Source organism: Geotrypetes seraphini, chromosome 3 (genome assembly GCF_902459505.1).
Source record: "Geotrypetes seraphini chromosome 3, aGeoSer1.1, whole genome shotgun sequence".
NCBI classification, from domain to species: Eukaryota; Metazoa; Chordata; class Amphibia; order Gymnophiona; family Dermophiidae; genus Geotrypetes; species Geotrypetes seraphini.
Window position 1 is genome coordinate 137,276,249 of NC_047086.1, and position 961,409 is coordinate 138,237,657.

At 42.7% G+C, this 961,409-nt stretch overlaps 3 protein-coding genes across 8 annotated transcripts; 2 read left to right on the plus strand and 1 right to left on the minus strand.

The window, feature by feature from the left end:
• Nucleotides 1–30,735: 30,735 nt before the first annotated feature.
• On the plus strand, nt 30,736–691,452 carry DNMT3A (DNA methyltransferase 3 alpha). 4 transcript variants are annotated; one of them, XM_033935457.1, is made up of 23 exons: nt 30,736–30,928; nt 53,172–53,401; nt 245,320–245,424; nt 320,319–320,688; nt 378,826–378,872; nt 438,450–438,596; nt 533,488–533,700; nt 549,930–550,088; nt 553,448–553,555; nt 588,151–588,307; nt 595,855–596,001; nt 600,959–601,003; nt 617,193–617,272; nt 617,663–617,775; nt 625,279–625,462; nt 625,935–626,019; nt 634,077–634,222; nt 642,237–642,327; nt 659,310–659,458; nt 669,800–669,885; nt 671,757–671,826; nt 685,645–685,763; nt 690,779–691,452. In XM_033935457.1, the coding sequence occupies exons 2-23, from the start codon at nt 53,330–53,332 to the stop codon at nt 690,918–690,920; spliced, it is 2,835 nt and encodes a 944-aa protein (XP_033791348.1). In that variant the 5' UTR covers nt 30,736–30,928; nt 53,172–53,329; the 3' UTR covers nt 690,921–691,452. The 4 variants fall into 4 exon arrangements, with proteins under 4 accessions (XP_033791348.1, XP_033791349.1, XP_033791350.1 ...); XM_033935458.1 differs by having other exon boundaries at nt 30,736–30,904; XM_033935459.1 differs by lacking the exon at nt 438,450–438,596 and having other exon boundaries at nt 30,738–30,928.
• Nucleotides 691,453–736,902: 45,450 nt separating this feature from the next.
• Nucleotides 736,903–891,188, plus strand: DPYSL5 (dihydropyrimidinase like 5). 3 transcript variants are annotated; one of them, XM_033935343.1, is made up of 13 exons: nt 736,903–737,083; nt 782,259–782,523; nt 824,130–824,288; nt 833,658–833,837; nt 838,416–838,484; nt 838,632–838,676; nt 841,944–842,019; nt 843,843–843,999; nt 849,336–849,477; nt 854,026–854,168; nt 866,798–867,005; nt 874,911–875,079; nt 888,831–891,187. In XM_033935343.1, the coding sequence occupies exons 2-13, from the start codon at nt 782,263–782,265 to the stop codon at nt 888,914–888,916; spliced, it is 1,695 nt and encodes a 564-aa protein (XP_033791234.1). In that variant the 5' UTR covers nt 736,903–737,083; nt 782,259–782,262; the 3' UTR covers nt 888,917–891,187. The 3 variants fall into 3 exon arrangements, with proteins under 3 accessions (XP_033791234.1, XP_033791236.1, XP_033791237.1); XM_033935345.1 differs by lacking the exon at nt 736,903–737,083 and adding an exon at nt 737,272–737,450 and having other exon boundaries at nt 888,831–891,188; XM_033935346.1 differs by lacking the exon at nt 736,903–737,083 and adding an exon at nt 761,855–761,875 and having other exon boundaries at nt 888,831–891,188.
• Nucleotides 891,189–940,797: 49,609 nt separating this feature from the next.
• LOC117357939 lies at nt 940,798–943,770 on the minus strand. The gene has a single exon (XM_033939220.1). The coding sequence runs from the start codon at nt 943,564–943,566 to the stop codon at nt 940,966–940,968; it is 2,601 nt and encodes an 866-aa protein (XP_033795111.1). The 5' UTR covers nt 943,567–943,770; the 3' UTR covers nt 940,798–940,965.
• Nucleotides 943,771–961,409: the final 17,639 nt, after the last annotated feature.

Below are 961,409 nucleotides of genomic sequence, written 5' to 3' on the forward strand. Positions count from 1 at the left end.
ATCCACCTGTCTACAACCCCAATAGCCCTTATGGCTGCAGGTGGCACCTATATGGCAGTACAGTAGGGTTTGGGGGAGTTTTGGTGGTCCTACATGTTCCACCATTAATGTAGTGGCTAGAGTGGCTTATGGGCCTGGGTTTTCCTCTCTATGGTTCACTAGTCGTCCTCCCCCCCCTGACTACTTAAGCCACCTCTGTGCAACTCTACTAGGCTTTCCTATAGCAGATGCTGATATTCTGGAGGCAGGCATTCTGAACTTTGTGGGGGTGCGACAGGGGGCAAGGGGGGGGGAGTGTGTGGGGTTCTTTACTTTGTCCCTGCAGTGGTTATCTGGTCACTTTGGATACCTTTTTGACACTTATGCTTGCTTTTACATCGTCTAACTCACAACGTAAAAGTTTCACCTAGGAAGTCTCGTCAAACATTTGATTATTCCTGAAGGATGACTAAGTCTAGGATGACCCACATCCCACCCTACCCACTCCTCCAGAAATGCCTCTTTCAGCACTGGGCGCACAGTGGGATTCAAGAGGCCTAAAAAGTCCGTGGATACATCCATAAAGCCATTTTGATTATCGGTACCTGGACGACCTGTCTTTTAGGATGACCATGTGCCGACTAGGCCAGGTTTTTAGACATGTTTAAGTTTTGATTATGAGTCCCTCAGAATTCAGTGTGACCAGTTTATAACATGTAATATGACCTAGTGGTCCAAATCCAAATATAAAATTTAACAAACCCCACTATTAAATAATCCATGATATCTTAAATGGTAAAAACCCTCAGAACTGGAGCCATATACCCATTTGGGTTACAAATGTAGAAACATGATGGCAGATAAAAGCCAAATAGCCCATCCAGTCTACCCATCCTCAGTAACCATTATGTCTTCATCTCTCTAAGCATTCCCAAGTGCCTATCCCATGCCTTCCTGAATTTAGACACAGTCCTTGTCTCCACCACTTCTTCCAGGAGACTGTTCCATGCATCTTCCACCCTTTAGATGACTCCTGAGCCTATCACCTCTTAACTTCATCCTATGCCCTCTCATTCCAGATCTTCCTTTCAAATGAAAGAGACTCGACTCATGTGCATTTATGCCACATTTATGCCTTTCCTCTAAAGCAGGGGTGTCCAACCCGGCCCTGTGAAATATTTTGTGCGGCCCCGGTCGAGGGTGATGCAGTGTTTTCCTCTGCTGCCCCCAGGTGTTTACCGTCTTGCCAGCTCCCTCCTCTGTTTTGCTGCAGCGTTTGCACGGCCCCAGAAACATTTTTTTTGGGGGGGAATGCAGCCCAGGGAAGCCAAAAGGTTGGACACCCCTGCTCTAAAGTATATATATTGAGATCTTTAAGTCTGTCCCCATACGCCTTATGACAAAGACCATGCACCATTTTAGTAGCCTTCCTCTGGACCGACTCCATCCCTTTTATATCTTTTTGAAAGTGTGGCCTCCAGAACTGTACACAATATTCTAAATGAGGTCTCACCAGAGTTTTATACAGGGGCATCAATACCTCCTTTTTCCTACTAGCCATACCTCTCCCTATATACCCTAGTATCCTTCTAGCTTTTGCTGTCACCTTTTTAACCTGTTTGGCCACCTTAAGATCATCACATACAATCACACCTAAGTCCTGCTCTTCTGTCGTGCACATAAGTTCTTCACCCCCTAAACTGTACCGTGCCTTTGGATTTTGGCAGCCAAATGCATGATCTTGCATTTCTTAGCATTCAATTTTAGCTACCATTCTTCAATCTTCGCTAGGTCTTTCTTCATGTTATTCACACCATCCTGGGTGTCTATTCTATTGCAGATTTTGGTATCATATGCAAAGAGGTAAATCTTACCTGACAGCTCTTCAGCAATATCGCTTATAAAAATGTTAAAAAAAACAGGCCCAAGAACAGAACCTTGAGTCTCAGCACTGGTAACATCCCTTTCCTCAGAGCAATCTCCATTGACTACTACCCTCTGTCATCTTCCACTCAACCAGTTCTTGGCCCAGTCTGTCACTTTGGGGCCCATACTGAAGGCATGCAGTTAATTTATTAGACGTCTGTGTGGAACACTGTCAAAGGCTTTGCTAAAATCTAAATACACCACATCTAGCGCACTCCCTCTATCCAACTCTCTGGTCACCCAGTCAAAAAAATTGATCAGATTTGTCTGACAAGACCTACCTCTAGTGAATCCATGTTGCCTCTAGTCCTGTAATCTACCGGATTCCAGAAACTTCATCATTCTCTGTTTTAAAAGTGTTAACATTAATTTGTTTACCACATAAGTCAGACTTACTGGCCTGTAATTTCCTACTTCTTCCTTACTTCCACTTTTGTGTAGAAGGACCACATCCACCCTTCTCCAGTCCTCCAGTACCAACTCCCGACTCTAGAGAAGCATTGAAAAGGTCAGTCAGTGGAGCCACTAGAACTTCCCTAAGTTCCTTCAGCACCCTCAAATATACACCATTCGTCTCATCACTTTCTCTACCTTTAATTTAGCTAGCTCCTTACGAACATAAACCTCTGAAAATCAATCATGGTCTACCACTCCTCAATTCATATTCACATTTGTCTTCTGCTATCTCACTTCCGGCACTTCAGCTGTGAACACAGAACAGAATTATTTGTTAATAAAGTCAGCCTTTTCTTTATCAGCTTCTACATATTCCTCCCTTTCACTTTTGAGTCTCACAATGCCACTTTTGCACTTTTTCTTATCACTGATATATCTAAAAAAATGTCAGCTATTTTTTCTTCTATTTGTATCTTTGCTTTCCTGACTACTCAACCAGCCTCTCTTAACTTTTCCAGATATTTTTGCCTGTCTTTCTCTTTCTACAATCTTTTGTAGCTTATGAAAACTAACCACTTATTCCTTACCTTCTCAGCTACTACTTATGAGAACCAAAGTGGCCTTCTTTTCCTCTTACTTTTACTTACTTGCCTCACAAAAAGGTTTGTCACCCTTAGAATAACTCCTTTCAGTTTTGCCCACTGCATTTCCACTCCTTCCAGATGTTCCCATCCAGACAATTCCTTGACATAATCCCCCATTCAAACAAAGTTAGTTTTTTAAAATCTAGAACCTTTACTTTTGAATGAGCCCTCTCTATACCCACCTTAATATTAAACCATACCATGCAGTGATCATTGGAAGCCAGATGATCACCCACTGTAACATCAGAAACACTTTCCCTGTTTGTAAGCACTAAGTCCAGTGTGCCCCCATCCCGCATGGATTCCATTACCAACTGATGGAATAGTTCTCCTTATAGAGAATCCAGAATCTCCCTACTTCTAGAAGACCCCGTAATAGGGATACCCCAATCAACATCCAGCATGTTAAAATCACCTATTAGTAAAACTTCCCCTTTTTTAGATATATTCTGAATGTCTGTCCACTTCTTCCTTCTGTGAAGGAGGCCTCTATATCACACCAGTGTAAATACAGTATATTTACCATTCCCTCTTTCCAAATTGATCTAAAATGCTTCTTCCTTGCCCTACAGATCCTGCAATTTTGTGGCTTTAATATGATCATTAACATATAATGCTACTCCCCACCTCCTCTTCTTCCTAGCCTGTCTTTCCTGAACAGATTATAGCCCGGTATAACTACATCCCAGTCATGGTTCTCAATGAACCATGTCTCTGTGATTGCCATTATATCCAACTCCTCTTCTTCCATCACAGCTTCTAGATCTGGAATCTTGTTTCCCATACTTCGAGCATTAGTGATTTCCAGACATTGTCCCCTTTTCCCATTCATGTAGATGAATTCAATGATTTACTTACCTAGGTCTTATACTCACCTGGGGGGCTTTGATCACCCTGACCCATCACTTCTAGTTTAAAGCTCCTATTTAAGTCATTGACAAAAAAAAAAAAAAAAAAACCCTTTATTATTTTCTCTTGTTATTGTTTTTCTTCTTGTTTATCTTTTCTATAGCAATTTTTAAAATATAAAATACCATGCAATTTTATGCTTTTAGTAAGTTCATGCAGTTAAGTAGATGTTAAACAATCATGCAGTTTGAACAGTCCGTGCATTCCACTAGCTTATACCTCAAGATATATAATGTCAGGAACCAACAGCTCAACTGTAAATACTGTCCTCTTATCCTCGTAAGCAAAAAAGGAAATATCTTATATCTTCTCTGTTGTTTTTTCTTTAAGTCCTCTTTAGGTTCTAATAATTCCTCGTACATTTTACTGCTGCTGTGTTATCACCAATGTGGCCAGTGTTTTGCAGGGAATTTTTCACTCCTACTGCATCAGGGTAGATATCCAGCAGCTCTTTTCATTTCTGCAAACACAGGAATTTCATTCTCAGCTTATTCTTAATTTTATTCTGTATAGATGTTTTATTTTAACTTCTTACCTAGTCCTCTGTGTGACATGCCAATTTTCCCAAAATGTAACAAAATAGCACTAACACGTTTTAAAGACACTGAAGTTCCAAAACAGTCACATCCTCTATAATAAAACCCTAAACGCACATGCGCACTTAGAGTTTTATGATCCCTGCCACCATGCTGTGTGCCTCCATGCCAAATTCGATTTCCGGCGTGTGGGGCGGCTTGCGACAGCGGTGGCGGTTTGACTCCTTTGCTGCCGCTGTCGGGGCGCCTCTTCTCACCCCTGAACTAGCAAACGCAGCAGCTGTGGGGCATTTGCTAGGCCAGCCCACTTTGATAATGCAAGGTGGGCCGGCCTAGCAAAAGCCCCGAGGCTGCCCGGCCTATCGGATGCTGGACAGGGGGAGCAGGGAAAGGAAAAGGCCAACAGGGGGAGCAGGGAAGAGGTGCTGTTGGACAGGGGGGAGGAAAAATGACAGGAGAAGGGCTGCTGCTGGACAGGGGGAGCAGGGAAGAGGTGCTGCTGGACAGGGGGGGAGGTAAAATGAAGGGAGAAGGGCTGCTGCTGGACAGAGGGAGCAGGAAAGGGGTGCTGCAGGACAGGGGAGGAGGTAAAAGGAAGGGAGAAGGCCTACTGCTGGACAAGGGGGAGCAGGGAAGAGGTGCTGCTGGATAGTGGGGGGAGGTAAAAGGAAGGGAGAAGAGCTGCTGCAGGACAGGGGGAGCAGTGAAGGGGTGCTGCTGGACATGGGAGAGGTAAAAGGAAGGGAGAAGGGCTACTGCTGGACAGGGAGAGCAGTGAAGGGGTGCTGCTGGACATGAGAGAGGTAAAAGGAAGGGAGAAGGGCTACTGCTGGACAGGGAGAGCAGGCAAGGGGTGGTGGTGGACAGCCAAGGAAAAAGATAGACAGAAAGAAAGAAAGACAGACAGACAGACAGAATGCGGCCAATGAGAGAGAAAGAAAGAAAGAAAGACACATACACGCATATATTATAGCACCCGTTAATGTAAAGGGCTTAAAGACTAGTGTTTCATAATCTCACTGTGATTGGTTTATTTTGCCAGCCAATTAGATCAGTTCACTGGCATTTTGTCGCCATTCATAAAAATGATTTCTTCAGCATCTTCTAATTCAGATATTCTCACTACTATTCAGATTCTTTCCCCAGTGCTTTTGTTCCATTTACATAGTTCTCTTTATATCAGTGCATTGCAGGGATCATCTAATAGAAATGCTGCCATTCCATATTATTATTCAAATTCTGCGGTGTTAAAGATTTTAATCTGAAAATCCATCTTTGCTCTCTTTGTACTAAAAATCTTCTATATTTCCCACCTCTCCTCCCCTTTACTACATGGTCAAGAACTAGAACTCTCAAGGAAAAAAAGTCATGTTTGTCCATACAGTGTTTAGCTAGTGGAACCCCTGTAACCTCTCTATTAATATTGCTCTTGTGTTCATTTAATCGTATGTTAAGTTTCCTAGAAGTTTGACCTACATAGATCAGATTACATGAACATCTGATGATGTATATTACACCTTCCTTTTTACAATCTGAAGAGAGCCAAAATTCATAAGTCTTATTATCCACTGGGTTATAGATAACGTTAATATAATCCATCACTTTACAAATGGTGTGACCTCTCTCCAGTGGCTCCCTAAATGAAGGGATTTCTGGTAGTGCTGATGGGCATAACAGTTCCTTCAGATTCTTATTCCTATGAAATGCAAGTCTCAATAATTGGTCTTTAAACACTCCTGCAATGTTTAACATGCCCCAGTGTTTTTTCAGAATACGCAAAACTTGGTAACTATTCTGTGCATACGTCAGAATGCAAGTGACATTCACATCTTGTGGATCTTGATCCTGTTTTTGTTTTGGAAGTAATAAAATGTCCCTATTATTATAACAGACTTTTTTATATGCCATCTTGACTACTTTCTCTGGATATCCTCTCCTGATAAATCTCTCCTCAAAATCCTGTCTTTTGAAATCTTCACAGCCTTAAAAATTGGGAATACTTTTTTCAGAGACATAGGATAAAAGCTTGACAAATGTAATACAGAATTGTAGTCTGTAGCTTTCCTAAATACTTCAGTATGGAAAATCTTGTCCTACCATTTAATACATCCAATAATGATATTTCTGATGTGCTGTAAAGGTGGATGAATTTTACTTTACAGTAGCAGGAGTTCAGGTAAGTTACAAATATTTCTTAATTTCTCCTTTGTGTCTCTCTAGATAAAATATAACTTATGTATCTCACCCAGAATAGTACCTCAGTATAGTAAATAGAAGTATATACCCAATTTAGTTCAAGACTGCCATAAATAAATTTGTGATAGATGGTGCAATGGTGATCCCCTGGCTACCCCTGATACTTGACAAAACAATGCATTTTCTTACAAATACACACTTGTTCAAGCAATACAGAACTGATTAAAAGCTGAAAGAAAAATAAACATATATTAGAAATTATCCTAAGATAATAGAAGGAGGAGGCGTACCTAAATTCCAGGGAGAAAAATATAAACATTTACATGAAAAGGCTTTAATGTGAATTAAGCTCTTTTCCAATAGCAATCTAATTAGCTTTGCGCTTCAAATGGACAACTTTTTTAAATCTAAAAATGCCTTCAAGTGTTCTGGTTGAAAATAAACATAAGTAATGCCCAAGTATTTAATAACGTAAAAAAATAGTTCTTGTGAAAGGCTGAGGTTCACTAAAGATAATACACCATATCCATCAATAAATGATCAAATTAATAATTTATGAGGGTGTGTATCCTCAGTGTGATCATCAAGCTATAATGGCAACTTCCTCGGCAGAAAACCAAGCTATAATCAGTCAGCAGGCTATTATTCAAAGCCACACCCACACCATCATAGGCATACACGTGTAAATACAATATTTATTGTATTTACAGTTTAGTTTATTGTAAACCGCCTAGAAGTCGCAAGATTACAGGCGGGATATAAGAATAAAGTTATTATTAAAGGGCAATAACACAAAAGTGCTTTAAGTGAATTTCATAAATATAAATATATCAATGACAGTGAAGTGGATAAATATATAAATAACAGAATAAAAAAATGCTCCACTCAATCAGCTGAGAGTATTGTCTTCAATGGAAGAAAAAGCCTCAGGTTTGTTTAGGCAGGGTATAAATGCTCAAGCCGCCTCCACTCACATCATTGGCAGAAAATACTTCCGTAGAGACTATACACATGCCGCTAAGCTTGTTTTTAAGTTTGGGACCTAAATCGCTTTTTTAGCAATGAGCAAATGTGTTAAAACATCAACGTGGCGTCTCTTTAAAAGCCAATGTTTCATGGTCCACTACCGCTTCTTCAGGGCTTCTTGACACCCCACATCTTCACACAACTTGCAATGCTTAAAAACAGGCTTAGCGGCAAGCGTATATTCTCTATGGAAGTTTTTTCTGCCAATGATGTGGGTGGAGGAGGCTTGAGCATTTATGCCCTGCCTAAACAAACCTGAGACTTTTTCTTCCGTTGAAGACAATACTCTCAGCTGATTGAGTGGGAGCATTTTTTTGTTCTGTTATCTAGAAATATAAATATAAAAATCTTCAGTGAATCTCATCCAAAAATATTGAAAACTACTATTTTCTCCTCAAGAACAATCAAAAATTAATAATACTTAGCTCAAGAATAGTATCCACAGTTCATCCTTGATTTTTTTCAATTCATGATTTTTTTTGTCAAAAGATTTGAAATATCCCAACTGGAAGAATTCTTTGAGGCTCTACCAAGCCTAGTTTTGGGTAAATCCCTTCCTCAGGAGCCTTCCATTTATCACCAGCAGCAACCTTGGGCTAAGAAAATAAAGCCTTGAGTGAGCTGAGAGGGCGAAAAACACTGCTACTTAACCAAAAACGGAAATGATGTCATCCAATCCAAACTGAAGATATTTACAAGGGTAGGCCAACAAGAATTTTGCTCCCAGTGTCAGCACTTCCTGTCTCATGTCCAAGAAAGCTCTTTTAGTGCTTTGGGCTAGATTCACTAAGGACACCGATTGTGTCCTGACCACTTTGGGACCCGATTGTTCCCCGACCTGATTCAATAACCTTGGTGCTGATCAACCTCCGATCCGATCCACGCATGAAAATGAGGGAAATGGCATGCAAATATAGGAAGGCAGCGATTCACTACACAATTTAAGGAACACTGACTGGGCTGGCCGATCAAAAAACAAGCGACTGCTGAGAACCAGTCGCTCATGTCTTTTCCTGCTCTCTGCCGCTCTAAAATCCCTGCCCTGCAGCAAAAACCCTGTTCTCTGCTGCCATGCCTGCATCTCTGCCGCTCTGCTCTCAACCCCAAATGGAATCAGCAACCTGACTCTCCTGCTCTACCCCAAAGGAATCAGCACCCCAACTCTCCTGCTCTTTGCTGCCCTTCCCCACAGTGTGAGCCCCTGGTTTTAACCCAAGGGTTTAAAGCGAGGCTACACTGCGGAGAAGGGCGGCAGAGAGCAGGAGAGTCAGGGCGGCACGGGCTCGCGAAAATCCTTCTGGCTATGCATGTCTTTTCCTCCCCTTTCTCCATGGTGCACCACTGTACTGCAGCGGCAATCTGCAAAACTTGGAGCGCATGTGCAGACCTTCTACAGGCAAAGAAGATGGTCTGTGCATGTGTCTGGATCACTCTTCAGCGATCCATGCGGTCGGTTGGGGGCGTGACTCCGATTGCCTTCATTTGCATGAAGGCGCTTCGTGAATCAGCCCCCTGGCCACGGATCGGATCACTCACGGATCGGATCAGTTCCATGGGCTTAGTGAATCTAGCCCTTTGTGTCTGTCATGTCACATCTGGGTAAACCCATATCTTTTTCCCACAAAAAAAGCTTGGGCATTTCTAGAGTATAATTGTATAATCAAATGAAGCCGTCGGCACAGTGCGCAGCGGCCTCCAAGAAGGCGAATAGAATGTTAGGTATTATCAAGAAAGGTATTACAACCAGAACGAAAGAAGTTATCCTGCTGTTGTATCGGGTGATGGTGCGTCCGCATCTGGAGTACTGCGTCCAGTATTGGTCATTGTACCTTAGGAAGGATATGGCGATACTCGAGAGGGTCCAGAAAAGAGCGACATGATTGATAAAAGGTATGGAAAACCTTTCATATGCTGAAAGATTAGAGAAACTGTGGCTCTTTTCCCTGGAAAAGTGGAGGCTTAGAGGGGACATGAAAGAGACTTACAAGATCATGAAGGGCATAGAGAAAGTGGAGAGGGACAGATTCTTCAAACTTTTGAAAACTACAAGAACGAGAGGGCATTCGAAAAAATTAAGAGGGGACAGTTTCAGAACCAATGCTAGGAAGTTCTTCTTCACCCAAAAGGTGGTAGACACCTGGAATGCGCTTCCAGAGGGTTTGCTAGGTCAGAGTATGATATTGGGGTTCAAGAAGGGATTGGATGATTTCCTGAAGGAAAAGCGGATAGAAGAGTATATATAGAGGATTACTATACAGGTCCTGGACCTGATGGGCCGCCACGTGAGTGGGCTGCTGGGCGTGATGGACCTCTGATCTGACCCAGCAGAGGCACTCCTTATGTTCTTATGTTCTTAAATACAAATTAAACCAACAGCGTTAATCTTTCAGAGTTTTCTGTTAGAGTAGATTCCAAAACAGCAGAAATATCATGACCTTCATTTCTCATTAATTGGTCACTAGTTTCTTGGAAATATCCTGTCTTCTTTGAGGCAAATCTCCTGTCTTCTTTGAGGTAAATTTTATTCACAGGGGGAATATTTTGAGAGGAAAATTTTAGGACTTCAATCAGATAGAAACAATGCATTTTCAAATAAAAAGAAACTTTCTTTCATGGCTAGTAGTGCTAGATCTATAATAAACCCTGTTGGAACATGATGTGGTCATAATCTTTGATCCAAAAATTCTTTCATGATAGAGAGAGCCTCATCTTGTGGAATAATCATGTATAAAGAACACACATCCATAGTAACCATTATTATCTCATCTGCTTTGCTAATATTAAGTTTTCTTAAAAATTCTATAGCATCTTGATATATGATGAAATCTGTAATACAAATGGATATATGAACTTGGATGGATAACGTTTCTAGCAGGGAACCTTTACTTGATACAATCAGGTGGCCAGGTGGATTTAGCAAAGATTTATGGATCTTCGGTTATAGACAGAAGACAGGTCCTTGGATAAAGAACGTTCAAGTTTATTATAAAATTTGATTAATCGCCTATTCCAAATTCTAAGCGATGTACAGATTGATAAAAATTACAGAATTAGGGGAAACAAGCATAATTAACAAAAAATACTAAATCTACTAAACATATTAAAAAACCAACTTATGTAAACATAATAAAACACAAGGAAAGGCTAGGAAGGAAATGCAATCTGATTATAAAGAAAACCAATTAAGGTTAAAAACAATAGGAAAGGGAAAGAGAAAACTATCAAAAGATATATAGATAAAATGAGAGTCATAAGCAATTCATTTAGTCATTGAATGCATCTTTAAAAAGAAAACCCTTGAGTTTGCTCTTAAATTTTTCCAAGTTCTTTTCCTCTCTTAAATAAATTGGAAGGGCATTCCATGTTTGAGGAGCTGTAACGGAAAAGATAGATTGCCGCCTTGTGTTAATAATTTAAGAGAGAGAATGACCAATAAGTATTGGTCATTCGACCTCAGTAATCTAGATGAAGTATAAGGAATCAAAACTTTATAAATAAAAGCTGGGGTTTTAAATGTCAGAGATTTAAAGGTGAGCAGACTTAATTTGTACATTATACGATGAGCAACTGGAAGCCAATGCAACATTTGTATTTCTCCATACAGCAGCTATATTGACTTTATTGGGTTTGGAATAACCTCATTCTGTGTACATCAGCCATATGGACTGAATTGTTTTTATTTTGTTTGTCAAACTCTTCATCCAGGACATCAGTTCCACAGTTGGTTTTGCTATTTCTGTGGAACTCAGGTGCTGTTTTTTGTTGCGTTACACTTCACTGTTGTTTCCATTTACATGTATTGCTGGCCACTACCACAGACTCCTGCTAATTTGCAAGAATCTTGCTTTTCTGCTTCATGAAACGTGTTAACAATATAGCTGGAGTAGTCATCAGTGAAGGTCACTCGATATTTGTTTTGCCTTCGTATAGGATTCCTCATCAGTCTTCACATATCACTGTGGATGATTTCTTGGAGATGCCTAGTCCTTTTTCAGATGCTTTTGGGAAGTGGGGTCTGTGTAGCCTTTGCTTTTATTTAAAATATTCATGAGGCACAATGACATCTTTTTGTCTTTTGTTAAGTTTCTTCTTGCAAGTGCCTTTATGCCTTCTGGGTTTATCTTTACTAAACACCTGTGTCATAAGTTGATGCACTTATAATGAGCTTGAACAGTAACTTTGGCCTGTTCATTCTTGTAGATGAGTTTATACAGGTATTCATCCAAAACTCCTTGGGCTAAACTTCTTTTCTCTTGTTAATGGTGTATTGGTTTCTTTGAAATTACACTGTAAGACCATTGTGAGCATGGCGTTTCACAGACTTGACTTCTTTATTTGTATGGAACATATAGGACCCTAATAATGTACAAGGGGGTACTGCAAAGTTCTCAGCTCAACCAAGAAGAGAATGATATGGATATGGTTCAATAAATGATCTGAAACAATGCCAAAATATAGAATTTTGTTTCTGCAAATTGGCACTTAATGAAATAAGATAACATTCTTTTCAGCTTCAGTGGGAAAATAATGCTCAGAATTTAGGGAGTTGGTTGGTTGGGAAGAGAACTTTTCAGTTTCCTCTTATACATAGTTCAGGAGCCCATAACCTACACTCTCTGCCCTGATACTTTTCCCAGAAAGATCTTGTCATTCATGCTGAAGCCAATTTCTGTAAAGGACACTTCATTACCTATGTGGTTTGCTGTTCCTGAGTCAATATACAGTTTCATCCATTTGAAATGTTCTGAGCAACTCCCAAGGTTCTGCTCCATTCTTTCTATCTGATCTCGTCTATCACAGCCCTGACCCTAACTTTGGATATTTCTAGTATTTTCATCTACTGCTCAGCTTTCCAGATTGAGCAGTTCCTAGAAACAGACAACAATTAAGGCAAATGAAAATCATATAGCTCATCTGCCCGTCCCTTCTTCATCCTTAGATATGCTATATGCTTGCTTGCGTTCAGATATAGTTGTCTCCACCATTTCCACTTCTGGTCAAACTCAATTATTACAACAGAAATTTCAAGGAATGGAGAGTCAAGTGAAATTAGATCTTCAAGATATTAAAAAGATGAAAGGAAAACAGTCCATATTAAGGAAAGATAAGTCTTTATTGTATAGAATGATTGAGAATTTGGACAGTGTTATTAGACAGAAAACACTTTGGGGGGTTTTTGTTTTGTTTTTTAAGTTGAAATTTTATTGAGTTTTAGTGAAATACAAAAAGGAAAAAGGTGTACAAGGGTCATAAGAACAATCAAGGACAATCATATAAAGTTTTGGAAACTTTCCTAAAGTCACCATTGGAATCTTTAAAAAAATAGTTGTTGGAAGTTCTTCAAGTGCCAAAGCAATCTTTCTCTCGGGTGACTAAGATATATTCTACCATTTTCTAAAAAAGATTCAGGTCAACATCTAGCCCCAAGATTGGATGTTTCAGTAGATAATTTGCATTTATCTCAAACCTAAGTACCTGCAACTCTTATTGATAATTTGGTACTTCAACCTGATCATGATTGGATGTTAAAACTTTTCTCTCATTAAGATGTTATATTGCTTAGTTGCAAAATCAGAGTTGTCCCTGATGTGACAAACTCAACACGAAAGTGTCACAAACAGTTTTTGAAATTACATTCTTGGGTTGCACAAATAGAATGGTTATTTTGACTTAATTTTTCTTGGAAATACGTGGTTAAAATATATTTCGTTAAATATGGGGCTCATAATAAAAATTTAAACACGTCTAAAAACCCGCCCAAGTTAGCACTTAGGGCTCATTTTACTAGGCTGCGGTAGCGTTTTTAGCACGTGCTGAAGATTAGCACACGCTAACCCCTGCGCTATGCGGAAAAACTAACGCCAGCTCTATGGAGGCATTAGCGTTAAACGCGTGGCATTGTAGCACGTGCTAAGCGCGCGCTAAAACCGCTAGCGCAGCTTAGTAAAAGGAACCCTTAGACGTCCTGAAATCTATTTTTGGGATGTATCCATGGACTTTTTAGGCCTCTGAATGCTGCTGTGCGCCCAGAGCTGAAAGGGTTGTATTTGGAGGAGTGGTTAGGGTAGGATGTGGGCTGACCTAGACTTAGGCCCTCTTCTATGAAACTGTGATAGCAGATTTTAGCACAGAGAGCCCCACTGAATGGCCTGCGCTGCTCCCGACGCTCATAGGAACTCTATGAGCATTGGTAGCAGTGCGGGCCATTCAGCGCAGCTCACCGCACTAAAAACTACCGCAGTTTCGTAGAAGAGGGCCTTAGTTGTCCTGCAGGGATAATCGAATGTTTTTTACTAGACCTCCTGAACGGAACTTATATGTTGTGAGTTAGATGATGTTAAAACAGGTATAAATGCCCAAAAGGTATCCAAAGTGACCAGGTAACCACTGCAGAGACAATGTAAACAGGTCTCTTAAACAGCCTAGGGGGTGGGCTAGTGAACCGTAGAGAGGAGGACCCAGGCCCATAAGCCACTCTAACCACTACATGTAAGTGGAACATGTGCGACAACCAAACCCCCCCCCCCAAAAACCCTATTGTACTGCCATATAGGTGCCACTAGGGGACACTCGAAGTTACAGGGAAATACTTTTAAAACCAATAGGAGGAAATTTTTTTCACTCAAAGAATAGTTACACTCTGGAACACGTTGCCAAAGGATATGGTAAGAGTGGATAGCATAACTGGTTTTAAGAAAGGTTTTGACAAGTTCCTGGAGGAAAAGTCCATAGTCTGTTATTGAGAAAAACATGGGGTAAGCCACTGCTTGCCCTGGATCGGTAGCATGGAATATTGCTACTCCTTGGGTTTTGGCCAGGTACTATTGACCTAGATTGGCCACCGTGAGAATGAGCTACTGGGCTTGATGGACCATTGGTCTGACCCAGTAAGGCTATCCTTATGTTCTTACTTGCAGCCATAAGAGCTATTGGGGTTGTAGACAGATGGGTATAGTGGGTTTGGAGGGTATTTTGAGGGGCTCACCATAATGTATAAGGGAGTTCTGGTGAGATGTTTATGTGGCACCCTTTATGTGAAGTTGACAGCAGTGCGCTGTAAGGTGCCCCACTGCTCTATTGCCATGTATGGGTGTCCAGTCCATTACAAGACTGTCCCATCCCACGTCCAAATGATCTTGTTCTGGGCATTTGGAACTTGGACAAAATTTGGGTCGAGAATGTGGTATAAAGATAGACAACCTGGTGGTCTGGATGAACAATAGTCTGGACGTCCAGATGGACGATTCTGCCCCCCCAAAAAAAATTTAGATATATTTTTTGAGAATGGACATTTTTCTGCTGTTGATTTTGGACATCTAGTGCCATATGTCTGAATCAGACTTAGACGTATCTTTTGATTATATGCCCCTCTATGTGTTCTATGATTCTAGTTACCTTATCACTTTTTTGGAGTGTAAGCTTGTTAGTTCTTCTTTTTAGCTTGTTATTCCATCTTTACTATCTACCTCAACTCCATAATATACAGTATATACTATTGGTATTGTGAGTTCACTTTTTTCTCTTTCATTATAGTGTTTGAATTTCCTAGAATGGTGCCTTGACTACCTCTAAAATTGTCAACTGATATGATAGAGAACTTGTTATGGTTTTTCCTTATTTAGGATTAATGCTTAATCTTATTTTTGAATATTTTATTTTCATTTAGTTTTCTATTGTCTCTGTATCGGCCTTTGATCTAGTCAATCACGAGCTATTGTGTAAAAGCTATTGGACTCAGAAACTACGTACTTGATTGGTTCCACTCATTCTTACAAAAAGATCTTTTGCAGTATCTTTCCAATCTAAAACTCTGCATATAATTCAAACTGACTGCAAAGTACCTCAAGGCTTCTCATTATCTCCTCTACTCTTTAATATCTGTAAGTCCTTTTATTATGCTCATTCAGGATTTTAACATTCAAGTATATTGCTATGCAGATGATATTCTAGTCATTACTAAGATAGCCTTATTAATTTTGGATCCTTCAAATTTACAAGGGTGCCTGCGATCCATTGCCCAGTGGCTTAGAAGTCATAAATTAGTTTTAAACATTGATTTAAAAAACTGCTTGTTGGATAATAGGCCAAGATACTTATCCTATAAAGTCTCCAATCTTTTTCAATAAACCAATCCTAGTAGCAGAACACTTCAGATACTTAGGGCTCCTTTTACGAAGGTGCGCTAAGCATTTTAGCGCATGCACCAGATTAGCGCGCACTATAGCGTGTGCTAGCCAAAAATCTACCACCTGCTCAAAAGGAGGCGGTAGCGGCTAGCATGTGCAGAAATTTAGTGTGCGCTATTCCACGCGTTAAAGCCCTAACGCGCTTTGGTAAAAGGAGCCCTTAGAGGTTATCTTTGATTTCCAAATTATCTTTTTGGAACAAATTTCCACTTTATCTAAAAAATATTTCAATACCTTGTGTCAACTACCAGTATGTTCCATTAAACATTTTTTTACTGAAGAGACTTTACATACATTGATGCTTGAATTTCTGGTTTCAAAATTAAAGTATGGGAATATGGTCTACATAGGAACTTCACATGCAAATCTTAAACGTCTAGGCCCATATTCTATAAATGGCGCCTTTAAGTTAGGCATCGGTAAGCACCCTACCAGCGCCTAACTTAAGTAGTAAAAGCCATTTTTAAATGATTAAAATTGTTAAAAAAAAATATTGGCACCTAGTATTGGCACCTCAAAAGATGTTGCCTTCATCGTAGCTGCGGAGGTGGCTCCATTGGGCATTGAACTGGGTGTTTTTATGCTGAGTGGAGCAAGATTTTAAACCTTATGGTTCTATTCTAGTTGTGCACTGTGTGGATGACTTGCACTTCCCCCTCGTCTGCAACCAGGACTATTCTGACTTGTTGGGAAAGGTAAGTATCCCAATTATCCAGGACGGATATCCCTACACATTTAGTTCCATTTATAGGAAGTCAATCAAATAGTCACCAAGTCTCTCTCTGATCAGAAGTTTCAGATCATGGAAGGCAGATAAGAACATAAGCAATGCCATATTGGGACAGATCGAAGGTTCATCAAGCCCATTATCATGTTTCCAACGATGGCCAATCCAGGTCACAAGTACCTAGCAAAATCCCAAAAGAGTAAAACGGATTTTATGCCATTTATCCTAGAAATAAGCAGTGGATTTTCCCAAGTCCATCTTAATCATGATTTATAGACTTTTCTTTTAAGAAATTATCTAAACCTTTTTATACCCTGCTAAGCTAACTGCTGTCATCACTTTTTTCTGCCAACAAATTCCAGAGTTTAATTACACGTTGAGTTGTTCAAATGGTTCAAACTTTGTATAGCTCTCCTGTTGCTAAATTATATATCAATAATAATTTTTCAGAAGTTTTCAAGTTGCAGAGGGGAGTTAGACAGGGATGTCCCTTATCTCCTCTGCTTTTTGACATTGTATTGGAACCCTTGTTATTAGCCATTCAACAGACAGAGGAGATACAGGGTATTCCTCATAAAGATCGGGAATATAAGATTTCAGTTTATGCGGATGATATAGTGCTCTATTTGAGAAATCCTGAGACAACCATTCCTTGCTTACTTGAATTAATTGAGAATTTTGGAAAATTTTCAGGTTATAAGATAAATTGGAATAAATCAGAAATTCTCTCACTGAACGTTCATTGTACAAAAGGCTTGTTTGATTCTTTCCCCTTTCTTTGGAAGGAGGATGGATTAAAGTATTTAGGCATTTGGATTAAAAATACATTGGATGAAACAATGAAAACAAATGAAAAATCATTGTTACAAAAGGTTACAGAAATGTGTGAGCAATGGAATCCTTTACACCTTTCGTGGTGGGGGAGAGTCCAAACTATTAAAATGATGATGTTGCCTGTGATTTGCTATCAGATGGGTATGTTGCCGGTATATTTTCAAGGGTCCTTTTATAGAAAATTAAATAGCATTCTTTTAAAATTTATTTGGCTGGGTAAAACTCCTAGAGTGGCTTTGGTATCCCTACAAAGATCAATTGCAGAGGGAGGGGTAAATTTTCCAAACTTTTATAGGTATCATCAAGCCTATATTTTGCGCCAAGGTATGTATTGGATCCTCCCAGAACTTATGGAAAAACTCCCTGACTGGTTGTGGTTAGAATGGCAACTCATGTCCCCGTTACGTCTAAGTCACGTAATCAGTATCAAAATGCCTAGCTATAGTAAAGATAATATTATACTAACGGATACATGGAAAACTTTACGGTATGCAAGTAATTTAACAAATATTCCAATTTATAAATCTACCAAACAATCTATATGGGTAAACTCTAAGATCCAAATTGGTGGAGAAAGACTAGTCTGGAAGCATTGGATGATAGCAGGAATACGTATATTGGATGATGTTATTTCTAATGGTACCATGCTTGAATTTTCACAGTTGCAAAACAAATTTGGTCTTAATAAATCAGAAAATTTTAGATTGGTGCAACTGAAGCATGCCATTCAGGCGGGGTTCCCTGAATGGAAAAATCTTAATAAGCATCATAGTATGGAGTTTCTTTATTTCCAGACAGACTTCTTGGGTCACCAGGCCGCCCAGTGGTATAAAATATTAAATGGATTTACTAAAAAGAAATTAAAAACTGGTCTAAGAGATATTTGGAGTATTGAGATTAAGCATGAAATTACTGCATCTCAATGGCCACGAATTTGGTCTTGAAGGATGAGATGTATGGTGTCAGCATCTATGAGACAAACTTGGTTTTTTCTGTTGCATAGAGCGTTGTGGACCCCTGTTAGATTGCAAAAATTGGATAGTTCTTTGTCTAATAGATGTTGGCACTGCCATCTAGAAGTAGGAAATTTAGATCATTTATTGTTTCATTGCCCATATATTATGAATTTTTGGAAATCAATTTGGGACCAAATTAATAATTTACTAGATAACCCAGTGGCATTATCCTATGATACTGTGATTTTTGGTATGGAAATGAGAGCAAAAAGTCAGATTTCTGCAAACAACAATAAATTGTTACTTATAATGACTGGGGTTGCCATTCAGCAAATTACATATAATTGGAAGGACTGGAAGAGACTAAATTACAGTTTTTGGTGGAACTCTTTGTGCCATATTTATAAAATGGAAAGATTTATTGCAGTACAAAGAGGGTATTTCAATAAATTTCAGGATGTTTGGAAACCATTAGCAGAATTTTGTAAGGATTAGTTGAAAATGTTTCCCTTTAATGTATCAATTAATTTGGGTAGGGTGAGGGATATTTTATTAATATGTTTTTTATAAGATTATGGAATATATGGTAGGGAGGGGTGGGAAGGGGGAGGGATAAAAATTTATGTACTGTACAAATGAAAGAAGGTAAAATGATATATTTATTGTTAATGTGTTTGAACATATATATTCATTTAAGGTAATTTTGAAAATGAATAAAGAATTTACAAAAAAAAATAATTACACGTTGAGTGAAGAAATATTTTCTCTGTTTTAAATTTACTACTTAGTAGCTTTTTGAAAAGAGCAAAAAAGTGTTTCATGTCTACCCATTCCACCCAACTCTGTATTTTATAAACCTTTATCATGTCTCTCCTGAGCTGTCTCCTTTCCAAGCTGAAGAGCCCTAGCCACTTTAGCCTTTCCTTATAGGGAAGTCATCTCATCCCCTTCATCATTAGTGTCACCCTTCTCTGTACCTGTTCTAATTCCGCTATGAAGCTCATTCTCAAAAAAGAAAAATTCCCCAAAAGTGGCCTAAAGGGTCAGATGAATGTTTTTCACACTAAATCCTTCTAATTTGCTATTTTTGAAACCTATTTTCTAGACAGATTCTATGGTGCTTGTCTGCAGTGTGTCTAAGTCTTAAGGGGGCTTGTTAGAGGTGTGGGTGGAACTAGGGTGGGCTTGATCATTTTTCTGCCATAATCAAACATTTAAGGATATGTCCAGGGCACAATTTGGACGTCTGGCGCTAGACCTGTTTTAACAATGAATAAGTGCCAAAAAAAAGTTGCTCAAACTGACCAGATGATTCCTGGAGGGATATAAGCATAACCTCCAACACTCTCCCATTGGTCACCAACACCCCCTTCCACTCCCCAAAGATGTGAATGAAACAGTGCATATATGCCTGTATGACAGCTTCAGATATTATGGCCAGTCCTATTAGAGCAGCAGACAGGTTCCTAGAGTAGCCTGATGGGAGGTGTAATGAACCATAGAGATGGGAATGCAAGCCCATACTCCACTCTAACCACTACACTAACGGTGGAATTTGTGAGCCTTCCAAACCCCATCCTAATCCTACTGTACCCACAAATAGACGCCACCTGCAGGCATAAGGGCTATTGGAGTGGTGTACAGTTGGGTACAGTGAGTTTTGGACAGCTCACCATACAATAACAGGGGGCTATGGTGAGATGTGTATCTGGGACCTTTTATGTGAGGTTCAATGCAGTGTCCCCTTGGGCAACTTGCTGTTTTTGCAAAATCTCACTCTATTTTTGGATAAGTGGATAGTCAATCCCATCTCACGAAATCTCTTATAGGAAGCTTCATTTACATATTTTTGACCCTCCCCTCTTATCTCAAGACTGACCTCTGACTTCCAGTTGTCTTCCTACAAGCAAGACAGTAGGAGCTAGTCTTTTCTGCTCATGTTCGAAGTTTTACAGGATAGACATAGCAAACAAGCAGGATTCTACTTTCGGTTCTTCAGTTCTGGCAGCTGGCTCATCAGTCCCACCCTGAATTTAAGGGACTGCTCTGTCATGTCTCACTTGTCCAGGAATAGAGTGGGATTGTACAAGAATGAAAGATTAGGTTCTTACCTTTGCTAATCTTCTTTCTTTTAAATCCACACTCTACTCCTGGAACCTGCACTGGGAATTACTGATTCACTGATTGTCTGCCTCAATAAGTACTGGTAAATTGGACCTTTGGTCCTATGACCAGCTTTTCGAAGATTAACATCCGATCATATTGCACACTTTGCCTGGGGGGTGTTTAGCTAATGTGGCCCACCCTGTTAGTACAGGCTGAGTTGTTGTTCTAATATTATGGTTTATTAGTTTTCTGCAACCTGTTTTAATAGTTCATGATTGTTATGCAGTTTTCTATGAGCAGATTAGACTTGTTTCTTGGGGAGTATCCCCGTACCCTCTCCCCTTTCTGTGTCCTATACAGTTATGACTGTCTTCTTTTGTACCAACTGGAAGTCACAGTGGAGTCTTGAGGTAAGAGGGAAGGGTCAAAAAAATGTAAATGAAGCTTCCTGCAAGAGATCTCATGAGATAAGATTGACTACCCACTTGTCCAGGAATAGAGTGTGGATTTACAAGAAAGAAGATTAGCAAAGATAAAAAGCTAATCTTTTGCTCTGCTGGGATGTCTGTGTGGCCATTCTACTAAGAATGTTGACCCTCCCCCCCCCTCCAATATTCTAGTGCAGGGGTGGGCAACTCTGGTCCTCGAGAGCCGGAATCCAGTCAGGTTTTCAGGATTTCCCCAATGAATATGCATTGAAACCAATGCATGCAAATAGATCTCATGCATATTCATTGGGGAAATCCTGAAAACCCGACTGGATTCCGGTCCTCGAGGACTGGAGTTGCCCACCCCTGTTCTAGTGGCTTGCTCTGTGCATTTTTCTTTTGGATGTGGGGTTTGTTGTTGTTGTTTTTTTAATGGTTCAAAAAAGATAGATTCACTGAGCACAAACACATCCATTTTTAAAAAAAACAAGATAGACATTTTGCAGTTTTGAAAATATGCATGTTTGGTACTGGATTTTTGTGTGTGAGATGCAGCAACAAGAATTGCATACAGTATTCCAGATGTGGTTGCACTACGGATCAATACAAAGGCATTATAGCATTCTCATTTTTGTTTTCCATTCCTGATGATTCCTAACATTCTATTTGCTTTCTTAGCCATCATTGCATACTGAGCAGAGGGTTTCAATGTATCATCAGTGATGACACCTAGATGCTTTTCCTGGGTGATGACTCCTAATATGGAACCTTGTATCATGTAGCTCGGGGGTGTCCAACCTTTTGGCTTCCCTGGCCCACATTGGCTGAAAAAAAATTTTCTGGGGCTGCACAAACGCGCAAATGCTGCAGCAAGACAGAGGAAGGAACTGGCAAGACGGTAAACACCTGGGTGCAGCAGAGGAAAACACTGCCTCGCCCTCGACCGGGGCTGCACAAAGTACTTCACGGGGCCGTAAGCGGCCCTGGGCCCAGGTTGGACACCCCTGATATAGCTACAGTATAGTTCAGGTTCCTCTTTCCCACATGCATCACTTTGCACTTGCTTACATTAACTCCCTCTTTTACTAAGATGCGCTAACTGATTAGCATGCACTAATCAAATTAGCACATGCTAAACGCTAATGCGTCCATAGACTATCATGCACGTGTTAGCGTTTAGCGCACCTTAGTAAGAGGACCTAAATGTTCTCTGCTATTTTGATGCCCAGTCTTCCAAGGTTCTCTTTGAAATTTTTCACAATTCTCTTGCAATTTAACAACTTTAAACAACTTTGTGTCATCGGCAAACTTAATTATTTCACTAGTTATTCCCCTCTCTAGATCATTAATAAGCAGTATATACACAAATGTTCAAAGTATGGGAAACCAGATTTTAGTTCTAGAGACTATGATGGAAGAGGCTGAGTCGGATTTAGTGGCGATCATGGAGACAGACTGGAATATAATTATATCAGGCTATCATCTGTTCAGGAAAGACAAGATAGGAAGAAAAGGAGGAGGAGTGGCATTATATGTTAATGATCATATTAAAGCCACACAATTGCAAGATCTACAGGGCAAGGAAGAGGCACCCATGCCTGCAATAAGGATACCCCAATCAACATCTGACATATGAAAATCACCTTTTAAGAGTACTTCCCCTTTCAAGCTATATTTTGAATGTCTTCTGTTAAATCTCTGCCCACTTCTTCCATCTGTGACGGAGGCCTGTATATCACACCAATGTAAATACAGAGGGAAGAGGGAATGGAAAATGCATTTACATTGGTGTGATATACAGGCCTCCGTCACAGATGGAAGAAGTGGGCAGAGATTTAACAGAAGACATTCAAAATATAGCTTGAAAGGGGAAGTACTCTTAATAAGTGATTTTCATATGTCAGATGTCAGATGTTGATTGGGGTATGGCATGGGAGCCAACTTTTCAAAATAATTGGGGGTGCTAAACCCAATAGAAATGATCTCTCCCAGGACATAGTACAGAACTTTGTTCAATAGTGGGGGTGCTCAAGCAGCCATAGCACCTAACGAGTTGGCTCTTATGATTGCAGGGTCTCCTAGAAGTAGGGGGATCCTGGATTCTCTACAAGGAAAATTATTTCAGGTATTTTGGTATTGGAATCCACGTGACATAGGGCCATACTGAACTTAATGCTTATAAATGAGGAAGGTGTTTCTGATGTTATAGTGCAGGGGTGCCCAATGGGTCGATTGCCAAGGCAAAGTGAGTCGATCGTGGAGCCCATCAGCCTTCTTCTCCCCGACATCAATTCTGCCGTCGGAGAGGAAGTTCAGGCCAGCCAATCGCTGACATCGGGGAGAGGAATGCTGGTCGGCCCGACGCAGGGAGAGCTTGGGGAACGGCAGCTTTGGGGCCTGTTCCCGATGGCGGCGGCGGCTTGGGGGCCTGTTCCCCGATGGCGGTGGCAGTGGCTTGGGGGAGGGTGTGAAGAAAGAAAGAAAGAAAGGGGTCAGGCAGGGAGACAGAAGGAAAGAAGGGAAACAGAAAAAAAGAAAGGGGGCATGTAGAGAGAAAAAAAGAAAGGGATGCAGGGAGAAAGAAAGGGCAGGGAGAGAGGAAGAAAAAGTTGGGGGAGGGAATGAGGTCTGGAGGAGAGGAAGCATTCAGGCTGAAAGCAGGGAAGAAAAATTAGATGCACAGTCAGAAGAAACTGAAACCAGAGACTCATGAAATCACCAGACAACAAAGGTAGGAAAAATGATTTTATTTTCAATTTAGTGATCATAATGTGTCCGTTTTGAGAATTTATATCTGCTGTCTATATTTTGCACTATTGCCCCCTTTTACTAAACTGCAATAGTGGTTTTTAGCGCAGGGAGCCTATGAGCATCGAGAGCAGCGCTGGGCATTCAGTGCAGCTCCCTGCGCTAAAAACTGCTATTGTGGTTTAGTAAAAAGGGAGGGGGTATATTTGTTTATTTTTGTATGGTTGTTACTGAGGTGACAGTGCATAGAGTCATCTGCCTTGATCTCTTTGAAAAAACCCCGGAATAGGAATGATAATTAACATTTTCTCTGCGTACGGTGTGCTTTGTGGTTTTTAAAAAAATTTTATTGTTGGTAGATCATTTTGACTTGGTCATTTTAAAAGTAGCTCACAAGCCCAAAAAGTGTGGGCACCCCTGTTATAGTGGGTGATAATCTGGCATCCAGTGGTTACCACATGGTATGGTTTAATATTAGGTGAAGAGAGGGCTCATTTGAAAGTGAAGGTTCCAGGAATGGAGAGATTAATAAGCATAGCTCAGGAGAGGGTCTGTGGGGTGATGGTGTCTGAGGATCTCAAGGGGGACAAGACATGTTTTAAATATATTAATGATAGCTGGAAGTGCACAAGTGGCATTGTGAAACTCAAAGGTTGAAGGGAAAAATATTTAGAAGCTGATAAAGATAAGGCTGAATTGTTTAACAAATATTTATGTTCTGTGTTCACAACTGATGCGCTGGAAGTGGAACCGCAGAAGATAAATGCAGATAGGGCAGGAAGTATGGTGGACCCCGATCGATTTTCAGAGGATTGTGTTCATGAGGAGCTAGCTAAACTAAAGGTGGGCAAAGCAATGGGGCTGGATGGTATACATCCAAAGGTACTGAATGAACTTAGGGAAGTTATGGCGGCTCTGCTGGCTGGCCTTTTCAATGCTTCCCTAGAGTTGGGACTGGTACCAGAGGACTGGAGTAGGGTGGATGTGGTCCCTCTCCACAAAAGTGGAAGTAAGGAAAAGGTAGGGAACTACAGGCCCATAAGTCTGACTTCTATGGTAAGTAAATTGATGGAAATGCTTTTAAAACAGAGAATAGTGATGTTTCTGGAATCCAGTGGATTACAGGATCCGAGGCAACATGGATTCACTAGAGGCCTCTCTTGTCAGAAAAATTTGATCAATTTCTTTGACTGTGTGACCAGAAAATTGGATAGAGAAAGAGCTAGATGTATTGAGATTTTAGCAAAGTCTCTGACAGCATTGCACACAAGCATCTAATATATAAACTGTGTGCCCTCAGTATGGGCCCCAAGTGACAAACTGGATCAGCAACTGGTTGAGTGGAAGGTAACAGAAAGTAGTGGTCAATGGAGATCTATCTGAGGAAAGGGATGTTACCAGTGGTGTGCCTCAAAGTTCGGTTCTTGGGTCTGTTCTTTTTGTAAGTGGAATTGTTGAAGGACTGTTTGGTAAGATTTGCCTCTTTACGTATGATACCAAAATCTGCAATAGAGTAGACACCCTTGATTGTGTGGATAATATGAGAAAAGACCTAGTGAAACTTGAGGAATGGTCTGAAATTTGGAAGCTAAGATTTAATGCTATGAAATGCAAGGTCATGCATTTGGGCTGCAAAAACCCGAGGGAACAGTACAGTTTAGGGAGTGAAGAATTTCATACACAAAAATTCTTATACATGGGCATCAATACCTCCTTTTTCCGGCTGGCCATTCCTCTCCTTTCATAAAGAGGAGCAGGACTTTGGCGTGATAGTATGTGATGATGTTAAGGTAGCCAAACAGGTTGAAAAGTTGATGGCGAAAGCTAGAAGGATGCTTGGGTGCATAGGGAGAGGAATGGCCAGTAGGAAAAAGGAGGTATTGATGCCCCTGTATAAGACTCTGGGGAAACCTCATTTAGAATATTGTGTAGAATTCTGGAGGCTGCACCTTCAAAAAGATATAAACAGGATGGATTCGGTCCAAAGGAAGGCTATTAAAATGGTTGATGGTCTTCAGCTTAAGGTGTTCAGAGACAGACTTAAAGGCCTTAACGTGTATACTCTGGAGGAAATTATTATCACTTTATAACACAAAATATATCCTTGCAGTTTATCAGGATCTTCAGAATGTTGTTAGAAACAATAAAATTTGAATCACACAGCTTGGCTCTTCATTGATCCAGCAGGTTTTTTTTTTCTATTTCAGTCCATCTTAATAACTTACTTAGGTAATGTGATTGTTCAATGAATCATCTATACTTCTACTATAATGAAATTTATAAGTGACATCTGAATTTCTTTGAAAAATTAGTTACACCCCTGGATAGAAAACCCCTCTTTAATAACTCTGTATTGTTTATTCTTTAAAGATTCCTGAAAACCATTGCAAAAACAGCACCTGTAATTCCCCACTCATCAATTTATATAACAGAAGATAATGAATGACCATATCAGATGGTTAAAACTTTGTTTTTCCAAAAATATTTTGGTAAATGATTGAGCAGGAATTATTTAAGTGAATCTTTTTTATTGTGTTGTTTATGTATATTTTAGTAAATGACTGAGTTATGAAGAATATATATTTTTTAATTCTTTATTGATTTTCTAAACTTCAAAAGTGCAATACACAAATATATATCATATAATAAGTTAATAAAAGAACATTCAACTTACAAATATGCATAACCAACCATTTTCTTCCCCCCCCCACCCCAATGATTATTTAATAAAACACAGAAACATAGACTATCCCAATAACCTTACCCTATTCAGATTTAAAATATCCTCCCACCCCAGGTGGACATACTCAAAAGTCAAATTAGGACAGAAATAGCGCCCCCCCCCCACCCACCCTTTCCTGGATGTGTATGAAAATAAACCAAAACTGACTCATAATCAAAGACCTACTATAGTGTGGCAATATATGATGTCAACGGCCCAAAACCAGCTTAAATAAATATTCAATGTTTGTTTTAGTTTATGAAATGATTTGTTTTTATGTCTTTTCATAGTTTGTGACATTGTTTTAATTATGTATGTTAGATTGTAACTCGCTCAGAATTGTTGGATGGTTGATGAAACATCATATTGCAACAGCAGCATTTGCCAATCCTTACTCAAAACGTTCCTAATTTCTGATCCTGGCTCTTTTTCACCGGTCCAGCTGCATCTTCTTGCAGGTGGTTCTGTGATCTCATTCTTGATCCCGTTAGTAAAGCTTCTGCCATCTCTGAGCATTAAGACCCTGATTCTGTATCAATCACCGACAGACGCTGCTTCCAGAATCATGACTTCCAAGGACCCTAGACGCTGGAAATGTAGGCCAGGGTTTACAGGTCTCCATTTCCGGTGCCCAGGGTCCTTTCTGAATCATGGCCAGTGACGCATGGTAACGCCCAAAGTCTGGCACTGCCCCCTAACCACACCCACTTCTGAGCTTTGGCGTTACTATGTGCCAGTCTCGAAGACCGAAAAGCAGTGACTATTTTTTTTAATGAAGGTTTATTTGGGTTTTAATGATGCAACCAATTGTTGCGCCATTTAACCCCAATTAAACCAGGCCGTGGTAGGGAGGCTTTTGTAGAATCTGGCCCTTACTGACAACCATTAAAACTTGAGTCTTAAATAATTGACTTATCCCCTGGCTATTGGTTGCTTGAACCTTGCTGCTTTTCGCTGTTTCTTATGTGGAATTTTATTGTTATGTCTTATTTATTTATTCAATTTTCTATACCATTCTCCCAGGAGAGCTCAGAATGGTTTACATGAATTTATTCAGGTACTCAAGCATTTTTCCCTGCCTGACTTGTGGGCTCACAATCTATCTAGTGTACCTAGGGCAATGGGGGGAATTAAGTGACTTGCCCAGGGTCACAAAGTGTAGCATGGGTTTGAACCCACAACCTCAGGGTGTTGAGGCTGGGGACTGTAGCTTTAACCACTGCGCCACACTCTCCCCTTTTGTATTTGGAATTCCCAGGTGACATTTGTAGTATAATGTCCACTGATTCAGTGCTTTTTTTTAAAAAAAAATTTATGTTGTGTGTTCTGTGGGATATTCAATTTTATATTTGTTTTAATATTGATGTGATTGCATGGATTTTGTGACTGGCTGCAGGATCTCACAAAATGTAGCACACACAGGTTGCAGATAAAAGTCAAAGCACTTTATTTATGTACATATGGGAAATGATCAGCCCTGTTTCCTCCCAGGCTTAGTACTTCTATTAAAGTCTCTTCAAGCACAGTCACAGCTTCAGTAGCCTGTCCCTGGCATGGCTATACAATTCAATATGCAATAACCTTCTCTAGCATAATCACAGACATAGCTTCACCGTCCCAACAGCCAAGGGATATTTGGCCTACCTTACCTCTCACACAATCACTGGTATCCGTGGAGGTATGGAGGGGCATAAAACAAACATCTAAGTCCATTTGGGGCCTAGGATTCTAGACGCCCAAAGTCGGCAGCATCCAAAGTCCATGCTCAAAAAATACGTCCAAAATTTTTTTTTCCCAAAAATCGTCTACTTTTACGTCCAGCCTTTTGATCGTCTACTCTAGATCGCTAGTATGTCTATCTTTATACGACGTTCTCGTCTAAAAAAATCATCCAAGTCCCAAATGCCTAGAACAAGACCTTTTGGACGTGGGAGGGGTCAGCAAAGTGATGGACTGGCTACCCAGACATAGCAACAGAGTAGTGGGACACTTACAGAGCACGGCTATAAACTTCACAAAAAGGGCACCACATAAACATCTCACAACTCCCTTGAAGGTCAGGGTGAGCCCCCCAAATCACCCCCCAAAACCTACTATACCTACCTGTCTACAACCCCAATAGCCTTTATGGCTGCAGGTGCCACCTATATGGTGGTACAGTAGGGTTTGGGGTTGTTGTTTTTTGGGGTGGATTCACAATTTCTATCATGAATGTTGAAGACACGCCCACACTGCTATGCTCCACCCATTTATACACCCATTGCAGCTACATGCTATATCACTTATTTGCTATTGTTTATAATAGTGTAGAGTGCACACGGGTGTGTAACTGCACACACACACACACACAGTTATAAGAGGAACCACTGAAAAGTTCTCAGTCCAACCAACAAAGTTGGAGCAGTCTCCATCGAGGGCTATATTCCAGCATTTTTCCACTTTTTTCATTCCATATTTTCCCGACTTTCAGGTTGTGTGGCATCCAGCTGCACAGAAAATATTAAGCAGGTGGAAGAATGGATTCAGCTAACTGAGAACATATCCTAAAGTTAATATCACACAGTCCATGAAAAATGTGAAGCTGGAAAAAGGTTGGATAGTTCAGCAAGATAATGATCTGAAACACACCTCAGAATGAACCATGAAGTATTTACAGGAAAGAAAGACCTTCACACTCTCCAGACTTAAATATTATTTGAAGTCTACAGAATGAGGAGATCTCAAACATGCACGCAGACCTGATATTTTTCAACTAAAATATTCTTGAAAAGAAGAATGTGGAAAAAAAAATCCAAAAGCAGGAACAGAAAGACTATTAGTTGGCTGCTGGGAAAGTTTGAAGACTGTTATTCCTGACAAAGGTGGCATTACAAAGCACTGTCTGAAAGGGTGTTCAAACCTGCATATTTAACAAAGGAAGTGAGAACAGAAGGGGGGAAGGGTCTTCGTTTGAACCTGTAATACTACAAATAAATAGTCATCATGCATTAAAATATGCAAAAAGATCCTGTGATTAACTTTGCACTCTGTGTTGTGTCAGTTTCTGTTCTGGATTCTTTGAAACATTCAATTTGTTACCAGAGGTCCTTAAATTTGTGCATACAACTAACTATATGACTCATTTATTCTCCCCCCCCCCCCCCCCCCATTCTACCTTTCTTCATTTGAATAGTCAATAGAAGGGCAGGGCAAGCATCCTGAGGAAAAACCATGTGAGGTCTTTCATAATTTGCTGTGCCACCTGTGGTGGTCTGATTACATGCTTGCTGTAAACATGCCCATAGTAATGCAAGAATAACATAAGTTATACCAGGGCAAATCAAGGTTCAAGCCTGTCTCTGACAGCTGCCAGTCTGTGTCACAAACACCTATCAGATCCCAAAAAGTAGGTTTATTTCTCTTAGTTTATTTCCATGGCTAAGCATTATTTCTCCTAAGAATACCTGGCTGATAATCTTAATGGACTTTTCCAAATCTCTTTGGGACCTTTCTTTGTCAGTAGTTTTGACTACAATCACTACATCCTCTGGTAACAGATTCCACAGAGCAATTGAGCACTGCATGAAACAACAACAAAAATTATGATTCTTTTCCAATCTGCAGTTGGATCGTCCTTTTTTTGTGGTTTGAATAGTTTTAAATAACTATTCCCTATATCCCTTTTCCACCCCACTCGTGATTTTATAAACTTCTAACTCATCCCCGTCAGTTATCTTTTTCTGCAAGCTGAAGAACCTTAACACAGTGATTCCCAACCCTGTCCTGGAGGACCGCCAGCCAGTCAGGTTTTTGGGATAGCCCTAATGAATATGCATGAGAGAGATTTGCATACAATGGAGGTGAAAGGCATGCAAATCTGCTCCATGCATATTCATTAGAGCTATCTTGAAAACCTGACTAGCTGGTGGTCCACCAGGCCAGGGTTGGGAACCACTGCCCTAACCTGTTTAGCCTCTCTTTAATGCAGAGGTAGGGAACTCCGGTCCTCCAGGGCAGTAATCCAGTCGGGTTTTCAGGATTTCCCCAATGAATATGCATGAGATCTATTTGCATGCACTGGTTTTAATGCATATTCATAGAGGAAATCCTGAAAACCCGCCTGGAGTACGGCCCTCGAGGACCGGAGTTCCCCACCCCTGCTTTAATGACTCCTGTTCCCGGGTCCATTAGTAGAGGTGAGTGGTCTCATAAAGTTGTTCTTCTTTAGATGCGGCAAGGTATTATTATTTTTTTTTTTTACAATGGATGAGGGCTGCAAAGTTGTGAATGTGCCGCCTTTACTGTGCAGCGTGTTGGCACCGGCCGAGGTGAGTGTGAGTGCGTGCGCGCGTGTATTTTTGTGCAGGGGGAATCCCTGGGCGGGCGGGCGCTAGGACCTGCCGGACGCCGCTTGCCGCCTGTCCGCGGCTGGGTGCAGCGCAGCGCAGTGCAGTGCAGTGCGAGCGCGAGCGGAGCTGCTGGAGGAGGCCTCGCCGGCCGGGGAGAAGGAAAGGCAAGGAGGAGAGGAAGGAGGAGATCAGGGGGAGAGAGAGAGAAGGAGACAGAAGAAGAGGGAAGATCCCGGGAGATTTACGTTGTCCAAAAGGTGCAGGCCCGGGACCGGCAGAGGGTAATTAGCGCTTCTCCCAAACTCTGCCGCCTAGCGCGATCGGATGGGAGGGAGGGGGGCATCCCCCCCCCCTCAGTTCCGATCCATGCACAGGTCCGGGTGGGGGCTGGGCATGGACGGGAAAGCCCGGTATCCTTCATGGTTGCGAAAAAAAAAACAAAAAAAAAACCATCCCACCAAAACAACAATCCTCGCTTGCAGTCGTGCTTTTTTTTTTTTTTTTTTCTCTCTCCCGCTCTCCTAATTCTGCATGCTTAGAGAGAACAGTGTCCATCTGTATTCTCACGTTATCTGTACACCCTTGCCCATAGTGTCTTATTATTTTGCAAACATATTGTGGGGGAAAGGTGTTTGATTTTTTTTTCCATCTGTATGCTGATTCCCCCCCCCCCCTCCTTCATTGCATGTACTTGAACTTGAGACAGCGGCGGTCCCTGGGGTTTTGGTGGCTGCAGCTAGAGGAGGCCGTGGACGGGTTGAACTCAGGGCAGTGGGGTCTGACATGATCGCCTGGCAGACGAGGGCGGGGGAGCGAATCGCCTTTGCTGCAGTCCTCGTATTTTCGTGTACACTCGCAGATCGGGGGGGGGGTGTTGTTTTTTTTGCAGGCGTCTCTCAAGTTTTTCTGAAGTGCAGGATGTGTTTATTGCATTACACGTTGAAAGTTGGCTGATTGTATTTGAATGCTTGAAAGACCGGGCCACATGAAGAGTTCAGGGCGCAAAAAAAAAAAAAAGATCTTAGCGAAAGGAAGCCACAAAATGGTAGGAAGCTTGGGAGGGGGTCTCAAAGGGAAGTAGGAATCGCTCTCCTCCCTTCTCTCTCTACACACACACAGCAGAATGGATGGTGATATAGAGAGAGGCGGGTGGGGAGGGGGTCTGACCCCTAGAGTCCATGTTACATATGCTGGAGTCAAGTGTAGAAATTTGGGAGGGAGCCCCAAAAGCCCACCAGCAGGTTACGTCTTTTTCACATTCAAGTATACTTGGGGCCCTCTAGCATGAGGGCCAGGGAAATTGCCCCGCATGTACCCCCATAAAGCCGGACCTTCTGAGTCCCAAGATCAGGGAGAGAACATGTGGGGCAGGATCATTCGAGCCTCAGAGGGTCGGGGGTGGCAGTGCTCCTCAGCTCGTTAGTGCCACAAACACTGTCCTTCCTAGAGGATGTGGGGTGGCTTTTCTGGGCGAAAGTGGGGGGGGGGGGATTGCAATTGCAAAAGTTTGGGGTATGTTGCTCCCAGAATTTCAGGCTGTCTTTGCGTCTTGTCAAGGAGGCGTATAGGGATGAAAAGAGGGTTTCTACGTTTGTGTTATACTGTATTTTTGGATTAATAAAGATAGGTTGTACTGGAGAATGGGGGAGGGTAGTGTAGGTAGAGCTGAGGATAACCGTTCCATTTATCGCTAAGAATGAGGGGGTGTATGTCTGTGTTTGGACGGATACAGCAAATGTTTGTCTGCCGTATGCTTACAAGGTGTTTTAACAATCCTGGTGGCTTGATGCACGAGGCAGGGTGTTTTTGGGTTTTTGGGGGTGAACAGCTGTGGCGATATATTTGGACTTGGGGACAGAATGTGCATGTGTCTGCATGGGTGTGTATGTATTTGTGTGCAGTATGTGTTTTCAAATGTGTGTAGTATGTCCATATCTGCAACTGTGCTTATCATTTATTCGCAAGGCATAACCCTCTGAAGCGATAGCTGAAGATAACAGAAGGTGATAAATCCTGTTAACTTCCTTTTCCCTATTTTCAGTGCAGCCATTGTTTTCTGTTTTCTATAGTTCATTACAATTTACTCGAATTTAAAAAAAGAAAAGAAAAGAATGCATAACAGGGGGCTGGGGAGAGAAAGTGGAGGTCAGCAGTATAGTTAACAATTAAAAGCTCAGTCTGAACTGAAAATCCCACGGCTTCCCCCATACATTTTCTCCTAGAAATGGAATTCTTCTTGATTTTTCTTTCCTGACAGAGGCAAGGAGACATGTCTGTTTATGGGTGCGTGTGGTAAGGCAGAAGAGGTGATATATATGCAGGGAAAAGGACTGGGTCTTGTATACCGCCTTTTTCTAGTTATACAATCACACTCAAAGCAGTTTACATAAAGGGTGGATTGTGCCGAAAGCCCTTAGGTAGGGTTTCCCCCCCCCCCCCCGAACACGATTCCGCTCATAAGCTCTATTTTTGTAAGGACGACAAAGACCTATAGCTGCAGGTTGTCATAGCCCCTCTGATTATTCGGATTATTGGCATGGTGGGGTGCAGACATGTCCTTGAACGCCTCTCCCGTGAAGGGCATGTAAGGAAAGGCTGGCAGCGCTGTAAATGCTGGAGAGGGGAGGAATGGAGGCTGTAGCCAACCTGTGTTTTTTGCCCTCTGAATCACGAAACCAATAACAGCGTAGGAGAGGCTGGCTCTGCAAATATGTGATCAGTCTAGCTGAGATATCCCTTGAATCCGTGCGATCGCTTAGATGGGCTAGCCTTGGCACGCTTCCAGAGACCATACTCCACCTTTCAACTCTGGGTTTTGTGTTTTGTTTTTTTTATTTCCTCACAGATCTTTAGGAGTGTACTTTAGCTCCGTTGCATCAATGTATTCAGTACATTCTCTCCCCTCGCTGCAGGCTTGTCTTTTGGCTTCTCTCTGGCAAGGGCTGCCTACATTGTTAAAGGACTTACAGACAGAACATTTGGAGAGACAGAGAGGAGGGGAGCACTGCATAACAGGCTGGCATCAGAAGTACCATGGAGCATTTCTGCGCAAGTGCCAGCAGACGCATATCGTCTTGTCTGTCTGCTTCCCCCTCCCCTCCCACCCCCGATCCGGTGTAGTCTCTGAAATGCCCCCGACTGTACTTTTAAGAAATGTGCAGAACTGAAACTGGGACTGTTTCCGCTCTGTGCTGTTCGCAAGAACGTCCATTTTCCACACTGCTGAATTTATCGTGGAGGCAGTCTAGCAGCCAGGCTGCAGTGGCTGTCCGCTCAGAGCAGAGGAAATCGGAAAGGAAATTACAGGCTTGTTTTCCCCCCTCTGCATTGTCTTCAGAAAACATAGGTTGGGAATTAGGAGATGGAAACCGAAGTGTTTGAAAACTTTAACAGCTGAGGGGCAAAACTTTAATAACTGAGTCCCCGATATACCTAAGAGGCCACAAAGCAGCCGCTGTAGGTCTAACTTGCTGTGCACGGGGAGATAACACCTGAACTACAGGGATCTTACATGTAAAAAAATTCTCAAACACCTCTGCACGTATCTAGAGTAATTGATATAAATTATTTGACATACTCATTACTTTTAAAGTCAAACCATAGAAAAACATATTATACCGCCTCTTCCTGCCTTTATGCTGGCTTCGAGAGAACAGGGTGTGTGCAGCTGGTTTGTGGCCCACAAAATTTTGTTTGTTTGTCTGTTCCTGTTCAGTAGAATCTACTTTATTCATATTCCTCTTCTAGTAACTTTGAATTCATTTAATAAAAAGTATTTTGCATGTTTATGCAAAAAATAGCACCATCCCCCCATGTTTTAAAACACGAACTCCAGCGCATATTCTCCAACAAAACCAAATTGGTGACCAAGGCAAATCTTGCAACAATACATTTAAACCAGCGGTCTCAAACTCAAACCCATTGCAGGGCCACATTTGGGATTTGTAGGTACTTGGAGGGCCGCAGAAAAAAATAGTTAATGTCTTATTAAAGAAATGACAACTTTGCATGAGGTAAAACTCGTTATAGTTTATAAATCTTTCCTTAATTGCTTCTGATAATTTCAGCTATACACAGCTGAAAGCAGTGCAACATGCAGAAAGTGAAGTTTAGACAGTTTTTCACTTTCTCTGCATGTTGCACTGCTTTCAGCTGTGTATAGCTGAAATTATCAGAAGCAATTAAGGAAAGATTTATAAACTATAACGAGTTTTACCTCATGCAAAATTGTGATTTAGATTTTAAAGTATCAACTGCAAGAGACAAGATTTTGGTATAATCCTCTAGGCTTTTTTTGTAGAGGGGAGAATCAATATCCGACTTGTGCCTGGAAAATTTGAGCCTTAAGTGTCCGGTGGTCACGTCCACAACCGCCTTCAGCTCTCACCTCCTCTAGCACCGGACATAACCGCCATCTTACATCAAGCAGCCACCGCCAGGAGAGGTGCTGAATTTTGTGAGAGTTCACAAAGTTACGTACACATGCACAAGCTGCACTGCCTCCAGTGGTTACCTTATGTTCTGGAACTTTGCCTGCCTCACTGCTGTGACCTCACACAAGTGCTTTCCTGCATCTGTACATCTGTACCTCTCCATTCCTCCTCATAATCGCGCACAGATGCAGGAAAGCGCTTGCATGAGGTTACAGCAGTGAGGTGGGCAAAGTTCCAGAACTATACCAAGGGCCTCAAAATAGTACTTGGCGGGCCACGAGTTTGAGCCCACTGATTTAAACCCAAATGTTCACACCAAAGTCATATAATGTATTCACAGGCCTATATACTGTTCTACTCTCTTATCCAATTTTTTACCAGAACCCCTGTTTACTAAGGGGTTTTCTGCTCAGCCCTTGACAACGACTATAAATGACATAGATACATCTATAGTGGAGACAGTACATATAGATCTATCCCATACAGGATATCATGGAAAATTGGCTAGGGGATACTGGAGGCCAGCTGAAAACTATACACAGCTTAGGTAGACACTGTAAATACACTCAGAAAGGGCATAATTGAAAGGGACATCTAAGTCTGTTTACGTCCAACTCGCAAGTCGTCCAAAGTAAAAAAACAGCCTAGGATACATGTTTGAAAAATACATCCAAACTTTTTTTACTTTCAAAAATCATCTAATTATATTGTCCCAAGTCGCTAAATCGTCCATCTTTATGCCACATTTTCGTCTAACTTTTCGTCCAAGTCCAAAACGCATAGAACAAGCCCTGTTGGACGTGGGAGGGGTGTGCAAAGTGATGGACTGAACACCCAGACATGCCACCTAAATAGTGGGGTACCTTACAGGGCACTGCTGTGAACTTCACAAAAAGGGTGCCATGTCTTCTCCTCACTACAGCTCCCTTATAGGTCATGGTAAGCTCCCCAAACCACCTCCAGAATCCCCTAGACCCACTTATCTACCACCCCAATAGCCCTTATGGCTGCAGGAGCCACTTATATGCCAGTAAAAAAGGGTTTTGGGGGTGTATAGGGGAGTGCACATGTTTAAATATCAATGCAGTGATTACAGGGGCTTATGGGCATGGATCCTCCTCTCCATGAGTCCCTAACCCACCCCCAAGATGGCTTAAGCTGCCTCTGTGCTGGACGACTAAGCTTTCTTATGCCAGTCGGCCAGGTGATGATGGTCTGGAGGCTGAATTTTAAAGGTGGGATTAATATTTTTATGGGGGGGTTGTCGGTGATCACTGGGGTAGTGTGTGGGGGTCTGTTTTATGTGTTTGCAGTGCTTATCTGGTGACTTTAGTGGGTTTTGTGACTTAGACCATGTTTTACATGGTCTAAGTCACAACGTCCAAGTTCCGTCGATCATGAGCTGTATAACTTTCGGTTATACATGGTGTACGACTAAGTCTAAGCCGGCCCATGTCCCGCCCTCGACACTCCTCCCGAAATGCCCCGTTTAGCTTTGGTCATTCAGCGGCACTATGAAGACCTAGGCCGTTTAGAAATACGTCCAAAACCCGTTTTTAGTATCGGCACTTGGACGTTTTTGAGAAATGTTCATCCAAGTGCCGACTTAGACTGGTTTTTGGACATATTTATCTTTTGATTAATGAGCCCCTTAGCGTCTAAATTCTATGAAGGTACGGTCACCTCTTACACCGAAGCAACTGATCTTTCACCAAAGTACCAATACACTGCTATGATGTAAGACTATTTACACAATACTGTTAATAGTATAAACTATTTTTCCTACAGCCTTCTAAACCCTTTGCTGCCCTAGTTCAAAATATACTTATCTCCATGTAAAATAAACTAATGAATTAATGGTTAAGGCTCCCTATTCTAGGCATTGATAGTACAATAATAGTTCCTTTCCATTTTACAGTGAAAATCTCAGCAGAAAAGGGAGGCCGGTGGTGGAGAGATGTAGTCAGCTTATTTCAACAACACAGCTCATTTTACAAAAGTCAGTAAGCTCTTGACCATTAGAGAGGTGGAGCTGACCTTCCCGTTTTGTGTTAACGTGAAGAAACATGTTCTCAATGCCTCTGCCCCCACTCCTGTTAACTCAACTAAAGGCGCCCTAAGGGGACCCATTTTCCTTCAAATACATTGTCCACGGAGAAGCCTGATACACAGACAATATAGGTGACACATAAGGGGAGAGATATACACAGCCTCGTTTACTGTTCCAATTAAGCACTATCCTGGAGTTAAGTACACGCAGTAGGGTTTGCAATGAACACTGTTTCACCGGATTTTGTTTAGTTTCCTTTTGTGGGACCAAACATATTGTGAGACAGTCTTAAGAGTATGCAGCTAAAATGAATGCAACGGCTTGTATCTGAAAAGTCTACCATTCAACTTATAAAGCGAATCAGGACAAAAAGTGCAAATGGTTGGAGAGGAGTGAAAAACAAAGCAAAGAACTAAACAGTCTCTGAACTTAACAGATGAGAAAGTCTTTTTACTGGTGGGTTGTAGACTAAATCCTTAAGGTCTCATTTTTACAACTTTGACTCTTTTTTTACCGCTATACTTTTTAAATAATAAGCTGAGTATCCGACCAACGAATTCGAAAAATTATATTTTACTTTTTAACCAAGGCCATTGAGTAAAACCAAGATGAAACTCGGGAAATCAAATGAAGAAGCTATTTCTTGTGATGTCTGGTATGATTTAACTGGAGGTATTGTCTCTTCCCTCCTGCCATCTCTACGTCTCTTTCAGTGTTTGGCAGACTTGGCAAAAGAAAGCAGCATGCTCAAGTCACCTTTGTTACATAAAAGGAAAATAAGTGCAATGATGGCTATAGCAAGATGAAAGCATTCACTTTAATACTGGAAGCTGTAGAGGTACACCACCACACATACATACATGACTTGTTGGTCAAGGTATCCCTGCCCTAAGGCCTACCCTCCTTCAGACCCTGATTCTATAGTGCAGTGTTTTTCAACCGCTGTTCCGCGGCACACTAGTGTGCCGCGAGATGTTGCCTGGTGTGCCGTACTGTCAGGGCCACCATCAGGGCAGTACCACCAGTCTAGGGAGAGGGGCGGTCCGCCCCACGTGGACAGGAGAGAGCTGGACGGGGGACCCGCGGAGTTCAATACATCTCGAGCCGCGAGGCTCGTCTTCTGTTCCTGCCTGCCCTGCAGCTAACATATAGCCGATCGCAAGCGTTCCCCGATGTCAGCGCTGACGTCGGAGGGAGGGCTTAAGCAAAGCCTGCCCTCCGACGTCAGCGCTGACGTCGGAGAATACTTCCGTTCGGCTATTTGTGCGTGGCAGGGCAGGCAGGAAGCACAAGACAAGCCTCGCGGCTTGAGCTTCGTTTTGCTGAGAAAGTTGCAAAGATGGGCTGGGAGGCAAACACGGAACACAAAAGGGGGGAGGGAATGCGTTTTTGGACACAGAAGAAATGGACTTGGGAGAGAGGAAGGGAGGGAATGAGTGTTTGGACACAGAAGGCATGGACTTTGGAGAGAGGAAGGGAGGGAAAGAGATGGTTGTGTACACGGGGAATAGAAGAAAGGAGAATTTTTGGTCATAGGGAGGGAGTGAGGTACAGATAGTGGCATACCAGGTTGGGGGGGGGGGGCGGTCTGCCCCACCCCGGGTTTACGTCCCAAGGGGGTGCACAGCTGGCCACCCTCCAGTGTTGTCCCTAGGCCGGCAAACTGCGGCTCTTTAGCCACTTGAGTGCCACCGCCGCCAACGGTGTTGTTGGCGGTGGCAGCATTATAAAATACTTTCTTTGTGTTTATTTGATTCCTATTCAAGAGAATTACTTTATATATAGGCACAGAGTTAAATTTTTTAACATTTTCTAATGGTGGTGTGCCTCGTGATTTTTTTCATGAAACAAGTGTGCCTTTGCCCAAAAAAGGTTGAAAAACACTGCTATAGTGTACCTGTGTAACCTGTTGTACTGAAACTGAGATGGTTCTAAAGCAGTGGTCTCAAACTCAAACCCTTTGCAGGGCCACATTTTGCATTTGGAGGTACTTGGAGGGCCTCAGAAAAAAAAAATAGTTAATGCCTTATTAAAGAAATGACAATTTTGCATGAGGTAAAACTCTTTATAGTTTCTAAATCTTTCCTTTTGGCTAAGTCTTAATAATAATATTGTCATTTATAGCTAGAGACATATGATCAAGAAACTTTTATTTTACTTTTGTGATTATGATGAAAATACCGAGGGCCTCAAAATAGAACCTGGCGGGCCGCATGTGGCCCCCGGGCCGCAAGTTTGAGACCACTGTTCTAAAGTAACTTTGTGAAAAGTTGCATTTGCATAATAACTTTATGTGAAAAGTTATCTTTGCTGCATCATTGTGAAGCATCTTGATGGTAGGAGTGGGGAAATTATACTGTTAGCTCCTGGTTTGTCAGCATTATGCCTCATCACAAGAAACCTATTTCCAACGCCTTTGCTGCTTTATAGATCATCCCATTCAGCTTAGACGAAGTGGGGGCTGCATATACTCTAGTCTTTAAGTGTCACTGTAATTAAATATATGAGTAAGTGATAAGGGTGTTCACCCTATTTTAAGCTAAGATGCAGTGTGTAAGCAGTGAGTGATTAACTTTATGTAGGTGCTGGCGTGCTGTAAGACCAAAGTTTTTAATTAAATGCTGGCTTCGGGAGTTAGTAATTGGCACCTTAGACAAAACAGCTCTTGACGGCCCAGAAGTTTGGTAGATACTTACTGTTAATTCTTTTGCTGGTCAGGGATAAGAAATCATTTTCTGGAAAGGCAGTCTCCTTGGTTGCTATCCTGGGACACAAGGAAATCTACAGTTGGTAAGATAATTAGTATCAGCGATTTTATGTGTGACGTCTTTGCATGGAAATATTAATTGCGTTTCTGTTCTTTACGTAAACCAGGCAGATCTGCTTCACAAGAGATGGTCTTGAACAGACCTCTCTGCCAGTTTAAGGGGTGCACAGTGCAAGGGGCCAAAGTATGCAGGCAGGCCTACTTCTGAGTCCTACCAGCTATTTGACTAAATTGCTCTGTTCTCATGTAGCCAAAATTTATACAAAGTGGGTTTGCTGGCATGAAAAGGAGCTTAATGAACATCTGTTAAAAATAATAGGGTGTTTAAAGAGGAAGATCTCTTAAATGCAAAACTGTGTCTGTGTGCGTTGCTCAAATGTTGAACAAAGACATCTTTTCTTAGGCTTTTTGAAGGTAAATGCTGGATCAGCTGCAAATAACCACACAATCTTTGAAAAATAAAATGATACTGGACCTGTAAACAGCAGTGCTTTTGGAGAATTCAGTCTTGGAAATACTTTGTGATCTCTGTGTTTCTTGAATTGGTTGGTTATGTTTAATCATATTGTCTCAGGAATAACACCCTAACAGTGCTTAAAGCTTGATATGTACTATAGAAGTAGACATTATAACCCTGCCTGGACATTCTTTTTTTTTATTTTATTTTATTTAGCTGATTTATTAGGAGCAAAACAGGTGAGCATTTCAAGCTTTACATTCTCTATACATTGTAAAAAGGTATTTTATTAGATTACTTTGTCTGGAAATAATTTAATGCCTGCATTTGTAAAAATGTTTTAACTAAAACCCATGTTTACTAACACATTTTCCTTAAGGCGATTTAGATAGAATGCGGAAAAAAAAACCCCAACAACCAAAGAAAGAGAAAGGAAAAAGCCTGAGAGAGCAGACAGACAGAACTAAGGGGGGAGGGGTGACATAAATGGAGCTATAACTTTCCACACACAAAGATGCTTCATTGATATTCATATACCTTTTGGAAACTGGCAGAAATAAACCCGTTTTCTGCATGATTAAAACAAAACAGGGTGGGGGGAAAGAGTTGTGCTTTGGGCAAGTAAAACGACTTTACAGCTGTGTGAGGGGGAAAAGAAACAAACAGACAAAAAAAATGCATTGCAAATGGAAAGGTCTAGAAAAGAAAAAGTTAGTTTTGCCAAGGACACCACAACCCCCATGGCTAATGCGGGCAGAATTTTCCATAGCAACAGGTGTTCAACCTTCTTCTGTGACAGGCTGGCTCTGCCCCTGAATGCGCGGGAGGGGGGGTGGCGAGCTCTGGCCGCGTGTCTGAGGGGTTGGGCGTGGCAGGGGCTGTTGCAGTCCTAGCTGGGTCGAGGGGTCTTGGAGCGCCGAGATGATATTGATTGCTGAGTTTTAGGAGCGTGTGGGTGGGGCAGCTTTTCCATATCTCATGCGTTCCTTAGAACTTATGAACTGGGTGACATGTTGAATTTTGCACTCCATTAAAGTAGCCTGGTTAAACCTCTTGAGTGCACAACAGTAGAGATTAATACTTTATTGGACTATCTTAATACATTTTGGACTAGCTTTCCTGAGGTTAGATCAGCAGGAGCAAAAGAAAGTACCGAAATACTAGACTTGCTGCTCAAAACTAGTCAATAAATGTATAGTTAATCCAATGAAAAGGTACCAACTTTATATACTTTTTTGTTTTTATATATACATATGTTATTCCAGTACACAAGTATCACTAGCAGGTTGTAAGCATGAAATATTTCATTGCATTCCTGGGACTATTGTATTTCCAATTCCAGATCCCAAAATGATTACGTTTGTGAAAATATGCTTGCGAGTTGGGATGTGTTATGCAAAACGGATATCTGTGTGTACTGAGTGCGAAAGGCCTGTGTGTGTGTCGTACGTTTCGTCTATGCTGGATATCATCTCTGTTAAGTTTCATAACATAGTGAATATATCCGTTGTCTGGGCTTTGGGGTGCACATAGGTGGAGAATTTCTTGCACGCGCGGCGTTTTTTTTTGGGGGGGGAGGGAAGGGGGGCGCTTCTGCATCAGCCAGTGTGTGTAGCCCCCCCATAGAGAGCGCGCAAGACCACACGTAGGCTATAGAATGGCGGATGGAAGGGAAATGTCACAAGACAGGCTCTTAAGCGTAAAAGAAAACAATAAAAACCAGCCAAATCACTGCAGTGCGGACATTTTCTTTTTGTTGCTTGCTTTCTCTTTAAATGCCAAATTATTTCAAGAGACAGAGGGGGTGGTATCTACAACCATATTTTTTTTTTTTCATTTCCATAAAGAAACTTGTTTTAAGCTCCGGACCTATTGCGTCAGAGGAAGAAGGTTATTTGGAGTGGGTTCCCCCTCCCCCCCCTTTGGCGAGGTGAGCGGTCGCGCGGGGCCCTTTGCAGAATTCCCGCCTGCCCGCTGCTCCTCTCCCCACCTTGAGGAGAGAGGGCGGAGTCCTGCAAAAGCGCACTGGGAGCGCTGAACCTGGGAGGGAATTATACCAATGTTTATTATGTAACCCCCCCTCCCCAGAATTAAAAATACGCAAACCAAAGTAAACCAAATAAGCAATTATTCGTTTATAGTGTGTGTGTGTATATATATATATAAATGAATATATATAAATACATTTGTTGTTACTGTTGATTATATCTTAATCGGTGGGCAATTTAAGTGGGGGTAATTGAGGAACGGCGTTTAAGGGAGGAAGAAAGGGGCAAAGAAAGGGTGAAATAAAAAAGGAGAAAAAAAATGTGTTTCTGGCTCTGTGTCAAAAACCCGCCATGTTCTGTATTTTTGTAGCGAAGGAGACACCAGAGAGGGAAATTCAGTCGCGAGGAGACGGGGGTGGGGAGGGGGGGGGTACTATGAGTCATTGCTAGGTGTACTGGCTTTTCATGTGTGTCCTTTACTGTATCTCTCTTTTTTTTTTGTCTCGGAGATAATTTGTTGCAGGATAAAGGATAGAAGAAATCTCAGGAGCAGGAAAGGAAGCGCAGAGACAAGGGAGGTGCTGTTAATAAGCAGAGGGCGGTTTTTGACTGGGGGGGTGGGCGGGGGTGCGAGGTCCGCTTAAAATAATTCGTTGGCCTCAATACCCAGACAGAAAACAAACATACAGTACTGTCTGTAAAATAGAAATTTTCTAATCAAAAGGCAGCGTCTCCCTTGCCTGCAAGCAGTCTCTATAAGTGGCTGGTTTCAGCCTTGTCTCTGCTCATCTATGCCATATCCTCAGCCTTGTCTCTGCTCATCTATGCCATATCCTCATTTACAGTTAGGTTCTGCTTATGCCCCTTTACCTCCTCTGCCTAGACTGTCTTCTTGTCCTCCCTCCTTCTATGTACAATATGGGTATCCTGCCTTCAGTCTCTGATCTGTTTCCTCCATAGCCTCCGTTTGATATTGTGCCAGCTTGTCACTATTTCTCATTTGGCCTTCCTCCCAATTTTTTTTAAATATCTTTCTCCTTCCTAGTCTGACTTTAATTGTTCCTTTAGCTCCCCTCCTCTAGGTGTGATTGCCCATTTTTCTTCCTGAGTTGCTCACTCTTCCTGCATGCCCCCAGCCTTCTTCCTGCCTTATAAAATAAACAAATAATCATAAGAACATAAGTCACCATATTAGGACAGACCCAAGGTCCATCAAACCCAGTATTCTGTTTCCAACAGTGGCCAATCCAGGGCACATTCACCTGGCAAGATCCCAAAGAGTAAAACAAATTTTATGCTGCTTATCCTATGAATAAGCAGAGGATTTTCCAAAGTTCATCTTAATAATGGCTTATGGACTTTTAGGAAATTATCTAAACCTTTTTTTAAACCCTGCTAAGCTAACTGCTAACACCACATTCTATGACAATTCCAGAGTTTAATTACATGTTGAGTGAAGAAATATTTTCTCCAGTTTGTTTTAAACCTATTTAGTAGCTTCATTGCATGACCCCTAGTCCTAGTATTTTTTTAGAACATCTACTCCATTCTCCTCCACTGAGTATTTTTTAGACTATTATATCTCCCGTGAGCCATCTCTTCTCCATACTGAAGAGCCCTGGCTGTGTTGGCCTTTCCTCATAGAGAAGTAATCTCATCTTCTTTATCATTTCTGTTGCCCTTCTCTGTACCTTTTCTATTTCTGCTATGGGGCTCATTTCCAAAAAAGGAAAAAACACGCAAAAAGTGGCACAAAGGGGCAGATGGATATTTCTCTTGACAAACCCTTCCAATTCACTATTTTCAGTACTTATATTCTAGACCAGTGGTCTCAAACTCAAACCCTTTGCAGGGCCACATTTTGGATTTGTAGGTACTTGGAGGGCCTCAGAAAAAAATAGTTAATGTCTTATTAAAGAAATGACAATTTTACATGAGGTAAAACTCTTTACAGTTTATAAATCTTTCCTTTTGGCTAAGTCTTAATAATAATGTTGTAATTTATAGCTAAATAGACATATGATCAAGAAACTTTTATTTTACTTTTGTGATTACAATAAACATACCGAGGGTCTCAATAGTACATGGCAGGCTGCATATGGCCCCCAGGCCACGAGTTTGAGACCACTGCTCTAGACAGATTTCTATGCTGTTGAACAGTAATTCTTCTAAATCTCAGAGGTGTGGTGTGGGTGAGATGTGAACAGACTCAGTGGCTTAGTAAGGGGGAGCAGTTCACCCTGAGCGCCATCTTAGTGGGGGCACCGGCACCCATCCTCCTCTCGCACTTCCCACTCCTTCCCTGCCCCCCCCACTTTTACACGCACGTGCACCCCTTCCCTTCCCCCGTACCTCTTTAACATTCCGGGTGCGAGCAGCAGCCCCAACCTGCTGCTCACACCAGCATCGGCTCATCCTCTGACATCACTTCCTGGACCCATGATTAGGAAGTGATGTCAGAGGAAGAACTGACGCTGGTGCGAGCAGCAGGTTGGGGTTGCTGCTCGTGCCTGAAACCTTGAGGTACGTGGAAGGGAAGGGTTGCGCTCATGTGTGAACGGCAGGAGGGGGTGGGGAAGGAGCGGATGGTATAAGGGGCAGGGGAGGGGTGCCACCGTCGCAGGCACCTCTTACCCTCGCTACGCCACTGGATAGACTTATGACTTGGACGTTTTCTACATTATATAGAATCCCAGATTGAAATTCAAAAAATGTAAAACATTTTTTTTAAATAATCTTTATTCATTTTAAAATAATTTCAACAAGTGAAGAACAATAAATAAAACATTTACACTATAGACATCTCTTAAAATATTACAAGGTTCTTACAGATCAATAACCCCCCCACCCAAACTATTCTTTATCATTCAAGTATCTATAAATTTATCATAATTCCATTTTTTATATGTGACTTCTCAGACCCACAACCCAATGAATAAGTATAAAACTAATTCAGAGTTGCTGCTGGGACCATCATAGCTGTCACCATCCCTACCGCCTTAGAAATGTTTTTCTGCCATAATACATCTAGGGTGCAAAAAGATGCCCAAAAGACCAGATGACCACTGTAGGGATATAAACATGACTTCCACATTCCCCCAGTGGTCACTGACTCCCTCCCTCCCTCCCCTAAGCATGTGAATGAAACAGTACATACCAGCCTATATAACAGCGTCAGATGTTATGGCCAGTCCTAGTAGAACAGTAAGTAGGTTCTTGGAGTAGCCTTGTAGGCATTGTAGATGGGGTCTCAGGCCCATACGCCTCTCTAACCACTACGTTTATGGTGGAATTTGTGAGCCTTCCAAACCCCATCCTAATCCCACTATACCCACATATAGGTGTCACCTGCAGGCAGAAGGTCTATTGGTATGATGTACAGTTGGGTCCAGTAATTTTTGGGTGTGTTTTTAAGGGTTTACTATGCACCATAAGGGGGTTATGATGAGATGTGTACCTGGGTTCTTTTATGTGACGTTTACTGCAGTTCCCCCCTAAGGTGCTTCTCTGCTCTGCTGGGATGTTTGTATGGCCAGTGTTCTGCAAATACTGGTCCTTCCTACATCCCAATGCCTTGTTCTGTGCATTTTTCATTTGGACGTGCTTTTGTTTTCAGACGTGGTTGAAAAAGGTAGATACACAGAGCACAAACACATGCATTTTCAGAACAACCCCCCCCCCCAATATAGATGTTTTGTAGTTCTGAAAATGGGCATGCTTGGTACTGGATTTTTATGTGTGTACTGTAAAACATGTAAACTCAGATTTAGACATCATATCGAAAATGACCCTCTGCATTTTTTTTGAGATGCGGGGACCAGACCTGAACACAGTATCCAAAGTGCGGCCACATTATGGAGCAATACAAAGACAATATAGCATTCTCATTTTTGTTTTCCATTCCTTTCCTGATCATTTTTGACATTCTATTTGCTTTCTTAGCCGTCACTGCACAATGAGCTGAGGGTTTCAGCATATCATCAACATTATTGTTTGGGTTTCTTTTTCCCACATGCATCACTATGCACTTACTCTGCTATTTTGATGCCCATTCTCTCAGACTTGCAAGGTCCTCTTGCAATTTTTTCACAATCCTCTTGTATTTAGCTATTTTGAACAACTTTCTGCCATCCACAAATTTAGGCCCCCTTTTATCAAACTGCGGTATAGCATTGTAGTTTTGGCCGGTAAGGTAAATGCTCCGACACTCATTCAGAGGCAGATTCTATAAATGGACATCCTGATTGTAGGCAACGATAGGCGTCCTACGCTGTCTAGCAGCCAATTGGGATGCACGTTTAAAAGAAAAAACTCAAGGCAGGCCGCCTACACTGTAGGCATTTGTTGCAGTTGAGGGAGATGTGTCAGGACACTTAAGCTCGTGGTTTTGCCTGGAAGTGGCCTTAGATGAGCTTAAGCGGACCTAGGCATCTCCCTAGGGTCGCAACAAATGCCTCAAATGTAGACCAGCAAAATGCTGGCCTACATTTTAAATAGACACTGCCGCTGAGCTGATCGTGGTAAGGGGATCCCCCTCCCTAAGGCCTTAGGTATCTGGCCAATCGGACTCTTAGTCCACTCCCACTGCAGGATGCATTGGGAAGGAGGCCTAAGACTCTGATTGGCCAACATGCATAAGGCCCCGCCTATAAGAGAGGCCTTAGGCATCTGAGCCAATCAGGGCCTTAGGCCCCTCCTTAGTGCATCCCAAAAGTCACCGGGAAGGGGAAGGCCTGCCATTTTGGAGTTACGGTCCTGCTGGCCAGAGGGTGTAAGCATCCCTCTAGCCGAACTTTCTTCCGGAGAGGTACGGGTGTGTGTTTGGGAGGCTTAGGGGTGTCAGGGGGGTCTACAGATTGGGAGGTGATGGGGGGGGTCTACAGGTGTCAGGGGTCTGGAGGGGGTATCACCAGTGGGTGGGCAGGAGGAAGTAGGCATCCCAACTGCCTGCCGACAGGAGGGGTTTGGAGGTTCAGGAGCAGGAGGGAGTGGGCATCCCTCCTGCCCGGCTCTCGAAAGGGGTTCAGGGGCAGGAGGGAGTGAGCATCCCTCCTGGTGACATACTTTGGCGGGTTTGGGATTTTTGGAAAGTTCCAGGGCGGTTCTAGCAGGAGGGAGTGGGCATCCCTCCTGTCTGGCTCTTTGGGAGGGGTTTGGGGGCAGGAGGGAGTGAGCAGCCCTTCTGGTGAGGTACTTTGGAGGGTTTGGAAAGTTCCAGGGGGGCTCCAGCAGGAGGGAGTGGGCATCCCTTCTGCTGGCCAACTTCACGGGGGAGGGGGGGGGGGAAGGAGGGTTCCCTGCCGCAGCTGTTCAGCTGATCACTGTAGGAGGATTCCTTTGCCGCGATCAGCTGATGACAAGGGATCCCTCAGGCATGATTCTCTCACTGGTGCCTGTGACATGGGTGCCGGTTAGAGAATTGTGGTGGTTAGGCAGGGTTAGGCAACTATCCGTTAGGGCAGATACAATTCTATATAGGACGCCAGTCTGTGATTCTCAGCTGAGACCAGCGTCCTATACAGAATTTCCTCCTCAATTCCTATGAGCGCCAGAGCACTTACCTTGCTGGCCAGCGCTAAAACACTCTACTACAGCTTAATAAAAGGATGCCTCACTGATTATTTTCTTCTCTAGATCAATTATAAATATGTTAAAAAAACAGCAGTCCCTGCACCCTGGAGAACCCCACTATTTACTCTTCTCCATTGAGAATATTGACCATTTAACCCTACTTTCTATTTTCTATTTTTTAATCACTTCTTAATCCATAATAGGACAGCACCTCCTATCCTCAGGAGTCATTCACGAGGTACTTTCTCAAATGCTTCTTGAAAGTCCAAATATACAATATCAACCGACTCACTTGTATCCACATGTTTATTCACCTCATCGAAGAAATGTAGTAGACTGGCAAGGTAAAATTTCCCATTGACCAAATCCATGTTGACTCTGTAGTTCTACCCCCCCCCCCCTAATTTACAAAACTATGCAAGAGATTTTTAGTGCCAGCTGGCGCGCTGAATGCTCTGCGTTGCTCCAATGGTCATAGAATTCCTAAGAGTGTCGGAGCAGTGCAAAACATTCAGTGCACCACCCGGCACTAAAAATCTCTTGTGCGTTTTTTTTTTTTTAAAGTGTGTGTGGGGGTGGGAGGGGGAGGGGCAGTTATTCTTTATAATAGTCTCTACTATGTTGTCTGGCACTGATGTTGGACTCACTTTCTATAATTTCTCTGATAACCTCTGGAACCCTTTAAAAAAAAAAAAAAAAATCGGCATCTTGGTTGCCATCCTCCAGTCTTCTGGTACCATGCTGGATTTTAAAGATAAATGCCAAACTATTAACAATCGTTTTGCAAGTGGCCTGGTGGCTAGAGCTGCTGCCTGAGGTTGTGGGATCAATTCCACTGCTGCTCTTTGTGACTCTAGACAAGTCCCTTAACCCTCTATTTCCCCAGATGAGCCCACCAGAACAGATAGGGAAAAATGGAGTACCTGAATCGAGAGAAATGTAAACTGCATTGATCCATACATTGGAAAATATGGTATATCAAGCACCATAATCCATGCTCATTTTTCAATTCTATTAGCGCTCTAGGATATATACCATTTGGTCCAGGTGTTTTGCTACTCTTTAATTTGTCAAATTTCCCCATTACATCTTCCAGTGTTACCGAGAGTTGTTTCAGTTTCTCTGACTCATCAGCATTGAAAACCATTTCTGGACACTGGTATCTCCCCCACATCTTACTACTACTACTACTACTACATCTTCCTCGATGAAGACCAAAGCAAAGAATTCATTTAATCTCTCCACTTTGGCTTTGTCTTTCCTGAGTGCCCCTTTAACCCATTGGTCTTCTATTGGTCCAACTGATTCTTTTACTAGCTTCTTGCTTCTAATGTACCTAAAAAAGTTTTTACTATGGGCTCCTTATCGCACACAACTTTTTAGCGTGCGTTAACCCCTAAGCTAGCTGAAAAACTACCGCCTGCTCAAGAGGAGGCAGTAGCGGCTAGCGCGGCTGGCAAATTAGCGCACGCTATTGCACGCATTAATCCGCTAACGCGGCTTTGTAAAAGGAGCCCTATGTGTTTTTGCCTCCAATGCAATCTTCTATTCAAGAAATCTCTTTGCCTTCCTTATCAGCACCTTGAATTTGACTTGCCATTCCTTCTTCCGCTTCCACTTTCTGAAGGATTTTCATCTAACTCTATTATCTTCTTCAACTCACTTGTTAACCAAACTAGCTGTCGTTTGACCTTCCTTCTTCCTTTTTTAATACATGGAGCATATCTGGTTTGGGCTTCCAGGATGGTATTTTTGAATAACATCCGTGCCTGATATAAATTGTTGATCTTTGCAGCTGCTTCTCTAAGGTTCTTTTTTTAATATTCTCCTCTTGTTATTATACAGTCCATTCTCATTATTTGTTATAGTATGGTTCCCCAAAATGTTTGCGAACTGCGAAATCATAAATAACAAAATGCTGAATTTATGGGAAAATAGAGATTAGGTTCCAGCAGTACATGTTGTACCTCAAAACCACAGAAAGTGAACAATGGATCCTATTGGGAAAATGGGGTTAGATTCCTGTGTCAGACAACACTTGGAGTATCTGTAATTCACTCTCCAGACACTTGGGGGCTATATCTGGAAGCAAACGCTTACCCGCAAGGTGAAAGTGAAAGCAAAGAAAGCTGTTTTTTAAAGAGCCAGTCCATGAATATATGATCACAGTGGCGCGAATGGGGAATATTGGTAGCAATTGATGCAACAACAGATACGCAAAATCAAACATCGGGAATGCGTGAATAATGAGAATGGACTGTAGTCTCCTTTTAAAAAGTTACCAAATGCTATTGTATTGAATTTCCTTTGTGTACTTACTCCAGAGATTATATCAAATCTGATCATGCTATTGATCACTGTTATCAGGTGACCCCAGGACCTGCATCAGATCATGAATTCCACTAATGACTAGGTCTAGTATTACTTTGTCTGTTGTTGGTTTCTGAACCAACTGCTCCTTAAAGCATTCTTTGATTTCAAATAATTTTACCTCCCAAGCAAGTCCTGATGTTACATTTACCCAGTCAATATTTGGGTAATTGAAATCACCCTATATTATTGTTAGCCTCCCTAATTTCTGCTAACATTTCAGCATCTGTCTATTCATCCTGGCCAAATGGACTCCTATCACTATATCCCTATCCTGTTTTCACATGGAATTTCTGCCCAAGGAGTTCCAAGGGTTGTTTTGGTTCCTGTAGAATGTTTAGTCTATCTGATTCAAAGCCTTCCTGGTTGTGTAATGCTACACCTCCAGAAATTTGATCCACCTTATCATTGTGATATAATTTCTACCCTGGTATGACAGTGCCTTTGGTTACCTTTCTTCTACCAGGTCTCAAAGATGCTTATTATATCTACAGTATCTTTTCATTTAGTGCAATATATTCTAACTCTTGTTGTTTCATAGGCTTCTGGCATTTGTATACTGACATTTCAAACAATGTTTGTCATTCCTATTTACAACTTGCTCAGCAGTTGACATGGATAATTTTCAGTCTTTAAAACTTGTCTTCTCTGTATTTAAGAATACTATTGGGATGTCCTATGTTCTCTGGTTTGATGATATCTTTTAAAGATGCCTTGTTCTGAACCATGCTCTTTTCAATGTCAGCCTTTCTCCAGTTTCTTGTTTAAAACTGTTCTAATCTAGTCTTCGGTTTATATATCGGGTCATCTCCTGACGGAGCTCGACTCGGTTCACAAGTTTTTAAGACCAGAGTATATAATAAAGTATAAACCTAAAAGAACTAAAAATGCTAATGGAACATCACTTCAGTAAATTCACAAATAATTAAGACCAGAATATATAGTAGAATATAAAACTAAAAAGGCTATTGGTGCGTCACCTCAGTAGGTAAGCCACTAAGGAATTGTGTGAATAGCCAAGTTTTTAGATCTTTTCTGAATTGTTGCAACTGACCTATCAATCTTATAGAATCGGGAAGTTTATTCCAAATTTCTACCAATTTAAATGCCAACGATTGGCTAAGCTTCCCAACAGATTTAAGTCCTCTAGAAGAGGGAAATGATAATTTATATATCTGTGTGATCCTCGAATAGCAAGATCTGGTAGAATTCCAGTATAAGGGAACTAAAGGGTCAAATATACCATAGAGAAGCTTAAAGATAACGGTGATTTTTTTCTCTTCAGAAGGCCTTTCTCCTCCATTTTAAACTCCACACTCAATCAAATGCTGTTGAATGGACTAATACTTTATCAATGGACATTCAGAATCCACCTTTTCATAATAGAATTGGTGATAATATGTGGTACTCCTCATCATTCCATCTTTATATTAGAATTATTAATCTTATTATTATTATTATTAATATTAATATGGGCCTTTATAATTAACTGTATATTAATGCAAAATGTTATACTACTTTTATGTATTTGAATTGCTCCTTGTATTTTTTAAAATACTGAATAAAATTTATTGAACTAAAAAAAAAAAAGAATTATTAATCTTTTTTTATATAAAAAAAGGGGGAAGGGAACCGATGATAAAAGATAAAAAGATAAGTTATTCTAATTTATAACAAAAAGTTTTATATAAAAAAAGATTAATAATTCTAATATAAAGATGGAATGATGAGGAGTACCACATATTATCACCAATTCTATTATGAAAAGGTGGATTCTGAATGTCCATTGATAAAGTATTAGTCCATTCAACAGCATTTGATTGAGTGTGGAGTTTAAAGTGGGGAAAGATTTATTTATTGTATGGTGAGTCAGTTAAATTGTGGCTTTCTCCTCCATGGCAGCACATGGGTTGCCGGACTAAAGGCCTCCTCTATAAACCTCTCTGTCTGCCACAGCTCCTCCAAATCTGCCATTCTAGCCTCCTGTGTGCTAGAAGCTCTTTGCACCAAGTACATACATATGACTTCTCACCATGTGACAGTGCAAAAGACTGAATAGCTCTCATCTTGCTGCTGGACTGCTACCTGGCATCTTAATATTGGTGATTTCTTTAAGTTATTAAGTCATTAGTGCTAAGGGAGTGTGAATATGTACACCAAAGCCCCTAAGATTGCTAGTTATATAGTAGGCTATGCTAAAGTTTATCCCCTCCTTTACAAAGCCGCGCTAGCATTTTTAGCGCCGGCCATGGCGATTAAGCTCAGATGTTTATAGGAATTCTATGAGTGTTGGAGCTGTTACCACGGCGGCCAGCACTGAAAACGCTAGTGTGGCTTTGTAAAGGAGGGGGTTATTTGTTGTTATTATTACGTAATGTTATTTTTAGGTTCCCCTCTAGGGATCTAGTAGACTGTATTTCTAAGAGCTAATTCCTTGCTAATAGAGATGCCCTAATTACGTAGGGAAAGTGCTTGAGTAGCTGATTGTAAACCACTTAGATAACCTTGACAGGAAGTATATAAACACTTAATAATATAAATAAATACATTTGCAGCCTAACTGATTCAAAAGTCTATAAATCAGAAATCAGGTCAGGGTTGGGTTGGAGTTGGGATGGGTGGGAGGGAATCAAAGTTTAAACTGAAGCTTCCTGCGCCTATTAACTGTGCTTTATACCGATTCTAATAATTATTATTATAATCATAATAAAGCAACACCCTTTGTTTCCTTCTGTCTTACTATTGAAAGCTTAAAGGAAAAGGATTAGTGACCTCATAGTGCTGGTGATGGATATGTTGGTTACCTTGAATTTGGAAGCTGTTGAAAGTAATTGATTTTTTTGGGAATCCCACTATCCTGATTTCATTTTCGTCTTTCTTTTTTGTAGGTCAGAAACAGAAAAAAAGAAATTTGGAAAAAAGCAAGGCATACAGAGAGAGAAAATCTTCCAGTTGGTGCTTTAGAAAAATATATACCGTTTTCATTTTATTTGTTGTTTTTACTTATATTGAATATAATATACGCTTTTAAGATAATTCTTTCTTCATGATGCCGTCCAATGGCACCATTGAAACCAGCAGCCCCACTCTGGAGAGAGAAATTGTCCAGATACATACGGTAAGAATTTGTTTTTTCATTTGACATAAATTCAATGACAAAAAAAAAATCTTCTTCTCTTTCTCCGTCTGCCCCCCTCCCAAAAGGGCAGAATTACCAGGAAATTCTCTTTCAATTCTTATGCCTTTTTCTTTCTCTGCTTCTTGCAATGTTTCCTCATACCTTCCTACAATTTCCCTCTTTCCTATTTTTCTCCCTTCTTCTTGATGTGTTTCTTCTTCCATCATATTTTCTCTCCCTTCTCTTTCTCTATTGCAAAACTTTTCCTTTTCTCCTGTATTTTTGGATTTCTTTTGTTTTTTGTTTTTCTTCTCTTTCTCATCAGAAATGGAGTGGGAAGAAATGTACATGAAAATAGAATTCTGATTGTGGCCACAGTTTCTGGATTTGCTAAAACTGAGCAAGCTTAGGAGATGTCATGATTATTGATGGGCACAACGTAGCACGGTTGAGCCTCTTTAGAGTAGGTGTGCAGTGAGAGAAGCCAGATCTGGTCTGTAGTCTGACAAATGAATGAGGAGGGCTGGACCTGAGAGAGGGGGTTTGCAGTAAGGCCAGAGCAGGATGTACAATAGACCTCAACTGAAATTTATCTTTCTCTTTACTCCTTTGCAACTAATATGCTTTGTGCTTATCCCAGGCTTTGCTGATTTCCTTTACTGTTTTTGCATCCTCCACCTCTCCTGAAGGCGCATCAGTCTGCCGCAAGTCAGTTGGCCAGGTGACCATGAGAACTGAGTTATTCACAAGTTTTCAGAAGCAGGTGGCCAAAAAAAATCACTAAGGGGCCCTTTTAGAAGCTGCTGCAAATTGGCTTTAGCATGCCCGTATGCTGGTCCTTCTCGCTGGAAAATGGCTGATTTTCTATTTTCAACTCAACTGAATCTCTACTCTACTCAACTCTACTCAAATTTTCAACACAACTCAATCAGCAACACAACTCAAATCTATCATTCTGAGTACTCAAATTTTCAAATACCTCAGCAACACAACTCTGCCTTGCAGACTTAATGCACCACTCTTGTCAATGAGAGAAGTGACTCACATTCATTTTATATCTTCCATGGAAAGATAACAAAGTTAATATGAGTCACTTGTCTCATTAATCAATGATGAGAGTAGTGCATTAAGTCTGCACAACAGAGTTGTGTTACTGAGCAATAGTGCTGCTGAGGTGTTTTTTTAATCTGAGTGCTCATAGTGATAGATTCAGTTGAGTTGATTATTGATAAACTCTGAGTCTGCAACGGACAGCTGATTAAGAAGCATCAACTTTACATTAAGGGCAAAAGTCTGGCATAAAAGCTAAAGCTAAGTACACTTCTCCCTCCGTATTCGTTGTGATAGGGGATTAACAGAACCGCAAATACAGAAAAACCGCAAATAACTTTTTCATATGTTATTCTCTGTTTTCTATTAAAAACCATCGTGCATATAGTGAAACCGTGAATAACCGTGACTTGGTCTGTTCCTGAAGGAGAGGCAAAACACGGTGAAAAAAGTGCTGGAAATCAGTGATTTTCTCTGTAAACACTTGGAATCAGCGATTTCTCTATGGAAGGTGATATAATTTGGGGGGAGGAACCAGCAAGCTAAAAACCGTGAATAATTGAAACCACGAATGCTGAAATCATGAATACGGAGGGAGAAGTGTACTAGACTGTAGATCAGCATTTAAGAGTTTAAAGTTTAAAAGTTAAATGGTAGGGGAAGGCTTTAACCAATGAGGATAGTCCCAGCTAAGACAAAATAGCTAGCGGCAACAGGGACCTGAAGTTTTCCTTCCAATCTAGTAATTGCAATGTTATACCTATGTCTATGCTACAATAAGGTATAAATATAAAAATTTTCAGTGCAGAGAGTAGTTTTGATACACAAGCAGAGGCTTCCTCCATGTCTTAATAACAGACTATGGACTTTTCTTCCAGGAATTTGTTCAAACCTTTCTTAAAACCAGCTACACTATCCGCTTATACCACAACCCCTGGCAACGTGTTCCAGATCTTAACTATTCTCTGAGTGAAAAAAAATTTTCCTCCTATTAGGCTTTAAAAGTATTTCCCTGCAGTTTCATTGAGTGTCCCCTAGTCTTTGTAATTTTTGATGGAATGAAAAATCAATCTACTTGTACCCATTCTGCTCCACTCAGGATTTTGTAGACTTCAATCATATCTCCCCTCAGCGGTCTCTTTTCCAAGCTGAAGAGCCCTAACCATTTTAGTCTTTCCTCATACGAGAGGAGTTCCATCCACTTTACCATCTTGGTCGCTCTTCTTTGAACCTTTCTTGAGATAGGGAGACCAGAACTGAATGCAATACTCCAGGTGAGGTCGCACCATGGAGCAATACAGAGGCATTATAATAGCTTTAGTCTTGTTAACCATCCCTTTTTTAATAATTCCTAGCATCTTGTTTGCTTTTTTGGCCGCTGCCACAAATTGAGCAGAAGGTTTCATTGTATTGTCTACAATGACACCCAGATCACTTTCTTGGGCACTAACCCCCAAGGTGGATCCTAGCATCCAGTAACTGTGATTTGGGTTATTCTTCCCAATGTGCATCACTTTGCATTTGTCCACAATAATTTAATCTGCCACTTGGATACCCAGTCTTCCAATTTCCCAAGGTCTGCCTGCAATGTTTCACAATCCGCATGCATTTTAACAACTTTGAACAGTTTAGTGCCATCTGCAAATGTAATTACCTCACTTGTCATTCCAATTTCCAGATCGTTTATAAATAAGTTAAATAGCACCGGTCCCAGTACAGATCCCTGTGGCACTCTACTGTTTATGCTCCTCAATTGAGAAAAATTACCATTTAACCCTAACCTCTGTTTTCTATCTGATAACCAATTCCTAATCCACAACTGAACTTTGCTTCCTATCCCATGACTCTTTAATTTTCTCAGGAGCCTCTCATGAGGAACTTTGGCAAAAGCTTCCTGAAAACCTAGATACATTATATCAACTGGCTCACTTTTACCCTCCAATCTTCAGGTACTTCAGATGATTTTAGCAACAGGTTACACATCACAAACAGCAAGTCAGCAATTTCATGTTTGAGTTCCTTTAGTACCTTGGGATGTATACCATCCAGTCCAGGTGATTTATCATTTTTTAACTTGTTGATTTGGCTTAGTACATCTTCCAGATTCACAGCAATTTCTTTCAGTTCCTCTGCATCATCACCCTTGAATACCATTTCCAGTTCTTGTAGATCTCTTATATCTTCTTCCGTAAAGACCGTCTTTTTGTTGTTTTGGCATTTCAAATCTGACATTCAAAGCAGTGGGCACTGGAGGATTAAGTGACTTGCCCAGGGTCACAAGGAGATTTGATCTCAGAACCTCTGGGAGCAGAGGCAGGAATCCCTTACGCAGTGGCTGTACTGTGCCATGAAAGGCTGGCTGCATCGGATGATTAATTACGGTATTCTAAGATGTCTATATACAAGCACTGCCTGGGAAGTCTACAATAAGTGCACTGTGGAATTGTGTAATACATATATAACCACTGTGTTATTCACTGTTGGTTAAATTAATACTATTGACTGAATATGAGTTTAATTGGAACTTGAATTATGAACTGACAACTGACTTATGACCTGACAATTGTTAATTGCTAAAATTTAAATGACAGTTTTTGAAAAAAGTTTTTATAGTAGCTGGGGAGGTTTTCCTGCTTATGATTAAAGAGGGGAGGCTACTCTAACACCTGTTGAGAATTGTTATGCTTTCGGTCCAAGGCTTTTCCTACCCCATTGAGTAAGCTGTGCCTGCAGTTGAATAAGTGTGAGTTTTTCATATTTTGTTTCTGTATGTTTTTTGGACCACAAGAATTTTTAAAAATATATATTTTAGTGTTTTTACAAACTATTGTTGCCATTAGTATGTGACTATTAGCTTAGGGGCCCTTACCACCACCCATTTTGTAGGCAGTGAAGCGGAAATTCTGTAAATGGTGTCTAAAAAGATAGGCATCAATCACACTTAGGCGACTATTACAGAATCATGCCTAACTTAAACTTAGGTACCTGTAATGTAGGCCAGGGTTTTAAAGGCTTATATTATAGGTGCCCAAGTCCTTCTCTGCTCCCCAGACACGCCTAGTTTGGAGTTAGGTGCATATTTTTTTGTAGAATCGTGCCTAAAATAGATACCTATTGACCAATTAATTTGTATTTTTTTCCAATTATGAGCCAATTTACTAATTAATCTCCCCTCCCCTCTTTTTATAAAACTACACAACAGGTTTTTAGCACTGGCTGGTGCGCTGAATGCTCTGCTGCTCTGACGCTCATAGGAACTCTATGACCGTCGGAGCAGCGCAGAGCATTTAGCGCACCGGTTGGCGCTAACTGCCTCTTGCGTAGTTTTGTAGAAGGGAGGGTAAGTTAGGTGCCTAACTTTAGCCACCTATTTATTAGGCGCCTAGGTTTAGGTGCTTCTTATAGAATTTCTCCCTAAGAGCTCATGCGCCCATCACACACTAAAGCACACAGCAGTGTGGCTGCGCTAACTGATTAGCACAGACACACCCATTCTCCGCCCCAGACACACTCCACCCCAGACACACCCACTCTCCACCCTCCATTCCAGACACACCCACCCCAGACACTCTCTACCCCAGACACACCCACTCTCCACCCACATACCCTCCACTCCAGACACCACCCCACCCCTCCACTCCCTCCACTCCACCCCAAACATACCCTCCACCCCACCCCCAGACATACCATCCACCCCAGACACACCCACTCTCCACCCCAGACATACCTTCCACCCCACCCCAGACATACCCTCCACCCAAGACACACCCACTCTCCACCCACATACCCTCCACTCCAGACACACCCACCCCAGACATACCCTCCACTCCAGACACCACCCACCCCAGATACTCTCCACCCCAGACACACCCACTCTCCACCCACATACCCTCCACTCCAGACACACCCACCCCAGACATACCCTCCACCCCAGACACACCCACTCTCCACCCCAGACACACCCTCCACCCCACCCCAGACATACCCTCCACCCAAGACACACCCTCCACCCCACCCCAGACATACCCTCCACCCAAGACACACCCACTCTCCACCCACATACCCTCCACTCCAGACACACCCACCCCAGACATACCCTCCACTCCAGACACCACCCACCCCAGACACTTTCCACCCCAGACACACCCACTCTCCACCCACGTACCCTCCACTCCAGACACACCCACCCCAGACATACCCTCCACCCCAGACACACCCACTCTACACCCCAGATATACCCTCCACCCCACCCCAGACATACCCTCCACCCCAGACACACCCATTCTCCACCACATACCCTCCACTCCAGACACACCCACCCCAGACATTCTCCACCCCAGACATACCCACTCTCCACCCCAGACATACCCTCCACCCCAGACATACCCTTATTTTTTAGCACATGCATAGTACTTGTACATCAAGATTTTACCCACATCCCGAGGTAAGCCCTTTTAAGCTACATTAAGCAGGCATTAGTGCTAACTTCAGTATAGTATAAGGACCCCTAAGCTTGTTGGACATTTCCAGGTAGAGGAATATTTTTTTTCCCACAGTTGCAGAAGTGATTGCTGTACAGTGTTCTTTAATCACCTAAGGAGAGCAGATAGGCAGTCAAGAGAAGATAAGGTTTGTGCAACTTTCATTTTCTTTCAGCTTAAGACACACCTGCATTAACAAAAAATGTTATGCACCACATACCTTCTCCATGCAGCGGTCAGTGAGGATATGGAGAGGACTTATATTGTTAAAAGAGAAGCTAGGGAAGTACTGAAAGAGGCTGGAAGAAATCAAAGAAGGAACTTCATAGGGAGGAAGGACAAGAAGTTCCTCTGCACAAAGCACAGCCCAGTTATTAAAGCCCATTAATTTCCACATCCTGTTGTTGGGAAAAAGAGGCATGTGTGATCACCTGTAGTCAAAAAAGTGCACCTGAACATTTAAGTGCCACATCTGGTTCCTCTTTCCATGAGATGCTGAAAGCAGATCCTATATGCTGATTTGGAGCTGAGCTTCAGGCAGTGGTGACTTTTCCTTTGGCACACAGTTAGGAGAGAGCTGAGTGAAATGGGAGGAACGGTGCAGAGCAGAGCAGATCAGATCAGAGATGGAGTCGTGGCATGATGAAAATAAGACTTTTGCTATCAGTATGTTTGCAAGTTAACAATAACGTGATGGGCCGTTTGGTATCCAGTTTATTTTATTTTCATTTTGGAAAACTGATGTAGTTTAGCTTTAGTTAACTTATACAGTTTTCAATTTCTGCAGGTTGTGATGCCTGAAATCATATTGAATTAGACTGAGAGGAAGAGCAAACGGATGACTGAAGGAAGTTGGTTCAGGGTTTGAAGACATTTCATCCCTAGTGTACCAGTTCAAATTTGGTTTCAGCCGACAGGGCCTTGGTCTTCACTCCCAGTCAGGTTTTTGGAATATCCTTAACAATAGCCATGAGAGCTCATGAACGTTGATGAAAGGTATCCTGAAAACCTGACCTATTGGTGATCATCAAGGTCTAGGATTGAAGAATAAGGCCCTCTTTTACTAAGATGCGCTAACCGATTAGCGCACGCTAAATGCTAACGTCGTTAACGTTTATCTCTATAAGTTGCATGCGCCAGACTATGTAAAAAGAGTTGGTTGGTGCCTAAATCCAGTTACCACATGACTTCTAAAAATGAATCTGCATTCTCAGTTTTACACTCATATGATTGTAGGCACTTACAACAGAGTCCAGATCTAGCATAGACACAAGAGATCATGTTACCTTTTTACCCTGAAGGGTGGGTCCCTCTCCCCTTTCCCCTTCTCTCGTCTCCTCCCCAAAGCAGGGTAGAGGCACATTGGCAGAGTAGTATAGAGAAGCTTGCACTGCTTCTGCTCAATCTTTACCTCTTCTGTGGATAAAGTGAGGTCGTTGTTTTCTACTGCAAGTCTAATTTTGAGGACGCTAAATTTACTAGAAAAATGCATTAAATGATATTACAGAAAAAACAACAGTATAAAATTTACTGCATACATCTTTATGTATGTATACCGTATGTTCTTGAGCGGGGTATATACATGTTTGTTTATGCATAAGTGTCTGCTGTGATCAGCTCCTCAGTATTCCAGTGCCAGTGCCAGTATTCCAGGTGGATGGTAATACATATATGTAACAAGTTGGTTATCTTCAAAAACTTAAGTGTAATGGGAGACAATCAGTTATAAGACTTGAACAGCAACATAACTCACAACCAACTGTTTAAAAACCAGCCACTGCTCCACAATACCTTGACTTACATGTCAATACCATGACTTACATGTCATGCAGTGAATGCTGCATTTGGCTTTTGCATATTACAGGCTTTGATTGGTAATCAGCTTATCTTCCTTTTGGACAATGTGATGAAATTTTTGTTGATGTATGTTTGTTAATGATTGTATTGTAGTGTGGCCATGCCAAGTATTTTGGATTATGTATGTAATGCTGTGATCTACCTTGTATAAAGGTGGAATATAAATAATAAACTATCCAAAAGTGTCCAATGTGCAATTGAAATGTTTCCTGTCTCATCAACGTGCGGTGAAGCCCAAGTCACATGTAAAAAAAATGTTCAGATAACAAAAGATGACATTGTTAAAATAAACTGTAGAATGCCATCCACAAGGCACTTATCTGAATAATTTCAAAGCAGATCTGTGTACATGCTGGTCATATACTGTATATATGGCAATTTGTATACATCATACCAATGTATGGGGAGGAGGAGGGCAGTAAATAAAGTAAATTTGTACATGACATCAGAACAATAAAAATACATCCGCTCCGAAATTCTTAGCAAACATTATATTTTGTAATTTTGATTCCTAATAGTCTCTGTACTCTGTACTCCCTCCACATATTGTAAATCGCTGAATGTCCAGCTCTCTTGAATGTAAACCGCCTAGAAGTCGCAAGATTGTGGTGGTATAGAAGAATAAAGTTATTATTATTATTCCATGAAAACAGAGAAAATGACAGCAGATAAAAGCCCCTATGGCCTATCCAGTCTGCCCATTCATACCATCTACTATCTTTTGCTCCTTTAGAGATCCTACATGCTTGTTTGAAGCCTTCATTTCCACCACTTCCACTGGGAGGCTGTTCCATGCACCCACCACCCTTTCTGTGAAGAAATATTTCCTTAGATTACTGCTGAGTCTTTTCCCTTTAGCCTTCATCTTATGTCTCCTCTTTCTAGAGCTTCATTTCATTTGAAATAGACTTGCCTCCTGGGTAGGGTTACCATGTATGTTAAATTTAAAAAAAGGACACCCGACCCGCCCCTGTCTCCCACTAGTCTTAACCCCTCCCCAGATCAGCCTCTTTCGCTCGCTCTCTCTCCAGTTCCCACCCGGGCCACCCCAAAGTTGAGTATGGCTCCCCTGTCTTCCAGTGCTGCAATTTCCAAACTTTGGGCATCCGGTAGCGTTAGCAACAGGATCTTGTTGCCGTCAGTCTGCCCCAGAAGCCTTCATATGCAGCACTTCCTGTTCCCCGCGTAGGTGGGATGCTGCAGAAGAAGGCTTCTGGAGCAGGTTGAAGGCAGTGGGATCTTGTTGCTAATGCAGCTGGCTGCCCGAAGTTTTGTGAAATCGTAGCATTGGAGGAGGTACTGGGGACAGGGGAGACTCCCGACCCCAGCGTGGGGGGCTGGATTGGAGAGAGTGAGTCCAAAACCCAGTGAAATTCCCTCCAATCCAGGAAACCATCCAAACACCCAGACAGTCCTCTAAAAAGAGAATATCTCCGGGTAAATCCGGACATCCAGTAACCATACTCCTGGGAATTTATGTCACAGAGGTATTTAAATGTATTTGATCATATCTGCTCCCTCATACATGCACTTTAGGCTGAGGCGGGCTGCTCAGAACTGGGTAAGTTCAGACCATGATTGCACAGAGTTTATACATGCAGTGACAGATGCTGTTTTCTGCTGTACAGGGTGAAGTTGATAGAGTGGTAGGTACCGGCTAGAATAGAGCTTCTCATGGTTTTCCTGGTTTGCAATTTCCTGTAGTTTTTGCAGTGGGCTAGGACAGTGCTTACACAAGCAAAACAGCTCTCCTCCCCCGTGTAGTAGAGAGTTTTATTTTGTTTGTTTACTACTATCTTTGGTCCAGAGTGTTAGCTTAACAGATCACAGAGTTGTGGAACCTTAAGACTGAAGTCTGAGTCTTCCATTCAGTACTCATTGTGTAATCTTGAACCACTCACATAAACTTACTCCTCCTGATATTCAGCGCTAATTTGAACAGCTCCTGGCTGGCCAGAAGCACATAGATGACTATGGCCTAGATCAGGGGTGCCCACACTTTTTGGGCTTGCGAGCTACTTTTAAAATGACCAAGTCAAAATGATCTACCAACAATAAAATTTTAAAAAACACAAAGCACACTGTACGCAGAGAAAAAGTTAATTATCATTTATATTCTGGGTTTTTTTTTCAAAGAGATCAAGGCAGATGACTTTATGCAATGTCATTTCAGTAATAACTATACAAAAATAGATAAATATACCCCCCCCCCTTTTTTACTAAACCGCAATAGCGGTTTTTAGTGCAGGGAGATGCGCTGAATGCCCTGCGCTGGTCTCGATGCTCATAGGCTCCCTGCACTAAAAACCGCTATTGCGGTTTAGTAAAAGGGGGCCATAGTGCAAAATATAGACAGCAGATATAAATTCTCAAAATGGCCACATTTTGATCACTAAATTGAAAATAAAATCATTTTTCCTACCTTTGTTGTCTGGACATTATTCAAATCTTGTTGGTCCCAGGCTCTGGTTGTCTTCTGATAACTTGCTTGCCATGGTCTCCTTTTTTCTTTCTCTGTGCTAACCATCCATCTTCTATCTCTGTCCTCCCCTTCCATTTCCCTTCCCTCCCCTGGAAGTCTGGCATCTTTCCTTTTTTTCATCTCCATCCACAGATCCACCCTTCTCAACTACCCTTTCATCGAGCATCTCTTCCCTCCTTCCCCACCACCCCAGGGTCCACCATCTCTCCCTTTCTTTTCCCAACTACCCTTCTATCCAGTATCTCTTTCCCCCCCTCCACACCATCCCTTGTGTCCAACTTATCTCCTTTTCTGTTCCTTCCCTCCCTAAATCCACCCTCTCTCTCCCACTCCTCTGTTTTTAGACCCATTATTTCTTCCCCCCAAAGTCCGGCATATGCACGTCTCTTTGAACCCCCCTTCCCTCCCTCCGTCCGTGTATTTCTACACCAGGGCCCCGAAGGCTTGCACCACACCCCTTGAAGGCCTGCCTGTCCCCCTGAAGGTCTGCACATTCCCCCCTGAAGTCCTGCACATTCACCCCTTGAAGGCCTGCCCCTGACATCCCTCCCCCCAGAAGGCCTGCATGTTTCTCCCTGCCCTCCCACATCCATTTACCTAATTCCTGCAGGGAGCAGCCTGCAGAGAGGATTGCTGGTACTTTAGCAATCCTTGCAGGTTGCCATAGGCCTCAGGAGCTGTCTTCCCTCTGCCCCGATCCTGCCTCTCACTCAGAGGAGGGGCGGGACCGCGGCAGAGGGAAGACAGTTCCTGAGGCCAATGGCAATCTACAAGAATTGCTAAAGTACTGGGAGGCCAGGGAGAAATCCGGATGTCGCCCATTGGCAACTGCTCGCCCAACGGCTACAGCAAGATGTGGACCAACGGGGCCAACCCCAAACTCTCCGTTGAGAGCAACGAGGGCAAGCTGCCCTGCGTGGACTACATCAACATGTCCCCAGCCAGCGGCTCCACGACCAGCACCCCTCCTGATTGCTACCTAACCCCGACTCCCTTCCCCGCTCCTTCAAGCACATCTACCGCCAGAAGGACGAGAGCGCGTTACGCCCCTCTGCCGCCTACTCTGCGCCAAGGACTCCTCTTCCTCCTCCACCAGCAGCAGCATCCTGGGGGCCTGGAGGGCGGCGGGGACTGACCGAGCTGACTTTTGATTGGACTGTGTTCTTCAAGAGGCGGGCCAGTCTGGAGGGGAAAAACCCCCAGAAGGGAAGGGAACCCGGCTCTGCGATCGACTGGGGTTGCCTGAGCGATTGACCGGTCGATCGCGATTGACGTATTGGGCACCGCTGGCCTAGATTCACTAAACTTACCCTTCCGATCCGATCCATTGAGCTGGTGTTAGTTCTAGCCGCGTAGGCGGGATTAGTGCACTTTAATCTGCTGCATGCGCTAAAAACACTAGCGCACCTTAGTAAAAGGAGCCCTATGTGTTAGCTATTAAAACAATTACATGGAGGATGCAGCGAAATATGTTTGGAATCTGTCTGTCAGCATACTTGTAACTTTCAGTGCATGTATGACTTGTCCCTGAATTTTTAGTTAAACTTCTGGGATGTCATAAAATGTGTCCTGATGACTCTTCAAAAGTTTCACATTTTATAGCATACTTATATGATAGAATGAGTGCAGAAGGTTTCCTCTGAGATCAAAAGAAATACACCACTCAGAAAAAGGTGTCTTATCCCTCTGATCATAGTCGGCGGTACCTAAAAGGAGGCCTGTGGCCTGTATATGTACATCTAATATGAGGGGGAGCTGAAAAGTCCTCAGCCCAATCAACCAACTTCCTAAATTCTGAGCATTATTTTGCCACTGCAGCTGAAAAGAGTGTTATCTTATTTCGTTAGGTTCCAATTTGCAGAAACAAAATTCTTTGGAGGGGTCAGCGTGTGTATTGAGGCCATCAGCAGCGTCTGTGCTGAGAATCTGCCCACGTGCAGGATGCGGCGGGTAGGGGCCTCCAGCTCGTCTTGGCAGGGCCTGCGGTGCAACGCTGTTTTTGCCGGCTTGAGGGGGGGGGGGCCGCGAATGTGCAGGGCACGCAGGAGCAAGATCATGGGGAGCCTTTGACAGTGGCTGTCTCCCCTCCCAGCAGCTCTCGTACTTACCAGGGCAGTGATTCACTTCGGCAATTTCCCCTTTCCTCAGAGGCGGTAACGGACCCAAGGCTGCCTAAGGAAATTACTGCTGCAGGCAAGTACTGAGAGCTGCTGGAAGGAGAGAAAGCCACTGTTGGAGGCTGGGAAGCTGCTGGATAAAGGGAGAGCTGCTACTGGACCTGGAGGGAGGTAGAAGGAGAGATGAGGGAAAGTAGAGAGAGATTGATTCTGGAAAGGGGGTCAGCAGAGAAATGAAAGAGGGATAAAGATGGTAGATCTTGTATAGGAGAGATAAAAATGAAGAAAGCAGTGAAGCTGGAATGAATGATGTCAAAAGGAGAGAAGAAAATCTAAACAAGACCTGACTATACTGAAAATTAGTGCTCAGAGAGTGACAAGTGCTTTATAAGGTATGCTCAGAGAAGTGAGACTCTGAAGAGGGGGTAAAACCCTCTCTTAGGGTAAGAGTCTACCGTCCAATCACTGCATAAGAAGTTCAAAGTCACTTTCTGAGAACTAGGAAAAAATCCTAAAAAATTTTTGTTATTCTTTTCAATACTGTATTCAAAAATTGATAAATCTCACTAGATCATAAATGTGCTGTAAAAGTATGCTTATCTTGTAAGCTTATTTCTCTGGGGGTCTCGACGTGGCCCTGTTTCGTGGTCTGCTTCAGGAGACCCAAAAGACAATCTTTAAAGTACTGTAGACTGTAATACGCTGAAATGAGCTGTAAAACGGTTCAATGAAAAAATCCTTGACAGGATCAATGAGATGATCTGAAATACAAAAATTAGTATCAGAACATAGCACAGACAGTTCTCTAAATCAGCTGCGCTATGAATAAGTCAAGACTTACTGGCTAAGGGGGAGAAAGGAAGCAAAAACTATAAATTCAAAAGCATACCGATTGCAGGAGGAGTTCAAAGGTTCCAAGCAACAAAAAACGCTGCCGATCCCGCCAAATTTAACCCGATGCGGGAGGGGGGAGGGAAACCTCCGTGCAACGACGCAATGACGTCATCATGTCGGCACACGAAGGAAAAACTGATTGAATAAGAGAGCCAATGTCTAAAAGGAACCTTTGAAAGTGCATGAGATTAAAGAAAGGCAACCCATTCTAGTTCATTATTCAACCCATGAGGAGATAGTGTGTTTAGCTCATAGATCCATTTCTTCTCTCTTCTCCAGAGCAACTTAGCCATATCACCTCCTCTCGTGGTTGATACAGTGTCAATAACTGAAAATTTAAGATCCGACAGGTCATGTTGAAATTGAAGCCAATATGAGACCAACATTGTATGTTGGTTCTAATCCTGCTGATATGTTCACTGATCCTAATCTTGACACTGCGAACTGTACACCCTATGTAAAATAAGCCACAAGGGCATTGTATGATATACAGTATACTACTTGTTTGGAAGTACAGTCTGTATTTAGGGGAATATATCTTCTCTTGATGTTGACCTGCATCTGGTGCAGAGGTACACTGTACTGACACATTTTACAGTGTCCACACGGACTGTGACTCCCCATGGTATGAATAACTTCTTGAGATCTGTTGATGAATTGTGAATGAACCAATCTTTGCTTGAGATTTTGATTCTTAAAAAAAGAAAAGTGGAGCAACTCTTGAAACTCTTGGTGGTATTGCATGATGTGCCAGTGACGTTTGATGATGTACTTGATTTGAAACGCGAGATGTGAATAAGGTAACACACAAACCAAAGGTTGTTCTTCAGACTTCGGGCGAGACTCAAGTAACAAAGAGCGATTGGCATATAGACTCCTCTTGTAAGCTTTATGAATGACTGAAACAGGATATCCTTTCTCCCGAAATTGCTCCTTCATAACTACTGCTTTAGAGATGTATTCGTTCACAGAGGTACAAAGTCTGCAGAGCCTCAAAAATTGCCCAACTGGGATATTGTTCCTCAAATGTCTTTGATGAAAACTGTCATACTGTAAAAGGTTATTGCGGTCCATGGGTTTTCGATATATGCTGGTATGAAAACTACCCTGACTTAAGAAAATATTAATGTCCAAAAAAGGAACCTGGTGATAATCCTTGGTCATAGTAAAGTGTAAATTGACATCACAAGAATTAAGCCATACAAAAAACAAGTCCAATTCATCTTCTGTGCCCGTCCATATTCCCAAAATGTCATCTATATAGCGTTTCCAGAACAAAAGATGTTTCCAATGTACAGAAGGATACAAAAATTTGTGTTCAAATTTAGAAACATAAAGACAGGCTACGGAAGGAGCCATTTTGGCCCCCATAGCAGTGCCCTTGATTTGCTTGTAAAAAGTGTCTCCAAATTGAAAGTAATTCATATTCAGTGCAATGGATGCAAGTTGTATCAAAAAATTAATTCTGGAATCAGGAATAGCTGACTCATAAAGTTCAGCTTTAATGATGTCGATGGCATCGTTTTGGGGCACATTTGTGTACAAGGCTGTGATGTCCAGAGTGAAAAGTATGACGTGATCAGGGACGTTGGTGAAAGTAGCCAAAAAATTGATCATGCTGACAGTGTCCAAAACATAAGATGGTGCAAGAGGAACTCGGTCCTTAAGATATGTGTCTAAAAAAGAAGACAGTGATATCCTATCCCTGAAACTATAGGTCTCCCCGGGGGATTCGTTAAAGATTTGTGAATTTTGGGGACAAAATAAATAACTGGTATAGTAGGGTATTTACACAAAAGAAATTTATATTCCCTTTCAGTGATCACTCCCTTTTCCAAATTCTGAACTAAGCAGTGAGAAATAATGTCTTGAATGGCTTCGGTTGGATCATATTGCAAGGCCTCATAATATACAGGATCATGAAGTTGGCGTGTAGCTTCTGCTATATATTGTTCTGTGTCCAAAATGACTACACCTCCCCCTTTATCCGCTGGGCGAATAGCAATACTACTGTCTATAGCTAAAGACTGTAATGCCTCTTGCTGTGGACGAGAGAGATTAAACCGTAAGGGGGACTTATGGAGTTCTAAATCCCCCACTTCCTTTAATATAAGATTCTCAAAGGCCTGTATCTGAGGATCAACGGTGCCTGGAGGGCACCATGTGGATTTAACCTGCAAATGAGGATTCTCAAAGCTCTGTTGGTCAGATTCAGAACTGCCCTGACTTTTTAGGATTTTTTCCTAGTTCTCAGAAAGAGACTTTGAACTTCTTATGCAGTGATTGGACGGTAGACTCTTACCCTAAGAGAGGGTTTTACCCCCTCTTCAGAGTCTCACTTCTCTGAGCATACCTTATAAAGCACTTGTCACTCTCTGAGCACTAATTTTCAGTATAGTCAGGTCTTGTTTAGATTTTACCACATATATTTTGGACTGACTTTTTGTTACAATATTTTCCCTGTGTAGTGTAAAAGGAGAGAGGAGACACAGTCTGGATGGAAAGGTGAGGGGGTATAGAAAGAAGTCAGATACATATGGAAGGGGGAGAGGGCAGACAGTGGATGGAACGGGCAGATGCTAGATTGAAAAGACAGGGCAGATGCTGGAAAGAAAAGAGTGAAAAGAAGATGAAAGCAGAGACCACAAAAGGTAGAAAAAAATAATTTTTTTTCTATTTTGTCATTATAATATATCAGATTTGAAATATATATCCTGCTAGAGACATAACTGGGGACTGCAAAGCCCAGGTAGTGCTTCTTTAGCTTCCAGCTGGCTTAGGGCTCTCTCTGACCAGGGGGCACTCCCCTAACACTATTCCTGTCATGTGTGACTGCAGTATTCTGTTAGCATGATATTTCTGTGTAGCATTCTGTAATGCTTGTTCAGTTTTCTTGATAGTAGAGGGAATATATGTGAAGGGGAGGGGAGACGGGTTTTGTTGGTCCTTACTCTGTATATTTATATTTATAAAATGACAATTGTACAGAATATTGTTTCTTTTTATACTTTAATAAAATACGTTCAATATAAAATCATAACTGAGGCTTGTGCGGATGGGATCAGATAGTTTGTGGGGACCGAGCTTGCGGAGACGAGGCAGAAATGTGTTTTTTTATTTCGGTCTTAGTAGTTTGCCGGTCCACAAAATAATTATTTTATTTCTGCCAGTCCACAGGTGTAAAAAGGTTGAAAAACACTGCCCTAGACCCACTTATCTACCACCTCAATAGCCCTTATGGCTGCAGGAGCTACTTATATACTAGTACAAAAGGGTTTTGGGGGGTGTAAAGGGGAGTGCACATGTTTCAGTATCAATGCAGTGATTATGGGCATGGGTCCTCCTCTCTATGGGTCCTTAAAACCCACCCCCAAGATGGCTTAAGACACCTCTGTGCAGTACGACTAGGCTTTCCTATGCCAGGCTGCCAGGTGATGATGTTCTGGAGGCACAATTTTTAAGTTGTGATTAATATTTTTAAGGGGGGGTCGGTGATCACTGGATGGTGTGTGGAGGTCTGTATTATGTGTTTGTAGTGCTTATCTAGTCACTTTAGGTGGGTTTTTGTGACTTAGACCATGTTTTAAATGGTCTAAGTCACAATGTCCATGTTCCTTTGATCCTCTGCAGTATAACTTTCGGTTATACATGCAGTATGACTAAGTCTAAGCCTGACTGGCTGGTTGTCCTCCAGGACAGGGGTAGGAACCACTGACTTAGACACACAAAGTATCATAGATTTGCTTTGAAAACGGGCCCCACATACACACAAATCAGAACAAGCCATTAAAACTTCTTTTCTATCCAAGAAAAGTCTGTACAGAGGGAGTTTAGGTAGGTGATTGATTGAAGAATCCAACTAGGACACCATGATTAACATTACTATTCTTACTGAAAGTGCGCCGTATCACATTGCCTCAGCTTCATCCTATATAATAAAACCCTAGAGCGCTCATGCGCTCTTGAAATTTCGTGATCCCTGCCGCCGTGATTTCTGTTCCGTGGCAGCCAATCCGGCGGCAGGGAACATTCTGGCCACTCTCCTCCTCCCGCCCTCACTCACCATGGAAGCCAGGCAAGCTCTCTCTCTGCCCGCGTCTTCAGCAGGGAACACACCTCCCGCTCTAACTCGCCGCTGCCGCCGCTGCTGCTGCTGATCCTTCTGTAAAGAGCAGCCTGCGATGGTGTCCAGTTTTAGCGAACCTCGCAGGCCGCTCTCCAACTTCGGTAGCACGTTCCCTCTGACGCATGGGATCGCGTCAGAGGGAACGTGCTACCGAGTTGGAGAGCGGCCTGCAAGGTTCGCTAAAGCTGGACACCATCGCAGGCTGCTCTTTACAGGAGAATCAGCCACCACGGGGATTGTGAGAAGAGCCGCCGAAAAAAACCTTCAGCCGCAGCAGGCCAGCCCGCGGGAAGGGAAGGGGGAGGGGCCGAACGGAGCAGGGCAGCTCACGGTAAGAGAAGGGAATGGGGGGTGGGGGAAAATGCTGCTACTGCTTCAGCAGGGACCTGGAGGGGAAGGGAAATACCGCTGCTGCTTCTGCAAAGGAAAGTGGTGGGGGGGGGAGAGAAGGGAATGGGGGGTGGGTGGGGGAAAATGCTGCTACTACTTCACATGGATCTGGAGGGGAAGGGAAATATCACTGCTGCTTCTGCAAAGGAAAGTGGGGGGGGGGGGGGAGAGACAGAAAGAAATACAGACAGACAAAGGAGGCCAGGGAGAGAGACAGACAGAAATAAAGACAGACAGGGGACCAGAGAGACAGACAGACAAAGGGTGCCAGGGAGAGAGAGAGAAAAATAGCAGGAGGGAGAGAGACAGAAAGAAAGGAAGAAAAAGACAGGAGCAGGGAGAGAGACATAAATAAAGAAAGACAGACAGGCATATATTCTAGTGCCCGTTAATGTAACGGGCTTAAACACTAGTCTTGTAATATTTTGGAAGCACCCAGTTTTCCCATGAATTCTTCTTTTTAAGCTTTGCTTGTGCCCAACCCTGAAATCAGAGCTAATAACCATTTGTTTGGAAAACAATGAATGTAGCAAAGTGCCTTCTTCCTTTTAGTCAATGTGTGTGCTTCCCCTTGAAAGTGCCATTTGTCCTCTAGCTTATCGTCAATGATGTCACAACAATGTCTGTAACAATTGCAGTGGAATTTTGAACATGAAAGAATGTGGCATTTCCTTCTGATGCCTCAAAAGGTAGTTTTAGTGATGGCAGCATGCAAATCTTTGAAAGATTCTGTAGCAGTTCTCTTGCCAGTGGGAAGATGTGTTCCATAAAATCTATATTTAAAAGGATGTAAACCCTGGAATGTTGCTTTACTCTTGAAGCTTGCATGGCACATGGTTGAAATCAAGATACAGATTTGAAACTAATAGTGCTTTTGCCTTGTAATAAGAATTCATAGGTTGCTGACCTAACACTATCTATCTGTTTTCCTATCTCCCCCCTCTCTCTGTCTTTCCCCACCATCCATATGTGATGCCATCTTCCTCTTTCTTATCCCCTATTCCCATCTATCCATAAACAGCATTTCTTCCATATCTCTTCCCTTCCCAACCCCTCCCATCCCTGTGCACCATGTCCTCCCTCTCTCTCCCCTTCCCCTCTATCCCTGTGCACTATGTCCTCCCTCCCTCTTCCCATCCTTGTGCACTATATCCTTTCTTTCTTTCCCTCTCCTATAGTCTGACATCTGTCTTCCCCCTTTCCCCCCTCCTATGGTCTGGGATCTTTATCCTCTCCTTCCCACAGTCTGGCATCTTTCTCCCCTTCTTCCTTTCCCTCTCCTCACTTTGTGGTATGACATCTCTCTTTCTTTCCCTTCCCCTGCTTTAGTGTGGATTCTCCCCCTCCTCCTTCCTTTGCCTGTTCTGCAATCTATCTCTTCTTCCCCACTTCCCCAACTAGTGATTTGACATATCTCTCCTTCCTTTTCCCCTGCCTTCCGTTTTCTGGCTTCTTTATCTGCCCCTTCCTTTCCTTCCTCTGGAGGTCTGGCATCTTTCTTTCACATCTCCGTGATCCAGCATCTGTCTTACCCTCACCATTCTCCCCCCCCCCCAACTCACCATTCTTGATCCCAGCAGTACTGCTTCCCGCCTATGCGGGGACAGGAGGCAATAGCAGAGGAAAAGCTTCCGGGTTGCTGAAGGCAGCATGTTTACTTCATTCACGCTGCCTTCAGCCCAAAGAGTTAGAGCAGTGCTGCTGGATTGAGAACGGTGAGCAAACATCACTGGGGGGTTGAGGTTGGCGGGGAGACTCTGGATAGGTGTGCGGGCCTTGCAATGTCTAAAGACCACTGCTGTAGGGTTTCCAGATGTCTGGTTTTCCCAGACAAAAGTATCAAAATAAAAAAGCTGCCTGGACTGCTGACAGAGTCCTCAAAAAGAGGACATATCCGGGAAAGCCCAGATATCTGGTAACCCTAACCTTGAATTGCTTTATAGCAGAAAATTCTAGAGGAGAATATCAGACCATCTGTCTTAAAACTGAAGTTGAGCCAAAACTTGGTCATGCAGCAAGACAACATTCAAGTAAATCTAGTACAGAATGACTGAAGAATAACAGTTTTTCTGGATTCACCACATCAAAGTCCTAACCTAAATCATGTTGAAATGTGGCAAGACCTGACATGAGCTGTCCATGCAAGGAAGTTCCACGGTGTCACAGAGTTGAAAGCATTCTGTATAGAAGCATGACCCCAAATTCCTCAAGGGCGGTATGCAATGAGATTTAGCTACTAATAAACCAGGTTAACAGTAAAATAACATGTTGATAAAGTTTTCCCTTGAGGCCCTTATTTAAGAAGCCCTGTTCACAGTTTAGTGTAAATATGGGCTTTCACATATGTATATCGAATAAACATTGACATTCCATTTTTAGAAAACTGGGATTTACATCTATAAATCTGCAATCTGTAGGCAATGTGGTTTTATTGAGACCAAAAAATGCATGTGTATGCCCCATTGCAGAAAGAGAATACAAATCTTATGATCACTGTCAGAATTTACAGCTGCTACTATGTATGTATAGAGATTTGATATTAGCTTTTCTGTGTTTACAATCAAAATGGTTTACAAATATATGGATACAGTACTTCTTTTGTACCTTGGGCAGTAGAGAGTTAAGTGACTTGCCCAGAATCACAAAGAACTACAGTGGGAATCATACCCAGTTCCCCTATTTATCTCAGAGAAGAAAAGAACTTTAGATAAATTTAAAAGTAAACTTAAGAGCTTTTTGTTCAAAGATGCTTATGATATTTAGGAGTCCCGGTCTAATTTTGCTTTTTTTCAGAAGGCATCTTCTTTTATTTCCCTCCTAATGTTTTTTTTACCATAATCGTCCTTCTTTCTATCATTATTATTGTATTTCATTACCCTGCCTTTCCCTTTGTTTTCCTTATCCGTTTATTTTGTTAATCGTTAATTTAATATGTTTTGTTCAGTGTTCATCTGTTTTTTATAACCCCTGTATTATTTGTAAATTGAAAAATTTGCTCATCGCTTAGATATTTAAGTAAGCGATCAATCAAATACTTAATAAACTTGAAACTTCTTAGGCTACTATGCTAACCATTAGCCTTTTACTTTTGGGTGATATTCTACAGGAGGGATTAGGAGAGACCATACCCTTAATTCCTTCTTGGAGCATTTTTTGACACAATTATGTCTTGTTTTTCTGAAGGCTAGGGTAGGGGGGTCCCATTAGACTGGCAGGGCAATTTGTGACTGGGGTAAAAGGAACGGGGAGGGGAAGGGGTCACCAGACCACTATTGGTTTTCTGCCTCAGTAGGGAAAGGGAAGGGGGGCTACTGGACCACTAGGGAATTTTTTTTAATTTGGGGAAGGGATAGTGGGGAGGAGTCAGGGCCGATGTTGCTACTGTATAGGTTTTGAAGACTATTCTTATGTTCTTATGCTCAAAAGGGGTTGGGAGGTGGGAGCCATTAGTCCAAGGGTAGGGAACTCCGGTCCTCGAGAGCCGTATTCGAGTCAGGTTTTCAGGATTTCCCCAATGAATATGCATTGAAAGCAGTGCATGCAAATAGATCTCATGCATATTCATTGGGGAAATCCTGAAAACCCGACTGGAATACGGCTCTCGAGGACCGGAGTTCCCTACCCCTGCATTAGACCATCGGGTTATTATTATTTTTTTTTTAAATTAGAGGACTCTGGGGCATGGACTCTGGGGCATGGTAGTAGGGATGAAGGGAGAAAAAGGGTGCTGCTAGACACCTCTGCTTTCAACCAGCTCTTCTAATGCTGCCCCAGACTTGGCGTAAAGTTTTCCATGCGAAACGAACATAAGAACCTTTTTTTTAAAAAAAATAGCTGCAGGGTAATTATTGACCGCATTTAAATGCTAATGGTTTCAGTGTCTGCTGAAACTGAAATATTTGAGCATTCTGTCACAATAACGTGTCCCCAAAACCAGGGGAGGGTTCTTAAAACTTACCGTGCCTTTCATGATGGTCGCTAAACCAGCTCCAGCCAGTTTAGTGTGGTAGTATTTTGCAGTCCAATTACCAAAATGGCTCACTGTGGTCTTTTCCGAGCTTCCTGGCAGACTCCAACTCTGCCATATAAATGTATTACAACGAGGTCATAAATATTAAAATGGTAGTAAAATGGGCTCATCAGTTTTTAAAGAGCACTCCAGGCGATTCTCTAGCATTGTCGGGTGATTCCCCAAATGTGGCGCCGGCTTTTGATGACCAAAAATTATCGGTTGGTGCAGGGATGCTGGTACTGTGCATAGCGCATTACAGGTATGTGTTTCTGGCTGTGGCTCATCATAAAATAATAATAAAAAATACACCACACAAATTATAGTAGTTTTTGGGGAAAAAAGATCTCAAAAGCACGCTTCTCAAGCACGTGTATTAAAGGCGTGTCTTATGCATACTTGTTGAAAGCCGATGCACCTCCCCTCCCTTCCCTTTCATCCAATATCTAATCTAATCTTCTATTTGTGCATTGTTCATGCCTATGCCAGCTCAAGGCGACTTTAAAGGGGGGAGAGAGGGGGAGAAGGGCGAGAGGAGGGGGGAAAGAGGAGGAGATGGGGAGGTAGGGGTAGGGAAGGAAGGGGAGGAAGTAGTATGGGGAAAGGCGGGTACAGGAGATTAAACGTCGAAAAGATGGGTGGCACGCCTATGATTGACACAACGATGTAGCATTTGCTGGTAGTTCTCCGCCCATCATATCCACCCATACCATCCTATGATGTGTGCACGTATTGTGCTCCAATAATACAATCACACCATATGTGTGCCTAAAGTGTAGCTTTTCCCAGCACATATGCGTCTATTTTGCACATGTACCAATCGCTATCAATGGTGATTCATTTCATGTAACTTCGGCAACCTTCTGTGACCCTCCGCAAACCTCATTTACATGTGCGTTATTTCGAGATTGACTCATCTCTTTGAAATTGTTACATTTATGGCCACGACAGCAGCAGCCCATTGGATTTTATCAACAATATTACAGAATCTTCCTTCCAGTGTTAACAGCATGTTAACATCGGCAATATTTCTGAGCATTGACCCCTTTGTGTTTAGGAGGGGAGGAGGATCCCTGATTCCAGTCTATTTTCAGTTGAACTAGAAAAAATTAGTAGCAAGAAAGGATACTGGGTCAAAATATATATATATTTATACTATACTAGTCTTTAAGCCCGTTACATTAACGGGTGCTAGAATATATATCTGTCTGTCTTTCTTTCTTTCTGTCTCTCTCCCTCCCGCTGTCTTTCTTTATATCTGTCTCTCTCCCTGGCCTCTTTTGTCTGTCTTTCTGTCTCTCTCCCTGCCCCTGTATATTTCTTCCTTTCTTTCTGTCCCTTCCGCTGTCTGTCTTTCTTTCTTTCTCCCTCCAGCTGTCTGTCTGTCTATCTGTCTCTCTCCCTGCTCCCTATGCAGCAGCAGCATTTCCCTTCCCCCCATTTTTCTGTGCAGCAGCTGCAGCAGCATTCCCTCCCCCTCCATTTCCCTGAGCAGTAGCATTTCTCCCCACCCTATTTCCCTGTGCAGCAGCCGCAGCAGCATTTCCTTTCCCTCCATTTCCCTATGCAGTAGCATTTCCCTCCCCCACCCCACTTCCCTGTGCAGCAGCAGCAGTATTTCCCTCCCCCTCCACTTCTCTGTGCAGCAGCAGCAACAGTATTTCCCTCCCCCTCCATGTCCCTGTGCAGCAGCAGCATTCCCCCTTCCCTGTCCCTTCCTTTCCCTTCCCTGCAGCTGATTGTTTATGGCCGCCTCCCTTAGTTCCTTTTTTTCCCTTTCACATAAAAGGCCGGCTGAGCTCACCTTCGTGTCAGCGATCCGGAGTTCAGTGAAGCCTACAAAAAAAAAAAAAGGAAAAGAAAAGTCGGCTCTGTATGTAACAGTATAAAAGGAAGTGGGAACGGACAATGAACACTCCACTGAAGATCACTGATGTAAAACCAACTTGTTTATTTCATAAAAGGACACAAGCAGAAGCTGTGGACCTGACACAGCACTGTGTTTCGGCATCTGAGGAATGCCTGCATCAGAGGTCACTAAACATAAAAACATAAAGCAACATGTTATAAAACACATCATATAAAAATTAAAAATGCAAACATTTTTATTATTTTTTTAAATCTTTTAAAAGCCATACAAGCAAATGAATACCAGAGGCCAATCATGTAAATAAATAAATACATATACCAAAGATATATATATGTGTGACAAACAAAATATATGAAAATGTTTATGCAAATACCTAAAAATGAAACCAAACCTGTAGTGTATAAGTTCACAGATGGCAGGTCTGGGATAAAACAAAGCTGTGCAGTAAAAATATGGAAATAGGACCATCAGAATACCATATTTCATCAGGAGAAAAACTCTAAAAAACTACAGCATAACATAATATTTACATAAGACAATAAAAGAGCGCAAAACATGTAGCTGTGTAAACAAACTTCAAAAGCTATTTAATAGAAAGAACAAGTTTTGTAACCTAGCAACCATACAGGATGTTAATGCAGAAAATCTCAAGTATGTAAGCCATAAACTCTTTCCAGTCAGAGCCACTCAAGTCTTGCCCACACCTCTTCAAGTAAAACCATTGGATATTTGAAAACCTAGCAAAAGCTTTACGTGAGAGGAGCCTCTGCTGCGGCTTTGAACTTAAAAATAGTTTCGGCCAGGGAGTGTAAGGGAGCCGGCCAGGCTGCAGAACATTACCTTGGGGTCAGTGAGTGTGGGGCCGTTGTCGTATTTCCTCCAAAGCTAATAGAACCCTAAGCATGCATGCGCACTCCTACCTGCCACGGACCTACGGATCATGGATCACGCAGGTAGGAGTGCGCATGCGCGCTTAGGGTTTTATTATTAGTGATAATATATTATATATACATGTGTATATAAACAGTATATATATAATTTGACCCAGCATTCTTTCTTGCTACATATATATATATATATAAAGAGATAATCACTGTAGCAACCAGTAGAACTCTGTAGCGTTAAGGGAGGGCTGGACTATGTCCAATAAATAAACATCAGCCTTTTCCCTCTCTTCTTCCTGCTTCCTGGAATGTGCTTAAAAAGAGGGTGACAGTCTCACCCAGCTGGTCATATTGCATCAGTTATCAGAGACACTAGATGCACTAAACAGGATCGGTGAGACCGGTGGGTCTGCTCTAATCCGATTTTTGGTCGACTCTAAAAGAGCTATTGATGCCCTAAAAATTTTGCATGCAAATGATTCACGTGGAGGTTCGTCATAATCCCCGTCTCCCCATCCGATTGATCACTGTGAGAGCGACTCTCACACATGCGCAGAGCCGGCTGGGAAAGCCTGAACAGCTGAGAGGTAGAGGAAGCCCTGAAGCAGCCTCCTGCCACTCAGATGTTCAGACAATATCAAAATACCCAAAGGGGAATATCAAAACAGTAAAAATTTACATAAATCCCCAAATACAAACCAAGAGAAGTAGATAGTGCTGCAAACAAAATGCCACAGCCCTCAAAAGAGGGAAACAATGTATATAAATATAATTAGAAAAATATATATAATGTGAGGCCTTAGTGCAATAGTGAAAGCTATGGTGCTCTGATTAGCAGTGCTCCTGGCTTACCATATTTGGAGCAGGGATATCTCTCAAGCCTCGCTGTGCACCATCTTGGGCCCCACATGTGCACAAATAATACTGAATATAAACAATAAAGTGCAAGTGCAATAAATAAATTTAATCAGCAAAATTAGAATGCAGTGCTATTGACGATTCAAGGTTAGAGCTCAAAACCAGCGAGATACATTAAACTTATCTGCGGTAGCTGCCAGGAAAGTTTATATTCGACATTCTCAAGTTCTCAAAATTAATTTCTCGATTCCCAAACGAGACATAACAAAATGGCCAGGTTGTAGCTCAATTGGTCCAGTTTCAGGAAAAATACCCTTCTTCAGGAGCTTGAAGAAAAAAACTTTTAGTGGAATAGGCAAGCCGCAGGTTTATAAGATGCCGCTGGTGAGACATAATGGAAGAGACATGAAGCATTTTAAAACAGCTGAGGACCGCGTAATCTTCAACAAACTTTATGGACAACATACACACAACCACAGGGGATTACAGCAGGGCACTCCATTCGATAGTATCATTCAATTCAGCAGGACTAACAGTGTCCATTTCAACAATCCAGTATTGCTCATGTAAATAAAGATAAGATCTTTTTTCACCGACCCAGGTTTCGGGTATTTGTTCAAGTACCAGCCACCTCAGATCCCGGAATGCATGCGCTTTCTCCATGCAATGTGTAACCATAGGAGAAGTACTAACCTCATGCAAAAACCTACTCTTATGTTCTATCAATCTAGTTCATACCTGGTGCATAGTACATCCCACATACATAAGAGAACAAGGGCATAAGATGACATACACCACTCCCATGGATTTGCAAGTCGTGCAACCCAATAGCTTATAAATTTTCCCAGTATGGGGATGTTTAAAAATGGTAAGCCAGGAGCACTGGTAATCAGCACACCATAGCTTTCACTATTGCACTGAGGCCTCACATTATATATATTTTTCTAATTATATACATTGTGTCCCTCTTCTGAGGGCTGTGGTATTTTGTTTGCAGCGCTATCTACTTCTCTTGGTTTGTATTTGGGGATTTTTGTGAATTTTGACTCAGATGTTCGGGGCATGAAACCTTTTTTTTGTAATGGGCACAGATGTGCTGTGAGTTATACGCACACAATATCTGCCCCATTAAAAAAAAAAAAAAAGAGAGAGAAAAGAAAAAAGCTTCCTCCCCTCCCACCGATGATGGCCCTCCCCGACATCTCCCCGATGAACTAGCAGCAGGGACCGACTTCACCCCCCCTCCCTGGCGACAATGAAAATCAGCAGGAGAGATGCCCAGGTGCTAAATGTGTTAGAGCAGTGGTTCCCAGCCTTGTCCTGCAGGACCACCAGCCAGTCAGGTTTTCAAGATAGCCCTAACGAATATTCATGGGGCAGAGTTGCATGCCTGTCACCTCCATTATATGCAAATCTGTCTCATGCATATTTATTAGGGTTATCCCGAAAACCCGATTAGCTGGTGGTTCTCCAGGACAGGGTTGAGAACCACTGTGTTAGAGCATGCTAACTGCTAAAGATACCCATTATAAGGGCGATTTTAGCAGTTAGCATGAGCAAAACACACTTAGTGCCCTTTCTTGAATCCCCCTTAGTTGCTCCTCTTATGCTGGAAGCAGAGCTTCGACATGTAGGTTTGCCAGAAATTCTAGAACCCCTGTTGTATAGTCACATCAATACCTGAACAATCTGCTCATTCCTCTGGGCTGTACAGTATATTAAAGCAAGTGACAACTTGGTGTAAACTTTCTAATCTAATCTAATCTAAACCTTAAGTTTATATACCACATCATCTCCACGAATATGGAGCTCGACACGGTTTACAAGAACTTAAATAATAGGTAGAGAAGGAGGAAGGTTTACATGAAACTTATGTGTAGAAGGGAGGAGAAAAAGGGGGGAGGATAGAGTTACAATTTGGTAAAAAGCCAAGTTTTCAGTTGTTTGCGGAATAATTGGAGGGAGCCCAGGTTCCGCAACGGGATGGTGAGGTCGTTCCAAAGTCCTGTGATTTTGAAAAGAAGGGATTTTCCCAGTTTGCCTACATAGTGAATGCCGCGTAGAGAGGGGAAGGCTAGTATATACCTTTGGGCATTTCTGGAGGAGTCGGGACTGGAGGAGTTGAAAGATAATGGGATAAGGGGAGGAAGGATGCTGTGAATGATCTTAAAAGCCAGGCAGGAACATTTGAAATGGATTCTGGAGGTCATTGGGAGCCAGTGTAGTTTGGCAAGGAGTGGGGAGGCATGGCCAGATTTGCGTTTTGAAAAGATCAATTTGGCTGCAGTATTCTGGATTAGTTGGAGTCTTTGAAGACTTTTTTTTTGATAGATTTAAGTAGATGGCATTGCAGTAATCTAGTTTGGATAGGATGATGGATTGGACAAGGACGGCAGTTTCCTGGTATGTGATCCAGACATCTTTTTCCTTTGATAAATTATCTGGGGTAAAAAGGAGCAGTGAGCAATGCAATTAAATTTTCAGATTCAACAATAGTTCTCAGGAGTTATTAGAATCCTTATTTCTCTTATCCCAGGACTTCAGCAGTAATAGATTCTCAGAGGCCTAAGCTTTATGTACCATCATTGTCATCTGTCCATTATAACATTTGTTTCTTATTCTTAGTATCAACTTTTTAAAAAGTTTCATAAAATTCTTAAATATCTATTTATTCACCAAAGAATCTCTTAACTTTTGCAGTACTCCCAATGGCCAGGGGAATAATGTGTCCAACATGCCACATGTTTTGCCTGAATGGCATTTTCAAGGACATACCCCTGCAAAGCACATAAAATTAGTTACATAGTAACATAGTAAATGACAGCAGATAAAGACCTGAATGGTCCATCCAGTCTGCCCATAAGTTATACCCATTAAAAAAATACATTATTAAATTAACTTGTCTCTTCTTTGATATTTCTGGGCCATAGACTGTAAAATCTGGTATTGTCCTAGGTTCCAAATGCTGAAGTTGCCGTCCAAGCTCACTCCAGCCTATCCATACACTATCAATTATTCAGTGCTGTTTAGCTTAAATTTATCTTCCACCGTCGCATACACCAAACTCTCCAGCTCTCTTTTTGGGACAGAATGGCAGCAGCATATTACACTTTCACTTTTAAATCATTTGCTCCTCCCCTTACGTCACAGTAGCTATCCAATCAAACCTGTTCTGAGTTACAGCAGTGATGTCCACTAAGTCTCAGCGTTCAGACTGAAGGGGAGTCACCATGTTTAACCTATACTGTATATCCATTGTTCTTTATAATTTAACACATAGTAACTAATTGTATGTGCTTTGCAGGAGAATATCCTTGAAACGCCATTCAGGCGAAGCATGTGCATGTTGGACACATGGAGGGGCATTTTCAACAGGACATCTAAGTTTGACTTTGGATGTTTCCCACAAAACATCCAAAATTGGATTTTCAATTTTTGAAAATTTTGGACAACCAATTTTTTATTTTATTTTTTTTTTTTAAATTGGCTAGTTGGATGTCTTGGCCACTAGGACATCCAACTAGATGTTCAACCTCAGGATGTCTAACTTTATTCCCCATTTTCAACCTCAGTACCGTTCAAATTGAAAACATCCAAATGAAGCCCATTTGGATGTGGCAGGGGCTAGCTTTCTTTTTTTTTTTTTTTTATTATAAATTGAATTACATTACATTACATTAGGGATTTTTATTCCGCCATTACCTTGCAGTTCATGGCGGATTACAAAAGAATTATCTAGGATGTATTACAACAAGAACTTATTTAAAAAAAAGAAAAAAATTGGTCATTTTCAAAGAGAGTAAGAAATGGGTAAGGTTATTTGTTTGGGGTAGTTGGCTTTAGTGAGAGGTGAATAATTACAATATCCAGTAATACAAAAGAAAAAAAGGATCTCATAAACAATACATAATCAATCATACATAATTCCTTTTAAAGCCCACATAATGGGGAGACATGATACAATTTAACAAACAAATTATAAGAAAAAATAAAGGAAATAATTCTTGACTCGCCCTCACGAATCTTAAATCATTCCTTACTTTTATAGGGATTCTTAATTTTCCTTCCTCTTATTTCTCAGTAGTGAAGCTTAAAGAAAAAAATTTAACTCATTTCTGTTCTTGAGCAATTAAGAAATGTTGTAATTGAATGGGATCCCAAAAAACATATTCAATGTCTTGTAACTTGAGAGACATTTGCATGGGAATTTTTGGTAAAAAGATGCCTCTAAAGCCAAAACTCTAACTTTTAATCTCAAAAACTCTTTCCTTCTTAATTGAATAGCTTTAGAGACATCTGGAAAAATTCTAACCAAATCCCCACAAAATTTTGTTAACCTATTTTTAAAATAAAGTTTCAGAAAATATTTCTTCACCGAAAGGGTGGTTGATCGCTGGAATAATCTTCCACAACAGGTAATTGAGGCCAGCAGCGTGCCAGATTTTAAGAAAAGATGGGATTGGCTTGTGGGATCTCTTCATGGAGGTAGTTAGGGGGTGGGTCATTAGAGTGGGCAGACTAGATGGGCCGTGGCCCTTTTCTGCCATCATTTTCTATGTTTCTATTAACATCTTATCTATCTCACTCATGCATGTTATCACCAGAGTGGACCGACTCTGAATCACATCCTGACTATCTTCCAAAAATTCAGTCAAATTAATTTCGGTTGTGACCAAGTGATCCACCTCCTGGGCAGATTCTATTTTTTTTGAGGAACATAATAGTAATTATTAATTGGAAAAATCTCCGGATTGGGCAATCCCAGTATTTCTTTAAAGCTAGCTTTCTAATGGACTGGCCACACAGACATGCCAATAGAACATTTATTAAAAGACACTGCTGTGAACGTCACATGAACAATACCAGAAGTACATCTCATTATAACCACCTTATAATGTATGGTGAGCCCTCCCAAACTCCCCCCAAATCTACTATACCCACTTGCCCACCACCCCAATAGCCCTTATGGTGTGACGTCTATACGGCAGTATAATAGGGTTTTGATAAGTTCATACTTTCCACCATAAATATAGTGGTTAGTGTGGCTTACGGGCACTCCTCTCTATGGTTTACTAGCCCACCTAGACACTTGTGTGATGCTGTACTAGGCTTTTCCATACAAAGTGCTATTGTTCTAGAGCTAGGTATGTACTGTTTCATTCAAATTTTTTTGGGGGGGAGGAAAGGGGGTCAGTGACCACTGGGGGAGTGTGTGGAGATCATTATTTAATCCCTCCAGTGGTCAATTGGTCAGTTTGGTTACCCTTTAGACATTTCTCAAACAGGTCTAGTTGAAAACGTTTGAGTTCCTTCTAGGACGTCCTGGGAAAGGTTTGATTATAGCTGCAGAACATCAAAGTCAAAGCCCACCCATTCCCTGCTCATGGCATGTCTACCAACACACCCATTTCTACTCTGAATGCACAGCGGGTAAGAAGCCCCGATAGATGTCCAGAAAGACAATTTTGAAAATGCCCTATTATATATTCCCCAAGTTGATGGGAATACTGCAAAAGTTAAGTGATTATTGTCTGGTGAATAAATAGATATTTAAGAATACAGTGGTACCTCAGTTTACGAGTGCACCGGTTTGCGATTGTTTTGCAAGACGAGCAAAACACTCAGCAAACTTTTGTCTCGTAAACCGAGCACTGCCCCGATAAACGAGCACTCAGCAATGGTGGCCCAGGGGTGAGTACTTGCTTGCGGGTGCTGCACAGTGATTCCAAAGTGGTGCCTTCCTTGCCTCGGGGTACCCATGCGGCTGCCCTCCTGCTTCGGCGATGCCTCTGCCGTCCGTCAACGCTCTCCCGGCTCCCAACTAAACTGGCCATCCTGAATGAGCATGCGCGCGACTTCTCTCTCCTCTCCTAAGTCAGCCGCTGCCCCGACAACATGCTCACCACGTACAAGCACGCAGGACATCCTTGTACGTGGTGAGCATGTTGTCAGGGGAGCGGCTGACTTAGGAGAAGAGAGAGAAGTCGCGCGCATGCTCATTTAGGATGGCTGCCGGTTTAGATGGGAGCCGGGAGAGTGCTGACGGACGGCAGAGGCATCGCCGAAGCAGGAGGGCAGCCGCATGGGGACCCCGAGGCAAGGAAGGCACCACTTTGGAATCGCTGTGCAGCATCTGCAGGCAGGTTCTCACCCCTGGGCCACCATTGCAAACTTTGGTTGTGGAACAAATCTTCTGAGTTTGCATTAAAGCCTATGGGGAACTTTGCTTTGAAAAACGAGCATTTTGGATTACGAGCATGATCCTGGAACGGATTATGCTCGTAAACCAAGGTACCACTGTATTAGGACTCTTCAGGAGAATCTGCTTTTATATCATAGAAGTTTATACAATTATTATGGAATGGAAAAAGTTAACAGGGAATGGTTATTTACACCATCAGCTAATAGGACTAAAGAATACGCCATGAAACTTACTAGTATCAAATTTATAACAAATATTTTTTTCAATTAATGCACAGATCAGGAATGGAATTTGTTGTTGTAAAATGTTGTTATGATTAGTGGCTTAGCTGAGTTTTAAAAGTTTTGGAGAAGTTTCTAGGTCTATCAGTAATTATTAGTAAGATAGACTTGGGTGCCCTCTCCTCTTTCTTCTGGGAGACAGCAATATGCAATGGGCTTTTTTTTTTTTTAATTGAGATCCGCCAGCCAGGTACTGCCCCCCAGATTCTACATTTTCTTTTCACTTTGCTCGCTAGTAACCTTCAATTCAAACTCAGGTATCATGCAATTTGTGTCATTTCTCATAGGACCCTTAAGGAAGGCTGAATGTTGTCGAAACACGAACTGTGTAGAGTCCGAGCCTCACTTTGTGAGCGCTAAAAAAACATCAGTGACACACAGTTTGTACCTGACATAAAGTTTGATGTTTTCATCTTATTATTTTCATAAACATATATTTACTGGACCTTCAGAGACTTGTGTCTCTCCTTGTGCTTTTAGCCCCAGACTCTACAAACATGTGCATGCTAAGAAAAGCTTAGCATGGAACTTTGCACTTATGTTAAAGAATAAAGGCATTCACATGTGCAAAATAATTAGTTAATTAATTGGCTTTAGCAAGCAACAATTGCCAATCTTATTGCCATTAATTGCCACTAATTAGCACCAGTTGGCATTTGTGCACATTTAAGCCCCTAGTCATTATTTTGCTAAATCCGGCATTATGTAATGGCAAGGTGGGAGGGGCATGACTTGTATTAGCATATGGACTTTATAGAATAGTAGCATTTGTATGTCTAACCAACATTAGTTAGGTGCTTCCGTTTATACCTGCCCTATAGGGGAGTAAAATTCAGGGAGTAGGTCATTGGTATGGGTAGACTCGATGGGCTGTGGCCCTTTTCTGCCGTCAATTTCTATGTTTCTACAGCAGACTTAAGTGGCACAATCGTCTCTTATAGAATTCACTTTTTAGCATATTCTGTTCTAGCACCAAACTTTAGGTATCCTTTTGAAATCTTATCCCTGTATGTTCAGGTGGCCCAGATTGGCCACTGTTAAAGACAGGATGCTGGACTCGGTATGCCATTGATCTGGCCGGCATGGCATTTCAAGTTTCAAATTTATTAGGATTTTATATACCGCCTATCAAGGTTATTTAAGCGGTTTTTACAATCAGGTCCTTAAGCATTTGTCCTGTCTGTCCCGGTGGGCTCACAATCTATCTAACGCACCTGGGGCTATGGAGGATTAAGTGACTTGCCCAGGGTCACAAGGAGCAGTGCGGGATTTGAACCCACAACCCCAGGGTGCAGGGATTGTAGCTTCAACCACCACGCCACACACTCCTCCATTTCCTATGTTTCCATTCCCATCCCCCCAACACACACCTCTTTTTCTAACAGTAGCTGTTGATATCATTCAAACTGCCGGTTTCCTGATTGTGGCGATAACTTGTCTGGAGTGTGTTATATAACAGCATATGCCACGACTTTTACCCCCAAAGTAATAGTACCTGCTCCCTGATAATCTTGCAAGGTTCACTGATGGAGCATTGTCTTTGATTTCATGAACAAGACAGGTCACATGCTGAGATAATAATGAAGCGTTCCTTAATGTACTTTCTAGCAGGCATGAATCACATAAATTACCATTCTTCAGGAATCTGAGGCTTACAACAACCTGAGGGGGGAAAATAATGAAACAAGATAATAGAAAGGCTTGACGATCTTGCCATGGCTAAATATTCCTTGGCTATTTGCTGATCTATGCTGACACATATTTGGCATTGTGAGCACTGGTTAGTCATTTTGTTCTCTCCTGTCAGGTGTTAAAACAATAGCGAGAAAAGCTCTTCCTTTCAACAATGTGTAGATCATCAAATTCAGTTGTTAATGAGAAATTTTCAGTTAGAATTGGTTGGTCAGAGGTTACACAGTCAGATCATAGCATAATGCTGCTGACGTGGCAGACTGCCTGCTTGAAGGAAGGAACATAATTTCTGGGCACACTGTCTTAGCAGGACCTGGTAGTTGAGTAAATCACTGAATGGAGATAGTGTTTGTCTTTTCTTAGGTTACAGGATTGCATCCATGCCAGATTAATATTAATTTAAGGTCGTTTGCATCTGGAAACGGTTGTCTCATGAGAAATGAGTGTGTGATCTTTGTCTAGCTCTTTGGTGATGAGTTTTGCACTTCTTGACAAACCTGCAGTGAAGCTGGCTATGTTAATTGGCAGTGCCTGTGAAGAGACCAAGCAGTGAAAGGGCACAGGAATTCATTTGCTCCCTCAGCCCAAACAGTGGTCTAAGGCGAGGACAAAGGGAAAGGGAATGGGGACTTGTATACTGCCTTTTTTGTTGCTTTGGCATTTCAAAGCTGACATTTAAAGTGGTGGACACTGGAGGATTAAGTGACTCGTGCAGGGTCACAAGGAGCAGCTCTAGGATTTGATCTCACAACGTCTGAGTGCAGAAACAGCAGCTCAACCAGTGAGCCATACTGCTGTTTACATAGTATTCGTTCAGAGGAGAGACAACTTCTGTTTCTATTAATGACTTGATCTGGTATCTTTTGTGAACATTATTTATTTATTTAATTTTCTATACCATTCTCCCAGGGCAGGGGGAGGCAATTCCGGTCCTCGAGAGCCAGAGCCAGGTCAGGTTTTCAGGATATCCACAATAAATATGCATGAGATAGATTTGCATCTCAAGGAGGCAGTGCATGTAAATCCATCTCATACATATTCATTGTGGATATCCTGAAAACCTGACCTGGCTCAGGCTCTCGAGGACCGGAATTGACTACCCCTATTCCAGGGGATCTCAGAACAGTTTACATCAGGGGTCTCAAAGTTCCTCCTTGAGGGCCGCAATCCAGTCGGGTTTTCAGGATTTCCCCAATGAATATGCATGAGATCTGTGTGCATGCACTGCTTTTAATGCATATTCATTGGGGAAATCCTGAAAACCCGACTGGATTGTGGCCCTCAAGGAGGGACTTTGAGATCCCTGGTTTACATGAATTTATTCAGGTACTCAAGCATTTTTTCCCGTCTGTCCCAGCAGGCTCACAATCTATCTAATGGGGCAATGTGGGGATTAAGTGATTTGCCCAGGGTCACAAGGAGCAGCGTGGGTTTGAACCCACAACCTCAAGGTGCTGAGGCTGTAGCTTTAACCACTGCGCAAAAGAAGTGAAATGTCTAGCATTCTTGGTGTGAGAGGGACAACATTATTTATAGCATGGAAAACTATTTCCCTAATGACTGGGACAACTGATAATCAGTATTGGCCCATAAAATGTGATGTCTTAGCTAATTTCTATCAGAGTTGCTATTCAAAGCCAGTTAACCAGATCAGAGAACGTCTTGCCAAGTTAACTGGTGCTGAGAAGACACTGAGGCATTTATTCAGTGGCACTATCTGGGTGTCTCCCCTATCTGCTGAAGCCTAAACCAACTATCATGTGGGCAATCTGGGACAGAGTGAGCATTTAACCAGATAAGTGCCAATATTGAGCCCTTAATCAGTTAAGTTACTCAGTCTAATATAGGAACATATAAATAGTAGCCCTCATTGTGGATATCCTAAAAACCTGACTGACTGGGGTACCTCTAGGACCAGGTTTGAGATTCACTGCCTTAACCAATTAATTTAAACTGGTCAAGGGAAAGGGGTTGGGGCTTGTATACTACCTTTTTGTAGTTTTGCAACCACACTCAAAGCAATTTACATACAGGCACTTCAAGTATTTCCCCTATCTGTCCTAGTGGGCTCACAATCTATGTAATGTACCTGGGGTAATGGAAGATTAAGTGACTTGCCCAGGGTCACAAGGAGCAGTTTAAATTAAATTGTCCAGTTTAAATTAGTAATTAGTTAAGGCAGTGAATCTAAAACCTGGCCTCTACAGCATAGGAATCACTCTCATGAATATTCATTATGGATATCCTGAAAACCAGATTGACAGATGACTCCAAGATCAATTGGGAATCATTGGATTAAGAGCTGAATATTGACATTTATTCAGTTAAGTGCCAGCCATCCAAACATACCTGGATATATTCCCTATACTTGGTCATTTGCACGTGCTGACTGATTAGTACAGGGTTAATGCAGGAACCCTTAATATCTACTAGAAAGGTGGCATTGAGGGCTCACAATTGGTGCAGGGCCATTAATAGGAAAACAGCAATGTCGGCCATTTTAGAGCTGTGCTTGGGAAACCCACATGCTAAAAACAGCAAAGAACACTTTTCAGCATAGCATAGTAAAAGGATCCCTTAGGCTGCTAAATTTGGCTGAAAATAGGGCAGAAATTTAGGAGCCTAATGCAGGAGCTTGGCTTTTTTGCATATTGGTCCTATTGGTCCTTGACATTATTTCTTATCATTAGTCCTAAAAATCCTCCTCAAATGCTTTATATTATTCAATCATTCAAAAATACTTACCTAAAAATATATTAATTTTACAATTGTTTAAAGTCAGTAGGCCTTCTTATTAACAAGAGGTAAGTTTTTTGGACTTAGTATGCATTAGCTACCAAATGCAGCACACAGTGCAAACAAAGATTGTGCAGTAAATGCAAGGGGTGTGACCAGCATGTGCCCTGTATTTACTGCACAGGATAGACACTTATGGGGAAACAGTGGCATAGTAAGAGTGAGCGGTGCCCGGGGTGGTAGTGCCCCTCCCCTCCCTCTTCCCTGCCCCCTTCTCTTTCCCCATACCTTTTTAACTTCTCTGGCGTGAGCAGCATGCCAGCGTTGGTGTCGGCTCGCCCTATGACATCACTTCCTAGGCGTGGGTCCCGGAAGTGACATCATAGAGAGCGCTGATGCTGACACGGGCATCAACCTCATGCTGGGAAAGTAAAAAAGTTACAGGGGAAGGCAAGGGGTGTGCATGCGTGGCAAAGAGAGGAGCAGGGGGGCAGACCGGGATGGACTGCCCCTCCCCCACACACCCTCCTTATTATGCCACTGTGGGGAAATTCTAATGATGGTGCCTAAACTTAGGTGCTAATTCTGCGCCCAAATTTCAGCATAGAAACATGTTCCAAGTTGGAACACGTTTCCATGTTGAAATTTGGGCACAGAATTAGTACTTCCAACTGAAGTAAAGCACTGAAATGTGGCTGAAATGACAGATTGGCGCAGAAATATACTTTTTTGCTCAGTTATAGGATAGTACCTAAGTGCATTCGCAAGCAACTGCAAAGGGGCAGTCTCATGGAAGATGCATGGGGGGGGGGGGTCAGGGGCGTTCTAGAAAATTGCATGCAGTAATATATTCACATATGTAGATACGCACTCTGCTTGTATGCCAGGATTTATACTTGGTTGTAGTTGATGTAAGTCCTTTTGCCCAAAATTGGGCATGGAATTCAACACCCAGTGCTATTCTGTAAAGAGCACTCTTCGTGGAGTGCCCGACAGGCTAGCTGCAGTAACCATATTGCAGGCCTACTCAGAAATAAATAAAATCATATAAAAACTCCTACAACAGGACCCCTCCCTCGACATCTCTCCCCAATTCGCCCCCTCCCCAGTCAGAATCTCCAACACCATCAAGATCTGATGCCCTCAGTGCCCATCTGATATGATTCCTCTGACACCTCCTCCTCCCCAACATCTAATCTCCCTCATATCTCCTGATCTGATCCTCCTAGCACAACCCATTCCCTGATTCTAAAACCCCAAACCCAGGTCTAAACACCTCCTCCCAGAGACTGATCTTCTGCTCCAGGGGTCACCATTGGTGACCAGGACCAGGCAGGAATTGGTTCAGTGGACCAGGTGGGAATGTTTCCCCTTTGCTGCCGGGTGACTCTGCACCAGGATCCAAAATGGCATAAATATTTAGAATACTAGCATTTCTGCTTGTATTGTATGTAAGGATATATTTGCATAATTGCTGTTAGGCTGCTTTAGATACTATTCTGCAAATGCTCACCTAATTTACAATTCTATGTTCTATTAATTGGCATGTTTTCAATGTAATTTTGTTAAACCAGCTGCAAATCTGCCTAATGTATAATATACTTAAATGCAAAGTTCACTAAGGGCTCCTTTTATGAAGGCGCGTTAGGGCCTTAACGCGTGGAATAGTGTGCACTAAACTGCCATGCACGCAAGCCGCTACCGCCTCCTCTTGAGCAGGCGGTAGTTTTTCGGCTAGCGCTCACTAATCCGGTTCGTGCGCTAAAAACACTAGCGCACCTTCATAAAAGGAGCCCTAAATGTTTTACAGAACGTATGAGCATAGGAATTGCCGCTGCTGGGTCAGACCAGTGGTCCATCCTGCCCGGCAGTCCGCTCACGCGGCGGCCCCCCCCAGGCCAAAGACCAGTGCTCTAAATGAGTCCAACCTCACCTGCGTACGTCCCAGTTTGGCAGGAACTTGTCCAGCTTAGTCTTGAAACCCTGGAGGGTGTTTCCCCTACAACAGACTTCACCATTTTTTTAAGACCTCAGCGGTGCACCCTTGATGAAAATTTTGCTGTGCAAGTTAGCACACTACACCATTTTCATTGGTCTTGTATTATTTTCACTAATTTTTCTTATTTCAATATCTATTCTCTTGAATTTATTGAATATATGTTTTACATATGCGTTTTATATATATGTTAAACTTAGCTTAAATGTTGGCGAGGACTTCTTGCGACATGCTTCGCTTCCGAGCTGTATCAAGGATCCATCCCCTTTATTAAACCCTACGCCTCTTAAGACTGCATAACTGCAAAACTGCCTTTTGTGGTACAACCAAAATGGTTTGCATGTTATGTAGAGATTTCTCTGTCCCTATTGGACTCACAATTTTTTTTTTGAGGGGGAGGGGGTATTGGCCAGAGTTTGAGACAGGTGGCTGGTCCAGCATAGCATTTCTTATGTTTTTATCATTGGATTGAAGGTTTTTCAAAAGCAATGACAGAAGCATATTTTTCCTGACGTTTTCGTCACTTGTCCTAGGAAGCTATTTATCTATGAAAGTGGAGACTAGCCTATTAAAATCAGTAACTAACTGAAAATCAGTATATTTGTTCTTTTTTTTTAAAATTCTTTATTCATTTTCAAAACTTTCAATAAGTGCAATATAAGATAAAAACAGTTTATACTTTAAGATCACTTAATATTCTACCAGAAACTAATTCAAATCTAATATTCCACCCCCCCTAAGCAATTAACTTAAATTATAAGAAAACAATAAATTATCCCCACCCCACCCCTCCCCTCCCCCCTCTTGGACATGTATATTCAAAGGGAAAAAGTAATATTCATTCTTTACATTAATTAGTTAATGGCTCCCAAACATCCTCAAATTTCTTAAAATGCCCCTGTTGAAGAGTAGATTTGTTCTTTAAAATAGTCTTAGATGTGGTGATTGAGACTGTTGGCAAGAGATTTGAACAGATTTAGCACCACAGTAAATATTTTCATTTTCTCTGTGACATCAAGAATCTGGAAGACATTTTTCAGGAATTGTAAGAATCCTCAACAAGCTTTGACTAATGTAAATTGAAAGCATGTAAACACAGACGGATTGGAATTTGTGACAAACACACAATTTTTAAGACCTTTTGCAAATCCCAATATGACACTAATTTATGTATTGAACTATGTAGTTAGAAATAAATTTGCTAGTGGGACTAGTCCAGTAGATCAATACAATACAGTGTCTTATATACCACAATTCTCTACAATAAGAATTAAGTCAATGTCTTGACATTACACTTCTAATTCAATCTTGTGATTGTTAGGGGGAGGGGTGAAGGATAGGATGTTGATTATAGAGATCAGTGGTAGTGCTCCATGCTATCTTGCAGGAAGACCCGAGTATGGTTCCCAGAACAGGTTTTTGCTACCCAGGAGGCTGAGGATGCTTTGTAGATTGTGCTGTCTGAGTAGGGAGGAAAAACATAGCCATCATTTAACAGTGACATCTAGAAGACAGAAGCATGGACCACAGCTCAGTGCTTACCGACCATATCATGCAAGTGGTCTCATCTTCGTTCTACTATCTTCGACAACTACGGAAAATAAGAAACAATTTCTCAGAACCAGACGTAACACAACTTCTCTATGCTTTCGTCCTCTTCCACATGGACTGCTGCAATGCATTATTCAACACATAGGTGTCAGAACGGGGGAGGCCATTGGAGCCATGGCCTCCCCAAAAATTTGTTCCCCTGGTGATCCAGGGGAGCAGCGGGAAGGAGCAAGCTTTTCGCGCTCCTGCCCGCTGCTAACCCGGTCGGTGGCAGCTGATTTCTTCTGCCGCTGAACGGCAACCAGCAGGGGTGCGTTTTGGTGCTTCCTGCTTGGCCCTCAGCGGCTTCTTTGACTGGCTCCCGTGAATTCTTGCAAATCGCGAGAATTCGCAGGAACATGTCTGTGTGACCCTCCCATGTCCAAATGGCCTGGATTTGGACATTTTGATCTTGGACAGTTTTGTGGTAAAAAATGATGAACAAAGCTGGATGTCCTAAGGTTGGATGTCATGGCGGCCAAAAACCTAAGTAGGCAATTTTCAAAATAAAATTGGGATGTCTTGCTGTGTTGCTGGTTTCGAAAATGGCTGTTTCTCTGCCTCCATCTTTGGACTTCTTATGGGAAACATCCAAAGTCTTACAGTATATGTCCTATTGAAAATGCCCCTCCACATCTTTTTTGAGATATAGCAATCAGAATTGGACACAGTAGTCAAGGTGAGGTCACACTATGAAGCAATACAGAGGCATTATAGTATTCTTGGTCTTATTTACCATTTATTTTCTAATAATTATTAGCATTCTGTTTGCTTTTTTGGCTGCCACTGTACACTGAGCAAAAGATTTCAGTGTAAATCTTTTTCTTGGGTGCTGACTCCCAAAGTGGACCTTAGCATCAGGTAACTATGATTTGGCTTTAGCCTTTCCTCATAGGGAAGTCGTCCCATCCCTTTTATCATCTCTGTCGCCCTTCTCTGTACCTTTTCTAATTCTGCTATATGTTGTATATGTATATGTTGTAGGCATGCAAAATATAGGCGTGCCTTGTGCATCATAGGCACACGTCATAAGCGTTACTGGGGCAGCAAACTACCAGCAAACCATGCAAATGGTTTTTGGGTTTTTTTAAACTTCATACAATCGGCAGCAACAGTCCAGCCAATACAGGTTTTATCGAACGCCTGAGAAGCGCTTTAACACATGCGCCTTAAATACATGCACTTAAGATACACTTTTAACACACATGTATAGCAAGATATATATAAAAGTATGGTGCATGTATCCAGTACTTTTTTTAAAAAAAAGAAAAATCTTCCACCTCTCATGCAATCAGCAGCCCCAGATCTGCCAGTATATGATTTTAACACACGTGGTTTAATGCTACCAGCATCTCCAGACCTGTAATTATCCCAGGACAAGCAGGCAGGTATTCTCACTAGTGGGTGATGTCATCCGACAGAGCCCCGATACGGACATCTTGCAAGCATGTCTTGCTTGAAGAAACTCAGAAGTTTCGAGATGCCTGCACCGCGCATGCGCCAGTGCCTTCCCGCCCGATGCTCCGGGCGTGTCTCCTCAGTTCTTTTTCTTCCGCGGAGCTGAGAAGTCTATCTTCAATTTGCGCCCATTGAATATCTTTTTTGCCTTCTTTTTGCCGCGGGTTGAGTTCTTTTGGGCTCTCCTGTGCGTTTATTTCTTTCTTTGATTTCTTTTTTCAAAAAAAAAAAAAAAAAAAATTTTTTCCTTCCCGACTCCGGGTCGGCCGCGTGGCTGAGGCCCCGCGCCTTCGACCTTGCGGCAGAGCTTTTCCGGCCTATGTCCCGGCCGATTACCGGTTTCAAAAAGTGTAGCAAGTGCCAGCGCGCGATTTCGCTCACGGACCCTCATCGACGCTACTTACAATGTCTGGGACCGGATCACTTTCCGAAATCGTGTCGGCCTTGCTCCACTCTGACGGCGAGAGCGTTTAAGCGCCGCTGTCTGCTCTGGGAGTCCATGTTCAAGATGGAAGCTTCGTCAGATCCTGCAGCTTCGACATCGACATCGACGGGGGCTTCGACTCCTTCAGCGAAGCCCGCTGCCTCCCCAGCTGCTTCGGGCCTCCTGAAACCGGCATCATTCACCCCGGTTTCGGCCCAGGCTTCAGCGCCGGTGCTTTCCTCCGTTTCCTCGGAGCAGGTATCGACCCCTACAGTTCCACCAGTGGTGCTCAAGGTGCCAAAAGCTGGCAAGCAGAAGCACACTGCACCTAAGGAGCGCGGAGACCGTGCGTAAGGGCCCCCTTTTGGTGCGGATCCCTCCATATCGACTTCGCTGCGGTCCATTCTGGAGGCTCAGTTCGTTGAGCTCATGCAAACCATGGGGCCTCGTCTGATTGCCACCATCCAGGGTGACCTCCCAGCTTCGGCTTCGAGGGGCGGTCCGCCCCCTCCTCCTCCTCCTCGCCGCACGACCTCGTTGCTCAGCGAGGAGGAGCGGCGAGTGGTGTCCGGGTCCTCGAGGAGGTCCTCCGAGAGTGCTATGCCTCCTTTGGAAACGATTCCCTCGAGGAGGGCTTCTCTTGGTGATATGCCTCCTTTGGAGCCCATTCCCTCGAGGAAGCCCTCGTTTAGTGACCTACCTCCCTTGGAATCGATTACTCCGCCCCATGATTCAGTGTGGCGTCCACCTTCGGGGCCATCCAGTCCGGGGCATAGCAGGAAGCAGGACGAGTTCTCCCGAACTCCCTATCAAGCCTGGGCGACGTCCAGAGAAGCACCGACTCTTCCATCTTTGCGATCGACGGCATCGAGTCCGATCTGCTCCTTGGAAGCGTCTGACCCAGTCTCGCACAGAAGGACTCGATCCCCTTCCAAGCATTGAGAGGGGCATCGGTCCAGGCATTCTTCGAAGCATTCCTCTCGACACTCAACCGTCTCGCCTCAGAAGAAATTGCCTCGGTTGGGGTATGCTGCTTCGACTGGGTCTCCTCCTCCGGGCCCGGAGTTCGAGGATCCCGATGTTTTCTACTCATCCTGTTGCTCACAGGCCTCTTTGGAGCCTGAGGCTTCGTCTTCTTCTAGTCCGTCTCGCGGACCGGCGACGGCGGACCAACTGTCCTTTTCATCGTTTCTCAGGCAGATGGCGGATGACTTGGACATTACTCTAGATGCGGGGTCTCGATATTCCAAAGAGTATCTCGATACCATGCACTTGCCTCGACCTCCGGCGGAGTCCTTGCGGCTTCCCCTGCACAAGCTCCTCGACCAGACCTTCATGCGCTGCTTCGAGTCTCCTTACTCTATCCCTGCGGTCCCTGGCAAATTGGATTCGTGGTATCGCACGGTACACCATAAAGGCTTCGAGGGTCCTCAGCTTTCGCACCAGTCCCTCCTGGTCGAATCCTCGCTCAAGCGGTCTCATCCTGGCCAGGTCTACGCTTCCGTACCCCCGGGCCGCGAGGGCAGAACCATGGATAAGTTTGGGCGACGCATCTATCAGAATTCGATGATGGCGTCTAGAGTCCTGAATTACAACTTCCACTTTGCAACATACTTAGAATTTTTTCTACCTGTGCTTCGAAAGTTCACTCCATACATCGAGTCCCAGGCTAGGTTTGAGTTTGAGGAAGTGGTTGCTTCGTTGTCCCAACTCCGACTTCAGTTGATGCAATCTGCCTATGATGCGTTCGAGCTCTCTGCCCGAGCGGCGGCTTGCTCGGTGGTGATGCGCCGGTTGGCCTGGTTACGGACCATTGATATGGACCCGAATCTTCAAGAACACCTGGCGAACGTCCCGTGTGCTGGGGCGGATCTTTTTGACGAATCTATCGAGACTGTCACGAAGAAGTTGTCTGACCACGAAAAGTCCTTCCAATCTATCCTTCGGCCGAAGCCCAAGCCTCAACAGTCCCGACCTTCTCGTCCACCGTTGATTTATCAGAGGCGTTATCAGCCGAGGCAAACTCCTCCTGTGAGACAACCGGCGAAGCGTCAGCCTCCCCAGAAGGGTCAGCCTAAGTCTCAGTCGCCTGCTGTCCCTAAGACCACGCAGCCTTTTTGACTGTCTCGTCGAGGGCATAACCAACCTCGTTCTGCCTTCCCCTGTTTTTCCCATCGGAGGGCGCCTCCATCATTTTTATCATCGCTGGGAGGCCATAACAACCGACCTCTGGGTCCTTACTATCATCAGGGAGGGATACTCTCTTCATTTCCATCGGGTCCCTCCGGACCACCCTCCAAGAGAGTATCCTTCCAACTTGACTCAGACCGCCCTTCTTCTTCAGGAGGCTCAGGCTTTGCTCCGGCTTCAGGCCGTGGAGCCGGTTCCCACGGACCAGCTGAACCAGGGATTTTACTCCCGGTACTTCCTTGTCCCGAAGAAGACGGGCGACCTGCGACCCATTCTGGACCTCAGGGTCCTCAACAAATTCCTTGTCAAAGAGAGGTTTCGCATGCTGACTCTTGCTTCTCTCTACCCCCTCCTCGAGCAGAATGACTGGTTATGCTCTCTGGATCTCAAGGAGGCCTACACTCATATCCCGATTCATCCGGCCTCTCGCAAGTTCCTCAGATTTCAGGTGGGACATCTCCATCTGCAGTACCGAGTGCTTCCGTTCGGCCTGTCTTCGTCTCCCAGAGTCTTCACGAAGTGTCTGGTGGTGGTGGCCGCAGCACTCAGGAACCAGGGTCTTCAGGTATTCCCCTACCTCGACGATTGGCTGATCAAGGCTCCCTCGGCCTCGGGGGTCCTCTCGGCGACCCTGTCCACGGTTCTGTTCCTGCAGAGTTTGGGATTCGAGATAAACTTCCCCAAGTCTCATCTACAGCCGACCCAGTCTCTGCCCTTCATCGGGGCTGTCCTGGATACCATTCGTCTCAGAGCATTCCTTCCTTCTCAGCGCATGGATGCTCTTCTTCATCTCTGCCAGTCTGTGTCTTCTCTCCAGACCATCTCGGCGAGACACATGATGGTCCTCCTGGGCCACATGGCCTCTACAGTTCATGTGACGCCGTTTGCCAGACTCCACCTCAGGATTCCTCAGTGGACCCTGGCCTCTCAGTGGACTCAGGTGTCGGATCCGTTGTCTCGACACATCACAGTCACTCCTGCTCTTCGGCAGTCTCTGCTCTGGTGGATGACCTCTTCGAATCTATCCAGAGGTTTGCTGTTTCATTCTCCTCCCCACCAGAAGGTTCTCACAACCGATTCCTCGACCTATGCCTGGGGAGCGCATCTGGATGGGCTCCGCACTCAGGTATTCTGGACCTGTGCGGACCGACTCCATCAAATCAATCTTCTGGAGCTCAGAGCCATCTTCAATGCTCTTCAAACTTTTCAACATCTGCTGCACGACATGGTGGTCCTCATTCGCACCGACAATCAGGTCGCCATGTATTATGTCAACAAGCAAGGGGGCACGGGCTCGGCCTCCCTCTGCCAGGAAGCTCTCAGAGTCTGGGATTGGGCGGTTCACCACAACACCTTCCTCAAAGCTGTCTACATTCAGGGGAAGAACAATGTCTTAAGAACATAAGAACATAAGCAGTGCCTCCGCTGGGTCAGACCACAGGTCCATCTTGCCCAGCAGTCCGCTCCCGCGGCGGCCCGAACAGGTCACGGCCTGTCTGAGACACCAGAAGGGGCCCCCTTGCCACCTTGGTTTCCCATTGAGTTTTATCTTCCCATCGAAGTCCTAACCCTCCGGTCTTGCACATGCACTACCTGGTTGGGTTTCTATACTTATTACCTGGTTAGCTTTCTATACCTGTGTTACATCCCAGCACCTCTCTCAGTATCCCACGATCCCTTTATCCCTCAGGAATCCGTCCAATCCCTGTTTGAATCCCTGTACCGTACTCTGCCTGATCACTTCCTCCGGTAGCGCATTCCAAGTGTCCACGACCCTTTGGGTGAAAAAAAACTTCCTTGCATTTGTTTTGAACCTATCTCCCTTCAGTTTCTCCGAATGCCCCCTCGTACTTGTTGTCCCCTTCAGTCTGAAGAATCTGTCCCTATCCACCCTCTCTATGCCCCTCATGATCTTGAAGGTCTCTATCATATCTCCCCTGAGCCTCCTTTTTTCCAGAGAGAAGAGCCCCAGCCTATCCAACCTCTCGGCGTATGGGCAGTGTTCCAGCCCTCTTACCAGTTTCGTTGCTCTCCTTTGGACTCTCTCAAGCACTGCCATGTCCTTCTTGAGGTACGGCGACCAATATTGAACGCAGTATTCCAGATGTGGACGCACCATAGCTCTATACAATGGCATGATGACTTCCCGCGTCCTGGTTGTTATGCCCCTCTTTATGATGCCCAGCATCCTGTTGGCTTTTTTCGAGGCTGCTGCGCACTGAGCAGATGGCTTCAGTGATGCATCTACCAGCACACCCAAGTCTCTCTCAAGACTGCTGTCTCCCAATAATGCCCCCCCCAATTTGTATTTGAACAACGGGTTCTTTTTACCTATATGCATGACCTTGCATTTTTCCACGTTAAAGCGCATTTGCCATTTGTTTGCCCAGTCTTCCAGCTTGTCCAGGTCCCTTTGCAGGTCCTCACATTCCTCCCTAGACCTAACTCTGCCGCACAGTTTGGTATCGTCTGCAAATTTTATAACCTCGCACTTTGCCTCTTTTTCCAGGTCATTGATAAATATGTTGAAGAGTAACGGCCCCAGCACCGATCCCTGTGGCACACCGCTTGTGACTCCCCGCCAGTCAGAGTATTGTCCCTTTACTCCGACCCTCTGCAGTCTACCCGACAACCAGTGCTCGATCCATCTGTGCACATCCCCTCCCACCCCGTGGTTCCACAGTTTCCTAAGCAGCCTTTCATGTGGCACCTTGTCGAAAGCCTTTTGAAAATCAAGGTAAATGATGTCTATAGGTTCCCCATTGTCCACCCGACTGCTTATTCCCTCAAAGAAGTACAGAAGGTTCGTTAAGCATGACCTTCCCTTACAGAATCCATGCTGGCTTGTTCTCAGTAGGCCATATCTCTCGATATGCTCGCAAATACCATCCTTGATCATAGCTTCCACCATCTTCCCTATAATTGAAGTCAGGCTCACCGGCCTGTAGTTTCCGGGGTCTCCCCTCGATCCCTTCTTGAAGATAGGTGTGACATTCGCCCATTTCCAGTCCTCCGGTACCTCTCCAGTTTTCAAGGATAGGTTGCAAACATGCTGGATTGTGCCCGCTATTTCTTGTCTTAGTTCTTTCAGAACCCTTGGATGGATCCCGTCCGGGCCCGGCGATTTGCCGCATTTTAACCTGTCTATCTGCTTGAGGACATCCTCCTTACTTACCTCTATGTGTTCTAATTTTTCAGCCTGTTCCCCACTCATGAGCTTGGCGGACAAACTGAGTCGGCTTCTACAGCCTCACAAATGGACCCTCCATTCCAGGCCCCTTCATCAGATCTTTGCTCAGTGGGGAACGTCTCAGATAGACCTCTTTGTGGCTCCCCACAACTTCAAACTGCCTCTTTTTTGCTCCAGGATCTACACTCCTCATCGTCTCGAGGCAGATGCCTTTCTACTGGATTGGGGGAATCGCTTCCTCTATGCGTTCCCCCCATTTCCTCTCATTCAGAAGACTCTGGTCAAGTTGAGATCGGACCATGCCACCATGATTCTGATTGCTCTTCGGTGGCCCAGACAACCTTGGTTCTCCCTTCTACTTCAACTCCTTCTTCCAGTGTTTCCTTCACTGCTTACTCAACATCAAGGTTCACTGCTTCATCCCAACCTGCAGTCTCTCCACCTGACAGCTTGGTTCCTCTCAACGTAACCCCTCACCAGTTTTCCCAGGCGGTGAGAGAGGTCTTGGAAGCTTCTAGGAAGCCTGCTACTCGTCAATGCTACTCCCAGAAGTGGTCTAGATTTTCTTCTTGATGTGTTTCCAATTCTAAGGAGCCTCAACGAGCCTCTCTTTCCTCTGTATTGGACTATCTTCTACACTTGTCTCAGTCTGGTCTCAAGTCAACATCTATACGAGTCCACCTGAGTGCTATTGCGGCTTTCCATCAGCATCTACAAGGGAAACCTCTTTCTTCTCATCCTGTGGTTTCCAGATTTATGAAAGGACTTTTTCATGTTAATCCTCCTCTCAAACCGCCTCCAGTGGTTTGGGATCTAAATGTTGTCCTTTCTCAGCTTATGAAACCTCCTTTTGAGCCTCTGAGCAAGGCTCCCCGAAAGTTTCTCATTTGGAAAGTGGTTTTTCTGGTGGCCCTCACATCTGCTCGCAGGGTCAGTGAGCTTCAGGCCTTGGTGGCGGACCCACCTTTCACAGTTTTCCATCATGACAAGGTGGTCCTCCGCACTCATCCGAAATTCCTACCTAAGGTGATCTCTGAATTTCATCTCAACCAATCCATTGTGCTTCCAGTGTTTTTTCCAAAGCCTCATTCTCATCCTGGAGAATCAGCTCTGCACACTCTGGACTGTAAACGTGCTTTGGCTTTCTACTTGGATCGCACCAAACCACACAGAACTGCTCCTCAACTTTTCATCTCCTTTGATCCAAACAAGTTGGGACGACCTGTATCGAAGCGCACCATCTCCAATTGGATGGCGGCTTGTATCTCTTTCTGCTATGCCCAGGCTGGATTACCCCTTCCCTGTAAGGTCACAGCCCATAGGGTCAGAGCAATGGCAGCCTCTATAGCCTTCCTCAGATCGACACCGATTGAGGAGATTTGTAAGGCTGCCACTTGGTCCTCGGTTCATACCTTCACCTCTCATTATTGTCTGGATACTTTCTCCAGACGGGATGGACAGTTTGGCCAAACTGTGTTACAAAATTTGTTCTCCTAAGTTGCCAACTCTCCCTCCATCCCATTGAGGTTAGCTTGGAGGTCACCCACTAGTGAGAATACCTGCCTGCTTGTCCTGGGATAAAGCAATGTTACTTACCGTAACAGTTGTTATCCAGGGACAGCAGGCAGCTATTCTCACGTCCCACCCACCTCCCCTGGGTTGGCTTCTCTGCTAGCTACCTGAACTGAGGAGACACGCCCGGAGCATCGGGCGGGAAGGCACTGGCGCATGCGCGGTGCGGGCATCTCGAAACTTCTAAGTTTCTTCAAGCAAGACATGCTTGCAAGATGTCCGTATCGGGGCTCTGTCGGATGACATCACCCACTAGTGAGAATAGCTGCCTGCTGTCCCTGGATAACAACTGTTACGGTAAGTAACATTGCTTTTTGGAGCTTTAAATGTCAGTGTCTCATTTTGTGCATCACCTAGCAATGTCTGGGCATCGCCTGGTATGCTCATTTTAATATTAATGAGCTTATTGTACTACATTTCCATACTAGTCGCGCTATGGGGCATGGAAAAGACCGCACAGGGCCATTTTGTGCATCAGAAGCTAAAATGTTTGTACACTAAACCGGTTAGAACTGGTTTAGTGATGATCGCTAAAGGCAATGTAAGCTTAGAGCATCAGGGCCTTAGTTTGGTTTGTCTCCCTGTGATCCCCCCAGCCTTTGGTTTGGGATTTATTTGCCAGGAGTTTTGGGAGTAGAGGCAGGTGTACACTGCAGGGGGTAGGGAAGCAGTCAAAGGTGTTTGCCTAAGGCAGCAACATTTGTGTGCCAGCCCGTGCACATTAGACAACGTTCCAGAAATTGTTTAGTGTTAAAGCAATACCTCGTGACAAGTAAAAATGGATGATTAGGAGCTTAATTATAGCTAGGCTAATGCAGTATATTCTACAATAAAAGTAAATGTTATATTTTTTCTGAAAGTCTAATTAAGAAGCACTACTCTGTAGGTAATTGCTTAATTTTATTAGCTAGTATGTAATTTTTTTGGTTCAGTTGCAGAACATATCAAAGGTCAAAATGACAAAGAAGCCAGTGCTGCAGGAAATTATTTTAATAGCACAGAGTGCAAAAAAAAGAACATCTATGAAGGCAAAATGCATTTTAAATATAACGCTGAGAGATCAAAAACAGCCTCTGTGAGGAAAAACAATCCAAAGTAAAGCAACATTTCTAGAATATAGCTTAAAATGAGAGCAATTGAAACTAAGGAAATAACAGCTTGCAAAGATATTTCAAACCACTTCTTGTTTTTAAGCTTTGGATATGGAGTATAGATATAGCAGTGTCTCAGATGTCTCAGGGTGTGTCACCTCTACTCATTTTGAATACCACCTCAGGTAAATGGGTCCCCAAAAATCATCATCGAGCTTGCTGTAGTACTGTGTAAGAGTAATAAAATGATTATTGCATAAGAGATTTTATTTGCAAAAATATTTAATATATTGTGCTCAGATAAACATTATCTTCTGTCAGAGATATTCTGTAAAACATTAATAAAACAAACATAACATTTTTCAAACATACTGCTTCATTCTACTAATTCTTAACCTCCTTTCTCGAAAAGGCTTTCAAATTTTTACAAAATACAAAGTAAGCAGATTCATTTCTCATCTCTTCAGTAATATGTTCGATAACTGTGAGCCCGCCCCAAAAAGTCTGCATGTACATAGTCTCCAATTGTGACCTTCATTAGCTAGTGGCAAAGTTATCAGAACTTGATTTTGAGATCTCAGTGTTTCTTTTTGGAACAAATATTTTTTTTACTAATGTGCTCAAAACCATTGGGGATTCTTCTTGCAATGCCATGTGAACCTGAGAAATAATAGTAGCACACATGTAGCCAGTGCAGTCTTTGCAATCTACTATAATAAAATGCTAAGCGTGCATGCGCAGTCCTACCTGCGTGTTCCGTGATCCGTATTTCCGTGGCAGGCAGGAGAGCGCATGCGTGCTTACAACGGGCCCACAGTCGTGGACCTCAAGGTAATGTTGAGCACTGTGGCCGACTCACTTACACTCCATGCCCGAACTCACGAGCCGCACCAGTGTTTTCCTTGAATTGGTTAAGAGTGGCTGCAGCTCCTCTCAAGAGCCGCACCAGACAGGAATCGTGAGAGGAGCCGCGGCGGCAAGTGCTGCACAAGGGACATGGAGGGGGAGGGAAATACCGCTGCTGCTGCACATACCTGCACTTACTTAATTCTCGCCGCCGCGGCAAGTGCTACACAGGGACGTGGAGGGGGAGGGAAATACCGCTGCTGCTACAACCAATGTCCGTGGCGGTTGCATTCTGCGCGAGGCGATTTCCAAATCTGAACAAAATAGCCTGCGCCGAGCCCTGCCAGAGCAGCTTCCGATTACAAGCTAAACTTCTCAAATAAGCCAGTTTGGGGAAGGGAAATATTTTGCTTTAATTTGGGTGAAGTGTATGTGCTGGGGAATCAGTGAACGATCTTACATTACTTTAGGTAAAGGGGGAGTGTTGGGAATGGGGGAAGGGAACAATCTTGCTTCCATTTGGGGAGAGGGGTGTGATTTGTTGGGGACAGGAAACGATCTTGGTTTAATTTGGGGGGAGGGTTTTAATTGGTTGAGAACAATAAACTATCTTGTTTTTTTTGGGGGGGAGGGGTGTGCTTGTTTGGGATCAGGGTGCAATCTTGCTTTGCTTTGGGGGGAGGGGTGTGAATATTTTGCTTAAATTTGGGAGATGTGTGTGTGTTGAGGAACAGTACTCCTGAAGGAACTGACAGGGGGACGTAAAAGGAAGGGAGAAGGGCTACTGCTGGACAGGGGACATGGGAGGTAAAAGGAAGGGAGAAGATACAGAAAGAAAGACTGACAGACAGCCAGGGAGAGAGACAGTAAGACGGGGAGGGGGGGGACGGGCAGGGAAGAGACAGACAGAGACACACAGGGGGACAGAGACAGAAAGAAAGAAAGTGGCAGGGAGAGAGAAAAAAAAACCCCATAAAGAAAGAAAGAAACGCCTCAGCATTGTGCTAAAAGTCTACACATCTATTCTAGCACCTGTTAATGTAACGGGCTTAAACACTAGTGAGGTAATATATCTCCTGTGATTGTATCCTGACAGAAAACAGATATATTTTGAACTACCTGCAAAATCTTTATTTATTTTTGAGGGAGCTTGATAACAAGCCATTGCAATAATCCAATCTGACCAGCACTAAAGTTTGTACCATCATTTTCAGCTCTCCTGGGGCAATACAATACAATAAAGTACAGTGGCTTATATACTGCAGTTCTCTACAAGGATTCTATGCAGTTTACAATATGAATTGAATAAAATTCTTGACGTTACATTTATAAGCTCAACCTTGTGGTTGTTAGAGGGGAGAAGTGAAGGATAGGAGGTTGGTTATAGAGAGAGGAGATATGTCTTAAGTGTCTTCCAGAAGTCAAGGTAAGTGGTGGGTTGTATTAAATGTGTTGGGAATTTGTTCCATATAAGAGGTCTTTGATATTCAAAGGTAGCCTCAAACATCTTCAACCAAACTTCTTGAGGTGACAGGAAGGATAGTTTGAAGCATTGTGATACTCCATGAATTGAAGAAGGAGTGTGGGACTTTAATATCAGAAGTTAGTCCATCTGAGTTTTCTCCATTGATCGCTTTGTGAACTATGGAGGTTATCTTGAATTGGATTTGCTTTTTCATTGTCTGCCAGTGTAGTTGTTCTTTTTTTTTTGTTTCTTTATTCATTTTTAAGATTACATTAAGTGTTACATATATTCAATCACATTAACAATAAATATATCACTTACAGACTATCATTTGCACATTACTTAAAATTTTATCCCTCCCCCTTCCCCCCTACCATATAATCCAGTATAATATAAATATGTATTAATAAAATATCCCCACCCTACCCAATTAATACCCAGTGTAGTTCTAATAGCGGACTTGCCCTCTCATATCAATTGCTTTTGAAAATTAGTCTGGTGGCAGACAAATTCACTGTTCCCTCTAAGCTGAGCAGGAGTCCTCCACCCACAGTCTCACCAATAGAGGGTGCTGTTTTACTGTCACATTTTTCAATTGTGAGGGACATGCAAGTTCTGCAGGACTCCAGGGAACATACCTGTCCTTAGCGATCCACCATGACTCCCAAGTTCCTTACTTTTTGTTAACTCTATACCCTTTCGCCTGACTCAGGAATTCTAGCCTGACCTATCAATCTGATTACATCCCAACACTAATATCTTAGCTTTTTCTAAATTCACCACAAAGCAATTTTTCTGGACTCATTCTTACAGGCTTCTCATTATTTTCCCTATTCTTAATATCACTGTCACATTGGTTCTTCATCTTTCTTAATCCTTACCCCTAATTGTATGCCATTAGCATATAATCTAAACATTATATTCAAATAAAGGAAAAAAAATGTAACAGAAAGATATTGAATAATACTGGTAATGAAAACCATTCAAAAATCCTATTATCTGAACTCATTTGTTCATGATTCATGAGACAAGCTGAAAATCAATCCAACATCTGTCTGCAACAACCCATCTCTCAGCATAAAAATAATCATAACTGACCATTTCAGATGCCAGAGATGCCCAGCAATACTATAAAAAACCTCTCTCTCCAATCCATACCCTCAATCCGGAATCTATGAAGAAGCACAAAGTTCTTATGAGAAACCTTAGACAAGTCCGAAAATTCTTCGAAAAAACACAATTTCAGCTCCTAGTACAATCTCTAATCCTAAGTATCCTAGACTATTGCAACATCCTCTACCTCCCCTGCCCTGCAATAATGATTAAACAACTACAGACAATTCAGAATACAGCTCTGAGACTCGTCTATTCATTGAAAAAACATGATCACATTACTGAGGCATTCATCAATTCTCATTGGCTTCCAATCCAGGAAAGAATACAATTTAAATTCTACTGTATACTATTTAAAACTATAAATGGAGACAGCCCAACCTACCTAAACGACCGCCTCATCCAAACCACCTCTACCAGGCATAGAAAAACACACACCCCATTCACTTACCCCCCCCAATCAAAGAAGTAAAACGGAAAAAAACTATACAACGGACTACTGGCCACTCAGGCAGCGAAGATAGACAAGCAAGTCTCCAACCTATTGACAACAACCCCAGACTACAAGATGTTCAGAAAGGAAATAAAAACTATACTCTTCAAGAAATCCCTCAATAAAGCTTAATACCATGATAAAGCTTAACCCCCCTCTTACCATTCCCTCCCTAACCCCAGATCCTACTTTTCCCTCTCTTGGAAACCTTCTCTGATCTAACGTTGTAACCCTTCTTCCATAACTCTTTTTGTAATCCGCTTTGAACCGAAAGGTAATGGCGGAATAGAAATCTGTAATGTAATGTAATATAGAGGCTAAAAAAGCATTTTTTTACTAGAGAGTTAATATGATCAGTAAATGAAAGTGTTGAGTCTATAATGACGCCCAAAACTTTGTCCAGAAGGCAGTGGAATGAACGGAGGTAGCTGATCTAACTTTGGACCAAGCCAAAGTAGTTTTGTTTTTGACTCATTTAGCTTCATTTGTACAGTAAGGGCCCAAGATTGAAGTTGTGTTATGCGTTCTATAATATTCTTGGTGAAGTTAGTAAGATTTGAATCTATCTCGAGAAGGACGAAGATGTCGTCTTCATATGTATACAGTGTTTCAAAGGGGAAGAGATGGAAAAGCTTCAAGGTGGACATATAGATATTGAAAAGAATAGGGGACAGAGGTGATCCCTGTGGGACTCCGCACAGCAGCTTCCAGGGTGATGGCCTGGTGCCATTCATATTAACAGTGTATGAGTGAGATCGTAAGAATTTTGAGAATCAGTCTAAGACAGTAGAATCAATACCTATCTCAAAAAGTTGGTAGATCAGAATGTCGTGGTGAACGATGTCAAAGGCCGCAGATAGGTCAAATTGTAACTAAACTAAACTAAGTCTTAGGTTTATATACCGCATCTTCTCCACTGAAGTGGAGCTCGACACGGTTTACAAAGTTAAAAAAATATGGGAAGAGAGAAGAGAAAGAGTATACAAAGCATAAAAAGAGGGGATGTAATCAGGAGAAGAGATTATTATATGCTAGAGAAAAGCCAGGTTTTCAGTTGTTTTCGGAATAGTTGGAGGGAGCCCAGGTTCCGCAGCGGGACAGTGAGGTCGTTCCAGAGGCCGGTGATTTTGGAAAGGAGGGATCTGCCCAGTTTACCTGCGTGGAGGATGCCGTGTAGAGAGGGGAAGGATAGTTTATGTCTGTGGGCAGATCTGGTGGTAGTTGGTGTAGGGGCGAGGAAGGATAGAGGGATTATGGGCGGAAGGATGCCTTGAATGATCTTGAAAGCCAGGCAGGAGCATTTGAAATGAATTCTGGAAAGTACTGGGAGCCAGTGAAGATTGGTAAGTAGAGGTAACAGAATAGCAAACTTATTACAAGAGTGTAGTTGCTGAACCTTTGAGATTAGTGAGACCAATAGAGATTCGGTACTGAAGTTAGGTCTGAAACCATATTGGCAAGGTAACAGAACGAAAAATCTCTCTAAATATGCTGAAAGTTGAGCAGATGTGATAGCCTCTAATATTTTGGTCAGGAGGGGAATGTTCGCTATGGGTCTGTAGCTAGACGGTGAGGAAGAGTCTAGGTCAACTTTTTTCAGTAGGGGGGACAGAGCAATGTGGAATTTTATATATTTTAGGAAAGAGGAATATAAGCAAGTATTCAAATGTGAGAGTTCTTTCCATAAAATTCAGTATTTTAACTTGATCAATATTTACCCAGATGCCTCATCATCTTGGCCTCGCAGCCCATTGGCAGTTTGGCACCTATCCAGCTGGAGTCATAACATCACACATCTTCTTTTTCAGCAGCCCAGGTGTTTTTCTTTCTTATTTTTTTGTCTTATTTTTTTTATAAGCCTTCCCTCTTAATCCAGCCATTTCAGTGGCAGTCCTCTGACTGAGAGGCACAATTTGTGGCCCCTTGAGGAGCATGGTGCAAGTCCGCAGGCTTTGTATTGTGCATTGTCATCCACTCCTGGGTGCTGTGACTGCTGCCATTGCATTATCTCTGGCCCCTGAAGGCATGAGAGAGGAAATCATGTACAGCAGGCTTTCCAAGTTCAGTCCTCAAGGGCAACAAACAGGCCTGATTTTCTGCATATCTTTCATGAATATACATGAGAGACATTTGCATACAGTGGAAGTAGTGGGCATGAAATGTCTCTTGTGCATTCTTATTAGAGATATCCTGAAAATTTGGTCTGTTTGTGGCTCTCAGGGATTGAACTTGGATACTGACGTATAGGAAATGAATATAGGTTTCCTATCAATCACATCTTAATATATGGTGCTGCTGCTACAGTCCCCAATATTGTGCCTCATCTTATTTAAATGACAGAAAAATAAATAAAAATATCTTGAAATAATTTTTAATTGGATAAACATGAATTATGCTGTACCTATACAGTAATAATTAATTATTATGTACTAGCAAAAAATGACCTCCTCACTCCATTTTTTAAGGTAATCACTGGATGCTTTGTTGAGAAACAGCTGTGTTCCAATTGGCTGCACCTAGTAATTGCGGTAATGACTAATTGCTAACAGGTGAAGGGCAGCGTACGCAACAGTCTAGAGGAAGATAGCTAGGGTTGGCATCGAGCACCTTGACTTTTTCCTTCGTAGAAATGAACGTCAGTATTTAATTACAGCGACGCTATCCTATACTGTGTGTTCTGTAGCAGTGTTTCCAGATGGCCAACATCTCTTAACTGCTGTGCACAGTACAGGATAAAGCTGACTAGGCTTATTGAAGAGTCTCAGTTAAGGGATCGTCCTTCCATTTCATTCCCTTGTACTCTTTTTTTTTTTCCTGGAGTTAAATTTTCTCATATTAAATCACCAGCATTTTCTCCCAAATATTCACTTTACCTTACTGAAGCAAGCTCAAGCTGTACAACAGGGAGCGGTACATTCCAGTCATTCCTTTGAATTGATCATATGTGAATTATGCTCACAAAAGGAGCACAGGGAGTTGATGTGAGGCATTAGAGAGCTCATAAAGGGTCCTATCATAGATGGCAAAGCAAAGATATGTTTCAAGAGGCTGAAGGATCTACATAGCAACATAGTAAATGACAGCAGTTAAAGACCTGTATGGTCTATCCATTCTGCCCAATAGGTACATGCATTATAAATTCATGATTAAATTAAATTGTCTTTTCTCTTTAATATTTCTGGGCCATAGTCTGTAGAAGTCTGCCTGGGACTGTCCTTAGGTTCCAACTACTCTAGTTGCTATCAAAGCTCACTCCAGCCTATTTATTTTGTTTTTAAATATTTCTTTATTAATTTTCTTTTTTTTTTTTTTTTTTTTTAATTTATTTATTTATATTTTTACAAATTGTTAAACAACAATGTGATAGAAATAAACATTTAAGAAGAAACATAACATAAATTATAAGTCAAAAATTCCACAGATTGAACTAAGTTCATAGTCCACAAATTAGGGAGAGAGAATCCTACACCTCCAAGGGAAGTTGGTTTTTCAAGAAATATTCATTCAAATTAAATTAGGAGATCAAACAGTTGGATTAAATTAAATTAACATCCTGGTTAATAGAAAAGGCATGGAGGGAATTGGAGCTTAACCAGCTGCCTTACCCCCAAGAAAAAATTTCAACTGATCAGGTTCATAAAATATATATCTATTATTTTGCTAGGTAATACAGCATTTACAGGGAAAACGTAACTGAAAAGTTGCTCCTATACTCAAAATTGACTGACGATAAGTTAAAAATTTCTTTCGTCTATCTTGAGTCCATTTTGATACATCAGGAAAGATTGAGACTTTTGAACCATGAAATTCTGAATTGTCAGTTTTGTAGAATAGACGAATTAATTTTCAAATTTAAATATCAAGTATTACACTTGTACAGAAAGCAATAATAGTACACATAATTTGATTAAACAAACCAACATTCAATAAATAAAATAACATTTAAGTATTTATGCTCAAGTCCTCGTTTGGAACCAAGTTTTTCAGAAACAGTGAAAAGAAAAAAGAAAATGCAAAACTGTGTGTTAAAGGATGCTAAAAGCTATAGTGCTGGAAACAAGGTTCCATACTTAAATCAAAATTCTATAGGGCTCAAGATTTTTCTCCCTCCAGACGAGATAGTGCCAAAAAAGTTGTCAATTGAGTTGGTTTGAAAAAAACATATTTAACAGTACGGTGACACACAATACACTTACAATGGTGTCTCAAATAGAAAGTAGCTCCCAAGGATATAACCATAGGTTTCAAAAGAAGAAATTCATAGCGGCACTTTTGCATCTCTCGTGAAAGATCAAGAAACATCTGTATTTTATGACCAAGAAAAACTTTTTGTCTTTTTTTAAAGAAAAGTTTTAACAACCATGCTTTATCTATGGGAAGAGCTACAATTACAATCAATGTGTCAGGCAATGCGGCCTCTTTATCAGACATCTCTAATGATTCTGAGATATTCATTGGCTCTTGATCTAAGGTGGCTCTTGATCTAAGGACCTTTTTTGTTGTTGATTTCAATTTTTATCAGGTAAATAATACACACGTGAAAATGGAAGTAACGTTTCTTCGGTAACCTCTAAGATTTCCAATAAATATCTCTTAAGCATTTCCCCTAGGGGATACCATTGCAAGCCTAGGGAAATTAATCAACCTTAAGCATTTCAGTTTTTCTTCTCAAGTAGATTTTGTCCTTTACTAAAGTCTCTTGCAGTTGTTTAGATATATTAATTTCCTGTTTAATCTTCTGAGTAGTTGATTTAGAGACAGTCATATCCATTTTTAAATCCTTGAGCTCTTTAGTATGTTCCTTAATTTTTTTCTTCAACATATTGAAGATGAGGACTTGTGGAGGGGCATAATCAAAAGGAACGTCTAAGTCCGTTTTCGTTCAAGTCACAAGTCGTCCAAAGTAAAAAATAGCTTAGGACACATTTTCGAAAAATACATCCAAATTGTTTTCTGTTTCGAAAATTGTCTAACTATATGTCCTACTGATCTGATCATCCAAGCCGCTAAATCATCCATCTTTATACCACATTTTCGTCAAAGTAAAAAATGCCTAGAACAAGCTCTGTTGGACGTGGGAGGGGTCTGCAAAGTGATGGACTAAACACCCAGACCCGGCACCTAAATAGTGAGGTACCTTACAGGGCACTGCTGTGAACTTCACAAAAAGGGTGACATGTTATCATCGCACTACGGCTCCCTTATAGGTCATGGTGAGCCCTCCAAACCACCTCCAGAATCCCTTATCTACCACCCCAATAGCCCTTATGGCTGCAGGAGCAACTTATATGCCAGTATAAAAGGGTTTTGGGGGTGTACAGGAGAGTGCATATGTTTCAGTATCTGTGCAGGGATTACAGGGGCTTATGGGCATGGGGCCTCCTTTCCATGGGTTCCTAACCCACCCCCAAGATGACTTAAGATGCCTCTGTGCAGGTCGACTAGGCTTTCCTATGCTGGGCTGCCAGGCGATGATGGTCTGGAGGTTGAATTTTAAAGGTGTGATTACGATTTTTATGGGGTTGGGGGGGGTCGGTGATCACTGGGGTAGTGTATGTGGGTCTGTATTATGTGTTTGCTGTGCTTATCTGGTGACTTTAGGTGGGTTTTTGTGACTTAGACTATGTTTTAAATGGTCTAAGTCACAACGTCCAAGTTCCGTCGATCCTATGCTGTATAACTTTGGTAATACATGCAGTACGACTAAATCTAAGCTGGGCCACTCACCGCCCAACTCCTGCCCTCAACACTCCTCCTGAAACTCCCCATTTAGCTATAGTCATTCAGCTTCATTATGAAGGCCTAGGTCATTTAGAAATACGTCTAAAACCCGTTTTTATTATCGGCACTTGGACGTATTTTGACACTGTTCGTCCAAGTGCCGACTTAGGCCAGTTTTTGGATGTTTTTCTCTTTCGATTATGAGCCTCATAATCTTTACAAAGCTAGCCATATGGTCCCACAAAGAGTCTAGGGTTACCTCAGGTGGTTTAACCAAGGAGATTAAAGTTTGTCTAGTAGTAAAGTGCTTACCGTTCTGTTGAATTTCTTGAGAACTTACTCTGTGGTTATGTCCATCCCGTAAAGATGAAGTTACCCCAGAGATAATAATAATAATATAACAGTTTATATACCGCAGGACCGTGAAGTTCTATGTGGTTTACAATGGTTAAAAATGCTACAAATTAAGTAAAACTAACAAAGTAAAAGCTAGTGATTTACAGCTCCAGAGATCAGTTATTGTGGAATAAGATTATACAAATCAGCTACCTAAGTACTTCAGGAACAGATATGTTTTTAGATGTCTTCTAAATTTCCCATAAGTGTTAGTGAGCATAAGTAATAGTTTCAGATCTTTACCCCATAATGCACCTGATATGAGAAAAGATGTTGATGTTTTTTAAATTTACATCCTCTAACCAGTGGAGAAACAAAATTCAAGTGTGAGCTTCTCTTATGTCTATTGGTTGAGAAAGAGGAAAGGTCAGTTATATATTTAGGGGCTAAACCAAATAGTACTATAAAGCAAAAACATCCAAACTTAAACTTCACACGTGCCTCCATTGGCAACCAATGCAGAAGTCGGTAGGAAGGTGTTACATGATCGAATTTCTACAACCCCAAAATTAGCCTGACTGCCGCATTTTGCACCAGTTGTAATCGCTGCATATTCTTCTGGGAAATTGCTAAATAGGCAATATTACAGTAATCAAGTTGACTTAGTATAAGGGATTGTACCAAATACTAAGTCAATCTGATTACTGTAATATTAGAAGAATATTGCCTGTAATATTTCCCAGAATAATATGCAGTGATTACAACTGGTGCAAAAGGCGGCAGTCAGGCTGGTTGCCAATGGAGTCGCGTGTGAAGTTTAAGTTTGGATATTCATTAGGGCTCCTTGAATAAGAGTCCCAACCTCCAAGCCCTCCGCTGGATCAGTGCTTACGTCAGGAGGAGAGAACATCATTGGATCCGGGGTTTCCCCACCCCTTGGAGGTGACCTTGGGCAGCGGAGGTGATGTCAGGGCTGAGTGTTGTATCTAGCTCTAGAGGAACTTCAATGGGTTCGCCTCCCTGTGTCTTCAGTGGGCTGCCCTCCGACACCATCGAAACCTCCTGCATTCGCCTCAGGAGTTCTACTATATTGCCGAGACTAGGCACTTCGGGGTGTGCCGCGAGTCACCAGCAGCACTTCGGCTCCTTCTCTTCGGCATAGCTGGTAAGTAAAATAGCACAAGGAAAAGTTCCGTTCAAAACGAAGCGCTACTCTGGAGCAAGCGCTCAGCACATCTAGCTAGCAGCAGCCATCTTCGTTCCAGACACTCCAGCCTATTTAAACCATTCCCAATTACTGGAGTTCCCATTGAAGCCCTCCCCAGCCCATCCCAAACCAAATAGCCATATACAGGACACAGACCGTGCAAGTCTGCCCAGATCCGGCCCTAGTTCTTCAATGTATACCCTTTGTTTCCTAGAAACAGCTAAAGACCAAATGGCCCATCCAATCTGCCCATCCACAGCACCCACTATCTCCTCCTCTCCCCATGAGATTCCATGTGCCTATGCTTTTACATTTTCAGTTCAGTACTCTGCTTTTTCAGCAAAGTCAGTTTAGGCAATAGTGGAGTCTTTAGAGTCTCTGTTAGGATTTTATATAAAAAGTGTTTTAGTCTAGATTAGTATTGTAGGTTGCATTTCAGAGCATAAGGTAAGACCATATTAGGGCACAGATAGCAATTGAGGATAGTCTCTGTTTAATGTTTAACATTAGTTTAAGTACAGCTAGAAAATGTAGCCCTACAGAGCACATATTCTGCAAAGGTTTTTTTCAGTTAGGCAATTAGAAACTGTTTTTTAAACTGCTATTAAACTCATACATAAGGCAAAGAAATATGATCATGTTACCTCTCTCCTCTGCAAAGCACATTGGCTGCCTGTATCACACCGTACAACTTATAAAATTCTTCTCCTTGCTTTCAAAAGCAAACAAACCCATACCCCAGCATTTCTAGACAAATATCTAACCCATACGCCTCCTCACACGTATTAGGATCTAACAACCAGAATTTACTAACAATTACATCCATAAGAGAACTGTTTTACGGCATGACCCACAATGCCACATTCTCCGTCACAGGTCTCACACTATGAAACGCACTCCCATCAGACATCAGACACGAACAATCCTTGGACATATTCAAGTCCAAATTTAAAACCTTTCTATTCAGGGCCGCCTACTACACCTGAGAAAGGACCTTGTTCTCAGCTATCTTGAGTAACTCTGGTAATGAATAAGAACCACTTTTCAGAAGCGAAATCCCCCCCGCCCCATACCTCCCCTTTTTAAATTTTTTATCTCGATGAACTTGCACTATCCCAACCCCAGATTCCTAACGTATCTGTATATACTTGTCTTGTTTGTCTCCCCTATTTGAATTATGAAAGATTCCCCTTTCTATTTTATTTACCACTAGGGTTTTATATAAAAACTGTTTTAGTCTAGATTAGTATTTTAGGTTACATTTCAGAGCATAAGATAAGATCAGATTAGGGCACAAATAGCAGTTGAGGAAAATCTCTGTATAGTGTTTAATTCCTTCTCATCCACCCCAAGGCTGATCTTTTGATTTATAGGCTCTCAGGAAGGCATTCCAGGAATCCACCACCCTCTCCATGATAAAGAATTTCCTGACATTACTCTGAAGTCTACTACCCTGCAACCTCAATTTATGCCCTCTAGTTTTACCATTTTCCCTTCTCTGGAAAATATTTGGTTCTGAATTAATACCTTATAAGTGTTTAAATGTCTGTATCATATCATCCCTGTCACTCCTGTCCTCTAGAGTATGCATATTCAGATCTTCCAGTCTCTTTGTGTACATCTTTTAGAGTTTATTCTAGAATGCTACAAGATGGCAGCAACAGCCCAAGTCCTGTAAAGCCTGTCATAAAAAGTACGTTTTTAAAGATTGGCTACCTCATCTGATGCTGTATTTCCTCTAAAATCAATCTTTGAGCAGTGAGAAATCGGAGTGGATGCTTCTTGGGGCCGCCTGAAGGTGTGACATTTCCAGCAGATTACCATTTGATAGGCTGGTCTAACAATGGAATCTCTGCTTCTTGTTTACTGTTCTGTTTTCAATTGAAATTGGCATCTAGAATCAGTACATCTGGAATAAAATGACTTAAGGGCCAGGAATAACGGCCTCTTCATTCCTGTATAGTGTGGGGGAAGAAAAACCTGCACCACTGTCTCTCCACACCATATCCACCAGCAGATCTTCAGTGGGAAGCCCTGCTCCCTGCAGCACCACCACTTAGACAACTTTTTAAGCGGTATATAAAAATTTAAATAAAACTTGGAAACTATTCCTCCTTGGTCGGCCCTTTTGAAGGGCCAAGAATAACGGCCTCTTCATTTCTACACAGTGTGGGGGAAGGAAAACCTGCTTCATCGTCCCTCCACGCCGTAATGACCCACAGATCTTTGGTGGGAAGCCCCACCTCCTGCAGCGCCGACTATTCAGGCAGGGGGGCCCGCTAAAGGGCCCTTTGAGTGGCCCTTTGAGCAGACCAAGCAGGACCAATAGGACCTAGGACCAGAGATTAATCAGGCTGACCTGCAATTCTAGTACCTGCTTCCAGCACCACTGAAGCCCAGCCTTTCTCACACTATCATTCAAGAACCAACCACCGTTCAAGGCCATTATGCTGACCTTCCCACTGCTCCACCTCACATGGTGTGGAGGAATGGGATGGGTTACAAAAATCCCAATCCATTACAGCTTCAACAGACCTAACACTTACATCTATCCTGGCCTTTCACCAACACTCGGATCCCTTACACACTACACAGATCACAGCGCAAACATAACTCAGTTCATACCCAACTATCAAAACAGAGCCTCCCACACCAAACTCCAAAAAAGACAAAATCTTATCCACTCTTCAACGTGCATCAGACTACTAGGCTGCCAACTACCTCCCTATAACATGCATATACACCAACATAAGATCTGTCAGGAACAAAGCCAACCTCATCAGGGACTGGATTAAGGAGGAAAACTTAGGCTGTCTATTCTTAACAGAAACATGGCTACCTTCACCAGAAGACCCACTCATCAAAGACCCTTTTCCACCAGGCTACAAAATACTATCACTATGCAAAAAGAACAACAAGGAGGTGGCCTGCTCTCATAGTGAAAGACTTTCTCCAGATTAACCTATTTGAGTTCGAATAACTTGAAAACATCAAAATTCTATCATGTCAGTTGTCTAGTCCAAGCCTAAAAACCCCTCTCACTTGCATCCTCTTCTATGTGGCGCCCAAAAACTGGACCAATGTAAAGGACATTTTCCACAACTTCGTGTTCAAAAACTCCCTTACCTCTCCTAATTGCTTACTACTAGGGGACTTAAACCTCCACCTAGAATCATAAAGCAACAACAGGGTCACTGACCTACTCACCTTTCTGCAAGACCTAGACTACTAGACCTTTCCATTCCACACACATAAAAGGTCACCACCTAGACCTCGTTGCCACCTCTTCCAAAGACCCTATGCAACCCCCTATATCTTCTTCATAAGGCAATTGGCAACAATCATTCTTGTCAGACCACTACATATTCAAATTTAAGCTAAACTGGCTTCAATTGAAAACCAACAAAACCATACCTCCATCCGCAATCTTAACCAGAGGACCAATCAATGAGGCCACCTTCTAGACAATCTATGACACCAAATTCACTGACCATCCATCAGATGACTTCTACATTGCCTGGGATTCTTTCAACAACAACACTAAATTGCCTTGTACCCAAATGGCTCAAGCTCAAATGCCCAAGGAAATCAGACAAAAGGTTTGACAAAGAGCTGCAAATACTGAAACATCAAATAAGACGCCTGGCATGTGCCTGGATCAAGAGTAAAGGAGAAGACACCAAACTGAAATGGCAAGATAAATCAAGAGAATACAAATTCCAACTGAAAGAGAAATGCAAAAACTACTATTCCTTCCAAATAAACTATCATGACCTCGACTCAAAGGAGCTATTCAAACTAGTTGAAAACCTGACCAATATCTCACCTCTAACTAGCCCCTCCTATGACCTCCCTTCCTCTGCCAATGCCCTCGCTCACCATTTTCAATACAAAATACATAAAACAAGCCTCCCTCAGCACAAACCATTCCACCAACCTCACAAAAACACTGAACTCAAGAATTCCTTTAACCTGAGCCGATATGATCAGGAATTCCTTCACCATCCGAACCTGGTCTCAATTTCACTTCCTATTTAAAAAATATGCTCAAACATACTCTCCCATTGACTCCTGCTCACCTGCTCTAATGTCTAAAGCCTCAAATAAATACTCTCCCATTGACTCCTGCTCACCTGCTCTAATGTCTAAAGCCTCAAATAAATTCCTGGCAGATCTCTACTTCTGGCTAACAAATACATTAAGCAAAGGAAAATTTCCAGCTAAAAGAGGACACATCATTATCAAACCCATCATAAAAGAGAAAAAAAGGGCCACTTCTCAACCTCACAACTATAGACCCATCACACTAATCCCACTTTTCATAAAACTGATGGAGGGAGTAGTACAAATTCAATTGATGAATCACCTGGAACACTTTCAACTACTCCATGACTCCCAATCATGCTTCAGACAGTCAGTACTGAGACAGTAATTGCATCACTTATCACTGATCTATATAATCTACTAAGCAAGGGTCTAAATGCACTCGTCCTCCAACTGGACCTCAGCAGCACTTTCGACCTTGTGGATCACGACCTGTTGCTATTCTGCCTAGATGCCTGCAGACTATCAGGAAATGTACTGAACTGGTTAAAGGACTTCCTGAAATCTTGTCAAGATTGGGGACACATTATCTACGGCATGGACCAGCGACTGTGGCGTCCCACAAGGTTCCCCATTGCTGCCCTTGCTCTTCAACATCTACCTTGCTTCCCTAGGAGAACAATTCAGTAATCTAATGTCTCCCATTACAGCTATGCTGACATTACAATCATCCTCCCTGTCACATGTCTGATGCACACAAAAATACACAGAATAGACACCATCCTGTCTACAATAGAAAATTGGATGACCCACTTCAAATTAAAACTGAATACTGAGAAAACAAAATTCTTCTTAGCCACAGTCACCAATTCTTCAAAAAAACTCCATAACTCTAAGGGGAACCATCTCTTCCACAATCAGAATCCTGGGCGTGCATCTAGATAAACAACTGTCCATGTCTGCCCAAGTCAACCATGTCACACGCAAAGGATTCAACATATTCTGGAAACTCAAATCCATCAGAAAGTACTTTGACCAGGTGCCTTTCAAACTCCTAGTCCAAACACTAGTCTTAAGCATCCTAAATTACTGCAACATCATCTACCTAGCAGGACTACGCAAACACTTCTGGAAACTAAGTGTCATCCAAAACACCACATTGAGGCTCATATTCAGCCTGAAAAAATTCAATCACATCACACCTTTCTACCCAAAACTTCATTGGCTGAAAATTGAAAGCCGAGTACTTTCAAATTTGGATGTCTCTTCTACAAAGCTCTGTACAGTCTACTGCCCTACTACCTCACCAATCAGTTCACATTCGTTAGACCCGGACGATCTACTTAACCTCAATCATTCTTTGTCTTCCCCTCAATTAAAGGATGTATCCTTAAGAGATTCATCAACAGACTCCTACCCTTCCAAGCAGCCTCCAAAGATCCCAAATGGAGCCAACTGGTCAAAACATGAACCTCCTACATGCACTTCAGAAAGCTCCTAAAAACGCTCCTCTTTCCCAAACAAGATGACCCACCTTAAATTTTCCATGAAAAGACTCCCGATCCACTGACTCTCTATTCCACGTTGTTGCTCTAAGACTATGAACATTCCTACCTATTTATTTATTTCCCTCCATATAAAACCCTGCTTAACCTCCCTCTATGCAATCTATACAATCTTCAGTCCTCACTACATTGCTGTAGTTCGCTGATTCTCCTCAACCATTTTTCCTGTAAACCGCCTCGAACCGAAAGGCTTTCATGGTTTATAAATAAAGATTTGTTATGTTTATGTTATATTATCTTTTGGTTCAAATCCCCTACCATTTATGTCGCCTTTCTCTGGTCTGCTTCAAGCATTCTTTTATCCTTCACCATATACGGTCTCCAAAACTGAACACAGTTCCAAGTGGAGCCTCACCAATGACTTGTACAGGGATATCAACACCTCCTTTCTTCTACTGGTTACACCTCTTTCTATACAGTCCAGCATCCTTCTGGCTAAAGCCATCGCCTTTCTCACTGCTTTTTCGCCTTCAGATCCTCAGACACTATCACCCTAAGGTCCCTCTCCTCATCCATCCATATCAGCCTCTCACCTCCCAGTACATATGACTCCCTCGGATTTCTACTCCACAAATGAATCACTCTGTACTTCTTTGCATTGAATTTTAGTTACCAGATATTAGACCATTCGCCTAACTTTTGCAGATCCTTTTTCATGTTTTCCACTCTGTTACAAATCTTGGTATCATTTGCAAAACTGCAAACCTTACCTTCTATTCCTTCAACAATGTCACTCACAAACATATTGAACAGAATTGGCCCCAGCACCGATCCATGAGACACTCCACTTTCCTCCAAGCAAATTCCATTAACCACCACCATCTGGTGTCTGTCAACCAGTTTCTAATCCAGTTCACCACTTTGGGCCCTAATTTCAGCCCATCAGGTTTATTGAAGAGCTTCTTATGAGGAACCATATCAAAGGCTTTGCTGAAATCTAAATAAATTACATCTAGGTAGACTACTAGACACCATTTTGTTTCTATGTTGAAAAATACTTGTACTCCCTTTTATTAAATTGTGCTAGTAGTTTTTAGCATGGGGAACCGCCCTGAATACCCCACACTGCACCTGACGCTCCTAGAGTTCCTATGAGTGTTGGGAGCAGCGCGAGGCATTCAGCTTGGCTCCCGGCGCTAAAAACTGCTAGCGCAGTTTAATAAAAGGAGGCCTTAGTATCTACTATCTGGCCCATATTTATAATTTTTACAAGTTCAGGCTCATCACCAAATGCCTGGTGGTATGCTTAGCACCCAGCTATACAGATGGTGACCTTCTCCTTAAGTATTGTATCCGTGGGAAAAATAATGCTAGTAATGTTATTATCTGTTCTGATTTTGCGGTTACTCTGACACTAGCCCTTGTTAGGTAACTGGAATGGAGTTGCTGTTATGAAGAATGAGCAAAACCTGACTAGTAAATACAGCTTATCACTGGACTTTAGAACCACAGTTCAAACATTTCAGGAATCAGACCTGGGAGGCTGTGACTCCAGAGAAACTGGCAAATACTTTAGAATCTATTGTACTAGCAAATATGCCCTAATCTGGGAACGCTTTTTGATTTTATGATGAAACATGATAGATACTGGTTCCCTTCATTCACAGATTAATAACAAGCTTACTCTTTCTAGATTTATTGCCTTGGCACCTGTTGTTTTGCCTGCTAGTACTGTTTTCTGCATTTTGTCTTCAGACTCCTCAAATAAAGATTTGGAGTAAATATAGAGGAAGTTTGTAAAAATTAAAAAAAGGCATCATTGTCTGATTGGACGGGGGAGGAGACAAAAACATCACTGGCGACAGTAAATTAAAGGAATGACTGAATTATAAAAAGAAGTGTTAAAACTGGTAATATTAAACAAAAGATTATTTATTACAAGGAGAGTATATGTACATGCAAGAGTAAACCATCAATGAAAAAAAAAGGGGGAAATGAATAAGTAAAAACCCAGTACAGCAATGCAATTTTTTAATATGTTTAATATAGGTAGAAACATGACTTCTCTTAACATTTAGAACAATCAGCCTGTTCACAGTCAGTTGTCAATTATCAGTTACGTCTTTTACTGTATTTGTTTTCTCCTAAAAAAACAAACAAACCTTGAAAAACTGGCTGTTTAGGCATTTTGATAGTTGATTTTATTATGGACCAAGCTAGTTTTGGATAATTGAGTCAACAGAATATTGATGGCTTAGTCAGCAGGGCTTTGGATGGGTTTTCATTGTTTGGTTTTTATTGCAAATCATGTTTTACTAATGTGAGCTTGTATTGTAAATCACATTAATATCAAGATTGTGCTAAGCAGTATATAAAGTAAATACATCAAATCAAAAACACACAAAGACGAGGCATTACTTATACCTTGGACTGTTAACAAAGACTCTTTCTGCTCTTTGGAATTTTACCAGGCACTTGTGAAGTGGAAGCAGGAACTAAGCTAGATGGACCATTAGTCTGACCCAGTATGGCTGTTCTTATATAGACCCTGTCACCCTAACAAGACAAATTTACCATGTCTTTTCACACCCAGCCACTGAACAGGCATGCATAAGTTTGCAAATGAAAGAAGAGAAAACTTATGTGATATGGCTAGGGCAAGCAGCGGGGGAACCCCTCTCCCCTGCAAACTATGAGGGCAATTCAGTAAAGGGAGCACAATGAAGTGCCACAAAATTAAAGCCAAGAATCATGGCGCCGAGCAGTATTCTATAAGGACACATACGTAGGTAAGTATGTATAGAATACAGGAATAAGGTGCCACTGACGTGAACATGTAGATGTGGTCACTTATGCTGGTGTAAGTGCTCATGGCTATGTGGCACCTCAATTTACAGAAGTTGTGCGCATATCCGATAGAGCTGCCCATTGCCCACCCATGTAAATGATCCCCTTTCATGTATGAGCTAAAGTGAATATGTGCGTATTTTATAGAAGACCATCGCATGCATGGGTAAGTGCCAATTAATGGCACCTCTTACTGCATATCTGCTCATATTATGTAACATACTTAGGTATTTGATAACTACCTGTTGGCACAAATTTATAGAATTGCCTTTTATGTGATTCACAGTAAACTGTACTTTTAAAAACATGTCCTTTAATAGGCTTTATGAGTCTAGAGTCTCATTTTACATAGAAATTAGAGATCGGAATTGAGACTTCCCGGTCAGGACGTGCTCGTTTTTGGTGGAAGTGGCAATTCCATAAATTCCACATGCAAGTGGTACCACTTCCATGTGTAGTTGCCCAGTTTTTATAACCTACATGTCTAAGGGCCATCAGTTAAATAGTGAGGTCACAATTTACACTCAGATGTGGTGGACATAAACTACATTGGATTAAGAGGAATGACTGTCTTTACCTGTGTGTAAAGCCCTGGCTGAAACAAGCACTGTTCTAAACCTACTGTATGTATGCCTTTCAATTGGTGTAAAACTCTACATGGACATTTTCCTCATTCACAAGTATTCCTTTCATCTCTTTAACTTCAATGACCTCATTACTTAACCCCTCCCCTTTTACAAAACTGTAGCGTGGTTTTTAGCACCGACACGGTGGTAATAGCTCCAATGCTCATAGAATTCCTATTAGCATCAGAGCTGTTACTGCCGTAGCCGGCACTAAAATTTTTGCTACGGTTTTGTAAAAGAGGAGGGAGGTTAAATTATCTAAAACGTGGAACCATTTATCAGTCCCTCAGCTAAGTCAAAATTAAACTGTGAAGGTATAAAAGAAGCTGCAGTGGTATTAAGATCACGTTTAGTCATATCTTTACACTTCTTGATAAACTTGGAACATTGGTCCTGCCTTACAACTGTGGACCCTAGTCCTAGTAAAGTAAAAGAAAAAATAATAAAATAGTGGTCAGACCATGATACTAGAATAATAGAAAGTTCATTCCACTTAGAATAAATTATTTGAGAAACACAAACAAAATGAAGGATATTTCCATGTTGATGAGTAGAAGAATGAACCATTTGACTAAAGCCCATATCAGTCACAAAATAAAATTCAGTTGCTATTTAACTTAACAGAAGGAGGCATATTAAAATCACCTAAAACTAATAATTTCCCAAATCTCAAAGATAAGTCATAGAGAAAGGCAATTAATGATTCAACATAGTCAACTGCAGTATTTGGGGGACAATATACTACTACGATATGTAAATCACCCAGAATTTTAGACCTTACTAACAAACATTCTTCTGGCAACAAGTCATTAACTTCAAACAATACAAAACACAGCCCTAAGACTTATCTATTCATTGAAAAAATACGACCACATCACAGAGGCATACCATGACTCACACTGGCTCCCAATATAAGCCAGAGTGCACTTCAACTTCCATTGCTTACTATTCAAAGCTATAAACAGAAACAGCCCTACCTACTGGAACAATCGACTAACTCATTCCACCTCAGACAAACACAGGAGAACCCACACAATATTCACACACACACCAACCAAAAATGTCAAACGAAGAAAAATGTATGACAACCTACTGGCCACCAGAGCAGCGAAACTGGACCGACAACTCACCAATCTGCTGACTTTGACCACAGACTACAAAACCTTCAAAAAAGAAACAAAAAAACCCCACTCTTCAAAAAATACATAAAACCAATATAACACAACCAATATTGTTCCGAACTCCTCCTGCATTACCAACTACTCCTTAGCAAATTAGAAAATGTTCAAACTATTCCTTAAGTACTTCTTAATATATTATCAGTATGTACTTCTTAATATCATAATAATTCTTATGTAATCCGCCTTGAACCGCAAGGTAAAGGCGGAATGAAATCACTAATGTAATGTAATATAATAATCCCTTTGAAAACGAAGGCCAACCCTTCCCCTCTTTTCAAAATGTGTGGTTTGCTAAAGCAAACATAGCTGTGGGACATATGTGTCTGGGTGATAAAGTGTCACTTTTGACCATCCAAGTTTCCGATAAACATAATAATAAATCAAGATCATGTTGAACAATCCAGTCACAAGAAATTTCTTACATTAATAGATTGAGCATCATTAAGCCCACCCTTTATTAGTTTAAGAGGAACTAATATAACATAAGAACATAAGAATTGCCGCTGCTGGGTCAGACCAGTGGTCCATCGTGCCCATCAGTCTGCTCCCGAGGCAGCCCTTAGGTCAAAGACCAGTGCCCTAACTGAGACTAGCCTTACCTGAGTATGTTCCAGTTCAGCAGGAACTTGTCTAACTTTGTCTTGAATCCCTAAAGGGTGTTTTCCCCTATAACAGCATCTGGAAGAGCGTTCCAAATTTCTATCATTCTCTGGGTGAAGAAGAACTTCCTTACATTTGTACGGAATCTATCCCCTTTTAACTTTAGAGAGTGCTCTCTCGTTCTCTCTACCTTGGAGAGGGTAAACAACCTGTCTTTATCTACTAAGTCTATGCCCTTCATTATCTTGAATGTTTCGATCATGTCCCCTCTTTTCAAAGGAGAAGATGCCCAATTTCTCTAATCTCTCACTGTACGGCAACTCCTCCAGCCCCTGGGTGTAGAAAAATTTATTAACTTACTAACCAAAGGTGGTCTGTTAGAGATTACCACCAGAACTGGATAGAAAATATTTGAAAAGCACATGATTAAAACAGTCTGTGGTACCGTTCTCAGGGCAAGCAGTGGCTTCCCCATGTCTATCTCAATAGCAGATTATGGACTTCAGAAACTTATCCAAACCTTTTTTACACCCAGATATGCTAACTGCTGTTACCACATCCTCAAGTCAATGAGTTCCAGAGCTTAATTATTCATAGAGTGAAAAAATATTTCCTCCTATTTGTTTTAAAGGGATTTCCACGTAACTTCATTCAGTGTCTCCTAATTTTTGAAAATGTAAAAAATCGATTCATTTTTACCACACTGGATTTTGTAGACCTCAATCATATCTCCCCTCAGCAGTTTTTTTTCCAGGCTGAAGGAGTGCCACTGATATTAGACTGGGACATTCTTTAGGAGGGTGAGAAATCTTGTAACCTCAAGAATGGCTAATTATACTGTATAATTACAGGGTTTAGATTTTACTTTAAGATCTCCTTTACACTGTCTCTGTCCAGTCTACTATCTTTAACCTACTGTTCCAAATTACTGTATTCAAATTAATTTAAAACCTTTATATACCAATAGTATGGCAAAAACATTTCAAAGTGGTGAACAATTATCTAATACAAGGACCTTTTTATTAAAAAGCATTAAGAAATGGGCTTAGCACATTTTAAACATGGAACTTTCCCATGCACTATGCCCATTTCTAATGTGGCCCCCAAGCTATCCCTTTCAATTACATTGTAATTCTTTTTCCTCTTCCTGGGTTTAAAAAAAAATAATATATATATATATTTGTATTGGTTATAAACTGCTTTACATATTCTTTGGGAGTTTGTTTGTTGCTTTTATTAATTGCCATTATCAATGCACATTTGAATAGCCTAACATCAAAGCCACACTTTTAAACGTCATCTCTAAATTTCAGCACTTTCTTCCACACTGCAGTCTGTTTCAATTACAAATGTTCAGTGGTGGAGGATGCCTTTCTAAATTTTTGTGTATTAAGCAATGCTCTTTACAATTATTTACTACTTTCCCTTGCTGAAGGCTAATTATTTTGGGCTGTTCTGATGCAAGTCTGACTTGGCAATCTGAATCAGCCTTTGGGAAGATTTAACACATAGTGCTTGGTTCTAACTGCATACATGCCTGTTTGGGGAAATGCTCTAATGCTACAAGATTTTTGCCACAAATGTTAAAACTGATTTTTCAAGTTTTAGGGGGGTGCCACTACACTGTTTTTCTCAGATGATTTTGATGTGGACCTTTTTTTTTTTTTTTTTATCAGTTCAAAAATTTTATTGGTTTTAGTATATAAAAGTACAATAAACGAATTGACTTTTTAACTCTGGATCTTTGATCTGCATTTGATTTGTAGAATAAACAAATTGATTCATTTCATATTGGTTTGGCATCCTGCAGGCATTTTTACTGTGACATCTCACATGCTTATTTTATGTATTTTTTTCAATTTTCGATACCATTCTCCCAGGAGAGCTCAGAATGGTTTACATGAATTTATTCAGGTATTCGAGCATTTCTCTGTCTGTCCTGGTAGGTTCACAATCTTATCTAATGTACCTGGGGCAATGGGGGGATTAAACATAAGAATATAAGAACTGCCATCTCCGGATCAGACCCATGGTCCATCGAGTCCGGCGATCCGCACACGCGGAGGCCCAGTCAGGTATACACCTGATGTAGTTTTAGTCACCCATATCCCTCTATGCCTCTCGCAAGGAGATGTGCATCTAATATAGAAACATAGAAACATAGAAGATGACGGCAGAAAAGGGCTACAGCCCATCAAGTCTGCCCACTCTGCTTACCCACCCCCTGTCTATGCGCTAATGACCCAATTTCCTTATCGTGACCCTCGTAGGGATCCCACATGGGTATCCCATTTATTCTTAAAGTCTGGCACGCTGTCTGCCTCGATCACCTGCACTGGAAGCTTGTTCCAATGATCAACCACTCTCTCTGTGAAGAAATACTTTCTGGTGTCGCCATGAAATTTTCCGCCCCTGAGTTTGAGCGGGTGCCCTCTTGTGGCCGAGGGTCCCTTGAGAAAGAAAATATCATCTTCCACTTCGACACGTCCCGTGAGGTACTTAAATGTTTCGATCATGTCTCCCCTCTCCCTACGTTCCTCGAGAGTGTAGAGCTGCAATTTGTTCAGTCTCTCTTCGTACGAGAGACCCTTGAGCCTCGAGATCATCCTGGTGGCCGTCCGTTGAATCGATTCAATTCTGCGCACATCTTTACTGTAATGTGGTCTCCAGAATTGCACACAGTACTCTGCCCTTGAATCCTAGCACAGTGGATTCCTTAATAACCTCCTTTGGAAGAGCATTCCAGGCGTCTACCACTCGCTGCGTGAAGCAGAACTTCCTGACATTTGTCCTGGACTTGTCCCCCCTTAGCTTCAAACCATGTCCTCTTGTCCGTGTCTATAAGAAGCGCCCAAAAGCTAGGCACCTAATTCGGCACCGTTCAGCGCAATTCAAGTAAAATTGGGTGCTGTTTAATGAATCATGTTGAGCGGAACCTATTTTAGAGGCGCCCAAGAAATAGGCCAGCTCTAGGCACAACTAAAAGTTAGGCGCTTGGCTGAGCGCAAAAGCACGCTTAAGAGCATTGATTCTGCAACAAGGCGCCTAACATGTAGCCACGCCCACCCTAACATGCATAGCGCCTATTTTTTGAAGACCGCCTAAATTTTTAGAGGCGCCTTGTTACAGAATCGCGCTTTCTTGATAGGCGTCTATGTTTCAATCAGTGCTGATTAAAAAGCTCAATTGAGCTTGTTATTCAATTTAGATAGGCGCTTATCTAGTTGGGCGCCTCCGAAATAGGTGCCTAACTTTAGGTGCTGGTTACAGAATTTGGGCCTAAGTGACTTGCCCAGGGTCACAAGGGGCAGTGTGGGTTTAAACCCACAACCTCAGCATACTGAGGCTGTAGTTTTAGCCACTGCATCACACTCTCCCCTTAAGGATTTGTGCTGAATTATAGTGGATCAAGTTCCAGTCTCTATAATCTGGTTATGTTAACGTGTCAGGACAATATTGGATATCTGAATACAATGCAACAAATTCTCCTAGCTTAGAGAATAGTATCGAGTGGAATAAGATTATCGAAAAGTCACAAGAAAAACATTTGGCCTCTGTTTTTACACGGCCACAGTGATTTATATATCCATTTTATGGAATCCTTTTTACACGATTTCTGTGTCTTCATTGAGTCTTTCTCTTTTGGCCCATGGTGTGTAAACATTTAAAAATGTGCTTGGGAGCAAGCAATCTTGATTTTGGAGTGAGCAGCTAACTGCAATTTACACAGCAGAAGGACGGTAGAAACTGTAGCATGCTTTTCCTTGAACATGAGCAGAATTTGTAGCGCACTGAGCCCTGAAGCAGATTTTCCAAAACTTCATTGCGTTTATTTCAGCAGCTGCAGCACCGTTTGGAACTTGTCTGGTGCTGTACTTTGCCATTTTACAGTAGCAAGAGGGTTTTGCATGACCTGGGATAAATACTCTTGCTATGTCTTCTTTGTTGTCTTTAAAATTAACTACCATTTTGCTTGATGCTATACCACTTTTACTGCAGTATAAAATGATATTTAAAAAAATTTACAGGCGAGACTGATGACTAAAGAGTGAGCCTGTATTAAACTGCTTTTCAGTGGTTGCTCTGTTTTCTAATGGTTCCATATCCCTTTCTTGATTATTCATTAGGTAAATTTGTTTCCAGTCTACTTTATAAAGGCACAATATACATCTATGGGGGAAATTCTATAAATGGCACTAGGTTAGGTGTTGCTAGGCACTCTAATCCCGGTCGCCTAGCAACGCCTAAGTTGAGGTACCTACTGGCACCTGACGCCTTAAAAGTAGGCATGGTTTGAGGTGTAGAATAGGCATGGTTGACTTAGGCGTCATGCACTATTCTGTGCGTATCCCTAATTATTTTTTAAATCGGTTTATAATGGCGTGGGCAATTACCACACCAATTTTAAAAATATTGCACGTGAATTATAATTAGGTGCATCTCCCCAATTCTGTAACACTGTGCATAACGTTTGGGAACATCCATGCTTCTCCCATGGCCATACCCCCTTTTGGGGTGCATATGAGAGAATTTAAGGACACCAGTAGTTGAATGGTAGCAGTCAATTATTGATTGTTAATGGTTCATTAATTAAGGCCCCCTTTTACGAAGCTGCGTTATGCTTTTTTTTATCGCCGACCATGGCGGTATGAGCTCTAATGCTCAGAGGAATTCTATGAGAGTTGAGCTAATACCACTGCGACAAGTGATTAAAAAAAAAGGCTTAATGTGGCTTCATAAAAGTGGGCCTAATTTAGTTGTGCACGCATCTCAGGATTTCACTCTTTATAGAATCCAGAAGATAATGCTGATATTGGGGGTCCAAGATATTTGACTGCATTATAAGTGAGTCTACATAACGTTGGGTCTGTAGTGTAATAACCCTGCTTGTAAATCATTTCAGTTGGCAAGTTCTTTTCCTGTCCCTGCCCCATGCCTGAAAGCTCTGTCCTCATCTGCACAAGCCTCAAACACTTTAAAATCATAAGTGTTCGAGGCTTGTGCGGTTAAGGCAGAGCTTACAGGAATAGGGCAGGGACAGGGACACTCGCGGGGACTGGGACGGAGAAATTGAGTTCCTGCAGGGACGGGTAAAAATTTGTCCCCATGTCATTCTCTAGTTTTAACCTAGAACCTCAGGTTGCTGAGGCTGTAGCTTTAGCTACTGCACTATACTCTCCTTGCCTTAAATCAAATTCTGTAAAAAAAAAAAAAAAAAAAAAAAGAAAACTGGCAACCAATGAGACTGTAAATAGTGTGGGGTTACGCTATCAAATTTCTTTTTATATCCTAGTACGGTAGTTTAATGGCAACATCGTGGATATTTCCTGTATTTTATTTGCTACTTCCTTTTTTTTCCCAACTCTTGTCTTGTTGTCAATTTCTTTCCTCTTGAATTGTTGCATCCATGGCCTATTCTTTAATCTCACTTTTCCACCCGCAAGTATGGATTTATTGCACGCCTACTGCACAGTAGCTGTTCTCTGTCTTCTTAATCTTGGTTTTAGCTTTTGCTTCCTGTGACCATGTGTACATTGCTATATTATTTGATTAGCTTGTTTACTGCTGTTTTGTTCCAATGAAAATAGGATACTTTATAGGCTCAATTATAGTCTATTGGATTAAGAAATATTTTTAATCACAGATGTTATTGTAAGCTTCCAAGGATTCATAGGCTCCTAAGAAGGGACTGTGAATCCCCCAAAGCTCATACACAGTCAAATGTATCTATAGAAAATATGAGTTTCTTTAAATCTCAGTGTCTTAGATGTACATACTAAATTTAGACATACAAAACAGAAGATGGATATGAATAGCTTTACTGAATGCAAAGTGTCTTATGAATACAGGAACAGACCAGAAAACCAAACATTGAGCCTTATTCAATAACAGACTGTATAAGGTCCATAGAGGCTTTATATACAAAGACCACAGCTATCTAAGGGCCCCTTTTACAAAACAATGGTAAAATAATCTTAGCAAAATATCCTGAACCCCTCCCCCCCTTTACAAAACCATGTTAGCAGTTTTTAGCATAGGTTGGCGTGATGAATGCGGTGCTCTACTCCTGACACTTATTCAGCGCGCTGGCCTGCACTAAAAAACACTGTCCTGGTTTTGTAAAAGGGGGGGGGAAAGTTTGCTCAAACAGCCTTCTTCATATCAATGCTCAGAGGACTCAGATTCCGGGTAAGTTGGCAACAAATTCCAGAACACAACTTAAAGCATATTTAATTAAGAAGGTTTGTTTTCTTAATTATGTTCACTATCTTTTGATGCCTGTGTTTGATTGCCACAATACCTAAATCGAGAGCAGGCTTTCATTCAATTTTTATATTATTTTACGGTGCTATAATGTGAATTATGTTTATGTTTTTTGTTGCTTTTTTATTGCATTTATGCACCGATGGCATTCGGTATGGCAAGGACCCTTGTCAGGTTATGCAACCGTGGCCTATTCTTTAATCCACAAGCAAAGAAATAGCATTGTCTCTGCATTATAAAACAGTATTCTAAATAGAGCTTCACTGAAAACCAGACTGTCCAGTTCAAAACCAGAACATTTGCAACCCTCGCTCCAGTGAAGCTGCATTCATACATTTAGGACCCGGTTCTATATAGGTCCCCTATAAAATCAGGGCTGCTTAGTGTGGTGCTAAGCATGATTCTATAAAAATTAGCCGTACTATATAGAATTGCACTTAGTGCTGTCGTTTGTCCTAACTTTAGATGTACCATATTTATGCCAGGGTTTTCTTGGCCTAAATGCCTGCACCTAAGTTACTACAAGCCAAAACTAGCTCTATCTCTTTTAGTTATTCTAAGACTCAAAATACATTAGACCCAAATGATAGTACAGCAAGAATCTTATAGGGTAAATCTTATAGACCTCAGCGGTATCCCCTGTATGCATATAAAGTTTTAGACATACAGAATTCAGGCACCTAAAATCGTCATTGGTCTCCATACTTTAGATACTTTAAATATTTAAGTTGTTTTATAATTAATACTTTAAATAATTAGTAAACGGATACCTATGAACGCGGGAAGCATGAGTCAGCTGACTTAAGGGGAAATTCCTTGATAAAGCCCGTATGGGCGAAACATAGTTCTATGTCAGAGTGCCTACCCCCACCCGTGTAGATAAAGATGAGTATCTGTTTACTAATTATTTCAAGTATTAATTATAAAACAACTAAAATATTTAAAGTGTCTAAAGTATTGAGACCAATGACAATTTTAGGTGCCTAGTGTCAGTCAGCATCAATGTGCCTCCATTTACAGTAGGTGTGCCCACTTGCGCTCAGGGAGGATAAGGCCATAGCAGATAGACTGAATGAATTCTTTGTCTTCAGTCTTTACAGAAGAAGATGTTTGAACTGGATATGGTTTTCAAGGGTGACGATGCAGAGGAATTGAAAGAAATCTCGGTGAACTTGAAAGACTTGCTAAGTCAATGTGACAAGTTAAAGAGTGATAAATCACCTGGACTGGATGGTATACATCCCAGGGTCCTGAAAGAACTCAAACATGAAATTGCTGATCTACTATTAGTAATGTGTAACCTATCACTTGCCTGTGTTACCTGAAGATTGGAAGGTGGCCAATGTTAAGCTGATTTTTTAAAAAGGGTTCCAGGAGAGATCTTGGAAATTACAGACCAGTAAACATAGAGTGTGATGGCAGAAAAGCGCAATAAGCCTGACTTTAGTGCTGGACAAAATAGTGGAAACAATTATAAAAAATAGAATTGTGGGAACATGTACACAAACATGATTTAATGGGAGAGAGTCAGCATGGGTTCAGCCAAGAGAGACTTGCCTCACCAATGTGCTTGACTTCTTTGAATGTGTAAATGTGTGGATAAAGGTGAGCCGGTTGATTAGTGTACCTAGATTTTCAAAAAGCTTTTGACATAGTTCCTCATGAGAGGCTTCTGAGAAAATTAAAGAATCATGGAATAGGAGGCAATGTTCATTTGTGGATTAGGAATTGATTATCGGACAGAAAACAGAAGGTAGGGTTAAATGGCTATTTTTCTCAATGGAGGAGGGTAAATAGTGGACTGGCGCAGGGATCTGTCCTGGGACTGGTGCTATTTAATTTATTTATAAATTATATGGAAATTGGAATGACGAGTGAGGTGATTAAATTTGCAGATGACACTAAACTGTTCAAAGTTGTTAAAACACATGCAGACTGTGAAAAATTGCAGGCATACCTTAGGAACCTGGAAGACTGGGCATCCAAGTGGCAGAAGAAATTTAAGGTGGACAAATGCAAAGTGATGCACATTGGTAAGAATAACCCAGATCATAGATACCAGATGCTAAGGTCCACCTTGGGGGTTAGCATCCAAGAAAAGATCTGGGTGTCTTTGTAGATAGGTAGCATGAAATATTGCTACTTTTTGGGTTTTGACCAGGTAGTTTTGACCTGGATTGGCCACCGTGAAGGTGGGCTACTGGGCTAGATGGTCCATTGGTCTGACCCAGTAAGGCCATTCATATGTTCTTAAGTCTGTGGCTAATGTATACTGTAGAGGCCAATCTAAATAAGGCACTTGCACGCATAAACTTACAATATGCTAAGTTACATGCGTAAATATTAGACCAATCCATGCTCCTTGCCTGTGAACATCTCCCTTGCATTTATGCGCTAAGCAATTTGTGTGCTTAAATTCATGGTTTAATGGTAACACATTTATATTTCACTTCTATCCGAGGTAATGCACAATAAAACACACATTGTCCAAAAAAAATCATCCCCCAAAATAACAATAAATCAATACAATTCCGTACTTTCTCCCTCCCACAAGTCTGTCCCCACCCCAGCTGATATAACACATCAAATGCAACACCACACTAATATCATTCATTCCACTCCTATCCTCCAGACCAGTGTTTCTCAACTTGGTCCTGGAGTACCCCCTTGCCAGTCAGGTTTTCAAGATATCCACAATGAATATGCATGAAATACATTTGCATATAATGGAGGCAGGGTATGCAAATCAAGTTTATGCGAATTCAATGTGGATATCCTGAAAACCTGACTGGCAAGGGGGTACTCCAGGACCGAGTTGAGAAACACTGCTCCAGACTGCATAGATTGGGGAAAAGAGGTAGCCCTTTAGATGATTCTTAAATACTGTTGTATTAGTCATCTGCCTTAAAAAAAAAGAGGAAGTTGGTTCCAGATCGCAGGTTCCATCAAGGAAAATGAGCCTTTCCTGGTCTAATAAAAGTGACCAAATCTGGAACACACAATAACACTGCCCCTTCAAATCTCAGAGGGTATGCAGCTTGAGTACATTGACATAGTAACCAGCAGCAGAATACCAGAATACATTATGAATAAGTTACAATAATTTAAATTGTATCCTGGCCTCAACCAGAAGCCAATGCAGCCATCGCAACAAAACAGAAATATGCTCATATCACGAAGACCAAAAAAATCAAATGCGCCACAGTATTCTTCATCAGTTGTAGGGCATCAATACAACCAGCAGGAAGCCCCAGTTACAATGCATTACAGTAGCCAAAACTGCTCAGCACCATTCTGAACAACCAACCTAAAGTCCTCTTCTGGAAGGAGCAGCCTAACTAGCATCCACCTATTGTTTAAAACCCAAGCTTGCATTGAGGACAGCACTAACAACAGTCACTACCAAGCATTACCGCTCTTGGGAAGCTAGATATACCAGAACAAGAAACCACCATTCCTCCGTTTTTCCTGCATTCAACACTAGCCTATTATCTTCCATCCAGCTAGCCACTGCTGCAAAAATTGTGTCCAACTGACTCACTGTAGGTGTTTATATTCTGCAAATTTAAATGGTTAGGCACCCTGTTATAGATTGAGGGATTAATGCACATTATTAGGAAATTGACCCCTGTGATTGTAAATCTTCTGAGGCAGGAAAAATAACATCGTAAACTTAATTGTAATGGATCCTAATCTATCTAAGAACAGCCTTACTGGGTCAGACCAGTGGTCCATCAAGCCCAGTAGCCCATTCTCACGGTGGTCAATCCAGGTCACTAGCACCTGGCCAAAACCCAAACAGTAGCAATATTCCATGCTATTGATCCAGGGCAAGCAGTGACTTCCCCCACATCTTTCTCAATAACAAACTGGACTTTTCTTCCAGGAAATTTTCCAAACCTTTCTTAAAACCAGCTACATTGTCCACTCTATGTAGAGCTATGAGCTAAGTATCAATAGTGGAGCTTAATCTGCATGATCTATACATTTGAAATACATACTGCTAAGAAGTCTAAACTTTATTTTTAAGTCTAAAACTAGATGGTCAATTCTTACATCATATGGACAACCTGACTCTATGTCATCCACGTTGTCTTAAGCAGTGTCTCGCAAACTTTCTGAAGCCGCGGCACTCTAAACACAAGGCCACGGCTGGAGGGTCTCCGGACATGCTCAGATGTTGATATGACGACCTCACGCACATGTGTGATATCATCACATTGACATCCACGCATGCGAGGAGGCCCTCCATATGGGGCCCTGAGCTAGCTAACCCTGAGAGGAGAGGTGCAAAGAGGAGAAGAGGCATCAGCAAGGAGGAGAGATGACAGCGCTGGCTGACTACCGACAGGATATGCCTCTCGCCGTGAGAGGCACATCCTGTAGGTAGCCAGCCCAGGTGCCTCATCTTCACTGGCATCTCGCAGCACAATCTGAATCTTGCCGCAGCACATAGTTTGCAATATACTGGTCTTAAGTTTACTGTTCTTGTTCTATAAAGGGTATGTTTTACCCTTCCTCGCAGCATTCTTTTTACCTATACATTTAATAAAGCTACTCAGACTTTAAAAATATAGAAAAAAAATATCAGATTATGCAGATAGATTTCCTGTCTTCTTTTTTTTTTTTTTTTGTATGTGCTAATTAGAGAATCAAATCCCTTCAAAACTTATGTGAAACACACTAAAACTCCTAATATTAACACGCTTTTGTTTAAGAGTGATAACAGTGAAAATTCCCTTCAACGAGACAGAGGATCTCAAGTGTCTGCGGTTAAAACCTTAGAGCTGATCATAAGGAGTAACCTATATGCAGACTATCACTGGTCCTATTCGTCTCAATGGGAATACTATTTTAAAGATTTTTATATATATATAAGAGAAGTTTTCTATTAAAGAGTTTCTTTCAAATTTTAGTTGCAGAATACTCAAAATAATTGTTGCGCTATATTAGTTCAGTTTTCATTCTCAGTCAATCTTGAATTAAAGCATTACTTAGCTTGGGTGAAGATTCTCTACCCAGCCAAATAAGTCCGGAGACAACGTTACGACGGAAGATCTCCATTTCGCCCTACAGTCATTAGTTAGAGCTTCTTCAGGGAATTGATGCTTTAAGATTGGAACTACTGCAAATATAAAAAAAAGAGCATACAAAAGAGAATGACACGGTGACAAAATTCATCACCATTCCCGTCCCTGCGGATAACCACAAGAAACCATCCCGTGTCATTCTTTAGTGTTTATCTCAACCTCAGTCCTTCTACACCAGCATTATTCAATGCAATGCAATGCAATGAGGGTCAGTGGCTGAGCCCATTCATACTCTGATTCTTCCCACTCTCCATAAAGAATGACATGGAGATGGTTTCCCCTGGTTATCCGAGGGGATGGGAATGGTGACGAATTTTGTCACTATCCACCTCTTTTACGAACGCATAGCGCGGGTTATAGCGCCGGCAGCGGCGGCAACTGCTCTGACAGAATTCCTGTGAGCGTCGGAGCAGTTACCCCTGCTGCCGGCGCTAAAACCCACACTGTGCGTTCGTAAAAGAGGGGGGGTATGTCATTCTCTAGCGCTAATGTCTGCATAAAATCAAATTTTGGTGCAAACAAAACATTAACTACACCTCACTGCAGTATAGTTAAGTTTCATACAAAAAAATGTGGTTTTGCCTTTCATAGATTTCACATACTATGTTAGAATTGATCCACTATAAATTATGCAAAAGGACAGAGCGAGCTGAGCCATTATCAGAGCTTCTAGCTTTGTGACAGCTTACAAAACTAGATTCTTCAGCAGTGTACATAGAATTCTGCTGCTGAAAGTAGTTATGTGAACAGCAGAAAATGTATTTTAACTGCTGAAAACTTTCTGCATATAGAAGGAATTTTTCTCCTGAATAGTTTTAAAAGTCACTATTTAACTATCTGCAAATGAAGATGTGTGTGAATATTAATGCTATTATGTGCATAACTTCTTCTTAGGTACCCTGAACTCATGCTCGAGTCCTATCTAAACTAAACTAAACTAAACCTTAAGTTTATATACTGCATCATCTCCACGGATGTTGTGGAGCTCGGCACGGTTTACAAGAACTTAAAATATAGGAAGAGAAGGAAAAAAAAGGTTTACATGAACTTATATATAGAAGAGATGAGTAAGGGGGGATAGAATTACATTTTAGTGAAAAGCCAGGTTTTCAGTTGCTTGCGGAATAATTGGAGGGAGCCCAAGTTCCGCAGCGGGGTAGTAAGGTCGTTCCAAAGACCTGTGATTCTGAAGAGAAGGGATTTTTGATGAATTACAGATCTAAAAAAAAAAAGTCAGTTTTGTGCTAGTCCAGCAAAGTCCTCCAGCGTCATCCCCATGGTTGTTTTCAACATGTCCAGCTATTACAGGTCACCCTCTTTGACTGGTTTTTGATCTTCCAAACATTATGTCCTCCTCTTTCTCTTCTGACAGTATGACCAAACTAAGACAGTTATAACTTCTTTGTTTGGGCTTTGAATGACATAGCCGGTTTGATCTCTTCCAGAATCAATTTGTTAGTTTATCTTGCAGTCCACGGCATACATAAAATCCTTCTCCAACACCAAAGCTCAAATGAGTCAATCTTTTTTTCTGTCTTGTTTCCGTAGTGTCCAGCTTTTGCATCTGTAATTGACCACTGACCTCACTGTTTAATGTAGATAGATTTTATTGGTCAATGTCCATTTAAATTGCTCTCACTGGGCTAACCACCAGTATTCAGTGGCACTTAACTGGGTGGTGCCACTAAACATTTGCACTAACTGGCTTGTAAAATCCAGCCATTAGAAGGGTGGGCAGAGTCAAGGAGGAGCTGGCAGGTTCTATATAATAATAATAATAATAATTTTATTCTTATATACCACCATACCGAAAAAGTTCTAGGCGGTTCACAACAAGGTGAGCTAATACATGGGATGCAGATAAAATACAAATTAGAATAATGGACTTAAAAACAGATAAAGACAGAAAGCATTTATAATGCAGAAAATACCGGCATGGCAGGGGAAAGAAGTAATACATAGAACAGATAAAATACATCAAGTTGAATATAAGGAACTTGATTGAAAAAATGAAGCAGAATGCATTAAGATACCAGCCTATTAAAGAGTTGAGTCTTTAACAATTTTCTAAAATCAAGATAGGAAGAGACCTCTAACATAATTGTTCCAAGCCATACATTCAATTTAGCGGCTTGTAGGTATTAGTGATAGAAACATAGGAAAATGAAGAAAGATAAAGACCATATGGCCTATCTAGTCTTCCTAACCATGCCATCTACTATCCCATCCTCTCCCTTAGAGATCCACACTCCTATGGCTAGTGTCTACATAGGTGTGGGGGCAAATAAGACTGAAAAAAAGGCAGTCCTAATTTTGCTTGCTTAGCTGTGTGGGTGCCAGCACTGAATATTGACTGGCATTCACATAGCTTCTGAGTTGCAGCCAGAATCTTGTCTGTGTTCCCCTCCCCCCCTCACAACCTCCTCAGGTCAGAACTGCCCCCTCTCTGCCCACACACCCCAAGTAAACTTAGAAAAGGCTGACATGAGTTCTTTTTCAGATATTATTTAAGAAACCTGAACTCTTCACATTAATTCAGGAGGTAATTTTATAAAGCTTTAGGTGAGGAGTACAGTTGTATTACATATGTAACTGCCGTATATTCACAACTGGCAAATTTAGAAAAGGCATTACTTATGTATGTACATAAGAAAGGAGGTGTGTTCTGGGCATTCCTTACAAAGGTACATATACATTATAGAACAGAGATTAAGTCTTGGTACTCTTACCTGATGGCATGTACACATGCTCTAAATCACATGTAACCTCTGACTAACTTGTGTTTCAAGACCTGGGGCTTGGAGGTGTGCTTGATGAAGAAGGTTTGCTCACCTCCATGAGTAGCAAATCTTCTTCTGAAATAAAGTTTGATTTTCTGATCAAGGCAACATTCTTTCCTGCTCTTGTGTATGTACATCTTTGAGTCAGTATCCAAGAAAAAAATGTAGGTGTCATTATAGATAATACATTGAAATCTTCTACCCAGCATGCCTTTTTGGCTGCCTCTGCAAAAGTAAGTGCTAGAAATTATTAGGAAAGGGATGAGAAATAAGACGAAGAATATTATTATAAAGCCTCTGTATCACTCCTTGTTGCAATCTCACCTTGGGTATTGCATGCAATTCTTTTTGCTGTATTTCAAAAAAGATATAGTGGAATTAGAAAATGTTCAAAGAACAACCAAAATAATCAAGGGATGGAGTTCCTCTCATGAGGAAAGGATGAAAAGAAATGGCTGAGAGGAGATATGATAGAGGTCTATAAAATCCTGAGTAATGTAGAACAGGTAAAAGTGAATTGAATTTTTACCCTTTCAAAAATTATAAAGACTCAATGAAGTTACATTAAAATACTTTTAAAATGAATAGGAGGAAATATTTTTTGCACTCAATGAATAGTTATGCTCTGGACTTCGTCAGAGGATGTGGTTACAGCGGTTAGAATGGTTAGCATATCTTGATTTTAAAAAGATTTGCATAAGTTCCTGGAGGAAAAGTCCATAGTCTGCTATTGAGATAGACATGGGGGAAGCCACTGCTTGTCCTGGGATTAGTAGAATGGAATCTTGCTACTATTTTGAATTCTGACAGGTACTTGTGATCTGGATTTGCAACTGTTAGAAGCAGCATACTGAGCTAGACCATCAGCCTGACCCAATATGGCTATTCCTAGGTTTTTATGAAATTTGTCTTGTATATACAAAAGTACTGCTATATTGGAGGAGAGTGTGTATAGTTGCTAGAGCTACAGCCTGAGGTTGTGGGTTCAAACCCCACACTACTCCTTGTGACCCCGGGCAAGTCACTTAGGGTTAGATGCATGATCGTCACTAAACCTGTTTTCACAACTTTTCAATTCTCCTCTCTCCTCCTGCCTTGTTCCCTGAATATACAGTATTTATCTCTGACATACTGATTTTTCCTTTTTAGCTCTTTCCTTCCTTCCTTTTTTTTTTTTTTTGCCCCTGCCTACTCAAATTTCACCCTACTCCTTTCTACTTTTCACCTACCTATCAACTTTATCTCCTCTCACCCCCTAGCTCTCCCATTTCTCATCTTGCCCCTTCCCCAGTTTCCTGTTTCTATCTTTCTCTCTCTCTCCATTTCCCCCTTCTCTAAGTCTATCTCTTCCTTTCTCCCTTTCACCCCTTTTGCCATCTCTCCCTCTCATGCCTCCTCCATCCTCCCAGAAGTCCATCTCTCCCTATCCCCCTCCCTATCCTCTGCCATCTTTCTCTGTTCCCCTTATAGCCCCTCTGTCCTCCCCATTTATAGCTCGCAAATCTGACATCTCTCCCTCCCATCCCATATGACATCTCTCCCTCCCATCCTTATCCCATCCCTAAGTCTATCTTTCCTTCTGTTTCTCACTTGAGTCCAACATCTCTCCCTTCTCCCACTCTCTCCCCAGTCCAATATTTAACTTGCTTCTGGCCCTCTCTGCCTTCTCTCATTTTTCACGTTCTACCCCTCCCCCCACTGCCACATCTACCTTTAGTTTTCTGTAAAAGTTGTTGGCGGCAGTAGGGATTCCCTGCCGCTGGTCCCTGCATCTTCTCTCCACTGAGGTGTGCCCTCTCTGACAATTTCCTGTTTCAGTAGGGGTGGGCCGCAGTGGAGAGAAGATGCATGGACTGGCAGCAGGGAATTGCTATTGCTGCCTGGCAACTTTTACAGAAAACTAAAGGTAGATGTGGTGGGGGGGGATAGAATGGGATAAATACCAATTGTGTTGAGAAGGGAATTAGCAGACTGGTTATGTTCTGGCTCCACCCATGCTCTGGCCATGTTCTGCTCCAGCATTAACCACAGAGTGTTAAGACAGTCACAGGCAGTAGGGTTTAGTCAGTTAATTTTTTTTTAATATCAACGTACCGTACTTGTAAATATTTCATATTCAGATAGCACTTGGAAATAGCACTGAAACTGAACACGGACAAAACAAAATTTCTACTCCTCGAAAAGGATAAGAACCCCTCCACCACAGAACTAGAAATTAACTCCTCCAAATACCATATACAACCCACCCTTAAACTCCTGGGAGTAACAATAGACAGATGCTGCACAATGCAAGCCCATATCAACAAGACCACCCAGAGAGCATTTCTAACCATGCGCAATTTACGTAAAATCAGAAAATTCTTCGACAAAGAGCAATATAGGCTCGTAGTCCAATCCCTAGTACTAGGTCTACTGGACTACTGCAACATCCTCTACCTGCCTTGGCCTGTAACAATGATAAAACAATTACAGACAATCCAAAACACTGCACTCAGACTGATCTACTCACTAAGAAAATTTGACCACGTCACCACTGCCTACCTAGACTCACACTGGTTACCAATACAAGCGAATCCAATTCAAATTATACTGTCTATTATTCAAAGCAATAAATGGCTCAGCCCCCAATTACCTAAACAACCGCCTGAACCAAAACCTCACCACTAGACAAAGAAGATCTAAGACTCCATTTACCTACCCCCCACTCAAAGGCACCCAGAGTAAGAAGATGTTTGACAGAATACTAGCGACGCAAGCAGCGAAATTGGACCATGCCATCTCTAACCTGCTGATGACAACAAGCGATTTCAAATCTTTTCGCAAAGAAATCAAAACCCATCTATTCGAGTGAGCACGATCTATGGTGGACGCTTAGCAACACAGCTCCTGCAGAATCACTCTGTGTATCGATCCCCCTGCATGATTTAAGTCTCCAAATTCAGCACATACGGTGATAAATTGCGTCTCAAGCGCGATGGCTTCTACTAAGCCCGGAAAAAGAAGAAACACGGACCCTGTATCGCCGCAAAAAACGTCATCATCCAAAACGGAGGAGGCCTCAACCCAGACCATCCTGGATGAAATCAGAGCCATGCGGTCGGAAGTTAAGGCCGACAACGATGAAATAAAAGAGGAGATTGCCACCTTTAAAAAGGAACTTGCAAAGCTACAGCTCCAGGTACAGGCTACAGACACTAGGCTGTCTGTAGCTGAAAATAATGTAAAAGAGCTGCTCAGATACACAAAACGTGTAGAGCAATTAGAAACGCTGATTGAGGATTATAGTAACCGCTCCAGGAGGAATAATTTTAGAATACTCGGGATCCCAGAATCCCGTGAGGGGCGCAATATGTCTGAATTTCTACAAACCAATTTGCCCAAACTGCTTGATCTTAAATTTGATCTCCCATTCGAAATTGATAGGGCACACCGGGTCCCCTCTAACTCGCTACCTAATAGAGCAGGGCAATATCCCAGACCGACGGTAGTGCTCCTCTTGAGATATACACAAGTTATGGAGATCATGCAGCAAGCACGTGCTAAGGCGCCAATCAAATTTGAGGGTAACACACTCTTATTTGTACCAGACCTAGCAAAGCAAACAGCCAAACTAAGAAAGCAGCTTTTGGAATACCGCCCTAAGCTGAAACAACTGGGAGCGAGATTTGGCATGATGTACCCGGCTCGCCTGAGGGTTACATATAACAATCACACAAAAGACTTTACCAATCCTACAGAATTGGCTGAATACTTGGAAACTCTGAGCCTGAGTACAATTGATTGTACCTGACTTTTTCACTAATGGCTTAATCTCTGTCTTCATTACTACATGCTAACAGCTTTTTCCTACTATACAGGAAAATTACAGCATATCAAACAGTTGGTCTTTTGCTATAATACTGTGCCTTTATATTGCAGGGGTTTAACATATTGAAGGATATTTGATTCTGCTGGGCAGTGCTGCTTTGGAGTTCCACCTGGCTCACTGACCCGTGGTAAATTGTCCAGTTTCTCACTTTACATGACTTTTCTTTTTTGTTTCCTTCTTTTTTATTTTGACTGCTTGGCTATTCTATGTAATATCATTGCTAGTACATGGTTTGTATGCTTATGGTTATACATGTGTGATATTACAGACTTACCTGATCCTATATATCTCTATAATATATGCCTATTACATGTGCTACTCTAAATGTAAAAGGATTAAATAATCCCATCAAATCCAGGAAAATTCTAAACTACATTTCCTCTCTGTCCGCAGATGTAATATTTCTCCAAGAAACACATTTAGACGCTGTTTCCTCTTCCAAACTCTCTCTCCCCTGGGCACATCCGCCTTTATTCTCACAATCCGCCATTGACAAAAAGAATGGTGTTCTTACCTTTATTAGAAATGTAAATCACATAAAACTTCTCTCTCGTACTACTGACAACCAGGGAAGATGGGTGTCCACAAAAATATGTATTAACGCCCACAATTTATATCTATTAAACTTATATGGTCCAAATACAGAAGACTGCTCTTTTTTCACTGCTTTAGCTGATCAGCTTAATGGCTATCAGGATATCCCCTTCGTGCTAGGAGGAGACTTTAACCTGATTATTGATCCCTCAAAGGATAGAAAATCCGTATATAAACACAAAAAATCAAAAACATGGTTATGTCTTCAAGATATCATTGCCCAATTTCGCCTATCTGATCCATGGCGCATAACTCACTTAGAAGACAGAGACTATACATTTTTCTCTGCACCTCATTCCTCGTATACTAGGATTGACTATTTCTTGATAGACCCTTCTTTAGTCAAATCAGTTATTCACTCTGAAATCAAATCAATCAGTGTGTCTGATCATGCGGCTGTCCTACTATCACTGGACACTCTACCTGCTACTTCTACACAAAGCACATGGAGATTAAATTCCTCTCTTCTACAGGATCAGAATTTCCGCACCCATGTAACGACTGCAATACAGGAATATTTTGCTTTCAACTCACCCCAAGACAGTAACTGGATATCAGTGTGGGATGCGTTTAAAGCGTACATAAGGGGAACCATTATTTCTTATAATGCTCACTTAAAGAAAGTTAACAAACAGGAATTAGACACTTATGAATCTAAACTTAAACACTTAGAGACACTACATCAAACGAATCCTACTGACATGCAAACTTTGAAGAAACTTTAACATCTTAGATTCCAATATAACACTTTCCTTAGTAAAATAGCTGCATCACAAGTATATATGACCTCTGCTAAATACTATTCTGATAGCAATAAATGTGGCCAACATCTTGCTTCCTATCTAAAAGGGAAGAGGAATAAGACTACAATTTCTGCCATTCTTACTGATACTGACACTTTAGTTACTGGGCCAGATGAGATCCTAACACAATTTCATAGCTTTTACTCAACCTTGTACACGTCTGAAATTCAACCAGACAGTACATCTATCCCTTTTCTTGAGGGCCTCACTCACAATATATTGCATGAAACAGATAATATTGGGTTAGATGCTGATTTTACTATAGAGGAAATCGATGAAGCTATGAATCTTATGTCCACTAAGAAAGCACCTGGTCCAGATGGCCTAACAACTGAATTTTATCAAGTGTTTCGAAAATGGCTCTCTCCCTACCTATTGGAGTTTTTCTGATATTTGCAAAACACTGGAGATATTAGGGGCTCTTTCACTGAGGCCACTACTATTGTATTGGCCAAACCAAATAAAGATCCGCTTAAAGTAAACAACTACAGGCCTTTATCCCTGATTAACTCAGATGCTAAAATATATGCTAAAATCTTGGCCAATCGGCTGCAAATGATCTTACCTAAATTGATTAATCCAGATCAAACTGGCTTTATGGCCAATCGATTATCTAGTGATAACACAAGAACTTTTGCTCATGTAATTTCACTTGCCAAACTTATTGATTATCCTGTAGTTGCAGTCGGATTGGATGCAGAAAAAGCATTCGATCGGGTGGAATGGCCATATTTGTTTACTGTCCTATCTTGGTTTGGAATGTCCCCTATATTTATAAATATGGTAAAAGTACTGTACACATCACCGACTAACAAAATTTATGCTAATCAATATTTTTCCTTGCCCTTTAAACCTAGTAGAGGCACACGTCAGGGGTGTCCTCTATCTCCCTTACTCTTTAACTTAGCATTGGAACCCCTCCTGATTGCAATTCGTATGTCACCCCACATCCAGGGATTCTCATATGCTGGTGTGGACATTAAACTCTCAGCGTACGCAGACGACGTCTTGCTGTACCTCACTCCTGATTCCATTTCTCCATTGCTCCAAATACTATCAACATACTCTATTCACTCTGGATACAAATTGAACCTTTCTAAATCGGAGGTGATGCCTTTGAACTGTCCAGAAGTCTGCCAATCCATTAAAGAGCTTGGACTTTTATGGTCGCCCAATAAATTGAAGTACCTTGGACTTTACTTTGCACTGGATTTAGATGAGACCTCGGAACATAATACGGATCATGTTCTTGATTCAGTTCGACAGTTAACGTCATCTTGGTCCCCACTGAAATTATCCTGGTGGGGCAGACTGGATACAGTCAAAATGATGATCTCTCCTGTCATCAATTATACCTTCAGTATGTTACCGGTATTGATGAAACCTTCATTCTATGCCAAATTGGACAAAATTCTCACTACTTTCCTCTGGAATAACAAACCACCACGTATAAGCCTACAAAAGTTGAGGAATGACAAAGAATCAGGTGGTGTGAACTTTCCTAATTTTAAAAACTACCACATCGCCTTCTTGCTTCGACAAGGTTCTAGATGGCTCCATACCACTGATGATAGCTCTACGCCTCGCTGGCTACTGCTGGAACGCTCTCTATCTACAACCATACCTTTAGAGGATCTACCTTTCATTGGACAGTCGGATCTCTTGCAAATGCAACCAATTCTTGCATCCACATGTACAGCTATTCGACACGTGGATGCTATGCTCTCACCAAAATGGAGTGAAACTACGCAAATACCTATCTGGGGAAATAATAAAATTCGCATTCAAAATGCACCGACCTATAATTCTGTATGGAAAACTAAAGGAATACACCGATTGTGTCATCTCTACTCAAAGTCTACCTGGACCCCTTTTCAGAGGTTGGCGGAGAATTGCAACTTGCCAAAATCACATTTCTTCAAATGGATACAACTAAAATCTGCCATTACGGGACACCTGAAGCAACAACCTGTTACAGATGAACTCCCTAACATTTTGATATTGTGCGATCAGATCTCTCATGCCAGACATGAATCATCGCAATGGTATAAAATTATGAGAAAACATGACACTTTCTCACTCACTACTCTTTATTCTCTCTGGAGTACAGACACAGGACTTGAACTTGACGTCAGAGACTGGAACAACATTTGGAAAATGTCCCACTCAGCACTTGCCTCATCTGCTATTACTCAATCTCTTTTTTTCCTTATACATAAGGCATTTTGGACCCCAATAAAACTTGCCAAGATTGCACACCAAGACAGCTCAATGGATGGTAAATGCTGGTCTTGTCGCTCTTCACCTGGAACTTTAGATCATATGATCTTTCAAAGTGACATCATAAGACATTATTGGTCTCAAATTTGGCGTACTATCAGTGCCGTACTACACATTTCGGAACCCATCACACTGGCAATAGTGATGTATGGCCATCATGGACTTCAGACTCCTCTTGTTGAACCGCAAGCCAAATTGCTCAAAGCTTTACTGTCCATTGCTATTAAACAGATATTATCAAACTGGAAGTCTTCATCTACCTTATCCTATGCAGCGTGATGGAATCAAGCATGTCTCACAGCTAAGTTTGAATTAGTGGCAGCTGAAAGGAAGGGATCTTTGCATAAAACAAACACTATCTGGCAACCGTTCCTGGACTATTGTATTGATTGATATGGAATTAAATTCAATTTAAAGTATGCTTACGAATTGATGATGCACCATGCACATAATAGCCAAGCAGTCCCCTTATTTCTTATTTTTATTATTTTTCTCCTTCATTTTCTTCTTTAGTTACATGTTATGTTGCTATTACTATTATTAGGTTGCACATTGCAATGTTTCATTTCAGAATACTTACTATGTATTAGTCTATACGGTTGCTTTGCCATTTTTGGATGATTGGTCTTGTTGTTCACAGTTTATTCTACTTTTGTGAAATTTCAATAAAACTATTTGAACTTTAAAAAAAAAACTCATCTATTCAAAAAATTTATACAGATGTCATAACTCCAACCTGGATTCCCCTCAGTGTGACTCCCCCATCCTCCCTTCTTCACCAGTTACTCTTCCCCTCAAAGCCCAAGCTTGTCAACTGCTTCCCTAACTGCATATATACTGAAATTGCACTATATCCTATCTGTACAGCATCCCGAATTGTATATCCACTGGAATAGCCCAATCCTCCTTGCTGTATCCCATTCCCTAAACTATACTATACCATTCTTCTTGTAACTCTTCTGGAAAAGTCCAGAAGTCTCTTTTGTAATCCGCCCAGAACTGCAAGGTTGAGGCGGAATAGAAATCAGTAATGTAATGTAATCCTTAAGGCGGCGTAGTATTTTCAACTCCTCTTGATTGCATGTAACAGTGTTGGTTTTTTGTCAGCACAGTTCAGTATATTTCATCAGCGACACAGTGGATTAGAATTTATGACTCCTGACGTAGGTATTGTTGCTGAAACACGGCTATGTCGAGTTCTTTTATCTCTGTGCCACAAACTGTTGCAGATGAATAAGACTTTTTCTTATTGAAGACTTTTGATTTGGCGAGTTCTTTTATCTCTGCGACATGGACTGTTCTGGAAGGACATGACCTGCTCTTATTAAAGACTTAGGGCTCCTTTTACGAAGGCGCGCTAGCGGTTTTTAGCACACGCACCAGATTGGCGTGCGCTATAGTGCGCGCCTATTGAAAATCTACCGCCTGCTCAAGAGGAGGTGGTAGCGGCTAGCGCGTGCGGCATTTTAGCGCACGCTATTCCGCGCGTTAAGGCTCTAACTCGCCTTCGTAAAAGGCGCCCTTAAATTGGATTGGACTTTCTTTGTTGGACTTGTTTCCCACTGCTTTTATATACTTCAGATAACATTGCTGACATGAAAGGTGTACATACATTGCCAAACTAACACATTTTCTGGTTGATAGAGAGAAAAAAAAAAAGACAGGAGTTAATTTACAAAGTAATAGTAGCAACAGTAAAATAATATTACTGTATATCCAGAGAGGTCAGTAATATGAACAAGTCCAAATCTTAAACATTGTTTTATGTATATACACAATGAAGGCAGTTTTCAAAAGCCATTAACCTGGGTGAATGAGATATTTGAAACTGCCCTGCCCCTCTACAGGTCCAAATATGTGCTTATTATTTTTTTGGATTTGCATGGCTGTCAAGTTCTGCCCTAGGTGATTGCCTGGTTTGCCTAATAGTTAAGCCCCCTGTCGGCAGTCATGTTAAATACAGATTTTAAACAATGCATACTTTTCATTATTTCTACATATCCTAAGGGCCATAAGGCAGTTTATCCTTCAATCAGTGCAGTGATCCACCTAATTGCTATGAGCGACCTGTAGAGAGATATCTAATTGGCAGGTCATAAATGGACCATGGGCCAGCTTGTCAGCTGGAGAAGTGGCAGAGAAAAGAGTTATCAGTAAGAGGTTAGTATGGGGCAAGGTGCTTCTCTTGTATAGGATGTCATTTGTAGTTATTCTGCTTTGTATTTAGATCTGGTGCCTATGTTTGAACATTACCTTAGATATCATGGCCCAGGAGTTAGTTGCAGACTTGAAAATAATTTGACTCTTACTTATTTTAACAGGAGTTGCCATACAACAAATAACCTGCAATTGGAAAAATTGGAATAGTTTAAACTACCATTTTTGGTGGAATTCAGTGTGTCATATTTATAAAATGGAAAGAACATTAGCTATTCAGAAAGGAAATTTTAATAAATTTCAAGATGTGTGGGGGCCATTAACAAATTATTGTAATGAATAAGTATTATTTTCCCTGATTTGTACAAATGAAAGAATGGGGTGGGGGGAGGGGGGACTTTATTATATGGTATAAGCGTTATGAGATGTTGAAAGGATGGGAAGGAAAGGGATAATTCTATTTAATATGAAGATAGTGGATACTGCGGATGGGCAGACCAGATGGGCCATTTGGCCTTTTTCTGCCGTCATGTTTCTATGTAGGAGCAGGATTTGAACTAATCTGCCCTTCCCTTAGGCCAGTGCTCTAACCAGAAAGCTACTCCTCCACTCTTCCCTTGCTTATGTTTCACTGTCTTGCTGCTGTCGGATAGAATTCATGCCATCTTTATAAGGTTTGTCAGGTTCTCTGTGTTTTTGTATATTCTTATTTCGGACCCCTGAAAAAGGAGTATTTTCTGAAACACAGACCATGTTGGGTCCTGTGGACTCACATAAGAGAACCAAAACATTTTTAAATTTTTTAAAAATTTAAAAATTTACTTTTACTTATTTTTGGAATGCTACATTGTACTTTCTCTAATAAAGATTAGTTTCTACACCTTGTACATTGTATCTGCAGTTTTTCCCTTTCGACTTTGCGCTGCAGATTGGTTGGACTGTTTTTCTGTTTTGCTAATTTTATTGGCTCTTGCATATGCCTTGTTTTGAGCACTTACAAAAGATAAATCAAGTAAGAAATGCTATTAAAGAATGTGAGTTAGAAACAGCAAATTTCTGCAGTACGGTACTCTTGGACATGGCTCTGAGCGAACCTTCTCACTGCTAATGAGCACATGTGGAAAATAAAAAAATAGAGAGTAAATAAATACATTAGCTGATATTTTCAATAAGCGTTTTTTTTCTCCAGGCTGTTATGTGTTCTGTATTTGGGGGAAAACATTTTATGCATATTGGTAATGTGTACATAAAAAGAAGCCATCAACATTAGTCAAACATGCCATAGACGAGGGGGTGTATGACAGCTTGTGCTGAAGTTGTATGAGATGTGTGCAAATGAGAAACAGAACTCATTACATGTGCCCTGCTGGAAGCATAGAGCTAATGTTTAAGCTCCCTGTTACTGCAATATATATTGGTTGCATAGAAAATAACCTTGTGCATGCTGTACTTCCATGCCATAGTCAAATGGTTCATTTTCTTGCTATGCTTCTTTAAGCCTTTTTTTTTTTTTTTTTGTATTTTTATGTTTCCATACATTCTCCTACATTGTCCATGTACTGTGTTAAAAAAATGTAATAGAAACAATTATTTGCTACATTGATAACAGGATAGTAGAGCTAGCTGAAGATAATAGAAATACAGTACTTCTCTAATCAGGAAACTGAAATATAAAGGGTAAATTTTTTTTCTCAGTCAAAATAACTAATTTACTTTGTTTATCGACCTCCTACTTTAATGGCTATGATACTTGATTTCACTCTATATTTACTCAAGAGAGAAAAAGGGTGATTACTGGAGAGCTACAGGATTCGTTTCTGGGGCCATTTCTGTCTGATGTCTTTGAGCAATATTATGGAAGGGCTAGAAAGAAAAGTTTGTCTTTTTGTAGATGACACTAAGGTCTGTAACAGAGTGAACAATGCTGGGTCAGTGGTGTAGCCTTGGAGGGCCTCCCCAATTTGGGCTCAGGCCCCCTCCAGAATTGCGGCACCCTTTTACCTTTGCTGGCGAGAATGCTGAGGCCCTGCCAGCCAAACAAATACAGTGCCTGAGGCACTCCCTTAATGCAGAAGTTGGCAGCATGTATGCTTTCAGCCACCGATGCCTGGATTTCGTGTGCATATGCTGCAGACTTCTGCATTAAGAAAGCAGCACACGAAATCCAGGTATCGGTGGCTGAAGGCATGCATGCTGCCAACTTCTGCATTAAGGGAGTGTCTCAGGCACTGTATTTGTTTGGCTGGCAGGGCCTCAGCATTCTCGCCAGCAAAGGTAAAAGGGTGCCACAATTCTGGAGGGGGCCTGAGCCCAAATTGGGGAGGCCCTCCAAGGCTACACCACTGATCCAGCATTGTTCACTCTGTTACAGAGGAGGAAAACTGCTAGGACACTGATGGAAAGCTGCTAGGTAGATAACAAGTAAAAGGAAGGAGATTAAAAAGTGGAGGGTAAAAAGAAGGGAGAAGAGGAGTAAATTTGAGCTATAAATGGATAGAAAAATAGACTAAAAAATGAAGAAAAAGGTTGGAAGGTCATTGTCAGAGAGAGCTGAAGAAGAGAAAATGGAAGAGGCCTGAGAAAATGACTTAGAAAAAGATCAACAATGGAAGGCAGAAAAAGAGTAACAACACAGTGGAGGAGATGAGAGGCCAAAACAGTCAATTACATTCAACTGGTTGAATCGGATGGTGATCGAACATGATTCGTGTTATAGCCGCTAGACCTGCATCAGGAGTTTGATTTGATCATGAAAAACATGATCCATATTGAAAGCTTCAACACCTGTTAAAAATGTTCAAATGTCTCAATTGCAATATGTAACAAAGGCCGCACTTGCAGGCAAACATAATCTAAATCACTATCTTATTATGCAAAAAATTCAACCAGTTGAATGCCATTGACTGTTTTGGTCCATCTTCTCCACTGTGTTGTCCACTCTGGACTTGCAGTGGATTTGACTTCTGTTTTTTGCTTGTCCTATTTGAGGCAGAAAAACAGACCAGAACATTTTGATTAGAAGAATAAAAGCATCAAACAAAGCTGTGAGTTTTTAGTAGATAGATATGTTAGCTTTGAGAATGTGCATTTCTTATATCTTTGAATTTTTCTTGATGTAGGACAAAATGCATATCTGTTAAAATCAATTTCTAGGGCTTTCTATTTCACTTATTGTTTACTTTTGTGTTTGTTTCTAATTTATAGTTCTCTAGGCTTATTTGGTGATGGTCTTGTCTGTGTTCTGCTTGTATGTGGTTTCTGTATGGAGATCTGTAGCAGTCCCACTGGTACTGTTTTCCCTATCCTAGGAGATGTATTATTGTTCTCGAGCTGTTAAGAACATAAGAATTGCCGCTGCTGGGTCAGACCAGTGGTCCATCATGCCCAGCAGTCCGCTCTCGCGGCGGCCCTCTGGTCAAAGACCAGCGCCCTAACTGAGACTAGCCCTACCTGCATACGTTCTGGTTCAGCAGGAACTTGTTTAATTTTGTCTTGAATCCCTGGAGGGTGTTGTCCCCTATGACAGACTCCGGAATAGTGTTCCAGTTCTCTACCACTCTCTGGGTGAAGAAGAACTTCCTTATATTCGAACGGAATCTATCCCCTTTCAATTAGTGCTCTCTCGTTCTCCCTACCTTGGAGAGGGTGAACAACCTGTCCTTATCTACTAAGTCTATTCCCTTCAATACATTGAATGTTTCGATCATGTTCCCTTTCAATATCCTCTGTTCGAGAGAGAAAAGGTCCAGTTTCTCTAATCTTTCACTGTACGGCAACTTCTTCAGCCACTTAACCATCTTAGTCGCTCTTCTCTGGACCCTTTGGAGTAGTACCGTGTCCTTCTTCATGTACGGCGACCAGTGTAATATTTTCAGTGCTACTTTTTCCTAGGGAGAGTTGTTCCTGTTGAGTCTTGAGGGTTAATGTTGTTATGGCATTGTATAGTAAGGCCCTGGGTGTCTTTTTTTTTTTTTGCAGGGTTGCATGTAACTGTCTGGCAGTGGATGGAGCTTGTCTTGCTATTACTGAGGTGGTACAGAACTTAAATGTGATATTTTTGTATGTTTGGTTGTAAAGTAAAGAACAAAAAATGAAACCCTAAAGAGAGGGAGGTAGAAAAATCTCAAAATAGGCAAAAAACCTCCCAAACCCCAAGAAACGAAAATGGATAGGGGAAAGAGACAAAGGCAAACGAAGAACTCCGCTAACTTAAATTTAAAATTATTAAAGCGGGAGAGCCCTCAGTCACACAGCCACCACTGGGAATTCCCAGGGAAAGGCTGTCACGGGCTTACACCCAGAAGAGTGTTAACTGTGAAACATCCCCGGGCTCTCTTCGCGTGAATGAATAAATAAAATGCATCAAAAACGTGCAGAGTGTGAAAAAATATATAATAATCAAACAAACACACTCGAGTAACTAAGTTTGCGATTGTCTCTGTCCCCTAACCAGGGGGCCAAAAGGAAAAATAAGTGTCCAAATCTAGCCAAGCCAAACACAATCTGGAAGTACTTAGCTTCTCCGTGTGAAAACAGCCAGCAAATAATGACTTTGTTCGAATGATGACTTCGTCCTACGGGACTTCTTCAGGAACAACTTGACTGAGCTGAGTCTCTCAATTCCTCCGACGCAGCTTGGAGAGCAAGGTAGAAAATGGCACTCAACTGAAGAGGACGCCTCCAATTTAAACTGCAGACACAAGTGCAATTGGTTGAATAGGTCAGCTGACTAAACAGCTGACTTATCAGATCCACGTCAGATCTGTCACTAGTAAGTGTATTGCCATTCGATATAATCATTAAGACCACTGGGGGTCAAAGCTTGAAGTTCAAAAATCCAGTACTGTTCCCTCCGTTGCAACCAAGATAATTTGTCCCCCTGATAATCATCAAATAATTGTTCCATAATGAACCAGCGAAGATCTTGAAAAGCATGTTTAAGCTGGAGACAGTGAGGAACCATGGGGGCACTCATAGACTGAGTGTTTATCCGTGACCGATGCTCAATTAAGCGAGTTTTAACGGTTCTCTGAGTCCGGCCCACATATATCTTGCTGCACGGGCAGATGATAACGTATACAGCCCACTTGGATTTACAAGTGGTAGCTGATTTGAAGATGTAAAATTTGTTGGTTCTGGGGTGTTGCCATCTCTTGCCTTCAATAGTAGTTTTACAAATATCACAAGTGTCACTGCATTTAGAATGGTGACCATCACGATTAGAGATCCCCCTACTCATAGTGTAATTGGAATGCACCAAATAGTCTGACAGATTTTTTGCACGTGAGTATGCAATACGGGGAAAGTCTTGAAAGACAGGGTGCAACCGCAGAATGTGCCAATGCTTCCGCACACTCTGGGCAACCCTGGTTGCGTGATCAGAAAACGCTAAGACATAAGTGATACCAGTGTCTTCCTGAACTGGATTGGTGGAAAGTAACAAATCCCTGTTTGCATATAGGGCACGATGGTAAGCGTTTTGAAGAACTCGATGAGGGTAACCCCTCTCTTTAAACCTCATATACAGCTTGCGGGCTTGGATACGGAACTCATTGATATCCGTGCATAGCCTACGGATACGGAGAAACTGGCTTATGGGTAATGATTGTTTGAGTTTGGTTGGGTGGCAACTGGTATAATTCAGATAGTTGTTAACCTCAACTGTCTTTCTGTATACTGTGGTAGTTAAAGTATGATCAGATTTGCTAACCCACACGTCCAAGAAAGATATTTGGCTCAAATTGGACTCCATAGTGAATCTCAAATTAGAGTCCAAAGAGTTGAGCCAGTCGAGGAAATGGGGCAGCAATTCTGCAGGACCAGTCCAGATACAGAAAACATCGTCGATGAATCTGCGCCATACCTTAATGTATGGGTACCACGCTGATGGATACAAGTAACGCTCTTCAAAACAGGAAACATATAAATTGGCGATACTTGGAGCTGCAGCCGTGCCCATGGCGACGCCATGTGTCTGTAAGAAAAATTTTTGATCAAATTGAAAATAATTATGATTTAATACCAATTGAGCCAATTGAATGAGAAAATCCGCTCTGATCCGATCATGGTGGATGTCTTGCATGAAGATTCTAGAGATTAATTCAAGAGCAGCTGACTGAGGAATATTGGAGTAAAGGGATTCAAGGTCCATTGTAACCAATATATGGGTGTCCTGAATATCTGAACAGATGGTCTGTGCATGCATTGGGATCGCTATAGAGCAGGGATCTCAAAGTCCCTCCTTGAGGGCCGCAATCCAGTTGGGTTTTCAGGATTTCCCCAATGAATATGCATTGAAAGCAGTGCATGCACATAGATCTCATGCATATTCATTGGGGGAAATCTTGAAAACCCGACTGGATTGCGGCCCTCAAGGAGGGACTTTGAGACCCCTGCTATAGAGCAATCCGGGCAGGCGATTGGGGGCATGATTCCGATCACCCTCATTTGCATGAGGGTGATTCGTGAATCAGCCTCCTAGACACGGATCGGATCCGATCCGTGCCCTTAGTGAATCTAGCCCTTAGATGTCTTTTATGGAATCATGCCTAGCAGTGGCTAACTCAGCATAAACACCAGAAGGCACCATAGTTATATTTTAACGAAGTGGAGCCAAACAGCATTAATTTTAGGTTTGAGTGTTTAGCGTTTTTGTAATTCAGCTATTGGATGATGTTTTAAACAGAGGGGGGAGTTTGATGATGTCATGGAATCTTTAAAAGTTGGTGTTCAAGCAAACCTATTGCCATATTAAAGAGAGTGGAGGGCAGGAACAGGCTCATTTCCCCTGATGCAGCAAAAGCGTAACAGTGATTTCCATGTTGGGTGCTAGTGAAGTTGCGCTTGTAAGTGCTGATCCAATGTTGGGAGAGGTGATTATTGGTTTGCTTTTTGTCAAGTTTTAATAGAGTGTTATAAATGCCATTTATGGACTATTCCTATATAACAGGGGTCTCAAAGTCCCTCCTTGAGGGCCGCAATCCAGTCAGGTTTTCAGGATTTCCCCAATGAATATGCATGAGATCTATGTGCATGCACTGCTTTCAGTGCATATTCATTGGGGAAATCCTGAAAACCCGACTGGATTGCGGCCCTCAAGGAGGGACTTTGAGATCCCTGCTATATAACATAAATTGAACTCTTTTACGCAAGTAAGACTCTTTTTTGATTTATGATTGCCCAATTGTTCAACCATTCTGGAAATCAGTCTGGCACTGTATTACCTGTTACACCTCAATTATCGTTTGATATTGTTCTTTTTCGATCTCTTGCTTTGTCTGCAGAATTAAATAAATGGCATTCTAAATTATTTGATATACTAATTGCTGTCACTATACAAACAATTCTCTCACATTGGAAATTTACTCAATCATTAAATTCATCATTCTGGTGGGCAACGATTATGATGATTCTTAAATATGAATGTAAAGTCAATTCCCTTACTAATAAAAGCTTTAAATCTAATAAAATTTGGTCACCAGTAGCAAATATTTCTTCTCCACCCTAATTATAGTTGATATTCAACTGGTAGTATTGAGTATAATATATAAGTGTAGTTGTATTGGTCTTTTATAATCAAATTTCAATCTAGTTTGGTCTAAATGGGAGTATATATATAATTGTCTTTGTATAAATGACTTCATAAGTACTTTGTTTAGACAGCATATATGCCTTTAGTCCTCATTGCATCTATGATTTGTATGTAAGTAATATTTTAATTGTAAACTTTCCTTGTTTTTAATTTATTCATGTACATTTCTTATGTTAAAATTTCAATAAAAATATAGATTTTTTTAAAAAGTCCTTTTTTTGTAATTTCAGTTGCCAAGGTGTAGTGGAGGATTTTTTTTTTGACCAATGATGTTGGAAAAGGTTGTTTGGCACAAATAAGCATATTGGAATTTTGTGCCTTTTCCTAAGGCCTTTTTTTCCCACTTAAACACTGCAGCTGTAAAAGGCCTTCTGGTAGGTTTGCTCTTTTATTGTTTCATTATCCTGATTCAGATTTTCAATTTTTATAATTATGCTTCAAATAAGTCTGGTGTTTGGACAAACATATCAGAAATAAAATTAGGTCGACTAGATGGGCCTGCCCGTCCTTTTAAGTGTCTGTGCTGTTTTTGGTCCATGTAAGAGACCTGAGCATTTAGCTTTTCTTTACCCTGATATTATGCTTGGAATGTACCGAGAGATGCCTATCTGAGAAATGGCAAACTAGAAGAGGCATCTGTGACATATCATAGTAGCCCACAGGACTGGAGCACCTGGAGAATGCTGAGCAGCTGTTGTGATTTCCTGCCAGTTGCCATTAATTGCAGCAGTGTGGATTGCTATCTCCGTTAAATAGTGGAGATCTGGGTGTGTTGCAGAGGTGGATGGAAGGTACAACATTATACAGCTATCAACATACTGTATATTTTCAGCATCTCAATAACATATACCTCCCCCTCCCCAGAAACACAGGGCAGATTTCTGGCAAATAAGGTGTCGGGTCAAAAGCACGCCGGGACAAAGGTGCGCCCAGACAATTGGGCGCAGCGCGCGCCGCCGCGCCGCTCTAAATTACTGTTTTTAGCGCTCCGACGGGGGTGTGGGGGGGAACCCCCCCACTTTACTTAATAGACATTGCGCCACGTTGTGGAGGCGTTGTGGGGGGGTGGGGGGGTTGTAACCCCCCCATTTTACTGAAAATTTAACTTTTTCCCTGTTTTTAGGGAAAAAGTTCAGTTTACAGTAAAATGTGGAGGGTTACAACCCCCCAAACCCCCCATAACGCCGGCGCGATGTCTATTAAGTAAACTGGGGGGGTTCCCCAACAAAACCCCCCGTCGGAGCCCCTAAAAACTGTAATTTAGAGCGGCACGGCAGCGCGTGCTGCGCTCAATTGTCGGCGCGCACTTTTGTCTTTCGCGCCGTTGTCTATGAACCGGCAAATAATGTGGAATAAGCTGTGGCTTAGGGAAAGCATGAGCTAGGAAACACTAATCCCTCCCCCTGACGCTCCTAGCCTGCAGCACAGGACTTTCCTATGTCCAGCGCTGTGGCAGACCAAGCAAACAAGTGCCTCAATGCCGTTCTTCGAACAACAACCCCAGAAAAGAACTGCTGGTTCTTTTCATGTGGTATCACTAGCTCGGGGCCATTGCAACCGTGGTATTCCCGCCTCCATCCCCCGCCCAGCAGGGTTTGTGATAGACATTCAGGGGGAAATTCTGTAAGAGGCGCCTAAATAAATAGGCGCCTAACTTAGGGGTCCTTTTACTAAGGCATACTAACCAATTTAGCGTGCTTACCGATTCACCACGCGCTAAATTCTAAGGCACCCATTATATTCTATGGGCGCCTTAGCATTTAGCGCGTGCTAATCATTAGCGCACGCTACGTCGGTTAGCGTGCGCCTTACCCTTAATTAGTAAATTGGCTTCAATAATGAGCTTTAACAAATAAAATTTAATTGGGAGATAGGCATCTATCTTAGGTGCAATTCTGCAAAAGATAGGCATCTATCACATGGTGCCTAGTAGTGCCTAACACCAAAGTAGGCATGTTTAGGGGGTAGAGAAAGACTTAGGCGCTGCTAGGTGCGATTCTCTTCGGTGCCTATAATGTAGACCTTTAAAACCCTGGCCTACATTACAGGTGCCTAAGTTTTAAGTTAGGCGCCGCTAAGTGCAATTCTATAATGGGCGCCTAAGTGTGATTGACACGCAGTAGGCATCTAACTTTAGGCGCCTATTTTTTTTAGGTGCCAATTGCAGAATCTGGCCCTTAGGGGCCCAGGGCAGAAACTGAGGAGGAGACCCCAAAGACCATCTGCCCTCTAGGCTTCCTTCAGCTTGAGGCAGGCTCCGGATCCAGGGCAACTGCCTTACTTGCAAGGCCCTAACACCATCACTTCCCCCCCAAATGTGTCGCACCAGCTTTACCTATAGATATTCTGCCCCCATTCCCACCTCCCAGTGCTGTAGCTGATAGATTGCAGGCTGTACTTCTCTGCTGTCTATCACCATAGACTTCCAGCAGCTGCAGCCGGTGACCTTTTGACCAGACGCTCATAGACTTGCTGACACAGGAGTCAAACTGATTATAGAATAATTAATCTAATGCCTGGAATTTGCTCTCTGTCCACCTATTCTCCATAATATTGCCTCAGTCTTCCTCCTGTCCAGCACTAAATCTATTTTGCTGTCTCTCCCCCTCGTATGTGAGGATTCCCTTTTCTTCCTCCCACACCCTAAGGACAGAGAGATTTAGAATTTTCCTACCTCTGCTACTGCTGTATTTAATAGAGGTGCAACAAAGGGGAGGGAGATGGTACACCTTGCCCAAGACAGTGGTAAAACGAAGAGTGTGGCACAGTGGTTAAAGCACCCTGGGGTTGTGGGTTCAAATCCACGCTGCTCAATCTGACCCTGGGCAAGTCACTTAATTCCCCCCCCCCCCCACTCCACCCCAGGTACATTAAATAGATTGTGAGCCTGCCCGGACAGACAGGGAAAAATGCTTGAGTACCTGAATAAAATCATGTAAACCGTTCTGAGCTCTCCTGGGAGAACGGAATAGAAAATTAAATAAAGAAGAAGAGAGACAAATTATTCTTACCCTTAACATAAGCAGATCAGAGGTCCATCATGCCCAGCAGTCCGCTCATGCAGCAGCCCATAAGGTCCAGGACCTGTATAGTAATCCTCTTCTATCCCCTTTTTCTTCAGGAAATCATCCAATCCCTTCTTGAACCCCAATATCGTACTCTGTCCTATCACACCCTCTGGAAGCGCATTCCAGGTGTCCACCACCCTTTGGGTGAAGAAGAACTTCCTAGCATTGGTTCTAAATCTGTTCCCTCTTAATTTTTCCGAATGCCCTCTCATTCTTGTAGTTTTCGAAAGTTTGAAGAATCTGTCCCTCTCCACTTTCTCTATGCCCTTCATGATCTTGTAAGTCTCTATCATCATGTCCCCTCTAAGTCTCTGCTTTTCCAGGGAAAAGAGCCTCAGTTTCTCTAATCTTTCAGCATATGAAAGGTTTTTCATACCCTTTATCAATCGCGTCGCTCTTTTCTGAACCCTCTCGAGTATCGCCATATCCTTCTTAAGGTAGGGTGACCAATATTGGACGCAGTGCTCTAGATGCAGGCGCACCATCGCCCGATGCAATGGCAAGATTACTTCTTTCGTTCTGGTTGTTATACCTTTCTTGATAATACCTAGCATTCTATTCGCCTTCTTGGAGGCTGCTGCGCACTGTGCCGACGGCTTAATTATCTTGTCCACTATTACCCCCAAGTCCTTTTCTAGGGTACTTTCACCTATTACAAGCCAATTACCTTTGCTGAAAGAAAATGATTTTTCCTCAGATTATTGTCAGGTTGTAATACAACAGCAATTTAGCTACTAAAATTAAATTTTATCTATTCTTCACTAGTAGTGGTTTACCATTAGAATTTGCTGTCTAGTACAACCAGATTATTTTCATTTTCTGTAAATCTGCCTTTAAGACCTGTTTCCTCATGCTTGCACAACTGGCCCTGTCAGACAGCTATCAACTTCAATAATCTATGGTCAGATATTTCATGACAGCCCAGCTAATCATTGTTTCTAAATATAAGTATCAGTGTGTGAAAGAACCTTAATAAGCCTGGGAAGTTACATTAATCTTGAAAAGCCTTTTTTTTGTACCTAGCCCTGCTCCTAGTTTTGACATCCCTCAACAGGTAACTCACTCTGCAGAGAGAGCAGGGATATATAGTAGCGCTCTTCTCACTAAAGCCAGAATTCATGGGATGGGACCAGCTAGAACTCCCTAAATGATATGTGTTTTGTAGCAATAACATATGTGCTTACTGCATCTTAAAATGGCATATGATGGGGCACGCCGAGGCTTCCTGCAGTAAGTTGCAAATGTGCACATTACCCACACACTAAAAAATTATTTTTTATTTTGTAACCAAGGAGGCATATCTGGGGACAGAGAGAGGGCATTTCTTCACGAATCAGGTGGCACAGGATTACCCCCTCTTTTATCAAGCTGTGCTGCCGAACTGCGTAAGCTAAATGCCAAGCCGCCCGTAGGAACAGAATGGGCAGCTAGGCAGCGCAGCTTGATAAAAGAGGGGGAGGCAGTAAAGGCTCATGTACTAACTTTTGTTAATGGCTATACGTATGCTAAGGGCAACATTAGTGCATGGCCATTAAAATGGGAAAATGGAAAAACATTCTATATCCAAAACAACATCCAATATAATTCAGCACTACCTATGGTACACAACAAAAAAGGAGAAAAGACCTCATTGTCTAATAGGGGTTCCAAACAAATTACCCACATAGACAAGCCAATCTCAAAAACTCAAGTTTGAGACCAGCAGACACATCCTCGGTCAAAAACTCCAAGATACAGTCTTTCAATATCATTACTTATCTGAAAATATGGTATTCCAAAGGTTCTTTGACATAGTGCTGGAACGTAGAAGCAGGATATTGTGGAATCCTTTATGCCAGCGGTGATGATTGTTTAGCTGCTGTGCTGTTGATCTATGCTCCACTGTGCCAGTTTTTTTCCTGCTTCTATGTTCCAGCACTATGTCAAAGAACCTTTGGAATACCATATTTTCAGATAATTAATGATATTGAAAGACTGTATTTTGCTTATAATATAATACCACTTATCTTGGAGTTTTTGACCGAGGATGTGTCTGCTTGTCTCAAATTTGAGTTTTTGAGATTGTCTTGTCTGTGTGGGTAGTTTGTTTGGAACCCCTATTAGACACTGAGGTCTTTTCTCCTTTTTTGTTGTGTACCATAGGTAGTGCTGAATTATATTGGATGTTGGTTTGGATATAGAATATTTGGACATTCTTTCTTGTTGGTGAATGTTTTTTGTAAAAATGGAAAAACAGCCATTTTCTAGCTGTGGCAAAAAATGTCTGTAGTGGATGAGAAAGACCTGCCCCTCTCTCCTCTGAGCTTCCATCCAGCGTCTGCCCCCTCTTTCCTCCCTGCTTCCATTCAGCATTTGTCCTCTCTCTCCTCCCACTTCCATAAATTTAAAGTAAAACCAATTCATGCTAATAATTGCTTGTTAGGAAGCCAATTATAAGTTCTAATTTGGCTCATTTTTCACTTAAATTACCTGCGCAAATTCAGCACACACATAAATTGGGCACATGCCCAAATTTGCACGGGTAACTCAAAGCACCATTTATAGAATTTGGAGGGAGGGGGATTATGTGTAGGATGGCCGACTACCCCTCCCAAGAATAAACAAGCAGAAATGAAGGCGAAGGGGACATACTGGGATACTAGCTTATTAATAAGGGACAGTAGTGAATGTTAAACCAGATACTATGGTGATGTATCACCCTCCTGCATTGTTTTGCCTGAGAGTCAAGTGGAAGGGAAGTCTAGCACCACATCAGAGCAGAGAAACCATCTGAAGGAAAGACACACAGATTCCTTCAGAAGGATAACTTGGGCAGCAGTCAGAATCCTTCAACATGTTCATCAGAGGTTATGACCAAATGAGTTCAGAATGTAAAGCCACTATAGTATAAAGAACATGTGTGGGAGTTTTCCAGTGAAATCCAGGAAATATGTTTGTCCTGACTTACATATAGGTCATAGACAGAATGGTACAGAAGGTCATAAGAACATAAGAATAGCCTTACTGGATCCGACCAAAGGTCCATCTAACCCAGTAGCCCATCTTCCCAAATAGTAGCAACATTCCATGCTACTGATCCAGGGCAAGCGGTGGCTTTGCCCATGTATATTTATTTGCAGATGTTTTTGAATTGTATATTGTATGGTGATGTTTTATTTTGATCTAAGTCTGTCTAGTTTTATTATACATGTAATAGTGTTATCCGCATAGACGTTTGATATGCGGGCTACAAATGTTTTAAATAAATAAATGTGTGTCTCAATAACAGACTATGGGCTTTTCCTCCAGGAACTTATCCAAACCTTTTTTAAAAAAAACCCAGCTACATTAACTGCTCTTACCACATATTCTGGCAATGAGTTCTCACACCAGTTCTTCCATATGTGTTATAGGTCTTTAAATCATAGTGGCATAGTAGAATGCATCATCACCATTTTCTGGAATGATCCAGAGTGCTTCCTTCTTCCTCTACACCCCCTATATTTTAGTATCTTGTATTTTATATAGATATAGATGTAGATATTATTTTTACATGAGCTATCTCTTCTCTTTTTCTGCCATCTCTATTATTTTCTGAACAGATTATAGCATGGAGTGGTTCTATCCCATTTATGGAACTCATTAAACAATATCACCATAATTGCAACAATATGTATGGCTGCCTCTTCCATAATGGCTTGCAGATATGGAATTTTATTGCACAGATTATGAGCATTTATGCTCTTAGCTTTCTAGCTGTTTCTCCTCTCTTTGTCTGTATTCTCTGTAGTATGATGTTATCCTGTTGATTGACAGTATGATCCATGCTATTTGCATTTGTTTTCCACTGGATTAATTCACTTCTTGGGGATGACAGGTTGAGTCAATCAACTTCCCTTAATAACATTTCTTTTTTAGTTTAAAAACCTGTAAGAGTATGAAATGAATATGTCTCCCAAGATCTTTTTCTTCCCACATACAGATGTGGGGCATATATGGCCCCAACATATTGCAAACCCTTTTTTTTTTACATCATGTTTTGAGTTATATATCGAAGTCAACCATATGACTGAACCATTTCTCCCCTCTCGTACCTTACAAGAACAGAAAATAATCTTTGCTAGAGACTTAGGGCTCCTTTTACAAAGGAGCGCCAGGCACGCGTTAAATTCCCAAGCACGCTAGCCACTACTGCCTCCTTTTTACGGGGCGGTAATTTTGTGCGTGCGCTAAAAACCCTAGCGCACCTTTGTGTAAAAGGAGCCCTTAGGTTTCTCCCTTGATTTATTAAACTCTATACCACTTTGTCTCTATTTTTTGCCAGATTATTTGTCCACAAGTACACTATGATGTCCACTTCCAAACCTTTTTTTCCCCCGTAAGAATGCTAACTGATGATCCTGATAGGCATTATAACTTTCTGTTTCCCTTCAAATTTCTTACCGAATTAATCATTTGTTAAAGAGAGTTTCACAGGATAATGAGTTTTCTGTTCTTTTTTTTTTTTTTGAAAATATATTTATTGAATGAACCAATCACGAGAGGTACAATCAGCAACCAAGCCAAAAGAGAATAACAGCATAGATACAATAATCAGGTATACAATACAGCTAGGCCAGAGATCAGGCATTCAAACATAGCCTTCTCATGAAAGTTCACAAATTTTCATGTGAGTTTTCTGTTCTTATGAGACTTTTTTACAATTTCAGTGGGTTTTTGTGCATAGAGCATATCATTCTCCAACTCTTACACTTTGATGACTTTCCTGAAATGTTTGTTTTCCTGTGCCTTGAAATCATTTTGTATGGATATAAGCTGAGGGGGAATACTTCAGTATTTTATATTCTGTATCTGTTGCTAGATTTTGGGATCCTATGTCAGAGGGGAAGTACATTTTCTAGACTTTATATGTGGAAGGAAGCAAGATCTAACTGGTCTATGCACTGCAGAAAACTGAGAACAGATGGCTCAAGTTCCAAGCTTCCAAATTGAAACTGAAGGGAGACAGGACCAGGACAAATGTCAGAAAATACTGTTTCACACAGCGAGTGGTGGACGCCTGGAACGCACTCCCGGAAGAGGTTGTGGCGGAAACTACCATTCTAGGATTTAAGGGCAAGTTGGACGCACATCTTCTTGCAAGACACATTAAGGGATACGAGTGACCAAGGTCCTCGATGGGGAACACCTAGCTGAGCCTCCGCGGGTGCGGACCACCGGACTAGATGGACCCACGGTCTGATCCGGTGCAGGCATTTCTTATGTTCTTATGTTCTAAAGACTAGAGCCCCACAGTTATTGCAGCTAATAAATGCAATAGTGTGATATCTTATTACCCTTGGAATAATATATTTTATATACTTTGGAATACCATTATTAATTTATGGAGTCCCCCAAATTCCTAACGTTTGCAGTAGTAGATTTTCATATGCAAGAGGCATTCATCAATTTAAACCTTCTCTTCCTTCTAGGAAAGGAATTCAAGGAGTTAAGAATTTTAGCAGCTCTCTGGCGTTCAAATTTCCCCAATTATGAAATGAACTTCCCCTAATTTTGAGATGTCCCAGTTCCATCCAACTCTTCTGTAAACGTCTAAAAACTTTTTAATTCTCTAAACATTTTGAAAACTAACTCTTGTATTTCCGTTTATTTTTTTTAATTTATTGTTAACCGCGTCAAGCTTCCTTTGGTTGAAGACCTGGCATAAAATGTTAACTTTTAGTTTAGTTTAGTTTAGTTTAGCTCCTTCCTTGTTCTCTGGAAATCTGTGTAGGAAAAGCAGAAAATAGGATTGATCGAGTGTGGGATACGAGGATGGGAGTCACAGGACTCTCAGTGAAATACAATTTTCTGAATATAAATTTCTACTAGGCTAACAGAATTGAGCTTTGCTTGCTGACTTGATTAACAAGACTGAAACAATACCAGTCAAGCAACTTTAAAACTAAAGGAAGATCTCGCTGCTATTTACCTGGCAAAATGTCTTTATAAAATAACCTTATTTAATTGCCTTTAAGCCTAGACGGTGCTCAGATTCCACGAATGGAACAGAAATTCTCAAAACAGGGTACAAACCCCTAAAAGAGATTTTCAGAGTCTATCACTGCACCAACTTCTTAAGGTAGAAAGGTAGTTAAAATATGTCATAGTGACACATTGCTATATACCAGGGAAAGCAATTTAAAAAGAGGAAAAACAATGCAAATATCAGTGGATACTTCTGAAGTAAACTACATGGAAGGGATCCCTTATCTACTGGATATTTCCAAAAGACCAAGATTAGCCATTCTGAGAGATATGATGATGAGCTTCATGGACCATAGGTGTAAGCCAGCGTGGTAATTTTTGGGTTCTTATAGAAATGATCATTTCAGTGACATAATACTGATATTTATGTTCTATGGTAGCCAGAGAAGATTTTTTTATTAATTACATGGAAACAAAGGTATCTAAAAATAATGTTAAATTTTTAAAAGACAACAAGGAAGTCTAGCTGCTTAGATGTTTGTTCTTCTTTCTTATTAAAGAATGTTTCTTCTAATATAATCAATTGTATAACAGGATTTGTGAATACTGTTTTACTTGTAAACAAGGTGACATATCCAGAAGATGTCCCTTATTAAGCTGACACTAATACCAAACTCAGCAGGAACAGACCTTTCTAAAGTGGAGAATTATAGGCCAGTAACTAGCATTTCACCGCTTGCTAATTTTGTAGAGTTTGTAGCAATTTTACAATTTACAGATTATATTATAAAATGGAATCTTTTATGCTTTTCACAACATGGCTTTAGGCCACTACATAGTACTGAAACTTGATTTTTAGAATTGGTTTCTGAAATTAAAATGTCATTGAGTAGAGGAAAGCAGATGATCGTAATTCAGTTTGATATATTGGCAGCTTCTGATGTAGCGGATCATGTACTGCTGACATACAGACTAGGTAAGCTGGAAAAAGGTGGTAAAGTTTTGACTTGGTTTTCGGCATTTCTGCAAAAGAGAACATATAGGGTGAAAGAGGGAACTGCTAGGTCTCTAGATTGGAGAGCAAACTATGGCATTCCCCCCCTCTTACCCACATGGTTTAATTTATTTCTAAGGAAAATGGGAGTTGCTTTGTCAACACTGGGAGCTCCTTTTACTAGTGATTTTAGGCGCTAGTGATTTTAGGCGCTACATTGCCCCGCGCACTACACGCTAACGCCTCCATAGAGCTGGTGTTAGTATTTTTGTGCTAATCGTTGGCGCGCGCTAGAAACACTAGCGCAGCGTAGTAAAAAGAGCCCTAGGTGTCTAAGTCTTTTCATATACTGTTGACTTATTTTTATTATGTTCTGCATGTGAAGGATTTTGAAGATACCTGGCTAAGGTTAAGTGAAGTTATTGAAAATAAAACCCAAACCAACAGATCAATGAGCTTAAGATAATTTCCTGAAACTTAATAGGTTGGAGACAAAAACTAGTGTGGTTTGCTGCTTATGAATTCCTACCCAAGAAGGAGTTAGTATTGGTATCAGGAGAGACTTTAGTAGTTGAAGATCATTCTAAAGTACTTGGACCAATTTTAGACTCTAAAATTGTCTTTTGAGCTGTGCATAAAAGTTGTGACAAAAAAAATTATCCTTTAGATTAAGACTACTAGGGGTGATTTATTCAGTCCCCAGTTTCTACAGTTTTCGTGTTATAGCAATCGCTGCTTTACTACCTTATCTAGATTAATACAACTCATTGAATGGAGGGATGACTAGTAATCTACTCAATGGGTGGCAATTTTTTACAGAGTACAGCTGCTAGATTGATATTTTGGATGGGAAGATTTGACAGAGCTTCTCTACTGTTAGGTTCAAACAATTTTATTGATTCAAACAACATCAAATAAGTGCACCCCAAGGTGCATAATACAACAATAATGCATCAAATAAAATAAAATAAGAAGCATATATAACTAAAACATAACAGCAAATTAACACAGACTCATATTAATTTAAAAAAAAATCATTCAACCCTCCCTCCCCACCAAATCCCACTTATCCTATACATGATATATGTTCGAACCTATTCAATACCCCTCACTTCCCCTCTCCAAACCCCCCCTACCCAATGGTACTCTCTATTTCACCTCACTAGAACACACCAATACAATCTAAGACGCCCATCTTAAGACCGCACTACGGCCTTTGGGATATAAGGTTTGCAGATGTAATGTAATGTAATTTATTTCTTACATACCGCTAAGGCTCCCATATATGCATAAACAACATCTTTCGCTTGTTAGGCCTTCCAGCATCTCTCGCCTCCCAGATGGCCAAACTGCTGACTGATCCGCCAATGCCAAAACTTCGGGGGGTCAGGGACTGTCCAATATTGAAGAATACATTTCTTGGCCAATAAACTCATCTTCCTACAAAGCACCCGATGCCCCCTAGGCAAATGACTAAAAACCTCTGGCAAATCCAAAATAAAATGGGTCGAAAAACTATGTAATGATCTTCCAATTATTTTTGACATATAAGATATTATTTGTTTCCAAAAATTTCTACTGTTAAATACGTGGAACATTCACCTATTAATATATGTTATTGTTAGGTTTTAAACATGTAGGGCCACATTCTATAAATGGTGCTGTAAGTTAGGTGGTGTTAGGTGTTTTAATGGACTTGGTAATTGACTGCATCATTAAAAAAAAATAAAAAAAAGTAGGTGCCAGGAGGCATCTACAGTGTAGGTGCTGAAATTGCATCTACAGCTGGATGAATAACGGTGCCTTATGCCAAAATGGGCATGATTGGGGGTAGAGCCAGACTTAAGCGCCATTAAGCACAATTCACTAAAGAACTTAAGTGTCTGCAATGTAGGGCAGTAAAACCCTAGCTTACATTGCAGGCACCTAAGTTTTCTGGTAGGCACACCATTAGCCTACCTCGTGATTCATTAAATGGCATCTAAGCATTGTTGACACATGGCTGGTGCCGTTTTTGTAGGTGAATGCTGATTTAGGTGCCGTTTACAGAATCTAGCCCATAATACTTAGAGATGTTCAGTTTTAAATATTGTAATCCACCTAGAACTACAAGGCAGAATGTAAATAAATAAATGTAATATAAATGTAATGTTAATAAAGATACATTTGCTCGTAGATTCTAGAGTTAAGTTCACACTAGGCTGTTTAATTTTTAACACAAACAGCAAACAAGGAACAATAATAGTTATTAATACAGTTTCAAAAATGGCGTTTAGAATCCAAAAGTAGAGTAAAATAACTCAGCATAGGGAAAAACCCTTTTATAAACTTTCATAGAATCAATCATTGCACCATCTTGTTAGAATAAATGATTTTTAAATAACTTCATAGATTCATAAGTAATTCTTAAATCTCCATAATGTGAAAATAAAGTCACTTTTAAAGTTAATTTTTAAGTCACTTTATGGTGACAATTCTTGGCATCTTGTTTATAGTTTACATTTACAATCTTCTTTCTATACAGTCTGGAAAGAGCATAGTTTAAAATTAAATTATCCTTCGGTTAAAGCAGTTAAGTGTAAATCTTATGTGGTACTGCTTTCTTATATCAGAGACTTGGGGCTCCTTTTACAAAGGCGCGCTAGCGGTTTAACGCACATAATAGCACGCACTAAACTGCCAGATGTGCTAGCCGTTACTGCCACCTCTTGAGCAGGCGGTAGTTTTTGGCCAGCTCGGGAGTTAGCACGTGATGATAAGTCGCGTGCATTAACCCCGCTAGCGTGCCTTAGGGCTCCTTTTACAAAAGCATGCTAGCGGTTTAACGTGCATAATAGCGCGCGCTAAACCGCTGGATGCGCTAGCCGCTACCACCTCCTCTTGAGCAGGCAGTAGTTTTTGGCCAGCGCGGGGGTTAGCGCGTGATGAAAAGTCGCGTGCATTAACCCCACTAGCGCGCCTTTGTAAAAGGAACCCTTAAAGTGTGGAATGCACTACCTTTGGACATTAGAATTCAGTCCTACATAATATTTTTTAAGTCTCTAAAGACTTTTTTGTTCAAGGAAAAGAATTGAATTTAACTGTATTTGTAATTTGCTTTTATTGTAATTCTTCTAAAATATTGGATTTCTTATAATATGATCCACTTGGAATCCAGAAGGAAATTCGCATAATACGAGAACTTTATAGCAAGCATATTCAGTGCCATTCTCTGGAGAGTGGCAATGGTATAGATTCGGGTAGGCTTGGGTGGACACAGTCCCACCAATTCTTAGTTCAGGCCCACCAAAAATGTTCAGCAGCAGCTTCCTTGCTGTTCACACTCCTGTCCCCGCATCCAGCATTGCCCACCTTCTGTGGCTTTGCAACTCTCCCCACCTTCTCTAATCTACCTCAGGTTCCACAGCCTGTATTGTCCACACAGCTTCCTTCTACTACATCCTGCCCTTTCTGACATTACTTCTTGTTTGTCTGGCAGTGCAGCAAAGGGAAACTCATAGTAACAATTTTTTTTAGGAACAAGAGGCAAAAACTCATAGTAACAATTTTTTTAGGAACATCAAAAGCAGAAAATCTGTGAGGGAATCCATGGGACCGTTGGATGATTAAGGAGTAAAAGGTTCAATCAGAGAGGATAAGGCCATAGCGGAGAGACTGAATAAATTCTTTGCTTCGGTCTTTATGGAAGAAGATGTGGAGCATAGTGAACAGAGAGCGGGGGCAAATGGACAATGGACAATACTCAGACTGGAAGAGCATCACCAGTGGGGTGCCACAGGGCTCGGTGCTTGGACCTGTGCTCTTCAACATCTTTATAAACGGTCTGGACATAGGTACGATGAGTGAAGTGATTAAATTTGCGGACAATACAAAGTTATTCAGAGTAGTGAAGATGCAGGGGGATTGCGAAGATCTGCAATGTGACATAATCAGGCTCGATGAATTGGCATCAACATGGCAGATGAGGTTCAACGTGGATAAGTGTAAAGTGATGCATGTTAGTAACAAAAATCTCATGCATGAATACAGGATGTCCGGGGCGGTACTTGGAGAGACCTCCCAAGAAAGGGACTTGGGAGTTCTGATCGACAAGTTGATGAAGCCGTCCGCACAATGTGCGGCGGCGGCGGCGAAAAGGGTGAAGAGAATGCTAGGAATGATAAAGAAGGGGATCACAAACAGATCAGAGAAGGTTATCGTGCCGCTGTACCGGGCCATGGTGCGGCCTCATCTGGAGTACTGCGTACAGCACTGGTTGCCGTATATGAAGAAGGACAAGGTACTTCTCGAAAGGGTCCAGAGAAGAGCGATTAAGATGTTTAAGGGGTTGGAGGAGCTGCTGTACAGCGAAAGATTAGAGAAATGGGGCCTCTTCTCCCTCTAACAGAGGAGATTGAAAGGGGACATGATCAAAACATTCAAGGTACTGAAGGGGATAGACTTAGTAGATAAGGACAGGTTGTTCACTCTCTCCAAGGAAGGGAGAACGAGAGGGCACTCTTTAAAGTTGAAAGGGGATAGATTCCATAGAAACGTAAGGAAGTTCTTCTTCACCCAGAGAGTGGTGGAAAACTGGAATACTCTCCCGGAGTCTTTCAAAGGGGAAAACACTCTCCAGGGATTCAAGACAAAGTTAGACAAGTTCCTGCTGAACAAGGACGTATGCTGGTAGGGCTAGTCTCAGTTAGGGCTACTGGTCTTTGACTAAAGGCCGCCACGTGAGCGGACTGCTGGGCACGACGGACCACTGGTCTGACCCAGCAGCGGCATTTCTTATGTTCTTAAATCTTCCTGAACTGAAAATGGTTTTCAAGGACGTTGAGGCGGAGGAATTGAAAGAAATCTTGGTGAACCCGGGAGATGTACTAAGCCAAAATGACTAGTTAAACAATGATAATACTATACTTAGTCTGGTGAAAGTGGGTAATAAATAATAAATCAATAGATTATATATATATATATATATATATATATATATATATACTCCACTAACTTTTCTTTTTCCATGAATATATTCTATCAGCTTTATAGTCTTCCTCATCTCTTTTATATTTCCTTAATTTCATTTTCTGTATATCTGTCTGGAATTGCTCTAACTTCTTCTTAATGTCTATTAATTGTGATTCAAAATGCTCAATGCTTAAATCTATTTTCAGATCCTTTTCATTTTTTTCAATTTCTTTTCTAATTTCTTCAACTTCTATGTTTGTTCGCTGTATAATTAACACCATTAGGTCAAGGGAACATTTGATCAAAATTTGATGCCATTTAGTATTGAAATCTTTGTCTTCACTGAACAAACGTGGTTCTAGGTTCACTCTTAACTCCCTGGGGATGTATTCCTGTTTACAATACTCTCCAAGAGTCACCCCATGTAAATCTGCTTTGATAAGGCGTTTATTGCTGTTAATATAGTGCCCCCACTGATCACCTGAGGATTGATTTTCAGCATATTGTTTCAGAGTCATGCCTTTAAGCGCGTCTGCTACTGATTCTGAAGAAAAACATAATCCTGATTGCCATGACCAGTCGGCCATCATCACCATTTAATTTTAGTGGTAATACTATACTTAGTCTGGTGAAAATGGGTAATAAATGATAAATCAATAGATTATATATATACTCCACTAACTGGTTTGAGAGCACTCTCTCAACGGAAGAAAAATCCTCAGGTTAGAACGGGATGTAGGTGGTAGCAAGCGACAGTTATATCTTCAGCAGAAAGAACAACAATGGATATATGAACTGGAGTCTGTAACACTGGTAGGTTTAAACACATGTATAGACTGGTATTACTTCTATTAGAAATTCTTTATTAGATTAAGCATATGTTTTCAGATATTAAAATAAGCCGCGCTTTTCAGAGAAGACGAATCCAAGACTGCCGGGGCTGAGCCAGCCAATCAAAGATGAGCAGCCTACGTTCTCCACGTAATAGACATGGTAGAACTCGATAGGCGTAGCTCTCTTTAAAGTAAGAACGAGAGATGGCCACAGCTACAGGACGCTGGTGAGAACGAGCAAGCAACTTAGTTAGTATTTTAGACGGAAACTTTAAGAAACACTGTGGTGAGTAAATTAGATACAAGTAGTATTTATTTATTTTATTGTAAATAAAATGTAAATGTATTGGCAAGTGAAAGTGGACAAGCCCTGAAGAAACGTTTTTTACTGTGAAACGTTGGCTATCACTTAAACATCTCTTTTCCCATACAAGATAGAGGCAGCAGCCGACTCAGGCCTACACAAATAATTGAATGTGGTATTAGCACATTCTCCTCGGAAGTTTTTTGACCGATGATGTGGGTGGAGGAGTTTTGAGCATTTATGCCCTACCTAAACAAAACCTGTGGCTTTTTCTTCCATTGAGAGAGTGATCTCAAACCAGTTAGTGGAGTATATATACAATCTATTGATTTATTAGTTAAACAATAATAAATCACCTGGACCAGATGGAATACATCCCATGGTACTGAAAGAACTCAAACATGAAATTGCTGATCTGTTGCTAGTGATCACTAAAATCATCTGTAGTACCTGAAGATTGGAGGGTGGCCAATGTTATGCCAATTTTTAAAAAGGTTCCAGGCAAGATCCAGGGAATTACAGACTGGTAAGCCTGACCTCAGTGCTGGTAAATATAGTGGAAACTGTTCAAAGTTGTTAAAATGCATGTGGACTGTGAAAAACTGCAGGAAGACCTTAGGAAATTGGAAGACTGGGCATCCAAATGGCAGATGAAATTTAATGTGGACAAATGCAAAGTGATGCAAATTGGGAACAATAATCCAAATCATAGTTACTGGATGCTAGAGTGCACCTTGGGAGTCAGCACTCAAGAAAAAGATCTGGGTGTCATTGTGGGCAATATGCTCAAACTTTTCGCCCAATGTGTGGTGGCGGCAGCCAGAAAACAAGCGAGATGCTAGAAATTATTAGAAAAGGAATGGGTAAACAAGACTAGAATGTTATAATGCCTCTGTATCGCTCCATGGTGTGACCTCACCTTGAGTATTATATTCAGTTCTGGCCTCCTTATCTCAAAAAATATATAGTGGCTAGAAAAGTTTCAAAGAAGAGCGACCAAGATGATAAAGGGGATGAAACTCCTCTCATATGAAGAAAGACTAAAGAGGTTAAGGGTTCTTCAGCTTGGAAAAGAGACAACTGAGGGGAGATGTGAATGAAGTCTACAAAATCCTGAGTGGTGTAGAACGGGTACAAGTGGATCGATTTTTTTACTGCATCAAGATTTGCAAAGACTAGGGGACACTCGATGAAGTTGCAGAGTAATAATTTTAAAACCGATAGGAGAAAATATTTTTTCACTCAGAATAGTTAAGCTCTGGAATGCGTTGCCAGAGGATGTGGTAAGAGCGGTTAGTGTAGCTAATTTAAAAAAAAGATTTGAACAAGTTCCTAGAGGAAAAGTCCATAGTCTGCTGTTGAGGCATACATGGGAGAAGCCTCTGCTTGCCCTGTATCTGTGGCATGGAATGCTGCTACTGCTATTTGGTTTTTTTGCCAGGTATTTGTGACTTGGATTGGCCTTCGTGAAGATGAGATACTGGGCTGATCCAGTAAGGCTATTTTTATGTTCTTTTTTTTAAAAAAATTCTTTATTCATTTTATAACTTATGATAAGAGATTCTTGCTAAGTTTCATTCATATATTTGAAATTATACAATGCCTTCCAGATCAGGGTAGCAGAAAATGTGGATTTTTATCTTTCTGCTGAGCTCAAGATCTGTTTCAATACTTTGGCAATGTTTTCTGGTGTTTTCTTGCTCATCGTTCAGTGGTTTGCAAGCCAATGTTGCTTGGCAGCAAGAGAAACCATTTTCCCAGTAGATACTGAATGACGGCTTGGGAGTTAATTAGGCGAAGGTAAAGGGAATTGTTTACATGGATGAGACAAGCTAGGCACAGTATGCAGTGAGATATGTCTGTAGGTAGGCTACAGGATTCTATTATGCCGTGACATTTCCATATTTAACTTGAAGAGTATATTTAACTTGAAGAGTATATTTTTTAGTAATTTCATTTATTGTAAGAGTTCATGTTTTGATTTCATTCAAGCTTACCTGTCACAATCCTGGCTTCTTTCTGCCAATTTATTTTCCAGTGCTTCTATGCCCGACTGAATTGTAGGAAAGGATGTTTGGGGGTAGGAGATGCTCAGATAGGGAAAGGCAGTCAAGTCTGCTACAGTGAAGGAAGAGAAGCATTAAAGAAGAGAATGCAATTTGAAGATAGATAAGGACAGACATTGAAGGCCATTTTCGATATGACGTCTTAATCTGAATTTAGATGTTTTGTTGAAGATGCACAAAAATCCAAACATGCCCATTTTCAAAACTGCAAATCGTTTATCTTGTTTTTTTTCAAAAACAGCCATATTTCAGATGTACTTCTATATTTTTGAATCTTTTTTGGAAAAAAAAAATACAGCAAACAAGCCATAGGGATGTAGGACGGGACAACATTTTTAGTAGACTGGCCATACAGACTTCTCCAGGAGAGCAGTGAGGCACCTTAGGAGCACCACAGTGAAGTTTACATAAAAAGGTCCAGATACACATCTCAACATAACCCCCTTATAGTGTATGGTAAGCTCAACAAAACCACCCAAAACCTACTGGACCCAACTGTACACCACACCAGTAGCCCTTAAGCCTGCATGTATCACCTACAGTATGTTCAAATGTCAAAGAGGTAGGTTTTCAGTTTTTTTTCGGAATGTAGTGTAGTTAGGTTTCGTTCTGATCGTTTCAGTGAGGTCATTCCAGGTTTTCACTTGAGACCTTACCAAATAGGTCTCATAAGTGCTCACCCGGAAATGACCACGTGCTAATGGGAAAATTAGAACATAGCCATTACTTCAGAAATAGGAAAATCGGCCATTTAGGGGCAACACTAAAAGTGGCTTTAGTACGTGGGAAAGACCTGCACTGGGGATAGTGCAAACCACTTTTTAGCACTGCTTAGTAAAAGAGCCCCTAAGTCTCCACACTTTTTATCACATCAGCATGACTGTGCACCAAAATCACTATGCTGGCCAGACAATCCTGATCAGGACGGACCTGCATGCAGATTTACCATTCTCCAGCCCAGTCACAAATGTATTTCTTTTTAAATCCTCTATCCTCTTTTCTATGGAGTTGAGATCCAGAAGTCACAGGTTTAATTCCCATTGTAGCAATCTGTAGTTTCCTTTTCTTTTTTTAATTGTGAGCCCTCTAGGGACAGAAAAATACATACTGTGACTTTCCTATATCAACTCTCATCCCCTTTTCTTTAATCCCGCCTGTGGAGAACTGCTTAATCAGAGCATATTTCCGTAGCATGGATGTGCCAACTTCCAGGTCTAAACACGGATGTTCATTTTTTTGGACATGGACATCCCTTCTCTTCTGCAATCAGAGTTAATATCTATCTTTTGACCCCTCCCTAGTCTCGCCCAAAATATGTCCAGACCACAACCCCTTGTCAATTGGATGTACTACAGCTTCAGATATCCATATCCTGGCATTATAAAATTGGGATTTGAATTTCCACGCAATATTGACATCTAAATGCTGGTTTTCAGGCATCCAGAATAGGAATATTTATTGAATTTTCTATACCATTCTCACAGGGGAGCTCAGACCGGTTTATATGAATTCATTCAGGTACTCAAGCATTTTTTCCTGTCTGTCCTGGTGGGTTCACAATCTATCTAATGTATCTGGGGCAATAGGGGGATTACTGTATATACTCAAATATAGGACAAGATTTTGGGGCCAAAAAAATGGCCCAAAAATAGGGGTCTGGTCCTATATTGGGATCATCACCTGACCCCCCTCCCGGACTTGATGCAGGTCTCTGGTAGGCTGGGACAGGAGAGATCCCTCCTGTCCCGACAGATACTAATAATTGTTTTACCCCCTACATACCTCTTCTCGCATTTCTGGTGGTCCAGCGGTGTATGGGCAGGAGCAAATTTTCTATGCTCCTGCCTTGCGCTGTGCCCCTCCTTCTTGCCCTCCAATCTCACGACCAGTGGTGCACTGGCATGCAGGAATGAGCTTCTCTAGCTCCTGCCTGGCCCTGCGCCGCTCGCTGAATGGCTGACATCAGTTCAGAGCCTGGCAGGGAGGGAGGGCTGGCTGCATAGTCTGGTAGGGCAGGGAGGGAAGGGGGCTGGGTGCAGAGCATGGTAGGGAAGGGAGTTGGGTTCAGAGCCTTGCAGGGCAGGGAGGGAAGGCGCTGGGTGCAGAACCTGGCAAAGAGGGGGGCTGAGTGCAGAGCCTGGCAGGGGAGGGTGTGAGGGAGGGGACACTGGGTGTAGATCCTGGCAGGGCATGGCACTTGAATATTAAGCCCCGTCTTATATTCGAGTCAATTTTTCCTCCTTTTGGGGGAAATGGGGGTCTCAACTTATATTCAGATTGACTTATATTCGAGTATATATGGTAAATGACTTGCCCAGGGTCACAGAGCTTCTATAATAACCACAATGGTCTCTGCTGAGAGAATTCAAGATTTGGTGCTGGAGGGGAGAAATGGCCCAGTGGTTAGATCTGCTGCCTCAGCACCTTGAGGTTGGGAGTTCAATCCCAGCTTGCTCCCCATGACCCCCGGAGAAGTCAACCAACCCTCCGTTGTCACTGGGGATCTAGTATACTGTGTACTAATTTATCCTATGCATATTCATTGCAGTTATCCTTAAAATCCAAACCGCTGTGAAGTCACCAGAATGAACCTAAGAAGCCCTGAAAAAGAACCAGAGTGATCAGGAGCCCTATAAGGGCCCTTTTTACAAAGCCATGGAAGCAATTACTGAACAAAAAATGCAACGCAGCCCATTCAACTTCTGTGGACTGCATCATATTTGCTGCACCAGGACTTGCTACCAAGGCTTTGTAAAAGGGGTCCTTATTTATTTAGTTTTTTTAGTTCATCTTTCTGAAAAGCTCAGGGTAGGTAAAAAAAAAATTACATGTATAATAATAAGCATACAATATAAATTAAAAAAAATTCATATTACAAAATATCCAGAACTTATCTTGTAATTTACATCACTTAATGCTTTATCACTAAAATACATTAATAAGAGCATACCAAAGAGCCATATTTCCAGTAGCATACCTAGCACCCGGGGCCCCTCATTTTTTGAGACCACCCCCCTCATCTATATGAAAAATATGATTTTTAGTAACAATCCACATATCACACAACAAGAGTGTACCTAGGAAAAGGCAGCATCTTAAACATTGCAGTGAGCACTAGAACACCATCACATACATTATAAAACTAAACAAGCCAGATCCCACACAGTCAATTGATCCTACACAGTCAATGCCAACTGAAAACTATGTCCTTTTCATACACATAGAACAGAGATAAACCCTCACCCAATATGGAATAATCACAAACTAAAAATAGAAATATGTAGACAAAAGTTAGCCTGAACCAAAGCAAGCAACCAGACTCTGCATACAATGTAACACCACAAAAAACAGTGACACATGTCCCCTAATACTGTGCAAAATATAAAGACAGTAGATGTAAATTTGAAAAAACTGATACATAACAAACACCACTTTACAAATTAACAAATAAAAATAAAACAAATAATGAGAAATAATAAAATACCACTTTATTGGATTAATCCATTTTTCAATTAGCTTTCAGTCAATCGGATTTTGACCGATCTCAAGGTCCGTCCTACATACAATTTCGGACATGGACATTGTAATGTAATGTAATGTAATTTATTTCTTATATACCGCTATATCCTTTAGGTTCTAAGCGGTTTGAAGAAAATATACATTAAGATTATAAATGAGAAGTAAGAAGGTACTTAAAAAATTCCCTTACTGTCCCGAAGGCTCACAATCTAACTAAAGTACCTGGAAATTAATAAAGAAGAGAAAATAAAGATGGTTGAAAAAAGAAAAATTCTATGTGAACTTATAGGATGGAAATTAAACTGACAGTGAAGAACTGTATGAAAAATACATATGGAATGCAGTTAGAGAGGGTAGGTTACAATCTATTTATGGTATTTGTTTAATTGGAAGGTGTTAAGGTGGGTAATTTGGGGGAAGGTTATCTGAAGGTAGGTGAATCTTCTGGAGGTAAAAGAGGAGGGGTTAAAATATTTGGATGAATTTTTTGAAAAGCAGGGTTTTGATTTCTTTTCTGAATGTTTTGAGGTTGTCTGATATTGTCATAAGATTGGAGATGGAATGGTTGATTTTTGCTGCTTGTGTTGCCAGAAGGTTGTCAAACATTTTCTTGCGTTGTGTGCCTTTGAGTGGGTATATTACGTGGTCAGAATTACAGTTAGTCACCGCTCTAGAGCGGTAGGTATCTCCTGTTGTTGGGTGAATCCATATTTCACCAGACATGGTAAAGGGATACCACTGACACTGTCCACAGGGCAAATGACAACCCTCAACTCTACATATAGGATCCCTGAGAATACTATGGTTGACATATTCCCCTATGTTTTTCTTTCTTTTATATGAAAAAATTGGTCGATCTTCAAGGGTGGGATTAGCTAACCTTGCTACATGCCAATATTTTATAATAATTTGAGTGATATTGTGAGCAAGATGGGAATACTGTTGAATAAGCGCAATCCCCTCATTGGAATTAGAGCTCTTAGTCTTCTCTTGTAACAGCCATTCCCGATGAGCATACTTTGCTCGAGTATATGCTCTTTTCACCACCTCGCGAGGATATCCCCGCTGATAAAACCGCATTTTCATCATTTTAGCTTGAGTGCTGAAAGCAGCAGCGGCAGAATAGGGAGGGTGGCCGGCTGTGCACCCCCTTGGTACGCCACTTGGTACCCCCTTGGTACGCCACTGCATATTTCCAATACAATAGTCAGCAAAAATATACATACTGTATATATTTCTCACTTAGACCCCCTTTTATGAAGCCATGTTAGGATTTTTTTTTATAGCCGACCGCACTGGTAAAAGTTCTGATGCTCGTAGGAATTCTATGAGGCTAGGAGTTTTTACTGTCGTAGCCAGCAATAAGAAATCCTAATGCAGCTTCATAAAAGGGGGGTTAGTAGCATTCAAGCAACCAGAAATCAGAAGAGATATGTTTTAATGGCTTCTGAAACAACAATAACCCATCTAATGCTCTAATAGTAGAAGGAATCTGATTCCATAATTTTGGCATAAAGTGAGAATATGCCCATTTACGAGAGGATTCCAAATGCAATGATCTTCCAGAGGGTATACATAAACGCCTCTCATTTTGTGAATGTAATGAGTTACTTGGGACATAATTTGGAATTTTCTCCAGCATATACGTACTCCGGAATCATACTTTAAAAATTTTAAAAGCTAAAACCAGTACTTTAAGTCTTCTAAATGAAACTACTAATTGATAAAGTCTTTAGATGCAGTATTTTCAGTATACAAGGGTCAAGGATCATGGACTTCTTGTTCTACCTTTCTGTGGTACAATCAAAGTGGTTTATTTATTCTACACAGGTATTTTCTCTGTCTGTCCAAGTTAGATTGTAAGCTCTTCCGAGCAGGGACCGTCTATAAATGTCAAAATGTACAGCGCTGCTTACGCCTTTCAGCACTATATACATATAGTAGTAGTAATTTGAAATTCACTTTATAGAGAGCAAGCTGTAGCAATAGAGGGGGACCCAAGATCTAGGACAGGTTTGACATCTTTCTCCACAAGTTCGGCTTTGTTAGGTTTTGTTCGACTTTATTAGAAACACTCAAAGATATACGCAATGTAACAAGTCAATCATTCACCAATGTCAAACAGAAAAAGACTTGTAATATAGCTAGGTTTATGATAGTTAGCAGTACCCTCAGATACCTGAGCTGTTAAACCATCAAGAGTTCTAATAACAGCATATACAGGTAGCGAGTATCATTCATTGGGTTCTGCTATTTTTTTAAAGTGCTTGATTCTTAATTCTTGATTATTGCACATCTATTATATAAAGTGCTCAAAGTGCATATGTAAATAAACAGAAAATAAATAAGTAAATGGTGAACAGCACTTATCTTAAAGCGCTGTACCAGCCCAACGGCCCTTCAAAGCGCATGCTCGGCGTTCTAACTTTGCCAGCGCCATTTTTTGCCCTAAGACACAGAGAGCAAAGCTGCCCAGTAAGTAACGTCTGTTTTAATGTTTTTTGCAAAAGTTTATAGTATAGTCTTTAATATTTCTTCTTTCTTGGTGATTGATTTATAGTTATATAGCACGACCCCTGAAGAAGCCGAAAGTTCGGCGAAACGGGTCCCGTTGGGCTGGTACAGCGCTTAAGATAAGTGCTGTTCACTATTTACTTATTTATTTTATTTATTTTCTGTTTATTTACATATGCACTCTTGATGGTTTAACAGCTCAGGTATCTGAGGGTACTGCTAACTATCATAAACCTAGCTATATTACAAGTCTTTTTCTGTTCGACTTTATTAGAAACCACAACCCATATAAGTGATGTGCCACTGATCATTTTATTTTCTCAAACAGATTGTACAAAAAAAAAAGAGAGATTAAAATTGTAAAGAAAAGATTGAACACAGCATTGAGGGGCTCTTTTACTATAGGGCATTAAAGCCCTTAACATGCAGTTAATGCATATAGATTACCACAGAAATGCATTAAAACGTTGTGCGATATATATTGCTTGTTTCCGCACACTAACCCGCGCATTACCAATTTTTCCAAAATACTATGCAAGAGGGCAGAAAGTGGACATTCCCACATTATCCAGGTAGTGCATTTGCATTCGCATGTGCTAACTGGATAATGCACAGTGAACATGGGAGCGCTTGGGGAAATTCTGTAAATGGCGTCTAAAAAGATAAGCACCTATAATATAGGTGCCTGTCTCTTGTCAGTCACACTTTGTCGCCTATTACAGAATCATGCCTAACTTAAAATTCGGCCGCCTATAATATAGGTCAGGGTTTCAAAGGCCTACATTATAGACACCTAAGTTCCTCTCCACCCCTACTACGCCATTAGGTGCCTATCTTTTGTTGAATCACGACTAAGAAGATAAATCCTATCATCCAATTAATATTTTTTTTTTCAATTATTAGCTTGTTAAAGCTCATAATTGAAGACAATTTACTAATTAAGTTAGGCGTCTTAATAGGCACCTGTTTTATAGGTGCTTATCTTTATTCACCTCTTACATAGGAGACAGTAACGGCCTCTTTTACAAAGGTGCGCTAGCGGCTGCGCTGTGCTAACGGCCCCGAAGCCCATAGAGATTTAAAGGGCTTCGGGGGTGTTGCCGCGCGGCTATGCAAAAGAGGCCGTAAGTGATCCTGCATTAAATTTTTGCAGGCACCACGCACTATTGGGAACATTAGCACACAACCTGCAAACAAAAAAATAGAAAAGCCCTAAATAATTGCCGCATTAAATCTTAGCACACATGAAAACCCCATGTTAAAACGTGTTAAGCTCAGATTTTACTGCACTGTAGTAAAAGGGCCTCTAAATGAAGTCCTTTTAGTTTGGAAAGAGATATATTTTGTGTGCAAAACCAGAAGTGCTGGAAAGCCCTTATCCCTGACTATGAATTCCCTATAACGGAATACATTGTCAAAAATGAATAATTCTAGTCCATCAGTCCGTTCAATTGATATATATTTTATATGTGAAAGAAGTGCCTCTATCAGATGCATAATATGCCCAGGTGGCTGTGACAGAATATAACTCTTACGGGGCTGAATGTCACTGATAAACTGTCCGTGGACTGATGTACTTTGAAACTCTCACTCTCTTGAGTAAAGCAGAGTTGGAAATATGGTTTTACTGATATCTTTTTAGACTGAAATAAGCATTATTTTGATCAGAAACTCAACTGGAATTTAATAAGAGCTCTTAGCTAAAGCGAGTGTAAAATGTTTGAACTTGCCGAGGTCCATACTTTACTGCACTTTACTCTCGAATGAATAGGAAACTGGAATGTATCTGACTCATAGTAATATTTATTTATTTCTTTTTTTCAAATTTCTGACATACCACCCACAGGCCCCAAAGCTATCAAAATGGTTCACAAAGACTATAAAGGGCAAAGTCAACCATCTGTCTAAGTTATAACCATTTCACACAAGAGCATACTCCATTAGGTGCTCAAAAACTTTGGTGGAGCTCTCCCTAAGAAGATCATGGTGATCAAAACACTTTATTAAGATAAAAATGAGCTTCGGGAATTAAGGGAGCTGTGCCAGTGCTGAAGTCTACATAAGACCAATAAGATAACTGTTGCTATTTCTGAGGATCGAATGCAATTAGAGAGAGAGAGAGACTGCAATGTTTGCTAAGCTGCAAGAATTATTAGTTTTTGAGCACTTAATGGAGTATGTTTTTCTGTGAAATGGTTATAATTCAGACAAATGGTTGACTCTGCCTTTTATAGTCTTTGATAGTAGTATATGTTGTGGGTGAGAGGTTTTGTTAACACCCGTTTTTTGTGTTTTTTTCTCACATTTAGATACAGCAGGTATTTTTCTGTCCCTAGAGGGCTCACAATTCTTCGGGACCCTTTTATCAATCTTCGATAAGCACTAACACATGCTTATCACAGCCTAAAATGACATATCACACTGAGACATGCAGACACACTACCAGAATGTCTGTGCTAATCAGTTAATGCGGCTACATTGCTACGCGCGAGCCTTTACTGCCTACAAAATGAGTGGCAGAAAAAGGCCACACAGCAATGGCCCTCACTAATGGCATCGTTAGCGCCTGACTAGTAATGCAGAAAATAGAAAATTGGGCCATTATCTGGCCACAACAAACAGTGGCCTGAGTGTGTGGGAAAGACCCATGTAAGGGCACCCTATGGCCGCTTTGTGCTGCAGCTTTGTAAAACGGCCACTTTGTACCTGAGGCAATGAAGAGTTAAGTGACTTGCTGAAGGTCACAAGGAGCTGCAGTGGGGTTCAGTTTCAAAGCACGTAGACTTTGAAAATATGCATCTGTAACATGTTGAAATCTAAATCACAAAATTTCATAATAAATACTTCACCATCAGCTTTTTGCATATTCAGTTCCTTGTTCATTGTATTTAGGTGATATGGGATAAGACCTCAGTGGCTACATCTGTACAGAATAAAATCTGTTATAGTACAGAATTCACAACATAGCTACCTCCTCATTAGTCTTGTCTCTGCCGCCTCTCTTATGTTAAATAATCTTAGGGCTCCTTTTATCAAGGTGCGGTAGGCGGTTAACGCGCAGAATATTGCGTGTTCAACCGCCTGCCGTGCTAGTCGCTAACGCCTCCATTGATGAGGCGTTAGTTTTTAGGCTTGTCGCGGGGGTTAGCGCGTGATGAAATGTCCGACGCGCTAACCCCCGTAGCGCGCCTTGATAAAAGGAGCCCTTAATCGCTATACTTTTTAAAGCATTACCGTATTTTCACGCATATAACGCGCACACGTGTACAACGCGCACACGGGTATAGCGCGCGGGAACAAGGAATTTATGTAAGAAAATTTGGGTATAGCGCGCCCACGCGTATACCGCGCATGCTCCTGTAATGCCTATTCTATTGTGATGCGATGTTTGCTGTCTTGCTGGCGCCCTCCTCCATCTTCCTGCATCGTTCGCTGAAAGCCGCGGGCAGCAGATCCTATGTGCCTCTTGCGGCTGACCCAGAAGTGTTCCTCTGACGTCACGATGTCAGAGGGAACGCTTCCTAGCTGCAGGAGGTGCATGGAAACCACTGCTGCGGCTTTCAGCGAATGCTGCAGGAAGATGGAGGAGGGCGCCAGCAAGACAGAAAACAATTGTATAACGCGCTCACACATATAACACGCATGGTTATGCTCATTTTGTAAAATCGTGTATAGCGCGCACGTTATATGCGTGAAAATACGGCATATATTTTTTTGTGAAATAAATTAGTTTTTAACTTAGCTTTCTCATATCACTTGGGCGTTTAAACGGGACGCCAACATGGAATCACGTTGTGAATTCTGTACTATAACAGATTTTATTCTGTACAGATGTAGCCACTGAGGTCTTATCCCATATCACCTAAATACAATGAACAAGGAACTGAATATGCAATAAGCTGATGGTGAAGTATTTATTATGAAATATTAAGATATATCAGAATGAAGTATGCCTTTGAAGCTCTCTAATTTTTCTTAATATACAATTGAATGAGGACACCTTTTGAAAAGAACCTCATTAAAATTGGACTTTAAAATAAAATTGCCATTAATTTATATATGAAATCTAAATCACAGTCATTGACAGGGGTGGAAAATTCTGGGCACCTAGCTCACCAACATTAAACATTTACTGGAGTCCAAAACCGCACTAATTTCAGGTGTAGATGGCTCTACTGGCATGACAGTTTTACATGTGTTGTCAATGTAATGCGTGTGACAGGTAATTCTATCCACCAAATAATAAGGAATGTCAGCCTCTGCATATAACCGATAAGCAAGCCAAAAAAAGACTGGACTGGACTGCTGCTTTCTTTTTTTGGATTGCTTATCACAGGTCATTCTATAACAGGGTGCCTGCTAGTTATGGTGCCTACGGTTAGCCTATTGTTTATCTAATCTAATCTTCATTTAATATACCAAATCTATTCCCTAAGGAGCTCGACTCGGTTTACAGTTCATTAAAAAATGAATAGTAGCACAAGTATTTGAAAATGCACATACATTAAGGTATAAATGCCCGTACAGCTGGTGTAAATGTCCATGTCTTGATGTTAGCACATATATCTGTAAATTATAGAATTCTGTAGTTTACATGTGTACCTGTGTGCTCTGCCCATGTGCGTGCCCACTGGCAAAGTAAGCCCCATTATTAACTCATGGCATACATTTTTTTTGCTAGACAGAAATCTGTAGAAGATCACTTCCACGTGCAAATAGCTAGAATTGCTTATGCATCTTCTTGCTATCTAAAACTAAGCAGCTTTTGGAATTACTCCAAAGTGTTTTGCACTGAATAAGAGATATAGCCATAGGTCGCATCAAAAGAGCAAAAATTAAATTCTAAGCAAAAAGAAGTTTCCCGTTCTCTTAAAGCTTTTGCCTGGTGCCCAGTTTTTAAAAAAATATTTTTCCACCACTAATTGTAAAAATGTCAAATCTATTTTGTGCCAAATCCTTTACATCACCACATGAATACCACAATGTAATGTGCCAAATCCATCCATTTATTTTATGAATGCCACAATATGATCTACAAAAGCCAGAGCATTACCATAAAAGCAGTACTGTTATGTGCCAGATTCCTAGAGCCATGAGTATGACTGGCACTTAAATCATACTGCACTTAGTTTAAAAGCTCTGAATATGGCGCTTCTAGCGTGGGCCAAATTACTCTGTATTGCTGTATTTCTAGAGCAGACTGTGTGAAAGAATCTGGTCATGCTTATTTGTAGTATTTTTCCTGGTGGAAACATGAGCCAGCTATATTTGGTTTTTATAGGGTTGTTGGGTTTTTGTTTTTGTTTTTTTATAAATTCTTTATTCATTTTCAAAATTACATTAAGTGTAAAATATATTCCTTCACATTAACAATAAATACATCACTTATAAACAATCATTGGTACATTATATAAATTTTTATCCCTTCCCCTTTCCCATCCCTCCCAACCATATATTCCATTATTATATAATATATGTAATAATAAAATACCCCCCTCCCTACATCCTGAACTGATAAATAAAAGGGAAACAATTTTACTTAATCCTTACAATATTTTGTTAATGGTTTCCACACATCCTGGTTGTTGTTTTTTTAAAGAAAAATAGTAGTTGAAAAAGTACTTTGATCACATTGCATAAATGTTGTTTCTAGGCCTGCACAGATATGAACTCACAAACATGCATATATTGATACATATATTAACATGTACATAAGAATAGCCATACTGGGTCAGACCAATGGTTCATCTAGTCAGTATCCTGCTTCCAACAGTTGCCAATCCATATCACAAGTACCTGTCAGAATCCCAAATAGTAACAAGACTCCATTCTACCAACCTCAGGGCAAGCAGTGGCTTCCTCTATGTCTGTCTCAATAGCAAACTATGGACTTTTCCTCCAGGAACATATTCAAACCTTTTTTAAACCCAGATATACTAACTGTTGTAACCATATCCTCTGGCAACAAATTCCAGATCTTAACTATTCGTTGAGTGAAAGAAACATTTTCTCCTATTCATTTAAAAGTATTACCATGTAGCTTATTGAGTATCCTCTAGTCCAGTGATACTCAACTTGGTCCTGGAGTACCCCCTTGCCAGTCAGGTTTTCAAGATATCCACAATGAACATACATGAAAGACCTTTGCATATAATGGAGGCAGTGTATGCAAATCAAGTTTATGCAAATTCAATGTGGATATCCTGGAAACCTGACTGGCAAGGGGGTACTCCAGGACCGAGTTGAGAAACACTGCTCTAGTCTTTGTACTTTTTGAAAAGGTGAGAAATCAATTCACTCTTGACTATTCTACAACCACTCGGATTTGGTAGACCTCTATCATAGCTCTGCTCAGCAATTCCTTTTCCAAGCTGAAGAGCTCTAACAAAACCCCTAAGGGTCCCCCCCTGATTTCATTACACTTCACCCCCTCCCCCCCCCCCCCCGCACTTCTCCTCCTCCACGATAGCTTCTATTCCCGATCTTCCCCAATCTCCCCTCCTCCTCTATCAAGTTCGGTTAAAATTTGTTATATATCTTATAATTTGTTGTAAATCTGCTTGTCAACGTGGATCCTAATTTAACTGATGTAAACCGCCTAGAACTCGCCGGGTATGGCGGTATATAAGAATAAAAATTATTATTATTATTATTAACTTCTTTAGACTTTCCTCATATGAGAGGAGTTCCATCTCTTATCATTTTGGCCACCCTTTTTTGACCTTTTCTAATTCCGCTATATCTTTTTTGAGATACAATGACCAGAACTGCACACAATATTCAAGATCATAGATGGGGGTTACCAGATGGCTCCAGAAAATGGAGGACGGATTGAGAGATCTGGGTTTTACTTCCATTGCTTTCAGTGGAAGTAAAACCCGGACGTCTCAATCTGTCCTCCTTTTACTGGAAAACTAGACAAGAATCAATGGAAACAAGTTGCTAAATCCTCAGATCAAACGTTCCAAAAACTTGTTAAATAAATGTTTCAAGTGTACAACTGAACTCTCAGATGCCTGCTCTGGTGAATCATCAAAGATTTCTATCCAGAAGTGCAGGAGAAGGTATCATTCATTGAGTTCGTTGTGAATTTGAAATTATAACTAGTGCATTAGTGTATTAAACAGAAACTTTAAATAAATCAATAAGAGTTCAAAACATCGCACTTAAGAACATAACATAAGAAGCGCCATCTCCGGATCAGACCTTCGGTCCATCAAGTCCGGCGATCCGCACACGCGGAGGCCCTGCTAGGTATTCACCTGGCTTATTTTATAGCCAACCATATCTTTATATGCCTCTCTCAAGGAGATATGCATCTAGTTTGCTTTTGAAGCCTAGGACTGTCGATTCCGCAATAATCTCCCCTGGGAGAGTATTCCAGATGTCAACCACTCTCTGTGTGAAGCAGAACTTCCTGACATTAGTCCTGAACTTGCCCCCCCTTAGCTTCATTTCATGTCCTCTTGTCCGTGTCAAATTGGACATTGTAAATAATCTTCTCTGCTCTATTTTGTCAATTCCTTTCAGTATTTTGAAGGTCTCGATCATATCCCCACGCAGTCTCCTTTTCTCAAGGGAGAACAATCCCAGTGTTTTAAGTCGATCCTCATATTCCAGTTTCTCCATACCCTTCACTAGTTTAGTTGCTCGTCTCTGCACCCTCTCCAGCAGTTTTATATCCTTCTTTAGGTAGGGAGACCAATGTTGGACGCAGTATTCCAAGTGGGGTCTGACCATTGCCCTATAAAGCGGCATTATAACTTTCTCCGATCTACTCGAGATTCCTTTCTTTATCATGCCCAACATTCTATTTGCCTTATTTGCCGCTGCCGCGCATTGTGCCGACGGCTTCAGGGTCCTATCTATCAGTACACCCAGATCCCTTTCTTGTTCACTTTTCCCCAGAGTTGCACCTGACATTCTGTACTCGTATTCCTTATTTTTACTGCCTAAATGCATTACCTTGCATTTCTCCACGTTGAACTTCATCTGCCATTTCTCTGCCCGTTTTTCTAACCGACACAAATCGCTCTGGAGTTCCTCACTGTCCTCCTGCGATCTGATTGCCCGGCAGAGTTTTGTGTCGTCTGCAAACTTGATGATCTCACTGGATGTTCCGTTTTCCAGGTCATTGATATAAATATTAAAAAGGATCGGCCCAAGTACCGTGCCCTGGGGCACACCACTAGTCACTCTCTCCCAGTCAGAGAACTTCCCATTTATGCCCACTCTCTGCTTTCGGTTTTCCAGCCATTTGCCTATCCATCTTTGTATATCTCCCTCTATGCCATGGCTTTGTAGCTTCCTGAGAAGTCTTTCGTGTGGAACTTTGTCAAATGCTTTCTGGAAGTCCAAGTATATTATGTCCACCGGCTTTCCACTATCAATTTGCTTGTTCACGGTCTCAAAGAATTGGAGTAAATTCGTCAGACACGATTTCCCTTTCCTGAATCCATGTTGACTGGGTTTCATCAAGTCGTGTGTGTCCAAGTGCTGAACTATGCTATCCTTGATCAGTGATTCAATCATCTTGCCGGGGACAGACGTAAGACTCACAGGTCTATAGTTGCCCGGTTCTCCTCTCGATCCTTTTTTGAAAATTGGCGTGACGTTCGCTTTCCTCCGGTCGTCTGGTATCTGACCAGTTCTGATTGACAGGTTTGCAAGTTTTTGCAATAACTCTCCAATTTCAATCTTCAATTCCTTCAAGACTCTCGGGTGAATTTCATCCGGTCCAGGGGATTTGTCACTTTTAAGTTTGTCGATCTGGTAGTATATCTGATCTAAGTTCACTTCGACTGTGGTGAGGCTGTCCTCTATTTCTCCTGTAAACAGTTTCTCCTCTTCAGGTATTGTTGAGGTGTCCTCCTTCGTAAAGACGGACGCAAAGAAGGAATTTAGTTTGTCTGCGATTTGTTTATCTTCCTTGATGTACCCTTTTCTTCCCTTGTCGTCCAGGGGTCCCACTGCCTCTTTTGCAGGTTTTTTCCCTTTCACGTATCTAAAGAAGGGCTTGAAGTTTTTGGCCTCCCGGGCTATTTTTTCCTCATAGTCCTGTTTTGCTTCCCTCACCGCCTTGTGACATTTCTTCTGTTCATCTTTATGTTTGTTCCAGGCTTCGGTTGTCTTCGTGCATTTCCATTTTTTGAAAGAGTCCTTCTTTACCTTTATGGCTTCCTTCACCTGTATGGTAAGCCATGCCGGTTCTCCTTTGCCTTTAGTTCTCCGATCTTTGGAAATCCTCGGAATGTAGAGATCTTGTGCTTCTGCAATAGTATTTTTCAATAGGCACCATGCCTGATCTACTGTTTCAAGTTTGTCCACCATCTTCTCGAGTCGTTTTGTTACCATGGCTCTCATGCAATCGTATTTATCCTTTTTAAAGTTTAAGGTGGTGGTTAAGGTTTTGACATGTTTCCCTTTCCCGATGTCAAGTTTAAAGTTGATTACATTGTGATCACTCGTTCCCAGTGGAACCATGACTTCTACTTCTGTTATCGGTCCAGTGAGACCATTTAGGACCAAGTCCAAGGTGGCGTCGCCTCTTGTCGGCTCTTTTACCATTTGCTCCAGGAAGCAATCCCCTAGCACCTCCAGGAACTTGGCCTCCTTGCCGCAGTTGGAGGCTCCTAGTTTCCAGTCTATTCCTGGGAAATTGAAGTCTCCCAAAATAACTACATTGCCTGTCTTGCATACTTGTTTGATTTCCTCCATCATTTCTGAGTCAGTGACTTCCGCCTGTCCTGGGGGACGATAGTAAAGGCCAATTTTTATATCTGCGCCATTTCGACCAGGAATTTTGATCCAGAGGGACTCCAGCTTCTCTTTCCTGTCTGTTGTAATCATTCCAACAGAATCTATTCCTTCCTTAACATATAGGGCAATACCTCCACCTTTCTGCCCTTCTCGATCTCTTCTATATAGTTTGTATCCCTGTAGTACTGTGTCCCATTTGTTTTCTTCATTCCACCATGTTTCTGTTATGCCAATGATATCCATGTTCTCATGTCTTGCTATCGTCTCTAGTTCTCCCATTTTGTTTCCTAGACTTCTAGCACTTATCTCCTTTTACTGGAGCCATATGATAACTGTAAACATGGAGTGATGCAGAGGCATTATAATAATATTTGTCTTATTTCCCATCCCTTTCCTAATAATTTCGAGCATTTTGTTTGCTTTTTTGGCCAACACTGCACACTGGGCAGAAGATTTCAGCATATTGTCTATGTGGACACCTAGATCTTTTTATTGGGTGCTGATTCCTTAGATGGACTCTAGAACCAAGTAACTATGATTTGGATTATTCTTCCCGATGTGCATCACTTTGCATTTGTCCATATTAAATTTATTCTGCCATTTGGATGCCCAGTCTTCTGATTACCTGAGGTCTTCTGCAATTTGTCATAGTCCGCATATATTTTAACAACTTTGGATAGCTTTGTATCATCTGCAAATTTATCCACCCTTTTACTAAGCCATGGTAAAAGTTTCTACCACAGCCCGGGATGCTAAATTCCCTGACACTGCTCCGACACTCATAGAATTCCTATGAGCATCAGAGCAGCATCGAAGCATTTAGCACTCTGTGCCATGGTAGAAACCTCTACCGTGGCTTAGTAAAAGGGGGGAGGAGGGGTTAATCACCTCAGTTGTTTTGATTTCCAGATCATTTATATATACTATATATACAGCATTAAAAAGCACTGGTCCCACTGGCACTCCGCTATTCACCCTCCTCCACTGAGAAAAATGGCCATTTAACATTACCTTCTGTTTTCTATCCACTAACCAATTTCTAATCGACAGTATCCCATTGCTTTTTTAAATTTTCTCAGGAGTCTCTATTGAGGGGCTTTGTCAGAAGCTTTCTGAAAATCTACATACACTATATCAACTGGCTCACTATTTCCCACACGTGTATGCACGCCTTCAAAGAAATGAAGCACATTGGTGAGGCAAGACTTCCCTTGGCTAAATCCATGTTGACTCTGCATGCATATACCTGCACACATTTTCTCCTCTCCCCCCCCCCCCAAATACATTAAGGGGCCCTTTTACCTAAAAAAAAAAAAATGTTAAGCCCTATGGTGAGATTAGTGCATGAGAAAAGGCTTAATGCTTTTCAAGAATTTTTCTCCTGTCACATACCAGGGGTGTAGTCACGGGGGTGGGAGGAGTGTAATGGGGGCCTGTTCCTCCCCCCCCCATACACACTGGGCTCAGGCCCCCTCAAGATCTCTAGCACCCTTTCTATCTTTGTTGGTGGGGATGCTGAGCCCTGCCAGTCAAATGAACACAGCACTCCCCCCACCCCACTGCTTTCTTCCTTTTCTGATCATGCCAGGACTTCTCGCTCATGCTCTGAGCAAGAAGTCCTAACATGCTCAGAGAAGGAAGGGAGTAGCAGTGCTATATTTAGTTGGGTGGTGGAGCTCGGCATCCCTGTCAGCAAAGGTATGGTTAGCAAACATGAGCATATGTGCTTGAGGGAGAGAAGGGGACGGAGGGAATGTATCACCCCTCCAGTCCACCCCTGGACACTCCCCCCCCCAAATTGCAAGACTGGCTATGCTATTATTGCACACTAATAATTTTGGAGGGGGTGTCATGGGCAGAGAGTGGGCATTCCTGTGCTATCAGGCAAGCACATTAAGATTAGCGCATTCTACCCAGATAATGCACTGTTAATATGGTAGTGTTTAGGAGGTGCGAAGTGCTCTTGTGTTAACCCCAGTAGGTAGTATGTGTGCTAATGGCTACATTAGCGTATGACCTGCTTAAAAGTATTTTATTTTATTTTTTTACAATTGTACTGTGTAAAATCTGGGATTATTGTGCAGGAAAATCCTGTATTAAAATGGACTAAGCCAAGAGAAGTATGAAAGACTATATCGTATCATGATTACTGTGGCAATTCAGGATATTGTATGGAATTGGAAAAATTTAGGAAAACTTTGGTGGTCTTTATTGTACCTATTCTATAAATATGAAACTATTTCAGCAATCTGGGAAGTGCTGTAAAGTTGAAGAGATGATGGTCTCCCATGAGACATTTTATGGAAACTTTTGTTTACCGGGAACACCTTTTTTTCCCTCAACTGTTGCTTGTAATCTTTCCAGTGTAAACACAATCCACTATTTTTGATGGATGTTTTGTTAGTGTTTTCCTATGTGTTTTCATCATTAAAAAAAACTTTCAATAAAGCAGTGAGCTTAAAAAAAATGGGCTAAGCCCAGATTCCAGCACACTTTAGTAAAGGGCACCTATGTAAGCACAATAAGAAAGTAGGCTTGAGCATGGGCATCGGAATGGGAAAGGCCAAAAATTGACAGTCAATCAGAGGAGTAGGTTTTGGGAAGCAATTAGTCTGAAGCAATGGACATTCCCGCTTCCTCAGGTGCAGGCATAAATTACATAAGAATTGCCATACTGAGACAGACCAAAGGTCCATTAAATCTAGTATCCTGTTACCAACAGTAGCCAACCCAGGTCCCAAGTACCTAGCAAGATCCCAAGTAATAAAATAGATTTTATGTTGCATTTCCTAGGAATAAGCTGTGGATTTCCCCAAGCCATCTAAATAATGACCTATGGACTTCTCTTTTAGGAAATTAGCCAATCCTTTTTTAAACCCTGCTAAGCTAATTGCTTTCACCACATTCTCCAACAATAAATTCCAGAGTTTAATTGCATGTTGTGTGAAGAAATATTTTCTCCAGTTTGTTTTAAATCTACTGCTTAGTAGCTTCATTGCATACTCCCCTAGTTCTAGTATTTTTCAAAAGAGTAAACAAGTGATTCACATCTACCCTTTCTATTCCACTCAGTATTTTATAGACCTCTATCATATCACCCATTAGCCGTCTCTTCTCCAAGCTGAAGAGCTCTAGCCACTTTAGCCTTTTCTCATAGGGAAGTCGTCCCACCCCTTTTATCATTTTCTTCACCCTTCTTTGGACTTTGCCTAATTCCACTATATCATTTTTGAGACATGGCGACGAGAATTGCACATAGTATTTGAGGCCATACCATAGAACAATACAAGAGCATTATAACATTTTCACCTTTGTTTTCCATTCCTTTCCTGATAATTCCTAACATTCTATTTGCTTTCTTAGTTGCTGACGCACATTGAACTGAGAGTTTTAACGTATCCTCAATGATGACACCTAGATCCTTTTCCTGGGCAGTAACTCCTGCGGAACATAAAGGACTGAGTTCTCTATACATAGTGCTTACAAAAATTGGTCCTACAAAAGAATGGCTAAATTTAGGGGCAGTTTATAGAAAAGCACTTATGCCCGGGTGCATGCCTAACTTTAGGCGTGAAATATACTGAAGGGGTAATTAACTCAACCACTGGATGAATACAGTAGAGTGACTAAAGGAAAATGTTTGAAAACAGAAAAAGTCACTATTTGAAAAGGTCACTTCATAAAAAGTAATCATGGACCTTTTACATATACTCTTGTACAATGAACTCTGCTCAGAGATATGAAGGCATAATTTTCCGCCTCACCCACCAATCATTGCAGTGTTCAATGCTTACAAATTTCTCCAGGTTTAAATACTAAGTTGTGAGCTAAAGCTATGCTTAATTCTTAATAGCAATAGCAAAAATGTCAAAGAAGTCATTCACTTATCTTTGAAAAAATAGCTGGTTCCGATGTGCCACGTTTCGAATCTGCGTCAGGGAACCGACACAACATATGAAGTTGGACTGGAGGTGCAAACTCACTAAATATGGTCTATAATTTTCTGAAGATGTCAATAAACCCGATTTCTTCTTGGGGTACAAAATTGTTTTTAAATTGTTCTCCTGGCATTCAGTCGCCGTTTGTACCCCAAGAAGAAATCGGGTTTATTGACATCTTCAGAAAATTATAGACCATATTTAGTGAGTTTGCACCTCCAGTCCAGCCTCGGGGGGAGGGGGGGGAACATATCAAAGCGAGTTTCCATTATTTCCTATGGGGAAACTCGCTTTGATATACGAGTATTTTGGTTTATGAGCATGCTTCTGGAACGAATTATGCTCGTAAACCAAGGTATAAATTTAAATTGAATCCAATTAATGTTGATAATTTCTTGTTAAGAAGTCAATTTTCAGTGCTGATTAGCTTGTTATTCAATTAAGTTGTAAGCAAAAATTGATCGAATGCTCCAATTTGCACACATAATTCAAAGCACCATGTATAGAATTTAGGGGAAAGTACATGTCTACATGAGTATAAGCACTTTATGAAATATGTGCATAGTGATATTCAACGTCCTGTACCTAGAGGTCTTAAAGGTTTTCTTCGAAGGTTATTCTTTTCCACTGGGTGGCTCCCATCTGTCTTACTTATAGTCATTGGCGCTCCCGTATGTTGCACCTCCTGACCACGGAAACCATGCTGTTGTCTGATTGGGATACCAAACAGGGACGAGTGTTGCTCGTTATATGGCAGCCCTTTTTGGATACGTTGACTCCACACACCCGCAGCTGTATTTTACTTGGTTGCCTCTGAACAGAGCTTTTATTGTTTCTTTCTTTCTCGGGTGGGGGGAGGGATAGATAGACTTTCGCTTGTTGTTATTTGTGAAGATATCTCTGGTTTTTTTGCTCTTTGTATATGGCAATTTTTCTTGTGTTGCATTGTTATGTTTGCCTCTTTTATTGAAAATTAATAAACATGATTAAAAAAATAAAAGTGCATAAATCATGACTGCATGCATACTGAGCCCAAATTCAAATGAAAGAGACTTGCCTTGTGTGCATTTATGCCATGTCTCTATCACTGGATGCCAGATGATCACCCACTGTAACATCAGAAACACTTTCCCCATTTGTAAGCACTATGTCCAGTATGACCCCATCCTGCAGGGGCTCCATTACCAACTGCCGGAACAGCTCTCCTTGTGGAGAATCCAGGATCTCCCTACTTCAGAAGACCCCCACAATAGGGATACCCCAATCAATATCTGGCATGTTAAAATCACCTATTAGTAATACTTCCCCTTTTACAGCTATATTCTGAATGTCTACTATTAAATCTCTGTCCGTGAAGAAGGCCTGTATATCACACCGATGTAAATACATTTTCCATTCCATCTTTCCAGATTGACCCATAATGCCTCTTCCTTACCTTGCAAATTTTGCAATTGTGTGGCTTTATATGATATTTAACATATGATGCCACTCCCCCTCCTTTTATTTCTACCCTGTCTTTCCTGAACAGACTATAGCCTGGTATAACTATATTCCAGTCATGGTTCTCCGGGAACCATGTCTCTGTGATAGCCACTAAATCCAACTCAGCCTCTTCCATCACAGCCTCTAGATCCAGAATCTTGTTTCCCATATTTCGAGCATTGGTATATACAACTTTCCAGTCATTGCCCCCTTTTGTGTAGAGGAATTTAGTGATTCACTTACCTGAGGGATTATACTCACCTGTGGACTTTGATACCCTGCCCCAACAATTCTAGTTTAAAGCCCTCCTCAGCAGGTTAACACATTCCCTGCTCATCAGCCCTTGGAAAATTATCCCATGGTCCAGAAAACCGAAATGCTCTTGACAAGACGATCCACGCAGCCATACATTCATCTCCGGGATGTGAGCTTCTCTGCCCAGGCCTTTACCCTCATCAGGGAGGATCGATGAGAATACCACCTGCACATCTGACTGCTTCACTTTCTCTTCTACAAAGTCACTTTTGATATGTTCACCTAGCATGGGGGTAGGCAATTCCGGTCCTCGAGAGCCGGAGCCAGGTCAGGTTTTCAGGATATCCACAATGAATATGCATGATATGGATTTGCATGCACTGCCTCCATGAGATGCAAATCTATCTCATGCATATTTATTGTGGATATCCTGAAAACCTGACCTGGCTCTGGCTCTCGAAGACCGGAATTGCCAACCCCTGACCTAGCACTATCAATAGGTTCACCTAGCACTATAATTAGTGCCAGCGTGAATAAGCTGCATTGGACAATAGTCATTAGGCTTGATGAGTCTTGGCAAGCTCTCTGCAACATTTTGGACTTTGTTAGCAGGCAGACAGCATACCTCCTGGGACATCAAATCTGGTCTGCAGATGGATGCCACTGTACCCCTCAGAAGGGAATCACCAACCACCACCACCTTGCGCCTCCTAGTGGTCACAGGTCCAGACGTGAGGGAAGCCACTGCTTGCCCTGGATTGGTAGCATGGGATTTGCTATTTGGGTTTTGTCCAGATACTTGTGACCTAGATTGGCCACCATAAAGACGGGATACTGAGCTAGATGGACCATTGGTCTGACTCGGGCTAGTCTTATGTATTATTTATGTAGATTTGTGATCACTTCTTGTAAAAAATATAATAAAAACTTAAAATAAAGTACCAGTGTGACAAACTACTTACGTTGGATTAAAGAGCAACTTATTAAAGTATAATAAACCCATAAATAAACAAAAACAATTAAAATGTTCCCCGACATCATAGATCTTATTGTAAAATAAGCTTCCTGAAGTAACCAGGTTTTGCGGGTATTTTCCATATTTCATTGTGTTGAAAAAAATACAAGCGTCAGACATAATAAAACTACAGTGAACATTGCCCTCCAGCTCCAGGAGATAGGGCTTTAGGTACCATTCCACTGATGTCAGTTGCTGTAAAGCAGGGGTGTCCAACCTTTTGGCTTCACTGGGCCGCATTGGCCGAAAAAAATGTTTCTGGGGCCGCACAAACGTGCAAACGCTGCAGTAAGACACAGGAGGGAGCCGGCAAGACGGTAAACACCCAGGGCCAGCAAAGGAAAACACTGCATCGCCCTCGACCGGGGTCACACAAAATACTTCACTGGGCTGCATGCGGCCCTTGGGCCACAGGTTGGACACCCCTGCTGTAAAGGGTTCCTGCCTTAGAATATAAAATTGTATCACTTTGCCATTACCTCATTTCTAAATTGTGTCTTGATTCATTTAAAGTCCCATTTAATACTCTGCATTAAGGTTTTTCCTAGGTTTAGAAGCAAAGAAAACACCTATTTTTTGCCTATTTTATAGGTACATAATCAAAATTAAGTAAGTATGAAACCTCTACAGTATATGTAAGGGGACGTTGCAGGGACTTAGGGGAATGTAGCCTTTCCATTAGCACATGGCAGATGTTACTACTGTTTGCTCAGAGAATAGAAATGCTGTGAACTGTATCTCTGGAGTTGTAAACTGTTCCTCTTTATCTGCAATGTTAGCTATTAACATGTGTTATCAATGCCCATGTTATCTGCAAGGTATGCTTCCCGCCTCTAAATATGACGTTCTATATTTGGTCTTTTATGCAGCAGTTAATACACGCCAGCTGTTAATACACTACACTCACCTGTTTAAATTGCTTCTATAAAAGGGTGATGATTCTATAGTATAAGTGCTAACATTTATGCACCCATTACATATGTAAAAGTTTTCTCAGCCCTACAGCTACTACACGTTCTCCTTCTCATTCAGTCATCCCCACTCTACCTATATGCATCTCGACCATGGCGTAACTCCCCATGCCTTTCCCACACTCACTCATATTCTCCTATTCCTTCTCTTGCTCTCTGCTTTGGACATCAATCCTAATCCCAGTCCTCCCAATCAGCCCTCAGCCTACTCATGGGAATCACAACGCAATGTAACCAATCTTATTTCTGTTCCTCTCCTCCCCACTTCCTCCCTGCCCTACTCATGCGCCCTGTGGAATGCCTGCCATTTAACTAAATTGCACACTGCTTTCACAAAGCTGCTTTTTGTCCTTATTTGTCTTAATTTGCTTTTATTTACTGTACAGTACTCCCCCGATATTCGCGGGGGTTCCGTTCCAGGAACCCCCGCGAATGTTAAAAAAACGCGAATACGGTTTTTAGCAGGGGAGACAGGAGAGAGCAGCTGGATCACCGGCGAGTGAAGGAAATCACTCGTGGTATGCTCCGACCGCCTCTTCCTGTACTAAAGTCGGGCCTCACCAATCAGGAGCTGCTTTGGCACACAGCTCCTGATTGGTGAGGCCCGACTTTAGTACAGGAAGAGGCGGTTGGAGCATACCGCGAGTGATTTCCTTCACTCGCCGGCACTCCGGCTGCTCTCTCCTGCCCGGTCATTCGTGGCCGGAAAATACCACGAATGACCGGGACCGCTAATCGCGGACCGTGAATTTGCTGAGGAGCACTGTATTTCAATATTAAAATCAAGTCAATACAGAGTTTATGGGATGGTTTATGGTATAGTATTAGTTAGGCCTATTTTTAATAGTAGCTCTCAAGCAACTAGAAACTACATTTATCCGGTATCTACCAATCCACATAGGTGCTGGTTAACTGAGAGTCTACTTTATATATTTTGTTGTTTCTCTTCATATCAAGAACCCTGAGTGGTTGGCACATGTGAAATAGGTTACCCTGTAAATGCAGAGAAGTTTGAGAAACACTGTTAGGCCTGTGAATGATAGGTTCTATGACTGCTATGGGTAGCCTTTCCACTGGCAGCTTCAGCATCAGTAAAAACAGAAGGTGGAAGGGGGTAGTTAGACTTGTGTATATGTAGGGGAGGCCTGGGTTAGAGAAAAAAAGAACAGGAAATATATTAATGTCACACTTAAAAAAACAGAACCTAATGACTCCAAAGGAAAATGATGAAGGGGTCTGATGGCAACAGTGATGATAGGAGGAGTAGCCTAATGGTTAATGCAATGGCCTGAGAAACTGGGGAACTGGGTTTGATTCCCACTGCTGCTCTTTGTGACTCTGGGCAAGTCACTTTACTCTCCATTGCTCCAGGTACAAAATAAGTTCCTGTATACAGTATTAAATTTATTTAAAAATTTATATACCACATATGCAGTTTCCATATTATATACATAAAATCTTATTTCCCTGCGATTTCCACATATAACGTAGACTTGTCTGGACAACATCATAAACATCCTCCCAATATAAAATATCAGTAAATCAAGGCAAAACAACATTCACCAATTAAAGAAACAAAAAATGTGTCAGATTAAATGATTAATTTTAAAGTAAATGGCCAAACCAATTCACATTTGCATGCAAAGCAAGTCTAATTCCGGCAGTTCAGAAATATAAACTTGCTCTAAATCATACATTACTATCAAGGAAATCTAAAGAGGAAACAAGAACATAAGAAGTTGCCTCCGCTGGGTCAGACCAGAGGTCCATTGCGCCCAGCAGTCTGCTCCTGCGGCGGCCCATCAGGTCCATGACCTGTAAGGTGATCCTTGTCTAAACCCTTTAATCCCCCTTGTCCTTCTATCTATACCCTTTCATAACCTATCTCTACCTTTATCTATATCCCTCAATCCCCGTATCCTTCAGAAATTTATCCAATCCTTTCTTTGAAACCCAGTAGTGTACTCTGTCCTATCACAACCTCCGGAAGCGCATTCCAGGTGTCCACCACCCTCTGAGTGAAAAAGAATTTCCTAGCATTAGTATAGGAAAGCATTAGTATAGGAAAGCATTGGCAAATAATTGCATATATATGTAATATGTAAACTGCATTTACAGTACAGTACTCCCCCGATATTTGCGGGGGTTCCGTTCCAGGAACCCCCACGAATCTTGAAAAACCGCGAATATGGTTTTCATGGGGGAGACTGGAGAGGGCAGCGGGAGAGGCAGAAGAGAGCAGCCGGAGCGCCGGCGAGTGAAGGAAATCACTTGCTGTATGCTCCGACCGCCTCTTCCTGTACTAAAGTCGGGCTTTACCAATCAGGAGCTCCGGCTGCCCTCTCCTGGTCAGCGGTTCGCGGTCAGAAAATACCGCGAATGACCAGGACCGCCGACCGCAAATTCACAGGGAAGCACTGTATATGTAATATGTAAACTGCTCTGATTGTAACCACAGAAAGGCAGTATATTAAGTCTCATCCCCATTATAAATACTACCACTTCTACATTATAGTTCACAATGACAAATCTCACCTGTTAAAGAACCAAGCAAAAGGCAGTGAAATAAAAGCAAGTAAGGGAGCACCAAGTTGTATTTAACCCAGGGGGCTGCTGAAGAGAGATATTATGTGGGCAGTGCCAGAGCTCAGCTAAGAAAGAGCTGCATGCTTAGAGATTGGGGAGCTGCCAACCTGCTTTCCAGCACTTTCCTGCAGTTCCACAGAGAGTTGGAAGACAGTCAAGTATTAAATAGCCCTAACTGATTTTAGTGTATTATGTCTAGCAAGCAAACCAACCTCCCTCCCCCCACCTTTTACTCTATCCTCCCTCTGCGTGGCCTCTCTCTTTTCACTCTTTCTCCTCATCCATTTCAAGGCCTCTCAACCTACAAATGTGGTCTTCTGTAAATACATTTCTACTACAGCACCTTCCTCACGCATCCTAGCAGTGCATTTGAAATTTCCTGTTTTCGGTGTACTCTAAGGCACTGAAGACAATTACACTTTTTCGTCTTTAAACTGGTTTCAAATGCAGTTTGCTGGAGACAAACTGAGTGATGCACTGTAACACCATAGTACCTAAATTATACCTTTCTGTCTTTTTGTCGTAGCTGGAGCCAAAACTAACCATGTGGGTTTCATTCTTGGCCATTTGCCCAGCTGCGCGTCTCATCTTTCTGTTCTCTGCTGTGATCTTTGTTTGGTTAGAGGCAGATTTGTCTCTGGAAACAGTCAGAATACTGATAGCATCCCAGTTGTGCTGAGGGAGGCCTTGGTTGGTAAAGAAATTTTCCTTAAGTCAGTGAGAGGAAAAGTCCTTTTTCAACTGACCCTTGAATGCATTAATTTTTGGTATATTGGAACCTTTCTCAATGCAAGTTTCCAAGTTTTATTAAAAATTTGATTAAACGCTTATATAATTTCAAAGTGATTTACATTAAAAAATAATATCTACAAAGAAGACAAATAGACAATATTAATTAATTAAAATACTGACTTACAAGAAACATAAGGAAAGAAAGGGGAAGAACTCCAATTTTTAAAAGCAAAGAAACATTCAAGGTAAACACATCAAGGGAGGGTTTTGGCCTTATAAGGCTAGTTTCTAGTATTTTAAAGACTCTAGCTATGTATCCCTGTTAATGGAAAATTAAAAAAAAAAAAACAATTTCTGAACTTAATTCTATAAAGCATCATTAAATAAAAATGTTTTAAGCGCAACTTTGAATTTATCTAACTGCCTTTCTTCTCTTAAGAAAGACGGAAGTCAATTCCAAATTTCTGGGGCTGTAATGGAGAAAATCTCCGCTCTTCTCGTATTTATGATTTTCAACGACGGAATTGTTAAAAGATTTTGTTCCGCTGATCTAAGTGTTCGTGAAGGAGCATAAGGCAACAGTAGTCTGTCAAGAAAGATAGGTTGTTGTGTTTGCCGAATTTTAAATGTCAGAAGCATTTGTTTCTTCTGGGGGACGAATGTCTTTGACATTAAATTCAGATCTTGTTGAGTAAGATGACCCAGTTTTCAATCGGGAATTAGCAGCTTTGAAGCATTATGCTGTATCCCAGTGCTGGAACAGCAGTAAGTTGTATTGGCATAACAGGGAGGAGGGAGGATGCTGTTAGAATCGGAGGTGTACTGACAGAGCTCTGTGGGTTGGTTTGCCTTCATACATGACATTCCGCAGTAATAAACAAGAAAAGTAAAATAAGCAAAAATGTAGCATGAACATAAAGCAAAGAAAAAAGAGAAACAGCAATTATATTCTAAGCAGAAGAAATGTTTTCCTCTCTCCTAAATAAAACTTTTGGCTGGTGCCCAGATTTTCTAAATATTTTTTTTACCCATAATTATAAGAATACTAAAACTATTCTGTACCCAAATCCTTAATAATGGCACAGAAATACCACATTGTAATATGCTAAATCTATCCATGTATCATATGAATTCCACATTCTGATTTACACAAGCCAGAGAATTACCACAAATGCCCCCTAAAGCCATGAGTGTGATATGCGGCTAATGGATGAGGGAAGATTTACATCTGTATGTGCAGCAGGGTAACAGCAGACACAATGTGCAGAAAAGCGACCACAGGAAACAAAGAAATATTACGGCAGACAAAGTCCAAATGGCCCATCCAGTCTGCCCATCCACAGCTTCCGCTATCTCCTCTCTCTAAAAATCCCACTTGCCTGTCCCACGCTTTCTTGAATTCAGACACAGGCTTTGTCTCCACCACCTCTACCAGGAGACTATTCCATGCATCTACCACCCTTTCTGATTACTCCTGAGCCTATCACCTTTTAACCTCACTCTATGCCCTCTCCCTCTGGAGTTTCTTTTCAATTGAGACTCACTTCAAAGGGGAGAGTGTGGCGCAGTGGTTAAAGCTACAGCCACAGCGCCCTGAAGTTGGGCATTCAAACCCATGATGCTCCTTGTGACCCTGGGCAAGTCACTTAATCCCTCCTTTGCCTCAGGTACCTTAGATACGATTGTGAGCCCACAGGTACAGACAGAGAAAATGCTTGAGTATCTGAATAAATTCATGTAAACCATTCTGAGCTTCCCTGGGAGAATGGTATAGAAAACTGAATAAATAAATATACCTGAATGTATACCATTTCAAAAGCATACAAGTAGCTTATATAGTTAGGTACAGTAAGCATTTTTCTGTTTCTGGAATGCTCACAATAGAAAAAAAATAAGAAAGTGGGATATGAACCTGGATCCCACTGGTTTAAAGCTCACTTATTAACCACCAAACTACTGCCAGTGACATGGGGGGGGGTCTGCCCCGGGCACCGACACCCATCCTCCTCTCTGCCCCCCCACTCCTTTTGCACCCCCCCTACCGTGCTTTAAACTTGTTTCTGTATGGGCAGTCATAATAGCACAGAAAATTATGCAATGGATCTGTGTGGAGCTCTGTAATAGTCTTCCACACTTTGTGTATCAGAATGCAAATAGTTGAAGTGTGACAGGTGGGAGTAATCCTGGAGGAGAGAAGGAGGTCAGGGGGTCAATAAGGGAGTTGAGGGTGAGAAGGGAAGGGGCAAGATTAATTAAGCTGAAAATGCCACTTTTCCCAAATGATAGTTTCAGATTTGAGCAAAAAATCCTTCCTCGGGCTGAGTGATTTGGCTAGCAGGCAGTCTGGTTGACAGTTTCGAGGAGAGACTGCCCTGCCTGCGGCATCATCTATCTGTTTTCAGAGCCAAGCTGTCCTAGAAAAAGCATACTGCTCTACTAATGGAGCCTCGTGAGCCCTTCAGGGAGGACTGCAGGCTGCCTGTCCCTGGCCTTCATGCCCTTTGCCTCAAATGCTCTCCGGGAAATGAAAGTGTGTCTATGCTGTAAGAAGGGTGGTTTTCTCATCTTCCTACACTTCTTTCTTTCTATTTATTTATTCAATTTTCTATACCGTTCTCCCAGGGGAGCTCAGAACGGTTTACATTAATTTATTCAGGTACTCAAGAACTTTTCCCTGTCTGTCCCTACGGGCTCACAATCTGCCCAATGTACCTGGGGCAATGGGGGGATTAAGTGACTTGCTCAGGGTCACAAGGAGCAGCGTGGATTTGAACCCACAACCCCAGGGTGCTGAGGCTGTAGCTTTAACCACTGCACCACACACTCCCACTTCTCTGCCTCTCCTTTCAGCAGTGTTACCCAGTTTGACTTTGCAGTGCTGTGAGATTAAAAAAAACAAAAACCAACAAACCAACCAAACCCCAAACCTGGATAACTGCCAACTCTGCCAGTACATTAGAAAGCAGTCTAGAGAAATGAGATCCCTAGCTCTCTCCTTCCTATTTTTACTCTCCTTTTTCCTCTGTTTCCCTCTTCTCTCCAGCTCCCCTCCCTAGCTCTTTCTCAGTTTATCACCCCTCTTCTTTCCATTCTGCTAGCTTCTTCTGGGTTTCACTCTTCTGTGGCCTTCTTTCTTTTATTCTTTGTCTCACTATCCCTTCTTCCTCATTCAGCTCAGCAATGAGTTTTGTCTTTTTAGCTCAACAAACTTATTTAAATAGAGAAATAAGCTCGTGATTGCCCAAGGCTTTCTCTTCTCCTGGAAGGGAGGGGGGGGGGCGGCACTGTTTGGGGGAAACGATCCAAAAACTCGTAACAGATTCATGTAGGGTAGAGGTCACAGCACATATAGTACAGACATCAGATAAGCACACTGAGTAAAAAAGAATTTCCTTTCCAGAAAATACAAGCTTCATGAAAATGACTGAACTCACATTTTTTTAAATGAAACATTACTTTTTAAAATTGGGTGGGTCCTGTACAGCGTTCTTAGCTCAGATTGTACTCTATTAGCACACCTAAAAAAGTAAATGATGACGGAAAAAGTCCATCCAACCCCTTCAGTGTGCCCAATTATTTTCTACCTTCTGGCTACAGAGTGTGGGCACCTGCAAGATTTTCTCCTTATCTGAGGTAATCTTTTTGTCTTTGTCCTTTTCCATCTTGGGTTTGAAAAGTGCAAGTTCCTCATTTAATTTCCCATCTTTCCCATGCTAAAACTCAGAGGAAAGACTGAAAAATTTGCGGCTGTACTCACTTGAGGAACGTAGGGAGAGAGGAGACATGATCGAGATGTTTAAGTATATTACCGGCCATATCGAGATGGAAGGAGAGATTCTCTTTCTCAAAGGACCCTCAGCCACAAGAGGGCATCTGCTCAAACTCAGGGGCGGGAAATTTCATGACGACACCAGGAAATATTTCTTCACCGAGAGAGTGGTTGATCCTTGGAACGAGCTCCCGGTGCAGGTGATCGAGTCAAACAGCGTGCAAGAATTTAAGAGCAAATGAGATGCCCATGTGGGATCCCTTAGAGGGTTAAGCCAAGGGAACCTGTCACCAGGAGTGGGATCCCTAGGATAGTAGACTTGGGGGTGGGTCAGTAGAGTGGGCAGACCTGATGGGCTATGGCCCTTATCTGCCGTCATCTTCTATGTTTCTATGTAATAATCTGAACGTCCAGTCTCCTAAGTGAGCTATGTGGCCTGCCAGATGAACCTGGCTGTGTGAGAGCCTACATTTCTATAAACACTTAGGGCCAGATTCTCAAAACTTAAGGTTGTCTTTAATGTTGTCGCTAAACCGGTTCTAGCCAGTTTAGCCTGCATGCATTTTAGTGGCGGATTATCAAAATGCCTTATCGTGGTCTTTTGCAAGCTTTCTAGCAGTGTCCAACACTGCCATGCAAATGGGCTCTTCAGTACTTAAAAGAGCACTCTGGTGGATTCTTCAACATTGTCGAGTCATTTTCCAAGAGTGGCGTTGGCTTTTGGCGACAAAAAGTCAGCGACTGGTCCGAGAGTGCCGGTACAGCACTGTGAAAAGTGCATCTCATTTATTTTGACGGTGGCTAATGAAACAGAATAAATATTACATGATTCACATAAATTATAGTTGGATTTTTTTAGGGAGAGTAGTAAAAGCATGCTTCTTGAGCACATGTATTATAGCTGTGCCTTGTGAATTATAGTCTTATGAATTATAGTTTTTGTGGGAGAAAAGGCATGTCTTATGCGTGCTTGTTAAAAGCCAACGTTGCATCTCCCCTCCTGCCACCAAGCAACACCCCCAAAATACCTTCAGTAGCGGGAGAGATGCCCACTCTCCCGCCACCAAGCAACACCCCCCAATACCCTCTCAACAGTGTGAGAGATGCCCATTCTCTCCTGCCACCAAGCAAAACTCTCCCAGCAGCAGGAGAAATGCCCATTCTTTCCCGCCGTCAAGCAATACCCCCTCAGCAGTGGGACAGATACCCACTCTCTCTCGCTGCCACACAACCCCCTTCCCATGCCTCTGATGACCCCCACCCTGTCCCCCTTATGTAAATTAGATGTCTGGCTGGAGGGATACCTACTCCCTTCAGCCAGCAGGCCCACTTCTTCAAAATGGCGGGCCTTCTCCTCCCCAGTGCATCCTGGGGGGGATGCACTGGGGAGGTGCCTTAGGATCTGATTGGCCCAGGCTGTTTAAAGCCCCTCTTATAGAAGGGGTCTTAACCTGGACCAGTCAAAGCCTCAGGCCCCTCCCCAGCTGCACTGTGGAGGGGCCTAAGGCTCTGACTGGCCCAGGTTGTTTAAGGCCCCCTCCTACGGGTGGGGCCTTAGGTGTCTGGGTCAAACAGAGCTTTAGGCACTTCCCCGGTGTTCTAGCTAATTAACTCCACGAATGCGCTAGCTAATTAACTCTTCCACATCCATTCTTCACCCATGGCATGCCCCTTCAAAAATATATTTCTGTAAAACTAATGTGTGAGTTAGTGAAGAAAGACAGGCACAATACCACAAATAATTTAATGCATTTTGCAGTAGCTTGTTTTTATTTCACTAGGCATGCATTAGAGCTTACCATAACTCCTTTTAGTAAAAGGGCTCTTTTGTTTTTTGTGTGAAAATTACCTCCATAGTGTTTTAAGAAACAATACTTTAGGTTCTATACCACTGGTTCCCACATCTGTCCTACCTATTGATCCTGCAGTCCAGCTGGTCTTGTGGGATATCCATAATTGGAGAAATCCAGAGTATACCAATCTCCAAAACAAGCAGCAAATGCTTCCACAAGTCCTATGGTGTGAAGAAATGTTAAAATGACAGTATTTAGAATTTATTCATAACCTTTGCATGGTTCCGGTGCCCTTTCTGCTGGCTTTCATGCTGGTGAATTCATGTGGGAGACATGCTAATGCCTGAATATGTTCAGGGCCAAGAAAAGGAAGGAGAGCAGACCCATACACAGGAAATACAGTTATGACACAAATAGGATTTTGTAGCTAGAATCTTGCATACCGTTCCTGTTAAATTCCAAGACAATGAACCAGTAGACTTTTCACACACAATGTTGAGGTGCCTTCTTTCCAATAATGTACAATTGTGCTGCATGTCTTTTAAGGAAGAAAGAAAACACAAGAGAAATAAACCAGCCAAAATTCAGCCGCTGGCAGTCAGCATTTTTATGTCTGCCAGCAGCCGTATTCCCAGATTTTCAATGCCGCTACAACTGATGCAGTTAAATGCAATATTTAGCCCTTGGCCACATAAGCTGACCTAATTAAAGATATGACTGATATTTATACAGCCAAATTTAAGCCGTTATCATATGAGGTCAAGGGCTGAATATTGGCATTAGTACCATCTCCACCCCCAGAATGCTCACGTTAGCCAACTGCGGCAGGCACTAATTGCAGATATTCTGTGGCACTAGCTGTTCAGTCAAAAAAGGAGTGGGGAAGGGACACAGTCACCCAACTTGAAGGACAATCAATTTATTAATAACATATAAATAGCTAAAAAATATACAAAAGATAATGCAAGCTAAACAGAGAGTCTTTCAATCCTTTTAGTACTGGACTCCAACACGGTACATATCTTAGGAAGCCTTCCTCAGGGGTGTATAAAAGAAGCCCAATACTTATTAAAATCCTGAAAAAGGAATGCTCTCAATATGTGATCAAAAAACTGCAACTCAGTGTGATTCCAATCTGAAAAAGCTGTGAACTGAGACTAGCTGTGAAATGCCACTCAGTATATCAGCAGATAGTCACAGACAAGCAATGTAAGTGGGCAGGAGCCTCTCTTGCCTGCTTTAATCATTTTAAATATCAGCTGGAGAGTTTAAAGAAGTACTGGCTTCTGTACTAAATAAGTGCTCTTTACAAAGTGGTCAGTGGCGTAGCGAGGTGGGGTAGAGGGGGCAGGGGCGTTGCCACTTCTTCTCTGCCCACTTACCTACCTCTTCAAAATCTTTGGCAGCAGCAAGCAGAATCTCCCAGCTGCTGCTCACACCGGCCTCAACTCTCCTTCTGATGTCGCTTCCTGGTCGCGGGACTAGAAAGTGACATCAGGGGGAGAACTGAGGCCGGCGCGAGCAGCAGCTAAGAGATGCTGCTCCCTGCCACTGAAGATTTTGAAGAGATACATATGGGGAAGAGGTACACGGAGGGGGGGGGAGTGCAAGCAGCAGGGAAGTGGGTGGGGTGCACAGTGTGGCAATGCTAGCGTCAGCGCCCTGGCCACCTCCTTCCTCCACTACACTATTGAATGTGGTTGTACTAATACTGAGCTGTAATCTCTAGATAAAATGGCCATTATCTGCTGTAACCCCAGTCCTGGCAGATGTTTCCTAGCCAGTCAATGTCAGTGCCTGCACATGACCCGATACTGAACATTTGGGTCTAACTCTAACAGCAATGGTAAGCACTAATAAAATTGCTTACCACTGCCAGCTGAATATTGACTGATATGTTGGTACATTTACCCTTCCCCCCCCCCATTTAACAAAACCATAGCACGGTTTTTAGTGCCAGCCATGGCGGTAACAGCTCCGATGCTCATAGAATTCCTATGAGTGTCAGAGCTGTTACCCCCTTGGCCGGTGCTAAAAATTGTGCTACGGTTTTGTAAAAGGGGGAGGGGTTAATTTAATTTAAAGTGGTGTCTAAATCTCCCAAAGGATTCAAAGCGGATAAAGGGGGTGACCTCTTCGAATCTCTTCGGTGGAGTGCTGTTCAGTAGCAGCGTTTTTCTGAAACACAGATTTATGGGGTAGCAAGTGTTGATCCTGATGTTGATCTTTAGAGACACAGATGTTCTTTACCCTTTCTAGATTGGCTATAATGTGCCCAAACCATGCCCAACACCCCTTTCTCAAATGCATATTTTTCAGTTTTAGACATGTAAATGGAATTTAGTCATGTATGCATTGTAAAAGTCTGCATGCTATGAAGGAGGGAGTGGCCAAAAATCTAATCAGGTACAGTGCTCCCCCGCAAATTCGCAGTTGGTCATTCGCGGTATTTTCCAACCAATTGGAGGGTAAATCAAAAACTAAAAAAACAAAATACATGATTTAACGGCTTTAACAGAAGTAACCGTGAGCAATTGAATATATCACTTTTCTACATAGTTCCCATGCAAGACGACGTATTTGTTGTATCATTCAACTAGCTTCTACATTCCTGCAGAGAAGTTTTTCAGCTGCTTCGAAATCAGGTGAGCACTGCTTCCTTTACTTCATACGCTTTGTCTTTTGCTTTACGGGTCCCAGTGATGCACCCATGTCTTATCGCCAATGACAATTCTCTCCAGAATACTCAGATCTTCTTCATATCATCTCAGGAATTGTGTCGCAACCTCCACAGATCAGTAAGGTGTTTGGGAACCATCGTGCGCAGACTTTCCTGTATCCCTAGTCATCATGCATTATTGCAAATGCAGATCCATAGCCGACATCCAAATTTGCACCCAATTCTCTAATCAAGGCATCTGCCATGTCAATGTGCTCTTGTGTGCACGATGTTGATGGGCAACCAGAATGACCTTTGTCAATTACACCAGTTCTTCACGCTTTTAAACCTTTTTACCAACTCATAAACCTTTCATTGATTTGTGGTTCTATGTCCATGCTGAGACATTATCTGAGGGTGAATTTCCCCAGGTTTCATTCCCTCTGGCCAAAGAAAGCGCACTACTGCACATTATTCATCGATGGTGCAATCTTGCAATAGAGTGACTGTGTTTCTGACCTCATGACTGCCAAACGACTAAAGACCGAGCGCTGCTCTGTACATGGACATACTATCCAGCAGGCAATGTACCGAGTACATATGTTGCATTTCACTAGCTCTTTTCTGGTTGTCGCATAATTTAACAGTTGCCTTTAATTTTTGATTCACCCTCATACACGATGCAAAACTTCTGTGCTACTCACATGATGTGGTACTTTCACTTGAGTGTGACGGTGAAATATTTGGAGGTTATTGTGAATTTACATTTATCTATACGGTGTTATATTAACTCTTCTGTTCAGAAATATTCTTTCAAATTTTACTATTATGTCACTTAGACCTTAGTTGCCTGTTGATGATTTTCACATGGTATTTCTTGCATTTGTCATTTGCTTGTCTTGATTTTGCTAACTCAGATTTGGTTAGCTGTCCAAAATCTTTTCTTAAGTCCTTATATTTACCCCTTCTTCCATGAAACCGCGCTAGCGGTTTTTAGCGCAGAGAGCCGCGCTGAATGGCCCACGCTGCTCCTGACGCTCATAGGAACCCAATGAGCGTTGGGAGCAGCGTGTGCCATTCAGCACGGCTCTCTGCGCTAAAAACCGCTAGCGCGGTTTCGTAGAAGAGGAGGTTAGTATAGAACTCCTAAGGATATCTTATATTGATCAGGTTCAGGCTGCTTTTATTTAAAAACCACTTAGGTAAGACCAAAATAGGATACAATAATAAAATAAAAAGAAGGACACATGTCCTGAAGGAATTCCAGTACTAAAACTAGAAGAAAAAAAAAAGTTCAGGTACTATGAAACTACTGCATCTCTAGGCCCCAGTCCCCCCCAATGCTGTCTAGGGAATTCTATATCCTCAGAAAAAGCTTCTCTAAAAAAATGACCATATTAGCCCTGGCCTTATGCAACTTCATTGGCTTCCAATTAGATAACGAATACGATATGGGCTGTTGATAATGATGTACAATGCCATCACTGGGTCTCTATCCCCTTTCAAGAAATTGCAGCCATATGTTTCTGTCAGACTCACGCAGTCTGGTTTACATCATTCTTATGTGGCACTGTCAGTTAATAGATACATGTAAAATAAAGACTCACACAAGGAAAAAAAAATTTTTGGTGATAGCTCCTATCATTTGGGAATTCCTGCTGCCTGATGTAAGAGATGCGACAGAACTTCTTGCTTTGCAAAGGAAAGACATTTTTGTTTGCTCAAACATCTTTGATGGTTAAATCCCAATTTATTTTTGTTTAGCTGTGTATGTGTTTTATATCTTGTATATTAATAATTGTAGATGTTTACTATCACATGCCAAAGTCAATATGGATCATATAGGATATACATATTGTGACCAGGCAGACACGAAGCATGCCAAGGTCCCAGCTAAGCCCGGAGAAAAAGTTAAAAGGAAAACCCGGATGGGATTGTATAAAGAATGTCCTAAGGTAAAAAGGGATGATTTTCAGGTTGACCACCAGGGGGAGACTGAGATTTCCAAGGACCTCCTGGATGAACAGTATCTAGGCCACCACAGGAGGAGCCCTAGAGCTAAGTTGTTCCCTGCTGAGTCAGCCAGGTTAGGGCGTGGCCCTAGAATACATAAGCCAACAGTGGGGAACAAGGAAGAAGGCAGGCTAGGGAGGAAGTACAGACCTTTCCTCCCAGAGAGTCTCCTCGGGCCAAGCAGCGCTGATACAGCCTCACCTATGGAGGTACAGGAGGCTGGAGAATTGCTGGAGGAAGTCCTTTCTAATGCTGATCTTCCAATGGAACTTGACAACCTGCCTGAAGAAGCAAGTCCTTGTGAGGAAGCCATGGAGGTTGGTCTTTCCATCAGCTGCAAGTCCTAATTGGCAGAAATAGTGAGTGTGTTTTCAGCTCCCTTTGATTGAAAGTGACTGTGTGCTGAAACTGGACCTTTTGGGATTTTTGCTTTTCTTTTTTCTTTTGCTTTTATGAAGCTGAAGGTGTCAGTTTTTGGGGAGAGGTTTGCTGTTACCTGGGAGGGCATTTTGTAGGCTATAAGATAGCTAATTGAAAGCAAACCTGGGACACTCTTCTTTGCCTGGCAGTGCAGTGTAAGGCTGCCAGAGGCTTCACTAGAGGAGCACTGGGTACAGAGAATTCAGTGACTTGAACTCTATATTTGTGCTAAACTGTACAACCTAGTTGGGAGCAGGTTGCATTGAGCGCTGAGGTGAGCCTAACCTCAGAGAAGGACAACCTGAAAAGGAAATAGTAAAGAAAGCAGTTGAGCTTTATTCTTGGAACTGTTTATTGCTCACTTTTGAGTTTGGACTGCTTGAAGGTTTATGGTTTACTTACCTGTTTGTTTGGATTCCTGATTTTCTTGATTTTTATGTTGGAAAGAATAAACCTGAGGTATTTTGATTTTACTACCTTTTGGAACATTGTGGTTTATTTTGGTGTCAGTCCAAGCCTGCAGGGTGACTCCAGTCCGGGTCACACGCAAGTGTAACCACTGAGGGGTGCTGTTGAGTCACGATCTGACCACGGTACGGGTTACAATATTTAGCAAAAATACTCCACAAGTTGCAAATAAATAAATACTTCAAGCATACATATAAAGTGCATCAAGTGCATTTCAAGTGCTCAGACCACCAACCATAAAGCGCTATACAGTATAAATGAACGCACTAGCGCTGGTTGTTTGCCGGGACCTTCATGGCATTTAAAAGTCCCGTACACCGCCCTCAAGATAGTAAAACCTCACTCTAAACATACTCTGACATGTAACGTTGTTAAGTCAATCACTTATCTTGAATGAATGAAAATTCTTAGAGGAGAAGCGGTGTGTTCATGATGGTCCCGGCAAACAGCCAGCACTAGTACGTTCATCTGTACTTTATAGCGCTTTATGGTTGGTGATCTGAGCACTTTAAATGCTCTTGATGCACTTTATATGTATGCTTGGAGTATTTATTTATTTGCAACTTGTGGAGTATTTTTGATATTTATTTTTTCAACACAAGTATTTATATTTAAAGCTCCTTATTGTATTGTGGATATACGTATTTGACATAAATATAAGCTTCTCCTTACTATGTGAGTGTGCGTGCCTGAACGTAGATGTGAGTTTTCTGTGTTTTTGTATGCGTGCGGCAGCATGATGCTGAGTTCGTTGTAGTAACTTGAGATGGGGAGAGAAAAAAATCAATGTGCGAAAAGCGCCATCAGGAAATTGTTTCTTCTTTTAAAGTGGAACTTGAAGAAGATGAAAGGAGACAGTTTGTGGTTTTGCTTATTTGAAAGCAGCAGAAAGTGTTCTCTGTCCACCTCTTCTCTGCACTAGCACAACAGACTCCATTTCCATCTTTGAACATGTCCCCAGGCTGCCAGAAAATACAATTTATGTTTCACTTCTAATCTCTCTACGTTTTCCTTGGTTAAATTAAGCTTAAAATACCTTACCATTATACACTAACCCCAAGCCTCTCTCCATTAATGCATATCTTCTTTTGGATTTGATCTCACACCTTTCCAGCAGTAGCTCAAATTGAGATATATTAAACTAGAATAGGTATTCCCCTATCCACGGAGGACTTACAATCGAAGGGGCTGTTTTACTAAAGTGCATTAAACAGTTAATGCATGGATTAGCATGCACTGTTACCACTGGCGTAGCGAGGATGGGAGGTGCCCCACCCCCTGCCGCACGCATATACCCCTTCCCCCATCCCTGTTTAGCTTTCCTGGCATGAGCGGCATCTCCAACTTGCTGCCCGCGTCGGTTCTCCCTCTGACATCACTTCCTAGTTACGGGACCCAGAAGTAACGTACGGAGGGAGCGCCAAGGCCGGCGTGAGATGCACGTTGGAGCTGCTATTCATGCCAGCGAAGAGCTAAAGGCACAGTGTGGGGGGGGGAGTGAAGGAGTGGAAAGAAGCAGGGGACGGAGAGGTGATGGCGCCCCCACCAAGATGGCGTCCAGGGCGGACCACCCTCCCCCTTTACTGTGCCACCGATTGTTATAGCATGACCACAGTAACTGTTACCACTATGGTATAATAATAATAATAATAATTTATTCTTTTGTATACCACCCAACCAATAGTTTTGGGCGGTTCACATCAAGAGAACTGTTACATTTCAGTGAAGTTACAAAATCAGAAAATACAACAAAAAATTATCATACAAATTTGTCAAACAAGTAAGTTTTCATTGACTTTCTAAATGCGTAATAAGATTGTGAGTGAGCAATCAAGGAGCACATCCAAGAATTCAGGCTTTTGAGGTAGGGCACATAAACATACCTGAATTTCTTGTATTCTTATTTGACATGAATAATTTCAATTGAGAAGATAAATATGTTGGTAATAAACCAAAGAGTGTGCTTTAAAACAAATGCAGCCAAATTTAAAGATGACTCTGGCTTCAAAATGAAGCTAGTGAAGCTGCAAATAGAAAGGACTGACATGATCAAACTTTCTCAAACCAAAAATCAAACGTACTGCTGTGTTTTGTACCAAACGCAGTCTAGAGAGGTTTCAAGGTTTATTAAATATTTGATGAATCGCTGAATCTGTTTACAAAGCGATGTACATAATTATAAAATAGGATAGCATTAAAAATAAATACAAAATACATGAACATTGAATTAAAGACAAGACAGACATTAGTTAGAAGGGGAGGAGGGTAAAAAGTTACATCTGTTATATCGAGAAAAACAAATAAGGGAAAAACAAAAGGAAACAGGGTAGTTAATAAAAAATATCATAAAATCAAAAAAAGTTTAAATGTTAAAAGCATCTTTAAAAAGGTGTGTTTTCAATGATTTTTTAAAAGAAGAGATATCTTTTTCGTTTTTGATGTGTTGAGGCAGAGTTCCACCATTGGGGACCGATTACAGAAAACATGTCTGATCTTTGTGTGCCTATTATTTTTAGAGAAGGAACAACTAATAGATTTTGAAAAGATGATCTGATTGCACGCGCAGAGCTGTGGGGAATTAGCATTTTTGATATAAACTGGGGTTCGTTATAAGCCAAAGTTTTAAATATAAGCAACATAACCTTAAACCATATGCGATGGCTAATAGGGAGCCAGTGAGCGTCAATAAATAAAGGTGTTACATGATCATATTTTCTAGCGTTATAAATCAATTTGATAGCGGTATTTTGGATAATTTGCAGACGTCGTTTTTCTTTTTGAGTAATGTTAAGCAGTAAAGAATTACAATAATCCATTTTAGATATTACTAGTGAATGAATCAAAATATTTGGGCTCAAGAAATTTGGCAATAGATCTTATCAAGCGTAGTTTATAGAAGCATATTTTAACTATGTTATTGATATGATCTTTGAATACTAATTTGTCGTCGATTATAACTCCTAAGATTTTTAATTTGGGAACAATTTCTATTGGGGTATTATTAAGGATGAATGGTGACTTCAAACCGATATCATTTTTCCAGGTAAAAATCATTGCCTTTGTTTTATTTATGTTTAACGCTAATTTATTTATGTTAAGCCAATTTATAAATCTGTGTTATGGTGCTCCAACAAGATGGCAGTTAAAAAGTCTATCCCCATAAACCTAATAACCTCAGTAAGTCAAGCCTTTAATGATAAAGGCATTAATTCTTTAAAAAATAAACTGGAAAATCCAAAGCCTACTAATAACAATTTCCTGATTAGGTTAGGATAGTTTCTAAAATAAAAGAACCCATATATAGAAAAACGAATACCATGTCACTCATTATCATGGGCTCTATTGCAAGTTGCAAGGTTGGTTCAGGTGGCTTATTTTGTTTTCAGAATGTGTCAGTTGAGAGAGGTACTTACAGGATGGGATTTTCGAGAAGCGTTGCAAAGCATGGTGCTATCAAAATTGGATTATTGCAATTCCATATATTTGGGTATTGCAGCAACTCGAGTACGAGCTTTACAGTTTGTTGATGGAAGCTTCAAGGTTTGATCATATATCACCTATATTAAAGAAGCTTCATTTGGCTCCCAGTACAATTATGTATACAGTATAAGATTTTGAAATTGGTCCATCAGGGGATATATAACAAACTGTCTGCTTATTTTAATGATATTTTGCAAATATATAAGCCAGGGCATATAATGAGATCTGAGAGTCATATGTTGTTAGAAATGGGAAGAAGAGGTAAGATACATTATGTTGATACAGAAAAATGCTCTTTCAATGGCTGGGCCAGTTTTGTGGAACGTTTGCTTGTGGGAATGGTTTGAGGCGCCTGGGCCAATTAGGCCCTAAGGCCAGCCATTCCTGGGATGGCTGGCCTGCCGGACGGACGGGCTTGGCACCTATCCGTCCGGACATCATTTAAAGGTACGGGGAGCGGGATTGAGGTGCTCGAGGGGTCAGTGGGGGGATCTTGCGGGTCGGCGGGGGGGCTGATCAGGGGTTCGTGGGGGCGTTCGTGGGAGGGGGTGCATCAAGGGCAGGCGGGCCTGGGATCCCTCTTGCCCATATCTTAGTGGGGGTGGGGGTAGGGGGTTCACCTGGCAGGGCCTGGGGTTCCCACCTGCCCGATCATAATCAGCTAAACGTCTAAAACCAGCTTTGATTATGGGTACTTGGACGATCAGGCTTTTTGATCGTCCAGGCTTTTTGATCATCCAAGTACCCATTTAGGCCACTTTTTAGACGTTTTGTTTTTTAAAAATTCTGAACCCCCTAGGCTTTAGGCGGATAATAAATATTTTAAATAAAATAAATAAATCCACTCGTTCCACTCACAGTCTTTTCCCTTTATGAAATAAAAAAAATCAAAAAATTAATAAGAAAAAAAATTACTTATAGATTTCACACATATTTATTATTTTAGAGGGGGTAGTAGTATACAGTATGAAGGGCGTTCTCACAAAGATTTTAATAGTTTTGGACAGAAGGTAGGAAGCATGATTTCCTCATTCAGGCAAAAGGTAACACCAGTTTAAGCAGGAACTTGAAACATAACCTTGTGATGATAGAATTGTGTATAGGGTTCATATGTTACCAATGCCTGAGGTTCTATCTCTTCTATCTGATGTGATTTCTGCTAGGATGAGTACTTTCCAATTGAGGAGTTTCTGAGACACACGCGTCCTTTTACTAAGGTGCGGTAGCCGATTTAGCGTGTGCTAAACACTAAAGCATCCATAGACTTTAAAGGGCACATTAGCGTGTAGCTAAATCGATTAGCGCGCCTTTGTAAAAGAGAGGGACAATGTCCTGAAATTCAACAAGTGGCTTCAGAGGCAAAGTGAGCATCAACTGAAGTTCCACAGCACAAGGGGCTTTTGAACTTAAGAGCATAAGAATAGCCATAATGGGTCAGACCGATGGTCCATCTAGCCCAGTATCCTGTTTCAAACAGTGGCTAATCCAGGTCACATAATCCAGGCAGAAACCCAAATAGTAGCAACATTCCACGCTACTGATCGTAGGGCAAGCAGTGGCTTCCCCAATGTCTGTCCCCAATAGCAAACTATGAACTGACCTCCAGGAACTTGTCCAAATCTTTCTTAAACCCAGCTATGCTAACTGCTGTTATCAAATCCTCTGGCAATGAGTTCAAGAACTTAACTATTCTTTGAGTGAAAAAATATTTCCTCTTATTTGTTTCTGTTGAGTTGCCTTTTGTGCTTCTGGTTTGTACTATTGTCTGTTGGATTTATCATCAATAAAAAAAATTGCTTACCGGTACTTGTAAAAGTATTTCCATTTAGTTTTTTTAACTTTTTGAAAGGGTGAAAAAATCGATTCACTCTTACCCATTCTACACCACTCAGGATTTTGTAGATCTCAATCATATCCCCCCTCAGCCCTTTCTTTTCCAAGCTAAAGAGACCCAACCTCTTTAGCCTATCCTGATACAAAAGAAGTTCCATCCTCTTTATCATATTGGCCTCTCTTCTTTGAACCTTTTCTAATTCTGCTAATTTTTTTTCAATCAACTAGAACTGTACAAAATACTCAAGGTGAGGTTGCACCATGTAGCGATAAAGAGGCATTATAATATTCTTTTTAATATTTACCAACCCTTTCCTAATAATTCCTAGCATTCTGTTTATTTTGTTTGTTTCTGCCACACACTGGGCAGAAGATTTCAGTGTATTGTCTTCAATGACACTTGGATCTTTTTCTTGGGTGCTGACTCCTAAACTGGACCCTTGTGGTTTGGATTATTCTTCCCAATACGGATCACTTTGCATTTGTCCACATTAAATTTCATCTGCCATTTGGATACCCAATCTTCCAATTTCCTAAGTTCTTTCTGCAATTTTTTTCATAGTCCTCATGTATTTTAGCAACTTTGAATAGTTTTGTGTGTCATTTGCAAATATAATTACCTCACTTGTTCTAATTTCAAGATTATTTATAAATATATTAAATAGCACCAGTCCCAGTACAGATCCCTGCAGTACTCCCACTATTTACCTCCTCCACTGAGAAAAATGGCCATTTAACCCTACCCTCTGTTTTCTGTCCAATAACCAATTTCTAATCCACAACAGAACATTGCCTCCTATCTCATGACTCTTAAATTTTCTCAGAAGTGTCTCATGAGGAACTTTGTCATAAACTTTCTGATAATCTAGATAACACTACATCAACTGGCTCACCTTTATCCACATGTTTTTTCATACCTTCAAAGAAATGAATCTAATTGGTTTGGCAAGACCTCCCTTGGCTGAACCTATGCTGACTCTGTCCCATTAAACCATGTTTGTCTACATGTTCCATAATTTTATTTTTTATAATAGTCCTCACTATTTTGCTAGGCACTGAAGTCAGGCTGTCATTTCCCAAATTTCCTTAGAACCCTTTTTAAAAAAACTGGCATAACATTGGCCACCCTCTAATCTTCAGGCAGTCAAAACTCTCTTTTACCTGGATCTACAGTTGGTGGCAGCATCTTTGAACCACCGACAGCTAAGCATGGGTGAGGTTTTGGCATCGGTGGCTTATGGATATTTCTGCTGTCTGCCAAGCTTAGTAAAAGAAAGTTCTGGCTGCTTTTGAACAAAGTCTTAAGGAGAATGGGGAGAATGGTGGAGGCTGAGAGAAAATGTTGTGCTCACCCACTTTGAGCTCAGGCCCACCCAAAATTAGCTGTGGGTTTTTTGTCTGCTTCATGGCTTCGGCTTTCAGCATTCAGGATCTTCTAAGTTCAGATGAACTGACAATTGGGGGCAGGTCAGAAGTTCCATTTAGTCCAGTATCCTTTCTCTAAGAATAGCAAACAACAGGTGCTTAAGAGAACAAGTATAAAAAGTGATGTATACAGTGAGCCATCCTATATGTTGCCAGTTCCTAGCAACCAAGATGTAGGAATGCACTGAACAAGAGCGACAACCCACTCTGTTAATGATATATAGGTTGTGATTTATTTATCTGAGATGAATTTGTCTTGTCCCTTTTGAACCTAGTTGTACAATTTAGCACCACAACCTCTGGTGAAGAATTACATCTTTTTGACTATTATACCTAGCTCCTGATAATTTTTCAGGTGCATCCTAGTTCCTGTGTTATGAAACACAGCGAATAGCCCACCTTCTCTTTTAGTTTTCTATAACTCCATCACCCATTTGAGTTTAGAAGCTGAAAAGTTCAACTTTTTTTTTTTTTTAGTTCTTCCTAATATAAATGTTGTCCTTAGATGTACTAATCTATGTTACCCTTTTCTGCACAATTGGAATATAAATATATTTTTTAAAAATTCCTGCATTGACTTGTGCACCAGCTCTGAGGCAAGCGCAAGTGTCAGCTACCTGCTCATGTGGACCTGGGGTCTCCGCCAAGGATTGAGAGGGCAATCGTGTTTACCTCAGTGATGTCTAATATCATTTCTGAAATTCATTAAAAAGAGTTATTTCAGATCACTCTTTACTTGTCTCCTTTTCTATATGCAGTTTTGTGGAATCTGGCACTGACATGTATGACATCTATGCACATGCAAAATCCCATAAAATGTCCACAAATGCAATGCAGACAGGGAAAACAGTGGGGCCAGACAAAGAGCTTTCCACAGGAGCAATCGGGATGAAATCAATGATGTTTTATTTCAGTCCAAAATATACATTTTTTATATGGGGTATTATGGCTTTTACATATTGGGTTTCTTTTTTTTTATTATTGCATTTTATATTTACATGAAAAAACAAGCTTTGAAAAAGAAATAGGGAATTCTTTTACAGAAGAAAATAGTAATACCATTATCAATTACAACATATTGGGTTTCTTATATACTCATGAGTGTTTTGTGGGGGTTTTTCCTATGAGATTGATGTTTTACAGTATCCCCCCCCCCCCAAATTCACAGGGGTTCCATTCCAGGAGCACCTGCGAATTTTAAAAAAACGTGAATGCGGTTTAGGAGCGGATCGGAGGCAGGAAAGGACTGGCGGGTGCTGAAAAAAAGACTGATGTCCTGTGGGATTGTTCTTAGTATTTTCTGACCGCCTCTTCCGGGAACTAAAGTCAGGCTACACCAATCAGGAGCTGCTTTGACATGCTATCTGGTGTGTCAAAGTAGCTCCTGATTAGTGTAGCCTGACTTTAGTTCCCGGAAGAGGCGGTCAGAAAATACCACAAATGACTGAGTCCGCGATTCCTGAACTGTGAATTTGCAGGGGTTTACTGTATCTTCTTTTATAAGAGTGATGTCATTTTCAGCAATGTTCAGTTCACAGGTGTGTTTATGGTATCCTTTTTGTGCATTGTTTTTTGATAAACTTTTTAAATTTTATGTTCATTAGTTCTATGTTAAGTTTTTTAACTTTATTATATTTAGTGACCCCTGATGCAGGCATATTAGTACACCAAAACACAGTGCTGTGTCGGGTCTTCACTACTGTATATTTTGGACTGAAATAAAACATTATTGTTTTCATTTTCATCCCGTTGGCTCTTGTGGAAAGCTTTTTGTCATATTGCAAAATCAACACCTATTTGCACATTTACTGTCACTTACACGTGTAAAATCCTACGTGGTGCCACTCTTTTCTTGAACATATTTTTCCAGAAATGGATGCTCCTGCTGAGAAATACATGTGGATTTTCCAGCATCCTTATATATTCAGCAGAGCTTTTTGTAAAATACTTGAATGGTGAACAAACTAATCTGGACATATTACATTACATTACATTACATTAGTGCTTTTTATTCCGCCATTACCTTGCGGTTCAAGGCGGATTACAGAAGAGGATTTCAGAATTACAGAAGAGGATTTCTGGACATGTCCAGAGGTGTTACAGAGTAGAGCGGGTTACTTTAGAGCAGGGGTGTCCAACCTTTTGGCTTCCCTGGGCCGCATTGGCCGCAAAAAATGATTCTGGGGCCGTACAACAGCGCAAACACTGCAGCAAGACAGAGGAGGGAGCCGGCAAGACAGTAAGCACCCATGGGCAGCAGAAGAAAACACTGCGCCCTTGACCGGGGCTGCACAAAATACTTTACGGGGCCGCATGCGGCCCTCGGGCTGCAGGTTGGACACCCCTGCTTTAGAGGATTGAAATGTTTCATACGGTGTTAGTTAGTCTTCATGGATTTTTTTGACTAGCAGGGTTTTTATTTCTTTTCTGAAAGTTTTGTAGTCTGGGGTCACGATTAGTTTTGCTGCCTATGTGGCTAGTAGGCCATCGTACAGTTTTTTCCGTTTGATGTCTCTGATTGGAGGGTATGTGAATGGTGTCTGTGTTCTCCTGTGTCTGGTTGTGGTAGTTTGGATTAGGCGGTTGTTCAAGTAGGCTGGGCTGTCACCATTTATGGATTTAAATAATAGACAGTAGAATTTAAATAGTATTCTTGCTTGAATTGGGAGCCTGTGTGAGTCGAGTTATGCCTCAGTGATGTGGTCATGTTTTCTTAGTGAATAGATTAGTCTCAGGTCTGTGTTTTGTACTGTTTGTAGTTGTTTTATCATTGTTGTGGGGCAGGGGAGATATAGGATGTTGCAGTAGTCAAGGAGGCCTAGGACTAGGGACTGGATCATGAGCTGGAATTATTTTCTGTCAAAGAATTTTCGAACTTGCCTTAGGTTTCTCATGACCGCAAATTATTTCTGTATTGTCTATCGTCATTCCCAGAAGTTTTAAAGTGGGTTGAATGGGGTATGTGATTGAGTTTATTACTAGGTTTGTTATGGCTGTGGTTTCAAGAAGTATGAATTTTGTTTTGTCTAGGTACAGTTTTAGTTTGTGGTCTTTCATCCATGCTGCCACTTTTTCTAGAGTTCTGTGCAGTGTGTCTGTCATGGTGGGCATTGGTTGATCAAAAGGAAGGAGAATGGTGATGTGGTCTGCATAGCTATAGGAGGTTAAGCCTATTTTGTCTAGGCAGGTACCGAGGGATGCAATGTAGAGATTGAAGAATGTTGGGGATAATTGCGATTCTTGAGGTACGCCACAGGGGTTGGACAATGGTTCTGATTTTTCTTTGTTTGTCTTTACCCTGTAAGTCCTGGATTGTAGGAATCCTTGAAACCATGTGTGCACCTATTGTATCTAGTATTTGTAGCAGGATGCCGTGGTCTACCAGGTCAAATGCTGCAGTGAGATCTAGTTGAATAATCAGCATTTTTTTGCCTGTGCTGAGGTGTTGTCTAGCTGTGTCCAGAAGGGATCCTAGTAGTGTCTCAGTGCTGAAGTTGGTTGTGAATCCAGACTGTGTAGGGTGTAGCAAATTATGGTTTTCTAGGTAGTTGGTGAGGAGTTTAGCTACGAGGCCTTCCATTAGCTTGACATATAGTGGAATTGAGGCTATGGGTCTGTAGTTGGATGGTTGATCTGTTGCTCCTTTTGGGTCTTTTAAGATCGGGGTGACAATGATTTCGGAGAGGTCTTGTGGGAAAAGGCCCTCTGTGAGCATGGTTTGTATCCATTGCATGAGGAGAGTACAGAATTTTAGGCTGGAGGTTTTTAATAGGTATGGAGGGCATTGGTTGAGGTCGGAAGCTGCGTGGCTGTATTTTTTTATAGAGTTTGTTGACATCAGAGCATTGTATTATGGAGAAGTGGGACCAGGTTCTATCTGCTGTGGCTGATTCTTTTTCTGTGGAGGGCATTATGATCTCTTCTAGGTGGGTTGGGGTTCCTGCGAAGTTTGTCCTGGCAGTTGTAATTTTGTTTTTAAAGTATTCAGCTAAAAGGGTGGCTGTAGGGGGAGGGTTGTCGTTTTTGGCTAGTTAGAGTTTGGTGTCTGTGAGTTCTTTTAGTAATTGGAATAGTTTTTTTGTGTCATGGGCTTCTATGCCTATTTGGTTTGTATAGTATGTCTTTCTTTTTTTCTTTTAGTTTTAGTTTGTATTGCATTGTCTTTTGAGTAGGAGTAGTTCGTTGTCGAACCATTTGTCTGATCGTCTGCTGATTCTAGTTTTTGTTTATATTGGGGCTAGCTCATCTAGAGTAGTTGTACTTATATTGCACCATTGTGAGATGAAGTCTTTGGGGTCACATTCTTTGATTGTAGCGTCTGTTTTATTCCAGAATTTGGAGGGATCGATATATGTACGTGATTTGTAGGTTAAGCTTTGGGATTTTGGTTTGGTTTTGCCTTTGGCCCAGTTGATATTGAAGGTATATGTGCAATGGTCTGAATAGATGGATAAGGATCATTTTCCATTTGAGGTTTGAATCTCTGGTAGAATGGGCTGTTGGGTCTTGAAGGCTGCAATGTCTAGTTGATGACCTTTCTTGTGTTGTGGTTGTGGGTCTAAGTTCTTGTAGGTTAAGGCTTCGAGGTAAGATAGTAGGTTTTCTACTTGCTTAGAGGTATGGTCTTCGAGATGGAGGTTTAGATCGCCTAGGATTAGGTTATAAGTCACCGTTAGTTAGTTTCGGTATATAAAATCTTCAAATTCTGGTCTTGCTCTGTTCCAATTCCCTGGTGTTATGTATCAGAGCATGTATGTTATGGATCCTTTTAGTGTGGTGCATGAAAGTTGGCAGGCTAGTAGATCCATGTATGGGGTGGACGTTTTGTCTAGTATGTTTAATTTAGGGAGTTTCTGACTAAGATGGCTAGACTTCCTCCTCCTTTTTTTTCCCCTGCAGACCACTGTTATCTTGTATCCCTTCAGGAAAACTTCCGTTATCCTGGGGTCCGAGTCTGAGGTTAGCCAGGTTTCAGTAAGGAAGAGGCCGTCTAGATTTTCGGGTTTTATCTAGTCTTTTATGTGTTCTGTCTTTGGGTCTAGAGCTCTGATGTTTATGTAGGCACATGTTAGTGTGGTGTATTCTGTTTGCGCACTGTTTGTTACTTTTGGGTAGAAAAGTGCTCTTGGTGGGGGTGTGGTTTAGTCCTGGAAGGGTTTGTTGGTTTTCTCCTCTGTGTTGGTGTGATGTATGCAGGTGTATGTATGTGGTGTATGCAGGTCTGGGAGTTTATGTTTCTGTCTGTAATGGTTCTCCTGGCTGGGTGGTGAATTCTATTTGTAGTTGAAATAATTAGTATTGGGGAGATGTTGTTTGCTACAGCTTTCCAGTTGGTTAGGATCAAGATGATCAGTAGGATAGTTTGTGTTTGTGGTATAGCTTTCATTGTGAAAGATAGGAGGTAAGAGGTTGATGGGAGTGAGGTTGTAGGTGATTTCCTGAGGGTTAGAAAGTTGATCTTTCTCTAGTTGTTTGTTGGTGGCAAGTGATTGGGACTTGCGCCTTAGACGGTGCATCTTAGACGTGTGCCTTAGATGGTGCGCCAAATGACTGCACGTCACTAGGTGCTGAGCTTTTTAACTGGCTCAGCGGCTGGAGCGTCGGTGAGGGGCGGAATGCTCTCCCACACCCAAGGAGATCCTCAGTTGCTCCGTGAGGAACAAAATGGCAGAGCCAAAGGAAAGGGGAACTTTTTAACATGCGAGGTTTCCCACTGAGCCCTTCAACTGGCTCAGCGGCTAGAGTGTCGGTGAGGGGCGGAGTGCTGTCCTACGCCCGAGGAAATCCTCAGTTTAGCGATTTCCTTTATTAAAATAAGTCTTAAAGGCTCGAAGCAGTACTATGGACTGAACAGTTCTCTTCTGGTGTTTTATTCTTAGTTTTCATCAACTTTTAATTTGTTAATTGGTTCGAGGGTTCTACTTGGCTTTGATGTAAGTACTTGGTTTGGTTCCTCAGTCTCTTCAACTTACATCAAGGACCATCCAGACCAGGGGTGTCAAAGTCCCTCCTCGAGGGCCGGAATCCAGTCGGGTTTTCAGGATTTCCCCAATGAATATGCATTGAAAGCAGTGCATGCAAAGCGATCTCATGCATATTCATTGGGGAAATCCTGAAAACCCGACTGGATTCCGGCCCTCAAGGACTGACTTTGACACCTGTGATCCAGACTCTTTGATTGGGCCTGCCTGCTTTGTGACCCTATAAGAGGCCGTTTGGGCAGGCAAGGTAGTCGGTGCCGGGGGCGGGGTTTCCGCCGAAGCTGCTGGGTGGCTGGAAGAGGCAGCGAGGAGGGAAGCAGGAGAAAGGCTTCTCTGCCTCCACGGTGTGCTGCAGGGTGTCTTGAGCCGGTGATCCTGGCCTTTTAAAAGACCGATTTCTATCTTAATATTCAGTGTAAAATAGGACTTGAAGTCACATGTACCTTTTAGACAAGGATGCCAAATATTTCTACACCATTAATACATTTCTGCATTCCAAGTACACCTAAAATTTCCTCTGTAGATATATATAATTTTTTGTATGTGTTCCCCAGCTTGCTCTCTTTGACCGCCTTGTCGCGATCACATTTTCTAGCATTTTCCTCTGCTGGAAACACACTAGTGGTTTGTGCACTGTTTGAATGTCTCTATTTTATCTCCCATCCTCACGTCCTCTTCTCTGAAGTATGCACATCAAGGTCCTTGAGTCTCAGCTAGCAGTATTAGATCTTTATCTGCTGTTAGACCTTGCAGGTACAGGAAATATCACATTCTGGGGTTTATAGCAAGGCAGGATTTATGCACAGACAAACTAAACATATACCCAGATCCAAAGTCAAAAGTGGCCCATAGACCTGCTATTTCTCTCACCTGTGAACATGGAATATTGGTGCCTGGGTAGAATTACTAATTATTGGTTTTGATTTAAAGAGGCCAGTGCTTTGAACATTTGAATTTGAAATATAATTGCTGATAATCCACTGATCAAGTTTCAAGTTTAAGTTTCTTTATTTTTGATATACCATCTATCAAAACAAGTGTCTAAACGGTGTACAATATAATGAGATTAAAAAAGAAATAAAAAAGGTGACTAAAAGCAATATCTTATCAAATATTAAAAATACTAGATGAGTTTACATTGATGTACATGGAACAAAAGGGAAGTAGGGGAGGGGAAGTTTTTAAGTATATTGAAGTAAAATTAATAAAAAATAATAATAATAATAAATTTATTTTTGTATACTGCCATACCCGAGAGTTCTAAGTGGTTCAAAACAATTGAATAAGATACAAACAGTACAAATTGTATAAAAACAGCAATTAAAAGCCACTAAGTAATGAAATACATAAAATATAAAATGCAATATAAAAGAATGCAGAGAATTTTACAAAATTCTCTGCAAAATAAAGATACAAAAAATGATTAAGATCCTAGCCTAGTAAATAATTGAGTTTTCATCTGTTTTCTAAAATCCAGATAAGAAGAGGCCTCTAACACACACTGGACAAGCCAAATATTTAGTTTGGATCCCTGAAAGGCAAAGATTCTTTCACAAAATCTTTTATACTGGCAAAGTTTGACTGAGGGATAGGTGAACAGATGCAATCTTCGAGAACTCTTGTTTGTATAACTTAGATTGAAGTAAGAGTTTAGGTAACTCGGAAGAATACCCGAAAGTTATTTTGTAACAGAAGCAAGAACTCAGGATTCAAATGGCAGCCAAGGGAGGTAAATGGAGAGTGGTGAAACAGGATGGGGATCGCTTCAAGATGGTCAGCAGTAGACATGGGCTAATTTTCTACTGCAATTTTTTATGATTCCAGTTCCTCCCCAGGCCCCGTGAATTCACATCTATCTTCACCTCACTGCCTGTCTCTACTGCTTCTCCCTGTCCTCTTGCGCAGGCCTGCATGCCATCTTTAGTACCCTCCCTCCACAGTTTCTCTCTGCAAAGCAAATCAGAGAAGCTACAGAGCTAGTCCTGAGTGTTGCAGGGGATACTGAAGGACTAATTACCATGCCTGTAATGATGGTCACTGAACCAGTTCCAGCCAGTTTAGTGTGCCAGTATTTTACTGCCCAATTATCAGAACGGCTCACTGTGGTCTTTTCCGATCTTCCTAGCAGCCTCTGACTCTGCCATGCAAATGTAGTACAATGAGGTCATTACTATTAAAATGGCTGTAAAATGGATTAATATTTAAATGAGCATTCTGGGCGATTCTCTATCATTGCCAGGTGATTCTCCAAATGAAGCGCTGGCTTTAACGGCCAATAATTTACCAGCTGGTCAGGGGGTGCTGGTACTTTGGAAACTGCATCTCGGGCGCATGTTTCTGGCTTTGGCTCATGGTAAAAAAAATTTTAAAAACACACTATTTACATAGGAATATAGGGATGTTAAAAAAAATCTCAAAAGCATAAGTGCTTGTTGAAAGCCGATGATTGCACCTCCCCTCCCCCTCCATCCAATAGCGCTGGTGCACCTATGATTGACACAACGACGTAACATTGCCTTTTAGTTCTTTTCCCTTCTTATCCACTCATTCCTCTTTCCATGGTCTTTTCTGTGCATCTGCTGATCGCTATCACCAACAACTGATCTCATGTAAATTTTGTGAACCTGCATGAACCTCCACGAACCTCATTTGAATGACTCGTCTTTTTGGAATCATTAGCTTTACGACCGCTACAGCGACCCGTTGGATTTTACCAGTGATATTAGAGAATCTGGCCCTCAATCTGTGTGTATTTACAGGCCACATAGCGGCCCCTCCTGTTTTTGAATTCTGTATGGGAGTTCCCCCAATCCATGTCAGGAGAGGTGAGCTGGGATGGGAGCAGTCTGGGGAGAAAGGGGGAAAGTACCATTGTAGCAGTCTGCCAAAATGTGCCTTCCTGTATTTTTGCGGAACATTCTGAGCCCCTGCTCCAGAAAGGTGTCAATCAGATCTGAATAGAGGGTGGTCTGTTGTATGAAAGTAGCCCTTATAGATGGGTGTAGAAACTTCTGAGTTCAGGAAGAAGCTTGATCTTCCTCCCTTAGATGGGGTCCTTCTAGAAAGACTCTTCCTCCCTAGAGGTGGCCCAGAAAGGAACATATAGAACTACAGTAAGTGAGTTACCCCACTCTGAACCCCATCTGAGCTAAGCCCCCATAGGGGCTAAGTGGAAAAGCCAAAGCATAGGGATTGCCAATCTGGTCCTTAGCATATTGGAAGGAGAGAGGCCTCTGGGCCTGAGTCTATAAATGGTGCCTAACTTTTAGACACCAGGCCAAGTGGTTGTCAATCAACCACTAGGTGTCCTTTATAGAATGATGCCTTGTGGTACCTAAGTGGACTTAGGCATCACTAGGCATCCTAGAGGTAGGCACCAGTATATTAGGCCTATCTCGCACACCTAATGATACCTAAGTTTACTACACTTATTCTTTGCCACTAACCACACCTACTTTTAAGGCAGGTGTCGTTAGGTGTCAGAGCACACCTTTACATGTGGATATCCAAATGTAATTCTGATTATAAATTAAAATATTTTAAAAATTATTTTTAATGGCATGGTCAATTACCACACCATTTAACCAAAAAAAAAAAAAAAGTTTTGTGCAGATTTAGATTAGGGCCCAAATTCTGTAACCAGGACCTAATGTTAGGCACCTAAGCTCAATTAAGCTTCTTAATGAGCACTAATTGAAACATAGGCGCCTGCCAAGAAAGAGCGATTCTGTAACAAGGCGCCTCTAAAAATTTAGGCGGCCTTCAAAAAAAAATAGGCACTTTGCATGTTAGGCGCCTTGTTACAGAATCGCTGCTCTTAAGCGTGCTTAAGCGCTCGCATGGGCGCCTAACTTTTAGTTACGCCTAGAGCCGGCCTATTTATTGGACGCCTTCAAAATAGGTGCCCAAATAGGTGCCGTTCAGCACGATTCACTAAACATCACCCAATTGTACTTGAACCGCGCTGAACAGTGCCTATATCAGCGCCTAACTTTTGGGCGCTTCTTATAGAATTTGCCCCTTGGTGTCTATGATTAGGGCACCTAGAGGTACCTAACCTAGGTGCCATTTATAGAATCTGGCCTCTGGTGCATACTGGAAGGAGAAAAGCCTGTTCCAAGTTTATTTGTCACTTGATATACCGTCTATCAATGGATAACTAAATGGTTTACAATATTATAAAAATTAAAAATGATAAGGGATAACGAACAAAAGAAAACATACTAGAACCAATAGGAGTGGAGGGGGAAGGGGAAATGAAAAAATACATCTAGATTAAAAAGAAAAGGGAGGAACGAGGGGGGGAGAGAACACAAGTAGGGGGGGTCACTTCATAAGAAGTGTTTGTCTTTCTCAGCTGTGGTCTTGGCATTTTCTGCGTAAAGAGTCTTGCCTCAGGAACTAAAAGCAACTCTGAAAAGGAGTTTTAGTTTTGGATTTAAATTTGTCCAGGGAGGATTCTAGTCTAATGTCTAAGGGTAGAGCATTCCAAAGACTAACTGGTCAAGGGTTGCCATTAGGATCCACAATAGTTTTCTGAGGTACAGTGTTGTTAGTGTTTTTTTTTAACACTTTGTTAACTGAGGGCTCTTTACCAACCGAGCTGGGCTATATTGTTATTACTCCCATTTCCAAACAACAAAATGGTGATTTGTCGCAGCTGTCTAGTTTTCGGCCTATTGTAGATTTACCTTTGATGACAAAAATATTGGACACTTTAGTAAGTATGCAGTTATCAGATTTGATAGAACAATTTTCTTGTCTGCAATGTGGGTTTCGTCCCAATCACAGAAGTGAGTTATTGTGACTTACATTGACTTCTATGGCCAAATATTGGATAAGTCTAGGCTGTCAATCGCTCCTATTACAATTTGATATTGGTGCTGCTTTTGATACAGTTGATCATGTTTTGCTGATTAATAAGCTGAGTGAGTTGGGTATAGGACAGTCAGTTCTTAATTGGTTTAAAGAATTTTTAACGAGCCAGAAATATTGTGTATGGAAGAACGGTGTTTTCTCCCAGAGTTGGAACTCTTTGTGAAGTACCTCAGAGTTCATCAGTTTCTCTTATGCTTTTTAATATCTAAGAGTTCTTTGCAGGCGTGCACATATCTGATTAAGAATGTACGTTATCTTATGCTGCTGATAATATCTTTTTTTCTTTTACTGATTCCTGTGAGCTTGAATATGGCAGATACTCATAACAGGATTTCAGAATGCAAGGCCGGAAGGAGTGGGCATCCCTCCTGCCAATCTTGAAATTGAGGTACAGAGGGTGGAAGGGGTGCTAGGTGGAGTCCCAGTCCATACCAACAGGTAGGGGGGAGGGTCCTTAAGCTGGGGGACCAACTCAGCCCACTAGACCACCACAGATATTTGTTGAGGGGGGGAGCTCAGCAAGAGAGGGGTTTGAGGGTTTGCCTTGGAGGGGTCGGTGGTAGGATGTTATCGGGGGGATGGGCTATCTGTGGAGGGTTCAAGGGAAATTGGTGGGAGGGGGAATCAGAGGGGTTGGGGATGGTGGGAAGGCTCAGGGTCGATGCACTGTGGTCTCAGGGGTAGTCAGGGGCTTCAGGAGGGGGTCCACTGGAACCCCAGGGATTTTTGTAGGTCGGACAGGAAAGTAAAGTGAGCTCAAGACCTGCCATTAAGGTTTGCATGGTAAAAGGTGGGCAGTCCTTGCTGTATATTTTAATACTAATGGCTGCTATAAGGATTGTTAGCAGCCACGAAGAACCCTTTTGTACATTAGAGAACTTTCCATGCCAGAAAGACTGCTTTAACGAGTCTTACTGCCACGGAAAGCTTTTGAGCACTGGGGCCAGAGTGTGATGGAAGCACAGAAAATCAGTTTGCCTACCAAAGATAGAGCGAGGTGTGAAATACAGGGCTTAACCTATGCCCAGAATCTAGAGTAAAGAACTGGGAAGGAGGAGAGAGGTTGCTGACCAACTTAAAGGATAGGAAAAGCACCTTACAGAGGATTAAGAGGGTGACAACAAACATCCAGTCTGTGAAGAGGTGCGAAAGATATATGAGAAGAGAGAAGAGAGTGCTGTACAGAGAAAAGCAAGACATAAATCCACTGAAACTTTTGATACTTTTTGCAACTACAGTATTTCACTTTATTGCTGTGGACTATATTGTTTTCTTATTTCTTTTGTTGTATATTATATATTTATACATTTTTGGAGAGCTCAATAAATGGAAAGTTTACCCTAATTTAGAACAGCCTCCCTGATACTTTTTTTCCATGTGACCTTATACCTGGCCATTACTATTATGATAAAACCTGCTAGTAGGGGGGCACTTTGTTAGTTTGTGCATGTTGGGAAAGGATTTGGGGGAGAGTTATATAATGTTGGGCACAGACTTTACTGAAATTGTGCACCAGCCTCCTGGGGTCCTCCAGCCTGACATCTAAGAGATCTGCCAAACCACGAAGGGGGGGGGGGTCAGAGGTGGGGTGGTGGGGAGAGCCAAAATAAATAGGGAAGCATAAAACTATGTTTGCCTGGGGCCCTGTTGGAGGGAAGATGTTTTTTGGCTCTGCTTCATAGTCTGTTTTCAGGGTGCAGTAACTATTGCTTCCGTGCTGCAAAATTTATAAGGAGCGTGAACACTATGGCAACAAAGCTGAATATCTGCTGAGCCAGTCCAAGTACTTTTTTTTTTTTTTTTTTTGCAACTTGATATGTAGCAATTTATGCGACTGAGGAATTTTGTAGAACGGAGGCTGCAGTGCATAAGCAAGTGAATCAAGCCATAACTCAAGTAGAAATCCCAGAGCAGCAGGCCAGATATGCCAGATTTTATTTTGTGGTTTTATTACAGGAGAGGAGCAGATTCAGAACCTGTCCTCTAATGCTGGTCCTGTGGCATAGTTCGTTTGCATTCACCTTCACAGAGCACCCTGCAAGGGTCTAAAAAAAAAAAAAATCTAGTTGGTGCATATATTACAAAAGAGACTTAGGGCCTCTTCTATTAAACTACGCTAGCAGTTTTTAGCGCAGAGAGCCATGCTGAATGGCATGCGCTGCTCCCGACGCTCATAGGAACTCTATGAGCGTCGGGAGGAGCGCGTGCCATACAGGGCGGCTTGCCGTGCTAGAAACTGCTAGTGCAGTTTTTTTTATATATATTTATTGAAATTTTTACATACAAGTAAAACAGAAAAGAAAAAAGTCCTTCTTTCTTAGACCACTAAAACCATGGGGGGAGGAGAATTGAATATACCGAGGAGATAACAAACATAGGTAATAGCTATAATCTTGAAAGGCTTAACAGTCTTTAACCCCTCTTTCCTTCCTACTCTTAAACATTCCAGGTAGCAAAATTTTTTAAATCTAAAAAGGTGCGTAGCTGTTCTGGTGCATAGTAGACATATTTAACACCTTGATAATTAATTGCTAGTGCAGTTTAATAGAAGAGAGCCTTAAGTGCCTTGTTAATCGCATTATGAAAAAAATGGGGTTGGGGCATTTCCTATGAGCAAAATTGCTTTTCAGTAATGGCCCTATAGGAGAACTGAACATGGTACATTTTGGTTTTGCTGAGGAAATAGTTCTCAAGAATGGGATTCTCATATATTGACAAGTTTTCTATGACTATGAGTTGATTAGAAACATGAGGCAGATAAAGGCCAAATGGCCCTTCCAGTCTGCCTATCCACAGCATCTACTATCTCCTCCTCTCCCTAAGAGATCCCTCATACTTCTTCCACACTTTCTTGAATTCTGACACAGTCTTTGTCTCCACCACCTCTACCAGGAGACTATTCCATGCATCTACCACCTTTTCTGCAAATCTTTCATGAATGTTTGTTGTGGATATCCTGAAAACCTGACTGGCTGGGGTTTCGCCCAGGACAGGTTTGGGAACCAGTGGTCTGGGGGCATGAAATACTGCCCCTAGCTTGTATGCCTCTCTGCCCTCCTCTTCAGCCAGTTTAATTCCCAAGTGGTTTCTGTCCTCCTTCCTGACCTGTTTGTGGCCCTGTGTAAAAGCCTGTGACCTAGACCATCTACTGAGCTGTGTGACCTATTTGTAACATATTTATTTAAAGTATTTTTTGTAGATTTTTTTTTCCCCTATGTGTTTTGGAGTTTTTTCATTACATGGTGTGAGATATGTATCTTGATGACTTAGAGCTCCCAGCACAAGGCCATCATAACTGTGCCAACTCCATGCACATGTGAAAAATGTGTTGCCTCTAGTTGTTAAAGCTGTTGCCCCCTCTAGTGGCTGGATATACATATTCATTTCACTGATATATTTTTGATGGCTAAGAAAAATTTAGTGAGAAATATTGTAAAAATACTTTCATTTGTTTGCCTTCATGACCTTGGGCTGAGCTGTAAGGTAGCTATGGGCACTGGAAATCACAGTAGTATTATTTTTTTATGTAGGTATTTATATACCGCCTATGAAGGTTATCTAAGTGGTTTATAATCAGGTACTCGAGCATTTTCCTTATCTGTCCCGGTGGGCTCATAATCTATCTAATGTACCTGGGGCAATGGAGGATAGAGTGACTTGCCCAGGGTCAGAAGGAGCAGCAAGAGATTTGAACCCACAACTTCAGGGTGCTGAGGCTGTAGGTCTAACTACTAGGCCACTCCTTCCTCTAAAATAAAAATGGGCATGGGTTGTAGAAGTATATGAAGGTTCCTTCCCTCACATCTTGGTGCTCAGCTCTGCAAACAGAGCTTGTGACGACCTACAATTCTAATACCACATCCTCTCATTCTACTTTAGCTTAACCACTGTAAGTTTCTTTCTCAGTTGAAAGAATGGTTGAACCATGCTGTACTATCTAACGCAGGATCAGAGTCACAAGTTCCTGCCCAGTGAGAGTGGAGCCCAATGGTTAGCGCAGTCACTTTATACCTCTATTGCTCCAGGTACAAAACTTAGATTGTGGGGCCAGGCACAGTGAAATTGCTTTTATGTACAATGTTAAATGCTTTGCTTGTACCACAGAAAGGCACTATATTTAATAAGAGTATATTTCCCTGACCTTTATGTTATATCCACCCCAGAAGTGCTTCAAATTACTTAGCCCACTTCTGGCCAGTTCCAAACACCAATCAACAAAGTATGAGTAGATCAGATTGGAGGCCCTACATTGTAGCAATCTCTTTCTCAACTGGAAGAACGGGTGAACTTATGCTGTACGGTTCATAGACAACCCCGCGAAAGACAAAGGCGCGCGCCGACAACTGAGCGCAAGATGGAGGTGCGCGCCGAAGAAAATTACAGTTTTTAGGGGCTCCGACGGGGGGTTTTGTTGGGGAGCCCCCCCCCCCAGTTTACTTAATAGAGATCGCGCCGGCGTTGGGGGGGTTTGGGGGGTTGTAACCCTGCACATTTTACTGTAAACTTAACTTTATCCCTAAAAACAGGGAAAAAGTGTTTTCAGTAAAATGTGGGGGGTTACAACCCCCCCATCCCCCACAACGCCCCCACAACGCGGTGTGATCTCTATTAAGTAAAGTGGGGGGGTTCCCCCACACACCCCCCCACGTCGGAGCCATAAAAACAGTAATTTTCTGTGGCGCGTGCTCAATTGTCTGCGCGCGCCTTTGTCCTGGCGCGCTTTTGACCTGACACCATGCTGTACTATCTAACACAGGATTAGGGTTGCATATTCTTACCCCAGTGAGAGTATCAGTCACGCGCTTTGGGCTGCTAGGTTGAAAAGCTCCAGGGATGGATGCACTTCAGTCTCCCATCAAAATGCTCCCGGGTCAGGGAACTATTTCACAAGATAGAAGTGAAAATTCTATTGTATTTCATTTTAAACAGCTGAACAATTTCTCTCAGAGTAAGAATATTCATTTCTGTGTAGTCTCATAGGTCAGGGAGGAAAGAGCTTTAGGTTGCATGATATGTTTATATTACTGTAGCAGACCTTCAGTAGTGAATAGTTTATTCACTCATAGCCCACTTTTATCAAAGTGGGTCACAAAAGTACAAACATCCATAAATAACAAACGATTGCAGAACCTACCCCATAAACATATCATCCAGCATCAAACAAAAAAATGCTCAACACTCATGTTTCATTTTATAAAATAAATATCGCTTTAACAGTTTCTTAAAAATATTCAAATTTCCCTGTTGTCTCATGTATAGCGGAATCAATACGCCATGCTCCATCCCTGGCAGTATTCAAAGCCAAGCTAAAAGCCCACTTTTTGGAAACCGCTTTCAACTCAACTTCCACTCACTATTGTCAGATACCTATACCAAGTGTATCATTTTCCTCTACCATAATCTCCCCAACCCTGAGATGTCCTGTCTGTCAAATTAGATTGTTAGCTCTTCTGAGCAGGGACTGCCTATTGCAGTGGTTCCCAACCCTGTCCTGGAGGACCACCAGGCCAATCGGGTTTTCAGACTAGCCCTAATGAATATGCATGAGAGAGATTTGCATATAATAGAAGTGATAGGCATGCAAATCTGCTCCATGCATATTCATTAGGGCTAGCCTGAAAACCGATTGCCCTGGTGGTCTTCCAGGACAGGGTTGGGAACCACTGGTCTATTGTATGTTAAACGTACAGCGCTGCGTACACCTTTCAATGCTACAGAAATGATAAATGGTAGTAGTAAGTATCAGGACCGATACAAGAAAAGGAACCTGCTCTAGTCATATGCAATCTTATTTGTTTTACAGTTGGTACATTCAGATCCCCACAATCAGCCGAACGCAAGGTTTGAGATGGCATATATAAGGATATACTATCGATCAAATATTTCGGTGCCATCCGATGTACACAGAGATAAGTTAATGAGAGTAGGAAGCAATGAGGCATAATTACATCATCCTTAGCAAGGAAAATCTCCTGACACCGGAGTGCCACCACCAAGAAACTCTGTGAAAAAAAGCAAATAAATAATGTAGAATACTAACAAAGGCCATCATTACATAGTTCTATGAATAAGTTTCAATTTATTGAATTGACTTTACTTCTTTCATTGTATTTATGTTTATATTTGGTCTTTTTACTACTGTTATGCCGTTAACAAAATTGTAAGTTTTATATTGAATTATACCTGCTGTACGCTGCCTTGTGTGAATCTCTTCATAAAGGCGGTTAACTCCCAATTAATAAATAAATAAATAAATAACAAGAGAGTGAAGCACTTTTGACTGGAGGTGGACTCGGTCATATTTAACCCCACCCCCCTCTCCTTTTTAAAAAAACTGCGCAAACGATTTTTAGCACAAGTCGGCACGCTGAATGCTCTGTGTTCCCATGAGCATCAGAGCAGTGCAGAATATTCAGCGCGCCAGCTGACGCTATAATCTGCTTGCGCGGTTTTGTAAAAGGGGGGATTAGTGTGCCCTGAGAGAACATTCAGCAAAAGTCAAAAACAACTATCCACACTCAAAACCTGTATTGCAACTGTTGTAAAACCTGCAATTTGGTGGAAGAAAAATGTTTGTCCTGGCTTTGAAAAAGATATTTTTATATTGCCCTGCCATAACCTAGAGATTGCCACATCTCTACACAAGATATTTTTTCTTTCTAATCCCAATTGTACCTTTAACTATTCCATTTTATAAACCATCTTGATTTGTTTATACTAACCAAGGAGAGGATATATAAAGTTATAAATAAATGCATATACTGAGAAAATTCAAGATGGCGTCTTAGCTGCACATAGACGCTGTGAGGCTTCGCGGTTGGAAAACTTTTTCTTTACGTTGCAAGCTGTACTTACAACGTAAGATGGGTAAGCGAAAGGGGAAAGTCAGGACTTACCCTTTGGAGTCCTCTCCGATTCCCCTTTCCTTCATTGACCGATTTGTGATCCGCACAGCGCCATCCCCCTCCCCCCGAAATAGGTGCTGGTGAAGAAGCAGCCCTTCCCGCGCTCAATGCTATGCTGAGCCCGGAGGAGAGACTTCTGCTTATGGATCCAGGCATTGAGTCGCACCCCGAACAGCTGATGAGCCCGCAGGGAGAAAGTAACGCTGTGGATTCCTCATCAGCAGAGGGGAGTGTTTGGAGTGCAAAGGGAGACGCTGATGTGAGGGACACCAGTATGGGAGCTGATTCTGAGCTCCTCTTGGACCCCGAAGGTGCTGTGGGGGGTTCACGGTCCAAAGAGAGCTCTAGGTCTGTGGATTATGGCCAGCAGCAGAATACTGGTGAGCACATTGTTATACCTACGGTCAAACCTTCTCATGTCATGCTAGATTCCATCTGGGATGCTGTTGCGTGCTTGGAGAAGATTTTCATTAGTAATAAAATTGTGGTGGACAATTCTTTACAAGATGTTAAGACCAGAATTATCACTCAGGAAGCAAAAAACTTTGAGTTAGAGAAAAAAAATGGAGGAAGCCCAACAAGATCTGAGAGAATGTAAATCTAACGCACTGACTTAGAGTCAGGGGTTAGTGGGATTGAGAAATAAAGTGGAGAAAATGGAGAATTATACCCGTAGGTTGAATCTATGTTTTGTCAACTTTCTTCAATCCAAGAATATAGTTCTCATTGAGCTGCTTAAGAGATATCTGATGGAAGTTCTGGAGAGTTCCAAAGGAAGCTGTGCCTCCATTCTCTCGAGAAAAAAACGACAACCTCAAGTCCAGGGAGATTTATCCATGGACAGTTTGAATGTCACTCATTTGTTGGAAACATCTTTAGAGGAAGAGAGTATAAGATCTACACTCCTGGTGACATTCATTTTTAAGTCCGATAAAGACTGGGTGATGAGGCTGTATTTTCGAAATAATGATAAGAAAAGTGTGGGTATTTCCGGATGTCTGTGTGGATACACAGGAAAAAAAGGAAGCAATTCTTGAATTTACGCCCCCAAGTATTAGCCTTGGGGGCCCATTTCTTTTTACGTTTCCCTTCAAATGTTTAATTATATTTGAATCAAATCAGTATTTTTTCTTTGATCCGAAACAATTAAAGGCTTTTCTTGAAAATAAGCGCAAGATACAGGTCCAGAGCAGGGGTCCAAGGGAAGAAATTGGAGATTAGTCCAATAAGAAAAGCTGTAATGTAGTTTCAGCTGAGATGCCATAAATTAATTTGTTTTATTTCCTTATTATGATGTGCATCTTTTTCCTACACATTTTCTTCCCTTTTACTTGAGGACTTATAGGGGAATTAACTATATAACTTTACCTATGCATGATTTGTTTAATTCAACTTTGAATTATAATTATTTATGTTTGTAATCGCTAATTCCTGTTACCTGAGGCATGTAATACGTATTAAGGGCCCCTTTTACAAAGCTGCTATAGCGTTTTTAGCACACATTGAGCTAGAACTAACGCCAGCTCAATGCTGGCGTTAGCGTCTAGCCCATGGCAATTTAGCACGCGATAATAAAACGCTAGCGCAGCTTTGTAAAAGGAGCCCTAAGTTTAATTAAAATTGAATTTAAAAATAAATGAATGCACACCTAGGAGGAACCAACCCAGATACTCCTTTAACACTTTCCACTCCATCTGCAGACCTGTTCACAGATACTAACTGACTGACCCAAATACATGAAGGGCTTGGGAAAATCCACTTATTTCTAGGTTAAGCAGCATAAAATCTGCTTTACACTTTTGGAATCTTGCCAGATACTTGTGACCTGGATCTTCTACTGTTGGAAATAGGATATTGGGCATGACAGGCCTTCAGTATTTCACAGTATGGCAACACTTATGTTCGGGTCATTTTTATTTCATACTGTACATAATTTGGTTTTTATCTTTTGTTGTTTTGCTGCTTCATTGCTTTTAAGGAACTTTTTGGTGCTAGTTGGATTTTGTTGTTTTTGTCTTATTTTCTTTCATTCACCTCCCAGAAGGTCTCAGGCCAAATATAGTGATTTTAGCTTGTGACAGAAGTAAGTGACAGCTAGAATATTGCCACAGCAAGGCAGGACCTTCAGCTTTATATGAGAGCTCTCATAACACTTTAAAACCTTTTCCATTTTTACATTTGAGAAGTAATAAAAATAAAAAAAAAAACTATTCTGTCAGATATCATATAACACCCCTGTACAAATTAAGGCAACATTCCCCTTTATATAAATACTAGCTAATATTTTCTGCTACTGCTTTTGTTCACTAGGGATGGCAATGCATGCCTTTGGAAGACCACTTTGGCTTGCCCTAAGACCTAGAACCTTTTCTACAATATACTTTCCATTCCTATTAAGGTAGGGCTGCCATATGGCTCCAGAAAAAGGAAGATGGATTGAGAAATCCAGTTTTATTCCATTGCTTTCAAATAGTGAACTAATTTTTTCTATTTCTAGAACGTTCTTTTAGTTCATTGCTATTCCTTCTCCCTTTTTCCTCTATCTGATTGTATCATCTTGGAGCCCACTTGGCATATTTATTTATTCATTTTAAAAGTTTCTATACCGTCTGATTCCAAGGCTGTATACAAATGTGCACATATATAATAGCTAAAGCAGCACAGGATATTTCTAAAGTTAGAGGGTCTTGGTTAGTTTTTAGCTAGAGAATGACATGGTGACAAAATTCATCACCGTTCCCGTCCACACGGATAACCGCGGGAAATAATCCCATGTCATTTTCTAGTGTCTATTTCAACCTCAGTCCTTCTACACCAGCATTCTTCAAAGCAAAGCTTGCGGGTCAGTGGCTGTGCTTATGTGAGCCAAGGATAATGAAGCCATTGTGACATGACTGATGTGATTGGCTCTTAGGCACTGGTGGAATGAGGCATTATGACATCACAATATCTGCTCTGGATACCAGAGACTGTCATTCTGTAGTGTCTATTTCAACTTCAATCCTTCTACACCAGCATTCTTCAAAGCAAAGCTTGCGGGTCAGTGGCTGTGCTTATGTGAGCCAAGGATAATGAAGCCATTGTGACATCACTGATGTGATTGGCTCTTAGGCACTGGTGGAATGAGGCATTATGACATCACAATATCTGCTCTGGATACCAGAGACTGTCATTCTGTAGTGTCTGTTTCAACCTCAGTCCTTCTACACCAGCATTCTTCAAAGCAAAGCTTGCGGGTCAGTGGTTGTGGCCATTCATACTCTGATTCTTCCCTCTCTCCTTAAAGAATGACATGAAGATGGTTTCCCGCGGGGACAGGAACGGTGATGAATTTTGTCACCGTGTCATTCTCTATTTTTAGCCACGTCTCTATAATAAACATTATTGCTAAGGGCTCCTTTTACTAAGCTGCGATAGTGTTTTTAGCGCACGCTATACCTGCGCTACGCTGCTAGAACTAACGCCAGCTTAATGCTGGTGTTAACGTCTAGCATGCCTGGCAATTTAGCGCATGCTAAGCTCGTGCTAAAACCGCTATCGCAGCCTAGTAAAAGGAGCCCTAAGTCAGATTGCACCATCATATCCTGAATCAGAGTTGTTTTGTTGCAAATGGATCTTGCATTTATATAGCAGCATGGTATCAGTATTTGGATTGAGGGGAGGTCAGACTTTTTGTGAGTAATGGTTCTCAGATTTCTACAAGGGAGGTTTCTATTTCTAAATTTTCTGTTTTGTGAAGTAATTGTTTCAGTTTTATGTGATATTCCTTCTGCACAATTTATCTAGTGTCTTTGTGGCGTGTTGTTCCATGTGGTTTGCCTAAGCCTTTTGAGGTCAGACAGAATGACTGGAATTCAATTCTTCAAGTTGGGGTTGGTTTCTAGACCTAATATTCCTCTGAAGGATGTTAGCCATAAACTAGTTATTACTGTAATTTCCGTTGTGTTAAATTTATTACTCACATATATTATATCTGTATCTTTATATAGCTTTATTCCAGTACAGCAATAAAAAATATTCAGATTATAAAACAAAGTATGACATAGTATGTTATATTACAATGTCAACATTTTAATAGACAGCATAAGGTGTAAGCAAAAAAGGAGTATATAGATACAATGTATTTCAAATTATTTGTTAGACAGCAGAATATAAAATATATAAAAGGATATACCATACCATAAAGTTTCTTATACCCTGCAATTTTCAACACAGATTCATTGCAGTTTATAATAAGAATTCTGAGCATTCATTAATAAGATTCATAGGTTAAACATAGAAACATGATGGCAGATAATGGCCAAATGACCCATCGTCTGCCCATCCGCAGTAACCATTATCTCTTTCCCTCTCTCTGAGAGATCCTGCGTGTCTATCCCAGGCCCTTTTGAATTCAGACACAGTCTCTGTCTTCACCACCTCTTCTGGGAGACTGTTCCATGCATCTACCACCCTTTCTGTAAAAAAATATTTCCTTTGATTACTCCGGAGCCTATCACCTCTTAACTTCATCCTATGCCCTCTCATTGCAGAGTTCCCTTTCAAATGAAAGAGACTCGACTCATGTGCATTTACATTACATTGGTATTTAAATGTCTCTATCATATCTCCCCTCTCCCGCCTTTCTTCCAAAGTATACAGATTGAAATCTTTAAGTCTGTCACCAAATGCATTATGATGAAGACCATATACCATTTTAGTAGTCTTTCTTTGAACTGACTCCATCCTTTTTATATCTTTTTAAAAGGAGTATAAGCTATGAGAATTACAGAGATATGTCTTCAACAGTTTTCTGAACTGGTAGTAGGTAGAGAGCTGATGCAGATAGCGTGGTAGGCTGTTCCAGATTTTGGAACTTTGAAATTTGAAGGTAGATGGGAGGGTGTCCAGCAGAAGGACTGGACTTCCCACCTGCTGCAGTCATTATGGGAGGGGGGTTTCCAGCAGGAGGGACTGGGCATCCTTCCTGCCGGAAGATGTGGCAGCGGGGTGGCAGCAGGAGGAATTGGGCACTCCTCCTGCCGCCTTCCACTGGTCTAGGGTCGTCTAGGGTGGCCTAAGCTCGCCTAAGACCACTTCTGGGTGAAACCACGCCTAACCTTAGGCGAGGTTAGGTGGCTTTCATGCCTCACTAAGTTCCCAGAGGCACCTATAGTGTAGGCGACTTGGCTCGGGAGGTTTTTTTCAAAAACGTGCATCCTGATTGGCTTTTAGGCAGCGTTTATAGAATTTGCTCCAAAGTATCCCTGACAAAAAAGCTCCTGACAATATAGCTCCTGATAAAAGGGCCTCCCACAATTTGGCCCCTAACAAATAAGCCCCTGTCAAAAGGCCCACCCCTAATGGTTTTATCCATGCTACTGCTGCTTTGAGCTGAGGTACTTGCTCAGGGCCAATCTTAGGCAGGAGCATCAAGGGCACCCTTCCTGAGTCCAGACAACATCTCTCTCCTTCTCCCTGTCTCAAATCCAGTGTCTCTCCCTCCCACCAGACTGGAGGAGGGAAGAGATAGAGTTCAAGTTAGGGGGTGGGGAGTAGAACAGAGGAAGAGAAATGCTGGACCTGCAGATGGAGAGAGGGAGTTATGGCTAAGGTGACCATAACGTCCCGTTTTCAAAGAGACAGTCCTGTTTTTGGACCGACCGTCCCGTTGTCCCAACCCACTGCTTCGGGACACCGAAATGTCTCATTTTCAGGTACAGCGTCCCGAAGCTGTGCGCTGGGACACCAGAACAGGCGATCACTTTCCCTCCCTGCCGTGCCGATTCAAACCCTGGGTTGCCGCCGCTGCTTCTTGCCTTCTTCCCGACATCAATTTTGACGTCGGAGAGAAAGTTCTGGGCCAGCCAATTGCTGCCTGGCTGGCCCGAACTTCCTCTCCGACGTCAAAATTGACGTTGGGAATAAGGCAAGAAGCAGCAGGGGCGGCCCAGGATTTGAATCGGCGCAGCAGGGAAGTAGACTGGCAGGCAGTGGAGGTACACAGGCGGGTGAGCAGGGGTTTTGAATCCGCGGGCGGGGAGGGGTTCATTCCGCGGGGGGGGGGGGGGCAGGTTGAATCAAGCACTGGAAGGAGGTAGGCAGGCAGTCTGGCTTCGGGGGAGAGACAAAGGCAAGAGAAGAATAGGAAGGAGCCACTGGGGGCACTAGGACCTGGGAATGAGGCACTGGGGGCTCTAGGGACACGGGAAGGAGGCACTGGGGGCACTAGGGACATGGGAAGGAGGCACTGGGGGCATTATGGTCATGGAAAGGAGGCACTGGGGGCACTAAGGACACAGGATGGAGGCACTGGTGGCACTAGGGCACAGGACAGAGGCACTGGTGGCACTAGGGACACAGGACAGAGGCACTGGGGGCACTAAGGACATGGAAAGGAGGCACTGTGGGCACTAAGGACACAGGACAGAGACACTGGGGGCACCATAGACATGGGAAGGAGGCCCTGGGGGCACTAAGGACATAGGAAGGAAGGAGGGAGGGAATAGAAAGGGACAATTGTTGGGCCTGAGTGCAGAAAGAAAGGATACACAGTCAGAAGGAAAAACAACCAGAGACTCATGAAATCACCAGACAGCAAAGGTAGGAAAAATTATTTTATTTTCAATTTAGTGATCAAAACGTGTCAGTTTTGAGAATTTATATCTGCTGTCTATATTTTGCACTATATTTGTCTATTTTTCTATAGTTATTGAGGTGACATTGCATATTTTAAAGTCATTTGCCTTGACATCTTTGAAAACCCCCCAAATATAAATGATAATTAACATTTTCTCTGCATATAGTGTGCTTTGTAGTTTTTTTTAATTTTAAGGTTACCATTATGAATTAATATGAAGATATTATGTGTACATGAAAAATGAATGGAAGAAATTGGGGGCGGGATTGGGGGTGGGGCTAGGGCAGGATTGGGTTGGGGCTAGGGCGGAATTAGGGGCAGGACTGACACTTAATAGATGTCCCCTTTTGATGAAAAAAATAAATGGTCACGTTAGTTATGGCAGACCATGGAAGGAGGGCAGGGTGTGAGGAAGAGAAGAGAGAAGGGAGGGACAGGGCACGAAAAAGAGATGCTGAGCATGAGGTAAGAACAGAGAAAGAAGGTCTAAAAGGCAGGTCTATCTTTGGCCATTTTGCCTTTACCAACCAGCCAGATACGGCCCCAGCATTGAATATCTGGGTTTGCCGCAGCCTGTAGGAGATAACTGGGCTACCTCCTTTGGGTTGAATATCAAGCCTGTCCTGTTTTTGTAGTAACTTGATTTCTTGACATCAGATTCAGCCCTGCAGATCAGCTAAATGGAAGCCCTCATCCTATCCTCTTCCCTTCCATTTGGGGAGTTTCAGCATTCATGCAATTGTGATGATATCTTGTGGTCATAATCAGGGTGTTTTTGTACTAGGCTTTGTTCTGTAGCACTTAGTCAAGAACTGTTACTGTAATGCTCTGCTAGATGCAAATCAGGAGAAAAGTACAATGGAGAAAATACCTAAGGCCCAAATTCAGTAACCAGCGCCTAAAGTTAGGCACCTATTTCGGAGGCGCTCAACTAGATAGGCGCCTATCTAAATCGAATAACAAGCTCAATTGAGCTTTTTAATCAGCACTGATTGAAACATAGGCGTCTATCAAGAAAGCGCAATTTTGTAACAAGGCGCCTCTAAAAATTTAGGCAGTCTTCAAAAAATAGGCGCTATGCATGTTAGGGTGGGCGTGGCTACATGCTAGGCGCCTTGTTGCAGAATCACTGATCTTAAGCGTGCTTTTGCGCTCAGCCAGGCGCCTAATTTTTAGTTGTGCCTAGAGCTGGCCTATTTCTTGGGCGCCTCCACAATAGGTTCCGCTCAGCATGATTCATTAAACAGCACCCAATTTGAATCATGCTGAACGGTGCCTAATTAGGCGCCTAATGTTTGGGCGCTTCTTATAGAATTTGCCTTTAAGCGTTTGTGATTGAAGGCTCGTGGTTCCGTAGCCCAACAGAGCTCACTTCCAATTGAAATGAAAATCCATGTCACTTGCGAAGGGAGGGGGGGATAGGGGGGTGCGTGACTGGGGGGTTTGTCTGATTCGTGTGTGTGTGATAGGCGAGAGATGGTATGCATGTGTGCTGTTCTCCTTGGTGGTGGTGTGCTGAGAGTTGGAGGTTCACTATAAGGAGAAAATTGGGGTCGGGGAGAACAGGATATTCTGTTCTTACAGAAAAGTATTCCTTTCTGTTCCATGATTGTTTTGCTGTATGTATCATTGAGTGTTTTCATGGTGCTTGCATATATGCCCTTCTGCGCAAGGGTTATTTGCTGTTTCGTTGTTCCTGTTCGTTGTTGATTCCTTAATAAATAGGATTTTAAAAAAAAAAAAAAGAAATGAAAACCCAAAAGGAGCAGGATAAAAAAAACCAGGCCAAAAGCAGAAATAATTTAGAGCAAAAATAGAAATAATGAAGCTTGAAGTTAGTTTACCTGTGAAAATCTAACCCCAAACATGTTGTTGTCCCTGGTCATGCACAGGGGGAAGAGGAACCAAACGGGAACCGTGATAAGCAGGAGACACAAGGAAATGGCACCACCGTGAAGAAAGTGGGCCGGCCCGGGAGGAAGCGCAAAACCCCACAGGTATGAACATCCATACACAGCATCAGCAACTCAATTTACAGCACTGTGTACAGATAAAATCCCTGGAAAGAGTTTAACTGTTTGATGTATTTCACTGTATTAAAAGCAGATTTATATCTTGGGAATCCAGGTGAGTATTGGCTGCTGTTCCTCCTCCAGGGAGATGGGAAAGGTGCTTATAGTTTCTTTTTCTTTTTTTTTTAAATCTTTATTCATTTTCAAAATTACATTAAGTGTTAAATATTTTTATTCACAGTAACAATAAATACATCACTTATAAACAATCAATTGGTACATTACATAAATTCTTATCCCCTCCCCTTTCCCATCCCTGGGAGGGGAGTATTTTATTATTACATATATTATATGATAGTGCTTATAGTTTCTGAGTGTGAATAGCAGAATCTCTTTTAAAAAATCCTCTATTTTTAAGAAAATGGAATTATGACATAGAAAAGATATGACTATATAAAATATGATTGCAAATAAAATATATGCGAATTGACAGTAGCTAGGGTTGAAGCTTTGAAATTGGTGCTAATTTAAATGGCATTCATTGAAACTTGCAATTTAAGAGCTGCTGCCTACTGGCCCAATTTCTGGAGGAAAAATTTATGGGCTAGCCCTGACCCTTTTGACATCTTTACAAATAGTCCAGAATGCCACTTCATGTATAATTTCTAGGGGTACTAGATTTGAATATGTAACCCCATTGCTGCATGAACTACATTGGTTACCTGTTAAATCACAAGTAATGTTTAAGGTGCCGACATTGATTTTTCAGGCAATTCTTGAGGGAGCACCATAGTATTTGTTGCATGTTAATGACAGTACATCATTTATGCCATTTCCTGAGATCAGAATCAGCAATGCATTTGTCTATTGATGGGATACAGCAAACCAAATATGCTTGTACCAGGACTATGTTATAACTTCAGCAGGGACTAGATTGCTAGGAGTCAGAAAAAGCACTGAACTATAAGAAAAAACAGACTGACTCAATAATATACACAGTCTAAGAGGAGGGCTCACTATACAAAAACTTAGCTCAGAGATATAAAACTCTGAAGAGGGAGAGGTTACCCCCTCTTGGGAAAAGAGTTTGTCTTCCAATCATTGCTTAATCAATGTTACAAGCGAGACCAGCTCAAAGGTGCAAAAATGTATCAACTGAGTTTGTAACACTTAATTACTTAATTGAAACTACTGTATGCAAATAGGTCAAAAGAAACTTTCTTGCAATTCAGGTTGCCACTAATACTTTCAACTTAGCTTAAGAGCTTGACTTGATTCAAATAGCAAAAGCTATGTGGGGTCCCGACGCGGCCCCGTTTCGGTGTCTGCTTCAGGAGACCCCGCCAGAAAAAGGAACTTGATTCTGATTGATTCTGAAGACAGGTAATAACCATAGCACTGCTCAAAAAATCTGAAATGCAAAAAATATATATAAATGTCAAAAGAGCTATAGATATGGGCTAAAAGCTTTATAAAACCACATACCCAAGCTAAAATGAAATGCTTTACAACTACCATAAAGGAAGGAGCACAACAATTTACATACTGTGCAAAATGTAGAAAAGTATTTCATGCAACAGAGGACGCCGGCATCCACTCCGGCTTATAAACTGGAGGGGGGAGGCGACCGGACTTAATGAACATGATGACATCATGAAAAAACCTCTGACATAAGCACAAAAACTCTGACATAAGCAAAAGATTCCTGACATAAGCAAAACTTCAAAAAGTAAAGCAAAACACAAACTGGACAAGCCAGACTGGACTAGAGGAAAGCAACCCATTCAATCTCATTGTTGAGGCCATTCGGGTGGAGAGTGTTCAAATTAAAAATCCACTTCTGCTCTCTCCTCCACAGCATTCGCGCTGTATCGCCACCCCTATTGGTACAGTAACGGTCTAATACTGTAAACCTAAGATCAGACAGGGCATGTTTCTTACTGTGCCAGTGATGAACCAGGGGGGCTTCATGTACAACAGTGCGTATGCGGCTCATATGTTCACTGATGCGAAGCTTCAAAGGACGGGTCGTACTTCCCACATAAACCAGCTGGCAAGGGCATGAGATAGCATAAACTACATGATGAGAGTCACAGTTAGTCTCATGTTGAGTGTATTTAAATCGTTAGGACAATGACATTTGATGAGTGGTGACGCTTAATGGACACACTTTGCAATGTCCACAAGGGGAATGTTGACCCCTCACAGGGTTAAAAACCCCTGATCTCAAAAACTGAGAATGTGTCAATTGCAATCTGAGGTTAGGAGATTTAGAAAAGGCAAATCTGGGGGGTTCTTGAAAAGCTTCATGATACTGCATGATAGACCAATGTTTCTTGATGATTTTCTTGATTTGAAAGGCATGGATGGAATAAGGTAACACACAGACCAATGACCTGGTTTCTGATTCATGCTGCGCTTGTAATAACAGAGAGCGATTAGCATATAAGCTGCGTTTGTAAGCTTTCTTGAGCACTGTAGGAGGATAGCCCTTGATTAAAAATCTTTGAGTAACTTCATCAGCTCTCTGGACATATTCTTCCACCGTAGAACAGAGTCTTCTCAAACGCAAAAATTGTCCGGTAGGTATATTGTTCCTAAGATGTTTGGGGTGGAAGCTGTCCTTTGAAGCTTCGCATCAGTGAACATATGAGCCGCATACGCACTGTTGTACATGAAGCCCCACTGGTTCATTAGACCGTTACTGTACCAATAGGGGTGGCGATACAGCGCGAAGGCTGTGGAGGAGAGAGCAGAAGTGGATTTTTAATTTGAACACTCTCCACCCGAATGGCCTCAACAATGAGATTGAATGGGTTGCTTTCCTCTAGTCCAGTCTGGCTTGTCCAGTTTTTGTTTTGCTTTACTTTTTTGAAGTTTTGCTTATGTCAGAAATCTTTTGCTTATGTCAGAGTTTTTGTGCTTATGTCAGAGGTTTTTTCATGATGTCATCATGTTCATTAAGTCGCCTCCCCCCTCCAGTTTATAAGCCGGAGTGGATGCCGGTGTCCTCTGTTGCATGAAATACTTTTCTACATTTTGCACGGTATGTAAATTGTTGTGCTCCTTCCTTTATGGTAGTTGTAAAGCATTTCATTTTAGCTTGGGTATGTGGTTTTATAAAGCTTTTAGCCCATATCTATAGCTCTTTTGACATTTATATATATTTTTTGCATTTCAGATTTTTTGAGCAGTGCTATGGTTATTACCTGTCTTCAGAATCAATCAGAATCAAGTTCCTTTTTCTGGCGGGGTCTCCTGAAGCAGACACCGAAACGGGGCCGCATCGGGACCCCACATAGCTTTTGCTATTTGAATCAAGTCAAGCTCTTAAGCTAAGTTGAAAGTATTAGTGGCAACCTGAATTGCAAGAAAGTTTCTTTTGACCTATTTGCATACAGTAGTTTCAATTAAGTAATTAAGTGTTACAAACTCAGTTGATACATTTTTGCACCTTTGAGCTGGTCTCGCTTGTAACATTGATTAAGCAATGATTGGAAGACAAACTCTTTTCCCAAGAGGGGGTAACCTCTCCCTCTTCAGAGTTTTATATCTCTGAGCTAAGTTTTTGTATAGCGAGCCCTCTCTTAGGCTGTGTATATTATTGAGTCAGTCTGTTTTTTCTTATGTACCAGGACTATGGCAATTTCAGTCGCAGGGGCAACATTGTGGGAATAACCTGATTGGATAGTTAATAATGGCTACTGATATACGGAAATTTAAAAAACTACTTTGTTTGTAGAAGCTTCTTTTGAATTAGGAGATAAGGGTTAAGAGATGAAGTGTGTATCATGCTTTTTGAGAAATGAAGAACTGATGGAAAAGTGAATAGGAGGGAATGTTTTTGGAAAGAAATATTTACTGTTTTAATGTATGTTTTAAAGTTTTGCTTATCTGTTTTATGATTATGTATGTATGTTGGAACTTGCTTAATTAGAGGTGGACATAAGCTTTTTAAATAAATAAAAATAAATTGTCTCCCTGATGCATTTTAAGTTCCTATAGTGATGATTTTTAAATAGAGGTTGGAGGACCACAATACCACACTACATTGGAATTGAAGTTGAAAAACCAGGCTGAAACTTGGTCAGTTAGAATCTCTGAAGTCTATGGAGCTTATTTTCAAAGAATATGAACATTTAAAAATACTCAAATTGATGTACAATCCTCCATCTTAAGCCTGCTCGACTACTGTAACATCATCTATCTGGGGTCCCTCAAAAAAACCATTCAAAGACTCCGAATCATACAAAATTTCAGCAGTACGACTGATTTTTGGCCTTAAAAAATGGGATCACATAACCCCCTACTATCAAAAACTTCACTGGCTGCCTCTAGAAGCAAGAGTGCTATTCAAATTTGTCTGCCTTTGTTTCAAATCTATTCTCGGTATGGCCCCCCTATACCTGGCCTCCCATTTTAAATTGGATTTTACCACCAGGCCTTCACGCAGAATTCATATGTTCAGCCACCCTATAATAAAAACCTGCCGATACAAAAGATTCCTTGACAGAACACTAGCCTTCCAAGCAAGTCAACAAAACGGCTGGCTAGGCATCATCATCAAGCACTCCCCATCCTATCTTAACTTCAGAAAACAAGTTAAAACCAACCTGTTTAACCGATTTGTAACCTAGAACTCTTAAACCTTCTCCTGAACTCTTATTCACATGCACTCGATATCTCCACATTGTGACTTTATGTAATCAAAGGCTTTGTAACTTCTTCGAATTTTTATTGTAACTACTTCGATCTCTTTGTATTGTAACTACTTCGCTGATTGTCCAGCGCCTCTTGTTGTAACCGCCTCGAACTATCATGGCTTTGGTGGTATATAAAAATAAAATTATTATTATTAAAACCAATGACATACCGGGGGTGGGGCGGGGGGGGGGGGTCTCTTGCCCTGGGTGCTCTTGGGGACAGCATCATGATCTGGGAACTTCACTGCTGATAAAGCGTGCCAAAATTCCAGTCCAGTCTACCTTTAAACTTCTAAAGGGGGAGAATGTGGTTTATGCTATAGCCTCAGCACTCTTGAGATTGTGGATTCAAACACAGGCTGCTCCTTGTGACCCTGGGCAAGTCACTTAATCCCCCCATTGCCCCAGGTACATTAGATAGATTGTGAGCCCACCGGGACAGACAGGGAAAATGTTTGAGTACCTGAGTAAATTCATGTAAACCATTCTGAGGTCCCCTGGGAGAACAGTATAGAAAATTAAATAAGTAAAGGGATAGATGCCAGACTGGGATTTTGGTACCTTTTATCATCAGGGGAGACTTGAGAGAGAGAAGATACCGATCACATGTGGAGGGGGAGAAAGGAGAGAGATACCATATTGAAGTGGATGTCTGTTTTGGGTCACGGGATAGAAGGAAAGGGATTGAGACTTGTATACCATCTTTTTTGTAGTTACACAACCACACTCAAAGCGGTTTACATTCAGGTACTTCAAGCATTTTCCCTATTTGTCCCATCTATCCAATGTACCTGGGACAGTAGAGGATTAAGTGAACTTGCCTAGGGTCACAAGGAGCAGCATGGGGTTTGAACCCATAACAACAGGGTCATTTATTTGATAAACTGCCTTTCTGTGGTACAATCAAAGCAGTTTACATATACTATATGCAGGTACTTTTTCTGTCCCTAGGGGACTCACAGTCTTAAGTCCAGTACCTGGGACAGTGGAGGGTTAAGTGATTTGCCCATGGTCACAAGGAGCTGTAGTGGGAAACAAACCCAGCTCCCCAGGTTCTCAGTGAACTGTTTTATACAACCTGTCCTGGATTCCATCTCTTAAGCTCCTAGAATATTTTTCTGCACCCCTCTCCCCCCCATCACTTCTTTAAATGCCTTTTCTGTTACACTACAGATCTGATAATCATTGCTGTATTTCATCTCAGCTTTATCTGAATGATGCCAGAATAAGTTTGTTTTATTTTACAAATTTTATGAGGGAACTGCTGCTTGTATCTATACCAGCAGTTTCCCAACCTGTCCTAAGGAAACCCCAGCCATTCAGGTTTTCAGGATATCTGCAATTAATATTCATGATTTAGATTTGCATGCATTGTTTCCATTGCTTGCAATGCTAAATCATGAATATTCATTGTGGATAGTGAGAACTTGCCTGGATGGGGTTCGCTTAGGACAGGTTTGGGAACAACTGATCTATAGAATTGCTTGGGATCGTCTGTTTTAGTCTTGCTTTATTGCCTTTCCTGCACTGGTAAGGTGCAGGTGCACTGTCTCTGAGTATCCTGGGGTGAAGTACTACCTAGGACAGAGTGGCAGAGAGATATTCTGATATAATACCAGTAATGAGTTAAGAGCTGAGCATTGCAGACTGCAGTATTTCCTGGCTAAAGGCAGTAGCGTACTAAGGGGGAGGCTGGGGGGGCAGTCCGCCCCGGGTGACAAGCCCTGAGGGGGTGCTCCCGGCCTTGCTGTTCAGTCCCCCCCACCCCCGAAGGACCGCTCGCCCACCTGGCCTCCCTGAACCACCAAGAAGCAGCCGGCAGCAGGATCGCGATATCAGCGATCCCTGAGCTGCTTCGGCGCTGCTTCCTGCGCTGCGGTCCCACCCCTCCTCTGATGTCAGAGGAGGGGCGGGACCGCGGCGCAGGAAGCAGCTCTGAAGCAGCGCAGGGATCGCTGACATCGCGATCCCGCTGCAGGGTGCTTCATAGGTGGTGCAGGGAGGCCAGGGGGGCTAGCGGTCCTTCGGGGTGGGGCGGGCAGTCGGGCAGGCAGGCCTTCAAGGGGGAGGGGGGTGACAGGCAGGCAGGCAGGCCTTCAAAGGGGAGGCAGGCAGGTTTTCAAGGGAGGGACAGGCCTTCAAGGGGGGGGGACAGGCAGGCCTTCAAAGGGGGGGCAGGCCTTTGAGTGGGGATAGGCCTTCAAGGGGATCAGGTAGGCAGGCCTTCAAGGGGGGGACAGGCAGGCAGGCCTTCAAGAGGGGATGCAGGCCTTCAAGGGGGGTGTAGACCTTCGGGGGGGGAGTGCAGGCCTTCAGGGGTGGGATGCAGACCTTTAAGGGGGGGGGGGGACAGGCCTTCAGGGAGGGGGGCCCTGGTGTAAAAATACATGGAGGGAATGGGGGGGGGGGTTCAAAGAGACGCGCATATGCCGGACTTTGGGTGGGAAGAAATAATGGGTCTGAAAATAGAGAAGAGGGAGAGAGATGATGGACCATGGTTTTTAGAGAGGGAAGGAACAGAAAGGGAGAGAAGTTGGACACAAGGGATGGTGTGGAGGGGGGGGGGATAGAGATACTGGATAGGAGGGTAGTTGGGAAAAGAAAGGGAGAGATGGTGGACCCTGGGGTGGTGGGGAAGGAGGGAGAGATGCTGGATGAAAGGGTAGTTAAGAAAAGATGGATCTGTGGAAGGAGACGAAAAAAGGATAGATGCCAGACCTCCTGGGGAGGGAAGAGAAACGGGGAGGACAGAGATGGCAGATGGATAGTTAGCATGAAGGAAGAAGGAGACCCTGGCAAGCAAGTTATCAGAAGACAACCAGAGCCTTGGACCAACAAGATCTGAAAAATAACCAGACAATTAGAAAAACTAATTTTATTTTCTGTTTTGTGATTACAATATGTCAGATTTGAAATGTGTATCCTGCCAGAGCTGGTGTTAGACTGCAAACGTGAGCTAGGATTTAACAGAGAGGAAAAGTCCTTTTTGTTTCTTTATTTTATTTACACCACAGCGCCAGTGTGGTTAGGAGAAGCCAAAAGGGGGGGTGAAAAAGCTATAAAATAAACCCACCAGGATGTTTGAAAAAACAAACAAACACCCAATTGGGCAGGAAAGTTGAATCGATAAACCAATTCAATAGGCTGAATCGAATCGAAAAAAAATTTTTTTTTCTTGAATCGGGCAGCACTAGTTTGCGCTACTGTCTTAGACTTTAGGACCTGGGATTGGAGAGAAATGGCATCCTCAGTACTTTATAATGCAAGTGAAACGAGGATTTGGTCAGACTTTTGAAGGGTCTGCAGAAGAAAAATATTGTATAGGCCGGGGACATGAGACAGCAGGAAACAGGAACTTTTCTTCCTTCTATTTTTGTGAATGGCAAGGCTGAGGATGTCGGAGAGTTCAGTTAAAATATGTGCTTTATAAGAAAATATAATAATGTGTTTTATAAAGTTTATAAGCATTGCTGGCCTACCCGGTGAGGTGTTCCTAATGGTGGTGATGGTGGCAGCAGCATGTCAATGTGTTGAGAGGAAGAGGTGGTCTGGGAAATTCTGCTGAGCAAACTCCGGGCCTATTTCCATCCCCCAGTTGGTCCACTCCATTCAACTGGTTCACACACTGAGTGGGTCTTTGGGTATTGTGCCTGGGTAGTTGTTTTGGGATCTCTTCCAGTGGTTTGTCAGTATCTCCTTCTGGTCCAAGGAAGGAAACTTTGTTAACCTTAGCATTGACCTTCAGAATATGTTTGTAACAGCGCTGCTTATGTGGCATTAGGCTTTGTAGTGATCAAAAGAAAAAACCAGACCTTTGCACATTTTTTTCACTATATGGTGGGTGTATGAGGAGATTCACATTTCCTGCACAGCTAAGTCCTTGTGAAGTTACCTTGTTCTTTCTGTATTTGACATCTAGCAAGGTCTCTGTTTGGAAGGAAAGATCTAAGCTTAAAAATGAAGTGGCCTGAAATTATGGTAAAAGCAGATAGCATTGCTGATTTTAAGAAAGGTTTGGACAAATTCCTGGATGAAAAGTCCATAGTCTGTTATTAAGACATGGGGGAAGTGTCTGCTTGCCCTGGATCGGTGGCATGGAATATTGCTACTCTTTGGGTTTTGACCAGGTACTAGTGACCTGGATTGGTTACCATGAGAATTGGCTACTGGGCATGATGGACCATTGGTCTGACCCAGTTAGGCTATTCTTATGTTATGTTCTCATCTGTAGGGGCCTTTGTTTTCACTTTTTATTTTAATGTATTTTTTTTCTGGGAACTTATCAGTGTTTTTTATAATGGAAGAGAATTAATGTGTGTGGAATGGGAGGGGGGTAACTAATTTCTTCAGCTAAATAATTAAATCCACTTCAACCAGACATCACACCATTTACACACCCTCCAACCAAAATCGTCAAAAGAAAAAAAACTGTTCGACAACCTCCTAACGCTCGACCCCCAACTCTACAACCTATTGACGTCGACCACAAACTATAAAACCTTCAAAAAAGAAATAAAAACCCTTCTATTCAAAAAACACATAAAACAAAAACTAACACAATCAGAACTGTCCCAAGCATCACCTGCAACTACTCCATATGTACTTCTGATGTCATGACAATTCAGACATAATTTATGTTATGTTTGGATTAATGGTTACATATATGAGGTTCAATAAAAGAAAATTTTCAGTGCCTGTTTCTATTATGACCATTTATTTTTCATGGTTATTACAAAAAATATTTTTTTACATGGGGGGGGTGTCAAAAAAATGATGGGCCCCGGCTAAAGGTAATGGTGAAGGAAAAAAGGTGACACTAGAACAGTGACATGGAGTAGGATACCAGCTAAAGCAGAAATACCAAATATTTGTTAGTGAGGTCTCGTAGCTTCTCAGAAGTAGCAGACGGTGTTTCCCACTTCTTGCAGACTATGAGGCTCATAATCAAAAAATAAAGATGTAAAAAAATCATCAGAAGTTGGCACTTAGACGTCCTAATTACCAGGACATCCAAGTGTCAATTTTCGAAGCCGACTTTCTGGACATCTTGCAAGGCATTTAGCTTGCTGTGCATCCAGAGTTCCAGGGGACATGTTATGTGGGCTTTGGGCAAGTTAGACTTTGACATCCTGTGGTGATAATTGAAGCTTTCCCAGGATATACTAGACCAGGGGTCTCAAAGTCCCTCCTTGAGGGCCGCAATCCAGTCGGGTTTTCAGGATTTCCCCAATGAGTATGCATGAGATCTATGTGCATGCACTGCTTTCAATGCATATTCATTGGGGAAATCCTGAAAACCCGACTGGATTGTGGCCCTCAAGGAGGGACTTTGAGATCCCTGTACTAGACGGAACTTAGATGTTTTCAGCTAGAACTGGTTTAGAAACATCTAAGTACCACAAAGGTATCCAACCTTACCAGATGATCACTGGAGGGATTAAGTAATGACCCACATACACACTACCCTAGTAGTCACTAACCTCATCCCAAAACACAAAGATCTAAATAAAACAGTACATGCCGATTTCTAGAACAGCAGCACTTGGAATTGGAAAGCCTAGTAGAGCATCATACAGGTGTCTTAAGTAACCTGGTAGATGGGTTATTGAACCATAGAGAAGAGGACCCAGCCCTATAAGGCACTCTAACCATTACATTTATGGTGGAAAGTGTGAGGCCACAAAACCCTACTCTACTGCCATATAGGTGCCACCTGTAGCCATAATGGCTATTGGGGTGGTAGACAAGTGCGTATAGTAGGTTTTGAGGAAGTTTTGGAGGGCTTACTATAAATTATAAGGGGGTTATGGTGAGATGTACATCTGGCACAATGTAGATGTCCAACAATTTAGGCATCCGAATAGATTGAATAAAAAAAACAATTAACAACTTTAACAAGCAATAATTGAAAGTTAGACGTCCAAAGGCTGTGCGCGATTCACAGAATAGGCATCTACAATTTCATAGATGCCCATCAGAAAAAGCGGCGCCTAACAGGAAATGCGTGGGCGTGGTTTTAAATTGTATGGCACTCAGCATTCTTAGGCATTCAAAGATGTCTACATTTTAGTCTGCTTTTGGGCATGAGTTGGGCACTAGCTAGGTTCAAGTTAGGCGTGGGTTAGACATGCTGGAGGCGTCTAGATATATGGTATGTGTTTTGATTTTTGGGGTATAAAAAGATATTTAATAATGCATTACTCAAGCAAAGCACAGTCTCCTAGTCTCACAAGGTCCTCTTGCAATTTTTCACAATCCTCTTGCAATTTATCAATTTTGAACAACTTTGTGTCATCAGCAAATTTAATTATCTCCCTTGTTATTCCTGTCTCTAGATCATTGATAAATGTTATAAAACAGCAGTCCCAGCACAGACCATTGAGAATATTGACCATTAAAAACCTGCTCTCTGTTTTCTGTCTTTCAACTGTTCTTTATCCATAATAGGACATTACCTCCTATCCCATGACTTTTTAATTTCCTCAGATATCTTTCATGAGGTACTTTGTCAAATGCCTTTTGAAAATCCAAATATACAATATCAACCAGCTCACCTTTATCCATATGTTCATTCACCCCCTTCAAAGAAATGCAGTAGATTGGTGAGGCAAGATTTCCCTTGACTAAATCCATATTGGGTTTCTCTCATTAATCCATGCTTATGTATATATTCTGTCATTGTGTTCTTTTTAATAGTCTCTACCATTTTGACCAGCATCGACGTCAAGACTCACCAGTTTATAATTTCCTCTGGAACCCTTTTTAAAAATTTGTGTCATGTTGGCCACTTTCCAGTATGCTAGATTATAAAGAAAAATAAATTACTAACAATAGCTTTGCAAGTTCATTTTTCAATTCTATCAGCATTCTGGGATGTATACCATCTGGTCCAGGCGATTTGCTACTGTTGAATTTGTCAAATGACCCATTACATCTTCCAGTGTTACAGAGATATGTTTGAGTTTCTCTGATTCATCAGAATTGAATACTATTTCTGGCATCGATAACTCCCCCACATCTTCCTCGGTGAAGACCAAAGCAAAGAATTTATTTAATCTCTCCACTATGGCCTTGTCTTCCCTGAGAGCCCCTTGTATCCCTTGGTCAACTGATGGAACATAAATCTGGCATTATTATGGGAACTATTGTCTATATATGTGAACAATTATCTTCTCATTTAATAGCTATAATTTCTTCTATACTGTGGAGTCAGTAAATTTGTCCTGTCCTATTTCTTCACTGACCTGATGATGAGAGGATGTCTCAAAAATGTGTCAAATATATTTAGTGCAGTTAAAAGCTATGTTGACCCTTATTTCCATATTCCAAGACATAGGATGTTCTTAGTCATGGCCTCTGTGTTGTACATAGAATGAATTGCCTAAAGAGATCATGATAGAAGCAGATTGTAAGAAGTTCCAAAAGCTGGTTAAGACTTATCTATTTCGTGTTGACTACTTTAAAGTATATAACCTAAATAAACTACCCTAAGTGGTGTAATCTAAATCATATATCCAAGAAACTTTTTCCCCACAAAACTATGACTAAAGCAAAGGGCAACTAAAATTAATTGATTGTTCTGGTATGTATGTCTAATGTTCAGATGTGTTTTAATGCATTTTTGAACATTTTATTTGTACTTGGTGGTGGTGTATAAAATAATTTTAATGAAGTTAAAGGAGCACTCTTGCTAGAAGTTTAAAATTTTATCTGGATAACTACCAGGATAAAGTTATGACAACCTTTTACCTGGATAGTTAGCAGAATATTGCCACTGACCAAGTAACTCCCAGCTCTGTCTTAGTTCTGCCCTTGAACTGCCCCAGCACTATCCGGAAGCACCAAGGTAGTCAATGTTAATTTTCAGTGGCATTATTTGGATAATCCTGCTGAGACTCTATGATTGGTCTTAGTGAGCGGCACTTATCTGGGTGGGAGCTGCTCCTACTATCAACTCTTTAGATGTTTGTCTTCCAACTAATTAGGGGTTGTATCTGAGAGTACCAAAAAAATGTGCCTATTGGTATTATTACAGTGTAGGTACTTTTGATGGTATGTGTTTTGATTTTTGGGGTATAAAAAGATATTTAATAATGCATTACTCAAGCAAAGCACAGTCTCCTAGTCTCACAAGGTCCTCTTGCAATTTTTCACAATCCTCTTGCAATGTATCAACTTTGAACAACTTTGTGTCATTAGCAAATTTAATTATCTCCCTAGTTGAATCAAAATGTATACATTAGTGCCGTTAAAGAGGCATCTGCATGGAAGAGGTACAAAAGCAGAAAGGAGGATCCAAAGCAGCCAAGGGGAGAAGTGGGAGTCACAAGCGAAGTGATATTTTTTCAGTATTTATCCATACATGGAGAGAAAGAGACAGAGGAGACAGTCACATAGATACATGAGAAGAGACACACTGAGAGAAATAGGCACACTCAGGAAAAGACCCAGATGGAGGAGGAGAGACACACAGAGAGAGATATAACCAGAGTTCTCCTTAAATATTTACAGTCTCAACAACATATTTGATGATAATCAAAATTATCCATTAACTTATACTTTACCCTTAATTGTTTTCCATTGTGTATATCTTGTCTTGATTTCCTTCAAGGAGTAACTAGTGTCCATTATATGTCTTTGTGCATCTATTATGTGCTTTACAAATCATGATAATAATAATGCTAATAGACACAGACTCAGGTGGAGATAGACACAAACAGACAGACACAGATGGAGGCCAACACAGGTGGTGGGGGAAACACACAGATGAAAACAGACAGATAGTGACATAGATAGAAAACATAGATGAAGATAGACATAGGCAAACACAGAAACATATGCACACAGATGGAGAGGTAGATGCACACACATACACAGAGAAGATGGGGAAAATACATGCAAGGATGATGGAGCAGATAGAAATCCACAACGCACAACGTGGAGCCAGTTCCTGGACACAGGAGTTTAAGAATTCAAATGCTTTATTTCAAATAAAAACTACACCAACGATCATCGGAGCCTAGACCCAACATGGGCCGTGTTTCAGCAATTTTAGCCTTCCTCAGGGGTCCTGTGAAACTCACAAATGGAAAAGCTGTGCGTTGATGATGTTGCTGAAATAGCCGTGGAGGCTACATAAACTGGAAGAGACATAAGGCTGTTAATATAAATTTAGAGAAGGACTCTCTTCCCTCTTTCTTCTTCACCTCGACTCTCCCTCTTCTTGTGTGCCTTTGAAAAATGTTTCTAAATACTGTATCCTACCTCTCACCCCTCAGAATCAGAGTGAGCCAATCAGCCAGAGGTAGAAGATAGTGGCAGTGAGCTCAGATTTCATCATGCTGATGGGAGCACCTGATTTTTCTAATTTTTCTTCTCTTCTAGTCCAGTGATCCCCAAACCTGTCCTGGAAGAACCCCATCTAGTTTTCAGGATATCCAAAGTGAATACGCAGGAGAGAAATTTGCATGCAATGGAAGTAGTGTATGCAAATCAATCTCATGAATCTTCATTGAAGATATCCTGAAAACCAGACTGGCTGGGGGTTCCCCAAGGACAGGTTTGGGAACCACTGCTCTAGTCAGAGCAGTCATCAGGATCAGTACATGAACAATGAGTCTCTGATGCATGACCAAAAGGACTCACTGCATATCATAGTGAAATAGTCCAACTGAGTGAGATTTGGCATCTCTGGGAGCATGAGATATGACCTGAAAATCAAACCCAACTTATTCTGTGTTGAAGTGAGGAGTACAGCTATAGCAAAGATTTTTACATTTATACCCTTCAGGTTTGAACCCCCTTCCCCCCCCCCCCCCCTCGATCAAATGGCTTTGCTGATGTAAAGCAGGTCAATCATACCAAATAGATAAATTTAGCTACTCAGTTACTGTATTGACAAATACCAATGCAAAGGCAGCGATCAATAACCTGCTACATTTATTCTCTCCTCTCCTCCACTTCAGTCTTCTTTCTGTTCTACTCTCACTGAGCCTGTCTGTTTCAGTTCAATGAAAGTCAGTTTTAGCAGCCTTATTGGTGTGTTGGATTTTACAAGTATAATATTGCCAAATTTAGAATATCAAATGTTTTAAGAGAATAGATCCATAAGGAGAACAGAATCATATGTGTTCTTAATTTAGCTCAGGAACCCAAGTTACTACCAAAGCAGTCTTGGTGTTTCTCGACTGGTGAAAGGGACACTGTTACTCCCAGCCTCTAGGCAGCAGGCACAATAAAGTGTGTAAAGTAATAAATTGTGTTATCCTAAGTAGAGACAATTACTGAGGAGACAGGCATGTGTAACTGACAGTAACCACACAGAGCAGTGGCATGTCTAGACAGAAGAATTTAGAACACAGTAACATAGTTAATGACAGCAGATAAAAACCTGCAAGATCCATTCAGTCTGCCCACCAGCCACATTCATTATCAATTCATGATTAATCCCCAAAAATATTACTAACAAGTTCAACTTTCAGGTGTTGTCCTCCACTCCACTGAAATATACAGCACTTGCACTCATGATGCATAAAATGAACGTGGTATAAAATATGCATACTTGATCCTGATATGTCATCGCCTTTTTTGAGAAACAGGGACCCAGATTCTATAAATAGTGCCATTATCGACGGTAGTCCAGAAAAGCGGTGTCATCTGTGTATCAATCAGGTGACGGCATCATTTACAGAATCACGGCCACGTCAAAAGTAGGCGCTGGAAATGTAGGCCAGGATTTCACAGGTGTACATTTCCAGCACCTACTTTCAACAAGAGTCGCATCCATAGAGGTGGCTACTTTCAATGAAGGCACCGGTAGGCGCTTCTATGGAAGAGAAATGATCCCCGTTCATTGTAAGTGCCTACATTTTTTTCCTAATGTGTTTTTAATTGGTTTTAAATGACACAATCAATTACTGTTCCGTTATTGCCAATCAAAACAATTAAGTTAGGTGGCCGTAGGATGCCTACCACCACCTAACTTAGAGCGCCATTACGAGAATCAGAGCCAGGCTGTAGAAGTCTGCGCAGCACAAGCCTTACTAGAGTTGCTGTCTGGTCACCCTTCCTGTTCATCAAAACAGCCATGAGGTCATTTAAGTTTTGTTTTGAAACCATTTCCTTTCTGTTCAGGGATCCTCTGTGTTTATCCCATACATTTTTTTTTATTTCATCACTGCTTTTATCTCCACCACATCAACAAGAAAGGTATTCCAGGCATTCGCCATCCAAAGTATTTGCTGATATTGCTTGTAAGTCTGAAAAGAGAAAGCCAAAAACTAGAAAGAGATTGGAGAAAATTGAATCAAGCACTTAGAGACAGATGGAGGAAACAACATGCATATTATAACAGACAAATAAAACAAAATAAATGAAAATACTACTCAGCTGTGATTGAAACAGACAAACCTGACTTAAGGAAGCTGTTCAAAATTCTAAAAAAACTGACAGACTGCACAGCAATGACTGCCTGAAACGTAGCTCCCCACACTCAACTCACTAGCATCATACTTTGCGAATAAGACAAAGAATATACCATATTTTTTGCTCCATAAGACGCACCTGACCATAAGACGCACCCCCGATTTAGAGGAGGAAAACAAGAAAAAACCCCATTCTGAACCAACTTCTCCCTGCCAGGCTCTGCACCCAACCCCACACTTCTTGCCAAGCTCTGTACTCCCTGCCAGACTCTGTCCCCTGTCCCCCCCTCTAGTGGTCTAGTGGTGGGACAGGGCACAGATGTCAAGGCAGATGACTTTTTAAAATATGCAATGTCACCTCAGTAACAACAATAGAAAAATAGACAAATATAGTGCAAAATATAGACAGCAGATATAAATTCTCAAAACTGACACATTTTGATTACTAAATTGAAAATAAAATCATTTTTCCTACCTTTGTTGTCTGGTGATTTCTTTCTTTCCTTCCTCAGGCCAGCCTTCCCCCCCCCCCCCCCCCCATTGTCTGGTGATTTCTTTCTTTCTTTCCTTCCTCAGGCCCAACAATTGTCCCTTCCTCCCTCCCTCCTATGTTCCCCTCACTGCCTTCCAGCCTTTGTCCTCTTTCCCTTTTCCCCCAAGTTTGCCCGCCCGCTCGCTGGATTTAATTACCTCCTGCTGCTGTTACTGTGAAGACACGTCGCCAAAGGGCGAGTGCTCCAGGCCGGATGAAGCAGCAGCGACCGGGGGGGATGCCTGGCTCAGCAGTGGGTCAAACTCGTCAGCGAGGCACCGCAAGCCATGGCTTCACTGCGGCCTGAGAGCAAGGGACGAGCGAGAAGCCAGCAAGGAACAAATTGCTGGGAAGGGCCAGGCGGGTGCAGCGATTACACGCTGCTGGTCCAGAAACCTTACCCGGCCTTTTCTCCGATGTTAGAATTGATGATGGGGGTAGGGCTTCTTGGCCAGCAGCGTGCAAACGCTGCACCGCATGGCCTTTCCTTTCCTCTACTTGTGGCGGCAGGCGACAAGTAGCAGCAGCGGCGGCGGGAGTAAAGGCAGGTATTTTAAGCTCACAATTAAAAAAAGGAAAAGAAAACTCTAAACAACAATGGGATTTCACGCAGCAACCTCTAGTTCTCTACCCTGCTGTTTTCCTGGCTTTTCTAACCATTTGGCTATTCCTCCAAATGGATGCCTCTGTGACTATTTTAAATATGGTTGTTCCTCTGCTGCCACAAAGGTGTCCATGTCCCTCGATTTGCTCTGAGCATAATTTGGATGTTTCAGTGTATGAAATAGATATTCTTGCTAGACATCGCTAGTACTTGGCCATCCATTTCTCATGTATTTTAGAACAGGCTGTATGTGGGCAGATAATTTCTAAAATACATGAGAAATGGACATCCGTGTGTGAGATACAGACATGAATGTCTTTTCTAGAATGCTGTTTCGGATGTTAATTGTCACAGAGAAACTGCCTGGTTAGGATAAAATATGTCTGCTAAAAACACCCACCTATTTTTCAACTACTGGTACATGAATTATTGAACACTAATTACTACTCAAGGCATTTAAAAATGAAAACAAAATGCAAAATAATAGTTAAATTAGAAAGTACAGAAAGGATAATAGGAAGGACATAATTCTAGAGACGTTTGATTTAGCTTTGTAGCAGGCCTGGCTTCATAGCAGGATATGGTATATTTTGCTGCTACAGCTGTTGTTTCCTTATTCACTCTTTCTCCTACATATCAGTCCATCTCCCAGCAATATTTTTGTCTCCTTCTACTCTATTTCTGTCATCTTGGCCTTTCTTTACTGCATTTCAAGCAGTTTCTTGAAGCAAATTCTCTCTGCCTCTCTTTACTGTATCTGCCTTTCCTTCAAGCTCCTTCTCTGCCCTTTGGATGCCCTTGACTTAATTAAGCAGCTTTGAGAAGTTCAGGGCTGTCATTCAGCACCTATCTAGGATGGTGCTGATACTTGCTTTTCAATCAATTCTTTTTTTTTTTTTTTACATTAAGGAGCATGGCCAATTTAGATCAGCTGATACAGATGCGAGGTTTTTTGTTGGGTTTTTTGGGGGGGTATCATTCTGTATTCATTTTAATAGAGTAGGACCCACATCCCACATCTTAGGTTATCAACTGACAAACTCGTGATGCTCAGAAATGCACCAGGAAGGCTACCATTATGAAGGTGGGTCTACTGGCAGGAGGAAGTGGACATCCCTCCCGCCAGATTGTCATTGAAGGTGTGGGGTTGATGTCAGGGTAGGGTGCCAGGAGTTCAGGGAGTGCTACGGTTTGGAGTTGGGTGTCAGGGTTCGATGGGGCCCAGCGGCAAGAAGGAGAGGGCATCCCTCCTGCCGATTGTGAGAAAAAGTACAGGAGGGTATGAGTGTGTTTTTGTTTGCTTATTTATCCTCCGCCCTTATCCAGGACGAGTTATACATTTACATACAAAATACAACAGTACAGTTTACATTCAATATAACATCAACCAAAACATTACCATAAAGTAAATACACCCATACATACAGGATATAAAAATACATGAACCATGCAAATCGCTTCAATGACATACATCATTGTAGCCTAAAAAAAAACTGGCCAGATCATAAAGTACATGAAAATATAAAATTGCATGTCACATTTAAACTACCTTCTAAAACAGACCAGACCATGGAATACATTAGTGATCAGCACACTGTACCCAACAGTCACCACTCATCCTCCCTCAGCCAATTTCAACCTTATATTTCATCATACAGAACAAGTGTCTTTTAAGTACTTTCTTAAAGTTCAGTAAATTTTGCTGCTGACGAATATATTCTGGGAGTTTGTTCCATTCCCTGGGTCCAGTACAGTGGAAAACACTATTCCTAGATGATGAAAGTCTTAAGTCCCATACAGAGGGAACAGACAAATCTCCATGATCAATTGACCGAAGTGAACGAGATGGCTCACGTAGCGAGATGCTCTGGACTAGGTGTTTGGGGGCCATCTTCTGTAAGCACATGAAGACATTTACCAGTAGCTTGTAACGTATCCTATCCTCTACTTTCAACCAATACAACCTTATAAAATAATCCGTTATATGCTCATGTCTTCCCAATTTAAACAGAGAGCAAACAATTGAATTCTGGGCTACCTGTAGTGCACACAAAACTAACTCTGGAACTCCCAAGAACACCAGAATACAATAATCAAAAACAGTTGCAGGATCAGTAATTGGGTGGGAGGGAGGGAGGGAGCGAGCGAGAAACATGATGGCAGATAAAGGCCAAATGGCCCATCCAAAGTAACCATTATTTCTTCTTCCAAGAGATCCCACTTGCTTATTCCAGGCTTTCTTGAAATCAGACGCAGTCTCTGTCTCCACCACCTCTACCGGGAGACTGTTCCACACATTTACCACCCTTTCTGTAAAAAAGTATTTCCTTAGATTACTCCTAAGCCTATCACCTCTTAACTTAATCCTATACCTTCTCATTCCAAAGCTTCCTTTCAAATGAAAAAAACTCGACTCATGCGCATTTATGCCATGTAGGTATTTAAATGTCTCTATCATATCTTCCCTCTTTCGCCTTTCCTCCAAAGTATACAGATTGAGATCTTTAACTCTTTCCCCATACACCTTATGATGAAGACCACATACCATTTTAGTAGCCTTCCTCTGGACCGACTCCATCCTTTTTATATCTTTTTGAAGGTGTGGCCTCCAGAATTGTACACAATATTCTAAATGAGGTCTCACCAGAGTCTTATACAGGGGTACCAATACCTCCCTTTTCCTACGGGCCATACCTCTCCCTGCCGGTTCAGCTGATCCTGGCAGAGGAATCCCCCATCAGCTGAGCCGGCAGGACTCCCCAACACCGGCTCAGCTGATTGGGATTCTCCTGCTGCAGTCAGACAAGGAAGTTGGGTACGTCTACAAAACTTGCTTTTGTGTGTTTTTGATGTGAACGTTTTTATTTTTTAAAATGGCAAAAAAGATAGACGTCCTAAGCACCAAAACATCTGCATAGGTAATTTTTTATAGTAAAAGATAGATATCTGGCTGTTTTGAAAATTGGCATTTTCTGTACTAGATTTCTGGACATTTTTTCCAAAACATCCAAATTTGACTTAGATGTCCTATCAAAAATGCCCTTCCTTATATTGTTGCATTCTGGGAATTTTAAGTGGAAAAGATTTCTGGTGGAATATCTTTTTGAGGCACCCTGGAGTAGGGTAGCCTCTTCTGTTAAGTAGTCATTAGCATTCCCTGTCAAGATCCTGCTAAAAGATAAATCTCAGGTCTATTTTATTTCATTGCAAGCATTTCATTTACTGTATATTCTGCCTATCCCACTGCATCTAGGAAAGTAAAAGACAATACAAATATATTTTAAACACAATATATATTTTAAAAAAATCCTAATTAAGAAACAGATAAAGGTAAGCAGATATGGGTGGTGGGGGGTTAAAAAATATTTGTATTAAAAACCAACAGGGCACAAGATGTGTTCAAAGACTTTTTCTGAAACACATCAAATAGTTTTCCATTCTAATTTTAACTGGTAAATCATTTCACAGCTGTACTCCCTGGTTCTGGCAGACTGAAACAGGTTTTCTTCTAGGTTATGACTGTACTGTGCGCCATCCATCTTTCTGTCCATCTTCATAATCCTCCCTGTCTCCACTTCTGCAAAACATCATCACCACATAATGTTGTCTCCACCCTGCTTCACTGTAGAGATAGTATGATTGCCTCACCAAAAGTTTAACACCACCTAACCTGACCCTGTAACACTAGAGCAGTGGATATTTTGGATTTGTAGGTACTTGGAGAGCCTCAGAAAAAATAGTTAATGACTTATTAAAGAAATGACAATTTTGCATAAGGTAAAATTCTTTATAGTTTATAAATCTTTCCTTTTAGCTAAGTCTTAATAATAATATTGTAATATATAGCTAAAGAGACATATGATAAAGAAACTGTTTTATTTTACTTTTGTGATTATGATAAACATACCGAGGGCCTCAAAATAGTACCTGGAAGGCCGCATGTGGCCCCCAGGCTGTGAGCTTGAAACCACTATCAACAGACAGGAAAAAGGGAGGGGGAATAGCAATGATATATAAAAGTTTCCTAGAAACTGAAAATGTTAGCTTTCTATGTGAACCAGAAATAGATCTGTTGTTCTGTCAACTCAGAGTCCCCATACAACCTCCTCTAGGCTTCATGCTTTGTTACAGATCTGCTGGTCTCTGGTCCAAATGTGCACTAAAAGTGCATGAATTTATGTCTAAACACTTTAAATGAGAATGTTAACAAACTTAGTTGAGTTCTCAACAATTTTTTATTTATATATACTACAACAGGCCCTGCACATGAAAAGGGCCACTCTCTAGATATGATTACAGAAAATGAACCAAAATTGTCCTTCATTGAATGGTCATGGCTAGTTTGGTCAGACCACTATACTATATATATATAGATTCACCTTAAATTGAGGAATATTGCACACCAACCCAGGACCACTATATAAATCGATCAAATCCAGAAGAAAATCAATGCCTAGATGTTCTGGGAAAATCTGGGACCCTCCCTACAAACAATGAACCTAAACCTGGATCAAAATCTTGACGAAAGCAATAGAATTCACATTAGAATCTACGAATCTCCTATATCTTCTTTAACAGAGAGAAAATTACCTAGAAGTGATTAAAAACCAAACAAAACTGTGGTACTTGGCAGATCTGAGAAGCTTAAAAAGAGAATGCCAAATACTAAGAAGAGCTTGGAGGAAGTCAGGAGATCAGTTTCTTAGACACAAATGGAAGAGACAACATGCACATTGTAACAGACAAATAAAACAACACAAATGCAAATATAACTCAGATATGATTGGGGTAGATAAACCAGACTTCAGGAAGATGTTCAAAATTCTGACAAAATTGACTGACTGCTCATCGATGACTGCCTCAAACATAGATCCCCCTACACTTAACTCATTAGCTTTATATTTTGTGAACAAGATTAAGAATATATTAAAGTTATTTGGAAACACAGCAACAATCAATTAGATGATGCTAACTCTGAAAGTAGCTCAGTAATATGCCAATGGACGGAGTATGGACAGATTGTAATACTGTCACAGCAACAGAATTAAGACCATTGGTGAACAGACTATCCGGAATAAGATGGCAACTGGATCTATGCCCATCCCACCTATACCAAGATATTCTGGAAGAAGTTAAGATGGATAATTCTAAACTTTGGCAAAGATGGTTTTCAGAAGAATATGTGGAAATATTGCTTACACCTATCCCAATAGAAGCAGACTTAGACCAATCCCAACCAGCGAGCTACAGATTGGTAGCAAGCATACCTTTTATGATGAAATTGATAGAGTTTTTAGTTGCCTCCAGGGTAAAAGACTATATTGTAAACTGGAATCTACTATCACCCTCCCAACACGGGTTTTGAAATCTATACCGTACAGAAACATGCTTGATAGATCTGGTACCTAAGGTAAAACCAGTATTAAGTACAAGTGAAGATATGATGCTATTACAATTTGATATCTCAGCAGCGTTTGATTCAGTAAATCGCATTTTGTTGCTAAGTTGATTATCTGAAATAGGAATTTCAGGATTGGTTTTACAATGGTTCTAGGGCTTTTTGATAAAAAGATGCTTACAGAGTATTAAAAGATAGATCTTGCTCTGACTATTGGTTTCCATCATGTGTTGTACCGCAAGGATCTCCTATCTCACCACTTCTATACAATATCTTTATGACCACACTAAATGTGATCATTCTCAGACCTGGAGAATGGCTCTTTTCATGTGCAAATTATGATTTTTCTACTAATTCCTGTGGATCTGAACCAAACAAACATGGCTATTATACTGTTCAGAGCATTAACTGAAGTGCAAGAATGGTCGGTAAGATACCACCTCAAACTAAACACTGAAAAAAACCAACTATTATGGTTTGGATGACTGTCAAACACACTTCCCTCTAAGCTGAGCAGGTGTCCTCCAGCTGCATTGCTACCACTAGGAGGTGGAATATTTTCAGTCGCTAAGGACAGGTATGTTCCCTGGAGTCCTGCAGAACTTGCCTGTCCCTCACAATTGAAAAATGTGACAGTAAAACAGCACCCTCTATTGGTGAGACTGTGGGTGGAGGACTCCTGCTCAGCTTAGAGGGAACGCCCGGGGACACACCTAATTCCATCTGATAAATTGCACTAGCTTCAACATTGAGAAATCCTCAAAAGTTCTGGCAGTCACTTTAGACAGCTTCCTGAGTTTTGAAGATCATGTTAACAATTTAGTCTGGAAATCCTTTCTTACTCTACAGAAGTTAAGGAGGGTCAGATCCTACTTCTTCCAACAACACTTCAGGATACCAGTACAGTCGACCATACTGTCTATACTAGCCTATTACAATGCACTACTCTCAGGAATTTCTATGAAACAAATGAAAAAACTCCAGCTGATACAGACATAGCAGCAAAACTCATATACTACAAATCAAGATCTGCTTATAGAGCTACACTGGCTTCCAATAGGAAAATGAATAGAATTCAAACTACGGTATGTTGCTTAGCATTCAGAATACTATATGATGATACCTCCAACAGCTTCCCCAGATTTACTGAAATATTAGGTAGCTCTACTAATCACTACTAATCAACTCTGACTGCCTGATCTTGTCATTCCCAACTCTGAAAGATGTAAAATACAAAATACCTCAAAGCAAATCATTGCTTGCAATTTGGTAAAGTACAGAACTCACTTCCCATCAAAATCTGTGCAACCACTGTATAAGCACTGTTCTGAAAAAGTCTGAAAACATGGCTTTTCAAGAAGTCCTTGTTAGGGGCTTAAAGAGCAGTGATGGACCTAGGGTATGTGACACCCGGGGCCGATCATTTTTTAACACCTCCCTCCCCCATATAAAACTATTTGTAGTAATTTAATTTAGTTTTACTGTATATCCCGTCCTTCCCAGAGAGCTCAGGACGGGTTACAGTTTAACATTCACAGTGTTACAGTACAACATTACATAGGGGTTCAACCTCTCCAACCCCATGCCGGCACTGTGGTATAAACAAAATAAACAAAAAAAAAGTCTTTTTTCTCTCTTAACTCATGCTCGCTGTCTAACACCAACTCTGCCAGGATGCACACTTCAAATCTGACATATTGCCATCATAAAATAGAAAATAACATTTTTTTCTACCTTTTGTTGTTTGGTCATTTTATTATTCAAATCATGTTCGTCTTCTGTTAACTCGCTCGCCAGGGTCTCCTGCCCATTTGACGTTTTCTTCTTTCTCCATGCTCACCATCCATCTTCCATCTCTGGACCTTCCCTATCACTGCCATATCCAACATTTCTGTTTCTTTCCCCACTGTCTTCTTTTTCTTTCTTTTTTTCTCTCTCTCTTGCCTTGTACTCTGGGTCAAACCTCTTTATTCCCTCCATGCAACATCTCTTCCTTCCTCCCCTCCATTATCATGTGCAACATTTTGCCCCCCCCATCCACAATCTCTCCCTGCCCTCCATCCTATGTCCAACATTTTTCCTTCTCTTTTCTCCATGTATATCTCCCTCCCCTCCACTATATGCAGGATATCTCCCTCTTACAATTTGGAGCACTCTACATTATCAGATATTGACTTGCCCAGATTCACAACATGCTGCAGTGGGAATCAATCCCAGTGGTTTTCAGGCCACTACAACAACCATTAGGCTACTCCTTCACTTTTAATAAGCCACAGAAAAATTTATAGATACCTCACCTTAACAGGGGATTTAAAAATTTTTTTTACAGTGCAGTAACAGCAGATTTAATGTGGTACTAGTCAGAACATTCCCGTTATTTTTTATTTCAGGTCGTTTATTAACATACAGATTAATTCACTATACCTGCTCTTAGTTAACATGGAAGCATTATTCCTCTAAGCTGAGCAGGAGTCCTCCATTTACAGCATGGATGTTGTTTAAAAATACCATTGTGGAAGCTCAGACCAGATGTATTCCATGTGTGAAGAGAAAGAGGCTATTACAGCCAAGAAAACATCCTTAAAGAATGGAAAAAGGATCCCAATGAAGAAAATAAAAAGAGACTTAAGAACTGGTAGGTTAGATGCAAAGCATTGATAAAGAAAGCTAAACAAGAATATGAAGAAGAACTTGCCAAAGAGGCAAAAACTCATAGTAACAATTTTTTTAGGTACATCAAAAGCAGAAAACCTGTTAGGGAATCCGTGGGACCGTTGGATGGATCAAGAAGTAAAAGGTGCGCTCAGGGAGGATAAGGCCATAGCAGAGAGACTAAATGAATTCTTTGCTTCGGTCTTTACAGAAGAAGATGTAAGAAATCTACCTGAACCAGAAATGGATTTCAAGGGTAATGAGGCAGAAGAATTGAAAGAAATCTCGGTGAACTTGGAAGACGTACTAAGCCAAATCAACAAGTTAAAGAGTGATAAATCAACTAGACCAAATGGTATACATCCCAAGGTACTGTAAGAACTCAAATATGAAATTGCTGATCTGTTGTTAGTGATCTGTAACCTGTCACTAAAATTGTCTGAGTACCTGAACATTGGAAGGGGGCCAATGTTTCGCTGATTTTTAAAAAGGTTTCCTGGGGAACTCCAGTGAACAACATACTGGTAAGCCTGACTTCAGTGCTAGGCAAAATAGTTGAAACAATTATAAAAAATAAAATTGTGGAACATATAGACAAACATGATTTAATGAGACAGTCAGCATGGGTTCAGCCGAGAGAGATCTTACCTCACCAATTTACTTGACTTCTTTGAAGGTGTGAACATGTGGATATAGGTGAGCTGGTTGATATAGTATATCTAGATTTCCAGAAAACTTCTGAGAAAGTTCCTCATTAGAGGCTCCTGAGAAAATTAGAGTCATGGGATAGAAGGCATTGTTCAATTGTGGATCAAGAATTGGTTATCGACCAGAAAACAAAGGGTAAACTTAAATTGACATTGTTCTCAATGGAGGAGGATAAATAGTGGTGTGCCACAGGGATCTATACTAGGACCGGTGCTATTTAACTTATATATAAATGACCTGGAAATTGGAACTACAAGTGAGGTAATTAAATTTGCAGGTGGCACTAAACCAGGGGTCTCAAAGTCCCTCCTTTAGGGCCACAATCCAGTCGGGTTTTTAGGATTTCCCCAACGAATATGCATGAGATCTATGTGCATGCACTGCATTCAATGCATATTCATTGGAGAAATCCTGAAAACCCGACTGGATTGCGACCCTCAAGGAGGGACTTTGAGATCCCTGCACTAAACTGTTCAAAGTTGTTAAAAAGCATGCGGACTATGAAAAACTGCAGGAAGACCTTAGGAAATTGGAAGACTGGGCATCCAAATGGCAGATGAGATTTAATGTGGACAAATGCAAAGTGATGTACATTGGGAAGAATAATTCAAATCAAAGTTACCAGATGTTAGGGTCCACCTTGGGGGTCAGTGCTCAAGAAAAAGATCTGGGTGAGATCATGGACAATATGCTGAATCCTTCCGCTCAATGTGTGGCGGCGGCCAAAAAAGCAAACAAGATGCCTCGAATGATTAGAAAAGGGATGGTTAACAAGACTAAGCTATAATGCCTCTATCGCTCAATGGTGTGACCTCACCTTAAGTACTGCATTCAGTTCTGGTCTCTTTATCTCAAAAAAGATATAGCAACTAGAAAAAGTTCAAAGAAGAGCAACCAAGATGATAAAGGGAATGGAACTCCTTTCGTATGAGGAAAGACTAAAAAGATTAGGGCTCTTCGGCTTGGAAAAGACTAAAAAGGGAGGGGGGAGAGATATGATTGGAGTAGATCAGACACAAGTGGATCAATGTTTTACTCTTGTTAAAAATTACAAAGACTAGGAGACACTCAATGAAGTTACAGGAAAATATTTTTAAAATCAATAGGAGGAAATATTTTTTCACTCAGAGAATAGTTAATCTATGGAATGTGTTGCCAGAGGATGTGGTAAGAGTGATTAATATAGCTGGTTTTAAAAAAGTTTTGGACAAGTTCCTGGAAGAAAAGTCCATAGTCTGCTGTTGAGACAGATATGAGGAAAGTCACTGCTTGCCTTGGATTGGTGGCATGGTGTGCTGCTACTTTTTGGATTTTTGCCAGGTACTCATGACTTAGATTGTCCTCTGTGAAGACAGGTTACTGGTCTAGAGCAGGGGTAGGCAATTCCAGTCCTCGAAAGCCAGAGCCAGGTCAGGTTTTTAGGATCTCCATAATGAATATGTATGAGATGGATTTGCATCTCCTTGGACTGGAATTGTCTACCCCTGGTCTAGATGGACCTTTGGTCTAACCCAGTAAGGCTATTCTTATGCACAGTCCTGCTAGTTGAGTGGGGGGGCATGTTTCACTATCATAGTGACCTGCCTATCTGTAGCAAGTGAAAACACAGTATTGAAACACCCCCACCCCTCCCCAGCCCCTACTGGCAGCAGTGCAGTTGGAGGACTCTCACTCAGCTTAGGGGGAACAGTGCATGGAAATACTTAGGCCCATATTCTGTAAATAGTGCCTGAAGTAGGTGCCCTACCACCACCTAACTTAATTGGTTTAATCAGCGCACAAATTGGCTGTGCCAATTTAGAAAAAGGAAACAAGATGCTAGGAATTATTAGAAAAGGGATGGTAAACAAGACTAAAAATGTTATAATGCCTCTATATCACTCAATACAATTTTAAAACAATACAGGGATCCTCCAAAGAGGCTGCCATTAACCAACCTGCAGAGGCACCTTACGATGCCTTATGCCACTGTAGCTGTACTTAACACCAGAAGTGGCATTAGGCATCGTATGATTCTCGTGAAAGATAGGCGATGGAAATGTAGGCCTTTAAAACCTTGACCTACATTTCCAGCACTTATCTTTCACGTAGCCGTGATTCTGCAAATGGTGCTGTTGCATGATTGACATGCAATTGGCAGCCATTTTATAGGTGGCCACTGATGACAGCATTGCTTACAAAATCCTGGCTTCAGGGCCTAATTTTATGAATGGCACCTAGAAAGGTGGCACCTAGCAGTGCCTAGCCGATTTTCGTATGGAGTTTAAAATTTTTTAATCTGCTTAAATGGTGTGATAACTGAAAATGCCATTAAAAACCAATTTTAAAAAGATTAAGTTCAGTGCAGAAATCATCATGGCTCCTAAATGAAGGTAGGCATGCTTAGGGGCGGAGTTTGGGTGTGGAAAGTGTTGGCGCAAGTAGGTGTCTACTTTAGGCGCTGGTGTTTTGGGCCAGAAAAAACCCTGGCCTAATATATTGGTGTCTAAGTTATAGACGCTTACCGATGCCTAACTCAATTTATGTTCCGATAGGCACAATTCTGTAAACAGCGCCTCAATTTGATGGACATGCGGTAGGTACCGTTTTCCTAGGCACCTACCAATTTAGGCACAGTTTATAGAATCAGGCCCTAAGTGCCTCCTATTTAGGAATTTGTAAATGGTCCCATGTTAACTCTGCATTAGGCAGTTAGCACACATTAAGTGCAGTGCATTAACTGCCAAATGCCTTCTACAACCCGGCAACAAAACCCCCCCACTTAAAGCCCAGCTTACCAAACTCTAATGCAAAAATATAAAACAGCTCTGCGTTAGAAGTTAACTCGGATAAACTAGCTGTTAAGTGCTTAACATGGTTTACTAAAAGGACCCCTAAGATTTGTTGTGACAAAATTTGTAAAACTTATTCAGCTAGCCTTTTGGTTTCTTGTTCAAAAGGAGCAAAAAAAGTTGTACAGGATATCAACAAATGAACAAAATGGAACTCTAAGAAGTCCAAAGTACCTTTAATAACACATAAAAGTCCATATAAGAACAAGTTGCTCTCTGGGAGAACAGACTCAATTCAAAGCTGTCACAGTCTCAATTCCAAGCAGTCTCTTAATTACTTCATGAATATTTTTATAATTGTTCTTTCTCTTTGGAAAATCTGCCATATGTTCGCTGCATGTTCAGTTTTACTTGTTGTAAACTGCCTAGAACAAGGGTGTCTTGTACATTTTTATATACCGCCTGACCAGGAATGGTTCTAGGCCAGGGGTGTCATAGTCCCTCCTCGAGGGCCGCAATCCAATTCCCCAATGAATATGCATGAGATCTGTTTGCATGCACAGCTTTCATTGTACGCTAATAGATCTCATACATATTTATTGGGGAAATCCTGAAAACACGACTGGATTGCGGCCCTCGAGGAGGGACTATGACACCCCTGGCCTAGAACCATTCCTGGTCAGGCGGTATACAAAAATGTACAAGGATGTGAAAAGTTTTAAAAGGAACTGTAGATAGATTTAACAGAAAACACACAAACCCTGAGAGGAAGAGAACTCTTCTTTTGGAGTTTCAGATTATCTACACGAGTGCAATGCTGCTTTCCTGCTGCTGACCCTCTGTGTAACCTTGGGCAGGCCATTTCAGCTGTGTATACTTCTAAGACCCATTTGAGAACAAGGTATTTGTTTTAATCAAACTTTCCTAGCGAACAAATAAATTAATTATGAGATCCCCAGAGATGATGGAAGGAAAGGAGAATGATATAATGGAAATATCAAAGGCCTGTGCGTTCTCCTTCTCTTTCTTACTTTTCAACATTCTGAGCCATTTGTACTTGTCAGTAATACTATAAAAGCGGAAATGCTAAAATCAGGCTGTCCTACTGTAAGAATAGAACAAAGCACTGCAGAGCCGATAATGTTCCATGGCATGATATCCTCTTTTTTGCATTGGCTTTTATCCATTTTGATGTTGTCTGCGCTGTAGTATTTTGTTCTCTTTTTTGTATGGAAGAGGATGATGATTGTTACTGATTTCAGAATATTTTAGCAACTGTATTATGGGAAGAAAAAAAACAAACAAATCAGAATTATATTTAGAGACAAAAATATACAGGATGATATTCAGCCCAAGGCAGTCAGCAATTTTATAGGTGCTGACCGTTGCAGGCGGACTATAACATAGTAACATAGTAGATGACGGCAGATAAAGACACGAATGGTCCATCCAGTCTGCCCAACCTGATTCAATTTAAATTTTTTTTAATTTTTTTTTCTTAGCTATTTCTGGGCAAGAATCCAAAGCTCTAACCGGTACTGTGCTTGGGTTCCTACTGCCGAAATCTCCGTTAAAACCTACTCCAGCCCATCTGCACCCTCCCAGCCATTGAAGCCCTCCCCAGCCCATCCTCCACCAAATGGCCATATACAGACATCGACCATGAAGTCTGCCCAGTACTGGCCTTAGTTCAATTTTTAATATTATTTTCTGATTCTAGATCCTCTGTGTTCATTTCACGCTTCTTTGAACTCAGTCACAGTTTTAATCTCCACCACCTCTCTCGGGAGTGCATTCCAGGCATCCACCACCCTCTCCGTAAAGTAGAATTTCCTAATATTGCCTTTGAATCTACCACCCCTCAACCTCATATTATGTCCTCTGGTTTTACCATTTTCCTTTCTCTGGAAAAGATTTTGCTCTACGTTAATACCCTTCAAGTATTTGAACGTCTGAATTATATCTCCCCTGTCTCTCCTTTCCTCTAGGGTATACATATTCAGGGCTTACAGTCTCTCCTCATACGTCTTCTGGCGCAAGCCTCCTATCATTTTTGTCGCCCTCCTCTGGACCGTTTCAAGTCTTCTTACATCCTTCGCCAGATACGGTCTCTAAAACTGAACACAATACTCCAAGTGGGGCCTTACCAATGACCTGTACAAGGGCATCAACACCTTCTTCCTTCTACTGGCTACGCCTCTCTTTATACAGCCCAGCATCCTTCTGGCAGCAGCCACTGCCTTGTCACACTGTTTTTTCGCCTTTAGATCTTCGGACACTATTACCCCAAAGTCCCTCGCCCCATCCGTGCATATCAGCTTCTCTCCTCCCAGCATATACGGTTCCTTCCGATTATTAATCCCCAAATGCATTACTCTGCATTTCTTTGCATTGAATTTTAGTTGCCAGGCATTAGACCATTCCTCTAACTTTTGCAGATCCTTGTTCATATTTTCCACTCCCTCTTCGGTGTCTACTCTGTTACAAATCTTGGTATCATCTGCAAAAAGGCACACTTTTCCTTCTAACCCTTCAGCAATGTCACTCACAAACATATTGAACAGGATTGGCCCCAGCACCGAACCCTGAGGGACTCCACTACTCACCTTCCTTTCCTCCAAGCGACTTCCATTAACTACCACCCTCTGGCGTCTGTCCAACAGCCAGTTTCTAACCCAGTTCACCACTTTGGGTCCTAACTTCAGCCCTTCAAGTTTGTTCAATAGCCTCCTATGAGGAACTGAATCAAAGGCTTTGCTGAAATCTAAGTAAATTACATCTAGCATATGTCCTCGATCCAGCTCTCTGGTCACCCAATCAAAAAATTCAATCAGGTTCCTTTGGTACGATTTACCTTTTGTAAAGCCATGTTGCCTCGGATCCTGTAACCCATTAGATTCAAGGAAGTACACTATCCTTTCTTTCAGCAACACTTCCATTATTTTTCTAACAACTGAAGTGAGGCTCACTGGTCTGTAGTTTCCTGCTTCATTCCTGTGACTTTTATGAATAGGGACCACATCTGCTCTCCTCCAATCCCCAGGAATCACTCCTGTCTCCAGAGATTTATTGAACAAGTCTTTAATAGGACTCGCCAGAACCTCTCTGAGCTCCCTTAGTATCCTGGGATGGATCCCGTCTGGTCCCATCGCTTTGTCCACCTTCAGTTTTTCAAGTTGCTCATAAACACCCTCCTCCGTAAACGGCGCAGAATCTACTCCATTTTCTCATGTAACTTTGCTAGACAATCTCGGTCCTTCTCCAGGATAAAACTGTACCTGATTGCAATTCACCTTCTTATACAAAGGGAGGGGAGGGTAAAAGATCACTGCCTTTCTGTGGGTTCAACCAAGGTGATGCACAGATGGAATGGCACAGTTCAGCAGGAGCAAGCTTGTAAGTTATTGTAAAGGCAGCTTCCATGCAAAATCTGCCTGCTCAGCCTTCATATTATTTCTGTAATCTTTGTGGTTTGACTTTTGCAGCCAGGCTGACAAAGACAGAACCTCTTAAAATGAATTCAGTATGACAAGCCAAAACACAAATTGAAGGGATGTCAGGACACTGAATGTTATTGTTATTTATTATTTACAAAGCAACCTCAATGTGCAGTATTTTTCAGAGTAAGTATAGAGTATCGTAAGCCCCTGCTTTGCCTGTATCACACTAAAAACCATGGATAAGCAATATTTTTTAGGCAAGGCTTCATCACTGTCTCTTGCTTGCAATATAGACCAGAGAGATTTAGGAGTAGAATAATCTCTCTTGGAGCTCTGAAAGGGAATGCCTTCCTCATGCTGCATAGTGCAGGTAAGAGCTTGCAACCTGTTTGACTGGCCATGTGCCTCCGTCCTGCATCAGCCTCAGGGTTCCTGCTGGCCACAAAGAGTTAATGTTACTCTTCCTCAGTGCTGCAGCCTGACTTCTATCTCACTGTTATCACCGTCTACTCATTGGACAGCAGCTAGCCTGAAAATCAGGCTGCCCTGCTTTAATGGATATATTTGTTGTCATCATGGTAAATTGACACAAACTGGCTTTAGTCTATAAAAGCAAACAGCACAAACCAAAGAAAATTGACCCCAGGAAATCCACAGAGAGAAAAGTCCAAGAGAAACCAAAAAAGCACTGTGGAGAGATGATGATCCTGAAATGGACTTTAATTAAAGTTCCAAATGTACATTAAAAAACCAAGTTCCAAATAAACAATCCACATAAAAGTCAAAAGGACCTGAAAGGCTAGTGGCACAGGACCCAACACGGTCCACGTTTCGACAAGGTGTCTTCCTCAGGGGTCCCTAAGGGTCCTATGATGTTGAATACCTGGAGAAACTTGTGTGTGAAGAATCAAATGCTTTATGTTCCAGCAGCGTTTGATTCTTGACACACCAGTTTCTTCCCGTATTCAACATCATAGGACCCTTAAGGACCCCTGAGGAAGACACCTTGTCGAAACGCGGACCGTGTTGGGTCCTGTACCATCAGCCTATTAGGTCCTTTTGATTTTTATGTGGACTTATACCTTTTATGTGGATTGTTTATTTAGAACTTGGCTTTTTTATGTACATTTGGAACTTTAATTAAAGTCCATTTCAGGATCATCGTCTCTCCACAGTGCTTTTTTGGTTTCTTTTAGTCTATAAAATACTGAATGGAAAGGAAAATATAGACTTGAATTGTTTATTTACTCATTCCAAAAATACTAGGACTAGGGGCTAACAATGAAGCTACTAAGTAGTAACAGAGAAACATAGAAACATGATGGCAGATAAAGGCCAAATAATAATAATAACTGTATTCTTTTATACCGCCATAATCAAAATTCTAGGCGGTTTACACTAAAAAGAGCTGGACAATCAGCAAAATACAATAATACAGTAAAAAATACAAATATTTGTAAAATAGAATTTCAATAATAAAACTCACTAAGTAATAAACTTATCGAACAAAGTGGTCTTAATTTCCGAAAACTGCAATAGGATAACATAGCTTGCTGAATACATTTGCCTAACCAAGATTGTTGCCTACTAGCTTGAAATGCTAAGGTCCTATCTAAGAAGGTCTTATATCTACACCCATCCAGTCTGCCCATCCACAGTAAACATTCTCTTCCTCTCTTTAAGAGATCCAGTACATTTAAAACAAATCAGAAAACATATACAGTGGTACCTTGGATTACGAGTATAATCCGTTCCAGGAGCATGCTCTTAATCCAAAATGCTCGTTTATCAAAGCGCGTTTCCTCATAGGAAATAATGGAAACTCGCTTTGATACGTTCCCCCCCCCCCCCGGAATTGCTCCCCCCGAATGCCCTCCTGCGATCCGGCACCCTCCTCCCCGCGATTCGGCACCCCCACACACACACCGCAATTGGGCCCCCACCTTCCCCCCCGCCGTGATTGGGAACCCCCCTGCCACTTCTTACTGTCTTCTGGGCCTGGGAAACCAGTTTCAATAGAGGGATTGTAACCCTGATGAAACCCTTCCAGGGTGAAACATGTCGGTGACAGATCCCTTTGAATGGACCACTTAAGCTAAGTATTAGCTCTATATTTATGAAAATTTGAAAGATTTGTTACATTCTAATTTAAAATATTTCAAGTATAAGTGACCAGGTGAGGATTGAATGTATAAATCCAACCACTATGAAATGTATTTGAGTGGCTGGTGGCATTTCTGAGGGTCTGAAGAACAGCAGTATTGGAGTGGATAATTAAGAGTTGGCCATTAACAAACCAACCCCCTGAGATTCGGTTGATATCTATCCTCTCATTTAACAGACACTTTGAAATATTAGTCATTAATTTGTTATAAAATAATAGCATATACATGTGTATAAGTGCACATGTGAATTTGCCAAAATTATTCCCGAATACTGTTCTATAAATATATGCATATTTTACAAAGTGTGTATTTTACAGGTAGGCGTACACATAGGAGACTCGCAATTACATAAATTAAGTATTTATCACTGGCTTGCTATGTTAGTGTCCTATAAAAGAAAGTAGGTGCCTTTAAGAGTGAAGAAGCAGTCTAATGACCAGCAGTTCCTTGTGACCTTGGGAAAGCCACTTAACCCTCAATTGCCCCAGGTTTAAAAAAAAAATCAAAAACCTTCAATTGTGAGCCCACTAGGGACAGAGAAAGTATGTGTATATAATATGTAAGCTACTTTAGTTGTTCCACAGAAAGGAATGAAATAATTTATAGACTAGACACCTATACTGTATATAAGTGTACTGCTATAGAATTACCCCTTCCTACTCCAATGTATTAGGAAGCTGAGCCAACTAGAACCTCACACACAAGAAGACTAAGAAAGACACATCCTCTCTAGAAAAATAACTGCTCCCACTTGTTTAATTTTGGTTATGATGTATCTACAGAATTGAATTTTTAAAACAAATCTGCCAAAAACTTGGAAGCTGTAAAGTTCAAAAATATTTGCTTTGGGTTAAGCTTTAACAGGATGAGAAATTTGATATGCACATTCCACGCCTTTTTGAATCTGAGAAACAGCTAAATAAATTTGAAAAACTGAGCAGATTCTGATCGACTTTTTTTTTATTTGTTTAACTTTCATCTGTCTCAAAAGCTCAATCTTTCTAAAACTTGGCAAAAAGATGGGAACTGGCACTACAGCCTGTCTGCCTATTTTTTTGGGAAAAAAGCAAAACACCACCAGACATTTTGGTAAAAGGCCAAGCTAGTAAAAAGGGGGATTTAGCTTGGAAGTGACTTCATAGACATTACTATGGTAGTACCCGTGTTCCGCCATAATATACTTGATATATGTCCACGTGGTTATATCCATCCATTTTTTTAATTATTGTAGAAGGCTCAAGCCTGTTTCTCTGCTGAAACTGCACTGCTCTTCTATGATACTATCAGGCCTCCTTTTAAGGCACATATTTCTGGTTAGAAAGCATAAAATTTGTTCTTATTTGAAATGGGGCAAATTGGAGGTCCATGGTATTTCCAGCAGTGTGTTTGCCTGAGTACTTCCGTACTTCTATCCAGAGAGAGAAGGAAATGGATGCAGATAATGAGGAAGCCATTGATTTCCCAGTCTGAATGTTTTTGTAGGAGATTTCTGGGCTCTAAATTAGACTAGTGATGCTCTTCCCATTTCATAAGAATTTCCATGTGCTACTCTAAGAATACTAGCCCTGACTGAGGAATGCACAGTTAATGCTGGAGGGATAAGGAGCCCAGCCAAAATGTCTAAAGGAAGCACTTTGGTAACTCTGTAAATACAGTGAGAGCAGAAAATGCAAATAGTGCAAGAATCTCAAGAGAAGAGTAGAGTAAAATAAAAATACTGGAAATGAGGAAGCAATTGAGCATCAATTGCACTTATGAAGGTAAACAAGATAGAAAAAGAAGAACAGAGGGGAAAGAAAATGAGACAACGCCAGATAGCGTGTCAAAGCAGCTCCTGATCGGTGTAGCCTGACTTTAGTACCAGGAAGAGGCAGTCGGAAAATATCACGAGTTACTGAGTCCGCGATTCGCGAATCGCAAATTTACAGGGGTTTACTGTATACAGTCTGACTGCCCTGAGTAGGCTTGCTCTTACTATTAGAAGCTAAGCAGTATCAGGCTTGGATAGTACCTGGATGGGAGACCACCTAGGAATACTGGGTGCTGTAGCCTGAGCCAGCAACGACATCATGGAGCCACACATTGCACAGAAGAAGGCAATGGCAAACCACTCCTGTACTCTGCCATAAAACATCACAGGGTAGATTCCTCACTGTGCATGTTGCCATGAGTTGGTGGCTGACTCAGTGGCTCCATACAAAACATAGGCGCCATATATAGAATCACAGCTAGATGAGTACCAAGCCTTACAGAGGGGATAAAGATGGCTGGGGAAGACAATGGCAAGCCATCCTTCTAATAATAATTTATAGAATAGGCACTTATAAGTAGGAGCACTGTTATAGAATTACGCCCACCCCACAACTTCCCATGGCATCTTGCTGCAGGTGTTATCAGGAAAGCTAGGCCAACTAGATCTTCAAACCCAAGATGACTAGGGTTACCATATTCCCACCTACAAAACCCCAGACCCCTTTCTGCCTCTGAGTCTACCCCTTTCTGCCTCCAGCCCTGCCCCCGCAAAGCCTCCTCTTCCCCGACTAGCTCCAGCCACGTCTGGAAGGCCTGGAGCCAGCGTTCCCGCTAAGCTGCGCTGGGGTGCGCTGGCGCACAAAATATTACCTCGCAGCGCACAAGTTTCTCGTCACAGCGCACACAGTGTAGAGCACAGTTCTTCAACCGCCGGTCCGCAAACAAAATCTTGCCGGTCCGCGAAGGATTCGGTCCCCGCCGCAACGAAAGGCCGGCGTCAGCTGACTTGCAACTTCCTGTTGCAGTCGCTGTGCCGGGACTCCTGCCTTCGCCGGGACTCCTGCCTTCCACCGCGTTTGCCTCCTGCCTTGTCTCCGCACCTCCAGACCAGCAGCGGCAGCTGTGTATGCTTTTAACTTCGGCACAGAGCTGCCCCTAATCAATAGTTTAGCGCGGTTTCATAAGGCAGCCTCGGGGCCTTTGCTAGGCCGGCCCACATCGCATCATCGAAGCGGGCCGGCTATCAAAGGCCCCGAGGCTGCCTCATGAAACCGCGCTAAACTATTGATTAGGGGCAGCTCTGTGCCGAAGTTAAAAGCATACACAGCTGCCGCTGCTGGTCTGAACTCTTGGGCCGCTGAAGGAGGGCAAAAAGCAGCTGTCCTGGAGGTTTCCCTTCCTCTCGCCTTTACAGGTTCCTTTTTTCCACCTTTTTTTTTTTCCTTCAAACGGCAACGGGCCCCAGCATCGACATCAATCAAGTAAGTTCCACTGTCAATCAAGCGGTTCTGCTCGGCCAAAGCTTCCCCTGTGACATGAGCCACCCTCAGGGGAAAGAAAGTGACCCACAAAGGTGAGGGGAAGGGGGGCAGATGATGGAAGTTGGGGGGGGGGAGAGAGGGAGAGAGAGAGAAGGGGCAGATGATGGAATGGAGGAGATGAGAGAGAGAGAGAAGGGGACAGATGATGGAAGTGAGAAGAAGGGAGAGAGAGCAGAAGGCAGATGGATGTCAGTTGAGAAGGGAGAGCAGATGCTGAATGGAAGTGGGGAAAGAACACATACTGGATGGAAGGAGGAGATAAATAAAGGGGGAAGAAAATAGTAAGATAATGGAGGGGTGAGGGAAAGGGGTGACAAGCTGTGTGTAGACACAGTGAAAAGAGGGAAACGGGACTAAATAGAAAGAAAGAATTTAATTTAGATGGAGGCAGAAAATAGAGAAGGAAGACCAGAGAAGAAAAGGGAAGAGAGAGCAGAGAATGATCAGATCTGAGTGGAGGAAATGAGAAGAGAGATATGCTAAAAACCACAGGGGGGAGGGAAGGATAGAGATGCCAGACCATGAGGGGAACAGAAGGAAGATGATGGATGCTAGACCAAATTGGGGGGTGGGGGGGGGGCAGGAGGAGAGATGGCAGGGAAAGACAGACAGTGAATGGAAGGGGCAGATGCTGGACTGAAGAGACAGAGAAGGTTATCATGCTGCTGTACCGGGCCATGGTACGCCCTCACCTGGAGTACTGCGTCCAGCACTGGTACTTTAAGAAGGACACGGTACTACTCGAAAGGATCCAGAGAAGAGCAACTAAAATGGTTAAGGGGCTGGAGGAGTTGCCGTACAGCGAAAGATTAGAGAAACTGGGCCTCTTCTCCCTTGAGCAGAGGAGATTGAGAGGGGACATGATAGAAACATTCAAGGTACTGAAGGGAATAGACTTAGTAGCTAAGGCAGGGAGAACGAGAGGGCACTCTCTAAAGTTGAAAGGGGATAGATTCCATACAAACGTAAGGAAGTTCTGTGGTAGAAAGCAACATATTTATTTGGCTCATAACTTGCTGGCGCCCGATATTTTTAGCTCACAGTGAAAAAAGTTTGCTCACAACACCCGCCCGCTTAGAGGGAACACTGCCTGGAGCATGTGCGGATGTGTGTGCGACATCAAGCACGCATGCTCAGAGGCCCTCCAGATGTGGCCAGAGCTCATCGGGGCTTTCCAAAACCTGGACAAACTGCCCGGTTTTGGAAAGTCCGTCCGCCTCTAGAAAGAGGACATGTCCAGGTTTTCCCGGACGTCTGGGAACACTAAGAAAACACATCCGCTCTAGAAACACACACTTCTTTCACTTGTTTAATAGTGATTTTCCACTTTTTTTGTTCCTTCGGAACAATATGGAATGAAAAAAGTGGGAAATCGCCGGACTAAGTGCATAGCCCTCGATGGAGACTGGCCCAACTTTGTTGGTTGGGCTGAGAACTTTTCAGCAGCCTCTCATAAGTTGTTCGCAACATGGTACTTGCCTACAAAGTGACCATCTTTACCTACCTTGTCTCTTTGCAATGGAATCACTCTGGGATGAACTCTATGATTTCAGTCACCTTTCAGCGCCATTTTTGCTTCTTAACGTAAGCTCGCTGCACACTTGATTACACGACCCCTGATGAAGCCGTCTTAAAGGCGAAACGGGTCCCATAGTCAGCTACATCAGCTTAACTACGCTTGCTACTTGAAGATTACAGCTTATCGACAAAAAAAAGATAAGTGCTGTATTCTTTGAGTTCAAAAATTGTTTCTTAGCACTTTAAATTTAAGCACAGTGCACCTTATATATTTAAATCCCCAAAACCATTCTTAGCTCAATGAATGATACCATCTCCTTGCTTTATCTTTTTGATATTCATTTCAGGCATCTGAGAGCTTGAGAGATTGAAATAAGGATATTTTGATCATAATTATTAGCTATAAGTCCTTTATTCTTTGTTTACCTTTCAGGGGCTCCAGGCACACACCAGTAGAAATTGAGTACCTGAATATAAACCTGTGGTTCCCAACCCAGTCCTGGAGGGCCACTAGCCAGTCGGGCTTTTCGGGATAGGCCTAATGAATATGCATGAAAGATTTGCATGTAATGAAGATGATAGGAAATGCAGATCTGTCCCATGCATGTTCATTTGAGCTATCCTGAAAACCCAGCTGGCTAGTGGTCCTCCAGGATAGGGTTGGGGATTACTGACTTACACTATACTGTAAGTAGTGTAAAAATAAATAGGAGCCCCTTGCCAAGTAAATGGGTGGATTGGTGCCAGAACCCTGTGTGTGCTAAGAACAGGCACAAATCCCCTCCCAATTACAAGTGGGTTTGGCTGAGATCACTGAAATCACACAGTAAGGAAGAGGGAAGAGCAGGTTCAGGTAATCTTCAAAGCACAGTGCTAGATAAAGCAAAGATTAGGGCTTCATATATTCTTCGATACCTGTAGCCTTGGAACTATGGACCTAGAGTCAAGCCAAAGAGAGGGAATGTTCAAATTTGTCTATTCAAATTATAAATGTGTGGTTACAATCCAGTAATGTAGTGCCCTAAAAGGAGTTTAATTTGCTTAATTTGAGTTCAGATTTAGAAAGGCCTATTAATCTAGATTTATGTAGTAATCAAGAAGAGATTATTGTCCATCGTTGGTTTATAAATGAGATGCACCTCTGTAGCTTTTTATCTAGTTGCTGACTTTGCTTTATTTCATGTTAAAAGACAATTTCCCATTTCCCTTCATAAATTTGAATACTGAAGATAAAATTTAGAAATATTCTTGCTGTTTTGTCTTTGCAAAGTTGGAAAAATTGTAATATTAAAAAGGGTCATCGTGTAATTAAACTCTGGAATGTGTTGCCAGAGAATGTGGTGAAAACAGCTTAGCAGGGTTTACAAAAGGTTTGGATATCTTAAACGTCCATAAGCCATTAGTAAGATGGATGTGGGGAATTTCACTGCTTATTCCTAGGATAAGCAGCATAAAATATGGTTTACTCTTTGGGATTTTGCCAGGTACTTGTGACCTGGGTTGGCCACTGTTGGAAACAGGATACTGGGCTTGATGGACCTGTGGCCTGTCTCTGTATGGCAGTTCTTATGTGCTTGTAAGCTCCAGAAGGAGATTAAGGCGGGACTTCAGGATGGTTTGAGCTAATGTATCCAGAGTTTTATGAAAATGTTGTCAGTTGTCTACATTACTGAAATTTCAATAAGCAATGTAAATTTTAAAAAGGGGGTGAATGCCAACTGTTTCCTCCCTACCCATCTAGCAGCAAATAGCTCATTCCTAAAGAGGTGGAGTCTATCTGTCCCAGAAGCACAAGCAAAAAATTGACCCGGAAAACTCCACAGAACGTGCAAGTCCAGCAAAAACAAAAAAACTCTGTGGAGAAGGCGATGTTCAAGATGCAGGCTTTATTGAAAATACAATTTAATAATCCACATAAAATATATTTAGGACCCAAAACATTGGGAGCTATGTACCCGACACAGCCCGTGTTTCGACAATGCTGTCTTCCTCAGGGGTCCCTAGAAGTCCAGATATAAAAGCTCGTAGATTAATAACTAAAAACAAACTAAGTCGTAACTCAGTTAGGAAGATCTGTGGACCAATGTAACCCCAACAACTTAATCCTATCATTCCCAACTCTGAAAGATGTAAAATGCAAAACACACAACAGCAAATCATTTAGGGCTCCTTTTTACTAAGCTTTTACTAGCATTTTTAGCACGCACTGCAGATTAGCGAGCACTAACCCTGCGCTACGCGGAGAAACGAATGCCAGCTCAAGGGAGGCATTAGTGTCTAGTGCGCGGCAATTTAGCTCACGCTAAAACCGCTAGCACAGCTTAATAAAAGGAACCCTTAATTACCAAGTAGCAAAAGTATGGAACTCACTTCCCACTGATATTCACACAATCTGTTTTTATGAAACCTAAAAACATGGTTTTTCAAGAAATCCCTACCAGTGACTCAAAGAAAACACAAAAAAATAGAACCTAACATGAAAAAAGACAGTTGTTGAGAATCATGCTCATATCGGATACATTTTACTGCTGTAACATGTTGACACTCTATGTCAGGGGTGTCAAAGTCTCTCCTTGAGGGCCACAATCCAGTCGGGTTTTCAGGATTCCCCCAATGAATATGCATGAGATCTATTAGCATACAATGAAAGCAGTGCATGCAAATAGATCTCATGCATATTCATTGGGGAAATCCTGAAAATCCGACTGGATTGCGGCTCTCGAGGAGGGACTTTCACACCCCTGCTCTATGTAATGTATACAATTTATGTTCCAAATTATCTCCTATTTATTGTATTACCCTATACTGCTGTATCATGTTGACAACTCCAGGAAATATGTACTCGTATAACTCTTTGTAATATGCTTTACCCTGCACAGCATTGTAACCTGCCTAGAACTCCAATTTGTGATGATTCAACAAGTCAGTTTTCAAAACATGACTAAAAACACAGTTATTTGTTAGTACATTTATGTGAATGTAATGCTAGTTTGAACAGATGTGCAAGATTTAAGGCAGCTGTTAATATATGTGGTGTTTGTTTTTATTCTTTTATGTATGTTTCTTTGGAAACTGCCTAGGTCAGTGTCTCTCAAACTGTGTGCTACAGCAGTGTTTCTCAACTTTTTCAAGCCAAGTACCCTAAGCCTAACAAATACCAACCGAGTACCCCCACCCAAGCTCCGCCCCTGACTCCACCCCCATAATAATAGTACTAATTGTAATGCAATTTCTTCCATCCATTTTTCATATACACACAATATAATCTTATTAATACACTAGTGTTTAAGCCTGTTACATTAACGGGTGCTAGAATAGATGTGTAGAATTTCTTTCTTTCTTTCTTTCTGCCTCTCTCCCTGCCCCCATCTTTCTTTCTTTCTGTCTCTTTCCCTGCCTCTGTCTTTCTTTCTCTCTCTCCCTGCCCCGTCTCTTTCTTTCTTTGTTTCTGCCCCATCTGTCTTACTTTCTTTCTGTCTCTCTCTTTCTGTCTGACTCCCTGTCCCCTGTCTGTCTTTATGTCTTTCTTTCTTTTATTGGCTCCCGGCGCTATCTGTCACCATTTCCTTAGTCCTCTGAACCCTTTTGGCCCTCATCGATCCTCCATTGCATTTATCATCCTTTCAGGCCCAGCTCCATTTCTATACTTACTTCCATTGCCTCCAAGGCCATTCTTCCTGTCCCCATATTCCACCCCCACCCAGCTTCTCTTCCTTTTTTACCCTTTATCTTGTACCTCACCCAAGGACCAATTTCTCCCTCGTCTCTCCACTGCCCCTCCCCATGGTACTGCAACTCTCCCCCTCCCCATTCCAATATCTGCCACTTTAAACCTCTTCACCCAACCGCACCCCAACACCAGAGCCTGCACCAATTCAAACCCCACCCCCGTCCCCCACCTACCTCCTCCCTGGCCACTGCACTGAATCATTGGGCAGGCTGCCCCTCCCCAGCCCTTCACCCTGATGGACCCTACACACACACACACACACACACCTGGTCCACTGTCCCAACAGGTCTGCCCTCCCTCCCTACACATGGGTCTGGGCTCCTGGACCCCATTACTTACCCGAGGCGGCAGCAGCAGTCCTGACCTACTAACCCCTCCTCCCTCCCTCTGTGCCCCAAAGCAGTAGCATGGCAGCAGTCCTGAACCGCCAACCCCCCATTCCTTACCCAAAGCAACAGTGGCAGCGCTGTAAACAGGCTGTTCGTGGCCAGCCCTGACAGGGCCTTTCCTCTACCGGATCTGAAATGATGTGGCAGAGGAAAGGCCCTGCCAGGGCTTGCCATGAACAGCCTGTATACAGCTCTGCCACTGCTGCTTTGGGTATGGAATGGGGGGGTTGGTAGATCAGGACTGCTGCCACTGCACTGAAACACTTCCCTGCTCGGTGGTTCCACTATGCTGAGGCGCTTCCCTGCTCGGCGGTTCCTCCCTGCTCGGCAGTTTTTCTACTCCGCATGTGGAGGCACGAAGTTTCAAGTGTGCATGCTCGGCTAGGGTTTTATTATTATAGATAATGGTAGCCACAAAATTATAAAACACTTAGCACACTGTACACACAGAAAATGTTAATTATCATTTATATTCGAGGGGTTTTCAAAGAGGTCAAGGCAGATGACTATGCAATGTCACCTCAGTAACAACTATAGAAAAATATATAAATACTAGCTGATGCCCCGGCGTTGCACGGGTATTTAATTATAGCAATAACACTGTAAATGGATTCAAATAAAGATACTTTATAGTGGTGAATGAAATTATTTTTTTACAGCTTTATAAAAAGTACAATATTCAAATTATAATGTGAAATATTTGACAAAATGAAGACAATACAACACACACAAAACTTGATTATAAACAACATTTTTAGTTTCACCTCCAGGAGCAAGAACATATAAATTCTTGGGTGAAGAGACCCCCAGAACATATCACCCCAGGTAGTGAGGGATCTGCATACCAAGTTTCGTTCAAATCGGTCAAGTCGTTTTTGAAGTACTGTGAGAATGGCAGCTTTTTACTTTTTTCCCATTGACATGAATGGGTGAAATCTGATGTTCTGTTTGTAGCTCCGCCCACGTGTGCAGGTGGGCCAAGAGACCCCAGAACATATCACCCCAGGTAGTGAGGGATCTGCATACCAAGTTTCGTTCAAATCGGTCAAGTCGTTTTTGAAGTACTGTGAGAATGGCAGCTTTTTACTTTTTTCCCATTGACATGAATGGGTGAAATCTGATCTTCTGTTTGTAGCTCCGCCCACGTGTGCAGGTGGGCCAAGAGACCCCCAGAACATATCACCCCAGGTAGTTGGAATTACTGTGAGAATGGCAGCTTTTTACATTTTTTCCATTGACATGAATGGGTGAAATCTGATTTTCTGTTTGTAGCTCCGCCCACGTGTGCAGGTGGGCCGCGAGACCCCCAGAACACATCACCCCAGGTAGTGAGGGATCTGCATACCAAGGTTCGTTCAAATCGGTCAAGCCGTTTTTGAATTACTGTGAGAATGGCAGCTTTTTACATTTTTTCCATTGACATGAATGGGTGAAATCTGATGTTCTGTTGTAGCTCCGCCCACGTGTGCAGGTGGGCCGCGAGACCCCCAGAACATATCACTCCAGGTAGTGAGGGATCTGCATACCAAGTTTCGTTCAAATCGGTCAAGCCGGTTTTGATTTACTGTGAGAATGGCAGCTGTTTACATTTTTTCCATTGACATGAATGGGTGAAATCTGATTTTCTGTTTGTAGCTCCGCCCACGTGTGCAGGTGGGCCGCGAGACCCCCAGAACATATCACCCCAGTAGTTGGAATTACTGTGAGAATGGCAGCTTTTTACATTTTTTCCATTGACATGAATGGGTGAAATCTGATTTTCTGTTTGTAGCTCCGCCCACATGTGCAGGTGGGCCGCGAGACCCCCAGAATACATCACCCCAGGTAGTGAGGGATCTGCATACCAAGTTTCGTTCAAATCGGTCAAGCCGTTTTTGAAGTACTGTGAGAATGGCAGCTTTTTACTTTTTTCCCATTGACATGAATGGGTGAAATCTGATGTTCTGTTTGTAGCTCCGCCCACGTGTGCAGGTGGGCCGAGAGACCCCCAGAACATATCACCCCAGGTAGTTGGAATTACTGTGAGAATGGCAGCTTTTTACATTTTTTCCATCGACATGAATGGGTGAAATCTGATTTTCTGTTTGTAGCTCCGCCCACGTGTGCAGGTGGGCCGCGAGACCCCCAGAACATATCACCCCAGGTAGTGAGGGATCTGCATACCAAGGTTCGTTCAAATCGGTCAAGCCATTTTTGAATTACTGTGAGAATGGCAGCTTTTTACATTTTTTCCATTGACATGAATGGGTGAAATCTGATGTTCTGTTTGTAGCTCCGCCCACGTGTGCAGGTGGGCCGCGAGACCCCCAGAACATATCACCCCCAGGTAGTGAGGGATCTGCATACCAAGTTTTGTTCAAATCGGTTAAGCCGTTTTTGCGTGATCGCGGCACATACACACACACATACATACCTCCGATTTTATATATATAGATAGTGCAAAATATAGACAGCAGATATAAATTCTTAAAACTGACACATTTTGATAAATTGAAAATAAAATCATTTTTCCTACCTTCTAAATTCTCCAACGCTCAAGAGCACTAGAGAATGTAGTGCTCCAAGCCGCGGTAGAAATCTCTACCATGGTTTAGTAAAAGAGGGTCATAATATAATGAAAATGCTGAATTGTACTGAAATTCTGGATAATAATTAGCAAAAATATGAAATGTTGTCAAATAAATTTGCAGGATGTGCAAATTTTGAGCACAGAATTCCGCCAAAAGTAGCCCCCTCTTATACGAATGCACAGCGCGGGTTTTAGTGCCGGCAGCGGCGGTAACTGCTCTGACACTCCTGAGCATCAGAGCAGTTACCGCCACTAAAACCTACTCAATGCATTCGTAAAAGAGGGGGTAGATGAGTAGGAATGGGTTATATTATGTGTTTTATTGTAATTGCATTTTTACTTTGAAGCTTAGAAATGGGCTGCTCTCATGGCTCTATCTTTGTTGTTTAACCATTCAACTCAACCTCAAATGCAGTTGTCTCAAAGTTGCCCTGGTGACCTTGCAGGATAGTCGTACTCCAAATGCACAACATAGATTTGCACACATTGGACGACCTGGTGCATGCAAATATCTGGGGTGGGCCAATGGTCTTCTGGTGCACTCTACCTTTTTTGTATATTATTGACTTATCAGGGGGTTTTCTTCTCCGTTTTTCTTTTTTTGTGTCTAGCATCTCTCATGCATATTCAGTGTGGATATTCTGAGAATCTGATTGACTGTAGGGGTCATAAGGGCAGGCTTGGGAAGCACATCTCAAATTCATTTCAAGCTTGAACTTGGAATAAAACCAAAGCTTCCTCTTTGCAGGGGAGAGTGTTAATTAGTGGGCCATACAGCTAACCTTCTCTGGCAGTTTTTCAATAACTGGAATTATACAAGGCAGTACTTGTGTTTGTGACAAATTGTCAGTCAAGTTAAACATTGAACAGATTCACAGTTATGTCTTTGTTCCTCTCTTTGGGTTATCCATATGTAATCCCTGGCTTTTTTTTAATAGGTAGGGATTCCTTGCTAGTAAAAGTTATTGAACCTGAGAGAGGGAGAGCTATACCAGGCAGTATTAACCCTTTACATCCTAAGCTGCTTTGCAAACTACAAAATATTAAGAAGCATTTTTATTAAACTACAGTAAGCTTTTGCACTTACCACATGTTAAAAGCAGCACATAGTAAGTGCAAAAGCTATTGGATTAACAAAATATTACTCTATCATATCTTATGTTGAGTGGACAAAACAATGGAATTCTTCACCTTTCAACTCACGTAGTGTTACCTCGCTTCTTTAATTTTGCAAACACTTTGCATTCCTTGTTGGTCAGTGTGCTGTCCTTTCTGCTAGTGGTTTCAGTGTGGTCTGTGCTGCTGGGGTGTGAATGTTTGGAGTTTGTGTTGGTATTGGTGTGTAGTCTTGCAGTAGGTGGGGGTGTGCACTGTGGTGGGGGGAGTCAGTGGGTTGTATTTGTGATAAATAACTGAACAATCAGTATGAATGAGCTGAATAAGGGTGTGATACTTGGACCTTAATGATAAGCAGTGCATCACAAGGTCTCACTTTGACAGGGCAGCCATACAGCATCTCTGACAGCTGCTAGAGCCCCTCCTTCAAACTGGGACATGCAGGAGCCACCCAGCAGTCCTCTACACCAGACCCTCTCCCTCACACCAGGGTGCCCATAGCTGGCGATACACAGCCTCTGCTTCCTCCGTCATAGGTGCCTGCCTGGCTCATGACCCCGATTGTTCATCCCCAAAATGCAGCAGAGTAGTGCTACAATGCAGCCCATCAAAGCAAATGTAGACCATGGGGGATACAGTCTTGCTGTGGGAATCACTGTCCCTCGCTCCTGTGTGACTCAGGTGAGATGCCTTTGCAGGTCATATCATCCCAGTACTGGAGGTGGCTGCAGAAGGTGGTGCAAGCCGGCTGCTACCATCCCCGGTGCCCTGTGGTGAGGAAGGTGCAGGCTGTAGGCTATGTGTTGTCAGGGTAGAGGCCAGGGCATTGATGGAGTGCTTCAGGTCCATATGTAGCCCCAACAACTGCTGCCAAATATTCACCAAGACCTACCACATCTCCTGATGCTTTTGCAGGCTCTTCTCCTGACACATGAGCTCCAGTTTCTCTTGGCGTTGCTTCAGCTATCAGTAAATAATTTAAACAGGTCACTGGATCTCCCTACAACACGCAGTTCGTTCCAGATCCAGAAACCTAGAAAAAAAGCTTCCTTCACTTGTCTAAACGTACCTTCCTCCAAAAATAAGTACTACTGTCACTATTAAAACATACTTACTCAAATATATTCAATATATCCATATTACGTAAGAAGAGGGGGAACACTTATCTGTTCCCCATAAAGCAGTTCTGAATGAAGCATTTGATGCTAACAGCCAACAACTGTTTCTGTTAAGAGAACCTGCTTTGGAGGTAGTTATAAGGGGCCACAATCAAACTTCGAAACGACATAGCACCACTTCTAAGATTCAGGCCCCAGATGCTGCTGAGACACCACCTCCTTGATCAGAAGTTCGAATTTGGCTGGGCTCAAACTGCCCTTTCTGCTGAGGGTGTCCTCGCGAGCAGCCCTGTCAATGTTGGGATGTGGAGGTTCGAAAATACCAACACAAATGTTTTTATAGTCTATTTTTGATGTGCCAGGTGCTGGGGTTAGACATTTTTAATTAGGACATCTCACTTTGGAAAAGGGATCACAGTTTTTGGTGTTTTGCGGTGATGCGCGTTTTTGTTGAAAACAAAGGGAAAAAAAAACTGCAGATGTGATGTACAAGGCACAAAGGGCTCCTTTTACAAAGGTGCGTTAGGGCCTTAACGCGCGGAATAGCGCGTGCTAGCCTCTACCGCCTCCTATTGAGCAGGTGGTAGTTTTTTGGCTAGCACGCGCTATAGCGCGCTAATCCGGCGCGTGCGCTAAAAACGTTAGTGTACCTTTGTAAAAGGAGCCCAAAGTCTTTTATTGGTAAAGATACAATCTAGCAATCCAAATAGTGGTTCTCATATGTGAAGAGACAGGACCCGACATGGTCTGTGTTTCGTAAAATGCTCCTTCCTCAGGGGTCCTATGGGGAAATTGTAATAGGATGAAATGTGGAATGTAATATAGGTGCAGATTGCGTGAACACTGAAAGGTGAGTGTGAAGATGAGTGAATTATCATATGTGATGGTAAACTGGTGAGTTGTGGTTATATTTGAAGCTATGTGAATACAGAAAAAAGAAATAATGAGACGGTGGATCCATTTAGGGTGTAAAGTGTAATAATCTGCACGTTTTTGTTGACCATTTTCAAAACATCCTCATCTGGGTATATTGGTGCCCACTGCAGTTGAGCCACTAACAGCATGCAACGGGCCATGATCATTTTTCAGTCCTTTTCAGGGGTGTAGAGTTCCTCCCTTCCCCCCCCCCCCCCCCCCTGAGCAGTCAAGGTGGCTTCTTTTTTCTGGTTTGAGAATGGGCACCTGTCAGTACTGAGTATCTGCTATGAGTGTGACCACAAAGAGCCAGTTGATTACATCCTACATCCATTCTCTCCTTACCCAAAAGATGTGCCATTACTGTTGTAACCACAGCTGTTGTCATTATTGCATATCACATCATATAACCACATATTGTTAATAATGGAGCCACAGAGTTGTGTAGGGAGCATATTGTGGCCGAGCCAGGTCCTCGGCTAGCGAAAGACCCGGCTCAGACCGCAGGCAAGATTTTGGGCGCCTTTGATTTGGTTGGTAAAAAGAAAAACACGGAATTTTTCTGGATTCAGTTCAAAATAACGGTTACACTATATTTGCTACTCTCCTCCAATCCCAAGGGGAAAAAAAACCCCTAAAGAATATCAGGTTTAAACCCAGTGATAATTCTGGTACAGTTTAGTTCTCACTGTCACATGGGTTATGCAATCATTTCCATTATGCTGAATTCCAGTTGAAAGTTCATTTCTTTCAGGGCCTCAGTTGCCCACAATAATAAAGCAAAGCAAAAGTGCAGTGTGTATTTGGACCCCTACCCCTAGGTAGCCGGGTCTCCAATTTGGGAACGTTGTACCTGCTTATGCCCCCTTCTCAATGCAATAACTGGTTCATTCTAGCCGGTCCAAAACAATCAAAGGGGGGGGGAACCCCCCACTTTTCATTGGCTTTCCAACTTCACTGCTTTTATTTCTTGGGACTTCTCCCGTTTCGCCTAGCAGTAGGGGTGGAAACAAACAACCCTTCCTATGCACACAGTTGTTTTATGCCCCACCCGAGTTTCCAAGGACCCCTCTCTACTTCCAGGCAACTTTGAGGTTTATTCAGGGCTCTGCCAATCTCCCTGGTTCTTCTGTTCAGCACCTTTTCCTTGTAAACACTCTTTAGCCCTCCCCGAGCACACACACGCTCCCAGCTTATTTAATATGTGGGCTGGAGAAATGTTTGAAAGAGCAGTGCTGATAAGCAGTTACATTAAACCTCTATACTTTCCTATGGCACATTATATTCTTCTTGGGTGTTAGTATGGCTGGAGTCACATTCATAATTAGTTATTGCCATACTTTGTTCATTTACATTTTTCACTTCCCCTCCCCCTTCATGAAAGTTAGAAAAGCTGCCTTGCCAAGCTTCCCCTTTCCCCTCTGTAGCATAACTTTGCCTTTCCCTTACAAATCCTTCTGCCAGGTCCCAGTACTTAGCTGCTTGGGGAATTTCTGTTTGTCCTTCTCTGGGTGGCAAAGAGCTGCCTTTCTTTCTCTGTGGAGGGACTATCCAGTGTGGAGCTGTGTGCAGGACTCGAATCTCCCTAACCTCAGCTGGGTTTAATTTATTATCGTTCTGCTTCAAGTCTGAAGGCTTACATGCTTGCAGCTTCCGAGGTGTAGCCCCGGCCCCTTCTGGGTTGACTCTCTGTTTCATAGCTTGGTTTTACAGGGAAACTTCTCTGCTCTTGGGAAAGGAATAATGGCAATTAGACTGTGGTTTGCAAGCCCTCCCTACTGGGCTTCCTGGTGGATGGCTCTCTTGTTTTAACTCTGCTGGTTTTACTTTGACTAAAACCCTATTCTCTCGCTGCTGAATTGGCTTAGATCTAGGGATTGTTGGTCTTAGAACAGGGTTTTTCCTCGTGACAAGTACTTCCCTGTCGCAATATACATGTTATAGAAATGGGGAAGGGAACAATAAACAGTATTACAAGCAATATACATTGCAGTTCCAGTCTCTGTGCACAGTAGTGCTCCTCTATGTCTATAAAGACCTCATTGTGGTCTCTGATGCTCCCAAAGAAAGGGAGCTCAAATACAGGGGGAGATTGTGGCACAGTGGTTAAAGCTACAGCCTCAGCACCCTGAGGTTGTGGGTTCAAACCCACACTGCTCCCTGTGACCTTAGGAAAGTCACTTAATTCCCCTCCCCCCATTACCCCAGGTACATTAGATAGATTGTGAGCCTGCCAGGACAGACGGGAAAATGCTTGAGTGCCTGAATAGATTCATGTAAACCGTTCTGAGCTCCCCTGGGACAACAGTATAGAAAATTAAATAAAGATTCTGCTCTGGCATCCCAGGAGCATTAGGGTGCATCTTTGTGGCATGCAAACAACATTATTCTTTTACCATGGGATTCGGCATCTTGTGGCACCAGGACTCCACAGGCTGCTGAATCCTGCGGGAAATCAAGGGGGTAGGCGATCTTTTACCACACCTTGATGAATTTCCCCCCTTATGAAACCTGCATATCTATATGTCACCAAGCTGTCAAAGCACTCAATAAGATTTGCCAGTATCACATTTGGGGGGGGGGGGGGAAACAAAAAACACTGGGTGATCAAGGGATGGCAATCACTATTCCCCCTTGAAGAACAATGCACAAAATTAGCAGCTTTCTATAACCTGCAGTAGATGTCCTCAAGAGTAGTAGATGGATTGTAAATTTCAAGGTTGTTGTCGGTCAACATAAACGTGCATTCCCCTTCTGGAACAAGGAATGCACATATACCCTCTTGTCCCATCCTAGAGCTAAGTGTAATCCTTTATTCTATTTTGTATTATATCATTAATTTGTTGATTTTTTTTTATTTCGTTATAAATTATATAAAACACTAATCAAGCAAATAATAACTCTTGCATAGAAAAGCTGGTACAAAGGAAAATGAGTTTGCTTTCTTTTGACTATTGTATTATTGAGCTGTGAATCGGTGTATAGCTAAGCTACCACACCTCTCCAGCTGTGTCTCCTTGTGATCTTGGGCAAGTCCCTTTACCCTCCATTGTCTCGGCCACAAATGTACCGTATATACTCGAATATAAACTGGGAGTTTTGGGCCCGCCCTATCTTCCTACCTCTGCTGATCTGGTAGAGGTGTAGCGGGTCCTCTGCCAATCGTTGGTGGAGGTGCAGCGGGCAGGAGCAAGCTTTATGAACTCTTGCCCCGCTGCTAACCATCCACTTAGTCCATCTCAGCGGCACGAGCAGCAGCGCGATTTGGCGCTGCTTCTAAGCGCCGAGCGGCTTCCTTACTGGCTCCCGTGAATTCTCGCCAGTAAGGAAGCCGCTCGGCGCCGAGAAGCAGCGCCAAATCGTGCTGCTGCTCGTGCCACTAATTTGGACGAAGTGGATCCGTGCAGACGGTTAGCAGCGGGGCAGGAGTTCAGAAAGCTTGCTCCTGTCCGCTACACCTCCACCAACGATCGGCAGAGGACCCGCTGCACCTCCACCAGATCTGCAGAGGTAGGAAGATAGGGCAGGGAGGGGGGACAGAGGTCAGAGCCTAGGAGGGAGAGTGCAGAGCCTGACAGGGGAAGGGAGGAAGGAAGGGGGCTGGGTACAGAGCCTGACAGGGCAGGACACTTGAATATTAAGCCGCCCGACTTATATTTGAGTCAACCTTTTTTCCTCCTTTTTTGGGGGAAAAAGGGGGGGTCTCAACTTATATTCGGATCGACTTATATTCGAGTATATACAGTAGATTGTGATCCTTCTGGGGACAGGAAGGAAGTACCTGCACTGCAGTAACATGCTTTAAGATACTGCTGAAAATGTGTGGCCAAAATCCTACAATTAAAAAAAAGAGAATTTTTTTTTTTTAAAAACCCCTAACCTAGCCACTTCCTTTTGTGGAGAGTTTGCACATATGCCCAAGATACAAGTTTTTTCAGTCTAAAATATGCAAAATTATGTGTTTTAGTAGGGGAGTAGAGCAATAAAGCAGTGGATATCTGAGGTTAATGTAATTTAATTTGGAATAAAATAGAGTATGTAGTTGAATTATATTTTGGATAAGAGTGCTATAATGAATAGCCGTGAACATTTGCAGCTGGTTTTTCTTCATCAATGTCCCTCTTTCCGGCATTTCCGGTACATCTACAATACTTTTAAATCAAATCATTGCTGTAATTGCAATATTTTTCTGTCCTGCATGCTTGTTTTTTTTTGTTTTTTTTTTGCTGAGGACAGACTTCTTTGCTTACAGATTTTTTTATGTCAGCTGTGTCAAGTTCTGCTGTTCATATAAGTGAGGTCCCACCCATACCCTTGGAAGAGTGTGTGGGCCAAGTACAGTATAATTCAACAGGGGCCCTGTTACTAAAGGGTGTTAAGTCCTAATATATACTTAACATGCGAGAAAACACTGTAAACCAGTGGTCTCAAACTCAAACCCTTTGTAGGGCCAAATTTTGGATATGTAGATACTTGGAGAGCCGCAAAAAAATAGTTAATGTCTTATTAGAGAAATTACAATTTTGATGAGGTAAAATTCTTTATCTATATATATAAAATTGGAGGTATGTGTGTTTGTATGTGTGTATGTGTCGCGATCACGCAAAAACAGCTTGACCGATTTGAACGAAACTTGGTATGCAGATCCCTCACTACCTGGGATGATATGTTCTGGGGGTCTCGCAGCCCACCTGCACACGTGGGCGGAGCTACAAACAGAAAATCAGATTTCACCCATTCATGTCAATGGAAAAAATGTAAAAAGCTGCCAACGCAAAAACGGCTTGCCCGATTTGAACGAAACTTGGTATGCCGATCCCTCACTACCTGGGGTGATATGTTCTGGGGGTCTCGCGGCCCACCTGCACATGTGGGCGGAGCTACAAACAGAAAATCAGATTTCACCCATTCATGTCAATGGAAAAAATGTAAAAAGCTGCCAACGCAAAAACGGCTTGCCCGATTTGAACGAAACTTGCTATGCTGATCCCTCACTACCTGGGGTGATATGTTCTGGGGGTCTCGCGACCCACCTGCATACGTGGGCGGAGCTACAAACAGAAAATCTGATTTCACCCATTCAAGTCAATGGAAAAAATGTAAAAAGCTGTGGGACCGATTTGAACGAAACTTGGTATGCAGATCCCTCACTACCTGGGGTGATAGTTTCTGGGGTCTCGCGGCCCACCTGCACACATGGGCGGAGCTACAAACAGAAAATCAGATTTCACCCATTCATGTCAATGGAAAAAATGTAAAGAGCTGCCATTCTCACAGTAATTCAAAAACGGCTTGACCGATTTTACTGAAACTTGGTATGCAGATCCCTCACTACCTGGGGTGATATGTTCTGGGGGTCTCGCGGCCCACCTGCACACATGGGCGGAGCTACAAACAGAAAATCAGATTTCACCCATTCATGTCAATGGAAAAAGTGTAAAAAGCTGTGGGATCTCCAGTTATTTTACTTAGCAACCTTGACCCACCAAAACTTTGCAATGGCACAAGGCTTTGTGTAAAGAGGTTACTGTCCAATGTAATTGAAGCGACTATCTTAACCGGAAAGGGACAAGGTGAAACCGTATTTATCCCGCGGATACCACTTATTCCAACAGATCTTCCTTTTCAGTTTAAGAGATTGCAAATTCCAGTGAGACTTGCATTCTCTATCACAATCAACAAATCACAAGGACAGACTATTACATACTGTGGAGTGGATTTAAGATCCCCCTGTTTTTCCCATGGACAACTCTATGTTGCTTGCTCAAGGGTGGGTTCACCCAAGAATGTATATGTTCTTGATCCTGGAGGTGAAACTAAAAATGTTGTTTATAATCAAGTTTTGTGTTAGTAATATTTCACATTATTATTTGAATATTGTACTTTTTATAAAGCTGTAAAAAAATAATTTATTTCACCACTATAAAGTATCTTTTTTTGAATCCATTTACAGTGTTATTGCTATAATTAAATACCCGTGCAACGCCGGGGCATCAGCTAGTAGTTTATAAATTTTTCCTTTTGGCTAAGTCTTAATAATAATAATAATATAATTTATAGCTAAAGACATATGATCAAGAAACTGTTTTATTTTACTTTTGTGATTATGATAAACATACCGAGGGCCTCAAAATAGTACCTGGCGGGCCGCATGTGGCCCCCGGGCCGCAAGTTTGAGACCACTGCTGTAAACTAAGTGTAAACTAAGTGAAACCGGTTCCATATATGTATAATGCTCAGAATTGCTTATGCAAATTTATGTGCCGGCCCAATTTGTGTATGTAATTTAATTGGGTGCTAATCACCAGACAATACATTTTTCCAAAGGTTTTGCTTCCTTAAAAACAAATGGTAATTATGATAGACCCCTTCAAAATAAACACTGACTATTTCACTTAGGAATTTTGAGAAACATGATGGTATCTTTAATTGACTATAACATGTTTTAATGCACAAAGGGCTCCTTTTACGAAGCCGCGCTAGCAGTTTTGACGCGCGTGACTTTTCATCACGCGCTAACCCCTGCGCTGGCCGAAAAGCTATCGCCTGCTCAAGAGGAGGCGGTAATGGCTAGCACGTCTGGCGGTTTAGCGTGCGTTAAACCACTAACGTGCCTTTGTAAAAGGAGCCCAAAGTTTCTGATACACTGTGATAGTTTGCCGTGGCTAAAAGTGTTTTCCTGCTAATTTTTGTTTGTACTCAGGGTCTGGTGCATCTCATTGCAGTGTCCAACAATAGTTAGCCAGCATTGATGGATTCCAGTTGCCCTGATATCTTTTTTCCATAGTGGCAATGTCCTGGTGAAACCTTTCGCCATGTTCGTTGCTGACTGCATCAAGATTTGCGGGGGGAAAGTCCAAGTGTGAATGTATAGTATACGGAGTTTTGGTGCCATTTGCAGAAGTTGGCCCTTTGTGGTAATTTCCTTTATTCTGTATGCTAACTGCGTCCTTTTTTTAAAGACATTTTCTGAGGGAGCGTGTCATGGGCAGAGAATGGGCATGGAAGCAGTACCCAGTTTGCGAGTTCTGCTTAGCGTTTAATGTTAGGCAAAGAACCTTGAAATGAATCTTGTATCTGAATGATAGCCAATGTAATGATTCCAAAACCAGAATCATCCTTTATCTAATACCACAACCAGCAAGTAAATGGATCATAGCACACTACAATAGTTGCAAGCTGTGTATAGGTTTAAATATCTCTATGTATCTATTTGTCTATACTATATAGAGAGAGATGATATATCTATAATATTTATATGGAAGAGTATTTTCTATATGACATTCAAATCAAATTTGCACTTTTGTGGAAGACTCACAAAAATCCAGTAGTGAACATGAGCATTTTTGAAACAGCAAAATGTTTATCATTTTGTTTTGAAAATGATCATTTTTCAGAGTGTTTGTCCTCCGTGCATCTACCTTTTTGAACCATAAAAAAAAAAAAAAGTCCAATAGAAAAACGTACAAAATAAGCCATTTGGGATGTAGGAGGGGCAATCATTTTAAGTAGACTGGCCACAAATTCATCCCAAGTCACCAAGCCCCTCTTGTTGTTTTTGTTGACATGGAAGATATGATATTGTGGTTTTACTGAGCCCCTCTTATTTAATCGTCTATTGTAAATGTCACTCCATGCTACTGATTAAAGTGTAACTCAAATACACATTTATTTCATCAAGGCCAAGTAGAAAGGAAAGTGCAACCTACTTTCTTCCCCTTTTAGAAGGGCTGATACTAATTGTTAAAAAAAATAGCACAAGATGTATTTCTGGTGTTTCAAGATGACTAAAAAAATGCCTGGTCTGTCTAATTAACTCTGATGCCCTGGCCATGTGTTGAGCCTACATACTGCAAAACATCAGGCACAGCTGCTCATTGGCTGAGTGACAAAGAGCCATAGTGAAAAGAGAGAGATGCAAGGGACAGTACTATCACAAGCACCAGCATATCCCTTCCCCTTCCTCTCCCTCTCCTCCACCTGATTATTCCAGGCAAACTGCAAGTCCACCTGGGCAGGGAAATAATGTACCGTATTTCCTCATATATAGGCCGCAACCTGTACATGGGTTTTACAAACCCTGTGTATGGGGCACGGACTAGTTAAATGGGGTGGCCTAAGGGGCGGCCTGGTACCTTTTTCAATCATCCCCCCTCCCCTGTACCTTTTTCGGAGCCCCCTTGCTGGACTGCTCAAATCTCCAGCGGTACAGGGCAGGCAGCCGCGATCACTTGGGCATCTGACCTGTCCCCGCACTGCTTGCTGAGTGGCTTTCAGTTTTCGTGAGTCCCACAAGTCTCATGACGGGCAAAAGCTGACATCGGCCATTCAGCAAGCGGTGCGGGGGGCAGACCAGATGCCGAAGTGATCGCGGCTGCCTGCCCTACATCGCTGGAGACCTGAGCCGCGGGCCGTACAGCAAGGGGGCTCCAACAAAGGTACGGGGGCGGGGGGGGGTTGATTGAAAAAGGCAGGGGGAGGTACCGGAAGATAAGCCGTGGCTAATACCATGGGGTGGCTTATCTTCCGGTTTCTAAACATAGACCGCCCTTTTCTGCGGCCTATACATGGGGGCAGCCTATGCAGAGAGGTGGCCTATAAGCTTGGAAATACGGTATGTACCTGACCCCCCCTTCTTTTATGAATGCATAGCTTGGGTTTTAGCACCAGCAGTGGCGGTAACTGCTCTGAAGTTCAGAATTTAGGAAGTTGGTTGCTTGGGCTGAACTTTTCAGCATCCCCTTGCAATACAGGCTAGATTGTATTGGGGGGGGGGGTTCACATCTATGAGTGGTGGGAGGTGACCACTGGGGGAGTAAGAGGGGTCATCCCTTAATAGCATTTAGATGTTTTTAGCATTTAGATGTTTTTAAAACTGATCTAGCTCCAAATATCTAAAAACGAACCCACCCAAACATTCCTCTGACACGCTCCTTTAAGATTTGGATGCACTAGAGACAAAACAACCAGCAAGATGTGTAGAAAGTCTGTTTTGAGAATGTCCACTTGGACGTTTTGACTAGTAAGACGTCCAAGTGCTGGATTATGCTGTCTTATGGACATCTTTCTTTTTTAAAAATGAGTCCCTTTCAATGTGGTAGTCCTTCCAAGTATGGTTTTTAGGGAGTAACCAGCAGAGGGCAACCAGACAATATAATGGATAATATACAGTATAAACATGATACATGAAGTAAATCATATCCTAGAGAACATATCTATTAGTGGATCTTCTGCCATCATTGAAAATGGCCAGTGTGCAAACAATTAACATTCATATCAAAGAGTTAACAAAGAAATGATTCATGAGCAAAAAGTACAGCATAGTGTTTTGTTTTGTTTTTAAATATCTTTATTCATTTTAAAACCAAAATTAAGTGCAACATATTATACAGACATTTTACACTTTAACAGCACTTAAATTCTATCCAATTATATTTCATGACAAAATACATATATCATCCCTCCCTTTCTACATATCCAAAAATTGCACTCAAATTAAAAGTAGTTCCCCACCCACAGCATAGGGCTCCTTGTACGAAGCCGCGTGACTTTTAATCACACTCTAACCCCTGCGCTAGCCGGAAAACTACCGCCTGCTCAAGAGGAGGCGGTAGCGGCTAGCGCAGCCAGCAGTTTAGCGCACGCTTTTACGCGCGTTAAACCGCTAATGCGCCTTCATAAAAGGAGCCCATAGTGATCCTAAGTAAGAGAGGAAGACTTTGCCAAATAGTCATCTAATTGTTTCCATTTATGACTATATTTATAAACATAGTAACATAGTAGATGACGGCAGATAAAGACCCGAATGGTCCATCCAGTCTGCCCAACCTGATTCAATTTTAATTTTTTTAATTTTTTCTTCTTAGCTATTTCTGGGCAAGAATCCAAAACTCTACCCGGTACTGTGCTTGGGTTCCAACTGCCAAAATCTCCGTTAAAACCTACTCCAGCCCATCTACACCCTCCCAGCCATTGAAGCCCTCCCCAGCCCATCCTCCACCAAATGGCCATATACAGACGCAGACCGTGCAAGTCTGCCCAGTACTGGCCTTAGTTCAATTTTTAATATTATTTTCTGATTCTAAGATGGGGTAAAGATTTGAAAATATCTTTCTGTAAAGTAAAACTGTGTTCCACCACAAATAAATTGATAAAGATGAGTTATCCTTCCAATTGTGGACAATCAATTTGAAGGCTACAGAAATTAAAAAAAACACATAATAAAGCATCAACATCTGACAAATTTGTCAACAAAGAAATGGATTTCCAAATAACCTGTTTAAAGCTTAATGATTCTGAAAAATGCAACACTTTAGAAATTTTTGTCCAAATGTCTGACCAGAATAAGAAAACATTATTGCATTCAAATAAAATATGTTTAAAGGTGCCAGGCTAAGATTTACAATACCAACAACCGAAACTTTTTCAGGTGGGACGGGTGACACAGTTCCTTACACTAACGCTTCAAGACGAGGAGGTGAAATGCCAGGCAGAGGAAAGACTGAATGATAAAGGGAAACTAGAAAGCAGAAAGAATAATTGTAGCAAATTTTAATATTTATGATTCCCTCAACGCCTACATACAGACCTACGAGTGAGAACAGAAAGGAAATGATGCAGTACTTGAAAATACACATGCACAGTGCACACACATTCAAAAAGCCCTCGCCAGATAAGGGAATGGGTAGAGGAAGTAACTGCCGGGACGTAGAAAAAGTCAAAAGCGTGACTCTAAGCGAGAGGAACAGAAAGAATACTAAAATATCTTTAAGGCAAAAGTTCATTTCCTGAAGAAGCATTATATGATGGTAAGTTAAACCTACTGCTCTGCTGATTTGGAGTTATGGGGGTATCGGTGTATATCATGAAAATTGCCGCTGCTAGGTCAGACCAGTGGTCCATCGTGCCCAGCAGTCCGCTCACGCGGCGGCCCTTAGGTCAAAGACCAGTGCCCTAACTTCTAGCCTTACTTGCGTACGTTCTGGTTCAGCAGGAACTTGTCTAACTTTGTCTTGAATCCCTGGAGGGTGTTTCCCCGTATAACAGCCTCTGGAAGATTGTTCCCGTTTTCGACCACTCTCTGGGTGAAGAAGAACTTCCTTACGTTTGTACGGATTCTATCCCCTGACTACCTAACTGCTCAGTTCTTGTTCTCGTCGCCAAGCCGCTCCACACATTCCTGATCATTTTTTACCTACCCTTCAGTCAAAGGCTGTACTCAGAAAAGATTCATTTACCGACTCTTATCATACCATACTCTGCTTCTTGGAAACATGTGTAATATAACTGTTTCAAGCATAAGGCATAAGATTAATAGTTCTTATCCAGTGACTCACAAGGCAAGGATTCTTTGCCTAAGAGATCTAGAGTGCAAAAAATAGTCACATAATAGTGTTTCCATTAGAAGGATTTTCAGATGGAACAATAAATCTAATTCTTTTGTTATTTACTACACACCTTTCCAAAGTTAGAATGTCACCTGTCCTAAACACAGATGGATTGGATTATGCCGCTCCAATAAAAAAAAGATAATCGACTGAAGATTAAACCCAATTAGCAAGTCTTTTAGAGTTTTGTAAAGTAAGAAGATGAAGACTGAAATAAGTTGGTGAAATTATAAATTTGCCAGTACCACAGGGTCAAGTGAAATGTCTGCTAGGTCTCCGTGATATTCTAAACTCCCAATTCTTTACATACAGATTGATAACAGGTAGGAGTGTCTGCTGATTATTGATTTTGAGACATGAATGCGTTTTTGAGTACGCATTGAGTTTTTCTGGATTGGATTTCTTCCCCTGGATATAAATGTTAGATCTGGGATTGGTAACTCTCATATGAGCCTATATGCTGCCTTTAGACTCGATTTGTGTCATCCCTCCAGTAATTTTGGTCTTTCCACCTTATTAGGAATTGTTATTTGTAAAATATGTCCTTTTTTATTGGTTGAATGGACTTGATAATGGCATTTTATTCTTTTTTGTCTAATATTAGCAATTCGAGTTTATACAGTATATGTGATTTATAAATGTTCTTGTACACTGCCTAGAACTGTGATGGATGGTGTATAAATGCTTTTAAATTAAATTTACAATCATTTTGTAAAAACATTATTTAAAAAATAATAAATGTTAAATCTAGTGATTGCCTAGAATGCCGCAGGGCTAGCTGTTACAAATCTCAGAGGCTAGTTTTCTTTCATTAATCCATAGTTTTTCTCCTACAAGGTATATTTGTACATTTTTCACATTCTGTTGTCTAAAAACTACAATTCAGGTTACATTAAAGTAAGAGGTTATATCACTGATCTACTCTACATTGTCGACATGAAAGAACAATTATGGAACTATTCAGAAAGAAATTAAAGAATTAAGAATTCTGTAACTGATGCTGTTGTTGGCGGCCGCCTTGAAAGTGGCCGCTGATTGTGTGTCAATCACGGCAACGGTCAGAGAATCGCACCTCCAGCAAAAATAGGCACTAAAAATAGAGAACGACATGGGGACAAATTTGTCCCCGTGGGAACTTATTTTCCCGTCCCGTCTCCGTGAGTTCTTTTCCTGTCCCTGCCTCATTCCTGCAAACTCCATCCTCGTCTGCACAAGCCTCAAACACTTTAAAATCATAAGTGTCTGAGGCGTGTGCAGTTTAGGCAGAGCTTTCAGGAATGGGACAGGGACAGTGACAAAACTTGTGGGGACGGGACAGAGAAATTGAGTTCCTGTGGAGACGGGGACAATTTGGCCCTGTATCATTCTCTGAAAATGTGGGCCAGGATTTTCCAGGCCTACATTTCCGGCCCCCATCTTTGATGTGAATCACGTCTCAGGAGGTGCCTATTGGCGCCTAATGCCACTTCCAGCATTAGCCAGGCCTATAGAAGCATTAAGCACTGGTAGCCACCTCTGGAGGTGTGATTCTAGCCTTTTAGTTTAGGCGCTAGTAGGCACTTTAAATTTTACATTCATTAAACGGCATTTGCTAATTAACTTAGGTGCCTAAGTTTAGGCACCAGATAGAGAATTTCCCTTTAAGGACTAGATTCACTAACCTGACTCTTCGTGGCCGATCCGTGCAGACCCGACCAATTCACCAAACAAAAAAATTAAAATGAGGACGATCGGAGGAACGCCTCCCCACCGACCACACGAATCGCTAGTGTGCGATCCCGACGCATGTGCAGACCATCTATAGATGATCTGTGCATGCGTCTAAGAGCCACGCCTTTTTTTTAAAAAAACTTTTACTAGCCCAGCGAGCCCATGGTTTTAACCCACTTTAAACCCTTGGGTTAAAACAACAGGCTCGCACTGCGGGGGAAGGCTAGGGCAGCGCTTGGGGCAGAGAGCCACACAGGAGATTCGGGGCAGAGCAGGGCAGCAGGAGAAAAAGGCAGAGAGACAGGGCTTAAGGAGCAGGAGAGCAGATTCGGGACAGAGAGTCGGGGCAGATAGAGCAGGAGAGTCAGGGGCAGAGAGCTGGAAAGTTGGGGTAGACAGCAGGCAGAGCAGGAAATGGCAGTCGGAAAGCAGTGAATGACTAGTCCCCAGCAGTCGCTTGTTTGTGATTGCCAGCCCAGTCGGTGTTGCAGAGTTTTTGTTTGTGATTTGCTGCCTGCTATCATTTCAGTGCCGTTCCCCCTCATTTGCATGCGTGGATTGGAGGATGATTGGGACAGAGTTAAGTGAATCGGGTCGCAAAGGGGTCACAAACCGATCGGTACACGATCGGTTTGCTTAGTGAATCTAGCCCTATACAAATTCTAGAAGCCTAAAAAATAAGATGGGAGAGCTAGAGTATATAGCACTGAATGAAGGGGAAGATATAATAAGCTTCTCAGAGACCTGGTGGAAGGAAGATCATCAATGGGACACTGTGTTATCAGGGTATAAATTATATTGCAATGATAGAGTAGATCAAATTGGAGGAGAGTTGCATTATACAATATGTTAAAGAGGAAATTGAATCATACAAAAAAGCATTCTGCTTGGCAGATAGCAGTATGGAATCCATATGGATAGAAATTCCATGTGTGAGGGAAAAGAATATACAATAGGGTTGTACTACCATTTCCCAGGACAGAATGAGCAGACAGATGAAGAAATGCTTACAGAGATTAGGAAAGCTGGCAAATTAGGCAATAGTATAATAATGGATGATTTCAATTATACTAATAATTCTCAAGTTGAATGGAAAAATCTTAAAGAAATACAAAACCATTCCAAAAAGTATAATAACAGTGAAAGGATTCAAGCAGCACAAGTAATAACTACTTTATAGGAAATGGAGAAAAGACCTCAATGTCACCATAGATACAGTCAAAAACTGTTATCCTTAGGACTAACCTGCTTCAAATTAAAAATTGAAGACAGGAAGCACATCCTGGTCAGAAAAGCTCCATTAACATCCAAAAATGTAATAATACTGGTATAATAAGAATAGCCTTACTGGGTCAGACTAATGGTCCTTCAAGCCCGTTCTCACAGTAGCCAATCCAGGTCACTAGTACTGAAGGTGCCTTTTAGGATAAGGCCCTCCGTCAGTAGTGCAGAGACTTGAGCCAGAGACTGAAGAGATGTAAAAAGGCTTTTATTAAACAAGCATATATGCTGGACTTCTGGGCAGAACTGGCTGCATAAACAGAAGACCCCGAGAGTTTCGGACACAAAGGTTATATAGGGTCCTGGCCAGTCCAAACCGGTATAACCAGCTCTGGCCAAAAGGTAAGAGCAGAGAGAAAAACAAAACCATAAATCCATCCTACAATCTATACATCAAAACTAGCTAACAGCAGCATCCTGTTGCTTCCTGGCCGTGCCTGGCACTAAGACAGTTACATAGAACAGGCCTGCATGTATACGTGATTTCTCAGAGCAATAAAATGGAGTCACAGGTTATTCTTTGTACTAATTATAACCCACTGATCTAAAATGGAGTTTCTTCATCTACACCGTGACCCAGCTATGTCAGCTAGCTAGGGATCCTTCAGTACCTGGCCAAAACCCATAGTGTAGCAACATTCCATGCTACCAATCCAGGGCAAACAGAGGCTTCCCCCATGTCTTAATAGCAGACTATGGTCATTTTCTCCAGGAATTTGTCCAAACCTTTCTTAAAACCAGCTACGCTATCCGCTTTTACCACAACCTCTGGCAACGCATTCCAGAGCTTAACTATTCTCTGAGTAAAAAAATATTTCCTCCTATAGGTTTTAAAAGTATTTCCCTGCAGTTGCTTGAATCCTTTTACTGTTATTATACTTTTTGGAATGGTTTTATATTTCTTTGTGATTTCAATTTTGTGATAGAAAAGGAGAGTGAATCATTGTTGATGTTTTATTGTAATTATCCCAACATTGATTGGATAAATGTTACATCAAGGAATGCTAGGGAGGTAAAATTCCTACACATAATATATGACTGCTTCTTGAAGCAACTGGTTCAGGAACTGACAAGAGGGGGAGCTATTTTAGATGTGGTCCTTTAGTGGAATGCAGGGCATAGTACGAGAAACCACCTCATCTGGCAATGTTTTCCAGAGCGCAGATATTCTTTGAGTTAAAAAAAATTCCTCTTATTTGTTAGTATTCCCATTAAATTTCATTGAGTGTTCCCTGTTTTTTGTATTTTTGGAAAGGGTGAAAAATTGATTCACTTCTACTTGTTCTATACATCTCAGAATTTTGTAGACATCAGTCGTATCCCTCCCCCCCCAACCCTCTCTTTTCCAAGCTAAACAGCCCCGACCTATTTAGTCTTTCCTCCTATGAGAGGAGTTCCATCTCCTTTATCATTCGGTCACTCTTCTTTGAACCTTTTCTAATTCCACTATATCTTTTTCGAGATATGGCAACCAAAACGATATGCAATATTCAAGCTGTGAACGCACCATGGAGCAATACAGAGGCATTATAATATTCTTAGTCTTATTTACCATTACTTTCCAAATAATTTCTAGTATCTTGTTACCTTTTTTGCCACAGCCACACACTGAGTCAAATACAAAAAGAAGGGATTGAGCAGTTTCAAACAATAGGAGTGCAAAATAAATGTCCAAACGCAATCAAATAAAGCAACTCCCTTATGGATTTCACCACTTAGTATTAATGATGAATAATAAATAGATTCATGAATCCTTCAAACTTGCAACATAATATGCTCAGAGATCTGGAGACTATTCCCGGGGAAAACTCCCCATATACAGCCTCTCCATCCAATCATTGCATATTCTCCATATTAATTGCCATATTCTTTATCTTAAATGCCAAAGGTACTAGGCCTATAATGTCATACTTAATATGAAAAGAGTAATGCACTTATCTCATTTAGAAGGTTCGGACGTGATGAATCGTGTTTCGCCCTTGCGTCAGGGAACCTCACAATGCCAACATGAAATGATTTTAATAAGAATGAAAGTATGAAAGTAGTATGGGCTTCAAAAGCATATACAGGCATCTAATAAATTGAGTGCTCTCAGTATGGGCCCCAAAGTAATGAACTGGTTCAGAAACTGGTTAAGTAGAAGGCAAAGGAGGGTAGAGGTCAATGGAGATCGCTCTGAGGAAAAGGTTTGGTTCATGGGCCTGTTCTATTTAACATTTTGGTAAGTGGTATTGCTGAAGGGCTGTCAGGTAAGATTTGCCTCTTTGCGGATGATACCAAAATTTGCAATGGAGTAGACACCCCGGATGGTGTAAATAACATGAGGAAGGACCTAGTGAAGCTCGAAGAATGGTCTGAAATGTGGCAGCAAAGACTTAGGGCTCTTTTACAAAGGTGCGCTGACGTTTTTAGCGCACACACCGGATTGGTGCATGCTATAGCGTGCGCTACCCGAAAAACTACCGCCTGCTCAAGAGGAGGCAGTAGCGTCTAGTGCGCACAATATTTTAGCGTGCGCTATTCCGCACGTTAAGGCCCTTACGCACCTTTGTAAAAGGTTATGCATTTGGGCTGCAAAAACCCAAAGAAACAGTACCGTTACTGGGGGGGTGAAGAGCTTTTGTGCATAAAAGATAGTATGTGAGGATCTAAAGATGGCCAAAGAGATTGAAAAGGCAATGGCAAAAGCTAGAAGGATGCTAGGGTGCAAAGGGAGAGGAATGGTCAGTAGGAAAAAGGAGATATTGATGCCCCTTTATAAGACTCAGGTGAGACCTCATTTAGAATAGTATGTACAATTCAAGAGACTTTACCTTCAAAAAGGTATAAACAGGATGGAGTTGGTCCAGAGGAAGGCTACTAAAATGCTCGATGGTCTTTGCATTAAGGCATAGACTTAGGGCTCCTTTTACAAAGCCACGCTAGGGCCTTAACCTGCGGAATAGCGTGCGCTAAATTGCTGCGCGCTAGCCGATACCGCCTCCTTTTGAGCAGGCGGTATATTTTCGGCTAGCGTACACTAAAACGGCTAGCGCGGCTTTGTAAAAGGAGCCCTTCAAGATCTCAATATGTATGCTTTGGAGGAAAGGTGGGAGAGGGGAGATATGATAGAGATGTTTATGTACCTACATGAAATAAACTATTATAGTTCTTAATATAAAGCACTAGAAATCTCACAACTTCACTCCCAGTGTTTCTTTGTGAATACGAGTGAATCTCTAATGTCTAAGGGGATCTTCAGACCACCGCTCGAGTTGCCTAACTCGCAGCTGTCTCAATCCTCATTAGTCCCGATGACATTAGTTATAATGGGTAATGTTCATTTGAAATGTTTTTCATTGATTTTATATTAATTTTATAAATATCAGTTACTTAGCTTTTCTTAATTCATTCCCCTTGCTTGCCGACGCATTTCTAAATACTTTATCAAGGTCGGGGATACATGAACAAAATAATTAACAGCCGCCGTAGCGCCAAAAACTATGGCGGCTGTTAATGATTAGTCTTGAGGACTGATTTTGTTCATGTATCCCCGACCTTGATAAAGTATTTCAGAACGCGTCGGGCAAGCAAGGGAAATGAATTTAAAAAAAGCTAAGTAACTTATATGTATAAAATTAATATAAAAAACCAATGCAAAAACATTTCAAATGAACATTACCCATTATAACTAATGTCATCAGGACTACAGTAATGAGGATTGAGACTGCTGCGAGTTAGGCTAAGATCCCCTTAGACATTAGAGATTCACTCCTATTCACATAGAAACACTGAGAGCGAAGTTGTGAGATTTCTAAGTGCCTACATGGCATAAATGCACATATTGCAAATCTCTTTCATTTGAAAGGAAGCTCTGGAATGAGAAAGCATAGGCTGGAGTAGTCTAAGGAAATACTTTTTTACAAAAAGTGTGGTAGATTCGTGGAATAGTCTCCCAGTAGAGGTGATGGAGATAAAGGCTGTGTCTGAATTCAAGAAAGCATGGGACAGGCATATGGGGTCTCTTAGGGAGAGGAAAATATAGTGGATGCTGTGGATTAGCAGACTGAATGGACCATTTGGCCTTTATCTGCCATCATGTTTCTAATAATTCCTTCTTTCCCTCAGGTATGAGTGCTAGAGCTTCCTAGGTGGCAATGTCTAAAGATTATTAACTAAGGAGTTACTGAGTAACCATGGGCATAGCCTCCTTGTAGTCAGGTTTTTAGCTGCCTACACGAAATCAAATCAAATATGAAGATAATGTTGATAGTGGCCTGGCTGGTGCTGTGGTTTCCCAGCTGTTTGTGATGGCCAGTGCCAGGATTGTGTATGCCAGAGGAAGGTGGGTGTGTGTGCCAAAGGGATCTCAGCCAGCTACTAGACAACGTCAGTGCACAGGCTGTGTAAATAGCTTGCATTCCTTGCAGTAAGGGAAGATCGGAGCATACTCCCAACAGCTTGGGCGATCTTTGGTACATCTTTCTAGAGTCTTGAGGGACATTGTGATTACTGATTAGCCATAGAAGTGGGCAGAGCAGAAAGCCAATCACTAACTGGAAAGAGCACAAAAGAAAATTAAAATCAGAGACCTACCAAAAATAAACAAAAGCTCTAGCTAGAGATTACTGCTTAGCTGCAGCCCAGGCAGGAAGTTAAAATCCCCTTCTAAAAATAAGCCTCTTAATTTCTACACACCAGTCTTTCTGATTCTGTGTGAGCCAGATGGTGCCTCAGGCTGTGCAAACTGAAATCCAAATCTCCCCTCCATTTAATGCCCACCTGTTGATTGGTCTGACTCTCTTCAAACAGTTCTGACTGGACAAGGGGGTGTTGAAAAGTTCTCAGCCCAACCAAAAAGACAAGGCCGACGATAATGACATGGATAGGGTTCAGTCGATGATCTGAAACACAGAATTTCATTTCTGCAAATTGGCACTTAACAAAAGAAGATAAGAGGAGAGGGGAGAGTGTGGCGCAGTGGTTAAAGCTACAGCCTCAGCCCCCCTGGGGTTGTGGGTTCAAACCCACGCTGCACCTTGTGATCCTGGGCAAGTCACTTAATTCCCCCATTGCCTAAGGTACATTAGATAGATTGTGAGCCCACCGGGACAGACAGGGAAAAATGCTTGAGTACCTGAATAAACTCATGTAAACCGTTCTGAGCTCTCCTGGGAGAACGGAATAGAAAATTGAATAAATAAAAATAAGACTCTTTTCAGCTACAGTAGCAAAATAATGCTCAGAATTTAGGAAGATGGTTGGGCCGAGAACTTTTCAATGCTCCCACGTAACATAGGAACCAAAGAAAGGGACACCAGGACTATACAGCAAGTTGTAAATGCGAAGTTGCAGCTATTAGTGTGTAATGAAGTTGGTTTGGTAATGTTAGAACCGCAGTCATATGTGATACCCCCTCCTCCCCCCCCCCCCCCCCCCCCGCAGAAGAATGCCTTCACAAGATTTCTGGAAGTGCTGACAGCCTGTTGGGATAAGAGTCTAAGGGATTTTGCTAAAAGAGCAAGCAGTAGAGAGTAATTCAGCTTGGCAGGGAACGAGGATGAGACCTGGAATGTCTCACCAGGAGAAGCAATAAAGGGACTTTATACTTTAAGGTTGTTTGCCTAGGAGGGACAGAAATAGCTGTGTGGAGACCAGTTTCAGCAGGTAACTTAAAGAGTGAGTAGAGGGTTTCAGCTTGGCATGAAGATAAAGTGGTCCCAGGCTGAGAAACAAAGGTGGGACCTGGAGTGGTTCATCACACGGAGAGGGATTTATTGAAAGGGACTGGAACTGTGACTAAAGATCTGACCCGAGAGACTCTTGTAAATAGTTTTGAAAGTTGGAACTGCAACTCAGATTTAAAGTTCAAATTATTAGTTTTTCAGCAGCTTAATTCATTTCAGAGTAAGTAAAGGCTGTGTTATCCTTTGGCCTACCAGAATAAATCCGGCCCCAGCCCGTGCCCAGCTCGAAAAACAGACTTAGGGCTCCTTTTACAAAGGCGCGCTAGCGGTTTAACGCGTGTAATACCGCACGCTAAACCACCAGCTGCGCTAGGCGCTACCACCTTCTGTTGAGCAGGCGGTAGTTTTTAGGCCAGCGCGGGGGATAGCACGTGATGAAAAGTCGCACGCGTTAACCCCGCTAGTGCAGCTTAATAAAAGGAGCCCTTTGTTTTGTAGATCCTGATCATGGGTAGCTGACCCAACGAGTTACCTAGTGCCCAAAGACATTGGAAGTAAGGCCAGGGTTACACATATATAGTAATAATATACTGAATTATAATAACACTCTTTATGCTGACAGGATCCCGTTACTGTCTACCTTTTAACTGGTTGGTTCTAATAGCCTGTACATGGCACCTCAACTGAATAAGAATAGTGCTATTATTATTTTGTAACTGTAGTTGTGAACCGGAGAAGACAGCAGGTACATTAGATAGAGTGTGAGTCCACCGGAATAAATAGGGAGAAATGCATCAGTGCCTGAATGCAAACCACGTGGGCAAAAAGTGGTATATAAATACTAAAAAAACAAAACAAAACCCACCTATGCTGCTTCCCTTTAATACGTGGAGGGGCATAATAAAAAAAAACATCTAAGTCCCCTTTTGGCCTAAGTCCCTAAACGCTGAATGTAGGCAGCAGGGAAATGTCCATTCTCAGAAAAAACGTCACTGATGATGTGCGGGATGGGAAGGAGGGATGGAAAGATGTTGAGCAAAGGGATTTCTCGCGGCCCTGCTGTCAGATGGCCGCGGCCCACTAGTGGACCGCAGACCAGGGGTTGGGGATCCCTGACCTATAATACATGGTTTCACCATCATACCTCCACTCATGGCCTTAACCTCCTCAGAAACTTTCTGCATCCCGTATGCACTCTTCAGACTCTCTCCATGACAGGCACTGAACTTGCATATTGGGTTGAGACTCTTAATGGGACTTAATTATCTCCATAGCCATGGAGACTTTACTGTGCAGGACAGGGGACCTGCTGAAAAGATTGGAATATGTACTATTGGAGGTAAGAGAGGCATAAAAGTCTTCAAAGACTTCAGCGGATCCAGAACACTGCTTCTAGGTCGATCTTCGCAAAAAGGAAATTCGATCATGTTTCCCCGCTTCTGTCAAAACTTCACTGGCTTCCAGTGATTTCTAGGATTCATTTTAAATGTGCCTGCCTAACATTCAAGATCCTGTATGACATTCTTCCTCCCCTAATTCCACTATCTTGGAATTCCTCAAGACCTGACATTACCAGATCCACCCAAAAACTTAAACTATCTTTCCCCTGGTTAAAAGGTGTCATCTATGCAGGAATATTAGGGAAATCTCTTCTCTTCAAAATCACTGAGCTTTGGAATAACCTTCCTGCCCTGCTGCGGAATCTGGGCTCCTTCCAATTATTCCGAAAGCATCTGAAAACCTGGCTTTTCTCAGAAATGTAAAGCTCAGCCCTCCCCCTCCCTTTATAACCACTAATTCTTATTACGTTCTTCCATCATTTATTAAAGTACCTGTAAACCGTGCCGAGCTCTATCTTTATGGAGAGGATGCGGTATATAAACTTAAGGTTTAGTTTAGTTTAATGGCAGCCTGGTTATCTCACTAAATTACTTGTTCCATATAAACCTACTCAATCATTGTGGTCGTCGAATTTAAATAGATTGACGCTACCGTCTATTCATTTGGTTAGATTAAAATTTACTCAAAACTCTGCCTTTTTTGCATCGGTGCCATATTTATGGAACTCTCTCCCTATTGAACTTCGCTGTGAGCCTTCCTATACTAAATTTAAATCTTCTTTAAAAACCTATTTATTTGGATTGGCATTTCTTTCTTAATTTTGTTTTGATCATATGGTTTTAATCCTTGGTTGGGCATTGGGTCATATAGCAACTAAATTAATTTTTTTTTCTCTCTCTCTCTCTTCTATCCTTTTTCTTTTACCTGTACTATAATTATTGGTGTTCTTTTCCTTTTAATTGATGTACACTGCACTGATGTTGTAACAAAGAGCGGTATATACCGTAAATAGTAATAAACATAAACATGTTGGCCATTGCTGTTTATAAAGTAGTTCCATGATCTTTTCCCATGCACAATTTATAGTAAAAAGAAAAAAAGTGTGTGAGATATCATTGACATTGTGCTGTTCTGGGCCTAACCTGAAAGTTAGCCTAACTGAGGCTTCGGGCCTACTCAAAGTGTTAGCCAAAGACCTCTGGGAAATATTAAAAGTCTGACCCTTAGTAATCCCTTCTACAGGTAGACTGCATGTCTTCATGCTACTGATATCAACTGGCGCTGGTAAACAGCACCTCTGCAGGTAGGAATTGTTCCAGAGAAGCACTACTGAATATTACCCCTGTATCTCAAAAATCTTTAGGCCAATATTCAAGGTGATTTAAGATTGTTAAAATTCATGCAGATTGTGAAACATTGCAGGTAGGAAATTGGAAGACTGGGCATCCAAGTGGCAGATGAAATTTAATGTGAACAAATGCAAAGTGATGAAGAATAACCCAAATCACAGTTACCAGATGCTAGGGTCCACCTTGGGGGTTAGTGCCCAAGAAAAGGATCTGGGTGTCATTGTAGAAAATACGATGAAACCTTTCGCTCAATATGGAGCAATGGCTAAAAAACCAAACAAGATGCTAGGAATTATTTAAAAAGGGATTGTTAACAAGACTAATAATGTTATAATGCCTCTGTATCGCTCCATGATGCGAATTCACCTAGAGTACTGCGTTCAACTCTGGTCTCTTTATCTCAAGAAAGGTATAGCGGCACTAGAAAAGGTTCAAAGAAGAGCGACCAAGATGATAAAGGGGATGGAACTCCTCTCGTATGAGGAAAGACTCTTCAGCTTGGAAAAGAAATGACTGAGGGGAGATATGATTGAAGTGTACAAAATCTTGAGTGGAGTAGAATGGGTATAAGTGGATCGATTTTTCACTCGATGAAATTGCATGGAAATACTTTTAAAACCAATAGGAAAAAATATTTTTTCACTCAGAGAATAGTTAAGCTCTGGAATGCATTGCCAGAGGTTGTGGTAAGAGCAGATAGTGTAGCTGGTTTTAAGAAGGGTTTGGACAATTTGCTGGAGGAAAAGTCCATAGTCTGTTATTGAAGATTGGTAACTTGGAATGTTGCTACTTTTTGGATTTTAGCCAGATACTAGTGACCTAGATTGGCCACTATGAGAACAGGCTACTAGGTTTGATGGACCATTTTTCTGTCCTATAATTGATGTAGTTCTTCCCCTTTTCCATTTTGTTATGCACTAAGTTTGTCTGATCTATTGGGGGGATTTTTAGTATGTCGGTATGTCTAATTTTAATTATCCCCTATTTGGTACATCTTACGGATCCTTTGCCCTCCTTAACGGCCTTATTGGAATTGATTAAAGAATATGGTGATTATGCAGGTTTCTGCTTAAATTTGGACAAATCGGAGGCGTTAGCATCCTCTGTGGCGGTTCAGGCCCTATGGGGGAATGAGTTTCCGTTGATGTGGGCACCTGGGCAGTTTGTGTATTTGGGAACTTTGATGACTATGAAGACTTCCATTTTGTATCGCCTTAATGTGGATAAGCTTCAGCAATAGATGGAGCTCTTGCTGGATACCTGGCGGGCATTGCCCCTTTCTCTGATGGGGTGCATTTGCTTGGTTTCCCAAATGCCTGTATGTTTTGCAGACTCTGCCATTGTGTTTGCTGAAGAAAGATTTACACATTTTTTATAAAGAGGTTACTCGCTTCTGTTGGGCGACCAAGAAACTGAAATTGCAGTTGTCTCAGTTGCTGGGGACTTGGCATGGGGGTGGATTTAGGATTACTGGATGTGTGGGTCTATAATTATGCATGTTTGCTTCGCCATTTGGGAGATTGGGTGAATATGACAAGCAGCTACACCTCTCTTCAGATGGAACGTGAGTTTTTTGCTCCCTATGATGTGTTTGCGTTATTACATAGTCCCTGGAGGGCATTGCCCTCTTCTATCTGACCAAGTGCAGTATTTAGCACTTTGCAAGCGGCCTAGCGTTGGCTTGTGCAAGCCCTGGGAGGGGAATTATGTGTATTTGTATATTGATTAGAATTTTGATAAGCAATTTAATCAAATTTTTAAATAAACGTGGAAACTTGCTCTGACCCAGTAAGGCTATTCTTATGTTCTTAGGCCTCCTGCTCAGTTAAATCACTTGTGCCTGCCTATCAGCTGATACTCACTTACGATAATCGGACAATGCCATTGAATATCAGTACAAACTGCTCCTGCACTGAGCAGTTAGTGCAGGGGTGGGCCATTGTCAGACTTTGAGTGGAGCCGGTACTTAACCAGTTAGTTGTAGTATTCAGACCGTTACTGGTTAGTAAGCAGCTAAAGTTAGGATAGCAAAAAGGCTGTTCTAATTTTAGCAGCTGAGCTGACTGGGAACCACTCAGAATATCGGCCGATGCCCAGTTAACCTCTGGGTAATGGATGACGGTTTTCTGGTGCCCCCTCCCTCTGATCCAGATGCTCATATCCTCCACTCCTATAGGCCCCCAGGCCTACCTGTAATATTCTTGGTGGTCTAGGGCATTCTACAGGCAGGAGCAATGCTCTCTTGTTCCTGCCTGTCATGATTTCAGGCCTCAAAATAGCCATCATGCCCTCTCTAGAACTGCAAAGTTGCTGCTAGACGTCATGTTACTCATTTTGAAACCTGGAACCATGATGGGCAAGTACAAGTGGGCATTTCTCCTACTCATAGAACCCCCCTAAACCACCAAAAATATCACGTAGGCCTGAGATGCGTGTAGGGATAGGCCTGTCAGGATGCACAACTTTTTGGGGGGAGGGGAGTAGGGAGAGAAAGGGAATGGGATTAGGGTAGAAGGAAGAAGGAATCGGATGGGGTGAGGGCATATGCTTTACCTTTTGTTGATCCTGGCCAGTATTTAGCAGGGCAAGGGCCCACACAATTGTCTTATGTGAGTCCTGGCTGAATATTGGCCAGGACTTGCATAAACTCCAGCAGCCAGCACATACTTGTATAGTCCTGAATATTCAATGCTGGTGTAGGGACATATCCCAATATTGAATATCGAGGCCTAATTTTGCCCGTAGTGGTCATCTTTTAGAAAAGCACTGACCACCTCACCACCAGCTGAATACTGACTAGCATAAAAATGTTGCTTAAGGAATAATAATTCATGAAATGAAGACAAGTATGTGACTCTTGATATTAAGACTCACATACTTGTCTTCATTTCATGAATTAAGAAGGATACACACATAAACATCTAATTCATCAGAACAAAAATGTCATACATACACTAAGGTTCTCTGTGGTTATTGGAGATGATAACAGAGCTGGAATCCCATCTTCAGTTGCTGTATTCTTTACTGTTCTGACCACTAGATTATGCATCTTCTCTGAAGCTCATTTCACCATCTGCTTATTTCTGTCTGTTTATTATTAGGTGCAAAACATTGAAACATCCAAAGATATTGCCTCAGTCCCAAAGTGCCAACTCTCCCAGAATAGCAGCTCCCTGGAACTCATGCATAATGGAGACCTTGAAAAGGAAAGTGCCCAGCGGAAAACAGAGCGACATATCCCAGACATTGGTGAGGATGAGGACTGTGCTGAACTGGGTCTGAAGAGGAGGCAGAGTTTTGAGGATGAGACAGATAGTTTCCAGGAGAGCGAAACAGGACGGTCCTTGGAGAATGGCTGCTGCACTCTAAAGGATGGACATGATTCTTTACAAGTGGATGAAAGTGACCTGATACCTGCTACCTTTCAGAAGAAGAGAGGAAGGAGGAGACTCTCGGATATGGCTGAAAAAAGTAAGACTCTTGTGTTTGAATGGCATATGTACATTGTTTCTGAGGGGTGGAGAATGTTGATGGGTAATGGATTGGGGAAGATACAGTCTAGGAGGCAACTAGCAGGATTCGATGGACCTCACAGAATCTGTAGAAAATGTAGCTAAAATGCACTTCTGTGTTTTTTTTACCTGCTTGGGAAATGCTGTAATACACCTGAATATGCAACTATAGTATGCACATAGGTGCATATTTATAAATTATTTGCATAATTCTGCCTGTGCTTTGCCTAAATTGCATCCCTGAGCATGCTTACATGTGGATCTTGTAAAAATGCATGTCTTCCTGTCATGGTGCATACTTTTATATATACCATTGCATACTCTTACATATACCATGAAGTAATTTTATAAGAGCTCTTTTATACACGTAAAACAAGGTTTACATGTGAAAAAAATTACAAAACTACTCTCATCAAGGGCAGTTTTCAGGTTTATTTTTAATACACATATTTTGCAGTTACAAAGTATGCAGGTTAAAGTCATGAAAAAAAGGACATTTTGAAATGAAATCCTTCATATTTGTGTGCTTTTCCAGACTCCTCCCCCCCACCCCCCCACACACACTTTCCTCACTGAAGGCTCAGGGTAGTTTTTAAATGGCAATTTTCTGTAGTTAAGTCCCCATTTTGCCACAGAAATCTCTTTGAAAATTGCCTCACAATAGATATAGGACTGGATTCCATAAATGGCGCTCAAAAATGGGTACCCCAAAAAACGGGAAACAAGATGTAAACTAGGTGCCAAAATGATTCAGTGGCAGAAATTTTTATCAATAATGGACACCAAATACCTTGTAGTGGCCAATCAGATTTGTACTATACAGAGACTCCTTCATTGCTATCTGCTAAATGCACACAATTCCATCTTCCCTCTCTTGAAGAACTTAAATCCTTAATCAAAACAATTAACAGTAAGGGTACGCAAAATGAGTCTATCCCTCCGTTTATCCTTAAACAGCATTTTGATTTTTTCGGACCATTAATACTTTTTCTGATTAATGAAAGTCTACAGCACAGTATTATGCCATTGGTTTGGAAAACCTCCATTATCCACCCCATAGTTAAAGACCACAAAATAAGTATCGAAGAGAAGTCAAATTATAGGCCAATTGCAAATATCCCGTTTCTTGCAAAAATAACAGAGAAAATTGTTTTTAATCAAATATCAAACTTTATAGAACAAACAAATATTCTACACCCTAACCAAACAGGTTTCCGGCAACACCATTCCACACCGAACATTCCCTGATAGGTATGACATCTTCAATACTCTACCACTTGGATCACCATTCTTCCGTTCTTTTGATTTCACTTGACCTTTCAGCAGCTTTTGACACAGTTGATCGTAATCTTTTATTGAATAGATTACAATCCATAGGCATCTCTGAGCAGGTCCTTCTTTGGTTTAGATCCTACTTTGACAATCGTACCTCTATAGTTTCCTTTAATGATTCCACTTCTTCGAGTTTTTCCGTCTCCTATGGCATTCCACAAGGTTCTATTCTGTCTCCTCTCCTGTTTAATATTTTTCTTTCCCCTCTTATGACTCTTTGTCAATCTATTGGCTTCTCAGTATTTGCTTATGCTGATGACATACAACTTTTACATCCTCTCGACCCTAACAGTCCATCAGAAATTGCTGCTATTAATGAGAAACTTAATCAGATTCATCTATGGCTTGACAATAATAGATTGTCTTTAAACATTAATAAAACTAACACTTTACTTTTCCCCTGGAAAGATAATCAGAAAATTGCGGTTCCCATTAATATCCAAGGGACTGCGCTCAAACAAATAAACAAGATTCGAATTTTAGGTGTCATCCTAGATGAAAATCTAACCTATCTTGACCACGTCAGTCACATGGTTAAGGCCACTTTTTATAGATTACGTCAAATACGATCTATCTCAAAATTCCTTTGTCCTAAATCTTTAAATATGTTAATTCATTCAATGATTATCTCTAAAATTGACTATTGTAATGCTTTATTCAAGGGGATGGCTCAAAAAGAAATTAGAAGATTGCAAATTATCCAAAATGCTTCCATCAAATTAATTATGGGAGCCAAGAAGTTCGATCATGTCTCTCCATTACTCCAAAAGGCACATTGGCTCCCAGTTGCACACCGAATCTTATATAAATTATCCTTACTCACTTTTAAATCGCTACTATACAAAACCCCAGCTTTTATTTATAAAGTTTTAATTCCATATACTTCTCTTAAAATTTTAAGATCCAATGAACAGCTTTTATTAGTCATTCCCACTCTTAAAACCATAAATACTCGAAGACAATACATTTTTACTGTTACGGCACCACAGATTTGGAATTCACTTCCACTTTATTTAAGAGAGGAGAAGAATCTGGATAAATTCAAGAGCCAACTTAAGAGCTTTCTTTTTAAAGATGTTTTCAATATCTAATTGAAACGCTAATTGCTCTTTCTATCTGCTCTCTATTTTACCTTTTAAAGTATTTTATTTCTAATACTTTTATGTTTTTCCCATTCCTTTTGCATTTTACCTTAATTGTTCTCTCTTTCCTATCATAAATTGCATTTCTTTCCCTTCTACCCCATTGTTTCCTTGTAATAGTTTTAATTACCTTGTTTTAATTTGTCAGTTTTTAATGATTTTTATATTGTTGTTTTTGTTTACCTTGTATTTTTTGTATATTTCAAAAATTTATGTTATTATTTGTACATCGCTTAGTAATTGTGATAGGCGATTAATCAAATAACTAATAAACTTGAAACTTGAAACTAGATGCTTGAAAAGTGCTCAGAGATTTTGAACGAATGAGACTATCGGTGGAGTACATCCACCATAACGGGACTCTTTTCTCTTCCAGTTATGGGCAATAGAGCCTGTTTCTCTCCAGAACAAGGGCTGAGGGTTCTATTGCAAGTACTTTTTGAAGCCAAAAAAGTCCAGAGGCCTTCAATCTACCTTAGATATTCAATGTCTGAACAAGCACTTAGTGAAGGAGAAATTTTGCTTGCTATCTCTAACAACTCTTCTTCCTATGTTAAACGAGAGAGATTGGTTTTGCTCTCTAGATCTGAAGAAACTATATACACATAATTCCATACTACCTTCTCACAAAAAGTTTCTTCATATTCAAGTGGAAACCTGACACGTCTAGTATATGGTTCTACCTTTCGACCTGGTCTCAGCTCCTCAAAGGCTTCACAAAGTACCTAGTAGTAATAGTGACTGCGTTTTGCAACAGGGGTTTCCACATCTTTCCCTGTCTAGATGACTGGCAGATATAAGCATAATCACAGCAATTAGCTCTGATTGCAATCAACTCTGCCATTCGTCTTCTCGAGTTATGTAGGCTAGAAATCAATTACCCAAAGTCTCACAACGTACTCAGTCTTTGGAATCCATAGGAGCTCAATTGGACACGGTGCAAGGACATGCTTTGTTCCCACAACAGAGGGCAGACAATCTGATCAGCCTTTCTCACAAAGGGTTCCATTTGAACACTATTTCTGCATGACAAATGCTCTGCCTTCTCGGTCACAATGCCTCAATAGTGCATTTGACCCCACATGCATGTCTTCATCTCAGAATTATTCAATGAACTCTATCCTTCTAGTTGTCACAATCCATTTGAGTGACGTTCAGTTTGCGTCACTCCCTCCAATGGTAGATGAACTTGTTCAATGCTATTCAAAGTCTTCCATTCCAACCCTCTCAGCCCCAGAAAATTCTCACTACATATGCCTCTATGGTAGGATGGGGGGCTCACCTGGATGGCCTCTGTACACAAGAACTCTGGACAGCATCAGAGGCTAATCTCCATATCAACCTTCTAGAATTGTGTGCCATAGCAAATGCTCTAAAAACATTCCAGAACTGTCTCTTTCACCAGGTAGTAGCATAACATAACATAAAACTCACTTGTATACCGCAAATACCATTAAGTTCTATGCGGTTCACAAAGACTAGTAATACAAATGGATAGACATCCGATTTCTAACTTCCGAAGTGTTCCCTAAAAAGATACGTTTTTAAGGCACGTCGAAATTGTTGATATGAAGTTGGGAATGTAAATATACAAGTTAAATCCCTAGTACATGAGGCTGCCTGAAAAGATAGTAGTTGTTCCTGAAATTTTTTGTGTTTACATCCTTTCACAGAAGGGAAAGAAAACAATGAGTGAGTTTTCCTAGGATGTTTAGAATTTGTGATAATAAAAGATTCCATAAGATACTCAGGAATTGAGCCTGTTAGTGCCTTAAAACAAATACAGCCCAGCTTAAATTTAACCCTTCCCTTAACTGGAAGCCAATGCAGTCGACGATAAAAATCAGTAACATCTGTTTGGACAATCAAGTAGTCATGCAGGAAGACATACAGGAAGAACAGGATCTTATTCCCTTTGCAAGGAATCAATCCAGATTTGGTCTTGGGCATAGGCGCCAACTCTGTGGGTGCTATGGGTGTCCAAGCATCCCAATATTTTAGGGACCTCATGTGACCAGGGCTGGCATGCAGTCCAGACATCTCCTTCCCCTTCTGTCGCTCTCCCTCTCTTCCCCTCACCTTCCCAGTCTCCTTTCCCGGTGTGGCAGCCATTCTCACAAGCTACCAGCGCTGCCCCAAAGCTTTCCCTCTGCAGCAATATGCCCCTCCAATACAACTTCCTGTTTCCACCTGGGCAGATTGCAGCAGAGTGAAAGCTTTGGGGCGGCACCAGCAGCTTGTGAGATGGCTGCCATGCTGGGGCCCCTCCGAACAAGAAAATTAAAAAGAGACCAGGAAGATGAGAGAAAGGGAGGGAGAGGGACAGAAGGAAAAGAGATGCTTGGACTGTGGGAACTCCTGGAGCTGTTTTAAGTCAGCTCAGGGGTAGGGGTGGGGGTGGGGGGTGGAGGGATGAGAGCAGGGGGAAATGCAGATGGGTGAGGGAAGGAGAGAGAGATGTCAGACCATGGAAGAGGTGAGAGATGCCACGGTAGAGGGAGGATATGGTGAATAGGGATGGAGGGGAAGGGGAGAAAAAACAGGGAGCAGATGGTTCCCAGGGATGGACGGGAAGGGAAAAAAAGAGGGAGGAGATGGTGCATAGGAATGTAGAGGAAGGGGAGAAAAAAGAGTTAGGAGATGGTGCACAGGGATGGAGGGGAATAGGGGAGAAGATGGTACACATGGATAGAGGATAGATGGGAAGGGAAGACATGGAAAAGTAGATAGATTTTGAGAAGAAAGCAGTAAAATGGAAGAACGTTGAATGTTAAAAGTTAATGCTAAAGATAGATGTAGGGCAGGAAGTGAAGAAGGAGAGAAAAACAGCAAATGGATAAGAAGGCCCTGAAAACACAGTTAAGAGCACAGACAGAAGGAAGTTAAACCAGGGACTGGAAAAAGATGATTAGAAAAATAAAATCACCAGACAACAAAGGTAGGGAATATGATTTTATTTTAAATTTAGTGATTGAAATGTGTCGGTTATGAGACTTTATATCTGCTGTCTGTATTTTGTACTTTTCAGGAAGAAATACATTTATTTCTATTTCTTTAGTGTTGTAACCCGAAGTACAGCTACATGATGGGAGGGCTGGTAATGGGTGAAAATACCCTAGAAAAAGACTTGGGGGTAATAGTGGACAAGACAATGAAGCCGTCGGCACAGTGCACAGCGGCCTCTAAGAAGGCGAATAGAATGCTAGGTATTATCAAGAAAGGTATTACAACCAGAACGAAAGACGTTATCCTGCCATTGTATCTGGCAATGGTGCGCCCACATCTGGAGTACTGCTTCCAATATTGGTCGCCGAACCTTAAGAAGGATATGGCGATACTCGAGAGGGGCCCGAAAAGAGCGACATGATTGATAAAAGGTATGGAAAACCTTTCATATGCTGAAAGATTTGAGAAACTGAGGCTCTTTTCCCTGGAGAAGAGGAGACTTAGAAGGGATATGATAGAGACTTACAAGATCATGAAGGGCATAGAGAAAGTGGAGAGGGACAGATTCTTCAAACTTTCAAAAACTACAAGAACGAGAGGACATTCGGAAAAATTAAGAGGGGACAGATTTAGAACCAATGCTAGGAAGTTCTTCTTCACCCGAAGGGTGGTGGATACCTGGAATGTGCTTCCAGAGGGTGTGATAGGACAGAGTACGGTATTGGGGTTCAAGAAGAGATTAGATGATTTCTTGAAGGAAAAGTGGATAGAAGGGTATAAATGGAGGATTACTATACAGGTCCTGGACCTGATGGGCCGCCGCATGATAGACATCTGATCTGACCCAGCAGAGGCACTGCTTATATTCTTACTGCCATCTTAAGGTTTTGTTTGTGTACATTAGTACTTTTAGTTTGTGGTCCTGTATTTGCATAGGGATTATCTGTGTTCTGCATGTGTAACCAAGGCCAGGTGTACTAGTAGGCATTAATGTTGAGTAGCATACAGTGTAGTTTAATTTTATTGTCTGTGTATATCAATTAATGGAAAATATCAAGCCTTTACCTCCCTGTGCTTCCTGGAATGTGCAGGAGAGGGGCCTAAGGCTCTGATTGGCCCAGATGCCTAAGGACCATCCCATAGGAGGAGCCTTAAGCAACTAGGGAGGGGCCTAAGCAACCCGGGCCAGTCAGAGCCTTAGGTCTCTCCCCGGTGCATCCCAGGATCCACCGGGGAGGGGAAAACCCACCATTTTGAAGAGGCAGGCCTGCTGGCTGGAGGTAGGAGGTATCCCTCTGGCTGGCCTTTGTAAACAAGGTAAAGGGGGCGGGAGATGTCAGGGGGGTCATTGGGGGTACGATGGTGACGGTGGGAGGGAATGGGCATCCAGGGGGTGTCGTGGGAAGTGCTGGCAGTGGGAAGGAGTGGGCATCTCTCCCGCTGCCAGGGGGAGGTTTGCTTAACGGTATTGGCGGGACGGAGTGGGCATCCTTCCCGCTGCCAGGAGGGAAGGTTGCTTGATGGCGCAAAATTTTCTCGCAGGTCTGAGCTGTTTCTTCCATGAACACCAAACAGAAGTACATTTGTTTAGCATATAGTAACATAGTAACATAGTAACATAGTAGATGACGGCAGATAAAGACCCAAATGGTCCATTCAGTCTGCCCAACCTGATTCAATTTAATTTTTTTTTTCTTCTTCTTCTTCTTCTCCTTAGCTATTCTGCCCGGTACTGTTCTTAGGTTCCAGCTACTGAAGTCTCCGTCATAGCTCACTCCAGCCCATCTACACCATCCCAGCCATTGAAGCCCTCCCAGCCCATCCTCCACCAAACGGCCATATTCAGACACAGACCGTGCAAGTCTGCCCAGTACTGGCCTTAGTTCTTCAATATTTAATATTATTTTCTGATTCTAGATCCTCTGTATTCATCCCATGCTTTTTTGAGCTCCGTCACCATTTTAATCTCTACCACTTCTCCCGGGAACGCATTCCAGGCATCCACCACCCTCTCCATAAAGAAGAATTTCCTAACATTGCTCTTGAGTCTACCACCCCTCAACCTCAAATTATGTCCTCTGGTTTTACCATTTTTCTTTCTCTGGAAAAGATTTTGTTCTACGTTAATATCTTTCAAGTATCTGACGTCTGAATCGTATCTCCTTTGTCCCTCCTCTCTTCTAAGGTATACATATTCAGGGCTTCCAATCTCTCCTCATACGTTTTTGGGCACAAATCTCCTATCATTTTTGTCACCTTCCTCTGGACTGTTTTAAGTCTTCTTACATCCTTCGCCAGATATGGTCTCCAAAACTGAACACAATACTCCAAGTGGGGCCTCACCGCTTTTTCCTCATCACTCTCCACATAGTGTTTCATACCTTTTTTCAGTCTCATAATTCCATTTTTTGTCTTCCTCCTTTCACTAATATACCTGAACAAATTTTTGTCTCCTTTTTTATATTTCTATCCATTTGCTCTTCTGCTTGTGCCTTCACCAAGCGTATCTCTCGGCTTCTTTCAGTTTCATCCAATATTTATTTCTGTACCTCTCTTCTTTAGTTGTTTGTTTGTTTGTTTTTTTAATATTTCACGAACGACAACTCTTTTGCCTTTATTTTTCCTGCCACTAGTTTGGAGAATCACATTGGTTTCCTTTTTCTTTTCTTTTTATGTTTAAATCATTTTTATTAAAAGGAAGATTCAGCAACCAACAAGAAAAACAAAACAACTAGAAATATAACAGTTTCTACAGAGCAACTGCAAACCAACCCCAAACCCACCCACCCCTCCCCCAACCACCCTCCCATCCCGAGAAGCAGCAGCGACAACTATAACTAGACAAAGAAATCCACATTGCAGGAAGAGAAAACAAATGAGTAAAGAAACAACATTAAGAGTCCCAAAGTTGGTGTTGAACATATGATGTAAATGTAGAACTGAAAGGCTGCCAACATTGGCGGAACAACCGTCCTGCCCTGGAGGTCAAATCAGCAATGTCTCTCCTCTCCAGCAACATTTGTTGGAGCATCAAAGCTCTCCACTGAGAAATGGTAGGAGGCTGGGATGAAAGCCACTGCGTCAGTATACATTTCCGTCCCAACAACACAGTCTTCCGAAGAAAAGCTGAACAGCCCGGTTGCAAAGGGTGAAAACGGATCTGTAGAGTGAAAAGAAAACTTGGGTGCAGTCGCCAGGAGCAGTCCCAGAGATGAGCAACAGATGACACCAGTTGAACCCAGAAATGAGATATGAGCGGGCAAGTCCAGAACATGTGACCTGGGGTTGATTGCATTTACCACAACAATGTCCTACACTGATTCCCATCTTGTAGGATCTACTGGGTGCATAAAAAGCTCGTAAAAGAAACTTATAATTCCGCTCCTGCTCAACAGTAGACAAATTAGATTTAGTGCCCAAGCGAACACCAGTGCGAACCATCTCATCAGTAATGGGAATTTGGAGATCAGCAGTCCATTTTTGAGCCAAGGCAGTGTAATTTCTTTTCTTTTTATTTATTTTCCTCATATAAAGGTCAGTAGCTCTTTTTATTGCACCTTTCAACTTGGACCACTGTTTTTCCACTTCCCTTATGTTTTCACATCCAATCAGCTCTTTCTTAAGGTACTCCCCTATGCTACTAAAGTCTGCATGTTTGAAATCCAGGACTTTGAGGTTTGTGTGGCCATTCTGCACTTTGGTTGTTATAGCAAACCGTATGATGATCATTACTTCTCAGGTGAGCCCCCACTTGGACATTAGAGACATTTTCCCCATTTGTAATAATTAGTTCTTATCTGATCATTTTCTTTCCTTTAGTCCTAAAGGATCAGCCCAGAAACCGCTCTTCTTACTGTCCAGAGCCTGCTCTTCTTACTGTCATCTAATAGTTTACTGTCATCAAATAGTTTACCTCTGGTTATTTGCTTGTTGCAGGGTCTCGCTACGTCTTGTCAGGTAGAAAACTACGTTTCAGCCATCATGCTGTAGCTTTCTTTAGAGTATGCTGTGAGGTCTGCAGTTTGTCTTTGTAAATAGTGGGTCCACTGACCTGATTGGGAACAGGGCAGTCCGTTTGCCACCAATTTGAATTTTGTTGGGAAAGTCAGTTGGTCACAAATTTGAATTGTGGTGGTAAAGTCAGTTGGTCTCTTTGGAAAAGTCTCTGGTGATTTTAAAGATGTTCTCCCCATGAAGCTGGGTTATATGTCCACTCAGGGTTTCCATAGCTAGCATCGTGATTGTTACAGGTTTCTAGGTCTCGCTGCATCTTGTCAGGTAGAAATTGATGTTTAAGCCATCATGCTGTGGCTTTCTTCAGGATATGCTGTATGGTCTCCAGTTTGTCTATGTAAATAGTGGGTCCACTGACCTGACAAGATAAGAAGAATTGAATGGTCCTGACCCCAGCCCCAGCTCCAGCCTGACGCTGCCTTGCTCCAGAAAAAAAGATACAATCAAGTAAATGGAGTCTGCTTTTCACATGGCAGTGGCTAACTCACTGTGGCTGTGCAGACTTTAGCAGTGGGAGAGACTGGGTGGGCCTGAGCCAAGACTGGCCAGGCTAGGCCTGCCCATAGGTACACCCTTGTGCATATCATTTGAATATTTTGTAAAGCAAACTGGTTGGGTATATCCTGAGAACTAGGTTGAGAGCCCTATTTTTGGGCACTAAGAGCATGCCTGTTTGGAGAAAATTCTATCAAGAAAGATGGTGCCGGGTCAAAAGCGCGCGCTGACAACCGAGCGCGGACAACTGAGCGCAGGGCTTAATCGCGCCGAAGAAAACCCATATTTTAAAGGCTCTGACAGGGGGCGTGGGGGGAACCCCCCCACACACACTCTACATAATAGGGATTGCGCTGCCTCACGCTGCCATGTTGGGGGGTGTGGGGGGTATAACCCCCCACATTACACTGAAAACTTAACTTTTTCCCTAAAAAACAGGGAAAAAGTTAAGTTTCCAGTATAATGAGGAGGGTTACAACCCCCCAAACCCCCCACAACGCCAGCGCGATCTCTATTAAGTAAAGTGGGGGGGGGGGTTCCCCACCAACACCCCTGTCAGAGCCCTTTAAAATACGTTTTTTCTTCGGCACGATGAAGTCCTGCACTCAGTTGTCCACGCTCGGTTGTCGGCGCGCCTTTGTCCTCGCGCGCTTTAGACTATGAACCAGAAAGATAGGTGCCTACTTTTCTTTATACCAGTGAACCTGATCAAATGCAAACCTTTATCTTTGGCTTAAGGTTAACAAACATCCGGGTAAACTCGGACTTGTCCACTTTTTAGAGGTCTGCCCAGGTCCCAGAGGGATTTCCAAAACCTGACAGTTTATCTGGGTTTTGTCAGTTTCCAAGCTTGGGATCGCATCTGGAGACCCCCCCCCCCCCCCCAGCGCATTTGCAGATGTCGATGCATGCATGCACGTGACATCATCAAGTTTCAAGTTTATTCAAATTTGTTATCCTGCCTTTTCTGTAATCAAAGCGGCTTTATATAATAAAAATTGTAGGGGGCAGGGAACAAATAAACATCAGATACGGTACATCATGGAAACATTGAGAGCTTTCAACTTCCAAGACTAATATGACTAACCCAAACTAAACAGACAGACAGACACATGAGAAAAGGAAAGAACTACAATTTATTGATAGGAAAGAACAAAAATAGGGAAATACAAGAGGGTGGGGAAACAGTAAATTAAAATGAAAACCTGGTAAAGGCTATTGGGTACTGAAAAGATTTTTTTTTTTTTTTAATTAAAAATTAAAAACATCCTTAAAAGGACGATTATATTGCAAATGCATCTTTGAATAGCATAGTTTTCAAACTAGACTTAAAGTTATCTAAGGTAGTAATATCACCTAATAATTTGGGGCCGAATTCCAAAGCGGTCACTGAGAAGATATTATTTCTCATGAAGTTGACATGACTTAAAGATGTCCACACATGCGCAGAGGGATCCAAATGTGGCCCTGAGCTCGGGGAAGGAGACCAGAGGTTCATGTGGGGCAAGGCTTGGGGCTGAACAGAGCAGAGCAGGAGGTGGACTGGGGTGAGGCTGGGGGAGGATTGGGGTGGGTCCAGGACCTCCAGGTGTCCTCTTTTTTTTTTTTTTTTTAAAAAGAGGAAATCTGGCAACCCTACTTAGGCAATGAGCGCTTGAACCAGCCATAGAACTGGTTTGTGAAGGTGCACGTGCACCCCCAAATTCTGTATATGGCATCTAAAGTTATGCACATACGTTGCTACATATAGCTGATGTACGTGCAGTGCACAACTTAATTGATTAACTGGCCTAATCAATGCTGATTAACAATTAACACCTTATAATGATGTTAATTAGGACTAATTAAAAGTTATGCGCACAACTCGGAAAACCTGATTATGTAAAAAGTAGGTGGCAGTTGCGGTGTGTAAATTTGAAAAGGGGGCGTGACCAGGGGGTGGATTGTGGGCATTACTAAAAGGCACATTGTCATAGAATAGGCATTTAGGCCTGATTTAGCTGGATTATAGATTCATCCTTTTATCCTGTGTGTCTGATGCATTGGGAGGGAACAGGCCTGTCATTCTGAAGAGGTGGCCCAATCGACAGGAGCGAGTGGGCTTCCCTCCTGCTAGTTTTTCATCAGAAGGTATGGGGGGGTATCAGGGGATGTTGGGGGAAAGATGTAGGGACTGGAGGACTGTGGTGCTCTGGGGGGGGGCTCAGTGAGTATGAGGGAGGGAGAGAGAGAGTAATTGTGGTCCTCCCTGCCGGTTCCGCTGATCCTGGCAAGGTAATCCCCAATCAGCTGAGCCAGCTGGACTCCATGAAACCAGCTCAGCTGACCGGGCTTCCCCTGCCGCGATCAGCTGATGAGAAGCCATTGGACAAAGTAGGTGGGTACCACATGCTAGCTGCTTGGGACATCCAAAAATGCCCCTCCATGTGTATAAATGTGTGCTCTGCCCACTTGGCCCAGACTCCATCTATGTAAATACTGATCTGCAAAGATGATACGTGAGAACTTATAAAACAGTAACACCTAAGCTGGAAAATAAGCATTTATGTGTGCATTGTAAACGCATAAATAAGTAACAGAATTTGAGTTATGTATGCATGTACATTGTACTTGCCACCTTACTTTAGGCAGCACTTTGTAGAATTATGTTCTATAGGTTCAAAAATGGAGGCACACTACTTGTGTATATGTGTAGGCTGAAAAGTATGCATTTACTTTTTGAAAATTTACCTTTCTAAGTGTAAAAGGAAGGTGTGATCCTGTGACTGACTGTTCTAATATTTATGGAAAAGTCTGAATGCAATCAATCTCACACTCTCTCCATATAAGACTAGACAGACAACTATACAAATAACAACTCATTAGAATGGGCTCAATTTAAAAATCAGTTAAATCAGTCTTGAGTAGATAATTTCATTGTATGCTTTATAAACAATATATCTAACTTGCAAGACGTTTCCCTATTTTTGCCCACTCCTTTAATCTGGCCCCAAACAGCTTGCAGCAAAAATAGACTGATAATAAAAATATACAGTATATTCAGTCAGGCAATTGGGAAGCTGTACATTACAGCACTCTTCCACACAGATTTTCTGTATGGTGAGATAAGCCACCATAGTACACGGTACTGCTCGACACGGTACTGCTCGAAAGGGTCCAGAGAAGAGCAACTAAGATGGTTAAGGGGCTGGAGGAGTTACCATACAGCAAAAGATTAGAGAAACTCGGCCTGTTCTCCCTCGAACAGAGGAGATTGAGAGGGGACATGATTGAAACATTCAAGGTACTGAAGGGAACAGACTTAGTGGATAAGGACAGGTTGTTCACCCTCTCCAAGGTAAGGAGAACGAGAGGGCACTCTCTAAAATTGAAAGGGGATAGATTCCGTATGGACTTAAGGAAGTTCTTCTTCGCCTATAGAGTGGTAGAAAACTGGAACGCTCTTCCGGAGTCTGTCATAGAGGAAAATACCCTCCAGGGATTCAAGACAAAGTTAGACAAGTTCCTGCTGAACCGGAACATATGCAGGTAGGGCTAGTCTCAGGGCGCTGGTCTTTGACCAGAGGTCCGCCGCGTGAGCGGACTGCTGGTCACGATGGACCACTGGTCTGATCTAGCAGCGGCAATTCTTATGTTCCCTCCGTATTCGCAGTTTCAGCAATCGCGGTTTCGATTATTCGCGGTTTTTAGCTTGCTGGCTCCTCCCCTCAAATTACATCAGCTTGCATAGAGAAATTGCTGATTCCAAGCATTTACAGAGAAAATTGCGGATTCTCAGCACTTTCTTCACCATGTTTTGCCTCTCCTTCAGGAACAGGCCAGGTCTCCCACCATGTTATTCGCGGTTGCACCATATTCACGATGTTGTTGGGGTTGTTTTTTTAAAAAAAAATCTTTATTAATTTTTCAAAACTAATACAAAGTGCCAGGAATTATACAGACATTAATAATCAAAACAAGCACTAATATTCAATCAATAACAATGCAGAAGAAAAATATCCCTCTCCTCCCATCCAATACATTTAATCAAAGAATGAACCAACAAGATATCCCCCCCCCTCCCCACCCTGTCCTGGATGTGTATGAAAATAAACAAAAATTAAAAACAAAAAGATACCTATAATGAAGTTACAAAGGATGTCAACAGGCTCCAAACCAGTTTGAATAAATTGCTATGCCCCAGCATTCATTTTCTCATATCTGTAGCATAAACATAAACTCGCCCACCAAAAAGGAAAATTAAGGCGATCGCAATTTTTCCAATTGCGAGTTACCATTTGCATGGCTATCCCTGTCATAATTAGGAAAAACCTGCATTTATAGCGATGGCTTTTAATAGAAAACAGCGAATAACATATGAAAAAGTTATTCGTGGGTCTGTTAATCCCCTATCACAGCGAATACGGAGGGAGAAGTGTAAGTTTATATATGCTCACAACTTTGTCATAAAGAAGAGAAGGGGGCACTCTTTAAGTGGTATAAGCTATAAACAACTTGGCTCTTGCAGGTTCCACTAGGTCTTAATAGGCCGCCGCTCGAGTGCCTTAGCAAGCAGCGCAGATCAGGGCCACAGACACCGGTTTTTGTTTCCGGTGCATGTCTGTCTTCTTTCACCCCTGCTGTTTCTTGTCTTGCGGACTTGAATTCTCTTTCTAAGAACTGGGACATATGAAATGGTGCAGGGCAATGGACAGGAAATGTTGGCTTGAGAATAACAAACCATGATTAGGTGGGGTACAAACTGTAGCAATTACAATTCAAGTAGCAGGAAGCAAACATACCGTATAAAGGAAAAAACAGGCTATCCATTTATTCCCAGAAATAACGTCATTAACCCTCCATTGCCCCAGGTACCATAGTTAGTTTGTGAGCCCATGGGGACAGATAAGGAAAATACTTAGAATAATTCAATGTAAATGGTTTAGGACATAAGCAATATATACTATATATATCCTCTATAATAAAACCCTAAGCGCGCATGTGCACTTAGGGTTTTGTGATCCCTGCCACCGTGCTGTGTGACTCCGTTCCGAATTCTATTTCTGGCGTGTGGGGCGGCTGGCAGCGCATGCGGCACGTGCGCGGCAGTGGAGTCTGGTGCTTTGATTTGCTGATGTCGCTTCCAGCCTGGGGCAGGGCGGGAGGCTTAGACTCGCTATTCCTGCTTGCTTTGTGCCTTCCTCACTGCCGGGTCCTGCTCCTCCTTTGTGCAAAAAGAAAGTAGGTGGGAACCGGCAGCAACGAAGAACCGAGGCAAGCAGGAGCAGCGAGTTGTGAATGCTGCGCTGCCAACGGCTGTGTGAGACCTGGAAGGAGAGGGGAGGGGAGAGGATGAGAAACACTACTGATGGCTGGCTTACTGCAGGATAGGGGGAGCAGGGAGGGGGTGCTGCTGGACAGGGGGGAGGTATAAGGAAGAGAAAAGGGCTACTGCTGGACAGGGAGAACGGAATGGGTTCTGCTGGACAGGGGAGGCAGAGGGAAGGGAGAAAGGCTACTGCATGACAGGGGGAGCAGGCAGGGGGTGCTGCTGCACAGGGAAGGATGGGAGGGAAAGTGCTGCTACTGCACAGGGAAAGGGGGAGAGGGAAAGGGGTAAGGGGAGCAAGTTTGCTGTGCTTTGAGGGGAGGGGTGTGCTGGAGGGCAGTCTTGGTTTGCTCAGGGGGGAGAAAACGGGGGGCCACAGAGAGAGACAGAGGGAAAGGCAGGCAAGCATGGTGCCACAGAAAGAGATGGGCAGGCAGGCAGGGGGCCACGGAGAGAGACGGAGAGACAGGCAGGCAGTGCACGAGAGCGAAAGACGGACACACACGGAAGGACAGCGGGCAGGGAGAGAGACGGAGGACAAGAGGGACAGGGGACCAGGGAGAGAGACAGACAGAGAGCAAGAGGGAAGGACAGACAGATAGGGGGCCAGGGAAAGAGACAAACAGAGAGAATGACGGACAGATGGGGCCAGAGAGACGGACGGCCAGCGGCCAAGGAGAGAGAGACAAAGAGAAAGGGACAGACAGACGGCTGGCAGCCAAGAAGAGAGAGACGAGGAGGGGAAGACGGACAGACGGCGGCCAAGGAGAGAGAGATAAGGAAGAAAAAACAGACAGACAGCCAGCGGCCAAGGAGAGAGAGGGAGACAGACAGCTCACACGGTAAGTTTTCATTAAATTTTATGATCTGTTAAGTCTACCCATCTATTCTAGCACCTGTCAATCTAACAGGCTTAAACACTAGTATATATATGTATATATCAGTGTTCTTCAACCACCGGTCCATGGACCAGTGCCGGTCCACAGAAATTTCCTGCCGGTCCACAGGGCCAGCACGTGCATCAGGCCCAAAACAGTGTTCTTCAACTGCCGGTCCACGATCGATGTGGCGTTATCTTCAAGCCAGCTTTGTCTTCCTAACTGATTCAGTGCACAAAGCCACGGGCAGTGGCTCCTACGGGCATCCTGCGCCTGAACCGGAAGCCTTCTCTCTGATGTTGCAACATCAGAGGGAAGGCTTCCAGATGAGGCACAGGACGTGCAAGGTGCAATTAGTACTATTATAGGGGTGGGATCTGGGGTGGAGATTGGGTAGAGATGGGCAGGGTCTGGCCCCCGACTTAGCCCCGTGTTCTTCAACCGCCGGTCCAAGGACCGTTGCCGGTCCACAGAATAATTCTTTTATTTTTGCCGGTCCATAGGTGTAAAAAGATTGAAAACCACTGGTATCATTTTAAAAAGTACTTAAGGTTGATGTTAATAAAATCATCATAAGATGCTAATTCGATAGTCCAGAACTGTTCTAATTTGAATGAAATTTGTTGTTTTTTAAACCAAACTTTAGTAAATAAAAGCCCAAGAGTTCGTTCTGACGGGCATCAATAATATGGGGCTGGAAGGCCTCACTGGCGCCGGTTGAAACTTAGCATACGGTTGTCTGTGGGGAAAAGGGGGCAGTCCGTAAGTGGTAGGCAGTGGCCGGCTTGTAGAAGGGGCATGTAGTGTAGGCAGGGGCACAAACAGGAAGGCGGGCTTCCCACCTTTGGAGTTTCAAACAATTGGTCATGGGGGAGAATAAAAGGCTGGAACCATCAAGGATCGGAGAATTTTTCCTGATCCTCAGAGGCAGTTTTTGCATGGCATACCAGTGTTGGCATCAGTGGAGTCCTTCGTGAAGCATCGACTGCGAAGGCAAGTTTTTTCCCTGTTGCTGCACCTGGTTCTACTTCATTGGGTTTGGGGTTGTGTGTCAGCTTAGGCACTGCCAATGGGTGAATTGCATGCACAGATCCATGGGTTCTTACATTTGGGGCCAACTTCGGGGATTATACAAGTAGGCACGGCGTGACTGGCTAGAATCTGTTCAGCTGATGGTCCCTAGCCTCAGGGACTGAAAGCATAGTAGGATGGACATGGCATGCTGCCGCCGAGGCACTGTCTGCCTTCGACTCCTGGATCTGCTGCCGTAGACATCAAAAGCGGTGGTCCTGTTGGCCCTTCCCACCATGGAAGCTGACCTTGAGGTTCGGTGAGCGGAATGATGGCAGACTGGTTGGGCCAAGTTTTGCTGACAGGGCCTCAGTTGTCAGGCTGGTTCGGCCTGACAATTGGTATAGTCCATGGGAGGTATAGTCCATGGGAGTTCCTGCCCTGGCGGCTTGTTAGGATGTAGAGGAGGTTAGGGGGTGGGATTCCAGGAGCCCCTTGGGGTTTTCTGGTCGGGTTGGAGGGATTTCAACCCTCTTGGGTAGTGTAGTCGTGGCTTTGCCATTTTTCTGGCCTCCTTGAGTGCAGGGGCAGTGGGGACATAGTGGCTACCCCTCTTTGAGGGCCTCATAGTCCAGAGGAACTGTCTGGGGGGGTGCTGTAATGTGAAGGATGGTCATTTATGGGGTGGGCCACCCATACAAGCTGTTCTCGGGGAGTGCTGTTCCTTTTCTTTTTCCTTGCAGGAGCGGCAAGCTGGAAGAATGGTGAAGGAAAATGGAATCCACCTGGCGAGAGGAACGCAGACCTGGCACAACAGTCTGCAATAGCAGATACCCGCAGCAGAGAGGCAGCTGATACAGTGGCAGATGGTGCCAGCAGCACTTCTCTGATGGCTGCTGGAGGGACAGGACTAAGCAGTGCTGCCAGATTGGTATTTTTGCTTGGGGTGCTGGGGCTAAAGGGTCATGGAGTGGCAAAGAAGTCAGCGATGCTGGCAGGTGCATGCTTCCTCCTTTGCTCTATCTTCCTCTACTACTACTTCTTCCTTGCACTTTTGGCAGATGGGTCCATGGCGGCTCGAAGGTTTTGTGGTCGGTCAGGAGGTGTTCTGGTCAGGAGGTGGACTGGGACCTGGGAGCCGATATCTCCGGCTTGGTGGCAAGGGGTCCAGCAGAGGGCCTTTATAGCTATCTTGTGATTTGTTGGTAATTCGGGTTAGTAGGAGGGGTGAGTGGATGGCTGCGCCGGATGGTGCTCGTGTCAAGCTCTCCCTGGTGCGGCAGATTTGGGACACTGGCTGAGGTCATTCTAGTGGCAGCCTCATGTTTGGGGGTTGACTCATCTGAAGGATTGTGGGTTCCTCTTGGTGTCTGCAAGTATGGTACTCGACACTTATCAGTGTTTTCAGCGGTTGGGTGAAGCTTTTCGGATAAGGTGGTGGAGAACTTCTGTTTGTCCTGGGGGACACAGGACATCATTCTTTGGCACACACCCATGGCTTTTGAGATGGTTAGTGCCCACGCTCGGGGCAGCTGTATTGTCGGGTGTTGTGGAGTCAGGTGCTTTTGGACATGTGGTGGTAGTTCCATGAGTCTGCATGTCCTTCCCCCACCCCCACCTGCCGGTTGACCTGATAAGTCATCCCCTTCCGGTTGTGGGATTCGTGAGCTGGGGAGCACCTGTTGGTGCGGGCAGTTGCTTCCCAACCTTGGCTTAAGTTCTATGATGTTGTAGGGGTGGCTTTACTGAATGGTTGTGGATTCATGGATGATTTGGGGATTTCATAGTGGAACCAGATACGGAACGTGGGGATATCTATATGCATAATCTGTAGGGCTTTTTCGGTCCATCATCTAGACTGCATTGAGTCTAGGAATCAGCAGAGATCATGTTCGGGTTCATTTTCATTGTGGCTCTTTCAACTTATGCGGATTTTGCCTTTGGTGGTCATTCCCAGGAAGTAGCCTGTTCGGTTGATTCATTCCTGTGGCTGACCCAGCGAGGAGGTCTGACATTGATGACATGCTTAGCCACATCTTATTGGTGGTGGGCGTTGGTTACGAGGACTGTTTATTTTCTTTTAGGTGTGCCTCTGGGATGTCCCGTCTCATGTACTTTGAGGTGTTCAGCACCTTATGGCCATGGGTATCCGTCAGAAAGAATGGGACAAATTCCTTTATGCAGTACTTGACTGACATCCCGCTTATGGGCTCACTGGATGCCAATAGGTATGGACTTTTGGCGTGTTCACTCAGGTAGTGGTTGGGTCCTATTGGTGTTGGAGGAGGCATAAGAGCTGGCTACCACATTCCTTCAGGACTTTAGTGAGAATTGGTCGCCCTGGTGCTCAGACTTCCTGTTGGCATGGTCCAGTGTTTGGACGGCCTGATTCACCTGGTACTGGGCATACTGAGATCGCTCTTTGGAGTGATCTGGTCTTTGCAGTGATCCTCAGATTCCCATTCCGAGCCCTTTCCATGGGCCACACTTTCGCCAGACGCTTGGTCTATACCACGTCAGGTGTGGTAGCCAGGTGGCATTTTGTGTGGATTTTGGTTGTCCTCCATGTAGCCCTGTGGCTTTGGTTATGCTTTCCGTATCCTTTCCTGGTAGGCTTGCAGTTCAGGGGTAGTCTTCTTGACGTTTGATGCAGAGCTCTTTCAAGCTGTGGAGGGGAGGTTTTGAACTGCTTGGTCCAGGTGCGTTATGAGTGGCCTCTTCGAATGTGGCCTGGGATAGCTGGGGGATTTCGGGGCTGTTCCCTGGCTTGAGCTGTTTCCATTGGTGGTGGCATACTCTGACTGGCTTGGCAATGGGACAGGAAGATATCCTTTAGATGTGAAAACGGTGGGAGTTGAGATTGGAATCGGGTTGGGGGCCAGGTGTTTGCAGGTGCTCAACCTGCTAGGTGGTCTGGTGTGGCGCTGTATACACCTTGACCAGTTATCAATGTGTAATGGGTGTTTGGTTTCTCTGAGGATATTGCTGATTCCTTCCCTGGTTTTCCGTGCTTCCATTTTTGCTGTCTGGTACCTGAGGCCCTGGACAATGGATGGGACTTGCTGGATCATTGTTGGGGGCTGATATCGCTGTTGGGGCAATGCTGGTATGTTCGGGGGCCCCTCTGCCTGGTCTCACTACGGAGTGGGTTGTTACTTATGGGGTAGCTCTTCTGAAAGTGAAAGGTTGGTCTCTTGGGTCGGTGGTGGATATCATGTAGGCGCAGTACAAAACTGGGTCCATTCATATGGGGGTTACCCAGGAGTGCAATAGCTGGTCGTTTGTCCGGTTTCATTTTCTCTCGCATGACTCTGGATAGTGTTCGCCCGTGCTGAAGATTTTAAATATGCAGAATTCTGGCAGCTATGGGAGGTTCAGCCCTCGGAATCTGGGTGAGGCTAGCCCATTATTCCTGATAGTATGGTGGATTCAATTCCCATTCTGGTTTCTGGCCTTCTTTTCTCTCTGGGAGGGCTGGCATGCACCAGTTTTTGCTGGTGCTGTTCAGTCCCTTCGGGGTGGGAGAACTGCTGGTTCCTCCTGCTGATGTGCGCCATTCCAGGGATTTATCGCTAAGGCCCTTTCCTCAGGCAGGGACTCCTTTGGCGTTATGGGTTGCTCACTACAGATTGGTTGGGCAGGGGATGGGTGGTGCTTTTCCAACAGGTGCCCGGCATCATCACTTGGCTGGTGCCTGTGCTGACTGCTTTCTGAAATTGTCCACCCAGCAGTTATTTCTTACCACTCCACAGCAATGGGTTCCCGCTCACTGGATACTAGTGTTGACTGTACTACTGAAGGCCTGGCAGTGGTGTGGCGAGGTGCCTCCGGATTTGGATCACGCTCCTTCTGCATTGGGTAGTTACCAGTGCGGGTATGCCAGACTTCTGTCAAAGGTAACTAGGGTCTAGAGAGATTGGGCCTTGGCAGCTTACCAGGGTTACATTAGCTTAGCTGGGGCAGGATGGGTTCAAGAATAGGTTGGGATGCCTCGGTTGGCGGTTGGCGGGTGCTTGGGGGAGTATAGGGGTACTCCCTCATGTTGATTCAGGTGCCGGTTGCTCCAGGTTTGTCTGCATGCATTTTACTACCCCTTTCTAGTTTTTCACTATGCTTTCCTGATTCTGGGTCATTCTTGCATTCCATCTGGCTTGTGGGTCACTCATACATTCATAGGGCAGGGGAGTAAGGAGCGACCCTCCTTAGTTTGCGGTGCTTAGGCTTGGAACGCTTGTGGGTGTGGGTCTCCCTGTAGGACCAGAGTAGCCTGAGCAGTTCTCTGCTCTTGCCCTCAGTTTCATGAGGTTGCTGTTACATTTGGGGGTTATTGACACTGACTCCTGGACTGGAGTTGGGCTGCTTGACGCGGTCCATGTTAAATTACATTCTGTGTGGCCATAGTTCCCAGGTTCAGATCGGGTGTAGTCTGATATTATTCTCGAACACAGTGGCTGTCCGGGCATCTCTTCCCCTTCCCCTCACCTTCATGGCAGTTTTCTCTCTCAAAGGGGCCCTGATGTAGCAGCCATTCTCACTAGTTGCATGTGCGTGGCTGCCGCAAAGCTTCTCCTCTGACGTGATCCGGCAGAAACCGGATGTTGCATCAGAGGAAAGGTTTTGGGGGAGGCACTCGCGTGCAACTTGTGAGAACGACTTCCCTGTCAGGGCCCGTCTGAGAGAGAAGACTTTGGTTTTAGAAAGCGATCGCGAAGGTGAGGGGAACAGAGGGAGATGACCCGATAAGAGGAAGAGGTTGAGTGGTACTTTAGGTTTAGGGGGACAGACACTAAATGGAAGTGTGGGGGGGTGAGAGAGGGGGACAGACACTGAATGGAAGTGTGCTGGAGAAAGAAAAAAGGGCACATGCTGGATTAGGGGAAGAGAATAGAGTTAGATACTGGAAGGGGTGAGGGAAAGAGGTGGCAAGCTGTAGATAGACACAATGAAAGAGAGGAATTGAGGACTGAATAGTAAGAGAGAATTTAGGCAGAGGCAGAAAATAAATTGAGAAGGAAGACCAGGGAAGAAAAGGAGGAAGGGAGAGGAGAGAGAGATGTCAGAGCAGGGGGGGAAGGAAAGGAGACAGATACCAGACCTGGGAGGAAGAAAGGAAGAAGGAGACAGATACCAGATCTGAGGGAAGGAAAGGAGGAAAGAGAGATGCTAAAATCTGCTGGGAGGGAGGGAGAGATGAAAGGGAAGAACAGTTCTAGATTTATACTTTTAACTCAATACAACCTATGGGACTTAACGCAACGATTGACTGATTTTACTTTTTCTAATGTAATAAAACAGCAATAATAGTATAGGCGAACGTTCATCATAGCTTCTGTATGGAAGAAAACATGCCTGAAAGCAATTGGTTGCTCAAGTACTCTGGGAGTCAATCAGATAGAAAAATGTTGTGATTGGCCACCAAGAGATATCTAAACAAGTTGAGATGCCATAATGTTAACGCCAAGGAAACAGAGTGTAGGATTGCTACACAGTGAGTATCCACGTTATATTCTTGTTTATATAAGGCAATATTATTTAAAACCTACAGGGAAATATATCATATTTTCTTTTAGGTTGGCGTCAGCAACACTGGTTCGAAAGTCCTGAGGCAGTGACAAATTGGAAGCAGAGCGTAGGATTGCTATACAGTTGGCATCAGCAACACTGGTTTGAAAGTCCTGAGGCAGTGACAACGATCATTGACATTATTGTTTTGAACCCAAGAACACGTGATTAATAAAAATCAGCGTTATAAACTTTTTAAATAACAAAGTTAGTTTAATTATTAATGCTAACAGGAAAGTTTTTTATGCCAATGATGTGGTGGAGGTAGGGTCACACAGGCTCACCTAAAATTGAGGCTTTTTCTTTTGTGAGCATTAATAAATCTTTAAGCACTCTTGTTTAGTTAACTATTAGTGAAGAGTACAATACTATACTAAAATAATTTATATTCTGCTTATTCTACAATTCTATGTGGATTACAAATTTTTCAGATACTCAAGCAGTTTTCCCTAACTGTCCCGGCAGGCTCCCACTCTATCTAATGTACCTGGGGCAATGGGGATTAAGTGATTTGCCCAGGGTCACAAGGAGCAGTGTGGGATTCGAACCCACAACCTCAGGGAACTGAGGCTGTAGCTCTAACCACTGCACCCCCCCCCCATATGAAACAAATGAGATTAAATAAAAGAAGAGTTTTACCTTATTGTAAAAATGTGTGTATAAAGGATCTTGTACACAAACACAAGTCTGTAGAACTAATAAAATTAAATTTTAAATAAATTTTAAAAACATCATGGTCTCTGCTACTCTTGTCAGTGGTTTTATTTCTAAAGCACTATGGGGCTCATAATCAAAAGAGAAAAACGTCCAAAAACTGGCCTAAGTCAGCACTTGGACGAGCATTTCCCAAATACGTCCAAGTGCCGATAACAAAAACGGGTTTTGGACGTATTTCTAAACAACCTAGGCCTTCATAGTGCCGCTGAACGACCAAAGCTAAACGGAGCATTTCGGGAGGTGTGTCGAGGGCGGGAGTTGGGCGGGACGTGGGCCGGCTTAGACTTAGTCATACAACATGTATAACTGAAAGTTTTACAACAGAGCCTAGACGGAACTTGGACGTTGTGACTTAAACATGGTCTAAGTCACAAAAACCCACCTAAAGTCACCAGATAAGCACTGCAAACACATAAAACAGCCCCCCACACACTACCCAAGTGATCACTAACCCCCCCACCCACATAAAAGTTTTAATCATAACTTTAAAATTCTGTCTCCAGACCATCATCACCTGGCCGCCTGGCATAGGAAAGCCTAATCGTCCAGCAAAGAGGCAGCTTAAGTCATCTTGGGGATGGGTTAGGGACCCATAGAGAGGAGGACCCATGCCCATAAGCCCCTGTAATCACTGCATTGATACTTAAACATGTGCACTGCCCTATACACCCCCAAAACCCTTTTTTACTGGCATATAAGTGGCTCCTGCAGCCATAAGGTCTATTGGGGTGGTAGATAAGTGGGTCTAGGGGATTGTGGAGGTGGTTTGGGGGGCTCACCGTGACCTATAAGTGAGCTGTAAGGAGGAGAAGACATGGCACCCTTTTTGTGAAGTTCACAGCAGTGCCCTGTAAGGTACCTCACTATTTAGGTGGCATGTCTGGGTGTGCAGTCCATCACTTTGCAGACCCCTCCCACGTCCAACAGGGCTTGTTTAAGGCTTTTTGGACTTGGACGGAAAGTTGGACGGAAATGTGGTATAAAGATGGACAATTTAGTGACTTGGACGATCAGATCGGCAGAACGTATAATTAGACGATTTTTGAAACGAAAAAAAGTTGAACGTATCTTTCAAAAATGTGTCTTAAGCTGTTTTTTACTTTGGACGACTTGTGAGATGGACGTAAACGGACAGCCGTCCCTTTCGATTATGCCCCTCCACGAATTCTTTTTTCAGAAATTATTTCGGTCTAGTCACCATTTTAGCAGCTCCTTATTCAGATATCATTGTCTCTGTGACTTTGTTTAGCAGCTTTTTTGATACACTATTGAACATTTAGATTTGGCATTTGAAGTTTACAAAGCTTAACATTCAATAACATTATATACCATACCATAGTTTCTGATATCCTGCAATTTTCAGCAAGGAATCATTGTCGCTTATAATAAGAGTGGGATCAGTTATTATATCAGCAATTAGGTTTTAGTGAACATATTGGATAGAAATCAGTCAATTATAGGCGAAGATTGGGATCATAAGAACATAAGTAATGCCTCTGCTAGGTCAGACCAGAGGTCCATCATGCCAAGCAGTCCGCTCACGCGGTGGCCCATCAGGTCCAGGACCTGTATAGTAATCCTGTATCTATACCCTTCTATCCCCTTTTCCTTCCGGAAATCATCCAGTCCCTTCTTGAACCCCCAAACCATGTCTGTCTTATCACGCCCTCTGGAAGCGCATTCCAGGTGTCCACCACCCTCTGGGTGAAGAAGAACTTCCTAGCATTGGTTCTGAATCTGTCCCCTTTTAATTTTTCTGAATGCCCTCTCATTCTTGTAGTTTTCGAAAGTTTGACGAATCTGTCCCTCTCCACTTTCTCTATGCCCTTCATGATCTTGTAAGTCTATCATATCCTCTCTAAGTCTCCGCTTCTCAAGGGAAAAGAGCCCCAGTTTCTCCAATCTATCAGCGTATGAAAGGTTTTCTATACCTTTTATCAAACGTGTCGCTCTCTTCTGAACCCTCTCGAGTATCGCCATATTCTTCTTTAGGTACGGCACTCAATATTGGACGCAGTACTCCAGATGCGGGTGCACCATCGCCCGATACAACAGCAGGATAACTTCTTTTGTTCTGGTTGTAATACCCTTCTTGATTATACCTAGCATTCTCTTTGTTTTCTTAGCAGCTTCTGCACACTGTGCCGACAGCTTCATTGTCTTGTCCACTATTATCCCCAAGTCCCTTTCTTGGGTACTCACACTCAATGACAGCCCTCCCATCATGTAGCTGTACCTCAGGTTTCTGTGTTCTACGTGCAAGACTTTACATTTCTCTACATTAAACTTCATCTGCCATCTCGTCACCCACTCCCCTCATTTGTTCAGGTCCCTCTGTAAATCTTCGCAGTCTTCTATAGTCCTAGCCACATTAAATAGTTTGGTGTCGTCCCTGTTTCTAGATCATTTATAAATACATTGAATAACAGCGGTCCAAGCACCAACCCCTGCGGAACACCACTCGTGACCCTCCTCCAGTCCGAGTAGTGGCCCTTCACTCCTACCCTCTGCTTCCTACCTGCCAACCAATTCTTGATCCATCTGTGTACGTCTCCTTCCATCCCATGGTTCTTCAGTTTCCGAAATAGGCGTTCATGGGGTACCTTGTCAAAGGCTTTTTGGAAGTCTAAGTATACGGTGTCTGTGGGGTCCCCTTTGTCCATCCGTTTGTTAATTCCTTTGAAGAAGTGCAATAAGTTCATCAGGCACAATCTTCCCTTGCAGAAGCCATGTTGGTTTGTTATCATAAGTTTATTCCTTTCTAGATGCTCCTTGATGCCATCTTTTATCAGTGCTTCCGCCATTTTCCCCGGAACTGAGATCAGACCTACCGATCTTAATTCCCCAAGTCACCTCTCGATCCCTTTTTAAAGATGGGCGATCAATTATCATAATTAGCAGCTAGGTTCTAGAAAGTGTAATTGATAGGGATCAGTCATTATAACGAGAAGAGATAAGTCTTTAGCATTCTCCTGAAGTTGTAATAGGAGGAGACCTGCATGTAAATATAGGGATAGTCAATTCCAGATTCTGGGGCCCACTGTAGCAAGAATTACACTGGCTACCAGTGAAGCAAAGGATTCTCTTCATAGTCTCTAAAATGATTTCCAAGTTTCCAAGTTTTATTAGTGCTTGATAAATCGCTTATTGAATACCTAAGCGATGAACAATTCAAGTAAAATAGAAATACAAATACACTGACTTTTAAATTTAAAAAAAAAACATACTGGGTTAATACACATGAAACATGAGGGTAGAGGGGAAAAGTTACAATATATTTATGGTGAAAATTCTGAAAGACTTGTTTCGGACATCAAAATTCCCCTTTCATTACATACCGCAAGAAATACGCATCTTAAAGTTGTCCTTCCCCTCCCCTCATCAGGTTCAATGGAAAAAAAACTATTTGCAATCACCTTTGAATCCCTGGGCATATATGAAGAGGCTTGAATTCCTGAATATGTATACTCTGAGGAAAGAAGGGATAGAGAAGATATGATATAGATGTTTAAATACTTGAATGGTATTAATCTACAAACAAATCTTTTCCAGAGACAGAGAAGCAGTAAAATTAGAAGACATAATATGATGTTGCGTGATAGGAGACATAGGAGCAACGTCAGGAAATACTTTTTTCATGGAGAGGATGGTAGATGCCTGGAAAGGTGTAAAGGTGTTAGAGGCAAGAATAGTGACTGAGTTCAAAACCACATGGGATAGATACAAAGGATCCTTAAATAGAAAGAGGATAGTATGGACTCAAAACTCAACAGATCCACAATTATAACTTTGTTTATGATGCGCAAGAGTGGTGCTTAAATTGAAACCCCAGCAGTGGGGAAGTGAATCTGATGCTAGACGGACTTATACGCATTTAATGAGGCACAAGTTAAAATGATAGCATTATTCAGTCACTAAAATTTTTAATATATAAAAAATAAATTTTATGCCTACAAGAGCTAATGAGAGAGATGAAACAGTATGCCATTTTTCTGGCGGGCCAGAGTAGCCATGCTGTTATATAAGGATGAGTACTGTATATGTAACAAGTCTTTTGGTTATCGCCAACTTGGTTATTATGCTTTCTAACCTCCTCTTCTATTAAACTGAGCTAGCAGTTTTTAGTGCAGAGAGCCGCGCTGAATGGCCCACGCTGCTCCCGACGCTCATAGGAACTCAATGCGCGGCTCCTGTGCTAAAAGATGCTAGCGTAGTTTGGTAGAAGAGGGGGGGGGGTAAGTGTTTGGCTATCATGCTTATATTATTTTTTTTAGTTTTGCACTCTTTGGGGTGTGTTATGAGATTTGGGTGCTTTGCTACAATATTAATTAAAAGTTAGTAATGTATGTCGTCATTCCTTAAAAAATTGTTTTTGTTTCTATATATTACATCGTTTTTAAAGTATTTCAAGTAGAGTTTTATTATTTAGTTTTTAAACACCGTGGTTATTTATATATTTATAATACTATGTTATATAAGGTTTGACTTGTATGACCCTTACTGTTTTTGTTTTATATTTCACAGTGTGTCATTTTCTATATGTTGTAACATACAGTATTTTACATTATACAATCTGATGTTACACATTGCGAGGTATGTGATGCAGATGTATAAGTATTTTATTTATTTTTTATTGTTTTATGGGATTAGCCCTATTGGAGATGTTTTGATGTTTTAATTGGTTATGTTCTAATTTTCACTAATATATTTATTTATTTATGTGTTTCATTAATTTGCTTTATTACATGCATTTGTAATGTTGTGATGTTTTATACATTTTGATAATTGATGCTTACATGTTTTTAGAATCTATTTTAATTTTTAATTATTTTTTTGTTAATTTTGTAATATGTATGGCCCTCTATCATTCATTGTTTAGGTCAGTTATTTTATAATTTGTATTTATAGCACCTCTTTCTGGTTTATTGTTTAAGTTTATGTTTACATAATTTTAATTTTCTGTGTGATAACTATTTGCAGACTTCTGAGGCAGACCATTTGGGCTGAGACACATGCGTGTCGAGTAATTGTATGAATAAAATATACTATTTTGTTGGACATCGCTGTTCTCCTGTGTGTTGCAAAATTACCTCACGCTTAAAAGTACACATAGTGCAATTACATTCAAACTTGTACATGACTTTGGCTGTATTCAGGGAACAAGGTTGGACAGAGCATGAGTGGCTTCAGGTACTTTTACTGCAGAATTTATGTGTTAGTATTTTATAAAGACAGATTGCACACACACTGGAATGAGCTCTATTTACCCCACTCTGTTGCAGGTCATTCAACCAATTTCTCACAGTCACTTTAGAGCTCATATCAATGACTTTCAGTTTATTTATGTCACTTATGTGGAACTGTGTCTAAGACCTTGCTGAAATCTAAGTACAGTATATCTAGCACTCCCTTCAACCCAACTTCCTGTTTACCCTAAGAAATTAATCAGATTCATCTGACAAGACCCACCTCTAGTAAAACCATTGGATGCCAGAAACCGCAATATCTTCTGTTTAACAATGTTTCAAGTTTCAAGTTTATCAAGTTTAATATGTATTTGATTAATCGCTTTGTCATTCTTCAAAGCGAATTACAAGAAATTAAAATTACAGTAAAAAAAGATATATAAAATAAATAAAGACTGACGGGACACAGACAATTTGACAAGAACTGGAAACAAAGGGATAGATCGGGGAAGAAATTACAATATATAATTAAAGAGTGGGATACAAAAATGGAAAACACATAAGGAAGGGGTAAAAAATGAAGATGATTAAATATGAGATTGTGGAAAGAAGAAAAGGTTGGTTCTAAGACTTATTAAAATTCTTAAAAAGAAAAATTTTTCGTTGGGGTTAAATTGTGAAGGCGTCGTTAAAAAGGAAAGTTTTCAATTTAGTTTTGAATTTTTCCATTAATTTAACAAACATTATACAAACCACTCTGCTAGTGCTGCTTCATAGTTGCCTAGTATGTCAAGTTAGGATAAAAAAAAACTTTTATCGTAAACGTGTACTAAAATTAAGGAAAATCCAGTCTAAATAGTAACCTGTTAACTGTATAATATGTATGTTTAACCTTTAACCCGTTCTGAGCTCTTTGGGGACAATAGGATAGAAAACAAATTAAATTAATAAATAAATATTGGGATTATATAATGAGAGGCCTTTTTGGTGGAAACACAACTGTTAAGGATGGAACTGGCAGTTGCACTAGAAGAGGAGACTGGTGCCCACATACAATGAATGGAGAACTAAATTACAATCATTGGCGCAGATGGAATTAATCGCAGCAAAGCAACATGGTTATTATGAACAGCAACTGTGGACCTGGAATAAGATTACAAATAGCCTTTAGGAATACATGAGCTACATGGGTAAAAGAAGGTGGGGTAGGGGTGGGAGAGGGGAAATGCCTTGCCTTGAGTGGGGAACGTTTGTGGTATGAGAGAAAGGGGAGTGGGTTACTTAGACCTTGCAGCAGGTTCTACATCTTGATGGTATTACTAAATGTGATTAGGAGTTTTTATATATTAGAGTGCTATGGAGTACAATCGCAGTTGCCTGAACACTTGTACTTGTGAAGATTTAATAAACATTGATTGAGGGAAAAAAACAATGTTTCCATGAATTTACTCAAAACAACAAAATCCAAATAGCACCAAAAGGTTCTACAAAGGAAATGAAGCAGAAAACAACAAAGATTGTGGAACAGAAGATCGGATGTACCAGTTTGTAGTTTAATAAGCATCCAAATAACAATAATCATAAAAACAATCCCCAATGGTGTATGCAGAAACCAAATACTGTATTGTTTGCACTATAAGACGCACCTAGGTTTAGAGGAGGAAAACCAAAAAAAAAACCCTTTCTGAACCAAATTGTGTACTAATATATTTAATAAAATATACCAGGCTCTGCACTCAGCCCCCCCTCACTCCCTGCCAGGCCCTGCACCCTGTCCCCCCTTCCCTAACAGGCTCTGCACGCAGCCCCCTTCCCTCCTTGGCCTGCAAGGCTCTGAATCCAGCCCTCTTCTCTCCCTGCCTACCAGGCTCTGCACCCTGTCCACCCTCCTTGCCAGGCTCTGTACCCTGTCCCCACTCTGGTGGTCTAGTGGTTGACTGGGACTTGAGGGATCCGTCCCAGCCGACTAACAATTCCCCCCACCCCTGGTACCTTTTAAAATTCTGATGGTCCAGCAGTGTATCGGCAGGAGCAAGCTTTCTGTGGTTCTGCCCCTCCCTTGCTGGCAGCTACCTCATCATATCTTGCGGCCAGCGGCGCACAAGGCAGGAACGAGCTTATTGCGTTCCAGCCTGGCTATCATCAGCTTTCACAGGACTCACAAGAACTGATGGCAGCCATTCAGGGGGCGGCGCGGGGTCAGGCTGGAACGCGAAAAGCTTGCTCCTGTCTTGTATGCTGCTGGCCACAAGATATGATGAGGCAGCCATCCAGCGAGAGAGGGGCAGGAGCACGGAATGTTCGCTCCTGCCAATACACCACTGGACCACCAGAATTTTAAAAAGTACCGTGGTGGGGGGGGGGTATAAAATTGTTATGTTCGCTCCATAAGACGCACAGACATTTCCACTCACTTTGGGGGGAAAAATGTGCATCTTATGGATAAAAATGATCCAATATGGGCTGTGTTTCAGCAAAATAAAAATGCCTTCCTTATGGGTCTTACAGGGGCTGTCTTAAATATAAAAACATAAAAGTCACAAAAATCCAAGTACCAGTAGTTAAGAGGCAACAAACAAGCAGCACAGCTCACAAGACTATAATATAGGCTGGTGTCATGTCTGAACACTTGTACTGGCTGTTCTTCTCATGTGAAGATTTAATAAACATTGATTGAGGAAAAAAAAAATCCCAATACGTCCATTAATTTATTCACCACAGAGATCAGACTAGCTAACCTCTTATGCGGAAATGAACATTAGCCATCTCCACTCTTTACATCTGACTTTAAAGAAGCATTAAAAAAAGACTAGACATTAGAACTGCCAGAACTTCCCTAGTTCTTTCAGTACCTTAGATTTATCCTATCTAGCCCCACGGATTTGTCCACTTTGAATTTATTTAGTGCCTCGTGAACACAGAATTCTGAAAATACATTCCAGTTCTAGCTCGCTTCCATTCTTTTTTGTGTTGTTTCTGTGGTTCTACTCCTAGCCCTAGTGAAAACAGAACAGAGATATTTCTTAAGCAATCCTGCTTTGTCCTCTTTATCCTAGTCAGCATCTACAGTATATATTCCTTAATTCTTGAGTCCTACAATGTCACTTGAATTCCTCTTTCAAAATCCTCACTCTTCTCCTTTTGGTCTTTTTTGTCTGAAAATGTTATCTACTACCTTTTCCAATTGCTTCCTTTTGTTTCTCCTAGTGATTCTGTCATATTTTTGTTTCTGTCTGTGTTTCCTGAATGTTATTCCTTTTACTCTTGCTTTTACTTCCCTTTGCTGGCTGGCCTGACAAAATGATTTGTTCTCATTTCAATTCCCCAGCCCATAGTTTCTATGTATCTCTTAGATCCGCAGGCCACAGCAGTTTACTTACAATGAAGCACAAAGGAAAAGAATTCAGTTCAGGATAGGAAAGCTAATAATAATAATAATAACAGTTTATATACCGCAATACCGTTAAGTTCTATGCGGTTTACAATAGATTAAGCGAGGTACAAATTGATTGAATTTAAGAGGGGGGAAGAGGAGAGTTAATAGGACCGGAAATGCGTTGTTGAGGAGAAAGAGATTAATAGGACAGAGGAATCACTATGGAGGAGAAAGAAGATGAGTGGGTCTGTTGTCTAGATACTTTAGGAACAGTTGAGTTTTTAGACGTTTTCTGAATTCCTCATAAGTAGTGGGCGAAAGTAGTTGATCTAGGTCTTTACCCCACAATGCTGCTTGATGTGAAAGAAGGTGTTCATGGTGGTTTTTCAGTTTACAACCTCTAACTGGGGGGGAAACGAAGTAGGAATGAGAGCTTCTCTTGTGTCTGTTGGCAGAGAAGGAGAAAAGGTCAATTATGTATTTAGGGGCAAGTCCGTTTAGCGCTTTAAAGCAGAAGCAGGCGAATTTAAACTTTATGCGTGCTTCCATCGGTAGCCAATGTAACTGCCGGTAGTAGGGTGATACACGATCAAATTAAAGCATACATTAATTCAAGAGAGATATGTCAATTTATCTCTATAGATATATTTTTTAAAAATATTTTTCTTTCCCCCACCTTCCTACACACTATCTAATGGTGGGGGGGGAGAGGCTATTGGGCTGATGGTTGGGTAGGTGAACAGGAATAGATTGATGTTTCTATAAAAAAAATTGAGGCCAAAGGTATGTTCAATTCTGGTATAGAACTGCTTGTAACTCTGTTTAATTGATGTGAACCGCCTAGAACTCTTCCGGGTATGGCGGTATACAAAAATAAAGTTATTATTATTATTATGTACATGTTTTGTTTTATGTTTTTAGTCACTTTGGTACTGGCTAGTTTCAATTTATTTATTTTTCGTATTTATATACCACTTATAGCCTAAGTGGTTTACATTCAGGTACGCAAGCATTTATCCCTATTTGTCTCGGTGGGCTCACCCTCTACCTAATGTACCTGGAGCAATGGGGAATCAATTAAGTGATTTGCCCAGGGTTTTTGGAGAACTCTGTTCATGTGTCTATAATGGCTCTAATAAAAAATGTTTTTTTAGAAAATTGAAATAATAATAATAATCTAAATAATAGTGATAAAGTTCCACCACATCAACCCTGCTCGACACCAAATGCAAGCCTAAAATAGTGGATTTTGAGCAGGACATTAAATTTAGGTAAAGAGAATTCAAAATGGATAACAGGGAAGAAAAAATAGGCCACACTCTACGCTGCTATAAGAGAGCAGAACCACCGAGTGCGTATTACATTACATTACTGACTTCTATTCCGCCTGTACCTTGCAGTTCTAAGCAGATTACATCAGAAGATAACTGGACATTTCCAGGAAATAAAGTTACAATTAAGGAGCTGGTTATATTATACAATTCAGGATTAGGTTAGATTAGATTAGATTAGATTAGGAGCTAGTTTCATAATAAAGTTTTGAGAAGAGAGAAATTAGGAAAACGTCAGATGAAGCGGAAGATTACGAGGTAGTTAAAGAGTGGAAGCTGGTTACATTGTTGAGTCTTAGGGGGATTATACAGGTAGAGAGGGTAATATAATATAAGATACAGTAACAGATGAAAGAGAAGTACTTTATGGGCAGTGACAAGGATTTTAAACCAAGCTCGAAACTTTATTGGCAAACAAAGGTGTGACATGATCAAATTGTTTAACTTGACATACAAACTTAACTGCAGAGTTCTGCAGTGTTTGTAGATGTCGAAGCTGGTGAGCAGAGATTCCACAGTAAATGAGATTAGAATAATACATTTAGGTGCACCCACTTAAGCCATATCAATAACAGGCATAAACTGTACATGCCTAAATACAGCACTCTAGGATGCAACTTACAGTATTCGGTAAGTTACCTGTGTAAATGCTGGACATACTCATGTTCTGTCCATGTGCTACCCTTGTAAACAGCCCTTTGCATTTGGAGAGATCAATCTGCCTGCTTTTAAATATCAGCAGCAGTGGAGATCAACTGCTTTTACACCTAAGCAGCAACGAGAGCACACAGACCCGATCCTACCAAGAGTGTGAACTCTTCCCCCCATGCAATCCGCTAAGAAGATCGACTGTCGGCTCCGGGCAGCTTTCCCGCAGAGGAGAGAATCCTGCATTCACCGTGGGCCTCATCTGGGGCAGCCTCCTTGGAGCGGCTGGGGCACGGGCAGTGTGTCTGGGAGGGAATGCATGGATGGGAGAACATCGCAGGGGAGGAGACATAGGCATCCTGGGACTGTCTGCCAAGTCTCTTCCCTGAAGAAGCCCTTTCTGGAAACGTCATTCGCTCCTCCTAAACTTACTTGCTCCACTTCATCACTGACGCTGAAACCGTGGATTGAAGACAAAGTTTTATTTTATTTTTCTTTCCAGCTTATGATTTATCTTTAATCTTATCTATTGTTTTGCCTTTTGTCTTTGTTTTGTTCTATTTCTATCATTTAAATTTCTCCAGAATTCTACTGTTCAACGGCTCCCCCTTCTGCTTCTATTCCTTTCTCTCCTCTCTTCTACCTTCCAAAGTATTTAGATCAATGCTGTCTTATTAAAATGTTTATTTTATTTTTATTTTTCCTCTAACTCTACTTTTCACTTCTCTATTATCCTCCAGGTACTTTAGTTAGATTGTGAGCCTTCGGGACAGTAAGGGAATTTTTCAAGTACCTTTCTTATTTCTAATCTTAATGTATATTTTCTGTAAACCGCTTAGAACCTAACGGATGTAGCGGTATATAAGAAATAAATTACATTACATTACATTACATAAAAATACCTCTTAGCACCCAAATCACCACTTACGTGTGTAACTGTAATAGTAATTTATGTAAGTTCTAGTATTCTATAACTTCTACACATGAGGCTTTTCAGAAGGTAATATTTTAAATTGTATCAAATTATTATATACTGCCTCACAAGCAAGAACATTAATGAAAAGTGACCCATGATTTGGAACAGAAGAGTGACATAAGATAAGGAGTACAAAAGGGGCACCAAAGGATTGGATTAGCTGAACAGGAATTTAAGATGTTATTTGCATACGATATGATTTTGTGCAAAAAATAATTCTAAATCATTTCTAGGTTCTGTCCATGGAATAATTTAAGTTGTTTGGTCAGTTTGTGGATCTGTAGATTAGTTTTGGACAATTTTTTTAGGTCTATAGAAGAACTGGAATTCATGAAGCATTAATAACAAAGGAGGAAGAGACATCATTGCTTCAAATGGCATTCTAATTCCTGATCTCTCTCTTCCCCCATTATAAATCTGTAAACATCTTTACTCATTAGTGATCTAAGCTTATCTTTTTTTGTGTTCTGGGGTGTTTGTAGCTTTGCTCTATGGTGTGCAGAACAAAAGCCACTGATTGGAGGGCACCATCAAAGGACTATAGTAAGCCAAGTGGGAAGGCCACATCTCCCCATGCATCACTAGGCCTGGATTCTGCTTCTGATTCAGACATCCTGATGTTAGCAACTGTATTGGCAGGGAAACGGTGTACAGAGGAAGGGAAAGAAACAAGATACACATTACTTTACAAACAAATGCAATTTATATACAGCAAATAAAAGTAATACTTTACCATAACAAACTTCATCCTGATCTCAGTCTCTCAGTCTGTCCTAGACTGAAGGAGGTCCCTTTTCTGTCCAGCGGATGCAGTCAGGAGCAATGTTTCAGGATAAATCCTGGGCAGCTCATCAGCCACTCAGGTAAGATTCTGACTACTAGAGTTCCACAATCCAATTAAATAATGTTATTCCTCTTCATGATTCACATCCTGGTTTTCTGAAGCAGACAGCATTGCTCTGGACAATGCCCTTTCCTTAACACCTTTTAAGGGTGGTTTTTTTTTCTTTCAATAAGTATGTATTTGATCACGTGTACACAGCATGGTTTAGAGAAAAACAAGCTTTAGCTAATGCACAACATTTAAGGATAGACAAAAAAAAATAAACATGGTCATAGAGGATGTAGCAAGGGGTGACTTATAGGACATAAACATGCCTATATAGGATGTGGCAAGGTAAATTAAAGTATAATAGACTATAGAGTGAACTAAACTTTCTAGAATGATCCAGAGGATGATGACACAGAGGATAACGGACATATTCATATAATAAATTACGTTACTGCCATTACAGCGATCGAACAGAATACCACCAGAACTGCTTATAAAGTCTCTTGAAGTCTGAAGAAATGTTTAGATGAGTTTTGTAAAGAATTGCGCGGCATGCAGAAAGAACTTCTAGATAAAATAGGTACTTTGCATTGCCACCTCCGAGAGCTGGGCACTAGTGTAGAAGACCTAGAGGGGAATACCAATGAGCACGTGGAAATGATTACAAGTATGCAGACATGAGCGGATGATTTTAAGCCCAATATGCTTCTCCTTAAGGATGTTGAAGAATAGGGAGAAATGGAAAACCTTGAGATTCCAAGGTGTACCTGAAGCAGTTGGCCAAGAGGACATCACTGGCGTGGGCACATTGCAAATCTGGCAAGCCCCCTTAACTAGCTGAGGGAATTGTTGTCCAGTTTGCTAAATTCATGGTGAAGGAGTACATTTAACAACAAGTTAACTAAAAGAAGCCTCATTGCACTATCAAGATGCAGAAATATCTGTGTACCAGGACTTATATTCAATGACACAGATAAATGGAAATGAAGCCAATCTTGGAAGTCTTTGTGAGAGAGAAAATGCCTTATTGATGGATTTTTCTTTTTGTGCTGGTATTTGTCTATGCTGGCAAAACTCATCGCGTGAAGACTATTACGAGGCTTAAAAGATTTTTGCAAGAAATCACAAAAATTCATCTTCCTTCTCTGCCTGCTACTTCATCCATCGTCCCTTCTGTGACTGAAGTGAAGCTTCAGCAGTGGCAGTGAATTCCGGAAACATCTAAGAAATCTCAAAGTGGAGCAATGGAGGGTATTGAATGAAAGCCCCTGACAGTGCCTGGAACTCTGTGTCTTTTACGCAAGAACTTTGTTATTGCATCTTTCATTGTTTATTTCAAGGATGTGCTCTGTTATAGCTACATACATTTGGGAAGGGATGGCATGCAGGGAAAGATGGGGTGGTGGATTAGAACCTCTTACAACTTGTGGTGTGACTTTTGTTTCTTACACATGAGCTGTATTTGTTTCTTTGTAGAGAGAAGTATGGGATGGGAGAAAGGATGAAGTTACAAGGAAATACTTTTAAAACCAATAGGAGGAAATTTTTTTTTTCACTCAGAGAATAGTTAAGCTCTGGAACGCGTTGCCAGAGGATGTGGTAAGAGCGGATAGCGTAGCTGGTTTTAAGAAAGGTTTGGACAAGTTCCTGGAGGAAAAGTCCATAGTCTTTTATTGAGAAAGACATGGGGGAAGCCACCTCTTGCCCTGGATTAATAGCATGGAATGTTGCTACTCCTTGGGTTTTGGCCACATTACTTCTGTATTGAAACAACTACACTGGCTACCTATGAAACAAAGGGTTCATTATAAAGTAATGTCCATAGTTCACCAAGTTTTGTATAGACTGGCCCTGGTTTGCTTTCAAGCATTATTGGAGGTCTGTAGACCTAGAAGGGGTTTGAGGTCAGAGGGAGGAATGAAACTAACAGCAACAATGGAACTGGGAGTGCATTACAAAGGCAAAAATGTTTTCGGTTGACAGTGTGAATCTGTGGCATACCATTCCTGGACACTTAAGATTAATTCAAGAAACTACTAAAGACACAGCTGTTTGTTGATGCCTATATGTAATATTTCTCACTCCATTTTGTCTGGAGCCTTATTCCAGATGGGATTGTTGGTTCGGCCAAACAGTTAAAAAGAAAAAGACCCCACACCTTATTTTCTTCTTTATTTCATAGCCAACTCCCTCCATCCCATCCTTCATAGCTAGGGAGTCCCATCTGTAAGAAGATGTGCCTGCTTGTCCTGGGATAAAGCACAGTTACTTACCTGTAACAGGTGTTATCCAAGGACAGATATTGTCACAACCCTTCCACTTCCCCTAGTTGGCTTATCAGCTTTTTTACTGAACTGAGCCGACACCGGGCATTAAGGCATTTGCACAATGCGCATTACAGGCCATCTCAAGACTTCTAAAGAGTTAAAGTGATACTACATTTTTAGACTGTCTGTACCAGGCTCTGTGGATGACGTCACCCATCTATGAGAATATCTGCCTGCTGTCCCTGGATAACACTTATTATAGATAAGTAACTGTGCTGTAGTTTCGGAAACTTAGTCAAGCCCAATTTTTAATGTTGATCTGATTTTCAATAAATTCTAATTTATGATGGAGCAGCAAAGTACTTTATTAAGGCTGTGATTAGATTGTCTTAACTTCTTCTTGAGTCCTCAGTTTAATAGAAAAATCAAAGTTTTGCTTGTAAACTGAAGAAAACTGCTTACCAAGCTCCTGAATTGCTGACTAAATTGAATCTAAAGGAACTTAAGCTAGTCGTGTCAGGGTAAACAGTAGTAGGCAAATTTCCTTTGAGCCACTTTGAAATTCTAGCAGAAGAATATATGTTACCTCTCAACACCACCAATTCTCCTTCTGCTCTGGCCACGACCCCAACCCCAACAAGCACAGTTGAGAATTCACTTCCTGTTGCAGCTACAGCTCTTTCCTCAGCAAGGTTGGGAGGCAGCCATCATTCTACTGGGCTCAGTGATGTTTCCAAGGCTGAGAGCACAGCCCCATTGGTCTTCGAGCTCTCCCAATGACATAGCTCTGGCCACTTCAGCCACAGAAGAGCAACGTAAATGACAATCCATTGGACCTGAAACAGTGGGAGCTGATCAAGCAGTGGTATTGCCTCGATTGCTGCCCTCCCATTTCTGTCTCATCATGGGTAGTCAAGGTAAGAGGAAAAGTTCAAAAATCAGAGTGTGCCAACGGTCATAAGCCTCTGATAATATTCGCAGAACTGTTGCTTTAATTGGTATTACTTACTTCCTCTAGACTCCGATGTATCTTCTGTCTAAATTTAGTTTAGATCCTAATTATCATGCCTGGATAACAGCTTTTTATGTTAAACCATGGGCTTGTGTTTATACATAAATGGGGGAAACTCCCAACAGTTTGAGCTAAGCAGAGGGACATTGCAGGGATACCCGTCTCCTCTTCAGACTGGTGATGGAACCCTTAGTGGCTCTAGTAAGAGACAGTCATGATATTCAAGGGTTCAAGTGCATAATACCAATTATAAAGTTGTGCTTTTTGCAGATGGCATACTGTAATCTCTGCACCTCTAGAAGTGGTAGGAAATCCCCATGGAAGCAATCAAATAAACAAAACAAAATAGGAAGGTCAAGATGTTCTAGTAGGAGTCTTTATTGTCATTAACATAAAAACATTTAGCGACTCAGTACTCAGGGTAGCTTCCTCAGAAGTACTGAAATTTGTTGTTTAAGAACCAACAAATTTCAAGACTCAAAAAAAAGATGTTTCCTAAATTGTAAGAAAGATGTTATGTTGTGCAGTTCCAAAGACAAGGTGTTCATAATACTGGTTCCGCAAAGTGAATAAAATAAGGTATTCTTTTAATTTAATATAATGAAACCATGGTACATCCAATAAAAGTTTCTTTGTGAATCTCAGTCAATGAGATGAACAATAAACACATGGGAGGAGGAAAAGCTATCAAGATGTGATAAAAGATGATATTTTATCCCACCTTGATATACTATGAGATTCAGCAATCTGTAGTATCTTGCAGCCTTTTAGGAGGTGGCGGGGGACTGGAGCTGGAGGGAGTTGTTCTGCTGTGCTGTGAACATTGGGCCATGGTTTTGTGGTTCAGTGCTCTTGGACAGTAAAATAACCTCAGCTAAAAGTTAGGGGGGCTTGATTTATGGGTTTAGGATGTTTTACATGTTAGGATTTTTACATATTAATGAGTTGCTTTACATGAAATTCTGACTTACATAGAAACATAGAACATGACGGCAGAAAAGGGCCACGGCCCATCTAGTCTGCCCACACTAATGGCCCACCCCCTAACTACCTCCATGAAGAGATCCAACATGCCAATCCCATCTTTTCTTAAAATCTGGCACGCTGCTGGCCTCAATTACCTGTTGTGGAAGATTATTCCAGCGATCAACCACCCTTTCGGTGAAGAAATATTTTCTGGTATCGCCATGAAATTTCCCACCCCTTAGGAAGGAAGTAATCAAAGTAAACTACTGTTAAGATGGATTATTTTGCCTAAATGTGTCTCGGACATGTGTAACTTAATAGGATTCCACTGTATAAATTGAACGTATAACTAGAAGATACGCCCATGCTCCAAATACATGGGTGCTCCCTTGCATTTGCACACTATAGCACTTAACACCCCCCCCCCCCCTTGTAGAACAGCAGTTAGGGTGCTTACACATGTAAGTTCTACTTTTTTGGCGCATATGCAGTATACATGCAAAGAGATGCCTAATCTCAGGCACCTGGTTAGTCAATAGCCCATTTTGTGACTCCAACCATTGTTCATAGTTAGATTGATACCTACTAGACAACAAGCATTTTGTTATGTGGCTCACTGTTATGGTATATAAAAGGACATTTGGTTTGTTGAGGCTAAGTCATCCCTAAGACAGGTAGGTTCATTTCTAAACGGCAATTTTATCAGCTGATGCTTAGTTTATAGAGTACTGTCACATATGCACATGATTGGCGCCAATAATTGGCAGTTATGCATGTACATTCTAGACACTATTTTGTAAACAGGGTGCCCAAATTGCATAGCATGCACCTGTCAGGAGGGTGTATATGTGGATAGAGCACGGGCATGTTATGTGCATGGCACCAAGTGACACACTCAACTTATAGAATACTATTAGCTGCACACACTTAGACCATACACTTATGCCAGCCATTGACCTGTCATAATTAGGCACTCTCAGGGCTTAATTTGTGCCAGAATTGCATTTTACACTTTGACCCAAGGAAGTGACATCAACACTCATGGTTCCTCCTCCACCTGTTCCCTCTAAGCTGGTTGCCAAGCACATCTTTGAATCAACAGGCTGGGTAACATTATCATGCATTCCTCATCCTACTTCAATTTTAGAAAAGCAATAAAAACAAATTTGTTTAATCGACTGTAACCTAAGAATCTTATAATGTATTACTACTCCCAACCTGTACTCTTGATGACTTTGTATTGTACCACTTCACTGTATTGTACCACTGCGCTGATTGTCCACCACCTTTTGTTGTAAACCGCCTCGAACTATCTTGGCTTTGGCTGTATATAAAAATAAAAATTATTATTATAAAACTATTATTATTTAACTTCCGACTCCTGTTATTACCTCATTGTTGCCATGTAGCTCCTGTTCTTACATTCATGCCTGTTGCAGCTTCCACAACTGGAGCTCCCTCATTGCATGGATGCTGGATAATTTGGGAGAATTTTGTATTCTCCCCAACTACTGCTGCAGTACTGAAACATCTGTGAGATTTCTCCTTAACTTGTGTGGCATTGTGGGACTGCTCAGGAGATTTTCAGCACAGCTTCTGCTTTAATGCAAGTCCACAGGAAATATGTGCTGTAGCGCAGGACAGCCCAGGAAACTTCTCCCCAACTTGTTTCCCAGAGTGGGACTTTCTAGAAAATTGTGCCTCAGCACAGGACCACCTGGGAGATTTTCTCTTCAATTTTTGTTGCACAGTGCCTGAGATTTTTTCCACAAGCTGATTCTGTATGATGCTGCAGAAGTTCCTGAGACTCCCCCTGTGCCGCCAGCTCTTGAGGTCAGTCAGGTCTGAGGGGGGCATGAAGATTTAGAGAAGCAGTATGGGGGGGCAGAGGGGAGACAAGAGAATCAGCATCCAGTAGAGGGCTGAAGAATCAGATTCAGGCAGAGGGAAAGGTTAGAGAAGTAGCATTGTGTCTGTGTAGTGGGGGGAGGTTCTAGAGAAGCAACATCAGAGGTGGGAAGAGAGAGGGCTCTAAAAGCCAGCTGATAAAAGCAGCATTGGAAGTGGGAGGGCTGTAAAATTAGCTGAAAAAGCAGCACAGTGAGAAAGGAGGGCTGAATCCTACATTGAGGACAGATCTGGGGTAGAATACAGAAATAGCATAGAAGGGGAGGGTCAGAGAAACATAGAAGGATGGCTGGAGAAGCAATATGGAAAGAAGAGAGGGCTAGAGAAAAGCATGGAGCAAGGTAGTGCTGGATGGGGAGAGACAGAGCATGAGGCAATGCTGGATGGGAGGGAGATAAGAGGCAATACTAGATTAGGGAAAGAGACAGGCAATATTGTATGGGGAGGAGATAGGCAAAGCTGCATGGGGGAGATGGGGCAATGCTGGATGGGGAAAGAGAAGAACAGGGTCAACACTGGATGGATGGAAGGAGGAGAGAGAAGAGGTAATGCTGCATAGGAGACGAGAGAGAGAGATAAGTACTGCTGGATAGGAGGTTAGAGAGGGGGAAAAGCTGCAAGGGAAATAGGGAGAAACAGGGCAGTACTGCATGGAATGGGTAAGAGAGAAAGATAGATGGAAGGAAGAGAGAGATGGACAATCCTGGATCATGTGGAGAAAGACAGAAAGGGATAATGTTTGATGGGGTGGGGTGGGGGGAGACAAGGGAGAAGATGCTGGATGGCTGGATTGGGGAGATGGAAGAGTGAAAAATTGGGGATTGGAAAGGCCAGAGCGTGGGAACGAGATGGAAAGCTGTAAGTAGGCTCAGTAGAAAGAGGGAATGATATCTGGATAAAGAGGCAGGAAGATGGCTGAAAGGAAAAGAACAATATTGAAGTTAGATGTAGTGGAAAATGTGAAGAAGAAAAGGAGTGAACAATGGCAAACGGACAGGAGACTCTTGGAAAGAGAGTTAAAAAAGACAGAAAAGCAGTAACCAGAGATTGGGCCCAACACAATTAGTAAAATGAAATGGCCAGACAACAAAGGTCAAAAATAATTTTATTTTTAATTTAGAATGAAGTAAATGTGGTAACTGTGTTAGTCCTCTTTAATGATTAATAAAATTAAAAATGGAAAATAAGGCGATACCTTTTTATTGGATTAACTTTTTTGACTTGCTTTCAGAGGCTAAAACTACTGAAATGGTGTACTGCTGTCCCCTGCCATCCAATTGGAGGATGAGATGTACAATGTCGGCATCTATGAGACAAACTTGGTTTTTTCTGTTACATAGAGCATTCTGGACCCCTGTTCATTTACAAAAATTAGATAACTCTAAGTCTAATAGATGTTGGCATTGTCATCTCGAGGCAGGGACTCTAGATCATTTATTATTATATTGTCCATTCATTTTGGCATTTTGGAAATCGATATGGGGCCAAATAAATTGTTTATTTGAAAATCCTGTGGCTTTATCATATGATACTATATTATTTGGAATGTCAATGAGGAAAAAAAGTCAAATTTCTTTAAATAATAATAAGTTATTAGTTATTATGACAGGAGTAGCCATTCAACAAATTACATTTAATTGGAAAAATTGGAGTAGACTTAACTACAGTTTCTGGTGGAACTCTCTGTGTCATATATTTAAGATGGAAAGAACGTTAGCCACACAGAAAGGAAATTTTAATAGATTTCAGGAGGTTTGGGGTCCATTAATAGAATATTGTGATGAGTGAATATCATTTTTCCCATATTGGTACAATTGTAAAGTGAAGCGGGGAGGGATTTCTGATATGTTATTAAACGTTTAGGCAAATAGAAAAGATTATATAATATGTTATAAGATATATGTAATCACATTTGAAATAATGGGGATGGGAGGGTGGATTTAAACATTATAATTTAAGTTGTATATGAAAGTTAATCAAGTGATATTGTATAAGTTTAAATGATATTTTCTGATACACTTGTTGTAAGATGTAAAATGAATAAAGAATTTTTTTTAAAAAATACTATCAATTTATTTTCCATTTTTAATTTTATTTGTTAATTTTTAATCTCGTGAATGGAATATGTCCGTTTTGGAAATTTATATCTGATATCTTTCGCTGCCTTTTACAAAGCTGCAGTAGAGGTTTCTGTGAGCCTCGGAGCATTTACCTCACCGGCCTGCAGTAGAAACCTCTACAGCTGCTTTGTAAAAGAAGCCCTTTATATTTTTACACAATGCAGGGGACATGCACCATTGTTTCTCTTTCTCTGGCATTGTACTGTATACAAGTTTGGCTTCTTGGGGATTCAGTTTAATTCTTGTTTACCCACTTCTATTTTTAGTTTGTGGTTACTTATTTTATACACAGGGAACCAATCAAAAAGACACACAGTAGAAGTGGATCCAGTCCCAGGACCAACATATCACAGGGCCAGTAAGAAAACAGTGCAGACTGGAAAAACAAACCAGGCCCCCATCCACTATTTTAGATATACCCTCCGATACACAAACAGCATACGCACCTCAGCATTCTCAAACACAGACACATTTCCCACCACAACACACACACTGACACACAATCCACCAGACACCCCCAACCCCCTACCTACCCCGAGGTACCAAAAAAAAAAGGAAAGCTAGTAAGGAAAACATGGGAATCAGGCAAGAAGAAAACATTCATACCAAAAGGCCATTCATGCCACTAAATCATGCAGACGCTCCCACAGGGTAACATTGTGCTGCTTAGCCAGATGAGTGGACAGAATATAAGCCCTAATCTCAAATTGAGCCAGTTCCCGAAGTCCACTCTTCCCGAAGTCTACTCTTCGGAGGATGCCTCCAGTGGGGCATCCTCTGAAACCAAGTGTGTCAAGATCAGCTTTTTGACTAAAAGAACGACATTGTATAAGAATTTGCATTGTGGAAGAGTCAATCCCTGTGCCCGAAGGGACTCCTGGAAACCCAACAAAAAAGCACTGTAATCCCACTCAACTGTGCAACCCACCACCTTCTCAAGAAGGGAGAGCCCCCCCCCACCCCCCCAGATGGACAATTTATAATATTCAAGAAAGAAATTGATATAAGTACCCACCGAACATTGACACTTAACACAGAGGTCACTGTCCCACAGCCCCAGGTGTGCTCTCTTCTGTTGGGTAATATAAGCTCTGTGAAGAACCTTAAATTGGAGTTCTTGAAAATCAGCAGATTTCATGAAAGCATATAAAGTCTGAAAACACTCAAAGAACTGGTGTTCTGAAACACTCTGTCCAAGGTTCGCTTCCCAGTGCGCCCACAGTGCTCCCAAGACCGATAAAGGAATGGAAGATTTCAGCATCCTGTACCAATGGGACAGAATGTTGGACTGAGGTGGAGCAGCTGAGAATTGAATCTCTTTACAGTGTGCATCTATCTGTCCCATCTCTACATATTGTTCAACCTGGGTCTCCATCTCACAAACACGGGTCCCCAACTCCGCTATTTCTCCCCGAAAATCTGTGGCAAGCATGGCAAACTCCCCTTGTAGTTCTTTCATGTTATTGCGAATCTCCATCAATAACGCTCGCACCTGAACTATCGGATCTGCCGCTAAAGTTGGCGCATTCTCCTCCTCAGGCACCTCTGAAAATAACAGCTGCAGCGAGGCATCTTTCCCAGCGGGTGCCAGCGGTGCCGCTTTCACTGGCGCTTTCACCGGCGCAGGCCCCACAGGGCCGAAGGAGAAATCCCACGATTGTTGATTATCTTTCTGGTCTGCCGTTGGCAGCACTCGCTGTGGAGGAGACGGCTCGTCTCTCCTGTCCGATTTCAGCTTTGGAAGTGGAGGAGGTGGTTCAGTCTTTGCCGTTACATACTTCCCCTGGGCTTGATGGGTTCACCAGAAAGCTCGGAGAAGAAGCTCTTTCTCTCTCTAGTTAGCATATTTCGCTATTGCTGTGTGAGCTCTCCCCTCTCCTGTCGGTTTGGCGCCAATGCGATGAGCCTGCTCACATTCAAAGTGGGCAGCAGTATCGGCCTGTCCAAGCTTTTCTGGTAGCCACTTGCTAAAGATGTGGTACAAATCAGCGTCGCTCACTGTCACGGGCAGACCCACCAGGCGGAGGTTATTACGCCGACTCCTATTTTCATATTCATCCAGCTTGTCGGTCAGCTCTGCAGCTTGCTTATGCAGCTCCTGCACCTGCGTTTCCAGGCCAGAGCATGTGTCCTCCTGGGTGGACAGCTGCTGCTCCACTTTGGTAATCCTCCGGGTGTGGGTGTCAAACATTTTGTGCATTTCATCCACCGCTGACTGGATCTTATTGAGCCAGTCCATCAGGGCTGCCGAAACCGATTTCGTAATGTCATGGATCCAGTCCCCGGCAGGAATAGTAAAAGTGGCTTGCTCCACCGCCATCGTAAGAGGTGTCGGTGGCTGCTTATCTTTGGAGCTTTTTGTTGCTTTTGTAGGCATAACCAGCACTGCTGCACTGTCCAAAATGGCTTCCCCAGTGCTCAGGCAAGAAAATCCCGGGGGGGGGGGGGGGACCACAGAAAAAGTGGATAAAAACGCTGATTTAGTCGGAGTAGGCACCAAGCTCCTCGCTCACACATCTGCTCAGGCAGGCTGCATCATGTGACACCCTACCATCCTTTTTATAATAATTCCTAGCAATTTGGGTGCTTTAGCCACCACCACTTTCACTTTGCTATTTCACATTATCCCAGAAGGATACGGGTCACACTGTAGAATTTCCTACTTTAATTTCTATCCACCACTTCTACACAGTGTTTCTGAACTGTCCGGCCAATATTCCAGTCTCTCCTGGTATTGTATCTCTCTCCTCAGTAACTAGCATCATCTGAACTATAGTCCCTACAGGTAGGATCTGGTCTCATGCCTCTCCTTCCCCAGGGGATATTGTCAGTTCTTCCCTTCAGATCTCTCACTGGTCTTTATCTCTCCCTACAGGGCAGATTCCATTCATTGACCCCTTCCCCCCCCTCGACTTGGATATGGCAGTCTGGGGTATTCGGGAGTGGCTAGTACTCCTCTACCTTGACCCTGCCCATGAGGCGCTTTTGGCGTCACACTTTCACTTGTCTGAACTCCTGTCCCAGAGGGCTCCAGCCTCAAGGTTTCAATCCCCTGAACCAAATTTCCACTAGCTAGTGTAGAATCTGGTCTGGTATGTTACTTCCCAGGCTAGATTCCCCTCCAGTCCCGTAACCAGACGTCTCTTCCATCTTCGCCGAAGGAATCTCAATCCTGATCAAACTCTCCTCTTGGAAAAACTTTTTCTTTCAAGCTGAGCAACATAACTGTATTGGCATTTCAACTCCCTGGGTCCAGCATTCATCACACACAATGCGGACCATGAGGGTTCCATGCTCGAATGAAATCTTGATGGCGGTAGTAGGTCGGTGGGTCATCATTGATTTCTCTCTCTCCCCTATGGGCTGGGCACAGTTCTTTCAACTCTCTATCTCCACATGTAAGTCTCCATTTAGGATGTGTTTCCAGTCTGACTTGCTGTCTCCCTCATTGGAAACCTCCTCTTGCACTCCACTGACTTCACACTGTCTCTCCTACAACTGCCTGAATATAGGGGGGCAGCTCCACCTCCTCCTTCCCCAACACTTCCCGCCATCAGGATAAGGTGCCATCTTTACATCCTTCCTATTCCCAATTGATTTCCATATTAGCATTACTCATAGTGGAAGGAGATTTCCTTCCACGGTATTTCAATCCATCACACTCCCCAAAGTCTGGTGTTCATGCCATATTCCTCCTCCACATAGGTCTCCAATTATTGATTTCTCCAGGATTCACACTCCATATGCCCCAACCTGGGTGACATTTTCATAGCCCTGCTCCTGCCATGTAGCTACTTTGCGAGATCCAGCCAGCTCATCTGGTCAGAGACCCGCAATCAGGGCTCACAAAAAAAATGAGATTAAAAAATCACATGGATCTTACAGGTCACAATCTCACAGTCTCGCTCAAGCTTGGTGTAGGCTGTGGCTAGATATCTCCAGTAGGCTGGAGGAGTTGAAATCACGTGTCTCAATTACTATCCAAGTTTCCAAGTTTTAGTAACATTTGATATCCCGCTAATCATAAAATGTCTAAGCGACTTACAATATAATTATTTATTAAAAAGAGAGAGGTGTATGAGGACTTAACATGAATGTGTGGGAAAGGGGAGGAACTACAACAAAAAAAATAGTAAAGATAAGGAGGGGGAAACACAAAAGGAAGGGGAAGGTCACAGAGCTCTAACCAATTAGCTAAGATCAACCTGTGACGATGCAGAAATGTAGATTTTTGTAGAAAGAGTTAAGAATAAGCATTGGAAAATAAGATTTAAGATCTTTTTTTAAGAGATTGAGTGAAGTCTAAAGTCTAAGATGAATTGTAAGTGAATTCCATAGTTCAGGTCCTGTACTGAGAAAATTGAACTGCAAGTAGTATCTAAGAAAAGTTCCCTGGAAGTGGAGACTACCAGATGATTTTGATTAATGGACCTTAAAGTTCATTAAGAGATATAAGGCGTAAAATATGTACTGAGATAAGGAGGAGCATCGACAGTGCGAATTTTAAAAACTAATAAAAGTATTTTATAAGTAATGCGATGTGATATAGGTAATCAATGTGCTGATTTAAGAAGAGGGGTAACTTGATCAAATTTCCTATGGTCACTTATCAGCTTTATTGCAGTAATTTATATAATAATAATAATAATTTATTTCTTATATACCGCTATACCGTGAAGTTCGAAGCGGTTTACAATAAAGATACATTTGACAGTACATGGGATAGAAACGGTTTACAATAAAGATAGGTTTAGTCAGTACATGGGATGCGAGTGGTTTACATTAAAGATTCATTTTGTCAGTACATGGGATACAAGTGGGTTACAGTAAAGATATATTTTGTCAGTACATAGGATGCAAGTGGGTTACAATATCAAGGTGCATTTTGTCAGTGTATGGGATACAGGTGGGTTACAATAAAGATACATTATGTCAGTACATGAGATTCAAGGTGGAAAGTATAATTAGTTTCGGGCCTTGGAATTAGGGGGTGAGGTGGAAGGGTCATGGCGAGGAAGAGTTGTAATCATTGAAGTTCTATGATCCAAGTACCTTTGTATAATGAATTACAATAGTTTAAATGACTGATTTAAAGAGAGTGAACCAAAACGTTAATGGCTGAAGAAGTTAGAAAAGGGCAAATGGAACATATATGTCTTAGATTTAAAAAGAACTACGTATAACCAGTGAAACCTGAGAAGTGTATTTAAGAGCAGAATCTAAGGTAATTCCTAATATTCGAGTTGTGGAGGCCTGCAGAATTGGTATATCGTTTAAAACAATTGGAGAACAAAGAGTTTGGTTATGATTCTTTCCAATTTGAGTTCTGTCGGAAGGGTCTATAATGGATAGAATTTGAATATCATCAGTCTATATACATATGTATTGAAATGTAATGATTTAAGTATAGTTAAAAGTAGAGATAAACTGATATTGAATAAAGTGGGGGATAGAACTGATCCTTGTGGTACTCCTGATGAAAGGGTGAAATCATGTGAGTTTTCCAGTCCAAAATGTGCATTGTAAGTACGGTTATTGAGAAGTGAAGAAAACCATTCATGTGCAGTATCTCTAATCCCTATATCTTCTAGATCAGGGCTGCCCAAGTCCGGTCCTCGAGATCTACTGGCAGGCCAGGTTTTCAGGATATCCACAATGAATATGCATGAGAGAGATTTGTATACCAAGAAGTCAGTTCAGGCAAATCTCTCTCATGCATCATTGTGGATATCCAGAAAACCTGATCTGCCAGTAGATCTCGAGGACCGGACTTGGGCAGCCCTGTTCTAGATGATGCAGTAAAATGGAGTGACCTACAAGATCAAAAGCTGCAGATAAATCAAGAGAAGAGAAACCCAGATTTGGCTTGTGCAAGGTGGTGGTGAATGTATATGGTAATGCCCAAGAGAGCTGTATTGGTACTTTGGTGTTTTCTAAAACCTGTCTCATTAGGATGTAATATATTGGACTTTTCCAAGAAATCTTGCAATTATGCATGGACAATATTTTCAGCCATTTTTGCTATAAATGAAAGATTAGCTATTGGGCAATAGTTGTTACACAAAGTTGAAGAAATGGAGGGATCCTTAATCTTTGGATGGATAGTTGCAGATTTCCATATTACTGGCACAAGTCCAGAAGACAAACTTTCTGAGATCATTAATAATAAAAATGGATTGAGCTGTGTGATTGAATGTTTAAATGATGTTCTAGTTTTCATCACAGCAATAATAGTATGAAGTTCCTGAGAAGTAGGGACAGTAAATGACCATAAACTACTAAGAGCAAGATGATTAGGTCTTTGAATATCAAGAGATATTGTATTAGTAGCAATAGATTGTTTAGTATGTGTACCTGTAATTTTGTCTTTGAAGTATTATTCAAGGTCTTGTGCTGTCGGGATGGTAGAACTGTTGGCTGGTTTTGAATTAAAGTTTGTAAAACTTTTTATAATTGTATATAAAGCTGCAGAAGTGGGAGCATTAATAATTTGTTTAGAATAACACTTGTTTTATAGCTTCACATATGGCAGATTTGTAAAATGCCTCAGTATTCTTGAAAGCTTTTTTAGAAATACCATGTTTCCCCCAAAATAAGACTGTGTCTTATATTAATTTTGGGTCCAAAAAATGTTTTAGGGCTTATTTTCAGGGGATCTCTCCCTTCCTCTTCTCCACCCTATTTTTTCCTCTTTCTTTCTCCCCCCTCCCCCATATGCAGCATCTTTCCTCCCTTCTCACCCAATCCCTTGTGCAGCTTCTTTCTATCCCTCCCACTGTAAGACTGACATACCTCTGCTCTGAGGCCTCCTAAAGTAGCAGGGGTGGGGGGTTACTGAATCGATGAGTCCAATTTTTTCAACAAATCAGGTAGCACTAATGTCCAGGATGGAGTCAGGGAGTGTCGGGGACATTCGGGAGTCGATATTAACTAGGGCTTATTTATGGGGTATGGCTTGTTTTAGGAGCATCTTTAAATATCATGCTAGGGCTTATTTTGGGGATAGGTCTTATTTTCGGGGAAACAGGGTAGGCTTTGGAGAATGTTGCCATTTGCGTTCTATATGTCTTAAGTTATCTTTTATAAACAGACAGTTCCATGTATACCAAGGGACCCTGAATGTTTGAACACTTGAAGGAGGGCAAGTCTTAACAGGTGCTAAGATATCAAAAAGCAGATGTGAGGGACGTTATTCAAAAATGTAGCTTTGTTTTCTAGTGATAATTGAGTAAAACAATCTAATACTAAATCTGAATATAATTAAAAGTAAGAGTGAAATAAGAGGCATAAATGATAGCTATACCTCCATCGTGACAGGAAGGCCTGTTAGAGTAGTGATTCAAAAAGTTAGGCGTTGCTTGATGAAAGTAGGCCAAATCAGATGAGGTTAAACAAGTCTCTGTGAGAAATAAAATATCTAACTGATGAGAAAGCATGAGATTGGAGATAAGATAAAATTTGTATTTAATAGAACAACAATTTAGAAATCGACATTTAATTGAATTCTGCTGATATAGGCAGATATAGAATTAAATTCAGAAGTAGTATGTAAAGTGATAAGAGTTCTATAACACAGTATTAAACATGTAAGTATGGGAGTTCTATATCCCCAGAAAACTGAGATTGGAGTATTCATGTAAGAAAACTGTATAAAATTGAACAAGAATAAAGAACACTAAAATTGAAAGCGTATGAAGACGGCGTATGAAGGAGCATACTAAGGAGCACACTCCTTCGGCACACGCACGCAATGTTCTAACCAGGCATCATAGCAGGTGATAGGTGGGGCCTCGATGACGTCAGCTGCCACATTTGAGGCGGCCACCAATGGGAAGACAAACGGAACAGGTCAGGGAACAGAGAGACCAGGCACTACTTTCTCGCTGAAAGAAACCCAGCCGACGTCCAAGCTGCAATTGAATAAACTGAAACCTTTTATTTAACTTGACTGCAGATTTCAAATTCAACTATTTACAATCTCTTCACTGTTGGCAGTCATCAAGTTCAAACAAACAATTCACAACAGTCTAACCACATTTCTTCTTAGTTGATCATGGCAATTAAGGCTCTGTCCATTCCCTTCCCCCTCGGAACCATAAAGGGGTCTCCTTCAGTGTTACAGGGTATCAGTGGGAGAATGAGGATAGCCAAGCCCTGGAGTCTCCCTGTGGGACTAGGAGGTGACATCATAGGGAGAGCAAAGGCCAGCAAATTGGAGATGCTGCTCATGCCAGTGAAGAGTTAGAGGTACAGGGAAGAAGGGAAGGTGCATGTGCGGTAAGGGTGGGAAAAGAGCAGGGAGTAGAGAAGAGGGCAGGGGGCTCCCCAACCCTTGGTGCCTCCTACCTTCACCTATGCCACTTGCTGCCCATACTAATTAAGTGACAGGGCAAAGGAGTGGCCTTTGCCATGAGCAGCTTAGATGTGCCTGCTAGCCTGGAGAAGGGGATGGAAGAACCCAGCAGTTTTGAGAGTTTTGCCTTCACCTGTAAAAAAAGAGGTACTTTGTTTGGGGTAAACTTGGAAGATGACCTTGTGATGCAGCTGGAGAAGGAAGTTTGCTCCTCTGCTTTGTTTGATTGAAGAATGAGAGCCCTTTTATTATACATCTAAGTTGTGGGATACTCAGCCCTGGGTCAGGCACCCAAACCGGAGAGAATATTTTATGACCTCATAAAGCCTGAATAAAAGAGATAACCAAAAGGAATGCAGTTTTTCTTTCTCAAATGAATTGGTTTTGCCTGCGAGGAGGTGCTATTTGGACCAGCAGGGCAAGTTGGTTCACAACAATGACCATTTATACTTCTGCCAGTTTGGGAGTCCCACATGTGAGAATATAATGTCCACTTGCCCTCGGAGAGAGCAAAGTTACTTACCTGTATCAGGTGTTTGAGGACAACAGGCATATATTTTCACAACCTGCCCACCTCCCCTAGTTAACTTTTTAGCTTTGTTACTAAACTGCAGATCCCATGAGCCGATATCTGGTGGGAAGGCACAGGCACTACCTTACAAAATTTAACTGACAGTGTACTTGGTAGTGTCCATACCGGGTTCTGTAGATGACGTAACACTCATGTGAGAAGATATGCCCACTATCCTTGGAGAACACCTGCTACAGGTAAGTAACTTTGTTTTATTACTTACCCTTAAGTATTTAGTTCAGCTATCTTATATCCTTTCTCTTTTCAATTAGGAACATATTATAGAATGTTAGTTGAATTACTGATCTTTGGTTGTCTTTCTCAATGGGTGGTGACAGAGTTATTATGCTCTTATCCCATTGGTGTTGGTAGTATGTTTCTTTTCAGATGGCATGAGTTCTCTGACTGCTGCACACTTTCATCTGTGAACAGGTGAAGAATAAACTCCTGGGTAGGTAAAAAATTCCCTGATACAAATAGCAGCGGCATAGCCAGTATCCCATTTTTGCAGGGATCCCAAGACGGACTATGGGACCACCTATTCTTCGCTACTGTTTCTCTCCTTCCCCCATCCCCATTCAAAATTTTACCTTTGCTGGCAGAGATGGCCAGCGTCAGCAACTGGAAAGCACATCTCCAACTTCCTCACACAGGGGGAAGTTCAGGCCATGGAGCTCTTTGACTGACATGGCCTGGGCATCTCTGCCAACTATTCAGTGTATTGCAGTTTTTGGGGGGAGTCTGAGTCAAAAAAGGGGAGGGGGCCCAGGCAGTGGAGTAGCAAGGGAAGGAGGCACCTAGGGTTGTGTTGCTTGGCATAACCCCACCATGCACCTTCCCCATCACTGTCACCCCTCTGTATTCCTTTCTGCTGTATACCCCCCCAAGATACCTTTTCAGATGATCACCAGCAGCAAGCAGCATCTCTAACATGCTGCTCGCGCCAGCCTCAGAATTCCCTCTGATATCACTTCCTGGACCCATGATCAGGAAGTGATATCAAGAGGGAGAACTGAGGCTGGCACAAGCAGCAGGTAAGAGATGCTGCTCACTGCTGGAGACCATTTGAAGAGGTTAATCAGTGGGCTGAGAGAAGGAGAGGTGCCGGCGTTTCTGCCAAGATGGCACCCAGGGTGGTCTGCCCCCCCATGCCACTGGGCCCATGCCCCTCAAGGTCCTCCCCCCATGGCTATGTCACTGACAGGAAGAAGGCACTTACTAATGTCACTGCTTGCAGCCTTCAACCCATTTGATAAGTAGGGTTTACAGATGATAGCAGCTTCGGTATTTGCTCTTAGCTGATCAAGATTTAAGATACAGATTCCCTGTGACCCAGTTCTTCTGCCTCAGAGGGACAGTTGTGGACCAGACTGATCTCTCTCAGCAGTTTCTTTTTTTTAATTTTATTATTTTATAAACTATAACAGTGTAATACATTTGATTGAATACAGAAAAATATTACAGAGATTACACCATTTTATACAATTAGTATATAGAACCATAACTTTACCCACCCATCCTTCTATCAATTATTAATAATACAAGACATCTTTATTTATTACATTGATATGAAGAATTTCTGACAACTGGGAACACTTTAAGTCTTTTATTTCAGGCTCTGGGGGACTCTGCTTAAGAGACTAACAGCCCATGCATAATTACTACTCCTACTTCTCTCTTAGGACCAGATTCTCAAAACTTAAGGTTGCTTTTAACGTGGTCACTAAACTGTTTCCAACTGGTTTAGCCTGCATGCATTTTAGCGGCAGATTATCAAAATGGCTTATCGTGAGCTTTAACAAGCTTTCTAGCAATCTCCAACATTGCTGTGCAAATGGGCTCTTAAATATTGAAATGAGCACTCCGGTAGATTCTGAAACATCAGCGAGTCATTCTTCAAGCGTGGCATCAGCTTTTGGCAACAAAAAAATCAGTAACCTGGTCCAGGGGTGCCGGTACAGTGCCAGCACTGTTAAAAGTGCATCTCATGGTGTGTCTTTTGACTGTGGTTAATGAAACAAATAAAAATTACATGATTCACATAAATTATAGGGTTGTTTTTTTTTTAGGGGGAGTGGTAAAAGCATGCTTCTTGAGCATGTGTATTATAGCCAAGTCTTATGAATTATAGTAGTTTTTGTGGGAGACATGGCATGTCTTATGCGCACCTATTAAAAGCCGACATTGCATCTTCCCTCCCACCACCAAGCAACACCCCCCAAATCCCTTCGAGATGCTTGAGAGATGCCCACTCTCTCCCATACCAAGCAACAGATACCCTCAGCAGCGAAAGAGATGCCCACTCTCTCCTGTCACAAACAACACCCTACCCCTAAGCAGCAGGAGAGATGCCTACTATCTCCTGCCACCAAGCAACATACTCCCTCAGCAGCGGGATAGACGCCCACTCTCTCCTGCCACCAGAAACACCCCCCCCCCAATTTCTCCAATAATCCCCACCCTCTCCCCTTTACCTTACCTTAGATGGCTGGCCAGAGGGATATATACTTCCTCCAGCAAGCAGGCCCGCCTCTTCAAAATGGCGGGCCTTCCCTTCCCCGGTGCATCCTGGGATGCACCAGGGAGGGGCCTGAGGCTCTGACTGACCCAGGTTGTTTAAGGCACCTCCTGTGGGAGAGGCCTTATGCATCTGGACCAATCAGAGCCTTAGACCCGCTCCAGATGCACCGGGGAGGAGTCTGAGGCTCTAATTGGTCCCCATAGGAGGGGCCTTAAACAACCTGGGCCAATAAGTTCCTCAGGCTCCTCACCAATGCATCCCAGGATATATCGGGGAGGGGAAGGCCTGCCATTTTGAAGAGGTGGGCCTGCTGGCTGGAGGGAGTAGGCATTCCTCCAGCCAACCAACTAAGTAAGGTAAGGGGGAGAGGGCAGGAGTCATCATAGGCACAGGGAGGGGGGTTGCGTGGCGGCGGAAGAGAGTGGGCATCTCTCTTGCTGCCAAGGGGATGTTGGGGGCATGTTGCTTGGCAGCGGGAGAGAGTGTGCATTTCTCCCACTGCTGGGGGGGATTTTTTTGCGGTGGGAGAGAGTAGGCATGTCTGTCGTTGTCAAGAGGATGTTGGGGGGGGAAGTGTTGCTTGATGGCAGGAGAGAGTGGGCATCTCTCCCGCTGTTTGGTGGAGGGTTGCTTGGCTTGATATGTTGTTGGGTTTGTTGTATTTATTCTGTGCATGTGCCCAGAATCTTCTCCGCCAACCTCATTCGAATGAGTGTTTTTTTGAGAATGACTTGCTTTTTTAAAGTCGCTACTCTAATGGCTGCGACAGCGGGCCATTGGTTTTTAACGCAAATTTTTGAGAATCTAAGTTCCTGGTGATCTCCTAGGTGGGGGGTTCCCACTCACTGAGCTTCTACATCTTCCTTAGCTAGACTCCCTATAGGAGACAAAAGACATGACTCTCCCCTTGTAATTGGGTTTTACAGTTCCCTCCAAAACTTCAATTTGAATCCTACTGACACTTCGTTTTGGAGCAGGGACCAGAATGCTGTTTGCAATTGCAATGACATAATATTTTGATCACTTCACCGTGAGAAGACTCTAATTACCTTAGCTTCCAAAAGCAGTTTAATGCATTTGTTTGAGCAAATATAAGGAGGTTGGGGCAAATTGATACTTTTATTATACAGTGGTGCCTCGCATAACGGACGCCTCGCACAGCGAACGCTGCGCATAACGAACTTTTTGTCTTGCTCCCTATAACGAACTTCGTTTCACACAACGAAGTCGCCCGAGGGGCCCGGGGGGGGGGGGGGGCGGAACTACTCTCGCCGCTTCCTAATGTGAGCCGGGAACAGCAGCACCCTCCTGTCTGAATGCAGTGTTCCATCATCTCCCTCCACCTTACCTTAGATGCCGAGTTTTCCGGCTTTCTTTTTCGGCCAGCCACACACTTTCAAAGAGCAGCACATGCGCGCATGCTCTGTTGTTCAATCTTCTCCTCTGACGCAACCGGAAACCGGAAGTTGCAGGAGAGGAGAACATTGATCAACTTCAGCAGCTGCGCGTGCACAGCTTTTTGAAAGCGTGCGGCTGGGTGAAAAAGAAAGCTGGCAAACTCTGCATATAAGGTGAGGTGGAGGGAGGGAAATGTAGGGCTGCAGAACGAATTATTTTGTTTTACATGTATTCTTATGGGAAAACAGGGCTGCAGAACGAATTATTTTGTTTTACATGTATTCTTATGGGAAAACGCGTTTCACACAACGAACGTTTCACATAACAAACTTGCTCCTGGAACGGATTAAGTTCGTTGTGTGAGGCACCACTGTATTTTCATATATTTTGACATTTATTGTTTTATTGATATTTATTGTGGTTTGTTGAACCAAATGTATGGCTTAGATTTACTTTATAATGTACTTCATACAAATCCCAGAATAAGTTCTACTAACTTAGAAAGTAATTTTAGTGAAGATAAAAACTTCAGTTGCTCCAAGCAATATCCTGCTCATTCATTGTATTCATATGAATGTACCAGAGCTGAAATATCTTGGCTGGAAAAAGATCTACTCTTTTTTTAAAATTATAATTTATTCAATATTATTCAAACTAATTGTAGACTAGTATAATACTGCTTTGCAGCAACTCATCTGAAATGATTCTGCTCGATGGAGCCATTCCTTGAAATTTCAGCCACCAGCATTTTAATCTATGAAGAAACATATTTTTTACTACAACAAAACTTAATAGAAAAAATACTTCTGTATCACAGTTCTTATGCTAATTTACCCACTAGTTCTCCAGACTGCAAAAAATGTCATCTTAGTTTAAAGGCTTTATTAAGAAACAATCAGCTTTATGGACATCATAAATAACATGTTATTTCCAATTTTACTTAAAGGAAAGGATCTCAACCAATAGAATGGGCATTAGTTTAAAAAACGACATCATTCTATATGATTATTTAACCTGGTGGGCTGCAACAATTGCAGTTCAAAAGCTCATCTTTTAAACTAGTTTGTTGGCAATTTGATTTGCTAAAACTGGGATACAAAGTGGAATAAATCAAATCAGATCAAATCATAGCTACCCAATAATAGAGTTGTAGTCTACATTAAACTGTCTGCTGCAGTTCCAAATACTTGCTTTCATCTGACATCCCTGTCTTTCTGTTTTGTTAGGTAAAGTGGAAAAGGAAGACTCTGATTGTCAGTCCCTGAAAACAGAGGCAAGTATTCAGTAGGCTCCAGCAGCCTTCCTTGTTTTGCTTTTCTTCTTGTCAGTTCATTTATTTGTATTATTTCTTTGTTTCTTTTGTGTGATACATGTGCTAATAGCAGACTTGAGCTCAAGGTTTCCAGCTCAAGACCAGGTAAGAGGAGAAAGGGGTTAGTTAAGGTCCATTATTGGGGAAGTCTCTCTTGACACTGTTGTGGAGTGAGGAGAATGAGGATGGGGAGAAGACAAAGAAGGAACTGCAGCTTTGGGGGGTTTTTTGTCTTTATTTGTCCATCTGTCTTGCATTGATGTATGAAAAGATGGTGTGGGCATAGGCTGGTCACCCATTCCTTGTTTTATGAATTTATTGCATTCTTCATGTAGATCCAAATGTTTCTGCCTTACCCTTCACAAAAGGTAATGGACACAAAGCTTGTGTAGGGTTTAATTAAACCAGCCGGACAATTCATACAAAGGTCGAAATCAGAAAAGGCCAAAAACGTTTAGCAGGTTTCAGGTTAGAGATGTGGCCCACAAGTGTTTGCCCAGTTTGCTTTTTTTTTTTTAAACCTCATGCCAAGTCACAGAAAAAATCAGAATGAGGCATATACCTTCCTGTCCTTGGGCTTGTAGTAAGTCTGTATCACTCTAGTTGCACTTGGTAACTAATGCCTCATTTTACATTAATCAATAACGTAAACTAGATTTTGGTAAGTAGCACTATTGACTGTTTGATAATGTTCCATGTTTTAACTTAAGTGCACTGTACTAGATGGTCACCCTGTCAAGTAGAGGGCTCTTGTGGAGTAACTGCAGCACTGTATGATAGGCAGAGATAGTATGCAAAGACAAAAGTCCTGCTATTTCCTGTACAACAAGGATCTTATACCAGGAAGATATGTTGGTCTATTTAAGTTCCAGTGATGGTTATGTCATTATTGAGAGAAGTAAAACAGTAATACAGTAATAAGCCATATTAAGATAGAAAATCATGGTATGGCCTCCTTGAGTCTGGCATTGAATCCATGAACAGCGTGTTTGTGAAATATGTAATAGTGTGGGAAGAAATCAAAGATCTTGGTTGTTTTACTACTGCTAGTTTTCAGGTATACTGTATACTGTATATAGGTATATTTGTGGAGCCATATGGAAGATTTGGTTGTCAGGGTTTCTTGATCAGTGATTGATTAAACTTTGGTTCTCATCTTGTGATTAGCTGGGTCAGGAAATGCTGCTATTCATAGCCCTGAGAGCTATTGTTCTTATAGAGATATCTTGTAACTGACCAAAGTTGATTTTATTTTTCTTGTCTGGTAGTTTTCTCCTGCATTTTTGATCTTCCAGAGCAATTGGAGCTGACTTTTATTGGGCTTCAACACGAGCATCTTCATTCGTAACTACCGTGTTTCCCCGAAAATAAGACGGTGTCTTATATTAATTTTGGGTCCAAAAAATGCACTAGGGCTTATTTTCAGGGATATCTTATTTTTTTCATGTACAACAACAACAATGATCTCTCCCTTCCTTTCCTCTACCCCAATTCTTCCTCTTTCCTTTCTCCCTCCCCTCCCCCATGTGCAGCATCTTTCCTCCCCTCTCACTCATCCCCCCTGTGCAGCAGAACCCCATCGACCTTCCCACCATGAGACTAACATAACGTACCTCTGAGGCCTCCTAAAGCAGCAGGGGTGGGGGTTGCTGAATCGACAAGTCCAATTTTTTCAGCAAATCAGACAGCACTAGTGTCAGGGAGTGTCGGGTACATTTGGGGGGGGGCTTTGGGGGGGTCGATCTTAACTAGGGCTTATTTTTGGGGTGTGGCTTATATTAGGAGCATCTTTATAAATCATGCTAGGGCTTATTTTGTGATAGATCTTATTTTCGGGGAAATTTTCCCCTATTTTTATATCCTCCTCCTATCCCAGCCAATAGCCTGTAGCCAGTGGCCACAAAACATGACTCCTTCCAGAACCTGGAGCCTATATATGCCCTTTGGTTGAGTGATAATGTGATTCCCTTACCACAAAAGCTGAGTAATGGAAAGATCTGCTACTGGACCCATTCATTAACATTGCTAAAAGAGTTGCCTTCTCTTTTAAAAGTATCCAGGAGTTGTGGGAAATGAGAGTAGAATTGGGGGGTCATGCATATGTATATCTGAATGGTTCCAGGATTCTATAGGTCAGTGTATATATAAGTATCCTGTTGTAAAGAGAGGACCACAGTGTTTGTTTACATGAACCATGGTGAGTTCATGGAATACTCTGGCTGTGGAAATAATAGAAAAACCACTATGTACATTCAACTTCAGTTAAGCCAAATTCTTGCAGGAGAGGGCCAGAACACTATGGGGCTCATAAAAAAAAAAGTCTAAAAAGTGGCCTAAATGGGTATTTGGACGATCAAAAAGCCTGATCGTCCAAGTACCCATAACCAAAGCTGGTTTTAGACGTATCTAAAACCAGCTTAGGCCTTTCCCCTGCCTCTAAACGCATAGAGCGAAAAGAGGCATTTTTAGAGGAGGGGAAGGGCAGGAGGTAGGCCGACCTAGACATAGGCGTACAGCAGGTATAACCAAAGGTTTAGGCAGGTTGCCTAGTCGGCACTTATACGTTTTGACTTAGACCAATTCAAAACAGGTATAAGTGACGAAAAAGGGGCCGCTGAGCTGATGACAGCTGCCACGATCAGCTAAGCGGCCTCTGCAACCTGCCTACTCCCCCCCCCCCAGCAACGATCGCAGCAGGAGAGATGGCTCATCTTTCCTGCCGTGATAGCGATGGCCCCCCCCCAAACCGCGGCACTTTGGGGTGAGGATCGCGTCAGAAGAGATGAGCCATCTCTCCTGCCACGATCCCCCCCTCCCCGACACAACCGGGGCAGGAGGAAGCCCAAGTGTTACTGCCCGAAGAACCGCCACCCTCGCTGACATGATCGGGGCAGGAGGAATCCCATACTCTCCTGCCCTGACGCAGCCCCCCCACATCTGGCCCCCCCGAACCCCCGATCACTCCCCCCCGAACACCCCCTATCCGCCGACCTGCAAGACCCCCCCCGCCGACCCCGCAACCCACCCACCCCTGACACCCCCCTATACCTTAAGAATGTTGGCCGGACAGATGGGTCCCAAGCCCGTCCGTCCAGCAGGCTCGCCATCCTCAGAATATTGGGCCTTAGGGCCTGATTGGCTCAGGCGCCTCAAGCCCCACCCACAGGCGGGGCTTGAGGTGCCAGGGCCAATCAGGCTCTAAGGGAGAGGGGGCTCAGGGGGGCCAGACGGGGGCTGGGTCAGGGCAGGAGGGCTTGGGCTCCCTCCTGCCCCGGTCGGGGAGGGGAGGGGGGTGGATCGCGGCAGGGGAGATGAGTCATCTCTCCTGCCGCGATTGTTGCTGGGGGGAGGGAGGTGGATTCTGTAACTGGTGTTCTTTTTGGCAGACACCGGTTACAGAATCCAGCTTTTAGGCGAAGGACTGGCTCCTCCTTTGCCTAAAATCTCTTGTGTTGGGCATTTGGGACTTAGGCTTTTTTTTTCATTGATTATATGTGGTAAGTGTAGATGTTGTGGTGGTCTGGGTGTTTAAACAGCTGAATGTAGAGGCAGGCCATTATTTTAAAAAACCTCCTTTTGGACGTTTTTGTTTTGGTATTTTTTGAGAATGGACAATTTTCCTGCTTCTACTTTCAGCGTTTAGGGCCTAGGCCAAAAGGGGACTTAGACTTTTTATTATTATTATTATTATGCCCCTCTATGACTAAACACAGCAAGTTTAAATCCCAGGATCTGCCCTTTTTGCTATAGTCTGCTGTACCATTATGATTATTTTGTTCTGTTTTATTCATGGGCATGCTAATAATAGTTGTTTTGAGGTAGGAGATAGGCAGTTTCTTTCTGCTTCTTTTGAACTTTCAGCTTTGTAGGAACCAGGTCAGGAATTCAGCACCATGGACCTTCATGTGGAAATATTCTTGGATTCATTTTCCATTATTTTTATCCTGTCCCAATTTAGTCATTGCAGTGAGAGTCTTCTGCCAGCGGCCAGGCAGCTGAGCTCTTCCTGAATCCTGCAATCATGGACATATCCAGGCACTAGGTGTTACTGTTGCACAATGGCTTAGACTTTCTCCCTACCAGAGTCTGTGCCCCCCTGCCCACAGCATTATCTGACACAGAGAGTGAAAGTCCTGACCCTGATATTAAACATTTGTTCTTTGCATGTATGTGCAAAGTATTGGCACTGAGCCATCAGGCCAGCCAAATGTAACATCATTTTACAAATTTCATAAAGCAAAATGCAAAGTGAGCTTTTCTTTCAGTATTTAGAATGCAAAAAGTGACTTTGGGGATGTAATAAAGCATGTGAACTAGAGCTAAACATTAGGAATAAAAATGTTACATTAGAAACAAATACAGTAGTTGTTTTTAAGGGGACAGGCCAGACACAATTTATCCAGGAGCACAATGATAAAACAGTGAAGTGGCACTGCAGTTGTGGTACTTAGTTTTGTTAGTATAAATTAAAATAGGTTATATTGATAATATAGTCTGTGTATTCAAAATTGGATCCAAATTGGGATGAAACATTTAGAGACCGGTTTAATGTCACTTATGCAATTTTAAAATAGGAGATGGTTATTCACATTGTTCCCACCATTTTGCCCAGCACTGAAGTCAGACTTACCGGTCTGTAATATCCCAAGATCTTCCCTGGAACCCTTTAAAAAAATTGGTGTAACATTGCCACCCTCCAAAATTCAGCTACAGATGATTTTAGCGAAAGGTTACAGATCACTAACAGCAGGTCAGCAATTTCATGTTTGAGTTCTTTTAGTACCCTGGGATGCATATTATCTGGTTCAGGTGATCTATCACTTTTTAACTTGTCGATTTGGGTTAGTACATCTTCTAGATTCACCGAGATTTCTTTCACTTCCTCTGCATCATCACACTTGAAAACCATTTCTGATTCAGGTAGATCTCTTACATCTTCTTCCGTAAAGATCGAAGCAAAGAACTCATTCAGTCTCTCCACTATGGCCTTATCCTCCCTGAGCACCCCTTTTGCTCCTTGATCATCCAACGGTCCCACGGATTCCCTCACAGGTTTTCTATTTCTGATGTACCTTAAAAAATTATGAATTTTTGCCTCTTTTGCAAGTTTCTCTTCATACTCTTTCTTAGCCTTCTTTATCAATGCTTTGCATATAACTTGCCAGTGCTTGTGTCTCTTCTTATTTTCTTCATTTAGATCCTTTTTCCATTCTTTAAAAGATGGGGGTTTTTTTTTGCTCTAATAGATTCTTTCACTTCACCTTTGGGGATTCTGTTGAAGTTATGTAGGCCAACAACCTCAATATTCCCCATGATGTCTGCCAGTTCATTTGAAATTACCTCAACCACAAATACCAGGGAGTCTTTTGCTTCAGTTGTTTCTAACAGAAGAGGACTTATGACTTCCAATTGAAATGAAGAGATCAGGATTGGAAGTTAGTTTTGATGAAACTTATCTAGTTCTCTGATGGTTATAAACAGCAATCTTTGAGATCCTTTCTGAGACAATTGCTTGATTCACCAATTGCCTAGATAGGGAAATACAACAAGCACTCCCAATTTGCTTAAGTATACAGCTACCATAGCCAGATATTTTGGGCCTGATTCTATAAACGGCACCTAACTTGTAGGTGCCAGTCCATGCAATTGTCAGTCAACTGCTAGGCATCCTTCATAGAATCACACCTAGTGGCATCTAGCAATGACGATCCTTAGGCATTGCTAGGCATCGTTGAGGTAGACACTGGTACCTGGCCTAATTTATGGGTGCCTAACTCGTACACCTAAGTTCATTATGCCTATTCTCCATCCCTAACCAAGCTTATTTTTCAGGTAGGTGGTGTTAGATGTTGGAGGGTACCATGCAGATATCTGCACACAACCTTAATTAGTAGTAAAAAAACATAACAATAAATTTTTAATCAGTTTTTAATGGCATGATCAATCACCACGTCATTTAACCAACTAATAAAAAAACATTTATTTGTGTTAAAATTTTATTTAGAAACATAGTAACATAGAACATGACGGCAGAAAAGGGCCACGGCCCATCTAGTCTGCCCGCACTAATGGCCCACCCCTTAACTACCTCCATGAAGAGATCCCACATGCCAATCCCATCTTTTCTTAAAATCTGGCACGCTGCTGGCCTCAATTACCTGTTGTGGAAGATTATTCCAGCGATCAACCACCCTTTCGGTGAATAAATATTTTCTGGTGTCGCCATGAAATTTCCCATCCCTGATTTTCAACGGATGCCCTCTTGTTGCCGTGGGTCCTTTAAGGAAAAAGAGATCCTCTTCCACCTCGATACAGCCTGTGACATATTTGAACGTCTCGATCATGTCTCCCCTCTCTCTGCGTTCCTCGAGAGAGTACAGCTGAACCTACCCAACTCTCCGCACATCTTTTTGATAATGCGGCCTCCAGAATTGTACACAGTATTCCAGATGGGGTCTCACCATGGCTCTGTACAACAGCATTATGACCTCGGGCTTACAGCTGATGAAACTTCTATGGATACAGCAAATGATTTGTCTAGCCCTGAATGAAGCTTTCTCCACTTGATTGGCAGTCTTCATGTCTTCGCTAATGATCACCCCCAAGTCACGTTCTGCTACAGTCCTTGCTAGGATCTCACCATTTAGGGTGTAAGTCCTGCATGGATTTTTGCCCTCAAGGTGCATGACCTTGCATTTTTTGGCATTGAAACTTAGTTGCCAATTCTTTGACCAATGCTCCAGCAGGAGTAGATCATGCGTCATACTGTCGGGCATTGAGCTTTTGTCGGGCACTGTGCTTTCATCTGTTGTGCAGTTGCCTACTATGTTGCATAGTTTGGCGTCCTCGGCGAATAATGTAATTTTACCTCGAAGCCCCTCAGCCAAGTCTCTTATGAAGTTGTTAAATAGGATCAGGCCCAAGACCGAGCCTTGCAGCACTCCGCTGGTCACCTCCGTTGTATCGGAGAGGGTACCGTTTGCCATTACCCTCTGAAGTCTACCTCTAAGCCAGTCCCTAACCCATGCGGTTAATGTTTCACCCAGTCCCATCGAACCCATCTTGCTCAATAACCTGCAGTGTGGGACGCTGTCAAACGCTTTGCTGAAGTCCAAGTACACGACGTCCAGGGACTACCCTATATCCATCTTTCTTCTTACCCAGTCAAAGAAGCTGATCAGATCTCTAGATGTCTGCAGTAGTGCCTAGCCTAGGCACCGTTTATAGAATCAGGCTCTTTGTGAAAAAACCTGGAGCTGATGTCAAGCCTTACAGCAGGATATTATACTGGTAATGCTGAAAGAGGGAAGGGGAAATGAGATTCTGGATACGTTGAGGGAAAGGAAGATAGACGATGTTACATACCAGGTACAGTGGGGAAGGTAAAAAGTGGGAACATTGGACTACAGGGAAGGAGACATGCTGGACCATGGGGTGAGGGAGGCCTTGAGCGACCCTCTGTGAGAATAAGGGGCACAGCCTGGTGCCGGGCAAACTTGTACAGTGTGCTTCCTGTATATGGCAGTCTGGTTTAGGATCACTTCTTTTTTTATTTTATTTATTTATAATTTTCACAAATTGTTTAACAACAATCTAAAGAAATTAACAATTGAAAAAAGAAAATAATTATATTAATTCATGTATAATAATTCCACATATATGACCAATCAGAGTCCACATAATGAAGAGAGAGAGAGTCCATCACTTCCAAGGGAAGTTGGGTCTAAAAGAAAAAAGAAACAAAAACTCATACGAGTTACAGATTACAGAGTACGGTTGGATTAACCATCTGCCTGGATAGAGGACTATGTTGAAGAATCTGGAGCTCTAAATTCCGTCTTACCCTCTAAAAAGAAATTTAACTGATCCGGATCATAAAATATGTATCTAACATTCTGATAGGTAAGACAGCATTTACAGGGAAAACGTAACTGAAAGGTTGCTCCCATATTCAAAGTTAACTGTCGGTATGCCAGGAATTTCTTCCGTCTGGCTTGCGTCAATTTAGATACATCAGGAAATATTGAAACTTTGGAACCGTGAAATTCCGCATTCTCAGTCCTATAGAATAAACGGAGAACTGCCTCTTTATCTTGGAGAAAAACAAAGGTTACCAGTAAAGTTGCTCTAACAGTTATTTCTTCTTGAATTGATGTTTCCAGCATACCAGTGAGATCCAAGTCTCCTGATACAATCCCTTTGTCTTTCTCTTCTTTGGGAATATTCAAATAGTATATCTTTTGAAGCGGTGGCATATTATTTTCAGGAAATTTCAACACTGATTGTAAAAAGGAATTGAATAAATCTCTTGAAGTTTGAAGTTTAGATACCGGAAAATTCAACAATCTAAGATTTAAATTTCTATTTGCATTTTCCAAATTTTCCATTTTTCTAACCAGCAAAGATTTTTCCTTTAAATGTAAATTCATAGAAGCCTTTATTTCTGACACTGATTTTTCCAAATTGTCTGTTCTATTGGACTGGTTTTGGAGTTTCTCTTCCAAAGTTTTAACTTGTAAATTAGTATTCTGTGTTGAAGAAAAAAGTTGAGAGCATACCTTATGTATTGACTCAAGTCCACTCCAAATTGCTTCCATATCGATGACTTCAGGTTTTACCAGAGGAGGGGGGGGCAAAGATGTTCCAGAGAATGCCCCATTAACTCGCTGCTCCTCTGTCCCTGCATCCTCACCAACAACTGCTCTTCCGTTCTCCATTGTCGACTGCAAAAGAGTCGGCAAGCTGTGAATAACTTCCGGGGTCAGAGGTAATTTCAGCAGCGTCAACGGAGAACTCGTCTCCGGCACCTCCTGCGTTGCCGACGGCGTCCCCGACATCCTCCCGGGCTGCGGAGGAGCTCCAGGACCCACAGGGCTAAGCGAAATTTCGCTCTCCAAGACCGAGGTCTGCCCCCCTCGGTCAGCGGATGCACCCGATCCAGCCGGTGTGGCATATGCTGTAATTGCCACCTGTCTCGCCGTTGAAATACCAGATGAGGCTGGAAGAACGCCTCTCTGTTTGCCCCTGCGCTTGGGCATAGTTAAGGTAAAAACTTCTTAGATAAGAGAAAAAACGCCAAACCAAGCAGGAGCAGCTTTCAAGGGTGACTTACTCCGTCGCCCGTTTAGGATCACTTCAACAGCAACTTCAATAGCTGGAACATGGGAACAATGCCAGGTAGACTTTTCAGTCTGTGTCCTTTAACAGCAACTCCAGTAGTTGGAATGTAAGTTCAATATTGGGCGGGTTTCTATGATCTGTCCCAGAAATGCCAAAGAAAGACTATGATCAAGTATTTAAATCACATTCACTTTTGGCGATAATGAGTGTGACTTTTGGCAGACTGGATAGACCATTCAGGTCTCTTTACCTACTGTCATTTACTATATTACGAGGGTCATTTCATAAATAATGCACACTATTTTTTTAATTTACATGTTTTGTTTTGTTTTTAAGTATTTCTTTACAATCCTTCAATATAGTCTCCCTGCTTTGCAATGACCGATTTCCAAGCATCTGGGAAGCTTCATTATTCCATCCAAAACACTGTTTCAGTTCGGTTGCCGAATGGCTCGGGTACCAGCGGAAGAAAGTTCTTCCAGAGATGCAAAACGATGTCCACGCATAGGTTGTTTCAACTTTGGATAAAGGTTGAAGTCTGGTGGACTCATGTCTGGACTGTAGGGAGCATGAGGTAACACCTCCCAGCTGTATCCGCGTAGTTTTTCAATGACAAGTGGAGAGCTCCATCTTCCCTATGACCAAAAAAATTTTGACGAGCTCAATCAAAAGTCAAACAAATGATGATTTTTGCTTATGATCATGAAGGCATCATCATCACAGATAAAGTTCCATGTGGAAGAAGTGTCACTTCAGTGTATTGTTGTGATTTTTTGCAAAAAATGCACAGAAAAATATATATAACGCGACCTCAGTTGCTCTTGGCTGGGCCACTCGTTCTTCACGACAATGCTCGCCCACACATAGGGAATGTCATTGAAAAACTGCACGAATACAGCTGGGAGGTATTATCTCATACTCCCTACAGTCCAGACACGACTGCCTAATTTAATTGAGCAATAGGCTTAATCAGTGCCAATATTGGCACTCAACACCTTATGATCAGCTTTAATTGGACTTAATTGAAAGTTAAGCACCCAACTCAAAAACCTTGATTCTATAAAAAGTTGGCACCTAGCCCGATGCCCCTACACTAAAAGTGGGCATGGTTAGGGGTAGGTCATGGGCGTGTTTTCAAGTTAGGCGCCTCTTTGTGAATCAGGTGCTGTTGGACTCTTATATTGGTGCCTAACTTTAGGCGTAGCAAATCCTGACATAAATTGGGGATGCCTAAATGTTAAGATGTTAAGCATCACCTAAGCACGCTTAGATGGTGCTAAGCGTGATTCTATAGTGGGTGCCTAAGTTTTATAGCATTGGTGCGGCCCCACTCATCCAACTTTTCTCAACAGCATGGTCTACTTCCCGCAGAACCCTCAACCGGATACTACTAAATCTCCCATCCACTAAAGATCTTCACTATAAACGAGTTTTCCACTCCATGCTTACCTTCCTAGGAGTCAAAACTTGGAACGGCCTTACAGAGAAGACCAGAACTGAGCCTTGCCACATCATCTTCTGAAGAAAACTGAAAACCCATCTGTTCGATACTTAATCTCCTTTACCCTCTTTTCTCTCCCTTTCCCTTCCTCCTCTCTCCCCTCTTTCTCTCTCCCCTTCCTCTCCCTCTTGCCTATCCACCTCCTCTCTCTCCCTCCTCTTTCTCTCCCCTCTTACCTCTTTTAACAGTCGCCTTTTATAGGTATGAGTGACGCACAAATATTAGATTAGATTAGATATCAGTGCCTAACTTTAGGCGGACTTTATATAATCAAAGCCTGAAGGCCTGATTTTATAACATTACATTACATTACAATGTACTTGTTAACCGCATTACCAAAGGTTCTATGTGGTTTACAAAAAATTATTAATTATAACATATTACATAGAAAGAATGGATTAATTAGTCAAATATTTAAGGAAAAAATAGGTTTTCAACTTCTTCCTGAAATGTTTGTAAGAATCAGCGTACCTGTGTGAGAAATCCAAAAAGGTACCTATTTTTAACCTCTTATATAAAGACAACAAAGGTACCTGTGTGCTTTTACAAAATAGACTCCCAGATCCAGCCCCAATATTAGGCAAATGCATTATACTTGCTCCGATGCAGACATAAAGGTGTATGTGTACTCTGCATATATAATCATATATTTTATAAAATGTAACACAAAAAAACCAAAAAGGGAGACCCAATCCACAGTCTGTTGTTTTTATCTTTGGGGGTCCGTCAGGACAATCATACGTGTATTACTAATTTAGACTTTTATTTGTATTTCTCTTGACTATTCAGTGTCTTCCTCCCCACCTATATTCTGTAACTCGCTGACCATCCAGCCCCTTTGATGTAAAATGCTTAAGATTATACTGTAACCTATTTGTAACCTGTAAACACTGATTACTCAGTGACTCCTACCTGTTCTCACCTTGTAATTCGCAGATTGTACAGCTCTCTTTCACTGTGAACCGCCTAGAAGTTGCAAGATTATGGCAGTATAGAAAAAATAAAGTTATTATTATTATTATTATTAAAAATCATCTTTCAGATCATCCACATCCACAGTCTGTTTTTTTTTTTAATTTTTAATAAAATGTACACATACATCATAACTCTGCCCTTAGAAGTGCCGTTATCACCTTTGCTGTTTGATATTGCCCTTTTGCTTCGGCATCCATTTTTTACGTCGCACCGTCGGCATGTGATTGTTGTATATACAGGCGTTTGTTTATTACCTATTTAAATTGCAGTCTGTCTTAATCCTTTTCAACCATGGACCCCTGAAGAAGGCGTGTTTTCCAAAACACGGACCATGTCGGGTCCCCTGGTTTGTAATAAGGTGATATCAGTGTCCGCATTAAATAATTGGTATAATAAACATAGCCTGCATCTTTGTCTGCAGTTTCCTATGTATAAGTCTGAGCCATCTAGCCAACATGCATACTTATGCACATACATACCACTACATAGTTTTATAAAAGACCTTTTCTGCATGTAAAACAAACTTTACACCTAGAAAATTACACCTTTCATAAAATTACCCTGTTAAGGGGTGATTTTGTTACAGGGTACCTAGGTGCCTTTTTAAAAATTGCTTTCCCAAAAGCTTATTTTCAAGAAATAAGTAACTTTCTTTTTGCCACCACACCACCCATTCTCAATCCACTGGTACTGGAAATATCTACATATGTGTCACATAAAAATGAGTGATGTTTTACTAGTGCCTGTGCACTAAGCTTGTGTAAAATTCTCAAGTGTTTTATGCACGTGTAAAACACTGAAGTTGCTTATAAAATTGCCCCTAAAATAGAGAATACTTTTCAGTACATCAAACTTTAAGAAAACAGAAGATTAGAATCATTCAGCAATAGGTATGAAATTGGCTGAAGGGCAGACCTCATGGATCATAATTAATGGCGCATATTACAATTGAAATAAATTCACAGGGTGATCTCACATGGTTCCGTATTTATTTAATATTTCTGTCCAATGATCTGAAGAGAGATATGAACATCATCATTGCCATTATTGCAGCTTTCAGCAGCCACATAAGTACATTGCAGAACTCATTTATTTAACCCAGGATCATAGATATCTTGGGCAAAGGGACACAGAAATGACAGACAAAATGTAATGTGTGTCAGTGCAAGGCGACGGTTTTAAGAATTTTTTCCAGTGAGGGCCACTTTGGCAAAAAGAAAAAAAGACATCAATGTGAGATTCAAGATCATCATTGGGCAAAGTGACCAGCTCACTGGGCATCCCCTTCCAAAGACATCAGCTGGTTTCCCCCTCTGATCATGAGATCAGCTTAGCTGTTTATGCATATGTCCTTCGTTCTACAACCTTAGTACCTAAATGTAAGTGTCAGTTGTACACTAAAGTTATGGAAAACTAGCACTTACATGCATGAATGTAACATTCACATGCAGAAGTGCTAGGCATGTACTCATCTGTATTTATAATATGAGTGCAAAAGTCACATGGGGGAAATTCTATAAATCGCATTCAAAAATGGGTGCCAGAAAAGATCATCACTAAGCTCAATTCTATAAAAAGTACTTGCCGTTTATAGAAATCATGCTTAGTGCCAATTCCTGTGCCAAAACTTTGGGCATGCAGTTCATGGTCTCATGCTTCTGCTCCTCCAGATAGGGAGGCCAGAACCTAGAACTCCTTTGGCAAGCACATCTTCCAAGCATCCACGCTTACAAACAGGATCATGGATTATAAATTCTACACAACCATTTATTTAAAGTCTTTAATCAAACAAATGACATCTTTTGGGGAGTTTCTTCCTCAGGACAAACTTAAAGATATCCCGCATCTTTGCCAAAACGTATTGACCATTGGAAAGCTTCTTGCCAGGGGCACCTATGATACTTTCGATGTCTCTTCACAGACTTCTTCTGTAGTAGCAGCAAGGCATCGCTTTTTGTGGCTCAGGGTGTCTGAACTTGAAAACTCAAGTTCAGGAATGCCTTTCTGATGTTCCTCGTAACGGTGATAATTTGTTTAGAGATGAGGTGGCTGACCTAGTTAAAAACATGCAGACACCATTTCAACCTTGTCTAAGCCACAGACATCTCCATCTTCATCTTACAGAAGATATTTAGTTCCACCTCGATCAGGGATGGGCAATTAATTTTCCCAAAGGGCCACATGAGAAACTGAGACTGTTTTGGAGGGCCGGACCAAAAGGCTAAACTCAATTCTGCTCCATACTAATTTTCTCTCTTTATAGCTTAATCATAACAACTGCTACTGGTAGTTGCTATGATTAAGCTATTAAAAATGTGAAACAGGCATAGTGAAAGACCAACATTACATCACTTTGATCAACATTCACAAAAACAATTTTGCAAATGTGCATATTTTTGCAGTCTTTCAAAGAGCAGTATTAAATTAACTTTATATTTTTTAAATAAAAAAGTAATAAGTGCTATTGCAGTTGTTTCTAGTCTAATTACTTCATTTACTGTTTTTTTCAGGGGGTTTTTTTAGTCAGAGAAATCTAGTCTGTCTTGAGCTTGAACAAAGTGCATTGAAGTCAGGTTGAATGTCTAAGGTGGATATGCGAAGGACAGATGACAAGTGATTGTCAGTGAGAGAGGATCTGTATCTGGATTTGTTAAAGGTTGTCACTAAGAATGTTCACATATGTAGGTAGATCCAGAGAGAACCCACATCTTCTGAGCAAGCTTCCTCATGTGTATAAAGTTTTCATCTTTGAGAGAATAAAAATCCAGCAATGATACTGACTTAAAATGATCTGCCAGTAGCATATCAGACTGCAGGACAATGAGTTTGAGCAGAACATTGGGTGTATTAATCACAATGCAAGTGAAGGGAGAAGAAATCATGTGCATTTCACTCTCAACTGTTTTGAAGTCTTCAAATCACCTTGTAAACTCATCATGCAGTGCTCCTAACATGGATGAATACCTGCAGAGTAGTACATCCCGGATGACCAACTCACCACTTTTCAACATCCAACTAATAATCTCTTGGCAATGAGAAAGTATATGGCTAGGTCAGTGTTTGATGCCTTTCACATTACTTCTAGAGCAGTGGTTCCCAACCCTGTCCTGGAAGAGCACCAGGCCAATCGGGTTTTCAGGATCACCCTAATGAATATGCATGGAGCATATTTGCATATCTGTCAATTCAATGCTTATTTATTAGGGCTAGCCTGAAAACCCGATTGGCCTGGTGGTCCTCCAGGACAGGGTTGGGAACCACTGTTCTAGAGCATCAGCACTATCCATTGCCATGAGAAGACAAGTATGACTCAAGTATCAGACCTAGATGTTAACGTGTAAGACCGTTTAGCAAACATACCATGCTTGGGAGATGAACTCTTTGGGGAGAAAATAGAGGAGGCCACACCAAAGATCACCAGACACGAACAGTCAATGTCCACACTGTATACTTCAAAATCTTCAAATCCTCCACCTGCCAAACACTTCTACAATCCTAAGTGCTCTTCTTATTATTCTAAACGGAAGTATATTCCATCTACTTCTTCCTCTAGGGCTACAACACAGAGGTGGTCTAGGCAGCAGAGGCCCAGCAGTCATTTTGACTGGTCAGCATACAACAACCGTCTCCTCAGACTTTTCCAATTGTTGGTCATCTTCTTCATTTCTATCATTGTTGGATCCGTATCACATCAGACACCTGGGTCCAGGTGTCCAAACCACCCTTCAAAAGTGTCTTTTTCTTTTATTAGCATTTCAAAAAATAAAATTCACAAGACAGAATTCTTGTTACATGAAACTCAGAGACAAATCCAAAATAGAAGACATCTTTAACAAGAAATTAAAAAAAAAAAATACCCTTCCTTAGACCTCTAATTAGGGGGGAGTGAACAAAGGAATTAGAGGACTTTATTTAAAGTAAAAATAAAAAGGAAATGGCCCTAGTGTGATCCTCTTTGTTAACTTCTAATCCCCCAAATTAACCTTTGATGATTTTCTTTAAATCCAGAAAGTCCTTCAATTGTTCTGGAGAATAAAAGGTATATTTAGATCCCACATACCGGACCAGGCATTTGCAAGAATAAACCAGAAGGAAGGTCGCTCCCATTTTAATTGTCTCTTGTCTTAATGACAGAAACATTTTTCGCCGTTCCTGTGTAGACTTTGCAACGTCTGGATAAACCCAAATTCTTTGACCCCCCCCAAACAGAAGGTGAAAATTTTTAAAGTATAATCTTAGAACCATATTCATGTCCTGCTCAAATGCAAATGATACCAAGAGTGTTGCTCTCTGTCATATCAGCTATAGATTGTTCCAAAATTGCAGATATATTATCAAGATCAATCTGTATTTCTCCTCTATTTTCCTTCTCACCTTCTCCTTTAGAAACTTTTTTTGTAGGCAAATAATAAAGTTTGTTTATTGGAGGAATAGCGTTAGAGGAAATTTTTAAATTTTCAGTCAAATATTCTTTAAAAAGATCTATAGGTCATATCCCTGACATCTGAGGAAAATTCAACAGACGGAGATTCAAATGTCGATTATAGTTTTCCATTTGCTCCAATTTTTGTGTATTTACATATTATCTTTTACCATGGCAACCTTAAATTGCTGTAAGTGTTGAATCGCTTCTTGTATCTGCCTGACCCGATTACTAAGATCCTCTTTTACGGATTTTCTAGTCTTGGTCAAATTATCTAGCTTATTAGCTATTCTTATTACCTCTTCTGCCAACTTTAAGACTGTAGATTCCAGACGCTGAAGGATTTGCCAAATGTTAATCAAAGATACTTCCGGAACAGCATTGCCTTCCAGTTCCTTGTTCTATCTCTTCTGCTTCTCAGCTGTGGAAATGGTGCCCTCGCTGGGAGACCCATCTCACTACTTCCGGTTGTAAGAATCTTCCCTACCAGTGCCCTGATGGTCGCTGGACATGGAGGGTTTAGGTGATCTGGAGGCGATAATGATGTCTCAAGCCCCAAAGTAGGAGGTGGCTCTCCTCCGCCCCTCCTTGCTGCAGGGTCAACTTCTCCGGGGACCGACAAAGGAACCACTGCAAAGAAACGGTCAACGGTTTGCTGCATGGGGGATGAAGAGAGGACCAGCAAGGGTACAGTCCTCACCACCCACTTTCTCTTTGTATGCGGCATCTTAGCTAAGAGGAAAAAAATAATTCTTTAGCTGCAAATTTTCTGACCTTCTTCGCGGCTGTCTCACACCGCCGCCATCTTGGCCACTCATCCCCCCCCCCCCCCCAAAGAGTCTCTCTCAACTCCCAACAGACCATCCTCCTTCATCAAGAACTCTCAACCCTCCTGCAACTCGGAGCCCTCGAGAAATTACCTCTGCAGGAGAGAGGTCAAAGGTTCTATTCGAGGGAGTAATAGGGCAGAGTACAGTACAGGGGTTTAAGAAAGGATTGGACAATTTCCTGCTGGAAAAGGGGATAGAGGGGTATAAATAGAGGATTACTGCACAGGTCCTGGACCTGTTGGGCCGCCGCGTGAGCGGACTGCTGGGCATGATGGACCTCAGGTCTGACCCAGCAGAGGCATTGCTTATGTTATGGATGATTCACTGCGATGTCAAGTGGTTGCAGCTTACACGTCAGGCCTCCAGGTATCACAGCGATGTGGGCACGAGTAGAATTAGTGTAGGCCTGAACATTTTTTTCTTTGTGGGCAGCCATGGCATCAAAAATTAACAAGGATTTTTTTGCAAAGAATCCACCCTGTCTTGCCCTAAAGCATTTATCTACCTACAATCTCATTACGTCGCAGTCCATCCATCCCTTCTTGTTGCAGTGCACAACCACACTGGTGGGCAGCTTTTCACGGGGCATAGCGACCCTTTTGAAAATGAGCATGGGCTTTAACTTAACCCCGCTAGCTGAGCAACCAAGAACGACTGTAAAACACGTTCTTTCATGCCCAGTTGTGGTGATGGCAACAGATTTAGTACCTGTGGGGGCTATGGTTCTTGTCGCTGGAATGTCGAATGCCATTGGAATTTCATCCATGTTGATGACGTCCTTTGCAGTGATGCCAAGTTCAGATATTTCTTTGGCGACAAAGTCACGGAAATCAATCAATTTTTGCTGCCAGTCATCTGGAAGTCGCTGGCCAACAGTTGTTCTCATTCTAACTGATAGTCCGTTCCTTTTCATAAATTTTGAGATCCATGTGAAGCCAGCTTTGAAGTCAGGTATTCCTCTTCCATTGGCAAGTAGTTTTGCCTTCATCTGAATCGCAACAGTAGAGACTGATTGATTTTGCTCCCTTCTCGCCAGAATCCACTGCTTCAAGTCATCCTCCAGCTGAGGCCATTTTGGTTTGGCCCCACGATGTGCCCGTTTTCGCGGATTGCATTTCTCCAGTTCCTTCTTATCTTTTCTCCATTCACGCACCGATGTTTCTCCAACATCGAACTCTCTCGCTGTGGCCCGGTTGCCTATTTCCTCAGCTTTCGCAACGACTTGAAGCTTAAAGTCCGCTGTATATGACTTTCGTCTCATTCCTGCCATTACGGCGGTAAATTTAAATTTAATTGATAAACTCTACTACCGGGTAGATAAATGCAGAATACCAATCTGAAGAGATCAAATTAAAATGTGGACTCTATATGCAGCATTAATCTTTTATAGGCTTACCCAAAGGCTGAGATGCTGTTGTATAGTCAAAATAGTATTCACTGGGCAAATTACAAGGCCAGATAGAGGGGGGCCACAGCCACGTGGTGAAAAGCACACCGCCAGAAAAACCGCCTTGGTGACAGGTCAAAAGCGCGCCCCCACAACCCGGCGCAAAAAACTAAGCGGCAAGCATGCTCAGACCATTGCGCATGCTTACAGAGCTGGGAGCAGGGCAGGGCAGGCGAAAGGAGAGTCGGGGCAGCGCACGGAGAGTCGGGGCAGCGAACGGAAAGTCGGGGCAACCAGAGGAGAGTCGGGGCAGCGAACGGAGAGTCGGGGCAGCGAACGGAGAGTCGGGGCAGCGAACGGAAAGTCAGGGCAGCCAGAGGAGAGTCGGGGCAGTGAATGGAAAGTCGGGGCGGGTGAACGGAGAGTCGGGGCAACCAGAGGAGAGTCGGGGCAGCGAACGGAGAGTCGGGGCAGCGAACAGAAAGTCAGGGCAGCCAGAGGAGAGTCGGGGCAGCCAGAGGAGAGTCGGGACAGCGAACGGAAAGTCAGGGCAGCCAGAGGAGAGTCGGGGCAGCCAGAGGAGAGTCAGGGCAGCCAGAGGAGAGTTGGGGCGGCATGCGCGGTATACCCGTGAGCGCGGTATATAAAAATTTATTTACATAAATTTGTGTTTTCCGCGCGCTATACCCGTGTGCGCGATTTACACGGGTGCGCGTTATCTACGTGAAAATACGGTATATATGGTAATTTTCCAATGAGAATCTACCCCAAAAAACCACTGGATGTTGATAGATTTCAAATGCATTAATTAAAATTGTGTTAAAAATATATTGATATTCCATATTATGTTAATATTAATATTATTCACAACGTTATTTAATACTGAATCATAATTGTATACTTCAAGGGATTTCTTCATACTTGTTCAGCCTCAATCGACAGTGTCAGTTCATGGCGTTGTAGGTAGCTCATATACCATACTGTGCAGAATTGCATAAAAGGGGTGAAGCAGAATTTCCTTTCACGTTCGCAAATTTAGTATTTCAGATCTTAAACAACAATTTCAGAAGCGATTTGCTGATTCGGATGCCAGTGCTAGGGAAATTAGATTGTTTCAAATCCATTTGACTGTGATGTTGCTGCTTTCAATAAAACTCATATATCTAGAATTATTTATCTTTTTTTTTTTATTATGGCCTGCTGAAAAGTGCTGAAGTATCCAATGTGGCCCTCGTAACGAAAAGTTTGGTGACCCCTCTTCTAAGGGAAGAGGGAGGAAAACAGCAACCACTGGAAGATTAAAGAGGGTCAATGCCTTAATTCCTCTACTGATTAGCTGCTCAATTACAGCAACCTTTGAAAACTGAACATGACTGAAATAAGTCTAGATAAAAAGATCCTTCTTTTTAAACATGGACATTTTTGCCCAGCAATTTTCTCCTTTGCCTCCTCAGCTTCCAGCCATATCGGAACTAGCCTTTCTTGGGTGCCATGAGCCTTTACTTGAAACTTCCCCTGGGGATTTTTTTTTTAACTTATTTTATATTACCTTTGAACTCATCTCTCCCAGTGATCACATCAAAAGTCCTCAGTATAAGGCTCTACACTTTCTGGATTTCAGTAACCATGGCCCTAAATCTGACCACTAAAGGGGGGGGGGGGGGGAGCATTATTAATGTGGAAGATTGTGAGGACGGGTTATTTTCCTGTTCACCTGGGTTACTAGTAACTAGGTCTTGTAATTGAACCTGTGCTAAATTAGCACAACTTAGTGGTAAAATAACCCATCTTAATGGTAACCCCAGGTGGTAACTTCCCCTTTAAGTGTTGCCATTGCAAATGACTTGGACTGTACCTCCTGCCCTCTCACTCCCCACCCTGGAATATGGATGTTTTATTTACTGCATCCCAAGCTGAAATAGTATCTGATCCACGTGATAGTGAGCAACACTGCCACTGAACATCAGGCCAGCAGAATGATTATACCAATGACCTGATATATTGTAAACTTTAAAGCATGCTGTGATCCTGTTCTTATGGAGAGCACTGTATTAATGCAAATTGTTGTTTTAGTATGCATAGCCAAGTTTCTCCAGAGAATTTTGTAGGCAAACTGGAATAAGCCATTATAAAGAACAAACAAATGTATAGATGATAGGCAAGGATTAAAAAGATAGAGCCAATATGGATTTGGCCAAGGGAAGCTATCCTTCACTAATCTGCTACTTTGTTTTGAAGGCTTCAATAAACTTGTGGATAAAGATGAGCCAGTTAATGTTAAGGGTAATTCTTTAAACCAGGTGCCCACATTTGCATACATGTTATGCACATAAATGTTTAGAATACCAGCACCTATGCACACATGCCAACATAAGTGCTAACAGGGTACCTAGGTGCTATTCTGCAAACACCTGCTTGACTTATATTGTATGTATTAGCAAGGGAGGGACATATGCAAATCCTAGACATCTTGTTTCCATTATAAAAGGCCTTGAGGTGCCTAACTGGAAGTACCCACATTGCCTGGATATTTAGAAGGCATTTGTCAACATCCCTCATGAGAAACTCCTGAGGAAATTTAAAAAGCTGTGGGCTATGACGTAATGTCCTACTGTGGATTGGGAACTGGTTAAAAGATAGTAGATAGAAAACAGAAAGCAGAGCTAAATGATTCTCAATGGAGAAAGGTGAATAGAATTCTGGGATTTATTCTGGATTCTTCAGTCTCATTATCTAATCAAATTAATCATGTTACTAAAAAATGCTTTTTCAGTTTAAAGATGCTTAGAAGAGTACGTCATCTTTTATTTTCAGCAACATTTTGCAGTTTTGGTTCAGGCCATTATTTTATCTCAGTTGGACTATGGCAACTCGTTTTATGCTTGTTTAAGGGCTCCTTTTACGAAGCCGCATTAGCGGCTTCAGCGCGCACGACTTTTCATCACGCACTAACCTCCGTGCTAGCCTAAAAACTACCACTTGCTCAAGAGGAGGCGGTAGCGGTTAGCGCGGCCAGCGGTTTAGCACATGGTATTATGCACGTTAAACCGCTACCATGCCTTCGTAAAAGGAGCCCTAAGTAAATGTAATGTGAGGAGGCTACGACTTACCAAGAATACAGCGGCTAAACTGATATACGGTAAACATAAATATGATCATGTCACACCTTGACTGAGATCCCTTCACTGGCTTCCTGTTTACTGGAGGATCCAAGTTAGATGTGCAACTGTAATTTTCAAAATCTTACATGGTATTTTTTCTCCTTTGGTTCCTGTCTCATTTAATTCACAATAAATCTCTAATTCTAGGAGCTTTCAGAAATATAAACTTGGCTTTCCCACTGTTAAAGGAATAAAAACTATGGATACCTGGAATACGCTTCCAGATGGCATGATAGGACAGGGTACGGTTTTGGAGTTCAAGAAGGGATTGGACAATTTCCTGAAGGAATAGGGGATAGAAGGGTATAGATAGAGGGTTAATATACAGGTCCTGGACCTGATGGACCGCAGCATGGGCGGACTGCTGGGCATGATGGACCCCTGGTTTGACCCAGCAGAGGCACTGCTTATGTTCTTAAGTTTTGTCGATCATTTTCTTTTTTATTCATAAAAGTTTGGAATGACCTTCCTTCTATAATTAGAATTACCCACTCATCTACCCACTTTTCATAAAGTACTGAAAACATATTTATTTCAGAAATTTACTAATGATCCTTCTTTTTCAAATTGATCATAAAAGATTAAATTCTGGCCTAAAAGATTAATTTCTGTTCTAATCTCCTGTATAATTTTATTAATATTTTGTTAACCGAGTCGAGCCCTCCTGTTGGGATGAATCGGTATAAAAATTCAAAGATTAGATTAAATACTCCAGGGATCTGTACTGGGACCAGTGGTTTTTAACACATTCATTAATGACCTGGAAAAGTGAAGAATAAATGCAGTGATCAAATTTGTAGATGACACAAAATTATTAATTGAACATTGTAAAATCACAAGCAGATTGTGAGAAACTGCAGGAGGACCTTGCAAAACTGGAAGACTGGGCATTGGGCTGGACACTAGAGCAGTGTTTCCCAGGTCAGTCCTGGAATACCCCCTTGATAGGTTTTCAGGATATCCATGATGAATATACATGAAAGAGATTTGCGTACAATGGAGGCAGCGCGTGCAAATCAATCTCATGCATATTTATTGTGGATATCCTGAAAACCTGACTGATAAGGCGAGGGGTAGTCCAGGACTGACTTGGGAAACACTACTCTAGTGTACAGCTCAATGCCCAGTTTTCCAGTCTTGCAATGTCCTCCTGCAGTTTCTCACAATCAACTTGGAAAACACTGTTCTAGAAATGTACTGTATTTCTAATCTTATAATTTTTTTAATGTATAAATTTTTCATTGCTTTAACTGACGCTTGAAACCTCAGAGGTGATACTATAAAGCATTTGGGTCAATATTTAGCCACTGTAGTCAAAGGCTTTTTTTTTTTTTTTTAATAAAGCCAGCTGTGGGTGGTCAAAAACATATGAATATTCAGCACCACTATCCAGATAAGGTGGTCAGTGCCAAAACTTACCTAGATAGTGGCAGTATTCAGCCTATATCCAGATAACCTGCTATAAGTTATCTGGATATGTCCCAGATAACAGACTAAAATATTGACACTGTTATAAGTTCCAGGTCTGCCCTAGCTCTGCTTATACTCCACTTTGGCACTTCCTGCATAGTGAAAAGGCAGTCTATAATGATATTCAGAGGCATTATCTAGGGGTAGAGGAGAGAGGAAGAAATGCTGTGCAGGAATGGGGAGGAGAAAAAGAGGAAGAATGATCCAGAATAGAAGGGAGGGAGGATACTGTACAATGGGAGGGAGGAAAGAGAGAAATGCTGGACCATGGTAGGAAGAACCAATGGACAGCAACCACTTGAAGAAGAATTTGCAGAAAACAGAAAAGCAGAAAAAAGAGAAACTGGGACAAACTTGATGGAAAAATAAATCTCCAGACAAAAGTAAAAAAAGGAATTTATTGACTGAAATATGTTAGCTTTGGGGAAATATATATAGCAGATATCTTTGTATTGTGTTCAAAAGAAAAGGAAATGCATTTCTGGTTTTATTTCTCCAGTGTTGAAGTACTTGCTGTGGCTGATGGGATCCCCAAGCACCACCAGCTAAAGACCTCCTCCAAAGACGAACAGAACTTCCCTCCACCAAGCATAGTAGTTGTTGGCAGCATCCCTGAGCCACTAAGATGCTAGCATCTGTGACTAAGGGATGTTACTGCTGCCTGTAAAGCTTGGCAAAAGGGACTCCCAGTCACCTTCATAGGAAGTCCTCCGCTGACATAGCTTGAGGGTCCTCATCAGCTGGAGAATTTATATTTTATATTTACATTAGAGGCTCTGGCAGACCCATTTACAAAGTATGTATTCTTCCCAATTAATATTTCCAAATTAATAAAGTGTCTTTGCTTATTTGTAAATGGGTATCTACCAGAGCCATTAATTCAGTAGCATAATTAAATGAAGTAACTACTTTTGAAGTTTTTGGGGACAGACGGAGATGGAAAATATTACTTGCAGGGATAGGCAGGGATGAATTTGATTCTAGCATGGATGGGCGGGGATAGATTTGATTCTCTCAGGGATGGGTGGGAACGGGTTTTATCCTAGTGGGGATGGGTTTGATTTCTGTCCTCGCACAACTCTCTAGTCTGCATCAGTAGTTCTCAAAACTCAGAGTCCATACCTTGGGAGCAATCTTGCGCTAGGTTCATCCAAAGTGAGCTTGAGTAGCTCGGCCCAGGTTCTGTCCGTAGTGGGCTTGAGCACTGACTGCCATTGCACATCTCCTAGTGGACAGTTCTGACAATGGATGCCAGTCTATTAGACTGGGGAGCTCATTGCGAGGGACAACTGCTGCAAGGGTGGTGGTGGTCCCCATCTCAAGAAGTGGTCGATCAACAGCTTGGAGTGATATGGTTAGTTCTGTGGGCCCTGTGCAGCACCCTGAAAGGAAAGGCAGTCTATGTCTTCTCAGACAATACAACCGCAGTGGTCTATGTAAATAGGTAAGGAGGCACCACGAGTGCACCACTGAGCTTGGAAGCTCACTTGCTCTTTCGGTGAGCGAAAGCCCATTTCTTAACCATCTCAGCGGCTCACGTAGTCAGGGTAGAAAATGTGCAGGTGGACTTCCTAAGTTAGCAGACCTTGGATCCAGAGGAATGGTCTCTCTCTTGGAGAGCCTTCAACTGCATAGTCAGACGTGAAGGTGTCTGACGTTTGACCTCATGGCCTCAGCAGCCAACAAAAAAGTGGTTCATTTCATCAGCCAAATGTACAAACCCAGAAGCAACAGGCTGGATGCTCTGGTCCAAGCTTGGCCAGCAAAGGAGCTCCTGTGTGTGTTTCCCTATGGCCCATAATAGGCAGAGTGCTTCTACGAGACAGAACACACCCAAGTCAAGTGATTCTGGTAGCCCCAGATTGGTTGAGATGGCCATGGTATGCAGACTTAGTATGTTTGCAGATGGACAAGGCTCTCAGGCTTCCTTGTCATCCAAATCTTCACTCACTGGGTCCCTTTGCCCTGGAGAATCTGGAGCACTTTGGTTTTACAGCATGGATCTTGAATGCAAAGCTTTAGGGCATAAAGGCTATTCACCTGAAATTATTGCTAAACTTCTGAGGTCTAAGAAGCAGTCTACATTAGCAGCCTATGCAAAAGCCTGGAAGCATTTCTGGAACTGGTGTGAGCAAAAATGCTTGGATCCGGTGATTGCACCAGTTTTAGAGGTGCTGGACTTCCTGCAGGAAGGTCTGAAAAAAGGCCTGGCAGTTGGCTCTCTTAAGATGCCTCAGAGCACAGGTCAGCAAGTGCTCATTGGCATCCCATCCAGATTTATGAAGGGAGCCTTATGGCTTCGCCCTGCAGTGTGCCAGCCCTTTCCATCTTGGAACCTTAATCTGGTCCTGTGGGCCCCTGCGAAGGCTCAATAAGAGCCTTTGGAGGAGTTATCCCTGATAGATAATAATAATAATAATAACAGTTTATATACCGCAATACCGTTAAGTTCTATGCGGTTTACAGAAGATTAGTGGGGTACAAGTTGAGTTGACGTACAAGTTGAGTTAACTTAAGGGATGTGGGAACAATGGGGAGAAAGGGCAAGAGAGGGGAAGGAGGGAAGTGGGTCAGCTGTCTAGGTATTTCAGGAATAGGTGAGTTTTGAGGCGTTTCCTGAATACCTCATAAGTGGTGGGCAATAGGAGTTGTTCTAGGTCTTTATCCCATAGGGCAGCCTGATGTGAGAGAAGATGCTTTTGGTGTTTTTTTAGTTTGCATCCTCTAACCGGGGGAGAAACGTAGTGCGAGTGGGAGCTTCTCTTGTGTTTGTTGGCTGAGAAGGAGAATAGGTCAGTGATGTATTTAGGGGTTAGACCGTAGAAAACTTTAAAACAGAGGCAGGCGAACTTAAACTTTACACGAGCTTCAATCGGCAGCCATTGTAGCTGTTTGAAGTATGGCGTCACGTGATCGAACTTCTTTAGACCGAAGATTAGTCTGGCCGCAGTGTTTTGCATTAGTTGTAATCGTCGCATATTCTTTTGGTAAAGATCTGATGGTTAAGACAGTTTTCTTAGTGACTTTGACGTCAGCAAGAAGAGAGTTGGACCTGCAGGCTCTGTCCTGCAGGGAGCCCTTTCTTCGAATCTCAGAGGCTAGTATCTCGATTCAAACAGTTCCTTCCTTCCTCCCCCACGCTTATTTTCTCGACAAACTATCTTTAATTTGTATCCCCTTGGACAGAATTCGGTTATGCATGGGTCTGAGTCGGAGGTTAGCCAAGTTTCGGCTACGAACAGGCAGCCTAGCTGTTCTTTAACTATCCAATCCTTTATTAGGTCTGCCTTTGGGCCAATTGATCTAAGAACATAAGAACATAAGCAGTGCCTCCGCCGGGTCAGACCATAGGTCCATCCTGCCCGGCAGTCCGCTCCCGCGGCGGCCCAAACAGGTCACGACCTGTCTGAATCACCAGAAGGGGCTCCCTTGCACCTTGGTTTCTCATTGAAGTCCTATCTTCCCATCGTAGTCCTAACCCTCCGGTCTTGCACATGCACGACCTGTTGGGTTTCTATACTTATTACCTGGTTAGCTTTCTATACCTGTGTTACGTCCCAGCACCTCTCTCAGTATCTCACGATCCCTTTATCCCTCAGGAATCCGTCCAATCCCTGTTTGAATCCCTGTACCGTACTCTGCCTGATCACTTTCTCCGGTAGCGCATTCCAAGTGTCCACGACCCTTTGGGTGAAAAAAAACTTCCTTGCATTTGTTTTGAACCTATCTCCCTTCAGTTTCTCTGAATGCCCCCTCGTACTTGTTGTCCCCTTCAGTCTGAAGAATCTGTCCCTATCCACCCTCTCTATGCCCCTCATGATCTTGAAGGTCTCTATCATATCTCCCCTGAGCCTCCTTTTTTCCAGAGAGAAGAGCCCCAGCCTATCCAACCTCTCGGCGTATGGGCGGTGTTCCAGCCCTTTTACCAGTTTCGTTGCTCTCCTTTGGACTCTCTCAAGTACCGCCATGTCCTTCTTGAGGTGTGGCGACCAATACTGAACGCAGTATTCCAGATGTGGACGCACCATCGCTCGATACAATGGCATGATGACTTCCCGCGTCCTGGTTGTTATGCCCCTCCTTATGATGCCCAGCATCCTGTTGGCTTTTTTCGAGGCTGCTGCGCACTGTGCAGATGGCTTCAGTGATGCATCCACCAGCACACCCAAGTCTCTCTCGAGTCTGCTGTCTCCCAACAATACCCCCCCCAATTTGTAGTTGAACAACGGGTTCTTTTTCCCTATATGCATGACCTTGCATTTTTCCACGTTAAAGCGCATTTGCCATTTGTTTGCCCAGTCTTCCAGCTTGTCCAGGTCCCTTTGCAGGTCCTCACACTCCTCCCTTGACCTAACTCTACCGCACAGTTTGGTATCGTCTGCAAATTTTATAACCTCGCACTTTGCCTCCTTTTCTAGGTCATTGATAAATATGTTGAAGAGTAACGGCCCCAGCACCGATCCCTGTGGCACACCGCTCGTGACTCCCCGCCAGTCAGAATATTGACCCTTCACTCTGACCCTCTGCAGTCTACCCGACAACCAGTGCTTGATCCATCTGTGCACATCCCCTCCCACCCCGTGGTTCCACAGCTTCCTAAGCAGCCTTTCATGTGGCACCTTGTCGAAAGCCTTTTGAAAATCGAGGTAAATGATGTCTATGGGTTCCCCATTGTCCACCCGACTGCTTATTCCCTCAAAGAAGTACAGAAGGTTCGTTAGGCATGACCTTCCCTTACAGAATCCGTGCTAGCTTGTTCTCAGTAGGCCATTCCTCTCGATGTGCTCGCAAATGCCGTCCTTGATCATAGCTTCCACCATCTTCCCTATAATTGAAGTCAGGCTCACTGGCCTGTAGTTCCTGGGGTCACCCCTCGATCCCTTCTTGAAGATAGGTGTGACATTCGCCAATTTCCAGTTCTCTGGTACCTCACCAGTTTTCAAGGATAGGTTGCAAACATGCTGGATTGTGCCCGCTATTTCTTGTCTTAGTTCCTTCAAAACCCTTGGGTGGATCCCGTCCGGGCCCGGTGATTTACCGCATTTTATGTTCATGTATGCACAGGCTATTGAGGTGTACTTAGTGTGAGGATTGGAGATATGCGTTGGGTGGATGAGGTTTCTTGGTGGTGGACAGTGATTTTGAGCTGTCGTCCTGGATTTGGGAGGTGGTCTTTTTCCCCATATGGGAAGGATGCTTTCATGGGTAGCCAGTGGGCAGGATAGCAGATTTCTGGGAGAGTGGAGTTTCCTGGATGGTTGGAAATGTCTGTAGGTTGCTGTCACAATTGGAATAGGGGATATGTGGTATCCTGCTGTTTTCCAGTTTGTTAAGAGCAGGGAGAGCATTAAGAGGACATATATGAGTTTAGATGTGCGGGTAGCCATTGCGTTTATGTGTAAGAAGATTATGTGAAAGGAGGTTCCTTACCTCTCAACCCTGCTGGACTGGATCTATAGCAATGCTCTCTTGAGGGCTCTGTGCGGGTTGGAGAATCGGCTACAGGAGTTGTGGGTGTTTTCTTGATCAGTGTTTTCTGACTCTTTGCACTGTCGCTTCACAAAGGCACGTGCTAAGGCGCACGCGCCTTTGCCGTGCACCTTAGCTGGCGAGCCGAACGGCTGCGTGCCGTTCCCGCCGCTTCACTTTAAAGAAAGCAGTTCTTTCTCCCAGCGGGCTGCCGGGGGGGGGGGTGGAGCGGAGCTCACACGCCTGGTAGGAGCAGGTCGATGGGCTCCCAGTAGCAGCGATGGCTGGTTCCCGCCGCTTCACTTTAAAGAAAGCAGTTCTTTCTCCCAGCGGGCTGCGGGGGGGGGGGGGGCGGAGCGGAGCTCACACGCCTGGTAGGAGCAGTTCGATGGGCTCCCAGTAGCTCCCAGAATCTTCTTTCATGTTGCATCCATCACAATCCGGCTTCAGAAAATTTCATTCTACTGAAACAATTAATGGCTTAATGATTGCTATACAGCTTTTGATCAGGGTAAGGTGATACTATTAGAGTCTTTGGATCTATTAGCAGCCTTTGACTTTGTTAGTCATTCTCTTCTTATAAATCGGTTGGAGGATTTTGGATATCTGGGGAAGTGTTGGAGTGGTTTAAATCATTTCTCACAGAGAGAACTTTTAAAATTTCTTTCTCCTTTGACTGCTCCTCAATTAGTAGTCTTTCCTGTGGTGTTCCTCAAGGTTCTATACTTTCACCCTTATTGTTTAATGTCTTTTAAAGTCCTTTGACTTCGAGAATTCAGGAACACCACATCAAATGTTATTTCTATGCAGATTATATATTACTTTTTTTTCAACAACCAATTGATAATCCAGATTTAGGGGTGTGTATCGATATGATCAGTGATTGGATAACTGAAAACAAACCGATTCTGAATTCAGAAAAAAGCAGTTGGGATGTGGGTCACTAGTTCATCACAAACATCATCTTTGTCACCTCTTTTGGGTTCCCAACCTATAAAACTTTCAAATCATTTAAAATTATTTAGGTGTTCATTTGGACTCTGCACTTAGATTTCATTTACAAATTTCGTCAGTTGTGAGATCTTGGTTTTTTTTTCTTTACGTAGGATTCATTCTATTCGTATGTACATTGATAAATTGAGCTGTGAATCTCTCATTTATGCTCTAGTCACTTCCAAACTTGACTATATCGGATTACCATCAGCATCTATTAAGAAATTGCAAACTATACAGAATGCCGCAATCAGAGTTTTTGTTAACTCTCGGAAATATAGTCACATTTCTCCTCTTTTAAAGGAGCATCATTGGCTTCCCGACAAATTTTGCTTTATGCCTAAGGCTTTAACGCTTGCTTATAAAGCATTACAATCAGGCCAGCCAGACTACTTAGGAAAATTATTACCGTAGTTCCCTATAAGCCTATTCATGGTCTATGTTCATCGACTGCTCACCAATCGGCTTTGCCTGCAGCTCATCTGGTCCTTTTGGCATCTACGCAAAAGTCTGCCTTTTTTTCAGCTGTTCCTAGCTTATGGAACTCACTCCCAGTGATGATTCGTTCTGAGCTTTCCTATGTAAAATTCAGATCAATGATTAAGGCTCATCTCTTTGGTTTAGCATTTTTATGAGAAGAATGGTAAATGGGGTCCTGTTATTTGGCAACTATTTAAACAAAATTTAAACAATATTAGTTACCTTTTTGATTCAGATTATTTAGATAGATAAGATTTAATTTTGTAATTATTGGGGTTTTTTCTTTATTATCTTTTTTCCTTTTCCTTTTCTATTTTATATGGTGTTCTTTTCTTTTCCTTTTCTAAAATTTGTACACTATGGGGCTCATAATCAAAACAAAAAATGTCTAAAAAGTGGCCTAAATGGGTACTTGGACAATCAAAAAGCCTGATCATCCAAGTACCTCTAAACGCATAGAGCAAAAAGAGGCATTTTTAGAGGAGGGGAAAGGGCGGGAGGTAGGCCAACCTACACTTAGTCGTACAGCAGGTATAACCAAACCTTTTGACAGGTTGCCTAGTCGACACTTATACGTTTTGACTTAGACCAAGGTGGGGGGGACGATCGCTATCGCAGCAGGAGAGATAGCCAATCTCTCCTGCCACGATCGCCCCCCCCCCATACCAATATGACCAGGGCAGGAGGGAACCCAAGCCCTCCTGCCTGAACAACCCCTACTCTCCTGCCCTGGTGACCCCCCTACATTCCACTAAAATATGGGCAGGAGGGATCCAAGGCACTCCTGCCCCGATGCAGCCCCCCCATGTCTGGCCCCCCCGCACCCCCGATCAGCCCCCACGAACACCCCCCACCCGGTGAGACCCCCCACTGACCCCACGACCCCACACACACACCCCTGTACTTTAAGAACGTTGGACGGATGGATGGGTCCCAAGCCCGTCCGTCCGGCAGGCCCTCCATCCTCAGAATGGCGGGCCTTAGGGCCTCTTGGCCCAGGCGCCTCAAGCCCCGCCCACAGGAGGGGCCTAAGGGGCCTGGGCCAACCAGAATTGGCACAGTTGCCTTAGGCTCCTCCTGTGGGCGGGGCCTTAGGCACATGGGCTGGGGGGGGTTTGCTGTGGATTCTGTAACCGGTGTTCTTTTTGACAGACACCGGTTACAGAATCCAGCTTATAGGTGAAGGACTGGCTCCTCCTTCGCTTAAAAGGTCTGGTTTTGGGAGTTTGGGACTTAGGCTTTTTTGGGGTTCATTATTCTATTGTAAGTGTAGACGTAGTGGTGGTCTGGGCGTTTAAACAACTGAACAGAGGCAGGCCATTATCAAAATACATTTTTTTGAGAATGGACATTTTCCCTGCTTCTATTTTCAGCATTTAGGGCCTAGGCCAAAAGGGGACTTAGATGATTTTTTTTTTATTATGCCCCTCCATGCTGTTGATAAACCGAAGTGCAGTTAAAACTTTTAACATACATAAACATATTTATTTATTTCCAACATGATCCACAGTTCTCAATAGATTACAATAAAAACATACACAGTAACATAATACAAGATCTCTAGTGATTATGCTAAGAGGTGATTTCATATTCTTGAACATGAAAGAAATTAGATGACATAACTGAGAAGAGGTGGTTTCCAAAAAAAAACATGAGATAAAGTAAGAGCTCTTGTGATAACAGAGAGTATTTGCATCTGGAGACATAGGAGCCATCTTTTCAAAATTATTAGGGATGCTAAACCCAATGGAAATGGCCTCTCCCTGGACAAAATCAAGACATTGGTTCAATTAGGGGGTTCTCAAGCACCCAGAAAGCTAGTTCCTATGTCTGGAGACAGAAACAACTTCATATTTCCTGTGCTATTGCCACTAGAGTGTGAATGTTTATAGAGGATTACATAAGATAAGTTGAAATATAGCAATAAAAACATCCAGGCAAGGTCGACTAATGGCTGGGAACACTCCAGTGGCGTCACGAAGGGGGCGGGATAGAGCCAGATCGGGAGGGTGTTCCTTAAAGGACGTTTTTGCCACTCCCGCCGTCTTCTTAGCCTTTTTCGAACCATAGCAGTGGCGTACCAAGGGCGAGGGGAGGGGTGTAAAAAAAATGATGGGCCAGGGGTGTGTCAAAAAATGATGGGCCCCGAGTCACATACCCTAGGTACGCCACTGCTTGTTGCAGGTTTCAAGGTCTTGCTGTGGTTTTTTTCAGGGTATGCTATGAGGTCTGCAGTTTGTCTTTATATAGTAGGTCCTCAAACCTGATTGGTTGGGGCTGGAGGTAAATGAGGCAGGAAAGTTCGCTGGTCACCAATTTGAATTTTGGCAGGAAAGTCAGTTGATCACAAATTTAAATTTTGGTGGGAAAAATCAATTGGTCTCTTTTTCTGAGAGACCAACTGATTTATCCCACAAAAATTCAAATTGGTGACCAGTGGACTTTCCTGTCTCATTCACCTCAAGTGTGTTGGGGATGGATAGAGTAATATGACCTGTGTTCTGTGTATCAGCTTTGGGCTTATCTTTATTGCAGCATCTTCTTATCTGTTCTTCCTCCTCATCCTCCCACTCACTTTATTAGAATCCATTTTTAAAAGGGGGAGGGCACAGAATTCAAAAGTTTGCTGTTATTATTCATCATCCACCTGAGGAAGACCAGCTGCCTCTAAGTGCAAACAGAAATGAACCTGTATTACACTGTATGCATCCCATTGCATTTTAGAATATGTGCTGGAGAAGTATAGAATGCACTGACAAAGGAATCCAAGCCATGTTAGTTTATAAATATGAGACTTTTAGGTGGCTTGTGAATACTTCCTATGTGACTTCCAAACATATTTTTAATTAGAGATGTGCATGGAAACTTTTTTCAGTTCATTTGCTGACTTTTTTTACCCAACCTTTGAACATTTTTTCAGTTTTTTCACATTTTTGTTAATAAAAAAAAATTGTAATATTACGTAATTCATAGGTTAACACACATTACTTAGTATCGATACCATACCAGTCCAGAACTATTGGGGTTGTCCATCAACCAGCGGATGGACACAGACAAAGAAAGTAGTTATTTATGACTCGTCCTTTAAGGGTGCAGCCATATCATTTCAATATTTTTCTCTGTCTCCAATGGATGGTTGATCAAGTTTCAAGGTTCTTTATTTTTGATATACCATTTATCAAACCGGTATCTAAATGGTTTAAAGTCGAATGAGATTTAAAAGAAAAACATGTTAAAATATAAATATAACATATCTAAAGTTAAAAGTAAAAATAAAAAGGGAAAATGAACAGACTGATGTACATGAAACGAGGGGGAGGAGGAAATGGGTAAGTTAATAAATACATTGAGATTGAAAATAAAAATAAAAGGGAGGAGAGTGGAAGGAGGGGAGGTACATTATGGTAGGGCTTGCTTCGAAAGAAGAGTTTTTTTCCAGAATACTTCAATGAATTATGTCAGAATTAATTGAAAGAGATGAGATCAGAGATTGTGGCAGTTCCTCTTTGGGGTTCTCATCTAGCTCCTGATCTGAGTATCAGTAGTAGAGCAGGAGGGATGGATGAGTTTAGCTCCCCTTTTAATTAGCCTAAAGGCATTGCTGAAACTTGGTTACACTTGAGGTGCCAAGTCCCTCCCTTTGAGTACTGCAGTTAATGAGGATTTAACAAAGCTGAAGGTCGAATATGTTTTGTGATGAGACGGCCATCTTTCTGGCAAGGTTTTATTCTTCAGTGTTGCACTGCCAAAAAATGTTATCTTTCTCAAATAGATAAGTAATGCCTTTCTTGATCCCCTTTAAAATGGTTTCTTTTTTTGTACCTACCTCGCCTTGAGGAACTTTCATTTCTTAATTTCTTTAATTGGCCTGGCTTCATCTGGTAATGATTCCTTTCAAGTCCACTGTTTTAGTTGGGCTTTTAGTCATCAGTGGTGTAACTCTGTGTCAAATGCTTCGTAATCAAAAACAAACAAGTTGAATTTTATTTTATTTTAATAATTGTTTATTGATTTTATAAAAACATCTTACAGAAAGTGTAACAAATTATTCATCAATAACATTCTTAAAAAGCACTTATGTACTATACATGAAATACAAAATAAATAATCCCCTCTCTGGATTTGTATGTAGAATATGAAATCTTTAATATGGCAGGTTCACAGTACTATTAAAGCTGTTTAAGAAAAGAATCTAATGAACCCTAGATTCCTATGAATTTTAAACAATACTTATGAATGGGTTATGCACTTCTTCCAGCAGATGGAAACTGAGAGCCACTGACTTTTAAGTATCTTGTAAGAGGGCTGTGCAGTGCAGTCTTCCTAGAGTTTGTTCTCAGTCTTCAGCAGATGGAGGCATAGGCATCGGAATGAAGGGGGTGGGCTAGGAACCATGACCTCCCCCAAAATTGCTGGCTACAAATACCTCTTATGAGAACATAAGAACATAAGAATTGCTGCTGTTGGGTCAGTCCATCGTGCCCAGCATTCCGCTCCCGCAGCGGCCCCTAGGTCAAAGACCAGTGCCCCAACCGAGACCAGCCCTACCTGCAAGGCTGCATTAGAGTACCTAGGCAGGTGGTACTGTCATGGGAGCAGCATCTTGCTACTGGTCAGCATACCTGCCTGAAGGCTCTCTCTCTGCTGCGTCCCTTCCCGGACATCTACTCCTTCCCCACCCACCCCACTGCCGTAGTGTGTTTACCTTGGATTTCTTGGAAAAACACAGCACTGCCCTGACAACAACCCCAATGTCTTCTCTCCACTGCAGCCTGCTCAAGCAGAAAGGGTGGGCTGCAGTGGAGAGAAGATGCCAGGGCCGACAAGAAATCTGAGGTAGACATATGGCAGCGGGGCGGGTAGGGAAGGAGTAGATGTCGGGGAAGGGACACGGCAGAGAGAGAGAGCTAACCAGCAAGAAGCTGTTTCCACTGGAGTGCCACCTAGAAATAAGGCCCCTCCCAAGACATTTCAGATTCGGGAGAGGAATAGAGAAGGCAGAGAGGGAGCGATATAGGACTTGGGGGAGGAAGTGAGGAAAGGGAGAAATGGACTCAAATGAAGGAAGGAGGGAGAGATGTGAGGAATGGGGTAAGAGAGGGATGAAAAGATATTAGATTTGTGAGGAACAGGGAGAGATGAACTTGGAGATGGTAGAGGGATAGAAGAACAGGGAGAGATGGCAGAGGAGGTATAAGGGGGACAGTGAGAGATGAATTTGGAGGACAAAGGGATCAAGAGAGCGAGAAATGGACTTTTAGGAAGGCAGACGGGAGTCAGGGAGAGATGGTGCAAAGAGGGTTAAAGGGAGAGACAGCAGAGGGGGAGAAATGGATGTGGAGGGACAAATGGGGAGAGGGAGAGATGGATTTCGTGGAGAGGGCAAAAAGGGAAAGTGATTCAGAGGAGGGCAGAAGGGGGAGAGGAGAGATGGACAGGGAAAGGCGGAGAGGATATGGACTGGAGCCGGAAGGGAGGAGAGATGTCGGACCTGAGAGGAGGGAGTGAAAGGGCAGAAAGATGTTGGATTTGTGGGAGGGAGAGAGAAAGGTGGAGTAAGTGACAAGGAGGGGAGATGCTAGAAATGGTGGATCCATGTGGGAGAGTTGTCAAGGAGATAAGTGAGCAGAATAATGAGTATATGATGGTAGAAATGTGGTAATGGGAAGCAGATAAAAGGGAATAGGAGGATGAGAAATGTGAAAGCTAGGGGATGAGAGAAGGAGTAATCAAAGGAAATACTTTTATACAGAAAGGGTGGTAGATGCATGGAACAGTCTCCTTGAAGAAGTGATGGAGTCAGAGACTGTGTCTGAATTCAAGAAGGTGTGGGATAGGCACATGAGATTTCTCATAGAGAGAAAGACAGCTGGGCAGTCTAGATAGCCATTTGGCCATTATCTACCATCATGTTTCTATGAGAAAGAAAGTTGATTAGATAAAAAAGTGAAAAGAAATAGTAATGTTCCCTCTAAGCTGCATGGCCACACACCTATTGATAGCAGGACGCACATCCAGCACACAAGGACTTCTAACCATACTCTGCTGCTGCTTCCTGTGGCTTTGTGAAGAAAGAAGTGTGGTTGGTAAGAAGGAGGAGGAGGCCTACTTGCATGTCTTAAAGCCGTCAGAACACAGGTACACTTCCTTGGGAGGGGGCATGAACTTGGGACACAGAAGGGAGGAAGGGAGAGGGGTGCATTGGGATATGGGAGGGAGGGGAGGAGAAGGGGTGCATTGAGACACAGAAGGAAGGGTGACCTTGGGACAGGAAGGAAGGATGGAGGGGACATGAACTTGGAACACAGAATGGAGAGAGGGAACATTTGGGGATACAGAAGGGAGAGAGGGGGCACAAACTTGAGACAAAGGCTGGAAGAAAGGAGGGAGAGGACACGAACAGGACACAGAAGGGAGGGAAGGGGCATAAACTTGGGACATAGAATGGAAGGATAGAGGGAAGGAGGGAAAAGATGCTGAAGTGGGGGAGGGAATAGAAAGGAAGAATTGTTGAGCATGGGTGTGAGCGAGAGGAAAAGAGATGGTGTACATGAGAAAAGGAATAAAGATAATTGTTGGGCGTTGGGCATAAGGAGGGAGAGAATTGTTGGACATGGTGGTAGGAGAGGAGTGAAAGAGATGATAGGGAGAAATGTTGGATGTGGTGCTGGAGAGGCAACAATGGATAGATGGAAAGGGATGCAAGAGGGAGCAATGTTGGACCTGGTGGTGGAGGGAATGAAGGAAGAGATGTCGCATGGTAATAGAAGGAGAAATATTGGGCATGGGGCTGGTGGGCAGGGACGAAAGATGCTGCACACAGTCCGGGGGGTAAGAGAGGGAGAAATGTTGGATGTGGCAGTAGGGTTATTTTTAAATTCGGATTACTGTGCTACAAAGTGTTGTTTGGTTTCACAGCTGATTATTTAGTGGAACATTTTGTATTTGCTATGTCTAAACATTCACAATGTACTCTGACATATTTCTCCTTTCCTTCTGTTAAGAATTGTCGCTATAAAAGATACTTTGATAGGCTACTCTCTTTTCAGGCAGCAATTAGAGACAGAAAACTTCTGAAAACACATCTATTTGATAAATTTTTATAAAATTAGAACTGGATAATTTGTTAATCTGTACTTCCTGAGACTGCCTCAGTTTCTTCTAACTGTAAACCACATAGAACTGGAAGTTTATGCGGTATATAAACAACAATGTAATGTAATGTAGAGGGAATTGGCGAGCGGCACCCTGGATCCCTCTCTCTTCCCCCCTCCCCCCTCCACTCCCTTTGCAGCAAGAGAGGGAATGAGAGAAAGAAATTATGACAGGAAGAGAGAGGGAAATGTTGCACATGGGGAGAGAGGATAGAGGAAGAAATGCTGTGCAGGGGTGGAGAGGAGAAAAAGAGTGTGCTTTGTGTGTTTAGTTTTGTGGTTACCATTATGTATTAATAAGATTATATTGTGTGTATATGAAAAATGAATGGAAGAAATAGCATTTACAATTTGTACTATTATTATGGGAGTGGGGTCTGGGGCTGAGCTTGGGCAGGTCTGAGGTGGAGCTTGGGAGGGTCTGGGGTGGAGCTTGGGAGAGTCTGGGGTGGAGCTTTTGGGCTGAGTAATGGGGAGGGGGGATTGAGGTTCTAAGCCTGTACTGTATAACATTTGAAACAAGTATGGGATTTAGTGACATTAGGTATTTTGAGTTAGATGTCTAAAGTATATATATTTTGAAAAAAAGAGTTTAATTTTTTTCAGAATCTGTCATAGTATTTTTCCATCCTAATGCCAGTTGTTGTTCCAGGTCTTTGTGCCAAGATAAGTGAAGAGTGAGTCGAATGTACATTTGTATTTAATTGGGAGACAGAATGAGTAGTTGTAGCGATTCCAGTTTTCTGGTTAATGTTGACCAGGAATTGACAAATAAGTTTAGAAGTGGTTCGGCAGTTTTTGCATATAAGATTTGGAAAATTATACATGATAGTTTGAAGGTGATATGAGTTTTGACAGGTAGCCAGAGTAAGTTCTTATAGTAAGGAGAGGACTTGGTTGATTTTCAGTTTTTCTGACGTAATGATGCAGTGGAGTTGAGGGTATGTTCTAATGTGCTGTTGAGTGAAGCAATGAGGTTGGTTGAAGTGGTATCTAGCATTTCAGAGGCCTTGTTCCAGAATTGGTTGGTGTTGATCTTGCCTCTTGTTAGTGGTTTCCCAGTGGGAGTTTTTTTGGTTTTGTTTTGTTTTTTTGGGGGGGGGTTGAAACATCGTTATTGAGAAGCAAACACAAGAAAGGCAACCAAGCAAGATCTGGATTAGAGAATGACATGGGGAAAAATATGTCCCCGTCACTGCCCCGACCCTGGACCACCGTCCCCGCCATCTCCTTCACTTCCCCGTCTCTTCCCCATCGTCATCTTCACCGCCCCGTCCCCACCGTCCCAATCCCCGCAGCAACTATATAGGCCTCAGTACTGCAATATTTAGCTTATTCCTTCCTTATAAATCAAAGTTCTGGCTGCTGAACTAGAGAAAGAGATGTTCAGCTGGCAGGGCTTTGTTTATAAATTTTTATCAACACAACTAATATACTACTTTATCCTTTAGGCCCAGTTTGTTTATGAAAACCAGAGAGGAGGTCAGGATTCCAGCATTGCTGCTGTGGGGCCTAGTTGTGCTTCACAATGAAGGCGTTTGGGTCCACCCAACAGTTCCAGTAGGAACAAAGTTGCAGAGGTTTTATCAGCAATGGATCCAAATTATATCGATCAGTGGTCCTGGAAGTTTGCAACGGTTACACTTTGGAGTTCACTTGAGTCCCCCTGCTGGGCTCCTTGGAAAGTGAGAGTTGTTCAAGAGACATGTGTCTGTCTCCAGGTTTTAAAAGTTTTATTTTCTGCTGAGACATCCCTGCTGGCTTTGCCTACTTGCTCTCAACTGCCTCCCCTCCTGCATTCCTTGAATCACATGACTGGTGATTTAAAAGAAACCGCACAAGGCACGAGCAGAAAAAAATTTTCCTCTCATCTCATCCTCATTACCTCTTTACAACACTGATAATCTACCTTCGTGCATGTCCCTCTGCTCTCTAGACTGGTCCACAACCAAGCTTCTTCCCAGTTTCCCTTCCCCCTTCCACTGTTATGACTCCCTTATGTCCCTTCCTGCTGATATTAACCATCCCCAATCTTTCCCTTCTCCCTAAGCTACTGAGCATCTTAACACTTCATCCTTCACTCTTTAAACCCACTGCCTCTCCCTTCCTCTTATCTACTCTCTTCTCTGCTCTAAAGATCCTATACTTTTTCCCTCTCTTTCGATCATCACCTCTTTCCCTGCGTGCACCTCACCCATGTCGCAGGTGCCCCTTCACCTTCCCTACCCTAATCCCTACCTTATTTCTATTCCTCTCTTCCCCTCACCTCCCTCCCCTGCCATTCTCTTGTGCCTTACCCGCTCCGTTCCCAACAAACTTGCCTACATACATGACCTCTTCATCTCTTGATCTCTCCACTTGCTTGCACTTACAGACACCTGGATCTGCCCTGATGACTGTACCTCAGTTGCTGCCCTGTGTCATAGAGGCTACCTTTTCTCCCACACGCCTCGCTTGGTTGGTCAAGGAGGAGGCGTGGGGCTATGACTTTCATCCTCTTGCAGATTTCAACCCCTTTTCCCACCAGCATCTCAATGTTCCTCCTCCTTTGAAGTCTATTCCATCTGTCTTTTTGCTCCCCGACCTCTCTGAGTAGCAGTCATCTACCAACCCCCTGATACATCCTACTCCTCCTTCCTCAAGCCCTCATCCTGTTTTCTCATCCTTGATGACTTCAATATCCATTTCGATAACCCCTCCAACTCCTTTGCCTCTAAGTTCCTTGTCCTAACATCCTCATACAATCTCCTGCTGTGCTCCATCACCCCTACACACCAGAAAGGACATTGCCTAGACCTTATTCTATCCTCCAACTGCTCAACCACCAAATTCTGCAATACAACCCATCCCCTCTCTGACCATCACCTGTTAACTTTCACTATTCATTACCTTATCCTCCAGATATGGCCAATCACCACCAACACATTCAGGAACTTTCAGGCTATTGTCCCCAGAGCCCTTTCCACTGTCATCTCATCCCTCTCCTCAACTACTATATCACACAAGATTGTCAATGAAGTCGTCCTCTCTTATAATACCATTCTCTCCTCTGTTCTAGATACCCTTGCTCCTCCAATATCATGTCCTGTTAGGTGTGCCAAACCCTATCATGGCTCCCCCCCCTCCCCGCATCTGTTATTTGCACTCATGTGTGCCCGTTATGCTGAATGCCTCTGGCTTAAATCCCGTGCACATGCCGACTTCATACACTTCAAATTCATGCTGACATTATTCCAGTCTGCCCTCTCGCTGGCCAAATAAGAATACTATATCCACTTAACCCCTTTTCTTAGCTCCAATCCTCACCGTCTCTTTACTACACTAAACTCCCTACTCAAAGCACCCTTACTGCCTATCCCCTCTTCAATTTCTCTCCAGAGTTCTTTTATAAGATTCAGAAAATTCTCCTTTAGCTCTCAACCAGGCTGCTTCCCCCTCCCCTCCCTTCATCTACCCCTTCTACTAATCTCCCCTCAACACCTGCCACCCTCTTCTCTTTCTCTGAGATCACTAAAGATGAAACCACACATCTTCTCTCATCCTCCAAATCGACTACCTGCTCCTCCGATCTGATTCCCACTTACCTACTCGGTGCTATCTTGCCCTCTGTCATCCCTCCTATCTGTCACATCCTCAACCTATCGCTCTCCACTGCAACCATCCCTGATGCCTTCAAACATGCCATTGTCACACCCCTCCTCAAGAAACCCTCACTAGACCCCACGTGTCCTTACAACTATCGCCCCATCTCCCTCCTCCCCTTATCCAAATTACTTGAACATGCTGTTCACTGCTGTTGCCTGGCCTTCCTCTCATCCCATGCTATTCTGGATCTGCTTCTGTCAGACTTTCGCCCACTCCATTCCATGGAAACTACCCTTACTAAAGTTTCCAATGACGTGTTCTTGGCCAGATCCAAAGGCCTCTACTCTATTCTCATCTTTCTCAATCTGTCTGACGCCTTTGATACTGTTGATCACCGCCTACTCCTTGATGTTTATATTTATGTTATTAAAATCTTTATATACTGTATATAAGGCCAAAATGGATCAAAGTGGTTTACAATATAATTCAATCAAAACTATGAAAAGAACTCCTTTTAAATATAAAAGAAAAGGAAGAGAAGAGAAAAGTAACATTTCTAATACATAATATTATATAACAATCTAAATTAATAAAATAAAATTAATTAATTAATTAATAAAATGAAAAAGATAAGAATATAAAAAGCAGATTGAAGTCCCAAATTCATAACCCTTCAGTTTAAAAAGGCCAGTTGAAAAAAATGTGCCTTTAAATGTCTTTTAAAATTCTGGAAAGATTCTTCCTTTCTCAATTCTACAGGCAAACTATTCCATAAAATTGGAACTAAATAATGCTAAATTTCTGGTTGAGGCAAAATGAGCCTTTAGAATATAGGGTACCACTACTCTGTTATTCATGATACGCTGTTCTTGCTGGGATTCCAGGGTTCTACCCTCTCCTAATTTTCTTCATATCTCTCCCATTGCACCTTCAGTGTATGCAATGGTGGTTCCTCCTCAATAGCCTTCCTGTACCTCAAGGCTCTGTCCTAGGACCACTCCTTTTCTCAATCTACACTTGCTCACTTGGAGTGCTGATCTCCCACAGCTTCCAGTATCACCTTTATGCTGATGACTCCCAGGTCTACCTCTGTGCCAAATATCTCTACTGAAACCAAGACCAAAGTCTCAGCCTGCCTGTCTGACATTGCCACCTGGATGTCTCACCGCCATCTAAAATTGAATATGGCTAAAACAGAGTTGGTCATCTTCCAGCCTAAACCCACCTCTCCGCTTCCCTCATTCCCCGTCTCTGTGGACAACACTCTTATCCTTCCTGTTTTGTCTGCTCGTAATCTTGGGATCATCTTTGACTCCTCTCTCTCCTTCACCGCCCAGATACAACATATCACTAAAACCTGCCATTTCTTCTTCTTTAGTATTACCAAAATCTGACCTGAAGACCACCTGTTATTAGGCCTTCACCAATGACCTCACGACAACTCAATGTGCTTGTATAAGTAATATATATTTTATTACTAATCAATAACAGCTTACTGAAACAAGTCTTTCAGCCCACTGAGTTAACAGAGCATATACTTCAAGCCGGCTTGAGCATACCAGGTGTCTGTTCTGACTAGGCCCCTAGCAAGCTGGCTTTTATACATTCTTAACAACTTGAGACCACATCATTACATGTTATGTTCTTAATCTCTATTGGTTATTCATAATTGTCATTTCTCTTATTAGTTCATTGATTGGTTAATATTTATACTTTTCTGAGTCATATCGAGCATGATGTCCTCTTTACCAAAAAGCTTGCCTAATTTCCCGACATATGTCCTTTTAATATCAAGAATCATCAATTTCCGAGCAAGGGCTTATATTATTCCTCTTTACTTTACACAGTTTGTCAATTTCATATCCTTATGGTTGGTCTTATTTCTGGTAAATCAACTTAACCTAGGTTATAGAGATGTGTTAATTTCCTTCTGATGCCAGTAATTTTCCTTTTCTCACAAACAAACTTCTTGTTTCCTATGGTCAGCATTCCTGTTGTGAAAGATGAGTTTTCGCCTTGCTTATGTTAGCAGAGATATGTAACAGCTTGTTCAGGCCTGTAATAATATTGTCATATTTCTGTTAATATGGAGCACTCAGGGGTCTCCAGTTTCATGGAAGTCTTACCTCTTCACCTGTTGCACCTGTAAAGCCTTTTCCTTCCCCTTCCTCTCTGAGCACACTCGCTACTCTCAGGCCTTCCACTTAGCCTTCTCGCTCCCCTCCAATCCATCCATAATTCTGCTGCATGACTTGTATTCCAGCAGAGCCTCTTTATTCATGTTACCCCTCTCCTAAAGTCACTTCATAGGCTTCCCATCCATTTCCGAATACAATTCAAACTCCTCTTACTGACCTACAAATGCACTCACCCATCTGTCCCTCACTATCTCTCTTCATTCATCTTCCCCTATGATCCCCCCCTCCACAATGAGCTCCGCTCAGCTGGTTAGTCCCTTCTATCTGTGCCCTTCTCTTCAACTGCCAACTCCAGACTCCATCCCTTCTGCCTTGCACTGTATGCTTGGAACAAGCTGCCTCAATCCCTTTGGCAGGCTACATCTCTGGCAGTGTTCAAGGCCCAGTTAAATGCCCACTGCTTTGAGAGTGCTTTCAAATCCTAACTACTCTCACCTTGGGTTCTGCATCCCCAACCCTATATGTCATGTCTGTCTGTCCAAGTTAGATTGTAAGCTTTCTGAGCAGGGACATCTATAAATGTCAAAATGTACAGCACTGTGTATGCCTTTCAGCTCTATAAAAGTGATAAATAGTAGTAGTAGTTATTGCGCACAGGTAGGAGCTGTGGTTCATCCATAATTGGATGATTGGCTAATTCAAGCAAAAACTATTTAGGAGAAGCTGTCAGCCATTGGTGAAGTGATTCAGTGGTTACAGTCATTGGGCTGGGTGATCAATTTGGCCAAAAAGTGGGGAGTGGGATAGAACACATCAACCTTGAAACAAACAATATTTATTCATATAGATTCAAACTAAAATACATATAAAAGTGCAAGGATATAGAGTCCTATTTTGCAGGTTTTAAATGTAATGTCCTTGAAATTCAATGACCCAATGGATGACCCGACATGGTCCGTGTTTCAGCCTCCGATTGGAGGCCTGTCTCAGAGGTGTGGATGTTGGTCCACTAGATGGCACTTCAGTGCTGGGAATACAGATTCTAAACAAATAGGTGCAACATACACTGAACACGTGACAAGAATACAGCAAAAGTTTGGCGAGAGAGTTTTCAAAAATCTCCTAATGAGATTGGAGGCCTGCCTCAGGGATGTAGATGTCAGTCCACTAGATGGCACTCCGGTGCTGGGAATACAGACTCTAAAAAAATAGGTGCAACATATGATAAACACGTGAAAAGAACACAGCAAAAGTTTGGCGAGAGAGTTTTCAAAAATCTCCTAAGATGTTTTCAGCATTCACGGTTCCTGTTTCCTCTATAGAATAAATTGGCCACATTGGAGATACATATCAATAACTCCAATTTACTATTGTGCACTGCTGCTTCAAAAGGTTCTTCCCACAGCTTTGATAACCTTCTAGTGAGCACACTTAATCCAGTCAATGATATTTTACTGTGACTACAGGTATCTGTATTCTTCATGGTGATATGGCTTCTTTCATTGGCTATATTCTACAGATAGCTCTACTGCCCAATAGCACTAACCACTGATGTTTGCATTTTGTACCTCTCCTTTGCTTCGGATGTACTATGTCAACAAGCAGGGAGTATCTAGAGTCGGGAGTGGTACCGGAGGACTGGAGAAGGGCAGATGTGGTCCCTCTCCACAAAAGTGGAAGTAAGGAAGAAGTAGGGAACTACAGGCCGGCAAGCAAATTAATGGAAATGCTTTTAAAACAGAGAATGGTGAAGTTTCTGGAATCCTGTAGATTACAGGACTGGAGGCAACATGGATTCACTAGAAGTAGGTCTTGTCAGACAAATCTAATCAATTTATTTGACTGAGTGACCAGAAAATTGGATAGAGGGAGTGTGCTAGATGTGGTGTATTTAGATTTAGACGTCTAATGAATAAACTGAGTACCCTCAGGATGGGTCCCAAAGTGACGGGCTGGGTCAAGAACTGGTTGAGTGGAAAGCAGCAGAGGGTAGTAATCAATAGAGATCGCTCTGAGGAAAGGGATGCTACCAGTGGCGTGCCTCAAGATTCTGTTCTTGGGCCTGTTCTTTCTAACATTTTTATAAATGATATTACTGCAGGGCTGTCGAATAAGATTTGCCTCTTTGCAGATTATACCAAAATCTGCAATAGAATATACACCAAGGACGATCGTGCCAAACAAATCTACTACATTTCTTTGAGGGGATAAGCAAACATTTGGACCAAGGTAACCCCATTGACATAGTTTATCTGGATTTCCAAAAAGCCTTTGACAAGGTATCCCATGAGCGCCCGCTGAAGAAACTGTGGAACCACGGGGTGGAAGGGGACATCCACAGATGGATCCAAAATTGGCTGGCGGATAGGAAGCAGAGGGTAGTAGTAAAAGGACACTACTCTGACTGGAAAGGGGTCACGAGTGGTGTCCCGCAGGGGTCAGTGCTGGGACCGCTGCTGTTCAATATATTCATTAACGATCTGGAAACGGGCACGAAGTGCGAAGTTATCAAGTTCGCGGACGATACAAAACTCTCCAACAGGGTCAAAATTGTTGAGGAATGCAAAGAACTGCAGAGCAACCTGAACAAACTGTGTGAGTGGGCAAAAAGATGGCAGATGAGCTTCAATGTGGAGAAATGTAAGGTCTTGCACATGGGGAAAGGGAACCCCATGTACAGCTATACGATGGGAGGAAGGGTGATGGGGAAAGGCACCCTAGAAAAAGACCTGGGGGTATTGGTGGATACAACAATGAAGCCAGCGGCGCAATGTGCAGCGGCCTCAAAGAAAGCGAACAGAATGCTGGGTATTATCAAAAAAGGTATCACTACCAGAACGAAGGAGGTTATCCTGCCATTGTATCGAGCAATTTTGCGACCACATCTGGAATACTGTGTCCAACACTGGTCACCGTACCTTAAGAAAGACATGGCGATACTTGAGAGGGTCCAGAGGAGAGCAACTAGGATGATAAAAGGAATGGAGAACCTTTCATATGCCGAAAGGTTAGACAAACTGGGGCTCTTTACCCTGGAAAAGCGGAGACTGAGAGGAGACATGATACAGACGTATAAAATCATGAAAGGCATAGAGAGGGTGGAGAGGGACAGATTCTTCAGACTAGCGGGGACAACAAAAACAAGAGGTCATTCAGAAAAAGTGAGAGGGGACAGATTCAAAATGAATGCAAGGAAGTTTTTCTTCACTCAGAGGGTGGTGGACACCTGGAACACGCTTCCAAATGAGGTAATAGGACAGAGTACAATACTGGGTTTCAAAAAGGGACTGAATGACTTCCTGGAAGCGAAGGGGATTGCAGGGTACAGATAGAAGGTTACTCTACAGGACAAAAGCGAAAAGCATATGTGAGTTTTAGGGTATGAGCACTATCAGGTCCTGGACCTGAGGGGCCGCCGCGTGAGCGGACTGCCGGGCACGATGGACCTCCGGTCTGACCCGACAGAGGCAATTCTTATGTTCTTATGATGGTGTGAATAACATGAAGAAAGACCTGGTGAAGCTTGGTCTCAAATTTGGCACCTAAAATGTAATGCTAAGAAATGTAAGGTCATGCATTTGGTCTGCAAAAATCTGAGGAAACGGTATAGTTTAGGGTGGGAATAACTTATGTGCACGACAGAAAGCAGGACTTGGTTGTTATTGTATGTGATGATCTTAAGGTGGCCAAACAGGTTGAAAAGGTGATGGTGAAAGCTAGAAGGATGCTAAGGTGCATAGGGAGAGGTATGGCCAGTAGAAAAAAGGAGGTATTGATGCCCCTCTATAAGACTTCGGTGAGACCTCATTTAGAATATGTGTACAATTCTGGAAGCTGCATCTTTAAAAAAATATAAAAAGGATGGAGTTTGTCCAGAGGAAGGCTACTAAAATGGTGTGTGGTCTTCGTCATAAGGCGTATGGGGACAGACTTAAGGATCTCAATCTGTATACTTTGGAGGAAAGGCAGGAGAGGGGGGGGGGGGAGATATGATAGGCATTTAAATACCTACCTGATGTAAATGCACATGAGTCGAGTATCTTTCATTTGAAAGGAAGCCCTGTAATGAGAGGGTATAGGATGAAGTTAAGAGATAGGCTCAGGAGTAATCTAAGGAAATACTTTTTTACAGAAAGGGTGATAGATGCGAGGAACAGTCTCCTGGTAGAAGTGGTAGAGACAGAGACTGTGTCTGATTTCAAGAAAGCTTGGGATAGGCACATGGGATCTCTTGGAGAGGGGAAGAGTCAGTGGTTGCTGTGGATGGGCAGACTGGATGGGCCATTTGGCCTTTATCTGCCATCATGTTTCTATGTTTCTAATTCTTCACACTCATCCTAAATATTTTCTGAAGGCAGTGTCAAATTTCCATCTTAATCAGAAAATTGTTCTGCCAATATTTTTCCCAAAACCTCATGCCCATCCTGACAAAAATACACTGCACACCTTGGATTGCAAGCAGCCTTTTTATCTGGAGCAGACCCATAATCAGTTTGTATATCTTTTTGTTTCTTTTGACCCAAATAGGATGAAGGCAACCATTAGTAAATGCAGTTTAATTGGTTAGCAGATTGCTTCTCCTTTAGTAATGCCCAAGCTGGGCTGACTTTAGAGCAGTGGTCTCAAACTCGCAACCCGCCAGGTATTATTTTGAGGCCCTTGGTATGTTTATCATAATCACAAAGGTAAAATAAAACAGTTTCTTGATCATATGTCTCTTTAGCTATAAATTATAATATTATTATTAAGACTTAGCCAAAAGGAAAGATTTATAAACTATAAAGAGTTTTACCTCATGCAATATTGTCATTTTTTTAATAAGACATGAACTATTATTTTCTGAGGCCCTCCAAGAAACCTACAAATCCAAAATGTGGCCCTGCAAAGGGTTTGAGTTTGAAACTACTGCTCTAGAGGATCATGTCAGAGCTCACAATGTCAGAGCCGATGCTTTGTCAACAGCTCACTTGAAGTCAGCCTTCATTGAAAAGATTTGTAAAGCTGCAATGTGATGTTCTGTCCACACATCTTATTATTGCCTTGAGCAAGATTCCCAACATGATAGTCAGTTCAGATAGACAGTTCTGCAGAATTTGTTTGGAATTTAGAATCCAATTTTACCTTCCTAGGCCCATTTTTATCTTGTTCTAGGCTAGACCTACCCAATAGGACTGTTTATAAGTTCTAGATTAATTGGATCCTGGTTGGCCTTGCCTGTTGTCCATTCTTTGTTGTTTCAGTGAGCCTGGTAGCTAGGAATTCCCATATGTGGTAAATGATTTTTTGCTTGTCCTTGGTGAATGTAAAGTTACTCATCTGTAGCACGTGTTCTATGAGTACAGCAGAACATATTGCCACATACAACAACCCCCTAGAAGCTGTATTTGGTAAACTTTTTCACTATACTTCTGGTCTTGCACAATCCATTGGACAGGAAGGCATCCGCATATTAGCAGTGCAGCACTACCAAAAGATTCAGAATGTACAAGCCTTTCAAAGAATACTCTAAGATAATGTCTACTCATTCCATCTCTTTCATTACTTATATGTCACAGTTATATCAGCTGTTATGCCATAGACCTCAGAATCACCACCACTCCTCCGTCCGTTATGGTATTATTCACTGGGGAGCTTATTGTGCAAATCTTCACTGGTCAAAGGCTTTTCAGCTTTATCTTTCAATCTTCAGTGAAGATTTACACAATAAGCTCCCCGGTGAATAATACCATAACGAACGGAGGAGTGGTGGTGATTCTGAGGTCTATGGCATAACAGCTAATATAACTGTGACATATGAGTAATGAAAGAGATGGAATGAGTAGACATTATCTTAGAGTATTCTTTGAAAGGCTAGTTGGAACACTCTAAGTGAAGATTAAAGCCATTCCTTGATAACATCAAATGTACAAGAGCATTGGGTAGCATCCATGCTGGGCTCCATAGAATTATATCACTCATATGTGGCAATAGCTGTTCTCAGATAACACCTGCTATAGGGGAGTAAATTTGCTATATCACAGCAATATAAATATATTTTCTACTTCCTCTTTCAAGATTGACCCACAATGCCTCTTCCTTACCCTGTAGGCCTGTAGTTGGGTGTCTTTGACATATAATTCCACACCCCTCCCTTTCTTCCTACCCTGTTTTTCCTGAACAAATTATAGCCTAGTACAAATATATCCTAGTCATGGTTCCTTGTGAACCATATCTCTGTGACTGCCACTAAATCCAAATCAGTCTCTTCCACTACAGGCATTAATATACACTGCTTTCTAGATATTGCCCCTTTTTCCCATGTGTGTAGAGGTATTTAATGCTTCACTTACCTGAGGGTTTATACTTAACCTGGGGATTTTGATCATCCACCCCAATCATTTTAGTTTAAAGCCCTCTTCATTAGGTTAGCCAGTCTGCTGCTGAAGATGCTTCTTCCCTTCTTTGATAGAGGGATACCATCTCTACTGAGAAGCCCTTGGAAAACCATCTTATGGTCCAAGAAGCTGAAACACTCTTGACGACACCAACTACACAGCCACGTGTTTATCTTCAAGACCTTTTTTGGACACTGCTTGGCTGGTCTGGTATTGGTACTAAGGAAAGAAAAATTATGTCTTACCTGATCATTTTCTTTCCTTTTGTTCTACCAGACCAGTCGAGAAGCCAACCATGTTTGAATTTCTTTTTTGGGTAGATTCCAGGGCTTCTATTATCAAACTTTATCAGTCTGCTACATCTCACATACCTCTTAACTCAGTGTAGAACTGTATGCCACTGGAGCATATGCTTACCATATTCATGTAGGCATTTCTAATTTATGAATCTTTGTATTGACTGCTTACTGTTGTCCACTGATATAATCATGAGCACCATTGTATGGCTATTCAGAATACTGAACATTCTATGGCTGGATGATAACCCTAAGAGGCAAGTCACAAAGAACTACTTTATTTCTCTCTCTCTCTCCATCTGCTGATCAATGGTCATAATAGTTCTGGACTAGTCTGGTAGGATTAAAGGAAAGAAAATTATCAGGTACCGTAAGACATAATTTTTTCTTAAATTGATTTAGCATGAACTAGTTTTTTTAAAAGGTAGGATCATGAATGTACATCCCAATGTGTCACACTGCCTACTGAAAATGGAATATGACATTAAAAAGTTTTTCTATCCCTATCAGAAATTTGCTACTATTCGGTTTTGAGATTTTCTCTAAAAAATGCACATCCTCAGGGAGCAGTGGGTACTTTCCAACATCTCTTGTTTGAGAGCCCTTCTGTTCACCGATACTGGGCGGAGATATGGAACATTGTTACAGATGTTTTACATATTAAGGCTCCCTTCACCTATGCTGTCCTTATCCTCCAAGCAGGGGCACTTCCTGATATCCTTTCCACAGAGTCTTCTCGACTCTTTAATATCTTGTTAGCAGTAGCTATTCAAATTGTGTTGGCTCACTGGAAACACACTTCGCAAGCTACTGTTCCCCAATGGTGGCATACTATCACACTGTTAAGTACCTATGAATATCATAATGCGGAACATACTAATACAGTCTTTTGATACAGGAAGATTTGGTCCCCTCTGACACAGTATTGTACATCTGTCGCTCCTCCTTGACTCCATCTCTGTACCTCTACCTTATGTAATTTGGGATTTCCTACCTGTTATTGCTGTTTATACTATTTGTTTTTGACAACGATAGGCATGCTGTTCCCGTTTCATTAGTCATGCTATTGCCTAGTAGTATATGCTGCTTTGTTAACCAGGTATTCACTCATATATTGTGGATCCATATTACTGTATGACATATCGCTCTGTTCTATTTTCTGTATGTCCTTTCCTTTGTATTTTGTTCCACAAAAATTAATAAAATGAAAAAACATTGCACATCCTGAGTTTCAAACAGTACTTTAAAGAGGAAAATCATGCCTACAAAAAATGGTGTAAGCACAGCAGCGCATAGTAGAATATTCAATTTTCAGTAATGTGTTTCATATTTTATATTTCATTGGGTCTATACATGAGATAAAGGAGTGGAGGGAAGGAGTGGGGGGTGGGAGATGAGAAGTTTGTTTTGGATGTCGTACTTGGACGATGAGATCAGAATTGATAAGTTGCTCTTGACAATGTGAAATTGGGAGAGATTAAGATGTATACATTTGGATTTATCTTTAATAAAGATGAGTTAAAGAAAATCAATAAATTAAGCAAATATGAAAAGGGAAGTCAGAAAAGTCACGCAGTTTTATTTAAAAACATTAATGCAGAAAAACTGAACACTGATTTCCATTTGTCCCTTATCAATAGCAATGTTGTGTTCATTTTAGTCTAATACCTTAGACTATACCATAACAGTCCTAACTCAGCTGCTTTGCCATGGCATTCAGGCCCTTTTCAGTGTGTTGGTAAACTCTCAGGTGCAAGTACTACAATTCACAGGAATAATAACAGTGAAATTAGCAGAGACTGGCAGAACTGTTCTTGCAACACAGAGCTATTAACTAGGTACAGGTGGTATGTTTGAAGTAATAGTTTTTTCCCATGGGGCAAGACATCAAGGGGTCCTTTTACTAAGACGCGTTAGCCGATTTAGCGCATGCTAAATGCTAACACATCCGTTGACTATAATGGATGTGTTAGCGTTAAGCACGTGCTAATATTTAGCACGCAATAAATCAGCTAGCGCGCCTTAGTAAAAGGACCCCCAAGTCTGTTACCGAAGAAAATACTATCATGCCCAGTCTATAACACTTTGATCCTTTCTAGTTTATTTGTATCAGTTCCAGCAATATGTTTGAAGGAAGAGCAGGCTTTAAAAATTCTGTAGTTATACAATAAGCATAAAAAGCCAAAATTGTTCAAATTAAGCATTCTCACAGATTCCATCTGGAGGTTTACAGCAATTACAGGAAAAGCCTAGCTACAAATTGTGTGGCCTCACCCTGAATTTCCAACTAAGTTAATCCTAAGTGAAATTTCAGGCCAAATTCTATAAACGGTGTCCCGATTGTAGGCAGCCAACTGCTGCCTAACCAACCAATTGGGACACACATTTTTGTTTTGTTTTTTAAACTCCTGAGGCAGGCTACCTACATTATAGGCACCTCTGGGAGCCTAGGGAGGTGCCCGCCTAAGCTCGCCTAAGGCTAGGTGCCAGCGTGCATTGGCCTGGAAGTAGCCTTAGGCAGCCCTACATAGCCCTACTTGCCACCCGTGGTAGACGTCTACATTGTAAGTAGACATGCCTGCTGAGCTTATTTCGCCAGCAGGAGGGGTGCCAAGTCCCCTCATGCTGGAACCCCCCCCCCCCCCCCGAACATCGCCGGCAACTGCTGGAACACCCCACCCCCCGCCCCCGAAGATTGCCGGCAGGAGGTATGCCCACTCCCTCCTGCTGAAACCCCCCCCCCTCAAACATTGCCGGCAACTGCCAGAAACCCCCCCCATGAAAATCACTGGCAGGAGGGATGCCAATCCCTCCTGTCAGAACACCCCTCCATCGATGGCAGGAGGGATACCCAGTCCCTCCTGCCAGAACCTCCCCCACCTCACACCTTAAAATATTGGCCAGCCGAAGGCATCCTTCCTGCCTCTAGCCGGCTAGCCCGCCTTCTCACAAATGGTGGGCCTTCCCCTTCCTGGTGCATCGTGGGATGCACCGAGGAAGGACCTTAGACCCTGATTGACCCAGGAGCTTAAAGCCCCTCCCATAGGAGGCCCCATTCACAATGCATTCTGGGATGCACTGGTAGTGGCCTAAGATTCCGATTAACCAGATCCCTTAGGCCACCCTCCATGGTAGAGGCCTAAGCGATCTGGCCAATCGGAATCTTAAGCCACTAGCAGTGCATCCCAGTGCTTAGGCGGCTTCTGAGACTTGGCATCCTATACAGAATCCTGCCCTTCATGTCTATTCCTGGTTTCCCAAATCAGTCACAGCAAAAATAAAAAGTTCCAAAGGGATTATAAATATATACATCAGCCATTTCTTTTCAGGTCAGTGTTTTTGGGCATCTTTGATCTGTTATTTAATTCATGATTGATACTCTGACATCATGATTGATGGTGTTATGGGACTTGGAATCTTATTTTATGAATACAGATCTTGAAATTCCAACCTGCCTTGAGTTGGGTGCTATAAAAAAGCAAAAACAGGAATTATACACATTTCATAAGTGTTCCAGTACTACCAAGTCTCTCAAATATGTCAGGAACACTTTCAGACAGTCCTGAATTTTAAATATCAATAAACTAATGTGGGAGCCATATTCCTCCATTCCACAAAGAATATGCAGGTCTACAAGGCTCACAAAATTCCTTTATATGTGCAATCTTAAAATGTAATTAGATTAGAGATCAACCATATCTTATTCTGTAAATATAACTCCAACACAGTCACCAAATTACATTTTAAGATTGCATATATAAAGGAATTTTGTACCACTAAACTATTCTTTTAGAAGAAAATAAGCTATAGGTGCTACCATTGTTGCTGCTCAGAATGCCAAATAATTATGTCATCTGTTGCACAACCAATTGTTCCTTTTGAATAATTTGATAGTTACACTTTATGATGGAAGTGTACTAATAATTTGCTCATTTATAATTGCAAGCAGTTTTGAAATTTTATAGCCATGAGGCAGCACTGACTTAACACACAGGAAAAATAGTAATGAGGTGGCTACAGGTCAACAGAAGCCAATTGAACTAATCCTGGTTTTCCCTCATTATATCTAGGAACATCTAATTTTTCTTTAATAAAACATACTAGAAGTCCAGAGGTAGACAAGCTTGACCCTACAAACCTGGAGCCATCTAGTAACATGTTAAATGTTTTTAATTGAGATAAAGTAGTATAGTTGTTCTAATCCACCTGCATGCACAAAAAAAATAAATAAATAAATAAATAAAGATTTAACAAATAAAACAAAAAATGTATAAGGTGATAACCTTTCATAAGCACATTTTGCTTTTGCAATGTCACCTATTGGGATGATCTGACCACCTATCTGTTTTGCCTGTCAATCAGTATATATAGGTTTGTTTGCACAAACACAAGCTTACAGTGCGTGTAAAGCAGAGCAGGTACTGGAAAAAGGAAGAAGCAGGTGAGAAGGGAGGTCAGAGGTGAGCAAGGTTTGCAATGGGAAGAAAATTGGAGCCACAGGGACCTCATACTCCATGGTAGATGAAAAGGAATTTCTGCTACAGTGGCTTTAGAGTTTGCAGGTACCCCTGCGAACGTATCAAAAGTGAGAGAAGGTGAAGCAGTTAGGTGTACAAGTGGTTTTCTCATCCATCCTCCCTGTTGAGGGTAAAGGCCAGGTCAGAGAAGCTCACATCCTAGAGATGAATATATGGCTAAGTGGATGGTGTCATCGAGAGTATTTTCACTTCCTGGACCATGGGATGATTTTCCAAGGACTGCTGAGCAGGGATGGTGTGCATCTATCAAAGAAGAGAAGAAGTTTCTTCAGCAGCAGGCTGGCTAATCTACTGGAGAGGGCTTTCAACTAGAAGCGATAGGGCAGGGTGATCAAATCCCCCGGGTGAGTATAAGCACTCAGGTAAGTAAATCACTAAATACCTCTACTCGGATGGGAAAAGGGGGCAATGTCTGGAAAGCAGTATATACTAATGCTCAAAGTATGGGAAACAAGATTCTGGATCTAGAAGCTGTGATGGAAGAAGATGAGTTGGATATAGTGGCGATCACGGAGACGTGGTTCACAGAAACCCATGACTGGAATGTAGTTATACCGAGTTATAATCTGTTCTGGAAAGACAGGGTAGAAAGAAAAGGAGGGGGAGTAGTGTTATATGTTAAAGTCATATTAAAGACACACAATTGCTGGATCTACAGGACAAGAAAGAGGCACTGTGGATCAATTTAGAAAGAGGGAATGGTAAATATATTTACATTGGTGTGATATACAGGCCTCCGTCATAGACAGAAGTGGACAGAGATTTAATAGTAGAAATTCAGCATATATCTAAAAAAAAGGGGAAGTTTTACTAATAGGTGTTTTTAATATGCTGGATGTTGATTGGGGTACCCATATTGTAGGGTCTTATAGAAGTAGGGAAATCCTGGATTTTCTACAAAGAGAACTATTCCAGCAATTGGTAATGGAACCCACGCAGGATGGGGTAATTCTTAGTGCTTACTAACGGGGAAAATGTTTCTGATGTTATAGTGCGTGATTATCTGGCATCCAGTGATCACTTCATGGTACAGTTTGATATTAAGACGGGTATAGAGAGGGCTTATTAAAAAGTAAAAAGTTCTAGACTTTTAAAAAAACTAACTTTGTTCAGATGGGGATTACATCAAGGAATTGTGGTTTGGATGGGAAAGTCTGGAAAGAGTAGAATGCTGTGGAAAAAACTGAAAGCGGTTATTGTAAGGGCGACAGACCTTTTTGTAAGGCAAGTAAGTAAAAGTAAGAAGAAAAGAAGACCGCTTTGGTTCTCAAAAGTAGTAACTAAGAAGGTAAGGAATAAGAGGTTAGCTTTCATAAGCTGTAAAAGATCGCAGAAAGAGGAAGACAGGCAAAAATATCTGGAAAAGTTAAGAGAGGCTGGTCGAGTAATCAATAAAGCAAAGATGCAAATGGAAGAAAAAATAGTTGACATGGTATAATGGTGACAAGACATTTTTTAGATATATTTAGATATATATAGGAAGAAGTGCAAAAGTTGCATTGTGAGACTCAAGTGTGAAGGAGAAAAATATGTAGAAGCTGATAAAGAAAAGGTTGAATTGCTTAATAAATATTTCTGTTCTGTGTTCACAGCTGAAGCACCAGGAACAGGACCGCAGAAGACATAAATGCAAATAGGGATGGAGGAGTGGTAGATCCTGATCAATTTTCAAAGGGTTGTGTTCGTGAGGAGCTAGCTAATTAAAGGTAGGCAAAGTGATGGGGCCGGATGGTGTACATTCGAGGGTGCTGAAGGAACTTAGGGAAGTTATGGTGGCTCCGCTGACTGACCTTTTCAATGCTTCTCTAGAGTCGAGAGTGGTACCGGAGGACTGGAAAAGGGCGGATGTGGTCCCTCTCCACAAAAGTGGAAGTAAGGAAGAAGTAGGGAATTACAGGCCGGTAAGTCTGACTTCTGTGATAAGCAAATTAATGGAAATGCTTTTAAAATAGAGAATGGTGAAGTTTCTGGAATCTGGTGGATTACAGGACCAGAGGCAACATGGATTCACTAGAGGCAGGTCTTGTCAGACAAATCTTATCAATTTCTTTGACTGGGTGACCAGAGAATTGGATAGAGGGAGTGCGCTAGATGTGGTGTATTTAGATTTTAGCAAAGCGTTTGACAGTGTTCCACACAGGTGTCTAATAAATAAACTGAGCACCTTCATGATGGGTCCCAAAGTGATGGGCTGGGTCAGGAACTGGTAGAGTGGAAGGGTAGTGGTCAATGGAGATCTTTCTGAGGAAAGGTTCTGTTCTTGAGCCTGTTCTTTTAAACATTTTTATAATGGATATTGCTGAAGGGCTATCGAATAAGATTTGCCTCTTTGTGAATGATACCAAAATCTGCAATAGAGTATACACCCCAGATGGTGTGAATAGCATGAAAAAAGACCTAGTGAAGCTTGAAAAATGGTCTGAAATTTGGCAGCTAAAATGTAATGCTAAGAAATGCAAGGTCATTCATTTGGGCTGATAAAACCTGAGGGAACGGTACAATTTAGGGAGTAAAGAACATATGTGCACGACGAAGAGCGGGACTTGGGTGTGGTTGTATGTGATGATCTTAAGATGGCCAAACAAGTTGAAAAGGTGACGGTGGAAGCTAAAAGGATGCTAGGGTGCATAGGAGAAGTATGGCCAGTAGGAAAAAGGAGTTATTGATGCCCCTGTATAAGACTCTGGTGAGACCTCATTTAGAATATTGTGTGCAATTCTGGAGACCACACCTTCAAAAATATATATAAAAGATGGAGTTGGTCCAGAGGAAGGCTACTAAAATGGTGCGTGGTCTTCATTATAAGGCATATGGGGACAGAAATAAAGATCTCAATATGTATACTTTGGAGGAAATGTGGGCGAGGGGAGATATGATATATTTAATATTTAATATGACGTTTAAATACCTACGTGGCATAAATGGGCATGAGTTGAGTCTCTTTCATTTGAATGGAAGCTCCGAAATGAGAGGACATAGGACGAAGTTGAGAGGTGATAGCCTCAGGAGTAATCTAAGGAAATACGTTTTTATAGAAAGAATGGTAGATGCGTGGAACAGTCTCCCGGAAGAGGTGGTGGAGGTAAAGACTGTGTCTGAATTCAGGAAAGTGTGGGATAGGCATGTGGGATCTCATAGAGAGAGGAAGAGATAATGGTTACTGCGGATGGGTAGACTGAATGGGCCATTTGGCCTTTATCTGCCATTATGTTTCTAAAGGGGAGTCTGTTTTGTAACAGCAAAGGCACGTGGACTGTGGCTGCAGACCTCAGCAAAAATGTGTGGTAATTCTCATCAGTACAAGAAATTGACTGGGTTGCAGTGAAAGATTGCATGGGAGAAAAAAAAAGAAGAGGAGAGGGAAGTTGGGGGGAACGGAAAACGGAGGAAAGGTAGAAATAACATGGGAGGGAAAAGAGGTAAGAATGAGAATACCCCAAAAACATATATTCCCACATTCCTATCCCCTAAACAAGTTGGCATCCCAAAACTGCACACCCATAAGACATGTACACTGCCCAATCCAATATCTCAACTTTCTTCAACATCTTTCACACCTCTTAGGCATACATATATACCACCAGTCCTTACTTGGACCCCATATACTTCATCCAGCCCCAGCAGCCCCCCCGAGACACACTTTACTATGTCTCTCCCTATGAAGTCCCCCATACAGTCTGCATATAGAGCAAGAAGAAATGTGCCATTGTGTCACACTGTAACTGTGTACTTTTCAATCTGAATTATACAGGCATAATACTTTTATTGACTAGCTTTCAAGAACTAACATCCCCTTCCTCGGGTCAGAACAGATTAAGCACCAGATAATATTATCAGGAGATATAAATTACTCCCACTCCAGGTGATAAAAGCCAGCAGCGTGACGGATTTTAAGAGAAAATGGGATACTCACGTGGGATCTTTAAGGGAGTAAACTCAGGGGGGGAGGATACTTGGAATGGGCAGACTTGGTGGGCTATAGCCCTTTTCTGCCGCTTTTTTTCTATGTTTCTATATTCAAAGGAAACAATAATAATCCAGGAAAGTAATGCTTTTAAAGTTAAAATGATGACAATGGAGAATGCAAAGATCTGGGCTTTTTAATGCATTCTGAGCCATAAAATTCTACTACTTGTCAACTTCTGATCACCTCTCAACCTCTATCCCTCCCTCCCTTCCCATGCCATCTTTCCTCTTCAGCCTATTATTGGAATGCTTTCTATGATTTACTTATATTTTCTGGTAGTCAGTCTTTGCTTATTCTATTTTAACCTGAGGTGTTTGCTCCTGAAAGCTAGTCAAGAACTGTATTGTCCAATAAAATATTGCCATATATATGTGTGTGTTTTTGTTTTTAACTTTTTTTTTTTTTTTTTTAGTGGTTAGCAAAGTCAGGATATACTGTTTAATTCAGTCCTTATTCAATGCAAAGTCTGGTATATATCAGGACTGTAAATTCCTGATGCAAAGGACAGAATTGAAAAAGATCCCACCAGGACTGACCCAGTATAAATTACCAAGGACCTCAAAGAACAATCTTTGAGTCATGTAATCGCTAACTTTCAGCAAAGGCAATTTTTCACATAACTCTAATGCCAATCTAGTTTTTAATTTCCCTTTCCAAAGTCAAGAACTTGTGGCCTTATATTTCATCATAAAAGATCAGGTCTTTTCACCAGCTTTTATTTAATGACCTTGAGCCATGGGCCATGATCAGCCTCAGAATACCATGTAGGAAGAACAACAAAACGAAGAAAATACCTATGTACCAAAACCACTGGAAAGTCCAAAACAAAACAGAATGGAACAATAGTCTCTGGATGTCACAGAAACCGTTGGTAAATATAAAAGTTTATTTAAATCAAGTATCCAAATATAAAAACATCAAAGCTCAATTTATCAGAGGTACACAAAATACTAATTGCTCGTGGAGATGACATCATATACCGGACCCAACACGGTCCATGTTTCAGCGTCTTTGCCTTCGTCAGGGGTTATAATGTTGCACAATCATACAGAAAAGTGTGACTTGTGATAAAAACAATGAACAATCTGACTGATATTGTAGTATGATGCTAAGAAGTGTGACTTGTGATGAAGATATTAAATAATTTGAAATAAGTGGTGGCTCTTCTAATGCCGCTGGACCCCTGACGAAGGCAAAGACGCCGAAACATGGACCGTGTTGGGTCCGGTATATGTTGTCATCTCCACGAGCAATTGGTATTTTGTGTACCTCTGATAAATTGAGCTTTGATGTTTTTATATTTGGATACTTGATTTCAATAAACTTTTATATTTACCAACGGCTTCTGTGACATCCAGAGACTATTGTTCCATTCTGTTTTGTTTCAGAATACCAGGTGACATGAATTTTTAAAAAGCAGATTTAAACTTCAAAGGCTTGATTTACTCAATTTTTCCCACACGTAGAATGGGGAAAAACTTTAGTGAATCATATCCTAAATCTCTCTGAATTAAAAATAAGTTGGTAAATTGTTATGATTCAGAATTCTGTCTAAATGTCTGCCTCTCCAATGCCCTACCACAGAACAAAAAATGCAACTCCCAAAGAATTGAAAAACGGAGAGATTCGATGCAGTTCAATGGTGTATTGATTGTCTTTCTAACTGCCTTTGAGCAGGGATGTCGAGGCCGGCTGCGCGGAGGGTTGGGCTGGGAAACCAGCCTGCGTCAGAGGCCCCTTCCAAGACTGACCTTCCAGGCTGGGGACCCCTATTACATCAGCAAGAGGAAGAGAGATGAGTGGCTGGCCAAATGGAAGAGGGAGGTAAGGACACAGATTCTGACTTGCACACTGGCTCACAACAAGAGGTCAACCAGTTTTACAGGAGTCCTTATTTGAGGTTTCTTCTCTTTTTCTTTTTTTATATTTAGCTAAGCTTGCTTTGTCTATGCAAAAGAAAAAAGACAGGAGGTTTCAAGAAAAGTATGTCCTCCCATTTTCAAAAAAAAAATGATAAATATAATGCTGTACTATTTTGTATTCTGATGCTGGTGAGTTATTGATAGTGCCTTGAAAAAGTCTTCACACCTTTGCATATTTCCAATTCTGCTGTCTAAAAAATACAATTCAAAATAAGAGGTTGTTTCATTGATCTACACAACATACTCTACACTTTCAATGTAGAAATATTCAAAATGAAAATAAGAATAAGAAACCAAAAAGCTTGATAGAATAGTCTTATCATAGGGAAGGAATTTAGTTCAATTGTTTCAGTTGTAGCTCAAGATGAATTACATTCAGATACAGTAAGTATTTTTCTGTCCCCAAAGGCAGTTTGTCATTGAGGCAACAGGGATTAAGTGAGTTGCCCAAGATCACAAGGAGCTGCAACAGTATTTGAACCATGCTTTCCTGGTTCTCAGCCTGCTGCTCTAACAATTGGGCTCCTACTCCACTCCAGAGCAAACCCAGATTAGCTAAAATTGCAGTAATGAAACCCATAATAAGTTAAATCAAGCTTACTGTGCCCAGTCACAGTAGTTGAGCTGATTAGCATACTCCTGAATAAAAAATTAAGCTGTTTCTATTAAGTGACATACCTGTATATTTCAAACAAAGGTCTAAATATACAAGGGTCAATAGTCAGCTGATAGTGGTCAGCATTTTTGTAAACGCTGGCCATCACTGGCTAAATTAGCCCCAGATATTCAGTGCTGTTCCATGTGCAAGCACTGACACTGAATATCTGGTGCTAATTTAGGTGAGGCTGCCACTTGAACTTATGTGGATCCCAAGCAATATTCAGCTGGTGCCCACAAAAGACAATATTGGCCAGAACCCACCTTAAGCAGTCCTCCTTCCGATCCTCTTCCCCTGGAAAGAAAAGAATCTCCCTCCCTCCCTGGACCCCTGGTGGTTCATGGGGGCAGGGGAAAGCAGGAGCAAAGCCCACTTGTTCCTGCCCCAACAAAATGGCTGCTACAGTCTCTAGCAGTAGACTTGTGGTACTACCTCACTACCAAAAACTGCAAGGTATATACAGAATTGCACTTAGCTAGAAATTTGCCATTTGTGAATGTGTAGGCACACATATGTGCGTATATGTCACTATTCTGAACACATATATAACAGGCATGCAACTGTTAGTCCCTATGTTATAGAATTCCCATGATGTACTGGATAGCATTTCAAAGACACACATGGGGACACTAAGCATAGTGGTGGCAGCATTATGTGGTGGAGATACTCTGCAGTGCAGGAACAGGGAGGCTAGTGAGGACTGAAGGAAATATGGATGGTGCCAAGTACAGGTAGATCCTAGAGCAGGGGTCAGCAATCTTTTTAAAGCAGAGAACCATTTTATTCTAAATGTTTTACCCAAGATTTACAAAGAACCGCAATGGCTAGAGAAGGGGGTTTGAGATATTCCAGGTCTCTCACTCTCTTCCCTCCCCAAGGTCTAGCTTCTCTCTCCTCTTTCTCCCCTCCAACCCCTCACAGGTCTCTGCCCCTCTCAACCCTCCTTCCCCTGCTCCTCCCCTTCCCCCAACCCATAGCTAAGGTTCCCTCCCAACCTCACAATTCTCCCTCCCTGCAAGGGCCTACTAAGGTACTGGGTCCAGCAAAGGGGGGGGGATCTTCAGGGTGGGAACATGGCCCTTTCATGGCAGCTAAATCCCACAATACCCCACTCCTCCACTCCACCATGTATAGGTAGCCGCCCGCATCAGGACTATCAAGGAACCTGGTGATCTAATGGGAGGTATTTGTGGCAGGAGCGCTGCCCTTTGACTCCTGTCTCCTCATGGCTGTCATGACCTTTCACAACTGCTTGCGGTATTTACTGTAGTGCTGTGAGCTGCTGTAAGAGGTTGGACAGCCATTTTGGAAGACAACTGCAAGGAGGCAGGAGCAAGAGGGCCATGCTCCTGTAACGAAGACCCCCGCTGGACCACCAGGTACTTTGGTTGGTATGGGGGGCCATGGGAGAAGAGCCACATGTGGCTTGTGAGCCACAGGTTGCTGACCCCTGTCCTAGAGGAAAACCTCTATCTGTCTGCCTAGGTCATGGGACTGGGCTGAAGATTTGCCTTTCAGCAGGACAGTAACCTTAAGCACAATTCAAAAGCAACAATGGAGTAGCTCAGCAAAAAGAAAAATGAATACAGTGATACCTTGGTGTACGAGTGCACCAGTTTGCGAGTGTTTTGCAAGACGAGCAAAACATTCGCAAAATTGGTGCCTCGCAAACCGAGCTTGCCTCGATGTACGAGCGCCTCCCCCCGCGATCCTCCCCCGTGATCCAGCACCCCCCCACGCCACGATCCGGCACCCCCCACCCACCCAAACACTTCGATTACTCTCCATCTGGCACCTGGCACCAACACACAGGACATGCCGGTGCCGGAAGATCTGCAGTCCTTTTTGCTGGGCCTTGAGCATCTGCGCATGCTCAAGGCCTTCGAGTTCCCGCTCTCTCCGAGATTCTCGGAGAGACCGGGAACTCAAAGGCCTTGAGCATGCGTAGATGCTCAAGGCCCAGCAAAAAGGACTGCAGATCTTCCGGCACCGGCACTGGCATGTCCTGTGCGTTGGTGCCGGTGCCGGGTGCCAGATGGAGGGTAAGCGAAGTGTTCGGGTGGATGGGGGGTGCTGGATCGCATGGGGGATGCCAGATCGTGGCGGGGGGTGTCGAATCGCATGGGGGATGCCGGATCATGGCGGGGGGATTCCGGATCACGCAGGGGTGGCCATCTTGAGCGGGGGGAGCAATGCCAGTTCTCGGGGGGATAGAGCAGTGCTGCTGGCCTCGGGGGATAGGGTGGGAATGAATCAAGGGAGTTTCCCTTACTTTCTTTGGGGAAACTCGCTTTGATATATGAGCAATTTGGTTTACGAGCATGCTTCTGGAACGAATTATGCTCATAAAACAAGGTTCCACTGTATTTCATACATTAATCCAGTAGAAATTCTATGGCAAGGCTTGAAGACTATGATCCATAGACAGTTCTCAGCCAATCTGACACAACCTAAGCTATTCTGCCAAGAAGAATGGGCAAAAACTGTATCATCCCACTTTGCAAAGTTAGTACACTTCTCCCTCTGTATTTGCAGTTTCAGCATTCGCGGTTTTGATTATTTGCGGTTTTTAGCTTTCTGGCTCCTCCCCCCCAATTACGTCAGCTTGCATAGAGAAATCACTGATTCCCAGCACTTTCTTTACCATGTTTTGCCTCTCCTTCAGGAACAGGCCAGGTCTCCCACCATGTTATTCGCAGTTTCACCATATTCACAATGGTTTTTAATAGAAAACAGCGAATAACATATGAAAAAGTTATTCACGGTTTTTCTGTATTCGCAGGTCTGTTAATCCCCTATCACAGCGAATACGGAGGGAGAAGTGTAGTCACTTAAATAACTCATGGCTGTTATTGCTGCAAAGGTGTCTTCCCCCAAGCTTTGCATCAAGTTGTGTGAAGACTTAGGTAATAAAAGTTTTTTGGTTTCTTTTTCTTAATTACATTTTGAATATTTCTGTAATTGTAACCATCTCTGGGGAAACATGACTAAAGTCTCCAGAAACAGCCTCTCCAAAAGAACTTCATAAAAATGCTTTGAGTTCATTTTTATTAACAGGAATTCAGAAAATGGTAATTAGTATAGATAACAAACTAACATTCCTCCCACCCCACCCCCCATATACACCTTTTTTTTTTTTTTTTTAAATGAAGCTGCATTAGTGTTTCAGAACTTTTACCGCCCCGGCCAACAATAAAAAAAAAATGCTGATGTGGCTTCATAAAAGGGGGGTTAAGTGTAGACCCATGCAGTGAAAGTCTGCCATCCTCAACATTTTGTATCTGCAGCTTTAGTCATGTTTTCCAAGAGATGACCACAATTGTTATTTCTTGTTGAGAATGCAAAGTATGTTGCATAAGTAATGGAACAAACTCCTGCTTTAATTAATTTTGAATTACAGTATATTCTTCAAACAACAGAATGTAAAAGTGTACAAGAGTAGGAAAACATTTGCAAGGCATTACAGGTAGGTAAGGTCACCCTCCACTTTCCCTATTTGGGAAGAATTGACTATACTGGAAGCAGTAGTAAGCTCTCAATTTCAGCTAGGATAGAAGGGCAGGAACAGTCTCAAAGCAGTGGTGGCCACTGGGACTCCAGTCTACTGTCACTGGGCTCAGGGAGCACATGGCAGGCAGTGAGTAGGGAGCACTGCAGTGAGACGCAAGCTTCTACTCTAGGTTATTTTTCCAGGGTCTGATGACTCATGGGTCAGCACAAGTATAAAGGCATACAGCTCAGGAGAGTATGATCCTCCTACACTGCTGGGTGGAATATTCTTGCCAGTTGTTTTCTACTTTGGGGCCCATTTTGCTGTATCTCAGAGCAGCAAGGAAATTGACCTTGATTCTTCCACAAAGAAGACACGTGACCAGTGGTTCAGGCCCTAGATGTTTTTATGTGGATTATTTATTTGTTTTAATAAAGCCATCATCTTGGACATCAACTCTCCACAAGCCTCTTGTTCCATTTTGCTGTATACCACCTTAGGTGAATCTCTTCATAAAGGTGGTTAATTAATAAATAAATAAATAAAATTTGATAGACCACTGTGCACACAAGACAGAAAATAGCTACATCTTCTCGGGGCCCCCTCTGCTCTTTTTTTTTTTTTAATTCTTTATTGATTTTCAAATTTTGACAGTGCAATACAAATATATTAAACATGAGCAATATACATAGTGCACTTAAAAGACACAAAATTAATACATTACCAATCCTTTTCTCCCTCCCTTCCTCACATAACTATTACACTGCACATGCATATGTTATTACAATATTATAGATAAATATCTTTAGCAAACCCAAATACCTTCCCCCCCCCCCCAGATATCTGACATTCATTGCCATTCAACATATGCAGTCAATGGGCTCCACACCTTATTGAATGTCATACTAGGGTGATTGAGCAGGCTGGAGACTGAGAATGCTCATTTCTTCTTGGCAATCAAGCATCTTAATGGGCTAGCTGTTGGGTGTTTGTGCCCTGCCCCATAGATTACAGCTGAGTCAGCCTGCAGAAAGAAAATGTTATATTATCATAGAGTGAAATTCAGGATCTTCATTCGCAGTAGTGACAGCATTTGAATGGTAGATCCTGTGTAAGATATTGTAATAGGTCCTTCTCTTTCTCCATCCCTCCCTGGTATCTTATTCTTCCCTTATTAAACCCTGCTCCTTTATAATTATTTCCTTTACGTCTACATTCACAATTTCATCCTTCCCAAAGATACCTTCTTTTCTTAATGCTCCAGTCCATTATGTGACCCTCTTTCCTATCATCACATCTCTCCACAATATATGTTCAGTTTCCCTCTAATCTTCTAGGAATGCAAATCCTCTCCATGGACAAGCCCCCATCTGTAAGTAGTACATTCTCCTCAATATAATTGTAGCACAGGGGAAATTTAGGAGGAGGAACTGTAAAAACTATGTAGAAAAGACAAAGCAAAGTAAAAGAGTTCTGATGGACAGTAAAAGCAAAACGTGCCAAGGCCTTCCTTGGAATGACAAGTGTTTAAAATGCTCAAAAAGAAACAATCCTTACCAAAAGAATAGTTGTATATAAATAGGGTTACCTTATGTCCAGGTTTTCCCAAACATGTCCGTCTTTTCCGGCAAATGTCGGGTATCCGACAGTTGTGGTGATTTTTTTTACCATTTGTCCTGGTTTCCGCCAGATGGCCTGCACCTGTGTCTGCCTGCATCTTGTAGTGGTGTACCTTAAAAGTGCCATCATGGAGGAAACAAGCTGGGCTCCAGTGGTGCTTTTTTCAGTGGGTCAGCAGCAGGCCGTCAGTGATTCTCACACACTGCCTGCCACTAACCGGAAGTCTCCCATGTGCCACATAGGGAAACAGGAAATTGCAAGAGGGGAGCAGGACACAGCAGAGAGGAGGCTTCCAGGTCAGTGGCAGGCAGCATATGAGAATCACTACCAGCCTGCCGCTAACCCATCGCCGCAGGAGTCCAACGTGTTTTCTCCATGACGGCACTTTCAAGGTACACAAATCACCCTAGGAACAAAAACTTAATGAGCCCACTAGGGACAGAGAAGGAAGAATGAGGAAAGAAAAAGAAGAAATCCAAGACAAACCAAAGGGGATCACCAAAATGTTCCACATTCAAAATGGAGAAACCAAACAAAAAAGCAAAACCTATGGCATCGATGGTCTTGATGCAAAAGTTTATTAAAATGTCTTCACAATTAAAAGTGATGCAGGTCAATTATAAATCCATATAGTACACAGTAAAAGTGTTGTGGTGTGGAAAGAAAAAGAGGACCTTGGATGGAAAAGGGGGAGAGGGGAGATAATGGATGGAAAGAGAGACTGTGTCTGAATTCAGAAGGGCCTGGGATAGGCACGTGGGATCTCTCAGAAAGAGAATGAGATAATGGTTACTGCAGTGGCAGACTAGATGGGCCATTTGGCCTTTATCTGCCGTCATATTTCTATGATGGAAGGATTAGGGGAGAGAGTGGGGGACATGTGAAATGGAAGGATTAGGAGAGAAAAAGGGCAGAGGGGGAAAGGGGAGGGGGGGACATGCTAAATGAAAAGATAAGGAGAGAAAAAGGGGACCCTGAATGGAAAAGGGATAGAGTGGGAACACTGGATAGAAGGATGGGGAGAGAGGGGAGACGCTGGATGAAAGGATGAGAAAGAGGGAAGGGGGACATGCTAAATGGATAGAAAAGGGGCAAAGAGAAGATGCTGGGTGGAAGGATGAGGAGAGAAAGAGGGGAGATACTGCATGGATGGATGGGGTGATGCTTAATGGAAAGATGAGGGCATGCTAAATGGAAGAATAAGGAGAGAAAAGGGTGCCATGCTGGATTTAAAAGACATAGAGAGATACTAGATAGAATGATGGGAAGACACAAAGAGGAGATGGTGGATGGAAGTGCGAAGAGACCTGAGAGAGAGGGGGTAACGCACTAGATGGAAGTGGGGGGTGGGACGCACTGGATGGGAGAGAAAGAGGGGGGACACACTGGATGGAAGTGGGGAGAGAGAGAGAAGGACATGCTGAATGGAAGGGATTAGAGGTTAGAATTAGTGAAAGACTGGGAATGAGAGGAAGTGGAATGAGAGGTGTGGTGTGAGAGAAAAGAGATAGAATGCTGTAGGTAGACAGTAAAAAGAGGGAAATTGAAGACTATATAGTAAGAATGAATGAAGAGAGGGAGAAAAATTAATTAAACAACGCTAATAGGAGAAACCCCCCTTCCCCCCTCCACACACACACAATGTTGGTGATAGATGTAGTGGAGGAGATGAAGAAGACAGGAAGAGAGAGAAAATTGACAATTGGACACAAACTCTGATATGAGAGTTAAGAGAAGACAAAGAAAAGCAGAGATTAGGACCAACATAATTAGAAAAATTAAACCGCTAGACAACAAAGGGAGAAAAAAGAATTATATTTTTAATTTTGAATAAAGAACAAAACTCACAATTGAAAGTCTTATATATCATGGGGGGAAGGTGGGAGCACTATGAAGGGTAAATTGCTTGATAGCATGCAGCTAGCAGCCACCTAGGAGAAGGGTGGGGCCATTTGTCCTTTTTTTGTCTTCACAAATATGGTAACCTTATAAACATGAATTTCTATGATGAGAAGATGGAGGTGAAACATATACTAAAAATATACAATCAAATCATATTCCAATAGAAGAGTGAAGTAACAAAACCTCAACTGTAGTGTGTATAAAACATTTAAGGAAAAGGACCTTAAACACCCAGAACATAATATCTGAACTTGTGGCCCCATGAAGTTGATCTGGCTGATCATGCAATTGTGATTAAGGAAGAAATCAAAATGTTGGGTGTAATTCTTGGGGCACATTTAACATTCAAATTGCAGTTATCTTACTTCGCTGTGAGAAAGTTATCGCAGCTGAAAAACGTATTGACAGGCTGGGATTTGAGATAAGTGCTTCAAACAGTAGTATTGTTAAAGCTTTATTATTGCAATGGGATTTATTTAGGACTCCCACTATCCAGGATGAAAACTTTACAGAGTGTGCAGTTTGAAGATATTTCTCTGATTTTAAAAAAACATAATTGGTTGCCAGTTTATTTTCATGTGCAATTAAAAATTTTGAATATTTTGCAACAAGGGCTCTATGGTGTGTTACCTGATTATTTGCAAAGATGCTTGACACTGCACAGTCCAGGGATATCTGAGAATTTTAAATAAAAATAGATAAAATCGTATGTTATTGGATGTGGAGAAAAGTGGGATAGTGAAATATGTTTCAAGTAGAAAATCCTGCTTTTCGGTAGCAGGTCCAATATTATGGAATGGAATTTCCTGTGTGATACATTTATGTCGGTATATAAGAAATTAAATTTAATTTAATTTAAATTAAATTAAAAATGTTTTACACTTACTGAAGTTGCTCAAAATATACTTTTTTGTTCAAGCGTTTGATTGATACTAGAATTCCTGTTTAGATGGGAGACGAACCATTTTTGGAGAAGAGTTTTATATGGATAGATGTGGGGGTTTTGCCTTATATGATGTTATTGTATATTCATTCTTTTATGTATGTTTTGTTGTGAGTCACTTAGGGCTCCTTTTGCTAAGTTGTGATAGCATTTTTAGCGCACACAGGATTTTAGCGCGCGCTAAACCCGTGCTACGTGGCTAGAATTAATGTCAGCTCAATGCTGGCGTTAAGGTCTAGTGCGTGTGGAAATTCAGCGCACGCTAAGTGCACGCTAAAACCACTATTTCAGCTTAATAAAAGGAGCCCTTAGGCATTAAATATTTTAAATTATAAATATTTTAAATAAATAAATAAATAAAATAAACAGCTAAAAAATCCATGTCTTTTCTGGGGTCATGAATACTATCTTTGGTCCTAAAAACCTTGTAGTAGTTTCATTTTTTTCAGTTTTTCCAGATAACACAATTTTACAGAGGCATTAATAATAATCTTCAAAAGGAATTTATGGCAATATTGGTTACTAGTAATCATTCAAACAGCAATTTCCTATGAATGGCACACATGTCATTCAGGTCTGTTTTGAAACATCTACATTGGCTACCTATGAAACATAGGGTGCATTATAAAGTAATCTCCCTAGTGCATCAAGTTTTATATAGATCATCCCCAGCCTGTGTTCACATGCTATGGGAGATCTATAGACCTAAAGGGGCATTGAGGTCAGAGGGAGGTATGAAATTAACAGCAACCAAGGAAGTGGAGTGCACTATGCAACTACGAACACATCATGTTTTCGATTGCTGGTGTGTCCTAGTGGAATACCCTCCCTGGGTACTTAAGATTATGTACTGACTGTGTCACCTTCAAGAAATTATTAGTCACAACTGTTTGTTGATGCCTATATATAGTATGTGACAGGGAAAACTCCAATGCTGTATTGAGTATTCAGATAATATGTTCTGAATGATAAGGTAGAGAATGATCATGTAATGTCTTTGTGCTGTTATAGTTTTATTTTATGAATGTTTGTTATTGGAAGCCACTTAGATTCTAGGCAGTATATACATCCTCTATAATAAAACCCTAAGCGCGCATACGCACTTACAACTCTGTGTTCCCTGACAGCATGATGTGTGCCTCCGTGCCAAATTCAATTTCAGGCACGTGGGATGGCTTGTGGTGCGGGGGCGGCTTGCGACGGCTTGTGGCGCATGCAGTGATTTGAGCGGCGGTGGCAGTTTGACTCCTCCGCTGTCACTGCTGGGACGCCTCTTCTTACCCCTGGACCAGCAAACGCAGCAGCAGCGGGGCATTTGCTAGGCCGGCCCACTTCGATAATTCAAGGTGGGCCAGTCTAGCAAAAGCCCTGAGGCTGCCCAGGCTAGCGGATGCTGGACAAGGGGAGCAGGGAAAGAAGAAGGGGTACTACTGGACAGGGGGATCAGGTAAGGGGTGCTGCTGGACAAGGGGGGAAGTAAAAGGAAAGGAAGAGGGCCTACTGCTGGACAGGGGGAGTAGGGAAGGGGTGCTGCTGGACATGGGGGGAGGTAAAAGGAAGGGAGAAGGCCTGCTGGACAGGGGGAGCAGGGAAGAGGTGCTGCTGGACAGGGGGGAGGTAAAAGGAAGGGAGAAGGGCTACTGTTGGACAGGGGGAGAAGCAAGGGGGGGTGGTGGTGGACAGCCGAGGAAAGAGAGAGACAGAAAGGAAGGAAGAAAGACAGACAGAAAGCGACCAAGGAGAGAGAGAGAAAGAAAGAAAGAAAGACACACACACACACATATATTCTAGCACCCGTTAAAGTAACGGGCTTAAAGACTAGTCTTTAAATAAATAAATAAATGTATTCACTCAATACTTTTTCATAATCTTTAATATAGTGATACCCATAAGATCATCTTTAAAAGCTTATTGTGCAATATGTGAAAACAATACTGAAGAAAAAGAGTATCTTATGTAGACTAATCCTGCTTACATTTTCTCCGGGCTTACTCTTCTTCAGTCCGCAATTGAAAAGCAGCTCAAAATGGCATAGGTATATGAACCAAATGCTGCCAAAACCACAGCAAATGAGAAAACACCATGTTGCTGACATCAATGTTTAAAGGAACATAACATTTAGAAAAATGCCTTCCACTCAATGTAAAGACTTAAACCCATCATATCTAAAGATTGAAGTTTGTTGATCCAGCATTGTTCACACTGTAGCAATAACCGATTTATATTACCACCTCTTACGGTTTTATATATTCTGAAAAATCGTGATGATTCTCCAGACAATGTTTAATTAAATGTGCTTCGGTGTGTTTCCTCATAAGACTCGATCTGTGTTCGTTGATTCGAATTCTAAAGTTTCTTACTGTCTTGCCTACATAAATTTTGTCACATGGACTCAAAATGATGTACACAGCCAATTTTGTGTTGCAATTACTGAACTGGCTTAAGTATCAGCAGTTACATGTTGAAACCCCTAAGTGATGCCACTTTTTTTTATATTTTTTTATTTTTTCCTTTTTTAAATGTCTGATACATTTCTTGTGGCTTGATAGGTATTTTGCAAAAAGCTTCACATTTAGGGCCCCTTTTACAAAGCTGCAGTAGCGATGCTGTTGAAGTAAGTGCACCAAAAGCCCATTCAATTCCTATGGACTAGGGCAGTGGTGTAATGAGGGAGCTTAGTGCCCGTGGCAGTGGCGCCCAGCATTGCCATGCTGTGTGTCCTCCCACTCTTCCCCACTGCTTGGGCACCACCCCCATTCTTCCCCACCGCTTGAACGCCCCCTCACCCCGTGTACCTCTTGAAATGTTTGCAAACACAAGCAGCATCTTCCACCTGCTGCTCGCCACAGCCTCAGTCTCCCTTCTGATGTTATGTCCTGGTTTCGTGACCAGAAAGTGGCATCACAAGGGAGCCAAGGCCTGCATGAGTAGCAAGTGGAAGATGCTGCTCACACTGGTGAACGTTTAAAGAGGACCACGGAGGAGAGGAGGAGAGGTGCCAGCGCCTCCCACCATGAAGACGGTGCCTGGGGTGATCTGCCCCCCTCTCCCCCGGTGCATTTATTACAGCAGCATCCGCTAGTGGAGCTTTGTAAAAGGGTCCTTTAGAGAGACTTTTATTAAATACTCTGCTAACTGTGACAGCAAAAGTACAGACCTGAATGATATTTTTTTCTAACTAGATGGCATGCAAAAATCATGCTGCCTTGGATCCTGTAGTCCATTGGATTTCAGAAACAGCATTAACTTCTGTTTTAGCACCGTTTCCCTTAATTTATTCATTACCAAAATCAGATTAACCAGCCCATAGTTCCTAGTCTCCGCCTTACTTATGCTTTTGTGGACAGAAACCATTTCCATCTGTCTCCAGCTCTCTGAGACCACTCCCAGTTCTAAAGGAACATTAAGAACATCAGATAGTAGAGCCACCAGAACTTCTCTACGTTCCTTCAGTATCTTCCTTTGTATACTCTCTAGCCTCATCTTTTTTGTCTACTGTTAGTTTAGCTTGATCATCATGAACACAGTCTTCTGAAAACCATAAGTCTACCTCATTTCTATTCCCTTTTGTGTTTATTTTTTGTGGCCCTACTCCCAGCCATTCATCTGTGAGCACAAAACAGAAATATTCATTAAGCAATTCTGACTTATTTGTATCAGCCTCAACATATTCCTTTTCTTTACCCGTGAGTCTCACAGTGCCTTGATTGTACTTCCTTCTATCACTAATATAGGTAAACAAAGTCTTGTTCCCTATTTTACTATATTGACTATTATTTCTTCCATTTTCTGACTACTTTCCAAGCTTTGCTTAGTTTTCCCGATATTGTGATTTGTCTATCTCTGTTTCCAATTAGAATATTCTTACAAATAAAGGCAAGAGAAATGAGAACATAAGAATTGCCGCTGCTGGGTCAGACCAGTGGTCCATCGTGCCCAGCAATCCGCTCATGCGGCAGCCCTTAGGTCAAAGACCAGTGCCTTAACTGAGTCCAGCCCTAGCTGCGTACGTTCTGGTTTAGGAGGAACTTGTCTAACTTTGTCTTGAAACCTTGGAGGGTGTTTTCCCCTATAAAAGACTCCAGAAGAGCGTTCCAGTTTTCTACCACTCTCTGGGTGAAGAAGAACTTCCTTACGTTTGTACGGAATCTATCCCCTTTTAACTTTAGAGAGTGCCCTCTCGTTCTCCCTACTTTGGAGAGGGTGAACAACCTGTCTTTATCCACTAAGTCTATTCCCTTCATTATCTTGAATGTTTCAATCATGTCCCCTTTCAGTCTCCTCTTTTCAAGGGAGAAGAATATTGGAAAAGAATTCATCAGAGAAAAAAGGTGAAAGCAGAGAGAAAACATAAAAGAAAACCAAGAATAAAGAGACAAGCAAAATGAGAATATTCTTACTGATGGCTGACATAATCCAAGAGAGTCCAGAAGAGCAAGCACTCCACAGTATTCTTTTCCTTCCTCCTTTTTAGCTCTTAGATTTTTGACACTTCACGGTTAAGTTCCCTTAGGCCACAGGTGCCTGGTTTGGTACATTTTTCCAGCATCAAGCCGTTTGAAGAAATGTTCCAGGTGCAACAAGAAAAAATCCAAATAGCACCAAAAGGTTCCACAAAAGAAATGAAACAGCAAAACAACAAAAAGATTGTGGAACATAAGATTGGATGTACCAGTTTGTAGTTTAATAAATGTCCAAATAGGAGATCACTTGATGAACTGAGCTGAGGCAGACGTAGGCTGCCTGAGCTCTCAGGCCCTAAATCCCGAATCGCCCCGTTGCCTGCCGCCCGAGGTGCACCAGAGGACAGCGCTTTGCAGCGATTGGTGAGCCTCCTGCATGGACAAATTTCTGTCTTCCCCCGTGCCGCCGATGTCCACTCGCACCCAAAAAAAAGATCGCGAACGCCCGTAGCATGGTGGGGACAAAATGGTGCCGGTTACCTCGCCGGCTATACAAGAAATTGCGCCGGAGGCGCTAACGGCATTAACACAGGCAGTTACGGTGACAATGCAGCCTAGTATTGATAAGCTCTCAGAACAACTTTTAAAGCTTGAAAACTTGCTTACTGAGACTACTAGCCGAACAACAGCCTTGGAGACCCGAGTCTCAGGATTGGATGATACCCAGAGAGCCCATGATACAACATTGCAGGACCTACAGGCCCTGGCTCAGAAGCAAGCGGAGAGACTGGATGATCTGGAAAATAGATCACGCAGGTCCAATTTACGCTTTTTAGGTATTCCAGAAACAGTGTCTGGACCTAAGCTGCTGCAGGTCTTGGAAGAATGGCTAACAACTACCTTTTCCCTGCGAGAGAGCTTGGGCCCTATACGGCTGGAACGGGCACATCGGCTGGGCAGGGAGCAGGCCCGGGAAGCAAGGCCTAGAATGGTCATAGCCAAACTTTTAAATTACAACCATAAAGTTGAAATACTGCGCAAATATAAACAACTACGAGAGCATTTAACATTTGAAGAATCTGAGGTGCGCATTTTTCAGGATTACTTAGCTGCGCTGACCGAGCGCAGGAAGCTATTTTACCCGCTTTGTTCATCCTTGCCTGAAAAAAAAATACGTTTTCTCTTCTTATACCCAGCCACCCTGCAAATACATCATCAGGGACAATGGCATGTATTTGATACAGCTGCGGATGCAGCCACCTTTATGAATACCCATGTGCTCTCCCAGGTGGACTTTACATGACTCACCACTTTCCGATAGCTGAATTTTGGTTTGGAGGTTCCTGGGAGTCTTAGAACCCCACATGATGGGGGATTGGGAATCTTACTTCACTCCTGCTTTTAATTGTTGATATGGACTGAGGTTGTTCAGAATTGCATGCTCAGTTGACACAGTTAATGGGAATGTGCACTATATATTGCTGTCTCCTACCAGTTTTATTTATACTAGGCTTACTACGGGTATCTTACTTTTGACTTGTGGGTGACTCGGGGCCTGGGGTGGCATTGGTTTGTGATCTCTCATAGAGAATGACACAGGGAAAAAATCTGTCCCCGTCACTGCACCGTCCCCGGCCCACCATCCTCTGCACCGCCCCGTCACTGCCGTTCCCTTCACCGCCCCATCACCGTCACCACCATCCCTTTCACCGCCCCGTCACCACCACTGCCATCCCATTCACTGCCCCGTCACCGTCCCCGCAGCATCCATATAAGCCTCAGTACTGCGAAACACCATGAAGACAGAAGAGAATCCTGCCACCACTACTACTACTACTGCACTGAGAATCTGTTCCAGTGCCTCTGCCCTGTAGTAAAAACAGAACATAAAATAAATCAATTGACTTGTCCTCCCTTGCAATGACGTGTCCCCCATGTTCACCTATAGCTCGAATCAGGTCAATTGTGCACACTAAAAATGCAGGTGGATCTGGAACGTGAGCGCAGGCAGGCAGTGATACAAAAACAGCAGACACCCGACCGATTGCAGTGTTCCGCCATCTCCCTCCCTCCATCTCACCTTAGATGTAGAGTATGCCGGCTTTCTTTTTCGCCCAGCCACACGTGCGAGTGCTCATTTGTTCAATATTCTCCTCTGATGCAACCGGAAACAGGAAGTTGTAAGAGAGGAGAAGATTGATCAACTCGAGCAGCTGCGCAAGCGCGGCTTTTTGAACGCATGCAGCTGGGCGAAAAAGAAAGCCGGCATACTCTACATCAGTGTTTTTCAAACTTTTTACACCCGTGAACCGGCAAAAATAAAAGAATTATTTTGTGGACCGGCAAACTACTAGGACTAAAATTTTAAAACCCTGTTTCCGCCCCATCTCCGCAAGCTCGGTCACCTCAGTCTCTATAGAAAAATAGACAAATATAGTACAAAATATATACAGCAGATATAACTTCTCAAAACTGACACATTTTGATCACTAAATTGAAAATAAAATCATTTTTCCTACCTTTGCTGTCTGGTGATTGATTTCATGAGTCTCTGGTTGCGTTTCCTTCTGTCTGTGTATCCTTTCTTTCATTTCTTTCTTTCTGCACTCAGGCCCAAGAATTGTCCCTTTCTATTCCCTCCCTCTTTCCTTCCTATGTCCTTAGTGCCCCTGGTGCCTCCTTCCCATGTCTTTAGTGCCCCCAGTGCCTCCTTCCCATGTCCTTAGTGCCCCTTCCTGTCTTTAGTGCCCCCAGTGCCTCCTTCCCATGTCCTTAGTGCCTCTTTCCTGTCTTTAGTGCCCCCAGTGCCTCCTCCCCATGTCTTTAGCGCCCCCAGTGCCTCCTTCCCATGTCCTTAGTGCCTCCTTCCCATGTCTTTAGTGCCCCAGTGCCTCCTTCCCATGTCCTTAGTGCCCCTTTCTGTCTTTAGTACCCCCAGTGCCTCCTTCCCATGTCTTTAGTGCCCCAGTGCCTCCTTCCCATGTCTTTAGTGCCCCCAATGCCTCCTTCCCATGTCCTTAGTGCCCCTTCCTGTCTTTAGTGCCCCCAGTGCCTCCTTCCCATGTCTTTAGTGCCCCAGTGCCTCCTTCCCATGTCCTTAGTGCCCCTTTCTGTCTTTAGTGCCCCCAGTGCCTCCTTCCCATGTCTTTAGTGCCCCCAGTGCCTCCTCCCCATGTCTTTAGTGCCCCCAATGCCTCCTTCCCATGTCCTTAGTGCCCCTTTCTGTCTTTAGTGCCCCCAGTGCCTCTTTCCCATGTCTTTAGTGCCCCAGTGCCTCCTTCCCATGTCCTTAGTGCCCCTTTCTGTCTTTAGTGCCCCGGTGCCTCCTTCCCATGTCCTTAGTCCCCTTTCTGTCTTTAGTGCCCCCAGTGCCTCCTTCCCATGTCTTTAGTGCCCCTTTCTGTCTTTAGTGCCCCCAGTGCCTCCTTCCCATGTCTTTAGTGCCCCTAGTGCCTCCTTTCTATGTCCCTCTCACTGCCTTCTATACTTTGTCCCACCCCCACCCCCGAATCCTGCCTGCCTACCTTTCTCCCTCCCTAGCAAAAGCCAGCCTGCTGCCTCCCTGCCGCTCAAAAAAAAAAAAAAAAAGCCTCCTTCCTTTTCCCCTGCTCTTACCGCCATTCTCATGCTGCAGCTACTAAAGCCGACAGGAAGTCTTTCCGATTCAATTCTGATGTCGGAGAGGACGTTCTGGGCCAGCCAGGCAGCGATTGGCTGGCCCAGAACGTCCTCTCCGATGTCAGAATTGACGTCGGAAAGACTTCCTGTCGGCTTTAGTAGCTGCAGCATGAGCATGGCGGTAAGAGCAGGGGAAAAGGAAGGAGGCTTTTTTTTTTTTTTTCGCACGGACCGGCAGAAATTCAACCGGCTGTAAGGAGGAGGGAGGGAGATGGCGGGGACCGCGCGATCCTTGATTGCCTCACTGCGGGGACAAGTCCATTCACCGCTCCACGGGGCGGTGAATGGCCTTGTCCCCGTCCCGCAGAGGCCACTATTTTTTCTTCCCCGTTTCGGCGGGCTACCCGCGGCTAAACGCGTTTAGCCACGGGTAACCCGCCACCGTGTCATTCTCTAATCTCTCACACCTCTAGGACTGCCCTGAGGCGGACCTTCAGTTGTGACTCTGTAATTATGCAAGGGGGGGTCGACAGGGGGGAGTGGGCGGGGTGGGTTGGGGGGGGCTTGGGGGGGAGTCCTTTGCTATGGTGGAGGTGTGTGAGATACTTATGGATACAGGAGAGTCAGAGTCTTGAAGCTGCTATGAGATTCTTGCATGTGGAAATGCCTATTGCATTGCAGGTACTTAGGCAGGCCCTGAGTATCGCACGGCTACCCTGGGTGAGGCTGGGAACCTGGGGTGGTTTGTTTGTACATAATGTTAATTCTTTGCATGTATTCACCATTTTCATAAGTCTTAGCTAATAATCTGCGAATAGCGTCATGGAATGTATCGGGCATTACATCCCCCATTAAAAGAACCAAAATTTTAACCCAGCTTAAACGACATAATGCAGACATCGCATGTTTACAGGAAACCCGCCTGACGGACATAGAACACCAGAAATTGAGGAGGTCATGGGTGGCCACGGTTTATGCAGCCTCTTCCACTCACAAACGGGCTGGGGTAGCGATAATAATTCGTAAGACTTTACCCTATACTGCCAGAGTGATTGAAACTGATCTTCAGGGCAGATATGTACTGTTACACTTGACGGTAGGAGCATATTCCTTCTATCTTTTGAATGTGTAAACTCATGGAAGGGGTGTTGTTCCAAAGCTGCTATCACCAAAGGAGGGGAGAGGGAGGTGTCAGGTTTCATTTTTACACAGATTACAGGTTAGCCTAGAAACAACCCTAACTCGGCTTCCCAGGCCATTCACTTGCAATCAGTAGAACATTAAGAAGAAGTTGCCTCCGCTGAGTCAGACCAGAGGTCCATCCTGCCCAGCGGTCCGCTCCCGCTGCGGCCCATCAGGCCTAATTGCCTGAACAGTGTCCCTGACTAATTTTGTAACTGCCTCTAATCCTATCCCTATTACCTACCTCTACTCCTATCTGTACCCCTCAATCCCTTTGTCCTCCAGGTACCTATCCAGACCTTCTTTGAAGCCCTGTAGCGTGCTCCTGCTTATCACATCCTCCGGTAGCGCGATCCATATATCCACCACCCTCTGAGTGAAAAAGAACTTCCTGGCGTTTGTTCTAAACCTTTCCCCTTTCAATTTCTCTGAGTGCCCCCTTGTACTTGTGTTTCCCCGTAATTTGAAAAATCTGTCCCTGTCTACTCTTTCTATGCCCTTCATGATCTTGAAGGTTTCTATCATGTCTCCGCTTTTCCAGGGAGAAAAGCCCCAGCTTCTTCAGTCTGTCAGTATATGAGAGGTTTTCCATACCCTTTATTAGCTTAGTTGCTCTTCTCTGGACTCTCTCAAGTACCGCCATGTCCTTATTGAGGTACGGCGACCAGTACTGGACACAGTACTCCAGGTGCGGGCGCACCAGTGCACGATACAGTGGCAGGATGACTTCCTTTGTCCTGGTCGTGATACCCTTCTTAATGATACCCAACATTCTGTTTGCCTTCCTTGAGGCTGTGGCGCACTGCGCCGACGCCTTCAATGATGTGTCTACCATCACTCCCAGGTCTCTTTCAAGGTTACTCACCCCTAGCTATGAGATAAGTGAACATCGGGTTCTTTTTCCCTACATGCATGTCCTTGCATTTCCCTATGTTGAAGCTCATTTACCACTTTTTGGCCCACTCTTCCAGCGCTGTCAGATCTTTTTGGAGATTTTTGCAGTCCTCCTTGCTTTCAACCCTGCTATATAATTTGGTGTCATCCGCAGGTGAATTGGCATACAGTGGATTAATATGAATGTACATATATATGTCTAGGGATCTTATAAAAACATAAGAATTGTCGTACTGGGACAGACCAAAGATCCATCAAGCCCAGCATCCTGTTTCCAACAATGGCTAATTCAGGTCACATGAACCTGGCAAGATCCCAAGTAATAAAACAGATTTTAAGCTGCTTATCCTAGGAATAAGCAATGGATTTCCCCAAGCCATCTCAATAATGGCCTATGGACTTCTCTTTTAGGAACTTAGCCATTCTTAAAGAGTCCATGCCAACTGAAAAGCTCAAGACTGATTTAGACTGCCATTTTACATGCTCAGCCAGCGGTCTCAAACTTGCAGCCTGCCAGGTACTATTTTGAGGCCCTCAGTCTGCCCTCAGTCTCCTTTCATAGGAGGCAGACTACATTTTTACCAGCATCAGACTCTCATTGCATCAGATCAGTGAGTTTGTCAAGTAGTAGCTCAAGGCTACACCTTAAGAAAACCTCCAAACCACCAACCAAAAGAATCTCTTTTCAACGCCCTCCAGAAGACCCTCCTTCGCCAAGAACTCTCAGACCTTCTCCAGTTCAATGCAATAGAACTTGTTTCTCCACAGGAAAGAGGTCGTGGGTTCTAGTCCAAGTATTTCCTAATCCCAAAAAAGACTGGAGGCCTTTAACCAATTCTAGACCTCTGGGGTTTCAACAAATGCTTGATAAAGGAAAAGTTTCAGTCTCTCTGGGAACCCTTCTACCTCTCTTAAACAAAAATCATTGGCTTTGCTCTCATTTCACAAAGGAACTCAATATTTTTAGTACAGGATCCTACCATTTGGACTTGCATCAGTTCCTTGAGTGTTTATGAAATGCCTTGTAGCAGTGGTGGCACCCTTTGCTCATGGGGATTGCATGTCTTTCCCTATTTGGATGACTGGTTAATCAAAATGGCATCATCGCCACTAGCTCAGCATGCCATCAACTCCACAGTTTGTTTCCTAGTGTTGATAGAGTTTTCTGTGAACTACCAAAAATCACATCTGCACTCATCTCAGACATGACTCAAAGTCGAGCTTTCCTATCACAGCAAAGAGACCACAATCTGATTCACCTCTGGCAGCAATTCTCTGCCCTACCATGCATTATGACATGTCAATTGCTATGGCTTCTAGGCCACATGGAGAGGCTTTTTTGATAGTGCATCTGTCCAACTTTGGACATATCCTGCAAGACATCCAAATATCAGGGCAGGGAAATATCCATTTTCAAAACCGCTAGACATTCAAATTTTTTAAATTTAAATCTTGGCCTTTAGGACATCTAACTATTTTGGCCATTATCAAATACAAAATTGTCCATGTTCAAAACATCATAATTCAGATCATTTGGATGTGGGAGGGACCAGCATAGTAATAGATTGGCCACATAGACATCCCAAACCTCCCCCAAAACCTACTATACCTACCTATTGGCATTCCGGAGAGAGTGGGAGAACATTTCCTCATACCAGTGGGTGCTGGACATCACCCAAGTGGGTCACAAGATTGAGTTTTATCATCCTCCTGTGGATGTGTTCCTCTCTTCTCCTGCTGGATGGCTGGAAAAAGAGGCCAAAGTCTAGGCCACACTTCAAAGACTCTTAGATATGTGGGCTATAGAGCCTGGGCCCGATGATGAATCAGACTGAGGCAGATACTCCAGATACTTCATTGTGTCCAAGAAAGGCATAGAATACTGGAGGTCCATCTTGGATTTCAAAGCCGTAAATGTATTTCTAAGGATCCCACATTTCCACATGGAAATGGCCCATTTGGTCATAGCAGCAGTAGCTCCAGGGGAGTTTCTGGCCTCTCTGGATCTGACAGAAGCCTTATCTGCATATTCCCATCTTTACAGGCCACAGAAAATATCTGAAGCTTCATTTATTTCAGCAGCATTTCCAGTTTGTGGCTCTTCCATTTGGATTTGCGACAGCCCCCCCCCCCCCCCCCCCCCCCCACACACACACACACTTCTCCAAAGTTATGGTAGTAGTTGCAGCTCATCTCTGAAAAATGTGAATCCATGTGCATCTCTACCTAGATGATTGGCTGATCAGAACAATGTCCAAGCTCGCAGTGCGACAGATGTTGAATTTGCTCCAGCAGTTGGGCTGGTAGTCAATTTCAAGAAGAGTCATCTGAAGCCGACCCAGAATTTAGAGTAACTGGACATTCATTTCAACATGGCTCATGGCTGCATTTTTCTTCCTGAACCAAGCCAACAGAAACTCAAGTGACAAATATTGGCTCTCTTAGTGATGCCTATTATGACAGCTTTTCATTATCTTCAGATGTTGGGATCCATGGCAGCCTCTCTAGAGGTTGTTCCATGGGCCAGAGCACACATGCGACCTCTTCAGGAGTCTCTTCCATCTTGGTAGTCTCCACAGAGGCATTCTCTTCAAATGCAACACACAAGGACAGGGATAGCGAGGACCAGCTTACACTGGTAGTTTCAAGGAAACTCTTTGCCGAAGGGCATGCCTCTCCAAATCATGGAGTGGTTGACTCCTGACTGATACCAGCCTATTTGGCTGGGGAGCCCATTGTGAGGATTGCTTGATTCAGGATCAGTGGACTCAACATCAGAAGGGGTAGGCCATAAACCGTTTGGTGCTCTAAGCCATTTGGCTAGCCTTGAAGGCTCTCGAAAAGGTCTTTGGAGGAAAGGCTGTAAGAGTATTCTCCAACAACGCCATGTATGTGAACAGACAAGGTGTTCAGTCTTATTGTGCATCGCTGGGGACAACCTGTGATGGATTTGATGACTTCAGCCAAAAACTTGAAAATGAAGCACTTCTTCAGTTGAAGAGAAGACCCAGGAAGCTTAGGGTTGGATGTGTTGGTTCAACTCTGGCCACACCAGGGTCTCCTTTATGTCTTCCCACCTTGAACACGGTGGACTGGGTCATCTGCAAGATAGCAACTCATCTGGGAATTGTGATTCTAATTGTCCCAGACTGGCCTCACCATCCGTGGTATGCAGACCTAGAACGTCTTCAGCAGGACAGAAGCCTCAAGCTCCCTCTTCATCAAGGCCTCCTCAATCAGGGGCCAGTCCCAATGGAGAATTCACAGCGCTTTGGTTTTATGGTATGGCTCTTGAGAGCACAGCCCTAGTTCGCAAGGGATACTCAGACATGGTTATTGCTACTATGCTCTGGGCTAAGGAGCCTTCAACTGCTTCAACAGGCGGCCTATGCAAATGTTTGGAAGTCTTTTCAACACGTGTGAAAGTGACCGGGTGGAGCCACTTCAAGCTGCCATTCTGGTCATCCTTGTTTTCCTTCAGGCTGGGCTGAAAAAGGGCCTTGCAATGACCTCACTCAATGTGCAGGTGGATATCCTTTCATGCTTCCGGGCACAAAGTGGTATAGTTTTGCTGACGGCTCATCCAGATGTGACCAGGTTCCTGAGAGGGGCACTCTGGTTATGGCCTCCACTAAGGCATCCTTTCCCATCATAGAATCTTAACACTGTTCTTGAAGGCCTCACTAAGGCCTCATATGAACCACTCAAAGATGCATCCCTTTTGAATATCACAGTTAAGACAGTGTTCCTGGTTGCGATTATCTCATTGAGAAGTATATTGGAATTGTAAATGCTCTCTTATTGTTAGCCTTTTCTCAGAATCACGGAGACAGGTGTGGCTCTCTGGGCTGTTCCCTTCTTCCTTCCCAAGGTTGTGTCTGATTTTTATGTCAACCAGGAGGTTTGTCTGCCTGCTTTTCATTATAAGGGCTCAGACAAGCAGGATAGGATTTTGAGAAAACTGGATGTGCATAGAGTTTTACTTTAATACTTGGAAAAAACCAAAGACTTTTGTCTTTCCAACCAGCTAGTCATGTTAACCAGCTAGTCCAGGCTTGGCAGACCGGCATCCAAGGCCTCTATAGCCAATTGGCTTTATTGATGTACATCACCTGAGGTAAGCAGCCACCGGTTTCTCTCAAGGCGCACTCAACTAGGAGTGTCGCATCTTCCTGGGCAGAGTCTCGGGCAGTTCCTCCTGCAGGGATTTGTAGAGCAACTACTTGGGGCTCCTTTTACTAAGCCGCGCTAGCGGGGTTAATGTGTGTGACTTTTCATCACGCGCTAACCCCCGCGCTGGCCAAAAACTACCGCCTGCGCAAGAGGAGGCGGTAGCAGCTAGCGCATCCCGCGGTTTAGCGCGTGCTATTAACGCGCGTTAAACTGCTAGAGCGGCTTAGTAAAAGGAGCCCTTGATCTATTCTGCATACATTTACAAGACTTTACAGAGTGGATCTGGCAGCTCAAAAGGACGCCCCTTTGGGGTCCTCTATATTGTGGGCAGGCTCTTCTGTCCCACCCTAGATGTCAGCCATTGCTTTGGCACATCATCTGACATATGGACTCCTGAGGAGACGTAACAGAATGAAAGATTAGATTCTTACCTGGATAATCTTCTTTCTGTTAATCTTCTCAGGAATCTGTACAGCCTGCCTTCAGTAGATGCTATTTCACTTGCTTTTCTGCCTTGGATATTTCTAGATTCCAGGCCTGGAGTTCTTCTTCTGTCAACCACATGACTAAGCATAAGAAAATCCTGTAGAAGTAAATGTATTCCTTCACCTCTGGATCCTTTGATGTTAGTGCTTGTTGCACACAGCAGGTGGGGCATGTGTGGCAGTGGGGGGGGGGGGGGGTGGCGCAGTGGTTAGAACTACAGCCTTAGAACCCTGAGGTTGTGGGTTCAAATCCCTTGCTGCTCCTTGTGACCCTGGGCAAGTCATTGCCCCAGGTACATTAGATAGAGTTTGAGCCCGCTGGGACCAATAGGGAAATATGATAAAGTACCTGAATGTAAACTGCTTAAGATATAAGTGGTATATAAATGATTAAATAAATATTGTTGCAATGTTTTTAATTCCTGTTAATAATTGTTCTAATTATTTTTCTAAGGTACAGAGCAGAACAGAATTGTGGGGACGTTCCCCGCACCCCTTTTTCTTTGTGTTCTATTCCAGTGGAGCTCAATTGCTTTGGGACATAAGTGAATTGGGCAGTATAATCCAGTGGCAATGTGGGAGGTGCTGAAAGCTGTATCACACTTCTGCAAAACCCAGCTCATGGGAATGGATTGATCACCTAACGTATGGAATCCTGGGAAGATTAACAGAAAGAAGATCATCCAGGTAAGAACCTAATCTTTCATTGCCATAGCTGTAGTATGACCTTATTGAACTGACCTGCGAGCTCAGCAACCAATTTTAAAATAGTTCTGCACAGTGAAAAATGTCCATCCTTCTTGGAAAGCATTTTAAACTGGCTTAAAAGACACTGTAAGAAAGAGTATTTTCAGCTGATATGTAGCACAATATACTCTATGGGGTTAAAGCAGTATTCTGGGGGCAGACATGATAACAGCTGGAACATTTCTGTTAAGTGCTGTAGTCTGGTGCCTAAATTAATTTATTCATGTAAATCTACTGATTTGTTCATGTAAATCTGATCATTTAGTAAGTCTGCAATTGCAAGCAAACAGGCTCTTCTTCCTCTTTTTGCTTCGCCCACCCCGCCCCCATGTTATCGAGCAGATTTCAGTATGTTATTAGTCTCTCCATTTATTATAAATTCTTGATTCAGCCAACACACAGGCTCCATCAGGCTGTCTTGCCCTCCTTCCTCCCTACCCACCTTTCTAATCAAGTTTCCCTAGCAACTAGCCCTGGATGCTGGGATTTCCGGACCAGTCTATTTTTAGAACTCTGTCTATCAGGGATTATTCAGGTAAATGCTAACACGACAACCATGCTGCTGAAATATATGGGGGAGGAAAAGAGGTATACGGTAAGTTGCTCAGCCCTTTGCTCTTCCCCAGCCCTCAGCCCATAAGTAGGCACAGTTACTTGCATCCTCGCAGTGTAATGCTTTTTGTCATCACCTGCAGCTAGGAACCTGCCAAGTTGCTACTGGCTTAAGTAGTAAGACACATCAGTACATACAACCCCTGTTAAATTACTATAGCATCAACAACAAATTTTAGATTTGTACGGGTTTCAAAATAAATATCAGAAATATTGCTATTTTGGAGTGCTCTGCCTCTCAACATATCCTCATGCAGAGTCGACAAGTTGTACCTAAGATTCCCCTCCTGTAATTGGAGGCTGAAATATCTGTTCAACCTCCTCCATTCCCCTCACACAAATACCACACTAGTGCTAACATTGCATCAGTTTTGAATACTGTAAATATTTTTGTTTTGTATTTTTTTTTTTCTGCCTCAGGGAAAATCTTGATTAATCCTTCAATGACTGGAAGTTAGCAGGAATTCTATAACAGTCCTAAAAATTTCTGCCTGGACCAACTCCTTTTAACAAATGGTCATGCTCCTTTTCCAGTCCCTGAAGCAACAGAAAACTATTCTTAAAATGCCACAGCTTCATTTTCAGCCACAGCTTTTCAAAAATATGTACAAAGTAGTGCATGTTCTGACTTGTGAGTATGACAAAAGGAGCAAAAAAAAAAGAAAATGAAAGAAAGAAAAAACAGAACCTAGCACTGTGTTCAAGTGTTTTTAAGATGAAAAATCTCAAGTATGATAACTTGGATTTTATTTCCCTTTTCATCACCTGCTATGACTTTTTCATATTTTCCAGTACTGATTTGGATGCTAAAAGAGAAAAAAGTGTTAGTAATATGCATAACATTAAAGGGTCCTTTTACTAAGGCGCACAAGTGCGTCTTAGCGCGTGCTAAATGCTAACACATCCATTAGCATTTAGCACGCTCTAAGATGCACTAGTGCGCCTTAGTAAAAGGACCCCTAAGAGGCACTGAAAAACCTGAGCCAAGTATTTGTTAGGTGCATCAGGGCTCAAATAAATCAGATCCATGGTCCAACCCCTGCGGAGTACCTCAAGGATCACCACTCTCACCTACTCTCTTCAACCTCTTTTTATCCTCTCTGGGTTCCACCCTAGACAACCTAAATGTAACTTCTTTTAGCTACGCTGATGACATCACCATACTTCTACCTTTCGATTATCCTGACCCCACTTCTACAGAAAAATTGGAAAAAACCCTACAAGCAGTGGAAAAATGGATGACAGACCACAAACTGAAACTGAACACGGACAAAACAAAATTTCTACTCCTCGAAAAGGATAAGAACCCCTCCACCACAGAACTAGAAATTAACTCCTCCAAATACCATGTACAACCCACCCTTAAACTCTTGGGAGTAACAATAGACAGATACTGCACAATGCAAGCCCATATCAACAAGACCACCCAGAGAGCATTTCTAACCATGCGCAATTTACATAAAATCAGAAAATTCTTCGACAAAGAGCAATATAGGCTCATAGTCCAATCCCTAGTACTAGGTCTACTGGACTACTGCAACATCCTCTACCTGCCTTGCCCTGCAACAATGATAAAACAATTACAGACAATCCAAAACACTGCACTCAGACTGATCTACTCACTAAGTAAATTTGACCACGTCACCACTGCCTACCTAGACTCACACTGGTTACCAATACAAGCGCGAATCCAATTCAAATTATACTGTCTATTATTCAAAGCAATAAATGGCTCAGCCCCCAATTACCTAAACAACCGCCTGAACCAAAACCTCACCACTAGACAAAGAAGATCTAAGACTCCATTTACCTACCCCCCACTCAAAGGCACCCAGCGTAAGAAGATGTTTGACAGTCTACTAGCGACGCAAGCAGCGAAATTAGACCATGCCATCTCCAATCTGCTGATGACAACAAGCGATTTCAAATCTTTTCACAAAGAAATCAAAACCCATCTATTCAAAAAATTTATACAGATGTCATAACTCCAACCTGGATTCCCCTCAGTGTGACTCCCCCATCCTCCCTTCCTCACCAGTTACTCTTCCCCTCAAAGCCCAAGCTTGTCAACTGCTTCCCTAACTGCATATATACTGAAACTGCACTATATCCTATCTGTATAGCATCCCGAATTGTATATCCACTGGAATATCCCATTCCCTAAACTATACTACACCATTCTTCTTGTAACTCCTCTGGAAAAGTCCAGAAGTCTCTTTGTAATCATCCTGGAAATGTCCAGATGTCTCTTTTGTAATCCGCCCAGAACTGCAAGGTTGAGGCGGAATAGAAATCAGTAATGTAATGTAAATAAGCACAAAAAACAAGCTCACTATTTAAGAAAATAACAATAACATATTAAACATCCACATTTCAATTATATGTTGACTCACTGTTGGCAATTTTGAGTAGTTTTGTCTGGAGCCTACTTCTAGTAGAAGTGGAGGGGCATAATCAAAAGGAACGTCTAAGTCCATTTTCATCTAAGTCGCAAGTCGTCCAAAGTAAAAAACCAGCTTAGGACACATTTTTGAAAAATACATCCAAATTTTTTTCCCTTTCGAAAATCGTCTAAGTATACATCCTGCCGATCTGATCATCCAAGTCGCTAAATCGTCCATCTTCATACCACATTTTCGTCCAACCTTTTGTCGAAGTCAAAAACGCCTAGAACAAGCCCTGTTGGACGTGGGAGGGTCTGCAAAGTGATGGACTGAACACCCAGACATGGCACCTAAATAGTGGGGTACCTTACAGGGCACTGCTGTGAACTTCACAAAAAGGGGGCCATGTCTTATCCTCACTTCAGCTCCCTTATAGGTCATGGTGAGCCCCCCAAAACCACCTCCAGAATCCCCTAGACCCACTTATCTACCACCCTAATAGCCCTTATGGCTGCAGTAGCCACTTGTATGTCTGTAAAACAGGGTTTGGGGGTTTATAGAGGAGTGCACATGTTTAAGTATCAATGCAGTGATTACAGGGGCTTATGGGCATGGGGCCTCCTCTCAGGGGTCCATAACCCACCCCCAAGACAACTTAAGCCACCTCTGTGCAGGACGACTAGGCTTTCCTATGCCAGGCTGCCAGGTGATGATGTTCTGGAGGCTGAATTTTACAGGTGTGATTATGGGTACAGGGTACAGGGTCAAAAGCCGGAACGGCTCATGCCTGGCATTCTCCTGTGGGTTGCCATGCTGACGTGCACTCGCGCTGAGAACAAGGGGTCCCGCTGCTGAGAGGAACAACGCCGGAAGCGGTACATGGCTGGGCTGGGATGATCCGCCGGGAGGGAGGAGGGCAACACTGGGAGTGCGGCACGAGGCGCACTCTGATTGGCCAAGCCCCACCACTTCAAACTACAATTCCCAGCAACAGCCTCAATCAAGCGGGAAATATGGCAGTGTGGCTGTCAAGGTTTTCATGGGAAATTCTGGGTTGGGTTACGCCTGCTAGGTGCTGTGGTAGTGGGCTATGGAGAAGGAGGAGGCTGGAGCCAAGATGGAGGTGCTGTTTGTCAGCGTGAGTACTGGTAAACCTGCTGGCCTGGTTCCCTGCATCCTCTGCCATCACAGCTGCTCTTTCACCTTCCCTGTGGGTTTTTTTTTTTTAGCTGCTAGTGTTCTAAGCTAGTGAAAGCTGTGTGAGCTTGGTAGTTGTGGCTGGGATTTAAAAGAGCCCCCTCCATCTTTTTTTCCTCTTTCATTTTCTTTGAAGATACCCCTCCCCCCTGCTCTTGTTTCGGCCCCTCTGTCAAATTTTAGAACCCATTGTGGCCCATGAGTCAAAAAGTTTTCCCACCCCTGATCTAAGTGCTTTGAAAATGAGCTTCTTAGTCACTTACTGATAGCACAGAATACAGCACAGTAGCCAAGCTGATTTTTAAATTACCATGTTGGTATTCTGTTCAAATCGTAAATCATCTCCATTGAAATTTCTTTAGGTGAGGTTGTTGCGGTACGCCAGCAATGCAGGTATCTAGGAGTGCTTGATTCATCTTTGTCATTTAAGGCTCCTATTAAGACAGTGATTACCGACGTTTTTTTTAAAACTTCGGTTATTAAGGAGGGTGCGTGATTTTTTTATCTGATGACAACTTTCGTACAGTCGTGAAGTTGTTGATCACGCTGTTACTTGACTATTGCAATTCGATTTATTTGGGGTTGCCCAAATGTGTTTTGCCTGCTCTGCAGATGGTACAGAACGCTGCAGCCCGCCTTATTGCGTAAGGATGTGCTCAGAATTGAATCGGTTCAGCGGATGGCCACCAGGATGGTCTCGGGGCTAAAGGGTCTCCCGTACGAGGAAAGACTGAGCAAATTGCAGCTCTACACTCTCGAAGAGCGTAGGGAGAGGGGAGACATGATTGAGACATTTAAGTACATCACGGACAGATCGAGGTGGAAGATGATATCTTTCTTCTCAAGGGACCCTCGACCACAAGAGGACATCCGCTCAAACTCAAGGGAGGGAAGTTTCGTGGAGACGCCAGGAAGTACTTCTTCACGGAGAGAGTGATTGAGCATTGGAACAAGCTTCCAGTGCAGGTGGTCGAGGCATGCAGCATCCTAGACTTCAAGAACAAATGGGATACCTATGTGGGATCCCTACGAGGTCATGCTAAGGGATAGGGTCACTAGGACTTGAATGAGCGGGTCAGTAGAGTGACAGTATAATTACAATTATACTTTAGGGGGTCAGTAGACTTAAGACGGTGGGTAAATAGTGTGGGCAGACTTGATGGGCTATAGCGCTTATCTGCCGTCATCTTTCTATGTTTCTATGTCTCAAAATTTGAACATGTCACTCCTGTATTACGCACACTTCATTGGCTGCCCATTGGAATGGGGGATGGAATTTAAAATTCTGTGACTGACATTTAAGGTGCTTCAAAGTAACTGTCCATCAGGTGTCCATGTGCTTTTCCGATAGCACGCTCCTTCTCATGAGTTACGTTCTGCTTATAGTTTGAGATTGAAAATTCCATCCTTAGCAACTGTGAAACTCACTGGCAATCGCAAATCTATGCTGTATGTACAGGGTCTGGTTTTGTAGAATGCCTTGTCGGGCTCAGTATGTCAATTGACCACACTTTGTCAATTTAGAAGAGAAGTACAAATTGTGTTATTCAAACGTGCATTTGGTACCAGATGTGAAGGTGTATGAGATTTTGGGGGTTAGTTTATGATTGTATTAGCATTTATCTGTTTTTGAAGATATTGAATTGTTCTAGAACAGTGTATCGCAAACTGTGTGCCGCGGCACACTACTATGCCTTCTGAGATTTTAAGTGTGCCACAGCATATAGGGCAGGAAGAGAGGTGCCAGCATCAGCTAACTTGCAACATCCTGCCTTCTGCTGCCAATACAAAGAGGAAAGCAGGAGTATCGGCAGCAGAAGGCAGGAAGTTGCGAGTTAGCTGACGCCAGCACCTCTCTTCCTGCCCCTCTGTGCCATGGCATACTCAAAATTAGAGACAAAGAGGAAACAGGAGTCCTGACAGTTTCTCTCCCCACCCCCAGATCAACAGCAGCAGCTCAGTGAGATTTTAATTTAGTCACACAACTGCCACTAGCATTAGTTTAGACTCGGTTTCTTCAGGCAGCCATGGGGCTTTTGCTAGGCCGGCCCACTCGATGATGTGAGGCGGGCCGGCCTAGCAAAAGCCCCGAGGCTGCCTGATGAAACTGCGGCTAGCCTAGAGCGAGGAGAGATATGCTGGCAGGGAAGGAGGGAAGGGAGAAGGGGTACTGCTGAAAATGGGGAGCAGGGAAGGGAGAAGTGGTACTGCTGGACAGGGAAGGAAGGAAGGGAGAAGGGGTACTGCTGAACATGGGGAGCAGGGAAGGGAGAAGTTGTACTGCTGGACAGAGGGGAGGAAGGAAGGGAAGGGAGAAGTGGTACTACTGAACAGGGGGAAGGAGGAAAGGGAGAAGGGGTAATTCTGGTCGGGGGGAGGCGGAAAGGGAGAAGGGGTACTGCTGGATATGGGGAGCAAGGAAGGGAGAAGTGGTACTGCTGGACAGGGGGGGAGGAGGGAAGGGAGAAGGGTTGCTACTGGACCTGGCCTATCTGGAGGGCCTCTGTGCATGTGTGAATGTCAGCGTGATGTCATCACGGCGATGTCCGTGCACTTCTGGGTGCCTCGAGCCGTGGCCACTACTTTTAGTGTGCCCCAGCTTGAGAAAGTTTGAGAGACACTGTTTTAGAAAATATTATTTTTGACTGTGCAATGTTGCTTCGATGTTTTATGAGGTTTTTATGGTATTTTTTGATGTGTTGTCTTTTTATTATGTTATTTGTCATTTGCTTATTTTATATGGTTATTGTTCCTCACCTAGATTTGTAGATAGGCAGGTTATAAATAATTTTAAACAAATAAATAAATTGATTGCCAATTGCAGCCTGGGTAAAATTTAAACTTTTAATCCTGACTTTTTAGGCATTGCATGGGGAAGGACCTAGCTATTGGTCTTGGAAATTGATTCTTATGTACCCAAACGTGCCCACTGCTCTAATCAGGGAGATCAGTATTAGATGCCGCTTTATTAAAACAAATTCAGAATGTTTGGTGGAGGCCTTATACTTTTTTTTCCATGTTTCAACTGTTTATTAATTTTATAAACATCATACAGAAAGTGCAAGAAACACATTACAATAAATACATAAAAGCATTTATATTCTATATATGAAACCATAAGTCTTTTCTCTTCCCTCCCTCCCATCCCCACCCTCTTCCTCATAACCTGGATGCGTCTTTGGAATTTCAAAATTGACCGGATCGTGTGAACCTTATTTAAAGATCTTTTATATAAGATTCCAATGGTCCCCAAATCTCCTTAAATTTCTTGGAATCACCTAATTCCTCTGCTAATATTTTCTCATACCGATAGCACAAATAAAAGGCTCCTTTTACAAAGCTGCGATAGTGTTTTTAGCGCGCACGGCTCAATGCTGGCGTTAGCATCTAGCGTGCGCTAAAGCCACTAGTGCAGCTTTGTAAAAGGAGTCCAAAGAGTCTCCCACCAAAAAGGTAAATTTAATCAATCCCATTGTTTCCACTGTTACACTTTTTTTTTAATTTATTTAATATATTTATTTAAAAGATTTCTCAGCCGCATATTCCTAGGTGGCATTACAAATAGCAATATACATAAAATAAAAACATACAGAAAGAACAAAATTTAAACAAACAGCAGACGTTTCAAATCATTCAATGAGAACAATTAATTCAAAGCACTCAGTTATATATCATTCCAAAAACCGGAATAAACCAGAATCATCATTCATTGGAATGCTTCTATAGAAAGTGTAGTCTTAAGCATTTTCTTAATTTCTGAATGTCAGAGCTCTTTTTTGGTTGCTGTCCCAGAATTATGGAACAAATTACCACTTAATCTGTGAGCGATGGCATGTTTTGGCTGTTTTAGTCCTTGTAGTCAAGAGATATGTATTCTGTTGTTTTTACTTTATTTTACTTTATATTTTATTGTAGTTCATTGTATTTAGGATTGGTTTGGCTGGAAGTTTTAAGAGTTGTTGTTTTTTCTTTTGGTTTTAATTGATGTACACTGCTTTAACTTACTCTGTTTGGGAAGGTATATAAGAATTATGATCAAAATAAAGAAATATAAAACTTACAGGAAGCATTTCTGCAGCTTCACTCGCATGTAGTGAGTTGAGTATTGCAGCATTCTTAATTACATTTCCTTGCAAATGTATTATGCATTCTCAAGGTAATAAACATTTATTTACTTTACTCCAGTAAAATTTATGATTATATGATCTGCAAGCTGATATACAGTATATGAATAAACAGTGGCTACTCTTAAACTACAAGTAGGGGTCATTGGAGGAAGGACCGGAGTTCCCTACCCCTGCCCTCCTGCAGTCATGTGATGTACCCCTCTAAAATTTCAGCAAGAACTCTATAATTGGTTATTTCATATGCTGAAAAACATATATTATTATTGTGTCAATTATCAAAAACTCAAAGGATTCTATATAATTTCTAACTACAGACCAATAGCTGCGATCCTATTTTTTGTCAAATTGATGGAGGGTTTAATACATGTTCAGCTGCTGGACTATCTGGAGCAGTTTTCCCTTTTGCATGCATCTCAATCGGGATTCCATCCATTATAAAGCACTAAAACAGTATTGCCTTCACTATTGGATTATTTGTACAATTTGTTTGGTAAAGGTATAGGAGCCTTGGCTCTACAATTTGACCTATGTAGTACGTTTGATCTTGTTGATCATGAGAAACTTCTGGATTGTTTGGATGCAATAGGTATATCTGGTGAGGTATTCCAATGATTTCAAGGTTTTCTACAATCTTGCACCTATCAAGTTTGATCTGGGGACAAATTCTTTAGTAAATGGAGCAATTCTTGCGGTGTCTCTCAGGAATCCCCTCTTTCCCCATTGCTCTTGAATATCTATCTGGCATCTTTAGGAACAAAACCAACAACTTTAAGTATTAAACTTTATAGTAATGCAGATGATATAACTATTGAGATTCCAATCTCTTCCTTCACAACTCAAATTACAGAGTTTATATCCTCTGTAATTTTAATTGTTGAACGGATAAAAGAGTTTGGGCTCCTTTTACAAAGGTGCGCTAGCATTTATAGCGCACGCATCGGATTAGCGCGCGCTATAGTGCGCGCTACCCGAAAAACTACCACCTGTTCAAGAAGAGGCAGTAGCGGCTAGTGCACGGGGCATTTTAGCACGCGCTATTCCGCGCGTTAAGGCCCTAACGCACCTTTGTAAAAGGAGTCTTTTATGTTGAAACTCAATTCAGATAAAACAAAATTATTTTTTGCCAGTCCATCTAAAAAAAGACTAATGTGAAAAGTGAACCTAAATGGAATTTACCACCCTGTTGTATCCACAATTAAAATCTTAAGGGTTTATTTGGATCAAAATTTGTTAATGAATGCTCAGACTGATGCCTTAGTTTGCGAAAGATTTTTCATGCTGTGGAAATTGCGAACAATATGATCTTATTTTGACACTACCTCTTTTAGATTATTAGTGCAATCTCTAATCTTGAGTATTTTAGATTATTGCAATATTATTAATTTTGCAGGCTGTCGAGAAACCCTCAATAGACTGTGCATTATTCAAAATAAAGCTGTTCGTTTAATTTTTAATCTGAAAAAGACAGACCATGTGACACCTTATTATCAAAGATTACATTGGCTACCAGTTGAGGCAAGAGTGATGTTTAAATTTGGTTGTATATGTTACAAGGTATTGCATGGTCTTGCACCTAGTTATCTTTTCTTTTTTTCTTTCCTTTCTTTTTTCTCTTTTTTGTGTTACCTACCAAATGTGTTCCCCTCTAAATGTTTTCTTTCTCTCTTTAAAGATTGTCGTTCATCCCTTTCACCTTCCGTACCAGTTATGTATTAGAATGGATAGAATTTGATTGTAATTATGTTAAAAGAGTTTTGTTCTACCCCCCATTTTTAAAATGTTATACGCTTTAAAGCTTTTGATATTGCGTACATAACAAAAATTTAATAAACTTGAACTTGAAACTTGTGTATCATTTCTGATTTGTGAACTCAAGACTTTCATTATGAACATCTGCCTTATTTGTTTTTCCATCGGTAAAAGTTTGCCTATATAAAAGATATTTTCAAAGATTATCATCATTCCAGACATTTTAGAAAATTGTTAAAAACTTATCTATGTGAAACATTTCTGAAAGTTTGACATTTTGTATTTCTCTGAGTTTGTTCAGTTCTCTTTCTGTCTAGTTAACCGCATAGAGATGTGAGGTTTTTCTGTATACAAATACATTTTTATGTTATGTTATTGGACAGACTGGATGGACCATGCAGGTCTTTATCTGCCGTCATCTATTTATGTTACTATGAGCTGCTTTTACACTCTGGGCTAACAGCAGCACTGAAAAGGCCTAAGTTGTTTATAGATACAGCAACACTTTTCGATTATCAGCACTTGGACGACCTGTCTTTTAGGTCAACCAAGTACCGATTTAGGCGGGTTTTTAGACGTAGTTCCTTTTCAATTATGAACCTCATAATATACAGTTTACAGGTTAAATTTGCCATAGTTATCCTTACATAAGGTGACCATACGTCCCGTTTTTGTATCCCCTGTCCCGTTGTCCCCACACACAGCTTCAGGACGCCAAAATCAGTGGCGTACCTAGCATATATGACACCCGGGGCCCATCATTTTTTGGCAAACCCCCCCCCCCCATCTGTACGAAAAACATGATTTTTAGTAACAAGCCACCTAGGAAAAGGCAGCATCTTACATACTGCAATGAGCAATTCATCAATACACCCATTGTAAAACTAAACAAGCCAGACTAGTACAGATCAATCCTACACCATCAATCCTAACAGAAAACCATGTCTTTCGAACACACAGAACACAGAAAACACCTTCGCCTAGTATGGAATATGTCATCACAAACTAACCCCTCCTCCTTTTACAAAACTGTAGTGTGGATTTTAGCCACGGTGGTAACAGCTTTGACGCTCATAGAATTCTGAGCATCAGAGCTGCTACCACCATGGCTGGCGCTAAAAAACGCTCCACAGTTTTGTAAAAGGGGGGATAAAATAGAAATACATAGACAAAGGTTAAATTGAACCAGCAAGAAGCTGGACTCTGCATACTATGCAACACCACAGAAACAGTGACACATGTCTCCTAAAGCAATAAATAAATAGAAAATTTTTGTTCTACCTTTGTCTTCTCTGGTTTCTGCTTTCCTCATCTTCTTGTTACTCTCTTCTTTTCATCCACTGTCTGCCATCTTTCTGCCCCTATATGGCATCTTCTCTCCTTCTATGCCCCTTCCAGAAACTGTGTGCCTCCCCTTTCCATCTCTCCTTTCACCCCCATTGGTCTGGCATCTCTCTCCTCTCCTTCCCTCTCCCACACCTCTCTTCTGCAATCCCTTTCTTCCCTCATTTTCCTTTTCAATTTATTTTCTGTATCCATCTAGATTTCGTTCTTACTACCCTCTCATCAATTTCCTTTTTTACTGTCTACCTACAGCTCGCCACCTCTTTCCCTCACCCCCTCCAGTAATTCCCTAACTCAATCCTTTTCCCCCCCATCATGTGCCCTCCTTTTATTTATCCCCTCCTTCCATCATGTACCCTCTTTCTCTACCCCTTCCATCTAGTACCTTCTCCTCTCTCTGTCCACTCCCATTGTCTGCTCCCCTCTTTCTCTCCTCCCATTTCTTTCCTGCATTTGCTCCCTTATCTCTCCCATCTGCACTTCCATCCAGCATTGACTCCCCGTCTACCTGCACACTACCATCCAATGTCTGCCCTTTCTCTCTCCATCCACCCCTCTTCAATCAGCATCTGTCCCCTTTCTTTCCCTCCGATCCAATTCCATCCAGTATCCTTCCCCCTTATGTCTCTCTCCCCATCAATTCCATCAATCCATCAATTCCATCAGCACAACCCTTCCATACCACCCTGCCCCCTTTCTCTCCCTGCACCACTCTTTCATTCCAGCAGTCCTGCTCCTTTCTCGCGATGACTGTAGCTGCAGGCTGCCGGTCAACCCCACTCCGACGTACTAGCTCTGGAGCAGAGTCGGCAGCCACATGCTGGAAGGTCCCATGATGACTCCAGGCTTTACACCGAAAGAAGTAAGTTACGTCGGAGGGGGTTGACCCGGCAGACACAGGGAGTTGCGGCAAGGACCCGCGATGACTGCGTCTGCCGGGTCCACCCCCTCCAACATAGCTTACTTCTTCCGGAGCAAAGCCAGCAGATGAGTCAACGGGGGACCTTCCTGTACCTCAGCGCAGCTGCCGACTCTGCTCTAGAGCAGTGTTTGTCAACCTTTTTACACCCGTGGACCGGCAGAAATAAAAGAATTATTTTGTGGACCGGCAAACTACTAAGACTGAAATTTAAAAAACACATTTCCACCCCGTCTCCGCAAGCTCAATCCCCGCAAACCATCTGATCCCATCCGCACAAGTCTCAGTTATGATTTTATATTGAACATATTTTATTAAAGTATAAAAAGAAACAATATTCTGTACAATTGTCATTTTATAAATATACAGAGCAAGGACCAACAAAACCCCTGTCTCCCCTCCCCTTCACATATATCCCCTCTACTATCAAGAAAACTGAACAAGCCAAATTATTATAGAATGCTACACAGAAATATCATGCTAACAGAATACTGCAGTCACACATGACAGGAATAGTGTTAAGGGAGTGCAACTAGGGCAACTGCCCCCTGGTCCGAGAGAGCCCTAAGCCAGCTAGAAGCTAAAGAAGCACTGCCTGAGTTTTGCAGTCCCCAGTTATGTCTCTAGCAGGATATATATTTCAAATCTGATATATTCTAATAACAAAATAGAAATAAAATGATTTTTTTTCTACCTTTTGTTGTCTCTGGTTTCTGCTTTTATCTTCTTTTCACTCTTTTCCTTCCAGTGTCTGCCCTGTCTCTTCTGTCCAGCATCTGCCTGTTCCATCCACTGCCTGCCCCTTCCAGAAACCGTCTGTCTCCCCCTGCCATCTCTCCTCTAGACCCCCCCCCCCTTTGGTCTGGCATCCATCATCTTCCCTCTGTTCTCTCATGGTCTGGCATCTTTCTCCTTTCATCTCTTTTTCCCTCCCCCCTGTGGTTTTTAGCATCTCTCTCTTCTCATTTCCTCCGCTCAGATCTGATATCTCTGTCTCCTTCCCCATTCTCTGGCATCTCTCTCTCTTCCCTTCTCTGGTCTTTCTTCTTTATTTTCTGCCTCCGTCTAAATTAAATTATTTCTTACTATGCAGTCCTCAGTTTCCCTCTTTTCACTATGTCTACCCACAGCATGCCACCCCTTTCCTTCACCCCTCCACTGTCTCACTAACTTTATCTTCTTCCCCCATCCAGCATATGTCCTTTTCCTTTATCCCTCCTTCCATCCAGTATATGTTCTCTTTCTCCACTTCCCTTCAGCATTTGCTCTCCCTTCTCCCCACTTTCATCATCTGCCCTCTTCTCTCTCCTCACTTCCATCATCTGCCTCTTCTCCCTCCCCCTTCTCTCCACTTCCATCATCTGCCCTCTTCTCTCAATCTCTCCATCCTCCACAGGCCCATCTTTCTCCCTTCCTCACCTTTCCGATTTTGGCAACAAGAACGGAAACGCCCCCCCCTCCCCGCGATGACACTTAAGATCGACAACGGGCCTCCTTCTACCTCCGGCATCAACAGAACTTCAGATTGGAAACGCGGTGCTCAGTCAAAAGCGGAAACAGGAAGCTGAGTCAGAGGGAAGCTTTTGACGTGAGCACTAGAGAATGACATGGGGAAAAACTCTGTCCCTGTCACTGCACCGTCCCCTTCACTGCTCTATCACTGCCATTCCCTTCACTGCCCCGTCATTGTCCCCGCAGCATCCATATAAGCCTCAGTACTTCAATATTTAGCTTATTCCTTCCTTATAAATCAAAGTTCTGGCTGCTGAACTGGAGAAAGAGATGTTCAGCTGGCAGGGCTTTGTTTATAAATTTTTATCAACACAACTAATATAATACTTTATCCTGAAGCAAAAAAAAAGAAAAAGAAATATAATTTTTTTTTCTACCTTTGTTGTCTGGTTTCTGCTTTCCTCATCTTCTCATTCAATTCCTTCTATCCACTGTCTCTCTTCTCTGTGTCTTCAAGTTTATCAAGTTTCAAGTTTATTATGAAATTTGATTTATCGCCTATTCCAAATTCTAAGCGATGTACAATTAATAAAAATTACAGAGTTGGGGGAAACAGACATAACTAACAAAAGCTAATTCTACTAAACATATTAAAATTCAGCATATGCATACAGAGTGAAACAAAAGGAGAGTTAGAGAAGAAATACAATTTCGTTGTAAAGGAAACAATTAAGGTTAAAAAAAAACATTGGGGAAGGGAAGAGACAAATTATCAGAACATTATGGATAAATTAAAAGGCATAAGCAATTCATCTAATCCTTGAATGCATCTTTAAAAAGAAAACCCTTGAGTTTGCTCTTAAATTTTTCCAAAATCGTTTCTTCTCTTAAATAAATTGGAAGGGCATTCTAAGCTTGAGGAGCTGTAACTGAGAAGATAGATTGCCGCCTTGTATTAATAAATTTTAAAGAGGGAATGACCAATAAATGTTGGTCATTCGACCTTAGTAATCTGGATGAAGTATAAGGAATTAAAACTTTATAAATAAAAGCTGGGGTTTTAAATGTCAAAGTCTTAAAAGTAAGCAAGCATAATTTAAACATTATACGATGAGCAACTGGAAGCCAGTGTGCCTTCCATTTGTTCTGTTACTGTGCCTCTCCCTTTCTCCCCCCTTCCAAATTGGTCTGGCACCCATCTTCTTCCCTCCTCTCCCCCCCATAGTCTGGCATCTCTGTCTTCTTCCCTTCCAGCATCTTCTCCCCACTCTCTGTTCCCCATTTCTCTTCAGCATCTTCTCCCCACTCTGTCATCCCCATATGCAACTACAACACTACGGCTGCCGTAAGAAGACAGTTTAGATCGCTGGTCACAGGGCAGGAAGGTTTGTCGGACCGGACCGGGCCAGGGGGGGGTGAAAGCGCCACGCAGGAGGACGGCAGTAAGGAGGGAGAGAGTGCGATAGGGACCGGGCTGGCTGTGCACCCCCCCTAAGGCTGTACCCAGGGCGGACTGCCCCCCCCCCCCCGCCCTCCCTTGGTACACCACTGGCCAAAATGTCCCGTTTTCAGGGACAGCGTCCCGAAGCTGTGCGCAGGGACGAGACAGACGATCGCTTCCTGTCCCTTCCTGCTGCACAAAAAAAAAAGCTTCCCTCCAGGCCCGATTTAACCCCTCCCTCCTCCCCCCAGTCCTCTGCTGCTCTGCTTACTTCCCTGCTGCTAATCGCGCCCAGAAGCCTTCTTCCCGATGTCAATTCTGACGTCAGAGAGTACGTTTCGGGCCAGCCAGGCAACGATTGGCTGGCCCAGAACGTCCTCTCTGACGTCAGAATTCACGTTGGGAATAAGGCTTCTGGGCGCGATTAGCAGCAGGGAGGTAAGCAGAGCAGCAGCGGACCGGGGGTTTTTAAAATCGGGCCTGGAGGGAGGCTTTTTTTTTTTTTGCACGGCAGGGAGGGAAGGAGGTAGGCAGGCAAGTTGGCTGGCTTTGGCGCGGCAGGAAGGGAGGTAAGCAGACAGGCAGGCTGGCTTCGGGTGTGGGGGTGGGACAAAGTCTGGAAGGCAATGAGGGGACATAGGAAGGAGGAACTGGGGGTATTAAGGACATAGGAAGGAGGCACTGGGGGCACTAAGGACATAGGAAGGGGCACTAAGAACATGGAAAGGAGGCACTGGGGGCACTAAGGACATAGGAAGGAGGCACTGGGGGCACTAAGGACATGGAAAGGAGGCACTGGGGGCACTAAGGACATAGGAAGGGGCACTAAGGACATGGAAAGGAGGCACTGGGGGCACTAAGGACATAGGAAGGAAGGAGGGAGGGAATAGAAAGGGACAATTGTTGGGCCTGAGTGCAGAAAGAAAGAAATGAAAGAAAGGATACACAGTCAGAAGGAAACGCAACCAGACACTCATGAAATCACCAGACAGCAAAGGTAGGAAAAATGATTTTATTTTCAATTTAGTGATCAAAATGTGTGAGTTTTGAGAATTTATATCTGCTGTCTATATTTTGCACTATATTTGTCTATTTTTCTATAGTTACTGAGGTGACATTGCATATTTTAAAGTCATCTGCCTTGACATCTTTGAAAGCCCCCCAAATATAAATGATAATTAACATTTTCTCTGCGTATAGTGTGCTTTGTAGTTTTTTAAAATTTTATGGTTACCATTATGAATTAATAAGATATTATGTGTACATGAAAAATAAATGGAAGAAATTGGGGATGGGATGGGGGGTGGGGCTAGGGCAGGATTGGGGCGGGGCTAGGGCGGGACTGACAATTAATAGATGTCCCCTTTTGATGAAAATAATAAATGGTCATGTTATCCTTACAGTGCAAGTTTTCCAATGCACGTTTTATCCTAATTGACACTTACAGTGAACAGACTTAATTTGTCATAGTTGCAGTGCAGGATTTCTCAATATAAGTTTTCCTAATGTACTGGGATCCAGTACCAATATACTGTACATTTCTTTGTAATCCATTGGTCATGGGCAGGGGAGTTAGGTGAAGAAGTATGTTTTTATTGCTTTCCTAAAATTGAGGAGTCCTTCAAAGGATCTGATCTGCGGGGGCAGTCGATTCTAGTGGCTCAGTATGAAGTGGAAGTAGGAACATTGTTTGGCGGTTTGCAGTTGAAGGGCATGACCGGGGATGTTTTCAGGTGTATTTCATCTTGGGAATGGACAGACCTGTTCGGCAATTTCCAGTATATGCCCTCCCTCCATTCTTGTAGTCCAGCATTTCCCCTCTCTCTTTCAAGGCCTGATATCTCCCTGTCCTTTTTCCTCCACTATCATCCTATTTGTCTTTCCTCCTGTCTCCCCCCTCCCCATGATCCATCATATCACCTCCTCTCTCTTCCCTCCCCCTCATGGTCCAACATTGCTCCCACTCTCTTTTTTTCTGTTCTTTCCTCCTCTCACCCTGTGATACAGCCCCCTCCTTCCCACCCAACATTTCCTCTTCTATCCCTCCCTCTCATCCCCTGCTCCAATATATTTTTTGTACTTCCCAACTGCCCTTCTATCCGGCATCTTCCCCTCCCCAGGCCTGCTTCTCTGCCCTTGGTTCAACATTTCTGCCATTCTTTTCCCTCCCAGGGGAATAACCATAGGGAGGTTCTTGGCTCAGGCTCTCCCAGTGGCAGTGCATATACTGTCTGGAATTTCCCCCACCCCACAAACTATGCAGTCCAGTATCTCTCTCCTTTCCTTCCTCCCCCACAATCTGGCTTCTCCTCTTGCCAACCCGGAAGCTTTCTCTCTGGATGACGCCAGACACTGCAGAAAAGGAAAGCCACCCCAGACCATGGGGCAGAGGGAAAGGAGAGAAATACTGGATCATAGGAGATGGGACAGGAGAAAAATGCATGTCCACCTGCTGGGGGGGGTAGGAAAATAGATTGTGAGCCCAGCGGAACAGACAGGAAAAAATGCTTGAGTACCTGAATAAATTCATGTAAACCATTCTGAGCTCTCTTGGAAGAATGGTATAGAAAAATGAATGAATAAATAAATAAATAATAAATGTGTTGACCCCCACAGTTTACCACTGCCCCCCTCCCCCAAATTTGAGGACTGCTTAAGCTCTTGTAATCCCTCCCTCCCATTGTCGCACGCGTGCACGCTCTCTCTCCCACCCCCCATTTCATAAATTTGTTTTTTGTTTCTTCCCCCCACGTCTGGTCTGTTTTTTCCCATTTCTCTCATCCCTACTCCAACCTCAACCCTGGGCCAACTTAAAACAGCTCCAGGAAAGAACTACAAGTAGCGTTGAAGTCCCTTAGAGTTGGATCCGCTCCTACTCTAAGGGTTGGTTCACTGTAGAGTTCACTGTTGGTTCACTGTAGAGTTTTACAAATCATTTCAAAGTACCCTATTACCTCTTCTATTAAATTTATATCAGGCTCAACTAACTAAAGGTTGTATTACAGGTACTATGGCAGAATATTTAACTATAGTTTTGCCAAAGCCTAATAAAGATCCTACATTGGTTTCAAATTACAGGCCTATTTCTTTGATTAATGTAGATGGAAAACTTCTGGCTAAGTTATTGGCTTTGCGCTTGGCCAAGGCTCTCCCTTATATTATCGGTAAGCACCAAACGGGTTTCGTTGCTCATGGACATTCATCAAACAACACCAGACTGGCTTTTCACATGTTAAATCTAACAAAAAACATGGAAGATCCGGCTTTCTCTGTATCCTTGGATGCAGAGAAGGCCTTTGATCGTGTGGAATGGACCTTTATGTATCAAGCAGTGGATTGCTTTGGTATTGGTTCTGGATTTATACATGATTCAAACCTTGTATAGTTCCCCTTATGCAAGATTATACATTAATAATAATTTTTCTGAACGTTTTTGTCTTAAAAGGGGAGTTAGACAAGGGTGTCCATTATCTCCTTTGCTTTTTGACATTGTATTGGAACCCTTGCTACTGGCTATTCAGCAGGCAGAGGAGATACAGGGTATTCCTTATACTGGTCGGGAATACAAGGTCTCTGCTTATGCAGATGACATATTGCTTCATTTGAGAAATCCTGAAACCACCATTCTGCATTTACTGGATCTGATTGATAGATTTGGAAAATTCTCTGGTTATAAAATAAACTGGAGCAAAACAGAGGTTCTTCCACTAAATGTATATTGTGCAAAAGGATTATTTGATACATTCCCTTTTCTTTGGAAGGAAGAGGGTATAAAATATTTAGGTATTTGGATAAAAAGTACCCTGGAAGAAACTATGAAAGTAAATGAAAAATCTTTATTGCTGAAGGTCACAGAAATGTGTGAACATTGGAACCCATTACATCTGTCTTAGTGGGGGAGAGTCCAACAGTTAAGATGATGATTCTGCCTGTAGTCTGTTACCAAATGGGTATGTTACCAGTGTTTTTTCAGGGGTCTTTTTACAAGAAATTAAATAGTATTCTAACAAAATTTATTTGGCTGGGGAAAGCAGCAAGAATTGTCTTAGTATCTTTACAAAAGCCAATTGTGGAGGGTGGGGTAAATTTACCAAATTTTTATAGGTACCATCAAGCCTATATTATGTGTCAGGGTATGTATTGGATGAGCTCATGGAAAATCTCCCAGACTTGTTAAGGCTGGAATGGCAACTCATGTCTCCACTGCGATTAGGTCATGTTCTTAGTATCAAGTTACCTAGATTGTATAAGGACAATAGAATTTTATTAGACACATGGCAAACTTTAAAATCTATCAATAATTTAACACCTATTCCAATCCATAAATCCACGTGTCAGTCCTTCTGGCTGAACTCCAAAATTCAAATTGGCGGGTTTAAGGTCATCTGGAAACACTGGATGAAGGCAGGTATACGTACTTTGGATGATGTTATATTTGATGGTAAGCTGCTTGACTTTTCACAATTGCAACATAAATTTGGTCTGGGCAGACTTGCACGGTCTGTGTCTGTGTATGGCCGTTTGGTGGAGGATGGGCAGGGGAGGGCTTCAATGGCTGGGAGGGTGTAGATGGGCTGGAGTAAGTCTTAACAGAGATTTTGGCAGTTGGAACCCAAGCACAGTACCGGGTAAAGCTTTGGATTCTTGCCCAGAAATAGCTAAGAATAAAAATTTAAAAAAAATAAAATAAAAAATTTAAATTGAATCAGGTTGGGCAGACTGGATGGACCATTCGGGTCTTTATCTGCCGTCATCTACTATGTTACAAATCACAAAGTTATAGATGGTTGCAGTTGAAGCAGGCCATTCAGGAGGGGTTCCCTGAATGGAAAAATCTTAATAATCAGCATAGTTTGCCGGTCTTATGTTTTCAGGTGGACTTCCTGGGACACCAGGCTGATCAGTGGTATAAATTAATATCTGGATTTTTGAATAAGAAACCAAAGACTGGTCTGCGTGATGTTTGGCGAACAGGGAACAGAGGGTTGGCGTAAAGGGCCATTACTCAGACTGGAAAGGGGTCACGAGCGGAGTTCCGCAGGGGTCGGTGCTGGGACCGCTCCTGTTCAATATCTACATAAACGACCTAGAGGCGGGAACCAAGTGTGAGGTTATTAAATTTGCAGATGGCACCAAACTATACAGCAGGGCTCAAACCAGGGGAGACTGCGAAAATCTCCAAAAGGATCTAACGCAGCTGGAAAAGTGGGCCGAAAAATGGCAAATGAGCTTCAACGTAGGGAAATGCAAGGTCATGCACGTGGGGAAAAAGAACCCGATGTTCACATACAGAATGGGGGGAACACCGCTAGGGGTCAGTAACCTGGAGAGAGACCTGGGAGTGATGGTAGACGCAACACTGAAGGCATCAGCGCAGTGCGCTACAGCCTCAAAGAAAGCTAACAGAATGTTGGGTATCATTAAGAAGGGTATTACGACCAGGACGAAGGAAGTCATCATGCCGCTGTATCGTGCAATGGTGCGGCCGCATCTGGAGTACTGTGTCCAGTACTGGTCGCCGTACCTCAAGAAGGACATGGCAGTACTTGAGGGAGTACAGAGAAGAGCAACTAAACTGATAAAGGGAATGGAAAATCTCCCATATACCGACAGGTTGAAGCGGTTGGGACTTTTCTCACTGGAAAAGCGGAGACTTAGAGGAGACATGATAGAAACCTTCAAGATCCTGAAGGGCATAGAAAAAGTAGACAGGGACAGATTTTTCAAATTAAGGACCACCACATGTACAAGGGGGCACTCGGAGAAATTGAAAGGGGACAGGTTTAGAACAAACGCTAGGAAGTTCTTTTTCACTCAGAGGGTGGTGGATACATGGAACGTGCTTCCAGAGGCTGTTGTAGACAAGAAAACATTAAATGGTTTCAAAGAAAGTTTGGATAGATTCCTAGAAGAAAAAGGGATTGAAGGGTATAGATAGGTATAGACCACTACTCAGGCGATGGGCCTGATGGGCCGCCGCGGGAGCGGACCGCTGGGCAGGATGGACCTATGGTCTGCCTCAGCGGAGGCAACTTCTTATGTTCTTATGTTCTTATCAAATTACTGCATCTCAATGGCTTGGGCTTGGAGGATGAGATGTACGGCGTCGGCATCTATGAGACAAACTTGTTTTTTTTGTTACATAGAGCAATTTGAACCCCAGTTCGTTTACAGAAATTAGATATCTCTAAGTCTAATAGATGCTGGCACTGTCATCTCAAAGCTGGGACATTAGATCATTTACTATTCTATTGTCCATTGATACTTAGTTTTTGGAAATCCATTTGAGGCCAAATGAATAATCTACTGGAAAATCCGGTGGTATTATCATATGACACTGTATTATTTGGTACTTCCAAGAATCAAATCTCTTCTAATAATAATAAACTTTTGCTCATTATGACAGGGTTGCTATACAGCAAATTATGAAAAATTGGGATCGGCTGAATTATAATTTTTGGTGGAATTCATTATGCCAAATCTTTAGAATGGAACGGGTAATAGCCATACAGCAGGGGCATTTTAAGAAATGTAGGGATGTTTGGGAGCCATTAACAAAATATTGTACAGAATGAATATTATTTTTCTCCTTTGTTCATACACGTCCAGGGTGGAGAGGGGGGAGGGAATATTTTATGATTTATTATGCTTAAGTACAATTGTTGGGTATAAGGGGGGAGGGACATTTGATGTGAGTTAAACTTTGATGGTATATTAAGTGATGTTAAAGTATAAAATGATTGTATATTATGTTACACTTGTTGAAAGTTTTAATAATGAATAAAGACTTTAAAAAAAATCCCAAAAAACAGCTCCAGGAGGCCCTGTGGTCCGGACATCTCTTCCCCTTCTGTCTATCTCCCTAACTTTGTCTCACCTTCCCATTCTCCTTTCAGTATTCAAATGTTCTTTTTCAGAGGGGCCCTGGCATGGCAGCCATTCTCACAAGTTGCTAGTGGCTGCCCCAAAGCTTTCCCTCTGATGTGATCTGCCCAGACAGAAACAGGAAGATGCATCAGAGGGTGGCAGATCATGGCAGAAGGAAAGCTTTGAGGCAGCCGCCGGTAGTTTGTGAGAATGGTTGTCGCACCAGGGCTCCTCTGAAAAGGAACATTTAGATGTTAAAAAGAAGACCGGGAAGGTGAGGGGAAGTGCAGATGGGATGAATTGAAGGGAAGAAATGTCCGGACCATGGGGCCTGCTGGAGCTGTGGGGCCCAGGTCAGCTGCCCTGTTTGCTCTCTTACAACACCAGCCCTGCCAGTAAATAAACACTTGCAAGAGCAGAATCCTTATCAACAGTGCAGGTCCTGTCTTGGCATCCCTTCTGCACTTCAAGATTCTGAGCATCTATCATGCTTTCCTTTCCATCTCTGCCTTAGATCTTTTATGTCATCTCCTAGAGCTTGTAGTAGAGAATTTTTACTTGTGGATCGAAGCTAATAACAATCGTAGGCGAAACTGTGCAGATGAGAAATCCTCAAGAGCGGTAAAAAAAAAAACCCGCATTTAACCCACCGCCGATTTAAAAATCCCTCAGCTCAACGTATCTGAGAGATTTTAAATCGGCAGTGGGTTAAAGCGCGCGTTTTTTTTCTCCCGCTCTTGAGGGTTTCTCATCCACAGAGTTTTGCCTATGATTGTGTTTAGCCTCTAATCCATGAGTTTATGCATTGGGATTTCTAGGGACCCCTAAAGAACACAGTTTTGTCGAAACACGGTTCATAGTCCCCAATGTCCTAGATATTTCTTTATGTGGATTTTTGGATTGTATTTTGAAATAAAAGCCTGCATCTTGAACATCATCCTCTTCAGTGTTTTTGTTCCTATTTGGAAACCAAATTATCAAGTGTGATCACATCAAAATCTTGCTTCTGTTTTGTGCAGATCAGCACCTCCCCAGTTTAATGGTATAATTATATAACAGGCTGCCTAGCTTAATAGGCGAGGAAGGAACCTATTTAGCCTAATTTGTAAAGGCACATAAACACTTATTTGTTTTTATAAAATACTAGCACAAATTCTACAGAAATTACACCTAGATTGAGGGTGAACATTACACTCGCTCAATAATAATAATAACAGCTTATATACCGCAGAACCGTGAAGTTCTATGCGGTTTACAAAGATTAAAAGATGGTACAGGTTGAGTGAACTTAGCAGAGGAGAAAGATCGAGTTAACAGTTCAAGGTAACCGATATTGAAGAGAAAGAATTGTACAGGTCAGTTGTTTAGATACGTCAGGAACAGATGTGTTTTTAGGCGTGTCCTAAATTCCCCATAAGTGGAAGGCGTGAGCAACAGCTAGCTGTAAAAATATAGACTCGTAAATTGTGACTATATACATGCTCCATCCAAACTCTGCCTTAGGCATGCTGCCTCTATAAGGTGCCTGCCAGCTTGAACTTTTAGGTGTCAATTTTACGAGAAGCACCCATTTAAAGGCTTTCACATTAATATAATTTAATTACCATCCACATATACTGTTTCCTTGGGTTTCGGTACCTCTATGCATGACTCAACTTTGATTTAATTCTTTGATTTCAAACACATGACCAGTTCTCAAATTACTTTTCATATTTTCCACTTATTTTGGTGTGTCCATCCTGTTAAAGACCCTAGGACCAGATTAAATTTTGGGCAAAACTAAGTCAAAATATGCAAAATTTTAAAGTCTATTTGTTTTCACAGTCTGGAACTAATTTCTTTTGCCAAAAGGATTTTTCTCCTGTTAACTTCAATACATAAAAGATCTATTGAAAATAACTGCAAGTAAAACTTCTGCAAAAGAGAGCTTAACATTTCTCCAAAGATAACCAGATGGGTGATATCATCCAACAGTACTGACAAGGAATACGTTTTCCTAAACTTTGAGCAACATTGAAATACCCTTCTGGCTATATCTCAGTTCTTCTGATGACATAGCCCTGAGCTCCTTGAAATCTTTTTGGCAGGTATTCTCTCTAGAATCACCATTTAGGCAATAGTATGCCTTAGTTAAGATTTTTGGTGTCCTTAATGTTTACTCTTTGGCTGTCAACAATAAGCTTTTCTTGAATCCACTTATGATAGGCTTCCTGTCCATGTTCTCTGTTTTCTCTTTGAGCTACCTGTCTAAAAAAAAAAATTCTCCTCCTTTTAATTGCACATCATTTATGTTTCTGCTGATGACAGAGAAGACAGCCATTTGCTTCCAGAAATGTCCAGACTGTGGTAAAAGGCTGTCCATTAGCATTCATCATGAGGGACTGATGTCAGCATTGAGCAACTAGGCCATTGTCAGATGACCTCTGAGAGGCTGTGTTGTAAGCTATACTGGGTCTTTTTTGGAAGACTTGACCTTTCTTATTGATTTTTTTTGTGTGGATTAAATCAGTGCTTCTGCTCTATGTTCATTTCATCTTTCACATATTCAGTGATGTAAACTGCCTTGGTGTTAAAATTTTAAAAATGGTATAGAGATAGATTAAAATAAACTAAATGGCAGCTACTGCTCAAAGTGGTACATTCTGGGGATTCTTTGGGTAGTTCCTTAAAGTCCCTGAAAGGGAGAAAAGGATGTTACCAGTGGTGTACTGCAGGGGATTGATCCTTGGGCCAGCTAATCTAATGTAATGTAATCTAATCTAATCTAAACCTTAAGTTTATATACCGCATCATCTCCACGAATATGAAGCTCGACACGGTTTACAAGAACTTAAATAATAGGTAGAGGAGAAGGTTTACATGAACTTATATGTAGAAGGGAGGAAAAAGGAGGGAGGATAGAATTACAATTTGGTGAAAAGCCAAGTTTTCAGTTGTTTGCAAAATAATTGGAGGGAGCCCAGGTTCCGCAGCGGGATGGTGAGGTCGTTCCAAAGTCCTGTGATTTTGAAGAGAAGGGATTTTCCCAGTTTGCTATTTTTATCATCTTTGTGAGTGATATTGTGGAAGGGCTGTTGGATAAGTTTGTGTCTTTGCAGATGACACAAAACTCAGTAATAGGGCAGATATCTCTGATAGGATGAGGAGGGATCTAGAAAAAAACTAGAAGGATGGTTCAGAAATTGGTAGCTAAGATTTAATGCTAAAAAATGTAGGGTCATGCACTTGTGCTACAGAAGCACAAGGGAACAGTACCATTTAGGAGAAGAAGTACTTCTGTGCTCAAAAGAAGTCTGATGATCTTTAGATGGCCAAACGTATAGAAAGAGCAATGGTCAAATCCAAAATAATGTTTAGGTGCATAGGAATGGCCAGAAGGAAAAAAGAGATGAGGACACCTTTAGAGTACTTTGTGCAGTTCTGGAGACTGCACCTTAGAAATATAACCAGGATGGAGTTGGTCCAAAAAGAGGCTACTAAAATGGTCAGCGGTCTTCATCATAAAGCATATAGTGACAGACTCATAGACCTCAATATGTATACTTTGGAAAAAAGGCAAGAGAGAAAAGATACGAATATACAGTATGATTGAGACATTTAAATATCTCTGTGGCATAAATGCACAAGAGGCAGGTCTCTTTCAACTGAAAAAAAAAGCTCTGGAACGAGAGGATATAAACTGAAGTTGAAGGGGGATAATTATATAAGTAATCTAAGAAAATACTTCCTGACAGAGAGAGCAATTGATGGATGCATGGAACAACCTCCCAGTGGAAGTGGAGGATTCAAGGGTTCTATATGAATTCAAGAAAGTGTGGGACAGGCATATGAGATTTCTTAGAGGGAGGAAGAGAAAGATCTGGATGGGCAGACTAGATAGGCCATTTTCTCTGTTTCTAAATTCTCTTACAAGACAGACTGGCCTCATCCTAGGATGTACTATGCAGAGCAGGGACTGCCATTTTATATCCTTAATTTTATTTTTTATTTTTTTTTCCATAAGTTTTAGATTAAAATTTTGTATGGATTTTTTTCTTTAGCTGATTACATGTTGGAGGGTATATTTTACTATTTAAATAATAACTTCACATCCCACCATAGTAGTAGTAAGCTCTGGTGATTGGGGCTGGCTGCTGTTAAATAAAGTTAACAGCTTGCAAATACAGCATTCAGTGCCCTCTACTCCCAAGAAAATCGCTGAAAACAAGGGAAGGAAATTTCATGGTGACATCAGGAAGTATTTCTTCACTGAAAGGGTGGTTGATCATTGGAATGAACTTCCACTGCAGGTGGTCGAGGCCAGCAGCGTACCAGATTTTAAGAGAAGATGGGATAGGCATGTGGGATCTCTTGGGGGGTGAAGTTGGGGGGTGGGTCATTAGAGTGGGCAGACTTGATGGGCAGAGGCCCTTTTCTGCCATCATTTTCTATGTTTCTATACATTTTCTCTTAAAAGGGTCTCTATTCCAGGATTTATTCTCTTCAGAATAGTCAACCTCTTAAACATTCATGCCAATGGCTTCAGCCTAAGTTCTGCAGCTCCTCCCAGTATTAGATGCATCAACCATTTATTTGCTGAAGTCTCATATTCAGCTAAAACTCAGAAACATAGGGCTCCTTTTCCTAAGGTGCGTTAGGGCCTTAACGCGCTAAATAGCCACGCACGCTAGACCTTAACACCAGCATTGAGCTGGCGTTATTCTAGAAGCGTACCGCATGGTTTAAACATAAGAACATAAGAAGCGCCATCTCCGGATCAGACCTTCGGTCCATCAAGTCCGGCGATCCGCACACGCGGAGGCCCTGCTAGGTATTCACCTGGCTTATTTTATAGCCAACCATATCTTTATATGCCTATCTCAAGGAGATATGCATCTAGTTTGCTTTTGAAACCTAGGACTGTCGATTCCGCAATAATCTCCCCTGGGAGAGTATTCCAGATGTCAACCACTCTCTGTGTGAAGCAGAACTTCCTGACATTAGTCCTGAACTTGCCCCCCCTTAGCTTCATTTCATGTCCTCTTGTCCGTGTCAAATTGGACATTGTAAATAATCTTCTCTGCTCTATTTTGTCAATTCCTTTCAGTATTTTGAAGGTCTCGATCATATCCCCACGCAGTCTCCTTTTCTCAAGGGGAGAACAATCCCAGTGTTTTAAGTCGATCCTCATATTCCAGTTTCTCCATACCCTTCACTAGTTTAGTTGCTCGTCTCTGCACCCTCTCCAGCAGTTTTATATCCTTCTTTAGGTAGGGAGACCAATGTTGGACGCAGTATTCCAAGTGGGGTCTGACCATTGCCCTATAAAGCGGCATTATAACTTTCTCCGATCTACTCGAGATTCCTTTCTTTATCATGCCCAACATTCTATTTGCCTTATTTGCCGCTGCCACGCATTGTGCCGACGGCTTCAGGGTCCTATCTATCAGTACACCCAGATCTCTTTCTTGTTCACTTTTCCCCAGAGTTGCACCTGACATTCTGTACTCGTATTCCTTATTTTTACTGCCTAAATGCATTACCTTGCATTTCTCCACGTTGAACTTCATCTGCCATTTCTCCGCCCATTTTTCTAACCGACACAAATCGCTCTGGAGTTCCTCACTGTCCTCCTGCGATCTGATTGCCCGGCAGAGTTTTGTGTCGTCTGCAAACTTGATGATCTCACTGGATGTTCCGTTTTCCAGGTCATTGATATAAATATTAAAAAGGATCGGCCCAAGTAGCGCATGGTAATTTTGTGCATGAGCTAAAAACACTAGCGCACCTTAGTAAAAAGGAGCCCATAGAAACATGATGGCAGATAATCCAGTCTGCCCATCAGCAGTAACCATTATCTCTTCCTCTCTCTAAGAGATCCCACGTGATTATCCCAGGCGGGGAATCTCTTAGAGAGAGGAAGCATAAAACAGATATTATTCACTAATTGCTGTTATTAACTGTAATAATTTTTTATCATGTAATTTCTGAGGTAGTGCATGATGGTCCCTTTATCATGGCAGTAGTAAATATTTCCTGCCATAAACAGAATGAGAAGGCGACAAAAAGTGCCTTCTCATTCTGTTTCTCTGGCAAGCCATTTTGTCCTCTTGTTTCCTGTCACTCACAGTCTGTCCTCTGGCACTATACAATTAATATAGACAAGGAAAGGGCAGCTCCCAGACACACCACAACCTGTCAGGAGGAAACATCACCTTCCCTTCCCCCAGACACTTAATTAACTGTTTTCATTTCCCAGTGGGATTGTAATTATCAAACTACAGCTTTAGGGCAGCTCCCCTGTGCAAACCAGGAAGCAGCTAGCAAGAGATGCTGTAAGGTAAGGAGGGCCAGTACAGGAGTCTACTTAGAACAAAGGAGCTGTATCCCCATCTCACTGTATACAGGGAATTATTTATAGCTTTATTTGGTACTTTGATGAGAGCCAAAAGCCAAATATCATCTCATAATAATAAACTTCTCTTTATTATGACAGGGGTTGCCATACAGCTTATTTTAAGGAATTGGAAAAACTGGGATAGATTGAACTATATTCCTTTTGGTGGGAGTCTCTGTGTCACGTTTTTAAAATGGAACGTATTATGGCTATACAACAGGGACATTACAAAAAGTTTCTGAAGATTTGGGAGCCATTGACAAAATTTTACAAAGAGTGATTGTTGATTTTGCCCTTTGGTCATGCACGTCCAGGGTGGGTGGAATATATTTTTTAATTCTTTAATTTGAGTGCTATTTTTAAATATGAGTATGGGGGGTGATATATCTATTTGTCATAGATTACAATTTGATTGATTTTAAGTGCTTTTATAGTGTAATATGATTGTTTAATACGTTGCACTTATGTATGCCTTAAAAATGAATAAAGATTTAAAAAAAATAAAAACAAGAATACATGTGTTCAGAACGTAGAAATTGGGTTGTAAAGTTTATCACAACATCCTGAAATATTGCCAGCCTTAGGACTGGCTACTCTCCAGGAATTCAGGTTCAAACTCCAGTACAGTGCTGAAAGCAGTCATAGGTAGGGAAACCTCTTCAGGAATTCTTGAATACTAAAATGATAAATTAGACACCTCTTCTTATCAGCCTCTCACTAGTTTGTGTTTTTAATCAGTACAGTATTTTATTGAGAACTTTTACACAGCATATAATACACAAAACTATTGTAGAAGGTATTGTTCAGCTTAAGAGATTACATAAACAATGTAATTTTAATAAAGATAAGGCAGAAATCAACCCCCTTCCCTCCAATCAATAGAAGGGAAGAATGTCAGCATTTATTAAGAAGAGAAGATACAGCAGATCCCATTTTTGTGCCATAAATACAACGCAATTTATCTTCTTTTTTTTTTAGCCTGATAAATGCATTTTGGATGTATCAATCATTGTGTAACATATAGATGGGTAGATAGATAGATATTTAAAATGCATTGGAGAAATGAATTGAATTAACACATACAAATGCTCTCTACACCAATTAAATTATAGTAAAAAGTAAAACAATTATCATGTTTTAAAAAATAGAAGATTCACAGAAATGCTAAAAAAAATTCTTAAATAGTATTTTATTTATGCAACATGCTAGAAATAATCTAATACAGGCAGGCCCAGATTTTCAAAGTTTAACACCATCGCTAAACTGTTTTCCAACGGTTTTTAGCGAGGTTTCTAGCAGTCTCTGACACTGACATGCAAATGGGCTCTTCAACTTTAAAATGAGCACTCCAGTGGATTCTTTAAAATCTCCGAGCCATTCTCCAAGAGCGGCATCGGCTTTTGACAACAAAAATTAGCAGTTGGTGCAAGGGTGCCGGTACAGTGACAGCACTGTTTAAAACCCCAGCATTGCAGTGTCGGAGACTGCTAGAAAAGCCATTTTGAGAAGCATCCGTCCCCCCCAGCAGAGGAAGAGATGCCTATTCTCTCCCGCTGCCACACAATAAACCCCTTGCAGTGGGAGAGATGCCCATTCTCTCCTGCTGCCAAACAACATCCCCTCTGCAGCGGGAGAGATGACCATTACAACCTGGGCCAATAAGAGCCTCAGGCCCCTTCCTGGATACACCGGAAAGGGGCCTAAAGCTCTGATTGGCCCGGAAGCCTAAGGCCCCTCATTAGGGCATCTGGACCAATCAGAACCTTAGGCCCCTTCCTGGTGCATCCGGGGAGGGGCCTGAAGCTCTGATTTGCCCATGTTGTAAAAGACTTCTCCTATGGGAGAGGCCTTAAACAACCTAGTTCAGTCAGAGCCCTAGGATGCACCGGGAAGGGGAATGCCCATTTTGAAAGAGGCGGGCCAGCTGGCCAGAGGGAGTAGGCATCTCTTCGGCCAGTCATCTAATTAAAGGTACCCAGGAGAGGAGTCGGAGATAGGGGGGGGGTGTTGTGATACAGCGGGAGAGAATGGGCATCCCTCCCGCTGCTAGGGGGGAGGTGTTGGTTAGAAGCTGGAGAGATTGAACATCTCTCCCGTTGTTGTGTTCTGTTTTTTTCTTTTTGTTTTGTTTTTGCATTTTTTTCTGCACATGTGCCCATCACTATCACCAGCAATAGGCACTTGCAAATTTAGCTAGTCTTTCCTACATGAGTGTTTTTTGGAGAATGAATTGCTTTTTTTAATTCGCTACCAGAATGGTTGCAATAGCAGCCCATCATTTTTTTACATTGTTTTTTAAGAATCTAGGCCTCAGACTCTCAACATTGTTTTTTAAGAATCTAGGCCTCAGACTCTCCCATGCTTATTTTGTACTGTGACCTAACTGAGAGCAAATTCTCCATAATAAACACATCACATTGAGCTGGTAATTTACACATGCCAAAGTGTATTTCACACATACTTTTTCTGTGGTATAATTAATCTGTCTGTGGTAGCTTCATGAGGTTAGCTCCCATATTTTCCTGGTGCAGATCTCTGCTAGCTTGGAGGTGCCCATGTGATATGAGGCAGTGTTTCTCAAGATGATCCTGGAATATACCCTTTCCTGTCTACATAAGAACATAAGAATTGCCGCTGCTGGATAAGACCAGTGGTCCATCCTTCCCAGCAGTCCGCTCACATGACGGCCCTCAGGTCAAAGACCAGTGCTCTAAATGAGTCCAGCCTCACCTGGAACTTGTCCAACTTTGTCTTGAAACCCTGGAGGGTGTGTTCCCCTATAAAAGACTCCGGAAGAACGTTCCAGTTTTCCACCACTCTCTGGGTGAAGAAGAATTTCCTTACGTTTGTATGGAATCTATCCGCTTTCAAATTTAGAGAGAGCCCTCTCATTCTCCCTACCTTGGAGAGGGTGAACAGTCTGTCTTTATCTACTAAGTCTATTCCCTTCAGTATTTTGAACGTTTCGATCAAGTCCCCTCTCAGTCTCCTCTTTTCAAGGGAGAAGAGGCCCAGTTTCTCCAATCTCTCACTGTACGGCAACTCCGCCAGCCCCTTAACCATTTTAGTCTCTCTTCTAGTCTACCCTTTTGAGTAGTACTGTGTCCTTCATGTACGAAGACCAGTGCTGGATGCAGTAATCCAGGTGAGAGCGCAGCATTGCCTGGTACAGCAGCATGATAACCCTCTTCGATCTGTTTGTGATCCCCTTCTTAATCATTCCTAGCATTCTGTTCGCCCTTTTTGCCGCCGCCGCACATTGTGCAGACGGCTTCATCGACTTGATCAGAACTCCCAAGTCTCTTTCCTGGGAGGTCTCTCCAAGTACCGCCCCGGACATCCTGTATTCGTGCATGAGATTTTTGTTACCGACATGCATCACTTTACACTTATATACGTTGAACCTCATTTGCCATGTCGATGCCCATTTCTCAAGCTTGATTATGTCACGTTGCAGATCTTCACAATCCCCCTGTGTCTTCACTACTCTGAATAACTTCGTATCAACCGCAAATTTAATCACCTCACTCATCGTACCAATGTCCAGATCGTTTATAAAGATGTTGATCACGGGTCCAAGCATTGAACCCTGCGGCACCCCACTGGTGACGCTCTTCCAGTCCGAGTATTGTCCATTTACCCCCACTCTCTGTTTCCTATGCTCCTGCCAGTTTTTAATCCATGTGAATATTTCACCCTCGATTCCATGACTCGCAATTTTCCGAAGTAGTCGTTCATGCGGAACCTTGTCGAACGCCTTCTGAAATTCCAGATATACAATGTCGACCGGGTCACCCTTGTCTATCCGCCTGTTTACTCCCTCGAAGAAGTGCAGCAAGTTCGTCAGACAAGTTCTGCCTTTGCTGAAACCGTGCTTGCTGGTCCTCATCAGACCGTATCCGTCAAGTTGATCAATGATGCGGTCCTTTATCAGCACCTCTACCATCTTTCCCAGTACCAAGGTTAGACTCACTGGTCTGTAGTTTCCCGGATCTCCCCTCAAACCCTTTTTGAAGATTGGCGTAACATTCGCCACCTTCCAGTCTTCCGGAATCTTTCCCGATTTGATCGACAGATTGGCTATTAGTTGAAGCAGTTCAGCTATGGTCCCTTTCAGTTCCTTGATGACCCTCGGATGGATGCCATCCAGTCCCGGGGATTTATCCCTCTTTTCAATCTGCCTGTATACCTCTTCAGCCCTGTCAGTTTCCCGTCTTCATTTCCAGCATAGAACCTGATGGGTTCCGGTATGTTGCGTATATCCTCTTCGGTAAATACAGATGCAAAAAATGTGTTCAGTTAGTCAATGATTTCTTTATCTTCCTTTAGTACTCCCTTTATTCCATGGTCATCCAACGACCCCACCGCTTCCTTTGCGGGTCATTTCCCCTTAATGTATCGAAAGAACGGCTTGAAGTTTTTCGCCTCCTTGGCTATTTTTTCCTCATAGTCTCTTTTGGCCCCTTTTAACGCCTTATGGCAGCTGCGATGATGTTGATTGTGCTTTTTCCAGTTTTCGTTCGTTTTTGACCTTTTCCATTCCTTAAATGAAGTTTTCTTGTCTATGATTGCTTCCTTCACCTCTACAGTGAGCCACGCTGGTTCTTTGTTCTTTTTCATCTTGGATCCTTTGTTGATTTGCGCCTTGGTCTGAAATAGTTTTATATACACTTCTTCCACTGTATATGTAGTGGAGCCTCTCAATGGACAGGGTGAGAGTCATTCCTGAGATGGATACATAAAACAATTTACGCTCAGTCTCAAGGTACACAGACTATGAAGGGTTTTCCTGCCATTTGTAAGCTCACAGTGATAGTTAAGAATAAAACAGCAAAATACTGTATATGCATAAAAGGAAAAATTGGAGACATTGTTGACTTCAAGTGGAGTGGAGGAGTAGCCTAATGGTTCCTGTAATGGCTGGGGAACCAGGTTCAATTCCCACTGCAGCTCTTTCTGACTCTGGGCAAGTCACTTTTTTATTCTATTTTTTATTCATTCAATTTCCTATACCGTTCTCCCAGGAGAGCTCAGAACGGTTTACATGAGTTTATTCAGGTACTCAAGCATTTTTCCCTGTCTGTCCCAGTGGGCTCACAATCTATCTAATGTACCTGGGGCAATGAGGGGATTAAGTGACTTGCCCAGGGTCACGAGAAGCAGCATGGATTTGAACCCACAACCCCAGGGTGCTGAGGCTGTAGCTTTAACCACTGCTCCACTTAACCCTCCATTGCTTCAGGTACAAAATAATACCTGTATATAATATGTAAAACCACTGTGCTTTTACCTACAAAAAGGCAGTACAGGTATATCAAGTCCTATCCTTTTCACATTCCTTTAAGATAAAAAGTCCCTTTAATGGGTACGTCTGTATTTAACAACAATGTATAGGGAAAGGGACTGGGACTTGTATACCACCTTTTTGTAATTATATAACCACGCTCAAAGCAATTTACATACAGGTACTTCAAGTGTTTTTCCTGTCTGTTCCAGTAGGCTCACAATCTATCTAATGTACCTGAGGCAGTGGAAGATTAAATGACTTGCCCATGGTCACAAAGAACAGCACAAGCTTTGAACCCATAACCTCAGGGTGCTGGGGTGCTCCAACCACTATACCAAATTGTCCACAGGATTACAGAAAATTGGTTGCAACATTGATTATAACACTTTATTAATTAAATATTTCTAGATCTCCATGGAGAAAGTTCACTCACTTCCAACTGTAGCATCTTTCATACGTTTAGCAAACTGCAAAGATATACAGATCATTACTTCTTATAGTGGTGTAGAGACATTCTGTAGCCTTTTCTTACTGATACAGATGATATGGTTTACTTATAGTGGGTTTTTGCCTATTTTTTTAATTTCTCTTTTGGTTGAATGGTGACAGGGTTTCTGTGCCTTTATCCCAATGGTATCCGGCAGTAACCACCTGGACAACTCTCCTTGGATAGTTCCCATCCACCAATTATCATCTGGAAAATTGTCTTCTACGTCAATTCCCCTGAGGTGTTAATTCCCACCAGCATTATTCCCTTCTCCCCTTCCCCCCCCCCTAGTTAATTCCCACCATGGAGAAGAAAGTGCTGCACGAGGATGGATCGCAGGGATCTGTTGAGCAACCAACTATTGTGTCTTGTACTGCTCACTGTTACATGACGTGACAAGACCACAGGGCCCTATTCCCCTTTTGGAATACCACTGAAAAGTGTTGCATGAGGATGGATTGCATGGATCACCTCTCCTTTTGGAACATCTCCCTAGTAAGAACAATGCTATTCAGAGATACCCTAATTGGTTCCAGTCCAGTGTTACAGCCCATCATCCAAAATATTTAAGAACATAAGAATTGCCATACTGGGACAGGCCAAAGGTCCATCAAGCCCAGTAGCCTGTTTCCAACAGTGGCCAACCCAGGTCCCAAGTACCTGGCAGAAACCCAAATGGTAGCAACATTCCAGAGCTGAGATTGTGATGTCATAATGCCTCATTCCACCAATGCCTAAGAACCAGCCTCATCAGTGATGTCACAATGACTGGATTGTCCTGTACTTGACTCACATAATAACATAAGAATTGCCATACTGGGACAGACCGAAGGCCCATCAAGCCCAGTATCCTTCCAACAGTGGCCAACCCAGCTCCCAAATACCTAGCTAGATCCCAAGTATTAACTAGCAGTTTCTTACTTGATTCGCATGAGGATTCTGGACTCTCTTGGAATGTTAAATGATTGCTTTATAAAAGTGTTATAGAAGAAACAGGCAATAGTCAAGGTTGAACAGGAACATATTATATCTGGACATCTACCACCTCTACAGCGTTGTCAATATAAGGCATCCCAGGAATGTCTGATTGCTCTCATTGAAGATTTTAGCAAGAAATCTGTAAAAGATTTTCTTCAAGGCGTAACTCATAACCTCGCTTTTTAGTATATATGTGAATTTTGTGGAATAAGACTTGATTTTCTAATTTACTATTTATTCATTATTAGTTATTTACAAGGGTTCTTCAAAAGGTTTTTGCGCTTTCATATTTTTGTGGGAAATGGTTGGAACGGGAGCAGTGATAAGAGGGCATGTCATGGAATGTCAGTCAGGCAAGCCGGCTCACCTTGCAGGTAGTGATATAATTTGCTTTTGAGATATTTAATAAATAGTGTTTTAAAAAAAAAAAATAAAAGTACAGAAATGTTTTGAAGATCCCCTCATATTATTGTGTATATTTGTAATAGTTTGATAGGTAACATTGTTTTTCCTTAAATAAACATTGTGTTTGAAGTATATGTTACAATATAATTGCTATGGAGGGGAATTATTCTTGATGGGGGGTTGGGAACTGGTTGGGCAAAATTGACCCAGATGGGAATTATCCAGGGGGTAATTAGTGGGTGAGAACTTTTCTGTAGGAATTATTCAGGTGGCTGCTCGCCTAGAACCATCCTGCTGGCGGTTATAGTTAAATCTCCTTTAGATGTTAATAGTGCTCCCTGAGTGCTAAAAGCTTGCTCTTCCAAACTGATTAAGGATAACATAACATCTGATATTCTGCTATTCCCCAATAAAATTAATTCAATGTGAATAGCAAAGAAGCTAGAGCAAGGCTCGAGGAAGCTACAATAATATGAATGTTTCATCATTAGTCGGACAATCCAACATTTAGGGTCTGAAAAATGGGTGCCTGCTGCATGTCAATTACCACTTAAAGCCTCACAAAACTGGCAACATTAATCGTTTGATGTTTATATCCAGCCTTAAAAAGCAATGTTTCTTCAAATATATATAGTCTGGATAGAATAATAATCTTCACTCTATATCCATTATTTTACAGGACGCCTCAGCCCCACCACTCCGCCGCTGTAATGATTTGCTACCGCGGAAAGAATTATGTGGTGCCTCATCATTGGCTGCCCATTTTGTTATAATTTATTATATTTTATGGCATATTTCAAAAATACTCTAATGTTTCTTCAATAGCAAAGATTTTTTAATAAATATCTCAAATATATAAGAATATAAATAGTACTTATCTCAGCCAAACCTGGGAGTCAGACCCGACATGTTTCGCACTAAAAAGTGCTGTATCAAGGGTCTCCCTGCATGATAAAGAAAGGAAGCTCTCCAAACTTCTTAAAAAAGCTTTTTAATCTTTCAATATAAATTATATCTAGTAAATTCACCAAGGCTGCCGCTGTCATCCGACTCCTATTATGTTATGAGAAAGATGGCGGCGGCTTCCCCCATCTACAATTTAAATCCTCTGTCCAATAACAGAATTGTCCCGCCCACTGTGGTGTCATTGGCCCGAATTTCATCCAATCACCGTCCCCCATTCGACTTCACTATTTAGTCCCCGAGGTTCAATTGTGTCTAGCGTAAAAATATATCTTTGTTCGCTTTATCCGAAAGCGGATAAAGAGGGAGCCACAGTTATTCTTAACAGATTGGACTATGACAAGGAAGCACAGCGCCAATTGGATGATACACAAGCGTATACTCCTCTGGTGGGGGACCACACTACAACATTGGGGGACGAGATATTACAATTTTTGAATACCCACTTAGAGGAGGGTATGATCACACAGAAAGAATATTCATTCCTGTTCTAGAAGAACCCAAGGATCCCATGGATTTCATTTGTTCCTAAAATCCATAAAACACTAATAAATTCCCCAGGACGCCCTAATGTTAATACACGCCGTTCTATTCTTGAACCTTTGTCAAAAGTGATCGATTATTTTTTGAGGGACGAGGTCCCTAAGATAAGATCATACATTAGAGATTCTTCTCATTTTATAAGAAATCTCACACAATTACAGTTGGACATGACAGACAAATGGATGGTGACTCTAGATGTCACCTCACTTTATACGAAAATCCCCCAAGATGAGGCATTGCAGATCATACGGGAGACACTCCATGGTAGAAACCCCCCACATCGTATGTCCACAGAGTTTTTGATGCAATTGGCCTATTGGGTTATAAAAAAGAATTATTTTCAATACCATCAACAGTTTTTTCAACAGGTCCAAGGGGTGGCGATGGGGGCCACTCTGGCCCCCTCAGCGGCCTCCCTCTATATGGCAAAATTTGAAGACAAATGGGTATATGATTCCATGTGGCAATCCTTTATTTGCTTTTGGGGCTGTTTTTTAGATGATATTTTTATAATCTGGAAAGGGACTAGGCAGGAATTAGATCTATTTGCACAATACTTAAACTCTGTGGACCCTAATATAGGTTTTACTATGACATGCAATCAAAGTGAAATTGAATTTTTGGATATTTTGATCCAGGTACAGGAAGGTAAGATTTTCACTTCCCTGTACAGGAAGCCAGTTACCCGCAATACTATCCTTCACTTTAGTAGTTTTCATCCCTTTAAATTGCGGTTTAATTTACCGATAGGACAATTCTTAAGGATTCAGAGGGTTTGCTCTTCGGTGGGCGAATACAAGATACAAGCTCAAAAATTGGCAGATAGATTAAGGGATAGAAGATATCCCGAGAGATCTATTAAACAGGCATATTTAAGGGGAAGGTATGCCCAGAGGGAACTCCTTTTAATCGAATCAAAGAGTCCCCAGCAGATGGATAAAGATTTTCTTACATGCATTCTCCCTTTTTCTAAGGCAACCAAGATGTTGGTGGGTTTGCTGAGGAAATACTGGTATATCGTTCAGATACATAAACCGTTGGAAAATTTCCCTATGATAGCTTATTCACGGGGTATCACACTAGGCCAACGATGTAATTTCCAGAGATATGGAGTTAGGCAGAGGGAGAAGGGGGGACAGCATAAGGCATGTGGTAAATGCCAATGGTGTCCCTCCACTATTCAAGGGGATGTATGGGAAGTCCCGGGGAGACAAACAGTTCTTAGGTCAAGATCTGACACTGATTGTAATTCGCAAGATGTAATTTATGCAATAGTTTGCCCTTGCGACCTTATATATATAGGTCGCACAAATAGGAAGATACGGGTGAGATTGACGGAGCATAAATCGTGAATAATAAATGAGGTTGTTCAGGCTCCTTTGGTAGAACACTGGCACAAATGTAAACATACTATTGAGGAATTGAGATGGCGTGTCATCAAGGTGGTTACGGGGTTGGAGGGAGGGAAAGATCAAATAAAATTAAATGAAAGCGAATAAAGATATATTTTTACGCTAGACACAATTGAACCTCGGGGGACTAAATAGTGAAGTCGAATGGGGGACAGTGATTGGATGAAATTTGGGCCAATGACACCACAGTGGGCGGGACAATTCTGTTATTGGACAGAGGATTTAAATTGTAGACGGGGGAAGCCGCCGCCATCTTTCTCATAACATAATAGGAGTCGGATGACAGCGGCAGCCTTGGTGAGTTTACTAGATATAATTTATATTGAAAGATTAAAAAGCTTTTTTAAGAAGTTTGGAGAGGGGCTAGGACAATACTATATGTAATAGCTTCCTTTATCATGCAGGGAGACCCTTGATACAGCACTTTTTTAGTGCGAAACATGTCGGGTCTGACTCCCAGGTTTGGCTGAGATAAGTACTATTTATATTCTTATATATTTGAGATATTTATTAAAAAATCTTTGCTATTTAAGAAACATTAGAGTATTTTTGAAATATGTCATAAAATATAATAAATTATAACAAAATGGGCAGCCAATGATGAGGCATCACATAATTCTTCCCGCGGTAGCAAATCATTACAGCGGCGGAGTGGTGGGACTGAGGCGTTCTGTAAAATAATGGATATAGAGTGAAGATTATTATTCTATCCAGACTATATATATTTGAAGAAGCATGTCAATTACCAGCAGGCACTGCATCCAAAATTGCAGTTTTTTAAAAAACATAGGCACCTTAAATGTAGGCCAGTATTTTAAAGGTCTACATTTAAGGTGCCTGTCTCATGCCTACAGAGGCGTATAAGGATGCCTATGGATGCCTAAGGCCATTCCAGTGCACACTATGCCAACGCCAGCCATAAGCATCCATAGGCTTCCCTATACATCTCCTTAGGTGCAAGACAAGTGCCTAACAGTTTGGCGATAGGACACATACTGCCACCTAACTTCAGGATGCCGTTTGGAGAGATTGGCCCTTCCTGAGTAAAATGAAGTAGTTAAAATAAATTTTTTTTTGGGGGGGGGGGGTGTAGGGGCAGTGCTCCTACATTACTATCTCCTACATTACAAGCTCCCCGAGGGAAGGAGTGTTGCCAGGAGACGGTGGACATTCTACCCCTGAGGCCAGAGAAGTCGATCCGGAGAGCAGAAGTTTAGGCTCTCATTTTTCTCAAGAGAGCTTGAACTTAGAAAGTGAGGACTCAACATCTGGTGGAGTAAGAACAGCCCAGACGGAACAGAGACAGGGAGAAACTGCAATTGGTGAGCAATTTGGAATAAATTTACAAGTTTTCTTATCTCAAAAAACCCATGAAGTTACATTAGAATCCCTTTGGGATTTGATTTCTAATTTGGGAAAGACGTTTAATTCTCAATTCCAACAATTAGAAGGGAAAATTAACAATTATGATACTGAAGTTGGGAACTTGAAAAAAGATTTAGAAGCTTCTAAATCTTTAACGAATAATCTTCAAGAAGATATAGGATTATCAAAGAAACTTCAAGAGACTTTGATTAAAGATAATATAAGTTTAAGAAGGAAAATTGAATCTTTGGAGAACTTTTCTAGGAATAACAACTTAAGACTGATTAACTTTCCAAAAGTTTCTACGGTAACACCTAAAGATATGTTGAAACGATATCTTCAAGAAATATTGGAAATACCTGAGTCTGCATTACCACCTATTACTCAAGTGTATTATTTACCGACTAAGACTCGAGATATTCAACAAGTAATAAATCAAGACCCTATAAACATCTCAGCTGTATTAGATTTATCTGATACAGAAATGTCTGTTCCATCTACTTTACTTTTAACGCTTGCACTTTCCCTGATAAGAGTTGGTTAATGAGAATGTTCTATAAACATAGACAAAAATAATTTCTTGATTATAAGATACAAATGTTTCCAGATTTGGCAAGGGAGACTCAAAAGCGTAGAAGAGAATTTCTTTTGTTAAAACCTGGTGTTCTGGCCCTAGGGGCAACTTTTTTCCTTAGACATCCTTGTAAATGTGTAATTCACTATAAAACCCTGAAGTATGTCTTCTTTGATTCTCTCCAACTGACGACCTTCCTGTCCTTGTCCCGACTGGAGAAGGAGAGTGCTAAATAGATTAGAGGTCCTTACTCTCTGATTGCTTATGATTCTATAAAGATTGTTTCTTTTTGATGTACTCGCATTTGATATACATCTTGGATCCATTTGATGACTTGAGAAGACTTATGTTAGGTTATTTTAATTGCCTGTTTAATTTTCTCTTGATAATTTTATTTTCATGAATCATCTTTCTGTACAAGTTTATCTTGATTCTATAAATTGAAAACTTATAAATAAATTTTTTTTTTAAAAGAAATTTTTGAACCAAGTTATCAATTTATTTTCTTCTAATTGATATGTATAGATGAAGTGGATTGTTTCCTATTTTATTGCTGGGTTCCTTTATTTTAAGAGTGCTTTTATTCTTTATTGTGAAGCACCATGACCCATAAGTAAATTTTCAATTTCTTTCAAAATCTCACGTAAGTCATATTCTAAGCTGCAGTGGAAGAGAATTCCAAATTAAGGATGACTGATAGTGGCCATGGCAGGAGGGATGCCCATTCCCTCCTGACATCATCACCACCACCAAGGCCCCCCCCCCCCCAAGCCAGCACTACCCCCTGACCCCCCTGTATCTTCAATACAAGACTGGCAGGAGGGATGTCCACTCCCTTCTGTTAGCAGGCCCGCCTCTTCAAAATGACAGGCCTTTCCTTCCTGGTGCATCTTGGGATGTGCTGGGAGGGCCTAAGGTCCTGATTGGCTCCCTGGGAGGGAGGGAGCATCCCTCCTACTGGTCTTGTATTGAAAGTATGGGGGGTGGCAGGAGTTGGTGCTGGTGGCAGGAGGGAGTGGGCATCCCTCCTGCTGTCTTGTATTGAAGTTATAGGGGGGGTTGTTGGGAGAATCGGCAGGAAATGGAGGGGTCTTCTTTTTTTTTATAGGTGCAGCTCTTGTGTGGGTGTGTTGTCCATGCACAATATCTGCGCCCATTAAAAAAACAAACAGCTGATCTGGGATGCAGTGTGCAGAAGTAACAACAGAAAAACACTTAGAAAGTAATTATTCTGGACTCGTTTCACATAGGATTAACTGTACCTAATGTCCCTCTGATTCTATATAATTGCCGTCTTATTTAAAAGAAGATTGGCAAAGTGTGATTATAAATTATTTTATTAGATAACAAAAATACTTAGACATCTGGCATGCAAGTTATAAAATTAGTTACAAATTCTTCTGATTATTCACAAATCCATTTCTGAAATACTAAAGTAAATACAAGAAATATGTACAAAACCTGATATGTAACTGAGAAAATTCCTCAGAAAATTATAAAACAGCTACTATAATCTTAAGCTAAATTAATACTTATCGTAGAATTAACCAACCCTTAGCAAATAAAATAACAGTGACTAACTCAGTGTTTCTCGACCTGTGTGCCATGGCACAATGGTGTGCCTTGAAGAGATTCCAGGTGTGCCATGGAAGAATCCAGAATTTTACTTTATTTTAAAAAAATTAACTTCAGAAATGTACACAAGAATAGATGACATGTTCGTCTTGTACATAAGAGTCTGTCAATGTTATAAGCATCTGAGTTTGTAAGGATACAACTGCCCAAACAGATGTGATTGGTCCTTGAAAATTAATGGCAACATATAACAAAAAGAGAATGAGACCGTTGACAATTGGGTACTTAAATCCCTGTCTGCAATGAAATTTTGAGCTAATAAGGTTATTAGCGGTATATAAGAATTAAATTAAATTAAAATAAGGGTTATATCCAGTGGCGTACCGAGGGCAGGGCGGGGGGTGCGGACCGCACCAGGTGCCAACCCTAGGGGGGTACACAGCCGGCTGGGTCCGGAATCCCCACACTGCTCTAAACGGCATCTGCACCTCAGCTGCCGTACTTATTCTGAAACAGAGTCAGCAGCCACACTGAAGTGCAGGAAGGTCTCACGATGACTGCGTCTGCCCCTCTGCTCCAGAAGACGTAAGTGATGTTGGAGAGGGTGGACCGGCAGCCGCAGTCATCGTGGGACCTTGCCACAACTCCCTGCATCCCGTACCTCTTCCAAAGCAGAGGCAGCAGAAGCAGTCATCGCGGGACCTTTCTGGTTTGGAGGGAGAGAGGAGCATAGAAGGGTGGAGGTGGGAGAGAAATGGGATCATGGTGGTATAGAAGGGTGGTGGAGGGAGAGAAAGGGGCAGATGCTGATGGAATTGGTGTGCAGTGAAAGGAGAGAGAGACATAAGGGGGAAAGGATACTGGATGGAATTGGATTGGAGGGAAAGAAAGGGGGCAGATGCTGATGGAAGTGGGGGGAAGGGAGAGGAGAGAGTGAAATGCCAGACCTTGGGGGTGCAGGAGAGGGAAGGGAAGAGAGGAGAGAGATGCCAGACCATTGGAGGAGGGAAGGGAAGAAGATGGATGCCAGACCAATGGGGGTGAAGGGAGAGATGGAAGGAGGAGGCGTAAAGTTTCTGGAAGGGGAATAGAAGGAGAGAAGATGCCATATAGAAGGGGCAGAGAGAGGGTAGACAGTGGATGAAAGGAAGAGAGTGATAAGGAGATGAGGAAAGCAGAAACCAGAAAAGACAAGGTAGAAAAAAAAATTATATTTATTTATTTATTGATTTTTTTGCTTTAGGGGAGATGCATCACTGTTTCTGTGGTGTTGCATTGTATGCAGACTAGAGTCCAGCTTTTGAGGGTTCAATTTAATCTTTAGCTACATATTTCTATTTTTACCCCCCCCCCCCTTTTTACAAAACTGTAGAGCGTTTTTTTAGCATTGGCCGTGGTGGTAACAGCTCTGATGCTCAGAATTCTATGAGAGTCTGAGCTGTTCTCACCATGGCTAAAAACCACAATACAGTTTTGTAAAAGGGGGAGGGATTAGTTTGTGATTACATATTTCATACTAGGCGAAGGTGTTTTCTGTGTTCTGTGTGTTCGAAAGACATGGGGCTCCTTTTACTAAGCTATGCTAGCGGTTTTAGTGCGCGCACTAGACGCTAACGCCACCATTGAGCTGGTGTTAGTTTTTGGCACGTAGCACGGGATTAGTGCATGCGGCAATGTAACGCACGCTAAAATTGCTAGCACACATTAGTAAAAGGAGACCATGCTTTTCTGTTAGGATTTACTGTGCAGGATTGATCTGTACTTGTTTGGCTTGTTTAGTTTTACAATGGGTGTATTGATGTTGATCACTCACTGCAGTATGTAAGATGCTGCCTTTTCCTAGGGTACACTCTTGTGTGATGTGTGGATTGTTGCTAAAAATCATGTTTTTCATACAGATGGGGGGGGGGTCAAAAAATGATGGTCCCCGGGTGTCACATAGGCTAGGTACGCCACTGGTTATATCACTGAGGTCTCTGAATATTTATAAGATTAAGCTGAAGTAGAAATAACAAGTCTGATTTGTTGGAATATATTGCTACTAATTATTTATGAAAGTAGCCTGATAGAGTGATAATTTTAAAGATGAATCTGTTACCACTTATTGTAGGGATGTGAGCCAATGCAGCCTAACTCTCTAATTTCTGAGACAAACGAGAATCACTTCTTCTTCTGTCCTGTCTATGGATTTCAAATTTTTAAATTAATATACAGTGCTACATATGTCTAGCAGCACTATAGAAATAATAATAAGTAGTAATAGTAGTAAATTTGGTTCTGCCAGGCCTCCTCCTGAAAACATGAAACTCTCCAACATGTAGGCAGTGCCCCTATTGAACCAGCCCACTGCCAAGTTCCAGGTACTGCTAACTTTTTTCTAGGGTGCCATGTCATTAGGGCTACCATATGCTCCAGGTAAACAGGACAAGCTGAGCCCATAACTATCAATTCCATCAGGGACATTTTAGGCCAGCCCTGGATTTCAGATGCATTGTGGGATCATCGGCACAAAATTTCAATAGATAGAGTTAAGGGGGATATTATCAAGATGGGCTACCGTTGAGATGTTTTATTTTACCAGTCTCCAGATTTTAGTAACTAATTCTCATTGCATAAAATAGGACCTGTGCTAAAATAGAACAAGTTAGTGGTAAAAGAATAATCTACATTGATAATATATCTTTTGAGAGGCATTTTTGACTGTTCAAATTTGGACCAATTTGGACAGTTTGGAAAAAAACGTCCAAAAATCAGATGGAGAAAATGTTAATTTTTGAATCCACAAGACATCTATCATTTTTTCCCAAAATGTTCCAGCTAGATGTTTTGTCCAAATTAAAAAAATGTCCAAAACAAGCTATTTGCATATAGGGTAGGCCAGCACAGACATGCAGCAGAGCAGTGGGGCAATCTAGGGGGCACTGCTATGAACTTCACATTAAGGGTACCAGGTACACATTTTAACATAATCCCCATATATTATATGGTGAGCTCTCCAAAACCTACCTGTCTACCACCCCAATAGCCCTTAAGCCTGCAGGTGTCGCCTCGTTCTCCACAAATACCTTTCTAACACCCCAAGATCCCACTAGCCCCACGTCTCCAGTTTAGCTGAGAATATACTGCTGTCACCCTTAATCGAGTATATGGCAAAAGTACTCTAATCAAATGTCTCCAATACATTGTGAATGCACGCCTTGACTTGAGTATATTTATTTCAGTTTTATATCCTGTCATATCCAGGAGCTCAGAATGGGTTACAGTAGTACATTCAGTTTTTAGGGTACAGGGGTAGTGGTACATTCTATATTGTTGGATAGAAACAATACAATCATAACGTTTTAGAAGTACATGAATAATCATGCATATACAGTATACTGCTGGGAGGGGAGAGGACAGAGGGCATTTACTGTATAGGGTAAAGCATCGGGTGTAAACATCAAATGACGAATGTACTTTATTCAAATGCCTCCAATACATTGCGAATGCATCCTTATATGCCTCCAGTACATTCAAAGCTACCTCTATAACTTGTGTTGATCCAACACCTACCACTCACTGCCTTGTCAATCTAAAGTCCCCAGCCTAGTTGTGATTGTACCTCTGTAATCTTTACTCCACTTCCCCAGTATATTGTGAATGTACACTTAATCATCAGTGATGCGGCAGAGGGAATCACCGGCAGTAGAAGGCCGCGAAGCAGCCTGTTTAGAGTGCTGCAGCTGCCGATGCTGTTGGAGGGAGGTTTGTCGGTCATCTTGTGGTGGAAGGGTCGGTGGGGTTCGCATGTGAGGGAGAGATAGGAGGGTCAGCGGAGGCTCAGCTGCACAGGGGGTGGGGGAGAGAAGCGGTCTGCCCCGGGTGCTCCAAAGCCTGGCGTCATTAACTTCTTCGGGCAGCAACAATGTTTACAATTAATTGCTGTTGCAAGCTTTGGGCCTTCCTCTCTGCTGGGTCCTGCCTACTTCCTGTTTCCATGAAGGCAGGACTCGAAAGAGAAGACCTGAAGCCGGCAACAGCAGCGAATTATGAATACTGCTGCTGCCCGAAGAAGTTCATGATGCCAGGCCTTGGGTGACAGAAGGAGGAATCAATTCGAATCGGAAATCAGGCAGCTCTAGTGGAGACCATGAGAGGATGTTCCCAGGGTCAGCGTCATGGTCTGGGAACTTCGCTGCTCTGCCGGCATCGGGTCTTCCTCTCTGCCAGGTCCTGCCTTTACGACAGCAGGAAATGGGTGGGACCGGCAGAGAGGAAGGCCCGATGCCAGCAGAGCAGCAAGTTAAGGCTGCCGACAAAGAGAGAACTTACATACCTCTGGGCTTGCCTTCTAAAGCAGCAGTGGCGGTGCACAGGCTTCTTGTTGCCCAGCCCACCAGGGCCTTCCCTCTGCCACATCACTGATGATCCACTGATGATGTGACAGAGAGAAGCCCTGGTGGAACAGGCCGCAGAAAGCTCGTTTGGTGCTTCTTCTAACAGTCAGCCACTGCTGCTGCTGCCATTGGAGGCCCAAAGGAATGTCAAATTTCACGGTGGTGGTCCAGAGGTGCTGTAAAGGAGGATGGGAAGGAAGGATGGAAAATTGCTATTCAGGGGGATTGGAGGGAGGGATGGAAAGCTGCTGCACAGGCGGGGAGAGAGAGGAGAGAGGAAGAGTTGTTGACATAGGATGGAGAAGAGGAAGGGAGATGCAATAAAGAGGTAGAAAGGGGTGAGAGGGAGAAATCCTGCATATGGTGGAGGAGAGGGAGGCATGCATGGAGAAGAGAGAAGGAGAAATATTGGACATATGGTGCAGGGCAGGGAGAGACGGTGCATGGGGAGAAAATAAGAAATGTTGCACATGATAATGGAGAGGAGGAAGAGAGAGATGTTGCATAGGGGAATAGAGAGATTTGACCCAGGGCAGAAGGCCCAGGAAAAGAGAGAGAGTGAGATGGTAGACAGTGGGAAAGAAACAGATATGTTGGATATCGTAATGGAAGAGAAGGTACAGAGATGAAAGATGGATGGTAAGCACGGAGAAAGAAGAAAACATCAAATGGGCAGGAGACCCTGGGGAGCGAATTAACAAAAGACAAACAGAAACCAGAGCCTGATTTCAATAATAAAGTTACCAGACAACAAAAGGTAGAAAAAATAATTTTATTTTCTATTTTGTGATTACAATATGTCAGATTTGAAATATGGATCCTCCCAGAGCTGATGTTAGACAGTGAGCGTAACCTAGGACCTAACAGAGAGAGGAAATTTGTTTATGTTTACACCACAGTGTTGGTATGGGGTTGGAAAGGTTGTAACCCTATGTACTGTTATATTGTAATACTGTAAATGTTAAACTGTAACCTGCTCTGAGCTCTTTAGAGAGGACGGGCTATATTAATAAATAAAATTACTAAAAATATTTTTTATATTACATTACATTACATTAGGGGTTTCTATTCCACCATTACCTTGCAGTTCAAGGCGGATTACAAAAGAATTATCCAAGACAACAAGAACTTACAAAAAAAAAAATTGGTCATTTTCAAAAAGAGTAAGAAATGGGTAAGGTTATTTGTTTGGGGTAGTTGGCTTTTGTGAGAGGTGGAGTTTGAGACTTGCGGTATTATTTCTTTTTTCAGAGTTTTCTTGAAGAGTATGGTCTTTATTTCTTTTCTAAAACTCTTGTAGTTGAGGGATGCCGTCAGTAGATTGGCGATTTAAGAACATAAAACATAAGCAGTGCCTCCGCCGGGTCAGACCACAGGTCCATCCTGCCCAGCAGTCCGCTCCCGCGGCGGCCCAAAACAGGTCAAGACCTGTCTGAATCATCAGAAGGGGCTCCCTTGCCACCTTGGTTTCCCATTTAAGTCCTGCCTTCCTATCGAAGTCCTAGCCCTCCGGTCTTGCACATGCACGACCAGGTTAGTTTATACTCATTACCTGATTTACTTCCTATACTTGTGTTATATCCCAGCTCCTCCCTCAGTATCCCACGATCCCTTTATCCCTCAGGAATCCATCCAATCCCTGTTTGAATCCTTGTACCATATTCTGCCTGATCACTTCCTCCGGTAGCGCATTCCAAGTGTCCACGACCCTCTGGGTGAAAAAAAACTTCCTTGCATTTGTTTTGAACCTGTCTCCCTTCAGTTTCTCAGAATGCCTCCTCGTATTTGCTGTCCCCTTCAGTCTGAAGAATCTGTCCCTATCCACCTTCTCTATGCCCCTCATGATCTTGAAGGTCTCTATCATATCTCCCCTGAGCCTCCTTTTCTCCAGAAAGAAGAGCCCCAGCCTATCCAGCCTCTCGGCGTATGAGCAGTGTTCCAGCCCTCTTACCAATTTCGTTGCTCTCCTTTGGACTCTCTCAAGTACCGCCATGTCCTTCTTGAGGTGCGGCGACCAATACTGAACGCAGTATTCCAGATGTGGACGCACCATCGCTCGATACAATGGCATGATGACTTCCTGTGTTCTGGTTGCTATGCCCTTCTTTATGATGCCCAGCATCCTGTTAGCTTTTTTCGAGGCTGCTGCGCACTGCGCAGATGGCTTCAGTGATGCATCCACCAGCACACCCAAGTCTCTCTCGAGTCTGCTGTCTCCCAACAATACCCCCCCTAATTTGTAGCTGAACAACGGGTTCTTTTTCCCTATATGCATGACCTTGCATTTGTCCACGTTGAAGCGCATTTGCCATTTGTTTGCCCAGTCTTCCAGCTTATCCAGGTCCCTTTGTAGGTCCTCACACTCCTCCCTGGTCGTAACTCTGCCGCACAGTTTGGTATCGTCTGCGAATTTTATAACCTCACACTTTGCCTCCTTTTCCAGGTCATTGATGAATATGTTAAAGAGTAAGGGCCCCAGCACCGATCTCTGTGGCACACCGCTCGTGACTCCCCGCCAGTCAGAATATTGACCCTTTACTCCAACCCTCTGCAGTCTTTCCGACAACCAGTGCTTGATCCATCTGTGCACATCCCCTCCCACCCCGTGGTTCCACAGCTTCTTAAGTAGCCTTTCATGTGGCACCTTGTCGAAAGCCTTTTGAAAGTCGAGGTAAATGATGTCTATGGGCTCCCCATTGTCCACCCGACTGCTTATTCCCTCAAAGAAGTACAGAAGGTTCGTTAGGCACGACCTTCCCTTACAGAATCCGTGCTGGCTTGTTCTCAGTAGGCCATTCCTCTCGATGTGCTCGCAAATGCCGTCCTTTATCATAGCTTCCACAATCTTCCCTATAATTGAAGTCAGGCTCACCGGCCTGTAGTTCCCGGGGTCACCCCTCGATCCCTTCTTGAAGATGGGTGTGACATTTGCCAATTTCCAGTCCTCTGGCACCTCACCAGTTTTCAAGGATAGGTTGCAAACATGTTGTATTGCGCCCGCTATTTCCTGTCTTAGTTCCTTCAGAACCCTTGGATGGATCCCGTCCGGGCCCGGTGATTTGCCGCATTTTAACCTGTCTATCTGTTTGAGGACATCCTCCCTACTTACCTCTATGTGCTCTAATTTTTCAGCCTGTTCCCCACTCATGAGCTCCTCTGAGTCTGGTATATTGGATTTGTTTTCGCTCGTGAAAACCGACGAGAAGAACGTGTTCAACCTCTCAGCTACCTCTTTATCCTCCTTAATCACTCCCTTCCTGTCCCCATCATCCAACGGCCCTACCTCCTCTCTCGCTGGTCGCTTCCCCTTAACGTAACTGAAGAATGCCTTGAAGTTTTTCGCCTCCTTGGCCAGCCCCTCTTCGTATTTCCTTTTTGCTTTTCTAACCTCTTGGTGGCATTCCTTTTGGCATTTCCTATGCGCCTGGTGGTTTTCCTCTGTTGGGTCCTTTTTCCATCTCCGGAAAGATACTTTTTTGTCATTTATCGCCCTCTTTACTTCTATTGACATCCAAACCGGGTCCTTTGATCGCTTGGTTGTCTAGTTTGGCTGCTTGAGTGGCCAGGAGGCCATCATATAGTTTTTTCCGTTTGATCTCCTTAATTGGGGGGTATGAGAATGGGGTGTGAGTTTTCCTATGTCTGGTTGCGGTGTTGTGGATGAGGCGGCTATTCAGGTAGTTTGGACTGTCTCCGTATAAAGTCTTAAATAGTAGGCAGTAGAATTTAAATTGTATTCTTGCTGGGATCGGAAGCCAGTGCGATTGGAGATATGCTTCTGTAATGTGATCATGTTTCTTTAATGAGTAGATGAGTCTTAGTGCTGTGTTTTGTATAGTTTGTAGTTGTTTTGTTATGGTTGTAGGGCATGGGAGGTAGAGGATATTACAGTAGTCAAGTAGGCCTAGTATTAAGGACTGAACTATGAGCTGGAATTGAGTTTTCTCGAAGAATTTCCAAACTTGTCTTAAGTTTCTCATGACTAAGAATGACTTTTGTATTATTTTATTGATTTGCGATTGCATGGTGCAGCATCTGTCGATAGTTATTCCTAGCAGTTTTAGGGTGGTTTATATGGGGTAGTTGATTGCGCTGATTTCAATGTTGGTTATGGTTGGTATTTTGTTGTTTTCTAGGAGGATGAATTTCTTTTTATCTGGGTTCAATTTCAGTTTGTGATCTTTCACCCAGGTTGCTATTGATTTTAGTGTTTGGTATATTGTGTTCACCATGGAGAGTTCAGGTTGATCGAAGGGTATGAGAATGGTAATGTCATCGGCATAGCTGTAGGAGGTTATGCCTTGTTTGTCCAGGTGAGAGCTGAGGGAGGCTGTATAGAGATTGAAGAGAGTCGGGGATAGAGGGGATCCTTGGGGAACTCCGCTTCAAAGCTGTTATTGCCATGGCCAGTGCTACAAACTGTGCTACAGTTTTGTAAAAAAAATAAGGATTTTTGAATACATATTCCATTCTAGGCGAAGGTGTTTTCTGTGTTCTGTGTGTACGAAAGACATGGTTATCTGTTAGCATTGACTGTGAAGGCTCAATCTCTACGTCTGGCTTGTTTAGTTTTACAATGAGTGTATTGTTTTCTACTGTTCACTGCAGTATGTAAGATGCTGCCTTTTCCTAGGTACACTTTTGTTGTGCGACTTGTGGATTGTTACTAAAAATCATATTTGTTAAAAAATAATGGGTCCCGGGTGTCATAGGAATTGGAACGGGAGGGGGGCACAGGGGCCATAGCCTCACCCCAAATTGCCACTTTTATCCCTGGTGGTCCAGAGGTGCAGCAGGCAGGAGCGAGCTTTCTGCGCTCCTGCCCTGCTGCAAACCTGGTCGGTCACAGCTGTTTTTTTCTGCCGCTAAGCGGCAATGAGCAGGAGCATGCTTTGGCCCTCCTGCTCAGCACTCAGCGGCTTCTTTGACTGGCTTCTGTAAATTCTCATGAATCGTGAGAATTCACGGGAGCCAGTCAAAGAAGCCGCTGAGTGCCGAGCAGGAGCGCCAAAGTGCGCTCCTGCTCATTGCCGCTCAGTGTCAGAAGAAACCAGCCACGACCAACTGGGTTAGCAGTGGGGCAGGAGCACAGAAAGCTTGCTCCTGCCCACTGCACCTCTGGACCACCAGGGCAGAGGAGGTAGGAGGACGGGGCAGGGAGCAGGATGAGTGTGCAAGGGAGGGAGGGAAGGAGGCTGGGTGCAGAGTCTAATGGGGGAGGGAGGGTGCAGAGTCTGACGAGGTTGGTGGCTGGGTGCAGAGTCTGATGGGGAGCTGGGTGCAGAGTCTGATGGGGGGCTGGGTGCAGAGTCTGACAGGGGGAAGGAACGGGTCTAGGTGCAGAGTCTGACAGGGGAGGGAGGGAAGGGGGCTGGGTGCAGAGTCTTGACAGGGGAGGGAAGGAAGTACCTGATGGGGGAGGGAGGGGGGCTGAGTGTACAGTCAGACAATGAGGGAATGAAGGAGGCTAGGTGCAGAGCCTGATAGGGGAGGAAGGGAAGGGGGCTGGGTGCAGAACCTGACAGGGGGGAAGGAGAGGGGCTGGGTGCAGAGCCTGACGGGGAGAAGCTGGGTACAGGGGGTAGAGAGTTGGGAAGGCAGGGAGGACAGTTGCTCAGGGGTTTAGGAAAGACAGATACTGCACATACTGGGAGAGGGTTGGGAAGGACAAATGCATGGGCTGGGGATGGGGGGGCTTAAGAAAGGAGGAAAAGAGAGATGCTGCACAAAAAAAAAAAGAGAGATACACAGATGGAGTAGTGGGAAGAGAGAGAATAAAATGCTACCGGTGTGGAAGGGAAAAGGAACTGAGAATTGTTGGACATAGGTGTGTGGTGTGAGAGGGAAAGAGAGATGATGTATATGGGGAAAGGGAGAATTGTTGGACATGATAGTGGTGGAGAGGAGGTAGGGAGAAATGTTACATTGGGAGGGAGGAGAGATGACCCAAACAAGGGAGAGATGTCAAACCACTGGAACGGGAAGGAGAGAAAAAGAGATGCCAAACCACAGCATGGAAGGGAAGGAGGGGAGAGAGAGATGCCAGACTGCAGAAAGGAGAGGAAAAAGATGTTAGACCTCGGGAAGAGGGAGGGAAGGAGAGAGAGAAGCCAGACCATGGGAGTGGAGAGAGATTCCAGGCTATGGGAAGGAGAGGAGAAAGATGCCAGACCATATGAGGGGAGAAGGGGGAAGACAGAGATGTCTTACCATGGGAGAGGGATGAGATGGTGCACAGGGATGGAGGGGAAGTGAGACAGAGGGAGGAGATGGTGCACAGCAATGGGTGGAACAGGGAAGAGATAAGAAGAAATGCTCTTTATGGATAGATGGGAATCGGGGAGGAGATGGTACACATTGATAGATGGGAAGGGAAGGCATGGAAAAGTAGATTTTGTGAAGAAAGCAGAAAAATGGAAGAACGTTGAATGTTAAAAGTTAATGCTAAAGATGGATGTATGGCAGAAAGTGAAGGAGAGAAAAACAGCAAATGGATAAGGTGACCCTGGATACACAATTAAGAGCACAGACAGATGGAAGTGCAGCCAGAGACTGGGAAAGATGGTTTGAAAACCAAAATCACCAGGCAACAAAGGTAGGGGAAATTATTTTATTTTTTAATTTAGTGATTGAATTGTGTCATTTTTGAGAAATTACATCTGCTGTCTATATTTTGCATTGTTCAGGAAGAAATGCATTTGTTTCTATTTCTCTGGGGGTTGTACTGCATGCAGAGTCTTGCATCTTAGGGTTTTGTTTGTATATATTAGTACTTTTAGTTTGTAGTCCAAGATTATATTGTGTGTATATATGAAAAATGAATGGAAAAATGGTATTACAATTAGTACTATTATGGGGATGGGGTCTGGGGCGGAGCTTGCAGGCCGCTCCAAACAAAAAAGTGTTCAGCTGCCTATAGCGAGTGTCACATATGCTAGGTTTGCCACTGGGTGCAGGGGGAGGCGAGCTGCTTGTAGGGTTACCAGATGTCCAGTTTCCCCTAGACAAAAGTTATAAAATTAAAAAGCTGCCTCGACTACTGACAGTCCTCAAAAAGAGAACATGCCAGGGAAACCAGATACAGTATCTGGTAACTGTAGGAAAAGGGACTGAAAAGGTGGAGTGGATTCCTTCTGCACTGGCATGAGCATGGGGAGAATACCCTACCCAGTGGCGTACCAAGGAGGGGGCGGGGGGGGGCTAGCCTGGAACGTCCTCTCCGACGTTAGAATTGACGTCTGGTGGCTAGAGTTGCTTGGCCCCGCAGGGAAGAGAAGCAGGGCGAACTTGGAGCCGGCCTGTTCCGGATGGCGGCAGTGGCAGCCTATTCCCCAGCGGCGGTGGCAGCATTTTCCCAATGGCGGTGTATAGGGGAGGGAGAAAGAAAGAAATGGGGGGAGGGGGACAGGGAACCAGAAAGAAAGGGGGCAGGGTGAAACAAAAAAAGAAATGGGGCACGGAGAGAGAGAGAAAGACAGATATACAGAAAGAAAGGGGGCATGGAGAGAGAAAGAAAGAAGGGGGCAGGATGAAAGAAATAAAAAGTTGGGGGAGGGAATGAGGTCTGGAGGAGAGGAAGCATACAGGAGGCTGAAAGAAGGGAAGAAATATTGGATGCACAGTCAGAAGAAGGAAGTGCATCCAGAGACTGATGAACTTACCAAAGGTAGGAAAAATGATTTTATTTGCAATTTAGTGATCACAATGTGTCCGTTTTGAGAATTTATATATGCTGTCTATATTTTGCACTATGGACCCCTTTTACTAAACCACAATAGCGTTTTTTAGCGCAGGGAGCCTATGAGCGTCGAGAGCAGCATGGGGCATTCAGCACAGCTCCCTGCGCTAAAAACCGCTATTGCGGTTTAATAAAAAGGGAGGGGGTATATTTGTCTATTTTTGTATAGTTGTTACTGAGGTGACATTGCATAAAGTCATCTGCCTTGACCTCTTTGAAAACCCGCGGAATATAAATGATAATTAACATTTTTTCTGCATACAGTGTGCTTTGTGTTTTTAAAATTTTATTGTTGATAGATCATTTTGACTTGGCCACGAAGGGTAAGGGGGGGAGGGAGGGAGGGGAGCTGCTGAAAGACATCTAGTAATCCTTGCAGGCTTGACTGTGCAGGGAATTATTTTTGTAAAATCATGTTTTGTTATGTGACTGGCATTATTTAGACTTTAATTTCTATGAATGAATAGAATGAAAGTGATATAAAATTACTTGCTTGTTTTTATGTGCGTGCGCTGAAGGAAAGTGGAGAGAGAGTGGGCTGAGGGCTGAAGGGAAATGGGGAAGAGAGAGTGGGGAGAAGACGCTGATTTATAAATTGACAATTGTACAGAATATTGTTTCTTTTTATACTTTAATATAAACAATTCAAGGCTTGTGTGGATGGAATCAGGTGGTTTGCAGGGATGGGGATTAGTCCAATAAAATGGTATTTTCTTATTTCTCATTATTTGTTTCATTTTTATTTGTTAATTTGTAAAGTGGTGATTGTTATGTATCAGTTTTTTCCAGTGGCGTACCTAGGGTATGTGGCACCCGGGGCCCATCATTTTTTGACCCCCCCCCCCCCCCCCCATGTAAAAATTTTTTTTTTTTTTTTTTTTTTTTTGCAATAACCATGAAATGGAATAAATGATCAGAATAGAAACAGGCAGTGAAAATTTTCTTTTATTGAACCTCATATATGTAACCATTATTCCCAACATAACATAACATAAATTATGTCTAAATTGTCATGACATTAGAAGTACATATGGAGTAGTTGCAGGTGATGCTTGGGACAGTTCTGATTGTGTTAGTTCGGTTTTATGTGTTTTTTGAATAGAAGGGTTTTTATTTCTTTTTGAAGGTTTTGCAGTCTGTGGTTGATATCAATTGGTTGTAGAGTTGGGGGTCGAGTGTTGCAGCTCGAATGGCTAGGAGGTTGTCGAACAGTTTTTTTCTTTTGACGTTTTTGGTACCCTCCAACCAAAAACGTCAAAAGAAAAAAACTGTTCGACAACCTCCTAGCCATTCGGGCTGCAACACTGCAACACTGATAAGTTCCCAGAAAAAAAATACATTAAAATAAGAAGTACTGAGGATGCCATCTCTCCCCAATCCCAGGTCCTAAAGTCTAAGACAGTAGCGCAAACTAATGCTGCCAGATACAGGAAAAAAAAATTTTGATTCGATTCAGCCCTATTGAATTGGTTTTTCAATTCGATTTTCCTGCCCAGTTGGGTGATTTTTTTCAAAACTCCTGGTGGGTTTTATAGCTTTTTCACCCCCTTTGGCTTCTCCTAACCACACTGGCGCTGTGGTGTAAATAAAATAAAGAAACAAAAAGGACTTTTCCTCTTTCTGTTAAATCCTAGCTCACGTTTGCAGTCCAACACCAGCTCTGGCAGGATACACATTTCAAATCTGACATGTTATAATCACAAAACAGAAAATAAAATTAATTTTTCTACCTTTTGTTGTCTGGTTATATTTCAAATCTTGTTGGTCCAAGGCTCTGGTTTTCTTCTGATAACTTGCTTGCCAGGGTCTCCTTCTTTCTGCATGCTAACCATCCATCTGCCAACTCTGTCCTCCCTTTCCATTTCCCTTCCCTTCCCAGGAAGTCTGGTATCTTTCCTTTTTTTCATCTCCCTCCACAGATCCACCTTTTCTTAAATACCCTTTCATCCGGCATCTCTCCCTCCTTCCCCACCATCCCAGAGTCCACCATCTCTCCATTTCTTTTCCTAATTACCCTCCTATCCAGTATCTCTATCCCTCCTCCACACCATCCCTTGTGTCCAATTTCTCTCCCTTTCTGTTCCTTCCCTCCCTAAATCCCATGGTCCATCATCTCTCTCCCTCTCCTCTATTTTCAGACCCATTATTTCTTCCCCCCCCCCAAAGTTTGGCATATGCATGTCTCTTTGAACACCCCCTTCCCTCCGTGTACTTCTAAATCATGGTCCCCCCCCAAAGGCCTGTCCCCCCTTAAAGGTCTGCCTGTCCCACCTTGAAGGCCTGCACCCCCCTTGAAGGCCTGTCCCTTCCCCTTGTAGGCCTGTCCCCCCCCTTGAAGGCCTGCCTGCCTGTCCCCCCCTTGAAGGTCTGCACCCCCCCGAAGGCCTGCACCCCCCCGAAGGCCTGTCCCCCACTTGAAGGCCTGTCCCCCCTTTAAGGCCTGCCTGCCTGCCTTTCCCCCCCTTGAAGGCCTGTCTCCCCCTTGAAGGCCTGCACCCCCCTTGAAGGCCTGCACCCCCCCTTGAAGGCCTGTCCCCCCCCCTTGTAGGCCTGTCCCCCCCTTGAAGGCCTGCCTGCCTTTCCCCCCTTGAAGGCCTGCACCCCCCCAAAGGCCTACACCCCCCCCGAAGGCCTGCACCCCCCTGAAGGCCTGCCTGCCCCCCTTGAAGGCCTGCACCCCTTGAAGGTCTGCACCCCCCCCCCGAAGGCCTGTCCCCCCTTGAAGGCCTGCCTGCCTGCCTGTCACCCCCCTCCCCCTTGAAAGCCTGCTTGCCTGCCCGCCCGCCCCACCCTGAAGGCCTGATGCCCCGACCCACCCCGAAGGACCGCTCGCCCCCCTGGCCTCCCCGCACCACCTATGAACAGCCGCAGCAGGATCGCGAAGTCAGCGTCAGCGATCCCTCGCTGCTTCCTGCGCCACGGTCCCGCCCCTCCTCTGACGTCAGAGGAGGGGCGGGATTGCGGCGCAGGAAGCAGCGCAGGGATGCTGACGCTGACTTCGCGATCCTGCTGCGGCTGTTCATAGGTGGTGCGGGGAGGCCAGGGGGGCGAGCGGTCCTTCGGGGGTGGCGGGGGACTGAACGGCAAGGCCGGGAACACCCCCTTAGGGCTGGTACCCGGGGCGGCCCGCCCCCCACGCCCCCCCCCCTAGGTACGCCACTGGTTTTTTCAAATTTACATCTACTGTCTTTATATTTTGCATAGTATTAGAGGACATGTATTACTGTTTTTGTGGTGTTGTAGTGTTGCATTGTATGCAGAGTCTGGTTTCTTGGCAGTTCAGTTTAACTTTTGTCTACATATTTCTATTTTTAGTTTGTGATTATGCCATATTGGGTGAGGGTGTATCTGTCTGTGTGTATGAAAGGGACATGGCTTTCTGATAGCATTGACTGTACAGGATCTTTTACAATGTATGTGTTGGTGTTCTAGTGCTCACTGCAGTGTTTAATATGCTGCTTTTTTGTAGGTACACTCTTGTTGTGCGTGAGATATGTGGATTGTTACTAAAAATCATATTTTTCATATAGATGGGGGGGGGGGTGTCAAAAAATGATGGGCCCCGGGTGTTACATATGCTAGGTACGTCACTGACCCTACCATCCAGAATGACACATCTATTGTACTAGAAACTATATTTAAGGTGGTACCTTTTTATTAGATTTCTCTTAAATAACTTTATCATGGCTGACAATTGCTTTCTCAGGTCTAAACAGAATAAGCAGGTCAGTGCCAAAAAAATAACATTTGCCAAAAAATGTAAGTGAATCACAGGGAAGGATTGATGCGTTAGCGTGGTAAGGAGGTAGTTCTATTACCTCATATCCAAAGTCGTGAGTTTGGAAAACTAAATCTCTGTTTTGTCACTTCAACATTAATTGCCTGCGTTTGTTGACTTTTCTTTCTGGACATTTAGGTGAAGGGACTATTACACTAGATTGCATGAACTGCCACTGGGGTAAACCCAGAACTGGCTCAGACTATCTCTGATGGCTTGGAGCCAGCTGGTTATCTCAGAAGATAGAGGCACTGGGAGGGGGGGTGGGGGTTTGAGGAAAGGTTTCAGCCAAAGTACAGTCGCAGCCAGAGAGAGCCTTGGCGCCTGGCCAGTGTATGCTTGCAAGCCCACCCTCTCCTTGCCCTTCGCAGCCAACCAGACAGTACAGCTCGGGTCACATGAGCCTGAGTTCCTAGACAAAGAACATTTTCAGGTCCCCCTTCCCCTTCCCCTCCCCCTCCCTCCCATGCTGCAACATCCAGAGAGAAGGGGAGAGGGGGGGGTGAGAAAACACCTGTGTGGATTGTACGTGGCCTGCAGCACCAGGCTTTATGGGTATGTCCCTTAACCTTCCTAGATTCTTATTTTAAGTGGAAGAGCGGGGAAATATGGTGGGTGCATTTGTTTATTGTGTGTAGGGAAAAGGAGAGAGAGAGAGTGTGTGTGTGTGTGTGTGCATGAGTAGGCAGAGTGCTGACTAAGGAGTTTTTTTTATTTTTTTTTTGGGTGGTTAGAGGGAGCTGGAGTTGCTATAGAAGCCCAGCAGTCGGCAGATCTGTGCTGGTTGGCTCTTCCGCTCTCTGAGGCACCTCTGGGAGACCTTCCTCATGAGCTCAGGACTTGCCGCTCTAAATGTTCAAACACACAAAAAAAGTTTTCGATGAAAATGAAAGGCTCTAGAGACGGTAGAACTGCGTGCAGTTTAAAAGAGACAGTGCCAGCAAATAATTGCATTTTTTTAAAAAAAAATTTTTTTACAGATTTTTATCCAGAAATCTTAGTTCTGTAAAAGGCCCTCTGATCTCGGAAACTATTCTCCCCACCCCCCTTTGGTAGTTTGTACTTATTGAGTTAGATTTGGCCTGCTTTTTATTTATTTACTGGTATTATGTTTAAGTGGGCTCTCCGGTTCAGACTGCTGGTTCTGGTGTTAGAAGGGCAGATGGGTAATCGCTATACTAGTACTTTGTGAAGAATAAGGCTTTGGGCCTCTCTGTTTAGAGAAAACTCGGGAAAGGATCAAACCGCATGTTCTGGACCGAGAGAATCGAAGCTGTATCTGGTTCTGATTATGGTGATTAAAGGTGCATGATAGCTTTCCTTTCTTTTTTCTTATCAATCAAAAAGAGCAAATTACTGGCCAACATCTTGTTTTTTTAAGTGGCTGTAACGAGCGATCACTATCTAGTCCAGGTGTTGAAACGTAAGGGCTCTCCACTAATTTCTGTTCCATTACTGCTAGGCCAGAAGCAAACTAGTAGGGGAAGCATGGCCCCCTCCCCCGAATTCTATTTAAAAAAAAAAGTGGTACAAATTGTGCAATTTAATTGAATAAGAAGCCAATTAGCATTAGGATCTTAATGAGCAATTATTGGTGTTAATTAGTTTAAAATTTTACACTTAGAAATGCAAGGTCATGGGTGTATTGGGGCATTCCTTGAATTTAGAATAAGGAGGATCCATGTTGTACAATTTAGACATGGGGATTTACACCATATTTCAGTTGGTGTAAATGGCCATGCTCATAGTTAGGTGTGGTTCCGGGCACTATTCTATAAATGGTGCCTATCTTGGAGTGGCATTTATAGAATAGCGCTGAGCACTAATTTTTTTTTTTTTTTCAGAACTGATTTTTTTAGGCAATACAGTAAAACCTTGATTTGCAAGCATAATTTGTTCCAAAAATATGCTTGTAATCCAAAACATAGTATATCACTATATAACAGTATAACACTCATATTTTTATTTATTTAATACCGTTCTCCCAGGGGAATTTATTCAGGTACTCAAGCATTTTTCTGTTTTTGTCCCAGTGGGCTCACAATCTATCTAATGCACCTGGGGCAATGGGGGGATTAAGTGACTTGCCCAGGGTCACAAGGAGCAGCGCCACACTCTCCCCCATAAGAAATAATGGAAACTCCACAACCCCAAAACTTTTAAATACAAAATACTGTATGTTCTGGTATTGCAAGACCTTGCTTATTTAGAGCAGTCACTACACTCCTGCAGTGTCAGAGAGAGAGAGAGAAGTTGTGATGATGTGATGTGTGTATGCTGTATGTACTTGTATTGCAAGACCTTACTTGTATATTAAGTTTAAAATTTAATAAAATGTTTTGCTTGTCTTGCAAAACACTTGCATACCAAGTTACTTGCAATCCAAGGTTTTACTGTTCATTGTGGGGCATAGATTAGAGTAAATCAAATCCTGGAGGCTACATTAGGAAACCAACTGTGGATAAAACAATAGAAGAAAAAAGTGATGCTGAAACAGTACAGGTGGATACATATACTGTATACACTGCAAGTCCAAAAGTTATGGCAGTTAGGTGTGTTTGAGTATGCTGTAGTGCTCCTTATATTCCTTCAGTGAATAAGGAGTCGTATAATTTTCTACTGGAATACTGTATATATTTTTTTAAAACAAATAGAAACTTTCATGTGGAGCTCTTCGGTTTAAAGTATCAAAGTGGTTGGAATTGTCCTGATAACTTCTGATTGGCATGTAGTTTGCTTTTCTTGGCAGGGTAAACTTCTTAGTCATATGGCATCATTGGTCCACTGTTTATATTTCTGAACCACCAAATGGTTCCTTGCATTATATATATATATATATACATACATACACACATATACATGTAAATCTGCCTATGTTAAAAAAAGATGCATTTTTCAAAAATGTTGAAACGGGGCATTATTTTAAATGATTACCGACTCCTTGCCACTTCTGCAGCTGATTGCATGGCAAGTAATGGTTTCAAAACTGGCTAGCACAGTTCCTTAAAATACAATTAACAACACACACTGGGTGGCAGAAGTTTGTTATTTAAAGTTCTCTCTCTCACCCTTCTTTTTTCACACCTTTTAATTACATTTTTAGAAAAAAGTAAATAAACATTAATAACAGGACGTAAACAAACAATCGGTTGGGAGAAAACATAAATATTATGCTGAATATATTGTTCAACTGAAAGCAAATGCCTATAATTTTAGAGTATAAATTAGTCTAGTCAGTTGCTTGAAACTCAAATTGTTTAATCAAGCAGACATTATTCCACCAAAAAGTGCTGTTTAGGGTTATCACCCATTTCCAATTTGAAAGGACCATCTGGATACCTTGGAAAGAAGAATATTTAATAGTAATTACATTATTGACGAAATCAGGGTGAAGCAATCTCAGAATAATGTCTAATGATGCTTTTTCACAATCTCAGAATAATGTCTAATGATGCTTTTTCACACCTTCATTTCCTGAACTATTTTCCAAATATCTAGCCAGAAAAGTTGTGATAAATCTTCAATCTGCCAGTGCTATTTGCAAGATTTTAATCCCGCTCTTCTCCTTTTGTATGGGGGCCAGAGACTCCTGTGCATCAAGAAATATGATAATTGTGACATCCCCACAGCTTAAAAAGGGTCTATTGATTTCCCCCCAAAATGCACCCATCTGTTTCTAAGGTCTTTTGTATCCATTTGTAAGCTGGAAATACAGTGTTCCTCAAAAATAAGACAGTGTCTTATATTAATTTTGGGTCCAAAAAATGCACTAGGGTTTATTTTCAGGGATCATGTCTTATTTTTTTCATGTACAACAATCATCTTTCCCTTCCTCTCTTCTACCCCAATTCTTCCTCTTTCCTTTCTCCCCCCCCCCCCATTTGCAGCATCATTCCTCCCCTCTCACCTGTCCCCTTGTGCAGCAGAACCCCACCGACCCTCCCATCATGAGACTGACATACCTCTGCTCCGAGACCTCCTAAAGCAGCAGGGATGGGGGGTGCTGAACTGACAAGTCTGATTTTTTTCAGCAAATCAGGCAGCACTAGTGTCAGGGATGGAGTCAGGGAGTGTTGGGAACATTTTTTTGAGGGGGGGCTTTGGGGGATGATCTTAACTAGGGCTTATTTTGGGGTAGGGCTTATATTAGGAGCATCTTTAAAAATCATGCTAGGGCTTATTTTCGGGGAAACGGTGTAGCTATCTTTTATTAAAGTTTGTGTACACCATTTCCTAAGAGTTGCCTGAATTTGTAGATTCTTATCAGTCATCAGGCATATATATACAGTGGGTAGGATGCAATCATTTATAAATATTAGTACCTAAATCAGGAAATGTACAGTATTGCTATTTGTGGCAGTATGGTTCCCCAAAATCCTGCAAATTCGTGAATAATGAGACATTGTGTCTAAGGGAAAATAGAATACTGTATGTATTTATTTTAGGTATTTATATATCACCTATCAAAGTTATCTAAGCGGTTTACAATCAGGTACAATCAGCATTTTTCTCTATCTGTCCCAGTGGGTTCACAATCTAACATACCTGGGGCAATGGACGATTGAGTGACTTGCCCAGGGTCACAAGGAGCAGTGCAGGATTTGAACCCATAACCTCAGGGTGCTGAGGCTGTAGCTCTAACCACTACACCACTCCTTCCTGTTAGATTCTAGCCATACATGTGGCTCCTCAAAACTGCGGAAAGTAAATAATGGATCCTATAGGAAAAACAGGGTTAGGTTCCTGCATGGGACAAAACTTGACAGAAACCATAGTAGAACGTTCAGAAGGTTGCAAACTTTTTTAAATTTTATTTGCAGTGCTACTTATTGAAGTAACATTCTTAAAGAAAAAATTGCATAGATCGTGAGTCTGATGACTGGTCCTTGGTGGATCAGGAGGTGGCAAAGATTGAGATGGCTGCCTCGTTCCTCTCGGATGCTCTCTATGACTTGGTGTGGACGTCTGCCAAATCTATGGCTTTTGGAGTGGCCGAGCGACGTACCTTGTGGCTTCACACTTAGTCGGCAGATGCCGCATCCAAAACTAAGCTTATTAAATTTCCCTTTCGGGGGTCTTTTTTGCTTGGAGAGGATTTAGATAAGTTGGTTCAGACTCTGATGGATTCTAAGGTGCCCTTCCTGCCTAAGGACTGTACCCGCCCAGGTCTCGGGGTGGGTCTCGGGGTGGCACTGCCCATGGGCGTCTGCAGAACTTCTGCAAATACCACCCTGGGCATGGGGCTGCTACTTTCCTGGCTTCGGGTTTTTCCCGGGGTCGTTTTTATCAGCATATGCAGTCCTTTCGGGGGGCCCATCGGTGGGGCTGGGAATCCTTCCTGCCCAATGACTCTTTGCCAGCGCCCCCTTTGTTTCCGGTGGGTGTCTGGCTGCATGAGTTTTTCCCCAAGTGAGCTGAGATCATGTCCGATCAGTGCTTCCTGGAGGTTATGTTCTGGAGTTTGCCCGCTCTCTGCTAGATCATTTTCTAGCCTCTCCGTGTCAGGCGGCATGGAAGACGCAGGCCTTTTACCAGACCCTTCAATGCTTGCTCTATCTCAAAGCAGTTGTTCCAGTACCCTTTCAGGAGTGCGGCACCGGCAGGTACTCAATTTAATTTTGGCCCATCTTAGATTTAAAAGGGGTCAACAGGGCTCTCAAAATTCCCTCTTTTCGCATGGAAATGCTGTGGTCTGTCATTCTGGCAGTTCAGCCGGGGAAGTTCCTGACTTCTCTTGATCTGATGGAGGCCTACCTGCATGTTCCAATTTGGGCCTCCCATCAGTGCTTCCTTCGCTTTGCGATCTTGGGTCAGCGCTATCAGTTCTGTGTGCTTCCTTTTGGCCTGACCACGGCTCCCCGGACATTCACCAAGGTTATGGTGGTCGTCGCAGCGGCCTTGAGGACAGAGGGCATTCTGGTACATCCCTACATGGACGGCTGGTTGATTCGGGTGAAATCATTGCAGGAGAGCATCTAGGTTACGGCTCGGGTGGTAGAGTTTCTGCAGTCACTGGGATGGGTGGTCAATCTTTCCAAGAGTTGGTTGGTCCCATCTCAGCGTCTGGAGTACCTTGGGGTTTTGTTCGACACCTCCTTGGAGAAGGGCTTCCTTCCAGAGGCCTGGGTCAGTAAATTGCAATCTCAGATTCGCCTGCTTATGGCGTCCCAGTGCCTTTGGGTGCAGGATTTCCTCCAAGTCTTGGGGTCAGTGGCGGCTTCCCTAGACATAAGGTGGTCATGGGCCCACATGTGTCCTATTCAGTATGCTTCGGAGGTGGTCTCCCAAGAGGCACAGTTTGGATCTCTCTGTTCCTCTGAGGCTTGGCGCACTGCAGTCTTTGTTGGTAGCTCCAGACCTCTCGTTCAAGGGACGAGACTGGATCAATCACAGTGGACTGTGCTTCTCACAGATGCCAGTCTTCTCGGTTGGGGAGCTCAGTGTCTAGGTCACTCAGCTCAGGGCACCTGGTCCAAAGAGGAGGTGTCCTGGTCGATCAATGTGCTGGAAACCAGAACCGTCCGTCTGGCGCTTTTAGCCTTCCGCTCCTTCTTGTCTGGCAAGTCAGTCAGAGTTCTGTCAGACAATACCACAGCGGTGGCCTATGTCAATCGTCAGGGGGGCACCAAGAGCACTCAGGTAGTGCAGGAGGTGCTCTGCTCATGGTCTGGACAGAGTCCTACCTTCAGGACTTCTCGACCTCCCACATAGCTGGAGTGGAGAATGTTCAGGCGGACTTCCTCAGTCATCACGTGCTAAGTCACGTGGCCTTTCAGTTGATAGTGCAGTCTTGTGGTCAGCCCCTGATGGCCACAAGTGTCGACGCCAAAACCCCTCACTGCTTCTGTTGTCGCAGAGACGGTCAGGCTGAGGGTCTGGATGCTCTGGTTCAACCATGGCCAACGGAGGGGCTGTTGTATGTGTTCCCTCTGTGACTATTAGTGGGCAGAGTTCTTCTCCACATTGTTCGTCACCCAGGCCTGGTGGTTCTGGTGGCTCCGGATTGGCCCCCACGTCCCGTGATATGCGGATCTGTTGCGGCATCCGGTGTCAGATCCTCTGCCTCTTTCGCCTGATCTGCTGTCTCAGGGTCCCATTCCCATGTTTGATCCGGGTCCCTTTTGTCTTACGGCTTGGCTCTTGAAAGGGAACACCTAGGTAAGAAGGGATATTCAGATAAAGTAATCTCCACTCTCTTGGAGTCTTGGAGTCTTTCTACATCTCGGGCTTATGTGCGGTTGTGGTGTATCTTTGAGGACTGGTGTGGGGCGTGTGGAGTGGTCTCTTTTCGCGCTTCTCTGCCTAACATCTTGGAGTTCTTGCAGGATGGCCTGGCTCGGTCTTCTCTCTGGGTTCAGCTGGCGGCTTTCCGGGGGTTGTTACGAGGTCAGCGGTTGACTGCCATTCCAGATGTCGTTTGCTTCTTGCGGGCGGCCAAATTGCTCAAGCCTCCTGTGCGGCCGTCTGTTCCCTCTTGGGATTTGAATCTGGTTCTGTCTGGGCTGATGCGTCCCCCCTTTTTGTGCCTTTGGGTGCTTGCTCGTTGAAGGACCTTACTCTTCAGGCAGTCTTCTTGGTGGCTATTACTTCTGCTAGACGTGTTTCGGAGCTGCAGGCTCTCTCTTGTAGGTCTCCCTTCCTGGAGTTTTCTAGGGAGAGGGTAGTGTTGAGGCCTGTTCCTTCTTTTCTGCCAAAGGTAGTTTCTCCTTTTCATGTCAACCAGGCAATGGTCCTCCCGGTGTTGGGTAGTCGGGAGGGATCTTCTGAGCAGAAGCAGTTGCGCAGGTTAGATGTCGGTCGGGTTCTTCGCTGTTATGTGCAGAGAACCCAGGAGTTCAGGAAATCTGATCATCTCTTTGTCCTTCTGGCAGGTCCTCGTAGGGGGGATGGCACTTCTAGGGCTACCATTGCGCATTGGATTAAAGAAACTATTGCGTCCACATATCTTCTTCAGAACAAGCCTGTTCCGGAATTTCTCAAGGCTCATTCCACTTGGGGTCAGGCGGCGTCTTGGGCTGAGTCTTCACTAGTGCCTCCAGTGGACATTTCTAAGGCTTCAGTTTGGTCTTTCTTGCATTCTTTTGTCAGACACTACCGGGTGGACGTTCAGGCATGTCGGGATGCGGTGTTCGGTGAGAGTGTTCTGGTGTCGGCCCTTCGGGGATCCCACCCATGATGGGGACTGCTTTGGTACGTCCCGCTTGTAAGATTTCCTATACCGGTCTGGAGATTGCTAAAGAAGGAGAAATTAGGTTCTTACCTGCTAATTTACTTTCTTTTAGCTTCTCCAGACCGGTATAGGTCCCCACCCTGTCTATTGTCGTGTTCTTGTGGCTGTTGTGTGGACAGATTTTGGTTTTTCTGCGGATCTAGTATTTTTCTAGGGCCGGGAAGAATTGAAAAACAGTGGCTGTGGCTCGGCTGGCTTAGCTGGCGAGCTGTGGGAACATTTTCTTTCTGGTATCTCTCCTGCATTTTCCAACAGCTTTTGGGTGTATGTTAGTTATTACTCCTATTCGGAGTATTGTTTATTTCTGTTTCAAGTTCTTAGTTTTGCTTGGCTATTCAGCAGACTGATAGGAATAGGGGAAAGTACCTATTATGTACTATTCCTCAATTTTGTTTCTATCTCCACCTGCTGGTCATGATGAGATATATATCCCGCTTGTAAGATTTCCTATACCGGTCTGGAGAAGCTAAAAGAAAGTAAATTAGCAGGTAAGAACCTAATTTCTCCTTCTTAAAGTTTATTTGTAGCATTTTGTATAGAATTCTTTCTTATCCTGAGACCTATAATTCCTTCCTGTATTTTCCTTTCTCAGGTTCCAGCCTCCTCAGTTCCCTCTCTCACTCCAGCTGCAGTTTAAATCCCTCCATTTTCTTATTTGCACCCTGAATCCCCTCCTTGACCCTTGTAGTCTGGCATCTCTCTCCCCTCTCCACTGGCTAACAATATCGTCCTCCCTTCTTATCCCCTTTCTGGTCTTGGTCACTCTCTCTTCCTCACTCTACCATCCCCCCACCCCCACTTGCGGGTCCATCTCACCCTCTCTCTACAGTCAAGCATCTCTTCCTTATCACCCCCATTTCTGGCCTGGGTTTCCTTCTCACCCCTTTCCCCTCTACTTACAGGTCCAGCATCTATATATAATCAATGAAGCACAGGTAGAGCTTCTTTTCATATTCCCTTGCCTTTTCTATGATCCATCTCAAGTTTGTGATGTGATCACAGGTCTCTCTGCCCTTATGGAATTCAGCTTGGGCATCAGGAAGTTCTCGATCAAGAATGTTGCCCAAGCGTCTCTTGATGATCTTTAGAAACATGTTGCTGGCATGGGGCATCAGGGCGATCATTCTATAGTTGGTACAGTCCCTGGCATCACTTTTCTTCAGCAGTGGGATAAAAATTGATTTTTTCCAGTCCTTTGGCCATGTGCAGGTCCTCCAGATCTGGCAGAGTGCTGTCAGTGTGGCTCGTGAGACTGGTTTGAGGAGCTCTGAAGTGATTCTATCAATGCCAGGTGCTTTGTTGTTTGCCAACTGCCTCAGCACCCAATCCACTTCACTTTCCAGTAGGTCTGGTTCTGCTTCCTCTTGACCCCCAAGCTCTTCAGAGTAGTCGGGGCCGGTGCTGTTGTATAATTCCTCTGTGTATTTTTTTTTCCATCTCTGCTTGATGTCCTGCTGAGCACTAATTTCATTCCCATCACAGTCTTTGATGGTTGATTGGCACGCTGAGCGAGACTTTTTCACTTGTTTCACCATGATGAATAATTCCTTGGTGTGGCCCTTCTCATAGGCTTCTTCAAGGTTCATCCATCGAGCATTCAGGAAGTTGTTCTTGTCTTTCCTGGCTGCTTTTTGGAAATCAGCATTGAGTCGCCTCACCTTATTCAACCTGCGCTTAGCCTTTGCCTCTCTCTTATTAGTGATTTTGAGGGTAGTTGCAATTAACCAATTCCTACAACATACTGACTTTTTGTATGGCACATGCTTTTAAGCAGTTTCAGTGGTGATTCCTTTGATCTCTGTCCACAATTCGTCTGGGCTCCTCCTTCCTGCCTGAGCAGATTGAACATGTTACTTCAATTGCATACTGCACAAGGATCTCACTGACATCAAACTTCCTCTGTATGTCTGGGTGCTTGATCTTGCATAGTCTGATCCTGACTTTGGCTACAAGGAGTTGGTGATCAGATCAGATTCAGAGTTTGCGCCTGGTAGTATTTTTTCTGTGAAAATTGATCCCTTCCATTTTTGCTGGCATACGATGTAATCAATTTGGAGATGTCCAAGTGTAGAGGCACCACTTCAGCTGAATGAAGAAGGTGTTGGTGATTCTAAGCTTGTTCTCTTGTCAGAGCTGCACAAGGTAGTCCCCAGCTTCATTCCTTTCCCCTAGGCTATGCCTGCCAACTACTCCTGCATCCTCTCCTTCTCCAACTTTGGCATTGAAGTTGCCCATAATGTAAATGATGTCCTTTCTTGGGGTTCTATTGAGTGCATATTGGACCTGGGCATAGAAGTCCCCAATGTCTTACTCGGATGAGTCTTCTGTTGGTGCATAGACTTGGATGATGGTCACATTCAGAGGTTTCTCTCCGATGCGGATGGATTGATGTATTGGGGGCTCTGTACGCACCTTGTGATTCTTTTGTTGGCCAGCTTGGGGGACCCACTGTCAAGCACCATATTTGAAGCATATTGATTCTGATCCATAGAGTTTCATGGTGAAAGTTTTATGGGGTAGGTCACCAGGTCTTTCTCCAACCCATAGTACTTAGATACATGACTGCTGCAGTTGGTATATCATGTGTTGCCACCCTCCCAACACTGAGCCAGCTATAGGAAGAGAGGGCTTCCCTACACACTCACTAAATTCTATAGGGTGGATGTGGCAGCGCAAGAGGATTCTGCTTTTGGATCCTCAGTACTGAAAGAAAGTTTATCTCTCCCACCCAGGATTTCGGGGACTGCTTAGGTAGGTCTCTAAGGATCAGCATATCATTCCTATTGCACTGGAAAAAGAGATTAGGTTCTTACCTTGAAAATATATTTTCCAGTAGATAGGAATAGTATGCTGACTCCCTCCCCCCCCCCCCATCATTTCTGATGTGCTTTTTTCTGACTTATGCTTCATTGTCCTCTCCATAGCTAAGACTTCTCTACCAATCAGTCTTTGGGCTCAGAATCAGTTTATAAATAGAATCTAAAGAGACAATTGAGCTCTACTAATGTTCAAACTGTTTCTTTTTATTTGATGTGTTTTACTGTTCAGTGGTAATGTTCATTCATTTATACATTACAGTTTCATTGACCATTATAATGTTATATGAGACGATCAGAACCTTGGTTTCAGGGAGTTCCCTATGTCTTTCCTTCTCCTGACTTTTACTTTAGAGCTCTTGCATGCTTTGGAACAAACTGAAGGGGGCAGCAGACTCCTGGGAGGAGGAGGTTTTAAAAGCTATGATTGATATCTTTCTGCAGTATGCTTGGGAGAATTGACAGAGTGCTGTACCCTAAGGTTCAGCATACCATTTCTATCTACTAGAAAATATCTTATCAAGGTAACAACCTAATTTCTTTTTAGGAAGATGAGTAAGTAAATCTAAAATCCAAATATGAAACCAGCTTTCAGGAGAGATTATGCCCTACAGCTATGTTTTGAAAATCTTTAAATGCTGCCATCCAATGTGTATTTCAACTCTGGCAAAGAAAATATCATAGCTGTTTTATTCTTTAGTTATATAGAACAGTATCTGACTGTAATTTTTCACTGCTTGTCAGAATCTTCATGCTGTTGGGAACAGTAAGGCCTCCCAAGTATACAGTATGTATAGTATTTTTGTCATTTAGTATTCAGTGAGGATAGCTACTTCAAACTCCAACAGGGATTTCCTTTCTTTTTATCATTTTTACAAATGTTTGCCAATAATAAGACTGACTAAATATATGTAGCATTAGTTTATATTATAGATAACTACTGACAGATTTGAGTTCATTTATTCACATTTCAACAGGTGTGTTTGTGATCAAGATGAATGCAGCTAGTGCTCCTAAATCTGGGATGTGTGACACGAGGAGCAAAATTCTGTTCAAGCAGCAGTACCATAAAATACAAATATGATTTACCTGCTGGCCATGCTATATAATAGAAATCATCTGTGTCTGTGCTCAAGCATGCATAAATGTGACTACTTTGAATTTCCAAGGATAGATCCTAAATCTTGAGACTAAAGATTCTCAAAACAGTCCTTGGGACATACCAACCCATTCAGGTTTTCAGGCTATCCATGATGAATATGCATGAGATAGATTTGCATACAGTGGACTCGGTGTTCTAGAGCAGTGTTTATCAACTCGATCCTGGAGTACCCCATTACCAGTCAGGTTTTCAGGATACCCACAATGAATATGAATGAAAGAAATTTGCATATAATGGAGGCAGTATATGCAAATCAAGTTTTATGCATATTCATTGTGGATATCCTGAAAACCTGACTGGCAAGGAACTACTCTAGGACCAAGTTGAGAAACACTGCTCTAGACTGTAGTCACCTACCTACAAGAAAGTACAATGTTTTTTCCTAAAAAGTAATCTCTTTTTTGTGAACTTTCAAAGCACATTGGTTCCACCACCCCAGTAGAAGGCATTACATGGCATGGTCCTAGAAGTTAAAAGGAATTTAATGCTATACAATTTATTCTTATTTTTTCTCTTGGCAGGCTGAGAAGAAGCAGAAGCTTGTTGTAGGCATGAATGCAGTAGAAGAAACCACAATAGTGGATCCCCAGAAAGAGGAGGAAACAAGCCCCCCTGTCTCACAACAGCCTACAGATCCAGCATCTCCCACTGTAGCCACCACCCCTGAGCCAGTGGTGGCTGATGTAGTAGACAAAAATGCCTCCAAATCAGTGGACGAGGAAGCTGAGTATGAGGTAAGGAATTCAGATAATAATCGTGTTCTCCATTGACAACAAATGATTTTTGAGGTATACAGGTGAGTTTGTTGGTTAATGTTCCAGAAGGGATCATGCTTATTGTGAGAGACTAGCACCAGAAATCCAGTTGATGGGGGAGTAATAGAGGGATCATCCTGTAGGATTCAAACTGGAGCAACTACCATGAGTGCTGTGCTTCAGCCTCACATTTTGATCCTCTCATGATAGCAGGAGGAGAGCTGCACTCTGTTTTTCTTCAGCAGTCTTTATTTTGAACCATGTGAGGCCTATAGTTTTACAGGACCCATTGGTACTGCATGCTTATACTTCATATTGAATGTCACAGGGATAGCTTGCCTCACCAATTTGCTTCATTTCTTTGAAGGTGTGAATAAACATATGGATAAGGGTGAGCTGGTTGACATAGTCTGTTTAGATTTTCAGAAAGCTTTCAACAAATTTACATTACATTACATTAGAGATTTCTATTCCGCCATTACCTTGCGGTTCAAGGCGGATTACAAAAGAGATGAAAAACGTTGGGTTACAATGGAAGAACATTTGTCCTTTCTAGAGAGGTAAAGAGTAGGTTATGTAGTTTCTGTGTGGTGGGAAGAGGGGGGGGGGAGAAAGAACGGTAAGTTTGAAGTTAGGGCTGTTTCAGGAATTTCTTGAAGAGTGTAGTTTTTATTTCTTTCTTTTCTGAAGTTAGGGCTGTTTCAGGAATTTCTTGAGATGCTCCTGAGAAAATTAGTCATGGGATAGAAGACAATGTTCAGTTGTGGATTAGAAATTGATTATTGGACAGAAAACAGAAGGTAGGGTTAAATGACCATTTTTCTCAATGGAGGAGTGCTGCAGGGATCTAACTAGAGAGTTGTGCGGGGACAGAAATCAAACCTTCCTCATTGGAATCAAGCCCATCCCCGTACGTCCACGCTAGAATCAAACCCATTTCCACAAGTACAGATGGGGACAGGTTTGATTTCAGCAGGGCCAGGCGGGGATGGGTTTGATTTCTGTCCTCGTGCAACTCTCTAGAATAGATCCCTGCGGCACTCCACTATTTACTCCCTCCATTGACAGAGTAACTGTTTCCTGTCATAACGTCTGTAGCTTCGAGGAAGTTTCTAGCCTCTCTGGATCTGACAGAATCCTATTTGCATATTCCCATCTTCCCGGATCACAGGAAGTTTCTCAGGTTTCATGTCCTGGAAAATCATTACCAATTTTCAGCTCTACCTTTCAGCCTGGCAACAGCTCCTCATACCTTTACCAAGGTGATGGTTGTGGTAGCAGCTCACCTGCACGAGATGGGATTGCAGATGCATCCCTACCTCAAAAATTGGCTGATCAGGGCCCCCTCGTTTTTGGAGGGCCACCGTACAGTGGATCAGGTGATCCGAGTCCTGGAGGAGCTGGGTTAGATTGTAAATTACCGCAAGAGGTATTTAATGCTGACTCAATCACTGGAGTACCTGGGAGTCCTGTTCAACATATCTGTCGGCTACATCTTATCTACCAGAGGCACGCAGTCAGAAGCTGTGCTCTGATTTCTTGTCTCTTGAATAAGTCAGCCCTGTTGGTGTGGGATTGTCTTCAAGTCCTGGGATCCATGGCGGCCACTTAGATGTGGTGCCTTGGGCGAGGGCCCACATGTACCCTTTCCAGCATGCGTTGCTCTCCCACTGGTCTCCACGAGTGGATGGGTTACAGAAATGTATGCCCTGGATGCTGGAGGCTTGGGCCAGCATGGATTGGTAGCTCTTGCATCAGTCCCTATCAAAGGGCATGCCTCTACGGATTGTCTCCTGAGTGGTTGTGATGATGGACGCCAGTCTCTGGGGCTGGGGAGTCCATTGCAACAATCATCTGATTCAGGGGTGTTTGATGTCGGGCAAATTTATCACCGTTCCTGTCCCTGCGGATAACTGCAGGAAATAATCCTGTGTCATTCTTTAGTGTCTATCTCAACCTTAGTCCTTCTACACCAGCATTCTTCAATTCAAGGCTTGAGGGTCAGTGGTTGTGCCTATTCATACTCCAAGTCTTCCCTCTATCCTTAAAGAATGACATGGAGATGGTTTCCCATGGTTATCTGCGGGAATAGGAACGGTGACAAATTTTGCCACTGTGTCATTTTCTAGGACGCCCTCTCAGAAGAGATGATCGATCAGCAGGCTGGAACTGTGTGCCATTCAGTTGGCCCTGGTGAAATTGCAAAAGACTCTCAAGGGTCAGGCGGTCAGAATCTTCTCCCGCGAGTGGGTGCTGTCTCTAGCAGTGTTTCAGACAAGTGGTCAGTGCTGGGGTCATCCTCTATTACATGCCATGCATCCATCCTCTCTTCCATGCCATGCACCCATCCTCTCATGCCATGCACCCAATCTCATCTGCACTAGTGCTGCCCAATTCACCAATTTGAATCTGTTCACAGTGTTGCCTTTGCTGGCCTGCCACCTCTTCTGCTTCTGCTCGGTATGTTTGCCAAGATGAGGGAAGATAATGTTGGGATATGTTGGAGAGACTGTGAACAAGAGGGGACATAATTACATATGTGGTAGGATTGCATGTTTCTTCGGGAGTTTTGGGGCTCTGTGTTCAGAATGCTGTCTCAAATCTTGGATAAGCAACTTTGTGCATCAGTGGAAAGTATGTTTTTGCACCATATAACCTGACCTAGATAAGGGGATATTTGTTTCTCTAAATTATTGGTGAGAGCTGCCAGACTGGTCTTGGCCGCAGCTTGGAAGAGGTGTGTTCTTTATAAACAGACAGCCATGAAACACCACAAGTTGGAGAGTTTTCTCTGGAAGTGGCACATATTTTAAATCTGGAAAACTTGCATTCTCCTAAGTACTGGTTCTACTGTGGAGTGAGGCGGGGACTTGAAGGAGGGGAAGGAGGAGTTCTGCAGCTGAATTTGGGGTTTGTTGAATATTGGGGCAGGCGCATTGAAGAAACCCCATGCGATTGTTCACACTGTTGGAATGATTACCTATTGTTATGTTTGAGGTTTGTGCACAATGGAACAATTGAGAACTTTGTCTGAATCTATGATGTTTTAAGGCCCATTTTAAATAGGGAATCGAGAAGTCTAGGTCAGAATATTCTCAATTCCCCCTGCACTTTACAAAGGCTCAGCTGAATGTAGAACCTTCTGTAAAATACTAAATGTGTAGGAGTGCATGTCCATTTGCCTGAATATCCAGTGGAAACATTGATTTGAAAATGACAATAAAAGAGTATCCTCTACAATACAATCATGCAGCCCTTATTTTGTAGCTTGACTCCTAGCAATAGTATTGAAAAACTACTGCCAGAAGTGCCATTTTGAACTTGGGTATCTATAAGGCAGGTGGATCTGAGAATTACTTTTGCTTTCCATTAGAAGCAAGACAGACCCCCTCCTAAGATCTGTGTGGGGAGGGGTCTGATGGATGTTGGTGGGGTGAAGGGTGGAAGGAAAGTACACTTCTCCCTCCGTATCCACGGGGGTTAGGGGCAGAGCCGGCCCACGAATATGAAAAAACCACGAATAATATTTGGGCCAGTTCTGACCCACATCCCGCTTCCCCCCGGCATCCCTAAAGCCTTACCTGGTGGTCTAGCGGGTTCTTGGGGCAGGAGCGATCTCAAGACTATGACGGGAGCTCACGGCAGCCTTTTCCTATGAGTGATCTGCACAGGGCAGGAGCATAGGAAGATTGCTCCTGCCCCCAAAACTCGCTAAACACCAGGCAAGGTCCCAGAGGGTCTAAGAGGGCTTAAAAATATCCCAAAAAATTAAAATGGATGAAAAAAATTGCAAATAACCAAATCCACGGATGCTGAAACCGCGGATTCAGAGGGAGAAGTATACCATTGTCTTCTGCACCTTCCACAGGTATAGATTGCCGTGTATTTGATTCTGAAGATTATCAATTTTGCTAATCTCCTGATGCAGCAGTTGCCAAAACATGCCCATATCAGGTTCTTGTATATCAAGTTTCAAGTTTTATTTTGATTTGATAAATTGCTTATTCACATTTACTAAGCGAGTTACAATAAAATAAAAATAAACATACATTTAGACATACTATTTAAAATTTAAAAATAATGGGTTGTACCAACAAACTTACAAACTAATTGATACACAAGAAATGGAGGAATAAAGTTACAAATCAGTGCTTTAAAGTAGAAAAAAAGAACCATAAATGGAAAAAAAACATTAGGGAGGGAGTAGTATAATCCTGGAGGGTAACTACTTTACAATTTGAATATAATTTAAAGATTAAAAGCATCTTTAAAGAGAAAGCTTTTTAAGTTATTTTTAAAACGGCTGAGATCATTTTCCTCTCTTATATATTGAGGCAAAGTGTTCCAGAGTTGCAGGGCCATCACCGAGAACATATCATGGCGTCTGGTTCCGATGACTTTCAAGGAAGGAACTACTATGAGCTTTTGGATTGTAGATCGGAGAGAGCGTGGTGTATTATAAGGAATAAGCATTCTATTAATAAATTGTGGTTCATTGGTGGACAGAGTTTTAAATACTAAGAGTAATATTTTAAAGGTGATGCGGTGGTTACCGTATTTTCACGCATATAACGCGCGCGTTATACGCGTTTTTACCTACCGCGCATACCCCTCGCGCGTTATATGCGTGAGCGCGGTATACGAAAGTTTTCAAACATAGTTCCCACCCCGCCCGACGCCCGATTCACCCCCCCAGCAGGACCACTCGCACCCCCACCCCGAACGACCACTCGCACGCGCTCCCACCCGCACCCGCATCCACGATCGGAGCAAGAGGGAGCCCAAGCCCTCTTGCCCGGCCGACTCCCCGACGTCCGATACATCCCCCCCCCCCGGCAGGACCACTCGCACCCCCACCCCGAAGGACCGCCGACTTCCCGACAATATCGGGCCAGAAGGGAGCCCAAACCCTCCTGGCCACGGCGACCCCCTAACCCCACCCCGCACTACATTACGGGCAGGAGGGATCCCAGGCCCTCCTGCCCTCGACGCAAACCCCCCTCCCCCCCAACGACCGTCCCCCCCCAAGAACCTCCGACCGCCCCCCCAGCCGACCCGCGACCCCCCTGGCCGACCCCCACGACCCCCCCACCCCCCTTCCCCGTACCTTTGGAAGTTGGCCGGACAGACGGGAGCCAAACCCGCCTGTCCGGCAGGCAGCCAACGAAGGAATGAGGCCGGATTGGCCCATCCGTCCTAAAGCTCCGCCTACTGGTGGGGCCTAAGGCGCGTGGGCCAATCAGAATAGGCCCTGGAGCCTTAGGTCCCACCTGGGGGCGCGGCCTGAGGCACATGGTCGGGTTGGGCCCATGTGCCTCAGGCCGCGCCCCCAGGTGGGACCTAAGGCTCCAGGGCCTATTCTGATTGGCCCACGCGCCTTAGGCCCCACCAGTAGGCGGAGCTTTAGGACGGATGGGCCAATCCGGCCTCATTCCTTCGTTGGCTGCCTGCCGGACAGGCGGGTTTGGCTCCCGTCTGTCCGGCCAACTACCAAAGGTACGGGGAAGGGGGGTGGGGGGGTCGTGGGGGTCGCCAGGGGGGTCGCGGGTCGGCTGGGGGAGCGGTCGGAGGTTCTTGGGGGGGGCGGTCGTTGGGGGGGAGGGGGGTTTGCGTCGAGGGCAGGAGGGCCTGGGATCCCTCCTGCCCGTAATGTAGTGCGGGGTGGGGTTAGGGGGTCGCCGTGGCCAGGAGGGTTTGGGCTCCCTTCTGGCCCAACTACCAAAGGTACGGGGAAGGGGGGTGGGGGGGTCGTGGGGGTCGCCAGGGGGGGTCGCGGGTCGGCTGGGGGAGCGGTCGGAGGTTCTTGGGGGGGGCGGTCGTTGGGGGGGAGGGGGGTTTGCGTCGAGGGCAGGAGGGCCTGGGATCCCTCCTGCCCGTAATGTAGTGCGGGGTGGGGGTAGGGGGTCGCCGTGGCCAGGAGGGTTTGGGCTCCCTCCTGGCCCGATATTGTCGGGGAGTCGGCGGTCCTTCGGGGTGGGGGTGCGAATGGTCCTGCCGGGGGGGGGGATGAATCGGACGTCGGGGGGGGGTGAACGGAGAGTCGGGACAGCGCACGGAGAGGCGGGGCAGTGCACGGAAGTCAGGGGGGTGAACGGAGAGTCGGGACAGCGCACGGAAAGTCAGGGCAGTGCACGGAAGTCAGGGGGGGTGAACGGAGAGTCGGGACAGCGCACGGAAAGTCAGGGCAGTGCATGGAAGTCAGGGGGGGGTGAACGGAGAGTCGGGACAGCGCACGGAGAGGCGGGGCAGTGCACGGAAGTCAGGGGGGTTGAACGGAGAGTCGGGACAGCGCACGGAGAGGCGGGGCAGTGCACGGAAGTCAGGGGGGTGAACGGAGAGTCGGGCAGCATGCGCGGTATAATCGTGAGCGCGTTATACCAAAGTTTTTGTGCTTATCATCGTGATTTCTGCGCGCTATACACGTGTGCGCGTTTTATACGGGTGCGTGTTATTTGCGTGAAAATACGGTAATTGGAAGCCAGTGTGAGTTAATCAAAAAAGGAGTAACATGATCATATTTTTTACCGTTATATGAGATGCCCTTAAAGTCATCTTTTGCCATACTGGTGCTTCTTAAATAGAAACATGATGGAGATAAAGGCCAAATGGTCTATCCAGTCTGTCCATCCGCAGTAACCATTATCTTTTTCCCTCTCTAAGAGATTCCACATGCCTATTCCATGCTTTCTTGAATTCAGACACAGTCTCTTGTCTCCACCACCTCTTCCGGGAGATTGTTCCACGCATCTACCACCCTTTCTGTAAAAAGTATTTCCTTAGATTACTCCTGAGACTATCATCTCTTAACTTCATCCTGTGCTCTCTCATTCTAGAGCTTCCATTCAAGTGATTTAAATTTCTCCCCTCTCCTGCCTTTCCTCCAAAGAATACATATTGAGATCTTTAAGTCTATCCCCATATGCCTTATGATGAGGACCACGCACCATTTTAGCAGCCTTCCTCTGGACTGACTCCATCTTGTTTTATATCTTACTACTCTTATAGCCCGTTACATTAACGGGTGCTAGAATATATGTGTGTCTGTCTGACTTTATTTCTTTCTCTCTCTCTCCTTAGCCGCTTTCTTTCTTTCTGCCTTTCTTTTTCCTTGGCTGTCCATCACCACCCCTTGCCTGCTTCCCCTGTCCATTTTCCCTTCCTTTTACCTCCCCTATGTCCACCACCACCCCTTCACTGCTCTCCTTATGCAGCAGCAGCCCTTCTCCCTTTGTTTTACCTCCCCCCTGTCCAGCAGCACCTCTTTCCTTCTCCCCCTGTCCAACATTAGGCCTCCATTCCTTTTTCTTCAGCCCCCCTGTCCATCAGCACCTCTTTCCTTCTCCCCCTGTCCAGCAGTAGGCGACCCTTCCTTTTTCTCCCCCCCTCCTTCTTATCCCTATGATACACTTACCTTGCTCTGCCCCTGATCAGAGGTTCCCGACAGCCGCACCCATTGGAAAAGTTCCCTCTGCCGCATCCCGCACCCCTCCTGACGCGACTCCCGCTGTCTTTCTTTCTGTCTTGTCTCTGTCCCTGGTCCCCTTTGTCTTTCTGTGTATCTCCCTGCCCCTGTGTCTTTCTTCTTTTCTTTCTATCTCCCTTCCTCCCTCTGTCTGTCTGTCCGAAGCAGCATTCCCTCCCCCTCCATTTCCCTCCCCCCACACCAGTTCCCTGTACAGCAGCATTAGCGTTTCCTCTACTCCCCTTTCCCTTCCCGCGGGCCCGACTACACATGGCGATTCAAGCAGCGTGTGCAGCAGTCTTCACACGCTGCTTCGTGTCCTTCTACTGCCCTGATTTACTCTGGCACGTCCCTGATGACATAATCAGAGACGCGGCAGAGCAAATCAGGGCAGTAGAAGGCCCCGAAGCAGCGTGTGAAGACTGCTGCACACGCTGCTTGAATCGCCGGGTAGGTAGTCGGGCCCGCGGGAAGGAGGGGGCGGCAAAGGACTCGGGACAGTTTAAGAGCCGGGGCGGAAAGTTGCTGGGCTCCTCGGTGGGGGCGTTGAGCACCGGCGATCCCTCTCCTCCAAGACACTCGCCCGCCCGCTGGAGGAACAGAGATCGGCGGCTGTCTGCGGTCCCGGCTTGTGGAGGCATCGGCGGCTGGTGACATAAGCGCGCATGTGCACTCCTACCTAAGGTGCCCTACATCTCACGGAAAACGGACGCACGCAGATGGGAGTGCGCATGCGCGGCCTAGCATTTTATTATATTAGATTGAAGGTGTGGTCTCCAGAATTGTACACAATATTCTAAATGAGGTCTCACCAGAGTCTTATACAGGGGCATCAACACCTCCTTTTTCCTACTGGCTATACCTCTTCCTATGCACCATAGCATCCTTCTAGCTTTCACCTTCCCCTTTTCAACCTGTTTGGCCACCTTAAGATCATCACGTACAATCACACCCAAGTCCTGCTCTTTTGGTCATGCACATACCATATTTTTCGCGCACTTTTTTTTCCGTGGATGGAAATGTCGATGCTTCTTATGCAGCGAAGATATAAATTTTTAACACCTCCCCCCCGATCGTGGCTTTTAAAAACACCTCCAGTACCTTTTTTAACCCTCGTCCCTTTTTAAAACACCCCCCCCCCCGCCCAGTCCCGTCCTTCTTCAAATCTCCCCCATTGCCTGGTGGTCCAGCGGTGCATCGGCCGGCAGATGCGAGCCCTCCACCGGCCTGCCTGGGCCCGTGCCGCCTCTTCCTTCAAGTTTCAAGTTTATTGGTTTTTTAATATACCGACCATCAAACAAATATCTGGACGGTTTACAATAAATCTAAAAAAGATAAAAATAAGATAAAATATTAGGTATTAAAAATAAATATGTGAACATAAATAACAAAGACTGGACAGACTTGAGAGTGAGGGTAAAAGGAAGGGAAGGGAAAAGTTACATGTTGAAGAAGAACAGGAGACAGTGGGGAAGGGGAAAGAACATATAGGATGGGTCGCTTTATGAAAGCGGTTGGTTGAGTTTAGATAAGAAAAAGAGATAGAGAGTAGAACGAGAAAGAGAAAAAAAAAGTAAAATAAAAGGGGATCTGAAAAGAAAAAAAAGAAAAAGAAGGAAGAGTTAAGGTAAGTCTAAACGTAGCCAAAGGCGTCACGAAATAGAAAAGTCTTTAGGCTTATCTTAAATTTGTCTAGATGAAGGTCGTCACGGAGTTGCTGTGGTAAAGAGTTCCATAATGTTGGAGCAGTTACTGCGAAATTTGTTTTCCGAGTATAGTAAAAGTCTTTTATAGACGGAATAAAGAGAAGTTTTTGGTCAGTTGACCTTAGAGTACGAGGGGAGCATTGGGGAATAAGAAATTTATCGAGAAATAAAGGTTGGTGTGAGTGTTTTATTTTGAAGGAGAGTAGAATGATTTTATAGGTGATACGGTGGGTAACGGGGAGCCAATGAGCCTCTTTGAGAAGAGGAGTGACATGATCAAATTTGACTTTTTTGTGGATAAGTTTTATTGCTGTGTTTTGTATTAGTTGTAGGCGTCTGATTTCTTTTTGGGGGAGACCGTTGAGGAGAGAGTTACAATAATCTAAGTGGGAAATGACTAAGGAATGAATTAAGATATTGATTGATTCGATCTCTAAGATTGAGAGTAGTGACCGAATTATACGAAGTTTGAAAAAACAGATTTTTGCAATTGAACTAATATGGTCATGGTAGGTGAGGTCTTGATCAATGATGACGCCTAAGAGTTTTAATTTTGTTTCTATTTGTATTGGAATGGAATTAATGGATAGTTGTCCTGGTAAGGGGGCACAGTTTTTGGTTGGAATTAAGATGGTGCGAGATTTATCAATATTAAGGGAGAGTTTATTTAAAAAGAGCCAATTGTGTATGGTGTCTAATTTATCGTTTATGTCTTTTATGTCTGAGTTGTTTGTGGTGTTGACCGGGTGAAGGAGTTGAATGTCATCTGCGTAGGCAAAAATTGTGAATCCGATGGATTGTGCTAAAGTAAGTAGAGGAGACAGGAAAATATTAAATAGAAGTGGGGAGAGAATCGAACCTTGGGGACACCGTATGTTAGAGATATAGGTTGAGAAGTTTCGTTCTTTACGCGGACTTTGAAGCTGCGTTCATTGAAGTAGGATGTGAACCAAGAAAGAGCTGAGCCTGTGATACCACAGTCTTTAAGTCTGTTAATAAGAAGAGTGTGATCAATAGTATCAAAGGCTGCTGACAGGTCCAGAGAAATGAGGATAACAGATTTTTGATGGTCATGATAATAGTGAATCGAAGAGATAAGGCCTAACAGAGACAATTCGGTTGAGTGTGAAGCACGGAAGCCAGTTTGGCAGGGATGTAGGGCATGGGTTTTTTCAATGAATTCTGTGAGTTGGGTATGAATAATTTTTTCGGTTAGTTTCGAGAGTAGTGGTAGATTGGCTATAGGGCGATAATTTTTAGGCAAAGAAGGATCTAGGATGTGTTGTTTAAGTTTTGGGAACAGAAGGGCTGTTTTCCAAGAAGAGGGAACTAGACTGTCAGAGAGAGATTTGGATATCATTTCCCAGATGTAAGGGCCGAAGAAAGAGAAGAATTTTTTAAGGAGCAAAGGGGGAATGCTTTCCAAAGGGTTATTGGAACAGTTTAAAGTTTGAAGAATAAGAAGAAGATTTACTTGCGAGGGCATTTTGAATTTGGAGAAAGAGCTGAAAGATATTTGCGTGGAATCATTGGAATTGTGGGTTTGGAAAGAGGTAGCAGAAGGTGAAGGTCCAAGATGTGATCTGATGTCCTTAATTTTTCTGTCGAAGAAAAGTGATAGTTCGTTTGCAGATGGCTGAGTAGTAGGGGGTGGATTTTTTTTTCTTCGAATATTTTGAAAGAGACTGGGTGAGATTAAAAAGGGTGGAGGAGTTACGAGTGGTTGTAATGAGTTTTGAGTAATATTCTTTTTTTGCTTGTTGAATGGCTTTTTTGTAAAGAGTGGCTTTTTCCTTGAATAGAAGGTGGAAATTGTTGAGGCGTGTGGTACGCCATTTATGCTCTACGGAGCGAAGTTGTTTACGAAGGAGAGCGAGTTTTTTGTTATACCAAGGTTGTTGTTTTGATTTTTGAATTTGATTTGAGATGGGATTTTTTTCTAGTGGGGGTGCCAAAGAATCTAATAGGGATTTTGTGGAAGTTTCCCAGAGAGAAAATTGGTCTGTAATAGAAAGAGCAGAGAAGTCTTCGAGGTTTAGGTCGAAGGAGGTCTGAATAGCCGAAAGGGTTATTTTATTAATGTTACGAATGGTATAGGAATTTATTTTTTGTTGGGCTTGACTTAATTTTACAGGAAGGTCTAATTGCCAGGTAATGAGGGTATGATCTGACCAAGGTAAGGAATGGAATTGAAAGTTTTGGAAAAGATGGTTAATAGAAGAGGGACAGAAAACCATATCTAAGGTATTGCCAGCTGAGTGTGTAGGTTTAGAGATAAGAGGGGACAGTGATAGGTCTGAGATCAAGGTTAAGAGTTCTGAGATATTGTAATGGTTAGGATAGTTGAAATGGATATTAAAATCCAAGAATTATGGAGTCAAGATAAGCAGTATTGAAATCGGTTATAGTAGAGATAAGAGCAGAGAGCGAGGTTTTGGTTACTGGTGGAGGGAGGTAGATAAGAAGGAAATTAAGAGAAGGAGAGTGTTTAATAGAGAAATGAAGAATTTCAGTTGAAGTATTAGAGGATAGATAGGATGTAATGGGCTGGAGGGGGATAGAAGTATGATAAATATCTGCTAACCCTATAACATCAGAAACACTTTCCCTGTTTGTAAGCACTAAGTCCAGTATGACCCCTTCTCATGCTGGAACAGTTCTTGTAGAGAATCCAGGATCTCACTACTTCTAGAAGACCCCACAGTAAGGATACCCAATCAACATCTGGCATGTTAAAATAATCTATTATTCCTAATGTCTACTATTAAATTTCTGTCCACTTCTTCCGTCTGTGAAGGAGACCTGTATATCATACCAATGTAAATATATTCACCATTCCCTGTTTCCAAATTGATCCATAGTGCCTCTTCCTTGCCCTGCAGATCCTGCAATCATGTGGCTTTAATATGATCTTTAACATATGACGCTACTCTCCCTCCTTTTCTTCCTACCTTGTCTTTCCTGAACAGATTATAGCCCGGTATAACTACATCCCAGTCATGGTTCTCCATGAGCCACATCTCTGTGATCGCCACTATATCCAATTCATCTTCTTCCATCACAGCTTCTAGATCCAGAATCTTGTTTCCCATACGTCAAGCATTAGGTATATACTGCTTTCCAGACATTGCCCCCTTTTCCCATCTGTGTAGAGTTTTTCAGTGATTTACTTACCTGAGTGCTTATATTTACTTGGGGGCTTTGATCACCCTGCCCCAACACTTTAAGTTTAAAGCCCTCTTCAGTAGATTAGCCAGCCTGCTGCCAAAGACACTTCTTCCCTTATTTGATAGATGCACACCATCCCTACTCAGCAGCCCTTGGAAAATCATCCCATGGTCCAGGTAGCTAAAACGCTCTCGACGACACCATCCACGTAGCAACACATTCATCTTTAGGATTCGAGCTTCTTTGCCCTGGCCTTTTCCCTCGACGGGGAGGATGCAAGAGAATAATACTTGCACACCTGTCTACTTCACCTTCTCTCCCAGATCTACAAAGTCGCTTTTGATACATTCACAGGGGTACCTGGTAGTATCGTTGGTGCCAACGTGGATGAGCAGCATCGCATAATAGTCATCAGACTTGATGAGTCTTGGCAAGCTCTCCGTAACATCTTGGATTTTAGCACCAGGCAGACAGCATACCTCTTGTGACATCATGTCTGGTCTGTAGATGGCTGCTTCTGTACTCCTCAGAAGGGAATTGCCAACTACCACTACCTTACGCCTACTAGTGGTCACGGATCCAGTAATTTTTGGGATTTCAAGCCTTGGTTCTTCCTCTCCTTGCAATGCTCTCATCTCCTCCACTTCTAGGAAAGCATACCGGTTCTTCAGTTCAAGGGCGAGGGGAGTCACAGTCTCTAGCAAAGAACATCCAGAAGGGAGATAAATCCTTCTTCAGGTATATCAGTGATAGAAGAAAAAACTCAGGTGGGATTGTACGTCTTAGGAATCCAGACGGAGACTATGTGGAAAAGGATTCGGAAAAAGCCCAACTATTAAATGAATACTTCTGCTCAGTCTTCACCCGAGAAGCGCCGGGGCTCGGCCCTCAGCTACAGACAAGGGTTGGCTCAGTTGACCCGTTTAGTAACTTTGAGTTTACGCCCAGCAGTGTCTACAGTGAGCTGTCAAAGCTCAAGGTTAACAAAGCAATGGGACCGGACAGCCTGAACCCCAGGGTGCTTAGGGAGCTGAGTGATGTCTTGGCGGAGCCACTGTCCGCGCTCTTCAACCTCTCCCTTAGTACAGCCAGCGTCCCGTTGGACTGGAGGACGGCTAACGTCATTCCACTCCACAAGAAAGGCTCAAAGATGGAGACAGCAAACTACAGACCAGTGAGTCTAACATCGATAGTGAGCAAACTAATGGAAACTCTAATCAAACACCAATTGGATAAGATCCTGGATGAGGAGAATCTACGGGATCCCCGACAACATGGATTTACTAAGGGGAGATCATGCCAATCTAACCTGATCAGCTTCTTTGACTGGGTGACGGGGAAGCTGGATATTGGGGAGTCCCTGGACATCGTGTACCTGGACTTTAGCAAAGCATTCGATAGCGTACCACACCGCAGGTTGCTGAGCAAGATGAGTTCTATAGGATTAGGTGACACATTGACGAAATGGGTCGGGAGCTGGCTTGGAGGAAGGCTCCAAAGGGTGGTGGTGAACGGCACCCCCTCCGAAATGACGGAGGTGATTAGTGGAGTACCACAGGGCTCAGTCTTGGGCCCAATCCTATTCAACATCTTTATAAGAGACTTGGCAGAAGGGCTTTGAGGTAAAATAACATTATTCGCCGATGACGCCAAACTGAGTAATGTAGTGGGCAAATGCACAACAGACGAAGATTCAAGGCCCGACAACATGATGCACGACCTACTCCTACTGGAGCGATGGTCTAGGACATGGCAACTCAACTTCAATGCCAAAAAATGCAAAGTTATGCACCTGGGCAGCCAAAATCCATGCAAGTCTTATACCCTTAATGGCGAGATCCTAGCAAAAATGGTAGCAGAACGAGACTTGGGGGTAATCGTCAGTGAGGACATGAAGTCTGCCAATCAAGTGGAGCAGGCTTCGTCCAAGGCAAGACAAATCATGGGCTGCATACGAAGGGGTTTCATCAGTCGTAAGGCGGAAGTCATTATGCCATTGTATAGATCCATGGTGAGGCCCCACCTGGAATACTGTGTGCAATTCTGGAGGCCGCATTATCGCAAGGATGTGCTGAGACTGGAGTCGGTGCAAAGAATGGCCACCCGGATGGTCTCGGGACTCAAGGATCTTCCATACGAAGAACGGCTTGACAAATTACAGCTATACTCGCTCGAGGAGCGCAGAGAGAGTATAGCTCTCTCAGAGGAGCACATGATCGAGATGTTCAAGTATCTTATGGGCCGCATCGAGGCGGAGGAAGATATCTTCTTTTTCAAGGGTCCCACGACAACAAGAGGGCATCCGTCGAAAATCAGGGGCAGGAAACTACGAGGTGACACCAGGAAATTCTTTTTCACTGAAAGAGTGGTTGATCGCTGGAATAGTCTTCCACTACAGGTGATTGAGGCCAGCAGCGTACCTGATTTTAAGGCCCAATGGGATCGGCACATGGGATCTATTCACAGGGCAAAGGTAGGGGAGGGACATTAGGGTGGGCAGACTAGATGGGCCGTGGGCCCTTATCTGCCGTCTATTTCTATGTTTCTATGTTACCAATCTTGCAGTGTTCCATAATCCGAGTCCAGCTGTCTTCCCTCAGCATAGCTTCTTCTTCCCAACTTTGACACCTCATGAACCATTTCATTGATGTACCTCTAATTCTCACGGATGCTTCTCAGTCTTGCCACCTTCTTGCTCAGTTCCTTCACTCCTTCATGAGAGTTTCAAGCTGAAGACAGCTTGCACATGGAACTGGATAACATTTTCTGTCTGCACAGAGACAGAAGTTGTAACCTGAACAGCAGCTTTAGTAATACTATGTTTCCCAGCCATACTATACACCTGGAAGAATAAAGAAAGAGCAGAAAAATCCTACCAAAGTAATACCCTGTTCCTGGTTGCCTGAAGAGCCTATAAATCAAGAAAGCTCTACTTTGGGGTGGGTGAGAGGGAATTAAATTAATACCAGAGCCTTTCCTCAACAACTATTTGTGCCCTAATCTGATATTATGCCCTGAAATGCAACTTAAAACATTAATCTAGGCTAAAACACGTTTGTATTAGACCCTAACAGAGACTCTAAAGGCTACATTATTGCCTAACTGATTTTACTGAGCTAAAAAAGAGAACTACAGTGATATAACCTACTGAAACCCAAGTTTACCTTTCCTAGACAGTAGTTCACAGGTTGCTGTGAAAAACTGTCTTTAATGCTGAGCCTCTACAACCTCTCTCTTAGAACCAGGCTTACCGAGGGTTGGCACTAGGCCAGCATTTCACCTGTGCAATCTGATATTTTAAGAAAGTCCTCAGAGTTCTAGCACCTGTTACAATTCTTGGATTTGAAGAGTGAATAGAGTGACAAGCTGAGAGCCAGTTTCAATTTGCATTGCCATTCCTTGTGATCTTAGCCAAGTCATTTAACTCTCCATTCTCCCAAATACAAACTGTAGTGTGAGCCCTCAGGTGGCAGAGAAATAACTAATATACCTGAGTATAATTCACCTTGAACTACTATAGCACAAGCTAAAAAAAAAAACAAACCCTCATGCAAGGAGAAAGACTACCCCCCTCCCCGCTTTCACAAAACCACAAAAGCAGTTTATAGCACAGGCAGGCACGCTGAATGCTCTGCGCTGCTCCTGACACTCAGAGTTCCTATGAGAATCGGGAGCAACGCAAAACATTCAGCATGCTGGCCTGTGCTTTGTAAAAAGGAGGGAGGGGAATTGGAATCACATATAGAAGTTGGTCACTGGCATGGATCAGCCAGCTTGAAGAGATACCTGGGGAGGAAAATGCTAAGCAAACAAATACAATTTAAATTACTGAATAATGTCCTTTTTTAATTCTCCTTGTTTTCTTTTGTTAGGATGGGCGTGGATTTGGTATTGGAGAGCTTGTCTGGGGAAAGCTGCGTGGGTTCTCCTGGTGGCCTGGGCGTATTGTGTCATGGTGGATGACTGGCAGGAGCCGAGCTGCTGAAGGGACACGCTGGGTCATGTGGTTTGGAGATGGCAAGTTTTCTGTGGTAAGCAAAATAAGATGGGAATTGTTTTAAATAAATTTATGTAAACCACTACAGGCTTGTGGTACTAGTGTCTTAAGAAATTTCAGAGATGAAACAAGAATGAAATGGTAAGAAGCATGAGAGTGTTACACGCTTGTCATTCAGTTTACTTACAGAACAGGGCCTGCAAGGGAAGAAGGCATTTTCAGATAATCCCTTGGAGAGATAATTTTGTAGAGAATACAAAATTGAGGAGACATTTTTACTGTTTGCTACCTAACTAGAACTATAAATAAGGAAAGATTAGGTACCTACCTTGTTAATCTTCTTTCTAGGAGATAGGAATGTCAGTCTTGAGCTAATGGGTTTAGATCAGTGGTCTCAAACGCACGGCCCGGGGGCCACATGCGGCCTGCCAGGTACTATTTTGAGGCCCTCGGTATGTTTATCATAATCACAAAAGTAAAATAAAATAGTTTCTTGATCATATGTCTCTTTAGCTATAAATTACAATATTATTATTTAGATTTAGCCAAAAAGAAAGATTTATAAACTATAAAGTTTTTTACCTCATGCAAAATTGTCATTTCTTTAATAAGACATTAACTATTTTTTTCTGCGGCCCTCCAATTACCTACAAATCCAAAATGTGGCCCTGCAAAGGGTTTGAGTTTGAGACCACTGGTTTAGATGGACTATTGGTCTGTCCTGGTAATGCTATTCTTATGTTCTTATGTACCTTCACCAGCAGAGTGTGTTTAAAGAGCCTCATTTGCATTTTTCCACTCCACCTCTCTTCTCCCTGGGCTGTCCTGTACTCAGTTCATATCAAAGCAGGTAGTCAGCTGTGGAGAATAAACATAAGAGGGAGGGGTATGGGGACTCTCTCCAAGAAACAAGTCTCATAACACAACAAATAACAACATTAACAGTGATGATCACTTTATAACCCATAACGAGGTGGAACTCAGGCCACCTACCTGAGTACAGCTTGCAATAACAGTCACAGGATTCTATAGAATACCCCTTGGTTTCTTGAGATAGGTGGTCACTTCTTTTTTTTTTTTTTTTATAAATCTTTATTCATTTTAAATCTCACAATAAGTGTTTTAAAACATCAAAATAATGTTATATAAATATAACACTTAATATTCTACAATTATTCATTTAAAAGGTTTTACACCCTCCCTCCCCACCCTTCAACAACAATAATATAACAGTCATTTCATATAACAAAATATTTCTTACAATTATAAAAACCACCCCCCTCCCCCCCTATTCTGGACATGTACTAATAAGGGAAAAAATGGTATCTAATCCTTACAATAATTTGTTAAAGGCTCCCAAACATCCTGAAATTTTCTTAAATACCCCTGCTGCGTAGCTATTACCTTTTCCATTTTATATCTATGACACAAAGAGTTCCACCAAAGTGGTCACTTCTTGATAATGCAGCAACACTCTGCACACATCTGGCAACTTCATGATCCCGATGGCATACACCCTGGCAACCGGACCTCCTGATTGACATGAAAGCTGGACATTACCTTTAGCAAGAAGGATGGGACTGTACATAGTATAATTCCCATCTCTGATATTATGAGGAAAGGTTCCTTGCAGGATAGAGTCTGCAGTTTCAATATTCATTGTGCAGATTGTGATAGCCACCAATAATTTTGCTTTCACAGTAATATCCATTCTTGACACCTCCTCCAATGTCTCTTATGGAGCTCTGGCTAAAGCTTACAGGATGAGATTCAGATTCCACTTTGGAAAAGGGTGTGCTGTATTGGCATCTACAGACATAATGCTCCCTTCAAAAATATGGATGAGAAGCCAATGTTCCTCTGCTGGTCTGAGGTCTGAAGCATGAGAGATCCGTGATGTGTACTTCGAGGGAGCCCACTGCTAGGTCTTTTTCAAACCCTTCTTGAAGAACTGCTAGCACCACTGCAATCAGTACTGTAACCGGATCCTCGTTCTTTTGCACACACCAGTTCTGGAAACTTCCAGGCCTTTGCGTAGGCTGACAGCGTTGTGTGCTTCTTGGACCACAGGAGAGTAGCAATGACCACTTCTGAATAGCCTTTGTGCTCTAATGCTGCGTGCTCAAGAGCCATGCCTTAAGACCAAAGCGCTGGATGATCCATGGCAATAGGGCCCTGCAATCCTGGATGACAAGATAATCTGAGTCATGCTTTAGACGGAACAGATCTGCATACCACAGCCATCTCAGCCAGTCTGGCATCACCAGGACTACCAGTCCCTGATGGTTCATTATTCTTCGCAGGACTCTGCCTATCATGGGCCACAGAGGGAAAGCATATATCCACAGGAACTGCGGCAGCCATTTTTGTTCATGATTCTGCATGGGGCAGGAGCGTAGGAAGTGTGCTCCTGCCTTGCTTCCTTGCTAAACCACCAGGTTTTAAAAGTAAGGTGTGGACAGGTGTGGGTGGTGTGGTGCTTTAGAGACTCACGAATAACCAAATTTGCAAATGTCAGTTGAGTATGAGCTTCATTCTATAATATTAATAGTATAGCCTCAGTGGCATGTTGGATTTAGTCTTTTCCAGTTGTCAGCTATAATTTTAATGAGCAACCATTGCTTGGCTATTTGAAATACTGAACAATTCCAGGGTGCATAATACCTTTTTAAAGGGTGAAGCTCTTCGGACTATTTTTTCTCTGTCTCCATCCACTGGTAGATGGGCATAATTCAGTCATTCTGGACTGGTTTGGCATGATTAAAGAAAAGAAAATGATCAGCTAAGAAACATAGGGGTCCTTTTACTAAGGCACGCTAGCCGTAAATGCTAACACGTCCATTATATACTATGGACGTGTTAACGTTTAGCGCGTGCTAATATTTAGCGCACGCTAAAACAGTTAACACGCCTTAGTAAAAGAGGGGGATAATTTTCCTATTTTATACCTGCAATTTAGTATGCTCAGAATTAAGAAATTTTATGCAGATACTTTTGAAAATCCAAAAGTGTGCATGTATGTTCAAACCATGCCCTAACCTCACCCCAGGGAATGCCTATGCCTATGTGCATGAAAAGGCATTAGGTGCATATTTCCACCAACATATATTCTGGGAAATTTTATAGCAAGCATTTCTGTTTTATGCATGTAAATAATGTTAAAAATTGCCCCTTAGAATGGCAAGATTGTAGCTCCCATCACATCACTGACTGAATCTTGCCTAAGACAGCATCAAAAAGAGGTTAAAAAAAATAAAAATAGTTCTTTTTTTTTTCACCTTGGTACTTGGTAATATCTTCTTGAATGAAAAAAAAACTCACAAAATGACTTGTTTTTAATATGTTCTTTGAACCTTCCTAAATCAGATTCATTTGTTCTGCTTCTTCGTACAGGTCTGTTTGGAAAAGTTGATGCCCTTAAGCAAATTCACCACTGCCTTTCACCAGGCAACCTACAACAAGCAACCCATGTACAGAAAAGCTATTTATGAGGTCCTTCAGGTAAGAGCATTTCTAGATCTACTGACTTCTATAAGCAAAGCCCCGAATCATTATATTTGGAAGGTTAACACCTGTAAGCATTCAAAGGAGGGAAAAATAACAAATCACTTAGGCCAACCTCTTCCTGAGTTCAGGGTTTTTGGAACTGGGATCTCTCCTAGAAAGCGACGAAAGTGAATCATCAAGATATTTGAGATAAATCTGCATAATATAGCACTGCAACAGCACCAATTAATCCCTCATTTGTGCTTAGAGAATTAGAAATATGCAATGTAGGTATCCACAAGATATTATGACTCCTAAGGTAGGTGGTTAACACCAAAACATAGCTCCTTACCATGAACATAAGTGCACCTGAACTTAGTAGAGGTGTTCTTTGGGTTGAGAGGGGTTAGCATTTATACACATGTTATATGAAATACATGGTTCTCTGCGAACAAGCAGGAATAATAGTCTTACATGTGGGTGATGTTATCTGTAAAACCTGGTACATACACTGCCAAGTACACTGTCACTTTAAATCTTTAGGTGATGCCCACACTATGAGCATACAGTTGCCTTCCCTTCCGATATCAGCACATGGGACCATTGGTTCTAAGTTTCTGCAGAGCTGAGAAGTTGTGTTTTAATTCTCTTCTAAGCACATAAAACTTTTAATGTTTGTTTTTTGGTCTCCCTGATATTATTTTTTTACTGTTTAATTCATAATTCTTTATTTTTATCATTTTTCAGTACTTTGAATTTTTGGCCTTTGGGCCACTTCAAGGTCTTTTTCCTTCCAGGGAGCATCAATGTTTCTCGGTAGATTTTTCACTTGAGTTCCCCAGGCCATCGAGCCTTTTGACTTCTCATCAGCTGTTCTTTTCTCTCCTTGTCAAAGAGAGTGCCAGGTGGCTTCAGGAAATATGTACTTTATGTAATTGGACCATTTCAGGCTCTGACCTCTATAATTCTTGTATTCAGTGTCTGGGTCCTGAGCATATTAACGTTCATTGTGATCTCTATCTGCAAATGCAAAAGAGGTCACTAAAAGTATGAAAAAAATTTCAGTTCTGCATTGGTGTTGAGCATGGCATACAAAATAATATAGCATTAAAAATGCTATAATATAGCATTAAAAATGCTATTAAAAAAAGCATTCGGCTGCTGTAACACTACCTTCTCCAAGACCTTGGCTAAAAAATTTAACGATGATATCATAGAAACATAGAAAAATGACAGCAGAAAAGGGCCATAGCCCATCAAGTCTGCCCACTCTAATGACCCACCCCCTCGACTTTACCTCTCTAGAGATCCCACATGTGTATCCCATTTACTTTTAAAATCTGGCATGCTGGTTGCCTGAAACTTCCACTGCAGGTCATTTTTCTATGTTTCTGTGATATCATCGTTAAATTTTTTAGCCAAGGTCTTGGAGAAGGTAGTGTTATCGAATGAAAATACTGCAAAACAGTTCAAGTCGTACAATTTTTCAGCAGCGGGCGGACAATATCTTTCTTAAGTTGAGATGGAATACACCCCGCCAATAATGATTTTGACATATCCTGCAAAACCAACGGTGACAATGCATCCAACATGGATGCTAAAATGCCAAGAGGACAGAGGTCTAGCAAATAAGTATCCTTATTCAGACCCTGAATAATTGTTTTTATGTCCGATTCAACTACAGTATCAAATTCCATTTACAACTTCTCCTGAGCAGAATCTATTATGGGTAATGGATTTCCACAAAACTGTGACATGACCTTCTGAACTTTAGATGTAAAGAACTGCAAAAAATCTTGACTAGAAAAAAGAGGACTCAACATTACCTGACAGGGCATCTGTAAGTCGTCATCTACTACTACTACTACTACTACTTATCTCCTAATAACATTAAACAACTCTCTTGACAAATTCATCGCCACACCAATTTTACGATTCGAGAATTCCTTTTTGGCTTCCAAGGTCATAGCCTTGTAACTCATCAAGGAATCCTGATAAATCTCAAGATATTCGCTGTCTGAACATTTACGCCATCAGAAAACCACGGTGCTAACTTATCTCCTTCAACGGAGCAATCTCATCAAGACAAGCGGTAAGAGAGGTATATCATAAGAACATAAGCAGTGCCTCTGCTGGGTCAAACCAGAGGTCCATCATGCCCAGCAGTCCGCTCACGCGGCAGCCCATCAGGTCCAGGACCTGTATAGTAATCCTCTATCTATACCCTTCTATCCCCTTTTCCTTCAGGAAATTATCGAATCCCTTCTTGAACCCCAATACCATACTCTGTCCTATCACATCCTCTGGAAGCGCATTCCAGGTGTCCACCACCCTTTGGGTGAAGAAGAACTTCCCTAGCATTGGTTCTGAATCTGTCCCCATTTAATTTTTCCGAATGCCCTCTCGTTCTTGTAGTTTTCGAAAGTTTGAAGAATGTCCCTCTCCACTTTCTCTATGCCCTTCATGATCTTGTAAGTCTCTATCATATCCCCTCTAAGTCTCCGCTTTTCCAGGGAAAAGAGCCCCAGTTTCTCTAATCTTTCAGCATATGAAAGGTTTTTCATACCTTTTATCAATCGTGTCGCTCTTTTTTCTGAACCCTCTCGAGTATCGCCATATCCTTCTTATTGGACGCAGTACTCCAGATGCGGGCGCACCATCGCCCGATACAATGGCAGGATAACTTCTTTCGTTCTGGTTGTAATACCTTTCTTGATAATACCTAGAATTCTATTCGTCACCTTAGAGGCCGCTGCGCACTGTGCCGACGGCTTCATTGTCTTGTCCACTATTACCCCCAAGTCCTTTTCTAGGGTACTTTCACCCATTACCAGCCCTCCCATTGTATAGCTGTACTTTGGGTTTCTGTTTCCTACATGCAAGACTTTACATTTTTCTACATTAAACTTCATCTGCCATCTCGTCGCCCACTCTTCTAGTTTGTTCAGGTCCCTCTGTAAATCCTCACAGTCCTCTTTAGTCCCAACTCCACTAAATAGTTTGGTGTCGTCTGCGAATTTTATTACTTCGCACTTCGTTCCTGTTTCTGGATTATTTATAAATCCATTGAACAGCAGCGGTCCGAGTACCGACCCCTGCGGAACACCACTCGTGACCCTCCTCCAGTCAGAGTAGTGGCCTTTCACTCCTACCCTTTACTTCCTACCCGCCAACCAATTTTTGATCCATTTATGTACGTCTCCTTCCACCCCATGGTTCTTCAGTTTCCATAGTAGGCATTCATGGGGTACCTTGTCAAAGGCTTTTTGGGAATCTAAGTATACAATGTCTATGGGGTCCCCTTTGTCCATTCATTTGTCAATTCCTTCGAAGAAGTGCAATAAGTTCGTTAGGCACGATCTTCCCTTGCAGAAGCCATGTTGGCTTGTTTTCATCATTTTATTCCTTTCTATATATATGCTCATCACATGCACCAGAGAATATATTTGTGGTATCCATTTAGATTTCAGTTAACTCAAATCAACCTCCTGCATAATCAAAAAGGAAGAGTTAGTGTTCCGCTTACAACAAAAACCCACAGCCAGAATTTTAAACGTAATAATATAATGATCTGACCAGGGAACAGCATACGGAATCCCAGCCACATCAGATTGTTGACTTGACCCCAAATCTACAAACCACAAGTCCAAAATATGACCCGACTGGTCAGTGGGTGCCATCACAATCTGAAACCACCCCATCCCCTCCAGGGCATTTAATAATGTTGCCACTCGTAGATCAGCTTTATTGCAGTCTACCCGAATGTTAAAGTTACCCAACAGAACGTGCATGCGGAATTCACTTTATTCTCAATCAACATGTCACACAAGTTTGACATATCAGCAATCAAATCCACAGGAGGGCAATAACACAACAGAAGGTTAATTTGCCTTGATGAAACCATCAAACACTCCAAACTCCTGGAGTATATCACATCCATAGCTGAAAAATTCCAACTCCTGTTTTCTAAAATCAAAACTCTGCCCTGCCTCCCGATTCTAGGCTTTGAAAAAGCAACTTAGCGACACAGAGCTGATTCACCAGCATCTGGTCAGAATCTAGTAGCTACGACTCAGGCAGCTAAGCTAGTAATAAGTCAGTGATAATTTCAACTTTGTTTTGTACAGAGTGTGCATTAATCAGAAGCACCTTTAATCTACTGAAGAGGGCTTTAAACTAGAAGCTGAGATAAAAGGCTGCTTTGTTTACCTCATTGGAATAACTACAAGACGGCATTGTATCTTCCAAAACAGACAATATTTGTTTATTGTTAGTATAAAAAATATAAGTATTATAGCAGCAAAGACATATCTAAAAAAATGTATTGTCAGTTCAGAATATGCAATGGAGAGAAGAATTTGCACCCATATGCTTAGCAGGGGGCTAGCAGTTCCCCGTAGCATAAGTAAGTGAATCTCTCTGGCTTTTTCTTGAATGCACATGGTTTTTATACAGAGCAATTCTTCCTTTGTCCCAAGAAAGTCCATCCCCGAATTCTGGTTATGTAATTCCCTATTGGTACATAAAAATAATGTACAGCTAACTCTTCCCTATCATCCACGCCTCTCTCTCGCCTCCACACCCCTCCCCAGTAAAAGGGGGGCCTTGCAGAAACAGAGAACTGGTGCTGAACTTTCTTCTTTCAGCACGGAGACATGCAGCTGCTAATTAGAGGTGTTACAATTCATTGCATATTCGAGTTGGTGTCCTTGTAAGATGAAAAGTTGGCAACGAGATGGCCTTTCAACAATCCAGCTGTCTGGTTCCCATAGTTTGGTTGGGAGACAGGAAACCCATGGTTTGGTACCAAGTTCTTTCATCTCGTTACACCCACATGAGCAGAGCTCCTTGCTCATTATTTCTAGGCTGTCTGGCATATGAAGTCTATGAAGTCATATAGCAGTGATAACAGTTCAGCATAACCTTGAAGAGATATTCTCCCAGCAGGGAAACCAGAACATCATTGTTAGCATTGCAAACAGTCTGAAGCAAGGTACAGGCTGGGCCTGGCTATGGGAAAATATGTCTGTAGTGTCCAGTATACACAAGTGAAAATCTAGGTCTGTAGAGTCCAGTTGAATCATCCAGATGTCCAGTATATACATGTCAGAACCCTCATGGCGGGCTGAAGGACGTCGGAAGCCCGCCACACAAAAGGTAGCATAGAGAGGAAGAAACAGAGGCGTGGAGGAGGGGCAGCCCTCTCAACTATCTAGCTAAACTGAACAACAGTACATGCCAGAACCAGAGGATGGAGGCACAAAAGGCTAATAGGGGAACAATAAAAACAACAGTGGGCAAAAGCAGGATTCCACAGCAGTCAAGACAGTAGTCATTGCTAAGTAAAGAACAGCCTTGAGAGTCATCAAAAATATGAGAACCAGACCACAGGAAGATATGAAAGCAAGAAATACATACAGGACATATGTGTTTCTGTTCAGGTGGTAGTATAAGAGGCAAGCTAACAAAATATAAATAAAGCATTAAAAGAAACGAATGACATGGTAGTAAATAATAAAAACAAAAATGGACAAACTTGACAGGTCTATAACCTAGCCTAGGCATCACAGCAGAAAAATTATAATGTCACTTAAAAAGAATATACAACAAGCAGTCCTCTACAAAAATAAGACCTGAGTCAATACTGAAGAAAAGATAAAGTCCAGCAAACCGGCAAAAACGAGCATAAACAAAACATGGGAGAGAAAGTGTCCAAGAAAGTAAAAGGTCAGGATGCAGCGTTTCAAGGCACGCAGTCACTCTAAACCGGTACGGTGCACACTCGGAATGAAAGGGGTCTGCACATACACCATCTTGAAAGAAGTCCAGGTATCATCATCCAGCAGCCGAAATCCAGTGAAGAGAGTCAAAGAAAAGAAAGAGAGAGAACAGGTTGCCCGTACTGAGGGCGTCAAAAAGGGACAAAAATAATGCATTTACTGGTCATAAGTACAGCAAGAAAGATACAAGATTCAAGTACACAATATGCAGAAGAGGACATGTTACATGGTGTAAACTCAATAGAGTGCACAGAAAAATACCAATAAGTCCACAGAACCGTTCTCTAAATAAGAGAACCCCTAACGGAGCAGCGCTCAGGCCATGAAAGAGAAAAAAAAATAAAAATGTATTGTAAAAAGGCAATTTAGATAGGAAAAAAAAACAAAAATGTAAAAAGGGAGAGAAAAATCTCCAAAACTGGCCAATGGTATAGTCGGTGTCCCCGGGGTACCCCACAAACCAAACAGAGAGACAACACAAAGATTACAGGGCACAAACATAGAAAACACAAAGGTACAGGCGTGGAACTTTTCTTCCATCAGTCAAAGATTCAGAGCTGAACTTAAATCTGCAGAGAAATGCACAGTTAGACAAAAACAAACATCCATCATAGCACGAATCATAATTGTGTGCACACAGTGGCAAAGTAAAGGGCGATATAACACATGGCATAATAATCACATAATCAGAAAAGGCATCTAAATAGTTACTGGAACTTCTGAAAGAGAAAACGTAAGAATGTGAGGCAGACTGCAGAGGGTCGGAGTTAAGGGTCAATATTCTGACTGGCGGGAAGTCACAAGCGGTGTACCACAGGGGTCGGTGCTGGGGCCGTTACTCTTTAACATATTTATCAATGACCTGGAAAAGGAGGCAAAGTGCGAGGTTATAAAATTTGCAGACGATACCAAACTGTGCGGCAGAGTTAGGACCAGGGAGGAGTGTGAGGACTTACAAAGAGACCTGGACAAGCTGGAAGACTGGGCAAACAAATGGCAAATGCGCTTTAACGTGGACAAATGCAAGGTCATGCATATAGGGAAAAAGAACCCGTTGTTCAACTACAAATTGGGGGGGTATTGTTGGGAGACAGCAGACTTGAGAGAGACTTGGGTGTGCTGGTGGATGCATCACTGAAGCCATCTGCACAGTGCGCAGCAGCCTCGAAAAAAGCCAACAGGATGCTTGGCATCATAAAGAAGGGCATAACAACCAGAACACGGGAAGTCATCATGCCATTGTATCGAGCGATGGTGCGTCCACATCTGGAATACTGCGTTCAGTATTGGTCGCCGCACCTCAAGAAGGACATGGCGGTACTTGAGAGAGTCCAAAGGAGAGCAACGAAAATGGTAAAAGGGCTGGAACACTGCCCATACGCCGAGAGGTTGGATAGGCTGGGGCTCTTCTCTCTGGAAAAAAGGAGGCTCAGGGGAGATATGATAGAGACCTTCAAGATCATGAGGGGCATAGAGAGGGTGGATAGGGACAGATTCTTCAGACTGAAGGGGACAACAGGTACGAGGGGGCATTCGGAGAAACTAAAGGGAGATAGGTTCAAAACAAACGCAAGGAAGTTTTTTTTCACCCAAAGGGTCGTGGACACTTGGAATGCGCTACCGGAGGAAGTGATCAGGCAGATTACGGTACAGGGATTCAAACAGGGATTGGACGGATTCCTGAAGGATAAAGGGATCATGGGATACTGAGGGAGGAGCTGGGATGTAACACAAGTATAGAAAGCTAACCAGGTAATGAGTATAGAAACCAAACCAGGTCGTGCACGTGCAAGACCGGAGGGTTAGGACTTCGATAGGAAGACAGGACTTAAATGAGAAACCAAGGTGGCAAGGGAGCCCCTTCTGGTGATACAGACAGGTCGTGACCTGTTTGGGCCGACGCGGGAGCGGACTGCTGGGCAGGATGGACCTGTGGTCTGACCCGGCAGAGGCACTGCTTATGTTCTTATGTGATCATGCTGACTCAGTGCCCTGCCGATTTTATTCATAAGGCAGACAGGGACGCAACTGCTAAGGTGAGCTTCAATCTGGAAAAATAAGCAAAACTTACTAGGTAAAGTAAGATACAGTGTACAACGTTAAATATAGAGGCATTCTGAAGTAGGGCAATGTCAGGTCAAAGGGAAAAAAGAAACAAGTTAAATGTTAAGTGCAAGGTCATTTCAAGGTTACTGAAAGCATAACAGTGTCCTCCTTCTCTGGGTTAGAAAAAGGCTCATTGTAACAGGTCCAGAACAGCTCTGTATGTATGACTGCGAAGACAAAGAAAAGACATTTTAATGGGACACTACCCCTGAGGACACTGAGCCATGTTCCCTGCAGGCAGAACCGGAACCCTTGTCTGACACCTGGGTCCCGCTACACGCTGAGGAGAGAGTGAGCAGTGATCTCTACAATTACCTTACCAGTGTCATCAATCTCAAGGCAACAGTTAGAAAGATTAAACTTACCACATACCCCACCCTCCGCAGCAAGGAGGTAATCGAGGGCAAGGGGGTCTGATAGATAGCAGTGCGCATCTTAGTGCTTTGCTGAGCGAAGAGGTTTAAAGCCAAAGAAGTTTCATTGGTTATGATTTCAACAACAGCCTGAAGGCGAATAATTCTGTTAAGCATGTAAAGAGGAGTGCGGTAGCCCCATGACCCATCCTCCGCCCAGGTGGCAGGGCCATAATAATGGATAATACGCTCAGGAGGCCATTCAGGATCACTCCAATCACCAATAGAAAGAGAGCGGCGAGCACGGGGAGCAAAAACAGGGACACCCAACTGCTCACCCACAGTAAGGGGAATAAGAAAGAAACTGGGTCGGATGGTACCCAGGCCACATGCGCCAGTCCAAGAGACAGGGAGGACTCGACGGGCCATATGACCACAAATCCAATACAGACCATCAGGGGCAGGCCAAGGAGAGGACCTAGGAGAGGTAGACAAGGTAGCATATTGGACAGAGGATAAAAGTAGAGAGAACGCCTCCGTAAAGGAAGAGGCATTAGCAGGCCAGGGAGTCCAAGAGGACAGGGTGGAGTTCCAAGAGGAGGAAAATTGACACAAAGAAATGCCCATGAAAGGGAGAGAGTCGTGAAGGCGGGGGCGCCTGATACATACATTGAAAACAATACCATTACGCAATACCCAATCAGCAGGGGAAGTAGCAGAGAAATTAAAGGTTACTGCAGAAGAAGAGGGAAACGGACAATGCCTTAGCTTCCCAAGGCCATTGTTCACCCATATTGGTGTCCCCACACACGAAACATTAAGAAAGGAGGCAATAGTTTCAGCAAAGTGGAAAAACAAGTTACGGGCAACATGGCTGGGTTTAAACTTGTGCTCTAGTTCTTCAAAAACAGTATGGAAAACCTTATGGGAGGAGGTACGAGCTCCAGTAGTGGTGACACGTACCTCAATGCGAGCAGCTAGGTCACCGCCAGACCCATCAATGTAAAGGCCATAGCGATAGGGAGTGAGGAACATACGAGGAGTCTGGATAGTGAGAATGACAGGGTTGCAGGTGTCCACCTTACAAGGGGAAGGGGCTGGTAACTTGAGAAGGAACATACCGGGAAATCCAGTAAACATGGCTGGTTTCCAGGTGTCATGAACTACATCAGCCCAGGAAAAGCAGGAAGTCATAGCAGCACGGGCAGGGCACATATACTTTCCATCAGAGGAATAGGCACGTTGCCAAGACAGGCTACCACAGCCAAGTCTGTCATACCGGGCACTTTTAAGTCCAAAATCAGCTCTGGAATAGTCAAGAGCAGCAGTGAGAGAGCAGACATCAAAGACAATAGAAGCAGGGTGATCAAGAGAATGAATGGTGATAGACAATTTACGATGTAGCTACTGTAGTCTGCACTGTCCATACAAAATAACTACCCACTTCCTCAGGAGTTTGAACTACCAAGTGTATTGTGAAGGAATTTCTGTTTCCAATTGTATGTAGAAGCTGAGTGATAATAGCACGTTATACAAAGTGCATGGGAAGAAAGAATTCATAAAGAACAGCAGGATAAAGACACAATACGGGAAAGCAAGGGAGACTGGTAGCACAAAAGAATTAATCTCAATCCATCCGTTATCAATGTTAGCAAGCCCATGTTTAGCAAATATTTCAATTTTCAGAAAAATATGGATATGGATACTTAACCTCTATCATTGTTAGTCTTGTACTTTAAATCCCCCAACACTGGGATACAAAGGCAGGGATGTGGCCAACACAAACCCTACATGTCTGACAAACGGTTGCTTTTTTTTTTTTCTTTTTTATTACCAGCAGACACACTTTGACAACTGCGAGAACACGTAAACTATCTGGCTCAACTTTCTTTAAATTACTCACTGTCTGTAACAAATCCACTGCACGCAACATATATCTAAAATCACAGTCCTTATTCTCGTTCATCAGTGCGAACTCACATTCTTAATTCTGGCTAGATCCACACGCATTTTACCCTGTTAAGCAACTTACACTATCCTGTCTGCAACTTTCGGCAAAACAATCATGCTGGCTTGCTTTACCAACCTTTCCCAGGTTTCCAACCTAAATGCTATTTCCATCTCCCCGGGTAATTTCTCAACATCACCAATTTCTCGTTCTCTGTGTCTTGTCAGGTGTCCCCAGAGCTTTTGTTTTATTAATTTGACAAGTATAATAAAAAGTTGATTAAATTCCAAATACTAAGCCTTTGACAACAATAAAAATAAGGGTGAAGAAAACATACAAAATTACAAAAAACCTCTACAAACCCAGAATTAAATATATAAGAAACAGGGGAGAAAAAAAAAAAAGAACTTCAAGGAGGAAAGGAAAGAGGACATAGATGGAAGAAAAGCAATAGGGCAAAGGGAAAATGTTTGGGTGTTTGTTTTGTTGCTTTGAATTTATCTAAATGGTGCTAAACCATAAGATTATGAGAGTTAATCCATTCCAAGCATGACTGTGTAAAAAAGCCTGAACCAATTCAGAACTAATGAGCATACCATATTTTATTTATCTTAGGCAAAAGACATTGCAATCCCTAAAGCCAAACACAAGCGGTTGTTGGTCCTGTCACATACACATTACGGTGTACAAAGTTCATATAACCAACGCAGAAAGGTCTGCCATCAGAAACTGATGCTAGTAAAAGTAAATGAATTATAATGTCACCTAAAGTCAAAAGATATCTTAAAACTAAGAAGGCAGAAATAGTTTATATAGATCAGAAAACTAGTTCTTGGCTCCCTAAGTGTTTTGTTTTATTAGTATTCAAACACAGTGAACATTGAATCCATAAGTACCCAAATAAAAATTGCATTGTATGATATCATCTTCTGCAAGCCTGCCATAACTGGCAGGGTTGGGATGTTACATCTCAGGATGAAAAGCAGGACTATGTATGCTATGTATTCCCCCCTCATGTAAGAAGAAAAAGAGGGCAGTCAACAACAACAAAAAAGAAAAGAAAGAAAGAAAACCTTGTCCTTATTATCTCTAGACCCATTCTGTTTAAAATAGTTTATACCACTGTTTGCAATTCTATTTCCAATGTAATAGAACAATTGTCCACTGTGAGGGGTTAGCTTGTTTGGTTTTCCCATCTAAATGAAAGCAAGATAAAGGCACCGATTTACAGTGTAACAGGAAATCCATAAAAAACAGAATTTAAGCGTGGCACCTCGGTTCAAGCATAAATTAAATACTAGGGCATAAGTAAAGCGTAAAGCGGGAAGCAAGAGAAGATTCCGATGGATTTATGACATTTCACATACGGTCACACATACAAAAACATCAAGAAAGCGTCGGATTACAAAGATCTCCATGGCCTTAGTTCAAATGGGTCGACAAACTCTCTAAAACCCATAAATCAAGTTGCAAGTTAAGTAAAAGACATTTGAAACCGTTTAATGGTAACGTTTAAGGGTAACGGGCAGCTTAACAATTTTTTTTCTTTTCTTTTTTTTTTTCTAACTCCTATTGCTCCACAAGTTTCCAAGGTATACAAACTACGTTTGCTTTTCAGTACAGGAAGCCGCTAATGATATGTGCAGGGGGAGTGAGCCCTCTAAGCTCTAACCCTTACCTAATGCTGTAGCTTCATAACGCTGGCTAAGCAAATATAGAGATATACAGGCAGCAAACAAAAACAGATTAGAGGAGGTACATTTGCAGTCGGCTGGCCACACCCTCCACAAAATATACCTTCACTGTACGGGACAATCTTTAATGTACAGGACACTCCTGAGCTACAATTTTAGCCTCCATGCCGCCTCTGTTTAAGGCATCATCTTAAATTATTATTTTTCCTAACTTAAAGACTTTAAGGGGTCTCATGGGCAGCACCTCTTTGCAAAGCCCTTTGTTTTGCAACAGGAAAACATTTCTAGCTTCCTTAGTTCTGCATGCAGTTCTACGAATTGCAAAATTTTACGTAGCCAATTATTTTGTTTTGTTTTTTTTCTTTATCCCAGGACAAGCAGGCATGATATTCTCACATGTGGGTGACGTCATCTACGGAGCCCCGGCGCGGACAGCTTTTCAAGCAAACTTGATTAAAGTTTCAAGTTTGCATACTGCACCACGCATGTGCGTGCCTTCTCGCCCACTAGAGGGCGCATCCCACCTCGTGGTCCTCAGTTCAAATTTTTCCGCGGAGCAAGAAAGCCCTGTGGATCTGAGCTCCAGTGTTTTTGCCTTCTAGCTGCCGCGTTTAGTTTGTTTTCCTTCGAATTAGTTCGCGGTGCTGTTTCTTTCTTTTCGTTTCTCTTCAAAAAAAAAAAAAAAAAAAAAAATCTTTCGTTTTTCATCGGACTCCGGGGGCTCCCGGAATCCGTGGCCGCGGGACGTCGGTACGTTCCCGACCTTCTTCTTTTTCTTCGTGGATGTCCCGTCCTGTTACGGGATTCAAAAAGTGCAACCGGTGCGAGAGGTTGCTTTCCATCACTGACCCTCACCGGTGGTGCATCGTCTGCCTTGGGCCCGAACATCCGACAGACTCGTGTGATCGCTGTGCTACCTTCCAAAACAGGGCCCTCCGTCGCCGTAAGGCAAGAATGGCCGAATTGTTCGCCGTCGACGCGCCGCCTAAGGCCTCGACGTCGGCCTCGGCTTCGGCCCCGGCCTTGACCTCGGCCTCGGCGTCCTCGGGGGCCTCGGCCTCGCCTCGGCCCTCCTCCTCGAAGGCGTCGTCAGTGAAGCAAGCTTCGGGTAAGTCCTCTGTTCCATCCCCTTCAGCAAAGAAGCCATCCTCGAGTCAGGCCAAGGCGGGTGGGTCGACCCCGGCCCCGCATCGGACCTCGACTCCGCACACCCCGAGGGAATACTCGAGACCGAGGTCGCCCTCCAGGGAGTGTGCCCCGGACCCGGAACTCCCCACCTTCGTGGGGATTCCGGCCTTCCAGGATCTCCTCCGAGCTCTGATCTCATCGGAGCTGTCAGGAGCCCTGGAAGTGTTGCAGCGTGCTGCGGTTCCGGCGGCCTCGACCTCGGCCTGGACGCCTTCGGTCTCGGAGGCCCCGGCCTCGGCGACCTCGGTCTCGGGTACTGGGACCCCGTTCACCTCGGTCTCGGCCCCGCCCCGGACCTCGACCTCGGGGGAACCCCCTGAGCGGAGTATAAAGCCCAAAGAAAAGTTGCGCAGAGTGCGCCGTCTTTCCTCCTCTTCCTCCGGGTCTTCCAGACACGCCTCGCCCTCGACGCGACCTCGGACGGGGCGTCGATCGAGGAAGTCTAAGCGGCCCCGAGGCTCGCCTCGGCGCGACCGTTCCTTGTCGTTCGGGGGCGGGGCGTTGCAGGTGTCGGAGTTGCGCCTCGACAACCCGAGGCTCCTCCGCTCACCCCATGGGAAGTCTTCCCGGGCTGCCTCGCCGAGGAAACGGGAGAGTGTCCCACGAACCCCGGGGTCCTCACCCAAGGGCTCTGCGAGGAGGACAACTTCCCCTTCCCCCTCGAGGGCCCTCGAGAGGGGATCCTGGGATTCGGGATCGGTTAGGGATCCTCATTATTCCCATGAGGCCTCCCCCCTTTCCTCGGTGGGGCGGTCGAGAACCCCCTCTCCCCAGGCTAGGCCGTCCTCATTTTCATCCTTCGTTCAGGACATGGCCCAAGCCCTGGGGATTGACCTGATGGTAGGCTCTCGGTATTCCAAAGAATTTTTGGAGGAACAGGACCTCCCCATTCTTCCTAGGGAGGTGCCTAGACTCCCTCTCAACAGTGTCCTTCTGCAAACCTGGCTGAAGAACTTGTCAAACCCTCTTACAGTCACGTCTGTGCCCTCAAAAATGGAATCGAAGTATAGGACGATTCCCCCTAAAGGGTTCGATAAGGCGCAGCTCTCACACCAGTCTCTTCTGGTGGAGTCTGCTCTTAAAAAATCACAGCCCTCACGGGTTTCTGCGGCGGTTCCACCAGGCAGGGAGGGGCGGACCCTGGACAAGTTTGGCCGCCGCCTCTATTCAAATTCCCTGATGGCCACCAGGGTTCTAAACTACGCCTTCACCTTTTCCTCCTTTTTGCGTGGTATGGTGAAGGACCTTCCTCAATATCGAAACTCGTTACCGGACTCCCAAAGAGCAGGATTCGACAAGTTTATGTCCAACCTGTCTCAATTGCGCTTGTACCTATTCCATGCAGTGTACGACGCCTTTGAGCTGGTTTCGAGGGTGTCGGCCCTCGCGGTGGCCATGCGCCGCTTGGCCTGGCTTCGCACCCTCGACATGGACCCAAACCTGCAGGAACGCCTGGCAGACTTGCCTTGTGTGGGGTCCGAGTTATTCGACGAGTCATTGGATGCGGCGACCAAGCGCTTGTCGGAACAGGAGCGCTCTCTAGCATCCCTGGTCCGCCCCAAACCTAGGCCCCCGCCGCAGAAACCCTTTCGGCCTCCGCCGCGCCGATACCCTCAGAAGTCGACCCCGGCTTTCTCGAGACCGCCTCCGAGACGTCCGTCTCAGCGAGGCAGAGGGGGACAACCCCAAGCCCCGGCGCAGGGCCCTTCTAAGCCAGCGCCTTCCTTTTGACGGGCTGAGCGGACGGGGCGGGTTCCCCTCCGCACTTTCACAGGAACCCCTTCCTATCGGGGGCCGTCTTCGGTCCTTCCGGGAGGCATGGACCGGGATTACCTCAGACGCTTGGGTGCTCCGGATCGTCTCAGAGGGCTACTCGCTCAACTTTGTGTCCTCGCCGCCGGACAGTTCCCCAAGTTTAGTCCCCTGCAACCGTTCGCAGCTACCGACCCTTATAACCGAAGCCAAAGCCCTCTTGAAGCTTCGGGCGGTCGAGCCGGTCCCCAAGGACCAGTGGGGTACGGGGTTTTACTCCCGCTACTTCTTGGTCCCAAAAAAGACCGGGGACCTGCGCCCCATACTGGACCTCAGGAAGCTCAACAAATTCCTGGCCCGGGAGAAGTTTCGAATGCTATCTCTCCCGGTTCTGTATCCCCTCTTGGAGGAAGGGGACTGGATGTGCTCCCTCGACCTGAAGGAAGCATACACCCATGTTCCGGTGCACCCCGCCTGTCGAAGATTCTTACGATTCCAGGTGGGGGACCTCCACCTCCAGTACAGGGTACTGCCCTTCGGCCTAGCCGCGTCCCCACGGGTATTCACGAAGTGCATGGTGGTGGTTGCAGCAGCCCTCAGGTCGCGTGGACTTCACGTGTTCCCTTACCTGGACGATTGGCTCATCAAAGCCCCGACCAGGGAGGGGGTTATCTCAGCGACCCGACAGTCTATTGCCTTCCTGCAAACCCTCGGGTTCGAGATAAACTTTCCAAAGTCTCAGTTGAGGCCGTCGCAGTCTCTTCAATTCATAGGTGCGGTGCTGGACACGGTGCGCCTACGCTCCTACCTGCCGACCCAGCGGTTGGAAGCCCTGGTACGGATGAGCCACCAGGTCTCTCAACTGTCGAAGGTGTCGGCCAAGCGCATGATGATGCTGCTGGGCCATATGGCCTCGACGGTACATGTCACGCCGTTTGCGAGACTACATCTGAGGATCCCTCAGTGGACCCTCGCGTCCCAGTGGCGTCAGGAGTGCGACCCGGTGTCTCGCCTCATTTCGGTGACTCCGTCCTTGCGGAAATCGCTGCGTTGGTGGACAGACTCTTCAAATCTGTCCATGGGGCTATTGTTTCGCACTCCGCATTTTCGCAAGGTCCTGACCACGGACTCCTCGGAGTACGCGTGGGGAGCCCATCTCGACGGTCTTCGCACGCAGGGCCTGTGGTCGACAGAAGACCGTCAGTGTCACATCAACGTGCTAGAGCTGCGAGCCATCTTCCTAGCACTTCGAGCCTTCGTTCACATATTGCAGGACCAGGTGGTCCTCGTCCGCACGGACAATCAGGTGGCAATGTATTATGTGAACAAGCAGGGAGGAACGGGGTCATGGCCCCTCTGCGCCGAAGCTCTTCGCCTCTGGGAGTGGGCGGCCTCCCGGAACATCTTCCTCCGGGCGGTCTACATCCAAGGAGAACGGAATTGCCTGGCGGACAAACTCAGTCGACTTCTGCAACCGCACGAGTGGACTCTACACTCAGCAGTTCTACGCGAGGTCTTCGCTCGCTGGGGAACGCCACAGGTGGATCTGTTTGCCTCTCCGGAGACACACAAACTACCACTATATTGTTCTCGGATGTACTCGCAGGACCGTCTGGAAGCGGATGCCTTCCTACTCGACTGGGAAGGGAGGTTCCTGTATGCATTCCCTCCGTTCCCTCTGATCATGCGAACGTTGGTACACCTAAAATCGTCCACGGCCACGATGATTCTCATAGCACCTCGGTGGCCGCGTCAGCACTGGTTCTCCCTGCTACTCCAGCTCAGTGCCAGAGAGCCTCTTCCCCTGCCTGTCTCTCCTTCTCTGCTGTCTCAGAGTCAAGGATCCATGTTACATCCCAATCTGCAGTCATTGCACCTGACAGCCTGGTTTCTTGTTCCCTGACTCCTCCGGACCTGTCTCAATCGGTGAAGGAGGTGTTGGAAGCCTCCCGCAAGATCTCGACGAGGCTTTGCTATGCGCAGAAATGGACCAGGTTTTCCACCTGGTGCTCGTCCTTTCACCTGGATCCGGTATCAGTTCCGATATCCTCGGTTTTAGAATATTTGTTTCATTTGTCGCGCTCCGGCCTGAAAACCACTTCGGTGCGGGTTCATCTCAGTGCGATTTCTGCTTTCCACCAACCTCTGGAGGGACGCCCTCTGTCAGTCCATCCCTTGGTGACACGCTTCATGAAAGGGTTACTCAGGGTTTGTCCCCCTCTTAAGCCTCCGTCTGTCGTGTGGAATTTGAATGTGGTTCTGGCTCAACTGATGAAACCCCCGTTTGAGCCACTCAACAAGTCCCTCTTGAAATTTCTGACTTGGAAGGCGGTGTTTCTAATTGCCCTCACCTCCGCCAGGCGGATCGGGGAGTTGCAAGCCTTGGTTGCGGACCCCCCTTTCACTGTCTTCCATCACGACAAGGTGGTTCTCCGCACCCATCCTAAGTTTTTACCTAAAGTTGTTTCTGACTTCCACCTCAATCAGTCCATTGTCCTTCCTGTGTTCTTCCCGAAGCCCCACTCCCATCCTGGCGAGACGGCGCTTCACACGCTTGACTGTAAGAGGGCGTTGGCATTCTATCTTCAACGCACCAGGCCTCATCGGAAGGTTCCTCAATTGTTTTTGTCCTTCGATCCCAATCGATTAGGGCATCCAGTTTCCAAGCGCACTCTGTCTAACTGGTTGGCCGCTTGCATTTCCTTTTGCTACGCTCAGGCTGGCCTTCCTCCCCCGGGTCGAGTCACGGGGCACAAGGTCCGAGCGATGGCAGCATCGATAGCTTTCCTCCGATCCACTCCGATGGAGGACATATGTAAGGCTGCCACTTGGTCTTCGGTTCATACATTCACCTCTCATTACTGTCTGGACACTTTATCCAGAAGTGACGGCCGGTTTGGCCAGTCAGTATTGCAAAATCTGTTTTCCTAAATTGCCATCCTCCCACCTGCCCTTTTTTGGTTAGCTTGGAGGTCACCCACATGTGAGAATATCATGCCTGCTTGTCCTGGGATAAAGCACAGTTACTTACCGTAACAGGTGTTATCCAGGGACAGCAGGCATATATTCTCACAACCCGCCCGCCTCCCCGGGGATGGCTTCCTTGCTAGTTATGGAACTGAGGACCACGAGGTGGGATGCGCCCTCTAGTGGGCGAGAAGGCACGCACATGCGTGGTGCAGTATGCAAACTTGAAACTTTAATCAAGTTTGCTTGAAAAGCTGTCCGCGCCGGGGCTCCGTAGATGACGTCACCCACATGTGAGAATATATGCCTGCTGTCCCTGGATAACACCTGTTACGGTAAGTAACTGTGCTTTTTCCACACTAAACTTTTCTCTTAATACTGAACACACTGTCCTTATCACTGTAGGATCTTCTGTAAGGGCTGTTCCAGAGGATTGCTGTCGGGGGAGGTCTCTCAGTTCTGCTTTACCCTGACCCCATTCTATCCCCTTGAGCCGCCGGCAATCAACAGAAATCTTTTGCTTTGTCTGTCTCTGGCAATGCCCTTCACAGGACAAGGGAAACGCGTGCCCCTGGCATGTCTCAGACACACACAATTGCAAGGAGAAAAAAAACTCAATCCAGATCTTGACTCAATCCTATTCATTCCCCTAAAATATATATATATATATATATATATATATATATATATATATAGTATATATACAAATGTACAATGTTAACTGTTTTTCCTTATCACTAGCCTGACGTCTAATATATATACAAATAAAATTAAAAAGTTGTACTTACAATTTGTACAGTATTAATTCCGTACGGTCTCTGTGTGACTAGAAATATATTTTGTGGAGTTTTGGAGTCCCCAAAAAAAACCCTCACACAGGAGCACCATGCGCCCAGCACCAAGGTGAAATACTTACACCCTCTGAACGCGTTTCTCCTTAGAGTTCACCGGAACACCTTATAAAATAAAATCTGTTAATCTGATCACGTCGGGGTCACCACTGAGATAAAAGGCTGCTTTGTTTACCTCATTGGAATAACTACAAGACGGCATTGTATCTTCCAAAACAGACAATATTTGTTTATTGTTAGTATAAAAAATATAAGTATTATAGCAGCAAAGACATATCTAAAAAAATGTATTGTCAGTTCAGAATATGCAATGGAGAGAAGAATTTGCACCCATATGCTTAGCAGGGGGCTAGCAGTTCCCCGTAGCATAAATAAGTGAATCTAATTAGAGGTGTTACAATTCATTGCATATTCGAGTTGGTGTCCTTGTAAGATGAAAAGTTGGCAACGAGATGGCCTTTCAACAATCCAGCTGTCTGGTTCCCATAGTTTGGTTGGGAGACAGGAAACCCATGGTTTGGTACCAAGTTCTTTCATCTCGTTACACCCACATGAGCAGAGCTCCTTGCTCATTATTTCTAGGGTGTCTGGCATATGAAGTCTATGAAGTCATATAGCAGTGATAACAGTTCAGCATAACCTTGAAGAGATATTCTCCCAGCAGGGAAACCAGAACATCATTGTTAGCATTGCAAACAGTCTGAAGCAAGGTACAGGCTGGGCCTGGCTATGGGAAAATATGTCTGTAGTGTCCAGTATACACAAGTGAAAAACTAGGTCTGTAGAGTCCAGTTGAATCATCCAGATGTCCAGTATATACATGTCAAAGCGATGGAGCAAGGTGATCAAAGCCCCTGGGAGAGTATAACCCCTCAGGTAAGTAAATCACTAAATACCTCTACACAGATAGGAAAAGGGGGCAATGTCTGGGAAGCAGTATATACTAATATTCAAAGTATGGGAAACAAGATTCTGGATCTAGAAGCTGTGATGTATGAGTTGGATATAGTAACAATCACGGAGACATGGTTCACAGAGACCCATGACTGGGATGTAGTTATATCGGGCTATAATCTGTTCAGGAAAAACAGGGTAAGAAAAGTAGGGGGAGTAGTGTTATATGATAAAGATCATATTAAAGCTACACAAGTTGCTGGATCTGCAGGGCAAAGAAGAGGCACTATGGTTCAATTTGGAAAGAGGGAATGGTAAATATATTTACATTGGTATGATATACAGGCCTCCTTCACAGACGGAAGAAGTGGACAGAGATTTAATAGTAGACATTCCGAATATATCTAAAAAACATGCTGGATGTTGATTGGGGTATCTCTATTGTGGGGTCTTCTTGAAGTAGTGTGATCCTGGATTTTCTACAAGAAGAACTGTTCCAGCAGTTGGTAATGGATCCCATATGGGAAGGGGTCAAACTGGACTTAGTGCTTACAAACAGGGAAAGTGTTTCTGATGTTATAGTGGGTGATCATCTGGCATCCAGTGATCACTTCATGGTATGGTTTAATATTAAGACAGGTATAGAGAGAGCACATTCAAAAGTAAAGGTTCTAGACTTTAAAAAACTGACTTTGTTCGGATGGGGGATTACGTCAAGGAATTGTTGTCTGAATGGAAATGTCTGGAAGGAGTAGAAATACAGTGGGAAAAACTGAAAGGAGTTATTGTAAGGGCAACAAACTTTTTTGAGAGGCAAGTAAGTAACAGTAAGAAGAAAGGGCCTCTTTGGTTCTCAAAAGTAGTAGCTTTATACGGAAAGGAATAAGAGGTTAGCTTTTTCATAAGCTACAAAAGATCGCAGAAAGAGGATGATAGGCAAAAATATCTGGAAAAGTTGACTGCTCGAGCAGTCAGGAAAGCAAAGATGCAAATGGAAGAAAAAATAGCTGACATGGTAAAATGGGGAGAAAAGACATTCTATAGATATCAGTGATGGGAAGAAGTTCACAGTGGCATTGTGAAGGGGAGAAATATGTAGAAGCTGATTGAACCGCTGAACAAATATTTCTGTTCTGTGTTCATGGCTGAAGCGCCGGGAGCAGGACCGCAGAAGACAAACATGAATAGGGATGGAGGAGTGGTAGATCCTGATTGATTTTCAGAGGGTTGTATTCATGAGGAGCTAGCTAAATTAAATGTAAGCAAAGCGATGGGGCTGGATGGTGTACATCCAAGGGTGGTGAAGAAACTTAGGGAAGCTCTGGTGACTCCGCTGACTGTCCTTTTTAATGCTTCTCTAAAGTTGGGAGTAGTACTGGAAGAGTGAAGAAGGGCAGATGTGATCTCTCTCCATAAAAGTGGAAGTAAGGAAGAAGTAGGGTATTACAGGCTGGTAAGTGTGACTTCTGTGGTAAGCAAATTAATGGAAACACTTGTGAATGGTGAAGTTTCTGGAATCCAGTGGATTCCAGGACTGGAGGCAACATGAATTCACTAGAGGTGGATCTTGTCAGACAAATCTGATCAATTTATTTGACTGGGTGACCAGAGAATTGAATAGAGGGAGTGCGCTAGATGTGGTGTATTTAGTTTTTAGCATGGCCTTTTACAATGTTCCACACAGATGTCTAATAAATAAACTGAGTACCCTTGGGATGGGCCCCAAAGTGACGGGCTGGGTCAGAAACTGGTTAAGTGGAAGATGACAGAGGGTAGTGGTCAATGGAGATCTGAGGAAAGGGAAGTTACCAGTGGTGTGTCCCAGTGTGTTACCAGTGGTGTTCTTGGGCCTGTTCTTTTTAACATTTTTATAAGGGATATTGCTGAAGGGCTGTCAGGTAAGAATTGCCTTTTTGTGGATGATACCAAAATCTACAGTAGTGGACAACCTGGATGGTGTGAATAACATGAAGAAAGACCTAGCGGATCTTGAAGAATGGTCTGAAACTTAGCAGCTAAAATTTAATGCTAAGAAGTGCAAGGTCATGCATTTGGGATGCAAAAACCAGAGAGAACGGTATAGTTTAGGGGTGAAGAACTTATGTGCATGAGAGAGGAGCGGGATTTGGGTGCAATTGTAAGCTCTTCTGAGCAGGGTCCATCTATAAATGTCAAAATGTAAGTGCTGTGTACATCTTTCAGCGCTATATAAGTGATCAGTAGTAGTAGTATGTGGTGATCTTAAGGTAGTCAAACAGGTTGAAAAGGTGATGGCAAAAGCTAGAAGAATGCTAGGGTGCATAGGGAGAGTTATGGCCAGTAAGAAAAAGGAGGTATTGATAGTCTTGTATAAGATTCTGTTGAGACCTCGTTTAGAATATTGTGTACAATTCTGGAGACTGCACCTTCAAAAAGATATAAAAAGGATGGAGTCGATCCAGAGGAAGGCTACTAAATGGTGTGTGGTCTTCGTCATATGGCGTATGGGAACAGACTTAAGGATCTCAATATGTATGCTTTGGAGAAAGGCGGGAGAGGGGAGATATGATAGATAAATTTAAATACCTATCTGACATAAATGTGCATGAGTCGAGTCTCTTTCATTTGAAAGGAAACTCTGAAATGAGAGGGTATAGGATGAAGTTAAAAGGTGATAGGCTCAGGAGTAATTTAAGGAAATACTTTTTTACAGAAAGGGTGGTAGATGCATGGAACAGTTTCCCCGAAGAAGTGGTGGAGACAAAGACTGTGTCTGAATTCAAGAAAGCATGGGTTAGGCAAATGGGATCTCTTTGAGAGAAGAAAAGATAATGGTTACTGTGGATGGGAGGACTGGATGGTCCATTTGACCTTTATCTGTCATCATGTTTCTATGTTACAATGCTTCATGTGAGAAAGCTAGAAAGCATAAACATTCCTCCACTTCTAGGCTTGGCATGGCATCTTCCCAGAAGTTTACCGTATTTTCACGCAAATAACGCGCACCCGTATAAAACGCGCACACGGGTATAGCGCGCAGAAATCACGATGATATACACAAAAACTTTGGTATACCGCGCTCACGGGTATACCGCGCATGCTGCCCGACGCTCCTTTCGCCCGCCCTGACTTTCCGACTCTCCGTTCACCCCCCCTGATTTCCGTGCACTGTCCCCCCTTGAAGGTCTGTCCCCATCCTGAAAGCCTGATGCCCCCCCCCCGACGTCCGATACATCCCTCCCCCCGAAGGACCGCCGACTCCCCAACAATATCGGGCCAGGAGGGAGCCCAAATCCTCCTGGCCACGGCGACCCCCTAACCCCACCCCGCACTACATTACGGGCAGGAGGGATCCCAGGCCCTCCTGCCCTCGACGCAAACCCCCCTCCCCCCAATGACTGCCCCCCCCCAAGAACCTCCGACCGCCCCCCCAGCCGACCCGCGACCCCCCCTGGCGACCCCCACGACCCCCCCACCCCCCTTCCCCGTACCTTTGGTAGTTGGGCCAGAAGGGAGCCCAAACCCTCCTGGCCACGGCGACCCCCTAACCCCACCCCGCACTACATTACGGGCAGGAGGGATCCCAGGCCCTCCTGCCCTCGACGCACCCCCCCCCCCCCCCCAACGACCGCCCCCCCCAAGAACCTCCGACCGCTCCCCCAGCCGACCCGCGACCCCCCTGGCGACCCCCACGACCCCCCCACCCCCCTTCCCCGTACCTTTGGTAGTTGGCCGGACAGACGGGAGCCAAACCCGCCTGTCCGGCAGGCAGCCAACGAAGGAATGAGGCCGGATTGGCCCATCCATCCTAAAGCTCCGCCTACTGGTGGGGCCTAAGGCGCGTGGGCCAATCAGAATAGGCCCTGGAGCCTTAGGTCCCACCTGGGGGCGCGGCCTGAGGCACATGGTCGGGTTGGGCCCATGTGCCTCAGGCCGCGCCCCCAGGTAGGACCTAAGGCTCCAGGGCCTATTCTGATTGGCCCACGCGCCTTAGGCCCCACCAGTAGGCGGAGCTTTAGGATGGATGGGCCAATCCGGCCTCATTCCTTCGTTGGCTGCCTGCCGGACAGGCGGGTTTGGCTCCCGTCTGTCCGGCCAACTACCAAAGGTACGGGGAAGGGGGGTGGGGGGGTCGTGGGGGTCGCCAGGGGGATCGCGGGTCGGCTGGGGGGCGGTCGGAGGTTCTTGGGGGGGGGGCGGTCGTTGGGGGGGAGGGGGGTTTGCGTCGAGGGCAGGAGGGCCTGGGATCCCTCCTGCCCGTAATGTAGTGCGGGGTGGGGTTAGGGGGTCGCCGTGGCCAGGAGGGTTTGGGCTCCCTTCTGGCCCGATATTGTCGGGAAGTCGGAGGTCCTTCGGGGTGGGGGTGCGAGTGGTCCTGCCGGGGGGGGGGGATGTATCGGGGAGTCGGCCGGGCAAGAGGGCTTGGGCTCCCTCTTGCTCCGATCGTGGATGCGGGTGCGGGTGGGAGCGCGTGCGAGCGGTCGTTCGGGGTGGGGGTGCGAGTGGTCCTGCCGGGGGGGGGGGATGTATCGGACGTCGGGGAGTCGGCCGGGCAAGAGGGCTTGGGCTCCCTCTTGCTCCGATCGTGGATGCGGGTGCGGGTGGGAGCGCGTGCGAGCGGTCGTTCGGGGTGGGGGTGCGAGTGGTCCTGCCGGGGGGGGGGGGATGTATCGGACGTCGGGGAGTCGGCCGGGCAAGAGGGCTTGGGCTCCCTCTTGCTCCGATCGTGGATGCGGGTGCGGGTGGGAGCGCGTGCGAGCGGTCGTTCGGGGTGGGGGTGCGAGCGGTCCTGCTGGGGGGGGTGGGAACTATGTTTTAAAACTTTTGTATACCGCGCTCACGCATATAACGCGCGAGGGGTATGCGCGGTAGGTAAAAACGCGTATAACGCGCGCGTTATATGCGTGAAAATACGGTACCTCCTTGATGTTATAGCAAGTGTCAACACACCATGGATCACTCTCCATTGCTGCAGATCATGTCTCCTCTCAGGCATGCTTTGACATTGAGGTCTCAGACAACCAGCACTGCAGACTACTTCCACATGGATTTCTCTTCTGGTAATAATAATAATAATAATAACTTTATTTTTGTATACCGCCATTCCCAGAGAGTTCTAGGCAGTTCACAGCAATTAATTAAGATTACAAACAGTGAAAAAAAGCATTGGAATTACAATACTATAAGTGTACAATAGTAAGGTAAAAAAGTTTATTTACAGGAAAAACCGGTCGTTGACAGTTAAATTGGTTTGGTGGGCACAATAAGAGGGGACGGTGGAGGTTCAGGTGGGTTGAGGGGTATTAAGGAAGTGAGGGTGTGTTAGGGGTTCTGTTCGTTGAATAAGTGAGTTTTTAGTTTTTTTCTGAAGTCAAGGTAGGAGGGGGCGTCAAGTACAATTTGGGCAAGCCATGAGTTAGTTTGGCTGCCTGGAAGGAGGTTTTATCGAGGAACCTTTTGAGGTGACACAATTTTAGGGGGGGGAAAGCAAACAGATGAATTCTGCGAGAGTTCGTATTGTTGTGATTTAGCTTGAAGTGAGGGTTGAGGTAGCTTGGAGATAGATCAAATACAGTTTTGTAGCAGAGGCATGCGAATTTGAATAGGACTCTGGATTCAAATGGCAGCCAGTGCAGTTTATGGTAGAAAGGGGTGATGTGTTCCCGTTTGTTTAAGCCAAATATAAGATGGACGGCGGTGTTCTGAATTAGTTTTAGTCTCCTAGTGGTTTTCTTCGTGGAGCCTAGATAGATGATGTTGCAATAATCCAGGATGCTGAGAATGAAGGATTGTACTAATAGGCAGAAAGAGTTGTCATCGAAGTATTTTTTTATGGTGCGGAGTTTCCAGAGCACCGAGAAGCTTTTCCTAACGGTAAGATCAGTGTGTTTCTCAAGGGATAGGTGTTTGTCTAGGGTGACTCCCAGTATTTTTAGGGTTTGTTCTAGGGATTGAGGGATCTTTGATTTTGTCGTTGGGGGTGGCCAGGAAGAATTTGGTTTTGTCAGGGTTTAGTTTTAATCTATAGGATAGCATCCAGAGTTCTATCTGCCTGAGTAAGTTTGATAGTGAGTTGAGTAGCTCTAGAGTGAAACTGGTTAGTGGGATAATTATCGTGATGTCGTCTGCATAAATGAAGAATTTAAGATTGAAGCTGTGTAGGGAGATCCCACCAACCCCAGATCCACCATCTCTCCTTTTCTCAACTACCCTTTCATCCAGCATCTCTTCCTCCTTCCCCAGCACCCCAGGGCCCACCATCTCTCCCTTTCTCTTCCTAACTACCCTCCTATTCAGTATCTCTATCCCCCTCCCTCCACACCATCCCTTGAGTCTAACTTATCTCCCTTTCTTTTTCCTACCTCTCTCCGTCCCATTGTCTATCATCTCTCTTCTGTTTTCAGAGCCATTATTTCAGAGCCAGAGTTGATTATTTCTTGTCCTTCACCTCCCCCCACCGTCAGTCTGGCATATGCCCCTCTCTTTGGACTCCCTCCCTCTGTGTACTTTTAATAGCTACACAAGGGCCCCCCAAAGGCCAGCATGTTTCCCCTTCTCTCAATCGTTGTCCGTCTTCCCCCTGGCCTCCTGGTCTCATTTTTCAAAACTAATTATGGCTTGCAGAGGATCGCCTGTGCTGTAGTGATTCTAGCAGGCTTCCATCAGCTTCAACTGCATGTTCCCTCTGCTGCGGCCCCACCCCTCCTCTGACGTAGTATCCTATTTTGGTCTGGGATAGACTGCGGCAGAGGGAACGTGTGGCAGTTGTCAACGGCAGCCTGCTAGAATCGCTAAAGCACCGGGGATCCTCTGCAGGCTATAATTAGTTTTTAAGGTGAGACCGGAAGGCTAGGGGGAAGCCGGACAATGGTGGAGAGAACGGGAAAAAATGCAGGCCTTCAGGGAGCCCCTAAAGCCACAGAACTGAGGGGTATGCACAGCGCTGGCACCTATGCAGCACTTCCCGACTGACACACCCACCCACCCAGCATGAGCTCTGACCCCCCCCGCTGGACCGCTCGCATCCCCACCCCGAAGGACCGCTCGCACGCACCCCCACCCCGAAGGACCGCTCGTACGCACTCCCACCCGCACCCCCACCCTGAAGGACCGCTCACACCCCCACAGCCTCCCGACCTCCCCCCCCCATCATGTAGAAGCTCCTACCGGTGTCCTGCTGCTTCCTCTTGGCGGTCCCGGCCCTTTTGTGAGCCCTGCGCCTGCACTACTTCCTCTTCCGGCGGTCCCGCCCTTTCTCTGATGTCAGAACCTTTGCCAGAATTGGGGCACCATGATCTTAATAGCATATCTCTGACCATGCCAAATATGGTTTAAGAACATAAGAATTGCCATACTGGGACAGATTGAAGATCCTTCAAGCCCAGTATCCTGTTTCCAATAGTGGCCAACCTAGGTCCCAAGTATCTAGCTAGATCCCAAGTAATAAAACAGATGCTATGCTGCTTATCCTAAGAATAAGCAGTGGATTTCCCTAAGCCATCTCAAAAATGGCCTATGGACTTCTCTTATAGGATCTCTTATCTAATCCTTTTTTAAACCCCACTAAGCTAACTGATTTCACCATCTCCAGCAATGAATTCCAGAGTTTAATTACACTACTAACTCAGAACGAAGGGTCCTTCATTCATCCAAAGCCCTCATTAGCACTAACAGCGTGGTTTCTTTCTCCAATTAGATTCTTTCTTTCTCTCTTTCTGCTGCAGTATCAGCTGTTAAAGGAACCTTTCACTCAGCCTTGTTACTGCTTTAAGTGGAGCAGTGTGTGGCGCAGTGGTTGGAGCTACAGCCCCAGTACCCTGGGGTTGTGGGTTCAAACCCCGCGCTACTCCTTGTGACCCTGGGCAAGTCACTCAGTCCTCCATAGCCCCAGATACATTAGATTGTGAGCCCACAGGGACAGATGTGGAAAATGCTTAAGTACCTGATTGTAAAAACCGCTTAGATAACCTTGATAGGCAGTATTTAAAATCATAATAAACTTGACCTGATTCTTGTTTTCTAGAACCTATCACCTGTTCGCTTCCATCTATTTTAGACTACTTTCTATATCTTTCTCTCTCTCTTTAATTCTGGTCTAAAAAAAACAACTCACTTAGAGTTCATCTTCACACTATCAGTGCATTCCACTCACTTCTTGACAAAAAGCCTTTTATCTATTCATCCCTTGATAGTCTGTTTTAGGAAAGGCCTATTTTTCACAAAACGAACTATCAAACCTTCACCTATTGCTTGGGATCTCAATGTAGTTCTTTCTGTAATCATGAAGCCTCCCTTCGAACCTCTTACATCTTGTTCTTTCAAACTTCTCATTTGGAATGTCAACTTCCTTATCGTCCTTTGAGTGAACTTCAAGTTGTTGTTTTGGATCCTCCCTACACAAGATTCTGTCATGACAGGGTGGTCCTCTGTACATGTCCCAAATTCCTCCCTAACCAAATTCCACCTTAACCAACCCATAGTTTGTTTGTTTTTAAAAATTTTTAAATTTATTGATTAAATTTGTTATAACATATAACAATTTCCAGCAATTACACAAAATAAAGATTAAAAAAGAAGACAAGTAACATAATATTCATTTTTAAGTCCACATTATTAGGGCTGAATTAACCAAAAATCCAAGAAATATTAATTTCCACAAACAGGCAAAAATATGTCTAAAGTCACTTATCATCAACCTCTGAATTAGTATCAGAAGCTTTTTCTAACAAAGGTTTATACCTGAAGATAATTTTCTAATTGAGTAGGATCCAGAAATACAAACTTACTGTTAGCACATGAAATCAAACATTTGCATGGGAATTTAAGAAAAAAATAGCCCCCAATTGCTAAAATTTTAGGCTTAAGCAGTAGGAGAAGAGCGACACGTCTGATTAAAGGGATGGAAAACCTTTCATACCCTGAGAGATTGGAGAAACTGGGCCTCTTTTCCCTGGAGAAGAGGAGACTTAGAGGGGATATGATAGGGACAAGATCATCAAAGGCATAGAGAGAGTAGAGAGGGACAGATTCTTCAAACTTTCAAATAATAAAAGTACAAGAGGGCATTCAGAAAAATTGAAAGGGGACAGATTCAAAACAAATGCTAGGAAGTTCTTCTTTACCCAACGTGTGGTGGACACTTGGAATGCGCTTCCAGAAGATGTAATAGGACAGAGTACGGTACCGGGGTTTAAGAAAGGATTAGACAATTTCCTGCTGAAAAAGGGGATAGAAGGGTATAGATAGAGGATTACTACATAGGTCTTGGACCTGTTGGGCCACTGCGTGAGCGGGCTGCTGGGCACGATGGACCTTAGGTCTGACCCAGCAGAGGCATTGCTTATGTTCTTAGGAACTGTTTCCTCCTGAATTGTTTGCTTACACAAAGCAAGGACTGTTCCTTAGTAAAATAAAGTTTTAAAATAAGTTGTTTTTCAATTTCAGATTTAAATGTAACTAGTAATGTTGCTCATTTAGCTATATAATCCTTAGAAGATTCCAAAAACTGGGAAACATTCAAGCTATCGGGAAAACCAGCTGATCCACCCCTCAGCTAACATTTTGGAGCTCCTAGGGATGTAATAAATATTATCTGGTGAAAATATATCTATCTGATCATATTGTAAAATATCTCTCATATACATCCTTAGGAGCTCTAATGGTGCCAAGTAGTGGGAAATAGGAAAATTTAGAAATCGACGATTCCTAGATCTCATTAAGTCTTCTATTTTCTCCATTTGCAAGTGTAAAGAAATACTATCCTTAATATTTGATGTCGCTAAACCTTGAAAATTAGTTACAGATGTTTCCACTTTATCTAATTTATTTCCCATTGAAATCAATTGGGTCTCATGGTCAGTTACCTTTGAAGTTATTTCAGAGGAAAATTTGCAAAGTTTGGATATAGTACCTTGAAGTAGTTTTGATACAAGTTATTACCATCCAAACATTCTGCAAGGCAATCACTTTCCCTTCAGGAGCAGGGCTAATAACTGATCCTGAAGGCATTTGAGCAGAAGAAAAAATTGACGATTTAGGTTTTCCCCTTAGTTGTATTAGAGGATCCAATTCAACAGACAGTAAAGAGAGCGATTCTTTCTCCACTTCGGGGGCTGATTCAACACTTTGCTGAAAGTTTAAAACAGGTTGAATTGATGGTGATGGTTCACCTAAGGATAGTGAGGCAGCAGATGACTCCAATTGAAGCTTGGGGTCAGAGATTACACTTGGAGGAGAAGCAGGACACAGATGACGATCCATCGGGCCTGTTATCGAAGAATATGAAACAATTTTCGCTTTTCTTTTTCCCATTCTTCAACCAGAAGTCTCTGCTGTCTGCTCCTCTTGGCTCTGAAGGGGCTCCAAAGGGGCATGTCCTGCCCCTTTGGCCACTCCATTTCAGACTCACGGCCTTGAGCTCGCGTCCATGGGCCACATACCACAGCTTGGTGTTCCTTATGAGAGGAGAAAAAAACCTATCCTCCTGGCTCTGAAGTTCAGCAGCTGGCCGCGGGGGTACTTGTTTGCTAGGCACCAAGATGATATCTGGTCACAAATAGCCCTCTAGCTACTGCGGCTTGGTGTTCCTTATGAGAAGAGAAAGGACCTCTCTTCCCGGCTCTGAAGTTCAGCAGCTGGCTGCGGGGGTGCCTGTTTGTTGGGCACCGAGATTATATCTGGTCACAAACAGCCCTCAACCAACCCATAGTTTTGCCTATTTTCTTTCTAAAGCCACATTCCCATTCTGTAAAAGTATTGTTTCATACCTTGGACTGTAAGTGTGCTCTGGCATATTACCTGGACTGGTCTAAACCTTTGTGGCTCATGATCTTAACAGGCTAGGAGTTCATTTTTCCAAAAGAACTATCTCCATAAGAACATAAGAATAGCCTTACTGGGTCATACCAAAGGTCCATCAAGCCCAGTAGCCCATTCTCAAAGTGGCCAATCCAGGACATTAGTACTGGGCCAAAACCCAAAAAGTAGGAACATTCCATGCTACTGATCCAGGGCAAGCAGTGGGTTGCCCTATGTCTTTCTCAATAACAGACTACATGGACTTTTCCTCCAAAAAATTGTCCCAACCCTTCTTAAAACCAGCTATGCTATCTTTTCTTAACTTCTGGCAATGCATTCCAGAGCTTAACTATTCTCCGAGTGAAAAATATTTCCTTCTATTGGGTTTTTTTTTTTTTTTTTTTTTAAATCATATTTATTGAGGAGTCAACAAGAGAAACCAACAAAGTACAAGGAGAAAATAAAACGATTTTCTTCAAGAAGAATACAATGGGCACAAACAAGAATATGAAATACAGCCAGAAAACCCCCCACAGATATTCAAAAGCAAGAACAATGTGTCTCCCGTGGCAACTCCAACAATTTTCAATATAGAACAAACCCTCCCCAGAAATCCCCTACACAGAGAACTTCACATCCGCTCTATCAGTCACACCATCCGCTCCCACAAACATACCCCTCACCCACACACCCATCAAGCACACCCCTCCCCCCCCCAGCCCGTACCTCCCAAGCTGGAAACTAGGTAGGTGCAAGAACACCTGCCACAAGGCCAAATATGCCAGCACCTCAGGGTTAGAAGAAGTTTTATAATAGCCAAGCTCAAAGCGGGCCAACTCGGTCATTTGAGGAATCCAACAATCCAAAGGGATAGACCCCTCTTGAGTCCAATATTGTAAGATCAGACGTTTAACCGTCAGCAAAGTCAGGTAGATAAAGCGCCGCTGAGGAATCGTAAGGCCCTGTTCTTCCAGCAGGGTCTGGTCACCAAGCAGCAACGTTTTATAATCCCACTCAATAGTACGTTGTAGAACCAATAGAAGCTGCGCAAAGGAGGAGTTCCATAAGGAAAGCTCAGAACACTCCAAAAAGGAATGTAGGAACGTCCCAGGTGCCCCTCTGCACTTGATACACACAGGTTCCTCCCACAAGCCCATGCAAGCACCCCTTGCTGTAGTAATATAAGCTCTATGGAGGACCTTAAATTGGGTCTCCTGCCAGGCCGCGGATTTCACAAAAGCATATAGGGTGTGAAAAAGTGCCATAAAAGAGTCAGGGGTATACTGGGAGGCCAAATCCCGATTCCAAGCAGCACATAGCAAAGTCAGAGGCCCCTGAGACGCAGACGAGCGCACCACCCGGTACCAGATCGAGAGGGAACGCAAGGTAGCTGGAAGACGCAGTAAGTGCACATCAAGGGATTCACAAGTCCATTCCTCACCATATTGCAAACAAAGACTCTGAAAATAATGGCGTGCTTGTAAATAGGCAAAGAAGTGAGTTTTGGGGATGCTCCACTTATCCTGAAATTGAGCAAAAGAGTCAAATACCCCCGTATCCCCATCCATCATATGAGAGAGTGTCAAAGCCCCCTGTACAGCCCAAGCAGCAAATGGGGAGCGGCCCAATCCCGGGGGGAAATCCGGGTTACCCTGTAGTTGCAAAAAGGGTGAAGCCCGCGGAGATCTCGGCCTTCTATTGGTTTTAAAAGTATTTCCCTGCACCTTCTTTGAGTGTTCCCTAGTCTTTGTAATTTTTGATGAAATGAAAAATCAATCCACTTGTACCCGTTCTACTCCACTCAGGATTTTGTAGACTTCAATCATATCTCCCCTCAGCCGTCTCTTTTCCAAGCTAAAGAGCCCTAAACCTTTTAGTATTTCCTCATACGAGAGGTGTTCCATCATCTTTATCGCTCTTCTTTGAACCTTTTCTAGTGCCGCTATATCTTTCTTGAGATAAGACGACCAGAATTGAACGCAAACTCCAAGTGAAGTTGCACCATGGAGCGACACAGAGGCATTATAACATTCTTAGTTTTGTCTAGCCCTTTTTTAATAATTCCTAGCATCTTGTTTGTTTTTTTTACTTCCGCTGCACATTAGGTGGAAGGTTTCATGGTATTGTCTACAATGACACCCAAATCCTTTTCTTGGGTGCTAACCCCCAAGGTGGACCCTAGCATCCGATAACTGTGATTCGGGTTATTCTTCCCAATGCACATCACTTTGCATTTGTCCACATTAAATTTCATCTGCCACTTGGACTCCCGGTCTGCATGCAGTTTTTCACAATCTGCATGCGTTTTAACAACTTTGAACAGTTTAGTGTCATCTGCAAATTGAATTGCCTCACTTGTGATCCCAATTTCCAGATCATTAATAAATAAGTTAAATAGAACTGGTCCTAGTACAGTTCCCTGCGGCACTCCACTGTTTACTCTCCTCCATTGAGAAAAATGGCCATTTAACCCTACCCTCTGTTTTCTATCCGATAACCAGTTCCTAATCCACAACTGACTATTCCATGACTCTTTAATTTTCTCAGGAGCCTCTCATGAGGAACTTTGTCAAAAGTTTTCTGAAAATCTAGATACACTACTTCAGCCGGCTCACCTTTATCCACATGTTTATTCACACCTTCAAAGAAGTCAAGCAAACTGGTGAGGTAAGATCTCCCTCAGCAGAACCCATGCTGATTCTGTCTCATTAAATCATGTTTGTCTACCTGTTCCACAATTTTATTTTTTGTAATTTGTTTCCACCATTTTGCCCAGCACTGAAGTTAGGCTTACCCATCTGTAATTTCCCGGATTTCCCTGGAACCCTTTTTAAAAATCAGCGTAACATTGGCTACCCTCCAATCTTCAGGTACTACAGATGATTTTAGCAACAGGTTGCAGATCACTAACAGCAAATCAGCAATTTCATGTTTGAGTTCCCTTTCGTACCCTGGGATGTATACCATCCGGTCTACGTAATTGATCACTTTTTAACATGTCGATTTGGCTAGTGGACTGTATCTCCTTCACATATATTGAGGCTGGACTAATGCTTCAAGGCTATGTAACAGCCCAGAACGTGAGGGTTATGGCTGCCTCCATGGCTCCTTTCCGCTCTGTATCTATTGAAGACATCTGCAAAGTGGCTACTTGGACCTTAATACATACATTTACCTCTCATTACTGTTTAGAACATAACTCCAGAAGAGACAATTGGTTTGGGCAAGCAGTTCTGCACAATCTTTTCACTACCTAAAAGCCAACTTTCCCTGTGACCCTATTGGATTTCGCCAGGCTCCTGATTATTCAATATTTAACCTGCTCCATAGATATGATCCTGGCAGCTTGAGAGTCCCACATGTAAGAATATTATGCCTGCTTGTCCTTGGAGAAAGCAAGATACTTACCTGTTGCACGTGTTCTCAAAGGACAGCAGGCATATATTCTCACAACCTGCCCACCTCTCCTAGTTGGCTTCTTAGCTTTATTACTGAACTGATGTGCATACATATGTTCCAATGTTGGGTGGGAATGCACCTGTATGTGCACGGTGTGGGCACTGTAAAGATTTAAAGTAACAGTACACTTGGCAGTGTCTGTACTGCGTTCTGTGGATGATATCACGCACGTGTGAGAATATATGCCTGCTGTCTCCAGAGAACATCTGCTACAGGTAAATATCTTCACTTTTTGTGCATAAATTAATCTGGGAAAGTTTTGCATACTACAGAGAAGATGTATATACTGTATATGTATATAAAATTCCCTAGAGAGTAGTTTTCAAAGTGTAGGGTTTATTTTGAAAATTCTCTGTCACTTGCACAGATAAAAGTATATATGTACTATTTAGGAGTCCTTATAGTTGTAAATTAACCCCACTTCATCCAAGGAGTTGTAATCCTGCTTTTTTATATAATTCAGTAGGAAAAGTAGAACTACCTCTCTGTGCATGCAGTGAAAATCAGAACTGACTCAGCTGGTCCCCAGTGGCCTCAATATATATGATAATTCGGTTTTCTTAGTCATATGGTCCCATACACCCTGTGTTGTCGCTGAGTGACTCCACAATGTCTACAGCAGGGATGTCCAATGTCGGTCCTCGAGGGCCGCAATCCAGTCGGGTTTTCAGGATTTCCCCAATGAATATACATTGAAAGCAGTGCATGCAAATAGATCTCATGCATATTCATTGGGGAAATCCTGAAAACCCGACTGGACTGCGGCCCTCGAGGACCGACATTGGACACCCCTGGTCTACAGTATATCAACAGGAATAGAAATTTGTGGGGTTTTCTTCCAGGTGGCCAGCACACGAGCACTGAAGAATTTTCCAGAAATCTCTGGAAATGATGAGACAGATACTTCCAAAGCAGTGGAAATTCAGAGTAAGCAAATGATTGAGTGGGCAGTAGAAGGATTCCAACCAGCTGGCCCAAAGTGTTTGGAACCACCAGAAGGTAAGAACAGGCCAACCAGTGTCTGTTGCAATCACAACCAGATGTGATGGGCACAGCCAATGCAATTAACTAGAAAAGAAACTTTCCATTTTCCCAATAGCGCAAATTCATTTCAAATTGATAGTAATGTGGTTGCCATGTTCACTTTAAAGGTAATAAATAGACATAAAACAAAACAAAGGAAAATAGATAACCATTTTGTATTGGACTAAATACATTTTTGACAAGCTTTTCAAGGCCCAGCCTTCTTTTTATTTCTATTTATTACCTTAGTAGCTTTATGGGGGAAATATGGGGGAAGGGAACAGGAAAGATTAATCTCTCAAAATAAGTTGGAAACTTCAATGGTGTAAAATGACTACCGGATCTTAAAAAAATTAATTTGATGGACAAAATTTAAATTAGGGAATTTTCAAAGCCATTTACCCAGATAAATAGCAGTTTTCCCAGATAAAGCCTGCTTAAGAAAAGCATTTCTATATGAGTGCTTAGATGGTGGATGACTGCACACTTAGGCCCTGATTCTGCAAAATATGTCTAAAGTTAGGCGCTGTTCAGACATCTAAGATAGGTGTCCTTTGTGGAATCGTGTTCAGCTGCGCTCAGCACTATTTAGACGTCTACATTTTTAGGCGTCCTTTAGCGAATGAGGTTTTAGGTGAGAGACTTCCAAACGATGTCCTTAGTGTTATAATTATGATGTTATTAGAATGGCGATTTTCATTATAATTGTGATACTGGGAGTTGGATCTGTTTAATGCTTTTATTTACTGGGAGTTGGATCTGTTTAATGCTTTTATTTATTTCTCTTCCATAAGAGAGAGTGACTGGGACTCGAACTAGCAACATTAGGGTAGAAGGCTGTAGGTTTAACCAGTGTAATACACAGTGAGCTAGCAAGTTGCATAGCAATTGTAAAACTAGGTCCTATACGCATTGTAAAGAATGTCTACTTTTGAGCATAGTTTGGGCTTCAGATAGACCTGAGTTCTATGTTCGGAACTTAGGCACAATTTGGACGTCCTTAATGCAATCTGCTAAATAGCTCTCTGGGTTTTTATTTTTGCTTTATTAAGCTCAAGATACATTTAATAAGGCACCACATAAACAGGGCACATCAAAACAGATATATTGCATGCAAAACCTTCTATTTTAGTGGACAAACAGCAATGTTATTTGCTAATTAGAGGAAAACATCCATTAACTGAAGCAGAACATATGAAAAAAAACACAGTTTTAGGTTTCTTTGCTAAAAAGCTATCCTTTTTTTCTGACTAAACAGTGCTCCAATCATCTCATTCTTGAAAGCAAAGAAAGCACATGAAAAAAATAATCAGATTGCATACATAACTTCATTTGCAAAAGCTTAAAAACTGAAAAAACAGATATAGACCTTAGCATGATTTCTACTTCATTGCAAATGGAGGTGTACAGATGCACAATACTGACCTCACTGCGAGATCATCAAGGTGCATCTGCAAGGTAGAATACCACAATTAAAATGTGTGCTGGGATTTGAACTTATGACCTTTGGAAGATGGGAACTTTGAGCTGCAGCAGCTTCCACTAATACCTTTCTTCCTCACATCTGATATGATAGCTTAGGGATCTGCTAAGCTATGATCTTCTCAGGTATTTTCATCTTCACATGGCTAGGATCACTAAGCTCTCATGGTTGGAACCACAACAACCAAAAGGATGCAATGCCAGTGCCTAGTAAAAGGTTCTGATGAATCCAAGGCAAAAGGAAAGCGCTCTAACCTTCCTCTTGAAGAGGTTCTTGGTCCTCTCAGTCCTTTACGCCAGTGTTTGTTAACTTGCTCTGGCAAGCCTATGTTGGTGGCACTGCGGTACCAACTGGGTCACCTAGAGAGTCACCACCTGCACAGCCTCCCTGTGATCTAGCACAGTGTTTCTCAACCTTTTCAAGCCAAGTACCCCCTAAGCCTACCAAATACCAACCGAGTACCCCCACCCAAGCTCCGCCCCAGACCTGCCCAAACTACCCCTGACCCACCCAAACTCCGCCCCTGACTCCACCCCATAATAATAGTACTAATTGTAATGCAATTTCTTCCATCCATTTTTCATATACACACAGTATAATCTTATTAATTCATAATAGTAACCCCAAAAATCAAAGCACACTGTACGCAGAAAAAATGTTAATTATCATTTATATTTGGGGGGTTTTCAAAGAGGTCAAGGCAGTTGACTTTAAAATATGCAATGTCACCTCAGCAACAACTATAGAAAAATAGACAAATATAGTGCAAAATATAAACAGCAGATATAAATTCTCAAAACTGACACATTTTGATCACTAAATTGAAATAAAATAATTTTTCCTACTTTTTGTCTGGTGATTTCATGAGTCTCTGGTTGCACTTCCTTCTGACTGTGTATCCAATATTTCTTTCTGTCTGCCTTCCTGCATTCTTCCTCTCTTCCAGTCCTCATTCCATTCCCCAACCAACATCTCTCTCTGTCCCTCCATGAGTCCAACTTTTCTTACTCTCTCCTCCACTCCATTGGCAATATCTCCCCCCCTCTCTTTCTCTCTCTCTCTCTCTCTCACTGTCCTTCAGTCTTGAGAGCTCCAGACATCTCTCCTACCCCCTCTACTTCCACATCCAACATTTCTCCTCTCTCATCCCCAGATAATGTGCAGAATTTTTCACCACTGCCCACCAGTCCCATGCCCATTTTTCCTTCTGTCACCCCTCTCCAACACCATGCCACATCTCTCCCTCCATCACCATGTTCAACATTCCTCCCCCTTGCATCCCCTTCAATCTGTCCCTCTGTTCCCTCTCCACCACCATATCCAACATTTTTCCTCTCATCCTTCTCTCCCCATGCATCTCTACCTCTTTCCTTTTTCCAAGTCCAGTTTCCCTCTTTCTTCCTTTCCCTCTCACACACTGATGCCCCAAAATTCTCCCTTTCTAGTGTCCCTTCCTCCTTCCCTTCTGTGTCCCATGTTCATGCCCCATCCCTTCCTTCTGTGTCAAGTTCGTTCCCCCTCCCCCTCACGGCTTTCCAACTTTAACCCAAAATTAAATTCCACTGCCCACACACCACATTCCTCCCTCCCCAGAAGCCGACCTGTGCCGAAGCCTGCCTGCCTGCCTACCCCCGCTGACGACACCGACGCCAATTCCTCCCTGCCACCTGCCATGGTCCATTCGCCCCCTTCCTACCGCCTCAACCCGACGTGCTCCATCCTGAAGCTGCCGATTCCTCCCTGTCACCCAAAAGGCTACGTCCCTCCGCCACCGCAACTGCCGCCACTGCTCCCACCTGACACAATCCATCCATCCATCCCCTGCCACAACTTCGGGCATGGATGGGCTAGGCTCATGCAGCGATTGCACGCTGCCAGACCCTTCCAATATCTCTCTCTCCCTCACTCCCTATTTCCATGGTCTGACATCTTTCTCCTTACTTTCCCCCCTTCTCAGTCTGGCATCTTTCTCCTCACCTTCCCATAATCTGGCATCTCTCTCTACTACTACTATTATTATTATTTCTATAGCACTACCAGACTCTCCTCTTTCCCTTCCATTCCCTGGTCTGATATCTCTCCCTTCCTTTAGTCATCTCTCCTCTCCCCCCCCAAGTGTAACATTTCTCTTTCCCTTCCTCCTTTCTGCCCCCTGCAGTCCAACTCCCTTCCCTTCCTCCTTTCTGGCCCCCCTCCCAGTCCAACATTTCTCCCTCATTTCCACCAGTACAACATATTTTTCTCTCTTTCTCCTGCATGCTTCTCCTATGGTCTTCCTTCCTTTCCTCAACCAATCTCCCTCTCTCTCCCTCCGTGAGTCCACTCTGCTCTCTCCCCCTTCTGCAGAGTGTAACATTTCTCCTTCCCTCCTTTCTGACCTCACCATCCATCTCGACCTCTCCACGAGTCCAACACTTTCTGCCTCCTGCACACTTTCTCTCTCTGACTTTGCCTCTTCCCTCGAGTGGCATCCTCTTTCCTACCCTCCAACCTAACATGCTCTTTCCCCATGCACCATCTCGCCCTCCCTTCCAATGTGTAGCACCTTTCCTTTCTCTCCCTTTCCGCCAGGTCCAGCAACACCTCGTCTCCCTTCCTTTTACCTTCCCCCTGTTCAGCAGTACCCCTTCTCCCTTCCCTCCTCCCCCCTGTTCAGCAGTACCCCTTCTCCCATCCCTCATCCCCCCTGTCCAGCAGTATCCTTTATCCCTTCCCTCCTCCCCCCTGTCCAGCTGTACCCCTTATCTCTTCCCTCCTCCCCCTGTCCAGTAGTACCCCTTATCCCTTCTCTCCTTCCCCCCCTGTCCAGCAGTACCCCTTATCCCTTCCCTCCTTCCCCCCCTGTCCAGCAGTACCCCTTATCCCTTCCCTCCTTCCCCCCTGTCCAGCAGTACCCCTTATCCCTTCCCTCCTCCCCCCATGTCCAGCTGTACCCCTTATCCCTTCCCTCCTCCCCCCTGTCCAGCTGTACCCCTTATCCCTTCCCTCCCCCATCCAGCAGTACCACTTCTCCCTTCCCCACTGTCCAACAGTACCACTTCTCCCTTCCCTCCCCCATCCAGCAGTACCACTTCTCCCTTCCCCCCTCACCCCTCCATCCAGCAGTACCACGTCTCCCTTCCCTCCTCACCCCTCCATCCAGCAGTACCACGTCTCCCTTCCCTCATCCCTTTGTCCAGCAGTACCATTTCTCCCTCCTTGTTCAGCAGTACTCCTTATCCCTTCCCTCCTCCCCCCTGTCCAGCAGTACCATTTCTCCCTTCTCTCCTCCTCCCTGTCCAGTAGTACCACTTCTCCCTTCCCTCCTCCCCCCTGTCCAGCTGTAACACTTATCCCTTCCCTCCTCCCCCTGTCCAGCAGTACCACTTCTCTCTTTCCTTCCCCCTTGTCCAGCAGTACCACTTCTCCCTTCCCTCCTCCCCCCTGTCCAGCAGTACCACTTCTCCCTTCCCTCATCCCCCCTGTCCAGCGGGGGGGGGGGGGAGGAGGAGCAGTCTCTACCATTATCTGTTGGCATTGACTAGAAACAATCTAAATGGCTAAAGCTCCAGTATAGGGTTTTTAATGAGGGTTGAAAGGATGAGATTCAAAGGAGAAGTAGCAGCCAACAGAGCTCAAAATGTTGGGGAACATAAATAGAGAAATACAGTAGAATCTCAGTTAACTGACACTCAACCAACTGTCAAAAAAATTGTCTCCCATCCAAAGTGGTGCCCCTGACCCATCAACCACCTCCGTTTCCTCCTCTCTCCAGCCCCAGAGGCATCAGCAGCAGCCACAAATCTCCCTCCCTTCAGCTCTTGAAGCATTGCAGCAGCCTCAGATCTCCCTCCCTCCAGCTCCTGAAGCATTGCAGCAGCAACAAATCTCCCTCCCTCCATTCCTGAAGCAGCAGGCAGCCAGTTCTGACAACTTCCCTCCATTCTCGAAGCAGTAGAGCTGGTCCTGACAGCCCTCCCGTTCCCGAAGCAGTAGAGCCGGTCCCGACAACCCCCTCCCCCCCCTTCCCTCCCTCCGTTTCCGAAGCAGCAGAGTGTCCTAACAAAACCTTTCTCACTCACTCACCCGAAGCTGTAAGCAATCAGCAAGCAGAGGAAGCATCGGTAAACAGGCTGCTTCCAGCCAGCCCTGGCAGGGCCTTTCCTCTGCTGCATCACTTCCTATGCAGCAGAGGAAAGATCCTGCCTGGGCTGGCCAGAAGCTGCCTATTTACCGGCATTTCCTCTGCTCGCCGGCTGCCACTACAGCTTCGAGGGAGGGAAGGGTTTTTTTCGGGATGCTTTGTTGCTTCGGGACCAGAGGGAGGGAGGAAGGGTGTTGTACTTATTCCAAGTGGGTTACACTTTACATGTTCACTGTTTAGGTTGATGCATTCCTGATGATGCCTAGGGTGTCAGTATTTCACAGAGTAAAAGTAGGAATAAGTTGGTGCCAGCTCATCAAAGGTAGACTGCAAAATAGTTTTTCAGCTGGCAGCTTGCTTGCCAAGTGACAGGGAATCAAAACTAGACCGAAAAGCCCGACATTTGGCTGCAAGTATATCAAAATTAATCTGCTTAAGTTTATATAGTCCATGTTACAAGTCAATAAGTGATGGTCTGACCAAAGCACTGAGATATTTTTAAGTGCATCCAACTGGACTGAGGATAAAGCTGTGGACATTTGGATAATCTGGTGGAAGCCTCTTGCCTCGGTGAGAGCCAAGAGATAGTGGTTGATAAAGGAAAAAATATTAGATTGTAGATGCTTGGATGCAGAATAAAATGGATTCAGGATAGAAAGGGTCTTAAAAAGAATTTTATCTTATTATTGGAGTATTAACTGACACCATTTCTAGCATCCTGAGGTTTAAAGTGAAAATTGAAGCCTGGGGGAGTTACTTGTATCGGAAAGACCTTATTCCTCTGCTTCAACTAGATCTCAGTAATGACAAAAAGCAAACATTTGTGTTTCTGTGTAATGCTGTCTTAATTTTTTACTTTTGATGGTTCTTGCATTAAGAAGCCCTAATTTAATCTCATCCCTAATGGTACATGGTATAAAAGGAAATGAGCTCAGTTTAGCATTACCAAGACAATCAGTATTGCTACCTATAGATGAGCCTACTGGCAAGAAACAGGCAGCCTTGAATGACTGGAATAGCAAAGTATAGCACAATGCAAACTACAGTAGAAAGCAAAGATGAAATAGAGCAAAAAAACCACCATAGGAACTGCTTCAAGTAGTACGACTGCGCTCCTTTGGTGAAGCCACAGATGAGTGAATTTTGTTAGATCAGCTGGGACAGCTGACAACACCTCCAGTTTGGGGGTGTGGCCAGTTGGACCAACACAAACAGCAAGGAGCCAATAGAAAAGCATTTGCTGTCCCTAACATAGACCCATATCTGGGAATGCCATTGTTCAATGTAGGTAAAAGCATGTATGAAGTGGAGCAACATACTTACTTCTATGTGCAGGGCAGGAGAGCAGTTTCCAAGCAGTACATTTCTACTACTAAAGTACACATAAGAATAGCCTTACTGGATCAGACCAGTGGTCAATCTAGTCCAGTATCCCATCTTTATGGTGGCCAATCCAGGTCACATGTTCCTGGCAAAAATCCAAATAGTAGCAACATTCCATGCTACCAATCCAGGGCAAGCAGTGGTTTCTCCCATGTCTGTCTCAGTAGCAGACTATGAACCTTTCCTCCAGGAACTTGTCCAAATCTTTTTTTTAACCAGCTACATTAACCTCTTTTAGAAAGCAGTTAACTTATCATAGGAATTTCAGTTTAAAAACTGACTTGCGCAGTATCTGTTGACCAGCAAGCAATTTGGCCACCTTATTATCATATAATGATGTAATAGTTCTATTAAACTTATTTACCTGTATGACTAGTTGGGTCAAAACAAGAAACATGTAGGTAGGTACATTAAATAAAGTTCTGTAACTCCTATTCCCTTTTGACTTAATCAGGATTACCTGTACTTTGCTTTCTGATATTGAGCCATTTTTAACATTATTGTGACTATCCCTATTCTCTTCATTGTGTACAGAGGAACGGAACCCCTACAAAGAAGTTTACACAGAAATATGGGTAGAGCCAGAAGCAACTGCTTATGTCCCACCTCCTCCAGCCAAAAAAACACGGAAAAGCACAGAGAAGCCGAAGATCAAGGAGATCATAGATGAACGGACACGAGGTGAGAATATGATGATACCAAATTACATAAAACTAATTTGGGTAGAGGAGAAAGGCATTTGTGGTAGATCTGTTTTATTTGGGGAATAGAGGGTGGAGAGTGATTGGTTGGGGTTAACCAATACAGAGGAAGATATTTATCTGCCATATTTTCTATTTATTTATTTACTTGGCTATTTAGCCTTTCCAACATATTTCTCAAAGCAGTTTATCTCACAAAATAACAGAATGTCCTAGTAAACAAGTTGAGCAGATTCCTAAGATCTCACAATTAGCGCCCAAGAAAAGGATCTGGGTATCATTGTAGACAATACGATGAAACCTTCTGCCCAATGTGCGTCGTCGTCCAAAAAAGCAAATAGGATGCTAGGAATTATTAAAAAAGGGATGGTTAACAAGACTAAGAATGTTATAATGCTCCTGTATCCGCTCCATGGTGCAACCTCATTTGGAGTATTGCGTTCATTTCTGGTCTCCTTATCTCAAGAAGGATGTATTGGCGCTAGAAAAGGTTCAAAGAAGAGTGACCAAGATGATAAAGGAGACGGAACTCTTCTCGTATAAGGAAAGACTAAAATGGTTAGGGCTCTTCATCTTGGAAAAGAGACGGCTGAGGGGAGATATGATTGAAGTCTACAAAATCCTGAGTGGAGTAGAACAGGCACAAGTGGATCAATTTTTCACTCCGTCAAAAATTACGAAGACTAGGGGACACTCGATGAGGTTACATAAGAACATAAGAATTGCCACTGCTGAGTCAGATCAGTGGTCCATCATGCCCAGCAGTCCGCTCACGCGGAAGCCCTCTGGGCATGATGGTGGACAGAGCAGCAACTCATTCTCCGGAGGAGAGGAGAGAGTTGTCCCGGAGCAGGTAGTGGGCGGAGCTACACTCTCAGCTGGAGAGCAGGGGAGGAAGAACTCTGAGGGAGTTGAAGCCTCAGCAAAAACCCTGCTAACACCCTGGATATCCTTCTGGAGGCCATAAGGAGAATGGAAGAGAAGGTGAGGAAAACTACTTCAGATGTTCAAGCATAACTAAAGTAGACTCCTTTACTTCAAACATTGAAAAGTGAAACAGGAATGTTTAGAGATGCTAGACTCTGATTCTATTCCTTTGAAAAATTCCATTACTACTATAATTTACCAGTTTCTGAAAATTTACCAGTTGATATTGATTTTCAAAATGTAACAGCAGTTATCTCAGGACTAGCCTATTCTCAACATGTGGGTGACGTCATCCACGGAGCCCGGATGCGGACAGCTTCGCAAGTAGACTTGCTTGAAGAACTTTAGAAAGTTTGCGACTGCCGCACCGCACATGCGCATGTGCCTTCTCCACCCCCCTCCCCCGACGCAGGGCATGCGTCTCCTCAGTTCTCAGTTTTCTGCGGAGCCGAGAAGTCCTATTTCGACACTCTGCGCTAGACTCAGTTCTACTTTGTGCCTTCTCTCACCGCGGCTCGTGTATTATTTTCTTATAGGGTCGCTGTGTTTCTTTGCGCACCTTGGGTGGTACATTTCTTTTGAAATTTCCAGCAAAATGTCATGTTTTATATCAAAATAAGAATTTCCTTTTTTTTTTTTTTTTTCCGAAGCAACTGCTTGAATTTATAGGAGTAAAGGAAGGGCTGGTAACTATAACTAATAATGAATAATTTGCCACATCTTAGCATGTGCCAGCTCTAGGTTGGGTTGAATCTTGCTGCTATTCAAATGCATTTTTGTGTTTTATGTCATAGTATTTTCTTTTGACCTCACTATCATTGTGGGCTAAATATTAGAAGTATGTTTAACATACTTTGGTTATTTAAACCCGAGAGGTTTAAATAACCAAAATTGCAAAATATATTACCCACCACTCATTCAGAGAAGTACATCTAGCATCTTTCAGCTAGTTTTACAGGTATTCTTTTAAAGGCCTCAGAGTTGGAGCCTACGCACAGTTGTAATATCACAAACTGAAGTGATCAGCATAGTGTTGTTACTCCTTGCTCCAATCATTGGCCAAAGGACCTGTTGTTAGTCATTTTTTCTTTATATAAGTTGTTAGGTTTTTAACTTCTCAAGTAAAAAAAAAATTGATATTTTTTCAACAATATTTTCTCCACTCAATCTCTTCACCAGTGTCCACCGTGTTCATAGTTTCATCAATTTGTTACCATGCACTTATCCAACATGTTGAAAAAAATTGACAAAAAAGCTACTTATCTTAAGCAGGCCTTTAAAAGAAGACCTGTAAAACTAGCTGAAAGATGCTAGATGTACTTCTCTGAATGAGTGGTGGGTAATATATTTTGCAATTTTGGTAGCTGAGTTACCAACAGGTCTGCAGGTTTTTTGATAGGCTTGCCTGTCTTTTTTATTCATTTTTTTCCATGGCATAGATATTTTGCGTGAGTTACACACGCAAAATATCTGCCCCATAAAAAAAAATGGATAAAAAAGACAAGCAAGTCTGTCAAAAGTACCCTCACACACAAACACGCCCCCCAAGCACGGTTGCCCCCGACCGGCATGGCCTTCGCCTTCCCTCTCCACGACCGGCACGGCACGGCCTTCGCCCCCCTCCCAGCACAGCCCTTGCGGCACCAAAAAGTTGGGAACAGGAGGGTGCTCAGTCCCTCCTGCTCCTAGTCCTCCCAGCCCCACGGCCCACCCCTGGTCAGCCCAGGCAGTCGGGCCCGGCCCACCCACCCCAGTACCTTTAAAATAATTGGGAGCAGGAGAGGTGCCTGGTCCCTCCTGCTCCTTCAAAGCTCCCATCTTCGGGAGCAGGTGCCCACACACTCCAACACCGACGGTCTTCTCTTTGGGAGCAGGAGGAAAGTCCTCCTGCTCCAGCGGTCGCCGCCCAATAACGGCCTTAGGCCCCGCCCCACGCATCATCTGATGCACAGGGAGAGGCCTAAGGCCCTGATTGGCTAAGGTGCCTCGGGCTTCTCCCTTTGGAGAAGCCTCGGGCACGTCAGCCAATCAGGGACTTCCTTAGACTCCTCCCTAAGTTAGTCCCTGATTGGCTGAGATGCTCCAGGCCCCTTCAAAGGGAGGAGCCTGAGGCGCCTCAGCCAATCAGGGCCTTAGGCCTCTCCCCTTACATCAGAGGATGCGTCGGGGCGGGGCTTAAGGCCGCTATTGCGCAGCAGCGGCCCTGGGGAGCAGGAAGACTTTACTCCTGCTCCCGAAGATTGTCGTAGGAGCAGGAGGGTCCGGGCACCCTTCCTGCTCCCGAAGATGGATTTTTCTTTGGCAGCGGAAGAAGCAGGAGGATCCAGGCACCCCTCCTGCTCCCAAAGATGGATGGTGATCCTTGGCGGAAGGAGCAGGAGGGACTGGGCACCCCTCCTGCTCCCAACTATTACAAAGATACCGGGGTGGGTTGGCCGGGCCTGACCACCTGGGCCTACCGGGGGTGGGCCGGAGGGTGGGAGGACTAGGAACAGGAGGGACCAAGCACCCCATCTGCTCCCAACATTTTGGTGCCGGGGGTGGGTGGGCCGTGCAGGGAGGGGGCGAGGGCCAGTGTCAAGCAGGGCTGGTGTGTCGGCCAGTGCCTGATCTCTTTTTCCTGCTCGCCGGACTCTCCTACTCTCTGCCGCCATTCCCCGCAGTGCATGCCTGCTTTAAAACCATGGGCTTGCATTGCAGGGAACGGCAGCAGAGAGCAGGAGAGTCCAGGAGACAGCAGGCTGAGCCCTGACAGCAGTGACAGGAGGCTGCTTCTCCTGTCACTACTGTCAGGGTGTGCGCATGAGCGGGGATCGCTCTGGCCGTGGGTAGGGGGGCGTGTTAACGATTGTCCCCACTTGCATGCAGGCCTTTACTGAATTGGTCGGCCGGCATGCAAACGGAATCGGATCACAAACGGTTTGGAGGTTTAGTGAATCCTGCCCTTTGTATCACCCTATTATCTCCCTATCTCCTACCCTCCCTTCTTCCTGTGAGACTGTCATTTGAATACTTTGATGTTTCATTCTTATGTAATGATAGCTGTCAACATTTGCTTATCTCTGATATGAAGAAGAAGGGTTACCTTCGAAAACTAATCTTACAGTGCTCTAGTTAGCCCAATGAAAAGGGTATATTACCTTTATTCTTTTGTTTTGCCTTATTTCTTCCTTTTATCTTTTGAAGAGTGGACTAACATGGCTACCACACTATTTCTATGTAGCTAAATTTGAAATTCTGCTCTAGCAGCACCTTGTACCCAGTTACTTTTTGATGTAGATAGATTGTGTGACTTGCAATTTTAATAGCAGGAATTTAGCTTTTTGAAGGTGCCTCATTTTTAACTCTTTACATTAGTGGTTCCCAAACCTGTCCTGGAGGCAGCCCAGCCAGTCAGGTTTTCAGAATATCCACAATATGTATTCATGAAAAAGATTTGCATGTAGTAGAGGATCTCAGGAAGATCTCTGTCACTGGGAAGTTTTAGAAGCAGATTAAACGTCTGTCTGGGATAGTTTAGTGCAGGAGATGGGATACCTTTCCTATTTTATTTCCTATGTTTATAAAAGAAAGTTAAAGTTAATAGAATGTAGCATGATGCTATGGTATGAGGTACTGTGTACCAGAGACAGGTACCAATGAGGTTTTGTGGTTCTGAGGTAATTAGCAAGAAATTGGGGTTTTCATGGCAGTCGTTTTCTGGCCCACAGTATTTGTATGCAAGTTTGTTTTAATTAAATACTACAATTAATTGCACATTATTTGTGGTTTTAATTGGCATCTTGCACAGAGTGGATTTTGAATGAAGGGACCAACTTTTATTTGTTATGCACACAGGTGAGTTCAGGCCTTTGGTTGATGCCTGTTAGCAGATGATTTCATTAGCTGTTTTTAAGCAGGAAATTCAGTTGAATTTGTATTGTAAATAAGATCAAATTTATATTGCCAAAGAACAATTTATTATATATTTATTTTGTTGTTTTTAAAATCTTTTCTCTGTTTTTTTTTAGAGAGACTGATCTATGAAGTTAGACAAAAGTGCAGGAATATTGAAGGTAAGTAACCACATTCTTTTTTGCTCATAAAGGTTCCCCTAATCTAGACATTTCATTGAGAGAAAGAAATGTGTTGGGGGTTTTTCCCATGAAAGTTTATTAAAATTTTGAAAAATACAAGCGAATATAAAACTGAAACATCAATGAGGTTTACATAAATGTTGCTTCCTTTTCCTAAATGTTCGTTGATTTGACCAGCGTCTCGCAAACTTTCTCAAGCCTGGGCACAATAAAAGTAGTGAGCACGGCTCGAGGTACCCAGAAGTGCGTGGACATCGCCATAATAACATCATGCGCATGCGTGACATCATCACGCTGACATCCACACATGCGCAGTGGCCCTCCAGACATGTCCTGAAATGCCAGTACGGCATGCCAGCAGGGAAGTCTAACAAATATCAACTGAGTACCCCCCCAAATACAGACCTCCCAAACTCCTCCCTAGACTCACCCAAACTTCCTCAGATCCCATCCCCTTTACTAATTGTAAAGCAATTTTTTCCATTCATTTTTCATATACACACAATATACACAGCAGATATAAATTCACAAAACTGACACATTTCAATCACTACATTGAAAATAAAATCATTTTCCCTACCTTTGTTGTCTGGTGACTTTATTTTTCTGTGCTATAAACTATGTTTCCAGGGCCTTCTTCTTATCCATTGACTGTTTTTCTCTCTGTCTTCACTTTCTGCCTTGCATCCATCTTTGGCATTAACTTAACATTCAATATTTCCATTTTTCTACTTTCTTCTAAAAATCTACTTTTTCATGTCTTCCCTTCCTTTCCTATCTCTCTCTTCTTCCTCCCTATTTCCATGGTCTGATATCTCCCTCCTTCTTCCCCCCCCCCTCAGTGGTCCGACATCTCTCTCTCCTTCCCATAATCTGGCATCTCTCTCTACTACCACTACTATTATTATTTCTACTAGTGTTTTAGTCCGTTACATTCGTTACAGTAACGGGTGCTAGAATAGCCCCACCTATACCCTGACTCTGACCCCACCCATGCCCTGCCTCTATCATGCCCAGACCCTGCCTCCCATTGATCCCAGTCCCACCACCTCACCTTTCACCATTTCCTTTGTACCCTTGCATTTATCACCCGACAGGGTCTTTACTTACCTGAGGAGGCAGCAGCAGTCCTGACATACTAACCTTTCCTCCCTCAGTGCCCCAAAGCAGCAGTGGTCCTACCGCTTTTGCCATCTTTCCCTTTCCTGTTCCCCTCTGTCCTTCCCCAAGACCATCTCTCTCTCCTGCCCCCTCCACACTCCCTGAAGTCTATCTCTCCCTGGTCAGAGCATTGCCTGTGTTGGGTTGTTGTTGTATTTTATTTTTTTTAAGACATTTAAATATAAAGCACTAATTTCTCCTCCAGATCCCAAGATGTGGTTTTTAAATGGTTTGGGCCAGTTTTCCAAACATTTGACTCAGTGCAACGAAAAAAAAGAACACAAAGTATTTGTCATTAGATGGAATCTGACATTCCAGGAACCAAAAAAAAAAATCACAACTTCATTGCAGCGGCGGAAAAGGAAGAGGAAAAAGTTGCTGAGTAGGTAATATCTGTACCTGTTAACAGCATCAGGGCTCGCTCAGTCTCTCACCCCAGCAGGAACTGTTTGAGCTTCAGCACGGACCTAACAGCCCGAGCCTCCAGCAGTGTAACTTCCCGGCGGCTCCTCTCACGATCGCCGCCTTCTCCGACGCAGGAGCGGCTCGTGAGAGGAGCCGCTGCAGCGTCCTTGAAGTTTTTTAAAAAAACTTAGGCTCGGCTCCGTGCTCGGCCGCCGCAGCCTGCAGCCAGCCGCCACGGCCGACATTGCCTCTCTCGCCTTAACCGCAGCCGGCAGTGCTGGTGGGGATGGAGGGTTTTGTAAGGTTCAGCGACGGCGGTGCTGTGGGGGTTTGAAAAGCCGTTGGTTGTGAAGTATGCCGCCTGCATACTTCATGGCCGACGGCTTTTCAAGACTTTAAAAACTTAGCTGCTCCTACTGTTTGCCACGGCGGGAGAGAGAGATTCGCGTGCATGCGCACTCCTACCTGAGCTGCCCTACATCTCATGGAAAACGGACACACGCGATAGGAGTGTGCATGCGCGGCCTAGCGTTTTATTATATTAGATAACGCTACCAAACTCCCCTTTTTCCCTTCCATTCCCTGGTCTGGTATCTCTCCCTTACTTTAGTCATCTCTCCTCCTCCCCCCACAGTGTAACATTTCTTTTTCTCTTCCTCCTTTCTTCCCCCTGCAGTCCATCTCCTTCCCTTCCTCCTTTCTGACACCCCTCCCAGTCCAACATTTCTCCCTCCTTTCCACCAGTCCAACATTTTTTTCTCTGTTCCTCTTGCATATTTCTCCTCTGGTCCTCCTTCCCTCCCCCCAACCAACATCTCTCTCTCTCTCTCTCTCTCCCTCCATGAGTCCAACTTTTCACTCTCTGCCCTCCTCCTTCCCTAGATTGTAACATTTCTCCTTTCTGTCCTCCCCATCCATCTCGCCCTCTCCATAAGTCCAACACTTTTTGCCTCCTGCAAACTTTCTCTCTGTCCTTGCCTCTTCCCTTGAGTGGCATCCCTCCTTCCCACCCCCTAAGCCAACATGCTCTCTCCCCATACACTATCTCACCCTCCCCTCCAATGTATAGCACCTTTCCTTTCCCTCCCTTTCTGCCACGTCCAGCAGCATCTCTACTTCGTTCCTTTTACCTCCCCCTGTCCAGCAGTACACCTTCCCCTGTCCAGAAGTACCCCTTCTCCCTTCCATCCTCCCCCCCCAGCATTACCCCTTCTCCCTTCCCTCCTCTCCTCCTGTCCAGTAGTACCACTTCCCCCTTCCCTGCTCCCCATGTTTAGCAGTGCTAGAATAGAACATACGCAAGGCTAGACTCAAATAGGGCACTTGTCTTTGATCTAAGGGCCGCCGCATGAGCGGACTGTTGGGCACAATGGACCACCGGTGTGACCCAGCAGCGGCAAATCTTATGTTCTTACCCCTTCTCCCCCTGTCCAGCATTACCCCTCTCCCTTCCCTCCTTCCCCCCTGTCCAGCAGTATCACTTCCCCCTTCCCTGCCCCCCATGTTCAGCAGTACCCCTTCCCTGTCCATCAGTACCTCTCCTGTCTAGCCTAATGGCAGCTCACTGTGTACTTTTACCTTCGGCAAGCAGCTGCCGCTAGCAGTAGTTTAGCCACGGTTTCATCAGGCAGCCTCGGGGCCTTTGCTAGGCCGGCCTGCTTCGATAATGCGATGCGGGCCGGCCTAGCAAAGGCCCTGAGGCTGCCTAATGAAATCGCGGCTAAACTACTGCATAGCGGCAACTGTGTGCCGAAGTTAAAAGCACGCAGAGCTGCTGCTGCTGGTCCGGGGGTGCAGAGACGAGGAAGGCAGGAGTCCTGGGAGATACACAATCAAACGCGACAGTAGGAGAAGTCAGCTGGCACAGGCGCCGGAGCCTCTCTTCCTGCCCAGTGTGCTGCGGCACACTTAAAATCTCAAAAGGCACACTAGTGTGTTGCGTCACAGTTTGCGATACACTGCATTAGACTTTTATAATTGATGTGCTTGTAGAGTCTCCAAAACAGTCCTATGCTTTTAAGTGACAGGGTTAGTGATGTCCCTCTATCATATATCAATAAAGAATTCATAGGTAATCAAGGTATAAACTAGAGAATGACACAGGGAAAAAATTTGTCCCTGTCTACACTTCATCCCTGTGAGCTTGTCCCTGTCCCGTCCCCGCGAGCTCAGTCCCCATCCACGCAAACCATCTGATCCCATCCACACAAGCCTCGAATAGTTTTATGCTGAACTTATTTTATTAAAGTATAAAAAGAAACAATATTCTGTACAATTATCATTTTATAAATCAAAGTTCTGGCTGCTGAACTAGAGAAAGAGATCTTCAGCTGGCAGGACTTTGTTTATAAATGTTTATCAACACATCTAATACATACTTTATCCTAAAGCAAAAAAAAAAAGAAAATAAATAGATTAACTTTTATAATCCAGTAGATAATTCTAGTCAATAGTGGTTCTCCTGGCATTGCTCACTGCTTTCTTTATACGTAATTCTCAGTCAATATGCTTTTAAACCAGCAGAAATAAACTTTATAATGCAAACTGTAAGGTAAGTTACAAAATCTTACTTTTAACTTTTACAACAAAATTAAACAATCAACCAGAGTTCATTAACAGACTTTTAATTCCTTATAATACTTTAAAATCTCTTCGTTCAATGACTCATCATACCTTCTTTAAAATTAATCGATACGTTACGCTCCAATAATTTTGCTGTCGCTGCCCCTGCTCTCTGGAATTCGCTGCCAAACCATTTGTGCAGTGAATCCGAAATAAAACAATTTAAAGCAAAATTAAAAACATTCTTGTTCCAGGATGCCTTTGGACAACAACTGTCCTCTTAAAGACAAAAAATTAAAATTATTACTTTTTATCTTAACCTATTGTGTTTTCCCTTTTTTGTTTCACTTCTCTTTTACAATTGTAGTTCTTCCCCTTTGTTCCTATTATTTGAAGTTGGTCTTTATGTCTTATTAGTGTTTTATTAAGACCCCTAGATTTTATCTAGTATCCCCAGTTTTAATGTTTTTATGTAAATTTTATATTGTACACCGCTTAGAAACCTGATTAAGCGGTTTAAAAAATCGTTTAATAAACTTGAAACTTGAAGTTCATTTAGCAGTTGCCTTTCCCTCTGTACAGCGCACTGGTTTCTTTATAAACAATTCTCAATCAATATGCTTTAAACCAGCAGAAATAAACTTTATAATCCAGACAGAAAGGTAAGTTTGTCCAGCAGTGGTTTTTCAGAACACTTACACTTCCTTCTATATTTTTTTTCTTTGCTGTTGAGCAACATTGCATTCATGTCCTCAGCTTCATTCCCTATGTCTTCCAGCATCTTCTCTTTTTCTCTCTTTCCCCCTTTATTTTCACTCTTCTAACCAGTATCTACTGTCTTGCCCCTCTTTCCTCCAACACCTCATCTCTCTCTCTCTCTCTTCCCCCCCTCCATCTACATCCAAGATCTATCCCCCTCTCGATCCTGCCCTCTCTGAAGTTACTTCCTGATTTTGAAGGGTGGGATTAAGACCGGCAGAGCCTATAGCATTTTAGCAAGAAAGAAGGCCCCCACGGCATCTGGCTTCATTTTTGCCAGCTGGTTTAGCAGGACCAGAACAGTACCAAAGCCAGGGCTGCTCACAATCTGGATGTGCCGCTAACTCCTCATTTCCCCCCCCTCCTCCTGACAGCTGGCAAACAGCATGAAGAACCACCAGCAGGAGGAATCGGCTGCCTGCCTCGCATGTCGGGCCTGCCCCTGGCCCGTGACTTTGTTTGCAGAAGTAAAGGATAAAAGGTGACGGGGAGAGATCTTGGATGTAGGTGGAGGGGGGAGGGAAGAGAGAGATGAGGTGTTGGAGGAAAGAGGGAAGAGGATATGCTGGATGGAGGGGCAAAACAGTAGATATTGGTTAGAAGAGTGAAAATAAAGGGGGAAAGAGAGAGAAAAGATGCTGGAAGAGAGAGGGAAGAGTTAGCAAAAAACTGGAAAAATAGAAACAGAGAAATGCAGAAAAATAAATGGAGGAAAAATGAAATGAAAAGGTTAAAGTCGGAGATCAATGTAGGAGAGAAAGTGAAGACAGGAATGAGAGAAGAGGCAGATGGACTGCAGACCCTGGAAAGAAAATTAAGAAAAGAAAGAAGAAACTGGGATAAACATGAATAAAATGGCCAGACAACAAAGGTAGAAAAAAATAATTTTATTTTTAATTTCATGAACAGAAAATGCAGTTTTACGTTAAATTTGAACTGCTTTCTTTTTATATTCTAAAGTGTAGAGTGCTGTTTCTCTTCTCTGGTGTTAAACTGCAAATGGCTTCTTGAGATTTGTTTGATTTTTGTTTAAATTTTTTTTTTTTTTTTTGTAAATAATTTTTATTCTTTTTTAAATTCTTACATCAAGTGAAATACATGTATTACATTCAATTATGAAGAAACACTTGAAATTATCAATAAATGTTCTTACATTGTAAATTAAAGAAACCCTTTATCAAAATTTTATATCATATTATTATTACAATATTTTTCCCTTCCCTACCCCCTCTATATGTTCTATACATGTGTTATGATATCTGATCAGTAGAATAATTTGTCAATGGTCCCCATATTTTATTAAATTTTTTAATATAACCTTGTTGTAATGCCATTACTTTTTCCATTTTATATATATGACAAATTGAATTCCACCAGAAAGTGTAATTTAATTTAGTGTAATCTTTCCAATTCTGAGTAATTTGCTGAATGGCGACCCCTGTTAGAATTAATAAAAGTTTATTATTGTTAGCTGATATCGGACTCTGTGTTCTCATTGTTGTTCCAAATAATATTGTATCATATGATAGTCCAACATGATTTTCTAATAATTTATTAATTTGGGGCCAAATTAATTTCCAAAAGGAATTAATACAGGGACAAAAGAATAATAAATGATCTAATGTCCCCACTTCTATCTTACAATGCCAGCATCTATTAGATCTACTACTATCTAATTTCTGTAATCTTGTAGGGGTCCATAAAACTCTTTGTAATAAAAACATCCATGTAATCCATGTAACATCCATGTAATCCATGTAATAAAAACTCATAGATGCTGACCTTGTAGTATGTATTCTCCAGGACCAAAATTTTTGCCATTGAGATGCAGAAATTGTCTGTCCTATCTCAATACTCCAAATGTCCCTAAGTCCTGTTCTCTTTTTTTTTGTTTGAAAATTCATATATAATCTTATACCATTTTGCAGCTTGGTGTCCTAGAAAATCTGCTTGAAAACAAAGGATTGGCAAACTATATTGATTATTAAGATTCTTCCATTCAGGGAACCCTTCCTGAATAGCCTGCTTCAATTGCATCCATTTAAAATATTGTGTTTTTTCTAATCCAAATTTTTGTTGCAATTGTGAAAAACTAAGCAGTGATCCATTTATTATTACATCTTTTAAAGTACGTATACCTGCTATTATCCATTGTTTCCATACTATTTTAAATCCACCAATTTTGATCCTGGAGTTTACCCAAATAGATTGATTTAAAGATTTAGCCAATGGATTTGTTGATAAATTGCTTATAAATCTTAATGTTTTCCATGTATCTATTAGAATTCTATGATCTTTATAACTCCTGGGCATTGTTATACTAATGAAATGTTCTGGATGTAAAGGGAACATGAGGCGCCATTCTAAATATAACCAATCAGGTACATTTTCCATGAGATCTGGGAGGATCCAATACATACCCTGTCTTAAAATATAGGCTTGATGGTACCTATAGAAATTTGGAAAATTTACCCCTCCTTCCTTAATTGTTTTTTGTAATGATGCTAAAGCGATTCTGGGTCTTTTCCCAAACCAAACAAATTTTGTTAGTATACTGTTTAACTTTTTATAAAATGACCCCTGAAAAAATATTGGGATCATACTCATTTGATAACAAACCACAGGTAAAATCATCATTTTAATTGTTTGAACTCTTCCCCACCAAGAAAGATGTAAAGGATTCCATTGCTCGCACATTTCTGTTATTTTCTTTAATAAAAGTTTTTCATTCTCTTTTACTGTGTCATCAATTGTATTTTTTATAAGAATACCTAAATATTTTAGTCCTTCCTCTTTCCATTTAAATGAATATGAATCAAATAATCCTTTGGTACAATGGATATTAATTGGAAGAACTTCAGATTTTTCCCAATTGATTTTATATCCAGAAAACTTTCCAAACTTTTCTATTAAGTTAAGTAGATCTGGAATGGTGTCTTCTGGTTCTCTTAAATATAATAAAATATCATCTGCATACGCAGATAATTTAAATTCCCAATTAGAAAATGTGATTCCCTTTATTCCCTTAGTTTGATTTATTGCAATTAATAAGGGTTCCAGAACGATATCAAAAAGTAAGGGAGATAAAGGACAACCTTGTCTAACTCCCCTTAGCAAGTTAAATTTATCAGATAAGTTATTGTTTATATTTAATCTTGCTCCAGGGGAGCTATATAATGTTTGAATCATTTTAATAAAACCAGGTCCTACACCAAACCATTCTAGAGCTTGATACATAAACTTCCATTCTACTCTATCAAATGCTTTTTCTGCATCTAATGATATTAGAAAAGCTGGATCATTCAAATTTTTTGCTAAATTTAAAGAATGAAATGCTAATCTAGTGTTATGTGAAGAGTGTCTTTTAGCAACAAATCCTGTTTGATGTACATCAATGATAAAAGGAAGAGCTTTTGCTAGCCTTATAGCTAGCACTTTAGCAATTAATTTAGCATCTACATTCATCAAAGATATAGGCCTATAGTTTGTTATCAATGTCGGATCCCTGTTTGGTTTTGGCAAGACAATTATAACAGAATCAGCCATAGTTCCTGATATATTTCCATTATTCATTTGATATTGGTATAAATTTAATAGATAAGGTAATAAAGTATTTTGAAATGTTTTATAATATTCAACAGTATATCCATCTCCACCTGGAACGGATCCAACTCTAAGAGCCTTCAATGCTGATTCTATTTCTTTTAAAGATATATGTTCTTCTAAGCTTCTTTTTATATGATCCGGAACATTTGGTCCAATAAATGACTTTAAAAACTCTAAACCATCTTGTTCTTTATTTTCATAAGTATTAGAAGTATATAAATCCTTATAAAAATCAAGAAATTGTTTTATAATTTCTTCAATGTTGGTGTGTGTATTGCCCTGCTTATCTTTAATTGCAATTATTTTAGTTTTTCTTTTTTTTGCTTTAATAAAATTTGCTAACAATCTTCCAGCCTTATTTGAATTTCCATAATACTGTACTTGTCTATAGAGCATATCTTTTCTTACAAATTGAGAAGAAATCTCATTATATTTAACTTTTGTTTTTAATAATTTCTGTAATGTATCATGTTCCCATTTTATAATTAATTTATGTTCTAGTAATTTAATTTCTTGCTCCAATTCTATAAATTGTTTTTTAAGTTATTTTTTCTTATATGCGGAATATGATATAATATTTCCTCTCATTGTTGCTTTATAAGCATCCCATAAAATTTCAATATTTATGTTGTCTGAATTATTAATTTGAAAAAATTCATCCATTTTTACTTTAATATCTTCTATAAAGTTCATGTCTGCAAGCAAAGCATTATCAAATCTCCAAATTGGTTTAGAAAAAACTGATATATCATCCTGCAGATCAACCCACACACCAGCATGATCTGAAATAATTATAGGATCAATAATTGCTTTTATCACTCTTTGTGCAATATTATTAGAAACAAATATATAATCAATTCTTGAAAAGGATTTATGGACCTGAGAACAAAAAGAATATTCCTGATCATTAAAATGAAGGATACGCCATATATCAACTAAATCACAAGATTGTATCAAATTGTCTAATCCTAATGATTTCATAATTTTACTTGGTTTTTTATCCAAAATAGGATCCATTACAGCATTGAAATCTCCAGCTACTATTAAATTAGAAGCAGCCAGTGGTAGTAATATCTGTTGAATATTTTTGAAAAACTCCTTTGATTTGAATTAGGAGCATATAAATTAAATAAATCCAGGGTTGTATTTCTCAGATTCATTTTAATATGTACCCATCTTCCTAGTGGATCAAATTTTATTAATTTGAAATCTGCTATGAATTTCTTATTTATGAGAATAGCTACTCCCGCTTTTTTACCAATAGCAGGTGCAAAAAAACATTTGGACACCCAACCCCCTATTAGTTTATTAGATTCAAGTCCTATCAGATGGGTCTCTTGTATGAAATATATGTCAGCGTTTTGCTTATGAAGAAAATTCAGTATTCTCTTTCTTTTGATTGGATGGTTAAGACCATTGACATTAAGAGAATAAATTTTAAGAGCCATCTAAATTAATAAGTAATGTTTGAATTAGAACTCTATAATAAAAGTTTAGATCAGACATTCACACATGTTTAATATTTATTCCTTTTCTTATTATCAATTCCTTACTTATATCTAATTCCATTCCCCTTTTCCCATCCCCCTCCCATCCCTCCCCAATTAACAAAAGTTGTGTACACTTGGCCTCACGCATATCAAGATCAGCAATAACACACTCCAAGAAGACCTTAAAACTTTCAATATTCAATTTAAGTCATCTGAATATTAAAATTATATTAAAATGTAAGTAATAATTCATATATTTTAGTAATCATGAATTAACTAAATAAATTTCATATATATTTCTTAATATATCAAAATTTTTATATTCAATATTATTAAATCTTTAATATCTTTTTATTATTATATATATATTTCTTTCTTTTTTTTTCCCCCTGTTAAATATAAATTGTTTATTGTAAAAACAAATAAATATATATTGTTTATCTTTACTTGCAGCTTTGTCTCTGGTTTTACAGCCTTTTTAATGTGTTTCTTTGCATCCAGTAGTGCAAGCCGATGGTTAGAGTCCAAGCAAAGATCTTTGATTTATGCCTCAATTGAATCTGCGACCAAAATTAGCTGCTTGGTTTTGGCAGAAACTGAAAGCATTAATGAAATCACAGACAGATATTGTTTATCTTTACTTATATTCTAAAACTTTAAAACGTTTCCCCCTTTTTTTTTTTTTTCCCTGTTTTTTTTTTTTTTTTCATCTTTTACTTTATCATCGTGATATTATTAATATGGGAGTATAATGTTATGTGAAAAGTGATTCCACGAGCAAAGATTCCTCCCCCCTACGAGAGATCACCACGAAACCACACACCAGCTATTATGTATTTTTCTCTTTTTGTCTATCTCTCTTCCTCTCTCTTCTCTTTTTCCTTTTCTTTTCTTTACTGTCCTTATCTTCTTTCTTCTTTTTTTCCCTTGAAGGAGAACAGTTTAAATAGGTCTTTACAAGTTTCCCTTTTCTTGTAGTTCAAGTTCTAATATCCTTTTCCTTCTTTTTCTTCTTGTATTTTATGGAGTAAGTTCATATTATGTTCCGGTGTATGTAGAAAAAATCCATTTCCTGTTTCCTTTTCGCACAGACTTTCGGGATTCTGAGTTTTTAAGTTTTAAAACTTTTGAGAGAGAGTAGAGGGAAAACAAATCCAACAAACCTTTTCTTATTTGCGGTGTGTAATTCCGCAGCAACCCCCCCCAGAAGAGAGAAATCCCACACGAAGAACCACTCCCCTCATTCATTTTTTTTTTATTTTTTTTTTTCCCATATTTCATCATTCTATTTTATCAGAAATCAATTTGCAGAATAGTCTTTTAAATATAATTAAATATTTTTTATATTAAATCGTTCAATTTCCTGTCTATTTTCTTTCTTTTCATATCATATATTATAACATCTATTTTGTTAACTCTCTATTATATAAATTGTATTTAAGCCTTTTAATAAATTTCATTTGCATTTTAGAATGTTTATTACATTCTAGTTCTACTGTAAGAGAGACGTTAGAAAAGAATACATTTGAAGCTAATCTAAGCATTCTAAATCGTTGTATTTTAAAACACAGAAATCTTTTCCTTTAAAATAAAATCATTCATTTTTTTTTTTTTTTTTGCTATATAATCAATATATGCTATATAATCAATATATGTTAATATAATTCAATTTTCATCATTTCTAATCAATATATTTAAAGACATATTAATCAAATTAGGATGACATAGGCACTTCTTGAGTTTGAATAAATCTTTCTAGTTTCTCTGCATCATCAAATGTTAAAGTTTTGTTTCCGATGGTAACCTTCATGTTTGCAGGATACATTAAACCAAATTTTGCTCCCAATTCTCTTAGCTTTGGTCTCAATTCCAACAGCTTTTTTCTTTTTATTGCTGTGTTTTTAGCGAAGTCAGGAACAAAATGGATGTAAACATCTTGATATTTAAGTCCTTTATTTTGTTTTGCTAGCTGAAGTATTTCTAAGACCTGTTGGTGGCGCAATAGTTTGAATATAAATGGCCTTGGCAGATGTTGATTTTCTCCTTTTTTCATAGGCACTCTATGTGCCCTTTCTACCTCTATGGGATAGTTTGTTTTTATCGGAAGTAGTTTGGGAAGCAGATTTTCAATAAAGGCTACCGGATTTCCCTTCTCTGCTCCTTCTGGTAATCCAATCAAACGGACATTACTTCTTCTTTCTCGGTTCGAATAATCTTCAATTTCTTTAGTAAGTAGATCTATTTTTTTCCTATCTGCTCGACTGCAGCATGCTTCTTCTTCTACAATCATCATTCTTTCTTCTAGGTTATTAGATTTTAATTCCAGGAGATCCATTTTTTTGTTTAATGTGGAAACTTCCTCCGATATATTCGTTACTTTTTTAGTTAAAATTGATAACATTTCTTTTATTTCTTTCAGTTCTTTTATTACTTCTACATCTGCCATCTTTAAGCCTGACTCCTGTTCCGGTTTTGCTCTCTTACTGCTTCCAGACATCGCAAAGTCATTCTTGTTTTGTTTTCCTGTTGCCATCCTTTTATCTTATCTTCTTTATTTAGTCTAAGCACTTTTTTTTTTATCCAATTTTAAATCTTTTTGACTTTTTCCGGACTTTCAAGGTCTTTTCTCTGGAGCTCACTTATTAGCCGACCTTCCTCATGCGCGTCCAAGCCACGCCCCCTGTTTAAATTTATTTAAAGTTTGTGGTTGCTTATACTGTGTTTCCCCGAAAATAAGACACTGCACTAGGTCTTATTTTCGGGGAAACTGCCCAATACCAAACCTCCTGCATCTTTCTATTCCCCCTACCACGCAGCCGATCCCCCACCAACCCTTCCATCTCTCCCTCCCCACGCCAACCGCGAGACTGACATATCATTACCTACTTCCAAAAGGCAGCGTCGCAGCAGCAATGTAAATGGGCTTCTTTGGGCCTTCTCACGTCAGGACGTTCCACCCCGCTTTGCTGAACAGTCTTTATAGATTGGCTCACCATGATAACCCAAATTTCTAACCTCAGATTATATTCAAGTCAATCTTTTTTGGAGGGAAAAAAGATGGATCGGTAACTAGGCAATCCTCAGCTTCATCAGTGGAACCATTTTCTCCAGTATTAGGGCCTATAAACCACTAGGGGTAAGATGTAAGGTCCCCATTCCAGAGGCTGAATTCTGGAGTTCTCTGTATCATCTCCCCAGTGTTTTGTTTTGTTTTTTTAATCTGTTGTTCTAGAAGCCTCAGTAAAGGCTTTTGTTGTTATCTAGCTGCTTCGACAACTTTTTGTAAAACTATCTATAGGCCTTCCTGTTTCTGAAATTGTGCAGCCATCCACTGGAACATGTCTTTGGCTTCCATGTTGCTAATAATTTAACTTCTCTCTTCCGTTACTTAAATTTAATTAATTTGTTTACTATCCTGTGCTCCCCAAAGAGCTCAGAATGGGTTACAGGGTGACGTACATAATATATAGTTTACAGGTTACAATTTGCCATAGTTCCAGTGCAAGGTTTTTCAATACAAGTTTTATCCTTACTTGACTCATACTAGTGATCTAATACCAATATATATAATATGTAGTTTACAGTATAGATTTGACAGTTACAGTGCAATATAAATTTTTATCCTAATGTGACATATATCAATATGCATTAATAATTCTTTGTAATCTATTGGCCTTAGGCTAGTTCTTAGTAGAGTGCATGAATTGGTGCAGGAGGTAATGGTGCTAAGGTTGCTTGATAACACTGATCTCGTAACATGATCAGATTTGATATAATCCCTGGAGTAAGTTCACACAGGAAATCCAATCCACAGCATTTAACTTTAAAAAGAAGACTATGATAATGTGAGAAGAATGGTTAAAAAGAAGCTTAGAGGTATGGCTCTAGAAAAAGGAGGACGGATTATTGACACTTCCAAGTGTCAATAATTGAAATTGACTTGCTGGATGTCCAGTAGCAGTTCTAAGCCACTGTGCGTCCAGAGCTCAAATGGGCATGTTGGGAGGTGTGTTATGGGCAGGCATTGGGCGGGCTTAAACCTGGATGTCCTGCAACAATAATTGAAGCTTTCCCAGGATGTCCAAGGTGGAACTTACTTAAGACCTGTTTTACATGCGTCTTAAGTATTCAAAAGGTGACCACTGGAGGGTTTAAGGCACGACCCCCCTTTACTCCCCCAGGGGTCACGATCCCCTCCCACCACCCTTGGACAGAAAAAACCCAGTAGGCTTGCCATCAGCTAATCCTGGCAGGGGAATCCCTATCAGCTGAGCAGATTTTGGGGATTCCTGCTGGCTCAGCTAATTTGGATTCCCCCTGCCAGGATCAACTGAACTGGCATGGAGATTCCTCTCTCTCTCTCTCCCTCCCTTCCTCCCTCACAGGTGTCGATCCTCCAGTCCCCTCCACAGAGACCACTCCTCCTGCACTACACCCCTCCCCCCAACATTCCCAACACCCCACTCCCTGACATCCCCCCACACCCCCTCCATACCTTTGGTACAAAAATTGGCAGGAAGGATGCCCACTTCCTCCTGCCACCAGGCCCCATCAAACCCCGATTCCCCACCCCAAACTTCAGCAATCCCCGAACCTCTGACACCCTGTCGTGACTCCCCACCCACAACCCCATATCTTCAATGACAATTTGGTGGAAGGGATGCTCATTCCTCCTGCCGGCAGGCCCGCCTCTTCTTAATGGCGGGCCTTCCCCTTCCCGGTGTATCCTGGGATGCACTGGAGGGGGACTAAGGCTCTGATTGGCCCAGGTACCTATAGCTCCACCCACCTGGGCCAATCAGAGCCTTAGACCCCTCCCAGTGCATCACAGGATGCACTGGGAAGAGGAAGGCCCGCCGTTATGAAGAGGCTGACAGGAGGGAGTAGGCATCTCTCTCACTGGATTGTCATTGAAGGTATGGGAATGTTAGGGGTGGGGTGCCACAGATTCAGGGAGTGCCTCGGTTTGGGGGGGGTTTTGGGGTTTGATGGGGCCCAGTGGCAGGAAGGAGTGGGAATATTAGGGGAAGAGGTGTAGTGCAGGGGCTCTCTGTAGAGGAGTTGCCTGTGAGGGAGAGAGGAATCTCTCTGCCAATTCAGTTGATCCTGGCAGGAGGAATCCCATCAGCTGAGCCAGTAGGAATCCCCGAAACTGGCTCAGCAGATGGGGATTCCCTTGCTGCGATTAGCTGATGGCAAACTGTTCTGACAGGGTACGGCAATTAGGTACCACGTCCAAACAGCTTGTTTTTATACGTTTTTCATGTGGACATCTTTATATTTGAGAGTCAGTGATAGACGTACTAAGAGTTAAAATGTGTAGATAGTTTCTTTTCCAAAAAAAAACAAAACAGTTAGACATGTGGTGGCAGTTATGAGAATGGACATGTTTACTTCAGAATTTCTAGATGTCTTTCTTAAAACATCCAAACTCTGACTGTCGAAAATGTCCCTGCATGTGAATCTAAGTCCAGAATATCTGATACCATTTTGTAGATTCTGTTTTTCACAGTGGGAGCAGTTCATGGATGTTTATTGTGTGTAATCATCTTAAAGAATAGTATACTTGTTATTTTGATGACCATTTAAAGCTTTCTAGCAAGTGTTTTTTTTAAATATCACATTGCATAAAATGAAAGTGCCTGATTGCTTCAAATATTTAAGGCTGTCAGGCCTGTAATATAATGGAAGAATGGTGGTGTTTAATCTTTGGAGATTTCATGTTATCTTTGAGTTTTCGTCCAGCTCAAGCATTTTATGATCAGAGCACTGTGTAAGAACTATATAATGCATGAAGACTTCAGTTTGGCCTGAATCTCAGCCCAAAGGGAATGAGTATGGTGATCTCTGCATACCATGATAGAGTTAAACCAGGAGTAGGCAATTCCGGTCCTCGAGAGCCGGAGCCAGGTCAGGTTTTCAGGATATCCACAATGAATATGCATGAGATATATTTGCATCTCAAGGAGACAGTGCATGCAAATCCATCTCATACATATTCTTTGTGGATATCCTGAAAACCTGACCTAGCTCCGGCTCTCGAGGACCGGAATTGCCTACCCCTGAGTTAAACAGTTATTTCACATCAATCACTGGGGTTTCTTTAGCATAGCTTTCTGAGATCCCTTCTCCATTACAGTGACACCATTTCATATGTCTGCGGTTTCTTCTTCCTCTCTCTTTAGATATCTGTATTTCTTGTGGAAGTTTGAATGTCTCCTTGGAACACCCTCTCTTTAATGGAGGAATGTGCCAAAATTGCAAGGTATGACTGGTGAAAACAGCACTCAGAAGGAATTGTAGAGGAAACAGGAAAGTGGGCAAGAAGGAAAGGAAGAAACCTGGAGGAAAAGAGGGGCATGCAAGATGTTGGAAAGCAAAATTGGGAATGAGACAAAAAGGGAAAATGTAGACAGAAAATGAAGGATTAAAGGAGACTAAAAGGGAGAGAGGATACCGACATATTACCAAATAATTTTAAGCCACGGAAAACACTGGTTGGAAAGGTTAAATTCTAGAACACAAGAGATTGTTGCAATGGAGCCTGTTTCCCAGCCACCGTAGAGCAGATACGTTCCATTATGATATACCACCCCTTGCTGTAGCAGACATATAGTTCACCCTTTCTTATGCTGGATATTGTGTTTCTCTGCAGAACTGTTTCCTGGAATGCGCATATCAGTATGACGATGATGGTTACCAATCCTACTGCACTATATGTTGTGGTGGGAGGGAGGTGCTTATGTGTGGAAACAATAACTGCTGCAGGTAAGGGATAGGCATAATTCTTTCCCTGCTCCTTTTCCTTTTTTTTTTCTTTTCCTTTCCTTTATTCATAATACTTTTCATCCTCCTCATTTTAGCTCTTTTAACTGCATTCTTGCACATTTTATGGATTCAGATGATAAACATTAGTATGTAATCATTGTTTTTAAAATCTGGTGATTTAAAAATGTTTTCTTTGAAACACTGACCTTTGAGGTGATCCATGAAACTACAGACTGGTGACCCTGACATCAATGTCAGGTAAAATGGTAGAATTTATTATAAAGAGCAAAATTAATTAACACATAGGCAAACATGGTTTAATGCAGGGATCTTAAAGTCCCTCCTTGAGGGCCACAATACAGTCGGGTTTTCAGGATTTCCCCAGTGAATATGCATGAGATCTGTGTGCATGCACTGCTTTTAATGCATATTCATTGGGGAAATCCTGAAAACTCGACTGGATTGCAGCCCTCAAGGAGGGACTTTGAGATCCCTGGTTTATTGAGTCAACATGGATTCAGCCATGAGAAATCTTGCCTCACAAATTTGTTACATTTTATTGAAAGCAGGGATAAACATGTGGATAAAGGGAGTCAGTTGATATAGTAATCATAATCAAAAGTTTAAAATGTCCAAAAACCAGCCTAAGTCGGCACTTGGACGTCCTAATATCAGGGATGTCCAAGTGCCAATAATTAAAACAAACTTTCTATAAGTGCAGCAGCACTTCTAAGCTGCTGTGCGTCCAGAGAGCAAAGGGGCATGTTGGGAGATGTGTTATGGGCGGGAATCGGGCGGGTTTCAATCTGGACATACTCCAGCCATAATCAAAACTTTACTAGATGGAACTTAGACGCTGGCAGTTAGACCTGTTTGAGTTGTGTCTAAGTTCCACAAAGGTGCACAAACTGACAAGAAGACCACTGGAGGATTTAAGGCATGACCCTCCCTTACTCCCCCAGTGGTCACGACCCCCTCCCCCACCCAAAGAGCAAAAAAAAACAACCCATAGGCTTCCCATCAGCTGATCCTGGCAGAAGGAATCTCCATCAGCTGTGCTGGTTTTCGGGGGATTCCTGGTAGCTCAGCTGATGGGGATTCCCCCTGCCAGGATCAGCTGAGCCACGGAGCCCTACACACCCCATGACATCCCCCTGATATCCTGTACCTACCCCAACATTCCTGGGTCCCCCTCCCACATCCCCAGAACCTCCCAGACCTTTGGTAGAGCAAGCGGCAGGAGGGAGGCTCACTCCCTCCTGCCTACAGGGCCGCTTGCTGCAATGACCTGGGATTCCCCCTCCTACTGCATCTTCCTATAGCTCCGGCCTATCTGGAATGCTCTAAAGGCTTTCAGCTGTACAACCAAATTGTGCTAATTCAAACAGACAATCAAGTTGCAAGAGATTTTCCAAGAATGGAGCACTCCCTTGGTGGATCTCTTTGCCATTTTGTTTCAATCACAAAGTCTCAGTGTTGCTCCATGTTCAGATCACATAACAGAGTGCCTTCCTTCTGCATTGGGAGACAGCTCTTCTGTATGTGTATCCTCCCATTCCTCTCATGGGGAGGACTTTGCTGAAACTTTAACAGGACCGGGAACCATGATTCTGATAGCCCTGTACTGGCCCAGACAGATCTAATTCCCTCTTCTTCTGGAGTTATCATCCAAAGAACCCTGGAGACTGGACTGTTTTCTGGCCTTCATACCCAGAACAAGGGATCTCTTCTACAGCCCATCCTCTGGTCTCTGGCCCAAATAGCCTGGATGTTGAAAGCTTAGAGTGTCTCCAAGGTTTTGTGGATTCCAGGAAAGATTCCACTAAGAGATGTTATTCTTTCAAATGTAGGAGATTTGTCATCTAGTGTGAAGGCAAGGCCCTAGATCCACTTTCTTGCCCTACAAAGAACTTGCTTGAATACCTTCTACACTTTTCTGAGACTGATCTCAAAAAACAACTAAGAGTTTTCCTTAGTGCTTATCATTATTGTATAGAATGTAAGCTCACCTCTGGACAGCCTCTAGTTTAGGGGTGTCCAACCTTTTGGCTTCCCTGGTCCGCATTGGCCAAAAAAAATGTTTCTGGGGCTGCGCAAACGCTGCTGCAAGACAGAGGAGAGAGCCAGCAAGATGGTAAACACCCGGGGACAGCAGAAGAAAACACTGCATCGCCCTTGACCGGTGACGCACAAAATACTTCACAGGGCCGCATATGGTCCTCGGGCCACAGGTTGGACACCCCTGCTCTAGTTGTTTGCTTCATGCATGATTTGCTTTTGACTACTACTACTAATTATTTCTAGAGTGCACAAGACATATTCAATGCTGTACAGAGTCACAAAGAAGACAGTCCCTGCTCAAATGAGCGCACAATCTAATCAGTCAAGACAGACAAACAGGATGCCAGGGTAGCGATTACAGTTAGTGGGGATGGTTAAACTACTGGCTAGGGTGGTGAGCAGAGAGCAGTGGGGAGTTGAAGGCTTTCTCAAACATGTGGGTTTTCAGCCTACTTTTGAACAAGGGAAGTGGTGTGACACATGGACTCATGTAGTTATATTCCAGGCATATAGGGCAGCAAGATGAAAGGAACGAAATCTGGAAGATATGATAGAAGTCTATAAAATCCTAAATAGAGAGAAATGATAAACACAAATTGATTGTTTATGCTTTCAAAAAGTACAAAGACTAGGAGATACTCTGTGAAGTTGCATAGTAGTACATTTAAAACAAATAGGAAATTTTTTTTTTCCCACGTAATGTATAATTAAACTCTGAATCTCATTGCCAGAGCAAATGGAAAAAGCAATCCATACAGCTGAGTTTATAAAAGGCTTGGACAAATTCCTTAAGGAAAAGTCCATAAACTGTTATTAGGTAGACCTGGAGAAAGCCTCTGCTTTTCACTGAGGTTAAGATGCATGGAATCTTACTACTTTTTGGGACTCTGACAGGTATTTCTGGTCTGAACTGGCCACTGTTTGAAAGAGGATACTGGGCTAACTAGACCATTGGTCTGACAATAGTCCAGCTCTTATGTTTTTATTTTAATTTTTCCTATACCAGACACCTTTCTACGTACAAGAGTATAATTAGTGTGGGATGGGGGGATGTAAAATGTGAGATTTACTTGATTCATTATTATTGGAAAGGATGGGAGGGGGAGGGAGTTCTTTTATGTACTTATGAATATGTTGATAAGATTTGTCAAGTGATTTGTATGAGTTCTCTGATATAATATTATACACTTGTTGTATGAAATGAAAATGAATAAAGATTTAGGGGAAAAAAAAATTTTTTTCCTATACCAAATATTCAAGTAGCATTTCTTGTGCAACGATCACACTCATAAGTGCATTTTGTATATAGCCATGAAGGTAGTTCAACAAACAGATAGAAACATGATGGCAGGTAAAGGTCAGATGGCCATCTAGTCTGCCCATCCACAGTAACCATTAATTCATTCTATCTCTGAGAGATCCCACGTGCCTATCCCACGCCTTATTGAATTCAGACACAGTCTCTGTTTCCACTTCTTCCGAGAGACTGCTCCACGCATCTACCACCTTTCTGTAAAAAAGTATTTCCTTAGATTACTCCGGAGCCTATCACCTCTTAATTTCATCCTATGCTATCTCATTCCAGAGCTTCCTTTCAATTGAAAGAGACTAGAATCATGCACATTTATGCCACATAGGTATTTAAACGTCTCTATCTTATCTCCCCTCTCTCACCTTTGCTCTAAAGCAGGAGTATCAAAGTCCCTCCTCGAGGGCCGCAATCCAGTCGGATTTTCAGGATTTCCCCAATGAATATGCATGAGATCTATTAGCATACAATGAAAGCAGTGCATGCAGATAGATTTCATGAATATTCATTGGGGAAATCCTGAAAACCCAACTGGATTGCGGCCATCAAGGAGGGACTTTGACACCCCTGCTCTAAAGTATACATATTGAGATAGTCTGTCCCTATACGCCTTATGATGAAGATCACGCACCATTTTAGTAGCCTTCCTCTGGACTGACTCCATCCTTTTTATATCTTTTTGAAGGTGCAGCCTCCAGAATTATACACAATATCCTAAATGAGTTCTCACCAGAGTTTTATACAGGGGCATCAGTACCTCCTTTTTCATACTGGCCATACTTCTCCCTATGCACCCTAGCATCCTTCTAATTTTCGCCATCACCTTTTCAATCTATTTGGCCATCACATACAATCACACCCAAGTCCCGCTCTTCTGTTGTGCACTTAAGTTCTTCATCCCCTAAACTGTACAATTCCTTTGGGTTTTTGCAGCCCAAATGCATGACCTTGCGTAACAGGTTTTGGGTGGGAGGGGGAATTTTTGGTTTTTCCCCCCTGTGGATTATAAGATAACATAGTTGATAGAACAGTTGTGCATTTTTTACATATATATATATTTATTTATTATTTATTTTATTTTTTTAGTATTAGCTATCTTTTCTGTCTTTATTTTATGGGTTGTCTGGTGTCTACCTGGCAGTCAGAATCACATATTAGGAGTTGGTTCCATTTTGTTACACTATGGTTTACTGAGGGTATTCTCTGTATTATAATTATTTTTTTTGTTTATTTGTTTTACTTGGAGTGTTTATTGATTGTGTCTTCTTGTTTTAAACTGTTAAGAAAAACTTATTTGAAAATAAAAGGAATAGGCCCAAGAACAGAAACTTGAGGCACACCACTGGTAACATTCCTTTCCTCAGAGTGATCGCCTTTGATCACTACCCTCTGTCACCTTCCACTCAAACAGTTCTTGACCCAGCCCGTCACCTTGGGATCCATCCCGAGGGCACTCAGTTTATTTATTAGATGCCTGTGTGGAACACTGTCGAAGGCTTTGCTAAAATCTAAATACACCTCATCTAGCACACTCCCTCTATCCAATTTTCTGGTCACCCAGCCAAAGAAATTAATCAGATTTATCTGACAAGACCTACCTCTGGTGAATCCATGTTGCCTCTGGTCCTGTAATGCACAGGATTCCAGAAACTTCACCAATCTCTGTGTTAAAAGCGTATCTCCCTGTAATTCCTTACTTCTTCCTTACTTCAACTTTTGTGGAGTGGGACCACATCCACCCTTCTCCAGTCCTCTGGTACCACTCCTGACTCTAGACACATTGAAATGTTCTCAAGCTTTTGATCCATTCTCACAAAGCATTGCAATCACATCATCGCTTCGTCAATCTCTTCAGTTGTGAATGAATTACTCAAATCTTTCCAAAGGGCTGCTATTTCAAACACCTCCACATCAGAAGGTCCTGACCACAGACTTGTCAGCGAATGCTTGGGGAGCTCACCTGGACGGTCTCCAGACACAAGGTCACTGGTCTGCGCAAGAACAAAAGCTCCACATACACCTCTTAGAACTCAGAGCCATTTGCAATGCTCTGAAGACTTTTCAGCACAATATATCTAATCACGTCCTCCTTGTCCGCACGGATAATCAAGTCACAATGTATTGCATAAACAAGCAAGGAGGGGCGGGTTCTCTGCCAATAAGCCAAGAATATTTGGACCTGAGCAATTGCTCAAAACATACGAGTATGGTATTTTTAATCTCCATCACTTTTGCATGTCGACTAAGTGAGCTTCAAGCATTGGTGGCAGATCCACCATGATTTTCCGCACCCATCCTAAATTCTTGTCAAAGATGGTCACGGAATTTCATTTAAATCAATTCATTTTGCTTCCAGTTTTCTTTCCAAACCTCATACTCACCCTGGAGAAACAGCTCTTCATACCTTGGACTGCAAACGAGCCTTGGCTTATTACTTACAAAGGACTCAGTCTCACAGAGCTTCTCCTCAACGGTTCCTCTCCTTTGATCCCAACAGATTGGGCCACCCAGTAACCAAGAAAATCATTTCCACATGACTTGCGGTCTGTATCTCCTTCTGCTATGCTCAAGCTGGGCTGCAGCTCAGGGATTGTGTAACAGTACAATAAGTCCAAGCTATGGCAGCTTCAGTTGCATTCTTGCATTCCACTCCCATTGATGAAATCTGCAAAGCAGCTACTTGGTCCTCAGTTCATGTTTTCACGTTTCACTATTGTCTGGAATCATATTCCAGATGAGACGGGCACTTCAGCCAAGCAGTCTTACAAAATTTATTTTCTTAGTGGCCAACTCTCCCTCCATCTCACTGTATTAAGCTAGGGAGTCCCATATGTGAGAATATGCTGCTACATGTCCTAGGATAAAGCACAGTTATTTACTGTAACAGGTGTTATCCAGAGACAGCAAGCAGATATTCTCACATCCCTCTCACTCCCCCGGTTGGCTTTACAACTTGCTTAAAATTTAAAGTGACAGTTCACTTGTCATACTGTCTGTACTGGGCTCCATGGATGACATCACGCATATGTGAGAATATCTGCCTGCAGTCTCCAGATAACACCTGCTATGGTAAGTAACTGTGCTTTAGGATCCAATTTAAATGTGCATGCATAATCTTCAAGCTTCTTTATGGAATATTTAACCCTTTAGTCCCCTTATATTGGAATACCTTTAGATCTTGTCTTTCAAGAAATATACAGAGATATACGCTATCTTTCCCTCCTTTAAGGGAATTAAATATGACTCTATTAGACTGATAGGTCAGCTACAACAATTTCGTAAAGCCCTGAAAACTCTTCTGTTCAAACAATATTCAAACGGCTTAACTATAGTATCAATGAAATAATAATAGAGCTCTTACTTCTCTCATGCTCTTCTTATGTACTCTAGTCTCAATTACATGTGAACTGAGTGGAGCTCTGTTGGGAGATGACCCGGTATATAAATCGATGACTAGATTAGATTACCTTAATAATATATTTTCCAGTAGATAGGAATAGTATGCTGACACCACCCGCCCGATAATTTCTGATGCGCTTGTTTCTTCCTTATGCTTTACGGTCCTCTCCTTAGCTAAGACTTCTCTTCCAGTCAGTCGGGGGGTTCAGAATCAGTTTGTAAATAGAATCTAAGGAGATAATTGAGCTCCACTAATACTCAAACTTGCTTTTATTTGATGTGTTTTACTGTTCAATGGTAATGTTTGCTCATTTATACATTACGGTTTCTTTATTGATTATTATATCTTTTAAATGAGCAGATCAGAACCTTAGTTTTGGGGAGTTCCCCATGTGCCTCTTTCTGCATGTTTTTTACTCTAGAGCTCTTGCATGTTTTGGAACAAACTGAAGGAGCAGCAGACTCCTGGGAGAAGGAGGAGGCTTCAAAAGCTGTGATTGACATCTTTCTGCAGTATGCTCGCAAGAATGGACAGAGTACCCTAAGGTTTAGCATACCATTCCTATCTACTTGAAAAGATATTATCAAGGTAAGAACTTAATCTCTCTTTCTCTGGTACAGAAGTAAATTTACTCTCCAATAAGGCTTTATATGTCAGCATGTCATATGTTTCAGGTTCCTACACTGGTAAATTCTCTGCATTAAGGATGTCTTTTTATTCTTTTCATTCATAGGTGCTTCTGTGTAGAATGTGTTGACCTATTGGTTGGACCTGGTGCAGCCCAGGCAGCTATTAATGAAGACCCCTGGAACTGCTATATGTGTGGCCACAAGGGCATTTATGGTCTCCTAAAGCGACGAGATGATTGGCCCTCCCGCTTGCAAATGTTTTTCGCCAATAACCATGACCAAGAATTTGTGAGTATTTAATAAATCTATAGAAAAAGTGATGACAAGGGTAGGACCTAATACAATTTATGTTCAATTACAAGACTGCCAGCCAGTGTCAGTATATGAATGGTAAGTGCTATGCCCATCCTTGTTTTTCAGAGTGCCTCAATGCCCTGCTATAATGGGTTGTTAGGAAACTAGACATTGCTAGTAGGAAGAACTTTTGTTGTTTGAAGCAGGTGTTACTCATGCACATTCAAAGCACATTGCCTCTGCAGAGTTTCCTGACATCAGCCTAATTATACATAGGATTTGAACCCAGACATCTGTCATCAAAGTACAGGTCACTACTGTGGAGGCACAGGCCAGTCCTGCTCCTACCTGTATTAATAAGTTTGAATACAGAGGTAGAATTTGATGAATTAAGTTTCTAAAAATTCACTGTAACTAAATTCACTTTGCATACCCTAGACATTTGTTATTCTGTTTGCTTTTCAAGGATCCACCAAAGCTTTACCCTCCAGTTGCAGCTGAAAGGAGGAAGCCTATCCGAGTGTTATCTCTCTTTGATGGCATTGCAACAGGTAGGTTATTTGATAGCACTTTGGTATTCCAAACATCTAGGAGTATGACAGGATACAGCTTGATTATTAGCAGTTAGAATTACTATTGCTGTCCCTGCAGTCTGCCCTAAAATTTCCAGGTAATTCCTGCTCATAAGGGGCAAGCTGAGCCAGCCTTGATTTTGCCCCATCACATATATGGACTTCAAGTTCTAATTGTCTTAATAAAAGCAGCAGAGCAAAGCCAGTTTCAATTTGTTTGAAATAAATTGGAGTTATCTTCCAATCAGTACGATGATAAATTCTACTAAAGATTACAAAATATCTTATTGGAGTTTGGAGATTTACCTATTGTGCTAGAAGGAGATCTTAATGCAGTGTGGGATTCCACTATTGATAAATCGTATAATCCAAATTGAACTCAAATAGGGGGCATAACTTTATTATGTTTTGGACCTCCTAGATATTTGGAGGATCTTACATCGTTTTGAAGATTATACTCACCTGTCAAGAGCATATGGTACAAAATCCCAAATAGATTATATATTGATCTTCAACACCTTAATACCCTCAGTTCAGATGGTGGAGATATGAGTGGATTGGGTTGTTAATAAAGATAGGAAAGAGGTCTATGCCTGAAATTTTCCCCTAGATTTATACAAAGACAAAATGTTTAATGAATATATCTTAAAATGTTGACAGAATTATAGTACTACTAATTCAGACTGCACAAATAACCCCATCCTCTTTTGAAAAATAGCAAAAACAGTCGTTAGGGGATATCGTAAGTTATTCTATTTTAAAAAGAAATCTAGAGACCGAGAAATAATACATCTAAAAACACAAGTTTGATGGGCGAGACAATATCGAACCAACATTAATAAGACTTAATAAACTAACACTGGGTTTTACTAAGCAGCATAAGAACATTTTATCATGGGCCAGTGAGGTAAATGCTCCGATGCGCTCATATGAAGTCAATGGGCATTGGAGCATTTACCTCACCTGCCCAAGGTAAAATGTTCTTACACTGCTTAGTAAAAGGAGCCCACTTTGAATGACTTAACTTCATCAATGAACTAAGAAATCCCCTCCTTATTATAAGTACAAGCTCTACAAATATAATAGTAAAGGGGGATAATTCTTAGCTAAATTCTCTTAATACCCTCATTGACCTGGAAACCTGCCACAATCAATTCTTAGTTAGATTGGTCTCTTCCCATGAGGATCCTAGGAGAATAGTGGGGGTCACAGATAAAAAGGAAAGGATTAAACATTTTGATAAGAGTGTGGTGCAGTAGTTAAAGCTATAGCCTTAGCACCCTGAGATTGTGGGTTCAAACCCGCGCAGCTCCTTGTGACCCTAGGCAAGTCACTTAATCCCCTCATTGCCCCAGGTACATTAGATAAATTGTGAGCCCGCTAGGACAGAAAGAGAAACATGCTTGAATACCTGAATAAATTCAAGTAAACCATTCTGAGCTCCCCTGGGAGAACAGTATAGAAAATTGAATGAATAAATAAATAAAAAATTGTCATATCTTTAAGGAATATTATGCTAATCTTGATGATAACCCTGTAAAAGCAAGGAAACATCAGGGCAAAATGTATTTAGGAAATCTGGGGAAACATTCAAATTAACTCAAGTAGATAAAGATATTTTAAATTTGCCTGTGAGGCAGGAGCAGTGTTCTCCCCAGAAATTTTTTCCAGCCAGGTGGCATGAAAAACTAGTCGGGTGGGGCGGGATGGGGAAATTTGGTGGTGGGGAAAATTAACCCCCTCTTTTACTAAGGTGCGCTAACATTTTTAGCACGCGCAAACTCCCGCGGTACGCAGGAAAACTAACGCCAGCTCAATGCTGGCACTAGCGTCTAGCGCATGTGGTAATTCTGCGTATGCTAAGCACACGCTAAAACCATTTTCACAACTTAGTAAAAGGAGCCCTAAATGTGTACTATTATTATTAGTTAATTATTATTATTTTCCAATGCTCAATATGACTTCCTTTTTTAAGGTTTGACACTTGTGCCAGAATATTTTTACTAAATTTAAGAAGCATCCAATGCTAGAAGGGAATAATTAGATATTTGCCCTCTTTCAAATGGTATAGAGGTTTAAAAAGGGAAATACGTTAATGAAGTCATTAGTTCAGTCTAGCCATTTATTTCTGCATGAATTTAAACAACTAAAAAAAAGATAAATATAGCTCATCCAGTCATACAAGAATGGCTCAACAGCAAGAGTGCCCACACTTTTTGGGCTTGCGAGCTACTTATAAAATGGCCAAGTTAAAATGATCTACCAACAATAAAATTTTAAAAAACACAAAGCAGAGAAAAAGTTAATTATCATTTATATTCCGCAGGTTTTCAAAGAGGTTAAGGCAGATGATTTTATGCAATGTCACCTCAGGAACAACTATACAAAAATAGACAAATATACCCCCTCCCTTTTTACTAAACCACAATAGCGTTTTTTTAGCGCAGGGAGATGCGCTGAATGCCCTGCACTGCTCTCGATGCTCATAGGCTCCCTGCGCTAAAAACTGCTATTGCGGTTTAGTAAAAGGGGGTCATAGTGCAAAATATAGACAGCAGATATAAATTCTCTAAACGGACACATTTTGATCACTAAATTGAAAATAAAATCATTTTTCCTACCTTTTTGTCTGGTGATTTCATGAGTCTCTGGTTGCACTTCCTCTTCTGACTGTAAATCCAATATTTCTTTCTTTCTGCCACTTCCCTTTTCTTTCTGTCTCTCTTTCTTTCTCTCTCCCCATGACTGCCTGTTTCTCTCTCCCCTGCCCCCTCTTTATTTATGCCTTTCTTTCTCTCTCTCTCTCTCTCTCTCTCCCCCTGCCTGTCTTTCTTTCTCTCTCCTCCTGCCCCCCCCCAAGCCATCGCGCTGATTTCTCCACTTCCCTGATTCTTTCCCTACTCCCTAAGCCACCACGCCGATTTCTCCCTGCTGCTTCCCTGAGCTAGGCCAGGCACATACAAGCGCCAGACTCACAAGACTTCACCTCTACGTCAATTCTAACGTCGGAGAGGAAGTTCCAGGCCAGCCAGGCAGCGATTTGCTGGCCCAGAACTACCTCTCCGATGTCAGAATTGACGTCGGAGGTGAAGTCTTGTGAGTCTGGCACTTGTACGTGCCTGGCCTGGCTCAGGGAGGCAGGAAGAAAAAGATTGCAAAGGCAACGCAATCGACTCACATTGCCTTTGCGATCTACTGGTCAATCGCGATCGACCATTTGGGCACCCCTGCTGTTATGGTATCCTATCCTGTCCTGACCTGAGGATAGGGGTTTAGTCCCAAAAAAACTGCCTTATTTCAATTTCCTATTTATAAACTTTAATTAATACAGTTCAATACTAAATTCTATGTAAAGCAACAAAAAAAAATTTTTTCTACCTTTTGTCGTTTCTGCTTTAATCATCTTCTCTTCGCTCTCTTCTTTTTATTCAGCGTTTCTCCTCGCTCCCTTCCATGCAACATCTGTCCTCTCTTTGCCCCTTCCACCCAGCCTCTGCCCTCTCTCTCTCTACCCCTTCCATCTACTGTCCACCCTCTCTCTGCCCCTTGCATCCACTGTCCACCCTCTCTGCCCTTTCCATCCAGTGTCTGCCCTTTCTCTGTTCCATATAGCATCTTCCCTCTTTCTATGTCCTTTCAATAAACTGTATATCCTGTGCCCTTTCTCTCCTTTATACATGATTCATTTCATCTTCACCCCCCTCCCCTATGCTCTAGCATCTCTCTCTTCTCCTTTCCTTCCTTCCTTCCCACTCCACCCAATGGTCTGGCATCTCGCTCCTCCCCCTCCCCCCATATGCGCTGACATATCTCCACCCCTCCATGGTCTGGTAGCTCCTTTCCTTTCCTTTCCCTCCCTCCCTCCCTCCCATGGTCTTGGCGTCTCTTGCCTCTAATCTCCCTTCCCTGGTCTTCCTTCTCCCCTCTCTCTCCCCAATTGGGTGCTGCTGCAGCATGTCTCTTCCCCTCCCCCCCTCCCCAATTGGGTGCAGCAGCACTTCTATTCCCCTGCCCCCTCCCCAATTGGGTACAGCAGCAGCTTTGCTCTCCCCCCCATTGGGTGCACCAGCTTTTCTCTTCCCCCTCCCCCCAAAAAATTGGGTGCAGCAGCAACATTTCTCTTCCCTTCCCCCCAAAATGGGTGCAGCAGCAGAATATTTCTCTTCCCTCTCCTCTCCCCACTTCGGTGCAGCAGTAGCATTTCTCTTCCCATCCCTCCCAGCTCACAAACCCGTTGGTAGAGTCGCTAGACAAGTTGTAAGCTTCCCTCCATCGCTGACCTATCTTTCATAGGTCAGCGACGGAGGGAAGCTTACAACTTGCTGCTTTTACTTGCTTCGGGCCTTCCTCGTTGCCGGGTTCTGCCTACTTTCTGTTTCCGCGAAGGCAGGACCCGGCAGCGAGGAAAGCCCAAAGCAAGTAAAAGCAGTAAGGTCTAAGCTTCCCTCCGGGGCTCTATCGTGTGTGTGCCAGCTTCCCTTCTCTTCCCTCTGAAACTGGAAGTTGCGTCCCGTGGGGGGGGGAGGGAAGCCAGCACGCACACGATAGAGCCCCGGAGGGAAGCTTAGAGCTTACTGCTTTTATTTGCTTTGGGCCTTCCTCGCTGCCGGGTCCTGCCTTCGCGAAAACAGAAAGTAGGCAGGACCCGGCAACGAGGAAGGCCCGAAGCAAGTAAAAGCATGCTGGCAAAAAAAAAGGCGTCAAACAAAATTTTCGGTAGAGAGTCAGCCCGGGAAGGAGCAGCAGCAGAAGGATTCGCCGGGCGGTCATCTAAATTAGCTGGGCAGTGCGCCCGGCTAAAAGGCCCTGGGGAGAACACTGAGGAGGAAATAGCTTGGGCAATAAAACAAAGGGCTCCTTTTACAAATCAAATCAAAGTGACAAATTAAGAAGAAATAACAATCTTATGGAAATCGCTCTTTCTTCTTCTTTTTTTTTAATCTTTATTCATTTTTACATCTTACAAGTGTATCAATACATCACTTGAATTTCTATCATATTTAACATTAATACATAAAACTTAACCCCTTCCCTCCCACCCCTACCATAACATATGCAATCAAATATATCCTATAAAATATTCTTTTCTACTGATCCAAACATTTAATAAAATTCAGAATTCCCCCCTCCCACCCATTCACTTGCATTGTACTTATAATAGAAAAATGGTATCTATTCATTACAATAATTTGTCAATGGTCCTAGATCTCTTTAAATTTTTTATAATTCCTTTTTTGTATGCAGTATTCTTAGCACAAGAGGAAGGTACACTGTCGTTACGATTGTTTATAAAGAGACTGACAAAATTCCAAGATCTTGATCCCCAGTAGATATTAAATTTCAAATCCTGAACGTCTGCCTCCTGAGAATCAACGCTATGCACACCATCTAATGCACTTAAAGTTTCTCATAAATCGCTCTTTCTTAGACCACAAATACAAAGGATGGAGGAATTAAAATTAGAGAGAGATAAGTTGAAGATAATTATTTAGAAAAAAGGCTAAATGATTATCTTCAACTTATCTCACTTCATCCTAATGGCAACAGCGAAGCACTTGAATGCCGTCCAATTCTTCAGTCATAGATTCAAGCCCGGAAGCAAGAGCCTAGACGTTCTGGTATAGCCTTGATCGCAGGGAGTTCTACTGTATGTTTTCCTCCCTGGCCCTTGATAGGTCAGATCCTACAGCGAATTATGACTCAGTAGGGAAAGCTTTGGAGCTCAAAGGATATTCTGATGTCATTTCTACCCTTCTAAAATCTAAGTAGTCAGCTACTGTGTCTGCCTACGCTAAGGGGTGGAAGACTTGAACCGCAAGGTAATGGCGGAATAGAAATCACTAATGTAATGTAATGTAACTTTCCAACACTGGTATGACCAGGCCAGTGAGGAGCCGTATTCTGCTCTAGTTTCAGTGGTGCTAGCCTTTCTCCAGGTAGGCCTCGTTAAAGGCCTCGCCATAGCTTCCCTTTGGGTCTAAGCCGCTGGGCTGTCTTGTTTCAGAGCTCAGGACTGTAGTCATTCGCTTGCATCTCACCCTGACGTGGCCAGATTTTGAAAGGTGCTCTTCGCATTAGACTTCCAATCAATCCACCGTTCCCTTCATGGGACCTTAACTTGGTTTTGTCTGGCCTCATCAGAGCTCCATTTGAGCCTCTGCAAGATGCTTCTCTCTTGGACCTTCATCTATTCGCCCTTACTTCGCCCTTACTTCAACGAGACATGTCTCGGAACTCCAGACTCTGTCATGTAGAGAACCTTTCCTGAGTGTCTTGGAGATGGGGATATCTCTCCGCACAGTTCCTTCATTTCTGCTGAAGGTGGTGGTGGCATTCCATGTTAATCAGAAAGCGTGTTTGCCTGTGCTGTCTAGAGGTCACAAATGAGTTTTGCCTCTGACCACCTTTTTGTGTTAACTCATTCTTCTGAGTGGGGCGCTACTGCTCCCAAGGCCCCTATGCCCCGATGGATCTGTAAAGCCATTTCATCAGCCTACTTTCTTTGTGTTTAACTATCTCCTATTTCTGTTAAGGCACATTCTATCAGGAGTATGGCCGCCTCGTGGGCCAAGGCTAAGGTGATCTCCCCTGAGCAGATTTATTGAGCAGCTCCTTGGTCCATTCTGCTCACGTTTGTCAAAATTTACAGAGTAGATGTAGCGGTGAGACAGGACTCTGCTTTTGGGTGCTTGGTCTTGAGGGTCAGCACAGTTAACCCACCCTAGCTTTTTGGGACTGCTTTTGTATGGAGTGCTGGGACTCGTTCTAAGTTGGGTCGGTTCCTCAGGATGCAAGGGGAGGGGGGCGGGTGGATTTGGGGCGGGGGGAGGGAGGGAGGTTTGCTTTCCTGTTGTTCTGTTTCAAACATGAAAATTGTGAACTTTCATGAGTAGGCTCTGTTTGAGTGCTTGATCTCTGACCTAGCTGTATTGTATACCTGATTATTGTCTCTATGATGTTATTCTTTTTTGGCTTGGTTGCTGATTGTACCTCTCGTGATTGGTTCATTCAATAAAAATATATTCAAAAAAAAAAAAAGAATGTCTTGCTGGAAAAAGAGATTATGTCCTTTCCCAGAGAGGAATGGCTAGCAGGGAAAAAAAGGAAGGAGAGTAGAACAGTAGCTTAATGGTTAGTGCAATGACCTGAGAACCAGGGGAACTGGGCATGATTCCTATTGCAGCTTGTTAAGACTCTAAGCAAGTCACTTAATCCTCCAGTGTCCCAGGTACAAAATAAGTAACTGTATTATAATATATAAACTAATTTGATTGTAACTACAGAAAGATAGTATATCAAATCCCATTCCTTTTCTTTATATGATAAAACTGGGCTTTTTGCAGTTGAAAGGAAACTCTGGAACCAGGGGGCACTGGATGAAGGTGAAAGACAATAGACTCAGTTGTAATCTAAGGATATAACTTATTTACAGAAAGTGGTATATGTATGGATGACCTCCCAATAAAGATGGTAAAGGTGAGAAGTATATCTGAATTTTAGAAAGCATGGGACTGGCACAGAGGATCTCTAAAGGAGGGGAAAGGATAGTAAGGTTTAGTGGTTTGTATGACTAGGCCATATGATGATAGGCAATTCTGTAACTTGGCACATGATAGGAGCCTTTTCTATAATGGAATCTAGGTTCATAAGTTCTATTATAATAGACTACTAGGATAACTTGGTATTGATATGTCTAACATTTTAAGCATGCACACTTAAGTCAACTATAGAGCTGGTGTAAGTTAAAGCATCTAAATGAGGCAGTAATATGCGTAACTTAAAATATTCTGTAAGTTATGTGTGTAAGTGGAAACCTACTTATATCCTTCCTGTGTTCGACTATGTGTATGCTTCCTTGCAAATATGCAGTGTACAAGATAGGTGTGTATTCACAAAATAGCACTTAGCCATAATATTGACATGTGCAAATAAGTTAGTATTCTAGTTAAATTTAGCACCTAGCTTATAGAACTGCCCTGATGGTCTTTATCTGCCATCATTTTCTATGTTTGTACTTTACTTTCATTCTGTGGCAGGTCTTCTGGTGCTAAAGGACCTTGGGATCCAAGTGGACTGTTACATTGCCTCTGAGGTGTGTGAAGACTCAATCACTGTGGGAATGGTGCGACATCAGGGCAAGATCATGTACGTCGGTGATGTGCGGAATGTGACACGCAAACATGTACGTGAAAGCTTCCAAAATTTCTATTCTACTCAGTCCTCACTATAGGAATTGGTAAATCATGTTCTTCAAGAACAAGCAGGATAGCAAATCCTTACAACATAGGTGAATTCATCAACAGAGCCTATGCAGGAAGCTACTCTAGTTTAAAAATACTAAAAGCTTTGGAGCTGCCTCACTCTGCATGTGTGCCATTTCTCTCTCCTGCTGTTGCCGCTCTTTCCATAAAGTTGATCAGTCCAATGTCTACAAAGTGCACATCAAGATGTTTTTCTGATTCAAAATTCACTTTTGTAAATTTCTTTCGGTTATGTTGCTGTCATGTTTTTTTCTGATAGTGCCTTAGGTTTTTGACCTTTAAAATTTCCTTTAACTTTCATGCTTGGCCTAGAGTAGGCCTCAGTTGAGGCCTTTGGGTTCTTAGTCTGGATTTGTTCAAAAATCCAAGTTGTTAGATTTTGTAATAGCTATTTTTCCAGACAACTTAGTATTGTATTTATTGAATTTGATATACCACTAGCACATAAGTATTAAGCGATTTACAAAGCTAATAATATGATAGGCACATTAAACCTACTCTCTCTGTTCCAAACGGGCTCACAATCTAAATTAAGTCCTGGGAGAAAAACAATGCTTGTAAAAAAGACAAATAAGGAAGGAAAGAAGAAGAACCAGATTAAAAAAAACAAAAAAAAAACCAACTCCTGGTGGCTTTAAAAATAGCACCTAGTACAACAGGCCCATATCTAATATGAATATCCTTAACTGGTGTCTGTAGTGCCTGTAGACCCAACTATGAACCCTCTTGCTTAAAATTTTGTTAAATCTTCATAGTTGTGAGAAACAAAGAGAACAAGGTTTTGGTGTTCTTAAATCCAGTCCTTCAACTTCAGCATCAGAAACATCAATCTTCATGTATCTCAGAGTGTCTTAGATGTTAAGGATGCATCAGCATTGAACGTGCACAGGCCACCCTCAATATTGAGCATCATTAAAGGTCACTGAGACCATCCATCTTTCGAGTCCAGGCTAAAGAAAAGGAAGGATTCAACCTTGATTTCATCAATGCCAAGGGCTCTTAATGCCGAATGCTAGACGGAGGCTAGTGCACATCAAGATCGCACCTCATTGGAGCACAGCACCAAGAGCACTGAGGTACTCGGACACCAAGATCACTGATGTCCTTGAAATAACCCCCCTCCCCTCCTCCAACATGAGGATCATGTATCCTTCTTGGTAACTGAGGGCTGTATCCACTTCCAAGGTCCAGAGATTTGACATCTAGTACTTCTCAAGTATTCTGTGATAGATACTGACATTCTCCATGATGGATATTGGCACCTGGGAGACTTATATTGCTACAGATTTCAGACTTCATAACTCAGATATGATGTGTCCCATGCCACGGAGAGCATCCCTGCAAACATAAATTTCAAGAAGCTGCTATACTCGTCAAGCAGCAAGTTAAAATTCTAAAGGCACTCTTCAGTCTTATTTCTTACTCTACATCCTCTTTCAGGAGGTATCAGAATAGAGAGCAAAAGAGGTCCTATTATTCTCAAAGATAGTAACATAATAGATGACGGCAGATAAAGACCCGAATGGTCCGCCCAATCTGTGTGTGTAGCGCAGTGGTTAAAGCTACAGCCTCAACACCCCGGGGTTGTGGGTTCAAACCTACGCTGCTCCTTGTGACCCTGGGCAAGTCACTTAATCCCCTCATTGCCCCAGGTACATTAGCTAGATTGTGAGCCCAACGGGACAGAAAGGGAAAATGCTTGAGTACCTGAATAAATTCTTGTAAAACCGTTCTGAGCTCCCTTGGGAGAACGGTATAATAAATAAATAAATAATACATAAATTCAGTTTCAATTTTTTTTTTTCTTAGCTATTTCTGGGCAAGAATCCAAAGCTGCCCGGTACTGTGCTTAGGTTCCAACTACTAAAGTCTCCATCAAATCTCACTCCAGCCTATCTATACCCTCCCAGCCATTGAAACCCTCCCTAGCCCATCCTCCACCAAACGGCCATATACAGACACAGACTGTGCAAGACTGCCTGGTACTGGCCTTAGTGCTTCAATATTTACTATTATTTTCTGATTTTAGATCCTCTGTTCATCCCACACTTTTTTGAACTCCATCACCGTTTTCCTCTCCACCACCTCTCTCGGGAGCGCAATCCAGGCATCCATCACCCTCTCCATAAAGAAGAATTTCCTTACATTGCTCTTGAGTCTCCCACCCCTCAGCCTCAAATTATGCCCTCTGGTTTTACCATTTTCCTTTCTCTTGAAAAGATTTTGTTCTATATTAATACCTTTCAAGTACTTGAAAGTCTCCCCTATCCCTCTTTTCCTCTAGGGTATACATATTTAGGGTTTCCAGTCTCTCCTCATAGGTCTTTTGGCGCAAACTCAATTGAAAACTCATCTTTTTTTTCAAATATTTAGCAAACTAATTTAAATCATCCTTAGATTATGTTATTTTTAATCTTTTTTCACTGCATTGAACTTATGGTTATGCGGTTTATTAGTACGATGTTAAGTTATGTTATCATTTTTGTCACCCTCCACTGGTCCGCTTCAAGTCTTATGTCCTTCACCAGATGTAGGTACCCTCCTCCCTCCTGCTCTTCCCAAACAATGCTGCATAGTCACCTTCAAGAAGAGTCAACTGGAACCGACTCAGTGCCTGAAGTACCCGAGAATCTTGTCCGACACGGCCTTGAGCCAAAAGTTTCTTCCAGAGCCATGCTGACTGTAGCTTCAGAAGCTGTTTTCGGAGCTGCTTTAGAGGCCGGCTCCCATGGCATGGCATTATCTGCAGATCCTAGGGGCGATGATGGTGATCATAGAGGTGGTTCCTTGGACTAGAGTGCACAAGAGACCTCTCCAAGGCTCTCTTCATTCTCGCTGGTCCCCTCAGTCGGACTTGCTACAACAATCGCTCCCTTGGCTACCTTCAGCAAAGAGTGGCCTGTGATTGTGGCTGTGGTCAGCTGCCTTTTCCAGGGGCATACCTCCTTCTGGGAGATATACAGTTGGGAGGAGGGGGCCCTGTGATGGACACCCAGTCCAGGAGCGTTGGACTTTGACTCAACATAAGTGATCCATAAATCGCCTGGATATCAGAGCCATCTGTAGTGCTGCAGACACTTGAGAAATCTCTGGAAGGCAAGGCAGTCAGAGTTTTCTTGGACAATGCAACAGCAGTAGCATATGTTAACAGGCAAGGAGGCAATAAAAGTGCCACGTTGCACCTAGAAGCTTAACTCCTTCCGGTGGGCAGAAGCTTACTCACATGAATGGAAAACGTGCGGGCCAACTTTTCTCAGATGGCAAACTCTCGACCGGGGAGTGGTCTCTGTCTCCACAGATGTTCAATGCCATAATTCAGCAGTCTTGGTCTCCACAGATGGATCTGATGGCCTCGGTAGTGAACACCAAGATGCCTTGTTTTATACAGCTGAAGATCTGAGCTCAGAAATGAGGGGTTGGATGCGTTGGACACACCATGGCAGGAGATCAAGCTCTTGTATGTGTTTCCTCCTTGGCCCATGCTTGGTCGAGTCATTTGCAGGATTGTGATCCATCCCAGCTTGGTAGTCCTAGTGGTGCCCAATTGGCCTTGCCAGACCATGGTATGCAGGCCTAGTTTGTCTCCAGAGAAATTAAGGCCTCAGACTTCTGGTCCAAGTGGATCTTCTCACTCAGGGACCGGTCCCTATCGGGAATCTGGAACACTTTGGGCTTACAGCATGGCTCTTGAGCGGATGACCCTGACAAACAAGGGTTATTCGTACATGGCTGTTAAACATGTTGTTCAGAGTGAAGAAGACATCCTCCATAGCACCTATGCTAAGACCTGGAAGTTCTTTCAGTGCTGGTGTGTGGCAAAGGATGTAGAGCCCAGGCAAGCTCCGATTTCAGTAGTCCTGGACTTTTTGCATGAGGGACTTCAAAAGGGGCTCTCGCAGTGTTCCCTCTAAGCGGGCGGGTGTTGTGAGCAAACTTTTTTCACCGTGAGCCAAAAATATCGGGCGCCAGCAAGTTATGAGCCAACTCGCCCGATTCTCCTCTCGCCGCCCTGCCATCTGCCGTACGCCTCTTCCGATCGTGCACTGTGACGAGAAACGTGTGCGCTGCGATGTAATATTTTGTGCGCCAGCGCACGCCAGCGCAGCTTAGCGGGAACACTGGTTCAAATGGTTTTATTTATTTCCCCAAATTTATTTTTGTTATACGCATTGAAAATATTTGATATTGCGTTTAAATCAAAATCTCAATAAACTTGAAACGAGTGCCCGTGAGATTGTGGGAGGGTTAAATACTCAAAACTTAGAAGTTTTTGCTACGCCAGCTTTCTGGTATCTTTACATACAGTGGCGTACCTAGCATATGTAACATCCGGGGCCTATCATTTTTTGGCACCCCCCCCCCCATCTGTAAGAAAAACATGATTTTTAGTAACAAACCACACGTCACACATGAGTACCTAGGAAAAGGCAGCATCTTACATATTGCAGTGAGCAGTACATCAATACACCCATTGTAAAACTAAACAAGCCAGACCAGCACAGATCAATCCTACACCGTCAATCCTAACAGAAAACCATGTCTTTCGAACACACAGAACACAGAAAACACCTTCGCCTAGTAAGGAATATGTAATCACAAACTAACCCCTCCCTCTTTTACAAAACTGTAGTGTGGATTTTAGCTACGGAGGTAACAGCTCTGATGCTCATAAAATTCTGAGCATCAGAGCTGCTACCACCAAGGCTGGTGCTAAAAACGCTTCACAGTTTTGTAAAAGGGGGGATAAAATAAAAATACATAGACAAAGGTTAAATTGAACCAGCAAGAAGCTGGACTCTGCATACAATGCTTCACAGAAACAGTGACACATGTCTCCTAAAGCAATAAATAAATAGAAATTTTTTTCTACCTTTGTCTTCTGTGGTTTCTCCTTTCCTCATCTTCTTGTAACTCTCTTCCTTCCATCCACTGTCTGCCGTCTCTCTTCCCCTATATGGCATCTTCTCTCCTTCTATGCCCCTTCCAGAAACTGTATGCCTCCCCCTTCCATCTCTCCTTTCACCCCATTGGTCTGGCATCTCTCTCCTCGCCTTCCCTCTCCCACACCTCTCCTCATAGTCTGGTATCTCCCCTTCCCTGATTCTCTGGCATCTCTCTCCTTTCCTTTTCTTCCATCTTTCGCTCCCCCTCCATGCTCTCACATCTCCCCCTTCCTTTTCCCTTAGACTGGCATACCTTCCTCCTACGCTCCAAGCCCTGGCATCTCCTTTAATTCCCTCCCTCATCTTCCTTCTCCCTCCAGCTGGGTACCGCAACACTCTTCCCTGCAGCTCTGCACTTCCCCACAATTGCCATGCTTCGGTTCCTCTTCTTCCTTCCTTCCTCCCCCCCCCCCCCCCCGCGGGACCCTGCGGCACCATCAACTCTTACTCCCTCTAATGTCGGCCCTGCAGCTCCAGACTTCCTCGCACCTTCTCCCCTCCCCCTTTGAATCGCTATTATTTTAAATGTTATAGCCGCGGAGCTGTATCCATCAGTGGAGATGTCTAACCTCGGCCTGCCCCGGAACTCTTACTGCAGCAGCCGCCCGTCTAGGCAGGAACAGGAAGTCACTGTTGCAGTAAGAGTTCCGGGGCAGGCCGAGGTTAGGCATCTCCACTGATGGATACAGCTCCGCGGCTATAACATTTAAAATAATAGCGATCCAAAGGGGGAGGGGAGAAGATGCGAGGAAGTCTGGAGCTGCAGGGCCGACATTAGAGGGAGTAAGAGTTGATGGTGCCGCAGGGTCCCGCGGGGGGGGGGGGGAGGAAGGAAGGAAGAAGAGGAACCGAAGCATGGCAATTGTGGGGAAGTGCAATCCCCCCAATGCGTCCCCTTACCTTACCTCCCCTTACCTTTGCGACGCGTGTGTGCGCTGTGAAGAGAAACTTGTGCGCTGCGATGTAATATTTTGTGCGCGAGCGCAGGCCAGCGCAGCTTAGCGGGAACACTGGTGTAGGTTCTCTATTTCCAAGCTCAAGGGGAATGAGGCTCCTTGGCCTCTTACCCAGATGTCGCCTAGTTCATTAGAGGGGCTCTGTGGCTGCACCCTCTGATGCATTCCCCTTTCCCTTCCTGGAACCTTAACATCATGTTGTAAAGTCTCAGTACTACTCTGTATGAACCCTTAAGGGAGGCTTCCCTCTTGGATCTTAGTCAAGACAGTGTTACTGGTGACAATAGTGTCGGTGAGATGGGTTTCTGAGTTACAAGCTCTATCTTGCAGGGAGCTGTTCCCTAGTTTCATGGAAGCAGAGCTCTCCTTACGCATGGGCCCATCTTTCATACCGAAAGTAGTCTCGGCCTTCCACGTCAATCAAGAAGTCTATTTGCCTGTTTTTCATCCTACGGGATCTAAGAAAAAGGATAAAGTGTTACATTTGCCGGATGTTAAGCTTCTTTGGTACCTCAGTTACCAACGAGTTTTGCCTTTTGGATTACCTTTTTGTTCTCACAAATCATGCCAAGAAAGGAAGGCCAACATCTAAAGCCTTGATTTACAGATGGATTAAAATGATCATTTCTTCCATATATATGGGCTATGGTAAACAACCGCCGATCGCATTGAAAACACCACTCCGCTAGAGGAGTTGCTGCCTCGTGGGCAACCCTTCTGAAAGAGTACCTGTCTGGCTGACCTGCTCAGGAGTAGGTTCCCTGGAAGCAGTGCTTGCCCCTGCGGAGTCAGGCACTTGAGTGATTATATTCCACAACTGGCCGAGAAGCTTGGCGGAGGTTAGCTTATTTTCGGGAAGATCTTATTTTTTTTCATGTACAATGATTATCACTACTTCGTCTCCTCCACCCCAATTCTTCCTATTTCCTTTCTCTCCCTCACATGTGCAGCATCTTTCCTTCCCTCTCACCCATCCCCTTTTGCAGTATCTTTCTATCCCTCCCCCCTCCCTTCCATCCCCCTGTGCAGCAGGACCCTTGCAGCCTATATCCCTCCTTCCCCTTGTGCAGCAGAACCCTTGCAGCTTATATCCCTCCCTTCCTCCCTCCCATACCCCCATGGAGCATTTTTTTAATCCCTCCCATCCCTGCCACCGCGCACCCCCCTCATGCTGATCCTCTCATCTCTCCCATCCATCCGAACGCCAACCGCGAGACCAAAATACAGTACCTTATAGCAAACCGCCTCGTCGGCAGCACAGGCCCCATCACAGCTTTCTCATGCCCGAATGTTCCTCTGCCGCGTTGCTGATGATGTCATCAGCAATGCGGCAGAGGAACACTCGGGCATGAGAAAGCCGTGATGGGGGCCTGTGCTGCCGACGAGGCGAGTTGCTATAAGATACTGTATTTCAGTCTCGTGGTCAGGGTTCGGATTGGTGGGAGAGATGGAAGGGTCACGGGGGAAGCGCTGCTGCCGCCGGCAACTTGGACTTATTTTGGGGGGGTAGGGCTTATAGTAAGACCTACCCTGAAAATCATGCTAGGGCTTATTTTGGGGGAAACACAGTAGACCTAGGGGACCATCTTCTAGTACTATATGTCGATTCTTTATGTCTCATCATCATCATCAGGTATTCTTGGCAGAATACAGAAGTAGATTCCGGGCCTTTCTTCTGCACAGTATAAATTCAATGTTGTCACATCAAACGCAATCCTCGGCCTCCAACGCTGCCAATCTGCTGCCCAGATGGGTGGTACATCGTTAGTCTGACATCTCCGCTGAAACCCGTTCACCTTGGGAGGTCCTGCTAGTAGTGAAACTACCAACAGCATAGCTTTCAGTATCTCAGATACACGCAAGTTCCAGTAGCACAACAAGCCCATGTCCATGAATGGAGAGCACATTTGTAATGTGTCATACCATTACCTTTGAAATTAGAAGGAAATGTTTGTATTTTAAAGGATAGTTGCAAGTAGAATGTTGATTTCTATATCTTTTATATGTAAAGCTGCTATGATTATCTTCTGTTTCAGATATTTGAATGGGGTCCTTTTGACCTTGTAATTGGAGGGAGTCCATGTAATGATCTGTCCATTGTTAACCCTGCACGGAAAGGCCTTTTTGGTATGTACATAATTTCTATATGATACTTTCATATCATGCAGGCAGCTTGTGAAACTACTCTTGAGACTCATAGTATCAGTAATGATATTTTCAACTTATTTGGTCTTTTTATTCCAAATTGCAAGATTTGCTGTTATGGAAGCTAAAAGTACATCTAGGTTCAAAACCAGTTTAGATAAACTTATAGAAGATTAGATCAATTGCAAACTTATTATCGTATAGTCACTCCAGGTTACTCGGATAAGCAGCATAAAATCTGTTTTTCTTCTTGGGATCTTGTCAGGTACTTGTGACCTGAGTTAGCCATTGTTGGAAACAGTATGCTGGGCTTGATGGACCTTTGGTCTGTCCCAATATGGCAACTCTTATGTTTTTATGTTATCCCAGGACAAGCAGGCATGATATTCTCACATGTGGGTGACGTCATCTACGGAGCCCCGATGCGGACAGCTTTTTCAAGCAAACTTGATTGAAGATTTAAAGCAGGGGTGCCCAACGCGTCGATCGCGATCGACCAGTAGCTCAGGAAGGCAACTCGAGTCGATCGCACTCGTGTTGCCGTCCTGATCTACGGGCCGATCAGCCTTCCTCTCCAGTATTCTCCCTAGGGCCTTTTAGCTGGGTGGTCCACCCAGCTGTCATCTGCCGCTGCTGAACATTTTAAAAAAATACCCAAAAAACCGGCTTGGAGATTTCATCCCGTAGCGAACTTATGCTCCGTGGCTCTAACGTGTGCGTTCCGGCTTACCTTCTCTTCCCTCCGAAACCGGAAGTTATGTCCGGGGGGGGGGGGGAGAGAAGGGAAGCCGGCACGCACATGTTGAGAGCCCTGAAGCAAGCGTTCGCTACGGGCTAAGGCGGGAGACAAGTAAATGAAGCATTTCCTCTTCTTGCTGCCGGGTCCTGCCTACTTTCTGTTTCCGCGAAGGCAGGACCCGGCAGCATTTCCCCCAACAGTTCCTCGCGATGCTGGTCGGCCGAAGCAGGGAGAGGTTGGGGCGGCGTCGGCTTTTGGGCGTGTTATTGGCGTCGGCTTTCGGGCCTGTTATTGGTGGCGGTTTGGGTCCTGGTCCCCGATGGCAGTTTGGGTCCCCGATGGCAGTGGCAGTGTCTTGGGGGAGGGCAGGGAGAAAGAAAGAAAGAAAAAGGGCAGGCAGGGAGACAGAAGGAAAGAAGAGAAACAGAAAAAAAGGAAAGGGAGGCAGAGAGAAAGAAAGGGCAGGGGAGAGGAAGGAAAAATTGGGGGAGGGAATGAGGTCTGGAGGAGAGGAAGCATACAGGCTGAAAGAAGGGAAGAAAGACTGGATGCACAGTCAGAAGAAGAAAGTGCAACCAGAGACTCATGAAATCACCAGACAAGGTAGGAAAAATGATTTTATTTTAAATTTAGTGATCGAAATGTGTCTCAATTTATATCTGCTGTCTATATTTTACACTAAGGTCCCCTTTTACTAAACCGCAATAGAGTTTTTTAGCGCAGGGAGCCTATGAGCGTCGAGAGCAGCGCTGGGCATTCAGCGCAGCTCCCTGCGCTCTAAAAACTGCTATCGTGGTTTAGTAAAAAGGGAGGGGGGTATATTTGTCTATTTTTGTATGGTTGTTACTGAGGTGATAGTGCATAGAGTCATCTGCTTTGACCTCTTTGAAAAACCCTGGAATAGGAATGGTAATTAACATTTTCTATGCGTACAGTGTGCGTTGTGTTTTTTTTAAATTTTATTGTTGGTAGATCATTTTGACTTGGTCATTTTAAAAGTAGCTCGCAAGCCCAAAAAGTGTGGGCACCCCTGATTTAAAGTTTGCTGTGCTGCTCCACACATGCGTGCCTTCCTGCTCCACCAGAGGGCGCATCTCCCCCTCGTGGTCTCCAGTTCAAATTTTTCCGCTGAGCCTAGAAGTCGTTTTTTTCCAGGCTCTGCCCCAACTGCCTTCTAGCACCGCAATTTTTTTGTTTTTGCCTTCGATTAAGTCGCTGTGCGCAAAATTTTTCTTTTTCTTCCCTGTTCCTGCTTCGTTTCGCGACCCGGAGGCTTCCGGGCCGCGTGGCTATTCGAGCCGCGGCCAGTTTCTTTTTCTATGTCCCGGCCCCAGACTGGCTTTAAAAAGTGCACCCGGTGCAAGCGGCTTCTTTCCATCACAGACCCGCATCGCCGGTGCATCCTCTGCCTGGGGGCCGCCCATCCAACCGACTCCTGCCCTCAGTGCGCTACTTTTCAGAACCGGGCCCTCCGTCGAAGAAAAGCCCGCATGGCGGACCTTTTCACCGCCGACCAACCCACTACCTCGGCCTCAAGGTCGGCCCCGGCCTTGACCTCGGCCCCGAATGCCTGGGCATCACCTCGAGACTCGACCCCGAAGCCCTCGGGACAGCAAAAAGCCTCGGCCCCGGGTAAGTCTCCTCTTCCTTCTTCAGGTTCCGCACCAGCGAAGAAGCCAGCCTTGGGGACACCGGCGACGCATGGTGGAAGCCCCATGCTTTCAGCCCCGGCGAAGCCTGCCAAGCCTTCGGGCCGTGCCTCCACCACACGGGAATACTCTAACACGAGGTCGCCCCCGGTGGAGTGCACCGAGGCATCGGACATGCCTCGATGCTGTCCGTGCCCGTTTTCCAGGACCTGCTCCGGGCGATGATCTCGTCGGAGCTGTCCGCTGCACTGGCCCATCTACAACCGACCTCGACCTTGCGTGCGCCGGACCAGCCTGAGCCTCACGTCGAGCCTCCTCGGGGCAAAGTGCGCCAGCTTCACCGCATTCCATCCTCCTCGGATTCCTCGCCGAGGCGCCCGAGACGCTCTCCCTCCACGGACCGCCATGGGGCAAAGCGTCGCACTAAGACAACCGAAACCTCGAACCGCCATACCTCTAAGAAGGCCCGGAGTTCTCCCACACTACGAGGCCGTTCACCGACGCCCCGTACAGGACCGCTGAAGGTGACTGAGTTATCACTCTCCAACCCTCACATCCTCCTAACTCCCCCTCGGACCGGGGCTCCGAGCCGAGGTCCCAGGCTTTCGCCAAGGGAGTCCGGGTCGAGGTCACCGATTCGACATCGATCGGTACCCCGTACCCCGGCATCGTCTCCGAGGGGCTCCTCCAGACGACGTAGGTCCTCGACCCCGGAACACTGCCACAGTGTTTCCCCGGTCTCGGAGCGCGGGTCAGAGCATGAACCTCGATACTCGAGGGAAGCCTCCCCGTCCTTCTCCGCCCGACGGAGGTCTCGTTCACCGTCCCCACACGGGGCCCCGGGAACGTCTCGCCCCTCCTTCACTCGCTTTGTCCAGGACATGGGCCACGCTCTGGACTTAGACCTCCAGTCCGACTCGAGATACTCTAAAGAGTACCTGGCGGAACTAGATTTACCGTCACCGCCCAGAGAGTCCCTCCGCTTACCTCCCAATCCGGTACTCCAACAGGCTTTCTTCAGGAATCTGGAGACCCCCTATATGGTAACAGCTGTCCCCTCCAAAATGGAGTCCAAATACCGTACAGTACCATACCCCGGATTTGAGCAACCACAGCTCTCCCACCAGTCCCTGATAAAGGCCCACCCCTCCCGGGTCTCAGCGGCGGTCCCCCCCGGGTCGAGAGGGTCGGACCCTTAACAAGTTCGGCAGAAGACTGTACCAGAACTCTATGATGGCCTCTAGGGTACAAAGTTACACTTTCACCTTCACGTCCTACTTGAAACACCTCATTGGACTGTTGGGAGCCTTTGCAACCAACCTGCCGGCCTCACGCCAAGGAGCCTTTAACCTGCTCCTGGAGGTTTTCTCCAACCTACGCCTCCATCTATTTCACGTGGCCTATGATGGCTTCGAACTTTCCTCCAGAGTGGCAGCCTTCGCTATCGCCATGCGCCGCCTAGCCTGGTTACGCCTCGTCGACATGGACTCCAACTTACAGGACCGGTTGGCTAACCTCCCCTGCGTGGGCAAAGAACTTTTTGATGACGCTATCGAGGCAGCTACGAAACGCCTTTCGGAGCATGAACGCTCGTTTGCTTCCCTCGTTCGGCAAAAGCCTAAACCGCCAACGTCTAGGCCGTTCAGGGCCCCCCCCCCCCCCCCACGCCGTTACCCTCAAAAATCCACCCCTGCCTTCTCACGGCCTCCACCCCGACGCCCGCAAGCTCATCATCGGGCTCCGCCAAAGTCCCAGCCACCTGCGACTGCCAAACCATCCCCGTCCTTTTGACGGGACAAGCGGACGGGGGCTGGCCCCCTCTGCCACAGCCCCAGGCATCCTCCCCATCGGGGGACGTCTCAGAGCCTTCTACCCGCGCTGGGAACAAGTCACGTCTGATGCATGGGTCCTTGGCGTGATCTCATCAGGATACTCTCTCAACTTTCGGAGAAACCCTCCAGACAATCCTCCAAGGATGTGCCCCCCCAACCAAACTCAGTTACCCCTCCTTCTCTCAGAAGCTCGAGAACTGCTTCACCTACGGGCAGTGGAGGTGGTTCCCCCCAACCAACGGGGGAAAGGATTCTACTCCCGTTACTTCCTGGTACCAAAGAAGACGGGAGACCTACGCCCAATTCTAGACTTGAGGCGACTCAACAAATTTCTGGTGCGGGAAAAGTTCCGGATGCTTTCCCTACCGATTCTCTACCCTCTCATCGACGAGGGCGATTGGCTCTGCTCCCTCGACCTGAAGGAAGCCTACACACATGTTCCAGTGCACCCCGCTCACCGCAAGTTCCTGCGCTTTCAGGTGGGGGACCTGCACCTACAATACCGAGTCCTCCCCTTTGCCCTGCGTCGTCACCCCGAGTCTTCACGAAGTGCCTCGTGGTAGTCGCAGCTGCCTTACGCTCTCAGAGCTTCCAGGTATTCCCCTACCTGGACGACTGGCTGATCAAAGCCCCATCCAGGGAGGGGGTTATCTCAGCGACCCGACAGACTATTATTTACCTTCAAGGGCTGGGGTTCGAGGTAAACTTCCCAAAATCCCAGCTGAACCCCTCTCAGTCCTTACAGTTCATCGGGGCCGTGCTGGATACGGTTCACCTCCGCTCCTTCCTTCCCCCTCCACGTCAAGAGGTGTTAGTAAGTCTGAGTCGAAGGATCTCGCTGCTGACCTCGGTATCAGCTCGACATATGATGACTCTTCTGGGCCACATGGCCTCTACCGTCCACGTCATACCCTTCGCCCGCCTCCACCTGAGGTTTCCTCAATGGACCCTGGCCTCCCAATGGCGTCAGGACCGGGACCCAATTGACCGTCCCGTGACAGTGACTCCTTCCTTGCAACGATCGCTCCTCTGGTGGGCCGACTCTTCAAATCTGTCCAAAGGTTTACTTTTTCTCGCCCCCCCACACAGCAAGGTACTCACCATGGATTCGTCGGAGTACGCTTGGGAGCTCACTTGGATGGCCTACGCACTCAGGGGATGTGGTCAACAGAGGACCGCCGCTGCCACATCAACGTGCTGGAGCTTCGGGCCATCTATCTCGCCGCTGTGGCTTTTCAACATCTGCTCCACGACCGGGTGGTTCTCGTTCGAACCGACAACCAGGTAGCAATGTACTACGTAAACAAGCAAGGGGGGACGGGGTCTCGGACCCTCTGCCGGGAAGCCCTGCGCCTCTGGAAGTGGGCAATCTCCAACAACATCTTCCTTCGAGCGGTGTACATACAAGGAGAACGGAACTGTCTGGCAGACAGACTCAGCCGCCTCTTCCAGCCACACGAGTGGTCGCTGCACGCTCAAACCTTACGACAGGTGTTCGAGAAGTGGGGGACTCCTCAGATAGATCTGTTCGCCTCCCCCCTCAACCACAAACTCCCTCAATTCTGCTCCCGGATGTACTCCCCGGACCGCCTCGAGGCCGACGTCTTCCTCCTAGATTGGGAGGGAAGGTTTCTATACGCGTTTCCGCCTTTTCCTCTGATTCTGCGGACGCTGGTCCATCTCAAACCAGTGCGAGCCACTATGATCTTGATTGCTCCTCGGTGGCCACGCCAACCTTGGTTTTCCCTTCTACTTCAACTCAGTACCAGAGATCCACTGCCTCTGCCTCTGTTTCCCTCTCTGCTATCGCAGAGCCAGGGTTCGCTGTTGCATCCAAATCTTCAGTCTCTTCATCTGAATGCTTGGTTTCTCTCCCCCTGACTTCTCTCCCTGTGTCGCAATCAGTCAAGGAAATACTGGAAGCCTCGAGGAAGGCCTCGACTAGAACCTGCTATTCCCAAAAGTGGACCAGATTCTCATCCTGGTGCTCCTCGCATGACCAGGACCCGGTGTCGGTCCCGGTCCCCTTGGTCCTGGAGTATTTGCTCCACCTTTCTCACTCCGGCCTGAAGACCAACTCCATTCGGGTACATCTTAGTGCGATTGCGGCCTTCCATCAACCCCTGGAAGGAAAAGCCCTTTCACTCCATCCCTTAGTTTTTCGTTTCATGAAAGGCCTTTTGAATGTCCACCCTCCTCTCAAACCTCCCCCAGTGGTTTGGGACCTTAATGTGGTGCTGGCTCAACTCATGAAACCCCCATTTGAGCCCTTAGACAAATGCCATCTAAAATTCCTCACTTGGAAGGTGATCTTCCTGCTCGCACTCACTTCCGCTCGGCGGGTTAGTGAGCTGCAGGCTCTGGTGGCGGACCCACCTTTCACTGTATTCCATCACGACAAGGTGGTCCTCCGCACTAACCCTAAGTTCCTGCTTAAAGTGGTGTCTGATTTCCACCTCAACCAGTCCATCGTCTTACCAGTATTTTTCCCCAAGCCCCACTCTCACCCCGGAGAGACGGCACTACACACGCTTGACTGTAAGAGAGCGTTGGCCTTTTACCTCCAACGCACTCAGTCCCACAATTGTTTTTGTCCTTCGACCCTAATCGGCTGGGTCGCCCAGTTTCCAAGCGCACCTTGTCCAACTGGTTGGCTGCTTGTATTTCTTTTTGCTACGCTCAGGCTGGTCTCGCGCTGCATGGTCGAGTAACGGGACATAAAGTCCGAGCGATGGCAGCCTCCGTAGCCTTCCTCCGGTCCACACCCATTGAGGAAATCTGCAAGGCTGCCACGTGGTCTTCGGTTCATACTTTCACCTCCCACTACTGCCTGGATACATTGTCCAGGAGCGATGGCCGTTTTGGCCAATCGGTTTTGCGTAATCTATTTGCTTAAATTGCCAACTTCCCTCCATCCCTTTTCAGATAGCTTGGAGGTCACCCACATGTGAGAATATCATGCCTGCTTGTCCTGGGATAAAGCACAGTTACTTACCGTAACAGGTGTTATCCAGGGACAGCAGGCATATATTCTCACAACCCGCCCGCCTCCCCGAGGTTGGCTTCTTTGCTGGTTAAGTGAACTGGAGACCACGAGGGGGAGATGCGCCCTCTGGTGGAGCAGGAAGGCACGCATGCATGGAGCAGCAGAGCAAACTTTAAATCTTCAATCAAGTTTGCTTGAAAAAGCTGTCCACATCGGGGCTCCGTAGATGACGTCACCCACATGTGAGAATATATGCCTGCTGTCCCTGGATAACACCTGTTACGGTAAGTAACTGTGCTTTATGTTCAGTGTATCCTTGAGTCATAATAGTAGTAATTTATTTACAGGTCATCAAGGTTAAGAGGGCAAGTAGGTATCAATTACTAACCTGTTTTATAAAGACATGTAAACACATGCAATTCTATAAAGAGGTGCCTAGAGTGCATCAATGTGGAGCCTATTATAAAATGGAAAATAGGCACCTATACACATAACTTATAGTATTCTATGTTACTCCTATAAATGTGTGCCCCACTTACACTCTATCTAGACTCTGCCATGTAAATGCCCACCTATAAACTACACGCCTTTTAAGGTATGTGCATATTTACAGAATAGTGCATAGCTGTATTTTTGGCATTTACATGTGTATTTCCGACTGTTAGTGCATTCTTTTATAAAATTACCCCCTACGCGGTTAACTCTTTAATCTTAGGAGGGAACTTATTAACCTGGGCTACTGTTAAAATGGGTTGTTTTCTCAGAACTCAAACTATTTTAACATAGGTCTCATTTTATGCAGTGAGATCTAGTTACTAATAACCCGGGTTAACGGTAAAAGAACAGTTGCCCATGCACACTTGAGATTATAGAATACTAGCACTTATACATGTGACTAAGATTCGTGTGTGTACATGCCAGGTGGGCATTAAGGAATATTCTGCAAGCTTGGTGTGCCATTGCAAAAGGTGATATACATGTGGATAAAGTACGGGTGGGTCCTACACTAACACAAACAGGCCCTGGTTCTATAAAGTCCACCTAAAGTTAGGAATCGATATAGGCACCAATTCTATAAAACCTAGGCACCCATTATAGAATCACATTTAGTGTCACCTAAGCATGTTTAAGTGGCGCTCAGCATCATAAGAACATAAGAATTGCCGCTACTGGGTCACACCAGTGGTCCATCGTGCCCAGCAGTCTTTTCACGCGGCGGCCTCCAGGTCAAAGACCAGTGCTCTAAAATGAGTCCAGCCTCACCTGTGTACGTCCTGGTTTAGCAGGAACTTGTCCAGCTTAGTCTTGAAACCCTGGAGGGTGTTTTCCCCTACAACAGACCCCAGAAGAACGTTCCAGCTCTCCACCACTCTCTGGGTGAAGAACTTCCTTACATTCTTATGGAATTTATCCCCTTTCAACTTTAGAGAGTGCCCTCTCGTTCTCTCTACCTTGGAGAGGGTGAACAACCTGTCTTTATCTACTAAGTCTATTCCCTTCAGTATTTTGAATATTTCGATCATGTCCCCTCTCAGTCTTCTCATTTCAAGGGAGAAGAGGCCCAGTTTCTCCAATCTCTCACTGTACAGCAACTCCTCCAGCCCCTTAACCATTTTAGTCATTCTTCTCTGGACCCTTTCGAGTAGTACCGTGTCTTTCTTCATGTACGACGACCAGTGCTGGACACACTACTCCAGGTGAAGGTGCACCATGGCCCGGTACAACGGCATGGTAACCTTCTCTGATCTGTTCGTGGTCCCCTTCTTTATCATTCCTAGCATTCTGTTCGCCCTTTTTGCCACCGCAGCACATTGCGCAGATGGCTTCATCGACTTGTCGATCAGAACTCCCAAGTCTCTTTCCTGGGGGGTCTCTCCAAGTACCGCCCCGGACATCCTGTATTTGTGTATGAGATTTTTGTTACCGACATATATCACTTTACACTTATCCACGTTGAACCTCATTTGCTATGTCGCTGCCTATTTCTCAAGCTTGATTATGTCACTTTGTAGATCTTCACAATCCCCCTGTGTCTTCACTACTCTGAATAACTTTGTATTGTCCGCAAACTTAATCACCTCACTCGACGAACCAATGTCCAAATCATTTATAAAGATGTTGAAGAGCATGGGGTCCAAGCACCGAGCCCTGTGGCACCCCACCCCATCCTAACATTTAGGTGTCCCCAGTTTATACCAGGGTTTTCTATTCTTAAATTTAGGCATCAGTATCAGAGCTTAATGGCACCTGATTCACAAAGATGCGCCTAACTCGAAAACATGCCCATGATCCACCCCTAACCATTTTTAGTGTAAGCACTTTGGGCTAGGCGTCTACATTTTATAGAATTGAGTTTTTTTAGTTTGAGTTTTAGTTAGGTGCCTAAATTTCAATTAAGTCCAATTAAAGCCGATATTGAAGTGTTGAGTGCCAATTTCAGCACTGATTAAGACTATTGCTCAATTACTATATATACTCGAATATAAGTTTGTGTTCTTTCTCTTCACGAATTGCTGTGTTTTTTCTTTTATTCTTTTATTTCTACTTTAAAAAAAAAAAAAATTATTTCTTGCGTTCGGCTGCCAGGGCAGACCGCTCTGCCACAGGCCAGAGGCTTCGACTTTGCGGCGGCTGTTTTCCCTCCTATGTCCTGGCCAACAACAGGCTTCAAGAAGTGTAGCCAGTGTCAGCATGCGATTTCTCTCACAGACCCACACAGTAGGTGCCTCAAGTGCCTTGGGCCACACCATCACCCGAAGTCGTGCGAGCGCTGTGCTATTCTTCAACCCCGAGCTCTTAAATGTCGTCTACTTTCAGTGGAGTAGCTATTCGGGGTGGATTCAACCTCGACTCCGAAGCCGACCTCGGACTTGCCTTCGACCGAGGGTCCTCCTGCCTCCACTGCTTCGACCTCGAGCCTCGTCAGACCTTCTTCATTTGCAGTGGCTCTTTCCTCGACGACGTCTGCTGTATCTTCCCCTGTATCCTCAGGTCAGATAGCTCAGCAGAAAGTTCCAGAGGTGGTGCTTAAGGTGCCTAAGACTTCCAAGTCGAACACATTTCCACTGCCTCTCTGGAACCTCCAGCCAAAGCAGGTGGTCTGGATCCATCCTTGCCGGCTTCTTTCCAGACCATGTTAGAGAAACAGTTCATTCAGTTCCTTACTAACATGGGACCGAAGCTTGTTACTCTAATCCAGTCTGGGCATTCTACAGACTCCCGCGAGGTCAAGCCTCTTCCTATACCTTAGTCTGAGCCTACACCCTCTATGCAGGGAGCAGAGTCTCTGCGGGTGTCTGGTCTGGCATCTATGCACATAAAGCAAGGAGCAGATTCTTTGCACGTGCCTCGACAGGAATCCTCACACTCTATACAAGGAGTAGAGTCTTTGGGAGTGCATCGAGGTTCCTCCATCAAGCCTCTGGAGCTTCGATCCACAGCTTCCAGCCCTATCCATTCCCTGGTGGCTTCGACTGCTTCTATCTCCAGGGCGAAGTCTCCTCGAGTTCTGCTTCCAAGCATCATTCTCACAGACGATCGAGGCCTTCCTTGAGGCATACTTCCAGGCATACCTCTTCTTCCAAAGAACGCCTTTCTTCGACTAAGCCTCGATCGACACCTTCCAGTTCTACTAGACCACCGTCTCCTCGATCGAGGTCCCCACTTCTGCACCTCGAGGACTCAGCAGTTTCGATTGCTTCGTCCAAGCCTCCATGTTCTTTTGATGCCTTTTTTTCATGCCGAAGCATCATCTTTGACTCAGGCTATCTCGACAACCTTGAGTCCTTCTCGAGGCAAGGCATTGGCAGATCAGCTATCTTTCTCATCTTTTCTTCGTCAGATGGCTGTTGACTTGGACCTTCAATTGGATGCTGGTTCCAAACACTCTAAGGAGTATCTCGAATTCATGCATCTTCCTCAACCTCCGGCAGAGTCACTTAAGTTTCCTCTTCACAAGCTTTTGTCTCAGACTTACCAGATGCCTGGAAACTCCTTATGCAATTCCAGCTGTTCCAGGCAAATTGGACTCCAGATATAAAACTCTCCATTGCAAAGGATTTGAGAATTCGCAGTTATCTCATCAATCTCTACTTATGGAGTCCTCCTTGAAAAGATCCCATCCTTCCAAGGTTTATGCTACCGTTACTCCTGGAAGGGAAGGGAAAACTATGGACATCTATCAAAATGCCATGATGTCCTCTAAAGTCTTAATTACAATTTCCATTTTGTCACTTATTTTGAGTTCCTCATTGCTCTTTTGCCTAAATTTCTGTTATTTAGACACTCAAAAGCACTTTGAATTTCAAGAAGTCATAGCTTCTCTATCACAGCTCAGATTACATCTACTTCACTCTTCTTATGATGCCTTTGAGTTGTCTGCCAGGGCGGCTGCTTATTCTGTAGCCCGCCTTGCCTGGCTTCATCCCATTCATATGGATCCTAATCTTCAGGACTGCTTGGCTAATGTTCCTTGTGCAGGCAATGACCTCTTCAATGAATCTATTGAGGCAGCCACCAAGAAATTGTCTGAACATGAAAAATATTTTGCTTCTGTAGTCAGACCTAAGACAAAGCCAGCTCCTGCCAAGCCTGCACGCCCTCCTCCTATTTACCAGAGGTGTTTTGCTCCGAGAGCGGCTCCTTATACTAGCCCTCCTCCCAAGAAACAGCAGATTCAGAAGCAACAGAAACTTCAACCTTCTGCTGCACCTAAGGCTACGCAGCCTTTTTGACTGTTTGAAACAGAGCATAACCTCCACCGTTCTGTCTCTGAATTATCTTCCCTCTATTGGAGGTCTTCTCTATCATTTTTACCATCGATGGGAGACAATAACATCCGACCACTGGGTGCTGTCAGTCATCAGGGAAGGATACTCTCTTCATTTCAATCAGCTTCCTCCAAGAGAGTATCCTTCCAGTCCATCCCAGACCGCTCTTCTTCTTCATAAGAACATAAGAACATAAGCGTTGCCTCTGCCGGGTCAGACCAGGGGTCCATCGTGCCCGGCAGTCCGCTCCCGCGGCGGCCCCCCAGGTCCATGACCTGAAAGTGTTCCCTACCTAACCTGAAATATCCATACCCTATTCGCTCAATGTCCTGTACGGTAAACCTCTATCTGTACCCTGTTATCCCCTTCGCTTCCAGGAAGTCATCCAGTCCCTTTTTGAACCCCAGAATTGTACTCTGTCTTATTACCTCTCCGGGAAGCGCGTTCCAGGTGTCCACCACCCTCTGAGTGAAGAAGAACCTCCTTGCATTCGTTATGAATCTGTCTCCTCTCAGTTTTTCTGAATGACCTCTTGTTTTAGTTGTCCCTGCTAGTCTAAAGAATCTGTCCCTCTCCACCTTCTCTATGCCTTTCATGATTTTATAAGTTTCTATCATGTCCCCTCTCAGTCTCCGCTTCTCCAGGGTAAAGAGCCCCAGCCTGTCTAACCGTTTGGCATATGAAAGGTTCTCCATACCCTTTATCATCCTCGTTGCCCTCCTCTGGACCCTTTCGAGTATTGCCATGTCCTTCTTGAGGTATGGCGACCAGTATTGGACGCAGTATTCCAGATGTGGGCGCACCATTGCTCGATACAGTGGCAGGATAACTTCTTTTGTTCTGGTAGTGATACCTTTTTTGATAATGCCCAACATTCTGTTCGCTTTTTTTGAGGCCGCTGCACATTGTGCCGCCGGCTTCATTGTGTTATCTACCAATACCCCCAGATCTTTTTCCTGGCTGCCTTTCCCGAGTACCCTCCCTCCCATCGTATAGCTGTACATGGAGTTCCCCTTCCCTATGTGCAAGACCTTACATTTCTCCACATTGAAGCTCATCTGCCATTTTTTTGCCCACTCACTCAGCTTGTTCAGGTCGCTTTGCAATTCTTTGCATTCCTCAACAGTTCTGGCCCTGCTGGAGAGTTTTGTGTCATCCACGAACTTGATAACTTCGCACTTTGTCCCCGTTTCTAGATCATTAATAAATATATTGAACAGCAATGGTCCCAGCACTGACCCTTGCGGAACACCACTTGTGACCCCTATCCAGTCAGAGTAGTGCCCCTTTACTCCTACCCTCTGTTTCCTGTCCGCCAGCCAATTTTTGATCCATCTGTACACGTCCCCTTCCACCCCGTGACTCCACAGTTTCTTCAGTAATCGTTCATGGGGCACCTTGTCAAAGGCTTTTTGGAAATCTAGATATATAATGTCTACTGGGTCACCTTGGTCCAATTGCTTACTTATCCCCTCAAAGAAATGCAGTAGATTTGTCTGGCATGATCGGCCTTTACAGAAACCATGCTGGCTCGATCTCATCAGATTATTTTTTTCTATATGCTCATTGATACCTTCCCTGATCATTGATTCGACCATCTTCCCTGGAACGGAGGTTAAGCTCACCGGTCTGTAGTTTCCCGGGTCGCCTCTCGATCCTTTTTTGAAGATCGGTGTAACATTCGCTATCTTCCAGTCCTCTGGGATTACCCCTGTTTTCAAGGACAGGTTGCAAATATGCTGCAGTAACTCTGCTGTTTCATCTCTGAGCTCTTTCAGGAAGCTCAAGCTCTGCTTCGTCTCCATGCCATCGAACCAGTTCCTATGGAACAGCAGAACAGGGGCTTTTACTCCCGTTACTTCCTTGTTCCGAAGAAGACGGGCGATCTGTGACCCATTCTGGATCTCAGGGCTCTCAACAAATTTTTAGTCAAGGAAAAATTTTGCATGTTATCCCTGGTGTCCCTTTAGCCCCTCCTAGATCAGAACGACTGGTTATGCTATCTGGATCTCAAGGAGGCTTATACTCATATTCCCATTCATCCGGCCTCCCATCAATATCTCAGATTTCAGGGGGGGAAATCTGCATTATCATTACAGAGTGCTGTCCTTTGGCTTGGCTTCATCTCCCAGAGTGTTCACCAAGTGCCTGGTAGTGGTAGCCGCAGCTCTCAGAAACCATGGCCTTCAGGTATTTTCCTACCTTGACGACTGGCTCATCAAAGATTCAACATCTCAAGGTGGTTCCTACAGAGTTTGGGATTCAAAATCAACTTTCCCAAATCCCAACTTCAACCCTCTCAGAATCTACAATTCATCGGAACTGTTCTGGATACTATCCAACTCAGAGCATTCCTTCCGCAACAACAACTGGAAGCTCTCCTTCAACTCTGTCATACAGTGTCTTCCCGCTCCTCCATATCAGTGAGACACATAATGGTACTTCTGGGTCACATGGCCTCCACAGTACACGTGACTCCTTTTGCCAGACTTCACCTCAGAATTCCTCAGTGGACCCTGGCATAGTGTGGACACAGGTTTGCGACCCACTTTCTCGACACATTGCAGTCACTCCTTCATTGAGACAGTCTCTCCGCTAGTGGATGCTCTCTTCCAATCTCTCCAGAGGCTTGCTGTTTCAAATGCCCCCTCATCAGAAGATCCTCACAACAGATTCCTCGACCTACGCTTGGGGCGCTCATCTCAATGGTCTCTGTACTCAAGGCCACTGGACCAGTACAGATCGTCAGTATCACATCAATCTGTTGAAACTCAGAGTGATTTTCAAGGCTCTCAAAGCTTTTCAACATCTTCAAGACCAAGTAGTCCTCATTTGGACGGACAACCAAGTCGCCATGTACTGTCAACAAACAGGGAGGGACGAGATCTTCCTCCCTTTGTCAAGAAGCTCTGAAGGTTTGGGACTGGGAAATCCACCAGAACACCTTCCTCAAAGCTGTCTACATCCAAGGGGCAAAGAATTTTGCTTGCCAGACAACTTGAGTCGTCTTCTGCAACCTCACGAATAGACACTCCATTTCTCGCCTCTTCAGCACATTTTTTCACAGTGGGGAACACCTCAGATAGATCTCTTTGCAGCTCCCCACAACCACAAACTGCCTCAGTTCTGCTCCAGGATCTATTCTCCTCATCGCCTCAAGGCAGATACTTTTCTTCTGGAATGGACGAATCTCTTCCTGTATGCATTCCCTCCATTCCTTCTCATTCTCAAGACTCTTGTCAAGTTGAAGAACGACTATGCCACCATGATTCTGATTGCTCCTTGGTGGCCAAGGCAACCTTGGTACTCCCTTCTACTTCAACTCAGCAGCAGGGAGCCATCCCTTATACCAGTTTTTCCATCTCTGCTCACACAGAGTCAAGGATCTCTACTTCATCCCAACCTGCAGTCTCTGCACCTGACAGGTACCTCTCAACATAACTCCTCTTCAGTTTTCTCAATCTGTAAGAGACATTTTAGAGGCTTCTAGGAAGCCTACCACTAGACAATGCTATCACCAAAAATGGACTAGATTTTCTACGTGGTGTTTTTCTCACCATAAGGAGTCTCAACATTCCTCCTTATCTTCTGTTTTAGACTACCTTTTGCACTTATCCACCTCTGGCCTTAAGTCTACATCGATCTGAGTCCATCTCAGTGCAATTGCTACTTTCCATCAGCCTGTTGAAGGAAAACCCCTCTGCTCATCCGGTGGTTTCCAGATTCATGAAAGGACTTTTCAATGTCAAACCGCCTCCAGTGGTTTGGGACCTCAATTGATGAAGCCTCCATTTGAACCAATGTCTACGGCTCATCTGAAGTATCTCACTTGGAAAGTGGTGTTTCTCATTGCCCTCACTTCTGCTCAAAGAATCAGTGAGCTACAAGCTTTAGTTGCTGATCTACCTTTCACTGTGTTGCATCATGACAAGGTGGTTTTCCGTACTCATCCTAAATTCCTACCTAAAATGGTTTTGGAATTTCATCTCAACCAATCCATTATTCTTCCAATGTTCTTTCCAAAGCCTCATTCTCATCCTGGAGAATCAGCTCTTCATACTCTGGACTGTAAACGTGCTTTGGCCTTCTATTTGGAATGCACCAAACCATACAGATCTGCTCCTCAACTTTTTGTTTCCTTCGATCCAAATAAGTTGGGACATCCTATCTCTAAGCGTACCATCTCCAACTGGATGGCTGCTTGCATTTCTTTCTGCTATGCCCAGGCTGGATTACCCCTACAAAGTAGAGTCACAGCCCATAAGGTCAGAGCAATGGCAGCTTCAGTAGCTTTCCTCAGATCTACATCTATTGAGGAAATTTGCAAGGCTGCTACTTGGTCCTCGGTTCATACTTTCACTTCTCACTATTGTCTGGATGTTTTCTCCAGACGGAATGGACAGTTTGGCCAAACAGTATTACAAAATTTATTCTCCTAAATTGCCAACACTCCCACCATCCCATTCTGGATGGCTTGGAGGTCACCCATATGTGAGAATAGGCTGCCTGCTTGTCCTTGGATAAAGCACAGTTACTTACTGTAACAGGTGTTTTCCAGGGACAGCGGGCAGCTATTCTCACAACCCACCCACCTCCCTTGGTTGGCTTCTCTGCTAGCTTTCTGAACTGAGGAGACGCGCCCTATGCTGGGCGGGAAGGCACTCGCGCATGCGCGATGCAGCTGACTCAAAACTTCTAGTTTCTACAAGCAAATCTGCTTGCGAGGCTTCCGCATCGGGGCTCCGTCAATGACGTCACCCATATGTGAGAATAGCTGCCTTCTGTCCCTGGATAACACTTGTTACGGTAAGTAACTGTGCTATACTGTAAGAGCTGACTTTATACCACTTTGAGAAACAATATACCCAAGCTAGATGTGCCTGTAATCTGATCCTGTTAGATTGTGTTTTGTTCTTGTTAGGCTTTCATGGGAAAAAGCTATTTTTCATAGGCAAATCCTGATGGTCCTTCTGTCCTTTTCATTTCTAGAAGGGACTGGTCGCCTCTTCTTTGAGTTCTACCGCCTTCTCCATGAAGCCCGGCCAAAAGAGGGAGATGAGCGTCCATTCTTCTGGCTCTTTGAGAATGTGGTGGCCATGGGAGTAAGCGACAAGAGGGATATTTCACGTTTTCTTGAGGTAGGACATTGTTATTAATTAGCCAGTCAGTAGATATGTTGTACAAAACCCCTGGGTTCTGAACTAAGGAAGAGATATCCCACAGTGTACTGGCAGGAGGGCAGAAACAGCATGTCTGGAAAGGTCTACCAAGTTGTTTGGAAAGATGAGGGTTGCTTTAATTTGTGGACGTCCAAAGCTCCCTTTTGAAGTAATTTTTTAAAGTTGTGTCTACATAACATGTGTTTTCATGTCACTGTTTTACATCAGTTTTATAAAGTCAATTACGCACTTACTTGACTTTATAAAATATTAATGTAGGTGTAAAAGAATGTGCTCTTGCAGATGGGAACATTTAAACTTATTCCGTTGCTGGTGTAAACGTTCGTGCAAACTTTATGTATGTTCATCTGAAAATTATGGCGTTTTATAATCTTAGGGCTAAGGCCTGGATTCTCTAAATGGCACCATTGTTGGCGGCCACCTTAGAAGCAGCCACTGATCATGTGTCAATCATGTGACGGTGCCATTTAGAGAATCACACCTTCAGGAAAGGTAGGCACCAGAAATATAGGAAAAGGTTTCCAAGGTCTACTTTCTGGTGCTTACCTTTGATGTGAATTGCACCTACAGAGGTGTTTTATAGCGCCTAATGCCACTTCCAATGTTAGCATTAGGTGTCATAAAGCGACCCCATGGATGCAATTCTGGTACTTTTTTTAGGTAAATACAAAATTGGTATTATTGCCAAAATTAATTACCCAATGTAAACACCCACTTGGCAACTAAAGTTTGCAGAGACCAGTATGGGAAGCACAATCCTTGAAACAAAACATCTCACTTTTTTGGGTGCCTGTAGGTGCCTTGAAAATTCTTTTAAAAGACCTTTTAAACAGCGTTTTGCACTTAGTGCCAGTAGGGTGCCATTTATAGAGTATGGGGCTTAAGTGTAGACTTTTCATACATTCCACCCCAGATGTGCACCACACAGTGAAAGTACACCCCATAAAATTTTCACATAAAACTGCAAAGACAAGGAAAATGAACTTGTACATTTTTGCTTCAAATATTCTTAATTGGAATTCTTTGCTCCATGCAAGCAATCTTATCTTTGGCTCCCAAATCATTTTAGCTATTGTAGCCCCACTATCTGCCTCATTATTCACAAAAGGAACTGCCCCCTCTGTCCTTTCCAGTGTCCTATAGAAGATTGAGCTGTTGAAAGTCTGAAAATAGTAAAGGCCTAGATGTATAGGAAGGACTAGATTCTTATTCTCAGATACAGAGGAGGATTATTTACAATACTTTACAACTAATGCAGTAAATTTAGCTCTCAATTTAGGGATCTTGTACAAGAACAATGTGCCACAAGGTAACTATTGTTAGAAAATCTGAATGATTAATTATGGTAGATTAAGAGGAACTCATTCTGATTAAGGCTCAGATGTGTTCTTTCTTCTTATTGTTTCTGGTTGGAATGGTGAAAGAGGTCTTGTTTCTGCAGAGGGTAGCTTGAAACCAGAAGTTACATTGGAAGGAGGGACTCTGCAGGAAGAAGGCCACAGAGCAGCCTATGTGCAATATTGCCCTACATGCAATATTGCCTCTTCTTCCACGAAGCTTCTAAGAAGCTGGTAGGCCCGCCCTGGGAGGTGCAAAGAGGCCAACCCAGGAGAGTCACAAGTTTTGGGGTTTTTTGCTGGTTTTGAATAGAGCGAAGGGAGGAAAAAGAGATTGTGAGAGACACATTGGTGTAAGTGAGTAAGAGAGGGGAGAAGCTGGACACAGGGAGATATCCAAAAAAGAGAGGAGATGGTGGGCATGGATGGGAGCATAGGAACAGGAACAAAAAGGGGAATGCTGCATAGGGATGGTATATGGACACAGAGGGGTAATGCTAGACATGGGAAGTTATATGGACACAGAAGATGTCTAGACATGGGGGATAATAAGAACGCAGAAGGAAGATGCTGGACAGGGGGAATAGGGATATAGAAGAGTGATACTGTACACAGGGGGAGGGGATCATAGAATGGTGAGATGATGAAGGCAGGGAGATGGGCATGGGAAATATTAGAAAGGGACATATAGGAGGCATAGAGAAGGAAGATGCTGAACATGGGGAAAGTGTAGTTACTTACCTGTAACGTAGGTTGTCCGTTGGCAGCAGGATAGTTAGCCACATATGGGTGTTGTCCCAACAGCTCCCAATTTGCGGATAAGCTCTCCAATAGCTCAGAGAGGATTTTTTTTTTTTTTCTCTGAGCACGTGCAGTACCCGGGCCCCACTGGGCATGCCCGAGCCCTACCCATTTCCTCCTGCTTCCCCCTAATCCCCAGGATGTTCCTAGCTGTGGCCGGGTCGGCTGTATGGGGAGGCGGGTGGGTTGTTTGGCTGACTATCCTGCTGTCCATGGAGAACCTACGTTACAGGTAAGTAACTACACTTTCTCCTAGGACAAGCAGGATGAGTCAGCCACATATGGGTGACTCCCTAGCCGAGGGATGTACCGACTGGACCTGCGCCTTAGCGCTCTGTGCATCCCTCGCCTGGCTGTGGAGGCCGAGCCGGGCAGGGTAATCAGGCGAAGCAGGTGAAGTTGTGGAAACAAGGTTTTTGATAAAACGCTGTGTTAATTGAGCATTAATACTCACAGAACATTGAAATTGTTCAATAACAATCAATGAACAGTGAGAAACCAACTGGTCAACAGTGACAATTCGTACGTGCATGTGACAATTCATACTTGCATATTCAACATTCAGTCTAGACAGGTAGTGCTGGAAGACCTACTTAATCGATATCTATAATACCCTACTTGATCAGTGTTTGTCAATATTTATAACACCCTACTTGGTTGCTGTCCCTCCAGGGAGGGAAGGGCCGCATGCAAGACTGTTCGGCCGAATGCATTTGGAGCATGGAATGCTATGTCGAGGCAGTAGTGCTTGGTGAAGGTGTGCATGAAGGACCAAGTGGCTGCATCGCAGATGTCCCCTATTGGTGTGTGGTGCAGATGAGCCGGAGTGGTGGCTATGGCTCTGAACTGGTGGGCATGGTCTCCCACCAGCGGTTCACGCTGCGCTCTTCTATAGGTGAAGGAGATGCACTGGGATATCCAGCGCGAGAGCCTGCATTTGGTGGCTGACAGTCCTGGTCTGTTTTGGTCGTAGGAGACAAACAATTGTGAGGCTTGTCTGGTCTGTTGCGTAGTCAGGGCCCGCACACAGTCCAGGAGATGTTGCTGAGGTGGCTGTGTGCCTCCCTGTGGGGGGATGTAGTGCAGGGAGGATGATAAACTGGTTGATGTGGAACGCTGAGGCCACCTTAGACATGAATCGGGGGTGGGTTTTGAGTACCACCCTGTTCTCATGGAGGAGTGTGTTGGGGGGTGATGGACCAGGACCTGCATCTCGCTGATACATCAGGCCGCCGCGATGGAGGTCAGGGTTTTCCCGGCAAGGAGTCCGGGATCTGCCTCCCAAAGGTTTGAAGGGGTCGAGGGTGAGCTGATGCGGCACCAAGTTGAGGTCCTATCCGGGCGGAGGTGGTCTGATCGGTGGGTGCAGATTGGACAGTCCCTTCATGAAATTTTGTGATTACTGGATGCCCCGACACTGGTTTGTTGTCTAGGCCAGTGTGGTACACCGCGATCGCACTTAGGTGGACCTTGATGGAAGTGGGTTTTAGGTCCCCCTGAGATAAGCTCAGTATGTACTGCAGGATGTCCGGTATGGGGCAGTTGTAGGGGTCTCGCTGCGTGTCTGTGCACCGGTAGTGGAACCTTCTCCATTTCAACCCATAGCATTTTCTGGTTGAAGGTCTTCTGGCTGCCATAAGAATGTGCTCCACGTCTTGTGGTAGGTTCATCCTCTCAACATCCATGCGGTCAGGGCTAAGGAACGCAGGTCATGGTTGAGGGTAAGGCTCCTGTGTTGTGTTATGAGAACTGCGCTGATTGGGAGGTGGAGAGGTGGGTGAACCGCTATCCATTGCTGGAACGGGAACCATGGTTGCTGGGGCGCAAACAGGGCAATCATGATCACGGTTGCTCTGTCCTGGGTAGGCGTATAAGAATCCGTGGTTCCAACTCAGACAGACCGTCGGGGCTGAGATGGCGATGGGTCGATCTCTTTGAGCAGAAGGTCGTGTATTTTGAGTTCAATTCGGTTGCAAACAGGTCGATGTGCCCCAGGTGCTGAAGATCTTCTTCGTCACCGCTGAGTTGAGACACTACTCTTAGGGATCCAGCTGGCGGCTGAGGCTTTCTGCCAGGTCGTTCTGCTCCCCAGGGAGGTAAGTTGCCTGGATGGGGCATTGAATGGAGTTGGCGAACTCCCATATGCGGCAAGCTTCCTTGCATAGCGAGGCTGACCCTGTCCCTCCCTACTTGTTGATGTAATACATGGCCACCTGGTTTTCTGTTTGGTTGAGGACTGCCTTGCCTGTCACCCATTGTTTGAAGGTTTCGAGGGCATTCCCTATGGCCCTGAGCTCCAGTAGGTTGATATGGAGTGAGGACGCCTGGGCAGACCATATGTCCCCTGTGCGAAGATGGAGAAGGTGTGTCCCCCATCCATGTTTGGAGGCATCCATGGTGACCACCAGCTGCTGAGGTGGTGGTCTGGTTTCTCTTTCACTAAGTTATCTCGGGCCATTCACCAGTGAAGCGTCTTGTGTATGGGTTGGCGAATGGGTATCAGGGTGGTTAGAGGTTGGGTATGCTGGTCCCAGTGACTTCTGAGGTGCCCTTGCAGGGATCTCATGTATAGTCTGGTGTGCTGGACAACAAAGACCGCAGCTGCCATGTGGTCCATGAGACGCAGGAGGGAGCGTGCTGACGAGCTGCTGGCAGAGATGCACTGGGCCAGGGATGTCATGGCGTCGATCTGGCAGTCTGGTAGGAAGGCCTTGGTCTGTGTGGTGTTGATGACTGCCCCGATGAACGATATCCCCTAGGTGGGTATCAGGTGGGATTTTTTGTAGTTGACGAGGAACCCCAGCTCTTGGAGGAGGGTTATGGTGGTTGTCAGGGCTGCCTGTGCCTCCCTTGGAGGGTGGGCCACTATTAGCCAGTCGTCGAGATAAGATAGGACGCACACACCCTGAAGGCAAGGATGTGCCACGGCCACACACTTTGTGAACACTCTTGGAGCCGTTGAAAGTCTAAAGGGTAGGACCTTGTACTGGAAGTGTCTGTCTTGGCTTTAGAAGCAACGATGCTTCCTGCGGGCTGGGTGCATGGGCACGTGAGTGTATGCAACCTATAAGTCCAGGGATACTAGCCAATACTCGGGCTGTAACAGGGGCAAGACTGTACCCAGAGAGTGCATCTGGAATCGTTCCTTGTGTATGCACCTGTTGAGCTTGCAGAGATCCAGAATCGAGCGTTTGTCCTTGTCCATGGGGAGGCAGGGGTTCCTGGAGTAAAAACCCCTTGGTGATCTCCTCTGTTCGGCACCACCTCTATTGAATCTGCCCGAAGCAGATCCTCTCCTTGCTGCAGGAAAATTGGGTAGTCAGATGAAGGGTGCCCCGCCCACTCGGGGGGGGGGGGGGGCGGGAGTGGAGACGAATTCGGAATCCTTGCTTGATGATGCTGAGGATCCACTGGTCGATGGTGATCCTGGGCCAAGCCTTCGCAGACAATGTGATCCTGCTTCCCCTGGCCCCTGCTGGGCCGGAGGATGGTCAAGGTTCTGTTTTTGTGTTGGAGAGAGGGCTGCCCCTGTCCCTTGGGCGGCGCTTTTTTGCGTAGCAGTTATGTTACTGATGCGAGCGCTGGGGCACGGACTGCTGCCAGTGTGGTGTTCTGGGGTATCACTTGGCTGCATTCCTCTAAATTATGGAGGAGGAATGAAAGAGACTCCTGGACCGGCTTGGTGGTGAGCTGGAGTCCCTGTTTTATTTTATTTATTTTCTCTCAATGGCCTCCTGATAAAGCTGCATCTGGAACTGGAGCGCAGTAATTCGTGCGCTCAGCATTGCGCCCTCGAAGGTCTTTTTCCCTGTGGAATCCAGGGCTTTTCAGGTCCTTCCCTGGCAGGGCGTTGGAGTGGGGGTCGTGCTGCCCTGTTTCTCTTGAGCGCCAAGGCTACCGCAATGTCCTTGTATGGCTGCTGCGAGTTGTCAAACCCCCGGGCTGGAAAGATCTGGTACTTCACTTCCAGTCTCCTTGATGTTAGTTGCCCTGAAAAGGGAGTCTGCCAAATTTTGTCTCTGCAGTCCAGGAGGTTCTTGTGGATTGGAATCGCCACCGCCTGCCTGAAGAATAAAATGATGAGACAACAAAAGGTAGAAAAAATAATTGTATTTTCAGATTTGAAATATGTATCCTGCTAGAGCTGGTGTTAGATATAACTGGGGTCCGCAAAGCCCAGACCGTGCTTCTTTAGCTTCCAGCTGGCTTAGGGCTCTCTCTGACAAGGGGACAGTTGCCCGAGTTGCACTCCCCTAACACTTTTCCAGTCCTGTGTGACTATGGTATTCTGTTGGCATGATTTTTCTATGTAGCATTGGCTTATTCTGTTTTCTCGATATTGGAGGGGATGTTTGTGAAGGGGAGGGAAGACAGGAGTTTTGTTGATCCTTGCTCTGTATTTAGTGTTTATAAAATGACAATTGTACAGCATATTGTTTCTTTTTATACTTTAATAAAATAAGTTTAATATAAAATCATAACTATTCGAGGCTTGTGCGGATGGGATCAGACCATTTGTGGGGACAGGGACCGAGCTCACAAGGACAGGACAAATTATTTTCCCTGTGTGATTCTTTGTTTCTCAACTTCTTCAAGCCAAGTACCCCTTAGATCACAGGTGTCAAAGTCGGTCCTCGAGGGCCGCAATCCAGTCGGGTTTTCAGGATTTCCCCAATGAATATGCATGAGATCTATTAGCATACAATGAAAGCAGTGCTTGCAAATAGATCTCATGCATATTCATTGGGGAAATCCTGAAAACCCGACTGGATTGCGGCCCTCCAGGAGGGACTTTGACATCCCTGCCCTAGATCAAACATTTTTCAACTGAATACCCCTGAGGTACAAACAGCAGAGATTTAGAAATGGACATTTTATTGTTAAACAGTAACTAACTAAGCAATATACATAACAAATACAGGTCACTGCAACTGGTGTACAGACTAAAGCATATTTGGCATGATGTTTTATCCCAGGACAAGCAGGCAGCATATTCTCTACATGTGGGTGATGTCATCTACGGAGCCCTGACGCGAACAGCTTTTCAAGCAAACTTGATTCATCGGTGTTGCGGTGCTGCCTCCTTCAGGAGAAGTTCATAAAAAGGTTAAGAAGCACAAACACCCGTCTCCCTCTAGACATGCATCGGCTTTATTCCAGGCATCGATCCCCATCAGATAATGCAAAGCATATGTGCACCAAGACTAGGTCACCATTGCTACAACTGGTATCTTCTTTGAGGCGTGTTTCAACATTGAGGTCACCAATGCTTCGACACCTATCAATGCCTGTGCCTTCTGTACTGCATGCAATATCTGTACTGGTGCAGTCTGCAAAATCAGCTTCGAGAGCTGTTGCAGAAGGAGCTTGTTGAAACGCTACAGTTGCACACGGTGCAAAAGCCTGCTCTAATGCATCCAGCCTCAGTCCAGTCTGAGTCCTACCCATTGATACTCCCATTCAGAGATCTGCTTCTTCATCCAGGAAACATAGTTCTTCATACCACCTCAAAGCCACAACTCAGGTGTCACTTACAAAAACAGATCCAAACCCAAATACATCTATAGGAAAGTACATATGAATATGCAAAATGGGAGAAAAAAGACTTTTCCGGCAACAGTGCTGCTTATAACAAACAAATGTGGCAGGTCATGTCTCAATCACTAGTCTTTGGGGAAAAAACCTCTCAAATGCTAAAGCTTAATTTTATAATTTTTTACTTTTTTTGTTGTTTTCAAATATTCATTTAAATAAATTCATACAACGATAGTGCTAAATTTAATTGACAGCACTTATCTGTAGTAGCTGGACTGCGCCACACTGAAACATCAGTACCAAGATATATTAAAGCCCAACGAGGCCCTCCTTTCACCATCCCAATGAGGCTTCTTTAGGGGAAGGTGCTGGTGTGATTTCAAAGATAAAATGAAAAGCATGATGAACTTGATTGAAAATAACAAATTTAAAGCACTTTCAAAGCTAACAACAAAAAAACCACTACTTCAATCGTGAAAAGCATTCAGAAAAATTGCGCCCATGAATCAAGGCGCTGTCAGAGTATTAATCCAATCACAGTGTGTTATGTCATAAGACTGTTGACCAATCAATGTTTTAGATTCCACTTCGCTTTAAATTTGTATTGTATTGTATTGTATTTAGACTCATTGTAATGTATTGTATTGTATTGAGACTCATTGTACGGTATTGTAAGTAGACTTATTGTATTGTATTAAGACCTTTTGTTATTCGCTGAATGTTCAGCCTTCTTACAATGTAAGTCGCCTGACTATGGCGGTATAGAAAAATAAAGTTATTATTATTATTAAATTTTCTTTTAGTAGTTTTACCCAGAAAAAAAGGTGAAACAACGAGTTAATAGAAAGCACCCCAATCAATTCTATCATTTAAACCACCAGGATTCAAAGTTTGAAGGCTAAAAATCCAAAATGTTTCACGTCTTCTTAATGCCAAAGTGCAATCTCCTCCAAGTGGATTTTTAGGAACTTTGGGTGAATCTCTTCCTGAAAAGACAATTAATAAATCCAAATAAATAAAGTTGTGTCAGCCATTTTGAGTAGTAAGATTGCATGGGGCAGGAGCATAGGAGGATTGCTCTTGACCTACCACATCACTGGACTAGCAGGGCTTAATATAAGCCCGAGGAGAGGTCAGAGATGGGTCCTAGAGGAGGAGGACTCAAATACAAATCGAGATCCCAAGGGCCATTTTTTGGCCCAAAAATCTAGACTTATATTAAGAGTATATACAGTATTTAATCATTGTGATCAGTTTTAAAGAAAAACACTGACAGCAGTGTTGAAAAACTGTATTGGGCTGAAAATTTTCAGCTTATTTAATAAGATAGTAACTGTTACCACTAGTGTAGCTTGCTTTTTTAATGGTATTGGTGCACATAACTTTGGTTGTATTATTGCATTTCTCCCAGCTCAACCTGAAAATAGAAAGCAACAATGACAGTAGTACATATACACATAGGGGCAATTCTATAAAGGGTGCCACAAAATGCAGTGCACTAACACTCATTCTATAATTTTACATGAAAACTTTTGCACTATTTCCCGAATTCTATAAAAAGCAATAAAAATTGATTAAAGAGCCAGTTAGCACTGATAATTGGAATTCTAACAAGCAATTATCGGTACTAATTGGGTTTCCTGGCTGACTTAAAGAGGAAATCCTTGATACAAGCATCCGGCGAAACATAGCTCTATGTCAGAGTTTATTCCCCCGAGTCGCGTTTTCTTGCACATTTAAAATGAGTATTTCTATTTATCAAACCTATTTATGAAAATTGCACTTTAAGCGCTTTTGAAAAAACTCTTTGGACCGATGACGATTCTTGGTGTAGAATATACTGTGTGTATTGAAATTTGATTTGCACACAGTTACACCACTGAGGTCTATGAATCTTTATAATATAAAGATGTTATTCTAAGGTCTTTTTTCTGAACAAATGTGAATGCTTTGCTGACCTTAGTTAAGACCCTATTAGCCTGACCATTATTGTATATCACAAAAAACTGCAAGGAGGCATGCATATAGCAGGGGAAGGGCAAAGGCATGCCTAGCACTTAACGCTATAGAATACTATCATTTACATGTGCAATTGTTGCATTTAAGTGTGAGTATTTATACCCTTTATTGACATGGTGTAAGTGGTCGGACCTATTTGTTGGCGCATAAACGCTAGCTTACACTAGTATTCTATAACAAGAATTACATGTGTAATGGCCGTTATAGAATTCACCCTTAGCATGCTAATTCTTGTTGCCTACATTTTGTTGACCTTTATTGAATTACTCCCTAAGCATTAATTCTATAGCAGTATCTGGAAACCCAGATTCCATTATAGAATGCTAGCATTTGCCAACATTTACATGTCAACATATAGGTGTGCTCACTTACACCATGTTAATAACAGGTGTAAATGCACATATGTAAATGTGGCATCTTAACACGTAACTGAGAGTATTCTGTGAGTTTTGTGTGTAGATGTGAAACCCCCCATGCTCTGCCTAAGCCCCACTCATATATACCCCCTGCCATTTACACTCTATATGAATTGCATACCTACCAAATTGGTCATTTTTAATTCCTATCTGTTCAAAATAACCTATATGACTATCTGTTTCTTTCACAGTCCAACCCAGTGATGATTGATGCCAAAGAGGTGTCGGCAGCACACAGAGCCCGCTACTTCTGGGGTAATCTTCCTGGTATGAACAGGTTAGTGAAAGCATAGTGAGAGGAAACTGTTCAGGGGCTTTGGCATGATTAGATTGACAACTGGTGATCTCCATCAGTGCTCTCCTTGGGTTTGTCATTTCTAATGTCACATCTCTTTCTCTGTGGCTAGACAACATTTGGTAACACCAATAATTCCTTCTAACACACTTAGATTCTGCCTGAGATTTGAAGTTGTACCTTTTTCCTTTGTTAAGTTGCATTATAAGTCCCTACATGAAGTGGGTATGGATGTCAAATTGTTGATTTTATTTGGAACACTTTGCTCTCCGTGTCTGAGGAATCAGTACCAGGGAATTGTCCTTCTGCTCTGTCAAAGAAAATGCCCCATATCTACAGCAGCAGATTAACTATACGTCACTGTCTACTTTTGAGTTCTGATCATATATAGTAGTCAGGATCTTATTTTCTCCAGGTCAAAGGAAAGTGAAGCCTGCTTCCTTTATGCATCTATAAAAGTAAGATCCATATTCTACTTTTATTTCATGTTGGATGGGTAAAAAGTAACAAGGCCAAGAAAATGGAGGGAAAGAATGCCCTAGTCAAAAAGATAGAGGACTACAGTGAAGCAGAAACATTCAGAAATGGGTCAAAATGAAATAAAATATGAAGAAAGTATGACTGAAGAGATGTGGCGCGAGCCTAGCAAGTGCAAATATATATATGCAAGAATAATATACGAGTTAGAATTTAAGTGATGAAAAATATGCAGGAGAATATATATTTTGGCATAATTTTTCAGATAATCCCCCTAATGCTATAAACTTGGGTGCACAATTTTACAAGTAGCACACAAAATTTCATAAGCAAGTTATAGAATAACACCTGACTTATTTGTTTATGTGGGCACTAATTGACTTTAACTGCCAATAATGACCCTTAAGTAGTGTTAATTGGCACCAGTTTGCAGTTACATGCATAACTGCATTTAGGTGCTGTTCTGTGAATTTAGCACCTAAATTCTATTGCATGTAACTTCAAAGGGGACATTAACATGGGCGGGGCATGGGTGATTTAGAGACATCAAAAGAACCAGAGGTCCAACTTCGTCTGCAGTGAAAAAACAGACCAGAGCAAACAAACCAAAACTGCAGACTTGTACACGGTGCAGGCAAATTTTATTTTGACAAATAAATCTTAACTAAAAACCTTTTACCAGACGGGGGACCCAACACGGTCCGTGTTTCGGACAACCTTCATCAGGGGTCCATGGTAATAAAGGTAAAAAGAAAAATATCACAAAAAGAAGCCTGGAAAAATAGCGTTTGGTAGCACACCAGTGAATCTCCGAAATGCACTACAAGTTCGTCACAGTGACGAACTTGTAGTGCATTTCGGAGATTCACTGGTGTGCTACCAAACGCTAGTTTTCCAGGCTTCTTTTTGTGATATTTTTCTTTTTACCTTTATTACCATGGACCCCTGATGAAGGTTGTCCGAAACACGGACCGTGTTGGGTCCCCCGTTTGGTAAAAGGTTTTTAGTTAAGATTTATTTGTCAAAATAAAATTTGCCTGCACCATGTACAAGTCTGCAGTTTTGGTTTATTTGCTCTGATTTAGAGACATGTCAGGCATTTACACGCTAAGGGCTAGATTCACTAACCCCTGGATCTGTGTGTGATTGGAGGCAAGCCAAATGTTTTGTCCATTTGTATTTTTAATTTGTGCTTGATTAATATGCATTTTCTCTAAGGTCAGTGTTTTAATAAGGTGAAGCATTTTGCTATGTGGATTCTTATTGCAGTCCATAATAATTCATCTAGTTTGGTGTTCCAGAGCCTGTTATACCACCTTTCTTTTTATTACAGTGAGGTAAAGTGAAGTCTTAACTAAAATTATTTTTTCCCCTAGGCCACTGGTATCGACAGTCAATGATAAGCTTGATCTACAAGACTGCCTGGAACATGGCAGGCTAGCAAAAGTGAGTAGGCAGATCATACCGCATTATTCAACCATTCCAGAGCTAATTAATGAGGAGGGATGGATTGTGGCAAAAAATGACTGAGGGAAAGGGGGCTTAAGGATTTAGAAGGGAGAATTATCCTAAGACAAGCAGGCAGCATATTCTCATATGTGGGTGACATCATCCACATAGCCCGGTACGGACAGAGCTAAAGTGTACTGTCACTTTAGGCTTTAGAAAGCTTTAAGACTGCCCACACCACGCATTGCAAGAGTGCTTTCCTGCCCACAGGTCATCAATTTTTTGTTTTATGCAAAGTAAAGAAGACATATCTGGACTTTGTCTAGTCGAGTTTGACTTCCTGCTTTGTATTTTCAATAAGTTCATTATATCTTGTTAGTTGTTGCAAGCAGCAACCGAGTGAGAGAGGCAGGAGAGAAACTCGGGAGGCAGGGGAGAGGAGAGGAAGAGTAGCCAGGAGGGCACAGAGGAGGAACAGAGTGAGGGGTAGCAGCGAGAAGTAGCTCCGCCCACCCCTCCAATGTCAGACCTGGAAGCTCCGCCTTAAAAGGTGTGGAGCCAACGGCGATCAATTCCAACTTGCCTGCAAGCAGCAACCAAGTGAGAGAGGCAGGAGAGAGACTCGGGAGGCAGGGGAGAGGAGAGGAAGAGTAGCCAGGAGGGCATAGAGGAGGAACAGAGTGAGGGGTAGCGGTGACAGGTAGCTCCGCCCACTCCTCCGACATCGGACCTCAAAGTTCCACCTTAAAAGGGGCAGAGCCAACGGCGCTCAGCCATTCGGCGCACGTCGAAGGCGAATGGCAAAGGCGCTCGCCTTAGTGAGAGCGCATTTGCGAAGGGCCTTAAGGGGCAAGTCACTGCGCAGAAAGCAGAAGAACAACCGTGACAGAGGGAAGCCAGAGCAGATGCAGATGAAAGCCAGAGCAAATGCAGAGGAAAGCCAGATCAAACGTAGAGGGAATAGGGAAGTAGCAACTAACAGGCACAGAAGAGCGCGTACACACACACACAAGCAAAAAGGTACCAGTGCAATAATAGAAAGTACTCCAAAAAAGGCACGCAGAAATGGAAGCAGAGGGAATCCAAAAGATGAGCTTTCCAGTGTTCTGCACAGTCTGCCATATGTATGTGGTCGGTGTCAGGAGCTGAAAAGCTTGAAGAAGGAAGTTAGGCAACTGAAGGACAGGATACATGAACTGGAAGGACTTTACATTGCAGAAGACTCAATCAAGACAGCTGAAGACTTCATGAGAGAGAGACACATTGAGGAAGAAGTCAGAGAGCTCGAGGAGGCCTACAGGAGGAGGGTGGAAGAACACGAACATCAGAGGAAAGATGAAGATACACCTACATGGAATGGCGAACAAGAGGAAGATGATGCCAAGGAAGAAACCCACAGAGAAACCCCGCAGGAAGGGGAGGCAACGTCTTGCCGATGCCTAGAAGAAGAAGCAACGAAGCACACAGAGGACATAGACCTGCGACCGGAGCGAAAACTGAAGAAGGGAAAGTCTGCGATCCTAGTGGGAGACTCAATCCTAAGGCAAGTGGATAGCCACATAGCAGGAGGGAGAGAGGATTGACTAGTGACCTGCCTCCCAGGAGCAAGAACTAAAGACATCGTCGACAAAATTGAAAAGATCCTTGAAGGAGCAGAGACGGAAGAGACCACAGTGATGATCCACATCGGGACAAATGATGTCAGCAGGAGAGACTACAGTAGAAATGAACAGTTCAAGATTCTGGGAAGAAAGTTGAAGATGAGGACTCAGAAGATAGCTTTTTCAGAGATCCTACCAGTAGCGAGGGCAGATGTGAAGAGTCAGACGGAACTACAGTTAATAAATGCATGGATGAGGAGATGGTGTGAGGAAGAGGGATTCCACTTCGTGAGGAACTGGACAACGTTTTGGGGCAAGAGCAAGCTCTTCAGGAGAGATGGACTGCACCTGAGCGCTGTGGGAACTAGACTTCTAGCAAACAATGTCAGGAGAGGAATAGAGCAGGCTTTAAACTAAGAAGAAGGGGAAAGCCGACAGTCGATCAAGTGTCGACGTTTCGGAAGAAGGTATCCCGAGAGGATATTGAGTGGGAAAAATGCTGGGAAGACACAATGGGCAAAAGACAAGAGTTGACAGATCAAGAAGAGGATGATAAGAAGATCGTAGCACAGGAAAAGAAAAAGAAGACAGAAAAATACCAGGACTTAAATTGCATGTATACTAACACAAGGAGCCTAAGGAATAAAATGGGAGAATTAGAAGTCATGGCCAAAAAAGAGAACCTAGACATCATTGGGGTCTCTGAAACATGGTGGAATGAAGAAAACAAATGGGACATAGCACTGCCGGGGTACAAACTCTATCACGAAGGTCAGAAAGGAGGAGGAATAGCCCTATACATAAAGGATAGCATACACTCGACCAGAGTGGACACAGCGGCAACGACCAACAAATTGGAATCACTATGGGTTAAAATACTGGGAAGGAAAGGGACCGAGATATGGATGGGCCTGTACTATCGTCCACCTGGGCAAACTGAAGCAAACAATGAAGAAATGAAAGCCGAGATGAAGCAAGAATGCAAAAGCGGTAACATGATTGTTATGGAGGAACCGCTGGTGATGCATTGTTTAGAAGCACATCATGATTTTGGAGCCCTGCGATGTATTGTAATTGAACATATTGCGCTCCCGGTTCGACGGGGGGATTGGAGATGTCTCCTGTGGCAAAAGGAGCAGAGATGGATTTATCAGCTACAATCAGTCCATCCTGAGGGTTTAAATGCCCGAATAGAATGGTCCGCCTTCTTTTGAGTTTGAGTGTTTTTTGATTGGTGGCTGCATGTGGAGGGGCGGAACTTTGGCCTTTTTAAGAGCCGAGGTGAAGAGTCTCTCTGCGCCAGTTTTGATCGATGAAGTGGTGAGGATGTTTGAGGAGTATGGTGGGTCTGGAATATCTGGATGTGAAGCAATGATATGAACACCCTGACGCAGCGATTTGATGCGAAATGGAGGGTTCCCCGTTGGGTGTAAGGACTGCCTGGCCTGGATTTGGAGGCCATCAGCAGCTAAGTTATTTTTTCTTGCTTTTGCTATGGATGTTATGAGCTGGACTATACTGCCTTTTGTTACATTCACCCACTGACTTTCATCTGTATTAGGCGTGCTGTTTGATACCACCTGGCAGGCTACTTTAGTTGCCTTGTTTTCTTGGACTATTTTTCAGCATTTACACATAAACAGCTTTTGTAGGAGTGGAGTTTTTTTGGCCAGATGAAGCTGAACTGAGGCCTTTTTCTCCACTTCTTTTCTTTTTCCTTTTTCCCTTTTTCTTTGGGGAGTGTGAATGTTGTGGGTTGTAAGTAAGGCCTTGTAGTGTTGCTGGGTGTGTGTATCGTTTGTCCGTGTGGGGCTTGTTTTTGAGTGAATAAGGGATATATTCGGGCCCTAATCCTTGAGTATTTATTTCTAGTAGACTTCAACTACCCCAGGATAGACTGGAGTCTTGGAAACTCAAAATGCGCTAGGGAGACCGGATTCCTGGAGGCTATACAGGACTGCTTCATAGAGCAGCTTGTCAGAGAATTGACGAGAGGGAATGCCACTCTGGATCTAATCCTCAATGGGCTAAGAGGACCTACAAAGGAAGTGGAAGTAGTGGGACCGTTGGGAAACAGCGATCACAATATGATCAAATTCAAGGTTGAAATAGGAATATCGAAGGGAAAGAGAACCACAGCGACAACCTTTAACTTCAAGAAAGGAAACTACGAAGCAATGAGAGTAATGGTAAGGAAGAAATTTAGGAACAGCACTAAGAAATCGCAGACTGTAGGACAAGCCTGGTCTTTATTCAAGGACACCGTGAGTGAGGCGCAAAATCTGTATATCCCCAGATTTAGAAAAGAATGCAAGAAGAGGCAAATAAAAGACCCGGCGTGGATAACTAAAGAAGTGAAGAAAGTGATAGGAGATAAGAAGAATTCATTCCGGTAATGGAAAAAGGACAAAACCGAAGAGAACTGGAAAGAGCACAGGAAGCATCAAAAAGAATGTCACCTCGTGGTGAGAAGAGCAAAGAAAGAATATGAAGAGAGGCTAGTCAGGGAAGCACAAAATTTCAAACCGTTCTTCAGATATGTTAAAGGGAAGCAGCCAGCAAGGTAGGAGGTGGGACTGCTGGATGACAGAGCTAGGAAAGGAGTTATAAAGGAGGAAAAATAAGTGGCAAATAGACTAAACATGTTCTTTTCGTCAGTATTTACAAAAGAGGACACATCAACGTGCCGGAACCTGAAAAAATCTTCAAAGGAGATCAAGCAGAAAAATTAATATCCATGGAGGTAAGCCTTGAAGACATACACAAGCAGATAGATAGATTAAAAACTGACAAATCTCTGGGCACGGACGGAATCCATCCTAGGGTATTGAAAGAACTAAAGGAGGAAATAGCGGAACTACTACAGCAGATTTGTAATCTATCCCTGAAAACAGGCGTGATCCCGGAGGATTGGAGGATAGCTAATGTTATGCCCATCTTTAAGAAAGGATCGAGAGGTGACCCGGGGAACTACAGACCGATAAGTTTGACTTTGGTTCTGGGGAAGATGGCGGAAGCGCTGATAAAAGACAGTATCGATGAGCATCTAGAAAGGAATAAACTGATGAAAACAAGCCAACATGGCTTCTGCAAGGGAAGATCGTGCCTAACGAACTTTCTGCACTTCTTTGAAGGAATAAACAAACGGATGGACAAAGGGGACCCCATAGACATCATATACTTAGATTTCCAAAAAGCCTTCGACAAGGTACCCCATGAACGCCTGCTAGGGAAACTGAAGAACCATGGGGTGGAAGGAGAAGTACACAGATGGATCAAAAATTGGTTGGCGAGTAGAAAGCAAAGGGTAGGAGTGAAGGACCACCACTCGGACTGGAGGAGGGTAATAAGTGGTGTTCCGCAGGGGTTGGTACTCGGACCGCTGCTGTTCAGTGTATTTATAAATGATCTAGAAATAGGGACGAAGTGCGAAGTAATAAAATTCGCAGACGACACCAAACTATTTAGTGGAGTTGGGACTAAAGAGGACTGGGAGGATTTACAAAGGGACCTGAACAAATTAGAAGAGTGGGCGACGAGATAGCAGATGAAGTTTAATGTAGACAAATGTAAAGTCTTGCATGTAGGAAATAGTAACCTGAAGTATAGCTACACGATGAGAGGGCTGGTAATGGGTGAAAGTACCCTAGAAAAGGACTTGGGGGTAATAGTGGACAAGACAATGAAGCCGTCGGCACAGTGCACAGCGGCCTCTAAGAAGGTGAATAGAATGCTATTATCAAGAAAGGTATTACAACCAGAACGAAAGAAGTTATCCTGCTGTTGTATTGGGCGATGGTGCGCCCGCATCTGGAGTACTGTGTCCAGTATTGGTCGCCGTACCTTAAGAAGGATATGGCGATACTCGAGAGGGTCCAGAAAAGAGTGACATGATTGATAAAGGGTATGGAAAACCTTTCATATGCTGAAAGATTGGAGAAACCGGGGCTCTTTTCCCTGGAGAAGCGGAGACTTAGAGGGGACATGATAGAGACTTACAAGATCATGAAGGGCATAGAGAAAGTGAAGAGGGATAGATTCTTCAAACTTTCGAAAACTACAAGAATGAGAGGGCATTCGGAAAAATTAAGAGGGAACAGATTTAGAACCAAAGCTAGGAAGTTCTTCTTCACCCAAAGGGTGGTGGACACCTGGAATGCGCTTCCAGAGGGTGTGATAGAACAGAGTACGGTATTGGAGTTCAAGAAGGGATTAGATGATTTCCTAAAGGAAATGGTGATAGAAGGGTATAGATAGAGGATTACTATACAGGTCTGGGTCCTGATGGGCCGCCGCGTGAGCGGACTGCTGGGAATGATGGACCTCTGGTCTGACCAAGCAGAGGCACTGATTATGTTCTTAGGTTTATTTTCACCTTTGGGACCTGTGGGCGTTTTTAAAGCCTTTGTCTCCACCAGCAGCTTTTCAGCCGTCTTTTCACTTGACCCTTGCTGCTTTTTCTTTCCTGCTGGATCTCTTCCCGATTAAAAAAAAAAAAGAAGACGAAATGCCTTACCAAACAAATGTTATATTCTTTTTGTTCCTGCATTTTATTTTCTATAAGAAGATATTAGGCCTGGAGTCAGGTACCCAGCAACCTGGACTTTTCTGCAGTACCAATTCCTAGTGATACTGGTACATCGACATCATCATCAGCGTCGCATGCATATCTCACATCGAGTCTATTGATGCATTCCTCTCCTTGAAGCTATCAATGCAGGCTGTCATTTCTGAAGCATGCCTCTTCTTGAGGTTACCAGCGCTCCAACACCCTGCTGCACCTATGGTACCAGCTGAGCCGCGAACAGTACCGGTGCCTCATTTTCATGGATTGATCTTCTGAGTGGTGTCGATTACATTTGGTACCGCTGAACATCGATAGCTTCATCGATATTATCACCAGCATCACTGGCATTTTCAGCATCGAGTCTCTCGATGCATGCCTATCATCGATGCCATCATTCATCAATGCAGGCTGTCATTTCTGACGCGCACTTCCCCTTGGGGTTACCAGTGCTTCGACACCCTGCGGCAACTATGGTACCAACTTCATAGCCCTTAGTGCCAGTGCAATCACTCACTGTAAGCAGGGGAACTGTATGGTGCATGGCTGGCCATGAGATTACAATGATTTTGGCCTCGATGCCCCTTTTTCTCTACTCGGTACCAATCCAGCTTAATTAGCATCAGTCTCTGCTTGGTACCAATCCATCTCTGCTCTGTATTATTTGCCTACATTGAGACTCAATACCGATGCTTCATTTTATCGTTGCTGCTCCTATAGCTTCATTTTCAACAACCAGTACCGATGCTTCCATTGTTTCCCTCAGTACCAGCTTAACCTCAGCAGTCACAATGGTCGTCGACCAACATGCTGGTTCCTGCTCTCCATAGCTCATCGATTCATATTGACTTCATAACTCTCACGAGGCACTTTCAGTGTCTTGGTCTGTACCATCGAGTACTCTGAACTTCCAATGTTGGACCTTTTCTGCTGCTTCTCTACTGTGCATATTTGCATTGTCAGCACCATTGAGATGACTCCAGAAGGATCCAGTATGGCTATAGAGTCTTTTAAAGTTGGATCTCTTCTTCTGCTTATTATGAACAATCACTAGAGCAGGGATGTCAAAGTCCCTCCTTGAGGGCTGCAATCCAGTCGGGTTGTCAGGATTTCCCCAATGAATATGCACAAGATCTTTTTGCATGCACTGCTTTCGTTGTATGGTAACAGATCTCATGTATATTCATTGGGGAAATCCTGAAAACCTGACTGGATTGCGGCCCTCGAGGAGGGACTTTGACATCCTTGGTGTAGAGCATACTAATCATGGAATGTCTCTTTTGATTCTCTCTGCCACTGTAATGCCATACAGGAATCCATCAGGGGTGTAGAATTTGATAAAAATGGATGACCTATTCTAACCATCATGACAACACTGCTTCTTGCCATACCAAGCTTCTGAACACAGGGAGTAGAGCCTGTTAAGCTTGGATCTCCTTATATATTTTTATCAGTTCTTTTCCTTCACTTGCTCCGCCTGCTCAAATCGGAGCTTTTGGGGCGGAGCACTACACATTTATTTTTTATTTGGAGGCCAACTCTCCCTTCATCCCATTCAGTAAGCTATGGAGTCCCACATGTAAGAATATGCTGCCTGCTTGTCCTAGGATAAAGCACAGTTACTTAACTGTAAAAGGTGTTATCCAGGAACAGCAGGCAGATATTCTCACATTCCACCCACCTCCTCTAGTTGACTTCTTCACTTGGGTATAGAACTGATGACCTCGCAAGCTGGTGTTGGGCAGGAAGGTACTTGCGCGGTGCAGGCAGTTTTAAAGCTTTCTAAAGCTTAAAGTGACAATACACTTTGGCACTATCCATACCGGGATCTGTGGATGACGTCGCCCACATGTGAGAATATCTGTCTGATGTCCCCGGATAACACCTGTTTTCGAAAGTAACTGTGCTATCTCTCCCTCTCTCTTCATCTCTGGAGGCTCACTCGCATATTTCTTCTGACCTTACTGGTGGGCCTGTGGTTTCTATTTGCTAAAGCTGCTTGTAAAACAGGCTTCTCCAAATACCTGACTGCCCCCTTATCTACTTTTTAAACACATTTCTATTTTCTAAACATATTTCATGTTTCATTTTAATTATATACTGTATATATGTCAATATTCAAAGTCATGTATCTGGATAATGGGTACCATTATTCAGATAAATGGTTTAGTCCAGCCTTTCTGTGGATATTCAGCAGCATCGTTTCCAGTGTGACAGATACTCTATTCCTGAACCTGTGGGTAGACAATCCTTTCTCGTGATAATTCTTGTACAGAGCCTCATTAGCATTCTTTTGCTGCACCTCCCATCCTTCTGGGCTATCCTCCAGTTCCTCAATTGCCTCTCTACAAGCAAGATGGTAGGATCTGGTCTTTTCTGCTCCTGATTAGATTATATTTGGGGGGTTTTGGACCATTTGTGTGACTTTTCAGTGCTGCAAGGCTATGGCCTCAGGTTTAAAAGCAGTTGTTGCAGTGTCTTTTGTCACCCAGACTTCCCACTCCAAGTTGTGCCATGATTCAGAGGCAATTGCTGGAATGGATCCCAGTTTCTAATGTTTGCTGCTTGTGTCCCTGGGCAAATCACTCAATCCTCCATTGCCCCAGGTACATTAGATAGATTGTGAGCCCACCAGGACAGATAGGGAAAATGTTTGAGTACTTGGTTGTAAACCACTTAATTAACTTTAATAGGCGGTATATAAATACCTAAAATTTAAATTAAAAAAAAATTATGTCACTGATGCTCTTTATGTTCCTTTGAGTCGTGAGCAAAATGTCTGCTTATTCCACTTCCGCCCACTGGATGCTATGGTTCAGACACTGGGCAGCGCAGGTGATCTTGTGTAAACTACCCTTTAAGGGACATTTATTCTTTGGAAAAGGTGTGGATGATCTTATGACCAGTGTGCAGGATCACAAGGCAAAGTATTTACCGGACAGCAGACCTAGAGCCCCTAAAGCAGAATTTCTCAACACACGGTAAGGGTATGTGAGCCGCTTGTTGGAGATACGCGGCACTACGCTGATCTCCCACCCACCTTCCTCTTTAATCACTGGCCGCCGCCAGGAATTCCATGCCCTCCTTTTTCCAATTGACGTCAGAGGGAAGGCTTGTGGGTCAGCCATGTGCAGCATGTAAAAATCCCCAAATGCATTACTCTGCTTTTCTTTACATTGAATTTTAGTTACCAGATATTAGACCATTCCTCAAAATTTTGTTGAGCCTTTTTCATGTTTTCCACTCCCTCCTCAGTGTCTACTCTGTTACAAATCTTGGTGTTATCCACAAAAATCAAATCTTTCCTTCTAACTCTTCAGCAATGTCACTCACAAACATATTGAACAGGATCGGCCCCATCACCAAACTCTGAGGGACTCCACTACTCACCTTTCCTTCCTCCGAGCGACTTTCATTAACCACCACCCTCTGGCATCTTTCCGACAACCAGTTTCTAATCCAGTTCACCACTTTGGGTCCTAACTTCAGCCCTTCAAGTTTGTTCAAGAGCTTCCTATGAGGAACTGTGTCAAAAGCTTTGCTGAAATCTAAGTAAATTACATCTAGCATATGTCCTTGATCCAGTTCTCTGGTCATCCAAACAAAAAATTCAATCAGGTTCGTTTGGCACGATTTACCTTTAGTAAAGCCATGTTGCCTCGGATCCTGTAACCCATTAGATTCTAGAAAGTTCACTATCATTTCTTTCAGCAACACTTTCATTATTTTTCCAACAACCTAAGTGAGGCTTACCGGCCTGTAGTTTCCCGCTTCATCTCTGTGACCACTTTTGTGAATAGGGACCACATCTGATCGTCTCCAATCCCCAGGAATCACTCCCATCTCCAGAGATTTGTTGAACAAGTCTTTAATAGGACCTGCCAGAACCTCTCTGAGCTCCCTCAGTATCCTGGGATGGATCCCATCCAGTCCCATCGCTTTGTCCACCTTCAGTTTTTCAAGTTGTTTATAAACATTTTCCTCCATGAATGGCGTAGAATCTATTCCATTTTCTTGTGTAACTTTGCTAGACAACCTCGGTCCTTCTCCAGGATTTTCTTCTGTGAACACAGAGCAGAAGTATTTGTTTAGCACATTTGAGTTTTCCTCATTACTCTCCACATATCGGTTCCTAGCATCTTTTAGTTTAACAATTCCACATTTCATCTTCCTCCTTTCACAATATATCTGAAAAAAAAATTTTATCTTCCTTTTTTACATCTTTAGCCATTTGCTCTTCCACCTGCACTTTCCACCTGTATCTCTCTCTTGGCTTCTTTCAGTTTCACCTGGTAGTCCTTTCTGTACTCCTCTTCTTGGGTTTTTTTATATTTCAGGAACGCCAACTCTTTGCCTTTATTTTCTCCACCACAAGTTTAGAGAACCATATCGGTTTCCTTTTTCTCTTGTTTTTATTTATTTTCTTCACATAAAGGTCCGTAGCCATTTTTATTGCTCCTTTCAGCTTATACCACTGTTTTTCCACTTCTCTTATGTCCTCCCATCCTAATACCTCTTTCTACAGGTACTCTTCCATTTTATTAAAGACCGTACGTTTAAATCTAGGACCTTAAGTATTGTGTGGCCGCTCTTCACTTTAGCTGTTATATCAAACCAAACCGTTTGATGTTCGCTACTTCCCAGGTGAGCACCCACTAGAACATTAGAGATACTCTCCCCATTTGTGAGGACCAGATCCAATATCGCTTTTTCCCTCATGGGTTCCGTCACCATTTATCTGAGCAGAGCCTCTTGAAAGGTATCCATAATCTCCCTACTTCTTTCCAATTCTGCAGACGGAACTTTCCAATCCACATCTGGCAGGGTGAAATCTCCCAACAGCAGCACCTCCTCTTTCTTTCCAAACTTTTGGATATCCACAATCAGATCTTTATCTGCGATTGAGTCGGAGGTCTGTAGACTACATCCACGTAGATAGAAGTTCCATCTTCTCTTTTCAGAGCGATCCATATCGCTTCTTCCTCTCCCCATGTCCCTTGCATATCAGTCGCTTGGATATCGATCTTTACATAGAGAGCTACTCCTCCACCTTTTTGACCATCTCTGTCCTTTCTAAAAAGATTATATCCCAGTATGTTTGCATCAGAGTAAGTGAGCTTCAGGCTGTAGTAGCTGATCCACCTTATATAAAGTTTCATCCCACACACTTGAAGTTCCTGTCTAAGATAGTGTCAGAGTTCATCTTAACCAGTCAATTGTTTTGCTCAACTTCAATGCTAAAAAATGTAAAGTGATGCACCTGGGTAAAAGAAATCTATGCAGGACTTACACGTTAAATGGTGAGACCTTAGCTAGGACCACGGAAGAACGGGATTTAGGAGTAATCATTAGTGATGACATGAAAACTGCCAATCAAGTGGAAAAGGCTTCCTCCAAGGCAAGGCAAATGATGGGTTGCATCCGTAGTGGTTTTATCAGCAGGATGCCAGAAGTCATAATGCCACTGTACAGATCCATGGTGAGACCTCATTTGGAATATTGTGTTCAATTCTGGAGACCACATTACCGGAAAGATGTGCTGAGAATAGAGTCAGTTCAACAGATGGCCACCAGGTTGGTCTCGGGGCTCAAGGATCTCCCATATGAAGTAAGGCTGAATAAATTGCAGCTGTACTCACTTGAGGAACGAAGAGAGAGAGGGGACATGATTGAGACATTTAAATATATCACGGGCCGTATCGAGGTGGAAGAGGATATCTTCCGTCTTATAGGACCTTCGTCCACCAGAGGGCATCCGCTGAAAATTAGGGGAGGAAAATTTCATGGTGACTTCAGAAAGTATTTCTTCACCGAGAGGGTGGTCGATCATTGGAACGAACTCCCACGGCAGGTGATTGAGGCCAACAGCGTGGCAGATTTTAAAAATAAATGGGATATTCACGTGAGATCTCTAATGATGTAAAGGCAGGGGGTTGTGAACAAATTCAAGGCGAAGGGTCACTAGAGTGGGCAGACTTGATGGGCTTTGGCCCTTTTCTGCTGTCATTTTTCTATGTTTCTATTCTCAAGACTGTATGCTCATCCTGGTGAAAATGTAGTGCGTACCTTAGATTGCAAGCAAGCATTAGCCTTCTGTCTGGAGCCAACTAAAGCCCATAAGCAGTCCATCCAGCTTGGTTTTTTTCTGACCCAAACAGGATTGAGAAACACATTATTTCCAGTTGCTAGCAGATTGCATATCCTTCTCTTATGCCCAGGCTAGGCTGACTCTGGAGGACTATATCAAGGCTCATAATGTTAGAGCCATGGCCACATTGGTAGCCCACTTGAGGTCAGCCTCCATCTAGGTAATTTGCAAGGTTGTAATATGGTCTTTGGTCCATACATTCATATCTCACTACTGCATTGTTTAGAATCCAACTCCACCCTCCTAGGCCTGGTTTTTGTTCTGTTCCATGCTGCACCTTCACAACTAGTTTGTATATAGTTTCAAGTTAATTTGAGTTCAAGGCCTGACATTTCAAGACTCTATTGTCCTAGCATTGTTGTTTTTACTGAGCTTAGTGTAGCTAGGGATACCCAGATGTGAGAATACTTTCCCACGTTGGAGTTGTATTCCTTCAGCCATATTATTCTACTGAGGAATCTGCACTCGTGTGTCAGGCAGGAAGGCACCCACGCAAACACGGTGGAACACTACTAGAATGTTCTACTTGCTATATACACTAGTCAGCATCCACACTGAGCTCCATCGGATGGTGATATCCAGATGTGAGAATACTTGGCATAGTGTCCTTGGAGAACACCTGCTTACAGGTATGTATCTTTGATTTATTATCTTATTGTACTTCATGTTTGGTCTGTATTCCTGCTAGCTGAGGATTCTAAATACAGACCAAATGCTAAAGTAACACCTTTGTAGCATAGAAAGATTTCTAGCAGTTGTGGTACTACCTCCTTTTCTTCCTTTCAGACCATCTTTCCCACCCATCTTATTTTTTCTCTTCCTTCCCTATTTCCCAACCTGTCTCACTAGATATTCCTTCTGGGGACACTGACAACAACTTGTCCTCACAGTCCTCTTCTTCAGCCATATATGCATGCCAGCAGCAAAAACAGCACTTAAGCATATGCCCTCTGCTGCAGTGGGGCATGCTTGCAGTCTGCATACTTTATATCACGAGACAGGCCTCAGAGCAGCAGAAGGTAATGTGTGTGGGGGGGTGTTATTTCTGGTTCTGCTGCCAGCTCAGGAAAAAGTAATGAAACTAGAATCCCCAGATATAAACTGAGAAAGGTAGGCAGCACTGCACTCGAACAAGCCCCAACCCTAAACTGGGAAAATCTAACTATAAATATATAAATTTATAAAAGTGAGGCCTCAGTACTATAGTAAAAGCTATAGTGCATTGATACCAGTGCTCCTGGCTTGCCATTTAAAAGCGGGACTCAGGAAAAAGAACAAAAAAGAAGCAGCAGGAAGGCAAGGTTTGTGCTGCCACAGCTTGGCAGCAGGACTGTGGGAGATGACCTGAAATCGAAGTAGAAAAGAGAGGGGGCATTTTCCACCTTGTACCAGTGCCTGCAGTTGGAGGGAACAGATGAAAACCACAGCTCCCATGACCAATCACCAAACCCAAGAACCTAAGAGCTAATGTTGATACAAAATGGTTTCCTTGTATTTTTCAGTTCAGCAAAGTGCGAACCATCACTACTAGGTCTAACTCGATCAAGCAGGGCAAAGACCAGCATTTCCCAGTTTTCATGAATGAAAAAGAGGACATTCTGTGGTGCACTGAAATGGAAAGGTAAGTAGCTTGCTCATGAATAAGCCATAACAGCAGCACCAGACATCAAGCAAAGACCACCCATGACTTCTCCATTTGTCATATGCTGTGTCCAAAAATGGAATTGGATTAAAGCAGGGGTGTCCAACCTGCGGCCCCGTGAAGTATTTTGTGCGGCCCCGGTCAAGGGCAATGCAGTGTTTTCCTCTGCTTTGCCCCCGGGTGTTTACCATCTTGCCGGCTTCCTCCTCTGTCTTGCTGCAGCATTTGCACAGCCCCAGAAACATTTTTTTTTTTTTGCCCAATGCGGCCCAGGGAAGCCAAATGGTTGGACACCCCTGGATTAAAGTGTCTGTTTGGAATCTTGGTGCAAGGTCCTTTGGTGAAAATCAACTCCAGACTTTGTACTTATGTGCTTAGTTTGATAATTGCCTGCTAATGGTCAGGAATAAACATGTGTTTTAAACAGTTCAGTCATAATCAGGACAGTTTGTAAACTGAATGCCTAAGTGGAAAGTCTGTTGGAAAAATTTCCCTTTTTTTTTTTTCCTTCTTTATTCATTTTCAAATTTGACAATAAGTGCACAAAATAATATATTTCAACAAGTTATTACACAATAGCACTTTGATATCTACTACATAAAAATCTAGTGATACGTTTACCCCCCTACCTCCCAACCTTCATCATATTTTCAATCAGAATATATACATATTATAGAATATATTTTAACATATTATGTAAAATTGTACCCAACACCCTCCCCCCTTTGGTATGCCAAAAGAAGAAAAAGAAAAGAAGATGTACAGTGTCAGAATCTATGAGACAAACTTGGTTATTTTTATTATATAGAGTGTTTTGGACCCCCTGTTCGTTTACAAAAATTAAACAGTTCTAAGTCCAATAGATGCTGGCACTGTAATCTGGAACCTGGGACACTTGATCATCTACTTTATTATTGTCCCTATATTAAGAAATTTTGGAATTCAATTTGGTCTCAAGTAAATGCATTAATGGAAAATCATGTGGCACTCTCTTACGATACAGTGTTATTTGACTTGATGATGAGGAAAAAAAGTCAAATATCATCAGAAAACAACAAGCTTTTATTAGTTATGACAGGGGTTGCCATCCAACACATAACCAATTGGAAGAATCACAATAACCTTAGTTATACATTTTGGTGGAATACATTATGTCATATATTTAAAATGGAACGAGCAATAGCAATACAAAGAGGGACATATACTAAATTTATAAAAATATGGGGGCCATTGACAAAATATTGTAGTGAATAGTCATCACTTCTTCTTTTTTTCTTCTTTTGGAAAAATTTCCCTTTGAAAACTGGCTAGGAAAAAGTAGATATCTTATACCTCAAGGGAATTTAATTATCCAAAGTGATATGCTTAAATATGTTCTACTAACTCACTTTGTTATTCAAAACAATATCATATCAATCAATCAAGTAACTGAAGTTATTTAGTGAACACTCAGACCCACAGCTGAGGTCTCAGTGAAAAATTCACGGAGCAGCTGTTAAAGAGACCATCATCGTTGTTCACAGTCTCACCCTCCATATGTTGTATGGAGGGTGAGACTGTGAACAACGATGATGGTCTCTTTAACAGCTGCTCCGTGAATTTTTCACTGAGACCTCAGCTGTGGGTCTGAGTGTTCACTAAATAACTTCAGTTACTTGATTGATTGATATGATATTGTTTTGAATAACAAAGTGAGTTAGTAGAACATAGGAAAAAGTAGAAACAAAAGATAATGAGGACAAAACTACAATAAGTGGATTTCTTGCTAGACCTCAAACACCCAAGGCGCTACTTCTAATTCTATTCGTGCCCTTGCTGGGGTGGTGTTTTCATCATTGGCCTTAGCAAATAGCATGTGCAATAAATATTTTTGTTAATTTTCAACAGGCTCTGCATAAATTATAAAGTGCTGCAAAATGTCTAAAGCCCTGTCTGATGTTATAATAAACTATATTAAAAAGTGTTGATATCACCTCGGTAACACCAGCACACAATCCTGCCACTGCAAAATACTATGCACAAACTTATGCAAAAAAAAAAAGAATAACAGCACTAATTCCCAGGACTCGAAGCCTTATGTGTGAAAAAATGCACTGTAAATATTACAGCAAGTCCTAAAACACTAATATAACACCTAGTGAGAAAACAGAACAATGGGACTGCTGCAAGATTTCCACATGGAAACTTTCCAATAAATAAATTTTGAATGAAATACTTTTTCCTACCTTTATTGTCTGAGTATTTTATTTTTCCATTCTTTGGTTACAGTGTCTCTTTGGTTTTTCTGTTTTTTTCTTCTTTCTTTGTAGGGTGTCCTGTCCATTTCAAATATCTTCTCTCTCCATGTCCATCTTCCCTCTGAATTCCTTTCTATCTTTATCTTTATTAGAAACTTCTATACCACTAGTAATGACTATTCTGTCCAACTTCTACCCTCTGTGCCCTTGTCTCTTTGTTATCCCTGTGTCCCCATCCCCTCTGCATCCAGCATTCTCCCTCTGTGTCTCTGTCCTTATCCTACCTCCATGCCAAGAATATCTACTCTGTGCATCACCTGTCTATTCTTTTCTGCCCACACCCCACATCCTGTAGCTTATATAGCTCCCTCTCTCTTACTTGCTCTCTCCTTGCGGTCCACATTTCTACCTCCCAGTCCAGTGTTCCTCCTCCCAAATTCACCCAATCCAGTTTCTCTCTCTCTCTCTTCTTCTCCACTTCCCTCCCCCAATCCAGCAGCACCTTTTGTTCTCTGTCCCCAGTCCAGCAGCACCTCTTCCTCTTACCTTCCCCTACCACCCAGATGCAGCAGCACCTCTCCTTCTCCCCCCCCCTCCATTCCCAGCCCAGCGACACCTTTCCCTTTTACTTCCTCCCACCCAGGTCCAGCAGCACCTCTCTCTCCTCCTTCTCACCAGATCCAGCATCATCTCCCCTCCCCCCCAGGTCCTGTAGCACCTCTCCCTCCTCTTCCTTTCCCCCCAGGTCCAGCAGCAGCAGCTCTCTTTTTGCTTTCACTTCCCTGCACAGCTACCGGTAGCATTACCTCAGCAATTTGCTAGATCAGGCCTGCCTCTGAGAAAAGAGGAAGTTGCATCATTGGATGCAGCTGCAGCCTAGCAAAAGCCCCAAGGCTCCCTGAGTGAATTGCTCAGATCTACAGGGAAGTGAAAACAGCAAGCTGCTGCTGCTGATAGGCCAGGGAGTAGGGGAGACAAAGCGGAGGTAGCAGAAGGAGGGCAGGAGACATGCAGCGCCATATACCCCTGCCAATGGTACACCTACCCTCTAAGGTTCACATAGCACGTGTTGGGAACCTCTGTCCTATAGGATAAATTCTTCAGACCCATTAATTCCCAAGGGGTGATTGATTACCTTAACCATCTTTGTTGTTCACTTTTCCTCTCAACCTCTACACATCTCACACACACACCCATTCCTTTTATCTGGCACCATCTTTATTGTTCACCTTTCCTCTCAACCTCTACACATCTATTCACTCCCTTTCTCAGTTGTCCCCTCTTTCTCACATTCCCTACCTGTTCCTCTCACAACCTTACATCCCATAATCCCTCTCTTGATCTTCACAATGATTCCCGTGCTCCTAATATCTCACCCCTGCTAATTCACACTCTCACTCACTTCTTTGTCCCCTTCTGAGTCACTCATTCTCATACTGTCATCTTCTCTCACATCTACCATTTTTCAACCAACTTAACTCTTTTCAGTCCCACCTTTCCCACCTTACTCTACTGATCTTCCTGGCAACCAGGGCCAGCTCAAGGGACTGTGTTGTCCTGAACCAACCTATGCATTGGAACCACCACCAGTGCAATCTGGTATCTCTCTGCTCCCCCCCCCCCCAAATGATCCAGTATCTCCTTCTCTCTTTCAATTCTTTCCCTTTTGGTGGACCAGATAAGGCCTTGGCTCAGGGCACTGATAATAAAGGATACCAAAAACCTAGTCCAGCTTCTATCCTGCTAGAAGTCTGGAGGTAGACAGGACTGGGATTTTAGCACCCTTCATCACCAGCACCCTGAGCCAGGGCCTCACCTGATCCATAGGTAGAGCCAGCCCTGCTGGCAACAATCTGAGCTAACAAGAGTGATTTGTCAGGTCACCTTTTCTTTTACATATACATTCTGTGATACAGCCCATTAGTGTAACCCAGGGGTGTCAAAGTCCCTCCTCGAGGGCCACAATCCAGTCAGGTTTTCAGGATTTCTCCAATGAATATGCATGAGATCTATTAGCATACAATGAAAGCAGTGCATGCAAATAGATCTCATGCGTATTCATTGGGGAAATCCTGAAAACCCGACTGGATTGCGGCCCTCGAGGAGAGACTTTGACACCCCTGGTGTAACCAGAGAGGCTATAGTGTCCCTAACTTTGCTGTTCTGTAGAGATGGTGGTTTCAAAGTTGAGAAGCCATGACTGCAATAAAGGGGATGTGGACTGTATATTATATGTAAAAGAAAAGTGTATGGCTTGTGTTCTGTGAAAGTTTTCCTTTCATGAAGAGAGACAATGAATAGATTGTGTGAATTTGAAAAGAATGAGATGCTTTTTTCTTTTTGGACATATGCAGGACTTGCATCTCTGCTGTTTCTCATGTACTCCAACATCTTAAAACACAGATCACTTTTTCCATTGTGTGTGAGTGCTGAGATTTTCCCCTTTGATTCATAGGGAGTTGTGGTGAATAAAGATGCAGTAGTATAAAGATAGATGTGTGGGTATGAATTTTTCAGCTTCCAATCAGCCTGCTCAAATAATTATTTGCTTTGGTCTGCTTTCTGCTTTCAAATTGTACAGTGCTGGGTACTAAATAGTAGTAGTAAATTTTGGAATTTACATAGGCATTCTGTTCAGTTACTTCCCATTCATGTAGATGGGCTTTGTTTGACAGATACTGTATAGTTGGCTACACAAGGTTTGAACAGAGTTTGTTCTCAGCAGACCTTTTACCAGTGCTCTTCCTCTCCCTGCAGGGTGTTTGGCTTTCCAGTCCATTACACAGATGTATCTAATATGAGCCGTCTAGCCAGGCAGAGACTCCTGGGGAGGTCCTGGAGTGTTCCTGTCATTCGCCACCTGTTTGCGCCCTTGAAGGAGTACTTTGCCTGCATCTAATAAGGGACAAAGAGCGCAACTGTGGAGTGAAACAATATAAGCGACCACAAATGCGCATACACACATATATACACATACACACATACACACAAAGAAATAACAACAGCAAGCAGCAGAAGACTAATAATCAGAAAGGAAATGCAGACATAGAATGGAGGCAAAAATGCACCAGAATAGAAGGATAGAAAGCAACATGAATGCAGAAATCAAGACAATACAACCAAGCAGATACTAATAACGTAATTTTCTGAATTTTAAATCTTGCTTTTATCCTATTTAAATAAGGGGGTATGTTTTGGTTTGGATAAAACTTTTTTAAATGTGTATTTTATCATGGAAAGAGAATTTGGGAGGGAGGGGTGAATATATTTTTTTTTTTTTTTGCTTTTTGTTGTCAAGTTATATTTGAAACAAAGGCTTTTACCAACATAGCAGTGCTATAAAAAAGGAAAACATAAAATTAAAGAAAAGCAAAAAAAAAAAAAAAAAATCAAAATATAAGGGAAAATAGAAAAACAGAGAAAAGAATATATATAAATATAAATATATATATATATTTTGGTTCTGGCTGGTGAAATATGAGCACAAGCAGGGAATACAACACCATAAGGAGAGATGGCAGGCCTGATGTATGCTTTCAGCTGCCAGGACTGCTCTGTTTACCAGCACCATGCACCGGTAATCACCGGGGGAGGGGGGGAGGGAGGGAAAGAATATTTACAAAGAAACATACCAGGGAAACAAATATATACAGAAATCACAAAACATCTTTTTTTAAATAGTATTTCAGATGTCTATCATGAATCAGTTTTTGAAGAAACCAGTCCTTACCTCTTGTTTACAGTTTTTATCTATATATGTGTCTGTGTGTGCGTGTGTGTGTGTGTGTATATGTATATATGTACTGTATATATACATATACATACAAACATATATAAAGAAATATATATGTGTACATATATATTTGTGTATGCATATATATATTTATATATATGTGTGTGTGTGTTTGTGTATGGGTGTCTAGGTACTGCAGTTACTGTATAACAGTACAATTTCACAATGGTGCTTATCTGCCAGTGAGATGATTAAAAACATCAGCTTCCATATTGCCTTATCAATAGAAATATCATGGTAAGAGTTTAAAAGAAAAAGAAAAATACACACAGCTAAAAGGTGCATATGGAGGTCGCACTTTAGACAGGAGTTGGAAAGAAATGATGACCTGGTAGGGATGGGTGGCAAGGCAGTGTGACTTCCTTTTCAAAGTGATGCAATAACCTTTTATCCATTTTCTGTTTCTACAGTAAGGGGGGTCATTATGATGGTAGCTTTCATCCCAGTCTCACACCTGCAATGCATTGATAATCCTCTCAGAGTTCATTTTTATTTTACTTTTTTTTTAACTGTCAAAACCTTTTATATGAAAATGGGGGGTTGGTTAGGTGAGAGGATTATATGCATTGCAAAGAATGGGAGGCATGGGGGCAAGTTAGAAGGCAAGAATAGGTCAGTAAACCGGTGCTCCTTATTTTCCCTGTGCCTGTGTATGATGTCTGCTCTGTGCATGTTACTGTAAATCCCCCTAGCCTCTTGCACGTCAGGCATCCACAGCCACGCAGGGTCAGCATGGCAAAGCGATGTTTTTACTCATCTCCAGTTCAACACAGGCTGTATGTCTTCATATGACAGAATGACTATTGTCATCTCTTTTCAGTTTTATTTTATGTTTAATTTTATACATATTTGCTTTGTTGAGATGTGTTTTTGTTGGAAGTGGGGTTTGAGGAGGAGATTTTTTTTTCATCCTGTTTAGTTGTGGCTAAAATGAGGAAAAACATTAGGATTTTTGTTTTCATTGCTAAAGAGAGGGCAGGACATGACCATGACATGTTGGCCCCTTATTGTTTGTTTTAATATCAAGCTCAATCCTTCTCTCTCTCCCTCCTCCAGCACCTACACTTTTCCCTCATATTACATGCAGTCTGACTCAATATAACATAGACTTGCATGGACATTTTTTACCCTATCTCACTAATCTTCAGTTTCTGATTGGTTTTCCTATTATAATCTGGAGAGGGGTGGATGGGTATACTTTCATTTCTTTTTTTTTGTATATATAATGTGAATTTTTCTTTCTTCTAGTGTTTGGTTGATCTAGGGCTGTGCTGTTTTGTTTTTGGTGTTTCTGGGGGGTTTTTTCTTCATATTTTGAACTCCCACTGGAAAAAGCTGTAATTTCAACAAGCAAAACTTTTTTATATCATTTTTTGGTTGTTTTATTTTATATATATATATATATTTTTAAGGCTGCTGTTTTTAAAATTTTGTCTCAAAACAAAAAAATAGAGAGAGAGGGTGTTCTTTTGAAATTTTTGCGCAAAGTCTCTCCCTACAGGTTTAGGATGAGCGTTTAGGATGTGAATCTCATTGGTGTTTTATGGTGACTTGAAATATCATACAGTGCACATGCAGCAATTGTGAATGAACCACAACTGAATCCTTTATACTCCCTTGCACTAGCAATGGGAATGATAAATACAGAGTATGATTGTGTCCTCCCCCTTCTGTGATTCTTAGGGAATTGCAGTAGGAACCAGCAGTTGAAGGCAAAAGGCATGTGTTCTTCTGTAAACCTACCTTTTATTTATTTTTTTTTCTAGCTAAAATAAAGATTTGTGAAACCCTCCCACAAATGCTCGCTCCTCAGACTCTTGTATGTTGAGAGTGTGGCTTCTAGATTTCATCAGTTCACAGCCTTAAGATTTTTACTGGCAAAGTAAAAGAAACTCAACTGCCTGCCATCAAAAAATGTGGACCCAGTCCTGGTTGTTGCTTAAAACACTGAAGAAATTGTCATAAAAGCAAGAAAAATAAGGTACCTATGGCCCTACATTTCCTGATGGTTGGAGTTATGCTACTCTATAGAAAACCTATGAACACAGCATTTTTCTCTGCAACCCTAGTATTTGAGTTGGCAGATTCTTGGTTGCATTAACTTGCACACCATTAAATTTGTTTTCAGAAAACCAGAATTATACCGTAGGTCCCGTGGAAGTGTGCAGAATACGATTTTAAAGAAACATGTCGTTGGATCTGTCTTTGTCTGGCGATATGCAGACACTGGTAACTTCACCAATACTAAGTTCAGTTTAGATAGGGTTTGTAAAGAAAGGATTCCCATTTGCTTTATCTTGGCATACCTTGTGGTATGCTGCTTACACATACACACACACTATTTCTTCTATCCAGAAGAGCAGAATACAAATCCAGGAATTAGTGTGCTATGAGAGATGCAGTGGGAATACTGTACTTTGTAAATTACCACCAAGTTGTATGTCTTGTTTCCTTGAATAATAATAAGTAAATATCATTCCTAGCTTCAGGTACTTATCACCCAAGGTAACTCAAAGAGGCTAGCCCCAGTCCTGGACCCGTGCCTTTAAATACAAGGAGTGTTCTACTTCTTAAAAATATCAGAACTGCAGCTCTGCATGTATCGGGGGTCAACAAAAGCACTGACTCAGAGTCTATTCTGGTTGATCTGGATTGAGGTGGCAACCCTGCATAGGTGTTGGGTGACGCATCTAAATGAGTTGTTTACCTTATTTCAATTCACATTGAACAGATGCCTAAGTCCCCTACACTATCATCACTGTTGACACTATTTTGCATCCCTAGAAGTGCTAGTGTGGAGAAGGATTGACTATATTCCTTTCTGAATCATAAAGGTGGTCCTGCCACAACAGGATGGCGTCAAGCCACTAGAGCAGCATGGGGATGCTTATACTGTCCTGTGGTGTTCTCTTCTGTGGATGAATGGAAGACTTTAATATCAAGGACTTTTTGATATGTGACACTTTTTCACCAGCAATTAACACATCAAAACTGTGGTTGCAGCTCCCTGCTCTCCTCATGTAATTGGTCACTAGTGATGCTCGAGAGTTCAGAGAAATTTCTTTACTACAGATCAGCATTTTAAAAAGGAACACAAAATCTTTTTTAAAACCAAAAGTGTTTTTCATATTTGACAGAGAAAATACATTTGCATATATTGGACTCATTGAAACAAACCCTAAAAGGGACTGGACTAGCACTAACCCTTCTTGCATTTGATATCTAAGAATGGCTGCCCTGGCAGGGAAAGAAAGGTATCTCAAGCAGGAGAATGACACTTACCAGTGCTGAAATTTATAAAGCTTTATATATTTGGTTTGCAACATGGAGCAGATGTATTATTGGTGATGGTTGTGAGGTACTAACCTCTTTCACAGAGTGTCTTGAAGATTATTTGAGCCTCTGCATTATTTGCAGTTCTGTAACTTTGCTGTCCTGATAGTATTGCAACTCATCTAAACAGATATACATAAACATATGCATGCCTAGATTCTGAAAGCATGAAAGTGCTTAAGAGGATGCAGATAATTTAAATTATCTGTAGCCATTCTTATGAATAGCACTGGATCTCTTATTGTGATTTTAATTTTACAAAAGCAGGGAGTATAGACAACCATTACCCATGCTTGCCAGAAGTGCCTTAATTAATGCTAAAGCATTTAATCATGCGCAGGAATAAATCCGTGAAAACAAAAACTGAGTTGCTAAATTTCTGACACCTCCAGAAAAGTGCTCTTTTTGCATTGGGGAGATGTTGATCCTACAGCAGCAAAAATCTCTGTGTTGGACTGGAATTGCAATGGGATTGAAATAGCTATCGGAAGGGAGGTGTCGAATGAAGATGCAGACATTTCTCTTATACTTCAGAGTGCAATGTGCATCTTCAACTTGGTTTACTCTCTAGGAAATGAGAGGGTTTTATCTCTGGAAAGTTTCTATTTGGATTCCAGTTTAGTATTGCCTCTTCCTACCATATGTAATTTATCACCTCCCAAAACCTAGCTTCCAATTAATCTATCAGTCTTCATTCTTGGTGTGCAAGGTTTGACCCCCTATGTCTTCAATGGGAGATAAAACGGGAAAGTATGAGTAGAATCTTCTGCTTCCTGTTGATTTCATGTTGACTGTCGGAAAACAAAAATAGACTCAAAATATTTGCAACTACATTAAGGATCTGATAAACTTAAACCATACCTTCAAGATTGTATACTACAGTGAGCATTTTAGTGGCCACAGGAGATCGGTATTATTACATTGTGCGATTGCAAAAGCTTGCAATAGTTCTGAAAAGCAGGAAACTTTGTCAGATATTTTGTAATAATTTTTGTCTTGACTGCATGGACCTCTCTTTTTCCTAATTTCTTGATCTTTCATTTTTATCTGGCTGTATTTTTTTATGTCTTTTGAATAAAAAGTACATTTAGTTTTTAGATTAAATTGCTCCCTTTTCCAAATCCAGAATTAGGGTGAGCTATAAATTCAGGTACAGTTAGTGTTTCTGAAGGCTTACAATGTAAGGGCTCCTTTTACAAGCCACAGTAGAGCTTTCTACTACAGGCCAGCAAGGTAAATGTTTTGACAATAAGAATTCTATGAGCATTGGAACATTTACGTCACCAGCCTGCGGTAGAAACCTCTGCCACCGCTTTGTAAAAGCCAGCATAAGTTAATGCTTCTGGCAGTGAAGGTAAAGGGACTTACTGAAGACCACAAGGGATAATGTTGAATCTACCCTCGCCACAGATTCACAGCTTAGTATTCCTATTTTTCATTTGTCAATGTAATGCTTATCTGGATTTGCGAAGAAGCACTCAGTGTCCCATCGCTTTAATCCCTTTCTAATGAATCTAGGTTTAGATTTTTTTTTTTTAAGTCTCTATAACAAGAATTTCTTTTTAAGGTAGGATTCCTGATCTTGTTAGAACAAAGAGTATAAAACTTAAGCCTGTTTAGGTCACTCAGCATGAGAATATAATGCTTCCATCTTAGATATTACAGTTCTGTGCCCACTAGCTTTGGAAGACCAAAGAATTATAAAATATCTTAGATGTTGAGATTTCAAATATATTTTTTAGCATTACAGTATTTCATTTTGAGAAGCTTACAGTTTGTGAGTATGTAATTTCAGAATACTGTATATTTAAACTGCACAAATATCCAACTATAACACAAGGCAACAAAAAAATTTTCGGAATCATCTGACAACACAGCACATTTTTCTAAATCAGTTTTTCACGCTGATTTCAGGTCTGTTATTAGTTTTTTTCAGTCACGTAAACTTTTAAAGTTATGACTAATGCTAGTTTATAGCATTTTAGCAAAATAGGGTTTTAAGAATTGCAGCATCAACTTAAAGAAATGTTGCAGTATCTTCGGTCCAAAGTCAAATAAGCATACAGCATAGCATAATTATACTGGACTGTGTCACTTAGCAACCAATATTTCTTCAAAAATGCTTAGAGTATGATTTCTTTGTTGTCTGGATTGACATGGCACAACATCCAGCAGTAGTCAGCCATCATACTCTCATTCCAGAAACCTTGGTAGCGACCCTCCATTAACTGAATGTCCTGGTGAAAACGTTCTCCTTGCTCGTCACTCACCATACCAAGATTTTCTGGAAAAAAGTCAAGATGTGAGTGCAAAAAGTGTATTTTTAATGATATGCGACAGCCAAGTTTCTGATACGAGTCAAGGAGATTCTGAATTCCTTCCTTGTATGAAGGAGACTTATGGTTGCCAAGAAAGTTGTCCACTAACCCCTTGAATGCCTCCCAAGCTTCAAGCTCAGCTGCTGAGAGTGATTGCTTAAAATCTTCATCCTGCATAACACTTGATATCCCTTCCTTCAATTTTGCAGTGCTGATTTTTGGAAATTTCTTAAGATATTGAAAACCTGGCGAGTTTGCTTTACCCATGGCCTTTACCAGGTTCTTCATCAACCCCAGCTTGATATGAAGAGGTGGAAGAAAATTTTATGAGGATCCACCAATGGCATGAATTTCACACTGCTTGCCCCTGGGTTATAGGTGTCCCTCGGCTGCAAGACACACTTAACATAATGTTCAGCTGTAGATCTGCTATCTCACAAGCACAGGAAACAGCAGTATTTAGTGAATCCTCCTTATATTCCCATTAGCATGCCAATGACCTTCAGATCACCACAGATGTTCCACTGGTGTGTTTTATAACTGATTGCTTCTAGTAAATTCTTCATATTCTTATAAGACTCCTTTAGATGAGCAGAATGGGCAATTGGTATACTTGGTTTGGAATTTCCGTTGTGCAGTAACACTGCCTTCAAGCTTCTCTGTGAAGAATCAATGAAGAGATGCCATTCATCTGGACAATGCACTTGTGACAAACTTTTGACGAACCCGTTGATGTCATGACAAAAGCACAATGAGCCATTTATAGTGACGAATACTGTTAAGTTATGATTCCTTTTTCTGTAATGAGTTATATTAGCATCTTTTGCAAGCAACTGCTTTTGCTTAAGCCTTGAAGCAAGAAGTTCTGCTTTTTCTTTTGAAAGATTTAGATCACGAATAAGATCATTGAGCTCAGCTTGTGTAAAGGTCTCTGGTTCTGAATCTTCAAATTTAAAACCCTGTTATTCAAAAAATCCATGAAGACTAACTAACACCGTATGAAACATTTTAATCCTCTGAAGCAACCCGCTCTACTCTGTAACACCTCTGGACATGTCCAGTAATCCTCTTCTGTAATTCTGAAATCCTCTTCTATAATCCGCCTTGAACCACAAGGTAATGGCGGAATAAAAATCATTAATGTAATGTAATTTGATGAATCACATCACATTTCTAAGTGATTATACAAAATATAATAAAATCAGGGGGAGTTACAAATCAACAAAAAAACTTTTACTAGGACAAACCAGAAACAAAACAAACTAACAAGATACAAAAGGTTAAAGGTGAACTACAATTAGATCAAGAAAAGAGCACAAAAAAAGGATAAAACATTAGGATCACATAATTCTGGATTGTGACTAGCTGCTGCATCATCATCACATTCCTCATCATGTTCCACAGAAGCAAGTCCATTTTGTGGAAGTACAGGAAGTGAATCATGAGGAACAGGCCTAATAGTAGAATCCAGAGTAGGATATATAATTTTGTGCTTGGTTTTAGCTGAGAAATCAAAAGTAGCAATCTTTAATATGGTCTTGTGGTTCCCTCCATATCATTGGAATTGCAAATGATATTGCTGCCTTTTGTCGATTGAGCCAGTCACGAAGTCCGTTGGAACAACTGGTACAGATGATATGTGGAGCCCAAGACTTATCCTGGTCACTCAGTGGACAGCCAAAGTACAATTTGTATACCTTCTTCAGATCTATGTTAATTGGGCGACGTGTTTTCGTCATGAATGAACCACAGACGTAACAGAAACTATCTGGATGATTAGTACAATGTCTTGGCATGATAAAGACTGATATTAATCACCACCTGTAGCATAAAAAAAACAAGACAACTGTTGTTAACCCTCCTTGTATGTTTATACTATAAACACGATATATCACCCAATTAACATTTATAATTAAATATAATGAGCCTCATTACAAAACTGTAACGTGCTATTGAAAAACTAAACAAAGATTTGAAATTAGCATGAAAAATACTACAAAACGCACCCAACATTAACTCAGATGAAAATGATGTGTTAACCTGTGTAATGATTTTATTGTATTTTAACAAAAGATTATATTACAAGACCCTTAGACATTAGTGTCATATTTTCTAATCTGTTTTGGTATTTTTGGAAGACCTTAGAATTTGCTCTTACAACACACGCCTCTTCATAAAAATGGCATCAATGAAACATTTAAAGAATTTAAATATCATTAAATATAAATATTTAAGAATTACAGCATAAACAGGCTGTACAGCTCCAAAGCACAGATATAGTTTGGGTCCGCTTCTGTATAGGTCACCTAAAAAATCAGCACTGACTATTGCGGTGCTAAGCGTGATTCTATAAAAGACGCACACTATAGAATTACGCTTAGCATTGCCTAAGAGATGTTGGCCATCTCTAGGAGTAGAAAATGACACAGGGATAAATTTGTCCCCGTCCCCATAAGTTTTGTCCCTGTTCCTGCCCTATTCCTGTAAGCTCTGCTTTAACTGCACAAGCTTCGAACACTTATGATTGTAAAGTCTTTGAGGTTTGTGCAGATGAGGACAGAGCTTGCAGGAATGGGCCAGAGACAGGAAAAGAACTTATGGGCACGGGATGGGAAAATGAGTTCCCATGGGGACAGGGAAAAATTTGTCCCCGTGTCATTCTCTATCTAAGAGTCCTAACTTTAGGAGCACCATGTTTATGCCAGGTTTTTTTTCACCTAAATATTTGCACCTAATTCAAAAAGAGGCACCTAACTCGAAAACACATCCACGATCTGCCTCTAACCATGCCCTCTTCTAGGCACTCTGGACTAGGTGCCAAGTTAGGCACCTAACTTTCAATTCAGTCCAATTAACAGCAATTATGAGGTGTTAAGTGCCAATTGGTAACAATTAAGCCTATTCACCAATTAAGTTAGGAGCCTATATTGGCTGTGTGCCTAACTTTAGGCAGACTATATAGAATTTGCCAGTTTGTGAATATTGCCTGGAGCATATATTTTTATGTGATCCACTGTATAAATATGATGATCTTAACTTAGCTAAAAGAAGATATCCCATATATATCCACCTATTTCACAGTGTGTCCATAAGGTAAAATTACCCCAGAAGAAAGGACAACTACCTCCAAGTTGAGCACATTCAGATCTTACTTTGGAAAATCTAAAGAAACAGTGGAAGGAGAAAATCAAAGATCTTTAGGAAGTAGCAGATTTCTATCATGGTCTCCAAGATGTTTATACCACATTGCAGTACACCTATTTGTTCCACAAATGGCACTATACTTTTGACAGAAGATTTAAAAATATAGAACCATTGAGCAGAATATTTCTTTTCTTTTAAATTTCTACTCCAGCATGTCTGAAGATATTCAGAATGACATCCTTCAATGAAAAACTGGTTAAGCTAGACGGACATTTTTGCATTGGATCAGTAAAGCTATCAGCCAGCCTTTGCCAGAGAAATATCCAAGACCAGATGGCATACCAAGCCAGATTTTCAAATAAGGAGACTGATTACACGCTTTTATTACTCACAGCTCTTTCAGTGTATTTGGATCACAATTTCTAGAAAAGGAAAGTCAAAAAAGAAAATAAACTGCAATAACGACTGTGAAATTTCTCTGCTGACCATCCCAGGAAGGTGCTGAAAACAGTAATACTAATTAGAAGGAACGATTTCTGACATTTTCCAGACTTCCAGTATAGATTTAGACCTAGTCATGATGATAGTGTGGTCTTGAGCAAAATCAAGAACTGAATATGATTTTTTTTAATTTAATAAAGGTCTTTGATATCATAAACCTCAATGGCATGTGGAAAATCCATCAGAAGCTTGACTGCCCAGATAAGTTCATTTCTATCATCAAATGTTTCTACTTAGGGATGCTGGCCAAGATGAAGTAATGTAGTAAATGCTTTGATTCTTTCCAGTTTTAAATAAGTCAAGGCAAAATAGACTTCTGGTTCAGAATTTGGTGGCTCATTTGATTGTTGGTAAGAAAGTTGCAGATCATGTTACTCTGATTTTGGTCGAGCTTCATTGTTTGACGATTTCATCAAGAATTACATTTAAAATATTGTATTTTGTCTTTAAGACTTTGAAAATGAGTGTTCTAAAGTATCTTTCTGATATGTTGAAAAAGTTTTTTCCTCAATGTTTACTTCATTCTTCACAGCAGTCACTACTGCTTCCTGTATTGTCACATATTAAATTGATATCTACTAGGAGCAGAGCTTTCTGTTAATGTTGGTCCCATGAAATTGAATTCTTTGATTGATGAAATGACTGAGGTTTCCAGTTATCTCAGCTTCCATAAAGCTGTAAAAACTTGGCTTTTTACAAACTCATTTAATTGATGGGTGTAACACTAGATTTTAAATTGCTACTATTATTGATAATTAATGTTTTCATTTTGAATTGTTATATATGATATATGTTATATATGTTGATAAGTCATTGTAAACTACTTTGATACTTTGTGCTAAGCGGTATATCAAGTGAATAAAACAAATGATGCACCTAGATGCCTTCCAGGACATGGATTGGGCTGTTTACATCCAGTCACATGCAGATGGTGATATCTTCAATGGGAGACGACCACAGGCTCACTAAGGTAGTGAAATCACTTATTTGTGGATGATTGCACTAGGAGTCCAGTCAACGAAGGACATCTTAAAACAGAAAACTCAGGTAGCTAGGTGCTTTGAACTTACTATCAACCTGAAAAAAAAATACAGAGATAAGACACCAGCCACATCCATCAAAGGCCTACGATAGCTCAGCATTTTCAGCATGGGTACTCAGTTAATTCAAGCGACCAATTGCTATTTCAGAAACATTCTTTTAAACACAACCAATGTTGACACAAGCTTTTCTAAATGTATTGCCAAAGCAAGTACTTCATTTGGCAGACAGATTGTATGGAAGGAGACTACCTGTTGAGAGCATGGTGTACTAGGCAGTGATATTGTCAACTGCTATATGGATATGAATATTAGATGGTATGCCACAGAAGGCTCAGGCAACTTAAGCAATTTAGTAAGTACTTCCTGAGACTCATGTACAATATAAGATGACAAGATAGGATCTCCAGCACAGAAGAAAATGGTAGTAAGATTTCAGCTTCATTGGACAGGCCATTTCATAAAGTTGGAGGACATCGAAATCCCAAAAACTGTGACCAGCTAAAAAGTTGGAACACCTCACAGGAAAGGTCATGTCAGATTCAAGGACACCTTCAAGCACAACCTTAAATTCTGAAAAAAGAAATCTTAACTGTTGAGAACACATGGCTTTGGAAAAAGTTATATTATAAAACCAGCTCAGTCATTTGGCAATCCAAAGCTTGGAAACCAATCATGTATTAAGACAACAGCAAAAGGATGAGGGGGAAAAGCCCAGCTCTACAGCTCCATCAACTGCAGGTTACAGCTGCATCGCCTTTGGTCTCAATTAGCATTCAAGGGCTGGTTTTATGCCACAAAATTTAATCAAAGGCAGTTGCTAAAAGACCAATAGATGCATTAACTGTATGACAGATAACATGGATGCACTTAATATTGTCCACTGAGGTAGTGTGGCATGTTCTGCATTTAACAGTTAATGTGAGTTAAGTTACTGTGCATTACCTGTAAGAGATGGTCCACACTCAGTCCATCACTAGCAGATAAGGTGAAAATTAGCACATGCTAAGTGTTAAGTCCCCACAATGACAGCCCATGCTAATTCCCACCTTAACTGCTTAACATACTGTAGTAAAATACTGGCCTCCTCAGAACCTTATTGACTGGGTCCAGACTCCCAGTTCAGAATCCGATGCACAGGGATGAGACTGGGAATACATTTAAGAACTCTCAATGCCTATTGATTTAATATAAATTATTTTTCCATATCACATTTGCACATGCTCTATATGAATTGAATACACGTTTAGATTTTTTTCCTCCTTCAAGGAAGCTTAAGCATTGGAACAGGATTAACGTCTTAAATATTATGTTTACTTGTAAGATTGGTTTAGGTGTGATACTGTATCTTTGAGCAGAGAATAAGCTAAGCTGTCAGGTATGGTATGTGGTGGCACATCTGTGATTACAGGCCACTTCGCTAAAGTTAGGAGGAAGGTCCTTTCGATGATTCAGCACAGGCAGCTAAATGTTCAGGTCGCAGCACTGAAATGGAATCTGATTGAGCTCAGTACCCTTAGGGAGCATGCCTCTACCTAGATGACTTTCAAGTATATCAGGAGACATATTTGAGCACCAGTTTTTGCAGAGCCATATACCACAGAAACAAGTGATCTCAGGCAAGCTAATTTCCAGTTGTATAAAAACATTTAAGAGATCATTTAGTAATGGTAGTGTGTGCTATCTGCTTCAGGATCCATAGAAATAGAAGGCCCTGTGGAAAATGTGTGTACTGTTAATATATGAATCCCATAGTACTAGTGCTATCAAATCATTTGGGGACATTAAGAAAAGTTCCTCCCATTTTGTACCTTTTGGAAAATAGTAACTAAAACCCCTTTATTCTATAAGCTTCTGTCTTCACCCCTTCTCCAGAAGCCTTACATTGAACCATCTTTAGCATTAAACATTAGAGAGCAGTGCTTTTGAGTTAGTACTCTTCTAAAAGTTTCATATCCATTTTTGCGGGGGACTATTTTTATATTCAAAAAATGTTCTTCTAGCTCTCCAACACGTGAGCAGCTAAGCAAGTGTACTCACGTTTTAAAATAAAGAATCAAAAGTGATAACTTGCAAATCTGTGCTTCTAATGCTTTCAGTGTAGAGGATGCATTAATTGGTTTATAAAGGAAGTACACCAAAAATTGTCTTTTCCTGTGCCATCCCTCTTTATGCTTTTTTTTTCAAGTCACTTTAAATCATCTCCTGAATTCATGATTAGTTCCATTTCAGGAAGAGTGCCTGTTATCTCTGTGTCGTAGGCAGTGAGTGCAAAGTGTTTGAGGAGTTGGCAGTGTTGGCAATCACTCTTTGTGATAAGCGATTGCTTGACTACAGTGAAAGTGGAATCAAGTCCAACTTTCCGATATTTTTCAAGAAAGCACTGCCCTTTTTTTTTTCAACAAATCTTGTCATCCACTTCCATTTCACCATTTTCTGTACTAACTGCATTTAGGCAATCGGAATCTCTCCCTGTGCCTAATGCTCATGTTATACCTCCTTCAACAAGCACTGTGATGGCACCATATGCAATTCATCATGGGAATTTTGAGACTCTGGAAACTGAAATAGCTGTCTTCCTGTCATCATTTGATTGATTTCAGGGTTAAATGTTTGTCAAATGAAGCATCAGCAAATTCTGACACTTCCAAGGAGATCTAAGACAAGGCTTTTATGCTTTATAGTTGCTGTACTGCCCTGTAACATAAAATAAATGAAGGTGTATATGTACTGTGAGCTTCCCATAGGCTTGTATAGAAATTGATAGCACATGTCTCTGTCATGGTGTATCAAACCAGTGCTTTACATACCACAAAAGCTCTGGCTCATGGCTTTTTTGATCCTTGTTGCACTTCATTTGTGGAATAAGAGGTGCAAGAAATGTCAACCAGTAACAATCCTTTTGTGTTAGTTTTGGTTTCTGTTCCAAATTTGGACAAAGATTGAAGTTATTTGCTAGAAAATCTGTTTAAAGAAGAAATATGATAAGTAGCAGTGGAATAACTTGTTTTCCAGATACTAAAATTTCAATTCCGAGCAACAATTTTGGATTCTTTGGAAAGCAGTTTAGCAATGCAAAATATAAATTCTCTGCAAACTCAGATAACAGAATGTTATAGTGAAGAGCAATTGATATTTATTCTTTTTTTTTTTTTACACTCTATATTGCTACGTGGTATTAACGGAGTGTTCCTTCAGGTTTTGGTTTGACCAGAATATTATCTACAAGGAAAACGCAGCCTGAGTAGAGCAATTCATTTTCATTGAGCAATATTGGTGTGCATAAGAGGATTATAACCAGTAGGCAAGAACTGGAAGTCACCTAGCCAATACACAGAATCACCCTTAAAGGCCTTATTTTCACATCCATGTTTATCAGTGCTGAAATGCCTTAACTGCCAGCGGTGCATTCCACTGGAAGCTAAGGTGCACTGAAAACAGCAAATTGTACTATGTGGAAATAATGTTTCTTCTTTTATTCAACTTAAATACTTTCATAAAAAGGAAAACTGCTTTGCTCAAAGGCAGCTGAATTTTTCAAAGCACTTGAATTGAAAGTTTGGGTGTACAAAATTAGTAGTAATTACTGATTAAGCAAACATTTTCAAGCTGCAGAATGTGCCTGGGTTGCAAGATTACATTTGCATAAAAAAATGGGAACTAGAATCCCATGAGTGTCCACCAGAGCTTCAAAATAAATAAAGCAAAAGCTGTGAAGTAATATAATGGGATTAATACCGTGTTGACACCTACTCCCAAAATAAAACTTTGAGAGAATGCACTTCAATTCACACAGAAAATTGAAAGTCGTATGATTTTAAAGTTGCATATAATGAATGCATTTTTGCTAGTGAAAAATAATAGTCATGCCTTTATTGGTGACTGCTTATGGCACATTGGGGCAATGGACATATAATGGCCTGTCACTAAATGGTAGCATCTATCTCTCAAATAGAAGGACTGATTTCCTACAAACCCATTATGTTTTTGTTTTTCACCATGGCCAGATTTTAAGGCCATTGTTTAACTTTTTTTTTTTTTTTTATCAAGCTCTTCCAGTGTTTCCTTAAGGAAAAATAATTACATACATGCATACACACACACACGCAAACACGCTAAAACAAAACATTTTGAACATCATAATGTTTTTCAAGAGGTGCTGAACCACGAATTTAAACAGAGAAAAACTTTTAATACATTTTCAATGATTATTTTTCATTTGCACAGCCCTAAAACTAAAATGAAAAAAAAAAAATGCCTGAATTCCTTAAAATAAGATGAGGTAGTAGGCGATTCAAAAAGGTGCTATACGTTTTATTAAAAATATATATTGTTAAATTAAATCTGCTGTCTGGACAATGACTGTTTTTTGTTGTCTTGTAGTGGAGTTCTAAAGAGCACTATTATTTTACTCTTATATAATATTATTATTATTATTACTACAAAGTAAAATTTAAAAAAGGCATTTTAACTTTGTACTTGAAAACAAAAAAATATGAAAGATTTCATGTGTTTTAGCCTAGCATTGAAGTAGTTGGTGCTTTACATATTTGTGAAATTCATGTATTCATAATGGAGGAATAAACTATTGTAGAGAATTGGATAATCCCTTTTACTGTTACATATGATGGCTCATGCTTTATTCCCTGGTAGCAGACTGTTTATTCAAACATTCCATGCAGCTATAGCAGTGGTATATCTTTACTCCTCTTCTTTTTCTATTATTTATTTTGTTTTTAAAAAAAGTTAAAAACCTGATGGTTCCTCCCACAGTTTCTTTGGTGTTCTAGCATACTCTTCAGCCGCAATGGCATGCATGTTTTTTTTTTAATTATTATTTTGGGGTTCTTGGGGGGAGTTTTTTTTGTTTTTGTTTTGTCCTTTTTTTAAGGGCTGCTTCAGTATTTATTGACAATGTACATTTCACAGAACAGATGCTAGGGAAGGGGGGAAGCAGTAATGGTGAGGATTGTTGGAGGGCAAGGGGGGACATGAACCCTCCACCCCCTTCCCTGTAGCATTCTGTTGTATCTCTATGTAATAATGATTACTTGTGACATAGCTGTTTATGAAATAAAGAGGTCAATGTGTGGAGCAGGTGTACCACTCTGTTCGTTCACCTTCATCCCATTTTTTGGTGCCCAGAGAAAAAGCTCCTTTCTAATGTACTTGTGCTGGAGAACACTTGAATAAATGTACTGTTTTGTGCAAAAAAATAAGTTTGTCTCCCATTATCTGAATTCTGATTTTGCATTTGTTTATCAGAAGTAAAGCACTCAAAAGTCCATCTAAATTAGATCCTTTTTTTCTGCTTAAAAAAAGGCCATGTCTTTGAAAAAGAATTAAATTTCACCAAGATATCCTCTCTCTTCTTTTTTTTCATTATGACAGCATTGTAATTCTGTACGGGAAAAAGGCATTTTGTTTCAGCTTATCTAGTTCTGCTTTTAACTGCGGCATGCCTTGGTCGTTGTATCCCTCGCCTGTACTCTACCACCCTTTGTGTTCTCCTCTTCTTATGTAGTCCCTCTAGTCTCACTTTTGTTCCTTATCTCTATCAGTTTTTCAGACCTTACCCATTCCTGCATCCATTTTCTCAAGCTTTTCTTTACTTCTTTCTCTAAGGGTAGTCTATTGGCTCAATCAGCAGACTGAAAAGCAAGGTTCAGATTCCACTGCCACACTTTCAGCGGTAAAAAAAAAAAAGTGGCCTTAGCGTGCACTTACACCGTTTTTTCCCATATGCTAAGGCTGTTTTTACCGCAGCCAGAAAATGGCTAATTTTCTGAATTAATGGTTAATTATTTCTTTTAGTATTTATATCCAAAGTGGTTTACATTCAGGTACTCAAGTATTTTTCCCTTTCTGTCCCAGTGGGCTCACAATCTGACTAACGTACCTGGAGCAATAGAGTGTTAAGTGACTTGCCCAAGATCACAAGGAGGCTGCAGCCCTAACCTCTAGACCACTCCGAGGAGGTTATGCACTAATGTTGGCATTAGCATGTAATCACTAGCACTAGCCCTTAGCATGTAATAGCGCTAGCTATTTTGTAGGGGGTAAGGGCTCACACACTTGTCCTGTGTTAATCAGCGCATGACAATGTGGCTGTGTTAACTGATTCATACTATAATGCCCATATCATGCCCAGACATGCCTGTTCAAAAAAGAAAAAAAAAATTTTTTTTAATTCTTTATTCATTTTTTGATATCAAATACAAAGTGCAAACACATGAACATTCAAGTAACGTACTATATTGCACTCTACAATAAAATATTAAACTGTTTTATCTCTCCTTCCTACCCTAACCCATTCCCCCTCCCACCTGGATATGTATATGTAAAAAAAATTTAGCATGTGGCTTGTGTGCACACATTGGGCTTTTACTGTAGGATGCCGCATCATGTCCCACGGTGAGCCTTTTAAGCTGCTGTAAGTGTGCGCTAGTACCACAGCTTAGTAAAAGGAGCCCTTTATGACCTTGGATAAGTCACTTCACCCTCCATCGCCTCAGGTGCAAACTTATATTGTAAGCCCTCTAGGAATATGGAAAAAAAAACTAACGTACCTTGAACTAATACAGAAAAGGTATTAGTGAAATATAACTAAAATAATGTTTCTTCCTTTCCCATCGTGCTCTCATGCTTCAGTGTTTCATTTCCCAGTCTACCATCCTTGCTTTTTCATCCACCATTCTCTGTCTATCTGTACTATCTGTTTATCTACACATCTGTCCCTCTAATTCCCCTAACACATTTCCTCGCTTATCCCTTAGGATGTGGCAGAAAGAATATCAGTAAGCCAGCAGTGTATGGACACAATAAGAGTAGGTACATCCAGTCTCCATGGTTGCAAAACTACTTTCCTATCCTCCATTACAGAAGTAAATGTGTTAGCAAAGCAGAGAAGGAGCAGCCGGAAAAACTAGAAATTATGCTTTTGTGTCCGAGAGGAAGAACAACTCCTAGGGATTGATTGGCAGTTTTTGGAATGCAGCTCACCTGTTGTCAACATTGCCCCCTCTTCTTTTCTTTGCCAAATGCAGATCAGCAAAATGTAGGTAGGATATACCAGCACACATCTATTCACTTTCAACTGGTTCTAAATATTCTTGCATTCTGTCTCTTTTTTTGGCTACTTCATTGATAAATTGTGCAGCACTTTTATCCAAAGGATTTTAAAATGAAGGGGTTTTCTAAATGTGAAACATTGATAAGAGTATGAGGTACTTTTTTTTTTCTATACTTATTTAATAATGAGGGGGAAGATAAGCAGACTAGTTTGTATAGCCTGTAAAGAGGAACGCAGGTAAAAAATAAAATTAATAACGGGGTTAGAACACCTCCCTCAGTTCATTCTATATTATTTCTGGGTTTTGCTATTTTGTATTCTTTGCAAAAAAATTGTGTTTGGGGTTTATATGTCATCAATCATGCACACTGTTTCTCAATAGCAGGCACAATTCTTCAACAGCCCTGTTGAAAAATAGTATATGCTATTATCTGAGGACAAGCAAGCAGCATTTTTTCCACATATGGGTAGAAACATAGAAAGATGACGGCAGAAAAGGGCTATAGCCCATCAAGTCTGCCCACTCTACTGTCCCACCCCATTAAGTCAGAGTGCTACTCGACCCACGTAGAGATCCCACGTGGATGTCCCATTTATTCTTAAAGTCGAGCATGCTAGTGGCCTTGATCACCTGCACTGGTAGTTTGTTCCAATGATCCACCACCTTTTCTGTAAAGAAATACTTCCTGGTGTCACCACCAAATCTCCACGGAGCCTGACAAGGACAGTGCAAAAGTCTCAGGTTTTCATGGAACTGAGAAGCTGTTTCATAGAGTTTCTCTAAGTGCATCAAATGTTTAACTTTTTTTGTGCCTTCCCTTTCCTTTTTAACAGTTTTTGGTCACATTTTTCTATTTTATTTCTTTTTCTACCATCCAGTGTAAAAATGTTGATTTTTCTACCAAGCTTTTGTTTCTAACCTTCAGACCCTTTCCAGCTTGTATTCAGACCAGGAGCACTGAATCATTTTTGGCTTTCAATCTACTCAACCTCTCTGGATTATTGAGTCCTAAGTCAAAGGCTCCTAGTGGCTTCAAGTGGTGCACTCGGTATCAAAGGACCATTTCATGTACAGACCCACATAATTAGTGTATCGAGTGCCTAGGTCCTGAATACTTGGACATTTCAGTGCTGACTCTACAGTGTCCCAATTGTAGGTAGCAGTAGATGTCTTGCAGCTGTCTCACCATTGAAGTGGAATGTACTTTTTTTTTTTTAATCCATGCCGCAAAGGATGCCTACAATATAGGCATCTGGCTCATGTCTACAGAGGCGACTAGGCATGCCTACCAATGCCCAAGGCTGGCATTGACATAGTTTCTACCAAAAGTGGTCTTAGGTGTCCATAAGCGTCCCTGTGCATCTTCAAAGGTGCGAGACAGATGCTTTAAATGTAGGCCTGTAAAATTCTGGCCTACATTTAAGGCGTCTGTTAGAAAAAAAAGATGTGATTCTCTAAAGGACACCAATGCGTGATTGACACACGATTGTCACCCTTTAGAGAATCAGGCCTGCCCTTCCTGCTCTGCTCTAAATTGCAGAAGAGATCACTTAAAACCAGGAAGTTGCAGTACGAAAAACTTTTCAGGTCAACTTCCACTACATTGAGGATGGTTGGAGACTCCAGTGCCGATGCTCAGCATCCAGCACTGACACCATCAACAACCCATTCCACGTCTTCTTCATCAGTGTTGCCTGCCTTGGGGGAAGCTCATAAGAAAACTAAGAAGCATAAATGCCTTTCCCCCCATAAAACATGCTTCAGCATCATCCCCATTGATGTGTTCCAAGCGTCAGCACACTGATGCCAGATCCCCTGTACAGCTGGTGGCTCCTCTGAAGTGTGACTTGACATTGAGGTCCCCAACGCCTCAACACAACTCAACTACGGCCTGAAGTACCCTTACCAGCATCGGTACCAGCCCCTTCTCTGCAGGAACAGCTTTGCATGCTGTAGCAGAAAGAACTAGCTGGGCTACTGTGGGAGGATTAAATGACTTGCTCAGGATCACAAGAAGCCATGTGGCATTTGAGCCCACAACCTTAGGATGCCAAGGCTGTAGCTCTAACCACTACACCACACAATAGTACTTAAGTGCTTTGAAAATTAGCTTGGAAAAGATACAAAGAATGGTAATCAAAATGATTAAGGATATAGAACTCATATGAGGAAAGGCTAAAGAGATTAGGAATCTTCAACTTGGAAAAGAGACAGCAAGGGGAGATATAATAGAGGTCTATAAAATCCTGAATGAAGTGGAATAGGTAAATAGCAAACAATTGTTTACTCTTTCAAAAGGTACAAAGACCAAGGGAACCTTATGAAGTTACATAGTTACATAGTAGCACATTAAAATAAATAGGAAAAAAATATATTTTCATTCAATATACTGAATAGTTAAGTTCTGGAACTCATTCCCAGAGCAAGTGGTAAATGCAGTTAGCGTAACAATGTAAAAAAAAAAAAAAAATTAGTTTTTTTTACAAAATCCAGGAGGAAAAATCCACAAACCATTATTAAGTAGACCTAGGGAAAGCAACCACTTACCCCTGAGTTTAAATAGCATGGAATCTGTCAGGCATAGGTGCCATAATTTCAAAATGATTGGGGGATGCCAAACAATACAAATTATCCTCCCCGGATACAATGAAGGAGCTTGCTCAATATTGAGGGTGTTCAGCATCCACAGAGTTGGTTCCTATGTTGCAACATACTTATGATCTGAATTGGCCACTGTTGGAAACAGAAGGCCTAGAAGGACTGTTGGTCTACTCCAATAGGGCAACTTTTAGGTTCTTAGTGAATTCCTTTGGTCCCCAGAGCACCCCTTAGTGCCCACTGATCTTTGCAAACAACTTTATTAACACAGCATTTACTTTCACTACTCATCTTTCCTTTTTATATTATGGCATACCAAAATACAAGCATTTCTGGACAATTATAGAGGCAATGAAAAGACTGTCATGTATCCTCTATATTAAGCAGATTATTCTGCCGCAGCCACCATTTCCAGGCTTTAAATATTGTATAATAATACATTTTGCTATTTGGCTTGATATGGTAGTCACAATATTGTGTGCATCACTGTTTTTTATATATTTTATTTTATTATTTATCAATTATCAATAACTTACCAGTTAAATCACTTGCACAAGAAATAGTGAGTTCTCCATAAGGTAACCAATTATATGCTTAAAGCATCAACATTTAAGAGATTCAACCTCTTTCTTAGACTACTACTAAATGAGGAGGGGGAAGGCAAAAAAAAAAAAATTAGATCAAAAGGAAATAGAAAAATAAGTAAAGGCCTATACATTACATTAGTTCATTAATAGTCCAGCTGATCTCAAGATATATTAGCAATGGTCAACCTCTTGAGGTCTAGAAAACATCTAAGGTGTTCAAGAAGACAGAAAATATATCTCAATCCCAAGTATTTCACAACACACTTGTAAGTCTATGCCAACAAAAAGGTAGCTTCAAATTCTTTTGTTTCTTCTCTCATGACCACAATTTTTTTTTCTTCTTTCCCGAGTGGATTTTGTCACATCTGAATATAACCAAACCCACTGTCTGCAAGATATACCGTAGAGTTCTTAAAATATAATTGTATGATAGCACTCAAATCTTGTCCAAAACCAAAGTTAACAAAGTTGCTCAATAAGACATATCAGAAAAGGAATTTTCCAATTTAACTGAGATATCATTAAACTCATTCCCTTGCAAATGAGGCTGTACTTGAGTCCCAAATAGTAACACTTCATCCAAAGGCTGAACCCCTGTAGTAGTAGTCTTCTTTGATACAGACAGATAATATGACTTATTAATCAAAGGAATAATGTGTATAACTGCTTTGAGTGGGTTCCAAGGAGCTTCAAGGATTTGGTACCGGCATTTGATCTACTTCATCAGTGTCGGGCTGGATATTTGCTGAAATCTAAGTAAATTACATCTAACACATATCTTTGATCCAATTCTCTGGTTGCCGAAAGAATACAATTAGATTCGTTTGGCACAATTGACCTTTATTAAAAACATGTTGCCTCGGATCTTGTAACCCATTATATTCTATGAAGTTCACTATCTTTTCCTTCAGCAATGCTTCCCTTTTCCTATAACTGAAGTGAGGCTTACTGGCCTGTAGTTTCTCGCTTCATCTTTGTGACCTCTTTCATGAAGAGGGACTACATCTGCTCTTCTCTAATCCGACAGAACTTCTCCCATCTCCAAAGAGTTATTGAACAAATCTTTAATAGGACCCGCCAGAACCTCTCTGAGCTTTCTCAATATCCTGAGATGGATCCCGTCCAGTCCCATGGCTTTGTCCATCATCAGTTTTCCATAAATGGTGCAGTATCCACTCCATTCTCATGTGTAACTTTGCCAGCCAATCGTAGTCCTACAGGATTTTCTTCTGGGAACACAGAGCAGAAATTTGTTTAGCAAGTTTGCTTTTTCCTCATCACTCTCCACATAGCAGCTCATAGCTTCTTTCAGCCTCGCAATTCCATTTTTTTGTCTTCCTCCTTTCACTAATATACCTGAAAATACTTTTGTCACCTTTTTTTTTTTTTTTTAACTTTTCTAGCCATTTACCCTTCTGCTTGCACTTTCACCAGATGTATTTCTCTCTTGGCTTCTTTCAATTTCATCTGGTATTCTTTTCTTTGCTCCTCTTGATTTTTTATTTATTTTACAAATGTCATCTCTTTTGCCTTTATATTTTCCACCACTTTGTGGAAAACCATATTTGTTTCCTTTTTCTCTTGCTTTTATTTATTTTCCTCACATAAAGTTCAGTAGCTATTTTTATTTCTCCTTTCAGCTTGGATCACTGCTTTTCCACTTATATCCTCCCATACTAGGCCCATTCTTTCTGTTCCAGGCTACACCTTCACAGCAGACCTACAGGTGTGTTAAGTTGCACTATAGCTAAGGCTGTTTTAGCTCAAAGCTTCTTGCCATGAGCTTTGCGGCATACATGGACTCAATGAATGACATCTATTTTGAAAAGTCTTATAGTTTTAGCATTGCTGTCATTTCATTGCAGAAGAATGAAATTGAGTCATTATGACAAGTGTCTTCAGTATTTCTTTAAAAGGTTTTCTATCCCGTACCATCTACTATTCTGGGTGGCTTACAATTGACATAAACAAAAAAAAAATAAATGGACATCATCAGAATAGTAACACAGAAATTGATAAGCTCAACAGTTTCAACTCTTTGAAATTATCCACAATTAAATATAGGCCTGCTTAAACAGGTGGAGGGGCATAATCAAAACATATGTCTAAGTGCAATTTGGGTGTATGGCACTAGATGCCCAAAGTCTGCAGTGGAAAAATGCCCATTTTCAAAAAATACATCTAGAATTTTTTTTTTAATCATCTATCTGGATGTCCATGTTATTGTTCATCCAGAACACCAGGATGTCTATCTTTATACCACATTTTTTATTAGACAAGACCATTTGGACATGGGAGGGGCCAATCTTGTAATGAACTAGCCACCCAGACTTGGCAACAGAGCAGTTGGACACCTTACAAGGCACTGCTGGGAACTTCACAAAAAGGATGCCACATAAACATCTCACCAGAACTCCCTTATAAGTTATGATGAGCCCCCCAAAACACACTATACCCACCTGTCTACAACCCCAGTAGCCCTTATGGCTGCAGGTTCCACCTATATGGTAGAAGAGTTGGATTTGGGGGGTTTTGGTGGGTGCACTTGGTTTAGAGTAGCTTATGGGCCTGGGTCCTCCTCTCTATGTTTCACTAGGCCACCCCCCAGGCTATTTAAGACACCTGTGTGTAGCTCTACTAGGCGTTCCTATACCAGGTGCTAATGTTCTGAAGATAGGTATTTACTTTTTTATTCTGATCTTTGGGGGGGGGGTGTGAGGGGTTTAAACAACACTGGGGAAGTGTAGGGGGGACTTTACTTTGTCTCTGCAGTGGTTTTCTGGTCCCTTTGGATACCTTTTTGACACTTATACCTGTTTTTACATTGTCTAACTCGCAACATTTAATTTTTATCCGGGATGTCTAGTAAAACATTTGATTATCCCTGCATGACAAATAAGTCTATGTCGTCCTCTATCACGCCCACATACTGCCATAACCAATCCTCCAGATATGCCCCTTTCAGCTCTGGGCACACAGCGGCATTCAGAGACATAAAAAGTCCTGCGATAAGTCCAGAAAGTCAGTTTGATTATCGGCACTTGGACAACCTGTCGTCGTCCTAGTGCCAACTTGGGCGGGTTTTTAGACATGTTTAAGTTTTGATTATGAACCCCAAATACTTTGACTTGTTTTGTAAAGCTCAAAAATAGCTCTATTTCTCTGACATTACAAGGCAGGGAATTCCAAAACACTGGTCCAGCAATCGTAAACATTCTTTCTCTGTATCTTTCTAAACTGACTTGTCTATAGGAAGGTATGTCAAGTAGTCGTCCCTTGTTTATGTACAGTATGTTCAAGGTAGAAGTCAAACAGACTGCATTTAAAGCTTAAATAGTTACCGTGCTAGCTTACATGAAATCCTAAATTGAATAGGTATGAAAATTACATCTAGTGTTCTTTTAACACAGGTGTGATATGGTCAAAACAAGAAGTTCCAGAAATCAAATGTGCTGTGGTATTTTGAGAAGTTTGAAGAGCCTAATCAAATATTTAAGAAGTCCTAAAAACAAGATGTTACTTACTTAATCAAATAAAGGATTGATGAAAGTTTGCACAACTGTGTGAAAGTTATCATAATTTAGAAAATCACATAAGTTCCTCAATAATTGTAGCTTATAAAAAACATGTTAAAAATTTTCTCAACTTGAATTTTCATAGATAAAGAGGAATCTAACAATACATTGAGATACTTTGCTTTACTGTACTTCCTTTACAATTGAGAACTTAACATCATCATCATCAATGAAAAATCCAGGACACTGAGAAATATGAAAACTTGATAAAAACAAGATCTGGGTCTCTTAGTTATTATTCAATCACAATCTGTTGGCCATCAACCATTAATTAATTAATTGTTCATAAGCATAACTTCAAAAAAGTTAATGTATGATCAACACTTCCTGTTACTGGAAAGTAAAATTGGATACCATTGGCATACAGTCAATACTGAAGCCCTAAACAATTCAAAATCTTACACAATGGAGCAATATACTGTATATGTTAAATAATAACATTGAAAGTGCAGATCCCTCTAGTACAGTGGTCTCAAACTCAAACCCTTTGCACTGCCACATTTTGGATTTGTAGGTACTTGGAGGGCCTCAGAAAAAAAACAGTTCATGTCCTATTAAAGAAATCACAATTTTGCATAGTTTATAAATCTTTCCTTTTGGCTAAGTCTTAATAATAATATTGTAATTTATAGCTAAAGAGACATATGATGAAGAAACTGTTTTATCTTACTTTTGTAATTATGATAAACATAGTGAAGACCTCAACATAGTACCTGGCGGGTCGCGAGTTTGAGACCACTGCTTTAATAGTAGTTAAGGAACTCAGGGCTCATTACTAAGGCTCATTAACAGTAGTAGTTAACAGCATGGCTCATTAACAGCTTAGCTGAACAGTTCCTAATAGGTTCTGTTGGTGTAGTGTGTAGCTTAAAAGGACTAGGGATCCAGTTGATAAAATAATCATTTTGAATAGACTGCTACATTATACTTTCAGCTAGTCCATTCACTTAAACATAAGCAAAGCCATACTGAACCAAACAAAGCTCCACTGAGCCCAGCGTCCTATCTTCAACAGTAATCAATCCAGGTCACAAGTATCTAGCTTATCCCAAAAAGTAGATCTATTTATTTTAGTTCAATTCAGTGGATAAGCAATGGCTCTCCCAAGTCTAACTGGCTAATAACTTTCTATGGGCATTTTCTCCTGGAACTTGTAGAAACTTTTTTTGAATCCCACTGTGTTAACTTGACCACATCCTCTAGCAACTGATTCCAAGCTTAATTATTTCAGTGATTTGTTTTAAACCTGCTGGTCATTAGTTTGGTCATTAGTTTCAAAGAATGTCCTCTCTTTTTTTTTTAGTTGTTTGAAAGGATCATCAGCTGTTCCTTTTTTAATCACTCATAACTTCATAAACTTCTATCACATTCTCACGGCTATCTTTTCTCCAAGCTGTACAGTCCTGTATAGCCTGTAGCCTTTCCTCATAGTCTTTTATCATTTTTGCACCCTTCCCTGAAACTTTTCTAGGTGTGCTAGAACTTTAATTTCAACACAGGGGTGCCAATATTTTTCAGCAGAAATGGGACAGCCAGGACTGCACAAAATGAAAATAATGGTGCAATGCATGTCTCAGGTACTGAAGCTGAGGGATAGCTCTGAGGCCTGTGCACAGAGTTTAGTGATACCTGGGCTAAAACTCCTCAAATATTTCAAAAACCTTCTCCCTCAATGCACACAAACTGTTAAAGGGTCCCCTAATGGCAATCTTAGAAATGAATAATAATAGGCTATGAGCACAAATGCTCAAAGTGTAGGCAGCAAAATGTCTGATCTGGAAACCCTGATGGTAGAAATGAACTTGGACATTATGGCCATTACAGTGTCATGCTCCAATAAATCTCATGAATGGGATATCACCATACCTGGCTACAGTGGCATGCGGTCAGGTCCTTCAGAGGATTTGCCCCACCCCCTATAGGCTTTGAGGGCACTTCTCTGAATTTGATTGGTTGAGCAGGCAAAAGGCAGATGCTACTCAGCCAATCAAATTCAGATCAGTTCTGTCAGGGGGTTTAGAGAATCCCCAGCCCATGAGCCCTGCTTTTTTTTTGTGTGTAGTTTAATTTTTGTTTGATACAGTATGACTGATGTTGAGCATGCTTCCTGCTGGAAATCCGGACCCCCCATGCTAACGACCTCCCCCCATGACTCCCCTAACCTCCCCCTCAACTAACCTCCCCCTCCAATTAACCTTTAAATGTTGGTCGGCTGGACGGGTCTTGCTGCCGTCCAGCCGACAGGCCCGCCTCGTCGAAATGAGACGGGCCCACCCCTTCCCGTCCCATCCCCGCTAAGTCTAAGGCCTGATTGGCCCAGGCTCTAGAAGCCTGGACCAATCAGGCCTTAGGCATAGCGGGTCCGCCTAGCCCCACTAATCCTAAGGCCTGATTGGCCCAGGTGCCTACGAGCCTGGGCCAATCACACCTTAGGGTTAGTGGGGATGGGTGGACCCGCTATGCCTAAAGCCTGATTGGTCCAGGCTTCTAGAGCCTGGGCCAATCAGGCCTCAGACTTAGAGGGGATGGGCCGGGAAGGGACAGGCCCGTCTCATTTTGATGAGGTGGGCCTGTCAGCTGGACGGCAGCAAGACCCGTCCAGCTGACCAACATTTAAAGGTTAGTTGGGGGAGGAGGTTAGTTGGGGGAGGTTAGGGCAGTCATAGGGGGGGAGGTCTTTAGCATGGGGGTTTCAGAGGGGGTCTGGCTTTCCAGCAGGAGGGGTTGGGCACCCTCCTGCCGGCGATTGGGAGTTTGGGGGGGCGATGTTCCGGCAGAGTTTGTGGGGGCGGCGTTCCAGCAGGAGGGGTTCGGCACCCTCCTGCCGGCGATTGTGAGTTTGGGGGGCGGCGTTCTGGCAGGAGGGGTTCGGCACCCTCCTGCTGGCGATTGGGAGTTTGGGGGCGCGGCGTTCCGGCAGGAGGGATTCGGCACCCTCCTGCCGGTGATCAGACAGGCGGCCATGGCCGCTATACTTATTGCAGCAGGGAAATCCCTTGCCGCAATAAGTATAGTGGCCGCGTCTACTTACAATGTAGGCCAGCATTTTGCTGGCCTACATTTTAAGTGTCTCTTCCTCTACTAGGGAGACGCGTAGGGCCACCTAGGTTCGCCTAAGGCCCTTAGGTGAGCTTAGGTATCTTGCAGGCCTCCCTAGTCTCCCGGAGGCTCCTTCAAAATAGGCGGCCTGCCTGGGGAGCATTTTTTTAAAAAACGTGCATCCCGATTGGTTAATTAGACAGCTGTAGGACTTCTACAGCTGCCTAAAATCAGGACGGCACTTTTCAGAATCAGGGCCTAAGTGTCTATTAAATGTTGGAAATGTTCCTTGATGCCAACAATGATGGACGAATCTGTTGCAGTAACAGGAAGATGCTTGAGCAGCTGGGCACATGATGGAAGGATGTTGCAGATGGTAGGAATCTGATCAGCAGACAAGACCTCTTGTTGCCATATTAAGGGCTCCTTTTACTAAGGCGCGCTGGCGGTTTTAACGTGTGCTTAGCGCACGCTACAATACCGCACGTGCTAAATGCTAACCCCTCCATAGAGCTTGCGTTAGTATTTTTCGTTTAGCGCACCTTAGTAAAAGGAGCCCTAGGTTTGTCCAGAAAAACCTAAAGTTGGAAAAACTGTGTGAATTGAAGTTTTTCCCATGAATATGAATATGTTTGATCAGAAAACAATTTAAAAAAATTTTTAAAGCCCATTCTTGGGTCGCTGAAAGCCATTGATTAAATAAAGCTCTGTTTTTCTTAAAATTTGCTATTATTTTTGCTTAATGGAGCAAATTTCTTGGTATTATAGTTATAACTTTGTTTTCCATTCCTTTCCTGATAATGCTTAACATTCTATTTGGTTTCATAGCTGCTGTAGCCCACTGAGCTGAGGATTTCAACATATCCTCAACGATAACACTTAGATCCTTTTCCTGGGCAGTAATTCCTAACTTGGAACCCTGCATCATATAGTTTGAGTTCCTCTTTCCCACATGCATCACTTTGCACTTGCTCACATTATACATCATCTGCTATCTCACAAGGTCCTCTTGCAATTTTTCATAACCCTCTTGTGATTTAACAACACACAGAACTCCAGTGCTGCATGGAAAACACTGGGTGGAGCACCAAATTTATTTTTTTTTGTGACCAATTCTCAACATTACTACTAATCACTTATATAGCACTAAAAAGTGTACACAGCGCTGTACAGCACTAAAAAGTATACACAGCGCTGTACATTTTGACATTTATAGACGCTGTCTGCTCGGAAGAGCTTCAATTTAATTTGACAGACAGACATAACATATAGGGTTAGGGATGCAGAACCCAAGGTTAGAGGAGTTAAGAGTCAAAAGCACTCTCGAAGAGGTGGACTTTTAACTGGGTCTTGAACACTGCCAGAGACGGAGCTTGCTTTAGGTATTCAGGCACCTTGTTCTAAGCGTAAGGTGCAGCAAGGTAGAAGGGACAGAGTCTAGAGTTGACAGTTGAAGAGAAAGGCACAGATAGGAGTGGAGCGGAGCTCTTGGGGGGGAGGGAACATAGGGGGAGATAAGTGAAGAGATATAGTGAGGGGCAGCAGAGTGAATACATTTGTAGGTCAGTAAGAGGAGTTTGAATTGTATTTTGAAATGGATAGAAAGCCAATGAAGTGACTTTAGGAGAGGGGTAACGTAAGTATAGTGGCTCTTCCGGAATATGAGTCAGGCAGCAGAATTCTGGATAGATTGGAGGGGAGGGGAGTGAGATGGCTAAGCGGAAGGCCTGAGAGTAGCAAGTTGCAGTAATCTAAGCGTGAGGTGATGAGGGCATGGATAAGTGTTTTGGTAGGGTGCTCAGAGAAAGAGTTTGATTTTGGTAATATAGAGGAAGAAGTGGCAGGTTTTAGCAATACGAGTATCTGGCCAGTGAAGGAAAGAGAGGAATCAAAGATGACCCTGAGATTACGAGCAGACAAAAAAGGAAGGATGAGAGTGTTGTCCACAGAGATGGAGAACGAGGGAAGAGGAGAGGTGGATTTACACAGGAACATGAGCAGCTCTGTTTTAGCCATATTCAATTTTAGATGGCGGTGAGACATCAAGGTTGCAATGTCAGACAAGCAGGCTGAGACTATGATCTGGGTTTCAGTAGAGATATTTGGCGCAGAGAGGTAGATCTGGGAGTCGTCAGCATAGAGGTGTGGGAGGAGATCAGTACTCCAAGTGAGCAAGTGAAGATTGAGAAAAGGAGTGGTCCCAGGATATAGCCTTGAGGTAAACCAATCGATAGCGGGAAGGCTGTGGAGGAGGAACCACCACTGCGTACACTGAAGGTGGAACAGGAAAGATAGGAAGAAAACCAGGAGAGGGAAGAACTCTGGAATCCCAACAAGGACAGCGCATCAAAGAGTAGGCAATGATCAACAGTATCAAAGGCAGCAGACAGATCGATAGGATCAGAGGAGCAGGAAGAGGGTTTGGAGGGTGAGAGATGAAGTGTGGTTTCCTCCTCAGTGATCTCAGAGAAAGAAGAGAGGGTAACAGGTGTTGAGGGAAGGTTAGTAGAAGGGGCATGCACTATATGCACGCTGTTATTACATAGAAACACGATGGCAGATTTTATGTGGATGAATTTATTTTTATATGGATGAAATTATTTTATGTGGATGATTTTGGTGTAACTTTGGAACTTTGACTCTTTCAAATAAAGTCCATTTAGGAACATCGTCACTCCACAGAGTTTTTTTCGTTTGTTTTTGTTTTTTTTTGGTTTTCACAAAGAGGTATAGTAGCAGATATAGTTTGCCAGGTTTTGAGACACTTATGAAACAGCTACACTGTAAGTGCAGGCACAGCATCATTATTCCATTTCACCACATAGGAAAGATAGTCCAGCTCTGTCACCTTGTCCAACAAGAATTTATGATAACATTTCAAAGGTATCAGCAGGCGTGCATCTAACCAATAAGTCTAATTTAAGAGCTCTGGTCTGTCTGCATTTAAAGCTTCAGCAGATAAAGAAGTGACATAATGGTGAAGTTGCTTGTAACTAAAACCATCAAGCTCACATAAAGCAAACTCCTGGCTACGCTCTGGAAAAGGCTTCATCCCAAGCAGCTATAGACCAGTCTCAAACCTCCCATTTATCTCAAAAATTCCAAAAAAGATAGTACTCACACAACTGCGAGACTTCATGGAAACAAACACCACCCTCTCCAAATTCCAAACAGGAATCAGGAAGCACCACAGCAGAGAAATGGTACTTCTAGACATCGTAGATGACTATTAGAAAATCCTTGATGAGGGAAAAGACGCATTGCTGGTACTATTAGACCCGAGTGCTGCCTTTGATACTATTGACCACTCACTTCTATCCAGAATATATTCCTTCTTAAACGAAAGATCTCAGAAAGTACTACTAAGACACTCCTTATCAGACCCAAAACCCCTCTGCTATGGAGTACTCCAGGGTGCACTGCTATCCCCACTCCTCTTCAACTTGTATGTCAAACCAGTACTCGACATTGCAGAAAAATATCAAATCAAAATCCACTCGTACGCGGACAACATACAGCTCTACCTCCCCCTAGGTCAACACCGAGACGCACAAATAAAAAAAACTTCACTGCTGCCTAACAGAAATAAAAAGCTGGATGACTACAAATAAACTACAACTCAATGTGGCAAAAACAGAACTTCTCTGGATACATAAGGATACCTGTGCATACTCTCACCCTGGGAAAATGACACCCTTACAGCCAAAGACAACATCCGCAGCCTAGGAGTGATTCTTGACTCAAATCTGTCGCTATCAGACCATGTATCAAAATGAGTATCATCATCCTTCTATTACCTCCGCCAACTAAAGTGCATCCGTGCTTACTTTAGAGAAAGCGATTTCGCTCAATTAGTATATGCGTTTGTATTATCCCACTTAGAATACTGCATTGCGCTACTAGTGGGCTTACCGGCAAAAACACTCTCCCATCTCCAAGGTGTGCAAAATGCCGCAATTCGACTCCTGAAAAACCTGGGCTTCCGCGACCATGTCACCCCAGCATTAGCATCCATGCACTGGCTGCCTATCCAAAAATGATATGCCTTTAAAGCCTTGGTTTTATCCTTCAAGACTTTCCACATGATGACTCCAAACTATGACTCCAAACTAAATAGCATCTAAACTACAAGTTTACGTCCCCCAACCGTCCACTGAGATCCCAAGCAGAAAAACGACTGGTCCTACCACCCTGCCACTCACTGTCTTCTGAGACAGCCAGAACACGCTCTTTCTCATTACTTACCCAGACTATGGCACACCATCCCCCCCATCGGTTAGATCATTGGACAGTCTATGGCAATGGTTCCCAACCCTGTCCTGGAGGACCACCAGGCCAGTTGGGTTTTCAGGAAAGCCCTAATAAATATGCATGCGAGAGATCTGCATATAATGGAGGTGTCAGGTATGCAAATCTGCTCCATGCATATTCATTAGGGCTATCCTGAAAACCCAACTGGCCTAGTGGTCCTCCAGGACAGGGTTGTGAACCACTGGTCTATGGAACTTCAGGAAAGCTGTGAAAACCTTCCTCTTTACAAACCCAGCTCCCAAACAAACCACGCATGCACCCCTGACAGATGGATCCTAAAGGCACCAACTAATACACCAAACGGAATCTCACTAAAACTCGTATGCCACCATGAATTACTACCACCTGAAAAGAAAACTTTTTACCTCTGTTATACCTATCTATACAGAAAATGCTGCAATTCAACCACATCTGTATCTAAGTCTGTATGCTATGTCTATACTGTAAACGCTGTATCCTATGTCCACCAAGTTTGTACTTTTAGTCTATACCAGGGGTAGGGAACTCCGGTCCTTGAGAGCCGTATTCCAGTCGGGTTTTCAGGATTTCCCCAATGAATATGCATTGAAAGCAGTGCATGCAAATAGATCTCATGCATATTCATTGGGGAAATCCTGAAAACTGACTGGAATACGGCTCTCGAGGACCGGAGTTCCCTATCCCTGCTCTAGACATTACACCTATACAGTAAATGCTGTAAACTACACCCCCTACGTCTGCCAATCTCTGTATTCTCACAATAGTTTGTTCCGCTTTTTACTATGAATGTACTCATCTAACTCATTCTGGGCTCCTTTGGGAGGATGGGCTACATAAATAAATAAATAAATCCAACCCTGCCTATTAACCACCTGAATTATGTAATGCAATCCCTGATGTCCCCAACGGTGGAATAAGAACATAAGAACATAGCACCCGAGGGGAAAGCATGATTTCCACACAGATGTAACATTGGTGACACACCAGGTGTGTAACCCACCTGGCACCACACTTTGCGTAAGGGGACATAAAATAGCATCAGGGAATCAGAAAATTGGTCAGGCATATATGGCGCATGAAGGAAATAACTAAAATGACTAGGGGAGGCTAAGGTTGTTTCCACTGACGTAACTGAAAAATGGGCAGGGGTGTGGAACCAATCCCCGATGATGCATACCACAAACCCAGGAAAACATCTCTAAACTAAGTAACCCCTAACCCCCCTTTCCTCTAGTGATCATTAATGTAGATAGAGGGATACGAGCCCATTTTCCATTCCAAAGAAAATTTGTAAGAATCTTGCCCAGCTGTTTCAAGTGTAAAGGAGACAATACGAATGGGAGAATTTAATATGATCTTTAACATATAACACTACTCCCCCTCCTTTTCTTCCTACCCTGTCTTTCCTGAATAGATTATAGCCCGGTATAACTACATCACAGTCATGGTTTTCCGTGAACCATGTCTCTGTGATCGCCACTATATTACATTACACTAGTGTTTTAGCCCTTTACATTAACGGGTGCTAGTAAAGCCTCCTTCCCTCACATGTCCCCTATTTTCAGCCCTAGCTCTAAACCCATTTTTACCCCCCCCCCCCAGCCCTCTTCTCCCATCTGTTCCCTTTCAGCCCAAGCCCCCTTTTCTCACCAGCAGCATTTCCCTCCCCACTCCACTTCCCTATCCAGCAGCACCTCTTCCCTGCTCCCCCTTTCCTTCTTCTCTGCTCTGCCAAAAAACAGAAATGTGCAGCCACCCCTGGATAAGACGATTAACATACCTTTTGTAAAAGAGACTTCCACATTGCTGCTAATATTCAGATGCCTGAGCTCTTGAGAGGACAGAGCATGGCTTACTTGTGTTTTCTTTTGTTAAAGAAGATTTTTCACTCCTTCATAACTCTATAAGTAAGCCGCTTAAATTGGGCAACATAAATAGAAGTCCTCTCTTTAAGAAGTTTGGCTTATGCGGTGAGGTGGCCCCAGCTCCAATCATACTACACCCCTGGGAATACCTGCGGACAGACTGCATAAAGTAGAAGGAATCTTGTGATGTGCATACATCTTTCATAGGAATCCTCCTCTGTGCGCCTTCCTATGCAGTGTCAGGAGGCACATTCTGGCTCCCCAGTTAAGGGATGCTCTATTCTGGGGGAGATGGAAAACTGCAGTCAGTGGGTTCTCCACTCTGAGGTCCATTCGATCCTGCTTGGCCTCCTCCTCAAGAAAAAGGGAGCCCAGGAGTCACCAGTTTGGTCCACCGCTGCCCCCTGAGGCACAAGGTGACATAAAGAGAAGGGAGGAGAAACCATCAGATCATATTCTTGCCTCAGAGAAAAAGAAAGTGAGTGAAGCTGCTGCTGATAGGGAGAGGACTGACACTGGCACATGGTAGATCTGCTGATTGCTGGAGACTTGCAAGAGAGAGGAAGTAGGACCCAAGCCCTGGGCACTATCATGCCATCTCTCTGTCTCGCAGTGGGCTTGCTGGCTCCGGCCAGACAAAGTTAATTTTTAAGTTCAAAGCCGACGCTGCGTCTCCTCTCTCGAACCCCACCAGAGTCTGAAGTCTTCTCCGACTCTGGTGAGGTTCGAAAGAGGAGCCACAGCGGCGGCTTTGAACTAAAAAATGAACTTTGTCTGGCCGGAGCCGGCAAACCCGCTGCAAGACAGAGAGATGCATGGTATGCGCGCATGCGCACTCTGCCGGCCACGGAACTACAGATCAGGCAACACGGCAGTAAGAGTGTGCATGCGCGCTTAGCGTTTTATTATATTAGATTACATTTGTGATTTCTATTCCGCCATTACCTTGTGGTTCAAGGCGGATTACATAAGAATTGTCATAATATTACTAAGTACATAGGCGGATTACCTTAGAATAGGAAATACAAAGAATTAGTTTGAGCGTTTTAGGTTTGCTAAGGAGTAGACAGTATTGTAGGTGAAGTTTGAAAACGGATCTGGATGTGTTAGTTTTATGTATTTTTTGAAGAGTAGGGTTTTGTTTCTCTTTTGAAGGTTTTGTAACCCAACTCATCTTCTTCCATCACAGTTTCTAGATCTAGAATTTTGTTTCCCATACTTCGAGCATTAGTATATACTGTTTTCCAGACATTGCCCCCTTTTCCTGTCTGTGTAGAGGTATTCAGTGATTTACTTACCTGAGGGCTTATATTCACCTGGGGGCTTTGATCACCTTGCCCCATCACTTGTAGTTTAAAGCCCTCTTCAGTAGATTAGCCAGCCCGCTGCGGAAGATACTTCTTCCCTTCTTTGATAGATGCACACCATCCCTGCTCAGCAGCCCTTGGAAAATCATCCCATGGTGCAGATAGCCAAAGGGCTCAGAATGTTCCTGGCACAAGCCCACATGAATTGTGCAGTAAGCGCAGCTCTTGTGCATATGTCCAGTGAACGGGGAGAGGAGTAGGGAAGAAGAAGGAACCCTCGGAGTGCATTCCAGCAGCAAAAATTGTGTGGGGAGGTCTGCTAGCCATGCTTCCTCCTATCCTGTGCTAAGAGGCTTTTGTGGTTATAAAAGTCTCCCTACCCTAACAACTAAAACCCACTAACAGGTCCAGAACTGTTGGTAGGTTTTAGTCATTAGGGCCAGGGCAGGATTAATTTGTCGAGGACCCCTAGGCACACAAGTCCACTGGGCCCCCTGCCCCACACCGCCCCCTTCCCCACCTCTGCCACGCCCTCATTTATTTACCCATTTTCTTATTTACTTCTTTATTTCTTTTATTTTAAAATTCAAAACAAACAAAGATTACCAAACCAGTGCTAGTGTAGTTTTTCTTCTATGCAACCTCCAAACATCTCTGACCAAAGAGCTCCGACAGGGGGTGTGAGGAAGGAACCCCCTCCCCCAGTTTACTTAATAGTGTTAGCGCTGCAGTTGGGGGTTGGGTTTGGTGGTTGGAACCCCCATTATAGAGGAAACTTAACTTCCCCCCCCCAACGGCAGCACAAACACTATTTAGTTAAGGGGGGTACCCCCACACCCCCCTTCGGAGCTCTTTAAAATAAACTTTTATGGCGGCGCACTGCAGTCTTGCGCTCAACTGTCTGCTCTTTAATGTCGGTGCTGCTTTGTCTGGCGTGCTTTTGCCCGTCACCATACCCCCTTCCTTCCTAGAGGAAGAGATCTTCAGCTGACAGGGCTTTGGGAAGCCCACCAATTTATATTTTGCATTTGGGTAGGAGACATGGGGCATGGCAGAAAGAAAATCCAGTGCCCGCCATTTTATTGGACTAATGCATTTCTTAATTAGCTTTCTGAGGTTAAAACTATGCGATTTCCATATCACATGCATAAAATATTGTTTCCCTCCGATTATCACATATAACATAGACATGCCAAAAAGCACAGTTACTTACCATAACAGGTGTTATCCAGGGACAGCAGGCAGCTATTCTCACATATGGGTGACGTCATCGACGGAGCCCGGATGCGGACGCCTCACAAGCAGACTTGCTTGAAGAAACTCGAAGCTTCGAGTCGCTCGCACCACGCATGCGCGAGTGCCTTCCCGCCCAGCACAGGGCGCGTCTCCTCAGTTCAGATAGCTAGCAGAGAAGCCAACCCAGGGAAGGTGGGTGGGACGTGAGAATAGCCTGCTGTCCCTGGATAACATCTGTTACGGTAAGTAACTGTGCTTTATCCCAGGACAAGCAAGCAGGTATTCTCACATATGGGTGACCTCCAAGCTAACCAGAATGGGATGGTGGGAGTGTTGGCAATTTAGGAGAATAAATTTTGTAATACTGTTTGGCCAAACTGTCCATCCCGTCTGGAGAAAGTATCCAGACAATAGTGAGAAGTGAAGGTATGAACCGAGGACCAAGTAGCAGCTCTACAAATTTCCTCAATAGGTGTAGATCTGAGGAAAGCTACTGAAGCTGCCATAACTCTAACCTTATGGGCTCTGACTTTACTGTGAAGGGATAATCCAGCCTGGGCATAGCAGAAAGAGATACGAGCCGCCATCCAGTTGGAGATGGTACGCTTAGAAATAGGATGGCCCAACTTATTTGGATCAAAGAAAACAAAAAGTTGAGGAGCAGTTCTGTGTGGTTTGGTGCATTCCAAGTAGAAGGCCACAGCACGTTTACAGTCCAGAGTATGAAGAGCTGATTCTCCAGGATGAGAATGAGGCTTTGGAAAAAACACTGGAAGAACAATGGATTGGTTGAGATGAAATTCCGAAACCACTTTAGGGAGGAATTTAGGATGTTATGATGGAACACCGTGAATGGTGGGTCAGCAACTAAAGCTTGCAGCTCACTGAGTCTTCGAGCAGAAGTGAGTGCTTTGAGAAACACCACCTTCCAAGTGAGATACTTCAGATGAGCCTTATCAATTGGTTCAAATGGAGGCTTCATTAGTTGAGTAAGGACAATATTGAGGTCCTAAACCACAGGAGGGGGTTTGAGAGGAGGTTTGACATTAAAAAGTCCTTTCATGAATTTGGAAACCACCGGATGAGCAGAGAGGGGTTTCCCTTCAATAGTCTGATGGAAAGCCACAATTGCACTGAGATGGACTCGTATAGATGTAGACTTGAGGCCAGAATTGGATAAGTGCAAAAGATAGTCCAAAACAGAAGATAAGGAGGAATGCTGAGGTTCCTTATGATGAGAAAAACACCATGTAGAAAATCTAGTCCATTTTTGTTGATAGCATTGTCTAGTGATAAGCTTTCTAAAAGCCTCTAAAACATCTCTTACAGATTGAGAAAACTGAAGAGGGGTTATGTTGGGAGGTACCAAGCTGTCAGGTGTAGAGACTGCAGGTTGGGATGAAGTAGAGATCCTTGACTCTGTGTAAGCAGAAAAGGAAAAACTGGTAGAAGGTATGGCTCCCTGCCGCTGAGGAGCGTTGAGAATCATGGTGGCATGGTCATTCTTCAACTTGACCAGAGTCTTGAGAATGAGAAGGAATGGAGGGAATGTGTAGAGGAAGAGATTGTTCCATTCCAGAAGAAAAGCATCTGCCTCGAGGTGATGAGGAGAGTATATCCTGGAGCAGAACTGAGGCAGTTTGTAGTTGTGGGGAGCTGCAAAGAGGTCTATCTGAGGGGTTCCCCACTGTGAAAAAATGTGATGAAGAGGCGAGGAATGGAATGTCCATTCGTGAGGTTGCAGAAGATGACTCAAGTTGTCTGCCAAGCAATTCTTTGTCCCTTTGAGGAAGTTGTTCTGGTGGACTGCCCAGTCCCAAACCTTCAGAGCTTCTTGACAAAGGGAGGCAGATGGACCATGGGTCTGATCCGGAGATGGCAGTTCTTATGTTCTTATGTTCTTATGACATAATACATGGCGACTTGGTTTTCCGTCCGGATAAGGACTACCTGGTCATGAAGAAGATGTTGGAAAGCATTGAGAGCCTTGAAAATCGTTCTGAGTTCCAACAGATTTATGTGACATTGACAATCCGTACTGGTCCAGTGACCTTGAGTATGGAGACCATCGAGATGAGCGCCCCAAGCATAGGTCGAAGAGTCTGTCATGAGGACCTTCTGATGAGGGGGCGTTTGAAAAAGCAAGCCTCTGGAAAGATTGGAAGAGAGCATCCACCAACGGAGAGACTCCTTCAAGGAAGGAGTGATTGAAATGTGTCGAGAAGGAGGGTCGCAAACTTACGTCCATTGAGATGCCAGGGTCCACTGAGGAATTCTGAGGTGAAGTCTTGCAAAATGAGTCACGTGTACTGTAGAGGCCATATGACCCAGAAGGACCATCATGGGTCTCGCTGAGATGGAAGAGCGGGAAGACACTGTTTGACAGAGTTGAAGAAGAGCTTCCAGTCGTTGTTGTGGAAGGAATGTTCTGAGTTGGACAGTGTCCAGAACAGCTCCAATGACTTGCAGAGTCTGTGAGGGTTGAAGCTGAGAATTTGGGAAAATTGATCTCGAATCCCAATCTTTGTAGGAACCAGGTAGTCTGTCGGGTCGCTACAATAACACCTTGAAACGTGGAATCTTTGATGAGTCAGTCGTCGAGGTAGGGAAACACCTGAAGACCATGATTCCGTAGAGCTGCTGCTACCACTACCAGGCACTTGGTAAACACTTTGGTAGACGAGGCCAGACCGAAGGGTAGTACTCTGTATTGATAATGCAGATTCCCCACCCGAAATCTGAGGTACTGATGGGAGGCCGGATGAAAGGGGATATGAGTGTAGGCCTCCTTGAGATCCAGAGAGCATAACCAGTCGTTCTGCTCAAGGAGGGTATAAAGTGATGCCAGGGACAGCATTCAAAACTTTTCTTTGACTAGAAATTTGTTGAGAACCCTGAGACCAGAATGGGTCGCAGATCGCCCATCTTCTTCGGAACAAGGAAGTAACGGGAGTAAAAAACCCTGTTCTGCTGTCCAAGGGAACTGGTTCGATGGCATGGAGACGAAGCAGAGCTTGAGCTTCCTGAAGAAGAAGGGCGGTCTGGGAAAGATTGGAAGGATACTCTCTTGGAGGAAGCTCTGGTGGAACCTGAGTGAAATGAAGCGAGTATCCTTCCTTGATGATGGTAAGCACCCAGAGGTCGGATGTAATTATCGTCCATCAGTTGTAAAAATGATGGAGACGACCTCCTACTGGGGGAAAAGGAGACAGAGACAGAACGGTGGAGGTTATGCTCTGTTGTAAACAGTCAAAAAGTCTGAGAAGCCTTAGGTGCAGCAGAAGGTTGAGGTTTCTGTTGCTTCTGAGGTTGCTGTTTTTTCAGAGGAGGGCGAGTATAAGGAGCCGGCTTCGAAGCAAAACGCCTTTGAAAGATAAGAGCAGGGTGTGCAGGTTTGGCAGGAGCTGGCTTTGGCTTAGGTCTGACTATAGAAGCAAAGGATTTTTCATGGTCAGACAATTCTTTGGTGGCTGCCTCGATGGATTCATCAAAGAGGTCGTTTGCCTCTCAAGAAATGTTAGCTAAGCGGTCCTGAAGATTAGGGTCCATGTCAATGGTACGAAGCCAGGCAAGACGATGCATAGCTACAGAGCAAGCAGCCGCTCGGGCAGACAACTCAAAGGCATCATAAGATGACTGGAGGAGGTGTAAATGGAGTTGAGATAAAGAAGCAAGGACTTCCTGAAACTCAAAATGCATTTGGGTATCCAAATAATTCAAAAACTTTGGTAGTAGAGAAATAAGGAATTCAAAGTAAGTGATGAATTGAAAATTATAATTGAGGACTTTAGAGGATATCATAGCATTCTGGAAGATGCGATGTCCGAATTTGTCCATAGTTTTCCCCTCCCTTCCAGGAGGAACGGTAGCATAAACTTTGGAAGGACGGGACCTCTTCAAGGAGGACTCGACAAGAAGGGATTGATGAGATAACTATGAGTTGTCAAACCCTTTGCGATGCCTATACCTAGAGTCCAATTTTCCTGGAACAGCTGGTATGAAACAAGGTATTTCCATGCATCGATCAAAAGTCTGATTCAAAAGCTTATGAAGAGGAAGCTTTAGTGATTCTGCCGGAGGTTGAGGAAGATGCATGACTTCGAGATACTCCTTAGAGTATTTAGAGCCAGTGCCCAATTGAAGATCCAAGTCCACAGCCATCTGACGAAGAAAAGATGAAAAAGATAGCTGATCCGCCAACGCTTTGCCTCGAGAAGGACTCAAGGACACCTAGGCAGCTTGGGTCGAAGATGAAGCCTCGGTGGGAAAAAAGGCATCAACGGAGCATGATGACTTGGACAAGGCAATGGAAACTGGGATATCCTTGAGGTCCAGCATTGGGGACCTCGAACGAGGAGTCGGTGGTCTATTCGAAGTTGGAGTAGATCGTGGCTTAGTTGAAGAAGGTCGTTCTTTAGAAGAAGAACTATGCCTGGATGGATGCCTCGATGAAGGTCTCGATCGTCGATGAGAACTGTGCCTGGAAGCAGATCTCGAGGAGACTTCGCCTCGGAGACGGAAGCAGCCGATGCCATCAAAGAATGGATAGGACTGGAGGCTGTAGATCGAAGCTCCAGAGGCTTGATGGAGGAACCTCGATGCACTCCCAAAGACTCTGCTCCTTGTATAGAGTGTGAGGATTCCTGTTGAGGCACTTGCAAAGAATCTGCTCCTTGCTTGATGTGCTTGGATACCAGACCAGACACTCGCAGAAACTCTGCTCCCTGCAAAGAGTGTGTAAGCTCAGACTGATGCAAAGGAAGCGGCTCGACCTCGCGGGAGTCTGCTGAATGCCCAGGCTGGATAAGAGGAAGCAGTTTGGGTCCCATATTTGTAAGGAACTGAATAAACTGCTTCTCTAACATGGTCTGGAAAGAAGCCAACAAGGATGGATCTACGTCTGAAACTGGACCACCTGCCTTGGCTGGAGGTTCCTTCGAGGTAGTGTGAGGGTGCTTTGACCTGGGAGTCTTAGGCACTTTAATCACTACCGGTGGAACCGACTGCTGAGTTATCTAACCTGAGGAAACAGGGGAAGATATAGCAGATGTCATCGAAGAAAGAGCCACTGCAAACGATGAAGGTCTGATGAGGCTCGAGGTGGAAGCAGTAGAAGCAGGAGGAGCCTCGGTAGGAGTCGAGCCCAAAGTCGCCTTCAAAGTCGAGGGATCAGAAAAAGACTCCATCCCGAAAAGCTGGTCAACCAAGATACATCGTCGATTGAAAGCATGAGGCTGAAGTGTTTGACAAGACAGGCACGACCGAGAATGATGATTCGGCCCAAGACACTTGAGGCAGCGACGATGTGGGTCCGTAAGAGATATCATGCGCTGACACTTGCCACACTTCTTGAAGCCCATAACAGACCAGGGCATAGAAGAAAAAATAGCCACCACAAGATCGAAGCCCTTGGGTGGCGGCTGGGCGGCCTGTCCTGGAAAACGAACGGAAAATTTTATTTTTTTTTTAAGAAAGAAATAAAAGAAAATAAAGTAAGAACAGCGATTTGTAAGAAAAAGAAGTACAAACCACGGTTCAGAGAAGGCACTAAGTGACAAATTTCACGCAGAGAGTCAAAGACGGACTTCTCGGCTTCGCGGAAAAATGAGAACTGAGGAGATGCGCCCTGCGCTGGGCGGGAAGGCACTCGCGCATGCGCGGTGCGAGCAACCCAAAACTTCGAGTTTCTTCAAGCAAGTCTGCTTGTGAGGCGTCCACATCCGGGCTCCTTCAATGACATCACCCATATGTGAGAATACCTGCCTGCTTGTCCTGGGATAATAACATCGTTAATTGTCCCTGTTATAATAGGGATAGGGCACAAATTCAATCAATTCAGAAGTACAAACAAGCTTTAAATCATACATTGATGTCAGAAAAGTTCTAAAAAGCGATTATCAACCGAAATATATCTTAGCATAAGAAAGCATTGGCAAATAATTGAGTTTTCAGCATTTTCTTAAAATTCATCCTCCCCACAGAAAACCGCAGGATACCAGGCAAGGCATTCCATAGTTCTACGCCAGCCACAGATATCACTGATACTCCGATCCTAGCATGTATAGTCGACATTCTACCCTCCAAACTCAATTTCATCCCATTTACATCTCTAAGCTCTCTATTAATAAACGATTAACACAGCTACAATAATACTTTATCCTAAAGCAAAAATAAATAAATAAAACAAATATTTTTTTCTACCTTTGTTGTCTGGTTTCTGCTTTCTCATCTTTCTCTTACTTCCATCCATTGTCTGCCCTCTCCTTCTTCCATATGTCATATTACCTCTTTCTATTTCCCTTCAATAAACTGTCTATCCTGTGCCCCTTCTCTCCTTTGTGCATGATTCATCTCAGCTTAACCCCCCTCTCCATTTTTCTGGTCTGGCATCTCTATCTCCTTTCTTCCGTCCCCCTTGCCCTAGCATCTCTCTCCTCTCCTCTCCTCTCCTTCTCTTCTATCTCTACCTCTCCCTCCATGGTCTGGTATCTCCTTTCCTTCCTTCCTTTCCTTCCCTCCCATGGTCTGGCATCTCTCTTCCCCCAGACCTCCTTTCCACCTGCTATTTCGTTTCTCACCTCCTTTCTTCTTTATTGCCAAACAGACAGACAAAAGGTGGGAATGGATCTTTCACATTCAGCTTTCTTCAATTTTTCTGCCTCCTTCTCAAATCTGTTTACCTTTTCTTCTTCCCTTTCCTTCATGTGCAGTACATCTCCCCTCTTCCTTGCTCCCTCTCTCTCCTCCCCTTCTATTTGCAGATTTTCTCCCTTCCTTCCATGTGAATTTCCCCTCTCCCTGTCCTCCTATCCATATGCCAAATTTCCCCCTTCTCCCCATTTCTCTCTCTTTACCCCACCTAGTATCCTCCCCATCTCTTTTCCACCCTCTCCCCCGACAATTTTGGTTAGCCACTGTCTGACATCCCTCTCCCTGGGCAGGAATCACACAAAACTTGCAGTCTCACCTTCAAATGAAGACGGATCCGGGCCCGGCAATGCGGCAGTGGCAACCCTTCCCTTGCAACTTGCAAGCGGTACTGCTGGGGCTCCCTGGCTGCCCTCTGATGCGATCTGCCCAAGCGGAAACAGGAAGTTGCATCAGAGGGGAAGCTATTGGATGAGCACAGCTTGCCGCTGCTGCCAGGAGGGGGCAATGCCGATTTTTCACAGAAGAGGGGCCCGGGGCTGCCGATCTTTCCGGGGGGGGGGGGGGGCCAGCACTGCTGATCTTTCCGGGGGGGACGGCACTGCCTAAAGGGGAAAAAAAATCAATCGGAGTCCTGTTTGTTTCTTCAGCGGGCCCCCCTGACAACTTCGGGCCCTAGGCACGTGCCTCTTAGGCCTATTCATTAATCCGGCCCTGATTAAGGCAGTGCGCTGTTGTTCTGAGTATTGCACAAAGTTGCTAATGAGCTCATTACCATAGGACCTTTGGTCACTGCTTCGGGGCATTAGCCACAAAAAAAATTTAGTCTGGTTAAAACCAGTGGCATAGCGGCAATAGGAAGTGCCCAGGGCAATGGTGTCCACTTGCCCTCTTTTCTAGATCCCCCCTCCACCCCGCCGTGCACGCATCTTCCTTTCCCCAACCTGCTGCCCATGTCTGCCTTGGCTCTCCCTCTGATGTCACTTCCTGGTCCCAAGACCAGAAGTGACATCAGAGGGAGAGCCAAGGTCGGCACAACATTTAGGTTGGAGATGCTGCTAATGCTGGCAAGGACTTAAAGAGGTACGAGGGGGCGGAGAGGAGGAGAGGTGTCGGTGTAGAGTTATCTTAAATCCAGAAATACCTGGACATGTCCTCTTTTTAGGGGACTGTCTGGGTGTCTGGATGTTTGTTTTTTACGGGGTTGTCTGTCCGGGTTTAGCCAGCCCACAAGCCCACCCAGGGCCAGCTTATATCCTGGAGTCATATCCAACTCCCCCACCTACCTCCTCCCCAGCCACAGCAATTAAATCTTCAGGCAATCAGCGGCTGCAATGAAGTAAGCCTGCTCCACCTCTCTGCAGTGACTTCCTGTTCTAGAGTAGGCAGGACCTGCAGAGGCAGTATCTGGGGCAAGCCAATGGCAGCAGGCTTACCTCATTGCAGCTGCCCGAAGATATAATTGTAGCGCCAGAAGAGGTAGGTAATCCTTTCCCCTACTTTCTGAGCTACACCTCCCACTTTGATCTTTTATTGGCGTCATCATGGGACTGCAACTTTCTTTGCTGCATGGTGCGTTGCAATTGATACAACTCAAACATGATTTATTTGTTGCTCTCTAATCAGAGAGATGAGCAAGATACAAGGAATTGAGAACAGGCTCTGTGAAAATGTCAGTGTCAACAATCAGGTCCATGTGAGTGATGTCATCTGATAGGGCCAAAACAGAATTGTTCTCCCAGAGCTCAGAACTCAGCAGAAAGTTCTGAGCAGGGTTACTAGATGTCCAGGAAAACCCAGACATATCCAATTTTTAGAGGACTATCTGGGTGCCTGGACAGATTTTCAAAACCCAGCAGTTTGTCCCGGTTTTGGAATGCCCTGAGCTTGGGGCCGCTTCTGGAGGGCCTCTGAGCATGCACGGATGGAACACGATGACATCACATGCATGCGCATTTGTGTGACATCATCACATCACATCTGCACATGCTCTGAGGCCCCTCAGATGCGACTGGACTTGGGGATGAAGAGAGGAGGTTTGTGTCAGGGTGGAATACTCCATTCCACCCCCACACAAACCTGCTCTCTTCTTCCCCAAATCCAGCTGAGGGAGGGACAGAGCATGGCCACATGTCCTCTTTTTTTCATGAGCAAATCTGGTAACCCTATGTTGGCACCCACACCAAGGCAGCACCTGCAAACCCCCCCCCCCCTCCATTACTAAGCCACTGCCTAAAACCATTCTAAATGAAACATTGCAAGTGAAATTGCTTTAAGTCTATCAAAGTTTTAATGCTGCAGAAGCTGGGCCTACGTCTCCCACAGAAATGCACTGGAATTTTTTTTTGGGGGGGGTGGAGGGGGAGGAGCCTTAATTCCTTTGAAACACCCCCACCCCTATCTAGCCAATTTATGAATTCCATATTTCTTTTCTTCAGGTCATTACCTCATGCTAAATGTGAGCCAGGTCTGTTCCATTTGCTGGCTAACAGACTGACTCCCCACCCCCCCCCCCTCAACACGTAACTGAATTTTTGGGTTTAGGTTGGAAAGAAGCGACAAGCCCGAGCTAGTGGAGAGGCGGGGCTTGTCGTGCCGAGGGGAGGACAGCGATTGGGCGCGCGGCTTGGGGACCCGGCTGCCTTTTCAGCTTGCTTGAGAGGCGGACGGAGCGGCCGCGAGCAGCCGGTGGAGCGCGGAGTGGAGCAGACGCAGGTACCGGTTCATCCCCTCCCCCCCCGGTCACTATAGCTTCTGTTGCCCGGGGAAAGCACCTGGGATGCTTTAGCTTCAAATCCTTCCGCACCTGCTCTGTAAGCATCCGCCCCCAACGGCGCAAGCTTCCAAGGTTTTACCGTCTGCTCACGTTTCTAAATGATTAAAGTGGCCCCATGGAAAGGGGCTGAGTGAGAAAGCGGGAGCAGGGGGCGCCTTCCTGTTGTTTATGTTGGGCGGGGAACGAAATTGTGCGGCTCTCTCGCTCCCTCCCCCCCCGGAGCTCGCCTGCTCGGTCTCCTCGATGCTTCGGGTTTGCAAAAGATGCCTCGGCTGCCGCGTTTTTGTTTCTCGTGGGTGACAGCTGGTGTGTAGAGACACGATAGGCGCAGCTTTGTTCAGTTTGTGGCTCTGGGAGGACAGACTGCAAGGATCGGGGGGGGGAGGGGGTACAGTTTTTGCAACGGTGGGTGGGTGGGTGTGACCACTTTTTTTTCGGGGGGGGGGATGCCTTTGAAATGGATCTTTTTAATCGACAGCTGAATAACCCAGCAGCCTTGCCTCGTCCTCTGTGTTTATTTCGTGCTGTCTTGATGAATTCGAGCAAGGTTTGCATCATGATTGAGTTGCAGCCAGGGAATCCGCAGAACAAAAGAAATGAGCGGAGACAATAGTACATCTCATGTGTTAGACAGATTGATTTTAGATTCTGAGACGTCCTATGATACTCTTTAGAGTAGTGACGAAAGTTATTTATTGCTATCTTTTTGTCTCCCTTAGTTGGCCTAATCCTTATTTTGTCTTTCTCTGTTCAGTTTCCCTCGCCCCTGTGTATAACCTAACATTGGCTCCCTATGAGTCCCTCCCTCCTATATACTGCTGAGTGGGGAGCTCCAGGTGCCTATCACTACTAGCCTGACCAAACTAATGATTAGCATTTCTAATTCATCTCCAGTCTGTGGTGCATTTGTCTGTATACACACACAGTCTAATCCCACCCTCTTAGTCAAGGCTGCCCCTGTTTGTCTAATGCTGCATTTCTGCGACTCCTATATAGCATTTTGTCACCCTGCCTACATCATCACCAGATCAATATGGTGCATTAAATATAAGAATACTAGGTCCAGCGCAATGACTCGAGGTAATGCTGTACTCTGCCATTCCGAGAACCTGTGCTCGATGCCTTTTGTCAGGTCCTCTCCGTCCAGGCTGGCTGGGATTGGATTGCTGCATGCACAGTCATTGTACAACAGCAGCGCTGGGTGTCTGGATTTGGGGCCTCTGATTGCATAATTCCGGGAGTCCTGGTACTTAGCCCCTTGCTGAGGGGGAAGAACGTTAGTTATCCCCTGGCCATATTGACTTGTCTTTTCCTATTATGCCAATATAATGTAGAAGATTAAGCCCAATTTACCCATCCAGTCTGCTCAAACCCACACTGCTTGTTTCCCCATTGCCCCAGGTATATTAGATAGATTGTAAGCCTGCCAAGACAGACAGGGATAAATGCTTTGAGTACCTGAATAAATTCATGTAAACTGTTCTGCGTTCCCCCAGGAGAGCAGCATAGAAAATTGAATAAATAAATAAATATATAAATACTAAGAAGCAACTGCACTGCATCCAGATCAGCTAGTGTTCGCTTCCACGTTGGTTCTCTACCATGCTGAGTGGATGAGTTGTCATAGTTAATTCAGTACTTCTCCCCTCTCTCCTGACTTACAAACAGGCTTATAAGAATTGCCGCTGCTGGGTCAGACCAGTGGTCCATCGTGCCCAGACGGCGGCCCTTAGGTCAAAGACCAGTGCCCTGAGACTAGCCTTACCTGTATACATTCTGGTTCAGCAGGAGCTTGTCTAACTTTGTCTTGAAACCCTGGAGGGTGTTTTCCCCTATAACAGCCTCCGGAAGAGCGTTCCAGTTTACCACCACTCTCTGGGTGAAGAAGAACTTCCTTACGTTTGTACGGAATCTATCCCCTTTTAACTTTAGAGAGTGCCCTCTCGTTCTCTCTACCTTGGAGAGGGTGAACAGCCTGTCTTTATCTACTAAGTCTATTCCCTTCATTATCTTGAATGTTTCGATCATGTCCCCTCTCAGTCTCCTCTTTTCAAGGGAGAAGAGGCCCAGTTTCTCCAATCTCTCACTGTACGGCAACTCCTCCAGCCCCTTAACCATTTTAGTTGCTCTTTCTTATCTGGACCCTTTCGAGTAGTACTGTGTCCTTCTTCATGTACGGTGACTAGTGCTGGACGCAGTATTCCAAGTGGGAGCATACCATGACCCAGTACAGCGGCATGATAACCTTCTCCAATCTGTTCGTGATTCCCTTCTTAATCATTCCTAGCATTCTGTTCCCCCTTTTCGCCGCTGCTGCTCTGTCATAATATAACTAGCTACCATAATTGGTAAGGGTGTTGCTGAAACATCTTGTGTCATAGGTCCTTGTGGCCTTGCTGAATTGTATTCCAGCCACCTGTAGCCTGCTAGCGGTGACCCAGTTTTTCTGGAGCTGGACCCCGTAGGTTCCAGCACCCTCACCCCCATGCCTATGACATCACTGGGTCATGCCTCCTTTGTCTGCCCCTTTGTGTTCATCTTAACAGGAAAAGGGGATGGTGACCAATCAGAAAGAAGTGAGGAATAAATCAACAAACAAAACATAAGGTGATAAATCAAATTTTATAAAAGTAATACATGTGGAGGGTAATTTCATTAAAAAAAATCAGCAAATACCCATTCATAAAGGGGAAAAGTATATGAAAAGGATTGGATCAACCGACCTCAGTGTCACTCTGTACAGACTAAATGAAAGCAAGCAGCTCTGCTAACAGAGGGACAAATGCCTCTCCAGAGCACAAAACTGACGCATCATGGGTCAGAAAAACATGGGTCCAAACATCAAATATACAAAACATCAAGCATTTCAAATTATCTTACATTCAAATAAAAAAACTAAATTATAGTATTTATCTTCAAAGTCTTCCAAGTACTGACACAAGTCTATATAAAAAAATCAGCAGTAATACAAGACTTCACAGCAGGAAACGGCTGCCAATCCATAGGTCTGAAAATTTCATAATAGGATTCCCAACAAGGGCTTTCATTTCGCTGATGCTTCTTCAGAGGAATCGCTCTAAGAAGATAAAAAATTAAAATCAGTGTATATATATAATAAAAACGTTCAAACGTATAAAATCAGTGTGTGTGTGTATATATATATATATATATATATATATATATATATATAAATAACTTCTCAAACGTTCAAAAATTAATTATATATGAGAAACTTCACATTCAAAAATTCTGCCTTCAGAAGAGTTCAAAACTTTTGAACACTTTCATTGAAAATTGCTACACATTGATTCTTCTCTCCACCCTAATGCTTATCTCTCCTTTCCCCCCCTTTCAACTCTGAACTGCCTTTGAAGAGAACCAAATATCCCCTTTCCTCAGGGCTGCTTGTACCGTGGAGTCAGTTTTCATGTTAGGGAGGGAAGAGGAAAGAATGCTGAGCATTGCCCTACAGTTGAGGGGGAAGCCTATGGTGGCCATTCTAAGATGTAGGCATCCCAATGTCACATGCTCGGTGTCAGCTCTATAATGGCAACTTGGTACCTGGATCCCATTATAGAAGACAAGGATAAGCCTTCATTGGTGTGCCAACAGCCTGCTTAGGCAGTGCTAAGTGTAATTCTATACAGTCTAACTTTTATAGAATCACACTTAGTGCCGTACTAGTCTGTACCAATTTTTTTAGTCAGACTACATAGAATCAGGCCATTTATGTAAATCCCATAAGGCCCTGCACTCAGGCGATTGTCCTTTGTCCAACTTGATCCTACCCTCTACTCCTTCCAGATCTCTTTGTTCCATGAATTTAGTTTTCCCACCAGACACTTATCTTTTTCCTTTTTCTCCGCCTTTTTGTATGTGGGGAACTTTCATTTAAAAGGCAGCTTTTAAGAACACATGTTTTTCGATGAAGCTTATGTTGACTACTAACCTGACAAGAGTTTTCAGGGCTATGGTACTGCATAAGAGGTACAGTTTTCTGGGTTTTTTTTTTTTGTATGTATGGGTATTCTATCTGTGTTTGAAATAATCTGTCTTTTTTTTTTTTAAAGTAATTTAGGGGTCCTTTTACTAAAGTGTGCTAGCGTTTTAGCACGCGCTAGTGATAATTATGTAAAATGATTTGTTATGTTTCCATATCCTGTTATGTTTCTTTGTAAACATTATTTGAAATTTCAAAATAAAAAACGGCTAGTGCGCCTTAGTAAAAGGACCCCTTAATGTCTTATTTTTAATTGGCGTTCATTTCTATTCTATTCTATTTCTATTCTTTTGTAGCATATACACCACTTTGAGCTATCTTGTTTTTTTATAATACAGAAAACATATTTATAATGATTAGAAAAACACTGAAATTCATGTTGGATAATGGATGTGGTAGATGGCACTGAAAGAGTTAAGGGCATGATAAGGGGGGGGGAAACTGTGGCGCCCCTCTTCCTTTGGTTCCTCTAAACTTGTGCTTATTTTGCTTAATGGTTAATCCAGGGCTGCAGCCTAAAGGGCTGCTTTTACGAAGATGCGCTAGCGTTTTTAGCGCATGCACAAGATTAGCGCGCGCTAGCTGAAAAACTACAACCTGCTTAAAAGGAGGCGGTAGCGGCTGATGCGCGCTAAAACCGCTAGCACACACCTTTGTAAAAGGAGCCCTAAGTGCTGTTCTGTAAATGAGCAACTATCATGTATTTGCAAGGGAGCGTATACATGAGTGGAGCAGGACACCAGTGGGATTCCACTTCCATGTAAAACTTACGTTGTTTGCGCCCCAGCTACGTTTAGGCACCTGTACTTAACACCAGCTCTATGACTGGGTAACTGCAGTTTCTTAAAGGTTAGGTGTACTGATACCAGGTTGCCCTAGTATTTTGTAATGGAACCTAGGCACTTATTTTCCATTATTATGGACAGTTCCAGCCTGGTCATAGACAGTAAAAGGTCTTGTACTAGGGATCTTGCACTGGGATTAGCATGGATATTATAGCACCTGAACAGTTTTCTGCAGTGGTAGAGGGTTGTGAACCAGCTGGAAGATACTAAATCACCTCTGAACCCAAGTATGATTGAGGATGGACATGCCAAAATGGAGCTACTATATTATCCTTCACTCTTATGATTGTAATAAGAGGTAATTTTCAAAATGGAAGTCCATCTCAGAATTAAGCCTTAAACTAATATCTTCACTGGATGGAACTCTTAAGTTTCAAATATAACATCTAAATCAAAGTGAAGTGAAGTGCTCAGCCAGCCAACCAACCGACGTGCTTAAAAGTTCAAAGCGTAGGTTGCCACTAGGACCAACGCAGCGCTCTCATGGTCCTAACCTCCAAAACAAACCTCGATTATAACTCATTTAAGAAAAAAAAAAAAACAAACTTCTTTTATATACCTCTTTCTATGTTTCTATATTCATTTAACACTTATCTTTGTTGACTATTCTTCTGGCAGCAGCTTGAAATATTGGCTCTCCCATGCCTGCACATTTTCAAACTGTGCAATGTGAAGCCTGTCCCATCTCGTACCCCTTGACTCGAGTTTCACTTACGCGCGTGAACTTTTAAGTACTTTGGTTGGTTGGCTGAGCACTACACTTTAATTTAGATGTTATATTTGATGTTTAAGAGTTTCATCCTGTGTAGATATTGGGTGTAATAAGAGGTAGACAGTGTGACCCCCCCCCCCCTTTAGATTTGCCCATTTCTTGAGCACTGTCTCTGAAGGCACTTTGCCAGTGAGCACTGAAATGTGCATATCGGTGGAAATGTGATTTGGGTGGATGTCAGGGAAGGAGGAAGCCAGGTTTTATCAGTACTGCAGAGAGATTTTGGGCTCCTTTTATTAAGCTGCGAAAGCGTTTTTAGCGCGTGCAGAATTGCCGTGCGTGCTAAACCCGCACTACGCGGCTAGAACTAATGTCAGCTCAATGCTGGTGTTAGTGTCTAGCGTGCGTGGCAATTCTGCACACACTAAGTGCGCTAAAACCGCTATTGCAGCTTAGTAAAAAGAGCCCTTTATGTCTTTCAGTCTGCTCATGTGTTGAAAACTTGCCTATCTTTACAATAACTTTACTTTTTCTAGTTACCTTTCTTGTTCAGAATTCTCATTTCTCTCTCATTTGTATATCTGTGGAATGTCTGTGCTAAGTGTAATTTATACATTCATTTCTCTTTATTGTTTCTAATAATAATTCAGATATGTGGTACTTGATGCAAAATCAAAAATTAAATAGAACATTTTGGACCCTAGTTCCAAGTCTAATAGATAGTTCCAAGTCTAATAGATGCTGGCATTGTCATCTTGAAGCTGGGACGTTGGATCATTTACTGTGCACTTTACTGTACACTTCCCCCCTCCCCATTCACGGTTTCCCTACTCGCGATTTCACATAATCGTGATTTTTTTGGGGGTGGGGGAGGAGGGAAAAAGAAACCCCATATTTTTGTCTTCCCCCCCAGCATCCTGGCCTTACCTGGTGGTCTAGCTGGTTTTCGGGGCAGGAGCGATCTTCCTACGCTCCTGCCCTGTGCAGATAGCCATTAGGAAATGGCTGTGGGGAGTTCCCATAGTCTATTGAGAGACTACGGGAACTCCCCACAGCCATTTCCTAATGGCTATCTGCACTGGGCAGGAGCGTAGGAAGATCGTTCCTACCCCGAAAACCTGCTAGACCACCAGGTAAGGCCGGGATGCCAGAGAAAGGTGGAAAGGAGGCGGGGGTGGGTCAGAGCCGGATATTCGCGGTTTTTCGCCATTCGTGGTCCGGCTTTGCCCCTATCCCCCACGAATAACGAGGGAGAAGTGTACTATTGTCCCTTGATACTTAGGGCTCCTTTTATCAAAGCGCGCTACGGGGGTTAGCACGTCGGACATTTCATCACGCGCTAACCCGTGTGGCAAGCCAAAAAACTAAGGCCTTGTCAATGGAGGCGTTAGCGACTAGCGCAGCAGGCGGTTTAATATGCAGTATTCCGCGCGTTAAACCCCTACTGTGCCTTGATAAAAGGACCCCTATATGTATATGTATATGAATTACTTGTTGCACAATTGTAGTTTGAAAATTCAATAAAGATATAAAAAAAAAATTTACAACTGAATGTGCCACCAGCACATAACTGGATTACCTATACCTACTCGTATAATCTCAAGAAGTTTTGTGTGCGTGTGTGTTAGGGGTGGGAATAGAGAAGTTGAGATCTGAGAATCATCTATTGCTGGACACAAAGAGAGAAAATAATATCAGTTATGTACGAACGAAGAGCTCTTGTTTCTGTTTAGCCGGCCCACTGATGTGGAATGCTTTGTTAGGAACCTCATGCAATTTAGGAAGTTGCTTGAAGAATGATGGTACTTTTTTCTTTTTTTTTTTTTAACTTTATTGATTTTCCAAATATTGACAGTACAATAAACAAGTATATAAACATATAATAAAACAATAAAAGCATATTCATCTTACAGACATATCTGATCAATCATTTTACCCACCCACCTACCCATTGACTAATCAATAACAACACAAATACATATATTCATTCAATAACCTTCCCTTATGTAAAATAATAATGCAATCCCACCCACCCTAGATGTATATATTCAAATGTGTAGAACTAAGATAGATAGAAATATTTCCCCCACCCCCTCCCCCTTCCCTGAATGGTGCTTAAGAATTAGTTTGGATGTAGTTATGATGAGGTTATGCAGATAGAATATTGTAAGTTTGTATTTTCCTTTAATTGATGTACGTCTTTCTTGCCTGTTTTATTATGTATGGAAATTTGTAAGCTGCCTTGGATAAAGGTGGATTAAAAATGTTTTTAAGTACATGAAAGTCCACTCAATCAAAGGCCTTCTCTGCATCCAAAGAGACAGAGAAAGCCAGATCATTCATTGTTTTTGATAAATTTAGCATATGAAATACCAATCTAGTATTATTTGAAGAGTGCCTCTGAGCAACGAAACCCGTTTAGTGCATACCGATCATGTACGGGAGAGCCTTGGCTAACCTTAAAGCCAATAACTTAGCCAGGAGTTTTCCATCCACATTGATTAAAGAAATAGGCCTGTAATTTGAGACCAACATGGGATTTCTATTTGGCTTCGGCAAAACAATAGTACCTGAAATTCAGCCATAGTACCTGAAATACAACCTTTAGTCAGTTGCGACTGATATAATTTTAGAAGATGAGGTAAAAGTGTAATTTGAAATGATTTGAAAAACTCCACCGTAAATTCATCACCATCCAGAGTGGATCCAGCTCTGAGGGACTTCAACGCTGTTTGAAGTTCTTTTAGTGATATAGGTGCATCAAGATTTCCTTTTATATGCTCGGTAATTTTTGGTCCTGAATTAACTTTAAAAATTCTAAACCTTCCATTTCTTATCGGAATAAAGCTCAGAAGAATATAAAGCATTATAAAATTCCAAAAATTGCTTCAAAATATTTCCAATTTGAAAATGAGTTTTACCCTTCTCAAGCAATGGATTGGTTTGGTATAGGATCTGGATTTATACAAATGATTAATTCCTTGTATAGCTCCCCTTCAGCCAGATTATATATTAATAATACTTTCTCAGAGCGTTTTCGTCTGGAGAGGAGAGTTAGACAGGGATGTCCCTTGTCTCCTTTGCTTTTTGATATTGTGTTGGAACCCTTGTTGGCTATACAGCAGACAAAGGAGATATAAGGAATTCCTTATGCAGGTCGGGAATATAAGGTCTCTGCGTGTGCAGATGATATCTTGCTTCATTTGAGAAATCCTGATTTTACCATTCCGTATTTACTGGAATTGATTGACCAATTTGGTAAATTTTCTGGTTATAAAATAAATTGAAGTAAATCGGAGGTTTTTCCGCTAAATGTACATTGTGTAAAAGGACTATTTGACCCATTCCCGTTCCTTTGGAAGGAAGAGGGTATAAAATATTTAGGTGTTATGATTCAAAAAACTCTGGAAGACTCAATGACAGTAAATGAGAAATCTTTATTGTTGAAAGTCAAAAAGATGTGTGAGCATTGGAACCCTTTACATCTTTCTTGGTGGGGGAGAGTACAATACAGCCCTCTTAAACCATAATCAATCCTCTTTCTTATTTCTGCATATTATATATAATCAATCTACCTGCTTATACATGCCTACTTGTATATATCTATATAAAATATATTATTTCCTTGTTATCAACAGCAGATGAATCCAGAGACTAGTGGGATTACGTCCATCAACCAGCAGGTGGAGATAGAGAAAACTGAGTTGTCCTCAGCCTTATTGGATGCACAGCCTCCTGGCCAACCAGTATTCTCTATGTCCAGCAGGCTTATGAATGTGTTCCTCATAGCTCCTGGCTTCTGCTTGTGGATTTCGGTCCAGGCCTGGATATTTCAAGATGAGGGGTGTCTGGCTGAGCGGTGCCAGCTTTAGGGGTTACACCTGGGGCCCCCCAGGTCCCTGCCTCACCCTCTTCTGGGATACACCTGTTCACCGCATGTCCCTTTCCCTATCTGCGTTTGTGACTTATTTACTTCTCCTTTCCCACGTTAAAAAAAGTCACTTATGAGGAGTGCCTGCTTTCAACAGCGGTTTTCATTCTCAACAGCTTAAGCTCCCTTAAGGCTAACAGCATGTGTTCCTGCTCCTTTGGTTGCCCTTCATTGTTGATTGCAGGTGAGTGTTTCTTTTTCCATTTCGCGGTGTCAGGTTTTCGATGCGGTTAGCGTTTTGGGCTTATGAAGGAACTGACAAGGGCTCGGTTGAGCAGTTTGGCCACCGTAATTTGGGTGGGAAACTAGGCTATCTTTGCTCCTCTGTAGAGGGCTCTGGCGGGAGAGGTATGTGGGCTTTTCCCACGCTAGTGAGCTGAGACCGCTGTTTACCTCAAGCATTTGTGGCCATTTTGGTTTGCCTGCAATGGCCGCATGGAGCACATATTGTCCACTGTTCACTGAGGTGTTACTGCTTCTTTCATATGTAGTGTTCCTGCCGGGTTGCTGTGGCAGTTTGCTTTTCTAGGCATACTCGATGTACAGTAGTCGGGACGCTGGATTGGGTGCTCTAGGGAGCCGACGATCACCAAGTATTATCTACTGGCAGTCAGTTTTCAGCGCGTCTTTCGTTTATGATCGTCCAAGTGCCAACTTAGGCTGGTTTTTGGACATTTTTCTCTTTCGATTATGAGCCCCATGGTATATTAAACAAATGGCAGTATTTTATAGTGTTTATTTATTTATTTTAAAATTTTCTATACCATTTTAAGCCAAAACGGTTTACAAGAATGTTACATACATAAAATTTAACAACAAATAAAACAGATGAATACAAATCAAATCCTTCGGAAAATCACTACTTAAAGAAATGCGTTTACAAACAATTGTGTTTTAAGTAGTTTTCTAAATGTTCAATGAAAGACAGTACCCCAAGCAATATTGCACTTTTCCAGTTTACGTGTTCCTAAATTTTAACCCTAATATAAGGGTCCTTTTATTAAGGCCTGCTAACTAATTTAGCGCACACTGATTTGGCGTGGGCTAAATGCTAAGGCGCCTATTATATTCTAAATTGATTAGTGTGCCTTAGTAAAAGGACCCCATAATGTATAGTGAAAGAGAAAACATTTAACTTTTAAGGGTTAGATTCACTAAACAAACCGATCGTGTACCGATAGGTTTGCAACCCCAACCCGATTCACTAACCTTCTGGCCGATCCTGCCCGCACCCGATCTGTGCATTAAAATGAGGGAAATGGCATGCAAATCTAGGAAGGCAGCGATTCACCAACATTTTTCAGGCACACTGACTGGCCTGGCCGATCCGAAACCAAGCGGCTGATGAGGACCAGTCGCTCGCTCCTTTCCTGCTCTCTGCTGCTCTTCCCCCGTAGTGCAGACCCGCTTTAAAACCACGGACTCGCACTGCGGGGAAGGGCAGCAGAGAGCAAGAGAGTCAGGGCGGGTTTCGTGTTCAGTTCCACAGTCTGGCAGTTCCCCCCCCCCCCCCTTCGGCTTTTTTAAAAAGAGGGTGCAGCGAGTCCCTTCGGGAGATGAGATCGGGCCAGACTGCCTTTGCCTGCCATTACTTCCCCCAACCCTTCCCCCCTTTGTTTTGACCTCGCTGGTGCAGGAGAGCGGCGCATGTGCGGATCGCATGTACAGCCATCAATGATGGTCTGCGCATGTGTCCCGATCGGTCTTCAGCAATCCATGGGATCGCTTGTGGGCGTGTTTCCAATTAGGTCATTTGCATGGGGAGCCCAGCAAGACTCACAAATGGATCGGAACAGGATCAGACACGTAAGGGGGCTTTAGTGAATATAGCCCTAAGACATCCAAGAACGTAAAACCTTTGAAATTAAAATGATAAAATATTTTGCTACCTACCAGACAGGACTTAACACAGATCTGGGCTTCCTTTCCCACTACAAAGACATTTAAAACTGCTTTGTCATCTCTCTGTCTCCTGCCCACCCACCCACCTATTCCTGAAATGCTTTCATGTTTTCCTTATATATACTGATATTTGTCAACATGTACTTATTTCTGATCTGAAGAAGGGGCTACCTTCGAAAGCTCATCATAAAATGCATTGAGTTAGTCCAATAAAAAGGTATTACCTTATTTCCTTTGTTTTTTGTTTTATTTCTATATATCACCCTGTCTGATACTGAAAGGGTATTACCACTCCTGTTTCTTCTCTGGAGGCTTTGCATGCGCTGTCCCAGTGCTGAAATCGGCAGTCATGCCTTCCACTCTGTCGGGGCAGAGAGCAGGGCGGCAGGCAGGAGAATCGGAGCAGAGAGCAGGGCAGCCAGAGCAGGAGAATCGGGACAGAGAGCAGGGTTTTAGCACAAGCGACTGGTCCTCAAGAGCCGCTTGTGTTTTTTGATCGGCCAGCCAGTCGGAAAATGTAGTGAATCGTGCCCTTCCTGCTTTGCATGCCGATTCGCCTCATTCGCATGCATGGATCGGAGGATGATCGGGACAGAGGTTAGTGAATCGGGTCGGAGAGAAATCGGGTTGCAAAGGGCTCGCAAACCGATCGGTACACGATCGGTTTGCTTAGTGAATCTAGCCTTATATTTCCCCTCATTATTACCCACTTTGATGCTGAATCCCCCCAGACACACCTACGGATCAAAGGCAGCCTGATTGTTCTGTGTTTCTTTCCTAGCTATCCGCCCTCCCCCCTAAAAAAAAAAAATCCAGAAATAGCTCCTGTTCCTAGGAAGTGAAACATAGTAGCCACTTTCAGCCTTTGCAGACATAACGCTTGATTATTTGTATCCTTTTCAAGGCTAGGGAATATGGGCAAAATTCTGTGAAGCAGCTGCTGCTACCTAAGATTGATTTCATTTAAAATTTGTGTGGTAATTTTTAAATGCCTCAGAATGATTTTTTTTTTTTTTCCTAGACCTTGTATGTGAAACTTTCTTATTTTGCCATCTCTTTGTTGCCTTTTCATCTGTTTTCTCTAAGTGCTTGATTGCTTTTTTTTGTCACCTTTTGTTCTCTCGCCTCCTTTTTTGTTCCCTCCTTTCCTTTCCCTCCCCTCCCATTTTCATTTCTGCCATTCTCCACCCTTTCCTCTGTGGCTTTCTTTCCGTCCTGAGACTCCCTTCCCCTGTAAATTTGTAGCAGTGTTGTTTCTGCTCTTCTTTACAGTCATCGCCCTTGGCAGCGGCCCCATGACTGCAGTGAAATCCTGCTTCCACTAGTGCCTTCTGATGTGTGGAAAAGCCACTCTTGTTCTCATAGCAGAGGCCAATGGCAGAGTATTTTATTACTATCAATTTAATATTGGTCCAGTATTGCACTATAAAAAATGAGCTTTGCTTCATTTTCTGCAGTGTGGTACAGAAAAAAATTGTTCCTTTTGTAGGGCTTATAAAATAGAAATACGACTAATCATTTATATAACCACTTCTAGCTGTAAACGGTGCTGTACACATTATATGCAGGTACTTTCTCTGACCTTAGTGGGATCACAATTTAGTGTGGGTTTTTTTTTTTTTTTTTTGTACCTGGGGCAATGTTAAGTTAAGTGACTTTCCCAGGGTCACAAGGAGCTACCATGCGAATTGAACCCAGTTCAGGATTGTAGTCCACTGCACTAACATGAGAACATTAGGCCACTCCTTCAAATTATAGGACCCATTTACTAGACTACAGTACTCCCCCGAAATTCGCGGGGGTTCTTTCATGAACACCCGTGAATTTTGAAAAACCGCAAATGTGGTTTTGAGTATGTCAAGAGGCAGGAGAGGGTAGCTGGGGCACCTGTGGTACAGTAAATCATACCCAGTATGCTCCGACCGTCTGTCGAGAGGCAGGAGATGGCAGCTGGGGTATGCTCCACCTCTTCCTGTTACTAAAGTCAGGCTACACCAATCAGGAGCTCCTGATAGGTGTAGCCTGACTTTAGTACAGGAAGAGGCGGTCAGAGCATTCCGCAAATTACTGAGTCCACAATTTGTGAACCTTGAATTCGCAGGGGAACACTGTACGGTAAAATCTGGGCTTGGTGCTTTCTAATGCAGGATTTTGCCATATGCTATGCCTAGCAGGTCCAGCTCAAGGGACTGTGGCACCCTCAGGAGATAGTGGATGCTGCAGATGGGCAGACTGGATAGGCCATTTGTTCTTTATCCGCCGTCATGTTTCTATGTTAGCTGGATAACACTCACTCAAAAACAGGTGTTTACACCCACATAAATAAATTTGTAAAAAGAATAAAATATAAAATTAATATAATATATTGTGTTGAATGTGCTCAGTAATCCCTCACTTCTCAGTCACTTGAATAAGGAGACCAGTGAATCAGAGAATCAAAATTGCATCACTTGGTTCTCATGAATCCCAATTTCAGCAACGCAAGCTAATTATTGTATGAAACTCAACAGCAGTTGATACCATATAATGTATACATAAAGAAGAAATAAATAATAAATCACTTATCTCATTATCTGTGAGCAGTCTGACTGTTCCAAGTACATGGGTCCGATAGTGAGAAAAAATCTCCAACTTAATAGTGTTTCCCCTCATCTCCGGCCGAGTTTCAATTTCTTCCTGGCCACGCGACCCCCACCCCTACAAGATTGGGCCAGGAGGGAGCCCAAGCCCTCTTGAACCCGCCGATTATGATTGAGCCAGTTGAGAGCCCAAGCCCTCCTGGCCCCGCTGATTACGATCGGGCAAGGAGGGAGCCCAAGCCCTCCTGGCCACGTGACACCCCCCCCTACAAGATCAGGCAGGAGGGAGCCCAACCCCTCCTGCCCATGTGACCACCCTATTCCCCACTCCCACTAAGATCTGGGCAGGAGGGATCCCAGACCTTCTTGCCCTGATGCAACCCTCTCTCAACTGCCTTCCCCGAACTCCCGATTGGCCCGCCAAAAAACCTCCCCCACCCGCCGACCCGTGAGACCTCCCTCCCCCCGCAGACCCCACAACCCTTGAATGGCTGGCTTTAGGGCCTGATTGGCCCAGGTGGCTCAAACCCCGCCCACAGGTGGGCCAAGGATACAGAAAAGGCCGGATCATCTATTGTTTATGCCAAATTGACCATATGAAGTGCCAATTTAGTATTATTTGCAGAATATCTTCGAGCAACAAAACCCATTTATAATAATAATAATAATAATTTATTTTTGTATACCGCCATACCCAGGGAGTTCTAGGCGGTTCACAACAAATAGATGAGTTACATACAGTGCAGTTGAAAAAGAAGTACATAACAAGTCAATCGAAGGGTCAAACTAGTTTACATTGACAATTAAGTAAGGAAGGACTAATACAGAGCATATATGGTATTTACCGTAAAAGAGTTCAATAGAATTTGTGAGAAGGGGGAGCCAAGCATATTGTATGAGAGGAGGGGACAGGGATCATTGGGAGGGGGGGAGGGGGAAAAAGTAAAGAAAGGTGGGCCGTGTTGAGGGAGGGGAAGAGGAGGAATTGGTCTGATGCAGAGAAGGGGATTCGATCTGTTTTCTAATGAGGAGAGGGGGAGCGTTAAGGCGGAAGAGGGGAGCATTAAGGATTTGGTCCATTGAAAAGTAGAGTTTTGAGCTTTTTTCTAAAGTGGAGGTATGAAGAGGCGTCAAGTATAATTTGGGCGAGCCAATAATATAAAGGAGAGCCTTAGCCAGCCTCAGGGCCAATAATTTAGCCAAAATTTTCCCATCAACATTAAGTAAAGAGATTGGCTTGTAATTCGCCACCAACATAGGATCTTTGTTTGGCTTTGGTAAAACAATTGTAAGAGCCTCAGCCATTGTACCTAAAATTTGACCTTTCACCAATTGATATAATTTGAAAAGATTTAAAAACTCCACTGTAAATCCATCACTACCGGGAGTGGATCCTACTCTAAGAGACTTCAATGCTGTTTGGAGTTCCGAAAAAGATATAGGCACATCAAGAGATTCTTTTATATGCTCTGGAATTTTAGGCCTCAGAATAGACCGCAAGAAGTCTTCTCCTTCATTCCCATTATTTGAATGTAACTCAGAAGAGTATAAAGTTTTATAATAATCCAGAAATTGGGTTAAAATATCAGATGTATGGACAAAAATCTTACCCTTATCATTTTTAATGGCCTCAATCTTTACTCTCCGCTTTTTAGTTTTGAGATAATTTGCTGATACTCTCCCCGCTTTATTCGAGTTACCATAATACAATGCTTGCTGAATAAAAAATTCTTTCCTAGCCAATTGTGAGCTTATGGTATTATATTTGTAATTAGCCGTCATCAAGGCATTTAAAGTTACTTGATCCCACTTTAAAGCCAATTTTGATTCTAAATCAGAAATAATTTTTCCAAATTGGAAAACTCCATTCTAAGCAGTTTCCTAACACGAGCCAAATAGGATATAATCTGCCATCTTAAAGTTGCCTTAGGCTTTTTTTATAGCTGGCCGTGGCAGTAAAAGCTCCGGCGCTCATACGATTCCTATGAGCGTCAGAGCTAATATCGCCGTGGCTGGCAATAAGCCTAATGCGACTTCATAAAAGGGAGCCAGAAGGGGGAAAGGGGGTAGGGGGAGAAAAAAAACAAAAATGGAAAATAAGATAATACCATTTTATTGGTCTAATACTGTTTTCAATTAGCTTTCAAAGGCCAAAACCTCTTTTCTGAGGTCAGTAAAGTATACTGCTGTTACAGTATCCTATCCTGACTTGAGGAAGGGGGTTTTGGTCTCTGAATTAGTCAAAAATGTATTTCAATTAGTCTACTAAAAGGATCACCTTATTTCCATTTTCTAGTTATAAATATTTATCAACACAGCTACAATGCTACTTTCTCCTAAAAGGGAAAAAAAATAAATATAATTTTTTTTTCTACCTTTGTCTTCTCTGTTTTCTGCTTTCCTCGTCTTCTCATCACTCCCTCCCTTCCAGCCACTGTCTGCCCTCTCTCTGCCCCTTCTATATGGCATCTTCTATGCCCCTTTCAGAAACTGTCTGCCTCCCCCTTCCATCTCTCCCTCCACCCCTATTGGTTTGGCATCCATCTTCTTCCCTCCCCCAGTGGTCTGGCATTTCTGCCCTGGTTCCTCAAGAACTCGGGTCAAAATACACTACAAGGTTCCAAGTGAGGTTTGACCTATCTGATTGAAGCAGTGGCAAGTCACACAGAGATAGTGGAGGCATATGCCCTGAGGTGTCGCAGCTTCCTTCTGGGTCTCCTTAACTTGGCTCTACCCCTAGATGTTATACTTCCTAGTTCCTGCTCTTCTGGTTCCACCTCTCCTGTGACCCTTTCCCCTGTAGATCTTAAGGTGGTTCTGACATTGGGGGGGCATCCTTAAGGAGATGTGGTGTCCTTTAGACTTCCTTATGTGTGCCATATTAACCTGCTCAGGTCTTTTGGGGGGTTTGAACTTGTTGATGGAACTCTGGCAAGTGCTTATAGTTATGCGATTTGGATTGATATAATAACCTTTTAACAAAAATTCAGACAATACTTGCATGCCTCCAATTGGTTCAAAATTCTGTTGCAAGGAAAATTTCCAGAGCAAAGTATAGACTCTGAGCCAGTATGTGCCTGATTTTGTACAGTCTTCATAGGCTTCCAGCTGGCCAGCACATAATCTTTAAAACTGGTTGACGTGTCTTTAAATGTTTTCACATTGCTGACCCAGGGAATCCGTTTTTGCTTTAACGTCGTGTCATGTCCTTACTGCTTGCTTTGCTCTTTGCAGTTCCCCACCGTTGGCTGTACCTTTAGCTAAAATTCATGTGACTCTCACTAAGGCCCCAAGAGGGCTTTTAGCTACTGTACTCTGATCCAGATATTTAGAATGAGTTACCCTTAGAAGCCCTGAATTTGTATGGCATATTTCTTCTTCTACTAAGTTGTGAAATACTGGTTCTTTATAAAATCTTAGCAGATAAGGAAAATAGATGCTTTATTCTAGTGATCTTTGGTTATAATAACATGTCATTTAGTATAGCTTTAGATATTGCATGTCTTTCATAGTAAGCAGGGGTATTGAATGGACAGAGAACATGACCTAAAATTCTGCGCTTGTGCTGTGCATAGCAAGAGAACTTATTGCTTTCACCAAAGCTTGCTGAGTTCCTTCGCATGGTGACTCTGTTGTATAAAAGCTGTACTAGGTGGCTGCCACAAGTCAATTGTGACAGATGAACGAAAAATTCTTACTCCCCATATGTTGCCTAGGATGAAAGGGTGCCCACCCTAGCTTAAGCACTAGGGCTAATGTTGGTGGGCATGATAGTGCAGACATTATAGGTTAAGATAATATGCCTGCTGCAGAGATAGGCAAACAACGAGGAAATCCAACGACAAGCAAAAAACAAAGGAGAAAACTGCAGACAGTATGTACAAGATAATATATTGTCTTCTGAGTTTTTTCATTCCACATCTGGGATGGGGTAGGGAAAGGTATTGGGAAAATGGATATTAAATTTTCATATTAAACTTGTTTAGTATTGCTAATATTAATAATTGATGGAAGGGGGTTGGGTATAGTTATGATTTTATATGTTATTTGTTTGAAATAGTGTATTCTTTATAATATTTTGCTATTTTCAATTAAATGTATTACACTATTGCAATTTAATAAAAAAGTTTAATAAAACAAACAAATATACAATGCGGTAACTATTGTCACCCTTTTTTGCTCCATTATCTCGCTTTTGCGGTGTACAGTTGGATCGCATTGATTGCTTTAACACAGGCGCTTTGCTTATTACCAATTTATATTGTGGTTTGTTTTCACCCTTACAACTAATGGACCCCTGAAGAAGGCGTGTTCTCCGAAACACGGACCGTGTCGGGTCCCAGGGTTTGTAAAAAAAAAGGGGTGACAATAGTTACCGCATTTTATATTTGGTTTAATAAACACAGCCTGCATCTTGTCCATACTGTCTGCAGTTTTCTCCTTTGTTTTTTACTTGCTGCAGAGAAAGGCCATGACAAGAAAGAAACCATAACTGCCAGAGGTGATGAACCATAAAATTTAATGAAAAATTAAGAGGAATAGCTACAACATGGCAGACCCCTGAAAAGAATATAAAGCAAACCTTAAATTTTAATTATGGTAGGGAGGGGAGCGTACAAAGAAAGTCTGCCAAACAGAAAGAAATGGGATTATTGCTGTTGACTTTTTTTTTTTTTTTTAAAGAAAAATACAAACCTCGATATAGCATGGATTGATTATAAAAGATCTTTTAATAGCATTTCACATACCTAGATAATAAATTGCCTTGAAAAGTCCTGAATAAACTCTGGATTGAGTCCAACAAAAAACCAAATCCAAGGAGGAAAACAAGGTTCAACTGTCTGCAGTGTAAAACAATCCAGAACAAACAAAGCAAAAAACTGCAGACCTTGTACACGATGCAGGCAGGCTTTATTATGACAAGTAAATTAGGTTAAAAACCTTTTACCAGGTGAGAGACCCAACACGGTCCGTGTTTCGGACTAACCTTCGTCAGGGGTCCTAATAGGTACAAATACAATATTTAAAACAAACATATTTAAAAATACAATATATTTTAAAAAATTTGTTAAAAAAACAATATATTAATTACAATAATGGTCCAATTTATTCAATTAAAAAAATAGATTATATTAAAAAAATAGAAAGAAGAGAAAGAAGGAAAAATATTTCATTAAAAGAATAAATGATATGATGGATAATTTTGTTTTTAATTAGTCTATATATATCTAATGAGAAACTCATAAAATATACCGAGTCCAACAAATACATCCTGAAATGTAGCAAATTACATTCCATCAGAATTATGAAGGACAGGCTAAACCCTTTAAATATTGCTGGTATATTGAAGACATTTTATGATTTGGACTGAGAGAGAAGAGCCTCTCTAACAATCTTATAGTTTTTTTAATGCATCTTAATCTTCACTCAGATCCAAAATTGACTGCTCAACAGAAAAAGTTAACTTTCTAAACACCACAGTTTCTATAAACACTTGTATATATGAACATCTTAAGATCATCACATATAATCACACCCAAGTCCCGTTGTTCTGTCGTGTACATAAATTCTTCATCCCCCTAAACTGTACCATTCCCACGGGCTATTGCAGCCCAAATGCATGACCTTGCATTTCTTAGCATTACATTTTAGCTGCTAAAGACAAGAATCAACTTACATAGGCACCCCATCAGACCCTCTCAGTAGGAGTGAGGTTCATTCCTGTCATGGTATACACAAAACTAAATTAAGACAACAGTGAGACAGGACAATGAGCTTTCCACCGGAGCCAATGGGATAAAATCAGTGAGGTTTATTTCAGTTCAAACATCAAATAATGAAGACCCATAATGCAAATTCACAAAAGCCAAGAGATACCATAGCACACCTGTGAACTGAAGACCGTTGAGAATAACATCACTCTTAAAAAAAAAATAGAGAAAATAGAGGTATAACACATACCCATATTATACCTTATAATGAGGTTGGAGTTGGAGAAATTGCCCTGAGACAAGCCTACGACCCCTAGGGGAACATTTTGGGGGACCAGAGCACTGTATCAATTGTAATACAACTCAGGAATATAATAAACCTTTGAAGATAAAATGATGAAATACTTTGACACCACCAAGACAGGACTTAACAAAGATCTAGGTTTCCTATCACATTATATTGCTTTATCACCTTCTGATCATCCAACTAATCTCTCCTCTGTTTCCCCCTACCCCTCGCGTAAGCTCCAGTAGTCAGGGCTATCCAAATTAGGTTTGGAAATTCAGTGCTGGTGCCTGCACATGGCTTGACACTGAATAGCCAGTGCTAATTTACCACCCCTTTTACTAAGCCGCGATAGAGGTTTTTACCACAGCCTGGAACACTTAATGCTCCGACACTTATAGAATTCCTGTGAAGGTGTTTTAAAAAAACCGCCGACTTCTGCTGACTGAATATTGGGGGGAAGTGCCCAGATATATATGAAACTACAGTTTCTGCTGTCATCAGAACAGAGAAATACAACACAAATGGACCTGTTGAAAATCCAAATGTACACACTTGAAGCTCAGTTTTGCTTAAGATATCTAGGTAGGAAAAGAGATCTGTACAGTTTCTAGAGTATTTTATGAAATCTTCGCTATACCTGGAGTCTTGTATAAAGTACACATAAAGACACAGGAAATATATGTGTACTTTAAAACAGTGTTCTTCAACCACCGGTCCATGGACCAGTGCCGGTCCACAGAAATTTTCTGCCAGTCCACAGGGCCGGCACATGCATCAGGCCCAAAACAGTGTTCTTCAACTGCCGGTCCACGGTGCGATCAATGCGGCGTTATCTTCAAGTCAGCTCCCTCTTCCTAACTGATTCAGTGCACAAAGCCATGGGCAGTGGTTCCTACGGGCATCCTGCGCCTGAACCGGAAGCCTTCTCTCAGACATTGCAACGTCAGAGGGAAGGCTTCCAGATGAGGCACGGGACGTGCAAGGTGCAATTAGTATTATTATGGGGGCGGGGTCTGGGGTGGAGATTGGGTAGAGATGGGCGGGGTCTGGCCCACGACTTAGCCCAGTGTTCTTCAACCGCCGGTCCACGGACCGATGCCAGTCCACAGAATAATTCTTTTATTTCTGCCGGTCCATGGGTGTAAAAAGGTTGAAAAACACTGCTTTAAAGCACATGCTGCAGGAACATGTTTTTAAAAAATGCATCACTCAAGGATTTAAATGTGTATACGGTTATTTTGCAGCCTATGCATTAAAGTGTCAAATTTTACAAGGCTTGTCTATGGGGGGGGGGCTGACAATTAAAGAAGCAAAATAGAAAATTCTAAATTTTGGATTTTAGAGGTGGTACTACTACTACTTATCACTTATATAGCGCTGAAAGACATATGCAGCACTGTACATTTTGATATTTATAGACAATCCCTGCTTGGAAGAGCTTGCAATCTAACTTGGACGGACAGACATGACATAGAGCAGGGGTAGGGAACTCCGGTCCTCGAGAGCCGTATTCCAGTCGGGTTTTCAGGATTTCCCTACTTAATATGTATGAGATCTATTTGCATGCACTGCTTTCAATGCATATTCATTGGGGAAATCCTAAAAACCTGACTGGAATACGGCTCTCGAGGACCGGAGTTCCCTACCCCTGACATAGAGGGTAGGGAATGCCAATGAAGTGACTTTAGGAAAGGGGTAACGTGAGTAAAGAGGCTCTCCCAGAAATATGAGTCACGCAGCCGAATTCAGGGGAGTGAGATGGCTAATTGGAAGGCCTGAGAGTAGCGAGTTGCAGTAGTCTAAGCATGAGGTGTTGAGGGTGTGGTTAAGTGTTTTGGTAGTGTGCTCAGAGAGGAAGGGTCAGATTTTGGTAATATCATAGAGGAAGAAGAGGTGAGATTTAAGCACAATTACTCCCTCAGTCATTCCTGCAAACCTTAGGTCTATACATGCAATTAGCTGATACTTAACATGTGTTTCATTCGGTGAAGGTGTACATGCCAGTGTTTAGATTTTATAAAGTATACATGGACTATTGCAAACAGTGGCGTAGTAAGGAGGTTGGGGGCAGACCGCCCCGGGTTCCATTTTGGTGAGGGCACCAGCGCCTCTCCTCCGCGCCCCCCCCTCACCTCTCCTTCCCACTGCTCCCCATCACCATACTTCTAGGCCTTCGCCATGATTGAGCAGCTGCTCCAACAATTCTGGTCCTGCCACTCCAGATGTTCTGGATTTGGGCATTTTGTAGTCGAAATTGGCAAACAAAGTTGGATGCCCTGATGGCCAAGGTATCTTAAGTAGGCAAATTTCAAAAAAATAAATACATTTGGAAATGCCTCTCTGTAATGTGGTTCAGAGTACATGCCCTTTGAAAGTCTGGGTGCTTCTTTTTCCAGAGAATCAGACAGACGGACAGATGGACACACAGACACTCGCGCTACTTCCCTGTAGTGCTTATGCCCTGCAGAAGATAAGCCCCCAGTACACCTTCAGTTTTCTGGAGGTTAGATTTATGCAACTGGGCTCTCCAGTACCTGGAAACAGGGTTCTATAAGACTTCTGTCTGCTAAAGCATGATGGCTGATCAAAAGAGACAGCAGCTCCCCGAACTTTGTGACAGACCCCTCTGCACCCCAGAATTTACTAGAGAACAGATTGTAGTCATCAACAAACAACTTTGCTGACCTATTATTAGTAACTGTGCTGTACTATGTGGCATAGAAAGCAATCAGTTGGATCATTAAACAGATATTAACATAAAACATGAAGATTAGTTTCAGTATAAAGGAACACTGGCTATGTAGCAGTGGTGAAGGTCTATAATGTGATCCTAGATCAAATTCATGGCTGCAGGAGCTGGCAGCCAAAAAGGAGCTGAATGGAAAAAAAAAGAAACAGCAAAATACTCTGCAGGGGTGTGCACTAGAGAGTTGCGCGGGGACAGAAATCCCACCCGTCCCCACCCGTCCCCGCCAAAGTCCCACCCGTCCCCACCCGTCCCCGTGAGGACTCCCACCCGTCCCCACCCGTCCCCGCGAGGAATCCCTCCGTCCCCACCCGTCCCCGCGAGGAATCCCTCCGTCCCCGCCCGTCCCCGCGAGGAATCCCCTACGTCCCCGCGAGGAATCCCCTACGTCCCCGCCCGTCCCTATAAACTACAGAAATAGTTATTTCATTTAATTATGCTACTGAATTAAAGGCTCTGGTAGAAACCCATTTAAAAATAAGCAAAAAGACTTTATTAATTTGGAAATATTAATTGGGAAGAATACATACTTTGTAAACGGGTTTCTACCAGAGCCTCTAATGTTTATAAATTTTTATCAACACAACTAATATACTACTTTATCCTTAAGCAAAAAAAAAAAAAAAGAATTTTTTTCCTACCTTTGTTGCCTGGTTTCTGCTTTCTTCATATTCTCATTCAATTCCTTCCATCCACTGCCTCTCTTCTCTCTGTGTCTTCCATTTGCTCTGTTACTGTGCCTCTCCCTTTCTCCCAAATTGGTCTGGCACCCATCTTTTTCCTTCCACTCCCCCCATAGTCTGGCACCTCTGTCTTCTTCCCTGCCAGGGTCTTCTCCCCATTCCCTCTTCCCCATTTCCTTCCAGTGTCCTTCTCCCCCACCATCTTCCCCATGTCCTGTCAGGCAGCATCCTTCTCCCCCCTCTGCCTTCCCCATGTCCTTTCAGCGTCCTTCTCCCCCCTCTGTCTTCCCCATGTCCTTTCAGCGGCCTTCTCCCCCCTCTGTCTTCCCCATATCCTTTCATCGGCCTTCTCCCCCCCTGTTTTCCCCATTTCCTTTCAGTGGCCTTCTCCATCCCTGTTTTCCCCATGTCCTTTCAGTGGCCTTCTCCCCCCTCTGTCTTCCCCATATCCTTTCAGCGGCCTTCTCCCCCCCTGTTTTCCCCATTTCCTTTCAGTGGCATTCTCCACCCCTTTGTCTTCCCCAGTGCTTTCAGGGTCCTTCCCCCCCCTCTGCCTTCCCCATGTCCTTTCAGGGTCCTTCTCCCCCCTCTGTCTTCCCCATGTCCTTTCATCGGCCTTCTCCCCCCCCCCCTGTTTTCCCCATTTCCTTTCAGTGGCCTTCTCCACCCCTGTTTTCCCCATGTCCTTTCAGTGGCATTCTCCACCCCTTTGTCTTCCCCAGTGCTTTCAGGGTCCTTCACCCCCCTCTGTCTTCAACATGTGCTTTCAGCATCCTTCCCCCCCTCCTCCCGTTTACCCCATGTCCTTTCAGCGTCCTTCTCCACTCCTTTGTCTTCCCCAGTGCTTTCAGCGGCCTTCTCCCCCCTTAAGCGTCTTTTCTTCTCCACTCCACCTTTCCTCCCTCCCTGCCCCTTACCTTTGTGGCGTTTCCGCACCCGACCGACAACAGAACAGGCCCGGTCGGACAAATCTCCCTGTCTTGTAGCCGCGAATCTAAATTACCTTCTTACAGCAGCTGGAGTATTGAAGCTGCTGTAAGAGGTAATTTAGATTCGCGGCTACAGGGCAGGGAGGTTTGTCGGCCGGGCCTGTTGTCGGTCGATCGGGGGACCTGACCGGCTGTGCACATTCTTCGGGCGGACCGCCCCCCTCCCCCCTCTTTCGTTCGCCATTGCCTTCTTCCTACCTGCCCTGCCGCTCACAGCCGACCGGAAGTCTTCCTGATGTCAGCGCTGACGTCGGAGGAAGGGAGGGCTTTGCTTAAGCCCTCCCTCCGACGTCAGCGCTGACATCGGGAAGACTTCCGTTCGGCTGTGTGCTGCGACAGTGCAGGTAATGAGGAGGAGACTACCCTCGCGGCTCAAATGCAGTGTACTGCGATCCAACCCCGCAGGAACCCCGCGACCCTCGGAGGCGTCCCCACGGGATCCCCGCGACCCTAGGGGCGTCCCCATGGGATCCCCGCGACCCTAGGGGGCGTCCCCACGGGATCCCCGTGACCCAAAGGGGGAACCCGCGGGATCCCCGCGGGTCCCGCGGGATTCCCGTCATCCCCGTTCCCGTGCAGCTCTCTAGTGTGCACACAGTTCAGGTGGCAATGTTACTTTCCTAGACAGTTCCTTAAGAGCACTTTTCAACCACCATATAATATGATGAAACAAACCTTTCGTAAGCCCTGCTTGGACCCTTTCTGTGCTGACTGGCTCCCAAATCGGGGTGAGCTCTATACAGTTTCCCTTTTGTTAATGGTAGGGATTTTCTATGGAAGTCCCTTTGCATCTACTCTGGTGTTTGCAGGAGCCTTTTGGGGATCAGATCCCATTACAGAGACTAGTTAAGCTCTGGAACGCGTTGCCAGAGGTTGTGGTAAGAGCGGATAGTGTAGCTGGCTTTAAGAAAGGTTTGGGCAAGTTCCTGGAGGAAAAGTCCATGGTCTGTTATTGAGAAAAACATGGAGGAAGCCACTGCTTGCTCTGTATTGGTCATGTTCTCCACAAATAGTACTTCATAACATGTTCATTTATAATTTTTACTTATTCATTGGTCTTCAGAAGTGCCAGTATTAGCCAATTGGTTTGGATGGCCAAATACTATGTGGCACTAGCCTCCTCATCAGACTGTTATGTTTTATATAAAGTGCTTTAGTGCTTCTATACTTCAGTGCTTGAGGAAATAAATAATCTTTCAACTTATCTTTTTTTTTTGCATTTTCTGAGTTTTCCCTTTGTCAATAGCAGAAAGGTCTTTTCATTAAATTGATATCTTATACTGAGTTTAATGAATGCATTTTATTGCAGGGGACTTTTTCTTGATACAGCCGTCGGGTGAAACATGTTGGAATGACAGGTCCCTTCCCGATAACTATTGACAAAGGGAAAACTCAGAAAATGCAGAAAAAAATATAAGTTGAAAGATTATTTATTTCCTCAACCACTGAAGTATAGAAGCACTAATGCACTTTATATAAAACATAAGGGTCTGATGAGTCTGAATAAGGGTCTGAATAAGTAAAAATTATAAATGAACATGTTATGAAGTACTGTTTGTGGAGAACACGAGTGATAGCAAAACAGTACAAAGGGCTGCTGTACACATTACTTGTCCTGTATTGGTAGCATGGAATGTTGCTACTCCTTGGGTTTTGGCCAAGTACTAGGGACCTAGATTGGCCATCGTGAGAACGGGCTGCTGGCTTCATGGACCACTGGTCTGATCCACTAAGGCTATTCTTATGTTCTTATGTACAGAATTGGTCCTCAGTGTTATGCATTTAGGCACTTTAGTTTTTACTATTGTTTCCTATATACCATATTTACTTGAATATAAGCTGATCCAAATATAAACCGATGTGACCTTTTGCCTCCCAAAAGGAGGAAAAAAAGTTGACTTAAATATAAACCAAGACTAGAAATTTGGGTGATCCTGGTGAGAGTCTACACAGACTAGACATCCTTGCTGTAAGTTTTAACACAATTTCTTTTTCACTTTAAATATTTTTATTAGTACAAAACCACACAGCATCTACAATAACAGCAGTTTAAACAGTTCCCGTGATTTGAGGTTTTTGTTCCCTCATCCCCTAGTACAGTGTATCTCAAACTGTGCCTCCTGAGATTTCAGGTGTGCCACGGTACACTGGGGAGGAGGAGAGACGCCGGCTGACTGCCTATAGGGCACGCCTGGAGGGCCTTAACACACATGATGGACATCGACATGATTTGTTTATTTAATCATTTCTATACCACTTATATCCTAAGTGGTTTACATTCAGGTACTTTACCATATTTCCCTATCTGTCCCGGCGGGCTCAAACTCTATCTAGTGTACCTGGGGCAATGAGGAGATTAAGTGACTTGCCCAGGGTCACAAGGAGCAGTGAGAGATTTGAACCCACAACCTCAGGGTGCTAAGGCTGTAGTTCTAACCACCACGTGCCATACTCATCACAGCAATATCGACGCACTCCCAGGTGCCTCGAGCCACAGCCACTTCTTTTAGTGTGCCGTGGCTCGAGAAAGTTTGCTGGACACTGCCCTAGTAGCTTGAGAAACGGCTGAGAGAAATATATTTTTGGGGTCTGCCCATGCAGATTCCCTAGTGAGTTACATGAGCTTGAAGGTAGAAAGCAGTAACATAGAACAGGATGACATAAAAAAAAAAGCCCAAACCCGTATGTCCTATCCAGTGGTGAAATGGGGGGAGGGGGTGGTCCATCCAAGGCGCCGTCTTGGTGGGGGCGCCAGCACCCGTCCTCCTTTCTGCCCACCCCCCACTCTTTCCCTACTACTGCACACGCCCCTTCTTCCCTTGTACCTCTTTAACATTCCTGGGGCGAGCAGCAACCCCCAACCTGCTGCTCGTGCCAGCGTCAGCTCTTCCTCTGATGTCACTTCTGGACCTGCACTTAGAAAGAGGCATCAGAAGAAGAACCTACGCTGGTGTGAGCAGCAGGTTGGGGTTGCTGCTTGCGCCGGGAACGATAAAGAGGTACGAGGGGAGGGAAGGGGCAGGCGTGTGTGGCAGGAGGGGGCAGGAAAGGAGAAGGCGGGGGAGGGGTGTCACCGACCGGGATACCTCTTACCCTCCCTACACCACTGGCCCTATCCAATCCACCCGTCCATACTAACTGCTCGGCTCCATAATCCCCACCATGCTCTCAATTTATTAACCAAGCACAGCAACACTTGCAACAACCCCCCCCCCCTCCCCAAAATAATTGCAGGCACCACTATCTTTCATGGCTACCCCACCCCTCAGCTGGCATCAGAAAGCTGTCAAATGTTTGTTAGATCCTTTCATAAAGCACTATTTATAATTAACAAATAATAAGGGGAAAACAGGAATGCAAAATAAATAATAATAATAACTTTATTTTCTATACCGCCAACGCCCAAAGAGTTCTAGGTGGTTTACAGACAAGAAGAACTAGATCATCTGTGATCAAATACAAGTAAGCAACAGGCACAGATATAGTTACGTAGTTCTTAGTTGGATAAGAATTTCTTAAACAAGTAGGTCTTTACTAGTTTCCTAAAAGAACAGTATGATTCAGCTTGATGGAGCATATTATCTAACCAAGATTGAGCCTACAGTTTAAAAACATAGAGAGAGAGGGTACGGGCAAAGTTGTCCTTATCTGCCCGATATGTACCTAGAGCCCATTGAATGCACGAGTAAATGTATTTATTTATTTTAAGCATTTATATACCACTTGTAGCCTAAGTGGTTTACATTCAAGAATCCAAGCATTTTCCCCTGTCTGTTCCGGTGGGCTCACAATATACCTGGGGCAATGGGGGGGTATTAAGTGACTTGCCCAGGGTCACAAGGAGCAGCGTAGGTTTGAACCCACAACCTCAGGGTCTTGAGGCCCTTCCCTGGATTTTATAGGAAGATTCAGACTGGAGGAAGAGGGGCAAAGCCTTCCAAAATTGAGTGAAATTGCCATAAGCCAAAAAAACAACAAAAAAAAAAAACCTCCAACAAAACAAAACCAGTCTTGACAACGGTAGACACTTGTATCTTAATGGAAAGATGGTAATGAGTAAATAAGGCCAAGAAAGATAATTGAATCAATGTTACTAATTGAAGAGACAGACACGATAAACACCAATGTGACTGTCCACTATAACCCCCCACCCCAATGACTATAGGCACCACTATCCCTCATGGAAGCCCCCCTCCCTCCCAGCCAGTATAACGCTTACCATTGAAGAAAGTTGCTACTTCCGCTGCTGCTACTGATGCTGTGCTTATGGTGATCTGTTGTGGGCCCTTGAGCATGCACAGATGCTCAGGTTCTCTGCACCGGATCACCATACAGTGGTGTTTGGTAGCCGCAGCTACAGTAGCCGCATTCTTTGATAAGTCTGAAAGGGGCATCAAGGTATTCAAGGTTTATTAAAAAATTTCTTATACCGCTTAATCCAAAATTCAAAGCATTGTACAATAAAATACATAATCAGCATACAATAATACAAAATAAAAGATTAAAACAAAATATGTATCATTACTGGGGATTGATTAGTAAAAAAAACGAACATCAGACAGACAAAAGTAAAAACATGAGGGGAAAATAGGGAAGAACTACAATATGTACCGGGAAAAACAATAGTAAAAAGAGTTAAACTAAAAACAACATTGAGATTTTGCCCTTACGAAGGCAGTTATGCATCAAAAGCATCTAAGAATAAGAAAGTTTTCAACTTTGCCTTAAAGGGGCCTAGGGAGGTTTCTTCTCTTCTGTAATTGGGAATGGCTTTCTAAAGGGATGGTGCAGTCACTGAAAAATGATTAGATCTGAAGGATAGTGGTGCCTGTATTTGTCGAGGGGGAGGGGGGTATGGTAGGCAGCTGTGCTGGTGTTTATTGTGGCTGTGGGGGGAGGGGGCATGCACAAGGAAGACTATAGCCCTATTTGTCATTGGGGGTTCAGGGGAGGAGGAAAGCCGCACCGATGGTTAGGTGGTGGCTCGAATATAAACCAAGATCCCCATTTATGGGCCATTTATTTTTTTTAGCCCCAAAATCTCAGTTTATGTTTGAGTATACAGTATATGGTAAATACTGGCTGGCCATAGTTACTCATGAATGTTCAGCGGCATTCTGCAGATAAGTCCCAGGGCAGTACATGGATGGCATAGGATCGTATCTGTAGTGGTGATATGCAGACTATCTGGATATAGTTAGCACAGCAAAATCACAGCTATCTAGTTATTGGTGTGACAGTGTGCTCTGTTGTGTTATATTGTACTAGTCTTTAAGCCCGTTACATTAATGGGTGCTAGAATATATGTCTGTCTGTCTTTCTTTCTGTCTCTCTCTCTCCCGCTGTCTCTCTCTCCTTGGCTCCCTTTTTCTGTCTGTCTTTGTCCCTGCCCCTGCGTCTTTCTTCCTTTCTGTCTGTCTCCCTCCCTCCTGCTGTCTGTCTGTCATTCTTTCCCTCCATTTCCCTGTGCAGTAGTATTTCTACCCCCCACTTCCCTGTGGAGCAGCAACAGCATTTCCCTACCCCCCTGACTTCCCTGTGCAGCAGCAGCGGTATTTGTCTTCCCCTCCAGGTCCCTGTGCAGCTGTTGCAGCATTTCCCCCACCCCTTCCCTTCTCTTACCGTGATCTTGCCTGCTCCATTCAGCCCCTCCCCCATGTTCTGGCTTGCTGCGATCTGGCTGCTCCGTTCGGCTCCTCGCGGCTGTAGTCCTCTTCTTTGTCGGCCCCCCCTTCCCTTCCCTTCCCGCGGTCTTGAGCTTCGGTCTGGTCTGGCCTGCTCGCCTTGCCGTATTTTTTTTTAGTTGAAAGACGCGGCGGTGGCTCCTCTCATGATCCCCACCTGTGTAGGAAGTCCAACGCAGGCGGGGATCATAAGAGGAGCCACCGCTGCGTCTTTCAACTAAAAAATGCAATATGGCAGGGAGCAGGCCAGACCGAAAAACAGAACCGTAAGCCGCGCTTGCGCATTCCTACCTGCGGGTCGCTACAGCTTACGGAAAACCGGCGCACACATAGGAAGTGCGCATGCGGGGCTTACCGTTTTATTATATTAGATTGTGCTGGCATGAAGGAGTAGCAGAATGGTTAGAGGAGTGGCCTACACACCTGTGGAACTCGGTTTGAATCCCACTGCAGCTCCTTGTGACTCTGAATAAGTCACTTAACCCTCCATTGCTCTAGGCACAAAAATATAATATGTATATAATATGTAAACCACTTTGACTGTAATCACAGAAGGGCAGTAAATCATAGTGCTTCCCGATTTCTGATTCAAATCAATTCACCTATTTTATTTATTTTTTTTTTAATCAACTTTAAACATTATCATTTTATACAAATAATAATAAGAAAAGAGACAAAGAAAAACCAAAATTTTACAGAGATTGAAGGATATTCCTTATAACATTACCCTTTTACCTCTTCTAGTCCACATAATGGGAGAATATTCCTGAAATTAACTTAAAAATACAATAAAATATAATCATGATCTAATCTAAGATCTAATTTTATGGTGCAAAATACTACTAAACTCCATTTATAATTAATTCAGATGGGAACTAATTATTAGTTTCACAAAGCTATAAAAACTGTTCCAACTGCATAGAGTCCCAGAATACATATTCACATTCCTTAAATTTCACTAAGCATTTACATGGAAATTTTAAGTAAAATGTGGCTCCCAGAGCCACTTGATTTCAAGTTTAGAAATGTTTTCCTTCTCAGTTGTGTTGCCTGGGCCACATCGGGAAATATTAATACATTATCTCCACAAAACTTTACAATTCACCGATTTTAATCAGGTGACTCAATTCAAATCAATTTATTTTTTTTAAAAATTGGCCTCGCTAATTCAGTTATCAGCCCTCGCCCCCTAAAGCAGGAGCAGCAGCGCTGAATCTCGCTGGCTTGCCGCTGCTGCTTTAGGGGGCAAGGGGGAAGGGTCAGTTGAGAAGTGCTGCCTTGGTCCTTTGCAGTGTCCTCCAGCTTCCCCCCTGGCCTCTCCGCTCTTATCTAAAGATAATCGGCATCCTGCAGAGAGGATTGCGGTGCTATAGCGATCTTTGCAGGCTTCCATCGTCGTCAGCACCATGTTCGCTTTACCGCGTTCCTGCCCCTGACGTCAGAGGAGAGGCGGGACCGCGGTAGAGCGAACTTAGTGCTGAGGATGACGGCAGCCTGCATAGATCGCTACAGCACCGCAATCCTCTCTGTAGGCTGCTGATTATCTTTAAGGCAAGAGCGGGAGGCCAGGGAGAATGCAGGCCTTTGGGGGGAGTGCATGGGGAGTGCAGCCTTCAGGGGGGAGCAGGCCTTCTGGGGAGGGGGGCCCTGGTGTAGAAGTACACAGAGGGAGGGAGGGAGGGAAGGGTGGTTTCAAAGGTATGTGCATATACCAGACTGGGGGGAAGAAATAATGGGTCTAAAAACCAAGGAGAAGGGAGAGAGATGGTGGACAATGAGATTTAGGGAGGGAAGGAACAGAAAGGAAGAGAAGGACACAAGGGATGATGTGGAGGGAAGTGGGGGACAGAGATACTGGATAGGAGGGTAGTTGGGAAGAGAAAGGGAGAGCTGGTTGACCCTTGGGTGGTGGGGAAGGAGGGAAAGATGCTGGATGAAGGGTAGTTGATAAAAGGAGAAGTGGTGGATCTGAGATCCATCGCTGCAGCTTTAGGGATGGAGATGAAAAAAAGATAAGATGCCAGACTTCTGGGGGAGGGAAGGGGAAGACAGAGATGGAAGATGGATGGTTAGCATGGAGAAAAAAGAAAAAAGGAGACCCTGATCAGAAGATAACCAGAGCTTGGGACCAACACGATTTGAATAATGACCAGACAACAAAAAGTAGAAAAAATTATTTTATTTTCTGTTTTGTGATTACAATATGTCAGATTTGAAATGTGTATTTTGCCAGAGCTAATGTTAGACCACGAACATGAGCTAGGATTTAACAGAGAGAGGAAAAGTCTTTTTTATTTACCACACAGCGCCAGTATGGGTAGGAGAGGGTAAAGGCAGTGAAGAGGCTATAAAATAAACCCACCAGGATGTTTGGAAAAAAAACAACACCCAATTGGGCAGGAAAATTGAATCGAAAAATAGATTCAAGATGCTGAATCGGATCGAAATTTTTTTTACTGAATCGGGCACCACTAGTAAATCAAGACCCATCCCTACTGCATACTAGTACTGCTTGTTATCTGGATAAAAGTGCTGAATATTCAGTATTCAAGGTTTTTAACCCGTATAGGTTCAGTCATTATATCAGGGGTGGGTCCTTGAAGGCTGCAACCAGTGGGGGGTTATCAGGAGCTCCCCAATGAATATGCAAGAGCTCTATTTGCATACAATAGAGGCACTGCATGCAAATAGATCTCATGCATATTCATTGGGGAGCTCCTGAAAATCCAACTGGTTGCAGCCCTCAAGGACCAAGGTTTCCCACCCCTGCATTAGCTAACGTGTGAAATATTTCCTCCTTTTAAATTAGTCTATGCAGTTGTAAGATACTGATTTCCATTTCTGAAAAGAGATTTGTAGGGATGAATGTTTATTCAATGCATTTGTCTGTGTTTCAGATTAATTTCTGTGGAACTCCATGATTGAAGGAGGTTTTAAACTGGTCAAAAGTTTTTTAAGGAAGGGAGCCATCTGTTCTTGGTTTTCATGCCTTTCCTTCCCTCTGACAGTGTGGTTTCTCTGTGCTTATTCTGAATGAGAAGGAGACAGACTGGAAATAAGCTAATATACTCTATGATGCAGAGAAGGGGCTGTCCTAACATACTCTGTAAAGAGAGGTTAGAATGGAGACTATTCTGAGATGCATTTAGAAAGGATTTTCTTCTATTTGTCAAAATATTTTCAGTTGTAATTACAGTACTGTACTTTGAAGGCAGGCTTCTGATTTGATATGTTTCCTGTGTGCCTTCTGGTATAGCCAGTTTTGAAGCTGCCTTTGAGGTCAGCACTGTACTGTCCAGCTAAGTCATGTGATTGGATGCTACTGGGGCTAAGGGCTTAGCTGTAGGGCAGAGCTCTCCGTGACAGGACTCTGAGTATTACCATTGTGGCGTTGTTTTTTATTGCTCCTATAAACAGACATGCTCATGCTTTATTAGTCACTGTAGTAAGGAAGAGAATAGTGTCTTTCAGTCATAGATATTAGGCCAAACAATTACTACTACTACTACTTATTATTTCTATAGCACTACCAGACACACACAGCATTGTACATTAAACACGCAAGAGACAGTCCCTGTTCAAAAGAGCTTACAATCTAAATATGACAGACACAGTGGACAAAATGGTGAATCAATATAATACCAACAAAGATTCAAATTATGCAAGTTTTTTTTTTCTGTTATACTATATAGATAAATTGTAAGCTCTTCAGAGCAGGGACCATCTTTTGAATGTTAAATATTGTGGGACCGGGATCCTGGCGAGGCCTAGTAACTCCACAGAATCCCAGTCTTGGCTCAAGCGTAACCGTGGTGGGCCACAGCTGGCCTGGTGCCTCCCATAAACTGCACACCACACTGGCCGGGTTTTGTCCAAATATATTACTTTTATTTATCCACAAGAAAAGTTTCCAACAAAAAAAGGTCAAAATTTGACATTCAAAGTAAAAACCCAAAACATTCCAATTTTCTCTTGTTCTGCTTTCTTTCTCTCATGTGCCAATTCTTTTCACTGCACCCTCAGTGCTGGCCAATTCAGGTTCACAAATTAAGAACATAAAATACAGTTCATGTTAGGTATTCTTTCCACAAGCAGTGCTAGAACCATACCTGCCTTAGCAATAGTTAGGCTACCTGGTTCTAAGCACTAATTAGGCTTCTGGTAGTTTTGAGTGGCAGTTCCCTTTTCCTAGGAGCAGAGGGACTTGTACTCCCACAGGTGTGGCCACTGTTCCACTTATCTAACCCAACAGTAAATTCAGCAGCTTCCAGCCCAGGTTGAAAACAGGATACAAAATCCTTCACAAAAACATAAAACTCAAAAAGGAAGAACAAAAAAACAAAACCCTTTTACCAAGGAAAAAGGACATTCAGGCTTTCCTAAACCTATTCCCATTCCATAGGGTATTCTTCCCCAGACCTAGCATTACTCTCTAACCAGTCCATGTCACAAACCTCAGATTGTGTTTCAGGGTTTTGCATTTCCCTATCCTGGTGAGAACTTCTGAAGGCTGGCCAAAAGTTAGCTGCTGTAGCTGGTTTCCTCCTCAGCTTCCCCTGAGCTTCCAGTCCCAGCTGTCCCTCCTTCTCACTGACGAGGGAGCTTCAGAAAAAGGGAGACTCGGCACATAACCACGCCCCCTCACAGCAGCTTTAGCTAATTCCTTAAAGAGCCCTGTCCTTCCCGTTCCAGCCTGAGCTCTGTGAGCTTTTAAAGGGACAGGCTCTCTCTTAACCTTGTGCTCAGGATTTTCCCTACACTCAGGATATTTCTTCTCCTTAGTCCCTGGAACATTATTAATGCTTCCCTGAGCTTTTCCCTGGGCTTTTCCCTGGGCTTTATTAGGACTAGCCAGATCCCTGTCACAATATACAGCGCTGTGTACACCTTTCAGTGCTATAGAAATGATTAGTAGTAGTAGTAGCAGCCGTAGGATGCAAACATTGAACTGTGAACAGGCAGGTCAGAAAGAATCGTGGTGTGGTGCTAGAGATGACTATTACAAATATCATAGACAGCCAAGGAAATCAAACAGGTGGTCTGTGACCAACCAAACCTAAATTGTCACAAGACATTTCAGTCTAGTCATGCAAGCTTCAATGTGTAATCTACAAAACAGTGGAAATATGCTAAAGAAATCCAATAAGATACTGTCATACATCCCCTCCCTTCTGTGAATAAGTGAAGATGGTTATCACTAATTAATATTTTGGTGGTGCCTTTTAATATTAGACTTGTATGGGACAGGCTAGTTGCTTTGATTGCTTGTATGCTAGTCTGTACCCTGTTGAAGTTGAATTATCATCATGGGGAAGAGGAAGAACAGGAAATGGGGGTTATCTCCTAGCTTGTGGCTCCATACTCTTGAGGCCCGGTGGATTCCCATGTCTTAGGACTACTGGTGGTTTCAATGTAGTGTCACTGGGGCAAAGAAAGCCATTGCCCTGCCTGGCCGTGAAGACATTATTACGTGCTGAATTAAGCTGCAGATATTGAAGAACACCCTCTGTGATGACATCAGGGATGCCGGTGGTGCACCAGGAAGTTTTGAGGCTTTAGTGGGAGGTGAAAGTTCTTTCGAAGATGCTGGTTTTTGCAGGCCGTGGAGACATGGTTTGGAGGTATCTAGAGATCAATCACTAGCAGAGATGATTTCCTTACATACTATTTGGTCTGTGATTGAGGGACTGGGTAAGTTGCTTGTAGGTCTGCTACAGTCTCTGTTGGGCAGGGAAGTGACTCTGGAGCAGGAAAATCAGATGATTGATTTGAAAGAGAACTCGGCAGTACAACACAACCCTGCCTTAATGAAGGAATCTAAAACGTGCGTCCGAATGTAACATTATCAATGAGAACCAAAACCTTTGAATCCACAAAATGGAGTGTTGCTGTGAAGATTCTAAGGTTTTGCTCATTGATAACTTCACGACTCCTGAGACAGATCCTTAGGTCAAAACCATGATTCATGTTAATTCAAGTGTCAGAGTTTTCTAATAGAGTGTTGTAGACGTTGCTGACTTTCTCGTTTTATGTCAGCCCCGCTGTTGCTTGTACTCTTTTCATCCTGTTTGTCTGTCACAATTAGATTGTAAGCACTGTCTAGCAGGAACTTTCTCTAGCGTGTTAATGTACAGTGCTTTGTGCGTCTGGTAGTGCTATAGAAATGATAAGTAGTACTGTGTTTCCATCCCTCATGCAGCAGGACCCTTGAGCAAGCACCGCCCCTCCCCCCCCCAGCATCTACCCCCACCACGTAGCCGAATCCCCACCCTTCCATTGGAAACCCGCTGCGAGCCTTACTTACCTCCCTAAGCAGCGTCGGGCCGGCAGCATGCTAAACAGGCTGCTTCGGCCTTGTCCGCTAGTGAATTCAGTCTATCATGTTACTGATGACGCCATCAGTAACTCTAGCGTGTTAATGTACAGTGCTTTGTGCGTCTGGTAATACTATAGAAATGATAAGTAGTACCGTGTTTCCCTGAAAATAAGACAGCAGTTTTATATTAATTTTAGGCCCCAAAAAGGCACTAGGTCTTATTTTCTGGGTATGTACATGATCATCTCTCCCTTCCTCTCCTATGCCCCAATTTTTCCTCGTTCCTTTCTCTCCCCCACATGTGCAGCTTCTATCCTACTCTCCCTCCCATCCCTCATGCAGCAGGACCCTTGATCGAGCACCGTTCCCCCTCAGCATCCGCCGCGCAGCCGAATCCCCACCCTTCCATCGGAAACCCACTACGAGCCTTACTTACCTTTCTAAGCAGTGTCGGGCCGGCAGCATACTAAACAGGCTGCTTCGGCCTTGTCCACTCATCATCAGTAAAGTGGCAGACTGAATTCATAAGCGGACAAGGCCGAAGCAGCCTATTTAGTGTGCTGCCAGCCTGATGCTGCTTAGGGAGGTAAGTAAGGCTTGTGGCAGAGTTCCGATGGGAAGGAAGGATGGGGATTCGACTTCGGTGCGGGTGCTCGCGGGTTGGGGGGGGGCCGGTGCTCGCTCAAAGGTTCTGCTGCACAAGGGATGGGAGGGAGGGAGGGAAGGGAAACTGCTGGTGAATCCTGGGACTAGGGCTTATTTTAGGGGTAGGTCTTATTTTCGGGGAAACACGATAGTAGTACTCTTGCAGTGGATTTTGTTTGTCTGTCGCCTTTGTTCTTGTATACTTCCCATAGTCTCGTGGACTGAATAAGATTAAATGATAGGCTGAGGATTGCCCACCCTTGTGAAAGAGACTGGGAGCAGGTGTAACTCCAGACTCTGTCCCTTCTTTCTTGCTGCCAGAATCAATACATCATGCTTCGTCTCTAGCAGTATCCAAATCCAAGTTCAAAGCCCATTTCTTTGTCAGATGCCTATACCCATTGTTTCATTCCTTCTAGCAGAAACTCCCCAACTCCTGAGATGTCCTGTCTGTCCAAATTAGATTGTAAGCTCTTCTGAGCAGGGACCGTCTATTGAATATTAAATGTACAGTGCTGTATATGCCTTTCAACGCTACAAAAATGATAAATAATAGTATGTTGGCATATAATATCCACACATTTATAAACAATACACATAAATCACACATGTTGTATTCGATGACTTTATATTGTGACCACTTCGCTGTTTGTCCAGCTCCTTTCATTGTAAACTGCCTTGAATCTTCATGGCTTATATTTGATAACAATGTAGTGTAAACTCTTTGCTGATTGTCCAGCACTTCTTGTTGTAAACCGCCTTGAACTTTCATGGCTTTGGCGGTATATAAGAATAAAATTATTATTATTATAAGGGTAAGCTAAATTTCTTTTCAACCTAGGGTTTCAAGGAGTGACTGGTCTTACAAATCACTTCAAACAGCCAAAATCTGAGTTTAGACCAGTCTCTGCTATACCAGCATTGATGGTAATGGATGAGTCGATCCCCAAAAGGTAGAGTCTGAGGCAGAAGTTGAGAAGCCCTGACTAAGCTCTCTAGGAAGAAGTCAAAAAGACTGCTATTGCTTGGACTGAGGTTGCGCAGAGGTTTTCTGTTGCCTTGTTGCCTCTGCTGCCTGGGTTACCTTTGAGCCATTGTGCGGTTAGAAGGAAAAGGCTGGCAATATCTGTGCCTCCACTAATATATAGAATGCCTAGAGGCATTGGAATATCTTTATGGTGTCTGAGATTGACGTGATTTGGACAAGGTGGTCATACAGTCAGCATGTCTTTGAGTTTCTGTGTGGTCTCCTTAATACGGTCTCCGAATAGATCATCTCCTATACAGGGTATGTTGGAGAAACGATCTTGCACATTGGGATCCAGATCAGAGATTCTTAACTTTGCTTGCCTTTGCATAGGAATTGAAATTGCAAATGTTCGAGAGAGAATGTCAAAAGCATCAAATATAGAACGGGCCATCTGCTTCCTGGTCTCCAAGGGATCGTTCATTAAATGTTGGTAAGAAGTGACATACTCTGATGGTATGAATCAGTCATAGTTTGACATCTTCTGGATGAGAGATTTCATGTAGAATGTCATGTAGAAATTATAGTTTAGAATTCTGTTTGCTAGCACAGAACCTTGGAACACTCTGCGTCCAAACTTGTCCAGAGTTCTACTTTCTCTTCCAGGTGGAGGGTTGGCATAAGCAGATTCCACAACCAAAAAGTGATGCTGCAGTTGTGATTTGTCAAAGCCAAGGCACGACTGAATATGTGTGATATAGTGTGCATGAGCGGTGTGGGAGCAAGGCCTTCATAAAACACAGTCAGACAAATGATACAAAGTGCTACAAAAACCTTTATTAACCAAATAGTGAAACTTATCACTTCTCTGGCACAGAAATAAAGAACAGTGCGAGTTGAGAGGCAAACTTTTCATAGTCCTCAAACCTTCAATACATATCTACTTGCAGGATTCTCCAACACAGGTCTGGCTCCCTCCAGTCCTTCCAGACTCATTAAGCTTCTTGCAGGTTTCATAACCACAAGTCTGGCTCCCTCCAGGCCTCTTTAGCAGGATTCTTATACTTAAAGTACATCTTTTCCTACCTCAGCTGACTTCTCATGACTGCCATTCATACAAGCAAGGGAAATCCCAACTCTAGGACAACTTTCCTCTTTCCAGGGCATCGGCCTCAGGTACTCTCCTAGAGATCTCTTGCCTCTGGGCCTCTACTCTCACAGGGGCACCTCTCCTAGGGGACCTCTCTTCTCGGACTCCACTCTGGAATAGATATACTGCTCCATCCTGAGTCCCACCCCTCTGCCTCAGGCAGGACCTGTTCTAACAGATTAGCACCACCTGCTGGAGGACAGCCTAACTGCCATGCCCTTTGCTGTTCACTGGTATAATAGCAGTATTAGTGAGGGAGAATCCCTGACTCCCTCACAATATGGTACAGGGCGTCCAGTTTTGTGTGGAGCCACTGAGATATTAAGTGGAGTCTCCCAATTTTTCAATAAGACCTCTTTCATGAGATTATGGAGAGGAACTTTTATGCAGTTTGTAATCAAGTGCATCTCTGAGTTCTGCATCAGATTTTGAATCAGATTCCATTTTTAAAAGCAATGCCTGCCCCATTTATCTTATAAACTTTGGAAAAAGACAGACCTTCTGGAGAATACATTCCTTCATGAGATATATCTGAAGGTATCTGATATGACTCGTCCACTGAGCTCTGAATAGTAGCTGGTACAACAGACAGATAAATCTATGTCACAGTCTTGGACATCCAGCCTTGGAGATTGAGAACAGTCAGGTCCTTCAGCCCCCACCCACTGCATCCCAAGATGCATTGGGAGGGGGGAAGCCCCGTCATTTGCAGCATGCGGTCCTGTAGGCAGGAGGGCAGTGAGCTTCCCTCCTGCTGTTTGCTCTTCTGAAGGTACAGGAAGGTTCTGGAGATGTGGGAGGGGGGCCTAGGAATGTTGGGGGGATGGGGGCAGAGATATCAGGGCATGTCAGAAGAGATCCAGTATATCAGGGAGGTTTGGGAGATGTTGGGGGAAGGGGTGTAGGGCTCCATGGCTCAGCAGTGCGGGGCTGAGCAGGAAGCACGAACAGCTCAGTCCTGTTGGGTGCGCTGTGAGATCGGAGGCAGCGGCCCATCACGGGGCAGGAATGCGGAAAGGTCGCTCCTGCCTCATATACCGCTGGACCACCAGGGATTAAAACTGGCATAAAAGGTACATGCATGTATGGGTTTAAAAAATTGTTAGTTGGCTGGGATGGGAGATGAGAGGGATCCCTCCTGTCCCAGCCTCTACCACTAGACCACCAGAGGGGGTATAGTGTAGGAAGGTGGGTGCAAAGCCTGGTAGGGTGTGTGGGGTTGAGTACAGAGCCTGGCAGGGAGTGAGGGGGGCTGGGTACAAAGCCTGGCAGGGAGGGGGGCTCAGTGCAGAGCCTGGCAGGGGAGGGCATGAGGGAGGGGACACTGGGTGCAGATCCTGGCATGGCATGGCACTTGAATATTAAGCCCCCATCTTATATTCAAGTCAACCATTTTTTTCTCCTTTATATTTGCGTATATACGGTACTCACCAACTGACAAAAACTCATACTCCATAAGCAAGCAGATATAAATATAGAGCCCCCCCTGCAACAAGACAGAAAAGCTTTTCTATCTGCAGGCGCTGGCGTTCTTCATCCCTGGCGCCATTGTGCAGCAATCGCACTGGCAGTGATAACTTTTGAATGTGGCTTTGCAAGACTCCTGACGCAGCCTCGGCGAAACACAGAAGCTCCCTGTCAGGTCCTGCGGTGAAGATGCCTACCTAAGTTTTGCTTGTCCTGTAGGTGCAGTTTTGTTTGGGGATCTCGGCATGCGTGGCATGATATAATTGGCAACTAAGTATCTGCTTTTATGTTTTTTCATGCGCTTTGTTGGAACTGTGCCCAATGTGGCTATTGAACTTGCTTTGCAATTTTGAGAAGTTGTGATTCTACAATTCCTATGTTGGGGGTTGCTACTGCCAATGCACAATTCAGCGATTGTTTTGAATATGACTTATGAAAGTGGAGCCTTTTTGAGAGAAAGTGGAGTTTTTGAGCCCATGAAGCTGAACTGAGGCTTTTTCTCCACTTTCTTTTCTTTTTCTGCTTCTTTGTATGAATCTCCTCTTTCTGTGTATGGTGTGTGAGTGAGGTCTTGTGGTCCCTCTAAATGCAATAAAGTTTATTGTAGAATTTGATCTTGTTGCAGGGGGGTTCTTTATATCTGCTTGCTTATAGAGTATGAGTTTTTGTCAATTGGTGATTTCGACTGACCCAACACTGACTATATAAATGTTGCATTAGGGAGTGCTAGGGAGGTAAAATTCCTAGATGTCATAAATGACTGCTTCTTGGAGCAGCTGGCCCAGGAACCGACAAGAGGGGGAGCTATTTTAGATTTGGTCCTTAGTGGAATGCAGGACATAGTACAGGAGGTAATTGTGTTGGGTCCACTCGAAGATAGCGATCATAACATGATTACATTTGAGCTGATAACTGGAGTGACGTTGCTAAAGAAATCTACTGTAGCAGCAACTTCACAAGGGCGACTACGATAAAATGAGGAAAATTATTAAAAAGAAGCTAAAAGGGTCTATGACAAAAGTCAGAGGTGTAAAGTGGATGTGGATGATGTTTAAAAATACCATTGTGGAAGCCCAGGCCAGATGTATTCCACATATTGAAAAAAAGTGGAAAGAAGAGAAAACGAGAGATGGCATGGTTAAAAGGTGAAGAAAAGGAGGCTATTACAGCCAAGAAAACATCCTTTAAAGAGTGGGAAAAGGATCCCAATGAAGAAAATCAGAAGAAACATAAGCACTAGAAAGTTAGATGCAAAGCATTGACAAAAAAAAGCTAAACAAGAATATGAAGAACAACTTGCCAAAGAGGCAAAAACTCATAGTAACAATTTTTTTATGTACATCAGAAGCAGAAAACCTGAGGGAATCCATGGGACTGTTGGATGATCAAGGAGTAAAAGGTGCACTCAGGGAGGATAAGGCCATAGCAGAGAGACTGAATTAATTCTTTGCGTTGGTCTTTACGAAAGAAGATGTAAGAGATCTACCTGAACAGGAAATGGTTTTCAAGGGTGATAAGGCAGAGGAATTGAAAGAAGCCTGGAAGACGTACTAAGCCAAATTGACAAGTTAAAGAGTGATGAATCACCTGGACTGGATGGTATACATCCCAGGGTACTGAAAGAACTCAAACATGAAATTGCTGATCTGTTAGTGATCTGTAACCTGTCGCTAAAATTGTCTGTAGTACCTGAAGATTGGAGGGTGGCCAGTGTTGCACTGGGAAATTACAGACTGGTAAGCCTGTCCTCAGTACTGGGCAAAATAGTGGAAACAATTATAAAAAATAAAATTGTGGAACTTATAGACCAAACATAATTTAATGAGACAAGAGTCAGTATGGGTTCAGCCGAGGGAGGTTTTTGCCTCACCAATTTGCTCGTCATCTTTGAAGGTGTGAATAAACATGTGGATATAGGTGATCTTGTTGATGCAGTGTATCTGGATTTCCAGAAGGCTTTTGACAAAGTTCCTCAGGAGAGGCTCCTGATAAAATGAAAGAGTCATGGGATAGGAGGCAATGTTCAAATTGTGAATTAAGAATTGGTTATCGGACAGAAAACAGAGGGTAGGCTTAAATGGCCCTTTGGATCAAATGTACTCTAACTGGATCGTGGATTCGGAATTGGTTGGAGGGGTGGGTGCTGCTTCAGAGTGAGCTGGGGGTTCATTTTCTTTGTTGTCTGTTTTTCTTTGTCCTTTTCTTTATGTGGCATATTATGCCATACACTGCCACGAGTGAATTCCTTATCAAAGGTGGTAAATGACACCTAATAAATAAATAAATGTACTTTTTGTTTGCAAATGACACATTATAACCTGCTCTCTGAGGTTTTGTTACACAGTTTGTCTTGCATGAGCTTTTGTTTGATGTACTTTTCCTGCTATTTTGTTCCCTCCCTGTTTGATTTTATTGAAACGTGAGCCACTTCAATGCTATTGTGAAAAGCAGTATAACAAATATATTAAACCATTAATTATCACATGGCTCCTGGTTAAAGAAAGAAATAATCTCAAGGGATGAAAAGGCAAAATCTTTAAGCCATTGCTAGAAGTCTGGATCAGGGCTGAAATGCCCCTTAGTGATTTATTTTATTTTTTTAATTCTTTAGTGATTTTCTAAACTTCAAAAGTGCAATACACAAATATATATCATATTCATATAAGTTAATAAAAGCACATTCAACTTACAAATATGCATAACCAACCATTTTCTCCTCCCCCCCCCAATGATTATTCAATAAAACACAGAAACAGACTATCCCAATAACCTTACTCTATTCAGATTAAAAATATCCTCCCACCCTAGGTGGACATACTCAAAAGTCAAATTAGGACAGAAATAGCCCCTCCCCCACGCACCCTTTCCTGGATGTGTGCGAAAATAAACCAAAAATGACTCATAATCAAAGACTTACTAAAGTGCAGTAATATATGATGTCAACGGCCCCAAAACCAGCTTTAATAAATTACTGTGCCCCAAACTGACATGTGGGAGGTCCACATAATGTATATTTAAATTTTCCTGTCTGCTCTTGTCTCGGCTCTAAGCGATGCATATTTTATATCGTTTTGCCAGGATATGAAACAAATGATAGAGAGCTTTGTTGTGGTTGTGGGGAGGATTGTTGTGAATATTGATGATGACTACTGTTAAGTGCCCTGTGTTTTATGTTTTTTAGATTGTACTTTGTGTAGTTTTATGTTTGTAATTATATTTATTATGTTTGGTTACTTGTTCTTTGCTTTGTATAAAACAAATAATAAATAAACACAATGCGATAATTGTGTTTTAATCTCAGGTTTATTTTGGCACTGAAAATGTATAAAAAAAAAAAAAGAGAGAACCTTTTGTAGCTTCACTACTTAATTGGTGCCACTTCTATGTACATTTTTCTGAAATGGGATCTCTATCGTTGCCAGCATTTATGCATGAAGGTGCTGCAACGTGGCATTTCCATGTATAATTGCTGGCATCTGTATATGGAAGATGCCAAGCGATGCCACTCTTTGTGCAGGTGTAAGGGCTGCTCCCACTGTACCTGTGTACAAATATATCATATATACTTGAATATAAACTGAGAAATATATAGGTCAAAAAAATGGCCCAAAATGGGGGTCTCCGTTTTTATTTGGGTAAGCTCCCATCTGCCCCTTCCCAGACCTGTATCAGGCCTCTACCGGACCTCCCATAAGGTAGTCCAGCAGTGAGCCAGGACAAGAGGGATCGCTCCAGCCTTCTGTCCCGGATGATTCTTGCCTACCTATCGCCTCCCCAATTAGTAAAAAGCGTACCTTAAAATCCCTGGTGGTCCAGCAGTGAACCAGGGCAGAAGCGAACTTCCTACACTCCTGCCATTCAGATAGTGTCTCTGCACAAGACAAGAGTGTAGGAAGATCGCTCCTGCTCTGGTTCACCGCTGGACCACCAGAGATTTTAAAGGTATGCTTTTTACTAATTGGGGAGTTGAGAGTTGCTAGAGTCAGCTGGGACAAGAGGGGGGAGAGAACCCTCCTGTTCCGGCCCACCACTGGACCACCAGGTCTTATGGCAGGCCTGTGGAGTCTTGCAAGATATCAGGAGAGAGGGGGTACAGGGTGCAGAGCCAGGGAGGGAGGGGGAGACAGTGTGCAGAGCCTTGAAGGGCAAGGAGGGAGGGAGGCTGGGTGCAGAGACTGGCAGGACACTTGAATATAAACCACCTGGTTTATATTCGGGTCAACCTTTTTTTTCCCTCCTTTTCTGGATGAAAAAAGGTTACCTCATTTTATATTCTGCTCGGTTTATATTCGATTACATACAGTATGGATATTCATCTGCATTTGGCAGAGCTTTTTGTAAATTACTGGGAGATGTTCAAAGGTCCACCTCAATGTGCTATGCAAAATGGACCTTATTATTTTATTTATTATTACGAGGGAGAGACTATTTCAAGACTGTCTCTTCCCCTAATCTCTGTATGATCACTGGTTACTTTCTTATTCTTTTTTTCTCCTAGAGCCATGCACGCCAACTCGGCCAACATGCGGATCCTGATTAAGGGAGGGAAGGTAGTGAATGACGACTGCACTCAGGAGGTTGATGTCTACATTGAAAATGGAATCATTCAACAAGTGGGACGGGAGTTGATGATCCCTGGAGGAGCAAAGGTTATTGATGCCACTGGCAAGCTGGTGATTCCAGGCGGCATTGACACAAGCACTCACTTTCACCAGACCTTCATGAATGCCACCTGTGTGGATGATTTCTACAATGGAACCAAGGTACACTAGTTCTGCCCCTATAGGCTGGGGAGCTTCATATAAAAATTTGGGAGTACTTCTCAATAGATTTTCTAATATTAAGTGCTAAGAGTGCCTAATATTAAGTGCTAAGTGTGGATTCTATAACGGAAGTTACACATGCAACTGCCCTTATAGCATATGAGCATAAGTCTGCATATAGGCATCTTGTTTACTCTTTCCAAAAATCCTAGGACTAGGGGGCATGTGATGAAGCTACTGAGTAGTAGATTTAAAATAAACTGGAGAAAATATTTCTTCACACAATGTGTAGTTAAACTCTGGAATTCATTGCTGGAGAATGTGATGAAATCAGTTAGCTTAGCAGGGTATTAAAAAGATTTGGATAATTTCCTAAAAGAGAAGTTCATAGGCCATTGTTGAGATGGCTTGGGGAAATCCACTGCTTATTTGTTTTACTTCTTGGGATCTAGCTAGGTGCTTGGGACCTGGGTTGGCCACTGTTGGAAACGTGATTCTGGGCTTGATGGACCTTTGTTTTGTCCCAGTATGGTAATTCTTATGTTCTTAAGTGCAAGTTCTTAAGCCAGCCAAGTGGCTGATGTAAATACTTATGCCTAACTGTAAGTAGTTAAGTGCATAAATGTTAATATTCTACAATCCGCACTCATAATTGCCTGATACGCACCTGACATGCTCATGCCAGAGGTTCACACCTCAATTGGAGATGTGTGCCCTGGAATGTAGTGTTTTTTTTTACCATGCATCTTATAGAATACAAGCTAATGATAGTTAGGGGGCATAACTACCAATTATAGCCAATAATTGGTTGATAAGGCCAATTGGCATCTATGGTGTAACAATTTTTATTGATTTACAATTCAAGCAAAATTCAACAATCACAAAAGGATCCGAGGATCAACCAGAAATATAAAAAGTCCTGAAACAGGGAACACCACTCACTCAACCCACCCGCCAACCACCCTCCCAACCCACCCTCCAACCCAAGAACAAGCAATGGTCTTGTACTCTGATAGCCCTCCAGGGGATGCATCACCACCTAACCCCTTCTCCCCCCCCCAATCCCAACCGGAATGAAAGCAATAATCCACAAACAGGAGAAAAGAAAAAAGAGGGGGGCCACTCGCACCTCTGCCCCCTTCCCCCCGCCTCACGCCAAATAGATTATAGAGAGTTTAATATGGCACTTGTAGCTCGTGGAGATAGCAAGTTAATATAAGGGTCCCACACACTCGGGAATTGGCGTTTGCATTTATCGCTGATATGAGCTGCCCTACGTTCCAAGAGCATGAGATCATGTAGTAGAGAATGACACGGTGGCGGTTTACCCGCGGCCACCGCATTTTAGCCGCGGGTCACCCGCCGAAAACGGGGAAGAAAACTAGCAGTCACTGCGGCGACGGGGACAAGGCCATTCACTGCCCGCGGGGCGGTGAATGGTCTTGTCCCCGCAGTGAGGCATGAAGTATCGCGCGGTCCCCGCAGCTCACACCCGCCTGCCCAATCGATTCTAGTGTTTAGCCAGCTCTCTCCCTTCTCCTCACCTTAGTTTGTAGATTTTCTTTTTCGGCGACCCGCACGCTATCAGAGAGCCGCGCACCCGCTGCTGCTCAGTTTCATCTTCTGCTCTGACGCAACCGGAAACAGTAAGTTGCAGCAGAGCAGAAGATTGAACACTGAGCAGCCGCGCGTGCGCGGCTCTTTGGGAAAGCGTGCAGGTCGCCGAAAAAGAAAACCTATAAACTAAGGTGAGAAGAAGGGAGAGAGCTGGCTAAACACTAGGATCGATTGGGCAGGCAGGTAGTGGCTGCGGGGACCGTGCGATCGCTAGTGTTCCCATCCCGGCTCAAATTGGAAGGAGGGAGTGAAAGGGAAAAGGATTCTGGGCCAAGGGGATGAAGTCGGAAAGAAAAACCCACAGCAGGAAAGAAAGGGAAGGGACTGGCAGGTGAGCCAGATGCTAGAAGCAAGGGGGGGGAGGGGAAGAAAGAGGGGAAAAAGCTAGATGGGGTTGAAAAGAAGAGACACACTGGTATGGAAGAGGAAGATAGGGGAAATCTGGACACAGGAAGGTAACAGAAAGAGGGGAAATTATGTGCATGGGGCATAGGGACAGAGACATAAAGGGGACATGCCATGGGGATGGTATATGGACACAGGGGGGGCAATGACAGATACATAGGGGAGATATTAGAAATGGAGAAAATAGGAGCACAGAAGCGAGATGGTTTGTGGGGATGGGACAGAGACCGAGCTCGCAGGCTCCAGTGGCTTGCACAAATTACATTGTAACGTGCCATGAAAATAAGAGGGAGGAAGGTAGATAGATAAGCCACGTGAGAGGAGCTGAAGGGTAGTAGAAAGGAACAGATGGTAAAGGAGGGAGGGAAGGGTGGTGGTGGAAAGGAATAGAACAGACATCGAAGGAGGGTGGAGAGGAACAGACCCCCAAGGGAAATGTGGAAGACAGAGTGGGAAGAAGACAGATGCCAGACTATGCGGGAGCGGAGGGAAGAAGATGGGTGCTAGACCAATTGGGGGGGGGGTGAAGGAAGAGGCACAGTAACAGCAAATGGAAGACGTAGAGAGAAGACACACAGTGGATGGAAGGAATTGAATGAGAAGATGTGGAAAGCAGAAACCAGACAACAAAGGTAGAAAAAAAAATTATATTTATTTATTTATTTTTTGCTTTAGGATAAAATAGTATATTAGTTGTGTTGATAAAAATTTATAAACAAAGCCCTGCCAGCTGAACATCTCTTTCTCTAGTTCAGCAGCAGGAACTTTGATTTATAAGAAAGGAATAAGCTAAATATTACAGTACTAAGGCTTATATGGATGCAGCGGGGGACGGTGACGGGGCGGTGAATGGGATGGCAGTGGCGGTGACGGGGCGGTGAAAGGGATGGCGGTGACAGTGACGGGGCGGTGAAGGGAACGGTGGTGACGGGGCGGTGCAGAGGATGGTGGGCCGGTGACGGGGACAGATTTTTTCCCCGTGTCATTCTCTATCATGTAGTCTATTTCTCCATGCCCAATATGATGGCGGAGTGGGACTAATCCAGACAAAGAGAATCATCTTCTTCCCTAAGACCCCTATTTTCTGATAAAACTGATGGGAACCACGAGAAGGGAGCTGGAAGGCTTCTTATTTGTCCAGCAAAAAGCCAGTTGGCATCTAATAAATCTATTACACTATGCACCCCATTGGCTTTACTCTAGATAGAGTTTGAGCCCACCAGGACAGATAGGGAAATATGATAAAGTTCCTGAATGTAAATCACTTAGGATATAAGTGGTATATAAATAAATAAATATAGTGTCTGGAAAAAATGAGACTCACAATATTTTTCCAAATAACACTAAAATGTCTTACTGCAGCACAAACTCTTACCCAAAATTTGAGACGTTTCTGCCTACTTTATCTTTCATCAGTATGCAGTTCCAGCACATCGAGCTCTTAACTAATGAAACCTCGGGATTCATTGGGCCAACAGCTCAGTGGTGTTGAAGACTTTATGAATGTGTCAAGGTTGAAGGAGGCTACTTTGAACTCAAATTATGAATTAACTAAGAAAAATGACCATTATACATATTTTCAAAAGCCATGCTAAATGTGTAAACGACTGCAAAGTATTTTGAAATTCCTGTTTTTTGCAGGTACCATGTAAATTATCTATGCAAGTTTGCTCGTTAGCTGGCAAAATAGGCATACAACTTTCTAGAATTAGGAAGATTGGGGGTAATTTAATTTATTTACTACCTTTTCATGAACAGATTCATCCAAAGGGGTTTACAGTGCATTGAATAGTAATCAGGTACTCTTAAGTATTTTTCCTATCCATTTAGCAGGGTCGCAATTTAACTATAGTTCCTGGGGTAATGGAGGTTTAAGTGATTTGCCTGAGATAGATTTGCATCTCAAGGAGGCAGTGCATGCAAATCCTTCTCATACATATTCATGGTGAATATCCTGAAACCTGACCTGGCTCCGGCTCTCAAGGACCGGAATTGCCTACCCTTGCCCTAGGGTCACAAGAAGCAGTGCTGGGATCAAACTCACAACTTCAGGGTGCTGAGACAGCAGCTGTAACCACTAAGCCACTCATCCACTCCATATATATAGGTGCCTAGAGGGCGTCTGAAAGAGCACCTTTTCTTTATAAAGTTCTGGCTTCACTGAGTGTATATACATGCATAGGCACCATAGAGTTGTTCAAGTACTTGTGCCTTAAAGCCAGATATAAGTGCATAACTTATAATATTCTATAAGTCACATATATAAGTATGAGTCCTGTCTAGACACATCGTTGTCTGTACAATATGCACTATTTAAGATATGCACATTATCCCCGGATTCTATATGTGGCACCAAAAGATTGGCAGCGAAATTTAAGTGTGATATCAAGACAAGTGTACACAACTAAATTAGTAAATTAGGTATTAAGTGTGAATTAATGAGCCTACATAATCAATAATTGAACTTAATTGTCACTAATTGGATATTGTATGTTATTCTATAACATCCTGCACCTAAATCCTCTAGCATACAGCACAGAAGGGAGTGTGGCCAGGAGAGGCATATGGACATTCCACAAAGTTTCATGCATTGTTATAGGATAGCAAACAGAAAAAGTAGGATACAGGCAATCAAAATGTTACCAGTCCATAATAATAACAGTCTTTATTCCAAAATTAGTAACATAAGGGAGACTTGACACAGCCGTGTATCGCTACTACCCCAACGAATGTCATTGCCTGTTTTGGATATTCACTTCCTTAAGCTGTAGGGCTCTCATTGTTATAAGCCAAGCCTTTCTCCACATTTTTGATAAGGTTGACATTGACTCCTGATGCAGGTTCAGTTGCCGATAAGAACAAAATATATAAATATATAAAAAAAAAATATATATATATATATATATATATAAATTAGTTAATAGTGGGCTCTTGATGTATTTAATCTTTATTTATATAAAAAGACAAACATAAAAGAGAATGTGTATCTATTGTTCTGCTGTCTAACACTTGCATTGTCATTCATTGTGTAAACTAAAAAGTGAAAGAAATGCAGCATGAGCTTTATCCAAAAGAAATGAGTTCACTGTACTAGAATATATTAAGTCTAGTTATTTAATTTCAGTTTGGTAAGAAATTCTTGGTTAGGTAGATGAGATCAGACATTGGGGCCATGGTTATACTGCTTGGCCTTCCTGTTGTGGAATATGTCTAGTTTAGATTAGGTGTTGTAAATGGGTCTAGATAAGGGCAGTTTTTCAAAGGTTTATTTGGGAACTATATGGGTAAAAATGGAATTCATATGGGCAGAATGGCTGAATGCTAAATGATTTTCAGTCAGTCGAAAGTATGAGGTAGTTTCACAACACGAGTACTTTTACTCATAGTAAAAAAAGAAGCCTTCTGGCAATGCGTGATGTTGCAAATTTATTCCTGGACACTAAAGTTTCCAAAATGGGTGAAAAAGCAAAATTGCAAGTGAGTATCAGTAGACTAGTTTTAATTACGTGTGTACAGCATCGGGCCGGATATGTACTCTGATGAAAATTGATCTCTTAAGGACTCATCTCTGTTATAGAAATTTGTGTAAGCAAGCCACTAGTCTAAAAACAAAACTCAGGGGAGTGGGAGGGGAGAGAGAATACTAGTGGTAGTGAAATGCATAGGTAGAACCATGGGGGTTCAGAGCTAGAATAGGTGGTGAGAGGACTCCATGAGATTATAGTGAGGCCCAGGATGGGATTAGCTTTGAGTTCATTGATTATTGGCTTAGATTGAAAGATCTGAGGACGAATCAAAAATTTAAGGCAATTGTTAAATTATGTGATAACTGGAACAGAGCTAGCAAAATGCAATATAAGGACATAAGAATTGCCCTGCTGGGTCAGACCAGTGGTCCATTGTGCCCAGCAGTCTGCTCCCGCCTCGGCCCTTAGATCAAACACCAGTGACCTAACTGAGTCTAGCCTTACCTGTGTACATTCTGGTTCAGCAGGAACTTGTCTAACTTTGTCTTGAATCCCTGGAGGGTGTTTTCCCCTATAACGGCATCCAGAAGAGCATTCTACCATTCTCTGGGTGAAGAAGAACTTCCTTACGTTTGTACAGAATCTATTCCCTTTTAACTTTAGAGAGTGCCCTCTCGTTCTCTCTACCTTGGAGAGGATAAACAACCTGTCTTTATTTACTAAGTCTATTCCCTTCATTATCTTGAATGTTTCAATCATGTCCTCTCTGTTTCCTCTTGTCAAGGGAGTAGAGGCCCAGTTTCTCTAATCTCTCACTGTACAGCAACTCCTCCAGCCCCTTTACCATTTTAGTCGCTCTTCTCTGGACCTTTTCGAATAGTACTGTGTCCTCCTTCATGTACGGTGACCAGTGCTGGACGCAGTATTCCAGGTTGGGGCGTACCATGGCCCGGTACAGCGGCATGATAACCTTCTCCGATCTGTTCGTGATCCCCTTAATCATTCCTAGCATTCTGTTCGCCCTTTTCGCCGCCGCACATTGTGCGGATGGCTTCATTGACTTGTTGACCAGTATTCCCAAATCTCTTTCCTGGGGTGTCTCTCCGAGTACTGCACCGGACATCCTGTATTCATGTGTAAGATTTTTGTTACCGACCTGCATCCACGTTAAACCTCATTTGCCATGTCGCAGCCCATTTCTCGAGTGTATTTATGTCACGTTGCAGGTCTTCGCAATCCTTCTGTGTCTTCACTACTCTGAATAACTTCGTATTGTCTGCAAATTTTATTACCTCGCTCGTCGTACCAATTTCCAGGTCATTTATTAATATGTTGAAGAGCATGGGTCCAAGCACTGAACCCTGTGGCTTTCCAGTCTGAGTATTGTCCATTTACCCCCACTCTCTGTTTCTTACCCGCCATGCTAGTGTAGCGCCATGCCATTGTAGCGTTCAGCCTTTAGTCATGTGGCAGCCACGAAGTCAGAAACATGGACGTTCCATTGCAAAATTGCACCATCAAAGAACGTGCAGGAGTGAAACCTGTGGAAATTCACCATCGGATATTGACTCAGTGCAGAGCATTCAGCACACAGGCCTGCGCTAAAAAACGCTATTTCGGTTTTGTAAAGGGGCGGGTGTTAAAACGGGAAGAACAGGTGTAATTGCCAAAAGTCGTTCTGGTTGCCCATCAACATCATATACACAAGAGCACAGTGACAAGGTGGATGCCTTGATTAGAGAAGACTGATGGATAACAGTGTCTCAATTGGCTGTAATTTTGAATATCAGTTATGGAGCTGCATTGCCATAATGCATGATAACTTGGATTGCAGGAAAGTCTGTACACGATGGGTTCCCAAATAGCTTACTGTTCTGCACAAGCAACAGCGTGTGGAGGTTGTGACCCAGTTCCTCAGATGTATGAAGAAGTTCTGAGTATTCTGGAGAGAATTGTCACTGGCGACGAGACATGGGTACATCACTGAGACCCAAAGAGCAAAAGACAAAGCATGATGAAGCAAAGGAAGTGGTGCTCATCTGGCTTCAAGAGCAGCCGAAAAACTTCTTCTCTGCAGAAAAGCAGAAGCTAGTTGAATAATACAACAAATGTTTGTTCTTGCACAGGGACTATGTGGAAAAATGATATGGTCAATTGCTCACAGTTACTTCTATTAAAGCTGTTAAATGTATTTTGCCTTTACTTTTTGATTTACCCTTGTATTAACTGTGTCTTTATTTTCTACCCTCGTCTACCTGAAGAATTGTAAAGGCATTGGCTGAAAAATCTATGGGATGTTTAACAGATTTCCAGTGTAGCACGGACTCCAATGGGTGGGATATGGTTATACCAGGCTACAACCTACTACGTCGCGACAGAGAGGGCAAGTTAGGGGGAGCAGTAGCACTATACACTAAGGATAACATCAAAACTACCAAAATTACAGATATTAGATACACTGGGGAATCCCTCTGGGTAAATCTGGCAAGAGGAAATGAAAAATGCCTATACCTTGGGGTGATATACAGACCTCCAAGACAACAGGAAGACAAAGACATAGAACTAATCGAGGACATAGAGAACATCACTCTACGGGGAGACTCAGTGCTGTTAGGGGACTTCAATATGCCCGATGCAGATTGGAACACACTCTCCGCGACTACGTGTGGCAGCAAAAGAATTTTGAACTCCATAAAGGGTGCACGACTCAAACAAATGGCACTGGAGCCCACCAGGGACCAGACGATACTAGACCTGGTACTCACCAACGGAGACAGCGTCACGGATGTCTCAATTGGAGATACATGGTATGGCTTAACCTCAAGAAAGGTTTCTCAAGGTCAAACACAGCAACGAGGGTTGAGGGTTGAGGGTTCTCAACTTTAGAGGCACAGACTTCGACCCCATGGGAATTTTTGTCCATCAGGAGTTACAAAAACAAGCACAACCTAACAATGTGAAGGATATGTGGTTGACTCTGAAGTCCATCCTACACGAAGCAACAAACCGCCACATAAGAACAGTAAGTAAGCGCAGGAGGAACAAAAGACCCCAATGGTTCAGTGCAGAAATTTCGGACCTCGTTAAAAAGAAAAAAGAAGCATTTATCACCTACAAACATTTAGGAAAACAAGAGGCAGAAAAAGACTATCTGGACAGGTCAAAAGCTATCAAAATAGCAGTCAGGGAGGCCAAACTCAGAATGGAAGATCTAGCACGGAACATTAAGAAAGGGGATAAATCCTTCTTCAGCTATATTAGTCACAGGAAAAGAAACAAGGATGGGATAGAACGCCTGAAGAAATCGGACGGTAACCTTGTAGAATCAGATTCTGCCAAGGCAGAATTACTAAACGAATACTTCTGCTCGGTCTTCACCTGTGAAGCGCCGGGAGCTGGTCCACAGCTTCAGATGGGAGACAGCTAGAAGGACCCGTTCCAAGACTTCGAATTCACGCCCAGTAGCGTCTACTACGAACTATCAAGACTCAAAGTAAACAAAGCCATGGGACCAGACAACCTACATCCCAGAGTGCTCAGGGAATTGAGAGAAGTCCTGGCAGAACCACTATCTGTTCTTTTCAATCTTTCCCTACGCACAGGAAGAGTCCCCTTGGACTGGAAAACCGCCAACGTTATCCCACTCCACAAAAAGGGCTGCAGGACAGAGACGGCAAACTACAGACCAGTGAGTCTCACGTCTATAGTGTGCAAGCTCATGGAAACACTGATCAAAAGAAATATTGGCACAATCCTAGACGAAGAAAACCTACGTGATCCCCACCAGCATGGATTCACCCAGGGCAGATCCTGCCAATCTAACCTAATCAGCTTTTTTGACTGGGTTACTAGACAACTAGATGCCGGAGAGTCACTGGATGTAGTATATTTAGACTTCAGTAAAGCTTTTGATAGCGTCCCACACCGAAGGTTATTGAACAAGCTGAAGTCGATGGGATTAGGGGACCCTCTAACTACATGTGTTGAGGATTGGCTGAGTGGTAGACTTCAGAGGGTGGTGGTAAACGGTACCCCATCCAAAACATCAGGCGTGATCAGTGGAGTACCACAGGGGTCGGTCTTGGGCCAGATTCTATTCAACTTATTCATAAAAGATATGACCCAAGGACTTAGAGGAAGGGTATCACTGTTCGCCGATGACGCCAAACTTTGCAACATAGTAGGTAAAAACACATTGCCTGATAATATGACCCAGGATCTACTGCTGCTGGAACGGTGGTCAACAACATGGCAGCTAGGCTTCAATGCTAAAAAGTGTAAGGTAATGCACCTGGGAAAGAGAAACCCGCACAGAACTTACATACTAAATGGTGAGACCTTGGCCAGGACCACGACGGAACGTGATCTAGGGGTGATCATTAGTGATGACATGAAGGTTGCAAATCAAGTGGAGAAGGCTTCCTCCAGGGCAAGGCAAGTGATGGGTTGTATCCGTAGAGGTTTTGTCAGCAGGAGACCTGAAGTCATGATGCCGCTATACAGGTCCATGGTGAGGCCTCATTTGGAATACTGTGTTCAATTCTGGAGACCACACTACCGGAAAGATGTGCTGAGAATCGAGTCGGTTCAGCGTATGGCCACTAGGATGGTCTTGGGGCTCAAGGATCTCACGTATGAAGAAAGACTGAATAAACTATGGCTGTACTCACTTGAGGAACGAAGAGAGAGGGGAGACATGATTGAGACGTTTAAGTATTCACGGGCCGTATCGAGTCGGAAGAAGATATCTTCTACCTCAAGGGACCCTCGACCACCAGGGGGCATCCGCTGAAAATCAGGGGAGGGAAGTTCCATAGCGACTACAGAAAATACTTCTTCACTGAAAGAGTAGTGGATCATTGGAACAAACTCCCACTGCAGGTGATTGAGGCCAACAGCGTGACAGATTTTAAGAAAAAATGGGATATTCACATGGGATCCCTAAGGGAGTAAAATCAGGGGGGCAGGTATTTGGAATGGACAGACTTGGTGGGCTATGGCCCTTTTCTGCCGTCTTTTTTCTATGTTTCTATTGGTCCTCTCAGCTATTCACAAGGGTAGCACCAGAGTGTGTCATTCATTTCCCAGAAGGGCCCCACTCATTGAACTGAAGCAGGTGCTGAAAGTTTATTACTGAACAGGCCTCCAGCCCTTTTAAGTGCATCTGTGATCATTGTCTTGTAGCTTTATGGAAAAAGAATTGTCAAGAGAATTCTTAGACTACATGACTCATGATAGAAAATATTATGTCCTACAATATGAAGAGAGAACGATGAGCACTTGGGAGAGAATATTGCAGAGGCAAGAAGCTATAGCTAAGATCTGTGTGGCAAAACCATTTTAAGAACCAAGTTATATTATCTCTAGAAAACAAACAAGAGGCCATATTAGTGAAAGAGTATTTTAGAGTAGTACAATTCTATTACCCATAAAATCATCATGTCATCGTTTTCAGCTCTAACTTTTCTTTCATTCTAAGGGGATACTGTTGTTGAAATTATGAAAGTCCTGTTAGGCCACTCAGTCCGGCCATTTCAAATTGATATAGCTGAAGGTGCTGTTATTTATTTATCTTTTGGGATGGAAATCTGCTGCCCCAGATGTGCTCATAGCTCCCAATCTTTTGCAGAAAGAGGAGCTCTATAGCAAAGATTCTAAAATTCTGTAGTATTTTTGTATAAGCTTCCATTCTTTTGCTTATTAAATAATGTTAATTTTATCTAACACTATACAATCAATTTGCCAACCTTGTTTGTGTGTATATAATTTGAAGATTTTGGGGGTTAGAGAAAATGGACCTCGGGTATATGTGCAGGGAAGGGATGAGGATCGACACACAGAAAGAATGCACGCTGAAATCATTATAAATAGAAATTCCACCCATATAGAGGAAGATTTTTTTTATTAGAACTTTAAATTAAAAGCAAAGAGATTTACAATAACATCAATAAAATCACAGGAAGAAAATGAAAAGGATCTACAAATCCAAGACAGGACAGGCAAAGGGAAATATAGATAGGGGTTGTTGCTGCCAAAATAGAGGATGCAGTTGACCAACAATCATGACACTACAACCCCTCCCCTTGGAAAGGCCATGGTTAAAAGATAGGCTTTGAGAGATAACCAAAATTTGAGTTGGGATTGTTGAGAACAATTGTGGGCAGGGAGAGAATTCTGAAGATTGTGGGGAGGGGAACAAAATAGAAGAATGCCGAGTGGTGTGTTGATTCAAAATGTGAACAAAAGAAGAAAAAATAGTAAGAGTGTTGGAAGACAGAGCAAAGAGCACGTGAAGGTGCTTATGGGGTGATGACAAAAGAAAGATATGGAAGGATTCCTAGAGTGTAGAACTTTGTGAATTCATGTCAAAAATCTTGTGTTGGATATGAAAAAGTATGGGAAGACAGTGGTGGTGTGCAGAGAGAAGAGAAATATGATCAAAGTGATAAGCAAGTAAGAGCAACTAAATAGATGTATTTTGAGTAGCTTGGAGTTGCATGAGAAAATATATTAGAAGACCAGCATAGACTATATTACAATAGTCCATTTTAGAGTTCACCAGCAAATAAAGTAGCACAACCACTGTCTTCTAGGTAACTGCGAAGGGAACATATGTAATGAAGAGAAAAGAAGCAGGACTTGACTAGAGAGGAAATGTGAAGGCTAAACTTTAATTAGGAGCCAAAGATGAAGCCTACATATGTCAGGGAATTGACCAGAGATATTGGGACACCAGGTAACAAAAGCACTACAGAGTGGCTAAAAGGGTAACATGTGATTCAAATTAAAGTTTTTGTCAGATTTAGGACCAGACAATTTGATATTAACCAGACATCAACAGAAGTCAAACAATCTTGTAGTAGTTCACCAAACAGGAAAGGGGAATGCTAAGAGTTAATAACTCAGGGAAATTAGAAGCTATATATCCTCACAAAATCCCACAGACATAATTAGTAATACTGTATTAGCAACCAATTGATTTGTATAATTAAGAAAAAGTTCTTTTATATAGTGTGCTCTTAGATATAAGGAATGACCATAAGTGTATAAAAACATTTGGAAATTTTACAGCACTATACACCAGTATTCCCCAGGAAGAGGAAGTAGAAGTTGTCTGTCATTACCTTATCATTAAAGGTATTGAAAAGGGTCAGGTAGACTTTTAGAGCTCCTTTTACTAAGGTGCACTAGCCAAAAAATTACCAACTGCTTCAAAGGAGGCAGTAGCGGCTAGTGCGTAGGGCAATTTAGCACGCACTATTCTACGTGTTAAGGTCCTAACGCACCTTTGTAAAAGGAGCCCATAGTCATGCTTACTTATTGCTTTAAGCAAGAACATTTAACTTTTAATAAGCATTTTTTTTGTTCAAATTAAGGGCACTGCTATTGAGGCTATTATGGCCCCCTTAGTGATCTTTCTGTATACATACAGTAAAACCTTGGATTACAAGTAACTTGGTTTGCAAGTGTTTTGCAAGACAAGCAAAACATTTTATTAAATTTTAACTTGATATACAAGCAATGTGTTGCAATACAAGTACATACAGTATACAGTACATACATTACAACTGAGCCGATGGTTCTTCTCTCTCCGACACTGCAAAAGTGTAGTGACTTTACAGTCTATTGCCCAGAAATATCAAAGAAGAGAAAAGTTAATCTAATCATGTATTTTTTAATGAGTATAATTTATGGGCAGACTGGATGGACCATTCAGATCTTTATCTGACATCATTTACTATGTTACTATGACTGTTGTAAACAAGCAAAGTCCTGCAATATGAGTACCGTATTTTCACGCATATAACGCGCGCGTTATACGCGTTTTTACCTACCGCGCATACCCTCGCGCGTTATACGCGTGAGCGCGGTATACAAAAGTTTTTCTACATAGTTCCCACCCCGCCCCACGCCCGAATCACCCCCCCCCAGCAGGACCGCTCGCACCCCCACCCCGAACGACCGCTCGCACGCGCTCACCCGCGGTCGCTGAGGGTCCAAGCCCACTGCCCCCCCCGCACCCGCGATCGGAGCAAGAGGGAGCCCAAGCCCTCTTGCCCGGCCGACTCCCCGACAATATCGGGCCAGGAGGGAGCCCAAACCCTCCTGGCCACGGCGACCCCCTACCCCCACCCCGCACTACATTATGGGCAGGAGGGATCCCAGGCCCTCCTGCCCTCGACGCAAACCCCCCTCCCTCCAGCGACCGCCCCCCCAAGACCCTCCGACCGCCCCCCCAGCCGCCCCGCGCCCCCCCTGGCCGACCCCCACGACACCCCCACCCCCCTTCCCCGTACCTTTGGTAGTTGGCCGGACAGACGGGAGCCAAACCCGCCTGTCCGGCAGGCAGCCAATGACGGAATGAGGCCGGATTGGCCCATCCGTCCCAAAGCTCCGCCTACTGGTGGGGCCTAAGGCACGTGGGCCAATCAGAATAGGCCCTGGAGCCTTAGGTCCCACCTGGGGGCGCGGCCTGAGGCACATGGGCCCAACCCGACCATGTGCCTCAGGCCGCGCCCCCAGGTGGGACCTAAGGCTCCAGGGCCTATTCTGATTGGCCCACGCGCCTTAGGCCCCACCAGTAGGCGGAGCTTTGGGACGGATGGGCCAATCCGGCCTCATTCCGTCATTGGCTGCCTGCCGGACAGGCGGGTTTGGCTCCCGTCTGTCCGGCCAACTACCAAAGGTACGGGGAAGGGGGGTGGGGGTGTCGTGGGGGTCGGCCAGGGGGGTCGCGGGTCGGCTGGGGGGGCGGTCGGAGGTTCTTGGGGGGGGGCGGTCGTTGGAGGGAGGGGGGTTTGCGTCGAGGGCAGGAGGGCCTGGGATCCCTCCTGCCCGTAATGTAGTGCGGGGTGGGGGTAGGGGGTCGCCGTGGCCAGGAGGGTTTGGGCTCCCTTCTGGCCCGATATTGTCGGGGAGTCGGCGGTCCTTCGGGGTGGGGGTGCGAGTGGTCCTGCCGGGGGGGGGCAGGGCAGGGCGGGTAAACGGAGAGTCGGGACAGCGCACGGAGAGGCGGGGAGGGCGAAAGGAGAGTCGGGGTGGCCAGAGGAGAGTCGGGGCGGGCGAAAGGAGAGTCGGGGTGGCCAGAGGAGAGTCGGGGCGGGCGAAAGGACAGTCGGGCAGCATGCGCGTTATACCCGTGAGCGCGGTATACAAAAGTTTTTATACATAATATCGTGGTTTCTGCGCGCTATACCCGTGTGCGCGTTATACATGGGTGCGCGTTATCTGCGTGAAAATACGGTACATACAGTATACACACGTCACATCATCACAACTGAGCCAATGGTTCGTCTCTCTCTGACGCTGCAGGATTGTAGTGACTGTTCTAAACGAGCGAAGTCTTGCAATACAATTACAAACAGTATTATTGCATACATAACTTTTTATTTTGTATTAAAGTTTTTGGGTTCTGGAACAAATCATCTGAGTTTCCATTATTTCCTATGGGGAAATTTGCTTTGATATACGAGTGCTTGGATTACAAACATGCTTCTGGAATGAATTATGCTTGCAAACCAAGGTTTTACTATATATAAATGTAGCTACGGTATTGTATGTTTGACAATGTGTTTCTCTTCGATCCCTGTAATAACCGGTAAAGGGAGATATGGGGAATTGTGTAGTTTTAAACAGGGTAAGTCATAGGCAACAGTGCTTGACATCAGTTGCTTGTGATTTTCAATTTCCTTGTTGTAATGGTGTAAATTTAGAGGTATTACTAAATGTGAAATCAGTAAGTAATAAGATTCAGATGATCCATGACTTTATTGAAGATCATGCTATAAGAAGAGGAGGTGTGTTAATAATTATGTGTGATGTTTTCACTTTGACCTGTACTTCCAGCTTCATTACTGAAGATAAAATGGAAGGTATATTTCTGACCTCCCCAGTTTTGAAATTATTGCGTCTATATTGTCCACCTAAAGTTTTATATGATGATTTTTCTTTCTTAATTGAAGTTTTAATGGCATGTCCTTTTATTGGAAAGGATACTATATTATTGGGTGATTTTAATGTTCATTATGATAGGTTGGGTTTTGGGGGTCAGTGAGACTGACTTTGAGCTGGTGATATTGAGCCTAGGCTGGTCGCAGCTCGTGACTGAACCAACCTTTGTGGGAGGGCACATATTAGATTTGATTTTTGTACAGGAAAATCCCTCATTTAACATTTTGCTAGAACTGATTGTGGTAGGATTGTCCTGGACAGATCATAAATTTATTTCTATGACCATTGTTCCCAATAGAAACTTGAAACAGTATTTGCCTAAAGAAATGAAAATGAGGTGTCCACAATATGAACTTGTAGATCTGAAGAGATTGTGGATACCCAAATTGCAGACTGATGACACCGCACCATTAACAGATGTGATGGAATCCTGGTATTCCATCTTAGAATCTACACTAGATGATTTAGCACCACTTCAAACTGTACAGAGATACTGGGGAAGGTGTAGTCCCTGGTACTCGGCAGATTTTAAACAGGCGAAGCAACACCTTCATAAGCTGAAATGTAATTGGAGGAAATATCCTGATTCTGTGAAACGAGAAGTTTACATTAAGGCTATGACTGATTACAAAGCTTTGTAAACCGTCTTAACTTGCTTGTTTAGACTGGATATTAAACATTAAAAATTAATACTAATATTGATTTGGAGAGGGGAGTGGCCAAGATGGCAGCGTTGTCTGGCAGCATTGAGAACGCTCAGGTAGCTGTGGAGGTGTGCGCTGCCCGACTGAAACAACGGGTGAAATTTCCTTCTACAATATGTGCCACATACGAAAAGGGCGCCTACCTCCTCAATCCCCTCATATGCCCTCTTACTGCGTATTTTAGAGCATTACCTGCCAGCAGTTTGCTCTGCAACGGGCGATTTGACTCCCGCTGCGAAAATGAGTAGAGAAGGCTCATTCTCGCTGGGACAGGAGACCTCCCTCTCGCCTGCACTGGATGTCCCGCCTCCCTGTCCGGCCGAGGCAGCTACCATGGAAGTGGAAGGAAGAGGAGCCGAAAGTGCACCCGATCCAACCACAGAGGAAGGCTTCATGGCAGATGAGCTTCTGCCGATGCAGACCAGTATTGGGGAGTTTTCCCCTGTCAGAGAGGACACTTTAGCTGCAATCTTTTAAGACACTCCAGAAATTGGACATTGCTACGACGAAGACAACTGAAGAGGTAAAGGCTCTTGGAGCCTAATTGGATAATTTAACTAAAATTTTGAACAGTCAAATGCTGAAACAAAAAATATAATTGGGAAACTGCAAAATGAGGTCCAATCAACACAAGCTTATAAAAATGCTGCAATAAAGGATGGCGAATTGTTACACCAGAAAATAGAGAACATTGAAAATTACAACCAAAGATTGAATGTGAGAGTTTTGAACTTTCCTAAGTCTCCAGGGATTTCTCCCTATGAAATGTTTAAAAAATATTTGCAGGAAGTTTTGAAATATTCTCCAGAATTTATTCCTCCATTAAATAAGATTTATTATCTTCTAAATTTCCACTAAAAAGTCCCAGGAGGCCTTGGAAGGAGAGAATCATCTATTTCTGATTCAACGCTGAGAACAGCACTACTAATATCCTTTGTATTTCAACAGGATTTGGACTCATTTATGAAATTATACTTTAAGTTTTCTAAAAATCTGTTTTATGGCAAGAGAATATGGGCATACTTAGATGTAACAAAGGTGACCCAAGAAAGAAGGAAACAATTTCTCTCCTTAAGAGAGGAAGTAATATCCCTGGGAGCATCTTTCTTATTAGCATATCCTTGCAAGTGTATAGTGAAGTATGCCCAAATTAAGTATGTATTTTTTCTTCCTGACCATTTAAAATTTTTTCTGGAGCTGAAAAAGATAGCCTGAAGTTGACGAAGTGAATTATAAGGAAGCAAACTTGTGTTAAGCCTTTTCTTAAATATTTTTACCTCAATGATTAAGGAATTTCTTCTCATATATTCGGGCCTTAACTCCCCTTTGTTAATTGTGGTCTAAGGAAGTATATATAATTATTCTACTTTTCTTTTTTTTTTTGTTCAAAATGATAACTTGTAATCTAATTACTGCTGTATTTCTTTACAAGAAGTTATATTTTCTTGTATTTGTTATTGAAAATTATAAATAAATAAATAAAAGTACTAATATTGATTCTTTAACATGTCAAGGATATATTTTAAAAACTCACTTTATTTTGGATTGTCAGTAATGACAAATTCCATAAATAAGTCATCTGAATAACACACTTAAGAGATTGTTTGGGGTTACTATATCAAGTAGGCAACCTTGAAATTATTGCATTTTCAGGATTTGAAGAGCAATTCAGCCAACCATTTGAGGGTCCAATGAAGGCTTGAGACCACTGATATAAGGTCTTGTATTGCTCCTAGTGTGCTGGTGGAGGGTGCATAGCTAAGGATTCACATAGGGTATCAAAAACCCTTGGGCCGATCCTGCATACATGCAGAACTTCAAAGCGATACTTATATCTCCTTTCCCTCACAGCACTCACTTCTCTCCTTTTTTCAGGCAGTACATTGGCTCCTTCTAGTTCCAGTGAATGATTTAGATTTTTTTCTACCCTTGGGCCTCTGGGTCTTTCTTCTCCTTTTGAATGTGGAACATGGCCTAGGGCAGGATTTCATTACATTACGTTACTCTCCTTATATTCCAGTACTATCTCTTAGTTCTAAGCAGATTACAGAAAAAGAAAGTGTAAACATAACCTAGGAATTACAGTCAATAATGGTTAACATTAATATTCAGGCAATACATATTTGTAAAACATGTTTTCACTGCTTTCCTGAAACCTACATAATTGGTCAATTGTTTTATTTCAAATGATTATGCACGCCAAGCTTTAGCCACCTCATTAAAAAGAAGAGATGAACAAACTTTTTAACCTGATACCTCTTAAGAGTCAAGAAATGTAAAAGCAGTTGATTATTTGTTATGTTAATCAGGTTTTCTATTCTGCCTTTACCTATTCAGTTCAAGGTCGGATTACATTGCAAGAGATTGGGTCAGTTACCCAGGAAATTACAATTAGAGTATGACACAGTGACAAAATTCATCACCGTCCCCGCGGATAACCTTGGGAAACCATCTTCATGTCATTCTTTAAGGAGAGATGAAAGAATCAGAGTATAATTAGGCACAACCACTGATCCGCAAGCTTTGCTTTGAAGAATGCTGGTGTAGAAGAACCGAGGTTGAAATAGACACTAGAAAATGACATGGGATTATTTCCTGCGGTTTCCTGCGGGGACGGGAACGGTGATGAATTTTGTCACCATGTCATTCTCTAATTACAATGGACTGCTTGACATGAACATTCAATATGGTTGCTGATACAGATAGATTGGTACAACTATTAATAGAAAATGGTTGTAGTTATAAATACAGAGTTACAGGTACAAGTAGGTCATCGTTGGCTCTTCATTTTGTCCCAGGAGTTGCATTAGACAGTTTAAAAATGGGCTTTTACAATTGCTATTCAGTTACTTCAGGGTTGGCTCCCTGTCTTAGTAGAAAAATGCTTTTAAAAGTTTTCTGAACCTGAGATAGCAGTCACAAGATCGTAGTATAAGCAGTAGTTGGTTCCAGCATTTTGCTAATTGATATTGGATGGGTAAGGAATTTACCTGGTAGACTTTTATATTGTTGCATGCTGGGAATTTTAAGTGAAAAAGATTTCTGGTGGAATATCTGTTGGAGGCACCCTGGAGTAGGGTGGCCAACTCTGTTAGGTAGGTGGGGGCATTCCCTACTAGGTTCTTAAAGGCAGTGATGCCTAATTTAAACTTGATCCTTGCGGTTATGGGCAACCAATGTAGTTTCATATAGTAGGGCTTTAGGTATTCCAATTTCTATAATCCGTTGAAGACGTAGAGTAACATTTTAGAGTAGAGAATGTTACATTACAGTAATCTAGTTGAGATAGGATTAGGAATTAGAAACATAGAAACATAGAAATTGACGGCAGAAAAGGGCTATAGCCCATCGAGTCTGCCCATACCAATGACCCACTCCCCGATTCTTACTCTCCTAGAGATCCCACATGAATATCCCATTTTCTCTTGAAATCTAACACGCTGCTGGCCTCAATCACCCTCTGAGGCAGCTCGTTCCAATGATCTACCACCCTTTCAGTGAAGAAGTACTTCCTCGCATCACCCTGAAATTTCCCTCCCCTGATTTTCAGCGAGTGTCCTCTGGTTACTGAGGGCCCTGTAAGACTGAAGATATCATCTTTCACCTCTAGGATTCGGAAGGCCTCTGCTTTGAAATATTTTCTGATGGTTCTTAGCTTTCTCATCACAAGGAAAGATTGTTTTATTATTGATTGGACATCCTCTCCCAAGCAGGAGGTATATACAGTAACCTGTGCATACAGGAAGGAGCTCTTCCAATACGAATTGTAAGTATCATATAACTTATCAGTATCCATGCTTCAATCAGCATCCAACGCAACTATACATAAAATAAATAAACTATCATATTTTTTTAATGAGTATATCATGTGGATAACAGTATTTTAGACCATCTGTCATTTTTTTGTAAGTACTTTGAACAACCCAAATAAACAATATAACAACAGTCTGGTCGTACAGATTTTATTATTATCATAATTAGTTTAACTTGGTCAAGCTGGATATATTTTTGGATCCTCTCTAATTTATGCAGTCTAAAAGGATATTTGGTAGTGTGTTAGCAGCCTGGCCCTTCTGTCACAGCCTCTGTTGCATAGTGGAAAAGGCAGAACTGGGGTAGATTGTTAATACTAACAACGTCCTTGGTCCCGGCCTCTCTTCCATTTAGGAGAAATGTTCAGAAACTGCACCTATATATAATGCCTGCTTGTGATTTTTACATCATTTTCCAAAGAGAAAAATGTGCACTTAAAATTGGGTTGAGAAAGGTGCACACTCAAAAGATGTGATCCTACTATTTGAGTACTTTTCTTATGTAAACATATACACATGATTTCAAAAATTCAAAAGTATTTACATATGTTTACTCCATTTTCCTCTGTCTAGATAAAATTAAATGCATAGGGGACCGATGTGCAAAAGGTTGCCTGCAGATAGGGTGGGCAATATTCAAAGCCCCATTTTTGCATATAAAACCTGGTTTTATGCATAGAAATGGTTTTGAAAATTGAATCTAGGAGTAAATACAGTAATTATGAAGGGGCAGAGAAAGTAGCATAACTAGATAAGAACCAGCAGGTCTGGTGTCTTTGGATCTTTTGGCAGCCTTTGATCTTGTTAGCCATTCTCTTCTTATAAGATGGCTGGAGTATTTTGGAATATCTGGATAAGTATTGGAGTGGTTTAAATCATTTCTCACAGAGATAACTTTTAAAGTTTATTTTTCCTCTGTTTGTTCCTCAACCAGTAGTCTTCCCTGTGGTGTACCTCAAGGCTCTATACTTTCGCCTTTGTTGTTTAATATCTTTTTGAGTCCTTTGGCTTAGAGAATTCAGGAACATCTAATTAAAAGTTATTTTTATTTGGATGACATCTTACTGGTTTTCCCACAACCAATTGCTAATCCAGATTTAGCTCCTCTACAATCTTGAATCAAAATGATTAGTGATTGGTTAAATGAAAATAAATTGGTCTTGAATCCACAGAAAACAGTTGGAATGTGGGTCACTAGTTCATCACAAACACCATCTTTGTCACCTCTTTTGGGTACTCAGCCCTTAAAGCTTTCAAATCACTTGAAGTATTTAGGTGTCCGTTTGGACTCCGCACTCTCATTTCACTTACAAATTCCATCAGTTGTGAAATCTTGTTTCTGTTCTTTATTAAAGATTTGTTCTATTCATTCTTACATTGATATCTCAAGCTGTGAGTTTCTCATTTATGTGCTAGTCACTTCCAAATTAGATTATTGCAACATTATTTATGTTGGATTGCCATCCGTTTTGATTAAGAAACTGCAAACTATCCCAAATACTGCTATCAGAGTCCTTGTTAATGCTCGAAGATATCACATTTCTCCTTTATTAAAGGAATATCACTGGCTACCTGTTAAATTTTACCTTATACATAAGGCTTTAATGCTTGCGTATAAAGCATTAGAATCAGGTCAACCAGACTATTTAGGAAAATTATTAGTTCCCTATAAGCTTTCTCGTAGTCTATGTTCATTGACTGCTCACCAACTTGCTTTACCTGCTGTTCATTTGGTACATCGAGCAACTATGCAGAAGTCTGCCTTTTTTGCAACAGTTCCTCGCCTGTGGAATTCCCTCCCAGTCATAATTTATTCTGATTTATCTTATGTAAAATTCAGATCAATGGTTAAGATGCAGCTTTTTGGTATAGCATTTTTATGAGAGGATTGGTGGCTTAGGATCCTGTTCCTTTTTAGCAACTATTTAAACAAGATTTAAACAAAAATTGTTTTGTTTTTAGTTTTTTAGATTTATAGATTACTTGGATTTAATTAATTTTTTAATCTTTGTCTTTTCTTTGCTTTCCTATTTTAAATGGCATTCTTTTTGTTTCTTGTTTTTATATATTTTGTACACTGTGTTGTTGATAAATCAAAGTGCGGTTAAAACTTTTAATAAACATAATTTTCATGCACAGCCTATTGAGCCTATGCATAGAGTGACAAAATTGCAAGAGGCAGCATAGTTCTGAAGGTTGCAAAGTATTGTAGGGTGCATTACCCTATCTCTTGTTCTGGTGCCTTTAAGGGAGTGGATTGGATGAGAAAAATGAAATGGTGTGGTGGCCGCGTGAGTCCACTCGTATGTAGAAATAAAACAAAAGCATAAAGGAAAAAAAAATGCATTTTTTATTGGACTAACTTAGGGCTCCTTTTACGAAGGTGCGCTAGGGCCTTAACGCGCGCAATAGCACGTGTTAAATTCTCGAGTGCGCTAGCCACTACCGCCTCCTTTTTAGGAGGCAATAGATTTTCACCTACTGCGCGCTAAAAACCCTAGCGCACCTTCATAAAAGGAGCCTTTAATGTAGTCTATGATTAGCTTTCGAAGGTAATCCTTTCTTCCTCAGCCAGATTTCTGATTTGAGGAAGAAGGGGTTACGAATGAGAAAAATGAAAACAGAGAAAAATTAAGGCAGATAAAGACCATACGGCCTATCTAGTCTACCTATCTATGCCATCTACTCTCTCTTTCTGATCCAAAGAATAACCATGGACACACACAGTAGGAATCAAACCCTCAACCCTTGTATTTATGTATCTCAGCCCTATCCCCTAGACCAGGGTTAGGCAATTCCGGTCCTCGAGAGCCGGAGCCAGGCCAGGTTTTCAGGATATCCACAATAAATATGCATGAGATAGATTTGCATCTCAAGGAGGCATTGCATGCAAATCCATCTCATACATATTCATTGTGGAGATCCTGAAAACCTGACCTGGCTCCGGCTCTCGAGGACCGGAACTGCCTACCCCTGCAAACACACATCTGGGCTGTTTCTCTGACAAAGCAGTACTTGTGAGAAAGTGCCTCCAGATTGGAAGAGGTAGCAGTGCCCCGTTCTACCTGACATTTCCAGGCTACTGCCTGTTTCCAGCGCCTTAAACCAATCTGGATGTGCTGTTTATGAAGATGGGAGTGGTAGAGACCTCCATCAAACAATAGAAAAATATCACATAGCAAAAAATAAGAAGACTGCACAGCTATACCTAGTCTCCTAGCATTTGTTTTGCTTAAAATTAATTCTGGGAAGGAGAAGTGCAAGAGTTCCCCGTTTGCTGGAGAATGCATGCTACCTGCTGCTTTGGTTGGGAAGAGCAAGTTGGTGGGGGGGAGGCAGTGAATTGATTTCACTTTGGCTGTCTAACTCAATCTACCACGTGTCTGGCTGCAATGATAAATCTTTTGTGTCTGCTCTCAGAGCCTAGCCTTCAAGCTCATACTTTATTAAATAGTCAGGCTGCACAAATAGGGCAGGGAATCACTAAAGCAGTGTTTTATCAATCTTTTGTGGCCATGACCCTCATGATCACAGCAAATAAAATTGTATGACCTCTGGAGGTTCAGAATAATAATGTATCTATGGAGAGCCCATCCAGGTTATGAACCCAAACACAAGTATTGTGACCCACATTAGGAAGCTCTTCTGCACTAGGGGTTGCTGACCAGTGCATGTTGGGTTAGACAGTAGAGAAGAGTGAGGGACAGAAGTGTCCATTCACAAGGTGTAATTTTTACATGAGAAGGATCCAAGCAAATGAACCCTGGCTTTCCTAGTTGTGCTCTAACCACTAGGCTACTCCTCCACTGTGGATACTTGTTTGTTTTTATTTATTTATTAATTCAATTTTCTATACTGTTCACCCAAGCATTTTCTGGTCATTTAATCCATCCACTTAACTAGGATTTCAGACAGACGGCAGTGGAACCTGAAGTCCTTCATATATTTGTAGCAGATGCTTTTATGGCACAGTTTGTTGCTGTGGTAGTGTCCGCATGCAACTCTGCTAATATATTTTCAGAGAATATGATGGTAAGCTTAGACTAATTGTAGTAGAAACAGACTGAGGACCAAGAAAGCTAAGGTCCTAGTCCCATTTCTGTCACTCCTTGTGACCTTGGGCCAAGCCACTTTGTCCTTTATTGCCAAAGGTACAAACTGAAGGGCTCATTTAATAACTTATATTTCTGCACAATAAGATATGTTAATGTGAGCTTTGCATTTCGTAGAACAGATTTCACTGAGCATTAAATTATGTATATCAATAGTATTAGTGCAGGTTAGTAAATGAAACTATTGCATTGTAAGCCCTCTGAGGCAGGGAAATTCCTTGGAATGTGTACTAGGAAGTGTAACTCACCTTGTGCTCAGGATAGGGCAGGTAGTTAAATTCAAATTGGTAACTTTTATTACTCCTCTTTAGTGCCCTAGACTCTGTTTATTAGCTAATGCAAGAACATCAAGTACCTTAAGCAAGCCCGCAACTCCCCACCCTAGCCATATACATTTAATTAACTTCTGCTGCCCTCTATCCAGCATCCTATAATCTCCTCCCCTCCTTACACAATTCCCTTCTCTCTCTCTCTTTCTCTCTATTAGCACTGGCACAGATCCCCCCCCTTTTTCCTCATTTACCTTAGCACAGGAATTCCCTAGTGGCTCTTCCCTATCTCTGTATAGGTCCCCCTTCCAAGAGCATCATCCATTACCTCTCTTTGCCAAGTATTAATCCTCAACTTAGCCATCTCCCCATCAGGCTGCTTTATGCCAGTGAGGATGATGGCAGGAGAATGACCCTGAGGGGAGTGTGCCAGTGCCAGGGATTGTCCTTTTCCCTCACTACCCCCTGCCTCAAGCCGGTATTCTAGGTTCTAATAAGAATGAAAACAGCTGTTTTCTCCTCAGTCCCTCCTCCCCATGCCCAGCTGATGTATTGTATAGGCGCCTGTGCTGCTTCAGAGGAGCTAGGCCCGTATCCATAGTAACAGCTTATCAGAGGGGAGTATGCTGCATCCTATGGCTTTGTATTGGCACACAGTGCCTGAAAATTGCAGGTTCTGCTATGGAGATAATCAGTTTGGATTAGTAAAAGCACCAGCAGCTTCTTCTCCTGGGTACAGTTTGTCACAGCTGTGGCCTCCATTTTGTTCTTTATAGACAATTTAGTGGCCTGGTTTCCTTGTTGAAAGACCTATTACTGCAGGGGAGGGAAGGGGATAGATAATATGTCAATATCTCCTTATAAGCCTTGTCATATTAGGGATGATCCACAGGGAATAGCAGCTGTTATTAGAAATTAAATCCTTTCTAGAGGGGGATATATCCAGTAGACATAAACCTGCTGACACTGGCCCCATGGAGACCTGCCCCAGCTGCCCAGTTGTTGTAAGGGTGCAATATAAGATGGCTCCTCTGCACAGATGTGTGCTTTAGGCACTATCCCTAATTTCCTGTAACCACAGATACTGAAGGGCAAATTTTCTAGCAAGAGTTTAAAATAATTGTGCAGCAGTTTCTGGAATTCTATAGCAATAATGAGGCAGATTAGCATTTTAAATAATACTAATTATGCTTATCTCAATAAAAATTTGTTTTAGAATACTTCTTGATGCCTGGATGAATTTGGTCCTAAGGGAAAAAATCAGTGATTAGTGCTGGAATGGGAGATGCCGAGCAGAGAATAGTGGGCAACAGAGGGTGTGGCAGAGGGACAGGAGATGAAGAGGATAAAGTAAAGTTGCCATTAATCCTCAGAGGTTTTGACCTTGACTACGCAGCCTCCTGCATCAAGTTGCATGTGATGTCAGGAGTCATAAGACAGTACAATATGCTATCACTGGTCATCTCTTTAGGGACGGTCTGCTGAGTGTGATTATCCTTACAAATCCTTTCCCCAGACCCACCACCCCATACGACTGGTCCTTATGCCAAGAGCAGAAAAGTAGCAGCAATATTTCTGAGCTGTAACTGCCTGCTTCCTCCTCTTTTGGCTTTAGTGTGAAGTTAGGCCTGCACAGGGCTCCATAGTCTCATGGGACTTGCTAGACCTACATGGGTCAAACTTCACAGCGAAGTTGGCAGAAGAGCACAGGAGGCACTCGCAGGTAAAACGTTCTGCCTTTGAGTTCCACAAGCCAGAGGGAGGGGGATATTGTGAAAAGAGTAAGTAAAGGGAGGATGGAGAAAGAATGAACAAGGGAATCAGAGAGTAAGAACAGAGAAGTCAATTGATGTCCATCAGCATGCTCTCCCACATCTAGGCCTTCAGTATTAAGGCTATATTCTTTCCATACAACTGGTGTTACTTTTACCAGGTACCATCTTTCAGCGGATCCTTCTTCACTGCACTGAAACATATATATTCTAAATGCATTTGTTATCTGGTGGCAGTCCACTGCTCGTTCCTGGGTGAGGGTGTTTTGGATTTAGCTCATATCTTTCTTAGTAATTTAAGGTAAGTAAATATTTTTCTGTCCCCAGAGAGCTTACAATCTAAGTACCTGCTCATCACCTGTTCCAGTCATCTACTATCATAGGCATTACTATGGGATGGCAAGTGCTGCTTCTTGATAACTTGATGAAATACTGTTGAATATGGAGAACCTCAGAGTGAGTGTATAACATCAACAGGATGGAGAAAAAAAGCCTCCGAGTAAAGTGGCAGTCATAATCACAATAAATGCAATGTTGCCATAAAGTCAGCCTGGTAAAGCTAAACCTGGTAGTGAGTGTGTCCCTTCCACTTCTACCCCACTGCTGCTGCTGCTTCTCCAAACCAGCAGCAGCAGTGACAAAACAACCTAAAGCAGTTGGAGTCACAATTTCCATGTGCATGGCTGCAGTCCCACCCCTTGTCAGCTTTCTATTCTGGGGCAGAGTTGACAGCTGCATATTATAGGGGTTGCAGCCCTGCAACTGCCGTGTGTTGTTCTGTAGCTTCTGGTCCTAGCAATGGTAGCAGCTGGGGGGGGGGGAGGAGAGGACATACCAAGAGTGGATGCAGGAGGTGAGAGAAGACACACCGGGTGGAAGCAGAAGAGAGATACAGAGAGGAGGGAGAAACAAAGAAAGAAGAAGGCAGATAAAGAGCATATGGCCTATCTAGGCCTATTTAGTCTGCCTATCCATGCTCCCTGAGAGATCCCAAGCTTTCTTGAATTCATAAGAACATAAGAATTGCCATACTGAGACAGACCAAAGGTCCATCAAGCCCAGTATCCTGTTTCCAACAGTGGCCAAGCTAGATCCCAAGTAATAAAACAGATTTTATGCTGCTTATCCTAGGAATAAGCAGTGGATTTCTTCAAGCTAACTCAATAACGGCCTATGGACTTCTCTTTTAGGAAATTATCCAAACCTTTTTTAAACCCTGCTAAGCTAACTGATTTCACCACATTCTCTGGCAATGAATTCCAGAGTTTAATTACACAATGTGTGAAGAAATATTTTCTCCGGTTTGTTTTAAATCTACTACTTAGTAGCTTCATCGCATGCCCCCTAGTCCTAGTATTTTTGGAAAGATGTGAACAAGCAATTCACATCTACCCTTTCCACTCCACTCATTATTTTATAGACCTCTATCATATCACCTCTGAGTCATCTCTTCTCCAAGCTGAAGAGCCTTAACCACTTTAGCCTTTCCTCATAGGGAAGGCATCCCATCCCTTTTATCATTTTTGTCACCCTTCTCTGTACCTTTTCTAATTCCGCTATATATTTTTTGAGATATGGCGACCAGAACTGCAAACAATATTTGAGGTGCGGCCATACCATAGAGGGCATTATAACATTTTCATCTTTGTTTTCCATTCCTTTCCTGATAATTCCTAGCATTCTATTTGCTTTCATAGCCAACACCGCACATTAAACTAAGGGTTTCAACATATCCATAGGTATGTTGATGTGTTAATGTCTTCTTCTTTTTCCTAGGTAGGCCCTTCTTGTGTGACTTCTGTATGATAGTGCTATTAGGGTATGGTAGAATTGCTCTGTGGGTCTAGAGCAGTGGTTCCCAAACCTGTCCTGGGGGACCCCCAGCCAGTCAGGTTTTCAAGATATCCCTAATGAATATGCATGAGAGAGATTTGCATACCTATCACTTCCATTATATGCAAATCTCTCTCATGCATATTCATTAGTGATATCTTGAAAACCTGACTGGCTGGGGGTCCCCCAGGACAGGTTTGGGAACCACTGGTCTAGAGTGACATTTGTAGTGTTTTGTAAAACTTCACAATATGCCTGATAGGTATGATCTAAATCCAAATCCAGAATTCACTTTGTCATTGTTAGCTCAAGGCAAGTTGCATTTAAATTTAGTAGGTATTTTTCTGTCCCTGGAAGGCTTACAATCTAAGTTTGCACCCAAGGTAATGAAGTGTTAAATTACTTGTCCAAGATCTCAAGGAAGATGGGAGGGGAGAGAGGGAGGGATGCTAACCATGGGGGGAAGGTAGAAGGGAAAAGAGATGGGACAAGGAGATTCTGGGGGAGGGGAAGTGATAGGGAGATGTTATGGGAAAGTTGAGCAGAAGCTGGATGGGACTTAGGGGAAGGGGAACAAAGCAAAAGATGGCTGGAACTGGAAGAACTGGGATTTTGTGATTACCTAGAAAAGGGCCCATCCAGTCTGCCTTTTCATGGCATCCACTATCGCCTTTTCCTGAGAAATCCCACATGCTTGTCCCATGCTATCTTGAATTCAAACATAGTTTTTGATTCCACCATCTCCACCAGGAGACTATTCTACACATCTACCACCCTTTGTGTAAAAAAGTAATTTTTTGATTACTTCTAAGCCTCTTAACTTTATGCTATGCCCTCTCATTTCGAAGTTTTCCTTCATTTGAAAAAGGCTCATCTCCTCTACATTAATACCGAGGGATATTTAAAAGTCTCAGTCATATCCCTCTTCTTCCGCCTTTCTTCCAGAGTATACATATTGAGGTCTATACGCTTTATGAAGGTACGGTCTTCAAATTGCACACGATATTCTAAATGGGGCCTCACCAGAGACTTATGCAAAGGCACAATAACTTCTTTTTTTTCCCCCCCTACTGGCTATTCCTCTCGCTATGCACCCAAGTCTCCTTCTGGCTTTGTCCTTTGCCTTTTATATTTGTTTTTCCACCCTAAGATCATCAGGTAAGATCATCCCTAAGTCCCACTCTTCTTTAGGTGATAGAGTACCGCATCAGTATGTATGCCAATGACATGCTACTATATGTTGCACAAGCGGATTGTACTATGCCCCAAGTTATGGCCATTATCAAAGCTTTTGGGTCCTTCTCTAGGCTTGATTAATTATGATAAAACTGAGGCCCTGCTTCTTGGTAGACCCCTTCAAGCTGACTGGCATAATTCACTAGGCATTGGCGTAGCACAGACCCAACTTAAACACTTAGGTATCCCAACTGTGCATTGGTAGCATAGAATCTTACTACTATGTGGGATTCTACTAGCTACTTGTGATTTGCAATGGCCACTACTGGAAGCAGGATACTAGGCTAGATGGACCATCGATCTACCCCAGTACGGTTATTATGCTCATAAGAGAATCTGGGAGAACAAGGCTGAATATAGAGAAGGTAGAGATCCAAACTGAATCTCAGGATGACTTAACTCATTGCAGCAGCATGGACTTTGCTGGCTCAAACTTCAGATTGGACCTCAGAGGCTGTTCTCCCTTTGGACCAATGAGGGCTTTGCTGGGCATGTCCAACCCATAGTAGCAAAAAAGTAAGAACTGTATCACAGCTGTTGTGGCTCTCCCTTAAAAAAAATCTCAGCTGTCTCTAAGGGTAGCAGTTGAAGACCCATTAACACGGAGATCACTCACACATTATCTGCACACTCCTCCTATCCTCTTTAACCCTTTCCTTATATCCCACCCTCCCACTTACCCCTTTTCCATTCTCCATACTAATAATGATCCACCAAACCTCTGACTCCAAAATCTAAAGAAACATAAAAATCACCAAGAATGATGAGACTGATGAACAAACACTTTCAGTACAAAGATTCCACTTCAGACACACCAGAAGACAGTAGACTACACAAAAGAGATGACACTCCGATCGTAGAAGCCAATAGACAACTCCTCAATCCTTTCTCATAAATAAAAAAACTTTCAGTGTCCAGTTCATTGCTTGCCCACATCACCTAGCCGTAGTACGTGTTCAGGAAGTACAAGTGAATGGTAAACAAGCCTATCCCTATACCTTTCCTTATTTCCTGCCAAACATTTCACACAGATGTGGTCCTGTCACACAGTGGTTTTATACAATTTTATTTGACTCTGAATGCTCCCTCTTTGTCCATACTTTCCTAGTGATAAACAGTACTGAATGAGGATTGGATCAAGCACCGACAGGAAAGGAGCAAAATATATTTTTGCCCAGTACAAATAAATGGTAGCATGCTACAACTGTAGTGTTTGCAAAGGGGGGGGGGGGAAATCTGTCAGTTTTACATTTATAATGTTGCAGTAATTTGCATGCTAATTAGTTACTACATCAGAAGAAATTTCAATGCCTGCATTAGAACAGGGGTGGGCAACTCCGGTCCTCGAGGGCCGGAATCCTGTCGGGTTTTCAGGATTTCCCCAATGAATATGCATGAGATCTATTTACATGCACTGCTTTCAGTGCATACTCATTGGGGAAATCCTAAAAACCCAATTAGATTCTGGCCCTCAAGGACCGGAGTTGCCCACCCCTGCATTAGAACATTGTGCACAGAAGGTTTAGCACACTGTTCTAGCACACAACTTGTTGCATTGGCCCCTCGAAGACCTGACTTGGCTTCCCTTTCATAATTTGTCACTTTGACTTTGTGTTGTGCTTGATGGGCTCTGTGGCCTGCAGGTGAAGCACTTTCAACAAATGTTATTTACAATGCTATGTATAAAAAACAACCAAACTCCCATGTGACCACTGTATCAGGAAAGCAGCAGTGCAATATGTTGCATTAACAAATCAATCAGGCTCCAAATCAAGCATGTAACTAAGTCTCAAGTCATTCCATAAGCATGCCATAACTAAACACAGAATTAAAATACCGTAAGCTTTTGTGGCTGTGCTGCCTCTGTTAGTACTGTGTACACAGCATCAGGGGAGCTGTCCATGAGAGATGGTGCTGAAATGAAATGGAATGTACTGTATTATGCTTCAACAAAACTGCTGACAGTTCTCTACCATGTAATAAAATAGCCAAGTGTAGATCTAAAGGGGAGGATTCACACAATAAGAACTAAAGGCTTTATTGAGCAGGGAAGAAGTATATCTTAGATGAATTCTATTATTATTAATGAAGAAAGTAGAGCTGCTGGTGAAAACTCTTCTGTCTTAAAGACAATTTAAATGTTACTGAACAAACTCATGCATTTGTAGCTTGGCTATGAATAGGAAATAACCAATTTTCTTAAAATGATTATCTATGAAATTAGGAAAATACTTCAATTTCAGCTATTGTCCTTAATTAGAAACATAGAAAGATGACGGCAGAAAAGGGCCACAGCCCATCAAGTCTGTCCACTCTATTGACCCACCCCATTGAGTCTGAGTGCTAGTGACCTAGTTCCTTAACTTGACCCTCGTAGGGATCCCACGTGGATGTCCCATTTATTCTTAAATCGAGCACGCTGATGGCCTTGATCACCTGCACCGGAAGTTTGTTCCAGTGATCTACCACCCTTTCCGTGAAGAAATACTTCCTGGTGTCACCACTAAATTTCCTTCCTCTGAGTTTGAGCGGGTGCCCCCTTGTGACCGAGGGTCCCTTGAGAAAGAATATATCGTTTTCCACCTCGACACGACCTGTGACGTACTTAAATGTCTCAATCATGTCACCCCTTTCCCTGCGCTCCTCTAAGGTATAGAGCTGAAGTTTGCCCAGTCTTTCTTCGTATGAGAGACCCTTGAGTCCGGCGACCATCCTAGTGGCCATCCGCTGGACCGACTCAGCTCGAAGCACATCTTTCCGGTAATGTGGCCTCCAGAATTGCACACAGTATTCCAGATGAAGTCTCACCATGGTTCTGTAGAGTGGCATTATGACTTCAGGTTTACGGCTGATGAAGCTTCTATTGATACATCCCATCATTTGCCTTGCCTTAGATGAGGCCTTCTCTACTTGTTTGGAAGCCTTCATGTCTGCACTGATGATTACCCCCAAGTCCCGTTCCTCTGAAGTCCTAACTAGCGTTTCTCCATTCAAGGAGTATGTTCTGCATGGATTTCCGCTGCTGAGATGCATGACCTTACATTTTTTAGCGTTGAAGCCCAGCTGCCATGTCGAGGACCAGTTTTCCAACGTGATCAGATCCTGCGTCATACTGTCCTTGAGGTTGCTTTCACTTACTATGTTGCACAGTTTGGCGTCGTCGGCAAACAGTGCTACTTTACCCTGAAGCCCCCCGGGTCAAGTCCCTTATGAATATGTTGAAAAGGGATGGTCCCAGGACTGAGCCCTGCGGCACTCCGCTAGTCACCTCCGATGTCTCAGAGAGGGTGCCGTTGACCACCACCCTCTGAAGTCTTCCACTCAGCCAATTATTGACCCATGCAGTTAGTTTCTCACCCAACCCCATCAATTTCATCTTGTTTAATAGTCTACGGTGTGGGACACTGTCGAAAGTTCTCCAGAACGTAACCCCGTCCCGCTCCTGGCACTCTCACACCAACCTCTCTTCTCTCATACTTATATAATTCCACTGGAGTTCCGTTCCTTCCCTAACCATGTAAACCGTGTCGAGCTCCATCTGCGGAGATGATGCGGTATATAAACCCAAGATTTAGATTAGATTAGATTAGAAAGCTTTACTGAAATCCAAGTATACTATGTCCAGAGCCTCTCCCGAGTCTAGCTTTCCTGTCACCCAATCAAAGAAGCTTATAAGATTGGATTGGCATGACCTGCCTCTGGTGAATCCATGTTGACAGGGATCCCTTAGATTCCCTTCATCCAATATCGAGTCTAATTTACCTTTAAGTGGAGTTTCCATGAGTTTACACACTATTGATGTGAGACTCACTGGTCTGTAGTTCGCAGCCTCTGCTCTGCAACCCTTTTTGTGCAGAGGAACGACGTTTGCTGTTTTCCAGTCCAGGGGTACTCTCCCTGTACTTAGGGAGAGATTGAAGAGCATGGCTAATGGTTTCGCCAGAACATTGCATAGCTCCCTGAGCACTCTTGGATGCAAATTGTCCGGTCCCATGGCTTTGTTCACCTTGAGTCCTGACAGTTCTCTGTAAACATCAGCTAGTGTGAACTCAAAATTCTGAAATGGGTCTTCTTTGCTTTGCTTTGCTTCCAGCTGTGGCCCGTGCCCTGGTGCCTCGCAGGTAAAGACTGAGCAGAAGTAATCATTCAGTAGTTTGGCTTTTTCAGAATCTGTTTCCACATAATTCCCGTCTGGCATTCTAAGGCGTACTATCCCGTTTGCATTCTTTTTCCTGTCGCTAATGTACCTGAAGAATGATTTGTCCCCTTTCTTGATGTTCTTCGCTAGAGTTTCTTCCATTCGAAGTTTGGCCTCCCTAACTGCTGTTTTGACCGCTGCAGACTTTGTCCTGTATTCAATGTTTGCTTCTTTTTCCCCGGTGCGTTTGTACGAGAGAAATGCTCTTTTCTTCTCCTTGACGAGGTACGAGACCTCATCAGTGAACCATTGGGGTTTCTTTCTTCTTTGTTGTTTAGTTACTGATTTTATGTAGCGGATAGTTGCCTCATGAAGGGTCGATTTCAAGGTTGACCACATAACCTCCACATTATCCGTTACTTCTTGAACCTGAAGCGTCTGATAGACGAAGTCTGCCATGCGTGCGAAGTCAGTGCCCCGGAAATTGAGTACCCTTGTTTTTGTTTGTGATCTAGGAAAGCCTTTCCTAAAGTTAAACCATACCATGTTATAGTCACTGGTGGCTAGCGGTTCTCCCACCGAGATCTCTGAGACACTTTCCCCGTTCGTAAGTACCAGGTCCAGGATGGCCTGGGCTCTAGTGGGCTCTAGTACCAATTGTTTGAGCCGTACTCCCTTCATGGACGTCAATATCCTCCTGCTATCACAAGTTGTCGCTGAGAGTGTGTTCCAGTCTACATCAGGCATGTTGAAGTCTTCCAACAGAACAACGTCCCCCCGTAAGGTGATATTCTCAATGTCTTCAATTAATTCAGCGTCCTTGTGCTCCGATTGTCTTGGAGGTCTGTACACCACACCAAGGTACAGGCATTTTTCTCCACCTCTGGCCAGGTTTACCCAGATGGATTCCCCAGTATACTTGACATCCGTGATCCTGGTTGTTTTGATGTTTTCTTTGATGTAAAGTGCTACCCCTCTTCCTAACTTACCCTCTCTGTCTTGGCGAATCAGGTTGTATCCTGGTATAGTTATATCCCACCCGTGAGAGTCTGTGAACCATGTTTCGGAAATTGCTACTACGTCTAGGTCTGCATTAACTATTTCTGTTTCCAGTTCTAGAAATTTATTCCCTAGGCTGCGTGCGTTAACATACATAGCTCTCCACTTTTTTTGTTTATTAAGCTCATGTAGAGAGCAACCCATTTGAGTTAAAGTGTCCCCTAGCTTTTGCAGTAAGGGTACTTACCTTAGACTTAGAAGCGGAGTTTTGGTTCGCCACATCAGGATTGTTACTTACTGCTCCGGTGTAAAAGTGGGTACCCACCCCCGACTTACCTAGTTTAAAGCCCTTCGAAGTAGGTGGGCTAGTTGGTGTCCGAAGATGTTCTTACCTCTGTTGGTCAGGTGGAGTCCGTCTGGTCCCTGTAGTGCCTCTCCGTGATTCAGGAATCCGAAGTTCATTTCCTGGCACTATCGTTGTAGCCATTCATTCGTCTTGAGGATACGTTCTTCCCTATCCTTTCCTCTGCCCCTAACAGGAAGAATTGAAGAGAATACTACCTGTGCTCCTGTCTGCTTCAGCCTCTTTCCCAGAGCTCCGAAGTCACTGGCTATGTCCTCCAGGGTGTTCTTGGCAGTGTCATTCGTTCCGACGTGGATGAGCAGCATGGGGAAGTGGTCCTGGGGCTTGAGAAGTCTATCAAGACAGGTGGTCACATCTCGTATTCTGGCTCCAGGAAGACAGCAGACTTCCCTCGACTGCATATCCGGTCTGCATATTGGTCCCTCGGTGACCCTCAACATGGAGTCCCCAATGGCTATGACTCTACGCTTCTTTTGGGTGTGTTGATCCATTATTCCCGGGGATGGAGATATGTGTTGAACCTGGTCTTGCTCCATGTCGGTAGTCTCCTCCTGCAAGACCTGGAATCTGTTCTTCAGGTTCAGATGTGGAGTCGATGTGGAGCTGCCCTGGTGAGAGAAAGAGTAAGAAGGTGAAGAGATTGTAAATGGGGGGGGGGGGGGGGGTCTCCTGCGCTTACCTGTGGAGGAAGTCACTAACTGCCAGGAGTCAGTGTCTCCATCTATCTCCTGAACTCCAACAGTTGGTTTCTGTGGCGACGGCCCTGGTGTCACCATGGGAGATCCGTTACGGGCTCGTTCTGTGATTTGGGACAGTTCCTGCACTATCCCATCGATATAGGCCTCATCCTCTCTAATGCCTCTCAGACGTTTCACCTCCTCCCTGAGGCTCCTCAGTTCCTGCATGATGTCGTCACCCGGCTGGCCAACCTCCTCTGTCTGTGTGGAGGCCGTAATGTACTGCTGTGGGATGGTCTCGGTCTGCACGGAGACGTCCTTTCCTGGTGCTGTGTTCTCCTCCGTCTGTACATAGGTTGAGGTCATCTCCCGGATCACCTCAGTGCAGGGGATGCCGACCTTGCTTGTAGGTTTCACACTCCTTGTCCGCCCTGCCATAACAAAAAAGGGAGAGAGTAAATGTGAGAGTATAAGAGATAGTATGAGAGTATGAGAGATAGTATGAGAGGTAGTATGAAATTATATGAGGTTAGGGCCTCTGAGGGGTAAGTTGAAAAGTTAGGTATTAGAGAGATCTGAGCAGTAGGGTGTTTAGAATGAAGGATTTGCCCTACGGTGTCTCGTTTGGCTCTTCGCAAAGGCGCTCTCGCTAAGGCGAGCGCCTTTGCCGCGCGCCGTTGGCTCACCCCCTTTTAAGGGGGAGCCCGGGCGCTGACTCTGCCTCTGACACGGGGGGGGGAGTGGGCGGAGCTTCCTCTCGCCGCTACCCCAGCTGAATCTCCTGCCTGCCTGCCTGCCTCTGCCCGACTCCTCCGGCGGCTGCTATCACCTCCCCTCTGGATTCGCTTTTCCTCTCCTCTGCACGCTGTCAGAGTGCAGGTCGCGCTCGGCTCGACTCCTTTAAGGGGGAGCCCGGTCGCTGACTCTGCCTCTGATGCGGGGGGGGTGGAGCTTTCTCTCGCCGCTACCCCAGCTGAATCTCCTGCCTGCCTGCCTCTGCCCGACTCCTCCGGCGGCTGCTATCACCTCCACACTGGATCCGCTTTTCCTCTCCTCTGCACGCGGTCAGCAGTAACTGTTCTCCTTTTTTTGTCCTGCACCAGCCATTCTGTTGCATCAGTATTCTGATAGAAAAATAGCAACAAAGTTACCAGAAAATGATGATTGGGGATAGGAAAATGCAGAGCAGAAACTTCAGAGTAGAGAAGAATTTAATCATCAAAGCTAAGTAAGTTGGATGGTGCCTATCTTTGGCAAAGGAAATCTAGGGAAATCATTCAGTTGTGCCACAGTTACTCTTGACTAGTATATGTCTGGCCCTGAGCGATATTTCGTACATTTACAAAAGATAAGAGGCACTTCTAGTTTAAAAAGGAGGCGATGAGCTAAGAAGTCTACATCAGTGTGGGGCTACTGTGTCACCCATTTGACTTAGCCCTTCCTTTGTTTCATAAAGGGACTGTAGGCATCACATTCTATATCATTCAAAAGCAAAGGTTCTAGTCCAGGGGTGCCCAAATGGTCGATCGCAATCAACCAGTAGATCGCAAATGCAACACGGGTCGATCGTGTTGCCTTTGTGATCTTGTTCTTCCTGCCTCCCCAAGCCAAGCCAGGCCAGGCGCGTACAATTGCCGGAACCACAAGTCTTCTCCTCCGCAAGAGAATTGAGCCAGTTAGCCTGCCGGCACTGCTCTGCTTTAATCACTAACACTGCCAGCAGACTATGAAAGGATAGAGGGAGGGGACAGTGGTGGGCAGTAGCAGCAGAGGTGGTAGCTCTCAAAGAGGGAAAAGCAGCAGCATAGCGGCATCGGTGACAGCTCTCACAGGGAGAGGGAAGAGTCATCAGTGGCAGCTCTCAGGGGGCGTAGCAACTTTAAGGGAGATGGGCAGCAGCAGTAGCAGGGGCACTTTATGGCAGTGATGAATATGGTGAGAGGCAGTGGCGGAAAATGGCTGAACCTCCTCAAATGTTCCAACCACATCCTCTGATATTTCCGTTGGAGGAGCACGGGAAATAATAGAGAAGGAAGGCAGGCTGTGATTGTCCATTGAGAATCCTTAGGATTAAGGTAGGCTGGACCGCATGTCAAAATGTTTAATGCTCATTAAATAACGTGTTAATTGCATTATTAACACATTAATTGTTCAGCCCTAGTATTTACACAAGTAATTGCTCCTAGGCCTAGATTCACTAAATCTTCCGATCCTGGCGATCGTTCAACGACCCCAACACGATTCACTAAATGGCCCACTGCCCACTTAACGATCCGATCTGATTCAACCCATGCAAATTGGTAAAATCCAATGCAAAATAGCCAAGCAATTGATTCACTAACAATTGCTTGACTATTTTGAATCGGGTTTTATGATCCTAAAATCTGACTGCTGCAGACCTGTCAGTAACTGTGCTATCAACAGGTCTGCTGGTTTGACAGGTCTGCCTGCCTTTTTTTTTTCCCATGGCACAGATATTGTGTGTGTGTATTACACACGCAAAATATCTGCCCCATAAAAAAAAAAAGAAAAGTCAGGCAGACCTATCAACCCCCCACCCCCTGACAAACGTGATCTCCCCCGCGACCCACAAATGGCAAAAGGGATGCCCACTCCCTCCTGCCACCAGCCACTCCACCCCACGCTGTCCTCCCCACCCGCGTGAATATGGCTGGAGGGATACCAACTCCCTCCTGCCATCGGGACCCTCTCCCCGAACTTACCCGATGCTTCCCCACCTCCCCTTTCTCGTGCGAATATGGCAGGAGGGATGCCATCGGAATCCCACACACACTGCCATCCACCGGTGCCCTGACCCCCTTCCCCCGTACCTTTAAATTTGATTTCCAGCGATGGGAGCAGGAAGAACCGCAAAGTCCTCCTGCTCCTTCGCCCGGCCGCGATGCGAATGCAGGCCTTAGGCCCTGCCCCAGTGTATCATGTGATGCATGAGGAGGAGCCTAAGGCTCTATTTGGCTCAGGCGCCTTGGGCTCCTCCCTCTGGAAGATGGGAACAGGGTTTTTACACTTTGAGCCGCAGCAGCTTCCACTAATATCTTTCTTCCTCACATCTGATATGATATCTTAGGGATCTGCTATACTATGATCTTCTCAGGTATTTTCACCTTCACATGGCTAAGATCACTAAGCTCTCATGGTAGGAGCCCCCACAACCAATAGGAAGCAGCTGTTGCTCACCAGGTAAAAGCCCTGTGCTCATCTTCCAGAGGTCATTAGTTCAAATCCCAGCACATATTTTAATTGTGGCATTCTACCTTGCAGGTGCATCTTGATGATCTGTTAATGAGGTCCCCAATCACACTACAAGGTTTAAACTGTGTCTCAATAAATATTTGTTTTACAGTGTCTGTTTCTTTAGAAAACAGCAAACTGCAATAAGTTAAGGTGCAAATTGTTTTGAAAAACTTAGCTTGAAATAAAGGTGAGGTAGTTAGGAAGATGTCTCACTCCAGAGGGTCCTGAAGCGTTTCACCAGTGGCTTCCTCAGAGAACCCCCTCAATCTGACTGTAACAGATGAATAAAACTCCTTCCTGACAAAAGAAGATAGAAAACGCCATTCAAACTGTAAAATAGTTAAGTGCTTCAAACAAACTCACGACACTGCTGGTGAATGCCTCACTCTTCGCCCATCATTACTTCACTTCCTTTTGACGTCACTTTCAGCTGATCTCCTGGTATAACTACTATCCTAGATGTCAATCTTCAGTGTAGAAACGCCCACCATTCCACTTCACGATTTAATCCTGTGGGAACCACTGTCTGCCAATGGAAAATCCATGACTGCTCTTTCTTCCACAACAAGGCCTGCTTATTCCCACCTCTCTTTAAACTCCAAGCTTCCAACACCACAAATTTTAAATCTTCTAACATGTGAGACCGCGTTTGCCAGTGTTGAGTGAGTGGAGCCCCCATGTCGTCCCAACATCTAGGATAGTAGTTATACCGGGAGATCAGCTGAAAGTGACATCAACAGGAAGTGAAGTAATGATGGGCAAAAAGTGAGATATTCACCGGCAGCGTCGTGAATTTGTTTGAAGCACTTAACTATTTTACAGTTTGAATGGCGTTTTCTATCTTCTTTTGTCAGGAAGGAGTTTTACTCATCTGTTACAGCCAGGGGGGTTCTCTGAGGAAACCACTGGCGAAATGCATCAGGACCTGCTAGAGTGAGACATCTTCCCAACTACCTCACCTTTATTTCAAGCTAAGTTTTTCAAAACAATTTGCACTTTAACTTATTGGAGTTTGCTGTTTTATAAAGAAACGGACAGTTTAAAACAAATATTTATTGAGACACAGTTTAAACCTTTCTACCAATTGAAGATGGTGCAGTGATAGACTATTGAAAACACAGGGGTTTGTCCCCAGTTTTGTGATTTTCTTACCATCTTTTGGTTCTGAGCACCTTCTCGGTTTAAAGTAACATAGTAACATAGTAGATAGTAACATAGTAGATGACGGCAGCTAAAGACCCGAATGGTCCATCCAGTCTGCCCAACCTGATTTAATTTAAATTTTTTTTTTTTCTTCTTAGCTTCTTAGCTATTGTCCCTTTTACTTGTTTGCTGACTCACAATGAAGTCAGCAGTGTGTAGCTACACACCTCCATTTGCAAAGAAGTAGAAGCCATGCTAAGGTCTATATCTTTTTTTTTTCTGTTTTTAAGCTTTTGCAAATGAAGTTATGCATGCAATCTACAATGTTTAGTCAGAAAACAAGGGTAGCTTTTTAGCAAGAAACTTAAAACTATGTTTTTCATGTGCTGTGCTTCAGTTAATGGATGTTTTCCTCTAATTAGCAAATAGCATTTCTGTTTGTCCACAAAAATAGGTTTTGCATGCAATATATCTGTTTTGATGTGCCCTGTTTATGTGGTGCCTTATTAAATGTATTTTGAGCTTAATAAAGCAAAAATAAAAACCCAGAGACCTATTTAGCAGATCTCATTAAGGACATCCAAACTGTGCCTAAGTTCCATCCATAGAACTCAGGTCTATCTGAAGCCCAAACTATGCTCAAAAGTAGACATTCTTTACAATGCGTATAGGACCTAGTTTTACAATTGCTATGCAACTTGCTAGCTCACTGTGTAGCACACTGGTTAAACCTACAGCCTTCTACCATAATTTTGCTGATTCGAATCCCAGTCACTCTCTCTGATGGAAGAGAAATAAATAAAAGTATTAAACAGATACAACTCCCAGTATCATAATTATAATGAAAAACACCACAAAATTGCCATTCTAATAACATCATAATAATAAAATATCATAACATTAAGGACATTGTTTGGATGTCTTAACTCTCCCTAAAACCTGATTCTCTAAAGGACGCCTAAACATTTAGACATCTAAACAGTGCTGAGCGCGATTCTACAAAGGACGCCTATTTTGGACGTCCAGACGACGCCTAACTTTAGACACGCTTTGCAGAATCAGGGCCATAGTGCAAAACACATAGTTAAAAGTGGGAGGGTTTAGGGTGTAGATTATAGGCGGGTTTTTGAGTTAGGGCCTGTTTTTGAGTTAGAAACCATTGGGCACCTAATTTAGGTGCAGGCATTTAGGTCAAGAAAACCCTGACATAAATAGGGTGCGCCTAAATGTTAGGCAGTGCTAAGCATGATTCTACTGTATAATGGGCGCCTAACTTTTATAGAATTGTGCTTAAGGCCACACTGGCTGTCACCAAAAAAAATCAGCACCATATTTAGAATCGGGCCCTCAGTGCGCAACATCCCAGCACCTAACTGTAAGCATTTTTTTCAGAAGTACCTCCTGGTGTGTCACCTGCAAGAGAATCTAAGCTGAGTTCACTTGAGATGTTTCTGTTAATATTCTTCCTTGAAATCTGCCAAATGCCAATTATGTGTGAACACGAAGGCACTAGAACAATGAAAATGTTTTAAATAAAACCTTCTAATGACATCTTGCTATTAAATGGAAAAGTAGGAGTTATGAAATTCATACTTCTTTGGAACTGGAGTATATTTGCTAAACCATCTGGTACCAGATGTACTGATAAAACTAGTGATTGCCTTTTCCAACCCCAATAAAGTAACTAGCAGTGTTTGATTAAAAGCTGCATAGCGTTTCATATCACTCATTAGATATCTTTTGACTCAAGTCTTCATAGTTCTTTTTCTATTCTTGAAAAGAGACTGTTCAGTGGCTCATTTTGACTCTTCTATAGCCACAGTGAATCCTGACTACTTTTCTCTGTTCCCAGGCTGCTCTTGTTGGAGGAACCACCATGATCATTGGCCATGTGTTACCAGACAAGGATGTCTCTCTTCTGGATGCCTACGAGAAGTGCAGGAGCCTCGCTGATCCCAAGGTCTGCTGCGATTACTCACTCCACATGGGTATCACCTGGTGGGGACCCAAGGTAATAAATTCCCGTCCGGAACTGATTAAAAGACTGGTGGGAGCCAAACACTCAGTTACATGGATGCAAAGATCTAAAAGTACATTTAATTAAAATTGTCTGCATAGCAGATGGCTAAATTTTGTCATATGTTGATATCTTGTTTGTTTGGGCTCAGTAGTTTTCACCCAGCTTCTTTGGACTCCCAGCTTAATTAGAACTGGCCTGAATGTGCAAAGAGCATTCACTTACAATTACCCAGAGGGTTCACCCAGTTTCTATATCATTTTTCCAACTTGCCTTGGTAGCCATAGCAGCAGTTCAAGGCCAGAGGCCACAAGTTGCAGCTCTCTCAGGAACTAATTCAATCCTGCATCTGATCACTAGATGCCACATTAAGCAATATTTGAAACTTCATCTCCTCACATTTTGTGAACACCTTTTGCAGCATATGTAGTGGCCCAAGGAGCAGAAGCTTCACCCAGGAAATGAACTCATCTACCTGGTAGAGTAGAGTACTTGCCACTGAGGGGAAGATTCTCAAATGTTTGCGGTAAAATCTGACGGGCAGCTGACACAGATACTACTGTAACGATTTCAAAAAGACCCAGGTTGCTTAAGGCCACTCCTATGGGAGGGGCCTTAGGTGTTGGGGCCAATCAGAGCCTTAGGCCCTCCCCGGTGCATCCAGGGAGGGGCCTATAGCTCTGATTGGTCCAGGAGTTTTAGCATCCGGATGCACCGGGGAAGGGTCTAAGGTTTTGATTTGCCCTAACACCTAAGGCCCCTTCCATAGGAGGGGCCTTAAGCAACCTGGGCCAGTCAGAGCTCTAGGCCCCTCTCCGGTGCATCCAAGGATGTACTGGGGAGGGGAAGACCCACCATTTTGAAGAGGCAGGCCTGTTGGTCAGAGGGGGCAGGCATCCCTCCTGCCAGACTTCATAAACAAGGTAGGGGGGCAGGGGAGTTGTCAGAAGCATAAGAGTGGGGGCCATCAGGGGCACTATGTCAGTATTGGGAGGGAGTGGGCATCCCTCCTGCTACCAGGGGGTGTCAGGAGTGTTGTTTGGCAAAGGGAGGGAGTGAGCATCTCTCCTGCTGCTAGGGGAAGGTGTCCGGGAGGTGGGGGGTTGTTTGGCGGTGGCAAAATTTTCTGGCAGGTCTGAGCTGTGAAGCCTTACTTTCCTGTCAATGCCTGAGCCAATCAGCACTCAGGCACTGACCAAAAAGTAAGGCTGCCACTGCTCAGACCTGCCGGAAAATTTTGCTCTCAAATGTAGGAGAGCGAGGTTAGGGAATCACCTGACAATAATAGAGAATCACTCTGAGTGCTCCATTAAATATTAATGACCTCGTTATAATACATGTGCATTGCAGAATTGGAGACTGCTAAGGAGCTGGGAAAAGGCCACGGTAAGCCGTTTTGATAATCTGCTGCTAAAATATATGAATACTAAACCGACTGGCCACGTTAAAGTTTTGAGAATCTTCCTCTGAGTCACCAGACTTCTTCCTTATCATTCCTTGTAAAGTTAAAAGCTTGTTTGATGCAGCAGTAGGGCACTTAGGAGTGAATATAATGCAGGGATTCCCAAACTGAGGGTCACTATCCCAAGTGGGATCACAAAATCTATATTTGAGGTTATGACCTGGACAGGCCCTCCATAAAGACATCATTAGCTTGCACCACTGTGTGAGGGGGGGGGGTGCTTTCTGTGTCTGCACAAATGAGATCATGATCACTGAGAACTTCATAAGCGCTGGTCTGAGGGCTCCAGCTTCACAAGCTTTCTAAGAATCAAAGGTAGACACTGTGTTGGAAATGACGAGAGTCCAAGTTTATCTCTGACTTTCTAATAGGAAATGATGCTGGAGAAAGAGACATGTCAATTTTTCACAGATAATCCTCTGAAAAGTCACTTTTTCACAGGTTTAAAATCACCCCAGTATATCAGAGACCCTCTTTATAAATCCAACACAGAACGTACAGTTGTGGGGAAAATTCCTGTAGATTCATTGCTTAGTTCAGAAAACTACTTACAAAAGACAGTGAACGCTGCCTGCCCCCTCCCCCTCCCACAGAACTATCTTAAAAGGTCACTGCTCACCTCCCATTTAGACTACATCCTAAAGTGACGGCAAAGCATAAAGGGTCCAGAAAGCATTCATCTTGTAGAAAAAAAAATGAAAACTCATTCTGTCTTTGAGTCAGTTATTAGAACAATGCTTGAGGACTCAAAAAACCTAGATTCAAATCCTGCTTCTGAAATTGCCATTTGTTTTATCTTTAGCAAGTTGCTTTATTTCCTAGACATACCTTTTCCCCTTGTAGCTACTAAACGCTGTTCAAGGACTCCTCCCCCATCCCATCTATTGGTCCCTCTAAACTTGAGTTATCAATGTTAAATTTGCTTATCTCTAACCTGAGCCAATAATGTAAAATCTCCTTGTTGTGAGCTGCATTGATTCCCTGTTGAAAATTGGGGGATACAAGAAGTTGTACTGTATTATTGTATACTTCAGGTATCCACTTAGATTGGAAACACTTTGGGTAAAGAGATCACTGTACTTGTAATAATTTGTAGTAAAGGGTATTGATTTAGGGTGCTGAACTCAAAACAACCAGCGCAAGGGATTTATGGACAGTTCAACATGGTTGAGGATTGCTAGAATGTTTTTGCCTTCTCTGTTAAGTGAAGAGTGCTTTGAGCTAGCCAGTCAGAGATAAGTGCATTGCGTTGCAAGTTTTAAGTGGCTGAGGCCACTCTGCATCTATAATTTGTAATTGGGTTGGAGGTTTATATGCCAGTGATTGCACTTATAACAGTATGCAAGTATGGACTGTGTGTTCCTTGACCACCATCACATAAGACACTGGCTTTTTTCCTCCACCTTTTTTGGTTTTGTGTTGCAGTGTGGATAGGCTCCTTGGTTTTAACACTGTTCCTTCAGCAACACTGTTATCACTATTTTGAGTGTTAAATTTGCCTTATGTTGCTTCCCTTGATTGTGGTATGTGCAAAAATAACCTATTTGGAGTCATTGCCCCCCCACCCCACCCCCCGGCAAATAACATGGCATAATATCTTTATACCGTAATACCTTTCAGATCTATGCAGTTAAACAAATTTAAGAAGATCTGAACATCTATAGTGAATTATAAAAAATTAATCTTACAAAAATGTCACATATAAGTAAATTTTTAACAGTTTCCTATAATTCAGCAGACAGCAATTGGCGAAGGTCTGAATCCCAGGTGGCAGCTTGGAATGACAACAGATGATTGCGATATCTTTTATAATGACAGCCCCTAACCGATGGAAAGGCAAATAGTGTTGATATACGTAATGAACGTCTAGAAGTAGGGAATCCAAAATGATCTACCAAGTAACTAGGAATCAGACCATAAAGGACTTAGTAACACAAGCATCCAAACTTAAAAAGCACTCTAGTCTCAACAGGGAGCCAATGTAATTCCCTGTAATAGAGCGTTACATGAACTCTTAAGAAGAAGCTCTCTTTGACATGATGAAAGTACTATAGTGAGCACTAGCAGTAAATTTAAGAGACTGAGATCAAGCGCCACAGACTCTCTTTGGAGTGAGGTTCATTACAGTCACAATGTATGGAAAACAAACCCATTTGGAGATATTGCCCCTAAGGGCTCTTTTTCATGGTTTTGTACAGCTCAGTAAGACTAATAAGGATCCTTACTATTCTGTAGTTTGTAATTTCCCATATACCCACAACTATGCATTGTAATGTAACAGGTTTGTTTTGGTTACCTATATTGGGCCTTTTGTTTTCAACTGGGTCCAGAAGACCACAGTAAAACAAATGCATTTTTCTCTCATTACTATGTTATCAAGAGAGTACAAAATCACAGTAGAGTACAAAAGCAATACTGTCAATGCATTATAATGCAACAAGACTTTATACCATAAACTTGATTTTATTTTTTTTATCCAACAAAGTATAATAGATGCTGTGGGAGAAAATTGAATTGGAAATATTGTCATGATATGAATGTGATGTATAGGCAAGGTATGTTAGACTGGCTGTATAAAGAGCAAAGAATAGCCATACTGGGTCTGATCAATGGTTTTTTAAGAGCATAAGAATAGCCATACTGGATCAGACTAATGGTCCATCTAGTCCAATATCCTGTTTCCAACATGGACTAATCCAGGTCACCAGTACCTGGCAGAAACCCAAATAGTTAAATTCCACAATAGAAAGGAAAACACAACCCCACTTGTGACAATACAGAAACCAAAAGAAAGTGGGGAAGGAACAACACACGTCAACCTTGAGAACTATCAATTTATTAACATATAAACCAGTGGTCTCAAACTCAAACCCTTTGCAGGGCCACATTTTGGATTTGTAGGTACTTGGAGGGCCTCAGAAAAAATATTTAATGTCATATTAATGAAATGACAATTTTGCATGAGCTAAAACTCTTTCCTTTTGGCTAAGTCTTAATAATAATAATATTGTAATTTATAGCTAAAGAGACATTTAATCAAGAAACTGATTTATTTTACTTTTGTGATTATGATAAACATACCGAGGGCCTCAAAATAGTACCTGGCGGGCCATGAGTTTGAGATCACTGATATAAACCATTAAAATATGTATACAAAAATAATATAAGCCTATCTAGTGGGTATGTCTAGATCTTGTTTATGGAATGCTGTTTTTGCTTCTTTTTTATGTAATGCCACTATTTATTCTTTTTTATGGAATGTTGCTATTTATTTATTCATGTACTTCATTTGCTCTGTATGCTGTTAATTTCCATTACATTTGTCGACACTATGCTTTTGTATATGTTATCATTTATGTATATGATAACACATTTGATCATCTCATTTTATTTACTGTCAAGTATATATATTTTTTTGCATTTTAGTTACTACAAGTACACCCCCAAAGAAGGCTTTTTTCCATAAGCTGAAACATGGACTGTGTTGGGGTCCAGTATAAAAGGATTAGAGACTCTCTGATAGGCTTACATTATTTTTGTATACATGTTTTAATGGTTTATGTTTTTAATAACTTGATAGTTCTCAATGCTGATGTGCGTTGTCCCTTCCCCACTTTCTTTTAGAAACCTAAATAGTAACAAACATGCTAAACATGTCTTGTGAACAGCCTCAATATATGTGCAAGGAACAATTGGAGCAGGTCATTGTGCTGGAGCTAGTTCTGTAAGCTTCTATGTGTAAAATACAAGTGTGTATTTAACACACTACTCGCCTACCTCAGCACTAAGACCTGGAACAATCTTCCAGTAATATTATACTATACTATACAGGTCTTATATCACACAATTTTTCAACAAGGATTCAATGCTTCAAGATTTTATACAAGACAAAAATAGAACCCTAAATGGAGGAGGTACAACAACAAGCTAACAAATAAAGAACCTCCCTCACCCCAAGAAGTCTACAAAGATTAGGGGAAAGAGATGGCCATTTCTTTCCTGCTTTATCCACGAACTTGAGAGTCATTGAGCAGTGCGGTTCCTGAGGAAGGGGGCGTTCACCCCCGAAACGGAGTCCGTTGGACGTTTATTTTATTTACTGCTTGTGGATTACCACCTCCACTACACACGGAGAAGCTAAGTTCTTACAGGCTGTGTATTTTTTGAGCTTGGTTGGATTTGGACACTAACTTTCCAGTTTGGCCCCCAGCTTAGGGGTAAGAGATGAATTCCTTCTTTATTTTGATAATGTGTGTTTTTTTCATTTGAGTTTTTTCACACACAGCACTTTTGCACTATTTAGGCACTAGAAATATTATCCGGAGCGAGCCCGGGGATGTTTCGCAGTTAACACCTTTCTGGGTGTAAACCCGCGACAGCTTTTCCCTGGAGTTTCCAGAGGTTGCTGTGTGACTGAGGGCTTGTCCGTTTAATACTCTTAAATTATAGAATTATTTTCATTTTTTGCTCAGTTTGGAGTCGGACTTCATCTCTTTCCCCTAATCTTTGTAGACTTCTTGGGGTGAGGGAGGTTCTTTATTTGTTATCAAGATTTTATACAGCATTTAACAGTAGGGATTGTGAATGAGGCAAGAGAGATTAGTAGAAACAGATACGGGCTAGAGTCATGAGAGGAGAAGAGATGTGTCTTAAGTGTCTTCCGGAACCGGAAGTAAGAAGAGATCTGTCGTAAAGATGTTGGGAGTTTATTCCAGATGAATGGTGCTTGGCATTCAAAGGTGGACTCAAATTATCAAGACAGAACCTAACTAGCTCAGATTTTTCAAAAGAATCTGAAGACTCTTTTTGAGAACATATACTCCATTCATACTTAAGTATGCTCTTTCACCCTTCCAGAAACCAAAAACTCGACATAACATAATTGCACCAATCTACTTGTATCTAACTCAACTGTATTGTACTTCAACCTTCTGTACTGTAATTCTAATGACAGCTCAGTGTTCCTCCCTGTTGAATGATTACTACATCTCTTATCTCTGGACACTATCTTATAGTATACTGCTTACCTTATATTTCATTGTTGCAACTCCTAAATGTAATGTAAACTTCTTGATTTGTAAGTCGTCTTGAATCTAGATAGGTATAGAGTGACCCAGAAATTGAAGATTATATTAGATTCTAGTCAAAAGCACTGACAAACTAAAAGAGGACCAGTGATCAAATATGCCTTGCACCTCTTTCAGCAAGTACTTAAAAGTGCCCAGGTGTATCTGAGCAGTAAGAGACACAATAGAAGATCTGGCTATAATATTTCTCTAGATCCCATTAAAGAAAATCTGTAAAACAAAAAGCCCTATTAATATGGCTTACTTGCACTTAACCTATACATCTCAACACATTTGTATCACATGGATGGAGGTGTAACCTAGTGATTAGAGCTCCTGCGTCGGTACCCTGAGATTGTGAGTTCAATCCCAGCCTGTTCCTTGTGACCCTGGGCAAGTCACTTAACTTTCCATTGCCCCAGGAACCACAGTCAAACTGTGAACCTGCCAGGACAGAAGGGGAAAATACTCAAGAGTACCTGTTACTATTCAGTGTATTGTAAACCACTTTGGTTGACTTTCACGAAAAGAATAAATAAATATTCCTAGCCTCTCCCCACATATAGCTCAGATTTAATGGACTATGGTTGTATAACTGAGAAGTAGGGAAAAAACATCAGTCTTAACTCCCCAACCATCATGTTCTCACAAATGTGCCACCTTAAGGTTGCAGTAACTTAGCCTGATATATTTTTGACCCAATAGTTTTCCAGCTAATTTGGAAGCAAAACTGAAATCTGGCACATCATCCAGGTATTTTTCCTCTGTTAATATTCTCTTCCTTACATACTGTATGTATATTATTCTGTTCATTGCAGCAATAGTCCTTGGTTGAGAGCCATGAATCCCATGTCTTGGAACTCTGCTACCAAGGGCCCTAAATATGACAAGAAGATGTCACTATTAACAATTATGACTGCATTTTCCCTTTGTCTAAATTCCTCTTATAATAACTTCTTGCCTAGAATCATTGACATATGTGAGGAGTAGGGAATCTTAAGTAGGTTACATCCTCTTAACTTCCACAAACAGGAACATTAGCAGAATAATTTATGTACCCAGAATACTGTAGTGTTTTCAAACCAAGCAGAAAGGAAGTAGGAGAATTACAAGAGTAAGGGCTCCTTTTACAAAGCCGCGGTAGCTCGTGCTAAACCGCTGGATGCGCTAGCTGCTACTGCCTCCTCTTGAGCAGGCGGTAGTTTTTCAGCTAGCGCGGGAGTTAGCACGTGATTAAAAGACGCGCGCATTAAAGCTGCTACTGCGGCTTCGTAAAAGGAGCCCTAAGTGTGATAAAAGCTGTCAGCCCTGTCTTACATGACTAGTTGCCATCATTTTCTGTTGTCCTAACTAGGGGCTAGATTCACTAAGGATGTGGATCCGATCCATGAGGGATCAGATCTGATCCTTGTCCGGGGGGCTGGTTCACAAATCGCCCTCATGCAAATGAGGGCGATCGGAATAACGCCCCCAACTGCCTGCCCAAATCGCTCTATAGCAATCCCAGCGCATGCGCAGAACATTTGTAGATGGTCTGCGCATGCACTGGACCTCCAGGCTCGGAGGTGATCTTTTTTTTTTTTTAACTTCTTTTGGAGCACTGTGAGGAAGGGTGGGAGAGTCAGGGCAGGCAGGTGATTGGGGCAGACAGGTGATTGGGGCGGGCAGGCAGGAGATCCGGGGCAGCAGGAGAGTCGGGGCTGCAGGAGGAGATCGGGGCTGGCAGGGCAGTTGGAAAGGGCTTGAATGGCTGGTTCTCAGCAGATGCTTGTTTGTGATCGGCCAGCCCAGTCGGTGTTGCAGGGTTTTGTTTAGTGAATTGCATCCCTGCCTACTTTGCATGTCGTTCCCCTCATTTGCATGCGTGGATCAGGGGATGGTCAGCAGAGAGGTAAGTGAATTGGGCCAGAGGGAAATCAGGTTGCAAAGGGGTCGCAAATCGATCGGTACACGATCGGTTTGCTTTGTGAATCTAGCCCTAAGGTCTGATTCTGGAATGTTGATGCAGATAGATCCTAAAAGCTCCTTCACAGAATCCAGTATCCAGTCAGACTGGCTTGTTTGTCAAGAAGGTTTGTGCTACTTGAATGGGACAAAGAAATTAGACAGACTAATTCCATCTACCATTCCTGTAAGTTTCACACCTTCCGTATCAATCAAGTTTACTATTGTTTCAAATTATGAACAGAAAGATACTAGGAAATACAATAATAGATTTTATTTTTTAGCCAACCTCCTCTCTAACCCCGCTTGCATTATCTCTCTTTTTTTTTTCTGGACCCTTTGGCTTCTTCATCCCTTCCTGAATTCTTTCTTTCTGCCTATTCACACCTATACACCCATCATTCAGACCTAAGACACACATTCATGCAGGAAAAATGTTCTTTCTCTCTCACACACAGAAGCAGTCTCTAAATCTACTCTGTATTTGTAAAGCCTATTTCTGTCTCTATAGAATATTTTTCTGTACATATTTTTGATGTATCTTTTTTATAAGCATTGCATCTCTGTTATATTAAGCCTTGTTCTGCACAATATATTATTTATGCAACCACTCTTGGCTATCATTGTCATTGATTTCACTTCCTGCTGAACCTCCTATGAGGGCACTGAATCCAGGTCCTCTGGCAGATTGTAGGGCTGCCACCTTACATTTTAGGGGCTTGTCTGCTGCAACAACAAAAGCTATCTAGATTACTGGTAAGCATCAGGCATGCTGACTGAATCAGAACCAGACTTGCAGGACATGATTCTACCCGTCAACCCCCATTCTCCCTGACTTTTCTCCTTCCTGTACAGCAGACTTTTGATAATCCTCTTGTCCTCTCTCTTCAGGTGAAATTAGAGATGGAGACCCTGGTAAGGGAGAAAGGGGTGAATTCCTTCCAGATGTTCATGACCTACAAGGAGCTATACATGCTGCGGGACAGCGAACTCTATCAAGTTTTCCACCACTGCAAGGACCTGGGTGCCGTAGCACGAGTCCATGCAGAGAATGGAGAATTGGTGGCTGAGGCAAGTCCAGATTGGAACCTATGAAAAGGAAAATAAAACAATGGAAATTTCCTTGGTTTTCTCTTCTGATAGTTAAATGGTACAATGGGGAAGGGGGAAAGAAATAGGGGATAAAGGAGAAAGAGATGGGCTATATTGACCTTAGGGGCATTGAGATGGGGGACACAGAAAGAAGCGTAAGATTACAGAGGGGAAATTAATGCTTAGAGGGAAGGGAAAGAAGAATAGAAGACGCCAGACATGGGGAAATAGTTGCACAATAAGAGATTCTGGACACAGGGATAGAAGGGATATGGAGGGAATGCTGGATATAGGAAGGCAATAAGGAGAAAGAGGGAGATGTTGGACATGGGGCAAATAGAAAGATGGGGATGCTGGACATACGATGGAGGTTCGGGACACAAGAAGGTATACTAGACATGAGAAGAAGATAGGAGTAGAAAGGGGATTCTGGAATATGAGGGGGAGTAGGGGGGGAGTAGAGAAACAGAAAGGAGATGCTGAACACGAAGCAAGTAGGAAGATGGAGGGCAGATGCTTGTCACAGTAAGATGATAGGGAAACAAAAGAGCAAAGGATAATGTATTTGATATGCTGCCTTTCTGTGGTGCAATCAAAGTTATATACATGTACTTTCTCTGTCCCTAGTGGGTTTATGATCAAAGGCTTTTTTTGTACATGAGGCATGAATCAACCCACTGTGCTAACCATTAGACTTCTCCTCCACTTAGGTGATGTTAGACACAGAGGGAAATAGAAAGACAGAAGGGATGCGGATTCAGTTTAATTTTAGTCTATATATTTCTGTTTTTAGTTTGTTGTTACTTATTCTATAAAGTCGATGTTGACTCGAAAGCATATAACAACATTCTGTACTTGGTGAGGGTCTGCCTATGTTCTAGCACAGGGGTAGGAAACTCCGGTCCTCGAGAGCCGTATTCCAGTCGGGTTTTCAGGATTTCCCCAATGAATATGCATGAGATCTATTTGTATGCACTGCTTTCAATGCATATTCATTGGGGAAATCCTGAAAACCCAACTGGAATACAGCTCTCAAGGACCGGAGTTCCCTACCCCGGCTCTAGCATATATAATGGTGGCCAGGTATTCTGTTAGCATTAAATATCTGCGCAGTAATCTGTCTTGTTTAGTTTTAAATGGTTTTATTTGTCCCCTCAATTTATTATTGTTATACGCATTGAATATATTTGATACTGCGTTTATATCAAAATTTTAATAAACTTGAAACTATGTTGGTGATCTCAGGCCCTCTACAATATATATGATGTTTTTTCAGCAGGTCTGATTGAGTTTTCAAAGTTAATACTGTTGTGTAATGGTAGATTTGCTGTATAGGTCCTGATTGACTTTTGCAGGGTTTTGTATTACTTCATAATAAGCCCTGGTCCTCGAGAGGATTTATGTTGCTGTTACTGAGATGACACCAGAATCAGATGGATTGTTTTGTATGGTAAGCTCTTTAGGAAAATGTGCTAATTCTGCAATGGACACATTGTTGGAGTAGGAGCTTCAGGGTTTTCTGTGGGTATGTTTACATTAACAGCCTGACAGTCCAGGGTTCAGGATTTTTTTTGTTAGAGACTCAAGACTACATAATTAAACTGATAACAGTTTTTGGTGAGCAAATCCAGTAATTGCAAAGTTAGGGTTTTTGTTAGTCATATGATTTGCTTGCCTTCGTGAGCCTGGCTAGTGTTCTGAGAGGAGGGTATCCCCTGCTCACTGAGGAAGTATGTTCTTGGGTGCCTTGGGGGTAAAACACCATCTCTTCCCCCATCTGAGGCAACAGATTACCTTCAGCCCCTAGTGGGATGGAAGGAAAAGTATTGGTGTGTCATGATGTAGTGAATCCCGTTCCAGGTGTCTGGTGACATGAAAGTGGTTGGAAACCATTATTTCAGGTGATTGTAATGTGTAGTATCTGCTCTTTAGAGCCCACTTGTACCTAATATTTTTAAACTCCAGAACTGGAGAAGCATTAGAAAGGGACTGTGGGCGAAAGGCATGGATTCTCGGAGGACATTGGGAGGATGAAAGGAAGCAAAATGAACACTGTGGGGATGACCAGTAAGGCAAATGAAGGATAATTTGTAAAACAGTAACATAGTAAATGACAACAGATAAAGACCTGAACGGTCCATCTAGCCTGCCTAACAGTCACAATCATTATTAATTTATGATTAAATTGTCTTTCTTTGGCATTTTAGGGACATAGATCACAGAAGTCCACCTGTCACTGTCCTAGATCCAGCCTATCCAAACCATCTTCTCATTTATGGGACACAGACCACAAAAGTCTGCCTGGCACTATCCTCATGTTCCGAAATACTGGAGTTTCCATTGAGGCCCTCTCCAGCCCATCCTAAACCAAATTGCCATTTATGAGATGCAGACTTTGCAAGCCTGCCCAGTACTCTTCATGGCTGGAGTTGCCATAAAAGCACCATTTTTTTTTTTTAATACCATTCATTTTCTAACTAGAGATCCTCTGTGTTCATCTTATGTTCAAAACATTTTTATTATGAAAGGCTTAGAAAATATCAATGATCAACAGACACAATAGAAATGCAATCAGCCAGAAGTACAAAACCCCCAACCCATAACTTCAACAAACCAAGCTTAAAATACTTAAAAATCCCATCCTTCACCATTATGCATGTCTGCTGAAAATATTCCCACCCAACCAGCAATCCACAGACAGACATCACTAACAAATTCCTGCTCTTTCCCAAGGTCCACCGAAGGCTCTTCCTCCCTACCAAGCAATCCCACCCAACAGTCACAACTCATTCAACAACAAACTGCGCCCTCTTGGGTGCAAAATCCATATATATGGATCCCAAACTTTCAAAAATTGTAATCTGCCTTTCCTAGAGCCTCTGGCATCCTAGCCCAGTTGATGCAAATCAGCACGCCATTGCTAGAAGCCAGAAGCAGCACTGGAAGTCCAGCCTTTCAAAATGGTGGCCACAAAACACATTTTATGACACTAAAATCTAGCCTCTTTATTCAAATGCCCCAGGGATATCCAACAGCAGTTGTTCATGGTCTCCCACAGATCAGTCACTAATATGTTTTGCATAAACTGTAAGATTGCCTTCCAATACAATTGGATTTGACAACACTACCAAAGGTTCCCTCTTCCCTCCCACATTTGATACATGATACAGTAAATATCCCTCCACAATGATATAATTGTTGTTGTGAAAAATACTCAAGGTACAATACTCTGTAATAACATTCCTGCAACTGAGCACTACATGTCAGGGCAGGAATGTCCTTAATGTGAGCTAATATATCCCAAGATTGCAAGGACACATGCAAATCTCATTCCCATTCCCTTCGATATGGGCCCATCTCCTTACAAGGTTCCCCTCGTGAGTCTCTTATACAGCATAGACCCTGACACCTCCTTCCCAGTGTCCACTCCAAAGAAGTCATGCAGGCGGGCACCCATATGAATACCCAACTGGCCATGAGCTAAGGTGACCCAATAATGTTTAAGCTGACAATAAGCATATCTATTTCCCCACTTCTCCCCAACTCTTCTTTGTAAATCTACAAAATCTATTAGGGTCCCCTCATTTGTTATTACGTGCTCCAGTTTCCAGATCCCCTCCTTCTCCCAATTCACAAAAACTACATTATCATTCCCCGGTGTAAAGAGGGAGTGGCCTGTCAGTGGAATCTGGTCAGTTACATGTGGGTCTCCATCCAAATTCCTAACCAACCACCTCCAAGCATCCACCAAAGAGCTTAACAATAAACTTTGTTTAAATCATACAGGAAATTGCAACATAGGAAAAAAAAGATCCATGGCATAATAAGCTCGTTCCATCATCACAAATGTATACTTATGTGACTTTAAAATCTAGTCCCCGACATGTCTAAGGAGACAGGCGTAATTATAGCTTTGGATGTTTGGCATCCCCATACCCCCCTATTCCCAACCTCCCGTTTCTGCTTTGTTGCCTGCATCAGGCATCCATAAAATCTGAAATGATATAAATGAAGTAGAAAAATAAAAGAATCTCTATCGCAAGCCATCGTATTGGATGAAAATTCTCGAGATAGATTTGAAAGTTTTTTTTATGAGAATGTTTTCATTTTAACGTGTTATTCCCATTGGTTTGGAAGATTATGTACTTTAATTTTTTCACTTCATTTATGTCATCTCAGATTTTATGGATACCTGATGCAGACAACAATGCTGAAACATGGCCCACGTTGAGTCCTTATGTACTTAACACTCAAGATAGAAGGGGTTTATCTCAATAATGGACAAGTCTGTGCAAATTTTCTTTGCATTGGTATATTGGTCATCCCCACTATGTTCATGTTTGCTACTTGTGGGGTTTTGGTTCTCCTTTTTTTAGTGAGGAGCATAAAAAGAGCCTATACTTGTGTGATGCTTTTTAATTCTGACAATTGCAGGTCACCTGTTCAAACCAATGTTCAAGGTGAATACTGTATATAATATAAGCAAATATACCTGTAAAAACCAAACATATTAGCCTTTATCTATATTGACTCTTCCTTTTCCTGCTTTTCTTTCAGGGAGCTAAAGAAGTTTTGGACTTGGGCATCACTGGCCCAGAAGGAATTGAGATCAGCCGACCTGAGGAAGTAAGCCAGACTTTGTTTTCTCATTCAGATCTCTCATCAGGGGACGCTCTTAAATGCAGTGTGGGAGGGCAGGAAATCTCTGTCTTGCACCTCCTAAGACAGAACTTAATCCCTGTCTCTGCTTTTCTCTTTCCCCCTCCCCTGCAGCTGGAGGCCGAAGCTGTACATCGAGCAATAACTATTGCTAACCGAGTGAGTAGAGTCTCAAACTATAGTTCTCCCCATCTCTGTCAGCTCTTTTGGGGTAGTAGGGTTCCCACTTCAACAATGCTGGCTTCACAGCACACCAAGTGTGGCTGTGAGTTTTGTGCATATTAAGAATAGAATATTTGAGGTTATGGACCTAAGTTTTTCAATGAAATACGTTAATATAATCAGAAAATGTTATTGTAATCGCTCATCTATAGTCATTTAAATTTATGCTACTTAGAGGTGGCAGTTATTGAGCTGTATTAGGGCATTAACCAATGCTTCATGCCCCTTAATACAGATTAAAGGTCTGTATTGCTGGTTGTACTGCCCTAACGCTGCAATATTGAGGTTATCATGTGATGCATAGTAATGAGATGCAAAACATGCAAATGCATGTAAAGCAGCTCATTACTATGTAAAACCTATAACACAGCTTGTAATATGCACTGGATGCACACCTCGAGTCAGAGTGTAGCCAGTAAAATAATTCCAGTTTTTAGCTGAGGTTATTTTACTGCCACATGTTAAAGGGATCAGCATCTACCAGTAAGAGTGGTGGACAGAGTGCCTCTTTCCACCCCCCAGTAGTGCTCCAAACAGACCACCTCAAGGCAATAAACCCCCACCCTCCTGAAGACCCTTGTGCTCCCCACCCTCCCAGTCAAAATCTCTGGTGTCTAGTGGTTAGAGAATGACACGGGGACAAATTTGTCCCCGTCCCCGCAGGAACTCAATTTCCCTGTTCCGCCCCACAAGTTTTGTCCCTGTTCCTGCCCCATTCCTGTAAGCTCTCCCTTAACCGCACAAGCCTCGAGCACTTATGATTTTAAAGTGTTTGAGGCTTGTGTAAATGAGGATGGAACTTGCAGGAATGGAGCAGGAACAGGAAAATAACTCACAGGGATGGGACAGGAAAATGAGTTCCCGCGGGGAGGGGAAAAATTTTTCTACGTGTCATTCTCTACTAGTGGTATGAACAGGAGTGATCCCCAGTCTTTCAAGCCTACTGCTAGGGGACACTGGTGCCATGTTGGATGAAGGCACCAGCAAAGGCAGGAGTGACTGGTAATCATTCATGCCCACATCATTAGACACCTGTGATTATATTTAAGGTATATCTTGGGGGATCTTTAATTGGGGTGGGGCAACTTCCATAAGAGGCACTAGGGAAGCCTTTCAGGTTGAGGAGGTCTGTTTTCAAGGAGGGGCCAAGGAGAGGCTTTTGGCATGGGAGTACTGTAGCCACTGCTCTTGCTTATGGTTGCCAACCCCTTTAACATGTAGCCTGGGAGCATTGGCTCGCAGTTAGATGGTTCAGTTCTTCCAGGTAAATCGCAAGCAGCATTACTCATTCGCAACAGGAATTAGCAGGGTTGGTGGAAAATCAAGGTACAGTAAAAGCCTACCTTTTTACTGCAGCTTGATAAAACTTCCCTCCCTTAATGATTTCACCATGGGACCTAATATGTGAGTCCCATCCCATCATGTATTATTGCTCCTCTTTGGGTTTTGGCCAGGTACTAGCGACCTGGATTGGCCACCGTGAGAACGGGCTACTGGGCTTGATGCACCATTGGTCTGACCCAATAAGGCTATTCTTATGTATTGTATACCACACCAGTAGATTCCTGTGCTTATAATATAGCTTTACAGAGCAGCTACTCACAGTAAACAAGCTTTCATATAAATAAAGGTTATGAATAAGTGTGGTAATCATTTTCCCTTCAATATTGACTCCAGGGCAGTCGGTGTTTTTTTCTTTTTGTAAACCCCAGTTGCCATGGGCAAAAAATCAGGATATTAAGTGGCAGTACTTAGATGGTGACCGCCTCCGAATAAGAGGATAGAATGGAAAGGTGCCAGTACTATTCACACAACATTGAGGAGAGCTTTTCTGCTGTCCCCTACATTATACAGATAATTATCCACCTAAACAATGCCTGCCTGAACTCCAGCACCAGACTGCACAAACACTGTCTAAACAGTGGGTTTCTGCCAGGAACTTGTGACTTGGATTGGCTACTGTGAAAACAGGATACTGGGCTATTGGTCTGATCCAGTATGGTTATTCTTATGCTGCAGAGGTGTGTAAAAGTACTCAGTGGCACAATCCCCCTAATTCTAAATATAGCGGTCAAAATTGTGCACGCAAATATGGATGCACACCCAAATTGTGAGTGTAATTTAATTGCACAATGAGCCATTGTCAATAATTGAACGCGAATGATCAATTATTGGTACTAATTGACAATAATTGTAATTTACGCATGCATCTTTATAACTGCTAAGAACATAAAAATAGTCTTACTGGGTCAGACCAATGTCCTTCAAGCCCAGTAGCTCATTCCCACGGTGGCCAATCCAGGTCCCTAATACCTGGCCAAAACCCAAGGAGTAACAATATTCCTTGCTACCGATCCAGGGCAAGTAGTGGCTTCCCCCATGTCTTTCTCAATAACAGACTATGGACTTTTCCTCCAGGAAATTGTCCAAATCTTTCTTAAAACCAGCTACGCTATCCGCTCTTACACATCCTCTGGCAACACATTCCAGAGTTTAACTGTTCTCTGAGTGAAAAAAAATTTCCTCCTATTGGTTTTAAAAGTATTTTCCTGTAACTTCATCGGGTGTCCCCTACTCTTTGTAATCGATCCATTTGTACCCATTCTACTCCACTCATGTACAGATAAGTTTTTCCGAGTGGATCTGAAAAGTGGGTGTGGCCATGGGAGGGGCATGGGCATGTCTGAAGTGGTTCTAGGATTTGTGCGCAGTGTTACAGAATTTGGAGGATCCACACTTAGGGTTCCTTTTACAAAGGTGCGCTAGCGTTTTTAGCACACGCACCGGATTAGCATGCACTATAGCGCATGCTAGCAAAAATATTACCGCCTGCTTAAAAGGAGGCAGTAGTGGCTAGTGCGTGCAGCAATTTAGCGTGCGCTATTCCGCGTGAATTTAGGCACGCAGTGCTGATACCTAGTGCTATTCTACAAACAGACCCAACTTGGATCACCATTTATAGACTAGCGCTTAGTGCGTATTTTGGGGGGCATCCAGTTTTGGGCGCCATTTACAGAATTGAGTTCTTTCTGAATAGTGCTGATGGTCAATGACTATCTATCTTGGCAGCATTTATTCAAGTAGCAGATAGTATCCCAGATAAATGCTTTTAAATATCAACCCCTTCATCTTAAATGTCTTAAGATCTGTATTTGGGCTTTTTGGTATCCATGTTATCATTATCTGCTTGTTTTTCTGCATTAGACCTTCTGCCCTGTTTACCTGGTCAACATTTCTAGTATGTCAGCTGGTGATGTCATTGCTGCAGCCAAGATGCAGGGTAAGCGTGAGGCTCATAGTGTATACTTTCTGGCATATTACATCTAGTCCTCAAATTTCCAGCATTCAGGCAGCATCGTGTCACCTAAGGGGATTTTCATTCCTGACAAATATGGTTTTATTGTTTATATAGTGTTTGGCATTATACTCTTTCTTTTAAATTGTTCAATGTAATTCTATGTGTCATGGTTGATTTTTCAAATTGTAATCGTATTGTGATTGTAACTGTCCTTGAACTGCATAGGAAATTCAAGGAATTAATCCTATAAAATTAAGGAGATAAACTGAGCCTTATCTAAATGCTTTCAGCGATTTATGTACTTGGGTTTCATCCCTGCTTCCTCTTTGCAGTGCTCTTAGGTGTTGTGGTATGATCGGTTTGTGCTTAAATGTCATGAGAGGTAGCCGAGTGATTTTATAAGAGAGGTTTTTATATGACCATTGTGCCTTTCTGTCACCTTTTCAGATGAGAGATGGGTCTGTGAAGGAGGAACAGACAGTGAAAGAAGAAGTTGGAGGTTGCTTTGGAGTGAGATACTCCCCAGACACAATTGCTAGCCCCTCCTTTTACGAAACTACGCTAGCGTTTTTAGCGCACTGGCCACAGCAGTAACAGCTCCGACGCTCATAGAATTCTATGAGTGCACTATGGTTTTGTAAAAGGGGGGGGGGGGGAAGTCATAAGCATGATGCTCAGCCAGTTCATTTCACAAATGAGCCAGACCCTAATATTAATTAATATCTCTTTTCTGGGTAATGGTACTGCCTTTCAAAAGCTCAGACAAAGCAAAGCAGGAAGAGTAATGTAATGCCAAACCTGTGCAAAGTAACCCTATATATAGCAACTAGGAGGTTACTTTATTGCCGGCACTGAGTATTAAAAGAATAAATTCTGCGGTGGAATTAAATGTTGCTACTAATGCATTTCTGAAAATGTCACTAAACATATAGGAGATAATTTATAGTGAGCTGCCTAATTTACACTGGCTTTTACTAAACTGCGGTAGAGCTTCTTACTGCGGGCCGGCAAGTAAATGATTCATTGCTCATAGGAACTGAATGAGCGTCGGAGCATTTACCTTGCCTTCCCATGGTAAAAAGCTCTACCACAGTTTAGTAAAAAGAGCCCTTAGGCAGCAGAAATGCATGTAAATCGTGGTGTTCTACTCATGTAAACATACAAGTGCCCTGTTATATCAACTAGCAGAAGAGTGCATGGCAGTTGCTTTGCCATTGGGGGTGCTCATAGGTGGACAGAGTACGAAGGCATGCTCCTGACGAAGGGTATAACACCTGAAACTGGGCCAGCTGAGCTGGACAACTTGGCAGTTAACAGCACCATGGTTGGAATGTATTAGGGGCCATTTTGAACAATCTTCAAAGGTCTATGGAATGAACCGAAGATAAATACTGAGAAACACGCTGGTTTTTGAGCATTAATTCTGATTAGTTGATAGCACTATTATTGTGGTTTTCACTCGTTTGAAATTTTTCACCTAATTTGGGTTACAATTATTAGTTAGTGCACTTATGTATGTCTATGATGGTGCACAGTAGGACTTGAAAAATAGTCTGGCACAAATGGTTTAAGCCTGGAACACTGGTTTGCCAGTGTCCCGTTAGCTTTCAACTTTGCTATTATTTTGTTGAATTGACAGTACTGCAACCAACTTCTCTGAATTTTTATCTGGAGATTTTGATACTTACATCACTGTTGATATTCCCCTTTGGGTTTTTGCAATTGTGTGAGCTCTAATCATGGCAGGTGCAGTTATACAGCATTTCTTTGTTTGAGTTGCTGCTCATCTATCTTTGCATCTTCAGGTAAGATAGTCTACGGGGAGACCACCACAGCGCATGCAACACTGAATGGTTTACAGTATTACCACCAGGAGTGGTCACATGCAGCAGCCTTCGTTACTGTGCCCCCACTACGGCTAGACACCAATACACCAACCTACCTCATGAGTCTGCTAGCCAAGTAAGGAGACAGCAGGGTTTCAATTTCACTTCTGTGCCATTGTTTTCTCTATCCCCGTTTTCCATTTACAATTGACCCTCCTATTATGTTCTTTCTTACCAGCTATTTTTCCTCCCCTCTTAAGATTTATTGTATTTGTACATTGTTCAGATAGTCCTGATGGGCGGTACGAGGGGTGTTCAATAATTTATTTACTTGAGTATAAAAGAGGAGCAAGCATGTTGAATCAAGTCTGTACATGTTGTGATGTATCTCAATTACATTACATTACATTAGAGATTTCTATTCCGCCATTACCTTGCAGTTCAAGGCGGATTACAAAGGATATAGGGTGGATTACAAAAGATTTAAGGTTGGTCTGTTACAAGAAGAGATCAGTGGTCATGACTAGTGAAGAGGGCTGGTATTCTCAGGGAGTTAAGAAGAAGATAAGAGGAATGAGGTAATTGTGATGTTAAGACTTAATCAGGGATTTCTTGAAGAGTATGGTCTTTATTTCTTTTCTGAATAACCTGTAGTCCGTGGTTGTTATCAGCAGATTGAAGATTTGGTTATCCAGTTTCGCTGCTTGGGTGGCTAGGAGGTCGTCGTAAAGTTTTTTTTTCGTTTAACTTATTTGATTGGCAGGTGTGTGAATGGGGTGTGAGATTTTCTATGTCTGGTTGAAGTATTATGGATGAGTCAGTTGTTCAGGGAGGTTGGGCTGTCCCCGTTTATTGCTTTAAATAGCATGCAGTAAAATTTGAATAATATTCTTTCCTGGATTGGGAGCCAGTGTGAGCTCATGAAAGCTTCAGTAATGTGGTTGTGTTTTTTTAGGGAGTAGACGAGTCTTAGTGCTGTATTTTGGACTGTTTGCAGTTGTTTGATCATTGTTGCAGGGCAGGGGAGATAGAGGATGTTGCAATAATCCAGTATACCTAGGATAAGGGATTGAACTATGAGCTGGAATTGTGCTCTTTCGAAGAATTTGCGTATTTGTCTTAGGTTCCTCATTATGGCGAAAGAGGTTCTTCATTATGGCGAAAGAAATGTTACTCGTACACAGTTGCAGCTCAGTGCAAGTCTAACATTCCAAGACAAAGGATGTCAGGAAGGTCCTCGTGCGAATCAACTAAAAAACTGCTAGATTTGGAGCACCATTCAGTGATAAAATTTCTCACAAAAGTAGGGAAAAAGCCAGGCGAGAATGCCCCATCATCCTACAAAGTAAAATTTTGGAGCAAGCAGTTTAAGTGGGGTAGAGAATCCATTGAAGATGACCCTCATACTAGACAACATGTGGAAGCAACTTCCAAAGAAATGTGCAAGAAAGACAAGGATTTAATTTTGTCAGACAGATGAATTAAGGTTTCCTGAATAGCTGAAGAAATGGGCATCTCGGCAGGTACAGTTTAGAAGATAATTCATGAAAAGTTGGGCATATGCAAGGTTAATGTAAGATGGATTCCAAGAATGCTGATGCTTTGTGAGAAGGCCACAAGGCTCCAATTCTGTCAGGAGAACTGGGAGATGCACTGTGAAGGCCAAGTGACTTTTTTCATCATTTGGTGACTGGAGATGAGACTTGGGTATATCACAGAGATCCTGAGTCCAAAATGGAGTCAATGCAGTGAAAGCACATGTCTGCAGGCAAAGTCTTTTGGGATGATAGAGGACTTTTGCTTCTGGAGTTCATGCCACACAAGACAGCATAACTGAGGAGAGTTACACCAACACAATGATTGCTTTACTGGAGTTAATCAAAGAGAAAAGATGAGGAAAACTCATGCTGCTTCTTCATGCCAATGCACTGTCATCTGAGAATGTGAGTTTCAGAAGCTGAACCATTCACCCTATAGTCCTGTCCTGGCTCCCTCAGATTATTTCCTGTTCCAAGTTTTGGAGAAGTCTCTCTGTGAACAGTAATGTGGTTGTGTTTTTTTAGGGAGTAGACGAGTCTTAGTGCTGTATTTTGGACTGTTTGCAGTTGTTTGATCATTGTTGCAGGGCAGGGGAGATAGAGGATGTTTCAATAATCCAGTATACCTAGGATAAGGGATTGAACTATGAGCTGGAATTGTGCTCTTTCGAAGAATTTGCGTATTTGTCTTAGGTTCCTCATTATGGCGAAAGAGTTTTCAAGTGATGAGGATGTCAAGGAAACTGGCATCCTGGTTGGAAGGTCAAACAGAAGAATTATTTTCAAAGGGATTAAAGTCACTGCAGGAAAAGTGGATGGAGCTATCGGGACTATATTGAAAAATAAAAAATTTTTGAAAAGTCTTTTCTTTCCTACTAAGGTAGGTAAATTATTGAATGCCCCTCATATATCACGCTTAAAGTAAACTTGAAACAAGTGATCTTACTCAGAGGAGTTTCAGTGGAAAATTAAAACTTTTCTCTCATTCTCTCACCAAATCTTTCTCTTCAGAGATGTTTCATGTCTGTATGGATATCAGATGAAGAACCAAGAGCATTGGATCAAACGATGCTCATAGCTAGGGCACTTAGACAAAGACAGAAACGGTCCTGCCTCTGTAGGGGTTATTGCACTGCAGGATCCATCTCCCTAATGTACAATAGATGCTGCTGAGCAGTGAGCAGAGGTAGAATTGATATTTAAGCTTCAAACTGTTTTAAGTGGTTCCAATATTTGGTGAATTAATTTGTTTACTCATAATGTACAATTGTGAAGGCAAAACATGGTCACATCAGGTTTTTATTGTTTAAAAAAACAAACTTGTGGTTTGGACTGTGGTAATACAAGCATTTTTTTTGCTTCTGATATCTGTATTACCTTTGTGGTTTTTGGCACTCAGTATTTTCAGCTTTAACATACTGGTTCTTTTAAATCTTTATCTTTATTACAATGTAGATAAATTACTAAGGGCCTGTTTTACAAAGCCGTGCGGCAACAGCCCCGAAGACCTTTAAATCTCTATGGGCTTTGGGGCCGTTACCGTGCTGCAGTCGCTAGCGCAGCTTTGTAAAACAGGGCCTAAATCTTGGTATAACCAAATCTAAGCAATGTACAAATTTTTAAAAACTATTAAAAATTTTTTTTAAGAACTTCATAATTTATAAAGTAAAGCTCATTCATATCAAGACCAATCACAACAGCCACTTCTAACAAAAAAATAACATACACAGATAAACCCAAAAAACAAAACAGTAACTAATACAAATTAAAAGCTAATGAAAATATATGAATTACTGTTAGATCCTCCACTCCATTGTAATGCCACGTATCTATCTAACAAGGGTGTGCAATAGTAACATCCAAAGAAAGCATCTGAGGAATATGATATTTTATTGCATAAACATCAGATAAACACCAGATTATACAGATACACCAGATAATACAGATTATATATATAGATAGATATATATAGATAGATAGATATACAGTGTTTTAGCCCGTTACATTAACGGGTGCTAGAGTAGATGTCTGTCTGTCTGGGTTTTTTTTTTAAATTTGTCTCTCTCTCCTTGGACGCTGTCATTCTTTCTGTTTGTGTCTCTCCCTGGCCCCCTGTCTGTCTATCTTTATTTCTAACTCTTATCACCTTCCCTCAGTTCTGCATGTGGCCTTTTTTCTCCCCGCTTCCTTCCAACGTCTTCTCCCCCTGTCCTCCACATTTCCATTCAGTGTCTGTCTCCCTCTCTCTACCCCTTCCATCTACTGTTCACCCTCTGTCTTGCCCCTTCATTTCACTGCCCTCTCTTCTCTTTCCATTCAATGTCTGCCCTCTCTCTCTCTCTGTTCCATATGGCATCTCCTCCTTCCTTTCCCCCTTCCTTTTCCCTTGGTCTGGCATACCTTCCTCCTTCCTTCCATGCCCTGCCATCTCTTCTTCCCTCCAAGCCATTCTCTCCCCCTCTGCTCCCTTTCCTCCTTGAACTTCATCGGGCAGCAGCAGCAGCAGCATTCACAGTTGATTGCTGTTGCTTGCTTCAGGTCTTCCTCTCTGGCGGGTCCTGTCTTCATGAAAACAGGAAGTAGGCAGGACCTGCCAGAGAGGAAGGCCTGAAGCCAGCAACAGCAGCGAATTGTAAACGCTGCTGCTGCCCGAAGAAGCCAGGCCTTGAAGCACCCAAGGCAGACCGCTTCTCTCCCCTCCCAGCCCAACCCCCGCTGACTCTGCTATCTCTCCCTCCCATGCGACCCTCCCAGCGAGTTGACCTTAATAACAAACCTCCCTCCAGCGTTGGTAGCTGCAGCATGCTAAACAGGCTGCTTCGCGGCTTTCTCCTGCCGTTGAGTCCCTCTGTCGCATTACTGATGACATCATCAGTGATGCGGCAGAGGGACTCAACGGCAGGAGAAAGCCGTGAAGCAGCCTGTTAAGCGTGCTGCGGCTGCCAACGCTGGAGGGAGATTTCTGCCGGTATGTGCAGGAGAAGCGGTATGTCCCTCCCCTTCCAGTACCTGTGGAGCAGCCGCCGCTCTTAATAAATTGAACAGGTGCGGCTCCTGAGTCAGCCACAGCGCTTGAGTGTGGGCCCGTTGTAAGCGCGCATGCGCTCTCCTGCCTGCCATGGACATACGGAACACGCAGGTAGGAGTGCGCATGCGCCGCTTAGGGTTTTATTATAAGATATATATATATATATATATTTTTCAATATCACCATGTCTGCCGTCTGTCCCTCACAATCAGGAACCCTTTCGATTGATGAGTCAGTACAGTACATGGGACTTCCCCTTGGCTGCAGCTGGATTCAGAGTCTAGGATGTGACTCTCAATCTTATATAGCATAAGTTGTTCACACACACACACACACACTGCTGTTCCTGCAGTAAACAACAGGTATCCCACTTATCTCACAGCTGGAATGTTAACCGCTGCTCGAACTCTATTCCTTATCACAGTTCCATGAGAATCCTTACAGTACAGGAGACTCCCGTAATATGCTCTCACGAAAACAAGTTGAAAGTTGGAACAGATACAGAGAGTTAAAACAAGAATTGAAGCAGACATGAAGATTCATATATAAGTGATTTCTTTAAAATCTCATTTTTATCTTTTGTACAACGCTTTGTAATTTGGAAAAGCGTTTAATCAAATAATTTGAATAAACTTGAAACTTGAAACTATAAGTTGCCACATATGCCCATGCCCTGGCCAGCCATAGGCATAACATCCATCAATTTATATTTAATTTAGCTATCCCCAAAATGTGCATTTTTACATTCATTCACCTCAGAAGGATATAAAGTATAATGTTGATCTAGCAGCTTTATTGACTTTCTTATAGATGATATTATTTCTAGAGATAAATGCAGCATAAGGAGCAGGACATTGGCTTTTGCACTGCTGCTAACCTCTTGTGTTCCCCTCCCTTCCTCCTCAGTGATACCCTGAATGTTGTAGCTTCTGACCACAGAACCTTCACCAGCAAGCAGAAGGCCATGGGCAAGGAGGACTTTACCAAAATCCCACATGGAGTTGGAGGTGTGCAGGATCGGATGAGTGTGATTTGGGAGAAAGGAGTGGTATGGCAACATTTCTTTTCTCTGAAATTTAGATTTTCTAAGGCAAATTTTCTCCTTCACCCATCACCCCCACACCTTTTCCATCCCATGCCCACCACTATCTCAGGAACAGCTATCAGCAGCACAAGGGGACAATTCAAAAGCAGGGCACCTCCATTAAGCACACCATTGCAGAGCAGGGAGCGGCTATTCAGTGCCCTATTCTGGAAACTCACGTTTGTGCACCTAAATGTAGGTGTGACCCTTTACACCAGACAGATGTGAATGGGTAACGCTATACATATAATGCGTACATGAGTTAGAGACGCACCCATGCTCCACCCATGCGTATGTCCCTTTACAGTTAGGTGATATCATATAGGGGTCTTTTTACTAAGGTGCACTAATGGATGCTGCACAACCCGTTGGATACCTAGGGGGAAGATGCGGCTCATTGGTAGAGTTGCTGCCTCTACACCCAGAGGTTGTGAGATCAAATCCTTGTGACCCTGGGCAAGACACATAACCCTCCAGTGCCTACTGCTTTGAATGTCATCTTTGAATACCAAAGCCACAAAAAGGTGATATACAAGTTCCCATTCCCTTTCCCTATGGACTGCATAGTATTTAACGCATACTAATTGATATTTCTTGTCTCATGACAAACAAATGCACATCCTTAAGCTTCATAGAGTATATGCTGTAGGTATCCGTAGACTTCCTGCTATACACAAAATTTGTACATGGACACAACAAATATTAGCACTATTTTGGGCCTCTTCTATTAAACTACGCTAGCAGTTTTCTAGCATGGGGAGCCGCGCTGAATGGCCCGCGCTGTTCTCGACACTCATAGAGTTCCTATGAGCACAGGCCATTTAGCGTGGCTCTCTGCGCTAAAAACTGCTAGCACAGTTTAATAGAAGAGGGGGTATGTGTAGCTTATGCTGTATGTATCGCTGAACTATTCTATTTATACATGCCAAGCAAGAGATATCGGGCCTGATTCTATAAGTGGTGTCTATGTTAGGCAACGCTTAGCCAAGTTCCGCGTGGAATTCAAAATTGCTTAATTGGCGTTGCAACTGACCACACCATTATAGTCTAATTTAAAAAAATTTTTAAACAATGAATTAAGAGTTCCGTGCTGAACTTGAAACGGCACCTACTGATGCTTAAGTTGAGATGCCGATCTGAAAAGTAGGCATGGCTAGGGGCAGAGAGTACGCTTGGTAAGACTTAGATGCCAGTAAATTAGGCCAGGAAAACCCTACCACAAGGATGTCTAAAGATGCCTAAGCACACCTAGGTGCCACTAAGTCTGATTCTTTAAGCCAGGGGTCTCCAAAGTACGGCCTTCAGGCCACATCCGTCCTGTGATATGATTTTATCCAGCTTGCGGAAGAATTTTGCGGAAATGCGCCAATTGAACTAATTTTCCAATGAGAATCCACAAAAAAAATTAACACGGGGTGTTGATGGATTTCAAATGCATTAATTAAAATTGTGTTGGTTTTTTAGTTCAGTCTTTATTAAGTTTTAACATCTTACAAAGAAATGCAACAGAAATATATCATATTATGTTTGACTGTGATGTTGCTGATGTCCCAAGTCAAATTCAAATGGAAAATATTGAACTTCAGGCAAATGAACATATTAAAGATAAATACAAGGAAGGAAACTTGATCGATTCTTATAAATTTTTGAACTCTAATTCGCTTCCAAATTTATCTCCATTTTTGGGACAACGTATCTTTGCAAACAAACTTTTTCCTGAATGAAAAATATCAAGTCAAAATACAGGGCAAATTTATCTGACGAACATTTGAATTCGCTACTTGTAATTAGCATTTCAAAATTTGAACCTCAGTTTAATAAAATTTTAAAAACACAAAAACAGTTCTATCAGTCACATTAATGGTTTATAATTTGTGAAGAAAATATGAGAATTTGCTGATAGTGTTTACCGTCAATAATGTGCGATAATTTAATTTCACATCCTCTGTTATTAATTTAAAAAAATTTCTGCTTTCAATAAAATTCATATATCTAGAGTTATTTATCTTTTATTTTTACTATGGCCCGCTGAAAAGTGCCCTCGTGGCAAAAAGTTTGGAGACCCCTGCTTTAAGCGGTGCCTAGTGGTTGATTTACAACCGTGCCTTCCAGCGCATACAATCTCTACATCAAACCCGTCATCGATATAGCACAAAAATATAAAATCAAAATCCACTCTTATGCAGATGACATCCAGCTGCTCCTCCCCTTAGGCGAAAACCGGCCATCCCAAATTGCTAACCTCGAACTCTGCCTCACTGACATGAAAACTTGGATGTCAAACAACAAGCTTCAACTAAACGCCTCCAAAACCGAACTCCTATGGATCAGAAACAAAAACACCAAATACCTACGACCTACACTAACATGGGATTCCACTCGACTAACGGCAGCAGATCAAGTTCGCAGCCTAGGAGTAACCCTAGACGGACACCTATCCTTATCCAACCACATATCCCAAGTAGTCTCCACCTCCTTCTACTACCTTCGCCAACTGAAAAGGATCAAACCCTACATCTCCAAACCAGACCTCGCCCAACTCCTATACGCATATGTCCTCTCCAGAATGGATTATTGTAACTCGCTATTTAACGGACTAACCAAAAATAATATCAAACGCCTCCAACGGGTCCAAAATGCAGCCATCCGCCTCCTACACAACCTCAACTACCGCGATTCCATCTCCCCGGCACTCCATGCTGAACACTGGCTCCCAATTAGCCAACGCTGTACTTTCAAAGCCCTAACAATTGCCCACAAGAGAATCTACTCCACCACTCCCTCCTATATAAAATCCAAGCTTCCCATCTACAACCCCACTCGCACCCTCCGCTCAAAGTCAGAGACACGCCTATGCGTCCCCCCCGGAAGATCCCTGCTCACAGAAACTGCCCACAAACGATCCTACAGCCACTTCATTCCACACCTCTGGAACCAACTTCCCCCCCAACTTAGACAACAGAACTCATTATTAGCATTCCGTAAATCGGTAAAGACCCTCCTCTTCAATTAAAGCTCCCCTCTGTCTCTCCCCCCCATAAGCCCCACCCTCCACTCTCCTTTCTCCTTCCCGAAATTCCAGTATTCCTCTCTTACTCTCTCCACTAAAAAAAAAAAAAAAATTGCACCCATACGCTTATAACTTTCCTTAAACTACTGTATTTCCCCCCTCTCTCTCTCTGCTCAATCCCCCTGTATTTAACTCTCTCCAAAAACTATAAATCCACCCACTAAACCTGTTGTACTACTTATATGTCTAATTACTCCGCAGTGTGTATGTTCAATTGTAAACCGTTCTGAGCTATTGGGAGGACGGGATAAAAATCTAAATAAATAAATAAATAAAATACAAGTTAAGTACAGTTGGGTGCCATTTACTGAATCAGGGCCATAAGGTATAAGTGTACCCCCAAATGCCCCTCTTTTGCTTGACATATAATTCATAACATAACATAAAATTGGATTTCTAGACCATATAGCCTTGAAGTTCAATGTGTAGTTTACAAAAGATTTAAGTTAAAAGAAAACAAAATGCACCAAGGAGAATCTAATTAGCTAAAATTTTGAAAAAAGAAAAGTTTTTAATTGTTTTCTGAAATGTAAATAGGAATGGGACATGAAGAGAAGGTATTGAAAGTCCTTATCATAAAGAGCTGCCTGAAAGGAGAGAGTATGATCATATATAATAGGTCATCTATTCCACCTTATTTGTATAATTCTGCTGGTTTGGATGGGTGAAAAGCATTGTACCTATGTAAATCAACCATTCCAAAATTGCCCTTCTCTGAAGCAGCTGAAAGTCTGTTTGTCATCGTGCAGCATTTGTACATTTCACAGCTTGACAGGAGCTGTTTCTTGGGTGTGTTTAGTTCGGGGAGGTAAAAGCTATACACTTAGAAGCATTTTCAAACTTTCTGCCTTTTCAAGCAAAAGTTGACCCTCGGAAAGATCAAATGAAGGTGGCTGTTTACTTTGTAGCAGTGACAGTTTCAAAGTGGACGCGTGTGCAATACAATGTTTGCTTTGGAAATTGTTGCCAAGCCCATGGGTAGAAAGTATGCAAGGACTTTCTCCCAGGGAGGACAGCTTGAAAATTGCCTCATAACTACAGTATATGCTGGTTCACTACAGGCCCTCTGGATCCTCTTAATCCTATTTCTGTTGGGGGTATCCAGGGCCGAGCCACATTTTGGTTAGTCAGCAATGATATTCAACACCAGCTGCTACTGTTACCCAGAAATTCTGGTTAGTGACTGAAAAAAAAAAAAAAAACCAGGCCACAAATTAACTTGAGAATTTTGTCCAGTTAAAGAGTCTTGAAATTAAAAAAAAAAAAGCATTGAATAAGTGATGACCCGAGGCACTTGAAATTGGCAGCTTTCTGCAGTCTGTGGCTAAGATACATTCTACTTTATAAGACATGTTACAGCACTCAGTCCTGTAGAAGTAATTTCTCTTAGAAGGATAGAGAGATAATGTCCTTTTTTTTTTTTTTTTGGTATATTGTCTCAGGTTGGAGGGAAGATGGATGAAAACCGCTTTGTGGCTGTGACTAGTTCAAATGCAGCAAAGATTCACAACATGTACCCTCGGAAAGGCCGCATTATTCCAGGAGCCGATGCAGATGTCGTCGTGTGGGATCCTGAAGCCACAAAGTAAATCAAAAGCAAACACAAGCCACAAAAAAACCTTAAGCATGCAGTGTGCCAAACAGTGCTGGTGAGAGGCACAAATTAGATCCCCCTGCGTTTTATTGCTGTAGGCCACATGGGCTTCTGAGAGTTGTAGCGTTAAAACAATGCCTCTGGTACAGAGCTGTAAATGGGCTATACTGAAGCATGCAGTCCAAGTTCTAGTTATACAGAAACGATATGCAAAGGGTGTGCCACAGGTCATTACTATATTTCCCAGGTTGTGGAGACAGTAGCAGGATAATGATAACGGGAGCAGAACTAGACCTCTTGAGGACTTATTAGCCAGCAGTCTTCTCCTGTTGCTAGCCCTTGAGCTGACAAACTGCTCTTTCCTCTTGGCACACCTGAATATTGTACTGGTAGTAGAGCATTTTGGGCCTTTGCTGTTGTCACTACTATAAGGACCCAGTATTCAGAGTGATTTAATCAGGCAGCTGATGTAGCCAGCTACACTGATGTAGCCAGCTACTGGGTATTGCCGCTGAATATTGGCTCTGACTTCCGCAGCACTATCCGGAGGCACAGCTTGAGGTTATACAAGTACCAGCAATATTCAGTGCCGGTGCCCACATAACCGAAGTGGACAAGTTGGATCACAGAAAAAGGCAGCTCTTAACCGCCCGGTTAGATATGAGAGTACAGCACTGAATGTTAGCTGTACCCAAAGAATTCCAGGGTGCTAGCACAGACCCAAATATTCAATGTTGGTACCCAGACATGGCCTGACATTACTAATTGGGTTTAACTTAGTTGGTGACAGTCAACATTTTTTTTTAAACGCCCTCACTGCTGCTAGCTGAAAATTGACCAGTAAGCATTCTCTGCAGTTTTATAAAAATAGCAGCAACAATGAGCAGTTTTACCTGTCCTTGTACTAATAATCCTACTGCTGTCTGGGCCTTGTGTGCCTGAAAACAGAGGAAACAAAGAAAAATGGAGCCGTCTGTAACCATGGCTTTTGAAGTGCACATTGCAGACTATGGAGAGGAAGTGTAATTTGGTGGCAGAATAGGGAAGCCAGGGTTCAAATCCCACCAAGGCTTTCAGTGACCTTGAGCCAGTCCATGTCATTCAGATACAAACTTAGGTCCTTATTTACCAACTGCCATAACTACTACTACTATTTATCATTTATATAGCACCGAAAGGCGTATATAGCGTTGTACATTTTAACATTCAATAGACAGACCCATCTCAGAAGAGCTTACAAATTTGGACAGACAGACAGGACAGCTCAGATTTGGGGAGTATCTGGCAGAAGAATGATACAATAGGTGTAGGTATCTGACAGAGATTAGAAGTTAAGAGTTGAAATCAGCTTCAAGAAAAGCAGGCTTTTAGCTTGGATTTGAATACTGCTAGCATAGCATATTCACTCTGGCAACTTATCCGATGAATGGAGTTCATGGGAGGGAGCATAGGGGGAGATAAGTGAGGAGAGATATTGAGGGGCTACAGAGTGAATGCACTTGTAAGTCAGTAAGAGGAGTTTGAACTGTATTTGGAAACGGATGGGGAGCCAATGAATTGACTTAAGGAGAGGGGTAATGTGAGTGGCGGCTCTCGCGGATTATGAGCCATGCAGCAGCATTTTTAATGGAATGAAGAGGAGAGGGAAGATTGAGCGGAAGACTGTGAGAAGTATGTTGCAGTAGTCTAAGCGAGAGGTGATGAGAGCCTGGATAAGAATTTTGGTAGTGTGCTCAGAGAGGAGAGGTCAGATTTTTTTAGTATTATAGAGAAAGGTAGGGGAGGGTCATTGGAGTGGGCAGACTAGATGAGCTGTGACCATTATCTGCCGTCTATTTCTATGTTTCTATGTTTAGAGGAGGAAGCAACAGGTTTTAGCAGTTTGTTGGATCTGAGCTGAGAAGGAGAGAGAGGAGTCAAAGATTACTCCGAGATTGCGAGCTGACAAGACAGGGAGGAGAAGAGTATTACCCACAGAAATAGAGAACGGCGGGAGGTGGGTATATAAGTAGAAAGATAAGGAGTTTGGTTTTAGCCATATTCAGTTTTAGATGGTGGTGAGACATCCAAGCAGCAATTTCAGACAGGCAGTCTGAGATTTCGGGCCTACATTCCTATAGAGATATCTGGTGTGGAAAGGTAGATCTGGGAGTCATCAGCATAGAAGTGGTATTGAAAACCATGGGAGGAGATCAGTGTACCGAGAGAGTTGGTATATATATGGAGAAGAGGAAATGGCCCAACATGCATTAAATACTTAATGCAAGTCTCATAGTCTCAATGGGGCCTAGTTACTAATTATTGGGTCAATTCTGTAAGGAGCTACCTAGTTTTAGGTGGCCAGAATGCACATCATTGGTGGTATTCTCATCATTTACTCACGTAAGTGGCCTGTTATAGAATACTGAGTAGCAGAAAAGTACACCCCAAGTTTTGATAGCCCTTATTTTGTTGGTGGGCGTGTGCATGAGCAGAGTTTGGGTGGAGCACTGACAGAGAACCCAAATATATGCATAAAATATGGAATATATAATTTATGTATGTTTTGGCTAACATATAAGTATGGTCATCTATACCAGCTGGTGTGAGTGATCACATCTTAAATTTTAAGTGCATTTGTGGCCAGTTACATAGGTATTCTGTAAAGAAAAGTAAAATGCCTACTTTATTTTATAGGATTGATATAAGCACCCGCTTAACCTCCTATCCAAGGTGCTTTGTTATAAAATTACCCTCCTTCCCCCTATAACATGGTGCCTAAATTTACGCATTGATTGAGCATGTCAGTTTCTAGAATACTAGCACTTACAGAGATAAATACTAGCTGAGCACCGTGCACTATTCTATAAATGACATGTGCAACTCACTTAGGTTTGGATTCTGCATGGTGCGACCCAAGTTGTGCAACCAACTTAGGCCCAAATTCACTAATGGGCCCGATCGGGCAGGTCTGACGAATTCAGAAATGAAAAATATGCAGATGGGAGCAATTGGAGGAATGCCCCCATCTGCCTGCACGGATCGCTGTTGTATGATCCGTGCGCATGCGCAGATCATCTGTAAATGGTCTGCGCATGCCCATCCGAGATGCGACTTTTTTTTTTTTTTTTAATTTAAAACTTTTTTGTTAGTTTTTAGCCCTGCGAGCCCGTGGTTTTAACCCACTTTAAACCCACGGGCTCGCAGGGCGGGGAAGAGCAGGAGAACGGCAATGCTGCAGTAGAGATTCAGGGAAGATCGAGGCAGAGCGGGGCGAGCAACAGGAGATAAGAAGCAGGGCAGAGAGCAGGGCTTCCAGTCAGAAAGACGTTTTTGACTGGTCCCCAGCAGTCGCTTCTTCAGGTGATTGGCCAGCCCAGTCGGATCGGATTGATTGTGTTATGAATTGCGTCCCAGCCTACTTTGCATACGTTTCACCTCATTTGCATGCACAGATTCAAAGCGGATCGCAGGAGAGATAAGTGAATCAGGCCAAAGGGAAATTTGATAGTAAAGGGGTCGCAAACCGATCGGTTTGCTTTGTGAATCTAGCCCTTAAATGTTTAACAGAACTGCTAATTAGCAACTAACATCTAATAATTGGCACTAATTAGAAGTTATGCACACAGCTTTCTAAGCATATTCTATAAATTGGTGCGCATTGTTTCTAGTATGTGATTCTCAAAAGGAGGCGTGATCAGGATAGGAACATGGGCGGATCATGTGTGTTCCAAATGTTGCCATTGGCACATGGCCGTTAAAAACAAATTAGCATTACAAATAATTGGAAGAATTGGAATAGACTAAACTATAGTTTCTGGTGGAATTCTCTGTGTCATATATATAAAATGGAAAGGGTAATAGTCTCGCAGCAGGAGTATTTAAAAAAATTTCTGGATGTTTGGGAGCCTTTAACGAATTATTATAATGAGTAACAAAATATTGTAATGAGTAAAAACCTTTTTTCCCTTTAATTGTGTATATCCAAGGTTGGGGGAGGGGGGAAGGGTAGATTTTGGGTTTTGTATAATTATAAGGAATGTTAAGAAGGGAAATTATTGTATGCTTTTATGTGAGTTAAAAATTGTTATGGAATGGGAGGGAGGGGGGGAGATAAGTTTTAAAGTAGATTATTGGAGAATATTAAGTGTTGTATTTAAGTTAAAATGTTATTATTTGCTGTCACACTTATTATAAGTTTTAAAAATGAATAAAGTTAAAAAAAAAAAAAAAAATTAGCGCATGAGCATTTACCAACTTCTATTTTGTAGGCAAGTGTGGCGTAGTGGTTAGAGCAATCCAAACACAAAAAAGCTGTGGAAACTGCAATGTTCTTGACTTTCCTTTTATTTCTTGCAAAAATCTTCAAACAATATGAAAAACTTGTCCACATAGATTAATGTAATCTATGTGGGCAAGTTTTTCATATTGTTCGAAGATTTTTGCAAGAAATAAAAGGAAAGTCAAGAACATTGCAGTTTCCACAGCTTTTTTGTGTTTGGATTGCTCCTTTTCCTGAGGAAAATTTGGTCTTTTTTTTTCTGCGTTTCCAACTCCATAGTGGTTAGAGCTACAGCTTCGGCACCCTGAGGTTGTGGGTTCAAACTCTGTGCTGTTCCCTGTGACCCTGGGCAAGTCACTTAATCCTCCACTACCCCAGGTACGTTAGACAGATAGGGGAAATGTTTGAAGTACTTTTATGTAAACCACTTTGAGTGTGGTTGTATAATGACAAAAAGGTGGTATACAAGTCCCAATCCATTTACCTAAATGCTCATGCAATAATCATGTTATCACTTAGGGTCACTTCTATCAAACCGCGCTAGCAGTTTTTAGCGCAAAGTGCCGCACTGAATGGCCTGTGCTGCTCCCGACGCTCATAGGCCCTTAGTGTATGGTTTGCTAACTGATCGGTGCTGGCATGCCCATTCTCTACATCCATCATACCCCCCCTCTGCCATAAAAATGAAAATATTTTAGTGTGCTAATCTCCGATTTATTGCAGGACCTTCCACAGTAAACCCCTTTAAATTATGGTAAGCACCAGCGAGCACTTACCACAACTTAGTAAAAGGATCCCTAAGGCAACATACATCCACAATTGGCACCTACCTCTAGACACCCAGAGAATTAGGGGAAATGTGCTTAACTTGCTAAATAGGTTCGAAAATGAGGGCCTGAAATTGTAAACCTCTGGGGATAGGGAAATACCCTACTGCTGTGGTTCCCAACCCTGTCCTGGAGGACTACCAGCCAATCAGGTCTTCAGGATAGCCCTAATGAATATGCATGGAGCAGATTTGCATAACTGTCACCTCCATTATATGCAAATATCTCTCATGCATATTCATTAGGGTTATCCCAAAAACCCGACTGGCTGGTGATCCTCCAGGACAGGGTTGGGAACCACTGCCCTACTGTACCTTAACATAATTCCTTTTGAAAAAGTGTGAGCTAATTCACAAAATGAAATTTTTTTTTAAAAACCCACAAATAATAAGTATCTGTAGTAAGGATGATGGGGAAAAAAGAGTACATTTATAAATGATACTAAAAGACTGAACGCTACTGCCACTCTTGGGCAATGAGGAAAGCAAGTACCCACATCCCTTACGTTAGTGTTGGTACTGAATATTTAACACTGGCATCCACTCTCCAGTGCCTTCCAGAATATGGCATGTGTCCCTATCAGAACAGCAAGAAAATTGACCCTGATGCCTCCACAAAGAGGACACGACCAAAAAACAAAAGGCTTGTGGACAGTTGATGTCAAAGATAAAGGCTTTACTAAGACAAATAATTAATCCACATAAAAAACATGTTTCCAGTGGTTCAGGCCCTAAATGTTTTTATGTGGATTAATTATTTGTCTTAATAAAGCCTTCATTACATTACACTATCCCGCCAATACCTTTCAGTTGAAGGCGGTTTACAACAAGAAATTAGCCTGGGCATTCCCAGGGAGATTACAAGGTTGATAGCTATAGTATGCGTCGGGATCTGGGAAGGGTTGATACGGTTTGGTTAGATCATTTGACAAATTTCTTGAATAGTATGGTTTTCAGTTCTTTTCTGAATGTTTTGTAGTTGGACGTCAGATTTGAGAGGTGGTGTATAGTTTGAGTGACGTTATTTTACTGTCTTAGCTCAAACATTTTTAATGCACAAAAATTGCTAAAGTAGTGGTCTATTTTTGCTGCTCTGGTGGCTAGTAATAATAATAATAATAACTTTATTCTTATATACCGCCACAATCTTGCGACTTCTAGGCGGTTTGCAATGAAGAGAAACTGTACAGACAGCGAATTACAGAGTATAGCATTGAACATCTAGTTATAGTAACAGGAGAGTTACAGGGTTTGTGTATTACACGGTTTCACAATGAGTAGCATTATACAGTCGACGATATTCAGAGCATAAGTAGGAGAAGAGAAAGGAGATTGCGCTTTGAGTTACAAAGGTGCAAGACTGCGAAGGTGAAAAAGATAACATAAGATGTTGATGAGAAGTAAGTTGTTAACGGGCACCAGTGGGAAAAACTGGTAACAATTAAAGATAGAAATTTTGGCAGAAGAGGGTGGACGGACTCCTTGGGAAGGGAGGAGGATCCGATTTTAGGGGAGAAGTCTGGTTAGGTTATAAATTTCTTAAACAAAGTGGTTTTTAGTTCTTTCCTAAAGATACTATATGATTCTCTGGCGGCATCGGTGAAGTAGCCTGTCCAAGTTTGCAGTCTACCTGCTTGGAATTTGAATGTTCTATCAAAGAAGGTACGATATCTACAGACCATCATATATATATTTTTTGCTTTGCATGCCTTTGATTGGGGGGGGGGGGGTAAAGTGTGCTTGAGTTCTCCTTGGTCTGGATATGTTTTTCCTGATTAGGCGGTTGTTCAGATAGCTTAGTCCATTTCCATTTAGGGCTTTGAATAGGGTGCAGTAGAATTTGTGTTGTATGTGTGCTTGTATTATGCAGTGTCTTAATTTTTTATCTCTTAACTATCAATTTATCTTGGCAGTCCCGTACTATTACCATAGAAACCCAGACTGTTCAATCTGTAGTGTCAACAGACTGAATCTCATTTGACTGTCCCCTCCAAACGGGTTATCCCTTTGCATGCCAGCTGGACTCCTAGTTCAGTGTGGTTGAAAGAAGATCAGCATTTGTTGAATCCAAACTTCCTTTGAATGCCCGACAGCTGTCTTTGCATGGTAGATTGTTTGCTCTCTCCAAATGTGTAGACTTGAGGGCACTGTATGAAGTTACATTGTAGCACATTTAAAACAAATAGGAGGAAATATTTTTTTCACTCAACATAGAAGGGTAAAGCAAAAAAAAGAAAAAATTAACCTCCTAATTTTTTTTTCTGTTTTCTCAGCAACTGCATGGAATGTCAATGTAAAATTGAACTGCTTTATCTGTTGTCACTATCTATGTTTAAGTACTGAGTGGAATGAGATTATCTTTATGTAAATCTGTTTTTATTGGCAAGAAAGAACAACGTACAGCATAGTTAAAGACTTTTTTAGCATGACCACCCAAGGATTTTTGCACGTTCAAAAACATTTGCCCTGGAAAACTATTATTTGAAGAAAAGAAAAAAATAGGATACCAGCTTACTGTTAATGATGTCACAGTGACATAGACTTTTGCACACAATAATCTGAATTTGAATATTGTGTTTTTGATAATATGATCATTAATAAATAATTTAAATGTACAGCGCTGCATACACCTTTCAGCGCTATATAAATGATAAAGAGTAGTAGTAATATCTATAAAAGCATTTTGGATCTGAATGCTAGACTCAAGTACTGTAAGTGCTGCATATGATGTAGTACAGCCTGCCACAGGGACTAGTCTACAAGGCTGTTAACTTTTCAAAGGCCTGTGTTAAACTGGGGTGGAGACTTTGAACATTCACTGTGACGGCAAAATTGTATTGTTTGAGTGACGTTATTTTACTGTTTTAGCTCAAACATTTTTAATGCACAAAAATTGCTAAAGTAGTAGCGCTAAAATGTTAGTAACATCAACATAGCTTAAGATAGCTAAATATTGTTTAATATTAATACATAAGTATGATGACTAAGGCCCCCGTTTATCAAGCTGCGCTAGAGGTTTTTAGTGTGAGCCGGAGAGGTAAGTGCTCTGACACAATTAGGAATTCTATGAGTGTCATAATAATAATAATAACTTTATTCTTCTATACCGCCACAATTGTGCGACTTCTAGGCGGTTCACTTCGAAGAGAGCTGGACAATCAGCGAGTTACAATATGCAGATAGTCAGTGAAATTACAGTATGCAGAATCTTAAAAATGCAGCGAATTACAATATACAGAATTTCAGAGGGGCCCTTTTAGAAAAAAGTGGCGAATTACAGAATACAATTTGTTAAGAATTTTCAGAGGGGACATAATAGGAAAAAAAGAAATGGAATTAGTGCTTGTCAAATAAGACAGTTTTTATGACTTTTCTAAAAGCGACGTAGGTCAGTCTAACTCCATTAATGAAGTTGTCTAGCCAGTGCTGTTGTTTGTTTGCTTGGTACATAAAAATTCTATCCAGAAAGGTTTTGTATTCAAGTTTCAAGTTTAATGGTTTTTTTGATTAATCGCTTAATCATATTTCTAAGCAATGAACAATTTAAAATTACAATAAATGGGAAACAATACAATACAAAACTATATATAATGACATTAGGGATTAAAAGTTTAACTTAACAAACTCATATACACAAGGAAAGAGGGGAGGTGAAATACAAAATCAATATAGAAAAATAGAACAAAAAGGGAAAAGTACAAAAAGGGAAACAAATAAAAGATATAATATGATACAGTAAAAATAATTTGACCTATGGACTGTTTAGTAAATTACCAAAGGCATCTCTAAAGAGAAATGTTTTTAAATTACTTTTGAATTTCTCTAGATTCTGCTCTTCCCTTAAATAAATTGGAAGGGCGTTCCAAGTCTGAGGTGCGGTAACAGAGAAAATAAATTGCCGTCTTGTATTAATAACCTTAAGAGACGGAATAGTTAGTAAATTCTGTTCATTGGATCTCAGAGTTCTATTTGGAGAATAAGGAATTAATAATTTACTAGCTGATTACCCGGCGTTGCCCGGATATTTATTTATCCCAAAATGTCCAACCCCCTACATGTCCCACCCCCCTATGTTCCACATGTCCCACCCCCCATGTTACCCCCCCACATGTCCCCTATGCCCCACCCCCATGTCCCAACCCCCTACCCTCCACATGTCCCAAAGGAATGTCCCTCTCTATGGGGCTGAACTTAGACTTAAACGGCATCGGGAGTGTCGGTATTCATCTCTGCGAGCCCGAAAACTATGGGTTGGACATTAATATCTGTCGCTTTTGATAATTTTAACATATCACCCCCTTCCCACCCCCACAGTATTTTACCTCGTCCCACCTGCACAATATTTTTCCCCAGATAGTAAGTCATATGTGTACCAAGTTTGGTTGAAATCTCTCCATGCATTTCAGAGTTATGCTGAGTATTCATCTGTGAGCCCGAAAACACTATGGGGTAGATACAAAAATCTGTCATTTTCAATCATTTTTACATATCCCCCCCTTCCCACCCCCACAGTGTTTGTCCTCAGATAGTAAGTAATGTGTATGTCAAGTTTGGCTGAAATCTGTCCATGCATTGAAGAGTTATGCTGGAACATACATGCATACACACACACACATATATTCAAATTATAATGTGAAATATTTGACAAAATGAATACAATACAACTAACGCAAAACTTGATTATAAACAACATTTTTAGTTTCACCTCCAGGAGCAAGAACATATAAATTCTTGGGTGAACCCACCCTTGAGCATAGAGTTGTGGGCCGCGAGACCCCCAGAACATATCACCCCAGGTAGTGAGGGATCTGCATACCAAGTTTCGTTCAAATCGGTCAAGCCGTTTTTGAATTACTGTGAGAATGGCAGCTTTTTACATTTTATCCATTGACATGAATGGGTGAAATCTGATTTTCTGTTTGTAGCTCCGCCCACGTGTGCAGGTGGGCCGCGAGACCCCCAGAACATATCACCCCAGGTAGTGAGGGATCTGCATACCAAGTTTTGTTCAAATCGGTCAAGCCGTTTTTGAATTACTGTGAGAATGGCAGCTTTTTACATTTTATCCATTGACATGAATGGGTGAAATCTGATTTTCTGTTTGTAGCTCCGCCCACATGTGCAGGTGGGCCGCGAGACCCCCAGAACATATCACCCCAGGTAGTGAGGGTTCTGCATACCAAGTTTCGTTCAAATCGGTCAAGCCGTTTTTGAATTACTGTGAGAATGGCAGCTTTTTACATTTTTTCCATTGACATGAATGGGTGAAATCTGATTTTCTGTTTGTAGCTCCGCCCACGTGTGCAGGTGGGCCGCGAGACCCCCAGAACATATCACCCCAGGTAGTGAGGGATCTGCATACCAAGTTTTGTTCAAATCGGTCAAGCCGTTTTTGAATTACTGTGAGAATGGCAGCTTTTTACATTTTATCCATTGACATGAATGGGTGAAATCTGATTTTCTGTTTGTAGCTCCGCCCACATGTGCAGGTGGGCCGCGAGACCCCCAGAACATATCACCCCAGGTAGTGAGGGTTCTGCATACCAAGTTTCGTTCAAATCGGTCAAGCCGTTTTTGAATTACTGTGAGAATGGCAGCTTTTTACATTTTTTCCATTGACATGAATGGGTGAAATCTGATTTTATGTTTGTAGCTCCGCCCACGTGTGCAGGTGGGCCGCGAGACCCCCAGAACATATCATCCCAGGTAGTGAGGGATCAGCATACCAAGTTTCGTTCAAATCAGTCAAGCCGTTTTTGCGTGATCGCAGCACATACACACACACATACATACACACATACCTCCGATTTTATATATATAGATATATAAATGCTGGGGTTTTATTAAGGAGAGATTTGAAAGTGAGTATGCATAGTTTGTATGTTATCCGGTGGGTAACTGGAATCCAGTGCGCATTTTTTAGAAGGGGTGTTACATGATCAAACTTCCTAGTTTTAGTTATAAGCTTAATGGAAGCATTTTGAATGACTTGTAGACGTTTTATTTCATTCAAAGAGATTCCCTTAAAAAGAGCGTTACAGTAATCAATTTTAGAGATCACCAAGGATATTAAGTGATTTTGAACATAGAAATTTTGAAATTGATCGAATTTTTCGTAGACTATAAAAGGTTGTTTTAATAATGTTACTAATGTGATCATGAAAATTCAGTTTATGGTCAAAGATCACCCCTAAAATTTTTATATTGCTAACTAATTGCAGGGGGACATTTTTTATAGAAATGGGAGCGACAAGGGAAGAACTGTCTTTCCAGGAGAAAAGCATCACATTAGTTTTTTTAATGTTATTTACAGCCGATAATGCTTGGGTATGCAAATAGATTGCAGTTTCTGGTTTGTCTTATGGGACTGTATAATATGAAATGAGATAGCAAGTATGTAGGAGCTAGTCATAGCATTTACGAGAACAAAAACACTGTGGAGAAAGTGATGTTTAATTTACAGGCTTTATTGAAACTACAAAGATCATATTATAAATCAATTCTGGCCGAAAACTCTGCGCAGATTGATTTATAATATGACCATTTTAGTTTTTAATCTTTGATCCACGAGTTTTTGCATTAGGACCTTCAGGGACCCCTGAGGAAGACATTTGTGTCGAAACACAAGACCGTGTTGGATCCCTAGTCCCCAATGCTTGGATCCTAGTTATTTCTTCATGTGGATTATTGGACTATGCTTTCAATAAAGCCTGTATCTTGAACATCACCTTCTCCACAGTGTTTTTGTTCTCATCAGACTTCTGGTTCTGTGGAGTACCAGGGGTCAACCATTTGCTCGCGCTTCTGTCGTAGCATTTACTGCACTGGCCTACACTAGAAACCTCTAGCACAGCTTGATAAGGGGGGGTGGGGGGGTAAATAAATACATACAATTTCTCATTTAAATTCAAAGTTGTTGCTAAAAAAAAAAACCCTGCAAAAATCTGTAGGAAGTTTGTTGGTTTGTGTTTTCACCTCATCTGTATAGTAAAGCCCTGGAACTCATTGATGGAGCAAGTGGTAAAAGCAGTTAACGTAGCTGGTTTTAAAGAAGGTTTGGATAAGTTCCTGGAGGAAAAGTCCAAAAACCATTATATTAACCCTGAGGGTAATTAACATGGAATCTTGCTACTTTTTTAGACTCTGCCAGTACTTGTGACCTGGATTAACTACTGTTGGAAGCAGGATACTGAGCTAGATGGACACTTGATTTGACTAAGTAGAGCAACATTTACGTTCTTCTATAATCTGGGATACAAATGTAAAACCTGACATACTCGGAGAATCATATGGCAAGATTTGAATTGGAGTTTGCACAAAGCTATTATTATCTGTGTGGACCATCTGCACAACCTCTCATAAACACACTTCACAAACAAGGGTGCCCACCTTGCGAGACCTAAATCAGTTTACATACTTTTTATCCAGGGGGAAAGCATCACAGTGCCCCTTATGGTTTTTTTGAGTTGATCGCGTACCACCTTTCTTTAACCTTTCCTCACACCATATCAGCCACTTCCTTTCTGCTTTCAGGACCATCTCAGCCAGCACCCAAGTGCAGGGTGGAGACGTGAATCTGTATGAGAACATGCGCTGTCACGGCGTGCCACTGGTCACCATCAGTCGTGGCAGAGTGGTGTACGAAAATGGTGTTTTCATGTGTGCCGAAGGGACTGGTTCCTTCTTCCCACTCAGAACTTATCCAGACTATCTGTATAAGAAGATGATCCAGAGAGAGAAGGTAAAATGGGATTTTCTATTACTACTTTTTGTTTTATTACTGTAATTCTCCACCAAACTAGTCCGGTCTCTTGTTCATTGTAATCTACCCTGAACAGATAAGGTAGCTAGATCCTGCTATTCAAGAATTACAACAATTCCACAAATTAGCATTTCCTTCTCTGAAAGGTATTAAAATGCACTGGGAAGCTTAGTAAATCTTTTATTTGGTGAAAATTTGGAATGGACTTCCAGAGTCTCTAAGACTGGTAGATCAATTATTCCAATTTTGAAAAAGTTTAAAAACCTGGTTGTTTTCACAATAATTAATTTGATTTTAGCTGTCGGTTAGTAATTTTAAGCAATTCAACATACTTTTTTCTCTTTTTCCATCCATCTAATCTAACCAATTTCTGTTTTTATCCCACAGTTTTTACTTGTTATGTTTCATTTTTTAACAAACTGTAAACCGAATCGAGCTCCTTAGGGAGTAGATTCGGTATATAAAATGAAGATTAGATTAGATTAGAAAACTTGGTATATGACATAACAAAATGGAAATGGGAGGGGATTTCTAATGGGTGCCAGGAGAAGGTGTGGAAGATATGAGCATTTGTAGAAGTCGAGGAGAGTGTGGGTAGGAGATGCTCTCTCTAACGGTGGGCATTCATTAGCACATACATTTGGTTTGTTAGTGCACACAAAGAAATTAATGAGCATTAACAATGAATTAAAAGCAATTATAAGTTAATTTATAAGCATTAAAATGTTCTAGTGTGTACTAAAAATTTGTTATTAAACTGAACATAACCTAAAAAGAAAACCACCCCAAAATCAAGAATATTTCCAAAAATTTTAATAATGGCCTGCCTTTTTTTTTTTTTTTCCTTCCGCACATGGAGATCTCTTAAGAGATTATGTGGGAGAAGGAAATTGTCAGGGCAGCTTTAATGAATATCAGAGGAGAGAAAGTGAGAAAGGCAACTCTCCTGGATAATGGGAGAGAGAGTGGGATTGTGCATCATAGGTATTGAAAGAGTGCTAGACAGGAAGCTTCGCAGAGGTTTCACAAGGGAAAGAGATAAGCGAGGCCCTGAAAAGGATTTGTAGGAGAGGGTACAGAGCGACTGCGGAAAAACTGGTGGCAGGTTTAGAGGAGAAATGGAGAGCAGCAAGCAAGGATGATGATGGGAAAAATACGAGGGATCTTCAATAAGTTTTCGCAGTTTTATTTTATTTTTTAAACACTATTTATTAAATATCTCAAAAGCAAATTACATCACTTTTCCACATAATCGCCCTGTTTTACGATACATTTTTCCAAGGGTCCTAGTAACTTCTTAATGCCATCAGAAAAGAATGTTTTTGGTTGAACGCAAAAATATGAAATAAAAAAACTTTTTGAAGAACCCTCGTAGATTAAGCACAAGTGAAGTCTTGTGCAAAATGGAGAAAAATCAAGGAACTGGGATGAGGTGGAAGGTAGATAGCTGTGTGAAATTAAAATGCACAGAGTAGGCTTCTAATTGCAGCTGCTGTGTAAGTGCTTGGTAACTGGTGAGTCTCCTTAGGAGTTGTATTAGGATTTCATGAGTGCAGATTCCTGGACAGAAAAGATACTGACTGTCTGGATGTGGGAGAGATCTGCTTATATAAGTGGAACTTCTTGATAATTGCTGATTAAAAACAGTGGGGTCTATATTCAGCCAGCTGTGGTGAGCGTTTTTTTTTTCTAGCCACAACTGACATTATTCCTGGATATTCAATGCTGACCATACCGGGCACTAGTGCTGCCCAATTCAAGGGAAAAATTTTCAATTTGATTCGATTTGGCCCATTGAATCGACTTTTGAATTCGATTTGCTTTTCCTGTCCGATCAAGGGTTTGTTTGTTTTTTTCAAACAACTTGGTGGGTTTATTTTGTAGCTTTTCCACCTGCCACCCTTTGCTCTCTCCAACCCCACGCCGGCGCAATGGTGTAAACAAACAAAAATACTTTTCCTCTCTCTGTTTGGTCCTAGCTCATGCTCGCTGTTTAACACTAACTCTGTCAGAATACACATTTTCAAATCTGACATACTGTAATCACAAAATTATAAATAAAATTATTTTTTCTACCTTCCACTGCTATATCCAAAATTTGATTTTTCCCACTGTCTACCATCTCTCAGTCTCTCTCTCTCTCTGCCTTGTGCCCTGGATCAAACCTCTATATTCCCCTCCATGCAGCATCTCTCCCTTTCTCCCCTCCATTATCATGTGCAACCTTTCTCTCTCTGCCCTCCACCATATGCATCCCTTTGTCCAACATTTCTCCCTCTCTCTTTTGCATGCATGTCTCCCTCCCCTCCACTATGTGCAGAATTTATCCCTCTCACCCCTTTCTACCTCTATTTCATCTCTTTCTTCCTCTCCACCACCCCAACTATCCTTCCTCTCCCCTCATGTGCAGCATCTTTCCTCCCCTCCCATCCCCCTGAGCAGCAGCACCCCACTGACCCTCCCACCATGAGACTTGACATACCTCTGGGCCTCTCAAAGCAGCAGTAACGTGGCGGTGGTTGGCCTTGACGTGGCAGAGGGAAGGACCCGGCGGGACAGGCCGCAAGCAGCCCATTCAGAATGTTTCTCTGCTGACCAACCACCACCACCGCTGCTGCTGCTTTAAGAGGCCTGGAGGTAATTCAGGTCTCACCGGAGAGGAGGGGAGGTGTTGGTCACTGAATTGGTGAGTCTGATTTTTTTCGGAAAACAAATCGATTTATTAAAGTGAATCAGTGAATCGATTTGAATCAGAAAATCAGGCAGCACTACCGGACACCAGCTTTGACTATCCAAGTTTATGCGCCTTGCTATTTCTTATGCAGTTAAGTACGATATTCAGTACTTAATCACATAAACAATTATATAAAATCAAATTCAAGTTTCAAGTTTATTAGTATTTTGATTACCTCGCATAGTCCAAATCCAATGCGATTTACACAAGTTCCAAAATTATGTAAAACATTAAAAACTAACAGACATAATATTCATTACCAATACAATAATGAATGTAAGGAAGGAAAGGGTTAACAACAATAAACATAAATACAATTCTAAAAAAACTAAAAGTAAAAATAAAACCAGGGAAGGGTTAAGACACAAAAGGTTTGGGAACAAATACCCGCTTTATTCTATTGGATCGTCTACTTAAACCTATTATAGGCTATGGCCAATCTATTGGAAAGCGTCTTTAAATAGCCAGCTCTTTAGGAGACTTTTAAACTTGCTAAGAGATTTTTCTTTTCTTATATTGAGTGGAAGTGAATTCCAAATTTGTGGAGCTGTAACGGAAAAGATCATATCTCTCTTAGAATATAAAACTTTTAAGGAAGGTACTACTAGCAGGGCTTTGTCTTCAGATCTTAAAGATTTTATGGGGGAGTATGGAATTAGATATCTTTCTAAAAATATGGGAGCTTTATTTATAAGTGTTTTATGTGTGAGTAGAGCTATTTTATAAGTGATTCTGTAATTTACTGGTAGCCAGTGTTCTTCCTTTAGAAGTGGTGTAACATGATCAGGAGGCCATAAAAGTCAAGGCCTTCTAGCAGTTGTTGCTGTATGATAAGGAGTGTGTTTAGGGAGAATGAAAGGGGATTAGGGGAATTTTAATGATATATAGCTAACTTGTTCTTTTTTTCTGTCTTCCATGTTTATAAGATAGAACATTTCAATAGAATTGTTTGAGCAAAAAAATAGGATTGACTCTTAAGTGGTTTGATAACATAAAAACAGACTGTTGGGTATTATGACTGGGGTAGCTATCCAAATGGTCACAAAAAATTTTGATCTTTTGAATTTTACTTTTTGGTGGCACTCATATTTAGTTTATAGATACAAAAAAATTATATTTATGCAAGGAGGTAATAAATGGTTTAAACGGGTATGGGGTCCATTGACTAACTTTACTGATACTACTTGAATGATGTTACCCTTTAATCCTGATTAGAATTTACACATCCAGGGAGGGAGGGAGATATTATATTGGGATTGTTTTCTTCATTATATGGAAATAAGAGGGGGGTGAAAATATTATTTATATATTTTATTGAAAGTTGTAAGTGCTGTTTTTTAATATATTCTGTAATGTATTCATGTATGCGCTATTTTAAGTTTCAAAATGAATAAATTATTATTATTTTAAAAAGGTGGTTTGATTTAACTACTAAACTCAGTTAGGTGCTGACTCCACCCTAGACCACTCATAATAGCTGGTTTTGAGTTTAGCAGTCATCGGTGATATCCACCAGCACCAACCTGTTAAATGCCTCTGAATTACAGTAGATAGCCCTATACAAGTGATTTAACTGACCAGGAGTCTTTCCTGCCAGGTTAAATTGCTTTGATTATCAACCCCGGTGCATCTTGTCTCATGAGCAAAAAGGGCTAGTTTGATTTTTGCATCAAATAGTTATCTTTATATGAGTTAGTATTGCCATGTATTAATTCTCTGCATTTCATGTCTTCTGCTGTCTGTTCACTATGAGGGGCATTTTAGAAAGGACATCCAAGTCAGAACGTCACAAATGGATGTCCATCTCACAGGATACAGCCTATTCTAAAATACATGTGAAATGGATACCCATGTACTAGAAACATCCATTTTACAAACTGAAAAGTTCAAATTATGAATGGGGGAAAAAAGAAATGTGGATGTCTTTGTGGCACCATAGAAATATAAAATAGTCACACACATGTCCATGCAGAGCAGAGAGATAGCTTAATGGTTAGAGTGAGTTGCAAATCAGGGGACCCAGGTTCAATTGTTTGTGACATTTTTTGTGAGCACTTCAAGAACAGAACAATGCCTACTGTAACTGAATGTACACAACTTCAATAGCTTTTAGTCTTGCAGATGTCTTATATATTCAGGTACAGTAGGTATTTTTCAGTACCTGGAGGGTTCACAAAACAAAAAAAAAGCTGAAGTGGGACTTGGTCCTCATTCCACTGCAATAACCATTGGGCTACTCCTTGCTGATCTGTTCATGTCCATAATACCTAACGCTGTCATAAAACCTGGTATTCCTTGCCTGGAAGGGAGAAGGAAGGGGTCAGCAATCACTGGGAGATTAAGGAGGTATTTTGCCTTAATCCCTCCAGTGGACAGCTGCTCAATCAGAGCAGTTTTCTGTAACTTGGATGTGACAAGTGCTAGATCTAAATACAAACGTCCATCGTTTTACACATGAAGATCCCTTCCCCTGCTGGGATCAGAATTAGATGTCCATAATTTGGGCCGTCCCTAGTCCCACTGAAAACACTCCCAGACTACACCCCCTTGCTATATAGATGTACTACAGTGTAAGACATCCATATCCTGATTTTGTAAAATTAGGATTTAGATGTCCTTGCAATATGGACATCTAAATGCCAGTTTTCAGACATCTAAATTAATCACCTTTCTAGTGCAATAAGTGTGTCATTGTAGACAGTAGAGTATTCTCCCCATGCTCATGAGCCATGCAGAAAGAATCGACTCCAGGTTTTCAACTTCTCTTTCTTCAGAGGGCTCTGCTGCCCCCTTCAGTTTCTCCTTCTGCATGTGAGTCAGAAGGTATCTTTCTGATCTGCTCTGTATAATACTTTATTATTGGGGGGGGGAGGGAGGTTTCCACTGTTTTTGTGGCTATTGGTGCACCAGAGCTCCCTGGTGTGGGGAAAAGCTCTACATGAAGAAGTGGATTTGGGTCTGCAGCTCTTGGGGACCTGTTTAGCCAGCTTGTAGAAAACTTTGTGGTGCTCGGGAGTCCATATTCCTAGTAGCTTAGCTCGCCTACTGAATCACAGGGGCTTGAGCACACCCATCATGCTGGGGTTCACCCATCGTGGATTCCAGTCAACTAGACCGCTTTCGTTTCCAGTTGTAATCCTAATGGTTTCCTTGCAAGTGGGTTGAATACCTCATAGGACCCCTGAGGAAGGAGTGTGTTTTCGAAACATGGACCGTGTCGGATCTCGGTTCTCCACACAACTGAACCATATTCTGGATACAAACTGTTTAATGTTTTAAGGATTGCAAATAAAAGTCTTGTTTTTTTAATCAAGAACTTGGCATCTTGTACATTTTTGCTGCAGTTTCCTTTTTGTTTGTGAGCTGATGTAATGCTATCACAGTAAAGGGTTAGATTGTTTCTGTGGTGGTTTTTAAACAGTTTCGGATGTTATTCACTGATGGTTTTAGTATACTATTTATACACACTATCTTCCCCTATATACAGGCAGTCCCTTTGTTAAGAACGTCTGACTTACGTCGGACTCATACTTATGAACCGAGGTCTGTTTCTCCCTTCTTGCGCCAACACGCCCCTCTTCCTCCCTTCCATGTCCCAACGTACCAGTCATCCTTCCCTCCCATTGTGCTGTGTCCCAAATTCATGCCTCCCTCCCTCCTGCAGGTGTTTACCTTGTCTGAGCAGCGGCTCCTGCCCGCAGCTGACCCGGAAGTCTTCCCTTTGTTAAACTGTTAGGCTTAAACTGTAAAGTGACCTTGGAGTAAGACAAAAATAAGTATTAAGAGAATTGAGAAATAGGCAAGTTAGTTGGGGTTGTTTTTTTTTTTTAAGATTTAAGCTAGTCAGGTTGTTTTAAGCTTGGTGGAATTATTAATAATAATAATAACAGCTTATATACCGCAATACCGTGAAGTTCTATGCGGTTTACAAAGATTAAGCAAAGGTACAAATCGATTGACTTTAAGAGGGGAGGAAGAAAGAGGGTTAATAGGACAGGAAATCCATTTTTGAGGAGAGAGTGATCAATAGAACAAGTTAATCGCTATAGAGGGGAAAGAGAAGAGAGGATCAGTTGTCTAGATACTTTAGGAACAGGTGTGGTTTTTTTATTAGCAATGATTTTAGCAACCATGGGTTGTGATTGGTCCAGGTTTCCAGCAGTGATCACCTAATCAGATTAGACTGTGGGTCTAGTGTGCCCAGTGGAATAGGTTGAGCCATCACTTACAACTGATTAAGTTTTTAATAATCCATCTTGGTTTCTTTACTGAATAATTCCACTGAAATGTGCTTTCTGATATGGCCTCAGAAAAAGTAATTATTGGCATGCCCATTATTCTTTGGCAATACATACAATGAAAATTAATCAACCATTTTTCTATTTAAAGCTAGTTCTCAGAAGTAAGGTGCCTCATAGCTGTTTATAGGTTGTGGTTCATCTTTATGTTGGTTCAAGTCCAATTATTGATGCCAAAATGCTCTTAAAATAGATTACTGGTATGTAATGGATTATTGTCTGTAAACTTACAGAAATGCACAGCTATAAACTTTTATTCAATATCACTTTACTTTACATTTGCCTAAAGGAGTAATTCTAAAACAGTGTGCTTATATATAGGTGCCCAGAGGACACCTGTATATACCTGGTTACACTAGTTTTGTATAAAAAAAAGTAGACAACTGACCGATGCCTACTTTCCTTTATAGAATATTAGCTTAACTGGGTATAAATACAAGTGTACACTTCAGTGCATGCATTATGCTAGCCATAGAGCTGGTGTAAATATGTGTACCTCTGTTCCAGAGATATGTATGTAACTTACAGTATTCTATAAATTATACCTATAAATATGCACCCGTCCACACTCCACTTAGATGCCACTCATGTATATGTCCACCTCCAAACTACACACTTATCACAGATAATGCAAGTAGTTACAGAACTGCACATAGGTAGCTTATTGGCATTTACGTTCATGTGTGCACATACATGCTAGCATTGTAAACATTTATGCAAATAATCAGCACATAACTGTTAGGATAATTTTATAAAGAAGGAGCTATTAGTGCTAAATGTCAAACCTGTTAAGGTGATTAAATCACTAATATGGTGCCACCTGTACTTTTTATTTTCTTTTTCCCATATTAGAGTTTAAGCGTAAAGGGAGTGGATCGGACCCCTTACCTGGGAGATGTAGCTGTGGTGGTGCATGCTGGGAAAAAAGAGACAGGAAGCCCACTAGCAGACACCCCCATTCGACCTTCCACTCGACACGGGGGCATGAGGGACCTCCATGAGTCCAGCTTCAGCCTCTCCGGTAAGAGTGGCCACTACCTGATGAGTATTGGGAACTCTTTGGGGAAGGAAGCAGTAACATATAGTAAAAAAAATTGACAGCAGATAAAGACCTGAATGGTCCATCTAGTCTAGAAGTCAGCATTTTGGATACTGCAGGGGGAAGCTGTAGTATCATCTCGCACTAGCTCAGTTCTGAAGCACTTGGGATGCAGAGGGGGAAGTACTTAATTTTTATATCTGCTGATGTTTTTTATGTACAGTGCACCCTGACATTAAGCACCGTCAGACAGGGCTACATTTCAGGGGTAATTTTATAGCAGCCAACTAGGGAGTCCCAAAGGTACCTGTTTTTTTAAAGGTAATAAAGGTGCCAATGTGCCTAAGTTATAAAAGAGTTATCCCAAATATTTTCCCAATAGCACACAGATTACACCTGCTCCAAAGATGATGTAAATGCATACATGTATTCTTTGCATGTATTTCTATCACTATACATGTGTATATGATAACTTTTCCTCCACTCCATCCAGATAATCCCCTAGGAATGTCCGTGAATAATCTGTGCAGAAGTAAACATGACCTTTTGATGCACATACATGGCCGCATGCATTTATAGAAAACCTTTTTTCCATAAAACCTGATTTAAAAACAGAAAAAAAAAATCATTTATAAAATTACCCCATATTACCATCCATGAGAAGATTTAGAATAGAAACAAGCTGAAGTTTCCATGGAATTAATACAGCAATATCAAATAACATCCAGTAGAATGGTTTCTACCTTAATCAGGGTAGACCCAGGTTTTGAAAGTAAAAACTGGGGGAAAGCCAACATTCACTCAAAAGCACATGGTTCAGAACAAGAACATAAGAATTGCCATACTAGGACAGACTGAAGGTCCATCAAGCCCAGTATCCTGTCTCCAACAGTTGCCAACCCAATTCCCAAGTACCTAGCTAGATCCCAAGTAGTAAAACAGATTTTATGCTGCTTATCCTAGGAATAAGCTGTGGATTTCCCCAATCCATCTCAATAATGGCCTATGGATTTCTCTTTTAGGAAATTATCCAAAACTTTTTTAAACCCTGCTAAGCTAACTGATTTCACCACATTCTCTAGCAACGAATTCCAGAGTTTAATCACATGTTGTGTGAAGAAATATTTTCTCTGGTTTGTTTTAAATCTACTTAGTAACTTCATCACATGTCTCCTAGTCCTAGAATTTTTAGAAAGAGTGAACAAGCAATTCACATCTACCCTTTACATTCCACTCATTATTTTATAGACCTCTTTCATATCACTCCTGAGCTGTCTCTTCTCCAAGCTGAAGAGCCCTAGTCATTTTAGCCTTTCCTCATAGGGAAGTTGTCCCATCCCTTTTATCATTTTTCTCGCCCTTTTCTAATTCTGCTATATCTTTTTTAAGATATGATGACCAGAACTGCACATAGTATTCAAGGTCGGCTGTACCATAGAGAGATACAAGGTAGCTTTGAAGGATACGAGCATCACTATAATAAGGAAGATAGGACATCCCAATAGTGAGGTTGCAATAAAGACTATAGTAGACCAGATGCCTTTAAATAAAGAGCAAACAGACTTGACTGATTTGCAAATTATCACTGTCAATTGCTAAGCAGGATGTTAATAGAAATAAAAAACATTGTTTGAATGTATCTATATAGAAATGCTAGAAGCCTAAAAAAATAAGATTAGAGAGTTAGACACTATTATATCACAGTACAAATTATATCGAAGTGAACAGGTAGCATTATATGTTAGAGGGCCTTGAAACAAATTAAACCTTAGAATCCTCATTAAATGAAATTCCATGTATAAACAGGAAGATAGTAAGAGAAGTATCCATCTGGCCAGAATGAACAGACTGATATAAAAATGTTAGCAGAAATTAGGAAAGCTAACAAACCAGGTGATACAATAATAATGGGTGATTTTGGGGAAGATAACAACAAATCATAAAATTAATATCCAAAAGTGGCTATACATTTCCTAATTTAATGATTGCTCTCAATATTTGAATAAAAACTGAAACCTCAAAATAAATGTTTGAGATTTCTACCTCCTGATGTGGCATTCTTGTAAAACAAGTGGCTGCTTTCAAGGCAAACTCTTAATCCTGACACTATGCAGCGGATAAATGTATAATAAGAATAAAATTAATAGTCTTTGGAGTGATTGTGATGGTATTCCTACTGTGCATGAGAATTCTTCATTGGACTCTAAGTCAGTGAACATTAAAGACTGGCTGGATATAGAAACACCCATTTTAAAGAACGACGGTTTTTATTTTTTGATATTGCATGCATATATGTTTAATGCTATTAATGTTGAGACTCTTATTACAGCCCTTATTTCATTGTTTAGCTTATAATGTACAGCTGTATATTAGTCTGGGTTGGGATCACCACAGGGTTTTTCTTTACAAATTGGTACTGGTGGAGGTTTTTTTTTACCTTGCTGAAGTTTTTCCCTCCTTATATATAGACTAGAGAATGACATGGTGACAGAATTCATCACCATTTCTGTCCCCGCGGATAACTGCGGGAAACCATCTCCATGCCATTCGTTAAGGAGAGAGGGAAGAATTAGAGTATGAATGGGCTCAGCCATTGACCCTCAAGCCTTACATTGAAGAATGCTGGTGTAGAAGGACTGAAGTTGAGATAGACACTAAAGAATGACACAGGATGGTTTCCCGCAGTTATCTGTGGAGATGGGAATGGTGATGAATTTTTGTCACCATGTCATTCTCTAATATAGATTGCAGTCTGAAATTGATGATATGACTGGAGATTCCTTATAGGATGGACTGACATGTGCCTTATCCTGGAGCTTTGAAGTTTCAATGTTTTATTTAATTATTGATGAGAGTACCATAAATATTGAATTAGGGGATGTATAACCATTTTTTTGATATTTCAATTACCCCAATATTGACTAGATAAATGTAACATCAGGGCATGCTAGGGAGATGGTATTCCTAGATGAAATCAAGGATTGCTTATGGAGCAACTGTTCAAGGAACCAACAAGAGTGGGAGCAATTCTAGATCTAGTCCATAGTGGACTACATCATCTGATGCAAGTGGTAATGGTACTGGGGCCACTTGACAACAGTAATTATAACACAGGAAACACAATTAATTGGCATTTAATTTTCAAAAATGAGATTACGAGAAAAATGGTTTTAAAAAAAAAAACCTTAGTGGATCAGCTACAAAGGTTAAATCAGGTGGGGATATTGTTCAAAAATATCCTCCTGGAAGCCCAGACCAGATATACTCCATGTATTTTTTAAAAAAAAACAGAAGGAAGGCCAAAGGACAACCTGTATGATTAAAAAGTGAAGTGAAGGGGGCTATTAGACCTAAAAGGACATCCTTCAGAAAATGGAAGAAAGATTCAACTGAAGATAATAGAAAACAATATAAGGAATGGCAAATCAAATGCAAAGTGCTGATAAGGAAGGCAAAGAGAGACTTTGAAAAGAAGATTGCCTTGGAGGCAAAAACACATAATAACTGTCTTAGGTATATTAGAAGGAAGAAGCTGGTTATCAGTTGGACTGCTGGATGACCAAGAAATAACAGGAGCCCTTAGGGAGCATAAGATCATAGTGGAGATACTAAATGAATTCTTTGCTTTGATCTTTATGGAGGAAGATGTGGGAGTGATACCCATGCCAGAAATGGTATTTAATAGTGATGAGTTGGGAGAAATGAAACAAATCTTTGTAAACCTGGAAAATGTAATGGGGCAATCTGACAAACCAAAGAGTAGAAAATCACCTAGACCAGATGGTATATATCTCAGAATATTGGCCATCCTTAGTAGCTTTTGTCAAACTTAATTTGCATAATTTAACAGATAACCATGCTCAATTCAAATCTATTAGCTAATAAGAATTGAGGATCCACCAAGCCCTTTCACATCTGTTTTTATGATATATCTCTTGACCAATGTGTGTCAACATCTGCCCCACCAACCCATCTTCATACTTTTTATTAAAGGTATCCTCAAGAGGTGAGCATTTCCAAATGCATTCTTTTTGTTTACTGAAAAATGCCTCGTCTTTCAAGCATGTGACTTTTTCCTCCCATCCGCTTTATCCCTTCAGTCATGAGCTTGAGAGAGACAAATAGTAGAAGAAAAAAAAGCCAGAATGATAAGGGCCATCCCAGAGGTCTCTAAGAACCGTCATTAACCTCCATGCCTTGCACTGAAGAACACTACTCTATAGCTTCTGAGGAGCATATGCAGTTTCTGAAGGCACAAAGTGTACGCACTTGGGTTTCTTTAATTTTTACTCCCTTTAAACTGTTTTTTTATTTCTTTTTTCCAGTCACTGGCTTGATGTGAGGTATAGTTTTCTCAGCTCCACCTTATCCATATAGGAAATAATTCTGTTTGACAGCATATAAAATTGAAATATTGATGGATTTTAATGAAACTATTATTTATTTATTTAAAAATTTATAACCGCATACAACTATGTAGTTTCCATATCACATACATAAAATCTTGTTTCCCTATTATTATAACATATAACATAGACATGACTAAATAACATCATTAATTGTCCCTGTTATAAACAGGGATAGAGCGCAAATTCAATCAATTCAGAGATACAAGCAATACTGTTATTGATCTTATTGACAGTATAAAACCAGCACCTAACTCTTTTGCAAAGTATAATTTTTAACAAAGAAAATTTGAGGAAAACAAAAATGGTTTTGAATACAATACACACAGGAGGTAGGCACGATCACTAACCATATGGCAGCATGTTAAAATCCTGACTCAAACCTCTTATGTCACAGGTCATTCCAGAAGGTATGCAGTACATGTTTTGTTTTTATTTTCTTACCTATTCTTCCCAGCATTTTCAGAAAAAATTTAAAACTGTTATTGAAACATCCACATAGTTCAAAATAAAGGGGCCTATTCAGAAAGGTGTTTCTTCTACTTTGTGCTTTATGGCTATAAACCTTTAGTACAGAGGTTAACTACGATATACAACAGAATCAAAAGTAATCCATTGTATGGATTTTAAAATGTGGCACTCAAAAGTTACAGATTCACAAGACAAACTGAAGGACCATCAGATCCAGGTTATTTAATATATAGTACAAAAAAGAAAACCAGACAGACAGGAAGGGAGGGAATCAAATTGAAGTGCAGATTGAAGGGGTTCTTTTTCCCATTTGCCCAACACTAAAGTTATCATTTTGAAGCAAATACAAACGCTGCAACTCGCATTCTCTTGGATGTCACGCATCCACGTTCCACGTATGACTTTTGAAACAGTTTTGGGCTATGCTCATCCTTGCATACTTCCCCCAACGATTTCCTCAGAGAATGTGAAGAAACCATTAGTTTTTGTTTGGTTTGTAATACTTTCATTTAATCTTTCAATGTCAGCCGCCATCTACCACAATTGTATTTGCAGGAGAGAACAGAAAAGGAAGGGGCTTCCACAAACTATAATGGCAGTAGATTTCTTGAATCTAACACTAAGGATTTTCATTTTTATTCCACAACAAAGTCCATGTCCATATTTTAGAGCTTTAATAAGAACATAAGAATAGCCTTACTGGGTCAGACCAATCCTGTCTTCACGGAGGCCAATCCAAGTCACTAGTACCTGGCAAAAACCCAAATAATAGCAGCATTCCATGCTACCATCCCATGTCTGTCTCATAGCAGACTAAGGACTTTTCCTCCAGGAACTTGTTCAAACCTTTTTTTAAAACCAGCTACATTAACTGCTCTTACCACATCCTCTGGCATCCTCCTATTGGATTTAAAAGTATTACTCTGTAACTTCATTGAGTGTCTCCTAGTCTTTGTAAATCTTGATGCAGTAAAAAAAAATCAATCCACTTGTACCCATTCTACACCACTCAGGATTTTGTAGACTTCATTCATATCTCCCCTGTGAGGAAGTAGAATATTACTGGCATCAAAGTACAACCCTGTCTATATGGTGTGCAAGTCACTTTTGCAGTAGAGTTAAACCAGAAGGGGCTTAGCTTTATTCTCATTTTTTTACTGCCAGACTTAACAGCAAGTATAGCTTCAACATTATTTTTTTTTTATTTTTTTAATTTAATTTTCTATACCGTTCTCCCAGGAGAGCTCAGAATGGTCTCTGTCTGTCCTGGCGGGCTCACAATCTATCTAATGTACCTGGAGCAATGGGGGGATTAAGAGACTTGCCCAGGGTCACAAGGAACAGCGTGGGTTTGAACCCAGAACCCCAGGATCCTGAGGCTGTAGCTTTAACCACTGCGCCACACTCCCAGAGTTAGCAGCAAACAGAAATAATAAAATGCAATTTATTTCTTTTCTAACAAAGTGATTGTTTAAATTAGAATATATAATATATATGTAAATAAGTACAAAATAAAATGTCAAAGTTAACATTTATTTAATGGGATTTATTAACCGCCTCTATGAAGAGATTCACTCAAGGTGGTGTACAGCAAGTATAATTCAACATAAAACTTACAGTTTTGTTAACAGCATTAACAGTAGTAAAGAGACCAAATATATGCATGGATACAATGAATGAGGTAAAGTTAAAATCAGTAAATTGAAATTTAATAACAGGACTACCATAAAACAGTTTCAAAAATATACTTATTAACAGCACTGAAATTCAAATGTGAGAGATATAATACATACGAAAAGCGAGACATGATACTTATGGAGCATCTAATAAGCACAAATCAGAACATTCAAATAGCAAAGATATGACACTAATGCTTTTGTATAAAACAACTTATCCTATAGCTGTGGGGTCAAATGCAGTTATTAGATGGGGACAAGATGAGTGTGTTGGACTAAACAGATGGGAAGCTAAACTCAAGGCAAGTTGTTTATACAGTTAAGGTATAAGGAACTGATTTATTTAGTATGTGTGACAAGCTAGTTCTGGTGCAGAAAGAGTATATAGTCAATCACCCTGTATATTAATGGCTTGGGTGAAGAGCCAGGCTTTCGCCTGCTTCCTGAAGCAAAGGTAGTCTGGAGTTAGACGTAGCCCCACTGGGAATAAATTCCAGAGCATGGGGGCTACTCCTAAGAACGCTCACTGGCGAGTTTCACATCATATAGTTTCTTTTGATGAGGGTACAGATAGTGATGCTCCTTAAGAGGATCTCGGAGATCTTGACAGTGTATAAAGACTTAGCTTTTTTTTTTTTTTTTTTTTTAAGTATTCTGGCCCATTTTGTCTGAGGAAATGGAAAAAATTTAGCCTTCTAAGGTAAGTTTTTAAGTTTTATTAGGATTTTATATACCGCCTATCAAGGTTATCTAAGCGGTTTTACAAGCAGGTACTGGTAGCCAGTGTAGTTTATGCAGGAACTTAAAATTTAATGCTAAGAAATGCAAGGTCATGTATTTGGGCTGCAAAAACCCAAGCGAACGGTACAGTTTAGGGGGTGAAGAACTTAAGTGCACGACAGAAGAGCGGGACTTGGGTGTGATTGTTTGTGATGATCTTAAGGTGGCCAAACAGGTTGAAAAGGTAATGGTGAAAGCTAGAAGGATACTAGGTTGCATAGAGAGAGGTATGGCCAGTAGGCAAAAGGAGGTATTGATGCCCCTGTATAAGACTTTGGTGAGACCTCATTTAAAATATTGTGTATGATTCTGATTCTGGAGGCTGCACCTTCAAAAAGATATAAAAAGGATGGAGTCGGTCCAGAGGAAGACTACTAAATGGTGTGTGGTCTTCATCATAAGCTATATGGGGACAGATTTAAAGATCTCAGTCTATATACTTTGGAGGAAAGGCGGAGAGGAGAGATATGATAGAGACATTTAAATACCTACATAATGTAAATGCGCATGAGTCGAGCCTCTTTCATTTGAAAGGAAGCTCTGGAATGAGAGGGCATAGGATGAAGTTAAGAGGTGATAGGCACCAGAGTAATCTAAGGAAATACTTTTTTACATAAAGGGTGGTAGATGCTTGGAACAGTCTCCCGGAACAGATGGTGGAGACAGAGACTGTGTCTGAATTCAAGAGGGCCTGGGATAGGCAAGTGGGATCTCTCGGAGAGAGAAAGAGATAATGCTTACTGTGGATGGGCAGATTAGATGGGCCATTTAGCCTTTATCTGCCATCATGTTTCTATGTGTGATGTGGTCTTGCAGCTGTCTTATCAGTCGTGCTGCAGCTTTCTAAATTAGTTGTAGATGATGCAAACACTTTTTGATTAAACCAGTATACAGGGTATTGCCGTAGTCTGGTCGTGATGTTATCATGGCATGAACTACTATGGTCAGAGTTATCTTTTCAATATATGGAGAGAGATTTTGTAGATGCTGAAAATGATAGAGAAAGAGACAGTTTTTAAAGGATGTATGAATTTGTGGGATCAGAGTGAGTGACAAATCTAGCAGTATCCTGAGATTCCTGACCTGTGATTTTTTTTAGGGGAAGTTCATACTTCCCAAAAGATATTTGTCCACTTGTGTTAGAAATCCAAAAAAAATCTCTGTTTTCCTTGGGTTCAGGCAGAGTTTGTTGTTGCTTGCCCATTCCTGAGTTGCAATTGGACAGGCAGTCATTTTATATAAAGCTGTGGATAGATCTGGTTCAATGGGTATGAGTATTGTAGTGAAGATGGGATACTGGGCTAGATGGACCATTGGTCTGAACTAGTAAGGTTATTCTTATGTTCTTATGAGTAGCTGCATATCATTGGCATAGATATAGATAAAAGCAATGTTTCCTCTAAGCTGCACAGCTGTGCAGCTGCGCACCTTTTAGCAGGATGCTGTGCAGCTGATGGGGTTGGGACCAACACCTTCTGCCGCTACTGCTGTTGCTGCTTTTCCAAAGTAGCAGTGGCAAACTGAAACAGGCCGGCAGCAGGACCTTCCCATATATATCCAAAGCCGCCAGTCTGTCCTCTCCAACATCACTTCTTCTTCCGGGGCAGAGCCAGCAGCCATAAAAATGTATAGGAAAGTCTCCGAGCCGGTTTGTTTTAGTTTGCTGCTGCTGCAACTGCTGCTTTGGAAAAGCAGCAGTATCGGTGGGGATGCTAGGAGGCAAATGCTGGTGGATGTGGGGGGGGGAGAGAGAGAGGACAGACGCTGGTGGATGTGTGGTGGGTGGGAGAGAGAGGAAGTAGATAGTGGTGGAAATAGGGTGGGGCAGATGCTGGTGGAAGGGGGGAGAGAGAGAGGGCATCTGTTTTAAATGGTTTGGGGATAGGTGGGAAGACGGGGCAGAAGCTGGTAGATGTGGGGTGAGTGGGGGAGAGGGGGCAAATACTGGTAAAAAAGAGATGAGGGCAGACACTGGTGGAAAAGGGGTGGGGAGAGGGATTAAACACTGATGGAAGTGGGCTAGGAGGACAGAGGGGGCAGAAACTGGTGGAAATGGTTTGGGTGGGGGAGAGAGAAGAAGCAGATTTTGTATAGAAGTAGGAAGACAAATTCTAGATGGAATAGGGGAGAGAGAGTGCAGATATTGGAGGTGGAGTACAGATAAGGGAGATGATGGAGTGGGGGAAGTGAAAGGGGAGATGCTGGATGGAATCTGAAGGGGAGAAAGGGGGCTGACATCTGGAAGGGAGAGATACAAAGAGGAGGGAAATATTGATGGAAGATGCTGGATGGAAAGGGGAAGGGGGAATATATTGTAGAATAGACGGAGGAAGACAGAAGCCTGGCTGGAAGAGGAGAGAGACAGGAGGAAGATGATGGAAGGAGAAAGTGAAAGGGGAGAGAGGAGGCATACTGTATAGAAGGGGGAAGAGACAGAAGAGAGAGATACTGATAGAAGGGGAGAGAGTGTGTGTAGATGCTGGATGGAAAGAGGAAGAAGAGGCAGATGCTGTATAGAAGGGGCCAGATGCTAGATAGAAGAGGGGAGAGAAATGAGAAGATATTTGGGAGGAGAGACAGAAAGGAAGGGGAAAGATGGGGCAGATATAGGGGGCAAATATTGTATCGAAGGGGAAGAAAAAGAGGGCAGTGATGTTGAAAAACTGGAAATAAGGGGAAATAAAATAATAATAATAATAACTTTATTTTTTTCTATACAATCTTGCGACTTCTAGGCGGTTTACAGTGAAGAGAGCTGGGCAATCAGCGAATTACAGAATACAAATAGCAAAGATGTCACTGAACAGTCAGCGAATTACAGAATACAATTAGTAAAAAATACACATATTTCTCAGTTATCAGCATGGTGTTAATAGTTTTAAAATGGTATCTGATTAGGAGATAAATCTATCAAACATGCTATCTTAATTTCTTTCCGAAATGCGTAGGTCAACCTGGCTGTGTTGATGTAATTGCCTAGCCAGGTCTTCTGTTTACTAGCTTGAAATAGAGAGTTGCGTGGAGACAGAAATCCCACCCTTCCCCGCCCGTCCCCGCCAGGATCCTCTCCATCCCCGCCAGGATCCTCTCTGTCCCCACCCATCCCCGTCAGGATCCTCTCCGTCCCCACCCATCCCCGCAAGGAATTACCTCCATCCCCGCCCGTCCCCTTAAAAAGCAGCAATTACTTCTGACAGGATCATCAATTCCACAGTTTCTTTTGCTGTTTTTCTTGTGGAATCTCTTTGGTGGAATCCTTTTTTTTGTTTTCTGTTCAGGTAATTAACTTATAAACCCCCTCTTTTACTAAGGCTGATGTGTCCATTATATTATATGGACGAACCCTTCTTCCAAAAGCCTTCCTTCCCCGTGGGAGTCCCGTTGGCTAGAGGGGGGTCCCCGTGGGAGTCCCATGGGCCAGAGGGGGGTCCCCATAGGAGTTCCGTGGGTTATGGGGGGGATTCCCGCGATCCCCGTTCCCATGCAGACCTCTAGATTGAAACCTAAAAGTTCTGTCCAGAAAGGACCTGTATTTGCAATCAGTGATCCTTGGATAGGCAAAAAGATTGCAATTTCTGGTTGTCCTAGTGAGGATGTGTAGCTCGAAATGTAGTAAGAGATAGGTAGGGGCCATTCCCCACACCAGTTTAAAGCAAAAGCACAAGAATTTGAACATTATTCGTGCCTCCATTGGCAACCAGTGTAGCAGTTTGTAGTAGGGACTAACATGCTCGCTTTTCTTTAGTCCGAATATTAAGCAGACGGCCGTGTTCTGCCAGGGTGAGGGAAGGAGAGGAAAAGCTGCTGGTAGATCTTATAAAAGAGGGAATGATTAGATTGTAAGAATGAATTAAATTTGGACAGAGGTAGAAAATAAATTGAAGAAAGCTGAAAGGAAAGGAGGAGAGAAAAATCCTAGCAAGAGACTTAAGACAGAGAAACCAGAAAAGTAAATGGCCAGAAAACAAAGGTAGAAAAAAATCATTTTATTTTTAATTCAGAATAAAGTAAGGTGGTACTCGTTTTTATAAAGGTTAATAAGTAGAAATAGAAAATAGAATTAAGATGATATCTTTTCTTTGGACTAATTTTAATACATTTTTGACCAACTGTCAGAAACTAAAACCTCCTTTCTCAGGTCAGGACAACTTACTGTCTTGACCTGGGGAAGGAGGGGTTGGCCCCTGAGAGCTAACTGAGAAATGTTTTTAGTCCTTTCAATAAAATATCATCTTATTTTCCATATTTTTATTTATATTTGTAATTATTAATTTGTAATGTACATTGTGTAATACCATCAAGGTAATGTAATGGAAAATTATTGCTCACATCAACTCGGCCCTTTACTCACAAAAATACGCTTTTGCTCACAGGAACTCAGTCCTTAGAGGGAACATTGGATAAAAGCATTGAAATGTCAGTTTCACAGGGAAAGGCAGGGGGTGAAAAACAGATAAAAATGGATGGGTGACAAAGCAGTATAATTTTATGGTTTATAATATGCCAGGAAACCCAAATCTTTTAAGTCCTTTTCTTGTTGGTGTCAAGTAATTTATCATTTTAACTTTGGAAGTCATACATTTCCAGGTGGCTTAAAATTTCCTCTCAGTATTCTGACCTGAAGGTCATTGATGGAGTGCTCTGGTCTCAAAAAATTGTTCAACCACTGTGGGGCCACCTTGGTTTGCTCTTTAGTTCCTGTGTGAGTTGATTCTTGTCTTTGGCATGTGGCCCATCTCCCCAAAATATCACCCTTCAATTTTGGAGCAACTCTGTAAAGTGCACCAATATATGTGTACCACAGTATGTAGCTTGATTATATTACTACTGCTACTATTATTTCTTATTTCTATAGTGCTACTAGATGCACGCAGCGGTGTACATTAAACATGCAAGAGATGGTCCAAGCTCAAAAGAGCTTACAATCTAAGGGCTAGATGCATTAAAGTCAGTCGGTAATTCCAACCGATTCTGGCCGAGCAATCAATGCACTATCAAGCTTGCATGCAAATCATATGCACGGAAATGCAAATCCATATGCATGCAAACCCGACAGATCAGTCAGTAAGCGATTGAAACATGCACAGAGCCCTAACAGTAGTGACGGGGGAAGCAGCTTCTTTTTTTTAATGGCACAGATGTTGTGCTGTGTTACACACACACAATCTGCCCCATTAAAAAAATAAAAAAGCCCCCCACGCTGATGGCCCTACCCAAACAACCCCCCCCAAACAAAAAAGCACTGTGACCTCCCCCCCACAGTAGCAAAAATGGCCTACTTCCTCCTGCCTGGCTAAATACCTGCACACTACGCCCCTACCTGGTCCTGGACCCCCTGCGCCACCCCCCCCCCAAACCATCCCCTCCCCTCCCCCCTTCCTCCCAGAAAAAGGAAAAGGCTGGAGGGATGCTCCCCTGAACCCCACCCCCAAATCCCCCATACCTTTGGTAGATGTTAGGAGCTGGAGGGAAGCACAGTCCCTCCAATTTCAAGGCTCGCATGTGGTGAAATGACAGGCCTTCCCCTCCCTGGTGCACCATGTGATGCATGGGGAGGAGCCTAAGGCCGTGATTGGCTCAGATGCCTAAGACCCCTCCCAAGGAGCCTTGGGCATCTGAGCCAGTCAGGGCCTTAGGCTCCTTCCTGTGCATCACATGGTACACTGGGAAGGGGATGGCTCATCATTTCCCCACATGCGAGCCTTGGAGCTGGATGCACCATTCTTCCCTCCAGCTGATAGTAATTTTCTATGTGAAAAACAAAAAATGTTTTCCATCTACCGGATCTCTATCTGTCAGTCATGTTTTAAAAGACTGAGTGACTGTGTTAAATGTTAAGTTTTCCAGTCTTGGTGCTTTATTTTTAAGTGCTTTTGAAATACTTTGTCATTACATTGCCATGCTTATTTGTTGCTTGGTTCTACAAATATTGGAAAACTTTCAGCCAGTCATAATGAAGCATAAAGTTAATATCACAACATTTCAGCCAATTATATTGAAGAATAAAGGATCCCCCTGTAGAAAAGATGTTGGTGTTGGACACTTTTCCTGTTTATGACAGCAAGTGCTCAGTTATGGCAAAAACCATTGACTCACTTCTCATGGGCCAACTGGCAGCCAACTGATAGTAACAACTGTAAGTTATGATTAAGTTTGGTCAGCTATCAACTAGGAATCAGGAGAGTAGAGAAGTAGCGTATCCAATGCACCATCGAATCCTAGAGCTGAAATGTTCTGTATATTTGTATCAGTAAATCAAACCATCCAGTCTTAACTAGAGTTAAAAGGCTCTGCATCTTTCTGTGGATGAACTGAATCAGCCAGTTCTGGAGATGAAATGCTCTGTATCTCCTTTCTCATTCATTGATTTACTCTTCAGTGACTCTCTTCTGTCTTTCAGGTGCTCAGATTGATGATCACATCCCGAAAAGAGCCTCTGCCAGAATCCTTGCCCCTCCTGGAGGAAGATCCAGTGGCATCTGGTAAACACTACTGACACAGTACCCTCTTCCACAAACCTTCAAAAAGGAATACAATAGAAACTTTGCAACTCCATGACCAGCCCTCCTTAGCCAATAAAACATGCTTCTGGAAGAAAAGAGGACCCCCATCCAAGCTGAGCTCTTAGCTGTATGACAAGATTGCAACATTTCACAACTTTGACACACAAAAAAAAGAATAAGCACTTTGAAATGATATAGTTGTAGGTTCTACAGAAACACAAGCCCTCAAAGCTTTATGTTTGTTTCCTTGTTTGTGATGGGAAGGAATTTTCACATGAAAAGATATTTACAGAGAAAGTACATTGTAACATGGTTTCATTTGCAGGGAACAAATTATGGTGGGTTTTCGATCTTTTTTTTTTTTTGGGGGGGAGGTCTGCTGTTGATGGGAACTGAGGTTTAATCATCATCCTATAGGCAGAGATAGGAGCAAGGAAAGGAAAAAACTGTTTAATAAGTAAGACGAGCCATGTCTTTCTACCATCCCTTCCCTATTTTTGTTTAGTTGGCCTATGATTTGTGTGGCATATTATCTCCAGATACTGGTTACATGTTGCTAACATTAACTTTTGTTTTAATTATGTTCACTTTTTTTATTTTGTAATAAAATTTCAAATTGAAAAAAAAAAAATTTAAAAAAAAATGCAAAACAAAATAAAACACCTCTCAGGAGCAGAGCATCTTCTCTGAGAGGTGTTTGCCAGGACAGTAGTAGGGAAAAGGCCATTTGCCTCTGACGTTTTCACCACTGATTTCTTTACACTGTAAAACTGACCTAAAGTGCTTTGAACAGCAAGAAACCCTTTGTTGTCCTTTGAAGTTGAATTTATTTTGTTTATTCTGAAATAGTGGTGAGGGGTCATTCTGGCTTCCTTAAGTTAAACTGCCTAGCACCAGTGCAACCAACATAGAAGGTCCACTTTAAGAACATAAGACTAGTTATACCGGGGCAGATCAAAGGTCCATCTAGCCCAGTATCCTGCTTCCAATATTGGACAATCCAGGGTACAAGTACCTGGCACCTTCTCAGATTCCATGCCATCAGCCCCAGTGATAAGTAATGGCTTTCCCCATGTCTGTCTTAATAGTAGATGAGGGATTTTTCTCCAGGAACTTGTCCAAACTATTACCATGTACTTTTTCAAACAGTAAATACTGTAATTGATTCACATTTACCTTTTGTACTCCATTCAATATTTTGTAAATCTCTTTCATATCCCCATCAGCCATTTCTTTTCGAAGCTGAAGAGCCCTAACATCTTTAGCTTTTCCTCCTAAGAGCCATTCCATCCCTTAATCATTTTGGTTGCCCTTCTTGTCTTTGTACGTTTTCCAGTTCTACAATATCTTTTCTGAAATGTGATGACCAGAGGAGAGGAGAATTGCTAAATACAAGTCTGAACAGACGAAAACTAGGACTGGCTCAGACTTTCACTTGTGTAAATCTGAATGAATAGCTTCCTTTCTGCAGGAGCTGATTTAGCAGTTTGGTTTTGAGCAGTCTTCAATTCTCCCCCTTCCCCGGCTCCACCCATCCAGCCACCACTGCCCCAAAAAGATGCAGCAGTATGTCATGCCAAGGTAAAAGTAGAAATGCTCTGCAGGACTTAGGTACTTTCCTTTCTCTTCCCAGCCCCCCACCCCCTATTCTGAACAGGTCATCTCCTGTATATCCTAGCTGGTTTCTCATCCTTGTTAAATTAACTAGAAAATAATTTTGCCTGGCAATAACCTCCTGCATGAGGAGAATCCTGATGGTATATTTTGCTGTCCTGGTCTAACCACTAGGTAAACTAGACATCTGTCTTGGGCAGCACAATTCAAAGGGTGAGTGGCACCATCAACTTATCTAAAGAAGACCCCTCACAGCCAGTGCAGACACTTGAGAATCTGTGTCGGGGCACCCCCTTAAACATATTTTAGAGGAGGCATGATCCAGCAGTCCTTAAGCATATGCAGATGCTCAAGGCCCCACACCAGATTCAATGAGGATGCTTTAAACAAGGTGACTGCAGGGAAGGGAAACCATTGAATACCTCGGGGAGGTGAGGCAGAAAAGGGGAGATGCTGAAAATCTCAACTGAGGGGAGGTAGGAAAAAGAAACATGCTGAGTATCTTGTGGGGAGGGAAGCAGAGAGATGCTGGACACCTTGGGGAGGGGAGGTAGAGAAGGGTAGGTGCTGGACATTGGGGGGGATCAGCATTTAGTGAGTAGTACATGGCTGAAGAGTCATCTAGGACAGGGGTCTCCAAAGTCCCTCCTTGAGGGCCGAATCTAGTCAGGTTTTCGGGATTTCCCCAATGAATATGCATGAGATCTATGTGCATGTACTGCTTTCAATGCATATTCATTGGGGAAATCCCAAAAACCTGTCTGTATTCGGCCCTTGAGGAGGGACTTTGGAGACCCCTGATCTAGGATATTGCTTGTCCTTGGGCTAACCCTGGCACTATGCTATTCCCACCTTCAGTCCTTTATCAAGGTGTTTTAAGTTTAGATGTACTGATACCCATGTGTCTCTGTCACTGTATAATATACAGTATATCATGTAGTTACAAACTCCCTGAGCCCAGGAGCTTACAGTCTGAGCAAAGCGGCCTTTGGGAAGACTCATACATATGGTAGATGTGAGCAAGATGTAAAGATTCATAGCTATCTACTGACCACTAGACAGTTTTGTAGCTTTGAACATTGTTCAGCACATGTGTAGTTAACACATATTCATCTGCAAATAAGGAGAGCCTAGAATGGTGTTGTAGGGCATAAGGAAGGGCACAGGAAAGTTTTTGATTTGTTTTTGGGAAAATTGTGCTCTCTTCCCCCAATCGTAGTTGATTATTTTCAGTTCATTTTGCAAATTTGTTGTAATAAAAGGGATTTTTTTTTTTTACAGGTGTTAGAACCATATTATTGTGGCAAATCAATTGTAGATTCATAGGGTAATGCACAGTCAATCAAATTGAGTTTCACTAAGCAGCGATTTGTGCTTCTAACTTTGAGAGATATGCTTCTAAATTGGCGTTTCTGAAAATTTACTAGGTCCGAGTATCTAAATTTATACCCAGTTTCACTGAACTAAATTTAGGAGCATAAAAAGTGGATGGGAAGTGGAAGGATATCAGCACTTGTTTTTGGCCCTAAATTAGAGTCATAAATGTAGGCAAATGAATGGTAGGGCTACATTTTATAAACATAGCTTTTGAGCTCCTAAATTGTGACAAATTTTCAGCTGCACTCTTAGGGCCCCTTTTACAAAGCTGCAATAGCAATGCTGCCATGGTAAATGTACCAAAGCCCACAGGAATTGAATGGGCTTTGGTGTATAAAAGGGCCCTTAGCCTTTTAAGTTTGGCTGAAAATAGGACACAGATTTAAAAGCTCAGTTGTTTTTTTTTTTTTTTGTTGCTGCTATTATTAATACAGGCCCTTCATGCTAATGAATACAAATCTCTAGTAGGTGTCTTTATTTTAACTGCCTGAACATAAAGATGTTACCATCAGAATGAAACTAGCTTGGGACCCAAAATTTAGTCTTATGAAGACAACCAGTAGTAACATGTAAAGTAAATTTCAAATAGAGGACCAGGCAAGACACAACCCTATAGACATCCAACATGCAGACCGTCATACCTTCATGGAAAGAGTACATAACATTGTTCATTTTATTTGGGACAACCAGTTTTAAGAATCTCCTCGAGCTCGCCCGTATTGACAGAATCAAAAGTTCCCATCAGATGAACAGATAAAACAGAAGGCTTGATGCTGTTTTGGGGGCATTTTTCCTGCAGCTGTCTAGCTAAAAATATTTCTATATAACTTTAGGGCTGAAAGCTTTTGCTACATGGAAAGTGCAGCAGTCAAAATGAGGACAGACACGCGGCAGCCATTTGTGGTTCGTGATTAAAAATCATGAAAGAGGTAATCATAAACCTGATGGTCATGTTTCAGCAACAGCCTGCATCAAGGGTAGTGCACATTCATCTTTATTGCATAATTTATTATACAGACAGTCCCCGAGTTACATGGGGGAAGCCTCTGCTTGCCCTGGATCGGTTGCATGGAATGTTGATACTCTGGGTTTTGGCCAGGTACTAGTGACCTGGATTGGCCACCGTGAGAACAGCTACTGGGCTAGATGGACCCAGTAAGGCTGTTTTTATGTTCCTATGACTTAAGTACGACTCGTACTTAAGAATGCAGTTGTGGCTTCATTTGATTTCACTGAGTAGTATTTCCAGTAGCATACATTTCTCCTGCAACAGTTTTCAGGAATGATGCATAGCCACATTAAGAACAGAGTGTGGTTGTGCATGCTGTACCTTAGAGGGAACATTGGTAGGGACAGTTGACCCTTTTGGCAGCTGGAAGCAGAGAAAAACAGCAAGAACCTTAAAATCTACAAGTTCTGAGTTACATACAAATCCGAGTTAAGAACAGTTTTAAAAACGTAACTCGTTCTTAACCCAGGGACTGCCTGTACCACCTTCCACACCTGGTTAGAGGACAAACAAAGCAATATCTGAAATTAACTTAACAAAGCACAGATAGCATAAACAGCTTATAGACTGCAACTCCTCTATAAAGATAGAGCTTGACACAATTTATAAAAATTAGAAAAAAATATACAATAGAATTTAAAATAATATTAAGAGACAAAAATTACAGTTTTGAAAATAGGTTTTCAAATGTTTTCAAAATATTTTGAAAAACCCCAGATCATGCAGCTGAAAATGAAAATTATTACAGAGCTTGATAATTTTGAAATATAAAGACTTCCCCAATTTGCCAGTGTGAGCAAGGCCTTTTGATGTGAGGAAAGACAATTTAAGTTGTTGAGTTGTTCTAATTGTGTCAGGTCTTACTGAATTCCAAGATAGAGGAATTAAAGAAGGAAAGATGCCATGCAAGATCTTAAATGTTAGGCAGACACATTTAAAATAAATCCTAGAAATTATTGGGAGCGAATGAAGTTTTAGCAAAAGCAGAGATACATGGTCAAATTTGCTTTTAGCAAAGATCAACCTAGCCACAGTATTCTGGATCAACTATAGCAATCTTAAATATATCTATATATTTTTTTTTTATTTTTTTTTTAACAGCAGATAGTATCTCCTGCTGAACTGCAGCATCACTGAAAGATCTGCCTTTGCCCTTGGGTGTGTGTTAATTGCAGGACCAACCTTACTGAAGAGCTAACACTGGCTTCCCTAATCCTCTGCAGAATTGGGTATCTTGCTGTAGTGCCCACTGTTAGAGGGTAAAGTTCCATATCAATTTATGAGTAAGGAGTGTTGGGGTTAATTATTAATTTACAAACATTTACAAAGAAACATTTACAAACCGCTTATCAAGCCTTCTAAGTGGGGTATAGAGGAACACTCATAATACAATATGATACAATGACTAATAAGTACGGTAATTCACATAGGTACTCTCTATACTTGCGCAAACACCTGCTGAAGCAGAACATTTTCAAATCTTTTTTTTTTAAATTCCTTCACACCCTGCAATATTCTCAAATAATACAGTAGTGTATTCTAGAGCATTGGCCCCATAATGAACAAAATAAAAGACTGGTATTGCTCTAGTCTTAACAGTTTATAAGGAAGGTACATCTAACTTAGCCTAATTCATTGATCTTAAAGCTCTCAAAGGCTGATACAATCTTAAGCTAGCAGTGATGACAGCAGAGATAGTATTACTCAATCCTTAAATTCAACATAACCTTAAATTCAGTTCTCTGTTGGATCAGCAGCCAGTGTCGACATTTTAAAAGCCGAGATATTTAGATCAACCAAAAATGACTCTGGCTGTTGTATTCTGGGCCCACCTGTAAGTGCTCTCGCAAAGTTTTCCAATAATCCTAAAAGTAACCCATTCCAGTAGTCAAAACAAGGACAAATTCAACTTTTAATAACTTTTCTGAAGTTCTCCTTTGTCAGATAACACATTTATGTGTATCTGTGTTCTGTACCCCTTGTGTTTTGGGGGGGCTCTGCTTATTGCTCACTGTTATTGGCAAGAACTGTTGGATGATGTATATACTATTACAGAGCTGCCAAGGGGGCCAATCCACTCAGCAGCAGATTCTTTGTCCCTCCCTTTCCATTGCTTTGCCATTCATGGCCTATTGTTCTGCCCCTGGCACAGCCAATTGGCAGCCAGAAACAAAAGGGGTTGCCTCCCTATGCCGAGGCAGCAGGAAAGGCCTTCATAAAAGGTCAACTCCTGCTGCTACAGGTTTAGCAGCAGCAGCAGATGTCATCCGATGAAGGCGTTTCCTGCTGCCGCAAAACAAAGAAGCAACTAGGAGATCACAGGTTATCAGTAGGAGGGCAGGAAAAGACCCGCAAAATCAGGAGGCTTGGTAGGTCTGCTATTACTGGCATGATGTCACTTCATTTGCTATTTCTGGATAGGGGTTAGTGCAGAAATTCAGTATGGAATTTGGAGCCTGTTAAGTTGCTTTAAGGCAATAAAGTGTGTTGCCAAAAATACATCTTAACACTGTAATTTTTATCCCAATGCCCATTAAATAATAACAAGTGCAAAGGGCGGCTCATTTATTATGCAAACCGAATAACACAGCTTTCATTCAACTTTACTAGCTCTTTTATTCATTGTAGGTTAAGAACACCTCAACAGGTGTTAATTTCCCTAGAGTATTCAAGCCACTACAGGAGAGCTGATGCTCCTCAAGGTGCTGTCAAAGGTGCCTGCCTTTGAAAAGAAATTGCTTTCCCCACCCCCAACTCAATAACAAAAATTAGTGCCAATTGCTCCCCAGTCCCCACCCCAATCTCCCAACCCGGAACTGTTTGTTTGTTAAACTTTAAGGTGCTGCAGGGCTTCTTTCAATCCCTTCACCTCAATACCTCTTTGTTCAATTTTAAAATGCTGCTGCCCCCCTCTCCCCTCCCCCTGCTCATCTCCCCATTCTCCAGCACTTAACATATGAGTCCTGGGTGGACGACAGAAGGAGTGGTTTTTGGTCACACCTGCCCTAGCAGTTCCCTCATTTAAAATGCTATTCTGCACTATTTTAAATAAGGGAATAGTTGGGGTAGAAGTGGAATCACCTAGAGGGGTGGCACGCTGCATTTAAGAAATAGGGATAAAAGGGCAATTCTTATGTTTTTATTGGATGGTTACTTGAAACAATTTTTTAAGGGACGGAGGACAGGCATTTTTTAAACTGGTGGGCAGCCTTGTGAAAGATAGTGGGGCCAAGTTGGGACCCTCTGTCTTTGTTGTTAGTGTGGCTGGGAATGCAGGTGTAAGTGCAAAACATTACTCTGGGATCCAATAACTTGTGTTACTATGATGCCATGGGTTACTAAATCCCACAGTAAATTTTCTCATGGTAAAATAGCTCACACATGTGCCTTTTTACTATGGGTTAATAAATAGAGGCCTTGGTTTGAAATGAAGTAGCAGCAGTCTAAATGTTTTACCATATAGTGCTTTATAGGGAAGATGCCAGAAGGGTGGAGGAGTGAGATTTTTTCGGGAGTAAAATATACTTTCCAAATATGGATCATCTCCAGAGTATTTCAAGAGCTTGAGGTATAGTGCTCTCAGTCCAGCAGCATAGATGTCCTGGCCTGCTGCCTTCCTGTTGTAAGTCGGTTCATCTTGGTGAAAACAACTAAAATTATAGTTTTGTTTTTGCTTGGAGGGGGGGGCAAGAGTTCCATCTCGCTGTGTGCTTCTAGTCCAATAAGAACCAGCTTCTAATAGGGCTATAGCTTCTTAATCCTTCCTTTGTAATTACCTAGGGGGGGGAGTTTCTTCCATTTTTAAATCCTTCACCATGTCACCCAGCAAAACACAACTAGGCATCACAAATTAGACACAAACCATATGCCATCTGGTAGATGTGCCTCCCTGACCCTAGTCTATTAGGCTTCACTGTTGGTCATGGCAGATGGTCTGTTTCTCCAGGGGCTGTGTTTGCTCTCTGTTCAGTATTCCCAAACTCAACAGAAACACAAAGATGGGAATTAGAGTTCAAACCACACACAGTTTGACAATTTGGATTTAAAAATAATGCTACTTATACTGTTTTCATTCTGTGTGGCTTAGTGGTTAGAGCTAGAGCCTCAGTTGTCGGTTCAAATCCCACGCTGCTGCTTGTGACCCTGGGCAAGTCACTTAATCCTCCACTGCCCTAGGTACATTAGATAGATTGTGAGCCCACCGGGACAGATAGAGAAAATGCTTGAAATACCTGTATATAAACAGCTTTGAGTGTGGTTGTAAAACTACAAAAAGGTGGTATGCAAGTCCCAATTCCTTTCTCCTATACAGTGATACCTTGGAATCCGAACTCAATCCGTTCCAGAACCCCGTCGGAATGCCAAAGCATTCGAGTTCCAAGACAATTTTTCCCATTGAAAATAATAGAAACTGGATTAATCTGTTCCTGGGTCCCATAAACTCAAATTTTAACAGTAAATACACTGGATTTTAAGGTAAAATATTAACAAATATTCCAAAGCAGATTCTGGGGCAAAATTTGCTTGAATTTTTAGTTCAGATTCCAAGTTGTTCGAGTACTGGGACATTCGGATTCCAATGTATCACTGTATTATGTAGGGTTGCATTAGTTCTTTCAACTTTTCAAGACTGTAGCAGATAAACATAAGCCCTTTTTTCACAGTTCTGCCATGAACCAAATACTCTAGTGGACTATCCTCTCTCCCCCACCCCCAGCACAATGAACTGAAACACATCTTTCTAGACTTTATTGTGCTAATACATTTTCTGCACATCCTTTTACTGAAAAAAGAAAGACGTGCAAAGCAAAGTTGTCTTACAGAAATTTACATTTGTTCTCAGAATCCATTTTACAAAAATCTACCCATTCCTCTTCAAGAAAGTACTGGACCTGGACTGAAGTGATCAAGTTCTGTCATGCAGTATTGGCTTCAGTATCCTGGTACTGTAGCTTCAAAGTGATCTTTTTCTTCAAAATTGGTGGACCAGGCAGGGCTGGAAATTGCTCAGCCTATGCTCGACAGCTAGAAAGAGCTCTTTTTTCCATATCCAGTGAGCAGAATGCCCTGAATCTCGAAAATAGATGATGGTCTGTCCTTAAATACCTCACAGCTCCAGCCAGCTTCATCCTTGCGTGGACCAGCTGTGATAAATGGGCATAGCTCACCTTCATTGCTCCTTAGATTTCTTGGGCTTTACATATTTCACCTTTGTGTGTATGTGTGTGTGTGCGTGCATATGTGTTGAAGCTACAGTAACTTGTACATGTCATAATAGGAGCGCTCTAGGTTTCGTGTGCTACAAGTCTGTTGTATAGTAAGTAACATGGTGGTTATTATGAGGACAGTTATAACTTTTTAAAAAATTTTGAACGCTATGCTGACAATGCAGAATGAAAAAGAAAAACATAGAACAGACCTGAAACCAAAATATTTTTTGCCTGTTTCTGGTGAAGCTAACTCCAAATGGGATTTTGTGTGTTTGGAGAGTTCTTTGTTTTTTCGGGGTTTTTTTTTAGGTTTTATTTCATTTATTTATTGGGGGGGATAATGCAAAGAGTGAAGATTGCAAAACTCAACAAATAAAGACTATAAGGTACACACGTGCATATTCTATCAACATTATGGTGCTAAGAGTGTGTTGGCCAAAAGCTCACACCACTTCCCTGTGCTTTAGCCATCTGTTTCACACTAAACCAATTTTAAAAATGTTCTGGTACCAATTCTCATTAAATTGTTGAATTTCTATATGTCTCTTTCCTAGTTTCATTTCCTTGGCGGTACTTGTTAGATTAAGGGAGACATTCCACTTATTTCACTGAGATCAGTGCAGTAGCAGATTCTAATCCTAAATGACTGTCTAGGAAGACTCAAATGTCACAGTGGAGTCAGATAACTTTACACTAAGGGTAGCGTGTTGGCTGCATGCCATGTTAAACCAAATTCAGCAAAATCTCTTGACAAGTCACAGATTCATTTGAAAACTGCATATGTTTGGTATCATAACAGCTTCTCTGAGTCATTTAACCACTCAAAAATGAATCCAGGTCCCATTTTACTTCAGTCAACAATCAGGAGAATATTTCAGTTGTCTTGGACCAAACTATTCACATGGCTGCATATATAAGGTTTATTCTTGATCTTTTGTTTCACAGTAACCAGTCACCAACTTTTTGATGATTTGTGTATTGACATGTTATGGCACAGTTTAAAAATTGCTACACTGAAAGAAGAGTTGAATATACCAATCAAATCTTTTTACAAGTGCTCAAGCCCCAAAGATACAGTTATTACAATCCAATGGTCACAGAGCAAGGGTGGGCAAACACGGTCCTCATGGGCCAAAACCTAGTCAGGTTTTCAAAATTTTCAAAATGAATATGTATGAGATTGATTTATATGTACAGTTTCCATTGTATGCAAATAGATCTCATGCAGTATTATCGTGCAAATCCTGAACACCCAACTGGGTTGGGTGGGTTCTTTGAACCACTCCAGAACCACAACTGGGTCCAGAAGTGTTCCAATGTTCTGCACACTGATCTTAGCCACTAGACCGGACATGGGCAACTCCGGTCCTCGAGGGCTGGAATCCAATTGGGTTTTCAGGATTTCCCCAATGAATGTGCATTGAAAGCAGTGCATGCAAATAGATCTCATGCAGATTCATTGGGGAAATCCTGAAAACCCAATTGGATTCCGGCCCTCAAGGACCGAAGTTGCCCATGTCTGCACTAGGCACACACACACTCTATCCCAGGGGTCCCCAAAGTCCCTCCTTGAGGGCTGAATCCAGTCGGGTTTTCAGGATTTCCTCAATGAATATGCATGAGATCCTTGTGCATGCACTGCTTTCAATGCATATTCATTGGGGAAATCCTGAAAACCCGACTGGATTCAGCCCTCAAGGAGGGACTTTGGGGACCCCTGCTCTATCCAAAGAAAGAAAGGTTATATACTGAGTAAATAGTAACAAGATTACATTCCTATTTCCTAAAGAAAAATCCCTACAGCATGAGCACACACATTCTTCCAAAGCAGACAAACACTGACACAAGAGAGGGGTTTTGTTCTACAGCAGGGGTCTCAAAGTCCCTCCTTGAGGGCCGCAATCCAGTCGGGTTTTCAAGATTTCTGCAATGAATATGCATGAGATCTATGTGCATGCACTGCTTTCAGTGCATATTCATTGGGGAAATCCTGAAAACCCGACTGGATTACAGCCCTTAAGGAGGGACTTTGAGATCCCTGTTCTACAGAGACGAGCAACAGGCTCTGGACTCACATAACGTAGGGGTAGGCAATTCCAGTCCTCCAGAGCCAGAGCCAGGTCAGATTTTCAGGATATCCACAATGAATAGGTATGAGATGGATTTGCATGCACTGCCTCCTTGAGATGCAAATCTATTGCATGCATATTTATTGTGGATATCCTGAAAACCTGACCTGGCTCCGGCTCTCGAGGATCAGAATTGCCTACCCCTGACATAGAGCAAAGCCTGTAATGCCAGCTCCAAAGATCACGTATAGGAAAAGAAAGCCGCTTCAGTTCTCAGTTGAGAGGCATTTCAACAAAAAGGTAAGCCAGAGCTCAGCTGCTCCGTGTCCTGAAAAGGTGCTCAGTGAGGATCCACTAAGCTAAGAGGAAGAAAAACTCCATTGGACTATCCTACTTGTTGACATTCAGACTTAGGAAAAGATAAACTTGGCCTTCAGTAGGTTATAATATTATCTTTCTTTTTAACTTTTTTAGTTCAGTACTCTACTTTTTCAACAGTCATTTTAGACAATAGTGTAGCCTTTAGAGGCTCTGTTAGAGTTTTGTATAAAATGTGTTTTAGTCTAGATTGGTATTTTAGGTGGCAGTTGAGAAAGTCTCTCTTTGGCAAATCTTACCTGACAGCCCTTCAGCAATATTACTTACAAAAATGTTAAAAAGAACAGGCCCAAGAACCATATCTTGAAGCATACCACTGGTAACATCCTTTTCCTCAGAGCGATCTCCATTGACCACTGCCCTCTGTCACCTTCCACTCAATCAGTTCTTGATCCAGTCCATCACTTTGGAGTCCATACTGAGGGCACTTAGTTTATTTATTAGACATCTGCGTGTAACACTGGCATAGTGAGAGAGCACCCGACGTTGCCATTCTGAGGCCCTCCAAGTTCCTATAAATCCAAAATGTGGCCCTGCAAAGGGTTGAGTTTGAGACCACTGCTCTAAAGGGCCTTTGCTCTCAGAGGGCACCATCTTATACCAACCTCTCCTGCATAAATGGGGTATAACACATCACATCAACACATTCCTTTTCAGTATATACATAGATTTTCATTTCCATTAGATTCACAATTATATTTTCATACATCTCATTCCTTCAAAATATATTTTCAAATGACCCATTGCAAAACATATTATATTCCCCCACTCCCCCCTTCACCCCCTTTTCCCCCTCCCCTTACCCACTTCCCCCCACCCGGAATGTTAGATTCCCCACTTCCCTCCCTCTGAATGGAAGATGACACATTACTAGATATTGTGATGCAATGAATGTATACAAAAGCTTCAATATAGAATATTAATAATCATACTTTGTGCTCTGGAGGAAAGATTTTGAATATAGGGATCCCAAATTTTCAAAAAGAATCGTGTTCATCTAGGAAACTTACACACTTCCCTAACCTCAAACAAAATTAAACTATGGAGTTGATTCCTCCAATGTCAAAAACTAGTAGGCATTTAAACGTCTCTATCATATCTCTCCTCTCCCACCTTTCCTCCAAAGTATACAGATTGAGATCTTTAAGTCTGTCCCCATATGCCTTATTACGAAGACCATAAACCATTTTAGTAGCCTTCCTCTGGACTGACTCCATCCTTTTTATATCTTTTTGAAGGTGCGGCCTCCAGAATTGTACACAATATTCTAAATGAGCTCTCACTAGAATCTTATAAAGAGGCATCAATACCTTCTTTTTCCTACTGGCCATACCTCTCCCTATGCAGTCTAGTATCCTTCTAGCTTTTGCCGTCAACTTTTCAACCTGTTTGGCCACCTTAAGTTCATCACATATAATCACACCCAAGTCCCGCTCTTCCGTCGTGCACATAAGTTCTTCACCCCCCCCCCCCAAACTGTACCGTTCCCTCTGGTTTTTGCAGTCCAAAGGCATGACCTTGCATTTCTTAGCATTAAATTTTAGCTGCCAAATTTCAGACCATTCTTCAAGCTTCGCCAGGTCTTTCTTCATGTTATTCACACTAGAGAATGACACGGTAACAAAATTCATCACCGTCCCCGTCCCCGCGGATAACCGCGGGAAACCATCTTCATGTCATTCTTTAAGGAGAGAGGGAGGAGAGCACGTGATGCTGTGAACGGGCAAGCAGCTTGCATTGCCTGCTCCGGAGCCTGGCCCCTCTGAAATCTTTATAGCAGGAGAATTAGCGATTACCCACGCCGATTTTTGACAGGAATCGGTGGGACAGTCTATGGACAAATTTTTGGCGAAATCTCCCAAAGCAATGTCGTCCAAATCGGCAAAGAAAGATAAAGAAAAAGACAAAAACAGGCCGGCAGAGGAGAAGATGGCGGAACCCTCGGGTGGCGCGCTCAAGCAATTTTCTACAGAGACGCTCGCGGATCTCAAACAGCTTATTGCCCAGGCCCTCACACCTTGTATGGAGCAACTGTCTGCTCAACTTACCAAGCTGGAGTCCCTCCTGGAAGATCACTCAGCTCGAGTTACGGCTCTGGAGGAGCGTGTATCCACAGTAGAGGATGGGGCACGAGGGGTGGACACGGAAATGGCTCTCATGAAATCGCAATTACGCCAACACCAGGATAAACTTGAGGACCTGGAAAACAGGTCCCGAAGGGGTAACTTGCGTTTTATGGGTTTCCCGGAGACTGTCTCTGACTCAGTGCTGCTATCTGTTGTGGAATCCTGGTTAGCCAGTGAACTGCCTATGCCTGCAGCGTTAGGCCCGGCTCGCTTCGAGCGCGTCCACAGAGTCGGGCCTCGCGCTGGAAATGATCAGCGGCCCAGGGTGGTGATAGGGAAACTGCATAATTACCGGCACAAAGTTGAGATTTTGCGAGAATTTCGCTTGAAACGGGAGACCTTACATTATGACTCTGCTCCAATACGGATTGGTCAAGATTACTCATCGGCCCTGACTGAACGGAGAAAAACTTTCTATCCTATCTGCAAGAAACTGGCGGATCTTAAATGCCGTTTTCTGTTCTTGTATCCTGCAATTTTGAAAATATACCTCGATGGTAAATGGCATGTATTTGACTCGGACACATTGGCTGGGGATTTTGTCAACCGCTTGGGCTCTATTACACCTCCTCCCACCTGAGCAATATTTCCTTTTGTATGTTATTCATGTTTGCTGTTTTCAGGGTTACTTGGAGTGCTGACTATTATTCCTGCACTGTACAATATGTTTTGGTTTAAAAGAGGGACAGGTTCCGATGGCACAAGAACCGTGCTCTATCCTCCAGTGTTCCTTCGGGTGCTGGAAGGACTTTGGGTTTTCGGGGATGGTAAGGGGGGATATAGGGATGCTGGGGGGAAGGGGGAAGGGTGGGAGGGGAGGGGGGGTGGGTAAGGGAATGGGGGCTTTGGACACAGATGCTTTTGTTTTAACTTCCAGAGGATGTTTATTTAGACTGTTTGCTTTTTCCTATGGGTTAACATGGTTCATTGTTTCCGGTTGTCTCCTGGGTGAAGGCTGGGCACCCGGGGGCCCACGGGAATTGTATTGGTGGCAGGTTTGCTTCTGTGGCCCTGGTGTGTGGTAAGACATTCCGGTTGCTATCTTGGAACGTGGGAGGTATTACGTCCCCTGTGAAACGTACCAAGATCCTGAGTAGATTACAGCACCACAGGGCGGATCTTGCTTGTTTGCAAGAGACCAGATTGTCTAGCACAGAACATGCCAAACTGTTGAAGGGATGGGTTGGCCAGATCTTTCACTCGTCCTCCTCCACTAAACATGCAGGGGTGGTGCTATTGGTTCGGAAGGGATTTCCGGGGAAGATTGAACAGCTTTTTGCAGATACTTTGGGTCGGATTCTTTACTGCAGAGTGACTATGTCTGAACAAGTGTTTAATGTATTAATGGTATATGGTCCGAACCAATACGACCACAAATTTTTTAAGACCCTGGTTCGAATAGGTAAAAGGGACCAAACCCATCCTTTGCTGGTCCTGGGAGACTTTAATCAGGTACTGGATAATGCTCAGGACAGGTCAGGCCCGGGATCGATACAGAGAACCGCCATGGGTAGAGGCATTCCTTACATATGTGAAGCGTTGGAGTTGCTCGACCCATGGAGGCTACTCCATCCTCAAGAGAGGGATTTCACCCATCAGTCCAGAGCTCATCGGACTTATTCTAGACTTGATTATATTTTGATTTCTCGGGGTTCCTTTTCATTGATTGATGCCTCAGAAATTGGCCCTCTTTCGGTTTCGGATCATTGCCCAGTGTGGATTGATGTCCTCTTGGGGGACTCTCCTTGGATTGGGGGTTGGCGTTTCCCATCTTATTTAATAGATAACCCGGACTTTGTTAACTATATTACTGGAAAATGGGAAGACTATCTTTGTTTTAACGCGCAACATCGAGAGACGCCACTCTTATTCTGGGAGGCGGCTAAGTCGGTTCTCCGGGGGGATGTTATTGCCTATGTGGTTGCCCACAGGAAAAGAATAGCACAGGGTATAGTACGACTGGAGCGGGAATGTGTGACACTTAAGCGGCAACATTTACGTCGACCTACGCTTAGTTCTGGTGAGCAGTTAGCATCCGCACAAAATGCTCTCAATACGATGTTACATGACCGCGCAAAGAAATCATTGTACTACACCAAATTTAGTTATTATAAACATGGGAATAAGCCTGGTAGATTGCTGGCTGCCCTGACCAAACCTAAACGTTCTAATCGCTATATCCCCTGTTTGCATTTGCCAGATGGCACAAAGGTTACCAAAACGGGGGATATAGCTGATTGCTTTTATCGTCATTATAAACAATTCTACTCTTCTGTTGAGGGAGAGGGGGGGCCTGAGGCGCAGGACTATTTGGAGGACGCAGGTATGCCGCGTCTGTCCTCTCCTATGCGTACAGCACTGAATAGGCCCATACAGGGGAAAGAATTGCAATCAGCTGTTAAACAGCTGAGGAACCGCACGGCCCCAGGTCCGGACGGGTTTTCCCCGGAGTTCTACAAGGCTCTGTTTCCACACATCTGTGGCCCATTGGAGGCATACTACACACAGGCGTTGGCTGAGGGTGCATTTCCGGTGGGTTCCAATCACGCTTATGTTACATTAATTCCGAAACCCGGTAAGCCGGAGTTTGAAGTAGAATCTTATCGCCCAATATCCCTCATAAACGTGGATATAAAAATTCTAGACAAAGTGTTAGCTAATCGGTTGGCGACCTTCCTTCCTCAGCTAATTACTCCGGAACAGGTGGGTTTTGTGAAACACCGGCACTCGGTTTTGAATGTTAGACGGCTGTTGACGGCTATTCATAGATCCCAAGCTACACACACTGCCGGTATCCTGGTTAGCCTAGATGCCGCCAAGGCTTTCGACCAGGTCAACTGGCATTACCTGTTCGCGGTTCTCACTCATATGGGGATAACGGGTTGGTTCCAACAAATGATACGATTGTTATACTCGTCTCCAACGGCGAGCGTCTTGGTCAATGGCACTAAGACGGAGTCCTTTCCCATACTTCGAGGTACGCGTCAAGGGAGCCCTCTATCTCCCCTCTTGTTTTTGCTGTATTTAGATCCATTTTTACGTACTTTACTGAACGATGATGAATTGAGTGGCCTCCCGGAGGGGAACTCTCAGTTACGCGTCTTAGCCTTTGCGGATGATATTATGTTGACTTTATCTTCTCCTCAGTCGTCCTTGACCAGGGCCTTAGCCATCTTAGATGAGTTTAGTTTATATTCGGGGCTGATTCTAAATACCCAAAAATCAATAGTCTTGCCTTTGTCTGGGGAGGTCCCTGGCACCTGGATGGGAGACTTTCCCCTACGGTGGGCGACTGACCATTTGACCTACTTGGGGATTAAGATACCTATGGACCTCACTAGACTGTACACACTGAATGTCTTGCCCCTCCTGACTCTTACACAGCAAAAATTGCAACTTTGGAGGGAATTTCCGTTGTCTCTGATGGGCAGAATTGCTCTATATAATATGGTTTTGGTGCCTCAGTGGCTTTATGTGCTTCAAATGCTTCCGATCTTGTTGTCTATTAAACATGATAAATTAGTGAACAAGAGCCTGACATCTTTCTTGTGGAATGGGAAGCGCGCAAGACTGGCATTACGTGTCTTGATGCTTCCCAAATCACAAGGGGGTTTGGGATTGCAGAACTTGCGCTTGATTTCGCAGGCGTGTCAAATGCGTCACTTAAATGACTGGTTCCGGGGCACTCGCTACTTTTCTGCGACTGCTACGGAGCTCACGCTTTGTGACCCATACCACTTCAGTTATTTGCTTCATACTCGTCACCTTCCGAGTGGGTATGGTGGGGGTATGTTTATTATTCCTCTTCGCCAGGTGTGGAGGAGGTTATGCAAGTCTTTGAATATACCAACTACTGCTACGGCTTACCTGCCTTTTCTAGACAATAAGGACTTTCCTCCGGGAACTTCTAGATACCCTCTTTCCATATGGAGAACTACTAATCTTCAATACATTTTTCAGGTGGTTACTTCGCAGGGTGTTGTGCCATCATTTCCATTGATGCAAGCGGATTATCAATGGAAGCCTGGAGATTGGTTAGCGTATTCTCAGATGGTTTCCTATGTGCGGTCTCTTCAGAGGACAGGTCTTACCAACCATAGTAGAGAGGCTCTATCGGAAGCCTTATGTTTGTCAGCTCAAGACCAGATTCCATTGCGGTACCATATTCGATATCTTCGGGAGAGCCTGGGACCTATCTCTTATGATCATTATGCTGCTCTTTGGTCTCGAGATTTATCTTGTGCGATTACTGGACTACAAATACAAACTGGTCTCAAAAGAATATTGGTTCTCACAACATCTGTTGCTTTGATTGAGATGAACTATAAATTTTTTCTTCGACTTCACCGGTCTCCGGTTTATCTTCATAAAGTTAAACTATGCTCTACAGATACTTGTCTCAAATGCCACCAACCTCAGGCATCTTTAGGACATCAATACTGGACTTGCCCTCGAATTCAGGGCTTTTGGACTCAACTACAACGTCATATCACCAACATGTGGCATCATACTTACCTTCAGGGCCCCGAACTGCTCTTCACTTTAGACCATTTACCTAGATCATCTCCTAAAGGATTTCGGGGTTTTTTGGAGAGGGCCTTGTTGCTTGGAAAAAAAACTATTCTACATTGCTGGATTGTACCTGAATCACCAACCTTATCCCACTGGCGGATTCTTATGCTTCAGCAGGCATCTATGGAGCGCTTGTTTATACACACGCTGGACTCTCCTAGGGGACGCACTTACTGCTCCATTTGGGAGCCATTTTGGCTTACTTTATCACATAGAGCTCGAAGTAATTTGCTAAACCCATGATTTATCTTTCTCTGGAAGATGGTTGTTTTGCTTTGTTTCGCATTTGTGTATTGGGGATTGGGGGTGGGAGGGTGGGAGGTGGGAGGTGGGGGGGGAGGGGGAGTGTTGGTACGGTTACGTTGCTCATATTTTTGCTGTTCTTTATTGTAAAATCTTAATAAACATATTTAAACATAAGGAGAGAGGGAAGAATCAGAGTATAATTGGGCACAACCACTGACCCGCAAGCTTTGCTTTGAATAATGCTGGTGTAGAAGGACTGAGGTTGAAATAGACACTAGAAAATAACATGGGATTATTTCCCGTGGTTATCCGCGGGGACGGGGATGGTGATGAATTTTGTCACTGTGTTCACACCATCCGGCATGTCTACTCTATTGCAGGCTTTGGTACCATCCACAAAGAGGCAAATCTTACCCAACAGCCCTTCAGCAATATCATTTTTACATATTGTGACAGACAAAAACCTGTCACGGTCAAAAACCCAGCTCTCAGACCAGAACGGGCTAAAAGCAAGCCCATGCTGAAGTAGGGAAGTAGGACTGTAAAGCCCCTTAAGAAAGATAAAGCTCCCCTGGAAACACAGAGAATCGAAGCCAGAGTAGGAAGGGCTCCAAAAGCCAACTACCCTATTATTCCTTTCCCACACCCAGGGAGAAGATTAAGTCTGTTTCAGTAGCAAGGCTGCAGGGCTAGGGTTACTGTGTGGCTCCAGAAAATACAAAAGAGACCATGTTAAAATCAATGTGCTGCTAAGGAAGGAAAACAGAGCTTCATTATTACATTGATGTATGAATTTCAAAAGTTAATTCTACTATAGATTAGGAGGAGAAATAGAGACGTGGGGAAAAAAAAGTTTATGTGACAGAGGGCTAGATTCACTAAGCCCACCGATCAAGTCCCGACCACTTAGCGATCCCTTTGTGACATGATTTTTTTCCTCCGACCTGATTCACTAACCTCATGGTCAATCATCCTCCGATCAGATCAGATCAGATCCGCACTTGCAAATGAGGGGAAATGGCATGCAAAGTAGGAAGGATGCGATTCATTAAACAAATGCAGGCACACTGACTGGGCTGGCCGATCCAAAAACAAGCGACTGCTGAGGACCAGTCGCTTGTGTAAAAACCCTGCTCTCTGCCGCAATTCTCCTGCTCTCTGCCCTGATCTCCTGCTTCTCTGCTCTCTGTCCCAACTCTCCTGACCTTCCCCGCAGTGCAAACCCATGGTTTTAACCCATGGGTTTAATGCGGGTTAAAACCACAGGCTCATGAAGTTAAAAGTAAAAAAGGCTCACGAAAAGTAAAGTTTAAAAAAACTCAATTTTTTTTTCAGCTCTGCTGGAAACGGAGGGCCAGCGAATGCGCAGACCATCTACAGATGGTCCGCACATTCGTAGGGATCACTGGAGAATGATCCGTGCAGTCGGTTGGGGGCGTGATTCCGATCATCCTTATTTGCATGAGGTCGCATCGTGAATCAGCCCCTGTTCCCGGATCGGATTGGTAGGCCGTTTTGTGAATCTGGCCCAGTGTATAGAGGTTATATCCCTCAAGTTAAAGGAAGGTAAAAGATCTCATGAAAAATGAAATCAAATGTAAGTTAGAACTGTTGTAATTATGTTAGATAAGGAATTAGAGTATAATGCTAGTAGAAGTAAGGGAGTGTGTTATGTTATATTCTGAAGATATAACATTTTTTATTGTGGCCAGGCAGGGCCTCACCCAGACCACAAATATATTGTTTAGCTTTAGTGCCTTTGGAAATTAAGTCAGGATTCTTTAGTGTTTAAAAAAAAGTCTCAGAATTTTATTCCACAAACAAAAGAACACAAAATTATTTGTCTTTCTTCTTTTTACCAAATAACAAGACACTGTCTCACTATCATAAATCAGTGTGCATGGCACCATTACATTCTTGCAATTCATAGCAGGTTCCACTTTATTTTCACAGTCCCACTATCGTCAGGTGTAAACGTCTGCTACAAGCCCAGCTTATGTTTTGTACCTTTCTGGGGCTACCTTTTCTCACAGACGGGGAGTCCTGCACTAGGGACCCTCATCCCAGGCCCTTGGCTTGCTGGCTGCCAGCTGGTTTCCTACTTCAACCTTACTGTAGAAAACTTTTCATTGTCTAAACTTTTGCAATTATTTTCCTTTTTCACCCTTCATGACGCTCACAGTACTGCCTTAACACCTATCCAGGAACAGTCTGTGTGGAAATGTGCCTCCCACTAAATCAGGGGTGTCAAAGTCCCTCCTCGAGGGCCGCAATCCAGACGGGTTTTCAGGATTTCCCCAATGAATATGCATGAGATCTATTAGCATAAAATGAAAGCAGTGCATGCAAATAGATCTCATGCATATTCATTGGGGAAATCCTGAAAACCCGACCGGATTGCGGCCCTCGAGGAGGGACTTTGACACCCCTGCACTAAATAATCAGCTGATCCTGACTCCCGCCCATGTTTCCTAGTATCCTTACTTGCAGGCAAAGGAAAGGCAGATTTTTAGGCATTGATTTTAACGTGGCGCTTTTCTTTATAGTTCAGTACTGAATGTATCCCTAACACACTGCGCTTAGTAAACACATTCATGCATTCTCTCATTCCCTACAGCACTGCTCTGGCCTTTCCTAAATAATTTCCACATACTTGACTTTCAGTAATCTTATTGCTCAGGATCAAAATTACAGTCACAAACAGTATCAAACTTTCTTATCTCTTAGCTCAATCATACATGCATTCTTCCTCCATCAAATAGTCCTGCTCAGAGATACATTCTATGTCCCCTCTGTGTCACTTAGAATGGGGTTATAGCCCTCTATCTCCATGTTTCTTCCCCACTCTCTGGTTCCCCACTCCCTACCTCTGGGTGTAAAGGCTTCTTGTAGCTAGCTTCAATCTCTTTCTCAGAGCAATATTCCTCCCCCAGTAAAGCTTTATCTTATCTTATCTTTCTTGCTGCCTTCTGTCTGAACTTTCCAGTCAGGTATGGGTAAGATGACCATACGTCCCGTTTTCAATGGGACTGTCACGTTATGGGACCAACCGTCCCATTGTCCCGACTAGTGCTGCCTGATTCAGGAAAAAAAATTTTGATTCGATTCGATTCAGCCTATTGAATCGATTTTTCGATTCGATTCGATTCGATTTTCCTGCTCAATTGGGTGTTTTTTTTCAAACATCCTGGTGGGTTTATTTTATAGCCTCTTCACCCCCTTTGCCTTCTCCTAACTACACTGACGCCATGGTGTAAACAAAATAAACAAACAAAAAAGAAAGACTTTTCCTCTCTCTGTTAAATCCTAGCTCAGGTTTGCGGTCTATCACCAGCTCTGGCAGGATACACGTTTCAAATCTGACATATTGTAATCACAAAACAGAAAATAAAATTAGTTTTTCTACCTTTTGTTGTCTGGTCAATATTCAAATCTTGTTGGTCCCAGGCTCTGGTTGTCTTGCTTGCCAGGGTCTCCTTCTTTCTTCTTTCTCCATGCTGCCATCTCTGTCCTCCCCTTCCATTTCCCTTCCCTCTCCCGGAGGTCTGGCATCTTTCCTTTTTTTGTCTCGATCTACAGATCCACCTTTTCTCAACTACGCTTTCATCCAGCATCTTGCCCTCCTTCCCCACCACCCCAGGGTCCACCATCTCTTCCTTTCTGTTCCTTCCCTCTCTAAATCCCATTGTCCACCATCTCTCTCCCTCTCCTCTGTTTTTAGACCCATTATTTCTTCCCCCCCCAAATCTGGCATATGCACGTCTCTTTGAACCCCCCTTCCCTCCCTCTGTGTACTTCTACACCAGGCCCCCTCCCCTGAACGTCTGCACCCCCATTAAGGTCTACACCCCAGCCCTGAAGGCCAGCCTGTCCCCCCTGAAGGCCTGCCTGTCCCTTCTGAAGGCCTGTACCCCCCTTCTCTGATGTCAGAGAAGGGGCGGGACCATGGCAGAGAGAACACAACTCAGACGACGTATGGCAGCTTACAAAGATCGCTAGAGCCAGTGATCTTCTGCAGGGCAGACTGCTGAATTTAGGTAAATTGCTGCAGGGAAGCTGGACACTAGCGGGGAAGCCACTTCCCGACTGACCCTCCCCACTTACCCTCTAAAGTAGGAGCGGCAGGCCAGCAAGAGACAGCGCTGCCGCTCCTGATTTAGGGGGGAGGGGGGAGGGTCAGTCCTGCCTCTGGCTAAGTGCAGTCCTTCATCTTTTTAGGGTGTGGAAGCTTGCTCTACCCTTTTGACACCAGAAACTATGGGCTAGATTCACTAGCCTACCCGATCGTGCCCGATCTGTGGCAGGCCGACAAATTCACTAAAGGCCAGCATGCAAATGAGGGCGATCGGAGGAATGCCTCCCCCCCACTGACCACATGGATCACTAGTGAGCGATCCTGAAGCATATAAAGACCATCTTCTTTGACTGTAGATGATCTGCGCATGCTTACAGAGCTGAGACTTGCTTTTTCTCTGTTTTTTTAAACTTTTTTATATACTTTGCGAGCCCGTGGTTTTAACCCACTTTAAACCCGAGGGTTAAAACCACGAGCTCACACTGTACAGAAGGGCAGGCCAGTCGGGGCTCAGCAGAGCTGGAGAGTTGGGGCAGAAAGCATGGCAGAAGAAAGCAGGGCAGTCAGAAAGGACCTGAGCGACTGGTCCCAACCTGTTGCTTCTTTTTGTATCGGCCAGCCCAGTCGGTGTTCCTGGAAAAGTTTAGTGAATCGCATCCTTCCTACTTTGTATGCTGTTTACCCTCATTTGCATGCGCGGATTGGAATTGGATCGGCCATGAGGTTAGTGAATCGGGTCGGGGTTGCAAACGGGTCACAAACTGATAGGTACACAATCGGTTTGCTTACTGAATCTAGCCCTATGTTATAACATCTGAGAAGCAGTGTGGTTTCATTTGAAAAAATTTCCTGCTATCTATGCTAGGGCTTATGTCCTGCCTCTGGCTAAGTGCAGTCCTTCATCTTGCTAGGTGTAATAGCTTGCTCCACCCTTTTGACATCAGAAACTGCTATAACACCTGAGAAGCAGTGAGGTTTCATTTGAAACTTTTTGTCCTGTTATCTGGGTGGTTTCATTTGAAACTTTTACCATTCTGTGTGATCTGAAATTAATTTACTCTATTTGTGATTTTATTGCTGAGTTTACTAATGGCAAGAATGCGTAAAAGTCTAGGTCTCGCTACATTTTGCCAGGTAGAAACCGACGTTTCAGCCACCATGCTGTGGCTTTCTTCAGGGTATGATCTGAAGTCCGCAGTTTGACTTTGTAAATAGTGAGTTTGAATTTTGTTGTGAAAGTCCATAGAGTGAAAAAGTCTCTGGCCGGTTTAAAGATGGTTAGATGTTCTCTCAGGGTTTCCGCAGCTGGCATTGTGCAAGACCCGGAAACCTGCAACAAGCGCAATTTTAGTACAGAAATGCTGTTACTATCTCTAATTTCCAAGATCCAAAGTTTACTATCGCACAATCGTTTTGCTATTCTGTTGCAATTTGATCTTTCTGCAGCTTTTGATGTTGTTCATCAGGAAACATTAATCCAATTACTTTCAGATATAGGTTTAGATTGAGCTGGTTTGTCTGATTTCTAACTTTGCGTTCATATGAAGTGAATATTGAAGGTAAAACCTCAGCAACATGGAAGCCTATCTATGGTGTTCCGCAGGGCTCTCCATTGTCCCCTCTCCTTTTTAATACCTTAAAGAAATATAAGTCAACTGCTTTTGAGACAATATTCACATATGCTGATGACATCTTCATTTTATTAGAAGTAGACCCAATGCTGATCAACTTTGAACCAAATATTAACTTTTGTATTTCCAGATTACAAGCCTGGGCTACATCTGTTCAAATTAAGCTCAATGCGGCAAAAATGAACTTATTGTGGTTTGGCCTGAAAATTGATCTTTTATCTACATAAGAACATAAGAACTGCCATCTCCGGATCAGACCTTCGGTCCATCAAGTCCGGCGATCCGCACACGCGGAGGCCCTGCCAGGTGTACACCTGGCGTAATTTATAGTCCACCATATCTTTATATGCCTCTCTTAAGGAGATATGCATCTAGTTTGCTCTTGAAGCCTAGGACGGTCGATTCCGCAATAATCTCCTCTGGGAGGGCATTCCAGGTGTCAACCACTTTCTGAGTGAAGCAGAACTTCCTGACATTAGTCCTGAACCTGTCCCCCCTTAGCTTCATTACATGTCCTCTAGTCCGTGTCAAATTGGACAATGTAAATAATCTTCTCTGCTCTATTTTGTCGATTCCTTTCAGTATTTTGAAGGTCTCGATCATATCCCCACGCAGTCTCCTTTTCTCAAGGGAGAACAATCCTAGTGTTATAGTTTATCCTTGTATTCCAGTTTCTCCATACCCTTCACCAGTTTTGTTGCTCGTCTCTGCACCCTCTCCAGCAGTTTTATATCCTTCTTTAGGTAGGGAGACACAGTATTCCAAGTGTGGTCTGACCATTGCCCTATAAAGCGGCATTATAACTTTCTCCGATCTACTCGAGATTCCTTTCTTTATCATGCCCAACATTCTATTTGCCTTCTTTGCCGCTGCCGCGCATTGTGCCGACGGCTTCAGGGTCCTATCTATCAGTACACCCAGGTCCTTTTCTTGTTCACTCTTCCCCAGAGTTGCACCTGACATTGTATACTCGTATTCCTTATTCTTATTGCCTAAATGCATTACCTTGCATTTCTCCACATTGAACTTCATCTGCCATTTCTCCGCCCATGTTTCTAACCGACACAAGTCGCTCTGGAGTTCCTCTCTATCCTCCTGCGATCTGATTGCCCGGCATAGTTTTGTATCGTCTGCAAACTTGATGATCTCACTGGATGTTCCTTCCTCCAGGTCATTGATATAAATATTAAAAAGGATCGGCCCAAGTACCGAGCCCTGGGGTACACCACTAGTCACTTTCTCCCAGTCGGAGAACTTCCCATTTATGCCCACTCTCTGCTTTCGGTTTTCCAGCCATTTGCCTATCCATCTTTGTATATCTCCCTCTATGCCATGGCTTTGTAGTTTCCTGAGAAGTCTTTCGTGTGGAACTTTGTCGAACGCTTTCTGGAAGTCCAAGTATATTATGTCCACCGGCTTCCCACTATCAATTTGCTCGTTCACGGTCTCAAAAAATTGGAGTAAATTCGTCAAACATGATTTCCCTTTCCTGAATCCATGTTGACTGGGTTTCATCAAGTCGTGTGCGTCCAAGTGCCGGACTATGCTATCCTTGATCAGTGCTTCAACCATCTTGCCAGGGACAGACGTAAGACTCACAGGCCTATAGTTGCCCGGTTCCCCTCTCGATCCTTTTTTGAAAATTGGCGTGACGTTCGCTATCCTCCAGTCGTCCGGTATCTGTCCAGTTCTGATTGTCAGGTTTGCAAGTTTTTGCAATAACTCTCCGATTTCAACCTTCAATTCCTTTAAGACTCTCGGGTGAATTCCATCCGGTCCAGGGGATTTGTCACTTTTAAGTTTGTCGATCTGATAGTATATCTGGTCTAAGTCCACTTCAACTGTGGTGAGGCTGTCTTCTATTTTCTCCTGCAAACACTTTCTCCGCTTCAGGTATTGTTGAGGTGTCCTCCTTCGTAAAGACGGACGCAAAGAAGGAATTTAGTTTGTCTGCGATTTGTTTATCTTCCTTGATGTACCCTTTTCTTCCCTGGTCGTCCAGGGGTCCCACTGCCTCTTTTGCAGGTTTTTTCCCTTTCACGTATCTAAAGAAGGGCTTGAAGTTTTTGGCCTCCTGGGCTATTTTTTCCTCATATTCCTGTTTGGCATCCCTCACCGCCTTGTGACATTTCTTCTGATCATCTTTATGTTTGTTCCAGGCTTCGGTTGTCTTTATGCATTTCCATTTTTTGAAAGAGTCCTTCTTTTCTTTTATGGCTTCCTTCACCTGTATGGTAAGCCATGCCGGTTCTCTTTTGCTCTTTGTTCTCCGATCTTTGGAAATCCTCGGAATGTAGAGATCTTGTGCTTCTGTGATAGTATTTTTCAGTAGGGACCATGCCTGATCTACCGTTTCAAGTTTGTCCACCATCTTCTCGAGTCGTTTTTCTACCATGGCTCTCATGCGATCGTATTTACCCTTTTTAAAGTTTAAGGTGGTGGTTAAGGTTTTGGCATGTTTCCCTTTCCCGATGTCAAGTTTAAAGTTGATTACATTGTGATCACTCGTTCCCAGTGGAACCACAACTTCCACTTCTGTTATCGGTCCCGTGAGGCCATTTAGGACCAAGTCCAAGGTGGCGTTGCCTCTTGTCGGCTCTTTTACCATTTGTTCCAGGAAGCAATCCCCTAGCACCTCCAGGAACTTGGCCTCCTTGCCGCAGTTGGAGGTTGCTAGTTTCCAGTCTATCCCTGGGAAATTGAAGTCTCCCAATATAATTACATTGCCTGTCTTGCATTCTTGTTTGATTTCCTCCATCATTTCTGAGTCAGTTTCCTCCGCCTGTCCTGGGGGACGATAGTAAAGGCCAATTTTCGTATCTGCGCCATATTGACCAGGAATTTTGATCCAGAGTGACTCAAGCTTCTCTTTCATTTCTCTTGTAACCATTTCAACAGAATCTGTTCCCTCCTTAACATATAGAGCAATACCTCCACCTTGCTGCCCTACTCGATCTCTTCTATACAGTTTGTATCCCTGTAGTACTGTGTCCCATTTGTTTTCTTCATTCCACCATGTTTCTGTTATGCCAATGATATCCAATATGTCATGTCTTGCTATTGTCTCTAGTTCCCCCATTTTGTTACCTAGACTTCTAGCATTCGTATACATACATCTAAGTTCCCTTCGTGTTACCTTTTTGGACCTTCTACTCTTGGCCGTCCCTATAGTTTAAATTACGGTATCCTTTACTGCTCCTGTGTTATCACCCTTGTTTGCTGTGTGGTCGTCCCCTCCTGTGTCTGAGTTATCCCTTCCTGCTTTTTCTCCCTTATTGGCTGTGAGGTCGTTATCTCTTGTGTAGGAGTAGTAGTCCTTGGCTTCTTCGTCGGGGCATCCTGCTATCCGTGCCATCGACCGGTGGTCGACTGTCGGCTTTCCCCTATCTTTCAGTTTAAAGCCTTCTCAATTGCCTTCTTCATGTTGCCTGCCAAAACTCTTGCTCCTTCCTTGTTGAGGTGTAGTCCGTCCCTTCTGTAGTACTTGCTTTTTCCCCAGAACGCCGTCCAGTTGCGCACGAAGTCGAAGCCTTCTTCTTCGCACCATTGTCTCATCCAGGCGTTGATTACTTGCAATTCCCCTTGTCTCTTTCCATCCACTCTTGGTACTGGGAGGATCTCAGAGAAGGCCACCTTCGCCTCCCTGATCTTCAGTTGTCTTCCGAGTGAGCGGAGCTGGCCCTTCAGCTCTTCCCTGTCATACTTCCGCCCGCTCACATCATTTGTTCCCACTGGATAAGCACAGCGGTGTCCTCTCCCCCTGCGCCATCTATGATCCTGGAGATCCTGTTGGTCACATCCTTCACTCTTGCTCCAGGCAGACAGGTGACGACTCTGTCCTCTCTTCCTCCTGCGGTGTGGCTGTCCACATGTCGTATAATGGAGTCGCCTACGATGATCCCCATCTTCTTTATTCGGGAGTAACTTTGAGTTCTGGAGATCTTTTGAAGATAGATTTTTCATCTGGGTACTGGGTATTTTACTGGACTCTTCCCTGTCCTTTCAAAGTCAGGTGAATCATCTTTTTAAAAAAATGTTTCTTTAGGGCTCCTTTTACAAAGGTGTGCTAGCGGTTTTAGTGCACGCTTAGCGCGCGCGCTAAAATGCCACGTGCACTAGCCGCTACCACCTCCTTTTAAGCAGGCGGTAGTTTTTCAGCTAGCACACGCTATAGCATGCGCTAATCGTGTGCGTGCGCTAAAAATACTAGTGCACCTTCGTAAAAGGAGCCCATAGTCTTTTCCCAAAATACTTGGTCAAATAATTTTTCCTGTTCTTCAGGATATTGTTTATAATCTTTTGCAAACCGTGTTGAACTTACGGCTACGTGGTTAAGAAGCAGAATGTTATGTTATGTCAGGTATTCTCTAAGCAACATTTTGTTGTAAGCCATCATTTTGGCTCGATTAGATTATTGCAGTTCTATTTACATTTACTTGAGTAAAGGAAATATCAACTGGTTACAACTGATTCAGAATATGGCATCCAAATTGATTTTTGGAAAAAGAAAATTTGATCATGTATTTCCATTACTGAGTGTGCTTGTATGATATTCAAAATTATCCATGGTCTATTTTTGCCTATAGTTCCTCTAACATGGAATTCTCTTCGGTCTTTTGTTTCAAGAAATTCTCAAAAGTAAAAACTTTCATTTCCTTCAATTAAAGGGATAAAGCTTGTTGGTAATATCTATCGCTCCTTTTCGTATAGGTTTACAATGATTTGGAATTAAATTCCTAGTTATATTAGAACTCTTTTCTCTCTCCAGATTTTTGTAAATTGATGAAAACAATGCTATTTCAAGAGTTTTGGGGAAATGGCATTAAGAAGTGTTAATTGTCTTTTGTTTAATAATTTACATGTTAGTTAATGATTTCCCTGTTTATTGAAGTCTTATGTAAACCAAATTGAGCCCCTACTTCAGGAGATGACACGGTATATAAATCTAAGGCTTAAATTAGATTAGATTAGAAATGTCTCTTCTCTGTCCCAACTCTTCCACCAGTAGAGAGTCCCCTTCTTTCACTCAGACTTGGCAAGAGAACTTATGATCAATTAAGTCAGAGAATTTAGGGGACACCTAAAACATATCTGTTCCTGATGCGACTGGTCCTCCCCCACCTGTTGCTTCTTTTTGGATCAGCCAGCCTAGTCGGTAATCTTTAGGGCTTTCAGTTACTAGTTCTTAATCTTTGTAAGTTTTACTTAATTTTTAGCATTTATAACTATTGTAAACCGCATCGAACTTTACGGTCCTGCAGTATATAAACTGTTATTATTATTAAATTTGTATGCTTCCCTTATCTCATCTAATTTTATCTGTCTCACTCCTGAGTATGACAGGAGTCTCCATCTGCTTATAGGACTTTGGCAGGAATGAAGGGAGCACCAAAGACCAAGATTTCTCTCTGTCCACTCCCTGAAACCAATTTGGGAGCTTCCTTCGGTACACGGGCTCTGGCAGGAGCTTGGGATCATCAAAAACCCTTGAACTTCCATAAACTGTCTGCAAATAGAATGTTAGGCATGAAAGGAATCATGAGTAGATTGGAGAAAGTTATAATGCCACTTTATAGAGTAATGGTCAGACCACACTTGGAATACTGTGTCCAACTTTCTCCCAACCTAAAGAAGGATATAAAACTGCTGGAGAGGGTGCAGAGATGAGCAACGAAGCCAATAAAAGGTATGGAGAACTTGGAATACGAGGAACGACTTAAGAGACTGGGATTGTTCTCCCTTGAGAAAAGGAGACTGTGAGGGGATATGATCAAGACTTTCAAAATACTGAAAGGAATCGACAAAATAGAGCAGGAAAAAAAATTATTTACAATGTCCAATGTGACACGGACAAGAGGACATGGACTGAAGCTAAGGGGGAGACATCCAGGACAAATATCAGGAAGTTCTGCTTCACGCAATGAGTGGTGGACACCTGGAATGCTCTCCCAGAGGAGGTTATTGCGGAATCCACCGTTCTAGGATTTAAAAGCAAATTAGATGCACATCTCCATACGAGAGGCATAGAGGGATATGGGTGACTAAAATTACACCAGGTGTACACCTGGCTTGGCCTCCACATGTGCGTATAGCTGGACATGATGGACCGAAGGTCTGATCTGGAGATGGCAGTTCTTATGTTCTTACCCCCTCCCCTCAGGAAAAGGGCCTCCTATTCCTTCCCTTCAGTCTGTGCTAGCCACAAACTGCAATCTAAGTGACCCTCTGGAAAATCCTATACCACTACCCCTTTCATCAAAGGCATTTTTCCAGGGGGTCACATTTTATATACTCTCCCAATTCAGATAAGAAACGGTCATGCTTGCCAGCTGGCTGGTGTTTAGCTGGCTTGGCCAGATTTGCTGAAGGAATGCCAAACCTTGGCAAAACCTTAACACTGACTGTGTAAATTTGGAAATCCTCCAGCCTCCCTAAAGGCAACAGACAATCCTCTGACTCCAGATCCTCCCAAACTGAAATGAGCTCCCACTTAGTAAGTGAAAAGCAAATAATGAACACTAAGATTGCTGAGAATTTAATAAAAACTTCATGCAGCCCAAATTACAGCAACAAAAATCAGAAACAAGCCCATAACACCATAACCTGCAACTGCTCAAAATTTCTCACAACCAACTTTCAAAAGTAGCCCAATTGAGCTAGAAAACCGCAGACCTGGCAATATTGGCAGAAAGCATGTGCCTCATCAGCCCTTCCAGGCTGCAGAGAAGGGGTGGAACTGAGTGCTTCCAAATCAAAGGGAGCAAGGAGGTTGATTAGCTGCTTTCTTCACCTAAAGGGGTGGGGCTGAATGTTTTAACCTGCAGAACAGTCAGTATATCAAGGCAGAAAAACAGAGAGAGAGAGGCTGGTTGCTCCAGAGTTAAGGAAGCCCTGGAATATGGTGCTGCTTTTAACTAAGGGAGAGGTAGCAAGTGGTCAGGCTCCCTGGAGATAAGCTGTTTGCTTGAATGGAAACTAATCCAAAACAATTGGTAGGAGCTTTTGCCTCCCAATGAGAATATCACCAGCATCTAAAATACTATAGAAAAATACTAATAATGATGGGATTTCAGTACGGGCTCAATCCACCCTTCGATTTGCATGTAGCCCCAAGCAAGTGTTTACTGATGTCTAGCACCAGACCGATAAGATCTAAATAAACACTGCCCAGTACTTGAACAGGGAAACTGGAATAGAAAACAGCCCTTACCTGTATAACAAAGAAAGTCAAGTGATAAGGGTGAAGAGGCAGTAAGCCAGCCTCCTAATTAGTGCACTGGATATAAAGAGGGAAGGAAACCTAGCTTGGAATTAGGCCCCCAATAATGCAAAGGAGTACACAGGAAGATTGAGGGAAAGGCTTGAGTGAGAACTATCCTTAAAGAGGATAAAAATGTATATTTAAAGAGTTGTGCTGCCTGAAAAGTGGAAAGCCCTATAGTAGGATTACCATTTGTCTGGGTTTCCCCAGACATGCCCTATTTTTAGAGGACTGTCCTGGTGTCCAGGTGTTGTTTTTAAATTAGGATAATTTGTTCTTCTTCACCCAGAGAGTGCTAGAAAACTGGAATGCTCTTCCGGAGTCTGTCATAGGGGAAAACACCCTCCAGGGATTCAAGACCAAGCTCGACAAGTTCCTGCTGAACAGGAATGTACGCAGGTAGGGCTAGTCTCATGGCGCTGGCCTCTGACCAGAGGGCCACCACGTGAGCGGACTGCTGGGCACGATGGACCACTGGTCTGACCCAGTAGTGGCAATTCTTATGTTTTTATGTCTGTCTGGGTATTAAACCTATGAGCCATCCGCAAGCCCGCCCACCCACTTTGGGCTCAGAATAATGCATCCAACCTCCCCCTCCCCCACACTGAAATCTGGCTTGTTTCCTCTCCTCCCGGCACTTCCTTTATAGTCTTCCCCTCCCCCTGTCTCCCTCCTCCCCCCGCGTCTTCCAGGCCTTGGATTTGTTGCTGGCAGTGTCAGTGATTGAGACACCTGCTGCCGGCCAGCTCCTGAATTCTTCTGTCTGCCACGTCCCACTTCCTTGATACAATTTCCTGCTCTCTTACAGGTAGGACATGTCAGAGATAAGAGTTCAAGAGTCAGCCGGCAAAGGTTTTTTCAATCACTGATGTTGCCAGCAATGTGTCTAAGGAGTGGAAGACCGCAGGGGGGAGGACCAGTGAGAAAACTGAACCAACAGGATAAGATGCTGCTTGGAGGAAGGACGGAAAGAAAGAAACAGAGAGCTGGTAGGAGAGGTGAAGGGGTAGGGTGAACTGCAGAGATCAGATGAGGGAGAAGGGAGAAATAGAGGCATGAGAGAGGTTTGGTGAAATGAGCAAACATGAAATAAAAAATTCAGCCATTACACTTTCTCACATTGCACCAGGATTCACTAGTTAGGAATAACCTGTTGATAGATAGGACCTAATCCAAGAGCAGGTGAGAATGTGGTATTAGTAGCTATACATAAATATATGAAACTAGAAAATATTGGATAACCCAGAATATCATAATGAGAGGCAAAGCAAAAGATGGGAATTTAACATATTGATCTGACACGTGTTATGTGCTTGAAGGAACAGGAAGGCAGGCTAGGACATTAGTGTGATTGATAAGCACCATAGCAAATTTACCCCAGATGGCAAAGCTTAAGTTTTATAAGGTTTCTTTGTTCTAAAGAGTGTCCAGCCTGGACTAGGCTGGTCCTCAGGGAAGTTATAGGCAGACAGGAGTTGGCCTCTGACCTGGTTGCCTACATTCCAAGGGGCCCTGATTTTGCAGTGAGAAAGACAAATTGAATCCACATGTGTATCCTTGTATGTATAGATCCAGAATTAAGTTGTAGTAAGTCATTAAAACTACACAATAGGAATTTACTTATGTAGCTATAGGTAACAAGTGTAGATTAGAATATATTTTACTTTGCTTTCATATATTTGAAATCTAAAGAAATTCTAAGAGGATTACATCTGATGGGAGGGGGGTTAATCCCTCCTTCTCTCTCTAGTTTCAGTTAGACAAAAGGACATGAATTGCAGCACAGAGATGCAGGTTGATCTTAACAGGAAAGGATTTAAAAGCTGAGTAGTTTTGTGAGTACATTACAATATTTGTCATTGTATTTCTTTTTTTATAAAATATGTAAGCTTAAAATGAGAATGTAACTTTTTAGGTATAAGAATGTAATTTTTAGGAATGCTTTTGTGACACGCCCATATGAAGGTATAGAAGCCAGCCCTATATGGAAGCAAATAATTTGGACCAGTTAGATTGCAGCGAAGGAATGTCGTCATTTAGGATATATATGTATCTTATAGGATATATATGTATCATTTAGGATATATATGTCATTTAGGATATATATGTCATATAGGATATATATGTCATTTAGGATATATATGTCATTTAGGATATATATGTATCATATAGGATATATAGTAACTGGTAAAACATTGGAATTTGTTACTAGCAAGGCCAGCTTTTGGCTTCTGTAATAATTCTCATGATGCAACTAACCTTATGATTAATCATATCTGATAATGAATAAATAATATTTTTGCTTTTGGATAAACATTTGCATCATCTCATTATTTGTGTACATTTTTATAAACCTAGAGTAAAGCTAGCAGCTTTGCTTATGAGTACGCTTGTGTGCAATTACCCTGCTCAGAGGGCAGACAGTGGATGGAAGGGGCAGAGAAAGAAGGCAGATGCTGGATGGAAGAGAGAGAAAGGGCAGATGCTGGATGGAAGGAAGAGAGTGAAGAGAAGATTAGGAAAGTAGAAATAAGAAATGACAAATGGTAAAAAATATTTTTTCTTTTTGCTTTAAGATAAAGTAGCATTGTAGCTGTTTTGATATACATTTATATAGAGGAGAGGGAGTGTTAGAAATGATTGGCCCTGAGTGTCAAATATACTAGGTATGCCTCTGCAGTCACCTGATCTTCTGGTGCGTGCATATGGCTCAGTATGTAGGAGTCTGGGTGCGGGACTTGGGTGGGGTCATGTGTCCTGTTTTTTGTCTTCACAAATATAGTAACTCTACCTATAAGGAGTGAGGAAGGAGCATGATCGGTATTGTTTGTGTTGAAGAAAAAGCCCTATGTGGGGGAGGGGCATGTGTATGGAAGGAGTTCCATTGTAGAGGGATGGAAGAGTGTCCTATGTTTACTTTGATAAACAGGAATATGTTGCTGAACCATGTTTTAAGTATAAACTATTTGCAATGCAAAAGAAAAAATAATGTGTTCATAGACATTTAACTCAAACACCCAAAGTGAAGAGATATGGGCTACTCATTCAACATCAATATGTAGAGACGTTTAAGTCTTTTTTCTTTTAAGCTTTATTGAAATGTTTCTCCCTTTAATTTTCTTTTTTTTTCTCTCTCTCTCTCCAACATAATTGTGGTCTAAGGAAGAGTTAAGTTCCATTCATTTATTTTTCTTCATTTTATAAGTTGTATATTGATGATAATTTTGATGGAATATGACTCTATTTCTTGTGCAAGTAGTTAATACTTGTAAAGTTTGTTAAATCAATAAAATATAGATAGATAGATGTAGAGAAAAAACTTTCTGGGTTCTTTGATTCTAATGTTTTGAAATTTTTCCCTAATGTATTTTCTTCTCTATCTTTATCTCTGCCATATAAGTAAATATTTCTTAGGTGCTATAGTTAGATTGTGAGCCCATTTGGGAATGAAAGGGAAGTTCAAATTACCTAATTTGATTGTTCGTAAACCGTTTTGAAGCCTCCAGGGCAATTTAGCGGTATATAAACTCTATTAAAATTTAATTAAATTTTAAAAAGACCTCAATATAAATTTACACTCGCTCGGTAATACTGTCTAAGTTCACATTTCAAAATTATTGCAGATACTATCAAACTTTATTTAAAAAGATCAAATGGTATAAACCCACTGAATTCTCACTTGTGTTTGTGTGGTCTCATAAAGGCAGTGCTGCGGGGCAATCAAAACAGTAAAAACAGTACTTAGCTGCGTTCTGTGCCCTTTGTTATTCACGCCACTGTTTGTTATCCAACGATGACTCCACTATCTCTCATAAAATACTAGAAATCCATATATCATGCTGTATTCAAAGACAGATGTGAGCTGTTTCACTTTCAAAATGCTTCTTCAGGGGAAATATTTTAAATATTATTTTCTGAAAATGCCATCCTGCATTTGCTACTCACGTTCACGGCGTGACTAGTGACCCGCCCTTTACTGCTTCACTTAATAGCAAAGGGAGATGATGTCAATGTTACAACAACTCCAAAAAATCAAACACACCAATTAGAAAAACGCTTGCCATTCCACCATTATGTTAAGACCACAAGGGTGCATAGAGTCTAATTTAACTGTGTTTGAAAGGAAGACATAGAAATGTGTTTGGTGATTTAGAATAAAGAGAATTTTATAGAACCTTTTAGAGCTTGTCAGTTTATTGGGACATGAATAGTGGGATCCCAGTGACCACCTAGACTTGGAAGAAAAGCTTATAAAGAAGTAGGAGTCCACTAGCCTGAGGCCAAAAACCTCTCCGCAGTATTTCTCTTAAAAATAAGCTCCTTTTCATTCAAAGAAGTCCAGTAGAACATCTGGAAGACTACCTAGAGAATGACACCACCCCATCTCAGTCTCCACCCCCATCCCCACCCCCACCCCGGTCCCACGAGCTGTGTCCCCATCCCCACTCCTGCCCTATCCCCACAGACTCTGACCTCATTTGCACAAAGCCTCAAACACTTATGATTTTATATTTAAATCTTTTTTTTAAATTAAAGTATAGACAGGGACAATATTCTGTACAACTGTTTATATATCACAAATAGAGCCTTCCATTTCAATCTGGCTTTCATACAATCTTCCCAAAGATTCAGTTGCTTATATTGTGTACTGAATGAACAGGAAAATAAGTGTCTATTAAATATTGGAAATTCTCCTTGATGCCAGTAACAATGGATGAATCTGTTGCAGTAACAATAAGATGCTTGAGCAGCTGGGCACATAATAGAAGGAGTCTGATCAACAGACAAGACTCTTGTTGCCACATCAAAGGCAGACACATATGATGTAATTTAACAAGTACAGGTCTCCCTCCATATTTGTGGATTCAGCATTCACAACTTTGGTTATTTGCAAGTTTCTAACACAAGCTAGATCTTGGAGCAATACTGTAATTTGAAGTAAATAAATTAACAAATTAAAGTATTTAATGTCAAATACTGAAAATGGAAAGGAGTCACTGCATTCCAAGCCTTTCTGACCAGTAGTACCTGCACCTGCTTATATCCCCCATACCACGTCTACTTCCCAAAATGGGCCTGTCACTAAAATCATCTGGAGGGTAGCCAATGTTACACTGATTTTTAAAAAGAGCTCCAGGGGAGATCCGGGAAATTATAGACCGGTAAGCCTGACTTTGGTGCAGGGCAAAATGGTGCAAACAATTATAAAAAATAAAATTGTGGAACACTTAGACCAGTGATTCCCAACCCTGTCCTGGAGGAACACCAGGCCAATCGGGTTTTCAGGCTAGCCCTAATGAATATGCATGAGAGAGATTTGCATATAATGGAAGTGATAGGCATGCAAATTTGCTTCATGCATATTCATTAGGGCTAGCCTGAAAGCCCAATTGGCCTGGTGTTCCTCCAGGACAGGGTTGGGAACCACTGACTTAGACAAACATGATTTAATGAGACAGAGTAAGCATGTGTTCAGCCGAGGGAGATCTTGCCTCACCAATTTGGTTGACTTGTTTGAAGGTGTGAATAAACATGGAGATAAAGGTGAGCAGGCTGATGTAGTGTATCTAGATTTTCAGAAAGCTTTTGACAAAGTTCCTCAGGAGAGGCTCCTGAGAAAATTAAAGTGTCATGGGATAGGTGGCAAAGTTCAGTTGTGGATTAGGAATTGGTTATTGGATAGAAAACAGAGGGTAAGGTTAAATGGTCATTTTTCTCAATGGAGTACAGTAAACAATGGAGTGCTGCAGGGATCTGTACTGGGATCAATGCTATTTAACTTATTTATAAATGATCTGGAAATTTGAACAATGAGTGAGGTGATTAAATTTACAGATGACACTAAACTGTTCAAAGTTGTTAAAATGCATGCAGATTGTGGAAAATTGCAGGCAGACCTTAGGAAATTGGAATACTGTTGTTTTGTCTCAGGATCATAGTGGTGTAACCATGTTTCATCAACAGTAACTAGTTGTTCCAAAATGTTGGCACCAGCTCTTTGAAAATGCTGCAAAATCAATTTGGAAGTATCAACTTGCCTTTCCTCATCAGCATTCAAACATATGAGCACCCACTTGGCTGTCAGCATCTGCATACTCTGCTGCTTGTGGATTATACACCCAACACATTCCCTGGATAGCTGTAGTATCACAGCAATTATTTTAGCCAATATTTGCCGATCTGCCAAAATCAGATCATGGACATGGTCAACAATTTCAGGAGCTGACACCACTTGAGGCCTCCCAGACCTTGCTGCATCTCAAAATCTCCATGCTGAAAGTTTGCACACCACACCTTCACTGTGGAGTATGATGGGCATTTGTCACTCAATGTTTGCATCATACATTAATGGATTTCCTTTGCAGTTTTTTTTCTGCAGGAATAGGAACTTCATGACAGCTCGGAGTTCCACATTTGAAAATTCCACACTTGTCATTGACGAGGTTCAATCAATGATCTGAAACAATGTCAAAACATAGCATTACGATTCTGCAAATTGGCACTTTGCAAAATAAAATAACACTCTTTTCAGCTACAGTGGCAGAATAATGCTCAGAATTTAGGAAGTTGGTTGAACTGAGAACTTTTCAGCAACCCCTCATATGGAGGGAGATCTCTAGTTAATTTAAATCCAAAAGTAGCTTCTGCAGGTCTTTTTAATCATTGAATTCAATTGCCAATTGTCTAAGATGTGTTAAGTTTTTACATATTGATACTAGTCTCAAGAGTTCAGAGAATGACATAGGGACAGCCCCCCCACACACACACCTTTTACACAAATGCGCTAGCATTTTTAGTGTCTATGCTCATAGAATTCTATGAGCGTCGGAACTGTTACTGCCACAGCTGGTGCTAAAAACTGCACTACGGTTTTGTAAAAGGGGGGAGGGTAAGTTTGTCCCTGTCTCCATGGGCTCTGTTCCTGCCCTGGCCCCACTATTAACCCCAGGTATCCATCCCCGTGTCATTCTCTATCGTGGACAGAAGCGGGCACTGAGTTACAATACATATATAGACTAAAGGAAGGTTTGTATAGTTTTATGATTAACAGATGTTGCTCAACAAATGTATGTTCAATATTATGCTAAATTATTAAATTCAGAAGAAGAAGATCCAAGATAGCGATTGAGATAGATGTTTGATGCGGAGCTCTGTATCGCGTCGTTGTACTACTCTTTCCTGTCGGATTTTTGCCTGTACTAGTTGGCTGAAATTTATGCTGACTTTCCTTTCTTCTCGTTCTTTTTTTTCAACATGGGGAAAAGGAAGGGAGCTTCATGACCAGAACCTCTGGCAGTCGGAAGCTCCAGAAACTTGATCCAGACGACGCTGAATGCTGGAGTAACACTCCAATCACAGGAGACGCCCCAGACTTCAGGAGGAACGCCAGTTGTATCGGCAAAACTTAGTGTAGATCGGGCTTCCCTTAGCCCGATCCAGAGGCAGCCTTTTCCACAACCTGGGAGAAGAAACACTGCAGAAGAAGAGGCAACACAGACTACCTGTGGAGAGGCCCAACCAAAAAACTTGGGAACAAAAATTTTTATGCTACGTGGGTGACATGTAGAACAAATACAAAAATACAAAAAAACCACCCATTATTGCAAATAGAAATCCTAATAACACGTGTCAGTAGTGCTCAAAACCAATTCAATGGTATACAGTCATTGCACTTTGACCACTGTGAACATTGTCACAATCCAATAGTTTATATGGTGAATAAATCATTCAAAAACAAGTTAAGAAGGGAAGAACATGAGATCACGTTTTGTTTGAAGCATTTCATGGTGGGTTCTCTGAGGAAGCCTGGTCTGGTGAAACGCCTCAGAACCTGGAAGAGTTCGGACACCTAAGCTGAGTACACGTTTTTAATGATTTATTCACCATATAAAGTATTGGATTGCTGCAATGTTCACAGTGGTCAAAGTGCAATGACTGTTTACTAAATGCACATTTTTTAGGGTTTAACCCTGTTTGTGATCTTTATACCATTGAATTGGTTCTGAGCACTACTGACACGTGTTATTAGGATTTCTTCTCTAGAAGAATAGTATGGGGAGTTAATCAAATCTGCTATAGTCAATTTAGACGACCTGTGGAAAACAATTGTAACCATGGATTCCAATCTTAAAAAGGCCGTATCTCTGGTGCGTGCTGATTGTGCTTCTATTAGCTCCCAGGTAAATCTTGAAAGAGCAGAGTGAATCTATTCTTTAATTTCTTTTTATCTATATTTATAAAACAAAATATTAGACATGATGAACAGATTAGTCAAATAAAATCTATGGAGTCAGAGATTATAAAGGAAAGATTCTCCATTCAGAGAAAATTTGAATTTTTAGGAAAATATGCAAAGAAGGAATAATTTAAGACTTCTGAATTTTCCTAAATCTCCAGTAATCGCGCCGATATCAATGATGCGGAGATATCTGAAAGAGGTCCTGTTAATACCAGAGGAAAGTTTGCCATCAATAACATGAGCTCAGTATATCTCTATTAGTGAGGGAAAACAGGTTTTCTCTACTCCTAATGGAGAAGTGGGAATACAGAAGAGTGAACTAAATTTTGGGGAGAATTCACTTGAAGCTATAACCAAGAGAACTACCCTTATAGTGACATTTGCCTTGGAGTTCAATAAAGATTTAATACTTCAAATTTATTTCAGGCACATGAATGATAAGTTTTTTGGCTCAACTATTCGTTTGTTTCTTGATTTATCTAAGGAGACACAGAAAAGAAGGAAAGACTTCATAGGTTATAAACCAAGGGTCTTGGCCCTAGGTGCATTATTTGTAATAAAATTGCCTGCAAAATGCTGTATCTCATTTGAGGGTGAAAATTTTATTTTTTTTGAGCCAAAGGTAACTACTGTGTTTCCCCGAAAATAAGACCTACCCCAACAATAAGCCCTAGTCGCTGGCAGCAGCGCTTCCCCACCCTCCACCCCACCCCCCCGGCCTACCGTTCCATCTCCCTCCTATCCAAACCCCGACCGTGAGCCGCAATACCTGGAAACAAATGGCAGTTTCAGAAACACAGGCTCAATCACAGCCTGCTCTTCTCACTCCCTGCCGTTCCGTGCTGCGTTGCTAATGATATCATCAGTGATGTGGCAGAGGAACGCCCGGATGTAAGAAGGGCAGATCGCGATTCAGCCTGTGCTGCCTTTTGTGTCCAGGTATTTCAGCTCGCGATCGGAGTTCGGATGGGAGGGAGAGATGAAAGGATCAGCGGAGGAGGGTGCTGGATCTGCTGCAGCAGCGGGGGGGGGGGGAGGATGAGAGGGATAGAAAAATGCTGCACAGGGGATGGGAGAAAAGGAGGGATAGAAGCTTCAAGGGTTCTGCTGCACAAGGAATGGGAGGAATAGAAGCTGCAAGGGTTCTGCTGCACAGGGGGATGGGAGGGAGGGAGCGATAGAAAGATACTGCACAAGGGGATGAGTGAGAGGGGAGGAAAGATGCTGCACTTATGGGGGAAAGAAAGGAAATAGGAAGAATTGTGGTGGAGGAGAGGAAGGGAGAGATGATCATTGTACATGAAAAAAAATAAGACATCCATGAAAATATAAGACCTAGTGCCTTTTTTGGACCCAAAATTAATATAAGACGGTGTCTTATTTTTGGGGAAACACATGTAGTTGAATTTATTGTGGCCAAAGAAGGGGAGGGGGAGTGAATATTGGTCCAAGTGTATTACCCACAGTGTAAAGAACCGGCTGTTTGGGGGTTCACTATGTGCTCCTTTTACTAAGGTGTGGTTTTAGCGCACGCTTAATATGCGCTACAATGCCACGCGTGCTAGACGCTAACGCCTCCACAGAGCTTGCGTTAGTATTTTTCATTTAGCGTGTGGTTTGTGTGCGCTAATCTTCAGTGCGCGCTAAAAACGCTAGCGCACCTTAGTGAAAGGAGCCCTATGTCTCCTACTCTGTCATAGTAAGATTATGGGCTCCTTTTACAAAGGTGAGCTAGTGTTTTTAGCACACGCAACGGATTAGCTCGCGCTACCCAAAAAACTACTGCCTGCTCAAGAGGAGGCAGTAGCGGCTAGCGTGCGCAGCAATTTAGCGTGCGCTATTCCGTGCGTTAAGGCCCTAATGCACCTTTGTAAAAGGAGCCCTATATATTTCTTGTTTATGTGTTTTATGATCTTTGTTCTTATGATCTAGTTTGTGGCCTAATAATTAATTAATCTTATTTTTGCATTACCTTATCAATCAAGTATATGATTGATTTATATATTTCTAATCTTTATGCAAGTATGTTGACTTGTTATTGTTATAATGATTTGAAAAAAAATAAATAATAAAAAAATATTAAATTCACTAAACCTATAAATAGAAACAAATATTTGATGAATATGCTGCCAATTTCTTATTAAGAGACTCATCAGCTCTATAGTATGCAGTAGGTCACTTTTTCAGATTTCACATCCATCACCCTTATTATGAAGAGATCTTTTCAACATAATGTAACTTTAAAATGTAAAATTATATATCACATTCTTTAGCCCACTTCTTATTAATAACATGCTTTACTTCAAGTCCCAAAGCATGGTATAACATTCATATCAATCAAAAGTATTCATATTGCAAAATCAATAAGGAAATTAAAACAAAGCAGTAGCACCACTCCCCCATAAATAGATAAATATGAATTAAAGCACCATACAAAGTATTAAATGCACCTGAGCAATAAATTAAGCTCCAGCCATTTCCCATCACTCCCTCCCTCTTCCTGCCAATGCATCCCCATCATACTGTTGTCCTTGCCATCCCTCAACTAAGATCAAACACACACCAGGGGGAGAACTTACAGTCAGATACAATCTCCTCCCAGGCATCTCCAGGTTCAACAAGTTGTCAACAGCCCAGCAAGATTAAAATTAAAACTCCAGAACTTTGATCATTCAGTAGTCAATCACTAAAGGACTAGAACAAAAAAAAAAAAAAGCCAGCAATCAAAACAAAATTTCTACACACCACCTCCAACCCAAACTGAGAACCCTATTTAATTTTTATTTCATTTATTAACCTCCCTTTTAGACTTTTTATCGCCAGCTATGGTAGTATTAGCTCCGACACTCAGGAATTCTATGAGCATCGGAGCTAATACCACCGCGGCCAGAAATAAAAAAAACCCTAATGTAGTTTCGTAAAAGGGGGGGAGGGGGTAAATTTGTTACTTGCCAAGTTACATAAATGCACATACACATCTAATAAAACATATAATTTTATGATTTCTTTTGCTTATGAATAACTGTTGGGTATAAGGGAGGGGGGATATTTAATGCGAGTTAGAATTTGATGATATATTAAGTGATGTTAAAGTATAAATGATTGTATTATATGTTACACTTATTGTGAGTTTTAAAAATGAATAAAGAGGGTGGGGGGAGGATAATGGTTTGATTTGTGTGATGCTATTTTCTTGCAAAATCAATAAACATATTTAAACATAAAAATGAATAAAGATTAATTTAAAACAAAACAAAACACCCCCACAAATCATTTATCCCCCTCCTTTACAAAGCCATGCTAGCATTTTTAGCACCAGCTGCCATGGTAACAGCTCCAACTCTCATAGAATTCCTGAGTGTCCGAGCTGTTCCCACTGCGGCTGGCTCTAAAAACGCTAGAGTGGCTTTGTAAAGGAGGGAAATTAATCAAAAGTAATAAAAAACAGCAAACACCAACATATCAACCACAAAAAATGACAAACAATACAGCAGCCACAGATGGTACACAATATTTCAATCAAATTAATTTTCATCTACTGTGAGACTCCCTCTAGGTCAGTGATTCTTAACCTTTTTTGAGTCACAGAGCCCTTTAAAAGTCTGATAAAAGCTATGGACCCCTTCCCCAGAAATAGTCACATAAACACAACTTTGCATCCAATGAATATAATGTACTTTAACAAGATTTGATTGTCTCATATATATGACATACACAAAATATTATTAAACTTTAAAGTAAACAATCTAAAAAAACCACTCCTTTTTATGCAAAAAGTAATGGCCACTTATTATAATTAGAAAATACAATCTTCTTGTGCAAATTAAAACAGATCTACTACTACGTTTTCTACTACCATTGCTACCACTACATCTACTCTCATTATCTGCAAGAAAAATCAACAGTACCAGTGAATATAAATGTTAATTTTTATCTGATCCTCATGGACCCCCTGAAACTCATCCATGGACCCCCAGGTTAAGAACCCCTGCTCTAGGCAGTCATACTAGTAAAAAGGAAAATCAGGTAGTGTTTCTCATTCCACGTATTCAAATGGAATCAAATCATTTCAACTGTTATATCAAAAACACTTTCACATTGCACTATAGTGGCTTATGAGAGTAATTACTCAAAACCTTTGGTTTGTATCCCACGCATTAGGGAGTTTATCTAAAGCCTAAAAAACTAACTGACTAACCAGAAGAGGAACATCAAAGATTTAATTCAGAAAAGTGGATCAGAGGGTCTGTTATAGCCAAAGTTATTTCAGAACCCTTTTCACCAATCATAAGAATAGCCTTACTGGGTCAGACCAATGGTCAATCAAGCCCAGTAGCCCATTCTCATGGTGGCCAATCCAGGTCACTAGTACCTGGCCAAAACCCAAGGAGTAGCAATATCATTTGTTCCTCCCCCTACCTCCCAAACCATCTAAATCATTTTTAATTAACTTTATAATTCTGACCTTTGAGTTAAATAAGTATAAAATGTTCCATAAAAAAGATTACAGCAAGATATCTCAACATATGATGTCGATCCCATCGTGTAAAACTGCTTTTATCTGTGCCACAGAACTCCAGCGCTGTCAGAATTTCACTCATATAAGGGCACAAAAAATTATGCGGCAGCTTGACTCCCCCCTCCCCCTAGCATTAGTATCATGGGACTACCACAAAGGGTTGCAGTCGCCATTTTGAACCTGGAGAGGCAAGGGGTAATAATAGTAGTAGCAAAAGCAACTAAGGTCGTTTCTACCCCATTCCACTGAACCACCAGAAATGGTTTCAGATAGACTGGTGGGGCTGGGGGGCTGGACTAGGATTTAGAAAGGGGCGGGGAGGGGAAGGTGGCACACTATTTATAGAGTTCCAGTCCCTTTAAAAAGGAGCACCCCAGGATATTTCATGTTATTCATTTCACTGCAGGAGTCACAAACCTGTGGCACTGAGGTGCTGGGAAAATAGCATGTGATACAATGGACTCTCAAAAGTTCATGCCTCTATATATTTATTAGTCTATAAGTGATGCCACCTGCCTCTGTGGTAAACTAATTTGTAGTACAATGCCTTACTTTATTAATAATAATAATAATAATAACAGCTTATATACCACAATACCGTGAAGTTCTATGCGGTTTACAGAAGATTAAGCAAAGGTAACAAATTGAATTGACTTTAAGAGGGGAGGAAGAAAGAGAATTAATAGGACAGGAAATTCATTGTTGAGGAGAGAGAGATCAAAAGGACAAGTTAATCGCTATAGAGGGGAGAGAAAAGAGAGGATCAGTTGTCTAGATGCTTTAGGAACAAGTGTGTTTTTAGACGTTTCCTAAATTCCCCATAAGTAGTGGGCGAAAGCAATTGTTCTAGGTCTTTAACCCATGATGCTGCTTGGTGTGAGAGAAGGTGTTCATGGTGTTTTTTCAGTTTACAACCTCGAATTGGGGGGGGAAACGAAATTGGAATGTGAGCCTCTCTTGTGTCTGTTGGCTGAGAAGAAGAAAAGGTCAGTTATGTATTTAGGGGCAAGTCCGTGTAGTGCTTTAAAGTAGAAGCAGGCAAATTTAAACTTTACGCGCGCCACCATTGGCAGCCAATGCAGCTGCCGGTAGTAGGGTGTCACGTGGTCAACTTCCTCAGCCCAAAGATCAGTCTGACTGCTGCATTTTGCATCAATTGTAAACGTTGCATATTCTTTTGGGAAATTGCTAAATAAGCAATGTTACAGTAATCAAGTAGACTTAGTACAAGGAATTGGACTAGGGTTCTGAATGCTGATGTATCGAAATAAGCTTTAATGGATCTGAGTTTCCAGAGAGTAAAGAATCCCTTTCTGATTAAGGAGTCTACCTGGTCTTTCATGGTTAGGCATTGATCCAAAGTTACACCTAGTATCTTAATCTTAATAGTATCTTACTTTACTGCAGTTTAATAACTTCCTCCTTAATGGGAGAGTGTGGCGCAGCGGTTAAAGTTATAGCCTCAGTACCCTGAGGATGTGGGTTCAAACCCATGCTGATCCTTGTGACCCTAGATAAGTCACATAATCCCCCCATTGCCCCAGCTACATTAGAGATATTGTGAGCCCACTGGGACAGACAGAGAAAAATGCTTGAGTACCTGAATAAATGAATGTGAACTAGTTCTGTGCTCCCGTGGGAGAGCAGTATAGAAAATTGAATAAATAAATGTAAATTAAAAAATGCAAGCCATATAGTTTCCCACAAGGCCTCATCGAACTCCTGCCCCAAATCCCGTTCCCAGGCCTCGAAATACGTAGGTTTCCGGGCCCCATCCTGATGCACCCATTTATACAACAGGGAAATGCATCCTCTGCTCACTGGGGAGCCCAACAACTGTTCAAAGGCCGAACAGATGTTGATTGTACTGTTTTGGTACTGTACTGCTGTGTTGGTGTGCGATTCTTTGTTATAAATAAACAATTACAAAAAAAAAAAAATGCAAGCCAGGCTTATTAACTGAGTATACACTGAACTCAGTGGCATAGAGAGGGGGGCAGTCTGCCCCAGGCACAGCCTTCCTCAGGGCGCCAGCACCTCTCCGCCCCCCATTACCACTCCTCTCCCTTCTACACACATGCACTCCTTCCCCATACCTTTTTAACTTCGGTGCGAGCAGCTTGCTACCCGCGTCAGCCATGAAACTTATGTTATTCCACATATTCACCCCTAAATTCAACACACTTGGCTAACCCTTCTAAAGAATACTCTGATGTCTGGTCACTGAACTACAGCTCCGCTGCTGCAATCACCTCTGAATCACGTGAAAATTGTCACCTTTTCAAACTCTTTTTAAGGTTTGGAAACAGAACATGGAGCAAGATCTGGTGAGTAGGATAGATGGTCTATGCGCTGAAACACCTTTAAACTGAATCAGATGGATACTGATCACCTTCAATCACTCTTGAAACTTTCAAACTCAGCATAAATAACAGTGAATCAACGTTGTAATGAGGACCTTTTTAAACAAAATATATGTATGTGGTGCTTATGTACTTAAATGAAAGGAAAAAGGGACTTCAGAGAACTACATGAACCAAACTTCTATGTCTTTCAGTGCTTGGAATCCTTGGTTCAAATCTCATTCATTGGTCCCCCAAAAACTTTCTTTTTTTAAATATTATTTTGCTTAACTCACTATTCATTGTATCCTTTTCATCATACAAAAGTTCTCATCTTAATGGAGCCTCAATATTGTATTCTAACGTCATTCAAAAAGTATTTAACTTTTAAATGAAAGCCAGGCCATGTCCGAGCTCTTGCACTGAATTTTCAGGTTTACAGAGCCGGCATAACCATAGCCAGTTAAGTGCAATATTCAGCACTTAAGCAGCTATGACAAACCACATAAAGATAGGATTAACTTTTATGCCTTGCTATTTATGTATTTACCCTTAATCATGCAAGTGCTGATTCCACCCCTGGAACACCCCCAAAATAAGCTAGTTTTTAGTTGGGTGCTAACTGGACTTTTGCAGTGGCACTATCTGGTTAAGTGAGGATGGATGGATGGAGAAAGACAGAAAGAAAGACAGACCAGTTAGTACCGAACAAGCGATTTAACTAGTCAGGAGTAATTTCTGGTCAGTTAAATCGCTTTGAATATCAAAGCCTTTGTTTATGTATGTATGATTCAATAACTTGGTTCCATGTCTGCAAAATCATAAAGAAAGCACCATCAACAATTTAGCATGTTGATATTTCTTTTTTTTTTTAAGTGGTTTTTTTGTTGGGTTTTTTTTTGCATTCACAGTACCACAGCACTTGGATATCCCTAAAGAAGCAACTTATGAAACTGGTCCCCGTTGGAATAAGAAGATAAGTGTCTGTCCACTATTTGGTATTATTAATTTTTCTAAAAGTCACCTAAAGAAATTAGCACCCGAACATGGAGGATATTTTAGCCAATGAATTATAGTTTGGTCCCACAAAGTGTTAGTAGTGCGATATAACAAAAGCACTGAACACGGAGGACTTCTGAGGCTTTTTCCTCCATGAGAAGGTTTATTTGGTGGTAGATCTTGTTACCACTTACTAGTTAGTTGTTAAATAGCATCAGCAAGATCCTTTATTTTTGATTTGGACATTTTGGAGTCTGGGTTAACACTGGAGGAGAGAAGCAGAGCTGGGTGAGACACAGAGACTGACCCCAAGATGTTAAGTGAAGGTTTTTCAATATACTGCAATTAAGGACATAACTGTTTTACCATGGTGGATAACTCCCAGGTGAAAAGAATCAAGAAGTCTTCACTGTAACTTGGCCCACACCCATGGGTGCTTGATAGTCCTATATAGAGAGAAATAAGCATGCAAAGACATTTTAAGAACTGCTTCAGCAAGAAGTGTGTTTTTCTCCATGCTGCTTCTTTTGCTACCACCGAGATGCTAAGCCTTGCTTGCTACCACTCCTAGGGCAGACTGCCCAGTTTACAATGGAATCCTGTATTTGATTACAAAACAGTCATCATAAAACTGGGAACTCTCAAGCAGCCATATGCCTGGCACCTTCCCCTTATGTTGTGGTGGCTACATGTTACCTAATTTAAAGCAGGGAGGAGAACCAAACGGATTAAAAAGGCAGCCAGAGCAGATTGGAACAGGCACAGCTGGAGGTTGGACCACATTGCTGTTCCTCCCCTCTTGGAGACTTCAAACTTTAACTAGCCCAAGTTTTTGTCCAGTTGGAACAGGCAATGTGGACCCCTTGTCGGTGAAGTGGTATAACTACCTTTAGATATAAGTTGGTACAAGTGTCACAGCACCTAGCAGGGTTCCCAAATAACTCCATGCAACCAAGGGATTCAACATGAAAAGAAGTATAAAGTTTATTGAGCAAAAATTTTTGTGAAGAGCACTAGGTAAGCTCTTCAGGGTAGGTACCAGTTTGTAAGGCTGGATGGCATTCAGTGATTAGCAAACTTACAAAGGTAAACAGGATGTTGTTTTTACCATTTAAAGTTCATAGAAACTTAAGTTAAATGCTACAAGACACAAACTATATCATACGTCTACCTCTAAACTCTTATGACTACTGAAACCCAGCGTTTCAACTGATCACACATTTGGGGTTTCTATCCTCAGATAAATTAAAAGTCCCTCTTCTCATGTGGTGGTCACCCCTACATACTAGGACAATGGTCCCCCATCCACAAATATCCTCAATCACCCCTCTACAGGTGTCAGCAAATTCCCATTCCCTTCGGACAGATATATTACAATGCACATTATTGTTAACTTAAATACACAGATCTGAAGTGTGTCTTGCTAGAATGAATGTGGCCTGGTACAGTACATGTATGCATACACAGTGTTATCAGTCTAGTAGAGTCTCTGTAAACATTGCAGCTGTTTTGTGTTGGGTGCCATGATTCTCAGCGTCTGCGTCTCTATTGGCCACTGAAGTCAGCTTATTGACTCAGGAACTCTGGAGCACCTACAACGCTGACTATAAACAAATCAATAAAGGAAAACCTTGATCTAAAAAACAAACATGGAAATTGGCAGAGAGAGGGAAGGCTAACTAAATGCAAAAAAAAAAATAAAAATTAAGAGAATAGGTTGGGTTTTTTTCCCCTAACTAGCCCACTCAAGAACAGTATCTGCTATGTCCCTCTCAGTTGGCCTGGCAACTTCTCTTCATTCCAACCGGTGGCTCTTCGCCTGTTTCCAGATTGACTCCTTCTCTCTCAGCCCGGTCCTTCTTGTTCCATGCTGCTTGCTGCTCTCTCAGGGCCTGCTTGCTCCATCTCTTTCCAGCCGCATGGCTCCTCACTCCCTTCTTCCCAGTGTCCTTTGGGTTCTTCTCCTCCCTAGTGTCCGATTGGTACAGGTTATTGTTGCCAGGCAGTGACTCTCCTTCTTTCTTCAATTTGCTCAAATTATGCGCCGATCTGAGTGATTGGTTGTCTGCTGTCTCCTCTCCCATTGGTCCCCTCTTCTGGCAGGCCCGCCTTGTCCTCTGATTGGCCAGCTCCTCCTTCAGCACTGCCTTTTTCTTCTGCTGGGCCCCTGTGTGCTCAGCAGTCTCAGCCCTCCCCTGGGCTCCTGTGTTCCCTTATTTACAGGCAATCTTGCTAAAGTGTATTTGAAGTCTGGAAGAAGAGGAGACGTTGCCTCTGCATTATCTGCTTTGATACGAGCTGCTAGTTGAATGATTGATGAATCACTCTGTGTTCCAGTCTTGATAGGCATCTCTAAAACTATGCTTCCCTGGGCAGCTGTCTAGTTTGACTAGTGCTAGGATTAGCCATGTCTGTAAAGTTAAAATCCCTATGATGCCCAGAGAACTAAGGGGCCAGAAACTGGGTAGCATCTGATACACACTCCAGAGAGGAAAGGTGCATTGAGGCAGGGTTAAGGAACTGGAGGAAGGGATGTTTCCACCTGGATGAATTCCTGTTATAAAGTTAAGTAAGGAGGTCATCTGAATGGTGAGAACCCCCCTGCCAGTGCTGAACAGGGAAAGTTGCAAGTTCTCTAAAGAAGAGTTAAGAGGTAGAACACATATGTTGGATAGAGTGGAGAAATTTGCCATGAGAAATCAAGAGTGTATATCTAAACCTGATGGAACTGTACATATGTTTTACCCAGTGCGTTCTCTGAGGATACTGTATCCAGTTGGAGTTCACTATACAATAAAAGAAGGGACTTTTAACACCCAAAGAGAAAACTGGAGTGAGCACTGAGCAGCACTGGCAATAGGGCTTTGGAAAAAAAGTCTCTGATCCCCCACCTCAGGCCCGCGTGACCCACAAAAAAAAAAAAAAAAAAAAAAAAAAAGCTCATTTATGTAATCCCAGAATCTACTTCATCTAACAGGATTTCACTGGAGGTTCAACTACATATATGCCGTGATCTTCAGCTTTATAAGTGCATGCACTGCCAGTTACATGTATAAGAGCTAAATGTTTTAAACATACATTGTGGGACCGGGATCCTGGCGAGGCCTAGTAACTCCACAGAATCCCAGTCTTGGCTCGAGCGTAACCGTGGTGGGCCACAGCTGGCCTGGTGCCTCCCATAAACTGCACACCACACTGGCCGGGTTTTTGTCCAAATATATCACTTTTATTTATCCACAAGAAAAGTTTCCAACAAAAAAGGTCAAAATTTGGCATTCAAAGTAAAAACCCAAAACATTCCAATTTTCTCTTGTTCAGCTTTCTTTCTCTTATGTGCCAGTTCTTATCACTGCACCCTTTAGTGCTGGCCAATTTAAGTTCATAAATTAAGAACATAAAATACAGTTCCTGTTAGGTAGTATTCCCACAAGCAGTGCTAGAACCGTACCTGCCTTGGCAATAGTTAGGCTACCTGGTTCTAAGCACTAATTAGGCTTCTGGTAGATTTGAGTGGCAGTTCCCTTTTTCCTAGGAGCAGAGGGACTTGTACTCCCACAGGTGTGGCCACTGGTCCACTTATCTAACCCAACAGTAAATTCAGCAGCTTCCAGCCCAGGTTGAAAACAGGATACAAAATCCTTCACAAAAACATAAAACTCAAAAAGGAAGAAACAAAAACAAAAACCCTTTTACCAAGGAAAAAGGACATTCAGGTTTTCCTAAACCTATTCCCATTCCATAGGGTGTTCTTCCCCAGACATAGCATTACTCTCTAACCAGTCCATGTCACAAACCTCAGATTGTGTTTCAGGGTTTTGCATTTCCCTATCCTGGTGAGAACTTCTGAAGGCTGGCCAAAAGTTAGCTGCTGTAGCTGGTTTCCTTCTCAGCTTCCCCTGAGCTTCCAGTCCCAGCTGTCCCTCCCCTCTCACTGACGAGGGAACTTCAGAAAAAGGGAGCCTCGGCACATAACCACGCCCCCTCACAGCAGCTTTAGCTAATTCCCTAAAGAGCCCTGTCCTTCCCGTTCCAGCCTGAGCTCTGTGAGCATTTAAAGGGACAGGCTCTCTCTTAACCTTGTGCTCAGGATTTTCCCTATACACAGGATATTTCTTCTCCTTAGTCCCTGGCACATTATTAATGCTTTCCTGCTCTTTTCCCTGGGCTTTTCCCCGGGCTTTATTAGGACTAGCCAGATCCCTGTCACATTCCCCCACCCTCAAAATCTTACCCCGGGTAAGAGAAGGATTCTGTGACGATAGTTCCGACAGATGCGACAGAGTGTCTACATTGGTATGCAGCTTCCCTGGCCTGTGAACCACCTGGAATCGGTATCCTTGCAGAGCTAAATACCATCGCGTGAGCCTAGTATATTGCGGTGAGACCCTTCTTTTTTCTTCTACCCCTATTGGTCATGGAAATCGGTGGCCCTGTTTGAAAATCATCAGGCCAATTGAGAATAGGGTACTCCGAACTTTCAGCAAAACCCCCTTCTCCTAACTCCTCTGGGTGTTCTAGCCCCTCAATCCTCTCTGTCAGAGCCCCAAGAGAATCTTTTAATTCCCCTATTTTCATCTTCTCTAGAGTCTCCACTCTGTGAGCTAGAGCCCCCACTCCTGTTTGGATTTTCTCTAGGCCAGCCTGGATTTCCCTTAGCCGGGTATTTTGTTGCTCCCTAGTCTCCTGTTCCATGGTCCACCGTTGGCACACTTCAGCCACCTGCCCCCCCTTTCGCTCAGTATCCTTTTGTAAGGACGCTACTTGTTGCGCTAACATTTCTGCTTGGGGACAGGCTCCTGATTTCTCTCTGAATTGTTCTTTTAGGGCCTGAACCTGTTCTCGCAGGACCTGAGATGCTTCCTGTAATTGCACAAAGTTCCTCTGGCATTCCTCAGTACCCTCCTTCAGTAACTTTAAGGCCTGCTGACTCCCTGGGTCAGAAGACGGATACTCCTGGGCTCTATCCCTGTCTTCTTCCTGTTCCCCAGCCTCACGCTCCTTCTTCCAATGGGAAAATTGTTCTATTTCTTTCTGTAGGGCACGTACTTGTTCCTGTAATGGTCCTAGCTGCCTAGCTTCAACCGCTCCCAGGGAACCCCCTTCCACCTCCTTCCTTACTTCTTCGGGTGCACCCCCCTGCATACCCGAAGAGCCAAATCCGTTTTCACCCCGAAGTGTTGGGGATAAATGAGGCCATTCTTGCAAACGGGGTTTACATAATCGCTCACATACTAACTGAGCTACCTTGTCCCCCGTCTGTATAGAAAAGGGTTCAGTGCCAAAATTAAATAACAGGACTGAGAGATTACCCCTATAATCAGGATCGATAACTCCCGCCCCTACATGGATCGCATGACGGAGCGCTAAGCCCGATCGCGGGGCAACCCGTAAATACGTCCCTGGTGGAGGTGACACTTGGAGATCGGTTTGTACTAAGCTTCTACCTCCAGGAGGAATCACTTCCTTCTGAACGGCATACACATCATATCCCGCTGCGCCCTCATAAGCTTGTGTAGGTGCTCTAGCCTGGGCAGACATACGTGCATACCGCAAAACAGGGTGTTTGTTCTCCCTTCGTGCTTGCTGTTTATAACGTTGGTGGATTGTTCTAACCCCCATAACTACCTGTGGGTCAGGTCTCTCCCTCCTCTGGGGTCTTGATATCTTTTTACCCCCTATTCCAAGTCCCCTAAAGAGATCAGGCCAGTCTCTGCCCAACAGTAGCGTAAAAGGCGCATCTTTAATTACCGCCACTAGCAGAGAGTGCCTTCTGCCTTCATATTCAACTGTGAGCCAATGCTGCGGGCAAGATTTCGTAATCCCATGAACACACATAATAGTCGCCGGTGTCTGACTTTGATAGGGATTTTTATTTCCCCGTATCTTTCGCCAATATGTGCTTGATATCAGGGTCTGATCTGCTCCTGAATCTAACAGAGCCCATACCGGGTGTCCCTCCAGAGTCACTTTAAGGAGATACTGATTCCTCCGCCCAGTACCCCAAGTTGTTTGGGAACTAAATTCTTTCCGCACTCTACACTCTCTTTGTAAGTGTCCTACTTTTCCACACCTATAGCATATCACCTCCCTCTTAGGCCCCCCTCGCTTATTAGGCAAGGTTTTCGGCACTATACCGGGAGCTGCTATTCGTCTGATCTCATTCTCCATATAAGCACCCCTTGAGGTTTTAGCCCCACTTTCTGTACCCGGGTAGGAAGCCGTGGCATCCATAAAGTGTTCTGTTGCTTCCACCACTTGTGCCAACTCATCTCCTCCCAGCTTCTTGACCCAGCCACGAACCATCTCTGGTAGTGCTTCAATAAATTGTTCCTTTAGGATCTCAGCAAATAATGCCTTAACGTCAGTTAAACAAGACTGTAGCCACCTCTCCGCCATGCGTTGAAGGCGCTGCAGTAGTGTTTTAGGGCGCTCCCCTTCCAACATATGGGAACCCCGAAATTGCTGACGGTAATATTCCTTCGTGAGACCTAAAGTTTCCAAAATATGGGTCCTAACTTGGTTATAATTGGTAACATATTCAGGATTTAAAGTTTGGTATGCTGACATAGCTTTCCCTGCCAGACAAGGTGCTAATCTTACGGCCCACTGGCTCTCTGGCCATCCAGCCGCCGTAGCAACACGCTCAAAAGTATTGAGAAAGTCATCAGCCGCATCCTGCGGACCCATTTTACATAGCGTTAGAAATTGTAAAGGTTGAGGTCCCACCAAACTCTGAACCCCAGCACCTGGCATACTTGCGTCCATAGGTGTCTGTCCACCCACAGGTCCTAGATTAGAAGTTCTGAACTGTGTTGAAAGTACTTTCACAAGTTCCTCATGACGGTGTTGTGCCGTCTCCTGGGTAGCTCTCCAGATTTCTTGGTTCGCACGAATCACCGCACGCAGATCCTCAGTCAACTGTTGTCTCCCGGCATCCATCACCGCCGCCAACTGCTTGACATCCATCCTGAAATAAACCAAAAAGACAGGAACACCAAGTGCGGCTCCTTAAATCAGAGATTCTCCCTCCCTGGCTAATCTGGGAGACCACTTCCCTTTAGGAATCCTCTTCAGTTTCCCCCCCTAGGTACCTCTTACCTCAGGGACTGAAGAGTCTACGCCTTTGGGATCTCAGGGCGTCCCAAAACCACAATCTTGTTGTTTCCTCCTTCTCTTGGATCCGCACTCTCGATCATTCACGCCGCAGACTGCCGTTGTTCCCACGTTGTGCTTCTCCACCGACTCCGCCCCAAGCGTTGTTTCCTCAGGAACATAAATCCTCTTAGTCAATAGTCGTTAGGTTCCAACAGACTGATCGATCCTCAGCAGAGTAGCAGGAGAGAAAAGAAAGCCAAAACCAAAAAAGAAAAAAAAAATTTTCCTGTGTCCACCTGGAGGCAGTATAATCCCCTCTGATACCACTTGTGGGACCGGGATCCTGGCGAGGCCTAGTAACTCCACAGAATCCCAGTCTTGGCTCGAGCGTAACCGTGATGGGCCACAGCTGGCCTGGTGCCTCCCATAAACTGCACACCACACTGGCCGGGTTTTTGTCCAAATATATCACTTTTATTTATCCACAAGAAAAGTTTCCAACAAAAAAGGTCAAAATTTGGCATTCAAAGTAAAAACCCAAAACATTCCAATTTTCTCTTGTTCAGCTTTCTTTCTCTTATGTGCCAGTTCTTATCACTGCACCCTTTAGTGCTGGCCAATTTAAGTTCATAAATTAAGAACATAAAATACAGTTCCTGTTAGGTAGTATTCCCACAAGCAGTGCTAGAACCGTACCTGCCTTGGCAATAGTTAGGCTACCTGGTTCTAAGCACTAATTAGGCTTCTGGTAGATTTGAGTGGCAGTTCCCTTTTTCCTAGGAGCAGAGGGACTTGTACTCCCACAGGTGTGGCCACTGGTCCACTTATCTAACCCAACAGTAAATTCAGCAGCTTCCAGCCCAGGTTGAAAACAGGATACAAAATCCTTCACAAAAACATAAAACTCAAAAAGGAAGAAACAAAAACAAAAACCCTTTTACCAAGGAAAAAGGACATTCAGGTTTTCCTAAACCTATTCCCATTCCATAGGGTGTTCTTCCCCAGACATAGCATTACTCTCTAACCATTCCATGTCACAAACCTCAGATTGTGTTTCAGGGTTTTGCATTTCCCTATCCTGGTGAGAACTTCTGAAGGCTGGCCAAAAGTTAGCTGCTGTAGCTGGTTTCCTTCTCAGCTTCCCCTGAGCTTCCAGTTAGAGGTCTGCACGGGAACGGGGATCGCGGGGATCCCGCGGGTCCCGCGGGGATCCCGCGGGTTCCCCCCCTGGCCCACGGGACTCCCACGGGGACGCCCCCTGGCCCACGGGACTCCCACGGGGATGCCCCCCTGACCCACGGGACTCCCACGGGGACGCCCCCTTGCCCACGGGACTCCCACGGGGATGAAAACAACCTACCTAAATTCTGGCGATGCAAGTCTGGCGTCGCGTCGGGAAATAGCCATGTTGAGCAGTGAGCTCAGCACGTACACAGATGAAAGCCTTGCTTGCTGATTGGTCCGGCGGCCCCGCCCCACCGTGCCGCCGGACCAATCAGCAAGCAAGGCTTTCATCTGTGTACGTGCTGAGCTCACTGCTCAGCATGGCTATTTCCCGACGCGGGCATTAGGCTGTTTTTTGTCATTTCGGGTGGGGGGTGGCAGCGGCAGCAGCAGCCTGAAAAAGAAATCATCCTGGCCGGGTTCGGTGTCATGCTCCGGAGCTTCTACAGCCTTCCTATCTCCCTCTCCCTTCTACCTGCGGCTCTCTTCGGCATCTCAGCAGCAGTGATCGACACAAGCTTCTGGCGTCGGGGCCTACCCTCTGCGAGTCCCGCTTGTTTCAACTTCCTTTTTCCACAAAGGCGGGACTCGTAGAGGGAAGGCCTCGATGTCGGCAGCTTGTCTTGATCACCGCTGCTGACGAGTTGCTTAAGAGAGCCGCGGAGCAGGGGGGTGTTGCCAGGTGCAGGTAGAAGGGAGAGGGCCAGATGCAGGACTCGTGGGTGAGGGAGGAGAAGAGAGAGAGAAAGAGAGAGGGGAGGGAAACAAAAGGAAATATTTCATACTGGGCTGGGCTGGAGTGGAGGGAAGGTGGAAAGATTCTGGCTACCGGGTGCAGTAACAAAGGAAAAGGGGGGAAAGCTGAAAATGAAGATAGTGACACAAAGAAGAGAAAGAGTAAGCAGGACCTACTGAATAAGGATAGAGATACAGAGGGGACATGAAGAGGAGGTGAAATAGAGACATATAAGTAATGCTGAAAAAGTGTGGGGGGGGGGAGATAAAGACATTGAAAGGGCAAATGGTGAACATGGGGTAAAGACAAGGACAGAGACAAATGAAGATTCTGAAAAAGTGGTGAGATAGGGATATAGGTGAGATGGACACAAAGAAGGGTGATGCTGGAAAATAGGTGGAATGGTAATTCTGACAGACACAGAAGGGAAATGCTGGATCAAGGAGAGATGGGGCTCAGGCTGGATGGAATGAGGAGAAATGCCTTGTTGGCCCGGAACTTCCTCTCCTACGTCAGAATTGACGTCAGGGAGCGGAATGCTGGTCAGCGCGACGCTTCTGCAGGGAAAGCTTGGGACAGCGGTGGCTTGGGGACTATTCCCCGATGGCGGTGGCAGCAAACCGAGTGGCTTGGGGGAGGGCACGGAGAAAGAAAGAAAGGGGGCAGACAGAGAGACAGAAAGAAGGGGGAACAGGGAGACAGAAAGAAAAAGTTGGGGGAGAGAATGAGGTCTGGAGGAGAGGAAACATACAGGAGGCTGAAAGAAAGGAAGAAAGATTGGATGCACAGTCAGAAGAAGAAAGTGCAACCAGAGACTCATGAAATCACCAAACAGCAAAGATAGGAAAAATGATTTTATTTTCAATTTAGTGATCAAAATGTGTCTGTTTTGAGAATTTATATCTGCTGTCTATATTTTGCACTATGGCTCCCTTTTACTAAACCGCAATATTGTTTTTTAGCGCAGGGAGCCTATGAGCATTGAGAGCAGCGCGAGGCATTCAGCGTAACTCCCTGTGCTAAAACCTACTATTGTGGTTTAGTAAAAAGGGAGGGGGTGTATTTGTCTATTTTTGTATTTTGTTACCGAGGTGACATTGCATAGAGTCATCTGCCTTGGGAAATGTATATGGCAGATATCTTTGTTTTGTGTTCAAAAGAAAAGGAAATGCATTTCTGGTTTTATTTCTACAGTGTTGAAGTACTTGTTGGCCCTTGCTGTGACTGGTGGGGATCCCCAAGCACCGCCAGCAGAGGACCTCCTCTAGAGATGGTCAGAACTCCCCTCCACCAAGCGCAGCAGTCGCTGGCAGCATCCATGAGCCACTGAGGTGCCAGCATCTGTGACTCAGGGACGCTACTGCTGCCTGCCAAGCTTGGCAAAAGGGACCCCAGGCCAACTGCAAAGGAAGTCCTCAGCTGACAGTTTGTGGGTTCTCATCAGCTGAGTATTTATATTTTATATTTACATTAGAGGTTCTGGTAGAAACCCATTTACAAAGTATGTATTCTTCCCAATTAATATTTCCAAATTAATAGTCTCTTTGCTTATTTGTAAATGGGTCTCTACCAGAGCCTTTAATTCAGTAGCATAATTAAATAAAATAACTATTTCTGAAGTTTATAGGGAAGGATGGTGACGGAGGGGATTCCTCGCGGGGACGGGTGGGGACGGAGGGGATTCCTCGCGGGGACGGGTGGGGACGGAGGGGATTCCTCGCGGGGACGGGTGGGGACGGAGGGATTCCTCACGGGGACGGGTGGGGACGGAGGGATTCCTCACGGGGACGGGTGGGGATGGGTGGGATTTTGGCGGGGACGGGTGGGGACGGGTGGGATTTCTGTCCCCGCGCAACTCTCTACTTCCAGTCCCAGCTGTCCCTCCCCTCTCACTGACGAGGGAACTTCAGAAAAAGGGAGCCTCGGCACATAACCACGCCCCCTCACAGCAGCTTTAGCTAATTCCCTAAAGAGCCCTGTCCTTCCCGTTCCAGCCTGAGCTCTGTGAGCATTTAAAGGGACAGGCTCTCTCTTAACCTTGTGCTCAGGATTTTCCCTATACACAGGATATTTCTTCTCCTTAGTCCCTGGCACATTATTAATGCTTTCCTGCTCTTTTCCCTGGGCTTTTCCCCGGGCTTTATTAGGACTAGCCAGATCCCTGTCACAACATGCAGAATAGCCAGTCATTTAGGAAAGCTTTCTATCAAAGTCACACTTTGCCCAGAGGGTGGTGGATTAGGGCTCATCTTCATCCTCAAGCAGTCCTCTGAGCTCCAAATTTGAAAAATACACTTCATCAGGTCACACATGATTTGAGCAAGCATGAATGCTAAAACTGTATTGCCATGGTAAAATACAACAGATATGTATAATTTAAAGGCCAGGCCAGAAAATGCTTCATTTCCCTATGTCTAAATTCCTGTATGCTATTATGTACAGTATACAGTACATATAAATAACACCTTTTCTAAAACTGCTGCTGCTGTGGGCAAAGGCAAAGTGATGCGTATAAGGAAAAATAATCCTAATTATATTCTGGATTCCATATATAGAGTCATCACTCAGGAAAAAGATCTTGGATTCATTGTGGATATTATGTTACAATCCTCAGCTCAGCGTTCAGCAGTGATAACCCCCCCCCCCCCCAGCAAATAGAATGCTATGTATTAGGAAAGGACTGTAGAATAAAGCAAATAATATAATAATCCCTCTGCATCAATCTCTGGTGTAACCACACCCAGTAGCATACCTAGCATATGTGACACCCGGGGCCCATCATTTTTTGGCACCCCCCATCTGTACGAAAAACATGATTTTTAGTAACAAGCCACATGTCACACAAGTACCTAGGAAAAGGCAGCATCTTACATACTGCAGTAAGCAGTACAACATCAATACACCCATTGTAAAACTAAACAAGCCAGACTAGTACAGATCAATCCTACACCGTCAATCCTAACAGAAAACCATGTCTTTTGAACCTTCGCCTAGTATGGAATATGTCATCACAAACTAACCCCTCCCCCTTTTACAAAACTGTATTGTGGATTTTAGCCACGGTGGTAACAGCTCTGACGCTCATAGAATTCTGAGCATCAGAGCTGCTACCACCACGGCTGGCGCTAAAAAATGCTCCACAGTTTTGTAAAAGGGGGGATAAAATAGAAATACATAGACAAAAGTTAAATTGAACCAGCAAGAAGCTGGACTCTGCATAAAATGCAACATCACAGAAACAGTGACATATGACTCCTAAAGCAATAAATAAATAGAAAATTTTTGTTCTACCTTTGTCTTCTCTGGTTTCTGCTTTCCTCATCTTCTTGTTACTGTCTTCCTTCCATCCACTGTCTGTCATCTCTTTGCCCCTCCCTTTATGGCATCTTCTCTCCTTCTATGCCCTTTCCAGAAACTGTATGCCTCCCCCTGCCATCTCTCCTCTAGACCCCCCCCCCTTTGGTCTGGCATCCATCATCTTCCCTCTGTTCCCTCATGGTCTGGCATCTTTCTCCTTTCATCTCTCTTTCCCTCTCCCCTATGGTTTTTAGCATCTCTCTCTTCTCATTTCCTCCACTCAGATCTGATATCTCTGTTTCTTTCTCCGTTCTCTGGCATCTCTCTCTCCTCTCTCTCTCTTCCCTTTCCTTCTCTGGTCTTCCTTCTTTATTTTCTGCCTCCGTTTAAATTAAATTCTTTCTTACTATGCAATCCTCAGTTGTTTCACTATGTCTACCCACAGCATGCCACCCCTTTCCTCCATCCCTCCACTATCTCACTAACTCTATCTTCTTCCCCCATCCAGCATATGTCCTTTTTCTTTATCCCTCCTTCCATCCAGTATGTGTTCTCTTTCTCCACTTCCATTCAGCATTTGCTCTCTCTTCTCCCCACTTCCATCATCTGACCTCTTCTCTCTCCCCTTTCTACCCACTTCCATCATCTGCCCCCTTCTCTCAATCTCTCCATCCACCACAGGCCCATCTTTCTTCATTCCTCACCTTTCCGATTTTGGCAACAAGATCTGCAATGCCGCCCCCCCAGGACAACAGGCCCGGTCCGAAAAACCTCCCTGCCTGTGGCCGGCAATGTCTAAACTGCCTTCTTACAGCAGCCGGAGCATTGTAGTTGCATATGGCCATAAAGGTTGTCTCTGATGCAACTTCTGGTTGTGTCAGAGATGACCTTTACGGCAGCCACACGCAGCTTCAACGCTCTAGCTCAGGGATGCCCACATTTTTTGGGCTTGCGAGCTACTTTTAAAATGACCAAGTCAAAATGATCTACCAACAATAAAATTTAAAAAAAACACAAAGCATACTGTATGCTGAGAAAATGTTAATTATCATTCCTATTCTGGGTTTTTTTCAAAGAGGTCAAGGCAGATGACTCTATGCACTGTCACCTCAGTAACAACCATACAAAAATAGACAAATATACCCCCTCTCTTTTTACTAAACCATAATAGCAGTTTTTAGTGCAGGGAGCTGCGCTGAATGTCCAGCACTGCTCTGGACACTTATAGGCTCCCTGCGCTAAAAACCGCTATTGTGGTTTAGTAAAAGGGGGCCATAGTGCAAAATATAGACAGCAGATATAAATTCTCAAAATGGACACATTTTGATCACTAAATTGAAAATAAAATCATTTTTCCTACCTTTTTGTCTGGTGATTTCATGAGCCTCTGGTCCTTCTTCTGGTCCTTCTTCTTTCTCCTCCTGGCCCCCCCTCTTTCTTTCTCTCTCCCTCTGGCCCCCCTCTTTATTTCTGCCTTTCTTTCTCTCTCCCCCTGGCCCCCCTCTTTATTTCTCTCTCCCCTGGCCCCCCTCTTTCTTTCTGCCTTTCTTTCTCTCTCCCCCTGGCCCCCCTCTTTATTTCTGCCTTTCTTTTTCTCTCCCCCTGGCCCCCCTCTTTATTTCTGCCTTTCTTTCTCTCTCCCCCCTAGCCCCCACAAAGCCATTGTGCCGATTTCTCCACTTCCACGATTCTTTCCCTACTCTCACCCCCAAGCCAGCAGCCGATTTCTCCCTGCTCCTTCCCCGAGCCAGGCCCGGCGCGTACAAGTGTCGGGCCCACAAAAGTGTTCACTTCCGGGGTCAGTTCTAACAGGGAGGAAGTTGCTGGCCAGCCAGACAGCGATTGGCTGGCCCAGAACTTACCCTCCGATGTTAGAATTGACACCGGTGGTGAAGTGTTGTGGGCTCTGCGCTTTTTCCCCACCCACCAGCCCGCCTCACCTTTTGTCTCCACCTACCACACAGTTGCCGGCCGGCTGGGTTAAGGAGTGACTCTGCGGGGGAGCCGGTGCCGGGATGCGGTGGTGAGACGGAGCAACGGCAGAATAGGGAGGGTGGCCGGCTGTGCACACCCTTGGGGCGTGCATCCGGGGTGGACCGCCCCCCCCCCCTATTGGTACGCCACTGACCACACCATCAATATTGTGTGCAATCTCTGGGACTGTCTGGTGTTGGTGGGGATGTGAGGATATCTCTGGGTCTAGCAGCTGGTAGTTGAGGGTGTCTCTGGCTTAAGTGTTGGGATGTGGGGGTGTCTCTGGGGTTAGTGTTGGGGGTGTGAGTAGTGTTGGCAACCTAGTTTTTTGGAAACTAGGTAAGCAAAAGTAAATTGAGGCTGCTCAGTAAAACTAGGTATACCTAGTTAAAAAATAAATCTAGGTATGAACTAGGTAAGGTAGAAACTAGGTAAAACATTTTAATTAGGTGCAAGAATGGGGTAAATTGAGATTAATACAAAATTGGTTATATTGGAAACTCATATATACAGTAGAACCTCTGTAAGTTGACCACCCAAGGGACTGTAACAAACTTGTCAACATACGGAGGTAGTCATTGTAAGGAACTAGACCTGGTTTAATCATTCTTTCTGAAAAGAGTCAATCTTGGTCTGTTTCTTTCCTTTAGAAACATAGAAACATAGAAATAGACGGCAGATAAGGGCCACGGCCCATCAAGTCTGCCCACCCCAGTGACCCTCCCTATCTATCTTTGCGGATAGATCCCACATGTCTATCCCATCTGGCCTTAAAATCTGGCACACTGCTGGCCTCAATAACCTGAAGTGGAAGACTATTCCAGCGATCAACCACCCTTTCAGTGAAGAAGAACTTCCTAGTGTCACTGTGCAGTTTCCCGCCCCTGATTTTCCACGAATGCCCCCTTATTGCCGCGGGACCCTGGAAGAAGAAGATGTCTTCTTCCACCTCGATGCAGCCCGTGAGATACTTGAATGTCTCGATCATATCTCCCTTCTCTCGACGTTCTTCGAGTGAGTAGAGCTGCAATTTCCCTAACCGCTCCTCGTACGGGAGCTCTTTGAGTCCCAAGATCATCCTGGTGGCCATTCTCTGGACCGATTCCAGTCTCAGCACATCCTTGCGGTAATGCGGCCTCCAGAATTGCACACAGTACTCCAGGTGCGGTCTCACCATGGATCTATACAGTGGCATAATGACTTCAGGTTTACGGCTGACGAAACTCCTGCGTATGCAACCTATGATTTGCCTTGCTTTGGATGAAGCTTGCTCCACTTGGTTTGCAGACTTCATGTCTTCCCTGACAATCACCCCTAAGTCTCTTTCTGCTTCAGTTCTTGTCAGAATCTCGCCATTTAGGGTGTAAATCTTGCATGGATTTTGGCTTCCCAGGTGCATGACTACATTTTTTGGCATTGAAGCTGAGTTGCCAGGACCTAGACTAGTGCTCCAGCAGAAGTAAGTCATGCACCATGTCGTCTGCCATTGCTTTTTTGTCTGTTGTGCTTTTGCTCACCACATTGCTCAGTTTGGCATCATCGGCGAATAATGTTATTCTACCTCGGAGCCCTTCTGTCAAGTCTCTTATATAGATGTTGAACAAGATCGGGCCCAGGACGGAGCCTTGTGGCACTCCACTTATCACCTCCGACATTTCGGAGGGGGTGCCATTCACCACCACCCTCTGAAGCCTACCCCCAAGCCAGTTCCCAACCCATTTGGTTAATGTGTCGCCCAAACCTAAAGAACTCATCTTGCTCAGCAACCTGCGGTGTGGCACGCTATCAAATGCTTTGCTGAAATCCAGGTAGACGATGTCCAGGGACTCACCAACATCCAGCTTCCTCATCACCCAGTCAAAGAAGCTGATCAGATTGGATTGGCAGGATCTCCCCTTAGTGAATCCATGTTGGCGGGGATCCTGTAGATTCTCCTCGTCCATGATCCTATCCAATTGGCGTTTGATTAGGGTTTCCATTAGTTTGCTCACTATTGAAGTGAGACTCACTGGTCTGTAGTTTGCCATCTCTATCCTGGAGCCTTTCTTGTGTAGTGGAATGACGTTAGCCGTCTTCCAGTCCATTGGGACGTTACCTGTACTAAGGGAGAGATTGAAGAGCGCGGATAGCGGTTCCGCCAAGACATCACCCAATTCCCTGAGTACCCTAGGGTGTAGGATGTCAGGCCCCATTGCCTTGTTGACCTTGATTTTTGACAGCTCGCAGTAGACGCTGCTGGGTGTAAATTTGAAATTACTAAACGGGTCTACTGATTTAATCCTTGTCTGTGGTTGAGGGCCAATTCCCGGCGCCTCGCGGGTGAAGACTGAACAGAAGTATTCATTTAACAGTTGGGCTTTTTCCGAGTCCGTTTCTACATAGTCTCCGTCTGGTTTTCTCAGTCGTACTATCCCGCCCGAGTTCTTTTTTCTGACACTGATATACCTGAAGAAAGATTTATCTCCCTTCTGGATGTTCTTTACTAGAGACTCCTCCATGCGGAATTTGGCCTCCCTAACTGCTGCTTTGACGGCTCTTGACTTGGTCAGATAATCTTCTCTGGAGTCCTGTGTCCCTGATTGTTTGTAAGAGATGAATGCTTTTTTCTTCTCTTTGATGAGGTCCGAGATCTCCGTAGAGAACCACTGTGGCTTGTTGTTCCTACTCCGTTTGCTTACTGATTTAACATAGCGGTTGGTTGCTTCCTGTATGGTGGTTTTCAAAGTTGACCACATTTCCTCCACGCTGTTGGTGTCTGCTTGGATTTGAAGCGCCTGGTGAACGAAGTCTCCCATGTCTTGGAAGTTTGTGTCCTTGAACTTGAGAACCTTGGTCAGTGTGGTAGATTTCGTGAAACCTTTCCTGAGATTGAACCATATCATATTGTGGTCTCTGGAGGCCAAAGTTTCACCCACCGAGACCTCTGTGATACTTTCTCCATTGGTAAGTACCAGGTCCAAAATTGCCTGATCCCTTGTTGGCTCAAATACCAGTTGCCTGAGTCCTGCTCCATGCAAAGAGTTTAATAGCTTCCTGCTGCTGCCGGAAGCAGAGGAAAGCATGACCCAATCCACATCGGGCATGTTGAAGTCACCTACCAATACTGTGTCCCCCCGCAAGGTGATATTCTCTATATCTCCGATTAATTCCATATCTAGGTCTTCTTGATGTCTTGGGGGTCTGTATACTACGCCAAGATACAGGCATTTGTCCTTCCCTCTGGCCATATTTACCCAAAGGGATTCCCCAGTGTACTGTACATCTGTGATTCTGGTGACCTTAATGTCATCTTTAGTATATAATGCTACCCCACCTCCCATTTTGCCCTTCCTGTCCCGGCGAAGCAAGTTGTAACCTGGTATGACCATGTCCCAACCATGGGAGTCTGTGAGCCAGGTCTCAGATATCGCCACCACATCCAGGTCGGCATTCCTCATTTCTGTTTCCAAGTCTAGGATCTTGTTTCCCAGACTGTGGGCGTTGACGTACATAGCCCTCCATGTTGTGTGTTTGTTATATCTCAATGGGGACAATCCCTCTTTATCAACTAGGACACCATTAGTATTTTTCGCGTGTCTCTTACGCTCCCTAGACCCAGAGTTACAGCGTGTACCTATCCCGGACTCCCCATGACTACAGTGTGCTCCTATCTCAGACTCGGTAATGTGTGTACCCTGTGGGGGTATTCCCATTTGGGCTACTTGAGCTCCTTTAGTGCAATTTGCAGCGTGTGCACTCTCGCTGGTCCCAGAATTACAGTGTGTACTCCCTCTAGACCCAAAATTGCTATGTGTACTCCCCCTAGACCCAGAATTGTAATGTATCCCAGAAATGTAGTGTTTACTTAGTTCAGACTCTAAAGAGTATTGGTAGCCTGCACCCTCCCCCAACTTACCTAGTTTAAAGCCCTGTGTAGTAGGCGGGCTAGACGGTGTCCAAGGATGTTCTTCCCCTCTTGGTCAGGTGTAACCCGTCTGGTCCCAGCAGTCCTTTCAGTGCCTCTTCGTGGTGCAGGAACCCAAAGTTCATCTCCTTGCACCATTCCTGCAGCCAGTCGTTCACCCTCCGGACTCGATCCTCCATGGCACTGCCCTTGCCCCTCACTGGGAGGATCGAGGAGAAGACCACCTGCACATCCATCCTCCTCAGCTTCTCTCCCAGGGCTCTGAAGTCTTCGGGTATGCTCTCCGGGGTGCCCCTGTCAGTGTCGTTGGTTCCGATGTGGATGAGAATCATAGGGAAGTGATCTTGGGGCTTGATAAGTCTGCTCAGGCTAGCAGTTACATCCTGGATCCTGGCCCCCGGCAAACAGCAGACCTCTCTTGATTGCAGATCTGGTCTACAAATTGGTCCCTCGGTGCCCCTTAGCAGTGAATCCCCGATGACCACAACTCTGCGCTTCCTAGGGGTGGGCCGACCTGTGGACTCTGGAACCGGAACCGTCTGCTCAACCACTTCTTGTACCTCATTGTCAGGACCTTCCTGTAGCAGCTGGTATCTGTTCTTAAGGGGGATATGTGGTGTCGATGTAGAGCTGCCCTGTATGTGAGAGAAAGAAACAGAATTAGGTTTTCTGCGTTTTCCTGTGGAGGAAGTCACCAGCTGCCAGGAATCAGCGTCTCCAGTGACTTCCTGAATTCCGACGGTTGGATTCAAGTCTGAAGTTCTGGAAGCTTTGGGTGTCTCAAGGATGGTCTTGTCAGGCTCTCATTCAGTGATCTGAGACAGTTCCTGGATTATTCCGTCGATGAAGGTCTCGTCATCACGGATGCTCCTTAAGCGTTGAATCTCTTTTCTCAGACTCCTCAGCTCTAGCAGAAGGCTTTCCTCTGGCTGATCAATTGGTTCCGTCTGAGTGGAGACTGAAGACATCTTTGAGGGGATGGCCTCGGTCTGTACAGAGACCTCTGCCCTCTGTCCAGGCTCCCCCTCTATCTGTACGAAGACCGTAGCCATCCCCTGGATACTCTCGGCGACTGAGCTGCCTGTCTTGACTGAAGTCTTGCTGCCTCTAGTTCTGCCTGCCATATATAAAGGTTTTTTTATTATTATTTATTTACCTTTTATTTTTTTTATTTTTTATAGATATGTCAGAATGGGGGCTGTTAGGTGTTGGTCAGAATGTGTTGAGGTTGGAGGGATAAATTAGTTAGTTTGTTTAGGTCAGAGGGATATAGTAGTATATTAATTGATAGGTTGTCTGTTGTGAGCTAGAGAGGACAGACTAATTTAAATATTATTAAATATTAGAGGATAGATGATAGCGTGGTCTGCCTGTTAGAATAGAGTGGTTGGTGTGGTCCACCTGTTAGGTGTGCTTGTTGGTTAGGTAGGAGTAGAGAGTTGAAAGACCCGGAAGAAGGAAAGATTGAAGATAGACTGAAGTTGATTGGTAAATTAGCTAGTTGTAGGATTTTAGAGACCAGCTGAAATTGATGGCCCTTCCTTGATGCCCTTCTTGAGGCCCTTCGCAAAGGTGCTCTCGCTAAGGCGAGCGCCTTTGCCACTCGCCGAACGGCCGCGCGCCGTTGGCTCGAGCCCTTTTATGGGGGGGGGGATCTGCTGTGACGTTGGGGGGGGGGCGGAGTTACCAGAGCGTCCCGTCCGCCTCCTCCTCCGACTCTGGCGATTTCAGCGCTTCTCTCCGCTCCCCTGCTTTGCCTCTTCCGTCCCTTGTAAGCTCCTCCGCTGCTTTTTCTGACCCTTTCTCTGTCTCCTCCGCTCCCGTATGCTCTCCGCTCCCTTTCTCCGCCTCCTCCTCCTCTCCGTGAGCTCTCCGCCCCTTTCTCCGCCTCTCTGCACGCTCTCCGCCCCTTCCTCTGCCTCTCTGTATGTACTCTGCTCCTCTCGCCGCTGCTAAGAGCCTCTCTCACTGGTTCAGCCTGCCTGCCTGCCCTCACTCCCTGCAAGCACCCTCTCGCCGCTCCCACGTGCTTGCCTGGCTGGCCTAGTGCTGAGGACTCCTCGTGGGCTTGAGCCCTTTTATGGGGGGGAGATCATGTCTTGATTAATTGTAAAAATTTTCAATAATTATAGGATGTACCTACAATTTAGACCAGTCCTACATGCTGAAAAAAATCTTCACCAACAAGTGATAAACAATAGGACGTTAGGCCTAATGCAACACGTGGTAATAATTAAACATTAAAAAAGAACTTATACTAAAGAAAAAAATAATACACCAAAGGGGCAAAGCTTACACCTTCTATCCCTTGGTGTAGAGTGGACTCAACTGGTCAAGTTATAGAGGGTAAATGAATATTGTGTGTCACAGTTCAAGTGGTCAAGACACAACTAACAGAGGTGATCAATATATAGAGGTCAGTCTTCCATTGGGTGCATGTCTGGTCTATGAAAATTAGGTCAACTTAAGGAGGTGGTCAACTATGGAGGTTCTACTGTATTTTATTTGGTTGATTAATTAATAGTTTGTGACTGCTCTGATATGTAGCTCCAGACCTATGTGGAATCAAAGATGAGCTACAGTGCATGGCTTTCATACAAAACGACTTTCACTCATCAATTCCACAGGAATGCTTTCACATGCAATGTTGATAATTTGCCAAAATGTTAGTTATATTGGCATCACTACTTTGGCTGAGTTAGACAGACTTAGGATTCTGTTTTGTAGTACTAAACTAGCCTAACCAGAACAACTCTTTAATATATAGCATTAACAGTTTTGACCACCATGAAAAGCAAAAGCTGCTTACTGTTTGCAGGGATCTCAAAGTCCCTCCTTGAGGGCCACAATCCAGTCGGGTTTTCAGGATTTCCCCAATGAATAGGCATTGAAAGCAGTGTATGCCCATAGATCTCATGCATATTCATTGGGGAAATCCTGAAAACCCGACTGGATTGCAGCCCTCAAGGAGGGACTTTGAGATCCCTGTGTTAGAGTATCCACTCGGTCTGTTGTCTTCTTTGCTATATGAAGTGCCTTGTTTTGTATATGCTGGTTTGGGCAAAATCAGAAGAAATGCAAATATTTTTTTGTTTGTAGATCAGTTGTACACCCAGGGACATAGCCAAATTTTAATTTTAGGAGGGGAGCCAGGGTGGACTGGAGGGCTGTGTCATAGCCACAGGTGGGTCCAGGCCCATCCACTTTGGATCAGACTCACCCAGCAGTGATGTTGCTGGCGGGGATCCCCCAAGTCTCACCAGCTGAAGACTCCCAAGCATTTCTCCCTCCAGGGGATTGGAGAGTAACTTAAGTTAACTCCTCTGATCCCCCTTCCCATGGTACCTTTAAATTGTTTAATTCTTTGCCAACAGCAAGCAAAAATATATTCTCCCTGCTTGCACCAGCCTTAGCCTTCCCTCAGACATAACCTCCTGCTCGCAAGACCAGGAAATTGCATCAACAAAAGGGTTGGAGCTGGCATGAGAAAGACCTAAAGGATTTAAAGGCACTGGGGGGTGGTCGGGAGAATAGAGTTAAGTGACACCCCCCTGCTTACCAGGGGGAGGGAGAGATAGGGGTAGAGGAGCAGGGTTGTCATGCCCACCCACTTTGTGGAGGGGAGCCAAGCATTTACACTCCCCCCCCAGATCATACCTTTGCTGGCAGTGATGCTCAAGCCCCGTCAACTGAAGTATTGCTGCCAGATCCATGCCTGTACTATCTGAGAAGTGGGAAAGCAGGCAGGCTGCTCCAGCCTTTGATGCCAGCGCTTCTGTACTGCTGCTCAGGCAACACTGGCAAGGCAACACTGCAGCGAAACTCTTCACCTGGTGACACTTGAGCACCCCTACCAGCTATGTATTGGCTGGCACAATTTTGTAGGGGGCCCAAACCTAAAGTGGGGGTGTCCAGGCTCCCAAGACTCTCACTATCTATGAATGGCACTAGTACTGACTATACTAATGTGTAATGGATTAGGACTATCTTGGCTTGCTGTTCAATTGTAAAAATAATACTAGAGGACAGAAGAGACTATTAACAGTTATGACAAATCCTCTTCCCAATTATTGACACTCTTCTGAACTTCCCACATACTTTATTATCTAACAAACAGAAACTGAGGGGGAGGAAAAAGCCTCAGAATCCCACCTTCACTTTACTTAGTGATAGTAATTAATGGGTATTTACCTCATGGGCATAAGAAATCTCTACACTAAGTCTATTCAAACTCTGTGCAATGCAGATTTACTGGTAACCCTAAAAAATGGTGATTATTAAATCAACAGATGACTTATCCTTCAATCAAAAGTGTTTAGAGAAATTATTTTGCAATGTTGCAGCAAGTGGAATGGTGAGTGTGCTAATTGATCCATGACACCTTGAAATGGCCTTAGTATAGGCAAAACTTTGACTAGTGTCAGTGGGATCTACAACAAAAGAATTTCTCTAAGCACTTTTGATTCAAAGATAATTCACCTGTTGATTTAATCATCATGATTTTCTGGGCCAGGCTTACAACCTACCTTCCTGTTCCCTGCTTGGAAGGAAGGGACTAGAGCAGAATGCCTTTGCTTCTCTGGAGTCTGGAAAAAAAAAAAGTAGTGCAAATACATTCCAGGCCGTTTCCCCCACAAATGAAGCCCTGATTTTACCTAGTTTTATATAACAAATACTCGGTGAAAGTAAAACTAGGTAAATTTTAGCAGAACTGGGTAAAGTAAAAGTATCTATTTAAAAACCAAGGTAAACTAGGTACCTGAATATAAGGTTGCCAACACTAGGTGTGAGGATGTCTCTAGGATGGGAGCTGATAGTGGAGACTGTCTCTGGAAGTGGCAGCTGGTAGTGGAGGGTGTCTCTAAGGATAGTGTTGTGGGTTTGAGGATGTTTCTTGGATGGCAGTCAGTGGGGGAGAATGTTTCAGGAGAAGGGTTAGTGTTGGAAGGGTGCCTCTGAGACTAGTAGTTAATGGTGGAGGCTGTCAAGGGTGTCTCTGAGAATGGAAGTTAATGCTGGAGTATGAGTGTCTCTGGGACAGGAAGCTGGTGATGGAGGGTGTCTGCAGGGTTAATGATGGGAGTGTGAGAGTGTCTCTGGGAGTGGAAGCTAATGACGGAGGGTGTCTATTTGGTTAATGATGTGGGTGTAAGAATGTCCCTGGGACTGGAAGCCAGTGATGAAGGGTGTTTCCGGGGTTAATGCTGGAGTATGAATGTCTCTGGGACAGGAAGCCAATGACGGAGGGTATCTATAAGGTTAGTGGTGAGGATGTGAGAGTGTCTCTGGGACTGGATGCCGGTAACAGAGGATGTCTGCAGGGTTAATGGTGGGGGTGTGAGAGTGTCTCTGGGACTGGAAGGTGGTGATGGAGGGTGTCTACGGGGTTAATGCTGGGGATCTGAGAGTGTCTCTGGGACTGAAACCCGGTGATGGAGGGTGTCTGCAAAGTTAATGCTGGAGTGTGAGTGTCCTTGGGACTGGAAGCCGATGATGGAGGGTGTTTCAAGGGTTAATGCTGGGGTGTGAGAGTGTCTCTGGAACTGCAAGTCGGTGACAGAGGGTGTCTGCAGGGTTATTGCGGGGGGTGTATGAGTGTCTCTGGGACAGGAAGCCAGTGACTGAGGGTATTTGTAAGGTTAATAGTGGGGATGTGAGAGTCTCTGGGACTGGATGCTGGTGACGGAGGGTGACTGCAGGGTTAATGGGGGTGTGTGAGAGAGTCTCTGGGACTGGAAGCCGGTGTTGGAGGGTGTCTGCGGAGTTAATGCTGGGGTGTGAGTGTCTTTGGGACTGGAAGTCTGCAATGGAGGGTGTTTGAAGGGTTAATGCTGGGGGTGTGAGAGTGTCTCTGGAACTGCAAGCCAGTGACAGAGGATGTCTGTGGGGTTAATGCTGGGGGTGTGTGAGAGAGTCTCTGGGACTGGAAGCCAGTGATAGAGGGTGTCTGCGTCTCTGGGATTGGAAGCTGGTGATGGGGGGGGGGTGTCAGTGGTGATTATGGTGAAGGTGTGAGAGTGTCTGAGACTGGAAGACAATGATGGGGAGTTTCTGCTTGGTGGGAGTGTGAGAGTGTCTCTGGGACTGGAATCTGGTGATGAAGGGAGTTTGCAGGGTTAATGGTGGGGTTGTGAAAGTGTCTCTGGAACTGGAAACTGGTGACAGGGGGTGTCTGTGGGGTTAACGGTTGGGGCGTGAGAGTGTCTCTGGGAGTGGAAGCCAATGACAGAGGGTTTCTGCTTGGTTAATGGTGGGGGTGTAAAAGTGTCTCTGGGACTGGAAGCTGGTGACAGGCAGTGTTTGTGGGGTTAATGGTGAGGCTGTAAAAGTATCTCTAAGACTGGAAGCCAGTAATGGAGGGTGTCTGCGGGGTTAATGCTGGGGGTGAGAGTGCCTCTGCGAGTAGAAGCCAATGGCAGAGGGTGTCTGCTTAGTTAATGCTGGATGCAGGAGTGTCTCTGTGAATGGAAGCCAATGATGGGGTGTGTGTGCTTGATTAATGATGGGGTGGGAGTGGAAGCCAGTGATGGAGTGTGTCTGTGAGGTTAATGGTGGGGTATGAGTGTCTCTGGGACTTAA

Bases quoted from the DNA above. Each gene is read 5' to 3' on its own strand.
- DNMT3A (XM_033935457.1), top strand. From the start codon at position 53,330: ATGATGCCGTCCAATGGCACCATTGAAACCAGCAGCCCCACTCTGGAG. The intron at 617,273-617,662 runs GTATGACTGGTG...GTTTCTCTGCAG, and splicing joins GAATGTGCCAAAATTGCAAG to AACTGTTTCCTGGAATGCGC. The intron at 625,463-625,934 runs GTGAGTATTTAA...TTGCTTTTCAAG, and splicing joins ATAACCATGACCAAGAATTT to GATCCACCAAAGCTTTACCC.
- DPYSL5 (XM_033935343.1), top strand. From the start codon at position 782,263: ATGCACGCCAACTCGGCCAACATGCGGATCCTGATTAAGGGAGGGAAG. The intron at 824,289-833,657 runs GTAATAAATTCC...CTCTCTCTTCAG, and splicing joins TCACCTGGTGGGGACCCAAG to GTGAAATTAGAGATGGAGAC. The intron at 867,006-874,910 runs GTAAAATGGGAT...TTCCCATATTAG, and splicing joins AGATGATCCAGAGAGAGAAG to AGTTTAAGCGTAAAGGGAGT.
- LOC117357939 (XM_033939220.1), bottom strand. From the start codon at position 943,566: ATGGATGTCAAGCAGTTGGCGGCGGTGATGGATGCCGGGAGACAACAG.